We start from the raw sequence: 1,153,433 nt of genomic DNA on the forward strand, positions 1-1,153,433 counted from the left end.
CAAATTAATCGAGAGCGGGAACTTCCGCAAATAATAGCTGAGACATATTCAAGTATTGGTCGCGATAGCCTAGGGGCTAGACCGCAGAAACCCCAATTGCAGGGTAAGTATAATAAAGATACTGCTAAGCAACAGCAACCTGAGGGTACAAAAAAGCGCTGGGAAAAGAAACAGCAAACACCTAAAAAAAGATGGGGGACAGTCTCTGCAACCGGAGACCCCGCAGAATAGGTATAATCTCAGGAATAGGGATAATTTGAAGACGCCAGATAGATATCAATATACTGATACACGCCAATCTCGTTCCTTTCAGGACTACTCAGAGAAGAGAAGTGAGAGAGGTGGGCGGTCAGAGCGGAGGACGGAGTACGTGAAACCGAGACAGGATTCACAACGCTCGGCTGAGGTTTCTGTTAAACAAGAAGAGAAACCGCTGCAACAAAAACAGCAATTTAAAAAGAAAAAAGTGGCAGCATCCTCAGTTAGACATGCCGCTCAAGAAGAGAGTTCTCTTGACGAACAAGACATGGGCGTTAGCACTGTTAGACAGCGCGGCAGAGGTCACAATAGTTCGCCGGAGTCTTCTAGAGCATCTGGAGGTGAAAGCAACTGATGACTTCATACAAGTCGAAACGGCGGACATGCGAGTCTCTGATCCTGATGGAGTATATCAAGTAACTCTACGATTAGAAGGGGACATTGACCGCATTGTACACGCCATCTTTTGGGACCATGTGGTAAAATCATATGATGTTCTGTTGGCCGAACAGGATTGGCCACCTGACTTTGTTCGCGACTGTCCAGTTGGGGAGGATGTTGTTGTACCTTCCTTCTCACCACTTGTTCCGAGAGAGCTAGCGAAGTCCTATGGTAAAACATGGGCTCTAGCACAGGCTCCCGCCCTATAAAGAAATAATGTGGGGTGGGATAGACAATCACCTTATCATGTAATTCCAATAAAGGGCACACCTCAGCCACAGCCGCAGTATCCTATTAAATTTTAGGCAAGGGCATCGGTTCGGAAAATTCTTACACAATTGGAGTACCAGGGTGTAATTGAGCCCTGTGTCTCGCCGATGAATAATCCCTTATTTCCGGTTGCTAAACCGGACCATTCATATAGGATAGTGGTGGACTACAGACATTTGAATAGTCACACACGCACAAATGCAATACAGAATTCACATAGCGCAGCGCTTATGAACAATATAGTGTGTAAGAAATACAAAACAACGTTGGATATCTCGAATGGATTTTTCTGCCAAAATATAGTGCCCGAAAGTCAGGAGTATACGAGTTTCAGTTCGTTTGGCTCTCAGAACATTTTTTGTCGTTTGCCTCAGGGGTATAAGAATAGCCCAGGACTGTTTTCGGCTCGTGTGACTGAAATGCTGCACGAGTTGGACCCTGAAGCGTTATCATATGTTGATGATATATATCTGACAGACGATGAGATTCTGCAACATCTAAGGTGCGTATCGCGCATTGTTGTGGGGTTTGCTGATATTGGCTATAAGTTTAATTTCAAGAAATCAAAGATTGCCTTCCTCAGCGTCATTTTCCTGGGATATGAGTTGTCGAGTGAGGGCAAGAGCCTAGCGCCACATTTTTTGGAGGAATGTGCTTTATTGCAGCCTCCTAATACGGTTCGGGAGCTCCAGTCATTGTTGGGGTTTCTGAATTTTGGCAGAACTTACATTCCTGATTATGCTACGCGTATAAAATCCTTATACGAACTGATTCGCCCGAATTTTTCAAGTAAATTTTGGACGATTGAGCATACACACATACTGCGAGAGTTACAGACTGATCTCTTAGCAGTTATACATTTACATACACGGGACAATAAGACACATTTAGTCATCAGGGTGATACCTGGGGCTGTTGGGTTTACGTATGTCACCTTTAATGAGGGTGAGACAGTCCCGATTGCATACAAGTCCCACTTGTATTCTGCTGCAGAACAACGATTTGAACAGACTGAGAAAATACTCACTGCAGTACAGATGGCTGTGATTAAAGAAAGACCGCTTGCCCAGGGCCAACGCATCATTGTCGTTTCTCCGATTCCGGCCTTAGAGGCTGTTACAAAAGCGAGTGTTCCTAATTCGAAAGCTTTACACCCGCGATGGATACAACGGGCTACGTCTTTGACAGTCACTGATGTAGATTACATATTTGACCCTAAATTGCAGACTCAAGAATTTCTTCAATATGAAATAAAGTACCCTGTTCCTGCTGGCACATTGCCTATTGACCAAAATCAAGTGGTCATGTATACTGATGGCTCTGCGCAACCAGCGGTTGGGACTAAACAACAGTATTCTGCTGCATGTGCGGTGGTGAGCGGCACTATGGAGGGGGAAGTGTTCTGCCCCCGACATACTCATACTAAAACCTTGGGAGATTGCACGGCGCAGCTGGCTGAGCTCAAAGCTCTATTGTTAGCATTGGAGCACGCGGATCCGGCGATTTTGACCTTGCTGGTTTGTGACTCCTACTACTGTATTCAGTCTTTCAATGAATATCTGCACTATTGGAAGTTGAATGGGTTCAGAGATTCTAAAGGCAACACTATTAAACATGAATTGTTGTGGGGTAAGGTTGCGGATCTGAAAGAAACGCTTCCTAAGGTCCATGTTGTGCATACACTTGGACACCAGCGTGTTGGAATACACGTTGCTGGGAATACTTTGGCGGATGAAGCCGCAAAGTCGGCAGTGGCTGTCCCCACTGTGGCCGCAGTGACTCGTTCGAGTTCCAAACCAGACACAGATATTTCGGCTGCCATAAAAGCTACGGCTGATGGCACGCCGTTTCCTAAAGGATTTCCTTCTAAATATAGTTACTGCTTGAGTAGTGCGCTAAATGCTGTTGTTAATATTCCAGGCATTGGAGTACATGAACTTCCCAATAAACTTGAGAGACCTCGATTAATGTCTGCAGCACATGAGGGGGTGGCATCTGCACATGCTGGTGTGGCTGCCACAATTTCACTTTTACAGGCTCGTTACTGGTGGCCTGGTCTCTATAAAGAGACGAAGCAGTATGTCCTTTGTTGTGATGTCTGTCAACAGATTAAAGCATTGTCGGCTAGACGCCCGCAGCAGACGCCCCTTCTGATTTCAAACAAACCGTTACAGTGTGTGTACTTGGATCATTGTGGTCCGCTGACACCAGATAGTGCATACAAATAGATATTGGTTGCTGTAGATTCGTGCTCCAGATTTGTGTGGTTATGGCCTCAACGCTCGGCTGACGCTCGGACTGTTATTAAAGATTTGCGCATCTTTGTCGATACATTTGCGGTTGCGGCTTTTCATTCGGACCAGGGCCCTGCTTTCGCCTCTAAGGCATTCAGGGACACCATGGCTTCGTTGGGGGTCCAACTCCAATTCTCGTCTCCATTTCATCCCGAGGGAAATTCTGTCGTGGAGCGTTTAAATCGTGATTTAAAGCAATCCTTAACGGCCAGGGTTATAGGTACGGGTCGTAGTTGGCTAGCCCACCTATATGGAGTACAGAGAGCACTTAATAACTTGCCTAGACGGTCACTGGGGGGTCGTACTTCACATGAGTGCCTGTTTGGAACACAAATGTATGTTCCTGATCTAGATGGTCCTGGTGTGGAGGCGGCAGTTACGCCCTTTGACATAAATGATCGTGTCACTGTTTTGCAGGCTTTACAACAATTCAGTGAAGATAACTCTTCTGCAAGTGCTGCCTCCTCAGGAATTAAGGATGAGCCAGTAACACCTACTGGTTGGATACCCAGGATTGGGGATCTAGTGCGTGAAAAGGTTGCAGTAAAGAAAGAATTTGGTCCTTCTTATCGAGCACCTGTCCCTGTGTTAGGGGTGAGCGGCACGAGAACTGTGATTTTACCGCCGCTGCAAGGGGCCAAAGGAAATCGCTTTGTTTCTATTGATAATGTCAAGTTACAACATGTGGCCGATTCTGCACAGCAGACCAAGAGGGACACCCAGTAGTTCTGGCATCCCTCTCACTACTGGGGAAGAAGTCCCGCTGCAGGTGATTTACACCGACGCTCTTTCCTCTCCGAGCTTGGGGAGGATGGAAGATGATCTTGCGATTGTTCCACAGACAACGATTAATAGGGAATCTTTTGATCAAGTTGCTGTACGTTCTACTGATGTTTCTGAACATGTGGTTTATAGCGTGCCTAGGAGAGAGCCTCCATCTGCTTCTTTGTTCACAATTGCACCTTTTGCAAGTACTGCTTCTGGCTGCTTCAACGACGCTGATGAAGCAGTGTCCAGCTCCTCGTCCTCGATGTCTTCTGTCCGAGGTCCACGTAAGCTGCTGAGTTGGCTTAAACTTACATATTTTGTTTTTCCTTGGAACTATTTGTGGCTTTTTATGGCTGTGATGACTCTTTTTTTATGGTTGGGATTTGTGGTTACTTTTTTTCTAGTAATACATGGTCATTTTCTTCCTGATCGATCTGACATTGAGCACGTGGAGACTGTGTTGAGACCACATTTTTCGTCTCATATGGTTCGAAGAGACTTGTCCAATGTGAACATTTCTGCAATACCGATTCCGGATGGGATTGTATGGGATAAAGTAATGTTTGATATATATGGTCCCACTGAATTGATTCAAATACCGTATGTCCTCAAGTTATCAATGAATGATATTGTTATACCAGGCATTGTTTCTGATGATTGGGATGTGAAGACAATAGATTCTATGCTAACAGATTTGCAATATTATACTGTCTATGATGATGAAGATGCTTACCAATTTAGAGATAATCATGGTGATATGTTTTGCTACAACTATTATGGACACCACTTTATTCATAAAGCTAGTAGCCCTAAGTCCATATTTAATTATGTGCAATGGGAACATTGCTCAACTCCTCCACAAGGGAGTTCAAAAACGTATTATGATAAATTTGCATATTTTTCTGGGCATGATCAGCGGAATGCTAAGTCTTACTATTTTAAAGTTGCACCGTATTCTAATAAGCAGATTTTATTGACTGATACTAAATTACTATATTCAAATGTATTTGTATCTAAACTTTCGGTCGAGGGATATGAATACTGGTTAAAGACTGTTGACTTGAAAAGTGTTTGGGGTACGAAAAATTGGCAGATGCAAGGCAGGGATACATTATTTAGAGCATGTCTTATCCCTGTGCAGATGATTTTCCTCAATGACACGGTACAACAGACTAGCTGTTTGGGCTTGGCGACGATTAGAGAGTTGACTTTGCCTAGTATACCTGTCCCTTCCAAATTAGACAACCGGCAGCACTATGTGAATGCTACTTTTAGTGAATTTACGCATTGGGTCCAGAATGGTACGCTTAACACTTCATCGTTACATCCGGGCGGGTGGTTATTATGGCCTGTAGACACTAATCAGTGTCATCAACGTTTTGTCACCTCTTCAGGGGGGTTCAGGACTAGTAGGGCAGACCCTCGTTACATTTCACAGAACATGCTGATATTATAACTACGTACAGCGTGGGGAAGCTTTGTCAACAATGGTTGAAGTCATCCACGCTGGATGCAGTTAAGTCATATCTCAAGTTACTGTCTAATGGTACTGATTTACAAGATTTTTTGTCAGGTCCCAAGGTACCACGGAAGAAAAGGTTTTATATGAAGTTTATAATGAGATTTGGAAACTTTCACAACAGGATGCTGCAGCCCGGTTGAGGCAGATTGATCAGGAAAATCTGCTGCAGACTTTGGGGGTCATTCTGACCCTGGCGGTAATTACCGCCATGGCGGAGGTCGGCGGTAGCACCGCCAACAGGCTGGCGGTGCACCGCTGGGCATTCTGACCGCGGCGGTTCAGCCGCGGCCAGAAACGGAAAGTCGGCGGTGTACCGCCGACTTCCCGCTGCCCTTGAGAATCCTCCATGGCGGCGGAGGGGGATTCTGACACCCCCTACCGCCATCCGGTTCCTGGCGGTTCTCCCGCCAGGAACAGGATGGCGGTAGGGGGTGCCGCGGGGCCCCTGGGGGCCCGTGCAGTGCCCATGACAATGGCATGGGCACTGCAGGGGCCCCAGTAAGAGGGCCCCACGAAGAATTTCAGTGTCTGCTTTGCAGGCACTGAAATTCGCGACGGGTGCACCTTCCCACTCCGCCGGCTCCATTCTGAGCCGGCGTCCTCGTGGGAAGGGTGTTTCCCGCTGGGCTGGAGGGCGGACTTTCAGCGGTCGCCCGCCGGCCCAGTGGGAAAGCCAGAATGACCGCCGCGGTCTTTCGACGGGAACCGCTTGGCGGGCGGCGACCGCCGTCCGCCGCAGTCAGAATGACCCCCTTTGTCTGTTGTTGATAATGGCATGCATACCCTTTCTGACCGTGTTTACACGATTGACAGCATTGTTTCCTCTGCTATTGACATTATAAAATCAGACATGTCTTCTTTATATCATGGGCAGAGTCAGACATGGTCCATCATGCAGCTTGGTTGGACTCTTCAGACCTTGAAGGCGGGTCGCGTTCCATGGCAGCACATTCGTGCCAGAGAGATCTTTACCTCCTTTAATTTGACTCGTCAACAACAGTTGATGGCTAAAAAGGAAGCGACATATGTTATGTTGAATATTGAGAAATTGGAGAAACTGCCTTTCACGGTGGCTGAGATTCCGTCAGCTGAGTGGTTGATTCATGGGGTTATTAATTTGCCTATCTCCACTCTGCAATTTACTTCTTGTTTGAAGCACATTCTGGTGGGTAGATATGAACTATTGGGAGACAGTTACATACACGAGGTGTGGGAGCTTCCCTTTCAATACAGATGTGTTAATGGTTTGAGGGAGGTTTTTCTTAGCGGTAGCGAATGCGAAGCTTCTGTCAGCCATTCCATGGTTTGTAAACAGCTGTCCTTGCAAGGAGCGTGTAACGCTTTGATTGCTAACTTAGCTTGTTATTTAAAGGGTGTTCCAGTCCCGGTTATTAAAAACACTTTCCAGGTGCTTTCTAACGGCAGTTACATTGTTCTTAACAGCGAACGCTGCGGTGGCATGCGTGCCGGAATAGTTTACGTTGTCGTTGTCAACGAGGCCGTTACGTGCTGCGGGAATGTGTTGTTTCCCCCCACTCAAATTAAGGAGGTAGCAGACATCTGGCCTCATATTGCTACTTCCAAGGTTGATTTCGACAAGTTGAGTCGGCTGAAAGCTTTATTGTTTCAAAAGCATGTGGCCCTTACATCTGCTAGCGAGACCTACGCACTTCAGGTGGCAAGGTCATCGGCGGAGATACAGTCCCTTTTGAATACTAACTTTCCAAGTCACTTCGGTGAACTTGTGGGACGTATATTTAATGCATCCAGCACTGCTGGTATTGCTCATTTTTTCAAAGCCGTTGGTGTTGGTTTCGCTCACACCTTCTCTTCCATATTCGGTTTGATACCTTCGGCTATACACTCTATTTTCTGAAGCATTTTTGGGGGTTTCCCGATTACTTTGGCTTTGTTGGCTGGAGTCTTGCTATTGTTGCTATTTTTTCGCAATGGCTGTCCCGCCACGACGAGATCCTATATTGCTGCTCCCGTAAGCATAGCTGTGTCGTGAACGCATGATGCAGCATTTTGGAGCTACACTCCTGGGCCATTTGGAGTGTGACTGGTCTCTGTCATTCAGACCGGTTTTGGATTGTGTGCAGCCCGTGTTTCGGTGCCTTTGGTGCTCATTTGAAAATGCACTGGCTTTCTGTCTCTCACTGCAGCGCCCTCCAGTGGTCGATCCTGATCTGTTGATGTTCCCGATTAGGGCTCATTCCCAGACTTGTGCACTACGGTTGCGTTTGCTTCGTGAGGCGGTTTATGAGATTCCCTTCCTGGAGGAAGATGGTATTGTCTCTTTCATTGGCCCTGCATGGAGTGCCGTCCTGAATGGTTTTGGGGCTTTGGAACACACCTGCTCCATGGTACTTTGTGGCGTGGATCTTCCGATATTAACATATATCGAAGTGGAGGAGCTCCTACGTTCTATTGCTTCTGTCTGACAATTGGATTTTTTTCTTCGGCAAAATTGACACTATATTGAATTTGGCTTTATCGTCACATGTTTCCTAAATTTATGACTTTGTTGTCTTCTTAACTTGTCGAAATATATATTGTTTATATTTGGGGCATGCTTTTATATTATTGGAACCACTTGCTACCGACAACGGGAGGGTGTAGTGTGGTTAGTTTTACGTATACTTTGCGCATTAGCTTCAGGCTTTAGGCCTTTGTGCACTTTGCCCTGAATGTATTTTATTAATTTGCTGACAGCTTAGAGCCTCTGTGCACTTTGCTCTACATGCTTTTTATTAGGCTTCGTACTGTTATTTTTCAAATAGCCAGTTCTACGGTGTTGTTTTTTATTCATATCACACTGTTTTGCCTACTTCAGCACTGGAGTTCTCCATAACATATTCACTCTGTGCTTCAGTCAAGGATACAGTCTGGTACATTGCCGATAGACGTGGTAGGAGTTTAGATTTGGCATTCCTGCGTAGGGACATTTTGTGATCACGATGACATGTTAGTTATAAAATCACTTCTTTGTCCCAATACATGGAAGAGGGAGATTCCGACCAGAGACCCACAGCTAGACGCTGACTGCCTCTTTGCAGATGCTGAACCAGATCACAGGCCTTTGCTCAGGTATGAGGGCTTATGTCGCCCCGGTGATTCGGAAAGGCAAGCTAGAAGCTTAACATGCTGTGCTCTAAATAGATCAAGCAGAGGGAGAGTAGAAACTGTTAGGAAATATGATAGCTTTGTTCTTATGTTTTACTCTCCTGTTGACTATTTCAATCCTACTATGTTGTATTGTTCTGGTTATTGCGGCTCACGCCTTATTATCTAAAATGCAGTCGTTTTATTAAAACATTATATAAAACCTATACTGTCTTTGTCATTTGTATATGAGACCATATTGTAAATGAGAGAGTTGGTTTGGATCTGAGTGACCACGATTTCCCTGAGAAGTTCCAAAGATGTCATGCGCTCGGCTGCCTAATCATTTTTTCCCCGTGGGAGAAATGAGGCACTGCTAGTTAGCTGGAGCAAAAACCGGATTTAGGGTGACAGAGTTCCTTACACGTGGGTCAGACTCAGTCCCCCACACCGTTATCGATCCTGCTGCCTAGAAATCCAGTAGTCTCATTTAGGATAATGAGAGCCCACGCGACAGAAGGTGGAGTACATTAGTCACCCCCTCTAGCAGAGACAATGATATAATTGGCCTGAGAGAATAAACAGTGATATAGAAGCCTGAGAAAAACTAAGTCACAATATTTGCCAATACATGTTGAGTTATTTTGTTGTTGTTTGAGGTATAAACAGATGAGGTTTATTTTTATGTAGGAGTTGGAGACGGACTCATAAAGAAGGGGTTAGCAGAGTTTGTGTTTTTTTCTCTCATCTCTTTCCTTTGCCTTTACATTTACTATTGTGCGTATGGAAGGATAAAACAAAAGGGGAATCCCTAAAAGGACGACAAACAGTAGAACAATACCTCAGAGAGCAAACAGAAATAAACGAATCTTAGAAGATTGATAAGTCAAGTAATCTTGTAGAGGCATTAGACTTACCTGTGTTTTTCCATTTCTTGAGGGTGCCGGCGAGTGGGGTCCCGGTCCAACCTGGGAGAAGAAAAAAGAAGATCCATAAGAACTTGGAACTCTAAGGATTTGAAACTAAATTTAACACTGTATCCAGAAGCAATGAAATAAAAAGATTATTATCATGCATTCCAAGAGTGTACAATATATTTCATGCCAAGTGACAGTCAAACACCTTCTCTTCCTCTGAGGTGGCCTGACTTTTCTGCATTTCCTCGAAGGCCCTGAGGGCTACCTGTAGATCCAGTTTGGTAGCCATTTTGTCTGCTTTCAGTCCCTTCTGTTTGCAGAATTTCAGCTGCTCAGCCCTGCTGAGAGTGTCAAAATTGCAAGCACCCTTAGTGCAAAAAGGAAGTTAGGGCTCTTAAATTTAGAAAAGGGGAAAACTAGCCAATTGAATAAACAAAGGAAGAATTTACAACTCGTAATGGTCATTAGATGTGGAATAGTAGTGTACGCCGAATCAAAGTATGGCATTGCTCCACACTGCTGAACACCAATATTAGAAATTGGGTTGTTGGTTGACTGGGGTGTAAACTTTAGTCAAACAGCAACCACATTCTTAGTCAGGGTAAGTGTCAGCTAAACCCTAAATTAACCTGTACTCACCCTCTGGTAGCTTGGCATAGAGCAGTCAGGCTTAACTTAGAGGCAATTATTTGTGCAACACCTCAAACAGTAAAACAGTCATAACACCACACAAAAAGATTCCACACCAGGTTAGGAAAATAAAACGTAATATAAATAAAACAAGACTAAAACGACAAAAATCGTATAAGTAGAACTTGAGTTATGAATTTTTAAAGAATAAACTGTAGTACAGCGCTTAGAAGCAAGAAGCACAAATCTGAGATATTCTGTTGCACTGGGCTGGGATAAATGTTCAGGCTGACCGCGATGGAGCACAGGCCAGTTACAGGGACCTCTTTTGGCCTGCTGACCCAGAGTACTTTAAATCCTAGTGCTGGAGCATTGTGTTGGTTCCAAACCATGCTGTCGAGGAGATGGCTCGATTTTCCCTACGCAGTCAAGGAGATGAGCCGAAGTTCACCACGCAGTGGTGCCAATGTGTCGATGTCAAGAAGCAATAGAGTTCTGGTGCAGGTGCCGGCTTCGTGGATGTCAAGGCGATGTGTCACACCTAAGCTCCTTTTGTGTGTGGCTGTCTAGGGGGAATACACAAAGTCCAGATGTCCACAACTCCAGACATGTGATCAGAGACAGGCAGCAGGCTCCAAATGGCTAAGACAAGAAAATGCTAACTTTCTAAAAGTGGCATTTTCGGAAATTACACTTTAAAATCCGACTTCACCATAAGTTGTGATTTTAAATTATGATTCCAGAGACACCAAACTCAAAAAGTTTATATTTTCCAAATTGTGAGTTACGCTTATAAAATGTGATAAGTTAACTCCAATGTTAGTCTATGGGAGAGTTAGGCCTTGCAGAAGCGAAAAACGAATTTGAGAGTTTTTCAATATCAGGACATGTGAAACTTAAAAGCACAGTTCAGACTTTTTAAATATACTGTATCCTGCCCTTGGGGCAGCCTAGTGCCTACCCTACCATAGAGGTGACTTATATGTTATTGTTCATATAGTTTTATTATGATATTAATAGAATCATTATGGAAAATAGTACTGCCTTTATACGACCTGATTAAATTGTTGAGTCAAGAGCACAAGAAGCTAATAAGGCAATATTTGTGGAGAAATGCTTGGGCTGCGGACCTGCTAGCATTATAGAATTATAGCTATGTCCAAAACGGAGCAGAATCATATCTGAGTGCAAAACAATAATATATATATCGTTACTTAGATTCAAGGTGTAAATTAAGAAAATCTGAGATTTATGGCCCCATTACGAGTTTGGTGGTCCCAACATGGGACCACCAAACTCGCAGGGAGGACGGTGGTGCCCCACTCTCTATTGCAATGTGTGGGGGGACATTGTAATAGAGCATTCACGCCGGTCAGTCTGGTGGGAACAATGCTATCTTAAAGGAGCCGAGTGCCATCTCGTAGCACAGTGGGGGCCGATCAGCACCCACGGAATGCGCAAAGCAGACAGTGTGCATTCCATTGGTTTCTGTGATCACCTGCACTTGTTCCCCGTCAGCCTTTTCATGGTGTGGAAACCGTCATGAAAAGGGTGCCGTAAAATAAGGTTGTAATCAGCCAGTTCATCGCCGCCCTGACTGACTACAACCAAGACCGCCGTCAGTCTGTCGGGGACAATGTTCCCTGTAGGGACGGCGGTTCTGTGATGAGTTGTAATTGGGCAGTCGGGCTGCCTGGTGTGTGGTGGTCCGACTCTCAACGAGAGTGTTGTGGTCCTCGGACCGCCACACTCATAATGAGGCCCATAGGCTTATGTTGATTCCGATATGCCAATTTAAACAATAATTGGTATACTAATTGTTAACCTTCAAAGGCATGTCACCTACATGTGTATAAAGAGGAGTCAATTGAGCATTTAATTTGTTTTAGTCCGAGCCTATTAGACTTGAGGAAGAAATATCTGAAAAATGCATTTGCTTCTACCAGATCTATTAAGAAGGCTGTTGCGTATTGTTTTTCCACAAAACACTAAATTTATTGGGAAATTGACCACATATTTGGATCTTACTTACCAGCCTTAAGGAAATGTAAATGAGATGTGGATTTTATTGAATATTTTTATTGCTTGTGGTTTTAATTCATGTTTTTACTGTATCTTATTATTGTAAAGAATATTTTCATATTTTCATACAATAAAGGCGTATTCATTCATACTATTAAAAAAATCTGTTTCGTGTTTGGTTTGAGTCTGAATGTGATTTTTTCAAAAATTAGTAGTCTGTGAGTCACAGAGCACACTAACAAGGGAATCACCCTGCACAGGCAATAAAGACAAACTTGCAAGATGCAAACATACACCCTATCACAAATGCTTTCTAGGATCAATCATATGAGTAAAGTATTTTCAAGAACACAAAGGGAAGCAAAGTTGAGCTCATGCTGGAGCTGGTAGATGGTCTTCATAAGTGACAAAAATGCAAAGAGTTTTGGCAGAGGAAGCTGTTTTGCAAATTTTACATCTGAGGTGCAAAGACGCATCTCACCTTGCCCCGAAGATAGTCACATCTAGTGAGAAGATTTAGCGTGAGAGAACAGCAGTAGTTATGAATTACTAGAGTCAATCATTAGAATGTTTTTAGTTTACAATCCCTCCCTCTTGTGCTATTTTACTGTGCAACTACTTTCCTCATCAAACAACTCAATCCTTATCAAATTAAACATTTCCATCCTTTTTCCATCTTCTCTACTTTCTATGGTGCCATCACGATAAGCCACTAAGTAGTAAATTGGAGTATTTCCCTTACCCCCGTAAGACTGTTTTCTATAGAGATGAAAACATGCAATAGAATGTAAATCATCAAAAGAACTACGATCAAGTCAACACTCAATATTTTCATCCTCCAGTCTCCTAATACATTTAGGATTAAAGGTTTTACCATGGAACTTCTTCAACAACAATAGGTACATTTTTAACACATATGCATTTATCGCTACTCTGTGCGGATGTTTTTAATGAGGTATCCGGAATATGAGCACAACATTGACACCTACAATGGCACAGTAGCCATCCTTATCTGCTAGAATTAAACCAGTACTTCTATTTGTCAGTAATTGAAAAGCTAAGAGTTCAATGGCAGTTGAATTAGCTACTTCCTCCAGCAGCCTAGCAACTCTCTGGATATCTTTAATGGATAGGTCCATTCTACAGCGGGGGGTTAAGAGTAAAAGATTCCTGCATTTTCTGAGATGTGTCTTTTCTTACTTCCATACAGAGGAGAAGGAAGTATGGCAGAATGACTGATGTTATGCAATACGAAACTAGTATAGCATATATCGGACCAGTCTTTGGGTAGCCACACATACATTTGAATGCCACACTCAAAGTCAGAACAGAAAAAGTTCAGGGCTTTCAGTGGAACCAGCATGACAGTACTTCTGCTGAAGGCAGGGAGGCCTCCGCCTCTGTAGCTGAGATCAATAAATATGGTAGGTTGTACTCCACCACAGAAGCAGAGTACATACTTCCTCTGACCTTGTGGAATGAAAACCAGCCAGTCAAACCTAAAATGAGGGCATAGTGCGTATGGCAGTATAAGTCAGAGCAAGGTTTGTTCCCTACATAAGAGATTAGGATCATGGACATGCCCGCATTCGAACCAGTGGAAACATGGGAACACAACTAGCATGAAGAAATGTTCAGGTTCTGCTTGTACAAGTACAAGAAAATATTGTCTTTGTAGACTGATCATTTGTTTCTGGAGACATAGTGGGCTCCGGGCTCCAAACCCACCGCCCACCCCTCCTGATACAACCACACAATGAACCAACTAAACAGGTTTGCTGCGAAGAGGGTCAGCCAGACCCAATGAGGAATCAAGTTGTTTTGATGCTTCCCACTACCGGGGTCGCTAACCGCAGCCATGGGCAGGAGGGGTGGCTACATATTCTTGTGTCTTTATATTGCAAGTGTAGGAGCTCCTTTGTCAACAGATCTGGCATCACTCAGCTCTGTGGTCCAGTTATGATGGGCGCATCTAGACAGGCACTCGCCAATGCTAAATGGTGGTGTTGGCACATTTGTTATGTTATAAGCAGGACTTCACACGAACCTCACCATCATGGCTGAAGCAATGATTTTCACTGATTAACCTTCCCATAAATCCAGTCGCCAGGATACAGAAAGTGAAAGGTTTCGGTCAGGCGGCTGGAAAATTCTTTGTACCTCAGAATTGAAGCTGTTGAGACAGTGAATCAGTAGTTTTTATTAGTGTAATGTCACATTATCGGATAAGTGCAAATCAGATAAGGGAGGAGGCACTTGAGTAGTGGATGGGGTGGGTGAATCATAGGTCTGACTATGTGGCCTCCACTTAGGCTTTTGGTTGTGAATGGCCCTAATTTACATTATGGTAGGTTTAGGGCTTCAGGGTGTGTAAGTCTGGTCTCTTTGCATTGTGTGGCAGTGATAAGGAGATAGTCGTGCAGTTCTCTTGGAGTGAAGGGAACAATGAGGGGCATGTTAGCAAGGCGACATGGCAAGGGCAACAATATTTCATTTCCTAACAACCTTGACGTTCCTGTAGAGATGCTGCGCCCTACATTTCAATCTGGGGTCAAACAGGACCCTAGTTTTTCTCTAGATGCTTTGTGCTTCACTTGGCTAGTTTGGTCAGCAGCGAGAGGGAGTCACATTTGCAGTGGACGCAGTGACACACTACCAACAAGTCATCAACATACTAAACTGTGGCCGGACCTCATAGGAAGATCTAAATGTTTAATCGCTCTGAAATATTGAGGAAATTACCCATGTGAAATCAGAGTCCACGTCTGCCACGTGCTGCCAAAACAGAAAGCAAAAGAAAGTGGCTATCAGGCTGTCCATGACAGAGAAGAAAGCAGAACATAAATCAACAACAGTAATATACATAACTGTAGGCAAAATGCATGAAAGGATAGTTTGGAATAGAAGGCAAGCTAGGTAATATAACAGCTTTGAAGTCTCTCATAAATGATGAGTCTGCAAGGCTTTTTGATGGGAAGAATATGAGTATTGCAGATGCTAACAGTGGAAATCAAAGCCCTGTGCTTCACCAGGGCGGCAATAACTGGATAGATTCCTTCCTCTGCCCTGGGAAGACAGAGAGGGGGCTGTGGTATCAGAGAGAGCCTCTTAATTTGGTCCAATCAAATCTTAAAATACATTCGACATTGCTAGTATGCTGGGAGCATAAGAATAAAGGGATTGGAACAAAAACACAGGCCTTCATTGAGAATATGTATTTGCATTAGCACTCGTAGGAGGGGAACATTCATTTTCAGTTATCACAGCTAAAAGGCATTTTCGCTTCCAAGTGGAACATCCAGAGAGACAGCATCCTTACGGTAAGACATAGTACAGTTTAGTGTGCATGGGTTTTCTGGATGGACAAAGTTGAAAAGAAAACCATGTAGCTCTGTAATTGGACCCAAGAAAGTAGGCGCGGGACTGATAAGAGGGCAAGGAGAATGTGTGTGTGTAATGCCAAATGCATCAATTGTTCTGCCCGAGGGACAGAATCGGAACAATCAAAGGTTTACAAGGTGGATGTACTAGCAAGAGTATCAATAAAGTATATACGAGGACTTTCCATTGATGACATATTATACATACGTTCTTTTTAGGTGTACAAGGTCTGTCCTGAAATGGTGAGTACTTGTTCTGAGAACGAGGAAGGGGAATAAAGTTAGGCTGTTTGTGCAGATGATGGGTGTTTCAAGGATACTTTGTGATGTCAAGTTCACCCAAATATTACTAGGTCAAACACAATAGAGTCCTTTCACCCCAAAAAGAACTGCGCCCTTTTCAAAGAATCGAAGCATTGTCAGGTTTCTCATTCACTTCTCGGCAAGCTATGCTTTGCTGCACATGGAGTCCAAGGAGGCAGACAAACTTGTAAGAGAATCCCTTCTCTGCAGGTGATGATGAAACAGAGGTCCATACTCATTCCCCAAATCAGCACACATGCACAATGTTTGGGATTTTACTATCTTATGATTATTTTACAGTACTTGCCTACAAATCATTTACGTAAAAATTAGTATAATTATTATAAATAACTCTGCAGATAATATGAAGATCAGGTCAAATCTTAGTTAGGCCCCAATCATATCCCTAATTTGTCAAGCCACATGTCTAGATTTTGCTTCCATGGCTATATGAATTTAATAAGCTTAAACAGTGTCAAGGCAAGTATAGTCTCCCTGCATGCCTTATGCTGTCCCCAATTCAGAAGTTAGAATTCAGTTTTGCAGCATCTCCTCTCAGCAACTTGTCCATGTGTTTAACCACGCCCCTTTCACAAGTACCTTACATACCTTCATACCCAGTCATGTCTTATGGAGAGAGGAGGGGCGTCAGTATTTTGAATTTCACAAGCCCATTTCGAGGTTAAATGAAGTACTGAGATATGGGTTATAGATGGTGCCATAATCTCAATCCCTACTTGGCCTAAACATGTAAATCACACCTTGTCTTTCTCTTTTGCATTTTTATTTAATATATAACAAGCCATTACAATGCCAGTATTCCCATTATCTAGCCTGTGAAAGACTGCCCCATTACAGTTGACCTAGTGCCCAGGTGAATAGACTGCATTTGTCATGGGTGTGTACATATTGCCCCTCCCGTATGCAGAGCACCACTAAACCATGTTCACATTACATATGTAAAGCATGTACATTTTAACATTGCCTCAGAATGTAGAGTGGCGTTGCCATGCTAGTTCAAGTATTTCTCCATAAAGTAAAGAACCATTGGCAAGCGATACCTCTCTGCCACCAGCATTGTGATGTTAGGGCTCCTCAGAGGATACCCCTGAGCCGGCCTGGGCATTGAAGGTATAGCAGCTTTGGGGTCTGCCGCAGGTGGGGTAAAATGGGAAGACTGGGAAATTCATCTGAGGAACCGAAGACTCACGCTAATGCCAGCACTGTTTCACAGCAAATTTTAATAATGGGTGTTGCTGTATTGATCTCCTGGAGAGGTTTGCACAGTGCATGTGCACATACACTTTAGAGCATGGGTACTCGCAAACATTTCCCCAGGGGCCAAAAAGTTTGGTCTGTGACGTGCCTGGGTTCGCATTGATGCCAGGGTAGTGGCGGTCAGGTGGGGTGGCTAGGGGGATTGATGGCAAGGTAGGTGTAGGGGAAGCAAAGGGTATACATCTAGTGGCTGAAATAAACAATAGGAAACCAGAAAACCTGGAATTAATCCTGGCTTACCCACTTTCCAAATTGTGTGATCCTAGGCAATTGTTTAGTGTCACTTTCCCTCCTTTTTCTGCATTATCACATTTAAGATGACCTCGAAATACATGATTCATGTATGATAGAAACCCAGGCCACCCATAAAGTGCACATACCAAGTGACTTGCCTCTTTAATTTACTATTGGTGGTGTTCTCAGGGTAAGGGAAATAATTAATGTTTCCAAATTTGTTTCCAAATGTATGTTTGAAAACTATAACTTTTAAATGAATACATCTCAATGCACTGATAAAATAAATTGTACTAAGACGAAAAGGTTCTGCATGTTAACTAAATACACTTTTTTTATTTTGAAGCAACTGTTTTAGTGTTACACTTATGCTGCAAGATGCCTTTAAAAATGAAGGCGTTTCTAAAGTTAAGTGCAAGAGTCCCTAGTTACATCCTTTCTTTAACAGCAATTCAGTTTGAAATAAATGATAAATAAATGATTTATTGTGTGTTTTTCATATTTTTGTTAGTGCGGAGTCAAGCAAACAGCTGCCCAGTGCTCTTGTGCCCAAGGGGCCGCATGTAAAGGTCAGAGGGGCAGCATGAGGCCCACGGGCTGTACTTTGAGTATCCCTGCTTTAGAGGGTGCAGAGCAGTTTCACAAATAATCTTCCTGTCTGGTGTAATAAGTAAGTTCTGAAACTGTGCTGTGTTGGAACTCAATATGTTCTAAAGCCTCAAAGCCTGTGTGGTTGGGGGAGAGGCAGTGGATGGAGTGGGCCACTTTGAAAAGGTGGCAAGGGCTGTGGGCCAACAGAGAATGCCACTCACTTGGGGCTCCTTTCGGGCATGTACAGAATGCTCAACCAGCACTAAAAGTAGTTGATAGTTTCCCAAGGGATCTTCCAGGGATTCTACCAGGTCAAACTAGCAGTGAGTGCACTAACCTGTGGGTGCTTCCCACACTGCTGTCTACTTGCGTATCTCGGGGAGCAGAGAGGCGGGGGTTGGGGTGTAACAATCCCCAAATCAATCATTGGTTCGTTTGGTAGTTGCGTCTGGTGGCTATTTATGTTTTGTTTTGTCTCCTGGTCCTAATTTCACTCACAGGTTTATCTTATTCATTGGGTACATTAGAAACTTAAACTTGTATAGGGAACATTTTTCCCAAAAAAGTAGCGCATATGAACCTATAGAAGTACTCCTTGAATGGATGCAAATGTACTACTTTTTGGAATTAACAACTTTGGCAGCAGTAGGCATGGAAAGCTGTGCCAGGGACACTGCTAGTAATCAAACATCGAAATAGTGATGGAATGAATGCTTGCAAATAGTCTAACCACTGGCAATCACTAAAGCCGGCAATTTGATCCATAGTTTTTTGCCAACTGGGCCACATAAGAAATATGCCCTGATTTAGTGTTTGGTAGACGGAGTAAAGGCAGACACGGTGGCAGAGGACTTTACGTTTGCCACCCTGCCTTTACTCTGCCTGCCAATATTACAGATGTCCACTGGTGTGGCGGTTCCTGTCAATGTAGGAAAGTTTGTGCAAGGGAAAGATGTCAGATCAGTATGAAAGTGCAGGATGAAACAGCTAATTGGGTTAACACATAGTGGTTCAGGCGGAAAGTACGCAGTCGGTGGTAGTGAAGTAGGGAAGGGGGAATAGAATCACGATCCAGCCACAAGACTTGAGTGCAAACCCATTTTTTTGTTTTCAGACCCATCATAATGAGGGTCTAAGAAAAAGATGAGGGGTAGGAAGAAGTAGAGTTGCAGAGCTGCAGTGCAGGGACTGGGACGTGACCACTAAGCTGTGGAAAGCAGTGCTGAATCTTGGCCTCTGCTGAAGAGAGAAACGTTTATACAGAGGAGCCCAGTCAATTCCCTTGAGTGGATTTTCAGATTTTTTGAGGCGTTTGTGCATTAAGTGGGCATGGGTTTCCTGGAATATCTTTTTTCATAGCAAGTTGGTGTCCCTCATGTGTTTCCTTGTTGCAGAGGTCCTGGGTTCTACCCCTGAGCTTGCATAGCTTTTTTCTATTAGACAATGCATGATTTGTCAAGCCTAAGGATCTAAACTTTAGTTTTTTCCTCTCCTCTATGTTCTGACACCTAGTGGTCAAACTATAACAGTGAGTCAGTTCCTAACCTAAGGTACTCTAATTTGTCATGAAGCTCGAGTGAAAGAGAGCCACATGTTTTTCTCCAGGCCATTCTTTTTCCACAATAAGTTGATGAACTTGGTTGTATGGCAGAATATCGAAGACAAACATATTGGGTGGTCAAAATATTGTGACAAAAATATCGAGGACAAGAATATCGAGAAGGTAAGTGTTAATAGGATATTATTATGTATATATATATATATGTATGTATATATATTTATATATATATATATATATATATATATATATATATATATATATATATCTTACTGTTTCTTTTCGATTCTCGAAAGAAAAAACTGCACTCCAAAGTTGTTAATCCGTTTTCATGCTTTAATGCAGAGCTCAATTCAGTCCACAACGAGTATCACACCCAACGCGTTTCGTTCTTTCCGACCTTGCTCACAGGTACTTCCTGCCATGCCCTTCTTAGTGTTTATATGCGTGAGAGAAACCACCTTTTGGAAGCCTAAACAACCTACATATCCCACTGTTACCATACGAAAACTTTTTAATCTTTCATATCTACACAAAAAATCATTCTATTGAATCTATTTAAATTGCATTTCGTAACTTTGACTATTTCACATTTCAAATGGATTATGGGTACTGTAGTCTCATATATTGCCTGAGTCCAGGCACTTATAAAAATGCTTTTGTTTTTTGGCTCTTTCCAATATATTTGTTTGTTACAATCTCTTGAAATGAACTGAGCAGCTATTATGTCGCCCCTTATTATGTTAGACAGAGTATATTATTTAAACGGTTTCAGAAAACAGATTATACAAACACTATCCCTGATGTTAACATCGTGATCACATAGCGCACCATTTACCTTCAAAATCATAACTCCAAAATCCTTTAATGATAGTTGCATTTTGTGCCATATATGATCTTACTTCTATCAATTACACTCTCCATCTAATCTGTTTTTGGGTTATCTTATTCCCCTTCGTTTAGGCGACTGCTTAGACCTTCTATGCTGCTATTCACTGTACAAACAAAACTAAAATATGTGGTTTCTCCCCGCTACATCTACATTAAATTCACAGTTATGCACCTAAATGTGTCATAAATCATCAGATCATACCAACGCCGAAGGGCATTTATAGGATTTTGCAAATACACATTTTAAAAATAAAACAAAACAAAACCATAAGGGTCCGTAAAACTAAAGAATATTAAAATACTTTCATGTTCATAGCTACTTGTGTTACATTCACCCAAGTTTAAGCCTATTAATATTCGTTATAAATGTAGAAATAACTCTTCATCCTGGTTCACCCTAAAGGAGTCAATGAACAAATCTCTAAAATATGTCTGGATTCAAGCTGACGCAATTTATTCTCTCTATCACCTCCCTGTTCATGCCTAGGTACTTGATGAATTGCATAATAGGTCATTAATTCCCATTTGCTACTATGTGCCTGCTCCATATGTCTTGATGTTGCATAGCTTCTATCCAAATGTATAGTAGCTCGGATATGTTCTAAAATCCGTTTTTTTGTTTCACATGTGGTGCTCCCAGCATATTTCAAACCACAAGGGCATTCAATGACATACACTGTGAAACGACTTTTACAAGTTATGTGCTGTCGAATCAATTTCATACATCCATTACCAGCAGAATATTCTTTTGTATATTTCCCAATCTTACATGATTTACAATCTCCACATTTCCAAATTGATTCGACAGCACATAACTTGTAAAAGTTGTTTCACAGTGTATGTCATTGAATGCCCTTGTGGTTTGAAATATGGATTAAACCCAGTCACAGATCTGGGTTTAATCCATCAATTCTTTTGCTCACCATGCCACCCCAGTTTGGACTCAGCCATCTGCAAATCAGTCTTGAACCTGTTTCCCATGGGAACAGTCCAGTCCAAACTGCCAGGCCATGTCCTCCCTGGAGTGGAAACAAGCATCCTGGGATCAGTTTCAGGGTATCACCCTTCATCAGCCAGTCTAGTTTGAAGGTTTTCGCTCCCCCATGCCGGATTCTTTCATTACCTACAGCTTCGGTATATCCTCCCGAGTTTAAAGACATAAGATATAGACTGTGCCCCAAAAGGATGCAAGATCCACTTAAGAAGGGTATTAACTTGGTTTATAAAATGACTTTATCGGCTGAGGTGGGACAGTAGGCTGACCCCTTTCAACATGGGGTGGTTAAGTGGAGCAGGCATCATGGGGTGGTGGTAACTCCTGACGACATAAGTCATACAAATATACTGGTGCACAGTGTTTTAAACGTCTCAAGGGTTAAAGCTCATCAGTTTAAATTCATCAATGATTTTTGTTATACTCCCTACCACCTTTATGTCAGACCAAGCGGAAGCCGTGCACATTTTTACTACCTGCGCTTCAATTGTTCATTATTGGCAGATGATTTTGGGGAAACCTAATTGGCTCTGTTAGACCAATATGGTCTGAGACCCTAAATTAATTGCATTAGGCACTCCTCGTGCATTCCGCTGCACCTTGCTGGGATCTACTTTTTTGCAATCGCTCTTGCACGATTAATCTTGGCCCGGCATTGGCTACTCACTCAGGCTCCTAATCCCATGCTTTGGTGGCATGAATTCCTGACTACTGGCCTCCTTGAAATACTGTTAACAGATAATGATGAGCAGAGAGCTAGGCTAAAGAAAATTTGGGACCCTCTGAGAAGATTTCTGATTGGTTTTCAGGCTGGTCATGACTATAGATGATATTTTTTTCTTCTTTTGTGTCTGTCTTCAATAGTTCAATGCCCCAGACGCACCTTGCAACTTCTGTATTCTATCTCTGGGAATGTTGACTATAGCTCTATAACACTTGGGGAGAAAAAGAGGCTAAAGCAAACTCCGCGTATGCCTCAGGTAAACTATCACAAACACATCATGACGAGGTGATCACATCATATGGTACTATGGCCCTCATTACAACCATGGCGGTAAATGCCGCCTACTGCTGTGCTGACGGCCGCCAACATACCGTGACCGCAGCGGTTATCTGCCACAGGTATTATGACCCATACATAGACATCCCCCACTATACAGACACCCACACAAGTCTGCCAGACCAAAGGTCAGTGATAAACTGGCAATAGCAAAACCCACACCGTTACACCAACAGGAATACGCCCACAATATCATGACCCACGAATCACCGAGGCGGTCTTTCAATCGCGGTAAACCATTGGCGGTACATACTGCCGCTCTCAAAATACACACACACTTACAAAACAACACCACATTGGACAATTCAAACTACACATACCTGACACACATACACACACCACACCCACACACCCAACCCAATATAAAACACACACCCACATCACCCACAACCCCTTACAGTGCAAAAAAAAAAGATAGCAAGCTGAGAGAGACAGGCAAGGAGCACCCACTCAATCAGAGGCACAGAACACCATCACCCATACACCATTCACGCACATCACAGGATACACCACAACACATCACCCCACACATCCTCACAAATATCACTCGCACCACATCCATGGCACCCCAAAGACACCCCAGGTTTTCTGAGGAGGAGCTAAGGGCCATGGTGGAGGAAATCATCCGGGTAGAGCCACAGTTATTCGGATCACAGGTGCAGCAGACGTCCATTGCAAGGAAGATGGAGCTATGCCAGAGAATAGTGGACAGGGTCAACACCGTGGGACAGCACCCAAGAACCAGGGATGACATCAGGAAGAGGTGGAACGACCTACGGGGGAAGGTGCGTTCCGTGGTTGCAAGACATCAGATTGCTGTACAGAGGACTAGTGGCGGACCCCCACCTCCTCCCCCACAACTAACAACATGGGAGGAGCAAGTCTTGGCGATCATGCATCCTGAGGGCCTTGCATGAGTAGCAGGAGGACTGGACTCTGGTAAGTCAAATCTTTACTACTTCATCACCCCCACCCTACCTGCATACCATCACAAACTCCTACCCCTACCCTCAACCCCATCACTCCAGCACCTCACATATACCCCACTATCACAACCCACCCATCCCAATACCAAGCCCTGCATGCCACACCAATGCATGGACCCCCATCACAGACCTGCATGGACACCCATCACCACAGCATGCGCAGTAGAGAGACTCACCCAGCCCACAAAATCACCACTCACACAAGGGCAAGCCGCCAGGAAAATCACAATCATAGATGGAAACACACCCATGCACAATATGGCCCACGCAGATACTTTAACAATGCATTTGCATCCCAGCAGGACCCCTACTCAACGTTACCGGAGAGGAGGTGCCAGCTACATCCAGTCCCCCCCTGAAGAGGCCCACAGTGACGACAGCAGCTCTGTACATCTGGATCAGGATGACCAACCTGGCCCATCATGGGCCTCTGGACAGTCGGTTCCCCTGCCACAGTCTCAACCCACCACAGAGCCTCCCCCTTCAGGAAACACCAGGACAGCACCCACCCAGCGGGCCCATGCCACTGTCCCCAGGACACGTCAATCAGCAGTGTGTCCACCACTACAGAGACCCCAGGCAACCCCACAAACCCAGGACGATCAGGGACCTGAGATCCCAGGACAACAGGGAAGCTGGGAGGAATGCTGTGCGACAGGGGGAGGACAGGGCCAGGGAACACACTCTCCACAAGGCACTCTCAAACATCCTGGGAGCATACCACCATTCCCAGGAGACCATGGGCCAGATACTGGCAAAGTTGCAGGAGACCCAGCGGCTGCAGGAGGGACAGTACCTGGGGATCAGGCATGACCTAACAAAAATATACACCATCCTGGTCACCATTGCAGGGGTGCCGGCTGACATGGGCAAGACCATGAGGGAGGCAGTGCCACAACAAAGGGCGCCTGACACTAGCCAAACCGAGGAACAGCCTTCCACCTCTGCTGGTGCTAGTGGACAGGAGGCCCCGCCACAGGACCAACAGGCCACCAGCACCCCACCCCCACCAGAAGGAGAACCACCCCACAAACGGTCCCTGTGATCCAGGCAGAAGACAGAGAACATTGCCAAGACACCGCCAGGAAATAGGACTCTCCTGATAGTCACCCTTCTGTCCCACTCTGTTATCCTGTCCACCTTGAACTGCCATTGCTCCCCTTCCTATGCCCCCTTGGACAACGCACCTGTGATACCAAGAGACTGGACTCTACCCTGGACTTTCCTCCACCATCACCCCAGCCCCTTGCACATACACCTATACTTATTAGTACCTAAATAAACACCCTTGAAACAAATACCAATCTGGAGTCAGTCTAATGATTCACAAGTGTATTAGTACAACATTATCAAAGCATTGCAACGCATATGTACAGTGAAATATACTACAGGATGACCTTTGGTGGGCAGCAGTACATATAGCAGAAGCCAGAATGGGGCACAGAGATCTGAAAATGGAGAATCCAAAGGGAACAGTCAGTGGCCATAGACATAGGGTAAGAGGCTGCCTTGTACAATGTCCAACAGATTACTTAAATCTTAAGTGGAGTTACAGTGTCTTACCTGTGTGTCACTGGAAGTACTGCTGTATTATATTTGTTCTGTTGTCAACATCTTCTTCCTCTGCCTCATCTTCCTCACTGTCCACAGGCTCCACCGCTGCCAAAAGACCATCTCCAGGCACATCCTCCTGCAGAAAAGGCACCTGGGGTCTCAAGGCCAGGTTGTGCAACATGCAGCATGCAACAATGATCTGGCACACCTTCTTGGGTGAGTAGTACAGGGAGCCAGATGAGGCACCGGAACCTGGCCTTCAGGAGGCCAAAGGTTCTTTCTATAATCCTCCTTGTACGCCCATGTGCCTCATTGTAACGTTCCTCTGCCCTTGTCCTGGCATTCCTCACTGGGGTCAGTAGCCATGAGAGGTTGGGGTAACCAGAATCACCTGTAAATATAGGGAGACAACTGTTAGACACAAACTAACCCTTAGGGGCAATCCCATACCCAGACATTAACATATACTGGGTGGGGACCTTTGGCCCACCTATTAGCCACACCCGGTGCCTGCTGCTATTCCTCAAGATAAAGGTGTCATGAACAGAGCTAGGATATTTAGCATTCACATGGGAGATAGCTGACATCAGGTCTGGCTCCAATTGGGCACACAGTTCTTGGATTGTGGCACGATAAAGTCTGTATGTGATGATAATGTGTCTGTCCTCCATTGTCGCAAGATCCACCAGGGGTCTGTACACCTGAATGGTGAGCAGAGGGTCATATTTCCACATCTTTTGCACTAATGTTGAATAATTTACTTTACAGAAGCAGTATGTGAACTCAAGACTCAGTTGATGTGCCAATGTCTGCTGTGACACAGTTAGGTGCCATGACCTGTGCCCCCCTGAAATGGCGGCTGCCTGACCTGTGAGAAGGGACAAGTGGAAATGAGGTAATTGCGCTGGCGTTGTGCGCCGTCGGGGTAAGCGGTCGATGACCGCCATGCAACTTTGCATTGGTTATTATTGGGCCCTATGGGTTCCAGGAGCCAATGGCGATGTATGCCGGTACGCACTGCCACGGACGTGACCGCCATTTTGTAACTATTCACTCACTTGCTACCTGACCTTCAACAGGAGAGGACCTACACTGCAAGTGCTGCTGTGACCTGTGTCTGGAAGGGGCAATGGCTCATGTGTCTGGTGAAAGGGCCCCTGCCTTCTCTGCGGAGGAGTTGGAGAAACTGGTGGATGGGGTCCTATCCCAGTACACATTACTCTCCTCCAGACAAACAGGTGAGTACTCTGTGAGCATGATGCGTGGGCCATGAATGTATGGAGTGCTGTGTATGTAAGCCACATGTTGTGGGGTGCTGAGGCGTCCTAGCCAGAGTGCAGCATGTAAGGTGGTCAGTGTATGTGCGTCAGGGCATGGGTGGGAACTGGTGGGCAATGAAGATGGTGGAGGCCCAGCTGAGGCTGGCCTCCCAACGTGGAAGGGGTGCCCGTCGCACCATGACCCCACTAATGTTCAGCATCCTGCCGGTGGCCTATCCGGAGTTGGATGGGCACTTGAGGGCATCAGAGCTGCCACAAGGGGGTGAGTACAGAGTCAGAATCATGACTTGGCGCTTGTTAAGGTGTTACCTGGGTGGGAGATGTGGGCTGTGGGTGGCCCTAGGCCAGGGCGAACATGGCAGGGTAGGTCCCTTGTTGGGCAGGCTCTGGAGCACTCCTACCACAATAGTGTAATTGGCCATCTACTACTGGGCAGGGTCCTGTGGGTTTCTGGTGTGCAGATGCTGGCATTAGGCATTGTACCCCATGGGCTGGTGACTGTCTTAGTAAATGGTTGGGCATGGCCTAGTGCATAGGGCTGCTCCCTGTGTGTAGTGTATGCCAACGGTGGTGGTGTTGCTGGCATTGACCAAGTGTATCCTCTGTCTCCCCCCCTCTTTGTTTTGTCACCCTGTCCTTGTGTGCATTAGCATCATCTGGCGGAGGTGCAGAGGCACCGGTGACGGAGGACGCTGCATCCCACATGGGCATGAAGGCTGAATCCACCGAGGGTGAAGGGACCAATGGGACGGAGGGCGTGGGGAGCACCACAATTGGGACCGGAGGGGAGACCACAGACAGCGACTCCTCCTCCGATGGAAGCTCCCCTGGCGGTGGCGGACACCTCTGTGCCCACCCCAACAAGAGGTACAACCGCCACCCCCCTTACCAGCACCGCCCTCCCAGCAGCCCCTCAGCGTGTTTTCCGTGCCCGCTCACCAAGGAGGATGGGCATCTCCTTCGCCCCAGGCACCTCAGGCCCTGCCCCAGTCAGCCATGCTGCCCTCAGTGAGGAGGCTATTGACCTCCTGAGATCCCTCACTGTTGGGCAGTCAACCATTCTGAATGCCATCCAGAGTGTCGAGAGGCATTTGCAGCAAACAAATGCATACCTGGAGGGCATTCACTCTGGCGTGGCAGGCCAACAGAGAGCATTTCAGGCTCTGGCCTCAACACTGATGGCAGCCATTGTCCCTGTGTCTAGCCTCCCCCCTGCAACTTCCTCTACCCAATCCCAATCCCCTCAACCTCAGCCTATCCCAAGCACACCTTCAGACCAGCATTCACCCAAATTAACACACGAAAGTGGCTCAGGCAAACATAAGCACCACACTTCATCTCACAGGCACTCACACAAGCACCATGGCCATGCAAACACACCAACATCCACTGCCTCCACTGTGTCCCCCTCCTCCTCATAGTCCACCTCCCTCCCAGTATCGTCTCCACTCACACCCGCATGCACTACATCCGCATCCACTACCTCCATTACCAGCACGCCCATCACAACACACCCCTCACTGGCAGTCACCACCCCCACAACCATGCACACGTCCCATGTGTCCTCTCCCAGTGTGTCTGTGACCCCTCCTCCCAAAGTACACAAACGCAAGCACCCACCCACCCAACAGCCATCCACCTCACAACAGCATCCAGCCCATGCACCTTCACCGAAACTCAGCAGACAGACACCTCCTACAACCACTCCCTCTTCCTCCACTCCCAAACTCTCTCCATCTTCCCGTCCCAGTGTGTCTAAAAAACTTTTCCTGGCTAACGTTGACCTCTTCTCTACCCCTCACCCCCTGTCCTTCCCCTCAGACCAAGGAGTCCAGATCCCAGGCCAGCACCTCAGCAACCAAGTCGGCGTCCGCTGTGGTACCTGCAACTCCCAGAGGATCAAAGGGGGCACCCGTCAGGCAAGGCAGTGTGCCACCGACCCCTGCAAAAGACAAACCCATTCTACCACCTGCCAAGGTGAACAAGGGGCCAGCATGCAGCACGGCCAAGGAGCAGGACTCACCCAGCAAGGCCTCCTCCAAAACTGCATCTGCCAGTGCCAAGGTCCCAGCAGCATCTGCCAAGGTGAAGAAGGGGCAGAAAAGGCAAGGCACTTCAGGCCTCGGAGGCTCCAGGTGAGGGCCTGCTGCCCACCATCAGAACCGACAGCCCCGCCACCTGTACTGCGTCAAGCACCGCCACAAGCACCGCCGCAAGCACCGCCACCTGCACCACCACCTGCCCCGCTGCTGCCACAACAACTGTCAGCAGCAGCATCCCCAGTGGGCAGCTGTCCGAGGCTGCAGGAGATGGGCTGGTGCCTCCCCCCACCACTACCAGCACCCGCACCACAGACAGCACCGCCAGCATCCCCACCGCAGGCACCGTCACAAGCACCGCCACCTGCCCGCCACCTGCACCACCACTTGCCCCGCCGCTGCCACTACAACTGTCAGCAGCAGCATCCCCAGTGGGCAGCCATCCGAGGCTGCAGGAGACGGCCTGGAGCCTCCCACCACCACTGAAAGCACCCCCACCAGCATCAGCACTACCACCAGTTTGCAGCCTAAGTCACCACAGGATGGAGTTTGGCCCTCCTTCCATGGAGTATCATGCTACCTGTTCCATTCAGACACCCAGGTGAGGGAATGTGAACTGCCACACCCCAAGTGCAGCATCACTGGGCACCACGCCCCCTCCAGAAGCAGTGGAGGAAGGCATCCACTCACCCTATCCTTGGCAGGATGAAGCAGACTGGGCACAAAGCCCCCTCCAGAACCAGTGGAGAAAGGCATCCACTCACCCTATCCTTGGCAGGATGAAGCAGACTGGGCACAAAGCCCCCTCCAGAACCAGTGGAGAAAGGCATTCACTCACCTCCTCCTTGGCAGGATGAAGCACACTGGGCACAAAGCCCCCTCCAGAACCAGTGGAGATAGGCATCCACTCACCTCCTCCTTGGCAGGATGAAGCACACTGGGCACAAAGCCCCCTCCAGGACCAGTGGAAGAAGCCATCCACTTGAGAGACTGTGGCCTTGCACTCCCCAGGACCAAGCAGTGGGCAAACCATCCACTTGAGAGACTGTGGCCTTGCACTCCCCTGGACCTAGCAGTGGGCAAACCACGCACTTGAGAGACTGTGGCCTTGGAGTCCCCAGGACCAAGCAGTGGATAAACCACCCACTTGAGAGACTGTGGCCTTGGACTCCCCAGGACCACGCAGTGGGCAAACCACCCACTAGCGAGACTGTGGCTTTGCACTCCCCAGGATATCACTGTGGGCATGGAGCCCCCTCGAGGAGCAGTGGCACAGTACCATCTTCCGGCTGAGGTGCCCCACCCTTCCCCGTCCCCCTGAGGTTACTGTGTTTTTTCGACCTGATGCCCCTGCAGTGTTCTCTCCCTATTGAGGTAGGAGTCAAGTGTGGGCTTGGCCCATGATTTTTGGCCCAGTGGGCCACGGACATTTGCAAAGGACAGTGTACGGCCTTCTGTACATATTGTACATATTTGTATATACTGTTTTTCTATTCGTTAAGTATATCTGCCTATTTCTAAAATATCACTGATTTAACTCAATTCCTTTTGTCCTTGCGTTCTTGCAGGGGGTAACAGGGTGTAAATGTAATGTTGAGGCATGTGTTTGTGTGTATGGTGTTGTGGGTGGGGATGGGGGTGTTGCGTGTTGCGTGTGTGTGTCACTGTCTTTTTCCTCCACCCCTACCCTGTGTCCTAGGTGCAGTACTCACGTGGTCGTTGCCGCCGCCTCCTTTGATATTCCTCGTGTGTGAGGAGGTAGACCAGCAGCGGCAGAACCTGCAGCTCGGGCTCCATGGCGTCCTGGTTCTTCGTTGATTGTTTAAAGGTGAGTGGTTTCCCATCCAAAGACTGTTTCCGCTGTGCTTTGATAGCGTTGGTACCACCCCGAAAAAGCTGGCAGATTGTGGGTGGTACATTGTCTTCCACCTGCCTGTTGGCGGTGACTGCTGCGGTGTTTGTTGCCACCAGCATGGTGGTCAGAGTGTTAAAGTGGCTGTCTGTGTTGGTAGTTTCCGCTGTGGTCGTGACCCATTTTTTTTACCGCCGCTTTAACACCGACCGCCCGGTTGTAATGAGGGCCTATGTCTTTTATCTTTAGTACTCATTTCCAAGAAGTATTATCCACCCCTGGTACCTGCCTAATCAATCTCAGGGCAATTCCGATAATTGGATGAGGTGGGCTCACTCAAGTAATGTGACATGCTTTATCATTGCCCACCTCATCCTACCCTGGTAGGATAATACTACCAGGGCAGACTCAATCTCAAGGGGATCTAACTTGAGGGAATTCTTACATGTCCGGATATTTCTTTGAGGGGCTTCCCTTAAAGGAGTTGTTATATATTATTTGCCTGGATATTTCTCTGGGATCCAATTGACTAAAAATACCTTGGGATAAACCACAGGGGTTCCTTTATTTGGTGGTATCCCAGCATGGATAAAAATAATAATAAAAAGTATTAATTTGAGACAGTAAGGGGTATCATACCTTCATAATAGCCAACTGGGTGTGTCTGGGGGCAAAGTAGGAATCTGGATGGTGCTATCCTTGACAATTGTGTGACAATAGGAGACGCCCACCTCATACAGACCATAAGAGAAGGCGCTGACCTGGCTAAGGGTACCTACTTTGACCTATTAAGGGATGGAAGGCATTTTTTACTGATACTCACCAATGGCAGTAGTAGAGGGATCTTATTAGCCCTGATGATTGCCTGGAACCTAGTATGGGCTTTGTAGAAGGGCAGAAACGTGTCAGCACTACAGGGGGACACAGAGGCCATAATACCCATTACTATTCTATACAAATAGGTTTTTATTGTTATTTTTATCCATACCAGGAAACCACGACCAAAGAGTTGCATTATGATAATCCTTATTAGGCCTTCTTACGAAGATTTATTTTTTGTTTTGACAACTGTGATTTTGTACGTTTCTAATTTCAATACAATATATTTGACAGTTGTCCTCTGACAAAGCTTATGCTCATTACAGCAGGTTTGAGATGGTTATGGTGACAAGAAACTGAGAAAGCACATGTGCCTGATTGGTTTACTGGGAACAGTTATTACAGATGCCATTGGTCTGCCCTGTTTAATAAGAAAGGTTATGACAAAGGAGGAAAGCCTGGTTTAATTATTAAAGTGATTCTTTACAATAGCCTAGTGTTAAAGCAGATAAGCCTTTAATAGTGGGTTATTGCAGTTAAAGCCTGCAGACATATTTGTTGTGACATGAAATCCCACAGATTAAATTTGTAGGACACTGTATTGGGGTTGATTATACTGTACTCTAGGAAAAACCTTAGGGGTAGAAGATTTGCATTGTTGTAATTCGTGTTAGAATCCCTTTGGAAGGTCTCAGAGGCTTAGTTGTGGCAAATAATCCTTAAGCCAATTCTGTGTGGTGGATTTACCACGGTTACTTGCCTTGGTGATTGTGTGTAATTCATGACAGCATATACTGCTATTTCATATTTAATCCCTAAACTGATTAATACAGTTTTGGACTGAATTTGTGACAGCTAATTTAATTTATGAGACATGCATAACAAGTACAATCCCTGAGGAAGTCGTGGGGTAAGGTGCCAGATCTATGAAACACATGTTGGCAGTGGGCAGTGAAACAATAAAGACTGGACATGTGACATCACCGAATTTCGAAATTTGTGGAATCATTCTGGACGGATTTTATATGAAGTGCGTGTGCTTAAGGATAGCTGTTGTATTATAATGCCTTAGGGTGTATTGAGGGTGTGGGGTGGACACTTTCCCTGTGAGCACCGCACTATAGATTTACATTAACAACTAATATTGTGTGGGCCATATAAGTGAGCACCAGGAGTTCCTATTCACCCACTTCTTTTAGCCCCAAAGGCTTAGCTGTCTTCCAGGAATTTGTATTAAAAATGTTGTAAAAAATATATACAAACCTATGTTTCAAAATATATGCATACATAAGGGGCTTTGGGTCAGCCCTCTTCTGCTATTGGTCTGTATGAGTGTCATTTACACTCTGCTTCCAGCCATGACAGCATACAGCATGGTGAAAGAGTTCTACCCACTTCAGCCATTGGATCTCTTGCCGTGTGAGTGATGGCATTTGTCTGATCACATGTGCATGTTTCCTGAAAATGATCCAGCTTCAGTGAAAGGGCTGATGGGCCAGTTTTTTAATTGACTATTTTCTCCTTTAATAGGCCCAATCTCATGTATGTCCTTCTCTTTTTATTTTCATTTTAAAGCACACAGCCGCTCCCCAGATAGTGCTGACGGGCTGCTTTCTTGCTGCTCATTTAATCTGCAGTGTGCCACAGCCTGTGTGGTTAATGCCTCTAAACCAGCAAGCCATCATGGAATGGCATTAGTGCATCATTGTTTTACCATTCCAAGAAAGCAAACACTTTAGTTTTACATGTAGCAGCCATGCTGGAACTTTGAATCACTGATATAATATGTACAATAGCATTGCAAGACAGCCGATGGTTTCTTTGTTTACTTTTTTTTAATTATTGCAAGCACATGACTGCTATACCTGGGCAAAAGCGTGTTTTCTTTTTCCTACTTTTATTTTATTAATTTACCTTCCATAACTTTTGACTTTGTGTGCATGTTTCATTGTAGTTGTGTAAGTATGTGAATGGAACTAGGAGTCAGTGGCTAGATGAATGGATCTATGAGTATAAGGATAAGTGATAGAGTGCATGTGTGAGGACTTATCAAATGCCTACACCAATCAATGACTGAATAACCACTTTCATTTATAGGTCAAACCAACTGGCCTTTCCAATGCTTTTTTTCTAGGGTTTCAGGAGTCAAATGTGTTCTCTACTTATGAGGTTGCAGCGGGTTCTGAAGGCTCGGCACAACCCGAATGGCAGCATTGGAATACACCCTTACATCAACAGAGTTCATGAACTTCTTTACAGATTACAAAATAATACAAAGGACTGAAAGGGCTCACTTTGCCCAAACCTGCTCTCTAGGAATGGGGGAATATGTAATACCAACTTATCTAAGAGCTGGGCAACAGGGCGTCTCACTCAAGAATCAAATGGCCACTATTCAGTCAAAACAAATTGGACTCATAGATACTTGCCAAAGCCCCGGATTTAGCACAATACGTCATCGAGTCAGCTAAAAGAGAAAATATAATTTGCACTAAAACCTGGGAACTCACATCAAAGGCGAGTTTAAATACACTATAAAATGATCAAGTGGGGTTTCTCCAGCAACGACTGAAATCACACTGGCATTCACAAAAGGAATTAAACAAGAGCCTGAAAAAGCAAAACCGTGAACTAGACAATGCAATGCAGAACAAGAAAAAATATTTAAAAAAACAATATGGAATGCTAAAAGGGAGCAAGAGAAACAATGACATGGTGTCCACGAAGCAGCGACATTGAGATCATCAAGAAAATGTTGGATCCTAGCTGACCGTGAACTGCTGTAGGCTCCCATCAGCAAAAGGTAAGCAATTGCATTAATTTATAATCATGGACACAGCACATTCGCTCATTATATACATATCCAATCCATAATGAGACGGATTCATCTGAACCTAATAAGGGTCCTGCCTCTCTGGGGTGCCACAGTAAGGCCAAGACCTTCGAGCTATTTATGCATGTGCTGCCAAATGACCAATGCTCTAGCACTGATGTTGTTTGATTCTGGGCACCAAAACCAACGTTAAATTGTGTGACGTGGCTCACAGGCATAGCGTGTCTGGCATGGGCGAGAGTCTTCTGTGGTGACGCTGCTATTCACATTAGCATGTGTGACATACTGCTGCAGCATTTATTGTCTGGTGGTAGGCAGCATACCTTACTCTGCTTAGGCTGCACTCCACTTCTGACTCCGTGCTACTACTGACCGTCGTTGATAACTGGCCATGAAGCTCCTAGTGAAAGGCTTAGTGCCAATCTGTGCACTTTTTTCGGTGGTATACAGGGCCCTATTACGAGCTTGGCAGTCTTGAGACCGCCAAACTCACGGTGGCGGTCAGACTGCCACACTACTGGCTGTCCGACCACTAGATTATGATCCTGGTGATCAGACCACCAGGAGACCGCCGCAACCACCAGGATCAAAGATCCCGATGGGTTGCCGACGGTCAGAATCGTGGTCAGCCACGGCAGTGTCAAGTTCAGCACTGCCATGCTGATCACGATTCCACTTTCTGTGAAGGAAAGGCTGGTAGAAAGCCAATGCTGGGGGCCACAGAGGGGCCCCTGCACCGCCCAAGAACATGTCGTGGGCAGTGCAGGGGCCCCGCTGCCAGCAACCATGGAATGCGCACTTTCTATTATGCAGACAGTGCTCATTTCGTGGGAGCTGGTGTGTGACAGCATTGTTCTCAGCTAAGGGAGCCAAGGCCAATGCCACGCACTGTTTCCACTGGGCTGACTGGTGGAACTGTCATAAAACAAAGTTTCTGCCAGTCAGCCTGGTGGAAGTTTCGTAATACAATCGGGGTTGAGGCCGTTGGCTTGAAGGCGGCCTCATTCCTGGGGGGTTGGCGGTCGGACCGCTAACCTCATAATCGGCCCTACAGTCTGTCAGGTTACAATGATAATGACCCCAGGAGATGCAACTGTTGCATCCACAAACGTGAATGAGGATAGCTGTTGGTTCAACTCATTGACACTGCAATGAAGACACCCTTCTTAGAACTAGTTTGGAAATACCTTTAATGAGCACGGGTGATATGATCCGCACAGCACCCTCCACCAGCACTCTTCTGTGCTATTACAAATCTCCTACTAACATTCTACATTTGAACCATCTTGTAGTTTCCAGGACTTTATTGCTGTTTGACAGGGTGCAACACAGTATACTTTGCATTACTGGGCAGGGTGGCACAGCCTAACCAACCTACGCAGGAGACTATCATAAAAACAATACAAGGACCTTTGGGAGGGTTCACATGAATCTTTTGGCCTAATTTTTTGCTTGTGGCTATAGAGGTGTGGTATACCTGTTGCAAGCCATATCGTTTGAATGGAGAACCATTGCTTTTCTTGACCTGCTCAGGAAATTTCATGGATTTAAAGATATTTTCAAGATTTGCGGTCACCACTTCTTCAGATGTGATAGCTGACTGTGCTACTTTGGGATATTAGATGCACTTGCTCACAATAGATGTTTGGTGCTCAAACGTGTGTGGTAAAAGTCAAAGTTCAACTTCTACCAGGGTGTGTTGCGACCTTCTCCAAGAAGATAGGTTGTTTTATTAGAGTGGATTTATGTCTGAGGCAATTAATTCAATTCTGTTTCACCTGCTCAACCTAGATGCTGGTGCCAAACTCTTTCACATTAAAAAAAAAAAAAAAAATTTATTGAATTTTCAGTTTAGATCTTTCTCCAACAGTTAACATTTACAGTATCAGGATATGGTAGATCTGTTATACGATTATCATACAAATAAACAATAAAACTTAACTTAGGTCTTGTTATTATACTCAGAAGGTGTTCAGGTGCGGTGTCTGGATAATCAGACTAACAGTGCGGCTTTAGTGGTCTTGTGTTCCCCAGCTTGGTAATGCTCTTTCCCTATGCTATGCGATTATTTACGTTGGAGGGAGAGGCCCAGTCTAGTGTCAGTTTGTGGCGCGTGGCTCCCCGGGGCTTAATATTCCTGTTCTGGGTACTAGTCCAGCGCTTGTTAATCACTATGGGTTGCATCAGGTGGAAGAGGTGGGCGTGTGAGCGTTCTCTAATTTTATAGTTTGTCCCATCCAGCTTACTTGAGGTATTGAGATTGGTTAGGTACAAGTGTGACTGTCTCGGGGGCCACATATATTCCAATTCATGGCGGTCTTTCATCATTCTTGGCCTCTAGTCTGCTTATTAAAGTTGCCCAGACTTCGCTTCCTGTGCGTTGTTGGCCCTCCCTTGCTGATTTTCACAGTACCAGTGACTCTGCGCTAATCCACCGCAGTGTCATGCTGTGCCAGGTTTTCAGATCTAGAACTGTGGCCGCTTTCCAGTTCATAGCTATCAGTCTTTTGTACATCACGTATGCTAGGTCTGTGAACTTAGGGTTTTATATAAATTCGACACAACCTTTGTCTGATTGTCATATTCCAGCATGTGATGCAGTGCTGGGGAGATCATTGGTTCTTGATTTCCTGCCGACCATGTCTTCTTAATTGAATGGCATATGGCATAGTATGCCATAAATTGCCCAGGATTTACTGATGTGAGGGCCGTACCGATTCAAAAGACATCATTATTCCTTCCCCGAAGCAGTCTCCTACTGTCACTATGCCCGCCTCTGTCCAGGACGTTAACGAGCGCTTTCTATCCCCGCTGTCCCATCCAGGGACTAGTCCTAGCTGGATGAGCGGCGAGTAGGGGAGCGCGCTGCGGCAATTTTGAATATATCTCTTCCAGCATTCATGCGCCACTAGCATTAGCGGTTTATCAGATGCCCCCTTCAGAGATTTGGATGCCAGCCAAGTGACCAAAGGTTCACCGCGCAAACTCGTCAGTATCCAGGCAGACTCCACCTGTGTGGGTCTATGCATCCAACTCAGTATCCACTGTAATTGTGCAGCCGCGTAGTAGAGTTCAAAATTGGGGCCTCCCAGGTCGCCCGCATTTACTGGGCGCTGCAATGTAGTGAGTGCGACGCGCGCTCTACCCCCTTCCCATATGAGCTGCAGCAGGGTTCCGTTGAAATCCCGGAAGAAACTCCTGGGGATCAAGAGTGGCAGTGCTGCAAAGTAATATAGCAGCCTGGGTAGTATCAGCATGTTTGCTATCGCCACCCTGCCCATCAGTGACAATGGTAATTTACTCCAGAATCGTAGCGACCCCTTTATGGAAGCCAATGCTCTCCCCAAATTTCCATCTCTAAGATCATCTGTTCTGTGATATATTTGCACCCCCAGGTATTTGAACGAGTCAAAGCACCATTTCAGGTGCCCAGTCGGGGTCGTTTCTCTTCTTAACAGGGGCCATACGGTCAATGGGAACACGCACGATTTTTCCCAGTTCACCACCAGCCCTGATATCTCTCCGAATTCGGTCAGGAGTGAGATTGCTAAGGGAATCGTCTCGCTTCCCTTCCGCACGTATATTAGGGTGTTGTCTGCATATAATGATATTATGTGGTGTGCCCCATTTCTGAATTTACCCCAACTGTCCTCCATAATCCGCAGGCGGGTCGCCAATGGTTCCATTGTTATTGCGAACAGCAAGGGGGACGGGGGCATCCCTGTCTGGTGCCTCTAGCAATCGGGATGCTATCAGATACAACTCCTCCCATTTTCACACAAGCTTGTGGGTTGGTGTATAATGTCTGTACCCATTGTATATAATTAGGGCCAATTCCCATTTTCCGCATAGTGGCAAATAAGAAGTCCCACCCTAATGTGTTGAATGCTTTCTCGATATCTAGTGAGAGCACCATTTCCTCATAAGCCTCTGGCGGTGTGCCCCCCAGTACACCCAACAGTCTGCAGATATTTTAAAAGGTGTTGCGTTTGGGGATGCAGCCATTTTGGTCGTCGTGTATCAGAGTGTGTATGACGGGAGCTAACCTATTAGCCAATATTTTACCCAGGATTTTGCAGTCAATGTTTAGGAGTGAAAGTGGTCTATAGTATTTGACATCTGTAGGGTTCCACCACTGCTTGGGTAGGACCACTATCATAGCCTCTCTCTGCGTGGTGGGCAATGCCTTGTGGTTCCAAGCCTCCTCAAGTACTTTCAACAGGTGAGGCTTTAAGTGTTTTAAATACTTCGCATAGTATTCTATTGGGAGGCCGTCTATTCCTGGCTCTTTATTCCTGGGCATCTGTGCTAGTACTACGTCCAATTCCTCTGCGCACAGAGGGGCCTCTAGTTTCTCGCCATCTGCCTGTGATAGTTGCGCCAATTGGGATCCTGCAAGAAAGGATACAAGTTGTGTGGATGTACAGGCCGAACGTTTGGTGTAGAGGTTCGTATAGTATTCCCTGAACGCCCCATTTATCTCCTCTTGCATGGTGGCTGTCCTACCGTCGTCTAGTTTTATAGCTCCTATTGGAGACTGCTGTCGGTTCTCCTGTAGGAGCCACGCCAGCAGCCTGCCCGATCTGTCCCCCTCCGACTGTAGGCGCCTTAAATGATATTTGTGGTCATGTCGGCGAAGGCGAGAGTCTACTTCATTGTATTTTATGCGCGCCTCTTTTAGCGCGGTGTTAGGGTATCTCCTTCCGTGCCACTGCTGTTTCAAATGTTCTCAATTCCTTTTCTAAATTACTAATCTCTGCGTGTAGGGTACGTCTCACTCCCCAAGTGGTCGATATACAATGCCCTCTGACAACTGCCTTGTGCGCCTCCCACTCTGCCGCTCTTGAGCCTGCGGAGTCTGTATTGATTTCCCAGTACTGCCTCAGAGCCGTGTCCAATCCCTCTGCAAATGCCTGGTCCTGGAGCGCTTCCACCTGTAATCGGCACGTAGGGATCGCCGAGCGTCTCCTCCCCCAATTTAATGTCATTCTAAGCGGTGAGTGGTCCGATAGTGTCTTGGCCATGTATTCTGTCCCGTTAGTCAATGTGCATATGTCCGCAGTGCCCCAAATTATATCTATTCTAGTGTGCACTTTATGGGGTATTGAGTAGAATGAGTATTCCCTCTGTTGGGGGTGTTGCATACGCCATAAGTCGTGGAGTCTCATATCTTCCCCCAATGTCTGCAAAGGGCACTTAGCATTTCTGTTTGTTATTCCTTTCTTGGGGGGATTTGATCTGTCCAACACTGCATTTGGTAAGCTGTTGAAATCGCCTCCCCGTATGGCCAGGACTGCGGGGTTTACTAGTAGTGCCGGGGTGAGTGTACTCAAGAATCCCGCCAGTGCGTTGTTGGGGGGATTAAAACCCTATAATCGATAAGTGTCTCCCATCTAGCTGTCCCTCTACTATTACGTATCTGCCCCCTTGATCTATCTTATACGAAGTTCGGGCAAATGGGATGCCACCTGCTATCCATATCAGTACTCCTCTAGCAAAGGCTGAGTAGGTTGTGCCTGTTATCTGCCCACCCCATTTCCCACGGATCTCCTGTAGCTCAGGCTCCAGTAAGTGTCTTTCTTGCAGAATAGCTATGTGAACTCTCTGGCGTCTGAGACGTGCGTACACTCGCACTCTTTTGCCTGGCGTGCCCATGCCTCTCACATTCCACGTGACTATTTCATATTGGTGTGTATGTATATTTGCGTGTTGGGACATGTAATGTTGTGTGGTGTATCTCTGCGGGACCCGCTCCGGGTTGCGACGTCATTCCGAGCTCCCCCCATCTCGCCGGGTGTGTGCTTAAGACTGATAACCGCGGTAGTGTACTCAGTTCTCTGAGTTGACCTATTACATACAACTTAACTCCCCCCTCCCCCCGCTCTAACTATTTCCCTAAAACAACTGCTAACGCGTAGTGAACCACTCAACACACTACTTCTTAATTAAACCTGTATCCGTGCAAATACCTGTGGGGGAGCCTTTTTGATTGCCAGATGTGGCTCTTATACAGGGCTCACATCCTTCCTCAGTCCTAGCGTGTATGTATATGTGTGAGTGTGGTTGCTCCCGAAGTGTTAGCCCCCCCCAAACCGCGTGCACTCGAATATTAAACAACGTTCACAGCAGGGAGGAATTAATTGTTCAAAAGATACTCGTGGGTAGCCACCATGGCTAGCAGATCGGTTCCTACTGCAGCCACCCCTGTTCCCTGACCGCTTGTCACCCCATCTGGGCAGGGGAGGCAGTCTATTTATTACCGTTCACAGTTCATCTGCAGTTCTGGGGGTGACATTCGGACCCCTGAGCGCCTCTGTAATAGTGGAGTCCGAACTAGCCGAGTCCGAGCCCACGATGGGGCCCATCCGGAATGCCTCAAAAGAGTTCTGTGTGAGCAGCGGGGTTTCTTTTAACACTTTTGCCCTTTTCTCTGCTGCCTGTCTCTCCGTGGGTTGGCCCTTGGGGCGTCTCCTGGTGCGCTTCCGCGATGAGGAGTTCAGCCATTCCTCCTCTTCATTCGTTCCCTCGTTAGTTTGAGCTAAGCCTTTGGCGTGCAACCAGGTTCAGGCATCTTCGGGGGAGGTGAACATGTGAGTACGTTCTTCAGAAATTACTCTCAGTTTGGCAGGGAAGAGGAGAGCATATTTAATATTGTGCTCACAAAGACGTTGTTCAATTTTTACATAGGAGTTCCGTTGCTTCTGTACCTCCTGTGTGAAGTCTGGGTAAGCATGGACCACTGAACCTTCGTGTCGGAATGGGCCTTTGCTGCGGAATTACTGCAGTATCAGGTCTCAGTCCCTATAATTTAAGAATCTCGCTATCAATGGTCTGGGTGGCTGACCCGGCAATGGCGGCCTCCCTGGGACTCTGTGCGCCCTTTCCACAGAGAAGAACTTCGATGGGGACCCACTCAGCACTTCTTTAATTAGCCATTGCTCTATGAATATTTCCGAGCTCTGTTCTGGTAAATTCTCAGGAAACCCCACGAAGCGAACATTGTTGCGCCGGGATCTGCTTTCTGCTTCTTCGGCGCGACTCCATAGGATCTTCACCTCTGCATCCAGACGCTGAATTTGTTTCTGGTTGTCCGAGACTATAGGACTTGTCGTGCTTAGTACATCTTCCATCGTTTTAACTCTCTCTGCCAAGCTCTGATGGTCCACTCTAAGTAAATTCAGATCTTGCGATACAATGTCTGTAGCACTTTTTCGAATTGTGTAGAGTGGGATTGGAGTGTGCTCTCCAGTGACTATAAGGTTGGGATTAGCTGTTGGTCTCTGGACGCCGGGCCAGGAGCATTACGTTCTTGGTTTTTGGCGGACTTGGACTTCCCGGCCATTTTTATATCTCTTGGGTAACTCTCGCAACAAAGGGCAGCTTTATTATGTGTTTCTTGAGCGGCCGAGCACCCTGATAGCACTGGTACTCCTTTCAGCGTGTATTGCCCTGCTGAAGTCCCTTCAGCCTGCATGTGGTCCCAACCTGTCAAGCCGGTCTATAGCGCACTGAGCGGGATCAGTTGGGCGGGGGGCCCTGCTGCCAGTGGTTGAATGCTCCAGTCCAGGGGTATATATGGGTGCTCCCACGGCGCACCTACCCGGCATAGAGCAATTGGGGTTCCGGGCGGCCCAGGAACCCCCTGGGGTCCGCCTCAGACACCACTCCTGCGCGCGTCCGTGGCCACCTGCCAAAGTAAAGCAGGGAGGCCTGGAGAGGAGGTCGGCATTTAATTGAAGACGTCGGGGCAAAGGGGGGGGGAAGAGAGCCCAGGCCCTCCTGTCCAGTCCGCCCCTCCACCTATGTTTCACTGCGCTTATTACTGTCCCCTCGTTTGCTGGGGGGGATGACGTTGATTTCCATGCAAAGCGGTGGGGGGGCTGTCCCCCAAGCACTTGGACGCTACACCCCTTGATCGGTGAGCGCCCACGTGTCCAATGCGGCTCCTGGGCCGACGGATCAATACAGCCCCTGCTGTCTCCTTCGTGTCGCTTCGATCGGCAGATCAGCGTGGCTGGGTCGTCCCTGGCACCCCGCCGCGGCACCTCCGCGCTGCTGCTCCTCCTCTCATGCCACGGGAGCGACCCACCCGGCAGGGGAGAGCTGGTCCAGCCGGGCCAGCCACAGCGCTCTGCCACCGTCCGACGGGGGGCGCAGCGGGGAGAGGAGGGAAGAAGCCGCTCTGATATGCGGTCCCTACTCTGCATGGCCTCCCCTCCACCAAAGCCCTCCCGCCTCCTACCTCCGTTCCCCGGGGCTCTCCGATCGACGTCTCCACCAGTTCGGGCCTCCGAGGCATGGCCGCACCATGGCCTCACTCGCACCTCGGCGCCCGGCCGTCACCAGCTCCTCCGTCGCTCCTCATCGCCCGCTCGTCTCCCCGGCTTCACGACGGACCCCGGGGCCGGATATGGCGTTCAGGGCTCCGATCTCCCCGCCGGGAGCGCCCTACAGGATCATTGTTGTGGGCCCGAGTCGGAGCTCATGGCTTAGGCGTCCGACACGGCCGCCATCTTGGCTCCTCGCCAAACTCTTTCACATAGCCTCATCTTGGTTTTGATGATGACATGGTCTGATGTGCACCAGCTGGAGAAATCTCAAGGTGGTTGTTCTTAACATCAACATTCTCAGCATTCCCATCTCAATAAGACATCTCTGGATTTCCCAGCATCCATCTGCGAAGCAGCATCCTTTCATGTCATCAACAGACCACCCAGAAGCCACAAGGATTTCATAGAAAAAATGTTTGACCTGATTATCTCTGCCTTCTTCCAACACTCCCATTCCACTGTCCTCTGAGATCTCAAGCTGCCTAGTAATTGCATCTCCAAAGCCAAGAAGGACACCCTCCTCTCCCTACTAAACACCAAATCGTCGACCCAACTCACTCGAAGGGTAACTCAATAGCCTGTATCCTCACTGCAACCCCCCAACATCTATTGCCAGCTACCCATACTTCTGGACTAAACTGATCATCTTGCCGTCCCCATCACACATACTACTGCCCAACATAAAGGAGAGCAGAAAAATGAGAAAGTTTCATCTTGCTCCTTCAAGGACATCTATGTGGAAGACCTTTAAGAAGAACTAATCAATCTACCCAGAGACATCAAGCCTTCAACAGACATTAATGTCCTTTTCAATATATATGGCACCACCTTGAAGACTCTTGTGGAATGCTATGTTCCCCTGAAAACTCATGCCCCTAAGATGCCCTTTCAGCACTCCCAAGAATGTACCAAACAAAAGTGGGCTGGTGAAGCCAGGAGAAGAAATGGAGAAGATCAAAATGCAAAGAGAATTGTACCCAACTGAGAGCACTCCACTCCAAAATGCCCTCATCACCACAGCTACAGCCATCTACTACAAGGCCAAAACGAATGGAGCAATACACAGAAACAAAGCTCTTTTTAGGGCATTCAAACTGTGTGACAACCTCACCCCAGAACACACAATTCCATCATCTGCTGACAAATGCATTACAATCAACCTTTTCTTCATGGAAAAAATCAACAAAATTGGGTCTAACATGACCAATTCATCATTGTCATCCACATAATTACCTATACCCAGCTACCACAACACTAACTGATCATCCTCCAATACTATCTCCAACACAGTCCTCTCTAACACTCTGAACTCACATACAAACACTTCCTAGAAGGATGTTGTGCTTTCCTCCTCCACAATCAAGTCTCTTCAAGGAGAAGCCCTCACAACCTGTGTTCACATTGTCAACGCCACGCTATATAACTTGACCATAAGAGTTATGTTCTCCTGTGTGTATAACAACCCAGATCTAATTTGCACACATTCTCTACCACTTTCAGTCAAATGCACGGAGTGTGAGGTGCTGACTGCAACCAGTTCACACAGATCTCTCTCCTGACAAGCAAAATCATGACAAAGTTTTTTGGCCTTGAATCATGGTCAAATTAAGCTGGCCATCCGTTCCAGATGGGATAAATAAGTGGCTTACCTTTATTTGGCTGAATAGGATTCAAGACAATATACAACTTACGTTGTCCCAAAAATTGTACAAGATAGTGCAGGTGACAAACGAGTACACAACCGGCTCTCTCCTCCTCACAGTGGTTACAGCATGGCATTCCTCTATTGTGAATTTTGCCATCTGCTTCAGAGTCAATTTAATTCTGTAAAGTGTGCAAAGGTGATTTTTCCTAAAAGCAGCAGATTTAACTGTAGAGTAACAAAGATTTAAGGATACTTGCCATACATCATCTGCTGGCAAGTAACCTTCTCAAGGCTGAAGAGGAATCTTTGAGTTCTTATTATCCACATTAATTAACTCACAGTACCAGAGAGAGACTTCCTTTTTTAATGGAGTCGGATCATGAATCTTGTCTTCAAATTCCCAGCTCTCACAAGTGTTCCAATTCTGGGCTGACCACCAGGAGAGCAGTTTCTGATATTCATACCACAAGACAGAGGCTTTAGTTGCTTCTTATAGTGGTTCCCAAGGGTTCAGATCCTTGCCATCTTGCAACTGCCCCCAAAAATGTATGTCAGTGCTAATTAGGGGAAGGCTGAGCTTATCATCCAGAAAGGAAGGTGTGACTTGTGACCTTGGAATGGGGGGGTGGGTTGGACAAAATATTGGAAAAAACTATTGTGATACAAAAGTATTGTGCCAGGAATAACTGGATTACAGAAATATCATTGACAGGAATATTGAAGGTAAAAATATTGTTTTTAGTGTTGTTTTTTTTAAATATTGTAAAAAATATCAATGTAGAAAATGTTGTAATTAATATTGTTTATAAGTGTTAATTTGAATGTAATTTATTGTATTGTGTTCAATTGTATATATTATTTTTTTTAATTTGTGTTTATGGCAAGATATTCTATTAGTTGCCCAATTGTTGAAATTTGTTAGTTGTATTGCTGTCTATAAATTATGGTTTTATACTTTTTTTCCTACTGGATACAGAGTTTTTAGGGGATGAGGGTGGTGAGATTTTTAAAAAGCGTATATTTTAAAGTAAAATTTATGGTAACAATTTTAATGATATGCAAAGAGTAATTTTACAATTTAAAAGTGTATTCTGCTATTTTATTGTTTTTAATTAGATATTTTTGGTGAAACAGTTTTTATTAACTTTTATCGTTTGAGAAAACAGTGATATAAGCAATTCGAATTATAAATATACTCGGGCAATATACCAGGTGCTTCAGCCACCCCCTCGCCCCAGTGGTAGTCATGGCAATGTTCAACAGAAGGTGGAGCTCCAGCCCAAACATAGCTCAAACCTCTCCCCCTGGAGTAAGCACCAAAGCGCAGACATCTGTGATATCACATACAGAAAAAGGAAAGAAGAAAGAGAAAAACAAAAACCCACAATATAAACAACCAAACTGTGTGTCCCATCTCCTACAGCTCACTGTACAAAGTCTGAGGCTAGAACATTAAAAGGCAGGGGGGCTCAGCTGCCCCTGAGGCGCCACACCCCCAATCCCTCCCCAGTGTCTCTCCCCGTGAACTTAGTCTTACACGTGGAAAAGGTGCAAAGCCCTAAGACGCGGGCTACAGGCTGTGGGCGGTTCGTGTCCAGATGCCCCTGGACAGGAACCTCACCAGAGGGTCCCAAAAGTAGTCAAAGCTCCACCTAGAACTGTCCAGTATATCAGATAAGTGCTCCATAGCGAGCCCGCACCACTGTCAAGCGTACCACAGTGCTATTGGGGGTGGTTCTGTTTTCTTCCATTTGTCGCTAGTACCGTCTTCCCTACACCAAGTGCCAGCCAAAGAATAAAGCGGTCACCCTGTGTTTGGTGCTGCAATTCTCTAGCACGCAGGCCCAATAAAATATGTGCTGGTGAGGCTGGGACGGGGTAGCCCAAAATCTCTTTTAGATGTGACAGAATTTCATTCCAGTATGGGCGTATAATGGGACAGTCCCACCAGATATGCCTAAAGTCTCCCAACATCCCACATCCCCGCCAACACCTATCAGACACCTGCGGATAGAATTGTTTAAGTTTCTCCGGGTAGAGATACCAATTGTAGAGGAGTTTATAGTGTGCTTCTCTAGTGCCCATGGAGCGGTTGTATTTGACTATGTCCTGAAACAGGCGAGGCTAAAGACCCTCCTCCACCGGGAACTCCAGAATCTGCTCCCAAAAGGCCAAATGAAGGGGGTGTATGTGCGCTGCGCTGACATCAACAACCTATATAGTGTGGAAATACTACCCCCCTGATGAACAAATCTCTCGATGGGAAGAAGATCCCTGGTGGCTGCCACCCGCAAATGGGGCTGAGAAACCCAGTGGAGTAATTGATTATAATGAAAGCGCTCAGAAATGGGTAAATGGAAGTCTCTACAGCAATTTTTTCGAATGCATGTACATGTTCCTCATGGAAAAGATCAGCGATCGTCCAGCAACCCCCCTCCCTTCACTTATCAAAGGGACCAGGAATAGCTCCCGGGGGAAAGGCCGTGTTATAGTGGATTGGGGTATGGGGTAAGGGAAAGGTCGTGAGCTTGTAGGCGCTTGTCACCGAGTCCCATACCTTTAGGGTAGTAGCCGTGGGGGTTCTGAGAAAAGCGTTCCTCGGGCAGTCGCCTTTGGGTATCCACAGCACATCCCACAGTGTCCGTTCCGTCAATGCCCTATCCATATGCAGCCACAACTTGTCCGATTTGCGGAGGGACCACTCAGCGATGATGCGGAGCTCTGCCACTCTATAATATGTGAGAGGGTCTGGGAGGGCCAAGCCTCCCCTGTCTCTAGGACACGTCAGCAATTTATTGGAGAGCCGAGCTCTTGCGTTTTGCCAAATAAACCGAGTGAACAACCTACGAAGCTCGGTATAAAAATCCGGAGGAATGTCAATGGGCAGGCTTTGGAACAGATATAAAAACTGTGGGAGAACCGTCATCTTGATGGTGTTGATACGACCTAACCATGAGTGCCAGAGTGTTGACCATCTCTTAAAATCTGCTCGTAGTGTCCTAAGGGGGGAGGTGGAAAAATGGCCTTGAATAGGTGGGCCACCCTGGGGGTGAGCCGTACTCCCAGGTATAAAATCTCTTTCTTGGCCCATACAAATGGGGAAGTGACGGCTAACACACTCATCTCAGCGGAAGGAACTGTTAAGTTAAGGATATAGGATTTCCCCCTGTTCACTTTGAAGCCTGCTACCTGCTCAAAGAGACACATCTCCTCCTGAATTGCCCAAATGGTCGTAAGTGGTTGAGTAACAAAAAGCAAGATGTTGTCGGCAAACAGTGAGATCTTATGTTGATCAGAGCCAAATTGAATGACTTGAAAGTTCGGATCGGCCTTTATCCGGTCTGCCAGAGGTTCCACGCTAAGGGCAACCCTGTCTGGTTCCCCTGGAGAGGTCAAAGAAATCCGAAATCACCCATTGATGCATATTTGTGACCTGGGACCCAAATAGCTGCTCATTACCAGCGCTATGAACTTTTCCCCAAACCCAAAGCGCTGCATGGTCGCTACCAAAAAGGACCATTCTACCCGGTCGAAAGCTTTTTCAGCTTCCAATGCCAACAGCATAGCCGGGACCTGCTTCTTCGTCGCCTTTTCCATCACGTGGATGACCCTTCTAAGGTTATCATGCGTTTGCCGACCCTTGATGAAGCCCGATTGGTCGGGATGGACCAGATCCGGCAATACCCCTTCAAGTCTCTGGGCTAGTATTTTGGTGTAAAGTTTTGAATCTAGATTGAGCAGGGCGATGGGCCTATAGGAGGCACAAAGCTGGGGGTACTTCCCCTCCTTAGGAATAAGTGTGATCAGGGCTTCCCCCATAGTGGGGGAGAGTGTATGCCCGGTTCTTATGAAATTGAACAGATCAGCCAGGTGGGAAATTAGCTCAGCCCCAAAAGTTTTGTAAAATTGTGCAGTGAATCCATCGGGACCTGGCACTTTGTGTAGTGGAAGGGAGTCGATGGCTTCCTGCACTTCGTCTATGGTGAATGGGGCCACCAGAAACTCGTTAGTGTCACGAGAAACCTGCAGGAGCTGAGTGTGGTGCAAATAACTCTCCTGGGCAGAAGCACTCGTATTATCTGATTTATACAATCGAGTATAAATGTTCCTGAAAGCTTGCACTTTTTCCGCCTCCGAATAATGCTCCCCTGATTCGTCCCTCACTTGCGCTATATAGCCCTTAGATTGCTTAACACACAATTGCCTGGCCAGGAGAGTGCCTATTTTGTTTCCACTGACATAATAAGATCTCTGGAGCCTTAACAATGCCACTTCTGCTCTGTTTGTGTAAATAGATTGCAATTTGCCTTTAATGGAAGTTACTTTCCTCTGAGTCTGCCAGGTAGGGGAAAGTTTATGGACCTATTCAGCCTCCTTCAATGCATTCTCCAAACCTAGTCTTTCTTCAGCTTTCAACCGATAAAGTGAGGTCGCTAAAGAGATGCATGTGCCCCTGAGGACAGGTTTAAACGCATCCCAGGGAATGGGGAGAAGAGTGCCCCTTGGTTTATTACTCTGAAAAAAGCCCCTGATAGCTCTACGCAACTCTTCTCGAGTCGTTGGGTCGCGGGTTAAAACGTGTGGAAAATACCAACGCCTACTCCGTGACCTAGGGAGGGACCACTCCAAACCCACCTCAACTGGTGCGTGATCAGATATAATTATCGGGTGGATCGTTGCCGATCGGAGAGATTGTCGAAGTGGCTGTCTTAGAAATATATAATCAATCGTGGAGTAGGATCTATGAGAGTGGGAGAAAAATGTATAGTCTTTTACCGTGGGGTAAAACGCACGCCAAGAATCAAAAAGCCTCAATCTGTGGAGTGCCGTCTTAATGGATTTCGCAAAGGCACTTGTAAGCGGTCTCTGGGGATGTGTTGTGTCTTGAGCGGTGTCCCAAATCAAGATAAAGTCTCCCAGAAGCACTATCTCCCCCTCCACAAAACCCCCAGCACATCAAGGAAGTGCAATAGGAACTGTGTTTGGCCACTGTTAGGCGCATAGAGTGTGGCTATCGTACAGACCCGCCACCCCAGGGAACCCTTGACCAACAAGAATCTACCCTCCTTATCTAGTTTTGACCCCGATAGTTGGAAGTGCATACATCTATAGAACAGCAAGGCCACCCACAATGCTTTGTTGCCACGGAGGCAGTATATATCTGTGGATAGTGTTTGTGCTGTAGTCTGTGACCTTCGCCCTTCTTGAGATGTGTTTCCTGCAAAGCCACAATATCATATTGGTGGTCGTCAAAGAATTTCCGCCGCTGTGACCGCCTGTTAGGGGAATTAAGCCCCTTAACATTCCATGTTAGAAAATGTAGCGTCATGTCAGTGCGGCTAAGAAGGCCTCGCCCGTGAGTACATCTGACCAAAGCTGTCACTCCGGGTCCCCAGCGCTCTTCTTCCATCCCAGGACCCCCGGCTTCTCCTGCCCCCCCGGCTGTTCATCCACGTGTAGTAGGGACAACAAACAGTAAACAAACATCAAAAATAACAACAAAAAGTATCAACATAGATACTATAAGTCACTGAGACTGATACGGAAATCTCCGTGTGGCCCTCATGGTCGGCAAGGGGTATTCATCCGCCCCCACCCCCGACAGACCACTTTCAAAGGCACTCACAGTGTCCTGTGTAGGGACCTCCTTTGCCACTTATTGGAGGGTTGGTAGGGAAACACCCCGGAAACGCTCACACCGCTAGCGCCCTTATGGCCAGTCCAAAAACTCCAGGCTCTCCCCCGAGGGGGGATCTCCCCCCCCCCCGGGGCCCAAGGGCTCCCACACGCCCTCCATTCGGAATCCTTTCCTCCTCCCCTAGGCGAACCTTCAGCCAACGTGGGTCAGGTGCACCTCTCTACATCTTGGGGGCTTTCCTCCCCTTCCGCAGCTGCCTCCAGTGATCCCCAGCGGAGGACACAGAGGGGTCCTCCTGATGCCGTGACTCCCCCGACACAGCGAGTCTGATCTCTGCACTCCTCTCCTGCAGCCCCAGTGCGGCCGCCGCCTCCCCATACTCCATGAAGTGGTAGGGTTTGTTGTTCAGTTCAATAGCAATGCCAAAGGGGAATGTCCATCTGTACCTAACATTTTGCGCTTTCAACTCATCTGTGATCGGATGGAATCACTGCCGCCGGAGCAACGTGGGTGGAGCAATGTCCTGTTATAGTGTGCACTGAGCTCCTTGAAAGGACACAAAGTCCTGTTGCCTCGCCCTTTGAAGGATGCGCTCCTTGACCTTGAATGAGCTCAATTTCACCAGGATGTCGCGGGGCCTCTTGTTCTCAGTGGCAGTGCGACTCCCCACCCTATGCACCCTTTCAATCTGCACTTCTGGGTGGTCGTCGCCCAAGAGGGTGGAGAAGATATCCACCACAAACACCTCCATATCAGGTCCCTCACTTCCCTCCTTCAGCCCAGCACTCCAATGTTGTCTCTTCAGGAGCGATTTTTCAAGTCCTCACATTTGAGTATCGAAAGTTGGAGTTGCAACTTGAGCTGTGGGACCTTCTTCTCCAGGGGACATACTTGTTGTTCTATCTCTTGGACCTGTGTTTCGAGATCTAATGTACGGGTCCCCATGCAATCCACGTCTGCCTGAAGAGAGGTCACACAACTATTAACGTCGGTTTGGAGCACCTCCAGTGCGGTCTTAAAGTCAGCTGTGAGTTCCTCTCGCAATTCCGCCCTAAAGGTGCAGAGGGACGACAAAAGGTCCACTTTAGTGAGTGCCATGTCACCTATCCGCTGCGACGCAAGCACCCCGGATCCAGCAGGCACAAAATAACTAGATACCCTATTAGATTGTAGCTTCCGTCGAGGCATAGGCATCCCTCAGACCCATCTCTCACTGGTGCTCTTCTTGCCACGATAAGTACCATTTCTTCTGCTGGCCCCCACCTGCTCCTCACCGGAACATGACTCCCCACACTGAAAACACCAGAAAAAACCTATGCCAGGGAAGAGAAGTGTCTGTCTTGCTATTCCTCATTATGGGCCTCCCCGGGGAAGCTCCACGTGGGCTGACAATGGGCGCCATTTTAAGGTCAGGCACCAAAGTCAGGCATGCTCCCAAACTGGGTATCTAGGGGCACCGCTGCCACCCACCCCCCCCAGTTCTCTAGAGGGTGGTTGCCAACCAACGTCCTCCCCTCCGCGGTCCCCAGCTCACTCTCCTCGCCGGGGCCGCCCTGTCACTGGCGTCTTTCCAGGTGCTGCAACGCTCCACCCTTATTACGCAGCCGCAGGATGCCCCCAGAGGGCTCCTACTGCCCCCTGCGCCGGGCCGCCATGGGCACCACCTCGTCCCCCAGTCCAGGGGCGCCCCTCACCTTTCTCGGGTCGCCCCGAACTGCGGGCCTTAAGGTTCCCGACCCGCACTCCTGCTCTCCGCTATCGGGCGCCACCCGCGCCGGCTCAAACCATCGCCGAGCTCCTCCGCCTCACCTCACTGCACCCCCAGGACTCCCAGCATCGTCCCGGGGGCCGGATCAGTGAGAGGCCCCCCCAGACACCGGATTAATGTGTCTGCGGGGTGTGTGGTCGCGGAGCCTCCGGGCTTCATGACCGGTCAGCCATGTTGGTTGGCCCACCTGGTTTTTAATTAATTTTAAATGAATATCAATTAAAATATATAATAATTGTACTGTGGCAAATATTTTAATTTAAAACATTTTAAAATAATGTACTAGATAAAAATATGTACATATTTATTGCAATACAGTAAAATAATTAGGAATGATTTTAATATAGAAGCTTAAAAAATTTAATTTTGGGTGAAAATATTCGAAGTTAACATTTAATAAAATAATATAACTGTATATTAATTGTATTAATTATAAACAAAAACAATTATGAATAAGTGTACATTTATGCACAAATTACAAAAATAAGAATATGTACAAATATATTAAAAAGTAAAATTATAAAAAATATTTTCTATACATTTATACATTTTTCTTTTTTCTGGATAATTTCTTCATAATGCAAAAATAATATTTATTATTTTGTTTCAAAATATAATTGTATTTTTAAATTATGTATTTTAAGTTTTACATGTAAAAAATCTTTTACATTATTTTTTTAATCTATGATTGTTAATTTTGGATTACTATTTTATTTCTATTTTTATGGTGCAGTGATTAGGTAAGGTAGTATTTATTTACTTACATTTATTACTATTTTTAATAATTGTTTTTATATCTTAATGTTTAAATATGTATATATATGTCTGTAGTTTTGGATAGTGTGTTTTGATTTACTGTTATTGTGTTATATAGTTGATTGAGTATATAAAATATTCTTTTTGTAGTAGTGTTCTTTAAAATGTTTTCATTTAAATGTATATAGTAAAGGTTAGCTCTTTAGTGTTTAATATCTTCTTCAAGTAGACTTAGATTGGAGTTGGAAAAGTAAATATCACCCCTTTAGTGCTCAGCACCTTCCCCCACTATGGTTAAGCTGGCTTGGGAATAGTAAATGTCACCTCTTTAGTGTCCAACACCTTCCCCCCATATGCTTAGACTGGAATGAAAGTAGCAAATGTTACCCCTTTAGTGTCCGACACCTTTCCCCAATATGGTTAGACTGGAGTGGAAATAGTAAATGTCACTCCTTTAGTGTTCAAATCCTTCCCCCAATTTGGTTAGATATTAGATGGGAGTGGGAATAATAAATGTCACCCTTTTACTGTCCAACACCTTCCACCAATACAGTTAGATTGGAATGAAAATAGTAAATGGCACCCTTTCAGTGTTTAACACTTTTTTAAAAATGGGTTATGTTGCAGTGTGATTATTTAATTGTATGATTTTAGTCTGAAATTCCTTATTTTAATTGTATTTCTATGTAGTTGAACTAGTTTGTGTTATTTTAGAAATATTGTTGGTGTTTAGAAAAATAATTAAAATAATAGTTATTTGTATGTTTGTAGGTAATAATATTACTGAATACATTTTTATAGAATAAAGTCATGTAGCAAACTGTGCTCATTTTATTTATGTTTTCAAAGCTTATTTTTGTATAATTTTACATTTGTAAACATATGTATGTCTATATATATATAACATTTAATAAACATTTATATCATATTAAGTAAATTGTATTTTTCCAGTTTGTTGTACATTATATTTAATTACTATTGCATGTTGCATATGTTCCACTTTTAGTTTCCATTTTACGTTTTTAACATTTATTACACTGTTGTACATACCTGTTTTCAACATTATTTTAACATATGCTTCTTTAGTATATATTAAATAATTATATGTATTTAATACTATTATTTAATTTATACATTCACATTTTTGACCATTTTTAAACAACATTTATGACATACTTTACATCTTTAATACTTTTTTACATTTTTACATACATTTATTCAACATTTTTGTGTAAATAGATTGCAATTTGCCTTTAATGGAAGTTACTTTCCTCTGAGTCTGCCAGGTAGGGGAATGTTTATGGACCTGTTCAGCCTCCTTCAATGCATTCTCCAAACCTAGTCTTTTGCCACTGTCTTGTTCATGTACCTCACCAACTTTCAATACCTAGAGTATCTGAGTTTTAACACTGTCAATGCATAGCATTGGACCCAACATCACAGCTACCAAATGTTATCACATGCTATATGTCCAAATGGTGCCTGTAAATCTCACAATATCATAAACCATCCCAGGAGTCATGGTATGTCTCAAAATGTAAATGTATGCTCAAACCTAAATGCACCCTGCATACAGATATGTAATACACAACATATGTCAAGTGTTGGGGAGTAGAAGAGGTGACCTGACTGCAATACCCAGGAGGCCTTGTGTCTGTAACTTCAACCACCAGCCCAGTGTGCACTTGTCCGAATACCCTTGTTTGTTAACTCTCAATTGATGTGTACTCACCCGGGAGGATAACATTTTTACAGTATGTGTGTAGTAGAGAAAGTGACCTGACTGCAACTCCCTGGAGGCCTTGTGTCTGTAATTCCAAACACCAGCCCAGTGGCACTTGTCCAAATACGTTTGTTTGGTAACTCTCAATTGTAGTTCACTCACCTGGGAGTGACCAAGATACAGATCATGCTCAACTCAGAGATGTGCCTGTCTACCTAGCTCCTTCTTGACCCGTTCCCTGATAACCCAAGATGAAATGATTGAGTACAGGAATGACACCTTACCCTTCCCCCAGTATGTACAACAAGTATTCCTGAGTCCTTAAGCTGCATCATCAGATTAGTATCTGCAGCAGACACATCGACACAGCACTGTACACATGATGACTCCAGTCACATATACAAGAAAGTGCTGTGTTTGCCTGTATCTCACTCAACTATGCCTCCAAATGATCAAATGCACATGTTGCATTTCCACTGTGTTGGCTTCCCTGGTGGTAAGATGTCATTTTCAGTCCATCTTCCGAAAGTGCAGCTGATCCACACATCTCATCAGCTGCTTGAGTCAAATAGTTTAGGCATGCTTCACACATTTCATGTCAAATAACCCAATACCATGGTAACCTGGCAAGATAGGATTACCTACAACTTAACCATGTTACTGCTTACTGTAACACAAAACCTATGGAGGTAGATGTCACAATTCAACCAGTAACAATGTACGTTCCTCATCAACAGGTAGAGCTGCCACTGGGCACATGGAGGCCACAGAACAGACTACCACTACCCCCCTGGATGAAGCCCTCAGTGACAACAACACTCCTGGACTTGTGGATGTGGAGGAAGGTCCTGGCCCATCTGGGCAATCTGGGCAACTTGGTCAGATGGCAACAGTGAGTCTCACTGTGGCCACAACATCACCTCCCAGCCCTGTTGCTTCTACATCCCAGTCAATGATGCACCCCCCCCCCCCCCCAACATATGAACCTAGCATAGTTTTCACCCAGTCCTGGATCCTGAAATGCAACTCAAAACTTCCGACACTGAGGGTCCGGAACCCAGTTGGAGAGGGCACCCTGTGCCAAGGGCACTGGCTCATGGAGGTAGGGTGTCTGTGAGAGATGCTGTGGGCCAGTGGAGTGAGGCCGCTGGGGCTGCTGTTGGCCAGGACACCATCAGCCATGTCTTGGGGGTCTATCAGGAGTCCCAAGGTGTGATGGGCCAGGTGTTGATCGAATTCCGGGAAATCAAGCAGTTACAGAGGGGCACGCATAGTGACATGTGTGAACAAATGGAGGCCCATAATTCAAACATGGCCTCCCTAACATGGGTGCTGAGGGACATTCATACAACCCTGAGCAGGGCTTTTCATACCCAATCTTCCCCTTTCTTTGGGTCAATAACATCAGGCCCATGTACATAGGCGTCATCCACAGGAAGGGAGGCCCTGCCAGTGGCCCTAGCCACAGACACCCCTGCCTTTTTAGCAGCTGACCCCCCCCCCTCGCAAGCGGGGACATCCAGCAAATAATCCAGGAGGTGCAGATGGCAAGACACCCACCACTGCCAGCAATAAACCTCTTCCTCAAGGTTCTGCTTTGTGTGTCACACATTCACTATGTGGACTGATCCTGAACTACCTTCCATTTCCAATGGGAGGACTACTGTGGACTTTGGACTTCCAATGGTGTGGTAGTTCCAATGATTTCATTCACCATGACTGACCCCTTCACATTTTATTTTTGTTTGAGTCATGTCACATATATTTTCTCTTGGTTGTAGCTTCCCAATAAAATCACCAGTAACTAACTTATTGTCTGCTGTTTTTAATTTCACATTTAGCCATGTAGATATGTCACACCATGTGAACCATACAATGAGGATCCAAGGTACATGTTCAAGATGGGATATATTGCATGTATACAGTATCCAGTTCAGGATTACAACCATTCCACACAAACGCATACATAGAAGTATCTGGTCAAAGAATACGTTTTATCACATTGTTCAGCAAGGAAGTGAAATACTGCCATGAGTCTCACAATGGGTGGTATGCATGTTGGATTGGTGTTTTCAGGCATCAGATCTGACTTCAACTGACTGAATAAATCCACTATTGTTTGTCTATTCAGACAGTGTAGTTGAATTATGTGGCGTTCTTCCACTGTTTGAAGGTCTGGCAATGGACGGTACACTGGAGCTTGTTGCATCCTCTCTCTCCCTGGGTTACTATGTATAAAAATACATGAGTGGGAGCATTAGTCACTGTGTCTACACCAATATACATGATGTATCATAACAAAATCATGTGACAAAGCATCTCAGACTTGAAATACATTACAACGAGTACACATCACAGCTGTCAACTACACAAGGGTCAAATGTGACCCCAATGGTTGACAAGACATGTGTTCACAACATGGATTTGTGCAACACTCAACCATCTGCTACTCTATTGATTCTAAATCTAACAGTATTTTCTGACAGGCCCCCAAAGAAAAAAAAAACAGCAGGGGAAAGAACAGTGCACTGCCGTCATATGTAATCTCTGCCATCAACACACTACACTCGTGATTGTGAAGTAGGGTATCACATGGGGACAAAATAGTGTTAGATTGTCCTAAACCATCAGTGTGTCCCAGATTTCGAGACTTGTTTGAGTGCTGAGTGTGGTTGTGGAGCCATGAAAAAGGGCTAAGGGGAATTTCTCCTTACGGACTAGGTGGTCTTACACACTATATAATGTCATGCTGCATCATATAACTACCTACCCCCATCCAGGTAGGATAGTGCCACCGGGGCGGACTCAACCTCATCATTAAAAGAACTCAGAGAGAGTACTTGTGTTTGTAATCCTTTGATTTGTCACTTGCGTCCATACAGGCCAACGCCCATCAGAAGGGGATTTGGGGAGCCATCACCCATAAGCTGCGGATCCTGGGGGTCCATAGCTGGTGGAGCGCCCACTTTTGGAAGAGATGGGAGGATCTGAGATGCTGGGCCCAGAAGATCGCAGAGGTCCAGCTGGGGCTGTCCTCCCAATGTGGACGGGGAGCCTGAACCCGCCTAAGGGCCCGTATTCTGGTGGTGGCCTACCTGGGGCTTGATGGGCGCTTGAGGGGAGCACAGCAGCCATAAGAGGGGGAGGGCAGGGGGGTGGGCCATGTGTGACACACAAGATGAGTAACTGTTTTTGTAGGCATGGAGGTTGGTGCATACTGATGTGCCTTGCCTATTAGCCCAGGGACCTACGACACAACCAAGTACAGTCCACAAACAATTTACACTTCAGGGCCAACCCAATACATGGCTGTGTACAGTGATCAATCAAGTAATGTTTGTTGTTGTCTTTGGTGTAATTTGTACGTAACAGTCAACTACTCTTCAGTGTGATAGACCAAACGAAATGAAGTGATGGATCACTGTCCTCAGCCATGTGTCTGCTCAAGTAAGTAAATTGGCATCTGCCCCCCAGAGGCCACTTGTCTCCAGTGTATCGCGAGTGTTGGTACCTCACTACTGTCTGTCATGTGAAGGTAGCCATCATACATGTGACAGAGCATACATTATTCTTTGGGTGCAGCTACAGATCAATACTCTCCCTTGGTAAGTGGGGAAAGTGCATTGACATGAGTTGTGTGACATAGCGGTTGCCAATATTCTTTGTGCTTACATGTTAGCATGAGTTCCTTTCACTTTTGACAAATTATTTGAATTGGTGTTTCATGCATGGTCCACCTGTGTTCATGCGACGATTTCAGTATTCCCTCACATATGTGTGCATGCCAACATGTGTTTAGAATTGGACATATGTCATGGGGATACATTTCATGTGGTGCCACAGACAGGAATGTGTCACTATTGATTGGTGACTCACACGTGCCCTCACCCGTCATTGCATGCCATTTGGCATGTACAACTGCAGTATCAATGAAAGACATTACAGGTAGGGCTACAGTTTTTACCTAAAATGTACATTTCCATGCCATTGATGTGGCATCATGTAGCAAAGTGCCCTGCACATGTGTTAATGTGGAGGGATTGTTACCTGAATGTTGGCATGCATCATGGAGTGACTTGCAGTCATGTGGGAATCATGGGCCAGATGTATCAAGCAATTTTGCATTCGCAAACGGTGCGAATCGCAAAATTCGGCCGTTTGTGAATGCAAAAATGCCTTTCAGAATGTATGAAAGGCATTCGCAGTGCAATTTTAAGGAATCGCTAAAATAACGATTCCTTAAAATTGCGACCCCATTTCCTAAATAGGAAATCGCAAATAAGGAATCCTTATTTGCGATTTCGTAAGCACATGTATCAAGCATTTCCTAAATGCGAATTGGGCATTTAGGAAATGCAATTACCACCAACAAAGGTTTGGTGGTAACCATGTGCAAATTTTTTTAATGCATTTTAAATGCATTTTTTAAATTGACATGTAGCGCACACATGCCCCTAAGGCATGTGTGTGCTTCACATGTCCGTAAAAATATTTTTGGGGTGCAGCAGAGAGGGCCTTAGGCCCCCAGCACCCTGGGATTTGCATTTCCTAAATTGTGAATTCCTAACTGGAATTCGCAATTTAGGAAATGCAAAACCATTCGCACCAGGCTCATAGGTGCAAATGGAGTTGGATTCTCTATTTGCGATTCGGTAATAGCATTTGCGAATTTTAAGAAATCGCTATTACCGAATCGCAAAAATCATACATACCATTTTGCATTTCTTAAATAGCGATTTCTTAAAATTCGCTATTTAAGAAATGCAATTTGTTTTTTTGATACATCAGGCCCCATATGTGGTTGTGCACAACCATTCATCCACTGAAATCTGGGTTTGTAGGACCAAAATGGAGACATTTAGCTTCCCATGGGCAACATGTTGAGGGCCTTCTACAAGTACTTGAGAATCCCGTGGTCTCTCCAACACTCAATGGACTATTGGCTACTACTGATGCAATCGGAGTATGTCATTGTAAGGGGTGCCATACAAGAGAGGTGATTTCCCTGGGGCTAGCTGATTCATTGTTTTGGAGACATATCTCCCTGACATTTTGCACAATTTGTCTACAGTGCACATTTCCATGCTAGATGTATAGTCTATCTGGGCAACATTAGTACAACCTCCGTGACTTCAATAGGACAATTTACACATGGTGAAGTGAGCATTGTTGATTTGTTTCTAGTGTGGCATGGGTATTTCCATGTCCCCTTCTTCAGGCTACTGCACTTCTGTCAGCAACATGCCAGGATTTTGGACCATCATTTCTTATTACTGTGGTATTGTGTGTGTGTGACAAATAGATGTATGCATGACCTTGTGTGGGATCTGTGGGAAAGAACTTGGTATTGGCCTACTATTATATGACAACAGGTAACTGAGGTATGCTACATGAGGCAAACCATTGAAGAAGATGAGGTCTCCTACTTGTTCACTGGTTACTGTGTTGCAAAACTTCAGCCATGCAATTGGAGTGTCTGAGATTCTGATTTTCATGTTGGCAGCTGTTGACAGTTCATGTGAAATGCATGCACTTGGTGCGGTAATTATAAGAGCCACCTTGATAGACTTTGTTGCTGGGGCCTACTTTAAGTCATGAAAATATTTGCTAACCACGGCTGTTGTTCAAGTGTGATCGGGAACATGTAGTTACCCTATTTCTCTTTGTATTTGCAGCATCATCCTAGGCAAGTGAAGGAGAGAGAGCGGAACCAAGTGGGGAAGCATCTGGCCACAGTACCTCCAGCCATGACACCACCGACACAGGGGGACCCAGTGGCCCGGAGGGTGAGGGGATTGCCATGGAGGACACAGGATAAAGCTCATCATCTTTGGATTCTACCTCCAGTGGCCACTCCCTAGTGATGGCGGACCCATCAGGACCTGCTCCTGTACCATCCTTGTCCACCTCCCCCAGTTCTACCGCCACCCTCCCTGTTGCTCCCCACCCAGTAGGCCGTGCCTGCTCACCCAAGAGGGTGGGCAAATCCTTTGCCCCAGGCACCTCATCCCCAGCCCCTGTTACCCCTGCTGCCCTAAGTGAGAAGTAGCTCTGTGGGGCAGACTGCCACTGTGAATGCCATCCAGGGTTTGGCAAGCCAACTTCAGCAGAAAAATGCGTACCTGGAAGGCATTCATAGTGATATATCTGGCCTATAGAGATCTTTTCAGGCTCTGGCCTCCTCACTGACGGCAGCCATCCACCTCCCACAATCCTCCCCCCACCACCTCCCTCTTCCCAATACAAATTCCCCATTCTCCTACCTGTTCCAAGTACACAGACACATCCACATGCACCCACCTCAACTCAACTCACACAAGCACCAAAAGACACACCGGCACGCAAGCACTCAAAAGTCACCTACAGACACCACAACAGCCACCATTTCCAACAACACCCCCACCACCCCCACTGACCAACACACCACATCCACCATGCTCACTGACATCACCACAACACCCAGTAGACACATCTACTACACCCACAATACACCCAGACAACACCTCACAACCCACAGACCCACACACCTCAGATACCATATGCCCAGACACCACCACAACACCCACAGACACATCCACCACAACAACCATACCCCCAGACACCACCCCAACACACAGACACAACCATCACATCCACCATACTCACGGAGACCACCCAACACACACAGACACATCCACAATATCCATCATCCCCACACAACCCCAACAGACACACAAATCCACCACCCCCACATCACCAAGCACCTCCACCTCACAGTACTCCAAAACAAGCAAACGCCCACGCTAACACGCACAACAGACACTACCCAAACACAAGCATACCTCACACACAAACACGCACACCAGTAGCATCAATACCCACAGACAAGACCACTGCCTCAACCTCCAAATCCCCACTCCCTTCTGATGACTCTACCCGTTTTCCCAAAGAAAGTTTCCTTTTTGACCTTGCCCTTTTCCCTGTTACCTCCACCCCTCCCAAACCCAAGAGGCCCCCACACACATTTCATCCCATCCCCTCCACATCCAAATTCCCCTGTCACACTTGCCCCGTCCTGCAAGCACCCCTACCCCACCCCCCCCAAAGAAGAATCCCACCCCGCTAAAGAAACAGGTCCCCCTCCCAAACCCAACCATCCCAAATCTGACCCCACCCAAGCATGAACCCCAGAGTGCCTGTATGCCCACCTGATGCCCCTTCCTGTGGAGGTTCCCTGGCAGTGATTGGAGCCAAGCTTGAGCACAGTACAGTTAATTGAGTGATATGGACTGGCCAATGGCCTTGGATCTAAATCATTTTCTGTTAACAGACCCACGTTGTTGTTTTGTTGGGTACACATTTGTCCTGCATTACTTTTCTACCTTTTTGTTGTTCCTGAGTAATTTGTGTTGTATGCCTACAGTTGTGTGTTTGACCCTGATTGCTTATCCATTTGCTGTTGTTTGCTAAATCTGACTTTGTGGGCAGTGCTGGTGTCACCAATGGCAAGGTTAGATGTTCACTGTATGGGTATGTGTTTGTTAATCCAATTAGGGTGTCATTGCATGGTGTTATGTTTGATATGGTAAGTTTTTCCTCTTGGGTTGGCCAATGTCAGCATGTATGGTTTTAGAATTGTCCCCCTGAAATGGATTGTACATCTGTTGCATGTGTGGAAGCTAGAGTTTTGTTTGTCCACACATGGAGTGTTCAGTTGTGCTACCTTCCTTTACATTTGACTGACCATGTGTGCATTTTTATGTGTGTACCTTGCAGCGACTTCATCTACATGTATGGGTCATGCTGTTGTTGGTGTATTTGATTCCTTGACTTGCACTTACACATTTTGCAGATTGGCATGTCACTTGGCTCTACCACTGGTTGTCCCTGAGATACACGTAGGGCCAGTTCCTGTTCAAATGATGTGTTAGGGCATGTGCAAAATGAAATGTGTCCCAGGGCAGCATCTTTTCAGGAGTGCTCCTGATGCCTCCATCCCTATTGTGCAGGTATTGTTTGCACTGTGAGCTTTGGATGTTTGTCTCACACAATATTGTATTTCGCATTGACCTTCCATTGTATTGCAAGGTGGGTGATATGTGTTTCTCCATTACAGGGACGTTTAATGGGAGGGGTGTTTGTGTTAAATGACACATCCATTCATATGTGTCTTTTAATCTGACAACAGTGCATGGCATGTGAGCAATGTGAGGGTGTCAGCTGAATTATGTGTGATGTTGATGTGATGTGGCTGCTGTGTGACCACCATGTTCTGTACACTTCACTGTCCCTGTGACTAAGATGAGCAAATGTGTGTTATTGTGGAGTGTGGCGTTGCAGTGTCAGTGACCTGCCCAAAGGGGGCGTTTTATGTCTGTGGGTGTGTCATTTATTGTGAATGACTCTGTTCCGAACACAATGACAAGTGTACTTGGCCCATGTAGCGTGACCCAATATCATGTGCATGACGGCGCCACGATCTTTTGTTGAGCTTAATGACACAGGTAGGTGTGTGTTCTTACTGTCAGTTGCATCCATGGCGGCATGGAATTTGTAATCCATCTATGAGCAGCAGCAGTGGCAGGACATGTTTGATCTGCTCCATGGCGGCACAGAAGATGGGGCTTTGCCTGCAGGTGAGTTCCTTCTTTTAAACTCTCCTTTTCTGCCTGCTGAAACATGGTGGTTGTACCACCATGGTCACGCCGGCGGGAGGCACCATCATAATGTGTCAGGCAGAAGCGCTGGCTCTGACAGCCTGCCTGGCGGTGCTGGTGGGTCACGGCTGTCTTTCCTTTATGGCACCACATGCAACATAATGCAGTGGTCCGACAGCTGCCAAGCCAATGGCGGTCCGACCGCCGCCGTGGCAGTCCACGGACTACCAAACTCGTTATCAGACCCTTAGGGCCTCATTACGACATTGGCGTTTGGACCACCACATTATGACCCTGGTGGTCGGACCGCCATCCCCACCAGAAACATGGTTCCTGACGGGGCTGACTGCAGTCTGAGTCATGGTCAGTCACGGCAGCAGTGAGTTCTGCGCCTCCGCACTGAGGACAAGTCCAGTTTCCACCAGTCTTTTTATGGCGGGGACCCTGCCATGAAAAGGCTGGCGGAAACACAGTGCAGGGGGCCACAGGGTAGCACTTGCGACAGTGCAGGGACCCCCTGCCCAGCACCCTTGGAATGCACACTGTCTGCTTAGGGGAGCCGAGACCAATAATGTACCACTGTTCCCGCCAGGCTGACTGGTGAGACCATCATAATACGATGTTCCCGGCGGTTAGGCCGGTGGGAACATTGTAATACGACTGGGGTGAGGCAACTGGGTTGAGGGCTGCCTCATCCCCACGAGTTTGGGGGTCAGTTGGTCCTACTGCCAAACTCATAATGAACCCAAAAATCTTTTTCAGTTTTACTTATCAGCCATTTTTTTACTTTTAGCTTCTGTTTTGTAATCTATGTCTGTTGTTTTAGACTGTTTTACTGGATCCAGATCGTGGTTAGGTGCTGCTGATTGTCGGAGCAGGTAGGTCCTTTTTTAAGGATTTTTAAGGGTTTTGAGGGTAGGTGGAGTGGGTGAGTTTGAGAGGGTGTACATGTTAGTTATAATGTTGTGTGTGGTCTTCTGGAATATTTAGATGTATAAATAGTAGTGTTTTTCACTAGTTAGTAGTTTTCAGTTTTCGTACACTATTTTAGTAACATATCATTATGTTGTGTTTAATTGGGTTATGTTATTTATGTTGCGATAGTTAAGTGTGATGTATATGTATTTTGGGGAATGCGGTGGGTTGGAGTGCTTTACAGGTTTGTGTCCACGAACTTGTCCTATGGACATTGGCCACTTCTGTTTTTTTAAGGAAATCTATTTGGGTTATAGTAAACCAATGCTTTTTACTTTGATTTTATTTTGTCAAGTATTCTGAAGCGTTTATTATTTTTAAACACTTTATTGAGGTTTTTATAGGTCCCAGATACTTTTAATTGCTTCAAGTGATTTGTATTGGATTTGTTTAATTTTTGCATTTTTTGGGGCTTTTTGGACAATATTGTCCCATTTTTGGTGAATTACTATTTTGGTCTACATGGATACAGAGAAAGCTCTGCAGCTACAGATCATGAAGTATTATTTATTTCACATCTTTTGGGTGGGAAATGGGATATATTGCTTGCATAAATATTATGTGGTTGTTATTTGGAATTGTATGTTTTATGTGTTGTAATTAATTTATGTGATAGATTGAGTCTGCTTTTAGTTTCTTGGTTGGTGATGTTTACATATTCTTTTAAACTAATGTATAAAATATTTTACTATCTCAATCTACATTCTTTTTGCAATTATCTATTTTTTTGACTGATGTAATAAGTATTCTACCCTTTGTTATTTATGAAGATTTTGACTTTACATTTTAGCGCGCTGCATGTTCTTTTGGTTTGCTTGCTAATTTTATGGCAGTTTGGCTAACAGATTGTTCCATTTGCAGTTGCTGGTACCTTTGCTCTTTTTGTAATGATTCTATAAATTTATAGATTGTAGGTTGGGTTCTGCCTAGTGAGGATTGGAAGCCATTGCGCAGTTCTTCACTGCATTGTTTATTTTGGTTTTCTGTGCCAAGGTGGTGTCATAGACATTCCGCCATGGTATTTGAAATTTGGGTTGTAGTCTGTGTCTGGAGTGATGCAGACTGCCAACCCAAGTGTCTTCAAAATAATATATTAGGGTGTTTAGTTTGTTTTCATTTTGTTGGTAGAAATGGCTTTCTATTAGTAACTTGTCTCTGTGAAAGGGACATAGACTAGTGTTATCGCTTTTTTATTTGAAATGCAAATTGTCTGTTTGTAGAATATTCTGCAATTAGGGCCTGATTACGAGTTTGGCATTCCTGTGACCGCCATGTTGGCAGTGGCGGTCCGACTGCCAACAGTCTGGCGGAGCAGACCGCCGCGCCGTATTACAAGTTTGGCAGTCGTACAAACAGATGACCGCCAGCAGTCCACCAGCACCGCCAGGCACCCCAGACCGCCACAGTCACGAGGAAACATAAACAGGCCGGTGGAGACAGTATTTCCGCCGGACCCATAACGAGGTTGCACACCGCCAATGTGACTGCAGAGGTCCAACCACCACGTCCCAGAAGACGAAAACAGACAGTATAAAGGGAGACACTCACCTGCAGGAAGCCTCCCACATCTGGGGTTACTATGGAGCCCGCTGCTCCTGCTCATCGAGAGACCACGAAATCAACTTCGATGGGGACGCCAACACCCGTAAGTACACACACCTTCCTGTATCAGTAACCTTTAAAAACAGCTTATAGTGCTGGCAAACACATCATAGGGTTTTGTTTTTTACAACACAGGGACGGTCATCAGAAGGGCGATGGGATTTGGAGGTTGAGGGAGTGGTTGTAGGGTTGTGAGGGTGGATGTCGTGGGTGCGTGCTTATGCGAGGTATGCTTGTATGTGGTGGGTGTCTGTTGGGTGGGTGAGTGAGGAGATGTATGTGTCTTGGGTTTGGGCTGGAGGTGCTGGGGGATGCCATGGTGGATGGGTGGGTGCCTGTTGGGATGGTGACTGCAGGTATGGTGGATGTGGTAGATGTAGGTGTGTTGGTAGTTGTGGTGTCTGTGGTGTGGTGCTTTTGGTGGATGTCTGAGGGTCTGCTGGGGTGGTGTCTGCGGGTAGGACTGGGTGTGGAGGCTGTGTCAGTGACTGTTGCGGTGGTGTCTGTATGTAGGCTTGATCTGTGATGCTGAAGGTGGTGGTGGTGTCAGAGGCAGTTGTGAGTGTTGCTGTGTCTGTGGGTGGATGTTGATTGTGCCCGTGCTGGTGTGTCTTGTAGTGCTTCTGTTTGTGTGCCCTACCTTTGTCTGTTGATGTGGGTACATGAGGAGCTGTATGTGTGCTTTGGGTAGGTAAGGGGAGGGGGATTTGAAATGGGAAGAGGAAGGTGGAGGGGGAAGGAAGCTGGGGGGGTGACTGGCTGCCATCAGTGTGGAGGCCAGTGCCTGAAACGTTCTCTGTAGGCCAGACATGAATGCCTCCAGGAATGCGTTAGCCTGTTGGAGCTGACTTGCCAATCCCTGGATGGCATTCACAATGGCACACTGAGATCATTCTCAGTAGGTCAATAGCCTCCTCACAGAGAGTAGCAGGGGTGACAGGGGCTGAAGGGCCCCAACCTGTTGTCCAATGAGAAGCAACATTACTATCCACATCTTACACATGCCAACCATGGTGTCTGCCTGTGGATGAATGCCTGAACCCATACACATGTGATGCCAACATCACTGCAAGTCATTCCATGATGCATGACAAAAGTCAGGGAACAATCCTCAATCATTAAACATGTGCAGTGCTTTTCAACAAGATTTCCCATCAAGGACATAGTCAAACACAAAGTGATTCCACAATCTGGACCTAAATGTCATGTCCCTCATTGCTATTGCAGTCCTACATGACAAATGGCATACTATGATGCCTGAAGGTATCTGTCTGACAATAAACAATGCTGACACACTCCTGCCTGTGGCATGACCTGAAATGGATCACCATTGTAAAGGTACTATTCCACTAACAGTTTTCCATTGACATATATGTGAGGGAATACAGACATCATCCCATTAACACAGGTAGAACATGCATTACACTGCAGGTTTAGGTTGTTTCCAGAAGAGAGAAGGACACATACTGACATGTAGACACAAGGAATGTTGGCTACAGTCCTTGGACATAATTCTACTAAATGGACAATCCTCACTTACCAATGGAAAGTAGTTTGTTATAGCTGCAAACCATGTAAGAAATGTCACATCTATGCTGGGCACAAACACATCACAAACTGCAGTGAGGCACCAGCACACATCATACACTGAAAATAACTTGCTTCTGAGTGGCATATGTCTACATACACATATGCTCAGACACATGGCAGAGGACAGTGATCCATAACCCACTTATCTTTTGGCTGTGACTTTCAGGGGATGTGATCTGTGGATCACAAATTACACCCACCACAACAACAAAAAGTACATGAATAATCACTGTACACAGCCAGTTCTGGTCCCTGCAGAGAAAGGTGTCTGAGGATTCCCCCAGGCTTGTACATGAATCCTGGTACAGAAGGCAAGGTGGACCAGTTTGATACACATGACATGTCAACACAAACAATCTCCCATCTACTGTGTGACACATGGCTTATCCCCAATTGTCTGGTGGAGCGGTCAGTACCTCACTCAATCGCCTGACAAAGGGACAGGTAGGAAATTGCTATCTACTCACCCTTTTGGCTGCTGTGCTGCTCTCAAATGCTAATCCAGCTCGGGGTAGGCCACTGCCAGAATGCAGGGCATTCGGGGGGTCATTGTCCAATGGGCACCCCACCCACATTTGGAGGACAGCCCCATCTGGGCCTCTGTGATTTTCTGGTTCCAACGTCTCACGTCCTCCCACTTTTTCGGGCAGTGGGCACTCCGCCGGCTGTAGACCCCAACGGTCCACACCTTCTTGGCAATGGTTCTCCCAATCCCCTTTTTCTGATGACCGTTGACCTGCATGGGTGCAGAAGAGAAAACAAGAAATTATGTCCACAAGTCCCATCCAAGATGGCTGAGTCACACACATGTCAGTACACAAAGCTATGAACATTCTTTTTTTCCGAGGTTAGACTTCCCAAGTGTGCCACATATCAGTCACTGAGTACAGGCACATGACTACATACACTTCCCAATCTGCAGACCTGCAGACCTATCGACACCCCTGCTCAGACACTCCACTGACTGGGTAGGCCAACCAACATCTTGTGGTACATGCTCTAGCAATCTGACTGAGAGCTGAGGAACCATGAGCCACATCACACCTCTGTGGCTTCTGAAGGGTACACTCCTTAGGCATGAAGGCATTGAAACACAAACACTTACATTCTGTGAAAAGGTTTCCCTACATACAGTTCCTGCAGGCTTCTGCCAGCCTACAAACTCACACATTACACATGAGTGACAATGAAGGGGCTGGCCTGGTGGGTATAGAAGGTGTCCAATCTGTCCAATGTGTGGACATGGGGACTGACAAATGCATACTCATGCCAGCTAAGGGGGTGGGGCCCTGTATTATGTATATGTGCCACTGAACATGCTTCTGCACATATGTGTCCATCCTTCAGCTCATCGTCTCCCTCACGAGAAACTCATCTACCGCCAAGAACAACCTACATGCTGGACTCCTCGCCATCACTAGTTGGATGACAGCAAGCCACCTCAAACTAAACTCAGGAAAAACAGAAATCATCATTTGTAGACCCAACAAGACAGCAGGAACGACTCTTGGTGGCCTACCACCCTAGGACCAACCCTGACCCCCACCACCCATGCACGCAATCTCAGCATCATACTCGACTCGTCTCTCTCCATGACTCAGCAAATCAACTCCATATCATACTCGTGCTTCAACACCCTCTGCATGCTACGCAAGACCTTCAAATGGATTCCAGTAGAAACCAGAAGAACGGTCACCCATGCCCTCATCAGCAGCAGACTTGATTACGGCAACGCCCTCTACGCAGGGACCACTGCCAAGCTTCAGAGAAAACTCCAGCGCGTCCAGAACACAGCCGCACATCTCATCCTCAAACTCCCCCGCCACAAGCACATCTCCACCAACCTCAGATCCCTACACTGGCTGCCCATCAACAAAAGGATCACCTTCAAAATCCTAATCCACGCACACAAAGCTCTCCACGGCCTACCTCAACAAACATATCAACTTCTACATCCCAACACGCCAGCTCCGCTCCACTGACCTCGCCCTCGCAACAGTCCCCCGCATCCAACGCACCACCTCCGGGCGGAAGATCCTTCTCCCACCTCACCTCCAAAACCTGGAACTCCCTCCCCACCAACCTACGCAAGACCCAGGACCTCTGGACTTTCATAAAGCACCTCAAAACTTGGCTCTTCAAGCAATAACTCCCCCCCAACCCACAGCACCTTGAGACCCTACCGGGTGAGTAGCGCGCTTAATATATTTGATTGATTGAATGATTCAGAGATGGAATCCAACAAACAAAGGCATGCATTTTCCATCATCTGCTATGTGAGCAAACCAATGAGTCACATATCATTGGTTCCCAGGATTCATCACACTGTTTGCACCATGGGACTATCATATGTGCAATAAGCCTGCAAAGGACAAATATGACCAGTGTGATGCTGTCAACAGGGCTGTGGGTGTAAGGGACCAGGGGGTCAGAGACACACATTGACAGGGATGCCAAGTGCACATAAAACACAGATCATTGTCCGCCTACTCAAACAATTTACATACTCATCAGGGAAAGAAGCTCAAGAAGCTAAATTTCTTAAAAGAGACTAGATTGGTTCACATGACCGGACATACTTGGATACAGGGTTACAATTGCATAGTCAAAATGACTCTACACTAGCCTAGAGTTTAACCCATACTAGGAGCTATACTTTTACAGGGACTGGTCTCTGCAGGCTGAGCAGATCGAACCTAAATGGTGCTCCATTTCCTTTACTTCCACTCATGACAGTACATCATGTGACCAACAACATATTAGCATGTGGTGTGTATGTGGTAACCTGAAGGGCAGAGTGAGTCATGATATGCCTTCAGAATAACAGTCCAGTAAGGCCAGATGTGGTTTGAAATCTCACAGGCAATATATACATAGTTCAGTTGACACACACCTGACATATACAGCATGCATACCCAGCTCATGCTGTCATACAAATACATGTTGTCTCACATTGACAACATACATGTGTTAAGTGATGTATGGGGATGGCTCTGATGTCACCTCACCTAGTTTTGTGCATCTAACATAAGGTACAACCAGTACACTCAAAACAGACACACACACCAAAGGACCCAAGATCTGGCACTGAACCCAGTTACATGAACATTGACTCTCCCATTGATGCCACACCGACTCACCCTCCATGGCTTTGACCTTTCATCCTGGCACACAAGCACATTCTAGCCTGTGGGGAGGGAAACTATGGTGAATTACATTGATTAGAAGTGGAAATGAGGCACTTACCTAATCCTCTTGTGTACCATAGAACTGTTCATACAGGGGTAGGAGCTCCTCCACTAACTTCTAAAGCTCCTCTGGGGAGAAGGCTGAGGCCCTATCACCTGCTGGACTTGGCATGATTGCTCCCAGAGGCTATACACAGCAGTCCAGGATGTGGAGCTCTTGCTAGCACCAGTGTCAGGAGTCAAGTGAGGGATTTTACAGAACATGGCAGTCACATCTGCCACATACGCAGCCGCCACCACCGGCAAACACAACCATTGGCCGCGATGGCCATTAGCATCCATGTTAGCCTATGGCTGTGTCCGCAGCATTTGCATCCACCTACCGCCATGACGACTTCCGCCAGCGGTTGCGGGCGGTTCATAATGTCCAGTGGAGTAGGTCAGGCAGCTGCCATTTCAGAGGCATGAAATGTGTCATATGACTATTTAAAATGTGTCACAAGTCCGAACATGTTGTTGATAAATGATAAGTGCTTGTCCTGTCCTGTAATGTGGGTCCTAGAGTTCAATACCATTTGTTTACATTGCCTGACACATGTGGCAATTTGCATTGTGATACAGCCCCCTCCTCCCCGGTAAGTCAAGTTTTGGGACATCAAGTCACTGTCAGAGTAGCATGTATTATGCAAAAATCCTTGCTGTCCAGATAGATAATGTGTACACATTTGTGGCAAAGCAAGAGGGAAACGTGTATTTTGTGTAGTGTGTATCATGTCTGCAACTTATGACATGCCTTGTCACAGTTTTTCACTTGACATGGCTAATGTATGTTGCCAGGGACAAATAGAGTGATGGCTATGCTCATTACTTGTCCTACATAGGTTCCCAGGGACTCGAAGGATTAGACATCCCACTGTCTACCATCCACTGCCAGATCTTCAGGCCATGGAAAAAAGGCACATTCTCCAGACCTACCATCTGAATAGGCAAACAATCGTGGATCTCTGTCGTCAGTTGGAGCCAGATCTGATGCCTGCCATTAGTCATCCAAATAGCATGCAAACCATTACACAAGTCATGGCAGTCTTGCACTTCCTGGCAACAGGATCCTTCCAAAATACAATGGCAGCGATTTCCCAGCCTATGTTCAGTCTATTATTGAAGGATGTACTCTCAGCAATGTTAAAACACCTGGATAGCTACATCCGGTTTCCTCAACGTGAGGATTTTGTCCATATGAAGGCTGAGTTTTATGGTTTTGCACACATCCAACATGTTGTGGGTGCCATTGATTGTACACATGTTGCATTAGTTCTACCACATAGCAATGAACAAGTCCATCGGAACAAAAAGAACTTCCATTACATCAATGTCAAAGTTGTTTGTCTGGTGGACCTTTACACATCACAGGTCTGTGCCCGTTATCCGGGTTTATTCCATGATGCTTTCATTATGCAGAACAACAGCGCAATTCCACAGCTGATGTCACAGGTGTAACTAGAGAGGGCCTGGCTGGTTGGTAAGTCACATATGTAATGTCTGCAGCAAAAATGTGGATGAGAGGGACTTATAGTTGCACTTATGTCCCATTCCATTACAGGGGGCTCTGCATACCCAAACCATCCATGTTTTTTTACACCGGTGAGGAACCTAACTTTTGCCAGGAGAAGTCCACTTCAACAAGGCCCGTGGAAGAACTGGGGGTGTCATGGAGCAGGCTTTTGGGCTCCTGAAAGCCAGATTTCACTCTTTGTACAAGACAGGTGGAGCCCTCCTCTACTCACCTGGAAAAGAGTATGCAAGATCATTGTGGCCTGCTGCATGCTGCACAACAATACTCTGAGGAGAGATATCCCATATATTACAGGTGAGGGGGAGCTAGCAGTGCCACTGGTTGGGAATCCTGAAATGCCAAGTGAGGATGACAGTGATGAAGAGGAAGGTGAAGACTTGCACTTGAATGTAAGTATGCCATGTAATGTGATTACTTCTAACTGCATAGTGACCTGTAGGGGTCAGGCTGTGTTGACAGGGGATGTGAAGCTAGGCAGTATGCAGCCAAGGTTTGCTTGCTAAGTCTGAGTTGGAAATGTTGCAACCTTGATGATCTGTTTTGTTTGTCAGTCTCCTTGCAATGTGAGTGGATCTACTGCAGTTTGTTATGCGTGGGTCATAGGTGTGATTTTTCATGCCTAAACTTCTTGGTTTGTGTTTTATCCAGGTCTCTTCACCCTGCCATCCTCATGTGGGAATTTCAGAGTTGTGACTTTGGCAGGTAGCTGTTGCTGTTCTGACATATGAAGTGGACATGGATTGATCCAGGTAATGGTGGTCACAGATATGGGTGTATGAGTCCTGTGCCAAAGCAGCTTGGACAGTGTGTGGATGGAATTCTGAATTGCATGATACACTTTTTGGATGTGGTGAGTTGATCCAATTGTCTCTTGTGCCCATGTGCCCTTGAACATGTCATCCAGTGCAACCCATGCATTCTCCCTTCACATTGTGCTGACAATGATCCTGTATTAAGTTTGTATAGCTTTCGGTGTGTTTTCTCATTGCAGGCCACAGTGCCTGTGCCATAACAGTGCATGGGTTTGTATCATGCCACCAGATGCTTGGGCATTGTAATGGGATCGACCTATGATCAGAGACTGTTGTACTGCCCTCTGTCTGTGCCATGGCGTATGTTATGTTAGCAGACATGGTTTTGGTATGTGAAAAGGCTCAGGCTAGTGACAAAATACACTCATATGTTAGCCTGTTCTATGGAACAAGGTCTGACAAAACCCTTTCTTCTGTGGTCTGGGGGATGGTACCTTTGGGATATCTGGCCTGACTCAAGATGGTTAAGCCATTCTTGGCTAAGACTGTCCAGACATTTTAACAGCCTATGTGCTGTACTGTGCAATAAAATGTTTGGTGTGATCATACATTTGTGTCATTGTGTTGCTAATTCTCCTCAGCATGACACTATCCTGAGATATATCCCTCCTTCCACTACCATCTTCTGTCTTCCTCATGTGCATCACATGGGTTTACAATTCAACCTTTCAAAAGGTGGAAATAATACTAGTAGGCAGTGTTTTTGTGATAGGTGTGTTTATTAACATATGTACCGAAAATAATTGTGATAGTCAACAAATAAATGTAAGTGAAGGGATCAGTCATAGTGGATGAAATCAAGTTTATAGACGGCACATCATTTAAAGTCCAAAGTCCAGTGTTCTACTATCCTTGGAAAATGGAAAGTGGTTGCAAACAGTCAACAAAGTGATTATGTGACACACAAAGGTGTTCCTTCAGGAAGAGGACACTTGCTGGCAGCGGTAGATGTCTTGCCATCTGCACCTCCTGGAGTCTTGGGTGGCTGTCCTCGTTTGTGGGGGCAGGGGAGGGGTCTTCTACTACAGAGGTAGGGGTGTCTGAGGCATGTCCTTCCCTTGCCAGGGCCTCCCTTCCAGTGACTGCCACAGATGTGGAAGAGGCCTGTGTTGCCTGCCCAAAAGAAGCGGTGTGGTGTTGCTCACGGCACCTGATCAGGGTACTACAGATCTCCATGAAAGCCCCTGTTAGGGTGACTAGGATGGTGTTGGTGGCCTCTCACTTTTCCAGAGACTCACAATGGAAGCCCCTCTGCAGCTGCTTCATCTCTCTGAGTTCAGCAAGTACCTGGCCCATCAGACTTTGGGATTGTTGGTAGGCTCCCAAGACCTGGCTGATGGTGTCCTGGCCAGGACCATCCCCAGCAGGCCCACACCATCCCTCCCACGCACTCTACCCCCATGTGCCTGCACCCTTGGCACAGCTTGCCCCCTCACCATTGGCTCCAGGACCATTGTCCAAGGTGTGTTGCTGTGACCCAGGATCCTGGACTGGGGGGGGCTTAAGATGGTAGTCAAAGTCCTCGGGACACACATTTGGGGGCTACTCACTGCCTGAGATGTTGAAGCAATGGGGCTGGGAGGAGTCAATGTGGTCACGGTGAGGTTCACTGGTGTTGTCCTCAATGTCCAAACGTCTAGGAATGTATGACTGCCAACATGGCAGTCTTTTGGCGGCCGCCACTATGGCGGTCTGACCACCAAACCTGTAATGAGGCCCTTAGTGCAGATTTTTGGAGGTGTCTCTATATGCTTTGATCTGATTGAAATTATAGTGACAGTCTTGTATGGTTGGGTGGGGGTAATTTTTTAAAAGGGATTGAATCATAGTTTGCTCAAAGTCTAGGATTAACATAGCTAACATACCTAAACCAGGGTATACTACTCAACCCAGACAAACCCAATCCTTAATTGAGACCTGTTCGATTGGTCAGTAACTCAGGACTAGTCTCCAATAAAGTATGGGCTTAAGCCTCACCCCCTCAGAGATGGGCCTCAAACCCATGTCAAATCTGAGTGGAATTAGTGGTGAGCTAGCAGGGAGCCCTAAAAGCTGACAAAGGAAACACTTCTTTGTGACCTGTAGATTGGGCACTTTTTATGTGTCCCTAAAGCTCAGACCCATATATGGCAGCCCCAAAAACTAGCATTTTATAAATTTGAATTGCCGGAGAAATTGGATGAAAATACAAGCCTTTTTGTGCTCTTCATAGCGCCCCACTATGTTGCACGAGCTTGAGTCTCTGTTTCTCTATATGGAAGCTCCAATTCATATGTTCAGTAAGGGTCATCCTAAAATAATCGAAAAGCTTAACCCGCTCCAAGGGGATATCAGTACTCAAGAACCAGGACCAGGACTTCAAATCATAAATTTAGTTTTATCAGCATTTATCACAAGGCCTCTCTGTGCAAAAAAGCTCTCAAAGTGACAAAGTATTTTTTGCAGACCCAGAGGGGATTTAGATAATAGAAGTGTATCATCATCAAGCATCAGGGCTGAGGCCTTGGTGCCTGCTAGCCTAGGTGTATCTTCATCTCATTTATCCAAATAAGAGACCAGGTTGTTGACAAACAATGTAAAAAGAGTGGGTTCGAGGAGACACCCTTGCCTTACCTCCCGCTCTACAGGAAAATGGTCCATCAATTTCCGCGATATAGGTTGTTATGTAAAAAGAAAGGTTCTTCACTATGTGTCATTGTTAAATGTTCAAGTGCTTGTATGTCTTGATATTTTCAAGGGACAGGAGGAGTATCGCTGGTATTTTTTTTAGTTCATGCAGTTAAACATATTAAAATCAGGATAGGTGGTAATTGGCCTGTGATGTGTTCGAGTACTTTAGGCATGTCATAATGAGGGCCTATATCTTTAAGAATTTAAGATTGTGGGTACCTGGGAACTAGTGTTTGCCACTCATATCTTGTAGTATCTCCCTTACTAATTGGTTTGGTTGTTATAAAACAGAAATTGTTCCTCATTATGTGTAATTTTTAAGTGTTCAGGTATTTCTATATCTTGGTATCTTCTAGGGGCAGGAGTGGTACTGATGTGGGCTTTTTTACTATGTGTAATTAAATGTTTTTAAAGTGGGTAGAGATGGTAGTTGGCCTGTGATGTGTTCGGGGACTTTAGGAATTATACCTTTAAGGATTCCTAGGAACTAGTGTTACCCTATCTTATACTCTGCAATACCCCCATTACTTTTTTTGTCACATTTGGGGGGTGGTTGTGCTCTCTTACATGAATTACAACATCATCGTTTGTAGTTTCCCTTCAATAGCATGCATTAAAATAATATTTGGTACATTTCCAATTTATATTGTCTATTGATGCACTTTTTTGGCTGTAAATGTAGCCCATGTGATTTAGTAACTGCTTTCCTTTCTGTGAAGTCATGTACTTTGCTGTCTCTGTCATTGCATCTGAAAGTAGTGTAATAGTATAAATATGTACAATATTTTAAAGGTTGTAGGTTTGTTATTTACAGGTGAAAATATGCAACTACTTCCATTTTGTTTACTTACATGTATGTTCTGTTAATATGTTTCACATGGCTTTGTAGCTTTTCCGTTGGGGGTGTAATAACATGGAGCAAGTGCTTTTCTGTTGGATGGAAAAAAAAATATTTTCATTTTAAATGTTAGTGTGGTGATAGTTTGTAGAGGTTGAGGTCGTTAGGTTTATTTATGCACACCATTTGGGTGGGTTTACAATTTTTAAATAATTTTTGTATACTTACTTTCTTATATCATTTTGCTGGTTTGTGGTAGTCATTTTTTCTGGCAGTTTATCGATTTTTCAAGTTATAGTTTTGTGTTTTAGGAAGCCTATGTAAAGAGATTGAAGTTTGAGAGTATTTTATTAATTATTTGCTATTTTACATTATTAGGTTCATTACCAATTACATTTTCATCTAAATATACATTTAATTGCTTTGATAGGTAGTCAATGAAATGTATATTTATTTTTTTAAACAGTTTGGTGAGAGAGTGCAGCAGAGTTTCCTCATCTTGCAGCGTTTGTCATTTTTGAAGTATTTCGTTGTTTTAATTAATGTGCCTTTTATATTGTTGATTTAATTGTCTGATTTTATTGGTTAAAGTTGCTTATACTTTTATTTTATTGGTTGGTTTCGTTTTCGTTTGAATTTTTTTTATAAGTTATGTCCTTCTATGGTAAACACTAATGTGGATTTTGTTTTCAATGTATGATATATAGATTGATACGTCTGAATTTAAATGTGTCTTATATATAAATATGTATATTTATATATCTATATCTCTCTCTCTTTATATATATGTATTGTATTGGTATGATTTAAGGTATATAACTTATTGGAGTGAAGGGTAATGATTTTGTTGATATAACATATCTATATTTAACTTAACAATGTGTATAAAATATTTTAGGTTTATTTCTAATTTTTATTATATATACAAAAATCACTTTATACATAATAAAAATCGGAAGTAAACCTAACATATTTTATACACATTGTTACGTTAAATATAAATATATGACATCAACAAAATCATTACAATTCACCCAAATTAATGATTATTTACTTATTTTGGCACTAATATTTTAGTCAATATTATGTTAATCCATATTTTTGATATCTTAATTTAAAGGTAACGATATTTGTGCTCTCGATATTTGTGTTTTTACTAGTTAAGTAGAAGTCAATATTTTTGTTATAGATATTTAATTTCTGATACTTTTGGTGTTTCTATATTGTATGCATTGATATTATGTCAGTGATCCAAATGGCGGCAAACGCTGCATAATACTCAATGCCTAAAATTTTCCTAATGTTGTACCACACTTCCAAGAAAGCTTGCAATGCTTTCAGCCATACTCCTTAAAATAATATTGCATTACCAAATTTGTGGACAAACCTGTCCTGCCCAGTCAGATCCAGCATACCAACATGTAAGACTCCCCTATTGGAATCATCAGGCCTGGATAAAAACAATCTACACTTTCTAAAAAGGAATAACAGTATGGTAGGATTTCAGAAAATAACACCCCATCTTTTTCTAACTTACTTCTGCCTAAACAGTTAAAAGCCCATATAAAACTACCTAGAGTACCTTGAATCCTATCTATACATCCTTATGGTTAGGGAAAGGAAGTGGGATGTTGTCAAACAGGCATAGGCACGTCAACTTCGGAAGACTCGCCATCTCTACTAAGTGGCTCATTACGAGGCTGGCGGTCCACAGACCACCAGCCTCGTGGTGATGGTCAGACGACCGCAACTGTGGCAGTCCGACCGCCACATTACAACCCTGGTGGGCAGATGTGCCAGGAGGCCGCCGTTCCCAGGCACTCAGGGCCACCTTGCTGATTGAAACTCACCATATCGCCAGACTTTTCATGGCGGTCACCCTGCCATGGAAAGGCTGGTGGTAAGGGTGTGCTGGGGTCGCCGTGTAGGCCAGAAACGGCACGGTGAATGCCATCCAGGTAGGCATTGGTCTGCTGCACCTTTGATGCTAGCCCCTGGATAGCATTGACGATGGTTGCCTGCCCTTCAGAGATGGTCCTCAGGAGGTCAAAGCCTCCTCCGTGAGAGAAGCAGGGCTGACTGGGGCAGGGGATGAGGTGCCTGGGGTGAAGGAGACGCCCACCCTTCTGGGTGAGCGGGCACGGGCAACTCGGTGGGGAACAAATGGGAGGGCGGTGATGGTATGGGTATGGCGGAAGATGACACAGAATGGGTGGGCCCACTAGGGTCCGCCACCCCGCGGGAGCTCCCATCTGAGGAGGTATCAGAGTCACTACCTCCAGTGGTAGTTGCCTCCCCGTGGTGCTCCCCTCCACCCTTTTGCAGGTGATTCTGGCTACCCCAACATGCGTTGGCTCCTGACACCAGTGAGGAATCATAGGACAGATACAGAGAGGAATTACAATGAGGCCCATGGACGTACTCGGAGGGTGATAGAGCGCACAATAGGTCTCCTGAAGGCTAGATTCCATTGCCTCCATATCTCTGGGGGATCCCTGGCCTACAAGCCTGAAAAGGTATGTAGAATAGTGGTGGCATGCTGCACAACGTGGCTGTGAGGAAATCTATCCCACTACTGGAGGAGGAGGGTGCTGTATATCCAGAGAGCGGATGAGAGTGATGGTGATGAGAAGTAGGGGGAAGATGTACACTCCAGGAACCAACTGATCCAACTGTACTTCCACTAAGTGGTACTATTTGATGCTGTTGCTGTCTGTGCAGCATACTGTCGGTATGCCTTATCCTCAATGGGGCTGTTGGGTCTATAGACATTGTCACTGTGACCAGGTTTGCATGGGACATGTGACATTATGGACAACTTGTTTGACTTTTCTGTTGGCACAACCCCATGTTATGTGTGGGGTGCCATTTCTGCAATTAAGAAATGAATAAATGATTTCAATGACAATTGCATGCACACTTCCATTTGATTCAACAGAATGACAGGGGACATTTACATTGGTGAACATGTGTTTTATTTTGTGTCAGGGATGCTATGGTGCTCTTTACAGTGATGGGAGTGGGCTAGTGGTGGATGTCCATTTTGGCTACATGGTCTCAGCGATTGTTGGCAGTGGTAATATGCCTATCTGTTATTTACAGTTTTGGGGGTTGTTATTACATGGTGTGGAAGGTGGTTCAGTGGCACACTTGGAGGACTGTTCTTGTCAGAGTCACTTCTTAGAGGGGGCCTTGGTCTTGGCAGGTGTTCCAGTGCCATATCTGGGCCTGAGGGACCGTTTGGGTGCCTGGTGTTGGCCTGTATGGACTGAGGTGCAGGTCTCCTGTGTATCTTCAAATGGTGGCACAAGTCCAGTTGCTGCTGCTGCTGTTGTTGGCTGGTCTGTATTTTGGTCTGTAGCAGGGGCTTCCTGATCTGTGGGGGTCTCAGGCTGGGTTGGGACAAGGTGCAGCAGTGCACCTGCTATGGTGGCCATGGTGGTATTGTGTAGTTTCCACTGCTCCATGGTCTCTTGGTGTTGGGCTCTCTGCAGCCTTTGACTCTGCTCCAGAGTGGCCACAATCTGGGCCAATCTGTCCTGGGTGTGGTGGTATGCTCCCAGGACCTCAGAGATCACATCCTGGGCTGCAGCATCCATCCCGTGGCCTCCCCCCTGGGCCACTGATGCCCTAGCACTGGGCCTAGCCCCCTGTGCCTGTGTACCCTGCACAGGTTTGTCGGTACCACTTATACTGGGGCCATCGTCTTCCTGCCTGTTGGTAGGTGGTGACTGTGGCCTCTGTCCTTGTGTTCCACCAGACTGTGGCCTCGGTACACAGGTGTGGGTTGCCCTGGCCTGATGTTGGTGGGTGTGTGGTAGGGGTGTCAGTGGGTATCAGTGGTGTCCTGGGTGGGGGTGCTGGATGGTGACAGTCCACAACTGTGTGAGGGGCCAGGGTATTCCTCACCGTCCAGGGTTCCCTCTCCAGTGTCCTGGGTGTTCCTGTGTCTCCATGTGGGACACTGCCACTCCTTGTCCTGTCCATCAGGGTGGCATGGGTGGTGGGGCCTGTTGGGGTAATGGACATGTCTGTTACAATTGCATAATCGGATGGGGTGCACAGGGCTGGGCTGTTTTGTGCAGGTTTTCTACTTTTGGGCCACGTAGGGTGCCTTTGTGAGGTTGCCATTGCATTTTTCTTAGGATGTGGAGGTGAACTGTGGGTTGTGTAGTGCCTTTGTGATTACTTGCAGGGGTAGGTGGCTGTGCACAGGAGGAGGTATGTGTGTCTGTTGGTAGAATTGTGGGCATGCAGGGTGACTGGATGGCCAGTACCTTTTCCTCCCAGTCAGTGTAGTCGCGTAGTGTTGGTGGAGGTCCTCCCCCAGTCTTCTGGACTGCAATGTTGTGCCTGGATGCCATGGACCTCACCTTCCCGCGCAGGTCGTTCCATCTCTTGCGGATGTCGTCCCTCATGAGTGGATGGAGTCGCGCTGCATTGACCTTGTTGACAATGGTCTGCCATAACTCCATCTTCCTGGCGATGGGTGTGTGCTGGACCTGTGTCCCGAATAATTGTAGCTCGACCTTCAGTATCTCATCCACCAGGATCCTTAGCTCCCTTTCTGTGAAGCGTGGGTGCTTGGGGGGTGCCAAGGTGTGTATTGTGAGTGGTGTGTTGTGTGTTGTGTGGATCTAGGTGAAGGTGCTGTTGTGTGGTTGGGTGTGTGATGCGTCTGTTGCGGCGTTGAGTGTCTGCTTGTGGAGTTCTCAATCTCAGTTGTCCTATTGGCAATGCAAAGGATTGTGGGGTGTGTCTGTGAGTGTTTTATAGTGTTGTGGATGTGTGTCAGGTGTGTGGGTTTTAAACTTGCCAATGTGTGCAATTCTTACGGGTGGGTTCCATTGCTGGCCGTGGCGGTCTGTACCGCCAATGGTCATTCGACTTCCACTGACCGCCGCGGTGATTTGTGCATCATTATTTGGAGGGCAGGGAGTTTGTGTGCTCGGCGGTGGCGGGTGGGATGTCCTGCATTTTCGCCGACAAGGTCCTGGTGGTGACTGGTGGCTGGAAATTTTTGACGGATTCAGATCTTTGCATCTTTATATGGCGGGTTTCTGTTCACCGCCAATGGCGGGTTTCTGTTCATCGTCGCCATGGCAGGGAACGGTGTTTATCGGCATGTTCATAATGACCCCCATAATGTCCCTGCCCAGCTCTATTTTCTAAATGAGATTGTCGACCTGCCCCACTCCTGATATATTATGCATTTCATTGCTAGACGTGACTCTGAGCATGGCCGGACACCTAAACTGTAACTTAGCACCTAGCTTCTAAAGCAACCCCATCCTCTGATCGAGCTCCAGTGCCTGTGTTCTATGGCCCTACAGGTGTTTATTTGTTGGCATATGTAAAGTCTTTTCCGTCTAGATTTCTATTCTTCTGTGCCAGTACCATAATCTGTTCCTTCGTGCTATATTACAGCACATTTGTTAGTATCTTCCCGAGCTTTTTACGTCCCTCGGATTGCTTAAAGAGGTCCCTGAGGATTCTCTGTATTTCTTCATCAAGATCAGCATCCAATATCCCTTTTAGGATCCCCTGACTAAGAAGGCTAATGATGAAGCCTTTTAAGTCACTGCCATCTACACCCTCATGAACATTCAAGTTCCTTAGATTGTTCCTCTGTAAATGATTTCCTAACATTTTCAGCTCATCTTGAAGGTTAAGACTTCACAATTTGAGTGCTGTTAGATTGGAGGTGTTCCTTTCGACTTTGCAGTTCATCCTTTCCATATTTGCCTCTAATGCCTCTATGATATATCCTCCAACTCTGTCTCCTGACATACACTCTGGCAAAGATCCAGAAGAATATGCTCCATAGATGTTGATTTTGGGTCAAAAACACCTCTGATAGAGGGGATATAGCTCCTTCTCCCTAGTTTAACAGAGCTTTGGCCTCTCCTGAGACACCTCCTCCATCCAAGGCCTGTTCTGATAGACCTGCAAGGACTTCATATCTGTTCCCCAGTGGGACTTTTGTGGAGACCCCAGTACTACTGTCACCTTCCTGTAGAGTAGCTGCGGGAGCAGGAATTGCCTTGTGGTTTGCATCTGAAACCTAACTTGCCAGTTGAGGGGGAAGCCCCTTTTGTCCACCACATGCTTTCAACTCTAACTTTAACAGGCCCCTAAAGGAGCTATCACTGACTCCAAACAAACAGGAGGGCCCCACCTACCTGTTCCCAAGCCTCTACTCCATGCTCCACTCCATGTTCTTGACAGCCACTGGATTTGACTCTGCCAATGGAGCCCCGAAAGAACTCAGCAGGGCCCTCGCTGAGTGTGTACTCGGTCTTCTCCCACCTTGATCTGACTCTGCCGATTTCAGCCCCTGGCATGACCCATGCGAAGAGCTCTTTTCACCAACTCAAAAAAAACTGGTTGCTCCAGCACGACGGAAAGCCCCACACTCCAAGTAGGTGCCTACATACGGATGTCAGCGTCCCTTTTTTTGTGGATTCCATGTTTCCAAAGTTTCCTTGGACTACGCATGTTCATTAACAAATACTGGTGGTCACGGGCCGTGTTAAGTGATTCTCTGTTTACTTCCTTGATGCCGATCTGCAGATGCACATCAACCAGCTGCACTGTTCACCCCAAACCCTGCTCCACATTTATGATAGGATAGGCCATTGTCAGAATGCGCTGCATCAAGGGGGTCAGTGACCGATGCAACCCCTTTTTTTGCTGCAAGGACTTTCCCAGCTTTGTTAACATATCCTTTCCTGCAGTGGATGCTGCAGCACTTAAAGATCCCATGCTTGTGAACTTGCCTGGCAATGGCCACCAGATATTGTTCTTGCTGTAGAGGCTGACTTGCAGAGAATAAGGGAAGAAAACAAAACCACAAAAAAAATCAATTACCATGTTTACTTAAACTACACGTTATCTAACATACTTTTCTGCATAATATGCTTTATTAACATGCATTGGTGGGGACTGAAATTCTATTTGACATGCTACCGTCTCACAACTGCAACAGAAATATAGTCCAATGTATTCCAAGTGGGTGATATTTAGTGTAAAATTGTATATGCTGGACTGGATCTCTGTTACGTTATCAAGCAATAAAATAACAAATAACTTACAAATCATGCAAAGTTTTAATGTATCCTATTGTTGCCTTTGCATCTTATTGCTGACAAAGATTTACAGCCTTTTACTTTGGCCATGACTGAAAATTGTGTGATGGTATTAGGGTCCATATCCAAGGACATTTGTTGCTTTTCAGGTCTTGCCTCCTAGCCAGTGCATGCATTGGCTATTATGAGACACATTGTTTGGAGTCCACCTAGTTGCTTCCTTCTTATTCGTTAGCTTGTGTGAGCTTTCCTTCATCTTCTTGTATTTGGCCCTTCCTTGGAGCATGGCCTCATTACTGTATTCTTCCACTGCTCATTTTTCAGGTGCTACTTTTCCTTTTTGATTAAGCATTCCACAGCAGTCCATGTGATCTCCAGCTGTCTCCCTAGCGTGCTCCTTTCTTCCGTGTTGTGCTCTCTCTCTTGCCTTTGTGCTCCTTACTTTCCTGTTGCTCTCTCATAAATGTACTTTTCTTTCTCCCTCAACACTCCCACATTGCTCTATCTCCCTGTTAGTTTGCTTCCCTGCCAGGTCCTCCATGTTGCTTCATTCCACGTGTGCGCCCTGTGTTGCTTCCTCCCGCCCTCCTGTTGCTTCCAGCAACCCCACCTCCTGCCCTCTGATTTGCTTCCACCAGCCCTTTGCTCCATGTTGCTGTCCCTTGCCCATGTTTCTCCCATTGCTCTTGACTCCCAGAGAAGCTAAAGATATTTGGATGTGCTTCTCCAGGGAGCAGATGGCCTTCACAACAGTTGGATCAACTTTGTGAGGCAACAACTAATGCAGCTGCACTTTTAAAGAGGCCCAAGACCTACAATCACGGCCTGGGGTGGGTCAGACAGTGGAAGAGGTCATGTCCTCAGTTTTCTTTCACTGAAGTGCAAAACTCCCCCTTTGACCTGTACCACTAGCTGTGCTTCTGCCCTCCCAGAAGCGCTGCAGAGGGAGTGCCACAGAGGAGCAAAGCAGTTGCTCCTTCTTAAAGGTCCACAAGTTTTAGATTTGACTCCAAAGACTCAAAGGTTTAACATCACAATTGTTACATCTCACCTACAAGACAACTTTTAGCTGTGTGAAAAGAAAAGCCTATTGTGGACCATGTGCTGGTATCATCAATACAGAGGCAGAATTAGTTGAATGATAGATCCTTTTATTAAGTCCAAATTCATTAGCCACATCAAAGCCAGCAGATTCATATCCTTCCTCCACAAAAGTCAGCTATCAACTGACTCGTTATACATTCCAGTGATGATGTATTCCATTTTCCATGAATAGAGCACATGGTTACCAACCACATAGATACAGAACTCTGGACTTCTAATCTAGTTACCACAGACCAAAGTACTTTAAGTGAGATGAAAAAGGTGAGGATTGAGTCTCTAAAAGGGAAGTGCCATAAGTAATTAAGGCCATGGATTAAAACATGTGAACTATAATCCTCTACTTTTCAGAGCATGCTGCCTGATGACATTTAAGTGTCTCTTTGTGGGGTTTCTGCTATGGCATCCAATCACAGCGCAACAAAAATATGCCTAAGTCAAAGCTTTTGAGTGCTTGTCAGTAGTTTGCTATGAATGAATAACAACAAACCTTTGATTATAAATATTTAGAATTGGTAATTACAAAGGGTGCGTATGTGAACATGACTACCTATGCACTGAGGAGGTGCCGAGGATTGGATGAGCATGTAATCTAAGCACTGTTATGGTCCTCTGACTCGCACTGCCTTCAGACGAAGCCACAGTGCTCTCAATTATGCTCCATTATGAACACCCTCTCACAGCCAGAACTTGCTGAGACACTTAGAATTCGACTTATCTCACATGTACCATACAATCACTGTAAAGCCCATTAGCTCAGCCTTTCAGAGCTGAAACTACTTAGCTTTGACAATACTTAATACTTAATAAATTACAATATGATATTGCACTACAGCAAAGAGTGTTTACAAACATAAATAAATTCAAAGTCTTTACTTATGTAACGTCTGCAATATTTGTACTGTAAAATATTGCTAAATCCATTGACAAAGTAAAAATGCCAGAAAGGCTAGACCTTTTGGTGTTGCCTGTGCTTGTTTAGACCAAGTTACTCCATGACAAGGTGTTGGATGGGCCCTCCTCCATAGTACAAGTGCCTTTTATAGTATAGGACTTCTAATTATGGGTGTGGCCTATATGTCATAGTGTGAATGAGTAGCCATAATACCTAAAGGTAACTCAAGACCATTGTGTGGTTACTCCTTTCAAAATATTGTGGAGTAATCGGTAAACAAAAGAAGACTTTTGTGGTCACTGTAAAGTCAGGTGCACTGTGAATTGTTTAAAGACACGTTCACCATGGACTTAACAGTTAGAAAGCTAAATTCCACAGCTAAGACCCCCCTAGACTCTGATAATGTCACGTCTTCAAACTTCGATAACATTAAAACAACCTTCACCTTAAAATATGACAAGCTTAGTAACACCATGGTGGTTAATAATTGTGTCACTCTGATGTTGCCCCAGTAGACCAGACAGCTTCCCCGTGCCACATGGTGGTCCTGCATGCCTTCCACCAATGTCAGACCTCAGTTTTTAAAAAAACAACATACCTTGCTGATAAAGTATTTTGTTCTCAATATTTAAATAAGGAGTTTTCTTTCTTAGCTATCATTAATGTTAGTAGAGTACATTATATACAAATTATTGACATACTGGAGTTTACAAATTATTACCCAGAACCTAAATAGTATTCAAGCCATATAATCCTGAAATGATATATCTGTTTGCATTTTTGGTCAGGAGACATTGGCCCAAGGCATTCTGTTTCTCACATTTCATTGGCAAAAATAAGATTCATTTAGTTAGTATATTTATATTTTAGACTCACAAACTAAATTTAAAATGTGGTTTTGCAGTAGCTTGTGTGCAAGACACAATTTGCCACATTATAGAGTTATAAAACACTGATCTTATGGGGATCTTATGGGGATGCGAGTATTGGAACATTAGGTTGAGAGTGTGAAGTCACCCACAATGCTTTAATAACACACAGAATATACATTTAAGTGCATTTCATGCATGTAGTTAACCTAACTCACTCTTGGCCCATGTAGCTGACTGAAGTTGGTCAAGGTCCCCTCTGAAAGGGCATCCAACTCCTGGAATTGGGTGCACTGTCACCTGCTCCTTAGTGGGTCTCAGCAGAAGGAACCGAGAAGCAGCAGTGGAGGTGGTCTGCCAAACCTGCTAGTTAGGAGGCAAGTGACAAAAATGGCCTTAAAAAATGTGTATGCCTATGTCGGAAACTATGTCAGTGGGTGCTTACATGACAGATTCCTTCAACCATGCACATTGCTAACCAGTGCATGGACACTAGAAAAGTTGAGCACAGATTGCACTTAATAGGCCATCGTCCTTGATGTACACATCAGGCATCCACAATGTTTGGTGTTTCATCATAAACCAACTTTGTCACCATAGGGTCTGGTGGATAATATGGCAGATCAATAGTGCATTACTGATGGAAGCATCCGTCATTTGTGAGGTTGCTTCCATCAATAACAACCAGAAGGTCTACACTACAAACAATAGATATACACCATCTAAATTGCAATCTATGTCAACCTTGTCTGAAGCTTGAGCAAATAATAAGAAAATATAAAATAAATGCTGGAAAATATTACCATGCATACATTAATAGAAATAAATCTTAGGAGATATTTAAAAAAATTGAAATGTGAATCTTTTTAACTTTTTCTTATCACAAATTATTATAGTATAGGAGGCAAAAAGAAAATAAGCTGTGCAATCCAGATCCACTTATTATGGCTATGTGTTATTTCAAAAGTGCTTGTGTCTCCACCACAGACGTGTCTCAACCACTAAGGTCATGATCACAGATAAAGCTGTCCGTCATCAGTTTCCACTATATAATACATCCACTCCTAAGGCATGCTGGTTTTAGTAGTCCTTGTGTATCAGGAATATATTTTTAACATATAACTTAAGAGGTTCACAATCATATAATAATAGACATTTTAGCTTATGCCCGTATGCTAACCCCTTATCGACCAAAGGCACTACTTACAATTTTCTTAATTGTTCAACAACCGTTATAAACATTTTGAAGAGGTATTGTCCCTTTTTAAATGTAAAAATAGCCTTGTACTGCATCAGCTAATATATACCTTTTTCTAACACATCACATTTTTTTTTTATAAAACAAGCACCTCTTTTCTATACAAGATCACATTCTTGTATGAAATCGTTTTGTTTTTACCCAAAATTGTGTGCTTTAATCAAAATCAATTGATATTCTTGTCTTCTTTATGGTAACAATTCTAGCTTAGTGCTACACTTAATCAATCATTGACCCTTTTACATATTTCCAATATCTAATCTTATTAATATTGTCTGGGCGACTTATTTTATACCCATAGTTGAGGGACATACCCATATTATACAACCCATTGTGAATTTAAAATCAAAATCAAGTTCATACAAGACGGTAAGAAAATTCTCAAATCTTATGGTCAATAGTTTAAGTCGTTAACTGTATTGTTATTCATTATGCCCAAGAGATGTCTTAAAGATGAATGTGTAACTCCTCATCAGAGTTGAGACCAAACGGAATCTTGGTCTTTAACTTCACTATAAACTTTCACTCTAGTTGACGCAGTTTTAAAGTTCTGTCTCCGCCCCTTTCATTTACTGCTATATAGGCTACCCAAAAGTAGTTGGGATAGCAATGTTCTCCAATCGCTGTTGTGGTGTTGTGAGTAGTGCTTTGCCATTGCATAGCTTTGGTCCTCCTTGCTACAAACAGCTCTTATATGTGACAATATTCTTTTTTTTTTTAATTGCATACTGTGCTATCTGCATAATTTAACCCACATTTACATTTTAATACATAAACTACATGGGTCGTCTCACATGTGATTTTTGGGTACATTTTGTATGTTCGTCCTAGGGTGTCTTTCACTTTCTTAGTATTTTCTCCTATGTGGCTTGCTTTGCATTTCAAACATTTCACAAAGCCCTCACCCTTATTGTCCAACCAAGTTGTCTTGCTTTCACCAATGAAATGACTTTTCACAAGTTTATCTTTTATAGAAAGGGCTCTCCTGTAAGTGATACTAGGGTTCATACCTATCAACGGACCAACACCTGGGTCCCCTTTCAAAAGATTCCAATGTCTCGCCATAATTTTTCACATTTCTTAGTGTTCTTTACTGTATGTCTTATTGTTTGTGCTTTGTTTTACCCCATCCTTCTTTTCTTCTTGGTAATAATGTTTCAATTCTCAAAAGCTTTTGCGCTTCACTTGCCTCTTGTTTTATGTGCCATTTACTGTATCCCCACTTTTCAAACCTTAAATGTACATCCTTGAAATGTTCCATCATATTGTTGTCATTCGAGCACTTCTTTCTCACTGTTATGAATTCACCATAAGGTATGCTCTTAATCAGATTTTGTGGGTGAAAACTGCTTCCCTGTAAGACACTGTTCGTTTAGCTGGGTTTGCAAAATATAGCTTTTTCCAAGGCGTCACCTTGTACATATACTGCAATATACAAGAATTCTATTTCAGTTTTACCAGTTTTACATGTAAACCGAAGTCCAACTTCATTGTCATTCATAATGTTGAAGAAATCTTGAAATTCTAATTCCGTTCCATGCCAAATAATAAACAAATCATCTATATATCTGAGCCACTGTACCACTTTATCCATGTATTGGTCATTTTCTTCTCTCCAAGCTACTTCGTTCTCCCACCAACCCATGGTGAGGATGGCGTAGCTTGGAGAGAAGGAAACTCCCACTGCTGTCCCCTGTGTCTGTAAAAACAGTTCATGATTGAACAAGAAAATTTTATTAGGTAGACATATCTTTATCATAGACAATAACATCTTTGTTGTATATTGCGTTGTTTCAAGAAATATTCTTTTGCATGTAATGTCTAATTGAAGTATATAACGAAACCATTTATATTGCTGTCAATAGGTATACACGGTGCCATGTGGTATGTGTCAACATTCTTAGAAAAACACCTGTATCCTTCACTTATGAAGTTAATGTTGGAACCAGGGATGCCAAGTAGTAGTCAATATACAATGACAGATTTTCATATAGTGAGCCACAACTCGAAATGATGGGCCTGCCTGGTGGATTTTTCAAAGAGTTTGTTGATCGATATACAAGAGTTGCATTTCTTCTAAACAAAGTTGTTTTAGTAGTGTTTGTGGTCTCCACTCGTTCCTTCTCACTCCCTTCTACATCCAATTCACTCATGGTGTCACTGGAAATTGTTCTAGTTACGAGTTCGCCAGCAGCATATTGTTTTTTCAGACGTTTTGCGAATGTAAGAATGGTTCTATTCAAATAATCTTGTTCATCCCTAATAAATGTACCAGCGGCGGCTCCTCAGGATGATTGGGTAAAGTGAATATCCTCAGGCCCCTAGGGACTCTTCCTACTTCAATGTATTTTTCTAGTGTTATAACTTCCCAACTTTTTGTAATTTCTTTCTTTGAAAGCTTTTTCAAATGCCAAAACGGTTGTTTTAGTGTTTGCACATTTTCCTTATTATTGCTCATCATGTTTTCTCCTGTTTTTGCTGTTATGCTGGCTTTATTAGATAGGAGTTCTGCATTTTACCTTATTTTTGCTGCTGTAGCCTCCACTGTTAGCTGTTCCTTACTCCAATGCAGCTTTTGTTGTATGGAGGAATAGAAATGTCTATTTTCTAAAGTCACATGGGATGTTTTCTATGGTGTCAGCTTTGTCTCTAATATACATGTATTTTACTTAGTGGCAGTCGCCAATAGGTTATTATAGTTAGGACCATGTTTCCATAGAAAAACATTTTTTTTGATTTGCCTATGTCTTTGGCACCATTTGACGAATCTTCAAGAATTTTTCCCAAAAAAGTGCCTAAGTGATTCTTGTTGCGCACAGAAAGTTTCGGGGGTGGTCCTCCGAGCGGGGGCTGAGAAAAAGGGAGGGGCAAAAAAGTTGTGTTTCCCATGTTAATGCCCATAGGACCTTTAGAAATGACTACAGCCCGAACCACCGGACGGAACTACACCAAATTTGGCAGAAAGCTAGCTTTCGGTACGCAGATTGCGCTTTCGCTTATTTGGTGTAAATCCATATTAGTATATCTCTGGCCACAAACAAATCGTGAATATTCGTGAATACATGCGCGAATAGAAGTGCTGTAATTGGCTGGCCACAACCTGAACAGAAAGTTGCAGCCACCATTTTATGTTATGGGAGACGGTCCTTGGGGCACAAAACCAAAATGAAAAGTAGAATAGGGGATCAGAGTGGAGGTACCCTGCCCCCACAAGTGTGATTTAGGGGTGTTTGAGAGTCAAATTATGGGTTTAAAATGATTTTCTTCACCATATGCGAGTCATGATTAATCAAGATTAATCACGAATAAGCAAAAAAAAAGTTTTCAATTTATAGACTCATTCATACACTAATTCATTCACTCATACATGCACTCAGAGACTCATGCGCCCACTCACACACCCACTCACTTATGCACCCACTCAGACCCACTCAGAGACTCCCACACCCACTTTCAGACACACATGCACCCACTCACAAACCCACTCAGACCCTCATTCACCCACTCACAGACCCACTCAGACACTGATGCACCCACTAACAGACCCACTCAGAGCTTCATGCACCCGCTCACAGACCCACTCAGACATTCATGCACACACTTACAAACCCACTAAGACTCTCATGCACCCACTCACAGACCCATTCAGACCCTGACTCACCCACTCACAGACCCACTCACACCCTCATGCACCCACTCCAAGACCCACTCATGTACCCACTCACAAACTCACTCAGACCCTCATGCACCCACGCACAGACCCACTCAGACACTGATGCACCCACTCACAGACCCACTCAGACCCTCATGCACCCACTCACAGACCCACTCAGACACACATGCACTCACTCAAAAATCCACTCAGACCCTCATGCACCCACTCACAGACCCACTCTGACAATGACGCACCCACTCACAGACCCACTCAGACAATCACACACTCACTCACAGACCCACTCAGACTCTCACACATCCACTCAAAGACCCACTCAGACCCTCACTCACCCACTCACACACCCAGTCAGGCACTTGTGCACCCACTTACGGACCCACTTAGACCCTCATGCACCCACTCAGAAACCCACTCAGACGCTGATGCACCAGCTCAGAGACCCACTCAGACACTGATGCACCTATTCACAGACCCACTCAGACATCACACATCCACACACAGATCCACTCAGATACTCACGTACCCACTCAGACCCTCATGCACCCACTCACAGACCCACTTAGACCCGCTGGTTTGGGGGGTTATCAGGGGTTGGCTGCAGGGCCTGGCCCCAGGCCAGGTCCTGTGGCCAACCCCCAGTGCACATAGCCGAAGGCCGTGTTCGCCGGTGGTTGGATTAACGTATAGTAATAAAAATTACAATACGTTCCTACGCCCAGGACAAGGGCAACAAGTTTTTATGTTTACTTTGTCCTTAGGACAAGTAGGCCCAACCCCCTGCAGCACAAACTCTTTGGCTGCCTGTTTATAGAGAGTGGAACTCTCTGCAGTTGAGGTAATGTGTTTCCAAAAGATAATGCTGTTCGAACCTGTATTTATGGTTCATTATTTGAAAGCCCTCATTATTAGGGTGAGTGCTGTAAATAAATGTTTTAAGGTCACACTTCACTACTGACGTTGGTTCCAGTACAAAAAAAAAAATAACTGTATACACATGTTTGAAAAGTTTAGGCTATGAGGCTAAATATAATGCTCCCAGAATGCTCTCTGATTAGATGCAAATAAAGTGTCATTTAGTAAAATGTGTTGATGCATGCTAGTATTTCCCAAAAATATTTCTAATGGAAAATCAGTGTAATCATTTTCAACACGATTATGGGAAGCATGAAAATAAACAAACACTGACAAAGCCAACTAATCTGACATATTTTTATAAGTCTTTTAGTTTCATCAATGCGTGTCTTGTTTTGACATGGCTTTTGTAACACTTTATTGCTGTGGGAGCTACCAGGCCCTCAACATTGTAACAAACACTGGCAAAACACCCCCAAAAAGTTTTTGAACTCTAAAAGCACACGTTGCCACCAGCGGCATAACAAAGGCACTGCAGCCGCCCTCCAGGGGGCCCCTTCAGCACAGCACCTGCCCTGAGTGAGTCTGGAGAGGGGGCTCCTCCATGTTCTTTGCAAAGGGGCACCCTCCAGTTTCGTTACGTCACTGATTGCCACTGTAGTTCCTGACACTGAACAAAACTACTTTGTGTGGCAATATGCTCCTTGTGGAAGAGCAGAATGCGATCACTCACAGTAAAGCCAGCCGAAAGAGAGAGAAATAGAAGTTAAATAAAAACAAAATGTCTTTGTTAACACCAGACCTAATTAGGGACCAGGACCCACATGTAGGTAGCTTTTTGCATGTCGCAAACAGCGACTTTCGCTGTTTGCGACGTGCAAAAAGCACATTGCGATGCACAAACCCAGTTTTGCGATTCGGTAACCTGATTACCGAATCGCAAAACGGGTTTGCGACTCGCAATTAGTAAGGGGTGTTCCCTTCCTAACTGCGACTCGCATTGCAATGTAGGATTGTTTTCTGACCGTGAACGCGGGCGCAAACCAATCGCAGTTTGCACCCATTTCAAATGGGTGCTAACACTTTCGCAAAAGGGAAGGGATCCCCATGGGACCCATTCCCCATTGTGAATGTCACTGTAAACATTTTTTCAGAGCAGGCAGTGGTCCTGTGGACCACTGCCTGCTCTGAAAAATAGAAACGAAAACGTTTCATTTTTCGTTTTTGTTATGCATCTCGTTTTCCTTTAAGGAAAACGTGCTGCATTAAAAAAAAAAAAAAAAAAAAAAAACCTGCTTTATTGAAAAGCAGTCACAGACATGGTGGTCTGCTGTCTCCAGCAGGCCACCATCCCTGTGAGGGCCGCCATTCGCGAGGGGGTCGCAAATTGCGCCCCACCTCATGATTATTTATGAGGTGGGCATTTGCGAAGCCCTTGCGAATCACAGATGGTGTCAGGGACACCATCCTACATTCGGATTTGCGACTCGCAATTTGCAGGTTGCATATCTGAACCTACCTACATGTGGCCCCAAATTCTTAAAGAAAGTCACAAAAGTGCACCCATGGTATATGTCGTACCCCTATAAAATATTTGTGAACTGTATTTTAGCATGGGTAAATACGATGTGTAGATTTGCTCATGTAAAAATCTATTGAGCATTTGCAAGTTCATTTTCCCTCCAGCCACTTTCTTCCCAACCCTGGAAGAAGTTCTAATTCTGCCATTGTCAGGAGTAAATGTCCAACCTTTCTTATTATGGGAAAATATTAGAGAGAAGCTGGTAAAAATCTTTAAAACATGCAGGTTAGTAGGTTTGCAGACTCAAAGGCATTCCAGCCCTGGAACTATTGCTTACTGCTTCCTCCAGCCCCAGTATGCAGATCTGCAGAAAGGTGGCAAAATAAGGAAGTTGCTACAGTAGGGATTGAAACTGCAAGTATTCAAGCCATACTATGGTAGTAGCCCTGGCATAATCAGAGAGGCTATTATCAGAGCACTTACATAATGAGATTGCTGCCATAATTTGTCGCCACACTACATGGCACCAAAGGGACAAGTAGATCTTTTTACAGGACAAGTAGATTTGAGAAGCAACCTGTCCCCTGGACAAGTAGATATTTTAATAAATTCCACACCCCTGACGTTAAAAAAACGTAGACATTCACTAAAAAAAACAAAGATTACAGGGACATTATAGATAGGAAACAGAATTAAAAAACCATAGAACTTCACTGAAAAAACCAAAGTTTACAGGAACGTTATAGTGAGGCTCACATTTTAAACATACAAAACCATAGAAATTCTATTACTATGGTTAGAGTAATCTCAAGTAACTATAACTCGTGCCCTAAAGTAACTATAACTCACACCCCTGCCATGCACAGTTTTTTCATATTATTTTTTTACTGCAAATATTACATTGATATTATTAGTGATGTTATCAAAGATGTCATGAGTGCTGTATTTTTGTAAGGTAAGTAGCAGTGCAAGTGACGGCGTGAGTTATGGTTACTAGGCCTTCCCTAAAGAATTTTAATTGGGGCCAGGGGGATGAGGTTCCAAAGGGTTGAAAACGGCTTGGGGAGGGGAACCACATGCCACCTTCCCCTTTATAAATAAATTGGGCCTGAGGAATAGGGTGCCTGGACAAAAATGGCTCTGGGATGGTACTGCGCACCTTCAGCATTTAAATTGTGCCCCAAGGAATGGGGGAGCAAGATGGCCCAAGTTAAAAAAAAAGCTCCCTGGGCTAATCAGAAGGATCTCACAAGACTCTTGATATACAATTATTTTTAAACCTTAGTTTCTCAAAAACTACTGAACAGCTTTACACCAAATCACAAAAAGCACAATCTGCGCACCACAATCTAGCTTCCTGCCCAATTTGGTGTAATTCTGTTTAGGAGTCTTTGCTGTAGCCCTACCTAAAGAAGTCAATTGAAAATGCATGGGGATTTTTGTGTTTTGGGACCCCTCTTTTTGTCAGCCCCTGCTTGACAGATCACTCTGAAACTTTCCATGCACAAACTAGGCAAGTAAGAGTACTTTTTTGGAACGTTTTGTGAAGATTCATCCAACGGTACCAAAGTTATAAGCAACACAAAAAATGCATTTCCTATTGAAACGCTGACCTAACTATAAAATCACCCTTGTCAGTTAATATTAAAGTGCACAGCTGGCAAAATAAATAAAAGACCACCTACTGACAGTGGAGACAGACTTGTATCCTCATAATTTTCCATAATCTTCTGTTACAACATTATACAATTTAGCAAAATTCATATTATGTGACTCACACAATTATACACATATAAATTAATACATTTGATGTCCGATGCTTAATTCCAGGGCAGTAGTCACAGGGATCATTTCAAAGCCAGGCCAGCCCATAATATTCTTTGACCCCTCAACATAAACCCAGAAAGATGGCACAATATTTATCGAAAAAAAGGTCTTTCTAAACAAACTGCAAGCACATTTGAATGCATACAATCTAACCGCAGCGGAAGTAAAGGTGCAGGGTTTGGGGCTGTACCACTCCCAAAATATTCATGCTGGAGTTCAGGAGGCGAATGAGCGATAAAATGTGTTAGACTTTTTTTAGTCAGATTTGCTGTGCATTCAACAACCGATGTCAAATGTCAGGCTATGTCTTCAGGCAAATTTCTGCTTACTCTTTTAACAAAGAGATTCTGTTTACTTTTCTTTCTCTGGCTGCAAAGACAGATAGTTTTGTAAAGTGAACTATGTGACAATCGTGGGAGTGAGAACAGAAAAACTTTAGGATGTCAATTTTTTTAAGTACACATCAAAGTATAAATACCTGTTAAAAACTGTACAATTATTTAAAAATTATTCAGCAATTATGAAAGTGCAAAGGCAGCACATTTTGTTTTGTAATTCTGAAGTGCGATGGAAGCAAAGATTTTAATAAGGTCAAAAAAATCTTGGTGATGCACCAATGATAAATGTTGCAGTGTACTGCATTGCAGCATTTGTAAAGTGCTTACTAACCCTATGTGGGGCACTGATGCATATACCTACATGGGCAGCAAGCTGCGCCATATAAGGTGTGGTTGGAAGGGTATTAGGGTGTTGTCTTTGTTTTGCGATCCTATGCGGGAAGTGTTTCCATGGCATGCTGTTAAGCACCAAGGTGGGTTATCGTCTTCTGGGAAAGACTGCATAGCAGTGTGGTGGATGATGAGGTGTGGGGGACAAAGATGCACAGAATACTTTTTTCACTGGCAGCTGGCAGCTTTGAACTTTATGGTATTTCTTACGATTATGGTCTGCCTAGCTGGTTATTGCACTGGGCTCTTCAAACAGAACTTTTGTGTATCGTTGTGGGCCTGAGATGGGATGGTTGAAGGGGGAAAGAAGTGGAGACATCTGCTGGAGTGTGCATTGTTACTATCAACCATATCGGAGTGTCATTGTGAGATGTAAAGAAACAGCCATAGTGTAAAGATATTTGGGATCAACAGTGGTGGACTAGATTAAAGCCCTCCAATTGCCCAGCAGAGTGCAACAGATACCTGAACTGGAACACAAGCAACCCAAAGTGGGTTGTGCCCTACTTATGGCTCATTTCATAGGTATAACTTGGTTCCAGTGATGCAGTGTGCACGGGACCTACATCTTGGCATACCTGTCCCTGTTAGGGTGACACTAAAGTATACAAAAAGTGGTCAATGTAATGCTTGAAGTAATTTCAGCCACTGGTAATTACTCGGGCCATATCCCAACCCATTGTTATTTTGCAGACCATGCCACCTCATTTTGGATCCAGCTAAATACAAATCAATCTTGACCCTACTCCAATGGGAACAGTCCAGCTCGAACTTCCAAGCCAGGTCCTTCCTGAACTTGAACACAAGCAACCAAGAACTGGTTTCACCCTACTTAGGACTCATCAGCCAGAATTGCAAACCATAGCTGAGCCCTCCTTAATTTACCTGCCTATCAAAAGTAGCTGCTGGTTAGGTTGTTTCCAATCTTTGGTTGTAAGCTGAAGATTGAGTTTGAGGGTTCAACTTTCTTTATGGGGTCTGTTGTTGGGGTGTGAGGTAGTGTAGTTGTTGTGGAAATAGCCATATTTTCAATTGTCACCTGAAGTGTATATGCTCCAGGATGCTTTGAATGTAGCCTGATAATGAGTTCCTGAGCCTGAAGGCTTGTACTGAGAAAGCAGCGCCTCTTATGGGTTTCTTATGGTAAAATGGTATGATTATTAGTGGTGCAAGCCTGGAGTGCAGTGATCTATTTTGTTTGTACTGCTTGAATTTACCTTGTAGGTATGGTCCTCCTTTTGCTTATGAAGCTCTGTGAACTATGATCTTCTAGCAATAGGTATCCAGTGGAGTTATAGCAAGACTGGAGTCATGTCTTCTTTTGGGTGAAGGCAGAGAAGAAATCTTGTGGCAGCATGTTTTGTGAGTGGTATTTTGCGTATGATGAATGCAGGTGTGGCAAGGTATAGGCTGTTGAGATAGTCAAGCTTGGAGATTATGAATGTGAGGATGGCCTGCAGTTTCTGTTGATATCCAAGGTATGGGAAGATGCAACATAGTGTTTGCATTGTGTAGAAGGCACGCTGTGTGACGTTGTAAAGATGTGGTATAAAGTACAGGTCTGAACCCATGGTTAACTCTAGGTTTCTGACTTCTTTTTATATTTTTGGACAGGCCTAAACCATACAGTAGTAGGCTGGTATTGTTGACATTATCCGCAGGTCAAAATCTGTTTTTGTGGTATTTAGCTTGAGACGGTTATTCATCATCCATGTGTTTATGGCCCCTGGGCAATCACTAAAATTAAATTATAGAGATTTTCCAGGTCATCAATTTTTAAATTGATTTAGGAGTTCTATGAATAGTTGTAACAGGTGAGGCTAAATGATTTGATCAGGTTTGGTAAGGGTGTTATTTAGATGTTAAATCACCGAGGGGATATGATAAACTCACCCAGTGTGTGTGTAAAGATCTGAAGTGAAAAATGGCACCAATACTAGTTCGCAGTCACAGCTGTGAGCTCAAGAACTCATTAGGCTTTATCTGAACTCTCTTTTCACCTTGTACTTATGGTATGTCAAACAAGAGTTTGCTATGTGACAAGATGTGACAAGATTGCTCGACTGTACAGGACATTGAGTCATGTTGTTCTTAAGCCAGCAACTTTCATGACTTTTTCTAATCCAGATACATAGGTGGTTGTCACTACCTAAACCTACCAGACATTCAGAGGCAAAGTCCAGTCAGGAAATCTCCAGATACCAATATGACATCGGGGCTCATTACGAGACTGGCGGTCATGAGAGTGGGGCTCATACAATTGTTAGTCTTCGTATTAATGTATAAAATGTTGAAAAAGTTTGATACTGAGGTAAGTGTAGTTAATTGTGGCTTCATCGTTCGGGATTGTGACTGTGGGTGTGAGCTGTTAGACCAACAGTTGTTTGACTATCTTGTCTCAGGCTCTATCTTACTATGCCTTAGCAACAATGTGTGAAGTTGAGCCCCTATAAAAATGATAAGCCAATATTCTTAATGTTAAACAATGCTAGCTTTCTTATGGGGTTTAGTGAGGGCATGCAGCATAATATGATTTGAGCATTGAACTTATGGCCCATTTAAAAAAGATGAACATGCACAATGAGTCATTTTGAATTATAGGACAAATAGTGTGCTGTAATATTAATATTTGAAACATGAATACAAAAACATATGCTTTGAGATTTATATTTAAAACATGAATATGAAAAAACATACCTGTTAGCCAATGTACAGGTGTGATTCAAAGACGTCTGGGTTAGCTGATTCCCTGTCACTCTGGCACCTCCTTTTGTAGAGTGAGGTCTGCTTGCTAGACACACAGTGGAGGTGCAGCACTAGTCCTCTTATTACATACTATCTACAACCATTTTATAAGGTTGAGGCTTCTAGGAAAACCAGCACCCGCTGCCAGGACGTCATGGTGTGTCCTGGTAGCGAAGGAATGAACTCTCCCGGCTAGTCACTGCACTGTTTGCGGATGTACTCCTTTAAGCACTTGGAGTTGAAGACAGCATTCACCTTATTCATGATCCGGGCCCACATTTCCCTTCTCTAGCTCATGGTTATTATCTGGACCAGGGGTCCTAACAACTGTGGCTTAACAGTTAACTCATTTTCACAGAACCTGGGTTATCTTCTTCCAGATATGGTTCTGCGTCTGGAGCTTTGTTGTGGTTTGTGTGTTCAGAGGAGTGTCTTTTGTATTGGGAGCTGTGGGTCTTGTTCATGAGTAGATGTTGGTAAGATGTGTGTTGATGGACACACCCATCAACATTGACATATGTGTCCATCATTGGAAAACCCATCTACCACTGCTGTCCTTTGTCGTGAGGGTCCCTTCATCCTACTGTGGTTGCAGATAACTCTAAATTGTCCACCATACCAACACTGATGAAGTGGTGTCTGTCAATGGTGGATGCAGGACTGATGACGGAGGACTGAGGTTACTCCAGCAGACATTCCTCTATCATGACCGACGGCAATCAGTCAGACCATGCCCTAACTTTAGCTATTCACCAGCCTGATGGATGGACCAATCCCTCTGTGACAGAGGAACAATGGCCCGTCCACCACACTCTGCATCAGGCCGATGGTTGTAAATGGAGGCAACCAGACATGGTGAATATGGCTTCCTTCCACAATGGATAGTGTTGAGCAATCATGTTTGTACTTCAGTTGGCATAGGCTATGGGAAGTGGTCGCTAAGTTATGTTCTGCAATAGTATAAACCTAAAGCTGCAGCAGCTGGCATGAACCTCCCTGTCAGTGTCTGTAGCTGGGTCAGAGTGTGCCACGGTGGTCATCTTTACTGTTGTGAATCAGCTTTTGCCATTTTTCACCTGTATTAATTTGATTTTGAACAACTAACTTGAGGGCTTAATCTTGGTGGTGCACTTAGGTTTAGCCATGTGCAGTATGCAGGTGCTGTCGTAGCTGGACTCTCGCTCCCAGGCGAGACTGCTGGTTTAGGGATGACAGTACTTTTGCTTGTAAGAGGCTAGGTCACTCCTACAACAAGACGCAACTGTTGGCCCAACCCTCCCGGCTCACAAGCAGTACCTCACCAAAAACCCAAATAGTAAAAGGTGACCCCTGACACAGGTATGTTCCCAAACAATTGATAAGGAGGCAGACTTGTGGTAGCAATTATGAAAACAGTCCCCAACAAGTGTACATTATGTTCCTGTCACACATAAGTGAGAAAGGAACATGATGTGAATACCTATGTATATCACTTAATTATGATGCTGATAGTGACACCTTCACAGAGTGGCACTAATAGTGCAAATCAAAACATTTCTATAAATATAAACAATGGTATCCATCTTAAAATAAATAATAAAATAAATGGACTAAAACAGAGCAAGCTAAGTAGGTTGAAATGACGGGGTACAGGCCTGCAAGCTAAAGGTGTCACGGTTTCGGGCGGGTCTGATCAGGACTCTGTTTGGGACAACCCTTGAGGTCACAGAATATCCCAAAGAGGTAGTGTACTGGGGCAGAAGAGTAGCTAAAGGCATACATGGAAAGGACAGCTATGGACAGGTACAGGAAACAGGAAAGTAAAAGCAGAGCAACCTTAGTGTGAACAAACAGGAAACGGATTACTAATGGACAAACACACTGGGGTTACCACTAAGGTTGTACAGAGGGTGGGGCTCAGAACTTCCCACAGCAACAGGGAATGTCAATGCCTCTGTGCAGATTACTCTTACATATAGTCACCTGCATGCCCATAGAAAGGAGGCAGCAGAAGTGATTCTGTCACTGGACCCTTAGAGCAGAACCCAGGATTGTACTTACATTCACACGACAAACCCTTGTGGGTCCAGCTGAAAACATAGTGGCAATTCCCGGAAAACAGCAATAGCACACTGTCACTGTTAGGCACTAAAGACTACATATAACACTAGACAAAGGATGGGGGCTGGAATTGCCTCCTGGAAACCAGGAGCCAACCCCAGTACAAAGGAAAACACATAAATAGGTGAAGACTGATAGAACACTTACCAGACACAAATATCCAAGAAGAAACGGAAACAGAAGGAACAAACTAGGAGACAGAGGCAGGTACTGGGAATAGGCTCAGGCTGAAGCAAAAGCAGGAATAGGACTTGAAAACAGAGCACAAGCTCTGGCTGGAACAAGCAGAAACAGGAATGGGAATCAGAGAGCAGGATCAGGCTGGAACAAGCAAGAACAGGACAGGAATACAGGGAGTATGAACAAGCAGGAAACAGGAATGGGAAACTGAGAGCAGGTTCAGGCTGAAACAAGGCAGGAACAGGACTGAGAAACAGGGAGCAGGCTCTGGAAGAAACAAACAGGAACAAGGCTAAGAGATAGGGAGAAGACTCTGGCTGGAACAAGTAGGAACAGGGCAGAGAAACAGAAAGCAAGTTCAAGCTGAAACAGAACAGGAACAAGACTGGAACACCATCCGATAAAGGGTCTGGAACACAAAGGAATTGAACTCCAATGCACAACGAGGATCTTGAGGAAATGGCTGCTTATAAGCAGTCTGCAGCAAATCCCAGGTGGAATCACATGATTGGGCTGCACAGGAGAAGTCTCAGGTGAGTGTAGTTTCAGACACTCGCAAGTGCTGGAGGAGAGAATCCAGTAAAAAGGAGCAACTGGATTTCTCCCATAGAAAACAATGTATAGCAGAATCCAGGCTTTCCTGGCTACCAGGCTGTGCATTGTGGGATTTACAGTCCCAGGAAGCAAATGTAATTCTACAAAAGTATACCATAGCAAAAAGGGAAACAGACGGGAGTCAGAAAGGGACTCTAGATGAGTGTTCAAGGTGATTCCCAGGCTGCAGACAGTCCCTTTACAGCGCCCCCTAGAGATGGGACGACAGAGTCGCAACAAAAGGGCTAAACTAATCTCCTGCTTCCCAATAAAAACTAATATGGATTCACCACAGTACCTTATTGAAACTCCAAAGATCTCTTAAGCTCTGTGGTGCATGTGCATATGTTCCATCCTTGGCTATCTAGGGGTCTGCAGTTATGACACCTACTGAAAAGATGTTAGGATTTCAAAAGTCTTGTGATAAAGTACTTTCAGGTGCAGCCATGCATGTTATTCCTTCTCAGTTTGTGCAAAGAACAGAATGTCATTACATTGACAATATCATGTAGACCAACCAAAATCTACTAGATGGTGTCCTGAAAGGCTTGGGTTGCAGCCTTATCCTCCCTGTAGATTTGCTGGTCATACCTAGAAAGACCCACTTTATCAGAATAGGTGGTCATGTACCTAGACTTCTCATGCACCTCTAACAACAGGTAACTAGAGTTCAGATGTACCTCGGAAAATCATATTGCTCCGGTGTGGTCTGGCAGTGTGTTATCATCAGTGGGGCGCAGGTGCCTTGACGGATTTCTCATTCAGTTCTGAAGATACATATGCACATAATGCTCATGCAACTAAGTTATTTTTCATTCTAGTGACCCAATGTATAAGTCATTTTACACTTCTGATGATCAATAGCTCCTACAACGTTTACAGTTCCTTCTCCATTGGATAAAAGTACTGGCAGATGTTGTATGGCTGCAGGCTGCAAAGAGTAGCTGATGTTCAGCTTCATCTTTTTTGTCTCTTAAGGATCCTTATTCCTGGTAGAACACTGGTAATTTGGCCAGGATATCACCTATGGCATAAGCGTTGACGCTGAGCGTCAACTGTAGCGGACGAAGCTCTTTGTTCTGTGCTGCAGCTCAGGAGAGTGCTGGTGGCAGATTCGGGGACACATGCCCTCATCTCAGAACTCACAATGATGTTGGTGACTTTGCCTACGAACTGTCACTTAAGATAAAGCAGTCGCAGTTCTCCAAGAGCACAGCTGGAGATCGTCATAGTCTGCATGTTGGAGTGGGGCGGAAACACTTTGAACTGAGCTACTGCCATCATCAAAATAAGTGTGAGGTTCTGATACGAACTGGTGCAAAAACCTTTACAGTTTGTGACTGTGTGTTCTCCTCTTCTGGAGTTCCTCTTCCTCATCCTCAGGCCCTGTTGAGCTGGGCATTGTCTGCTCTCACTCACATTCATATTGCTTCTCAGAAAGCAGTGCTTCTTCCTAGTCGGTGTTTGGTGTCAGTGGGCTGGCCTACTTTTGTAAAATAATTATGCCTGCTACAGTCGAGGCAGCGAGGTACCTTGCCAGGGCATCTTCTTTGTAGAGGAGCTTCCCACTATAGCATCCGGAGATGGCTTGTTGATGGTGCCTCAGCCTTCGGTGGCATGCCTGGCGGAACAGACCCTCTTTTTGATATGGTTGACCCAATCTGGGACTTTCTCCTTCACCTTGGCTGCAGCCAATGCTGCTCCCATTAACATCACACTGGCTTTTGAGAGTGCCAGTGATCTACTGAGTAGTGGAAATGTATTCAGTGGCATGCACTGGGCCCTCAGTATGAGATGACATAGTCTGGAGGACTGGCAGACCTACAGTATTCGGGCACTTACCGCCCTGGGGGGAGGGAGTGGGAGGGAGACACTGAGGTATCTTTGTTTTCACAGCCATGAATGAAAAACATTCAAAGATGCTCCCTGTCCTTTCAGCCATGCAGCAACAAGGACAGTTTGTAATCACTTTTTATCTGAGGGTTCAATTGTATGATAATTGCATCCCCACCATCATTGTTGTCATCTGGCATGGTGTTCAATAGCGTTAGCAGTATCTGGTGCACCTCCATAAATGGAGAAGCATTGACCTCACAGTACAGCCCTGACTTTAATTACTTTGAAATAATTGTCCTCTCATGACATCCATAGCTTCTATTTTGTGATGATAGTTTCTGGTGCAGTATGGAGGTAAAATTGCAGGAGTGCATTGCTGCAGGAGTGTCGCGCACTCTTGGCCTTGTCAAATACATCTTTTTGTTGTATTCGTTATTTGTTCTATCTATGCTATCAAAAGACTCATGAGTTAGATTAGAAAAAAAACTATTGATTTCAGCTATCAATATGTTTTACACTAAGGGCCATATGTGCTAAAGCATTTTCCTGTAGACACAGAATGGGTAAAACCATCAGATACATCTGGCCCTAAGTTCCCTGCTGGCATCATAGTTATAGCAGCAGAAGTGGCCTCGTTCAGCCCTGTTGTTATAGCAACAGCACTTTCCAGTTCTGAGTTTGTCTTTACGGTTTTAAGTGTAAACCAAGTAAAGTGCTGCTGGCTTCAAATAAAGGAACTGATAAATGTACTCCTGATGACCTGGGACCACTTGGCAACTCTGTGTACCTGATTTTCTTTTTTTTTTTAACCGTAGGGAAATTACATCTCTTTCCTCTAGAGAGCTCTTGTAATGAAAAGAAGGCACAGCAATAACATGGAGCCACTGTACATAAATTATTTAAATCTAATAACGGCTTTTAATGTTTTAACAGCTACGTTTGCATATATTGTATATTTTGAAAGTAAGATCCATCATGCATTTATCCTTCTAATTTAATGTGCAGTGTGTTCATGCTTTTTGCACTAAGCTAAATTGCATTAATTAAGTTGTAAAAAAATAATACCAAGGATGCCTGTTCTTGATTCCGCCCCTTGCCACCTGACTACACACTTCCTTTTGTTTATCTCACTCTTGCAGGTTATTTTTCATCTCAGCGCTTTTTCTTTCTGTTCCATCCTTCCTTCTTTTTAACTTCCTGCCCTTTTCTCTATTGCTCAAAGAGAAAGCCCGAGGATGTTAATCAAGAGCACCTGCAACCACCTGCACAAATAAAGCACCGAGCGTCGGTGTCACGAGGATGGGAGAAGGCGCCTGCCGGCCAGGACCGGACTCCACTTCCCAAGTGCCCGCGGTGCCCCGTGGGCGGAGCTGGGACGTCACATTCCTGCAATTCTGCCTTCCAGTGTCAGAGAGCCGGGTCCTTTCCTGCCTCTGCCCCTAGCCCAGCCGAGCTGCCCACACCGCCGGGGCTCATGGAGGAGAAGGCAGGATTGTGAGCCGGGGAGACCCCTCGAGCACCGGCGGTGCAGCGCCCCAGGGCCCCGGCTGCCGGACCTGACACCACGCTCGCCTGTTTTGTCCTGCGGATCAGCAGTGGATGTAAACCTGGATGCAGCAGCCCTCGCACTACACACCAGCCCAGCGCAGGGGACGCGCAAGGCGGAGGTCTGCTGCTAATCTGGACCCGCATCGGAGGCGAGTAATTCTGGATTTACTGCCAGCGTGATTGCTTTCTTCCAAGGGCTGAACCGAGGGCAGGGTATTTTTCTCCTGAGGGGAAGTGGGGGTCATCATTGCAGATGAGCGTTTTTTCTTTTGTTTTGAAAGTGCTGGCAGCGCTGGATTTTGACAATTGCGCCAGACAAAAGGTGACAGCTGTTTACGTGTGGCGGTGTGACCACTGCAGACCCAGTTAACCCACTGTAAACTAAACAACTCAACGTGTTATTTCACCAGAGGCACGTCGGAGTTATGCTGCACCCTGTGTCATTTTAGCGGGTAGTTATTTCCATTTCCACTTGATTTGCTGTGACTACAGATTTATTTTACGGTTTTATGAGTCCAGGAGGCGGTGGTGATATATTGTGACGCATAGTCCCTGTCACATCCCAGTTTTTTGATTGATCGCATCACTCCTGTTAAAATGGCACATTCATAATACATATGCCACTTGAGTTGCCAATGGGCTAACACAGGTGCAGCTGCTTATGTGAATTAAAGGAGCGTTTGTAGTGGAAAAAAAACACAAAATGTGCGTATGTATTTCAGAACCGTTTCAAATAATGGCCCCTGGTGCATTGATTTGGCCTTTTTTGGGCTGCACTGATAGTGCTAGAGATGCGTTAGGCCTAGCAGTCGTTTGTGATTGATGGTGCATTGTATGGGGGACAAAATCCTGCTGCTCCTGTGTAATTGTGTTACTTTTTCTTCAATCTAATTACGGTTGCTCTCTTGGAGGCGCGTGTGTTTTCTCTAGTTTTCTGTTTGATTGCCCGTGAGTATCCCTGTCTAGAACTTCTGACAAACTAAGTATGACCATGCAGTTGCTTCCGCTGTCACTTGAATGTTTACCAAGTTGTCCCAGGCCATGTGACGCTATTCCTCAAGCCTGACTACATGGTCATTAGCACTTTGCTTTCTGGGACTTGCAGTTCTACTTTGACCATTTTACGCACGGGTTTAACAATGCCAGCACACAAACATGTTGGCATAAAAGTCACGCTTGGGTGAACGTTTTACAGCAAATAGGGTCACTTGGGCCAGTGCACGTGATATTTGGGGCATTGGAGTGTTTAACGTTCAAGGTGTGGGGTAGCAACTCATGGGATATGTAAAGCTCCCACGTTGTCTGTTGTCATGTTGCACATTGAAGCAGCCTGTGTGTCTTTTTTTGCTAACAGCAAAATGTATTCTTTCAATGGTAGATTGGTTTTTAACATTCTAAGTATGTACTCGGAGATCAAATCATGCGTTGCCATAAAGGCTAGCACTACCAAAGTGTTGCACAACTTTGGGGCAACTTTCTAACCCTGGTATCTCTGCTGCTGGGTGAAGTCCACTTATGGCACAAAACTGGGGGTTTCAGACAGGGATTTTGATGGGCTCAGTCATATTTTTGCTAAAAGGCTTGAGCCCTGGCATATCCGTCTCATCCTGCTTTTTATTTGTTAGCGTACCTCTTTAATTCAATGTCACTAAAAGTTACATGGCTGAACTATTAGCTTTCAATGTGTCCCTTGTTACACATGGCAGACCCCCTTAAGGCAGTCATAGTCTTTCCACGTTTTAATGTGTAGGTCAGTGCTCCCAACCCCCAGTGCTGATCTCGCGGTGCCTATAGTAAGATGTGTTTATTCGACTGAGTCAGACTTAAAGTCCATATCCATCTTACTGAGCTCTCACTCATGGTCCAAAATGAGTGGAGTGTCGTGTTTCCTGTCTATGGAAAGTGTTTTGGCGGCTTGTCAAGGCTTTGAAGTCGAAGTGGGCAAGCCACTGCCCGATCCAGAAACCTGGCTGGTTCAGCTCAAGTCAGTATTTAACCCTCAAGCAAAAAACGATTCTCGCTATCGTATAGCTTCTGCCTGACATCCACAATATAATCTCCCCCATCAAGAATTAAAGATAAACCAACGACGGTTGAAATAGATACACAATTTACGACTAAATTCCAGTGTGTAACCAAGAAACCTGGAATCAATCCCAGCGCCCCCGCTTAACAAATTGTGTGACCCTGGGCAATTTTTTATTTTTTTATTTCACCATGCCCCCTTTTCCTTCATTATCAACTATGAGAACATCTTCAAACACCAGAGTGCAGGATGTGTGTTGTACAAAACCTCATGTGCTTGATTTAATAGACTATATAATATTGTTGCATGTTTAACAATTTAGGCCGCATACTGAGTGCACGATAACCGATTTGACTCTTGGTTCACTGGTTGCATTTTCTTTAGGAAGGGGGTAAGCATGTTTATAAGTTTTTGTATCATCAAAACAATTACTTAAAACAAAACGCTAAATGCAGTGCTATGGGGTGAAATGTTGGCGCATGTTAAAGAAATCCGTTTTTGGATTTTTAAAGAGACTACTGTAATTTTACTTGATTTCTGCTGCATGATTCACGTGACAAAGGTTTCCATTACTCGGCTCGTTCACGGGCTCTTAAAGCCAAGCCAGCACCTTGGCTCGGCTCTCTGTTTATTTGTTGGTTCGCCATCTCCAGTATGAAGCGCTACATAAAACAATTCCGAATTAGTGTAATAATGGCAAAAGCTACTTTACCAGTCCCAGAATGTAGAGAGCCTAAACGACTGGCACGGCTGTAGGTGCGGAATTAAGCACGGTGCCATTTGGCACACATAAACGCGTGTCTGTTAACTACAGCAAAACTTGTTACAATTTGTGAATGCCAGCCAGAGAGAATTTGAGTGGAAAGCTACGAAACATCCCCATTCTCAAAACAGCATGCACTGGGGGCATGCCATTTTAAGAAAAGACGTTATTATGTTAAAAAATAAAATAATATTCCAGAAACGAGGGAGATGTTTCATCCAAGTGCAACAAGCAGGCAGTTCGTCCTGGCACGCGGGAGTCCACCCTGCAGTGCTCAGGAATAACTGGTTCACGTCTGGCAGCAAGGGTGTGGTGTCTTGCTCCTGACATACTCCCATCCCCATGGCACACTTTCATCGCACCGGGTCTGAAGCGGCAGCTTCACTCACCCGTCGTCGCAGATGTGGATTCTGAAAGCGGGGCGCTGTTTCTGACGCGGAGGGGGAGGTATTGCCCCTCGGTCCCTGCCACGTCAGAGCCGCCCGCGATGGTTAGAGCGGGTGGACACCACGTGCCGCCTGCAGTGCAGCGGGCCGAGCTAGGGGCCTTTGGAAAACTACGTGGTTCGGCGTCAGGCGTAGCAATCAGCAGCCGGTGCCAATGGGGATGCGTGATGCGCCAAGCCCGCTTCGCAGCGCCGTGTGAATCATGCAACACTCGAGTACTTGTTGTTTTGGAAGTGCCAGTTGGCACAGTTGCTGCAGTTAAATGCCACGTGACCTAGCGCGAACAGGTGCAGTGTGTAGACAAGGAATACTACTGATCCGGAATAATAACATTTGTTATATGTGTATGGTACTTCAAATCTCCCAAGTGCATAAAAAATATAAAATGTTGATTCTGCAGCGCCCGTTTTACATAAAATGCGGTATCGGAGGAAACCCATCATGAGGATGACTTTAATCCAGCCCTGAGTCTTTACAGCCAACAACACTAACGTTATTATATGGGACCAACGTTATCATGGGGCAAACACGGAAACTCCAAGTTGCAATTTATAATGGAGAAAGGTGAAACTACATTCCCCGGCATGCTTCGTCCAGGGCAGTGTGACAATCATATTAATGTCTTGGGAAACGACTGAAAGCTAGCCAGGCGTTATTAGTCCCTCTCATTTGGCAGTGTATAGAACTTGGATGGATAAAACGCTGTGTGAAAGACAGGAACTCTGATTCTAATCCGTGGCTAGCGGTCTTCTCACATATCTCACAAGGAAGCGGTGACCCCAGGCATTGGACCAGGAGGCTATTATCTGCTACACTAGCGGCCTCAAATGTGGTTATGGTTTGGCAGGATCCATCCTGTATGTTCAGGATATCCACTTTAACTAACCTTACAAACTGTGAATTTAAATGGACTTGGAATACAAAATCGGTACTCCTCCTTAAAATCTTTCATGGACCTGGTCCTTCTGCACCGAACGCTCCTGCTCTAAGTTGAAGCCCTGCCTGGGGGAGGAGAGTTCGGTGTCACACACATTTTCTTCACATTGCCCTGTGTGATATTTACATATTTTCAGGATACCACTAAACATTTAAAAGTAGTGTTATAAATACTGGACCATTACTCATGAAGCAGGGCTGGATGCAAATTGTGATGGGAATGGACCTGCTCCTCGAACTAAATAATGCAGTAATGCGCGACAGGAGATGGAAGGGCCTGTGCATTATTTAGAACATTTTATTCTCAAAATATGATTTTTAAAATGTTATTTTTATTCAGGAGGAAAAAAAATCATCGTCACGTTAAAAAGAGTTTTTTTATGGAAGGTCAGTAAATAGAAAAATGCTTATTTTGATGCATAATAAATAGAGTGATGCATATTTTTTGCCACCTTTTTGATTGGCCTTAATACCCTGTTTATATCAACATGTAAAATGGTTATAGGTGTCAAGCTGCACCTAAGTTTTAAGGATCCAATAATCTGTGGCAACTTTTTTGCCAAGCAGTAAGACGTATAATACTTATTTATGCAGCAGGATTACTTACTCATCATCCAGTGATCATTCTATGTTTTCATGAGATGTATGATTCCAGAATAAAGCTTTTTTTATTGCAACAGGACTATTTACTCATCGCCCAGTGATTATTCTTGTTTTCACAAGATGTATGATTCTAGAACGTAGCCCGACACGTTTCGCCCCTATAAACATGATGAACAAAGCTTTTTCAAGGCTCATCAATAATGTAAGTTTCACATCTGGGCAGATTAGTGTATATACGTACATCATGCTTGCTATAGGGCTCCTCTCCATGTGGGTTCTCTAGCAGATAATAAAAATATTCACAGTCCGTATATTCCACTTGATACAATCACACGAGACCACTGGATTGGATGCAGCATAATTTTATGACATTACCCCCAAGTCTCCACATTCATGGCATAAATCCATTGCACTCGTAATAGGTATATTGTGTCGTTAATGTCCAATGCATAATCTCCTCCTTCCTCCGTTCTTTTAAGGAGTGCATTGTGTTCTTTGTGTGTGATCGTTTTCCGAGCCACAAGGGAACTAAGGAATGTGACGTTACAGTCAATTAAGCTACCAGCTTCAAACTTAAAAATAAAACCTGCCTATGGCTTCTGTATAGTAGGTTCTTTTGCCTGGATGTGCGGCACAGGTCAGTGGGGGGCCAGATCTATATGAGATTGTCAGGGTATCCATGTAAGATAAATGTGCATGCCGTACATGTAAAAGGTAATTGACATAGCCAATACTTATCGCAAGCATTTGGTATAGGTCCAGCCCTCCTATGTTTGCCCCCATTGCCATTTTCAACATGTGCATTTTACTTGACAGTCCCTTTTCAGAATGGAGATAGCTGCAGAAACATTCAAACCGTGGGTTCTCATATAGCGTTTAGTTGACCACAACACACAAATACATCAATCGACTGTGATACAACTCTGTTCCATTTCTGGTGTGCAGTGTGATTTGTACACTTATTTTCTTCGTTTTATCCTAGTACCTGCAAGTGAGTTTCATTTTATGTTGAGCCAAACAAGCAGTCCACTCCTTAGATAAAGAGATTTGTCAAACAAGCATTGGCAAAATCAGTAGCTTTGGTTTTAGTGTGCTAATGCATGCAAACACAGCAAAAGACAATTGATGAATGCAGTTGAGTTGATTAATATTTGCATATGACCTGATGCTGCTGCTAAATGCCCCTTCTAACAACCGTCTATCCAGAGTACTGCTATTATTAGCCGTACTGTCTGCCGAGAATCAGTCGTGGCCTGGTATCAATATGCCTAAATTAAGCCTATTCACCCATACATAAACTTCCCAAATTATTAATGTATCTTTTTTTGCTATTTTTATTTAAAGCCCAACTACAAGTTAATATATCTAGTATTTTATATGAGACCATATACCCAACAGTAGAACAATATGTTCACTTCAAAATGAGGAAATGCTAATTCAGCCCTGCCAGGATATGAACCACGAGCTTTAAGCTCATCTTACCAGATTTATGTGAAAAATCCTTATCTACCCTTCTTGTTTCCTATGCCAGGGCGTTTCTGCAACACTCAGCCCTTTTCCCCAGGCCCTTTATACGCCTTTCTTCTTTGGTTCTTAGCTCTCCTCTATTTCTTTTTTTGATAACCAAATTTTATTTTTATACAAAGTCTCATTTATCACACAAGGATGATACAGTTGTATATATAACTGTGTTTTCAGCATGTCCAGCCACCCCATACAGTCCCTACAAGCGAGACCCATATGTAGTGCATTAGTACACATGTTAAACAGATCCACAGGTTGTCTACCACATCTGTTCCTTGGTTGCCAGTCCATCATTTAGACCAGATTCTACTGTGTTTCCGTGGGCACCCTGGCGCCTCATAAACAGGTTTCTTCATTTTGCCACACCAGTCCACCCCCCGCCTCCATTGCACAATCGTAGGGAGACTGGTCACCAGTTGCCTATCCGCTCGGGAGCCTCCCTTCCTCTCCATAACTCTCAATAGCCCCATCACCGGAGACAACTCCAGAGCTTGTCCCACCACTGTAGCGAGTTCTGACAACACCTGTTCCCAATAGTGTACATAATGGGACACTCATCTGTTTCTTAAATCGTTTTCGGGAAGTCCATCGTTTCCAGTGCTCGTACTTCTGCATCCTTCCTCCTCCGATAAAGACTTCTTCACCGTCACTCTTTACCTTTTGTGCTCTGTCTTTTTCCTTTGTTTGACTTCCGCCTCTCCTGTGCCTTCTTTTCGGTGGCGGTCACAGTGTGATATGCAACAGGCTGGCACAACTCTAAACTTTCCTTTTTGTATTCACTTATCTTAATCCTCTGTTTTTCATTTCATACAATTTCACTTTCTATTTTTTTCCCAGCAACTATGTAAAGTTTTTGACAATTTCTCTTTTATCACCCTACCTGGGATGCCTTACCCAGTCTGTGATCGTTTGGGGCATTTTTCTTCTCCAATTTGGGCTTTGTCAGATTTTTGCCGGAGCTAATGTTTGTCAATTCTGATTCACCAACTTGATCTTCGCCGAGCTGGCTTTTTGCAAAAACCATGTTGTATGACCGTAGCGGGCGAACGAATTGTTCTTTAAGCTTTTACAGTAGTTGTTTTTCGTTCGAGTTGCTTGTTCTCAGGGCACCAAGTTCAGATGAATGAAAGACTGAGTAGGAGTTACTGGATTTTGAATATATATGTTATGTTGTATTACAGAGGGCACTATAGTTTAGCATTCTTACACCCTTGCAATGATCTCATCGTGAGTAAGAGGACTCTTTGTGGCCTGACAAGTTTTCAGTGTCAGTTGTATCTGGGGCAAACTGCAAGATTATGCTTCGGTGCTAAGCAGTATCTTTCCAGAAAAGAAGTATTAATGTGCCCTGCAGGTTAGGGTGAGTTGCCTGTGCACAAACCACATCTAACTGTAGAATAAGACATAGAGAGGAGGTGGCTGAGTGGCAGGTGTTGTGTTCCCCCCTGATGATGACCTTAAACCGGTGTCCGTGGTACAAAACTCTGCTTTTTGGGCTGGTTCTTCACAGGTGCACATGTAAGATGTAATTGACTGTAATCCAAGGATTTATAGCACTGGACTTCTGCTGAAACAACCCTGGGGACAAGGTGTCATCCTCTTCTGTTTCCTATCACTCTCTTTAGTTCCCAAAAGATGATTAGCTTGATTCTACAAAGTTGCAGAGGTTTGATGCAGTGCGGCTGCTCCTAAGCTGAGGTTTGGCAGCAGTGTGGCATGTAATGCTTTCTGCTCTGTTTCCTGTTTGGTGTAAGGGTAGGACAGTGGTTCCCAACCTGTGGTCCGAGGACCCCTGGTGGTCCCCGAAGCCTCCTCAGGGGGTCTGTGACTAATTAGAACATCAAATAAGATTAACAGATTAGACCCACAGCTTTTAGTAATGACTCAGTGATTCCAATAATGATTTATTGGGGGTCCCTGGGTTCCAGTAGTGATAAAGTGGGGGTCCACAGATGCCACACGGCATCATAATCTGTCAATGCACATTGGGCATTGTTACCCATGATGGAGACTGCAGTCCAGTTTATCAGCTCTGCTATCTGTTACGATTATTTTTCTTTCTTTTCAGTACAATGTTATGTTTGTATGTATTTTATTTCTAAATCTATGTTCGATAATGACCACACTTTCCTGGAAATACAAGGCTTTGGATATTTAGTGAACCACTCCAAGAAATTACAATCTTGTTTGCAGATAAACCGTAGTGTACATTACACTTGTAATTGTTTTGTGTGTGATTACACAGAACAACTTGGCATATCCCCAGACAATGGTTGTAAATATTCAGCCATGCTGTACACAGCCTCTAATACTGTGTTGTCCTGGAGCCGACTGGGTACATGCATGGCCATACTGGGCACACGCTCGGCCACACTTGGCCGTACTGGGCCAACACTATGCCACACTACATATGGTTGGCCACATCCTGCATATGTTCCAGTCACATTCTGAACACGTTTGGCCAAACTCTGGACTCCCTTGGTGGAACCCTGTACACTCTTGGCTGAATGATGCATGACCTCGGCCATTCATTACACATGCCTCTTCAGGCTCACACTCTTATTTTTCAAACCTATCTTTGTGGCAGATGTAGCTTTGCAACTTTTTTAAACATTTTTTTTTTTCAAAACTTATCGTTTTGATTTTTTATTTTATTTCATACTGTGTGTACATTTTTTTTTTCAGATCATTTTTGCTTTATACATTTTCAGAGTTTCGAGCCAACACCTGTATCCCTGTACTTGAGGTGGTGGGGCATCTCCACCTATGAAGGCATGTGTAGAGAGGCGTATCTCTATTTTTGAGTCCGAGAAGGGAGATCCCCTTTTATTAGCAAACAATTGGAGAATGACAGAAGGCGGAATACTAGGAAAAAATGACACCCTGGAAAATGAAGACGTCCAGATTTAGGCAACATTATCCTTGGTGTTGCTTTTCTTGTCCTAGTCAACGTGTACTGGCTGTACCTACACAGTTCATTGGATTGCTCAATCTACATCCTCGGAGATACCCCCTGAGAAGGGACTTGGCAGGGCTCTGTTGAAGGTCATTTAACATAAGATAGGATAACATATCATTTGCCAAGGGTGTAGTTTCCCCCTCCCCCCACCCACAATACGTTTATTTTCTAGTAAGTAGTTGGTTACAGGTGCTTTTAGTCGGGTATGGTGAGGTATCTGTTTGATTTCACGTGGGATATATATATAGAGAGAGAGAGAGCGAGAGAGAGTGGATATATATATATATATATATATATATATCCACTCTCTCTCACCCCCCTCCGCCCCCTCCCAGTCTTACTGTCTAAGCTGCACCCATGAACATTACATGTTCACTGATGGAAGATCCAAAAGACGGATGTAAAGTGACCTTGGGAGACCGTGCAGGGAGGTCACAAAACTGCACATTGTCCTTTGTTTCTTTCCATCAGTAACTGTGAGCAGCTGGAGGTGCCGGGCTGGTGCGTCACCTCCCAGAGAACCCACGGATTATTGTGCTCTGAGAGCACTGCAAGGATTAGCCAACAGCGCGCAACCACTGAAGACCGATACCCAACCCTCCTTTGCCTTTAAATCCATCCTGCCCTTCCAGATGGGATACTGAAGAGGGTCTCCCGGCTACAGTGGCAAGTGACCTTTACACAAGGACACCTGGGCTCCTAGAGGAATGGGCCTTTTGAACTCTGTAGTTTCATCGTCAACTCCTCTCCTGTTCTGCCACCCACAAACTGCCTGATCACAATGCCAGTGCTGGCTTGGAGTAGATGATGTGGGGGGGGGGAAACGGGGGGCAGTGGACCCTCAGCTGGTTTCTCCTGTCTGTGCAAAATAAGCGAGATTAATAACAAAGGAGATAAGTGAACATCATCTAGTCTGTTAAGTGGATGATCATAGACTTACACCCAGTCCATTTCTTCTTTTTACATTTGAACTTACTATATCCCACGGAAACTGACGTAAAGACAACATGTAGACGCTGTCTGCATCCTGTACTTAATGAAACTTCACAACTGACAAGAAAAGCCTGTTCATTTGCCGTCTTTTGTTTGTGTCCCTGTCACCTTGCACCTTCCATCTGGGCTTGCTTAAGATGTTGCAGCACTTCTTGCCATTGGCTTCATGTCACAGTTTTCATGTAAGTATATAAAAGATTGCTGCTTTTGGTGCTGACTGTCATCGTTGGATGTGGTGAAAGTTACAACATTGTGACATAGCCCGGTCACACACAGTAACTGTTTACAAGCGCCTTCTTGGAAGTGCTGACTAAACATCACACTGTCTCCACACGCATCCCTTTGTAAATATCACTGTGAGGTCAGTGGACCTGGCAGTCCCACCGGTGTGTGACATTCTGCATCTATTCCCACCTGCTTCAGAATAGTTTGTATCCAAGATGTCCCTACTGCAGTACCTTCTCTGTTCTTAAAAATTACTGCATTTTCTCCCAATGGAAACCACTCTTGTTAAAACTGTGGTTATCTCATGAGCAGCAAAACGTTAGTGCATGTAAACCTAACAATATGGCACCAGGAACACCCACAGAATAAGAAACCTGCTTGCCTTGCCTCATAAAAGGTGGCCTCTGTGCATGCTTCTGGCCTGGGATGGGAGGGAGCTGCAGTCTGCATCTCAAAAAGTGGGGTCCAAACATAAGACCGGGTCAGGACATTCCCCCTGGCATATTTCCTGCTCGGCTCTCTTGGAGATATGCTGGAGCGACTGCAGATGTTTATGAAGTTAGGGCCTATGAGAGGTGCATTGTAGCTGCTGTATTTGACACCTCCACAGACTGACCCAATCCACTATTGCGTGATGTTTGCTCCCCTTACATCAGTGTAGTGTCCTGGATCTGGGCAGTTCGCCAAAAAACATGCAGAAGTGGTCGATAGGAAGTCTCCTGTATTAGTCTGCATAGTTGTCAAAAATTAAATGAGCAAATTATGAAAAGAGCTTTTTCCCTCGCTGAAAAGGGATTCAGTAGAACCTCATTGTAAAGGTAGTTGGCCTCTTGGAGAACTGTCCAGCTTAATCCTCCAGCCTTGCCACACTGAAAAAGTCTGAGAATCCAAGTAGCAACTAAGTCCCAAGACAGAAACCGACAGGACCCACTTTGTAGTTTCGATCTACGCTCCATCGCAAGCGGCCTGAATTCACACCTATTACCATGTCACAGGGTACCAAAAGTTTTCATTGGTACGCTACCTTTTCAAGGTGCTTTTGGACTTGAATATTAAAATTCATATGTCTTGTTCCCACTTAACTAGATGTAATCATTTTGGTTTATTTTTTCAGCATTAATTAGTCTCTCTTTTCCAAATTAGTTTGGGGAATTTTATCGTTTTTCCTTGACTTAAAAATTATTGAGACTGCTGGAAATGAGTGCCCATTTCTTTGGGGAATACCTGCTGCTTGTTTCATAGCTACCAATAGTTGAACAGAGGTTATCTAACCAGGTTGTATTTATGAGGTTAGTGGGGCGCCCCACTAAAATAATAACCAAACTTCTGACAGAATTGAAGTGGACAAAAGCCAATATACAGATACTTACTGAGACAGAATTTGTGCATGAACCTGGTCCAGGGTACTACTTTCTCAAGCTGACCTGCTGACATACAGATATTTAGAGTTACAAATGCACATTGAGTTAAAATTGGGCATTGCCAAAGACCCACAAACAAATGGCAGACATACAACAAATGCTAAACATTTACTAGGACATAGTCTAGAAAAATTAGAGTGACAGTATACAGCTCTGAACAAAATAAAGAAATCTAACAAGCGTGATTTAGAAAATAGTATCAAGAGAAGAAAACACTGGAGCAATGACCTGGAATAAATATGTCAGGGTAAAATTATCAAATGTGAAAATAATGTTAACAAGCAGTTAGCATATTTATTTCAAGATGCGGAAACCTGTTGTTCAGCAAAAGATAATGTTTTTTTTTTAAAACAAGCATTTGCAATGCAATGGGTCTCACGTTTGCTCAAGTTAGAGATATTAGCGTTGTAAATTCCTAGAAATTATGAAAGGGCAAAATGTAGTCCCTTACAGACAGCTAGGGAATGGTTTAAGTGGACTGGCCCATTGCCCCATACTGTATGCTTTGATGGGTGGAAGAAAACTATGAATGACACAGCAACAGGCCAATGGATGAAATGGGCAGACTGAAAGCCCTTACAAGTAAGGAACTTAAACAAATAATGTTAGTAAAATCAAAATGCAGACTTAAAGAAAAAACAAATGTAGCAGGTACCAAAAAGCATGATTTGGGAACATAATTCAAAATCTAAGATGAAGAACTTGGATGTTTGCAGGTGTCCCCTCATTGCATTCAAGAAACCAGCATTAGCAAACCCAGTAACTCTTGTCTATGAGACCTTTTTTAACGTATGATGAAAGCACTTTAAAAAAAAGGATGATCTGAATCAACACTGTGGGTTGCAAAGCCACACAGAAGGTGGAGGTAAAGCAACACGGCAGGCAGGGTGGAGAAGTTACATGAGGGAGAGCACATGTCAAAGGGAGAAACCCACGGATGAAAGAGAGCAACACTTGTGTCTGTAAGGGAAGAGGACCATATGGGTTAGAGAGAGGTGTGTGTCGGGGAGAGAAAAGTAAACAGCTGGAAAATGCATGCATTCCCATGGAGTGCTTAAACAAAAAGAAAAGTGAGTTCCCTAAAAGTGAGTAGTGGAGACATAGAAGCCAGCTAATCAAAGAGAAAGTAAATAGGGTAAGCTCCACGTGGGGGTGGGGTTGTTGAGGGGCAAACACAGGATGGGCCAGCATAAACAAAGAACACCATTAAATAGAAAGAAAACAAATAAGAGTGACAATAATACAAGGTAATGGTAAGCACTGGGAGGGCTTTAAGCACAGGTAGGCTTTTGGGAAACCCACAAAATGTCTTTGCAACCACACAGCTGTGCCGTCCGGTGGGCTTGGCCTAAAAACATAGCTGAAGGGGAAGAACAGCGAGGAAAAAAAAAGAAAAGTATCTACATTGATACTTCAAAAGAACTTTGTAGGGATGGCTGCCTAATGAACAGCAAGGAAAGGGGCCTGGATGTTCAGTATGGTGTTCCCAGTTCTGCTGTAGAGACCCATCATTTGATGGCTGGTGCAGGCCTTGCTGCTGTCGCACCCTACGTGTAGTTCTGGTGCAGTGAGCACCGCTGCTGTCGCTGTGTTTATCTGTGATGGTCGCCCTGCTGACTCGTTCTGCATGACGTAATAAACACTGATGCACGTTGTACTCGATGACCGGGGATAGGAAGAGTACACAAAACTACAGTAGTTCATCTATAACATTACGTCTTAAAAATGGATAACCTGGCTCTCTCAATAGCCGTACCTAGAAGTACGCAAGTCAGATTCCAGTGCAGTAGACCAGGCCTCTGCCGCGCGCATCATCTGTAACCCACGTAGCAAAACCTCTGAAGTATTTCAAGCTCTCGAGTCTGGTTCCATCTTGAGGCCGTTTCATTGCAGCCAGACTGTCTGCCTGGGTGTGTAGCACTTTCTATAAATAAGACCTCTATCCTGGTTAAATAACTAATTACTTCTGCAAATATATTAAAAGATGCCCTGCGTGCCGTCGCAGCCGCCGAGACTATTTGCAGTGTAGCTGTTCAGATGACGTGTGTTTGTTTGCATGAAAGGGAAAGCAAATTTAGCAATGTGTTTGTATGAAAGGCAGAGCAAATTTAGCAATGTTTTTGCATGAAAGGCAGAGCAAATTTAGCAATGTGCTTGCATTGCAAATTGGTCTGTTTTATCGCCAGGTGAAGTGTTTGATAACAGTTTGGTGACAATGTCTGTTTTTCACCCGTTGTCCTAGAGAAAAAAATCCCTAAAGGGGCAGATTCTTGGGCTGCAGGACCGTGGGCGCTGGGAGTAGAGCTCCTTTGCTGAACACAGGAGTTACTTTTGTTACAGCCAGTCTAAGCGACCCCCACCTGATATGTGATGATACACCTATTCTAAAGCCAAGGACAGGGAAGAACCTGAACACGGTGCACGGAATCACGAGGTTGCCAAGGTGTCCTGGAAAAGGACTTACTTGCACTTTATATGGTATATGTAAGCACAAATGCATAAGCAAATAATCGAGAAGCGAAGATGCAAGTTTTAAGGGCAGCATAAACTTATCTAGATGTGTGAGGATACCTCTGCCAAGGATATAGTGAAGACCCGCCCTCTCGGGTATTAACCATCTGCCATCAAGTGCCAGCCTCCCAGTACCTTGCTGAAACACAGCAGTCATACTCCATTAAGACTTATGTACTCTTGGGGTGCACCCCAGGTAAGCAGAATCTAGTTCCCCCTTGCAAGAACAATACGAGTAAAACCTCCTTCAGTTGTCTTAAATTGGAACTCCCCTGGGCAGGAAAGACCACAGGGCAAAATGGGCAAAATGTTGGCAGGACGTCTCAGATGACCACATTTGCTGCCCTCCTAGGCTGGTCCTACCAACTCAACTTGCTGTGGAGCATAGCATGTGAAGCTCCTTTGACCCCCTCCCCCAGCACTTAAATCATTTATATAGCTTCCCTATGTGAGCCCTTGGGTCGTTTTAGCTCTTTAGGGCTTCTTACATGGCCCTGAAACCAATTCTCAGTCTCCACTGCTTCCCCCTAAAAACTACCCCTTCTGCAGCTTCTTCACCCTAAAGACCCGTTATGTTTGAAATGATCTGATATCGCGAGACTTTGAGTCTCAGTCGTGTATCGCTTCTTGTTCACAAGACCTTTGGCCTAGTTCACACGGGTTGGCATACTTTATTACAGCATTTCTCAGCCATGTTTGCTTCAGTTTCTAGTCCCGATGTGAAAACATCGCAGAATTGTATAGCTTCCTTTTCCTTTTTTCGATGCCCTTTAAACGTCACCGGCATGAAGGTGTATCACATATGATTTTCCTACCTGGAATTCACAATGGTTGCAGCAGCGGGGAGGACTGGGGGAAAATAAGGCGGTGGCCCGTATTTGGGCAGCACGATCGCGTCCAGCCCACAAGGAACATCTAAAAGCTAAAATGCAACCAGTTTGAAATAGGGGTTCCCCTTAAAGAGGGCGCAGAAGGCCTTGTCCCTAGAATATGTAGACGTGAAATATGAGCACCCCTGAGAACGTGTTACTTACTCTCAGCTGAAGGCATTCAGCAACTGATGACGTGGGCCGGGCTGTTTACATTCCTCGTGCCGGCTGTGACGTCATCGACAGGAATGGCCACTCTGTTGGTGTAACATCCCCCGATGATACCATCGAAGGCAGCGAGAGAGATAACTGACATGCATTCTTTCACAGGTAGTGCGGTTTGCAGGTTTCGTGGTGCAAATGATGTCTCTGTCACGCGCATCTCCTGGGAAAGTTGGGGCCGAGCATGGGCAGGCTGATGTTGAGGGCACCAGGAGAATGTGACTCACTATTGAGCAGAATGTTCCCGTAGAGTGACGTGCTAGCTGGGGTCAAGTGAATTAGCAGTCACCTGAAATTAAGCACAACAGATCGCACTGTGCACTCGGTGGTGTAGTAAGTGTACCTAATGTAAGCAAGGATAATGCCCCCCCCCCCCCCCCCCATCCTCATTGGTTAGTAAAAGGTCCTCAGCTCACCGCTCCTGCTACATTAACCTCTTAGCTGCCGAGTTTCCCCCCCAACCAGTGCAGAGCCCTGTTTTTTTATGTTTGGGGAACTTACCGCCTAGGCCTTCATAACCTTTTATTTACATAGAAGGCATCTAGACCAAACATGCTTCCTTTTTTCCCATAGCTTGGGATTTTTAAAGGTACCCATGGGGTTTAACTTCCCTGGAGTGAGCTGCTAAAATAGGTAAAATATAATTTCCCTTTTTGGAAAAGGAAAACAATTTCTGTGCAAGAAAACAGTTGTGTTTTTTCCTTAGAAATGGCATCAACAAAAGGGTTGCTGTCCTGATATCACAATTTACTCACTGTTCTTGAGCAAGCAGAGTTTTAAAAGAAACCCTTTTTTTTTTTTTACCACAGTTTTTGCATTTTTCTAACTGGTAGTCCAGTTTGTTTTATACCCCAGTGGCCGAGTTGCAACAGTAACATACAGTTGGGTCTGCCGGACACTCCAGGACACAGGGATATATAGTGTTTGTTGGTTGTCCAAAAACACACAACACCCAGAGCCAACAACTGAGCTGCAGATTGTAATGATTTTTCGTTGTGCATTGACTATGCAGCAATTCAAATGGTAAAATGTAAAGAATGAATAGTTGGCATGAATGAAACCTATGCATTTTTTAAACGTGCACTAGATACTGAGTTTAGAAAGAGTGACTATTTGTATACCTCTGAATTTGGGGTGGTTTACTCATACCGTCATGTGATTAGAGTGCAGTTTGCATGCAAAATGTGATTATTATTTTTTTTTCTTTTTTTTTTCTTTTTTAGACATTCAGTTCATAATAACACGAGTTCTACTATTCTGGTATCCCACAATTCACCCTTGAAAAACACTAGCCCATTTGTTGTGTAGAGACATCAGCATTTCCTTTAAAAAAACAGACCTGTTCTGGTGATGAGCTTAGCTGCATTTTTTGAGACTCTGCTGGTGTGCCTTGCTTGGATACCATTATATTTTCTTTCCTGCAATGCAAACCACAAACTTTGCTTAAAATCATGCATTTACCTCTAATTTCTGTGACAGAGCCTTCCGAAATCTGCAGGGATCCACAAAATTCCTACCACTTAGCATTCCGACACTCTTCCCCGTAAAACCGCTACCCCACTTGTGTGGCTGGGCCTAGCACTCGCGGCATTAATGGATCAAACCAAGCACCTATGTGAGTCTTGCATGCCCATTGCAGTCCGTAAGCAGATATCCACTAGATAGAGACACTCTCTTCTTTTTAAGTCTGCATATCTTGTGTTCACTAGTGCTCAGGGGTGAGCTTTATACCCCTCCTCACCCCCAGTAATGATAAACAGTGAAAGCAGACTGCACAATTAGCACTGTCAGCTTTCACCTTTGCTTTAAGATGTTAGCCTGCCGTGTGAGCTGCACATCACAGTAAAAAAAAAAAAAATCAAACTCTGGACGCAAAGAATCTCTTCCCTCACATCCTGATTTTGATTTCAGAAAAGAAAATGTTTCTGGTATGTTCACTAGAAGCTTTTCATTTTCCTACGGGGAATGACCTGTTGACTTCTACAGCACTGTGCAGGTAGTGCGGCTGATGTCAACATATTGTCCACCATACCCAAGTGGCTAATCATAGATCTGAATGGAAGAAAAGAAGTAATGATGCCCCTCTACAGCACCATCTGTCTTGAAGAGTTGCACAGAAAAGTCCAAACTTCAATGTGACTACTAGTCTGGGCTCAGAATTAATGGTGCAAATTTTAGAAAACATTGCGTTTAAGTTGCAAACTGTACATCTCATGTTAGGTAATGCCACATGGATGCTGAGGTATTTATGCTTTTTGAAATAGGGCAAAGTGTAGGTAGATCACAGGGTGGGAGTAGAAATGATCAATTGGAGTCATTTTGGAAGATGGTGTAGCAATGCAAAATACCAGAACACAAGGCAGAAGGATTAGGTTTTAGTAAAACGTTAGTAACATCCATCAGAACTACAAGACAGAACAGCTTCTTGAAGAACTATGTGGAATCCAGCCTCCTGCTGCCAACCTTAGAAGGTTCCCAAGTATCCGGACCAGTGCCATCCTGAACATTACACAAACCATGTATGAAACGGCACCAGATCATGCTAAAATATGCGTTAAAAGGGATTTAAATGACTAATCAGTCTGTTGCTATGAAGAGGAGTTCTAAATGTGTTATGGATCTTACAATGCAAGGATCTCCGCCACTGCCAGGTCCGTGCTTTAAGTGTGTGTGAGCTGTTAGTGACTTACACTAATGGGGCTGTGGTTTTTTAGAAGTCGAGGCTGTAGGGATATGTAGAAGATGTGCTGGATTTCTGCATCTCTGTTGAATGAAGCGGTGCAAAGAAGAGTCTACTTTTACAGCTATACTTTTTAGCAGTGACCCAGACTAACTTGTTTTCTGTATTACGGAAGAGACTTAATTTACATGATTGCCAACGTTTGGGTACAGAAAAATATGTTGCAAGATAAACACAGTGTGAAATAATGTGTTACAAATGACTTGCTTGTCATTTCAGAATTGTCAGGTTAAGAGTTTTGATGTATTTAATACGGGTACATGTACTCTATGCAGGTTGGAGCACTTGTAGCTTATATGGGCATATATAGTGTCACCGTCATCCTTCTGAATATCTTGGTTCTATAGCTGGTAAACTTCATAAAAGAGTTTTTAAACCTGCCTAGTGATTGAAGCTGACCTTTCATATCCCCTCTACTATCTACTCCATGGGTTTGCCAAATTATGCCCTAGAGCAGTACATGAAATAGATAATTGAAGGAACAGGCCTATCCACTTGCTGGAGTCCTTGTCCGGTTACACTTGGAGAGCCAGCTGAACCGCAGCATTGTTCTGAGTGGTAAATGCTGCAGTGACACTGTGCTATTGTCGCGTAGAGGCGTTCAGAAGCATTGGACCACGCGCCCATGTCATATGGATAGATCCTTTACTCTGCCCTGGGGCAGCTCCTCCCCATTCAGGTACCTCTCACTGTCTCCTGTCTAGGAAACCTGCTAAAAAAGAACGAATTCATAACAAAGTAGTAATGACAAAGCATATGAGCTGAGAGACACTACACCCCCCATTGACAACTTTACTATTAATTTCCCTCTGCAGATAAACATTTATCAAAAACATAAATGCCATGCGTAAATAAAGTGTGGAGTTTACCTTGACGTAGATGGACAACACACCACGTAGACTTGAAATTTACTTATTGAATTACAGGACAGCCCACTTGGCTTCTCCAACCATTTTCTTTGTTGCCCACCTCTACCCATGTACTCCGAAAAGCATGAGCCACTGTCAACCCCATCCCCAAACCCCCAGACCGTTCGGTTTCACAATGCTGTCGTGCTTGTAGGGGGTAGTCTTTACCATTTCTCTCCACAAGACCCAAATATTCTGCAAATTCATTTCTTACTCCCCGGAATTTCCCCAGAATTCCATCGTCTTTTTTTTCTGACCAATCTTCCCTTAAAAAAAAAAAAAAAAACTCCCAGTTTGCTTAAAAGCAGCTTAGTCCTCATATGCCCACTTTCATTCTCCCTTTCAACTGTTTTCAGGTTCTTGCCACACATTTACGCATTTCGTTATTTTTTCATTCATCACTGGAACACTGTTTCCAAGGAAAATGGAACCTACTGAGCCAAGCTGCCGCCCTATTCTTTACCCCATGCACACAATCCTGCAGTCTCATGAATAGCCTCCCAGCCTGTGGCGCACCCTCTTAATAGTGCGTTTGTGTTTTAGATTTTAATAAGGAGTTTGTGGTTGGCTCTCACAACAAACTCCATCCTCCATTCACAAATGCAAAAGTCTGTCGTTCTGTGATTGGTTACTGCTCCTCCGTGGGAGTTAGGTAACAGAAAGAAGAAAAAGCAATCACTACTTTGAGAACATTGCTCTTCACTTCACTATGAACAGCCCCTAACCTCCTGCCACTTGCATCTGTTAGGATTGGGAGCGCGAAGAATACAACATTTCATCTACTATTTTAAAACTCAACATCTCTTGGGCCAAGTGAGTGTGAACCTTTATGATGAGTAAAGAAGTAAGAAACTGCAATTTATAAACACTTAGTCAAATTTAAATTCTAGAGTCATTTACTAAAATTGTATTTAGTTTCAAAATGTTATAAATCATTAGTTCTCAAATATTTTTAGTCTTCATTAAGTCAAGTACAGATTACAGAACATAGCATAAAGTGTGTCCCATGAATCTGATCCTAACCTAGTTCACTTCTAGGTCAGAAAAAAACATTGAATTGGTTAACTCAAAGAGTTTTTTCATAAGGCTACAAGATATACTCAGCAACTGAAGAGTATCAAGAAATACAATCTAGTTGAGATGGCAAGTTCTAACAAAGAGAATTCTAAACACAAAATACATTTTCTAGACTTTTAACATCCAGAGAAGTTCCCACAACCACACATCAGAGTCTCTGAAAGAAAGAACAGTCATGTACGTTTTAGGTATGAACTAATTTTGTCTTTACCTTTTGCACACATCTTCACACTGGACACTTATTCATAAAGAAACAAGTGTTAATACTTATTAAGCAAATTAGAAATTCCAATGCAGGTCACGCGGTTAAAAGAAAGAAAGTATAACTTTCTTTGTTAACATATGAAGTTTGCATCATGAGGAGTTATGCAAATAGTCACAAAAGAAACACTTCAGCTGAGCCATAGCAGTTTTAAATTTGCAAGCAATGGCAAATTAAACAAGTGCGGGTCATGCAGAGTTTATAAGGAAAGAAAAGTTGCATTTAATATGCAGTGTTTATTTAGGTCTATAATCCACTCATACGGGTTATTGTCTTAATGCATTTTTATTTTATTCTCATTAAAATCTCTAGCAGGATCAAGGCCCTGTCATTGTGTAGTTTCCCAAATGCCTTCCTTAATTAGGTTGAAAACGTATTGGCTTTCCGCAGACCACATATATTTGCACTTAGTCCTTAACAATAGTCTTGCTGTGTAAGTCTTTCAAAGAACTTCCAACAAATTTTTAATAAAGCTCTGCCAGACGCAACAATGATCTCAGTTCATCCTTGTTACTTGGAGCTGGTGCAACTCAGATAGCTTCCACTAAGTCTTTCTTGGGCTTGACTCCAACTGACCGTTCTCGTACTCCAGTTACCTTAAGGAGCGCACAGGACATTTATGCTCTCTATGCTCTGCTGATAGTCCATGGCCCTGCAAAATATCTTGAACCGCTCCAAGACACTTGTCATGCTGATCCTTCTTATGTAATTGTGCCTTTCTGTACTGATGAATAACTCACTCTTTGGGCTTAGATATCATATGAATGCAGCTCTCTTAAATCCCTAGAGGAAGTGTGCAATATTATGTTTATCTGAATAAGAGACACAGCATTGAGGACCTCATGGCGAAGTTATGTCCTAATATTAAAGACTTTGATGAATTATGCATGCCTCCATATTTTACAATAGTTGCTGTAATAAGAGGAGTAATACAAAGCAAATATGCTGGAAAAAATCCAGCAATCAAAGTTCTTTCTGCAATAATTTCTCTTGTCCTTTTCGTGAGAAGAGAACCTCAAGTTCATTTGAATCAAAAGTTTCAATCCATAATCGAATGTTCTAAGTTTTTGTTTTCCTTCTGTCACTACTTGATTTCTGAATACGCCTCTGAAATACAACTTCACACCAGTAGTCTCTTGTGACAATATCGCTCCCAACATGGAAATTCAATTTCAAGGTCCAAGCTGCAGGAACTTTGTAACATGACTGCCTACCAAGGACACGGTGGAACTTGAGAAAAGTTATACCTAATGATCAAAGATGGTCGGTGACATCCTCAAACAATGTAAGAGTTCAAGGATTCTTGGAAATTATAGCTTTCCTGTCAGAATCCGATAAGTGGTTCTTTGAGCCGCCTCAACACCCAACAACTATTGCCACCCTTTGCTTCTTGGAATTATTTCAGCATGAGTGGTTTTGGGGTATTACACCCCAACTCCTGCTGAGTCATCATGGGTAAGCCACACAATCTGACTGTCTCAAGCCTTTGAGAACCAGTTGTCCTTGACACAGTGCTGACTTATTCCATGTGCTGGTAATGAAGTGACTCAGCCCATAGATAGCCCGGACATAAAAGCCTTAAAGTTTGCAATTGGTTTATAATTATAGCAACCTATGACTTTAGTGATCCAGAATTGTCTTGCTAATAGTAGAGTTTCTATGTTTTTTAATGCACGGCTGCCTTCCATAACCTGTCTCTGAAAGGTGGGTAGAGCAGGGGAGCATAGGGCAGCGGAACAGGCAGTCACATATCTGCTAAGTGAATATCCCCAGCCAATCCTGTCTTTTTCACCAACAGCACTTCACATGTTTAGCCCTTGGACCTCACGCATGTTTAGCCTTCGGGCCTGACACGCTTGATAGAAAAAGCAAAAGTACAGAAGTGCTTCTGCCAAAGGCCCAGAGAGGCTGAAGGCTCTGAGTATTTTACCACACTTCCTTTAGCTGAGTCCTCTCCTCTCTGGTCATGTTGTGTGAGTCAGAAGTGCATTCCCTGTGCACTTTAAAGGAAGAGGGGAGGATAATGTGGTCAGAGGACAAACTATATCATATCTAAACTTTACTGAAATACTATGCAGAGTAGTTCAATATTAACCAGGCATGAAGCTTGACCTTCCCAGCACCAATCAAGTATTTGTATATCTTTTCCTCTATTTTCTCATCATGTCTTTGCCACGGACTGTCCAGAGTGAAGGATTGCTCATGAGAACATAGGATGTGACAGAAGATGAAAGCTGCTAGTGCCGCCTAGTGGTTTCACTTGCTGCCTCTTTCTGACACACCCGGCCCACATGGTCTAAAGCTCTTAGCACTGCTATTTCCACTTTTTTATACGGGCACGTTTGGAGTTAATTTAGTTGATTACTGTTCTCCCGCTTTTGCTGGTAGGCCGCAGCATGGACCCACCCGTGCCATGCAAACAAGCTGTAGTGTTACTCCTGAGTCTCAATCAGCATTTATAAGTGTTCTTGTCTGGTACTCATCACTGAGTGATCTTGAGGCCTTGATCTGAGTTGCTGCTCGTCACTTAGTAGCTCCCGGGATATGATTGACAACCATAATTCAATAATCCCTGTCCATCACTGAGAAATTCTCTGGTGAGCAAGAATCTATCACTACCTAAAAACTGGCACACTGATTTCAACATACCCCTGCTACGCCCCCAGTGGCATTTTTTGCAGATTAGTCTCCTTTCTGTCCTCCTCATTTAGACCACTCGATAGGCATGGATGCTGAAATATTCAGTCATCCTTTACAGGGCCCATGAGTGAAAGGTAGTTCACAATGCACTCTTTTCTTCACCTCGAATTGTGTTTCCTCTGTAGGAGTGCACATGGTTAAGTGTACAAGAAGCCTGTATCATCTATCAGCCCGTTTCTCTGCCCATCTGTAAACGTGCTAGAATGCCTGTGTGTGTGTTCGTTGTGTGAGCCCAGCTTCTGTGGGCTGGTCTGATGCCCGAACTTGAATGTCTCATGGGACCTTTTTTGGAGTTCCCCAGATTTAATTGTGTAGAAACTGGAAAGCTGATCCCGGTCAGTATTCCTGCACCTAAATCGTGGGATCACAAGTTATTTCCCATGAAATGGAGAATAACACATGGAAACAGGAACAACTGAACCAAATTCATAGACATTTACTTAGGGCAGGCGGTAGGTGTCGGCGTGTGTGTGGGGGGGCAGGGGTTTATGAAGACCATTTTGTGGCTGGCAGGAGAGTGCAGATTATATCAGAGGAGTGTTTTCTGCTCACTCCAAACTCTAGCCTGAGACCAGGCAGTCGAAGGTTGGTCCACGTCTGGTTCCCCGGGGCTGCTGGCCTCAGCGCACTAACCTCTTTGAGGTGTAACATTCCAGATCACTTGTAATGCAGCCTTAGTCTTTCTGTATCTGTCGCTCTTTGTGAAGGGCCACCTTTGTGTCTGATGACCTTTTCTGTTGGTGTATATAACTGTGTGTTTTGTGTGGGTCTGGGTGTTTTTCTGCATGGGATTCTGTATGTGGATGTGTGATCTACGTCAACGTGTGCCTGGGTGTTGTACCTGTGTTTGCGTGGACCATCCCAAAAAAAGTAATATTTTGCCTTTTTCAGTAGTTTGATTATGATATAATTGAAATACCAATATTTGTATAGCATTTTCCATACTCCTTGTGAGGCTTAAAGATATTTGCGGACGAGTTACGCTGTCACAACGGTAAAGTATGTGACGTTTGCCGGTATCTAAATCCCATGATATCCATAGGATTTCGTTTTCTCAGATGGGATATCTGTCACCTAAGCAGTGCTTAATTTGATCCGGGGGTCTCCGGTGCGGGGCACCAACACTTATTTTTGAGGGCCGGCACTTATTCTTCTGTCTCAAGCGAACAAAAGCCTCATATGGAAAAGACGGCGCAAAAGACAAACAAAAAAGCTTCACTGAGGGGAAAAAGCAGAAAGCTGCAAGAGTGAGCTGAAGGGGCAAAGGGTGGTTATAAATGGATGAAAGAGGCCGAGATGGCTTCAGTATTACGCTGCCTCAGTATTCTGTGCTCGCACATTTAAATGAAGCAGCCGCGTATTTAAGTCGAGAGCTTTGGGCACCGGCACGTTTTTATTTACAAATTAAGCACTGCACCTAAGTAACAATACCGCATTGTAGATTAGTTTGGTTGCCGTAGATCGTCCATTTTTAGTAGATGCATACGAGGCATCACTTTTTTTCCCCAACCCTGGCGACCATTGGTACTGTTGAGAGAATGCACATTCGTTGGCACAGTAATGATCTTTAATATTCGCCCATCATCTCGCGCGAGTGGTGTTAGAGCAGCGATGCTCGTGAACTTCTCCCATCCTTGCTGCACTGCGGCCCAGCACGGCTCAGTTTGGCGCTCGCACAGGCGGCAGAGAGCAGACGAGCCCCTCAGAGGGTGTGGTGCATTGGACGAGGCTCCATTGTCAGCGAGCAGGTGTTCCCTGAGCACGCGCCAGTGTTCTCCCGTCACTAATCCTTCACTGCACGCAGTGTCACGCGGGGACTCAGGAAGGCGCCCCTCGCGTGACCAGGCTACACACCTCATATGACACGGTTATCCTAGCATTCTTGTCACCAGATCATCTGCCCGAGGCCCCTTTCTTAAGTAACCTCTTTGACATTATATAATGCATTTGATTAGACCCAATCACGTGAGTATTTGATATGAGAAGTACTCGCCTGACAGTTTTTGTAGATGTTTACTTTGAGGTGTGGAACACGATGGTCACGTTTGGATGCTTTTTGTCAATAATAGCGTGTTGAACAAATAGAAACACACACTACATTTTGTTAATGGTTGAGTTAGATGCGAAGACGTGTTAAGATGTAGTTCACCAAAGGCAGTAAATCAACATGACGCTGAAATTACCTTCTCTCAACTTCTCTGCTCCACTCCTCCCATCCGTGTAGGCCGATTCTTGTGTTTGTACCTGATATTTACACTATAGCCTTGGCTCCTATTGAAATCTCTGCCTTTGCCTGTTCTGTGTCTCTATTGCACCTCCCTCCCCGGAGCAATTACAACCCCCCCCAACCTTCTTATGTCAGCTCCTATTTACCTCCCTCTGTTGGCGCAACCCCGCACTTTCCTCTGTTGGTGCACCCCCGCACTTTCCTCTGGTGCACCCCCGCACTTTCCTCTGCTGGTGCACCCCCGCACTTTCTGTGAGCCTTGTCTCTGATTGAAATCTCTGCCTTTGCCCCCCATTATGTAGGCCTCCCCCTTCCCGTGTCAGTGTCCCAATGTCCCATATAATGTGTCTCCTCGTGTTTTTTTTTTTTTCTCTGTTCCCCAATCTCGGTTTCTACCTGTTCTGTGTCTGTATTGCACCTCCCTCCCCGGAGCAACTGTCACTGTTTCCCGGTGTATGCTTCTCCAGCCGTCCATGTCTTCCTGCAGCAGTGTCAGTCTCCCTACACCAGAGTCCATGCATCCTGATCAGAGGGGCCTTGCTTCCCTGTCACGTATTCTCCCTGCCCTTGATTTCATGTTCTGCTGTCACTTTGGTCTTGTTTCCCTGTTCCAGAGTCCAAATGAGAAAAACAACAAACATATAACAAGCACACACAAGTGTACACACACTTTACTTGATCGTATGTCGAGTTAAAGCTAAAAGTGATTGTTCAGCAGTGTGTCTAACTTGTTAAACATTGCCTGCCTAAACTGCTTACGGCGATTGTTGAATTCAAATACTGGATCAAAGTTTACATACTGTCCACGGATACTGCTGATTAGTGACGTGAGTCTTTTGTACATGAGGGTTTTTATCAAATAGATAAGGACCTAAAAGGGCCACATTCACTGGTTTACAGTAAATTACTGATATGAGCTATGATTAGTGTGAGCGTGCCTGCCAACTTTTTTTTCTTTTGCAATGGCATGTTTTTTTATGCACACGAATCTCTGAATGACTTTGTTTACTATTATATTTCGCATCATGAAATTCGATACTACTCGTGAGATTGGCAGTACTTGTATTTTTGTACTTTCAGATTAAACATTATGTTATTTTTCTGGGGACCAATGGCAAGGACCAGTATTGACGTCAAACAGGTGCCCACTGAGCTCAAAATGTAGCTTCAGGATCTGTGCCTTCAGAACACTTCTCATGATTTTTCAGCCTCGAACTGCCCAAGTGTTTGTCTTCCATTCATCACAAAGGGATTTCGCTAACCTTGCATTGTCCAGAATTTGTTCCTGCCATACATTTACCATAATTCTGTACGTCTCATTGGCTAACGTGTGTTTTTCATACAATAAGTATGTATCCTTTCCGTGCATTACCAACAATGTTTTCTCACTGTGCGTTCCCAAAATTTGTGAATATAGCACATTCTCCAGAATTTGTCTCCCCTGAATCACTGAAGACTTTTGCTTTATGTGCATTTACAGGAATATTATATGCTAAGGCGCTGCAGTGAGAATTATTCAATATATGCATATTTAATCTCCGAAAAATAAAAAAGGTTTATGTATGTATGTATATACGTATATATAGTTGTGGAATTAAGATAAAAAAATGTTTAAAAGAAGCAAAACAGTGCATTAAAATTCCCCAGTTATACTAAGCCCAGCTAACTATACTTTGTGTCCCACTATGCATTGCTTATGACCCCACACATTAAATCACTCAAGGCACGCTAAAGAACATCACTGATGACATCAAATATGGCATTTCAAAGGACATCAATAAAACCACTAGTGACATTTTCCAATGGCCCTGACAGTCTGCAGTAGGCTTGTGGACTGGAAGTAATTCACCAAGCTACACCTGTGCCCATTTTACAATCACCATTAATTAGCCTAACCTTTGGGCACATGCCGGACACATAGCATATCTGCCAACTCGCCCACATTTAGTGGGTGTTACCCTCTTGATTTTAACGTATCCAGTTAGCCTTCAGTTGTTAGTTTTCAAGATCTTGGTTTTTCCTTTGTGAATGTTGAGGCCAAGTTGTGCTGGCCTGGCTTCCACCTTGTTGGTCTTCGCTTGCATTACTTCCGAACTTACTTTTTTGAAAAACAATGTAAGGGTTTACGGAGTAATGTGAATAGCAGTATTGTGGATGATGTTATCAGTGATTTCATCAGTATTATCATCAATGATGTCAATTAGGATGTCACCAGTGATGTCATTTTAGAATGTCATCATTGATGTCTATAATATTACTGTAACTTTGTTTTTTATGTTAATTATTTGAGTTTTTAACATATGTTAAGATCTTATGAAAATACCTACTATCGCTATAATATCACTTAACCTTTGGTTTTATCAGTGATTTTCTTAGTTTTTTTTGCCTTTTTCTAAGTTGAGCATTCACTGAATGTCCTCTCGCAGCCTGCGATCAACCCCCCCCCCCCCTAACCTCCATACAGTGCACACAGCCTTTGGGGGTTAGCCTGTCCTTTGGCGAGGCCCTGTGCCTATCTCTCCATGGGGTGGTCCATGCCCCCTGCCTTACGCAGTGGAGGTTGGTCACAGAGCAGGCTCTATGCCTAAGGCCCTCCTGTTTCATCCTTCTGGGCAGCCATCCTTCAACATGCACACAACCATTGGCCGGGAAAATTGGGTTTGAAGAAGTGCACAAGGTAAAAATGTTGTGATAGCTGCACTGTTGGCCCTCCAGGCGTCCCACAGTTCTGCAAATTAAAAATAAATAAAAAAGGGTTTCTGATTCACTGACAGAGCTTTTCCTCCTATTGGCCTTTTCAGTTCCGTGGGACCTGCTACCAGTCCTGCAGTACCGAGCAATTTGATTGACTGGCTATAACTTGAATAAAAATGTTGTGGCTGCCATTACAGTACACTGGGACTTTGTCCCCGCGTCCTGATTTTGTAAAAAAAAGAAAGCATATAAGGGGCAGAGCAGGGACACTGGGAGCACCTCCACCCCCTCCCACTGTGAGTGGTGGGTGCTAGACCTCTAAGGATCACCAGGGGCCAAAATACGATTTAATAAAAATACATTTTAAGCCCAGAGGGATCCAGTTTGGCCTCCCTTGAAGCACAGTGGTGCTACAGCAAGAGATTTACTTCTTTTACTGTGGGACTGTGCAAGCTTCATTGGCCGAAGGCCATGCACAGTGGGGGAAGGGGGCCGCAGAGTGTTGGGCACAGGCAGTGGCCCTGTGCCTAACACTATGCTGAACACGGCAGAGCACAGTGGGGTGTTGGGCACCCATGGTGGCGGGGAGCGTTTGGGGGGTGGGAGAGGGGGGAGATGAGGTTTTGAACACAGGACCTAAAGTAACTATAACCATTGCTTAATTTGTGCTTGTTGTTTCCGGTGCAGAACACCAGCACTTATTTTTGAGGGCCGGCACTTATTTTTCTGCCTCAAGCATTTACTGTGAGCAAAAGACGCATCTGGGAAAGGCGGTGGGAAAGAAAAATGAAAAAGAGTCACAGAGGGATAAAACAGAAAGCTGAAGAGTGAGCTGAAGGGGCAGGGAGTGGCTTTAAATGGATTGAAGAAGCTCAAGATGGCTTCAGGATTACGCTGCCTCAGTATTCCGTGTTTGCACATTTAATTGCAGCAGTCGCGTGTTTAAGAGCAGGGCTTTCCGCACCGGCATGTTTTTATTTACAAATTAAGCACTGATTATGACTCACACCCTTGCCATGCACTGCTTCTATTCTCGCATATTACATCATTAATGACATGTTCAGTGATTGCATTGCCAACATCCTAATGACATCTGAAATGACTTCATTTATAAAAGACTACATGGCAGAGACACAAGTTTTAGTTACTTGAGCTAACTATAACTTGTGAATTTCTGTGGTATTGTTCATTTAAATTTACAACAGAATGAAACAGTATGTTCTAAGTAACAATTTCACCTAACTATAACATCCCTTTAACCTTTGTTTTTTTCAGTAAATATATATATATATATATATATATATATATATATATATATATATATATACACACACATATATAGACACATGCATCAAATTGCAGACTGAGCTGCAGAAGTGCTCCTTTTGCAGTGAGCGTGTCGCCCTTCCAATGTGCTCATTCAGTGTTGGCAAACAGCGCGCTTTCTGGGTGTCCCGGGTAGCATATGGCACGGGGCTGGCACATGGGCAGTCGGGCAGCTGTTCATACCCAACAAGGGCGTGCGGCTGCCAAGGAGACTTTCATGGGGCATATGACTTTCATTGTGTCGGCAATCTGTTAATGAAACTGGTTAGAAAGGTCTGCATCAAACAGAGTGTGCAGCTCTCTTCAACAAATGGCTGTTTTGTGTCTTACCATCCCCCGTCTCTTTTGTAGCCAACAGTTTTGAATAAAATTCCAAAAGCTGCGAGAAAGCATTCTGAGCTGGTAGGAAACGTGGATCTTGTTTACTTGTTTATCGTTAAGGAATTAAACTGCAGCCCCCCCCCTTCAGATGATGCCAAGTTGTCATACATAATTGAAACCGCAAATTAGTAATAGGGCAGAACTACTGAACGGTCGATACATAGGAAAGAAGCTGTAGGGAGGGTTCATTTGAGCAGTGAGATGAAATCGCTTAGCCACATTGTCAAAAAATGTAAGTACACTTCCGTATATTTACGCATTATTTGGAATTCTGAAAGCAATCCAGGAGTACCCGTGGTGAGCCGAGATAGCTGCTGCTTTCCAGAAGTCATTTATTCGTGTGTCAATGCATAACAACGGTGCATTGCAAGGTGCTGACTTATTTTTTCCTACAAGATTATTCCTTGTAGAGAAAACCTTCCTCTAGGATTTCACATTTTTTGGGCTTGTTCCACACTCTTCCTACCCAGGATACAGCTTTACTTCTGCTCTTAATACGAGTAAATATCAGAATGTGCACAGATTTGAAATTTAGCTTTTAAGCATTTGTGAGTTCCCACAAACTCACGATTTTGTACTTGTCCCCCTATTTTGCAATGTATTCCTTCACTCGTCTTACTCACCGCTCCCACGAATATAGTTATTTCTGTATAAAACTGCTTGCAAGTCATGTCATTTGCCCATGTAATTTGAACTGGTGTGCAGATGACTTTGTAAACTGGGCATATAGAATATACGGAAGCGCACAGCTAATAAGCTAGCAAGGGTAAACATGGCTTTTGTCAGTAACTCCATTTACTTGGACCTATTGATAAAAAATGATGTTTCAAATGTATTTTCTCTGATTGAATCTTAAGCTTAAAGGATCGCACAAGGCACATTTTAAAACAGACGAAAATGTCTGACCTCACTTGGGGACCTTCCATTTTAACTGGTAATGAGTCACAGTTTTTCTTGAGTATCTCATTAAAGCTGGAGTAGGAAACATTTTTTTTTAATTGGGAAGCAGAATACGTGAAATCCCAGTACATATTTATGAACCAGGACACCAAAGTACGTATACCTAATTTTGAGATCAAAATGCCCTCTGCATGGTAGATGGATGTGCACCCCTGTCCTAAGTCACACAACTGCATTTGAATCTAGTATCCTTAGGTTCATCTTAGTCCATGACACACAAAATCCTACGTTTGCAGTGGGACCTAGACCCCCAAATTGACCATGAGACAGAGTTCTGGGCTCTGAGGGCAAGGAGGATGCCAAAAGCGTGCTCTCTGGTTGACACAAGGCTACCATCTGTATCTTGAAAATGCACAGTTAGTGGTGGTAGCAGAACGCTTTTTAATCTAGTTGTTTAAAAGGACTTTTTACCTGTTCCATGTAAGAGCGTGGTACCTACAGACCTGCTTGAGTATAGTTTTCCTTGTGTTTCATACACAGACTCTTGTGCTAACATTCTGGTGCATGTGTCAAGTGTGTGTTGTGTTTGCATAGCACCTGGAAGCAGGACTCTGTTGTTTGCTAGTATGTGAGTGCTATAGAGGGTAAGATCCATTTTGGATTGCCCCTGGTTTTGCCGTGGCAGGAGATGGAGGTTGTAATACAGAGAGTGAAAATATATTGCTTGCGTTCCTCATGTGGAGTGTATAGCTGTAGACATTGAAGTGTTGAGGGATGGAGTGATAGGGCTGCCTTCAGAAATTGTATATGATGGGGGCGTGGCCGGGCCACGAAAGAAGATGGCCGCCTAAGTCCCGAGCTCCGCGCCTCAGTGGCCCCGAGGACGTGGCGGGGGCCCTATGGAGGCCGAAAAATCGCCTTAACGCACGCCGAAACCCTCCCACAACCTTGAGCTTCCGTCCGAACCTCAACAACTGGCCGCCGAGACCCTATCGGCCGACAGCACGCCTCGGAGGGAAAGGGGGGAAAAATGGCCTACAGAGGGCGGAGCCGCGTCTCCTCGACCAGAAAACCGGCTCTCTTAAGGACGCAGGAACCCAGTCCGGAAGACCCTGAGGAGCCCCCCAAAGCCCAGGACCTCCGATCTTGAGTGGGGACACGCTCCGGAGCATCAGGGGACCTAGGGTGCACAATATCGACTTAGGCCCAACTGCGGGGGAGGAGCCGCGCTCTCGAGCCGAGAGAGGAGCCGGCCTCCCTACCATTACGGCGACTGGAGTCGCAGGCACAGTCTTTCACATCCTATTTCCAAAGGGAGGCGGTGAGCATTTATCCTGTATTTGGCCCGGGAGAAGAAGACAATGCCGCGAGGGGAACAAGGTGAGGAGGCGAGGAGGGGCGAACCAGGACAGTAAACAATAGAAAGGATTAAAGACACGGAAACAAGAGAAGAAGGGGAGTAAGGGAAAAATAAATGGAAGGAGGAAGAAAGAGCAAACAGAAAAGGGGAAGAAGAGAGCTAAGAACCAAGCTAAACAAAGAGGGAGAGGGGAGGCGACAGGGGGGGAAGGAGGGAAAGAAAACCAAAACAGGAGGAGAAGACAGAAAGAAAGACGAAACACACCAAAAAATCCCCCCCCCCAACACATTCGGGAACAGAAAAAGGACCAAATAAATTACCGCCTCAACCCTAAAATCCCCCCAAAACAAAACAAAAAAAGAAGAGGAGGGGAAAAAGAAAAGGGAAAAAAGAAAGAGAGAACATCAAAAGTCAGAACACGACAAGAGCCGGCTGACTGCGTAACACTGCTTTCGCCAGACTTCGAGGAAAACTCCGAAACCAGTTGGACAACACACACAGACGGACGAGGCGATGCCCGGCAGCAAAACAAACCAGAAACCCACTGGTAAGTCGGCACGACAATTATTATTCTCCGAAGCTCTCCATCACAAGCGTCCAATATCTACGATAACAGGACCTCACTCACCACCCTCCCCAACACAATCCACCACAATGTCTGACAAGGAACAATCAATAACCATGGAAAAAATACTACAGGAGATCACCGCTGTCAGCCGCCGAATAGAGGGAATGGACGCTTCTCTGTCTTCACTGACCCTGGAAACCAAATCTATGAGATTAGACATTGCAGGTTTTCAAACCAGGGTGACAGGCCTGGAACACCGCATGGGCTCATTAGAAACGCAGATGACCACTTATCGAGACAGAGACCAAGACCTCCTTCACCTTAGGAGTAAACTCACAGACCTAGAGGATAGGAGCCGAAGAGATAACATTCGCCTACTGGGAATCCCGGAGCATGAAGAAGGTACAGACATGCAGGCCTTCCTGGGCTCCGTTCTCCCCAAACTAACCTCCCTGGACTTCGACCCACCGCTGGAATTCCAAAGAGCACACAGAGTAGGCCCGAAACGTTCTGATACATCTTTAAGACCCAGACCGATAATCGCTTGTCTATTACGCCACAACCGTGCCCGACAGATATTACAAACGGCGCGTAAACAGGGCCCTTTCTGGATAGGCCAACATGACATCCGAATAACAGCTGATTACTCCAAGGACACCAACGAACGAAGAAAAGCCTTCCTAGCTCTAAGACCTCGACTTCGCCAAATGGGGATGAAATTCGGCCTCTTCGACCCCGCCAGAATGTGGGTCACTAATAACCGTATATCCAAAGACTTCTATAATCCAGACGAACTGAGCCTTTTCCTTGACTCTTTTCAACATCAGCCTATGGACTCTACCAATCCAGACTGTTCACAAGATACAGGGAGAGAAAACGAAGGGGGAGGACTCTTACCCCCGGGCCCAGAGAAAGAAGGCCCGCTCCATCATGACACCGACCTCAATCAAAGGGGCAGGGACACAGAGCGGCTAGCCAGACTACACGACGACAGGGGTCAGGTTCTCCACGCTGTGGCAACCTACACCCAACTGTCAGAAAGAGACAAATCCAGATCACCTCTAAAACCAATGACTGTACCCCCCTGAAACACCGATCCCTCGTTGGGTGCATGTGAGATGATTACAAGACATTGAAACCGGAACAACGAGACCTCACGGAAGGATGAGTACAAGCCCGGGTTTTGTTTGTAACCATTATTACTTAACAATCGTCAATAACCTTTTTTAACAACATTAGACGACCATTATGTTTACATGTTCTACAAGATAACACTGGGCTTATTTTATAACACTGTTGCATAGATATTCACTGTATAACACGAAACGCACAAGCCGGATCTTGCAGACCCCACAGGTGATGCAAACACATACATCGGGACCTTGCTCAGTAGGGACAAGTTCCAACACCTAAAGAGAAGCTACCATTCAATCCCTCACAGCACTACTACAATATAGAATATTTGACAACACAACACCACACAATAACAACAAGACTACATGAACAGGCCCGATCCTGCAGGCAAGTCGTAACGCTGTCCCCTCTCAGCTAAATCTACCACCCTCCACTTCTCCCTTAAACGGCCGTTCCGGGAAACGAAACGAATGTAATATAATCTACATGCAATAATACACATCCCGACGATCACTAGAGTACTGCCTCAGGGGCCGATAAGATATAATACAACACAACATTACATATTACGGAGATGCACCACTACTTCTTACGGGAACACTATATCTCCATGGAGACATGACAAACAGGTCGACATTCATACGTATTCCCCAGAATCCTCTCCATGAGGGGGATGCAACCCCCCCCATATACTCACGATGACACCTGACCACGTAGATGATGAGCAGTAGACCAACCACTTGTATACACAACCCATGTTCCACCCTTCAATAACAACACCCACGCCGGGGCTGGTCCCGCGACATATAAACTAATAGAATGTAATAAGATTACCTGTGTGGAAATAAGTTATATTGCGTTACATTAGGCTATATTATACTATGTTATGTTCTACAAATTAACAGATTGCAGTGACATTATGCTGTTTGGCATTATGTTGTTTGACATAGCGATATTATGCTATATAAGTATAGTAATATTTCAACTGTTATTATGTACAAATGTACTCCAATATCCTGATCTGAACCGGCATTATGTTACTTAGCTCCCTTCCCCCCCCCCCCCCGCCCTCTCCTCCGGCCCTTTAGACACCCACCCCTTGATCCCACAAATCACTTCTCCCCCCCCTTACACAAATACCAACACCTACGGTAACATCTACATTACAACCATCACCACATTTATATCTATCATTATAATCATGATTACAAATACACACCCTGATCCACACCCACCCCCTCTCCTCGACCAATATATACCCTTACAACATAGAACCCATTGCGATGACATACATCAAGTACAGTGATCGCTAGCCCCCTTCCACTCGAAAATAGGATAAACATCTACCCTATTAACTTAGACACTGGACACTGCGAGGTATCAACTGGATCCTTCTCCATCTCTTAATCCAGGCCAGTGCAAACTCCCCCTCTACCACCTTTCCCACCGTACCCACCCTCGCCATATTAAAATTATGTCACCAAATTCCCCCCCCCCCCCCCCCATTATCTACACATCATACCCTCCCTCATCAACATAGCTACTACCCTCTCCCGGCCCACTCCCCCCTTCCATAATATGCCCATGGCTTCCCCCCATATCCGTTCCCCTCCTCCGGAGCTCAGCTCAGAACTTGTGCATTCGACCACCTTGGATCAATACTGGCCTCCCCCTGCCCCAACGCCGCCTCCTCGGCAGAGAGGCTGCATCGACGGCATTAGGAGGTCGGATAGGACTTGGACTCGCCGTTTACAGACCGTCCCTAAGGGAGCATACTACTCCCGATCCTCCCTATATCCCTCTAACCTCTTCCCCTCCTAATCATCACATCCATTCCCCTTTACAGATAAACGCTAACTCTAGCCTTCTTTCCTCCCATATTATCCCTTTCCCCTCCCTCACCAACCCCTACACGTTCTTGTTTCTCCCCCCCCCTTTCTTGTCGGGGTACCCGACCCTCATCAGCTGCCTCTGTCTCACCCCTCGAACTCCCAAATACTCATATTACAGCGAACACAGTACCACACGATTACCACCCCCAGTATTGCTGAAATTCCTTCCTCTAACTCAGTATGCCAGCGACAACCCCCCACATAGTACACCCTCTACGAATCCTCTCCTGGAATGTTCATGGCATGACAAATTACATCAAAAGGAAAAAGATCTTGTCATATCTCCAATCTAAAAAAGCAGACATAGCCCTGATCCAAGAAACGCATCTTGACAATATAGAGTCTGACAAACTTAGACTTGACTGGGTAGGAAAGGTCCTCTTCAGCTGCTGTCCAGAAGATCAGGGAATCAAGGGAGGCACTCCTCGTAAATGTGGCGTAGCGATACTAATACGTAAATCCCTGCCGACCACGATCATTAAAACATGGAATGACACAGAAGGGAGATATACATTTGTCAAACTGAAAATAGGAAATACCTTCCTATGTGTGGGCTCTGTCTATGCACCAACCGGACCAAAGCGTTCCTTCTTCCTACAACTCAATCGCGTACTGACCGAAATAGGGACCACACGCTATATCATCGGAGGGGATTGGAATCTTACTAGAGATGCCATACTGGACAGGACAGGCCCCATCGATGTGGGCAATAATCCCGATAGGGCCTTACTGACAGACATCACAGCAGATGTAGGTCTAGTCGACTGCTAGAGACTAACACACCCAAAGGACAAGGAATTCACATTAATTTCATCCGTCCATGGCACCCAATCACGCCTGGACTATTTTCTTGTATCACACACCATAATCCCCCAAATACTAGACACTAGCGTCTTAGATAGCGGACTCTCAGACCATTCCCCGATTTCACTCTCTATTCAGGTGGGCTTGACCTCTCCTGGTTGTAAACCATGGCGCTTTGCCATACACAGATACCGTTCCCCCCAGGGGAAAGAGCAACTCAAGGCCCACATATCCACATACATGACCGAAAACATAGGCTCTGTGACATCCAAGCGGGTCTTATGGGCAGCGGCTAAGGCCACTCTGAGAGGGAACATGATGAGGGACGCAGCACTGGCCAATAGAGATAGGGAGGTCCGCTACCGCACCCTAGAAGACACGATCCAACGCCTCACCAAACAATACACTACTCAGCCGTCCCCAGCGCTGCGCCGCTCCCTTGAACAAGCCCGAATGGCACACAACGATCTTTACACAACGCAGGCAGAATATGCACTACAAAGATTACGTCACCGCCACTATGAACAAGGAGAAAAGGCCGGACGCCTCTTAGCGGCACAGCTCCGACAGAGAGATGCTGCCTCCGCTATCCCAGCTATAATGTCTCCCTCCGGAGCAGTACTGACCCGCCCGCAAGACATTGTGAATGAATTTGCTACATATTATCAAATACTTTACACCCCGAAACCCCGACTAACCAGGCACAGACAGAGGCATTTCTCACTGCGGCAAAATTGCCCTGCCTATCAGAAGCCGGCCGAGCTCTCCTTGAGGGCGATATAAGCAAGGAAGAAATTATACAGGTTATCACAAAATTCCCATACCATAAATCCCCGGGCGAAGATGGATTCCCAGCGGAATTTTACAGATGGTCAGGAGAGGAGACAACCACGGCAGTACACGAGGCACTCATGGAGGCGTGCCAGGTGGGTTCTCTGGGTGCCCTGTCCAACAGGGCCACGATTGTCGTCCTGCCTAAACCTGGAAGGGACCCCCTACTTTGCAGTAGCTATCGCCCCATCTCCCTTTTAAACGGAGACGTTAAATTACTAGCTAGTGTCCTTGCAGCACGTCTACGCAAAGTCATACCGTCCCTAATCCATCATACCCAGGTGGGATTCGTACCGGGCAGCACTTCCAGAAACCATATGCGCACACTATCCCACACCCTGCTTGAATCGTTAAACCTACCAGAAGAAGCCTTGGCACTATCCCTCGACGCGGAGAAGGCATTCAACCGCATCGAATGGCCCTATCTATTCACCATGAAACATTTTGGTCTCAGAGATCAATTTATTTCTAAAGTCCGATTATTATACGATCACCCTACGGCACAAGTTAACTGCGGGGGCTTTCTGTCGGACCCATTCCCCATCGGAAGGGGCACTCGACAGGGCTGCCCCTTGTCTCCGCTCTTATTCTTACTAGCAATGGAACCGCTGGCGGCAACTATAAGGAATTCTCAACAGATAACAGGTATCTCCTTACCAGGGGGTTCCTCCAAAATCTATCTATATGCAGACAATATTCTGTTTAGAGAGATCCATCCCATCCCTACTCTCTATCATAGAAAGCTTTGCACCCTTGTCCGGGTATCGAGTAAACTGGGACAAGAGTGAATCGTTGCCCCTATCTCGCGTAACAACGAGAGCTGCAATCCATGGCCGCCCATTCAAATGGACCCCAACCCACCTCAAATATCTGGGGACATATATCACGGACAACCTAGACCCTCTTATATCCCGGATGAAACAGGACTTTGCCAAGTGGACCTTTCTCTGCCTATCTATGTGGGGCAGAACACAGGCGGTTAGGATGGTCACCCTCCCCGCTTCACATATGTTTTAGGCATGCTCCCCCTACAGATTCCGCTCTCTCTTCTCCGAAGGATTGATACTTTGATAAGGTCCTTTGTCTGGGGTTCTATACGGCCAAGACTAAAACCGGGGACAATATTAGCGCGCAGACCCTATGGAGGACTAGGTCTACCCTCAGTAGAACAATACTCTCTAGCCCTACAACTATCACAACTAGCCTACACACTACCAGGCACTCCAGACCCCCCACAATGGACAATCACGGAGAAACACATACAGGGACAACACTCCGAACTAGGCGGGATATATACCGACTACTCTCACTCGTCCAATCCTATCCTCGCGGCCACAAATACAGCGTGGCGCAGAGCCCATCGGCTACTGGGAGTGCACCCTTCTCTACATGCTCAAGCCCCTTTAGCGGGCAACAAATGTATAAAAATAGGGGGAAGTACCCTAAGATGGCCCCAGTGGAACGACGCTGGTATCCACAACATAACTCAAATAATAGATGGCAATGATTTCCGGTCCTTTGAATCCCTACAGGAAGAGTTCGGAATCCACAAAAATCAGGAATGGAGGTACAGGCAACTCATGCACTGTATGCGCAAGGCCCTAGGACCCCCCCGTGGACGATTAAAACCTCACCCATTGTCAATTACCTACAGAAATGGGGCCGGCACAGAGGAGTTATGGCCGGTCTATACGCAGAGATTACGAACCATCTTTACTCGCAACCCCTCCTAGAACGACTGCGTCTCAGATGGCAAGATCGACTAGCGATAGCCTACACAGTAGAAGATTGGCAAGACATAATCGAAGCCCTAGACAGGGGGGTCCGCGAGGCCCGCCTGAAATTCTGTCTCTTCAAAATCCTCCAGGACTGGTACTGGACCCCCACAAAACTCTTCAGGGCAGGTCTGATACCACATGCGAGGTGTTGGCGATGCGCAGAGCTCCATTGTGATCTACTTCATATTCTGTGCCACTGTCCGACGATACAGCCCCTATGGGAAGCTGTGTTCCAGACACTTAGGGATTTCATATCAGTACCAAACCCGTCACCGATAACACTCATTATCTTACACGACATGCGCCCATACCCCTCCCTATCACGCCCCCATAAACGACTACTTCACACGGCAATTGCCACAGCGAAAATCTGTATTCTTCGACACTGGAGGTCTGCTGTTGCCCCAACACCAACGGAATGGATGACAGCCATGTTCCAAACAGCTACCCATGAGCGAGTCATTTATAACCTACAGGATCAAGCGGCCCTATTTACAGAAATTTGGAGCCCCTTCCCGACAAGACCATGAGGCAGCTGGCTGATGGTCAGTGGATGGCAGTTGACACCCCACCATCTTCCTTTCTCTCCTTCCCTCCCTGCTCTCGTACCCCTTTCCTCCATTCCAGAGACTATTCATCCCAGAGAACATCCTTTACACCATGCCATATCGACCTGCTTAAATACGTACTAGAAACTATCTTTCCTGGCTTTGCTCGATCAGAGGCTAACTGTCCAACATTAGTAGGCAAAACCGGATTCTTTATACATCTAATCCTGAATCCACACAGATACTCTCCCTTGTCTACCCTCACCTGGAATGGCCCTCTCCCCCCCCATAAATATATCCTCTTGGCCCATCCTACAATACACGTTGATAAATGTATCACATGGCACAATCCTATAAGATCGTCGGCAAATGACGAGGAACAACCGGAATATTCATCTAATAACCCAGAAGCACGGAGCCAAAATATTTGCCTTTCCCCCCTAATATTCTACCTAACCCTCCTACTTCCCCGTTCTCCTCTCTATCACTCTTCTCTCTCTCCTGCTCCCCTCTATTACAATTTGACCCCCCAATAACCTCTACCCCCTTCCCCGCACCCTTCCTAATTTTCAAACCATAGTCTATGTCTACGAATCAATGTACCTATTAGACAATGTACATTCAGATATCATTTGTAAAATTACCATCTGAACCACGGATTACTGAAAAATGTCAATGCATACTGTGTATCGTCTTATGTTTTTCTCTTATAAAAATTTTTACAAAAAAAAAAGAAATTGTATATGATCTGTTAAGCAGGGGATGCAGGATGCTGAATAGTCTTTCCTGAGCACATTCACTTGGTTGGTGGTGGGGAAATGTGAGTGGTCAGCAGATTCAGTTGATGGAGGGGTTGAACATTCTATGTAGAATCTAGACCTTTTTGTCTTCTCTTTGAGTGGCCACCCATGAAGGTTGATGACAGCTTGGTGCAGAGCTTCACATTTACTGTGCATGTGTTATAGGTACTCCTGCTTGGAGTCAGCATCATCACTATCTGCTTGGAGAACAGATTACAAAGCATTCTCTGCACTGCAGAAAGAAGATTGTTATGAAAAGGAACCACATCCCTGTTTGGAAATCATGTGTAAAAGTGGAATTCAGACCTTCCTTAGTTGTTCCAGTTCCAAGATCTTCATTGATCAAGTAGGGGGAAGGGGCACTCCACAGAGACTTGAGGAGCTGTTTTGATCTAGGGCTGATGTCACCAATAGCCAGGCTTCCAGAGGTGAAGGGCCACTATCTGAAGTCTGTGCAGGTTGCTGGAGTTGTTGTGGGTTTGCATTAGACCAGGGAACCTGCCTGTCTGCTAAGAGAAGAAAAGGGAATGCCTTGTCCCGCAAAAGCTGTCTGCCAAGGAGGAAAGCCTAGCCACTGGGTTGGGAAGAGGACACACCTAAAAGAAGCAGATTGGTAAGGGAGTGTGTCTCCGGTCATCCTTGCATGACCAAATACCAAATATGTATTCTAGACACCTCACCAAACCCCCTGCTAGAGAGGAAGACCAAGAATCTGAACTGACTCTGCCTTCGCTGGGGACCTTGCGCTAACACCACAGAACAGAGGAAAGGATTATGTTACCACAATTGCTGGCTCCCACTGTCCAGAGTGCCTTTATTGGTCCGAAATGGACACTAGAACTCTGGACTCCACAAACACACTGGTGACCACAGGCACGGCTGCTCTCCCAATGTGGACAAAAGCAACAAACCAGCACTTGGAAACCCAGAGTGCTCTCCTCATCAGGTAAACACCACTACCTAGACACAGTTACTTTTACATCGTCTATACAGGTATTGGAGGGCATTTTAAAGATAACTGAAAGGTACATACAAGAACTGCATAGTCTGAGATTACGGACTGACCTGCAGGTTACAGAGCTCAGTTTTAGGAATGTCGGTGTCTCTTTGAAGTGAATCTGTCAGACCCTGTAGTGTGCATCCAGGTAGTGAAACCTTTTTTCTATTTACCCCTTTTAGATTATGGTTAGATGAAAGTATTTTTCTTTTTCGTTATTTAAAGACTCCTCTGAGCGTGGCATACTCCTATCTTTTGTTTGCCTGAGTGTCTACATCACACACTCTCTCACTGGGATTCCTTGGAACCAGTGTTGTTTTGCCCTCTGGGATTTCTCCTTGAGGAAAGCCTGCTTCTTTATTTATAATTGCAATAGATTTGATTAACAGAGAATACTCTTCATTGAGTGATTGTAATATTTCAGACTGATCATGTTTGCCCTTACCAATGAAGTTTAGTCATTTCGGTCAGAGGAACTATTATAAACTGATAGTTCATTTCTAGAGTCATAGTTCTTTCTAGAGCATGTGCAAATACTGAAAAATAGTAGAGCTTCGATCTCAATATGAGCCAACCCGTCCCCTCCTCAAAGGTAAACCAAACTTTTTTTTTTCTTGAGATAGTTGAATGTTTCCTATCCATAACAATGAATTTATCTTGCCATCCAGTTGTTGATAAAAACTGTGCTTGAGATATCCTGGGAGAGATTGAAATAGAAAGCAGAAGATTATATCTTTTTAATCAGATTGATGTGGCCGACAGTGTCTAATGAGACCTGACGCAGTGGTACAAGATCCTTTTAATCTTTTTTTGAAGTAACCAGCACTGTTTCTGGTGAGACCTTTCCTTCGCCATATTAGTATTCCCCGCCTCTTGATAACTAATTATACTGACTATGCTCATACCTTGAAACTTTGATTGATATTCTACAGGTTATGATTAAGAATTAACTTCAAGTCCTTCTGTCTTTGATTTACTAATTGGATAATCCGAGATTTGAGGAAATATCCAGATCATCGAAAACACTTTCCTTAAATTCACCTATACAGATTTAAAAAAAGGAAAAAATCACATGTCTTAATTGTGCTGCTCCTGGTATTGCTGTGTGGATGGGCTTGATTTTTCCTTGGCACTATGTGCCTAGCTAGTGGTTGTTTAAAAACAGCAAACAACAAGACCTGCAGAGGTGTTGCCTCCCGTAAGTGAGGGAGAACAGGCAGGCTTTACTACACAAGGTGGAAAAGTGCAAGGAAGTTGGTACTGTGACACAAATTGTTACTCTCTGTAAAATCAATGACTAGTCAGAGCAACATCTTTGAAAACAAAGTAAGTCTTTTCTTTGCGTGGAGGAAAGAAGGGCAGGAAAATTGCTGACCATTACACAAAAAATGAATGTTTTAGCACCTTTTGAGTCAAACATAGGACCTAAGCATGGTGGAACATGCACCATACCTCACCGTGCTAGCAAACTACCGATGGAGCTCCCTTCTAGCCTATCCAGCCAAGGTCATGGAGGAAGTCCTCAACAAACAACTTGGCCACTTCCTCGAAGCACACCAACTCCTAGGTGCCATGCAGATTCCAGCCCAATCACATCAACAAGAGTGCCCTCATCGCAGCAACAGACCAATCAGGATGATCCTTTATTTAGGAGAAACAGTGGTCCTCATTCTGCTCTACCTCTCAGCAGCCTTCAACATGTCTTCCGGAAGACGACATGAAACAGGCATCCAAGGACCTGACCTTAATTGGATCTGCTCCTTCTTCACAAGAAGAACACAAAAAGTCAGCCTGCCACCCTGCACGTTGAAAGTCAAGAACCACATCTGTAGAGTCCTCCAAGGATCATCTCTCAGTCCGACCTTACTCCGCATTGAAATGACCCCACTGGCAGACCTCATCAGATCAGACTATCAACATACTTTCCTACACACACGATGCCCAACTGATAATCTCCCTGTCGGACAAGACCTCTGTAACAAAAAACATCTCTGCATGAACTGCATGACCACAGTAGGACCACCTGCTTCACGCTCAACTCAAATGAAACAGAAGTGGTGCTCTTTGGAGGAAAAACCTCTGTTTGGGATTCTGCCTGGAGGCTTACAACAGACCTTGACTCCACACTAGGTGACTGGTTTTCTAGCAATACAAATTTAGCTTCACCAAATAACACAAATCCCCCCCATTCAAAGTGGGAAGGAATCCCAACCTGGAGGAAAATGGATGTTATTGTCACATTTTCAACAGTACCACGTTCTGTGCGTTCCACTATTGACTCGGTTCAAAATCCAGTATCCATGCGAAGAATCTTGTTCGAACGTTGCCGTTTGTACCACAAGTGTAGGCTTAGGGGTGCGTTGTTAATGTATATTTAAATAGCATGTGGTGTCTCGATGTAAACCTCACAGGTGTGCACCAATAAGCAGGACCCAGTCTACATTTCCGGTAGGCTTATTTACTTAGTAAGTATAGGTGCCACACTAGTAATAAATAGTTGACAGCTAAGCTACTAGTTTCAGCTGCTGTCCAACACTCCAAGGGCGTAGAGCACGTGCGTTCTAGCACTCCACACAGCCTACACCCAGTGCGTCCTGGGAGCCTGGATCCATAGCAGATTTTAATGATGACAACATAAGATAAGCTATAAGCAATCCATGCAAGTAGAATTTATTTAGATAGCTAGTGGGTACCTCAGAAGACTGGCATGGATTCCCCACTCCCGGATCTGTGCACGATACCTCCACACTAAGGTTTCACAGGCGAGCCTGGTATGGCCTAGAACATTTGGTGAACCATGTCATACACGAGATAATGCAGAGAATTAGACCTTTTAGAGGAGGAAAGTGTTTCACGCTGTTAAAACTAAACTCATGTAATTGTAATTCAGATTATATTAATTAAACTCAGCCTTGCACAGCCCTTATTAATAATGAATGAATGTGTGGGACTCGTCTGCCGATGCTGCATAAGCAAATGGCGCCCACGTATTAAATTATCTTAGCATATGTGTGTCTGTTTACCTGCTGTTTAAGCTGACCGCGAACAAACGTGTATTGTAAACACTGCAGTAAGTCGACGGAGTTAATACTGATTTTTATAGCCTGCAGATAGAAATATCGCACACAAAATCCAGCAGAAGTTTTTATTGCTACGCCGCCAAATGAAGTATTGTGGAAAATGTTCAGTCCATTCAGCAGAGCCACGCATCGGTCACTATAATCACTTACAGCCATGCTTTTAATTACTCGAGCCTTTTAATGTAAAGATTGGGACAGTTGCAGTGTTCTTTCATATTCTCTTTAATATACCAAGAGGTCGCATGGAAGTGCCAACCATTCCATGGATCTTGGTGGAACTCGAAACTATGCACGGCATGTTTGATTCCGTGACTACCGCAGGTGTGGCTGAAAGTTAGCCGTGGATTGGCTCCCCAGAGACTTAATTTGTGATCCCGTACAAAGAATGAGTACCAAGAAACTACAATTCCTAGCATGCCTTTCGCGATGACGCAAAAACCTGTATTAGCTGAAGTTGACCTCTGGACAGAGGGCCAGTGGACAGTTATGCAGTTGGTCTTGACTGCATGTTCCTCCATATGGGAACATAGGCCGTGTGGTTTAATCTCTTATGGGGAAACATACGAAAGATGTGTCTCCTCTTGCATAGGTGAGTGACTTACGAGCAGTGGTCGAAGTGCATTAACTATGTATGGGATCTGTGATCCTGAGTGAGGTGGAACCGAAACAGTGAGCATGTGGGCGGGTTCAGAGGCGTGGCTAAAAAGAACAAATACTTGGTAATTATTTCATTGGTCTTTGACTTTCACGTAACCTCATATACAAAATGCACACACGGTTGAAATGAAAAATAATTGCAAACTAGCAGGAAATGCACTATTACATACGTTTTTAAATTAGTCTTCCTCAAAATGTAAAAACTTTTAGGTCTATTTTTTTTTCTAAAAAGTGCTCTCAAAATAAAGATTTTTGTAATACGCAATCAGGCTATAACTAGGGTAAACAATTTTTGTAAGTGTCCATTAAAACACAGATTCCTGCACGCAGCAAGTAACAATAGTTACAATACCTGTCAAAAAGAATAAACATTTATCACAAAGTTTCAGGTGACTATCAAACCCAACACTGGCTTCCAAGCAGCCTTTACATTTGCAGATCAACCAGTCACACACATTTACATGTATTTCAGGCAGCCAGCACCCTGGCAAGAAGGCTTGTTTAGCTACCTGTCCTGCCCTCTGCTCACAGCACAGGAGTTCAGGTTGTCGGTTAGCAAAAAAGGGTAACTGTTTTTGTTAAATTAAAGGATGAGCTTGTCATTCCCCACAGATCCCACCCACTTTTACCTGTGTTTAGGAGAGTGGTTTGTTGGGCGAGCCATAAGTATAGTGTTTTTTGCTTGGAAAGGTGGTAGGTAATCTCCTAATTAATGATACAATTTCAGCTCTTTGGGTCCCTCTTTGGCCAGGTCACTGACAGTCACTCTCGTCCAAATTCTAAGTGTGTTTGCATCTCATATTTAGGGATCGTGGAGTGTGTTTTCAGTACTGTAACACAGCAGCAGCTCGCTTATATTATTGCAAAAATTTCTCTGACACCCTCCCATTTCAGATATGTGGGGTCCTGTTTTGATTGAAAAGAACCCTTTTTTTTTTTTAATGGATGTTGCATGAACCAAACACATTTCTTTCCAAAATATCTGTAATAGACTCTCACACATCACTTACGTATAAAATAAATTGAAGGAACACGGTATTTAAAACAATTTGTTTTTTAGAATTATTGGAGGTCTTCTTGACAAAACTCTCTGCAGAACAGAGGTGGCTCTATTAATGAGCCCCCTGAAAGGCTGTGGCCCCGGGCCAGAGCCCACTTTGCCCATGGCTTAAAACGTCTCTGGCTCACGATGGCAGTAGCTGTTCTGCTTTATGATTGAAAGATGTTCCTGTGTGTGACTACTGGCACTGTCTGCTTGGAATTTGTTGTAGGATCCTTTGTTTTAGAATTGCCATGCTGTTTAGTCCTGTTTTTCATGTTGGTTTGAGAGTGATTTGATGTGAGCTAATCATGCTAATATGATGTAGCGTCAGTGTATTTCTTCTTATGTAGAGTTTAGTGCCACTTGTTGTTTTTTTATTTTTTTTACATCTCTTTGTGATGTTTCCTCACTCTTGTACTGTATCTAGCCCTTAGGGTGCTTTACTTCACGGGGGTAGGATGATGTCAAGGGCACAAATGTAATGTTTTTGCATTTGGTGACAATAATTCATGAACAGTTGCAATCGTTATTGTTCTGCTCATTTCATGGTCAAGGGACTTGGATAATTAGTGAAACAGGGTGGTTTAGAGCACAGATCCGAAAACTGACTTACAAGTCAAACACATGAATGGCAAGAGACATCCGGCCGTAGTACTCAAGTGACCATATGAAGCGAAAATCCAGCCCCCGCCAGCCTTGGGACCAAGGGGGCTGCTTTTATGGATGCATGGGCTGAGGGATCATCAAGCATAGCCTTAAAGTACTTGTGTCCCAGGTCTTCTTAGAAATAGTCAGGCTGACTCATACAGTATGCAGCTGGGCTGCGTTTGGTCCCAGTCCACCACTGTCTGGTATTATGGACGTCTGCCCCATGCATGCTGTCACCAGCATAGACACATTTTCTATGCAGTTCAACTAGTAGGTACTGTCTTCACAGATATTTTTGCTCTCACTAGGCATGGGTCTCCAACCTTTTCTGTAACAGGAGCTACTTATGCGCAGTGACAATTACTGTGAGGTACTAATATTGCTAGTGTTGCAATAGTGACCACATCATCCAAGATTACATCAGTGGTCACCCAAGCAAGATTACTGGCATTGATCAACTCAGTGCATCAGGCAAGGCTGCTAGCAGTAATATAAAAAGGCTTTATAAATGTGGCATGCTAATACATGGATAAACATGTCAGCCATAGCAGCAATTCCAGTGACGCCAACGTAATAATAAGTCTTCCCCCAGCGCCGTAAAATGTATCACTTAAAAATCAGCTTTAAGCATAGCATAATATGTCTTCTTTATGTGCACATTGACCCTAAAGGGTATGTTGACGTTGAAATGACATGCTTATAGTTACGCAGCTCAGTGGTTGGAATGGTTACATTGAAAATTCAGCCCGTGATTTAATTGCAAATTCAACAATTTTTCTTCAAGCATTAGCTTATGAATTCTTATATCATACACATCTTCTCAAATACACGACATTCTATTTTGATATAAACCTATAATAATTCAACAAAGCAAAAGCTTATTTTGTAGGCTGAGTTGCTCTCACCAGGCCTACTTATAGTTAGCTGGAGAGCTGCCAGGTCCTCACCAGGTTCTCATTGGAGAAGCCTGCGAAAGAGCCATAGCTTTATATTAGTCATCAAAATCCACCGCCGCGGGGTTTTGCAACTTGTAGGATAGCCCGTATCTGTGAGTCCTTGGGCAGGCATGAGTTGGGGACACGATAGAATGGATTGTTGTGGGATGTTTCCTAACCATACGTTGCAGGGGCCCCATAAGGTTTTCTTACACCAGTGTGTCCTAATCCTCATTCCTCTCTATCAGATTTCACATCATATGATTTACCTCTTTTTCTTCTGCACTGCATGTGTGAGTCTTTAAAGATGAGACCTAATCACAACTTCATGTAACTTAGAGCATTCATATCCTGAAATCCACACTGGAAAATTCACACAAGATCAAATTCAGAGTAGAAACCATGAGGGCTTATTTAAAATCTAAGAAGTATTTACAGAAGGCAAAAAATAATGGTTAGTCAATCAATACAAAATACTCCAGTGATATGTATTCTACAGGTCCCCCTGTATCTATCTAAGAGGTTGTTCATCTTCAGCCCTTTGGTCCTCTCGTGCCTTTTCGGTGGTGACACCTAAAGTTAAGTGGGTCAGGAAAGGAGGTTCTTCCTTTTACTTTCTGGCTGCACAAGCCTGGAATAAGTTGGTAGCCAATCTCCACAGAATGAATTGTTCTTTCAAAAGCTTTTGGAAACCTGGATAGTCACTAGCTTAACTGAGTGACATGCACAGATTGTCTGCAGTTCATTAGCGCCAGGACACTCTTGGGAGTAGCTGAACAAATTGTCTCATTCATTCATTTGCATCGCTCAAATATTAATTAAGTGATGAATTATTAATTATGAAATCTGCTTCTACATTGTCATCCAGCGTTTGGTACAAGAGTTATGCCTCAGGGCCACTAAACTCTTGTATCCCATGGTTACCATTGAGCTTAAACATTTAACTGAATTCTGTAACCGGCCATCTTGTGCATGGTGAAGTGACAGGTACTCATCTTGCTTCTGCTATATAATTGGAGACCATGGTTGCCTCAGTGGGATTTTTTTTTTTTTTTGTTGTTTTTTTTTGAAAGATGGATTCTGGGAAGGAGGTGTTGATCACTCTTAGCAATGAACTTACATTTGCCATGAATCTATGTTCATATTACATAGCAACCAGCAGTGGAGTTATGTAAAATGAAGGGTTCCTACAGTATTTAGACTAGTGACCATAAAGATTTATGAAGGCCTTTGGACTCATGATCGCCACTGAGGACTGGGGCCACCTGCACTGCAGTGAATGAAGATACTTCCATTGCGCTCCTTGATGAAATATTTGGTGTTCGTCAATTACTGCCCTTCTTACCCTTATTCACCATGCTTCTGACTGGTGGTGCAAAATGTTTGCAACAAATGTCTAAATTTGACATCAGTTGTCCTCCGTGAAACCAGTGGGTAGGCTTATGCCATACATATAGGTGTCTGGTAGCTGAATAACTTCAAAGCTCACTACTTTTCTTCCAGGATGCTTTTTGTACTCCATTCAGTGGTTGTCTTTACATGAGCCATACAGTGTAGACTTAAAAAAAAGTCTCTTTACTCAGTCCTGAATTGCTTACTATTGCCAACGATAAGCATTCCAGATTTGTTTTGATGATGCCTTTGTCGGTTTTGAGGCCTAGAATGACATAATTCCCCAGAGCTTGCTGCATTTCTCTGGGTGCAGCACAGATGGGAGGAGAGCAGCCCTTAACCTGCATGGACTTTTAGGTCTGGCTTACCTGTGCAGCTATCAAACGACCTTATGTGAACAGCTAAAAATAGTTTTCAGAGCTCTACTGAAAGAGGGGCTTAGGCCCCTCTCACATTTTAGCCCTCTTGAGTACAGGATTTGATTTGGCTAACTTTGTGTGCTTCCATCAGAAAGATTGCATGTATTGTCCTTTTGGCTGGTGGCAAAGTTTATACTCAGTGTAGCAGGCCTGAGCTGGTTATAGGTAGCAAGCCAATGATCAAGGCTATAGGCCTGACCTGTTTGTTAGCAAATGTTTAAAAAAGGCACTAGTCCTGACATATTTATTGTGAAAAGCTTATGGTAAAGTTGATAGACATTTAGGTGTGAATTGTTATTTACAATTGTATGCCTGATGATTGACTTGTGGGAAAGCTTATGTTCAGTCAGTAGGCCTGAATTGGTTATGATGATAAGCCAATGATAACAGCTATAGGCTTGATTGGTGTAAAGGGAAATGCTATGCCCGTTGCTACAGGTCTGGTCAATTTCTTATGAAAGGTATTTTAAAGGCAGAAGGTTTGGCTTATTTATTGTGAAAAGAAAATGGTAAAACCAGTAGGTCTCGAACGGTGAATTGTTGTCACATTATGTTTCAAGCTGCAGAAGGATATTGGTTTACATATAATCTCACTGACTACCTTAGGAGGCAAGGGTTTTGGTGTTGGTCACCCAGTCTGACAAAATCTGGGAGTAGAATTCTATTGGAATGATTTTTGTTAGGCCCTACTGAGAGGAGCTGTATATTGTTGTGCCAACTGTAGTTTTATACATATTTGTAATTTTATAAGTGTATGCCTAAAAGGTGCCAGATTCTGCCCACTCCTGTAGGCCTGGGTTGTGTATAATGTCAAGCCATAGGTAAAGGGTAGAGGCCTTATCAGTTTACCAGGAGTGTTATTTAATTTTCCTTACGTGTGAACTATTTATGATGAATAGTTGTGAAAAAGCAGGTAGGCCTTCCTTACTTATTATTAAAAAAAGTTTGTCTTAAAGGCAGACAGCTTTTCAGGGTGAATTATTATTGAACTGTGCTAACGCCATTTGGCAAGCATTTTGGTACATGGGATCTCTCAGATTATTGTTGTAGGCAAGGGTTTAGTGCTGGTGACCCACCTGAACAAACAAAGAGGATAGCTGATTTGCACTATGGTAATCTTTATTAGGTATTATTTGTATAGATTTCATATTTTTTGACAACTGTGTTGTGTACAAATTTGTAATTTTATTATGGTATGTTTGATGGTTGCCTTGTGGGAAGGCTTATGAACCAACATAGTAGGTCTTCATTGCTTATGTGACAAGCCAATGATTAAGATTATAGGTTTGATTGTTTATAATGAAAAAGGCAGCAGGCCTGACATATTGATTGTGCAAAGCATATGCTAAAGTCAATAGGCATTTACAATTAGATTGCATTATTCTGAATTAAAGCTTACCCATCGTTATTTTGTTACATGGAGTTTCACAGATTACCATAGTAGGCAAGCATCTTGGCGCTGAGTAAGCGGTATGACAAACTGTGTATTTAAAAGACGTCTACTGTCAGAATTGCTGTTAGCCCTCTTAGGATAGATAGTATTTTGCTTTGACAACTGTATGGTTTTGTACTATGAGATGTTATGGCTGTATATCTGGTGGTTTCCATGTGCGAAAGCTTATGATCAGTATAGGAGGCATCATTTGGTTATGTTGATAAGACATTGATAGCACCTACAGGCTTGATTGGTTCACTGGGAAAATAATTCTGTAGCCATAGGTCTGATCTTTTTATTATAAAACGTTATGGTCAACCTCTTAGGCTTGACATATTGATTTTCAAAAGTGTATATTATAATCAACAGGCATTTAAGGGTGAATTGTTGTTTTTCTCTGCTAAACCCTACATATTGGGTATTTTGTGTATGGTATTTTGTGCAGGAAATATTAGATCAACTTTGTAGGGACTGATTTTGGTGTAGGTGACTGCTTGTCACAAACCTTTAGGGAGGTGAAGATTTGCATTGTAAAAACTCTTGCTAGAGTCTCTACTTAGATGGCTGCCAGGATATTGTAATAAAAAATATACATAATACAGTCATTCATATATAACCATATAGATAGAGGGCCTTTAGATCCACTTTATTCTTCTATTGAACAGTCGGAGTGTCATTTCTACTCTGCTTCCATCCATGATAGTGAACTGCGTGGGTTAATGGTTCAGTCTGCAATATTGAGCTTTTGCCCTGTGAATGATGTCAGTTTGTGATCACCCGTGTACATCTACCTGAAAATGAGTGCTCTTCAGTATCGGAGCTGATTGGCCGGTTCTTTAGTTTTGAATCTTCTCCTTCGTAATTCCCTTCTCATTTTTTTTGCTCCTCCTCTTTTTATTTTAATGTTTCTTAAGAGGATAGCACAAATCTCTCGCCAGTGCTAACAGGTTGCTGCTTGCACCACGTTCCATGTAGCCAGTTCCTCTTACACAAGAAATCATTATGGAAGGCTGTTGTCCAAGGTGCATCATTGTTTTACCATTCTTATTTGGTCAAAAGGTTGGTTCTAAATGTGCCAACCATGCTTGATATTTAAAACAATGATAGACCAATTACAATACCTTTGTAAGGCAGACACCCGCCTCCTTGTTTAGTTTTGATATTACAAACATATGCCCGTCATGTTTAGAAAGCACGTTTTCTTTTTTCTTCGTGGATTGTTTTACTTTATCTTGCATGTGTTGTTGAGCTTTTGTGTATTTTAATGTGGTTGTGTTAGAGGTAGAAAGGAAGAATGAGTCAGTGAATAGATGAATGAATTATATGACTGCAAAAATGAGTGTGTATATGTTGACTTACTGAGTGTCAACACCCATCAGTGACAGAAAAGTCACTTTGATTAATAAGCCAGACCTGTTGGTATTGCCAAAGCTTGCTTTCTTTTTTCAGCAAGCCATGGCTTTCTTCCCTCCTTAGCTAGCATCACGTCTGATGCAAAGACAGAGGGTTGAACGCATTGAGAAAAGAGGGAGATGTTTTTCTCTTCTTAGTACGTTCAAGTATGTGGTTGCTGAAGTGTTAATCGGCAACCAAAATCCATATGTTTATTTGACGGGTGCAACATGCTATGTTTTTTAAAAAAAAAATTTATCCTAACCAAATGTAGCTGTGAAACAATCTGTTGTGCAGCATGGAGTAAATGTTTTGTTTGTTACAAATAAGCAGCCATTGTCTATTAGTGAAATGCAGCCAAAATTAATTAAGACGGTAATTAGTGCAGCCACTTAACAGTTGTGACTGGAAGTCACAGTGGGTGTTCACATAATGCTCTTCCAAGCCGGCGTTGAGATCAGTCTGGGCACAAACAGTCTCAAAAAGCCTTCTCCGTATTCCCACGAAAGCTGACCTTGACTTCAATCTTCTGATCCTTGCCTCTACTGTTTTCCTTCAAATGAGCCTTCTTACTTTCCATCCTCTGAATGCCTCCTCTCTACGTCACATACATGTTTTCCTTTATCCCTATTATACTTCCGCCAGTTGCCTAAACCGCGTTCCAAAGATCACAGCCCCTCCATTAAAGCCATACCCTTGCAGTTTATCAATGCGTAATCTCTGGTAGCTCATCTACTTGTATTCCCCAATCATTTACATGAATTCACATATTTCCTCCTGAAGATCGCGTTTATCTCCTCTTAATTTAATCTACCACATAGAAACTGGAGTAAATGCATGACAAGACTAATTCTAATAACCCACAATAATCCCTGAGAAAACCCCTTTGGCTCTCTACTGCCTTTTAGCTAGGTTTGTGCAATAGAAATACTTTATGCATACTAACCTTTGGTTTCTGAGCAGCATGCTGCCTTGTATAGAGCACTTCAATGCCTCATCGGGGTAGTAAGTACTAAATAAATGCAGTTAAAATACAACAGAATGTATAACCCTACTGGCCTTTACTAATACCATAACGCTCGGTGGTTGGTTCACAGAAACTGCATGATAATTTCCTTATACTGCTTGACACTCTCTTACCCCTCTAAGACAAAACTGCTACCGGTCATGTCTATAATCCATTACTGTACAGGTCCACAGCAATAAACCACCCATCACCAAATACAAAGGCATAGAATAACTGAAGAGATTTACCGCATCGTGCTGGCCAAAAGATAATTTTAATTTAGTCCACCACTGCAGATCACAACACTCGTCATACTGTGACCTATTTTTGACCTCTCTCGCCATATTACCATAGTCCATCCCAGCACATCTTTGCACCATGTCTTTCCTCCAACCTGTGCCTCCGAATGGACATTCCAGTGCAGTAAGAGGACTATGATTATAAGAAATGCCATAGGGGAACATGCAGAGCTGTTCAAAGTTGCCAGATTACTGAAAATCATAAACTGAGTTCCTCTCTTTATTACATATTTCTTCATCCATCACACTGCTTCTCATAGCACAATAACCACACCATCAGTGGTCATCACACACAACATGGAAACACTTCCCTCATTGGAGCAAACACACACACACATCCAACCACACACCTTGCATGGTGTAGCATGCTACTCATGTAGACAAGCACTTCATATAGGGGTAGTACGTGCTATATAAATATTTCACTATAACATAGTTCACTCTTCCAGACACTTATGCCAGTCTTGGCCACTGTGTGCATGTGTGAGTGAGGTGGGTGTGTGAGGTCAAGGATCCCCATGGCTTGTTGTGCCTTATTTCTGGGGTCCAATCCCAATGCCGTTACATTACATGATGTCCCTTATTGCAGACAATCATCGTAAGTATTTTTGGGACCCCGGGCAAGATATATTTTAGGGCCTTATGTTTGTAACAACTTTCATAGCCCATTTTAAGCATGATTCCAACCAAAACTGAATTCTACCTTAAGCTATCAGAAATGGGGTCAAACTGGATTATGTCACCCAGGTCACAAAATCCTCAAAATAGCACTCAGTGCAGAAACAGTGAGAGGTAAAGGTGGCAGAGAGAAGGAAAGAGGCTGAAGTAGAGAAATAGAAGTGAGATAGAGAGAAACGCTTTCCTAGGAGGCCCCTTGGCAGGTGGAGGCCCTGGGCAATTGCCCATTTTGCCCATGCCTTAAAACGCCTCTGATTACAGAGTGAACCGTGATGGCTGAATGGGGATGTTTTGTTTTTTGTTACTACTCCATCAATGTGCAGGAGAAGAACATGTTTAAACAAATATAGTAAAATGGACCTATTGTACTGAGCTTTTCGTAATGTGGCTGTTGTGGTTTGGGTCTCGTCACCCAGATTGATCTCAACAGAGTGCGCAACATGGTCACCTCTTCTCATTTGATTAATTTATTTGGGGTTTTGTAAAGCCCTGTGGTTGTGTTTTTTAATGGTGGATTCACTTGGGGTGAAATGTATTTTCCAGACATTGATTTCATGCTGATACATGCTATTACTGATGTGATATATGTATTTTGTGTTATTTGTAAAATGCAGATCTAGCTGACTAACAGTGAGTGTCTGCACGGGGGACAAGTCCCATTGGTGATACATAAGGGGAAGGGGACAGAGGGAGGAGGCAGAGTTAATGGAAGGTATGGGAATTCACCCTGAGGTAATGTTCTTTAAAGGGGTGAGTTTTCATTTTCTTCTTGAATTGTTGGAGGGTTGCTGTTGTTCTGATATTGGAGGGGATGCTGTCCCATATTCTGGGATGTGTAGGCTAAGAAGGCTTGTTTTTTCGTTTCTGCATTGTTTAGTATCTAATCTGATGATGCTAGAGCTTCTCATCTGGACTTGGCATGTGCTTTGTGAAGGATGCCTTTCAGAGGAGAGAGAGTGGTCTCTGGGATGCTGTTGTGCAGGGTGTTACTTCCACATAGGTGGTAGATGATTTGGGCTTAAGTTGCCATTCCAAAGTCTTCTGCAACAAAAGGTTTTTACTTTCTTTTTTAGGACAGGCAGTTGGAAACATGTTGTTTTAGTGTTCTTGGCAATGTGTCCTTTGGATAAAAGGTTTTAATCCATTAGTAGGAACCTGACAGATTTGGTGAGTTGTCATTTGGGGTGAGAGTCCTGTTGGGTTTCAGTCGGAGAGCCATGACTGAATCAGAAAATGTTTCAGAGAGTTTGCAAGCAGGAGGTGTTTGGTCTCTGCGTGGGTTAGCATCAGGTAGTTTATTAGCATCCAGGTTTAGATGAGTTTGAGGTAGGCTTTGGGTCTCTGTATGTCATTTGTTATGGAGATGATTTTGAGCTGGAGTTTGACATTGTCAGCATACTGGTGGATCTTGATGCTGCTGTCTGCAAGGCTGTCACATAAATGTTGATAATGATGGGATCAGTCTTAGGGGACTCCTCCGGTGAGCGGGAAAGCCTGGGATCTGTTCATTCCTATCTCAATCAGGTGCTGTCTGTTGATGCAGAAGGTTGTGAACCATTGTAAGGCTGTGCAGTGAAGCCCATGTGAGGTTTTAGGGTGTGGATTAATGCTTGATGGCCTATATTGTGGAAAGCAGTGGAGACATCAAGCAGTAGGCAAGGGATATTTTTGTTGTTGAGGAAGAGGGCATCATAAGCTACTTGGAGTGTTGCTGTTTCAGTACTGCAGCATGGTCTGAACCGTGATAGATGGTTTTAAAGTAGATTAGACTTGCCGATGTGATCCTGTAACTGGGAGGCTACTGCCTCCTTGATGATTTTTCCAGACAATGGCTAGTGGTTTATAGAGGCGAGTTGGCAATGTCCGCTTCAACTAGTGTAGATTTCTTTTTTAGTAGGGGAGGGATTGGTACAGGCTTCAGGCAGTCCGGGAAGGTGTCCTGGGTTAGTAAGGCATTAGCATTGTGGACAGAGGGTGAGAGGGCTTCTCCTTTTAAGGTCTTGATGATGGATGAAGGAGGCATGTCCTCTTTGTAAGAGGTGATTTTGAGTGAGTTTAGTATGTTTAGGTTCATGTCGGACATACTGTTGAAGGATGACGCGTTAGTGGTGTAGTGATGGGTACAGGTGATGGTGTGCTTGACGTTGATGAATCGGTGACGTTAGATCTGGTTTTATTGATTATTTTTTTTTTTTTTTTTTTTTTTTTAATTATTATTATTATTTGTTTTTCCCTCCCATGAATAAGGGATACTTACCAGTAGGCTCAGTTCAGGCGAAAGTCTTCCTATTTTAAAACACAAAAATGGCTTTCATTTAGCTTTCTCCTGCCCGAAATTGTCCCAGCTTTTAACACAGAGCTATGGGGAAAATAATTCCTACAGATTTTTTTTAACATTTTTTTTAATTCCTCTGTCTTCTTTCCAAATGTTGCCATGTATGAGTAGAGGTTGATAGCATCGCTTATGTCGGCTTATGGGACGGTAGGTACTGGGATGTTGTTTGCACACTGTTTGGCAGCCATAGAGGGATTTACATCTATTGATGGTGGTCTTGTAGTAAGTGACTTTAGGTGTCTTGATGATGGAATGATGGTTGAAGTGGAATGCGTTCAGAAAGGTAAGGTTCTTCTGGCATTTTGATCTTCACAATTTCCTCTCCTGTTTTCATATGCTATGCTTGTTTTTCTAAAGTTTTCTAAGTTATTGGGTGTAGCATGGTGCTGACAGCTTAGGCTTGGAGCTGCAAGTTTTCAGAGGAGCACATCATTCTACTTGATAAAGTTGTATTGCGGATGTTGAAAAGTGTGTTGACATCTGTTGTTCAATGGCTGGAAGTGTCTGGATAGGTTCATTAGTTCTTCTTGGAGTTTTTCTAAATGAGTGTACTTGAAGAAGAGGAAGGTAACATTTTCTTTTTTCTTATGCCCTATATGTAATATAGCCCTATAGTGTGACAATGGGCACTGCAAGATGCTCAGTCCAGTCGGTTTAGGCGGCTGTCAGTGAATTTTGGGGAATGTAGAGAGGATGAGGAACAGTGGGTTTCCTTTGGAGTGAGTTGGGTTTGTGATGTGATGTTTTATTTCCAAGGTCTCGAGTAGAGAGGCTAGGGCTTCCTTCATTGGTTTAGTACATCAGTCGCCTAGCAGATTAAAGTTTCAGTGGAAGGTGCTGCACGAAAGCAGAGGTGATGAGATATGATATTCTATGAAGTCTTTGTGCATTTGAGAGGTGTGTAGATGAGAAGAGGCTGTTTTATTGGCTGAAGGAGGAACTTTGGAAGGAGAGGAGCTCGAAGACTTGGTTGTGGCGATGTTGAAGGTGGTGCAGGGTCCACCTTGATTTGCATGACTGCAAGCCTCCTCCAGTTGTGCATGTGTGATGTTTCTGTGATGAAAAGAGCTTCTGGGTTGTGACGCTTGATGATGTTGGGGGAACATACTTGTTGGTGAGGGTGTTAATGAACATGAGTTGCGGACAGGGTTCTATTGGGTGGTGTAAATTCCAGTGAGTGGTATGTGCATGATGTTCTTGGTGTTAACTGTACATGGATGTATGTGAGGGCCTTGGTGTGAAATTGGGAATGGTGTGTGTAGTGGTGTTTCAGAGATGCATGATGATGGGTGTCTTACCTTGGCAACAGAGGTTCTTGTTGTCGAACCTTCAAGTCCGTACAGGTCCAAATGAGTGAACTTAGCATTTCAAGTTGCAGAGCCCATGGCAGTAGTGGAGTACCAGAAATTGGTACCCAGTACTATCCTCCACCGCTTCTGTTGATAGTATTAGGAGACTACCAGTAGCAATCATTACAGCTGGTAATTCCATATGCGATAGAGCCACATTAGTCTACTGCCAGTTTAGAAAGTGCAGTATTTAGTTCAGATAGTTATTCGGTTTTCCCTTTCGGCGCTCATAATTTTGGGGAATGAGAAATGTTTCCCGGGTTGGGACTCCAAGATGAGTGCTAAAACATCTGTGACAAATTTGGGAACAAAGCAAGTCCTCCATGTTATTGTGCCCTGCACTCAGTTGTGAGTATATAATAGAAGCTATTTCTTTTTTGTTTCTGCCTTGGGTTATGTTTTCAGTTGTAATCGGGGCGTAGGTATGTTGTGTGCCTTTCCTCTAGTCCGGGTCCATCTCACGCTTGGGCCCTATGCATGAATGAGACTTTCTATCTTAAATATTCTTTTTTAATTAAATATCTTTTCTCTGGCTAAAATTACATTGTTGACATGATGTACTGCGTCCCTTATTATAAAATGTTCTTATTTAGCCGGTGTCATGACAGTTTTTCAGATTTCCTGTATAGTAGTCTACTACTATCTTGTGAAAGAATCATGATAAGGGGTCAATCAAACAGGTCAAAGTACAAGCTTGAGCTAGTAACCGCAACGTGGCAATAGCAAACACACCTCAGTCGTTCTCGCATCAGCGGAAAATAGCTTGACTGAACGAAAAACGATGTATACTCACGTCTGAAGAGCGCTGCACATTGGCAGACGAAAAAAAGGGTGCCAAGCTGGTGTGGGAGCCACGCGATCTCTGGTCCTGTAGCACCAGGTGGAGGCTACTTAAGATAACAAGTATTCACAAAGCCAAAAGGTGGCACCGTAGCGACCTGTTGCTTTTGCCAGTGGATTTTAACCAGGCTGCACAGCATCTCCAATGCTATTCCTCATGACTACATTTTTAAAACAAACGAAATAAAAAGCCTTTGATGCAATTGCACCATGCGTCTGTCTACACAGCTACAAAATGACTTGGATGCCTTTTTTTCTTAGTTACACATCCACAATGGATGTGCAACCTAAAGAAAAATCTTTCAAGAGCGTGCTTTTCCTTTTTTGAAGAGTGATCGGGGGAATAAGAAGAAATGGGGAGCGGAAGCAACAAGGGAGGAAAAGATGCAGCATGGGACATGGAAGCATCACAGGGAAGGTGGGGGGCTCGGATGCAACACGGGACACAGAAGCAACAACGGGGTTTGGAAAATCAGCCAGGAGGGTGTGGGTGGGGAAGTAGCAATGGGGAGAGAAAAAGAGGGTGCAGGTGGGGGGAAGCAGCACAGAGGACACTGGGAAGAAATGGGATGAAGCAAACAGGCAAACGCAACATGGAAGCTGGCGGGGAGAAGCTCGCGGGCGACAGAGAGCAACCCATGTGAAGGTCTGTAGAAGAAGATGAGGGAGACACCATGAAAACGCATGCACTATCATGGAGTGCTTATCACAAAAGAAAAAAAAAGAAGTGCTGGAAAGCAAGCAGTTGAAGCAGAGATGTAACCTAATCAAAAGCGAGGTAAGCAGTCTATGCCCTATGGGAAGCAGAAATACAAGACTGACAAGCTGGGACGCAAATTAGAAGTAGGCAAATGAGTGACAAGAAAGGTAAGCAGTGAGCAGGGCCCAGGCCCTTCTAAGTTCTTGTTACGATTACAATATGTTGTGCAACAGCCAGCACTGTCTATTAGGCTCAACCTAGAAAAAAGGGCTACTTTGTGATCCTGGGCATCTTTAGCATAAGCCTAAGTTGATGGTAGTTTGACAAGGGTTCTCAGACCTTTTCCATCTGTGCACCCAGGATCTGGTACAACATTTTGTTTCCATCAGGACTGCTCCAAGGCTGCTTCAATTTGGGAAGGAGTTGAAGACTCTCCTCTTTGAAGAACACTACATCATAGTGCATTAACTGTCCACAACTCAGTTCCACTCCTATTATTCGTGAACTGTATGACTGTCTTTGACCATACACAGGCTCTGCTGCCTTTTGCAGGTTTGCGCTCAGGAAATACAACTTACATAATAAATTGATGTTACACCGGTTTTGCCGATTGTCTCTACTACAAGGCAAACCTCTTAATAGAAAACGGGAGAACAGCAGTAGGTACCCAGGTAAACTGTACAGTGGCCAGACACGAGAAAAAGACAAGACCACTTACTCTTCATTCACCCCACTCATAACATGGCAGCAGCCGTAGAGGTCAAAGGGCAGGTCTAGCAATTGGATACAAGCAGTACAAAGTGGAAAATCAAAGAGTCTATCAAAGCGGCACAAATGAGGAATCCAAGAAATTAAATTGGAGAGAAGCTTGGAAAGTGGTGTGAGATCCGCATTGCATAGATTTCAGAAAATGAGATGGATCCCTCAAGAGCTAGTCTCACTGGGTCATTCGATGAACAGGCAGATACAGACTTGTTATTTATCTGGGGATATGCTGAGCTTTTCTGTAATTAATGCTCTTAGATGATGATCAAAAGGTACAGAACGTAAGACATTTTGACTGAAAGACAGATTTAGGTAAGTTGCTAAATTATGTCATAACAAAAAACGTCCATAAACCAGGATTATGGTTGCTTTGGAGTGGAATTTGTTATTCCACTCCAAATGCCAAACTTTCAGACAAAATGAGCATTGTTTTTTGTATTGTGTTGTGGTGGTGGTGGTCACATCATCAGCTGACTCTCCTTAGCCTTCCCCTGGCATCATAGACCATTAACTCTAGGCGCAAGCTGTAGGCTTCAGATCCAACGTCACTGTAACTCCCCCCTGCTATCAGAACCCCTTAGGAAAAGAGTCCCTGACAAGCTTATCCAATATTGTGCATTATTTTGTGGAAAAATGAAAGAATGTTTTTGAAAAGTGAAAGATATAGGCATACTATTTGTTTTCGAGTATACATGGTATCAGCATATCATGATTGAATGTTGAAGAACAGATTAAAACTATAATGTGCACTGTAATCTTTATTGAGCCTCCTTGGTTCCAAGCGGTGCCTTATCTTCCCACTTTTCCTCTTGGATTTGATACTAGCTCTTCGCAGGCCTGCCCTTGCTGTTCTGTCTGAATACATCGAGTCAAAAAGAACAGGCGTCTAACTAGAGTCCCTCCATCACCCTAGAGGCCAGAGATTTATGTCAGTCAATTACTGCCCCTATTTTCCTGACCACCCTCATACCCCTGCTTCATCTAGTGGTATAAAAGGTTGGGCTTTATTGACTAAGTGGATTTTGTAATCTATTCTTTTGACCAGGCTGCCATGCTTCCTAGTTATAGACAGAATTGGGCAGACAATAAAAACAATTGGGGTGAAGGGGAGCTGAACAGATGGAAGGTACACGCTTTGAGTCAAGCTCTAATGGCACTAAGCGCTAAGGTTTTAGAACAACCTGACAATATTCATTGAAATATTTTTTTACAACCATTACAGGCAAGCTAATTTTAGATATAGGCTGTGAACAACATGCTGATGTTCACTGACAATTATTTTTGTAGGCTACGCAGGTTTTTTTTTTTTTTTTTTGGACTACATTTGTAATTTTTGTTTTTTCTTCTTCAAGGTGGCCTTTTTAAAAGTTCATGCATCCTAATAGTGCCCTTCTAGTTGGGAAGTGCATCTGTGGAAGCCTTAAAAATTTGAAATGATAGATTTCAGCGGGTGGATAGAAATGATGAATGAATAGAAGCTTGAATGGAAGAAACAAGGGAGCTCTTCTGGGGAGCCTGACCCTCCCCGGAAGACCTCCCTTAATCCTTCCATTCAAGCTTTTATCCATTAATCATTTTTAGCCACCCGCTGATGTCTATCATTTCACCTTTACATTCTGTCGTTCATCATTTTATCCATCGCGTCATTACATTATCCATCCACCCATGCGTCTTTTCCACATCCACACATCTTTTCATCCATTCACCCAGCCACGCATCCTTCCACCCTTTCACCAACCAGCTCATCATTTCACCCATCCATGCATCCCTTCAACCACCCACCATTTCACCCATGCTTTCACCCACACAAATCCTTTCATTCTTTTACCCACCCTCCCTTGCACCCACCCACGCATCCTTTCACCCACCCAAGCATCCTTTCACCCACCCAAGCATCCTTTCTTCCATCCACCAATGCACCTTTCACCAATCCAATCTTTCACTCATCCCTTTACCCATCCTTCCTTTTAACCTTTCATCTTTCTTTCCCTTTTCTGTCAACCCATTTTCTTTAGCATTAATTCGAGCATTTGCGGGGTGGGGTGTGGTTCAGGACTTCTGGGAGCTATCATATGTACATGGTTGCTGAAGACTTGCTTGGCAGCCTAAAACCTTCTCTTTTTTTTTTTTTTTTTTTTTTTTAAACCATCAGAGGGGTACAACATGCTGATTCTCTTAGAACATAACTGATGCATGAATACAGTGAGACCATCTGCTGTACGCTGCATCACTGAGTAAATGTTTTTGTTTCTTACACATGATCAGCCAATTACTAAATTGTGGCCAGAATTAATTGAGGCGTTAATTATAGCAACCGCTTAGCAGTGCAGTCTGTTGAAATCACAGCGGGTGTTGCAGGCGATGCCCTCCCAAAACTTTTGTCGAAGATTGTCCCAGCTCAGCTGGAGGCTGTACTCCCACCCAAACCAGGTTTTACACCCTTTTGCTGTAGAACGCTTGTCCACCCTGCAAAACCACAGCCATTTTTTTCTATTTTATGATTTTAAAAACTGTTATATTCAGAATTTCAAGCTGGTAAGTGACATAATTACGAGAAGGCTGCCATTGATCCAAACTTTGCAGCTACATTTTCCTCTGGTGTTGATCGCAGCTCGCGCGTTTCTCCCATCTTGGCTCAACTGCAGTTGCTACCAGGAAAGGACAGAATGTTGTTTAAATATCTCTGCTTGGTCTATAATGCAATCTATTCCCTAATAGATCCCCTCTTAGTACTTGTTTTCACAAAGAGCCTTCCTGCTTGTACCCAGGGGCGTAGCTTGGTCAGTAAGATTGAGGGGTGGGCAGTGACCGTCAGATTTTCCGACAAGCAGAGTGCAATGGGGGGTGGGGGGAGGCTAAGGGGCAGTGGAAAGCGAGAGGATTGTGGATTGGTAGGGATACTCAGTGAGGGAAAACACAATATGTTGAAAATTTACCAATATTTTTGATGACTTTAAAAACTGAGAGGGAGAGTGTGTGTGTGTGTGTGTGTTTTTTTTTTTTTCATTGTCTGGATGTATGTAAAAATTCTTGGTTAAATGCTGCAGACATCTCACCGAACCCGACTAAAAGCATCTGTACCCAACTATTTATTACAAAATTCATTTATTAGGGCGGTGTAGCACCCCACACATCCACCTCCCTCCCCCCCCCCCCTGCTTGTACCCTGAGATCAGCTCCCCACTGTAGTCTGCCCATTCCTAAGCTTGTTGTAAGACCGTTGGCGGTTGTGAGTTTTCTGTAGCGACCGCTCAAAGGTGGAACTTCGCAGTTTCTTGGGGATTAACCAGATCTTGTTAGATTGAGGAAATGTTTGAAGACATGGGTATTCCCTTGCACTTAATTGGTGGGCGATCTGTCCAAATAATTGTGGGTGTTTCCTATTTGACCTGTTTTTAGCACCAAGATACCCCAGTATTGGTGAATGTTTGTGCCCTTTAAATTCAGAATGCAAATAAGAAGGTAGTGTAGAATGTGTTTATGATTCAATAAATCCTAAACCAGCGGCTTGTTCACAACTTTTAATCCAAGAAATGTAATAACCAATATTCACTTTCCTTATCTTTGTACATTGAGTGGTAAAGAGACAAAGTAGGCCCAATCTATAGTGATACTACCATAGCGAAACCTTCACTAAACTACATTATACAAATCCAAAATGTCATCCCATTTTCCATGGAGTTTCATGTTGCTATTATTAATTTTGAAATACACACTTTCCATCGAGGCCAGTTAGCCATTAAAAGACAGCTAACCTTTTAGTTATTTTGCAATTGATTCCAATAACTTTCCCACCATTGAGTTTCGTGTCACCTAAGCTCATTTTTCCTTTTAACAGCGATTTCCATGGAGACCATTCTTTAAATGATACGGTATTTTCCCTGCTACAAGTTAAAACCACTGATAGTATTTATTCATTCCGCCCCATCCAGGACATTGCACCAATGATTTGACATTTTTGCAGCACACAATTATATTTATTGCGGCATTTGTTTCTGGAACAATTTGTGAAATGCAGTATATATATCAGTTTTTCGTAATTTACTTCTTTTTGTGATAGCTGAATGAGTTACTCCCGACACAGATCTTTCCCTGGTACCCCACTGGCCCATGCACTCTTCAAAGACCGCGTCTTCTCTTCCTCCCTCACCTTTCGAAGGGGTTGCATTGCTTGGCCAAGCTGTGCGGTGGGGGATGCAGGTGATGCTTACGAGTGCACAGTGGGTGATAGATCAGTAGAAGGGTCAGCTCCTGGGTGGGCGGGAGGCACCTTTTTAGTATCATGACACAGGAGAAAGCCTGAGTGCTTAGTACAACCATGCTGGGTTGTTTTTTGGAGGCTATGGAAGGCCGCTGGGCGTGAAACAAGTTCTAATGGACAGGAGTAACAGAGCCTTGTAGCTTACCTCTGCCACTCTGCTCTTCCCATATTCTGGCATTAAGAGGAGTTCATTAGCTCAGCCTCTCTCCTGCCATCGTGCGCCTCGGACAATTTTGCTGAAAAATCATGAGTCCCAAAATATCTAAAAAATCTTTTAAATGTTTCTTTTCTTAAGTGATCGACTACCGAGCAGCATTTGAGGAAGTGGGTGTAGTCACTGATTGCCATTCACTGTTGTTTATACACAGCTGCTGTGACCAGTTGTATCTCCAGAGCACTCATTAATGAATGAGCTAGAATTTGACCCCCTGGACCCTCACCATTTACCCCAGAGGTGTACTCTGCTCTGTCCTTGGAGATTATGGTTTCACCAGTTTTTGCCTGGTTTCGGCTGTGCTTGCCACATAAAGGTTGGTCTTCATTATAGAAGCTAGGTCTTGGGCAGCCAGTGGACACGTGTCCTTGCCGGAGGTGGAGAGCAGGGCTACAGGAAGAAACCCTTCACTTCCATCAGCTCCCCTGGACTTAGGGCTTCCTGGTGGCACAATCTCAGTTGAGCATGCTTCCCTTCTGTTGCCCCTAACTAGTAGGATTTCCTAATTTGAGCGAGCGCAGGGTTCCTCCAGCCCATATTTGGTGAATAAAGGTGGCTCCTAATGTGTTCCGTATTTTCATGCAGGGTTATTATGCAGTTCAAGATTGTTGCTATTAAAACTGGAAACTTGTCAATCAAAATAATTTCATTTTTCTTGCAAACTCACAAATTAAGAACTTTGAAGACTTGCAATTTAGAAAAACTTTTTTTCAGGTCAGTTGTGGGAAGGGCTAGAAACTTGTGCACAAGACCTTACAGGGGAAGGGGTAAAGGGGGGTGTATTTCCGGTTGAGGTCAGGGAGTTCAGAAGCTGGCTTCCTTATCAAAGGTGAATTGGGTGCATCTTGAAGAGGCAACTTTTCGAAGCTGAGGTCAGCTCACTCGGATAGGGCCAGCTGATAGTAGTGACGTATAGTGAGTGCTTGCCGCTACATGAGACAGCCCAGTTTCTTGGAATCGTAATAATAGAATAATTACTATTCACTATCGTAAATGTGGATACTTGCATCTGTTCTTGTGTGGACGTTTAAAGCAACTTTTTGGCGGAACCTATGTCTCGTCAATTGCCTTTTAAGACCCTCATTTCAGGTATAGCATAAGACCATTACTGTAAAGCTGCATCCAACATTGTTGCCATTGTGTGGTACATTCATTTTGAAATGTCGTATTATCATAGTATTCTGAGTTTTTATCTGTGATATTTGAAATATAGACGAGAATCGATGGTTGTGTATACCAAATGTTTTCCAGTCCTCTCATGCACTTCTGTCTACACATATTTTGCCAGGTTTTCCTGGTGAAAACTGTATGAGAAAGAATTATTCTTGTATAACACGTAATCCAGACAATCTGGATTTATAATTCACGTATAAAGAGGGCCATATTCAGTTAGAAATAATTTAACATGCTAAAAAGAAGTGGTATGTAGAGCTCTAGCTCCTCAGTGGCCAATGACTCTCATGATGTAGCTAACTCACTTTGGTTGCCCCTGTTGGTGGGTAGATTCACAAAGGTTTTTGGATAAATAAGGGTGAGACCTCCCCCTGTTCCTCCACTGTTGGAGCTGGAGGGTTTATGTCACACCTCTGTGTTCTTGACAAATTAAACTCCAATGAAACTAATGGATTCCATATTAATATTAGTATACAATAAGGAAACCTCACATAATCTTGGAAATGATCTGCTTCTTGGCTTCTTATGCTCAGTAGGTAAAACCTATGCTCAGGGTTTGCTTAAACCTACTGAAGAGTGGTCGCAGGGTGAAGTTAGATTACCCCAAAAAAGGCAGGTTTCTGTTAAGGCTATTTGTACAGTGTTGTGGCTTTGATGATCACTGCCATCAGAGCATCATGGACACTAATTTATCTGTGCAAGATTGGACATTTCTGGATTTGTTTACATCTTCGAAAAAATTAGACTGTACCTTGTAATGTAAGAAGTTAAGAGACGGGGGAGGAGATATTTTGGGCAGTTCACTGAAATTAGTTATTATCCTTTATAGATAACATGGGTTATTCTCCAAATGATGAATGAAAGCAATATCAGGAAAAATATAAAAAGACCATCATAAAGCAAGGATGCATTTTATCATCCACAATATTCAAATATATCTTTGACTTGGCTGACTACTTGGTCAAGGCTAGAATTCTGAATACCCCCTCCCGGGTTGACAGTTGTGCATTCATCAAGTCTGGATTTTGTGGACAGCCCGGTTTTACTAATTCTAAATCTGATTAATGATATGCTCACTCCAAGTCCTCAAGACTCTATTTTCTAATATCGTTTATCAGTGAAAGTAAAATAATGGAGATTGGAAAGTTGAAGAACCCACACATCTTGTTGATTTATTCAGCAACTTGTAGATTTAGCGCACCACAATGGATAATAAACTTGATTGGAAATCTACGTGAGAAAAAAATCACTAAGGAGTAAAACATTGACCGGGACTGTAAATCCATTTAATAAGCACTACGGTTGCCAGCTCATCAGCCCCTTGATTAAAACTGGTAGCACTAAAGTAAATCCAATATTGACTGTTTTGGCTTGCAGCTGTGCAGTATAGATGGCCAGTGAAAAAGGCCAGTTTGGCAAATTAAATGCCCAGTATTAGAAAATATAATCTGGTCTCCCTAAAGCAAAAGCGATTTCTTTGATTCAAGTTGAGTTGCCCTTGAACAGACCTGGAGAAAGGTCACTAAATACTGGAAAATAAGTGTACATTTGTATATGGAGCTAAACCCAACTGAGTGGCTTTTATGTGCTTGTTTTTAAGATGCATCAAATTAGAGCTTTTTTTCATTTTAGGAAATATGGTTTAAAAAGTAATGATGGGAAAGTAATAACTCAAATGATTTTTAGATGTTTTATGGTTTGTCTGTGTCACCGTATCTGGAGGGATAATGCTTTAATGAATTCAGGTTATCCTTAATTGTATGTTGCTCTTTTAAAGGTTTTAATTGTAACACAAAATAACCAAGTTTATGTATATTTTATGTTGTATACAGTGTTTGGAGATGAAAAATAAATGTTGTATGAAGTGCTAAATAAACAAGATATATGGGTGGCTTTCCTGTGCTAACTCATACAGTTACGCTCGAATGCTTTTTTCAATATGTTAGCACATGAAAGCCAGAAGTTAATGTTCTTTATTTGCTTAATTGTTTGTAGATTGATGTAGCGTGAGTTAGATCCACTGGGGCTGCAATGCGGTGTACAGAGGAACATGAGGTAGCAGTGTAGGACATATAGAAATTCAACCAAGAAGATACAGACCCGGGGCTAAAGAGGAAGATTCGTGAATCTCAGTTCCACAGATAACTTTGAATGAAAAAACATATGGAGTACAAAATGGCAAATAAGATAAAATTAACTTCAGCCAATGGGAAGAAGATAGGTGTGGGTTATAGCACTTGCCCATGAAACCCAATATTTACAGAGATGCAATTACCAACGTTATCAGACACTGCTGGAAACCTTCTGAAGACCAGTCAAAGCAACATTGAAACCTAAGCTTTTGAGCTCTTTTTAAAACCTATGTAGGACGAATTGGTTCTCTATAGGGATGAAATTCCTCCCCAGCTACTTCCCTCGGTTAGCATTAAGCCGCTGCCTGACGTACTCTGCAAACACCAGCAGTTCCTTCATCAATTTACTTTTGTGGACCCTACATGGATCCTACAGGAAGACTGCAGAGAGCATGGTTTTTAGATCTTTCTTTGGCTGATTGCTCCTATTGAGTCACGATTATGGGCATAGCACGAGTGAACATCTCCATCTATTATTGTTAATGCTGAGGTGCTGATTTCTTGAGTATGACACTGATGGAGGAGGGGACAGGGTCCCCTTGTCTTTTCCTTGTAGTATCCTACTGCCGCTACTAGCACGTGCAGTCGTTGAATGCTGTTGCATGTGCTTTCAGTGTCGCTCACTGGATTCTTTAACTCCCCTTTAGAAGTCTCCACTAATGATATTTTATAAGGTTTTAAGAAAGGGGCAAGTCAGTGCATTACACTGGCCCCTTGTTTGGTACACAGCTTTTCAGTGGTTATAAATGGAATCGTACCTCAAAATAACACCCAGGCCTGCCATCACCTTCCCTTCACTAAAGAAAAATAACTTTTCAACGTCTGAGGTTTTGCAAGTGCCAGTGCCTTAGATTAGGCTCGGTTGATGGGATTTCACGTAGAAAAATTAATGCAAAGTCTGAACGGAACTAGAATCATTTGCTTTATACCATTGACACCAGTATGTCCTCCAGCGAGGTTATAAATGGCTGCGTCCATCTTTAAAAAGCGCACCTTGTCTAAGTCGACAAGTTTTGCTCCACCATCCAAACCCTGTTCTCTCCCATATCAACGGTGGTGGGAATGTCCTGCTCACTGATATTCACCGTTCCTTCCTGACACTCAACCGCAAGCCTGATCACAGGGCAGAAGGCTTCTGTCACTCTAACTACTCTACTATACGGAGTAGACTGGAAATCCGAAAGGGATGTAAAGAGTGGACTAGCTTTCTCTCCTTACGCCCCTAACCTCTGGAAACAGGCCGCTGGGATCCAAGTCTTTCTCCATCACTCCAGATGTTCATGTTCCTCCTCACTACCATATTTTTCAGCCAGTATCCTTGCACTTGCCGACACACAAGAGGCAGCTTTGTGGAACCTAAATGTCAAGCCTCATCACGTCAGTGCGGTGAAGAGGCACAATCCTATGTAGAGGTGGAAACCCTTCCACAGAGGGTGCCCTGGTGTGAGCCTTCTACACAGTTAGGCTCCGAATAAAATCTCCTCCGCACATGGGAGGTGGCACCAGATGTGCTTGACCTTTCCCTGGGGGATGGGAGCTGTAACTGTTTCGGCAGAGCAGTGATCCTAAAACCCCACTCGCCGTGGCACTTCCCCTCCCTAAGGCCGCGCCCCCTTCTCACAGTACTCCCACTGCAAAAAATATTAGTAGGTTGGTAGGTCTGAACGTTTCCCAATATACAAACTATAATCTGAACGACAACCCTATCCCACTCTCCACCTCCTGCAACCCACCACCCCCTTGCAAGATCTGTGTAAAGTGCCTTTGTACAGTGCCCCTTCCAAGAGCTGTGCAGTGTGCCTTCTACGCTGCCCCTTCCACGAGCTGTGCAGTGTGCCTTCTACACTGCCCCTTCCAAGATCTGTGAGTATGCCTTCTACACTGCTCCTTCCAAGAGCTGTGCAATGTGCCTTTCTACACTGCCCGTTCCAAGAGCTGTGCAGTGTGCCTTCTACACTGCCCCCTCCAAGAGCTGTGCAATGTGCCTTCTACACTGCCCCTTCTAAGATCTGTGCAGTGTGCCTTCTACACTGCCCCTTCCAAGATCTGTGCAATATGCCTTCTACACTGAACCTTACACTGCCCCTTCCAAGAGCTGTGCAGTGTGCCTCTACACTGCCCGTTCCAAGAGCTGTGCAGTGTGCCTTCTACACTGCCCCCTCCAAGAGCTGTGCAATGTGCCTTCTACACTGCCCCTTCCAAGATCTGTGCAATGTGCCTTCTACACTGCCCCTTCCAAGATCTGTGTAGTGTCTTCTACACTGCCCCTTCCAAGATCTGTGAGTGTGCCTTCTACACTGCCCCTTCCAAGATCTGTGCAATGTGCCTTCTACACTGCCCCTTCCAAGATCTGCGCAGTGTGCCTCTACACTGCCCCTTCCAAGATCTGCGGAGTGTGCCTTCTACACTGCCCCTTCCAAGATCTGTGCAATGTGCCTTCTACACTGCACCTTCCAAGATCTGCGCAGTGTGCCTTCTACACTGCCCCTTCCAAGATCTGTGAGTGGGCCTTCTACGCTGCCCCTTCCAAGATCTGTGCAATATGCCTTCTACACTGCCCATTCCAAGATCTGTGCAATGTGCCTTTCTATAGTGCCCCTTCCAAGATCTGTGCTGTGTGCCTTCTACACTGCACCTTCCAAGATCTGCGCAGTGTGCCTTCTACACTGCCCCTTCCAAGATCTGTGCAATATGCCTTCTACACTCCCCCTTCCAAGATCTGTGAGTGTGCCTTCTACACTCCCCCTTCCAAGATCTGTGCAATAGGTCTTCTACACTGCCCCTTCCAAGATCTGTGCAATATGCCTTCTACACTGCCCCTTCCAAGATCTGTGAGTGTGCCTTCTACACTGCCCCCTCCAAGAGCTGTGCAATGTGCCTTTCCACACTGCCACACGCAGTTCCTTCATGTTGCACCCCGTGCCTAGTGTCAGGGAGCTATGTGAACTAGCTTGCGTGTCATGTGCGACTTCTCTACGTGGTATGTACAGTATGCTCCCGCTTCCTATATATAGTGCTCCCCTGGCCTCGGGGACACGTCCTATGCTACAAAAATACCTCCACTCGCACAGAGCGAACACTACCATTCTCTTCTATGTAAATAACACGGATTGTTTTCGCGCCAAGAAGTGGTTCGGTTTTTAGTTTACACCACGTAAACGGTCAATAATGCTGCTTTTCGTGGAAGCAGGCCCTGCAGTATCATTGATCGGATGCGGGTATTCTGCCCCAGTGAGTGATCTGTGTGACTCGGTTAGCATGTTTAATAACCTGCTTATCTCCCTGCGGTGACAACGCGGGAGCCAGGCTCATTCTTTCCTGTTCTCTCGCGTGCCTCATCCATCCAGGCAGTCCACGTTCAAACCGGTGTGGCCAGGCCTCCAGGCGTTCCAAGAGGCTGCCCACATACAATATCTGGATGATGCACCCGGTAGCTATTTGGAAATTATTGTCATGATCGTAGACTGTATGTGCAAGCCTGTTGTACGCGAGGTGAAAGCCACCTCTAATACTAGGGGTTACATCACTTAGGGCCAGATGTAGAAAAGGATTTGCGCCTCGCAAACGGCGAAAAACGCCGTTTGCGAGGCGCAAAAGCCTCTCCGCGATGCAGAAATGCATTTTGCGAGTCGGATCCGACTCGCAAAATGCATTTCCGACTCGCAAATAGGAAGGGGTGTTCCCTTCCTATTTGCGACTCGCAATGAAATCGCAGTTACCATCCAATTGAAGTGGATGGTAACCCAGTCGCAAACGGGAAGGGGTCCCCATGGGACCCCTTCCCCTTTGTGAATGGAAACAAAAATATTTTTTCAGAGCAGGCAGTGGTCCAATGGAAACTAAAGGTTTCGGTATTTTTTTTCCAAGTGCAGCTCGTTTTCCTTTAAGGAAAACGGGCTGCAGATGGAAAAAAAAAACAGCTTTATTAAAAAGCAGTCACGGACATGGTGGTCTGCTGTCTTCAGCAGGCCACCATCCCCGTGAGTGCCCATACTCGCAATGGGGTCGCAAACTGCGACCCACCTCATTAATATTAATGAGGTGGGTCTTTGCGATTCCATTGCGAGTTGCAGAAGGTGTCTGAGACACCTTTCTGCATTGCGACTTGCAACCTACCTACATCTGGCCCTTAGTTTTGTGCTGGCGGCATTTAAGCTTGTTAGGTGCATTGGTCACACGGCGTAAACTATGTAGGCGTTATTTGAATTATTAGCGGTAAAAGCTTTCGGTGCTGTTTTTTTTTTTTCCCAGCGGTGAATTGCAGAGTGATTGTCGTCCTAACCCATTACTGTATTTTTCCATTTTCATTTCTGACCGAGGCGTTTCAGTGAATTACATTTTGCAAAAGAAATTAAAATATTATCGACATCTTTGACTGATGACGGACTGAAATACCGGCGCCAGAGATAACGTAATAGGAAAAACCTAATATCGCCAACAAATCCAACTACATTTGACACTAAACGTCAGTCGCCGCCATACACTGTTTGGAAGTTTTCTGCGCGGTCGGCTGGCCACGAGAAACCTGAAAGAAGTTGGTGAACATGTGTTCGCGTGGTGCATGGACCACTGGCCGCAGGGAAGTTCATGCTGATACAAGTTGTAAAATATGTACAGCATGAGTTCTCGAGGTGCTGCCACTCAAAGCAATTGTATGAATACAGATATGAAAACAACAAAGGCCTTATTTGCTGTAGGCTGTCCAGCTTAAGTTTCTGTTGCCCAAACTTTGTTTACTGTATTATTCCTCAAACTCAATCTCTGTAAACAAGCCTTTAAATCTTGTTCTTAACTTGTCCCATTTGCTGTGCATTCAAAGACAGAGGTCAAATATGTTCTTTCTTCTGATGGAGCTTAGTGTTTACTTTTCTTTCTCTCACTTCAAAAGTGCAAGAATTGATGTGACAATTCTGCTGAGTGTCCATGTAGGATGTTTTTTTCTAGTACACAACAAAAGAAATGAACTGTGCTAATGTTTCAGAATATACCAGAATGAATACAAATGAAGCACTTTTTTTTAATTTAATTCTGTAGTGTTGGAACTGAATATTTGAATACGATTGAAACACATCAGTACACTAGGTGATGACACTTGCACACATTATTATCATTTGTGTGTAGTAAAACTGTATGTCAGTGCAAGTGTAATGTTAATTGAAAATGTGTTGTCTGTAATGGCAGTGTGCTTCCACACTATGCATACTCCACACTGCGCCACTCCACTCTAGGCCCTTCCACACTATGCCATGCCACTTCATTCTAAGATACTCCACTCTACGCCCCTTGGCTATAAGACACTCTACAACATGGGTACTCACAAACATTTTCCCAGGGGCTGCACTGTTTGGTCTGTGATTGACCGAGGGCCACATTGATGCCAGCAGGGTGGCGGTCGGAAGGCTGGGGATGGGGAGGAGTAGTGATAAAGTGGTTATAGGGGAAGTGAAGCGCATACATCTAATGTCTGAATTACACAGCGTCAAACAAGAAACTTGGGTATGAATCCTGGCTTCTCCACTTAACCAAATTGTGTGATCCTAGGTGTAAGGAAATGGCTCCCTGTTGCAGTTACCCCCCACTTTTTGCCTGATACTGATGCTGACTTGACTGAGAAGTGTGCTGGGACCCTGCTAACCAGGCCCCAGCACCAGTGTTCTTTCACCTAAAAAGTACCATTGTTTCCACAATTGGCACACCCCTGGCACACAGATAAGTCCCTTGTAAAAGGTACCAGTGGTACCAAGGGCCCTGTGACCAGGGAAGGTCCCTAAGGGCTGCAGCATATGTTGTGCCACCCTAAGGGACCCTTCACCTAACACATGTACACTGCCATTGCAGATTGTGTGTGTTGGTGGGGAGAAAAAGGCAAAATCGACATGGCATCCCCCTCAGGATACCATGCACACAAAATACTGCCTGTGGCCTAGGTAAGTCACCCCTCTAGCAGGCCTTACAGCCCTAAGGCAGGGTGCACTATACCACAGGTGAGGGCATAGCTGCATGAGCAATATGCCCCTACAGTGTCTAAGTCTATTCTTAGACATTGTAAGTACAGTGTGGCCATATTAAGTATATGGTCTGGGAGCTTGTCAAAAACGAACTCCACAGCTCCATAATGGCTACACTGAATACTGGAAAAATGGGTATCAAACTTTTCAGAATACGAAACCTACACTGATGCCAGTGTTGGATTTATTAAAAAATGCACACAGAGGGCATCTTAGAGATGCCCCCTGTATTTTACCCAATCCTTCAGTGCAGGACTGACTGGTCTGTGCCAGCCTGCTTTCTGACCCCATGTGGTGAGGGCCTTTCTGCTCTCTGAGGACAGAAACAAAAGCCTGCTCTGGGTGGAGGTGCTTCACACCTCCCCCCTGCAGGAACTGTAACACCTAGCAGTGAGCCTCAAAGGCTCAGGCTTCGTGTTACAATGCCCCAGGGCACTCCAGCTAGTGGAGATGCCCGCCCCCTGGACACAGCCCCCACTTTTGGTGACAAGTCCAGGGGAGATAATGAGAAAAACAAGGAAGAGTCACCCACCAGTCAGGACAGCCCCTAAGGTGTCCTGAGCTGAGGTGACCCCTGCCTTTAGAAATCCTCCATCTTGATTTTGGAGGATTCCCCCAATAGGAATAGGGATGTGCCCCCCTCCCCTCAGGGAGAAGGCACAAAGAGGGTGTAGCCACCCTCAAGGACAGTAGCCATTGGCTACTGCCCTCCCAGACCTAAACACCCCCCCTAAATTCAGTATTTAGTGGCTCCCCAGAACCTAGGAAACTAGATTCCTGCAACCTGAAGACGAAGAAGGACTGCTGACCTGAAAGCCCTGCAGAGAAGACGGAGACACCAACTGCTTTGGCCTCAGCCCTACCGGCCTGTCTCCCCACTTCAAGAAAAACTGCAACAGCGACGCGTTCCTCAGGGTCCAGCGACCTCTGAAGCCTCAGAGGACAACCTGCATCTAAAAGGACCAAAAACTCCAGAGGACAGTGGCTCTGCTCCAAAGAAGAAACAACTTTGCAACAAAGAAACAACTTTAAAAGGACTCCACATTTCCCGCCGGAAGCGTGAGACTTTGCACTCTGCACCCGACGCCCCCGGCTCGACCTGCGGAGAAATAACACTACAGGGAGGACTCCCCTGCGACTGCGACCCTGTGAGTAGCCAGGGTTGACCCCCCTGAACCCCCCCAGCGACGCCTGCAGAGGGAATCCAGACGCTCCCCCTGACCACGACTGCCTGCTTCTAAGAACCCGACGCCTGGTAAAGACACTGCACCCGCAGCCCCCAGGACCTGAAGGATCCGACTTCCAGTGCAGAAGCGACCCCCATGTGGCCCTCTCCCTTGCCCAGGTGGTGGCTACCCCGAGGAGCCCCCCCTTGCCTGCCTGCTTAGCTGAAGAGACCCCTGGGTCTCCCATTGAACTCCATTGCAAACCCGACGCCTGTTTGCACTCTGCACCCGGCCGCCCCCGTGCCGCTGAGGGTGTACTTTTTGTGCTGACTTGTGTCCCCCCCGGTGCCCTACAAAACCCCCCCGGTCTGCCCTCCGAACGCGCGGGTTCCTACCTGCTGGCAGACTGGAACCGGGGCACCCCCTTCTCCATTGAATCCTATGTGTTTTGGGCACCACTTTGACCTCTGCACCTGACCGGCCCTGAGCTGCTAGTGTGGTAACTTTGGGGTTGCCCTGAACCCCCAACGGTGGGCTACCTTGGACCCAACTTTGAACCCTGTAGGTGGTTTACTTACCTGCAAAACTAACAAACACTTACCTCCCCCAGGAACTGTTGAAAATTGCACTGTCTACAGGGAGTGCAGAATTATTAGGCAAGTTGTATTTTTGAGGATTAATTTTATTATTGAACAACAACCATGTTCTCAATGAACCCAAAAAACTCATTAATATCAAAGCTGAATATTTTTGGAAGTAGTTTTTAGTTTGTTTTTAGTTTTAGCTATGTTAGGGGGATATCTGTGTGTGCAGGTGACTATTACTGTGCATAATTATTAGGCAACTTAACAAAAAAAAATATATACCCATTTCAATTATTTATTATTACCAGTGAAACCAATATAACATCTCAACATTCACAAATATACATTTCTGACATTCAAAAACAAAACGAAAACAAATCAGTGACCAATATAGCCACCTTTCTTTGCAAGGACACTCAAAAGCCTGCCATCCATGGATTCTGTCAGTGTTTTGATCTGTTCACCATCAACATTGCGTGCAGCAGCAACCACAGCCTCCCAGACACTGTTCAGAGAGGTGTACTGTTTTCCCTCCTTGTAAATCTCACATTTGATGATGGACCACAGGTTCTCAATGGGGTTCAGATCAGGTGAACAAGGAGGCCATGTCATTAGATTTCCTTATTTTATACCCTTTCTTGCCAGCCACGCTGTGGAGTACTTGGACGCGTGTGATGGAGCATTGTCCTGCATGAAAATCATGTTTTTCTTGAAGGATGCAGACTTCTTCCTGTACCACTGCTTGAAGAAGGTGTCTTCCAGAAACTGGCAGTAGGACTGGGAGTTGAGCTTGACTCCATCCTCAACCCGAAAAGGCCCCACAAGCTCATCTTTGATGATACCAGCCCAAACCAGTACTCCACCTCCACCTTGCTGGCGTCTGAGTCGGACTGGAGCTCTCTGCCCTTTACCAATCCAGCCACGGGCCCATCCATCTGGCCCATCAAGACTCACTCTCATTTCATCAGTCCATAAAACCTTAGAAAAATCAGTCTTGAGATATTTCTTGGCCCAGTCTTGACGTTTCAGCTTGTGTGTCTTGTTCAGTGGTGGTCGTCTTTCAGCCTTTCTTACCTTGGCCATGTCTCTGAGTATTGCACACCTTGTGCTTTTGGGCACTCCAGTGATGTTGCAGCTCTGAAATATGGCCAAACTGGTGGCAAGTGGCATCGTGGCAGCTGCACGCTTGACTTTTCTCAGTTCATGGGCAGTTATTTTGCGCCTTGGTTTTTCCACACGCTTCTTGCGACCCTGTTGACTATTTTGAATGAAACGCTTGATTGTTCGATGATCACGCTTCAGAAGCTTTGCAATTTTAAGAGTGCTGCATCCCTCTGCAAGATATCTCACTATTTTTGACTTTTCTGAGCCTGTCAAGTCCTTCTTTTGACCCATTTTGCCAAAGGAAAGGAAGTTGCCTAATAATTATGCACACCTGATATAGGGTGTTGATGTCATTAGACCACACCCCTTCTCATTACAGAGATGCACATCACCTAATATGCTTAATTGGTAGTAGGCTTTCGAGCCTATACAGCTTGGAGTAAGACAACATGCATAAAGAGGATGATGTGGTCAAAATACTCATTTGCCTAATAATTCTGCACTCCCTGTAGTTTTAAAATAGCTTATTGCCATTTTTGTGAAAACTGTGCATGCTATTTTGCTGATTCAACGTTCCTAAGTGAAATACCTTTCATTTGAAGTGTTACTTGTTAATCTTGAACCTGTGGTTCTTAAAATAAACTAAGAAAAGATATTTTTCTATACAAAAACCTATTGGCCTGGAATTGTCTTTAAGTGTGTGTTCCTCATTTATTGCCTGTGTGTGTACAACAAATGCTTAACACTACCCTCTGGTAAGCCTACTGCTCGACCACACTACCACAAAATAGAGCATTAGAATTATCTCTTTTTGCCACTATCTTACCTCTAAGGGAAACCCTTGGACTCTGTGCATGCTATTTCCTACTTTGAAATAGTACATACAGAGCCAACTTCCTACACTAGGCAAATGTTTTATTTCACTTTACCTCCTTGATTCCTTTTTAAAGGCCTTGAAATACCTCTTCAGGATGTATGCTGTATAAAACGTCTGTGTGATTTAATAAACTATAATGTTGTTCATGTATAATTTGAAACCAAGGCCTCCCAAAGAGTTCATTCTTTGTTCACAGTTCACATTGTTGTCAGGGTCGTGGGGTGTGGGCGAATTGAAAGTTTCTAAATTCATGTTTGAAAACTATCACTTAAAAAAAAAAAACTCCTCAATGCAGTGATATAATCGTGTGTACTAAGGTGAAGCGGTTCTGCAAGTTAATAAAATGTACTTTTTGAATTTCAGACAGATCTTACTTTCATACTTTTGCTGCAAAATGTCTTTAATAACAAAGGTGTTTCTAAAGTTAAGAGATCCAGGACACCCTAGTTACTCCATTTCTTTAACTTCAATTAGCTTCCAAATACATACTTGCCCCTTTATTTAACATTTTTTAGTTCTAGTGCAGAGTCGAATAAATAGCAGCACAGTGCTGCCGTTGACCTGGGGGAGGCGCATGCGGCCCCCAGCCATACTTTGAGTATTTCTTCTCTACAAGATAACACTCAACTCACTGCCACTCCAGTCTATGCCACTCGCTCCACGACACAATACACACCGCCACTCCACACCACGTACCCCACTCCAGTCTATCCCACTCCAATCAACCCTACCCTTCTGCAGCTTGCTACAGTCTACCCCAGTCTACTCTCCTCCAATCTACGCTGCTCCACTCCAGCCAGTCTAGCCCACTCCAATTTATCCCACTTTAACCCAGTCTACCCAGTACACTCTATGATCCAATCTACCACGCTCCACTACAATCTACCAGACTCCAGTTACCCCACTACAATCTCCCCACTGCAGTTTACCCACCCAGTGTACCATACCCCGCTACAATCTACCCTAATTCAATCTACACCACTCTGCCCAAATCTACTCCACTCCAATCTACTCCACTCCAATCTATCCCACTCCACTCTAGCCCAATATACCCTACCCAACTCCACACAACTTTACTCCACCCCATCTACTGCACTCCACTCAGTCCTTCAGTCCTACCCCACTCTGTTTCAGTCTACCCCACTCCACACAAATCTACTTCCCTATATAACCCAGTCAGCCCCACTCCAATGTACCCCAATCCAACCCAACCCACTCCACTCCAACCTACCCCAGGCCATTTCACCGAACTCTAATCTATCCCAGTCCATTTAAGTTTATCCCACTTCAGACGCCACTGCAATCTATCCAACTCCACCACGATCTACCCCACTCCAATCTAACACATTTTGCTAAAATCTAACCCACCCCACCCTAATTCACCCCACTCCACCCTAATCTACCCTACTCCAATCTACCCCTCAACAATCTAATTGACTCCTATTTATGCCAGACTATTCCGCTCCACTCCAATCTACCAAAATCTACTGCACTCTACCCCAAGTCAATCTAATCTACCCCAATATAATCTACTTCACTTCGCCAATCTCCCATTCCACTCCAATTTACCCCACTTCAATCTTCCTCACTCCATTCCAATCTACCCTACTCTGATCCACCCAATCTACCCTACTCTGATCCACCCTAATCTACCCCACTCCACTTCTCTCCAATCTACCCCTCCACTCCTCCCCAGTCTATCTCACAGCATTCCAGTCTACCCCACTCCAAATCACCCCACTCCAATGTACCCAAATCCACCCTACTCCAATCTACCCGATTCTACTCCAATATATGCCACTCCACTCCACTTCTATCTACCCCAGTCCAATTTGGCCCACGCATTTCAATTTACCTTACTCCACTCCAAACTCCACAGCAATCTGTCAAACTCCACCATAATCTACTCCACTCCACTCCAATCTACCACACTCCAGTCCACCAAAATCCATACCACTCCACTCTACTCCACTCCAGTCTAACTCACTCCACCCCAATCTAACCCACTCCATCCCAATCCACCTGCTCCACCCCTATCTACCCCAATCCACCCCATTCTACCAGACCCCAATTTACCCCACTCCTCTCCAATCTACCCCACTCTAAGTTACCCCACTTCAACTTACTTCACTCTAAACTACCCCATTCCATTCGAATCTATCCTACTCTAATCGACCCAGTCTACCCCACTCCACCCTCAACTACCTCTCCACTCCAAGCTTCCCCGATCTATCACACTCCACCCCAACATCGACCCCACTCCAATTTATCCAACTCTACTCCACCCGAATCTGCCCCACTCCTCTCTACCTCAATCTATTTCTCTCTAGTCCACCCAGTCTAACCCACTCCACTATACCCCAATCTACCCCACTCCAATACACCCCAGCCTAATCCATTCTAATATAGCTCACCCACTCCCAGTTCGCCCCACACCACTCTATTAAATACCACCTCAATCTACCCCACTTTACTTCAGTCTACCCTACCATCATCCACTAAATCTATTCCACTACAATCTACCTCACTCCACCTTAATCTACTCCACTCTAATCTACCTCACTTCACTTAAATCTACTTATTTCCACTCCAGTCGACCCCACCGCAATCTAGCCCTCTCCAATCTATTGCATTCCACTCTTCCCCAGTCTACCTAACTCTACCGCAATCTACTCTACACTACTTCAATCTACCCCACCCCCAACTACCCCTACCTAACCGACTCCATTCCATTCTCCCCTAATATAATCCAGCCAATCTACCCTACTCCAATCTCCGCTACCCAAGTCCTGTCTACCCAACTCCACTCTCCCACAATCCACCCTACTCCACTCCAGTCTGCCTCAGTATATCCCACTCCAGTCTACCACAGTCTACCCCATTCTGCCCCAATTCAATCTACCCCACTCCAGTCTACCACACTAATCCACCTAACTCCCCCATTCCAATCTACCCCAATCCACTCCACCTACCCCACTCTACCCCATTCCTCTCACCCTAGACTACCACACTACACTCTACCCCACTCCAATCTACCCCACCCACCACACTCCATGACACTAACTTTTAGCAATGATGAACAGCAGCCACGCCTATGTACATAATGTTTAAACCACATTGGCGAGACCTATTGGCTTTGCCAGTGCTTGTTTCTGTGAGGTTACAGGATTAATAAGTACCTGTTAATATATTGCCTCAGTCGCCAATTGTAAAACATTTGTTGCCGCCACTCACGTGGGAGAGTAGAGTGTGGAACTCGCAATTTAAAGTATGCATTCCCTGTCAGTTACCCCCTCACCTCCTCGAGAAGGAATTCAGAGAATGCAGCTCCAGGTGCAGGTCTCAAGCCGCTTGGTCATGTGGATTCTTGTTGGGCACTTCAGAGCTACCATTCTTGTAAGCAGCGCCGACAACCCGGAAGCAGTCACTCAGTTATCTGTCTTGCGTTAATGAACTGTTTATACCCTACTGCTTCCGTTGTGTAAAATGATCGGACGAACATCGGGTTTTTAGTGGCTGCTTTAAAGCGTTTCATATGGTACTCCCTGAAACTTTGAAAACAAATGTCCTTTATTCTGGCCATGTCAGTTCTCGTAAAACTATGTAATTCAGCCGGCAGCTGCATGCCCTGTGTGTGGGTCGGTCCACTGCTTTATTCTTTCTTTTGTTCTTAGGTCTAGCTTTACAGCTCAGCAGTCTGGTGATTATATTGTTAGCAGTTGTTTAACTATACAAACCCACATCAGAGTGGGTTTTGGCTCCACCCAGAGGAGGATCTCTCTCTCTAAAGAGTATGTGGTTTGCTATATCCTATTGGCTGTTTGGTGTATCATTCTGCCTCCCCTCGAGTGCTTGTTTTGCTATGAATGGAGAACTATTTTACGTTTCAAAAGTACACAGAGTCCTCTCACTGTTAATTCCTATGCTCATATATTCATGTTAAACAGAATGCAGTACTGTTGCATTGCCTTTTCAGCCCACCAGGCTTCTTAAATATGTTAATAATTTAAAGATGCGTGCCAGACCTGATGACTTTGCCAGTGCTTGTTACTGTTGAATGGAATAATCGGACGAATGGCGCAACCACTGCTTTATTAACAGGAGTGCGAAGTGTGTTGACAAAATACTTTCACTTAGGATGTGTGTTTCTTGGAGGCATGCACGTCTAGTACGTAGGGATGTGTATTCATTAATAATGATTAGTTAGTCTTAACTCACCCTGAGTTCCATTGACAAAGAAGGCCGACCCTACCAAAAGTCTTATGTTAATATCACCTCCTTGGTCCAGAACAAATCTGAGAGAACATTTAAAATATTGTTAAAAGGACCAGGAGCTCTACATGCAGCAGGCAAGCAAGCAGTGTTTTGCAGAGCTGTATGTTTTGAGTTCAGGCATGTTAAAAAAAAAAAATAATTAAAAAAAAAGAGAGAAATCAGCAAAAGAGGGTATTTTTCCCCTCAGTGGCATTAGATACAAGAAGAAATCAAGTCAAAGCTCCTATAGAGCAGTTTAAACTGTTTTTAAATTATAATAAAAGCTAGACGAGGGAGAATTGCCAGCATAAAAAGAATACAGTATATTTTTACACACAATATTATTCAAGTTCTGGCTCGTGGCACTTTCTATAAACGTATAGCCCGCTGTACCAGCCATTCGGGTGGGCCTTTAACAAGGGAGCAGGACTTTAATGACGGTATAGCCCAGCTATAGAGGGCTGTAAGGCTATTAGAACATTCTGCCACTAGAGTCCAGAATGTTCTACTAAATAATACAAAGGCCTTGCAGAGCCCGAGGGGGTTGAAATCCCCTCAGGCACCACTAGGCCTTTGTTCAGAGAAACAGCTGTGAGAGACAATCATTGGACTGTTGGCGCTCCAGGCTTCTGCCGGCCATTAGAAGCCCGGAGCACTCTATTGTTTCCAGTGGAGCTCCCAACATTCCAATGTTCTAATTAATCTTAAAATGTTAACGTGGATAGCATTTTTCTCTGAAAATGGAGGCAAGAGGTGCTTAATTTGAGTTTGTTGCAGGTGGTGGGCACCGGCACTCGTGTCGGAGGATTGGGACATATTTATCATCATCAGACTTTAACCCAGAGCAAGAAAGAGAAATAAGAAAAGGGAGAAAGAATGAGGAAAAGAAAGGAAAGAAGTGACAAAGGATGGAAATAGGGATGAAAAGGAACCTTGCTTGAGATAAACAGGAAGTGTAGGGTGATGGATGAAAGAGGAATGGGGGTGAAATCAAGAAGAGGCACCTTTTGTATTTGGCAGCCCCGGCGTTCGGCAGTGCTGGCAGGAGCTACTAAGGTAAACTTTCTGCCCCTGCACTTTTCCTAATGAAACCCTATTGGCGATCCTAACTCTGATTACCATTAGAAGCTGGAGAATGTGAGGTAATGTGGTCATTGCCCTTGCTGTTTCCCCTACTGCATACCATTATCAGGCATTGGCCATTGAAGACAACCACACATTGAATGACAGCCAACCATCTCAAATTCAGAGACATGATTATGGAGAGAAACGAAATTGGAAAGATCAAGCATATCTTTATTTTAATGCGGATATGTCCGTCGCAAGCTGTAGCAGCAATGTACTAACTTCCGTAATATATTACTCTGCAGGGGCGCCTCAAAATCTTTCAGTAAGAATATACCCAATAATCAAGGGCAAAATTGTTTAGGTCTTACCATAGAAAGTGTAGATTCTTGTCCAACAACTAATTGTGCCTTCAAATTGAGCCAAACAGATCGACAAAATACAGTTTCTGTGTCCAAATTAAGTCTTATTTTGCAACCGGGTGGTGAGAACTTCATACTCTACCACTAGGTTCAGGAAAGGTAGTGGAATGGAGCATGGAGTATACATGGAAAGGGATGCAACATATTGTGCACATCTGTTTTCGAAGATCCACATTCCACTGCGAAAAGGTTGTGTAGGATTGTGTACAATTGCTTGATAATCATTCAAAGCGAAAACTAATTCCGATCTCAATCTGTGCCAAGCCAAGTGGACCTCTAAACGAGCTTGAAATTGAATTGTTCGGGGTCCGTGTCACATTTAGGATTCATTCCCTGCTAAGCACTGTAAGATATTTCCTTTAACCTAACACCATCATGGTTTTTCTCCATGCTCATGTTAGTCAATGTCTGTGATGCTGAAAGAGCGTTATAGCTACATTGAACGGTACAGAAAAGAGGCGCGTCTATCTTCCTTTCCTTGAAATATACCCCAAGTCACAACCACCAGTTTGAAGCATAAAGGTGTACAGGATTGTCTGAGCTCTGAGAACCCTGTGGGTATTTCTCCTAAAATTGTCATGGATGCCACATTATTAGGCTACAGATAAGACCCTCTTTAGTGTGATAGTGCTTACGAGACAACTGATGTACAAAGAAACGCGCTACTAACTGCACCTTCAGCCTAGGGTTAGACCACTGATCCACCGAAAGTTTAAGAATTGTAGTGCACTCCATAGCCCTATCTTATATTGGTATGAGCAGTGCCCTCCTGGCTGGCTCATTTTGATATATAACCAGTTGAGTAACTTTTATTTGCTTATTTAAGATGATTTAATTGGAGCTTATTCATCTTTGGAAATACTATCTGAAAAAGTAATGATGTAAAGATTAGTGACCTAAGTGATCTTTCAAGCCAACTTCATGCATGGGTAAGTGAAGGGATATAAATGTATTGTACCAGCGCTGACCTCCATCCAATCCATTCTCCATGTCGCTGCATGGCTGACGTCTTGGGCCTTTAGGCTCTATGCACCAGCCCTTTCTGCACCACTGTGACTCCAAAAGCTACTGTGTGGACTGGTCGTGGGCTACTGAGTGTGTAATTTTGCTACTCTCTGATGTAACGCCCTTGCTGTCTAATACTGTTTTCATCATTGTGGAAGTTTAGTTGATGAGGCTTTGCAAGCAGGAGATACTACTGCCAATGTTGAAGATCGGAGCCCAGTATTTATTAGCAAAAAAAAATGACCAGTTCCTGGTTTCAGACTTCGAGTAGCAATGTGAAGGATAACATTCTGATTACAATTGAGATATGAACATAGGGATCCTGAAAATGTTATTAAAATCCTGTATCCGGTAGAATAAAAAACGCTTTAGTTCTCACTATGAAAACAGCATCTTTCGAGATTCCCCAGTGACCGTTTCACACTCAGGGGACAGGTGTAGAGTTTGCAAATAAAATACTACACCATGGACTTAGATGGTCGCCAAGGGTCGCAGCTGCGAACCTGGCTTGCCCTTTGCTGCCCCTGCCTTTGCGACCCCTGGCCTCCGAGGTGGCAGATTCGGTGCCAGGATTGAAATAGAGGTAGCTCGTCAGTTGGGGCTCTACTCTCTGTTTTCTGTCAAGTGCAGTTAGCTGGAATATGCCCTTCTATGGCAGCGAAGGTGAGTAAAAATGCTTTTAAATGTATGTTGCGTACTTACTTGCAGGTGAGAGTGTGTTTATGTGAAAGAGAATGTATGTAAGCGTGAATTTGTGCGTAAGTATGTGTGTGTAAATGAAATTGGAGGTGAAAGGGCATGTGATGTCACTTCCTCTACTCCTGCCATTTCGGTGAATTGACGTTTATGTACTACACCCGTTGTTGTTCAAATCATTTTGCCAGATTTTCTATCAGGTGCTAGGGGCACTTGTACACACATTCCATGAAGCAGGTTTTTGCACATATCCTTGCCTCTAGGGCTGCTTTTAACTATATCTGTAGAACATTGGTTAATATCCTCAGTTATTGGTACATATGGAAAGTATAGGCAACCAAACCTAGCAATCCTAACTTTTATGCACAGCCTAGCCTTCTTAACCATATTGCTCATGGACGATTGTGGCAGAATCTTACCTTGTCTGTGCAAAACTAAGTGCCCACATATGTTAAGCAATGTGTTTGAAGGAAAACGGTGTGTCCATGTAGATTTTCCAAACAGTTGTGAACTTTCACCTCATACTTGCCCTGTTGGACAGTACCTTGGCTGCCTGGCCTTTGTTTTGTGAGATGGTTTTATCCCAGCAGCTTACATCCACATTTGATGGCGGGGACAGACCCCCTACTGCAAGAAATATCAAGGTGTTTTGAAATGTGTATTTTACTGGACAGGATTACCAACCCCTCTACTTGATGTACTGAACTCAAGTTTAAGCGCAGCATCCCTTGCTGTACTTTTGGCTGTTTTATACACTGGTGTGCATCAGATTATACAATACCCAATGTTTGCATGCAGTGGGATGTGCCATTTATACCGAGTTAGCTGTGTGATGGCTTTTGTTTCTTCTCTCATTTTATAAACCAAATTCTTAGTGTGAAATTAAGATTAAAAAATAGCACACCCTGTTGCTTTGTGCATCAGTGTTGGGGGCATTTATACTATGGGAACGGTATTCTTATAACCAAACAGGCTTGGAGATTCTGCACTCATTTAAAGGAACGGGAACAAAAACATAAGACCAGTGAGCATTCAAATTACTTGGGCGGATTTCCTTTCAAATTAAAGTGGAAGCAAGCATGTCATTGCTCTGACCATATCAGTATTTCTATTAAACATAAAGCAACCTTGATGGCATTCAGGCAAAACTTTTTGGTGTTAAGGGACTTTTACGAAAAACTATAAATGCAGCAGATAATGTTCATCCCACATTTTACGCACCTTTTTGATGTCTGGAGCTTTCCGAAAATAAACTCAGAGGAGGAGCTTCTTCCCAGTGGGAAACGATCTAATGAAAACATTTGAAATTTCCAGGATGGCATGAAGATCTCGGCCTGGGTCTAAGTTCCTTCATAGTGAAGGCATAAAAAGGAGAGGAGATGCAGACTAGCGGCCTGGGCTGCTGATTTAGTAACCAATTTCCAAACCCGTCTTTGAGTGATTAGCCCAGAATTACAGGATGTTGAGCCAATCGCATTGTGCTTAAAGAAAAGTATAACTATTCTGTTTCTATGGTAAAACACTTTATTGCCCTTCGGTCAGGTGTGCAGTATAAATAACTAAAAATAAACATTTTAACTAAGTGGTATAATAGGTAAAATGTTGAGTTTTACGCTTTAAAAAAACTTTAATATTGTATTTTACAGTAGGTAGATATTTTATTTTGAGTACAGACAATGAAAGATGACGGGCTGTGTTGTTGTTTTGCAGGCCCCATTGGTCCATCGATACCCCGGAGTAATGGAGAATTCTTCAGTGGCATCTGCATCATCTGAGGCTGGGAGTAGCCGCTCTCAGGAAATCGAAGAGCTGGAGCGGTTCATTGACAGCTACGTCCTGGAGTATCAAGTTCAAGGACTGTTGATTGACAAACTGGAAGGTGATGAGGAAAATGACAAAACCCAATCCAATGTCTCCCAGGTTGGTGAAAGGCTGCCATGACATTTGTAGAGTGAGTGAACCGGCTCATCTTGTAACTAAAGTGAAGTAGAATTGTGTGTTACAAACTCCTTCATCCAATATATGATTTAACCATGGTATAAAATACGGCTACATGGAAAGGATGTAGAGATGGCTGCTCTCTCTAGGGTTGTCTTTAATAGTTGAAATGAGATTGCATTTGTTTGTAATTCTTGTCTTTACATTCAGGTTTCATAAAGCTTCTTTGAATTGACCCTATTTCTTTTAGTAATCCAGGTTTGGGTTCGTTCTGACCTGCAACCTCTATTTTTAATGAAGAACATCTCATTGGTTCTTTCCTAGAAAAGGATACCGTAACAGCCTTCTAAAGCATCCACTGGGCCCTCACAGACCTATGGAAATTATGTATTGCGCTTCCTCTGCAAACACTGAATGGCTGCACTTTGGGGCATGCTTTTTTAGTGCACTTGTTATTTTTGTAAAGACTTGAATGCCTTATTTGCCAGGTTCATTGCCTCCAGCGTACAAAAGCCATAGTTTTGAGTTTGGTGTGCCAGGTCAATAATTTTGTGTCATCTACAGTAGAACTATTTAGAATTTCATGAACTTGTTGGTCTATGCAGTCTACTAGTGTAAGGGGTGCACTATGCAGATAGTACAGGCGACCCTTATTGGTTGATAGAGGCTTCAAGTAATAACCCTAAATGCTCTCTTTTGTTCTAGTGTGGGTGAGCAGTTTAGGCTTATCAGATGGTAGTGCTAAGTATTTGTTCAACACAAAGTCAATAAATGAGACACAACATCAAGAAGAAACTCAAAATAAATTTTAGAAAAATATAACACTTTTATATTTTGTTTCAACACCAGAAATCTTCAAAATATAAGGTAAGTACTGTTGTAGAGTTTTTGTTCACAGTGATGTAAGTAAAGTACACCAGTGCACAGTAATGACTTTCAGTGGGTACAGTACATATACTGCATATGGGTATTTGCAGAAGTATCTCAGGGGTCCCCTTTAGGTGGTAGGATACTAGGGCAATAAGGTCACAAGAAACACCAGCAGTTCAGTTTTACTTGCACTCAGGAAGTAGAGGTGCAGAGGTGTTGGACGGGTCGGGTGCCTTGCGCACTGCACAGTTGGCGAAGAGGGGGGCCACCTGGAAACGGGCTGCAGAGGGGGACTTGTGGACAAGTACAGGAGCTCCCAGTTTGGGGGAGTGGTGGGGGAATCGGTTTGTGACGGTCCTGAGAGCAAGGGGGGCACAGTCGATAGGCTTGGACCCAGGCCGGGGTGTTTGGGTGCAGAGGGTTTTGGTAGGCTGGTCCAATGCGTCAATGCTTTCACGGCGCTTGGTTAGAACTGCAGAGGGGGAAAGACAACACACCGTTGGGGCACTCTTGTGAGTAGTCTCCTCAATTCCGTCGTCCCTCAGCTACAGGTTGTCCTTTTTCTGCGGTGGTGTCTGGCTCAGACACAAACAAGTCATGGTGCTTCCAACTGCTCCGGTACCCCGGGTATTGGTTCAAGACGACCCCTGGTGGGCTTGGCATCTCCAAACTTTGTGGGGAAATGGGTCTGTCCTCCTGGAGCATGATGACTTAATCCTGGGTGTCTGCTGCATCGGGGCCCCAGTGGTCAGCAGATCAGTGAACTGGACTTTCCAGTTGGTGACTGCAGGTCGCAGGGTAGTGGCTTCTCCACTCTACTCCAATACAGATGCTGGCTGGTTTAGGAAGTGCTGGCAGCCCTCCGAAGCTATTGGGAGATGCACAGATGTTGCACGAGTCGAGTCTGGGCAATTGTCAGGACAGCAGCAGTTAGGCAGGGTTTGCCGCCAAAGGTCTAGGCTGGTCCTCAGTTCTCGCGTTGGTTTGCTCCTCTTTGTACCTCCTCCTCCTCCTTCAGGTAGACAAAGTTAAAGTCATGGTCTTAGGTGGCCACCTAAATACTCAATTTATGGGTGTGACGGGGAGTGTAGTGTAGTAGCCAGTGGGATATGTACCCCTGGGGTAACTTCACCCCCTGTATGACCTCTTCCTGTGAGGAATGGACATAACCCTGTCACAGAATTCCTAACTCCACCACAAACAGGATGGTGAAACCCTTACTTCGTAGAGCACATCAGGCAGCCCACCTTATGGGTGTGACTAGTCTGGTATTTTTTTTTTTTTTTTTGTGTGGAGTTTTATATATATCACAAACATGACGTGTTCGTGTATCTGAATACTGTACATATAGCAATCAACTCCTACATAACAAGAAATGACAATCAGATAAGGAATAAGCATGGAGCGACACATATACAGTCTATCATTAAGCATAGCAGTTAAAAGATCCACAGGAGTCTACCCAATGCTAGACAAGCTGAGAAGGGTCAAGGGTCCTAGAGTAGGAATCTGCATCAAGAGCTTTTTTGCTTCTCTTTTTGAAGGAGGCAGTGGAGGGGGGTTTGTGCTAGTTTCAGGTGGTAAAGTGTTCCAAGTTCTTTGGACAAGGCTGGAGAAGTGGTTGTAAGTTTTCTTTTTGTTGAACTTCTGTGGTTTAAACAGTAGGGAATTAGCACTTCTTAACGACTACCCTGAATTTTGGCCACGTAGACAGGAGTATTCTGGTGAAGGGTCTTGTGCGTGATGCATGCAATCTTCAATTGGATTCTAGCTTCAGACAGGAGTCATTTTAGATGTTTTAGGTCTAGAGTAATGTGGTCAATTCTCCTGGAAGTTGTTATGAGTCTGGCAGCAGAGTTCAATTTGGCCTTTAACAAGGCCAGATTTACTTTGGGTAGGCCAGCAAGAGTAGCACTCCTGTAATGCTTGAGGTGGGAGCCAGATGGAGAGATTCTCCATGATCTATCAGCAAGCCTTAGAATGCACCTTTCCTCATTTAAGAAGCCATTGAGCAAGGGTTTGGGCTGTCTGCTAGGTAGTCTTTTAAGCTGCTTTGGAGCAATCGTGTCCAGTATGTCCGACATAGATTTTGTGTAATGATCTGTAAGCTTATTTACATTCATGCTTGTGGGAGGAGGTAAAATGTTTTTGCTAATAGCAGTTAGCTCAGTAGCATTAATATTTTTTCGGTCTCTAAACCATTGTCTAGGTTTAAGACGTTGACCTTTCTCGACAACACCTTTTCCAGGATTAGGAAGGAGATTAAGTAGTGATCAGAGCAGAAACAGGGGGTTATGGGTTCAAGTTGCATCATATTATACTTGGCGCTGATTAGATAAAGGGTGGAGCCTCAGTTGAGGTCTGGAAGGAAGGCCTTGAAGGTGATAAGAATGGGGTCAGTTAAGTCATTCCAATGGATGTTGCAATCCCCAAGGAAGATCTGGTTGGTGTGTTGGTCTGAGGTATGAGATGGCCTCATCATTTGTTCAATAAAATGTAAACTATTACCCAGGGGTGGTAAAATGTGTGAAGTTTACACACAAGCTTGTTATTGCTCCATATTTCTATAGCTAGGTATTCACACTGTGGCATTGGAACCGTTTGTGAATGTTTTAGGGTGAGCATGGAGCGATAAATACATGCTATGCCAACTCCAGCTCTTCCAGATCTGTCCAGTCTGATGATGTCATAGTTGGGTGGTACTAGAATGTCCAGAGTGTGTGGGGATGAATCATTGAGCCAAGTTTCAGTTAAGATAAGGAGGTCAAGGTCTTGGGCAAGAATGAGATCAGCAATGTCAGCTGCGTGTCTTACTGCCGACCTGCAATTAAGGAGCAGAGACCTGAGATGAGATTTGGTAACTAATGTTTCATTTTGTGTCGTATAGACTTGAAGCAGATTATACTTGTTCATGGATCTATAGTTGAGACTGTGTAGGTTGGAGGGAATAGCCTGGATGGTGCTCTGCGAGAATGTCGAGTTCTTATGTGTATTGGTATATGATATCAGAAGGGAGTGTATGTCGGCATCAGATAGGTGTTCTGTAACCCTCTGGGATTTGGAGGTAGGACTGGAGTCGAGATCTCACGAGTGAGCAAGTTTGGTGACTTCTCGTTATTCAATGAAACAAGATGGGAGAGGTTAGGCCGTCCCGTTGAGAGTGGAGTCTGTTGATTTTTGTGAGGGGTACTATTAGCCCAAGAGATCAGGTTAAAACTCCAGTGCTTCTCGAGCTTCGAGGTGATGTATACAAGGTTCTGGATAACTGAAGGCCAATACGTTTGTCCTCAAGGGATGAGGGATCATCATTATGGATGAGAATGCAATATGACCTAGGGGTGGAGGAGGTGTGTGAGCTCTCTAGGGCGTAAGGGTAGATCCGCAGCCCTGAGGGATCAATGTTGGTGGGGGGAGAAAAGGCTGGCAGTGGAGGTCTAGGAGAAGGACTGCTGGATGTGGTGTTAGAATGAGGGATAGTAAGAGGACTAATAGGTGTAACAGCAATGGGGATCCTCTGCTGTTGGTAGGTTGTTTCGAGTGAGTCAGAGGTCATGTGGTCAATAAGGTCACTGTACTTATTATCTCCGTGTTTAGGCTGTTGACCATTCTTGGAGTGGGTAACATTTCAAAATTTCTTGTCCTTCTATGAGCTAAGGGCATTCCCCGATCTGATAAGTGGATAATGGAAAAGGACAGGAATCCTCATTTGGAGAAAGTGATCTGGGCCAGTCAGCGGCGGGTCCTGTGTTGCCATGACCCAAAGGGAGGTGAGGAGGTGGTATAGGAGATAAGATAGGGGTGGATCAGGATGATGCCTGTGTTTCAATCCCTGAGCGAGGGAGGGACGCTGACTTTGAGAGAAGATGGGGACATTGTTAAACTTCATGTTTTGATCTTTATGAAAATGTCATCAATTCTCTTTAGATTACGTTTAGAAGATTAGATGAGAACTTTCCCATTGTTGTAAAGGGTGAGGGTTGCCTCCGACTTGAAATCCACTGAAGGTGTTATAAAGCCCTTGTGGTGGTTTCCTGAATGTGTTTATCTGGAGTATTTTGGCAGGCTCTCCTCCATTGTGGTCTTCTGTTGGTGAAGAAGATTAAATCCTTAACCACCGTTCCTTTATTAGCATAATAATAGGCATCAAATATGAGCTTTTCAGAGTTCTGTTCAAAAAGATTGTTTGAAACGCTTGGCAACGCTCTTGGTTAGATTGGGGTGGTAGTTTGATGGCACTGGTAGGCCTTAATGCGTGGAAGAGTAACTATCCCTAGAGCTTAGGTTCTTACGTTCTATATTAGCAATGGTATCATTAGATTCAATAAGTAGAAACTTCTCCTGATAGTCTACAAACCAGTGTCAGAATACAAAAGGAGTTGTAGAACATGTGAGAGTAATGACAGTGGGGGTGAAGTGGTCGGACCTAAAGTGGCAGTGTAAAAGACTGCATGCATTGAAGTATCTAGACGTACAGAACGCTCAACCCAGTGCCATTGCAATAAGACCACTCACTAGAGGCTTAGAAGCAGGGAGTCCTTCTTCTTTTCACTCTGGTATAGTCAGGTCACCAAGAAACGTGCTTTTCTTTCATAGAATTGGGTGCCTGTGAAAAAACTCCTTTATAGGCTACTGGGTTAGGGTGAGCAAAAGTTCAGAGGAATCAGCCCAAGTACTCTTCGAAGCTACAGAGGTGATGAGTCCTTCTTCTCTCTCAGTCATACAGGCTAATCACACTTAGACCCTCATTAGGACCTTGGTGGTCGGTGTTATAGTTGCGGTAGTACTGCCAACATGCTGGCGGTACATACCGCCATATTATGACATTGGCGGTTTGGCAATAGCCAAACCGCCAATGTAGCACACCGACCGCCCCAGCGGTAACTACCGCCGGGCTGGAGACTACGGTCTCCAGCCCGGCGGCCGTCATTAGGCCGCCCACGGTAATATGACCCCGCCCACCGCCATGGTTTTCGTGACTTTTTTACCACCACGAAACCATGGCAGTAGGCACTATCTGTGCCAGGGAATTCCATCCCTGGCACTGATAGGGGGTCTCCCCCGCCCCCCCCTTCCCAAACCCCCTCACATACACACACCTAAATGCGCAGACATACACACTCATACACACACGCATACCCACATCCACCCACGCATGCTTACATTCATACACACACACCGCAACACACACTAACATATATAAAAGCACAAACGCATTCACACGACACAACATATACGTAGACTCACACCCATTCATGCATACACGCATTCCACACGCCTCATGCACGCATACAAAAACAATCACACACACCCACACACACACACAACAACCCACACCCCCCTCCCCTGTTGGACAACCCGACTTACCTGCTTGCAGGGGGTCCTCCGGCAGGCCGTATCATGTGTCATGATACGGTCGGCGGCGTTCTACTGGCCACCATGAATGTACCCTGAATTACGCCAGCCTTCTGGCAGAATTCCGGCTACAGTCCTATTATGGTGGACAGTAGGTAGCCACGGCGATGGTCTTTTGGAGGCCGTCGCCGTGGCGATAGGTGGGATTTACCGCCAATGTTATAATGAGGCCCTTAGTCCTTTACCGTCTGTGAAACAAGCTACACGTCCTATGTCAGTTTCAGCACTTGAGGAGTGACCACAGGAATGTGGCCCTTGTGTCAGTAATTAGGGAGAGGAAACCTCAAAAATGATGTGTTGGCAACAGATCAAGGGAGTGCAACACACCTACCTGTATATCTAATTTCCTGCCTGTCCTGGTGCCAAATGAACCTCAGGGGTGGCATCTCTCAGTCTGGGGGAAGCTGGGATCTCATATCAAAGGATCTTCCTCTGGAGCAGGCTTTGTTTCTGGCCTAAGGGCACGGGCCCCAGGGTGTCAAACTCACCTGTGGTAGCAGGCTGGTCTATACTAGTCGGCCAGCACACTAGAGGACTTGTAGGTTTTCAGGGCCACCTCTGAGGTGCCCTCTGGCATCAGTATGGATTTATTAAGACATGGTGTTTGATACCAAATACTATAGTTTTCAGTGAAGCCGTTATGTAGCTGGGTAACTCGTGATGACCAGTGCTCAGTACATACCTGTTCAATTGCAATATCAGCTAATCAGACTAGACATCACAGCGGCATACCCACTCTTGCGAGATATGTCCTCACATAAAATATAATGCACCCTGCCTATGGGCTCTCAGGCCTGCTGTAGGAGTGACTTACTTATATGTAGTGACTCTGGCATGGCACACAATGAGTGTGCGAAGTTGTGTTTTCACTCGTGGTTTGCACCATGTCACGCAGTCTGCAATGGCTGGCTGCGTGCAATTTGTCAGAGGGGGTTCTTTAGGGTAGAATACATACTTGAAGGTAAGGAGGTCTTTGGTCTGGCGCAGGTGGGTGGGTAGAGTGTTCCACGTTTTGGTGGCGAGGTGCAAGAATGATCTACTGCCGGTTGTAGTTCTGCGGACATGTGGGACGGTTGCGAGGGTGAGGTTGGCGGAGCGGAAATGCCGGGTCGGGTTGTAGAAGGAGAGTTGTCTGAGGTATTCTGGTCCGGTGTTGTGCAGTGCTTTGTGATGGGTGAGGAGTTTGAAGGTGATTCTCTTGTTGACTGGGAGCCAGTGCAGGTTTTTCAGGTGGTCTGTGATGTGGCAGTGGCGGGGGATGTCCAGGATGAGGCATGCAGAGGCGTTCTGGATGCGTTGCAGCCTCTTCTGGAGTTTGGCCGTTGTTCCTGTGTAGAGGGCATTGCCGTAGTCCAGTTTGCTGCTTACGAGGGCTTGGGTGGCTGTTCTTCTGGTTTCGGTGGGTATCCATTTGTTGATCTTTCGGAGCATGCAGAGGGTGTTGAAATAGGAGGAGATGGTGTTGACTTGCTGGCCCATGGATAGTGAGGGGTCCAGGATGAATCCTAGGTTGCGTGCGTGGTCGGTGGGAATCGGAGCGGATCCGAGAGTGGCAGGCCACCAGGAGTCATCCCATGTGGAGGGGGTGGAGCCGAAGATGAGGACTTCCGTCTTGTCGGAATTGAGTTTGAAGCAGCTGCTCTTCATCCATTCGGCGATGGCCTTCATTCCTTCGTGGAGGTAGGTCTTCACGGAGTCCTTGGTGAGGGAGAGGATCAGCTGGGTGTCGTCGGCGTATGAGATGATGTTGAGGTTGTGGGATCGGGCGATGTTAGTGAGCGGGGCCATGTAGACGTTGAAGAGGGTCGGGCTGAGGGACGAACCCTGGGGTATGCCGCAGATGATTTCGGTGGCCTCTGAGCGGAATGGGGGGAGGCGGACTCTCTGGGTTCTGCCAGTGAGAAAGGAGGTGACCCAGACCAGGGCTCTGTTGTGGATTTCAGCTTTGCTGAGGCATGAGCGTAGGGTGTGGTAGCAGACGGTGTCGAACGCGGCTGAGAGGTCCAGGAGGATGAGGGCTGCGGTTTCGCTGCTGTCCAGTATGGTTCTGATGGCTTTGGCTAAAGCTTCACGAATATAATTAAAATGTAAAATATTTAATTTGGCACTGGTAGCAAAAAATCTTGTTATGGCGTTCATCAGCATAAGGCAGAGTAACATAGGACGTTTTTGCAAAGTGCTTTTCGCAGTTCCCTTTCCCCAAACTAGCAGGCTGGTACCCTGTCAGATCCCATTCAGGTAGAGGGTGATAAACGGGGAGAAGCCCACACTCCCTCTGCTGAAGATACTACCTCTAATACCCCTTAACCACAAACCATCCCACCTGGAAGGTCGAGTACAGCCTGTTGGCACTACCAGTTATTCACTGGCATCTGAGTGCATCTTTGCTCTCTGTAACCGCTCTCCTACCTCCTCCTCTCCCATGTACCCCCTTTTCCACAGCTCCCTCTCTGCCAATTAGACATTGGTTCTGGTAAGGCGAGCCAGGTAGGTGCCCATGAGAGGAAGAGCACAGAGAAGACACATTTAAACTAAAAACCTCAGCGATCAACCTGTAATACTAGGCAATCGAAAGGCGGCAATTTAGCACCAGTGAAATAGTAGAAGGACAAGCTCTCAGTGAGGGAAGGAGCGAATTGCAGGTTACCTTATCACCCAATGGGCAAAGAAAACGAAGATCAATGTGAGCTTTAAGCACAAGGATAAGAGAGGGGACTAGAGGACGGGGTACAATCAAATAGGGTGCTACTGAAAACGAACACCACTCTGCGTGTAATAACTTGACATATAAAAAGAGCAATGCAGAAAATATCTTTCAAGTTTTTATTTGAACACAAACCTCCAGCGGATTGCACACTGTCAGTTTTATTTTGTATGATTTGAGCAAAAGGCTTCTTCGGGCATACAGTGTAAATACAATTCATTCATTCTTTCATTCATTCATTTATTAAACGTTTTGAGGAAAATTGATTGTGGGTCAAGGAATAAAATAATGACTTAATCCATCTTGCACTATTTAGGCCCTCATTTTGAATTCTGAGGATTTCGATATTCGTCTGTTAATAGGAGTTACTGATTGATTCAGGAATGTTGAGTTTCCTTGGCAGATACTCTTCTCTGCTATTGGCAGGAAACTGCTAGCACTGTTGAGAAACAAGACAGCAAGCACAAAGTAGGTGTTATTGTTTAAATATGCCAACAATCAAACTTCTATTTTTGAATCCAATAAGTTATATTCATTTGGAATCAGAAAATATTGACAGACGTGCAGTTGCTCACATAATGAACAAACATTGGCAATACCACTTGGTCTTGCTTACCTTTCCATATAAGCAAGACCAGTTGGCATTGTCAATGCTTGTTTATAGTAGTCTTCAATGCCTGTCAGGATCGATGTTGTATCTTCCACAATCATGCTTCAGTTTTTCTAGTGACCACTAGAAATGAAGCAAACTGGGGTTCTTTAAACATGGCTCTCTTTTTTATGATACATTTTGGACCAGGATAAATAACGAATCTGCCAAAGGTGAAACCTGTGGGAAAGCAACTGGGATTGAAACTACAGCCAAACAGCGCAACAATTGGCTCTGTGGAGTATTGCATTCAGTGCTCTCTAGGACAGGCAGCTGGAGAAGTATGTGACGAGACAGCAACAAGGAAGTGACAAACTAAGATGGGAGAAGAAAGGAGATCAAAAAAAGTTGATTGGGGAGATAGTTTCTTTCATCCAATTTTGAGAGTATGATGTTTCCCATAGGCATGCCATCCCACAGACAGGGCTTTTGGCTGATCTCTCTGATGGAACTTTTTAGAGCTTGGATTCTAAATCTACCAACATAAGATGACAGTGGTTTTACCAGTTTTTGTATTTAACTCGAGTGAATAACTAATGTGACTATTTCTTATACAGGAAGGAATTATCACATAATGTGATGGATGTAGTGTGTCCCATGAGCTCATCTTTGCTTTTTAAATTAATTTGGGAAAACGGCTTCTTCTGGATTAAACCTGTTTTCTGTGCTAATGTCCTGCATAAAAGCAACTGTGTAGTTACTTTGCTGAATTATGGGTAAAGCCCTACTCATGTAATAAAGGTAGCACCTTAAACATATATGCAGACAGGTATTGTGAAGTACGTTTGATCCCATGTATACTTAGATTATGGTTTCAGGACAATTTCATATCAAAACGAGAATAGAGCTGGAGATCGAGTAGCTAGTTGTACATGACATACATGTTCATGTAACGTTTCGGATACTTCATGCTAATGATCGAAGCTATATATAGGGAAGCATGTAACATTGATACGCTTTGTGTAAAAAGCATGATTTAATGATAATGACATGTAAAGATACGTAACAAAACGAGTGTCAGCATTGTTGCTTTCATTCTATGTTCTGGAGGAAAACACACTTGTGTATGGTACATACATAACTAATAGCTGTATTACTAGTCTGCTGGAATTCTGTATATGTAATCAATGCATATGTTTGTTTGTTATCTTGTCTGATTTTGATTGGAAGGAAAAAGTGTTGTCAATATGTCTGGAGAACCAAAACTTAATATTGAGTATTTCAGTTAGACACAACATTTATTTACTTGTATTAATCATTAGTTTCTGACAGGGAGAATATTGTGATGAGGAGAGATAACTAAGGTCAGGTTGCTGGTGTGTTTCATGTTTTATTGTGTGAATTATTATAGAGAACGGAAATAAAGTCAGCCTATACATGTTCAGTTGATTATCAAGGCATAATTTGTGAAATTCTAAATTGTGAATCATAACTCAGAAGGTTCACTCAGCCATTTACCATGCTTAACATGAAGTACTGCTTGCTCCCCAAAATTTATTGGTTTGTAAATGGTGTACCATATAATTTTCAACATGAACAACCATTCTTGCCTCCAAGGCTTGCACTGTTTCCATTCTATGCACCCAGACGTGTACCCACAGTGTATGCCTATAGGTCCTTTGCTAACAACTTTTGTGTTTAAAATGATGTAAGGGTTTGTGGAGTAATGTGAATAGCAGTGTCATTGAGGATATTATTTGAGATTGCATCAATGATGTCAGTAATGATATATCACAAAAGATGCAACAGGTAGTAGAGCACTGTTATTGGGCCCCCGGTATCAAAAGATAATAAATAAGGACACAACACCCACACTTTTGTGGCATGCTTCATCATTGGTGTCCTTCTCCCAATCTGGCATGTAAATAGCACAAAGAAGGAACTAACGTTTTGAGAGAGTTCAGTATAAGTGTGAACTGAATAATTGCAGGGATTCAGATAAGCTAAAAATACATCAGGCTACACCCAAAATACATCTCTTTTATTTGTGATTAGAGTGGGTAAGGTTAAAGGAGTGAATATGAGATGTCTTTACAATCAGTATTTTGCCTATCCAGTGTCTAATGCCAACATGTTTCAGCTGATCATAGCACCCAGTTGGGTCAGTGGCCTTCTTCAGGACTGAGTAGAACCCTTTCTAAAGAGCATCTAACATAGAGGCATAAGGCCCTCATACCTTCTTTACTTGTGCATATTGATTAACCCCAGCTTGGGTTGAAATCTACTTCATGTCCGCAAAGAGGGTGCTTCTACATTACATACATAATCTAACTGGAAAAAAAATATGCCTCGCCTGAACTAACTATAACAATATGTTTCCATAGGAAGATTATATTTGTTTCACTAATAACTTTGGTGCTATTTAACGAATCTTCACAAAACTTTTAAAAAAAAAAAGTTCATCCACTTCTGCTCCTTCCTGGAAAGTTTCAGGGTGATCTGTCAAGTGAGGGCAAGAAAAAGAGGGGTTGCCAAACCATTGATTTCCCATGTTAATTACCAAGGATATTTTGGGAAGCAATACAGAAAAAAATGGCTGAACACAATTACACCAAATTTGGCTGAAAGTTAGAACTTTACTCAGAAAATGTGCTGTTTTTTATTTGGTGGAAAATCCAGTTCAGCTGTTTTGAGAAAGTTGCATTTAAAGAGGTACTGAGGGCGTCCATGAACGGGTTAAAAGAATAGCTGTACACTGTTGGTGTGCAGATCTGGGATTTCTGCATCCTGAAAATGAATTAGACCAGCATTGGCAAAGCCAATAAGTGTTGCCTATGGGCAAACAAATGGCTTTGCAATAGGGTTGGGAGGGAAACAGGGCATAACTGTATGGTTAAAAAAGAGCTATGAGGTGGTCAGCGCTGGCCACTTCATAATGTATTTTTTCTTTTGTTTTGGGGGAATAGATAGCGACGGGCGGTTAGGAGAGGGAGGAGAAGCAGGAAGGAGAACAAATTAAAAGTGCAACATTTGTGCAGTCCTTCAACATCACAAACACTCACTCTCTTACTAGCATAGGGTTTTGGAGCACTTCAAATCACACACACATACAGAGACAATGAATCATACGTGTGTAAATCCATGTATAGAAAATGTTACATAAGACAAAGAGAATTAGAAGGTGTAGGATTCACATGTCATTTTGTAAGAGTACTTGGTCTGTTGAAGCATAAACTCAGGATTTAGAATGTAACACAGTGGCTAGGGTTGCCTTTACTAATAACAGTTTATTTCTACTCAAACAAACCCTTTTTTTAGCAAAATTAGGATAATCAAAGGCTCGGAAAAAACATAACTTTCTAACCTGTACCATGCAGTTTACATGCAGCTTTTAGATGGCAGCTCATATCTCACTGTGCTAGATTATGATTGCAACTTCTGAACTGCATAGTAACAAAAGGAGCCCTGTCACAAAAGCAGTATCCCACTGGGCGATGCACATAAAATACTGTTGTGTGATCTGCATAGTACACGTTCTTTGCAGCAGACTTATTAACCCTCAGGGCTACCTTAGATGAGTCAAAACTGCCACTAGACAATATCCCTATCTCTCTCCAGCAGAGAGAAACTGCGAAAAGCGGAAACTGTTGGATATACACGGAACTCTGGAGTTCTTTTAAAACTGCTCCACTGCCACAAAACCGGCTCCCAGTAACAAAAGTGGTCCCCACCCTTTCAGCCTTCTGGGGAAACGCCCGATGTCTGATACAGCCAGACTGACCTTGCCCAATAGGGCCATATGTTAAGAAACAATATTTAGGAAACAATGTTTACGAAAGATAGTGCTGTGTATCATATTTTGAAATTCGTGTGTGAAAAAGGAGTGAAGACATCATGGTAAGCTGAATAGAAGCATCACTGAAGGATTAAGTTACCAAAATAGTTGTAATATTAAGATCACAGTCTAGAATATTAGCTTTTGGTTATTTGAGGAGGAAGGTATGGTGTAGTCCTGCTTAGTGTCCCATGATAATGTTGGGTTCAGCATGTGTTCTGGGGTGAAACTGCTATAGCATAGAGGCAAAGGTTATTTTCTAGACCTTTGGAATCGGAACCTTGGCACTGGTGTCTGCCATACATGTTTGTGTCTAATAAAAGCTATTTTTACTAACAAATGCTTGTCACAGAAGAATCCAGGTATCTGGGAACCATCATTTCCCATCCATGGGCTTCTTTCTTTATAACAATTATTGTTCAGAGGTGCGCTGGATCAATGGAACCCAAACAAGACTATGTCTCCAACTATGCACATATTAGTTCATTTAAAGGCTAGAACTGAAAACGTGTTGGCCCAGTAACATCAAATCAGCAGTTAACCTTAGAAGAGCCTATCCCAGAAATGGATGCGCAGCAATTTGACATGGTAAACTACCTGCTTCCTAATGTTTTTAGCAAAGTTTCTTCCCAGAACACTTAATACAAATAACAGGTGCAAAACTCTACATCATCACAGAGACCACAGTCACAATTCCCATACTTCTCTTTATGCACTTCGACCACTGGTCTTATCATTAATGAGATTCTCGCACCTAGTTCAGGAGTGAGAGATATATATAGTGTGCCTCCTCTTAGATGTACATATAATCCCTAAGGCAAGGGGAAGGGGAGACAGGATGGGGGCGAGGGCGGGCATGCACCAAAGCCAGCTCGCATGAGGAAATGAAGGCTGAACTGGACACGTGGGAGAAGTGTTGCCCAGTGCTGCCAGGTGCTACTGAGGTATGCCTATGAGCACGAGCACTCAGTTAGGTAGGAAAGAAAAATAGAGGATCTCAGAGGGCTGGCAGTGCAAGATGAGCCTTGATGGAAGCCTGGCCATGTGGCTCTCGACTGCGGCTTGTTATGGTTCTTATAACGGTTTGGTTGAGGCAGATTACGCTACAAGTCCCCAAGCGAACACTAGTACTCACCTTTCCAGTGTCTCCTGCAGTCTTGGTAGGGTAGACAGATTACCTGGCCTCAGGCGGCAGACTATTCACCAAACAGCCTGACACTTAAAGAACCAACTGCCACCTTGAGTATGGAACCCAGTGCCCATGCACAGAAAGTAGGAGAGGAGGGATGAATGATGTGCAGCTCAGTGCCCGCCCATTCACAGGGGTGTTGGGAGGTTGGGGCCTAGGGCTACGGAAACTGCTTTCCACAGCTGTCACATAGGTAAAACTGGCGCAAGACAACTGTGGCTTTGCATGCATTAGTGCGTGTGCAGACAGGGCAGCAAGTGAAACATGCACTTGTGAAACACGCTGTGAAACAAAGAAAAAAGTAGTCCTGAAAACATTTCGTAAATGTAAGGCTACAAGTAATGGAGCGGTGCTACGTGGGAAGGGCAAACCCACGGAAAGGAGGGATGAATAGGAAAGGTTAGCCACTTGGAAGCAAGGCTTTTTAAAGAACACTTGAAGAAACAAATGAATAGCAATGGGTGGGCTTTAAGCCCACAAAGTATATACAACATGTCTTGAAGAAACAGTGCAAGCGCTGCTTAGGTTCGACCTAAAACATTTATAAAGGAGCAGGGTGAGCACACCAAGACCCAAAGGGACCCATCCTTGAATGGCTGGCAACAACATGGATAAAATGTTGTGGGAGGAATTAGAGGACGCAATGTCATGGTCCCCATTGGAATGCATTGTAGTAAATGACAGGTTTTAAGGGTCACAAAACAGAGCACATATAAAGGGTAACAGATTTTAGTCACAATATAAATCATTTATTGATGGTGCCATACTAATTTTAGGACTTGTATAAGAATTGTGGTGTGTTCTAAGGTGATTTTACCATGTGTAAAATGCTTGGATTTGATGAACCATGTTTGAAAACTGTTTTCTCTCATGATGTTCCATGAAACCAAAATGGGAGCACAGTTTGCATAAATTCATCTTCCTCAGACGTGAAAATAGAGTTTGATATTCTGAGTAATACATATACTTCCAACAGAAGCAGCAGGCTGTCAAATGATTCTGCAGTGTTTTACTGCAGCCTCCCACAGTGTTCTAATGAGCTACAACGCTAACAACTGTATGTGTGACAAATGTGTGGCACTCTTGAAGCCATTTTGATGGAATCAAAGCTTTAAAACTTAAAGCATTTCCTCCATAAATTAACAAAATTAGGGGGTTGTTTTGTCATAGAAATCATGGTTAGTGCTTCAGCAAGCTCAATTGAGGACACATTTTCCGAGTTCTCAAATGTATTTCCTACTTGTATCCGTAAACCATTCTGAAATACAGAGTGAAACATACTTTTAGTACCCATAGAGGACTGTCAGTTAACTCCCCAGTGTGCCTTTGCAGCTTCCCTCAGTCTCCAATAAACAACTAGAGTACTAACATTACTATGTATGACAATAGTATGGCACACCTGAAGGCACCTTGATGAAATAAGAGTTATAAAAGCTAAAACATTTTCTTCTAGAAATAAACAAAATAAGAGGAATTTATGATTAGAGCTCTAGAAAGCTAAAATGAGAACAAGCAGGTCGCAGGGGCAGTGGCAGTATAATAAATGGTGGCGTGCAAGAGGGAGGGAGCAGGGACACCCATGGACAACAGAGGGTAGGGGCAGTAAGCTAATCAGGGAGGGCATATGGCAGTGACAGCACAATGAACCATGGAGAGAAAAAAGGAGGGGCTAAAGGCATGCACATGGACAATAGAGGGCAGGGTCGAGGGAACAGGTAGCAAGCTGACCCGGCAGGGTAGATGGCAGGGGCAATGGTAGCAAAACAGATTGTGGAGGGCAGGAAGGATGAGGTCAGAGTCTAGCACACTGACAATGGAGGGAAGAAGGCACGGGTAGCAAGCTAATCTGGCAGGGAAGATATCAAGGGCAGTGGTTGCACAGTTGACCACAGAGGGAAGAAAAGAGGGGAAGCAGCATGCAACCGAAGGCAGGGGGAGCTGAAGCAGGGCAGCAAGCTCATCAGGCAAAGCAAGCGGCAGGGCAGTTGCAGCACAGTGGACTGCGGAGGGCAGGAAGGAGGGAGCAGAGGCATGTTCACAGACAACACAGGGCAGGGGGAGGCACACAGGGGCAGCAACCTAATTATGCAGCTTACGCAGTAGGGGCAGTGCCTGCTCAATGGACCACAGAGGTCAGGAAGGAGGGAGAAGGGACACACGGACAATGGAGGCAGGGCAGCAAGCTGACCAGGGAGGGACTGCGGCATGGGCAGTGCCAGCACAACAGACTGCATAGGGAAGGAATGAGCGAGGGGAGCAAGGGTACGCACATGAACAATGGAGAGCAGGGGCCTGAGGAGCAGGGCTAGCAGAGTGACCAAGATAGGGAAGGTGGGAGGGTCAGTGACATGATAGACCGTGGAGGGCAGGAGAGATGGGGCAGTGACAGACACACACACACACACACACAGACAGTGAAGGGCAGAGGGGAGGGGCAGCTAGCTGAACAGGCAGGGGCAGTGGCAACACAACACACAACAGTGGTCTGGAGTGAGGGGGCAGGGTCACGGACAACAGAGAGCACAGGGAAGGGGGCTAGGTGGCAGGGGTGGTTTTAGGACAGCAGAATGGGCAGGAGGGAGGGGACAGGGGCACACAGACAACAGAGGAGATGGGTCAGAGGGTGCCAGCTAGCTGGGTACAGCAAGTGGTAGGGGCAGAAGCAGTACAATAGATCACAGAGAGCAGAAGTGGGGGGGTAGGGGAATGCACACAGACAACGGACAATATTGGGAGGGTGTCAGCATGCTGACCAAGCAGGGCAATCATCAGGGGCAGTGACAGCACAATATAAATATATATATGTACGGTTACAGGGACATTATAGTTAGGTTGTGACTTTACTCATTCAAAACCCTAGAAATTCAGCAGCTATAGTTAGAATTCTTTCAAGTAACTACAACTCGCTCCCCGGCCATGCACAGGTTTTGCTTAAAAAATGTGACTGCTAATGTTTCATTTATACTTTTAAGGAAATTTATAGAAGTTCTCATGACTTCTGTAATATCTGGGGTAATTAGCAGTGCACAGCTACTTGAAAGAACTCTAACTGCTGAATTTCTATGGTTTTGTACGAGTAAATTCAGAACCTAACTATAAAGTCCATGTAACCTTTGTTTTTTTCAGTGAATTTCTTCCTTTTTTTAACGTAAAGTAATTTTCATTACTCTACATTGATCCAACCACCACCACGCACGGCCTTCGGCCAGGCCCTGCGGGCAACCCCTATAACAATTCAACCCTGCACTGCGCATGGCCAAAGGCCAAAGACCATGCCTATAACCACCCAACCCTGCGCTGCACACCGCCTTCGCACACCTCCTTAGCCGTGCACCGGGGGGGTTGGCTTCAGGACCTGGCCTGCGGCCAACCCCTATAACCACCCAGTCCCGCACAGCCCCCCTCCCCAGGCTGATCTCCTTATTGGGGACCCTAACCCCCCAGGGTCCAGCCTAAATATTAAATGTTTTGGGGAAGAGGGTGGGCCACGTGAGTGCGTAAGGCTGTAATGAGTCTGAGAGGGTGAATGAGTGTGTGAGTAGTTCTGTGACAGTGTGCATAAATGTCTGAGTGGGTCTGTGAATGGGTGCATAAATGTCAGAATAGGTCTGTAAAAGGGTCCAAGAGGGTCTGAGTGGATCTATGAGTGCGTGCAGCAGCGTCTGACTAGGTTTGAGTGGATCTGTGATAGGGTGCATAAGTGTCTGAGTGGGTCTGTGAGTGGGTCCAAGAGGGTCTGAGTGGATCTGTGAGTGCTTGCAGGAGTGTCTGATTGGGTCTCTGAATAGCTGCATAAGCAACTCAATGGGTCTGTGAGTGGGTCCAAGGGTCTCACTGCTACTATGGTCGAACAAATGACTAAGTGATTCTATTATTTTTGTTGTAGCCCATATTTGCATATACGCCGCGATGTTACATATTTGCGAGTATCACGCGGCTTAAAAAAAAGAAAATTCTAAATCTGTTATTTTAGCTAGAAACTGTTGTACAAAATTGCCCTGGGGTCAGAGTAACCCCACTTTAAACCCTTATGCCTTTTTCAATATGAATTATCCTCCCCGGGCACCGTGTCCTTTATAGAAAATGGCGACTGCAACTTTCTGCTCAGGTTTAGGCTAGCGAATCACAGAACTGCTTTTGTCACGTGTATTCGCGAATACCTTGTGAATGCCGCAAAATAGTCGCGATGAATCCACGGCTAGAGATATACAAGTTTGTTTTCACTTAAATTTCTCAAAAACTACTGGACGGATTTACTCCAAATAAGCAACAGATCAATCTGCGTACTGAAAGATAGCTTTCTGCCAAATGTAGTGTAATTCCATCCAGTGGTTCGGGCTGTAGATGTGTCAAAAGGTCCTTTGGGAATTAACATGGGAAATGCAACTCTTTTCACCCCCCTTTTTCTCAGCCCCCTCTTTATAGATCACCTCAAAACTTTCTGTGCATAACCAGAATCATCGCAACACTTTTTTCTGTCTGCGGCCAGACAACGCAGCCAAACCCCTATAGCCACCTAACCCTGCACCATGCACAGACATCGCCATGCGCGGCAGGGGTTGGCCAAATGGCCAGGCCATGCGGCCAACCCGCTATAACTACATCAACCCTGCACAATGTACAGCCTTTGGCCGTGTATGGCAGGGGTTGGACACAGGGCCTGCAGTCTCCATGCCCCAGGCCCCGCACAGCAGAAGGTCTTTGGAGCTTAAAGGAGGCACAGACCTAGTCAGACAGTCATGCACCCGCTCACAGACCCACTCAGACCCTTACACACCCACACGCAGACCCACTCAGCCTTTAACGTACCCACTCATAGATCCATTTGTACACTCATGTACCCACTTAGAGACCCACTAATATGCGCATGCAGCTGCTCAAATACCCACTGACACCCTCATGCACCCACTCATAGTCCCTCTGAGACACTGATGTACCCACTCAGACACAATCATATACTGATGCAGGGACTCGGGCACTGGTGCACCGACTTACAGACCCATTCAGCCATACACCCACTCACACACCCACTCAGACACTCACTCACCCACTCAGAAGCCCACCTAGACCCTCATGTACCCACTCACAATCCCCTTAGACACTGACGCACCCACTCACAGACTTAGTCAGACTGCCAGACATCACATGCCCAACGAGACCCTTACACACCTATTCACAGTCCCACTCAGACCCCCCCCCCCCCCATGCAGCAGCTCACAGACCCACTCAGACCCTTATGCACCCACTCACAGACCCACTCTTTATTTGGAGATCATGTGACATTTGCAAACGTCGACATCGCGAATAACGAAGACATCGCGAATAACGAAGACATCGCAAATACACGAAAAGAAATAAAAAACAACTTTACAATTAAATTAGTCACATAAATACTAGTTTCTACAGCAAAGAAATAATGATGTCAAACATTAGGCACAAAGTGTGTGTGTGTGTGTGTGTGTGTGTGTGTGTGTGTGTGTGTGTGTGTGTATATATATAAAAAAACATTTTTTAATGTATATATATTTATGTTTATTTCAAACTTTCTAAAAAACGCACCGAATTCGTGACTATTGGCGATGACCGCAACACGAAAATTGTTTGTTTAAAAAAAAAAAAAAAAGTTTGTAAAATAAGTACACACTCACAGGCTCGGTCATACACTCAGGCACCCACTTACAGACCCATTGATACCTTCATGGAGCCACTCGGGGACCCGCTCAGTCCCTCACATACCCACCCACAAACCCATTTGTACACTCATGCACCGACTTACAGATCCACTAATACCTTCATGAAGCCACTCACAGGCCCACTCAGACCCACATGCACCCACTTACTGACACACTGATGCACCCACTCACAGACCCACTGAGACGCTCATGTATCCACTTGAACAAAATTTATTGGACTTTCTGAAAGAGATTGTGAGACAGTTCTGTACTGGACGACAGACACACACAAAGTCCGTTACACGCAGTGACAGACACAGTCCGAGAGTTACACATGAATTTAGAGAGTGTTTTTTGAAGGCTATCTTCGCAGTCTGTTGCAGAAAATGCCATATATATATATATATATATATATATATATATATATATAGTTATACATTTTGAATGGGCAAGTGTGTATTGAAAGCCTGCTTTTGTTTTGCATTTTTGCGAGTATGTTGCGAAGATTGCGACAGTCGTTGCGAAGACTTAAAAAATCTAAAACAAACTTATGAAAAAATTAACAAGAGTTGTGGGCAGTAGGGTGGCCCTGAGAGGGGCCTTTGTGTTAATTGTAAGTATGTGACAGTTACATGTAAGACCGGATGCAGAGTTTCAGGTTGGAAAGAAACTCTATTGCTTTTGTCTGTGAAGTGCACACGGACCCTTCTAAATATACGGTCCATGTCAAAGCGCAGGTTGTTGTGGTAGATACAACCCATGTTATCATCTCTGAGGAATGCAGAAGCAGCTTTATTAACATGTTTCCTGGCTTTGTCAATATGTGGTCAGAACTGATCTGACTACTTTAATTTCTGCCTATGACATATGTTGGAGTACACAAAGACAGTGTGGTGGGAAACGTGATATCAGTTGTGCAAAGGTATTAGGATTTCCAGTCCTACCCCAAACAGTGTGCCAGGTCATTACCACCACAGTGCACAAGCATGAGGTCACTGGTGTTGGCAATCTCTAATGCTTTTTACCAAAGGCAGCAATTGATGTAACTTTAATCCTCTCTGGTCAATCCAGTTAACACCCACATTAGCCAAACCCATGTTTCTGGCAAAATGACTTTTAAGCAGCCTTTCCAGCCTAAAACCCATAGCTGTGCGCAACAATCCATACTCTAACCATTTTGAAGTGAAGCAGCAGTAGCAGACAGGAGAAGGCTGGAGCTGAATGAGGCACTTTTCAAAATGGGATGCACTTAAAATGGAGGTGTGATCCTAATTTAAAAAAAAGAAAAAAAAATGGAGACTGCGCTAAGAGTGTATCGGGGAAGGGTGTTAAAGATTGTACAAATTAAAGGTGTTTGCAGTCATTATGTTTTAATAAGAGTTTAGTTTCCTAGTTTGAGATTGCTAACAAAGTGTACTATACTCCTGAGTTCATAAAACTACCAAGCTAAATTTGTTTTTGGCCGCTGGTCTTTTTTCGCACATTCGTCACCACGATTGCGATAAAGTCACAAATGTGGACAAAAAGGCCACCAAATTGGGCTTCTTTAGAAAAGTGCATGAAAGGGTTAATACATATTAACCATTCACAGGTGAACTCACAAAATTAAAATTATTTGCTGCGTTCCACAGTATCAGACAGAGCAAAGTTGAAAAGGTTGCCATTTATGGTTGCTATGTGTGAGTGCTGAGCCATTCTTCTATTTAGCTTTCACAATTCCCTAGAGTATTGAATCTATCTAATGAGAGCAAAAAAAACTATTTCTCCAACTAACTCAATCTTCAGGTATCTGAATTATATGTAATGTTGAGAAAAACAATATAAAAGGTATATGTCTATGTGACATTCCTAAAAGAGAGTATCAAATATATAGTAAAGTATTTAAACTACCTGAGATGATGTACGAGTGATTTTGGTAGTGCTTTTATATATTGATTAATAGGTGACTAAGACATAGTTTGTCTAAAGTGCAGAGTAGCTGTGTGAGAAGTTGGTTTACAATGTGTTGCCATGGAACTGCATATTCTAAGTGTGCTGTTTTACTGCATGTTCCAATTAATAGAAAGAAATGCACACTAAGGATTAAACTTATAATTAAAAATGTATTACAAGCTGTGAAAGTTTTACCTGTGTATACATGATCAGCTGCTCATAAACAATGTTTTTCTAAGAATTCTGGGACCTGTAGTCCTATTTATTCCATTGTAAAAGAGAACTGCAACACTCAGAATTGAAAGAGAACAAAATTTACTATAGGTATATGTGAAGTATTAATCTTTGAAAGTTGATAGCTATGTATTAGATACCCTTAAGCATAGGTTTTGGTAAATTATAGTGCAGGTGTGTATGTGCTTAGATGGTAAGATACGTTCTTTAAGGTAATACTGAGTCAAATGTGTAGCACAAGAGTGCTAGGTGTAGTTAAACATGCAGTGTTTAAACATGGCTCAGGTCTCCTAGTGCAGACCCTATCTATGGTCTCACACTGCCAGTTTCTCCTGGCATATACAAGCTATTTGTGAAGTAGAAAACCCATGATTTAAAAGATATTGGTAATCTCTGAGATATGCAGTAGGTATGTCATAAAGTGGGGTGCTTTGTGGTTAAAATATGAGTCATATGCTTTTGAGATAAATGAGTTACTCATGCACTTACAGACCCCTATGTGAAGGGTATGCCATATTCAGGCACATACTCAGAGAGTGCTTATGTATGCAGTAGCATCAAAGACTATTTGAGGCATACATATATGCTTCTCTATTTTCTAACACAGGCACTAAGATATTTGTTCAGCCTCTTACATACACGTTTGGAGACCATAGAGATACCAAAACAGGCACTGGCATACCAGAAGATGTACTGAAACATCTCATGGCTTTACTGCAGGTGGACACCCACATTCACTCAGATATATAGGAAAGTACTAACACAATCCTTTCATGTATCCAGGCAGTTACTGCTTTAATCATGGGTGATGCCTACTAGTGCAGAGCATGTATATACTCTGTCACTGCCTAACTAATCTTGGCTTCTGAAATTCCTTTAAGAGAATCAGACATAAATATAAACTTCATAATTAATAGAACAATGTTATTGATATTATAATAAGACAACTGTTTACATTGGTACTTACATAATTAAAATGTTTAATGTGAAAGTATATAATTAAAACAAAAATCAACTTTTTTGTTTGTTTTCAAATATCAATTTGTTCTTAACTATTCTTAGTTGATGTCAAACTTTGTTTTTTTATGTACTACATTTTTCTGTTTCCCAAATTGACCACATACTATTTTTTTTAAAAATTATTTTTTTCTTACCCGCAGCTCGTCTTTTTTTCACTACTTTTTCTGCATTTTTCCGCTTTTGTTTCTCAGTTGTGAGGAGATAGTATTATTGTGTCAGTTTTTTTCTTCTCAGACTATAATTTGCTACAACATTTAATAAGTGATAAAAGCTACCTGGAGCAGCAGTATATTTAGCAGAGCATATACAGCTTCCTCTCCCACTTCTGGTTCTAACCAAAAGGGAAGGCTGGGTGTGGTCTTGCCCAAACTATGACTGACTTTTTCCTTTCCAATAAAATAGCTTTATTTGGAGATCATGTGACATTCGCAAACGTCGACATCGCAAATAACGAAGACATCGCAAATACACGAAAAGAAATAAAAAGCAACTTTACAATTAAATTAGTCACATAAATACTAGTTTCTACAGCAAAGAAATAATGATGTCAAACATTAGGCACAAAATGTATGTGTGTGTATATATATATATATATATATATATATATTTTTTTTTTTTATGTATATATATATATTTATGTATATTTCAAACTTTCTCAAAAACGCACCGAATTCGTGACTATTGGCGATGACAGCAACACGAAAAATGTTTGTTTAAAAAAAAAAAAATTGGTAAAATAAGTACACACTTAACACTCATATCTCAAGCGCAGCTACCATAATGACCAAATAATCCACAATTAACAACGCTGGAATAGGGAGAGCCGTGACAGCTAATGACTACCATGCCAACAATTATACCCTTGTCGCTGAAACGTTGACATGTTGTAATATGTTTCAAATGTAACGCCTCTGTAAAATGCAAAACCCAATAAAGCGATTTTAAAAATTAATAATAAATACACACACTACCAAATACAATCCTGCAAACTATAAAGTATTAGCTGTTAAAGAAATGTAAATTAGTAATTTGCTGTAGAATATGAAATCTGCACCCATTTCTCACACAGCTCACCTCTCCAAACTGAGATGTAGGGGTGGGTGGAATTAACATTTCTGCCGGCAGAATTGGAGGAATTTAGTAATTCTGGGTTACTCTCGTAACACAGAATTACTGATTAATTCCTCTGCTACACGGGTGGAACTAATCAGCACTGCAGTCCCAACTCCTGAATCTCAGTGCGACCTGAAGGGAAAACAAGAGAAAGGACTCCGCTAAAGTACAACAGGAAACACCAAAGGGGGACTCTTGTCTCCGGGAGATGCAAGCACCGACAGGGAGGAAGGACTAGAGAAGGGAGAGTGCCCTGAAAGAGAAAATGCCATGGAGGGAGTGACTTGTGGCGATGAACATTGACACCTGCCGAGGCATACATGGTAGCAAATGACAAGAGAAGACAGCGAACACATCTTTCTTCTTTGGGGATAAGGTTTGTTCCATAATGGAGAGCAAAAGCACTTCATATTTGCCTCCAAATGTTTTAACTTGTGGTTTAAGGGACTGGTATAGGTAAGTGGTAGTGGCTTGTTCAAGTCCGAAAGAGAGAAATGAAGACAGTGTGTCTTCGACACTGTGGAGAGTCAGGTGGGCGCATGCACGTCCCTAGAAAGAGGTACATAATGGCTGCTAGTGCGTTTGCTTTCTGAATGATAGCAGGCCAGAGTACAAGTGGCAGAAGGGTTTGTATGCTCAGACTTGCACCTTTGTGGGTGTGCTTCAGAGTGTTAAAACTACACCTGACCCACTTGTGGAAAATTTCATGTGACAGAATGTTATTTTGGAAACTTGGGCACAGAGAGGACATATGTGACTTGCATTGATTTGCATCAGTTGGCTATTTTTGACATGTCTCAGTATGTAAAATTGCACTTGCTGTCGTCTCCTGCTGATTTCTGTCCTTTTGCAATCTTTGCGCGTGACCTGCGCCGGTCGAATTGTATAGTTTAGTTATATTTTGGAGCTGTTGTCCATTTCCATTCAGCAGCAGTGAGGAAGCGCCCACAATCGTTGCTTTACACATGCACTGCTTCTACAAAGCACTTCCATTTTTACAGGGTGTCTCCACTGATTCCAAAACAGCATCAGAGGCCGCGTGACTGCAGGAGGCAGCCAGCGTGAACTCTAATTTTAATCTGCAGGCTGCTGCTGCTTGCCTTGCCCGGGTGTGCTTCCCGCGCCCCTGTTCTGCTGTAATTTATTGTTCCCCCGTCGCCGGACTGATCCCTCCTGACTCTTGGTGGCTGCACCCTGTATGGTCGACTGAGATGGTGCACCAGGAGAGCTGTCACTGACTCCTGTCAGCCACCTCTGTTTCCTATCCCTTGGAGTAAAGAGCAAATTTAATGATTTAAACTGTTCAGTAATACCTCTGCCGTTAATCACCTGAGCACCGAGCATAACTCTCGCACTTGGAACACTCCAGGCCCCTTAAGGTGCAACAGTATTATCTTAATACTAAAAACTCTTATGTCCTTTTGGGCCACAATTTTATTTAGGCATGCATGATCACCACCGCAAATGTTAATTATCAACTTTAGTGAGTTTCAAAGCAAAATCATGCAACTCATAAATCATTGCAAACAGGGTCATAAATCAATCACAAGTGACAGGCCATCAAAATTACACATTTGCTGTTAGGTCATAACTCCAAATGTGACATATCTCAGTCCAGTCCTAACCTCTGCTTGACCTGTTTTCTGTCTCTTTACTTGTTCGGCAATCATACATGCCGCTTGAGGGGATGTCCTTTGCATATTGTTGGTTTTGTCCTTGTTTGTGAGTGGGGGGTAGCCTCATGTTTTGTATGGGCCCAACTCACTACCATGTTTTGGGTCTGTGCCCTGCCGTCCATCCGTTGGGTCTGGGCTGCGAGTGCTGTGCTCTGCTTACTCACCCTGCCGGCCATGTTCACCCTGCCGTAAGGCATCCCCAGGTGAGTGACCCTTGTTTTGGCCCACCGCCTTACTAGGTAAGCCTTAATACCAACAATAATTCCCCTTTCTTTTTCCAGCATTGTGCCAACTGCTGACTCCCTTGGGTGGGTGGGTTTCCGTTGTTGTGTTGTGTGCTGTCCCCCGCTCTTCATACATGTATCCCCTTGTGGGGGGGGAGACAGTGCTCATATATTCCCCCCCCCACCCCACAAACCCTCCATGTTCACTTTTCCTGCCACCCTTATTGGAGGGTTTAAACCAAACCTATACCCCCCATTCGCCGCCGCACCTTGGCTCCGATTTTGGCACTCGGGGGCGCTTGGAGGAGGTGACATGTAGGTGCCACTTCTTTTGAAGTGGCTGCCGCCCGCCACAAGGCCGGTCAAACCAGTTCTTTCGGGTGCCAGGCGGCCTTTAAGGCGTCGCCCACGATGCCCCCTTGGGGAATGGCCTCTGCCAGATCGCTTGCCAACAAAGGTGCCTAAAAACCATAACACTGGCTGAGTAAACCTTGTCAGGGGGTCAGAAGAAACACTTAAATAACACAGGCGCAACCTGGGGGGACCCTGGGAGTGGATTTTTGGCAGTTTTATTTTCATCTCTGTTGTTTTAAAATAATAAGCTGACTTTGAAGCGTCACCTTCGTTTCTTTAGTCCAGCAGATGAAAATAAAGACTGCAAATGCCCAGAAATGCACTGTAAACTTACGACTCACAACGTTACGTTCTGGTGAGCAGAACTCCGCTGAATCTCACGTAGTTTTTCTGCAACTCAGTCAAATTCCACGGAATACAACTCCTTGAGTTCCGCCCACCCTTACTCAGATGGAGGTATCTCTGATTTACTAGCACTTCTGCTATTTTTGTTTACATTCACATGCCATGTCAACCATGTGTACATTCCTCCTGCTGCCTAGGTTTCTAAATATTAGTTTACACAATAGATAATTTACTGCTACGCGTATTCCTTTGTGAATATGCATTGACATACATCCATACACTCACTCACCCATTCACCACTCACACACTCAGTCATCCTTACACAACACTTACACACCCATGCACGCACTCATGCAGTCACTCATACACTCGCCCATCCACTCACAAACCTTCAGACACTCATACACCTATTAACACATGCACTCACTCATACACCCACTCACAGACTCACTCACACAGTCATGCACCTACTCAGAATTCCTGTTGGACAATTAAGCATCCACTCACAGACCCACTGATGCACCAACTCGGTCTCAGGCACACACTCATGGAGGTACTCATAGACCCACTCAAATAGTGATGCACCCACTCACAGACCCACTCAGACACTCCCATACTCACTCACCCACTCAGAGACTCACCCATCCATTCACACACCTTCTAAGTCACTCATGCGCCCACTCACATACCCAGTCAGAGACTCTCACACCGATTCACAGACCCACTCACACACTGATGCACCCACTCACATCTAGGGTGACCACCTGGCATTGAGGCAAATTTTGGACAGGACTGTAAATAATTCAGGACAAAGGGTCAAAATTCAGGACACAAATTCAGGACAAAGGGTCAAAATTCAGGACAAAAATTCAAGAACAAACGTCAGTTTTACAGACACATGCAAGAGAGGCCATGCCTCACTATGTTGTCAGTGCATTTATTCACTCTTTTTTAACATAGCACTATTTATTCACTGTGTTCTTTTTCTGTGATTGCCTCCTGGTATGCTACATTCAGGTGTCACATTACGTCCTTGTTCAGTAGTAACTTAATGCCCTTCAGTGCTGCGGCAAGGCCATCACCCCTACCCAAATCTACCCGATCTTTCCTGAAGGGAAAGTAACTGCAAGCTGACACTCTGCAACACTGCACTGGCCGCCACTATACTCTACACCACTCTGCTCTATACTACTGCACTCTGCACCAACATACTCTATTCCACTGTATTCTATGCCACTCTACTCTGCCCAATGCCACTATATGCAACTGCACTCTACACAAGTGCACTCTAAACAGCTGCACTGTATGCCACTGCCCTTTACTCTGCACCACTGTACTCTATGCCACTGTTCTCTGTACCACTCTACACCACTGCACTGACACTCTACTCTGCAACTCTGTACTCAACCTCACTCTAGTCTATGCCACTGCACTCTAGGCACTATACTCTACTCTACACCACTCTACAATACTCCACTCTGCACCACTCTACACCACTGCACTCTATGCCACATGAGTCTACTCTGCACTCCATGACACTGCACCACTCTGCATTACTGCACTCTCTGTCACTCTATTGTATGCCACACTACTCCACTGCACTCTATGTAACTCTACCCTGTCCCACGCCACTCTATGCCACTGCACTCTGCACCAATGCACTCTAAACAACTGCTCTATATGCCACTGCCCTCTACTATGTACCACTGTACTCTACACCACTGCTCTCTGTGCCACTCTACTCCACTGTACATCACTGCACTGACACTCTACTCTGCAGCGTTGCACTCTCCACCACTGTACTATACACCAATGTACTATGTACTACTGCACTGTATGCCACTCTACTCTGCATCACTCCACTCTGCAGCACTTTGCTCTAATCTGCACCACTCTACACTACGTCACTGCACTCCCTGCAACATAAGTCTACTCTGCAATCTATGCCACTGCACCACTCTACACTACTGCTCTCTCTGCTACTCCATTGTATGCCACTCTACTCCACCGCACTCTATGCCACTCTACTCTGTCCCACGCCACTCCATGCCACTGCACTCTAAACGACTGCACTCTACGCTAATGCACTCTAAACAACTGCACTGTACCCCACTGCACTGTACTTTGCACCACTGGGCTCTACGCCACTGCTCCTATGCTACTCTACTCCACTCCACACAATTATGCCACTAACTTTAAGCCATGCTGAACAGCAGCTACTCTGGTGTATAACATGGCTAATGGCTAAAACACATTATCAAAGCCAATAACTCTTTCGTAGATGAGACATATTGGCTTTGCCAATGTTTCTTAGTCCTATGAGGTACCAAGATACCTGAAAGAACTGTGAAAAATACAATTACATCATAATAAAAGCTGCTACAAAATGCGCAAATACATTTCGGTTAGATTAAAAAAAAGTGCTTCTCAAATACAGATTTGAATAATATACAGTTTATACCTAGTACTAAAAAAAATTAAAACACTCCATTATAACCACACACTCCACAGCTCACCTTGGAACACCATTACAATACCTCTCTAAAAGAAATATCTTTGCCACCAGAAAACTTCAAGTGACTCCTTTTAGTAAAGTCAATGAAGGTTTTCAAGCCCCTTTGTATTTGCAGATTTACCAGTTGCCCACATTTGCATGTCTTCAGGGAAGGAGACCCCCTGGCAAGAAGGTCTGTTTCTTATCTGTCTGCCCCTCCCTCAGAGCACAGGAGACCCCCTGCCTTCCAGCCCAGCTGGGGAAACTTACCTGCCCATAATTTCGCCCTGCCTCCGTTGCCCTTGAGGTGAAAGGCTAAAATTACGGACAAATGCCGTCCGTTAAAGCTTTCATCACGGACAACGGACAGCAGGGTGAAATTACGGACAGTCCGTGAAATTTACGGACGGGTGGTCACCCTACTCACATCCCCACTAACACCCCCACTCAGAAACTCATGCACCCAGTCACAGACCAATCAGTCATGCTCCCATTGACAGACCCACTTTGACAGTCACACACCAACTCAGAAATGTACTCTGACAATAACGCACCCACTGACAGACCCACTTAGACTCTGATGCACCCATTCACAGTCACAGTCTGACATTCATGCAACTACTTTCAAACCAACTCAGACACTTACACACCCACTCACAGACCCAGTGAGACACTCACATACCCACTTAAAGATCCTGATAGGCACTGCTACACCCACTTACACAGCTTTGTACACACCCTTACCATCAGTCACACACCTATTCACAGACCCATACAGCCACTCACACACCCTCAAATCCACTCTGAGAGACCCATACTGCCACTCATAAATCCACTTACCTATACAGCCACTCACACACCCACTTTCGAAAGTTTCAGGTTAGAGTTAGGAAATAACATTATTAAAAAATCTTAGAAATTCACGTAAAAAAACAAAGGTTATAGAGACCTTGTAGTTTTGAAATAGAATTTTAAAAAAATAAAGGCTACAAGGGTGTTATAGTTCGAGTCAGATTTAAATCGTACAAAACCATTGAAATTCAGCAGTTAGTTTCCTGAGCTAACTATAACTTATGTCCCCGCAATGCACTGATTATGACCTCATATATTACATCACTGATGACATGATCGGAGACATCACTGATGACATCTCAAATGACATCACTGACATCATCCACAGAACCATTCACACACCCACTCACATCCCTATACAACCTCTCATACACCCACTCACACACCCACGCACATATCCATTCACAGACCCACACAACTACTGACACACACACTCACTCATACAGCCATGCACAGAACTCACTCACCCATACAGCCAGTCACACCGCCATTCACAGACCCATACAGCTACTCACACCACCACAAATCCACTTGCGCATCACAGAACCACTCACAGACCCATACAGCCACTCACACACTCACTCACACACCCATGCAACTACTCACATACCTATTCACACACCCACACAGCTACTCACACAACCACTCACCCTTAAAGCTACTAACAGAGCTACTCACTCACCCATACAGCCACCCACACCTTCCTTCTCTCATCCACAAAACCACTTGCATACCTATTCACACATAAATACAATCACTCAAGTGCCCACTCACTCATCTATACAGCCACTCACGTAAATACTTACTATGCATACCAGCCACTCTTGCGCCCACTCACCCAAACAGCCACTCACTTACCCATACAACTACTAACACACCCATTCACTCACCAATAGAGCCATTCACACAGCCACTCATTTATACATCCACTCACGCAGCCACCAGTGTCACCGATACAACCACTCCCACACACATACAGCCTCTCAGACACTCACCCATACAGCTACTCACACATTCACTCCCATACTGATACAGTCACAGTGCCACTCAGATGACATATATTAGAAACAGTATCACTCAATACTAGTACAAAAAGAATAGTAATTTAACTTATGCAGTAGGTTAGTATATATCTTTAACTCTCAGAATCTTTTACAAAACACTTACTGGATGATGTCATCAGTCGTCATCATTGATGTCATTTGAGATGTCATCTGTTGGACCTGGCCCTTTTTGCAGGGTCATCCCCAAACTTGTTGCCTTCTTCCTCCTATTTTTCTGACCCTCTTTTTGTTGACTCTAGGACTCTGGACACTTTATCATTGCTAATCAGTGCTGAAGTGCATGTGCTCTACCTACAACTTGGTATATGGGTTTATACCTGTTTGACTTATTTAATTTACCTGGAACTCCCTTGTGAAGTGGCATACCATACATCCAGGGCCTTTAAATTAAATGCTACTAGTGGGCCTGCAGCGCAGATTGTTTCACGCACAGACGTAGCCTTTCAAACATGTCTCAGGCCTACCACTGCAGGGCATGCGTGCGCAGTTTACAGCCACACTGACTTGGCAAGTCAGGCATAAACTCCCTTTTTACTACACCTAAGGCACCCCTAAAGTAGGCCCTAGAAATCCCTATGGGCAGGGTGCTGTGTATGTAAAAGGTAGGACTTATGTCTTTATGTACTTCATGTTCTAGTAGTGACAAACAGCCTATTTAGTTTCTCACTATTGTCAGTGAGCGCTGCTCCTCTCAAAGGATTGCATTGGAAATGCCCTGTCATATGGCTGAGTGGTATTTCCTGATCTATGAGGGTCTGGCGCAGGCATGTTTGGTAGGGTTAGAATGGTAGTGAGAAATGCTGCTTACTGGTGCAGGTGGATTTTTTATTACCATGGTAGAAATGCCACTTTTAGAAAGTGGGCATTTCTCTGTGCTTATAACTCTGGTGCTTTTGCAGCTTGACTCCAATCCTTGCCTGGGGTAGAGTGAAAGCTAGGCTTTGTACATACTTTCCAGACAGCTATCACACAGGGAGGGTGGAGGTGTAATAGAAGTACATCTGCATACTCATTGGTCTTCCTGGGCTGGGAGAGGTAGAGGCGGGTCACACTTACATTTGTATAGTCTGTGAGCTGCCCTGACACAAAAGGCTCATTTACCCCCTACTGATGTTTGGAGACAGTGTGAGGAGAAGGGGCATTCCTGGAACTGATTAGAGCTGGTTGGAACCTTCTACCCACTTCTAGAAGTTGGGCAAAAGGATTATAAGTATATGGGTTGTTCCCCATGTTCAGAGACACTGATAGACTGGACAGTAGATGCTGGAAGGACTCGTCAGGAACTGCATTGGGACTGCCCTGCTGTTGTGCTGACCTGTGACCTGCTAGGTCACTAGGAGGACTGCCACTGCTCTACCCCTTGCTCTGGCCTGCTTGCTTGGGCCCTGCAGCCCTATGTCCCCTAGATGTCTCCAGGGCCTGGGTGGATTCCCCCTTTACCCTCTTGCATTCTCTTTCCCCAAGCAAGGAGGGAAGCGCTGTGCGTCTTATGTGCAAGAGCGTGGAGAACACCCCCTTCGTTTACTGTCCGCGTGTGACCAGCGTTCTGTTCCTTATTCCCAAAGCACAAGGGAAACGATGTGTTTGTTTGAGCAGAAACGCATGAGGAGAGCGCTCCTGCTAACCCTGTGGTCGGGGCCCTGGGTGTGCCTGCTTCCCAAACCCCCCCCCTTCTGTCTTTGGAAGAGAAGACTCAACAGAGCTGCTGCGCCGCGGATAAGACGCGCGCTCCGTAGTACTCCGGGGCACAAGCAGACCCAAACTTGAGATCAATGCCTCTCAAACTTGATATCAATATATATATATATATATATATATATATATATATATATATATAATGTAATATGCATACGTATAGTCTGTTATGGTTCAGCAAACACAAAACTGAAAAAGCCCTACAATTTGCAGGGGTGTGGAATTGTATGAAATAGCTACTTACCCAATGGATGCAATGCTTCAGAAAGCTACTTGTCCTGTAAAAACGTCCACTTGTTCCTTTACGTGCCCTGCAGTGAGGTGACAACATATGGCAGCCTCTCTGGTTATGCTCATTATTTCAGTATTTGTATTCTAGCAAGGCTTCAATTTCTTGTGCTTAAATAACTGTTGGTTGTTAACCATATCGATACTGCTAACTTTATCAACCTCAGAAGGAAGAATGGCAGAGTTAGTGATTCAGACCTCTGAACATGCATATTTGCTTATGCGAAAACAGAACTAACAAAACTTTGATGGGGTGGCAGTTTTCAGGCCTACTTTGGTAATCCTTTATGAATTCTCGAAAGTCATAAATCTGCACTGATACAAGAACAAAGATCTGTGGGTGCACTTATCTGTCTTTATTTAAGAATTGGGATCCTAACTTACTTTTCATGAGTCTCTTATTGGTTTTAAACGGATTCGCCCTCAAATTTTTTCATTCTTTTTTTATTATTCACATACATCAGACACATTTCACTAAAAGATGTTTCAGAGAAACGGTTACACAACAGTTTAGCAAAACAACTTTTCCAAGTTGATTTTTTTTTTTGTATGTTTATTTTATTTTGAGAGGGAAAAAATTGCCAGTGTTCCTTCACGTCTTATGCATATAATATGGGAGCATCATAAGAAGCCTCAAATTCTTAAAATTTCCCAAAATGTGTAAATGTTTTTGCACTAGAATCTGCTGCCAATAATGCAAGCACAGCTCACTGCATGTACTTGCAGAGCTAGCCCTAATAGTAAAAGCTTTGCAATAACAGATCATATATACAAGTTTGAACCACTTCCAGAAAGGGCAAATAAATAAAAATATTCTTTTAGTGGCAGAAAATCCTTTCACAGATCACTACTGTAAATTGACTGCCCAAAGTTTTGTGTTTCAAGGGGTTGGGCGTAGTTGTCCATCGGATATAGTGAACATGAAAACTTGTTGCCCTTAACCTCAAACAATATGTCCTTGGCATCAGTGAGGTCAAGCTAAGTCCAGAAGGTTGCACAGGAAACACAAAAAGTCCAAACATGGCTGCCTGACATCCCATCAGAGTTGCATGTGCACTGGGTACCTCAAGCTGCAGAGATGACCCACGTCACAAATTCTTGACGTGCTGTCACTCAGACTCCTTCACCAGCAGACAGCAACAACAGATGAAATGTGGCAGCTACGAGAGCCCTTGACCAAAACCTTTGGTTCCCCACTGGACACCTCTGGAGCATCTTCAGGCCCAAAGGATCCAAGGAGGCTGTTGGTCAGACCGGTGCCAGCGGCTCGGTCCCCAGTGTCACATGACTGCTGTCTGAGGTTGGCCTCTTCTACAAGCCTGACGCTGCCATCTCCAACTGCGGCACTCCAACAGACTCTACCTGTCCGAGTCTCTATGTTGTTACTGACTTCACTGACAGTGGATATGGATCCAACCGACCCGACCTGGTATACTAAAGATCTTAAGAATCTACAAAGAATATACCGCGAACAGGAACATAGGTGGAAATTAGATCCTAATCTTAAGGAAAAAGAGGAGTTTAACGCTGCTCTTAGGATCTATAAAGAAGCAATAAATGAAGCTAAAACTGAGTTCTACTCACATAAAATTAAGGAAGCCAAGAACGTGCCTAAAGAACTATATAGAGTGGTACGCGCCCTTGTGGTTCCAGCTGCCCCCGAGAACTAGAAAACTCGCAAGAGTTTTGCAATAAGGTTGCCAATTTTTTTTAAAACAAAGTCACTCAAATTCAAGCCAGATTTGATCAATGTCTGGGGATAGCTGACCCCTGTGAGCACCTAAATAGTGCAGTTAACAGTGACTCTCCTATTCTTGCCGATTTTCAGCCTCTCCGGGTGGAGAGGATAAAAAAGCTTTTGATGAGCATTAAGTCAGGCTCTCCCACTGACCCCTGCTCTTACCACGTATTCCAGCTTGCTCCAGAGGTGGTGTTATCGGCCCTTGTGCCGGTGTTTCAGGAGACCTTGAATTTAGGAGAATTTCCCCCTTCTTGGAAGGAAGCGATTGTTGTTCTTATGAAGAAGAAATCTGGCAGAGAGGTGAATGATCTCAAAAATCTTCGGCCTATTGCCCTGCTACCTTTCCAGGCAAAATTGTTTGAAAAACACCTCAACACTGAATTAGCCCAATTTTGTTAAGCCTCTGGCTGCCTGGATTCCTCCCAGCACAGTTTTAGGAAAGATTATAACACTGAATCTGCCCTTGTCACCACTTCTGATACTATTCGTAGACTGGTTGATAATGGGGATGGAGCTATTCTAGTGCTACTGGATCTATCAGCCGCTTTTGATACCATCTCACCAAATTTAATGGTACTACACCGCCACCAAGCAGGCGTCAGAGGAAAAGCTTTGAGTATCCTGAGTTCCTTCATTAGTGATAGATCTACTATAGTTAGCTGCGGCGATTTCAGAGCACTCGCATACCAGTTATCATGTGGAGTCCCTCAGGGCTCATCCCTTAGTCCTATTTTGTTCAATCTCTATATGGCCCCGTTGGCCAGACTTATCCGGTCATTTGGCTTTTCAGCCACCTCCTATGCAGATGACACTCAGTTGATTATTCCTGTCTATCCCCTTCGCTGCCAGGCCTTTTCCCCCTCATGTGCCAAGCCTTTTTTTGGCTAATTGGGGCAGTTCGCGCTTAGGCCCTCATAACCTTTTGTTCACATAAGCTACCCACGCCAAATTTGTGTCCTTTTTTTCCAACATTCTAGGGATTCTAGAGGTACCCAGGCTTTGTGGGTTCCCCAGAAGGAGGCCAAGAAATTAGCCAAAATACAGGGAACATTTCTTTTTTTTCAAAAAAATGGGGAAAAGGGGCTGCAGAAGAAGAAGGCTTGTGTTTTTTCCCCTGAAAATGGCATCAACAAAGGGTTTGCGGTGCTAAAATCACCAGCTTCCCAGCTTTCAGGAACAGGCAGAAAACCATTTACTGGGAAATACCCAATTTTTACGATTTGTTTGTGCTTTCAGCCTCCTTCCAGTCAGTGACAGAAATGGGCATGAAACCAATGCTGGATCCCAGGAACCGAAACATTTCTGAAAAGTAGACAGAATTCTGAATTCAGCAAGGGGTAATTTATGTAGATCCTACAAGGGTTTCCTACAGAAAATAACAACTGAAAAAAAATAATATTGAAATTGTTCTCTACGTTTTACTTTGTAACTTTTTCCTGCAATGTCAGATTTTTGAAAGCAATATACCGTTACGTCTGCTGGACTCTTCTGGGTGCGGGGATATATAGGGCTTGCAGGTTCATCAAGAACTCTAGGTACCCAGAGCCAATAAATGACCTGCACCCTGCAGTGGGTTTTCATTCTATACCGGGTATACAGCAATTCATTTGCTGAAATATAAAGAGTAAAAAATAGCTATCAAGAAAACCTTTGTATTTCCAAAATGGGCACAAGATAAGGTGTTAAGGAGCAGTGGTTATTTGCACATCTCTGAATTCCGGGGTGCCCATACTAGCATGTGAATTACAGGGCATTTCTCAAATAGACGTCTTTTTTACATACTCTCTTATATTTGGAAGGAAAAAATGTAGAGAAAGACAAGGGGCAATAACACTTGTTTTGCTATTCTATGTTCCCCCAAGTCTCCCGATAAAAATGGTACCTCACTTGTGTGGGTAGGCCTAGCGCCCACGAAAGGAAATGGCCCAAAACACAACGTGGACACATCACATTTTTTCACAGAAAACAGAGGTGTTTTTTGCAAAGTGCCTACCTGTGGATTTTGGCCTCTAGCTCAGCCGGCCCCGGGGGGGGGGGCAGAAATGGCCTAAAATAAATTTTCCCCCACCCCCCGGGGAGCGACCCATTGCCTACGGGGTCGCTCCCCTGGCGTGACGGCGCAAAAAAAAAGATCCCTGGTCCCTAGTGGTTTCTGCCCCCCTTGGGGGCAGATTGACCCAAAAGCGGGCAGAAATGGCCTAACTACAATTTGCCCCTCCAGGGGAGTGACCCTTGCCTAAGGGGTCGCTCCCCATCTGTAAAACAACAACAAAAATCCCTGGGCCTAATTAAAATAGGCTCATCTGCCCCCCTGGGCGGCAGAAATGGCCTAAATATAATTTGCCCCCTATGGGAGCGACCCTTGCCTAAGGGGTCGCTCCCCACCTGTAAAAGAAAAAAGAAAACAAAACATTTTTTTTTTTTTTTTTTATCCCTGGTGCCTAGAGGTTTCTGCCCCCTGGGGGGGCAGAAAAGGCCTTTAAAAAAATGCCCCCCCTGGGAGCGACCCTTGCCCAAGGGGTCGCTCCCTTATGCCAATTTCATTTTTAAAAATAAATCCCTGGTGTCTAGTGGGCGTTTCAAAAGCCGGATTGCTTTGCAATCCGGCTTTTGAAACGCAGAGAGAAACTTCAAAGGGAAGGAAATCACTTTCCTTCCCTTTGAAGCCTCACTCGGCCTCCCCCACGTGATCGGAAGAGAAATGCAAAGCATTTATCTTCCGATCGCGCTGGAAGCTGAGCTTCCAGTGCGATGGGAGGAGGCCCTGTGACAAATCAGCGCGCGATCGAGCGCTGACGTCACAGGAGGGGGGGGGGGGGTCGGGGGTGGAAGGGGAAGGGCTTCCCCTTCCATCCCTGCCTTGGGGTGGGGTGGGGGGGGAACCCCATAGAGGGAGCGCTAGCGCTCCCTCTGGGCTCTGTGCCCAGGACGTAATGGTTACGTCCTGGGCACAGCAGCACTGTGCCTCAAGACGTAACCATTACGTCCTGGGCACAGAAGGGGCTATAAGGACTGGGAGGAAGCAGCAGGGAGATGCTATCGATGTATGAGCGAGATTAATAATTGGTTGGGCCTTAATTGCCTCAAAATGAATGGTGATAAAATGGAGATCCTTCTCTTTGGTGCTTGCAGGGATCTGTGGAGTTCACGTTGGTGGCTGCCATCTTGCGGTGACCTGCCTATTCCCATCACCTCTACCAGAAATCTTGGGATTATGTTTGATAACTCTTTGTCCTTCAAGCCATAAGTAAATTCTACCACCAAGGCATGCTTTTGGATGGTTAAAACTCTGAAGAAAATCTTCCCTTATCTTCAGAAGGATCTTAGAATCACTGTGATCCTCGCCTTGGTGTTTTCCAAATTAGATTGCTGTAACGCCCTGATGCTAAACATCAACAAAGGCTCACTAGACAAATTGCAGCTGATTCAGAACTCTGCCGCTCTTCTGATACTAGATCTACCTCGCTCAGCCTCGGCTAGCGACAGCCTGAAGCAACTACATTGGTTATCTGTCAGGAAGCGCATCACCTTTAAGACACTTTGTCTAGCGCACAAGGCTCTCCACTCAATAGGTTCCGAATATCTCTGTTCCCACTTACGGTGGTACGCACCTGGGCGACCACTCAGGTCAGCAGGACTCCATCTGATGTCTGTGCCTCATAGCCGCTTGGCTAGATGGGGTGACAAAGTTTCACAGTGGCAGCAGCCAAATGTTGGCATACTCTTCCGTTGTTCATTAGAAAGAAACATAATTTCATGGCTTTTAGGAAGCAGCTGAAAACTTGGCTCTTCCCACTACAAGTCTAGCTTTTCTTTAGTTGCTGCCGGTCCCCTCTTATCAGGTTGTTGCTTAGCGCTTCGATGCTACGGCCGGAATGCGCTCTATAAATCCTAAAATACAAATACAAATTGTTTTGTGGGCCTTGTGAAGTTCAGTCCCCGCCCCCTGAAGTGGTGACTACTCAACCGCAATTAGACCAGTGGCAGACCCCTCTCCTTACCCCACTGAGATCTAACTGTCATGACTGATGCATCATTGCTGGGGTGGGGAGTCACTTGGGAGAGGTGAAGATAAAAGGGCTCTGTTCTCCAGTGGAAGCTCACCTCCACATCAACTTGCTGGAGTTATTGGCACTGAAGTTGTTCCTTCTGACCATCAAAGGGAAGCGAGTACAGGTTCTCACGGACAACATGACTTCCATGCGGTATTGCAACAAAGTGGAGCGGGGTCATGGGTCTTTTGCCAGGAGCCTCTGCACTACTGGAAGTGGATAAACTTTCAGGGCATCTCCCTGATTGCCCAGCACCTGGTGCCAGGGTGGATGAACTCAACTGTTGGGAACTGTTGTTGCATGGCGGATCACGAATGGCAGTTACACTTTGAGGTCGCGCAGGTGATCTTTCTGCAGTTGGATGAACCCTGGTTCAATCTATTCACTACTGCAGAGAAGACATAGGTGGTCATTATGACCTTGGCGGTCTTCTGACCGCCAGGGTTAATGTGGCGTATCACCGCCAACAGGCTGTGGGTGAAGACCACAGAGGACCGCCAGCGGCATTAGGAGCAGGCACAGCTGCAAAAACCATGGCAGTAGGGCTACCGGTGACAGGGAATTCTTTCCCTGTCACCGATAGATGGCTCTTCCCCCGCACCCCCCAGCAAGCACCTGACCTCCCCACCCCCTTACAGTCACAGCACCTCCCACCCCCCAACTCACATAGCACTCCCCTACTTACATGACGCCCCAACCCACCTCCCCACATACATGCACACAGACATCCACATGCACCACGCATACACCCATTCACCTACGCTTCCAGACGTGCATCCACTCACACTCATCTATACACGCATTCACTCACACATACTCACACGCATCCAGTCACGCATACACACAAACATCCAAACACACATACTCACATGCATACACACTGACATGCAGACACGCACTCACTTCAACATTCATACATGCATTCACTCACACGCATACACCACAACTCAGTCGCATTCACACATGCACACACACACATTCATACACACGCAGACACCACAGACTCACACACAACACACACACACTCCCACCCCCCTCCTCTGTTGAACGCCTGACTTATCTTGTCCGGCAAGGAGGTCGTCCGGCAGGAAATGGGCGCTGCCACCGCCAGCAGCGCCTCACCAGCAGGCTGTAATAATAGTCTTAATATGGCTGGCGGCGTCCTACTGTCGGGGCAGTGCAGGTGGCAGCAACGTCAGAGAGCCACCGCCATCATGGCTACTGCCGGATATCCACCCACAGTGTGGCAGAAATCCGTCAGTACCATTTATATGGCGGGTGGAAGACCGCCAGCACTGGCAGTGTGTTGGCGCCCGTGGCTTTGGCGGTCTCACTCAGAGACCGCCAGAGTCATAAATAGGGCCATAGTGTCACAACTTTTGTGTGTTGAAGTTTCCAAGAGAGCTCTCCTCGGAAACGCCTCGACTGAGGATCAGGACTCATGTACCCTTTCCTGCCCAAAGTACTGAAAAGGGTCAAGAAAGCCCAGGCTGAAGTCATGCTAATGGCCACAGACTAGGTGAGTATAGTGCTTTACCTTGAACGTCTGGCCATGAACACGTTCTGTAATTTGGCTGCCCCTTCGGGAGGACCTCCTGTCACAGCAGCAGGCTTGAGTCTTGCACCTGAGCCCACACAATCATGTGAGAACTAAATAGCAGCAGTTAGTGGCTTTTGATCTCCATCTTGAAGTGGTTGGTGTAATCTTAGCATCCAGACATTCATCAACCAACTCTGTTTTATTCATCATGCTTAGAGACAATTGTTGCCTGGTGCCTCTCCTGAAACATCCAACCCATATATGCACAACTGTCTGATGTTCTCCTGTTTTGTTTGCCTTAGCAAGGCCTTACTGTGGTTAACAGTAAAAGGTTACCTTTCGGCCTTTCCACATTTAACTAATCAGCCATCCTTCTTCAGGTCACCTCTTGTGATGCATTTTTTTGAACGGGCTAGTCCACATGTTCCCGCCAACACCCTTTGTGATGCTACATGTGGGATCTTAGCCTGGTTTTCACCTGCTTGATGTGTGCTCCCTTTGAACCCATGCACAATTATCTTTGTACATTTAGCATCAATACAATGTTTCTCATCTCTTTAACATCGGCCAGGCGAGTGAGTAAGCCCCAGGCATCGTCTGTGGTACCGCCATATGCCTCATCCTTCATGGACAAATAAGTCCTCTGCATGAAGGTGGCATCCAAGCCCAAGGTAGTGACGCCCTTCCAAATAGGGGGGGTTATCCTTCACTTTGCCAGTTTTCTACCCACCACCTCGCCCCCCTACAAGGAGGAAGAATGTCTTCATTGTCTGTATGTAAAAAGAGTGCTCAGCTTCTTTGTCGATCGGACTAAAGTGTAATGACAATACTAACTTTTCATTGTTTTCTGTGGAGTTAAAAAGAAACGTGGTGTAAAAGAGGACCATCTCCAGATGTGTTATGTATTAAGATTTGCTATGGGTTAGCCAGAAAGCAGCCCCCAGAAGGTTTGCACACTCACTCCACTAGAATGAAAGCTGCTACCACTGCACTGGTGCTTGGTGTACCAGTCATGGATATTTGCCAGGCTGTTACAGGGCATCCCTCCACATTTTCACTAAGCATAACGGCCTGGATAGCAATGTCTGGTGGGATGGACTTTTTACCCAGTCAAACCTGCAGGACTTACTGGTATGAGCCATTCCACAGGCCCACCACCGAAGGAGCAGTACTGCTTTGGTATCTATTTTGAAGGTGAGGAATCTGTAGTTAGAATTCTCCATTTCAGTCAGAGACTCTAACCACAGATATTTCATGACCCTCCCTCCTCCTTGTTCTGTGGAATAGTCTGAAACAGTCTGTTAATAAAATGCAAAATCAAAACATTTGCACATTGCATAATCTGATTTCCATTGCTCTACATCTGAAAGCGCACACAGAGCTCACAAAAAAACTAGCATCTGCACGTATAATGGGGGCCCAACGTCATATACGGGACGGGTCCAACCTGGAGCCACAGGATGCCACCTAGGGAGGCTCAGTGAGACTGATACAAAAGTTTCTGGCACCTGGGAAAATTCTCAAGGGGAGAGTCTCTACCAGAAGAAGGTGTTACCGAAGGTAAGTAACTTGTTCCTTTGCCCTCTGACTTTTTGACTGCCTCCTTTTTATTTGTATTTTTATAACTGCCCCCTCTTGATGGATCTGCACAAATTTTAAAACAGCAAGAGTAACCTGAACATGCTGTCTGCCAATTTCATACATACTTGTCAAACTGTTCTAAAGTTATAAGCAAATAAAAAAAAAAAAGGTTTTGCTGACAAGATATACAAAACTATTAACTCTTTAAAGTCCACTGTGCATCTTTTTCAAATGCTACTATCTCAAAAAACTACTGACTGGATCTACATCAAACCCACAAAAGTACACTTTTGGATACCATGCTACTTTCATGCCAAATTTGATGTGAATCAGTTCAGTGGATTTAGTTGTAGGTGTGAGCAAAGTTTCCCATGAGAGTTAAAAAGAGAAAATAAATATTTTTTTGACCCCGCTCTTAACTTTTTTCCTATTCATCGAACTGCACAGATTTTAGCATGGCTGACCTTAGTTGACTTTTATGATTTAACAGCCTTTTCAATCCAACTGCTACTAATTGCTGTTAAAGCTAACGTTATCCTAATGTTTCTCTCTTGGGACTGAGGTTATGTTGATAGATAGTAACTGCATTTTCTCTGACATACATCTTAGCACTAAGCGCCAATGATTGTCTATGGAAGAAGTAGACTGGTACCTAGGTGTGATTTGGGGCTGACCGTGGTGGAGCCAGGGTCAGATGCGCCAAGAGGACTGAAAGGCAAAAAAGTTTGAAAGGTCACCTTTTTAAAGAAAAATTTCTTCTAAGTCTCAAAGTAGAGTGGGATTTTGTCACTTTTTGGGAGGGAAAATCTCCCCAAGAGAGGCACCGTCGAAATTATTGTCACTGCCAGGGAACTGAAGTCTGCATAAATGGAACAGGTTGTGCCCCTGTAGCCACAATGGATATCAGCCAACTGACCCTTGCAGTCCACATCTTTGTCGTGGGTAGAAAAGGGAGCCGGTCCAGTCCCTCATGGCTCTTCTGATGTCTAGTCCATCAGGGCTCTTCTCAGGTCACACACAGCAGGTCCAGTCCTCTTCTGACCTTCTATAGATCCACAAAGTGTTTTAAGGAGGGTGCCTTAGGGTGCCATGTTTATGTCTAGTACCAGCGTGTGGGTGAAGGTAACCCCTGCTCTTCCCTAACCAATGGGGTGGAGGACCCAAGAGGCATTCCTTTCTAATTTTGCAATAGCTTATGTTCACTCTTCTTCAAACAATCCCATTGTGTAGCCAGGGTGTCCTCTTCTGATGTCACTCAAATCTGACTCTGGGAGTAGCTTCTCTCCCACCGAGTTTGATAACAACCTGCCTAGGGGAACTTAAGGTTGCTTCCTATGGATCTTCCCTTATGTGGAAAAGAGCAGATCCCCTTTCAAGTTAATGAAGTTCCTGGGTCTTTAATAACTGGTCTTCCTGCAAGGGGATAAAAAACATCTCCCACCTTCCAGGGCTTTGTTTCTGCTGTCGAAGCAGTTTTTGCACCCCTTCCACATCTCATTCAGGCCAAGTACAGGCTGGGTAGTTGCTGGAGAGCTAATGCAAATTATTCTCTAGCAGCTTCAGGCAAGGTAAAGATAACCTTCTAAAAGTTAAATTTCCAGTATATTTCATAAAAAGTCACCTTCACCATTAGATCGGATTTTATTAAATTTGAAAATAAGTCTTTGAATCAAGTCTGTACCTGAACAGGTCAAAGGTTCTAGATTAGTGTGTATATTAGAACATTAGAATGTTGGCAGCTCCATTGAAGACAATGGAGTGCTGCGGGCTTTTACTGGCCGGTAAAAGCCGCAGCGCCAACATTCCAATGTTCGCATTGTTCACAGCAACAGCTGTGAACAAAGCCTCACGGAGCCTGAGGGGATTTTAATCCCCTCGGGCTCCGTGAGCAATTTGTTTTTTTTAATAGAACATTCTGCCCTGAGTGGCAGAATGTTCTAATAGCCTTAGAACCTGCAGTAGCGGGCTCTACCGGCTATTAAAGGCCCTTTCCCTTGTTAAATGCCCTCGCCTTCGGCTCGGGCATTTAACGCGGGAGCGGGCCTTTAATAGCCGGTAGAGCTCGCTACTGCGGGTTCTAAGGCTATAATATATACTCTGACTTTTCCTATGCATCAGTTACAGCCTGACCTGTGGCCATGTCGTTTGGCGCCTAGTCACTCTGGAAACATGTCATTTCTGCTGCTGTCAGGCTACACAGTGTAGGCTTGAAGCCATGTTTTCATGGGAAAGGTATATGTGTCAATCAGGTTTAAGCCAGTTTATCCATGTTCAAAGGGGAAGCACAGGCACTATACTTCTGTTTAGCATGGATAACAATTCACCGTTCTATGCCCAGGAAACATTGGGTCCAGAAAAAGGTGAAAAATCTAGGCAGAATGGGTGTATTTCCAAAAATTTGCATAATTTTTCCTCTTGTGTTGACAGTATACAAAAATTGTCCACTCCATACAGGAAATCTCTTCTTAGTAAATGTACCTGGGGGGGGGGGGGATGAGGGGAGGGGTAGTAAACCTCAGGATATTTTTAATTTAGAAAATGTTGCAGGATTAAAAAGTTTTCCTTATTTTGATTTGTTTCTGGGTTCTTAAAAGAGAAATGTTATATTGAGGTGGCATGTGGGAATCAATTCTGGGTCCAAATTAAATGGTTTATGAAATTGGTCAAACATAATAATGACGTTTGTACTTCTGCACTAAATTGTACAATTTATATTGATGAATTACTTTTAGATTGTCACTAGTTAATAATTTTAATGGCTTGATTAACTCCGTCTTCTGTTTTTAACTTTGTGTTACCTCTCTTGCCCAGGCCATGATTTTTTTGGGCCATATGACATGCATGACTTGGATGTTTTTATTGCATTAGCTACATTTTTATGTAATTTAATGTCAGTAGTTGCTTTCAGAAGTACTTGAATATATTTTCATGTGTTCACTTAGTTGTACGTTTTTTGGGCTAACCCATGAAAGCGAATAAATAAACAAATAAATGTATTTTGATGATACTCTAAACCAGCCACTCAAAATATTCTGAATCACTCATGTTCACTTGGTTACCAGAGACCCAGGGCTCAGTCCTGTCTCAGTGAGTAAATGTGGCAGGTTTTCAGATAGTGTCTTTTCGTTGAATTGTTGGATTTAGTTACTATATGAATAGCTAATGTCCGTCTTTGGTCCCCATATGAACAGCTCTGGACTTCCACTTCACTTTTATTTTTGCCCAGGTTGGTTTTGGGCTTACCTTGTTAAATCACAATTCTGTTGACCACCTCTTTGTAGGATACATTTGTTATTATTCCAATCTAGCATCTTATTTTCATGTGCCTTCCTAATGCCTGTATCCATCAGACCTAGGTCCCCGCACCCTTTGATATCCAACAGCCTATAAAGATTATGGCATCTACTGATAAGTCTCATCACACTCAGAGTTGACCTACAGTATTCTATGAAAGCCCCTTGCTAGACCATCACACCATTAACATTGGCTCTTAGGAGTCAAGGAGCTGCCTGCTTAATATTTCCTGTTAGCCACTGTGCTGGCTTAAAACTCAGTCGGACTCTTATACGTATCCGGGGCGCACTGGAGATGTGTTGAATTTGTCACCATCAAGACTATACGGTGGATGTTTAGAGTATAACTGAAGTACAAATGTGGACAGTGTGGCTAAAAAAGTGGACTGTTGGTAGCCATTCCAGGAGGAATTGTACTCTCTTTTTAAAGGTATAGAAATTAAGCGTAACACGTTGACCTAAAGAACGCTGAAATAACGAATCCTTAAAATGTTGAGTTATAAATATCGATGGACAGATCTTTGCTGAAAAAGGAATTGAGCAGTCTCTTAAAATAAAACATATTTTAGTTTGTTCTTAATGTTTATACTAAATATCTGGCATGCAGGTAACCCCCACTGCCACACCCCTGCATCACCACGCCCCATCGCCCCTGTGTTTTTTGTTATGAATAGCTATGCTAGTGGTATGTAGGTCCTCATACATAGCATCAGGGAGCTCAGTGTGTACACACACAACACCACACCCCACCCCAACCAAACAGTGTAAGGTGGCGTATTAATTTACCAAAGTTTTAACCACAATTGAGCCCATGAAGCTGTTGCAGTGTTAACTGTTATGGCATATGTAACGTCACTGAAAGCAGCATTCATAGCTTAGGATGTTTTGCACAGCAGATATAACCGATGATAATCTGGCAACTGTTTTGTCTTATTATATAAGTTGTGTGTTGCACGTTTACACCTTTCCGAGTGAACCGTATCTTCAAACACCTCTTCTTTTTCTCTAGTGGACCGTGGACTGCACAGAGCAGCTGGATGGGAGTTGTTCATCCTCAAAAGGCAAAGGCTCATCACCAGATGTCAATCAGGTAGGGAGGGCGGGGGGTCCACACTGTCTGCCTGTGCACTCAGTTGCTGTTGGTACTCACTGTATCATTCATGTCTGCAGTCATTGCAGGTTTAGGTATAGCTGGTTCCTATGGCGCTCAGTTTTGTGTGATTTTATTCTCAATACATTACAATTATTGTGGATATACATTTTTGAGACTTGGACTGTTGTGGTCTCTTGCTATCTTATGCATTTTCCCCACAGTATTAAAGTTCCCTGCAGCTCAACCAGTGAGTGAGGTCATTGTATAGTTGGGATGTTGACTGTGTTTGTGCTTGGATGAGTGGACAGTTGGAGTGAGAAGGGCTGAGCAGCTGGATGCTGCTCCTGGTGGGGCTTTATCTGTAACCTTCAACTAAGTTAATAAACCTACTTCTTTTATAATCTACGAGCATCCATCTTTGATTACAACATGGACTTATCTCGTAATGCAAAATAGACATGTAAGAGGTTAGAATGCGTGTGTTTTAAGTATGTTTCCTTTCCATCCTTATTTATTAGTCTTGGTGTTTTTGAGATACTGCTCACTTTCATTTCACACTGTTATTCCATGTTCTGGGACTTTGGAAAGTCTTGTCTCTGGATGCCGAGTCACTAGAGCATCTTCACTGTACTGGAACAATTAGCACAGTCATCAACTGCCCTATGCCCTGTGGACTTTGTGCATCAAAGTTGTCTTCTCCGCCATTGGGAATTTCCTTTGCTCATCACTTCTACGAGGACCATGCAGCATATTCCTTTCCTCTCTTCTCTGTTGCTCTTCCTACAATACATTTGCTAACCGAGTGAGGTTGCCCAATAATTGCCACACAATATGAGAGGTAGTAAAGAAATAAACTTACTAATTATCGTTTACAGTCAGTATACCGTACCCCACATGGACTACTCCTATGGTCACCAACAGTCTTGGAATATTTACAATTCCAACACACCTTCCTTTGACGGGAAAAGAGAACAATGGATAACCTGGAGTAAGAAAACAAGGTACAGAGTTGTACATTACATAACTAAATTTGGCTAAGTGGAAGAAGAAGAGTTTACTTGTATGAGTACAGAAAGGATCTCTGCATAACATTAGTGTATTAACCGAGGAACACCGTATACAATAAATTATATCCAGAAAGTGTTAAGCGCAAGTAGAAGACAAATAAGCCTACAAATTATAAGTACTTAATAACATGCAGAAAACTGCGAATCATGGGCAGCAAGTTTAAGTGAAATCATAGTCTTTGTGGCACTTAGGGGTCATATGGGCTCTTTTCAGTCTGAGGATACCCTCCAGGTTATTTTCCACCCCTTGGACTGGAACTTGAGTATCCTTCCTTTGTGTACTTGAGAGAGCTGTGTTATGAGATGTGACTCTCTCCAAACCCGAAATCTGACCATTTTCTAATTTAATAACATTTATTCCTACCTGAATTACCATGAAGGGTTTAGAGATACTGGAACCATCAGTCTTCGTTTTGGGCAAATCAGTCCGGACCCAATCTCCCACCTTAAAAGTAATGGATTTCACATGTTTGGAGACCTTCATATCTATTTTTTTATTTGTTATGCTGTTCAGTACACATTTTCTGTTTGATACTTTTTTTCTATCCGATACCACAGCTTTCTATTTCCTTCACCATGACACAGTCAACTTCGTTTTGGGGGTTTGCCCTTATGTGATAGAAATGGAGAAACATTTGTAGCACAATTCGTGATAGTATGACATGCTCAGATAGTTTCTTGAAGGGTTATGTTGGCTGGTACCCCCATAAACTCCGCTTTCTGCAGCCACTCCTTCAACATCCTATTCATCCTCTCGTCGAGCCCATTGGCTGTCAGACAATACAAAGCTGTTCTGTGGTGTTTTATATGGAATTACTCTAAGAACTTCTTCATTCTGTCTGAGGTAGATTGTATCTCATTGTCCGTAATCAGTATTTCAGGCGTTCCTTCTTCATAGAACATCTCTTTGAGAAATCTTATTATGGCCGCTGTTTTATCCAACGTTTGTGATACTCTAATAGTACAAAAATGAATCTCTTTTAGTGTCTTGGAATTTGATAGGCCTATTATATCCAGAGCCTCGGTCTGTCTGGAACTTCTACAGGAGAAGGGGGGCTTCCTAACCTTGCTTGTTTTGTTGCATCTTGATGCATACCAGACGGACCTTTACCTTCCCTTCTACCTTTGTGGCGAGGCCCGGCCACCAATACTCAGAGCGTACTTATTTTTTAGTGAGGTTGCGACCTAAATTACTTTCATGCACTCTATCAACAATATGATCTCTCACCCTTGGGGAGGGGGATATAATTTTGTAACCTTGGTATAGTGTATTACCTTGTATGGTCATTTCTAACCTGACTTCCCAAAATTTGTACAACTCAAGAGGAATGCCATTGCAGTGTTCTTGCCTGAACAAGTTTGTAAAGCTGACCCAGCTCCTCATCTTTTTGAAAACAACTTTGCTATTCAGTTTAGTACAACTTCACTCTGTGTCCCTTCGCTTTTAGTTACAGAAACATCTAAGGGTGCCTGAAAGAGGAAATCTGCCACCACATTCTGTGTACCTGGCACATGGTGTACTTTGAAGTTGTAGCCTTCTAATCCTAATATCCATCAGGATATCCTAGAGGTGGTCCTTTCTGAACCCTTGATCGTGAATGCATATACTAAAGGTTTGTAGTTGGTTCTGTTCATGAAGGATATGCACCGCAAACAAAAACTCAAAATACCTTACAGCCCAATAACAGGCAAGGGCATCCTTCTCTGCCACAGAGTAATGTTTTTCTGAACCCTTCAAGGCCCTAAAAGCGAACAGCACAGTCTGCTCATTACCTTCTATTACTTGTGTGAGACTAGCCCTTAGACCTTTATTACTGCTGTCAGTGGTTAACAGAGTGGGTTTATTAGGGTCAAACTCCCTAGAGATGGAGCTTTGTTTATGGCTAGCTTAACTATCCAAAGGCAGATTGACAATGCTTTTTCCAGACATAATGAGAGTCTTTCTTCAGTAAGTTCCATAGGGGCTTGACCATGCTCACATAATTGTGACAGACTTTAAGTAGTATTCAGCTAACCCTAAGAATGACATTAAGACCTGTCACATTGGCAGGAGCTTCAGTTTCCTCAATGGCCTCTACAAGATTCAATTTAGGTCTAATGCCACCCAGGGATAATGTATGGCCAGGTATTCTACTGATCCTTCTCCAATCTGGCTTTTTTCCTTCATGATTGCGAGTCCTCACTCCCTTAGCCTGGGTAAAACCTCTCTCAAATTGCTATTGTGTTCCTTTTCATACCTACCACATACTAGAATGTCATATTGGCAGCACATAGTGTTTTGTAAGTCTGTCAAGACATACTGCATTAACCTCTGGAAGGCTGTCGCAGAGGCAACCCCAAAATGCATGTGTCCATATTGATAGGCACCTAAAGGTGTCACAAATAATGTGAGATGGCGTGAGGAATGATGCAGTTGTACCAGGTGATGTATGGATGAAAAATCAAATACTCTGAAATATCTTTGTAGGAAGTTGGCTCTGTATGTGCTATTTCAAAGTAAGGAATAGCATGCACAGAGTCCAAGGGTTCCCCTTAGAGGTAAAATAGTGGTAAAAAGAGATAATACTAATGCTCTATTTTGTGGTAGTGTGGTCGAGCAGTAGGCTTATCCAAGGAGTAGTGTTAAGCATTTGTTGTACATACACATAGACAATAAATGAGGTACACACACTCAGAGACAAATCCAGCCAATAGGTTTTGTTATAGAAAAATATATTTTCTTAGTTTATTTTAAGAACCACAGGTTCAAATTTAACATGTAATATCTTGTTTGAAAGGTATTGCAGGTAAGTACATTAGGAACTTTGAATCATTTCAATTGCATGTATACTTTTCAAGTTATTCACAAATAGCTATTTCAAAAGTGGACACAGTGCAATTTTCACAGTTCCTGGGGGAGGTAAGTTTTTGTTAGTTTTACCAGGTAAGTAAGACACTTACAGGGTTCAGTTCTTGGTCCAAGGTAGCCCACCGTTGGGGGTTCAGAGCAACCCCAAAGTTACCACACCAGCAGCTCAGGGCCGGTCAGGTGCAGAGTTCAAAGTGGTGCCCAAAACGCATAGGCTTCAATGGAGAGAAGGGGGTGCCCCGGTTCCGGTCTGCTTGCAGGTAAGTACCCGCGTCTTCGGAGGGCAGACCAGGGGGGTTTTGTAGGGCACCGGGGGGGACACAAGCCCACACAGAAATTTCACCCTCAGCGGCGCGGGGGCGGCCGGGTGCAGTGTTAGAACAAGCGTCGGGTTCGCAATGGAAGTCAATGAGAGATCAAGGGATCTCTTCAGCGCTGCAGGCAGGCAAGGGGGGGCTTCCTCGGGGAAACCTCCACTTGGGCAAGGGAGACGGACTCCTGGGGGTCTCTTCTGCAGTGAAAGTCCGGTCCTTCAGGTCCTGGGGGCTGCGGGTGCAGGGTCTTTCCCAGGCGTCGGGACTTAGGTTTCAGAGAGTCGCGGTCAGGGGAAGCCTCGGGATTCCCTCTGCAGGCGGCGCTGTGGGGGCTCAGGGGGGACAGGTTTTGGTACTCACAGTTGTAGAGTAGTCCGGGGGTCCTCCCTGAGGTGTTGGTTCTCCACCAGCCGAGTCGGGGTCGCCGGGTGCAGTGTTGCAAGTCTCACGCTTCTTGCGGGGAGATTGCAGGGTTCTTTAAAGCTGCTCCTTTGGATAAAGTTGCAGTCTTTTTGGAGCAGGTCCGCTGTCCTCAGGAGTTTCTTGTCGTCGTCGAAGCAGGGCAGTCCTCAGAGGATTCAGAGGTCGCTGGTCCCTTTGGAAGGCGTCGCTGGAGCAGAGTTCTTTGGAAGGCAGGAGACAGGCCGGTGAGTTTCTGGAGCCAAGGCAGTTGTTGTCTTCTGGTCTTCCTCTGCAGGGGTTTTCAGCTAGGCAGTCCTTCTTCTTGTTGTTGCAAGAATCTAATTTTCTAGGGTTCAGGGTAGCCCTTAAATACTAAATTTAAGGGCGTGTTTAGGTCTGGGGGGTTAGTAGCCAATGGCTACTAGCCCTGAGGGTGAGTACACCCTCTTTGTGCCTCCTCCCAAGGGGAGGGGGTCACATCCCTAATCCTATTGGGGGAATCCTCCATCTGCAAGATGGAGGATTTCTAAAAGTTAGAGTCACCTCAGCTCAGGACACCTTAGGGGCTGTCCGGACTGGCCAGTGACTCCTCCTTGTTATTCTCATTATTTTCTCCGGCCTTGCCGCCAAAAGTGGGGGCCGGGGCCGGAGGGGGCGGGCAACTCCACTAGCTGGAGTGTCCTGCGGTGCTGTGACAAAGGGGTGAGCCTTTGAGGCTCACCGCCAGGTGTTACAGCTCCTGCCTGGGGGAGGTGTTAGCATCTCCACCCAGTGCAGGCTTTGTTACTGGCCTCAGAGTGACAAAGGCACTCTCCCCATGAGGCCAGCAACATGTCTCTAGTGTGGCAGGCTGCTGGAACTAGTCAGCCTACACAGACAGTCGGTTAAGTTTCAGGGGGCACCTCTAAGGTGCCCTCTGGGGTGTATTTTGCAATAAAATGTACACTGGCATCAGTGTGCATTTATTGTGCTGAGAAGTTTGATACCAAACTTCCCAGTTTTCAGTGTAGCCATTATGGTGCTGTGGAGTTCGTGTTTGACAAACTCCCAGACCATATACTCTTATGGCTACCCTGCACTTACAATGTCTAAGGTTTTGTTTAGACACTGTAGGGGTACCATGCTCATGCACTGGTACCCTCACCTATGGTATAGTGCACCCTGCCTTAGGGCTGTAAGGCCTGCTAGAGGGGTGACTGACCTATACTTGCATAGGCAGTGAGAGGCTGGCATGGCACCCTGAGGGGAGTGCCATGTCGACTTACTCGTTTTGTTCTCACTAGCACACACAAGCTGGCAGGCAGTGTGTCTGTGCTGAGTGAGAGGTCTCCAGGGTGGCATAAGACATGCTGCAGCCCTTAGAGACCTTCCTTGGCATCAGGGCCCTTGGTACTAGAAGTACCAGTTACAAGGGACTTATCTGGATGCCAGGGTCTGCCAATTGTGGATACAAAAGTACAGGTTAGGGAAAGAACACTGGTGCTGGGGCCTGGTTAGCAGGCCTCAGCACACTTTCAATTCAAAACATAGCATCAGCAAAGGCAAAAAGTCAGGGGGTAACCATGCCAAGGAGGCATTTCCTTACACAACCCCCCCCCAAACGAAAGAGGATGAGACTAACCTTTCCCAAGAGAGTCTTCATTTTCTAAGTGGAAGAACCTGAAAAGGCCATCTGCATTGGCATGGGCAGTCCCAGGTCTGTGTTCCACTATAAAGTCCATTCCCTGTAGGGAGATGGACCACCTCAACAGTTTTGGATTTTCACCTTTCATTTGCATCAGCCATTTGAGAGGTCTGTGGTCAGTTTGAACTAGGAAGTGAGTCCCAAAGAGGTATGGTCTCAGCTTCTTCAGGGACCAAACCACAGCAAAGGCCTCCCTCTCAATGGCACTCCAACGCTGCTCCCTGGGGAGTAACCTCCTGCTAATGAAAGCAACAGGCTGGTCAAGGCCATCATCATTTGTTTGGGACAAAACTGCCCCTATCCCATGTTCAGAGGCATCTGTCTGCACAATGAACTGCTTAGAATAATCTGGAGCTTTTAGAACTGGTGCTGAGCACATTGCTTGTTTCAGGGTGTCAAAGGCCTGTTGGCATTCCACAGTCCAGTTCACTTTCTTGGGCATTTTCTTGGAGGTGAGTTCAGTGAGGGCTGTCACAATGGATCCATATCCCTTCACAAACCTCCTGTAATACCCAGTCAAGCCAAGGAATGCCCTGACTTGAGTCTGGGTTTTTGGAGCTACCCAGTCCAGAATAGTCTGGATCTTGGGTTGGAGTGGCTGAACTTGGCCTCCATCTACAAGGTGGCCCAAGTAAACCACAGTTCCCTGCCCTATCTGGCATTTGGATGCCTTGATAGAGAGGCCTGCAGATTGCAGAGCCTTCAAAACCTTCTTCAGGTGGACCAGGTGATCCTTCCAGGTGGAGCTAAAGACAGCAATATCATCAAGATAAGCTGTGCTAAAGGACTCCAAACCAGCAAGGACTTGATTCACCAACCTTTGGAAGGTGGCAGGGGCATTCTTTAAACCAAAGGGCATAACAGTAAACTGATAATGCCCATCAGGTGTGGAGAATGCTGTTTTCTCTTTTGCTCCAGGTGCCATTTTTATTTGCCAGTACCCTGCTGTCAAGTCAAAGGTACTTAAGAATTTGGCAGCACCTAATTTGTCTATGAGCTCATCAGCTCTAGGAATTGGATGGGCGTCTGTCTTGGTGACAGAGTTGAGCCCTCTGTAGTCCACACAAAACCTAATCTCTTTCTTTCCATCTTTGGTGTGAGGTTTGGGGACTAAGACCACTGGGCTAGCCCAGGGGCTGTCAGAGCGCTCAATTACTCCCAATTCCAGCATCTTGTGGACTTCCACCTTGATGCTTTCCTTAACATGGTCAGACTGTCTAAAAATTTTGTTTTTGACAGGCATGCTGTCTCCTGTGTCCACATCATGGGTACACAGGTGTGTCTGACCAGGGGTTAGGGAGAAGAGTTCAGGAAACTGTTGTAGGACTCTCCTACAATCAGCTTGCTGTTGGCCAGAGAGGGTGTCTGAGTAGATCACTCCATCTACTGAGCCATCTTTTGGGTCTGATGACAGAAGATCAGGGAGAGGTTCACTCTCTGCCTCCTGATCCTCATCTGTTACCATCAACAGATTTACATCAGCCCTGTCATGGAAGAGCTTAAGGCGGTTAACATGGATCACCCTCTTGGGGCTCCTGCTTGTGCCCAGGTCCACCAGGTAGGTGACCTGACTCTTCCTTTCTAGCACTGGGTAAGGGCCACTCCATTTGTCCTGAAGTGCCCTGGGAGCCACAGGCTCCAGAACCCAGACTTTCTGCCCTGGTTGGAACTCAACCATTGCAGCCTTTTGGTCATACCAAAACTTCTGGAGCTGTTGGCTGGCCTCAAGGTTTTTGCTTGCCTTTTCCATGTACTCTGCCATTCTAGAGCGAAGGCCAAGTACATAGTCCACTATGTCCTGTTTAGGCTCATGAAGAGGTCTCTCCCAGCCTTCTTTAACAAGAGCAAGTGATCCCCTTACAGGGTGACCAAACAGAAGTTCAAAGGGTGAGAATCCTACTCCCTTCTGTGGCACCTCTCTGTAAGCGAAAAGCAGACATGGCAAGAGGACATCCCATCTCCTTTTGAGCTTTTCTGGGAGCCCCATGATCATGCCTTTTAATGTCTTGTTGAATCTCTCAACTAAGCCATTAGTTTGTGGATGGTATGGTGTAGTGAATTTGTAAGTCACTCCACACTCATTCCACATGTGTTTTAGGTATGCTGACATGAAGTTGGTACCTCTGTCAGACACCACCTCCTTAGGGAAACCCACTCTAGTAAAGATACCAATGAGGGCCTTGGCTACTGCAGGGGCAGTAGTCGACCTAAGGGGAATAGCTTCAGGATACCTAGTAGCATGATCCACTACTACTAGGATGTACATATTTCCTGAGGCTGTGGGAGGTTCTAGTGGACCAACTATGTCCACACCCACTCTTTCAAAGGGGACCCCCACCACTGGAAGTGGAATGAGGGGGGCCTTTGGGTGCCCACCTGTCTTACCACTGGATTGACAGGTGGGGCAGGAGAGGCAAAACTCCTTAACCTTGTGGGACATATTGGGCCAGTAGAAGTGGTTGACTAACCTCTCCCACGTCTTGGTTTGTCCCAAATGCCCAGCAAGGGGAATATCATGGGCTAAGGTCAGAATAAACTCTCTGAACGACTGAGGCACTACCACTCTCCTAGTGGCACCAGGTTTGGGGTCTCTGGCCTCAGTGTACAGGAGTCCATCTTCCCAATAGACCCTATGTGTTCCATTTTTCTTGCCCTTGGACTCTTCAGCAGCTTGCTGCCTAAGGCCTTCAAGAGAGGGACAGGTTTCTTGTCCCTTACACAGCTCCTCCCTTGAGGGTCCCCCTGGGCCTAAGAGCTCAACCTGATAAGGTTCAAGCTCCAAAGGCTCAGTTCCCTCAGAGGGCAGAACTTCTTCCTGAGAAGAGAGGTTCTCTTTTTCTGACTGTGTTGCAGTTGGTTTCCCAACTGACTTTCCTTTTCTCTTGGTAGGCTGGGCCATTTTTCCAGACTCCAGCTCTACTTTTTCACCCTGTGCCTTGCATTGTGCTCTTGTTTTTACACACACCAGTTATGGGATACCCAGCATGGCTGCATGGGTTTTTAGTTCTACCTCAGCCCATGCTGAGGACTCCAGGTCATTTCCAAGCAGACAGTCTACTGGGATGTTTGAGGAGACCACCACCTGTTTCAGGCCATTGACCCCTCCCCATTCTAAACTTACCATTGCCATGGGATGTGCTTTAGTCTGATTGTCAGCGTTGGGGACTGTATAGGTTTTTCCAGTCAGGTATTGGCCAGGGGAAACCAGTTTCTCTGTCACCATGGTGACACTGGCACCTGTATCCCTCAGGCCCTCTACACTTGTCCCATTAATAAAGAGCTTCTGCCTGTATTTTTGCATTTAGGCGGCCAGGCAGCTAGTGTGGCTAAATCCACCCCACCCTCAGAGACTAGAGTAGCTTCAGTGTGGACCCTGATTTGCTCTGGGCACACTGTTGATCCCACTTGGAGACTTATCATTCCAGTGTTACCTGGATTGGAGTTTGGAGTGGTCCCTTTCTTGGGACAGGCCTTGTCTCCAGTTTGGTGTCCAGGCTGATTACAGCTACGACACCAGGCCTTTTTGGGATCAAAGATTTTACCCTTGTACCCAGGATTGTTTTGTGAAGAGGCTCTGGGCCCACCCTCCTGTGCAGGTTTTTGGGGGCCTGTAGAAGACTCTTTACTATTTTTATTTTTGGCTGTCTCACCACCTTTCCCCTGGGGAGGTTTTGTGACCCCTTTCTTTTGGTCACCCCCTGTGGAAGTTTTGGACACCCTTGTCTTGACCCAATGGTCCGCCTTCTTTCCCAATTCTTGGGGAGAAATTGGTCCTAGGTCTACCAGATGCTGATGCAGTTTATCATTGAAACAATTACTTAACAGGTGTTCTTTCACAAATAAATTGTACAGCCCATCATAATTACTTACACCACTGCCTTGAATCCAACCATCTAGTGTTTTTACTGAGTAGTCTACAAAGTCAACCCAGGTCTGGCTCGAGGATTTTTGAGCCCCCCTGAATCTAATCCTATACTCCTCAGTGGAGAATCCAAAGCCCTCAATCAGGGTACCCTTCATGAGGTCATAAGATTCTGCATCTTTTCCAGAGAGTGTGAGGAGTCTATCCCTACACTTTCCTGTGAACATTTCCCAAAGGAGAGCACCCCAGTGAGATCTGTTCACTTTTCTGGTTACACAAGCCCTCTCAAAAGCTGTGAACCATTTGGTGATGTCATCACCATCTTCATATTTAGTTACAATCCCTTTGGGGATTTTCAACATGTCAGGAGAATCTCTGACCCTAGTTATGTTGCTGCCACCGTTGATGGGTCCTAGGCCCATCTCTTGTCTTTCCCTTTCTATGGCTAGGATCTGTCTTTCCAAAGCCAATCTTTTGGCCATCCTGGCTAACTGGATGTCCTCTTCACTGGAGTTATCCTCAGTGATTTCAGAGTTGTTGGTCCCTCCTGTGAGGGGACCAGCATCTCTGACTATTATTTGTGGAGTCAGGGCTTGAGAGGCCCTGTTCTCCCTAAATAGGACTGGTAGGGGGGAATTTTCCTCCAAGTCACTATCTTCATCCTCTGTGTTGCCATCCTCAGAGGGGTTGGCTTTTTCAAACTCTGCCAAAAGCTCCTGGAGCTGTACTTTGGTAGGTTTGGAGCCCATTGCTATTTTCTTTAGTTTACAGAGTGACCTTAGCTCTCTCATCTGTAGATGGAGGTAAGGTGTGGTGTCGAGTTCCACCACATTCACATCTGTGCTAGACATTATGCTTCTAAAAGTTGGAATACTTTTTAAGAAACTAAAACTGGTTCTAGAATCTAATTCAAACTTTTACCAAACTTTTAAACTCTAAAAGAAATGCTAACAGGGACTAACACAAGGCCCTAGCAGGACTTTAAAGAATTTAGAAAACTTTTCAAATTGCAAAAATCAATTTCTAATGACAATTTTGGAATTTGTCGTGTGATCAGGTATTGGCTGAGTAGTCCAGCAAATGCAAAGTCTTGTACCCCACCGCTGATCCACCAATGTAGGAAGTTGGCTCTGTATGTGCTATTTCAAAGTAAGGAATAGCATGCACAGAGTCCAAGGGTTCCCCTTAGAGGTAAAATAGTGGTAAAAAGAGATAATACTAATGCTCTATTTTGTGGTAGTGTGGTCGAGCAGTAGGCTTATCCAAGGAGTAGTGTTAAGCATTTGTTGTACATACACATAGACAATAAATGAGGTACACACACTCAGAGACAAATCCAGCCAATAGGTTTTTGTATAGAAAAATATCTTTTCTTAGTTTATTTTAAGAACCACAGGTTCAAATTTAACATGTAATATCTTGTTTGAAAGGTATTGCAGGTAAGTACATTAGGAACTTTGAATCATTTCAATTGCATGTATACTTTTCAAGTTATTCACAAATAGCTATTTCAAAAGTGGACACAGTGCAATTTTCACAGTTCCTGGGGGAGGTAAGTTTTTGTTAGTTTTACCAGGTAAGTAAGACACTTACAGGGTTCAGTTCTTGGTCCAAGGTAGCCCACCGTTGGGGGTTCAGAGCAACCCCAAAGTTACCACACCAGCAGCTCAGGGCCGGTCAGGTGCAGAGTTCAAAGTGGTGCCCAAAACGCATAGGCTTCAATGGAGAGAAGGGGGTGCCCCGGTTCCGGTCTGCTTGCAGGTAAGTACCCGCGTCTTCGGAGGGCAGACCAGGGGGGTTTTGTAGGGCACCGGGGGGGACACAAGCCCACACAGAAATTTCACCCTCAGCGGCACGGGGGCGGCCGGGTGCAGTGTTAGAACAAGCGTTGGGTTCGCAATGGAAGTCAATGAGAGATCAAGGGATCTCTTCAGCGCTGCAGGCAGGCAAGGGGGGGCTTCCTCGGGGGTCACTTCTGCAGTGAAAGTCCGGTCCTTCAGGTCCTGGGGGCTGCGGGTGCAGGGTCTTTCCCAGGCGTCGGGACTTAGGTTTCAGAGAGTCGCGGTCAGGGGAAGCCTCGGGATTCCCTCTGCAGGCGGCGCTGTGGGGGCTCAGGGGGGACAGGTTTTGGTACTCACAGTCGTAGAGTAGTCCGGGGGTCCTCCCTGAGGTGTTGGTTCTCCACCAGCCGAGTCGGGGTCGCCGGGTGCAGTGTTGCAAGTCTCACGCTTCTTGCGGGGAGATTGCAGGGTTCTTTAAAGCTGCTCCTTTGGATAAAGTTGCAGTCTTTTTGGAGCAGGTCCGCTGTCCTCGGGAGTTTCTTGTCGTCGTCGAAGCAGGGCAGTCCTCAGAGGATTCAGAGGTCGCTGGTCCCTTTGGAAGGCGTCGCTGGAGCAGAGTTCTTTGGAAGGCAGGAAACAGGCCGGTGAGTTTCTGGAGCCAAGGCAGTTGTTGTCTTCTGGTCTTCCTCTGCAGGGGTTTTCAGCTAGGCAGTCCTTCTTCTTGTTGTTGCAGGAATCTAATTTTCTAGGGTTCAGGGTAGCCCTTAAATACTAAATTTAAGGGCGTGTTTAGGTCTGGGGGGTTAGTAGCCAATGGCTACTAGCCCTGAGGGTGAGTACACCCTCTTTGTGCCTCCTCCCAAGGGGAGGGGGTCACATCCCTAATCCTATTGGGGGAATCCTCCATCTGCAAGATGGAGGATTTCTAAAAGTTAGAGTCACTTCAGCTCAGGACACCTTAGGGGCTGTCCTGACTGGCCAGTGACTCCTCCTTGTTATTCTCATTATTTTCTCCGGCCTTGCCGCCAAAAGTGGGGGCCGGGGCCGGAGGGGGCGGGCAACTCCACTAGCTGGAGTGTCCTGCGGTGCTGTGACAAAGGGGTGAGCCTTTGAGGCTCACCGCCAGGTGTTACAGCTCCTGCCTGGGGGAGGTGTTAGCATCTCCACCCAGTGCAGGCTTTGTTACTGGCCTCAGAGTGACAAAGGCACTCTCCCCATGAGGCCAGCAACATGACTCTAGTGTGGCAGGCTGCTGGAACTAGTCAGCCTACACAGACAGTCGGTTAAGTTTCAGGGGGCACCTCTAAGGTGCCCTCTAGGGTGTATTTTGCAATAAAATGTACACTGGCATCAGTGTGCATTTATTGTGCTGAGAAGTTTGATACCAAACTTCCCAGTTTTCAGTGTAGCCATTATGGTGCTGTGGAGTTCGTGTTTGACAAACTCCCAGACCATATACTCTTATGGCTACCCTGCACTTACAATGTCTAAGGTTTTGTTTAGACACTGTAGGGGTACCATGCTCATGCACTGGTACCCTCACCTATGGTATAGTGCACCCTGCCTTAGGGCTGTAAGGCCTGCTAGAGGGGTGACTGACCTATACTTGCATAGGCAGTGAGAGGCTGGCATGGCACCCCGAGGGGAGTGCCATGTCGACTTACTCGTTTTGTTCTCACTAGCACACACAAGTTGGCAAGCAGTGTGTCTGTGCTGAGTGAGAGGTCTCCAGGGTGGCATAAGACATGCTGCAGCCCTTAGAGACCTTCCTTGGCATCAGGGCCCTTGGTACTAGAAGTACCAGTTACAAGGGACTTATCTGGATGCCAGGGTCTGCCAATTGTGGATACAAAAGTACAGGTTAGGGAAAGAACACTGGTGCTGGGGCCTGGTTAGCAGGCCTCAGCACACTTTCAATTCAAAACATAGCATCAGCAAAGGCAAAAAGTCAGGGGGTAACCATGCCAAGGAGGCATTTCCTTACAATCTTGCATCAATGATTATGGTTAAGACTTTGTGGATCCTAGGAGGGGGCTGTCTGACAATCTATGTACTAGCATTTAGGTCCCTCAAGTCCACACACAGTCTGATGTGTTTTCCTGAAGGCTTAGTAGCAATAACCATGGGGAGGACAACCATTGGGAACTCTCAATGAGATCTATAGCTCTTTAACTTAAGTAAGCAGTCTAACTCTTTTCTCAAAGGGTCTTGAATCAGGTGGGGAAGTGGTCTTACTTTTATGGGCAACCAGCTTAGCTTTGGATTTCAACATTTATGCTGTGCTGATAATCCTTTAACATACCTAGTTCCTCAGAAAAAAAACATGTGGAAGTCATTACAAACTTCATTGCCACATATGGAAGGATTGAGTAAAGGAACCAGATCAGAACTGTTGGGGTCTCATTTGATGCCCAATTCTTTTTGATGGACCCAAGTAGATTGGAACCTCTTTTGGTTATGTACACCTTACCAACTGAGGCTCTCGCTTTAAAACTTATTTTCATGATGGTCATGCCCTCTATGGGAATGGGATCCCCGTTGTACCCACCACTCACCATCTTAATGTCCAGTTCTTGAAGTTATCCTTCCTTTTCCGGAAACAATTTAGAAAACACTTTACTGTTACTAATGTTTTCCGGCGAGCATGAACCTACAAAAACTGAGACAAGTTGTCATCTAGGGTAATGTCACAGAAGGGAAATTTTACATTACCTGTTTCCTCTTATAAGTGGAATATGAGTTTCTGTTCTTCCTGGAGTTCTGGCTCAACCACAAGAACTGGTTTGTTATGTGGATCTCTGTATATCCTGCAAAATGGAATTTTTTGCCACACTTAAGACAACAGAGGTACTTTGGCCTGACAACTGGGATTATTCGCCATAAGTCGAACACTACCACACCTGTAGCACCTTGGTTTCTCATTGCTGAATGTATGGTTCTCGTATTTGATTTCTTTGCTTCTGTCCTTTTTATGGACTAAATTGACTTCAGGAGGTGACTCAACACACACATTGATCTCTTTGATGCAATCAGCTATATGTTCTGCTCCTAGGGCTATATTAATGGCTTGTTTCAAATCTGGGTCAAGTACTAGTAGTTATTCTTGTATTTTTGTTATGTTAGTGCATCTAACCAGTTGGACATTGGGTAGACCACGTAGCGCTGTACATGTTGGCCTTTTAATTTTTTCCTTTGACACTTGCAAAAATCTCTGTCCCTCCAGTACTACATTTAGTTTTTTTTTTCTTCAAAAATGCTGCTCTAGTCAGTCAAATGTTCTCTGGTACACATTCACAGACTCATCTCCTTCATCTTCATCCTCTTGAAATTGTTTCTGAAATGTTAACATAAGTTTTTCTTCCTTCCACACCCAAGTTGTGAAGTAGTATATGTTGCTTGCGTAATTATGAGATTGTCTCCCCCAAGTTGCAATAATGTAAGATTCAAACAGCCTTTTCCACTGCTTCCATGTAAGGTTTGGTTCCCCTGCTTTGCCTCATTTAGAACAGCTGTGATATATTTGCTGCAGCCATATTTTAATGAAAGTGACATATACCATCTTCAGATAAAGAAATCTAGATCAGTGAAGTAGGCTGACAACTGGAAATTTTTTAACCACAGTTATTCTGTCAAATGTAGAGAAACCAGCTAGTTACAATATGGTTTATAGGAAAATGTACTGTAGTACTTGACATTCCTCTTTTTGTCATGGAAAAGGCATGCCAAGTAGGGCGTGTCAAAAGGAAACCTTTCCTATGAAGACTCAAGATGCTCCGCTGTCACTGGATACAAGAGAGTACTCAGGAAATAGTAAAGGAGGTCAAATACAGGAGTGACGTTAATATATTCCTCAGCGCCAAGGATTCAAAAGAAAACGTGTCTGAACTCACCACAGCGTGATGGCTGAGGTATGACGGCAAAGATCGGTGATCGAAGTTCACTCAGCGTGGGAGCGATCAAAGCAACACTGTGGTATGGAAGCAGCCACCCAGCTCTGCGGTATAAAATCCTGGGAGCACAGAAGCGTTCAAACCTACACGCTGCTTCTTCTGAGGTAATTGGAGCATGCAAACGCTATTGCAGAGTCAACACAGCATACTTTGAGTCCTTCCAGGGCATCAAGAACATTCATAGTGCTGAGATGGAGCTACAAAACAACAAGGATACAAAAAGCTCTGAGCAGTTATTAAGCGTATTTATAGTTCTAATATTGTAGAACACAGTATTGGGAAGTCTGTACAAAAATTGGAGTTGGCAGTCCAGTACCATCCCCAGAGTGCGTGGTGGAGATATGGGGAGCAATCAGCCCCTCACAGACAGCGGTGTCACGGTCATTACCTCCTATTGAGTTCTCAAAGGTACAAGCAGGATACCTCAAGGTAATGGACTCCTTTATTATGCAGAGATTCCTGCGCTTCCTATGATAGTAGCTCACTTTCTTGCTGGAGTACTAGTTGGGGCTGATGATGCTGCTGTCCCCACAAAGCTCTTTTTTTTGTATTTCAATTCTTTATTAAACCTTTATAGAAACAAAATAAATACAAAATGCTCATTTACAATATAAATTATACAATGAATATTCTGAAAAGAATAAGAAAGAAAAAAAGGAAGAAAAAACAGTGTACTGAAAAACAGGTAAGTACTTTCCATAATCATTCCATATTGGATACGATCCATATGAAACTAATAAAAGGAGCAATGGACATAAAATGTATTATTACAGAGTATTTAAACAATCCGTCATTACATTATACAATCCTATAACACATTGAGAAAAAGAAAAAAGAGATGACAATTAGTTAAACCATTGAGAGTGTATATCGAGATTGGAGAGAATGTATTTAAGAAAGATGGTAATTCTTATTGATCATCATAAAGGATGAGAAGGGGGAAAAAGGAGTTAAATTATTTAATAATACATTCCATATGTGGTCAAATTGTTGTAGATTATCGTTTAGTTTATGTATCATGCTTTCGAATTGTGCAATTTCAAACATATCCTTTAACCAGGTTTGGACAGTTGGTAGAACATTTGATTTCCGGAAACGTAATATGTTAACTTTAGCTACGCTAATCGCTGTAGAATGCCATCCAAACAACTGCGAAGAAAACTTACCTAGACCATGAATATCATGTAATAAGAATAAACGAGGTGATTGAGGTGAAATATTGGGGACAATTTTTCTCAAATATTGTGATATTTGTGTCCAAAATTGTTGTATTTCAGTACATTCCCATAAGATATGTACAGTATCGCAGTTGGGTTGACGACATCTCCAGCAATCAGAGTTTGTACTGAGTTCGGCAGAGTAGAGTTTAGAAGGTGACCAATGCCATTGATGTAGAACTCTGAAGTAATTAAATTTCAACCTTACATCGCGAAGGCCCTGATTATAATTCTCCAGAACCTTAGTCCATTCCTTATCTGAGTAAGTAATATTAAGTCTTGTAGACCACCATAATTTTAAATTTCTAGATGCATCATCTAAAAAAGATTCATCAATTAATAAAGAATATAAGCCAGATACCATGCCTTTGAAGTTTTTCCACAAGTAGATATGACGAACAATGGATGAGTGTATCATAGAATCTATATTCAGATTTGTTACAGGATTTAGAATTGACCTTAATAGTACATAATTATTAAATTGTGATTTCGGGAGTTTATACGTTTCTTGTAGTTGTGAGAATAATTTCAAGGAGTTATTCCGTGTATACAGGGGTGTGGAATTTATTAAAATATCTACTTGTCCAGGGGACAGGTTGCTTCTCAAATCTACTTGTCCTGTAAAAAGATCTACTTGTCCCTTTGGTGCCATGTAGTGTGGCAACAAATTATGGCAGCAATCTCATTATGTAAGAGCTCTGATAATAGCCTCTCTGATTATGCCAGGGCTACTACCATAGTAGGGCTTGAATACTTGCAGTTTCAATCCCTACTGTAGCAATTTCCTTATTTTGCCACCTTTCTGCAGATCTGCATACTGGGGCTGGAGGAAGCAGTAAGCAATAGTTCCAGGGCTGGAATGCCTTTGAGTCTGCAAACCTACTAACCTGCATGTTTTAAAGATTTTCACCAGCTTCTCTCTAATATTTTCCCATAATAAGAAAGGTTGGACATTTACTCCTGACAATGGCAGAACTAGAACTTCTTCCAGGGTTGGGAAGAAAGTGGCCGGAGGGAAAATGAACTTGTAAATGCTCAATAGATTTTCACATGAGCAAATCTACACATGCGTATTTACCAATGCTAAAATAGAGTTCACAAATATTTTATTGGGGTACGACATATACCATGGGTGCACTTTTGTGACTTTCTTTAAGAATGTGGGGCCACATGTAGGTAGGTTCAGATTTGCGACCCGCAAGTTGCAAGTCAGAGTGACTCGCAATTTGTGAGTCGCAAATCCGAATGTAGGATGGTGTCCCTGACACCATCTGTGATTCGCAAGGGCTTCGCAAATGCCCACCTAGTGAATAATCATGAGGTGGGTCGCAATTTGTGACCCCCTTGCGAATAGCGGCCCTCACAGGGATGGTGGCCTGCTGGAGACAGCAGACCACCATGTCTGTGACTGCTTCCTTAAAGGAAAATGAGATGCATTACAAAAACAAAAAAATGAAACGTTTTTGTTTCATTTTTTCAGAGCAGGCAGTGGTCCGTAGGACCACTGCCTGCTCTGAAAAAATGTTTACTGTGACATTCACAATGGGGAAGGGGTCCCATGGGGACCCCTCCCCTTTTGCTAAAGTGTTAGCACCCATTTAAAATGGGTGCAAACTGTGATTGGTTTGCGCCCGCGTTCGCGGTCACAAAACAATCCTACATTGCACTGCGAGTCGCAATTACGAAGGGAACACCCCTTCCTAATTGCGAGTCTCAAACCCGTTTTGCGATTTGGTAACCAGGTTACTGAATCGCAAAACTGGGTTTGTGCATCGCAATGTGCTTTTTGCACGTCGCAAACAGTGAAAGTCGCTGTTTGCGACATGGAAAAAGCTACCTACAGAGGGGTCTTGGTCCCTAATTAGGTCTGGTGTTAACAAAGACATTTTGTTTTTATTAATCTTCTATTTCTCTCTCTTTCGGCTGGCTTTACTGTGAGTGATTGCATTCTGCTCTTCCACAAGGAGCATATTGGCACACAAAGTAGTTTTGTTCTGTGTCAGGGACTACAGTGGCAATCAGTGATGTAACGAAACTGGAGGGTGCCCCTTTGCAAAGAACATGGAGGAGCCCCCTCTCCAGACTCACTCAGGGCAGGTGATGTGCTGAAGGGGCCCCCTGGAGGGCAGCTGCGGGGCCTTTGTTATGCCTCTGGTGGCAACGTGTGCTTTTAGAGTTCAAAAACTTTTTGGTTCTTTTTTGCCAGTGTTTGTTACAATGTTGAGGGCCTGGTAGCTCCCCCAACAATAAAGTGTTACAAAAGCCATGTCAAAACAAGACACACATTGATGAAACTAAAAGACTTATAAAAATATGTCAGACCAGTTGGCTTTGTCAGTGTTTGTTTATTTTCATGCTTCCCATATTCGTGTTGAAAATGGTTACACTGATTTTCCATTAGAAATATTTTGGGGAAATACTAGCATGCATCAACACATTTTACTAAATGACACTTCGTTTGCATCTAATCAGAGAGCATTCTGGGAGCATTATACTTAGCCTCATAGCCTAAACTTTTCAAACATGTGTATACACGTTTTTTTTTTTTTTTTGTACTGGAACCAACGTCAGTAGTGGATTGTGACCTTAAAACATTTATTTACAGCACTGACCCTAATAATGAAGGCTTTCAAATAATGAACCATAAATACAAGTTCGGACAGCATTATCTTTTGGAAACACATTACCTCAACTGCAGAGAGTTCCACTCTCTGTAAACAGGCAGCCAAAGAGTTTGTACTGCAGAGGGTTGAGCCTACTTGTCCCAAGGACAAAGTAAACATAAAAACTTGTTGCCCTTGACCCCAAACAAGATGTCCCGGGCGTCGGGCGATAGGAATTCCACATCCCTGGTATATATATCTGATAAAATATTAATTTTGTGATTTTTCCAAACAAACCAGTGAAGTTCTTTACCTTTATATATAATTGCTGAGTTATTCCATATTGGAGCATTTAAGTGTGTATGAATAGTACAGTTTATAATTTTATGTGCTTTTTGCCAGGCTATTTGGGAGGAGTAAATGATTGGGTTGGAGAATTGTGAGAATTTTGGACATTTAGTATAATAAATGGCCATGGGGGTGGTAGTTTTCAATAGAAATTGTTCCAGTTTCACCCATATGGGCGTATTACCATTCATGGATATCATATAAGTTGAGTGCGATAGTTGTTGTGCTATCCAATAGTTTTCTAAGTGTGGAAGTCTAAGGCCTCCTTTTAAAGAAGATGAATGCAATTTTGAACCACTTATACAAGGGTTTTTTCCTCCCCAAATAAAACGAGTTATCAAAGATGTTGTATTTTTGAAAAAATTAGAAGTAATAGGAAGTGATAACATACTGAAGACGTAATTACATTTTGGAATTGTATTCATTTTAATAATCTGTATTCTTCCCCATAACGATAGATTCAGTTGAGACCATCTTGTAAAATCTCTTAAGTTTATCTATAATGGGATTCAAATTGTCCATCATAATATTCTTCAACCCTGTATTAAGTAGAATCCCAAGATATTTCAGATGTGGTGATTTCCATTTAAAAGAGAAATTACTTAATACGGTTGAAGTAGTATTGTTGTTCATTGGGGACGCCATCGCCGACTTCATCTCCCCGCACGCCCTCGCCTCGCCGGACTACATCCTCCTAAGCGACCTCAACTTCCATCTGGAACAAAACAACGACCCCAACACCACCACCCTGCTCGACAACCTCGCCAACCTCGGCCTCAAACAACTGGTGAACACCGCCACCCACATCGCCGGACACACGCTTGACCCCATCTTCTCCGCCAGCAAACACGTCTTCTTCAGCCACGCCTCCGCCCTACACTGGACCGACCACAGCTGCGTCCACTTCACATTCCGACGTGAGACCCGCCACCTCCGCACCCAACCCATCCCTCGTCGACAGTGGAACAAGATCCCCGAAGAGCAACTCTTCTCCGCACTCGCCGCCAACCAACCCACCCTCACCACCGACCCCAACGACGCAGCCCTCAACCTCACGAACTGGATCTCCAACTGCGCAGACATCCTTGCTCCCCTCAAACGCACGCATCGACAGACCAACACCAAAAAACCTCTCTGGTTCTCTGACACCCTCAAAGAATCAAAGAAAACTTGTCGCGCCCTTGAGAAAGCCTGGCGCAAGGACCGCACCGCTGACAACATGACCGCCCTCAAGAACGCTACCCTCGAACACCACCACCTGATCCGCGCTGCCAAAAGGAATTTTTTCACCGACAGACTGGACAAAAACAGACACAACAGCAGAGAACTCTTCAGCATCGTCAAGGAGTTCTCCAACCCCAGCGCCAACGCCGTCACGCCCTCACAGGATCTGTGCGAATCCCTCGCCACTTTCTTCCATCGCAAGATTAGCGACCTCCACGACAGCTTCGGACACCAGACCCAACCATACACCACCGAACCGGCATCCACGGCCATCACCCTCAACAACTGGTCCCACATCAACACGGAAGAAACCAAATCCATCATGAACTCTATCCACTCCGGCGCCCCTTCGGACCCCTGCCCGCACTTCATCTTTAACAAAGCCGACGACATCATCGCCCCGCACCTCCAGACCGTCAACTCTTCTTTTTCTTCTGCTACCTTCCCTGAATGCTGGAAACACGCCGAAGTCAACGCCCTACTAAAGAAACCTACGGCTGACCCGAGCGACCTAAAAAACTTCCGCCCCATCTCTCTTCTGCCTTTCCCAGCCAAAGTAATAGAGAAGACCGTCAACAAACAGATGACCACCTTCCTGGAAGACAACAACCTGCTCGACCCCTCACAAACCGGATTCCGAACCAACCACAGCACTGAAACCGCCCTCATCTCAGTCACTGACGACATCAGAACCCTGATGGACAACGGTGAAACAGTCGCCCTCATTCTGCTCGACCTCTCGGCTGCCTTTGACACCGTCTGTCACCGCACCCTAATCACCCGCCTCCGCTCCACCGGGATCCAAGGCCAGGCCCTGGATTGGATCGCCTCCTTCCTCTCAAACCGTTCCCAAAGAGTTTACCTCCCTCCGTTTCGCTCAGAACCCACCGAGATCATCTGCGGCGTACCCCAATGCTCATCACTCAGCCCGACACTCTTCAATGTCTACATGAGCCCCCTCGCCAACATCGTACGCAAGCACAACATCATCATCACCTCCTACGCCGACGACACCCAACTTATACTCTCCCTCACCAAGGACCCCGCCAGCGCCAAGACCAACCTACAAGAGGGTATGAAGGACGTCGCAGATTGGATGAGGCTCAGCCGCCTAAAGCTGAACTCTGAAAAAACGGAAGTCCTCATCCTCGGCAACACCCCGTCCGCCTGGGACGACTCCTGGTGGCCCACGGCCCTCGGCACCGTACCGACCCCAACAGACCACACCCGCAACCTCGGCTTCATCTTGGACCCTCTTCTCACCATGACCAAGCAAGTCAACGCCGTGTCCTCCGCCTGCTTCCTCACCCTCCGCATGCTCCGCAAGATCTTCCGCTGGATCCCCGCTGACACCAGAAAAACCGTGACCCACGCCCTCGTCACGAGCTGCCTGGACTACGGCAACACCCTCTACGCCGGGACCACAGCCAAACTCCAAAATCGCCTGCAACGCATTCAAAACGCCTCGGCCCGCCTCATCCTCGACATACCCTGCAGCAGCCACATCTCCGCACACCTGAGACACCTGCATTGGCTCCCTGTCAGCAAAAGGATCACCTTCCGACTTCTCACCCACGCACACAAATCCCTCTACGACAAGGGACCGGAATACCTCAACAGACGCCTCAGCTTCTACGTCCCCACCCGCCTCCTCCGCTCCTCTGGCCTCGCACTCGCTGCTGTCCCTCGCATCCGCCGCTCCACGGCGGGTGGGAGATCTTTCTCCTTCCTGGCGGCCAAGACCTGGAACTCCCTCCCCACCAGCCTCAGGACCACCCAGGACCACTCCGCTTTCCGGAGACTCCTAAAGACCTGGCTGTTCGAACAGCGATAACCCCCCCCTTTTTCCCCTAGCGCCTTGAGACCCGCACGGGTGAGTAGCGCGCTTTATAAATGTTAATGATTTTGATTTTGATTTTTGATTGGTAAGGCTTCACATTTAGACCAGTTAATCTTATATCCAGAAAATGTCGAGAATTTATTTAATAGATTAATCAGAGTTTTAACTGAGGAGTTCGGATTAGATAGTGTGAGTAAAATATTGTCTGCATAATAAAAAGCTTTAACCTCACCCGATGAGGTAGCAATACCTTGTATATTAGCATTTTGTCTAATTGCAATGGCTAAGGGTTCTAGTGCAATAAGAAATGACAAAGGGGAGAGTGGGCATCTTTGTCGAGTCCCGCGTAGAATTTTAAAATAAGGAGATGTAAAACCATTGCATGTAATCACGGCTGTGGGAGATTGATACATTTCCTTAGTTAGATTAATAAAATCAGTACCAATACCCATTCTATTCATAGTTCGGAATAAATATTCCCATTCTACTCTATCAAGTGCTTTTTCAGCATCCAGGGATAAAATGATATTTTCTTCTAGTGTATTACGTTGTTGCCATAATAAATGTAGAATTGTTCGAAGGTGGTTTGAGGAGGATCGAGATGGAACAAAACCTACTTGAGAAGGGTGGATGAGTGTCGTAATGACTGAATTCAATCGTATCACAAGTATTTTAGACAGAATTTTAATATCATAATTTATTAAAGCAAATAGGTCTATAGCTGGAATAGTCCAATGGGTCTTTATCAGGTTTGAGAATTACAGTAATACGTGCTCGTAAAAATTTTGGGGGAAATTGACCCTTTTTTAAAGCTTCATTAAAGAAGGATTGTAATAATGGAATAATTTTGGACTTTTGTGATTTTATAAAATTCAATGGGAAAACCGTCTTCTCCAGGGGCTTTGTAGCTAAACAATCAATAGCTTTTGCAATCTCTTCGTTGATATATTCCCTTCTAGTCTTAATTTCTGTTCTTGAGTTAATCTTGGGATCTTTAAATTAGTGAAGAAATCATCTTCCTCCTTTGTATCTTTACAATTCAGTGATGTATAAAGTGTTTCATAATAGGTTTGGAATTGTGTAATGATGTCTGTTGGTAAAGTAAATAAGTCATTTGAAGAGTTTCTAATAACAGGTATCGTTCTGGATGATTCCTATTAGAAATAAAAAAAAATTGGCCTGAGAGGTATACAGATTGTTGAGTCTGAATTTAAAATAATCAAAATGATCAAATATCAAATAAATTGTCCAACACAAGTGATAGGACACTTTTGTACACTCAACAGCTAAACTTTTATCTGGGGATATAAGCCAAAGAGTCATGAAGAGGAGAATAGAGAAGGGGGAAAATAAAAGCCAGTTCAAATATAGAATAAGAAGTATCCCTCACGAACGGAGAGGAACATGACGGTCAGCTAACGCGCTGCCCGTGAACTCCCGTCGGACGGACGAGAGACGCCAAGCATCGCGCGATTTTGGACGTGAGCAGATTTCCCCCGGTCTGTGCTCGGGAGAGCCGCAGTGGTTTTCGCTTGCTGGATTCTGAACTTTGGAGCCCCTGGCCCCCGGCGGCCGGACTGTCAGGAGGGATTTTGGCGGGGGAGAGGATTCCCCCGCGTCTTTGTACATTTTGGTTCGGGAGCCGGCGTTTGGAAACCGGAGCTCCCGTTTGGCTCTTTGGGGAAGTCCTGGAGCCGTGCCGGCGGAGCGAGCGAGGAGCGGCAAAGACGGTGACATCATTTGTTTGCCGGCTTGGGGGGAGTCCGGGGCATTTATTCTCCTGGCTTTAGCAGGCTGAGGCAGTTTGTACTAACGGTGCTGCCTTTCCAGGAGTAACGGGGCACCTAAGTCAAACTCGTATAAAACTTACATGTGTTGCTCATTTGCAAAATAAGTAGGTGCAAGAGTTTTCTATGGATTAGCGGAATACTGTGTTCTTGGTATTGCGTTCCAAAACTGCATTTTGTCAGGGAGTGTTAAGTTCTGGCTCCTGGACATCCCACGAACTTGTGTAAGCTCACCGCACTGCGCAGAAGGGATTTGAAGCGCAGATGGTCGCCGATTATTCAGCATTCTTGTATTCGTGGTGGTACACGGTTTGTTTTGGAAGTGCTGGAGATCGTGAATTGTTGCTTCAATGGGATTTCTTCAGGTTTAAAGGCCTTTGCGATAAGAGGTGGGCCATTGGCCAGCTCGGTTCCCTGTGGAGTGGGGGTATTTGAATCCTCACAATGTGTACTGTGTTTTCCAGCATTTCCAGTGGCCAGGGAAAGAGAGAGGGGGAAAGAAAACAAAAAGATAAATACTCCTTTTATCGGGCCTCGTTAATATCCTAATTACCCCCCTATAGTGTCTTTTTTTCCGACTTCGTCAGGAAAAAACTAGGAAGGAAAACGGCGAACAAGAAGGGGGGGTCACTGGCTACGGGGGGTGGTGGGGTGTCCTGGAAGCAGACACCAAATTCCAGTATTTGGACAGAAGCGGCGAGAGGTGTGCGACGTGGGAGATCTTATACTTCCCGTTGCTCTCTTTGTGGGAGTCTCGCGGAGACCCCGGGGGTCTTCACAAGAAGTAACTTAATTGGGAAGGGGGTAAGAAGGAAGTGTGAGAGTGTTGGAGCCTCACAGTGTATGTCATCAATCAAGCGCCGCCCCAGGGGTGCCCGGGCAGAAGTCAATGACTTGATTGTTGCCAGGAAAAGTAAGCCCGGTACCCATGGTGCAAGTGTTAATCTTCGGACTCAGTTGTCTGGGACTATAACAACAGGCACAGCGGACTTAGATCATAAAACCCACGGTGAGGGGTCAAACTACACAACATTACTCGTGGATCACCCTTTACCCCTCCGGGAGGAAAGTCAAATTGAGCTTCACGGGAGGAGCGATTAGTTGATTACAAGGTATTTTCAGACTACAATCCCTCCACCACAAGCCATGGCAGACGCTCAACCGGTCTTAGGCGAGCTAGGGGTTTTAAAGCTAGTTGAAGGTGGTTCAGCTGTTGGCCCAGCTCAAAAACTATTAGATAAGGAACCAGCTACGTTGAGAGAGGGCCCTCCTAAGACACCACCCTTACTGGAAGTTGACTGTAATTTCTCTAGTCGACCAAAATCACAGGATTTGGACTTACAGGCTCTGTTAATCTCTCTTACTAAAGAGATTAGGGGAAAATTCGAGATTTCAGAAACTAATCAAAATAGGATTTGGGAAGCCTGTGAAGTCTTGGAAAGTAAAATCAACCTGTTAACAGACCGGTTGGGGAAGTTAGAGGCGGTGGTGGAGGCCCATGAGGAGCGAGTTTTAGCTCAATCTAAGGACATTTTACAATTAAAACGGGGAGAAAAGTTGTTGCAGGACAAATTGGAAACATTGGAAAATAACATGAGGAGAAATAATATCAGGCTCCTGGGAGTCCCAGAGGGCTTGGAAGGGGAAGATATTAAGGGCTATGTGATTACGTTGATTAAGGAGGTCCTCCCTAGTATAGCAGGGATTAATTTGGAAGACGATATCCAGAGAGTCCATCGTGATCCTTTCAGGAAAAATTCAGGAAGGAAAAACCCCAGGAGGATCTTGATAAATTTCAACACATACTCTATAAAGGAAAGAATCTTGTCCGAAGCCCTCAAGGTTGGAGCTTTCCCCAAAGGGGATTGGTCTCTTAGGATAAGATCAGATGTGTCTAAGGCAACTTTAGACAGGCAGTGGGAGCTGGGAAACTTTATGCGGGAGCTCCGTGAACTTGGGGCTACAGTTCAACTAAGGTTCCCGGCCGCTCTCCGTATAATGTGGAAGAATAAAATGTATAATATGAGTGATCCCGGGGAGGTCAGCACATTTATAGATCAGATTAAGGCATCTCAATAAGATCTAGTGGAAAGTTCCGTCTGGCGAGGAGTTCGAAGTGGGGATAACAGGATGGTTATCCCAGTAGAAATAGGGAGGGTTCCTCTGGGGGCGGGGGTGGTTTTGGGGGTATGTTGGTGTTGGGTGTAGGGGTGGAAGGCACAGGGTGTTGGGGTTTGTTCTGGGTTTGGTGGGTTGAAAATGACAAAAATAAGAAAGTCCTCATATCTTGCCTACATAGGTCGGGGGGTTCGGGGTTCTCCTTTTTTCTTCCTTCTCTCTACGAATGTTCATGTATGGCAATGTAAGGTTGAGATTCATCGCTTGGAATGTGAATGGGTTAAGGGTGCCTGGTAGGAGGAGGAAGATCTTTGAGTATTTACGATTGGTTGAGGAGGAGATCATTATCCTGCAGGAAACTCACCTTCATCAAAGTGAGTGGGAGACCTGGCTTAAACGGCTGAATTGGGTTTCATTTAGCGTATGTTCTTCTCAAACCAGTACAATAAAAGGTGTGGCAGTTTTGATTAAGAAATCCATGAGGTTCAAGGCAGGAACACTACATGTTGACTCCAGAGGGAGGTGGGTAGTGGTACAGCTGTGTGTATGCGGTCACTGGATTACAGTGGCGGGTTATTACGGGCCAAATATTGACGACCCAACGCCATTTCAAGACCTATTTAATATTCTACTTTCAGCTAGGTACCCAGTGGTATTAGGTGGGGATTTTAATATATTGCTAGACCCTGCACAGGACAAGTCAACCCCCCGGGGTACAGTAAATTCACCTAAAACAAGGGCACTGGTGAAACAAGCGATGCAAGATTTAGGCTTGGTAGATGTTTGGCACTGGAGAAGGGGTGAAGGAGATAGATATACATTTCACAATAAAAAATATGGGCATAGATCCAGAATAGATTTTTTTCTAATTCATAAAAGTTTATGCCCAGAGGTAAGAAGGGTAGCCCACAATATAGCATACTTGTCAGATCATTCAGCAGTAATACTACACTTGGACAGTAGGGTCATTAATAGGACTACTAGGAGCACAATTAATCGTACTTTATTTCTAGACGACGCAATAGTAGAAGCGTTAAAAAAAGACACTAGAGAATTTTTCCATGTGAATCAAGGAACTGCAAGTTTGTGGTGTGTTTGGGATGCGTTTAAGGCTTATATAAGAGGGAGGTTAGTCAGCCTAGCATCATATAAGTATCGGGAAGAGAGAGAAAAGCTGGGAAACATGGAATTGTCATTAAAAACGCTTCAAGTCTCTTTATATAATGCGCGGTTAGAAGGGAAAAAGGACTTATTAAAGGAGCTGTCTTGTCAAGAGGAAAAGGTTCGGTCTAGTTTAGACGCCTTTTTTGAAAATCGCTGTAGGTTAAAGTGGGAAAGTAGTCAATATGCACACTTTGAATATGGAGAAGGTTGCAGTAAATTGTTAGCGTGGAAGGTTAAGTCGGACCTTTCCAAAAAGCACATTTTATCAGTCAAATCAGATCTTACGAATCAGACCCGCACGGAGCAAGAAGAGATTGAGGAGGCATTCGTATCCTTTTTTCAGGAGATATATTCAGAAAGTTTGGTCAACTCGGAAGAGTCGGTAAGAGAATTTTTAGATAAAGCACACCTCCCAGCTTTAGAGGAGTCTAAAATGCTCTTATTGAACGACAAGCTAAATGAGGCTGAGTTGGTTGAAGGTTTAAAGGTGTTGAAAAAAGGTAAGGCAGCGGGCCAGATAGTCTACCTAATGAATTATACAAGGCTTTGGGGGAGGAACTTACTCCATTCTTATTAGAGCTATTTAATTCTATGTTGATAGAGGGGGCCCATATTCCTAACTCCTGGAGAGAGGCGACAATCTGTTTATTGTTAAAGCCAGGTAAGGATTCATCGTCTTGTTCCTCCTATAGGCCCATCTCCTTGCTGAACACGGACTATAAACTTTATACAGGAATCTTAGCTAAGAGATTGGGGAGAGTCATCGGCAATCTGATCCATCTGGACCAAAAGGGTTTCATGAAGGGGAGGCAGCTTCACGAGATAACTCACGAGTTATTTGCTGCAGTAGATTTGGCGGAACACGAGAAGGCGCCATTGGCGATTTTGGCTTTTGATGCGGCTAAGGCCTTTGATCGCGTTAATTGGTTGTTTTTGAAGGTGGTGTTGGAAAAAGCGGGCTTGGGAACCCCCTTCGTCAGAGCGATAGGGGAATTGTATAGATGCCTCTCAGCGAGAATCCTGGTTAATGGCCAATTATCACAAGAATTTAGGATCTGGCGGGGTACGCGACAGGGTTGCCCCCTATCTCCCTTGCTTTTCAATTTATACATTGAACCCCTGGCTACTTTACTCCGGTCTTCTAAGGAGATTATTCCATTTCGAATTGGGGGTTGGGAAAAAAAACTAGCGTTATATGCAGACGATTTGATGATATACACGAGTGAGGTTAGGTCTACTCTACCTAGGGTCATCGCCTTGATGGAACTATTTGGTAGATATTCCGGGTACAGTATAAACGTAGAAAAGACGGAAATAATGTGTTGGAACTTGTCGTATGCTTCCCCCTTAGTTAAACAAGAGATCAGATACTTGGGTATTCGATTAGCAGCTGATCTTAATGAGGTAGCTAAATTAAACTTTGACATAACATATAGGGATACCAAAAAACTGTTAAAGGCGTGGGCCGCTCTTCCTCTTACGATAATTGGAAGATCCAACATTTTGAAGATGTGTATTCTTCCAAAATTAACTTTTTTATTTAACACTATCCCACTAGAGTTCAAGAAGAGCTGGTTTAAAAAACTACAGGGGGACTTATCCTCATTTGTATGGGCTTCCAAGGGAGTAAGGATTGCTTGGAAAAAGATGAGTAGAAAAAGAGAGTGGTGGGGGATCGCGTCTCCTGACTTTTTTAGGTACTATTTGGCTTTTCAATTAAAAAACATTAGAGTCTTATTGAATAAAAAGTCAGAGCACGATTTAGTCTGGAGAGCATTAACGGCACACCTTGAAGAAGGAGCAGACCATTTTTCATATAAATTTGGACACCCCAGGTACTTCAAGAAAGTTCGTTTAAAACTTCCCAGACATGCATGCAATGTTTGGATGTATTTTCGGAGGGTGTTAGAGATACCTTATTTTTGTAGTTCGGCTCCCATTTGGGATTCTCCTGGCACTCCGGAATGCCTTATAGACAAACTATCAACTCCTTTGAGAGCAAGTGGGATGGTAAGATGGGGCCAGTTAATAGAAGGAGTTGAATTGTTAAGTTGGTGTGCATTCCAGGAAGGTACTGGTGGGACAGTTTCTAGATTCAAGTACCTTCAGATATCTAGTTGGGTAAAGTCTCGTTGAGATGGAGAAATAGGGAGGAGCATATGGGAAGGGAAGCTAAACCAGAAAATCATTAATAAAGAGGTTGCAGTATGGTACCATGCTTTGTTGGAATCAACAGAGGATAGTGCATCTCTTCCCTTGTTGAAGTGGGGAGCGATTTTTCCAACTCCTAGATGTTATAGCATTGTGGCAAAAGTCTTGTTCAATATTGTGGCTTACCACCAGTCCAGCAGGGCTGAAGAAAAATTACTTGTTTACACTGCATAGGGTTTACTGGACTCCGGCCAAATTAACAGCTATTGGGAAAATTCAGAAGAAGTGTCCAAGGTGTGGGGAAGATAAGGCTGATGATATCCATATGTTTTGGCAATGCTCTAAGTTGTTGAATTACTGGGGGGATATAGGCAGTATCTTAAAGGTAATCTTCAATGTTAATTTAGTTTTAAACCTAGCAATAGTGGTGTTTGGGGTTCGGGAACAGGATACAAACTACCAGAAATTGTCAGTTCAGCAGGAGTATTTGCTGTTTATATTAATCCTTCTAGCTAGGCGAGAAATTTGTCGTAAATGGATTGATCCTCTTCCTCCTCGTGTGCTGGATTGGCAAACAGCTGCAAATCGAATTTGTACATTGGAACAACGGGGTCCCCTGTCTAGAAAAGATAACTTTTGGTTGTATTGGGAAAATGTGTATCAATAACATATTATTCTATGCTGTATAGGTTCCTTTGTTTTGTCTCTTCCCTTTAATTTTTTTTTTTGAATTTTTGAACTCTTAAAGTCCAATGATTAGATCCCCCCCCCCCCCCACCCTATTGGGGTGCCGCTTTGGTTATGATCGGGTTCTAGAAAGTAACAATTAGCAGAACATGAGGGATGGATCATCCGAGGTATGGATTATATACTTGGAGGCACGCTGTCGCCTGCCGTGCCAGTGCTTTTCCTACCCAACCAAAGCAGGGGTGATGAATATGAGGAAAAAAAAAAAAAAAAAAAAGAAGTATCCTTCATCATAAGTAAGTGTGATCTTGTAATGAGATATATATAAGATGGCTGCTCAGTGATTTGTCTTTTTGGTACAAGACACATTTTGACCGTAGAAGCCGATATTTATCTCTCTCTCGATATATATAGATATATATATATATATATATTAATGTGTACTGTACTTGCATATCTCTCTCTATCTCTCTCTCTCTATATATATATATATATAGAGTAGAGAGAGAGAGCGAGAGAGATATGCAAGTACAGTACACATTAATTTGAACTCTCCTCATGTTAAAATTGAAATCACTCATCTTCTTAGAGTAGTTCTGCGTGGAGGGCACATGCTCCTGGGAGAGGCTGGCATAGCCTCAAGTGACGGTTACTACTCTCTCAGATAAAATCATGTACTTTGCCTCAAAGAACTGAACTAGGCTTGATGATACAGGAGACCTCAGTGTGGAATTTAGATGCATAGGTGGGTGAGGTACAAAGAGAGATTTCTGGAAATGGCCCACTGGCAAGACACAATATTCTTGAGATCTACAGTTGAAATGCATGCACCATAATATTAGAGGCTCCCAGAGGCATCCCAGTTGGTACAGTTCATAGTGCCATATCCAAGGCTACTCCGCGGTCATATGCACACTTTATGACTTTCTACACAAAAATGTTTCCGAGAGGTACCACCACATGACAAATGGGAGTGGAGAGGTCCGGCATTAAGGCCCTCATTACAACCCCGGTGGACGGCGGTAAAATGGAGAAAAATACTGCCAACAGGCTTGCAGTACTTTTCCCCATAATATGACATTGGCGGTTTGGCTAAAGCCAAACCGCGAATGTACCACTCCGTCCGCCACGGCGGTAACAGCTGCCGGGCTGGAGACTTCATTCTCCAGCCAGGCAGCTGTCACTAGCTCGTCCGTGGGATTATGACCGGCCTACCACCATGGTTTTCGTGGCAACCTTACAGCCACGAAAACAGTAGCGGTAGGCACTATCAGTGACAGGGAATTCCTTCCCTGTCTCTGATAGGGGTCTTCACCGCCCCTCTCCCCCTCACCTGGTCTCCTCCCACTCCAGACCGACCCCCCTAACATACATGCATCTTCACACACTCATATACACACTCATTCCCACATTCATCCACGCATGCATACATCCATTCACACACACATACATACAAGCACACACGCATTCACACAGCACAACATACATGCACTCACACATTCATACATGCACACACATACAACACGCAACACCGACCTGCATTCATGCACACACACACACACACACATTCACCCCCACACACACACACACACAACATCCCCCGGCCCCTCCCCTGTCAGAGCACCCGACTTACCTGATTCCAGGGGGTCCTCCAGCAGGAGGCAGGATGGGGCGCTGCTGCCAGCAGCAGCATCCGCCAGCAGAACACGACCAGGCCGTATCATGTGTCATGATATTGTCTGCGGCGGTCTACTGGTTCGCGGTCACGAAACAATCCCACATGGCACTGCGAGTCGCAATTAGGAAGGGGATACCCCTTCCTAATTGCGAGTCGCAAACTCGTTTTGCGATTCGGTAACCAAGTTACTGAATCGCAAAACGGGGTTTGTGCATCGCGATGTGCTTTTTGCACGTCGCAAACAGACAAATTCGCTGTTTGTGACGTGCAAAAAGCTTAGTACATGTGGCCCCAAGTGATTACCGAGTGCACATGCATGAAAGGGAAAGCCTTAAAGTAAATACAAACAGACGTTCCAAAAAACTAAAGGTTGGAGATTAACGTTGAAACTCTAGGGGTATATGTAATTAAAGAAAGACTATGACTGCAGTGTTCCAATGGGTGTTTGTGACATATTTGTCGTTTTAAATTAACGCTATCAAATGTATTATTTGAAAAAAACTAATACATTTACCAGCATTTAAAAAAAATAATGCATTAAATAATGAATTTCAATTTCCATCTCCCCGACTTAAAAATGTAACTCAGTGCACTTTTGCGCTTACAGTTATGGAGTGAGTTTTCATCAGCAAGTGAGCCCCAAAATGTAAATTATTATTAATCCAATCATGGCAGAGAAATGTTTCAGATCATTTGATGTCTAGGCTGGTATGCATCATTTTCTTTCTTTCTTTCTTTCTTTCTTTCTTTCTTTCTTTCTTTCTTTCTTTCTTTCTTAACAATCCAGCCTGCACCGTCTTTTAGCTATCACCTCCTGAGATATAAATTGTTGTTTTATTTATTTTGTTGGAGCAGTCTTCAGGTGTCCAATGATGAACGCCAGACCTGTGTCAGAACAGGTGTAGTTTGCAGCAGATAAACTACCCATGAATCAAACAGCCATAGTTATCTCACCTCAGGGCCGTGATACTGAAGTGAAGAACTGTTTTTTAAATAGCTATTGTTTCGGCTTTCTTCATTTCATAAATATAAAGAGAGATTCTTTTAGATGGGACTGTTTAGGTTTGTACACTTAAGAGAAACGCCTGCAATGTAGGATCTCTTGGAGACTTCTTATTTGGACCTCAAGTTTCTGTGAAGCATATGTTACTCAGTCCAAAGTGGACTTGTGCGTTTGCGTTTTGGTACTTCCTGCTTCAAATGCCCTCTCAGTGGTTATTTACAGGAAGTGAGTCACCAGTCGATGTGCTTTGGGCTCTTCTGATGCATCTACTAAGCATGTCGGCTGTCTAGGGAGATATTTCTCAGTCCCTGTTGGAAATAAGGTGGTTTCTTTACAGAATAGATTTTATTAAAGTTCCCATTTTCTGTCATGCCTACTTGTCCTTGGCATAAATTCCTTTTCTAGTCATTTTCATAGATGTTTCACTTAATCTTTAACCCGGAAGACCGAGGCAAGAGTCCTTGGCAGAGATTCTTGTTTGACTCCTACGGTTTATTTTCAAGTTCTGTCTTTCACCTGCATCCAGCTCTCCACCTCCACGGGACTGTCCGAGATGACATGATGCTCGTTTGACCTTTTTGAGGAGGATGTCAAAATGCCCTACAGATGAGTAAACACATGTGCCACTGCATTGGAAGGAAGTCTGCCCACGCGTTGGTCAGCATCTCCGACTATCTATTGCACTATGGAATATTTGGGGATAAAATCAGCTGCCACACTCCACAAGTTATTTGTATTTCCTTCGATAACATGGTTAATTCAGGACCCTTTGCCTTCTCTCTGTAAGAACGCTAGCTTTGATAATGAGGTACACCAGGGTGGGAACTTTGAACGAACCCCCTAGGTGGCCCTGTTATTTCCACAGGGCTCAGCGCTGATACAGATTCCCTTGAAGTTGGTGTGATGGAGATGTTTGTGTGTGTCAGAGCAACCAGAGGCCTGCCAACCATCATTACAGTTGGGTACAATGTTAGGAAATGCTTCTACCAACTGCAAGGATCCAGTGCTATGTCCTCTGGGTGATGGTGTGTACTCCTAAACTTCTACAGCTCACTGGCGAGCCCAGAGTTGACTGGATCGGGGACAGTGTTCCTCTCTATCACGAGGCAATGTGTCCCAGAGACAAGGTTCAAAACAGCATTCCACTATACAGTTAATAAAGAGGTTACTGGCTCAACAAGTGAATTTAGGAAAACCACGAGGGTTTAATACAGCATTTAAACATTCATTGCAGAAATAGTAAATAGCAAATGCAGCAAATCCCATTTAAGTGCATAGAGTCATTGCCATGAAGGCTCTCAGTGAAAAGAACAATGCAGAATAACACGCAAAATAGATTTTAGGCTATGTCTCAAATGTTCAACAACACCCATCCTACTAGAGACCAAAAAGATTTGGCTCGCTCCGAAAATTCAAGATTTTATATAGCCATTTTTCCAATTAGAAGAACTGTAAACTCATTATGCTGTAAGGAAAGAGTTACATTTTCAACAATTCAAATTACAGATTTATAAATGATCGCATAGCCCTACCACCTTAGCACTAATCTTCTACACCAGAGTTTCTCAAAGTGTTGGTTGCTAGCAGATATTTGGGAAAGTCCGAGCAATAAATAAATGTGCCTTTAAATTATGTGTTTATCATGTCACAATTGTGGGGCTTCAAAGAAAGAGGGCACGTCAGGCTGCTTTATTATTTTAACATGGGGATTGCCCTTTACTTTTCTTTTTAGAGTGAATGATGTGACACTTACTGGAGTACAAGTGAAGGAAAGGCTGTAGGATATTGTTTTTTTGCAACACACAACGAAATGTAAACACCTGTAAATGAACTATATGCATTGAGATCAAAACAAAAAAAACTTTTCTTTGTGATGCACAAATGATAAATATTCACGGAAACCCAATTTCCACCATTATCATTTGTATGCTATATAGTTTTATCAGTATAACTGTATGTCTGTGCAAATTTAGTGGCCATTTTAATGTCCTCGTATGACCGCGCACTAACATATGATGCTTTAGGTACATTAAACATTTGTCCTGCCTCCTGTTCATTATAAGTAGGTGGGTTGCGAAAGATTGTCGCTCTAAACAGTGGGTTGTGGTTTTAAAAAGTTTGTCAACCGCTGCTCTACATGAATATTGAGTCAGCCCCTCTGACCTAATGTCATCCCAAGGTGTCATAACAAACTAGGTACATAAATAACAGTGGGCTATTGTAAATTAATGCAGCAATATATGCAAACGGAGGGACCGTGAAAAAGCCCGAGGATCTTCTTCGAGAACAGAAATAAATCCACATCTTTCTGCATGTAGTATCGGGTGGAAATACAAACAGATAATAAACATGATGCTGTGACATCCATTTTAGACAAGATGGCTTTGAGGCCTAGTTAGCATATACCAGGAAGGACACTTTAAAAAGACATAGCAAATTCATTTCAACTTCAGTAATTCCATGACAGTATACACATGTAAATTTGAGTGCAGATTAATCGCCCTGCACACGATTAATTATGTGCATTTTTAATAAAACGCTCAAAAGCTGTGAGTAGAAGTGTTGTTGTGGAACGCTGTTACCAACTGTGTGGGTCTGTTGCTCTGCCATGGTTGATGGTGTGAGTGGACTTAGATGTTTTTGTTGTGTCGATGGTTGCGTGGGAGGAATAGTGCTCTGCTGCTGCTGTTGTTACTTTTTTGACCTGCCTCGTTAGGCCATGTGCCTTGAAGTAACAAAAGACATGCATCTTCATGTTTTATGCTCTGTTATCCTCTGTTCTGTTTATTGTTCTTGTAAAGCTCATCAAATGTCCATAGGGAATTCAGTCACTGAGAACAACAACTGAAAAAAGCATCAAGAAATATTTTGGTGGAAAAGTGAATGTCTTCATATAAAAAATGAGAGCCCATTGTCCAGTAGCAAGAAGGCATGTTATCATAATATAGGAAGGAATAGATATTTAAGTTTACTATCTCGTCGTAATATTTTACACATAACGTTGTGTTTTAAAAGAAATTAGGAATCATTTCGTAGCTCGTGGTTTAAGGGTGCATACGAGTCAGACATACAGGAAAATGTTTTAAGTTTGGATTTCTTTGTTTCTAGAATGGAATTAAAGAGAACTCCCTCGACGTGCTGGGGACGGATATCTGGGCAGCAAATACCATTGAGTCATCGAGGTGAGAATGTTAAGTTCAGTTTAAAAAATGTAAACTAAAACGTTAACCATTTTTGTTAAATCAGTGATTACCGGTTGATGATCTGTTCAATGGGATGTGAATGGTGGTTACTGAGTTGCCCCATCGGTGCTACATGAAGGTCATTGTAAGCAGCTGCTTAACGCTGTCGCTAGAGGGCGCCAGATTACAATGAATGGCTTAAAAATTGCCTTCTTGCTAAAGTTTAGTAAACACTCAAACGGTCAAGTATTATTTTTACCGGTGCACAGAAAAAAATGCGAGAAGGATTATGGGTAAGAAAACTAAACGGAACACAGAACAGCATTCTATGACCTATTTAGAAGATCATTGAATGCTATTCGTATGTTTTACCGTTTGCAATTTAAATTCCACTGTGTCACTCTGTTTCTTTGAATATTAGTTCAAGCTACGATCTTTATTTATTGGCCGCCGTTGAAGTGTCCATGTGGCAAACCGGTGCAGTACGTTGTGATTCAAGTTTCTGTGAGTTCCTGACCGTTAGCTCTAACATTTCGGCGATTTACTTACAACTCCCACTGAGACCATTGCAACATGCTCTTTTTTGGGCGATCCATCGGCCTGTTAAGTATTGCCATCAAAATGTAGGCTTAGACCTCACAAATTAAGTATGAGGCTCAGGAAATACCAAAAAGATCCTGCCCTCTGAAACCGGATGTGACCCAGACGGCTGGTATGACAGCCAATGGCGTTGTATGCTGTAGCAGAGTTGAAGTGGTTTCTGGCATTCTCTGGCACATCCCTAAATCTTAGAGCTGGATTTAGTTGACAGTCTAGAGTTATTTCCTCTGGGGGGGAGGCTGACAGTTGTGTACCTGGCAGAGAACCCTATCTTTTGATGTAACTCGATCAGGACACAAGTCCTCAAAAACAGAAGCGGGGAGACTAACCAAGTTAGGCAGTATGCAAGTGACATGTGGCGTAACATCACACGTGGCATCACACGTGGCATCACAGGAAGGGACTTTACAGGAAGTGGCGTCACACCCTATGACTTTACAGGAAGTGACATCAGATCTTATGACCTCGCACATGTTTAGCATGTTTATCATGAGTACATTTGAGTGCATTACGAGTATACATGCAAACGCCACTGATTTAGGCAGAAGACTTGCGTTTTTGTAAGCTCCAAATAAAACAAATTGCCTTTTCTCAGCATAAAGCTTCCTTTACCTAAGGTTTGAACAAACTACTTCACCATCCTACTCCAACAAGCATAATATTCCATATGCAACACATTTCCATGTAGATGTGATTGCTTTAGCTCCCTGCGCTCTCTAGATGTGAGATGGTTCTCCTGTGTGAAGTATTCATACCTAGTTTTATCTATCTGCACTCATTTTTAGTAGATTGGAACTCATTTTTTACCAACAGACCATGATCCAAAGCAAGATCGAAAGATTTAAAGGGAAGGAAGGAGAAGAGAGATAAAAAAACAATGATGAAAGCAGAAAAGGGGATGAAAAAAGAACCTGCAAGAATAAGCGATTATAGATTAGTGTTAAAAAAAAAAGGTTATGGCAACCTTGGCATTTAGCAATAGGACCCTAAGAAAAAGTTTGGGTCTCTGCATTTGTTTTTGCAAATTACACGCTGTCATCCAAATTTTCACCTTCACATTTAGCAGCAGACATCTCTCATGATCTTAGAGATGGCATAACTCTATCTAAACCACCCTCATATTCACGAGTGCAACCTGACAGCTCAACCTGGAATCAGTACTATCAGAATAACCACACAAAGAATGGATCAGACACTTTAAAGTAAGAGGTATCAGCTCCACATCATAATACGTGTAAACCACACAGTATTTAAGGATAAGAAGGAAACTGTGTTAAAGGTAACACACAAGAAAAAAAGCACATGCGATTCCAGTCACAACTAGCACTTTCAAGAAAATATTGGCCATCAGAAGTAAATATGGCTAGGCTGCCTAGAAAAACTATCAAGTGGGTAGATGTAGTAACAGCAATCGACACCACAAACTATGGCGAGTAATCCGAATACACACTAGAGTAGGCTTGCTAATAAGAACTCTGCATATCCTAGACTTGTTACACTGCCCACATGGTGCATTGAAGGCGGCCTACTTGTTTACAATAACACTGTCTTGTGGACGACTGTTAACTGTAACCTCACCCTAAAGGAGCCAGCCCTAAGTAAAGATGCATGATCTTTAATTTCATATATAGGTTAACTCTGAATTACATCAGTCTCCCAGACCTAAGAGCATCTTAGCAACAAAGCTACCCTGTGGTATTGTGTTATAAAACAGTACATTGCAAACTTTAAAACATCCTGCGGTAGGAAGGTGGGAGAATGACAAAAGACAAGACCACCAAATACTCCGGCAGGGTAACAACTTGCCAAAATGTAACACAGCCATATACAGTGCTCTCGAATTTCCAGAGCTACAAAAAAGCAACTTGTCTTCCTTTCAAAGGAAACAGCTCTTCCACATTTAGTGAACTGGTAAATAAAGCACATGATTTCAAATGTTTGGAAATCATTTTGTGTTGTGGTGTGACTGATGTTGATACTTCTGCACAAAAATGAAAGATTTGGGTCATGGAGGACCAAGCAGGATTGTGCAGGGCAGTCCTTACTTGAAGATAAATATGCACAGGTGCGGCATTGAATCTGCCACCCACTTTCCAATCTCATGTACCAAGACAAACATTGACCTTTGATGTAAAACAGGAGAAATAAATAAGTACCCATCTAATCGCTGAAATGAACATCTTGAAAGCAGAAAACCTGGGATCAATCCCAGCTTTACCAAATTGTGTGATCCTAGGTGTTGGACCTGGCCCTTTTGACAGGTTCATCCCCTGACTTTTTGCCTCCTGCCTCCTATTTTTTCTGACCCCTCGCTTTTGGCTCTAGGACTCTGAGCACTTTATCACTGCTGATCAGTGCTAAAGTGCAGGTGTTCTCCCATCTAAAGTTGGTATGATTGGCTTATACCTAATTGGCATATTTAATTTACTTGTAAGCCCCTTGTACAATGGTGTCTCTATACCCAAGGCCTGTAACTTAAATGCTACTAGTGGGCCTGCAGCGCTGTTTGCGCAACCCACTGAAGTAGCCGTTCAAACCTGTCTCAGGCCTGCTAGTGCCGGACCTGTGTGTGCAGTTTTCTGCCACAGGGACCTGGCACTTAAATCTACTTGTCAGGGCCAAAACTCCCCTTTTACTACGTGTAAGTCACCCCTAAGGTAGGCCCTAGCTAGCCCCATGGGCATGGTGCTATGTATGTAGAAAGCAGGACATGTGCCTAGTACTGTGGCCTGTCCTGGTAGTGACAAACAGCCTATTTGGTTTCTCACTTCTGTGTGTGCTGCCTTCTCATAGGATTGCATTGGAAATGCCCTGCCTTATGTCTAGGAGGTATTGTCTGATTTATGAGGGGTAGCGTAGGCATGTTTGGTATGGGTATAATGGTAGTAAGAAATGCTGCTCACTGGTGCAAGTGGATTTTTTATTACTATTACAGAAATGCCACTTCTAGAAAGTGAGCATTTCTCTGTGCGTATGACTCTTTGTGTTCTGCAGCTTGCCTCCAATCCACATCTGGGCAGGGTGACAGTTGGGCTTTGTGCATACTTTTCAGACAGCCTGCACATAGGGAGGGTGGAGGGTGGAGGTGTCACAGAGGGGCATCGCATACTGAATATTTTTCCTGGGCTTAGAGAAGGGAGAGGCTGGGCACACGCATTTGTAAAGGCTGTGCCCTGCCCTCACACAAAAGGATTGTTTACCTCCAACTGATGTTTGGAGCCTGTGCTGGAGGAGAGAGGGGACACTCCCAAAACCAGTTGTAACTGGTTGGAACCTCCCTTCCCCTTTTTTAACACTCTGTAAAACTGAGTATATGCACAGGGGAATTTTCCCCACAATTTGGTGACATTTTGGAACTGGACACAATGCTGCTGGATGGACTCACCAAGAACAGCCATGTACTGCTGCTGCTGACCTGTGACCTCCTTGGTCATGTGGAGGAACTGCCAACTTCCGGCATTCACCTTGTGCTGGCCTTCTGCTTGGGCCTGCCGCCCTGTGCTTCTTGTGTACTTTGTCCCCCAGGGGCAGGGTGCTGTGGCCCCGACCCCTGCAACTAACAGAAGTACATGAGGAGCACTTCTCCTTCTCCGATTTAGCGCCTGGAGGGTGCTCTGCTTATTCTTAAGCCAGTGCTTTGAAAGCACCTTGTTTTATTGCCCCCAGTGCTTTTCTGCCATAATACTGCTGCGACCCAGGCTTATTGAAGTGCCCTAGCGTTTTAGGAAGCGCGGTGTTCGTGGCCTGGTTTCATTAGTGCGTCCGAGTCACACTACCCCTGAAACCCCCGGGGCACCACTGGAAGAAAGGAAGGAGCGAGCACGCTCCTATCGTGCCCCCGGGGCAAAGCGCACCCTGAGGAGCGCCCCAGGTCACAAGCAGGCACCCACTCTGGTGCCTACCATCTGTTACGGCCGGGCAGACCGCAGCCTGTTGCTGGAAGCTGGGCGGGGGGAAGGAAGCCTCATCGGAGGCTCTCCCGCCCAACCGAAGCCTCTCGCTGCTGTTGTGGACGGGCATGGGGTAAGGAAGCCTCATCAGAGGCTCCCCCGACCCAACGGAGGCCCCAATCCTCTTTTCAGACTGTGGCTAGAGCGGAAGCCTCGCTGGAGGCCCCCCCCCGCACCGCCAGGTCTCCCGCGAGAGTCGGGCGAGGGCTGGCCCAATTTGAGGCCCCACGCATTGTTGCCCGTTACAAAAACAGGAGGGGGTGCGTGCTGCCCCACCGCCCTGCGCAAATTATTGCAAGCCCTCCGTTTAGCGCAGAGGAGCGCCGGGGGCCCCCTTTCTGTTCCCCTGGGCACTGGAAGTGCCTTTTCATCATAAAAACAGGTACTTTCTAAAGGAAATACCTAGTTCTTATGTTCCTGGTATGGACATTAATGACGTATATGTTAACCTGCTTATGTTATGATGTGCTACATATAGTTGCAGATGTTCCTTTAATGGGCATGACACGCTGATGTGTTTTTATGACTTGCCAAATGTTTTATAATGCTCTTGGTATAGGCATTGATACTTAAACGACAAGTGCATTTTTTTCGTAATGTGATTCCTGACTACTGCTTATGTTGCAGAATAATAAGTAACCTGTGTTATGTGTGACTGCTGCTGGTCTTGCAGAGCAACTATTGTGCAACGTTCTGACAACTGCTTGACTAGTAGGGTATTACTGACATGTTGTGTTTGGTCTGATAATTGCATTGTGTACAGTACAGTTTATTTTCATATAACTTGGTGTTGTGTTTCCTTTGTAGTTGGGATAGTGTGTCACATGTGTTGTGTGTGTGTTGTGCACACGCTTTACACATTGCCCCTGGGATAGGCCTGACTGCTCGTGCCAAGCTACCAAGGGGGTGAGCAGGAGTTATCGTGGACGTGTAACTCCCTTGCCCTGATTAGCGTGGGTGGGTTCTACCTGGCTTAGGTGCATACCCTAGCCAACCAGAAACCCCTTTTCTAACACTCGGCAAATCTCTCTTTTGTGTTTGATTTAATAAGCTGCAATGCACCATGTATAATAAGAATCTAGGCCACAGATAAGATGTACTTGACACTTGACTTTCCTGTGGTGTCTGCCTGCCAGCCACACTCTAACCCCATGCACCAAGAATTAAAGAACAAACATTCATTTCTTATGTGAAATAGGAGAAATAATGATATGTCCATTTAGTGGCTGCATTGCAAAAAGTGAATCCAAGAAACCTGTTTGCTGCCCATGACCCATCCTATGAGCACTATCACAAACCTTGTATGCTAGAAGGAGGACTGTCACTCTGGAGCAGGGTGCAGCTGTGAAGGAGAAGCAAGCAATTACCCACGGAGGAAGAGCAACTACTTAACAATCTAGGAATACCCACACCTTCCGCCGGATTCAGGGAGGCTTACCGCATAGGTGGAGGAGCGTGTGGATGCCTACTATCTCTATCCTAGCATCCCGACTTCTGCTCACCACCTGGGCACTCAGAACCTCCACTCTAGAAAGAGCGGGTAAGACCGTATACTGGGCCATTAGGCCTCGGGAGCATTTTTCGCTGACTGACTTCTTAGACTTGAACTCACTAGTAAGGCCAAGCTGGAATGTCGCTTCACGTAAATGCGGAATAACCGCGATCCTTTGACATGGAAGTGGGACTCCCCAGCTGACCTAGGAAAGCTAGTGTGCCTACCTTATAAGCCTTAGGAGGAATGCATATATTATTTGTGCACAAAATACATGGGTGGATGTATGGGAGTGCCCATGCACTACCCACGTATACCTACCTGATGCACAGTAGTGCAAGGCAGTGCAGTGCACTGCATTGCTTTGTGTTTTTTTTGTCAAAGCCATGAAAACAGGATTTGTGTGGCACTGTTAATCCCAAAGCAGATTTTGCATAAGGGTTGTACCAGAGAAGTGACGCAAACGCAGCACAAAATCTAGGCCTGAACTTATAATTTTTTTTCATTTTTCCACAAATAAATTGGCAACAGGAGAAATGTGACAGTAAGTTTATTCTGCTTAGTTGGTTCAAAAGTCTGAATTTTAAAATATATTAAGTTAAGGCACCTGCTGCAGAGATTTTTGTGTTCTCAGTACATCTGAGGAAAGAATAATGGTAAGATAACTCTGGTGGTTAACACATTTGCTGGAAAGATCTGTGCTTTGCCTAGTCCCAGTTTTGAATTCAAGTAGCATGAAGGTTAATGTGTCTTCTGCATAGTACATCATGTAACAAGCAGATGACAGATTTTTATTTAATGTAGATAGGTCAGTATATTACTGCTTTTAACACAGATATCTTTTTGTTACAGTTGCATTGTAATCCTAATATATCAGCATAAGCTATGAAGGACATGTAACTCCCACACCTTTTAACCCTCACTGTCTTATGTAGCATATCCTGTATATTAATTTACAAACTTGTATGGCTGATTGTCAATATAATGTGTCCGTGTATAATAAAGTGCTCTGACACCCTGCATTGGGATGATTAATGCTATAAAAGAAATAGAAAATAGTGGTATTTAAGTGGTTATTTTGTGTAAATACTGTGACAGGCACCACATCTGACAAGTGCATGCATATCTCCTATATAGAGCATCTATGATAATAGACCAGATTCAGGCAGGAGCTTCTCGATTTTTAAAGAAAAAATGCTTTATTTTGGCAGGATCCCGCCCCAAATGGCCTCTGCTTCATTAGATGTCAATGGGGAAAATACTTTTTCCTGATTTTTTTTTTTAAATCTCCCACTTCCCTCTTCTAAAAATGTATGATACAGGAACTGAACAAAGTTAAAAGCCTACCTTTCTTAAGTACTGTGTGAAGGGTTAACACGCTGTGTGCTTTTGTTTCCCCTTCACTGTCTTTGCATCTAGGTGTGAGTCTATCGACAGATTCCAGCCAGGAGACTCAAACAAAAAGAGGCCCAGTGGCCCCTTAAGTTATGGGCCCAGCTGGAGTCTGAAAGACAAAAGACCCCACAGCGTCTGAACATTGTTGCTCGGATCCAAAGCAAACACTGTGCAGGTGGAGGAGTTCACAGTGAGGGCTAGCCTTTTGTCAGGGTGGACGGCGTCCACCCTGTGAAATTAGTGGGTGGACACCGTCCACCCTCGTGTACCCCTGACTTGTGCCCTGAACTCAGTCCCCGATTCAAATAAACAATAAATGTACCCACTTTGATGGAGCACGGTCAAAATGCATGGACAATTCAACAACTTAGTCACTGTGAAAGTCAAAGATATTCCTTCTTTTATAGGTCAGCATATTGAGGTTTCAGTACTGAGATCCACCAATATCGACTGCAGAATATCGACAATCATGATTACCGTCAAAATATTGAGATCTGCTTACGCTGACGAGGTAAAGCAGACTTGCATACAAACCCTTGGCTGTCACACTAGGCCCCTGGATCACATCTGGTTTCAGAGGGCAGGATCTTTTCTGTAATTCTTGAGCCTCATACTTAATTTCTGAGGTCTGAGCCTACGCTTTGATGGCAATACTTAACATGTTGAAGGATCGCTCAAAAATGGCATGTTGCAATGCTCTAAGTGAGAGTTACAAGTAAATCACCGAAGTGTTAGACCTAAAGGTTAGGGTGGGATTAAGAACATTAAATCTACAATTTCCTTTGTATTTTTACCATGATGATGTAGTGGCAGATGATGATGATCTTGTAGATCAATAATTAAACCTTAGCATTGTGGCACCACACTGTGCAGCCCTTGGGTGTTGATATTTAATTTATGTAATATTACCTGAGATTCTTGTTAGGCACAACGTGTGTTAATCTATAAAAATTGAGATTAGTGGAGCTTCGGTGACAGTTATCTGTGGGTGCATTGATTTGGCATCTGGAGGTTGGTTGTAGTATTGGTAAGACTGTTTTTGGGAGTCTGTGCCCTTTCTCTTTATAGCTCAGTACATCAGGGAGATTTAAATACCGGCTGTAGTGCACAATGATGCTTTAGCAGTTGTTAGGAGGTCAGATATATGTCAGTGTATGTACCTATCAAGTTATTCAAGTCTGAAATACACCCACAACATGAAGGCAGACTGTTTTCTTACTACTTACAAACTGTGCATACTCGGCCTTCCTGAGCTAGGTCAGTGTGGGCATCAGATTCTCCTCACCTGGGTACCATGTCTACTGCCCCTGTCTTTGTGAGGATATCTCAGTGGACTGCTCTCAGGGTTAAATCTGTTCTCCTAGCAGTTATAAAACCTGTTGCTTCTCTTCATTAGCTTGGTTTTCTACTGCATGTACGGTAAACTACAGTGTAACACGGAGGACTTCCCATTTACAAAAAGTAAGAAGCGGCAAATGTTGGGGAAGTCGTTGTGAAACTTCATACACATTGTATAAATATCCTTACTTATGTATATTCCACCCATGTTACTGCACGTAGCCTGTTAACACCTTTTAATTAAGAAAAGAGGTAGGTCCTAGATGGAACCTGCATTTTGCAAAACTCACTGTATGGTCTGAAGCACATTGCACCTTGGTCACTCAACAGTACCTCTGAGTCCATAGGATCACCTCAATGGCATGTTTATCACAAAACTCAAAGGATGCTATAGGTCAAGCAGCCTGTGGTTGTTACAGGAATATATTTTGTTTGTAAAGTCGATTAATGTATGTGTACAGGTGAGCAAGTGCTATTCAGTCTACCTTCACCCAGATTGAGACCCTGGACTCCTTGACTTTTATCTGAACCAAACTACTGGTTCTAAAACTGTGTGTTTGGGTACCTATGTATGTATGCATTGATATTCATGTAGTTTGAACCTAGCTTGCCAGTAACTGAGCACTGTACATTCCAGTGAGGATTCACATATTTAGAATTGCATTTTAATCAGAATCACACAATTTTCCATCAAGGCCCGTGACCTCGGGTTTCAAAGTCGTCAGCTTAGCCACAAGACCACTCTGCTTTTTTCCATGTAAACAGTATATGAACAGGTGTATATGCACAACCATTCTTTGAAAGTCCGGTGATGTGACAGAAGTGCAGTCCACACGGCTGATACAGGCGAATCAACTGATAGACCATAGCTCATAAAATGAGATTGAAAGATAATAAATTGAAAATTTGAGATGTGTACCAGCAATGAGCATGAGATGTGTGTACCAGCAATGAGCATGAGATGTGTGTACCAGCAATGAGCATGAGATGTGTGTACCAGCAATGAGCACAAATCACAAAAGCTCTCCTTGGTAATTATGAGCTTTACAACTAATCATGTCATTCAACACAATATCTCATATTATCACATCTCAAATTTGTACTGTAGGAAGTTGGCTCTGTATGCACTATTTCAAAGTAAGGAATAGTATGCACAGAGTCCAAGGGTTCCCCTTAGAGGTAAGATAGTGGCAAAAAGAGATACTACTAATGCTCTATTTTGTGGTAGTGTGGTCGAGCAGTAGGCTTATCAAAGGAGTAGTGTTAAGCATTTGTTGTACATACATACAGGCAATAAATGAGGAACACACACTCAGAAACAATTCCAGGCCAATAGGTTTTGTTATAGAAAAATATCTTTTCTTAGTTTATTTTAAGAACCACAGGTTCAAATTCTACATGTAATATCTCATTTGAAAGGTATTGCAGGTAAGTACTTTAGGAACTTTGAATAATTACAGTAGCATATATACTTTTCACATAAAACACAAATAGCTGTTTTAAAAGTGGACACAGTGCAATTTTCACAGTTCCTGGGGGAGGTAAAGTATTGTTAGGTTTTGCTGGTAAGTAAACCACCTACGGGGTTAAGATTGGGGTCCAAGGTAGCCCACCGTTGGGGGTTCAGAGCAACCCCAAAGTTACCACACCAGCAGCTCAGGGCCGGTCAGGTGCAGAGTTCAAAGCGGTGCCCAAAACGCATAGGCTTCAATGGAGAGAAGGGGGTGCCCCGGTTCCAGTCTGCCAGCAGGTAAGTACCCGCTTCTTCGGAGGGCAGACCAGGGGGGTTTTTGTAGGGCACCGGGGGGGACACAAGTTCACACAAAAAGTACACCCTCAGCGGCACTGGGGCGGCCGGGTGCAGTGTAGAAACAAGCGTCGGGTTTCCAATGTAAATCAATGGGAGACCAAGGGGTCTCTTCAGCGATGCAGGCAAGGCGGGGGCTCCTCGGGGTAGCCACCACCTGGGCAAGGGAGAGGGCCTCCTGGGGGTCACTCCTGCACTGAAGTTCCGATTCTTCAGGTGCTGGGGGCTGCGGGTGCAGGGTCTTTTCCAGCCGTCGGGATTTCAGAGTCAGGCAGTCGCGGTCAGGGGGAGCCTGGGGATTCCCTCTGCAGGCGTCGCTGTGGGGGCTCAAGGGGGAAAACTTTGGTTACTCACAGTCTCAGAGTCGCCGGAGGGTCCTCCCTGAGGTGTTGGTTCTCCACCAGTCGAGTCGGGGTCGCCGGGTGCAGTGTTGCAAGTCTCACGCTTCTTGCGGGGATAGGAGGGGTCTTTAAATCTGCTCCTCTGAAACAAAGTTGCAGTCTTTTTGGAACAGGGCCGCTGTCCTCTGGAGTTTCTTGTTCCTCTTGAAGCAGGGCAGTCCTCTGAGGATTCAGAGGTCGCTGGTCCTGGAGAAAGCGTCGCTGGAGCAGGTTTCTTTAGAAGGCAGGAGACAGGCCGGTAGGACTGGGGCCAAAGCAGTTGGTGTCTTCTTTCTTCTTCTGCAGGGGTTTTCAGCTCAGCAGTCTTCTTCTTCGGTAAGTTGCAGGAATCTAAATTCTTAGGTTCAGGGGAGCCCTTAAATACTAAATTTAAGGGCGTGTTTAGGTCTGGGGGGTTAGTAGCCAATGGCTACTAGCCCTGAGGGTGGGTACACCCTCTTTGTGCCTCATCCCAAGGGGAGGGGGTCACATTCCTATCCCTATTGGGGGAATCCTCCATTCTAAAAGTTAGAGTCAGTTCAGCTCAGGACACCTTAGGGGCTGTCCTGACTGGCCAGTGACTCCTCCTTGTTATTCTCATTATCTCCTCCGGCCTTGCCGCCAAAAGTGGGCCGTGGCCGGAGGGGGCGGGCAACTCCACTAGCTGGAGTGCCCTGCAGTGCTGGAACAGAACAAAGGGGGTAAGCCTTTGAGGCTCACCGCCAGGTGTTACAGCTCCTGCCTGGGGGAGGTGATAGCATCTCCACCCAGTGCAGGCTTTGTTACAGGCCACAGAGTGACAAAGGCACTCTCCCCATGTGGCCAGCAACATGTCTCGAGTGTGGCAGGCTGCTAGAACAAGTCAGCCTACACGGGTAGTTGGTTAAGGTTTCAGGGGGCACCTCTAAGGTGCCCTCTGGGGTGTATTTTACAATAAAATGTACACTGGCATCAGTGTGCATTTATTGTGCTGAGAAGTTTGATACCAAACTTCCCAGTTTTCAGTGTAGCCATTATGGTGCTGTGGAGTTCGTGTTTGACAGACTCCCAGACCATATACTCTTATGGCTACCCTGCACTTACAATGTCTAAGGTTTTGCTTAGACACTGTAGGGGCACAGTGCTCATGCACTGGTGCCCTCACCTATGGTATAGTGCACCCTGCCTTAGGGCTGTAAGGCCTGCTAGAGGGGTGACTTATCTATACTGCATAGGCAGTGTGAGGTTGGCATGGCACCCTGAGGGGAGTGCCATGTCGACTTACTCGTTTTGTTCTCACCAGCACACACAAGCTGGCAAGCAGTGTGTCTGTGCTGAGTGAGGGGTCCCCAGGGTGGCATAAGCTATGCTGCAGCCCTTAGAGACCTTCCCTGGCATCAGGGCCCTTGGTACCAGGGGTACCAGTTACAAGGGACTTACCTGGATGCCAGGGTGTGCCAATTGTGTAGAACAAAAGTACAGGTTAGGGAAAGAACACTGGTGCTGGGGCCTGGTTAGCAGGCCTCAGCACACTTTCAATTCAAAACATAGCATCAGCAAAGGCAAAAAGTCAGGGGGAACCATGCCAAGGAGGCATTTCCTTACATGTACTTAAACAAGAATGCAGTACCATAAACAACTTAGAATAAAATATGTATGGCTTGAATCAAATTTACTAAAAAAAAATTAATCATTAAAAACAAGGAAGGTATACTACGACACAAACATCTGTCATTAAAATCAACAGTGAGTACAGGAGAAATGTGCTTACAATCTATGTTACTACGTGGGGAAAAGCACTAAAAATAGTAAATTACGGAGGACGAAACTGAGCTGAACCTTGGTAGACATCTGTCATTGTTGGCAGACTATGGCCCAGTTAGAAACAACGGTTCTTCCTGGGCCATAGCAGGTAATAAGCAGGAAAGGAGACCTTGGGATCAAATACGAATGAGAAAACTCCACATTTTCAAACCAGCAGGAAATGCAAAGTGTACGTAGAAGGAGAGAGGAATGAAGGCCTCTACACTAGATGACAGACTACTAGAAGTAAAATCTCAACGTGCAACCCAACTACCTGAGGAAGCCGACTTGTGTTGCACTTCCTGGGCACTAATCGGGTCTGAAAGCACCACTGTTGTCAAACTAGACCCGGCCACTCAGACATTCCCTCTACAGAGAGGTCCTAAAACCACCCGCAGCAGGTGTTAGATGCCACCTACCACTCTCGCACAGAGGCATCTCACTTGAGAGTCTCTCCTTCCTGGCACTTCATAGACCATCTGTCACTCCATTGCCCAGCATGATGCAACTCTAATCGCTACACTGTCCTCTCCAGTTACTCATGCTGTCGCTTGAACAAGGATGTGCCTCAAAACTACATCAGACTTGACTTACATTGTTGAGTAATGTCACTGATGATGAGCTGGAATCCTTACTATAAGCCTGACCCACATCCAGTCTGATAGACCTTAATAGTGGCATAGCACTGACTTTGCCCTCCAAGAAAATTAATCCCTCAAGGCCACCAAGCTGCAGGGAGCACATTTGGGTGCAAATACGTTACAAGGTATTCTTCCTGTGCTCCTTGAATGAGACCATTGCACAGCCCACTAAACATGCAAAGGGCTTGTGGGAACATTCTTTACCTTCCCATTTCCAGTGCACACTGAGGCCATTCCTAATTCTGAAGTGGAAGAGGAGGCTGTCACTGGTCCATTATCTTTTCTGTCTGAGGTGAATGCAGCTCAAGGTGCCACCCCAGTTCAGGTGTCCTACTGATCCCAATAGTTTATCATTGTCACCATTATGGGCTGACCTCCCTGAACCAAATCCCATACGACCCATCATTATCTTGTAATAAGCTTATATGGTTTGTGACTGGTAGCTCATCACATATGGGACCAACCATCTCCAATAACAGTAAAACGTATAATCGCTTCGAGTGGGAAAGAGCAACCGAAAAGCTGAAAAGAACAACCATACCTACCATCCTATTTCTGTATCAAACCATGGATGCCACATTTTTCTCCCTAGCTGATTCTAAAGAGTCAGACTTTGCCCCCCACTGACACCATGAGCTCCATTTTACTGCGCACAGCCACCTTCATTCCACCATTATTCAACACACTCTCTTTGGTGGCTTGGTCAATAAAAAGTCTGTCCTTTGTCTTTGCATGTCCCTCCTCTAGGTGACAGTGACCAGACTGACGTCATGAACAAGAGCAACCTCTGGCTCCAGCACAGTCCTTTCCATTTATGACCATTCATTTAGGATAGTCTTTTATTGGATGTGCTGTTTTTGGGATTCCAGATTGTTAAGCTAAGGAATAGAGAGGTCACAGTCTTGATGTGGGTTGTGACTGAGCTGAGTCAAAGAAAAATAATGTATCCTCTGTTAGGCAGACTTGTTTATGTGGGGACTACCTGGCTCACCCTCGGAAACCATCTGTGTAACGTAGAGTGCAGTGGCATTGAATTCAGCTGCATACAGTGCAGCATAGTAGAATAAAGTGGCATAGATTAGAGTGGTGCATAGAAGAGTGCAGTACCGTAGAGTGCAGTGACACAGTGCAGTAGCATAGAGTGATGTGGAGGGGCGTATAGTTGGGTGATGCAGAGTAGAGTCTAGTGGCATAGAGTGCAATGACATAGAGTGGTGCAGAGTAAAGTAGCATTGAATAGTACAAAGTAAAGTATAGTGCCATAGAGTGCAGTAGCGTAGAGTAGTGTAGAAAAAGTGGCGTCAAGTTCAGTGGCTGAAAATGCAGAGTTGCAGAGCAGAGTGTCAGAGTGCAGTGGTGTAGATTGCCATTAAGTACAGTGATGTAGAGTGCAGTGACAGAGTGCAGTGTTTAAGAGTAGAGTGGCACAGAATGCAGTGGTGTGGAGTGATGAAGAGTGGAACAGAGTGGTGTAGAGCGCAGTTGGGTGGAGTGGTATAGATTGTAATGGAGTAGAGTGCAGTGACATAAAGTGCAGTGGTGCAGAGTAGATTAGAGTGGCATACAATGGATTGGCATAAAGTGGAGTGGCATAGAGTTGAGTGTTACAGAGTAAAATGCAGTGGCGTAGAGTACAGTGGCGTAGAGTGGAGTTGTGCAGAGTAGTTTGGTGTGGCCTAGACTGGGGTGGTGTAGAGGGCATTGGCTAAGAGTAAAGTGGTGAAGAGTGCACTGGCATAGCATAGAGTGGTGCAGGGTAGAGTAGAGTGGGATAGTGTGAGGTGGCATAGAGTGGAATCGTGCAGTGGTGTGGAGTAGTACAGAGTAGAGTGCAGAGGTGTGGAGTGGCGTAGAGTGGAGTATTCATGGTGTGGTAGCACACTGCCATTACAGAAAACAAATTTTCATTTGAAATTACCATTACATTTGCACAGACATACAGTTTTACTAACAAAACTATACAGTGCACAGATGGAAATGTGTGGAAATTGCAACACCTAGTATATTGATTTGTTTGATCACATTACAGTATTTGTTTCCCACACACTTCAGAAATAATACAAAATGGGCTTCATTTGTGTTCCTAATTCTGATGTATTCTGAAATACTGGCATAGTTTATTTAAAGTTGTTGTGTGCTAGCAAAAACTCTTTCCTACCCCCAGTATCCTGCAAGATTGTCACATAAACAAGCACTCTCGTAAGACAGCACCTGAAATTTGACCTCTGTCACAGCAAATGTGGCAGGATTTACAGGCCTGTTTACAGTAAGGGAGCACTCGGAAGGGTACTGTAAATAATCTTTTGGCAAGGAAAGGTACAAACCCAAGCTGGGCAGCCTAAAACAAATAAAAACAGCAAATAGAAAGCAAGAAAATGTGAGTTACAAACCACAAAGCCAATGGCAAGCAAATGGCAGAATGCGTTCCTAGGTCAGCTTTCTGAATGTCCCCAAAATACCTTTAGCAAACCAAACAGCTGCTTTGTCTGGTCAGCTGTAACCTAAAAATGGCTTCTAAACCTCAGAAATACATGCAACTTAACATGAATGTTCATACGAATACATTCTTTTGTTAAAAAATGACTTTGAAATTCAAGAGAAAACTGTATTAGTACACGTTAAGACCCATTAAGATATTGGCATAGTTATAATAATAATGAAGTAATACTATGAAGGCCCAGAAAGGACTTATTTCACTTTCTCAGTGGTCTACTGGGCTCAGCAAACCACGATATCTGTGACTGCATTTAAATAAAGTAACTTTTTCCATGAAGCTCTCGTTCCATAAAGGAAACAGGCTGCATTTAAAAGGAAACTATTCTTTTACATTCTTAAAGGCTAAGGGGTCTAATGGGAACCCCTTCCCTGTTGCAAATTGTTACCATCCCAATGTAGGAGTCAATAACTTTTCAATGTTTTGCAGAACATTAATGCATACCATGACAAATCACTGCTTAGAAGGGCTTCCCTAAACGTGCCCCTTACAAATAGTGATTAGTTATTCTTTCTAAACTCTTTGCGATTTGGTTCTGAACCTCAAAATGGGGTTTAGTACATTGAAAAATGTCATCTAACCCAGTGGCTTTGCAAGTCTCTGGCTTTGCTGCAGCAATATGGCTTTGTTCATCTGCCCCATTGTCCTTTATTTGAGGCAAGTAGAGAAAATGTTTCTTCCGCTCTTGCATCCCATACTGCAGCATTGTGCAACTGTGTGCAGTTTGCTTACAGTGGTATCAGTTATGCCATTTTTAAAACAAAACATTTTGTTTTACAGGACAGAACATGGGTAACTCTAGCTTAGTTAGCCAACCTCAGTGACACGATAAGACAATTTCCAGACATCCAGATCAAAACAAGTTTGGTTAATATTTCTAAAGGGGTGGGGGATGTTCCTAATACAAATCCTGATTTGCAGAATCCAGACTGTAATGCAAATCCACTAAGCTTGCACCAAAGCACTTACCTGATGAACTTTTGTGAATTATGACAGTACTCACAAATCATTATATGGCATTTCCCACACTGGAAGCATACAAAAATAACTTTGTGTGGTGTTATTCTTTGTTGGTGGGATATGGGAGGGAACACATAAATATTCACTGGAGGGGAGGGTGTAGAGGTAGGAGTTTTTTTCAAATATGTTTTTTCTGTAGAGGAAAAATTAATTTACAATACACATTTCACTCTTATTACTTATGTACTCTGACAACATATCCGTGGTACCGTATGACTTTTCTTGACTTCTCTGGTCCATGAGATGTTTGTGAAGCTCATAAAAGTTGTAAATTTCCAACACTTTGAAAAACATTTTGTGAATCAGGCTCTGTGACTGGGGAGATATGTATACAACAGTTTTTGTCTAAAGGGGTAAATTTGTTCTGTGTGAGGTGGTTGGGTGACATTGTTCACAGAAAACATTTTGTGTTTGGACTTAGAGCATCTTGTGATCTGACAGATTTGTACAGCCTGAAAAAAAGACCACAATTTACCTTAAGCCTTGGTAAAAAAATTTATAATTGTATTTTTCAGTTCAACGTGCAAAGTTTGTGCCTGAGAGTTCTCCTCTGATGTAATGTGCTACTCAACGTTTCTTTCCCTAGTGGTGCATCTTGGGATTTCCAGCCCGAAAAGTTGGGCTTTACACAGTTTCACCGGAAGCACCGCAACACCCCTAAACATCCGCTCCCTCAGATAGACAGAGAAGGGTAAGAACTATTGTGCGCAAGGTCTGTTCTATGAGCGTCGTATTTTGGTGGAGGGATATGTTGATGTAAAGTTGTCTTGTTGTAATGGCTGATCTGTAAGAAGGGGAGCTGTTTCTTTGGTTATATTTAGTTTGGGGTATAGAATATCATTCAGTTTTAAGAATCGATACATAAACTCTGGGTTCATTTAAAGCTTGGTAATTAAAAATATGCACTTTTAAATATTTTTTTAGGTGATACTAGTAGCCATTTTAACGGTTGAGTGGTCATTGGTTTTGGTGTTAGGATGGTGGGTTTGTGTACATCTCTCTGTCATTGTACCAACATTAGTTACTGCAGATTGTCCTTTGTCTTTAGTGAGCTGTTTTTTCTGTTTTTTATTCTCCAAGGTCTAGTCATGTCTTTAAGACTCACCTTTGACCTTTGGATTGTCTGCCCCTAACAACAGTGTCTTTTTGCTTGTGGTTAACTCTTCAATCTACTCCTTACTTGTGAGAGTGATTTAATTTGATCTCTTGTGTAACTGATTAAACAGTAACAATGGTATCTCCTTGATGCTCCTTTTTAAGTGGGCTGTTTGAACTACTGTTTCAGAGGTCTTTGGTTAATTGCATCTTGCTGGGAATATTTTAGTTTAGCTTCCCCCCGAGAAAATGTTAATAAGGTATCATGGTTCCTTCCCAATGCTTTGTTCAAATTAATTTAATGCACTAAACATTTCTGCATTGAACCTACCCCACATTCAGCTTATGTTATCATCTTATGGTGATCTCTATGGAAGACAGTCTCAAAAGTATGACCTAGGCCCATCTTTTTGTGTTCATGTGCCTTATACCCTTCAAAGACCATAGGAGCTCTGAAGTGAAAGGAATGCATCTAATCTGTATAAATCCATTTAGGTTTCTCTGTTGATCAGAGATTAGCAGTAGAGGCTAACCACATACTGTTATTGTCTTTTATCATGTTGGTTATTGCATGTGTTCCTTTGTGATTGGTGTAACTTCAGTTACTGAAGGACTTCCAAGTATTCCTAACTGGAGATAGCCTGCAGAGGTTTGTGTCAATATCTTACATTTGGTCAATGGGATGTACAGAGTAGAGTCAGGGAAGTACCTACAGAATGGAGTGTAGAAACTAATTGACAGATCTCGAAGATCTCAAAAGTAGAATTTTGAAGAATGTTTTATTATACAGTCTCACAATTTAGTTACACAATTTAGCTGCTTGTTCAGAAAAATACAATCAGAAACACTTCCAAATCAGATGCGTCAACAGAACTAAAAATCCGAATTCTGAAACAAAGTGTGCGTTTTTCATCTCTTTCAAACATTCACCCATAGAACCCATTCTTTTCATAAACATTGACCAGTGGGAAAGCATCCACTTTTGATCTTGGAAGTGTAAAGCGTTCATTTCCGTTTTAATCTATCTGGAGTATGTAACAGTTGGTTGATGACCTAAAAATGCAACATGATTTGGGTTCATGATTGTAGAGGTAGGCATGTTTTATTAGCCCTGCTGATTATGCAAATGCTCACTCTCTTCACTCTATCTGAGAGCAACAACTATGACAGTTTCAACTAGAAATACGCAGTTCTTTAATGCTGAAATCAGAAACTACAAATTAAACATCATGGAAAAATCTAAATATTAAGACCCAGAATACAAAAATTAATCAAGTTAGCTAGGCACAAGCTTCACCATTTAATTAATAATCAAAAGGGTTGAGACACAGCACTGTGGCCTTGTGAGTCTCATAAGAGGATACACCTTGTGCACATAAAAAACTTTCATTGGACAGAAGTCAAAATCAAAATGATTTATTCAAATTTCAGAATACTTACAGAAGGCAAAACGTAGTTAGTCAAGTTCAAATCATCATCAGCATTGCATCAGATAACAAAACTTTGACAGTATTAGCATAAGGTCTACTTCCAAAGTGAATATACAGCCAGATTTAAGTATGATTCAGCAAGAGGACTTGCATAATATCTGCACAGTTGAAAGTCAAGAAAAGTCCAAGTATAATTCAATATTTAGACTCGCCCAGAGTCTGCGCAGTTTGTAAAGCAAGAAAAGTCCAAATATAAATCAACAGACAGACCAATGTGGACTCTACCTTCAGGATAGTAAGCTAATAGGTTTAGTATAAACCAACAAGCAAAATGACAGAGACAGCTCAGTTTCAAATACTAGAAAAGTCTGGCACACATCTCAAAAAGGGCACATTTTATAGGTTTTAGGTAGAGAAAGCCACACATTGATCTTGGTGAGATTTGACATAACAGGGCTGTTCTAATAGTTACATGCACATAAACCAATAGCTTTTCAAAAAAATATATAACATTATAAATATTTGGGAACACCTACATTCATGCTTAATAATGAGGTGATAATAAGAAATTAAGGAAATAACATGACATTTGTTCAATAAATAGAAATAATAGACAGTACAGCTGGTGAACAAATTCTTAGAGCAAAAATGTGTAAAGAACCTTGAATTTACTTCAAATACAGAAACATTCTGTACATGGCTTCCTTCTTGATGAACACAAATTAATACATTTCAGCTCGACTAATAAACATCACCATGAAATGAACTGTATTTAGCTTTTTTCTGAAATAGAAAGAAAAAAGAAGAGAAGCATTCATATATAAAACCTGTTCATGTAATTTAAGAGAAAACTTCTTTCTGTCCCTGAAACGAATATCTGTGCAGGCTGACTTTCGTTTAGTCATGTTAATTGAAGCCTGGCCATGCTAACTAAAACAAATTTAAAGTAAGTATTAGTTTTTATTAAATAAAAATGCTTCCACACTTCCTGCCTCAGATTTCAGAATCAACACTAAATTACTGTACAGTACACTGCAACATTTCATCAGTCATTCTCAGCTTCTTTGATTTTGTGTTCTCCATCCATAAGGCCTTCATTTCACCGTAAACTGGCTTTGATGTTGTCAAGTGCAATTGCTATCTTTTCTTTTTCTGATCATTTTTTTTCACAATCACATTTCAAACCTCTTTTAAAACCAATAATTTCTAAGAGTTTTAATACTCAAATTTAATCTATTACATTCAATTGTATTACTGTTAATTGTGTTAGTATTTTCTTTTGTGAGTCACCACCTACATCACCAACCTTTCCAATTCCCTTTCCAATTTTACTGAACTGTGAACCATCTGTTTTCCATACACTAGTCTCTCCCAAGGTTTTAGTTTCACTTGCAATATTAGTCCAGCACCGTTGAACCTGTTATTTGGCACACTCTACCTTTGTCTGCCAACAAACTATCCAAAGCTAATCTGTTTTGTATTACCATTACATGAATAGCAACCATTTCTTTATTAATTTTGGTTAATGCACCTGCATTATTAGCATCTATGTGATCCACCAAAGTAGGCAATTTACTAATCTTTACCCCAATCAAAGCCACCCTAATAGGTAGAGGAATCAATGCAGCAAACACATCCATAAGCATTGGACCAAATCCACACTTCACTCTCTAAAAACTCATGACTCATTTTATCCAACTCATTAGTATGATATATTTTGGGGAACATTAATGCTAGATAACGAGATCTGGCTAGTTATTTAGAAGACTAAAATAAGCCATTTTACTGCAGATGTGATAAATGCCTCTAAATATGGAATCATCACCCAACATACAATCACTATCAACTGTATAATTATAACCTCACTTACTGACTCCAGTAGTAACTGAAGCATACATTCTGTAACGTTTCTCTAGCATCATACATACAACTCTTTTCTTCTCCTGTGAAATCCTAAGCCTAGAATGTACCTGTGAATTTCTAACATTAGCCTATACTTCCCCTTTGAGCTATATCTCCATCGCTTCAGCAGCATTTGTACAATTAGTCACTCTCTTCTGATTATATTCACTCATAATGTTATGTTCTACATCAGTTAGTTTACACACACATTCCCTTTCATCACTGCTATTAGTTTTAGAACTGTTAAACATAATGGGACTATCTTGTGTATTAGTAACATCCACATTTTCTGCTTCATGCAACTTATCTATAGGAAGATTATCATTTATTTTTAACTCACAGAGAAAGTCTTGTCCTAACAAAATAGCAACATAAACATTAAAAGAAAGACCATAGGGAAAGAGATGTATATATGTATCACCTTCTTAAACGTACAGGGCAAGTCAGCACAGACATAATAACTAGACATTTTTATAATTACCCTATATTAATTTAGCAGAGTTGCATACGTATTTTCTTCAAAGTTTCCATTAGAACTATTTACATCATCTAATCTTCTATGTCTGTTATTATGTTGCATAATATTGTGGTGAATGAAAGCATTTTCACCAGGACAATACATATTCACTGAAATACCAATGAATGGCAATAATACTAAAATCCCAATAACTATTGTTAAAGCCAAGCTAAATCTTTCTTCATTTGTAACCATCTTCGTTCAATAAATCTGAATTTAAATAGAACCTAAATCTCAAAACTAAGGTGTGAAATTCCAAACAAATCTCCAAAATGTTAGTTTAAACTAATGGTAGCCATCTAGTAAAACAATCCATCAGAAATGTTGATGTGAGCAGGAAAAGCAAAATAATATGGTCAAAATATTTTCATTAGTTCAAATGTGCTTCTTATTAGGCGTACGTGAGAAAAATCTATCTTGAACTAGATACCTAAATAAGTAGAAAATCAGTTTTCTTCAGATGCAGGCGTTTAGCGATGGGCAGAATTCTTAAATGTGAACACAGATAAAACAAACATTTTAATCCTACGAGTTGTGCAGGCACGGATAGGGAGTTTTCAAAAAACATTTCTTTCTTTTTAAAACTCAAAAATTCAGCTCCATCATTTCATCAGTACATTTTTCAATGTCAATTTCCTTTTACCTGAGTTCATGCCAATTCATTGAGATTCTTCAAACAGAAATTGACAGTCTCTCAGATCAACCTATCTTTTTTCTGATTCATTGTTTGTTAGATATAACCATTCATGAGCTGCATATTTCTTGTTTGGCACACTTGCTGTTGTTGCTCTTCTAATTTAAGGTTTTTCAAGATCTTTGTCATTCAGATGTGATATTGCTTCAAGTAATTTTCCTTCAATTCTCTTCAGACTCTCGGATCTTTTCAACACTCTCCTTTGTTCTCTATCGCCTTCGGACCAACAAGCTTGCATCAAACTTTCAGCTTCGGTCACTTTTGCTCCACTGTCCTCTTTTCCATTTTCCCTTGGTTCTTGGCTTGCAACTGGAACACCTTGAGTTGCTCCTGGGGTTTTCAGAGTTCAGGTTTTTGAAGTTTGATTTTCTTGTTTTAATTTAATTGTTATTGCTGTTTTTTGTTCTTCTTCATAAACTCCTTGTTCTCCCCTCTCTGGAGCCACAGAACAAACTTCTACATCTACAGTCTTCCTTCTCTTCATATGAGGTGTGTGGATCAAATGCAGCAAACCTCCACATTTTACAAATGTGTTTGTTTTCAAGATCACTTGCTATGCGCCTTTCGAACGAGACTCCAAACACGTCTTCCTAACTTGCTTCTTCACCATGGCTCAGTCTCCATACTCTAGGTCGTGGCAGGGCTCTTCACTTGTCGAAGGTGTATTAAGTTTCACCTGGCAAGATGATCAGTAGTATTCAGAAGACCAGCTGAAAATATATCAGGGTTCTTCATGCCCCTTTCCTTCAGCACTTTGTGAGGAGTTCATCCTGTGCTTTTAATGGATGTGCTTCTTATACTTGGTAGAATCAGAGGAAGGGCATCTGGCTATTTCAGTGATATTGAGGCACAAACTTTTGTCAGTTTTGCTTTTATCATACCGTTGACCCTCTTTACTACATCTGATGCTTCAGGATCATACTGCAATGGTATTTCTGCTCTACTTTTAGTGCCATGCAGAGTACATTTATCTCCTCATTTTTAAATTAGTTCCTCTAACTGATTCCAAAGCAGTTGTGATGCCAAATCTACTGATCGACTCCATCATTAATACTTGTGTGACAGTACGTGCATTGTGATGCCTAGTTCAGTATGCCTCAATTCACCTACTAAAAAGACAATCACTAAAATGTAACACCAACCATTATAGGGTGACATCACTTACAAAACCTATTTGTAATCTTGTGAAAGGACCTTCTATTCTCCCATGTGACTCATAGTCACTCTTGTTTTCCTGCCAGCATTTACCTGCTGCCAAATGACACATCTCTGACGTAGATTCTCAAAAGTAATCCTAAAATGAAGATTAATTCATGACTTTTTAAAGGTAGCTGCCAAGGAAGTTGCTGCACTATTTTTCATACAACCATTCAGGGCTGTGGTTTCTAAATCCAGTTTTGCAGAAAAATATGCAATGGGACATTTTGCCACTCCATGCTGCTAGTATAAAACAGAAAGTGTTCACCATTTCTTTTAATGGCTAAATAAATTAAAACCTTTCTTGTAATTGGATATTTCTAGTACAGTTGTGCCTCACACACACTGTTCGAGCTGTAGGAAGGCTTTGATGCATTCATCATCCAAAGGGCACCTGCTTCCCCACATCATTGTGAGTCAACCTCTGTTGAGGCTTAGCAGTCAAGGAAACGTTTTGAATCCACTGACGACTGTAGCAATAATTCCAAAAATCACCCCCACCTCTCTTCGGACATCTATCTCACTCCCTTTTTAATTTGGTGTCCCAAAAAAAGAATGAATTACTTTTCTAAAGAACTTGATATTTTTCAAAATAAAGTTATAGCATGAGACATGACATGAGATGCTGACACATTGCACCGTACACATATCTCTATTATCATCCCAAAATAAAAAACACATCACAGTTTTGATCAACCAGTTCCATTACATAACCAATTCAATCCTCACTAGTACATATTAGTTTCAGTTCATGGGTGCAAGTATGCCTTTTTTGCACAGTTTTGCAACTTGGCAACAACTTAGAAATACTTTGTCATTTCAGCCAAATGATTTAATAGAGCTATTCTGTCAAGTGTATAGCATTCTCTCTGCTATCATCAGGTCATCAATCCACATTACCAGCACTGAATCACAGGTAAAATTTAAATATTCGTAATTATTCTTGAGTATTTGTAAAAACTTCAGAGGACTCTGGGTGTACTATTGTGTACTTCTACACGAAACAAAAGCCCTATTTTGGAACCTGAACACAAAAAGGATACTGGATATCCTCATGAAGAGGAATAGAGAAAAGTGCTTGACAAAGGTCTAGGATAGTATACCACTCAGCTTCTGCAGGAATAAGAAATAAAGTTACTGCTGAATTCAATACCATTGGACAACATGGGATCACTATATCATTCATTTATCACAAGTCTTGTACTATACACTCTGTTTCTATATTCCCTTGATCGGAGAGTTACGTGGACTCTCTGGCACATCTTTTATACTTTCATTTTCAATCACTTTGTCAATAACTGGTGAAATGTCCTCCTTTGCTTCACGAGTAAACCTGTATTGATTACAGGGATACAGTGCATTTGGTTTTACAGTGGTCTTCACTATCTGTGCACTTTTAATCAACCCAGTTTTCTTTCCTGTAAAAACCTTAAACTCATTCACATTAGATCTTAAATCTAGGTGTAGGTCCTGTGCAATGAGCACCAGAATCATTTTAACCTTGTGTCTTGTGGTTTTATTGTAAAATTTTAATTTGTATCTTGTATTTGAATGCTGACACCATCCGGTATGCAGTAGGTCATACTGTTCTGTTTGCACAAGAGATTGCAACCCAATAAGTTGACTGTACTTGTTTCGCTAATTATAAAGTCATGAATTTTTATAGTTGAATCCATCTTCTCCGGGACATTAGCTTACAACTCATTAGTCACATGTTAATTTTTAAATACCTGCAACTGGATTTCTCTTCCAGAGAGGGGTAGATCAGGAACCTCCAGACACCGAACCATGGAGCGGGTAGCACCTGCATCGATTAAGAAGCATTTGCAATGCAATTGGTCTCGCATTTTCTTGAGTTAGAGCTATTGGCATTGTGAATTCATAACGGGACTTTTCTTGCCACATAAATTGGTCAACCCTGCCTCATAATTTCATCTTTTCTTGCCATATAATTCCAGTGGCCCAGCATTTAACTAAAGCACTTCCATTTACCTTCTTCCTCTATCTTAAAACATATACAATTATCATATAAACCTTTATCAGAAATAAACTTTTAGCATTAGAGTGTAATGCTCAAAACTCCACAACAAAACTATCATTTTGGACGGATTGGAGGGTGAAAGGAAAGAGGGAGTCGGGAGTAAAGAGGGAGAGGACAAGAGGCGTAGTAATGGTGTCATGGGCCTGGAGTAAGAAAGGAAAATGGTTGACTGCAATTTCGTTAGGAAAATACAGCAGTAATTAGAGTTGAGTGAGGACCACAGGTCTCCGGGTCCTGGTGCCACTGCACCTGTTGCTCCATTGATAACTAGGCCTCTGGAGAGAAAGCAGATGGAGCAGAAAAAAAGAAGTGAAAAGAATACAACAGACAAAAGGAAGAAAGAGAAGGGGTCACAAAGAAATAAAAGAAAGAAGGGAAAGAAAGAACAAGAAAATGAAAACACATCTAAGAGAAGAAATAGAGCAAACGTGTGAGACAAAAGAAAAAAGGGAAGTAAGATAGCGACCGAAAGATAAAGAGGAAAAAAGAATTAAAGAAGTGTGAAAAGAAAGAGAAAAATGAACATTAGAGAAAAAAAGAGAGCTGGTGAGCGAAACAAGCAGCAAAAGAACCAGGGCATGAATGTACTGACACATTTCCCACAGACACAGAATGGGAAAACCACTTTGACACTTCGGGACCCAACAAGTAACTTGTGGCTTCCACATACAGATGGGAAAAAGAGGGATTTATTGTAAAACGTGAATTGACAGATAGAGATAAGAAAAACACCAGAGAAAGGAAGGAAGAAAGATCTAAAAAAAAAAGTGAAAGGACGCATACCGAGTCAAAGGAAAGAGTGAATTAAAAAGGCAAAGAATGAAGAGAAGAGAAAATAATTGTGAAAGAATGAACGCCTGATGAAGAAAAAAGAGAGGAACGAAACAAGGAAAGAAATAACCAAGTTTTGTTGAGTTTGAAAGAGGAGGTAGCAAGAGAAAGGGAAATAAAAAAAAAAAGGAGAGGAGTAGAAATAAAAGTTGAAAGAAAGAGCGAAACTGTTAAAGTGTGGATTGTAAGAGCTGGAAAGAGAAAAGTGGGGGAGAAAGAAAACATTGAGAGTAAAGACCAGAATGGAGTGAGATAGGTGAAACATACCCTCCCAAGTAAAGATGGCAGCTAAGGATAGATTTAATTGGCTCCCCCGCGTCCTCAAACAGACAGAAGTCAGAGTGTGGAACAGGAGGGGGCATTGAAGAACAGTAGAAGGTGCATTAGTGTTGTATGTGAACCCCAGTACAGCAATATTGGGGAGCTTCAGATCAGGATTGGGTGTATAGACAGAACTGTGTCTCGACCCAGTGCTGGAATAATAGAAAGGCAGCGGGTGAGAAATGAGAAATGGGGCGCCGTGTAATTCCTGGTATTGGAATAATGGGGCGCTGCAGGTTAGGGTTAGGTTTCACTGACAGAGTTGTATGTGGGCTGCAGTACTGGAATAGTAACAGGCACACAAGGTCAGAAGTGAGGTATGTTAATGGAGTTATGCATGGAACCTAGTATTGGTGTGCCAGTGTTGCCAAGTGTTAGCCTGGAGGTGCCCTGGTGAAGCTGTTAGTGAGGCCCAGTATTTGAGTGGCATTGCCTCTGAACCACAGAAGCAAGGAGTTCTGAAGGGCCTGTGTGAGCCTTAGTACTGAGAAGAAATGTGCACTGAATGTTAGAATTTATGGATTCTGGAGGAGCTGTGGTGGTTCCCATCAACAGTGTCGTGATTTGAGGTGCACTGGCTGAGTTGTGTTTTGCTCTTTTGGGTCCAGTATTGGCTTGGCAGTGGGACTGAATATTAGAATTGGGCTGCTGTAATGGAACTGTATGAGAGCGGGGTCCCAATATAGGAAGGGAAGTGACCTCGCCGCGGTAAAACTAAGGTGCACTGATGGAGCTGCGCCCCAGGTCCTAGTACTGTAACAGCAGAGTGTACTGACTGTAAGAACTGAGGTGGTCTGGCAATCAGCGTTTGTGGGGTTCTGGCACGTGTATGGTTGAGGGGCGTGGAGTATGTGAACTGAGGTGCACTGATGGAGCTACGCCCGAGGTCCCAGTACTGGAACAGCAGTGTCTATTGACTGTAAGAACTGAGGTGCTCTGGCAGACAGTGTGTGGGGTTCTGGCACAGCTGAGGGCTTAGAGTGTGTGAACTGAGGTGCACTGATTGAGGTGCGAGTGGGATTCCAGTATGGAGCAGAAGTGGGCACTGTCTCGAAGGATTGCGGAGCCCTGGTAGAGCTGTAGGCACTGGAACAGCAGTAGGCACTGAGTGCTTGGAAGGAGGTGCTTTTGCTGAGCTGCATGTGGTTAGCAGAGCTGAAAGAGCAGGGACGACATACAAAGGTTTCCTAGGTGACATCAGGTTAGAAATGGGGTCGGGGCTCTAGATGGGCGAACATTCCTGTGTGGTTGTTGGGACAAAAGTGGATGTATCAGGTTAATTTACAACACCACTGAATTACTTCATTAGGAAAGGTCAGTCACATCTGACTAAGAAAGCAGGAAATGTCTGGCAGTCACAGTTTATTGCAAAGTTCATGAAAACAATGTTGTGGTGTGCAGATAACAATGCTGCTTTTTTTGCAAACCTTGATGTAAGAAGCCCTGGACGGTTAGGCTATACGCAATTACAAGCCATCTTCCCTTGCTCTCAGCACCAGGGACCACAGGCAGGCAGACCAAATGTGACCAAGATAACAGCCTGATTTATAGCCTTGTTTACAGCTAAGCTCAGAAATTGAGGTGCTCTGCCAGACAGCGTTTGTGGGGTTCTGGCACTGGACAGGTGAGAGCTTGGAGTGTGTGTACTGAGGTGCACTGATGGAGCTGCGCCCGTGGTCCCGGTACTAGAGCAGCAGAGTGTACTGACTGCGAGAACTGAGGTGCTCTGGTAGAGAGCGTTTGTGGGGTTCCTGGCATTGGCACAGCTGAGGGCATGGAGTGTGTGAACTGCAGTGCACTGATGGACGCAATTAAAAGCCATCCTCCCTTGCTTTCAGCACCAGGGACCACAGGCAAGCAGACAAAATGTGACCAAGAAAACAGCCTGATTATAACCTTGTTTACAGCTAAGCTCAGAAACTGAGATGATCTGGCAGACAGCATGTGTGGGGTTCTTGCACGGGTACAGCTGAGGGCTTGGAGTGTGTGAACTGAGGTGCACTGATGGAGCTGCACCCGAGGTCCCAGTACTGGAGCAGCAGAGTGTACTGAGTGCAAGAAGTGATTTGCTCTGGCAGACAGTGTGTGTGGTTTTCCTGGCACCGGCACGGCTGAGGACTCAGAGTTTGTGAACTGAGGTGCACTGATGGAGTTGCGAGTGAGATCCCAGTATGGAGCAAAAGTGGTCACTGTCTCTAAGCATTGCGGAGCCCTGGTACAGCTGGGTGCCTAGGCTATAAGCAATTACAAGCGATCATATGCCCTTGCTCTCAGCACATAGGCAGGCAAACTTGGTAAAGAAAATCCAAGCCAAGGAAGTGCAGGAGCCAGGCAGCTGAGAGAGGGTGCAGAGAGCCCACGAAGACCCAATGTGACCAAGATAACAGCCTGATTTATAGCCTTGTTTACAGCTAAGCTCAGAGGAAGAATGCTCTGCAAATGAAAAGGGAAGCTTCCCTGGACAATAAAAGGAAACAAAGTAAAAAAAAAAAAAAAGTCCCTAAAGACCAGGTAAACAGGACAAAACGTAATTATGCAGTAGTTGGTCCCTGCTCCCACGCAGAAGGAGGGACAAAGAGTCATGACTGACCACTATTAAGCAAGGATTTTTAAATGACACTGAAACTATGAAATGAAATAGCTGGAAGCCCACAGAAGAAGTATTCTTAAAAGTATACAAGAGGTTGTACGGTTACGTTCAAACTAAATATTGGATATCTATTTACTTCTCCTTCCAAAAAAGGGCCATTTTGGTCTTCCACATGGGCTACACTAAGTATGCAGTCATTTTCCCCTCTCAGGCACTGCCGTTGTGATTGACTCAGTCCTGTAGGAACTCATGTGGCTGAAAACTAAACTGTTGAAAATTGTCTCTGATCACTGTGTCTCTGAATGCTTTTGTTGAAGCTTGAAATGTGGTTGAAACCCTTGTGCGTTATTTTGTATGTGCTGCTGCTTAACAGCCTGAAGGGCTGAAGTCCTATTCCCATAGAATGTTCTTGGGGTCTGCTTGTTCTGCACAGAGGCCATTGTGGGTAGGTCTATGGACTGTGATTATGCAATCATCCCATTCAGTGCCATCAGATTCAAATTCCTCTTCATTTGGAGGATAATTTGTGAGTCATTTTTAAATCTATGTGGATTAAATCTACATTCCCATTTGTACTGCCCATTTTTACCACAGATGTGAAACTCATTATTTCATGTTTTTGCAGAAAAAGCACCCACTCTTTCTAGAACTTCTTAATGCCATGTTTTGTTCCGTAGATGCAGTCTCACGGTCAGTTGTTGACAGCGTTACTGTTATAATTAGCGGTTATATCTAACAATTGTTATGTGGTGTTAGACGACATCTTTAGGGCATTCGAGGTAACAAAGTGGTACAGCCCTTCCCCCATTCTCACATGTGGGAATGGTTGGCCCTGTACAGAGGGAGGCTGCTTTTGAATGTTGAGTGTGAGGGGAGACGAGCGAACGATATGGTGGTGGAAGCAGCAGTGAGAACCATTAAAGCCACTTGGTAATGACTTTGTTTTCCTGGTCCTGATTACAACATATTGGCGATGAGTTATCTGCGTAAGGGGGCAGCGTGGTCTTCACCCCTTCTGTGTGCCACCACTACCAGCCTTTTAAAGGTTGTTTCCCTTGTGGTATCCTTGAAGGGGTTTCTTACGTTCAACCGGGATAAGGTACTGTGACGTATTTTCCTCATTCTGGTTAACACTTCATAGGGGGTGTACAACGGAGCATTGTCCCCTGCAACGTCAATTTGGAGTTGAAGCTAAAAGTGAAGCCTCTCCTCACAGATGCTGAAGAGCTAGCCCCGGAGGTGCTCTGTAATAAGAGCTGCACTTCACGCTAACACCCTTCAGTGTTGCGCTTACATTTACCCGGCCAGCTAACATTGGCACACCTTCGGTGACACGTACTTGAGAGGACTTCATTTTAAAGTATTTCTGTGCGTGTCATCGCTCCACGCATTCCGCTATTCCCTTCAAGAATAGCATCCGGTGACGCGCACACTATATTACTTTCTCTATGAAGTTTTCATCTGCGTGTTGTGGGGGACTGCCGGTGACACCCACACTGTATCTTTCGGAATTAAACAACAGGTTAAAGTGCACACCATTTACTTTTATTGTGAAGTCATTATCTGGCTCCAGTAGAGGTTCACCGGTGACACACAAACCGTATCTTTCGTAATTAAACAACTAGCTTTTCATCTAAACTCTTCTTGACATACATTGACGTATTGGTCATAAGGATATTTTCTTCAAGGAATTAACATAAGACAATTGTAAACTGTGGCAAGCTATTTCAAAAATGTAATATACGGGGATGTTCACATAAAGATTTGTTTTGTAGTAAATGTATGCTTTGAATAGATTTTAATCCTAGGGTACCATCTCCTGGCTACTTTGGGGGAAAAAGGAAAGTATTTCAAATCCCTTACATTCCCGTATTACAAATATACTGTATGTGAATAACAAATGTGAGTTAATGATGTACTGTTAGGTTTGACACGGAGCATTAGCATTTGTCAACTTCAAATTATAAGGGGCCCAACCTGAGTATCGATAAATTCCTTAAAAGTCTCCCTTCCACCTACATGACCTCGAGTTTATCTCGAACACTTGCAAGGAATTTATGTACTACTGATTAAAGGACGCACACATCTCGTACATCCGTAGAGCCTAAGACCTCATTCCACCATGGCAGCTGCAAGTATGCTCCAACCTCCACCATTCTTAAATGAGTCAGGAGAACCCAACGAACCATGGAATGAATGGGTACAAGTCTTTGAATCCTACCTAATAGCTATAGGAGGGGACAAATTTCTTCCAGTAAGAAAACAACATATCTTGTTGCACAACCTGGGACCCCATGGCAACGATTACGGAACCAGAAGTAATGGATAATGACATAGATGAGTACAAAATCACTTTATTGAAACTTCAAAATCAGTATGGGGACAAAATCAATGTTGTCCTGGAATGTCACAAGTTCTTCAGCCGTGTGCAAGGCACACAATAAAACATTACTAGTTATGTTTCAGTCCTTCGAGGCTTAAGCAAGTTCTGTGACTTTGGAAGTCTCACAGATTCTTTAATAAGAGACCGGCTGGTTAGATGTACAAACAACATAAAGATCCAAGAAAAATTACTACAAAAACAACTGCACCTATTGGATGCCATAGAAATTGCTAAATCGATAGAAGACACAGCAATGTATTTGAAGGAACTAAAGACCAATACTGCAAATGAACAAGTATCTAAGATATCAGAGGAGGATCTGGAAAACAATTTATGCAAAATTCAAATAAAGAATGAGTTAAGCAAAGAACATCGCCAAAGAAACTAATCCATGCAAAGTAAAGCTAAGTGTTATTGATGCGGAGCAGTAATTATTTGGTCAACTATGTGAACTGCCAAGCCAAGAGTGCCATATGCAGGAGGTGCAATAAAAAAGGCCATTTTGCAGGAGTATGTAGAGATTTGTCAAGGAACCCTGGGGGCAAGGAGAATAGTGTGAGAAGAAGATTCCCAAAGTATAAAACATTTTTTTACAGATAGGAGATGATAACTCAACCAACCAAATAAGATATCCAGTGTGCGACATCAGTTTAAATGGCAAACCAGTAAGAATGTTCGCAGACTCTTGTTCACCATTCACACTTAGCAACATCTCCGACTTAAAATCGATAACCCATAATTACAATCCTGAGATTGAATCCCCAGATATTTCTCCAAGTGGATACACTAAGAACCCAATTCCCCTGAAAGGCATGATTCATACACGCATTACTTTCAAAGATCGATCTACCATAGGCAAAGTGTACATAGTGCAAGAAGGCTCAAATCTCCTGGGTTGGCAACATCAGAAAGAGTTAGGAATAAAGCTAGATCCCAACAACCCAGAGCAAGTACTACTGGTGAGTCAATCCTCTGCTAGCGAGCATATATGCAATGAATTCCCTGAAGTATTTTCAGAAAAATTAGGACTCCTAAAACACTACCAACACAAGATTAAACTGAAAACAAACTATAAACCGGTCGTACATAAGACAAGACCTATACCGCACTTAATGTGGGACCCGCTGGAAAAATAATTGTCCAGATTAAAAGATTTAGGAGTCATACAACCTATAGACTGTTCAGAATGGGTATCCCCAATTGTCTTAGCCAAGAAGGCCAATGGTGAAGGCATCAGATTATGTGTGGATCTACGCGATCTAAATTACAACATATGTGTAGAGAGACACCCACTGCCTCGCATCCACGAAATGCTAAGTACAATGGGAGAAGCTACATGTTTTTTGGTTCTTGACATATCAATGGCATATCACCAGGTTGAATTACACCCGGAATCAAGATGTTTAACTGCCTTCACCACACATATGGGCACCTTCATGTTCAGTAGAATGCCATTTGGGTTGGCATCAGCAGCCGCGGTATTCCAAAAAATAATGCAGAACATTCTGGAAGGGATACCCCAAAAATTGTTTTTTCAAGACGACGTCCTGATCTATGGCTCCACAGTGGAAGAACATGATAAAATCCTACGCACTGTCCTTAACAAACTCAAAGGAGCGAGGCTCACCCTATGAAAGGACAAATGCAGAACCGGGGTTAGCGCAGTAGACTATTTAGGCCATACTCTATCCAAGGAGGGCTTTAAACCAAAAATATACTTACTGGAGGAGGTAAAGGAAGCCCGTGCTCCAGAAACTAAGGAAGAACTCAAATCCTTTTTAGGATTGGTGGAATATATGGCGAAATACGTCAAGAACTTTGGTACCTTAACAGCAAGTTTAAGGGAACTGTTGAAAGGTCACACTCAATACAATTGGCTGGATGACCATCAAGAATCCTTTGAACAATTGAAGAAGGCCATCCTTACGGCGCAGCATCTGTGTAGCTTCGACCCCAACAGGAAAACCATACTGACTACGGATGCCAGCAACAAAGGCCTTGGGGCTACCCTCTCCTGATTACAACAGTTACCATGGTTTCACATTCTCCAAGTAGTTCCATTCGTTCAAGGCTTCAAAAAGGCGCTGGTCTATGCTGCGGCTTTATCTCAAACATGACACTCCTCAAATTCTTGATCTTTTTCACTTCAAAGGTGCCATTCACAGGAAATTTTTATTTTTTATCCGCAGTAATTCTGTTGCATTATTTAACCCACATGCATGTGTGAATACGTGAGTAGAGCAGCATATCATGGACTGGGATACCAACCTGGGTGGAGTCTCTCCCCCATGGGTAGGAATCGTGGATTCACAGTGCACTAATTGTAATCTCAAACTAGCTTCACAATACTTTTAATACTAAAAGAGCCGGTCACAATATGATACAGTACATAATGTTACATACAGCTCTCATATAGAGCCTATTTCGTTTATTTCAGTTTCTGAATGTCTTAACCCACTGCTGTGACATAGCAACAGTTGATTACAAAACTGGTTACCCACTGTTATGATGTCATAAAGGCCTTTGAGGCCAGGCTGACAGCCAGGCTGTCAGGGCAGTGCAGTGCTGGTTGTCTGCTTTGACTGAAAGCAGAGAGCACAGCTGCAGAACGGGGAAGGAAGGCAGGGAAGTGGTGGGGTGATCAAGGATAGCCATCAGATTCAAATTCCTCTTCATTTAGAGGAACATTTGTGAGTCATTTAAAAATTTATTTGGATTAAATCCACATTCCCATTTGTACCGTCCATTTTTACCACAGATGTGAAACTCATTATTTCATATTTGTGCTTTATTAATACCATTGCCCATTGCTCATATTAGCATTGATATCCTCCAATCCTACCATGAGGACCACTATTTCAACCTTGCACTCATTCCTCACCATTGTCTTGTGCATTGCCACCTGGCATACCAACGCCAAAAAGAGGTGTCTGAAAACCACTTTGACAACCCTTTTGATAAAACTCAATTTGAAATACCATCAGTTTCTCCTTCATTCTTTTCTTTTTAGCATTATAACAGTCACTACTGTACTTCATGTAGGCAAGGAAGTCATCTAGCGATTTTGCTTGCCAACACATCACACTTTGCTGAATATGACCATCAGTCTGCAGATGCAATTCCAGAACAAATGCAGAGACAATTCCCAAAACGCCTTCTTTTGCGGACTCTAGAATTCCACTATACTGTCTGTAAATCTCCATTAATCTAATAATAACAATGCACTGACTCATCTGGATTTTATACATCTCACATGATTTTTGACCAGTTCACTTGTTTACGGGGAGCCTTTGTTTTCAAATGCTGGATAACTAGATTATATTTCTGCTTCTCAAATGCATTATGTGTACGCTTTCCTGCTTCTGCATCCAAGAATGCCAATTAATATTTATTATATGTTGAAATGATGTCACTGTAAATTCCTATTTATCCCATAGTTTATAAATTCCCATTACATTCAAACGTATCACTCTCCAGCACTGTCATCACACTTTGTAAAGGTAAATTATCCTCAACTTCATCTCTCCACCTGTACAGCTCTCCTACTCTTATTTCTTCCATCCGCACATGAGCCTCGTTATACGGAGGTGGTCTTACTTCAGTCAACAGTCTGTCCATGAACTCATCTTCTACCGCAGAGTCACACTCCTCCTTTTCCGATTCTTTATGTTTCGTGGCTTTATTTTTATTTGCGACTTCTTTTGCTTACTTTTTGGCAGTAATTGCAGAAAAAGCACCCACTCTTTCTAGAACTTCTTAATGCCTGTTAAGTCGGAGACTTCAAGTTTTAAATCTTCTTTATTACAAGTTGTAAAAACAATAAGGCTTAACAAGCGATTGTGGTAAAAGCGTGTGTCTTTCGCAGCGTCTCTCTCTGCCTCCCAACTCCCGATCTCCAACCACCTCGAATTAGAATTCCTCCACGCAATTACCCACGAGCTAATACAATTCTAAATACCTAGCCACGCGCTAATAAAACTCTAGCGCTAAATAACTATATAACATATCAACATAACACATCTCCTTCCTTTAAACAAAAAAAACACACAGTAAAAAGAACATAATTATATTATTACACAATATAATCATTCAACCATTTTGGTTTGGAAACAATCCTTTTACCATTACTTGTTGTTTCTTCATTGTTACTATCATTGGAAGTACTGCCCATTTCCATAGATTTAGCACACTCCTCCACGTCACTAGTATTACAATCCAAATGACCTTCCGGAGCTCCTTCTTCCAAAACTTGCTCCGAATTCCTTCTATACATATCTTTCCCAACATTGTCACTCAAACACATCTCTTTTCCCAAATTTCCATTCATTTTATTATTTTTTTCTACCCCAATCTCATCTAGAGAATCACTTACATTCATTCTATTCGTTGGCTGACCCTTAAACACAGCAATCCTTTTAAGGTTCCATACCTTCCCATCACTCAGAAGGACTGCATTACGCAAAACTTTGCTTACTTGAATAGGTTCTGAATATTGACTCTCACCCTTCCTTACTCTCCACGGTTTCTTCACCTTAACCCAACTTCCTTCACAAATTTCCACCTCTCTTTTTGAACCTCTACTCTTGTCAAAAGTCTGTTTATAAGCCATATGTTTCCTCATAATTTGATCTCTCACACTTCCAAAAGGCACCCTACATTCATCAACCTCCAACAACCACTCTGGGTTGCACTTAGTCCTTGGTACCCTTCCTCTCATTAACTCAAAAGGAGATAAACCCAAGGCTTCATGATAACATGTCCTATAAGACCACAACGTTTTATAAATTTGTACCGACCAATCGTCCCCATTCCTACACGCAATCTGAATAGCATTCTTCATAACCCTATTAAACCTTTCGATCATTCCATTGCCACTAGGATTGTATAAAGATGTAGTTCTATGCTTGATTCATATCCTTTCAAAATACTCTTTTGTCAAAGTGGACGTAAATTGCACTCATTGTCACTAATAATCTGTACAGGTAAACCCTCCTCCACAAAGGTATTGTCCATAAATGTTAAAACCTCCAAAGAGTCCACCTTGTCCACAATTTTCACAACTGGCCACCTTGAAAAAATATCAATCATGGCAATAATATACCTTCCAGGATTCCCAATGGGACCCATGATGTCTATAGCAATAGTGTGCCACGGCTTACTCGGAATAATAGGTTCACACATATTTGGTTTTAAAGTATTTAAAGTCTTATCTGTATTGGCACAAATGACACATTCCCTTACCACCCTTTCAGCTTGAACATCAATTCCAGGCCACCAATACCATCTCTTCACCCTCTGTTTTGTTTTAACTATGCCACAGTGAGTTTCATGACATAATTTTAAAATTGTACTTCTAAGTGTCTTAGGTGGTATAGCTCTATCACCTCTAAAAATAGTTCCATGAACCAATGAAAGTTCACATCTCACCTCCCAAAACTGTTTAAGCATATTGGACATTTTAGACTTGTTGGGCCAACCTTTCATTACACATTCCAACACTGATTGTAAATCCTTATCCTTAGAATATTCCTCCTTCCACACTTCCTCCTTTATACTTATGCCATCGTCATCATGAATTAATGCCACTTGTAACTCTTCTCCTTCACCAATATCACATTCTACGATCTCAGTAGGCATTCTGGACAAGTAATCTGCCAACACATTACTTTTCCCAGGAACATATTCAATTACATAAATAAAATCTTGCAAACGCATAGACATTCTAGCAATCCTCACTGACGCTTTACACATTCCTTCAGTGGTCAGCAATTTCACTAATGGCTTATGATCTGTACGTAATATACATTCCTTTCCCCACACAAACTGTCTATAATGCTCCAGTGCCCAAATACATGCAAGTGTCTCCTTCTCTATCACCGAAAACTTTTCTTAATTCGGTGATAACGCACGAGATGCAAAAGCAATTATAACTTCCTTTCCAGAAGTATCGATTTGTGTTAACACACCACCTAAACCTTTATTGCTGGCATCTACAGTTACTACATTCGTACGTTCAGGATCAAAGCTACTCAAAATAGGGGCCTGTGCAATTGCTCTCTTTACATTATTAAACTCCATTTCACAATCTCTTGACCAACCAAACTTTACATGGTTTTTCAGCAATTGTCTGATATTGTATACCATGCTAGAAAATCCCTTCACAAATTTTGCATAGAACTCAACCATTCCTAAAAATGACTTAATATCCTCTTTGCACGTAGGATGCGGTGAATTCATAATGGCATCCACCAGCTTAGGTTTCATGGTTACACCGTCCCCACATAACACATGTCCTAGATAAGTTACAGATTGTACCCCAAACTTACACTTCGAATGTTCCACAGTTAAACCTTTTTTTTCCAAAATACTTAAAACCTCCCTCAAAACTGCGTCATGTTCCTTCCTATCCTTGCCAAATAGTAAAATATCGTCTTGAAAACATCTCACATTAGTATGTCTCCCAAATAACTGATGCATTAACCTCTGGAATATAGCAGCTGCTGAAGCTAAACCGAACGGTAATCTTTTATATTGAAAACATCCCACAGGAGTAATAAAAGCAGTATATTTCTTACTGGTTTCGCTTAATTTGATTTGGTGATATGCAGCAGATAAATCTATGGTGGAAAACCATCTTGCTCCTTTGAATAACGTTAACATCTCTGAAATTTTTGGGAGAGGAAATTTATCCACTACAATATTTTTGTTCAGATGGCGCAAATCTATGCATAACCGAATCTTTCCATTCGCACGTTTAGCAACTACTATAGGAGAAATCCATTCTGAAGACTCAGTTGGTTCGATGATCTCGGCTTCTACCAATTTATCCAATTCTCTCTCCACTTCACTCCTAACTAAAATGGGAATGTTCCTTAACTTATGTATCTTTGGACTAGCATTTGTTTTAAGAACAATACTATGTTCAAAATCTTCCAAAACACCAATTTTTCCACTAAAAACTTTAGGAAAATTCTTAAACATTTCATTTGCAATGCATTCTCCCTCGTCCACAACCATAACTGGTTCAGGACTATTCGGATCAAGAGTGATATGCAAATCACCCTGATCTTTCCAACCTAAAACTGAAGGTCCCTTCTTTGCTACATATAACTTTCCCACAGATTTTCTGTTTTTAAAAACAAATGTAAGTTCTCTGAAACCCAATAACTCTATTTTCTCTCCAGAAAATCCTTCTGGACTAACATCTGCTTTTTGTAAATTACTACCTATTTTTCCTATAAACTTCGATTTCCACACTCCCTCATTAATGATGGTAAAAGGCGAACCTGAGTCAACATAAACTTGAATCTCAACCCCTCCTATGTGCATTAAACATACTGGTTTCTTCTTGTTACCGACAGTCTCTTCCTGTACATTAAATACAAACATTTGATCTTTACTTATACTCTTGCTGTCCTGCTTAATTTTATTTACCCTACTCTCATCCTCACTTGAATTGTCACTCAGTCCATCTACGTACTTCACATTATTATTCTTCTTTTTCTTTTTACACACCCTAGCAAAATGCCCTATAACTCCACACGCCGCACACTTCTGCTTCAATGCAGGACAATATTTGTGTGAAGCTAAATGTGAAGTGCTATCACAACGGTAACACCTTTGACCATTATACTTATTTGCTTGTTGATTCTTCTCACTTTCATTCTTTATTCTGCCCATTCCTTTATACTTTACTTTGTTTACTGTATCTTCTTTAATATCACAATGCTCTGTTTTAACTGCTTTCGCACTTCGACTAGATAACTCAGCTTTTCTAACAATCGCTAAAATATCATCCAACTCAGTATCTCCATTTATCCACAATCTTTCTTGAATTGCAGGGTCACGGATATGCATTACTACTTGGTCTCTAATTAACTGGTTTTGCAAATGATCGAATTTACAATCATTAGCCAAAACTCTAAGCGCAGCTACATACTCATCCACAGTCTCACCATGCTCTTGTTTCCTTTGAAAAAATGTGTATCTTAAAATCCCTATGCACACTTTAGGTGCGAAATAATTATAAAATTCTTTCAATACATTTTCAAATACATTTGTGTCCTCGTTGCTGTTAGTTTTCGTCATAGACTCAAATACTTTTAGTCCTTCTGGTCCCACAGAATGCAAAAAAATCTTTTTTTTCCTCTCCGGACTCATTTTCCCTTCCTCATCGATAGTCTCCAAGAAATTTATAAAGTACGATTTCCATTCTGTCCATTTCATACATGGACTTCCCCCTGCTGGCCAAAATGCTTGTGGGGGTTGAAGCGAAAATTGTTGTGTGGCCATTAAAAATTTTATAATGCAAAATATATGTATGAATTAATTATTCAAAGAAAATTGCGCTGTACCATATGCAATTGTCCAGATAATGAACTTCCTTCCACTTAGTTTCCAAAAACTGTTTGCAAAAGAATTCAATCAGTGAAAATACACATTCCAAATGAATATGTCCTTTAATCCAGAATTCATCTATGAATTGCCTGTAAATTACTGTACTGTTCCTCTGTTTATATACCCAATGACACGCACGCTGTTTTTGTTACGCCTCAAATGTCATTCACGCTCTTCCTCTGTCCTATTATATGTGAATAACACACAAAATAAACATTCCGATTCCCAGCTGATATGCCTTTAAAAAAAAACAAATTTTGCCAAGGTCCACTCCTCTAATGTACGTGAATACGTCCGATCACTTCTCTAAATCAGACTCTCGAGGAATGGAACGGAAAGCACAGCCATCTCTGTAACGGCAAGTTCCTTCAATACTTTCCGTTTATTTTCTGCAATACGATCCTCAATAAATCACTCGTCTTGTCAAGCCTTACAGTTTTATATCTTTAAATTCCATCGTGGTGTAAGATTTCTGCTTGTTTTCCAAACCGAAGGTAATAACTCTTACCGGCACTTCGCACTCCGTTTCCACCGTAGGTTCCACAATTAAGCTCGTCGCCAGAATTGTTAAGTCGGAGACTTCAAGTTTTAAATCTTCTTTATTACAAGTTGTAAAAACAATAAGGCTTAACAAGCGATCGTGGTCAAAGCGTGTGTCTCTCGCAGCGTCTCTCTCTGCCTCCCAACTCCCGATCTCCAACCACCTCGAATTAGAATTCCTCCACGCAATTACCCACGAGCGAATACAATTCTAAATACCTAGCCACGCGCTAATAAAACTCTAGCGCTAAATAACTATATAACATATCAACATAACAATGCCATGCCTTGTTCCGTAGATGCAGTCTCACGGTCAGTTGTTGGCAGCGTTACCATGATTTCACATTCTCCATGTAGTTCCATTCTTCAAAGCCTCAAAAAGGCGCGGGTCTATGCTGCGACTTCATCTCAAACATGACACTTCTCAAGCTCTTGATCTTTTTCACTTCAAAGATGCCATTCACAGGAAATTTCATTTATCCCCAGTAATTCTGTTGCATTCTTTAACCCACAGGCATGTGTGAATACGTGAGTTGAGCAGCATTTCATGGACTGGGATACAAACCTTGGTGGAGTCTCTCCCCCATGGGTAGGAATCGTGGATTCACAGTGCACTAATTGTAATCTCAAACTAGCTTCACAATACTTCTAATACTAAAAGAGCCGGTCACAATATGATCCAGTTCATAATGTTACATGCGGCTCTCATATAGAGCCGCTATCGTTTATTTCAGTTTCTGAATGTCCTAACCCACCGCTGTGACATAGCAACAGTTGATTACAAAACTGGTTACCTGCTGTTGTGATGTCATAAAGGCCTTAGAGTCCAGGCTGTCAGGGCAGTGCAGCGCGGGTTGTATCCTTTGACTGAAAGCAGAGTGCGCAGCTGCAGAACGGGGAAGGAAGGCGGGGAAGTGGTGGGGGTGGTCAAGGATAGCGAGCAAGTTTATTTTTCTTACCTTTTGAATAGGGATACATAACAGATGACTTCCCCATTGCTCCTCTGCCACTGTGTAGCAGTTGAAAGCAGGGGCGGATGGTTTTGGGGGCCATACACAGCATAAAATTACAGATGAGGGGAAAAAGTGAATTACGGGATGTTTTTCACCTCTGGGCTTTGAGTGACATCAAAGGCAACTTGAGCTTCACTTTCATTGTCTATTTGTTGTCAATAAGAACCCCTCCATGAAAAATATCCCCGTAATTCACTGTTACCCATCTAATTATAACATTTGTTTTCCTCCTGGGATACAGCACAGAACATCAAACTACCTTGAATGCTTCCAGTCACACCAAGAAAGACTCTTGATATGCGGCAACCTACCCTCAATCTTTCCTCGTGCACAGAATATAAATGAAGGAACTAACATGACATTTTTTCAACAAATAAAAACAACAGACAGTACAACTGATGAACAAATTCATACATCAGACTCAGGTGAAGAACCTTCGATTTGTTACAAACACAGACACGTTCTGTACATAGCTTACTTCTCGAGGAGAAGAAATTAACACATTTCTTCTCAACAAGTAAACAGCACTGTGAGATTAAATCTGTTTTGCTAATTTTCTAAAATGGAAAGACACGGAATCGAGACATGCATGTACAAAACTCATTCATGTTAGATAACATTACATTTCTTTCTGTGACTGTAAAATGAATATCAGTGCAGGATGATCTAGTCATGTCAACTGAAGTCTAGATGTGCTAACTAAATCACATTTAAACTAAGCATTATATTGTTATGAATTTCAAATCGCTCTCACATGTTCTTCCTTGGGTGCTTTCGATTAACTGAGCTTCTCTAGGCCTGACTTGTAGCTGTGTTGCAAAGATATGTCTTACCACATTTTCAATAGAGTTTTAACATCTTATGAAATTTTATAGTGTGCAACAGCAGAAAATACATGTTCGATGGCATATGTTGCTGCAGATACCCATGTTTAGCACAGTCCGCTGCCTGGTGTTGGGCTCGGAGTATTACAAGTTGTTTTTCTTCGAAGAAGTCTTTTTTGGTCACGGGACCGAAGGACTCCTCCCTCTTCGGCTCCATTGCGCATGGGCGTCGACTCCATCTTAGATTGTTTTTTTCCGCTGTCGGGTTCGGACGTATTCCTTTTCGCTCCGTGTTTCGGTTCGGAAAGTTAGTCAGAATCTCGGAAGAAAGCGTCGGTATTGTTCCGTTCGGTATCGGGATAGTTAGGTACATCGACACCGATCATCGGAAGACTTTGGGGTAGCTTCGATCCCCCATCGGGGCCTGGTCGGCCCGACCGCGTGCGACATCGAAGCCGATGGAACGGACCCCGTTCCGTTTCTGCCCAAAATGTCACAGTAAGTATCCTTATACAGATCAGCACTTGGTCTGTAACTTGTGCTTGTCCCCCGAGCACAAGGAGGATACCTGTGAGGCCTGTCGAGCCTTCCGGTCCAGAAAAACACTCCGGGACCGAAGAGCCAGGCGTCTACAAATGGCGTCCACGCCGACAAAACAACGTTTCGACGACGAAGAGGAAACATTCTCGGTTCCGGACTCAGAATCCGGAGACTCCGACGTCGAACAACAACAAACAGTGAGTAAGACGTCGAAAATAAAGACCATCGAAAAAACAAAAGCCCAGGGGACGCCACTGCCAACAGGCCATGGCTCGACCCATAAAACCGGCGACCCGCCGAAGGCGCCGAAAAAGGGCACGCCCATAGCGAAGACACCCGACTCCGGTCGAGGGACCGCCATGGAGCAACCTCGGAGCCGAGATAGCGGCTCCGAGAAGCAAAAACAAGATGCCGGCACCGAAAAACATCGGCACCGAGACACACTGCCGAAAGCCACAAAAATTCAGTCGGTACCGAAGCCGAAAAAAGATTCTCTCTCTGCGCCGAAAAGTTCCACACCTCCTTCCTACACAGAGGAACAAGGGATAAGTGGCCAGATGCACAGATTTGGACAAGAGCTCCAAAGTGTAGAATCAGACTACACACAAAAGAGACTGTACATCCAACAAGACACAGGGAAGATATCAACTCTTCCCCCAATAATGAGAAAAAGAAGGATCGGATTTCTCAAGGATGATGAACAACCACAAGCCAAAGTGGTTAAAAAAGTCACGCCTCCGCCCTCTCCACCACAACAGGCATCGCCGGCACAAACTCCGCCACAAATGCACTCACCAGCGCAAACTACTGTAAGTCAAGATAATCAGGATCAAGACGCTTGGGACCTATACGACACCCCAGTGCCGGACAATGATCCCGATTCATACCCCACAAAGCCGTCACCGCCAGAGGACAGTACCTCATACTCGCAACTGGTGGCTAGGGCAGCAGAATTCCACAATGTCCAACTGCATTCCGATCCTATAGAGGATGATTTTTTATTTAACACCCTCTCGGCTACACATAGCCAATATCAATGTCTCCCAATGCTACCAGGGATGTTACGGCACGCAAAACAAATTTTTGAAGAGCCCGTAAAATCAAGAGCCATCACCCCAAGGGTGGATAAGAAATACAAACCACCACCCACAGACCCAGTGTTTATTACTTCGCAGTTACCACCTGACTCCGTAGTAGTAGGGGCAGCTCGCAAAAGAGCAAATTCCCATACATCTGGCGACGCCCCACCTCCGGACAAAGAAAGCCGAAAATTTGATGCGGCAGGAAAAAGAGTAGCATCACAGGCAGCCAACCAGTGGCGCATCGCAAATTCTCAAGCGCTGCTAGCCCGATATGACCGCGCACACTGGGATGAGATGCAACTTCTCATAGACCATCTTCCCCAGGAATACCAAAAAAGGGCGCAGCAAATAGTTGAAGAGGGACAAACGATCTCAAACAATCAAATCCGCTCTTCAATGGACGCAGCCGATACTGCAGCGAGAACAGTCAACACTGCTGTCACCATAAGGAGACACGCTTGGCTCCGCACTTCAGGGTTCAAACCTGAAATCCAGCAGGCTGTCCTTAATATGCCCTTCAACGAGAAACAACTTTTTGGCCCTGAAGTGGACACAGCCATTGAAAAACTTAAAAAGGACACAAACACGGCCAAAGCCATGGGCGCACTCTACTCCCCGCAGAGCAGAGGCTCTTTTAGAAAAACTCCATTTAGAGGGGGGTTTCGTGGCCAACCCACAGACACCACCAGCCAACAAACAAGAACCACACCATATCAGGGTTCATTCCAAAGGGGAGGTTTCAGGGGATATAGACGGGGTCAATTCCCAAGGAGTAGGGGAAGATTCCAGACTCCAAAAACACCTCCACCTAAACAGTGACTTTCAAGTCACACAACCCCTTCACTCAACACCAGTGGGGGGAAGACTAAGCCAATTCTACCAATCTTGGCAGCAGATTACAACAGACAATTGGGTATTAGCAATAATCCAACATGGCTGTTGCATAGAATTCCACAAATTCCCACCAAACATCCCTCCAAAAACACGCAAAATGTCACCACAACATTTAGAACTTTTAGGACTAGAAGTTCAAGCACTACTGCAAAAGGATGCAATAGAGTTAGTACCAGTACAACAAAAAAACACAGGAGTTTACTCCCTGTACTTTCTAATTCCAAAAAAAGACAAAACATTAAGACCAATATTAGATCTCAGGACACTAAATACCTACATCATATCGGACCACTTTCACATGGTCACACTACAAGACATCATTCCACTGCTCAAACAGCAAGATTACATGACCACATTAGACCTAAAAGATGCGTACTTTCATATACCGATACACCCTTCTCACAGAAAGTACCTAAGGTTCATATTCAAAGGAATACATTACCAATTCAAGGTGTTGCCATTCGGAATAACAACTGCACCAAGAGTATTCACAAAATGTCTAGCAGTAGTAGCAGCACATATCAGGAGACAACAAATACATGTGTTTCCTTACCTAGACGATTGGCTAATCAAGACCAACACAGTAAAAAAGTGCACAAACAACACCACATATGTCATACAAACCCTTCACAAACTGGGTTTCTCCATCAACTATACAAAGTCACACCTCGAACCGTGTCAGACACAACAATATCTAGGGGCAACCATCAACACATCAAAAGGAATTGCCACTCCAAGTCCACAAAGAGTTCAAGCATTCCACAAGGTAATAAGTGCTATGTTTCCAAACCAAAAGATACAAGCAAAATTTGTGCTAAAACTTCTAGGCATGATGTCATCATGCATAGCTATTGTCCCAAACGCAAGACTACACATGCGACCCTTACAACAGTGCCTAGCATCACAATGGTCACAAGCACAGGGTCAACTTCTAGATCTGGTGTTGGTAGACCGCCAAACATACCTCTCGCTTCTATGGTGGAACAGCAACAATTTAAACAAAGGGCGGACATTTCAGGACCCAGTGCCTCAATACGTTATAACAACAGATGCTTCCATGACAGGGTGGGGAGCACACCTCAATCACCACAGCATTCAAGGACAATGGGACGTACAACAAACAAAATTTCATATAAATTACCTAGAACTGTTAGCAGTATTTCTAGCGTTAAAAGCCTTTCAACCCATAATAACACACAAATACATTCTTGTCAAAACAGACAACATGACAACAATGTATTATTTAAACAAACCAGGAGGAACACACTCAACACAATTGTGTCTCCTAACACAAAAAATATGGCAGTGGGCGATTCACAACCACATTCGCCTAATAGCACAATTTATTCCAGGGATCCAAAACCAACTAGCAGACAACCTTTCGCGAGATCACCAACAAGTCCACGAATGGGAAATTCACCCCCAAGTTCTGAACAATTACTTTCAAATTTGGGGAACACCCCAGATAGATTTGTTCGCAACAAAAGAAAATGCAAAATGCCAAAACTTCGCATCCAGGTACCCACACCGCGAATCACAAGGCAATGCTCTATGGATGAGTTGGTCAGGGATATTTGCATACGCTTTTCCCCCTCTCCCTCTCCTTCCATATCTAGTAAACAAATTGAGTAAAAACCAACTCAAACTCATACTGATAGCACCCACATGGGCAAGACAACCTTGGTATACAACTCTACTAGACCTTTCACTAGTACCGCATGTCAAACTACCCAACAGACCAGATCTGTTAACACAACACAAACAACAGATCAGGCATCCAAACCCAGCATCATTGAATCTAGCAATTTGGCTCCTGAAATCCTACAATTCGGACACTTAGACCTCACACAAGAATGTATGGAGGTCATAAAACAAGCTAGAAAAGCTTCCACTAGACACTGCTATGCATCTAAGTGGAAAAGATTTGTTTGCTACTGCCATACCAATCAAATCCAACCATTGCATGCCTCTACAAAGGACATAGTGGGATACTTACTACATTTGCAAAAAGCAAACCTCGCTTTTTCATCTATAAAAATACACCTCGCAGCAATATCTGCTTACCTACAAACTACTCATTCATCGTCTCTATTTAGAATACCAGTTATTAAAGCATTCATGGAAGGGCTAAAAAGAATTATACCACCAAGAACACCACCAGTTCCTTCATGGAACCTTAACATCGTCTTAACAAGACTCATGGGTCCACCTTTTGAACCCATGCATTCCTGTGAAATGCTATATCTAACGTGGAAAGTCGCATTTCTCATTGCAATCACATCCCTCAGAAGAGTAAGTGAAATACAGGCATTTACCATACAAGAACCATTTATTCAAATACACAAAAATAAAATAGTTCTAAGAACAAATCCAAAATTTCTACCAAAAGTAATCTCACCATTCCATTTAAATCAAACAGTAGAATTACCAGTGTTCTTCCCACAGCCAGATTCCGTGGCTGAAAGGGCACTACATACATTAGACATCAAAAGAGCACTAATGTACTACATTGACAGAACAAAGCTAATCAGGAAAACAAAACAACTGTTCATAGCTTTTCAAAAACCACACATAGGAAATCCAATCTCTAAACAAGGCATTGCTAGATGGATAGTCAGATGTATTCAAACATGCTATCTTAAAGCCAAGAGAGAATTGCCTATTACACCAAAGGCACACTCAACCAGAAAGAAAGGTGCTACAATGGCCTTTCTAGGAAACATTCCTATGAGCGAAATATGTAAGGCTGCAACCTGGTCTACGCCTCATACATTTACTAAACACTACTGTGTAGATGTACTAAATGCACAACAAGCTACAGTAGGCCAAGCTGTACTAAGAACATTATTCCAAACTACTTCAACTCCTACAGGCTAAACCACCGCTTTTAGGGGAGGTAACTGCTTTATAGTCTATGCTAAACATGGGTATCTGCAGCAACATATGCCATCGAACTGAAAATGTCACTTACCCAGTGTACATCTGTTCGTGGCATTAGTCGCTGCAGATTCACATGTGCCCTCCCGCCTCCCCGGGAAGCCTGTAGCCGTTTAGAAGTAAATCTTAAATCTTAAACATTTGTAAATAATTATTATAAACTTTTTATGTACATACGTATTCACTCCATTGCATGGGCACTATTTATAGCAAACAACTCCAGCCTCACCCTCTGCGGGGAAAACAATCTAAGATGGAGTCGACGCCCATGCGCTATGGAGCCGAAGAGGGAGGAGTCCTTCGGTCCCGTGACCAAAAAAGACTTCTTTGAAGAAAAACAACTTGTAATACTCCGAGCCCAACACCAGGCAGCGGACTGTGCTAAACATGTGAATCTGCAGCGACTAATGCCACGAACAGATGTACACTGGGTAAGTGACATTTTCATTCTCAACCCTCAAAACAAGCATTGCTTGCTCTAAATAATTTTCATTAGATGCTTGCTGTAAGAAAGGTATAGACTCTTTTCAAGAAGAAAAAGTTTTAGGCCTATCACGAGGCATAGGATCGTATATATTAGTTTTACTAGTTGTTTTTTCATTTTGTGGTGTTAAATGCCCCTGCCATCACTTCAACAAAGGCAATGGACCTGCATTGTAATACAATTATAATGATTCTGTTTTGAGTATGAGTGTTTTTAGCCTCCTGGATTTCAGGTACCCTTGGTGTTATGTTTTTTAGCAAAAGAGCATAACAGCATGATAGTGCTCCAGTGAGCCCTTGGCTTACGTTTACACTTCATCTGACCCAGAACCCCTGCAAAGTCAGAAAGCTTTCTGTTAGAGCAGATGTTACTTCTCTTTTATTAGTGTAAAGGCAGCAGTTTTAGGGTAGTACATTTTTCTGTCCTTCGGAATGCAGAAGTGAGTTCCAATTACATTTTGTAACATTTTCTTCTACCTACCACAGTACTAAAAAATGAATTTACAGAAATGACTGGTCTGTACAGTTTGTGTTCTCCTCCCCTCATAAAACTAGGAACAGTGACACTCTCACCAGTCGCACAAACTCCCAAGCTTGTGGGCAGTTCGTGCACTTCGGGTGGTTATCCCAGGAACCACAAAATGCACGAACACTGAAATCCACCTGTTTCACCTCACCCGCTAACCGCGAGCTACGCCTACAAAGCATTCAGTGTTGTCACTAACTCTCATAAATATGTGCTTATCCCTTTGAATAGTTCAGGATCCTTGAATGCTCCTTTGTGATGATGTAGTGGAAGGAAATAACTATCTTAAACAGTATTCCATGCTGATGAAGTTTAAAAAAGTGTCACTTGTTGTTTTCTGCTGCATCATAATACTTGCTGATATTGAGTGTGGTAAAAAGCAGTTACTGTTGCAATGAACCGGAAGAATGAAATAGATGCATTTTTATATAATGCCAAAATGCTGCCAAATAAAAGCACTTCCCACTTTTAGGGAGATACAAAGGACAAATAAAAAAATGAATCCTGTCAAAGAGACCAGCAAATACACTAGACCATAGCAGCAGTCAGTTTGACTTGACTAACAATGTTTCCTGATACCAGCTGATATTATTATTTGAGAACATAAGCTTTCAAGACAGGGAATAAACCCCAGAGAATAGAATAGAATAATATAGATTATTTATACCTATATACCTAAATTGAGAACAAGAAACACAAATATGCAACCATGAACTCAAATGTATATAAGAACTACAACAGAGGGACTCAGTCTGCACCCACTAGTGCAGAGGCTGAAAAAAACACCCACAAATGCACAGTAGACATTCAAAGGTAGCTAATCGGGTTAGTAATCACTTCCATAGAAAACTTCATAAAAAGACTGAGTTTTCAGATGGTATGCAAACTATGTGCTTATTCCTGTGCTGGCCAATTACCAGCCTACTTCTACTCTCTCAGCAAAATGCTGGAAATGGAAGAAATGAGGCAAGTTCAAGAGCATGTGAGACAAAGCCTCCTCATCAGATGTGACCGGTCTTGATCTGGGCCACCAAAACTATCCCTGGCCAAATCAATGAAATAACGCCTCCTGCCCTTGAATAAGGAGAACAAGACTGCTGGTATTCTCCTCAGCCTTTGTGCCACCTTTGTCATTGCTCGCAATGCAGTTCTGTTTGAAAGGCTCAAACACACAGCTGACATATGTCGAACCGCACTGCACTGAGTTTTATCATTTCTCACTACCGGCAGCTAAAAAAGTCAGAATTTGATCCTTCAAATAATCTACAAGCCCCTTGTGGCATTCTCAGTGTTCATTCTTCTTGTGTCTTCTATTCAAAATGCTTGAATGAGTTTCCTTACTAGAACCAGGTGAACTTCCAAATAGATTGCCTGGAAATTGTTCATCACCAGCATTAACTCATGTCTGCTATGTGTGTGCTTGAACTCTAGCAAGACTGAGATTCTCTGACCAAAATTGAGGAGCGCTGGGATTCTCTTGGATGCTTACCTCCTATTTGAACCTCCGGCCCACAGAGCTTTACAGAAAGTGGACATGCAGCTCTTTATTGTAGGAACTCCACCCACTCCTTCGCACTGGCTGTAGAGTGAACTACCAAGAGCAGTTATCCTGGATCGCTTCAAAAATTGTAAATTCATCTATTCTTGCCTACTCATTAAACCCATTCCCAATCTTCAGAGACTTCAGAACCATGTAGCCAGTGTATGCTTTAACATCTTTATGTGGGATTATGTCAGGCTCGCCCTTATAGCACATTATTGGCTCCCAATTGATGCCAAGAATAAATTCTGTATCCTGACGACTCTCTATAAAACATACTGTGGCAGAGGCCCTTTGTATCTGTAGAACGTTGCACCTCATGTGCCCATCAGTCATTTACTGAACATCCACTCATCAGATCAACTAATGTTTGTTTAATAGGATGAAATATGGAGTCAGATCTGTGGTTCGGTAGGGACGTAAATTCTGGACTGCCCTCGGCCTACACCTGAGGTCTAAGTCCTTCCATTTGTGCTTCAGGAAACCTTTGAATATTGAACTTCAGTTGAAACCACCACAGAAGACATGTAATGAGCAAAGTCTCAGTCCTTACCTAACTGGAATCCAACCTCTCCTCCATTAACAAACTATTTTCCCTTCTAAGTACCCAGAGGTAATGAAAAGGCACACAGCATCTGTGAAACTGCTTTGTAAAATATAAGCCTTCATTTTTAAACTGATGCTGCCAGAAGACATGGGATGCAGTGGCTAGGTGTGGTGATGGAAGCACTCTGGTCAGTGAGCTTAAAAGTAGGGTTTGGAATGATATTGCTGGTTATTTCTAGTTCTTCTAAATGATCTAGCTTTGATCATTTATCAATGAGGTTACAAGCTGCCCAAAATGAAGCGAATTATGTTCTCATTCATGGCTATTAAACATGACCCACTCCACCGTGCTGTGGGAATAAATGGTCATTTACACTGGTGCAGGAGCACAGTAGATTAAATTAGAAACTGCTCTGAAAATTTAATGGAAGGGGCAAGATTGAGAGGGATGACTTTTGCATATTTGTACTTTCTTCTCTTTTGTTCTTCTTTACATCTCTTTTCCCTTATCTTTAATAAAAAGGTGTGAAATATAAGAACGGCAAAGTGCCATTTTGTACCATTTTAAAGTTTTAATATCTTTGGGCTCTTGTCAAACCACCACTGAAGGTTTGACGACAATAGTGGTGATGCGATCCTTAGATAGTTATCTTACTAAATTGTTTCATATTCTTTTCTGTCCTAAAATACTCTCCTGCATTTTATAGCTTCATTTACATATATGGCTCTTCACCCTGCATCACAGTATCCCAGGGCAAAGCGGGGAACACAAAGCCACTGGGAGACAGAAAATAATACATCTGACCGGGAAAGCTATGGCTGTTGTACTTTAGCTTAAATACACTTGTTTGCCTTATTCCCTGCATTTTCAACCCAAAATCAGTCAAAGTTCATTTACTGCCAATCTCACGTTAGTTTCATCTGCCCCTTCTCTTGTAGAAAATATCTTGAACACTAGGAGATTGAGGCCCTCTTTATGACCCTGGCGGTCTGAAGACCGCCAGGGTCATGGTGGAGGTCTCCCCGCCGACGGGCCGGCAGTAAAGACTGCCACATTATGAGAGCGCCAACCCACCACATCTCCACTCATACCGCCAGGGCGGTTGGACCCGCTGGGCCGGAGATGAGCATCTCCGACCTGGCGGTCCACAGAAGACCACCAGCGATATTAGGAGCTGGCTTCCTGCCATGGTTTCCGCTGCGGTAGCACCGCCATAAAAACCACGGCGGAAAGTCTACCGGTGATGGGGAAGTTCTTCCCTGTCACCGGTAGATGAGGCTCACCCCACCCCCAGCTAGCACTAGATCCACCTCCAGCCACAGCACTCCACACCCCCTTCTGACACAGCACCCCCTCCCCGCAGACATGCACACGCACACAGACACCCACACGCACCACGCATACACCCATTCACCTACACTTACATACACACATTCACTCACACGTATCCATACACGCGTTCACCTCAGCACTCCTACACGCATTCAAGCACGCACACTCACACCCATCCAAACACGCATACTCACATGCAGACAGACACGCACGCACCACAACACACACATACACACACGCAAACACACTTACATGCATACACGCACTCACTTCAACATACTTGCACGCATACAACCATGCATACACACATTCATAGACACACGCACACAACCCCCCTCTCTGCCCTCCCCCTCCCCTGTCGGGCGATCACCTTACCTGGTCCAGGGAGAAGGTCATCCGGCACCCGCAGCTTTGGCGGTCTTGCTTCAAGACTGCCAAAGTCATAATGAGGGACTGAGTCTGTTTCACAGAATTCCAGTTCATAAGCATGGAAATGTATTCATTGCATTTTGATTATATAATAATCCTATAATTATAAGGTGTTTTAAAAGCTGAAGTATCCAGAGACTGGCAATGAATACAAACAACGTTTTATTTCACTTCTAAAAAAGGTTTGATTTCAGCACCTTTCCAAAACTATCCAAGCTACTCACCTTCCTTAGAGTGGGAGGTCTGTCCACTATTTACTTCCCAGACCTTTTAGCATTTTACCTCACTTGAAGTTCCTTTTAAAACTTCAAGTCTACAGCCAGTCCTTTTTCCTTTGGCCACAGAGGACATCCTGATCAGTAGGGTTTCTGATCGATGGGCAGTGATACAACCAGCTCTCTTAAAAGCTTTTATATATTATAACCAAGGTTCCTAATTATTGGCTCAACATGTCCTTAGTGGATGTGACACCACCCTAGCTGCAAAATTAGGGATTTTTTTTTAGGGAAGCTGAGACCTCCTGATAAGTGCCAACACTTATGGAACATTAGTAATCTAGAAGTGGTCCTCAGTTAGCTTACACTGTAGTGTCCCTCTTCCCTCCAGACAAAAGGGGTGAGCTGTCCTGCTTTCCAGCCATAATCACAGCCCCATTCCATGTAATGCCTTGATGAGTTTTGGGAAAGTACTCCAGCAATGGGCCTATAACTAGATGTGTTTTCCTTGGTTCAGTGATGGCTACTTTAACATAGGTTCACTCTTGCCTGTTTTAAACTATCACCTTCCTGAGATGTGGCCAGGACCCTTCATAGTGATCTATCACTGAATCAAAGAACACTCCTTTTGAAGGGTAAAGGGGGGCCTCTTCCTCCAGTGTGTGTCCCACCCAATTCCCAGAAATTCAGCAATGCACAAGTCTATTTAAGTGGGGATTCCTCTACTCCTCATTTCTTCATCAAGCTCGACTGGACTTCCCAAAATGGAAACTAGGGTCCTCCATGTAATGTATCATTGCAGGTACCCATCACACTCGGTGTGCATTCACATTACACATACTGTCCAGCACTGTTACCTCCACGCATTGTGCCACTATAGACACACACACATTCAGCACACACATTGAATTTGCATGCATCATTCAGTACTGTAGCTTTTTAGTATTATATCAGGGTGTGTTGTTTGCAAACACTCACACTGCAAGCACACACACTCACCATGTACGTGCTGCACAACACTTCACACTTCATGTATTGTACTTGCAAGCACACACTAACCAAGTTCATGAGTTTCACTGCACAGGACTACATTGTTCATGTAATGTATTCCTTGCAGACAGACATACACTAAGTATGTGCACTAATCCCATGTGTACTACACAGTGCTGCTGTACCTCTGTACAGCACTGATACATCCAGCACAGAGTCACTACTTCTGCGCTGCACATCACTCCACATTCACCTGATGTAGGCCAAGGGTGAGTTGAACACACAACAGAACTTTAAAAAGGTGAGTGAGCCTGTAAGTCTCACTCCAGAGACACAGTGTAAAATAGACCTGTTCACGCCTATTGATCAATACATAGTACGCTCCCACCATCACGCTTGTGCTGCTTAACTCTTATTGAAGGCAATAGTCTTTTTCCACTATCAGGGTAGCGCTTGGGCGATTGGGCTCCACTCCTGGTCCAACAAGACTGCAATCCATGAGACAGGCCTTTGTCATGGCACACACGCATGATCTGTGTTTGGCAATGACAACAAAAATCTGCATTAGGGATCCAGAGAGAAATCTGCAAGAGGGATCCAGAGAGCAGTACAGTTGAGCACTCGGGGCAGGGGTACACATCCTTTACAATGCAGAGGACTTTTCCATTTGCAACTGCAATTCTGGTAGGAGACAAGCGAACGGTTATCGCACACGGCCTAGAGTGCTAACCAGTTCACAAAGAGGGACAGCTTCTACTACGTGAATGCTGCCAGGTGACCTCAAGGGAAGCACTGCCATCTCCTTCCACATGATTTCTAAAATGTTAACATTTTGTTGAAGCAGTCCCTGTTCCTTTTAAAAAGCCACCCAGCCCCTTTCACTTTAAGGGACAGGGGCTGGTCTGGTTTTTAGAATGGGATTTTCACATGTAAGTAATGCAAACAAAGGGTTAGAGATCTGCTGTGCATCACAACCCTCCATTCCTGCATTGACGGGCGTTTGTAGTGAGTTGTAATATCCCTGCTGCCTCATACATATTAATAAGGTTGGAGAAGGTTTTGTGACGGCTGAAGGCTACTTCAGTTGTATCACGGAAGAAGCTTATCTCAACAACCAGCCAGTGTGCAAACTGCACTTTGTCACCTTTGACACTTCAGGCCCAAAATCTCCATATAGGTATAGCTTCAGGCCCAAAATCTCCATATAGGTATAGCTTCAGGCCCAAAATCTCCATATAGGTATAGCTTCAGGCCCAAAATCTCCATATAGGTATAGTTGCTGCCTATCCATTAAAATGAGACTTGACTAACAAAAACACTTGACTTCTGAACTGACCCTTCATTCAACAATTACCGTTAGACTTCCCCAACTCTCTTATTTCTTAATTCTCTGACATGTACCAGCCACTTTATTGGCTCCACTCAAGACTGATGATCTCACAGACCACTGGGATCTTTAACGCACTGAGTGCTCTGTTCTTTAGAGATAAACACCTGATAAACATTGAATATTGTTCCGTGTAGTCTGAAGCTTGCAGTAATCACACTCCTCGTGGAGAAGGCAGAGCTCCATCCTTCTGATGGAAGCAACCTTTGTCCAGTTTCCAGCCTGCCATTCCTAGCTGGACATCTGGATTGTGCAGGCAGAAGACAAATACAGCCATTCGTGAAGAACACCCTTCTGCTTTGCCCTTTGCAGACCGATCCAAACTCTGCCAAGGTTCACAATAGGTTCTGGTCCTCATGATCAGTGACTTGAGGAGAACAGCAGATTAGTCAACTGTTAGTTAATTGTCTATAGATGATGTTCCTGCCTAGATTTGAAATAGAGTATAGTTCATGTTTCCTTCTTTGACCAATATCTCTTGTGTGTCTTGACCACTATGGGCCTCCCTATAATGTTTTCTTTTACTTTATGTATCTGCCTCTGACTTCCCTCATTATTTACATAAATTCCTATTTTATTCTGGCAGAAGGCCTTGTATTGGTGGGCGGTCTGGTGGTAAGAGAAGCAAGACAGCATCATTTGGATATTGCAATATCATTTGGCTCAAATGAAACTTCTCTAAAACCGAACAGCAAGTAAAGGGCCAGAACTTAAAATCCAGGAATTGTGACTTTCCTCAGTAAGACTCAGACTGTGTGAAGTTAATAGGTCCTCTCATCATCCGGCTGAACGGTGGTCTCTTCTGCTTTTTAATACTGTGAGGCCACAGCCATGATCTCTTTGGATTTTGGATATGTGAGCATCATTTATCAAGCCAGGCCTTGTAAGGGGCACTTTCTGTGTTAAACTGGTCGTGCACCACTGGCAGACAGTGTAATAGGAGATTAAATTCAAAGCCCTACGTAGAGTGCACTAAGCATGCTATTGAAAAAGATCTTAAATTTCTGTATTAAAAATTCACATACGAAAAAGGTTGTTGATCGTCTGGCTAATAAAAATGCGAGATATGATACAGCATATCCACAATGAATATGTGTGAAGTAACCTTGCATACATTCAATACTGATTATGATCATTTGCAAAGAGAAGAGCGGCGAACGAGCAATGCCCATTCTGCAGGAGAGTGGTAAGTGTGTGGTATGTAGCCGGTGGTGCATTTTGGAGGACACTCGCAAATATATTACTAAAGCATGGTGTAGTAGCGCACTGTCATTTACAGACTGCACATTTTCTATTGAAATAGTCACTACACTTACAATAACATGTAGTCTCACTGATAAAACTATATGAGGCAGAAACAGTAGTGTGTCTAAATGTTTTTTCCACAGATATTTATCAGTTGTGCATCACCGGTTAAAGTGTTTTGATATTTTTTTTTTGCTCCTATGAAAATCTTTGATTCTTTCATACATGCAGTATAACTAAAATGTGCTTAATTTGTGCTGCCCTAGCTGCTGATATATTTCAAAATATTTGTACGAGCTTATTCTGAAAAGCTTGCTGGTTTTACTCTTCAATGGGTCAAGGTCCCCTGCCCATAACCGCAGACTCCCTACATCCTCTCTGGTTTGCCTCGGACACACTGTTCCAAAGCTTGTCAGTCTTTTCAGTGTCAGTGGGATGTTGTTCTGATATGCAGCCACCCTACAGGTAATTGATGTTTCATTCAGGGATAAGTTAAGAAGGAGTGATTTTTTTGTAATCTGGTCGTTAAATATTCTGCTCTTGGTCTGTAAAACCAACAAATATTGACTATTTCTGAGTGATCACCTCAAGGCTGACTACTCCCTGAAATTTTGTGAGTCATGCCTTCATCTCAGGATCCTGGATCTGCACTGTAATGTTCACCGGTCTGCCGAAGGAGTTAGCAGCCACTAGGTTTTCATGAGAGTGTAAGAGCAGAGATTGAACGGGAGAAGTGAGTCGGTAATGCAGCCTCCAGTAGAAGCTGCAGAATAGGTGCTTCTGGCATTGCCTGCCTCCTGTTATCATCTGTTTATGAAATGTCGCATTCTGGATTGATGTGTCATCCCTGTGCCTGTGTGGTCATGTGTATTTTGTTTTTGCTTCAGGTTCTGCAAAGGGAAGTGTGAGGACGGAGAACGGCTTGATGTCAATAATGTGGAGAAGGCACTTCCTGTCCGGCAGGTAGGTCTGTGAACCACTGAATGTATGTTCGAATGTGATGCACAAGTGTCCATACCCCTCCCCCCCAACCCTCCAGATACTATACAAAGTAATGCTGCTGCACAAGTGAAACACCAACCCACAGGGCAGAGGGTGTCTTTCTTCCATAGTTTGGGTTTAACACCCTTCTTATACCGTTATATTATAAAAAAAACCACAGATGGGTGTAATTTAAGTTTGTTTCTAGTAAGTAGAAAATAAAACTCCTTAAAGCTGTGTTTATCTGACTGACCTATGTCATGAGGGTCACGTTTGGCCATCTCTCGGTTTCCCGTTGACTGAAAATCCAGGACTGGATGGAGGGCACCCTCATGACAGGGGACCTGTTGATAGGTTTGAATAATCATGGACATCTTACTGTTATCAAGATATTACCTCAATAAAGCATCACAGTAGAGGTATCCTGACCCCGTAGGACACATGGAGGGGTCTTTGAGGGACTCCTCATAGGTAAAAATGTGCCCAATTTTTCTTTATTGGCTGATCCGCGGATCTACCGCAACGCAATCTCCAGTGTAAATATGCGATGGATCTGAAGCCCAGTGCAAAAAAAAAAAAAAAAAAAAAAAGACTCACACAACATACACTTCCCACGCACTGGCAGAGGCTGTGCACAGCCTAGGGTTGGGTGCATGGAAGGGGGTAGGCTGCAGGGCCTGGCCTTGTGGTCATCACCCACTGCGCATGGCTGAAGGCCGTGTGCAGCGCTGGATGTATTAACGTACATTATTTATATATTACTTTATGTTTTAAAAAAAAAGCCATAGAAATTCACTGAAAAAAACAAAGGTTACAGGGACGTTATAGTTAGGTTGACATTTTACCCACACAAAACCATAGAAATTCAGCAGTTGTAGTTATACCTATAGTTAGACGTATTTGAAGAAACTATAACTTGTGCCATTAAGTAACTTTAGGCTATGAGTTATAGTTTCTTAACAGAATGCATAATCTGGTTTTGTGTGGGTAAAACGTCAGCCTAACTATAACGTCCATTTTTGTGTTTTTCAGTGAATTATAGTTAGAATTGTGTTTCCATATGAAAAGCATTTTTTGTTTACTTAGATGAATCTTCACGAAACTTTCCAAAAAAAAACATTCTTCCACCTCAGCTCCTTCCTGGAAGGTTTTGCGGTGAACTGCAAAGCTGTCAAGCAGTGGCTGAGGAAAAAAAGGAGGGTCCCAAAACATGTTTTCCCGACTCATTTTTCAATAGGAACTTTAGACACTGCTACAGCCCCAAACGACTGAACAGAATTACACTCAATTTGGCAAAAGGCTAAATATCGATCATGAAAAACAATATGTGATTTGTTGTAAATCCATTCAATACTTTTTGAGTCATTAAGACTTAAAACGTTGTATATTTCACACTGCTGAGGATCAGTGGATCAACAGACCTCATGGTGATATCTGATTGGTTGCCACCACATCAACAAGGATGTGGCGGCAGCCATCTTAGGACTCAGGGGCCGGTTACGAGTTCGGCAAACGGGACTTCCAACTGGGAGGTTTCTGCCTTACTGGCAACATCCCCGCTGGCCCCATTACGACTTTCCCGCTGGGCTTTCGGGCAGAAACCAAGGTTCTGCCCATCGGCCTAGCAGGAAAGTGGCAGCAGCATTGTTGTAGCGGGCAGCACCCTCACAATGCGTACTGACTGCACAGCAGACAGTGCGCATTACAAGGGTGCTGGGCCGGGGGGGCCTCTGCGCTGCCCATACCCATGGAAAGGCTGGTGGCGAACCAGGTTGTAATCAGTAGGGCGGCGCTGAGTTCAGTGCCGCCCTGGTTGATTCCAAACTGCCATCAGCCCATCGGGAACTTTGTTCCTGGCGGAGACTGTGGTCGTTTGGCGGTCCGACTGCCAAACTAGCGGCATTCATGACCACCACCGGGAGTCTGGTGGTCTGTTGACTGTCAGACTCGTAATGAGGCCCTCAGCCTTCTGTCCTGAGAAAAAAAGAAAAAGTAAAAAAAACACATAGAATGGCGGGCAGAAAAACCCCAACTGATGGTAGTGTCCCAGAGGGACAATTCCTGGGGCTAAAAACGTTTTGGGATGTTTAGGCGAATTCTTGGAGGATTACTCATGCTCCAAGTTAACTATAACTCACTGCAATGTTTGCAATAAAATTATTGATGAGATTCCGAAGTTATAGTTTGTTTAGGGCATGAGTTAAAAGTTAAAGTAACAAGTAACATTATAGTTAGGGGTAATACAAAGATCTGGTTTTGAGTTTTTTTAAAAATGTAGATATTCACAGAAAAAAAAAGAAAAGTTAAAATAACGTTATAGTTAGCAGAGCTAACTCGTGAGATGTTCTAGGTCATCATTTATGACATTTCAAATGATTGCTGCAGGGGCTGGCCGCAGCCAGCCAAATGCAACAAACACCTCAGAGACGGCCTATCCTGTCCCCTGATATCACTTTTTTTTTTTGGTTTAAAGTTCAGAACAGAGGGCTTAGTCCCCAGGTCCTGTAATGGCTGCCAGCAACATTTTTCTAATGTTGCTGGCAACCAATCAGAGCTGTTGCACATAGAGGGGTCTGAGTCCTGCTGGAGTGAATTGGCCCAAAGGGAATAAAGCTCCCTGTGCCCATCAGAACGCGCCATTTTTAAATTGGCGCTCCTGCGAGTCTCTAACGAGCCTCTCTTGGAACCAACTGTCCAGATGTACAAAAAAATATAACTCTGAATTTCTCAAAATCTAATGAACAGGTTTACAGTAAATCATAAAACTTACATTCTGCGTACCGAGCTAGCTTCTGTTTTTGCTGTAGTCCTGCTTAAACAAAGAAGTCTATGGAAAATGCATGGGGATTTTGCATCGTTCCGCGCCCCCCATTTTATTTCTTGGCCTAGCTTGACGGATAACCCTGATACTTTACATGCAGAAACTAGTAAAAAAAATCTCATTTTTTTGGAGGTTGCATGGAGATTCGTCAAACTGTGACAAAGTTATAGCTGCTCCTATGACTTGGGCCCATGAATGGTTTGGTAAGCCTGGCTTCCATGCATTGCAGTTTTCATATCAACATTGCATGTGTGTACAGTAATTCCAAAAGCTAAGATAAGGCAGAATGCGAAAAGAATGGCAAATGTGGACACGGCGATAAAATGACTGAAAAGTATTAAAGTGAAAGAACAGTAACAATGACTTGATAAGGGGAAACGAGGTTCAAAGCAAGTACAGGGCGTGGACACAACTACAAAAATGAGTGAGGGAAAGGGGGGATCTGAAGACTGTGCAGAAAACACAAACGCTGAGGTGAAAGGAAACAGAGACTGCAGAATGAAGACTGTAGAGCTATACAAGCAAAACAAAATATAACAGCAAAGCAATGAAAGTAGATTGGCAAATAAAAAAGGAGAATAGACAAGAGAGACAGGAAAAAAATGAAAATTGAAAGCCGATGGATCAATGCACCTTCTGCAGTGATTTGTGTGACACAGGTTCCTACCACAGTGAGATAGGACAGAGGATTAATGCGGCTACATGTGTTCTGTGTGAGTTGTATATCACGGTTTCTACTAGTAAAATAGTTCCCACATTCACTCACACGATTACCCAGCACGGTCACACAAGAGATGCACCATCACCCTTTTACTCCAGGGCACCACTGTGTCATAGCATATAAGCCACATCCCTGCTATCAAAGTCCAGCTTTCTCAAGGTCATTTAACAATTACAGACCTGTTTCTGCTCACCACTGTGATTAGCCTAATGTGCTTTGGCAGCTGGAATGCTCCAGTGGCTGCTTAAAATGTCAGTTACAATATTAGGCCATGTATTACAGAAAACAGAAAGCTACCACTGCAGTGTGTAGAGGAAAATCTGCATTAATGCCCACAACCCTCTGCGCATAACTCAAACCTATAGAAAAGGAATATTATCCTTGATGGATCACCCTGATCACCCAAGTAGACATTCAGAATATTAACTTTTATAAGAACAAACACTCGCTTTTCAGACTGATTCCAGGCGTTTTATGAAGGTATATTTGAATTACAGTATTACAGTACGTAATACGACGAGGGAGCCTGAAGGGGGGAGGTGGGGCTGGAAAGGAGGTACCCGAGCAGCGACATCATAAAATATTTATTACTGAACATTAAGCAGCAACATCTCTGCATTAAAAAGACGGCTATAAATGGGGGGAAGTGTGCTTTGCTGCCTGCATTGCTGCTGTCACTCGTAAGCCAGGGTTACAATACTAAACAGTGTGGGAGCCTGAGTCTGTAAATATGTGGAATGTAAAACAGGCATGCAAGTGTACACTGAACAATCCCAGTTATAAGTCACATGTCCAAGTCGTTTGCCCTTAATCTTGCACCTGGAAAACTAAGGCTTTCAAATCAAAACTTAGGGACAAAATTCACAAATAACATTTTGTAATAAGATTCTAGCACTAAAGTAGGGCTTCAAACGTACTACATAATGCTATCCACAAACTTGCATGCGGAGGTTACACCTCCGACTCTCGTATCTTTTTTTGTGCAGAGATCTCCACCCTTACTGCAGAGTTCCCACTCACGTAAGTATATATTTTAGTAGGAAATGTGGGAGCAACAGAGGGGAATGGCTGGAAAGTGGTGAATATTTACTACTACATGGGGGGAGGTTAGTGAGGAGTGAGAAGGGGCTTAAGGAGGGACATGCACCAACCCACAAAAGAGTAAGCCCACTGCTATTCACAAACTACCCTTCTAAAGTTACTACAGCCAAAAAGGGACCCAAGACATTAGTAAATTACTCAAGCTCAGGTCTGTGGTACTGCAACATCCACCAATGGAAAATAACAGAGGTAGAGATTCAAAATACAACCCCATAGGAATTAATGTTAAATTAAAACCGTTAAAAAAAAAAATACGAACAAATCTAATTTATTGTAAAAATACATATATAAAAATAAAACCTATTTATTTGATTATAACATGTTAAGTTTTTAAAACATTTTTTAAATATTTAAATTACTTTCAATTCATCTTTGATTATATGTCATTTTTTTTAATTTAGGTTGGAAATAATGTTTTAATTTAAACTTCAGGAAAAATATTTTTTATTTAATATTTTTATGAATTAAAGATTAATTTCAAAATGTAGCGAATAGTGCTGTAGCATTTTTATTTTTTCTCCTTTTTTAATAAATATATAAAATGAATTTAAAATAATATTTAACACAAAAATATTTGTACCGTTGTTTTGTGAGTTAAATAAACTTTTTTACTCTTCTGTATACTTTACCATGGAGAGACTCTATGGTCGGGTGGAGATCTCTGTATGGTAAAGTATAAGGAAAACCACAAAAGTTTATCAAACTTTGAAAAAGTTGTTGAAATATTCTTATGTTAAATATTATTGTACCTAATGTAACTTACCTTTGCAAATAGGCCTATTACACACTTGAGACTCTCCACTAAGGGCCCTATTACGAGCTCCCTGTTATCTCCACTGGTAGATACCTGGAAAGTCCACTTTTCGCCTTCCCAAGGGAATACAACAGGGCCAGATTCACAAATATTTACCATCTTCTTTGAACAAGCAGTATATGTTCCTGCCTCTTTCTCTCTTGCCTGTGGTGGGCGGAAGGGGGGCAGAGGCCAGGGGCGGAAGGAGTCTCTTCTGGAGTGTCCTCTGCCCAAGCGGAAACATGCGGCTGGGGGTGGGGCTGCGCTCAAGCCATCCTTACTCATGCTCAAAGTGCTTTGAGACTCTTAGTAAATGGTTTGCTGCACATCACAAAAACACAAACAAAATATATAATAGTTTACATTGTCAAATTCTCTCTTCAAATCGCTAAGTTTCTGTGATCCGGTTTTCAACTGGACTTATACCCTTGGGCGTCAATTCAGCAAAATGCCAGGGGTAGCGGAAGTGACATCACATGCCACTTGATCTTTACTGTGACTCACACACACATTCTCACACATACACACACATTCACGCATTCTCGCTCACATAGCCACACTCTCACCTGCAAGCATGCATACCACATACATTTGAAAGCATTTTTACTTACCTTAGCTGCCAGATAGTCTTATTCCAGCGAACTGTACTCCATTTTTATTACACAAATAGTAAATAATACTATTCACTACTTGTGTAGTAAAAAAAATGACAGAAAACCAGGAAAGTAGAGCCCCAAACAGCTGCCCCTGTGTTCCAGGCACTGATTTTCCCACCTCTGAGGCCATGGGTCGCAAAGGCAGTGCCAGGGGCAAGCCAGGGGTCGCAGCTGCGACCCCTTTGTGACGTCATTGCTTATACCCCTAAACTCCCAGGCAGAGCAGTGAACTCTGAGAGCAACTCCTACCTAACAGTGGCCATGTTCTAGAGGAGACGTTTCTATGACTATTACTACACACTACAAGAATGTTGTTATATAGCGCACACTTGGAACTGTGTCTTGAAGCAGCTGTTACGATGCATAGCATAAGGTTAGTTAAATCCAATTTAACATGCTTCTCAAGGCTCCCAATGTGTGCAGATATGGAAACCGATGGATGCTGATAGTTTGCCCAAGATCTTAAATTTAGGGAAGAGTGAAGCTTCTAGGATTGGAGCACACATCTTGTTCCAAAGTTTCGAATTTAAATACTGCTACACCACGCTTCTGTCACAACACATGCACCCACCACCCCTATCCATTCGCGGCTGGCGACTGGGAAAAGTGGCGGGCTGATAAAACTAAAATATATATATATTTTTAAACGTACCTTAACCTCGCCACCGCACTGCGGGCTCCCAGCCTGCGGCCAATCATGACGTTGCTCATAGCAGCGTTATGATTGACTGGAGCGCCCTGGCTGGGCGCTCCAACACAGACTGGGAGCCTAGGCTTGCTCTTTCCAACCCGGCAACACAGTCCCAGGTTTGAGAGCGCCCTTGTGGGCATGTGTGTTTGGCCGGCCTGAGATGGCCGGCCAAACACACATGAGCACTGAGGGTAGTGCTCTGTCCACTCCCTCAGTGCTCGTTACTCCCATGGCCCCGCCCCTTTAAAATAAAAACGATAACAAGCTTTGTTTATTATCGTTTTAGTTTTAAAGGTTTCAGCGCCTGCTTCTGGCGGGGACGCTCCTCCGCCATACCAGAGGAGCCTCCCCCGCCCCTGTCTCTCATAATATCAAAATTGTTAGGTGGCCTGCCATCTTTGGAACATGGGGACTCAGGTTCGAATCTAGCCTCGGTTCATTCACATCCTGAGCTTCTGGCTAAATTGCTTAATTTCTATGTGCCCATGAAAACACAAATTAAAATGAGTGTGCCCTGTTGTAAAGCGTTCTTGTGGCCTTGACTCGGGTTTGCGTAATGAAAAACTGCAAATCATTCTCATCTCCCAGCCTCCTGCCAGTCTATAATGCTGCTGGGTGACCTGTGGTTGAAAGAGTTTTAGTAATGCCCGTAACAAAATACGGAGAAAATGTTGAAATAAAACTTTATTATAAAAAACAGCCATTGCAAATGGGACACAAAAATGTTAGTACATGGTAAAAACATCACTACTGCGTCGTGCTCGTTGTGTCCCACAAAGGACTGCTTTACTGAGGGCACAGGGATGTGTTCTCGAGTTTGAGCAGAGGAGTCGACTAGCAAGTGAAAAAAGAACCTCCAAAAAAGCAGTGTGTTCCGGTTTCTAATACATTATAATTGCATTGCACGTGCATAGCGCTTCATCCCCGCGGTGAGGCGTTTAGAGCGCGTGCACCTGGAAAGAGGGCCAGTTTGGGAGGATGTATTTGCAGACGGTCTGTTGGGAAGGCTTTTTGTGCCACCTGCGAGTGCCCAGATTAACGCTCATTCCTGGGGTCACAGCGCTCAAAGTGTGGCCGTGAGAAAGGAGTGAGAGCGCGCGGGCAGTGTGTGGGTGCGATGCTGTGAGCCCCCCCCAGCCGTGCCTCACGTGACCTTGTAAACAAAGGAAACTTGTGAACCACAACACTTAGTGATTGACACAAGCTCGTGCATCACTGTGAGTTAAAGAATGTTCTTCGTGTGGGCCGTTTCCTGGGTCTGGCCGTCTGCCATTCCGGGTGCCAATGCCCACAGGGGAGCCTTAAGGCTCCGGCACGTGCCCTTCCCGGATGTAAGCCCAGCCTTATCTGCTCAAACCGCTCTTTCCGACGCAACAACTTTCTCTGAAACTACTTGTTGCATATTGAATTAAAATCGGATAGGAGATGTTGTAGCGCCACCGTGTGTTTCATTTTCACATCACACCCTTTTCCAAATATATGCGAATTAAATTGAATGTATCAAAATACAAAAAGCTGTAGAGCATCTATATAGGACCGGTGTTGTATACAGCGCCATATACCGGCGTCATCTGGTTTCAAAGCACTCTGAGAACTGAGACACTGATTGATAAAGCGATATAACCTTGAGCATAAGTTACGTTTGTTGTAATTGTTTAACTCATGTTCTGCTGTTGGTATGGCCTGGTGGAATTGTCTGCAGTATGTTAAGACGTGTCCATCATAGGCTGAATCTGGTGTTATGTTATATTGATTTGTATAGCACATTTATTACCCAAGATAGTATCCAGGCTCTTGGACAGGTGTGTAGATTTGTGGTCCCCCAAGGTGCTTCTACGAAGAGCCCAGTCCTCAGCTTCTTGCAGAACTCTAGAAGTGAGGAGGAGGCCCTGATGTGTTAAGGGAGGTTGTTCCATCTCTTGGGTGCGATGTAGGCAAATGAGCAACCTCCAGTTTTGCTTTTGCGGATGCTGGATGTGGGGAGTGTGTGCGAGTGAGAGTGACGCAGAGAGTAGGTGTCTTGTGTGTTGGTGAAAGAGTATGCAGCTGTTCAGGTATTTGGGTCCTCTGTTGTGTATGGCTTTCTGTGTGTGCATGAGAAGTTTGACTTGACTTTGCTTGTGGATGGGAGCCAGTGAAGCTTCATGATCGTGTGTGGGATGTGAGTGTGGCATGGGAGCTCAACTATGAGTCTTGAAGCAATGTGCTGGATGGTCTGAAGTCTGTGTAGGAGTTGTCTGGAGATTGTGGTGTAGAGAGTGTTGCCATACTCCAGCCTGCTGGTGATAAGTGCTTGCGAGACAGTCCATCTGGTGTTCTGAGGCAACCATTTGAAAACTTTTCAGCAAGCGTAGGATGTGAAAGCAGGAGGTGCACACTGCAATGGCTTGAGCTGTTGAGCTTGTCATCTAGGATGATTCCTAGATTTCTTGTGTGATCTGGGAGTGTGGGTGTTGTTCCCAGCTCTGACAACCACCAGGTCGAGTCCCATGGGGAGGTCTTGTTGCTGAAGACCAGTACCTCCATCTTGTCAGCGTTGAACTACAGGCAGTTGGTTCACTTTCATCCTGTCACCATGGTCATGCAGTTGGAGAAGTTGGTTCTGGCGGTGGTTATTTTTTCCATCAGAGAAAGGATGAGTTGAGTGTCATCGGTGTAGAAGATGACGGTGATGTCTTGTGATCGGATGATGTTGGCGAGCAGTGTCATATACATATACTTTGAAAATAGTGGGGCTGAGGGACGATCCCTGTGAGACTTTTCATATCGGTTTTCTGGTCTCTGATGTGAAGGGTGGCAGATTGACCCTTTGGGTTCTTTCTTCCGTGAGGAAGGAACAAATCCATTTGAGAGCAGATCCTTCTATGCCAATCTCGTGGAGTCTTCTGATGAGGGTGTTATAGGTGACAGTGTCGAAGGTCGCCGAGCGGTCAAGCAGGAGGATGGCCACTGTTTCTCCTCAGTCCTGAATGATTAAAATGTCCTTTGTGGCCGCAATGAGTGCTGTTTCGGTGCTATGGTTCTTTTTGAACCCAAATTGAGTGCATTCTATAAGATGATGAAGTTCAAAGTGGGTTATGAGTTGCTTGTTGATGGCCTTCTCAATCACTATGGCTTAATAGGGCAGCAGGGAGATGGGTTGGAAGTTGATTATTTGATTCAGGTCTGGTGTGGGCTTCTTGATGAGTATGTTCATTTCTGCAAGTTTCCATTCATCCAGGAAAGCGGCGGATGTGATTAGGTGTTGATAATGTGGGTCAGGATGGTGCTGATTGTTAATGTTCCCAGGTTGTAGATGTGGTGGAGACATGGGTCCTTTGGGGCCCCTGAGTGGATAGTCCACATGATTGCTGCTGTAGCGTTTCTGGTGAGGGTTGTCCATTTGGTCAGGTGGCAGTCTTGTTTGGTGGAGGGCAGGTTAGCAATGAGTTATCTGGGGTTAGGTTGGTGTGCAAAGTTGCTATAGATGTTTGTGATTTTTCTGCAGAAGACGTTGAATAGGTTGTCTTAGAGTTGCTGGGATTCTGTGATGTTGGCGACAGTGGCTGAGGGCGAGGTGAAATCCAGATCTCCTTGCAGCTGTTGAAACTTCCTTCAATGCGGTCCACTAGTGCTTTTTTCTTGGTGTCTTGATGTAATTTGTATTTCTGTGTTTTGCTAATTTGTAATTCTGTGTTTTGCTTCTGCATCGTCAAGGTCGGTAAAGTCATGCTCATTGATAGTGGATGGCGATGTGTGGGAGACACTTTTTGATGATGAGTGCTGTTGGGTGTCCTGATTACCAATTATATGTCTGCGATGTGTTGAATGTATGTTAGGAATTCTGTGTAATGTTTTCTGCATTATGTTAGTGTATGGTGGATCCAGTGCTTAAGTTTGTCAAAAAAAATAATAATAATAAGTGCAGGAACCCAATATATTTGGCTTTCCAACAGGGTTTCCAGAATCTAATACTGTCTATTCTTGATGCTACCTATTGCTTCTTCCTATCAACAGCCTCTACTGCCTCCCTCTTTATTTCGCTCTTGCAGGTTCTTTTTAATGAGTGTTTTCACTCTTTGTCACTGTTTTCCTTTCTTCTCTTTGCTTTTAGTCTCCCTTTTCTGTCTTTCTCTCTCTTGTTCTGGGTGAAAGTCTTAAGCTAAAAAATGTTTCGTCGTCCCCAAAAATCAGTGCCGGTGTCCACCACCTGCAGCCACTGGCACAAGTGACACACCGCGCCTCTCATGGTGGGATGGTTATCTGCGAACATTGCGGTGTCTGCTGTGCTGGATATCTCTGAACAGTTCAGTCTCATGTTTTCTGTTGATGCTTTCTGATTGGCTTCCACAAGTAAGATTTGCTGTTGGGCACCAGGTGATAGCAGGCTAAATGGCAGCAACAAAATGAAGGGCATGGATGCAATGCTATAAAATGCTAAAAAAAAAAAAAAAAAATCCTTAATCCAAACTTGAGAATTGTTTTAGATAAACTGGATATATTTTTTTAGCTATTTTCGAATTGAAGCTGAATTGAGGACCCATTTTAACAAGCGTGCAAAGCCTTTGTTGTCCATTGTTTAATTCATGTATATGAATATTGGAAGAGAGAAGGCATTTGCCGTTTTCTTTCCTTTCCACTGAGAATTGAATACACTGAAGCCAGTGGTGCAATAATTCAGTTTTCACGGCCATTGTATTCTTAGACAAAACGAACATTACGAATTATACCACCTCATTTACCAACCTCTGATTTCAGAGCTATACATTCTTTCACCAAAGATGAACTCTTTACAAAAGGATGGAACTTTAGCTTAAAGTCGAAAACTTCCAACTTTTTCACTTAAGTGAGTTTTCGAACACTGTCCCTATGCCATTAGATGACCTTATGCGCTAATCAACATCACTAAATACTAAATCCTCCAAACCCCGACTTTAAATAAAGGTGCTCAGTGTGTCTCCTCATCTCAAACCACCAACTGTAACGAATGGTAACCAGCTGGAATCCCCGTAGTACATTTAACTTTCTATACATACTGACAAGAGTTTAACATTTTGACATTTCTTAAACAGAATATCATGTCTCATTTAATCAGGGCCCACATTTCATCATCATCATTTAGCCCAATTTTTGCCGTTTGAAATTTCTCAATAAGTCTTGCTTCCATTTTTAATAGTCTTTTTGTAGTTGTTAAACCATCCGGTTTAGGTTGTACCACCACTAGCACTGTCCACCAGATGTCCTCTGCCGTATGCCTGCATTCTTGAAAATGCTCGACTAGTGGTGCTCCTTTGACTCCGCATTTAATTCTGGAGCGATGTTGTAAAATCCTGGTTTTGATTGGTTGTCCAGTCTGGCCAATGTACGCTTTTTCACAGGGGCACTTAATGCAATAAATCACATTCTTCGTATTACAATTGGTGAAAACATTTTGTACGTGTGATCTGCCATTTATTTTAACTTCTTTAGTATCTTGTGTGAATTGGCATGCCACACAATTTCCACATCTATAGTGCCCTTGGATTGTAGGTAGTTGTAACAAAGACCTCAAGTCTTTCTTTTTTTCAGTTGGTATCTGCACTGCTCTAACCCATTGATCTTTTAGACTGCGTGCCTTCTTGAACGAGAATAGTGGCTTATCTATATTCAACCCACTGATGATTTTCCAACTACGTTCAATAATGGACCGAATTTTATTTGCCCTAGGGCTAAACGTAATGACACACGTTAAAGGTACTGCTTTAGCTTTTTCTTTTGGAATCAGCAATGTTTCTCTGGGTGTAAACCAGGCTCTTTTAGCTGCATTTTTAATCAATTTACTAGGGTATCCTCTCTCAATCAGTTTCTTGGTCAATTCCTCTGCATTATCGAAATAATCAGTTTTTTCTGTACAATTCCTCCTGATTCTTAAGAATTGGCCATATGGTAAATTTTGTTTAAGAGTGCGTGGATGTCCACTTGAGAAATGTAACAACGTGTTACGGTCTGTAGGTTTTTTATACAGACTGACAGCTAAGTGTCCACTTTTGTTCCATATCCATAAATCTAAAAAATTGATTTTAGCTTTGTCTTTACTCATAGTAAATGTAAAGTCTAAAGTACGGTGATTCAGCCACTCATGAAATGCTTCCAGTGTCTCATCTGTCCCTTGCCAGATCATCAGGATGTCGTCGATGTACCGGAACCAGTGTTTAATATGTTTCTTAAACGGGTTAGTTTGTGAATAGACCCATTTGTGTTCAAAAAAATCCATTACCAAATTCGCAATCTCTGGGGCAAAACTGCAACCCATTGCCACGCCTTTAATTTGGCGATAAAGTTGATCGTTAAATTTGAAGAAATTACTCTTCAAACATAATGTCGCTAATTCTGTGAAATGTTATCATTTAGAGTCTTTCTAATGATTTCGATTGCCTCATCTTGCGGGATATTAGTGTAAAGTGACTCAATATCAAAAGTCACCAAAATTTGGTCATTTTCTACATATGTTAAATTTTCTAACTTATTAATGATATCCATAGAGTCTCTGACATATGCTGGTGTCTTGGCTACAGCTGGTTTAATGAATACATCGACCAATTGAGCAAGAGGTTCTAGAATAGACCCACATGCTGATACTATTGGTCTACCTGGTGGATGTTCTAAATTTTTATGAATCTTAGGTAGAATATAAAAACACGGAATTCTTTCGTCAGATTGATTTAGAAAGTCATATTCTTTTTTACTTATCCAGCCCTGTTCTTTAGCTCTTGCTGTAAGTGTTTCGATTTTATGCTTCACTTCTTTGGGTATGGCTCCATCTATTTCTCGATAATGAAGTGAATTGCTCAATTGTCTCATGGCTTCTAGATTATACTGTTCTTTGCTCCAAATGACGATCCCACCTCCTTTGTCTGCCGGTTTTATAATAATTTCTTGATTAACAGCCAACTGATGGATCGCTATTTTTTCAATTTGGGAGCAATTATCTTTAAAATGGATTTTTTTAGAGTTAAGTGTATCTAATTCTTTCAACACTAGATTTTCAAATATTTTAATCTCTTCAGGTAAAATATTTCTATCTGGTAGAAAAATCGATTTAGGTCTAAGTCCACTATCCTCATCATGATCTTGTGTTGGTGATCCATTAAAAAATGCTCTCAATCTAACTTTTCGAAGAAATTTTAATATTTCTACTTTGCTTTCCACAGGATCTGGATTCCTAATCGGTACAAATGATAGCCCTTTACTGAGCACTTGTTTTTCTATTTCTGTTAGGGGATGTGACGACAAATTATAAATTGGAATTAGATTTTCAGATTGCATTATTGTCGTCTGTAGGCCCTCCTTCTGGTGCGAAAAAAATTGTGGTCCTGAAATTGACCTCTGGAGTTGACCACCCCTCTTGATCCTCTGCGGCTGCCTCTGCCTAAAAAAGGTTGAGTCCCAGAGTATGTATTTTGTGTCTCTGGCTCAGATTCTGAAGACGTGTCAGAAAAAGTAATGAATTTTTTTCGTGATCTTGTTTGAAATTGTAGATTAAGATTATTAGGATTGTTGTTTTTATAGAAATCCTCTCGAAGATAAGGATAGGTCTGAAAGATGTCGAAGTTCTTAATATCTCGAGCTAATTTAGTTGTTTTAAAGCTAATCGTATTAGTTTTGAAATCTGCTATCATTTTGTTGACTGAATCAAGCAATTGTTGGGCATTCTGTATGGAATTATCTGCCGCTATCTCTTGTTCAAGAGTCGCTATTTCTTTCAGTTCACACTCGCTGATTCTTAGGGCTGTTTCGACTGATAGGGCTAGCCAATCACGTGAACACTTAGTGCCAACTCCACTAAATTGTGTCCGATATTTTGGATCACTAGTGAAAATTACAGGGATATTCTTCACTTGTAAACCCAGTGGAATTGTGTTATTTTTTAGGTGTTCAAGGAGTACCTGTGCATGTAATTGAGTTCTAGTGTTTTTCTTTTTCAATTGTTTTAGTCTCTCTATTTTATCTAATTTCGGAGTGTCACACAATGGGGATTCCCCACTAAGAAGTGAAGGTAATTCCAAAAGCTTTGATATTTGTTCATCTGTATAACAGACTGTTTGGTGGTCTGACATAGCTTAATTTAAGTTTTCCTAAAAACACTCTTTTAAACTTGGATTCACTGTGGCAACAAACCTCTGACCAATTGCATCCTTTTTAGCTAATTGTTCAATCAAAATTGTACCTCCCAAGAAAAAAATTTTGGGGAGTCAATCACTCACATATATTTCTTTAAATGAAAAATTTTTATAAAATCCCTCACACCTCACAAGGTGTACGAAGACAATACCGAAAAAAAGGGGAGAACCCAATCCCTCTACCCTGCCTTGGGTAAATATAATATCAGCACAAAAAGAAGTGGCAGGTAGAGATAAATTAAATCATGAATTACACGAACAGTCCTATATTCTGTTGCTCATGAGTTTATTATTTACTCCAATTTTATTTCTAATGAATTACTCAAAAAGCATAAAAGGATGAATGGTAACAAAAGGATTAGCCACCTTACAAAAATTATATTACACTAAATGACACTAGACATAACAAACGCAATAAATCCAACTGAGAATTTATCAAACGACCGTGGAAGGTTTGGCATAGCAAATGGTACTATCTAACTAAGTTAATATTGGAGCTAATTATAGGCTTTATGGAAGATCACATAATGTAGAGGCTTGGATCACATTCTTTGGTTTTTATTGTTATATTTATTTATATGTGGATTTGTAAGTGATATGTTTTTGTTTTTATTTTAGAATGACTATTGCCCTTTCCCAATCCTGATGAGGCCTTTAATCAGCAGGCCGAAACGCGTCGATCTTCTTGTTTTGCAAGTGTATTGGGCTTGATAAATAATGCACTTTATTGTAAATATTTGAGATGCATTTTATCATGTTTGTGTGAAAGAAATGCACAAAGTGGTGATAAATGAATGCAATGAATGCAGTGAAAAGCCTAGTCACTTAGCAGATAAAAGTGGATCACTTGTGAAGTACAAACAGCGTCTGCTTCCTGATGAGCAAGGCCTAAGTGGTGCCTGCAGCTGCCTTGTCCTGTGGTGTGGTAACACTAGTGCTCAGGCTGTATTTGTGAGAGGCACTGTGCTCTCACGCACCACACCACCACTAATAGTGCTGCTTTTGTGCTGTGCTTTGTGTGGGAAGGAGAAAAGCCTGCTATGTTCTCTGACCCTGTTTTATGTTGGACCCATTACGTCTGCATAGCACCAGGACACCCTCCAGAGGGTAAATGTGTGCTTTATAAATTGTATTCATTCATTAATAGTCATTGTTGCTATTCTAGTAGTAACCACTACCTCTATCAGAAGACCCCCAGTTGTGGGTGTTGTGGGGGTGCCTGGGGTAGAAAGGACACAATGTTGAGTTTTGGAAGCTCTGTGCCCCGCCACCCTCGCTGCTCCGGACCGTGTCTTCTCCCTTGCTGCTGCAGGCATCTTATTGGGTGGAGAGGTGTTTCTGCTCACCGGTTACCCAGATCCTGGCTGATTACCTTAGTGACCAGAAGAGGGGAGAAAGGCAGGAGTCAAACGAAGAGAATGGGAAAATTTATATAGAAAATGAAAAGGCGCTGGAGGTCCGACAATGCATTTTTTGATGCAATAAAATAGTAAATAGCACTGCAGCACGTACCGGCTTGTGGTGTCTCCTGTTTGTGCCCCAGTGAAACGGAGTGGAGGATGGGCAGTGGGTCGCAGGAAGGTGTGAATAAAGATTATATATAAAAAAATATGGCGTGAGTTATAGTTACTTGAAAGAACTATAACTATAACTGCTGAATTTCTATGGTTTTTATGAGTAAATTCAGAACATAACATATAACATCCTTGTAACCTTTGTTTTTTTCAGTGAATACATATATGTGTGTGTGTGTGTGTGTGTGTGTATATATATATATATATATATATATATATATATATATATATATATATATATATGTGTAGCAAGGTCAGCTCATTGTGTGCCTCTTTAAACCCAGGGGTCCTCCTTCTCAGCCCAGCTCACCATGCCCAAGGCCTGCCCTGACCCCTGGCTACCCTTGCTTTGGGGCATCATAACTAACCGGGGTCTCTGGAATTTTGTTGGCACCATACTTTCTGTAATTTTCCCTCCTTCTTATCCATCAACAGCTTATAAGAAGCCATTGTAGGGCTAAGTTTGCCACAAACAGTTGTTTCTGTGATGTCATTGAGAATCAAACTGTCGGTGACATCACATGAGGTCACAGCCTGGAAGGCTGGTCATTCGACAGCCTCATCCATGTAAGTTAGTTTGCAGAGTCAGTGGGGAGATGTATAAAGCACAGAGATCAGCGGAGTGACGTCTCTTAGTGCATCACTGACTCTGCCTGAGTGACACGGTCGGGGATAGCCACAGCCTAACTGTAGTCAGACAAAGAGACTCCGCTAGGGTTCAGTCTGTAAACTTGTTTTTGCATTTTCTAAGGCTGGGACCTGGCAGAACCCTTTTGAAACACTGGGTGGTGCTAGAACTTACTCTGAATTACAGCGACCACCAATGCAAATCTCAAGGGGGGAGTTGGGGGAGGGGCAGCAGGGGGGGGATAAATAAAAAATATATTATTATTTAAAAAGTACCTTTTTCCTGCCAACGCCTCCTGCCGCTTTGGTCTTCTTGTGGTATCCCAGCAAATACTGGGACTCCAGCACAGGCTCCCCAGCAATCCTGGTGCTGCTTACATGCTAAACATAGCACGTAAGCAGTGTCAGGATTGGTCTGAGCGTCTTGGACTGCCGCTTAGACACAAACCTGGGGTCTGTGCTTTTTTCTCCAGCCCGGCTGTGCATACAACTGGGCTAGAGAAACCTAAGTGCGCAGACGGCCGGCCAAACACACATGCGCACTTAGTGCACTCTCACTTTTTCCCACGTCCCACAGCTCAGCCCTGCACCGCACCACCTCCCTGAACACACTGCTGACTTTCATCTGTTGGCTTAGCCGGGGGGTGACGCTACTTCACCATTGTGAAGGAGCTGCTCCTGCTGAATTACTTCTAGGTTTTACCAGTTTTGGCAAATACACAAACTAAAACACTATAAAGGGATTTACCCAAGATCACACAGTTTGTTCAAGTGGTGAAAATGTTTCAGACCCAGTTCCCTCGTTTTTCAGTGTCTAGCCATTATGGAGTATACTCTCTAGACCAACGGTACTCAAAGTACGGCCCGCGGGCCGCCAGCGGCCCCACGGACCTAACTTGGCGGCCCGCGAGACGCACACCAAATGCAATAAACAATGGCCGCCGTATGTAAACATAGAGGAGGGCCGCGGGAGCATGCTCCCGCGGCCCTCCTCTATGTTTACATACGGCGGCCATTGTTTATTGCGTTGCCCTGACGATCGTGGAAGCCAAAGCCCCATAAAAGTCAGCGCTTGCAGCTAACTTTTACGGGGCTTTGGTCGTCTGCTTGCTTTCACCGGCTCCACGTCTGCTGCCCGCCTGCCTGCTGTTCCAGATTTGTGGCATCTTTACAGTGCTTTGAGTCAGGTAAGGCTCTTTGGTTATTTATTTATTTGTTTTTAATGTAGTGTGTGTTACTGGGGTAGGCGTGTGAGCAGATTGCGCTGTGTGTGTGTGTTACTGGGGTGGGGTGAGAGCAAATGGCGCTGTGTGTGCGCGCTGTGTGTGTTACTGGGGTAGGGGTGAGAGCAGATGGCGCTGTATGTGTGCGCGCTGTGTGTGTTACTGGGGTAGGGGTGAGAGCAGATGGCGCAGATGGCGCTGTATGTGTGCGCGCTGTGTGTGTTACTGGGGTAGGGGTGAGAGCAGATGGCGCTGTGTGTGTTACTGGGGTAGGCGTGAGAGCAGATGGCGCTGTGTGTGTGCGCTGTGTGTGTGTGTTACTGGGGTAGGGGTGAGAGCAGATGGCGCTGTGTGCAGATGGCGCTGTGTGTGTTACTGGGGTAGGGGTGAGAGCAGATGGCGCTGTGTGTGTGTGCGCTGTGTGTGTTACTGGGGTAGGGGTGAGAGCAGATGGCGCTGTGTGTGTGCGCGCTGTGTGTGTTACTGGGGTAGGCGTGAGAGCAGATGGCGCTGTGTGTGTGCGCTGTGTGTGTGTGTTACTGGGGTAGGGGTGAGAGCAGATGGCGCTGTGTGCAGATGGCGCTGTGTGTGTTACTGGGGTAGGGGTGAGAGCAGATGGCGCTGTGTGTGTGCGCGCTGTGTGTGTTACTAGGGTAGGGGTGAGAGCAGATGGCGCTGTGTGCAGATGGCGCTGTGTGTGTTACTGGGGTAGGGGTGGGAGCAGATGGCGCTGTGTGTGTTACTGGGGTAGGGGTGGGAGCAGATGGCGCTGTGTGCAGATGGCGCAGTGTGTGTTACTGGGGTAGGGGTGAGAGCAGATGGCGCTGTGTGTGTTACTGGGGTATGGGTGAGAGCAGATGGCGCTGTGTGTTTGCGCGCTGTGTGTGTTACTGGGGTAGGGGTGAGAGCAGATGGCGCTGTATGTGTGCGCGCTGTGTGTGTTACTGGGGTAGGGGTGAGAGCAGATGGCGCTGTATGTGTGCGCGCTGTGTGTGTTACTGGGGTAGGGGCATTGTTTTGAAAAAGGGGGTGGGGTTGTTGTTCCCCCTCTAAGCCCCGCCCCCTCTAAGCCCCGCCCCCCGCTGTCACTTCAGTGCGGCCCTCGGCCGCAAACCATACTGCAATTTTGGCCCCCGAGAAAAAGTTTGTGAGTACCCATGCTCTAGACAATTTTGTCACTCTGCAGACCTTCTTTCCTCTATGACTGATTCCCGTTCCCACGCAGACCTCTTCCTGAGATGAAATATTGTTTTAGGAGTCTCCTCGCTTACCATTGACTTGGTAGAACTCTTACCGAGCAAGTTGGAACGTGGTGCTTCTAGGCGCTACATCCCCTAGTAAGAAGCATTTGCTATTGTGGCCTCTCATACGCCTAAGTGAGTTGGACATTAAACACAGTTTAAGGTTTCTAAGATTAGCTCCTTGTATTTTGAGAGCGACTATTAATGCACTTTGACTGCAAGGCCGGTGACACGTTTATACTCTTCACGTAGTGATTTGGTGCGTCTGCCACATCTGCCCTCAGTATGAACGGCTATGTTATAAAACTCATTCCAAGTGATCAGTGCGGCCAAGCTCTGCTTGCAGAAGTTACTGCCCTCATGATACTCTGTGGTACTCTTGTTATCTACCTCCAGCGGATGAAATGCTGAGTCGATTTTTCTGAATCTAACCTTTGACTCGGAAACTTTAGTTGATCTTCTGCTGTGGGCACATTAACTTAGTAAACTAACTTTAGAAGACACTTAAGTCACGCTCCCACCAAAGCTTAACTGTACTATGTGATAGTAAAAAATGTGTGCAGGTCCTGTTCAGCACCGGCTGTTCTAAAAAGCAGATGACGATCGTTATTGTTACGTCACAATCTCATCATTTCAGAACATAAGCATTTTCAATATTTTATTCAACTAAGCCATTGTTGTGGCTTATTTAATTTATGCAGCCAACGACCATTGACAAAGCCAGTAGCCCCGGCTTGTTGTAGGTGTAATGTTACTAGCTGTATTATATATATATATATATATGGAAGCAATGCCATAAAGAAGTAGCAAAACACCAGCCAGGAGGCACAATGCTAAACGCAGATTTATATGTTACGTGATTTTATGCGAAGCCCTTAATTACATCAGCCACGCCCCCTTGAGAGCCCCCCACCCCTTTTTTTTCATCCCAGTTAAAAAGCTGGCCTAATTGCAGGCTTCGTACACCCCACAGATTGCATAGATGTGAATGCCTGTGCAATCAAATATGTTAGCTGCAGTGTGGCGCACAACACCCTCATATCTCGTCCCAGTCTCTTCTGACTGCCAGGTGTCATTGCCTCTCTGTTCACTCATGCATGACATCAGGGCCGTTAGGAGGGGAGTGGAGGGGAAGGGGGTTACACGGCAGATTAATTCCTAGGCCCCACACTTTCTCAGGGCCTCCTTCACCGCGCGTGCTGCAGATCCATTTCAAGATTTTGAAACGCGTCTTCCCTGTTTATTCATGGCAAATAACATGTCTACCACCACTAGAGGGCGGCAGACACCGACGTTTGGGCCTATTATGTTTTTTTTTTGTTCTATGCCCAACGAAAACATGTGACATACCTGCAGGAGAGCTTTCTGTTTCCTTTAAGTTTCTGAAGTACAACCGCCCATTTCGCATGACTTGAAAAAATGTAGTTTGCATTGTGTTTTAAACACTGCTATTTAAATTAGAGCAATACAAATGTATAAAATAAAACCAGCATTGGCAATGCCAATAGGTCTGGTTTTAAAGGAATGATGTATTGTAATGTAGCATTACAAGTAGATAGCATAGAAACCTATATGTATTTTTGTGGAAGCAAAAAACTGTAAAATAATATTGGAGTAGGTTAAAAGGTCAGGAAGGTAAGAGTTGCACTGTCAAGCCAGACCTAAAAATCCATGTAGGTTAAAGGTTGCCCTTCTCCCATTTGTGCTGCTGCCAGAGAAAAATAATATAAATTATCTAGTTATTTAAGACACTTTACCAGCTTACAGTGTCATGCAGTTTGCAAGTTGAAGCTCAGGCAGCTGGCTAAATAAATAAAATGATCACAGCAGTGTGGAGGGCAAGCATAATTTCTGCCTAATCAAAACATGTACTCCGGATCCCAACGTGTGGGAGGAGCCAAAGCACCTCTGTAGTGATTCTCACATCATTGTCTGGTGACAGCTGTGCTCTCAAGTCAGACCATAATGAGTAACCAAATGGTCTGCAACACCCCCATGTTGTTTTCTGTCCAGTAGCCGCACCTGCATGTCCAGTCTGGTGAAACACAGATGCAAAATGGAAAAGAAAGTCAGTTAAGCTGTTTTCTTCCTTACTCCAACGTTCGTAATTTCTCCACATAAATAAACACTCCACTATATTCCTCGCCTAACTGAGAAAAACAATTTTGAGTGCTTTGAAACAGTGCTTTGAAGTGCATAAGCACTTTAATCTTAAGCACTTTAATTATAACATTTAGTATAACGCTGGCATTGACACAGAGGTCCCTCATTGTTTTGTGTTACTTATGGTGTATTTTATAGACACCTTTTCTTACCCTGTGATCCGGGGATCCCTAGGGGTCTGTGACACCTAATCAGGGGGTCCGCGACTGCTTAAATAATATAAACAAGTTAGTAAAGTGTATATAAATAAAGAGGCAAAATGTTAAGCTGAAAATTTTAAAACATTTTGTAAATGTGAAGAAGTTTGAAATTGGAGGCTAAAAGTTAAGTTAATATCATCAGATTGATTCATGGGAGCAGGGCAGGTGCATCAGAGAGACTAATATAGGGGAGATGGTGGCCTCGATTGAATTTAGAAAAGCTGCAACCTTCCCATTGAAATTACTTTTTTGTTTATATTTGTGAATTTAATAAAATATTTAACCTGTATTTTTTTCTGTATTGTTTTTGCGGTTCAGATCTTCGAAATTGCTTAGCCTGGGGTCAGTGACTTCCAGTAATGTCTTAAAGGGATTCATCAGATTCCAATAATGATTCTGTTGGGTCACCTGATTCTACTAATGATTAAGTGGGTGGTCAACAGAAGTCTAAAGGTTAAGAGCCACTGTGCTACATAGTTGGTGACAGGCATTCCTGCGTACCAGAGAGCTGCACGGGGCCCATGAATCATACAGTAGACAGGCGTGACGTCACCCAGCAACACTCGGCAAGAATTTTCAGCACTTAAGTCCAAATAACATTTTGCCTTTGTCACAAACACGGGGAGGGGAGCAATTTTAAGGCCCTATGTAGTAATTGTCCACGATCATTAGGTGGCGCCTCGAGGCTTCTGCCTTACCTCGCTTTGTATAAGTGGAGTCTGACCCAAGACATCCATGTTTACAGTGGTTAGCCAAGACTCCACAGAATACTTACATTCGTGTTAACCTTGCCTAGTTTTCGCTTTGAACACTGCATTTTGGGGAGGGGTGGTCTTGGAGTCAGTGAGATGCAACTGCTGCTTGCAGGCAGTGAGTGGGTAGAACTCATGGAATGTGCCCACCCACTCGGCTAGGCCCTGTCAGTTGGCTGATCCAAACGCCCTTTTTCTGACTTCTAAAGGCTGCTTGGTAGGACAGACCTGCCCACTTATTGGAATACCCATTTTTGGGTACATGCATAAACCATGGGTGTACATGGCTTTTAGTGGTGAGATCATTGGTGGTACTGGCTTAGACTTGGTTGCACGAGTATTTAAAAGACGCGAATTCCAAGATGCCTTCTTTTTACCACTCTTGTAAGATTTGTAAACAGATGCACTTGCCTCTGGCCGACTATAGGCCGGTCTTTTGGAAGTCATTGACCAATGTTTCATGACAAGTGATGTAGCCATGGCCTCGTGCTCCCCTTTTTCACCCTCGAACCCAGAACCGAAGGCAAAAAAAGGCGGCTAGACTTGGAAGCGGATTGAAAAAAACTTCAGTTCCTTACATGAAAAAATCAGAGATTGAACAAAAACCCGTAAGAAGTCTATCAGATCAGTTCGGCAGAGAATGAACATTGAAGAGCTTTGTAGATAGTTGAAAACAGGAAAAAAATGGAAATCCTTATGTGTGGGCAACGAGCTGGAGATGGCCCATCCAGGTACCTGCCCATTTACCTGTTAGGTGTTGGAGAGTTTCCTGACCCGAAGCAGGAAATTATCGGAACAAGAAACAGTTGCATTCCATGAATAATTCGGAAGGCATTGTGTATCAAAGACACCTGGTATTTATTTCCCAAAGAAAAATGTGTCATGGATTATTTAGAAAAATAAGGTGAGGATCTGGATTCAGTTGCGATAACGCAATGCCAGTCCGTACTGCAGAAGGCCGGACATTCTCGAACAGTGGCTTTTAAACTGTGGTCAGGAGGCCCCTGGGTGTCCGCAAAACCTACTCAGATGGTCCGCCACTGCTTAGAAAATTTTAATAATATTACCAGATTTCTGAAGTGTATATAATATGGAAAATTGAAAATGTTAAATCTGTTTTGAATGAGAAGGTAATTGAAATTGGAGCCTAAAGATTAAGGGCCTGATTACAACTTTGGAGGAGGTGTTAATCCGTCCCAAAAGTGACGGTAAAGTGACGGATATACCACCAGCCGTACTACGAGTCCATTATATCCTATGGAACTCGTAATACGGCTGGTGGTATATCCGTCCCATTTGGGACGGATTAACACATCCTCCAGAGTTGTAATCAGGCCCTAAGTTAGTATCCCCAGATTTATTTGTGGGAGCAGTGCAAGTGCATCAAACAGAATATAGCTTGGAAGATGAGTATCCCGAACTGAATTTAGAAAAGTTCTAGTCTTCTAAATGAAATCAACATTTAGATTTTTGTTTTCTTTACATTTGCTTGTGAATGAAATAAAGTATTCATCATCTGTGTGATGATTGCTTGTTTCTCTGTTTTTTGTGTATTGTTCTGCAGCAGAAAATGGTTAGGCCATGGTTCCCAGCTCTCATTACTGACTTAGTGGGGGTCCCCGGAATCTAATAGTTATTCAGTCGGGGTCCGCAGAAGACAAAAGGTTGAGAACCACTGTTCTAGAATACAGACCCCTGCGGCTGCCTCCCTGCCTCGCTGCCTGTGAACAGCACAGCCGAGAAGCATTACCACCAGCCCTTTAATTCATGCATTCCATAGGCCTCCAACCAGATCCACAGAGACTTGCTCCAGCAGGCGCTTGCGGGAAACCCACCCGGGAAGTGGGGCAAGCCGCCAAACCTCTGGTAATGGCATCTAACGACACGAATGGTTGGAAAGGAGTCAGAACTTCATCCAACTTCAAATCTCTTGTAAAATTTGACATTCTTTTCACTTGCTCTGCATATTCCAGGATATGGGCAGTTTGTGTGGAAACACAGGGAAGTTTTAATGAGGGCCTTCATTCTCTGTGGGCTGTCAGGTACAGGTGTGGGGAAGAAGAGGTACCCATCTCACAGACTAGGATCTGTCCGCCTAACTGAGGGATACTAGAAGCCAATGGTTTGGAACAGATAATCACTCAGAGAAACTCACTTGGTATGTACGCAGCACCTTTTGAGCATAAAAGTTTTTTTTTTTTTTTTTTAATGGAAAAACTGTTGGAATTAACTAAATAAAATAACACCCGGGCTAAATTGACACTTTATTTCTGAACCTAAACCCCATCTTCAGATGGGTTTTTAATCTGTCTGCATAATAATTCCTTATGGTCAGCCTGTGCCCCTAAATGGGCCCTAGCATTCCAATCAGAATCCAAAGTTCAAGGTTAAGTTGGGAGTTGTTGCAGTTAGTGGAAGATGTGTCAGTCAAGCCTTGACATAGATATGGTGAACTTTGCCCTTTGACCCGGCACGTCTCTTCCTGCCAGTGCCAAGTCTGGGCCATACCATACGTTTAAGTGCCTCTCAGATACATTCATCACCACCTGTTAATGCATTAGAAGAAGAGGGCTGAGCAGTGGTGGCTGAGGAATGCTGACAACTGGAACCTCTTACTGACAGCTGCTCCAAGCCTGATACATTATTTTTAACTGGATTTCAACTTAATCATACTGCGGGTGGTGACTGCCGTAGCTTATCGCTCTTCAAAGGAGCTTCTGTAATGGGGGTTAGCGCGCAGGGTAAGCGCGCAGGCGAGGCACCCCACATCGCTCAAATGCACAATGCAATTACCCTAATTTGATTACTTGACTTTCAGTAAGAAGCCTTCTTAGATTAAGTTATGCATATGAGCAATAAATCCTTATACCATACCAGGTTGGTGTGTTTATTTACAGATTACCATAGTGGCAGAAGGGACTTAACAGGCTTCTTGCTAAGGTAAAAGAGTGTGGAACCAAATGGATGGTTTATCTAGGCCTGAGTCAGTTTCAGGGTCCTCGGATCATGTTGTGATATCCTGTACAGGGATGTTGGCGCTTAGCTTTAAAATCGAAAATTCTAGTTTTATCAGGGGCACCTAGGAATCGTGCTCCTGCTCTCTGCCTTTCAGTAGGGACTCTAATTACTTCCGGTTTAGTGAGTAAAAAAATATGCAGCAGTGCCCACCAGAAGGCTAATCTTCATACTTGGAACATTTTCATTTCTGGGTAGCATTCATTTTTATGCCTGGCCTCTAAACACAGCTTAAGTTGTGTCTTGATCCTCATGTAATAGTAAAAAAAAAAATTCATATATAAAAAAATAAATACAAAAATGCATGCATGTATAATTAGAAGGGCTTAGAATTAACCCCTTCATCCAGTTCATCTGTCATTCTCACTTTGCTTCCTCCCACCCCAGCATACAGCTCGGGGCAGAGGGCCCGCTTCAGCTCTTCATTGGCTCTCTTGCACTTTGGGTAATGTCTTTCTCATAGTCACATGTGCACATCCACCTAAAAGGAAGTGTGCTCCAGTCCCAGGGTGGTTGTACCATGACTTTACTTTGCAAGTGCTTTTTTCTCTTGCATTTTTAATTTTTAGTGATTCTTATGAGATTAAACTATGGATTCAGTAATTCAGTGATTTAAAGCTAATTGCACCTTTTATTTGCACGGATAGTCATAGTTTCCTGTGATAGGTATTAAAACGAACAATCGTTTATCTGCCTTTTCTAAGTACATTTGCATGCTAGGAAGCTCACATACTGTTACAGTGGTTATTTTTTAATACATGTTTTTGGAAGCATACGGTTAAGGTTCAGAGTCTTTTCTTCTTTTCTGTTCATTTTTGTGGATGCTTGCACGAATAAAAGTACCCATACAACCATCACACCAGGTTTCCAAGGCTAGACCTATTGGTTTTACCAATGCTTATTGATTTTGGTTTCTCAAAGTGCATTACATCTCCAAAATCAAATTTTTATCAAATTATAGTTTGAAATTCCTTTATGGGCTACTAAATGTGAAAGTTCAATAATTGTTCAGCTAAATTTGCTGACTACATTTGTATAATACGTGATTTTGATTTCTTTTAGTGGTTCTCCTTGCCAGGCATGTCAGATAACGACATCCCTCAAGGTGGCTTACGACCAAGCCCTTGTATTGCTTTACACAGATGATGCAGTCTTGCAGGCCAGAACCACAAATGAGTTACAGATACTTTTTTAACCGGTTTAATGTTTTTATGTGCCAGCTGGGCCTGTCAACTAATTTGAATCCATTGTTTACGATGAGATGTGGCCCGAAAATATCTACCTAACTCTAGGGGACATCAAATTGCTGGCATTCGGCTGGGTTCTGTCACTACTTTTAATTATTTTGGGATTTTGATGGACAAATCCCAACCCTGGGTTCATGCAGTAAAGATGAAAAAACAACAGTTTACTAGAGCAAAGGAAGCTGTGTTCAGATTCTCAATCAGGTTGGACCAGAAACCAATAACACAAATGATGTCAATTTATAATGCAAAATGTATCTCAGTGACGACATACGGGGCGGGTCTGTGGGACTATGTTTATTGAAGATTAATTTAGAAGACTAAAAACTACTTCCTGAGGAGACCTATTGCCTTCCCAGAGAGCTGCTCTGTTTTTGTGTCATGCGGAGTTCAGGACCCCTTACGTTGAGGACAAAATAAAGATCAGGCCCCTATTCCTATGAGATGTCATTTGGGTGAAACCTGAGGCAGGGCTAACCAGAGCCATACTGAGGGATTGCAGGTGGCTTGAAAACGGCAGAGCTATTCCATGGCCAGTGCTTAATTTGTAAATAAAAACGTGCCGGTACCCAAAGCTCTTCCGTGAAACACTAAGCTGCTGCAATTAAATGTGCGAGCACCGAATATTAAGGCAACTAATCCTAAAGTCATATCTGGCCTCTTTAATCCATTTACATCCACTCCCTGCCACTTCAGCTCACTCTTGCAGTTTTTTCCCTTTGTGACATTTTTCCGTCTGTCTTGTCTCCGTCTTTCCCATATGTGTCTTAAGCTCGCAGTAAATGCTTGAGGCAGAAAAATAAGTTCCGGTGCCGTGCAGCGGAAACCACCGGCTCAAATTAAGCACTGTCCATGGTTCAGGTTTTTTAAACACTCATTTCATAAAATAGGGGCCAGAGGGTTCTTTGACAGACCAGAATCATTAAATAAGTCCACAGAAAACTTCTATGAGGCATGTTTTTGAGGAATATGCTGTGAACTTTCAAATATGCTTGGAATCGTGTACATCAACAATGTTGTCACACATCATATCTCCTCCATCTGTAGTTTGGCCTTAACTTTTGTATGTGAGGAGTTCTCAGGCAAGGTTTTACTTGACTTGTTTTAGGCTGCACTTGGTATCCACCAGGAGGGGTTCAGACATACTGATCGTACAATATGTCCTCGTAACAATGTAGCGTACCAAAGCCCCTTGCACTTTATTCTGTTTTGCAAGTTTTACTTAAACCCATGGAAAATATATTTAGTTCCAGTTCTTCGTACTGCCAATCTGAGACAGTGCCTCTCCGCCTTGATCTTTTTGCAGACTCTCCCCTCCCCCTTACTGCACTGGCTGGTGTAAATTTTATTCACTGTTAATATTGGGAACACCTCCTAAATCCTGTGCATAGTCGTTAATGAATTAATTTTATATACCAGTTTTTTTCTGTTTCTTAACATTATATACTGTCATTTTATGGATTTTTTTTCTGCATGCCTCGCTCTGTTGTTTTATTCATTTTGTATGGTTGAGATCAACCACACGAAGAATGATTGAGATCACTCCCATTCGTGTCAGTGCCATAGTCCACACAAAGACAATTATGCCTACTCATAGACATAGACAAAACACGTCACCATGTCTGTTATGTTATCACTCTGTGCATGTGTGGGATTATATAACTTCCCATCAACCATAAAAAAGGCCACTCTAAATTTGCAGAGCACATGTTGGCTGGATTGATGACCTATTTGCTGCAGCTGTAATATCCAACACCCCCCAAATTGAAAAAGTGGAGAGAGAATTGTTCAGAACTATATCTGATACAAATTTGGCTGGTTGGAGAACGTGCTGTGACTCCGCGCACAGATAACACCGCCATCAGTGGTGGTATGTGTCTTCTACTGTGAGTGTTCTAGTCACACTCCTCATCCAAACAAGTTCTCACTGTACTTTTGTAGTAATGCATTGTCCTGACATGGACATTCCTTGCTCGCTGTATATATAGACATAAGGAAGTGAATGTACCTGCCACTTACGTGGACTGCAGCTAGTCCAGCATGCACTGTGGACGTTCTGGCGTATCCTGGACTTACCACGTCATCTCTTGAACCATTGACACCACAAAAGACCAACATGGAAAAGTTATCATCTTATTTTTTCCTATTGGTAAGAAATGTATAACACCGGAACGTGTCACCAAACAACATTTGATTTCTCTACAGGAAGACATACAACACACTAGAGGTGGCGATGCGGCAAATTAACAAGGAGAGCCAAGCCAAGGGTCCGGCTCAGATCCAAGAGCTTGTGCACGAGACGAGCCCTGAAAATGTTTGCTGTGTAAATCATAGAGCAGACATCGCGTAAAATATGATAAAGCCTCGTCAGAATTAAAATATATATATATTTAGCATGTGAAAGCTTTGACTTCATACATCACATTATAGCACTGCACTGAGAAGTACTTTATTAAAAGTGATAGTTCACTAAAGGGATCACATTAAAAAAATTAGGAGGCAAGACAGTTGTCATGTAAGCCCTGTACTGGCCTGGTTTATTGTGGAGTAACATTCCTTATGTTAAGGCTTTAGGTTCACCTCTTTGTACACCTTTTGGAAGTTTTTATATGGTGCAAACTTGACCTAAAGGTATTGGAGTGCTTTCCATCAGCACCTGTTGCATTACACAAGATCACACCATTCATTGTTTATAGCGATGGGGAAATTAAGTGATTTGCTCAGAATTACGGGATGTTGAGCAGACTCTAAAACTTCTACTAGGCTGCCCAGGTTCAGAGTAGACAGCTCTGGCCATAACACCACATCCAGGGTACGGAGATGGAGGCAGGCTGAAGCCTTATGAAAGTTTTGCTTGTTATGGGCTTGAGGTTCCAACAGGACCTCAAGCTGAGCCAGGGTCAGGCTTCAGGCTCCAGGCCTGAGCCTGGCTCGAGCTTTCAGTGTCTTGCCCTCTTCTATGACACACTATGCATGTCCAGATATTTTCAATCAAGTTTCCCACTCTTGGTGGGAGCTGACAGCCACCACCAAGGAAAAGCAAACAAAGCCTGCTTCCTGCATGTGAGAGGTGTGAAACAGCTGTCCCTTGCAGAAAGCAGAGTTTTCATCTGTCTTCACAGATGAAAACATTGCTATTCAAAGCAGCTCCCTGCTTAGGGGACCAATGCTGGATCCCACAGGACACAGGGAGCTAGCTTCCCCTGGGGTCCTGGAGAGAGAGGAGAGAGGAGAGAGGAGAGAGGAGAGAGAGAGAGAGAATTTGTTTCCATTCACCTTTGTTTTCAATTTGTCAATAAATATCTCATTCTCAGTATATCATTCACCAAAGCCTAAACAACTCTCTATCTCTCTCCCTCACACTTTCTTTCTAAATTTCTCCTTTTTAATCTTTTGCCCACTCAGACCCTTGTGCACCCACTTACACCCCTTCTCAGACCCTCACACATCCACTCACAGACACATTCAGACTCACACACCCACTCACAGACCCACTGAAACCCTCATGCACCCACTCACAGACCCACACAGAAACTGACACTCCCACTAAGACACTGATACACCCACTCTCACACCCAGACATTCTCACAGCCACTCTCACCTTAAGAGACACCCTCTTACACCTATTCTCACACCCAGAGAGACAGGCTGTGGCCAACTCTAGCCACGCACGGCCAAAGGGCCGTGCACACCGTGGGGTTGGGTGGTTAGGGGGTTGGCCGCATGAAATAGAAATTCACTGAAAAAACGAAGGTTACCAGGACATTATAGTTGGGAAATAGATTCAAAATTAAACATAGAAATTCACTTAAAAAAACAAAGGTTACAGGGACGTTATAGTTAGGCTTACATTTTATATGTACCAAACCATAGAATATCACCAGTTATAGTTACTTATCTCAAGTAACTATAACTAGTGCCCTAAGGTAACTATAACTCATGCCCTTGCCATGCACGGCTAATTACTCCACAAATTACAGCACTCATGACATCTTTGATAACATCTTTGATAATGCCACTGTAACATCTGCAGTAAAAATATTGATCAGATAACTGCATGGCGGGGTGCGAGTTATAGTTACCTTAGGGCATGAGTTATAGTTACATGAGATAATTCTAACTATAACTGGTGAATTTCTGTGGTTTGGTACGTTTAAAATGTATACACATATATAAAATATTGTATCTCATAATATCAAACAAGCATAAATGCCTCCAAATTGTCATTTGATATTTAACAAGAAACAAGGCATCTTCTAAGTAGTAAAATTGGCACGAAATTAACATTGCAAAGTGTTTTCTTTATGGCCTCTCATTCAACTTTTTCAGCACACCTTGAGTTTCATTTCTGGACACATAATGATCAGTTCAGGAACCAGGACTATTTGTACAATTTCATGAATGAAATGCCAGGATTTTAATTGAATTATCTCCATTGGTTTTGGTACAGCTTTGTGGCCCGTTCCTGCCAGTCCACAGAGTTATTTGATATAAATTTGCCGTTTAATCGTCCACTCATTTATCAAGTGTCTCTCTTAACTGAATCCTTGACCGAACCTCCTTGTATTTCTGCCATGTGCATACGTGATCACCAGTTTCCAGCAATGCGCGTCTTTCTTGTTGTTTTGTAGTACCCATCATATGTCTGGGGTTCATATCATAGCAAGGTCTGGGTCCACAAGCATTGGCTCTTCCATGCATAATGCAGCTTTTATGTTTGAAGGCAATTCTAGGGATATATGAAATGTCTTATCCTTTTTCCTTAGACTGAAAATTCTGGAGGCGCCCCTATTCCAGAGAAAGTAAGGAAACCATTTGTCTTTTTGCATGTAATGTCTCCTCCTAAGAGGATATTTTTTGAGTAGTGGTTTAGTGATTTTCATGATCAAATGGTTTTGCTGTTGAATAATCTGCTTTCTTCTATGTTAGTTGTGTTACTGCTGTGTCCTAGTATCACATTACTACAGGGGCCATGATGCACACTGGGGCAGCTGATACTGAAAGCCTGACATAGGGGTGGGGCACATGAAGAGCCACCCAGAAACCAGCATTGACATACACTACATCAGAAGCATATGCAAGCTGTATGAAATAATGCCACCAGGTCAACACCATTATGCCAATAGGTGTCACAAAATTAAATAAAAAACATACATAAACAATACTGAATCAACTATCAGTTATGTATGTCACATCTCACTAGACATAAATGAATTAAAACTGTCACCCAGCATTGAAAATATGCTATTTTATTTGAGAAATGTCATTGAAGACACCTGATGCTCCTGATTGAAAAACAGAGCACAATTCGAGGGTAGACTGCATCTACACACTTTATAGGTCAAAGCCTACCAGACAGAGCAGATATCTGGTTTGCTAACAACATATTGGGGACATTTGGAAAGCTCCCCTTTGAACACGTTCCGCCTATTGCTTACCACTGACTTTGTAATTTGTAACTCATGTTTCCTTGTTTTCTATTTGCTGGCTTTATTTGTTTTAGGCTGTCCAGCTTGAGTTCCTCTTTTCCCTTACCCAAACCCTATTTAATGTATTCTTTTACCAGTAGTCAATTGCTGTAAACAGGCCTTTACATTTTGTTCTTCTCTCCTCACATTTGCTGTGCATTCAAAGACAGAGGTCAAATGTCTTCCAGGGAGATTTGAGTTAACTTTTGCTTCTCTTACTTCAAAGTGAGAGGATTTATGTGACAATCCTACTCGGTAGGCATGTGAGTCAGAAAGGCTGTAGGATGTTATTTTTTTCTAGCTGGCAACTCTGGGTGTGTTGTAGGTTGCATTTTGTTTTGTGCTAGAAAGCAAAGTAACAAGTGTCTGTAAATGAACTGGGCAGATATTTCAGAATATGGAAAGCACAAATGAAGCACATATTTTATCAATTATGAAGTGTGGTGGAAACAAATACTTTAATACGCCCAAAACAAAGCAATACACTAAGTGATTACATTTCCACACATTATCGTTTGTGCACTGCAAACTTTTATTAGTAAAACTGTGTGTCTGTGCAAATGTAAATGTCATTTCAATTGAAAATGTGTTGTCTATTCCGGCAGTGTGCTACCACACCACGAATACTACACTCCACTCTATGCCACTCCAATCTACTGTGCACCACTCCACAACACGACACTGTACACTGCACTACTCCTCTCTCTTTGCCACTTCACTAGATGCCTCTCTACTTAACACCACTCCCCTCTATGTCAATACACTCTACCCCACACTACTCTACTATGCACCACTGCACTTTGCACCACTTCACTCTACAACACTCTACTCTGTCACTGCAGTCTACGGCACTTCACTCTACTCAAACAGTCTTCTCTACGCGACTCTGTTCCGCTCTGCGTCATTCCACTCTATGCCACTCCACACCACTATAATCTACCCTGCGCCACTCCACTCGACTCTACCACACTCTACTCTGTACCATTCTACTCTATGTTGCTGCACTCTGTGCCACTGCACTCTACACCACTTTACTCAAAACCAGTCCACTCTACACCAATTTACTCTGCACCACTGCACTGTATGCCACTCTACTCTTTTCTGCAATACTCAATGCCACTATACTCTATGCCACTCTACTCTACACCATTGCACTCTACTTCACTTTACTCTGCACCATTCTACACCAGTGCACTCTGTCACTGCACTCTACATCCCTCTACTCTCCATCACTGAACTCTGCCACTTGACTCTACTCCTCTCTACTCTGCGGCATTCTGCTGTGCACCAATGCACTCTACTCAACTCTGCAACAATTCACTCTGTCAGTATACTCTACGCCAATTCATGCTACACCACTCTAATATACTGTGCACCACTGCACTCTACACCTCTCTACTCTCCACCACTACTCTCTGCCAGTGCACTCTACCCCACTCTAGTGTCCACCACTGTGCTCTTTGCCACTCCACCACTGTACTCTGCTCCACTGTACTCTGTCACTGCACTCTACACCACTGCACTTTGCAAGACTGAACTCTATGCCACTGCACTAATCAACCCTACACCACTCCACTGCACTCTGCACCACAGCACTCTGCGCCACTACACTCTATTCTGCACCACTGCACTATACGCCACTCTGCACCCCTGCGTTCTACCCTGCACCACTCCACTCTACCCTGCACCACTCCACTTTGTCCCACTTCACTCTACTCTGAAACAATCTACTCTACGTTACTGCACTCTAGGCCACTTTGTGCCACTCCACACTGCCATTGCACTCTATGCCACTGAAATCTACTTTGCACCATTCACCTCTACATCATCACACTCTGTGTCAATGGACTCTGCACCGCTTTACTCAAAGCCCAGGCACTATACACCAATATACTCTGCGCCACTTTACACAAACCCAGTGCCGTGTACACCAGTCTACTCTGCACCACTGTACTGTACACCAGTTCACTATAGGCCACTCTACGATACTCCACTCAACAACACAACACAATACTCCACTCAGTGACACTCTATTCCATTAAACTCTGCTCCACTCACTCTGTCACTCAACTCTACAACACTCTACTCCCTCTATGCCACTCTGAGACACTGCTCCACTCTACGACTCTCTACGTAACTTCCTCTGCGCCACTCCATGCCACTATCTTCCAGTCTGTTCTATGACCTACTACTCCTCTCCACTGCTCCACTCTGCACCACTCCACTTTGACACTCTATGCCACTCCCTCTGCTGTACGACACTCAACTCTACAACACTCTACTCCACTCTCATTCCACTCTTCTACACTCCTATGTCACACTACTCTACAACACTACACTCTGCACAACACCATCTATGCCACTCACTTTATGCTACACAATAACACTTTATGCCACTCCACTGACACTGGACGCTACTCATCTGTACTCCACTCCACGCCCTTCCACTCTATAGCACTATATTCCCTCCACGGCCCTCCACAACACTCTACACATCTCCACTCTATGCCGCTCCATGACACTCCACGCCTCTCTATAACACTCCACTCTTCTTTACTCTCCTTTACCCCTTTAACTTTTAGCCATGCTGAACAGCATCCACACTGGTGTGCAACATGGCTAAAACGTATTGGGAAAGCCAGTAGCTCTTGCATAGGTGAGACCTATTGGCTTTGCCAATATTTTTTCACCGGGTGGATGCCATCTACCCTGCCAAGAGGCTAAGCCCCACAGAAATATGCTAAACTTGTGCTGGTGACATTTTTAGACAACTGGTACATTCAGCAGCTTTGTCTGCTTTTGTTGGGTGCAGCAATGATCAGGTGGGCAGGAGGCTTAATACATTTCAGCTAGGCCCATAACAAAGGCCTAAGTTAAGGGTCCACCAGGCCTCTTTTTGTAGTAGTATCCCAGCTGTGAGCTATCTTGAGCATCACATCTAACTGCAATGGAGGGGAAACAGAGTCGCACAGCTTCTCACTTCATAGGTACGCAAGAGAGGCATGCTTTTGACTTTGTTCAGTCCTTGTATATAAGACATATGCATGAACTGTAAGAATGTCAGATGTTTTGGACTGTCCCAATATTTACACAAATAATTTAACCTCTTGGGTGCCTGGGGTGTAACAGTTACGTCCTCGGCAGCACCACTCGGATGCTGAGTGCGTAATCGTTACATCCTGCACCAGGCCCCCCCGATCCACCCAGGGCAGGTATGAAAGGAGAATCGCTTCAGCTAGGGCTGCTCCCCAAGGGGGGCATTTTTTATTAGGCCTTTTCTGCCCCTGGATGGGGAGAACCCAGTAGACACCAAGGATAAAAAAAATTAACGTTTTTTTACATGTGGGGAATGACCCCTTAGGGAAGGGTCGCTCCCCTGGTGGGGGCAAATTTATTTAAGGCCATTTCTGACCCCCCTTGTGGGCAGATCGGCCTATTTTAACAAGGCCGATCTGCCCCCAAGGGGAGCGGAAACGAGTAGGCACCAGGGATTTTTATTTTTATCTTTTACAGATGGGGAGCGATCCCTTAGGCAGGGGTCGCTCCCCTGGGGAGTAAATTTATTTTAGGCCGTTTCTGCCAACTTTTGGGGGCAGATTGGCCTATTTCTATTAGGCCGATCTGCCCCCCCCCCCCCACCCCCTCCCCAGGGGGGGGGGGGGAGCAGAAACCACTAAGGCACCAGGGATTTGGATGTTTTGTGTGTGTGTGTGTGTGTGTGTTTTATTTGGGGGGGCAGCCCCTTGGGCATGAGTCATTCCCCATGGAGGCATATTACTGTTGGCCATTTCTGCAACCCTTGGGGGCAGAGCGACCTATTTTTGTAAGGCCCATCTGCCCCCAAGGTGGGCAGAAAGCCCACCAGACACTAGAGAAGATGTGTTTTTTTTAAAAAAGAGGGTGTGGGGAAATGGCCATAACCCCACCCCAAATAAATGGGGACAAAGTTGTTCTGCCCACCTGTGGGCAGATGGGGCAATTACCCCTGATCCACTCCCCAGGGGGAGGGGGGAAGCAGAAAGCCTACTAGATGCCAAGGTTTTTTTTTTTTTAAAGAAAATAGTGGGGTGGTGGCTACCAACCAGTATGGGCATGGTTATGCCCCCACCCCAACTGAAGGGGTAACAGCCTTTCAACTCTCCCCCGCACACTAAAAGATCTTAAAATGTTTGGCAAGTCTGAGCGTTCTAGTAAAGGAAACATTGCACCGGACACCAAGAAGAAGCTAAATATGGAATCTGTGATAATATTAAAAAGCAATATTGGTATCGGTATTCTGATAGCCACTCTTCCCACAGTTCTGGGGAGAGTAAAAGGACACAAAGGAGCAGATGGACTTGGTACCATGGAAAGGATAAATGCATACGACAGAAAAGTGAAAGATTCAGGACTCGAACCTGAGGTTAGCATGGAGAAGGAAGAGAAAGGTTTGCATTCTAGAGCTCATCTTAAGAAAAAGAAAGTAGCTGGACTGGCAAAGGAGAAACATGGCTCAGAAACTGTGCATACTTCTGCCGAACGGGACTTTGACAGTGGCCTTTCTAGACCGTGCAACTGAGGGACTATGGTTTGCCAGACTGCCGAACAGCATCTGGTTGTGGCCCCAGCTGAAGAATACATATAGGTTCAAGTTCTGTATGGACAGGTGAACTCTCCCGATACAGTTTATAATGTAGATATACTGAGAGGAATATATTGCAAAAAATGAAAGTGGTTTTGCTCACTTTTGTTGGACGCCTACGACATGGTCACGGATGAAGATTGGCCTCCATCATCTATAAGGGATGGACCTCAAGGTGAGGAGATAATAGTGGAAGCTTTTTCCTTCTTAGTGTCTGAAGAACGTAGGGAAAACTATGCATGCATTTGAGCTTTAAAACAAGCTCTAGTACTGTATAAAAACCAAGCAGGGTGGGACAAATTATCCATTTCACATGTGTATTAAGTGAGACTCAAGTTCACGCTCAAGATCCATTTACACCAGAAGCTGAGAGCAATATGAAAACTATTTCAGACCAATTATAGTATCAAGATGTAATGGTGTCTTGTCTTTCAACCGTGAACACTCCACTTTTTTGGTGGTGGAACTAGATAACTAATTTAGAATAGTTATAGATTCGATAAATGTAAATGCACACTCATACATTGCTGCCCTCATGACAAGCTTAGGAAAAGATACAAACCACAATTAGATATCTCAAAAGAGTACTTTAATCAAAATATTGTCATGAATCGTGGTATCTCACTGCTTTCTCATTTAGCGGATTTCAGGACGCATATACAAGATTGCCCTAGGGGTGTAAGAATAGCCCTGGACTCTTTGTCACAAGAATAATGGAGATCTTGGAAGGTGATCCAGATGTAGATGTGTTATCATATATTGATGACACATACATCACCGATGGTGATTTAATTTAATATTTAAACCAGGTGAACAGAATAGTGACACTCCTATGGATTTAGAATCCTAAGGATACTAAATAAACTTTACAAAACCTAGAATTGTGTTTCCTAATGTTTTTTTTTTTGTTGGATATGTATTTTCCAGTAAGGGGTAAAGGTTTGCATCTGACTTTTTGCAAAAGTGTGCGCTTAACAGCCTCCAAACGTACTAAGAAAGTTACACGTTATTATGAGTTTTTTTTTTTTTTTACTTTGCTCTGTACTTGCCACATTATTCTGAACCAGATTAATTAATATTCACCCCATTTTCTGAAAAGAATTGGATGAAAACATATACATCTGTCTTACATGGACTGCAAGCTAAAGTTACATACAAAATACTTACAGACGTGGGGGGGTAGGACAAACCTCATAATTAGGGTTGTTGCTAGCACTTCAGGCTGATGTTTACAATGAGGCATGGATGACTTCAATAGTATATAGCTCACTTGTATACTCTACTGCAGAGGGAAAATGCACTGACACAGAGAAGATTCTCATGGCAGTACAGATGGCCATTTGGAAGTCACCTGGCTCAGGGAAAGCAAATTGTCATAGTTTCTCTAAACCTATTCTTGAAGATGCACTGGGGCTAGTATTCCTAAGGCCCGAGCGCCGAGTGTAGTAAGCCATGATGCAAAGTGCAGTTGAAATGCATGTTGAGTGCATGCAAAACTTTCTACAGTGCACACCGAAAATTCCACAAACCACCACCATCTTACCCATACATGATTACAAGAGTGTGTTCTATACTGTTGGCATTTAACAAAAATATTCAGCAGCTTGCTCTGCAGTGCAGAGAATTTCTGAGAACTGAGACTTCAAGACGCTATGTACACAAACCAGTGTTAGTTGACTCCACTGCGCACATAGCAGAGATACATGCTCTATTTCTCACACTTACTGTAACGGTGTAGGCCCGCCACAGGGGATTCAGAGATCCAAAAGGTAAATTGATACAAGCACAGCATCGTTGGAGAAAGGTAACTGCTCTGCAGGATAAGTTTCCTTTGGCCCATGTGCAACGCACAGTGGCCCGCAACGCATCATCTGCATGTGATGTTTGAGTGGTCCGTGGGATGCAGTCCACCAGATTTCCTAGCTCTAGTTGGTAAACTGGCTTCACTGCCCTTTCAGCAGTTTTTTTTTTTTTCCCCCCGAAAATCGAAATTCCAGGCCATATTTTGGATGAGGCTAAAATGGCATGGCCTCTGCCTTCACTGCCGTGCAGTACCTCACACTTGTGTCACGCGACAGTGCATCCTGGGTTATTACTAATTAATAATTCAGTGCCTCACAAAGACTCATCCAAAGCGTATTAACAAATATTCATTGTCACGCAGTATTTGAGCCTTCACTGCCGCACAATACTTGAGTCCTCAGTCTCACACAGTACCTCAGAATTCTTTGCCACACTATACTCCCCCCCCCCCGCCATAAATATTGTAACGTATTATCTCACCTTCCCTTTCACACAATTCAGTTCGCACAACATCTCTGCGTTAAGTGTCAGACAATACCACAACCTCCGGGGCTGCTCAGTACTTCATCAAGCAGGACCGCAAAACGAATCGCCAGGCAGTGTCAGCTTTCTATCTGACTTCACTTCAGCCTTCAGTGTCACCCAGTAACTCAGCATTCAGTGGAATAGAGCACCTCAGCTCTCAGGGTCCGCCCTCGGCCAAAGGTGTCACACAACACCCCACCTTTGAGCCACACACTGCGAAAGACTGCTATCAGGCACCATAGTGTCTTCAAAGTGTTTAAATGCACTTACGGTGTGTGTTACTGCCACTGTGTGCTGAAAGATAAATGTTTTCTCAAACTTTTACACGTGTTTTTGTAGGAGACAGTCCAAGGCCCCTCTGGCAAGTTACCTTTTAGCCAAAGCTGTGATGACCGCCAGTGCTACTGGTTCTGAAAAGCAGTATCATTTCTGATGCTTGTTACTGGCCTCATGAGCATGAGATTGCACCACCTCCCAGTGTGTGGTCAGATAAATCCTCAGGGAGGTCCCCATCTCCGGCTTGGCGCTAATGAACCTCCGTGACCTGCAGCCACTGTTTGCAACACGTGGCACCCACATTGTGTCTGACCTGGCGACTCACAAGGTCACCGAGTGGCACATGGTTTTATCACTCATCACACGACCACTTGCACAATCACACCGTTAGCTGCGGGGTGAGCTGGAAACCCTTCCACACAATCGGCCTCCAGCTCGCGCGTGACTGCGCCCTCTGCACGGGCGGGCTCCCTTCTATCTGTGGGAAGGGTGGAGGCGGCTGTTTGGGCGGGGCAGTGGGTCCAACACACACTGTATAGCCCCACCCCCTCCTCCCAGTGTGATTCCACAATGAAAATTAATGTAAGGTTGGCGGGTCTGTTTGGCTATGAAAAGTTGAAAAGTACTATATCAGTTCTGATGAATAATATTACTGCTACAACAAGTTTAGGAGTAAACTAACTCCCACAATTCACCAAAAAATCCTTGGGGCGCCCCCCCCCCCCATCAGCTCCCATGACCCTCCGCTGCTCTTTGCAGTAATAATCACCCTGATTTTGGGCTTGAAAAGTTGACAGGTATGACGACAGCTCTCTCGGTCCAGCAGCCTTTACCGTCCCCCGGGCGCCAGCCCTCTCCGCCTTACAGAAACTCAGCCAACTGTTGCACAACAACACATCATTTAGCTTTGCACAGCATCCCCGTCCTCGGGGCCACGCTGTAATGCAGCAGTCGGTGCCACGTGTTACCTCAGAGTTGAAGGCCGCTCGGGTCCCTGTGCTCGCGGCCGGAGGGACGGATGCTCCAGCAATGGCCTCATCTTAATATCACAACATGTATCCAGCGAGCGGCCCGACACCGCATTCATGGCGCTGCTCCGAAATCGCTCATTTGAAGTCGTCCCAGTGGCATATGCAGGAAATCCTGCTTGGGGTTTTGACTTTACCACCGTTTCCTGAAGGTGTGATGAATTGAGCAATACATTACTGGCACTCTTTTCAGCGAAACCCGAGTTTCCTGCCATTGATTATCCGGTGTGGGCATAAAACTGCCTCCTGTTCGAGCCTGGCCCTACTTGTCGCCTGTGGCGGGATTTAGTGAATATTTTCCAGTGTGCTCTCAGAGTTGAATGAAGGAACATTTTTGGTGTCAGTGGCCGTGTGTGCAGTGTTATTCGAGGGGGTTGTGGCCCTTCAGATTGGGCCAGATGAATTTTCTTTTAGGAGCTAATTCGGGTAAAATTTGTACTTTAAGTAGGATGGAATATGTATGTTCAGGGGAGGGCAAGGTGTCTCTGCCAGGCCTGCAGCCAAAGAGGCGTGTCTAGGAATCCTTTCCAAGACGCGTGGCCGATGCAGTTAAAGGCGTGAGCTATAACGTTTGAACTAGAATTCTCCCCTTCGCACAGGGTGTCACCTGCCCAGTATTTGGGCGCCTCTCTGAGTTTTTTTTGTTTTTTTCCAGACATATCACATAAGAACGAACTCGTGTCTAATACTATTGGGTGACCAGATTTTGAGGAGCAAAACCAGGGACAGGTCAGACATAAAAGACGGACTAAAGACTTTACTCCCACTTTTATATCTGGCCAGTCCCGGTTTTTTTTTCGTAGCGTTATGAATGTGTGCCTATACGTGTGTGTGTGTGTGTATGTAACACACACACACACATACCTATACTAATCCACCACTAATTCCTCTTGGGTTCCAGCGTGCTTCTTGCCAAAAAATCGCTTTGACGCCTCGTCAGGGGTAGTAAGAGCTATATAAATACTATTACAATACAGTACAATACAATATATACACACACACACATATACACACACACATTTACAAGACAAGATATATAAAATTAGCTATGGCTTGAGATCCTGCCCTACACCCCCAACCCGCCCCCACCCACCTCTCTGCTCACCACTCCGTCTCTCTGCTGGGAGCAGACAGGGGACTGTGTTGCCTGACAGTAACTGATAAATTACTTTAATTATTTCATACTTTGTAGGCGCCTGTTAAATGAGAGCATACCTTTAACTTCTGCTTCCCTATATGATCTGACCTTTGTCCTAAAATACGGGACATTTATTTAAAATTAAGAGAAGCATCGGGACACCGGGACAGACCTCTAAAAACCGGGACTGTCCAGGGAAATCAGGGACATCTGGTCACGCTAAATTTTAGCCAGACATATTAGCTTTGCCAATGCATGTTTATGATATCAAAAAAATCAGTAACAACAATGATTTTGTTGTGATGAATTGGAATGGAAGATGTTTCTCCCCTGAAAATATGATGCTAAATTGAACTGTACTAAGGTCTGTGGAAGGGGTCATGGTCTTCAGAGTGTCTCAATCACTCCCGTATTCCCCTTAAAATAATTTTTCTCTGCAATCTCTCACTCACTTATCCTCTTTTTCTCACTATGGGCCTGATTACAACTTTGGAGGAGGTGTTAATCCGTCCCAAACGTGACGGTAAAGTGACGGATATACCACCAGCCCTATTACGAGTCCCTTATATCCTATGGAACTCGTAATACGTCTGGATCCGTCACATTTGGGATGGATTAACACCTCCTCCAAAGTTGTAATCAGGCCCTATATCTTTCTCGCACACAGACCACCCTTCTTGCTGCTGTCAGTAGTTCAACAAATTTCACATAAAATGATAATTCCAATTGGCACGCATACGACCATCGTTCTGTGCACTCTTTAGAGATGCCAAGCATTGGAAGCAAGTGCATGCAGTCTGAACACTTGTATGACCCACTGACAGGCACTATGAAAACCCTTCACTGTAATTAGCCTCAACTCCAGACCTCGAAATGAACACCCTCCATCAACCTGTAGTCACTCCAGCACATAGAGGTGACTCAGTTTTCATATTTGTTTGCATTTTTTTTTACATAGCATCTCGTTGGTCCAGAGGCAGTAGAGAACTTTACTCGAGCAGCTGATTACATTAATGAAGGTTATTATTATCTCTATTTTTTTATTCATGAGTAGATTGTGTGAGCTGCCTGCAATCACAGGATGGTGAGCCAGTGCTGAAACTTGAACCTGGTTCCCCTGTTCCAAAGTGGGCAGCTCTGGCTGTTAGCCCACATCACCCCCATTTTACCAGGGACGGAGCTTGTCATGGGACGTCCTTCGTGGTCGAAGTACCTAAAAAAAAAAAAAGTATGGGAACTGTGATAGTGTGCACAAAGTGGGTAGGGTGAGTAAGTGAGGGGGCGAGGTCAAAGGTGTGGCTAAAAAAACAAAATATTCTCTAACTTTTTCAGTCTTTCACCTTCAAGTAACTACATATAAAGTAAGGCGCAGTTTAAATGAAAAATAAATGCAAGTTAAGATAATCAAGTGGAAATACTCTATTGTACACTATGAAACTATTATTAGTCTGTGTCTGTAACCAGAGAGCCACAAAATTGAATCCTGTTTGGTGCAGTAGAGAATAGTGACTTGTCTATGTATAGTGCTATGAGGTCAGTCTGTGCCAGAAATCACTACGAATATGTAAGTCATTTTAAACTTGCATTACACACTGTATAAGGTAGGCTGCTACAAAATGCACAAAAAGGTTTAAGTGCTTACAAATTATACATTTTAGTAGTACACAGACTGTAATTTTTTTTATAGCTGTCCTTTGAAAGCTCACATTCACAGCTCAGCTGGTAACTCCCTTGCAATAACTCTCAAAAAGAATAAAACTGTGTCATCAGGAAGCTTCAAGTGATTCCATCAATTAACTCCACTAACGGCTTCCAGACAGCCCTTTACATTTGCAGATAACCAGTTGTGCACATTCACATTTCTTTCAGGTAAGCAGGCACCCTGGCAAGAAGTCTTGTTTAGCTGTGTGCCCACCCCCCTCCCGGTTTCTCATCACGGGAGACTCTCAGCCTTACATTTCAGCTGAACAATTTAAACTGTCTCAATTAACTCTCTCAGGCGGTTGTTTTTCCACAAAAAGTAGGGGAACTGTTTTTCTCAATTTAGAAAAGGATGGACATGTCGTACACCTCAGATCCCGCCCACTTCGACCACTGGACATAATGCCAACTTTATAGTGAGGGTAATGAGTCAGAAGTTGCTACTTGTGAATAGATGTGATCCAGAGTTTTCCCATTTAAGTATTTACCTTGTGTAATGTTCCTGTGCCCCAACCATTTTAATTTATTGTACTTACCCCATGAGAAAGTGTGATCTCACAGCCATCACACAAGCAGTGTATCTTGGAATGCAGCCTTTTACTTTAGATTGAGCTTCTCCAACGAGTAGCTCGTGAGCTACTGGTAACTCTCCAGCTAGCTGTAAATAGCTCTCATGAGGGCAGCCCAGCCTAGTAAATTAGAAGCCTTTGCTTGGTTGAATTAATATAATATTTCAGAATTGAAATGTGTATATACAAGATACAAGTGTGTGTGTTTTCAGAACTCAAGTGCTGATGCATGGAGAAGGATGACTGAATTTTCAAAACATACTTAAAGCTGATATTTGGAGTGATATATCATGCAATGCTAGGGAGATGTATTACTAATATTATTACTTTGGTGCCAGGCTCATAGCAACTATGGCTGTTATATAATAGCCAAGTAGAGCCATTCCACAATGACAAATCATGTCTTGCTTTACTGCTGGCAGCTGTGCCTGATGCACTGAGGTGATCAGTGCTGGTAATTGTGTAAATGGTGGCCGCTAGTGTAAAGTTGTCTGATATAGTCAATATTACAATTCTAACAAAATTAGTAGCTCGATGATTTTCAGTGAATATGAGTAGCTCTTATTACTGCAAAGGTTGGAGGTTTCTGCTTTAAATCATTTACAAGACTCCTTCACCAATACAGATGTGGTCCCTAACTCACTTTTACGACTGAATTTATATTTTTAAGCATGCCAAAAATTAAGAAAGGAATTCTTGGCAGGTGTCGGGGTCTGCGCCGTGATCGTAGAGTTTCTACACCCATAAATTCCACTCATCGAGTGGTAAAGCGGGCGTTTCAAGGCGTGGTTAGCCTTGGAAGTTTGTGAACGTTTCTCAGCAGTCAAAAAGACTTCTCATTCCCCTTCCATCCTGGAATAAATTGGATTCCTGCTCCAGGCAAGAGCTGAATCCAGGCATGTCAATAGTTCTTTCTGGGCCTAGGTCATCTTTTAAAGAGCCCACTCCAAAGTGTAAAGGTGTGTTGTGTTGTGTTCCGAATTAGAAAAATGGCAAGTCAGCATCTGGTGGAATTAGTCTTGTTTACTGCCTTAATTTATAGACAGCAGTTTTTAGGGTCGAGCCTGCGTTGCTTGCGCATGCATTTCGTTAAGCGAGACGCTTTAGGTATTAAAAAAGGGCTCGGAGCCCCGTCGACGTCACGTCAGTGTCTTACATTGGCAAGTTGGCTTGCCTGTTAGAATCCGCTTCCTTTGATTAGTGGAAGGCATGCATACGTCATACCTTTTCCAGTGGTTAGCCCTCCTCGAGTGCAGCGACCAAGTACAGAAAACATGCGAGGCTCGCTGTTTCCTTCAGGCTTGTGGACTACTTTTTCCCTGTTTTCGAAGACCGATCTCGCTGGGCAAAAGTCGAGCGCTTCGCATACTATCGACCTTGTAACACAGTTAATTGCACTTTTGCCAGTTACGTTTATAATTACACTTTTGCTGATAGGTATTATTACGTGTGAACTGTAGCAGCGCGATCGTGCTGTTTTTTTTTCTTTTAGTGCAAGAAAAATCTGGTTGGGAGTTTACAACTGTGAATAGCTGTAACTCCGACAAATGCGAGACCCTAGTGCATTGCAAATGCTTGTTATTTTTTTGTGCATCATGAGTGTGGAGTCCTTAAAAACCGCTGAGCTGTGGATCAGAGGTCCCTTTGCACCTGACACACACCCCTTCTGATGCACCAGGGGGGTGGTAATCCCCCTCCAGTGTGAAAGTAGAATGGATTACCCTCAGTCTTGATGATGGTATAAGGGAACTGGTTTCTTTCCTGGAAATAATTTCTCCAGTCTGCTCGGACGATCCAGATAGTGGAAAGATAGTGTTTGAAGTTTCTGTCTGAATTCCACAAAGCAGCGTGTTTCCTGCTTAAAACGTTACACAAACCTTTTTTGCAAACAGAATATTTTTATACCTATTTTAAAAGTACCATTTGCTCACGCTAATAAAGCGCTTGGAGGCAGTTCAGTCTGTGGTGTACATTCTATAAATAGATATTATTCTTCACTTCTTAACAACCCTCCCACATCACGGCCACGGTTACCAGTGTCACTATGGTCAATTTATGGGATTTAATTTTCCGATCTCAGAAGAAGTGAAGACTGGGTTGACCTTGCCACTCTTCATACTCATGATATCACATAGCGAGCATTTAATCCACTTTGCCATACTGCTTGCTATTTAATTGTTTGTATCAATTATATTAATTTCTCACTGTATATTTTATCTTTGATATAAGAAAGAAAGCCAGTTTACTAGTCACTGCTCTCTCTCATTTGCAAATACCATCTGAGGGTGTAATTTTCAATGCATCTGCCAGTTTAGTAATGTTTCGCGTGTGCTGTTTGCAGGTGAGACGCAGACCACACCTGTGTCGGCAACTCCTTTGTAAATGATGTAAGTGATGTGCAGTTTTACCTCATAGTGCAGGACGCTGCTATCTGAATAGCTGATTGTGGGTCGTGCAGAGCAGTATCCCCGGGCGGTGTAGCACGCCACCGAATTACGCCTGGCCATGTGTTCCTGCACCCGGATTATCCAGGTGCACGAACCTCTGGTCTAATTTTACAAGCTGGAAAATTTGACCAGTAAAGAATTGGCCTGCAGGAGTAACCCAGCCTTGGTCCCTAGCCCCCAACCAACTCTCTTCTGCCATCTCGCTTGCTCGCCTGTCCCTCTTCATCTTAATCCACCGCGCTCTCTGCCTGCCCCAATGCGCCAGACTCACTTACCACCCGCTCTTAGCAGGTGCTAAATAGGAGAGGTACTCTACTAGGACCATGGAATATTGTTCATGATATCACCTGAAGACACAGTCAACGTGGTGGGATTAACTTGTAATTCCATCGTAATGGTGGGGTGTTAGCACACAGTACTGATGCTTACGAGTGCAGAGTTTCCATCCCACCAGTACCGTGGTGCTCTTACTCAGGCCCAGATGGACAGATGCAGAACACCACAAAGTTTGAAATTGAAGACCATTTTTCAGTCATAATGTTACCCTACGTTTGTTTTTTAAGTTATTTCCAATTTGTTTTACCGTGTGGCATATAAAGATCTAGGTAATTGCGAGGGTAGACCAAATGTCAATCCCTTCCCTCTGTTTGCGCTCTGGTGTGGGACTAGAATAATTTACTACATACATGGGCTGTAGTAGACGTTACCCCGTGCTTTGACTGTGGTGAGTATTCAGAACCGCAAAGACTGCCCAGGTTTTATACATACTGATAAAACATGCCATAGTCTGTGTTATGTTATCTTGTATATATAAGGACATAGCATCATGTAATGTCTTGTTATATCCATGCATATATGTTTCCCCTTTATAGGGTTCTGTGTCTGTAAACCTCTCTATCGCCCCTTGAAACCCATCAAATCTTCCCTCACCTTTCTGTCCTTCTATGTCTCTCCACCAATCAAAACAATTTACCCCCTACACTTAAGAAATGCCATCCATGACATAGTTTCATGCAACAGCCCAACATTTGCGCGACATAGTTGGGTCTACATTTGCCATCTTGTTTTTCTTGGTGATGGTGTACAACGGAGCCTCCCCTCCCCTGCAGGACTGGATCCACCTTTGATACAAGATCTTCCAGGGCTGGTCCCGGGTGGATTATAGAGGGATGTTGAGGTAACCGCAGATGGTGGCAGGGTGGAGATCTTCGCACTTCACAAGTCCATTAATTCCATAACTGGATGATGTCCTGAAGCGCTGATCAGCTTCAGCCACCATCTGCCCCAATCCTCTTTATCTACGGGTTTCTGCAGGGATCAATTTTATCATACTTGTTTATTAACAAGATTTGCAATCTGTGCCTAATGGGGCAGGTGTTGCAGTGTTTTGGCCTTGTGTAGAGGAATCCAAAATCATTGTCTTCTGTGCTCCTGGCCTTGAAGTTCTCGCCAGAGGCCTGCTTAAGTGGGACAGCCCTTCACAGACGAGATGCTACCGCAGTGTTGTGTATGCAGTCAACTCCATCCGTCATCTGGACATAATATACAGCTTTGTGTGAGGATGTAGCTCTTCCGTTTTTTGGAGATGCAAAAACGCCCCCTCTTAAAGCGTAATAATGCATCGAGTAACGGTGCAGAAAAATAGCGGACCCTATAGATTGTATTGTGACTGATTCAGGGTGAATGCTCCATTTTACATTTATATTTGAGAGGAAAGTGTATCTCACTTTTGTAACATGTAGCCTTGGGATTCTCTCTTCAGTGCTAAATTAATGTTTGCCTAATTAACAATATAACCCCCTTTTCCAGATTATGTACAGCCTGGGATGTTCGTTCCCCGAAATGGCAGAGTTACCGTAAGCACATCCCGCAGGCTTTGGAGGTGGCATTGTCGCGGTTAGTGGTGTCTCGTGGCCTGTGTCCCTGCTGACGTAATAGGTAGTGATATCGCTTTTCTTTCACCTTCAGTGACAAAACAGGAAAGTGTAATAAATAATAACAACTTTATTTTTCCAACCATATGTTGTCAGGGGTCTGGAATTTCATAAGTGTTTAACTTATGGAACTGATTCTTAACTGATGTGCCAAAGTGCAGTGAAACAGATTTCAGTAAATGTTCCTGTGCCTCGCATCAGTGCAGAACTCGCCCATAGAGCCCCTTACGAAAGGATGATGGGTAACGGACAGTGCAGTGTAACAATTCTCAGTATATGTTTCTGTGCCTCATTGGGTAAAGGACAGTGCAGTGTAACAAGTCTCAGTATATATTTCTGTGCCTCGGTGGGTAAAGGACAGTGCAGTTTTACAAGCCTCAGTATATGTTTCTGTGCCACATTGGGTAAAGGACAGTGCAGTGTAACAAGTCTCAGTATATGTTTCTGTGCCTCCATGGTAAAGGACAGTGCAGTGTAACAAGTCTCAGTGTGTGTTTCTGTGCCTCTGTGCCTCGATTGGTAAAGAATAGTGCAGTGTAACAACGTTCAGTATATGTTTTTGTGCCTCTGTGGGTAAAGGACAGTGCAGTGTAACAATTCTCAGTGTATGTTTCTGTGCCTCGGTGCCTCGATTGTTAAAGGATAGTGCAGTGTAACAACGTTCAGTATATGTTTCTGTGCCTCAGTGGGTAAAGGACAGTTCAGTGTAACAAGTCTCAGTATATGTTTCTGTGCCTCGATTGGTAAAGGATAGTGCAGTGTAACCACGTTCAGTATATGTTTCTGTGCCTCCGTGGGTAAAGGACAGTGCAGTGTAACAAGTCTCAGTATATGTTTCTGTGCCTCCGTGGGTAAAGGACAGTGCAGTGTAACAACGTTCAGTACATGTTTCTGTGCCTCCGTGGGTAGAGGACAGTGCAGTGTAACAAGTCTCAGTATATGTTTCTGTACCTCGGTGGGTAAAGGACATTGCAGTGTAACAAGCCTCAGTATGTTTCTGTGCCTCGATGGGTAAAGGACAGTGCAGTGCAACAAGTCTCAGTATGTTTCTGTGCCTCAGTGGGTAAAGGACAGTGCAGTGTAACAAGTCTCAGTATATGTTTCTGTGCCTCAGTGGGTAAAGGACAGTGCAGTGCAACAAGTCTCAGTATGTTTCTGTGCCTCAGTGGGTAAAGGACAGTGCAGTGTAACAAGTCTCAGTATATGTTTCTGTGCCTCAGTGGGTAAAGGACAGTGCAGTGTAACAAGTCTCGGTATATGTGTTTCTGTGCCTCGATGAAGTACTCATCCATAGAGCCTCATGTGAAAGGGTGATGGGTAAAGGTCAGTGCAGTGTAATACGTCTCAGTATATGTTTCTGTGCCTCCGTTTGTAAAGGACAGTGCAGTGTAACAAATCTCAGTATATGTTTATGTGCCTTCGTGGGTAAAGGACAGTGCAGTGTAGTGTAACAAGTCTCAGTATATGTTTCTGTGCCTCCGTGGGTAAAGGACAGTGCAGTGTAACAAGTCTCAGTATATGTTTCTGTGCCTCCGTGGGTAAAGGACAGTGCAGTGTAACAAGTCTCAGTATATGTTTCTGTGCCTCGATGGGTAAAGGACACTGCAAGACTCAGTATATGTTTCTATGCCTCGGTGTCTCCATAGGTAACGGACAGTGCAGTGTAACAATTCTCAGTATATGTTTCTGTGCCTCCGTGGGTAACGGACAGTGCAGTGTAATAGGTCTCAGTATATGTTCCTGTGCCTCCGTGGGTAAAGGACAGTGCAGTGTAACAAGTCTCAGTGTATGTTTCTGTGCCTCGATTGGTAAAGGATAGTGCAGTGTAACAACGTTCAGTATATGTTTCTGTGCCTCCGTGGGTAAAGGACAGTGCAGTGTTACAAGTCTCAGTATATGTTTCTGTGCCTCCGTGGGTAAAGGACAGTGCAGTGTAACAAGTCTCAGTATATGTTTCTGTGCCTCCGTGGGTAAAGGACAGTGCAGTGTAACAACGTTCAGTACATGTTTCTGTGCCTCCGTGGGTAGAGGACAGTGCAGTGTAACAAGTCTCAGTATATGTTTCTGTACCTCGGTGGGTAAAGGACATTGCAGTGTAACAAGCCTCAGTATGTTTCTGTGCCTCGATGGGTAAAGGACAGTGCAGTGCAACAAGTCTCAGTATGTTTCTGTGCCTCAGTGGGTAAAGGACAGTGCAGTGTAACAAGTCTCAGTATATGTTTCTGTGCCTCAGTGGGTAAAGGACAGTGCAGTGTAACAAGTCTCGGTATATGTGTTTCTGTGCCTCGATGAAGTACTCATCCATAGAGCCTCATGTGAAAGGGTGATGGGTAAAGGTCAGTGCAGTGTAATACGTCTCAGTATATGTTTCTGTGCCTCCGTTTGTAAAGGACAGTGCAGTGTAACAAGTCTCAGTATATGTTTATGTGCCTTCGTGGGTAAAGGACAGTGCAGTGTAGTGTAACAAGTCTCAGTATATGTTTCTGTGCCTCCGTGGGTAAAGGACAGTGCAGTGTAACAAGTCTCAGTATATGTTTCTGTGCCTCCGTGGGTAAAGGACAGTGCAGTGTAACAAGTCTCAGTATATGTTTCTGTGCCTCGATGGGTAAAGGACACTGCAAGACTCAGTATATGTTTCTATGCCTCGGTGTCTCCATAGGTAACGGACAGTGCAGTGTAACAATTCTCAGTATATGTTTCTGTGCCTCCGTGGGTAACGGACAGTGCAGTGTAATAGGTCTCAGTATATGTTCCTGTGCCTCCGTGGGTAAAGGACAGTGCAGTGTAACAAGTCTCAGTATATGTTTCTGTACTTCGGTGGGTAAAGGACAGTGCAGTGTAACAAGTCTCAGTATGTGTTTCTGTGCCTCTATTGTATGGGTAACGGACAGTGCAGTGCAACAAGTCTCAGTATATGTTTCTGTGCCTCCATGGTAAGGGACAGTGCAGCGTAACAAGTCTCAGTTTGTGTTTCTGTGCCTCCGTTTGTAAAGGACAGTGCAGTGTAACAAATCTCAGTATATGTTTATGTGCCTCAATGGGTAAAGGACACTGCAAGTTTCAGTATATGTTTCTGTGCCTCTATGGGTAACGGACAGTGCAGTGTAACAAGTCTCAGTATATGTTTCTGTGCCTCCGTGGGTAAAGGACAGTGCCGTGTAACAAGTCTCAGTATATGTTTCTGTGCCTCTGTGGGTAACGGACAGTGCAGTGTAATAGGTCTCAGTATATGTTCCTGTGCCTCCGTGGGTAAAGGACAGTGCAGTGTAACAAGTCTCAGTATATGTTTCTGTACTTCGGTGGGTAAAGGACAGTGCAGTGTAACAAGTCTCGGTATGTGTTTCTGTGCCTCTGTGCCTTTATGGGTAAAGGACAGTGCAGTGCAACAAGTCTCAGTATATGTTTCTGTGCCTTCGTGGGTAAAGGACAGTGCAGTGTAACACGTCTCAGTATATGTTTCTGTGCCTCCGTTTGTAAAGGACAGTGCAGTGTAACAAATCTCAGTATATGTTTCTGTGCCTCTATGGGTAACGGACAGTGCAGTGTAACAAGTCTCAGTATATGTTTCTGTGCCTCCGTGAGTAAAGGACAGTGCAGTGTAACAAGTCTCAGTATATGTTTCTGTGCCTCGATGGGTAAAGGACACTGCAAGACTCAGTATATGTTTCTGTGCCTCGGTGTCTCCATGGGTAACGGACAGTGCAGTGTAACAATTCTCAGTATATGTTTCTGTGCCTCCGTGGGTAACGGACAGTGCAGTGTAATAGGTCTCAGTATATGTTCCTGTGCCTCCGTGGGTAAAGGACAGTGCAGTGTAACAAGTCTCAGTATATGTTTCTGTACTTCGGTGGGTAAAGGACAGTGCAGTGTAACAAGTCTTGGTATGTGTTTCTGTGCCTCGGTGGGTAAAGGATAATGCAGTGTAACAATCCTCAGTATATGTTTCTGGCCTCTGTGGGTAAAGGACAATGTAGTGTAACAAGTCTCAGTATATGTTTCTGGGCCTCAGTGGGTAAAGGACAGTGCAGTGTAACATGTCTCAGTATATGTTTCTGTGCCTCGATGAAGTACTCATCCATAGAGCCTCTTATGAAAGGGTGATGGTTAAAGGACAGTGCAGTGTAACAAGTCTTAGTATATGTTTCTGTACCTCGGTGGGTAAAGCATAGTGCAGTGTAACAAGTCTCAGTATATGTTTCTGTGCATCGATGGGTAATGGACAGTGCAGTGTAACAAGTCTCAGTATATGTTTCTGTGCCTCATTGTGTAAAGGACAGTGCAGTGTAACAAGTCTCGGTATGTGTTTCTGTGCCTTGGTGTCTTTATGGTAAAGGACAGTGCAGTGCAACAAATCTCAGTATATGTTTCTGTCCCTCTGTGATTCGATGGGTAAAGGATAGTGCAGTGTAACAAGTCTCAGTATATGTTTCTGTCCCTCTGTGGGTAAAGGACATTGCAGTGTAACAAGTCTCAATATATGTTTCAGTGCCTCAGTGGGTAAAGGACAGTGCAGTGTAACAAGTCTCAGTATATGTTTCTGTGCCTCCATGAGTAAAGGACAGTGCAGTGTAACAAGTCTCTGTATATGTTTCTGTGCCTCCGTGGGTAAAGGACAGTGCAGTGTAACAAGTCTCGTATGTGTTTCTGTGCCTCAGTGCCTTTATGGGTAAAGGACAGTGCAGTGCAACAAGTCTCAGTATATGTTTCTGTGCCTCGGTGGGTAAAGGACAGTGTAGTGTAACAAGTCTCAGTATATGTTTCTGTGCCTCCGTGGGTAAAGGACAGTGCAGTGTAACAAGTCTCAGTATATGTTTCTGTGCCTCCGTGGGTAAAGGACAGTGCAGTGTAACAAGTCTCAGTATATGTTTCTGTGCCTCGGTGGGTAAAGGACAGTGCAGTGTAACAAGTCTCAGTATATGTTTCTGTGCCTTATTGTGTAAAGGACAGTGCAGTGTAACAAGTCTTGGTATGTGTTTCTGTGTCTCCATGGGTAAAGGACAGTGCAGTGTAGCAAGTCTCGGTATGTGTTTCTGTGCCTTGGTGCCTTTATGGGTAAAGAACAGTGCAGTGCAACAAATCTCAGTATATGTTTCTGTGCCTCGGTGGGTAAAGGATAATGCAGTGCAACAAACCTAAGTATATGTTTCTGTGCCTCGGTGGGTAAAGGACAGTGCAGTGTAGCAAGTCTCAGTATATGTTTCTGTATCTCGGTGCCTCTATGGGTAAAAGACAGTGCAGTTTAACAAGTCTCGGTATATGTTTCTGTGCCTCTGTGGGTAAAGGACAGTGCAGTGTAACAAGTCTCAGTATATGTTTCTGTGCCTCCGTGGGTAAAGGACAGTGCAGTGTAACAAGTCTCAGAATATGTTTCTGTGCCTCGATGAAGTACTCATCCAAGGAGCCTCTTATGAATAGGTGATGTTTAAAGGACAGTGCAGTGTAGCAAATCTTAGTATATGTTTCTGTACCTCGGTGGGTAAAGCATAGTGCAGTGTAACAAGTCTCAGTATATGTTTCTGTGCATCGATGGGTAATGGACAGTGCAGTGTAACAAGTCTCAGTATATGTTTCTGTGCCTTATTGTGTAAAGGACAGTGCAGTGTAACAAGTCTTGGTATGTGTTTCTGTGTCTCCATGGGTAAAGGACAGTGCAGTGTAGCAAGTCTTGGTATGTGTTTCTGTGCCTTGGTGCCTTTATGGGTAAAGAACAGTGCAGTGCAACAAAACTCGGTATATGTTTCTGTGCCTCGGTGGGTAAAGGATAATGCAGTGCAACAAGCCTCAGTATATGTTTCTGTGCCTCGGTGGGTAAAGGACAGTGCAGTGTAGCAAGTTTCAGTATATGTTTCTGTACCTCTGTGCCTCTATGGGTAAAAGACAGTGCAGTTTAACAAGTCTCGGTATATGTTTCTGTGCCTCTGTGGGTAAAGGACAGTGCAGTGTAACAAGTCTCAGTGTATGTTTCTGTGCCTCGGTGGGTAAAGGACAGTGCAGTGCAACAAGTCTCGGTATATGTTTCTGTGCCTCTGTGCCTCTGTGCTTCAATGGGCAAAGGACAGTGCAGTGTAACAAGTCTCAGTATATGTTTCTGTAACTCAGTGCCTCGATGGGTAAAGGACAGTGCAGTTTAACAAGTCTCAGTATATATTTCTGTGCCTCGGTGGGTAAAGGACAGTGCAGTGTAACACGTCTCAGTATATGTTTCTGTGCCTCGATGGGTTAAGGACAGTGCAGTGCAACAAGTCTGGGTATATATTTCTGTGCCTCGGTGGGTAAAGGACAGTGCAGTGTAACACGTCTCAGTATATGTTTCTGTGCCTCGATGGGTAAAGGACAGTGCAGTTTAACAAGTCTCGGTATATGTTTCCGTGCCTCTGTGGGTAAAGGACAGTGCAGTGCAACAAGTCTCAGTATATGGTTCTGTGCCTCGATGGGTTAAGGACAGTGCAGTGCAACAAGTCTCAGTATATGTTTCTGTGCCTCAATGGGTAAAGGACAGTGCAGTGCAACAAGCCTCAGTATATGTTTCTGTGCCTCTGTGGGTAAAGGACAGTGCAGTGCAACAAGTCTCAGTATATGGTTCTGTGCTTCGATGGGTAAAGGACAGTGCAGTGTAACAAGTCTCAGTATATGTTTCTGTGCCTCGGTGGGTAAAGGACAGTGCAGTGTAACAAGTCTCAGTATATGTTTCTGTGCCTCTGTGCTTCGATGGGCAAAGGACAGTGCAGTGTAACAAGTCTCAGTATATGTTTCTGTGCCTCGGTGGGTAAAGGACAGTGCAGTGCAACAAGTCTCGGTATATGTTTCTGTGCCTCTGTGCTTCGATGGGCAAAGGACAGTGCAGTGTAACAAGTCTCAGTATATGTTTCTGTACCTCAGTGCCTCGATGGGTAAAGGACAGTGCAGTGCAACAAGTCTCAGTATATGTTTCTGTGCCTCTGTGATTCGATGGGTAAAGGACAGTGCAGTGTAACATGTCTCAGTATATGTTTCTGTACCTCGGTGGGTAAAGGACAGTACAGTTTAACAAGTCTCGGTATATATTTCTGTGCCTCTGTGGGTAAAGGACAGTGCAGTGTAACAAGTCTCAGTATATGTTTGTACCTTGGTGCCTCGATGGGTAAAGGACAGTGCAGTGTAACAAGTCTCAGTATATGTTTCTGTGCCTTGGTGGGTAAAGGATAGTGCAGTGCAACAAGTCTCAGTATTTGTTTCTGTGCTTCGATGGGTAAAGGACAGTGCAGTGTAACAAGTCTCAGTATATGTTTCTGTGCATCGATGGGTAATGGACAGTGCAGTGTAACAAGTCTCAGTATATGTTTCTGTGCCTTATTGTGTAAAGGACAGTGCAGTGTAACAAGTCTTGGTATGTGTTTCTGTGTCTCCATGGGTAAAGGACAGTGCAGTGTAGCAAGTCTTGGTATGTGTTTCTGTGCCTTGGTGCCTTTATGGGTAAAGAACAGTGCAGTGCAACAAAACTCGGTATATGTTTCTGTGCCTCGGTGGGTAAAGGATAATGCAGTGCAACAAGCCTCAGTATATGTTTCTGTGCCTCGGTGGGTAAAGGACAGTGCAGTGTAGCAAGTTTCAGTATATGTTTCTGTACCTCTGTGCCTCTATGGGTAAAAGACAGTGCAGTTTAACAAGTCTCGGTATATGTTTCTGTGCCTCTGTGGGTAAAGGACAGTGCAGTGTAACAAGTCTCAGTGTATGTTTCTGTGCCTCGGTGGGTAAAGGACAGTGCAGTGCAACAAGTCTCGGTATATGTTTCTGTGCCTCTGTGCCTCTGTGCTTCAATGGGCAAAGGACAGTGCAGTGTAACAAGTCTCAGTATATGTTTCTGTAACTCAGTGCCTCGATGGGTAAAGGACAGTGCAGTTTAACAAGTCTCAGTATATATTTCTGTGCCTCGGTGGGTAAAGGACAGTGCAGTGTAACACGTCTCAGTATATGTTTCTGTGCCTCGATGGGTTAAGGACAGTGCAGTGCAACAAGTCTGGGTATATATTTCTGTGCCTCGGTGGGTAAAGGACAGTGCAGTGTAACACGTCTCAGTATATGTTTCTGTGCCTCGATGGGTAAAGGACAGTGCAGTTTAACAAGTCTCGGTATATGTTTCCGTGCCTCTGTGGGTAAAGGACAGTGCAGTGCAACAAGTCTCAGTATATGGTTCTGTGCCTCGATGGGTTAAGGACAGTGCAGTGCAACAAGTCTCAGTATATGTTTCTGTGCCTCAATGGGTAAAGGACAGTGCAGTGCAACAAGCCTCAGTATATGTTTCTGTGCCTCTGTGGGTAAAGGACAGTGCAGTGCAACAAGTCTCAGTATATGGTTCTGTGCTTCGATGGGTAAAGGACAGTGCAGTGTAACAAGTCTCAGTATATGTTTCTGTGCCTCGGTGGGTAAAGGACAGTGCAGTGTAACAAGTCTCAGTATATGTTTCTGTGCCTCTGTGCTTCGATGGGCAAAGGACAGTGCAGTGTAACAAGTCTCAGTATATGTTTCTGTGCCTCAGTGGGTAAAGGACAGTGCAGTGCAACAAGTCTCGGTATATGTTTCTGTGCCTCTGTGCTTCGATGGGCAAAGGACAGTGCAGTGTAACAAGTCTCAGTATATGTTTCTGTACCTCAGTGCCTCGATGGGTAAAGGACAGTGCAGTGCAACAAGTCTCAGTATATGTTTCTGTGCCTCTGTGATTCGATGGGTAAAGGACAGTGCAGTGTAACATGTCTCAGTATATGTTTCTGTACCTCGGTGGGTAAAGGACAGTACAGTTTAACAAGTCTCTGTATATATTTCTGTGGGTAAAGGACAGTGCAGTGTAACAAGTCTCAGTATATGTTTGTACCTTGGTGCCTCGATGGGTAAAGGACAGTGCAGTGTAACAAGTCTCAGTATATGTTTCTGTGCCTTGGTGGGTAAAGGATAGTGCAGTGCAACAAGTCTCAGTATTTGTTTCTGTGCTTCGATGGGTAAAGGACAGTGCAGTGTAACAAGTCTCAGTATATGGTTCTGTGCTTCGATGGGTAAAGGACAGTGCAGTGCAGCAAGTCTCAGTATTTGTTTCTGTGCTTCGATGGGTAAAGGACAGTGCAGTGCAGCAAGTCTCAGTATATGTTTCTGTGCTTCGATGGGTAAAGGACAGTGCAGTGCAACAAGTCTCGGTATGTGTTTCTGTGCCTCCGTGGGTAAAGGACAGTGCAGTGTAACAAGTCTCAGTATATGTTTCTGTACCTTGGTGCCTCGAGGGGTAAAGGACAGTGCAGTTTAACAGGTCTCGGTATATGTTTCTGTGCCTCGGTGGGTAAAGGACAGTGCAGTGTAACAAGTCTCAGTATATGTTTCTGTGCCTCGATGGGTAAAGTATAGTGCAGTGTAACAAGTCTCAGTATGTGTTTCTGTACCTCGATGAAGTACTCATCCATAGAGCCTCTTATGAAAGGGTGATGAGTAAAGGACAGTGCAGTGTAACAAGTCTCAGTATATTTCTGTCTCTAAATAAAGTTCTCCTCCATAGAGCTCCTTATGATAGGATGGTGGTAAATCAAAGCGCAGTGTGATAAGTTTCAGTATAAGTTTCTCTGCCTACTGGAAGTGTCCTTATTAAAGGATGATGGCTAAACTTGCCACATAGGACCTCTGTTTGGGATTAACAACCCTGAAAGTGAGTAGGGTATAGTTCCTTGGCAGATTGATGGGTGTTGTGATGTCTTACAGGTGTTTAGAGATGTAATACCGCCTGTCAAGTGCATGTGGCAAGCAGCCACCGCTGAGGATGAGTTATGAATACATCTTAAAGCCTATCTGTCTAAGGCTGGCGTCTAGCGAGCAAGATTAGTGGAACAGTCAGGACTTTTATTAGAATCTGTTCTGGACGGTAGGGGGTCCGCCAGATCCCACTTCCGGCAGCTAGATCCGGGCAACTTAGGGAAATATGCTGAATGCATCCTGGAGTCATTTTCTGACACCGGGACATAATTCAGCAGCACTCTCACTTTGTCTGCATTCAGTTCGGAGCAGCAACGTGCGGGCAGTGATGGGTTTTCTTATTTTCACTTCTGGCATGATCTGAAACAAAGGCCTGATTTAAAGGGCCATCACTCCTCCTTTTGCTCAAGTATCATCTTGGCTGGAAGACATCTGGAGCCTAACACCTAGATGCCAGTGCAACGGAAGGAAACAAAGGCATACAGCTCATCATTTCACAAATACTTTAGGAAAACTATTGGCATGGAGGAAGTTTTTGTCTTTGTTCAGTCCCCCTATGTAAGAGATGTGCATGTCCTGTATCAATGCAATACTTATCTGCCTTTAATTACAGAGGGATTTAAATGGCTCCTACTATTTTTAGTTAAATCTTTTATAGTGCTGCTCATTCCAGTTTAAGTTTTCTGAGCACTTTACAACACACCCAGAGGCACAATCAATCATAAGTGTGTAAATTAATGTACAGGAAATGTTACATAAGAAAAGGAGAGTTTTAAGGTGTAGGAATCCCATATCATCCATAGTTGTAGGCATTGTACTTTAAGAGTGAACGGTCAGTAGAAATACAAAGTTAGCATATAAAAAGTTCTGATTGTGTGGTTGTCTGTACTAAACAGACTTAATTACTTGCCAAAGGAACCCTAGTTTGCAATCTTAGTACAACACCAGCTTGAGAAAAAAAAAACCCAATGAGGATCTAACCCTCTAACCTATGGCTTACAGTATGCATGCAGCTCGTAGATGCCGGTAAATAGATCACTGCGCTACATTAGGATTGCCATTCATGAACTACAAGTCAAAAGCAGTAGCACACTTAGCTATCTACATAAAATACAAATCTGTGCTCTGCATGTCAAACTATGTGGTTTGCAGCAGGCACTTTAACCTTCTATGCTACTTTATGAGTAATACCTGTGATTGGACAAAACACAGACCTCGCATAGAACTGTGTTAACCGCTAAAGTAATCTTCTGCTATTATAATCCTCGCAAAGTTGTTGGGCAGGCAATGATCTCTGCAGCAGGGGCTCTAACCCTGTGAGATAATTTTAAATGCAGGTTCTGTGATGAATGAAATAAGCCAGAGCAGATTTACCGTCACATGTCTCCTTGTTGCGATTGTATAGGCCATCAGGCTCCGCCCCTTGTGATTCCACCCCATTTCCCCTGCCACAGCTTGACCCCTAAATATGTATTTTCGGATTACTTTTTTTTTTACCAGTTCCAGCAGTGGTTATGTTGAAACAGAGCAGCAGGCCGCAGGGCGAGGGACATGGCCGCGTGCACCAATCGTCTGCCGCCTTGTTGTAAAATATCCCGCTTCACGGATCCCCCCCGGTTCTTTTTGTCAGAGTTGCACGCTGGCGGAGAGCTAATGTTGGAGGGCAAACGGATCACAGTGGGGTGCTCACACCGTGCTTCCGGCCTGGGCATCCCACTGGGGGCGACACAGAACTTAACCATGGTACTTCACAAACTAACTGCAGTCAGATACGATTTTAACTTTGTGAAGCTTTAGATCTGCAGGAATTTTGGGTGTGTCTGCGCAGTAACACTATACATAGCCATTTACGTGTCATATATAACGAAACGGAGTAATTATGGCCTTTATAGATAAATCGTTATCACTGCACAAAGGAACCCGCGTTAACCCACCAGAGCAACAAAACAATGCATTAAAAACTGCAAGGATACACCCTGCTGGTTTTCATGCAGCTGTTTGTCACTGAACGGCGCTGCGTGTAGCGTAAGAATTGTGGGTTACACAGAGATTGATGCAACACACTCCTTTAACTCACTGAGTTCTCTTACATAGAACACAGAGATGTGACTTTGGGCCTGATTACGAGTCTGGCGGGCACTCGATCGCCAGACTCGTGGTGGTGGTCAGGACCACCGCTGCTGTGGTGGTCTGACCGCCGCCACATTAAGACACTGGCGGTCAGACTGCCAGGGTACTGCTGTCTCCGCCTGGATCAGTGATGCCGACAGATTGGTGGCGGGTGCAGGTCGCAATCAAGCAGGGCAGCCCTGAATGCAGCGCGGCCCTGCTGATTACAACCTATGGTTTTACGGCCATGAAAAGGCTGGCAGAGAACAGGTGCAGGGGGGCACACAGGGCATAGGCAGTGCAGGGTTCCCCCTGCCCAGCACCCTCGCAGTGCTCACTGACTGCGCGATACAAGGGTGCATGTGCCCCCCTGCAGGTGGCAGCATTACTGGTGGCTGTATTACGATCCGGCGACAATGCTGCTGCCACTTTCCTGCTGGGCTGACAGGTGGAAACATTGGTTTCTGCCCATCAGCCCAGCTGGAAAGTCATAAGTTCGACAGGGAAGTCGCCACTACAGTGGCGGCCACCCTGTCAGAAGTTTGGTGGACGGGTGTTCCTGTCCACCAAACTCATAATTAGCCCCTTACTTTGCACACGTGTTCTGCAAGAGGCACGTTAACCATCAAAGCCATTTTCTGAATCATGCTTTTGGTTTTAAATTGCAGGCGGATCTCTTCCGCAGATGCTTAAACCTCTTGAGCTTTCTAACCAGTATGATATCCAGGACGAACATATATCTCTTCAGCAAATGCTTAACCTACCAACTTAAAGTGACGAATTAAATAAGCCACTACATTTCATATTTTTTGTCAGTTTCGTTGAGGGTTGAGTTTGTAAAGAAAAGAATGACGAATAATGCCCACTTCCTGGCACAAAAAGTTTCCTCTTAACTCCTTTCCTACAGAAGTGATCTCTGTACATCAAGGCTTTTACCCCCTCATAACTCCACCCGCTGTTCTGCAGCGTTTTCATTTGTAGCTTACACTAGTATTTTTTCCAATTTCCATCACATTTACTACATCTGTGATTTTACTTTTTGGCGTCGCCCTTCGATAGTTGTCATTCATTCGCTTCCTGCATCCCAACTTTGCTGCTGCCCGCCATCACGCACCTACAAACCCGAACCAAATGAAACTCTTCGCCTTTAACAAACACTTTCCGACCAAACCACCAACTCATGGGTAGACCCGTCCACGGACCTCGGTACTCACTTTCACACACGCTTTCAGTTAGTAGATAACATAATATTGCGGCTGACCTCTCATTCATTTTTAATATAGTGCTTGTGTTTCGTCCTCCGCCCACTAGAGGGCACTAAATTATTTCTTTTGAGGGATTTATTCGCGTGGAATTTCTTTTTATGGCCGCTGTGTGGGAAGAGGAAGCGCACCCGGGAGCCTGCAAATGTCATTTCTTTTTCCAAGCGGCAAGATATATTGTCTGCGGTGACTTTTTTGTTAATATACATCCTGGACAGGATTTATGCGTATTGTTCCTCGTTTACAGCGTCTCGTTGACCTCAAAATACTTACATAGGAAAACATCGTGCTTCCCTCTGAGATTTTCCTGAGACACAGAGCCAGCATAATTTACAAATAAAAAATAGACCTTTGAATAAACGATGTGCTACGGGCGGAATGTTTACGGTTGAAACTTTCAGACCGCATCCTTTGATCCCAGACCTGGCCAATTTTTTTGTTCCTTTTTAGGTCTTGCCTACAAGACAGTGCAAGCTGTAGGATTGCTAAAACCTATTGTAAATGTACCGTGGGTTCATAGCGCATCACGTAACCATTGGTCAGCTTTATTGTCAGTCTCTTTTGCTTGCTCCTTGTTCATTGACTAGCCTTTCTTTCCGTGAGTTAGTCACTCCCCTGGAGCATAGCCTCTTTATGATCCTTTTGGTGTGTCTCTTTGTCCACTGATCACATTTAGGGGACTACTTTTTTCTTTCTTTCAGCACTCCACAAGAGTGCATGTATTTTAATTCCTGGCTCGCTCCCTTCTTCCACCTAAGGAGCAGATTTTACAGATTTTAAAGGTTGTTTTTCCTCAATCGCCTGCACTCTACACATTTCATGAAAGTCAGAGCTTTGGCACATAAAGGCTTTTATGGCAAAGGGGGAAGGCTCATCTGTTGCACTCATTTAGCTGATTGAGGTAGACGGTGTACTTAGCATGACACATTCTGGAGGCCCATAAATCTGCACTCTCTACGACTACAGAAAATCAAATTGGTAAATCCTGTGGAAACTAAATAGCACGTAGGCAAGCGTTTTTCCCTTTACATTGTAACATTTTCGTATTCTTTTTAAATTCTGTTCAGTTTCTCAAGTGAATAGTAATTGAAAAATAAACCATGCCATTTATAAAGATAGACAACTTTGAATTCAGTGTATAATTTGCCAGTTTACCATAAGATATGTTTGTTTTTGTCTTTTAATTTCTTTTTTAAATATTACTTTACAGACAAACATTGATAAAGCCAACAACTCGGTACTGGCATTATAAAGGTGCAATCTGTTTACTTTGTCAATGCTTGCTGATTTTGTGTGTCACTCACAAAGATAGAAGTACAGCCCTTTAAAGCAGGACAGCTTAAATTTATACTTAGTTTTGTTTGTTCAACTTGGTACTCATTGGTAAATTACTCATGGGGTAATGTGCATGTTTATGCGTACAGTGTTCAAGCTCATTGAAGGCCACAAACGTGTAGGTTTAAGACCACTTTGAAATTGTCTTTATATTTTTACAGTACTTTTTCCTGTGGTGCTTAATATGGTTTCTCTACATGGTGCCCCTTCCTACAGTGACCCTGTAAAATACTGGACCAGTTTGTGCACTGTCACACGCGTTCTGCATCATCCCTGATAAATTTTAAAGTTATTTTGTGCTTTTTTTTTTTATAGTTGCCTACACGGATTTGCCAGTACCAGTTTGCAGTGCTAAATCAACACTGTGAATTAGATCCAATATACCCATGCATATATAGCTACGGGTACAAGGTGTATGTGTAGAAGTAGCAAAATCAATGATGCTTTAGTAAATCCGAGTTGTTCAACCATTTCTGTCCATCTCTTCTTGATTTTTAGGGTCGAGCCTGCGAGTGCATGCGATTGTGTCTCATATGTGAGACACTGTTGTGTTCAGTAAGGGGCTTGGAGCCTGCCTGTCGCTCACCATTTGTTGGTTTGCGTGGCACGCTTCTTTACAGCCTCATAATTCGTCAAGGCACATCTGGCATCATTTCCGTTCCTCTGTGTGGAGCAGGGACCAAGCACTGATTGATTCAATTTAGGGCCCGTCCGCTGCTCCTGACGTATCGAGGGACTATTTGTTGTTTTTAAATTTAAGTGCCCCGCAAACAGAAGGCTTGTGATGGGCAAAAACGTGCCCAGCAGGACAAACAAAATTGTTTGAATTACTTGTGACCCATTGCATTGCAAATGCTTGTTTTTTTGCTCGTCAGTAACACTGCTGTTCCAGTATCAACAACACCCCACCGAGTATGTAAATTACATTTGCCATACCAATGTCCACATCCCCCTGAATGTGCATATTTGGTCTAAACATCCCACATTATGAAAAACATCATTGGCCAGCTATGGTCACAGTGTCCCCTCAATGTAAATGACCATATCCGCTCAATATTTGTCATATCTCCTCAGTATGCAGATTATCATTGCAGTGAAATGCCCACATTGCCCTTCATACATCCACCTAGTCTACATCTCTGGCAGTATCCAAAACACCATTGGCCTTTTATAGTCATAGTGTCCCCGACTATGTAAATCACCATATCCGCTCAGCATCTGCCATCTCTGCTCAGTGTGTAAAGTACCATTGCCAGGCCAATGTCCATCTTCCCATGAGTATATAAAACTCTGCTGCCATGCTGTGTCTACATCTCCTCCAGGGTGCAGAATACCATTTACCTGCTATGTCCACACCCCCTATGCGCCAAAACCATTTCAGAATTCATGAACTCCCCGGAGTATGTAAACCACCGTGAGCGTGCACGGGCTGATATTACAAACTGTAAAGCTTCCTTGCCATGATTTCCTCACAGCTCCTCTAATGTGTAAAACACCACTGCCAACCGTCCGGACAATATTGTCTGAGGCTTTAAATGTGATATCAGTGTATGTGTAAATCTACAGTCTCTCTAACCGATTAGGCCCACAGTTAATCTGCTGAATTGAATTGGTGAAGCAATTTCTTAAGTTTCCTGGCAAGCTGGTGAGATAGCTTAGTTGGCTGAGTGCCTGCCAGCAGCCCATGTAATGCAGAATCAACTTCTCAGTTTTCTGGAGTAAATAAAACGTCTACCTTTGTGTTGGTTGATAATAATATCTGTAAGTAAAGCGTCTAGCAACAATCTAGAAGTGTATTCTGCATCTAGTCAGCATTTAAAAATGCTTCCCCTTGTATGCTTATGGATTCATTCAGAAACACACTTTTTTTCTATAGATAATCCCTGCAGTTACTATTCTGTACGGTTCAAATGTGTCTGTACTAAAGTAGAGGCAATGTTAGCAATGTTTGGCAGGCCAAGTAGCTAACAGTAGTTTGTTTGTTATGAATGTTAATAGTACTCCATCCTCCGTTCGCACTCATAGAGTAACAAGCCAAAGTAGAAAAGCCAATAGGTCTCTCCTTTGGGTCCTGTTGGCTCTGCCAGTAGATTTTAAACTAAGGACATTGTAAAAAAATAAAACTTTCATCGAGTTGGCCATGTCATTTTTTAGGTCGAGCATGCAAGCGCTCTGACCTGTTGTAATCAATCTGTGGGTATTAACCACTCCCACTGCACGCCCATCACGATCACTCGTTCATGGGTTTGTCTTTCAAAAATCCGTTGTTATCATTGGTAAATGCTTTACATTTGTCCCTCCTTGGGGCGGTTTTGTTACCGCCTTGGACATCGACCCTGTTCCATTGGATAATTGCACGTTTGCCAATTCATTTGACTGCGAGCAAACTTCTTTTTCCTTTTGTGTCTCTCCTTCGCACTCATGCTCATGGCGGCCGTGGCGATTTGAATTGGCTCGCTTATGTCAACTGTTTTACTTTTCATTTTCAGTTTGTGTATCAAGAAAAGTCCAGTTAGGATTGCACAACGCTAATAGTTCTAACTCGAGCAAATGCGAGACCCATTGCATTGCGAATACTTGTTTTTTTGTAGGTATCAATCCGATTTGGATTGTTAACTAAAAAGAAAAAAATGCTCAAGTGTTTTTGTTTTTTAAAGCGTAGGGAACCAGCACGAGGCCAAGGTAACATGAAGCACCAAAGAAACTTGTGGAATAGCTGGGTGGACAGAATCAACATGGGGACACAGAGAGAGAGGGAGAGGAAAGTGAAACGCTAGGGGATGCAGATGAGCAAAAGTGAGCAGTGTGGAGCGGGTATGGGAGTACACGAGGACGAGTGCAACATGAAGGGTGGGCTGAGAGAAGCACACGTGTGACTGAAAGCAATACGGAGTGCAATTGCAAAGAAGGATATGGGGGAGGTGGCTGAAAAATGCATGAAAGTCCGTGGAATGCTTAACCCAGAAGCAAAAGTAGTGCTTGAAAAGCAAGCAATTGAAGCATAGACGTCAGCCAATCAAAAAGAGATGGTAAAGGGGCTGTGCTGCATGGGAGGGGCAAACACAAGATTGACAAGAGAGGGCATGAATAAGAAGCAGGGAAATGAGAGTGCAGAAAAGGGAAAAATTAGTAAGCAACGGCGGGTGGGATCCATGCCCCTGTATGTTCTTGGTAAGCCCACAATATGTCTTTCCCAACCAGACCACTGTGTTGAATGACACTTAAAAATGTATGAAAAATGACACAATTCTCAAACAATGGCCAAACTAAAGTTATGCATTGTTACATTAGAGTAATGAACAGAGTAGAATATCGCATTACCAGTAAGTAGTCATGCGTGGACTAGCATGTTATCAGCATACCAAGAAACCTATGCTTCACATCGCCAAAGTGAGACGTTTTGAGCAAATTAAACGTAACAAGCAGAAATATGGAATTGCGATTTCGTTTTTTTCTTGTTACTTATTATTTGCTCAAACTATCTTGCTTGGATAACTTGAAGCGTAGGTTTATTTTTGGTGAGCTGATAATGTGCTGTCCTAAAGATTACTAGTTACGCTCGTATAGCAATCCGAACAATAGTGGTACCTTGCAATAATGCGATTCAGTGGAGACAGCGTTAATGCTTTTAGTGCTTGTTGCATTTAGTGACCCTTAATGGCCCAAACCAGTAAGGAGCATGGTTAGCCCCATTGAATAATGTACATCATTGGTACCAAGTAGTAATCCAGTCAGGTTGACTGGAGCATTAATGAGCGTCATTGGCCCCAGGCACTAATGAATACCTTACCTTAGGCAGTAAGGATTTTTAATGGAGCCAGAATCACACACAGTGTTACCGAACCCACCCTCACAAGCAGACGCCTGTCCTGATCAACTCCTCAATCAACAACATCACAGTCGGCAAACTAGCAATTATGACCTGGGCAGACAACATCCATGTCCGTTTCTGCATACCCATCTTGCATCATCATAGACCTGCCACCACCGGAACCGCCCATTGCAGCTGGAACAGCATCTCAGAAGAAGAGTTGGCTTCCTCCCTCTCCAAGCACAGACCCAAGTACACCATTGACTTGCTAAAAGCCATCAAAAGCGTCAATAGCTGGCTCACCCCTTGTGCTGACACCCTGGCTCTCCTCAAGCGCAACCCAACAGCAAGAGCCTGACCACAGGCCAGCTGGTACACAGAGGAGCGCAGGCTGACCAAACACTACTGCAAGCAACTTGAGTGCAAATGGGGAATCCCAGAAGATGCTGAAGACCTGGCTCTTCAGTTAACCGACCTATCATAGGCAGGGCTAGGCATACACACCTTCTCAGTGCATGAATTACCCTTGCAGTTATTAGTGCGCTTTAAAAAAACTCATAGCACTTGCCCCAGGCTGAAGCCACAAGGCCTTGCTGCAGGGCTATTGGCCAAAGGTAGGGGAGATGTTAATGCTAGATTTTTCCTCTCCCCTGCTCTGTCTTGTAAGGGACCTGAAGGTGGTGTTGTTACCCTTCGTGTTGGCCAAATGTAGGCAGATACTTTTATTTTATAGTGCCAGTCATGCCCAGGAGTTGGGATGGAATTGTCCTTCCAGACATTCCTGAGGAGGGAGGTGGGAGAGTTTGATGATTCATCAGCCTTCCCCAAGGGTGGGGGAGATTTCTGACTTTGAAAAAACTGCTGGGGCAACAGTTCCGCAGAGAACATGAGGGACTCCTCAATCACCCTCAAAAGAATGAGGCTAGAGGAGGCCCAGGAAAGATGACAGCTGCCGTGGGCCCTATTCACAGCTGCCACTGGGTATTCAGCAACTATTAGCTGTTCAAATCCCCCTCGCCTGCCTTCAGGCAAAGCGGGTTGGAGGGGAAGAGACGAAACCACCCACCCCTCTCATTAGGCAATGTTGGGAGAGATGCTGGCTGCTTGTGTATCGGGGTGCAAAATCTCTTGTTGACTATAAATAAAGATAAACACAATTATATGCCCTGTGTGGTTTCCTCCTCCCCACAGAGCAAATGAAGGATACATCAATGCAATAAAAAGCATCAGTTGTCAGCCACCCGGTCCTCTTTGGCCAGCTTCATTTTGCAGTTGACAGTACCCTTGGTGACTTTGAAACCTGAGCATCTACGAGATGAGCAGAAACCTCCCCCCCCCTCGCTTAGACAAGGCTTTGCGAGGTCGGAGGGACAGACAGACCTCAAGCTCTGTTGGCGGCCAGATGGGTCTATATGATAAAGTAGAGATTCCCCAACCTGGGAAAGAGGTTTGAGGGACAATCACACTTTAAGACATTGTGCAAGGTTGGGTGGGTCTAGATAGTTAAGATGTGATTCCCCCCACTCTTCGGTAATGCAGGGAAAGAGGAGGTTACCAGATATCCACCGCACCTTTGGACGAGGTAAAGAAGCAATAACAAAAAATACATGGATTCCCTCCTGGGCAATAGTGTGCTTTACAAAATACACATAGTGCTGTTCCTTCTGTAACGCAGAAATAGAGGCACGCCCATCCCCCGTCACTGAGCAGGTGATGTTAGGCCATACAAATGCGTTCCTATATATTAACAGATGTATTCAGAATCAATGCATGTTCATGGCTAATTTGTTTTGCTTAACACTGACCACTGTTCAACAAAAATGCTTCAAAATATTGTGCGGCTAAAGCCAAGTTGCATCCACCAAGCTGCGTCCTACTGATGAGGCTCAAATGAACTGAAGCCAGTCTGGGATTGCTGGTCTTCATGTACAGGGGGGACCTGTCTTTGCAGTTCAGACTGAACTGTTTCTTTTGGAGCAGGACCAAAGCTGCGTTGCATATGCTTGGTTTCTGTCTAAGGTGCTGTGGTGGGAAAATCTATATATTGAGAGGGAGAGAGAGTGTGTGTTTAGTACAGGATACCTGATTCACTTGCATTCTGCCAGCTCATTTAAGGATTGAAAAGTCAACAGTTTAATGGTGTCCATCTCTGTCGGTTTAGCATAGACTCGATGTTGATGGTTTCCGCTAGTCGGGGGGTTTTCATAAAGTTCAATCCAGCTAAGTCTGACATTTTCCTTACACCCTCAGGATCCTTCCTTTGGCCAGCAAACAATTGCCCCCATCTACGGGAGGGCATCTTTGATTTGACCTTCCCAGCCTGGGCATCTTCGTTGACTCATCTCTCTCCCTTGGCCTTTAAACTCCAGCATTGACTCCACAGAAGGTGGTTGATTGGCTAAGCAGGTTTCACTAAAGAAACAGTGGCTCCTCATTGGCAGCTTGGCTCCAGAAGCACAGCACTACCCAGAGAAATGTGCAAGATGTTGTACAGTAACTAACTAACTAGCAACAGTCCTCCCTAAAGAATCAGAAAAAGTAATTCTCTTTTCCTAAAGACTTCTTTTTTTCCATAAAAGTGAAGTAAAGAGGAGGTCTTAATATTATAATATGTCATTGGTAGGGACCTCTGTTCGCATCCTAACCCCTTCGCTGCCGGGCCTTTTCCCCCTCAGGTGCCAGGCCTTTTTTTGGCTACTTGGGGCAAGGCGCGCTTAGGCCCTCATAACGTTTTGTCCACATAAGCTACCCACGCCCAATTTGCGTCCTTTTTTTTTCAACATCCTAGGGATTCTAGAGGTACCCAGACTTTGTGGGTTCCCCTGAAAGAGACCAAGAAATTAGCCAAAATACAGTGAAAATGTCGTTTTTTTAAACAAAATGGGAAAAAGGGGCTGCAGAAGAAGGCTTGTGTTTTTTTCCCTGAAATTGGCATCAACAAAGGGTTGGCAGTGCTAAAATCACCAGCTGCCCAGCTTTCAGGAACAGGCAGACTTGCATCAGAAAACCCAATTTTTCAACACAATTTTGGCATTTTACTGGGACATACCCCATTTTTATGATTTTTTTGTGCTTTCAGCCTCCTTCCAGTCAGTGACAGAAATGGGTGTGAAACTAATGCTGGATCCCAGAAACCTAAACATTTCTGAAAAGTAGACAAAATTCTGAATTCAGCAATGGGTAATTTGTGTAGATCCTACAAGGGTTTCCTACAGAAAATAACAACTGAAATAAAAAAATATTGAAATTGAGGTGAAAAAAACTGCAATTTTTCTCTACATTTTACTCTGTAACTTTTTCCTGCAATGTCAGATTTTTGAAAGCAATATACTGTTACGTCTGCTGGACTCTTCTGGTTGCGGGGATATATAGGGCTTGTAGGTTCATCAAGAACCCTAGGTACCCAGAGCAAATAAATGAGCTGCACCTTGCAGTGGGTTTTCATCCTATACCGGGTATACAGCAATTCATTTGCTGAAATATAAAGAGAGAAAAATAGGTATCAAGAAAACCTTTGTATTTCCAAAATGGGCACAAGATAAGGTGTTGAGGAGCAGTGGTTATTTGCACATCTCTGAATTCCGGGGTGCCCATACTAGCATGTGAATTACAGGGCATTTCTCAAATAGATGTCTTTTTTACACACTGTCTTATATTTGGAAGGAAAAAATGTAGAGAAAGACAAGGGGCAATAACACTTGTTTTGTTATTCTATGTTCCCCCAAGTCTCCAGATAAAAATGGTACCTCACTTGTGTGGGTATGCCTAGCGCCCGCGACAGGAAATGCCCCAAAACACAACGTGGACAAATCAGATTTTCCCAAAGAAAACAGAGGTGTTTTTTGCAAAGTTCCTACCTGTGGATTTTGGCCTCTAGCTCAACCGGCACCTAGGGAAACCTACCAAACCTGTGAATTTTTGAAAACTAGATACCTAGGGGAATCCAAGACTGGGTGACTTGTGGGGCTCTCACCCAGTTCTGTTACCCAGAATCCTTTGCAAACCTCAAAATTTGGCTAAAAAAACCACTTTTTCCTCACATTTCGGTGACAGAAAGTTCTGGAATCTGAGAGCAGCCACAAATTTCCTTCTACCCAGTGTTCCCCCAAGTCTCCCGATAAAAATGGTACCTCACTTGTGTGGGTAGGCCTAGTGCCCGCGACAGGAAATGCCCCAAAACACAAAGTGGACACATCACATTTTCTCAAAGAAAACAGAGGTGTTTTTTGCAAAGTGCCTACCTGTGGATTTTGGTGTCTAGCTCTGCCGGCACCTAGGGAAACCTACCAAACCTGTGTATTTTTGAAAACTAGAGACCTAGGGGAATTCAAGACGGGGTGACTTGTGGGGCTCTCACCAGGTTCTGTTACCCAGAATCCTTTGCAAACCTCAAAATTTGGCTAAAAAAACACTTTTTCCTCACATTTCGGTGACAGAAAGTTCTGGAATCTGAGAGGAGCCACAAACTTCCTTCCACCCAGTGTTCCTCCAAGTCTCCCAATAACAATGGTACCTCACTTGTGTGGGTAGGCCTTGTGCTCGCAACAGGAAATGCCCCAAAACACTATCTGGACTATCAAATAGAAAACTACCTGTTTTTGCGGGGGGCACCTGCGTTTTTGGTCCTGGGCTCAGCAGCCATCTAGGGAAACCTACCAAACCCAGACATTTCTGAAAACTGGACACCCGAGGGAGTCAAGGGAGGTGTGACTTGCGTGGATCCCCCAATATTTTCTTACCCAGAATCCTCAGCAAACCTCAAATTTAGCTAAAAAATCAAATTTTCCCACATTTCTGGGTAGGATCACTGCACCGGTACAAATTTCCTACTACCCAACGTTCCCCTCAGTCTCCTGGTAAAAATGATACCTCACTTGTGTAGGTGGGCCAAGTGTTTGTGACAGGGAAGAGCCAAAAAAAAGTCGAAATTGAGGGGGAACCAAAGTGGGTCCAAAAGGGCAGTTTGAAAAAAATCATTTTTAGGCTGACAAGTGCAGCAGAGATTTTATCGGTATAGATGAGACAATGCTGGGTGGTAGGAATTTTGTGGATTCCTGCAGATTCCGGAAGGTTCCATCACAAAAATGTGGCAAAAATGTGTGCTTTCCAGCAAAGTTGCAGGTTTGCAGGGCATTGTGGGTAAGGAAATGGTGCGGGTGCATGTGAAGCACACCACCCTGGAATCAACTAGATGTTTAGTTTTCAGATGTGTCTAGGTCTTGGGGATTTTTCTACATGGCAGCGTCCCAAAGTAAAAAAGAAAAAAGTGCAGCCCTCACCATTCCAAGTGGGACGATTTTAAGAGTTACCAAGCTCTCATGGCCCAAATGTAAAACAAAAACCAAAAATAATCAAATGTCCTCTTGCTTGCCATGGGATAAGATGTTTTAGTGTGCGGGGGAGAGCTTAAAGACTGTTAGCCCCTTCAGTTCGGGTGGGGGCATAACCAGGCCCATACTGGTTGGTAGCCACCACCCCACTATTTTCTTTTATTTTTTTTATTCCCTGGCATCTAGTAGGCTTTCTGTCCCCCTGGGGTGTGGATCGGGGGTAATTGCCCAATCTGCCCACTTGTGGGCAGAACAACTTTGGCCCCATTTATTTGGGGTGGGGTTATGGCTATACCCCCAACCTCTAATTTTGAAAAAAAATTCTTCCCTGGTCTCTGGTGGGCTTTCTACCCTCCTTGGGGGCAGATGGGCCTTCCAAAATAGGCCAATCTGCCCCCAAGGGTGGCAGTTATTGCCAACAGTAATGTGCCCCCGAGACCCTTGCCCAAGGGGCTGCCCCCTCCAAACAAAACACACACATACACACACACCAATCCATTGGCCTAACAAAAATAGGCTGATCTGCCCCTAAGGGGGCAGAAATGGCCTAAATACAATTCCCCCCCCCCCCCAGGGGAGCAACACTTGTTTAAGGGGTTGCTCCCCATACACAAAAACATAAAGTAAATAAAAAATATATATATCCCTGGTGTCTAGAGGTTTCTGCCCTAATTATATTAGGCCGATCTGCCTCCAGGGGGGGCAGAAAAGGCCTAAAAATATTTTGCCCCTCTCCGGGGAGTGGCCTAATGCGTTAGTATAAAAAAAAAAAATCCCTGGTGTCTTGTGGTTTCTGCCCCCCCCCCCCGAGGGCAGATCGGCCTAATTATATTAGGCCGATCTGCCAAATGGCCTAACAATCATTTGGCCCCCCAGGAGCGACCCAAACACCAAAAAATAAAAGTAAACAAAAAAAAAAGTTCCATGGTGTCTAGTGGTTTTCTGCCCCCCCCCCCCCCCCCGGGGGGCAGAAATGGCCTAGAAATAATTTGCCCCCCCCCCCCGAGGAGCGGCCCTTGCCCAAGGGGCCGCTCCCCTTACTTGAAATAGCCCACAAAAAAAATATTCCCTGGTGTCTAGTGGTTTCTGCCCATCCCGGGGGCAGATCGCAAGGCCGATCTGAGGGGGGGGGCAGAAATGGCCTAATAATAATTTGCACCCCCTCCCGGAGCGACCCTTGCCCAAGGGGTCGCTCCCCAAACATTAAAAAAAAAACAATAAATAAAATTTTCCCCGGTTTCTAGTGGATTTCTGCCCCCCTGGGGGCAGATCAGCCTAATAATAATAGGTTGATCTTCCCCGGGGGGGGGGCAGCAGAAATAGCCAAGAAATAAACTGTCCCCGAGGAGCGGCCCTTGCCCAAGGGGCCGCTCCCTTTATTGGAAATAACAACAACAACAAAAATTCCCTGGTGTCTAGTGGCATTTCTGCTGCCCGATCGCATTGCGATCGGGCAGCAGAAATGCTCAGAGAGACATGAAAGGAGAGGAAAGTCCTTTCCTCTCCTTTCATGCCTCTCTGCCCCCTCCACGTGATCGGAGGAGAAATGCTTTTGCATTTCTCCTTCGATTGGGCGCTGGAAGCTGAGCTTCCAGCGCCAGAGGGAAGGCCTCTGATGAGGTCAGCGCGCGAAAACATGCTGATGTCATCAGACGCCACAGGAGGGCCAGGGGGAGGGCGGGGGTGGAAGGGGAAGCGATTCCCCTTCCATCTCTGCCCAGGGGAGGGGGTGCTCGGCCATCGGGGGGGAGTGCTAGCGCTCCCCCCAGTGGCCCATAGCAGGACAAGCTTGTCTCGTGCCCGGTGCCGAGGGCGAGACCAGCTCGTCCTGGGCACCCAAGGGGTTAAACTAGTTCCCCATTCCACACACCTTTCACAACAGTGCAATGTAAATGTAGCTGCGTGAGACTTTGGACCTTATTTGGATTTCGGCAGACAAGTTATTCCATCACAACGGTGACAGGTATTCCGTCCACTAAATTATAAATCCCATAGGAAATATTGGGGTTTATATTTCGGTGGACGGGATATCTGTCACCATTGCGATAGAGTAATCCGTCTGCCAAAATCTAAATCAGGCCCATAGTTTTAGCACCTAAAGTCTCATAGAGGGCTTCTGTGCAAATTAAAATAGGACAGAACATGCACATAACAAAAGAGCCTACTTTAGGCTTCAGGCCCTCGAATCATTGGGCGATTCAAAAGAACAAAGGCATTTGTCCCTGTGCTGTGGAAGCTGAAGGTGGGAACCCACCGGAGATCTAGAGCTGAAGGCACGGGGCCCAGCAGCTCCAAGAAAGTCATGAACAACACCATTAAGGGTTTTCTGTCAGAGGTAGGATAATCATTCACAGCTCTGCCCTTCAGCTCCTTACTTTGTCCAGGGACTCAGTCGTCATTCACAGCTCCTAGTTGTATCACTTTCCTGTATCCACCAACCAATTTCAAGTCAGCAGATGTTTCAGCAGGAAAATTAGCATAAGCTAATACGATTTAACGCTGGTCCAGAATATGTAATTATCCTTATTAATTAATGCTACCCTAAATTGATATTTTTTAAGTTTAGTTATTTAAAAAAAAAATATATATATATATATATAATCATTAAAATCATTCTTCCTGCATGCATTTTAGGCAGAACTACATAAAAACGTGTATTTTTTTAATCGACCGCTGCCACCAAAGGCTGGTAATTAACGTAGATTTAAATGCTTGCTTACAATACTTGGGCTTTTGCTTTGCTGTCAGTTTACATGATGAAACCCTAGTCCATGTGACCTATTTCCTAACTGTGGGGAGAAATATCCTACTGCTCAGTTTCATATTTGGACATAAATTTAACTAGAGGGGACTTCCTGATCTTCTACACCATGCTATTTATTATTCTTGTATACCTACCATTTTAGCACTTGTGTCCTTGACTACTCTTGAGGTCAGCCCCATGTTAGTATGGCTTGTCCTTGTCAATGGAAATGCCATTAATATAGAATATACAGTAGGCAAGGATTGGTTAGAAGACCTCAGTCAATAGCAAAGGTACAGAAAATGCAAAAACCTGGGAACAAAAAAAGAAGTGTTTTCAAGCTTGGTGTCTCCTGATGAAAGATGGGTAAACTCTGATATAATCTAATTTGTGATTTTCCCATGTAGGTGTTAAAACCTCCAAAATCATTCTGCATCAGCATAGGGTCGTCCAATTGGGAACTTAACCAGGAACTACGAAGGATCTCTGCTCATTCCCACACACATTGCTAATCCTAACCATGTGGAGTCCCAGTCATGACCCATGAAACCCAAGTTAGAGGAGAATAAATCCAGCCTTCCAGCATATGCATCATTAATGACTACCTGCTATGACTGCAGTGAGAGATTTGTAGAAATGTTTTGTTGTATCTTATTTAGGGATGGTGCAGTAGACAGAGTAAACAGCTGCTAAAGATCTGAGTTGAATTGAACACATGATGGGAGACAGTAGACACGCATTTAACCTTAATAAAATGAAGCTTAAATGAGGAACGAGCCTTACCCTGTTGCAGATTAGATACTAATCTGAGAGAAGTGCATGCTTGAATCTTGACTTGACCACTTGAATGTTGCTAGACGCCTATGGTGAAAAGTTATTTTTTGAGTAGATTTAAGTGTCCTGGTTTGCACCCAGTTCCTGATGGTGGTGACAGACAGGTCTGGTTCTTATGTCACATTGCCTCCTTACTAAGATGTAAATCCATGTGTCATTCATCAATATTGAGTGTTAATCTGCACAAGACAAGGTTGCCATATGTCTTCAGTTTTCCATCCATCTTCAGCGGAAACCTGTTTGGTACCATCATTATCTTTTCCCTTTTGCTTTCCTCCTCTCTGTTTATGTTCAGTTGTGGTGAATCACTTTCTATCTCTGTGCCTTATTTTGGCGATATATCTAAAAAGTAAATATGCTGTAACCTGCAGTACGGTGTGCTGACCAGTACTGCCTCGCATACCTTCCCCCATGCACCTTCATATTCATTAGATCGTGGTTGTTATCCAGAATTATCCAGACCCTACACACTATACACTTCTTCGTACAACCCCAGACCTTCGCAGAGCTTCTACTACAGTCACAGTATGCTCCGCGTCTTCTTGGAGGTCGGTCATTGCTGCATCAAATCACTTGAAATCTGGTTTCTTCCACCAGTTAGTTCAGCGGGTGGGAATTTTGAGACTTGTGGGTGTGGTGATCAGGTGCTAGATGGGCACTCTAGGTGCATTCACTTGTACCTGAAATGTTTACTTCCCAGTCTGAAGGTGATGTTAGTCTGGATTTTCTATATTGCTTTGGCTGAAAGCCTCATTCATGCTAAAACGTGACCTCGCTAATTAGAATCAAAGGCGGCGAAAAATCATTTACTTGTTAAGAATCTGACAAAGATGCTAATTATTGGTGTTCAGCTATGCAACGCTTGGAAAGTGTTACTTGTTCAAAACTAAAGTTTGTGTAGTGGACCAGAGATGTGAGATTTTGTTTCTTTCTTTGTTGTTCTTAGTAGGAATCTAAATATTCACCTCAGGAAAGGCTCATTAGCTCTCCAACCCACTCAGCCATCGTGCCTGTAAGTTACAATCATTGTGGCTTTTTTGTGATGTACATTTACTCTAGTATGTGCCAGCGTTGACCGGATGCTCTCCTGCTCATCGTGCGTTGGGACAGCTTTTAAGGCCACTAGTGCTTGCCGAAGTGTTCCTCGTCAGTGTCCATATGCTATCATGGACCGTACTCTTACTTACAAAGTAAGGACAGTGACATAGTTGAGAGGATGTGGGTTGGTCATCCCAGCAGTTGGCATGGGATGGTGTCCCAGGATGACTTTTGGCATAGTTTCTGATTGATGTTCAGGCTTTAGAGATGTGTGTGACCTGCCCGCGTGTAGTGGTGGGTATGGAATAGGTTTGCTTTCCCATTTCTTGTGAGATTTTGTGGGTTGAAGTTTCATTATCAAAATTAACTATTTTCAGGTTTGGTATGATGACTGCCTCTCTGATTTATAGTATGTATGCTTGGTTAAAATAACAGAATATTAGATGAATATCCAATTGCTTGTATATGGGATTGAAAAAAATTGAATGGATGATGTGAAAGGCTTTAAATACACAGTAGGGGAAGAGTTCATTGTCCACAGGTCAGAGGCTAAATCTAGGGATTGGTATGTTTGGTGATTGATATTCTTTGGCAGTGCTCCTCAAACTTTGTACTCACCCCCGCCTCCCCCCCCCCCTCCCACGGGCAAACAAAATCATCGGGATCCCGTCCGAATTTTACATAACTCTATTAAATTGGCAATGTTTAAATAGATCTAGACTTATTGAAACATTGCAGTTGTAATGTTACTATTTTAAACATGCAATCAAATACATGATTGCCAAACACACGGTTCTGGTCAGGCAGGCCTCACTAACAGAGAAATGTATCCACAGTGGGATTCTTTAGAGTGAGGGTGGGGGGTTTGAAGAGTATTTGGAGTCCCTTCCCTTCTGACACATACACCCAGCCAGGTATAAATGCCAAAACATGCTAGTGGTGGCCCAGTACAGAGCCTAAAACAAAGCACTGTTATCAGCATAATGCTTCTCTTGGCCAGAGCTTGGCACCCCCCTGGGCTCACTTGGGCCCCCCCCCCCCTGGTTTGTAGACCACTGTTCATTGGGAAAAGTTAGCTGGTAGGTAGGGAAAGCGCAGAGTACAAACTTTGTGTACTCGGTGGTGGTGGGTTTTGGTGCCAAGGATGGTGCAAGACTCCATGGCTCATGTTCCATTCTTTACATTTGCTCTCTAACAAAGCATGGCGTGAGCGGAGGCAGGATGTAAATCTGCTTTTTCTTTGAAAACAGTTGTTTGATGCAGTGTGAGTGGAGAGATGAGGCTGTGCTGCTGTTGAAGCTTGGGGTGGGTAAGGCGGTGCAATGTTAGGGCGGGTTTCTGATTTTAGCACCAGGGGAGACAGGTTAATAGTAAAACAACTGAGCATTTTCTTGTTTGGTTCCACCCTTAGGCATACACATTGTTCCTCTTGGGACTCATTTCATCAACAAATAACATTCTGTTTCTTAATGTTTTTGCTAATTTTGCATCAATGGTCTGCCGAAATGCGATGGAAATGGCATTTCCTGCTCCGTCAAATTAATCCTTTAAGCAGCCGAGACTCATTTTTGTTGTTAAGTGTTTCCTTTTGTGCTCTGAAAATAACCACCCAAACAATAAATCTGCCTAGAGGTTCCCAAAACAGAAACTTCCCGTCTGACGCCGTCAGGTAAATATTCCATTCTGAATGTTTGAGGTGCGTGGCCAAGGAAAGCTGAATGGTGGCGCGCAGTCTGCTCAGGCCTGCAGAGCGCAGCATATTGAGGTTTTCTGCAGCAATTGTATTGTATCACAGCATTTATAGTAGGGGTGGGTAAAAAATGTTGCTCCCCTGGCAGAGTTCGCAGAGTTTGGCCACTCCGCGTTGCGCTCGAGTGTAACATGGAGTTGCAGCCAAAATCCACACTCCACACCGTGGCAGGTTTTTTTTCTCTTGCGCGGCTCACCAATGGTAAGTTGGCAAGCGAGAATTGGCGTCCCCTTTGCATGATTTTCTGGCACTAGGAGGGTACCTAGCGAGATTTTTCCAAAGCGGGCGGTCGTGACTGTTTGTGTTGGAAAAGCTGGCGCTCAAGTAGAAAATCTACTTGAGTGGCAGCAAAACCAAATCAAGCATCGGCACCCTCTGGCGCACTGCGTGGTGCAGTTCATGCTGATTTCTTAATGCAGAGCAAACTCCTGATGCTGAAAATCAGCGCGGGCAGCGTCTCGTACCGATTTCCGCCCGCTCACGGACCTCCACGGAATTTCGCTGAGTATTTATGTAACTCCCCTGAATTTCATGGGGTGAAACTCTGCGAGTTCTGCCCACCCCTAATTTATAGCCCTTGCTAGCCCTTTGTGGAGCACTGAAGCGCTTTCCTATATGAGCAGCAGGCTATGCCACGCAGTGTGTGGTTGGAAGGGTGCTGCCTTTTTTTTTTTTTTATCCTTTGTGGGAAGTCTTTCCATGTTGTGCGTGATGACCACCGAGGTGCGGTTATTGTGTTATGGGATGCATCACTTATCAATATATCGGGGTGAAGAAGTGTGAGAGAGGTGCTCAGTTTAAGATTTTGAATGAAAGAATGGTGGAATTTTGTATAGCGCACAGTACCCCAAGAGTGTCCTGAAGCTTTTGCATCAGATGGTGAGCAGAGGCAAGAAGCTACCCTATCTACTAAAAAGGTGTGTTTTCAATAATTTCTTTCTTCAGCTGTTTTGGCAGCTTGTTCCACAGGTCTGCAGCCAGTACCGTAAAGGAAAAGCCTCCCCTACTTTGTTTTTGGTAACAATGGATTACTAGTAGCCCGGCCTGACTCGAGCTCAATGATCTTCCTGGTCTGTAGGCCTTAATCCTTTGATTCAAGTAGGATGGTCCCCTACAATAGAATGCTTGGTGGGTCAGGGATAATGCCTTGAATATTATGCACTTTCGCACTGGTAGCCAATGCAACTTCTCACGGAAGAGTGAGACAGAAGAGTGGTTAGGTAGTTTGAACAGTAAGCGCACTGCCATGTCTTGCACTACCTGTAGTCAATGAATTAGAAAGTCTGTGATGCCCAGATAAAGGACATTGGCATAATCCAGCCTGGATAATAATAGTGCTCTCACCACTGTCACCTGGGCTTCCCATGTGATCAGATATAAACATTTCCGAACCACGTGAAGGACCCACACACAGGATTTCACCACTAAGGAGACTTGGGACTTAAAAGATAGGTTAGTATCAAACAGAATGCCCAGGTTCCTAGCCACCTCTGTAGGGGGAGGTGGAGGCGAGACATTGTTAGACCAGGCCCCTGGTCAACCGGGTGAAGGGTTAGGCCCAAACAACAAGACCTCGGTCTTATCTAGGTTTTTTTATGAGCCAATTAAGAAGAGCTTTTAGGCAGCAAGCAAATATTTCTTTGGTGATGGCAGAGTCCCCTGTGTGGATTAACAATACTTGTGTGTCGCCTTCTTATGAAATAATCCTAATACCGAACTACTGCACCAGATATGCCAGGGGGCAAGGTAAATGTTAAAGAGGGTGGGACTCAGGGCAGAACCCTGAGGTACCCCCATTTCAGCTGTTTACCTTTTGAAGAGTCAGCTTAATCGTTTCCGTGATTTCCAATAACGCTGCCTCCATACCATGATGGGAGCGGAAGCCAGAATGGGAATGGGTGTAGTAAGTTGTTATTATTAAGGAAAGTGTTACATTGGCTACACACTTCTCAGAAATTTGTGCTGCCACAGGCACTATTGAAACAGGGTGGAAATTGGCCAAAACCTCTGGGTCTGCATTGGCTTTTTTCAGGGTAGGGACAACATTGGCTCTTTTCCATGCCTTGCGGATAGCCTCCATTTGGAGTGAGGCTGAAAACAACTCCTGATATGAAGGTGCAGTATTGTCAGCTACGTTCTCCAAAATGTGTGGGAGGGGGGAATGGATCCTCAGGTGATCACGATTTGCACCTTGATAACTGTATCTTCAGGTCCTCAACTGAAGGAGGTATGTCAGCTTAATATCTGCTCACGGCCCTTCAAAGTCGTAGTGCTCTGTGGCAATAGACGTGGGGGTGGAACTCACCTGGATTTTAAGAATTTTCTCCTCAAAGAAGTCACTAAATCTAGTGCACATACTTTGGTCTGCCACTGTAAAGGGGAAAGGGTTCTTTGCTTTGGGATCGACAAAGCTAGTGACGATCTTACTGTCATTGTCTGCTTCTGAAAGGAGTATGGAAAGAGTGGCGTTAATGTTCTTGTGATACGCATTGAGGGTTGAGAGCTCTGAAGGCCCTTTTATGGTATTTGTTATTATCGTAGTCTACTTAGCTGGGTAGCGCAGCCATTTCTGCCATGTACAGCGCTCCGCTGCTTTTTGGATAGAGTCAAGCTATAGAAATACTGTATGCATATGTACATACATACTGCACTCGGTTGAAAACCTGATATTTTGTTTAAAGGTTCTACTCCGTAGCAGGCATGGATGGTGAGATAAATGGTGGGGAGAGCTGCTGGCATGGGTTTTAATATTATCATCCCATGTCTGAATGTCTTTGAGATGTAATGAAGCGGTCAAAGTGTGTAATTATTTGAGATGCTCACTAGTGGACTAGATTAGAGTCCTCTGAGTGGCCAGCACTATGTAGCAGATCTCTTAAGTTATTCATGCCTGTTCAGTTGGTGATGACTAGTTTATTAGCTGGTACAGTACAGGGAGATGGATAAAACCGGTAGCATATATGCCAAATGTGAGTGTAAGAGGATTAAGTCATAGTTGACCACTGAGTGTTTTGGTATTAATATTATAAATTGACATGAATTTATAATACTCAGACTAACCATACGTCAGCCCTTCTTAGTTTACCAGAATATAGAAACTAGTGTTTTGGTTAGTTTGTTCAATCTCTGTTGCTTGTAAAGTGTGTGATCTTTCCAGGTTCTTTCTAAGGGTCTTGGGATGATGTAGTTATTTTGGAATAACCACATTTTCAACTCTATTCCCAGGTCTGTGTGTTCCTGAACGCTTCAAATTTTGGCTATTAGAGAATTACACAGCTAGGCAGCTTGTACTCAGAAAGCAGTGTCTCCAACAGATTTCTTATGGTAAGGTGGTATGTTGATTTGTGATGCTACTTTGAGCGTAGTTTCTTATTGCTTGAATTTAACTTGTAGATATAGTGGTCCTTTTCCTTGGGAGGCTCTGTGAACAATACAGAGTATCTTGAACATTTTCCTTCTAGCTATAGGTGGCCTGTGGAGCGATTGCAGGATTAGAGCCATGCATTCTCTTGGGTGAAGGAAAAGAAGGAATTTTGCAGCAGCATTTTAGATCAGTTGTATTTAGTGTATGATAAATCTGGGTGCCCTGAGGTTGGGGCTGTTGGCATAGTCCTGGTTGGAGACTGCGAGAGTAAGGATGGCTTGTAGTTTTTGTTGTAATCCAGGGTGTGGGAAGACATGACACAGTGTTGTCATTGTGCAGAAGGTACTCTAAGTGACATTGTTGACGTGATATCAAGGATAGTCTGAATCTATGGTTACCTCAAGGTTTCTGACTTCTCTTTATATTTGTGCAGGGCCTTGAGTTTCTTGGGCCATATGATGGTAGGATGCCTTTTGTGCTTTGGAACACAGATCATGAACTCTGTCTTTGCAGTGGTGAGTTTTAGGTGGTTACTCATGTCTTTATGGTACAAAGGCAGTCACCCATTTTTGAGTTGTACAGGTCTTCTGGGCCATCGTAGAATGATTTGAATGTCATCTCCATTATTGTAGCAGGTGAGATTTGCAGATTTAGCCAGGTTTGGCACGGAAGGGAAGATGCTGAATAATAGAGGGGATATGAGGGACCTCTGAATGACACCACAGGGCCAGTTGTGAGTAGCTGATATTAAAGAGGGTAGGTAAATGACACTTTGCCTGTCTCTCCAGTACGAATCAGTCAATTTTAAAACATTTTCACTTATCTGGAGAAGACAACGTTTTTGTAGTGGACAGTGTCAAATGCAGCTGATTAAATCTAGAAGCACGAGGGCGGCAACTCCATTCCTGTCCACTGTGAGGTTGACGTTATCCCAAATGCTTATGATGGCTGACTCTGCTCCTGTGTGTAGTATAAAGCTGGAGTGGTGGTCTGACATTGTTTTTTCTGTACGTTTAGAAAGCTGAGCGATGCGTCTCTTTTATTTACGTTTGGCCTATTTGATACAGGCTTGTAGTATATAGAGTGATGATTTAAGGTTATCCTTTTTGGGGAGTGGCCTAATGAAGGAGGTTTTCAACTCTTGTGCAAATGAGCGTACCTCCAGGGACTTTTCGAGTAAGCATATAGCCGTTTCCCCTGCACAGGTTGTACAAAGGATATCTTTAACGTTTTTCAGAGGTTATGGGTCTGAAGGTGAGCCTGATGGTCTGCTTTTAATGGTGATCTAGAGTAAGTCTGTTTTCAGAGAGGATGTTGACAGTATGTAGTGGTGGAAGATTTATTTTGTATCTTTCTGTGTTGGCTGGGTCATGTGTTAGGGTGGTGTCTGTTTTTAAGGTACTTACCGCGCTAACTAATTCTGTAGATCAATTCTTTGTAGATTTTGTCACAGAAGTCTTGCAATTGTAGTGTTTCTGAGTGATGTTACTCTAAATTGTAAAATTCTGCTAGAATCTTGTGGAGTTCCTTATAAGGGCAGTCGGTTTTCATTGTGTGTGTGGAATAGTGTTGTGTTTATGTGGTTGTGATGGCTCTTCTATAAGCTCTATTATAGTGATGTTGAGTGATTTTTGTCTTTTTTTAGCACTCATTTTTATCCACCTGTACTGTAGTATGTTGAGTTTTCATTTTTTATGTAGTCATTAATCCTTGAGGTGTTGGTTTTCTGGTTCACCCTGGAAGTGGTCTCTGTCGGTATCTGTTTGTCTAGCGCAGATCCAGTTGTAGAAAGCTTGTATGAGTTGAGTTTGCATATTTATTGGGGTTCTTTCTAGATGGGAGTTGTTAGTGGAGGTCTGTTGTTTTTCCATTGTCTCTACTTGAAGGCAATAATGTTGTAGGAACTTCAGCTTACGGGGGAGTTTTCTTTCACTGTGGCCTATCCCAAAGGGGCAGATATGGCATCCAGAGTGTGTAAAGTGGAGTGATGTGGGCCAGCAACAATATGTTTCAGATTGAAGGCCTCAATGTTGGTTGTGATAGCTGTGTTTTGATTAGATTCTCCTTGTCAAACTATATGTCAAGGTCTCTTAGAAGTTATAGGTTTGCTTGGTTGATTTGGGTTTTGGCAGACCCTGGAGCCTGCACCTTGTATTGATGTTCATCATTTCTGCAAGCAACTTTGAGGGTCTGCCAAGGAGTGTATCCTGCATCATCGTTTCTTTAAACAACGTTGATGACCCTGTGCTGCTTGAGTGTCATGTCCTGCATCTTCGCCGCAGCTTTCCTATCAGTGTGTGCCTGCCAATTCTGCCTCATGACTGCCCCCTGAGACTGCCAATCCTCCCTTTCAGCAGTTTGCATTCCCATAAAGTGCAACTGCTTTCGACCTGGATGAACCGAGAAATGCAGGTTTAGTTTCCAACTGAACCACGACAATCTACAGAGACTGAAACTAAGTACCAAACTGTGCCATAAGGTCACTCTCAGAGCAGAGACTTGTGCTTGGCTATTAGATGGGATTAGCCACAGCTACATGTAAATCCATGTGATTGTGCTTATGCATAGTCATAGCACCGTTGCTGAATGTTAACTAATTTAGCAAATGAGGACGGTACTGTTCCTATTAAGCAGATAGAAGCAAATGGAAAATGAGACAGGGACTGGGAACCCTAAAGTTTTTTTTTCTTGGTGCCCTCACACATCCCTTAGGAATGTCACGCTTCATCATAGGCCTTGCTCCTCGTAGGACTGGCATTGCAGTGTCATACCGGCCCTTGAAGGGTCACTTTAGCAGATATCTTTTTTCTGTTTTGCCATATGATGAGTGTGAGGGTATCCTGGGTGTGTGGGGTGAAGTAGTAGTGTATGTACAAGTGAGGAAAATAAAACCGTCTAAGAGCTACCAAATAGATCCTTTAATTTAGTGGCTATCTTGACAGGGTTAAAAACCTAAAATGGTGGTCAGGGCTACTGTGGAACTGTAATGTACCCAAGCAGCTTAAAATCAGTGAATACAATCAGGTCAACATGTTTCGCACCTTGACGCCCAAAAAAGGATCCGCAGTGCTTCTTCAGGACCTAACGACTGTGGGGGTTGCGAGTCTACCCCACACCTAAATTCTCATTTGTGATCAAAGTGTTGCCCTTAAAAATGATACCTGATGTAGTGAGTAAATGATCCTCCTACCAAGAAAATGAGTTAGAAAGAGAGATAAAAATCATAACATGTTAAACCAGAAAATGTTATGTTTCTTGGTAAAAGCATTGGCAAGATTGCTCCTCCAATAGATGGCGTCATTGTGTCTCCAATGGTAGACCTGCACATGCTGTGGAAAGGGCGATGTATCAGTCGCCACGAGTATAAAGAAAGAGTAACAGTACACACATAAACATAGCAGACAAAACGAACATGCATGGTGTGTATATAACACAAAATCAAATCTGTGTCAGTGTCACACAGTGGGACCCAGGTGCTTCATTCAGATTTATGTGTTAGCGCGGGGGTCTTACCCCTGTGGATCAATCAGGTAAGCCCTATAGTCAGAGTCAAAGTTTCGCGCACAGCTGTTGTCAAGCAATAACAAAAATGTATTAATACCTTAAGAATCTTCATTAAAGTTGCTAAGTTTCCTCAATGATTACTCATGTTTAGAAAAAATATCTGACACAGCTTAGACATTATATTCATTCTGCCTCAGCTAGGCATTTACTCCATACCACCCTCGTAGAGTTTTCCTCAGTGGTTCCTCTTCTCGGCCCCCATAGGTTAAGACCAGTGACTCTCTGTGAGCTCCCAGTAGTATCTTGTGTTTGTTTTCAGGGCAGCGGAAGTACTTGTTCTATGGGTTGCCTATCTGCCCTTGACCTGCACCGGCCCTTGAGATTTCTGTGACACTATCTAGCCCTCCTGGTTATTTCATGGTTTCCAGTCCCTATGAGAGAATAACATATTTGGGTAACAGATGTATTCTGATGACCATGCAAACATTACATGATTTATATGTATAATTGCTGTTTTATTTATTTTTTAACTTTTTTCTGGCTGTGATTTTTTTTTTTTTTTTTTAGAATGTTGTCCTAAAAGCCTTTATAAAGATACTGCATGAAAATAAATCACTAGTAGTTTTGTGCCCAAGTCCTCTCGCAGTGATGTGCTCTAGGCTTGGTTTCTGACTGGACTCATCACAGACCAAGGGATGATGGGGGTAGATAGGCACCTCCAGGGTGTTGGTGACGACGATGCAGCTTTTGTAAGTTTTAGACTTGAACTCAAGAAGGACTTTGCCGTGAAGCTGAGATGTGAAAGAATAACTTTTTAGTATAATACATGTTGGCGGTGGGCACAAGTGGTTGGGCCCGTCTGAGATGTGACCCATTGGATCCCTGGTGCACCGAAGGACACAAAGTATGCAAGAGTACAGAAGATTTGAAATAATTGTAGAGTACTCTTGCAGCTGGATCCCTGGGTGCGAAGGAGGTAAGTACTTCGCCTTTTATAAATGGACTATGCTAGACTTTAAAAGAATGCCCCAGTCTGTATATATTCATTTTTGGGCCACTGCCTTCCACTCCTAGCAACCAGTAAGAGGCTTCGTCGAAAATTGGTGCCCAGTGGGCTCTGTGCGAACAAGTCCCTGCCTCATTAATTATAAGAGGATATTTTATCAACTATGAAACAGCATCGCCTTTGTTCCACTTCTTGGATCCTCATCGCTGCGCTCCTGGCAGAAACCATAACTTGGCAAGCTCGAGCAATGGCTTAAACACCAGTGTGATCGTAGTCCCCTCAACGGTCCGCCCAGATACCGTTTGCAACAGAGCTGTTCTGTCGTGTTATTTGTTTGGCGCGGTCTGTCCCCTCCTAAACATCAGATCCTCTCTGATGCCAGAAGGAGACCTCATTTGTAGTTCATGAACCCGGGGCGGTGTGTTAGTAAAGTCTCTGGGCTCTCATCGTGACTAATTTGCATGATGTTAGAAATAGTTCTCATATTAATCATTTATAACAAATATATTACAGAATAGGTTGAAATGTAAAAAAAAAAAATGTCTCCCATGACCTTTCAAGCTATTTAAACTTGGTTATCAAATGTATCTAGTCAAGTATGTTACACTGTGGTACACTGACTCGGCTCTATTGTTTATGTCATAACAAGCGTTTCAAAGCCAGTAGGCCAGAGTTTAATGTGTTTTAATAAAATGACACAAGGATGGGAGCCAGTTGGAGTGGGCACTGATGGCTACAGTTGCAATCAGTGCTTAATTTGTAATGAGTGCCCTCACAACTCGAGTTTAATAACCACACAAAGAAATTAAATGTACTCAAACTTAACTCAATCTGTTCTTTCTTTGCACTTAAGTCATGGCCGCAACTTTCCCTTGATATGATCCCATATAGATCACATTAGAAACCCACACTCTACCAAACAAGCACTACAAATAAACAGCCTTCCCGGCCCACCAAAAAGGCGCTCCGTGGCTTTAACAGTTTGAGGTTCATCCGAAAGTACCATCCGGTGGGTTGGTAGCGTTCCATCAGAGCACACAAGTTTACCAAAGAAATAACGGAATGTCAGTACTCTCAAGCCAAGGAAACGGCCATGGCAGAGAAAGTTTACTTGCGAGAGATAAGTATTGCACCATCACTACCAATTTTGTGTGTAAAAGGCCGCTTTATTGGAAACAGGTGCACTCACAATATCCAATCCCTTGGCCTTGAGCCTTACAAAACTAAAACCTCACTATACATAAATTCTCCTATCAAGTATCCCCCCTCCCCTATCCACCTTCCCCCTTCCCTCCCCTTTTGCACTTGCCGCTCCATAGTCCAGTCCTCCTTACTTCGTGGTCCTATCTACTCTGCCAGTTACCTTAATAGACGTTTGCTAGCGTCTTGAGCGTGCAAGTCTCCAGCCCTTCACCTTCGATGTTAACTATGTCTCCCTGCTACTGTCCACCCTTATCCAATCAGCATTTGTCTTGTCTTGTCTTGTTTTCTTCCCGTCCGTTCACGTCTGTCATGTGCCCGTTCTCTGTCTCCGCCTGCACCTGCTCCAAGCGACAATACATAGATATCCCCCCTTGCACACCTGCTTCCAATGGACCCTCCACCATCAAAGCCAAATTATAGGAAAATCAAAACCCTTAAACCCATCCTCTACTGGGCGGGAGGGAGGGGAAAAAGTTCGACCACTGTCGAGCCCTGTCACTACAAAATGGTGGCGACCTAAAATGTCGCCCCCTTTTTATGTTGTAGCCCTGGGCTGTCCCTCCAAAACTAAGTGTAGCCCAAAAGCGCCCAAAAATTGGCGCGCGTGGGCTATCCCACTCTCGCAAACTTCCCCGGGGGGGAGATAGCCGATTCCGGCTCTCCCCCCCAAAACCCCCTTGCGAGAGATAAGTATTGCACCATCACTACCAATTTTGTGTGTAAAAGGCCGCTTTATTGGAAACAGGTGCACTCACAATATCCAATCCCTTGGCCTTGAGCCTTACAAAACTAAAACCTCACTATACATAAATTCTCCTATCAAGTATCCCCCCTCCCCTATCCACCTTCCCCCTTCCCTCCCCTTTTGCACTTGCCGCTCCATAGTCCAGTCCTCCTTACTTCGTGGTCCTATCTACTCTGCCAGTTACCTTAATAGACGTTTGCTAGCGTCTTGAGCGTGCAAGTCTCCAGCCCTTCACCTTCGATGTTAACTATGTCTCCCTGCTACTGTCCACCCTTATCCAATCAGCATTTGTCTTGTCTTGTCTTGTTTTCTTCCCGTCCGTTCACGTCTGTCATGTGCCCGTTCTCTGTCTCCGCCACCAGAAAAGGACGAGGGACGGCCCTCTAGCCTTCCTCTCCTTTTCTGCCCCCCCATCCCCAGCATTTCCTTGCAGAATTTTTTGCTTATCCTTCTTTAAAAACCCGCGACAGCACTTCTTTCAATTGGAGCAAGTACAGCTCCATGCCCAAAAATGATAGGTGTACCCCGTCTCCCCTAAAGAATTCTTTATCTTCAAAACGGATATCTCCGTGTTCCACGTACGTGAAACCCTGCTCGTCACAATAATTCCTCATTTCTTTATTAATTTTCCTCCTTGCCTTTTCAATGGCACCCGGTCTATGAGCACCCCTCCAAAAGAGGCGAGGCACAAAAGCTGTCCACATCAGATGACAACCATACCACTGCTGTCTAACTAAAGCCAAATCCTTCTTCATGTCTTTCATTATGTCCAAACCCGTCCTTTTTACCATGTCATTCTCCCCTAGGTGTATCAGCAATACGTCCGGACAATGTCCCCTCCCTTTGAGCCTCTGCAATGTCCCCACTAATTCCTGCCAACACATGCCCCCCTTTCCCTCCCAGCGAACACAATAACGGTTTGCATCCAAACCCAGATTAGACCCCAATCTTGTTGACTGAGCTTGTCTCGCCGCCCACTTAATGAATGAATGTCCCACGACCCAGATGTACAGCTTCTGCATCGATGGTCCTGGCACCGAACCTGCAGCAAAGAAATAAGCGTTAGCCACCTAATTCATATCCATGTTACCTCACATATGTCCTATAAGCGTCTGACTTCCACCTACCCAAATCCTGCAACTCTTCCTTCTGCCATCCCCGCCGCCCCGCCTCAGTCGCCATGCCAATCCGAAATGAATGCGTCCCAAACCGCGACGCCTCAACACCTACATCCGTCAAACAAGCTCTCATCACCGCCAACAGCTGATATGCTGATACTGCTTCACCGTTCGCATGACAAAAAACCAAACCTGCCAAAACGCCTCTTTCCCCCCGTAAACGTCGGGCCAAATGCCTGGGGCATATTTCCCGTACCGGGTAAATCCGCATAAAAACTTGCCTCCCGCTCCCTGTCTGATCCGTCTTGGAACGTCTCAAAAATATACCTACTCCCTTCTTAGAGATAGAAACATCGCCCCACTGAACTCCTTTCCAAAACTTAGATCCCAATAATTCAGAGACTCGAAACGCCCCAAAAAACATCCATGACATCAACGTCCTAAACAACAACGCTTCCTCCCGACTACGACAAACGTTTTCCGCCGCTATCAACATCGCCCTCAACATATCCAACGAAATCGGCGGTCGCCGACCCGTTTCCCTGCCCCGCTCCCTCGCCCAACCTTCCAACAGCCTTTGCCCGAATTCCCCCGCCGACGGAGCATAACCCCACAACAACTTACCCATAAACGCTACCCCTGCTAGTTTCCCTGCAATGGACACTTTAGATAAACCTTTGTCAATCATATTCATCACAAAAGTAATCACATCCTCCGCCCGATCCTGTGTTCGCCGCCGTCTACGCGCTCCCGACTGCAGAAATTCCTGCCACGCTTTAACATACTTGCACTGGGTCGAGGGGGCCAATGAATTCACGACCAACCGGAGAATCCTTTCTCTCCTACTCTCCACAAGGCTGCTGGCATCTGCATCCTGTGCACCTGTGTGTCCGCGACCAACCCACGGAACCTCTGCCACTGCGAACGAGATAAAGCATCCGCAATGTCATTATCCACTCCCGCCACGTGTCTCGCCCGGAAATAAATGTCGCGCCGCAAGCATTCCAATACAAAGACCCGCAGTAACTGCCATACCTGTGCCTCCCTCGCTGACTGCCTGTTTATCACCTGTACTACCGCCAAATTGTCCACTCGAAATAGCACCCGCTTGTGCTCCAAACAATGCCCCCATAAATGTACTGCCACCACCAGTGGAAACAATTCCAAAAACGCAATACTCCGACCCCCCGCCCGCCAACTGTCCGGCCACGGTTCCGCACAGAACTTCCCCTGCCAATACACGCCGAACCCGGCCGCCCCCGCCGCGTCCGAAAAAATTTGCACATCCCACTCACAGAGTGGCCATGTCTGGATCGGAATGCCATTAAACGATTCCAAAAATGTGCACCACATTCTCAAGTCCTCCTTCACTCCAACGCTGAGACGCACGTGATGATGTGGCGCCGTGCCCCCCGCCAGCGCCATCCCGAGTCGTCTACAGAAAGTCCTACCCGCGCGCACCACCCTGCACGCGAAGTTCAAGTGCCCCAACAGCACCTGTATATCCTTTACAGTCACCTTCTTCCGCCATAACACCAGGCGCACCGTTTCCAGCATGTGAACCCGCTTCTCGTTAGGCAAACGCGCCACCATGACCTGGGTATCCAGTTATATACCCAAAAATGATAAGGCCGTACTGGGCCCCACCGTCTTTTCAGGGGCCAGGGGCACACCCAGGTCCCCCATGACTGCTTGAAACCTCTGCAGCGCCACTCCGCAGGATTCCGAATTTTTTGGCCCCGCGATGAAAAAATCGTCTAAGTAATGCATGACCGCCTTGTGACCCGTCTCTGTCACGAAAATCCATTGCAAAAAGGTGCTGAAACATTCAAATAAAAAACAGGAGCTTGAACAACCCATGGGCAGAGCTTTGTCCACATACCAGCTGCCCTGGAATTGAATGCCAAGCAATTCATAGTCTTTTGGATGCACCGGCAGCAAACGAAAAGCCGATTTTATGTCTGTTTTTGCCATCAGTGTGCCCTGACCCAATTCTTCAACCAGTGCCATTGCCACGTCAACTGAGGCATATGACACCTTTGTGGCTTCCTCCGGAATAAAATCGTTAACCGACGCCCCTTCCGGCCACGACAAATGGTGAATTAAGCGATATTGCCCAGGCTCTTTCTTGGGCACCACACCAATAGGGGACACCATCAACCTATCCAAAGGCCAATCTGTAAAAGGGCCTTCCATCCGTCCCTCCGCAACCTCTTTGTCCAATTTGAGCCGCACAAGCTCCTCCCTCCCCCGAACTGATCGTAAGTTCTCCGCCCACCGACGTTCCCGCGGCCCCGTGTAGCCCAGTTCAAAACCTTCCGAGAAACCCTGTATGATCAATCGCGCGTGCTCCCTGACCGGATACCGCTTCGCCCAGAACCGTAAGCGCACCAGATTAACCGGTGTAGAAGCTTTTTCCCATATACCCCTGCCCCTTGGGCTTGGGCTGATTTGCATTTCCCCCGACGTTCCCTCCTGACGCCGCAAACTGATGCCCGCCGCCGACTCCTCCGAAACAATTGGTGAGAGGGTGTTTTCCCCCGCATTTGGAGCACTCGTGTTTAAATCTGCAGTACTCTCTCGTGCATAAGCCCTTGTTAAAGTCCCAGCACGCGCCTGATTTCCGTACCCCGTAGCTTGCGGAACCCGTTGTCCCTTTGTCACCTGAATTGGTAGCGTTTGCCCCACTCTGGGTGGGGCGATCCCGAAAGGGCCTATAAGTAATTGGCAGCCCACTAGCCGTAAATAGTGTTTTCCCAAATTTTGCCGGGCCCATTGTGTGCTGCCACAAGTCTGAGTCAATTTCGCCCCACTGCGCGTCCTCCTCCGCCGCCATACGCGCCCTGAATTCCTCGTCGTACTGCGCCCACGCATACCCCCCAAAATTCAGATATGCCTTCCTAATTATATCCATGTATTTGAAGAGCGCTACCGACCTATCTGGGTGCCGCTCGCAGTATACGGAGGCATAGATCAAGAATGCCGCCGTCCAATTCTCTATCGTCACCGGAACTCTGGGCCGCTTTGCCAGCTCGTATTCCTCCTCCTTAGACCCCTCTTTGGCCCGTACCTCCCTGTGCAACAATTTTAGCATGTCCACATACTCCCCTTTGCAGATCTTCTCCTTCGTCGCCGGCATAAGATGCGCACCCAGAGGTTTAGCAGTTCCCATATATGGCAGACGCTTGTGCTTGCCTCCAATTTTTCCCACGCCAAATTCCTCGCCGCTTTTCTCTAACCCTTTATCCGTACCTTTCCCTTTTTCTTCCTGAGTCCCCTCCCCTTTCACCTCCTCGGGACCCACACCTGCATCGACTACATACACCCCTTTGCAGAGCCTCCTCCGGTCATACCCTTCCAAATCCTCCGTCCCTACCGCCACCCCAACCTGTGTCACCGATTTTCGTTTCTCACCTTTTTCCAGCAACGGGGGCCGCTCCATAACCGTCCGCTTTGCTGCCCTCTTCCCTCTTTCCGCATCCTCCGTCACCTGCAACGACTTATGCACAACATTAGAACCCCCCCCCCTTTGCCCACCAATCCTCCTCCTCCCTGATCTCCCCTTCCTCAAAACTGTCCACGTCAAAGTCCAAAACATCCCCGCCGTCCTCTTCATCCGTATCCGTACCCCCTGTTTGCTGTCCAAAACGCGCCTCCTTTAATAAATCCACCAGCTGCGCCGCTGGAACACGCGGTCGCCGCAGGGGCGTTATCTGCCCCTTCCCGTAGGATGCGTAGCCAGGCTGCTTTCCCTCACTCACCCTACCACTGGGGGGCGCAGAACCCAGTCCCGTGGCGCGCTGCTGAAATGAATCCTTGGCTCGCACCGCCTTACCGCCACGATGGTATCCTGTCCAGCTAGCCGTACTGGGCCCCGCCAGCACTTCTTCCTCTTCCCAGGGTTCCAAGCCCGTCAAAAGCTCTCCTGGATCCCTATCCACTCTCTTATTCCTTGATCCCTGCAAAAACCCCACATCGCGGTCATTTATGCTGCTTGTTCCTGCCCCTAATTTTGCCTGCCCACCCTCCCCTTCCTCATGCCTGCCAAAGCCCTCTAGCCCTGCCTCACTTCTACCTGCAACCCCATATGTCCGAATGGGGGGGCGCACCTTAAGCTCTGTAGCCTCTTCGTCCATGGAACCCCCCCCTTCCTGCTCAGAAACGTCACTCCACTCCAAGATGTGACTTACTTCTACCCCTGTCTCCCCCGTGGCCCCATACCATCTACCCAATGGGCACCCCGCTCCTTCCTCACTGCTACTGGACCCTGTCTCCTGTGCTAACACCTTATTCTCCTCTCCTCCTGCCGGCCCCATTCCCCAGGCACCCTTCGTCCCCGTGAGCTGGGTCGTCCGCCCAGTCGATATCTTCTTTCCCTCCCTCTTGCCCTCCCGGTGCTCCTCTGGCCCACCACTCGTTTCTCCGGCCTCCGATCGGGGCCTTTCTTCTCTCGCCCCCTCCCCCCGCCCCACCGACAAACCAGAAGGGGCTCCCCGCTGCCCTCGGCGCTGCGCCGCTGGGGAATTCCCTGCCGTTCCTCCGGCCGCTCCTCCGTTTCTCCCCAGAGGCCGCCGCGCCCCTAAAGGGCGAGGCCGCCCCTTCGGGGCCGCCTTAACCCGCCCTCTAGCCGCAAGGGCCAGCCTCCCACTCCGCCCCCTAACCGCCCTACTCACCTGCGTGCGCTCGCGCGGCGGCGAGCACGCCACCACAGCGGCCGCCACACCGCTGGCAGCTTTCCGGACCGGCCTCTCCTTCGGCGCAACGGGGGCCGCCAGGAGATCGAGGCGCCCTGCCTCCTTAAGCAGTGCCAGAGCCTGTCTCACCCGTCGATCCATTCCGCCTGCCGCACACCTCTCTATCGTGAGTAACCTTCCTTCCTGCCTAAACTGTCTCCTTGGTCACGCAGCACTCTACAGCACTGTTAATTTTGTAATCCTTTACAGCCTGTTAAATACTGTAAGCCTCCGACCCCTCCCGCTTCCAGCTACTCTGCCAAATTCTCAATGCCACACCGAAACACCGCAGCGAAAAAGTTCGACCACTGTCGAGCCCTGTCACTACAAAATGGTGGCGACCTAAAATGTCGCCCCCTTTTTATGTTGTAGCCCTGGGCTGTCCCTCCAAAACTAAGTGTAGCCCAAAAGCGCCCAAAAATTGGCGCGCGTGGGCTATCCCACTCTCGCAAACTTCCCCGGGGGGGAGATAGCCGATTCCGGCTCTCCCCCCCAAAACCCCCTTCCGGAGCCTTTGGTTTCAGAAACAGAAAAGAGGCAATATTGGTGCTCACGTGACAGCCACACAGTGACCATGAAGTCTGCCATGCCCACCAAAAACTTTTTTTTTTTTTAAAGCTAACCCGGTTATCTTACTTTTTCAGAAGCAGTTAAAACTGTAAAAAAAAAAAAATGCGCAAAGCAGACAAAACTGCTGCCGCAGTCAGTCCTTCGTGTTAGATTTTGTTTGGCTTTTTTTTTTTTCCTTTTGTAATGGACTAGCATTTTACATCTCCGAATGATTCATACTTTATTGTTGTTCTGTACATTTTGCGAAACCAGTTCTTTTTTCATAGAACAAAAACAAGACCTTGGGTTTGGGAGCAGTCGCCGCTCCCAGCCACCCTGTCATTTGGCCTCTCGGTGTTAGTTTTCCAGTGGTTATGGGAAGCCTGCGCAGTGGGCATTTAAGTACATTCCTCTGTCTTCTGTGGTCTCTCTGCTGAACCCTGGCTATGACTTGGCAGTGTCTCGCGTAGCTGTTCCCTCCAGTTCCCCCGTTCAGTGGTCGTTTGTCTCGAGGCGCCTCGCATAGCGCCGTTCGCACGGATTTCAACTTTTGCTCCGTGGCCACTGAAGGCTGTGGCTACGTGAGAGGCCGCAGGTATCCGCCGAGGCCTCCTTCTGAAAACAACGTGACTCTGTGTGACTTCTTGCGGCTGGAAAACTCTGCAGTCCCCCTGCTCGGCGCTCGGAGGAAGCCTCGTCCTGGCTCGAGAACAATAACGGGGTCAGCGGTCCGACGGCCCCCCCACACCCTCTTCCTTCCATTGTGAGGGGTAGTGCAGGCCCCCCGAAGGCCGACGGCGCGCGGGCCCAGAAAGAGACTCGCTTTTTAATGTGAGAGGGAAAAAGCTGGTTTTCCCCGGAGAGGGTTGGCGCTAAATGTAGGCTAAGTCCACCATTCACACGCACTGATGTAGTGTGAACCAATCCAGCCTGTTGGGGCAACAGTTCCCCTGCACAAACCCCGTGTCGACAATTCACAAATGTATTTTGGAGCATGACTGTAAATTAGTTATCCTTGAAGTGCTCTTTTTTTACACATTCGTAGGTACCTTTGTGAATTGGCCCCAAAACATCTATAATGGGTTTAAAACGGGAATATTCATGTAAAGGACTGTGCTCTCTCTGGATTTTTACTTCTGGACATTTTGGGGTCAATTAACATAGGCATGTAAGAGTATTTAAAAGAGTCATGTGTATTACTTCTCGTACTCTAGAATACTTTATTGAATTGTCCCACAGAAAAGTTTGCACTGCAAAAAATCAAGCAAATTAATTTTTCATAATGTTTTTCTTTTTGCATAAGGGAGAAAGGGGCCAAGGTCCAGTATGCTGCGTGTTGATGCTTCCTGCATTACTGGGGCTGGGCTCCACGCTGGTGCAGTATGAGGCACATATTTCCACTGAGTGATCAGACGTTTTTGCACCATTTGGTCAGTCCAGATGTCACTGTAGAAGACAGAGCAAAGATGACGAGAGAACACGGTTTTATGTTGGTTTGAAAATACAGCAAATGCTATTTGCACTCAAATTAGTGGTTAAGTAGTTTTGCTTCTAGCGAGTGGGCCCTGAATAACAACTTTGAGTGATCAGAGACTTTTCCCAGTGGTGGGAATATATTTATTCCACCCAGCGCCTAGTCACTTAGGGCCAGATGTACCAAAGGGTTTTATCCATTCTGTGTCTATGGGGAAAATGTGTTCGTACATATGGGCCCAAGATTCACTATTAAACACGGACTTCACCTTCAAGGAACGCATCACAGAAAAAACAAGATGGCCTGGTTGCCACCGTCTCCACTAAAGAAAGTGAAACCTTTTCCACAAGCATGCTGTTCAAGCCTTTGTGCGCTCACATCTGAATAGTGGCAATTCCCTGCTGCTGTATTCTTCCCCTCCTACATACATTCTAAAGGGCCTGAAGAAGTGTGATCACATCACACCCATCCACTGGCTCTAATTGTTGGGCTACAGCATCTCCAGAAACAGAGGCTTCATCTTCTAAACCAATCCCTGGTTATTTGACTGACAAGTTTACTATTTGCTGTGGCTTGTGGCTCACCAGCAGCCAGGTCACCAACAGATGAAGTCTAGGAAGGAAAATACAGAGCCACAGGCGTACTGCATCTCTGCACTCAAGATCTGAAACAACCTTCCCATATCTATCTAAACCACCCACACCCTGCTTCAATGTAAGAAAGAGCTGAAGGCCAACCCCTTCAGAGAATACTTCATAGCGACATGGTAACAGTCCACTTCAACTATCAGATCCCAGTTACCTGCATGTCTGGTCGTAGTAGTTCATCTGTACAGTAGTATCATATCCCTATCCCCCATTGATGCAAGGTTTAGTAGCTGTTTCTTTCTTAACATAATTCAGCCCAACTTTGTAATTCAATTTTAATTTTTGTTAGTGCACTCCATTTCCAAGGTTCTCCTTACAACCAGCTTCTGACACGTTTTGATTTTTTTTAGTATTGCTAAACAAGTTTAGCATCGGTTGGGTACCCACCTAGTCTGTAGTTCAGCATTGAGAGGTCATTGTCACTATCACATGATAGCTTACTCCTTTGAGGAATCATTTTACCTCTCGTACATAGCCATAGTTCATGGGGAAACTAGTCCAAATCAAAACTATCTACCTGAGCGTATTGTGTGCAGCCAGTCTGGATATATATATACATTCAAATCTACATAAATGCAGCAATTCTATTACATTCCTGTTAAGCTTATAGGGCAGTTGAGCTTCCTCAATGCTCAGACTTCCTAGTCAGATCCTCCAACTTTATCTACCTGATCTTTTTGTTGTTGGTGGCTTAGTTCTGAAGTGAGCTCCAAAGTGTGGTACAAAAAAATGATTGACAACTGGTCTGTACATGTCCACACCTCATCATACCCCAAGAGACATCCACCCGTGCAGGAACTATAGACACCTGAGATCAGCCTCCACAAATGTGCCATTGTTTCCCCCATTTATAAACTCAAAAGAGTTGATGATAGACCTTCTATCTTCAAGGCTCAATTCTCTAGAATCCCTTGACTTTTTCAAGACTTGGTGATGAGACATTCCTAAGACTCATAAAAAATGAAAATCTCTTTTCCACCAAACGTGGAGCCAACCCGTTCTGCCTAGACGCTAGACTTTCTATCATTGAACTTCTTCAGTCGCTACAGATTAATCTTTTCCATCTACTTACTATTGCAACAAAGTACGGCAAAGTAAGGCATCTTGTAGAAAGTATTATTATTGAGCAGACCTTGAAATATACGCTCAATCATCATCGAACATATTGTGTGTGGACCTGCTTACTTGGTGTAATATTCTTAGTATACCCTTGGTGGTTCTGTGAGACCGCATTATGCAGCATAAGCACCCCACAGAATCCTGTAAATCAATTAACAGATCATCAAAACTCAACAGACTCAACCACTCAATGGTTAGTGAAATGAAAACAACCATCACATGCGCAACCAGACAATATCAACTGCAAAAGTAAAACAATGTACTCATTTAATAACCCCTAACCATCCAGTGGAATTTTTAAACATTTCCATCTCTGATCCTTATGGAGCCCAAATGAAGGTGGCAACCTACTTGTATTATGATAGACCAAAGTTCTGTATGCACAACCCTTCTATCTTGGCATACCTTTTGGGTATTGCCTACATTACACACCAGTCTTTGTCATCATGCACCTGACTCTTCACAATCGTCAGATTGCTTCCCCAGACACAATTGACTTTACCAAACCTTGCCTTCCTTACCCCTCACGTGTTTTTGTGTGGAGTTCCATTTGAGCTACCACTAACCAAAAAGTGACCCATATTTTTTGTGTCTATGCAGATCTCCTTAGCCAGATATGCCAAAGCTACGGCTTCTTGGTTGCTAATTAGGGTAGACCATGCCAGACCGTGTCATGGATAGCACCCAACACCGTGGGATCAGCACAACATGCTGCTAGCTCTGCTGCTGCCCCCAAGAGGCAGTCTGTGTGAGGAGCACCTGGTTCAGAGGCGTCTAAGCCGATGAGTCACCTGTGGAGCACGTGGGGCTAATATTTGGTTAAGTTTATAGCCGTGAGCATTCACAGTATGCAATAAGTGTAGAAGAATGAGTATATGCATGCAAGGCCTTCCCTGAGCTACAGTGTTTCTACTCCAAGCCTTGTTTACTTTATCTTTTTCACCAGTTCAGACGTAAAATGTTGGTTCATAAATAGTACTCCTGAACTGAAAAAGGTCATGTACCAAAAGCCACCTCCCTTAAATTAAAAGACTTCTGGCCCTTTAAGGCACAAATATGTATATATATATATTTTTATTTATGAATACACAAATCAGTTTGTCGTCAACATTCATCACAGTGTGTTTTATTTTCTTGTCTTCCACGCATTTCATGGCCATTATTTCTCTCCCCTCGCCCACATCACCATTCTGAATCAGACTTGATGTACAACATAGAAGCACGCGCCACTCTCAAAGTTAACTCTCAGAAAGCCCATTGGATTCTTACAATCTTTAGTACAAAGCTGTCCCTCTCTAAGAAGTGTTCTTAGTCATTTGATAATTAACCTTTAAAAAAAATACATATATATGTTTTTATATACTGCTTTCCCAGGTCTATGAAGGAAGAGCTTAACTCATCGATCCATCTTGCAGACTGCGACTCACTCATATCCTCTCATTGTGGCTCTCCGACTATCTTGCACTTTCTGTGAGTCTGCTCCTATAACTGAAGAAGTTACTAACGTGGTCTTAAGAAGATGTACCAGGTTAACATTGTGCACTCTGCAGTTACTGCACTTGCTCCTGTTATCATCCCTCTCGCCAGGTATCTCGGTTTTCTTATGACTTTCCCAGCATACTGAAACATGGTATTGATACGCCAGTGTTAAAAGAACTCGTCACCCGCCGAGGCATTAGCCTATTACTGAGCCGTATCTGAAGATCCAGATGTCGTCCATCAGGTTTTCATTATTATTTGGCCATTGACCTGTCCCTGTTGAGTCAAGGATGAGCCACAGCATGACCTTGTTTACCTGTGCATGAGGCCACCTTGATGTGCTCTTTCTGTGGGTCATCTCTGAAATCGTTGCCCTCAGGTTCCTTCTCGATTCCCTTACCAGTCTAGTAAGTGTAGAAAGCAGATCCCTGGGTTCAACTCACTATCTCAGTTTTGTATCAACATAGCATCCTGGCCAGCTATCTATACAGCAGCCAACAAAACATGCTCAAATCAATACTAAATACGCAACACCAAGCACAGCTGTGTTGTTCATGTAGTAGAGCACCACCAGCCTCACAAGGGTACCAACCATATTAACGACAATTACAATCTCCAACAGAACACTTTAGGAAGAACAACTTATGCACAACCAAAATGCAACTCCGTGGCACCATATAGCTGGATCTCACCAAGCTCAAACAGCACTCCACTTCTGACAAAAAGATACCTTTCCATTACAGCACATAAAACATTTAGTTAAGACCTACCCATCACGGGTTGGGTTTAAAGGGGTGTTGCAGACCCTAACCATATTCTGTACTCTCAGTTATTTTAGACATGTATTTCAGGGTAATACACATAACAGTCCGCCCAGATGGCACATGCCTGAATTGATAAAGACTTCTTGGTACACACATCAGGCACCAATAGTCATTACAGTCCACATAAACAACATTTATATATGAAAGGACCATACTAAGTGCCCCTATAATACTGATGATCCAGCTGAAGTGCAGAAAACCCACTCCAGTCTTTCACAGGATCCATGGTGGTTGAACTTCTACAGCCAGGCAGGCCACATGACTGTCAACACAGCGCTATACAAGTTTCAGAAACATATAACTTGTAAAAAATGAAAGTTTAACAGGCAGAGTTGTAAAAAGTTTACACATGTTTGTCTTACTTAAATTGCAAAATAACCCCCACACTCTCCTAGCAGGCCAAAATCCTGAACCCTACATTAAAAGGGGCAGTGGTCTGCATCCTATGTCCCAAACCCACACCCTGGGTGGGCCCAGAAAATGGGGTTTCACTACAGTAGCCAGCTGGGCAACAGGGTGTTACCCCCTCCCACCCTTTTAGCCTACGCAGATCACCTTAAACTTTGTGCGTGCCAATACAGGGTCTTCCAGCATCCAAGGTGCATCTTTCTTAGAATCCGGGCACCTCTACAACTCCCAGAAGTCAAAGAACTCATTGAATGCAAGATGAGTGTTTTCATTTATGTAACTGTCTTTCAAATCTGCCTCTCCAGTCTCAGGGATCCCCAGGTAAATGTATCAATCAGATTGTAGCATCCGGTTTGGGTCTGACTGCAGACACTGGCCCAGAGGGAAAGGAGGCACCGTTGTTACCCCACTGGATTTCTCCTGGACCCGGTATCTCTTTGATAGACTACATGTAATTTTAGTTCTCCGTCAGGCCCAGTACCAGGTGCACAAAAAGCGTGCCCAGATCAAGGGATCAGTGGCCACTAATTGCGGCAAGCATTGCAATTGTGTTTCCATCTGCAAAGGGCATAATTTCCCTGATGAGGTGCAGATGCAGATTAGCGGGCGAATAGCTTACTTTACCGGGTGGGGGGGGGGGTGCATGATTGGAAGGGTTTTGAATTGGTGTGTGCCCCAAATAAAAGACTTTTGGCCTAAGTTGGTGTGCGTGAGCGGCCATCGCGGGTCAGTTATTGTGACACCTCATTTGCCCCAGACTGCTCATTAGGCTCTTTCTTGCTCCCAAGCTTCTTTTGTCAAACCACTCAACCGCATGACCTGTGTGATGCTTTTAGAGATCACCTAACAACTCTTTAACCCAACATAGAAACAGCACTGGCCACATTTTCACAGACGTCCTGCATTATGACACCCCAGGAATTTGCTGGGGGGGGGGGGTAACCCACCCTGTAATGCTTTGTTATACCAATCCGCCCTATGATTCCTTGTTGTTCTACGCCATTGAATACACACTGTCTTCCCAAACCACTCATTAACCCTGATTGTGCCATTTAAGTGCCCCATTAAGGCCCTGTTGTGCCAGACCACATATTTAACCCCCGTCTGACCCCTTTTGCCATGTGCTATGCCAGACCACCTATTAAACCACCTGTTGTGCTGGATTCCTAGTTAATTTTGTGGCACACCCCCTTGGCCCCGTCGTGTGCTAGACCATCCAGTCCAAAGGCGCACCCCACCTCCTTTGCCTTGGTGTGCCAGACCACCCATTAACGCACTTTTATGGCAGACCACTGTCTAACCCGATTACCAGGAACGACCACCCAATAGTTTCCTGTTGTGGCATTACACTTAGTAACCCCCATTGCACCTCATCGCACATAATGCCCATTGTGTTTCCTTGCTCTACAGACTACTGTTGTGATTTATTAGGCAGCAGGCCATTATTCTGTACCACCCACCAACACCTGGCTGTGGCTAACGCTCACTCTAAGCCCTGTTGTGGCAGACGACCCCCGCTAATGCCCTGTTGTGCCAGACCATCCACTAACGCCCTGGTGTGGCAGACCACCCACTAACGCCTTGTTGTGGCAGACCATCCACTGACCCTGTCGTGCTAGACCACCCGCTAATGCCCTGTTGTGGCAGACCACCCATTAACGCCCTGTTGTGGCAGACCACCTAATAATGCACTGTTGTGACAGACCACCCACTAACATTTTGCTTAGACAGACCACCCACTTCTGTTATACCAGACCACCCACTATCCCCTGTAATGCCTCACCGCCATCTAACCTCTGTCATTCCAGACCACTCACTAACGCCCTGTTGTGGCAGACAACCCACTAATGCCCAGTCCCTTGTCATGCCAGACCATGCGCTAATCCCTGTTGTTCCTGACCACCTACTAACCCCTGTTTTGCTAGACCACCCAAAAAACGCCCTGTTGTGGCAAACCACTTACTAACGCCTTGTTGTGCCTGACCACCCAATAAACCCTGTTGTGCCAGATCATCCACTTACCTCGGTCGTCCCAGACAGCCCACTAAGCCCTGTTTTGGCAGACCACTCACTAAGCCCTGTTTTGGCAGACCACTCACTAAGCCCTGTTTTGGCAGACCACCCACTAACCCATGTTTTGGCAGACCACCCACTAACCCATGTTTTAGCAGACCACCCACTAACCCATGTTTTAGCAGACCACCCACTAACCCATGTTGCGCCTGACCACAACCACAAATCCCTGTTTTGGCAGACCACCCACTAACGCGTTATTGTGCCAGACCATCTTCTAAGCTCTCTTGTACCAGAACACCCACTAACCCCTGTTGTGCCAGACCACCCACCAACTCCTCGTTGTGTCAGACCACCCACTACTTGCTGCAGTAGTCCTGGCTGTTGGCTTGCTTTGAAAAGGTGCTGACCACACTTATCTGGTTGGCCTCGGATAGAAGGTGGTGCGTGCTTGATGCCCTTTGAAAAGGGGTCTTTCTGTTGGGGGGAGGGAAGGTTGGTTCCTTCTTTGTTTTAAGCCAGGTCTGAAGGGCTGGCTTCCTCTGAGCTGCAAATAAAACATGCAATATGAGAAAAGCTCTTCCTGACAGTAAATCCGTGCTCTGATGGCTGTAGACGGGATTATAACAATGCAAACTAGACAAATAAAAAATACCAGCGGTCTGCCTCACCTTAAATGCACTTTGCTTTTTAAATAGAGTTGGTTTCCCTCTTGGAGATTTGAGGCGTGTGGTCTGACTTCAGGATGGATGTACCACTTCCAGAACTCCTTAGAGGGCCTGTCTAGTGAAATGTTCCATCAAAGCAAAAGTTTTTACACATCCTGAGACTCAGACCAACTTTATCAGCCTGGAATCTCATATTGTTTTGTGCACGCAAACATAAAAGGAAAGCAATGTTTGAAATGTGAGAGTTCGGAGAAGGTACAACTATTCTGAGTATGATAAATAACCTGGGGCCATATGTACGAACACTTTTTCCCATAGACACAGAATGGGTAGAAACCTTTGCTACATCTGGCCCCAGGTTAGGTGATATTTTGCGCGTGCTTGGTTTCTGATTTGGTAAATAGTCGCCATATACATTCAGGTTGATTGTGATTTTGGGACCCCCAAACTCGAATAGTAAGCCACAAATCATTATTCAGCCACTCTTTTTTTTTATTTTCTATTTCTATTTGAGTTGAACCTGTTTGGGACATGGTGGCTTCACGGAAGGCTTAGTTTCTGTCAAAACCAAATTTGTTGTTGTCATTTTGCAAAACAATTATATATTAATTGTTCAACATTTGTTGCTGCATTTGTTGCAGTCATTAGTCTCCTGTATCTTAGTACAGGAAAGATATTCACATAAATATGAACATTCCACTGAGCTAGTTCTACCCGCCATGGCCGGCTTTAGCGCTGGTGGCGCCCTGTGCGTCAATCTTTTTTGGCACCCCCTCTCCCATTAGCCCCTTCTCCACGGGTCCCACACTATCACCCTCCAGCAGTGCCCCCCAGCTCCCTACAGCCACTCACACGCATTTCTTGTGTTTTATAGCGCTACTCATACCAGTGCAGGGCGTCATGACACTTTACACACACATTATACAGACACGAGGGCTCATTTACGTGTAAATTAGTCTTTAGGATGTGTTACATAAGGCAATAAGGATTACTAGGTGTTGGAATCGCGCGCCATCCATACTAGTAGCTGGTCTGTTTAAGAGTGCTTGGTCTGGAGAAGCATAAACTCAGGATTTAAAACTTATCCCAGTGGTTGGGTTGAATTTACAAATGAACCTTTTTTGCAACATTAGGATAATTGAAGGCTTGGGGCGGGGGCGAGTGGGACGTGACAAATGCAGTAACTCACTAAGCTATCCACATAAAATACAGTTCTGTGATGTGCATGGTACATGGTCTTTGCAACAGGCACATTATCGCTGTGTGCTTCTTTATGAAGAGTTAAAACTGCTGCTAGACGAGACTCCAGTAGTCTAAGCCAGGGACACTAATCATTACCTTGACATTTTTTTATTGTTGCCTGAAAACTGCTGGTCACACACAGCACTAGTTTGCAGCGGATACTTTTAAACCTATAAGTAATGTATATCATTTCGGAACACAGCCTCTCCCACCCCATCAGTAGGTGCCGCTGCACTGGTCGCACTGCGTTAAGCCGATCCAGCTACCCCTCATCCCTTCTGTCACCCACGTCATGCATTTCTGTGACAGAAACCATAGCTAATTATGGATACTTTTCAGTATTTTTGCTACTTCACTCTGGCTGTTTTTCACTGTTCAGGAGTGGCTCTCTGGTGGCACCTGCCCGCGTATTTGTACCCAGAAGGAAAACTCTGTGAACTGAGTGCCTTTTCCTGACACATCAGCTTGTATACATGTATGTATGTTATGTTGGTAGTGGGAAAACCTAGCTAAAGTACAGTGGAGCACTTTACATTCTTAACTGCAAGCGTACAGTCAATGGGTAGTAGGAGAGAAAGTTGGGTTCTGGGAGCAGAAGTGTATTGTTACTGAGCAACACCTGTGTCTCCAGCGGGCTGAACTCGAGGATTTCTCCCAAGTTTGACAAATATGGATGGAGCGCATCTCTAGTTTGTAAGTAACGGTAAAATTGTGGTTTTGTGGAGGTCATAATCTGTTTGGAGCTCGATAGATGATTTAATAGCGACCCCCTCCCCCCCATCACCACGTCTTCTAGAACAGAGATACCAATGAGGTTGCAGCCCCCGAAACCTCTCAGTCTGGTGTCCTGTGGAAGCCAACGCCTGTTCCACAGCGGGGGTCTCTCGTCAAATGTTTGTTCCAACCCAAGGCCTTGCATGAGTCTCTCCAAACTACCCGGGTCACCAGGGGAAATAAAGGGAGGGGTTGAGCCTCTGTAAAGAATAGGTGTGATCACAAGTCCCTGCATGACCCATTTCTCTGAGGTATATGGTGGAGCGTCAGAGCTACCAAACCGCCACTCATTGACAATGACCAAAAGGGCAGCCCTGTAGTAGGACAGCATATCAGGTGAGGCCATTCTACCTTCAAAGATGGATTTGAAGCATTTAGCCAGCACATGCCTGGGTGGCTGGTGGTTCCAGAGAAATTATTTCATCGCCTCATTAGGAAAAGTAAAGACGGTCCCTCAAGTTAATTTTAGTGAGAAGAGAAAATAGGTACACTCACCCCACCTATTTGAATGCTTTATGGAAATCAAAAAGAAATGCTTTCTCACCCAGGGTTCTGGCACCATTCTGGACTCACCTGATAATAGTCTTCTGTCCCGGTTAGGCATGAATCTCGATGGGTCGGGTTGCACCAGAGATACCACAGTTGGTTTGCCAAGACATTTGCCCAGACTTTCACTTCCACATATGGAGATGGGACGATAAAAGGAGCAGCGTGTCGTGGTTCTGCCGGGTTTCGGGGTGACCACAATGTCAGCCATCCGCAGGTCCAGTGGGAGTTGACTATCTTTAAGAACTTCATTAAAAACTTCATCTGATCTGGACCCAATATGGACCAGTTGGAGAATATCGGTGGGAAACCATTGGGGCTTGGAGTTTTGCCATTCTACAGGTGGGGTAGGGCCCCCAGTTCCTCCAGGTTGATGGGGTAGCGGGCCAGATTTAGAGCAGCAAAAACCATGACATGTCAGACACAAAATAACCTAGTGGTGGTCGCCGCTAGGCAGTTATAGTTATGACCGAGTTTCTATAGAAAGTGTCGGTTTATGAATCTTCACAACATTCCCCCCCACCAAAAAAACAGTCGTCACATCAGCTGCTGTCTGGAAAGTTTCAGGGTGATCTGTCAAGCGGGGGCCAAGAAAAAAGGGGGCACGGAATGTCCCAAAACGTGTTTTCCCATTTATTTTTTAAAAGGGATTTGATAGCACCAATACCACTGGACGGAATCACACCAAATTTGGTAGAAAGGTAGCTCTTGGTCCAGAAAGCGATCTTTTTAGGGTCAAGCGCGCAATCGCTCTAGCCTGCTGTAATCTCTCTGTGGGCCTTTAACCACACCCACCACACACCCATCAGTTTTGATGGTTCGTGGGCTTGCCTTTTAAAAATCACTTGATTTTATTTATGAAAGGCTTGCGTACGTCATGCTTTTTCCGGTGTTTAGCCCTCCTCGAGCGCACTGGCCAACTACTGAAAACATAAGAGGCTCCGTGTTTTCTGCATGGTTTCTGGACTACTTTTTATTTTTATTTCCCATGCAGTGCAATCTTGCAGCACATTTGCCAATACGTTTGACTGCAAGCGAACTTCTGTTTCATTTTGTGTGCTCCTTCACACTCATAGCGTGGCACTTCAAATCCGCTCGCTTATGTAAAACTGTATTACTTTTCATTTTATGTGGCGATAAAAGTCCGGTACAACGCTAATAGTTCGAGTCGAGCACATGCAAAACCCATTGCTTTGCAAATGCTTGTGGTTATTTGGTGTAACTCTGTTCAGTAGTTTTAGAGAAATTAAATAAAATCCAAATTTGTATATGTAGGGGTGCAAAGGATTCCAGCTCTTGTGTTGAGATCTGATTGGCTGCCATACACTTCTACAAGGAAGCATTGGCAGCCATTTTGGGACACTGCTTCAGCCGAGTCCCAGAAAAAAAAAAATCAAAAAAGAAAAAGGGCCAGGGTACAGACACCCTGACCCCTTGCTCTGGTGCCGGGGTCCCAGAGGGTTCCCCCAGTGCACAAAAGCATTTTGTTTTTTAATTTTCAATGTGAGTCGCATTGGATCTGTGGCTCTGGCTAACATAAAAAAAAAAAACACGAAATGCGGGCTCATGCGCTTCATCATTCAGAAACCCCCGGGTGGGCCAAGTTCTGGGGGCATTGTTTATTGTAGTTGGGGGGCACCCCCACAGCCCAGGGGACCACCCCCTCCCCAGGGCTTTATTGTAATGATATGCCAAGGAGGTGGGCGGCCCCCTCGGGCAGCCCTGGGGACCACCACCTCCCCGAGGCAAAATGTGAAAAATAGAAAAGAACTAGGGGCACCACCACTTCCCCGGGGGCTCTTTTCTTGGGAGGGGGGGCCACGCGGCCGCCTTCGAGGAGCCACTGATTGCCCTGGGGAACTCCAAGCCACAGCAAACACTCTGCTCCGATGAAGGGAGAGTTCTCAAACAGCTCTCCCTTCATAGGTTCGGAGGTTTCCTCTGTCTGCCTGCATGCGGTGATGCAGGCAGGCACACAGAGGAAATTGTTCTCACAAAGAGGAAGTTGCTTTATCAGCTCCCTCTCTGTGACAGCAGTGATGGCTCCCGCAGGAGGGGGCTCAGGGAAATGGAGTCCACAGAGTGAGATCGGCCTGGGGAGGGGGACCTCATAGACCCCCTTCCCCTCAAAAATGAAATGTTTAGGACAGGCCCCAGGAGGTGGGATACCTGGGGCTAAGACTGGCCTGAGGGAGCGGGTGGGGGCACGCAGCGCCCTCTCCCCAACAAAAAAATAAATATTTATACTGGGCCCCGAAGGGATGGAACCCCGGGCCGACATCGGCCTGAGGATGGGGGGGCCATGTCGTGTAGGGTTGTTATAGGGTTTGGTCTCAGGGACTGGGCACAGGCCAGGCCCTGTGGACAACTCCTGCTTTGCACGGCCAAAGGCTGTGCACAGTGCGGGGTTGGGTGGCTATAGGGGCCGAAGGCTGTACGTAGCTAGCACTGGTTGAATTAATGTATAGTAATGAAAATTACTATATGTTCAAAAAACACAGAAATTCACTGAAAAAATCAAAGGTTACAGGGACATTATAGCTGGGAAACAGAATTTTAAAAAACAGAGAAATTCACTTAAAAAAACAAAGGTTACTGGAACGTTATACGTAGGCTCCCATTTTAAACGTACAAACCATAGAAACTCACCTGTTAGTTATCTCAAGTAACTATAACTCGTGCCCTAAGGTAACTATAACTCGTGCCCGCATCATGCACAGTTTTCTGCCAATTAATTTTACTGCAAATATTACATCGATATTATCAATGATGTATCACAAATGTCATGAGTGATGTATTATGTGGGGTAGTTAGCAGTGCACGGTGAGGACGAGAGTTATAGTTACCTTAGGGCACAAGTTATAGTTTTTTTATTCTATTTCCGAACTATAACGTCCCTGTAACCTTTATAAAGCTATAATATATAACATTATATAAAATTCGCTGTGGCAGAACCTCCACCCTGTGCCCTCCTTCTCACTCTCTTCCCTTTGCTGCAAGCACCCAGCCAACCTCCTCCTATGCTGCCTGAATGAAGCAAATAGTACATTATATCACTTTAGGGGTGTCTATTGAAAGGAGAGCATAGTTTCATTTCTGCTTTGCAGAATAACCTGCTCTTTGTCCCAAAAACCAAGACATGTATTAAAAATTTGGAAAAGGGTCTGGACACCGGGACAGTTCTCTGAAAACTGGGACCGTCTGGGGGAAATCCAGGACATCTGTTCACCTTATGATGGGGATCCCCAGGAAATGTCTCTCCTCAGTGTTCAGTCATCGGGTGGGGACATCAGCTATGAGTGAGGCCATACCGGACTCTGTAGACTTATCTGTTGAGATATAAAGATATATCTATATGTTCGATGGCATGTGTAGCTGCAGATACACATGCTGTGCACATCCCGCCATCTGGTGTTGGGCTCGGAGTGTTACAAGTTGTTTTTCTTCGAAGAAGTCTTTTCGAGTCACGAGACCGAGGGACTCCTCCCATTTCGACTCTATTGCACATGGGCGTCGACTCCATCTTAGATTGTTTTTTTTCCGCCATCGGGTTCGGACGTGTTCCTTTTCGCTCCGTGTTTCGGGTCAGAAAGTTAGTTAGAATCTCGGAAAAATCGCCAGTATTGTTTGCATTTGGTATCGGGTTAGTTACAGCAGATCGACACCGAATTAAGAAGAGCTCCGGTGGTCCTTCAGGGTTTTCTTCCATCCCCGTCGGGGCCTGGTCGGCCCGGCCACGTGTCTCTTCAAGGCTGATGGAACGGACCCCATTCCGCTTCTGTCCAGAATGCCATAACAAGTATCCATATACAGATCAACATCTGGTCTGTAACTTGTGTTTGTCACCAGAACACAAGGAGGATACTTGTGAGGCCTGTCGAGCGTTTCGGTCCAGGAAGACACTCAGGGACCGAAGAGCAAAAAGACTGCAAATGGCGTCGGCGCCGACAGGAGACGAGTGTTTTGAGGAGGAGGAAGAAACATTCTCCACCCAGGAGTCGGACTCTGAGGAGATCGATCCCGAGGAAACGCCGAAAACCATGAGTAAGATGTCGAAAACAAAAACTCACGAGAAAAGCGCTAAAGCCCAGGGGACGCCACCGCCAACAGGCCATGGCTTAACCCAAAAAAGCGGTGACCGAGCCAAGGCACCGAAAAAGGGCACACTGGTGTCAAAGTCATCCTACTCCGGTCGAGATACCGCCACACAGCAATCTCGGACCCGAGACATCGGCTCTGAGAAATCTCGGCACCGGGACAGCGGCACCGAACAAATTCGGCACCGAGACACCACCACGCCGAAAATTACAAAGGTTTCTTCAGAGCCTAAAAAGACCTCCGAAAAAGTTTCGGTTCCGAAACATCCAGCCTCGGAGCCGAGAACAGGTTCCTATACAGAGGAACAAGGATTAGCCTCACAAATGAAAAAACATAGATTTGGAGAGGAACTTCAAGCTGTAGAGCCAGACTATACTCAAAGAAGGCTCCACATTCATCAAGACACAGGGAAGATAACCACTCTTCCTCCAATTAAAACAAAAAGAAAACTTGCCTTTCACGAAAAGGACAAGGAGCCACAGGCAAAGGTGGCAAAGAAAACAACTCCACCACCTTCTCCACCACCATCAGTGCACACATCACCAGTAGCAACTCCTCCACTGATGCACTCACCGACTCATACTGCCATGAGTCAAGATGATCCCGATGCATGGGACCTTTACGATGCTCCAGTATCGGACAACAGCCCAGACTCGTACCCTACCAGGCCGTCCCCTCCTGAGGACAGTACATCTTACACACAGGTGATCGCAAGGGCAGCTGCTTTCCATAACGTCACCTTACATTCAGAACCATTGAGGATGACTTCTTGTTTAACACGCTAACCTCCACTCATAGCCAGTACCAAAGACTACCTATGCTCCCAGGAATGCTAAAACATTCAAAACAAATCTTTCAGGATCCTGTTAAAGGCCGAGCCATAACTCCAAGGGTGGAGAAAAAGTACAAGCCACCGCCAACAGATCCTGTTTATATTACAACGCAGTTAACTCCAGACTCAGTAGTTGTCGGGGCAGCTCGTAATAGAGCAAACTCTCATACCTCGGGAGACGCACCACCTCCAGACAAAGAGAGTCGCAAATTTGATGCTGCGGGGAAAAGGGTTGCAGCACAAGCAACAAACCAATGGCGCATTGCCAATTCACAAGCGCTTTTGGCAAGATATGACAGAGCTCACTGGGATGAGATGCAACATTTGATAGAACACTTACCCAAGGAGTTCCAAAAAAGAGCACAACAAGTGGTGGAAGAAGGACAAAGTATCTCGAATAATCATATACGGTCTTCAATGGATGCAGCAGATACGGCTGCAAGGACAGTAAATACTGCAATAACAATAAGAAGGCACGCATGGCTCCGCACGTCAGGTTTCAAGCCAGAAATTCAACAAGCCGTGTTACATATGCCATTTAATGAACAGCAGTTGTTTGGGCCGGAAGTCGACACTGCTATTGAGAAACTCAAAAAAGACACTGATACAGCAAAAGCCATGGGCGCACTCTACTCCCCGCAGAGCAGAGGCACCTTTCGCAAAACACCTTTTAGGGGAGGGTTTCGAGGACAACCTACAGAAACCACAACATCACAAACAAGGCCCACTTACCAAAGCCAATATCAGCGGGGAAGTTTTCGGGGGCAATATAGAGGGGGACAATTCCAAAGAAGTAGAGGAAAATTCCAAAGCCCCAAAAGTCCTCAAAATAAGCAGTGACTCACAAGTCACACATCCCCATCACATAACACCTGTGGGGGGAAGATTAAGCCAATTTTACAAACATTGGGAGGAGATAACAACAGATACTTGGGTACTAGCAATTATCCAGCATGGTTATTGCATAGAATTTCGCGAATTCCCTCCAACAGTCCCACCGAAAACACACAGTATGTCGAAACAACATATAAATCTTCTAGGATTAGAAGTTCAAGCATTGCTCCAAAAAGAAGCAATAGAATTAGTACCAAAACAAGAACTAAACACAGGAGTTTACTCACTGTACTTTCTGATACCCAAAAAAGACAAAACACTAAGACCTATACTAGATCTCAGAATATTAAATACATACATCAAATCAGACCATTTTCACATGGTTACATTACAAGAAGTAATCCCACTGCTCAAACAACAAGACTACATGACAACACTGGATCTAAAGGATGCATATTTCCATATACCAATACATCCTTCACACAGGAATTACCTAAGGTTTGTATTCCAAGGGATACATTACCAATTCAAAGTGTTGCCATTCGGAATAACAACTGCGCCAAGAGTTTTTACGAAATGTCTAGCAGTAGTAGCTGCACATATCAGAAGGCAGCAAATACATGTGTTCCCGTACCTAGACGATTGGTTAATCAAAACCAACACGCAAAAACAGTGTTCACAACACACAAATTACGTCATAGAAACCCTACACAAACTAGGTTTCTCAATCAATTACTCAAAGTCACACCTTCTGCCGTGTCAAACACAGCAATACCTAGGAGCAACAATCAACACAGTCAAAGGAATTGCCACTCCAAGTCCACAAAGAGTCCAAACATTCCAAAATGTCATACAAGCCATGTATCCAAACCAAAAGATACAGGTCAAATTATTAATGAAACTCTTAGGCATGATGTCCTCATGCATAGCCATTGTCCCAAACGCAAGATTGCACATGCAACCCTTACAACAGTGCCTAGCATCACAGTGGTCACAGGCACAGGGTCAACTTCTAGATCTGGTGTTGATAGACCGCCAAACATACATCTCGCTTCAATGGTGGAACAGTATAAATTTAAACCAAGGGCGGCCTTTTCAAGACCCAGTGCCACAATACGTAATAACGACAGATGCATCCATGACAAGGTGGGGAGCACACCTCAATCAGCACAGCATCCAAGGACAATGGGACATTCAGCAAAAACAGTTTCATATAAACCACTTAGAACTGTTAGCGGTATTTCTAGCTCTGAAAGCATTTCAACCCATAATAACCCACAAATACACTCTTGTCAAAACAGACAACATGACAACAATGTATTACCTAAACAAACAGGGAGGAACACACTCGACACAGTTGTGTCTCCTAACACAAAAAATATGGCATTGGGCGATTCACAACCACATTCGCCTAATAGCACAATTTATTCCAGGGGTTCAGAATCAGTTAGCAGACAATCTCTCTCGGGATCACCAACAGATCCACGAATGGGAAATTCACCCCCAAATACTGAACACTTACTTCAGAATGTGGGGAACGCCACAAATAGATCTATTTGCAACAAAAGAAAACTCAAAATGCCAAAACTTCGCATCCAGGTACCCACAACATCAGTCTCAGGGCAATGCACTATGGATGAACTGGTCAGGGATATTTGCGTACGCTTTTCCCCCTCTCCCACTTCTTCCATATCTAGTAAACAAGTTGAGTCAAAACAAACTCAAACTCATACTAATAGCACCAACATGGGCAAGGCAACCTTGGTACACAACACTACTAGACCTTTCAGTAGTACCTCATATCAAACTGCCAAACAGACCAGATCTGTTAACACAACACAAACAACAGATCAGACATCCAAAGCCAGCATTGCTGAATCTAGCAATTTGGCTCCTGAAATCCTAGAATTCGGGCACTTAGACCTCACACAGGAATGTATGGAGGTCATAAAACAGGCTAGAAAACCTACCACTAGACACTGTTATGCAAATAAGTGGAAAAGATTTGTTTATTACTGCCATAATAATCAAATTCAACCTTTACACGCATCTGCAAAAGAGATAGTAGGATACTTACTACATTTGCAGAAATCTAAACTAGCTTTCTCTTCCATTAAAATACATCTAACGGCAATTTCAGCTTACCTGCAAATTACACACTCAACTTCATTATTTAGGATACCAGTCATAAAAGCGTTTATGGAAGGCCTAAAGAGAATTATACCACCAAGAACACCACCGGTTCCTTCATGGAACCTCAACATTGTCTTAACACGACTCATGGGTCCACCTTTTGAGCCCATGCACTCTTGTGAAATGCAATACTTAACGTGGAAAGTTGCATTTTTAATTGCCATCACATCTCTAAGAAGAGTGAGTGAAATTCAAGCATTTACCATTCAAGAACCATTTATTCAAATACACAAAAATAAAGTTGTTCTACGGACCAATCCTAAATTTCTACCAAAAGTAATCTCACCGTTCCACTTGAATCAAACGGTAGAATTACCAGTGTTCTTCCCACAGTCAGATTCTGTAGCTGAAAGAGCACTACATACATTAGACATCAAAAGAGCACTAATGTACTACATTGACAGAACAAAACTAATTCGAAAGACAAAACAACTATTTATCGCCTTTCAAAAACCTCATACAGGAAATCCAATTTCAAAACAAGGCATTGCTAGATGGATAGTTAAGTGCATTCAAACATGCTATCTTAAAGCTAAAAGAGAACTGCCTATTACACCAAAGGCACACTCAACCAGAAAGAAGGGTGCTACCATGGCCTTTCTAGGAAATATTCCAATGAACGAAATATGTAAGGCAGCAACATGGTCTACGCCTCATACATTTACCAAGCACTACTGTGTAGATGTGTTAACTGCACAACAAGCAACAGTAGGTCAAGCGGTACTACGAACATTGTTTCAAACAACTTCAACTCCTACAGGCTAAACCACCGCTTTTGGTGAGATAACTGCTTACTAGTCTATGCACAGCATGTGTATCTGCAGCTACATATGCCATCGAACGGAAAATGTCACTTACCCAGTGTACATCTGTTCGTGGCATTAGTCGCTGCAGATTCACATGCGCCCACCCGCCTCCCCGGGAGCCTGTAGCCGTTCAGAAGTAGATCTTAAACATTTGTACATTTGTAAATATATTACTTTAAACTTCATTATGTACATACGCATTCACTCCATTGCATGGGCACTATTACTAGCATACACAACTCCTACCTCCCCCTCTGCGGGGAAAACAATCTAAGATGGAATCGACGCCCATGCGCAATGGAGTCGAAATGGGAGGAGTCCCTTGGTCTCGTGACTCGAAAAGACTTCTTCGAAGAAAAACAACTTGTAACACTCCGAGCCCAACACCAGATGGCGGGATGTGCACAGCATGTGAATCTGCAGCGACTAATGCCACGAACAGATGTACACTGGGTAAGTGACATTTTCCATATCCCTTGTATATAGCTCATGCTCACTTTATTTCACTTATTCACCGTCACTGCGTTGTTGTTTGATCACCTTTTGATACACTTTGTCTATATATAACTCTATATATCCTGATTAAAAACAAATCTCCAAGTCGTCTACAATATACAGCAGACTGATAAATTTCTCTATGCCAGGCAATCAGTTGATAGTCTCGTAACAATTGCTGAGGAAGTAGAGGCCTAATTCCCACTCCCAATGGACTATTGTCCTGTTTTACTATTGTCTTACTCCGGTTCCCAGGGTTATAGGGTTTCCCCTTTAATTTTGCACAGGAATAAAGATCGGCATAATAGATTGCAAACTGCTTCTCTATCAGGAACTCTTTGTTGCCGTGACTACCATTATCTCCGATCAAGCAGCAGATAAGGGGTGAGGGTGGCAGTGGTGGATCAGTCTGTGTAGAAGTTTAAGTGTCTTATCCCTCCAATGGTAAATGTTGCTTTGCATTTCCAGCTAATCCCAGCGCGCCATGTCTAACTGTTTTCTATTTCACAAAAGTGTTTTTATGTGAAAGCCATAAGCATACCAGAAAACTGGCATCACAACCCCACAGAAAGCAATACACAGCAAATAAAGCAGTAACACATTACATATGTCAAAATTAAACACCACCCAGATGTCTGCCCCACGAATAGTCTAACCACAGCCCCTAATTTCTTGTGTTTTTGGGGACAGCTCCTGGATTGACCAGCACCTCCTTTTTGAGGACCAAGACTTATTTTTCATCATCAGAGTTTGATCTGGAGCTAGAGAGAGAAAGGCAGAAAAGGAAGAAAGGAGGAAGATAAAAATAGATAAATAGTAACAAAAGGAGAAATCAGGATTAAAATGGAAATTGAAGAAGTGTATTGAAGAGCAAGGAAGTGTAGAGTGGAAGAAAGAGGGCGTGGAGGTGGGACCAAGATTAAGCTGCATTGGTTTTAGGCACATTCAGCAGTGTCGGCGGCTAACTCATATGAAAAGCTTATGCCCCGTGCATCTAAACAGGGGCGTCCCCTCCACTATGGCCAAGGAGTGTCTCCCCACTGCTAAAAGGCTGAAAAAAAAAAAAAGTATTTTATCATCATTTTATTTTTCCGTTTACGGAGGGCGGAGGAAGAGTAGTAGTGGTGCTCTCTAAGTGCACGTCAGTTTGGCCGGCCAAACGGACATGCACATTTAAAACTCTCCACCAGAGCTGTGTTTTACAACCAGGTTGAGTCCAAGCACAGGCTCCCACTCTCTCCCTGAGTGGCATTTCAGTCCGCTCAAGCCAATCTTTCTGCTTTTCTCATGCTGTGTAACAGGATGAGAGAAGGTCTGGATTGGGTAGGGAAGGGAGCAGAGAAGCACCGGGGCGGCGGGAGTGTAGGAGGCTGGCCTGGCTTGTAGTGGGTACCAGAGGTACTTGCTTGGACACAGAGGATAAATTGGAAACAACAGAGGGAGATCTGTCCCTAACTGACTGGACTCTAACAACCTGGCCTCCAGGAATAAAAACACCCCTACTATGATGGGAGTCTCTATTACTACCAGCATTACTAGGTGGTCTGCTAGGGGGCAGATTTGGAACAGAACCCTCCCCACCTCCCTCAAGATGATCCCCTGAGTCAGAATGGGAGCCATCTATTAACTTCTCATTTTAAGTGCCTGCTTGGGACTCATCATTCACAATAAGCATGTTATATAGAACCTCTTTTGTGGGGTTCTTTCCTATCACTAAACCTCTATCTAAGCAGAGACTCCTTAGGCTCTTGTAATTTAAATTGCCATAGGTAGTATTGACCATTTTAAGAGCAGACTCCATATCAGACATGATAAAGGAAGGTTTAGAGACAGTGAGAAGAAAGAAAAAGTTTCAGAACTTTTTAAAGAACAGAGAAAAAAACTTTTCTAACTTTTTGGAAACTTTAAGAAATTTTAGAGTACTTTTCAGCACTTAGTAGAAAGTGTAAGAGGATAAAAGCAAAACTTTTTGGTTAGGTCTACATGCACTGAACTTGTTTTGTATATTATTCTCTTATGAAAAGTACACAATGACAAAGTGGTAAGTAGTTACAAATACTTATCCCACCGCTGCACAACCAATGTAGGAGGCTGGCCTGGCTTGTAGTGGGTACCAGAGGTACTTACACCTTGTGCCAGGTCCAGTTATCCCTTATTAGTGTAGAAGAGGTGTTTCTAGCAGCTTAGGCTGATAGAAGATAGCTATGGCAAAGTAGCTTGGGCTGAACTAGGAGACATGTAAAGCTCCTACTATACCACTGGTGTCATATGCACAATATCATAAGAAAACACAATACACAGAAGTACTAAAAATAAAGGTACTTTATTTTTATGACAATATGCCAAAAGTATCTCAGTGAGTACCCTCAGTATGAGGATAAGTTATATACACAACATATATGTACACAAACCAAAATTATGCAGGTAATAGCAAAAGGAAGTAATGCAAGCAGTGTAAAGTTACAGTAGATTGCAATAGGAGCACATAGGTATAGGGGCAACACAAACCATATACTCCAAAAGTGGAATGCGAACCACGAATGGACCCCAAACCTATGTGAGCTTGTAAGGGGTTGCTGGGACTGTAAGAAAACAGTGAGGGTTAGAAAAAATAGCCCACCCCAAGACCCTGAAAGGTAGGTGTAAAGTGCACCTACTACCCCCAGAGTCGGGATTCTGCAGGAAGAACAAACACCATCAATGCAACAACAGTGGATTTCCAGACCTGAGTACCTGTAAGACAAGGGGACCAAGTCCAATAGTCGCAACAGTGTTGAGAGTTGGCAGGACCCCAGGAAACGCCAGCTGAGCTTCCTTGCTGAGTGCAAGGAAGCTGCCACCGGTTAGAAGAAGCTTGGAGTTCTGCAAGAAAGAAGAGGACTAGGAACTTCCCCTTTGGAGGATGGATGCCCCACGTCGTGAAGAAGCTTGCAGAGGTGTTCTCACGCAGAAAGACCGCAAACAAGCCTTGCTAGCTGCAAGGGTTGCGGTTAGGGTTTTTGGGTGCTGCTGTGGCCCAGGAGGGACCAGGATGTTGCCACTTGGATGAGGAGACAGAGGTGGTACCCAGCAACGTAGTGAGCCCTCACAGAAGCAGGCAGCACTGGCAGAAGTACCTTAACAGGCACTTAGAAGAAAAGTGAACCGGAGTCCACCCGAAGTCACAAAAGAGAGTCCCACGACGCCGGAGGACAACTCAGAAGGTTGTGCACTGCAGGTTAGAGTGTCCGGGACCCAGGCTTGGCTGTGCACGAAGGAAATCCTGGAAGAGTGCACAGGAGCCGGAGCAGCTGCAAATCACACGGTACCCAGCAATGCAGTCTAGCCTGGGAAGGCAAGGACTTACCTCCACCAAACTTGGACTGAAGAGTCAGTGGACTGTGGGAGTCACTTAGACAGAGTTGCTGAGTTCCAGGGACCACGCTCGTCGTGCTGAGTGGGGACCCAGAGGACCGGTGATGCAGTCTTTTGTTGCCTGCGGTTGCAGGGGGAAGATTCCGTCGACCCACAGGAGATTTCTTCAGAGCTCCTGGTGCAGATAGGAGGCAGGCTACCCCCAGAGCATGCACCACCTGGAAACAGTCGAGAAAGCCGGCAGGATGAAGCGATACAAGGTTGCTAGTAGTCGTCTTGCTACTTTGTTGCGGTTTTGCAGGCGTCCTGAGCGGTCAGCGGTCGATCCTTTGGTAAAAGGTGAAGAGGGAGATGCAGAGTAACTCTGATGAGCTCTTGCATTCATTATCTGGGGAGATCCCCAAAGCAGAGACCCTAAATAGCCAGAAAAGGAGGTTTGGCTACCTAGGAAGGAGGATTGGCTACCAAGAGAGGTAAGAGCCTATCAGAAGGAGCCTCTTACGTCACCTGCTGGCACTGGCCACTCAGAGCAGTCCAGTGTGCCACAAACACCTCTGTTTCCAAGATGGCAGAGGTCTTGGACACACTGGAGGAGCTCTGGGCACCTCCCCTGGGAGGTGCAGGTCAGGGGAGTGGTCACTCCCCTTTCCTTTGTCCAGTTTCGCGCCTGAGCAGGGCTGGGATATCCCTGAACCGGTGTAGACTGGCTTATGCAGAGATGGGCACCACCTGTGCCCATCAAAGCATTTCCAGAGGCTGGGCGAGGCTACTTCTCCCCAGCCTTCACACCTATTTCCAAAGGGAGAGGGTGTTACACCCTCTCTCAGAGGAAGTCCTTTATTCTGCCTTCCTGGGCCAGGGCTGCCTGGACCCCAGGAGGGCAGAAACCTGTCTGAGGGGTTGGCAGCAGCTGCAGTGTAGACCCTGGAAAGGCAGTTTGGCAGTACCCGGGTTCTGTGCCAGAGACCCGGGGGATCATGGAATTGTCTCCCCAATGCCAGAATGGCATTGGGGTGACAATTCCATGATCTTAGACATGTTACATGGCCATGTTTGGAGTTACCATTGTGACGCTGTACATAGGTAGTGACCTATGTACAATGCACGCGTGTAATGGTGTCCCCGCACTCACAAAGTCCGGGGAATTTGCCCTGAACGATGTGGTGGCACCTTGGCTAGTGCCAGGGTGCCCTCACACTAAGTAACTTTGCACCCAACCTTCACCAGGTGAAGGTTAGACATATAGGTGACTTATAAGTTACTTAAGCGCAGTGGTAAATGGCTGTGAAATAACGTGGATGTTATTTCACTCAGGCTGCACTGGCAGGCCTGTGTAAGAATTGTCAGAGCTCCCTATGGGTGGCAAAAGAAATGCTGCAGCCCATAGGGATCTCCTGGAACCCCAATACCCTGGGTACCTCAGTACCATATACTAGGGAATTATATGGGTTTACCAGTATGCCAATGTGAATTGGTAAATTTAGTCACTAGCCTGTTAGTGACAAATTTGGAAAGCAGAGAGAGCATAACCACTGAGGTTCTGGTTAGCAGGGCCTCAGTGACACAGTTAGGCATCACACAGGGAACACATACAGGGCACATACTTATGAGCACTGGGGCCCTGCCTGGCAGGGTCCCAGTGACACATAGACTAAAACAACATATATACAGTGAAATATGGGGGTAACATGCCAGGCAAGATGGTACTTTGCTACAGGGAGCACCAAGGCGACGTCGGACAGCTCAGGTAAGTGTTTTTTCTTTTACATATATCATCTCCCTCCACTCCCCCTCCCTGCCACCCACTGCTCTGCCTGCGGCCCCTCCACCGTCCCTAGCAGCTGCTGCCACTGCATCTAAATATTAGCAAATGCTTTTTTTGCCATGAATATATACGGTGACTAGAGGCCACTAGAACAAAATGACTCCTGTTGTGGGCTTTCAGCAAGCTCGGTGCACGCTGGTAGTTGTAGTTTCAGTTTGCTTAGAGTGACCCAACCCACGTAATTCAGTTCATAATGACTTATATTTTCAAAGTAGTTTTACAATGCTGTGCTGTGATGTGCTGTGTTCAGGGGCCTCGTGTGCATCGTCAACATTCATGCCCTCTCATGACACTTCCCCTGTGTAATTCTCTTATCTGGCCACGTTCTTCACCGAGATGGTGCACAGACATTCTTTCCAGGCCGACGCATGGCTCTCGCCGACTGCCAGTCAGAGTAAGCCGCCATTTTGCTTGTCTGGCAGATCTGCTGACCAAGGGGGTAAGGTAAACACTGTGAAGTTTCCTGCAAACCAGCTGCTTCTCGTCAGGACAGTGTTATTCTTAGGGGAGTGTCGTGTTCTCAGTAGCAAATAAGTAGGTTTCTTCTAGTGCAGTGAGGAGAGTTGTCCAAAATGCTGGCCCCCTGGCTGACTTTTGACTTTTAGCATTCCTCACTTGTACAATCAGAACATGAACACGCTTTGACAAAGGCCGTAGTCCTGGATTTATATACCCATCAACCCCTTCACTGAAAATTGCATATGCAGTCAAACGTTTAGGTGGGTGAACCCGTTAAGGGGATAAGAGAATGAACACCTTTTTGGTGAGTAATGCAAGTTCGAATGACACCCCCTCAAATGTGAGTGAGTTGACAGGTATGTTATATTAAAATGTTTTTATTGACAAGTGTAAAGCTACATTTTACGTTTACTCATTACGAGTAGCCACTTAATTCTGATGATGCTAGTATGAGAAATTACTGGGATAATCGTACCCAAAATTAATAATTCCATGAGTAATTCCTCGTTTTTAGATTTTGCCTGAGACAGCACGTGCATTGTCAGTGCGAAATCTCTTCTAAACAGAAAAAAGCTTAAAGGAGGCTTAGAGCCCCCCGCCCCCTTTTTTTTTTTACCTTTCATTACTTGACGCTGGTTGGCTTAAATGTCGCACCTGTTTCCTTGCTGGTCATTGGTCAGGGCCTCCTGCTTCCACTTTCTGTTCATGTCCTCCTCACCACCATGGAACATGGACCAGGTACAGCTTCCTGCCTGTGACCAGTGTCCTTCGACTGGCCATGCTCTTGCAGAGGTACTTTTTTATTTTTAATCTAGCACTGTATGAGAGTGCATGTGTTTTCAGGCCAGTGATTCAGTACCTGAAGGATGCAGTGCGTGCAGGCTAAGTGCATGTGCTGGGTGTATGTGAGTGGTACAGCACATGAAAGATGCAGTGTGCACATGTTAAATGCAAGTTCTGGACCTATGTGTGCATCTGAGAGGTACAGTACATGGAGGATACAGCACTGTGCAGTGTGGGTATGCTCTGTGCATGCGCTGGATATGTGCTTGTGAATGGTACAATATATGGAGGGCCCGTGGTTCCAATTTTAGAGGCCCGGACCTGCATGGTGAGCAGCTAGAGAGAGATTACCCTTCCACCCCCAACAGATTTGTGTATTGCTGCATTCTCTCAAGCTCAGTGGGACACATACTGAGGCGTGGAGGACCAGGCTTCCCCTGTACATGTCAAAGGGTGCTCCTTGATTCAGTGAGAGGTGATGAGAAAGGAGATGGGGATGATAAGAGAATCATAAAGGGTAGGGCTGGGGGCCCTGGGCTAACCATGTGATGCACACATCAATATGGCTGACATCCAAGTGTGAACGTCAGTCACTTCCATGGCATGTGTTGTGGAACTCTTAGCTTTGGAGACACTCGTGCTGTGACGGACTGTTCTTCAAGCTGAAGGGGGAGTAGAGGAGTGGACTCTTCAAATGAAGAAGAACCCCAACGTAAAACGTTAAAGACTCAGACCCTAAATCATGTGTCATGTCCGGTAATGGACTATAAGTATGGGATTTTGAGACCCCCAAAAACTGTCATCTGCCACACAGCCAGACGGACTGTGTGAGGAGGGGCAGCTGTGCAAGACTTCTGTCTATGACCAGGACTGGGGGCCAGGGCCTTCAAGTCTCCTTGATGGGAGAGGGGAAATCACACAGGAAATCTGAGACCACCTGCCCTGGAGATCACCAGTGCCTGCTTGCTTGCCAAGACCAGTGTGCCCTATGAGAAAGAGGGGGGCAATGGAGGGAACGAGGTCCAGTGGGGAGCCCTGTCAAGTGGATTCCCTGTGCGAGGTGTGAGGAAATGGCAGCTGCATCGATCGGGTTGTTGCCCGTGTGCAGGGCAGAGTGCCCGACCCATTTATGCCAGGAGATGGCTGCTGTGAAATTAGCCATGTGTTGTGTTGCACCGATCGGGCCAGAGCCTATGCTTAGCAAGGCAGTGACCCCTTACACCAGGGGGAAAGAATGCTGTGTGTGTTAAGTACTGAAGCCTTATGCAGTAGTGTGGCGGTGACCTTGTGTGCCAGGAGGGGCGGCCGTGGAAAAGAATGCTGTGTGGAAAGGGCCTAAGCCTTGTGCCCGTATGCCGGGTGGGGCTGCAGTGGGAAAAATTGCTGTGTGGTCTGTGGTCCCCATATGCCAGGAGGGGACACTGTGGAGAAGCTACCTGTGCTGATTGGGCCAGAGCCCATGGACAGTGAGTTGGGGTGACCCTATATGTTGGAGGGGCCCACAGGGAGCACCAAGGACTGTACTTGTTTTTCTTTCACAAACCCCCATCCCACTAATGCGAGCAATGAGTGGGACAAGGAACTGCCAAAGAAACACTAGTCCCAACCTCACAGGAGGGCTGTCTAATTGTTTGTGGATATTGTATTTTTCCTTTTTGTAGTTAGCGGTAGAAATAAAATACTTCTCACCCCAAAACCCACCCACCCCCCTCCTTGAGTGAGCCTTGGACTGCTCTGACCACGCTATCCTGAGAGTTAAATGCAGAAGGTGTACTTGGCCCAGTTACTCAGATTCCATAGTAAGAAGGGCCCGGCCCCGGGACATCAGGAGTAAAAGGCCTCAACACCCACGGATGTGCCTAATAGCCCCTGCGCGCCCTCTGGACCTCTGAAAGGGGTTCTGACAGTGGATAATGATATCGGTGATCTCATTTGAGATGTCATCCGTGATGTTATTGAACATTTCCTGAGTGATGCAATATATCAGTTCAAAAGCAGTGCATGGTGGGGCGCGAGCTTAGATATCTATAATTGGTGAATTTCAGTGTTTTTATTTTTTAGTTTACAACAGTATTTTTTTAAATGACATGTTCTCATATCTATAACATCACTTTAACCTTTGTTTTTTTTCCAGTGAATTTGTAAGTTTTTCTTTTAACTTAAAGCAAAATCCTATTATCCTTTTTAAGGCCAACATCACTTTAACCTCTGGTTTTTTTTCAGTAAATTTCTGAGTTTTTTTTTTTTTTTTTTTAACATGAAGTAAAATCTTAGTACCCAACCTAACTATAACAACATTTTAACATATGGGTTTTTTCCGTGGATTTATAGAGTTTTGTTAATGGAAGGTATGATCTTACTACCATATATAACTATAACTTAATTGTCCTGTGGCAAACAGGCCCTGCACCCAACCCCAACCGTGGGTGGCTAGCCCCCACTCCTCCTCGTGCACAACTAACCTATAAGAACACTCATCACAATATAAAGGGGTGTCATTGTAAATAATGAGTCTACTTGTTTTTCTAAGGGATCACCACATCAATATGTAAATAGCAGGTCTATTGGCTTTGTCATAAGGTGACTGCATCAGTTTACATGGTAAGCCTATTTGCTGTGTCAAGGGTCACCACATCATTATACAAAAAAACCCTGGTTACTTCATTGAAGGGTGACCACATCAGCATACAAGGCAAGCCTAATAGGTTTGTCAATATATGCTGTCAGTGTGTCTCTTTTGCATTTCTCATGACGCATAATCTGCCGTAACACCTACCCCAGGGGGGGGTCTCTGTAATTCTCAGATGAAAAGCAAAAGTTCCAACTCTGGGAATGCTTAGAAACACCATAAGCTTTTCCTGAAGTCACGTTGTATACAGCCCAGGGAGCATAGGGTTACTTTTAATAAATGATTTATGCCCGCCATTTACTTACCAATACTTACCATTGGTTGGCTTCAACATCACTCTTAATTCCTTGCTTTGTATTGGTCAGCACCTCCTGCTTCCACTTTCTCTTCTGGTTTTCTTGTCTACAAGCTGGACAAAGTACAGCTTCCTGCTTTCGGCCAGTGTCCTTCCAATGGGAGTGCGCTTGCAGAGGTACTTACTTTTAATCTTGCACTCCATAACCGTGCATGTTTTTGCAGGCCCTCAATAGCCCTACCCATCCCTCCCACCCTTTCTTGCCTGCCTAATTTTGTGTAAATCTGTATAGCCATTTTAGCTGTAGCGCTGTTCAAAAATGCCTGTTGAAATTTTGTTTTGGGACCCACCTCTTCTGCACAGTTTCTGTTTGACAGATCACCCCAAAACATTCAAGGAAGGGGCTGAAGTGGATGAACTATTGTTTTTAGAAAGTTATGTGAAGATTCGTCAAACTGCGCCAACTTTATTGGCAGAACAAAAATCCATTTGCTATAGTTACTCGGTTCTAACTAAAATTACACAGTGACGTATGCCACTGTGTAATACAGTTAGGTCTATATACTGTATTATGAATAAATATATATCTGTGACCTGTGAGTAACACGTTATGCTTTGCACTCAATGCAATAGTATGACGCACTGACTAAACTGTGACTATGACCTGTGACTAAACTGCATACACATTTCAAACCAACTAAAAAAGCCAAAGCAAGATGGCTGTGTACACTTGTCCCCTTTGAGGCAGAGCTTTAAAAAACATAAATGTGTAAACTGACATGGAGACTGATAAGCTGCATGTCTCCACCCCTTGTGAGTCTCTCTCTCTCTTTCTCTCTCGCGCTCTCTCTCTCTATATATATATATATATATATATATATATATATATATATATATATATATATATATATATATATATATATATATGTATCAAAAACAAAGCTGTCCTCATGTGAAAGCGCACTCCCAACAGGTTATATAAACGGGAAGAAAAAGCAAAGCCAGCAACTCACAGTGAATTCTTTAAGCAGTTTCATTATTCCAGGCCTTAAGTTATAAAATCATCTCTGGACACGTGTTTCAAGGTCAATCCTTTCTTCAGCAGAGAAAAATATAAAAGTGTTTCACCCTCGTAGGTGCAGCCAGTGCTGGAGGTGTTCCAGGCATCTCTTTCTTACTGCAAAGACCGGCATGGCTTCAGCTTGTCTAATTACAGGCACCTGATTAGTCTCTTTAAATACTAGTCCGCCCCAGTGGGCCTCTCAAGTGAGCAGTGCATGCTGGTTGTGGTGGTCCTGCAATTTTTTCATTTTGCCCCAAGTGGGTTGCTGGAGCCAAACGAAATAATGAACCAAAGTGCAAAACCTTTGTAGGCGAATCCAAAGTAAAATTGTCAGATTTGCTGTGAATAACCCAACCTGATTGCTCTTATGTGACAATCCATTTTTAGTCACACAGACCTGCTACGATGTGCAGTGGTGCTGCTTTCCCGACTGGACAGGCCGGTTAAACATCAAAAACGAAGTTGTCCTCATGTGAAAGCGCACTCCCAATGAATTCTTTAAGCAGTTTCATTATTCCAGGCCTTAAGTTATAAAATCATCTCTTAAACTGCTTAAAGAATTCACTGTGAGTTGCTGGCTTTGCTTTCTCTTCCCGTTTATATAACCTGTTGGGAGTGCGCTTTCACATGAGGACAACTTCGTTTTTGATAATTAACCGACCTTTAGACAGTAGTTTTTGAGATAATAAAGGGAAAATACATTTGTATATCTATAGCAGTGAATATTTCGTGATTATATCGCATATAATTTGCGAAAATTGTCAAATTTTCACGAATATGCGTGCAAAAAGAAGCTCTGTAATTGGCTGACCGCAGCATGACTAGAAAGTTGCAACGCAATTTTATTTCACGGGACACGCTCCCCGGGGGTGAAATTCCAAAATGAAAGTGGCATAAGGGGTCAGGGTGAAGGTACCCTGACCCCGAGGGTGTGGTATATTTGTGTTTCAGGAGTAAATTATGGGTTTGAAATAATTTTTCGTCGTCATGTGCGGTATTTCAGAATTTTCATTATTTATTTGCAAATATGAAAAAAATGGAAAGAAAAACCACAGACTTGTTCATGCACTAATTCATTCACTCATACATTAGAGTACTCAGAGACTCAGTCACCCACTCACACACCAACTCAGACACGCATGCATCCACTCACAGATCCACTGGCAGAGACAGGCCCTGTGGCCAACCTGCTCTGCGCATGGCCCAAGGATGTGCATGGCACGGGTTTGGGTGGTTATAAGGGCTTTGCTGCTAGGCCGTGCTGCAGGTCTGGCCTTGCGACCAACTGTAGGAGGCTGGCCTGGTTTGTAGTGGGTACCTTGGGTACTTACACCTTATACCAGGTCCAGTTATCCCTTATTAGTGAAATGTAGTAGTGTTCTAGCATCTTAGGCTGATGGAGGTAGCTATAGCAGAGCAGGTTAGGCTGAACTAGGAGACATGCAAAGCTCATGCAATACCACTTATAGTTACACTGTACTTATACACAAGTAAACACAATACTCAGTGTTACCAAAAATAAAGGTATTTATTTGGGTGACACAATACCAAAAATATCTTAAAGACCATACTCCTTCTGGAGGAAAGTATTATACACAATATATACACTAGACACCAAAATTAGACAAGTAAATAGTCATAGAACAATGCAAACAATAGGAAATGCTATACATTGCAATGGGAGAAAATAGGTCTAGGAGCAACACAAACCATATACTAAGAAAGTGGAATGCGAATCGCAAATTCCCCCCTAGATAAGTGTAGTGCAGAATCGCTGGGAGAGTAAGAATACAGTGAAGGTAAGTAAATTACCCCACCTCAGAGCCCAGAAAAGCATGAATAAACTACTACAACTTTCCTTAGGACACACTACACCTTGTGATTGGGATTTTTCAGTAACCAACCAAGTCTGAAAACAACAACTGCTGGATTCCTGGACCTGAAGACCTGCAAAAGAAGGGGACCAAGTCCAGAAGTCGAAAGAAGTTCCAGGAAGGACAGGAGCCCCTGCCAACCCAGAAGAGGGTGCAAAAGAAGAGTCCCCGGTTAGTCGAAGACTGCAGGAATGTACTCTAGGAAGACACCAGCGGGTTCTTGTGTGATGCAAAGGATGTCCCATGACGTGAAGATGGATGCAGACATGATTTTGTTTTGTAAGTTGCCAACAAGCCTTGGTTACAACAAAAGTGCGTTTTGCGTCAAAATGGTGCTGGCTGGACCCAGGAGGGACCTGGGGGCCTCAACTCTGCATGAGGAGGAAGAGGGGGCTCTCAACACTTTAGAGAGCCCTCAGGATGCCAGTCAGCACCCACGGGGGTCCCAGGACACGGGGACAAAGGAGGTGCAAAACGTGGTGCAGCACAACAAAGAAAGGTCCCACACCGCCGGAGAACAACTCAGCGAGTTGAGCATCGCAGGATGGAGTGCTGGGGACCTGGGCCTGGCTGTGCATGAAGGAATTTTGCAAATAGTGCACAGAGGCCTCAGGAGGTGAAGAAGATGCAGTACACTGGGGTACCGTCGCTCTCAGGGAAGGCAAGTTCTTACCTCCTCCAAATTGCGTCAGCAGGACCTCAGGACAGTCTATGTCGATGGGGTCCAACCTCTGTGTCCTTAGGAGCACGCTCCTCCCTGTGAGAGGAGTCCAAGAGTACCGGTCGTCGTCTTAGAAGGTGCCTGCTGAAGCAGGGGAGTGACTCCGTCACCCCACGGGAGATTTCTTCAGTCCTTCTGGTGCAGGGTGAAGACAGGGAGTCCTCAGAGCATGCACACCGTGGAAACTGTTGCAGTTGCTGGCTGGAGCTGAAGTTGCAGAGGAAAAGTATCCCTTGTAGATACTTTGTTGCTGTTACAGCGGTTCCTGGAGCAGGCTGTAGTTGATCCGTGGTTATAGGATGATGAAGTAGTTGCAAAGGATTTCTGAAGGAAACTTGCAAGCAGAATCTGAAGAGAACCCACAGGAGAGACCCTAAATAGCCCTGATAGGGGGATTGGCTACCTTATCAGGTATGGACCTATCAGGAGGGGTCTCTGACGTCACCTGCTGGCATTGGCCACTCAGAGCCCTCCAGAGTGCCCCCACACCTTGCAAAGCAAGATGGCTGAAGTCTGGGACACACTGGAGGAGCTCTGGGCACCACCCCTAGGGTGGTGATGGACAATGGAGTGGTCACTCCCCTTTCCTTTGTCCAGTTTCATGCCAGAGCAGGGGACAAGGGGTCTCTGAACCGGTGTAGACTGGCTTATGCAAGGAGGGCACCATTTGTGCCCTTCAAAGCATTTCCAGAGGCTGGGGGAGGCTACCCCTCCCCAGCCTGTAACACCTATTTCCAAAGGGGGAGGATGTAACACCCTGCTCTCTGAGGAAATGCTTTGTTCTGCCTTCCTGGGACTTCCTTGTCTGTGAGGTGGCAGCAGCTGTAGCTGCAGTGCAAGCCTCAGAGAGCTGGTTTGCAGTACTGTGGATCCATGGTGGAGCCCCCAGGATGCATGGAATTGGCTCCCACATACCAGATTTGGAATGGGGGGACAATTCCATGATCTTAGACATGTTACATGGCCATATTCTGAGTTACCATTGTGAAGCTACATATAGGTATTGACCTATATGTAGTGCACGGGTCCCTGGAAATGGCCCTGAACTATGTAGGGGCACCTTTGCTAGTACACAGGTACCTTCACACTTAGTAACTTTGCACCTAACCTTCAGCAAGTGAGGGTTAGACATAGAGATGACTTATAAGTTACTTTAGTGCAGTGAAAATGGCTGTGAAATAATGTGTGCGTTATTTCACGCAGGCTGCAATGGCAGGCCTGTGCAAGGTTTTGTCTGAGCTCCCTATGGGTGACAAAAGAAATGCTGCAACCCATATGGATCTCGTGGAACCCCAATGCCCTAGGTACCATATACTAGGGACTTATAAGGGGGGGGGGATCCAGTGTGCCAATTGAAATTAGTAAATGAAGTCACTAGCCTATAGTGACAAATTTAAAAGCAAAGAGAGCATAAGCACTGAGGTTCTGATTAGCAGAGCCTCAGTAACACAGTCAAGCACTATACAGACACACACATTAGGCCATAAACTATGAGCACTGGGGTCCTGACCAGCAGGATCCCAGTGAGACAGGCAAAAACATACTGCCATACAGGTAAAAATGGGGGTAACATGCCAAGGAAAATTGTACTTTCCTACACCAACCCCCGCCGCGCACGGCCAAAGGCTGTGCATTGCGGACGTTGAACTAACGTATAGTAATTAAAATTACATTACGTTAATCGTAGATATTCACTGAAAAAATCAAAGGTTACAGGGAGGTTAGTTAGGTTCTGAATTTACTAGTACAAAACCATAGAAATTCAGCAATTATAGTTAGAGTTATTTCAAGTAACTATAACTCACCCCCTATGGTAACTATAACTTGTGCCTTCGCGGTGCACAGATAATTACTCCACATATTATGTCATTGATGAGATCTTGTATGGCATCTTTGATATTATCACTGCAACATTTGCAATCAAATTATTCATAAGAAAACGGTGCATGGCAAGGGTGCGAGTTATAGTTACCTTAGGGGGTGAGTTATATTTACTTGAAAGAACTCTAGCTGTATCTGCTGAATGTCTGTGGTTTTCTGCGAATAAATTCAGAACCTAACCATAACTTCCCTGTAACTTTTGTTTTTTTTCAGTGAATTTCTGTTTTTTTTTAACACAGAGAAATTGTAATTACTACATGTTATTCCAACCCCCACCCCTCACGGTCTTTGGCCGTGCGCGGCGGGGTTGGCCACAAGGCCCTTATAACCACCCAACCCTGCATAAAGTGTTAACGCATCTGCTGCAAAGCATAGCATGCTACATACTGGTCACAGATTTGTATTGTCTTTGGACAGCTCAGTGGGTTACTGCTTTTACTGCAGAGGTCCTTGTGTTACTGCAGAGAACAAACTGTAATCCTTGTAATAAAACTCAGTGAATTGTGATTTGGCTTTAAGGAGCTGTCTATAAACTGCAAGACATAAGCGTATGACTTGTTTCTTTCTCAGTCTTTCATTATTCTACGGTTGCCATCGATTGTCTACAAATTTAACCAGTTGGATCTTCAGTGTGATGTTTGTAATATTCAGTTCTCTATGACAGCTGTCAGCATTTCTGGATGCCTTGGGTGTTGAATTGCTTACGCAGTTAAGATCGTCTTCTGTCCTTCAGTCAGGAGGGGCAAGTGTAATCAATATTGATGTTACCCTTTGGGTTCTGCAGAGTCTACATGTGTTGCTTTTACTCGTACTCAACCATGTAGACATTTATTCAAAGGTGGGGAGCTCCCCTAGCCTTTGTGCCATTAGCTTGCTTGTCTTGTATCTGAAAAAAGTAATTGATAGGTAAGCTGGGGTTTTTTGCTCTCCATATGTGTTAGTGACCACCCAGCCATGGGACCGCCTGGCCAGTTTGTTTTTGTCCTCTGACCCAGAAAGGAACTTTACACTTCTATTACTGATCTTTTTAAATAAAGGCTGAGAAAAAAGAAGGCTCCAAAGCTTTCTTGCTGACCCTGCGTTTAGGGCCTCCTCTAGGTAGTGCAGGTGAGCCGGTTTTTAGGTTGAGCCTAGGCAGCACGCAAGCACTGTCTCTCGGCATGTTGTAATCTACCTCTGTGGGCTTTAAACACGTCCATCTCACGCCCATCTCACACCCATCACTTTCATTTGTTCCTTTGCCTGCCTTTCAAAATTACCTCGATTTTGTAAGAAAATACTTCACATTTGTCCCGCCTTGAGGCTGCTTTGTTACCTCCTTGCAGACTGACCTTGTTACGTGGACGATTGCATGATCGGCCATATAGCTTAGTGTGGCACACTATTTTTTCTTTTGCCTCACTGATTTGCGCTGTGTGGCCTTACGTTTTTTCTTCCTTTTTCTTGTTTTGGGCATGCTGCTGTTTCTTTGTGGTCTCTGACTGCTTTACATGAGGAAGTGAAGTTTCATATAGCGCGAACTCGATCAGAAGAGTGCTTTACATAACTATGCGTATAGCGGAAAGTCTATCGGAAGAGCGCTTTACATCACTACATGAAGTTAAATATAGCTTGACCTCGTACTTATTTTTATTTTCAAACAACATATTACTCTTGTCTCCCCTCCCTCCTACTGAATGCACAATGTAAAACTTTTATCCAAACGTGTGCTGCTCTTCATTTTTTTGCACGGTGCCCGAAACTCATTGGGGATGTGTTGAATTGAACACTGCAAGGTGCAGTTTCTTATGCGGCCAAGAGAGGTCCCTTTCCTTGCTTTGTACACATTACAATAGTAAATGTTGTAGGCTTTTTGCTGCCACTATATTACAAGTATAAAAACGTTAACGTAACCATGGTGTTTCTGCTTACATTTCACATGCTTTACTTAATCTTGCATTCTCTATCAGTGTTTGCTTTTTCCAGGATGTTGTTACTTTCTTCTTTTTTTTTCACAGCCGACATATTACTCTTGTCTCCCCTCCCTCATAACCTATTTCCTATTATCTGGTTCTCCAGTGCCACAAGGTCATATGAATGGCAATAGCACTATGCAAATATCAGCATTCCACTGCATACAAAAAAAATATTTTAAAAAATTAATAAAAATGTAATAAAATGCCATTTTCTACTCCAATACCTCTAACTTTCGCAAATGCGAGACCTAATGCATTGCAAATGTTTGTTTTATTCACTAGCAGTCTTGGTTTCACGCCAGGATAGCCCATCTATGTTGTCTTTCTTTGCGACTCGCAGCCTGAGTTTAAGAAAGGAACCCTGTCTTGCCAATGATTGTTTTATAAGACTGAATTCAAGTCGCATCTGGACCGATTAGATCTTTTGCTTCGATAGTCCCAACTCAATAGTCTGTGATGTCACTCTGAGCGCTTCATTGGAAAACATATATGTGATCGTTTTTAGCCATGTAAAATTCTGTATGCTTTTGGCAAGGAGCACTGATTCCTCTCTAAAACTGTGTGCAATGACTGGGTCCTCTGGTATTTGCCGAGGAGCACTGATTTCTGTACTATGTGCAATAGCTGGGTCCTTTGGTATTTTTCGAGGGGAACGGATTTATAACTGTGTGCAATGGCTGGGTTCCAGAGTATTTACTAAGGACCACTGTTTTCTATGACTGTATGCAATGGCTGGATCCTCTGAAATGTGCCAAGGAGCACTGATCTCTATAACTGTATGCAATGGCCGGGTCCTCGGTATTTGCCAAGGATCACAAATTTCTGTAACTGTGTGTAATGGCTGGGTCCTCGAGTATTTTTCAAGGAGCACTGATTTCTATAACTGTGTACGATGACTTAGTTCCAGGGTTTTTTCTAAGGACCACTGATTTCCATGACTGTATGCAATGGCTGAATCCTCGGGTATGTGCCAAGGCGCACTGGGCTCTGTAACTGTATGCAATGGCTGGGTCCTCGGGTATTTGCCAAGAAGCACTGATTTCTGTAACTGTGTGCAATGGCCAGGTCCTTGGGTATTTGCCAAGGACCACTGATTTCTCTAACTTGTGCAGTGGCTGTGTCCTCGAGTATTTTTTCAAGGAGCACTGATTTCTATAACTTTCTACAATGGCTGGGTTCCAGAGTTTTTGCTAAGGACCACTGATTTCCAAGACTGTATGCAATGGCTGGATCCTCGGGTATGTGCCGAGGAGCACTGATTTCTGTAACTGTGTACAATGGCCGGGGTCCCCGGGTATCTGTGCCGAACATCTCCCTCGTCCAGCAGAGAAGTTTGAGGAGTGGTTTAATTCGCCCTGAGAGAGGAAATTACTTTCGGAAACAGGATGCATTTCTTGAGCTAAGATTGCCGAAAAAAGGGAGAAAACAAGCGAACATTAAAGGCTGAAGACCACCCAGAGACAAGGTCCTGACTTGTGCGTGTCTGAAACTTTGTGTCTCGGAGGGATGTCTTCATGTTCGAAGAATGAAAGAAATGTCCCGGAGAGGAAGCGTGGAATGACTCCAAGACGCAGCGTCCTGGGGAGGGTGCGCCCCCGCCGGCCGCACCACACCCTGCAGATAAATGTGTCTGGCTAAGGGGTGCCTTTGGTGCGCTAGGCCCTCTGTCCTTCACCAGCTCATGGCAGAAGTGTTTCGGTGACAAAGGGTTCCTGATCTGGGCGAGGGAGAAGGGGGGGGGGGGTAGAAGTGCTCTTGGGTGGGGCAGTGGGACAGAGAGGGTGGGATGGGGACGGCTAACTACTCCTGTTCACGTGGGTAGGCTGTGTTGCTGTGTGAATGCTTGTGACCTTTCACACTGATTCTCTGTTGCAGTTTCTAGAGCAGCCGCATTAACCAGCTGAGCTATCTCACTAGAGGATGTGGGGTAAAGGCCAGAGTCGCGGACTTTGGAACTGGGGTGCCAGGTTCGAGTCTCGGCTTCGGCTCAAGCATCCTGTGACTCTGGCGAAACCACTTAACCTCCCAGGATCTAAATAAAGAATGAACGTGACCTTGTGCAATGTCACTAGTGCTCGTGTAAAGCACTTCAGTGATACCTTCCAATCGAGTTCACGTCATGTAAAACTACAAAAAATCGGAAATTATATAAATAAAATTCCACATAGCTTTGAAATATTGAATCACTACTAGTACTTGTGACACCAAGCTGGTAAGTTTAACGTTAATAGTGTGTATATTTCGTGGCGTTTAAATATTGCGTCCCTAGTACACGACACTTCGAGCTGCTCGATTTCACCTAATTGAGTGTACATTTCGTGGCGTAAAGTTTGATCTTCCTGCGCGTGGGGCGTGGCCTGAACGTGGTTGAGATGTCTGCATTATAACAGCCACAGCTGCCTTCAATGCTGAACCATTTCCTACAAAAATAACTGCTGGGCAGATACTGTCCTGTCACCGATAGGGCATCAGAGCCGCCCTGGCGGTGGTGAGAGCTCTGCTGTTAACGCGTGCCCTGGTGGCACGCAAGGCTTGCTCCGTTTCCAAAACAGCCTTTGAAGTAGCGAGGTCCGTGTCCCATGTCGGGGACCAGAAACGTCCTGTTACCATCGCCGCCTGTCACTTCATCGTTCCGGAGGTGAGGGAAGTGCCCTCGGTCCTACATACCACTCAAAACACTTCCGGTCTCGGACGGCAGAAAACGGATTCCCTGGCACGCAATGGAAGAAGTTGTCCCCCTGGCAGCCCCTGCGGTCCTCCCTGGCATCCTTCGCTGTTCCCCTTGAATCACTCGATGCCCCTTCTTCATTCTGTGCCCACTCATTCTATCCCCTCATCTTTCGCTGTCACCCTTGCGTCCTTTGCAGATCCCCTTGGCTGTCTTCCCTTGGCACCCTTAGGGGTCTCTTCTGGTACCCTTTAGCGGTGTCCACTTGGCACCCTTAGCGGTCTTCCTTTGGCACCCTTAGGGGTCTCCCCTTGGCACCCTTAGCGGTCTCCCCTTGGCACCACTAGCGGTCTCCCCTTGGCACCCTTAGCGGTCTCCCCTTGGCACCCTTAGCGGTCTCCCCTTGGCACCCTTAGCGGTCTCCCCTTGGCACCCTTAGCGGTCTCCCCTTGGCACCCTTGGCGGTCTCCCCTTGGCACCCTTGGCGGTCTCCCCTTGGCACCCTTGGCGGTCTCCCCTTGGCACCCTTGGCGGTCTCCCCTTGGCACCCTTGGCGGTCTCCCCTTGGTACCCTTGGCGGTCTCCCCTTGGCACCCTTGGCGGTCTCCCCTTGGTACCCTTGGCGGTCTCCCCTTGGTACCCTTGGCGGTCTCCCCTTGGTACCCTTGGCGGTCTCCCCTTGGTACCCTTGGCGGTCTCCCCTTGGTACCCTTGGCGGTCTCCCCTTGGTACCCTTGGCGGTCTCCCCTTGGTACCCTTGGCGGTCTCCCCTTGGTACCCTTGGCGGTCTCCCCTTGGTACCCTTGGCGGTCTCCCCTTGGTACCCTTGGCGGTCTCCCCTTGGTACCCTTGGCGGTCTCCCCTTGGTACCCTTGGCGGTCTCCCCTTGGTACCCTTAGGGGTCTCTTCTGGTACCCTTAGTGGTCTCCCCTTGGCACCCTCCCCTTGCTATCCTTAGCAGGCTCCCCTTGTTATCTTTAGCAGGCTCCCCTTGTTATCTTTAGCAGGCTCCCCTTGGCACCCTTAGCGGTCTCTCCTTGCCAACGTTAGTGGTCTCTCCTTGGCACCCTTAGGGGTCTCTTCTGGAACCCTTAGGGACCTATTCTGGCATCCTTAGCGGCCTCCCCTCTGCACCCTTAGCAGTCTCCCCTTGGCACCCTTAAGGGTCTCTTCTGGCACCCTTAGCGGTCTTCCCTTGGCATCCTTATGGCACCCTTAGCAGGCTCCCCTTGGTACCATTACCGGTCTGTCCTTGCCAACCTTAGAGGTCTCTCCTTGGCACCCTAAGCGGTCTCTTCTGGCACTCTTCACTGCCCCCTGGCTTCCTACGCCACCCACTCTGATCGCCCCTGGCATCCTTCGCTGTCCTCTCCTGCAGTCTTTCCTACATCCCTCATCCTTCTCTGTCCTCTTCTAGGCACCCATAGCAGTCTCCCCTGGCATGTTTAGCAGTCTCCCCTGGTATGTTTAGTAGTCTCCCCTGGCATCTTCAGCAGTCTCCCCTGGCATGTTTAGCAGTCTCCCCTGCCACCTGTAATAATGTTCCCTGTCACCGTAAGTAGTCCCGCCCTAGCATCCTTCCCCACCTCTCCTGTCTCCTTCACTGCCCCGCTCCATCCTGTTCTGTCCCCCCGCTTCGTTTACCGCCGCTTCATCCTTTACTGCCCTCCTTGGTACCCTCGGCGGTCTCTCCTTGGCACTCTTAGTGGCCTTCATTGGCACCATCAGCCGCCTCCGTTGGCACAAGGGGCGTCGTGACCCCCTACTTTCGCAGCTCAAGCGAGGAAGGGGGATGGGGTGGTTGACACTTATAGTTATTTATAATCCTATTCTATCTGCAGATTTGCAGACAAATGCTTTTAAAAAGCAAAGTAAGGGAAACTACAACAGAGGTCAGGGACGCAAAGGCAATCAGTGAAGGAGGCCCAGAAGGTGAAATGATGCAAAAGAGAGAGATATATATCCGGAAGGAAAAGTGAAAGAATGAATGGCTGGAATGATGAATGATGATGGGTGAGTTCATGATAAAAGGGTGAAAGGAAGGATGACAATGGATGTGTGGATGCAAAAAGGATGTATGAATGGCAGGAACACGGAGTGCAAGAATAAGAATGGATGGAAAAGTATAATGATGAAAGGGAGAATAGACAGAATGGTAAAGGCTAGATGACACGGTGAAAGGATGGATGGAAGCATAAAAAGATGGATGGAGGCATGAAGGGCTTAAAAGGTGGCGGGATCGGTGGCTGGAAAGCGGGATGAAGGGACCTCGTGGGGTGGGTTTGGCTTACTCTCTTCTATATATAGAAGATATATGTAGAGTTTTTGCTGTCATTAGTATTCAAATAAACGCTGTGTGAATACGAGCCGTGGTTCGTGGTCTGCATCGGGAGATACGCTTCAGGAGCAGGCAACACGCTTGTTGGAATATATGTATATATAATATAGGTATTTTTAATTTTCTGGCAACTCCCATGGTTGGCACCCATAGTGGTCTTCCTTGGAACCCTTAGTAGTCTCACTTGGCACTCTTAGCAGTCTCCCCTGACTTCCTTTGCTACCCCCACCTCAAACCTTTTTTTGTAAACATATTTTATTGGCTATTACTTAGCAACTACATACAGCCATAGCAAGAACCGGAAAATTGTATGGTATATGATATCACGATCACATCTCAGATCAGCAAGGAATTTCCTGTTCTTGCTCCCATTACCAACCCTCCCCCAACCCCGAGTCGGAAAACGAGAACAACATAGACCTAAAGTCAGTTTTTGTATGTAGTCCGTAATTGGTGAGAAATCTTCAGGAATCACTGTGGTTGGCCAAGAGGCAAAAGTGGAATCTGCGCTCTAAGAGAGTGGAAGAGTGTAGTTGGCAAGGAGCTGCTAAAGATGGTTCTATAGTGAAGGCCCCATGGAGGAAGAGGGCACAAGTAAGGCCACCTGTGAGGAAAGAACAGGGTTTTTCAGTGTATCAACCAATGTCCCCCATACTTGAGCAATCTCAAGGTTCCCAAAGCTTGTCGTGCTCTCAGTTGTACAAGTGTCCCTTCACAGTTTGCCAATTTCTTCAGCTCCTTGCACCAAGTCAAGAGGTGGGGGCCCCTCTGGTCTTTCCAGTTCCCAGGAGATCTCTTGTATGGCTAATATCAACCGTAGATCTTGAAATTTGCTGGTCACCTTGGATTTGGAGATGTGGGGTAACCAATGAAGTAGACAGTGGCCCGGGGACCTCCCTGTCTGTTAACTCTGCAAGCGTTCAGGTGACCCACTCCCAATAGGCTGTCAAGTCGGGGCTGGCCATGTCATATGGAAAAAAATTGCACCTATCTCCCCGTGTCTGGGGCAGGAAGCATCATTCACCCCAAAATAGATATTCTGTCTGGGGTAAGGTGTGCCCTGTGCAGTAAGTAAAAGCTAATCAATTTGAACTGTGAGCTTCTGGACACCTTAGGAATTCGTTCCAATATGGTCTCCCACGTCTTTTCTGGGATAGGAGTTCCCAGGTTGTCTTCCCAGTGGGTTTGTAGGGCCTCGAGTGGGTGCAGTATATGTGATTGCAAAGATCTATATAGGCATGTGGTGGCTTTATAAGTGCCGGCCGACAATGCTGCATACTGACAACAAAGGTGAAACTTAGGTTCAGCACCTCCTGATTTCCAATATTGGCAGATGGCTGCTACCACCAATCCATGAAGCAAAGAGTGGCCTTGGGGTAGGTCGAGGTCTACCAGGAAATCTTCAAAAGGAAAAGGGTTGATTCCCGAAACAAGTCTCTGACCTTGTCAATCAATTCCTGCAGCCCCCCCAGTTCCCCTTTATGCAGTAGTAAATTCACCATTATAAGGGGCAAGTCTGGAGAATAAGTAACCCGGGTGCGCACTTTCCGCCAGCAGTAGGCCTAACATTTATAGATAACCGTATATTATATCCAGTCTTAAGAAGCATTTTTACTAAGTCCACTAAGGACGGTACAAGTGGGGCCATGGTCTTGTCGGGGTCTTTAGCAACACAAAAGGATGATGGACGGAGTGCTGAAACTTTTCAAACACTCACCCTCCGTCACAGATCTGTGTTAAATCCATCGTTCTTTTGCTCACCATGCCACCCTAGTTTGGACCCAGCCATATGCGAATCAGTCTTGACCCTGTTTCCCATGGGAACAGTTCAGCCTGAACTGCCAGGGCAGGTCCTCCCTGGACCGGAAACAAGCATCTTGAGCCCCTCCTCAGCCAGGCTAGCTTGAATCGGGTGGCACAGTGCACAAGGGATCCACGTCTTGGTGTACCCTGGCACTTAGGGCGACTTTAGCAACACAAAAGGATGACTAGTTGCCTGGTTTTTAGCCACTCACCCGCCACTGCTTAGCACAAAGGTACCACTCCCGGCCCTCCAGCTGAACTGTTTTCTTGATCCTGCTTTGTTTCCTTCTTTTGTGCATCTCCATTTCGTCATTTCTTTAATTCTTTTATCCTTGTCTTTTCCCACTTTCTCACTTTTTCCGCATGTTCCCCTGCTTGCTTCGTTTTCTTCTTTTGTGCATATTTATTTTCTTATTTCTTAATTCATTATCATTGTCTTTTCCCACTTTACTACTTTGCCACGTTTTCCCCTGCAATCCAGCACACCACCCTTCCTCCCCACCCTTGCCACGCTCCGAACACCGACGTTCTCTCCGGCTGCCGACTCCCTGCCCAGCCCCTGCCCTCCCACCTCCCAGACTGCACCTCCCAGAACTACATAATGGAGGCTGCTGCACGTCTCCAGTGAGCAGTCCTGGACCAGTTGCCTGGTCTTCAGCCATTCTCCTGCACTTCTTAGCACAGAGGTACCACTCCCGGCCCTCCAGCTGAGCAGCGCGGTTCGAGACCGGTCCTTGTCGAGTCCTCCTGCTTCCTTCTGCTTCTTTTTCAACCTCTTTTTATCTTTGTGCTCTTTTCTTGGCCTTGCTTCACTTCTTTGTTTTGTGCATCTCCGTTTCCTCATTTCTTTAATTCTTTTATTCTTGTCTTTCACACTTTCTATCTTTTTCTGCCTTTTCCCCCGCTTGCTTTATTTCTTTCTTTTGTGCATCTTTATTTCCTTATTTCTTAATTTATATTGTCTTTTCCCACTTTCCTACTTTGCTGCGTTTTCCCCGCTTTTGTGCTCCCATCCCCTGCGTTCATATCCCCGCTGGTTCTCTCTGAGCCCTGCCTCCCACAACCAGCACCTGCCCCGCCCGCCCACCTCCCATACTGCCCCTCCCACCTCCCAGGGCGACATAATGGAGGCCGTGCAGCGGACGCGCCAAAGGCAAGCCCATCTGTGCCCCTGCGCCTGGACCGCTTCCAGCGCCAGGACCCCTGGATCTGCAGCCCGACACCGGTATGTCTCCAACAAGATCTGAAACCTCATACCTAAGACCCAGGACACCAACTGCAGCTTTGCCTCACCTCATTCCACAGAGTGCCCATTCTCCTACCACAACTGCCACCTCTCCTGCGACGTAATAATCACCACAATCAGCACCCAGCAGTCTCCTGGCCACAGACCACATATCTGCTGTGCAGTACTCAACATCCGATCCCGCTGCAAGCACCCCATGGAAATCTGGGACACCATAACCACCCTCCCCCCTGACGTGATGTTCATCACTGAAACCTGGCTCGCCCTGCATCTGCAACTGACATGACCACCGGGACACCCCCTGAATACAAGATAATCCATTGTGACTGCCCTGACAAACATGGCGGAGGCATCGCCATCATCCACAAGGACTCCCTCAGGTGCACCGTCTCAGACGACAACACAACAGCCATCATGGAACACCTCAACTTCCAGATCAAACTGGACACCAAAACCACCATCAGAGGAACCCTCACCTACCGACCCCCTTACCCCCGCCACAGCATCCCTGACTTCATTGCCCCCCTGTCAATCAACTCCAACCACTTCATCTTCCTGGGGGACCTGAACTTCCACCTAGAAGACCCGGATGACGCCAACTACACTGCGCTCCTTGAAAACATGAGCCTCATCGGCCTCTCTCAATTGGTTACTGCCCCCACCATAGTGGACACACACTGAACCCTAGTTTCTCCACCGAGGATTTAGCTAAATTCTCCCATCTCTGATGGACTTCAAAAATCAGCTCAAGACCTAGCTCTTCGACTGCCATCACCATCCGGCTGAGGCTGGAACAAACCCACCAGCACCTGGAGACCCCTCGGGATGACAAGTGGTGCTATACAAGACCCCTTGTGTTAAGGATGATGGACGGAGGGCTGAAACCTTTCAAACACTCACTCCCCGGTCATAGTTCTGGGTTAAATCCATTATTCTTTTGCTTACGATGCCACCCCAGTTTGGACCCAGTCATATACAAATCAGTCTTGACCCTGTTCCCCTTGGGGACAGTCCTGCCCGAACCACCAGGCCAGGTCCTCTGTGGACCGGAAACAAGCATCCTGAGACCGGTTTTGGGGTATCACCCCTCCTCAGCCAGGCTAACTTGAATCCAGTGGAATAGTGAGCAAGGGTCCCAGTTCTGCGCATACCCTGGTCACTTAGGGTGACCTTAGCAACACAAAAGGATGATGGACGGAGTGCTGGAACTTTTCAAACACTCACCCGAGTCACAGATCTGGGTTAAATCCATTGTTGCTTTGCTCACAAAAATCTATTAGCACCTTCAGGTTTCGAGTCCGGATGCCCCCCACCCATCCCCACCACCCGCCACCCCTTACCTCCCCCCACACCCCACTGACTCTCTTTTCTGCTCCCCCCTGACTTCCTTCACTGTCTCCTCAGACATTTCTTGGGGGTCCCCCAGGCATTCTTCGCGCTTTCCCACTGCATTATTAACCGTCTCCCCAGCACCCTTAGTCGTCCCCAATGCCATCCTTCACGACCTCCCGTAGGCGCCTTGGTGCTTTCACCTGCAGCCTTCACGGACCGCCTTAACACATCTGCAACCATCTCACCCCCAGCATCCTCCCCTGCTCCCCAGCATCCTCTGCTCCCCCACCCCACCATCCCTTGCTGTCGATGGGCCACATGTCCGTGATGGCATTGCCTGTCAGCGGCGCCACATCCCCAGAGATGCTCATCTCGTGCACAATGACAGAGCTGATTTTATAAATAAAATGTGCTATGGACTAGAAGACGGAGTGATGAGCCATTTGGCAAGCCGCAGAAATCACTTTCATCTACAGAGAGCGAAATCTGCAGAGCTCATCGTTTTCGGTATTCCAGATATGTGCTCTATTTACTGGTACGTCATAAGCGCAGTTCTGAAATTGTCTTATCACTTCATTTTGAGGTTTTTCTTAATCTTCCTATTTCAATTTTCTAATGGAGTGGAGTGACAGAGGAAGTACCGCAGGCCTGCTGCGTTGTGATAATTCTTGTTTTAAAGAGGAAATTGTCTATTTCTTGACTTGTTAGCAGATTATTGCAATTTGTTTATTTATATTTTTTGGCATGGGTACCATGGATACTTCCTTCTGGATGTTTGACATTTATTTAAAGTTAACCTTTAACACCTATAATGTTCAAAGGCCAGTATCTGCAAAAGGAATATTTTCCACCAGTGGTTGTGACATTTTGCATATCTTTGAGGTTCATCTTGGTCTTGCACAAGGACTTTTGACCTCGAAAGCATCACCTAGTTCAAGGATGTCCAGTGTGGGTCCAGGGGAGCAGGATCCAGTCAATATTTTTGGGACAGTCCTGGACTACATAAATTAGTTTCATTTAGATCTGTGGTATGTAATTTAACATTACGTGGATTTCCTGAATACCTGGTGCGGATCATGCACTCTTGGTCCTTCTTTGGACATCCCTGGCAGAGATGATACTTTCTCAAGGAAAATGATATCTAGCTGTTGTCATGTATAAGGAAATTAAAAAGTGGGGAGAGGAGTGATGAGGTAGGAATACATTTCCTAGCAATTTACACAGTGTCTTGCCCCCTTGTTCATCCTGTAATACCTCTGTCACCCTCCCCCACATCACTCAGGGCTGTGCAGGGCCACAGGAAACTGTGGGGGGCAGCCGCAAGTCTTGCAATATCTCACCAGGACTCAGATTTGTTGTGCATGGGTAGGACTCAATGACAGTAGGCAACATCGGCGAGAATATTGTGTGTTAAATAAGAAATAGCTATCTGAGCCATGTGCAGATGAGTGTGTCGATTTATACAACTGACACTGTGCACCCCAAGTATCTCGTGGCCTGGAAGTTATCTACAGGAAAGACCTTCTAACAGCCATAAAAGGAATTTCTTACTGTTTCTTACAGCTACAGTAGGCTGTATGATAGTTTCCCATATCAGTGTGTCCAAGAACAAATCGTACTAGGATGTTACTGCTGAAAATACTGCTGCTCGGAAATTCTATTCATATTTGTTTATGCATCTCTAACCCTTATATATATATATATATATACAGTTAATTCAGCTTCTGTATGCTATCCCGCTCTACGTTCAAATCCCTGTCTAGTTTGTGCTTATTTAAAAATCCATGTAAATCTACTTAAATGGTGAATATTTCAGGCAACCGTGGCCCGCTCCATATTTTGAAGGAAAACACATTTTTTCTTGCTCCATGATGGGATTTCTGAATAGTGGTAACTTACCTCTTTATGTGCATTGTCACAGGTCTCCTTCTTTACCTTCAAAACCTTTTTCTCCTTGACACCGGGACCTGTAAGGCTGATACACATTAAATGTGTCAGTCATGTTTCTAGGAGTGATCCATACTGGTGCAGCCAGTAAACCTGTATTAGGTGCCATTAGAGCTAATATACCTCTTCTTTTTTTTTTTTTTTTTTTTAGGTCTGGGTTTCCCTACCCTTTAGCTTTCTTCGATCAGCCTCTTTCACCCAGTGGAGTAAACATTTATCACCTGTTGAATCTTTGGTGGATCCTTCCACCTGCACTAAAGCGCTTACATTGAGAGCCCACTTTACTGCAATATTTCTCTCTTGTTCTTCACTTGCGGAGTTTGGTGTGCTTAGACTGCATGTGGTAGCACATTAAACGCGTATTGGTCTTGACAGTGCTTGTTTCATTTTTTTTCAGCTCTGCCAAAACCTTTTCATGCCATTTGATGTACAACAACCACACGTTTGCACTAGCCCACCCCTCGCTGCCACCTTTTCATTCGCAGGGCCTGCAAGTAATTACCCTCAAAACATTCTGTATTCTAAACTCACATTGTCCCAGTTACCTAAACCTGGGAGGAGAGAGTTAAGTTACGTATTGTTTTTTTTCTGAAAGGTTTTATGAAAATAAAACACACCAACATTTTCTGGGAGTGACATTTCAGCCTTGCTTAGTCATCAGTCTTAAATAGTTCCCTGTGAAGTACCAAGGGGGCATTCTATTGTTGTGGGTTTATTAAACCCTCTGTCGGATGCCTGGGAAACTTCTCCGGGCGGGCCTTCAGCTTTATTGTTCGCAGCGGGTCATTGTCTTTCCTCTAGGCTCCCAGACACCAGCACCCGGCCCTACACACACACTTTCCTGTGGCTACACCCTACACTTGGCCTCCAGTCACCGGCGCCCCCTCCCCGTCATTCCCAGGGCCGGCGGGCCCTGCTGCACCCACGTCTGTCTCGTCTGACCTCTGACCCTCCATCAGTTCAGTCATTTTAGATCAGTAAAGTGGAATTTTACGATAACAATTCTTTTATATAGTTAAATTGTTTGTTGCCAATGTCTACATGCAGTAATTCAAAAGGAATGTCACTTCTTAGAAAAAAATATATTTCAAACTGCATTTTTAAGTATAAAGTATTCCTTTAGCACGAATAAGATTCTGTTTCACAGACTGTCAACCCGGCGGCCTGTTTACTTCTTAGAGGTGGGTACTGTTATAGGGCATACCATTCCATGACAAAACTAACATGGCGCCCCTGTGCTATCAAGTTTCTCGAGGCGATTCAGTAATGCTTGGCACTTTCAGCTAGCGGTAACACCTAGCGCGGAATTCGAGTAAGGTGGCGCTAGTTGAGCTCGTCTTATAAAAGGCACTGGAGTGAAAACTGGTGCCCGGGTGGAAATGAGGATTTTAGCACCGGTACCACAGCAGCCGGCCTACTCTCGCTAGGGATGCGCGAAGTTTTTATTACGCAAGCGAAGACTTGCGTAGTTCCAAAGTGTACGTCATCTTTAGTTTGCGGTGTGTAAACGAGGATTTTAGCACCTGTACCACAGCAGCCGGCCCACTCTTGCTAGGGATGTGCGAAGTTCTTATTACGCAAGCGAACACTTGCGTACTTCCACATTTTACGCCATCATGTAGTTTGCGGTGTTTCCGCTTTTCCTTTGCCTACACCATGGGGTATGTTTTCTGTTTATTGTGTTAGTTGGTACTGAAACCGGATGTGCCCGTTTACCAGGGATACTGAATCTACGCCACAACGCTTTCTTGGGAGTATTTTGTACACCAGTGGTTACTTTATACAGCTTTCCTCAAGGATCACCCACAATTGACGATGACAAGGTGCATACAAATATACATACTTCTATTCAAAATGCTGACTATGCGCAGCACAGCAAAAGTCTTGTTTTTCCTGCCAAAGTCGAACATGCGTAGACCGTTGTGGCCTTTTAATTTATGGTTTTGGTGAGAAATATGCCATGGGCTCGAAAACATAACTTTTGACGCACCCAAAACATCTACCCTTCTTGAATACCCTTTATGAATATTGAATTTTATGGGGATAAAAATGCCAAATTACAATAACAAAATCGAGTTTCAGAAAGATGAGGTTGGTATCACTTCTTGAGAGAATCTACTACCGAGGAGTGAAATGCAGCCCGGCCTTAGTAAAGAATGATTGTTTTTATCTTGGGGTTCAGTGGGTTTCCAACTGCAGGAGGTTGTACATCGGTGAGCCCCACAGTTATAGGGCAACAATCGTGGAAGGTTCTCCCTGGAAAATTATCTCCCTGTACTACCACATAGATAAGGTCACAGAAATTGTGGGAGGTGTCGCGTTTTCTACATAATTATGGATTTACTCCACTTGCCACATATTTAACCTTGTGCTGCACAGTTTGCGGATGTCAACAGAAAATGTTTCTAGTTCAAGGGACAAAAATGCAGCCCCTGTGGCACACGCTTTGCAAAGGCTAACTGGTCTCTTTTCAGTGCGTTCAGCTACCGAGCAGCTTCTAATAAAGTGAAACTGCTGGTCAGATGCCCTCAATGTGTCCGGTGATGGGCTGAGGAGGCTTCGGTCTGCAGCGAGATCAACATTGCACTGTATTTAGCTGTAAGTAAATTAGCGTTCGCCTATTTTTAATTCAATCGCTTTCCCTCATTATTCCTGCAAATTCGAGTTAGGCCATAGTCGCTGTAGTCAAAACAGCAGTTTTTCCACGAAGGCACCCAGAGTACAGTAACTCCAATGTTGCCTCTTTTATGAGGTCAGAGGTTGTGACTGTCACAGCGACTCAGGTGAGACACTCACATTATATTTAGCAGTACTGTTTCTTAATGGAAAGAGGTACTTCTAAAAGGCCACGTGTTCAGTATAGCCCAATTTGAAGAGCAGTTCTGAAAAATAATTGAGACATACAGAATAAAAGGAGGGTTTACATAAACGGTTTCTGTCTTGGAGTCAGAAGGGTCAGAGTTCATACAAATGGTGTTCCTGTGCATCCATGCGTAACAAAATCATTTCTTGTTGGTGAACAACTTTTTTCAGTAGAAACAAGTGAACGCTTCTAACCTTTTCCCCAGTAAATCTGTATGTTTTGCACAGCATTGGCATTCTTTTTACCAGGATGTGTGAAAATGACAAGATGTCGAGATAACATAGCCCCAGATTACAATATATTAAGACAATCGCTTAAAATTTGCCTTTTCCAGCAAAATATAATTAGAGTTTTCTCCTTCTCAGCAGTGTGTTTCGGTCCGTCTTCATATGCTTTAGTGTCACAAAACCCATCGGTGTACATGCACTTAGTAAATGTATGTAACATAACATAACATTGCCACATAATGCTGCACGGTTTGCCTTTTCTCGCCTCATTATTAAATTATCAGTGCCTCATAATTGGGTCCTCCACGCTTGCTTGATTCCTTTAGCTCGTATGGATCCCTCCCCGAAGAAAGCCGACAGTGTGAAGGAACACACTTATCTGCAGAGTTAGGAAGGGGAAGGAAATATTTTACAGGCTCCCTTCCTTGCATTGTTCGGCCTTCATTTTCCTCCTCCCCTTCCTCGGTATTTGAAGAAGGTCAAGGATTTAAGCTTCTCTGCTGCCTTCTTAAAAAATAGGAGCTGATGCATTCTTGGCAAGCAGTCCAGTTCCCCTGCTCGCACAGGCCTTCTTAGAAGAGGAGCGGAACCCCTTTGTACCCAAGGATTCTGTTGACAAGTGTGTGGCAAGAAGGGATCATTACACGACCTTGCTAGGCCAAACATTGAAAACAAGCGGACAGCTTTCCCTTTCAGGGTTGCCCAAGCTTGAAAAAGATACAACTTTCTGACTGAGCCATTGTTCTACCAGAATGCATTGCGTTTGTGTGTGTATGCCCTCCATTGGAAGCCATTAACATGACCGCTGGGTTCTAAGTGTGGTTATTTAGTGGTGTTGCGTCACACTTGTTGTCCACTGCGGTGACGTCACAGAGAAACCCTTCCTTATCCTGTCCTTTCCGTGCCTTGCCCAGCTCTCCTGCCTTCCTCTGTCTTTCTTACCACTGCAGACCCAAGAGAGAAATGTACGCATCTGGTATTGTGTAGCGCGAACCTAACCAATAGGCGGTGGAGCGCAGGCATGCATGTGGCACTTGGTCACCATCATCCACTTTCTCTGTCAGCCATAGGTCATCTCTACATACCCCCTGCAAATATGCAGGTTGCATACTGCAGGGATGTGGCTCCCGGAAGGCTAGAGAGAGGAGAGAAGATGAAAAGGTGGTGTGGTAGAGTGCTTGGACTCCAATCTTTTATATTTGTGCATGGAGAGGAGGTGGGTTAATACCTGGGTGCAGGAGGGGAGGGCATTGCTGAGGATGGTTGGATTTTTAGGTCGCAGCCTACCAGACAGTGCAAGTGTCTGGTTTGGTAAAGACATCTTGGGGCCTTTAAGAAAGTTGACCTAGGAATGCATTATACCTGTTGCTTGCTATTGGCTTTGTGTTTTGTAACTCACGTTTTCGTGCTTTTCATTTGCTGACTTTATTTGCTTTGGTCTCTACAGGTTCAGTTCATCGCTCCCTTTGCCTAAACCATGTTTGCTGAATCCTTCCACAAACACGTTTTCTGTAAACAGGCCTTTACATCTTGTTCCTATCTTGTCACGTTTTCTGGGCATTCAAAGACAGAGGTCAAATCTCAAGCTGTGTCTTCCAGGGAGTTTGGTGTTTACCTTGCTTTCGCTGACTTTAAAGTGAGAGCGTTTACAGGAAAGAGGAATGCAGAGTACTTTTTCTCATGGAGCCTGCTCGGACACCATACCTCATGCAGACATGGCATGTTTAATTAAACATGTCTGCTGTACAGCATTAGAAACGTCTGCTTGCTACTCACACACGTGACGTATTTGTTCAAAGCATTTGAAATGCTGTGGAAACAGTAATGTGTTTTTTCCATGTTCTATTTCATATTTTCCTTCACTGAGAGGGTACGTCTCGTTCCTCAAAGCCAGCCTTTAAAACGGTGCTCAACCATCAAAGTGGGAGTCATGGAGATGTGTGCCCTGAAACTCTGAACTGCGCCTGCTTCCTGTTTCAGTGATAGGCGATGGCTATGAGCAATCAGAGGCTTGGGGCACCTTGTATGGCATCTTAAGCAGTACTTATCGATTGATTAAATTTTTTTGTGTGCTAGTGTTGTGCGTATGGTTATGGGCCCCCAATCACAACTTTAACCAAGGCTTCTGTTGTGGCAAATATGAAAAACTGGCACAAGGAGAAAAACTGAAATTAACATTAAGCTGTGCTAAACAGGACTAAACGTTTAATTCGGCTAATGCTGGCCTGTCGGTCTTATTTGTTGTATACTTTACGTAAATTTCAAATAAAAGTTCCTGTTCCATGCATTCATAGACTTGAGAGCTACGCAGGTGCTGGTAGTCTTACCCTCATGCTCCATCCACTACTCAAAAGCATCTTGGTTTGAAAGTGTAGGGGTGTTGCGAGAGTCACATTGAGGCACTCTCAGGAGCTCAAATCAGCGACCCGTGAGTTTTAGAATAACTGCTACAAGCTCGCCGTTTACCTTCTTGTCTATTCTGTTTTTACCTCATTAGAGGTAAAAGGCATTTACAATCGATTGCAGATGTAGTATGCCCTGAAGCTAATCACCCCTTCTTGTAGCATTGTCTGACGCAAAACATACCCATAACACTACTTATGGACCCAATCAGATTTACATTGTACCTGTAGGTGAGGATTTGAGGTATGGCACTTCCATGGTCTGTCTCTCATTCCCAGTGCCCATGAAGTCCAACTAGCTGAGTCGACACACACCACACGAACTGTTACATCTTCCTGTTCCAATGAGTTGCTGGTCTCACAAAAGGGTGGTTACAAGTTCTGGTAGCTTTTTTAAAGGAGGCCAATATAGTTCGGCACTCACAGTAGGCTGGCTGTCAGTTCTTCAATTTTCCTATATAAATCCCATTCTGGTCATTAAATCTTTTGCAGCAGTAACAGTGCCTTAGCCAAGTGGCTACAAGAGAGCATCAGTAGATCATAAATATAATGTTTTAAACCCAAATTGTCATTAACGAAAACCGCTAATGTGTTCTTCTTTTCTGTACTGTTTGTACATTCTGTGTACACCTTACTATCAATCAATCAATCATGAATTTGTAAAGCACACTACTCACCCGTGAGGGTCTCAAGGCGCTGAGGGGGGGTGAGGATGAATGGCATTGTTGAGGTTTTTCACCTTGTCACTCCTACTTGTCCTTCCCAGTTAGTTTTTTAACTTCCCTTTGGGCGCATTTGAGTGTATTTTGGGACTTGTTTCAGAATCCACCTTCACCAAAGGAGCACGGGTTCACCTCCCACCTGGGGCGCCATGACCCGCCCGCTGTGCTGCCACTGATGCGAAGACTGTGCAGCCTACTGGGCTTGTACAACTGATGGCAGCCCAGGATGCCACTGTGGCCCACATGGAAGTCACCGATGTGCAGCTGCACCAGACAGGCTCTTGTTTACCTTTCTGTTCTTCAGAATAAAGGGCACAGATTCAGTATACACTTCATGCTGTATCAGAGTCATGAGTAAACACCATGGACCTCATACAAGCCCTGCTCAGGTCACGTAGTCCATTGCTAACACTTCCTTGACTTGTATGAAGAGTTCCACCAGTAGATACAGAGCACAGATTGCAGAATGGCCATGTGGCATTTAGCACCATCTGAACCTAGGACTATATGTATGAGCACATTGTCCCATAGGCACAGAATGCGCAAAACCCTTTGATACATCGTGGCATTTAGCACCATCTGAACCTAGGGCTATATGTATGAGCACATTGTCCCATAGGCACAGAATGGACAAAACCCTTTAATACATCGGCCCCCAAATGTTTCTTGTGCTTTCTCAGCTAACCCATCTCTCTTACTAACCTTCCCATCTTACCTTAATGCTGAAATGACCAGCCAGGCGAAATATTTGAACATGAACTAGGACCACGGTCTTCCAGCTTTGTTTTAAGTTCCGTTATAGTACACTACTATTTGTATTGAATTAAAGCCCAATGATGCTGTTCATTAGTGAGAGGGCGTCATTTCACAGCAAGCAGGAGTAGTCTGACATAAGGTGGCTGTTAGGTCTGTAATTCACTTTCAGTTACCTAAGAGCCACTGAATGGTTATCACATGTGAAATCAAACTTTTTATACAGAAAAGAAGTGCCTCGCCCACAGTTCTTTCTCAGTGTTGAGCTGTCCACGTCCAAGCCCCACTTGTTATGTTCTTTCAAACACTGCAGACAAGTTTTCTATTAAGACATGTATTTCTTAAGACGATTTATGTAAATACATTTTGTGAGCTTCTGTATAAATAAAAAAAAGGTTAATAAAATTCCTTTGTTAATGTTTTTTCCTTTTTTGTTGTTTTCTTTTTTCGATGTTTTCCTTTAAATAAGCAGGTTGCATAAGATTTTGTATAGTTCTTTCCCTTTCCATCACATGGAAATTGTGACACCTTGTAGATAAGGTCGGTAAATATGCAAAACCTATATCTAGCAAGACCAGCAACGCGTGTGCACACCTCTAATGCAAGTTGAACTAATGTCCTGAACCTTAGTAAGGGCAATCCTTGTGCTGATATACGGTTTCCGCAACAGGATCCTTTACTCAGGTGTCTCCGAGCTTTAAGTGCAAAGCGTTTTGCATACTTTGTTTTTCTGCAGATTTATCTGCACATTACGTCTAGTTTAGTTTAGTTTAGTTTATAGATTTGTAGAGCGCATGGCTACCTGGGGGCATCCCAGCGCTAAAGTACACCATGAATGTCGGAAGAGCCAGGGGAAGCAGATTAACTGAGAAAGAGAATGGTTTTCAACTTCCTCCTAAAGAGAAGTTCAGAGGATTCCTGACGGCATTCAAAGGGCAGGGCATTCCAGAGCCGAGCAGCCCTGATGGAGAACGAATTACCTCCCCATGATCTCTTGACGGAAGGGATGTAAACCTGTCGAGAAGAACGAGATCTAAGAGATCTAAGGGGCGAGTAAAGAAAGATACGTTTTCTAAGGGAAAGGGGACCCTTATTGTGTAAGGCTCTGTGAACAAAACACAGAGCTTTAAACTGAATGCGCTGCTTAATCGGGAGCCAATGAAGAGCTGCAAGTGCTGGTTTAGCGGAAAGATGCCTTGGGGTATTCATGAGAAGTCTAGCTGCCGCGTTCTGCGTAACCTGCAGCCTCTTTATTACATAATCTGGAGAACTAAGATATAGGGAGTTCCCGTAGTCCAGGCGGGAGAGAACTAGGGCTTGTACAAGAATTCTTCTGGCAGCGAATGGCAGAAGTCCAAGAATCTTCCTGACACTTCTAATTAAGCCGAAGCAGATCGAGGAGATTCTTTTAGCTTGTGGCTCCATAGTTAAGCGTGGGTCAAGCAGAAAGCCGAGGCTTTTTACTTGTGTTATTGGAGGAGGCAGGCTGTTAAAAGCCTCAGAGTACATAGCCAGAGGGGCGGTAGGGGCGCCATTACCTATAATCATTACCTCTGATTTGCTGTCATTAAATTTCAGTTTCGACAGGGTCATCCAGTCCCCAATATCTTTCATGCAGTCGGCCAGGTTGGCAGAGGGGGAGTCCCTACTACTAGAGAGGGAAACCACCAATTGCGTGTCATCAGCATAAGTGACCATAGAGAGGTTATAAGGAGCGACTACTGTGGCCAAGGATGACAGATAGATGTTAAACAAGGTGGGGCTTAAAGATGAACCCTGCGGGACTCCACAAGATAGAGACCTGACGTCAGACAAAAAAGAGCGATCCAAAACTTGAAAGGATCTTCCCGTGAGGAAGGAGGAGAGCCAGGCAAGGGCTGGACCTCCTAACCCTATCTTGGAAAGTCTATCAAGGAGAAGAGTATGATCGACAGTGTCAAATGCTGCACTAAGATCAAGGAGGATAATAGCAGCATGACCACCTTGATCTAGAAGTTGCCGAGCAGATTCAGTTACAGGAAGGAGTGCCGATTCTGTACTGTGATGGGTTCTGAAACCCATTTGAGAAGGATGTAAATGATCGTGGCTCTCAAGATGCCTGGTCAATTGCAGGTTCATGTGCTTCTCCAGAATTTTTGCCAATATAGGAAGAAGGGCAATGGGTCGATAATTATCCAAGACAGAGGGATCCATCCTAGGTTTTTTTAAGAGAGGCTTTATGATTGCATGTTTGAGGGAACTGGGAAGAATACCAGCAGACATGGAATTATTAAGTATTTCTGTCAAAGGACCAACAACAATATCTGCTGCCTTCAAAAGAATAGGGACATGAGCCAAAGTGTCATTTTAATGGTACAGGCCTTGCAATTGCATCGTGTTTCTGTGTCCCCGTGATGAAAGCTTTGTTCCAAAGTTCATATGACCGCCCCCTTATTAAGGAAGATATAATATTTTTTTTTTTAACCTTTCTTGCTTGTTTAAAGCACTGAGTTCAACTTCTGTGCTTGAAGTCGGGTCATTTTTCGTCATCTCAGATGTTTGACCCCCTTCTAATATTTCTATATCTAATGTGAGTTTAGGTGCCCCTCCTTTAGGCAATAAGTACCCACAGCATAGCAGACCTAGTACATTTTAGTAGCTCTTGATGCCCTCCCTGTATTAAACACATGAAAGCATTCTGATGGTGCTCATGGGTTGCATGCTCCTGCTCCTTTGGGTTAGAAAGATATAAAGTCTCCGGCCTTTCTACCTCTTGAGCAGCCTCAACACTCCCATGTCTCATTCAGCACTTCTTGGCTGCTTTGTGCCTGTTGAGCCATTATACTCATTGAATGTCCATGAAGGCTTCAGATCTCAGCATCCAGCAGAGAACTGTTGAATAGGCGAACCATACTGCTGTCACCTTGTTGCAGACTAGATTTCATTATATTTTGGAGGAAACATGTGGTGCAAAATAGAATACTTAACAGGTTGCAAAATTGGCCAATTTTAAAGCGCTGCTTCAGACAGTTCTTATGTCAAAGCCTATCAGGAAACACAGCTGTCTGGTTTGCCATCTTAATCTTGGGGACATCCAGAGAGGTTCCATGGGAATGCATTCCGCCCTTTGCTTACCATTGGCCTTGTGGTTTCTAACTCACATTTGCTTGCTTTTTATTTGCTGGCTCTGTTTGTTTTAGGCTGTCCAGCTTCAATTTGTCCCTTCTGTTGCCCAAACCCTATTTATTCTATTATTCTACCAGTACTGGATTTTTGTGAACAGGCCTTTAAATCTTGGTCTTATCTTGTCACATTTGCTGTGCATTCAAAGGCAGAGGTCAAATGTCAGGCTCTGTCTTCCAAGGAGCTTGGTGTTTACTTTTCTCTCTGTTACTCCAAAGTGATAGGATTTATGTCATGCTGTCTACTGCGGTTGTGCTTGAGGAAGGCTTCACAATGTTTTTTATTCTAGCACACAACAAATCAAATGTCTGTAAATGAACTGTGCAGACATTTGAGAATATATCAGATTTAGAAGGGCACAAATGAAGCATATTTTTTGGTAATCCTGAAGTGTGGCGAGGCAAATATTTTAATACAATCAAAGCAAATCAGTACACTAAGTGATGACATTTCCACCCATTAGTGTTTGTGAGCTCTGGGCTAAGCAACCCGTGCCGATTGCCTGAACCACGACTCTCCAAATCTTGCCTTAACCACACCTATGCCTAAACCACACATATGCGTGGTTAAGACAGATAGCGGTCTAGTTGTGAAGATGGGCGTAGAGAGAAACAGGAAGGATCGGAGAGGTAAGTGGAACTGGGGCTGGTTTTTGGGGGGTAGTTTTTAGGGGTGGTTTTAGGGCTTAGGGCAGGTGGGGGTTGGGGTAGTTTTTTTGACAGGGGGCAATGTTTTAGGGGTCAGGCCGATGAGTGGTCGAAGTACTTTTAAGCGGGAAGGGGCAGTTTTCAGGGGTGGAGGTCACTTCTAGAGCTGGGGTCAGGGTAGTTTTTAGAAAGGGGCCAGAGAGTGGAACAGTAAGGATCGGGAGAGGTAAGTGGGGCTGGGTTCGGGTTGAGAGGGGGGTTGTTATTAGGGGTGGGGCGATTTTTAGGGCTCATGGAAGGTGGGGCAGTAGGGGGCGTTTTTTTGATAGGGGGCAGGGCTCAGGGCAGGTGGAGCAGTTGGGGTAGTTTTTTTTTTTTTATAGGGAGCACAGTTTTAGGGCTCAGGGCTGGGAGGGGGGGTCAGAGTAGTTTTAAAGGCTGGGGCTGGGTTTTAGGGATCAGGGCGGCGGGGGAAGGGGCAGTTTTCACAGTTGGGGGCAGTTTTAGGGCTGAGGGCTGGGGTCAGGGTAGTTTTTAGCAAGGGGCAGAGTTGTAGGCCTTGAGGCCTGAGGAGGGGAAGAGGTAGTTTTAAGGGCAGGACGGGTCAGTTGTAGCGCTCAGGGTGGGGGTGGGGGTGGGGGTCAGGGTAGTTTTAAGGCAGGGTGGGGTCAGTTTTAGGGCTCGGGAGGGAAAGGGGCAGTTTTAAGGGCGGAATGGATTGCAAGACTGAGGTATCAGGCATTGGTGGCAGGAAGGAAGGGGATGGCGGGGTGCAATTTACCACGCATATTCCTTTACCAATCATGCTTTTACAACAAAATTCATTGTAAAGGCATGTGTGATGAAGGCATGCATGGTAAAGACACGGTCGTGGTTCCAACCGCGTTGTTCAGGCATGCGCGGTTGTGTCATACAACCATCTGTAATAGCAATGCACTACCACACCATGCCTACTTCACTTTATCCCACTCCACTCTGCTATGCACCCCCTCACACTACACCACTCCACTCTTCTGTTAGCAACTACACCACTCTACTCTACGCCAATGCACTCTATCCCCACACTACTCTACTGTGCACTACTGCACTCTGCATCATTTCACTCTGCACCATTACACTCTGTGCCACTCTGCGTCACTGCACTCTACGCCACTGCACTCTACTCTCGCCCTCCACTCTATCATTACACACAACAGGGACAAGAAAATGTAGTCAGTCCCCCCTGCCCCATGGGCGGGCGACTGACTGTCAGAAAAAGCTGCCCCCACCCACTAATCGTGGCATGCTTCATCATTGGGCTTCTGCTAACATTCCTATGTAAACCTACGTTCAGAATGGAGCAGTAGGGACGGGGAACATAAAAATCTATGCAACAAATACAAAACAGAGACGGAGAGCTGAACAAACAACAGTATATAAAACTATCTCATGGGTGTCCACTCATCAATTTTATACAGGGACCCCCTGGACAGGATTAAAACTAAACTCTCAGTGGTGATATACAGGACACCATTACCTGTTCACCCCATTACCTGTTCATCGGTACACTCTATGCCAGTGCTGTCTATGCCAATCCACTCTCGCCACTCAAATCTACTTTGTACTATACGCCATGGTACTCAACCGTGCACTACTCCACTCTATTCTGAAACAATCTACTCAGTGCCACTTTAGTCAGCGCCACTCCACTGAGCTCCACTCTTCTCCGCACCACTGCAGTCTACACGGCACTGTATGCCAGTGCACTCTACACCACTTTCCTCAAAACCAATGCACTCTATGCCATTTTACTCTGCACCACTGCACTCTACAGCACTGTACTCTACTCTGCAACACTTTGCGCCACTGCACGCTACGCCATTCTACTCTACACCACTGCACTCTACAGCACTATACTCTACTCTGCAACACGCTATGCCACTGCATTCTGCACCATTTCACTCAACGTCACTTTACTCTGCACCACTCTGTCACTGTGCTCTACATAACTGCACTCTACACCATGCTCTTCTGCAACACTGCACTCTCCTCCACTGAATTCTGCGCACTGTATAAGACAAGAGTACATTATATTTTAACTGAATATTACATTTTTAAAAATCCTTAAAGGTCAATTTTTGCTCAGTCCCCGAACCCTTTTAAAATAGTAGGTGCATCAGATTGTACAGTTTTTATCACCATGGGCACATACGCTCTCATAGACGCACAGCAGCTCTTCCAGGTATTGATTTTAAGACCCGACCTAACACAGGACGGTTCTGGCTCCTCTGTTCTTTTACTGCTAAATGACAGTGTATAAAATAAAGAAATGCTTACCTCCCTTTCTCCATTTCTTTTTCTCAACCAGATCCTAATCAGCCTCCTGGCAGAGTTGACTCTCAGACCCTCATCTTTTCAAAGCACAGTGAGTGCAGTTGAGAAAGGCCCGGCCTTACAGACATATCTATATACTTTAAATATGTCTGCAATACCAGGCCTTGATATCTAAATATATAGATAGATAGATAGATAGATAGATAGATAGATAGATAGATAGATAGATAGATAGATAGATAGATAGATAGATAAATAGATAGATAGATTAACAAAGCGGTCACAAAAACAGCATTGCCTACCTGCAGGTGCAAATGTGAGGAATTGACTGATCTCCCGTACTGATTGATCAAACAAAGTTTATTGCAATCCCAAGAGGTTTCAGTATATTTATTTAATAACCAAAAGCCACCAACGTGTTTCAACTATTGTCTTGTTCAAGGTGGTTTGCCAAATAATTAGCCATATGTGAATCGCCTCCTCATTGGTTTATTTAAATCTTGGTATACACAAGGGCATTATGGGAGTTAAAGTCCTGTGTTCATATTGTATCTTGACAACCGCTCAAAGATTGTAACTGAATTTTATCAAATCATATTTCCGCATGCTGCCGATGTTGGTACACTGCTTTCTGAGCGTTGCACATTAGTCAATTATTACACCCCAGTGTCTCTTTGATTAAATTAATATGGGTGATCGCGCACATCATTTACCTCCTGGGCCCTTATCGCTGTCAGTTCCTTAAGTGTACATGCAGCATCAACACTAGAAATGTCTCTCGTAGGCCTCCATCGTCCACAAAGAGGTTGGCCTCAGAATAACAGTTACGGTGTTGGCTCACGGCGCATCTGGAGTCTGCCTCCAAATGTTTAGTACTCACACAAGGGATTAATATCCCGTTTACCATCACATTTGTTGTAGAGCTGGTAAATGGGATACCAATCCCAATTTATAAATTTTATTTCTGTTAATTAAAGAAAATGCTGATTTCCCTTGTTAATTCCCATTCTGTTGCAGCCGCACAAGAAAACTGTTTAATTGAATTAGGTCAAATTTGGCAAAACATTAGAACTTTACTATGAAAGTGGGCGTTCAGTGACTTGTAAAACTATTAAGGCATTTTCAATAAATTTTAATTGAAAGAGATACTCGGCTTGGGCATGAAAGGGTTAAAAATAGCAATTTTTGGACTGTTGGTCCCGCTGGAACGTAATTTTTAAAACCAGGTCCTTCTGATTAGCAGGGAGCTTTTTCTCCCCTGGGCTTTTTCGGGACAGCGAGACCAGTACTCCTCTTCTGTTAAAAACTTTAAAAAAATTAAAATGCTGTGCATGTACCGTGGTACCAAACAATACCTGTGCTCTTTAAAAAAAAATGTGTATATATATATATATATATATATATATATATATATATATATATACACATGGCCTGGCAGGAACATGACAAGAGGGCAGTCCGAAGGGGTCTGGGGGGCACACAAACAACAGAGGGCAGGTAGGCGTGGCAGGTACCGCAAGCTGATCCAGGAGGACAGGCCAGAGGACCAGAAGCAACAGAAGAACCACAGAGGCATGCAGGAGGGGTAAGGACAGCAAACTGACCATGGAGGGCAGGACAGAGGGGCTGCAAGCTGATCATAGAAGGCAGGCCGGTAGGAGCAGGGGTGGCGCACAGACGATGAAAGATGGCTCAGAAGGGAAGGAGCAGCTCAGACTACAGCGGGAAAGGCATGAGCAGCACATAATGAACGAAGAGCAGATGTGAGCGGCAGGGACAATAGTCTGACAGAGGAGATCACATGGGAGGCGGACCCCTGGGGCAGCCATTTCTGTGCAGGGCATAGGCTGTGCATAATTGTGGTTGGCTGGTTGCAGTGAGTTGGGCACAGGGCCAATGCACGGCTGTTCCCTGCTGAAGGCAATGCGCAGCAGGGAGTTTGGTCACCCACAGTGGGTAAGGGCCTAAGGCAGATACCCCACAGCGCACAGCCAAAGGGCAAGCTCCGAAGGGTGTTGGGTGTCAGTAGCAGGTGGGGCACCTGTGGTGTTCGTTGAATATATTTAACCCAGACATTCACTGAAGAAGCAAAGGTTAAAGAGACATTAAAGTTTGGTATGGCAATATGATCTCCCCTTACATTAAAGATTCCCCAGAATATTTATGAAAAAAACAGATAGTGTAAATTACATTATATAGTTAGGCATGGTAAGACAATGCCCAAGAGGTTCATCCCTGGAAGCACACTTTAGTCATATGACATGGAGTTGCCCTGTAATATTAAGATTCTGGGAAACAGTTATTGCTGTGTTAAATGAGGTACTCAGTCATACCCTCCCTGGTGTACCAGAGATCTGCTTGGTGGGATTGTATCCTAGGCCCAGTCGGAAAAAGTGGGCAGTAGGCTTGTGGGTCTGGCCATGGTGGTGGCCAAACGTTGCATAGGAAAGCAATGGACATCAAAGCGGGGTCCTAGAGTGCCATGCTGGATGCGGGACGTAACAACATGGGCTAGGGTGGAGGGAAGAGCACTGCTTAAGGAGAGGGATACGGAGGAGGCCACTGGCGGGGCTCCGGGCTGGAGTATTAATGCCTGGGAACGCCGAGGGGCAGACTTTGGAGCAGACACAAGTACAGACTCACATGACTCACGGGAAAATGAGGGTGTCACTTGAACGGCATTCACAGCTATAACTTACAGGCCCCAAGTCCCACTTAGGATTTCGCAATATTATAAAGTAATTCCAAAATGCAGGTGATACCAGGTGTAAGAGGCAGCAACAGCCTCCCAACGTACACGGAATCCCACACTCCCTGCAATACGTTGGTGCAAATAGGTGATGCATAGAACAATGCCACTGATTGTGTGTTGTCTGTCTAATCACTAAGTGATTGATGAAGACCCTTAGGAAGGACCAAAGTTTGATTTGTTCAGTTATCAGTTTGTTGTTCAGTTAGATGTATGTTGGCTGCCAATACCTGTAACTGCTGAAAAGTACTAAACCAAAGGACACATGTATTCTACAATATCTGATGATGAAGCACAGTTTCCTATGATGGGAAGTAAGATCTCAATCTTTATACTCCTTATATTTACCATGGCACAAATAGGCCAAAATGTAGACCATAAGGATATGTATGTCTGAATAGATACAGTACTGTACTGAGTTTTTGTTTCTTGATAAAGCCAATAAAAATAAGTTGGAAAACATAGTTAGGCATGGCAATAAGGTATTTATTAGTTTATGTAAAAAATAAAAAAAAAGTTCATTGACAAAAATCAAAGTTTAAAGGGATATTATAATTCGGTGTGAAATGAGGAAAAAACTAGCATTTAAAAACAAAAAACACCTACATTTCCCAGATATAGTTCAGTGAGCTAACTATAACCGGTGCTACTGCCTTGCACTGAGTCAAAGGTTTTTTTTTTTCCTCTTGTTTTTAAAACTTTAGCCATGGTGCACAGCATCGGCGATGCTGTGCAGCGTGTCTAAAAACCATTAGCAAACACAGTAGTTCTCAAAGTAAGACCTATTGGCTTTAACAATGCTTGGTTAAAAACTTGCCTTGTACTTACTGAAGTAATGTTCTACATTATCCTTGCTATCATGAAATGTACTTCCCTCATGAACGCATCGGACATCAGGATTAATAACACACTAGAGCACATTTATTTGCAGCATGTGTGTTGCAGATTCATAGTGTTAAACACTTACGGAATTTAGTGGCTGGTGTGGAGTTGCCCCTTACTTTTCTGAGATTTTAAAGTTTGTGGATGTATAGTTGGTAGGATGCTCCCATTTAATTAGGCCTACACCCGAGCATAGGCGGATGATTGGTTTACCCATTATCGGAGGCTGTCTGATAGGGTAATATATTGTCCTTGTCACACTTGCGCATGTGTTCCCGAAGAGAGGAGAGTGGACGCCTGAGACGAAAGGTCCCAATAGACCCGTAGGCTACCAGGTAGATGTTGCTATGGCAACCCTTGTTCTTTCAGTCCCCATCGGCTTCATTCCACCTGCAGCGATTTTCTCGAGTGCTAACATGTTGTTTTACTTAAGAAAAACATTTAAATATTGCCTGTTGGATAACTCAGTGGACTATTGCTTTTATTACGAAGATCTTTGTGTTATCTGAAGGTCACAGGTTTGAATATGGCCGCTCCACCGAGCCATTCATTATTCCAAGGCCCACCCCAGAGTTAGTTAATGTAGCACCTTGACACAACTCTGTATGGCAAAGTGTGCTAAATAGCTGCATTAATTGTTAGGTCTGCTCAAGGCCGCCTTTCTCACAGTATGACTTGGGTGTTCATTGCATCTGCTCTTTTGAGTAGCTGGCCCCTTTTCACAGTGAGTGTAGGGAGAAAACTGCCGAGGACAACATTTTGTATGTTACTTCTTCCCATCTTTCTAAGTTTGCAACACCGAGCTTCTTCCAAAGTTTGAGCTCGAGGACGCGCATTATTGTAGGCAAGTCTTCAGTGGGCGATAAGCAGCGCCATTTTTGATCTCATAAGCTACAGCAATTATTACATTACATTACACTTCAGTCGCAGATTATGCCACTTTTGCTCAGGTCACCTCCTCTAAGGCTTTGTGTTTCCCTCATACTTCCACAGAGGTATGTTTTTTTTTTTTTTGTTTTTTTTTAAAGTTTTAGCACTCTGGATACTCTTTTATAAATTAACAACGTATTAAGATAGCAATTTGTTTTCTTGTCTTTGTTCGACATCGTCACATTTCCTATGCTGATACTATAGCTGGACTTCTATGGTTAACCCAGAAATACATCCCTCATGACTACTGATTACAGGGGCCTCCATTTCCCTTTAAAGGTTTCGTTTTCTTTTTAACTTCAGTGGATTGCGTTTTTTCTGGTTTCTACATGTTGGAGGAGGAGCTTTCTCCTAGGCCCGCTGCTTTCGCCCAAATGAAGCTTATCTGAGATGGGGTTTAAGCCCTGGTTGAAGAGGATTTTGAGGGCCTTGCAGAGGAAGAACATGCAGGCACATAGGCTCAGTGAATTAAAGGAGCCGTACTGTGAAAATAAAAAAATATATTTTCTCTTATCCAATCTTACATCTTCAACAGTCGCCGACAATATTGGTTCGGGAACGTCCCTTTGATGATGACGTCTGGTACTTTTGTAAAACTTATTGTGACTTCATTCGTGGGAGGGCCCCTTCAAATGTCCACAGAAGATTTATGTGGTCATCTGCAGGTTTTGTTTCTTCAAACTTTATAACTTTATTTTTCCCACTTTTATTGATGCTTAAATAAGTCGACATAACATAGTCATGTATGAAGTATGAACTGTTACATCATATACAAGCACATTAACATTATTCAATCAGACGTGATATCCACGACCCCTGTCCTCCCTCCCTTCATTCCCCACCATTATCTCTCTAATCATTACAAACCAGTCCATCTTCAGGTTACAAGTTTTAATTCTGGTAAGAGCAACGTAGCCTTTAAACCTTCCAAGGATGTGGAATTTACAATTATATTGGGTAACAATTATGGTGAACATTTCCATCCGGGTCATTACGGATTCTGTTTCCATTCTCAGACTTTCATATGACACCCTACTGCATTCTGGGGGTAGTAGTCTTGTGTTGCTTTCATTTACCTAGTCTAACACACCTGAAAACAGTGTTTACAGATGAAGAGTTCAGGAACAGGACCAGTGTCCCTAATGACCTGGAGTGTGGTGGTCACCTTAGTACTACCATGTTTTTTGGCACGTAGAAGCAGCAGTGGGAGCCAGGTTTCGGATTAGCCTGTAGGACAATCAAGCAGTGGTATCACAGGTCAGTATGTGGGCTATTTGTTTTGGCTGTCTGTGGGCCTGTTTTATGGTCTGCTGGGTCAATCAAGCAGTGGTATCACAGGTCAGTATGTGGGCTATTTGTTTTGGCTGTCTGTGGGCCTGTTTTATGGTCTGCTGGGTCGGATTCTACTATTGATTTCCATGATGTTAAATCAAAGATTGCCCACAGCAAGCTCAGATCCATTATGCTTTTTAGGTTGAAACCTACCAGAGGACGCAGCTGTCTGGTTGCAAAGATATATTGAGGACATGCTGGAAGTGTCCCTAAGAATGCATTGCTCCCAACGCTTAACATTGGCTGTGTGTTTTGTAACTTGTACTTGCTTGCTTTCTGTTTGCTGGCTTTATTTATTTTAGGCTGTCCAGCACGTCGTTGTCCCTCCAGTGAAGCATAGTGTGTTATCGCCTCGCTGACTGTCTCCTTGTAATCTTCCACGAGTGGCGCTTTCTGGGAACTCTTTTTTCTTTTTATGTGGACTAAATGTTTTTTCAGTGGTCTCCATTGTATGCTGCTTCACAGCAGTAAATGTGGTGTATTTCTTTGAAAACGTTTTTCTGCCTCCTGTCCTTCTACTTGACTGATTCCATTTATCTCTGGCCCCACCAGTTCATCAATTTCAAATGTATATGAGGAAGAGTGTTCTGTCCACAAGCTTGTTTTTTTTGGTCAATGCTCTTTACTAATAGCATAACATAAACAATCCTCTTCCTCAATTTCATCCCCAGGCCATAGGCACTGGGAGTAGGGGGTTGGGAGGTGCTGAAGCACCCTCAAAATAACCATGCTGGAGTTCAGAATTGAATTAGAAAATAACAGGCCTTTAAATGTTGTTTTTATCCTACCACATTAACTGTGCATTCAAAGACTGTGGTCAAATGTTAGGCTTTGACTTCTGATGGAGGCTGGTTTTTAGTTTTCTTTCTCTGACCGCAAAGTGTGAGGATTTATGTGACAATCTTCCTGAGTACTGCGGGTGTGAAAGGAAAGGCAGTAGGATGTTATTTTTTCTAGTACACAACAACATTTAAATGCCAGTAAATGAACTGTACAAATATTTCAAGATATATCATAATTAGGAAAGCACAAATGAAGCACATTTTTGTACTTCTGAAGTGTGGTGGAAACAAATATTTTAATACAGGCAAACAAATCTACACACTAGGTGATGCCGATTTCCACACATTATCGTTTGTGCACTGTATAGTTTTATCTGTAAAACTGTATGTCTGTGCATATTATGGTAAATTCAACTGAAAATGTGTTGTCTGTAATGGCAGCGCACTACCACACCATGCATGTTCCATTCTACTCTATTTCAAGATATCTTTATTGTTCATTCATCTTCCGAACTCCAGCCTGGTTATTTCTAGGGGTGCTACAGCACCTACATACCCATACGTCTAGTGGGTGTACATGTGCGTCATTTGTGTTTGCCTTGTTTTATCATGTGTTTACGCTTCTCATTAATATGAGAAGGTCATACCCTGTGTTAGAAATTGGGTCTCTCATTGACAGAGTTATTTATACACCCTGTCCAAGTAGGGACCACAATTCTAGTCAGGGCAAGACAAGTACACAACCTAAATTAACCTGTGCTCACCCTGTGGTAGCTTGGCATACAACAGGCAGGCTTAATTTAGAAGGCAGTGTGTAAAGTAATTGTGCAACACACACACAATTTACACAGTGAAAACACCACAAGGAGACTCCACACATGTTTAGGAAAATAGAAAGCATTTATCTGATTAAAATAAGACCAAAACAACAAAAATCCAATCCGTAAAAGTCGAGATATAAAATTTTAGAAATATTATAGTCACCACAGTGCTGTCAAGTTGCTAATGACTGGTTGCCACCACAGTGTCTTATAAAGTCACTCCGGGTGTTGTCCCAAGTATGGTTGCTAATCACAGTGCTCCTAAGCATGTTATTGAGGATGTCCACGTGCAAGCCTGGTCGTTTAGACCGATTTCGATTGGCAATATGGCTCCGTGTGAGGATGTGTGGGCCTTTAGCAGTCACCCCATAGGCCCCACAACCCTCAGTAGCTTGTTAGTTGGAGCTTCTAGTCAGGTCAGGTACTGGGACTGTGCGGTTCGGCGACAAGCTCCGACTGCACAGTTTGATGCGTCCTTTCCAACGAGGGGAGGGCTGCAGCTGGGGCGTGGGTGCTCTTCTCATGGGCCACTGCTCTTTCTTGCGTTCAGGGCCCTGTTGCTGACTTCACTGTGTCGTGCTGGCAACAACATTGATGAAGGGGCCGCATTGGAGGGATTGTCCCTGGACATAGCAACGGTCTCCAAACGGGTCAGGAGTGCCTCCGATCAGCTCTCAAGCAGGCAGTGGGGAGTGTGGCTTCTCGGTTATGTGGGGACTCAGTCAGCGCACGGGCAAGAAGTGGAGGGTTGAGACCGGTCACGAAGTGCAGAGGCTAACGGCCCTGTGTCGTAGAAACAGTCTTTCAGGTCTGTGGGAAACCTTCAAAAGGTTTCTGTGAAGTGCACAGATCCTTTGAATTGTAAGTGTGAGCCGTTTCCAGCCCCCTCCCCAGGAAGACCCATCAGTATGCAGAAGAATGCAGATGTAGTTGAGTATCCTGTGCTGTGGGTTTCTGGAGGGAATGCTAAAGTTTAGCTTTCACCCAGCCCAGGTCAGATGTGTATTGGTGACAGGCTGTAGGCACTCAGGTCAGTGAGAGCAGAGAAATAACCACTTTCTAAAAGTGGCTTTTTCAAAACAGTAATTATAAATCCGAGTTTACCAATAAAGAGGATTTATCATTACCATTCCAATGATACTAAACGTGATGCAGCTACTCCTCTCAGATCAGGAAGTACAGCGTAAAAGTATTTTAAGGAATTCCCAATGCTAGCTTATGAGAGGGGAAGGCCTCACAGTAATGAAAAACAGCTTTGAGAGTTTTTCATTAACAGGATATAAAAACGTACAAGTAAATGCCCTGCCTTTTATTTACATAGCACTCTGCTCTATGGGCTACCTAGGGCCTACTTTAGGGGTGACCTATATATAAGAAACTGGGAGTTTAAGGCTTGGCAAGAGGTTTTACATGCCACATTGGGGTGGCAGTGAGACTGCACACACAGGCTCTGCAGTGGCAGGCCTGAGACATGCTTACAGGGCTACTTATATGGGTGAGCCAATAAGTGCTGCAGGTCCACTAGTGCATTCAATTTACAGGCCCTGGGTATATGGTATACCACTTTACAAGGGACTTACATGTAAATTAAATATGCCAATTGTGGATACACCAGTCTTACCATGTTTAGGGAAGAAGCACATGCACTTTAGCACTGGTTATCATGGTAAAGTGCTCAGAGTCCTAAGGCCAACAAAAAGATACAACAAAAACAATAGGTTAAAGGCAAAAAGTCTGGGGTAAGACCACCCTAAGAATGTCAGATCTAACACCCTATGAGATGTAATCGTTGATTTAGAGATTCCTGGGGATCCGATATGAAATAATGAGCATTGCTCCGTAAGTGATACTGGTGAAAGTACAAAACTGGAACTCTCTTGTATTTGGCAGATTCATAACAAAATTAAGGTACGGGCAAGTCCTTCACTTTTTGTCAAGTGAGAAAAATGCTAAAAGAAAATGCACTCTTTCAATTAACTTGCTAATTTAGAGTGCCACACTTAACATTTTAATGTGAAAAATGTGGTGCTAGTCCCTCTGAGGGTGATATGATTTCGCTGCATCAGTTATTTGGCTAAATGGGCCTCAAGCTATGAATATTGTTTTTATAGCCCCACCAGCAAAAAGATGGCAGTAACTGGAGAAAGAGAAAAGCCCGGTAACTACCTGTTACTGTCAAAGCTTCTAATTTGGAAGCAGAGGGACTCTTAATTGTGGCTACTAACAACAGACATTTGTAATACACAACATTTTGTAGTATCCCTCAAATGATTTGCTCTCGGTAATATGAAGCTAGTGTTTAGTAATGGCTGTCTGCTGCTGAAATGAAATAGCAGTTGTTTTCATTTGTTACTTTACTGCTGGCAACGCGTCCTAATGTACTGATGTGATCACTGCTGACAGCCTTGAATAGGGTGGTCACTTTTACATCACTAATTTTAGTAGCTCGGGACGATTTTCATTGACCATAAGTAGCTCATATTACAGAAAAGGTAGCAGACCTCTTGGTGTATAGTAATGACCATCTACCACTCTAATGAAATTAAAGTCGTTTTCATTTTCCGCCACCTCAGCTTACTTGATTCGCTGAATTGGTTTATAATAGCGAGTCCCGCACCTCAGCAGTTCTGTGCTTACCCTTTTTGAGTGGACTGTAATGGATCTGGCTACAAGTCACTTCTATGCAAACCCAATTTTTCTGTTAGTAGTCCTGCAAAGACATTGTTGATTTGAGGTTACTGTGCTGCTGATTTTAAACTAACTGACTAACCGAGAAAGATGGCGGCAGGTAGCCCACAACGCACTACACTGGTTCAGATCTGATATCTATCACAATGATACTCTTATTGAGAAAGCTTAGCTGGTTAATAACTAAAACTCTATGTAGGTTTGGGTTCCAATGTCAGTTTCGTTGTAAAATCTGTTCTCTATAAAACTCTTTTTCCAAGACATTTATAATTAAAAAATTATATATATTATTATTATTGTTAATGAAAATGAAGAGTATTGTGAATTTCCTCCAGATGTTAATTCTTGGCAACATTCAGGTATTTCAGGTTGGAACCGAGGACCGACTTTGTTTGGATCTTAAATCTCCTGATGTTTGGTGGGTTAAAATGCTGTTATTTGTATGGACGTCCACATGTAAACTTGCTTATAGAAAATTGTTCGTCCCTTGAAAATGAAATAAACAAACCTTAATCGTATAACATTAGAAGCAAACTTTGCCTGCTTCATTAGCCTACATTTGGTTAACCAGAAACAACTGTCATAGCGCAGAGGCAAATGCCCACCAGCTGAAAGTTTGTACCAACAAGAAACATAAATGCTCTCTGGCTCAACATTCACGGAAATAACTATACAGAGTCTGATTCGCAAAAAAATATTTGTGAATTGGAACCCACAGGATTACAAGCTTTGCATGAGAATTCAGAGTTTTCAAAAAGTATTCTGGAAACCGGATTCGTTTGTTGGTTTTCACAGGCACTCCTGAAAAACATTTGAAAATTCACTTGTGAATTAGCTGAATCGTGCCTGTATGCACATTTGTTAATAGAGCACAATTGCTTGTGGATAAATTCTGTCACCTTTGTGCATTAGAAGTTTCCCCTTGAGGACAACTCTTCCCCTACACCCACACCAAGTTTAGGGTAATCTGACACAACTCCCACTCTCACACCTGTAGTAAATCTCTGACCACTTCCAGGGTGCGAACAGGTTCAGAAAAAGCCTGTGAACACCCACAAACTCTTTATATTGTTGGTATACCAGGGTGCCGCTGGGGCGAACAGTCCCCAAATGAATGTATGAAAAAATATGGTTCACTTTGCTACTTTCTTCTCTGCTTTTTGATTATGACCGATTCCGATGTTTTCAAGAGATTCCTATTTCCTAAAAGTTAAATTCATTAGTGTATAAAAGCAGTGTTCAATCTTGGAAATAAGTGTTATCAGACCCAAATAACAATTTTTTATGTGCCACAAAAAAGAAGATTGAAAATAATGTGTTGCAGAGGGCTGAAACCGATTTCATTTATTAGATCTGTCCTAAAGAGGGCTTTCGCTGTCCTGCTAGCCTCCTGGTTTCCAAATAATCAATCGTAAGAATACACGCTTATGTGATTGGCCGCTTTGTGCTTGTGCACAGCTTAGAAAAAAATATATAGTCCATTTCAGTGGCAAGGCTAGTGGCTAATCTCGGCTCTTATTTCTGTTTTTAGTTATTTTTGTGGCAGGTCTTTTTTTTACTTTTTATTTTACACTTCTATATGCTGACTTTAGGCTGTGTTTTTTTTTGTTTTTTTGTTTTTACTTTTTATTACTTTGAAAGTTTTAATGCCTACTACATATATTGCAATACATCATAAGTAAATAACACAGAGGGCTTGACAAAGCCAGACCTATTGGCTTTGCCAATACTTGTCTATTTTAGAGGCATAGGCACATTAAGATCAAGCCCCGGGTCCATAGTGAAATGGATGGCTTTTTTGCTAGAACAGTCCACAGTGTTCTACTTGAATTTGGGAGCGGGCAATTCAAAAAGTTGGGCGCATTAGCAAAAGACCATTTACCCTGCCTTTGCCGTAATGTCTAATTTTGTTATGGTATGGAATGGCGCAGAAATAAAAGGAGTGTCATAAACAACCTATGAAAATTGGTATTGCAGGATATATTATCAAAATAATAAGATCTACAAAGATTAGTTTTTTGCTGTCCTTAGATGGTGCTCTGTTATAAACTGATAAAACACACAGAAATCAGTGACAGTATAGCAAAATTAACAAACTGACTTGTACTGTTCAGCACAGTACTTAAAAATATGAAATGTGTAATGTAGGTAAGATGTGTTCATAAATGTTTCGTACCCTGCATGGCCATAATTTGTAACCCGAGCCTTCTTCAGGACAATGGTTATAAGTATCAAAAAATAGGAGGACAGTGAAAACACACAAGAATGAATACAACTAACATCTGATTTCAAATCACAAGTTTTCTGATGAGTGATATGGCCTGTACCACTGAGGCTTTCCACCAATCTCTGCCAAAAGACCAAAAGCACCCTCCCACATGACACCATATCACAGGGGACAATACAATTCACAGTTTTTTGGGTTAGGGATTGTAAACCTCCAGCTGTATTGTATTTACAACAACGTATAAATTAACCATCAATCAACAAAATGTACGTAGGAAACCCCATCATATTTACTTAATAGTTTTGTAGATGCCTAGCCTTAACAGAGTACGCTAATAGATCAGAATTCCTAGCATTAAAGTCAGTTCCTGAGTAAATATAATCAGTGACTGCAGATGAGAGCATGACTGATTCCTAAGGTGACACTACAGTCCCTGTGCCTCCCCAGGGCTAGAAGCCACAGAGTAGGCCCTCCATATGGGGGCATCCTACTCCCTCCTCCCCCCTCAAAATCCTCTTGGGTGTACTTCTGTGCAGGGGACCCGCCTGCCTACCAGGAGACCTACCTCGGGCACCCCCTCCACCCTTAGACTCTACCAGACTGTACTCCCCCCAAGGGCCAATGCTAGCTGCCAGACCTTTGTGCATGCACAGGTGGTTGGCCCTAGGGACCAGATACCAGCGACTGCTTGCAGCCCCTTGCACCTGTAGATGCAATCTTTGATTCTCAGCCAGCACCTCTTGGAGAGTCCCATTACCTTGCCTTTCTGCTCAGGTAAGAAAAACGGTACCAAATTGTCCCACAAATCAAGATCTCACCCTGCCACAGTAAATCAACTATCTGGCCTCTCCATGCCCCAAGTTAGGCAGTTTTCCAACAACATATCATTCCCAGCATGTGAAAGATGGACTCCACCTTGAAGGAAGAAACACTCCCCTTGAATATAGCCATGTGGAATGACAGCCAACCTAGATGGTCTGAACAACTTGGGCCCCCTTGTTGTTTATTCTCTTCACCAAATCATTAAGGGCTGTAATGCACATGACGCAAAGGCACTCCTTTACATAAAGATCACCTGCTCATTGCACATAGGAGTGGTTGATGACCCACTCATCCGTGACCACTGACACTCCTGCGTGCACCGAAACCTTTGGGACCTCCAAAGGATCACATTGGCCACCAAAGGGAGAGAACAGAAAAGAATGAAGGGTGAGAGATGGTGCACGGTCACAGCATATGCAGCCTCACATACCTCTTGTAGCAATCCGAGGGCTACCTGCCAACATCCTAACCACTGAACTTGGAAGCCCCATTGCAACCACTGCTGTGGTAGCCCCAATTCTAAACGAGTGAGTAGTGAATTCAGAGGCATCAAGACCCGCCGCAGACAGGGCATGTTTGAGTATTTGCGAAAATTGGTACTTGGTCAGTGGCATACTGTCTTCATGTACCAACACTGAACATCCTCCCTACCCCCTTGCTGCACCAAGAAGATCATCAAATTATGAACCGGACAGCACAAGTTACTAAGAGCCATTCACAACAATATATGGTCACCCTTTTCTTCTTGATCCATCTTAGAACGGGGAATGTTGATCGCCAGAGCCCTCGCCCCATCTAACTAAGGAATGTCTGCCAGCTGTAATAACCCTGTCACATCACTTCTGTTTTTGGCCACCAACTCACCAAGTCTGAATGCCCCATAGAAGGCCAAGGTAAAGGCTGCCCTAAATAGGACGGTCTCCTTGTGAGAGGTACCTATCCCTCCCAGAGATCCCTGGATAGACCTCAGTTTTACCGCAAAGATGGGCTGCCTAGAATCTGGTCTGGTCCTCTGAAGCTGCTGCTAACCCTTCAGAGCCCTCCTTACCAAGAGGGATTTCAACCCATCAGGCACCTCCCGCAGTTGTACAAACAAAGAAATGGCAGCAGTGTGGTGTCTGGCACATGCATCTGACATCCCCTCAAAGTCTTCAAAAATGCCTTAAGTGACCAACTAGACATCCTTGCATGCACAAGGAATTCAGAATAGGCTGTGAAAGCCCCTTCATAAGCCCTCCTGGTTTTTGGTGCTAGACTACCTGCGAGGAGGTTTGGTAATCTTGAGCAACAATCTGCCACAGATGCTCTGGGAAGGGTCTTGGGAACTCCTCCGCTTCCGGGTGTGGGGAAGCTGAGAACCTGCATCTTAAAACGGGATAGGGCATTAGCGGCATTATTCAAAACCCCAGGCACATGCTTTTCACAAAACATCACATTTAAACGCAGACATGCTAGTATAATTTCCTTTAATAGTCTCAGAATCATTTTGCACCTGGCAGTTTGTTAATATATACATTCCACCACCACCATATTGTCTGACCAGAAAACCACAGATCGGTTGTGGAATCGCTGAGGCCAGACCAGCAATGCCATGAGAATCTTAAATAGTTCTAGAAGACCAATGTTAGCTACCAGACCAGACTGGACCCATTCAATAGGCCATCTCTGCGCACCCCAAGCTGCACCGAATATGGCACCAAAACCTTCACTGCCTGTTGCGTCTGTAAAGAGACCCAACTCCACATTGGACCTAGGCATTCCGGCCCACACCACCGCCCCTTTAAAGTCATGCAGGAATGACTCCCAAATCCTCATCCTTTCTGACCTCACTGGAAAACCTGGTTTTGTGATTCTTTACCTTCAACCCTAAGATGGCTTGAACAATGGACCAAGAGAAAGAGCACTTCATGGGGATAATCCACAGCACGAGATTTAGTTCTCCAACCAAGCATTGCCATTGATAAAGCGTGATTTTCTTTTCCCTCAGGCATGCCTGTAAGGCCTGCGAGAAAGCGATGACCTTGCTCACCGGAAGCCTGGACACCCCCGCCACAGAATCTATTTCGATACCTAGGATGTCAATCGTCGTAGAGGGGCCTACAGTCTTGCCCCTGCGCTAGTGGGACCCCGAACTCGCCCATAAGCCTCTGGAAGACTCCCAAAGCGTCTGCATACTATCCTGATCTGGAAGGGCCGAGATTTAGATAATAATCTAGGTAGTGAAGCACCCACTGGTGGTGTGATTTGCAGCTAAAGACCAACTCCAGAAATGTGCTACATTTCTCAAAATGGGAACAAGAAACTGAGTAGCCCATTGGCATACACTTATCAAAGTAGTAAGCCCCATCAAACTGGAAACCCAGAAAATGGAAATTGTCTGGGTGGACCGGTAGCAGCCTTAAGGCAGATTCAATATCCGATTTTGCCATCAGACCCCCAGGTCCCAGCTCCCACAGCATCTGAATTGCTTGATCCAGGGATGTATACCTGATTGAGCATATTGCCCCATCAATAGCTTCATTCCAGACTGGCCCCTCGGCACCAACAAGTTATGGCTTAATCTGAGTTCCCCTGGAGCTTTTTTAGGGACAACCCCTAGATGGGAACAGACAAAAGCCTGCATGGGGACTACATCGAAGGGCCCCGCTACTGGTCCCACCTTCAGTGTCTTAAGGATCTTATCCTTGGCCACATCAAGTTGGATCTCAAAGACAGCTGGTTCCTACAATGGGGTGAGCCTACATAGCCTTGAGCCGCGATCCTAAAACCGTCCCTAAAGCCCTCATTCAATGTATGTTCTGCAGCGTGGTTGGTGTAAGTATTAAACCAAGAGACCATAGCCAGCAAGTTCACCGGGGAGGAGGCCTTGCCAAAAACGGTATCAATACTGCTTCTTGCTATTTTTGTCTCAAGATTTTTTTAAGCATTTGAATTCGGGATGGGAATTCTGACCACAGAAAGAACTGCATTGTTTGAAACGACAGGAACTTGGGGACCGGGAACACGTGCACCTGTTAATGTCCCAGCAGGCTCCTTTTTTTGCCGCACTCCCTCCTGCCACGCTTGACGAAGCTCCTGCCCCCGCCCAAAAGGGCCGACTCCTAGCCACTTGTGGTCAGTTCATGTATTGCAGCCATGTGATTACATCAGTCTGGTCCCACCCAAAGGTGGGCCTATTGGCCTTGATCCTTCTAAACTCTCTGTCATGCTCCTTCCACGCCGTGCCACCATACTCATCATGTGTGACCAAAATTCTATTCTGGTAATAAGTCAGCTGAGCTCCCATGTCAGTGAAACGCTCCTCCAGAATGGCTTGATACATCGAGAATTCTTTCACCCAGTTTACCAATGACTCCTCCACCTTCCTCTTCCGAAGCCAATGGCCACATTCTTTAGAACGTGCACACTCCTTACAATGTTTAACCTCCTCTTTGTCTGATTTGTCCAAAAGTAGATCAAAAATACCCACATAAACCGGCCCTCTTCCAAATCTTCTCTTTCAGTTCAGTTGGCACATGCAGTCCTAGATGCTCATGCTCAGATTGAAAATCGCCTAGGCCCATGGGGGTAAAGAGTGTCCAGTACCTGAACTCGCTATTCCCTGAGCAGTAGATGTCAGCAATGCAGCCCCTCCCTCTTTGCCGGCAACGCTCAGTGCAGTGCTTGCCGCCACTGGTGCTTGGACCGATGGCTTGGTAGCTGCCATGGGCACGGGAACGACCTGACTCTCTGCTGGGCCCAACAAGGTGGGGCCGTACCACACTCCCCAGGGCCCCTTGTGCCCCCTTCGCAGTGCTCAAGTGAGAAGCCAGATGCCAAGCCCACTCCATGATATCCTTCTTGCCTCTGTCTGCTAGGGGGCCCTTAAGTGGGGGGGCAGACAGCATACCCACCTCAGAGAGCCATGGTAGACGCCAAGTGACCAACCACATCTTGGTGCGCCAAATCCACCACGGACGTACCACCTGCATCCATACCAGAAACCACCTCTAAAGTTCCTCTACCAGTCTCCACCACCCGAATACCCTCGCAGCAGAGCACTGAATGCCCCTCTGGTCAGTACCACCCGACACTGGTGCTACACCAGTGGACGGGGACAGTGCCACCGCACGCAGGGATTGGACTGCACTGCGCAAAGGAGGGGCCTGGGCTGGGGCTAGCCCCTCAGGTGCCCCCCCCACCTCCATAGGAACCTGAGACGTAGTGACTTGACCAGACTCTGCCTGTCCCACTGCAGCCTCCCTGCCCACGCACCCTCTTCAGAACAAGGGGGAATGCTTCCTTGGGAGGCACCCCTGCTTGTCTGGGCCCATCCCCCTCCTCCGGGATGGGAAGCTGCAACCTCAATGACCCTATGGCCTGATCTATAGGGTCCATCTTGAGTGTCAGCGGTTCCCGCAGCGCCTCCGTACGTGGGAACTTAGCACCTCTATGCCCACTTGCTGCCATGATGAAGGGACAATATTACCCCTGCCTGCAAGGAACAAGAACTGCCTAACAAAAAGGACCATGTGAAAAACACCCTAGCCAACTAGACTGCTAGCGACCAACAGGCCTTGCTCGCAGACACTACTAAACCGAACACACACAATTGCCCACTGTAAGTGTAAACCACAACATGTCAAAAACAGGCCTTTAACAAGTAGGAAGCCCCACAGCTAGGCCCAAACAACCAGGAACTAACATAAAATACTAACACCCCTATTTGCCGCTGTCGAAACAGAAACATTACTATACCATACCAGGATTTGAACCTTTAACCTACAGTCAAACTTCATGCACTTTACCGGTGACCTTGTTATGCCATCACATTGAATGCCCCCCTGCACTGGAAAAAAACCCAATCAGGCACAATTTCCTCCAGAGGCCAGACCCCCTTACCTCCAGCACCAAGACCGCCACTGAGCAAAACTTCGGTCAGGTGAGCTGAGCTGAGCTCAAACCCGTGCGGCTCAAAGTAAGGCACACTCCGCTGCTATGGCGTGTCTGATCCTTCCCATTGCAGAGCGCGAGTGGAGCGACTCTTCTCTGTGAACCTGCAAAATACACAATAGAAAGAGAATTTTAAAGAAAGTTCCCTGCGGAGCAGAGGAGCAGTGCAGGTCCTGGCGTGGATGGTGAGAGGGAGCGAAAGACCGCTCGCCGACCGCGATCCCCTTTTAAGGGTGGCGTCACCCGTTATCTGTGCGTACGTACCGGAAGCGCTAAAATGCAGAACATCTCTCCAATGCCTGAAGCCCTTCACTCTTGGTGAAGTCACCATATGCGGGGGCCCCTCCAGAGGGGGTGGGGGCCCCGTACAGACGTCAGAGGGGCACAGCCTTCCATATTGGCTTTATGAGTAAGTTGCATTCCAATAAGTAAACCAGTATTCTTGGGATAAGTTTTGAACTTTCTAAATTAGTACTAAAGGTCTGAGCAAACCAGTATGTGAATGTATTTTCCTAAGCGCCCAAAGTCACAGAAATATTTGTGATGGTTCCATCTCACAAGTGAACCAGGCGTGGAAGGTGAGGAGACGAAACAGCAAGTTGAGACTTGTCCTTACACCATCCGCGATTTGAAGATCATGACCCATAGCATGGCAGACTCAGCCTTCCATCATTCCGAGGTCGCCAAGTTAAGTGCACTGCATTTCAAAATAGTCCTCCTGTTATTTTCAGCCCTTAGAAATGGCAGTATTGCAGCACGAAGCTATACAAAATAAGCTATTATTAGTTTGATACCAAGGAACCTGCCTATGTCAATAAATCTTGTTCAACGTCGGGGTCTAGTTTTTACTTAATAAAAGGCACTCGAGTGTTTTTATGGAAAGGATACATTAGCAACCTGCTCCTTCATGTCAGAAGAGTTGTGCCCGGTCCAAAAGAACATCTTGCAAGTGCACTTTTTGAGCTGTACTCATTCTTCTAAAAACCCACTTGCTTTTTTACTTGAAGACAAAAAAAAAACTTAAAAGCCCGGATTTTCAAATGCAATAATAGAGCTGCAAACTGACATCCCATGGCTGTATTTGTTTATTAAAAAGCATCACGAAATAGAACTCCCTCACAGGATGTGAAAGTGACCAGGTGCTGTGAGATACCTGACCCCGTGTCCTCAAACAGCCGGTGAACTCCGTCTTTTCTATCAGTCTGTTGCTGTGGTGACAGAATTACTTTTGCCCTTAAAATCTGTTTCTCCGTAAAAACATCCTTCGCAGAAATGTTTTGTTCCTGTTTTGTTATTTTATAAATGTACACGAAACTGTTTTTCTGTGTAACCCACCTAAATTTGTTGAGAAAAAGGTGCAAATCATGATAATTGGCTATCCCACCGTCTGCAGGTTACAACTGCTAAATATCATCATTCTTTAACTTTTATTTCTTGTTTTCTCTTTTAATTAGGGGAGCCATCTGACGCCCCATGAAGCTGAAATTGCACAAACCAAAAAATTATTCCGAAGAAAGAGAAACGAAAGGCGGTAAGGCTTTATACTTTTCAACTGTGTTTGAGTTTAAACAGTTGAACATGTGTTGGTCAGTTGCTTGAATAGACATCGGGCAAAAGTGGACATCAGCTAAAACGTTTTCACATCTCAGATTATTGTTAGTGAGGGAATTTTATGTTTCATGTAACTTCGGCAGTATAGCAAACTTTGTAATACCGTCACTAGACTGCTAACTTTGTGCAATCAAATTTCAAATGATTCATCAGGAGAAAATCAAACGAGCAATAAGATAATCTCTTAAAAATATATGAAGCATCTCAAATTAACTAATTAAAAATCCTCAATTCACAATTATTAATTCTTACCTGCAGAACAACAAATGCATGTCTTATAAATCTAACCAGCAAGAACCCCACTTTGGACCCGAACGTATATATTGCTCCTTCTGTATGAAGAGGTCTACCCTTCCATGGTTATAGCTATATAAATTTTTAAACACTTAAAATTAGCACAGTCCTTGCAAATCCATAATGACCTGTAGGCCTCCCAGGACACTGTTTCGATGGTTCCAGGCCCTCGTCCTTCTTAAAATAAGATTTTGTGCCAGTTGTCAGTAGTTGTCTAGTATGCCAACTCCCAGGGATCCAACCGCCATTAAGTCCTAACCTTGGGTGACTGCCGTTCCAGGCGTGTATAAAGTGGAGACTCGTCTGAGACTCCTCTCAGCAAAAAGCAGGCGTCTCAATACCTCCGGGCTTATGTGTGGGAGACGAGAATATACTCAGGTCTGGACATAGACCCAGCCGACCCCACCTCGTGGGAGTATTGTCCTTTAGTGAGATGTGTGTCCCTCCAAATGTCTTGTATTCGCCATTGTCTCAGTAAATGTGGACAGTCATGTATCTCCCTCCCCATGCCTTTTACTCCCTGAACGAGCCTAGCTAGCTCCAAGCTGAGATTAAAGTGTCCCCTGTGATGGTAGCGGCATGTGGAGTCTCGACTAACCATGCCCCATCTTCTGTAGTTGTTGCAGCTGGATCCCTGGGGGATCTACCAGGAGGCGAGCAGCATGTGTTCTGCATTCCACTCACCCTAAAGTGCTGCATAGCACCCTCCCAGGTTCGCCCAGGTCTTTGAAATTCTAAATGGAAGTGACTTCTTATCCAAAAAGCCCATACCCCGTGAGCCAGTCGAGAACCTCGCGTGCAAGAGGACTTTGTATCCTCCACATCCCAAGAAGGCATAGTTATTGCCCTCAAGATGAGTCTCCTGCAGCTGTAGGATAGTAGGATATCGGAGCTGTGCTGAATTAGAAAGCAGTACACCACCCCTTCTTCAATCAGGTATGGGCCTTTCCTTTTGTAAACACGTCACTACTTTTTTTATTAGACGTAACATCACCCATTAGACAATTGGAAACATATGACTGATATATTCCATCTATATAATATTATGTTCACAGCCCTGATAAAGTCACTATTGACGAAACACGTGTCGGCTGTTGATGTATGTGAACACGAGAACTGTCTTGGCCTAACAACATCTCTCTCAGCTCTCCATTTGCTGGGGACATATTTGGTTGAACGTCTATCAGACTTATCACGGAAGAATAAATAGACACCACTTCGAACCTGTGATGTGCTGTGGTTTTTCTTCTATCATTGTGTCTGCTGAGGTGTCAACCCATCCCTCCCCCTTTTCTAATCCCCACGCCCTAGTCTTTAAAGTTCAGAAGTCTAGCTAATTTTCCATTGTTCTTGCACCCAGCCTGGGAGGTGCCCCTTGCACCCCGTGTGCTCTTACTGCAAATGTGGGGACAGAATGCCGATATTCACTTTTGTGGTTATGAAGTCTTCAATTAATTTTTTCATGTTCGTTCCCTTTGCCTTCTCAGGTAAATCCACAAACCTTGTGGCAGTGGGATCTGTCCTCTGCCATGTCTTGTAGCTGACGGGTAATCTCTTTAAGATGGCAAGCACCCGTGATCAGGATCTTAATGGAAGTACTGTGTTCCTTCCTAGAAGCCTCGGCATTGGTTACTCGGTCCAAGATCTTTCCCATTTCCACTTGGATTCTCCACGTCTGTATCCTCCACCTCTGGAGTGTTTCGTACTGTGCATTTCTCCAGACAGCTTGCCTGGGCTACCATGTGGCTCTTACGGTCCACCATGGTCTCTCCTTGTACTTGCTTCACCCACTTCCCCAGCTGCAGGCCACGGTCTCCCCCCCTCCGGCGGGTCTGGCAGTTTTACTGTAGTTGTGCTGGGGGGACCTCACCGGGCATCCACCACTCCTCGCACTCCACAGGTGCCTGCCGATATCCTGCTGTATTCATCCCCTGATGAAGGAGGCAAGACGGGGGCGGAATGAGAACCTGTTCTCGGGCGGCGGGTACTACACATCAATACCCCACCCTCAGGCTGGATCCTAAGCCTGCATCCCCTTGCTCTGGGTGGTGAATGTGGTCCCCAGGGCAGGAGCGTAGCTGAAGGGATCCCCCTCTAAGACGCTGTCGCATGGAGAACTCTCCTGCCCGGCGTGACTGCCTGTCACCTATCTGTTCCACCAGAGGGAATCCGCTGCAGTTTTGAGTCCAAAGCCTGCCAATTTCTCCAACAACTTTCAAGATGTATGTGTTGGCCCAGGGTCCTCTGCCCCACCTGTTGTTTTCCCCTCATTCCTCGATCAGGGAGTATGGGATGCAGTCCCGGAGACGCCGGATGTGTGCCTCCATGAAAGATGCTTGGCAAGAGCTTAAATGCTGGGCACCATGTTGCTTCGGCGTGCAAGCCATGCCCTTTGCAAATCCATAATTGAACCATGCATGAACAAACTCCAAATTCATTAAGTGTCAGTTTCAGTTACTTGGTCCTTAAAATTTCATATGAAGTGAAACGGAAAATTAGCTTCATTTGAGTCTTCAATAAGGTTAGCATTCTTTCACTCAAATATTTCTTATGTTTTGGAAAAACAAACTTAGAGTAAAGAGATGGTGTCATTTTACCAGGACTTCACTTACCCATGCTTATGTTCAGTGATAACTTTGTAATAACATTAACAACAAGGAAAACAAGGTGGGGGCTTCAACGATTTGGTCATGTTATCTTCTTCGTTTCCACCAACTCTGTGATACAAGCAACACCCTGCTAGTCCTGGATGGGGAGGACGACGCCTCAGAGATGAGGTCTTGCCTGAGAAAGGCATCACTTCAGTTACATTTCTCACAATTGAAGGTCCAGGCTGAGTCCCTGGTGCTCCTCAGAAGCCTACCTCCAGACAGCATAGAGAGAGCTCACTCATACCCACTGCCGCCATGCTCTCCATATGGGTGCTCCTGTGGAAGATTGTCAGTTGTACCCAGGAGACATGGGGTAGGTTGGCATGGGTGGTCCCCTATTGCCCGTAGTCCAGCATGCAGGCAAAATACTAGTTTGTGGCACCACTCAAAGATGGCCGTCTCATTCAAACCTATGGTAAGGACTTGCACTTGATGTGAGGTGGACTTCCAGCCTTTATTCTACAGAGGACAACCCAGTCTTCAGCTGTTAAAGGCAAAGGACCCAATTTGCAGAACAATAGTGCATTCACTCATATCGCTGTGCAATTATGTTGGTAGTCAGTGCTTTAAATGGAAAAATAGAAGTGCAGGTACTCTGTAATAGAGTACCTGCTTGTTTCTGAAAAGTGCCGGTACTCTCCAATTAAAAGTATTACGTTTTTCTTGAGATATGCCGGTACTCTCCCTCTCAAAATAAAAAAGTGCCGGTACTGAGTACCGGAGAGTACCGGCCCATTTAAAGCACTGTTTGTAGTATATTTAAAGTTTATTTTCAATTTTCAACCAAATCCCGGAGTACACTTCAGGAGCAAGTTGCAGCTTTCCAGGTGTACTCTCACAAATTGTGTACATTTCATGCATGTATCAGTATTTAACGAAGAATACTTTCTGTGTGCTGACTTTTTTCACCACCAAATATTTTTGCCCATGGAGTAATCTCTCTCCTTACACCTCTATCAAGTTTAATGGTTATTACCTCCCAATTTAGGTCCTAAATGGAGAAGTACTCCTGCTCTTGGCCAGAGTAAATCTCCAACCGTACCCAAGGTTAGAATGGTCTGTGAAAGGGGTTGGCGGGGACCCAATAACTTGAGGATTTGTGGGCGTTCACCAACTTTTCACAGCATTTCCACCCTGGAACACCCACTCAGCACCCATGGGCAAGTTTGCTCCCATGTAATTTAACACCTTCCAATAAGTAAATGTATTTCTGACTGTAAAGTTAAATTTTGTGTTTACAAAATGGGAAATTGCTCTGGTGAATAATGCCATTTGCAAATCCAGTTCAGACTAAAATATACTAATAGCTTTGAGAAGAAGACCAATTGTATTTCAAACAGAAAGTCGCCTAGTAGCATTTAAATTTAAATCGAGTAATCGTACATTTATAGGAAGCTAAAATTCAGGCATCATGTACAGTTAAGAACTACGTGTTAAAAGATTTAGGCTAAGCTTCATTTTTGTCAGCAATAATTTGACTCTACACTCCTGCAGTTTTTAGTGGAGACTTACCAGTGCAGCTGTTGCCAGATCAATAGTAAAAAAAAGAGTTAAGAAGTTTTACTCAGGGGTTGCTCCGCCCACATATTTAAGTACAGCTTTTAATCGGGCACAAGTTGTACGCTGCTTCTAAGAAAGAGTACCTGTTGAAATCCTATTGAATCCTGAAGAGTGTTCCCTTGCTTAACATGGCGTCTCATTAAAATGCAGTGATGTGCAAGGGAAAGGCCCCCTCAGCCATGCTGTAATAGTTTTGTGGAAAAGCAGTGCTCGGTGAGCCCTCAGCAGTAGGGCCAGTATAAGTGTTTTATCATTGTCACCATGCGAAGGAACTGGCATGAGCATAAACTAGAGAGCAGATCATGTTCTGATTGTTAAGCTAATCCAGTAGGCAAATAGAGCTAAAGGTGACTCTCTCATCCAAATGTCCGCTGTGTCCATTCTGATGACACAGCAGCATCTGAACCTATTCATTTTTTATTCCCCCACTTACGTTTGTGTCATGCAGAAAATTAATTTTGGTCTGCCCACCTATCATGGCACTCAGACAAATGCACTGGTTGCTTCACCCTTAATCTGTTCCCTCTCCTCGCGCTCTCTCTGTTTCTCCCTCTCTCCTTCCCTGCCTTTCTAGCCTTCGGCTGCTACTTTCCCTTCCTTCTTTACCACATCACATCACCACTTCCTGCAGCCACACCCCTCATGTCGAACCCCCTTCTGCCCCCAACCCACAACCTCAATTTGTCTTCCCCAACTTCACCGGCCCCACAGGACCAACTCCTTTCTCTTACAACTGCCTCCCTTGCTTCAACCTGCCCTACCCTCTGGTACCTGCCCAGCAGAGCTATTGCCATGCAGGCTAACAGGGCCCAGATGCTAGGACCTGTTTTGGCTGCGGCAGGTATAAAAACAACAGGTCTGGCCACCGGTGAGCCCTCCATCCCTCACAATAGCCACTATGCGAGTCAACAAGACTCTGGTTCAGGTTAAAAAAGTAGCCCTGAAGTATGTGCCCACCTCCCCCACCCGCACTGATTGTCTGCAGTTCCCACTCAATTCCTTCACCAGCCCACAAACTCTGTGATATTGCTTCACCCTTAGTTTGTTGTGCCCACTCGCCCCTCCTGCTCTGTTAGCCTGCGTTTCCGTCCTGTACCACATGACATCTCCCACCCACCATGCTCCCACAGCCTCAGACCAATCTCTCTTCCCACTCCAGCACCCACAGCCTCAGCCCGACCGCCGATATCACACCGCCATACTTTTCTGCACCAGTCCCCTTGTGGTTAGAACAGATTAGGCATCTAGTACAATAGGGACAGAAGGTATTCTTCTGGCACTCTTATGGACATATTTGTATGTTTGCAAGTGTTGAGTGGTTTAGTGTGTGCATTATCGGGTGTACTTGTGTAAGTGGTGGGTGAGGGTTAGCTGTGTCAGTGCTATTCCCGGGTCCCCGGCACTCCCACCTCTCACTGTTCCCAGGTGAGAGGTGGGAGTGCCAGGTGAGTGGTATGCCCATGTACGTATGTATATGGTATTTCTATAGTGTGAAACTAGCCAAAAGGCAGTGGAGTGGTGCACATGGTCAAAGAGCAGCACAAAGTAAGCAAGTAATAGGAGAGGAAGCTGGTTTGTGGGCGTTTAATGCATTGTGATATAGTGTCCTTTAGATAGGTGAGTTTTGAACTCTTTCCTGAATTGGAGCAACATTGGGGCAGTCCTGGTGGATACCGGGATGTTGGTATAGATCTTGGATGCATAGATTGAAGAGGCCTACTGTTTTCTTTTTTACACTTATTAGTCTGCAGTCTGATTGTGCCCTGGCTCCAGCTGTGCCAAGAACCATCAGAGATGGCAAGCTTGCCTGCAAGATAAGCAGGGTGCTGGTTGTAATGGCATTGTAAAGGAAGCAGCTGGTTTTGAGGAATTCATAGGCTGGCACAATGGAGTTCCATCATGTTGGGGGTGATGTGATCATATTTCTTCAAGCCGTGGGTGAGGGTAGGATGCCCCTAACTGGTTCCAGTTTGGAGTCTGGGAGGCCCTGGAATAGGGCATTAACACCATCCAAGTGCAAGAGTACAGGAACTTAAACAGCAGTTCTGAAGTTTCTTCCTGCAAGAAAAAGTTTGACTTTCTTTACAAGAGCGAGCTGGTACCATGTCGTCTTTGCTTTTGTGGCAGCGTGCTCCTTGGGGGTGAGGTTTGTATTCAGCGTGAATCCAAGTGCCTTGGCTTTTGGTAAAGTATGGGTTTAAAGCTGCCAAGGTTCATGTCGTTGAACCACATTTGTGCTTTATCTTGTTTGTTTTTCTTGCAATACCAGGAATTCTGTCTTAATTGGGTTGAGCTTCAGGTTGGCACATGACATCCAGATCTGGAAGGGGTGCAAGCAGTGTATGAGACGTTGGATATCTGAAGCACAGGAGACTTTCAAGAATAGCTGTTGATTATGGTATATTGGTGAATCCTGATGCTGTATTCTGTGGGTAGAATAGGGTAAGAATGCGTATGAGGGACATATTTAGACCAAGAAATGTGAGTTATATCATAAATAATTTCAAGATGTTCTGATGATAGTAACATCTGCATAGAGTTAAACAAAAACCTTTCAATGTGATCCAATTGCGTAAGAACAAAACTGCAGGTGTAAAGCCACAAAACAATATTTTATATATTATATGCAATCAAAATTAGATACATCAATCATTCAACAAAGATTTTCCAAGGGTACAAGAATAATGGATGCTGTTAGAGGCATGTTAAGTCTGATTTTGTCAACATTGCTGATAGTCCGTACACCTGTGTAACGAGAGCCCACTTGTACCAAAAGTCCACAGAAATTATTCATGTAATGGTAATCCAGGGTTCCTCATTGGAAGAATTTGAAACGAGTTGGATGACACGTCGACGTTTCGGTCTCGGTAGCGAAAGTCAGTGAGACCATCATCAGGACTTCCAATAGATGGATAAATAGGAGATGTCCCCCTAAGAAAAACAAGATGTCCAAGATATAACAGTTAAAAGTAAAAAATATATGTATACACCTGCATGTATTAAGTGAAAAGAAAGGAGGAAAATATCACACCAAATGAAGACAAGTGTTTGATAATATTCAAAGCACATCAGAATGCACCCCAAGTGAAAAAATATGACGTGGAGTGACACAGTGGTGCATAGACAACATGTGCAAGAAGAAAAATATTAACTTACTTATTAAGTGTTCAATTTACGCTCTCTTCAACGAAGAAAGGAGTCTAATCCTCAAATCACTGTGTAGAATGAGACCTGGGACATATATAAGCCACACCAGATGCAAGATGTGGATGGTAAATTGTAATTGCCATGTGAACAACCTGCTTGGAAAGGTAGGATGGGAACCAGTGAATTCCATTTCATGCCAACCCCATTGCAGACTCCAGGGTGCGTCCAATGGGGTGGTCGGCTGTGCGGAAGGCAGCTGAAAGGTCCAGCACTCTTAGGATGCATGTGAGTGTAGGGTGAGGGTTGTGCCTGAACGGTGAGTGCAAGAGGAGCAGAGTGCCCCTGTGAAGTGTGATTGCAAGGTGAGTGGCCTGGGCAGTGTGAGTGCAGGTTGCCGCGTAGGTGTGAGGCGAGTGGTGTGGGTGCATCAGCAGCATCATTCCTGGCCCCTTCTATGTGTTTTGCCCTAAACTCTAAATTTCTGTACAAACACCCCTTCACCAGCTCCCTCATCAAACCCAGTACCATGGGGCAGGTGGCAGAGTGCAAATGAATGGCCTGCACCACTTCCATGTTGTCGGACCAGAAGAGGACCCTCCTGTCTGCTACATCATTAGGCCATATGCGGAGAGTGGCCACTATGGGGAACAATTCCAATACCATAATATTTGCAGTCGCCTTCCTTTTACACCAGACTTTGGTCCATTTCAAGTGAACAGTGAGTGGTTTGAGTATGGGGCAGGTGCAGATTTGAGTGCTGCGGCTACGTTATTGTAGAGTGGTAAGTCAGCCCATGTGAGTACAGGGTGAGTGGTGTGCCTGCAGGAGTGTAGGGTGCAGCACATTAAGGACAAGCCTTATGGCATTACCAATGCTCGTTTAGTTATGTATCACACTCACATGGTAGGCTTAAAAAATACAGCCCTCTGGTTCCAAGAACGCACACGTCATACTGCAGCATTTATCCCACTGGTCCCAAGGATTGTTTATCTCCCACAATGCTCAAATTGCGATTAATTTGTCGAACGAGGTTACCTTTTTTATGATTTACATGCGTTTCACAAAAAAACAATAATTTTCAGATCTTTCGGTGAAGATTTGTCCGGATTGTCTCGGCACTCTCAGTGAAACAAGTGTGCATATTTTGAAGTTTCTTTATTAGTTAAAATAGTTACCTATGTAATAGTTAATAGTGCCTGGTGTATCCATAACAACAGAATATGTGCCTGCCACCTGCTCTGAAGGGTTTCACACAGAGGTCTGCAGCAGGCACTTTAACCCTGCCAGCTGTGGAGGCCGAATCACCACTCACCACTGCCTCCTATGACTAATGACCACTGAGGGAGCATCGGTGAGCAGTGCACTCTGAAAGCAGAAATAGATAATGGACTCAAGTGAATGCTTGAAGTTGACCACTGTTTGTAAAAAATTAGTGGTCGATCCAAATCAAGAAGGTTCTGCAATTAACAACATGGTCGGATGTATGGTATTTTAAAATATGTATATTTGTTTTGCTTTCCAAAGCTGTAGACTTTGCAATTGTACTTTGATTTCGATTCTGAGCATTGTAAGACGATGCATCATTGGCAAATCTTCTGAAAACATCCTTGGGGTGCAGAACTGTGATTTTATTGAAACTCTACTCTCTGCAATTTCACAAACATCATGACAATGACTGGAGCGGAATATGTAAATATTAAACATAAGGCACCCATCCATCACACCTACCGGGTACCTGCCTACATCCGGGACTCATCTTCCCGCCGGCTGCCGTGATTCATGTCCAGGGGGCAGAGAAAGAGGAAATATTCCTACTAAAAAGCTGACATGGGTTTGCTGTCAGGCATTTGGAAGTTACACAGTGTACTGTAGTTAAGTCTTTGTAGTGCTGCCAGCATCCATGGATGGTTTGAAAGTGTGCGTCTTGGTGCGTCAGATCCTGTGCCACAGAAGTATGTATACTTAAGTTCTTCCAAGCTATATTTGATCCATAGATAGTTTTGTCTCACTATAGGGATGTCAAGAAATTTGGGGAGGATGTGTCTGAAAACACATTTGGTCGAAAACTAGACCTTGAAATATTTTTGGGGAGTCCAAACTGTCATATTACTTTTACATCGAGAATAGAATGTTGGCATGAAAATTAAAAAATAAAACACATTTGGCAAAGATTAGCATATTTTAGCTTTATGTATACTGAACATGGCAGTCGATTTCAGTAAAGAAGTCGCCCACTACCCCCGAGCAACTTCAGAATTCCCTCGATACCAATCCAAGTCTCCCTAAATGAGGAGAACATACTCTTCTCCCATTCATGTTTACACTCACTCCCCAGCACCATTTAAATAAATATTAAACAGTGGAGCTAGCCCTGTTAGCCTATTGGCTGTTGTCTCCATCAGTCACCCAAGGGTCAGCACTTCAGTCTTTTTTTTATTTTTATTTTTTTAACTTTTTTGCAGTTTCATACAGCACGAACTCAACCCGAAGACATTGGAGGGCTTTACATGAGCACCAGTTATATTACACAAACATGCATTCATTTCTGCAGGCGCAGTGATTCGCCCAGAGTCACAGGATGCTGAGCCGGCACAGAGACTCGAACCTGGTCCCCCCATTCCAAAGTGTGCGCTTTAGTCCTTACATCACATCCTCTCACCTCCTTTCTTGCACCTTCCTCCGTAGCTAGCTTACCACCTTCCCACAGGCAATGTGGAGCACAGCTACAGGAAAATGGCACAAGCCAATGTAAGCGACATTTAAGATTCACTTTAAAAATATTTTTAAAATACTTTTGGGCAATTCGTTTTAGGATTAGCTTTTTTGTTTCACCTGTGAGACTATTTTTATACACCTTGCAAAAAAAATATGATTAATGGACTATATAAAAATGAAAAAAAAAAAAAACATTGAACAGTTATGTTTATGGTCACCCCGTTCAAAATAATACACCCAAAGTGTGTGTTAAAGCTTGCCAGTGGGCGTGTTAAGGTTATAGTAGCACCCGTGAGCACAACTGGATAGTTTCTGAGCTTTTTCTTTTTAATATCTTAAGATAAAGATAACATGTTGGGGTAGGGGCTGTTAAAGTATACTTTTTGAAAACTCTATAATTTACCCTTTGTCCTTTACCCACCTTTAATTTAAATATATATATATATATATATATATATCACTGAGAAGAAGTCCTGCTGTTCTTCCTGCGCTCGCCTATCGAGGTTGGTGCTCAAAAATGGGCGCAGGACCCATTTGATATGAACCATCACATATTATTCAAACACTGGCACTCCATGCAGTTACTGTTCTTTATTCACATCCAGGAATCCATTTCATATCAAAGAATTCATCATGACAGAAACAAAAATGGGGCGACGCGTTTCAACCATCACAGTCTTCTTCCTTGGCCCTCAAAAAACAAAAGTGCACAAATCTTGTGGCCCCTCCTATTTCCTATATAACAGAAGTACAGAATAAGATAAGAAAACAGACACCAATTAAGGTAGGGGATAAGAATTAGTTTAGAGACATAATATAAGTAAAATACAATATTAAAAAAAAAAAAGGATTTCTTCTATGTCCATGAAGTGGGTTAGCTGTTATATCGGAAATAGGAGGGGCCACAAAATTTGTGCACTTTTGTTTTGGAGTGCCAGCGTTTGAATAATACGTGATGGTTCATATATATATATATATATATATATATATATATATATATCTCCACAAATGTTCCTTCCTGTCGTCATTCGGAAAGAAAACGCCAGCACTCCAGACTTTTTATACATCCATCACTTTATTCATAACAAAGGTTGTATAAGTCTGGATTCGTCTGGGGCTAACGCGTTTCAGTCGTATCGGTCTTAATCATAGCCCATAATGCTTTGTGTGAAAAAAACAGGCCCTATCACCCTAGAACCTATATCCTATCTACCAATAAACAAATTACTAACACTTTCCTGATATGCTTACAATATTGATCTTAATTTTTCAATTTTCTATTATTTTTTTTAACCATAATCCATGTGCCCTATTAATTTAGTTATCACCACCTTAATTATTAATCATTAACCCAAAACATCCTCAATCTTTATCATAAAATAGTCATATTCATTTAGTTCCTTAATATCTTTCCATCTCCTAAAGGTGTGATATCCTATTTCATCAATTTTTTCTAAATATGTGCCATCTCATCATCATCCCATTCAATTTCTGCACTTCATTATCATCTTCATATTTTTATACAACACCTGAGCAGTATAGGCCCAATATTCTAGTGCCCAATCCAATCCAATTTAATATTGTCCATAATCCATATCATGAAAGCAAGGAGAGACACAAAAGGAAAAATAAATTTGTGTGCAGTCAAATGTATCGGCAAACATGCAATTATACACGTAACGGGGTCAGTGGCCAAGGCGGTAGCAAAACTGCCCCAAGGAGGGACAAACGTAAAGCACTTACCACTGATAACAAAGGATTTTTGAAAGGTGATCCCATGAACGAGTGATAGTGATTGGCGTGCAGTGGGTGTGGTTAAAAGCGCACAGATTACAACAGGTCAGAGAGCTTGCGTGCTCGACCTAAAAAGTGCATAATCAACTCCCAGCTCAGTCTTCCTGGCACGATTAATATACATTTGCCTAGCAGTTTATGCTAATTGAAGATTCCCATTCTTAGAGTGGGACATGCAACTTTTGGACCCCTCTATAACTTTGCTTTCCTTAACAGTCCAGCTGCCAGCCTGAGCAAAATTTTGAAACAAATCACAGGTTTACAAATTGTACTTTGGAAAATGTTTTGCTGATTCCATAAACAGTACCAAAGTAAAAGACATACGTTCCTGTGTAAGTTCAACTTAAGTATAACTCAAGAGCTGGAATGGATAACTTCCGATAGCAGTAAGTAAATATGTATACGTTTATTTTTATTCTCTCATTTGGGGAGTACATGCGTTGCACCAGTCCCCCGTAGTTGTTAATGAGTTTTGGTCGGTACAGCTCGGGCACTTTCACACCACAGAGAATGTTTTGTGTCTGTGCAGACTGTCTATCAGGGAAATGTAAAAGTGTGATGTCACGGTCACATGTTGCTGTGGCTGAAGATAGCATTTGGATTGGCACGAGGCGTGATTCTTCGTGTGATTGGTTGGCTTGCATATTTTCCTCTTATTTGGTTGGTTGGCTAGAGGTCTGAATGCATAGGGAGTTCTTGATTTGTAAATCTTGATTTATGCAATATTTCTATTATCACTGTTTACAATCAAGATTTAATTGAATGTAATATACAGAATACACAGTATCTTAGTTTTAGCATCTGTTATAATTCATGTGCGATTTTACATGTGATTTTTTTGATAAAAAGAAAGGTGATTATTGCATATTTAGTATATCATTTAAGAGTAAACACAGACTAGTTTAGGGTGCTTACTTGGTTGGTACATTAGAACATTATTAATGAATAACATTAAACATCAGTATTTAGTATTGTGAATGGAAGTTAAATTAAATAACTTTTAAGTCACCTTATAGCTGCTTTCTTCAGCATTACAATTCGTCATAATGCAAGTTGGTAGAAGTGGGTAGCTCCTTGGCAATGGCAGACAATGGCAGTTTGTTTTTGAGTCCCAGTGACTCTGTATCCACCCCTTGCATAGGATGGGCCATCCTTAACACACGATACCCATTCCTTTGTAAACATTGGCCTTCCATGGGATATGGTGCCCCTCCTGGACACATGGGTGCCTCCCTATCATATGATAGGCCTTCCAAGCACTTGCTGGATCTCTCCGGCACATGCTGGGCATCCCTGGCACGTGTGAGGCTTTTCAAGCAGTTGGTGGCTCTTCCCAGGACATGGTGGACATCTCTGGCACATGCTGGGTCTCCCTGGCATGTGATAGATCTCCCTTACACGTAGTGGGCCTCCCTGGCATATGTTAGGCCTTCCAAGGACATGCTGGATCTCTCCGGCTCATGCTGGGTCTCCCTGGCACATGAGAGGTTTTTCAAATACATGGTGGACATCTCTGGCACATGCTGGGTCTTCCTGGCATGTGATAGACCTCCAGTGCACATAGTGGGTCTCCCTGGTGTGACATTCCATGGAATGTGTTGCCCATCCGTGACATCTGTGTTGATGTCTGGCATTTCCTGTCTGTACCTGGTGTTGGGTGGATATCCCCACCATCTGAGGTCATCCATCGTATTACAGTGATAACCATAACAATTGGTGGCCATCTATTTGTGGTTGGAATTCTTGGGTTCTGGTAAGCGTCACTCACTTATGATGCGCATTTCCTGCAACTGATAGCCATCCATGCTTCCTGCTAGGCATCCCTGCCATCTATTAGTGATACATGAACATATAACCTAGCACGTGGGCCTGAGCAGGCCAACCTGGCAAGTGAAGCTCTTCCCAGAATACTTGTTTATTGGGGAAGTGGCAAGTTTCAGTATGTGCAAAAATTGTTTTATCACAAATGAAAAGCTGATATTTGTTGGTCAAATTAGCATATATTCAGAAAGTGGCAAAGAGATATCTGAAAGCAAAATTACTGTGTTTCCAAAACCCCTTTAAAGTTGAAATTATTGTTCTAGTTGAAAATTGGGAAGTGGAGGGATCACTTATCAGTGACATTATGGTATCACTTGTTTGCTGTTGGAGACTCCCTATTTCATAGTAAGATAGTTCTTTCACGACTAATGTGGAGGCCTTTCATGAGCTATAATGAAAGATTTTTCTGGCATTAGCATTATCACCTCTGTTATCTGATAACTTAGCCTCTTAGATCCTTGTAGCCTATTATCTGCTGCCCTGACCTTTGGTTTTGTTACTTAAATGGCGGCTCTGCTGTTTGAGCCAGTGTGATATTTTCTTGTGCCCTGGGGCAATCGAAGGACGCTCACTGTGCTGCTGGGTATCACCGGCCATGCACGCTTGTGCCATCTAATGTTGGGTTCCGAATATTACAAGTTGTTTTCTTCAAATAAAAAGTTTCAGTTTCGAAGTGACTCATGATACCGCCCCTGAAGCCCACAATGCACCAGGACACCGACTGTTTTCTGCTATTGGGTTCAGATTTTTTCCAGTGCTCCGTTCGAGAGCTGTGCATTGAGTAAAGTTTTTTTTAACACCACAGGACTGAAAAAAGCATATCTTCCACAGGATTATTGAGTTCGCCCTTCCACCACAAACCGCTTAAGTACTGGATTGAAGATCTTGGGGCCAGGACACATCAGAAGTAATTGTGTGGGAAGGATAATGACAGTACTCTGCTTACGTTTCGCTCCAGTTACAATGCTAAGTTTCTGTGATCAGGCCAGCATAGGATCTGAAACCTCTGCATTCCTGGGGACCTCAGACAAATACACTTGCTCTGCGTGCAGTGCTTTTCCTGTCTAGAAAACGATCTGGTCCCGAGAAAATGGGTGCACTTTATAGTGGAGCAGTACCAGGACGCAACCAGGTACCATTCTGCCACATTTGGCAATCGATTGGAGTCCAATGACAATCTGATAGGAACATTCATTCGAGTGTAGTCCAGTCCCTGTGTTCCTGGACACACTCTAGCGCCCACAATGAAGCCTAGTACCAGGACTAGGATTGCTTCTAGAAATTCACCATCTGAAGTCGAAGACTGGTCTTAAAACCACTGACCTTGAAAGGACAGTCTACAACAAACACAGAAACTTCCACATTCCATCAGAAGTTTGTGAGGTTTGCTCTCTTGTATGAGTGAAGACAGTTCCAAAGAGTGTCCATCAGTGGCTTAGATCAGCTAGTGCACACCCACTCCTGCATGCCGTAGTATCCTCTTCAACTTGTTTAGGATAGCTAGTAGGTCAGAGTTGGGTTTTTGAGCAGTACCTTTTGGACATGGTTTCCATCTTCTCATAGAGAAACTAGTGAGTCTGAAGAAATCCGCCCTCACCATCTTCGAGCATTTGACCTTTCTGAGAGTTTGATGCGATGCAACACGGAGCAGTGGAAAAGACTTCTCTTCCTGCAAGTGTTTACCCCATTTCCAATATTTTCACTTTCACCCATGGCCCTTGGAGCAGGAAGATATTGTGTCATGATGTGACTACTGCCGTATGTTAGAGTGCATCTCAAGCCCCTAGTGTTCCATGCTCTAGCTTACTGTTTACTTGGCCCGGGTCTTTGATTGATTGTTGGTGTTGCCTATTCTGCTAAGAGGTCTGGGTCTGGATCCTGTCGCTTCTCGCCTCTGCACCATGGATGCAAACCAGGTGAGTTGTCGGTGTCCCACAGGATCTGGCGCTCAGCGCAGGTGGACCCATATGGAGGCCAATAAGACTTCCCAGTGGATGGAACGTCCAGCTGCTCTGAGAGCACCACTGACCTCTGCAGCCCAGTGTTAAGGTCATCGAGCCCTTGTCAAGGTCATCAAACCCTTGTCAACATAAATAACAAAGTGGCTATGACTTTTGCTGATTGCTAGGGGGGGCACAAGATGCATGTCCCAGATGGAGATTGCAGGGCTGAAGGCTTCCCTTATAGTATCCAGAGATTCATCTCCACTGATTATTCCATGGGGATCCTCGTTCTTTTCTTGGATATGAAGGGTTGACCCCTCCTCCTCTTTCATTTCTTCACTGCCCCCCCCCCCCCCCCCCCCCCGTTCCCCAACACTCTAACTCAGCGGGGGCGATAGTATTGGCGATGAGGAGGGGGACTCTATAAATTAGTCCTAGGAGAATAATCGTGTTATCCTCCCATATTTATGGTCCATTCACATGCCCAGTGCCTCTAAGTGTGAGCCATGGCAGAGGTCTGAGTGCGGGTGGAATGAGTTCTCTGCGGTCCCCCCTCAGTAAGCAGTGCGACAATGTGTAATAATAATCATACTTCGAAGGGGCGCGGCTGAATTCCCGGAATTCCGACGCTTTAGGTTCGGGGACAGTTTCCTTGGCAACCAACCACACTGCACGTGAAAGAGCGCATGTATTGTGTTTTTATGGCTTGTAAAAGCCAGAAGAACCTCCGATGTGAGTTCGGGCTGTTTCTTCATGCCCTTGTGAGTATGAGCGCTTGAGACCTGCCAGGGGTATAATGTCTTCCACCAGCGCGTGCCATATTGTTCAACACACAGTGCCGCGCGCAGGGCTCTTTGTGGCTTCAGCACTCCAGAATTCGACAAGTAGCATTGCTTCGTGGAACCAAGAAAACCCTTGAGCTTGTGAACCCGTCAATTTAAAAGCATGCATACATGTTCCTACTGTAAAGGTGCATTATACTGAACGAGTAAAAGAAAATCCTCGGAGTTCTGAATGTTTTAACCCATTGCATGTCCCGGAAATGGTGTGTGGCCAGACCCAGCTTGGGAGAAAGCATTGAGTCTCTTTAGCTCTTACGTCATGGAAGTGGGGGTGCCAGCCTGGTCAGTGTCAGTGCGTTGTCGAATCCTGGTTACAATTTTGAAATAAAAAAACTGAGAAAGCCAAAATTTTCAAAATATACATGGGAAACCAAAACACCAAATTCTAATTCCGTTTCCCTGTATATGACTCCTTACCGTAAAGAGAAACCTATCCTCTCCATTAGTCATTTTAATTTTTTCACCTCATTTTTTTCCAGCTCCATGCTTTTTTTTTCTAACTTTTAGTTTTATTTTATTTTTTTAACTTTTATGTTAGAAATCTTGTTATTCTTACTCTTTATTTCGAAATTGAGGCCTACTTGTATAGGTGGACTTCAGATGAGTGTGGCCTACAGGATCATTAAATACTGTGCTAGCTGCATTAAATTATTTCCCTTGCTTTTGTGCTTAGGGCTAAGTTTTGCACACTAGGTAGTGCATGCACTGTCTGTCGCGAGATATACTGTTAGTGTTACAGTGGGCTTCAGCCTCCACCCACCTCCACCCGCCTCCTTTGTTGCTCCAGCCCCCACCTTGTGCTTTCCCTCACAGACTTTCCATTTAAAAAAAAAATAAAAATCACATGTTCTTTTCTTTTTATTTACCCACCTGAGTTTGATTGGCAAAGAAAGAAAGAAAAAAAGCAGTTGTGTAATTTTGTAGGGGCCAGCATACATGGGTGAAAGTGCCTAAAAATATGACCTGAGAGGCTTTATTTTAAATTGTCATAGAACGTAGATAGAAAATCATTAACAAAGCCAATAGGTTCCAAAGTCAAACCTGTTGAGTTTGCCAAGTGCTTGTTTATTGCTTTATCTGGAATGCTAAATGTAAAGTTTTCGGTGTTTCTTTGGGTATTTTTTTCCCCGAAACTGCTTCTGCCTCCTTGGCCAGGATTGTTTCTGTTTTTTTTAATATAAATAAGAACCTCTGGCGGCTGGACTGGTGGAACAGTTCGTCATGTTAGCAAGTTTCAGTAATACACCTGCAAAGTGAGTGTCCATTTCAATGACCCACACACAATGTCCCAGATATTCTGGAAGTTTTTTTCCCAGCGCATGTGGGAGTTTTATTGGGATTTTTGTCCTGGACGATCATAGTTTCAGGTGGTGGGCCTGCACAAAAGAAAATGCCTTAGAAAATGGCGTCTGACAGCAACCGTTAGTTTGGCATCCTACCATACACCGGTCCATCAAATTGGTGTTCTTGTCAGTGCTGACACTAGCTCTGCCATGAAAAAATGTGCCAACATGGAAGACAGGGGTAACTTCTGCCTGCATCATTATATGTCCCTATGCCAACTTCACCTCAACGAGGCTGTTCATTTTGAGTATTGCAATATGCACCCTTAATGACATCAATATATCATTTTTAGGTCAAGCATAGCAGCGCACAAGTGCTGCTTTTCCTACGTGTTGGTATGTATCTGGGCTTTAAACCAAGCCCACCGCACGCTCATCACTATCACTTGTTCATTGGCTTGCCTTTCAAAAATCCTTTGTTTTTGTTGGCAACTGCTTTATGTTTGTCCCTCCCTGGGGCAGTTTTGTTACCACCTTGATAATTGCACTATTGCTGATAACTTTGACTGCAAGCGAACTTCTTTTTCCTTTTGTCTCTCCTTCGCGCTCACGGTGACGCTTTGAATCGGCTCACTTATGTCAACTGTTTTACTTTTTATTTTCAGGTTTTGTGGCAAGAAAAGTCCAGTTAGGAATTTACAACGCTAATAGCTCTAACGTGCGCAAACGCGAGTCCCCCTGCATTGCAAATGCTTGTTTAAATAAGATATTATTTCTGAAATGGAAGAGGGCTTAAAGTGAGCCAGGACTGATCACAACTGTGTTCTGATATGTATGTATGTTTGTGTGTATATTTATATATATAAACATATCATTCTTTCATACAAATCTTCGTGATTCCACTTCTTTTTGCTGTCAAAGTATGCGGCTGAGTTGGGAGACGTTAAAAAAAAAAAACTGTACTTCCAAACATCCTCTCTCCAACCCCCTCCCCAAAACACACGTCGTTGTGCTATAAATACAAATTGTTAAAAAAAATCTGGTAAAGGGACATTTTATAGCACCCAATGGGGCGAACCCCGCCAAGTGTTTGTCTTCGTTCAGGCCGTTTTGTTGGGCCTTATTTGCTCATCTGCAGCAGACCAGTTGATATCGTTTTCCTTTTCTTTCCCGTCCCAGTGTGACATTCTCCTCACGTCACGCTTCCACTGCGTGCATGGTGTTTTAGCGGGGAAATAACACGGATTTCTGTTTGGTTTGCCTGTTGACCGAAGGAGGCTGTAAATTATGCGGTGCAAGCCAGAGAAGGATGTTGAATTGGCTCCCATTTGTCAGCTTGGCAGGAGTCCGTGTCCTTCAGTGGCTGCCGGTAGGAGCCGGGTGGCTCTGCGTGCGCAGCGCGCACACTCAGTGGACACATGCAACACCCGAGAGGCGGTCCTCCCATCTCTGCCCCCGCTCACTACTGTTCACGCGAAGGAAGCTCAGTCAGATGTCAAGAGAAAAGCAGGTTTATAGCGGGATACAAAACCTCCTTCTTGGATGCACGTGCGATAACTACATCATCAGCGGTGCAAAGTTTGGCGCAAATAACACCCAACTTAACCTAAGCGCTTGGCTTTTGAAAAAAAAATTTGTAAATGTGAATCGTATTTATATAGCGCTTATGACCCTCGACCAGGCGTTGAAGTGCTTTGCGGGGAGTAGCATGCTACCCCGGAACTCAAGATTGGAGATTAGTAATAAAAAAAAAGTATTTTCTTTTGTTTTTGAGTTGTATTAGGTTGCTGCTTTTGAGTTCTTGAGTGTTTAGTAGAGTTTAGTGTGGGGATAGAAAAACGGGAGTGAATTGGAAAGCGGAAATAGTAAGTTGTTTTTGTAAGTAACTGTTATGCGTTCCTGTTTGGTGGCATGGCTAACAAGCATTTGCAATGCAATGGGCCGTGCGTTCGCTCGAGTTAGAGCTATTAGCTTTGCAAATTCCAAACTGGACTTTTCTTGCCACTTAAATTGAAAATGAAAAGTAAGGCAGTTGACATAAGCAAGCCGATTCAAAGTGGCATGGCCGCCATGATCGCGGAGGAGAGACACAAAAAGGAAAGAAGTTTTCTTGCAGCCAAGCATATCGGCAAATGTGCAATCATCCATTTAACAGTCAGTCTGCAAGGCGGTAACAAAACCGCCCCAAGAAGGGACAAACGTAAAGCATTTACCAATGATTACAAAGGATTTTGAAAGCCGAGCCCAGGAATGAGTGAAAGTGGTGGGTGTGGTTAAAAGCCCACATAGATACCAATACTTTGGAAAAGCAAGGCTTGCGCGCTCGCTCTAAAAAAGGAGGGGAACGTTTGAAAAGGATGTTTGGGGGTTCATTGCAAACAGAAAGGTTTGGGATGAGTTAGAGAGAGGAGGCATGGAAAAAGGTTGAGTGGAGAAAAAGCATTTCTCATGTTTCACTTTTACACATAGGGAGGGCAAGCTTCAACATAGTCATTGGTAGTGCAATGTTTCCTCACAAACAGCAAAGTTACAGCATAGAGAGCAGAAACTGTGCAAGCCGTCCGTGCGCTCAACTACGTACAACAAAGGCAGCAGCCAGCATCATGCTTCCATAGGCATGCAGAACAGATGTAGCCTGTGCACCTGGCGTGCAAACACTCTTGCACTCGTACACACTTAACTTATTTCCTCTTCCCCAGGCCTGTGGGTTTTTTGAAAACCCTATGATGCAAGGTTTCCATTGGTAGATTTTGAGGTGTGGTTTTGTTCTCCAAGTGCCACACTGCCCCCCGCCCCCGTACCAGTTAGAGGTAGTTTTCATGTGTTTTCAAATGTTCATTATTTTTTTTCAGACGATGAACAAAAGCTGTTCAGAATGATGTGGGGTTCAACACAGGATGTTATTGGGCGTGGCGCAGAGATATCTTTAACTTTGTCGCATTTCTCATGAAGTAAAAACAAAAATAGTAAATTGAAAATACATGTATATATACACACACACATAAGTTTTGGGTCAGCCATGTTATTGTTCATTCATTGGTCTGTTCAAATGTCATTCACATTTTATCTTCTGTTCACCACCGAATACAGCACGTGGCATGGTGTTAGCTCATATAGGCCAATGGTTCGCTTACTATGAGTGATAGCATTTACAACCCTACTGATGTGCACATTTTCCTAAAAAGAAGTGCACTTTAGTGCCAAAGCATGGGGGCCAATGCTTTACTCAGCCATCAGTTTCTTTTTCTCCATATACAGTTTTTTTTTTTTTTTGTTAGATGTTGTGTAGTAAAATTATGTAAACACAAAGTTCAGGGAAATATAATGGTAGTCCTCTACTGAGCTGCCACCTACTAGACTGGTGCCCAGCCCGGTCAATAATTGAAACTTTGTACAGTACCTTCCGTAGGGAGCTATTACAATAACATAAGTATTTCGAATAACATGATTATTTGCAGCTAAGGCAACCCCGCTAATGTGCAGTAGTTTTGTAACTTGTCTGGGTCCAAAGATGCTGTCTAGATCAGCGGTATCAATAAGGACTTCTTTAAGCTGCCAGTGATCACACCAGTGCATAATGAGCGATTTACGATCTTTGTGGTGCATGGTGCAGTAATAGATACCAATCGTTAGCTACTTGCCCAGGTAAGACACCACCTTCGTAGCAAGTAAGATTTCCATGTTTGAGCAGCTTTTTATTTTCAGTAACTTAATTTTTCTTACCAAAAGGAGTGACTCGGAGTACCTTCCCTGAATTAAATGCAACTTTCCCTTATTTCTGCTGTGTGTTAGCTTGTAAAAAGCACAGAAGATGGATAAAATGCTGAGCAAATCAAACATTCTCTCCCAGTCACAGATCTGGATTAAGTCCAACGTTTTTCTGCTCACCACGCCATCCCAGTTTAGACCTAGCCATTTGCAAATCAGTCTTGACCCTGCTCCCCATGGGAACAGTTCAGCCGGAACTACCACGCCAGGTCCTCCCTGGTCTGGAAACAAGCATCCTGGTACTGGTTTCAGGGTATCACCCCTCATCTGCCGGGCTAGCTTGAATTCAGTGGCACGGTGAGCAAGGAACCCACGGCTTGGCATACCTTTTCGACTTAGGGTGACAAAAGCAAAAAGAACAGCTGATAGAATACTATATAAATCAAACATTCACCACAGTCACAGATCTGGGTTTAATCCATAGTCTTTCTGTTCTCCACGCCAGTTTGGGGCCAGCCATATGCAAATCAGTTTTGTCCCTGCTCACCATAGGAACAGTCCAGCCTGATCTGCTAGGCCAGGTCCTCTCTGGACCAGAAGCAAGCATCCTGGGACCGGTTTCGGGGTATTACACCTCATCAGCCAGGCTAGCTTGAATCCAGTGGCACAGTGAGCAAACAAACCACATTTGAACATACCCTTCCCACTTAGGATGACAAAAGCAAATAGAACAGGTGGTGGACAGAATGTCAAACAAATCAAACATTCACCCCAGTCACAGATCTGGGTTTAATCCTTAATTGTTTTGCTCACCTTGCCACCCCAGTTTGGACCCAGCAATATGCAAATCAGTCTTGACCGTGCTCCTCATGGCAACAGCCCAGCCCGAACTTCCAGGCCAGGTCCTCCATGGACCTGAAAGAACCATCCTGGCACCAGTTTCGGGCTATCATGCCTCATCAGCTAGTCTAGCTTGAATCCATTGGCACAGTGAAGCAAGGTACCCACATCTAGGCATACCCTTCCCACCTAGGGCAGCAAAAGCAAAAAGAAGAGCTGATGGACGGAATGCTGAATAAATCAAACATTCACCCCCAGTCACAGTTCTGGGTTTAATCAATCATGTTCCATTATAACCGGTAATGATGTATCTCCAGGATATTTTTGCTAATCAAATGCTGGATGTCTACAATCCTTGGATAAAAATATTTAAAAATCTGCCTTTACACAGAATTAGATGGGCAGGAAGGCAAAATTGTAAAAGTTCTTTCAATTTATAACATACAGTTCCACCTTTATTACAGATGTTGTGCCTTTTATATCTCACCTGAGACAGTGCATGGGCTGTCACTTGTGACCATTTTTTGTTGTGAGAATTTGGGCTGTTAGTTGACTGAGGTATCAACCCTGGTCTAGCGACAGCCACAATCCCTGTCAGGGTGAACCACAAAATTCACTGAATCAGCCTGTGCTTAACCATCTGGTAGCATGGCACAAAAGCAGGCAGGCTTAACTTGGAGGCAATGTATAAAGTATTTATGCAGTTCATAAACAGTAATAAAGTGAAAACAGAACACAAGAAAAATCCCACACCGATTTAATAAAAATAATGTAAATTTTAATAAATGTTATGACACCAAAACAGCAAAAATCCATTCAGTAGAACTGAATTATGAATTTTTAAAGCTTAGGGTAAAAACTAGCACTTAACAGATCAAAGAATCAACTGCAGACTTGTCACACGAGAGCGGGTCAAAGTAAAAAGAAATATGGCCAACCTCGATGGAGCAGGGGTCGGAACAAAGAGTCGATTGGGTCCAGTCAGCACGTACTTTCAGACTTATAGGGAATTTCAAAGAAAAATGCCTTGTGAAGGTAAAGTTCGCTGTGACACAACTTCAGGTGGCCTCCAAGGAGGAAGTGTCATCACTAGAGAGCCACTGGATGAAGTTGTGGTGAAGATTTCTACATTCACACTCAGTCGTCTTTTTGGGAGTCAAAAATCTCCAGTGGGATGAGGCAGGAGGCCGGAGCCAACGAGAGTTCCACAAGGCCAGATACCCCTTTGCTGAAGGACCCGTGAACAAGATTTGCTGCTGCTGAGAAGGACGTAGCAGGAGCTGTCGCAAAGTCAGGCCAACTAGTGATGCCCCTTGTGAGGATAGATGAGCAAGATGGTCCAGGTCTTCCCTCGGTTCTCAGAGCATTTTATAGCCAAAATGTTTTAAGTCCAACATTTTAGATTGTAGCTATCTGGGCACCTTTAGCACCACCACCAAGGGTGGGTTTAGGGCTCATTCAGACTGGGTCCGGGTGTGGGTTCAAGATGAGTGAGCCTTTTCTCTCCCTGAGGCTCTGAACAGGAGGCTAACAAAAGAACCCTGGTAATACTGGGTGCAGGCAATGAAACAGGGTTCAAGCAGTACGGCAGTCCTCTAAGGGTTTAAGGCAGACTCTAGGCAACAAGGCACTCCTTCCAGGTGCAGCCAGGCAGTCTTTTGGAGTACACAGCATGCTGCAGCATCAGACAGTTCTCAGAGAGTCCTTCCACAGGACAAGAAAGAGAAATGAAGAGTAGGTCTGAGGGTCCTATTTTTTATACCTGGTGCATCCTTTGAAGTAGGAGACGTTTCTAGATAACTCCTTTGAAGTGCCTGAAGTTTCCCTACTCCCCTGCCTCCAAACTGGCTGCACAAACAATGCAGGGGGTTACAAGTCCTTTACATGAAGGCAGACCACAGCCTATTCAGTTGCAAGTGGGGCTGTGCCAAGCTCCGCATCCCCTTCCTGCTAGTTGATGGCCCATCCAGGCACAGCTAATCCCTCTGCTGTGTGGCTGTCTGGGTGGAATAAACAAAGTTCAGCTGTCAGTAATACCCAATCATGTGACCCAGGAGCAGGCTGCAGGCACCAAGTAGGGATTGAAAATGCCTGCTTTCTGAAAGTGGCATTTTCAAAAATGCAACTTAAAATCCGACTTTACCATTAAAGTGGATTTTTTACTACGATTTCTCAGACACCAAAAGTCTACCTGTTCCCAATCAAAAGTTAGCACTTATTAAATGTGATAAGGCAACCCAGTGATATCCTGTGGAAAAAGTAGGCCTCTCAGTAGTGAAAAACAAATTTAGGAGTTTTTCACCAGAAGGACGTGTAATCTTAAAAGTACATGTCCAGCATATTAATTACAAGGCACCCTGGCCTGTGGGCTACCCAGGGCTTACCTTAGGGTTGACTACTATGCAATAAAAGGGGAGTTTAGGGCTTGGCAAGGGTATTATATTGCCAAGTTGTAGAGGGAGTTTAAAACTGCAGTCAGACTGCAGTGGCAGGCCTAGGACCTGTTTTAAGGAGCTACTTAAGTGGGTGACAATATAAGTGCGGCATATCTACTAGGAGCATTTAATTTAAAGCCCCTAGGTATATGGTATGCTACTCTACAAGGAACTTATAAGTAAATTAAATATACCAATCAGGTGTACATCAGTTTTACCATGTTCAAAGGAGAGAGCAAAAGCACTTTACCACTGATAACCAGTGCTAAAGTGAACAGAGTCCTAAGGCCAACAAAAACGAATTCAGCAACAATAGAAGGCAAAAGGTTTGGGAAAAGATGTAGCATGGACCCAGTTCTGATTGATGTCTTTATAGATGTCCTTCCACTGGCTGTACTTGGATTGAGGTTTCTTTCCTACTTTACACCCTATTGCCTGCTGCCCGTCACCTCTGTCCCTCTTTTTGTTTTGCATTTCTTCTTTTGTTTTTGATAAAGCACTCCATGACATTGCCTGTACTTTCATCTCCCTTGTGCTTCCTAACCCCCACGCACACTCCAAGTTGATCACTCTTGCCCATGTCCTTCACCCACCCCTCTCTGTCTTTTGTCTCCCCAGCTGACCATCTCTGTGTGGTCTTCTTCCTCCTTCTCCTTGTTTCTCAGTGTCCTCCCCTCCCTGTAAGCCCTCTCGCCATGTCCTTTCTCACCAGAGACCGCCAGTTCTCCATGCCTAACTGCTCCCTGGCTGCTCCCCACCAAGTAGTAGAAATATAGAATCTGACTTAGCACATATTTAGGTACATTTCATTGGCAAAGGGTGGTCATTGCACAGTAGTAGAGCCTAGTAACACTGACTAGGTAAGCACCTTAGGGCAATCTAGTCTATGCTGTCTGCTAGATAAACAGGCATTGCTGATTTTACATCAAGCCACCTGTTTTTGTATTACAGCTAAGAGCACTGACCTCTTCTTGGCTCTGGTGCGTTGCTGTCAAGGTGTTTTTTATTTCTACTGATTTCCTTCTGCAGGCCTTTTCCATGATTCACCGTAAATTATTACAGTTATGCGCTGCCTGTTTCACAGCTTAAAAGCTGCTTTTCAGATTTGTCTACAAAGAAATCAGTGTAGCTGCATTGACTCCTGACAACAATGGGGCATCGTTTATTTCTATGACATATTTTTAAGTAAACATGCATGGGGAGGCCTGAGTCATTCTTGACCTCTTTGTACCCTCCCGTCTTCTCTCACCATGAGTAGATGCCATGCCTCCTCCTCGAGCCACTCAAAATATGGATGACTGATCTCCTGTATGACTGCACATAAAGTAAGCTACCTACAAGCCAACAGTGGCACCTGATTGAGCGTGTTCATACTTACCTTGCTAACCACCAATCACATGTTGGTCACAAGGAGCTCTCGTAACATGTATAACTGCTGCCATGACAGCCACAGGGCATCTTTAGTGGTGCTAGAAAAAAGGTTACATGTTATTTTTGTTTTTAAATTGATTTAATTTTATTTCTAGGAACATAGTGCATTCAACAAGCATTGGGAAATCCAATAGGGCCCACCAGGTCAAGATCTGTTGGCCTTGTCAGTGTTTTTTTAGCCATGTTGCATAGACATAAGGCCACTGAGCAACATGGCTGAGAGTAAAAAAATTAAAAGCGCTATGATGCGGTCAACACTGGCCAAAATGCTGTACTTAGCTTTATAGTCTGCAGATAAGAGACTTTGATACTTGTACTCTAGAATAAATATTTATTATACTGGACCATGGTATTTCGTGCTGGAGTGTGGCCTGAAAAGTTACTTGCTGGTCACACTTAGGGGCACATTACCTGTTCTTCATGTTTTTCGTGATCTTTCATTGTGCCATTTTTTATGTAGCTCAGGGAGTCTTGGGGTGTACCATAAGGTAGTTATTATTTCCAGGATACTTGTATGTTGAATGTGAAAGTGGGCAGGATTGGATTAAAACCAAAAACTGTCATGGTCACTGAAAAAAAGGGGCCCACATTTGCAGATTGAGTTTTTCTTGGAGCAATACTTCAGTGCTTCGAGTGGTATGAAGGAGGTGAGCAGGTTTCCAAAAGAGGCCTGGCCAGAAAGCCAACTGTGAATTATTTCCCGGACACATTGCCTTTACAGTTAAAGCTGTGGTTAGAAACATGTGAACCAAATGCCTGACCAGGATTTGGGTAGCTCTTTCTGAGTTTTCTGTTATTGCATCGAGTGTTCCCAAGTTCACCATTAGAAGATGATCAGAAAACCATGAAAAAGTATCAGTTGCGTCGGTCATAATCAAAGAGGGAGCGGTAATCGATGCTCCTTTAAACCATTTTGATGCAGTATAAGAGCCCCATCAAAACAAATGTTCCCAAAAAGCATAAAAATATCCATCACTTGCACAGAGGACTTGTCGCTTGTAACTGCAGTTGGCTTCATTACCTAAATACTTGCTATCTACTTACCACCAACATAGCAGGCAAGGTTGAACCACCCATTTGACTTGAAGGATATGCACAAAACAAATCTCTGCTGCAAGTGCATTAACCAACTGAGCCGTCATGCTGCTTTGAGAACCTTTGAAGCACATGTGAACTCACCGCTTTCTTTGGAAATGTTTAACTAAATGTTATCAGTATGGAGGACTGAACCGAATCTGCGACCTGCTGATGATGGCATATCCATACAGCAAGTACAATACCTGCTGGACTGTCAGGCTAGAGGTAAAGACCCATCAAGCACATGTCATTTTTCAAGTGTCTTCAGACTTTTTTCCTAACTGAATAGGTAGCCTACAGGAGACGATTTGCTTTGGATGTGTTTTCAAAGAAGGAGAGGTTGTGATCTATGAATTAAGGTCTGAGCAATTAGCAGAAATACAATAATAGAGATTAGGGCAGCCAGACACTTAGAGCAGTTTGTGCTCAGACAGACGAGGCATGCAGAGTACAGAAGGGAAGGAGACGGTCATTTGAAAGAAATACAAGAGTGGGAACAATTGAAAATTTAAATCAAGTTACATTTTTAATGCACGGTTTTAGGAATATAATAGGAGGAAACGTTTTGAGACTGCATGCTATCAGAGTGTGTAAACCTGTACTGGGAAATAGTAGCTATTATATTTGCTGAAACGAGCCTAGACATTTTTTGGGGATGGAGGAAAATCAGCGGGGGAGAGAGTGCATGAGGATATACAGTGGGTAAGTGTATGTGTGTGTGATTGTCAGTGTGTATATTACGTTCCGAGGCAATTCATGTTTGACACAGCGATTACTACCACTCGTACTTGCTACCTGTAGGTGCGTGAGTATCATATAATGCCATGTACAGTATGTGGCTGGAGCAGTGTTGTTTTAGTATTGAGCCTATGTGTGAAGTGTTTTCATGTCAAGCGTGATGACCACCGAAGGTCGGCTATGGGTGATGGGGTGCAGTGCATAACAGTGTGGGGAGTGAAAGGCATGTTTTGAGGTACGGTGAAAGCATTACTTAACTCTGTGGGTCTCCTTTTGGGTTTTGTGGTTATAAAAGACAATTGGACATGTGTCTGTTTTAGTAGCTTTGGAGGTGTGAACCCTGTCTCCACAGGGGCTTGCGAGATAGCATTATGTACCGTAAGATCTTCTCCTGAGCTATGCAGCCAGGGCCTCTGACTAAAGAATGGGACTTTAATGACCCATAAAGCCCAAACTGAAGGCTGGAACTCTATTGGAACATTCCACTAATTGAGGGTAGAAACAGTGAGAAATAGAGAGGCATACACTGGAAGTTTGTAGCATAAGGCCCATCCCAGGCCTTCATGGTTCCCTGGTTCTCCATTGCCCTCCATGCAGTTGTCAACCTTCCTAGCCTTTGCATGAGGTCTGCTTCCACCTTCATACAGGGACGTTGTCCAGACTTTGCAGGATGGGATCTCCTCGTCCCTAGCTAATGAATCCTGTAAAATCTTCTAGAATTCTATGCATAGAAAAACTATCCTCGAACTACCGCTGATGGGCTGTTCCACATCACACAGTTGATAAAATAAATTCATACTCAGAGAACCGTATGTCTGCCCTATATGATACAGGAAAGTATCAGAGTGAATAGTTCTTGAAGAAATACATGTTGAGTTCCAAAACCAATGCGAAATTAAACAAGGATCTGGAAAAAGTACCACCTTAGAACAAGATATCTGGTTTGAATTGTGTTCCGGTTTAGAGAGGACCTGGCTTGGCTGTTGCACTGGACTGTTCCTGTTGGAGCAGGGTGCAGACTGATTTGCATATGGTTGGGTCCAAACTGAGGTGGCCTGGTGGGCAAAAGAACAGTGGGTTGAAGTGCTATCTAATTGCCACTGGTTGGACTTATTACAAGTATTCCTCCCGTCACCTTTTGCATGTTAGCAGTGCATTAATAGTTAATCCAATCTAGGTTCACTGTTTGCACTCTGAGAATTATAGTACTGATTACACAATGGGATCAACAGGACTACAAATTCCAGAATGCAGAGAAAAAATTGCAATGGATGACTTTATTACACATGGAAAGGGAGAACTTGGAGCCACTCGGCCACCTTCTACCCACCACTACCACCAATTGGGGTGGGTGTTGGTGGAAGGGGACAATGAGTCCCAATGGTGGTGGAAGCTCAGGAGGGTGTGTTGGTAATACCTAAATTGTAGTTATCCCAGTTACACTCCGGACTCATCTCCAAGCTCAAGTAGTACACAGTAGTATGCTCGTACCAGCCTAAGTAGGCCCACTCATACCAGCCTGGCATGATATAGAGTAGGACACTGGCGGCTGGGCAAGATGGGTGACTGAGACCTATCTGTCCCCTCTACAGGCCTCCGCCAAGAACACTCAGACTGCTGGCCACAGTCGATCGACAGACAGATCTCAAATTAACCTACAATGCTGCCACAAAATGGTCCACAGCTGGCACTCCTGCACTAGCCTGTGGCCCAGTGCCCAACTACTGGCCTCACCAACCTGACCCTGAAGATGATATGCCCATGGCTGCGGATGCTAACAGTCTGGTACATTCGTGGATTGGCGAGGGCCTTTCCGGAAGCTTGTCTCCTGCAGTTCAAAGCAGCATGTTGGCCGTACAACAGAAGGGCACATGAAAGAAATGTGGAAAACAAATATTGAAATGCTCAGTGAGTGTTTGCTTGCTTTCGTCCTCTATTAGGCACATTTTTCATTTAAACCTTCCAGCAATTCTCCTGCTTTTCAATATTGCTTGATGTTGAAACCATATATTCACCATGGCAACTTACACACAGCATCCCCCGGAAAGTGGGGCTTCTTGAAGGAGGATGCCTACTCTTAGGTCCACCACCCCAGACTTCCTCTCTCTTTATGTCAACCGTGCAGGCTGGTCTATCTTTGCTTTCTCTCTTAGTCGATGTTTTTCTCTCCTTCTATCTCCTTTTTCTGCCATCCTCTCACCTGCCTTGGATCAATGTCCGGTGATGAAACCGAGTCCTAGTCCCCACAAAACTCCCCAATCAGCGAGTGGCGGTGCCCACCACCTACAACCACCCGCACACAAATTAAGCACTGAATGTTTGTGTGTGCCGTGTCTCGGTGCGGAGTGATGTTGTGACCACGGTGGTACCAAACATGGCAACAATCAGTTCGATGTGTTTGTATAATGATACTAAGTGCACACATTGTACCACAATCACAGCATCCAAACAATACCCTATATACGACTATGAGGTGTGCACTGGAGCCATGAGTGAATCCCTTCTTATCGAGAGTAAAATTATCTATCACAATATTTTGGGCTCTGCCATCAAGTGTAAGACCATGTCTGTCACAGCCGGGTACAAAACCGCGGTATGAGTTTCATGCCTTGAATTCTGTCTCTGTGACATCAGAGATTTTAGCAATTTCGGGCTGCGTATCGCTTATTGTGCATCTTCTTACGGAAAGGATGGAGTAAATGGAGCAGCAGCAATAATTGAGTAACCGCGTATTAAAACAACCATTTTGTTGCAATTATTAAAAAAAAGAGTAACTCTGTACAAAGTGAACTCGTGCAGTTGAAGCAGGTGTCACGGTGCAAAGATTTACAGCACAACTGTCCTTGAACTTACATCGGTGCATTTCACTGAAGTCCAAGTTGAAGGCCACTTCATAGTGGGTGGTCAGATTTAATGTATTGCCTTATAAGGTGCTTGATCCCTTCATGGACTACAGTGTCACTTCTCTGCCTGGAGATGGTGATTTCGGATGTTTGACCATGACAATTACTTGTTGGTCCAATGTAGGATTTCTCACACCGGTGTGCAACCTTCAGTGTCTCTGACATAATGAACTTCTCATGTCTTTTCATGTCATACCAAGGATCTTTGTTGCCCAGTATGGATGTGGTCGGATGACTCAAGGAAGTGTTGGCGTGTCCCTTGCATCAGGCATTGGTCTTGGCACTGGAGCCTTACCACAGCTGTGTTTAATATGTGGTTGTGACAGTGTCGAGACTGAGAGCGAGATGAGGTGTCTTACAAAGTTACTTCCATCTCTGCAGATTCCACCAGTCTGTTATCTCTTGGAACGGGTTCATTGTCCCAGGAAGTTTGGCTCATAATTTACGCGGCAGCCCGCCGGCTGTCCGACAGCAGGCACATGAAAGAAATGGGGAATCCAAATATTGACATTCCCAAAGAGTGTTAATTTCTTTTCTCCGCTATATAAGACCACCCCATTTTCTTTAAACATCTTAAGGGACGCCATTTCATTATTTCTTGAAGTAGAAAATGTACACGAATTTGCAATGATGTGCTGCATGCCTGTGTCCCATAGTTTAAGCTGTTAAACATCTATAAAGGGATGACATCCCACAGCCCTCTATCTAGCAAGCCGGCATCCTCAATGGACATATGTGACAACATTCTATCAGTTAGATACCTCCATGATGAACACAGTTTTTGGACTTTCCTTGCTTCCACCATTCCAGCTTCTGAGGAGCCCTGTCCATACCCTCGCACTCCTGTTCACTCCAGTTTGTAAGTGCAAGTTAAATTGGGGACATTCCTCAGAGACATTACCAACAACAAATACAGCAAAATACAGTCCTCAGAACTGTCACCAGTTACATTAAATGCTTTTATGGCCCCTTTGGCTGTTATCCCCAACTCTTGGACTGGATATCACACGTATGCAGACGACACTCAGTTCCACCTCAAATGTAAAGACAAGAGACAGAACCTCATAGCTTCATTCCATTGCCACTTACAGGTCTATCGTTGGGTGTTAAACATCTCACTCTGCCTGGATAGTGACAAAACCAAAATTCTACTGCTGTGTACGGTCAACCTTACACACTTCAGTGGCGAGAGGAATTGGGGATTTCTCCCACCCCTGTGGAAAGTGTACTCAGTTTGGGGTACTGTTTGGCTATGACCTGTCAATCACCTCCCAAATCTGGGCTATCTCCTAAACTGATGTCCCCCACTTACATTTGCTGAAAGCTGTAATGCCAATGCTCTATAGCTATTAGATGGTCTCCTTAATGCTTGCACATGATGTTTGCATGGACTATTGCAGTAATATATACACTGGCCTCCCTGGCTTATCTCATGTCAAAACTCCACAGAGTACATAACTACACTGCTCGTCTGATGTTTGGGTTGCACTGATATGACACTCATCCCTTTGTCCTAAAATTCCTCCAAAGGGCAGCCTATAAAACTCTCTGCACTTCATAGCTGTGCTCCCAAATGCTGCCTGTAACAGAGAATGGCAAATCTCTATCTCAATTTCATAAAATCCGGGGAGACCCACATTTTCACTCAGGCGTTTGGTTACTCATCTGCGCAAATGTCCTCTCCAGCTAGCTCCCTATTCCTGCCTAGTCATATGGATATAAGAGGCCATGTCGCCTCATCCAGGCATTGTGACTCTCTCTCTCTCGCTCTCCTTGTAAAGATTGCCTTCTGATGATCCTCTTTCTGTTGGGACGATTGTCTGGTTCCCCAAAAGTGTATTCTGCTTCTTCTATCAATTATATATGTAACTCCTCTCCGATAGCAATTCGATACTCCTTTACGAAAACCACAAATAAAACCAATCCACTGGTGATCTGCCCTTTTTAGGAAAATTAAAGGAAAATCTTTTGGAAAATGTTTTTGATTATATTTTTCTGTAACTTAGTCATGAGCAAATGTCAGAAGTTTTCTTTCTGGTAAATTGTTAAGGTTTCTATGTTGCAAAATTCAGTTGTTTGGGGTCAGATGTATCAAAGGGGTTTACCCATTGTGTGTCTATGGGAAAATGTGTTCATACATATGGCCCCACCGGATTTGCATTAATCCGTTTTTTTGAATTACCTTCTGGTGATCCTGTACATGTAAGTCATGAGGCCTTCTTTCTGGGCATGCCCTAAACCCCTAACTCCCGTGCCTTGCAAGCACTGTGTCTGCGTTTCCTGTCTCTCTGCTAGTAACCAGGTGTCTGCAACCTGTGTTGTTAAGGTCAGTCTTCTCTTGTCATCTGACTGCAAATTCCGGAGCATGAGTTCTATTGGTTTTTGTTGTCCCGGGCCAAGCGCTTTCCCCACAGATGTCTTTTGCTTAACACCACCATGAATCACATTCCTCTAGGAGGTGTTCTGCCTCTTGTAATATTACTTAAGTCCACTTTTTCTTCCTACTTTAATAATATATTTTGTGTCAAGCTTTCAACATTCACCATTATCTACTTTTGCATTATCTTGTGATCTTTGCATTGTGCTCAAAGGCATGTCGGAGTTCAGAATTTAATGTACTTACCGCTCGCTACACATTGTCCACAAATATGCCTTCTTTCTATTACCCTCTACTACTCCAGTATATGTCCACTGTGCTTGGTGATCCAGCAAGTTATATGGTCTCTGACTCTAAATAATACAATAATGACATTCAGAAAAGTGGCTAGAATGAATTTATCCCTAGTGGGTCTGCTCTTATTTAGCCCGAAGTGTACCACGCAGACTGGGTGAAGACGCCTACAGCTTTACAGCCAGTTGCACAGTGGCAAGCAGTATTTTCACGGGGGACACATCAAAATGGAAAATAAACTCATTTTCATGTGGGAGTACTCCGTGAAGAGTATTTTTGCTTGGTGACCGAGCACCTACCCACAAGATCAGATGGGAAGTAGGTTAAATAACACATTTATCGTCCCTTAGTTATTCATGGGGCTTCCCTGGTGCAAAGCCCTGCCATACCAAAAGATCCCACTGTAGCCTTGTGCTAGATAGTCATGCACTGTCCCCTTGAGTGGTGACTTGGGAGCTTGATACAGGTAGGGTGGGAGTTGTTGAGGCACCTGAGCACCTTCACGTGGCTATGGGAAGCGCCATTAGTCATTGATGGTGAGCTCAGCTCTGTGCTGTGTAGCTGATTATCTGTCAGTGTGGTATTTAGTAATACACAACTGTGAAGCTAACTGTGGCTAGTGTAAGTTTTGATAATTTGCCCCATTGAGTAACTGACATCAATGATATTTGAAACAAATGTTTCATAATTTGTTTAAAAGATGCATCATCATGGTTGATTATGCACCATACAGCCATTTACCTAGGGTTTTCATATCAAGCAGACCCCGCTAGAAGAATGTGACACTTCTTCCTGAAGAACACCCACATTTTAGCTTCAGTCATTACAAGCAAGAGGATGAAATCGTGTTACAGCTCGTTTAATTTAACCCTGAATAGCCAGGTCAACCCAAGCATTCAGCAATCTTTTTATGTGTATTGACACTGGCGGATGGAGCCCTTCAACCTTTCGATGGACTGTCCTTTCAGCCATTTCTCTGTAGACTCGGGTTATTCTGGTGATGGACACCTCCTTGGCTGGCCTGTGGTGCCCATCTGGGTGATGTGGCACTGTGGGACCTTTGGTTGGCACTGGAGCTTTGCCGGCACATTAATATCCATCTTGTAATGAAGGTGTTTCTACCTTCCACCTCCGTAAGCAGCTTTAACATTTAACATTTTGTAAAGCAAAACCACCGCAACAACAGAGTGTGGGATGGTGGACTGTATGTTGGGAGGCGATTTGCCTGCCAAAGTGGGCGCAGTGACGAATGTTCCCAGTAGCCACTCACCTAGCAGGCTCCCTCAGCATCTAGACGCATGCTGTCACCTACCTTTCACTAGAGCATCAGTATTGGAAGCTGCACCCTTAAAGACAGAGGTGATTATCTTTAGATTGAGATTCCATTTATGCATCTTTTTAAAATGACCAAGATCAGGAAGTTTCGTGCCATCCACTTCCATCATAATGTTTCTTCAAGTTAAGCTGAACTGAGGGCATGATTTATGTGTTTCTACAAGTCCAGTATCTGTCAAAGGTAGTGCAGATGGTGTGGGAGGATTGAACACAGCTGATTCACATCACCTCAGACTGGAAGTGGAGTGCCCCCTCCCTCTCTTGCAGAATGGATCTGCTCTTGAAACTGGATGGTCAGGTTCCACCCCAGTTTCCATCCTAATCATCAAATGTTATGGCCCCATGGCTGTAAATTGAATTATGTCATTTAGATCCCCCTTGCCTTCCTGAAGAGGTTACAGGCAGCATCTTGGCTGTCACGAAGCCTACTACCAAATCCATCTACGCTGGGCACTGGACTAAGGTTTTTGATGGTGTAAACCACTTTAAATTGTAGACATCTGGTGATTCGTGTTGCCCATTACACTGCTTAGCCCAGCAAGGCAACAGTTAAAAGCTACCTGCCAGCCATGTTTGCCTTCTCGTGGTTTCAGGACCAACTTTTCTGTCACTAGTGGAGCATTTTCTAGCAGGTCTGCTTTGTTTGTTTCCTTCCACTCTGTTTATTGTTCCTCTTTGGAATTTGAAACTCATTTTAACTATCTTATTGCACAGTTGCCTACTTCAGTCAGGGCCGGTTCTAGGATTTGTGGGGCCCCAGTGAGAATGGAGGCCCCTATAATTTGCATACGATGTACCCCTACAGGAACTAACATCACAGGTGGTGACATCAATTGGCTATTAATTATCTGGTGTCCATGAAGCTGCTCTGGAAGAAGGTATTTACCTAGGCTGAGAGGTCCAGATCGATGCTTTGTAGTAGCCCAAAGAGCATGCGTAGATTATGAGAGGTGGCTCTCCCAGGGATGGACCCTGATTGGTCCTGCCTCACCAAAAAGGTAATTAAGAGGCTAAGGCTGTTATCCACGGGGCTTTTCTCTTAAAACAACTTCATTATGACTTCCCGAATCTGGTCGCCCTCAATGTCTGCTGCTAAGAATTCACAATACGCATCACTTAGCCAGGCTAATGCAACATCTTCCAAATAGGCATCAACATCTACTGCCTGCTGTCTGGTCGAGGTGTAGAGCTGTGTATAATATATCACAAACACCTGAAGTATATCAGAAGTGTCCCGTAGGAGGGGGCCGTTGGCATCCTGTATTGCATGAATAGGGTTTGCAGAGTGTGGCACGCGTACCGTTGTGGCCAAGGCGTGTCCCAGTGGCTCTCCCTCCCCATAGGACCTAGCTCGCGTGTACTTGCCGTGATAGAGAACTTCTCATTCAGCAGTCTTCTGATATTCAGTCAAGGCTGTCCGGAGTTGATGGGTGACCCCTGAGTTATGGGACGTTGCTAGAGCATTTTCTAAAGAGTGGATATTAGCCTCCACATCTCCACACTTGGCCAAGCCAAGCAGAGGCCTCGTATTGTGACTTTGAAAGCCTCCCATATTGTACACACCTTGGGCACTGTATCTCGATTATTAGCGAATAATTCTGTGATGTCCTGTCCCAAACTGCATCTCTTGCAATAGTGCCAGATGGATATAATGTCTACCTAGGTATGCACGGATATGTCTTCTCTTAAGCGGGCCCCCAAGACCCCTTACATTCCATGTGAGACAATGAAGCCTGAAGCTGGGACAGGCAGATTTTTGTTCAGCCATGCCTGTCAGGGTCCACAGAAGGGTATGATGTCTTGTGGAAGGGGTACATCTCAGGGGTGCGGGACCGGCTCCCTTTGCCCGTGCAAAGTTGGTAGTACAAGAAAGCATGTGCAGGAAATCAGCCAAAACAGTCCCATTCCACCCACCACCCATGCTGACAGCCCAGTCCCGTCACGAATTACCCAACCCACAGAGTCCCAGACCAAACAAAAGGTAAGGAAATGGAGAGAATGAAGTAACTGTGATCCCAGCCGTAGTGACTGGTGAGCATTAAACTTAACCCTGCATAGGTCAGCAGAACTAGTACATATAGGGGTATCCTCTTTGGATATCCCTCATTCAGGCAAGTGTGCCTGGGGTGGTCTGCAGTCTCCCCCGGGAAGAGTAGTAGGCAATAGTCTTCATTCTTGACAAACATGGTAAATGCTGATTACACAGTGGAGTAAAACAGTGTAACCCACAATTATATGTCTACTGTTATATTTTGGTCAGTGGGACTGGACAGGCCTAATGGTCTGTGGTCAGGGCAATTGTGGCAAGAATGGTAGCCACCGATGGATACTGGGAACTTCTGGTGTCATCTGCCCATCCCTGTCCAGATATGGGCGAAGAGGGCAGAGAATGTGTGGAATCATGATCTGCCAGTAACGTCCTCGAGGCACTATGCTTCAGAAACTCTCCAGCTTGCTATGGGGAGATGAAGATGTGATCTTTGCCCCCGTGGGAAATCCGCAAGCGGGCTGGGTACAGCATCGCATATGGGATGTTGGCCTGTTGCAGTTTCTGTCTGATGCCAGTAATTTTCTTGTGGGCCTCCTGTGCCACAATTGTGAAATCTGGGTATATAGAGACCACGTTGTCCTCAAATTGAACAGTATGCTGTTCGCGAGCTAACTGCAAGGTGACATCCCTGTCCCGATAGTTCAGGAGGCGGGTGATAATCGGGGGGAGGGGGGTGTCGCCGGGTAGTGGTCTAGTGGTCAGCAATCTGTGAGCCCTTTCAGCGAACCTCAGTTTGTAAAATGGATCCGTGCCAAAAAACGTGGTTAGGAGGCGTTCCACGAACAGCTCCATGCTGCCACTATCAGTGGATTCAAGAATTCCCAAGATGTGTAAATTGTTTCATCGGGACCTGGCCTCGAAGTCTTCATTTGTGGCCGCTAAGAGCCACCGAACTTTCTCCATACTCAAGAGTTGCTTACTGCTAGTATTCACTGTGTCCTCTACTGTTGAAGGCCTGTGTTTGGCTTCCATTAGACGCCCAGCCTGTTTTTCCAGCTTGTTTGTGAGAGTGTCCTTCCTGGCGCACACATGTTGTCCATTTTGTTATCTATGGAGGTCAGGCTATGCTGCATGGCCGCAAGGAGGGACTTCATATCTCCATTGTCAGAGACCTCCTTTGTTGTCATTTGCTTCAGTGGCCCTTGATCCAAGGCCGCTACCTTGTGCCTGGGCAGTCCGCCTGGCGTGAAAGTGGAGTTTTGTTTGTTGGCCATCCACTTTTCCCATGGTGCCATGCAGCAGTCACTGACATCTGAAGGGCTTCGGGCAGATCACGTGGGCGGCTGGCCTACTGAAGGCAACGTCTCAAGCCAACGGTTCTGCAGTGTTAACGACCAGTGACAAAGTAAAAAAAGCACCCTCCGCCTGTCCCGGGTCCCGCCATGCCTCGACCAGAGGGGCACGAGCATACTCAAAAAATGCTGAATAGCGGCCGACGAGTGTAGCCCCAGATTCAGGCCACAGTGTGCCGCGTGCTAGGATGAAACAAGCATGTGTGAGTTACCACTCCTGCAGCAGGCGTAGCATGGTGTATCTCAGTGTAGGCATAGCATCAAGTATCAGGCCTGATCAGCGCAATGATTCCACATGGTACATGCAGGGTGTTAGAAATTGGTTTTTGGTTGGCTAGGGTGTGCACCTAAGCCAGGCAGAACCCATCCACTCTAGTCACGGCAAGGGAGTTACACGTCCAAGATAACCCCTGCCCACCTCCTGGGTAGCTTGGCACGAGCAGTCAGGCCTATCCCAGAGGCAATGTGTAAAGTGTTTGCACAATACACACAACACACGTGACGCACTATCCCCACCACAAAGGAAACACAACACCAAGTTATATGAAAATATACTTTATTGTACACAATAAAATTAGTAGACCACACACAATGTGTCAGTAATATCCTGCTATCCAAGCAGTTGTCAGAACGTTACACAATAGTTACTCTGCAGAACCAGCAGAAGTCACACATAACACACAGGTTACTTATTATTCTGCAACATAAGCAATAGTCAGGAATCACATTACAAGATAAATGCACTTTCCATAGAAATACCATAAATGTCCATATCAGGAACATTATAAAAACATATGGCAAGTCAAGAAAACATATCAGCATGTCATGCCCATAAAAGGAACATCAACACATATATGTAGCATTTCATAAAAGAACCAAGTTAGCATAGTATTCCTAGCATGCCCAGAGAAGGAACATTAGAAATATATGTGGTCAACCTTCAGGAGTGTATCCACTTCAAAAAAAGACCACAAAGTACCTGTCCTTCTATGGTGGAGGCACCTCCAGTGCCACGATGTGCAAAAAGGGGCCCCCGGCGCTCTGTGCGCTCACTTTGGGGGGACAATCCGATGATTGGGGGAGAAGGGTGGCGGCATGCACCCCCTCTGTTTTCATAAAGGGCCTGGGGCCCACAATCTCAGACCAATATCCCCCTGTGCCGCAACTGGCCCTCCAGAGGGGAAGGGGAGGGCAAACCAACAGGGGCCAAAAAAATGCTGTGGGAGCGTTAATGCTCCAAATGCAGCGACCGGGGGAGAGGGACTCACCCTCAACCCCCGTGCCATGCCTCTCAGGGGGCCAAAGCACTGTGGGACATTCTCCCTCCCGGGCGGGACCTCCGATGAGGTTTTCTGGCCACCTGATGGGAGAAGAGAGGCTCTGGCCGCCTCTCTCGCACTGGGGGCCACACTTCCCTCCCCCCGCCTGGTGCGCAAGTGGTTCTTGTAATCCCCGGGCCGCAGCGGTGTATTGGCTCAGATGAGGGCTGTTTGGTGCTCCGGGGGCTCTCCTCGGAGCATGCTTCGCCCGGGGAGCATGGTAGGAGCATGCTTGCTCCAATTTCCCTTTTCTTCGTGCCCTGGGGGATCTAGGCAGTGCGCTACCCTCTTGCTTCACGTCAGCAGCCCGCCTGGGCTGGTGTGGTGATCCCTGGCAGTGGCAAAGTGCTTTCAAGCGCCAAAATGCACCACAAAGGAAGCGCTTTCAAAGCGCTTCAGGAAAAGATGGCAAAGCGCTCTACAGACTCTATGGACTTGTTGCAGTGGTCCAGGGCCACACCACCTAGCCCCTGGGGACAAAGGATCATGGAGCACAGGGTGGTAGGGCCCAGTAGCAAGCCAGCTCAAGGGGGATGCAGGCAGATGACAGTCTCTTCTAGTGACCCAGCAGGTCACAGGTCAGCACAGCAGCAGCAGTCCGTGGCAATTCCTGGTGAGTCCCTCCAGCATTCTTTGTCCAGTTTCAAGTAAGTTCCAAAGTGTCTCCAAATTGTGGGGAAAATTCCCCTGTACTTATACTCAGTTTTACAGTGTGTATACAAAGAAAGGGGAGAGGGGGTCTCAACCAGTTACAACGGGTTCAGGAGTGCCCCCTCTCTCCTCCAGCACAGGCTCCAAACATCAGTTGGGGGGAAACGACCCTTTTGGGTGAGGCCAGGGCAGAGCCTTTACAAATGGAGGTGTGCCCCGCCTCTCCCTTCTCTCAGCCCAGGAAGACTATTCATTATGCAGACGCACCTCTGTGACACCTCCACCCTCCCTGTGTACAGGCTGTCTGAAAAGTATGCACAAAGCCCAACTGTCACTCTGCCCAGACGTGGATTGGAGTCACGCTGCAAAACACCAGAGTCATAAGTGGAGAGAAATGCTCACTTTCTAGAAGTGGCATTTCTGTAATAATAATAAAAAATCCACTTACACCAGTAAGCAGCAATTCTCACTGCCATTACAACTATACCAACATGCCTACGCTGCCCCTCATAAATTATACAATACCCCGTAATCATAAAGCAGGGCATTTCCAATGCAATCCTATGAGAAGGCACCACTCACAGCAGTGAGAAACCAAATAGGCTGTTTGTCACTACCAGGACAGGCCACGCAACCAGACCAGTGTCCTGCCTTCTACATACATAGCACCCTGCCCATAGGGCTAGCTAGGGCCTACCTTAGGGGTGACTTACATGTAGTAAAAGGGGAGTTCTGGGCTTGGCAAGTAAATTTAGATGCCAGGTCCCTGTGCTAGCAGGTCTGAGACAGGTTTGAAAGGCTACTTCAGTGGGTGGCGCAAGCAGCGCTCCAGGCCCACTATTAGCATTTAATTTACAGGCCTTGGGTATAGGGATACCACTTTACAAGGGACTTACAGGTAAATTAAATGTGCCAATTAGGTATAAGACAATCATACCAACTTTAGATGGGAGAGCACCTGCACTTTAGCACTGATCAGCAGTAAAAGTGCTCAGAGATCTAAAGCCAACAGCAAGAGGTCAGAAAAAATAGGAGGAAGGAGGCAAAAAGTCAGGGGACGAACCTGCCCAAAGGGCCAGGTTCAACACAGGGCATATGTTAATCCCTCAGTTAGAAAGGTTCCATGGCCGTTAAATCAGTGTTTATAGCTTTGGTAAAGTTCAGGTTAGGCTGCGAGGACTTTGGGAGGTATGAGGCACGAGATCGTAGGCCCGGAGGATTCTGACACCTGAACCACACCTCTCAGAAGTTAATTGGCATGGTCTTCATCGGCTGCATCTCCCAACTCTCTCCTTGCATGGAGCAGTCCTCAGCCTGACTCAGCAGAGTACAGGTGGCTGTCCGGGCCCTCGCAGCAGTTCCACCCGCACTCGAGAGATCCAGGAGCAGCGCTCTCCCGTACGGCTTTAGGAAGTGCACCTTGGCAGGGAGCACAGAGACCAAGCCAGGCCCTCGACTGCTATGCGCTTACAGGCCAAAGGCGCAGGCGGGGCACACACGCCGACCTCCTCAGTCCAGCCCCCAGGCACACTGCCGCTGAGCCCGCCACAGGGCTCCGGTGTGGCTGCAAAGCAGCAGGCCTTGCACCAGTCCCTGGTCGCAGTCACCCACTCACCTCCTCTCCCCATGCTCATATCTCATGGCCTCGCTCCACCTCCCAGGCCGGCACAGGCGAGCAGCACTTTACCGGATTACAGGTAGGTTCAGCGTAGGATGCAGAGCAGGGAAGTCAGGTGGTTGGCCCTTTGCCCTGTTCAGCTGCCATTTTGGGCCCGGCGCTCCATGTACAGCATCATAGCTCAGCTCTGTGTGGCAACCTGCGAAGGCAATCTGACTTCTGCAGCATCAAAGTGTTGTGGAGACTTAATCAGGGATCTGTGTCGGGCCCCCAGGGGAGGATATTACCAGATTTATGTCCCGGGCCACAGGAGCCTCACAGCAGTGTGGCCATCTTGCTCGCCGGCTCTCTGGCCTTTTATCTTATCTGCTAGGGCTGCACTCCTAATTCAACCTATCCCTTTTCTTTTTCCTTTTTTTTCTTTTATCTTCTCTTGCTGGTTCCAACCCTGTTGCTTCACCCTCTATCTCTCTGATCTACGTTTTACCTCTCACCACACCTTCAACTTTCTCTTGCTCGTTCTGCCCACCTAACTTCCATCTCTCACCAGCTGTCTCCCTTCATCCAGCCGCTTACCATCTTCCGGTGTTTCTGCTTTCTTCCATCCACCTCTCACCATTGATTCTCTCTCCACTCTACTTCTGTACCATTGCTAGTTCTGTCTCTCTTATATCCACACATCTTATCCATACGCTCCCCATTCTTTCCCTGTTCTACTTCAGTTACATTCACTTCACCCCTTCCATCCTCTCAAAGCGTCTTATCTTTTCTTATTAATTATGACTAAGGCTCCCTGTTTTCCATTTTTACGGATTTTTACAGATAAATACAGACAGAAAACAAAGTGTTTCATGTCTGTATTTATTTTTAAGAACTGAAAAATACAGATAAATCTGTTTCTTTTGAGTGACTTTCCATACTGTTTTCATCTGTTCCAAGCCAAGCGCTGGGCAGATAGATGGCATGGAAAGTTAAAAACAAGATAATGTTTACTAGATATGTTTAATGTAATATGCTAATATTTACCTGCGAGTGGATTGGTATGTTAAATTTGGCTGCTTAATTTGCTAAAACACAACAGGCGTCAAAGTATAAACGCACGTTTATTAGTTAAATAAATGTGGAACTATATCATTTTACACCTTCCTTTATTCACAGAACACAAAATAAATATGGATAAATACTAATAAGATGGCCAAAAAATAAATATGGATAAATACAGACGGAAATGTTAAAAAAAAACAAATACAATAAAACCTGGGGCCCTAACTATGAATCTCTTAAGTCCATTTCCTACTTCATGTTCTGCTCTTTTTCTCATCTTTCCCTCAGACTCTTACTTTACCTTGTGTATTCTGTCCCTCTCACATCCATCTCTCCCACACCCCCAGGGTCATCCTGTTTCTTACTGGTTCTGTCTCTCCTGTATCCATCCCTCTCCTCTATGCTTTACACTTCACTTCATCTCTCTGTCTGACTCTTAGAGTACGCATTGATTCTGCCCCTCTTACATCCACCTCTCAATAGTCCCTCTCTCCTCCCCGTCTACTTAAGTTCTCTGCTAGTTCTGCCTCTCGTACCATCTCTTACCATCTCCCATTCGTGTGCTACCCTTCATCTCTCTCACCGGCCTTGTACCTTTTTCTGCTGGTCCGCCCTCTTTAAATCCATCTCTGCTTTTTCACCTCCAGCCTCTTATGTTTATCTTGCTGTTTCTAAATCTCTTACATCCACCTTCCTCTTCCATGCTGTACACTTCACCTCATCCCCCCGCCTCTACTTTTCTCACTGTTTATGCTCCTCTTTCATTCCCCTCTTTCCTCCCTGCTGCACACGTCATCTCTCATCTCTCCCCAGACTTTAATCTTCTCTTACTGGTTCTGCCCCTCTAACAGCTACTTCTCCCCCACCTCCCCATCCAACCTCTTACCTCCACCTCTCACCCTTCCCACTTTCTGGCACTTAAGTTCTCCTGATGATTCAGCATCTCTTCTGTCTGCTTCTTCCATTCATGCACTACCTCGCACCTTTTATCTTTTCATCCTGCCTGACGTGTATTTCGCTGGGTTCTGCACCCTTTTGATCCACCTCTTCCCTCCATGTTCTACTCTTCATGTTTCATCTCTTCCCCGCCTCTACCCACCTCTTGCTGGTTCTGACCCTATAACATCCACCTCTTATCTCCATGTGCTGATTTATACCACTCCTCTCTCCAGTCTCTTGTCTTGTTTTTTCTGTTCTCCTCCTTTACGTCCATCTCTACCCTTCCGTCCTCCCGCTCTCCCCAGTCCTTTTACCAGTGGTGACTGCTGCCTGAGGGCGCTAGAGCACAGTTGCCTAGTATCAGCAAGCTCAAAAAGAAGCTGCTTTGAACAGTTTTGAATGGCAAAAAGTATAAACATCCAAACTAAGGAAACATCCTGAACAAGGAGGTCTAAACCACTACTTGCCTGAACCACTACTGCTTAACAACTAAAAAGTCTCTACAATGAAGTACTGAACAACTACTGTCTAAACAACGATTTTGCCTGAATAACAATTGCCTGAACAACACATTTTTTTAAAGTAAGTTTTTCTTTTTTTTGATGGTTTATAAGTTGTTTAGAATTTATATATGTTTTTGACAAGTCTGGAGATTGAGTTGAAGCAGGCACCACCTGCCAGCAATTGAGAGTTTTTAGTTCAGAAAAACTATTCTGTAGCATGGAAGTATAATTCTTATAGGGAAGAATATGCATAAGAGTATGTATCCACCAGAAATATTGTTACAGAGGTAAGTAGCATTTTCTTCTGTACAACAGCAGTCACACAAACATCTGTCATACAGAAAAGTAAATAAATAAAATGGTAACCTGATACATGCAACTCCTAATCGGTATACACCCAAAGGCTGCACTAAGGGCTGCAAGACTAAATAACACAGAGGCATTAACAAGTTTACAAGCATTACCCTTGCTGTTATGTTGCAAGAATTGTCCTCTGCATAGACACTGCACTGCCATTGGGGAAACTGAAATGTAGAAATTGTGTTTCTCCACTTACTACCAGCTCAGGGGTGTTGTAAACTCCCAGATTTAGCAGCTACAGCAGAGGTGGGGTTCTTTATGATCCTCTTCTGTCTGCCCCGAGGCAGACAAATGTCACAATTAACGCAGTCGGTAGATGGATGAGTGGGTGAAAGGATGAATGAATGAATAGGTGGAAGGACAGGTAAAAGGATGGCAGAGTAAATGACTGGATGGATAGGTAGATGCACAGGTGTAAAAGTAAATGGATAGATGACGAGTGGTTGAAATTAGTGAATGGAGAGCAGTGATGGATTGGATAGAAGAGTAGATGGATTGATAGAAGAGTGGATGGATGGATAAGAGAGTAGATAGAGGGCAAAGTGGATTTATGGATAGAATGGGGAAGTGTGGTTGGAATGTTGATGGTGGAATCGGAATGGGGTGGAACTCTATGGTGGGAGTTGATCGTAGGTGGTTGGGAGTTGGCACCGCTCCTGTTTCTGTTGTGTATCTCTAAGTAAATACAAGTGTAGAAGACTAACCTGTTACTGGTTCATCATCCTACCTACGTAACTTTGATGAGGATGGGATAGAGCGTCGTCTAACAGTCTTACTGTGGTTGAGGAAGTTCCAGTCTTCCCTTGGTGGTTTGCGTTGTTTGCTGTTGCAGTGCTTGTTGGTGATGATTAGTATTTTCCAGCTCCTCTTCAAATTGTGGTGGTGTGACATCTCTGGGTGCTGGTCTTCATGTCCGCACACTACCAAGGTTATTGGCCGTTGGCCGATTGATTTATTGGCAGGATTTTAGTGTGTCATGCGGCGAGGTCACCACAATACAGCGGCCATCTCTCTTCAGGATTACTGGTATGTTCAGTGCAGTGCCCTCATGCGCATCACATGATGCCTTACGTTGTGGGCACCTTCATCTGGTGCTGGAAGCAGTCATTTCCGATACGACAGTTCCCCAGTGCCAGTCATCACACGAGGCAGAATTTCTAGGAATTCACGGCGGCATAATACAGTGATTGGCACACCTTATGTATTGTTGTGCGGATCATTAGTTTTCCAGTGATGTGCACACCTTAATGAACATTCCTGCGTGCTTGGCTGGTGCTAATCAAGGGATTGTCACTATCCAGCCATTCGCACACCACTACCTTCAATTTATTGTTAATTTGGTGATTTTTATGCTTTGGTAATTAGTCCTGTGTTATTAAATTGTTGGGATTTATTTTGTTGTTGTTTTATTCTTTGTTTTTATTCTTGTTAGTGGACATTGAGGTATTGTAGTGGTGTGTTATGGCCATCATTCAACCACCACTGTGTTTTTTGTCTGAACCTGGTAATCCTCCTGTACGATGGTAGTTATGGCTTGATATGTTTGAAGCTTTTGTGGAGGTTTTAGAGGAGGGTGAAAGTTCTTCTGAAAGCCAGTTATTCTTCCTTAAGCACATATTTGGAGCTATAGGGTTAAGAAACTTTCCCCCATCAGAAAATCCTGGTAATGTAGGACCTGTATCAGAGTGCTATTAAACAAATACACAACAGGTATAGATGGAAAATGAATGTGGTTATGAAGAGGTTAAAATGTTATTCCAGAGCACCGAAAAGGAAGAAATAAATTGACCATTCTGTGGTGACTTTAAAAGGATTGTCTGTGATGTGCCTTTAAGCATATGTGGTGTGATCAAGTCCTGAGGGATCAGATAGTATTGAAAACTAAATCCAAAAAAGTACAGGTGAAGTTATGGTCATGCGGTGAAATGACACTGAAGTGTCAGTGGGTGTTGGAAGACGTATAGAGGTCTCCTGTAAGGAAGGAAAAAGAGGTATCAGGAACCAGCAATGTAGTGGTAGCCAATACAAAGGATGGAAAGGACAAGGGGAAGAAGAGTTTTGAGGTAAGGAAAATGATCATATTTAGGGGTTGTCATATGTATAAATGTGGATGTAATGACCATTTAGCCAATTTCAAACAGTGTCCAGCAGATCAACCAGTTGATTTTCTGTTATGAGTGAACGTAAGAGTGTGGAGGCATTAAGGTGTGGTGGTCTGTCCTAGTGCGCCAGGGAAGTCCTTTCGGGCTTAATTAGAGTAGGGTGCGATGTGACACTCTCCAAACCAGCCAGACCTCGCCCGCGATTTGGTGGCAGCCATGAGGTGCAGCTTCGGCCGCAGACAAATGTCCAACCTTTGATGCTGCAAGTATGCTGCCACCAGACGGACCTTCCGTGCGTTGTTGAGGCCTCTAATATTCCAAGTCATGCAAATGAGGCTAGCCATGACCGAGGGGAGCAAGGCGATAACGTTTGGATTGCGATAGATGCAAGCTGCTAGTGTAACACAAAATTAGCAAGTCTGGGTGTTGAGAAGGTGGGGGGTGGGAGAGCCTCAGGTGTCGCAAGTGCAGGGGAGGTTCTCTGACACATATACAGTATACAGCAGACCTATAATGGAATGGCGGTGTGTGTAGTCATAGCTTGGCGATGAGCAGGGAGAGAGAGGAAAGGAAGTACAAGACCTAACAAAAGTAAACAATAATGTTACCCCAACAATACTCCCAGCACCCACATTGACATCTCAATTAGGCCAAACCAACCCAACCCACCTATTAATCATTACCAAAGTAAAGGTCATAGAGAGACAACAGGGACTCATTTCATGAGGTCAAACAAAAGGCCCAACAACTCCCGGCCAAAGAGCAGCTGGGTGGCCAGAGATCTAGCATCTTCATGGCTGAGGCCCACCCGGGCGGACCTATGCTGCAGTCGCAGGGTCCAAGAACCCCATGCCATGCACAAGGATAACACTGTCCAGCCAAGATTCCACAGCTGTTGGTAGGGTCGCAGTCTGTGATTAGTCATCATCACTGAAATGTCCAGTTCCAGAATTTCCGGCCTCTGGGTTGCCGCGGAACGAATTTAGCGACTGCTTTCTGATCTGTAAAGGTTTTGCCTGAAAGAAAGATTTGAAGGTTGGCTGGGTAAAGAGTATTTGGTGTCAGTCTCCATGGGGGAGTGTTTGACTGGGAGAAAATCCCTCCAAGCAGCCTGAACCACAACCATGATGTCTGTGTAAATTGAGATTATGTTGCCCTGGTAATGCAGAGTTTGACGCTCCCTGGCTAGGTGGAGAACCGTGTCGCAATCCTGGTAATTTAACCAGCACGCGATGATGGGTCACGCAGGTGCCCCAGTAGGAGATCACGTTCCACGATGAGTACGTTGAAGAAGGCATCTGCAAACCCCTCCAGAAGCATGGATTCAATATAGTTTTCCATACGGCCCATTGCCGTAGATTCGGGAACTACAGAAACCCTAATGTTGTGCCTTCGTGATCGCGCTTCCAGGTCTTCACTCTAGTTGTGGATCACTTCGAGGACTTTTTCCATTCGTAGTGACTTTTCACTAGACGCCTGTTGGGTATCTTAAATATCCGAGGCACGGCGCTCAAGTTGGTCGATGCGTTCATCGTGTTTGTCTACCTTATCTTTCATGTCGATCATGGTGAGACTGTGCTTCAGCTCCAGGAACATTGAACGGATGTCTGGGTCCTGCGTGGGGTTGGCTGACGACCCCAGCTCGGATTGGGCGTCCTCCGCCTCAGGGTCTGCAGCGCAAGATGGGTGGCGCTGCTCAAAAGATATTTTGGATTGGATTGTTTGGCATCAGATTTCCCCATCACGGTAGAATGGTACCGTGGGACAACCAGGAAAAGAATCCACCACTCCCGGCGTCCTTCGGTGAGGAAAGATGAGGCAGTTAGAGCCCGTGCTGGCAAGGAAGTGGCCAATGAAGTACGGCGGTCCTAGTTCCATCACACCCCGCAGAACTGCCACGGGGCACGAGCAGGCCAACCAGCTCCGGAGAGTCCACTTGGTGGCGTTGCAGTGCCACAGAGGACAGATGTGAAGGTCAGGTGATCATCCTGGGTCCTCAATGCGGCCAGGCCCAGCACCCCCTGGGCAGGGCCACCAGGCAACAGCATGGGTTGCCCCCGGAGGTAGTTCCCCAAGCCATAGATTCCTATTACCCCTACCAGGGGCCAGCTGCTCCCAGCCCCCCAAAATGCTTGCAGGGGAATCAATTTGGGCCCTGTGCAGAGAGGATTCCTCCAAGGGGTCCCCTAACTGAACAGTAAGTAGTCACATGAGGAGGGGGTCCAGGCATTCCCAGCACACGGAGACTAGGCCCCCCCACATCCCAGTACAAACTGCAAGGGGCACATGCAGGCCAGTCAACCTGGGCCTTCAAGGGGGCCACAGGACGCACGGCTTAACCCGCTGCCCCCGGCCTCTCACCTGCCTGCTCTTAGTATGGCAGAAGTGCCCACAGTCTAGTGGTAGTTGCGGCCCGCCACCCTCCGTTCATGAGGGCGGTCTGCCCGGCACCCGGTTCTCCTCGCTCCTTCACTCGCAGGCCTGCCACACCTCAGAAGTCCTCCAGGGAGGATCCCTTCAAACTCCGGAGGCCACCTCTGCCAGCAAGGTGCCTGCAGCTGGGTCACCAGCCATGCTCCTCCCAGCACAAGCATGTATGCCCTCTCACGCGGCTTTGCCCGCTCTGCAGGACTCCCAGGGCACTTCAAGTGCAGGTGGGGTGCGGAGGTGTCCTGATGCCACCTCTGAGACCGGACAAACAGCAGATTAATGACTCTGGCCGGCAGAGCCTCACTCAAAGGTGGCCATTTTGCATTTGAGCTCTCTAGCTCCCCCCGTGGTACGTGGTTGGATTGTTAAGGGTGGAATCGGAATGGGGTGGAATTCTGTGGTGGCAGTTAGTCATGGGCAGCTTGTGAGGTGGCTGGGAGTTGGCACCACTCCTTTTTCTGTCATTTACTTATTCTCTAAATAAGTGTAGAAGACTTACCTGTTACCGGTTCATCAGCCTTCCCGCGGAACAGTCTGAATGATAAATGAAATAATTAATGGATGATAGAATGTAAAGGTGAAATAGTGGATATTAGCTGATAGGTGGAAGGGTGAATGGATAAATGGATAAGATGTTTGGATGTAAAAGACAAGGGAGCTCTTCTAGGACTTGTTGGGCTCACGTGCTTGGCTTTCTTGGTGCCATCAGAGCTGTAGTTCAAAGTGGGCTACTGCCTTGCATCAGCTGATAGCTGGTGATAGTTGAGAGCAAAGTTGGGAGAAAAAATATAGATAATTGGAGCAAAATGGTGAAAATAGCATCTGTTGTTATCGCCATCCTTTCATGCAGATGTTTTATTCAGAAGCAAAACTGTGTGGAAGCCAGGAACTATTTGCACCTAGTTTAACTCGAGCATCTAAATGACTCCACCCAACCAACTTTATTTCATTTTGTACACCCTGACTCCAGGTGGAAACTGTTTACCTGTTTAGTGTAACATATACATAAGTTGTAAACAGGCTACTGCGGTCTCCTGGGACTTACTTCAAGTTGGCATCTTAGACTGACTGCAAGCCATTCAGAGAAGGCAGCCTGCCTGTGTAGGCACGCACGTCATGACTTTAGCATGCTGTGTCATCTGTTCCAAAAAGAGCTTTCTTATACACAGAAACGCATTATTAGCCGGAATGCTGTTTATACCAAACGGGAAACTTTTCTTTTTAACAAAGTGCTACATTATTAAAGAACAAATGAATTTGTAATTTCGTTTGGGTGTTTGGCTGTTCTGGGAAATTAACACACGTTCCCTCCATTACTACGAGATTTTAAATCGCCTAATGGAAATTATTGCTGGAGGAAACCTTTTTTTTCTGTTTGTTTGCAAATGTTAACGGCGGGAAGCGTTTTATTTCTTCCACAAAATTGACCCTCTGTGCTCAGCAGTTAGAGTGAGTGTTGTTTCTTTTCCAGGGCTTCTCATTAAAATATTTTGCGACAGTTCAACTAAATGCTGGTTTGCAGCACTCTGTGGAAAGGGTTTGTTATGTGTTGGTGTAAATTACACCAGGCTTGGGCTTGCTTACGCTACAAAAAGAGAGTCTATCTCCCATGAATGTCAATTCACCAAAAGGCCATGGGTAGCAGAAGTGACTGTTCTGTTCGCCATTTGCCGGGCGAGCCCACTAAGACGAACCTGGACGGGAGCTTAATATCAGACCCCTCCCCAGAGCAGACGAATGGTAGGGGCGGTGTGACGTGGGAATAGGGAATAAAGAGAGGTGAAACAGCGGGAGCGGGTTCAAAGGATATATGCACGGAGACAGTGTATGGCAGCTAATAAATATATCAAACGTCACCTCTGTCCCTGTGTCGTTATTTGAGCTGGCCGACAATGCTACACTGACGACGAGGGGGGCCCTCTCAGCTCCATCACCCCGAGCAAGCCTACACCTGTATCGAGCTACGAGCATGGCCCCAGGAATGCCGGAGGCCACCGTAGCACCCAGAGCCGCTCCCCCACCCGTGGCCGCGGGGAAAAACAAACCAACCTGTCGAGAACTGGCCCCCACGCCTGTTAGCACTCCAAGCGCTCGGACCCCTGCAGAACATGCATGCAGCTCTGTCGCACGCTGGGCCATCAACGCTTGCAGCCACGTGACCCATAGCTGCTACCTGAATGCTGCAACAAGCCATGACCTGCCCACCGCCTTGCCAGCTGTCCAAGACCGCATCTCCCAAGGTACAGGGCCCCTTCTGTTCTCCCGTGGATCTGCTTCCCACCCCCCTGGGGAGCACCCATCTCTCAGCCCTCCTGCACCTCAAGACCACTCCTGCATACAGCACTCAGGAAGTGCATCACTGTCCAGGACTTTTGTTACAAACAAAAAAGTAAACAGTGACATGTCACCACTCAGTCTGCCAGCACCCAGTCTTGGAATCTCCAGCCACACCACGTGGCACGTCACCTCCGAGTGACCAACAGCCCGCAAGCCTCTGTTCCAGTATGGCCGACATCCCAGCACTGGAACTGTTCATGGTTACTGGAAAAAAACCCACATAGGCCACATGCTGGAAGACATGGGTGGAGCACCTCAAGACTACTTCGAGGCCTTAGAGGTGAAAGATGAGAGGAAACAACCACTTCCGCAACATCTGGGAAGGGCGGACATCCACAAGATCTCCAAGTCGGTGCAGAAGCACCCCACACACATACGACATGCTGAAAAGTGCAATCACCATGCACTTCGAGCACTACGCAAACCCAGACTACGAGCGTTGCCTGCTGCGACAAGCGCACCAGAGGGCCAACAAATCGGTGGATGTATTTTACGCACGCCTGAGAGACTTGGCCTGCAACCTACCCTGCCGGATGAAGAGGACGAGATCAGTTCATCCAAGGGTGCGTCGTTGAAGCTCCGCAGACGCATCTTACAAGAACCTAACATGCGCATGAGGGACATCCTCACCCTAGGCCGCTCTAAGGAACTCTCTAAGGCATGGGCTGCGCATATGGAACAGACACCACCCACCCAGATAAAGTCGGAACCTGTCAACGCAGTACTTGCAGAAACTACCAAAACCAGGACGGAACGCATGTGGTCGAAACTGAGGGACAAAACCTGCAGATGGTGTGGGGACATCCTGCCACACCCCAGCGGCTGCCCGGCCAAAGGGAAGACCTGTAGAGCATACAGCAAGTTGAACCATTTCTCTAAAGTGTGCCGCTCCTCAACCAGAGTTGCCCCAACCAGGCCCAAGAAAGCAGTCAAAGCGGTAACAGCACTACCCACCATCTTGTCGGGTAGCGATATGGACGACGACCCAGAGACAGTCAATGTGGTGAGGGCCGTGGACCAGGGATCAGACAACAGTCGACGACTGCCCACATGCCAAGTAGTAGTCATGGGACGTCCCATTCCAGCGTTGAGAGACACCGGAACCTTGATCAACCTCATGGCCACCGAACCATACCACGACCTACCAAACCCTCTGCCACTCACACCATCGAAAGTAGGGGTGCACGCCTTCGCGAACACCCAACCTCTATGAATAGTGGTGTTTTCGCGGCAGACATTGCCCTCGAAGGTGCTAAGCTCAAGGCCAAAGTCTACATGTCAAAGGAGGGGTCAGCATTCTTGCTCAGTTGCCAAGCAGCACAAGACCTAGGACTGGTGCATTTTGCATTCAGGATCCACGCTAGTGGCCTGGGAGACCTCACCAGAGAGTTTGAAGTGCTTTTCAGCAGCATAGGATACCTCAAAGGCCCACTCTCAAGCTGCACATTGACTAATCCGTGAGCCCAGTCACCCTCAGGCACAGACGAGTGGTGTTCTACCTTCGGCCGAAGGTGAAACAGGATCTACGGCTCCTAGAACAGGCAGGGATCATCAAAAGAGTATCGGGGCCCACCCCCTGGGTATCCCCGATAGTTGTCGCGAAGAAGCCCTAGCAGCCAGACGCCGTTCACATTAGTGTGGACATTCGGTTATCCAATCAGGTCATCAAGCGGGAGAGACATCTAACCCAGACAATAGACAACATCATTGGGGAGCTCTCAGGGTTGAAGTGGTTTTCAAAGATGGACCTCCAATCAGGCTACCACCAGATAGTTCTACACCCGACTCCCATTACTACCTTCTCCACCCACACAGGCCTCTGGAGGTACACGTGCCTGAACTTCGGCACCTCCAGGAATGCCGAGGTGTTGTAGCACACCATCAAAAGGGTATTGTAGGAACTCCCTGGGGTCTTGAACGTGAGCAACAACAGCTTGGTGCACGACCCCACGTTAGAAAGCCACATGGCACCCCTACAAGCCGTGTTCGTGAGGCTGCACTGTGACTTTGCACTGCAAAAAGTGTGAGTTCCTGAAAAAGGACATTTGTTTCTTCCTGGATGGCCATATATACATGAATGATATGTGCCCTGAAGAAGGTGAGTGACCCTTTGTGGCCACTTATCACAAACGCGCATCAGTACTATTGACCTGGACAAAGACGGCTCATTGGATTTTTTTCTCCCCTTCATTTCTTCTTTTGGAAACTATGATCAATCAAGAATATTTTTCCATCAACTAACAAGAAAATTTTTCTTAAATATAAACACTATATCAGAAATAAACAATAATACAAAATATCTTTTTTGGACATTTAAATGGTGAAAATTGATGATTTGCAATTTAGTTAGATAAACCTATTGGGACATGCTAGTCCCAATGGGAGAGTATCATAAGCTTATTTTGTACATGTTCTGGAAATTTGTTGTTCTGTCCAGGTTGTATTTTACATTGTATGATTGAGACTGTGTGATTGTGAGTAATTTTATTTGTTCTTTCTGTCCCAGGGGATATAGGACTTTTTTGTATTATACATTTCTATTAAATAATCTACATTAATGAACTTATCAATTGTTTAATTAAAATATGTTTTCTCAGAATCATGACTTTGGTTAATAGAGAAATGCATTTGTTTTTTACACTTTTGGCTTGATGTTATTATTTGCTTATAGTTTGGGATTCTGTAACTTAGGAACCCAGGTCTGAAGGTGGGTTTGTTCTGGTTTGATGATCGCTTTTCCCTGTCCCACTTCAGTTTGTAGTAGTTGGGGAGCCCTTGTTTGTTTTGCATTTATTTCTTCGGATACAGAATCTCAGAGCGAGGCATCTGCCCAGACCCAGCCAAAGTAAGAGACATCCAAGAAGCTCCTGCACAACTTCCGTCTCATGGGTTAGAAGCTTCCTAGGTATGGTCACCTACTGCAGGCGCTTCATGATTAACTTATCAGACGTAACTGGCCCACTGAGAAACGTGACCAAGACCGACCATCCCTGCGTGCGGGGCATTGAGCAAGAATCTGCTTTCAAAGACACCAAGAATGCACTCACAGCTGACACCACCCTGGGTTACTTCGACCCCCTGTGTGAATCCCAGCTAGCTGTCGACGCAAGCCCCACTGGCTTAGGTACAGTCCTAATCCAGAAACAAGACTGCGGTGAGCGGGCTCCCATTGCGTTCGCCAGCAGGGCGCTAACGCTCACAGAGCAACGCTACTCCCAGATTGAGTGGGAGGCTATTGCCATCCACTGGGGGTGTCGGCATTTCCACCTGTACCTGTATGGCAAGGTGTTCATAGTAGTCACAGACCACAAACGACTCCTCCCCCTCTTCAAAGGATCATCATCCAAGCCCTCACTACGGATCGAAAAGTGGATACCACACCTCCAAAAATTTGATTTCAACATGGAGTACCTGCCAGGCACCCATAATCCTGCGGACTTCCTATCTCACTATGCACGGCCCGCCACCCTCCAGGAGGCCGAAGAGGCCATTGAGACAGAATAATAACTCAGGCTGGTAGTGGACCGGGCTCAGCCAATATCCCTACTGCTTGCTGAAGTAGTGGAAGCCACTATCAGGATGACTGCCTACAGATGGCCGTAGAAGCTGCCCGATCCGGCAACTGGCACCCACTGCAATACCGGGCAACATTTTGAACCACAGAGGCCATAGCCACCCTGCAGGCCCTGTTCCACATCCGGCAGGAGCTTTCAGAGAGTGAGGAGGGGTGCCTGCTGCGAGGCTCCCGTCCGGTAATTCTTGCCTGCCTGAGGTCACAGGCCATCCTGCTAGCGCACAGCACCAACCGGGGCATTGTGACGTCCAAGAATAGACTCTGAAGTAAAGTCTGGTTCCCCGGACTGGACCAACTAGTTGAAGATGTGGTGAAGGGGTATATTTCCTGTCAGACTAGCAGTGCACTGGATCCCCCTGCGCCAGTCATTACCGAAGATGGTCCCACTGCCCACTTGGCAGAGGGTCAGTGTGGATTTTGAGAGCCTGCCCGATGGGTCATATATGCTGCTAGTGAGGGATGACTACTCCCGGTACCCTGAGGTGGAGCTTGTGCTGACTACATCAGCATCCGTAGCCATCGCAAAGGTCGAAAAGTTGACTGCAACTTAGTAGCTGCAGGTGGTCTGACTTCTTTATATCCAGGAACACCAAACACTGCTGGATCACTCCCAGATGGCCTCAAGCGAATGGAGAGGGAGAGAGATTTGTAAAGACACTGACAAAGACAATCCGCATTGCCACCGCTGAGTCACAGAAAATTGAGAGCGCCCTGTATACGTTTCTTCGTGAGTACAGAGCGAAGACCCATGCATCCACTGGAGTCGCCCCAAGCCAGCTGTGTTTCGGGAAAACAGTAACCAATGCTAATTCCACACCACCCTCAGTGGGCCTCCCAGTCGATTCCCCTAAACCGGTCTATGGAACGGAGGTCCCGAAACAACAACTACGCATTGCTGAGGCGGAATGCCCGGAGTAGCTCGATCAAGGTGGGGGAAACGGTGCTTGTTAGAGACCGCCACCCATGAGGGAAGTTTCGACTACAGTTCGAAGCTGAACGGACAGTGACCGCTGTCTAAGGGACCATGGTCATGGCAAGGAGAGCAAGTTACAAGGAACGTGTCCCAGTATAAGAGGCTCCCCCCCTCTTATCCGGTCTTCTGTGGAGGAGATAGCCTTCTGAGCAAGGGTATCCTAAGCGACCCAGAGGATGTGGCTCTCTCACGGGAGTCCTCGATCCAGGGCAGGCACCCGCCGAGGGACAGCATGATGCCGGGGCAGCCAATGGCATCAGAGCATGGGTCCTCAGCAGCTGGGGAGAGCGCATGTCCCGCAAGGGGCAGGTTGGTCGAGAGTGGTGGTCCCCCGCCCCTGTCCGGGAGGTCGGGAGCCAGGCAATATCATTTAAGGTCCAACCCAGACCCATCAAGGAGGTACGCTGACTTTATGACAGACTGAGCCAAATCTCTTTTGTGCTGCAGTTTCCCATGCATCCCAAGTTTCCACTGTATTCCTTTTCCATCTTATGTGTTTTTTATTTAGCCCACTAAGACACTCCTGGACAGGGGAACATAGTATCACACCCCTCCCCATGGTAGACGAATGGTGGGGGCGGTTGTGACTTGGGTATAAAGAGGGGTGAAACAGCGGGGTCAAAGGATATATGCACGGAGATAGAGTGTGACAGCGAATAAATATATAAAATGTCACTTCGGTCTCTGTGTCGCCATTGAGCCAGCCAACGGCGCTACAATGACCCACAAGCTATTTAACCTTTTCTTTCACTCACACGTGAATGCTTACGCTTACACAGACATTTACACATGCACACACTCCTTCTCACATAAGCACACTCTCATGCGCAGGCGCGCACACAACACACATTTAAAATCATTTTTTACTTACCTCAGCTGCCGGGGATGGTCATATTACAGCAAATTGTAATTTATTTTTTATAACACTAATTATGAATATTCACATATTATTCTGTATTAGTGTAATAAAGAGTTGACAAAAAACAAGCAAAGTGTGGCTGCCCTTGTGTGCCTAGTGTTACCACCTCTGAGGCCAGGGGTTACAAAGACAGTGCCAGGAGTCGCAAGGAGCAAGTCAGAGATCGCAGCTGTGAGCCCTGATTGACGTCCATGCTATCTCCTCACGCCACAAGACCCGCGGTTTGTCCAAATATGACCCAGGTGGTAGAGTTTATGCTGCCACCAATGCAACATAAGTAGGGATCTCCTAGCAATTACCTATAACTCGGCAAAATTCCTTACAATGCCTTAGGCTTGGCTATCCCAAACTAAGCCTAGATCCGTGGTTTTTAACCTTTTGACTTCTGTAGACCCCCACTGAAACGTTACTGGAATCTGGGGATCCCCACTGAGTCATTATTGGAAGCCGGGGACCCCCAGATCAAGCAAATTCCATGATTTGTATGCCAAAACAATAAACAAATATACAAAAACAAGTATACACCAAACAAATGCTGAAATATCTATGTATTTTGTATAATTCACAATCGAGTATATAAAAAGTTTTAAAATATTCAATTTTGCTTCTTTATTTGCATATACTTTACTTAATCTTAATGTATTAATTGTATTACTATTTAATTTTGAGTAACAGCCAGGGACCCTCTGAGTGGTCCTCACGGACCCCCAGGAATTCCTCGGACAACAGGTTAAGAACCACTGGCCTAGATTATGTTCTATGGTCGTTCTACTGGTATTGGTGAACTAGCAAGTGCTGTAGCATATAACATAGATTTGTTTTCATGGTTCATATAAGCACACAATCCAAAGGTAATTTGTGGTCATTTGGGGTTAATTGTTGTCTTTATAGATTGGTAAACTGGCCTTGGTCTGGTTTGCATCCTTCTTGTCTAAGAGGACATAGGCAGAGACTTGCAACACAGAATTCTAAATGAAATTCTCAAGACTGTGATGTCCCCCAGAGGCCCATATAGCCGCCACTTCTTTTCACATCTCCCTCAACCTCTTAATGTTGCTTTTCAAAGATGTGAGACATTCTTTGTTGAAATTATGCTGATGATTTTCGGCTTATCATTAAAATCAAGACTTGCGCTCTAGAGAAAAGGCCGTTTTGAGGCCCATGTCCTATATGTAGATAACCAGAAGTGTAAAAACAAGTTTAAACCCTGAATATAGCTAAACAGAGATCATGCTGGTTGGACATCTTCCCACAACCTAACCAATAGAAATTTGACCTGCAGCGTTAACTGCCAGGCCAACTCTTCTTATGACTAAGATCCTTGGAAATTTGATAGATCCATATGTGAAAAAACAAGAATCAGTGGTAATTCATACTTTTACCATCTTCATCCACGGGTGTAACGCAGTCTCCTGCAGCCCTTGCAGCGCGGAATGCCCCAACCCTTCAAGGGTCCCCCACACAGTCCCAGGCTAATGGATGTCTGTGAGAAATGGGAGATTTAGGGCCCCACTTCACATTCTGCGGGGACGGGAGCCATCATTTTGTTTTTACGCCACTGCCGTCACCTGTTGAACAAACGCGTTAGTGCCTCAATTATTCTCTTAAAGCTTCAAGCCATTGCGGCTGTTTTAAGATCACAGTTAGATTTTGGTAGTATCACCTACTGGTAGTTAATGAGATGTATGGGTCTTATTCAGCCTGTCTTGGCAGGACCATTGCACCTGTATTCGTAAAATCTTGCACTGGCTTTCTACCCAAGAGAGAATTCAGTTCAAATCACTCTACTTGCATCATGACACCCTTGGACCGAGAAGCTCTGCATTTCTTTCATAATCACGTCAAAAAATATAAACCTTCATAGATCATTCAGATCTGCCAACCAAGCCATGTTGCACATGTCAAGCTTTAGATACGCCCGGTCAGGCGACCAAGCATTTTCAGTTTGTGCACCCAAGTTCTGGCATACACTTCCTTCCACTATTTTCTAAAGAAACCGATGACCAGACTTTTGTTTAGATAAAGCCTGAAAAGCTTTCTGTTCATTGACATCTGGTCGACTTTGTATTACTATCTTTGGTTTACACTGCATACCATTTGCAGATGATCTCAGTGTGCCAAGACACCACGCGGATGGTGAAAGTTCCCTTTAAATATTCTGTTCACAGATATAGCAATAATAGGATGTTCAGTGCAGCTGAGGAATGGTATGGTTTCACTAGTCAGCATAAGGCTGGACAGGATAATACAATGTGGAAATCGGGTGAATTGTAGCTGCAAAGGTGCATTAATGTAGAGGACCAAATGCACAGTGAAAGATTTTTCCATGAACAGTCTGTTGTTTTAGAACTTCCATAGTAGCTCTCCCCTTGGCTGCCTGACAGTAATATCAGAGAGATGTAGGAAGTGAGGGTATGTATGAGTAGCCTCTGGTTAAGTTACTGCACCACTGATCTTCTCTTCCTGTGTCCTTGCCACATGTGGAGCACCACAGCTGCCCAAAAGACAACTATTTAAGATCTTGGGGCTGTGTGATGCGAAGATAACTTGCTGTACCAAAGTGGCCCTATTGTCACTGTAGCCTTCTTCCTGTGTGACATATCACTTAGGGTTACCAGATCATGCCATATGTGGTGGGCTCTCTATATTCTGCCCTGATCTTTCACACAACAACTCGGCGCATTCTGGAAAGTGAACTCTTGGTTGACCTTAGTTGACCCCTTTTGACTAGCACCCATTGCTACAACAATATTTGAAGGGGAGGCCAGATTTCATTGCATTGATACAGGCACCTCTGGTGGCTGGCAAGCTGTTACATTACGAGGTGTGACAATTGTATGTTGTTGTGTTCCAGTGCCCCACCTGGAACACCTCCTTGAAGACCCCCTTAATGTGGGATGGGGATTATGAGTCTCTGTGCTGCCTTAAAACAGTGGGTAGAAGGCGTAGTGAGGTGTCAAAACGAAGAAGCTATCTAGATCTTCCAGGCAAACCTCCACTGACTCTTAGTCAGAGCTGATACCTTAGTACTGCACGAGAATGTGGGATTTCACAGCAATGCTCCGAAGCATGTGTAAGCGATACGTCCAGCCACATTCCGTGAAACTGATGCTGGCCTCCAAGAGCCAACGATCCCTCATAGATCATGGATACCCCCTTGGGCCCCTGCTAGTCAGCAGGTAATTCCGACTGCTGCGTGCCTGGCTGGTGGATGAGCAGGTTAATGTATTGAGTAAATACGAATTTCCATAACCAGCAACGCTGGCTTGAATGAGCGTACTGGAACAGGACTGAAATATCTGCAGCATTCTTCAACGTGACAATTGAAGGCATCAGTTCAATGGGTTCAACCATTGCCGGCGCGGCAGATGTAGAAACAAAGGCATTGTGCATCAAGGTTTGTAAGCTTGGGATGTCCTTATAATTCTTTTATACACTGTACGTCTGCGGCGGTACACTCAGAGTACCATCAAGAAATGCCATTCAATAAAAGTTGTAAAAGGACGATACAGGAGCTCTGTTAAGGAGCACAAAGGGAGCTAGCTGATAGATTGTCGAAGTTTGTTCCAGTGACTTCTACCTGAAGCATGAGTTCACTGATCCCTTAATGCATAGACATTACAAACGTAAAAACACTTTACAACACTGCTGTCCAATTTTTGGGGGTTTGTAAATCGTACTTAATTGCTGTTTTCTGTTTTTAAAATAATTTTGTTTACGAACTCTAATAAAAAAAAAATGCAATCGTTCCCTACGCTTTAAAAAACTAAAACACTTGAACATTTTTTTTCTACAAAATAACAAGCATTTGCAATGGGTCTCGCGTTTGCTTGAGTTAGAGCTATTAGCTTTGTAAATTCCTAACTGGACGTTTCTTGCCACATAAATTGAAAATGAAAAATAAAACGGTTGAAATAGGTGAGCCGATTCAAAGCGCCACGGCCGCCATGAACGCGAAAGAGAGACACAAAAGGAAAAAAGTTTGCAAACGTACCAGCAGTCGTTCAATTATCCATGTAAAAGGAACCATGGACAGGTGGTAACAAAACCGCTCCAAAGAGGGACAAACATAAAGCATTTACCAATGATAAAGGATTTTTGAAAGTCAAGCCCATGAACGAGGGATAGTGATTTGCGTGCGGTGGGCGTGGTTAAAAGCCCACATATAGATTATAACAGGACAGAGCGCTTGTGTGCTCGACCTCTAAAACCTCCATGTACTTTGCACTTCTAGCGTCGTTTGCAAACTCCTGATCTTTGGCCCATCTGTGGGATGAGCTCTCCAGACCCATGCACAATACTCCTTATCTTCTTTCAGTGTGGAAACGCAATGTGTTACCTCTTTTGTGAACTTGGTCCTGTCAAACGGGTTTCAGCCCATTGTGCTCTGTTAATAAAAGTTAAGATGCCCCTGCCTCCTCAGCAGAGCTGCACTACTGTGTGCCTGGCCTGTCAAGGGCACTAGGCTGTGTCTCAGACCTGTCGAGTTAGCAGAATCAGCAGTATTTCTGCCCTGGGGAAAGATGTTAAACTAGAGATGCAGGTCAATTAATTTACACGCTTTATCTTTCAGCCAGCTTCTGTCTAGCACTGAGACTTTGGCAGATTAGGTGTTAGATCTCGTCTCTTTTACATAAAAATATGATTTAACTATTTTAAGTCTCAACTGGTAAAAAGCAATCCGCTCTAGAAGTGTATTCTACGTGCGGTTTGTCCTATTACTGTATCCTGCTTACACACATGCATTTCTATTTTTTTTTTACATTGATTGCATGGGTTTTTGAGTGCGTATTGAAACCACAAAGAACTAATCAAACATTATTGTGTGCTTAATTTAGCTAAGAGCATGTGCTCATGCCCCACACTTGTACTTGAAGAGACCTTTTCACCCTACTCTCCTATTGACATTATTCCCGAAACGCATTTGTGTCCCAAGCTTCTAAGGGCAGCCACAAAGTGACAAGAAGAGGGGAGGGCAGTTGAGACTCGAGTGGACTGCCTAGGTGTGTCAGCGAATAGAGTAGACAGTACTTTCTATAGGTGGCCTAGAGTCTCTGCTGCCCGGCATGGGATCAGAGGATATTCTTGACCCAAAGGCTGGAATCCATTTTAATTAGGCAGTGTTAGCTGCGTAATAGTTAGTGGAGTTGGGAAGTGATGGAGAATGGTTACAGTTCAAGAGTTTGTATGGCACTAGGCACAGTAATTCCATCATTTTGTAGTAAAAGCGGTCTGTTAGTTTACTCTTTAAAAACTCTTGCTTCACCTGCTGTCACTTCAGAACTTACTTGATGAAGCTCCAAATAAGAAGCTTGTCATTATGTTGCAAGAAGACCTTCTGCTAGCAGAAATAGGAAGATTGGAAGATGGTGTCTCCGAAAAAATCTCTCCCTTCTCCAAACCTACACTAAGTTGAGCTGACGAGAATCTTAGAGCTGCTTTGCATTATTGCAACATCTACACAAGGCTCCCTAATAAACTCTTTGATAGGCTGCAGGTGACGCAAGGCAAGGCCGGTAGGATCTGCTTCAACCTGTAGAAGAGAAGACACATAAAACTTGTCCTGAAATCTCCCAGCTGCATCAAGGTTCTTTGCACTGTGCACAATAACTACTGTGACAATGGAGAAGGTCAGCTGCAGCAGTTAGCATCACGCTACGAGCTAAATGGGAAACTTTGACTCAACAACAGGCGACCTTATCACCCACAGATTCTTATAACGAATAAAGCATTGGCATTGAACTTTTGCAGTCCAGGGTCTCAGGCTGTGTAATGTCCAACACAATGTCTGGTTCCAGATACCAGTAGCCTGAGAACTGAGTTGGTATAGCTTGAATAATACCGATCTCCAACCAAATGGTGGTTACAATTGAAGAATAGCCGATGGGGCCTTCCCTTCACTGACTGGGAGGAAATTCACCGCAGTCCATAAACCACCTTAGTAAATAATTAAGGGGAATCATTTTCCTAACTTGGTCGAAAGGGTTGTCTGGACTAGCTTCTTTTCAAGAAGATTGACTACTTGTGTAACCTATTTCTAGACCGTGGTTGACTGACCTTAATTAGTTTGATATAATCAATTCTGAGTATCTACGAAATGATTGACCTTATATAAGACTCTCAAAACCGCATCAAAATCCACAGTCATCCAGGCTATTATTAGAATCACTTGCTGTTAAGCCAGCACCAAGTTCCAGCCTCAGGAGGACCACCTCCTCAGTCTTAGTTTCGACATCGAACAGCATCTTCGATCTAGACTTCTGGCCTGGACCACTGGGGGCCCTCAACACCTGCTCAATTGTAAAGATTGTATAGGTAAATAAAGTTTACACAAATCGCGCAAAATATAAAATAAAACATTTGAAAACTTCCTGTAAGTGTGAAGGAATTTGCAATGTGAGGCTAAAAATAAAGGTGGTATCCTCAGATTGAGTTGTGTGAGCAGTACAAGTGCATCAAACAGAATATCGTGAGGACGATGGGTGGACTCAGTTGGATTTCATGCAAAGTAAAAGGTGACTTTATTCTTGTTCTGATGAGTATGTATATACCTACAGTGTGTAAGGAATTATGAGAATGCAGCTACTGCACAAAATATTGTGGGTATGAGAATAAGCAGGCTCCCTTGTCTAATGTAGATTCGTTACAAGCACATTTCATGAATTCCACCCTAAGCAAATATATCGGAAACTGCATAGACCGTGATTTTGCTGTTTTATTCAGTATTGATTTTCAGCAGCAACTTTCAAAGACAGCCACCCATTTTAGCGGACGATGCCATTGCAGACCTTGTCTCTGCAGCCACTTATGAAACTAAGGAAAGGGCTTTTCAGTACGAGTTGGAGTGGCGAGAGGACTTTCATTGTATCTTTTCAGCATATCTTTCAAGAACAAGCATGGTCTGAAAGCCGGCAGTCAGCATTAAATATGTGTTTATTCATCATTCAAAATGTGTTGCTTTTAGGGTGGGAAGTTGTTTTTAGGTTTTGCCTCCACAGCGCTTGCACTGTGCTAGCAAAATTTCTTGTAAACAATAAAAAAAAGCTTAAAATAGTCTTGGAGCCCACCCATTACTTACCATTGGTTGGCTTCAAAGTTACTCTAATTTCCTTGTTTCTCATTGGGCAAGGCTTCCTGCTTCCACTTTCATTTCGATTCTTCCGATCTTCCATGGAGCTTGGACCAAGTACAGTTTTCTATCTGTGGCCAGTGTCCTTCTGGTGGTTGTCCCCTTGCAGAGGTTTTTTTTGTTACTTTTGAACTAGGACCTCATAAGACCGCATCTGTTTTCAGGCCCTCTAGCTCTTTCCATTTATCCCATCCTTGGTGCTTGCCCTATCCCTAACACACCCTCCCGCTTCATCATTGTTTGCCCTGTCCCTCCCTATCTCACCCCACTTGGTAGGTGCTTGCTCCCATCACTCCCACCCCTTCCTGTGATTGTGTTGCTTGCCCCGTCCCTCCCTTCATCCTTCCTTGCCCTTGTCTAGTCCCACTCCCCTGCATCCTCCTTCTTTGCCCCTAGTTCAGAAAAAAAGCAGTATGACTTGGCCAGCGCTGCCCATGTCACAGCTCTTTTTTATTGCTTGCCCTCATTCTTCCCACCCACTCCCTCATTCTTCTTCTACCCCCAGCAATTAATCTTTTTAAACACTCTGCGACCTGTAGGATAGGCAGATATTATAAACAAGCTTGGCTTAAAGTAAAGAAAAAAGTGCTGTGATCTGGCCAGCTCTGGGCGCCTCGTAGTGCTCCTTAAGAGACAATTGAATACACATAATAGCCACTCACATGTCGATCAGATAAAAACACTTCTCACAGTGGACCCAAGATGGAGTTGACACTGCCTAGAAGCAATGGCTAAAGGAGTGTGCCTCGAGGTCCATTTTATGTTTTTGTTGTTGGTTTTTTTTTATATTTAAAGAAAAAGGTTTTAGCTTTGGGAACCTAAAAACAGGACACAGAGCCGCTCAGACCAGTCACCAGCAAACTAGAGAGCTCTGTTATAGTGTTGAAATATCACCATATATACCACCAATCAACGTATATATAAATACATATATGTTTATAGCATGTGTGGCTGTAGAAAGAAATGCTTAGCATGCCCCTGCCATCTAGAGCAGGACTGGGGTGTTTGTAACTTGTTTTTCTCCGATTCGCTCTCTCGATTGAAGGGATGTGGTATGTCTCCTCTTCTCAGTGTATATTGCACATGGGCACGGACTCCATGTTAATTTTTTTTCTGCCTTTGGGTTTGTTGTTTTCTCCACATGCCTATCGGCTCCCATTGGTGTCCTGAGCGATCTCTTGCGTCGGGCTCTTTGGAGCTCCCTTATCACCCAGGTATTCATTGGTAGCCCATCAAACCTCAAGAACTGCAACCATTTTGGAATTCCATTCAGGGCTTAGCTCCCTTTGAGGACCCAGCACATTTCCAGATTCTTTGTCGACTGAGAATGTTTCGTCAACAAGTGATGGAATGCACACTGTTCCACTACTGACCTTGATGTCACACAAAATATCAGTGGACAGAACAACATAGGTGTGCATAGGGAAGAAGATATCCTCATGAAGACAGTCACCAAATCTGAGCAATCAATCAACTTCCTCCTGTGCTAATGGAAATGCTAAAGTCCTGAGAACTTGAGAGACCTATGAAGGCTAGAATAGTCACTTCCAGATATATGTTATGGGGCAGGTCCCTGTAGACTCTTAGTGGTCCACACTGCCCACAAACATGTGTCTGCTCAAGCCACTGGTGATGCTTCTCCTGCAGATAAGGAAAGCAAAACTGAAGATGATGCGAGCAAGAGGGTGGTGGTGGTGGAAGCAGCCGTCCATTGACGGATAACCAGTTCTGTCGCTCTCCTTTGAAGATATAATAGGGCACAATGGAAGGCAATTGGACCTTCTTGAACACCTTCTGGAGCAGTTCCAAAAGAGAGGGGAAGACACTGTGTTAGAAAGCAAAATTATCTCCAACACCAACATTTGGTGTGAATTGGATGCTGCTGGCACAGCGTCCAGGACAGTCAACACCAGTGTCATGCTTCGATGCCATGAGTGGCTCCTTATCTCCGGATTTAGACCTAAGGCGCAGCAACATCTCATCAACCTTCCATTTGACAAAGAACACCTTTTTGGGTCACAAGTTGATGAAATGCTCAAAAAGATAAAAAAAGATATGGAGACAACCAAATCCATGGGGTCTGTCTAGGCTGCAACATTTGGGGGCTCCTTTCAGAGGCACCCACCCAAAGGCAGCCCAAACCTCCTCTCCTGAGAAGCCACACACATTTAGTAGGCAGAAAGAGGCTTACCACCGTCAAGCTATGTATAGTAGAGGATCCTACAGAGGGAGAATAGGGCTAGAGAGCAAGGAGGGTCCAACAAGGGACCTTCTCCAAGCAAACAGTGATGTGTCCTGCATCCGCCACCAGTCACATATCACCTGTCGGCAAAAGATTATATGATTTCCTCCACCAATGGCAGGAAATTACATGAGACAAATAAATACTAGCCATCATCCGAGATGGATACTGCCTTGAACTGCATTATACCCCTTCCAGAATCCCACCTCTATCACACAGGCCCAGCAATGATCATCTCTCTCTTCTCAAGCAAGGTGTGTATACCTCTGCAAAAGTGGGGCATAAAAGCTGTATCACTGCAAACATCATGGTCCAGGGATATACTAGTTGTACTTCCTCATTTCCAAGAAGGAAGGCTCCATTAGGCCTATTTTCGATCTCAGGCCTCTCAACCGCTACACTTTGGTAGAAAGTTTTCTGATGACAACTGTGCTGGAGGTCATTACCCTCCTTGAGAAAGAGGATTTTGTGACTGGACTTTGCCTTAAGGACTCCTATCATATTCCAATCCACTGTGCCCACCAGAAGTGCCTTAGCTGTGTTGTAAGTGGACATCACTACCCCATAGTGTTGATCAAGTGTCTGACAGAGGTGGCGGTGCATCTCTGCCAGGAGGAGGGCCCAAGTCTTGCAGAGTTCTCCAAGGATCCTCTCAGAGTCCAACTCTTCTCAACATATACATAACCCCTCTCGCAGCCATCATCAGAAGCCAAGGAATGAGCATCATGTCATACGCAGATGACACACAACTCATCATTTCCCTCACCGAAGACCCAGACACAGCCAAAAGGAACTTCCACTCGGGAATGGAAGTCGTCGCCACCTGGATGAGAGAAAGCTGGCTCAAGCTCAACTCTGACAAGACAGAGCTCATCATCTTTGGAAATGCCACCTCAGCATGGGACAACTCCTGGTGGCCCACATCTCTCAGAACTGCATCTTTCACCGACTGAGCATGCCTGCAACCTAGGCATCATCCTCAACTCCTCCCTATCTATGACCCGATAGGTAAACTCAGTCACTTCCTCCTGCTGGCACACCCTCCGCCAACTCCGGAAAATGTTTAAATGTATCCCAGCAGACTGCCGCAGAACAGTCACCCAGGCCTTAGTCACAAGCAAGCTTGACTACAGCAACACTCTCTATGCCGGCACCACGACGAGGAACATCAAAAAGCTGCAACTCATCCAGAATGCCACCGCCAGACTTGTCCTTAACCTCTCATGCCAAAAACATATCTACCAGCACTTGAGGACCCTCCACTGGCTCCAGATAGAAAAATGAATCACCTTCAAGCTACTCACCCACACGTACAAACCCATACACAACATCGGACCGCCATATCTGAACAACCACATGTCCTTCTAATACCCCTGCCAGATCCCTCCGCTTTGCTCAACTGACTTTGGCCAATATCCTGCGCATTTGAAAAACCACCGCTGGAGGACGATCCTTCACTTACAACGCAGCAAAGAGCTGGAACAACCTGCTGCTAGACCTCAGACAAAGCCCATCGCTCACCATCTTCAGGAATAACCTCAAAACGTGGCTCTTCAGATGAGGTTCCACCTTTACCCCCCCCCCACCCCCACCCCCCCATCACCTAGCACCCTGACACCCTCACAGGTGAGTAGTCGTGCTCTACAAAAACTGATTGATTGATTGAGTCTTCCCCTACATCAATGATTGACTCATCAAGAGCCACAGCAGGCCACCTTTAACCTCTTCAAATACAGCCCTTCCTTGGATCCATCCTAAATACGGTCACAAAGCATACCTCAACGAACAAAGAAACTTCGCTTTTCAGACCTGCTGCCTCTTTTTCAACTCAGCCTTAAGATTGCAATATGCACAATTATGTGAGTTTTGGGAATTATGGCATCTTGCCTTGCAATAGCTCTCCATGGAAGATTGCACATGCAGTCCCTGCAAGAGTGTCTTGCAGTCCAGTGGTCACAAGTCCAGGGTCATTGGTAAGATCTAGTGATAGTTCAAGCCAAGGCTCACCCCTCTCTGCAATGGTGGTCACCCACCAAACTGTTGCAAATCGAGCCTTTCCCAGACAGAGTTCTGCATGTGACCACAGACGCCTCGTGCACGGACTGGGTGCACATCTATCACAGTACACAGTTTAGGGGCAGTAGCTGACTCAATATTAGGACCGCTGCATTCATTTCTCAGAACTACTAGCAACCCAGCCGGCTATCAAAGCCCTTCTCAACTAATTTGTGGAAAGGTGGTCCTGACCAGAATGGACAACATAATAGTCATTAATTACGTCCTCCGGGAACAGGGTGGCACACAATCTCATTAGTTCTCTCACCTAGCACAGAGTATCTGGCCCTTTGTGCTCCTCTACAACAGCCACTTACTGGTGCAGCATCTGTTTGGAGTAGCCAACAACTTTACTGACCTGCTCAACAGTACACATCAAGTCCACATGTTGAATCTCCACCCCCACATCCGCCACATATACTTTCATACCTTGCGAATGGACCTCTTTGCTACTCCAGAATATGCAAGATGCCCAAGCTTTGCCGCATTTGAGAGATCATCAGTTATATCATCAATGATTCCATTGAACAGTTTTCCTCCTTCACCCACTGAGAGCGGACTTACAACTATGTCGCGAGGGAGCCGGCCCTGGTGGGTGGTGGAACAAAGGGCCATTAATGGCTCCAGGAGTGGAGCCTCATTGCCCCCTCCTTTTGTTTCTTTTTGTTTTTTAGGGCCAGCCCCGGGGAGGTGGTGATCCCTGGGGCTAAAAACGGCCCAGGAGGGGGGCCACTTAATTTTTCCATGGCTCATGGAAGGTGGTGGTCACCAGGGCATAAAATATGTGCATGAGGGGGGTCTGCGTGGCCCCCCTCTTTATTTAAAGGCCCAGCCCCGGGAAGGTGTTGGTCCCCGTGGCCGTAAACGGCCTTTGGAGGGGGGGCACGCAGCCCTCCACCACATTTTGGCCTGCCCCGAGGAGGTGTTGGTCCCTGGGGCCACAATTGGCCATTAGGAACGGGGCCGCATGGACCCCCTCCCCAAATGATCAATTAGAAAATGCCCCCGGGACCTTGCCCACCCAGATGCCAACTTTAAACTAGCGCAGTTTCAAGATCATAGCTGAACGAATTAGCACACGTATTTAAAAACATTTTGTGAAGCTTCATCAAATGGCACCAAAGTTATTGGTGAAACATAAAATGCTTCATCTTTGGGAAATAGTGCCAGTATGTATATATATGTATGTATGTACACACATGGGTTGATTCAGATGTTGTTGGCCGGGGCCAGAACAATGTGCATATTATTGCCTCTGCTCTTTGTATCACTGGGAGAGCAGACCCCCATGTTTCAGTACAAATGGTTAAATCATGCATTAAGTTACCACTTACCATCGGAACCACTACTGTTGTCATGTTCGGTGAAATACGTAAAAACCTTCCCGTTCATCTACCCAACAAGCCAGTTCGTGGGACCCAACAAAAGCCAATATCCCTCACGAGCTGAGATTGGGTGCGTGGTGTGTGTGTATGTGTGTGTATGATCAGAGGCATTAGTAAGTATGAGGTATGCAGTCGGTCTGTGCCTGTAACCTTTGTGTTCTCATAGGTTCTAGGTGATCAGTTCTTAATTTGAGCTGGTGGTTTCCAGTGCATTGTACCAACACTTATTTTTGAGGGCCGGCACTTATTTTTCTGTCTGAAGCATTTACTACAGTTAAAAACAAGCTTTTGCAATGCAATAGGTCTCTTGTTTGCTCGAGTTAGCGATATTAGCGTTGTAAATTTCTAACTGCTACTTTCTTGCCACACAAACTGAATAAAAAGTAAAAAAGTTGACATAACTAGCCAGTGCAAAGGGCCGCCATGAGCAAACAGGATAGAGACAAAAGGAAAAAGGAGTTTGCTCGCAGTCAGTTATCAGCAGTAGTGCAATTATCCATATAACAGGGTCGATGGCCAAGGTAGTAACAAAACTGCCCCAAGGAGGGACAAACTTAAAGCAGTTACCAACGAAAATACAGGTTTTTTGAAAGACAAGCCCATGAACGAGTGAGGGTAATGGGTGTGCAGTGGGCGTGGTTAAAAGCCCAGATACATACGAACAGGTCGGAAAAGCAGCGCTCGTGCGCTGGTATGCTCAACCTAAAAACACATATGGGAAAGACAGAGGAAGAGAAAAGTGAAAAAGCGTCACAAAGGGAGAAAGCAGAAAGCTGCAAGAGGGAGCTGAAGGGGCAGGGATGGCTGTAATGGATTGAAGAGGCCCGCGATGGCTTCAGGATTACGCTGCCTCAGTATTCCATGTTTGGACATTTAATTGCAGCAGCCCCCTGTTTCAGAGGAGAGCTTTGGGCACCGGCACGCATTTATTTACAAATTAAGCAGTGTAGGTGATAATTGTGAGTTCCGTGTTCACTGTACTGTACTTTTAGGGCCAACACCTACTGAGCTAGGCTGGCTCACGTTAACAGCGGCTCTCTAGAAAGAGGCGCTATTTCAAGCGCCGCCATTCCTTTCTGTTCACGACCTCAGCTTGCCCTGGCTTTCACGGTATAAATAGTCCGCGGAATGCCACTTGTAATAGGTTTTAAGATAGCTTGTTATTCTTAGTTAATGCAAAAGTGTTTTACGACTGATGGTAATGTGTAATTTTAATGCTGTTAAATTCCGGAAAAGGCTTGGAAACCAAATGCAAATGTCAATAGCTGGCTTCTGGTAAAATACTTCAGGCTTTTTAATTGTGCAATAAGAGACCAACCCAGTATTTACTTTTCCTGTTTTGCACTATTTAATCCGTTTTTCTTTCCAAGTGGCATAGTAGGGAAAATACAGCGAGGTATAAAATAATCAGGAAAGGTTGTATATCTATGTCCTGTCATCTTTCCTTTTGCCTTACTCCGAGTTGCAAATGTTATTCCGTTTGAAAGTACAAAGTGCCTATCTAGGGTATCAAAAAAGGTTCATTTCCCTTTTTTCTGCACCTCCGTGTTCAAACTAATTTAGAATTATGATACAGAAGTGCTAAACTGGAAACGTTTTCTCATTGGAAATTGCCTTTTAATGATCGAGAGCAAGTCAATAAATATTCATCTTGTGCATTTAAAAAGTGTGGAAAAGCTGCATTTAATGCATACCCAAAATCGAAAAGTGGACTTGTTTTGTGTAAATTGTGTATTCGCAAGTTACACTGGGCACATGCGTGCAGAGCATTCTCAAAATGTACAAATTTGAAGGGGGGGATGTTCTCTCACCTTTGTCTGCAGCCTTGGTTTGCAGCAGTCATGCCTCATGGTTCCCAGTGCAGGAGAAGGAGCTGTACACACAGTTGCGGCTGCTGCCACAAAGGGGAGGGGGGCGCGGCGCAGGGAGCACGGGGATGGGGGGAGCAGTAAAAAATAAATAAACTTACCTGCCCCTCTGTGATCCACCGCTTCCGCTGCCTCTCATCTTCTTTCTTCCCCAACCAATCCTGACTCTTCTCTCACGCTGTTACACAGCATGAAAGAAGTGCAGCGATTGGCCTGAGTGGGAAGAAATGCCGCTCGGGGAGGGAGTGGGGCACTGCACTTGGTCTCTATCCGGGTGTAAAACACAGCTGGGTGGAGAGTTTCTAAGTGCACGAGTCAGTTTGGCCGCCTGGGGCAGCCGGATAAACTGACATGCACACTTTGAAGTGCACCACTACTACTCCACTTGTTGATGTGGAGAAGGCTGGCCCAACCCCGTCCTACGAAAGCGGAAAAATGAAGGGCTAATAAAATTCTTTTATTATCCCTTTATTTTTCTGCTTTCAGCAGCAGTGCGATACTACTCCACCATAGCAGAGGGGGCACCCCTGAGTACACACAGAGTCCATATCAACGTTCATGTCCTGCACTGGTGTACATGTTTCACTGGTGTACATGCTTCACTGGAGTACATGCTTCACTGGTGTACATGCTTCAATCTTTACTCATTTACCAAGGGTGAAAGTTGAATAGTTGGTGATACCCACAAGAGATTGAAGAGCTTTACGCCAGGTGAGACTTACTCTAATTGAATGAACCAAAGCGTAGCAGTGTGTTTCCATTCATTTCAAAATCTGCACCTAAACACGTGGTATTGGTTCTAATATTGTCCAGGATTGGTTACTATAATGTGATTTATCTTAGCTTTAATAAGTCTGCATTTACCAAGCTTCAAAATGCAACAGCAAGACTGGTACTTAGGAATGTCTAGTAAAAGTCATTCTTAGCCAAACTAATCAAACTGCATTGGTTACCATTGAAAAAGCACATCATGCTCAAAGCCTAGTGCATTGCTCACAAGGCTCTACATAGATCCAATGGCATAACAAAGGCTCCAGTAGTTGGGGAGGTGGGGGGAAGGAGCAAACTCCAGGGGGCCCCCACTCATGTTTCAGCACCTGGCGTGAAAGCTCCTTAGTGAGTCAGGAGGTGACCCCCTTCATGTTTTCTTTTGGGGGATGGGGGCTCAAGTTTCGTAATGCTCTACATAGATCAGCCTGAGGAGCAATGAGAAATATGTTCCGCTGGTGCATCCCTACCAGATAACTTATTTTAGCATGTCAAAATCTGTTACTAGTCACCACATTTCGAAAGGCAAGATGGGGATGGAGAGCCTTCTCACTGGCTACAGCTTAATTATGGAACTCCCTTCCTTGACATGTTTCTAGATTGGATATCCACACATCTTTCAGAAAAGCACAGAAAACTTGGCTCTTCATGTTGTAAACCCACAGACATGGAACAGAGAGAACTCTATTTTCTTTTCTCATTGGAAGTAACAAATCTTTAGAGCCTCAACGCAGTCGGGTATTTGTGTGCTTCTATAAATCTAATTCCTTTCAGCAGGGGTGGCTGCCGCCAACCAAGGGTGGCGGGGCAGAGGGAATGGGGGGGAATTAAAAATATTAATAAAAAGAAACGGACCTTTCCGATGCTCCCACTGCCGGGCTCCTCCGTGACGCTCCTCTCTTCCTGTCCCTGGGGCGCAAAACACAGGCTCCCAATCCAGATGCTGCTCTCATGCTAAAGCAAGCATGAGAGCAGCATCTGGATTGGCCTGAGAGGGCTGATTTGATGCTCGCTCAGGCACAGAGAGAGCCTGTGCCATTTCTCCAACCTGGCTGTGTAACACAGCTGGGTTGGAGAAATGTAAGTGCGCATGTCAGTTTGGCCGGTCTAAGATGCATGGCCAAACTGATGTGCGCACTTACAAGTTCCCACCACTCCTCCTTCCTGCCATTGCCCTTCCCCAGCCTAAACTCCCATGACTCAGTCAGACAGTGACAAATTTGTCACTGCCTGACTGAGCAGGGGGGTGACAATCCTCAGCTATTACGGAGGAGCCGCCCCTGCATTTCAGTCACATACAAGGAGGGTAATGCTGCACATCAATCGTACTGTTCACCATCTGTTGTACTGCTCACCATCTTTTGTACTGCTCACCCTGTCCTATTGTGGCACGCGAGTCCATCTGTGAATACAGACATGCGTGTTGTGAGACGTAGTTGCGCTTCTGTCATGCGCATTGCTGGATCTTGGAGTTCTCTTGTTTGGTTTCCTTTGGACCAATTGGACTAACATACTTGTTAGAATTGGGTTGCAGCACAAAGGTTGAGTATTACAATCTAGTATCTTCCATGTAGAGCAAGGTAGTAACCCTCGTTTTGAGGATTGAATTTGTGGTCCTATGCCCTGGAATAGTGTGTTGTGTAATTTGTTTGTTGTGTTTTTTTCCTGCAGTCCAGTTATACTGAGGCATTCCGTTTTTTGTTCTTCAGCTCTTACATGATGTGCTTCAACTCTACTAGAAAGGGGCATGGTTGCTGGCACTTATTTGAACTTTGTTTTTATGTCCTTGCTCGAGTCTGTACCGTCAGCCGCAACCTAGTGATGATGGGACTGAGAAAAAACTAAGAAGTTTGCCTCCTTCTTCCTCTCAGTTTGACATTTCAAAATTGAGTCCTGAAGCCCAGCCTCTACAGTGTCACAGAGCCATGCAATGTAACAGGTGCCCTTAAAATATTTTTATAGTTGTTTTGAGACAGGATGCACTTCGGAACTTGGGAACACTCTGCGCTCATAAAATACTTCCTAAATTGTTTTTGTTTTTTTGAGAACGAGGTGACCAGAGCAAACAATTTTCAGCCTGTGTCATGTAGAGAAAATGTAGCTGGCATCTTACCAAACATACAATAATTAGATTGTGTTTGGTATTATTTTTAGATTTCAACTACGAGGCGAATATTTGTTGTCATTTTGTTTTCAGAAAATATTGATATAAGTGTGTGCCCAAATTCACCAAAAATGTAGCTGTATGCTGGAATTTTACAATAAAACCCAATCCTAGATTTGCAAATACAAATTATTAAAGTTACATCCACGCGTGGCAAAAATAAAGCTGTTTTATTCCTATAGCAATAATACATTTTTAGCAATAGGTCTTTTTTCACCTTGTGAAGCTGATGCACAGGAACATTTTGCATGAGTTTATCCTACGACTTTCATTTTATTTGGATAATTTAATAGAATGATTTATTTAACATTTGTTTTAATTATATGTTACTTTCCTTCTGCTCTAGCAAGCAGAGGTACATTTTTATAGTGATCCCTAATTGTTTAGTAATAGTTTTTGATCTCCTCAGAGTTCTTGTGTGAAAGTAATTTTTTTCCATTTATTTAACAGTAATATCGCCTCTATAATGTCACTCAACAAGATGCTATTGTCCAGGAGTTGTGTTGACCTCCATTAGCACCTTTACTGGTTGAGGTGGAATAGAGGAAGTAATCGGGCTTGCTCATGTGCTGCTTGGTGCATCCTTCTCCACTGCGCTATGTTGGCACTGACTTGATGCTCTCCATGAATGTGGTCAAGTGTAGCGCAGTAGCCACTTTCCTGGAACTAATGGAGCTTATCCTGGGAACCTACCCATAATTCCTAACTTATAGTGTTGAAATACACCTGTGTACACCCACATTCTCATTTATAAAACTGACACACAATACTATATTGACATATAGTGTCTGACGGCTTTGCCCTTCAGCACACGCACATGGTGACCACTTAACTCATCAGGAGAATCATACTGTAGAGTACTGTTCATGGAGACCTCACCGGTGAAGGAACATAATACCATTGACGCTCTTGGTCTAGTAGTGTTACATATTAATTTGCCATTGCAACCTTGGGGATTATCGCAACCCCAATCAATGTCGATTTTTGCAAGTCGTGCTACTGGTTTCATTCAGTCTATAAAAACCAATGAATGCCAATCCATATTATATCCCCACTCTCAGTTCATCTATCAATACCCACCAGTATGATGTCCACAAATCTTTCCTAATTCATCATTACCCTTTATTTTCTTAATCTCAATTGATATTTATCCTTTAGTGTCCTGCAACTGGTTTGAAACATTTTGATCCACTAATTACCTCTAGTATTTTACCCCGGATCTCGGTTGATCATCAGTGCCCATCAGTTTCTTGTCCCCTGTATCTGTTGGTCCATCAATGCCCTCTGGTACCTTAACCAAAAATCTCTGATTCATTAGCGCCCATCACTTACTTAATTCCCAGAAACTGTTGATCCATGAATGCCCTTGAGCGCCTTAACCTCAAATCTCGTTTGATCTTTCTGTGCCAATCACTTTCCTAATCCCCAGTCTCTGTTGATCCATCACTGACCTCCCTGCTTGCATTGATATGAGACTAGTTAGTTGTAGGTTCCCATGTGATACCCCACTTACTTAGTTTACTGACAAAGTATTGGATCCATTGCCGGTATCACCATGACAGAGTAAACGTAGTTGTATGCTGTTCAAGCTGCAATGATGAATGCCCACCATTCCAGCTCTGCAGATCTAGTCCTAACAGAAGACTGGATCGACGCTAGCCAAATCTAAATTAATGGAAATGTGTTTTTTTCACAAAACATTGTACTTGAATTGCTAGGTGTTCAAATAATTTCTGCCAGAACTACAATCTAGTTGGTAACTAGTGTAAAATGCTGTAAATATTCTATTTATTTATTTTATTCCTTGGGGGAGTTTTTTACAGTGCTAACACATACTGATTATTAGCCACTTCAGAGTTCCCAGTGGTGGGTTCGATCTGAGTCCCCGTTCATTTCAAGAACTCGAGGCAAATAAGATATTTTAGTCTTCCTGGAAGCAATATGAGAGATATCCGTTCTTGGAACTGACTTGTTGGTTATGTGGCGGTGGTGGCGGGTGGGGGGGTGTCTCCCTAGAAAGTGAGGATTGTCTTACTCATTCACAAAGGTGAAAAAAGGTTTAGTCAGTCGCAGAAGTGCAAAGGGTGTTTTTAAATAGACAGGTGTTTTGAGTATTTCTGAAATCAGGGTACTTTAGCTGATCGCTTGAGGATAGATTTAGTTTCTTCCAGAGGATGAGGCCCAGGACTTGGAACAATTTATCTCCATGTTTGAGTCGCTTCGGTTTGCTTTTTGCAGAGATAAGCCCCAATCTCAGATTCCTCATAGGCCCATAATGAGCCATAGTTTTTCATAGGCCCATAATGAGCCACAGGTTTTCACATGGAGAGGATCTCTAGCAGAGATGGCATTTTCCATGATTTATAATACGTTTACAGGATCCTTTCCTCTACTAGAAGCCAGAAGATAAAATTCAGAGTTTTGGTCAAATGCTTGTTTTTATATTTTATAGTTGTGATTATTGAAGACACGCATAAACAATACTGCAGTAATCCATTCACGATAAAATTAAGGTTCTTATATGTTTATTAAACTCAAATAAAATTGGTGATTCTTAGAAGTGAGTGAACTTTCCTTTGCAGGAATTGACAGTGGCTTCTGTTTCTGACTAGAGATGTGTATCTTGGGTATGAGAGTTATCTCAGTGTGAAACCAGGTTCTTAGATTTATTTTCTCTTAGAGCAACATTTGCAGTTACAACAATTTTTTAAAAACGTATTTATATTTGATAGGTTGTTGCCTCAACGAAAATGGACCAACAAGGTCCTTAATGTAAGGTTATACAATTTAGAAAATGAAGCAGCCTGTTCACAAGAGGCACCATTGCCTCATGTTGTAACATTTGCAGACTTTACTGTAGGTACATCGGATACAGTCAGTGTAGGAGGGCAAATTTGGCTAAAAAAACAGTGTAACTGGCAGGATGCTGCAGTGCTGCCCCTTGGTATGGTTGGCCATGGGTTGGGAGAAGTATAATAGTGCTGGAATTGATATTTATGGCTGAAGAGTAAGAGGCATGGAAGGTTGTGGATGTCTGTAGCCCGCTTAATCCAGAGGCAGAATATATTCACTGCAATTTGGTGCTCATGCTGAGGGGCATATGATTTTCTGTAGTCTACATGTGAGTTGGCAAGTTCTCATACCATCACTGTTTGGTTTTCTGGGGTGGTATATGGAAGTGTTTTGTTTTAGTAGTTTCATCAGAAGGAAGGTGCTTTTAGTACTTTTTCTATGTGGGAGTTGAGAATGGGGTCTGAATCTCACTCCTCCTAGGTTTCATATTTTGCATTTGAGTGGGATAGTCTGGTTGAAAAGGGATGATGAAGGCATAGTGTGCCCCCTTTGCTTGAGTAAGTGATGAGGAACTATGACAAGAATTTCATTTTTGGAGCAGTTGTAGGCTGTTATGGACCATTTCAATATTTGATGGCCTAGAACACGCTTGAAAAAGCGATGAACTGGTCTGACTCACCTGAAACTCCTGGGTAGATTTGGGTATCATTTTCATATTGGTAGGTAGTTATGGGCACGGAGAAGTCAATGAGGGGTTTGATATTAATATTATCATTTAATGGGGTAGGGTTGAGCCCTCTGCAGACAGTGAAAAGCAGTGTGGGGCTGTGCCTGGGGGCCCCTGCACTGCCCATGCCATGTCAGGCTGGCGGGAGGGGGACTCGTAATCCCCTGGGCAGCGCTGCAAGCAGCGCTGCCCTGGAGGATAAAACCGCCGGAACAACCATGGCAGTAAACCGCTGGCCCCGGCGGTGCGACCCAGGCGCTTCTGCCGCAGTCGTAATCCGCAAGATTGTACCGCCAGCCTGTTGGCAGTACAATCTCCAAAACAGCCCTGGCGGTCTTTGACCGCCAGGGTTGTAATTAAGCCCTATTTCTGTTTGTTTTTTCTATGACATATGTGACTTAGAACTCAATGGGAGTGCTTGTCTTGTTTCTTCATCCTCTGTATCTTTCTCTCTGCCTCCCTCACTTTGACTTTTTCACCTGCTTGCCCTCTCCCATGCCTCTGACTCCCCTCCAGTGTTATTGTGTTTCCTTCCCCCAATGCACTCCTATTATTCTCTACCTCTCACTCTGCCCCCAGTACTGCGCAGTTCGAAGGCTGTGTTTCAATCCCCTCCCCACATTTCCCTCTCTTCTCCCATTCCGATGCTCTTTACTGTTGGCCTTGCAAATGCTTATAAAATTGTGCAGGCAAAGCAAGTAGCAGTCACCAGCTATCTTGGAATGTCTACTTCCAAGACCACTTTTGCTCTGTCTGTAGATGCAAAGTGGCATCCATCTTGGAACAGTAATTAATGTTCTACCATCTTGCAACGTTATTTTCCCAGCTTCAAGATGCAATTTGGTGGCCATCTTGGAACTATAGAGACTAATATTTCAAGATATGTGAACGTTTTCTGTGCTTGCAAGATGACTGCAACGTCGCATCCACATGCAGTGTGACGGCCGTCTTTGAGGTAAAGAAAATGCCATTCTTAGATGTTTAGATGCCACTGTTTGCTTTGCCAGTGCACTTTTCCAAGCTTTCACAAAGCCAGTAGAGGCAACCAACTGGCTTTGGCAAAGGGAGAGCAATCGGCTCTGTCAATGCTTGTTTTTATTTTGCTTTCATATGATTATTTTACTGTTCACCTTCCTTTTGTAACAGAGCTGTGGAAAACATTGCTATGGAAATGGAAACAAGTGAAGGGGTGAAAAAATGCAAGCTGTTAATCTCAAGATCTAAAGGCAGCCCTCCTTAAAAACAGACAGGTGTGAGATGTTTTCCCTGGTGGCTGAGATGCTCTGATTGGCAGCCGGATAGAGGAGAACAAAATTCACCCAGATAATGGATAGCATAGTGGGAGAGGCTGCTTCTAGAAGAACACGGAAGACGTGACATTTAATAATAACAGCAGTTATCAGTCATATAGTATTTTTTCTATAGCTCTTCACCCTATGGGTAATCATTGTAAATAACTGACAATGTAATTCAATTGAATGCAGATTAATAAATTGATTTCTCAAAGATGGAACGCTTAGTCAGCCTAGCCTGCATCCAAACTTGTGACCAGCAGATCACCAAATTCACATAGGTGAGGTGTCAACTCACTGAGGAAGTGAATGCTTATTCAAGGAATCTCCTGAAACAAACCTTTTCAAACAGGCTTTCAAATAAACCCAACGTCCTTAGGGGAGTGACAAATGAATGTCAGACCTAGGTTCGTAGTACAGAACCATCTAGACTCAACCTGTCATGTTTTCAAATCTACTCATTGACTTGTTTTTTTTTCTTCTATTTAGCATTCTGAAATGGCCTAGATGACATATAGTGGTTTATAATTCCTATAAATATATATTTAATTTTTGTTGTAATTTCAGAAATACCCCATCAAATGATTCTTTACCTCTTCTCCACGGCCTTGCTCCCTGTGAGATGGCATCTTGTAGTTTGAGCGGTTTATATAAAATATTAGTAAATGAATAAATGGAAGCTAAAACATTTGATGTTTGCAAAGAAAAAATAGTTTATAGATGTGAGGTGAAGGCAGATATGGGTTTTGAGGAGGAGTTTGTGAAGGGACAGGAAGGGTTGGACGGTTGTTCCATGGCTACATGAGGATGGATGTTTGAGAAACCGCAATGAGGTTCTAACTCTTAGGAGATTATTTGAAACACTTAAGAATGGATTTTGAGCAATTTCAAATGAGGATGAGTAATCCCGAATGGAGTTGGGTTATCCTCGCTTCAGGATTACCAGAGCATTCAGAAACTGGAGACTAGTGCTGCTGAATTCGAGGGCTTAATCATGGGCAACCATTACTCCCGAAGATGCTCATTAGAAATTACTCACTTGGACGTTCTTATCCAATTTTGTAACGATTCTCCTACGTCATGTAAAGTAGTGGGTATGAACGTCCATTACTATATTGATCACTTCATTATTCAGATATGGCAAAAACTGAAATTAGTAACCCAAATTTTACATAATGATTTATTGTCTTACCTTTGTGACTCTCAGCGGCTGCGCCTCCATTAGGGTGGAGGAGCGTCACCTCCCTCATCCCCCCAGCAGCAGCTGCAAAACCTTTTCAAGAAAACGATAATAAACCTGGTTTATTATCATTTTCTTGAAAAGGGCCAGGGCAGTGGGGGTGATGAGCACTTGAAGGGAGTGCACAGAGCAGTCCCCTTAGTGTGCATGTATGTTTGGCCAGCCAAACACACATGCACATTGTGCTCTCTCCAGCCCAGCACTGTGTTGCTGGGCTGGAGAGAGCCTGCACAGGCTCCCAGTCTGCCTGGGAGTTCCCTGGCTGTGCGTCAGGATTGGCTGAAGGGCAGGCTGGGAACCTGTGCCTGCAGCCTGGAGTGACGACGAGGGAAAGAGGAGAGGCGCAGCAGCAGGGGATATGTTTTTATTTTTTTAATCATTATTATTAAATGCCCACTCCTTTAGAGGTCAGCGAGCTGCGATTGGTGACTCTGGGGAGTCATATTTAAGGTGGATGTGCTATATCTTTCTCTTTCAGAGCTGAACGAGAGAGTTAATTATGATGGTGGCTAAATTGCTTGGGACATTTTTCTGAATTTGAATTGAGAGTTGCTCAAGTTTGACCTATGAACATAAGGAGTTTTGTACTGCTTGTTATGTTACATGGCAATTTACACTTTAATAATAGGTGTTATCAATTAGGTTGAATTAGCATAGGATCTGTAGTATCATAGCGTGGTTGTGAAAATGACCAGGTGTCAGTGTATTCTACCCTGATTTGTTATTCTTATTGATTTGCCTCATAATTGTTAAAGTTAATACTTTGACAACAAATTGCCTTCCCACTCTGCCCCCTTGGTTCTTGTCCCATAATGCTCAGGACCTCGATTAATCCAGGTTTGGAGTTGAACCTCAGCATGGTTGTATCATCTGGTTCTGTCTTTTCTTAAATTTTGTGTATTTGGCTGGATATGTACTAATTGTTACGATTGTGGCTGGTTTGATCTTTCTATCTTATCGTTGCTACACAAGAATTCTTTTTGTGCTTTTCTGTTTTTATGCAGGCCTTAATAGTATTGCTCTTCAGGAAACATTCACTCTTTCCTTTGGGGGGATTTTTACCTTTAGTTAATTCTCTCTGTGGGACTTCATGCACTCCTTAACGATTGTGGTGCATTGGGTTGGTGTTTAAGAATCTTGATTAGATGATGCGCTGTTTTTGGTCTTGGTTACTCTCCTGTATTTTGGGTCTGTTCTCCACTTTTTCTTACCACTCGTAACCAGAAGCATTCTTAAAACTAGCATTTGAAAAGCAAATAGGTCGGAGTTTAATGTATGCAGCATTAAATGTCTGCAAAGGTATAAAAATAGAGGGAGACACTGAAGGGAGCAATTAGGAGTGGACAGAGAAAAACTTTGGTTGACATGCAATCCCTCATGCAGTGCAATGCAAGCACTTGAGTGGAAGTGGAAGGATATACTCAAGTAGCCAACAGAATTCAGTGAGACATAAAGTATCAAGCCAATGGCTGGAAATGGCTGGTCGAAGAAACCCAATAGTTGGAAATGGTGGAGCCTACTCTGTATTGAGACAATTAGGTCGGTGAGACAGCTGCATTGTCAAAACCCAGACTTTAAAAAAACAGTCATGCTGGTTTTAAACTAAACAGCAAATTCCAGCTGAGGGTGTTTAATCACACTCCAGTTCAAGGGAAGGGATTGAAACAAATTTTGAATGAGTGAGTATGGACTCGCAAAGCAGAGGTTATCACCTTAGGTGTAATTATTTTCAGGAAACCGACACAATTATTGATGTTTGGGCCCTATCATTTCCTTTCGCAACATTCATTGTTGGGCCAATTGATGCAAAGTGGCACCCTCCTGTGGTGATTTGTGACGGTGCAGTGGGGCATCTGGTGCAGTGACTTAGATACAGCAGTAACCCTGTTGACAGGTACCTCTTGCATCTTGGTCAGGTGGCAGTGTTCTAATTATTCATTGTTCCAGTGCATTTTGGGATACGTTTATTATCTTTTATGACTGGAAGCGAGTCTTACATGGTCATTCATTTCTCAGTCATTTCCCCAGTCTTGATTAATCCTTATTTGCACTAATACTTGAGTTGAATTGTCTCCTTTGACTAGAAATGATAGTGATTGAGTCTGTTTCTCTTGGTTACAAGAACCATATTTATATGATGAACTTCTAATTTAGAACTGTTACAACAGGAAACAAATACACCTTCATACATGATGTGTTATTGCAAACCATACCTTTCTGCAGTCACTGAAGTACTAATGACAGAAAAAGAGAGCTTGGTATGAGTCAGGTGAGTTTTGTAAATAAAAGCTGCAGCACTGCAAATAAAATGTACAGCTGTTCATTTTTCCTTGGTTTCCAAGTGTCACTTGTGAGTTTGTACAATTGATTTTTCAGACCTATTGACCTATTTGGGGTCACCTTTTCAAGAGGACAAGTGAATGAGCATCCAAAATAGTGCTGTAATATTTAATTTCTCTGTTGTCTGTCCTCCAGTACATAGGGAATTGAAGCACTGGGAACCCTCCATACAAGATTAGGTTTGTAGTACTAAAAATCCAGAATATTATATTGGGAACCTTTCAGGCACCCACTGATATTCCGGTTACTTGTGACAAAAGGGGTCCAATGTAGATCCAGCCTGGATCCAAGCTGATTTTCAGTCTAACCGATTAAAATGTAAATGGGGTTTATTCTGCTTAATTTTAGTTAAATGCATCATCTGTGAATATCCTGAAAATTCTTACAAATTGTACACTTGTGTTTGAGAAAAACACCGGCTAAGTGTGTATGTCATCATTAATGCTGGAAAGCATGAGACATTTTTAACTCAAATGACATAGAAAGAACAACAGTAAACATGTATTGAAAAGCAAATAGTGTGGCATTTTCTGCCAGAGTTTTGGCTTTGCCAATGCCAGTTTTGTTTTGCCATGTTTTTTAAACTAATTGTCAAAAGTTCTGTGGGACCCACACCAACATAAACAAAATAAACATTGGCCAAAGGCAAAGAGATTTTTTGACTCAAAAAGTGCACATCGTCATGGTGCCCAGCGGTGAAAGGAAGTAGTTCATGTACTTCTTGTGAAAGAGCAGAATGCCATCACTCACAGTGAAGTTGCCAGTGGCTGAAGTGGGCTGACCCAGTGCTGCATACTGAAGTGAGTAGAAGAAATATGTGAATGACACTATAACTGACTAGTGGGTAGAGAGGGCTGGCTACAAGCAAAAAAAATTAAGATCTTGGCTAACACCAGTCCTGAAAATTTAAACGCATGTTAAATTAAAGAAATAAAGCTGCATCTGAACAATTCAAGCGCTAAACAACTATTGCTGTGGTCTAGTGTAACAGGTGAAAGGATTGTCGGAACCCTAGTCAAAAGTACATTTTTCTGTTTGGGTGTCCATTCGTGCCCTGCCATGAAGGCCATTTGTTGCAATCAGTCGCCCTCTTGTTGCCAGTCGGAGTGGTGCAGTAAGGCAGCCTGTAGTGGTAATCGACTTTGTTACCGACCCTGGGTGAAGCATTTATCAGTTGTGTTCGGTATGTATATAACAGGTCAAGTCAACTGATGAAGTTCAATGTTCAAGAGGACTACTGTACAAGCATGACAATATGCTTGGTAAAGATACGTAAAATTAGAGTTGACATACTAGCTAAACATGTAAGTAATATAAATTGGTCTATTATGAGAGTGTTTCTATGTAAAAGCTAAAATGAAAAATCATATATAAAAAATGAGAAACAAAGAAACATGGTAGAACAGGAATAGAATCACCTCAAACAAGAAACTTTGAAATGAAGAGAGCCAGAAGCATACTAGGTCAGGAAAGTCTCTTTTAGAGGCAGTCTTTTCTCACAAACACAGACCTGCCCTCTGAATGAGGAAAAGGAGTAGTTTGTTTATTACTAAACGCCCCAGACACCCATCACCTCTCCCTCTCTCTGCTTATTCCCCTGACATGATGCCCATTCTTGAGCCCTCCTTGTCATCAGGTCACACACATTCTTAGGTTCACGTGATGGGGACGAATGAGTAAAGTTGGAGGGGTCGAGCACCTTACTCCTCACAGAGGGTCTAACCATGTGTCTGAGAGCATGCAGTCCGGTTCATGTTGCAATGGCTTGCCAGCTATGTGCGCATGCTGGCACGGACACTTGATACCCAGTGAAAAATTAGAGCTGGCTCTCCATGAAGTAAGATGTTGGCACAAATCTTAATAGTTCACAGTGGGGGGAAATTGACATGAGTAACTTTCACACATTGGTGCCTAGAATCCTATGGGTGATTCCTGCTCCACTTCCAATGCAGCTCAATGATTGCCTTGCTGTAGAGTAAGGATTAGATCAAAGACCCTTGTTCAGTGTTTATTCAGGGGACTTCTTTACTTATTATGCAGTCTAGGATAAGAGTTCTCCTACAAAGGTGGGCAGGATTATAGGCGTTAAATATCGATAGTCAGCGATATGACAAGTAGCCCCATGACTTGTGGTTCTTCACGAAACCCTTGTATCAAATAATGCAACCCCTTTGAAACAAGCTAGTGTCTGACTTCCAAAATGGTTATTTGAGCTTGTTTAATGGAACATTATCATAGTTCACATTTTCACACGGATTATGAATGCGATGAAACTCATCAGGGGGTCTCGCTGGCATACACACTCTCCCAAGACTGTTTGGCATCCAGCATCTTATTTTTGCTTCATGTCCTTCGTGTCACAAAATACCCTGCTAGACTAATGATGAGATATTAAATGTCATCTCTCTCATTTCTAGTTTGAAATGTGCTGTTTTTTAGGTGTTTTATTTGTATTTACTCTTTTCAGTTTCTAGTTTGCCAACCATTCAGCAGAAAAGGCTGGTGATCATTGAGAGCAACAAAAATATAAAGTCATGGAAAGATAATTACATTTAAAAAGAGACTGAAAGGGATACGTACTGATCCTTCAGTAAGATATCCAAGGGTCCTGCCAACATACTCAAAGGCAATAATAGAACTCAATGCATTGCTTGTGGAACATGGGAATTACAGCATCAGGCATTGCTGATTCAAGTTGTAATCCAGCACCATGTGACAAATCTCAGTCAGTCTACAAACATACACGCTTCGCAGCACCTAAATATTGGCAGATCCTATATGATGTAAATGTTACCCAGAAACATACCACATGGACTGGTGACCGACTGAGGAAAGGCACACTGAGTACCCTGAAACAGAGCCCGGCTCTGATGTTTGAGGGTTAGAATTTTGTTCCCCGAAGGGCAGTTCCTTTTTTTTTTTTTTTGGCTTGCCGTTTGCCAGGATGACAGTGGCAAATAGCAGCTAATGAAGCTGTGATAGTGGCCAGTGATACCAAGAACCAAATGGACAAAAACTTTGTAGAACACTGTCCTTCTAAAGGTTGATGACACTGGGTATGTATGGCTCTGTAACGGGGTTATTAAACACCTTGAAGTCCCTGCGCGAAAGGGGCCGATGGAGAGGTGCCCTGGGGGCACTATAGAGAGCGTTGCGCTGCTGCAGCAAAACTTAGAGAGGAAACAGGAAGAGGGCGAGCGCCGCGTCGGAAGGGAGGGCGACGGTAAAGAGGACGGGCAGAGTGAGGGAAACGACTACCGAATTCCAGAAATGGGGACCGACGACTGTACAGAGGCGGCAGAGAGACCAAAGACGGCAAGAAAAGACGGAGAGGAGACCTCGGAGAGCCACGAACCTACAGAATAGGAGAAGGATGGCAGCGGTCGAGTTCAACTTTAGAACCCGACAACCGTGGCTGGAGCAGGTACGTGCCCGTATACGGGCCTCAAGCACTTTTTGGCTATATAGGACATACCGAGGCGGGACGGGAAAAGAGAAAAACGGAAAGGGGGAGGCGGGGAGAAAATACAATATAAACTTTAGTGAAAAGTAAGGAGAATATCTTTAACCAATTGCCTGTGAATCAAAAAACGCACGTTAAAATACTAATTCTTGTTTGTTTATAAGCACTTACATCAATTCACTGGGAAGAACCACCAATAAACATAAAAGACATATCACAGGGAGTGCACAGTATTTCATTTCCCTCCTCATTACCCTAACCCTACTACATACAAATAAAGAATAAAACCCCACACTTACCTCCTGTTTCTATGTCCTGTGTTTCCTTCTCACGCTCCAGAGTGATGTCCAAGGGTCCCCGAGGAGTATCTAAAAGAAAACAAATCAGAGACCATTACAAAGAGAAAGAAAGGGGAAAAGAGACAGTACATTACAGAAGAAGGAATAAGAGAACTAAGAAAGAAGAAAAACGAAAAGGAAAAGACTGGAAGAGCAGAGATACAAAGAGGACTTTTGAGCACTCTTAACCGAGTACCGGAAGGAGGGTGACCTAAAAAAAAACAAAATGAATAAAGAAAAGTGCCATAGAATATACTGTACCCAACATTCTTTATCTTGTGAGAACTTCTGAAGGGACTGAAATAGAGAAGGGGGGAGGTTTCTGTAAACTGGCCCTCTACATTTTGGTGTCAGAAATGGGATAAGTTCCTAAGTGGAAAGGGAACAATGGAGGAGAAACCTTCCCTTGAGGACATGATTAATCAACTGGCTGAGGGACAAAGACACTTACAAATAGTGTGGGAGGAACAAATAGAGAGACGTTGTAAAATGCCTTTAAGAGCCAAGCCACTATCATAGCAAACAATCAGTTGGTTCATGAGACAGCCATTCAAAAGTTGACAGTCACCATAGCCTCTACGAGGGTTCATCCGAATGTACCCAGTTCGGTATTGCAGAAATTTCAAGAAGAAGACCCAGATGCCTTCTTTACGAATTTTGAGAGGGTGGCTGCATCAGCCAATTGGACACAAGATAGGTGGGGCAATACATAGCTCCTCTGTTGATGGGGACTCTGCAAGGTGCCTACCAAGCCGTAAATCCCAGGGGAACCAACCCATATGGAGATATTAAGAAGGCTATCTTGGAGCGAGTAGGGTATGATACCGAATATTATCGCATCAAGTTCAGAAAAACCAAATGGATGCCCATGGAGAACCCCAAAGCACTGTATTATAGAATACAAGATTTAGGATTAAAGTGGTTGAGCCCTATTAGCACAAATAGGGAAGAGGTGATACAGGTTATCTTTTTAGAACAGTTCTTAGAGGCATTACCCATTCAGATGCGTAATTGGATCAAACAGCATCCAAACATCACAACAACGACTGTCATTGAATTGGCCTTTGCATTCCACCGGGACCCTGATTTTAGGGTAACTCCTTTTAAAGGACAAGCAATAACAGGAAAAACAGTTAGTGCTAATCCAAGACCCAGATTGCCAAAAAGTCCTAAGGAGAGTAGCACCTGACGTTTCACAGATAAAGAACTGAATGAAAGTCCCCAATGTTATCATTGCGTGGAGTGGGGCCATGTTGCATGTAACTGTCCACTCCGACTTTCAAACCTGAACCAATGGAAATTGGAATAACCAGGGGAAGGGTGCTCTGTACGAGCTGAGCAACAACTCGATATTCCACAGAAATGTTAGTAAACAGTAAACGTACCAAGGTATTGGCTGACTCCGGGTGTAGTCAATCGGTGATGAAGGCTGAAATACTAGAAAAAGACTTATGGCAGCAGAATGAAACAGTATCTATTTGCTGTATTCACTGGGACATGAAACGTTATCCCATAGCAGAGATTACCATAAATTGGAGAGGATGGGAAGAACCCATATTAGTTTGAGTAATACCCCACCTAGTCGAGGATATGATCATAGGTACTGATTATTGCGCTTTCCCTAAAATCTTGGGTAGCATTAATGGAGATCATACAACTGACTCTTGGCTCAACAATGCTCCTTTTTCCCACAGCGCACTTACACCGGGTAAAATAAAAGTGAAACTGAGTAGACAAGAGAAAAGAGAACAGAGGTAAATATATCAAAGAGCTAGTCAAACCGATTCTATTCCTGTATTTCCTGCAGAAACATCTCTGTTAACGAGTCCACCACCCTTCCGAGTCAGTCAAAGGGACGACCCCGCACTGAAACACGCCTGGGCTACTGCGGTTACAGAAACAACAGGGCAGGTGGGTCCTTACTTCCTTGTCCAAAACGGTTTGCAATATAGGCTTATCCAAAGGTATTGAGCAGAAGACCCAGTTGGTAGTACCCACCCCTTACCACATTCGGATACTCCATTCAGCCCATAATCTGGTTGGGGGTGGACATTATGGGTGGGGAAAAACCGAGGACTACCTTCTCTGACATTTCTATTGGCCAGAGTTTTTTTCTGACATACGTAGATTCTGTGTACAATGTCCTAGGTGTGAGCTTATTAACTCCGGAAAGCACCACTCTACCCTTTACCCATTATTGATGTTCCTTTTTCTAGGGAAGGAATGGATTTAGTGGAACCTCTGACACCCTCATCCCGAGGTTACATGTACCTTTTAGACCTCGTGGATTACGCTTCCCGGTACCCAGAAGCTATCTCGTTAACAAGCATGACTACAAAAAGTGTGGCCCATGCTACAGTTGGGTTTTTTGCTTGAGTCGGGTTCCCAAAAGAGACATTAACAGATCAAAGTACGCCTTTTGTCTCGCCGTATGTCACAGATATGTCAAATCCTTGGAGTAAAACACATTCGCACCTCCGTTTATCATCCTCAAACAGATGGAATAGTGGAGAGATATAACCATACTATAGAAACCCTTCTAAAACAAACTATATCCGACTCAGGAAGGGATTGGGATAAAAAGCTACCCTTGGTTTTATTTGAGATCCAAACACATGAACAGGCGTCAACCAGGCATAGTCCGTTTGAGTTAGTCTTTGGTAGACCACCTAGAACCCTTTTGGATATGGCTGCAGAGAAATGGGAAGAAAAGGAAACAGAAAGTAGTCACATACTAGAGTATACCCAACAATTTAAGGATAATATACAAACCACACGGGAAGATGTCAGGTTCCATTTAGAAGAGGCACAAGAAAAACAAAGAAAATATTATAATGCAGGCACAAGTTTAAAAGAACTAACAAATGGTGAAAAAGTCTTGGTCCTCTTGCCTAGTTCTGAAAAGAAATTGCTAGCAAGATGGCAAGGCCCCTATGAAATAATAGAGAGAGTAAGCCCTGTTACTTATCATTTGCAATTATCAAAATCACCACAGAAAACCCAAATATATCACATCAGTCGTCTAAAGAAGTGGGAAGAAGGGGACATACCAAACCTAACTGTAGACTCTTGTTGGTGAACAACCTAAAACGTCTCGAGATAACTCTATGTCCTCAACAGGAAGATCTACATGAGTCGGTACCCGACATTAACCCAGATCTACCTAATGAGAAGAAGACCCAACTCTTAAAAGTTGTACAACAATACAGTAAAATCTTTTCCACCACTCCTGGAAAGACCCCTTTAATGCAACAGCATCATTACCAAAGAAGGGAGAAAAGTCTGTTTAAGACCATATCGAATACCGGAGGTCCGTAGAAGGCTTGTGGAACAAGAAGTGAAAAATATGTTAAATACCTGTATAATAGAACCTTCTACTAGTCCTTGACGTTCTCCGGTTGTACTAGTGCTGAAACCCAACGGAACAATCCACTTTTGTATCTACTTTTGACAACTGAATGCCATCTCAGATTTTGATACTTATCCGATACCTAGAGTAGATGAGCTAATCGAACAACTACGGAAAGCACGATATCTGTCTACATTAGACCTCACAAAAGGGTATTGGCAAATACCTCTAAACCCACAGGCTAAAGAAAAACAGCCTTTTCCACCCCGTCAGGACTTTATCATTTTACGATACCACCCTTTGGTTTGTACGGAGCTCCAGCTACATTTCAGCGTTTAATGGACAGAATATTAGGACCCCACACGGTTTATGCCGCTGCATACCTAGATGACATAGTTATGTATAGTGAAACATGGGATCAGCTTGTGCTCCATTTATCCAAAATATTTCATACTCTACTCGAAGCAGGATTAACAGTTAATCCAGAGAAATGTAAATTAGAAAGGGATTCTATTTCCTGCCTCAGGTACAAAATAGAAAAAGGACATATACAACCCCACGACTCCTGGTGGCCTCCCGCCCTAGGCAGCACTCCCCAACCCACTGACCACGCACGCAACCTCGGTTTCATCCTGGACTCTTCCCTCTCCATGACCAGACAGGTCAACTCGGTGACCTCAGCATGCTTCAACACCCTCCGCATGCTCCGCAAGATCTTCCGCTGGATCCCCACTGACACCAGGAAGACCGTCACCCACGCCCTCGTCACCAGTCGCTTGGACTATGGGAACGCTCTGTACGCCGGCATCACCATCAAGCTGCAGAGGAAACTTCAGCCTCTGCTAAGTTGGCAACTGCAAGCGAGGAATATCTTACACCAGAACACCTCCGGGTGACATTACTCAACGTGGGCGGTCACCAATGGTCGTTACAGCTTGCGTTAAGAAACCTTCCGTGCTCGTTGAGGAAGCTGCCGCCTGAATAGAAAATCTACTCAAGCGGCAGAAAAGTCTCAGCGCCCTTTTGAGCTGCTGTGGTTCAGTTAGTGCTGATTTTACAGCACGGGACAACCTCCCAGCGCTAAAAATCAGTGCCAATGGTGTGACCTAACACACACTGCTGCTTGTGGAACTCCGCGCAACGTGGCAGAGTTTTTTGGTCACTTCTATGCAGAGCACCGCAAACTCCGCCCAGGCTAGTGCTCACTAATGCAGAAAACCAGCCAGTGCAGTTGAACTGGACCATTCCCAAGTTTAAGATTGGAAGGTAGACTTGTTAGTATTCTGGTTTGGGTGGCAAACCCAATCGCATGAAACATACAGTGACAATTTTCAGTTTGCAGATAATTTATTCCTGCTCTACAATATGGGGGAGTTTCCTCCCCATTTCTTGCCTGGAATCGTACTTTCTCATGCCTGTGGCGAAGAAATTCTAGTGCGTTTCCATGTGGAAAACACCTGCAAAATGTTCACCAGTGTTAACAGTGAGACCCCTCCACCAATACCCCCATCATCTCTGTATGGAACTAAAAGTGTGCATTCAGGAATCCCACACCACGCTGGTGTAATTTCTGCATTTACAACTATACTTTGCACATGAAAAGTCTGCCCGTCCTGATGGCCATTCAGAATCGTGATGCACAGAGGTATAGAAGATTGTCCGCACTTGCACTTAATTTGAGGAGAATGCTAGGCCGGGAGCGCCTCGCGTGGCCTAACGAGGATAGGAGGTGTAGCTGAAAACACACATGGCTAAAGAAATTTATTGTTCATAAATTGTACACCGTACACGACGACTGCAGGCTTGTCCTTGTGCAAGCACGCGAAAAACAAAGCTCAAAGGGGCACATCCTGTTTACCAAGAGTCGGGATGGCATTGAATAACGACGCAAGCCTCTAGATAATCGCCTCAGTGAAAAGTCAGGATAATTGTCTCAGTCAGTAGTCAAGATTTGTACCAGCCCTGTCGTAGTACTGCGTGTCCTGCTCACAGCCTCAAAGTACATTCAAGGCGAGAGAAAAAAAGAGGCCGTTAGAGACGGAAGAATGCTGTGGACTAAATTATTTGCGTGTCCTCCCGTCTCCGCCCACTGTCCGTGAACTGCAGTTTTCACACGACTAAACAAGGAGCGCGCGGTGCGAATGACGCATCTCTATTCATCACCACGCGCCGGGTCGCAGCCTCCGTCTCGCGCACTGAATGAGAAACAGGCCTTGGCATTCTCATGCGTCCTTTTCTTCGGTTCCCTTTTCAATTCATTGCCCGTTTCAAGGACTTGATTTGCCTGGCTCGAAGTGTGTTTTTAATCTTTATAAACCAGGAGAATACACACCTCGTCCGCCCGGTTGAGAAGCCTTAAAAGGTCTTTTGTGTTACAATTAGTTTATCGTGTAAGCACTGCCACGTTGTTACCAAGTTTCACCCTAGCCCCTTTGCAGGGCTACACTTTTGAAACTTATTTTGCTGGGTCTCCTCTTGTTTCCAGTGATTATTTCATAGATTAACCTAGTGAACACATATGTATGGTGCACCGAACAAACTTAAATGTGTGTTGATGCACAAGCGAGGCCCAGATTTTACAAGTCGTTAACAGCTTTTAAAACTAGGAGTTATTAACTTCGGATTTTGGGTCTTCTTGTTGTGATTTACGTGAAGGTGGCCCATTGACTTAAAACCCGAAGTCTTATTTTGTTTTTTAAAAGGTCCTTCCCTAGGCTGCCCTGACAGTACTAGAAGAGTGACTTTATTACGTCACAGCCTACCAGACAGTGCAGCTGTTTGGTTTGCTAAAGACATCTTGGTGACTTTTAGAAAATTGACATAGCAATTCATTATGCTGGTTGATTACCATTGTATTTGTAGTTTGCAACTCACACTTTCTGGTTTTTCAAATGCTGGCTTTATTTTGCTTTAGGCTTTCCAGCTCCAGTCCATCCCTCCAGTTGCAGAAACTGTTTTCTGTATCATTCCACAAACTCACTTTCTGTTAAAAGGCCTTAAAATCTTGTTCTCACTTTGTCACATTTGCTGAGCACTCTAAGACCAAGGTCAAATATGAGACGCTGCCCACGAGGGTGCTTCTTTACTTTTCTTTCTCTGACGTAAAAAATGACAGGATTTATGTGACAATCTTCCTGGATACTGGGGGTAGGAGAGAGTTTTTTTCTAGCGCACGACAATGTTTATATTAACTATGTATTTCAGAATATATCAGAATTATGAAATGACAAATAAAGCACATATTTTTATTTCTGAAGTGTGTTGGAAACAAATACTTTAATATGGACAAAATAAATCATTAAACTAGGTGATGCAATTTCCACACATTTTCTCCTGTTCATTGTATAGTTTTGTTAGTGAAACTGTATGTCTGTGTAAATGTAATGGTGATTTCAATTGAAAATGGGTTGTCTAATGGCAGTGTACTGCCACACCATGAATACTCCACTCTCCACACTACTGCACTCTACTCTGCACCACTCCACTTTAAACCACTCCACACCACTGCACTCAGCATCACTCCACTTTATGCCACTGCACTCTACACCACTTCATGCTATGCCTCTCTACTCTACCCTGTACCACTCTATTCTATGCCAGTGCATTCTTTGCCACTTTACTCTACACCACTGCGCTCTATACCACTCCAGTCTAGGCTACACCAGTCTACTCTAAACAACTCCACACTACAGCACTATACTCTGCACCACTGCACTCTATGCCACTGCACTCCATGGCAATAAAGTCTACACTGATGCACTTTTCTCTGTAACATTCAATTCTATGCCTCTGCACTCTACACCAATCCACTGTATGCCACTCTAATCCATTCTGCACCACTCCACTCTATGCCATTACACTCTATGAAACTGCACTTTACACAGCACCACTCCACTCTACTTCACTCTACTCTGAAACAATGTACTGTACACCACTGCACTGTATGCCACTCTACTCCATTCTATGCCACTCCACTCTTTGCCGCTGCACTCTACGCCACTCTACTCTTAACCACTGCACTCTGCGCCAATGCACTTAACACAACTGCACTCTAGGCCACTGTATTACTGTACTGTATGCCACTGCTCTCTACTGCACTCTACACCACTCCACTCTGACATTCTACTCTGCAACACTGATCTCCCTGCCACTGAACTCTGTGCCACTCTACTTTGCACTACTCCACTCTACGCCACTGCTCTCTATGCCACTTGACTCTACTCTGCACTCTATGCCACTCGACTCTACGACGCTGCCCTCTACATCGCTCAGCGCTACCCCACTGTGCACCACTCAATGCCACTCTGCTCTGAGACACTGCACTCTACTCTGCACCACTTTACTCTGCGCCACTCTGCACCACTGCACTCTACTATACACCATTGTAACCCACGCCACTGCATTTTACGACGCTGCATTGTATGCCGCTGAATTCAATGCCACTGCACTGTACACCACTATACTCTCCAACAGTCTACGCTAATACTCTCTACACCAGCCCACTCTACTCTTTGCTACTACAGTGTATTCCACTCTACGCAACTCCATGCCATGTCACTTCAATACACAACACTCTCTGCCACTCCACTCTAGGACACTCCTTGCCACTCTGTATGCCACTAACTTTTAGCCATGCTGAACAACAGCCACACTCTTGAACAACCTGGCTGAAACATATTGGCAAAGCCAATAGCTCTTGCATAGGCGAAACCTATTGGCTTTGCCAATGCTTGTTCATTTTGCAACTTTCACAAAGGGTTTCAACAAAAGACAAAAAAAGGTGTGAGGGGAAGAGAGCGAGAGGGAGGGGAAAAATGAGAGTGGACAGAGCATACTGGGCAATGTGCAGCAAATGTTATGTGTAGCAATGTTTTGGGCCCCTGTAGCAATTGAACACAAGGCCCGGCCACAGGCCTTACGGTCAGAGGCCATGTGCAGTGGGACGTGAGTACCTGCGGTAAGTTGGGAGCAGTAAGCAGACAATCAATCTGAGCAAATAGCGGAACTGTATTCTACCACTCTGGTCTTTGCCATCCTGTACTATGGCCAATTGCCGCCTCCTTTCAAAAAACATCTCTGAATCTTTACATCCTGACAAGCCTTTCATAGGTAGGATGCTATATGGCTGTATTTTCACCCAACACATGGAAGGCTAAACCCCATGACCATCATGCAGATCTCATGTTACATTACAAATAGAACACGGTTTGGTCGAAAATGTAGACCTTTTCCAGGAAGGTCTCTCTGCAGATCCCTACCAAGGAATCAACTAAATCAGCAGGAAGCCTAGAACCCGTTGTAAGCAAAAGTCATTAGCGTATGTGAACAGTGTCTTTATTGTTGATAGGATCAGTGCCTTGGACTACTCCTTCATGTTTTCTTCTTTTGTAAAGGGTGCATGGTCCTCGGAGTCCATCAGTTCATTGTTTGTTAAGCAAGGATAGGCAGAGACTTAAATGCCATTATAAACATTTTCACAGCAGTAGCTACCGGTGTCATCAGTCTCCTTACATTGCACTAATATAGAGCCCCAAGTATGTTTTCTAAGAGGTAGGTACACTGAAGCATTGTCTTCATAGTAAGACAAGTAAGATGAAGTTCATGGTCAAAAGAAATGTAGTTTATTCCAATACAGAGAGACCCCATCCAACACGTCCAACTGCCAGTTCCTCTCCAGTCCTCTGACCTCATCACCTACTCCCATAACATTCCAATCCAGCTCTAGTATTCTACTCCTATCATTCTAAGTTCTTTCTTCTTGCAATATACATATACATACTACACACCTCCCCCCTGTATACAATAAAGAGTAAGAGGATAAACAAAAAATAAAAAAAAACTCAACATGGTACAAAATACTAAACAGTTTGCTAAATTGAAGAAATTTTCACTAACAATAAATTACCTTAGGAGAACATTTTTACAGTACCATTACTTCCACGCGTTTTTACATTTGAGTACCACCACACGATTTAGATTCCACATCTTGGAATCTTCCGTTCTTACTGCATTGTTGAACAGTTTCACCACTTTTACAGATTTGACCTTTTCTGTACTCCTCCCTTTGCTCACAGGTTTACGGATTAGTACCCAATCTCCTACTTCCACTTTGGTTGCCCTTGAAGACCTCCTGCAATCAAAATATCTCTTGCGAGCTTCTATTTTCTCTTGTTCACTTTGTCTCCAACAATCATCTGCTACTAACACGCCTGTCCTTGATTCCATATCATTCACCCACCTTGGTGACATCAAAGTATTGGGGTGCCTAGCTTTCAGTAATACAAAAGGTGTTTTCCCAGTAGTAGAGTGAGGTGAAGCTCTGTATGCTTCAACTCTTTTAATTACTTCTTTCTTCCAGTTCAGACCACTAACTTTGGACAAAGCTATGGTTTCCTTCAACACTCTATTAAACCTTTCCACCATACCGTTGGTTTCAGGATGATATAAAGCACATTTCTTACGTCGTATGGAACAGTCTGTCAGAAACTTCTCCATTTCCTTAGAAACTAATTGTATACCATTATCAGTGAGAATACTCTTGGGAATACCCTCTCTCCCAAAAACTTCCTTCAGAAACCCAATTATATGTCTAGTCTCAATGTTCCTGGTAAACTTAATTTCCGGCCACCTAGAAAACAGATCAACCAGCACCAACAGATACATATCACAGCCTTCTCCACGGACAGGACCTAAAATATCCAACGCTACGTCCTCCCAAGGCTGAGTGGGGCGATCTCTTATCTCCATAGGTTGAGTTCTGGGTTTCACAGTTTTCTCACTCATGACACACTGCATACACTCTCTGACCAACCTTTCCACCTGACAATCCATGCCCGGCCACCAATACGTCAAACGCAATCTTCCTTTTGTTTTAGACATACCTTGATGACCCGTGTGGGCAAGAGAAACAAGTTCCTGCCTCAACGTGGAAGGGGGAACCAGTCTTGTACCTCTGAATAAGAACCCATCTTTACTAGACAACTCATCTCTGACATGCCAATATTTTTGAGATTCTAAGCTCCCCTCATTCTTATTTTTCCAACCTTTCTTTATTAAAGATAGTACCTCCCTCATCGTGCCATCACACTTACATTCTCTTCGCCATCTTTCCTTAGTCACAACACTTCCATCAGATCCATTTTCCTCAATCTCACAAACCACTTCAGCATCCAAACCTACTTCACTTCCTTCTTCCGACTCGCCTGCATGTACTAGTCTAGATAGCGTGTCAACCACCTTGTTTTGTGCTCCTGGAATGTACTTAATTTCGAAATCATAATCTTGGAGTGACACCACCCATTTCGTGATTCTGCTAGATATCACATCCACCCCTTTTTTTAAAATAAATTTCACAAAGTGGCTTATGATAGGTCCTTACCTCAAATTTAATTCCCCACAACAAATTCTTGAGCTTCGCCACGGCCCAGTGCACAGCAAGTGCCTCTCTCTCAATAACTGAATAGTTCAATTCAACACCCTTTAATGCTCGTGACAAAAACAAGATCACTTGTTCGTCAATATGACCCCCCTGTAGTAACACAGCCCCTAAACCATTTGCACTAGCATCTGTAATTAGGATCGAAGGTACATTGTGGTTAAAATTTCTTAACCTGGGGCATTAACTAATCTCTCCTTTATCGCTCCAAATTCTCCTTACTCCAAACAAACTCCACTCCTTTCCGTAATAATCTTCTCATATTCACGCACAATTCTGCAAAACCTTTCACAAATTTACCATAATACTCAGCCATACCAAAAAATGTAATCATTTCTTCCGTACTAGATGGTGACTAACTTTTCAATGGCATCTACTAGTTCCTTTTTTGGGAATATACCATCACCAGTGATTGTGTGTCCTAAATACTCTATGGAGTTTCTGCAAAACTTGCACTTCTCCATCTTGATAGTCAACCCATGTTCTTGTAGACTCTCCAACACTCTAATGACCCTTTCCTCATGCTCAACATCATCTTTCCTAAAAACTAACACATCGTCTTGATAAATCCTCACTCCCTCAAAATCCTTTAAAACCTTCTCCAGAACTCTTTGAAACACCGAGGCTGCGGATATCAATCCAAACGGCAGTCTGGTGTACCTAAATGTCCCAAATGGTGTGATGAATGTAGTGAGGTCTTTAGATTCTTCAGGTAACCTAATTTGGTGGTATGCTGATGTTAAATCTGTGGTGGAAAATACTTTTGCACCTTGTAGTTATAACAACATGTCTGAAATATTGGGTATGGGATACCTATCCACAATCACATTCTTATTCAGTTCTCATAAGTCCACACATAGGCGTAGACTCCCATTCGGCTTTCTGGCTGCGACAACTGATGCCAACCATTCGGTTCCTTCAACTCTTCAATAATCCCTTCCTTTTGCAGCCTTTCTAGTTCCAATTTCATTTCTTTACGCAATGCCACAGGCACACCCCGAAATTTGCTGCAAATGGGCTTTGCCCCTTCTTTCAGACGAATATGATGAACACAATATCGGAGACACCCCAATTTTTCTTGAAAAACCAAAGGAGCTCTCGATTTCAACCTCATAACGAACTCATCTGTGTTCATGGATTGTTGAATGACCGAAACCCCTTGGTCCACAATCGTATTAACCATAGCTTGCTCTTTTATTTTCACAGGGGGATCTCTATTAGGATCAAGAAATCCTTCTGATGGGACCAACTGAGCACACTCCCCTTTCTTGGAGACATAAATATTTGCATTTGTAAATTTATGTTTAAACTCAAGCAAGCCCCAAAAATACCCATGTAGCTTGATGGGTTCACCCCATATGCATAAGGTGTGATGTCCGGTTTAAACAATTTTACTTTGCTCTTTAGATTTCCCATATAGAATTCCTTTGAGACAACCATAATTTTAGCTCCAGAATCAAATAGTACTCTGGTTTCTTCCCCATCCAACATGACTTTATCAATGGGACCTTTCCTCCCTTCTCCTCCAACTTGGAAAACTATTTGGCCACATTCAAAGTCATCTGCATCATTGGTATCTAGAGTATTTCTAACTTCAAAAACATTTCCTTTTCCATTTTTTGTCCTACACATACTGGAGTAGTGGCCTTTCTTTTTACACAAATTGCACGTCACTTTAATAGCTGGACAGTTTTTGTCATTGGCCAAATGGCCCTGTGTGCCACAACAAAAACACTTCCCTTGAAATGTACTTTTTTTTTCTCTTTTGTATGTATCTGGATTTTCTTTTTTCCCGTAAAATTCCTAATCATTTGTACAGTGTCATCTTTTCTTTCCTCTTTTTTGATCGTTTCCACAAACATGAGACTGTTAAATTTTTTTTAGCCAGCACTAACACTTCATCTAGTGAGGGATCATTATTCTGCCAAATTTCTTCTCTTATTTTTTCTATGTTACATCCTAACATAAATTGGCCTCTGATCCGTTCCTCTGACAAAGGTCCAAACTTGCATGACAAAGCTAATTTCCTTAGCGCTGTAACATAGCTCTCCACAGTTTCATTTTCTTCCTGGTTTCTCCTCCCAAAGTGATATCTTTCAAGTATGGTACTTACTTTAGGAATATAGGGGGTTATTACAACTTTGCAGGAGGTGTTAATCCGTCCCAAAAGTGATGGTAAAGTGACAGATATACCACCAGCCGTATTACGAGTCCATTATATCCTATGCAACTCGTAATACGGCTGGTGGTATATCCGTCACTTTTCGGACGGATTAACACCACCTCCAAAGTTGTAATAACCCCCTTAATGTCTATCTAATTTCTCTATACAGGTTTCATATTCATTCAGATTTTCATTAATTATATCCGGAAGACTGTTGAATACTTCCTGTCCTTCTGAACCTAGACAATGTAAAAGTAGAGCAGTTTTTCTTTCAACACTTAGTGATGCACCACAGACCTTGGCATATCTTTCAAAACCCCTTTTCCACTTCTGCCATTTAATAGGTGGATTTCCTGGCAGAGATAAGGACACAATTAACTGTGAGGCTGTTTTCCTTCTTTATATCTCCAGAACTATTCTGTTTATTTTCAGCCTTTTATTCAAAAACAATTAAAAAAAATTGACAGAGAGTGAGACCGACAACAACGTTGTGGTGCGGTAATTGACTGGTGAAAAAACAGTTCAATATATGTCAGAACGTGATTGTTTTTACAACATAAACATTTCCTGGCACCAGTGATCTTCAGCTCCAGTAACACTGGGCTTAATCGCTATGTAAATACACGCGCAGCTCAGTGCACGTGTGCGCAGCTCAGCGCACGCGGTGAAGTCAGAAAGTAGACAGTCAGCTGAGCGGCTCCAGTGGCGCTGAAGTACGTTGTCTTGGAAATGGGTCAGCGCGTGGTGCGCGTCGTCCTGGGAACGCTGGGGAGCGTCGTCCTGGGAGCGGCTCAGCACACGTGGTGGTCGTTGAAATGTAAACAGTTCACAGCAGCTCCAGTGATGCTGAGTATGTTGCCATGGGAGCGCTCACGGAGAAACTGACACGCGGCCCAATCTACATGTTTCGATGGAGACGCTCGTAGGAAACGGGCAAATTCAGAAAGAAGAAAATAAACTTCTCACGCACAAGTAAATTAAAAAAAAAAAAATCCTACCATGACAAAAATATCGGGAAAAAGGCTCACCTCTCTTTAACCTTAGAGCAATCCTGAAAAACTGTGTTGAGGTCTCTGTACTTGCACTGGTTATTTAGGAAAACAACCAGGCATCCCATCCTCGTCGCCAGTGAAGCATTGTCTTCATAATAAGACCAGGAAGATGAAGTTCATGGTCCAAATAAATGTAGTTTATTCCAATACAGAGAGACCCCATCCAACACGTCCAACTGCCAGCTCCTCTCCAGTCCTCTGACCTCACCACCTACTCCCATAACATTCCAATCCAGCTCTAGTATTCTACTCCTATCATTCTAAGTTCTTTCTTCTTGCAATATACATACATACTACATACACCTATCCACCTGAAGTATAAATAGATACACTACTGGAATGCGTCCAATGCCATATTTGTATTATTTGCTAAGCAACCATTAGATGGTGGGAAAATGAAGACCACGGGCCTTATTACAGATAGGGCGCACGTTTCCTGTTTGCACTACGACACACCTTTAAACAGGTGCACCAGGTGCACTACGACACACCTTTAAGCAGGTGCACCAGGTGCAAACAGGGAAAGTGAGCCCTATTATATTAAATGGGCTCTCCTCAGGGCAGCACAAGAGAAATACAGAGCAACTGTTTAAAAGTGTTTCCCATTTTTAAGAGGTATTAGAGATCTACTTGCATGCGGGTGCAGTGAGTGACTACACTCTTGCAAGGGAATGTCAGGGAGGATCCATGGAACCCCCTTTCATACCTCCAGAGTGCTTCCTTTAGGACGTGCACTGAAAGTGCGCCACCTTTTTGTGGCGTATTGTCACTGTGCCTCCTAAAGGCATGTTTGCCTCTGCGCCTACGTCAGTAATATGGTGCAGAGGCAAAGAGATTCCCTCCTTTTTATGGGGCCACGCTACAAGCGTTTGATACCCCTTCTGCAATACCGAAGTACCCCTAGGGCGCACAAAGTGGGCGCAAATGCACCTGGAGTAAGGAGGCAGCGATTCAGTATTGACTAGAGCACAGAAATTCTCTGAGTTGGACTAGAACAAGTGCTAGTGTTGATGCTCAAACAAGGTGAAGCAATACATGTAGGCAGCTTAGTTTAACAAAAGTGAAGACTGTGGAGTTAGGACTTCTACAGGAAACAAAGGGCGGTAGCTAAGGCCTTTCTATTTCACCATTGGACAGCGTGGGTGATTTGAACTATGGTCAAGAAGAGAGGCTTAGATATCTACCCCAAGCGAGTAGGAGGATGGTTGACTGTCTCTTGAAGATTTCTCTTCCCAGCTTTGAACTTTTTTTAGATCTCTTTCAAACAAAGAATTAGAACAATGGAATATAAAAACAGTGAGCACAGAAAGTCATCGATCTAATGCCAACTTTCTCCTTTCTGAAGGACATTGTGAACCCCACAGGCTCATGAAACATTGAGACTTTAAAGAATGACTCCTTTTCTTCCTTTTTAAATCAGAGAAGCAGTCATCGGTGATACCAGGGAGCCTTCTGATCTTGGCAAGTGGACTGTTGAGAAATACCGATTCCTTCTTAAGTGTTAATCTAAAGTACAGAACTAACAGGTACTTCATTTGGAGTATTTTGCCATATATGTGCAATAATGCACATGCCATCCAGACGTACATATAAGCGAATGTGGTGACAAGGGAATGGCCTTTTCCCCTCCGAAATAAAGTGAAAATTGAATATACACAATTCAGGGAAATAGCCAGAAAACGTATAAAACTTTGAAGAAAAGTACAATATTTACACCAAACGCACATGAGTTAATAAAGACGCTCAGTCCTTTGCACAGTGTGGAATGTCATTGTATTGTCATTGTATGGGATTAAGCGTTGCCAGTTGAGAGCATTTTATAAGTTCAGAACATTTCAAGTTTATCCTTATTTTAACAAATTCACTGGAAAAACATCTAGTGCGGAGTTGTGTGTAAATTAAAATTGAAAATCGAGTGAAATTCTCAAGTTATGGCTGTTATTGTTTTTAATTTATTTTTTGATAGTATTTTACTTTTTTCAAACATATGTATGACACTTTTAGATAACATTTTTACTTTTTATTACCTTTTTTGCACCTTTAACATCTATTATTCATGTTTGCAAAAAAGGGACAACAAAATAAATAACAGACTTGCCAAGTTAAGATCTATTGGCTTTGCTATTACATGTTTATTCATTTAAGTGATTCATTTTAAAGACATTTTTGCAGAAATACAAAACTATCTTTAAACCCCATTCGTGATGGATATACAGACTTAACAATTCATAGTGTACATTAGCAGTAACCATAAGATAAAATAAGTCCTCTAAACAGTATTATAAAAAGACACCCTAATTAATGGCTACAATAACCTTTTTCGTTTTGTTATCACTTTACAAAGCTTCCTCTGTATTAACCCAAGTAATTAGGCAATGTGCACAAACATGTATAAAGAATTTCAATAAATATAAAATACTTATCATAAAAATGAACTCCTGAAAGCAGATTACAAATAGCATTCATCATTGCATTATTGCACCTCAAAACGTTTACTCTGTATAAGTTCGCTGACTCTGGCAATAGCCACAGCAATCTGAAGATTGTCATTGTAAATAAAATGGCTAAGGCTTTCCTCCACCCGGTAATACCATATCTCTTAAAGATAGAATAGAATTGCTTTTTCCTCTTCTCCAGAAATAAAAAAGCAATCAAGGAAAAGATGGGCTATGCTGTAATCAACCCATAGGTCACAAATACACCAATCTTTATTTAAATGGTCCTTGATTTATACCAGGTAGCCTCCATACTGAGTCAGTCCTTATTCAGATACATACATTTTTTCACAAATCCTCTTGTCCAGGATTTTTACCAGATAGTGAAATAGCATTTTATTACCCAGATATTCAGAGTAATGTATCACACTTTTTTCAAGGTTAGATCGCTTCTATTTCTACCCGGTCTTAGGGTGTGGACCCTTTTGTATAATATCCCCTTTAAATTGGTCACGGTGACACTGCTGTCCAATATCTTTATATCAGTGCTGAGAGAGGAATACAACATAGTTATGGATACAAGCTAAAAGGAGACCAGGTCAGCACTGAATTTCTGTAACAATTGAGTAGAAAGTTTGTCACTACAGAGAGTCTTTTTAAGAGAGAATAAGAAACGTAAGGAGTGCACTGTCAAGTCCCCAGAGTTCAGTCCCATTTCAGTTCTTAAAGCCTGAATCATTGAATTTGACAGGACATTAAACAATCTACTTAGGACTAGACTTTCCAATGTCACCTAGCTCAGCCTGTTATCTGGAGACAGCAGTTCTGCTCTGTAAAGTGCCTATGGTGTTAGTTTATCCAGAATTGCTTTATTTAAAGGTTCTATAGACAAACCTTCAGACCGTGAATCAAACTTTTAAGGGTATTAGTTGTAACAATAGGAGAGGTTAATAAAACCCCTAAATGTCTGTCTCATTTCAAATGATCAGCAAATTGTAACCCTAAATACTTATAGACCCTTACTTGCTCTAATTGGGCATTGTTTAAAAAATAAACAAACTTCTTGGTTCTCTCGGAACAAATCACGGTCTTTGTTTTGCCATTGTTTATTATTAAAGTAGTGGACTAGCAATAGTCTCCTTAAGTGTTAAGTTTCAGGTGTAGACCTGTTGGCATATGGTTAATTAAAGCTAAATAATCTGCATACATTAAACACCGGAGATGTGATTTGCCAATTTTGAAGGAGAGCACATTTGTATAAGACATTGAAAATAAATAGGCTAAATAACAAAGGAGAAAACACATATCCTTGATGTAAGGCTTTATGTGCTGCAATTTTTCCAGACATATTTCCAGAACTAAATAAATCTATTTGTTAAAATGAAATGGTTAGAAATGCAGATGGGATGTTTAAAAACTGCACTTTTTTCCAAAGGGACTCCCTCTCGACCAAATCAAAAGCAGACATGAAATCCACTGAGGAGCGGCACAATTCACCCATTGACTTTACTTATTTAATTCCCCCCCTCATAGGACCATACAGTGATCGATTGTCGAATAGTTGGGCTGAAACCACCTTATTCTCTAGGAACAATTTCTAAGGAGAAAGCTCATTTTTCAATTTTTAAAAGGATGTTTTTTTTACATAAATCTTAAATGGCAAATCTATTAATGGTGTTAACCTAAACCTTCCTGGAATAAATTGGTCCCCTAGTTTATGGGTTGCTTTGAAGATTACCCCACCCACCTCCACCCTCACCCCTCCCCCTGCCATGAGCTGGGCACAATACCTGTTAGGGACACCGATTTGTAAAAAGGACTGAGTAAACTGGCCCACCAAAAAGGATTGTCCTTAAATGCCACTGTTCATGTCCATTCGGGATAACTGCTTGAGAAGCTTTCAGATTTCCAATCACTTCTGAAATCAAGTTCACTGAAAACCTCTTTTTCCACCATTAACATTTTTTCTTAATTTAGCCCAAGCCACTAAAAAACAGCACTGTTGCATAATGATAACTGGCATCCAAATAGATAACCTTAAAACCATCAGTACGTTTGCAGTGATCTAAAGAAACAAAGGTATAATCTATTGGAGCTTGTGACAAACCAAATTGGAAAGTAGCTTGTGCTGGACTATCGCCTGATAAGTAACCCTTAAGGATAATTTTGTTATGCTGTTTTACAAGGGATAATACGTGGGTGGCTCTCCCAAAATCTCCACCACCAACTGCGACAGCAGCAAGTATTTCATTTGAATTTAATAATTCAGAGTAGTCATCATCAAACCAATGAAGCGCATCTCTAGATTAAAGTCTTCTCTCACAATAAATAACGAATCAGATAAAAGATTACATATCATGCACAGCTGGCATTGACATGCAAATTCTGTAATTTGCATGATGAATGTGTTAGAGACCAGGTCATTATGCATTGTAATAATGCAGTCATCCAAGATCGTTTATGGGTGATGAGAGATTCCACCCTCAAAGAAGTTTTTTCCATTGTATCTGAGGTGGAATTTTCTACTAGGTGCACTAAGAAAATTATAGCTTCTAACAATGTGGAAAGCTCTCGAAATGTAGTGAAATTAGTTACTACGAAAACAGATGGAAAATCTGACCAAGCTAGATTTTTTTTAAATGGCGCTTTAAGGACAACTAGTGAACGTAGACTGGGAGATTTGAAGGTTAAATGCTATTGCTGTGGTAGTCCCAACCACTTTAACCACTTAGCACATGATATAAAGTGTCCTGGATTGCACTAAAAGTGTTCTAAATGGTAAAAGGGCATTTTGCCAGAGTATGCCACAAACCTATATTTGTAAAATATGTTGTTAAGGAATCTGACATAGACGAAAATGAGTTTGTGTCACGAAAAGAGGAGATGCAAGTGTTAAGTGTGCATGAGGAAGTTTTTTGTAAGTCCGTGGTCAACACAGGAAAAAAACTGTGTGTGAGGTTACAGTGGGAGGATAACTTGTCAATCTAGTAGCAGACTCTGGATTCCTTTACACAATCATCAACAAGTATGGGATGACCTATTTACCAGTGTTTTGGGAATGTAGTTATTACAACCTGGTATCAAACTATTAAGCTTTACAGGTAAACCGATTAAATTATTGGGTTTCGATAATTGAATTTTGTGTTTAAGGGGCGATCTGCAAATTGTAAAATGTATGTTTCCGAACATGATCCTTTAGTTCTAGGATGGTGAGACCAAGGTGAATTGGAAATAATACTAGATCCCAACAGCCCGGAACCGGTTTTGGTTGTGGAGGTTGAACTCGAATTATTGGATAAGTTTACAAAATAATTTTCCATAGTATTTTCAGGTAAAACTGGTGCATTAAAGGGTTTTGTGCACAAGATCATACTAAGATACTAAGAGAAAATGCTCAACCCAAGGTCCAAGACTTACTTTTCCTACTTCCCTTCCATTCTACTGGCATGCCATACTTTACCATCACTCAGTAAAGCTGCATTACATTAAAAAAAAAAAAAACTTGTAGACGTTCTGTGAATTTGCTTTCCCCTTGTCTCACCAATCTCCCTTTTTTAACTCTCACCCAGTCTCCAAAACGAAGTTCCCATTTTTTTAGTTCTGTGTAACTAGTTGTACCTATTTTTATATTTTATTCAATCTGTTCCTAATCTGTTATACAGGTAGCACAATCTCCTTAATCTTATTCATCCATCCAATGCTATCTTTAGATCGTGGGTCTTTTCCCCTCATTGAGTGAAAAGGAATATGGCCAGTGGAATTGCATTCAGTGATTCTATTTGCCCCACAGTGTTTTTCATCACATTGTCCCACCAAAGGTTATTATTATTGGGTAAGTCAATGATGCATTTAATCACACGACTGAAACGTTCCACACAACAATTTTCTTCAAAGTGATACAGGGATGTGGGTCTGTGCATTATACCCAAAATCTCAACAAACTCCTTAAACACCTCTGATACAAACTGGCCACCATTATCGCTGATAGTTTTTGGTAAAGCTTCTCTGTTAAAAATGTTCTGTAAAAATTCTACTACACTCTTGGCATCTGCAACATCCACCACTTTTACGTCTGGCCATTTGGAAAAATTGTCAACAACCACAACAGGATGTTTTATCTTGCCTTCTTCCCTTTCCCAATCCTCCTGGCACCACCAAGGCTTCCCATCCACAGAGCTGCAGCAGGTAAGTTTTGTTTTTTTAATGACTGTTTTGAGCGTGCATCTGTGTATGAATGCACGTGTGTTTGCGTCTTCCCACTCCTGCCCTCCTTGAGGTTGTGCCTACCAGCCCCCACTGGTTGTAAGCCTTCTGCGATGGCACACCATGTGTAACTAATTGGGCATTTGTGTTCTAGATATTCAGCAATGGGTTGAAGAGGTCTTTGTCACTGCTAAGAAGTTAGGACGATACAATGGATACGTGTCTGTGCGAACTCTCTCGCATTCTCTCTCGCTCTCATTACCTCCTTACTAATAATCCATTTTTTAAGTTACGTGCGCAAGCGCTCTGGCCTGTTGTAATCCATCTGTGGGCTTTTAACCACACCCACCGCAGGCCCATCACTATCACCTGTTCATGGGCTTGTCTTTCAAAAGTCCTTTGTTATCATTGGTAAATGCTTTACGTTTGTCCCTCCTTGGGCAGTTTTGTTACTGCCTTGGCCATCGACCCTGTTACATGCATAATTGGACGCTTGCCAATACGTTTGACTGCGAGCGAACTTCTTTTGCCTTTTGTGTCTCTCCTCCACACTCATGCTCATGGCGGCCGTGGCGCTTTGAATTGGCTGACTTATGTCAACTGTTTTACTTTTCATTTTTAATGTATGCATCAAGAAAAGTCCAGGTAGGAATTAACAAGGCTAATATTTCTAACTCGCGCAAGCTCAAGACCCTCTGCGTTGCAAATGGTTGTTTTTTGCTTGCGGTTATTGTACACCATGGAGGTTTCCAGAGAAGCATTGGAGCCCTTTAAATAGTAACAGGGAAAAGCAACAAACTTAGAAAGTCAGGGGGCACTTGCAAATCAAGATACATTGACGTAAAGTGGCATGAGGGAAGACTTAAAATAATCAATCCTTTTATGGGAGGTAATTATAAAAAGTGCAATACAACTCCGTCCTTAATTGTTGATGAGATAGGCCAAGCCTAAGGTGTAGGTGGCCTTCATTTCAGAGCTTTTGAGAATAATATGAAAGAAAGTCCGATAACTATCGCAATCTTTTGAAGACTTTTGAAGACCTTAATTTTGAGGGGTGTAACAGTCAGAATTGTTTCATGTGAACAGTCTTTTAAATCGGACTGCAGACGCCGAAGTGTATGTGCGCTTTTAAGGCGGAGCTAATGCAGTAGTTTTAAGGTTGGGGAAATATACTTAAGGTTTACATGACTGATGATCTGTTGAGTGTGTAAAATACAACCTGTAGTGGGGACTGTATGAGTTCTTGTGGGTGAGGTGATGCCGTCTCAGCTCAAGGTATTGACTCAATACTGCATGAGGTTGCAGTGTGCTGTTGATGAGTTCAGTCTCGGTTGAGTTCACTTTTATATAAATGGCATTTATCCAGGTGTGAAGAATGATCCATGTTTATTGATGTCACTGACTGACCACAGATTGCGGTATAATTGGCTATCGCTGCTGTAAAGCAATTTCTTGTTAGCAGTAAAAGTTCAGGTAAAGATTAATTATAGAAAATTGTATTTCATGTCAGTGGATTTTTGTGCACAGTGTGGGATAAAATGTCGCAGACGGATGGAACAATGGTTCGCAGTTAGGAATTGTGCCTTACTTTCATTGCTGGCTTCGAGGACGGCTGAATTTAAGCACCGACAACAACATATAAAAACAGAAAAATAATTTGTTTGATACAAACTCGGGATGCATAGAACAGACCTAAATAGAGTCTGCTAAAATAGAATGCATCTAAGGCTAAACATTAGGTGTTTAAAAGATATACTGATTGTACAAAACTTGCCTAATTATTAGATTAAATGAAAGTTTATCATGCCTCCGATAGTACGCTGATGTAAGCAGAGTGAAGAATCGCGGACCGGGGCATCAGTTCTTCAGGCTCATGAGTTAAGTGCTTTAGGAGCAGCTTTTTTTAAGGTCTCAGGTAAAACTGTACATTCACTGTCTCTTTTGAGACCTTTTGTTACCTTACTAGGGACTAAGAGGCCACCCATTGCATAACATTGTTTGCCTTCATTGTCACTAATTTGCTTTCTCCAGTTTGTTAGCTTCTGTAGGCTTTCTTCCTCTTTGTGTACCTTTCCACTGCTCATTTTCCAGGTGGTACGTTTTTCCTTTTGTTTAAGCACTCTACAAGAGTGTGTGTGTTTTTCAGCTGTCCCTCCTGGGTGCCTCTCATCCACCCTCTTTCCAGTGTCTGTGTGCTTGTTCCAGCTTCTTCCCAAGTCTCAAGTCTGTGCTTGCCCCCTTCCCTTCCTGCCTACTCCCCTTTGTTTGTCGGCTTGCCCCAGCCCCTCCCATTGTCCGTCTGCTTGCCCCAATACCCCGACCCACCCTCTGTTTTCTGTTTGCTCGCCCCAGCTCCTCCCACCCACTCTCTGTTGTCCATGTGGTTGCCCCAGCCCCTCCTGCTCACTGTCTGTTGTACAAATTCCTGCCACAGCCACTACTTCCGACCGTCTGTTGTCCGAATGCTTGCCTCCAGACTTACCTGCCCACTCATTGTTGTCCTTCTGTCTGCACCAGACCCATCTGACCCACCCTGCATTGCCCAGCTGCTTGCCCCAGCCCTTCCCGAGACCCTCCATTGTCTGTCTCGTACCCATCCTCCATTGTCTGTCGGCTAGTTCCAGCCCCTCCACCCCAACCTCCATTGCCCTGGTGCTCTCACAGCACCTCTCACATGTCCTCTTGTCCCACCTGCATCATTCTGTCCTGCACTCCCTCCCTCCATGTTGCCTCAGTGGAGCACCCAGCTAGAAATACAAAAAAAGCACTATGACATTGGCAGCAGTAATTTGCCTTAAAACAAAGAAAAAAGCATTAGTGCTAGGGGTGGAGTAGTGCTATTTAGGTTTTGCCTGAACAGTGCATGCAGCACGTTTTCTCCTTGCAAAACCTCTTGTGAACAAAAAAGAAACCTTAAAAGGTGCTTAGTCTGTTCTTTACTTACCATTAGTTACCAGTGGTTGCTGTTCATGCGACTCATTTCCTTGCTTTTTATTGGTCAGTGGCTTTCAGCTCCTTCCTACTTCCTCCTGGGGCTTCCAGCTTCCTAACACAGTGCATAGACCTAGGACAGCTTCATGTCTGTGGCTAGTGTCCTTCCACTGTTTGCAGGTTCCTTTTACTTTTGAACACGCACTTTCGAAGAGTGTAGGTCTCTGCAGTCCATGTTCTTTCCTCCACCCGCTTCTTCGTGTTGCTTTCTGCATCCCCTGCCTCCTTCTACTGTCCATTGTTGGTACTCCCCATCTCCCCGCCCCCGCTGTCCCTAGTTGCTCCCTGCACCTCCTTCTTGTACTTTTCCCACCTTTTCCCCACTGTCTCTTCTTTTTATCTCACCCACCTGCCCTTTTCCTACTTTCCATTCTTTTAAATTCACCCTGCTGTCTGTTCTTCTTAAATCCACCCTCCTCCTCCCTGCTGTCTGTACTTTTTTAACTCACTGTTGTGTTGCTTGTCTCCCCAAACTCTACACGTTGCACATATACTCTATACTTTGTACATATTGCACAGCAGTGCGGGATACTGTGCATCATGGCTTAAAGGGGGAAAAAAAGCGATATGACACAGTCAACGCTAGACCTGTCTTAGCAGTGTTTTTTTTTTTTTTTTTTTTTTTTTAACTTTATGCAGTGTTGCACTGCAGATTGTAAAGAAAAAGATTGATAAAACCAATAGAACTTGCATAGGTGAAACCTGTTGGCTTTGCCAATGCTTGTTTTCATGAGTTTTAGCTGTGCTGCACAGCAGTCGCGCTGCCGTACAACATGGCTACAAAACATTGTCAAAGCTTTAACTCCCGCACTTGTCCCACTCCCGTCCCTTTCAAATATACCCATACATTTGCATTTGCTCCCAATAGATTTTCTTACAACAATTAAAATTAAAACAACCCACACTTCTTCTAGTGGATTGATTTTGGCCGCTTTTATTTTCATAACATGCATGATTAGATTGCAAATAAACATATTTCTTAAGCATATCCACGTCGCAATTATAAGACACAGATCATAAATCAATTACTTTTGTCATAAATCAATCACATGTCAACATACATCAATTATGCTAGACCAGCATTTGGCCATCATACACCGCTGTTATAACTTTTTTCTGTCCTGGCCTCTGCTTGTCATGTCTTTCTGACATTTTCTTTTGTAGACAACCAACATGCCGCTTTGGAGGGGGTTCACCAAGTCCTGTTTGGTTTACCATGTCTTTCTGAGGGGGTAGTCTCTTATATTCTTTTTAGGCCCAACTCGCTACCAGGCGTGTTTCTGTGCCCTGCCATCCGGCGGTTCCGGGCTGCGAGTGCCATGTTCCGCTTACTCCCCTTTGCCGGCCCCTTTACACCCTTCTGTGAGGCATCCCCAGGTGAGTGGCCCATTCTTTAGCACACCGCCTTACTAGGTGTGTTTTGCCTTCAAAATTTGGTAAAACCTTGTTCACAGTCCGCTCGTGCCCCTCTTCCTCTTTGTGTTGTGACTAACGCAGAGCTCTTGGTGTGGGTGGGTGGGTGGGATTTTGCTGCTGCGGCTGCTTCCCATGCGCTGCCCCCGTTCGTATAGTTTTCATCAAGGGGACAGCGCGTTCCTTAAATCCCCCTTTCTTCGTCCCCCACTCGCCAGGTGCCCCCGAGCCTACTGGGGGGTTTAAATAATTCTCGGTACCCCATTGGTCCTTGCGGTGTGCACCTCTCACCTTCGACTCGACCCACCCCCCCACAGACCCTGGGGGGTGGGTGGGGGATGTTTTTTCGACCTTTTGCTGGGGCCGTGTCACGGCCCCCTTTCTTTCTTTAAAAAAAAAAAAAAAAAAAAAACGGTCTAACCGGTCCTAGCGGGTCAAGGCAGCCGTTATGGCGCTGGCCCTCTAAGCCCCCTACTGGGGCGGCCTTTGCTAATACCTCTAGTAGGCGAGACCTACTAGCTTTCCAGCACTTATTTTAATTAGTTTGAGCCATGCTGCGCAGCAGCCGCGCTGCTGTACATCATGGCTGCAAAGCATCTAACTCTTGTAGGAGCCAATTATTGACTTTGCCAATGCTTGTTTGCAGTTGTTTTCATACAGGGAAAGAGAAGGTGCGGCTGCTACACATGGGGAGAGTAGGCCGGAGCCTCGGCCTTCAAGTGCCCATCTGTGGCACAGATGTCCCAGAGACTGACGGGGAGGGTGAAAGGTTATTGCAATGCCTGGAGCATGAGCAGCGCCTCGCACTGCGCTCGCATCTTGTCTAGAGCCCCGTCAGACTGCACGACAGGACTGACAGATGCCTTTTCCCATAAAACCCATCCATGTAAATTCACGTCAGCCTGGTGCTTTTCACGCCGTGGCGGGTAAATTGAGACATGACAGTTTACTCAGAAGGTTTATGGGTTTTCAAACTCCAGAAGCGCTATTTATTCAGCGTCCTTCGGAGCGCCAGCCGCAGCAGCTTTTCATGTCTAGTCTTCGGAAGTCCATGTTGGATGCAGCGGAGGGGACACGCCGCTGTGTCACTTTTCCACTCTTGTCAGAACTGCGTGGTAGTGGAAGGCCCCCTCAAACTGCGGTGTTGTCATAGCTCGACTTCCTCTGTTGATGGATGAGACCTGTGAAAAGCACTATTCTCGCAAGCGAATTCACATCCAGGGCTCGATGGCATCGGTTGCTGCGCTCTCACGTCCCGTGCCTGCATTTAACGACGTACTGCATTCTGGGAGTTGTAGTTCACCTCAGTTTACCCACCTTTGGAGCTAGATTTCCCGACTACAAGGATTTGCAAAAGGAAAAAAGATGGACTGGAATAAGGTGTCCATGAAGACGTAGAGCCATTTGGCAACCTTTACTTGCATGTGTGAAAAATAAATTGGGTTTGCGATTACAGCTGTCGGGCTCTGATTCACAGTAAGAAGATAAGCACATTTTTCGGACGCAGACAAAAAGCCTGATTAACACTCTGCCCGGTGGATGTATTTTATAACGTTGTAACTGTGGGTTGGGGCAGGTAAACAGGTGCTCTCATGCAATGGGACTTCTAGGGGAGTTAGCACATAAATTGTGCTGAACATCAAGAAAGTGCAAATGTGGTACTGTCTGTATATTCACAAGCATTGACTTTCTTTTTTAACACTTAATTCAAGAAAACGTAAGTATTGTAGTGATAATAGGAAAGTGCCCCAATCATTTTTTGTCAAGGGATCTTAGGGAAGGCTTCGTATGGAGATATTAAAAAGAAAGCAATTGCTCTTTCCAGAACCGCATTATTCCATTGAGTTAACAATCTGCATGCAGTTTTAGGTTTTTAAAACTGACTGACATATGCCAAGGAAGCTTTGAACGTTTTAGTTTCCCAGTTCGTACATTTGTCATTGAGAGAATCCCAAAACATGAGTCAACCCACACAAAGGATAAGAACATGCCAGCAAGATTGACTCATTTTTGAAGCCTCGGACTCTTTCCCAGTAAGCACTGTATGGAGGAGATGCTGCTTATTATACTGTGAAATGCAGATGTCATTCTTAAAGATAGTAATAACAATCAGGGCCTTTGGAATTATGCAACATGAGAGGACCAAATGATCTCCGTCTCAGTATGGTTGCCTACTTTATGTGGCACGAAAAGCAAATTATGCAGCAGATGATGGACTATGTCACAAATGTGGAAAATCCTTCATTATGTAGAAACCGTCCCAGAATCACATAATTCCAGTGGCCCTGATAATACCAGATAAAATGAAGGATAGAAGAGTGAGTTTACGATGCTATGTTTTTTTTTTCCTAAACAATTTTTATTAATTTTTAAAACGAAAAAGGTAAGGCACAGAAATCTAAAGAGCCAACAAATTATTATCGGTTGACAGGCACCACCATTAGTTTGCTTCCCGACACAGATCATATATGCATAGAAGAACATCAGCAATGGGACATTACCCCAACAAACTGTTAAGCCATTTGCCTAACCACTTGCCCCATATTTTAGTATGTTTGCGGGGGCAATCCCACGCCTCGTTACCGGTTTCTCCTGCCGTGCACACCAGTCCACCTCTCGCCTCCATTTCGATAGGGTTGGCGGTGCGGATGTGTTCCAACCTGCTGCAGTGTCTCTCTTGGCCACTAACATTGCAGTTTCTACAAAACAGGGGTCAGCTCTTGTACCTCCCATGTACTCAATCACCCCTAACACCACCATTTTGGGGGATACCGGGACCCCTCAGCCTGATGATACTATGATTAAGGCTTGTTGAGGTTGTGTGAGTAACTATATGCATCTAATTCTCTCTGTCTCTCCCCCCCCCTCTTTCTCTCCCCTTTCCCCTCTTTTCTCTCCTCTCTCTCTCTCTCTCCTTTCTCCCCTCCCCCCCCCCAACCCCCCCAACCACCATATTGATCTACTTGCTATCAGGCGTTTCAGACCACGTTGATGGAGGTTTCAGGATGGAATGGATGCCCTGACAGAGGGTCTCAGATATGGCCCACTTTCACTGCCCTCTAGTTTCCAAAGACTTACTCACCATCTTCCTTACCCTTCCTCTCTGCTAGCATTTACTGTACTCAACGTGATCTGGCCGACCATACAAGACTTCTGGAAGCCCCCACCAGTGGCTGTATAGCAATATTAAAAAGAACAGCCTTGGGCAGACGCTTGCAGAAGTCCGTAGAGCAATGCCTGCGATATTGAATGGAAGCCTTGTGTTTCACCTGCATGCCAAATACAGTGAAGAGTTAACCCAACATAAAGAAAGGCCTCTTAACCACTCCTATCCTGACATATATATCACCGCCTTGCTTCATTAATGCTCAGTGTGCATGTGTGTGCTAAGCTAGCCGGAAGGCAGTGGAGCACTGCACACTGTGAAAGACAAAGCCAGTCAAGGAGTGATTGGAGGGCTAGCTGGGTTCTGATTGTGGAATTACTGCATCACGGGAAGTGTTCCTTAAAGAGATGTCTTCACCTCTTTCCTAAATTGGTCCACAATTCAGTCTTTCCTGCTGGATTTAGGGATGCCATTATAGATCCAGCGTAATTAAATGGAGACGGCTTGTCGCCAAGTATTTTTCTTTTTTGGACTTTTTCATCTTCAGTCTGATGGTATCCTGGTTGCGGGTGTGCCAAAAGTTAACAGCGACTGAGAACATGTCTGCCACATGGGCAGTGGTGGCAATTTGGATGGGTGTGGAAGCAAGAAAGTAGCCAGAAAATTAAAATACCACCATTTTGAACCAAAGCTGTCATGGCACCAAGCAAACGAAGCAATTCATCACAACCCTCCCAGAAGAGCTGTCTTGTTACTTCCATCAAAGCATCTATCCATTCATTCTTTCATGCTTCTATCTACCTACTCATATCCACAATTTCTTCTTTACATTCTGTCATCCATTCATTCTTTAATCTATTATTCATTCAGTCTTTAACCATTCCTTCAGTCCGCCAATTCATATCCAAACCTGTCCATCCATTCATCTCCAAACCTATATATCAAATCTATCTATCTATCTATCTATCCTTTCATTCATACTTTCAGTCATCCATTCATTCTTTCACTCCATCCATATATCATCCACCCTTTCACTCTAGCCACCCTCCCTTTCACTCTATCCGTTCACCGTTTCAGTCATCCTTCCACTGTTCCACCCATCCACTCTTCCATCAATCCATTTACCCTTTCACTTATCCATCCACTCACTCATTCATCCATCCACTTACTAATTTATCCATCCATTTACTTATCGTCCACGCTTTGTCATCAATCAGTCCATCCACCCTCCTTTTCACTCATCCACCTGTTCTTTCACTCATCCATCCTTTAATTCATTCACCCTACCTTTCACTCGCCCACCCTTTCACTCATCCATCTACCCATAAAACCAGGGCTGCCGACTTTGGAGCTGGGGAATCCGGTTCGAGTCTCGGTGTTGACTCAACATCCTGTGATTGTGGGCAAATCACTTATGCTCCCTGTGCCTACCAAAAAAAAAGAATGTGCCTTGTGTAATGTAACTGGTGCTCATGTATAGCGCTCCAATACGTTTTGGTCAAGTTTGCGCTATATAAAACTGCAAAAAAATTGATTGGTGTTGGGTGGACCGGATTGTCGTGGGGTAGATTGAGGTGGTTGGAGTGGAGTGGGGTGAATTGGACTGGAGTAGGGTGGATTAATGTGGACTGGGATGGATTAAAGTGGATTGTATTGTGTACTGGATTGGAGTGCGGTGGGTTAGGTAGCAGTGAACTTCATTAGAGTGGGTTCCATTCGGTTGGACTGGGTTGGACCTGAGTAGGATGGTTTGGAATGGAGTGGAGTGGAGTGGAGTGGGGTGAATTAGGTGAGTGGATTGGATTGGGGTGAGGTATTGGATTGTAGTGGGGTAGATTGGAGTTGGCTGGATTGGGGTGGATTGGATTTGTGTGGAATCAACTGGATTGTAGTGGGGTGGGTTGTGGTTGATTGGAGTGGGGTGAATTGGGATGGAGTGGATTGGAGTAGGTTGTTTGGGATTGGAGTGGGGCAAGGTGGTGTAGGAAAGGTTGGAGTGGGGCAAATTGTTTATGACTAAAGTGGGCAGGTTGGAGTGAGGCTCATTGAAATGGTTTGGAGTGGGGCGGTTTGGAGTGGGGCGGTTTGGAGTGGGGCGGTTTGGAGTGGGGCGGTTTGGAGTGGGGCGGTTTGGAGTGGGGCGGTTTGGAGTGGGGCGGTTTGGAGTGGGGCGGTTTGGAGTGGGGCGGTTTGGAGTGGGGCGGTTTGGAGTGGGGCAGATTGGAGTAGGGCAGATTGGAGTGGGGCAGATTGGAGTAGGGCAGATTGGAGTAGGGCAGATTGGAGTAGGGCAGATTGGAGTGGGGCAGATTGGATTACAGTAGATTGCAGGGGCGGCTCCCCAGTTAGAGTGCAGTGGCAGCTGGAAAACCTTTAAAAGAAAACAATAATAAACTTTGTTTATTATCATTATTTTTTTAAAGGGGCAGGCCACGGGGGTAACGAATAGTGAGGGGAGTGCACAGCACTTCCCTCACTGAGCCTGTATGTTTAGCCGGCCGTCTCGGGCCAGCCAAACACACATGCTCAGTAGGCTCTCTCCAACAGAATGTACAGGCTCCTAGTCTGCCTGGGAGCACACTAGCTGGGCGCTCCCAGCCAATCCTGAAGCTGCTCTGAGCAGCGTCACGATTGGCCGCAGGGCAGGCTGAGTGCTTTTGCCTGCAGCCTGCAGAGGAGACAGAGGAGTGGCGGCGGAGCACACATGCAGGTAAGTTTCTTTTTTTAAATTTTATTAATATTTCCAAACCCCCCTGTTCTCCCCCTACCCCTGTGCGCACCGCCCCGCCCCCGTAACACCTGCGAGCTGCGACTGATAGATTGGAGTGGAGTGGCTTGGGTTGGTGTGGGGTGGATTGTATGAGAGTGGGGTGGATTGGAGGGTGGAGTTTGATCGAGTGGGTGGATTGGATTGGTGTAAGTTAGACTGGATTGGAATGGGGTGTATTGTTTTGGATTGGAGTGGGGCAGATTGGAGTGGTGTGGATTGGAATGGGACGGATTGTTTTGGGCTAGAGTGGGGCAGAATAGAGTGGGGTACATTGTTTTGGAATAAAGTGTGACATATTTAAGTGATGCAATTTGAATGGGCAGATGGTTTTGGATTAGGTTGGGGCAGATTGTTTTGGATTGGAGTGGGGCCAACTGGAGTGGGGCAGATTAGATTGGAGTGGGCTAGATTGGATTGGGTGAGTGGTTTGGATTGGTGTAAAGTGGGGTGGATTGTAATGGAGCGTTAAAGCATCATTCTAGACATTACACATAATAAAGAAACAATGGCACTTTGCCATATTTAGAACAAGATAATTGTCATCTTTTGAGAACAGTGCCCACAAGCAAAAATAAAAGAAAGCATGAGTGCAAAGTGAGAAAAGAAGACTTGGCAAAATAAAAGAAAGTTAGCTATAAAAAAAAAACTTTGCAATTTGTTTCTCCTGCTGGGCATGTTTTTGCCAGTCAAAAGCCTTCTATTTGCAGGGCACTAGAAGTTAAAAAGAACAAAATAGTGCCCCAATCATGTCGGGAGCAGCAGATGGGCACCGATTAAGCTGAAGGAATCAATACTTGGTCCCTGCTCCACACAGGAAAACGGAAATGACCCTTAGCCTGCAGTGACGAATTACGAGGCTGCAAAAAAGGGACTGGCACGCTAGCCAACAAATGGTAAGAGACAGGAGGACTTCAAGCCCTTTACTGTCCACAACAAGTGAGATGTGTGCACAGGCTCGACCTTAAAAATCAGGAGTAATGGCGATTCCCAAAGGATAACTCACAGGAGACACTATCTCATTTCGTGAAGAGGGGCTTTGTGTTAAATGCTGAGCTGGAGCCTTACTGGCAAAATTATACCTGTAACTTGTAAATAACAAGCATGTCCATTTTGCTCATGTGAGAGCAAGATCCATGCCACATTTTCAGAACAACAGTTGACTGTTGAAATAAGTCCTGTTTATATTCACTGTCTTTAAATTTGCCTGAGGCTGTCTTTTCAGAATCCTCTCGCTGCTCAATGCAAAACATTACACGGGATGTTGTCCCAAAGCATGCAGTTTAGCGGGTTAGTTACTTCCTGCGTGTTTTTTTTTTTTTTACTTCAGGGAAGTTTGCCTCCTATGTAGCAGTGTTATTTTATAACAGCATCGCTGGTGGAAATACTGGTATATCCGCAAGATCGGGACTAGAGTGCGTCAGAATAATTATTGGCGATAAGAAGGTACCGCCCTCCCTCCACAGACACCATTGACGTGCATGTTAAGTGTTTGATGTTTCGTGCACGTTGATCACTGCTTTAATAGATCTGGGTTAGATTAGCGTCATCCAGCTTCCTCTCCTAGGCGAGCAAATGCATTTATGAAATTAATAAACTCATCACATAATCCCATTAATGCAGAAAGACTACCCTCACAATCCTGGCTCTCAAGAGGAGGGAGTGGAAGGGGCCGCCCCATCTTTCTCGGATAATCCACTTATCTAATAGATGAGGAATAAATCAGCTTTTCCTACAGGTATAACAGGGCAAAACCTAACCGCCGGTTGCTCCCTTTTCGTGGAAAAAAGGTCACATTTTGAGAAGCTTATTTGGAACATTCTTTGTAGGATCGCATGAGTTACATTATCTGTTGTGTCCTATTGAAATGATTAAAATATCCTGGCACATCCTAAACACAGCACAGCATTGCTTAGCAGGGCTTGTATTCTGGAAGCATGCAAGTGACGCTTGCAGAACATATGTTGAGCCGTCAACTGGAATCATTGAGCTAATTGCACGATTTCCTCCGTTTCAAGATGGCTGACTTATTACCGCCTGACTGGAGTAGTTCCTTGAACGAAACAGAATTGTATGATACAGATTAACTTCTTAAGTGTTATGATTCATACCCATTCTGCTAAGTCCTTTTTAGTGGTTTCACATGTTCGCATTAGATATTCAATATATTTTTGTAATATACGTAAGCAAACATCAGCAAGTAGTTTTCCCTCCACAAGTTCTTCATCAACATATAATTTCTCATTTTTAGCCTTTTTTAAAATCATCTGGTAAAAAAGACAGGCACATAAAAGGCTTATTAGCATGTATTGTTTTTACAGGCCGCAATTGCCTGCTAATAATTTTATGGAAATATTAGGTAACAAAATTCACAGAAACCTATATGTGTGTGTAAAATCAATAACCAGTATGAATTAAGGATGTGTTTTTCACAATTTCCAAAAATGGAAAAAACCATGCTTTTCACAGTATATAAATAATTATAGAATAAAAAACTGACGAAGCCCTCGCATTTAAATGTATCTGATTGTTCAAGCACATCTTTCGTTTCTGAAATTGATGTAAATTAAGTTTGATACTGTACAGTGCATGCAGTAGATTTAATAACAAGCACTGTCAGGGTCAGTAATTCGCTGCTGTAAAAAGCTGAATTGTTGGGTTTTCCAAAGCTATATGAGCTGCATTCAGTTGTCCAAGTGAGTCCTGGTTGCATTCAGTTGTCCAAGTGAGACCTAGATGCGGGAACATGTTCATAATGGGGCACAATTGAGAGCTCTGGAACTGAAGCTGAAGACTGTGCGAGTCAATGGGCCATAACAATGTTCAGATTACAGGCTCATCCAATCCTTGGCCTCCTTCCAGCACACGCACAGTCAGACACATGTTTACCCTTTGTAAATTAAATTCTAATTATTTACACTAGAATCATTTTTGTATTTCTTGTATATATTAAACTGCTAACAAGTAGTCGTAAAGCCAATAGGTCTGGCATACCATAGGCTTATATTTGTTGTTGTGTGATATGTCAGGATGCAATAGCAGAAAACTCACAGGGAGGCACCTTAATTCTTGTCAGGCAGCATGCTGGGTAAACCACAGGATTGTAGTTCACATGTTTTAAGCTACAATATTAATTACCTAGCCCACACCCCTTTTAGAAACTCAATTAAAGCACTGTGTGGCCCACATAGGCTTTTGCCTAGACACAGCTGAAAGCTGCCTCATAGAAGAGACCATAACATTGTGGTGATGTAGAACTTCAGAGTCCTTGAAGTCAAATATAAACTTTGAAGTCAAGTATAAAAGTCGTGCAGTTCATTTGCTCTCGGTCAAAGCATATTTCAATACCCTCAGCTTCTCTAGATGTTAACCACAAGAGGAGAGGGTGAGAAACTGCAGTGTGGGGATGTCGGCTGAAGCAATATAGACTGCATAATGGAATCATGGAAGACGGGCGTGGTGCAAGCAACACTGAGGGCAGGGCGAAAGCAGCACAGGGCCTGGGTGGGGAAAACAGAGGATGTGGGGAGGGATGCAAACTAATGGGGGAAGAGAGCAACATGGAGCGGCAGGCGAGAGAGCAATGGCAGCGGGCAGGAGAGAAGCACATGGGAGGGACATACACAAGAAGATGAAAGAAAGCTTTCACAAGCTAACAAATAAGAAGCAAGCAAATGAGATGAGTGACGATTAAGCTAACCAATGGAAAAAATGGATGGACTGTAACCTAACCAAATGTATTGCAGCAGGTAGTGCTTGATTGTTGAGCAGGCCAGACCTAAAAATGTAAAGATTTTATGTTCACAATAGGATAATTACCTACCACTCAAAAACTGCAAGTAACTATTATGCCCTGCTTGTACAGAAGCGTGTAGTGGGATATTTAATAAGCACACATATATAATGAGGTTTCTCTGTAATATAGATGTATGGGAGGAAGTGTTGATGCCACTACCTGGAGGCGGGGCCAGTTATACCTGCATATGAGGGCTCTAAAGGACATCAAGTGGTTCTTTTCCTATAAGCTATACATCTTAGATGCCTGAAACCCGGCCTCTAACTCGTTGCTGCTTACATTTTGGAGGGTTGTAAATAGGAACTTCCGGGAAAGGAATTGTGGTTCATTACTAAATACACAGTATTTTGTTTGTACCGGTTTCTGCATCCAAATAGGTGTTGAAAAACACATTTTAATGTGTTGCTTGATGCACTAGGATGACCATATATGTAGGATTCCTGTATTACTATTTAACGAAGGTCAGGGTGTTTCCCTGAGTGAAAGTAAAAAAGTGCATAATGTGCAACGAGCATCAGGGGAGGCAAGGGCACCTCCTAGAGCTTGCACCAGTCTCTGGCATTTCTACTGTGAAAATACGTATTACTGGGCGTTTTTGGCTAAGCTTGTTTTGCCAGCAATAAATTTGTTAAGAACGGTGCCACCTATGTTTAGATATGATATTGGACAGAGGAAAAGGAATGCTGCATTCATATAAAGTGTGGATCTTTACAAACATTTTGCATTCAAGTTTTACAAATGACGTTTTAATTTCTGATTCAGGTGCCTTCTAGACCTAGGGAAAACTGCTTTTTTCTAATTTTACTTTTAGCCATGCTGCACAGCCACTCTGCTTTACAACATTGGCTAAAAGATATTGGAATGTTGGGGGCTCCATTGGAGACAATAGAGTGCTCTAGGCTTTTACTGGCTGGCAGAAGCCCAGAGCGTCAAAATTCCAGTGTTCTTGGTTCACAGCTGTTAATAAAGGCCTCATGGAGCCCAAGGGGATTTTAATCCCCTCGGGCTCCATGAGGACTTTGTTTTATTTATTAGAACATTCTGCCCTCTAGTGGCAGAATGTTCTAATAGCCTTATAGCCCTTCAAAGCTAGGCTATACCTGCAATTAAAGTCCCGCTCCCTTGTTGAAGGCCCTCACCTTCTGCTCAGGCCTTTAACGCTGGAGCAGGCCTTTAATGGCCGTCATAGCCCACTACGGCGGGCTCTAAGGCTATGTTGGCAAAGCCAATAGCTTTCGACCTATTGGCTTTGCTAATCCTTTCCTTTCTGGAAGTTCTGTGTAGGTCAGAGATCCCTGAAACAGGATCCCATGTAGATCTTATGATAACACAGAATGTGTGGATGGATATCAGGTGACCTTATGTTAATAAATGTGACATCACGCACATTTCGACCCAAAGACACATCCCAGGAATGAGTCTTTGTTCCAACCTCAGTCTTTCCTCATTGCCCTGTTTTCTCCCGTTTGACAACAGAATGTGCACAGGGCCCCAGTAGCCTGGTTTACTCCCTGTTCATGTCCCTGTTGCAATTACCAATGTGGCCAGGTTTTACAATGGCAATGCTAGGGGCATACCGAAGGACAAGCCAGGGATAGCAACAACTACTACCCCTGTTTGACGTCCGTGGAGACTAAAAGAGGGATGTAGAGCAATTAAAAGAGCAGTATGTGTGGCTCACCACTCACTCATCTGCTTTTAGGAAGCATGGCCCCTCTCCATAACAGAAAGCAGTCTATATATGGGCCTGTATCTTTCCATCTCTTCATCAGTGCGTTTGAAACACAGACCTAGGGGAAGGAGTCCAGGGGTCCTGGGGTCTGTGTGCCATTCTCTGTAGGAAAGGCTGAGAATGGGGATATGGCCTTGCGAGCCAAGCCCTACAGCCTGCCTGGCCTTGAAAAAATAGAAGCATCTGAACTGACAATGTATTTGTACATTCCTATGAGCAGATGTATACACTTGAAAGAATGAATGCGTGCTAAGGAACACATCACTGTAGTGTACAGCTTATATTGGAATAAAATAGGAAAGTAGAAATCTTGATCCTACTATATACATCCAAAGAGTAAATAACTTCTATGCTCGCAGAGAGGTAATTACACATTAAACAACAAGAACGTCTCTCAACCTGCATTGCTTCTCTTCAGGGTCTCACGTGAAAGATCTAGGACAAATGACTCGTGCAACTGGAAAATACTCAATTTATTTTTGTACACAAAACTATAACACCTTATTTACACAGCTCAATATACATTTAAATATATGAATATACTTAATTGTTCATGCAGTTATTCGTTATTTCTATGAATCACTTTGTTCCCAAATCTATTGTGCCCTGCACACGTGCCTCTTTCAAATGCTCATTCATAACCCCATCACCTTCCATATAAAAACCAAGGTCCCTGATCTTCACACATTGTCCCAGCACAGAAACTGCCGTGCTGTGCTGGAACAATTTTCAGAGAGGTGATGCGGCCATCAGTCTTACATCACTGAAGTCATAGGGACTGTGAAAAGTCAAAGCATCACTCAAAGAAGAAGTGTAGTGAATGAACCACACCTGTTCAGCAGGGGAGTGGTAAGGGTGTAGTATGTAGCCGTGAAAGCATTGTGGAGCACGCTCTCACGTACGCATTGCTAAAGCATGGTGGTAGCACGCTCTCATTTAAAGACAGCACGTTTTCTATTGAAATGGCCACTGAATTTTCACAAATATGCAGTTATCGTTGTATTGATAGAACTATATAGCTCATAAAAGATGTGTGGAAATTGGGGTTCAGCAAATATTTGTCATTTGTGCATCACCAAGTAAAGTGCCTTGATTTGATCTATTAAAATCTGCTTCCATCGCGCTTCAGAATTATAAAAAAATGCACTTAATTTGTTCTTTCCTAACTCCTAATATATTTTGAAATATGCATCCTGTTCCTTTATAGATATTTTAATTTTGTTATATGTTAAAAAAATTTACAGCCTGCAGTCGATTCTTTCACACTCCTTGTACCCCAGCACAATTGTCATCTTACTACTTCCAGCGCCTGTGGTACTGTGTATCACATGTAGTTGTGTCTCAGCTCAGTGAACCACAAAGAAAAGCCTTTGTGGTGTCCACTGTCCTGCAGGAATGATGGGGCTGGCGCACAGTTTTTAATGTGTTGTGTTTTTGATTTTCAGGAAACAGCAAAGGTTACAAGGGGGTAACAAACAACAACAACAACAACAGCAGCAACAGCAGCAACAACAGCAACACACCGATCATCCACAAGCCCCCACCAAACAACCCAGGGAGAACCAGAAACTATACCAGGCCGGCCAGGGCTCACAATCCTTAGCGAGGCAAGGACCCCATGGCTACAGCCAAAACAGACGATGGCATCACAACCAGAAGCATTCACCCAACGACAAGGACATGCACAGGAGTGCCAAAGAGGCTGAGACTCTGAAAAATGAGGACTCGCCGGTGTGCACTGCGCACATCCCCTTGGAAAGGCCTGGAAGCCAGGAGGCGGCAGACAGAGTGTCTCAGCCGGCAGCCACCCAGCCGTGCCAGTCAAAGCGAAGAGACAGTATTCATGACAGGACTGGGGAGAGGCCAAGAATAAACCTGCTGCAGTCTTCCAAAGACAGGCTGCGTAGGCGGCTGAAGGAGAAGGTGCGGTATTTTCACTTACAGCTCTTTGCACATGGCTAGTTGCAGGAGAAAGGGATTCCCATCCTGAAATCTGGCCAACTTTGTATTGGTAATGACGTAACACTGCAGGCAGTGAGGGCCTGTGCAAGGCTGCCATCTTTTATAATTAATGTGTGTGTCCTCTCCATCCTGTGATTGTGTCAGATACTGAGAAACTTATGAAAATGTTGGGGGATTCTAGCTCTGTGTCCCGCCTCCCCATTCTCCTCCTCTTAGCTATTAGTCGCTTCCTGTAGTGTGGACCCTGCATGGCAGGTCTTATGACGTTAGTAATTGCAGTTCCCAGTTCATGTGCACTTGCTGATACATACTGTGCCTTCTACCACCAGACAGAGTATTTATAACCATTGGCACAGTATGTTAATGGAGAACATAGAGGCCTTTCACAACTGCACGTATGACGTGGTTATATGTCCCATCACAGGCAGTTGTTCTAAAGATTCACCCAAATTGAACAAACAATCTACATCCCGAAATATTGAATGCAAAACAGTAAACAATCTTGAGTTGTTGATAGGTGCCTGTGGTTTAATGGCCAGTTGTGCCAGGAATATTTGATGAATTACACAATGTTAGAGCCTTTGGCACTAGCTGTAGTCTGATTTATCTGTGGAGTTATTATATCTGTGAAGAGCTTTATTAAATCTTTTTGTTATGTTATATCAATTTGTTAAGTGCACTAATCAGCTGCTTGAGCAGGTGTGTAGGTGTGTGATCCCCTTAGAGTTATTGAAAGAGCCAGGCCTTCAGCTTCATGTGGAACTCCAGAAGTGGGAAGGAGGAGGAGGCTCTGATGTGTTGTGGAAGGTTGTTCCATATTTCGGGTGCGATATAGGAGAACAAGTGACCTCCTGCTCTGCTTTTGTGAATGTGGGGGGAAAGCGGGGTGAGTGAGGCTGAGCATAGTTGTCGGACAGGCTGGTGAAAGTGTGTGCAACAGTTTAGGTGTACTCAGTGTTGCGCAAGGCTTTCATGTGTGTGTGAGGAGATTGAATTGGCTGCAGTTGTGAATGGGGAGCCAGTGGAGCTCTCTGGGGAGGTGTGAGGTGTGGATGTGACATGGGAGGTTGTCTTGCAGCGGTGTTCTGGGTGATCTGAGCTCTGTAGGAGCTGCTTGGAGATCCTGCTGTAGAGTGCGTTGCCACAGTTGAGTCTGCTTGTCTGATGGTGTCCCTTAGCAGTCACCTGAACATATTTCATAGCATATGTAGGATATGGATCCAGGCAGCGCTCACTGCGTTGACTTGTGCCGTCATGTTGAGCTTGTTGTCCAGGATAATCCCCAGATCTCTGGCGTGGGTGGTGGGTGTTGGTCCCAGCTCTGTTGGCACCAGGTGGCATCCCTCGGGGAGCTCCTGTTTCAGAAGTCAAGTACTTTTGTCTTGTCGGAGTTGAGCTTCAACAAGTTGGTTCTCACCCATTCTACTATCATGGTCAAGCAATTAGTGGAGCTGGCTCTGGTGGTGGTTCTCTTGTCTATCAGGAAGAGGATGAGTTTGGTCTTTTGAGCATAAGAGTTGAAGTTGATTCCCTGGTACTGGATGATGCTGGCGAGTGAAGTAATGTAGACGTTTAACAGGGTAGGGCCGAAAGACGATCCATGGGGTACTTGGCAGATCAGGCTTTTAGTTTCCGATGTGAAGACTAACAGTCTGACTTTCAGGGTTCCCCTCCTGAGTGAGTAGCAGATCCAGTTGAGTGCAGGCCCTTGGTGCCAAGCTCATGGATTCTTCTATGAGTATGTCTAGGGGGACCATGTCGAATGCAGTGGAGAGTTCGAACAAGATGGGGGCCACTGTGTCTCCTTAGTCCAGTGTGGTCCGAATGTCATCGGTGGCTGCGAGATGAGTGCTGTTTTGGTGCTGTGTGTTTTTTTCTGAATCATGATTGAGTTTTGTCCAGTAGGTGGTGGTGCCGTTCAAGGTGGGTTATGAGCTGCTTGTTGATGGCCTTCTCTATCACTTTGGATCAGTAAGGGTGCAGGTAAATAGGAATTGGTAAGTTGACTCAGGTCGGACAAGAGCTTCTTGAGGAGGTCATTGACTGCTGCATACTTTTTTTTATTTTTCAAAAAAATTGGGACTTCCACACAAACTAAATGAATGTCAAAACTTGGGCAGTGTGCCAGAGGGCATGCCCCTAATTGAATTATTTTCAGTTCTAAGATGCGCGCAGAATGTCAGACATTCGATAGGGTTAGAGAGAATCACGATATGCCGACATGGGGTGCATTTTGGGGACTAATTGAAATGGAAAAAATATAAATGTGCCAGTTTAAGAATGTTTTGGTGGCTCTAAAACTGAAAGTCCTCATTTAGGCACAGTTCAATATGTGTAATTCTCTGACAACTTAGTTCAGATTTCTGCAGGTTTTTTGGCTTTTCCTCTACCTAAAGAGTCCATATGAGGGTGCAGGTGAGGTGGTGTATGCACCGTCTTGGGACATCACAGCCCCAAGAAAATAGAACAAAGTTGGTGAGAGTCTTGACTATTACACATTTTTTTTTACCTCAGGTGTGCAAAGTAACAAAAAGGTAGGTGGCACTGAGTTCAGAAGGATGCAGCTAGTGTGGTTGCTCGATTATGCTGAGCTGCTCAGATTTATCCGATGTTGAGAACATTACACTTACTTCTGGGTCTCAAGGCCCTTGTGCGTCAAGCGCCAATCCATTTATTCTCTAGTACAGTATAAATTCACAGACAATTGTCGATAATGCTCTTGATCTATTGTGGGCAGGAGATGAAACTGCAGTGAGCACAGTGTCATTTGCAGGATCCCTTCTGCCGTTCCACACAATTGACAGGCAAGTGCTCTTCTACTGTCCAGGCAGCAAACTCTAATTTCATCACAAGTCAGTTGTATAAATACATTATAATTATATGCATTTATTCCCTAGCATTTTTATGCAGTGCGGACAAGATTCAGTGGGAGGTAGAGCCATTAACATAGGAACTATTTTACAAGTGCGAATAAAAAGTACGACACAGGTGCAACATCCTAGGGCAAACACAGATTATAAAGAAATGCAGAGACTAGACAAATAAGTACTGCAAATGCCAATAGGTTGAGTCAGACCTAAAAATCTATGTATGTTAATGACTGCCCTCCTCCCGAGTGTGCACTGCAAGACAAAAACGCCAAGAATTATATAGTTATCTAAGACACTTTAGCATTACAGTGGCATGTGTGTGCCCCTGAACTTTCAAGCTCAGACAGATGTATAAATGAACAAAATGATCACAGCTGTGTAGGGGGCAAGCAATATTTTTGTGGAAGCACACAACGTCTTCAATCAAACCATGTTTTCCTAGTTCCCAACATGTAGGTGGAGCCAAAGCCCCCCTCATAGTGATTCTCACGTAATTGTAGGGCAACAGCTGCGCTGTCAAGCGAGAGCACGAAAACGAGTAAATATATCTACAAAAGTTCAAATACATTTGTAGTGGTGATGTTGGGGAAGAATATCTTTCGACCTTTACCTGACCCCCATTGTTAACCAATCCTAGGTGAAAGCAACACCGAAACAACTGGTTCTTTAACTCTCTTTTGAACGTTTCCTAGAATGGATCGACCTAACGCTTGATGAAGCGGAGTTTCACACCGTGGGTGCACTTTTCAAGAACGGTTGTGTTAGGCCAGTGGTTCCCAACCTGTGGTCTGGGGACCCCTGGGGACCCGCGCAGCCTCCTCAGGGGGTCTGCGACTGCTTAGAAAATGAAATAATGTTAACAGGTTAGGTCCCCAGCTTTCAGTAATGACTCAGTGGGGGGGGGGGCAGATTCCAATAATGATTCAGTGAGGGTCCCCGGGTTCCAATAATGATAAAGTGGTGGGTCCACAGAAGTCAAAAAGTTGGGAACCACTGCTTTTGGCTGTTTGTTTTCCTAGAGGCTCTAAAGGCTCGCACTTGGATTATAAGTGTGTCACAGCACCAAAGGTTCTCTTGGCAGCATGCGATTGTGAGATGAGCAGTTTCTGGCAAAAATATTTTTAGATTCCATGGTGGGGTGCATTATGCATGCTACTTTCTTAATGTACTCTTAGAAATAACCTATTTCTTTTCGAAGGTAATTATTTAAACATCGTCTAGAGTTATTCCAGTAAAGACAACTGAATGTCTGACAGATCATGTTAGGACCTGCAACATAATATGGTGCACTATAGACACATGTTTGTTGAAATTGGTGGGTCTTAAAAACAAAGCCTTTCAAGCCCTATAGATTGGTTTATTTTACAAGATGCAGGAATATCACTGAAGTCAGCAACTGTGATGAGGTCCTATGCAGCTAGAACTAGCAGCTGAATAATTCGGTTCAAGGTCCGGAAGAGCCTGCCCTGTGCACAATGCAGATTTAACTTTGTGCCAAGACATGGGGCACACTTGGTGAGACCACATATTTGGGGAGGTAGCCCGAAAAAGTGGAGAAAATGGTAGGTTTGAATGCACAGAATCTTGGTTGTAGACACAAAGATGGTCCTCAGAAGGCAACATACAAGTGTTTTTAAGTATTTCCAACTTTGAGCTCCGAAACAAACGTTGATTTATGTGTTGAGCTCGACACTGATATCTGCAAAGTTCATGTTTGTCTGGGGAGCTGCGTGTTTGCCTGTGGTTTCTGGTGGGTTGCTAGGATGAGCTCCTTTCTGCCATCTGTTTGCTTGTGGTGGCTTTGCAGCCTGGTGCCACTCTCAAACATACACAAATACTCTCCTCCCTCATTGCTACTATTCTTAATGTGCAGTGTTATGAAAAGGCCATCGTGATGGGATGCGGTTTGATCCTCTGAAGCATTTTTAGCATCACACAGGTCATCCGAGAAGTAGCTCTGCAGTGGTGGCCGTGGGCGGCTATCCACCCACGCTCAGCCTTTCTGCCACAGCCCTGTTCTGTACTTGTCAACTTTCCTTTTTTGCTGTGGAAGCTAGCACCCTTTTAAGTCTCTTTCAGGACTGTCCTGTCCATGGAGATTATAAGAAATCCCCCTTTCTCCAGGAGTCTGGGGAAGTGGGTTGTTTTCAGGGGGTAGGTATCTTGTCTTCAGCCCTTCCATTTCTGAAAGTTCTGAGGGAGTAGCAGGCATTGGCACTATGGGGACATGGCTGATTTGCTGCTATAGAGAAATGATGCTCTGAGGACTGTGTGAGACCCTAAGATATTGATATATTTCGATAATTCCTCTTCAAATGCAATTGTAAAAACAAGCATTTGCAATGCAACGGGTCTCGCGTTTGCTCATGTTAGAGCTGATAGGGTTGTAAACTCCTAACCCGACTTATTACCTATTGGCAAAAGTGCATTTATGTACGTGACCCGAAAAAGTGCAATTAACTGTGTAAAGCGCTCGACTTCTGCCAACCGAAATCACGCTAGGAAAATAGAGAAAAAGTAGTCCACGAGCCGGTCAGAAAGCTGCGAGCCTTGCATGTTTTCTGTACTTGGTCGATGCGCTCGAGGAGGGCTAGCCACCGGAAAAGGCATGACATATGCATGCCTTCGACTAATGAAAGCAAGCAGATTTGAATAGGCAAGCCCACGAACCAATGAAAAACACTGACGTGACGTCGACAGGGCTCCGAGCCCTTTTCTAATACCTAAAGCGTCTCGCTGCGATACGCATGCGGGAGCGCATGCGACGCAGGCTCGACCCTAACTATTGCATTTGAACCACAACACCTGGAAAATACTCAGGGGAAAAAGCATTAGATGACCCGGTTTGTTGGCGGCTTGCTTTTGGCTGGTATTAGACAATTACCCTATGCTGCAATTATATTCAGGCCCTTCCCTGCCCTAATTCCTCTGCCCTCCTTTTGCTGACTCCAGTTCTCATTTCATCTGCCACTGCTCTACCATCTGTCGTTCTCTCATGTATAATTCATACTTTATTTCCGTCTCTTTTTGCACTCCCTTGATTGTTTCACTGTTTCGACATCGGATATTGCCTCTTGTGTAAAAGTGCCCCCTTCCTCAAATCAGTGGAAAACGTTTGGCAGAAACTCTTGCTTTTCTGGGCACCATGTTCACCATTCGTATTTTTTCTTATAATTTTTATCCATAGGCAAAATAATTTTAACATTTTCTGCCATTTTTGCCTCGTCTGTCACATCTTCTATCCTTTCCCCGTTTTTTCTTCTTTCTTTGTTTTCCATCTGTCCCGTCTTCTGTTTTTTTTAAGATGTCTTGGTGTTTTATGTACTTTGTACTTTTATTTTGCCACTTAATTTCTGTTTGTTTTGACCCTCTGCTTGATAGTTGTCCCTTCATATCGCCTGATTCTTTTTGCCTCCTGCTTTTAGTGTGCTTTATGCCCTGATCTTAGTTTTGTTCTATTTAAAATTGTGCCCCTTTGTGTTTATCCTTTTTAGGTCTGGTTAAAGACAGAAGTATTTATCAGTCAGAACTCATGTCATTCCAAAATGATTATACAGAGAGGGGCTACAACCATACCAGATAGTTGACTAACCTCTTTATTGCAGGACAGCATTTCATTCACCAAGAGTTGTTAGTCTGCCTTATGAGTTCTTGATCTTTAGGCCATAGACCGTGAAACATCCTTGCGCTGCAGTACAGGTACATAGTTACCATATACGTTTCACGCCGGTGCTTGGCTGAAAAAGCAGCCAACAGCGGTGCATCACGCAGTATGTGCCACTGGTAGCATGGTTTTTGACTCTGCATAATGCTCTGCAGATTACCTTCTTTAAAAATGACCACCGCGTCTAAACATAATTATGCGGAGAAGTGTGGAAGCTTGTGAGAAGAAACTTAAACCTACCCTTTACTGTATCCCCTGTAAGCAGGAGCTCGACCACTCTACTGCTCGCCCTGCTCTCTCCATGAATCCTACCTAGCCACCCCCAGGTCTGCAAAGGGGTGAGCAGCATCCTTGAAGCTTCTGTATAGAGTACAACTGTACAACCTCCACCCTTTAGAAGAAGTGAGGCACAAACTACTTTATGACTGTTTGGAAACTCTATTCAGCTGAAACCATACTGTCCGTCTGGTTGCATTAAATGCATGATGCAAGATCAGTCCTGCAGAGGAGTGGCAGAGCGAGATTTGGCGTGGCAGGGCACACATTGTCACAGTCCTATCAGTGCCTTTGAAACGAACAACCTCGTCCATCTTCACAATTTCAAAAGCATTTGTCTGCACCCCATAGCTCGCCCCCTATTTTGAAATTGTTTTAATGGATGAAAGACATGTGATGGCACTGCAGGCGTTGGGTGTTTTCTGCCATCTTTTGCTGCCCATGCTGACTTTTGCGTTTTGCACGTCTCCTGGGGCATTGTGGAGGAGAAACGCATAGGCTTGGAGTAAAAACTGAGTCGTCCACCAAAGATCGTGAGGATCGTCTAACAGTTGGATGCATTTGAGAACAAGCCAACCCAAGGGCTAGAGTCAAACTGCGGCTTGCTGACACCGGGGGAAAGCCCGTCACTTCGTGGACCTGACTGACGACATCTTCCCATGCATTATGGATGGGTAACCTGTGTGCCGTTTTATGTGTCTCTTCCGTTTTAAGATTATTTTTTGAAGATAGTAGTTTGCGCCGTTTGGTGGGGATGCACGTGGGGAATGTTTTTTAAGAAATTGTGAATTATTTGGGCATAAGATTTGTATTGATCTATCTACAAAATGAGTTGTGTGTTTAAAACCAAAGCTTTTTAAGGATCTATTACTCTGTTATCCTGATATTGTTGTGAACTTATCTGAGAACTACTGGGTTGTTGAGTGCTAGTGAGAACTGGTGTAAGGAATAACTGGATATTAGATGAACACCCAAGGGGAGTTTTGGTTTATCACAGCAGCTTAACAGTGCAGGCTTTTTAAAATTGTCACCGCTCATCTACCTATGGTTCGTAAAGGGCTACATGCACTTTCGGTGGTCCTATGCAGTGCTACTCACCCAGTTCTTCTGCAGTGCCCACTCAGTGCTGCTTTCACCCTGGCAAGCTCAGCAGCAGCAGCGTCTTCTCAGAGACCCGAGACCCAGGCTATTCCACTCAGTGAAAGGACAATCAGTGCATTGAAAGTTTGCTTTATGTCGGCCAACCCCAGCCAATCCCAACATGGCTCTTTAAAATTGAGAGTGTTAGGCTCTTATTAAAATATATGAGAGCAGCGTTAGGATTGGCTTGAGCAGGGCAGCTCAACGCTCAATTGGAGACAAGGGTGCTGCCGTCTTGGTCCCAAAGGCTCTGTGCTACGACGTGGGTCAGGGGCCTATAAAGTGCGCTTTTCAGATTGGGCTTGCAATAACTCCTGTCCAGCCCAACATGCGCCCCAACATGCGCATTTTAATTCACGGCAGCCCTGTTCTCTAGAGGCGATACAAGAGGAGTTCCACACCTCCTCCACTACACAGCTGGAACTGTGAAATTGTGGTGCAGCCCATGTAAGATTTTGTGCATCTTCTCAGTTGACAGGAAAAATAATAATTGAAGAAACAAATAGTGCATCCATCCAACATTGGGTGGCAGCTCCTGGGTAGAGGGATGAGCTGCTGGTGGGAAGAACAGAACTAAATATTAGGTTAAGGATTATGGTTAGAGTGTAAGGTTGGGAAAGGGATAGTGTTAGACAAATTGCGAGGGTAAGGGTGACATATAGGGTGATGATGGGTGAGAGGCTTAACATAAGAGATAGGATTAGTGCCCCCATCTGATCCACAGGTTCAAGCGAGTATCAGTTAGAATATAGCGGAGAAGCTTGTCCTGCTCTGAATATGCAGAGCTGTAATCCTACCAGTCAATGCTTCCTCTTCATGTCCAAATTTGGCTCAGCTTATTGAGGGCAGGTGCGCAGGCTTCCACAGGTTTTGTGGTGTGGCAGCAAAAGCCCTCTCTAATGATGCAAGGGTTCGTTTGGTAGGCTGATCAGCTGTGCTTCTCACAAATCACTAAAACCTATTGAGGAATTGTGAAAACGTGTGAAATATTGAAAGGGAAGTGTACTAACACATTCCACAATGGAAATGTCCACCGTTTGGTTTGAACATGCCTCCTTTGTGGCCGTGGATCCGGGTTTGTAGAACAGGGTCAGGTTGGAAACAGAGGGAAACGGTGTGGTTGCAAGGAAAGTTTTTTCTTCTTTAGAATTCGACCCGTTCTAATGGTACTCACTCGAGCACTGGTAGGCAGTGCTTAATGTTGGCTACTGGTTTCGTTTTTGTATTAAGCAATACTAGTAAGTCAAGTATTGGGTCCATGTGCAAAGATGACCAACTTGGTTCCTGTCAGAATACCAAGATTTGTTAATAATCTGTAAATCTTGCAGTAGGCCACTTCAGATTTTGGATTGCTATAGCAAAGAGTAATTTGCAGCGAAATAATTACTCTTTAGCCAGGCCAGTTTATCCAGAGTTTTAAAATGGATTACAGAGCTTCGGGGGGGCAGGGATATATTTAAATTTGTGGGACCCAGTCACCCCAGTGGTAAATGACAGTTTCCACTATGGCTTTGGCCCCATGTCATAAAGAGAACTTTTAGTGTCCACGTGTTGCAGCCTACTTGTTTGACAGGCAGGTAGGTAGGAACATGTTTTTTTTTTTTTTTTTTTTTTTTCAGGTCGTCACATGGTTTGAGCCAAAAGGTATTAACGGCGGCCATCTTGTTCTTGATAGTTATTTGACAGCGACTTCTCGCGTCGTGCCACCCGACCTATCTGTTAGCCTTTCAGAGTGAGCTCATGGAGCTGTTGAATGCCTGTGTGTATCAGCGATTCATAAACATCACAGGTCCTCAAAAGTGTGTTCCTGTTTTGTGTCTGTGGCAAACAACTAGTTTTAATGTAACTGGGATCTTGAGAGTTACTGTACATTATTTTTTGGTTTGTTGCTCGTTTAGGGTAAATGTTCACTTTCCTGTTGCCGATAAATGTCAACTACGCAGCAGTCAAAACATCCTGTTATGCGAGCACTTAGGCAGTTGATAGCTGAAAAAAACACAACAGCTACATTCTGGTACCCTGGCGTTTGGCACACCTCTCCGCTTATGAAAGTAAGTGTGATTACTAAAGGCGCCTTTTAGAACAGACTACTTGGCAGTTCTGTACGGTGAAGTCTAGTTTATTTTTTGGGTCTGGCCAAGAGACAACTTCGGTGTTTTCCAAAAACAAAAAATATATATATCTGGAAAAAACAAAGGTTAAAGTAACGTAATGTTCAATAACAGCGTAACGTTTTGACCTCTAAAAAACACTGAAATTCACCAGTTATAGTTAACTCGAGTAACTATAACTCGTGCCCTAAGGTAACTTTAACACGCACCCCGCCATGCACAGCCTTCTCATCATTAATTTCACTGCATATGTCATGATCTCATGAGTGACGTAAGATGTAAGGTAATTAGCAGTGCATAGGGAGGGCGCGAGTTATAGCTACTTGAGGTACCTATAACTGTGACTAGTGAATTTCTTTGGTGTTTATTGTTTAAAACATTACGTTGTTACTGAACATTTCACTATCTATCATGTTATTTTAAGCTTTGTTTTTTTCAGTGAATTTCCAGGTTTAAAAAAAAACATAAAGTAATATTTTATATGTATATCCAAACATCTGCTGCACTCTGCCTCCGGCCGTGCATGGTGCGCAGTTGGCTTCAGGGACTGCAGCCGACCCCTGGGCCAATTTCAGCCCAGGAGACCCGATCCCCTGGGACCTGGAGAGATTTTCAGGGGGGGAGAGGCTCACAGCCCCCCTTCCTGTGCCGATTTTGAGACTGTGGCCCAGCATTATTGTTAAGAAGAGGGGGCATGCAGACCCGTCCCCAAACCAATTTTGGTCCCGGGGACCCTATCCTCTCTGGGGCCCAGCATTATTGTTAGGGGGAGGGGGCATGCGCCCTTCTCCCTAGGCTGATTACACCCCAGTGACCCAATCCCCTAGCACTCAGTGTTAAAGTTAGGGGGAGGGACACATGCCCCTTCTCCAGGCTGATTTCGGCCCCAGTTACTCCATCCCCGGTGGCCCAGAAGAATAAAAGGTGGGTGCCCATCCAGGGCACCTACCTTACTCCTGTTGGAGGTCATGGGGGGAGCCCTAAAATCCCAGCGGGCCCAACCAGTTTCCCACATCTAGTGGGAGCCGGCGTTGCTCCGACCTGGAGGTAGCAGCTAATAACGCTGCTCTCACCAGGCGGGAGCAATATTTAGATCTGTTTCCCTGTCCTTATCATTGCGGGCAGGGAAGCAGATCTAAAGTCTGCTCTGAGAAGGTGGGAGCTTTTTTTAAGCTCCTGACTGCCGGGACCAGACTTTGTGTTTGCTCCTGCTTGGCCGAAGATTTGAAAATGCCCTTGCTAGGCAAGAGCAAACACAAATTCCCTGCTGGTGTGGGTAGGGAAACTGCTGTGTCCCAGGGGTGGAGTTCCCAGGACATAACATTTGAGCTGGCTCCAAGGGATGGATTCCACATGGTCACTAATGACTCAAGGAGGGGGGCCGTGACTTCCCCCTTCCTTCTTGATTTTGTGGTTGTGGGGATAGAGGACTTCACGCTGCTATGTGTGGTGGGGAGTTGGCAGGGTCTGGCCTGCGACCAGGCCCTGTGACCAACGCCCCCTCCCCATGCAGCCAACTTCATGCTGGGCATGGCCTCAAGCTGTGTACAGTGAGGGTTTTCCACATGGCCTGGCCTGTGGCCAGGTCCTGTGGTCAACCAACCAAAAGGCAGCCAACCCTATGCTGCACAAGTCATTCGGCCGTGCACTCTGGGTGGTTGGCCACGGGGGGACCACATGCACCACGGCCCGGCATTATTAAGAGGAGGTGATATGTGCCCCCAGCCCAATTTCAACCCCTGTGACCCCACCCCCGGCGTTACTGTTTGAGGGCAAGGGGCACGTGGCCTCCCTCCCTAGGCTTACTTCACCGCAGGGACACCCTCCCCCAGGATCCGGCATTAATATTAGGGGGAGGGGAACACACGGCCCCCTCCCCAGGGTGATTTTAGTCCCAGGGACTCCATCCCCTCAGGCCTTGCTGAATAAAAGGTGGGTGCACACCCAGGGTACCCACCATTTTCCCACTGGGTGCGGCTGAGGGAGCAATAAGGCCCCCACGGCCCCAGCTAGCTCCCTACATGTAGTAGGAGCGGGAATTGCTCCTGCCCAGATGGAGCAGCTAATAATGTTGCTTCCACCAGGTGGGAGCAATATTTAGCTCTAAAGTTCTCTCCCAGAGGGGGGGGAGCAGATTTGAAGCTCCCACCAGCTGGGACCAGACTTGGTGTTTACTCCCGCTTGGCTGGAGGTTTGCAAACCATGTCCTGTCATTGGGGTGGGCTCCCCGGGGCCTCTAGAGGCTCAGGGAGGGGCTCACCCTCCCCATTATACATGAGGTGGGCCCTGGGGCCTTAAATATGTTGCCAGGGGATGGGGTCCCTGGGCCAAAAGCGGCCCAGGTGCCCTGTGCCCTCCTCCACCTAAAAAATGCACCAAACTTCAGGGGATGGGATCACCAGAGCCAAAAGCTGCCCAGGGAGTGGGGGGGGAGGGAGTGTGGGGGAAGGGAAGGCATGACCCTTCCTCCTAAAAAAAAAAAAAAAAAAAAAAAGTGCTGGGCCTCAGGGATGGGGTCTCCCGGGCCAAAAAATTTGCAGGGACTCGAGCCGTGTGTGGTGTGGCTGCTTTTGGGGGGTTGGCCACAGGGCATGGCCTTGCAGCCAACGCACCACTGCGCCAAAGACAAAGACTGTGCACAGTGTGGGGTTGGCTGCATGCGGGAGATTGTTGCAGGTTCTGGCCACAGTCCAGACCTGTTGCCAACCCTATCATGCGCGATCAAACATCCTGTGCAGCATAGGCATGGCTGCATGCGGGGAGTGGGCCACAGCCATCACCACCAACCCCCTTCCCCCCTCCATATGCCTAGAGGCCTTATGCAGCAAGGATTGAATTACATAATGCTAATTAAATATTACTTTAAAAAAAAAAATTTTTAAACCTAGAAATTCACTGAAAGAAACAAAGGTTAAACTAACGTTCTAGTTAGGTGAAATGTTCAGTAAAAATGTAGCGTTTGAAACTCTAAAAATCACTGAAATTCACCAGTTATAGTTATCTCAAGTAACTATAACTCGTGCCCTAAGGTAACTGATGCAACTATAACCCGTGCTGTAAGGTCATGATGAACTGCTAAATACCCTACATATATCACTTATGACATCTTCTTTAAAGTCTTTGATACAATCACTAGTCATGGTGGGGGTATGAGTTATAGTTACTTGAGATATCTATAACTGGAGAATCTCATTGATTCTTAAAGTTGTTAACGTGTGTTTAACTTTTGTTTCTCAGTGACTATATATATATTCACAGAGTGGGGCTTTTTCCAGCCATCCATTTTTCTGTTCAAGTGTCATTCACATTTTGCTTCTGCCTGCTACGGTCTACCTCATGGAGCAATGGGTCCACCCACTTCAGCTTTCATGTTGCATTACTGTGCATTCTCCCTAGACTCCTTGTACCTGTTACCCTTTCCCTTATGCCTCCTACATATCCCCAGACAGCACAAATAAGGCAGAGCATTCAACACTCCACCAACACTATATAGTTTGCAAGGTGCAGACAAACTAATAGCGCTGTCATGCACCATACCAACATAAGCCATATAATCACGCACATAATACTAGTTAAAATATACCACACGCTCGCATGCACAACATTGTGTCACAATCTCTCGCTTGGATTGTGATGCATTTAACTAAAGCACTTTACTCAGTCCAAGCACTGGACAGTAGACCACCCAACCCAAAGAAACAAATGGAAAGGACCTTCAGCGCTTAGTAATACACATAAAATGCTACAAGGATCCCACATTGTACTTTCTGACTAACCACTTATAAGCTGAACATTAAATAAACTCTACTAACATTACTGATGGCATTTTCATTATAATTGAGTAAACTGAGAACAATGGTGCTCGTCTGGCAATATGTTCACTATATAGCAGTGTGATAAAATGTCAGTGATCAAGCTACATGAAGATTAAGCATCTGATGGCAGGCTGCGAACAGGCCACCTGACACACCACCTTGTATGGCAACTGAGCAAACTGTTTTAATGCTGAACATTCACAGGAATGTAAGAAAGCAAAGCAAGGGAGTTTTGATGAGCTCTGGTCTGTAACTCTGACACACGTCACTCAAGGTAATGTCTGTATGGCTTCTACTGAAAACGTTATCACCCTCACAGAATAATTGCTGTGCAGCAGTACTGGAAATTCAATAAATGAATGGGCTTCCATCTTTGATCGCTGCATCAGAGTCCATTCCAGATCCTATGGATAGGAGGTTAAACAATAGGAATCACTGACCTGGTCAGTGGATACCTTGAAAATGTGGCCTCGGTACATGTCTCCTCCATCAACATTAGACAACCCCTTGATCCTTGCTCCGCACTGAGTTCATCAGCCCCTGCCGTGTTGCCGCTGCCTCATTCCTTAAAGAGGTTTTGTTCACTGATGTGCAGGGTTTCCTAGTTGGTGATGATGAGGTTGAAATGTATCTGTAAAGCGCATCAGCTACCCTAGAAAAGGTCCAGGACACAGGGAATTGCTACAGTAAATTGCTCTGCCAGGCACCTGTTCACCGCCAGAGCCAAGCATAGCAGTAATTATAAGCTTAAAAAAATCATTTGTACATAAACCTCTTGTAAGAAGCGTGAGTTTGGGCTGATGGCACCGAAGCCACAGGCCAAAAATGTTTTGTAGGGGCAGCATTTTTTTAAATTTCTAAGTTGTCTTATCCCATGTTTGCATTATTTATAAAGTGTATTTATAAATTGTTCTTTAACTTTTGGGCATCAGGGTGGTATGGAAAGGATAGAATGGAAATCAATCAGATTGTCAAATAGTGAATAAATCTGATAGAGTGAAGTTTTAGCACCAAAAGGTCTTGAGATTTTCTGAAGCCGAGAATGTGGTCTTCATCTGTTGGTTTCCATGGATGTCTAGATCTTGTAGCCCTGACGATTGAATGGTGTTAATTGAACCACAGCTGCCAGAATGCAAAGATAAAACCTAAACTGGATTACATATTCATGCATGAACATGGGACACGTGAGAGCTTTGGAATGACTTTCTTGGAGAGCTAGATAATTTGTTAATCAAAGACAGTGCACCACTCTTCTTCAATTGAGATGGTGCCGTCCATGTGGCACTTTATTAATTTTGCACTACGTGATCTTTAGATGTTGACTCTGAATTTAGTCCTTCAATATGGCAGATGATACAGAAAGGGAGAAGAGCTAGGCGATAACTATATCAGGAAATTGGGAGCAGGGTAATAAAATAGAGAGAACATGGTGAAATGTGCCTTATTTCTGAGTATTCTGAAATCAAGGGGTGATTATTGTCAAAGATAATGCTGCTTTCCAGACCAAGGGTCCAATCAGTTTCTAAAACGGATGTCCTTGGTGTTTCTCTTCTGTTCATGGCATCAAGAACTGACCTCAAGTCCAGTGACAAAGGTCCAGAGCTGCTCCACAATATGGCTAAGGGTGTGATGCCCCTGTTCGGTTTTCAGGACTTTTGCCACTATCACAAAGGGCAGGTTTTTTTAATTGCACATGCTAGCTTATTCTTGACTGGGAGCGTTCTAGCACAGTATTATGCTTGGAGTGAGAAGCCAGTTGAGGTCTTTCATGACAAGGGAAAATAAGTCACAGATAGGAAAAAGGTGAGCCATTGCCAGAGGTGAGGGATGGCCGCAAGCGCATAAGGGAGGAGACGGTGCTTGATGTCAGCAATAGAAGCGCTGTAAGCATTAAACAGTGTAGTAAGGGTTGCAGAGGTATAGTAGTTGTGATGGACTACAGGGTTCAGTTTGGTCAGAGTGGATTTCAGCCAGGTGAACAGTGCAGCACATTGCTGCTGCATAGAGGAATTTATTTCTACCCTCTGGCTGTAGGTGACGTCTTGAGTATACAGGCTGTGGATGATATAGAGCTCTGAATGTGCCTGCCTGCATTACTCTCTCTGTCACGCTTGTACTTAGTGTTAACTTGAGGATTTTCAGGACTCTGGGCAAGGCATGTTTTGGTGGCTTCTGTTAGGAACAACCTTAAATTTTAATACTCATTTTCTGCTAATCCATCTCTGAATGGTGATAAACAATGCTGAATTACAGTTTAACTTTTAGAAACAGGGTCACTTAAAAATAGGGGTCAAAAATCCTTAAGATGGCACTAAGTAGAGAAGAACAGAGTCTGATGTAGTGGTAGGCAGAGAAGAGGAAGAGAGTCTGAGATAGAGAACTAGACAGGGGTAAAATAGAGAGAAAGTCGACTTTGCCATGTGGCACCTTGGAAGGTAGGGGCCCTGGGCAATTGCCTACTTTGCCCGTGCCTTAAAATGTCTCTGCTTATTCATCTCTACTGTTTCTCTAACAACCCTGTGCCCCCTCTACTCCGAAGCTGCTTGGAAGCAGCAATTGGTGCCTTAGGAAGTCCCAATTAGACAAATACATGAAAATATGCATCTGTTAGAAATAGCAAAAAGTTTGCAAGTAAGCATAGTCTTGCCCCTTATCTATTGCAACTACTATAGTGATACCACAATGTCTGTATGGATTCATGCCCACCCTCCCAGCTTCTGTAAGGTGACTGTAATGTCCCCCATCTAAAAAAATGCAACACGTTAGTCTCACTACTAAAGTGGCATCATACCCTGCATGTAATAATGTGGTCACAAGAAGGCCTGACAAAGGTATGGAACTTTCATCTGACTTAGCTTTTCGTGCTTGCCCTACTCCTGCCTCCTTCTCCTACTCAGCTATGGCCATAGTTGTTTCCAGCAGTCCAGTTTTATTCTAAAAAGAAGGGTAGGGCTTGTAGATGTAAATTGGCAGGGAAGACGCACTTTTGCCCATATTCTTAATCAGCTTCTGAGCTTGCTTCCAGGTGCCAGAGGTGTTCCACAGAGGTCGTGGCAGATGAGGTCCCCAGGTCCACAAGTGTTGTGGTCCCTCTAGCAGAGCACTGGAACAGATTGATGAACGGGGAACTCCTTAGGTTTCCTTCATCTCTGTGAAATGTTCAGAGGCTGATTATTCAGTATACTCACTTAGATGCCCAAATCAAGAACTATCTTTGGAAGGATCTAAGGGCCAGATGTAGCAAGCAGTTTTGCCCATTCTGTGTCTGTGGGAAAATGTGTTCGTACATATGGCCCTAAGTGTTCTACCACTCTTTGATCATACTTAGAAGAAGGTGACCTTGAAAATACCTATTTTTATACAATCTATATATTTTTATTGGATGTAGAGCCACCGGATGGGGCATGTCTCCAACTTACTGTTAACACCCATGTCGATTCCCACTCCTAAGGCCCTTTTAATAATGGGGCCGGAAAGGGTCGAGGTAAATACCATTACCCCAGGGACGGCTATATACCATTCATGGTAAATACCTCATTTTTACATGGAAATGAGGTATAATATGTGAAATCTGTATTAAAGGCATCGAATACCACGTTTTCTCTGATTTCTGAGTCTTTTCCCCTGTTATATTACCACTGAAATCAGTTGGGCGGGGTGGAGGGGTTTGATGGGATGTTATAATTATCGAATAGCTCATAATTTCAATTTATGTGCTAACTGCTGTTTGCACAAGCATCAACATATAAACTCCAGTTAGTAATTACAGACTAGTGTGCACTTGAGAAGAAAGCTGATACTCACTTTTGATCCACTTGTTCACTGCAGTAAACAAGTTATATTCCTTAACTCAGAATAGAACAGTGAGCTGTTCCCTCCCCTCCTTTTGTCATCCTGTCCTGACCTCCACTCTTCTTCTTACCTACAACTTTTATGTCTGAGTCTCCCTCAAAAAAATCTCTTTGCCCTATAGTGCCCAGCCGTCTAGTTCTTGGTACAGTTACCACCTTGGTGGTATTAAGAATACTTTAGCTTGGAGTATCATCACAAAATGCAAGGCAAAAGATCACCTCTCCCAGAGCTGAAGTAATGCTCTACTCTACAACTAATCACAACTTTATATCTCCTGGTTAAGCCCAGCCTTTCGCACTGTAATCACATCATTCAGTTGGGACTGGGGGCCTGATTTAGATACCGGCTGACGGGTTACTCTGTCACAATGGCGACGGATATCCCGTCTGCCGAAATCTAAATCTTATAGGACATAATGGGATTTGGATGTCGGCGGACGGGATACCCATCACCGATTTGATGGAGTAACCCGACTGCCAATATCTAAATCTTCTCACTCTGTTCTACTTTTCTGATTCGTAGGAAGCGGCACTGCACATGGGAGTACTTACTCGTCGTTCTTGTTTTTGTCCCCAAATCCAGGATGAGGTTACAGTGGAAACCACTAACCCGCAAAAGAACAAAATGGACAAACTGATAGAGATCCTGAACAGTATGAGAAACAACAGCAGCGACGTGGATGCCAACCTCACAACTTTCATGGAGGAAGCCCAGAACTCCACCAACTCTGAGGAGATGCTCAGCGAAATTGTAAAGACTATTTATCAAAAAGCTGTGACGGACAGGAGCTTCGCCTCCACTGCTGCCAAACTTTGTGACAAAATGGCCCTCTTCATGGTGGAAGGGACAAAGTTTAGAAGTCTTCTTCTCAACATGCTACAGGTCAGTAACAACTTGAAGTTGTTCTTTGAGGTTTACCAAAGATGCATTGCACAGTGTTTTCCAAGGTCGAGATTTAAGACAGTGACATAATATTAACTTGTGTGTGCAATCTTCAATTTCATAAGTATGTGTAATTTAATACGTTTCGATACATTTTTTTATTTTGTTAGTAAATGTAACCTATTTAAATTGCTCTAAACTTTATATTAAGCACCCTTAAATGAATGTAGATGTCAAATGGCGACTTTGTATGTGTGATTATTCGCTTCGGTGCTGGCTTTTTCTTTACCAACAGCTCTTACATTAGGAGATTTACAACAAGAAATGGAAAGCTACTGGTGCAAGAATACTACTGCTTCTGGGCACTAACCCAGGCTTGCTAATGGTTTTACACAGGAATGTTACACGAACATAGGTGCACAAGAATTTCAATGTAGATTTCAAATTGATAGGGTGAGAAAGGAAAAAACACGGATAGGCCGCTTTGAGGTCTCAGCTTCGATATGCCATTGATTTCTCCTCTAGCAGTGGGTGATCCTCAAAGCAAAGTGTCCATCTATACCTGTGAAGTAGTTTACAGGGAAAGGTCTTTGTCCTTAGCCCCTCTCCTCAGTGGAATGCCAATCCTTTTTTAGGATTCCTCGCCTTCTTGAACTTCCCTCACAGCCCCCTAACGAGGAGTGACAAAAGGGCTTGGAAGTCTTGCAGTTGCTGCAGCAAGATTTGCAGCAGATGGTTTGATGCACAGAAAGATCTGAAGACACTCTGTACTCGGTCTTGGTGGAGAAGTAGACCATTCGTTGGCCTGTAGCTGGCTAGGCGGAGCAGTGGAAAATGTCACACTAGAGGCTGAGTAGGAGCCAGTTCCTCCCAACGTTCCCTGCTGTACTGTCACCGGCTGAGGGCCCGTAGGACTTCTTTGCAGAGCCCTGTCTGCAGGCTCGTTCTTTGCCCTCCAACCTTAAGGGGACTGAATGGCCAACAGAGGACTTGATTGCACCACAAGGCTTACCTGAGGCACACTCTTGGCTCAAGCAAGCCTTCAGTGAGGATTAAATTAGTGAGTCAGCCAACCTCTCTGGCTGTGGGGTTCTCCTCACCTGAGGGCAACTACTGCTATTACTTCTCCCAGAATGGCCTGATCTCAGGAGGCACCAGTGCATGGGGCCTACCCTGTATGGCCACTGACCTCTCCAAGATGGCAGAGCAATCCGTGGGCCACCAAGGCCTGGCACCAAAAAGCAAGCAAATCAATGGCGACAAGAGCCGAAGTCCCACCACCCCTGCCCCCGTCCCCCTCCCCCCCTCCCTTTTCGGCTCCGAGCATGTGGTGCCTGGTGCTGCACGTAGGAGTTGTGCAGCGTCCGCTGACCACGGGCCAGCAGGGTAAAGTGATGCTCTCCCAAGGCCCTTGTAATGAGTAAGGGTCCGCGCCTTACTTGTGAGCATATTTTGGCACTCTTGTGCCTTTTTGAAGCACCATTAAAAAAAAAAAAATTGTAGCAGGCTGTAGAGTTACTTGTTCTTTAAAAGTGTCAGTTCACAAAGCAAGTGCTTTGAATAAAAAAACAAAGTGTGTGCAGTGTAACCACAGTCGTAAATGTTAGTAGTGCATGGTAAAGCAACATTAGCTTGTAAATTCACCTGACGTTTTGGGGTCAGTAAAGGCCTGAAAAGAAAAAGTGCACGATTTAGCACCACTGCAAGAAGTGTGGGACAGTTTGTTTTTCTGGTTGTTTACCTCCCAGGTTCATTGCATTTTCCTACAGTGCATGTCTAATGGTGGGGGTGGTGTGTGCCTCCCCACCCCCTTCCATGATAGGATATGCAGATTTGTTTTAGATATTATATGGGCCTTGATCGCTGTATGTGCTAGCAGGATACCTTGTTTACAAGACAGAGGAAACCTGAGCAGCGGACAGACTTCATACATGCTGGATCACGCCTGAGCTTGATGGATGCAAGTGACACAGCTCTCACTGGAGGGAAAACCCAGGAGAGGCTGCTAAGCCGGGACACAAATGTCCAGACGACCGGTGCCGGAGACTGCTGGATCAGCCTGTAATCCGGTTACTGTTACTGAGTGGCTTGTCCGGGTAAATGCAACCCAAGGACACCAGGTGACCGGTCTTAAACATTAGCTCTCGCAAAGCCAGTCTGGAACAGGAAGAGGGTGATCTCAGTTTTAGCACTTACGTGCTGGCATCCGTACAATACTACCACGCTGTTCTCCAGCACTGCCCACTAGCAGCAGGGCCCGGAAAGGAAAAAGGTATGCCAGGGTAGTTCTGTGACTGCAGCCTTCCCTCGCCTGGCAGCGCCACGTTGGCTGGCTGTGTGGAAAAGTAAAGTTACACTAGGAACAGTTTTCCTGCATTCCTAAAAAAAAAAAAAAAATAGGATGCTTGTTAGCTGAATGAATTAAAAGACAATGAAATGTTGTTTAAAGGGACATTTCCACCCACCATCTTTTGGAGATTGACCTGCTACAATACAAAACTTCAAAATCATCTGTCCAGTCGTTGTATTTTTTCTTGTGTAACTTCTGTCGCTTTTTTGTACAATTAAGAATTGGCAGCCACCATCTTTCTCCCTCGGTTCTCTTCTCTGATGCTTTTCGAGTGGAAGGGGAGGCATGCTTTATTTTGTTAATTGATTAATTTGTGTGGATGTGTTGACACGATCATGCCAGTGAGCAGTGAGAACAGTAAAATAACCACGCAAGATGTTGTATTCTAGGCTATTTGATGCCCAAATATGTGTTGAGATTAACTTTCCGTTTGACGTGTGTGCCTGAGCAATTTTCCATTCAAGGAAATTAGGCTGTAAAACCCTGCTGAAAGGGATTTTCATATTAATGGATTAATAGAAGGTGGCAGTGGTCTAAGAGAAAATAAACTACCATATTTTTTTTAATGATGTGTGATATTCACCTCTAAACTCTAACAATGGTTAATTTAAGGAAGAATTAAACACCTCATTTAGGGGTTGTCGGAACATGTTAAATGCTGTAAAGCAGTGGTCCTCCATCCCTGCCAAGCCTACGGCAGTCATCCAAATTTAGAGGCGGGGATCCACTGACTTACTATCAGTGGACCCACTGCTTGCTCACCCTGACTCATCGGTCCATCCGCCACAGGATTTCAGGGTCACAGTGGCTGTTGTCCCCATCCTATTGTGTGCAGGTTGATGCTGATTTTCCCTGATCATATGCACCCCGTGAGGCATGGTGGACTTGTCCTGGAAAGATGTTGAATTGCCTTGATGTGCAGGGTTAACTTTCCTTTATGTGGGTTCATTTGTTTTTTGCTTTGAATAAATAAACTCTCACTTTGAGAGATTGTTTTTTCTAAACAAATATATTTGCCAAGCGGGTGCTATAAACATGATGCCCGACCTGCAAACGTGGTGTTCCAAGGAAAGCCACCACCACAGCAGCAGTTCCCTTCATAGCAACGAGATCCTTGCAAATGAGGTGTGCATGTCCAAATAGGGTGACAACCACACAGAACACCAAAGCCATCATGAACTCTGTCCACTCAGGACCCTTGTCCCAACTGCATTTTCAGTCTTGGGAGCAAGATGATTTCCAGCAAGCTCACCGCCATCTTCAACTCATCCATAACCACAGCCTCCTTCCCCAAAGTCAAACCCCTACTCAAGAAACTTTCCGCCGACCCCAGCGATCTCAAGAACTACCGCCCCATTGCACTGCTTGCCTTTCCTGCCAAAGCCCCCGAAACGGCAATCAACCGCCAGCTCACGCAACATCTGGAGGTCAACCTCCTGGACCCCTCCCAATCCAGATTTCATACTTAATATAGCCCTGGTCACTGCCACTGACGGCGACACCAGAACTCTCCTCGACTGGGGAGAAATGGCAGCCCTGATCCTCCTCGACCTATCAGCAGCATTCAGCACCATATCCCACTACACCCTTATCAAGAGGCTACATCACATCAGAATCCAAGAGAACACCCACAAGTGGATCGCCTCCTTCCTCACTGGAAGAACGTAGAGAATCCTCCTACCAACTTTTACCTCGGGACCCAAGGACATCATCTGCAGCGTCACTCAATGCTCGTCCCTCAGCCTACACTGGTTACCACCTACATGACCCCCTTGGCCAACATTGTCAGATCTCACAAAAAAAAATAATATCCTTTGCAGATGACACTCAGCTGATCCTCTTGCTATCACTACTCCACCACGAAGGTCAACTTCCACAGGTGCATGATGGCCATCGCCGACTGGATAAAAAACAACTGGCTAAAAGTCAATACAGCTAACAAAAAAAAGCAAGTACTCTGCCACCAAATAATGGTAAGTAAGTTACCCTTCTACTCTGTCCCCAATGTTGTGAGTAACTTTTACTTGATAAGATCCCTCACCTACCAACCTAGGTGTTGGCATGCTTCATCCTAGGGATCCCACCCTTGATGCCTAGTGCCTCAGCGGTGTGCTTCAAAGCCTGATTACAGCAGAGCAGGTATTAGTATTGTGAAAAATCACCACCAAAGAAAAAGAGTGAATTAAAATTGCTTAAAAAGAACCCACCAATATGGTGTACTGTAACATTGGCACTCTTTTGACAAGATTAAAAATACTAGTGGATGTGCTTAAAGGCTTCATGTCCTAACACATCCTCAGTTATTGTAGGATGACACGTGTTAGCCAATTCTACATAGCTGCCCCCAAGACTCATTTTGGCTTTCTTCAGGCCCTGGGTCGCATGCACTCTAAGGGATACGAAAAAAACGCAATCCATCACTCGTTGCTTATTAATGCGTCGTGCATCCATTCGAGTATACTTTCTGTTCAGTACTTCACCACCTCATGGAGTCTCCAGGGGGCGGTGCCCTGGAGTCACACATTCATCAAGGGTGGATGGAGCTCCCAACATTGGGGTTGGAGAAGGAGTGGTAACTCACTTACCAAACAAAAGAGAGTACTCTACCACCAAATAATGGTAACTGTTACTGTCTGGGGAAAGTGAGCAGATTAATTTCTCCCTCTCTGTTTTGTTGGTATATAACGCTCAATAGAGACAAAACTGAAGTGCTGATCTTTGGGAACAACACCTCCACATGGAACGATTCCTGGTGGCCTTCAGAACTTGGACCAGCTTCAACCCGACAGACCACGCACACAACCTTGCCATCATCTTGGACAGCAAGCTCACCATGAAAAACCAAATCAATGCGGTTTCTTCTGCCTGCTTTATAGCTCTTTGCATGCTACATAAGATCTTGAAATGGTTCCCTGTCAACACCAGGTGACTGGGTCACAGCTCCCTGTCAACACCAGACGAACCATCACCCAAGCCCTAGTCACCAGCCAGCTGCACTTCGTGCGTACTCTACGTAGGAATCACCACGCACCTCCTGAAGAGACTCCAGACCATACAGAACTCAGCGGTCAGACTCAACCTCGACCTCCCCAAATGGATCTTCATCGCCTCCCCACCTAAAGAAGCTCCACTGGCTTCCCCTTCAGAAGAGATGTCAATTCAAGATGTTGATCCACACCTACAAAGCCCTTCACAGGCATGGACTGGCATACATCAACCACTGCCTGAACATCCACCAACCCTTCAGACCCCTGCACTCCACCTCACACGCCCCCCCCCGCCCAAAATCTAACAGAGCAATAGTGGAGGACTCGCCTTCTCCTAACTCATGGCAAAATTCTGGAACGACCTCCTCCTTTACCTGCGGACCTCATCCGCTCTTCTGGAATTTAGGAAAGGACTCAAGATGTGCCTGTTCGACTGGACTGAGCAGCTTGCTCTAAGTGCCTGGATACCCTCGTAGGTGATTAGCCATGCTCCGGAATTTGTATTTGATTGATTGACTGATTGACAACTCACCACCAGGAGAGCGAGTCCATACTTGGAGGTTTGGCCGGCCATCCTCCAGGGTCTAAATGACTCCCTAAATCTTAAGCTTAAAAAAGGATAAGAAAATCGCAAATTTTTGTAATTGATGAATACAGCTATCCTGGGGTACTTACTAAAAATCCCTTAAACTGCCATGATCGATAGACTGCTAAACAGTTAGGGCCGGAGAGATTTAATGCCAGCAATGGTGGTTATACTCAGAAGCAGCTATTCAAGGCTTGTACATCGGTGTTGAGACGGAAGTTAATATGGACAAGCTCAAGTAATTCAAGAAGTGCTAAACTAATCCAGTAATTAGTAATAGGCGTTCTGCACGCAGGCACCGGGTGGCTCACGTCGGAGTGCAGCTCCGTCGGAGCACGGAGTACGAACGCTGCTGCTGCCGCTACTGCCGCCACCGCTACTGCTGCTTTTGGGGGCCGAGGAGAACTCTTGGGTGGCTCACGCTCGGAGCACGGAGCTTGGAGCTCAGAGCTCGGAACTCACCGCGGAGTGCAACGTTGCCACGGCTTTTGGAGTAGGAGGATTCTGTGCACCCCGGCGGTAGTTTGGCATTCCGGTAGGGAGTGTGGGCGACCCCCTCCCTGCAACTTTCCACCGCTGTGTTGTTGTTGTTGTTTTCTGTGCGGCACGGTACGGCGTAACCCAGGCGCTAGAGGAGTCAGAAGCCAGAGCCGGAAGGTGTCAGAGGGAGTCAGAAAGAGTCCTGCCATCCCTCCTGTGGACCTCCTGTGGCCTTCTGTGGCCCCTCCTGAAAAGACGCTGAGCGGGAGAGCGGACCGGGGTGAGACCAGGATAGACCGGGAGAGACCGGGTAAGCAGCTTTCCTGGGGGGGGGGGTCCCTGTTCGTACACTGTTACACTGTTATACGGGACCCTTCCTGGCCATTGAACCCCTCTCCTGTTCCTACCCTTGGCCCGGCCCCGGTTCCAGCTCCGGAATCGGTGCTTAACCGCGCCACGTCGTCTCACCCAGCCCCACCCAGCCTCACCCAGCCACAGCAACAACTCTAGCCACAGCCAGCCCTAGTTTGGCCTTCTGGCCTTGGACTTGGACCAGTCGTCGTTGTTGGTGGTCTCTCCTAAAGTCCGAGCAAGGAAGGAACCCAGTAAGGAACCAAGGAGCCAAGGGGAGGGGAGCGGTGAATGGTAACGGTAACCAGAGGATGGTTGGGACAAGAGGAAAAACAAGGAAGGCTAGGGAGGCCAATAAGGCGCTCATTCACCTAGCGGAATTCCAAAGATCAGAGCAGGAGCTCAAAAGTTCACAAGGTCTAGGGTTAGACCAGAACCAGGATCAGGATCAGGATCAGGACCAGGACCCCAGAACCATCCAGCAATCCCAGGGGGGACTCGCAAATCTAGGTGAGGACACAACAGAGGGTGTCCAATTCGGGTCTCCCGCCGACAAAAGCGAGTCCGAGCCAGGAGAAGCGTCAGGCGGGTCATTAGAAGTGGTGACGCTGCCTTGTTTGCCAGCCCATACTGACTCCGATGACATAGGGGGTGCCCTACTGAATGCAGAAGAAACTGTAGGCGAAACTGTAGGGGGCCTTGTAAGTCCTCTGTGCAGGAGACATAAGTATACACCGACGCACCCGGGCCCGGGTGGACCCACGGAAGTAAGGAAAACTAGACCAAAAATAAACACTATTACTAACTATTACAACCAAGTGAACTTGAACTCTGAACAGCCGCAAATGCAAAGTCCTAAAGCCAGTGGCCTCCGATTACAGCCACCGGGGGAAGTGGGTGGTTACAACGTGGGGGGGGGGCGAACTGGAGCCATCAGTGACCGGGCTCCAGGACACTCGCCTACTTCAGCAGCAACAGCAACCGGTTGGTTTATCGCAATTATTCTGCCCAATGAGTAATCCCCTTGGGGATGGTGAAGTGGAGTTAAATAACTCCCCAAAGTGGAGCAACTTTTCGGGAGAGCAAAGAAAAAGCAACGAATTACCTTATCCTGACCCCCAAAGGGGACTATTAAACTCCGGGAATTTCTCACTAACACTCTCTCCACAATGTGCCCAAGCAGAATTCACAGCACTCCAAAATATAATGGGTCCGGAAACAGATTACTCTCATCTAAACAGACCCATAACATCTCAGCGCCACAGCTTCACTGCGGAAGACAAATTGTTAAAACTAATTTAATGCTGGGCAGACTCAACAGTAGTTCCTTCAGTCTGGAGCTGTCCTCGTTCGACAACTCCGTTATTGGCAACATAGACCCTCAACTAAACAGCATAACATCAGAAGATCTAAACTTCCTGGAAGGTAGTATAATAAAAGGCCACAGAGGAAAGGAAGGTAAGAATCCAGAAGGTCAGATAACCAACGAGCAAAGTGGAAATAGAGATGACCTCTCATTAGACCAACCAATTCTTAGCATCATGAAAGTTATATGTACAACACTGGGCTCAATTGCAACAACGATTATGGCCCAGTCTCAAAAATTTGACGATCAACTTGAACTGACCAAACAACTTACATCCTCAATACAGTCTATAGATTACAGGATGGCCCTAGTAGAGGGCGTAATCAGGGAAAACCTGTTGCATCAAGCAGTGGCCGATAAAATTGACAAGTTGGACGGACAAGTCTGTGGACCACTGCTGGAAAAATTATTGGAAGTTCCAAAAGTAATCAAAGACATAATCGAAGACTGCAAATATAGCCTTAAAAGCACACAGGGGTGCAACTACGAGCTAGGAAAAACAGAATCTAGTTTAATTGAAAGGCCAACAGACAGAGAAAATAGAGAAAGGCACTCTGGCCCAGGACGAGAGAATTATCCAGATGCAAAAAATCAGACACCTAAGATGGAGAGAACCAACGGAAGTCCTGAATCTGGAATCAAAGTCCCAAACACAGTAGAAAAAAGGCCACCGGGTAAAAGGCCTCAACTAACAGGCAGATGGAAAAACACATGGAAGAAAGCTAGAGGAAAAAAAAAAGCACCAGCAGGAAAGGCTTTAAATATGTTACAACAGATAGGCATAATAGGAGAAATCAGGAACACAGGTGATGAGATCTTCCAACATCAGTATAGAGATAAAAGCATTAAGTCGGAGAGTTTTGAGAAACCTACTGATAAAGTATTTAACTTTATAAATAAAAATCCTGGATTATTGTGCGACAAAAGTTGCACTCACCATTCCCATATAAACCGTATACCCACTGGCCCCAGGGGACACCAACCATCTGGGCTTGACTTAGACAAAGAAAGGTGGTTTGGAAAAGATCCTGGAACAAATCATGGGATAAATGAGGCAAACGAGGTAAATGATCCTCCAGCCAACGAACAACCCAACTGGAGCCCAGAAACATCCAAATCTAGCATTGGTATCGATAAGCACTTCCCAGCTACAAAAACGGAACATTTAGTTCAGGTACATCACTTAAATACAGTAGAAGACCACTACGGAAAATGCCAGCAGCCTCCGAACTCCATTAGTGAGGGGGCAGAACAAGATAACAGCAAAGGCGAAAGTAGAAGGGCAGAGACCCCAGAGTATATACGAAGCGAACAAAGTATAAGAACAACCATGTGCGTGGACAACACAACAGCCCCAGTTCCCGCACCCCGGACAAAGGCAAAAAAATATTGTTCTCAGGGCAGCCCTGGAAATTATAATCTCAGTAACCAGCCTGGGTGGATCATTGATTCGCCTGCACCATCGCGCCCAGCACTGGACCTGGAAACCAATGAAATCAAAGGAAAAAGGGACAATTGGCCTCCAAAAAGGCAACCCTACAAAGAACAAAGGAACAAAGAATTGCAACTGGGGAGGGAAAAAGGCCAGGTAAATCGAACATCTACTAGTCGGGCAGCTACCACTCAAGACAGACAAAACGAGAACACCCAACTCCAAGGAAGACTGTCGCAGGAAGGTGGCGGGCACACTGAGAACCGGTCTGAAACAACTAAAAAGCCTGAAGCCACGATCTTGTTCATGCCTGAGTACTCCTCAAGAGGAAGTCACGACATCCTGAACAGGTCTAACATCTTATTTCTTGTTAACTCCCTGCCAGCCTTACAGAATGTAACAACTAAAGATCTCCTTTCAGTAAGATTCATACCAAAAAAAGAATTAGAGAACGGGGAATTAACAGAAACAGTCTGGGCCTCACCTTGGATAGCAGAACAGATCTTAAAAAGCTCAAACACAATGAAGACCTGGGGAATATCCATTGCTACTCCGCAAAAAGAACCATATCCAACAATACTTCTTGAAAAAGCTTCAAACCGAAACATGATGGGTAGGCAAGAGGCAAAAGGCAATTTTGGTTCGATACTTCAGGGAGCAATCAGCTCCAAACAACAACTCCCTGAACGAATAAACTTGAGTAATATGAGGTTCTGCCTGTTGGCTAATTCCCCTAGGAACAGTAGGGGTAATCCCCCACAGTTACAGAATTGCAAAGAGCAATTATTTAGAAGCTCGTAGCAAAAAATGGATAGCTTGAACATAAAAAATAAAATCAGTCCCATATTAAAAATTCTAAGCTGGAACATAGCAGGTTTAAAAAACAAAATGGAAGACAAAGACTGGGTTGAATTTATTAAAAAACAAGACATCAGCTGCTTCCAAGAAACTTGGTCTACTCACGCTATTGACCTAGATGGGTTCTCCACCTTCCACTTACCTGCTATTAAGCAAAAAAAAGGAAGACCCTCGGGAGGTCTGAGTATTTGGATCAGAACTTCATTACTGAGGAACTCTGTAGTAACTCACACTGTACAAAGCAAGGGAATCCAGACGCTCGCAGTCAAATATGAGGAATGGTCACTCGAAATAGTAAATGTGTACTTCCCACCTATCAGCCGGGCTCAAGTTATGCCAGGGGTGCGGCTCCTTAAAGAACATATCCTAAATAAAAGAACCAAGGATCGGAGGAACCCAGTACCAGGTCACACGAACAATCGCTCTCCCCAACCTTGTAAAACCTTTTTATTGATATGTGGTGACTTTAACACTAAACCTCATTCTATTCTCTGGGATGAACAAGTAGCAGAGGAAGATTATGCCTGGAATATCCCAACGCCTCTTGTCCAACGTTGTAATGACTGCAAGAAAGGAGAATTAATCTTTGAAGCATTAATAGAAGGAGGAATCCGCACATTAAATGGGAGAACAAAGTCAGATAAAACCTTTAAATCTACCTTTCGAACTGGAAAAAGGCAAAGCATAATTGACTATATGGCAATAAACATCGAAGCCTGGCATTATGTCATCGATATGGAAATAAGGGACAGAATCGAGAGTGATCACGACCCACTGCTAATGGAGATAGTCCATCCGGACACGAGCCCAGGGAAGGCGGAGTCTCCATTCAACGGAAATAGCCTAACAATAACTATGAGACCAAACAGGAAAAACATATTAAGGTCAAATGAGGATGAACCTTATATGAGTGTACCCAGCCAAACCTGGTTGTCATCACTTAGCACGTTCTTAAATCCATCAGTTAATGACGCTATACCCCTCCTGCATAACTTTAATAATTTGCTATTGCAAACAAAAAAGGAAAAGATCAAGCATCCTCAAATCAATCCTAAAATGATGGAGGGCTGGTTCGATGAAGAGTGTTTAAAGCTAAAAAAGACCTTATCACAAGCACTGAAGAACCGGCACTTGAATGATTCCAATGAGCAACATTTTCATGGATGTAGGCAACAGTACAAAAAATTGTTAAGATACAAAAGGAAGATATTTCCACATAAACTTTGGAAAACTTTACTGCAAGCAATAACGGCAGGGAACTCCAAAAAGTTTTGGGAGATAGTCAGGTGGGGATGCGAAGGTCCCCCGAAAAACCTAGAACTGAATATCAACCCTCAACTTTGGGTAAAGCATTTTACTGCCTTGTATCAGGAAGTGGCCAAGACAGCACCAGGGACGACCAATAACCCAAACATCCTCACTCAAGGGCTGGCAGGCAGAAATCAAAGATTAAGTAAAGCATTTCCTCTTCAAAAGACCCACGCAGTATCTTCAAATCGGCTTGTTAGATTGGTAAACGGAACCCAGAATGTACTAGTCTCCAACGAATTTTCCAGTACAAATTCCACGCAAGTAGCCCAAGTCATTCCACGTGCAATGAAGTTAATATCGGAATTCAGTGAAAAAGAGATTAAACAAGTTATCCTCCTCCAAAAGCCGCATAAGGCTGCAGGCCCAGACGGTATCCCTTCAGATGCTTACCGCAACCAGCTAACGTTATGGTTACCTGCTCTAGCCCGTCTATTCAACAGTGTTTGGCATTACGAGGTAATCCCTCCTTCTTGGAAGGAATCAATAATTGTTCCAATTCACAAAAAAGGGCCTCGGGACATGGTGAGCAATTATAGACCTATCTCACTGCTTGATAGTGTTGGAAAGATTTTTGCCAAATTGATTCAGTCGCGTCTAGACCAATGGCTAGAGGACGGAGATTTAATATCAACACACCAAGCTGGTTTTAGGAGAGGCCAAAGTACAACAGATCAACTTTTTAAGCTAAACATGATCTGTGCTAAATACGCCACCCTTAAAAACTGTCCATTATACCTGGTCTTTGTGGATCTCCAAACAGCCTTCGACAGCGTAAATCGCCAAACATTATGGCAGTTATTGTCGGACATGGGCATACAGGGAAAAATCTTAAGGCTGCTAATTCTATTGCATACAGGAAACACTGCCATGGTTAGATATACTACAAGAAATGATTATACGGCCGAAATTCCAATTGAGCGAGGTGTAAAACAAGGCTGCGTTTTGGCCCCAACCTTATTTAATTGTTATATAAATAAAGTAAGTCAAGTTTTGAAGGAATTAAATCTGGATGTGCCAAAACTAGCCAATGAAAGTATACCTATCTTGCTCTTTGCTGATGACGCCGTATTACTGGCAAGAACAGAGATAGCAATGCATGGACTACTTAGGGGCTTCGAATCTTTTTGTACCTCAAGGAGCATGGTAATCAATGAGGGGAAAACAAAGTTTATGATTCTTAACCAAAAACAGACGTTGCAATCGACTTTTAGGGCAAATAATAAGCCTTTGGCCCGAGTGGCCACCTATGATTACCTGGGCTGCAGATTAGATGAAAAACAGACATGGAAACCACAAATCTACAAAAGCAGAATTTCCTTGGCCCAACAAGCCGGAGCAGTACTCAGATTTGCAAAAGCTACAGGCAATCACTCCGTGAGCTCTGCACTGCTTGCATACAAAACAAAAGCAAGAGCCGCAGCACTTTACAGCGCAGAGATCTGGGGATTCAGAAAGATTCCATCAATACAAGTAACCGAGAACAAATTCTTACGCCGATTACTTTGTCTAGGTAATGCTACACCAATGAATGCAATAAGAATTGATTTACAGATGAGAAAGGTTGAGGACTACATTGCTCTGGCTCCAGTAAGATACTGGATCCGTATTTGGACAAAAGAGGCTCTCAAACCATTCAGAGACGTACTTAAGGACATCATGAAGTTGCAAAACCATCGGAAACTGCCCTGGTTCAAACATATCTCAACTATCCTGGCTGCGATCGGCCAGGATGACTTTTGGTTCCATCCAGAAAAAATCGGAAGGACTAGTCTAGCTGTTATAAAAAAGGCATATTGGGAGAGAAAGACTGAGATTATGTGCGAGTCATTTAGCCCTTTATTCAAGCGGTATATTTTGTTTAACCAAGAGCTTAAACCAGCAATATTCATAGACAGTATTTATCCGGAGGAAAAAAGGGCTCTCTACTTTAAATTCCGTATGGGCACACTACCAGTGACAGCGGTGGTCAACAGATGGCAATCCGCTCCTCCGGGTAGATTAGAATGCTGTCCACGCCTTCATGGTGGTCCGGAAACACTTTCCCACTTCCTTTTATTATGCCACTTTACGCTCAAACTCCGTAAACTGTACCTTCGTCCACTTTTCAGATCTTACGGAGTTAGGAAGTGCAAGGAGGCGGAAGCGCTATGTATGCGTTCAGATGAGAAATACATTGTGACAAAGGTCTCAACTTATATCTTGGAAGCATGGAAATTACGTCTATCAATGCACCCACAGTTGGCATAGGCACAATAGCCTATGTTATCCCGTAGCTATTTAGCTTGGGAAATCGGTGCAGGGTAGTGTAAAACTGGGTTAGGCCTCGGGCTTTTATTAAATGGTTGGAAGGCACTGCAAGGTCCCAAATGATTTGTTCCAGAATAAGACATTTTAAATATTAGATTTATAACGTTTTTCTAGAATAAGTTAAGTTTTTATGTAAATTATGGTCAAATCAGGTTTTACGATATGTATGGTAAATTGGACACATTTTGGTACATGTTAAATCAAAAATTCAAGCATAGTTTCCTTTTTACTGAGATGTTTTATTCAATGTGATTTTTATTGAGTTTGATGGATTGATATCTATTGTGTTATTATTGTTAAGGCCGGATAGGCTAATAACAATTAAATAAATGGTTAAATAAATGGTAATATGGACATCGAGATTATTTGTTTACCTATGCATGCAAAGAAATGGATAAAGACAATAGAAGGCGCAGTGCACTGAAAACTATTTTTTATTGGCCACTGAGCTCCAATTGAGGACACACCTAAGTAGCTGCACTAGTTCTCTCCCTGGGGAATTTCAACTTCAAGATGGGTGCAGATTTAGAAACTCTTGCGGGCCCCAGAAAAAAAATTCTTAATTGCTTATGCAGAAATTACGCAAGTCACAAAAGCAAAACACCTGATCACTCGCCTCCTTTGAGACAATGGCTAGTGGTTCTCAATTGCAAGACCCAAGTGGCTTTCTTTACTTTTAAGAAACAAATTAACTTGTCAAAATGTATGATCAAGTAGCTATAGCCTCTAAGAGTGCTCATGTGTTCTGCAACAATCTAAAGTAACAACCACCCCTTTTATTTGGAGAGGGGTACTAGCTCGGGCAGAGACAATACATTAAAGATTCAGGAATATGAATGGGCTCATTGTGGCGTGCACCCCACATGCAACAGGTGAGTAGTATTTGTGGGACTTGATCACTTTGGCCTTTTATTTAGTCTTTTATCTTCTTTGTTGGCCCAAGGAATATATATTCATTGATCACTGTTTAAAAGAACACAATAAAGCAATGAAAGTGAGCGCCTTCAAATTTATTGTTAGACTCGGATAATCACAGATTTATAATGTCAGTGTGTTTTTCAATGCAAAGTTACTAGGCATCTTAAAGTTTCTTCCATTTAAGTTGAATGTAATGCTGGTGAAAAGCTTTGCCTGTACTATATTATATGATTACGCTTTAAAAACTAAAGTTTTAAAGTAGTTTTTTTTAAAGACACACACATTTTGTTTTTATGAGAATTACGTTTTGATGATATTTTATGTAAAGATATTTGACTTGAAAATTGATTGATGTGGTGCTTTCCGTCAGTGGCTCCCTTTTTACCTTTGTCATGTGCCGCTGCTGCCTTGCTGTGGTTCTGTAGAGGATGTCCCAAGATGGGTAACCACCATCCTGCGTAGGGTCCAGGGAGAAAATAGACATCTGGAACCCGCAAGGAGCAACAACCGGATTGCTGAGCTAGGTTTCATCGCTCACACTGTTGTTGGGAAGTATGTAAAGGCAGTCCATGTTTGGAGGGCAGGGTATCCACAGGGGAAAGGCAGAAAAATTAAAAGATCAGAGGCGAACCTGGTAAGAAAAAGGAACAGAAACTATGTAAAAGGGCCATGAAGGTGGTAGACCCAGGACTTAAAAAGCAAGAAACGATTGAAGAAATGGTAACTGAAAATGTTAACCTCCAAGAAACACCCCATGAAAAGGCACTGAGGGGCCATCTTGGGAAGGACTGGTTTGCGGAGCTGCCAGATCGAGAGACCTTTGAAACCCCCATGGTTTAGTCTCTTTAAAAAGAGTACGCGAATATGTGTACTTAACTTCAAAGCAAGATGGACACCTATTTCATGGCCTGGTGCTGAAAGTGTAATGATGCACTGAGACCTTCCTACTGCTCTGATAAGATCATTGAGTAGCCCTGAATGTAGGATTTCACTCGATGTGCTTTATGAGCTCCAGCAAAAGGCTACAGAAACGAGCACTGGCTCATCCAATACGACTTTGAGTCATGATTAAAACATTAAAAAGGCCTGCTGCTGTGAAAGAAAATGAAAATAAGAAGCAGTTTCTTTCTGTATGCAATGCATGTATGAGACAAAACATGTAAAGTGCGATGATGATGAGATAAAACCGTCAAATAAAATAGTATGTAAAATAGTAATCCATAGGAAGTGGAATGATATACCAAACGGGCTGGAACATGAGATGAGAGAAACATTATCTTATGGGTAGAGCCAAAGCCCACTCCATGCATTTTTAAATAAATTGTAACAATAGGTCTGCTTACAGTTGCCCTGTTAAGCCAGACCTAAAAACTTGCTGTCACTCTGCATTTTCATTTGCCCCCACTACTAACTAGTCGGGCTTGTATGTAGAAAAATAATTTGTTGTTTAATCTTTATCGAAGCACAAAGGTATAATGCCAGAGTGTGCTTGTGTGTACTAAAGACTACACTTGCGTTTAGTACATATACCTACCCCTAAACTATAAGCATGTAAATTGTGACTTGGATTTCGAGGGAGTCTTATCCCCAAGTCAGTGTCAAATTGAGTGACTAAGAGTGACTAGGAGAAATTGACATCAAATTGAGTGAAGACACATGCAATTCGTGTACCTACTTAATATGCAAACAAAGCCCCCAAAAGTGGTGCAAGAAATATGTAGACTGCAGCAATTAATTTTCTTAGTGTTTGAGAATAGCAATCAGGATAGTTGTCTGGTAAGCTAATTCACGCCTCTGATAGGCAATAGTCCGGAGTGCCTTAGCGACAAGAATATCATATAAACCATCATATAAACCACAGACAATGAGGATGCTCACCATTGCCCCCTGTTAGCCAGTGGTGTTCACTGCATTACGAGCAGAGGCTGTACCTTACCTATCGGGAGTGTGTGGAATTTGGGCTATTCGTACTTAAAAAAAAAAAAAAAAAAGATAAGCTTGCAGCGAAAAAATACCTACCCCCAACATGCTTATGTAACAGACGTGATTATGTGAATACCCCATACAGCTATAAACTACCCACATGAATGCATGTAGAGTAAGTATTGTGTAGCCTGCACATCTAAGTTGCTACCTTTTGTGTAGCAGGAGTTTCGCTATGACATACACCAGGCTGCCTACTACTAGAACATTCTGAACTTCCACAAAGAAAAAAAGCCTTATGATGGGTGTGGGCATCGCATCACCTGCTGCTATTTGGGTGTGCAAGTCAGTTATGTGATAGACAGCTTATATAGAAAAGGCCTGAACTTACTCAACTGTAATACATTTAGTCTTACCAGCTTCTGTTTGATAGGAGGGAACTAAGTTAATTTGCGATGTCTAATTAAAAATAAGACCGTCTCTTACATATTAGGGAGAATTTATGGCGAGTGTTTGAGCCTTGAAATTCATAATCAGACCCTAAGACGGTTGTTCCTTCCAGCACAATCCCGGCTCCTCTTCTGAGATAAATTTCTATACAAGCATGTCTTCTCCATCTGCATCAAATTCTATGCCCCCTAATCTGAAGTGGAATATGATTTCATCCACCACTCAGCATCTTTTAATTCCCCACTTGTCCCCTTAAACCTCCCAGTCGTCTTTTCCATCCGTGATTGACTATTAAAGCATTGCTCATGGGTTTGGTGACTTTTACCCAACATCCCACCTGCAGGCATCATCCGTACAAGCCTGTTTGTTCTATTTCAGTGGTAAATATTCATGACAGAATTCCTAAACTGGGAACCTTTAGCCAGGTCATGACACGTTGACATTTCTATAGAATAAAGAACTAGACAATAATTTCCCATCACGTGGCATCAGGAAATGCCATATTTTAATGACTAATGTTACTATTAATACATTTGTGAATTTTGATCCTGGTCTTGCGCCTGTGTGTAGACTCTCTTGTCTACACATGGGAATCTTTTGCTAATCACTACAGTGTGGTAACTGGCTACAACTATTTAGGAGACACGTTTTTCACAGTCCCCATGATTATGTGTTTCAAAATATTGCATAAAATTACAGTTTCAGGTTCGGCGCTTCAAAACATAGGGTGCACTGCTTCCATGCGCATTATAATATGTTTACCGGGACAGATGATTTCGAAAGAAGCTACTTCATTGTGGGTGTGTCACTACAAGAAAATGTAATTTTCATTTAGATGGTGTGTGCTTTCAAGTTTTCCAAAGATCTTATAAGACCAACTTGCTATCCGTGGACGACCCACCATTTACGTTTTCCCATGCCTCTGCCCATAGACATAAAGAAAGGCCTGAATTCAAGAGTTGTATTTTCACCAACTCCCTCCATGCACCTTCGACAAAGCTAAGCTCGGCTCCTGCTGTCTGTCCTCCAAATCAACGTCGCTGCCAAGTTGATCCATTAGTGATCATGGAATTTTAGGCATGACAGCGCAGCACTCTGCAGACTTATCGTTACCAATTCTTTAACATATATGTAGAGAGGGATTTGATTCCACACAGAAGACAGTTATTCTCTTACTTAAGGCTATTGGTCTATCATTCCACCATCTAGGAAGCCGTCTACTCTAATACACAGGGGACTATTTTACACCTTAAAAATACACTTATCATGAATTTTTATCTAATAGAAGCGTCATAAACACAAAACAATCATTTTTTTTTATTTCTGAAAGCTATTTACTGTTTTATTTGTGGCTCAAAATGCAAGCGAGAACTGTTTGCCTTGTCAATGCTTGTTCTTATTCTTGCTAGCTGTTCCCGTTGGGTGTCAAGACCTCGTTTCTACCACTGAAATATCGTATCTTTATTTAAACAATTCACGTTTGAAAGTCGGCTTGCAGAACCACATGTAGTAGTACACAGCAGATTGTGGGACCAGAGATAGGAAACATATATCCTAGTAATGCAACTCTTGCCCATCACACATCCTTACTCTGCAACGTACATCTGTACTAATTTTGCACAAATGAAACACTTCTCTGGCCATGAAAAGTGGATTGAAAAGTTATTTTTCTATTGGATGATCAATAAACCATGTACTTCTGGACTATCGAAGAGAATATGACATTGTAAAATAGGATATTTATATAATGTGCATTACACCAGTCAGTTTACATCTGATAATGGCCTGTTCTGGGAGCCTGAACAGATTGGAGAGGAGACTTAAAACAGGTGATTTTGAATTATATGTTCAAAAAAGGCAGGCCAGTGTTGCATCCAAGAAGCATGTGCATCTTTTACCATTTCACATAAAAATACATTGGGTTTGAGCAGATAGGATTTTGCCAACTCATAAAAGGGATCAGATACATTTCTAGATCCTGATTATTTTCTTCTGTAGATATTTTGGGAACAACCTTTTACAGCATCAGAAGGTAGTGCACAGGACTTAGTACTGTACAATGACTTGTACTAGATCCAAGTGTAAAGTGTGTCTAACCAGTTTGAGATTTTTTCTTTTCTAGGGGCTAGAATTGATCTAAAAGACTGTACTGGGGGGGCTTAAGTTGGGCGGCTTTTTGTTGGTCAGTGGCTTCCTGTGATCCCAAGACCACCCTACAGAAACAGTAAATCAGTAAATATATTAAGTACCCAAACAGAGAACGTACTTATGGTTAATCCAAGAATGATCAATATCTATTAGAATAGCTCAGGTTCAGACTATAGAGGTTCATGTTAATAATTACCCTCAGACGTGAGAGATGAAGCTAGATAGGTTAGCCTTTTCTGTAGTGTATCCCAGTTCCTTAATGCAGAGGATGTCATGGAGAGAAAGTATCAGCTTAGTATTTTAGATTTAGGGATAGATTCTTAATTAAATATGCAAAGTGGGGTAGTCCCTAAATCACATCTCGTCACCCTATTCCTGGTTCCATCGAAAATAGCACCATGAGTACAGAGGCTGCGTAGAGAGAGAAAGAGAGAACAAACGAACAGGAACACACACAGTGGAGTACACAAAAATTTTGGGCAGTGTTTACTTCATCATGGCAGTAGTTTTGCTTTTATTTCGTTTTAGCCGTGTGGTTCATTCCAAGATGTCCACTGTGAGCATAATGGTGATTTCAAGTACTTATTTCTCCGTTTCTTTTCCAGTTGTATCACTTTTTGGTTTTGTTGCTTTGGCTCGGGAGAGCTGGTCATGTGGGTTTAGGCTCAAGAGATTTATTTATTCCTTTCTGTGTTGGTCCTACTGCGTTAGAAACTAAGCTTTCTAGTGCACGGTGCCAAGGAGTGGAGAGGTTTGGTCATAAGCAAGCGAAACAGATAAGCCGGAGACTAATGTATTTAAAATATTACATAATTTCTAAAAAAAAAAAAGAAAAATTACAGCATCTCTGTTTCAGTGCTGGGTGCTGTTTGGGCAGACTTTAACTTTAACGATAAAACCACGTGATGTACGCTGTTTTACAGCATCACTAATGTGACAAAATACAACAGAACCACCTTTACCCCCTTCAACAGGCTGACGGTGATTGAGCTGCAGGTAAAAATGGGTCAAACTGCAGTGTTTCCGCAAGTTATGCTTCGTTTTTACCTGCAGATGGCGCAGTGGGGTCTGCGGACGGGGGTTCTGTATAGAGTTGCAGAATGCAGACAGCATAGGCCTAGCTGTCAATCAATCCCCGTGTAAGCGCATTGCACGGTACAGAGCACGTGCGCCCAGGTTCAGGGGAAAGGCTTGAGGAAGCCGCTTCCCGGCACTGCTGCAAGCGCGTATTCTTCTGTCGAAATGCGTGCGCTCCTTTTAGCAGAGAGGTGTCTCTATCCGAACTATGCATAGCGAAGTATTATTAGCGCGGCAATCGCCGTGGCTGTAATTGCACACTGCTGTCCCTAGCAACCGTTCCTAACAACAGCCCAGGCCTAAGGATGCGATAGCTTTTTTTTTTTTTTTTTAAACGCATGCGGGTTTGTACGCAGATAAACACATACACGCTGTGGTGAGAAATCCGTGCGTAGGCCCAGTGAGATTCATGGCGGGGCGTGCCAGCGCCAGGTGGTAAGAGTGGTTCGTCGCTGTGTGTGAGCGACGGCTGCAGGGGGCAGCTCATTTCTGCGGAAGATTAGTGCGGGGTTTTCAGGAAGCGAGCCCCCGCCAGGCCTCATCTCTGAAGCAACAATAAACAACCCTTGTAAATAGTGGAACAGTTGCGTGTATGCCCTCGCAGTGTGTGACCGCGCCTGATAGTCGCCCATAGTGGTGGCGCCTCCCCTCACACCACCACGTCCGACCTAGCGCTTCCGGATCTCTGCAGGTGCACGAGGGTGCATTTTTTTTGTCATACGTGCCTTTTCAAAGACCCTGTGCAAACTGCTGATGTGCCAGACCTTTTAGATACAAAGGTTATTATCTAGTTTACGTATTAAAAGATCCTTAGCATGACATGATGCTGACTGACTCAGTCCCCAGCCCTGTCGGACTTTTTTTTAATGCCTACGCCTCCCCTGATTACTTTAGAGCTCCACGAAGGACCCGCTGCTCCACATGTGACTGACTCTACCCCAGCCCTGCCGAACCTCACAGGTGCATGCCTCCAGAGCTTTCTGTCGATTCCTTGGAGCTCCTTTAGAGACCCTTACTTAGCTTGGCAAGTGATGGAATCCGGCCCGGCTCTGCAGGACGTGCCACATGTAAAGGCCATAAGAGCATTCTCTGGTTTTATCAGGAGCCCTTACGTTCATGGCAGTCATCATATGAACTGTCCTAAACAGAAAAATACAGGTGTCCCTGATGTGTTGCAGGGGTGTTGTTCTGTCACTCCCAGAAGTAAGTGATAGCGGTTTTCTTTATTGAAAACAATGAGTTATTACAAGTAGAACCACCCCCAAGCAACTGCCTGGTTTCAAGTTGAATGCTTTACCCTGTGGTGTTCAGTGGATCAATTCATAAAGATTATGGAAAGTGTGCCAATAATAACATGACAAAAACCACAAGCATCAGTTAATCAGACTACCAGATGTGCCAAAATAGCACCTTAAATAAGTACTTCTCAGTTCCGCGCCATAATGTGCCTATTAGTGTCAAAGCTTCCACGTTAAAGAACAGTAGATGTTGTAGCCCCCAGGATAATGTGCTGCGTGGTTAAATACTTATAAGGGCCCAAAGGCAAGAACTATTGGCTATGCCAATGCTTGTTTGAGACTGCTGCCAGACTTCCATGTTTGTGTGAGTTCCCAAACTTTCAAGGCAAGCCATGCCTTGAACTGCTCTGTTCCCCGCCTCTAATCTGGATTTAGGCAGCAGAGGTCTCCGGCCCGTAAATGAACTGCCAGAAATCCTGTGAATTCCTGGGAGGCGTAGAAAAGGAACATTTGGTAGAAACTTTGACGACCAAATTTACTTTCGTAAATGGTGACACAGGATTGGTGACTGTTTTTTTTTTAATAGAAGCGGATGCGATTTCTGATTCTACATAGTGTTCCCAGAACCTGAAGATAGTCACATTCGCCGCGTGTAGCAGTTCTCTACTATCCTCTGTTGGAGGCATATAGGCATATACTTCCTTCGTTTCCCCTTGGCCCTGGCGGCCCGTCCCCTTCCACTGACACCAGTGACTTTTCCGCAGTGCTCCGTGCCCTGGCGCACATGACGGGGCCACTTGCAGAATGTGACAAAGCCCCCCGGAGTCTCCCACATCTCACAAACACGCCCTTTGAATAGGGCCCCTGAAGGGTGACGGTCCCCTTGAGGGCAGGGTGGGGCCCGTGCATCCCGGGGCTGATGTACGCCTTTGGCTGCAAGGGTCTGCTTCATGCCTCGGGTCTTCCAGCGGCACGGGTCTCTCTCGTGGGTTCGGGTTTCCCCACAGCCCTGCGCCTCTGGTGAAGGGAGGCCGCCTCCCTCAGCCCCTCGGGTGGCAGTGCGCCAGACCGGGGCCCAGAGGGCAGCTCCTATCCGCTTGCTACCGCCGGCCGGGGACTACGGTCCCCAGAACAATCCTTATTTCTCCACTCAAGGCCTTTCTTCCCCGGCCGTCCAGGAGGGGACGTGGACCGGAGCGCGTACGCCGGCGCTTCTACCCATTGCCTTGTCTGCGCTGCACTGCGGGGCTTTCTGAGAACTTCCTGTTAAGACCCTTGTCCGGGAACAAGGGCCTGTCAGGACATACCGCTTGTTCCGGTGACTGTGAAGTTTATGAAGCTCGTGGTAATAATAGTGATTGTAACATAGCACTTTAATCCTCTGAGTTAGATAGAGGTCAACCAAGACTACAACTCCCAGAATGCATTCTGTTAAATGAACGTCCAAGGCGGAGAAGTTATGTCCTTGGTCACCTGGCCCCTCGAGAGGCATTTAGAGCAACATGTGCACTCCTAGAAGTTCAACACTGTCTATAACCCAAACCAGTGTTATAGTAGTCCTTGTGTGTGTTTGTGACACATAGACCCGGGTGGAATTCAAACCTGCGACATGCAAATTAGTCCTCGAACTTGATCTCATCGAGTAGTGTGGTTGACTTACAACCAGGATCCGGGTTTTTTCCCTCGTGGAGTCCTTTTTTTGCACCAGAGTAGGGGTTAAGTACGCTCCTGCCTTTCCACATGCACTCACTTCGAGAACTCTGAAACGCCAGTCAGTCAAACGTCACGTTCCCTCGTCTGTCAGCACAGGTCTGGTGGCTCAGTGGACTACGTCATCCACCGCAGGAATCTATTGCACCTCATGGTCACAGGTTCAAATACGATAGAGTCCATTCAGCATTCAATGCTTTCAAGGTTGATAAAATAAAGTTCGATAAAAAGAGTAACATTGGCTTTGGAGCCAATAAACATCTGGTCTTCAGCTCAAGGTTACCTTTTACCGTGAACGCCTGGTTTATTAGTATACATGTTACGTTAGAGGCCCTCTCCGTCATCTGGTTGTTACTGACCCCCACACTGGTGCACATTTCAGCAGTTAAAAGGACCCCTTGACTGTCATGTAGGTTATTATAGAATTACTCCTCTGCCATAGGGAGTTATCCAGTGTAAGCAAATTGCATCTTAGAACTGAGTATTGGTGTCTTGAAGGTGTGTATGGTTTCAGCTGGTATTTTTATTTCAAGTGGCACAGAATACTGGATGTAGACTCTGCTAGTGTTCATCTAGATCAGCGGTCTTCAAACTTTTTAATGACTCCCTGTGGAAAAAAAAAAAAATCAGCCCCCCCGTATTTTTTCACAATTGTTCTGTTAAATTGGCAATGTTTAAATAGGTCTAGACATTTGTACATTGCAGTCAGTTAAGTTATGTTACTGTTTTAAAAATGCAATCAAATACATGATGCCAAACATGCCGTTCTGGTCATGCAGGCCTTACTAACGTGTAACAGTATCCACAGTGTGATTATTAGAAGTGGGGATAGAAGGTGGATTTTGAAGAGTAGTTGGAGTCCTTTCCATTTTGGCACATACTCCCACCTTGGATATGGACGACAAAAAATACTAATGATGGCCCGTTACAGAGGGGTTAACTGCTGCTCATTTTTTTCAGCTTAAAACAAAGTCTTGTTTTCAGCATAATGCGCTGGTCTAGGTGGACAGCACGATGACCCCTGCATCTGCAGGAGCTAGTAGTCTGAGACCCAGTACAACTGTTTCCCGAAGTAGTGTTACATATTTTTTGGTACCACCCAGAGGAGTATTTTTCTCACGTCATGCTCTTGGCCATTCGATGTACCTTTCTGCCTTCTACAATTCATTCCATTTATACATTTAAGGTGTAAATGCCACTAATCGTGAAAAGGCTTTTTTTTTAAATAGGGATTGCATAGTTCCTATTTCTCTTACTTTCCTACCCATGTCCTCTCCCCAAGTGACACTTCACTTTTATTTTTAAAGTGCTGTTACTCATTATCCCCTTTTTCTCCCCACTGGTTTCTTTACCACTTTCGGGGGATCATTCACCATACCTTCCTCCTCCCGCTATGTGTGTTTTTTTGTGGGGGGGTGGGGAGGGGAGCAGCCCTCTTCTCTCGTCCTTGTTCCTTCTCGTAACCACCTCCCAAAGGTGCCTACATCTCCCTTTGTCTCTTTACCTCTTCCTCTGCAGTTCAAGAACATGTTTGTTGCCAGCCAAATATTTCACTGAGTAAGCGTAGTTGATGTGTCGGGCCCTGTTCCGAGGGATGGTATTGGGAGGGGGGAAATCTTCGACCAAAAATATTTTAAAAAAATATTTTCAGCAGTTAATTTTAAAAATACAATTTCCTTAATATTTTGGCTTTAAAAAATTGTACGCATTACAGGCAGTTGTGAAAAGAAACATAAGTATTCCAATACTTCAGTGTCTGGCACAGCACAGAGGAGCATTATCTCTATACAGCAGTAAATTGTGCATCCCTTATTCTTGGATGCTGTCAGGGCTGGGTGACCTGAACATCAATCAATCAATCAGTTTTTGTAAAGCGCGGCTACTCACCCATGAGGGTCTCAAAGCGCTTGGTCCACCACACCTTGAAAGCAGTTTATAAAAGTGTGGGGGTTCCCCTGTTCCACGTGGCCACTGGTTTGGCACAAATAATAATGCTTGAAACGTGTAATATAGCACTTACTGCCAGAGATTTACTATGTGCACATCTTGTAACTCTCAGATTTTACTATTTTACTTATTGGTACTCAGTTTACTGACAAATTAAGTTTGAACCGCTGAGTTTGAGCCATTGGAATTCCAGCTTGTGGTCTGCACATCTGACGTCAGCAGCGAGGGTTTCTCTGGCAGAATGACTTTGCCGAAAGCGTTCTAAATACCCCCGAGTTCACAACTCACTAAAAGTTTATTTGATAAAAGTGCCTCGTGCTAGGGGAGATAATTTCTGATTATGCCCATTAGAGAAACTTCAAACAGTCGTGTAAGGCCACCCTCGTCATGCGCTGGGGGGAGGGGGCTGCACCCAACTGCAGCTCCAGGGACTCGCCTTCAAAGGGACTGATGATCACGTAAACAATTCTCTAAAAGTTTTAACAAGTATTTCATTCTGCCTCGTTCTCATCCCTTCTCTGCCTGTCTTCTCACTCCTCTCAAATTAGCCTCTCGATTCGGTGTGCCCACCTACCCCTTTCCTTTCCCATCCTGCCGATACCATGGTGCACATCTGCCTGGACACCCACAATCCAGTGCGCACCGAAGGGACTCCGGTGCCACGACTGCATGTCACGCCTCGTGAACCAATCATTAGCTCGGACAGGCCTGACTCTTATTGATCCACCTTGCCTGCCGTACCTTCAGGGCTTCCTTAACGCTGTGAGGTGGCCACGAAGCCATGTACAGGCTACATAAAAACCATCTAGAACGAATTCTTCTGGGAGCCACGAGGAGCAGGTACAGACCCACCTATTTGCTTAAGGGCACTCCAGGAATATGTAATGTGACGTAGCAGGCTTTATCCTATGTTAATTACTAAAATGTAGCCTTTTGTCCACCTTGGTACAGAATGCGAGTTACAAGGTTCAACAAAAACATATACATTTCTTAACACCAATAATTAATATTTCTATTTTACGAGTTTGGTTCCAATTTCGACACAAACAACACTGGGGTGAGAAGTTACTCATAATAATACACGAACCCCCCGAATAACAAACGGGAAGTTACTCAACATAGCCGTAAAAGTAACGATGAAATAGACTAGCTCACACACTGACGGCTGATAAGGCGCTGGAATTTGGGAGCTGTGCCTGTGCAAGCTGTTGCGTTGGCGTTTGGCGTGTGAGTGTATTTCTGGACCTTATCTCTGGGGTGTCTGAGAGGCGGCCCATCCAGTATGCTGTCGGCAGACCGGGACACGCCTCTTGTCTCCTGACGCCATGTTCTCGACCCTTGACCTCTGCCTGTCCTCTATTAATCGCGAAAGGGTGTGGCCTGCGCGCCACTGCCGTTCGCTGTTGGACGTGAAGTTAGTGAGGTGTATGTGTGGTTTTTTTCCTCTCGTAACCTGGACAGCTTGTGGCACTACGCCCCCAAATGTTCAAGTCTTACTGCAGAGCAATGAGGCTTGCCCGTAGAAATATGTATTATATATATATATATATATATAAATATAATGTATATATTTATTTCTTGGGGCTTTCCTGCAGCCTTCTCCATCCACGGGTTTGTCGTTGTGTCACTCACATTTTTTTTTCTTCCCACTATGGCATGCAGCCTGGGGCACTGGGTCTGTCCACTTCAGTCATCGGCTAGCTTCACTGTGAGTGGCAGCATTATGCTCTTTCACAAGGGACACATCTGCATTCAAAGTAGTTCCCTTCAGTACAGTGGACTACTACAGAAATGCGTCATTTTTGAGACCATAAGATATTTTTGCTGTTAGTTTTTTAACATTGCCGAGGGTTCTGTGTCCCCCCAAATACAAAATTTTACAAAAAAACATTAAAAAAACAAGCGTTGACAAAGCCAGAGGACTGACTACGAATGACAGACCTATTGGCTTTGCCAGTGCTTGTTTTTAGGTTGCAGTGGAGCGTCATATAATGGGATAAACAGCAACAGCCTTAAACCTGCATTGCTCTAGACTCCAGATCCATGATTATGGTCCTCGGTTATTTGGTGTTTGCTGGGTATAATTCTTTTCTGTCTACCTTCCCCATTCACTGCTTCCATTAGGCCAAATTCATTCAGTGAAAAGTTTGCATTGCATGTTGGTTCAGCATGTGAAACTTTGCCACATGAAATCTTTTGTGTATATTAAATAGTTTCAGCAGGTTGCAATTCAGACCACCCTGAGGCTGTTGGATATGCAGTGTAACGGGGAATACTTGAGAGTGAGGACGTCACGATAGTGCGGTTCCAGGGAATGAAAAGGCTATCTCGTTGGGGAGAGTGAAAGAGGTTCACCCCGGTGAGTGGTTTAAGTTTAGGTGAGGCGAATTACAGAAAAAAGCATAGAGGATGAAACAGAAGTGAAGTTTACACCCTTAAATCAACTATGATAGTAGAAGTGGCTTGTTATCCTTGGCGGGATCATTATTCAAAGGTTAATATAAATTGGGATCACTTTTGCATGGAAGGTGAACATTTAGATAAGTGCCCCATTGATAAGCTATGAGGACCACTAGAATGACTTTTTAGTAAAACTTACCGTATTAGTATTTAGTACTTATGAAAGTGTTGGCAATAGTAAAAGCCCTGTAATAGAAGTATTTAAACTGTGTTGTTGCTTGTCAATTTGCCCTCTATATTAGCATTTTCACAGTCTATTAACCATCTCTTTTTGTCTAAAATGGTTTATTTGAAATAGATATGAGTACATTTGATTTCATTGATTTTTCAAGTGCCAATCAATCCATCTTGTAGACTGATGCAGGTCACTAAAGTGGACGCGGTTGTCCACTTACTATGATGCTATGTTGGTTGGAGTTTACTCACCCTTAAGGCTGCTGAAAGTGCCTTAGGAAGTAGAAGAGGGACAGAATTTGGACAAGATTATGAAAACTAGTCTTTGAATTATCAACATTTTGTCTTCCTTGAGGCATCTGCTTTTCTTCACATTTAACATTAATTAACGAATTCTGTTTTAACAGTAATGGCAGGCGAGAGACATACCCTTGGCATGTGGGATCTCAAAAAGACTTCTCTTGACAGAAAAAGCTGGTCTCTCTCACAGACCTGCAAGGCATGTGAGAATAGAAGAGAAATGGTTATATCTGCCAAGGGTGTGTATGCACCCATCTGCCATGCATGGCATTCACAGCATTTCAGCACTTTCTGCGATGCACATGACCCATTCTCGTGTCCTCTCACAAGTCAGAACCACAGGCCTAAGATAGCCATTTGACTTATAGCTCAGATCTGGTGTCGCGTACCTGCATTTTTGTCATTAACTGCTTAACTCATTAATACATGATGTTTCAAAGCAGCCCACTAATCACAGACATCTGCTTAGGGCCTTACATGATTACTTTTATCCTAGTACCTAACTCCAGAGCTAGTCAGCTGCTGTCATCCTATTTCCTGATCTCAACAGATGCCGAATTCTAGAGCTCAGCACCTTGTACATTCATAGTCTTCTTACTGGGTGGATTCCAGGTCTCCCTGCTGGGTGAATTTCTGGTCTCCCACTGGGGTGAATTCGTAGTCTCCCCATTAAGTAAATTCTTGATCTCCCTACAGAGTGAATTCCTGAGCTCTGCACTGGACGAATTCCTGAACTCAGTGCATGGCAGGTTCCAGACCTCAGTTCTTGGCAGGTTCCCAAGCTCAACCTATGGAAAGCTCTTGGCCACATCACGTTTTTGAGTTCCTGCTCATATTTTATGCTGCCTTCCTGTGTTCTCAACACTGTGTGCATTCCTGAGCTCAACAGTGTGTGTACTTAAGCTTAACTCTTGGGACCTGCTTACGCTCAGCACTGTTGATATCCAGACTTGAGGCTTTCCTGACTGCAACACTCTGAACGTTCATTATCTCACAGACCCATTATGTACAAGGCTTTATAAGACATTCGTACTTTTATTAGGCTCAGAATATTACAGGTGGGCACTGTAGGTCACGAAGGCCAAGCATTATATTCTCACACTGCCTACCATGGTGACATACCAGGGACCATGTTCCAAAGAGAAACGTATTTACTAACAAAAGCAGGAGCTCTTTATAGAGGGTGTATTTGTGATTCAGTCGCATTCACAAAAGCTTGAACATGGGATTCTGGTCCAGAGTTTAAGAAAGGAAGATAATTCTATGGAAATGAAATGTAGTCCTGTGTTTACCTCTACCCTGCACCATCCGGCTAGAATTGCAGATGACATATGGAGTGGACACAGCCCATCTCTTTTCCTTGTTCGAGAACTTACTGTTGATGCAAATGTCATCTCCAAAACAGAAACTTAGACCAAAAAAATAAAAAAAACTTTCTGAGATGTTGCCCTACCCAAATAATCCTAGAAATCCCTTGGTGTTTACCATTTTAATTATGAGACAAGCGCTTTGACTCGAGGTCTCTGTGTTTAGACTCTCTTTACATCTTCTCATGGTCTGTCCTCCTGAGCTGATAGTCGATAGAGGTGGCTCACAGGAACAGTAGAGTAGTGTGGGGAACAGCTGTCATGATCACAGCTGACTACAAGTGTTGGTATGGAGTACAGATATCCTGCAGTAGCAGATGGGACTAAGAGGAGAGAGGATGGATCAGGGTAATTCTCCCAGACACAGGTGGGGGACCGCATCGATACCTACAAACAAATAGCCCAAATAGTTCACACTAGTTTCCCCTCTATGATCCACTGCTTGGAGGAGCATACTTAATGTTCACAGTAAACAAAGCAGACTGAAACCTTCCTGCTATCGAGAATATAACAATTCTCAGGCCGTATTTATTCACAACCATATAAACACAACATAAAAAACATCATCATATGTACAGTATTTTCTTTTTCATCCTTAAATTTCCATAATTATTTACAATATGCATCTCAAATAGTTTATGTTCTTTAAAAGGAGTCGTGGCTGTCTACCCACCAGGCACCTGTGGCAAGAATTCCTCCAGTCCTCTGGAGGAGTGTGTCGATCGTCAGGTGCAGCCCAGGGTCAAGAAAACAACCTGACCCTAGAGGGACGTGAGTCCCCCTTTTAAACTAACTCGGGCTGCCCCTGCTGGTCGCCTGGGAGCCCCCACCACACCCCCTTCAGCCAATCGGCTCACCCCTCGGGGTGAGCGCGATTTTTTAATATTTTCGCGGCAGCCACAGTTGGGCTGCCGGCCGAAACCGGTCCGATCCGGCCCGCACCTGTATTGGGGGCACGCTATGCCGTGGTGCGCGCCCCCCTGCCCATAACACTACTATGTTAAGAATTCATGTCTGTAACTTGTCAGGTATCTTGAAGGTTCTGTTTAGTTACCTCATAGTAGCAGCGGTATAAAACATAACAAAGACTGCACCATGGCAGAACTGGTGTGCCATCATGTCGCTTGAGGATGTTGGATCTCCGTCCTACACAGGGTTGCAATTGAAGTTTGACACATGCCTGCTGTTAATGCTGCTGGTTTCAAAGTTCAGCGTTGTCAATGCTGGCTCCATGATCCCACATGGATGGATGTTGTGCATATTTTCCTTCTGGGATTTGCCATGCTGGTGTTGCTCTGTTCTTGAGTGTTATGCTTCACTCAAACGGACGTCAGAACAATAGTACGATTCACCAGTTAGGTGAGCAAACCGAGAGCGTCATTACGCCCAAACTCTACGCGATCTAAGAAACTGTGTTTCACCCAAAAACGCATTACAGACTACTTGTTTCACGTGGCTAATCGGACAATGTTAAGATAATCTGGAATGTATACACATGGGTTTGCATGCAAGAACCGCAAATTTGATGGATTTACATTGCATTTTATTTCCTAGCAGCCCTGTGACCAAGATTAATCTGCACAAATAGTATTTGCCAACCTGAAACTAATTATAATACTAACATTATACCCATATTACAATGATTTTAACATCCAAGCAAACAATCAACTATTTTCACCTCATATGGGTCTGTCTACAAAAAAATAATAATTTATGGATTTGAATTGTACTTTAGAACAGGTAGCTATATGTAGACAACTTAACTAGTGTTAATTATACTATCAACTTGAAATCAATTTTAATATTGCTTTAAATTCTCTGTTTTATTGTAACGGTTTTAAGTAATCACGCAAACTATTAATAAACTGAAACTGTTCTAAAGCACTAGCTCCAAGGGCAGTGTGGAGGGCCTGCACCACAAGTGGGTGTACAAAAGGAGGCATGCTTAGAGATAGAACCTCCTGTTCCTGATTCTCCTCGCCATCACTTAGTGTGCACCCTTGCACTCACTGCCCTCTGAAAGTTCTGCTTGCTCTCTGCTCTGCGCTGCCACTTGCATTGTGTGTGGCCCACCCCACAGCCTTGATGAAGTGAATCCCACAGTAGTAAACATCCTAGGGGAACTGTGACGCTGACTTGTTTTGGGTTCAACTGAGTACAAAAACACAACTCCACGCAGATTTTCTGGGTTGCCTCACCAAGTTCTTCTCAATTGGCGCATGATCTATTATTTCCAGGTAGGCAGGTGTTTGTCGCTGCACCCCTGTGTATATTGTGATCCTGGTATTAGGAGTTGTCACGTTGTGTAGCGCTGCTCTGAAGATATTATTTGCTTGCCTGCTAAGCAGCGTGCCCACCCACCATTGAAAGAAATGCGGGTTTGATCGAAGTAATTATGCCGCCATTTTGTCAAGTGCGTCACTGCAGCTTTTCGGACTGGGGGCTGGCGGGCTCTGGAATTTCATCTGTTTTGTGAAATGGATGCAGTTTATTTCAATAATTCACAACCCTTATACATCGCTCATGCATTTAAAATTGGTGAATTATAGTCCCGCATGTTTACTGTAAGATGATCCGAGCAAAGTTTGGTAATAAGTTCATTTATATTAATGTATTCACTCGTTTGTAAGTGGCAGATACCTCGAGGGGGTTCTTCGTTGACTGAATTTCCCGATGTTTAGAAATGGCCTGCTCCTCGTGATTACAGTCACGTTGTTTCCTCCACAGCCGCTCATTCTTTGAGAAGCCACGCTCCCAGCTCTATTTTAAGATCAGAATACTAAGTAATCTGCGCTTAGATGGCGTTGCTGTAACATGTTACCACTACAAATGCGTTCGATGTCTGAGCACTGGTTGGCAGTGAACATCCTGAACCACTTAGGTTCCAAACCTATGCTGTTGTTGTGCAATGTTAAGCTCCCTTCCCACCTCCATAACAGTCATCTATAGTACTCCTAGGGGAGTATAGTCTCTGTGGTATTATTGGTATTTGTCACCTAAATAAAGTACCTTTATTTTGTAATACTGTGTAGTTTCTTTCATGTGTGTAAGTGCTGTGTGACTACAGTAGTATTGCATGAGCTTTGCAGGTTTCCTAGATAAGCCTTGGCTGCTCATCCACAGCTTCCTCTAGAGAGCCCGGCTTCTAGACACTGCCTACATTTCACTAATAAGGGATACCTGGACCTGGTATAAGGTGTAAGTACCATGGATACCCACTACAAACCAGGCCAGCCTCCTACAGTGACACCTAGGAGGTATTGCACATTGGGCGTAGGCTAACTGTGCGACACCCAGGATGTATCGTACTTTGGGCCTAAGCTTGCTGCACGACACCCAGGGATTATCATAGGCCGGGCTCATGCTAATTGTGCAATACCCAGTAAGTATTATACACTGGGCCCAAACTTGCTGTACCTCAGGACTAGAGCTGCATCCTCTGAGGCCGGCCAAAGCTTAAACAGGTCTAGGGGTTACTTGGAGCCCCATTAAGTGGAAACCTGCTCTGGCAATTCCGTCTGGACTGTCCCTTGGGGGATTTGGCCAGGACTGATTTACATATAGTCGGGACCTGACTGTGATGGCTGCAGTGACAAATAATCTACCACCTGCTGCACAATTTGGAGATTTCAATAAAATCGTGTGGATTCTAGCTGAAACAAATCAAACCTTACTTTAAAAAAAGTGACATGTGGTACCCTGCAGTGCAATGCCAGACTCCTTGTAAGCTCTCAGGGGGTCACCTTTGAGTTTCCAATTGCTTATAAACTAGTTCATTCTTTACAAACTTTGGCCAGACAGAATGTTCGTGAAAATGACAAACGAGAGAAATAATAGCGCCGCAGGATATATGGCATTATGTCACTGAATTTGCAAGCTTATGCCGCATAGTTTGGGCAGCCTGCCACATTATTTGCCCTCCCGCCGCCCCATAACTGTCGAGGCCCTACCTATGACTCCTCCGACGTGCGCCCCTGTTTTCGGGTGTACGGGTGTACCCTTTCCACGCCTCCTCACCAGCACAGCCGTGCCCAACACCTGGCACCCCGCCCGGCTGCGCAGGTGATGATGAGTCAATTAGAGTAGTCTCGGTGGGCGACGGCCCTCCAAATGTTCCCCACAAGCCTGGCCGTGGCCCAGGGCCGAGTTTTTCCGCCTCTGCTGATAGCAGGAACACTTGATAGGCCACGCTATGCGGGCTAATTCCAGAGGAGACGCCGCTAAGCCCCGGCTCTGGCCGGTCCCACGCAGATAAGCAGGCCTCGGAGAGCCGCGGGCTCCGTTTCAGCTGCGTGCTTGGAACTCCGGCGGTGGAGGGCCCGCCGCCCCGTCCAGGCAGACTGGGCACGTGGGATGTTGGCAGGGGTGTAACGCATGCGCCCCGCGGCGCAGAGGGTGCCCCCCTCCCTCCAAGGAGCCTTCTGCCCTCAGGGGTTGACTAATGGCAATGCATGTCTTTGAGAAATGGGAGACTGGGGGGCTCTTCGTCACATTCTGCTGGGAGGGCATCATTTTTCGTTGTGCCACTGGCTGTTTCCCATGCCAGGGCCACGGTGCCAGGGACTCTCACATCATGTTTGCTCCGCTGCCGATGATTGACAGCATGGGTAGGCAGAGGGCCTGCCCAGGCATTAATGGGATGTTTACTCCAGCAGTTGTCTGGTTACAAACTCTTTAGTTTATCACCGGTGTAGTATTTGTCTGTATTCGGCAGTATCAGGACCAGAGCTTTCGCAAAGGGCCTGTGTACCGAAGGCTGGTAAATAGTTCCGTATACTAATGCACCCACTGCAAAGATAAGCGTGTAACCTAGAGATCGCAGGTTCCAATCTAGAGGGGGCACCCCGAATCTAATCCGTCCTAGGTCGATAAAATGAAGGATAAAAAGAACACTTTTAAGAACATCGGCGCATTAAGACATTCTAGCGTGTCTAGTGTTCACATTAGATGTAATTTAAGATTCGTTTTATTAGATTCACCTTATTATTATTATTATCATTAACAGCTATCATGGGTGTAGGCCGCACAGATGGGTTGATGACGTTATACAGTTCAAAGTGAGGAGTTTCAAGAATCCATTACATTTGTAACCTAGATTTCGAGTGATTCAGGCACTGGCCAAGCTGTTCTGAATAACTATACAAAAACACTGACAAATTGTTGTCCAAAGTGTGAGCTCGGACCGAAGTGGTTTGCGACCTAGCGATGACAACCTGGTTTCCAGTCAGTCCACCTAATGGTTAAAGGGGCGTGCCATAACTTGCTGGACTCTGTTATGTCAATGTGTTCTTTAGCTGCGAGCACACCGATTTTTGCATAGAGTGCTTTTCATTTGATTGATGGGACTGAGATGAAATGCGTTTAACTACGAGAGAGAGATCTAGTTTAACATCAGGAGTTACAACAGCGAGGCAGAGACGCAGAGGTTAGGGGGCATTGTTACTGCCGCAGAAGAATCTGTGTCTGGCAGGCTGTTTTGACAAAAATCCAAGTTTTTACTGCTGTCATGTTTTCAGAGCTGCGAGTTGGCCATTTTCTCTGCAGTGCGATCTAGTAACTTAGGTTAGGACAGCAGCTCACCTGACCCTCCAAAACCCTTGCTTACCATGTCCTCTCCGACACAGCCCTCCCTTTTCACCATTCTGCCTCGCCTCTAGAACAGAACAGGGCATCTTCTCTGTCCCTGTGGAGTCTATGATCCGTGTTTTCACGCCCCTCCCTGTGGAGGAGCATCGCTCCCTGGTTTGGTGTCTCGTGCGTGCTGCGTGGGTGCTCTGGTGGGATGTGAATGCTGGGCATGCTTGAGTATCCTTCTTGAGTGGTAGGACAGGCTCAACTAGGAAGAACATTGGCTTCTGGTGAAGACTGGGACAAAAAGACCTGCACCAGTACATTTTTGAAGCGTGCCTGCCTCTTGCGCACACTAAAGTGCAGACTCTGTGACGAGGAGTGGATACTTGTACAGTAATTTCTTGATCATAACACATGCTTCATAGCCTGAACTTTGTGTCCTGCATACACTTCTCAAAGAGGATGGAAGCAAGGCCTACCCCAGGGAAAGAGATGCTGTCAGAGACTGGCAGCAGGGCCAACCTCACAAAAAGAGGCATGAGGTCAGAGAGACTGGCCATAGGGCCTACCTCAGGGAAAGAAGCATGGGGTCAGAGAGACTGGCCATAGGGCCTACCTCAGGGAAAGAAGCATGGGATCAGAGAGACTGGCCATAAGGCCTACCTCAGGGAAAGAAGCATGGGATCAGAGAGACTGCCAATAGGGCCTACCTCAGGGAAAGAAGCATGGGATCAGAGAGACTGCCAATAGGGCCTACCTCAGGGAAAGAAGCATGGGATCAGAGAGACTGCCAATAGGGCCTACCTCAGGGAAAGAAGCATGGGGTCAGAGAGACTGGCCAATAGGGCCTACCTCAGGGAAAGAGGCCTGGGGTCAAAGAGGCTAGCAGCAGGGTCTACCTCATGGAAAGAGGCATGGGGTCAAGCAGACTGGTGGCAGGGCTTACGTTACAGAAAGGTATGGGGTCATGTGGCTCAGTTTAGCAGCAAAGAGGGCATTCGCAGAAATGAAGACGAAAACAGGTTCCTGGCTGGCCAGCTGGCACGTCTGGAGGTGGGCTATGAGCCAGGCTGGGATTAGCCCAGCTCTTGATTAGCGCTCAGTCCTTAAGTGGAGGGTTGCAAGAAACACTCGAGGTCCAGGCTTCAAAGCACTATGCAAAGGTAGCTTGGGGTCCTGTCTGAAATGAGCTTGCGGACCATACTCTCCTACAACCCTCCCCCAGGGCTGTCTTTTCCTTTCCTGCTTTTGTGTTGCAGAAGGAGGCATCTGTCGGTGTGTGTTCGAACCACAGTTGTTTGTCTACATCCATTTTACTTTATGTATTTTGATTTGAAATTAACCGTTCACTTCACAAAAAATGGCTTTTTCAAGTCGGTTCAATACAACAGACTGGTCAGAGAGAAGGGGGGGACTCAGTACATAAAAATGTATTTTTTTATAACCTTTTGGGAATAAACTGGCTTTGGTTTATTAAGATTATGGGATACAAAATCCCTAGACACTGAAGCTAGAAGCAGTCACCTCAACCCTTTTCATGCATTTTTTTGTTTATTGAAGAGGGTTCATATATCTGCTGCACATCTGTGAGATGCAGGAAGGAATCTTGGCCGGTGGATTCAGCCTTTCCACTTTCTGAGGCGAAGTACTTAGGTATAATAGCTAACACTTATTAGTGTTCGGAAGCATAAAGCAGGTTTATGTTCTTATTTCTATTCTAAGGCTTTTTTTCCACAACATAGGCACACTAAGTGTCACTTAGGCAACCCAAAATTGAAATTTGCTAGAAGGAACTTTCAGACCCTGATCGTAGTATCAAACGTTCCACTTGGTACTCTTGAAAGTGTGCAAGTATAACATGTTTACCACAATCAAAATGTAGGGCTAGGGATGGCAGTGGCAGGGGTGTGGCGAATTTAAAGGTGGTGAACGCCAACAAAGTCGTGAGTTTTCAGATATTCAGAAACATTCTTAATGCTTTTTATTGTCATTTGTTTACCCATACTTTACGGCACACTGTCATGGAATTTTGCAAATTGAGACTGAAAAATTCCCGACCGCACTACATTTTCTGGGGATGGAAGAGAAGAGATATCTCCAGATGAGTACTGGTGTAGAGAGTTTTTTTTTTTAAGTTCTCTGTTTTCATGCCCTAACCCTGACCACAAATTGGCAGAAGTTAGGTCGACAGTCTGTTGGTTGAAAACTACGGGGTCATTCCGCCAGACTCAGGTTGGCCATCGGACAGCTGCGGTAGTGGCGGTCCGATCCGCCGCATTCCGACTGCAGCCGAAACACTGCGGTAATACCACCGACACCGCCAGGCTGGAGACAGCCGCCAGCCTGGTGGTCCCGTCGGTTGTAATCCGCCAGGGCAACGCTGCAAGCAGCGCTGCCTGCCGGATTACGAGTTCCATTCCGCCAGCCTTTCCATGGCAGTTCACACCACCATGGAAAAGCTGGTGGAATGGGGGTGCCGAGAGACCCCTGGGGGCCCCTGCACTGCCCATGCACTTGGCATGGGCAGTGCAGGGGCCCTTATGCACAGCCCTGGCACGCATTTCACTGCCCGAAATACGGGCAGTGAGATGCGTGACAGGTGCTACTGCACCCGCTGCACCACCACATTGTTAAGGCCCTTTTCACTGCAGGGCCGGCGGACAGAAATACTGTTTCCCCCCACCGACCCTGCGATGAAGTCGGAATTGGGCCTGCAGTGTCCTGACGGCACCAGCAGCCGCCCACCAAACTCGGAATGACCCCCTAGGTCTGTATGTAATAATCTACAATTTTCACAGGTGTCTATGGTATATGTTGGTTCTAGACAAGCCTTACATTTGTGAACATTGTAATTTAAAGGGGAAGGTTGCATGCAGCCTTTCTAAATGAGTTTTTTAATCCTAAAAGACAAAGCGATTTGCTAAACTCTAGCATATTACTTTGTCTTTTGTGCTCTTAATGCATGGTCGTTTTTTGTCAATTTATCGGGCCAGTTTAATTCCTTCAGATTTACAAAGCGTTTTAAAATATTCAAGTTTGCTTAGTTACGTACACTTTATTCTTCTGCTAATATTATTTACATTTCTGTACAGTCCCGGACCCCCAGGGGTCGTGGATCCCCGGTTTACAACCACGCGGTTTGATTTGTGTGGTAGACACAGGTGGTGTGAAGTCGCTGCGCGTTGAATGTCTGTCCGTGCTGCACCGTTCGCTTTTCCGAATGAAAGTCAATCAGAACTGCGCTGGGATTATGAACACGTTTCGGCTTTTATCTAGGGCGGGGCTTGGGCTGCGCGAGGTGCAAGGCTATAAGTGTACCCTGTGTAATGAGTTGATAAGCCACAGCGGCTGCTTGCTTGCACCTAATATCCCGACGGAGTATTTCTGTTTCCGACCACTCCAGACCAGACTGCCCGAGTCAAACGGACACCAGGTCCGTCTTCTCCCCTATAAATAAAATTACTCTATAAATGGGTAACGAAGTGCTTACTGTGCTAAAGGTCAAACGCGGGTCGCAATTTTTTTTTCATTTAAACGGGCGATGGAAAATATACAAAAATAGATCACTTATTTAGTTTAAACTGAAGAAATATATAAAAATTGTAATTTTTAAATCCACCATCTTGATTTTTTTTTATATTTGATTTAGACTTCAATTTCTCTTTAAATGCAGGTTCTCTAGTTGGTATTTGATGGCACTGGGAAACAAATTGTGTATTTTTTAATTGGTTCGACAATTAGTCATGGTGGATCTCTATGCAGTGCATTGGATTAATGTAAATGTTTCAATGTCTACTGTAAACGATGTGTAGTAAGGTTATATTGGGTTTTCCATTTCTAATCAATATCCACTGCTCTATATAAGCATGCCACCACCTACAGACGTGTTAGGTCTCGCCTACCAGAGAGCTGTAGGCAAAAGCCACGTGTGCACCATACAAAGATCATAACTTTCACTCTCATTTGCTTGGTTCTTATTCATTGGCTTGCTTCCCTCTTCTTGCTTTTGTCCTTTAGTTAGAGCATACCCTCTTCACTGTTCATTTGTTTTGTGTTCTTCCACTGTTCACAAACAGGGAACTACATTTTTCTTGTTGTTTCTGCACTCCATGAGAGTGCACATGTTTTCTGTATGTCTTGCTTATGTGCAGATTCTCACCCCACCCATCAAACCTGCATTCTATTTTGCTCCTTCATCCCTCCCTCCAAGGTCCTTCATTGCTTTCCCGGCCATGGATTTTCTTACATTTTTTTTCTCAACCTCCCCAGGCCCAGCCTCAAATGCCTCAGTTGGTCCCTCACCCTCTGTCCACTCCTTTGCCCCCCTCTCTCTCTCTCTCTCTCTCTCTCTCTCTCTCTCTCTCTCTCTCTCTCTCTCTCTATATATATATATATATATATATATATATATATATATATATATATATTTATTTATATATATATATAGTTAGGGCAATTTTTTTCCATAAACTAAGCGTTTTTTGTTTTGCCAATAACTTTGGGGCAACTTGACAAGCTTCACAAAATGTTCTAAACCTATACGTTGGTCGATTCAGCTGCTGTGTTGAAAGTTTTCTGGGCGATACATCAAGCGGGGGCAGAGAACTTTACGTCAATGGGATTTTTCACATTGTTGAACTTAACTACAGCCCAAACGGCTAAACGGAATTACACCAAATTTGTTAGAAAGCTTGGTTCAGAAAGCAAGTGTAGGAAGTTGGCTCTGTATGCACTATTTCAAAGTAAGGAATAGTATGCACAGAGTCCAAGGGTTCCCCTTAGAGGTAAGATAGTGGCAAAAAGAGATAATACTAATGCTCTATTTTGTGGTAGTGTGGTCGAGCAGTAGGCTTATCAAAGGAGTAGTGTTAAGCATTTGTTGTACATACACACAGGCAATAAATGAGGAACACACACTCAGAGACAAATCCAGCCAATAGGTTTTGTTATAGAAAAATATCTTTTCTTAGTTTATTTTAAGAACCACAGGTTCAAATTCTACATGTAATATCTCATTTGAAAGGTATTGCAGGTAAGTACTTTAGGAACTTTGAATCATTACATTAGCATGTATACTTTTTACATAAAACACAATAAGCTGTTTTAAAAGTGGACACAATGCAATTTTCACAGTTCCTGGGGGAGGTAAAGTATTGTTAGGTTTCACAGGTAAGTAAGTCACTTACAGGTTTCAGTTTTTGGTCCAAAGTAGCCCACCGTTGGGGGTTCAGAGCAACCCCAAAGTTACCACACCAGCAGCTCAGGGCCGGTCAGGTGCAGAGGTCAAAGAGGTGCCCAAAACACATAAGCTTCAATGGAGAGAAGGGGGTGCCCCGGTTCCGGTCTGCCAGCAGGTAAGTACCCGCGTCTTCGGAGGGCAGACCAGGGGGGTTTTGAAGGGCACCAGGGGGGGGGACACAAGTCAGCACAAAAAGTACACCCTCAGCAGCGCGGGGGCGGCCGGGTGTAGTGTGCAAACACGCGTCGGGTTTACAATGGTTTTTAATGAGAGACCAAAGCATCTCTTCAGCGTTGCAGGCAGGCAAGGGGGGGGCTCCTCGGGGTAGCCACCACCTGGGCAAGGGAAAGGGCCTCCTGGGGGTCACTCCTGCACAGGAGTTCCGTTCCTTTAGGTGCTGGGGGCTGCGGGTGCAGGGTCTTTTCCAGCCGTCGGGAAATGGAGTTCAGGCAGTCGCGGTCAGGGGGAGCCTCGGGATTCCCTCTGCAGGCGTCGCTGTGGGGGCTCAGGGGGGACAACTTTGGTTACTCACGGTCTCGGAGTCGCCGGAGGGTCCTCCCTGAGGTGTTGGTTCTCCACCAGTCGAGTCGGGGTCGCCGGGTGCAGTGTTGCAAGTCTCACGCTTCTTGCGGGGAGTTGCAGGGGTCTTTAAATCTGCTCCTTGAAACAAAGTTGCAGTTCTTTTGGAACAGTGCCGCTGTCCTCGGGAGTTTCTTGTCTTTCTTGAAGTAGGGCAGTCCTCAGAGGATTCAGAGGTCGCTGGTCCCTTGGAAAGCGTCGCTGGAGCAGGTTTCTCTGGAAGGCAGGAGACAGGCCGGTAGGACTGGGGCCAAAGCAGTTGGTGTCTTCTGTTCTTCCTCTGCAGGAGTTTTTCAGCTCAGCAGTCGTCTTCTTCTTGTAGTTTCAGGAATCTAAATTCTTAGGTTCAGGGGAGCCCTTAAATACTAAATTTAAGGGTGTGTTTAGGTCTGGGGGGTTAGTAGCCAATGGCTACTAACCCTGAGGGTGGGTACACCCTCTTTGTGCCTCCTCCCAAGGGGAGGGGGTCACATCCCTAATCCTATTGGGGAATCCTCCATCTGCAAGATGGAGGATTTCTAAAAGTTAGAGTCACTTCAGCTCAGGACACCTTAGGGGCTGTCCTGACTGGCCAGTGACTCCTCCTTGTTTTTCTCATTATTTTCTCCGGCCTTGCCGCCAAAAGTGGGGGCCGTAGCCGGAGGGGGCGGGCAACTCCACTAGCTGGAGTGTCCTGCGGTGCTGGAACAAAGGGGTGAGCCTTTGAGGCTCACCGCCAGGTGTTACAGCTCCTGCCTGGGGGAGGTGTTAGCATCTCCACCCAGTGCAGGCTTTGTTACTGGCCTCAGAGTGACAAAGGCACTCTCCCCATGGGGCCAGCAACATGTCTCGGTTGTGGCAGGCTGCTGGAACCAGTCCGCCTACACAGATAGTCAGTTAAGGTTTCAGGGAGCACCTCTAAGGTGCCCTCTGGGGTGTATTTTACAATAAAATGTACACTGGCATCAGTGTGCATTTATTGTGCTGAGAAGTTTGATACCAAACTTCCCAGTTTTCAGTGTAGCCATTATGGTGCTGTGGAGTTCGTGTTTGACAGACTCCCAGACCATATACTCTTATGGCTACCCTGCACTTACAATGTCTAAGGTTTGGCTTAGACACTGTAGGGGCACAGTGCTCATGCACTGGTGCCCTCACCTATGGTATAGTGCACCCTGCCTTAGGGCTGTAAGGCCTACTAGAGGGGTGACTTATCTATACTGCATAGGCAGTGTGAGGTTGGCATGGCACCCTGAGGGGAGTGCCATGTCGACTTGTTTTGTTCTCACCAGCACACACAAGCTGGTAAGCAGTGTGTCTGTGCTGAGTGAGCGGTCCCCAGGGTGGCATAAGATATGCTGCAGCCCTTAGAGACCTTCCCTGGCATCAGGGCCCTTGGTACCAGGGGTACCAGTTACAAGGGACTTACCTGGTTGCCAGGGTGTGCCAATTGTGGAATCAAAAGTACAGGTTAGGGAAAGAACACTGGTGCTGGGGCCTGGTTAGCAGGCCTCAGCACACTTTCAATTCAAAACATAGCATCAGCAAAGGCAAAAAGTCAGGGGGTAACCATGCCAAGGAGGCATTTCCTTACACAACCTCCCCCCCCAAACGAAAGAGGATGAGACTAACCTTTCCCAAGAGAGTCTTCATTTTCTAAGTGGAAGAACCTGGAAAGGCCATCTGCATTGGCATGGGCAGTCCCAGGTCTGTGTTCCACTATAAAGTCCATTCCCTGTAGGGAGATGGACCACCTCAACAGTTTTGGATTTTCACCTTTCATTTGCATCAGCCATCTGAGAGGTCTGTGGTCAGTCTGAACTAGGAAGTGAGTACCAAAGAGGTATGGTCTCAGCTTCTTCAGGGACCAAACCACAGCAAAGGCCTCCCTCTCAATGGCACTCCAACGCTGCTCCCTGGGGAGTAACCTCCTGCTAATGAAAGCAACAGGCTGGTCAAGGCCATCATCATTTGTTTGGGACAAAACTGCCCCTATCCCATGTTCAGAGGCATCTGTCTGCACAATGAACTGCTTGGAGTAATCTGGAGCTTTTAGAACTGCTGCTGTGCACATAGCTTGTTTCAGGGTGTCAAAGGCCTGTTGGCATTCTACAGTCCAGTTTACTTTCTTGGGCATTTTCTTGGAGGTGAATTCTGTGAGGGCTGTCACAATGGATCCATATCCCTTCACAAACCTCCTATAGTACCCAGTCAAGCCAAGGAATGCCCTGACTTGAGTCTGGGTTTTTGGAGCTGCCCAGTCCAGAATAGTCTGGATCTTAGGCTGGAGTGGCTGAACTTGGCCTCCACCTACAAGGTGTCCCAAGTAAACCACAGTTCCCTGCCCTATCTGGCATTTGGATGCCTTGATAGAGAGGCCTGCAGATTGCAGAGCCTTCAAAACCTTCTTCAGGTGGACCAGGTGATCCTGCCAGTTGGAGCTAAAGACAGCAATATCGTCAAGATAAGCTGCACTGAAGGACTCCAACCCAGCAAGGACTTGATTCACCAACCTTTGGAAGGTGGCAGGGGCATTCTTTAAACCAAAGGGCATAACAGTAAACTGATAATGCCCATCAGGTGTGGAGAATGCTGTTTTCTCTTTTGCTCCAGGTGCCATTTTGATTTGCCAGTACCCTGCTGTTAAGTCAAAGGTACTTAAGAATTTGGCAGCACCTAATTTGTCAATCAGCTCGTCAGCTCTAGGAATGGGATGGGCATCTGTCTTGGTGACAGAATTAAGACCTCTGTAGTCCACACAAAACCTCATCTCTCTCTTTCCTTCTTTGGTGTGAGGTTTGGGGACTAAGACCACTGGGCTAGCCCAGGGGCTGTCAGAGTACTCAATTACTCCCAATTCCAACATCTTGTGGACTTCCACCTTGATGCTTTCCTTAACTTGATCAGACTGTCTGAAGATTTTGTTTTTGACAGGCATGCTGTCTCCTGTGTCCACATCATGGGTACACAGGTGTGTCTGACCAGGGGTTAGGGAAAAGAGCTCAGCAAACTGTTGTAGGACCTTCCTACAGTCAGCTTGCTGTTGGCCAGAGAGGGTGTCTGAATAGATCACTCCATCCACTGAGCCATCTTTAGGGTCTGATGAGAGGAGATCAGGGAGAGGCTCACTCTCAGCTTCTTGGTCCTCATCTGTTACCATCAACAGATTTACATCAGCCCTGTCATGGAAGAGTTTTAGGCGGTTTACATGGATCACCCTCTTGGGGCTCCTGCTTGTGCCTAGGTCCACCAGGTAGGTGACCGGTCACTTCTTTTCCAGGATTGGGTAAGGGCCACTCCATCTGTCCTGAAGTGCCCTGGGAGCCACAGGCTCCAAAACCCAGACTTTCTGCCCTGGTTGAAATTCAACCATTGCAGCCTTTTGGTCATACCAAAACTTCTGGAGCTGTTGGCTGGCCTCAAGGTTTTTACTTGCCTTTTCCATGTACTCTGCCATTCTTGAGCGAAGGCCAAGTACATAGTCCACTATGTCTTGTTTAGGCTCATGAAGAGGTCTCTCCCAGCCTTCTTTAACAAGAGCAAGTGGTCCCCTTACAGGGTGGCCAAACAGAAGTTCAAAGGGTGAGAACCCTACTCCCTTCTGAGGCACCTCTCTGTAAGCGAAAAGCAGACATGGCAAGAGGACATCCCATCTCCTTTTGAGTTTTTCTGGGAGCCCCATGATCATGCCCTTTAATGTCTTGTTGAATCTCTCAACAAGGCCATTAGTTTGTGGATGATAGGGTGTAGTGAATTGATAAGTCACTCCACACTCATTCCACATGTGTTTCAGGTAGGCTGACATGAAGTTGGTACCTCTGTCAGACACCACCTCCTTAGGGAAGCCCACTGTGACAGATCGAACAGTATAAAGGCAACGGAGAGGCGTTGGTGTTGCTCAGGTAAGTGGTTTATTCAAATTAAAATGAAAAATAATGTTTATGATTTAGGTAGGGTTGGTTTTCCCGAAGTTATGGTTCTGTTCGTCTTCTTCCCTGACTGGTGGTTTCCTCTGTGTCTCTTGCGTTCTTTTCCTGGTGGTTGCTTGGCTGTTTTCTCGGATGGTTCCAGGGGCGATACCGGAAACAGAAGGACAGAAAACGCTACGGTAAGTGGGGGGGGTTTATTCCGTCTTTCTCTCTCTCTCTACTATTACTGACTGGGGAAGGGTAAGAAAAAGGATGGGGTTTGTGCCAGTGAGGAGTTGGGGAATGACCTGACCACTGTCTAGGGTTGGTGGGGAAAACAAAGTGTCTCACACGTGGTTGTCTCTGTGCCCCTTTATAATTCCTCCCGTTCCACCCCTCCTTTCCTCTACTTCTCCTCCCCAGTCCCCTTTAGATTCGTGCCCCCTCTGTTAGTCCAAAAGGACCGTACCTTGTTTAGCCACGACCCTCCAGGGTCGTGGCTGGCGTTATGGCGGTCCTTCTGTCGATCTCTCCCGGTAGGGGTATCCGGTTCCGGTCCCTCGTGGCGCACCCGACCTCCTCGGCCTTCCGTCCCCGTCTGGCCTTCTCTGTTGGGTTCCTCCTCCTTGGGTGTTTCTTCTCCTTTCTCCGTGCTCCTGTCCTCTCCTCTCTCCACCGGTTTGACCTCTTTTTGCGGCGCGCCGCTGCTCTTTACCCTGCCATTCTGGAAAACCTCATTGGTTTCCCCGGCAACGGCATCACGCCAGCCTCGCTCTGGCCGTGTGTCCCTGACAACGGGGAGACGCGGAAGTGACGTATCGGAGGGTTCCGATACGTCACCTATAGCTCTCTGTGCCGGAGTGAACGGGGACACCCGGTCACACCCACTCTGGTAAAGATACCAATGAGGGCCTTGGCTACTGCAGGGGCAGTAGTCGACCTAAGGGGAATAGCTTCAGGATACCTAGTAGCATGATCCACTACTACTAGGATGTACATATTTCCTGAGGCTGTGGGAGGTTCAAGTGGACCCACTATGTCCACACCCACTCTTTCAAAGGGGACCCCCACCACTGGAAGTGGAATGAGGGGGGCCTTTGGATGTCCATCTGTCTTACCACTGGCTTGACAGGTGGGACAGGAGATGCAAAACTCCTTAACCTTCTGGGACATGTTGGGCCAGTAGAAGTGGTTGACTAACCTCTCCCACGTCTTGGTTTGTCCCAAATGCCCAGCAAGGGGAATATCATGGGCTAAGGTCAGAATAAACTCTCTGAACCCCTGAGGCACTACCACTCTCCTAGTGGCACCAGGTTTGGGATCTCTTGCCTCAGTGTACAGGAGTCCATCTTCCCAATAGACCCTATGTGTTCCATTTTTCTTGCCTTTGGACTCTTCAGCAGCTTGCTGCCTAAGGCCTTCAAGAGAGGGACAGGTTTCTTGTCCCTTACACAACTCTTCCCTTGAGGGTCCCCCTGGGCCCAAGAGCTCAACCTGATAAGGTTCCAGCTCCATAGGCTCAGTTCCCTCAGAGGGCAGAACTTCTTCCTGAGAAGAGAGGCTCTCTTTTTCTTGTTGTGTTGCAGCTGACTTTCCTTTTCTCTTGGTAGGCTGGGCCTTTCTTCCAGACTCCAGCTCTACTTTTTCACCCTGTGCCTTGCACTGTGCCCTTGTTTTGACACACACCAGTCCAGGGATACCCAGCATGGCTGCATGGGTTTTCAGTTCTACCTCAGCCCATGCTGAGGACTCCAGGTCATTTCCAAGCAAACAGTCTACTGGGATATTTGAGGAGACCACCACCTGTTTCAGGCCAATGACCCCTCCCCACTCTAAAGTTACCATTGCCATGGGATGTACTTTAGTTTGATTGTCAGCATTGGTGACTGGATAGGTTTGTCCAGTCAGGTATTGGCCAGGGGAAACCAGTTTCTCTGTCACCATAGTGACACTGGCACCTGTATCCCTCAGGCCCTCTACACTTGTCCCATTAATTAAGAGCTGCTGCCTGTATTTTTGCATGTTAGGGGGCCAGGCAGCCAGTGTGGCTAAATCCACCCCACCCTCAGAGACTAATGTAGCTTCAGTGTGACTCCTGATTTGCTCTGGGCACACTGTTGATCCCACTTGGAGACTGGCCATTCCAGTTTTAGCTGGAGTGGAGTTAGAAGTGGTATTTTTCTGGGGACAGGCCTTGTCTCCAGTTTGGTGTCCAGACTGACTACAGCTACGACACCAGGCCTTTTTGGGATCAAAGTTTTTACTCTTGTACCCAGAATTGTTTTGTGAAGAGGCTCTGGGCCCACCCTCCTGTGCAGGTTTTTGGGGGCCTGTAGAAGACTCTTTACTATTTTTGTTTTTGGCTGTCTCACCACCCTTCCCCTGGGGAGGTTTTGTGACCCCTTTCTTTTGGTCACCCCCTGTGGAAGTTTTGGACACCCTAGTCTTGACCCTTCTTTCCCAATTCTTGGGGAGAAATTGGTCCTAGGTCTACCAGATGCTGATGCAGTTTATCATTGAAACAATTACTTAATAAGTGTTCTTTCACAAATAAATTGTACAGCCCATCATAATTACTTACACCACTGCCTTGAATCCAACCATCTAGTGTTTTTACTGAGTAGTCTACAAAGTCAACCCAGGTCTGGCTCGAGGATTTTTGAGCCCCCCTGAATCTAATCCTATACTCCTCAGTGGAGAATCCAAAGCCCTCAATCAGGGTACCCTTCATGAGGTCATAAGATTCTGCATCTTTTCCAGAGAGTGTGAGGAGTCTATCCCTACACTTTCCTGTGAACATTTCCCAAAGGAGAGCACCCCAGTGAGATTTGTTCACTTTTCTGGTTACACAAACCCTCTCAAAAGCTGTGAACCATTTGGTGATGTCATCACCATCTTCATATTTAGTTACAATCCCTTTAGGGATTTTCAACATGTCAGGAGAATCTCTGACCCTATTTATGTTGCTGCCACCATTGATGGGTCCTAGGCCCATCTCTTGTCTTTCCCTTTCTATGGCTAGGATCTGTCTTTCCAAAGCCAATCTTTTGGCCATCCTGGCTAACTGGATGTCCTCTTCACTGGAGTTATCCTCAGTGATTTCAGAGAGGTTGGTCCCTCCTGTGAGGGAGCCAGCATCTCTGACTATTATGCTTGGAGTCAGGGCTTGAGAGGCCCTGTCTTCCCTAGATAGGACTGGTAGGGGGGAATCACCCTCCAAGTCACTATCATCATCCTCTGAGTTGCCATCCTCAGAGGGGTTGGCCTTTTCAAACTCTACCAACAGCTCCTGGAGCTGTAGTTTGGAAGGTCTGGGGCCCATTACTATTTTCTTTAGTTTACAGAGTGACCTTAGCTCCCTCATCTTAAGATGGAGGTAAGGTGTGGTATCGAGTTCCACCACATTCATATCTGTACTAGACATTATGCTTCTAAAAGTTGGAATACTTTTTAAGAATCTAAAACTAGTTCTAGAATCTAGTTCAAACTTTTACCAAACTTTTAAACTCTAAAAGCTAACAGGGACTAACACAAGGCCCTAGCAGGACTTTAAAGAATTTAGAAAAATTTCAAATTACAAAAATCAATTTCTAATGACAATTTTTGGAATTTGTCGTGTGCTCAGGTATTGGCTGAGTAGTCCAGCAAATGCAAAGTGTTGTACCCCACCGCTGATCCACCAATGTAGGAAGTTGGCTCTGTATGCACTATTTCAAAGTAAGGAATAGTATGCACAGAGTCCAAGGGTTCCCCTTAGAGGTAAGATAGTGGCAAAAAGAGATAATACTAATGCTCTATTTTGTGGTAGTGTGGTCGAGCAGTAGGCTTATCAAAGGAGTAGTGTTAAGCATTTGTTGTACATACACACAGGCAATAAATGAGGAACACACACTCAGAGATAAATCCAGCCAATAGGTTTTGTTATAGAAAAATATATTTTCTTAGTTTATTTTAAGAACCACAGGTTCAAATTCTACATGTAATATCTCATTTGAAAGGTATTGCAGGTAAGTACTTTAGGAACTTTGAATCATTACATTAGCATGTATACTTTTTACATAAAACACAATAAGCTGTTTTAAAAGTGGACACAATGCAATTTTCACAGTTCCTGGGGGAGGTAAAGTATTGTTAGGTTTCACAGGTAAGTAAGTCACTTACAGGTTTCAGTTTTTGGTCCAAGGTAGCCCACCGTTGGGGGGTTCAGAGCAACCCCAAAGTTACCACACCAGCAGCTCAGGGCCGGTCAGGTGCAGAGGTCAAAGAGGTGCCCAAAACACATAGGCTTCAATGGAGAGAAGGGGGTGCCCCGGTTCCGGTCTGCCAGCAGGTAAGTACCCGCGTCTTCGGAGGGCAGACCAGGGGGGTTTTGTAGGGCACCGGGGGGGGGACACAAGTCAGCACAAAAAGTACACCCTCAGCCGCGCGGGGGCGGCCGGGTGCAGTGTGCAAACATGCGTCGGGTTTACAATGGTTTTTAATGAGAGATCAAGGGATCTCTTCAGCGTTGCAGGCAGGCAAGGGGGGGGCTCCTCGGGGGTAGCCACCACCTGGGCAAGGGAGAGGGCCTCCTGGGGGTCACTCCTGCACAGGAGTTCCGTTCCTTTAGGTGCTGGGGGCTGCGGGTGCAGGGTCTTTTCCAGCCGTCGGGAAATGGAGTTCAGGCAGTCGCGGTCAGGGGGAGCCTCGGGATTCCCTCTGCAGGTGTCGCTGTGGGGGCTCAGGGGGGACAACTTTGGTTACTCACGGTCTCGGAGTCGCCGGAGGGTCCTCCCTGAGGTGTTGGTTCTCCACCAGTCGAGTCGGGGTCGCCGGGTGCAGTGTTGCAAGTCTCACGCTTCTTGCGGGGAGTTGCAGGGGTCTTTAAATCTGCTCCTTGAAACAAAGTTGCAGTTCTTTTGGAGCAGTGCCGCTGTCCTCAGGAGTTTCTTGTCTTTCTTGAAGTAGGGCAGTCCTCAGAGGATTCAGAGGTCGCTGGTCCCTTGGAAAGCGTCGCTGGAGCAGGTTTCTCTGGAAGGCAGGAGACAGGCCGGTAGGACTCGGGCCAAAGCAGTTGGTGTCTTCTGTTCTTCCTCTGCAGGGGTTTTTCAGCTCAGCAGTCGTCTTCTTCTTGTAGTTTCAGGAATCTAAATTCTTAGGTTCAGGGGAGCCCGTAAATACTAAATTTAAGGGCGTGTTTAGGTCTGGGGGGTTAGTAGCCAATGGCTACTAGCCCTGAGGGTGGGTACACCCTCTTTGTGCCTCCTCCCAAGGGGAGGGGGTCACATCCCTAATCCTATTGGGGAATCCTCCATCTGCAAGATGGAGGATTTCTAAAAGTTAGAGTCACTTCAGCTCAGGACACCTTAGGGGCTGTCCTGACTGGCCAGTGACTCCTCCTTGTTTTTCTCATTATTTTCTCCGGCCTTGCCGCCAAAAGTGGGGGCCGTGGCCGGAGGGGGCGGGCAACTCCACTAGCTGGAGTGTCCTGCGGCGCTGGAACAAAGGGGTGAGCCTTTGAGGCTCACCGCCAGGTGTTACAGCTCCTGCCTGGGGGAGGTGTTAGCATCTCCACCCAGTGCAGGCTTTGTTACTGGCCTCAGAGTGACAAAGGCACTCTCCCCATGGGGCCAGCAACATGTCTCGGTTGTGGCAGGCTGCTGGAACCAGTCAGCCTACACAGATAGTCGGTTAAGGTTTCAGGGGGCACCTCTAAGGTGCCCTCTGGGGTGTATTTTACAATAAAATGTACACTGGCATCAGTGTGCATTTATTGTGCTGAGAAGTTTGATACCAAACTTCCCAGTTTTCCGTGTAGCCATGATGGTGCTGTGGAGTTCGTGTTTGACAGACTCCCAGACCATATACTCTTATGGCTACCCTGCACTTACAATGTCTAAGGTTTGGCTTAGACACTGTAGGGGCACAGTGCTCATGCACTGGTGCCCTCACCTATGGTATAGTGCACCCTGCCTTAGGGCTGTAAGGCCTACTAGAGGGGTGACTTATCTATACTGCATAGGCAGTGTGAGGTTGGCATGGCACCCTGAGGGGAGTGCCATGTCGACTTACTTGTTTTGTTCTCACCAGCACACACAAGCTGGTAAGCAGTGTGTCTGTGCTGAGTGAGGGGTCCCCAGGGTGGCATAAGATATGCTGCAGCCCTTAGAGACCTTCCCTTGCATCAGGGCCCTTGGTACCAGGGGTACCAGTTACAAGGGACTTACCTGGGTGCCAGGGTGTGCCAATTGTGGAATCAAAAGTACAGGTTAGGGAAAGAACACTGGTGCTGGGGCCTGGTTAGGAGGCCTCAGCAGACTTTCAATTCAAAACATAGCATCAGCAAAGGCAAAAAGTCAGGGGGTAACCATGCCAAGGAGGCATTTCCTTACAGCAAGCTTTTTGTGATTTGGGGTAAAATCCTTCAGTAGTTTTGGAGAAATTACAGTTTAAAAAATATAGATATATAGGGACGCGGATCCAACTGTCCCCGTGGTAATATCTGATTGGCTGCCAACACTTCAAGCAGGAAGTGTTGGCAACCATCTTTGGACGAAAAGGGACAACTGACCCCTTAGCTCTGGTGCTGGGGCCGCAAAGGAACCCCGCCAGGGATAAAACTTTTTTTTTTTTTTTTTTTTAAACGTCAGAAAAATCTGCAGGTCCGGATCCTCAGATTTTTCCGTTTTTTTTTTTTTTAAACAAAGGGCAGTTTCCTGCTCTTTTCTGTTAATTAGCCCTCGGGTAGCCCAGGTCCCAGGGGGGTATTTGGGGCTTTAATAAAGAAGGGGGCACATAGGCCCTCCCTCCTAGGGCTTCTCTTAGCCTCTGGGCTGCCACCTTCCCGGGGCAATCAGAATGAAAAACGTGGGTGGGGGTACAGCCCCCCCCCCCATCCCAGGGACCACCACCTGCCTAGGGCAAAATAATGTTTTAAAATGAGGGAGGCCCTATGGCCTCCCCCGGACTGTCACCTCCCCGGGGCTAAATAAAAAGTTTGTCCAGGGGGACCACCAGCCTCCCTCCCCCTCCCCCCCGCAGCCAAGTGGACTGTCACCCGCCTGGAGCAATTTACTTAAATCAAGGGGAGGTCCGCAGCTCCGGGGTTTGCCACCTTCCTGGAGCTGCAATAAAAGAATGAAGGGGGTCTGTTGCAGACCCTCGGCCACCGGACCACAACTTCCCTGGACAAATTGAACATTTGAGGGGGGCCATGCAGCCCCCCTCATGGAGTCACAAATGGCTCTGGGGACTGCCACCGCCCAGGACCTGCTCCTGCTGTGTCGCGGGGTGCCCACGCCAGGACACAGTTGTTCGCTCTGACTTGCTGGGAGCTTTGACAGCTCCCATCAAGTCAGAGCAAACACTTCACTTTCTGCAAGTGAGAGCTGTCAAACAGGGAACATGGGAAAGGTGGTGTCAGTAGCGCCTCCCCGCCCAAGCCCCTTTAGGGCCCCGGAGACCCCATTGCCTGGGGTGAGCATATTTAATGAAGGAGAGGAATCGTGCGGCTCCCTTCCCCAAGCCAGTGGTGGCCCGGGTCCAAATTTGTTTTTAAAAAAACTCAGAAAAAATGGAGGGGGGCGCACATACACACACTCTGATTATGCTAGGGCCAATACTATACTAGGGCTTGAATACGAGCAATTTTTGCATTTTGAAACCTTTCCACAGATCTACGTACTGGGGCTGGAGGAAGCAGTAAGCAATAGTTCCAGGGTTGGAATATCCTTTTGAGTCTTTGTAGACCTACAAACTTGCATGTTTTAAGCATTTTCACCAGCTCTTCTCTAATCTTTCCCATACTGAGAAAAGTTGGAAATTTTCTCCTGACAAAGGCAGAAGTAACATTTTTTTCAGGATTGGGCAAAAAAGTGGTTGGAGGGAAAGTGAATTTATAAACGCTCAACAGATTATCACATGAGCAAATCTACACATGCATATTTGCTCGTGCTAAAATACACTCCACAAATATTTTCTAGGAGTAGTTTTCCTAGTCTTCTTCTGTAAATTCTGCATTCATGAAATACGTAAATCTGCACGAATGCACACCATGGGTGCACCTATGTGACTTTCTTTAAGAATTGGGCCTGTAATTGGACATGGCTTTAACCAAGACCTTTTGTTTTTATTACAATTCTATCTCCCTCTCCGTTCATTTATCAACTGCCTACACAATGACTGACAGCTTTCATTCATTTCACAAGGAGCATATCACCATAGAAAGTAATTTTGTTCAGTGCCAGGAACTACTGTGGCAATGTTGTTTTTTATCAACCCAAACATATTTTTGCTTTTTTGTTTTTTTGCCAATGTGTGTTACAATGGTGAGGGCCTGACAGCACCCACAACAATAACGTTTTACAAAAGCCATGTCAAAAGAAGACACGTATTGCCAAAACCAAAAGGCTGATCACCATAGTTGCACCTATAGACCTTGCCAGTGCTTGTTCATTTTCATGTTTCCCATAATCTTGTTGAAACTCGTTACACTGATTTTCAATTTTGAATATATGCATTAATACATTTTACTAAATGATGCTTCAAAGAATGTGTACCTACAATTTCTCAGTAATTTAGCAAAGCATTTTTTCTAGTTGCATTTTTTGTGAATTTATTTATTTTGAAAGCAAAGAATCATCAGTCTTGCTTTCAAGCTTCTCCACATATTTGCATCTAATCTTGGAGCATTCCAGGAGCATTATATAATGAACCGTAAATACAAGTTCTAGCAGCATTAACATTTGGACACAAATATTACCTTATCTGCAGACAATTCCCTTCCCTGCTCCATATTGTGGTACTGGGAACTGGCAGCCAAAGGGTTTGTGCTGCAGGGGCTGGGCCTACTTGGCTCAAGGATAAAATAAACATGAAAACTTAATGTCCTTGACCAAAAACAATATGTCCTGGATGTCAGGCAATAGGAATTTCAAACCCCTGCACTGGGGGATGGCGTGGCATGCTCCAACATCCCTTAGATTTGGCCCCAGGACTTGTAGAGTGGCCCGCAGGTCTCCCCTCCTTTTTTTTTTTTTTTTTGTAATTGGCTTTGGCCACAGGGTTGGGGTCCTCGAGGCCTAATAGGCTTTGGGAGGGGGCTGCACATCCCCGACCCTTTTTTATCATAGTTGGCCCCGGGTGGTGCGTTCCCTATGGCCCAAGAAGGCTCGGGAACAAGCTTTGCAGCCCCCTCTCCCATTTAATACTGTACTTGGCTGCAAGTGATGGGGTCCCTGGGGCCTATAAAGGTTTGGTGAGGGGGGCTGCATACCCCCTTCCCTAAGATTTCGGCCCTGGGGATGGTGGTCCCTGAGGCCTTTTAAGGCTTGGAGAGGGAGGCCATAAAGCCCCCCTCCATTTTTATTGGAATTGGTCCCAGGGAATGGGGTCCCCAGGGCCAATGAATGCTCTGTGGGGTGGGGGGGGGCTGCACATACCCTTCCTCATAATATATGTTTTTGTCCCTGGGGATAGAGTCTCACAGGGCCTGAAAGCCAACCCTACATTGTGCACGTCAAAGGCAGGGTTGTCAGCCTACTGGGGGTTTGGCCGCAGGGCCTGGCAGGAGGCCAAGCCCTGTGGCCAAAGTTAGCTGCACAGCAAAAGGCTGTGCGCAGCGTGGGGTGCCTGCATGCTGGGGACTTGGCAGCAGGCAAACTTGGATGATGCCATTAGTGATGTCATCAATTATGTAATTTGAGAAGTCATCATTGATATCATAGAACATGTCCTGAATGATGTAATAGGTGAGGTCATAAGCAGTGCATGGCAGGGTGAAAGTTATAGTTAGCCTTGTTAACTATAACTGGTAAATTATTATTATTTTTTATTTTTATTTTTTTAGTTCAAAACATTAATATTGTAGGGCGGCGGTCCGTGGGTGGATGCCCGCTAATGGGGATTTTACTGCACGCACTGGAGTGTTGGGCACAGGCCCTGCAGCCAAACCACGTCACGCATGTCCAGCGTGGCAGGGGATAGCCGCAGAAGTATTGTAAGAAGATATTACTTTGCAGTAAAAAAGAAGCAGAAATTCACTTAAAAACACAAAGGTTAAAGTGATGTTATACGTATGTTAGGTAGTAAAATTTTAACTTATGTTAAAAAATAACTTCGAAATTTCCGGTAAAAAAACAAAAGTTTAAAGTGGAGGAGACAGATGTCTTCTAAGAATGAAAAACCTGCCATTTTACGAGGAAAAAACACGAAATGCAGCAATTATATGTCACTGTTTATGTGTAACTAGCACCACTGTGATGCATCGTTTTTACTTGAATTACTACCTCAAATATCTGTGGCACTGCAAGTTATACTTAGGTCAACTATGTATGATGAACTTGAACATTTGAATGTTTTTTTTTGTTTTACAATGGTAGCTTTTTTATTATTAAACTAGATGACCTACTTTAAATCCCACTTGTGCAGTGAATATATATATGTATATATCTACATACTCGTGTGTGTTTATTGGGTGCAGCGCTCCCTCCCTCCCCTTGAACCTGCACGGGTCATTAGACGCCCCCGCGTTGCCCTTGACTGGAGACCTTGCTTTGTGTGCCCTGGACGGCCTGCTGAGTGTCGCCATTGGCTGTCCCTGTCTGCTCCCAGACTCGCCCTAATGCTCCCGTCCCAGACGGGCCATCTGCCGGCCGGCCTGTAATCCCGGCCCGTCTGCGCACGAGGTGAGCGCGCGCCCTCGCAGGGCGGGATTTCATGCAGATTACTGCGCCGTGGCGGGCCGTCCCGCGGGATCGTGCCCTGGCCGAGGCGGGCCGCAGACGCAGAATCGCAGCAGTAAATGGCAATGCGTCGTTACCAGACAGCGGCGACACTTAGCAGGCAGCACGTGCCACCAGAAGACGTTGAATAGTTGTGAATTATTCACATGCGTACTTCTTTGCACAGCCAGCACAGGTTTCGTCTGCATCTTTTCCTAAAAGCCCTCTTCTCTGACATGATCTTTCCTAATACTTATCAAACACTGCTGAAAAAATTGTGCCCCACCCCTTCGGTAATATCCGTGGAACAAGTTAAAGCTGGTAAAACCGTGTGTGTGTGTATACGTGTGTGTGTGTGTATATATATATATATAGATATATAGATATATATATAGATAGAGAATGTGTATATATATATGTGTGTGTGCATATAGATATATATTTGTGTGTACACCTAAAAGTCAAATGTAAACATCCAATGCAACCATCTGCACAATTAAGAGCATGCTTGCTGTTCATTCTACAAAACGTGACAACCGTGTCACAAACTGCTTGACAACTGTGATCTTGTGCGTGGCCAAACCACATACAGGGCAAAGCATCTCACATAGCTCCAACAATTTAAAGAAGTGCAGCTTGTTTATATTAACGTTCCCACAAATTGTATGAGAACACTGCCACAGAATGCATGACAACTGCATACAAGTTGCATGACACGCCTGATGTTACTAGAACATTTGTATGATAAATTCGTAGCCCACGCGGAATAGCGTGCTACTTGTGCACTAGGCGAATCAACGCTTCGTCAAGACTAGTAAACGCTATATGAATTATGAATGCTCACACCATATTGCGCTGTTCACCCTCGCCCTTGAGCTTTTACTGCTCAGTTATGGAAGGCCTCCCCCCCCCCCCCCCCCCCGGTCGCGCATGGAATGCTGGGATGTTCAAAACTTGAATCTCCATTAATAATCCGCCACCAGCGCCCCGGTGAAATGTGGCCGAGGTGGCAGCAGACGTGGTTATCTGAAAGCGCCAGGCCGGCCTGGGAACCTTCACTAACAGCTATCTTTGCGTGGCAGCCGTGGTGTGTTATACAGCAGAGATGGCCGATTGCAGGCCTCGGAGTCTGCAGAGCACAGGACTGGCCAGCATTGCTCAAAGCTAACCAGCGTTTTTGGAGGTCTGGCCCAGCGACAGCTTTAGTTCAAACCTGACAACTACAAAAATATTTTACTGTGTGAAGAAGGGAGGTGGGGTGGACCTCGGGGCCGAGAACTGTCTACGAGCCACTAATACCCTCTTTCCCCCACAAACGCCCTCCTCAATTAAAAAAAAACAAAAGTGCCAGAAGTCCTGTGGCGTTTTCACATCTCTTAATGGACATCAGCTGAGCTTCAACAGACAAGCTGGGAACCCTCACTGTGCAGTAGTTTCCAGTTCGTCTTCATGTCACTGTGTGAAATCACCTCCTTACCTGTGTGAACGGACGTAATGCCCTGTGGCACACGGTTGCACAGTGTGAATTGGTACGTTTGTTCGTTTTTTCACCATCTTTTGTAAGCAACTACATACCTAGTCCCAAACGAAAAATATGCCAGTGGAATTTGCTTAATTTCAGGAATTTTGCTTTATGCTTGTTACGCAAATTTCATGAAATTACTCCACATCATGTAATTAATTACTCCACGATTCATACACAATTATGGGAAAACCTTGTGAACAACTAGAACATGAATGGGCTTTTGTTGCAGTATTTGTGTTTTTCACTTTTTTTGGCATAAAATGCGCAAGTTTACACATTTCATGCTAAAATATAGTCGGTAAAGCAGTGCACGTATGAGGCGGGGCATGTTTGCCTATGCAGCTGTGGCCCTGCTTTATTTTCTTAATTCTTATTTTAATTGCCATCTGTCCTGTTTACCTAGATTTGTGTGTGCAATTCCACGTAATAATGCCCACGCATGTGTCAGATTGAATCAAGTGGTAAATATGTTTGTTTTTCTTTTATTTTTTCAGCACGCTATGCACAACTGAATTGCCCCTGGAGTTCAGCCATGCAGTAAACATAATTGTAAGAGTTGCCTCAGAGCGTTGGGTCATAAATAACAGTTGACATGAGATCCATAATGGGGTTGGGTTCATTAGAGAGTAAAGTGGTAACTATTGTACACATAACTTTGAATTATACCATAAATAATACTGATTAAATAACCATAACTACAGTATTAAATGCATTTCAGTTCAAAACAATAGAATTCAAGTGAGCCCCAACCACAACTGAAATGTCTGTGTGTTAGTTCAGTAGATGTTCAGACACCCTTATGCCAGCACCTGGGTCCTGCAGAAATAAGTGCAACTGGCCAGCTGGAATGTCCAGCATTCCAGGTCACTGATAATGGTGCTCTCAGTAATAAACAATAGTGCTAGACAGGGATCTAAAGCAGTGGTCTTCAAACTAGGGGGCGGGCCACCCTGTGGGAGGCGGGGGAGAGTGCCAGGGGGGATCAAGTGATCCCAGGGGGGTGCCAGGCTGTGGCCAAAAGAGACATTATGCAGATGACACTGCTTTTTTAAGCAGAAAAACATATATTGCATTTTTAAAACAGGTAACAGACGTTAAATGCAATGTTTACATAAGTCTAGACATATTTAAACATTGCCAATTTAATAGAATATTTGTGGAAAATTCTGAGGGGGGGCAATGATTTTTCTCCCCATCCCCCAACTGGGGTGGGGGGCAGCATTAAACAGTATGAAAACCACTGATCTAAAGTGTGGGGCACAAATGGGTTGATAGAATGGGGGAAGTTGTGGTGGTAGGTTATTTAACCTTAACACAACAATTTAAGGGGCACGCTCTCACTTTTATAAACAAAAATAAAAGATTATGCAATCATTTTATCTAGTGGTTTCTGCATTCTTATGTGTAAGTAGCAAATTATATTTAATAATGCTATGCAGTGGCTGCTGCATTCTTGCTTGTGAGGCAGGAGTGGTATGCAGTAATATTTTGCAGTGGTTGCTGCATTCTCTTGTATTAGTAAGGATGTTTGATGTGGCTAATTTTGAGAAAATGATTTATAAACTGAACGATAATTTGGTTCATTTCGATGATGTATGGGGCCCTGTCCAAATTCACGCTGAATTTGATTAGGTTTTACACTTGTAATGTACATGGGTTTACATTAGGGATTTTAGTTTTGAATGTATATATTTCTTTATTTGTTTTGAATATACATTTCTTATTTTTGGTGTGCTGCATTTTTACCTGTGGGTCAGAAGTGATATGCAATAATGCCATACAGTGGTTACTGCATTCCAATGTGTGGATGGTAAGAAGTGATATGCAGTAATCCTGTGCAGTGGTTGATTCATTATTATGTGTAAGAACTGATGTGCAGTAATCCTGTGCAGTGGTTGCTGCATTATTAAGTGTGGGTCAGAAGTAGTATGCATTAATCCTGTGCAGATGTTGCTGCATTCTTAAGTGTGGCTCAGAAGTAGTGTGCAGTAATCTTATGCAGTGGCTGCTGCATTCTTCCGCATGGGTCAGAAGTAATATGCAGTAGTGCCACGCAGTGGTTGCTAAATTCCTATGTGTGGTATGCAGTAATCTTATGCAGAGGTTGTGCCATTCTTATGACAGGGTAAGAAGCGGTATGCGGTGATCCTGTGCAGTGGCTGCTGCATTCTTACATGTGGGTAAGAAGTGGTATGTGGTAATGTAATGCACTGATTGCTGCATTCCCATGTGTGGTATGCAGTAATCTTATGCAGTGGTTGCTTAATTCTTACGTGTGGGTAAGGAGTGGTATGCAGTAATGCTGTGCAGTGGTTGCTGCATTCTTACGTCTGGGTAAGAAGTGGTAAGCAGTAATCGGGTGCAGTGGTTGCCACATTCCTACGTTTGCAATAATGCTATGTAATGGTTGCTACATTCCTATGTGTGGTATGCAGTAATCTTATACAGTGGCTGCTCCATTCTTATGTGTGGGTTAGAAGTGGTATGCAGTAATGCTGTGCAATGGTTGCTGCATTCTTACATGTAGGTAGGAAGTGGCATGCAGTAACCCTGTACAGTGGTTGCTATACTCCTATGTGTGGTATGCAATAATCCTATGCAGTGGTTGCTCCATTCTTATGTGTGGGTAAGAAGTGGTATGCAGTAATGCTATGCAGTGGTTGCTATACTCCTATGTGTGGTATGCAATAATCCTATGCAGTGGTTGCTCCTTTCTTATGTGTGGGTTAGAAGTGGTATGCAGTAATGCTGTGCAATGGTTGCTGCATTCTTACATGTAGGTAAGAAGTGGTATGCAGTAATGCTGTGCAGTGGTTGCTATACTCCTATGTGTGGTATGCAATAATCTTATGCAGTTGTTGCGCCATTCTTATGACTGGGTAAGAAGCGGTATGCGGTGATCCTATGCAGTGGCTGCTACATAGTTACATGTGGGTTAGAAGTGGTATGCAGTAATTTTATTCAGTGGTTGCTTCATTCTTACGTGTGGGTAAGGAGTGTTATGCAGTAATGCTGTGCAGTGGTTGCTGCATTGTTACATATGGGTAAGAAGTGGTATGCAGTAAGCCTGTGCATTGGTCGCTACATTCCTACGTTTGGTATGCAATAATCCTGTTCAGTGGCTGCTACATTCTTATATGTGCGTAAGAAGTGGTATGTAGTAATGCTATGCAGTGGTTGCTACATTCCATTGTGTGGTATGCAGTAATCTTATCCAGTGGCTGCTACATTCTTACGTGTTGATAAGACGTGGTTTGCAGTAATCCTGTGCAGTGGTTGCTGCATTCTTACGTGTGGGCAAGAAGTGGAATGCAGTAACCCTGTGCAGTGGTTGCTACGTTCCTATGTGTGGTATGCAGTAATCTTATGCAGTGGTTGCTACATTCTTATTTGTGGGTCTGAAGCGATATGCAGTAATTTTGTGTGGTGGGTGGTGTATTCTTGCGTTGGATAAAAAGTGAACTAATCCTGTGCAGCGGTTGCTGCATTTTTATGTGTGGGTGAGTAGTGAATTAAGAACACACTTTCAAGCCAGGGATCTTAGGGGCCACTTACCATGTTGTCGCAGCTGGAACTAACACCTTGCCCTAGAGACATATCAGACCAAAAGACGCTCAGTGGGTCACTCACTGGTCACCCAAGAGCTAAATTGAGATTTGGAAGTAGTTTCCCACTTTCACAGACTCTGCATGTAAATGCTGTGGCTATACGCATGCCTTGTAAAGATATTGGGTATTTGTTTACATGTGTAATTACGTTGTTAATAATAATGTACATAGTACTTACTAATAAGATGGTATTAATAGAAAAATACACTCTTGAAAGCTTTACTCTGTCTCACCATCACCCTATACCTCAATCCTCGATCTCCTCTCTCGGACTCATCCCCAACTTCATTCTACTATTATGATCTCCAAAATAACTCTTCCCTCCTCTAACCCTTCTGGCTCACGTCCAAACCTCAGTTTACTTCTTTGATATCCCAAACAACCCTACTACATTCTCCCTCATTTTTCTCTCCTTTACTCATCCCAAACCTCATCTTGCTACTATGATCTCCCAATTAGAACTAAGGAATTCTTCCCTCCTCTATACCTCCATTATTCTATTCAGTCCAACTAACAGACTTGCGTCCTCTGCTCAAATTAAATCATACCTCCCTTTACTAATACTGTACTCCTATTCCCCTATACTAATCCGTTAAGGTTCTGGAGTAGCCCGCTACTCAAAAAGCGCTTGGACGCCTCGTCAGATGTAGTAAGTGCTATATAAATACAATTACAATACCCTGAGGAACCCAAATTAACTTTGTCTAATTTCCGACCTGCCAGTAGATCAAGGATCTATAAAACAAAAGCATTAACTCACTGAGCTGTTCTACATTAAATAAAAAATCTGGGGCTTGCATGATGCACAGTCAGCACATTAACTCTATATGCAATTTTATAATGAGTCAGACATGTGACTAGATTGTACACATATCTCTCCATCAGCTGAATTAACCACCAGACTTATCTTACCACTGCTATATCCGTAACATTGTTGGCTATACAAACATCTTTGTAGCCAGAGCTTTAATCAAGTAAAATATCTTTAGAATGCAGTATGTTTGTAACTAATAAGCCTGTACAGTTTTACTATCACATTTGTACTTGTTAGCAACTTCTTTTGGGTGCAGTTTTGTTTTTAAATAACGCATATGCTGACTTGCAGAGACTGTGCTCCTCATGAAGCTGTCCTTCATGATTCCACTCTTTGTGTCGCCACCCTTCATCCACCATTGCGTGGCTTTCCAAACATTTTTTCCATTTCTAGCACTGGTACCTCCTTCTTTAACAATATGTGTGGTTTATGTAGGCATAACCGAGTTAGGAGGATACACAATATTCATGCTGTTGTTTCAACAACATATTTTCATGTTTTGCATGTTTTCATAGGATCCGCAGGAGAGGAGGCACTCTGAATCTGGTCCCGGAGTCATTTTGCTAAACAACGAATGATTGTTAGCTTGCGCATCCTATGAAAACTTTCCCCCAAATTAAGGATGGTATGTTTCAGTTCCTCTAGTCCACTGTGAACTATTGTGAGTAGAATCTCACTGTTAATATGCTTTTTTTAAGTTTTTGACCACAGAACATTGTTTCCTTACTATTTTTGGGAGAAATTTTCACTCAGTCCTGATGAAGCGCCATTTGATCTGTTAGGACGTTGGAAGGTGCGAAACATGTTGACTTTTTTGAGTGGTATAAGCAATACTTTTTGACCACTCGTTTTTAAGAGTAAAGGACCATTATTTCCATTAACTCCATGTTTGTTTTTAATCTTGGCCAGCGCTTCCTTACACTAATAAAAGGAGTTTTTAAAGGGAGTGTCAGAGCCAATTTTAAGACATTTTTTCTATCTCTCCAACTTTTCTTCATCCTTCATCCTTCTCACAAAATTCTGGGTAAGCGGCCCCCACAAGGGTCCCGTCAGACACTGCAGTGCCAGTCTGACGTGAAGCAAGCCCTAAGATGATACATGAGGGCTCTTGCTTCTGAACTAAGGCATACCTGAAGACAGCCAGAGTTTTTCTGTGTTGGCTTGTTTGTTTTGGAACAGTGTACCTTTTTGATTGATAATCTTTCCGTGTCCAGATCAGACGGTGCATTGAGGAGCAACATGTAAAGCTTTAGTTCCTGCTCTATAATAAACAAGTTCTATATTTATGATTTCACTTTTGTGTATAGCGGGACTCTACAGAGATTGGTGTCGCGCTTTACTGTAAAACAACAATGGAAATCAAGAAATCCGCTTACAGAGCACATGAAAACCCTAGGAACAAAACAAGCATTTTTAATGCAATGCGTCTTGCGTTTGCTTGAGTTAGAGTTATTAGCGTTGTAAACTACTAATCGGACTTTTCTTGCCACATAAACTGAAAATTAAAAGTAAAACACTTTCACATAAGCAAGCTGACGGCCATCATGAGCACAAAGAAGAAGCACAAAAGGAAACAGAAGTTTGCTTGCAGTAAAAGGTATCGGCAAAAGTGCAATTATCCATGTAACCAGAAAAAGTGCAATTATCCATGTAACAGGGTCGATGTCATGCAAAGCGCTCGATTAGTACCCAGTGAGATCGCGCTGCCTACGAAATAAAGAGAAAAAGTAGTCCTGAAACCATGCCGAAAACACAGAGCCTCGTATGTTTTCAGTACTTGGCCGGTGCACTTCAGGCGGGCTGAACACCGGAAAAGGCATGACGTATGCATGCCTTTCACTAAATAAATGAAGCCAATTTTAAAAGGCAAGCACATGAACCATCCAAACTGATAGCCGTGTTTAAAAGCCCACAGAGAGATTACACCAGGGACAGAACACTTTGCGCTCGACCCTAAAAAAGTAAATCAGTTATCCGTAGGAAAAGACGATTGCATAATGAGGGGTAGGGAAAGGAAGAGGCCGATATAAGCTTCCATGATCTTTCACCAAATTGTTTCTGATTGGTCCTCTGTAACACTCTCATGAAGTTGGAAACAGTGGCATCAACGTGTGCAGGTGGATGATTTGGGGGGGGAGCAGTGGGGGGGCGGTCCAGAGGACAGTAATATTCTGCAATGGCAGAAGAATTTCATTTACAACACATCCCTAGAAACTTCAAGTTGATTTTGTGATGCTTTCGTGTAACGTAGAGTTTCCTCAGTAGTGAACTGTGCAAGGACACCTAAGGTATGTCACCTGCTTCAGTCGAATCCCATTGATACAACATTTTGCACGGTATCGCAACGAAGTAGCATGCTCAGTACTATTAGTTTTCAGTTTTGTCACAAAAGGATAGACATCAGTATACTTGGTGGACATGCTTGAGTTTACATTTCACATCTGGATCTGCGAGAAGATGTTATTTATCTGCGTTGTCTTGTTATTGTCTGTTTTCTCCTAGCATCATTAATACGGAGTTTTTATTCACTTTTTTTGGGAAGTGCTTTCAGTTCTTGACAGTTTCAGCACGTGTTTTTCCTCTTACATCTTTGCAACAGAGACCGAGCAGCAGAAAGTACATCTTGCCTTCTGTGTCTTCATAGTCACGCTGCAGACTTGCCCTCCCATGTCTGATCTTCTGCTTGTCTCTTCCTGGTTGAGAGTCCAGCTTGGGGTGAATACGCCTTTACTTGGTTAGCCCCAGTCTGGCCCTGTGTAACTGTGCAGCTCGGTCAACCTTCGGATAATCTCAACTAAAAACGTTCATTAAATGCCACATCGACTTTTCTTTTTTGTAGGTTTCCTTTGTCATATTTTACACCAACATCCTCCACTTGTAATCGAACTGCCTCAAAGACACAGTTCTTGCTTCTTTGTAACTGTCAAGTTGTGTCTGCCGAGTTGTCCGTAGCAAACAATGTGGCTTTTGTACTTTAATTGTTCTTATGTAAAGCGTTCTGACATCCATCGGGTGTAGTCCGCACTGTATACATCAGCAAAATAAATACACTGTGGATGGTGGGCTGGCAAATGTGAAGTGATGTGAACCCATGTTCTGTGTAGTGCTACATAAAAGCAAATACCGCCGTTACTCTGTCCAGACTGTGGCCACCACACATTGCAGGATGTTTCCTGACAGTCACACTTGCAACTCCTTCAAAAGCAGCAAAATGTTTTGAAGAAAGCCTCTCTTCTAGTTCATGTTAGGTTTGTGTTTCAATGTGAATTCATTGTTGTATCCATCTGTGCGTTGGGTAGCACACTTAACCTCTTAAACATGAAATACATCTAGAATTAATAGAAAGGTTTAGGGTGGTCTGAAAGGTATGTGTAGACAATAGTGCCGTGTATAGAAGGGTTTCAGTGCGTTTATTCGCATTTTATAAGAATAAATTAAGGAGAGTGACTATTTAAAACAGAAAGAAACTTGTTGAAATCTCTACCATATTTAGTCCTTGGAAGCATGAACGAACCGCGAGTCTGGAAACTAAATCTTCCTTTCCATATTATGCATTTTTTGTATTTGTTTACATTCCTACAAACCATAATGCATCATTCCAGGTTGTAGGGGTCGATTGTTTCAGATATAATTATAACGAAACAAGTTATTGGCCGTGAAGAGCAGTACATTAAGGCCCCGGAAGGTGGCGCCTGTGCTGCAGAGATCTGCTTATGCACACGTTGCCTTCTGCAGCCATAGTGTGAGTGAGCATCGTTAGTTGTCTGCTGTGCAGAGTTTAGAGATCTGCTACCTGACAGCTGTGACCTCTGCCCCCACCTCTTTGAGTTAGTGTTGTGTTTTTTGAGCGTGTTTAGTTTTGGCAGCAGTCGCTGGTGCGATGGGATTTGCATATCTGCCAACATTCGGTCATCAATAAACTGTATTACAATAACTGAGCAGCACAGATGAGGACTTAAGAAGTGAAGCTTTGTGGGTATATGGATGGATAGATAGGTAGATAGATAGATGGATAGATAGATTTATTTTGTGTGTGGCCAGATTCATTTCACACACATTTCATGTAGATTTTTGTACAGCCTATATGCGACGCCCACAGTAGCTGGGTTTATTTATTTTTTATTTATGAGTGGTGTTTATCTAGCACAGACCTCCCCACAAGGGCAAAGGAGAGCTTCACCTGCAAGTGGAAAAGGGAACATGTAACATAGGTGAGAAGGCTGCAGCTGATGATAAATTGCATTGAATTATTTAGGTAGAAACGTTTTGAATAGATTAGTTTTTAGATTTTTGCAGAAAAGCAGGAGAATCTGCGTAATATGTTAGATAAAGTATTTACTAATGTGTTTTGATAAATGTTATTGATAAGGCATATGGTCATGTGTTTCTTGTTAAAGCTCACCCAAGTGTTATCTGTCACATTCGGTCAGGGCTTGATGAAGCCTGCACAGAGTGTAATGCACAGTTCTCGATAAAGCTTTGAATAATGGGGTCGCACCCTAACAAGAATGGGATAGCGCACCAACCAGCCAGGCACGTAGAACATGTTCTGCATTATGTTCAGCTTATCCCCTCCAACATGCCTAAATCAAACATTGCATTCATGTTGGTAGTGTCAGGTTTGCCACAATATGACCAGACTACATGTCAAAACCCAAGTCTTCCTACACTGGTCATACCTTTGCAACCAAACATACAGGTCCACCTGTAACCACTCTGGTTACAGTGCCACATTTCCAGATTAGTGGCACCTGTGTGCTATAAAAGTGCCAGAGAACACAATATGCTGACAGTCACCCAACTCTTTAAAGCACAATCTAATGCTCACATACACATGAATCACAATTTTTTAACCCCAATTCAGTCCAGTGCTCAAAGTCTCTCAACTCTTAATAAGTAAATCGTACCTATCATACTCACATCCTATCAGATCGAACAGAGCCCAGACGCGATGTAATGTCAGTAGTCACTAAATCCACAAAAACCTAAACTCAGTGTAATGCTCAAGGTCACTCAGATGTAACGAGAGCCCAGATTTTCTGTGGAAAGTTCACATTCATTAAAATGCATAATGTTGAAGGTTGACCACATAGCGGTGGCCAAGGAGCTTGAGAACTGCTGGTAGATTTTACGTCCTGGAGGATCTGACTGTAGGTGCCAAGCACTGGAAGCCATGTCCGCCTATAAGGACTGTGAAAGATCGTGTCCACAAATAACGGAGAGCCATATTAAGTTTACGAAGGTAGCTTTATTTCTTTTCGGAGGCCCCATCCAGCTCCCCCAACTGCCAGCCTCTCAACGTTGTTCTCCCTCTGTCCATCCCTGCTGGATTCCACTCTTACACTCCTCAATTCTAAATTCTACAAGCTATGACATACCACAAGTTCTACAAGCTATGACATACCACAGACTGTCATTAACAATACGTTAAAGTTAGACAAAAGACGTCTTAGCCCTCTAGTGTGAGAATCAGGTCCCACCTCAGGTTTTTAGGCTCCTCATCGACAATTATTGAGAATGTGCTGGTGACTCAGATGGACAAAGTCTTGGTGGACTTGGTGGAGCTCAAGGAGGAACCTGAAAATTGCTTAGTGATGAACGTGTTCTGGCTTAGCTTGAGGAATCTAGGAAAGGGGATGGCCTCGGGTACACAGAATTGGCTTACTGGACTCTATGAAACTGCAAGACAGACCTTTCTGGATGGCCATGCATAAGAAGATTATGCAGTTGGATGGTACCCACCTCTTTATTTCCACAGACTTGAACCCTGGTGTGAAAGAGATTGCTGCTGGAGGAAAAAAAAAACAGTTGTCCCAAAGAGACTGCAATATTTAACTTATTTTTGTAGTTTTTCATAGCACAGTCATTCAGTTTCTTATCGCTGTATTAGAAGATGTTGTGAGTTCCACTTCATGGAATGTGGCCTCCAATTGGTTTTCCTACAAAATTAAAAATGACATTACTGTGCGGCTGCCATATCTACCTAGCTGGTCTGAGGCCAAATGTGGGATAGATTTGGGCTGTTAGTAACCTTAAACAAGACTAGGGTGTGCCTCTTCGGGCAGGGTTTCCTAGGCTAGGTAGAACTGGGTACTCTCCTCTTAGGGAAGCAGACAAACGTGCTTGGGGAGCAGCTCCCATTTGAACTGCAATATTGTTTTTCTGATTTCCACTGTCTCCCCATGTGTTATAGAGTGAATGTTAGGCAGGCTATATTTGGCCAGTTGGTGATGTTCGTTAAATTGGTTGTGGACTCATTAAAGGCTCGCTGCTTGCATATTCTGCTGTATGGTTTCAGTCATCTGCCTAATAAACAGATCTGAAGGAGGAAAGTTAGATTTTGGGGCCTTTGTTGTATTTGGTGGTGATGCCCTAAGGCTTCTTTTTTACATCACCTCATGGAAGCTCCAGCCCTGTCTCGCTGATGTCACTCCACTGACTGCCAGTCAAGCACACACAAGTTCCTATTCAAGACCCTATTCCTTGTTCTTAAGACCCCACACAACACTGCAACTGTGCCCAAACTGCTGCTTCAGCACCAGCTGGCCCAACACACTTTGTCCACCTCCGGTAACCTTCTCTCACTGCTCTGCTGACATTCAGTTTGGGGGAAGGTAATTCATTCTCAAGCCTCTGCCCCCCCAAGGACCTTAATTCTTATGTTGCTTCTTCTCAACCAAGACATTAGGAAGTTACAGAAACACTTAAAGGTCCAACTCATTGTCGAGCACATGGATTGGCTCTCATTTGTCTGTACTGCTGAGCCCCTTCCCTCTCGCTTTGATGACTGTACAGATGCTGTGCAGAAGGTAGTGTCCATGCGCACACAGATCCTTGTAGCACCAAGGCTTCATCCAACTCTTGTGCTCACTGAGCTGCTGATGAACCTCAAGCTCTGTATAGTGCACACCTTTACTCAGCTCTTTATAGTACCCAAGCTCGGTGTAATGATGACATTGACTCAACTCAGATTAAAGCCCATGCTCCACATGCACTCATTCACGCGGCTCTCGATAGGGCTCGGACTTTATATAAGGCTCAGGTTTACCCAACTCTTGATAAAACCCAAATTCAGCATAATACATACCTTTACATGTGGGGTTTGCTGTTCAGCCATGTTTGATTTCTTGGAGTGTTGTACAAATGCTTATAAACACACTCACGAGCACACAGAGTGCACTGCAATCCCAGTTATACCTGAACATTATAGTTGCGCCTCTATCACCCAAACAGATCACCACTCAGGACGTCACTTATCCCTGAGGAAGTATTGAAGCAATAGCCGGCAAGGTGAGTTCATTCCCAGGTAGTTATTGACTGGAGTGGAGTCAGAGGTTCCCCGGTGCTCACTGAGACCCTTGATATTTTCACTGACAGTGAAATATTAGTGCATCATTAACTTTTTATTGAAACGCGTTAGACAACTTTGTTTGAGGGCCACAATAGATAAGTAATTTGATGACCTAATATAGATGTGAAATGAGGGACAAAGGTTTCTCAGTGTTCATTAGTCATTGGCAAGATGCACTGGTGTGTGGGCTGGTTGGCCTTCGGTTGTATTTCCCTGAAGGAGACTGGCTGACTAGAAATCAATAAAATGCAGATGAGAGAAAAAGGATTCCTCAGTTCTACATGCATAAAACAGGCTCCTGAGACTTTCAGAATAATCGATGCAGACATCACCTTAATCTGAAAGGATAAACAGAAGGTAGATTCATTCCATGTTGAAAAGGTACACAAACTTTAATTGTTGACTTGTAAGACTGTTGAGTATGCGCATAATGAAAACTGACTTTCTGTTCTTAACATCACACAACGACATGGCAGGCGATCTTCGAGTCTCATCTTTACATAAGCAATAAAGACAGGGCTTAGACTCAACATAGCAGGATACGCTCCCAGCCACAACAAGCAGCTGACAGGGACTGCCATAAAAATGATAGGTAAACCTGCAGACATTTAGAACACATCAATGAGCATGCCATACATATTCAATGAAGGGAAAAAACACAACCAAGCAAAGATTTGCTACAAGAGCAGCAGACAAGCCAAAGGGAAGTGAAAATGTGACGCAGAAGCATCAGGCTCCCAACTCGAAGACTGACTCATCTCTCACCAGAAATCACAAATTCCTCTCAGAAGTGCAGTAACAAACACATTACTGACGACCTGCCCTGGGTTACCCAGTAAACAGTGCAAAATATCCGACAGAGTAAAGAAAGGTTTTGGGGGAAATTCAAGCCATGGAATCCTGCATGTTAAAAGCATTAAGATATCAGCGTAGAGGTATCATAACCCCACTGCAAAATACAGTGACGGCAAGTCGCCAAATGGCTGGAGACAGGGCTGCCTTCAGTGCTAGTGGTGCCTGGTGCAATAGCCTTTTTTGGTGCCCCACAATTACTTCCTTCTCCACGGATTCCCTCACGACCACCCTCCAACAAGGCTCTTCATCTCTCCATAACTCCCTGTGACATGCATTTCATTTTTGATAGTGCCACAAAGTTCATTCACACTCAGTTCTGTGATCTGCATGGTACACTTTTTTTGTTTTTGCAGCAGGCACATTAACCCTCTGCACCACAGTAGAACGAGTCAAAACTGCTACTAGACAAAGTTCTCTCTCCAGCAGAACATTAATCACCAGAGTTATCTTGACATTTTTACTGTTGCCTCAAAACTGCTGGATGCACATGGATCACTGCAGCACCTGCTTTCAAGCCGTATGTTATTTTTAAACAGTGCCCCCACCAGGTCAGTGGCAGGTACTGCTGCACCGGTTGCACTGCCCTAAAGCCGGCCCTGGCAGGAAATATTTCTTGAACCCTACACCATGTGTTGCAAAATTGTCCCATTATGTTCCCTATCCATTGCACAAGAATTGTTAAGGTTTATTGTTATAGGCAAAGGATCATAAGAAGCTATAAGTCAACAGTTTTCCCCTAAATGCACAGGTAAAATATACAAATAAAGTGTAGGCTTCTATGTAGCCTGTGTGCGCACCATAGAGCAGTAGCCATCCCCTGCTGGATTACGTTTTATGAATAATAAAAAATGAGCGTTGGTGGGAATTTATGTTTTCCCCTTCAACCTCTGCCTGTACCTCCACTCTGAGTCATCACAAATTTTTGTGACTCCTAAGATCTCCCAAGCATCTTCTTCAAACTCTAAACTCCTTTATCCAGTTCATCCACCTAACAGGCGCACATGTCCACTACTCCCAATACCACCTCACCTCTTTCCTTTACTAATCCACTTCAATCGCTCTGTCCCTTGGAAAATAATAGAGTAAATGCATGAGATCTCAGGTGCCCAAACTTAACACATTTACCACAACTAATCCACAAGGAAATAAAAAATATACTAATCTACATCATCTTTACCTCTCACCTTGGGTTCTGGATTTGCTGCAAGTTGCCAAAGAACTGTAACTCCTCACCAGGGGTAGAAAGCATGGACTTCATTTAGGGATTGCGGATGTGACCCCTGCCTTGCCCTTTGCAACCCCTGGCACTGTCTTTGCGACCCCAGGCCTCAGAGGTGGCAAATTCAGTGTCAGGAACAAAGTGGCAGCTCCTCCTTATGGACCTTAGTTGGAGCTTCACTTTCATTTTTTTCTGTCAATTTTTTATTACACTAATAGTGAATAAAATATATATCATTCACTATTAGTGTAATAAAAATGGATTACAATTAGCTGGAATATGCCCTTCCATAGAAGCTAAGTAAAAAATGCTTTTCAATGTATGTTGTGTGCGCGATTGCGGGGGCGAGTGCATCTATGTGAGAGAGAGTGTATGTAAGTGTGAATTTGTGGGGATGTCCCAGTGTGCGTGTATGAGTGAAAGCGGTCAAAGGGCGTGTGATGCCACTTCTGCTAACCCTGGCATTTCGGTTAATTTACTTCCATGGTAGCGCTATCTAAATACAATTTACAGTTTTTTACGTTCACCTGGAAGAACTTGTGTGGCTGGACACTTCCAGACGTAAAAAGCCATTCAGAAAAAGAATTAATGGAGTGGGCTGGAGGTGGACGGTCATCCAGTGAGAGGGGGTTGGTTGGCAGCAGGCAGTGGTTGTTCGCTGAGTAAGAAAGGTGGTGTGCTTGTGGGCTGTAGAGTAGAAGCTGCACGCGGATCGCCTGTAAGTGAAATCACAAGCTACCCTCAGCCTTCCCTCTCCCGGAGTAAACAAGTGAACTCACCGATTAGGATTCGCTCGCCTGACCACTTTGGGCGCCAACTCTGATTTTGGTGCCTTGAGTCTGCTGACCTGCTCAAAAGTTGTTTTCCTACATTACAAGGCTTAAATGACTGAGTACAAGAGTTAAGTTATTGAAAGGGCTTGGGTATTACTCCCTTATAAAATTACGAATTCGTAGGGGATTACTACAGTCCAGACGTCATCACTTTATTTTGTGACTGACTGCTTTAGTGTATTTGCGAAAGCATCAGTGTTAAGGAATTGGGCAACTCCCCAGCACTTTCCCTCAGCCTGACGAACATGCCTGTGAACCGAGAGTGAACTGTCAGGGCGTTTAGGGACGGCGGGCCCGATAAGAGATGGGCTTGGCGAAAACGGCCTTTCACTAATGTGTGCCTTCGGAGGGTGGGGGTCACCGCTCCAGTAAATAGATCCATTGTCTGGCGGCCGCTCTTGCCCCTTGACGGAGGGAATGTAATGGGGGCCCTTTGCTCAAGTTCAGCTTGTGCCAGCGGGGCGTCCTCGCTCTCTGCTCACCCCGAGTCATGGGCTTGTATGCACGCGCCTGCTAGTGCGCGCGTGCGTCATGACGCATACTCCATGCATCTAACATCAAAACATAATAATAATAATAAAAAAACATTTTAGGAAAGCATTGGCAAACTTTGTGGAAAGCCAGCAATGATTATTTTTTTTATTTCATTGCAAGCGTGTAATAGAAATGAACACTTTAAAAGTAATAAGACCTTAGCGTGCTGCTGTCTGAAGTGGCATGCATGCTTGCAAAAACCCGTTGCACAAGTAGATAAACAAGAAAGTGGACATGAAATCAGAGTTTGAGCCACCAGTGTGGATGCTAAAAAAGGGCCACTCTTTTAGGCAGATGTCCACATGCGCACAAGCAAAATACTGTAAATTACAATAAACAGGCACATGGGCTGACCCACTACGCCATGCTGTAGTGTGCAGAAAGAAAACAGAAATAGCTCTTGAGCAGATCAATGGGTCAAAAATTTCTGTATATTGTGTGTAAACCCAGCGCAAGGGCCTTATGGTGTAGTTTTAAAAGTAGTAATGAAACCTGGTATGCTGTCAAAGATCTATTTGTAGCTAAGCTGTATTCACCACAACCTAATATTGTTTACATCAAGGCGCTGCATTCGATAGATAGCGTGAGACATCTGTGTACAAATTGTTTTAACTACAATCACATAGCAGGTCATTTTAAGTATGGCGGACAAGCCAACAAACTGCTGATGCACAAACCAAATTTAGTTCTACCACAGTAGTAAGAAGACTTGAGCGAGACAACAGGGCTATTGTGTGCCCCCATATTATGCCAGCCCGCTCAGCATTGTATTTATTGTTCAGAAACAAACCTCCAAAGCTTGTCTTGATTCTGGAGCTAGAAAAACAATGTCTCTGATGCACAGGACGTTTTCTCCTTGAACGTAGGAGGTATTCCAACTTTTCTTTCCTGTTTGCAACTTCTATGCCATGCAAACATGAAATATCAGTGTGGGAAGGCCCACCTTAAACAGCGTGATAAGAGGCAGTGAAGAAAGTGACTGTTGAAAAGACTAAGAGAGGTCGGGTCCAGGGATAGCTACACAATCCTCAAAGCTAGGTGATTCATGATGAAAACATCAGTTTGGTGTAACTGTGCTAGCAAAGGTATGTTCTGTCTAAAAGCTGTTTTGGTGACTAGCAGTATTCTGGCAAAAATGTTTAAAAAAGCTTTGATCCATTAACATATTGTGGGTCTGATAACTGCAGCAGGACAGAGAGGAATATGGGTCGGTGGCAGAAGGGTGACCTCAGAAACAGAGATGGGCGACGGAGGTTGAGAGCAAGAAGAAAGTGGTTGGAGGATCTTCCCCCATAAAAGAGCACTTACCAGGATGCAAAAAAAAGCTGGAGAGGCCTGGGAACAGATCACCAAAGGGAAAGGGGGCGGAGGGTATTGCCGTATTATTAAAAGGAACATGGAACTAGGTGATTCCGAAGAAAAACCTAATTGATGAGTATGTTTTTAGGATGAAATGCCTTTGTCTGGTTGGATTTGTCAACCTGGTGAACCTTATTTGTATTAACAATGTTGCGGGTAATGAGTATAGATCATATCTCCTCAAAGCGTTATTTTTAAAGGTCACAAACCACTGTGAAGTCCTAGATTTTTAATGCTGGGCTATGACCAATTTCTCACTGTGCACCATGGATGCATGCCTGTTCACTGATCGCCGTCCTCCGTCACCCGTCAATCCTATAACACAATGTGGTGTCCTCGGTTAGTGGTCTAGTCTTAGTTGTAGTTTCTAGTGTCTGAATTCTACTGTGGAATGTTGTTGTATATACGTACTCTGGTTCTGATCTGTTAGACTGGGCGTTGAGAGCTGATGGCGGAACCCCTTCTATCGAGCCTGTATGCCTGGAATAAATGTTTTCCTTCGTTATATTGTTGTGCCCTGCGTGTTTCCTTGGACACTGATACCGTTCTGTCGACGAGGATTGGATCTGAACGTGCGCACACACAGCACAATGAATTAGCACCTACATTTATTTTGGCAAGAGAGTGAGATGAGGGTGCAGTGGCTGGTGACCCCCAAGGTGTGGAGGGCCTTCTGATTGGCCCGTGCTCGAACTGGAAGATAAGTTGTGCAGGCTACCATAGGACCATAGGGGCCAATCAGATGATGTCCAAAGGTTTAGGTGGTTGAAAATCAAGTAGCGCATAAACAGACGCTATAACCAGTCATTAGGCAACAAAGTAAGAACCCTTAGGTTTTGTCATAGAGATCATGCAATGGAACCCACAGAGCCGTTCATTATTACCTTTCGGGTCACTAGTGACCTGCAACCATGTGGACACTGCCCTGTTGTACATCCACAGTGGCACCCTGGTGAGCATGTTTCACTGTCAAAGTTCAATTTAACCACACACCCCATATGGGGAAGTGGAAGCTGCTTCTTAGACTTACCCTTTGGCGAGCACCATACTGGTGGTACCAATAATTCTGCTTCTCCCACCCTGGCATACATGTCGATAGAGAACTAAAAGGCATGTCAGTTTTTTAAGAGCACCTTTTGTGTGGCCTGGGTTGCCATTATAACATGAGCAACATTAAAGTTTATTAAATCAAACACAAGAGAAAGTTTTGTACAACACACATTCTGAAGTCATCTCTTATGTGATAATGAAGAAAAGTGCAATAAAACCATTGCCTATGATCACACAATTGGACAACTGGGGAAGCTGGGATTGATCCCATGGTTCTGGTTTCACACTGTGTAATTCAGCTACTAGATGTACATGCTTTGTTTCCCCCTAAACCCACCTTACCACATCAGCCTGTCCAACCACTACCCTGCTGGCATCACTGCGGTCCTCGATGACACCACAGACCAAACTTTTTGTCCCCTAGGAAAAGTTTTGCGAGTACCCATGGTGAAGACCTAAGAAGTAATCCCACTAGTAGCATACACCCCATAAGTAGAGAAAGTTAGTAAGTATGAATCGAGGTGGTCTGCTACCCTTTCAGTGTTCGTCTCACAGTATGTCTACTCTTCTTGGGATGCAAACGGCTGGAAGAAGCATTTTCTTTGCATGAATCGAGCCAACATAGGAGCTCTGACTTCCGTTGACTCAGTAACAATGGAGCAGGTAAATCTGAATAGTTTTCAATTGCGAATAAACATTTCTTCTCATAAAATAAATGTGTTTGCATATGACTTTCATTGATTGATTACATTACATAGTACTTACAGAACCCGATTTTTGGCCTTATGGCATTGTTCAGCCTGTTAACTGTCCCAAGTTCTGCAGTGTATGAGGACACTTTTTAGGTTGAGCATAGCAGCGCGCAAGCACTGCTTCTCGACCTGTAGTAATCTATTCTGTAGGATTTAACCATGCCCATCTCACGCCCATCACTTTCATTCGTTCCAGGGCCTGCCTTTCAAAAATCCCTTGATGTTGTTGGTAAATGCTTTATGTTTGTCCCACCTTAAGGCTGTTTTGTTACCACTTGTGGAGACTAACCCTGTTACATGGATTATTGCACAATCGACTAGATAGCTTTATGTGGCTGCACTGTTTTTTCTTTTGCCTTGCCGCTTCGCTCATGGCGGTATGTTGTTTCTTCGTCTTCCTTGGTTTCTAACATCTTGCTGTTTCTTTGCAATGTCTGCGGGGTCTTTTTTTGGGGGGGCAGTTTTATGTAGCGTGAACAAGACACAAAGGTATTGGAGCGCTATATATAGTTTTGCCGTTTTATATAGCGTGAACTGGATACAAAGGTATTACAGCACTTTACATGAGCACCAGTTACATTACAAGAGAACACATTCATTTTTGCTAGCAAGGGGAGATTAGAAGATTTGCCCAGAATCACAGGATTTTGAGCTGGCGCCAAGAGTCTAACCGTGTTCCCCAGCTCCAAAGTCGGCAGCTCTGGCTCTTACGCCATATCCTTCCCCTAGGGTTCTTTGTCTGGTGCGTGTTGGGGCAGTCTAGAATAACACTTTTTTTTTTATACAGCTCTTGGTAATACAGCTTCTGCCATTTCATAGCGCGGCAAAGCATGTGCCATTCTAAACAAAATCGCTATAATTAATTTGCAGTTGAGCGGCCTCTTCTGTTATTCTCTTTGTATACAGTCAATATTTTTTTAAAGTTAGGCTGGTAGTGTCAATGTAGAGTAATAATTCATTTAAAAGTTGAACACACAGCAATATATGGCTGCCCCCTTTTCTGTGCTCCTAACTCTTTCGACCCCCTCATTCTCCGGGTTAAATGGCAAGAAGGTCCCTCTTTGTGGCTTGTTTGGTGCTATAAAAGTTTAGGTAAACACACTAGAAAGGTTTGTATCTCTAGGGTATCACAGCCAGTCTGTAAGAATGAGGTAAAACCAAACCCAAGATGGAGGCCTTGCTGTGTCCTCTCTTCTGCAGCAACAGCCCTGGCAGGGTTGCTGTGGCACCTGGTATACATCCACTGCACTCCATTTACATAGCTCTAATTCTCACAAATGCGAGATCTATTGCATCGGAATGCTTTTCAGCACTGTAAAGCTGCACTTAAAAACGCTATGTAAATACTTATTATTATTCGTAAGAATAATAACAACAATGAAAATGATAATTTTTTTTTTTTTTTTAAACTCTGGGTTATTCATTGGACAACATCGCTGACACCATGGCAGGAGCAGAGATGCCCTGGTGGGCGTCCAGAATTATTCTGCACGTCTTGAGCCCTGTAAGAAGAAACTGCTCCTGGGAATGAACGCGGGATGGACTGGACATGAAAGCACAGTCAGGGCCGGCAGGGAACCGGTCGGCGTAGGTGGGCCTGTCAGTTATCTGCCGTCATATTCTGTCGTTCAAGCCCTCTCTTCCACGGGGGCTTTTCCTAAAAGTCTGATGTGCAGCGTTCTGTATTTGATCTGTCAGTCGCCTGGCGCTCAAGGCAAGGTGGAGGCGTGGGGGGGATTTTTTTCTCTTTTTCCCAGACAGCCTCTACAGCCAGATCATGCTAAAGGCGGCTTGTGCAGGTTGTCCGGCCCTTGACAGCGCCTCTGAACCGTCAGTTCCATCGCAGAAATTGCAAATAGCAGTTGCTTTTTCTTTGCATGGCCCCCACATATTAGCCCTGTGACCCTGTGTGCGTTTTGTGCATGTATGTGGGACCTTTCTGATTTTGGGTCGCTTCCAGAATTATTAACGTGTCCTTCACGCATTCACAAAACATATAAACACATAAATGGTGCATCCTTTAAAACCACCTCCCGGGTATCGTGCGGCATAAATGTAGCTCTCTGCAATAAGCAGGGAGTGGATTGTGCTCTACGAGAGCGCGCCCCACCTCCCATAAATACCAGGCCTGTGTGTGGGAAGCCGCGCAGCACGTGCCAGTCGTGCCCCCTAACAGATACATTAGTTGCTTATTGCTAGGCCGGGAGACCTCCGAGAGACGTCCTCACTAGATCCAAGAACGCATCGAAACATTATAAAACGAGATGCGCCTTTCTGCTGCCGGCTATTTTGTCCGCCCAGGCTGCACGGAGCCAGTCTCTTTTAATCTATATGTCAGACCACTCTGCAATCTCCCGGGGTCCCTCGGCGTCTCGTGCTGCGTGTGCACCGACTGCACGCAGCCGTGCGCCCAGCTTTCGCAAGATGGCGTCTGCCTACTTTTGAAGCAGGTTGCGTAGTGTAAGTGAGCCAACTGGAAAGCCATCCGAAGAGGCCAGGCTTTACCCGGGGAATGCCACGCTAGGCAGATCTAAATAAGTTTTATTTTAATTTTATTCAAGGACACTCCCAGGAGCAATCATGCTGCACCAAAACCTTAACTGTAACAAGTTAACCAAAAAAAACATGCCAGGGCCCTCTTCAGGAGGCCGCTGCAGCTTGCAGTACTCATTGCCCCTCTGCCCAGCCAAGGACCATACTAACACAGCTACTAACCATCACCGTCCTAGAGCGACAATTCAGACTATTCCAAGCCCCCAAACTATGCCACTGGCCTGAGTATCATGTATTAGTTCTTTTAAATGTGTATTTAATTAATAAACAACTGTGGCAGGCTGTCATACGTACTGATGTTGGCAACGAAGTGCCGGTGCCGAGCACCGGAAACCACCTGCTCAAATTAAGCACTGGCTGTGAGGTTTGACTTTTTTTTAATTCGAAGAATTAATATGGTGGGTCTTGCATCCTTAACGGCATTGGACTATATTAGCAGACAGTGATTTTTGGCTGTCTTCAGGTGTCTCCTGTTTTCAGGACACAAACCGGTTCCTTTACGGCAGAAGAGTATTCTTTTTTCTTGTCTACCCATAATCTTCTCTTTTGCATATTCCTTTGCATCACAGGCATGTTTTCCTTTGCTAAGACCAACAAAGAGTAGGCCTTTTAAAGTGAAAAGGTTTCCTCTAGATTCACTACCTGCTCATCATAGGGACAAAAATGACTAGCAGCAATGCAAAGCTTTCCTTACACACACAATAGGTAAGGCACAAACTATCAAGCTATATCACTTACACATAGAACAGTGTAAAATGACAAAATAATGAAGTAATACTATCATAAAATGTGCAGCATTATGTCACATAATTTCCCTCCTCTTTCTGCATCATTTAGTCAACCTTGCCATATAATTTGGTGTGGAAAAGTCACACCTGGCTCCTTCACAGAGGTTGCCCATTCAGTGGAGCTACCCTGGAGACAGTGCAATTCAGGGCCTTCCCTCCACCACAATGAGTCCAGGACATTTGAGCTGTGACCCCCAAGGTTTCAGCCTTGGTCCTGGATCTCGGTGAGTGCAGCTCTGAGGCTTCTTGGACTCTTCGACACCTGCATTTTCCTGGACGACTATGCCGGTTGGCAAATGCAGGCTCTGCAATAGATTTTGAAGTCACGGTGGGCCCAGCTCCTCGGACATCTGACACATTCCGTCTAGAACTCGGAAGAGACTGCCTGCGAACTTCAGTGGTAGGTGCTCTATTGCAAATCTCTCAATACCACTACAAGACTCCGTACTGTGGGTCTTGGGCAGAAACTGAGAGGGAACCATTAAAAACACTCGAGAATCCTTCCGGTGGCTGACTTTATGTTTGGTCTTTTCATAAAGGATGCTCTTGCTGGGCTTTCAGTACGACGTGTGTCATAATCGATGATAGTGGCTTGTATATAAGTATTCGGATAGCCAGTCACATAGGTTGTAAGACAGAGGTTTATTATTTAAGATAAGTCTTAGAGATTTCAAGTAAGATGGTACATTGCCCCACCAGGAGCAGCATCCTTGCCGCTCAGCCCACTCTCTCAAACTGACATTCATTCACCTCAGCATTCCATGACATCACAGTCACTCTGGCTGAGCAGCAGGGAAATGGTAACTAAGGAGGGGAATGTATAGCAACAATTCACGTAACAACACACTTCCTCTCTTTAGAGAACAATAGAAAATATCAAATCAAGTGCAATGGAAGAACATCATCCTTAAACATAAGGACCACAGATGGAAGTACTCAAGATATAATAAATGATCAAACAGTCCTATAACATTAGATACATTAATAATCACATCATGTAATCTTCTGCGGGACTTGGAGTACTAATAATAACAAATTTAAATAGGGCTCAAGATGGAAATAAATGATTAAACAATGCTACAACATCACATGCATTTATAATCACATCATGCAATTCTCAGCAGGTTTGAGGGAGCTAATAATAACAAGCCCCACCCAGCCCTGCAACGCAACACTAAGGTACAAGACCCTGCAACGCAACACTAAGGTACACAGCCCTGCAGTGCAACACTATGGTACACAGCCGTACAACGCAACACTAAGGGACATGGCCTTGCAACACACCAGTAGGGCACAGGGCCCTGCAAAGCAAAATTAGGGTACACATCCCTGCAACATAACACTAGGGTACACGGCCCTGCAATCCAACATTAGGGTACAGGATCCTGCAACGCAATGCTAGGGTACACCGTCCTGCAATTTAACACTAAGGTGCACGGCCCTGCAACACAACGCTAGGGCACTCAGGGGACACGGTCCTGCAACACAACACTAAGGTACATGGCCCTACAGCACAACACTAGGGTACACAGCACTGCAATGCAAGGCTAGGTTACACAGTCCTACAACGCAACAGTAAGGCACATGGCCATGCAACGCAACACTGGGGTACGCGGCCCTGCAACGCAACAGTAAGGCACATGGCCCTGCAATGCAAGGCTAAGGTACACAGCCCTGAAATGCAACACTAAGGTACACAGTCCTCTAACATAATGCTAGGGTACATGGTCCTGCAATGCAACACTAAGGTACACAGCCCTGCAATGCAATACTAGGGTACACGGCCCTGCAAAACAACATTAAGGTACACAGCCCTGTAACACTAAGGTACACGGTCCTACAACTCAACGCTAGGGTACATTGTCCTGCAGCGCAACACTAAAATACATGGCCTTGCAGCACAACACTAGGGTACACGGCCCTGCAACACAACGCTAGGGCACTCAGTCCTGCAACGCAATGCTAGGGTACACAGCACTGCAACACCACACTAAGGCACACAGCCCTGAAATGCAACACTAAGCTGCAACATACAACATACATTTTATTCTGAATAGCACACGCAGGCTCACTGCAAATTAGAGTGCATCACATAAGCCCCCAACAACATCCATACACTCAGGCAGCAAATTAAGGGGAGCGCAACCTGGCATCAGCCCCAGCCAAGCCAGAGGGAAAAAGAGGCGAGGGGCTGGGCAGCCCGTTTTTAGGTTGGCGGCGGCGACCCGAGGAGTGGGGCCTGAGAAGACCTGGGCCAGAGCCGGCTGACAAATTAGAGGAGCCCCAAGACCTAGGGAGTGAGAGAAGGTCTTGGGGAGATTGGAGCCCGCAGAGTGTTGCGAGTCCCGAAGTGCATCGTGGGTGGAAGAAGGGACCTGCTGAGGAAAAGCCTTGAGAAGAAAGATCGGCTTGGGGTGAGCACGACCACAACAACACCCCGGCTGTGGCCTGAACAGGTACAGATATAAAGGTGGTGGCTGAGGCAGCCCCAAAGCAAGAGCCACATCAGGAACACACCCTATTAACAGCGGAGGGGGTGGCAACAAAAGATTGGCTTCAGGGTGACGGGCCGCCATGGGATGGGCGCAGGGTAAGAGGCTGAAGAAAGGACGAGGTCCAGCCCTGGAGAGACCTAGACGTCGAGGGATACAGGTAGAAGTACCCCAAGAGGGGGGCCCCCATTACAGGACAACTCAGGAGACTGACCCTGAAGCACGGGGCTTAGTGGCAACGGTGCACCGGCCCGAGATGCCTGGTAGTAAAGGGCCAGAAGAGGATTGGAGAGAGAGTGGAGGAAGTGGTCTGATGCCTGCAACATAGTGAAACCCTGCACACCTGGGTCAGGGAAGTGGTCCGGGGGAATGGGGGCCTGGAGTGCGCCATAGGAGGGGAGATTGGAAAGATGGAATGCTACCGAGGCCTGCAGACTACTCAGACGAAGAACCTAGACAAATACACCTTGCAGGTGAAGACAGCTGGAAAGGGGAGAAAAGTCAGCCCCGGCAATGGAAGCCTCAGAGAGTTGTGACCCTTCGCTGTGAGAGATAATGGTTGCCATACAATTGCTTAGGGGCACCATTGAGATGAAAATAGACGCAGTGACAATCAATGTTAACTTATTGAGAGCTGACCTCTGCAAGGTTACGAAGAAGGTCACCACAGCGGAGAGCCAAATCAACGGGCTTCAAGCGGTGACTAAAAGGCTGGAAAACCAAGTAAAGGAACTGACGAAGCAACATCCGGTGGTTGCTGCGAAGCTGGAGGATCAGGTGGGTAGGGCCTGCCGCAACAGCATACGAATTACAGGCATCCTGGAAGGGGCAGCAGGGCAAAGTGCAGAACTTTTTTTATAGAGGATCTTATCCTGAATAAACTGTTCCCTAGGAGACTGTCTAATTACGTTACCATTGAAAGAGCCCACATTGTGCCGGCCCAGCCGCCCCCAGTGGGAGCACCTCCCTGAACAATAATCGCTAGAGTCTTTAATTTTAGGGACCGAGACGCATTTTTACAGATGGCCCTCACAAGCGGCAACCTGAAATGGAACAATGTAATTGTTCGCTTCTTTCCTGATTTTACCCTGCAAGTCCAATGGCAACACCTCCACTTTCAGGAGCTCTGAGAAGGTGAAAAAGGGCCTACGGGTCAAAGACATCAAGTGCATGATGCACTTTCCAGCCAGATTGAGGGTGGTGGCGGACAGTAGGTCCTGGCTCTTCCACTCATTCGAAGAGGCCTGGGACTGGCTGGAGGGCTGGCACATGGTGGGCTGAGGAGGGCCCGTGAGCGACAGAGGATGCTGCAGGAACAGGCGGCCTACCAGCTGTTCCCCACAAGGGACGTTCGGGCTGGAGAAAACGTAGAGGCGCAATTGGTGGCATGCGAGAGACAAGAAAGACAGTCTCCACCCCGCTCAGAGATGGAGTCGAGCCAACCGGTGCCAGAACAAGCTGAGGGAGAGAAGACGTTTTGAGAACAGGGCAGAGAATGGGAGGACTGGCCCAGAAGGTTGCTCTGGAGACGGAGCTAGTGCCCACCAACAGACTGGTTGAACATTTTTAAACGGGAAGGGGAGGAGAACATCGGTGTACATAGATAGGATCATTTGCTTTGGCATCTTTAGCTCACCTGCAAATGTGTTTGAAAGTCATGGGGCGAAAGGCACTCTGCTAGGTTGAGAAGGGTGAAGTTGGGGGCCCACGGGCAGTATAGTAGGGTGGGGGGAGGAGATGGGTTGAGGGGTTGTGTTCAGTTGTGCAGTGTGCAGAGTTTAACTGAAGGAAGCATGCATGCAGAGTGTGGAGCAGGTATAAACAGGACACTTAGGCTAAAACTACGCTTACCCTTGGGGGTTGTGAAACTGAGGGGGGGGTGACAGAGAGTTCAACCCAAGCCTTCAAGATGAACACCAGGTCTCATACGGCAATAAGCATTGTGTCGTGGAATGTGAATGGACTGGGGAGCAAGATCAAGAGGACAATTGTCATGCAATACCTCTGCCGGATGGCACCGGACGTTGTCCTTTTGCAGGAAACCCACCTTCATGGGAAGTATTAGAAAGCCCTAGATAGATTTGGGTACACTTTAGTGGCTCATGCGGGCTACTTGTCTGATGCAAGGGGAACAAGTATTCTTCTTAGGAGGGCATTGCCATACACGATCACCCACACAAGGGTAGACCACTTGGGCCGATATATATCAATCATGGGACAATGGGAAGGCCTCACTCTTAACATGTGCTCCTTATATATAACCCACGCCTGCACGGAACGACTTTGCCGGAAATCAGTGCCTTACAGCTGGAGTTGCCGCCTGATGTTATTGTCATGGGAGTCGACATGAATGCAGTGTGTGACCCTGACGCTGACACACTGAGTGTACATCCATCCCCAGGGGAGGGAGTCTGGCTGAGATCGTTTGTAGATGTTGTGGGACTGGTGGGCATATGGCGGGCACAAAACCCACAAGGTCGCGTTTATGCATACTACTCCGCCCCACCCATGGCAGTTTTTCCCATCTGGCTCAAATATATACGCACCACATTCATACCAACCTCTTTGGTGAGGCCAGCCGTGGGACACGTGTATCTCAGACCACTCGCCAGTGAGGGTAACTCTGAAGGGGCTGACACAAAGTCAGGTACTCACACCTAGAATTGATATATGGTATCTGAAAGACCTGGACATTAGGAGGAGGTTATGGGAAGGGGTTGACCTTTATTTCCAGAAGAACACAGGATCAGTAGCCTCTATCTGTGTATTGTGGGAGGCCTTTAAGGCAGTCCTCCGCAGACATGTCCAAGCGTTGATCTGGGGAAAGAGAAAGGAGAGAAAGCTACAAATTGAGGCGCGGGAGAGGAAGGTGGCGGCCCTTCCAGCCCGCCTGCTGGGGAAAAACTCAGAGGAGGTACACGGAAAGTTGCAAGCCAAACAAGCGGAATTCCACGACCTGGCTGAAGATAGCACTCGTAAGTATGCCTTGGACACACAGAGAAAGCTGTATGATATAGGAGAAAAGGTGGACAAGCTGTTTCATGGTTGGACAGGAGATACCAAGAACAGAGGGGAGTACGGGATATAGTAGACAACAAAATGGGAGAGATAAGATGGACCAGCACAGATATAGCTGAGGCCTTTGCCTCCTACTATGAGCGCCTGTACGCTTCTAGGTCTCCTACAACAGAAGAATAGTGTGATGCCTTCCTGAAAGACGTTGCCTTCGTGTCTCATGCAGAGGACGAACAGGACGCTCTGGAAGGCTATCTGACGGCTGAGGAGGTTGGATGGGCACGCAGGAGTTTACAATTGGGCAAGGCTGCGGGGCCAAATGGGCTCCCAGTGGAGCTCTATAAAGGGCTTGCAAGTAAGGTGACCTCCCACCTCACCGCAATGTTTCAGGAGGCACTGATAGACCATTAACTCCCTGTTGACCAGAGAATAGCAACAATTGTAGTCATACGCAAGGCAGGGAAGCTGGACACGACATGTGAATCTTACAGACCCATATCCTTGCTAAATGTGGAGGCAAAGGGGCTAGCTAAGGTACTGGCAAATCGATTGCAGACAGTTATATCCTCTATAGTCCACCCTGATCTATCGGGCTTCATGCCCTGTAGAAGCACCCAACTTAACATTCATCACTTATATGGAGTGCTCCACATGGCACAACCTCCAGGGGATGCCCCGGCAGCCTTGTTGGCCCTAGATGCCAAGATAGCATTTTATAGTTTGCAGTGGGGATATATGTTTCCAACACTACGGAAGATGGCTTTCGGCCAGTGGTTTTGCAAATGGGTCAGATTGCTCTACCCGGCCAAGGGTGAGAGTAAATGGGACGGGTTCCCGGACCTTTGGGTTGCAGTGGGAAGCGAGACAGGGATGTCTGCTTTCCCCAATGCTTTTCGCACTGGCCCTAGTGCCACTGGCGGCTTGGATCCACCAAGACCCCTTAGTCCTGGGCATTCCGGGAATGGAGGGCTGGGAAGAGCACATCTCCTTATATGCAGACAACATGCTACTATATGCCATGGACTCAGCCTTCTCCATAGATAGGCTCCTGCAAATCTTCCGCATCTTTGGAGAACATTACGGGTATAGCATAAACTGTGACAAGTCCCTACTCTACCCCCTATCGGGGGAGCTCCCAAGCTGTCTTCCCCGTATTACTATCCCGGTTGTATCTGCCAGATTTAAATACCTCTATATATATATTATGTGAGACCTCCAAGAATTCTTCTGCCGGAACTTGTCTCCACAACTGGATAGGCTTAATAAGGACGTAGAGCACTGAAGGCAGCTGCCTCTCACGCTCATGGGCACAGCGGCTTTGTATAAGATGATGACCCTGCCCCAGCTATTGTACGTGTTCTAGAACACACCGGTGACAGTCCCAGCTGAGGTCTTCCGGAAGATCGACCAGACCTGTAGATCACTGTTATGGGCAGGAGGACTTCCGCATATTGCGCTGAGCAAACTCCAGAGGGGGGTCTACAAGAGAGGGCTAGCAATCCTGGATGTGAGGTTGTACTACTGGGTGACAGGGTACCACGTCGGATATATACATGCGGGGTTGCAGGATGATGGAGACATTCTATCAAATTCTTTGGGACTGCCCTCGGATTCAGCTGTTCTGGGTTGAGGTGGTGAGTGAAATGTCTCTGTTCATAGGAGAATCGGTCCAGCAGGACCCCAGTTGGCTCCTCCTGTCAATAACTGGGGATTCTTCATGGACAAAATATCAACAAATATGGCTATACTTGGCAGCGGGGTGGCCAAAAGAAACGTGGCCAGGGCATGAGGCCCCCCCCCCCCCCAGCAGCTGGTAGTGGAGAAATGGGTTTCAGACATGGACTGGTGTTGTAGGCAGAGAGGGTGGTCTACCAAAGCCGGGGCTTTCCTAAAAATGGGAGAAGGTATGGTGCCAGTGGAATGTCACCTGAGGAATGTGATGAGTAGGGGGTGAAGAAAGGAGATGGAGGTGCCATCATGGGGGGGTGGCAAGACCAGATCAGACAGTTTAGGCAAGTTGGACGGGAAAGAGAATGCGTAAATGTTGATCCTCCTTGTATCAATCCACAGAGGGCTATGCACCCTATTGCACATGTCTACAAGATGTTTCATATCTCCGAATTGCTCACTGTATTGCGTTTCATAACAAGAATAAAAAAAGAAAAAAAAAAAAAAAAAATGAAGCAGGTCCAAAACTCCCTTCACACTAGAGTTGACTGCGGGCTGTCAGATGTAACACACTGGTGGGGCGTTTCCAGGGTGTTGCTCTTCACTTAGGCTTCCACTTCTTATAATTTCTTCGCAGGTTATTTCTGCAGTCGTCGCCAGTGTCGTAATCGATGATAGGGGCTTGTATGTAAGTATCCAGATATTCAGTCACATAGGTTGTAAGAAACCGGTTTACTGTTTAGGATTAGTCTTAGTTCAGATCTCAGGTAAGATAGTATATTGTGTCACCAGGAGCAGCATCCTTGCTGCTCAGCCCACTCTCTCCACCTGACATTCATCCACCTTGGGCCCTCCTCAGCATTCCATGATGTCACAGTCTCTCTGGCTGAGCAGCAGGGAAATGGTAACTAAGGAGAGGAATGTATAGCAACAATTCATGTCTCAACAATGTGCTTTAGCCTTTTGGACCCCATTTCCTTTATTTGGCTAAACTGAGTCTGATTTATTGGTCACCTCCTTCTCCACTGGAGTTGTTACCATTATCAGGGGGAGGATTTCAATTATCCATGACCTGTGTTCATAGTGGCATTAGGAGCCAACATTTTATAGGGCTTGCACATGTGTAAAAGGGGAAGGACATCTCCGAGCAAACCATCTCCCACTGGATAGGCTTGTGCATGAATACATTTTGTGGGCTCCCTTGATTTATAATTCAGTCCACACCAGTGTAAGCAGCAACTTTAACATCAAAGAAAGGTGTTCCTTTTATGAACTTTTGTGGGCCAGCAACTTTGTCCTCCATCCACATTTCTATGGGTCAAGCCATTCCGCAGAATGTTCTTATGTGAAGTAACAGTACCCCGGTCTCCCTTTTCGCACCACTTTGATGCCATATTCTACTTTTTGAGGTTTCTGTAACATGAGGAATCTGCAGAGGGGAGGCGGTATCTATTAGATGAATAACTTACTCTATTACACTTGCTTTGGTTTGAAGTTGGTTTGAAATTGGTCCAGATGAATGGTTTTGCTTTGGTCCCCTCTCATCAATCCTGATGTCCAGTGAGCCTATTCAGATTGCATAGTCCGTGATCAATCTTTCGTAGACACAGGATTTCCCAACGACACCTGCCCATGCACAGGCAAATGGAAAGATTTGCCTGTATATGGGCCGTGGACTATGCAAATTGGGTGTGAGCTGCATGTTCAGCAGGCAGTACTCATAACAGTACGTACACAATGCAAATAAGGGCTGCTGAGATGTAAGCATTCCCAAGGCCAAGAGATGTATGGGTGCCATCCAGCAGTTGCCCCTGTAGAACTGTGTGTGATGGACTTGGTTACTTTGCATATAGTTCACAAGTAATGTATCCCAAGAGGTGCGACTCCTAGTGCGGATCAGGGTTGATTGCAACCATTGATACTTTAAGTTTCCTTCTCCAACAATAAGCCACTGTGAGAACTCACATTATGAACTTTATGTGCCATAAGTGTTACCGCCTAGAGGGGCACAAACACGTGTGCAGTCTCGATGTGTCTAGGTGATATAGGGAGTTTGGGCATTTATGTGCATTGAAATTTCAGGCCTGTTGTGAAGGCGAGTTGTTTTTCTTTTTTAAGAAGAGCGGTGTACAGTTTAGCGGTATCCGAATGAGGTAGAAGGCGGCTCACTTAAAAATAGACTTCCGCTTTCAGTAGTGTCTTGAGTATAAGTTATGCCTGTTACTCAGTATATAAGAGCTTACAACTTCTCGGTGATAAATTTAACACTGGCTTCTGCTTGAACCCTCAGAGTTGGTACTGTATGACTTATTGTAGGAATACCTCTATTTTTTTTAATTACATTTAGAGCAAATTACTGTTTTAACACCTTACCTTTAATCTCTTTTCTTTACATATTGTCTGTTTCTCAGCACTTAAGGTAAGGTACCCCTGTGGGAGTAGTTTACGTCCCACTTTCAATAGTGGTGAGTAAGTATGTACCCTCAAGGATTTTTTTCTGTTTTTGTTGTAGCTAAAATGTAGATAAATGCAATATGTGCATTTGCCTCAGAGGCTTTAATTAAACAAAGAGGCAACAAGAGTAGAGCCCCTCCTTCTGGTGAGTTCTGCTTACCACTTCTGGTTTAAATAGATGCTTCATGTCCATCATTCATAATGTTTGTTTTGGCTTAATTGTAAGCAGTTAAGTGTGGTGACACCTGTTTTATTTGGGACCTTGGCGTGCCGTCACTGCATTCCATTCTTTTTAGCTTTCTTTCCCTGGCTATGTCTCTCCGTCTTTGTATTTTCTTTTATTTTTGTCTTGATCTTTTTAATCTTTAGCATTTTATCACTCATTCTGTTTCTCTTTTCTTCATCTTTTTCTTGAACTTTATTTCTTCTGCTGTTTCTCATTCTTCTGCTCTCTTACCCCTTACTTTTTCCGTCTGCCCTCTTTGTTGTCTCTCCCTGCCTTTCTTACACATGCTATATTTGTAAAATCTCAGCTGCCTTTAACCTTTTATCTACACTTTCTTTTCATCCTCCTTTTCTCTGTCCGTTATCTGCTTCTTAGAGAAAATGGTACTCACTACAAAAACTTTGCAATTAAAGAATACCTCCTGTACATACCTATATGAAACAACAACAGCGAGGCTTAAGAGAATCAGATGCCTGGTGTGAGTGACTCCATGCTCTCGAAGTCTCTTCTGCCCACAGGAGTAAGCACTTAACTGGACTGCTAAGTGAATGACTGAGTGGCATTCTGTCGCTGATTGACTTCTTATGTTAGGTGTATGTATATAGCGTACAACTCACCCAGGAAGGTATCGTGACACTGAAACAGGAGCTGGGGCCGGAGTTAGGTGAAGAACCAGGTCTTCGGTTTCTTGCGGTCTCTAGGACACTTGTACAGCAGACCCTACCCCAAAAGCCTCTCAGCTCTTGTGAGATCACCCCTTTGTTAGCAAGTCCCGGTGTGTGTAGTAAGGATCTAGAACTCGTTAGCCACTGAGCTTCGATCCATTTCCAACCATGTAACATTCAGACATGGTATTAAAACCTGGTTGTTTGACTCATCCTTCTGAATGGTGGAGCTGGACTTGCTTTTGTTACATTTTTTTTTGTTTTCTAATTTCCTTTAGTGCCAAGAGGTCTTCGCAGTGTATGCTATGCTTTATAAGCGGGGCCACTGGAAGTATGTGATTCTGTGGCTGCTGTGTTTCCATATAACTACGGATTTGTGGCATTTGATACATAATGCATCATCTGTTGCACAATTTATAGATTTTAACAATACATTTTTGTTTCTAGTTCAAATGGATCCAAAGTTACTAAAATCCTGTCAACGTGTTATGCAGAAGAATGTCAGTTAACACGCACGTGTTTACCACGTATGTAATGTAATGTGTTTACCTTTACAAAGCAGTGTATTACATCGTGGCGCTTTACTATGCGTTTTTCATGGTTCTTTAAAAAAAAAAAAAAAAAATGTACTTTTTTTATTTTGCCTATATCCCGATCTCAATCTCGCTATCCTTAAAATTCCTTTATTTCCATATACCTTTACCTGAACCCTAAAAACTCTTCCTACCTATTACTTACACCTAACCATCCCTAAACCCTAAACAAAAAAACCTTACTACCCACTACCTTTACCCATCGCTGGATCATAAAAAACCCGTATTACTCCTTACTTACCCCTACACTTACCCAAGCCTGAACCTTTATACCCCAGCATGCTTACCCATCCCTGAACCGTAGAAACCTCTTACTACCCCTACCCATCCGTGAAGCATAAATATTTACTACGCCTTACTTACCCCTAGCCTTACTAAACCTGAACCCTAAACACCTTTACATCCCTGCACCCTTGCCCATCCCTTAACCTAAAAAAACACTTACTACCCTTTACTTAGCTCTTCCCAATCCTAAACCCCTTAAAGCCCCTTACACCCCTTAATTCCTTTATTAAAATATATTGAAAAACTCTTACCTACATTGTAAAATTCCACATTGTAAAATAACAGAAAATGGCATGTGTGCATTGACCAGCGTGGTAAGTGTTGCATGTTAAGTGTAACACATAGTAATGCTTGCGTTGTAAAGACTGCATGCCATTGCAGCACAGTGGAATGTCCTTCACAAAGGTTTACTGATCACCTTTTAGTTACTTATTGTGGTATTTTGGGTGTTGAACTGAGTGTTGATACCCTTGCCCAGGCAGTGTAAAAATGTGCAAAGCTGACAAAATAAGGGCTGCTGGCTCCAAGGCAGCTCTTAAGCTGAATTATGTCTTTCTTTTTCTGTCTTTCTCCTCCAGTTTCTTGAAATTAGCTTGTTTGTGTGTTTTCTGCAAAAAAATCCCTAGTATCTTGCACAATGTTTTAACCTCTTTTTTTTAAATCTCACAGTGGGCCAATTCTCTATCATTATTTTTTTGCAGCATCTATATACAGTTTTTTTCCCATTGCCTTTTCCTCGTGTTACTTTTCTTAATTTTCTCTTATGTCTCTGTTTTTAGGGTCGAGCGCAAAGCGCTCTGCCCCTGGTGTAATCTCTCTGTGGGCTTTTAACCACGCCCATGTCACGCCCATCAGTTTGGTTGGTTTGTGGGCTTGCCTTTTAAAATTCGCCTGACTTAATTAGTGAAAGGCATTCATACGTCATGCATTTTCTGGTGTTTAGCCCGCCTCGAGCGCACCTGCCAACTACTGAAAACATACGAGGCTTCATGTTTTTGTTGTGGTTTCTGGACTACTTTTTCTCTTTAATTCGTAGGCAGCGCAATCTCACTGGGCAGTACTCGAGCGCTTTGCACATCAACCCTGTTACATGGATAATTGCACTTTTGCCGGTTACGTGGATAATTGCACTTTTGCCAATACGTTTCACTGCGAGCGAACTTCTGTTTCCTTTTGTGTGCCTGCTTTGTGCTTATGGCGGCTGTCTGCTCGCTTATGTGAAACTGTTTTACTTTTCATTTTCAGTTAGTGACAAGAAGAGTCCGGTTAGTTTAGTGAAACTGTTTCACTTTTCATTTTCAGTTTATGTGGCAAGAAAAGTCCAGTTAGGAGTTTACAATGCTAATAGCTATAACCCGAGAAAATGCGAGACCCATTGCATTGCAAATGCTTGTTTGTTATTGTCTTCTGACCATGCATGTTTTTCCCGCATCAAAACCATCCCTTCGACTGTTCCAGTTTCTGGGATTTTATTGTTTAAGTATTTGTATAATGCTTTCTTACCCCTTGGGGCGCCCATGGCTCTTTGTGGGATGCCATGTATGACCTATCCTAGTGGTTCCCAACCTTGTGACTTCTGTGGACCCCCACTTTATCATTAATGGAACCCAGGGACCCCCCACTGAGTCATTACTGGAAGCTTGGAACCATATTTGTCAATATTTGTTAATATTTTTGAATTTTCTTAGCAGTCACAGACCCCATGAGAAGGCTTCGCGGACCCACAGGGGTCCCGGGACCACTGGTTAGGAACCACGGACCTATTCTATTTGTATCATTTATGTAGCACTTCAATTCCCTTGTGATGCATTGTATTGCTCGAGAGTGCTTCCGGTTCCCAGGTGCCCGTCGGAGTGCATGGTTTAAAGGGTCCTCCAGAGTGCTTGCGGTTCCTGGGTGCCCTTTGGAGTCATGGTTTGTAGGCTATGTTTGCACATAAGAGACCTGTTTGTTAAAGTGAGTGAGGTTTGAAGAGACGAAATTCCATTTTTTTTTATATATTAGAAATCTGCTGCTCAAGTTACCAGATGACTGTGTCCTTAGGGTCGGTATGCTTTCTGGGACTTGTAGTTTTGTTTAGTTTCAATTGAAGCAACAGAACTAACACACCTGAAAACAATATGAAAAAGGAAATCAAAGAACTTGAGAATAGTGTCGCTTGCAGTCATCTGATTACCTTATCTGCTGGGAGACGATGATGAAAAATATAATGCTGAACGCACTAAAAGAAAAGTATACTTCGAAAGTGAGGCATGTCATAAATGTACATGAAGTTGATACATTTGTGTTTAGAATAATGAAATGGACACGAGCCTGGCTTACAAATACGTAATTGAGGAAAACGGTACTTACACACACATGCACTGATGCAATACACATTATATAAATTACCACCTTTCCCCTTGTGGCTTGCTAATCGGCCCCTTCATATTAGAGGCAACATTGGGTGAAGTGTGTGTGTTTTTGCTACCCAGGGTTGCATGAGATCCCCTGACCCCATGGGTCCTTGTGGCTTCAGAGGTCTGCTTGAGTCTGTACACACTGAGTTTACCAAGTCATGCTGCACCAAGGGTGATCTCCTTGGATGTGACCCTTGGAGAGAGGTGGGAATGAAGAGCTGCAGCCGTGTCTCTGTAAAATGGCTAATCTGTCCCAAAGCCCTTGCCCCGTCTTCTCAGGCTCAGAGGTGTTTGTGCGCAAGGGCAATCTTCAGAGTGTGCAGGTGACACTTCAGTGTGCGGGAAGAAGTGTGACGTGAGAAGCAGATGCTGGCAGGTCAAGAGGTGCTGACTGGCCCCAGTGCAGAGTTAATAAACACGTAGGAGGTCCTTTGCGGTGTACTATACTTTTCTACTAATTATTTGGGGGCAGAGGGGCATATAGACAGTGCTTGCTCTGTTGTAAAACAAATAGTGCAACTATGACCTTTGGTGGCGAGCTAGAGGAGCAAAAGTACTCTCCTAGAGGCAAACCGTCCCTCTCAACCACTCTGTTGAGTGAGTTTGTGAGTATAAAATAAGTATGATTTTGATTCAAAAATTCCACAGTGGACTCCTCTGCCATGCCACTGGGAACACCCTTGTTCACACTCACAAACCTTTATTGCGACTGTAGAAGATCTGCCATACTGGCAGATTTTCTGCTTTCATAGATTTAATTTAGAGTTTGAAAATTCTTAAAATCCTGATTAAGGTAATAAGAAATTGTGAGTCAGACCTAAGTTTTAGGTCGCGGCCTACTAGACAGTACAGCTGTCTGGTTTGCTAAAGACTTCTTGCAGACATTTGGAAAGCTTCCCCGCATTTCACCCATTTCTTACCATGACTTTGTGGTTTGTAACGCACATTTGCTTAGTTTCTATTTGCTGGCTTTATTTGTTTCAGGCTGTCCAGTTTGAGTTTGTCCCTCCGAAAGGCATCCCTTGTTTACTGTATCTTACTGTATCCTTCTGAGTACTTGATTTCTGTAAACAGACCTTTAAATCTTGTTCTTATCTTGTCACATATGCTGTGCATTAAAAACAGAGGCCAAATGTGAGGCTCTTTCTTCCAAGAGAGCTTATTATTTACCTTTCTTTCTCTGACTTCAGAGGGAGAGAATGTATATGACAATCATGCTTGCTGCGGAGGTGTGCTGGAGGAAGGCTTTGGGATGTTATTTTTTCTAACACACAATACAATGTAAATATAAATGTCTACAAATGAATTGTGCAGATATTTCAGAATATTTCTGAACTAGGAAAGCACAAATGAAACACATTTTTGGTAATTCTGTAGTGCGGTGGAAACAAATCAATACACTAGATGCCATTTCCACACTTTATTGTTTGTGCGCTGTATACTTTTATCAGTAAAGCCGTATGTTTTCCCCCTTGGGAAAGAAACTCACACTCTCAAAATCCACTCACTTTAACAATCAATCCACCCTACATACATAAGTTTTTTGACAACACTGTATTCTATGTCAATGCACTCTTCTCTATACCACTCCACCCTACACCAGTGCACTCTATGCCAGTCCACTCTACACAATTCTAATCTGCTCTGCACCACTGCACTCCACTCCATACCACTCTGCTCTACTCCACTGCACTCTACCATGCACCACTCCATTCTCCCCTGCACCACTCCTCTACTGTGCACCACTCCACTCTTAAACAATCTACTCTACACCACTGCACTCTACGCAATCTACTCTGCACCACTGCACTCTATACAACTCTATTCTACTCTGCACCACTGCTTTCTATGCAACACTACTGTGCACCACTCTATGCCAATGCGCTCTACGCCACTGTACTATACGCAACTGCACTCTATTCTGCACAACTCCGCTCTGTGCACTCTACTGCACTCTGTGCCAATGCACTGTACACAACTACACTCTATGCCACTTTACTCTGCATCACTCCACTCTACGCCACTAAACTCTATGCCAATCCACTCTATGCCACTCTAATCTACTCTGCACCACTGCACTCTACGCAGCTCTACACTACTGCACTGCATTCTACCCTGCACCACTCCACGTCACTCTGCAGCATCACTTCACTGTACGTCACTGCACTGTGCCCTGCACCACTCCACAACACACTATTCTGCAACACTGCACTCTCCGCCACTCAACTCTAAGCTACTCTGTTCCACTGCACTCTGTTCCACTGCACTCTGTTCCACTGCACTCTGTTCCACTGCACTCTGTTCCACTGCACTCTGTTCCACTGCACTCTGTTCCACTGCACTCTGTTCCACTGCACTCTGTTCCACTGCACTCTATTCCACTGCACTCTATTCCACTGCACTCTATTCCACTGTACTCCATGCCAATGTGCTCTACTCTATACCACTCTACTCTGTCACTCTAGGCCAATGCACTGCACACCACTACACTCTACATCACTTCACTCTGCATCACTTCATTCTATGCCACTGCACTCTACCCCAATCACTCTAAGCCACTACACCACTGCACTCTGTGCCACTCTACTCCACTTTACACCACTCTACCCCACTCCATGCCACTCTACTCTACTGCGCTCTAGGCCATTTTACTCAAAACCAATCTGCTCTATGCCTTTTCACTCTGTGTCACTCTACCCTACTCTGCTGTGCAGCACTGCACTCCTCGCCACTGCATTCTATGCCACTGGACTCTACACCACTCTATTCTACTCTGCAGCACTGTATGCCATTGCTCTGAACACTAATCTACACCACTCTATGCAACTGCACTCTACACCACTGCACTCTACTCTTCAACACTCTACTCTGCATCACTCTATTCTCCACCAATGCACTTTAAGCAACTACACTCTGCAATAGTCCACGCCACTGCACTCTACACCAATCCACTCTACCCCAGTCTAATCTACTTTGCACCATTTCACTCTGACACTGCAGTTTCCGCCATGCCACTGTACTCTGTCACTGCAATCTGCGCTGCACCACTGCACTCTGTGCCATTCTACTCTATACCATTCTACTTTACACAACTGCACTCTATTCTTAACCACTGCACTCTACACCAATGCATTCTACCCCACTTTACTCTGTGCCACTGCACTCTACGGCAATCTACTCTGCTCCACTTAACTCTATGCCACTATACTCTACAACACTACTGCACTCTACAGCAGTGTACTCTACACCACTACATTATATGCCGCTCTCTTCTGCACCACTCCATCCTACGCCACTGCATTCTACACCACTCTACTCTACTGCAATCTATTCTACACTGTACCCGGCACCACTCCACTCTTCGCCACTTCACTCTACTCTGAAACAATCTACTCTAACACTCTGCACTCTGTGCCACTCTACTCTGTGCCACTCTGCTCTATGCCACTTTACACCAGTGCACTCAAAACCGTTTTACTCAGAACCAGTGCACTCAACGCCAGTCTACTCAGCACCACTGTACTCAATGCCACTTCATTCTAGGTCACTCTACTACCCTCTGCGACACTCTACTCTATGGCATTACACTCTACGTTAATCCACTCTACAACACTCTGTTCCACTCTATTCCTCTCCACTCTCAAGACTCTACTCCCCTCTGTAATGCTCTATGCAACTCTGTCTAAGCCACTCCATGTCACTCTACTCCACTCTGTTATACAACCTACTACTCCACTCTATGCCACTCTACTCTAGCCTACTCTACTCTGACACTCTGAGCCACTCTACTGTTCAACACTGTACTCCACTCTGTCATTCCACTCTACTCCACTACTCCACTCTGTGCCTCTCCATTCTATGACAACCTATTCCACTCTCACACTGTACGATACTCTACTCCACTCTACACAACTCTCTCCTCACCTCTCCATGTTACTTTACTCTAATCTGTGAAGCTCCACTCTGTTCTACACCACCTCATTCTACAACACTCTATGGCCTTCCACTCTACGACACTCTACTTCCTCCACAACACTCTACCCCACTGTAGACCACTCTACGACACAACACTCCATGCCACCACACTGTACGACACTCCACGCAGTGCCATTCTCCTCTACACCACTAACTTTTAGCCAGGCGGAACAGCAGCCACACTGGTGCACAACAGCCAAAACATTGGCAAAGCCAATAGCTCTTGTATAGGCGAGACCTATTGGCTGTGCCAATGTTTGTTTGCAGTAGTGAGTGTAACTTTCAGGGGCAAATAACATTTTGTGATTTAAGCTCAGAGTTATCATCTTATAGCAAATTGCCAGCCTTTTTGGCTCACACCATGATACAGTCTACTCCAGTAGCTATGTTACAAGTAGTTTATTCCATGTAATACATATCTGATAGAGACTTCTAGTTGTAGATTCCTTACCTTAGAAATTCCCCAAGTCGTCAGACTGGATCCAGAGATTTTTCTTCGGGCAATACCCTCGCTCTTCAGTAGGTGGCATCGGTTGACTCCCTGGGCGTAGTTGGCGTCGTAGTCGCCGTGATGACGTCGGGAGTACATAGACGCTGCCTCAGCACAGTGACATCAGTTCTTTTCTTTCCACGCCACGTGCCGATCCGGAAAGAGCTAGCCTGGTCTCTTTATGACCGCATTTGACCGTTTGTCGAGTTTTCTCATGAGCTTTTGGTGCTTCGAGGATGTCCCTGAAGACCAGGTTCAAGCCGTGCGAGGACTGTCACCGCATGATGTCCGTGACGGATCGGCATCAGGTTTGTTTGTGGAGTCTCAAGCGCAACCACAACTCGAAATCGTGCTCTGACTGCCGGGCCATGCACCCGAAGGCCTTGAGGGAGCGGGTCCCTCAAGTTCTCGGAGGCCCGGCACTCGACTCCGCGTAGGGCCCTGTCTCGATCGAGAGGAAGGTCTTGAGACCATTCGTGGAGCCATCACCACTCGTCGTCCTCAAAATCTTTGCGTGCAGGTAAGAAGAAGAAGTCGAAGAGGTCTCATCGCTCTTCGACTTCAACCGTCCTCGGAGCCTGCGTCTGGGTCCGCTACACGCTTCTCTGAGTTTCCAGGTGCCGGAGTGACCCCCGCCCAATTTAAGGAATTCTAGGAGGCCATGCGCCTCATCTTTGGGCGGACCGACCCCGATACGGTGCCTTTGGGCCCAAGGGGTTCTGTTGAGGGGCATTCGGGTTCCGCGCTGGTGGCTTCGGCTCTGTTCACCGAGGCCTCCTCAAGATCCGCTCGCAGATCCGCACCTGCGCCGGTCGAACCATTGAGAACTTCCCCGGCGCTGGGTCCATTGTCGACACTCCTGACGTCGGTAGTGCCCACTATCGATGTCAACCTGATCCTTATCCCCGACGACTCAGAGTCGGAGAGGCATCAGCCGACGACGCCTTTGTCTTCGATGGGGCCTATTCACCCCAGGTCTGATTCAGACCTTTTTTCCTATGGGTACGAATTAGGGGAAGGATTGGAAGGGTCCCTGGACTCTTATGAATACCAGGATGACCCATCTTTGGAGTGGGCACAGGAATTGGGTGACGCCAGTGGACTGGACACTTCTCCAGATGCTGGCAGGCTGTCTCCTCCTACCGTGGCTACGGTGGAGGGAGCGACTTTTGGCATCGTGGTCAGTAGGGCGGCCGAGGTCCTTGGCCTTGAGCTTCCTGCTGTAGAGGTCAGGTCCAACCTCCTGACGGAGGTGCTTCAGCCAGGGGCTTCCACATCTGAGCCGCTTTTACCGTTCAATGAAGCCCTCACCGATGTCCTTTTGGGTAGTTGGGCTCCTGTGAATAGGACTATTGCACGCCGCCAACGGCCCGCTCCAAACGACCCTAAATTCCTGTCCCAACACCACACGCCTGAGAGTCTTGTCATCCAGGCTTCCTCTTCTTCAGGCGCATTCCCTTCTGACCCCCACCCCCGCATAGGGAATCAAAAAGGCTGGAACAATTTGGAAAGAAGTTTTTTTCTTCCTCCAGTCTCGTGCTGCGGTTTGTGAACACCGCATGCCTTTTGGGCCGGTATACCCACTCTCTATGGGATACGGTTGCGGAAGTCCTGCCGCAGATACCGGAGGAGGCCTGTGCTATCGTCTCCCAGGCTGTCAACGATGGGAGAGATGAAGCGAAGTTCACAATCCAATGTGGGCTGTACCCGACCGACTCTCTGGGCAGATCAGTTGCTACGACAGTGGCCTTCAGATGCCAAGCCTGTCTGCGTACTTCTGGTTTTTCTGGGGATGTCGAATAGTCCCTCATGGACATGCCCTTTGATGGCTTCCCGTCTCTTTGGAGACAAAGCGGACTCGGCCTTGGAGAGATTCAAGGATTTCTGGGCTACAGCTCGGTCCCTTGGTCTTTCCTCTGCCCCTTGCCCCCCGCAGTCCGCTTTTCGCCCCTTTCGTGGTCACGGAAGGGGCTCCCTGTCGCATCCCCTGCACAGCCACTGTGCCACCCATGCTGTTCAGCCGCTGCAAGGCCGGGGACGCAGAATCCAACGTGGGCGTGGGACAGGGAACCAGAGCTTTGCCCAGTCCACCTCTGCCCCCGCTGCAGCCTCCAAACCCTCCTAGTCCATCCCCTCACTTCCTTCCAGTTAGCGGCAGGATTTGCCATTACCTGCCCCACTGGGAATCCATCACTACGGACAGGTGGGTTTTGCAGATCATTCGAAAGGGCTACTCCCTCCCTTTCGAATCTGCCCCACCAGCCATGCCTCCATCACTCAGCCAACTTCCGGAGGATCATTTGGCACTTCTCCGCCAGGAAGTCACAGCTCTCTTGGCCAAGGGAGCTATAGAGAAGGTCCCTGTGCCCAAATTAGGTTGTGGTTGTTATTCCTGCTACTTTCTGGTGCCGAAAAAGGACAAGGGCTTAGTTTCTATCCTAGACCTTTGGGACATAAACTACTTCCTCAAGAAGGAGAAATTCAAAATGCTCACCCTGGCTCAGGTTCTGTCTCTCTTAGACTCAGGAGACTGGATGGTAGTGTTGGACTTGCAGGACGCTTATTTCTACATCCCCATACTACCTGCCCACAGACGTTACCTACCATTCGTGGTAGGTCACGAGCACTATCAGTTTACCGTGCTCCCCTTCGGCCTTACCAGCGCCCCCCGGGTGTTCACGAAAGTGATGGTGGTGGTTGCAGCTCATCTGCGCAGGTTAGGGGTATCAGTCTTCCCCTACCTCGATGACTGGCTTTTGAAGGCAGACTCGCCCCAGAAAGTCATCTCACACCTTCAGACTACAGCGAACGTCCTGCACACGCTGGGGTTCACTATAAACGTGCCGAAATCACACCTGACTCCCTCTCGGACGCTGCCTTTCATCGGAGCTGTTCTGGACACAGTGCAGTTTTGGGCTTATCCTCCCAAAAAGCGAGTCCAAGATATTCAGGCTATGATTCCGATCTTTCAGCCTCTGTCTTGGGTTTCGGTGAGACTGACTCTGAGGTTGCTGGGCCTCATGGCAGCCTGCATCCTGCTAGTGACACATGCCAGATGGCATATGCGGGCTCTGCAGTGGGACTTGATGTTCCAGTGTGCGCAGCATCAGGAGAATCTCTCCGACATGGTCCAGATCTCGGAGGGGACTGCGAAAGACCTGCAGTGGTGGCTTTCCAATCTGCATTGGGTCCACGGCAGATCCATCTCCCTTCCCCAACCAGATCTATCTATAGTGACAATTGCGTCACTTCTGGGTTGGGATGGCCACATGGGAAAGGCGGCGATCAGAGACCTCTGGTCTCCAGCGGAGTCAGGGCTCTTTATCAATCTTCTGGAGCTCTGGGTGATCAGGCTTGCGTTGAAAGCATTTCTTCCCTCTGTCAAAGGGAATGTAGGGCTGGTGTTTCACGGACAATACTACTGCCATGTGGTACTGTAACAAACAAGGCGAAGTAGGGTCCTGGACCCTTTGTCAAGAGGCCCTACATCTCTGGACATGGCTAGAACATCAGGGCATTACCCTGGTGGTTCAACCTCTGGCGGTTTCTCGCAACCGCAGGGCGGACAAACTCAGCCATCAATGACTAATGGTGACTCCATCCGGAGGTGGCGCAAGGTCTCTTTCAGCAGTAGGGAGAGCCTTGGTTAGATCAGTTTACTTCCGCAGAGAACGCACAATGTCAGCTGTTTTGCGCGTTGGAGTTTCCAAGGCGGTACTCCCTTGGAGACACTTTTTGTCTCGAGTGGAACTCTGGCCTCCTTTCCGCCTATCCGCCTATACCACTTCTGCCCAGAGTTCTCAAGAAGATCAGGAACGACCGGGCCCAAGCCATCTTGGTGGCTCCGGACTGGGCACGGAGAGTATGGTATCCAGAGCTATTGAGCATGGCCATTAATCCTCCACTCAGACTGCCTCTTCGGGCGGATCTTCTGTTGCAGCAACAGAGGACGGTTCTCCACCCGAACCTGTCCAATCTCTGCCTTCATGCATGGAGATTGAGCGGCGACAGTTGACGACTTTTGATCTTCCACCCGAAGTCTATGAGGTGATCTTGGCAGCCAGGCGTCCCTCCACCAAAACTGTATACGCCCGTCGTTGGCATAAATTTATGGCATGGTGCACCAGCAAATCTGTTGATCTCCTCTCTGCCCTTCTATCCAAGGTTCTTTTGTTCATTCTTTCTTTAACCCAACAGGGCTCTGCTTTGGGCACCCTTAAAGGGTATTTTTCTGCCATTTTGGCCTTTCTTAGGTTACCTGATTTGCCCTCACTCTCTAAATCTCCTATTGTGAGTAGATTCCTAAAAGGTCTCACCCATTTACTTCCTCCCACTCCATTTATCATGCCTCAGTGGGTCCTCAATCTTGTCCTTACTTATTTAATGTGTACTCCCTTTGAGCCGATGCACAGTTGTCCCTTACAGCTCCTCACCTTCAAAACTGTTTTTCTTGTTACCATCACCTCTGCTCGCAGGGTGAGTGAGCTTCAGGCCCTTTCGTCCAAAACTCCATACTGGTCAGTGCACCCTGACAAAGAGATGTTGCGCACTAAGGCTTCCTTCCTTCCAAAGGTGGTTACGCCTTTTCATGTAGGCCAGTCCATCACCCTGCCTACTCTCTACGCACCCCCACATCCTTCCCATGAGGAGGAGAGACTCCACCGGCTGGACCCAAAAAGAGCGTGGGCATTCTATCTTAATTGTACTAAAGATTTCTGGGTGGACGATCAACTCTTTGTAGGGTATGTGGATGCGAAAAAAGGGAAGGCAGTGCAAAAACGTACCATCTCTCAATGGGTACTTCTTTGCATCAAGATGTGCTACGCTTTGGCCAAGAAGCAGCCCCCTGAGGGCTTGCGTGCTTATTCCACCAGAGCAACTGCTGCTTGCACTGCATTGGCACGCAGAGTTCCTGTCCTGGATATCTGCCAGGAAGCTGCGTGGGCATCCCTGCACACGTTTGCTAAACACTACTGCCTGGACAGTCAGGTCCGTTGGGAGGCTACTTTGGTCGTTCGGTCCTGCAGGACTTCCTAGTATGACCTTAGTTCGCAGCCCACCACCAAGGATGGCACTGGAAAATAGTTTGCCCCGCATCCCAGAAAATATTGTATATGGAGCACTTTTCCCTTGTACTTGCTCCAGATTTGCTTCTATGTTCGGGAGATTAATTCTCAGTAGTTGTAGTCTGCAGTAAAGTTCTCAGTTTGTGGATGTCCTCAACATTCTCTGTGAGCAGACACCTCTCCTCTCCACCACCCATTCAATACCACCTGTGTTCCCACCGCTTCTCCCTACTTACAACTGCAGAAGATCCTGTCAGCTGGTCAACAGTCTGCATCAGTTATTTATATCTGTTCCTATAAATCTTGGTGGATCCTAGTACCAGGAGTAGACCACGTGCATTCCCAGATGCCACTTTTCTGTCTGACCTTTTTCTCGAGCAGACTAGGCTACATCGACTTGCTGGCAGCTAGCTGGCTTGCGCCCACTGGTGACTGCAATCAAATCAATTCTCTTGGATATGCTACGTTTTGACATCGTTTTAAAGAAAAGCTTGCTTGTTACAAGCTGCTAACGTTGGAGGGGCACAGATCTTTGACTGTTTTTGGTCTGTATTCTAGAGGATACAGATCTCTGAGCATTTTTAAGTGGCTGTGATTAAGTCAACCATAATTATGTTTCAGAGGGCGCACATCTTTTACTGGTCGAAGGTGGCGGTGCTCACATGCTAGAGGTCACCGATCTTTGACTAGGTGCGGGTGGCAATGTTCACATGTGAGAAAGCGCAGTTCTTCGGTTTTGAGTGGCAGGTTTACATTTGGGGGGGCACTGATATCTGATTGGTTTTGGGTGGCACTGTTCACATGCGAGTGGGCGCAGATCTTTGGTTTGGCTGGCAGTGTTCACATCTTTCAGGGGCAGATCTTTGTTTTTGGGTGGCAGGGTTCAAATATAAGGGATCTTGGACAGGATTTGTTGCCATGTTTATACTTGAAAGGGCACGGATTTTTGACTGTTTTTCCTTTTAGGTGGTGGTGTTTTAGATTTCAGAGGGCACTAATAGTTGATGGGTTTTGAGTGACGGGGCTCGCTTGCCTGAGGGCACAGACCTCCCACTGGGTTTGGGTGCAGTGTTTATATGTAAGAAGGCAAATCTTGGGTTTTGGTTGGCGTTTTTCACGTGTAAGAGGGCACAGGCCTTTGACTAGGTTTACGTGGCTGTCTGTATACGAAGAAGTCAGATCTTTGGTTTTGGGTGGCATTGTTTAAATGAGAGAGGGCACAGATATTTGGCTTGATTTGGCTGTCAGTGTTTTTTGAAGGAGGCAGAGATTTTTTTTTTACAGGTTTTCACTGGCAGTGTTTATATTAGAGAGGGCACATCTTTTTTGACAGGTTTTGGTGGTGATGTTTACACTTGAAAGGGTGCTTATTTTTGACTGGGTTGGGGTGGCAGCGTGGACATGTGGGAAGGCACAGATCTGTGACAGATTTTGGGCGGTGCTCACCGACCTTCTTTTGGCAAGGCACTAGCATAGACATCTCTTCGTGTGCCTCATTATGGAGAGCCCGTCTCCACCGCTCACAGTTCCTTCTCCAAAGTAAGTAAGAATTTCCCAGAATGCTTTGATGACGCTGAGGCCCTGGCCGTAGCTCAAGTGTTTTTGATGTGGTTCTCTGCAGGAAATAGCAGCATGTCAATAAAATGTTTCAGTCAGGAAACCAGGGTTTTAAAGTAGAAGTTATAAAGTTCGTGAGGGAGACGGCCGAGGCTGGGTTACAAGAGAAACACGAGAGCGTGCAGCAGGGCAAACACTGTGACTGAGCACGCAATGGCGGGCAGAAGAAACCTCACCGATGACAGCCAGCGAAGACCCGTGCCAGGGGGCGAAGAAAGGCACCTTTTAAAACTCTTATTTTCAGGCGTGTCTGTACACTTAGTTCTTTTGAAGCAAACGAACACTACAAACCCCGTGATGCACTTGCTGAATGAAAACCCAGGACTGGGAACAGTATTCTGTCAACGTGAAGCCACCTGTTTTCGCGTGTGTTCGTACGCCTGGCAATATTTATAATTTAGGCGGGAGACTCACAATTGTTTGGTCTAAACTCTTTTAAGTTTAGGGTTGGCCACTTATAACTTCTTCCAGTCCAGTGCAAGTTAGAGGGAATAAAACCCTCGGTTATTTTCGCTAAATCTTCCTTTAGCGGTTTCCTAGTATTGGCGTTTGAGACATTTGTATGGTACAGCGTTCAATTACTTCACATATTGGTGATTTGTCTGCAGTTTTGACTCATCCAGCAGTTCTACTCCACTGGGGTGTTTGTTGCCGAGCTATATTGATGCAGGAGTGTGGTGTATACTCAGGGCGGTGTACCACTAGGGGGTACTGACGAGCTCTTTTGCCTTTCAAGGAACCCAAGTAAACGTCGAGAGTGGTGGATTGTCTTTCGTGGGGATGCCGGTCCTGAGTCCCTCAGCTTAACCTGTTACCACACTGTTGTCCCATAGGCTTGTATAACACATCACTATGAACTCAATACACCTACCTGCCTTCCTCAACGAGCGTCTCAACTTCCATGTCCCCACTCGCCAGCTCCGCTCCGCCAACCTCGACCTTGCCACCGTCCCCCGCATCCACTGTACCACTACTGGCAGGAGATCCTTCTCCCACCTCGCTGCCAAAACCTGGAACTCCCTCCCCGTCAACCTACGTCTGACCCAGGATTTCCGGACCTTCAGGAAACGTCTCAAGACCTGGCTGTTCAAGCAGTAGCACCCCACCCCCTTCCGCCCCTCCACCCCTTCTGCGCCTTGAGACCGTATCGGGTGAGTAGCGCCCTTAACAAATGATTGATTGATTGACTGAATACACCCTTTTCCCCCCCCAGGGTGCTTGTTTAATCAAGAAAATGGTCCAGGTTTTAAAGGTCTGGCCTAGAGACAGCCTAAGTTGTTTCACCAGCCGCATATAATAAAAAAAAAAATCTATAAATAAAAAATACATATGTATATACTTACACAGAGTTGCTCTTTAGGTCAGCCCTCTGTAGTGTTACTCTGTTTAATTGTAGCTATGACACACGTCATAACATGATGTTAGATTCTATACTGGAATGATAAGGATGACGGTTGAGCGAGTGAGAGGCAGTTTTCATGAGGGTGGATGTATTTCCTGCTCATTCCCGCTTCGGAATAAATATCTATAAATTGTATCTCGTTCGCCTCGTCACTACAATTTGGCAACGGGTTAGGCAACTGTGCAGGCATTGACTTACTTCCTGAAAGCGACTTCGGCATCAGATAATTTTGCACGCTGTGTGGCGGGGAAGAGTTGACGGGTTACATAAAGACTCGATCCCAAGGAAGTGATGTTGCTGCTTGTTTATCGTCTTTTACCAAGGTACTGTCAAATTTACTATTCTTAAATTAACTTTGGGTGGATACTGGTCACAAGCATGTGAAGATTGGCCTACGTGCGCACGGCAACGCCAGTACGCAGCACTGAGTGACCAACGTCACGTTTGGTGGCCATTTTAGATGTCATAAATACATCACAAGATCGGCACGTGTGCAACGTCATAGTTGGCGGCCATCTTGGATGTAATTTAAGTGTCGTAACTAGATTGACGCATGGTGATACGCACATCATATCGTGTTGAGCGTCAAGGATTTTTCTTTGGATATTATGAGGATACTTTGTGACATGCAACCGTGCAGTATGTCAGGTAGATATCTGCACTTCTAGATTTTACGCTAATAGCATTTATTCAGCAGTTCTGTGTTATTAATACATACTGCATCTACAAAGCAGTGATACGCACAATATATATACATAGACTATTCAATTAGCGTATCACAACAACATGTGCTTGAACAGTGATAAGCACACTACGCTTTTTGGGCAAGATATTCACACAGCTAATAATCATTAATGTTCCAGAAGTGTTACTGTCATATGTGAACAGGAGTATTAACTAGTTGGTTATACAGCGGAATTTGTTTCCATATGTGTGCACAAACATTCTCACTCACTCCTTCTTTGCCTTTTCTTCCATGCCCCGGAGAACCTCAAATGAAATGGCCGGAATGGAAAGAGTACTTTTTAAATTATGTTTCAGCCATCGAATAAGAAGAAGGGTCAGAAGAATTATTTTCTGCTACTAGGAAAAAGAAAATTCTTTTACATAGCTTACGTCCAGAAGGTTTAAGGGTTTTTAATCAAATAGAAAAAAGTTAGATCTGTTGAGAAGCAGAATGTTTCAAAATGCGTTAGAAGATCTTGATGGGGATTATCAACCCACAGTATGTGTAGCTATTGACAGATACAATTTCTTCCAGAGGAAACAAGGAAAGTCCGAACCAGTAGAGGATTATGTTTCATCATTTAAAAAACTGGCACTATTTTGTAAGTTTGGAACGGTGCATGATGAGTTGATACGTGATCAAGTTATCATGCCCACCAATGATCCTAATTTGCAAGATAGATTGTGGGTTACTAGTGGCTAGTCACTTAAAGATATAGTAGCATTAGTAAAAACAAAGTGAATTGTCTAAGAGATGTGCCAAGGCAGCTATGACCAATACATCAATTTCATCTGATAGTAAAGCAAATGAAACATTTTGTATAGTTTATAATGCACATAAAAATACAATGAGAGAGAGTGAAGGTTTTAAAAAGAAACAAAAAATTTCTTCACAAATAACAATCTAAGTTGTTTTAGGTGTGGTAGAAGAGACCATTTAGCAAAAGATAAAAATTGTTCTACGCTTTAAGTAAAATGTTTATCATGTGGAACTATGGGACACTACGCAAAAGTGTGTAGGAAAAAGAATAAGAAAAGTCATAGTGTGAAATTTGTTTCTGAAAGATCAGGCTCGGATCTGTCAGAGAATGATTATGGGGAGGATGCTGTAGAGGTGGTGTGTGTGGAGTGTCCAGTACTTAATGTGGAAATGATTCAGAAATATAAACCAGTATGTGAGATGACCATAGGTGGGGTAGGTATAAATATAATTGCAGATTCAAGCTCACCATAAACTATCATCAATAGGAAAATGTGGGAAGAATGTTTCACACAAGTACTAGTTGAACAATTAAAGAATACCAACATTAATCCTGTCACATTTACTGCAGGGAAGATTCCCATGTTAGGTTATTGTGAATTACCATTTGAATTTAAGGGCAGACGAACATTAGGCAAATTATATGTAGCTGAAGTTGGACCTTCTGTTTTAGGATGGAAAGATAAAAAGCCTTGAGTGTAGTATTGAATCCTAATAGAGAGGATCAAGTTCTTTAGTTAGGAGATTCAGAACAAGCCTTAATTACTAAACTCAAATGTGATTTCCCTGAAGAGTTTTCAGGGAGAATAGGTAAATTGCAAAAAATATACATAAGATAATACTGAAGGAAAAAGCAGAACCTGTAAAACACAAAGTAAGGAACATCCTGTTTAGTAGCATGGATGAAGTGGAGATAGAACTTATCAGGCTTGTTAAAGAAGGTACTATTAAGCATATAGAATGTGCAGAGTGGCTGGCATCTATAGTGGTAGCCAGGAAAACAAATGGAAATTTAAGGTTGTGCATTGACCTTAGAGATCTTAATAAAAATATTATAGTAGACAAGTTTCCCGTACCTAAAAGTTCTTCACACGGATGGGCTGTTTCCAATTTGTCTGCATGCCATTTGGATTGGCATCCACTGCAGCGGTCTTTCAAAGGTTAATGCACAGACTTTTAAAGATGTTTCAGGTGTAATTTTTTTTCAAGATGATATCTTGATTATGGGGAAAGATAAAATTGAGCATGATGATAGCTTGTACAGAGTATTAAAGAAACTAAAGGATTTCGGTCTAACAACTGAACTAGACAAATGCAAATTTTGTAGGAAATCAGTGACATATCTAGGTCACGAGATTGGTGAAGAAGGAATCTCACCAAAATTATAATCATAGAATCTATCAGAGATGCTCCTCCTCCCACATGTTAGGATGAAGTACGATCGTTTATGGGTCTTGAAGAATTCTACGCACAATTTGTAAAATAATTTTGCAGAACAAAACATACAATATTCAACAGTTATTGAAGAATAAGCAGAGCTTTGAATGGAATTGTACTAGACAAAGGGAATTTGTGAAGAGAAAAGAAGACATATGTAATGCTATTCCCTTACAAGGTTCTGACCCTAAGGCTCGCACTGTTCGAACTACAGATGCTAGTGCGAAGGGACTGGGAGCTGTTTTGACCCACATTCCTAACAAAGGAACTGTAAGCACATATCCTTTGCTTCCCGATCTTTGACGTCACCAGAAGAGAAGTATTCCGTTATAGAAAGGGAAATGTTAGCCTGTGTATGGGCTATTAGGAAGTTCAGACAGTTTGTATGGGGTACAAAATTTACCCTACGGACTGATCACTAGCCATTGTTAAACGTTTTAACTACTGAAGGTTCTGTCAATGCACTCCTCATATAGCTAGAATGTCATTACAATTACTTGATTATAATTATGATGTAGAATATGTGCCAGGAAGGAAGAACAAAGTTGCAGACTATCTAAGTAGATCTCCATTAAAGAATGAAACACTGTGTACTAATGTATGGTATGATTATAGTGTAGCTATTTCAAATAGTGAGACAGAAGCTATTTTGGAGAATGAATGGATTACAGGATATAAAAAAGATGTAGTTTTAAACATTATATCAGAATATGTATTACAAGGATGGCCAGATAAAAAAAATCTCTCTGAAGAGTGTAAAAAGTTTTGGGAGTTGAGAGAAGAATTGTCACTCTCTGATTCAGGATTCGCTTTTAGAGGAAATAAAGTAATTCCTCCATTCAGTTTACGTTAAATTATTTTGGAATTGATACATGTAGGACATCTCGGAATAGTTAAGTTTAAATAAAGGGTTCTTACTGGTGGCCAGGAATTGACATGAGAATGGAAAATTTTGTAAGGAATTGCCTACAATGCGAGAAGGCTGACAAAACTCGCATAGTTTTAAGACCACCTCTGGGTCTCAAAGAAATACCGACATGACCTTGGGAAACGCTAGCGATCGACATTTTAGGTCCAGTTGCAGATAAGAATGGTAACCCTAAGAGCATTATTGTGTTACTTGACACATATTCTAAATGGCCTGAAGTGGATCTATGTGAGAAGATAGATGCAACCCGTGTAAGTGTATACCTAGAAAAACATCTTCCTGAGGGAAGGAATACCAAAATCTTTATTAAGTGATAATGGCCCACAAATTGTAGCAGAGAAGTTCATTAAATTCCTCTCAATGAATGGTATTATGGAAAAAACACCAGTGTATCATCCTGCTAATAATGGAGCGGTAAAGAGATTCAACAAAGTGATCATGGGGTGTATCCAGACTGCCAACAATGGAGGGACGAATTGGGAGACAGAATTAGATAAACTGAAGTGGGCATACCGTATAACTCCTACCGTGACTGGGTACAGTCCCTTTAAAATTTTGAAGGGACGAGTTCCGTTCACTAAAGATAACTCCGTGTGGATTTCACAAGATATTCAGAGTAAAGGGTCACCAGAAATAGTCAAAGGTAATTTGGAAAAGGTACGCCACAAATACAAAAATGAATATGATAAGTTGCGTAATGTGAAATAAGTTATTTTGAAAGAAGGAGATTGGGTACACATTAAATTAGATAAAAGGGTGAAAGTAAATTTTCTAGACCTGTGCAAGTTATCACGGCGTATTTGTGTTCTGTTGAGCTAAGTAACGGAAATGCTTTGCATTTTGGTAAATTATCTAAATGTGATAAGCCACTATACGTGGAAGAATATAAACCGAGAGTTTTTGGATCAGTGCTATGGGATGAAGAAGACAACACTGGATCCAGTTCCAACACTACTTTGGGTATGCAAGATCTGGCTTTTACTAACCCTGAGAGATCATCTCAAGAAAAAAGATGCAGAATTGAATCAAAAGATATCAGCAAAAAGAAGTTTGAACAACAGAATTTTGACATCAAAAGAATGAGGGGTTCCACCAGAGTTACATCATTACCGATCAAATGTAAAGATTTTGTAATTGGGTGATGTATCATGTATTCATGGAACTTATTTAGATTCAAACCTTTTATATCTAGTAGTGCATGTAGTTGAATTTTAGTTTTGTAGTTTAGTATCTTGTGTTCAGTATAGAAGGAAGATTTTCGATTTTTTAAAGGAGGAGGATGTGTAGTGTTATTCTATTTAGTTGTAGCTTTGACACACGTCATAGCATGATTTTAGATTCTATATTGGAATGATAAGGATGACAGTTGAGTGTGTGAGAGGTGGTTTTTATGAGAGTGGATGTACTTTCCTGCACATCCCCGCTTCGGAATAAATATCTATAAACCTTATCTTGTTCACCTAGTCACTACAATCTCTTCACCCATGGGTCTGTTCAACTGTCAGTCACTTTTTACTTCTGCCCACGTGCTCCATATAATCCTTGAAACTGCCTTTGCGACCCTTGACCTTAAAGGTCACATAATCAGTACCAAGAACACAGGGATGGCCCTCTCTTTTGGGCATTAGGGCTCTGCCCTCCTTGTTCTCTGGCCATTTATTCAAATTACACTAATAGTGAATATTAGTTTAAAATGTAATAAAAATGTAGTACTAAGAGCTGCAACGGGATCGTTGCTAGCAGATCGGTTAAATAAAATAAAATTATTTTAAATATATGTTGTGTGTATGTGTGGGCACTTGCCTACATATGTGAGCATCTATGTGTGAGTGGGAATGAGCGAGATTGTCAGTATGCAAACTATGATTGAGTCAGACCGATTGAGAATGAATATGAGGAGGTGTTGTACAGTTCTAAAGAATGTGAAGGAGTGAGCGGTAGTGAGTGAGTGTAACTGAGCGAGAATGCGTGTAGCTGAGTGAGAATGAGTGAGCCAATGCGTGAGTATGTGAGAAAGGATGAGTGCGAGTAAGAGTGGATGTGCATGAATGAGTGAGATAGTGAGTCAGAGTGAGACTAAGTAAGAATGACTACGAGTAGAGCAATTGAGAGTGAATGAGAAAGTGTGAGTGTGAATTAATGACAATGAGTGGATGAAAGCAATTGAGAGCGAGAAAGTGAGAATAAATGAGTGCATGTTAGTAAGAAAAAATGTGACTGTGAGAATGTAAGTGAGCGTGAGAGAGAATGTGTTGTTAACGTTTGTGAATCTGCTGTTGGTCCTGGCATACTAAAGGTAATCCTTACCTTATAAAGGGACCCATAGCAAAATCTTGAAGCTGGCATGCTGGAGGCAGTTCTTAGCATGAAAGGCACCTGGGTCAAAATACAGTCACTAGCCTATTAGAGGCAGTAATTATCATATAGAACATCCCTGGCAAAATGCAGGGGCTGGCACATTCAGCGTAATTATTGGCTTGAGGGAAGGTACCTGTGACATATGGAAGGGAGTACCCACGAGAAAATGCTGGTCCTGACATACTAGAGCGGATTTATGAGATAAGGGTCACCCACAGTATGTAGAGGGCGCTAATGACAAAATGTTGGCACAGGCATAAGGTATGTGATTTTTATTTGTTTTACCTAAAGGGGCATCGCGGGCAAAAATATGGCCCTGGAACTAAGGATTTAACTTTCGACTTATGAGGGAAACCTATTGTATATTTTGAAATAAAAATTGGCCCAGCTCCTGTGCAGTGTTGGGTTTCATTGACTTGGCCCACTATGAAATGATTTGAATACATAATGAGTTTTCTTTTGTTTTGTTTTTAATTTGTGTCTCAGTCGTGAGAGGGAGGGAAAAGAAGGCGTGCAGTTGGGTGACCAGGTGCCCTGGAATTGCTGGGACAGTCCCAGTTTTCACCATCTGTCCTGACAGATTTCAGTGAATTTAGCACCTATCCTGTTTTTCAGAGAGGGACGACTGAGTACACAGGGAGGCAAGTTTTTTTTTGTGTTCCAGTACAGGAATCATTAGAGAAGGCAGTTCACTGAACACTGATGATACTGTGTTTAAAAGTGGAATTTGCATGCTAATTTTTTTTGTTTTCTGTGTTGATGAATGCTATCAATGAAGGCATTCTGTGCACCTGTGTTGGTGCAGCATTGCAGTCTTACTTCTATGTTGGCAGAACCTCCCAGTTTTTGGTTTCCAAAATCTTGTCACCCTAGTGTGCAGTGCTTAATTTGTAAATAAAAACACGCCGGTGCCCAAAGCTCTCCTCTGAAACATGCGGCTGCTACAATTATATGTGCGAGCACAAAATATTAAGGCAGTTGAATCCTAAAGCCTTCTCAAGGCTCTTTAATCCATTTACCGCCATCCCCTGCCCCTTCAGCTCACTCTTGCAGCTTTCTCTCTTTGTGACACTTTTCTGTTTTTTAGATCGAGCGCGCAAGCGATTTGACCTGTTTGTAAGTCTTTTGGGCTTTTAACCACGCCCACTGCACGGCCATCACTTTTACTCGTTTATGGGCTTGTCTTTCAAAAATCATTTGTTTTCATTGGTAAATACTTTACGTTTATCCCTCCTTGGGGTGGTCTTGGCCATCGACCCTGTTACATGGATAATTGCACATTTGCTGATACGTCTGACTGTGAGCGAACTTCTTTTTCCTTTTCTGTCTCTCCTTTGCGCTCATGCTCATGGCGGCCGTGGCGCTTTCAATTGGCTTGCTTATGTCAACTGTTTTACTTTTCATTTTCAATTTATGTGGCAAGAAACGTCCAGTTAGAAATTTACAACGCCAATAGCTCTAACTCGAGCAATCGCGAGGCCCATTGTATTTCAAATGCTTGTCTCTTCCCTCGTCTTTCCCATATGTGCCTTTTGCTCACTGTAAATGCTTGAGGCAGAAAAATAAGTGTCGGCCCTCAAACCTAAGTGCTGGTGCCCACCACTAGAAACCACCAACTCAAATTAAGCACTTGTGCAATGACAACACCTTTATTAGGTCTGAAGCTGGCTCACTTGAATAAAAAGCAACACACATGCCGGGGGAAAAAATCAAAAGCTTTGTCACTACCCCTTCACCTCAGGACCTTTTAAAATGTTTAGGCGGGCACTGGCTAACACTGAGTCCCCTCCATGTAGGCTCACTGATGTCATACTGAAGGGAAGACACATTCCGCAGATCCCACACATTCATACTAGACAGGAATCACAAAGACTGACATATTTCTCTGTTCCACTTTAAAGTGCTCCAGCCAAGAGAATAAGTATCAAGGAATGATGTTGGATGCGGCCAGTTAACAAGTAACTGTATTTGAAACACTTTTAGTAAATGATAAGTAAATGCCACCAAATGCTTACTCCGTCTTCAAACTTCAGTTTTCTTGGATTACTCCCTAGTAGCCGGCCTAAGATGTGGGCTAGCGTCCTGAGCTATCGTCTTTGAAGCAGTGATCCGGGTTCGAGTCCCAGCGTCGGCTCCACATCCTGCGATTCTGGGCAAATCACTTAATCTCCTGTGCCAAAAAATGAAAGAAAAACAGAAAAAAAAATCTACCCTGGGGCTTTTTTGCTCACGTAAAGAGCTCTGATACGTGCGGGCGAAGTACGCAATATATAAAACTGCAAAATAAAATGTAACCGATAGTGACCAATGATTTTATGGTTGGACCAGTTGCTCACACTCCATCCCAAGGGATGACGTCAGTGCAGCAGCGACTCCAGGACCCATGTCCTGCTTCTCCTTGCAACATTTACAAAGAGAATGCCACTTCATGTCACAGAGGCGCAGTGACAGCCCTTTGACCTAAAAACACACCCCGGCAAGGATGAACCCTTCCTTTTAAAGATTGCTTAACTTAGGTGGTGTCTTGATCGTATTTCTCTGGCCATGTGGTCCAGAGCTATCAACGTCACAGACGTTTGGCTCAAGAATGTTAAACATGAGCAACGCTGAAACCGAATTCAGCAAGAAACAAGCATTGGCAAAGCCAGTAGGTGGGTGAAGGCCCGAAAGTCCACCACCTCACTCCCCTAAAGGTGCCTTCAGAGAGGTGGCTGTCTACTGGCTAATCCTTTTATGTCAGTCTTCCGTATCTCAAGTTCTAGTGCGTGCTAATCAGTCCTGGTGCTTGCATGCGTATAAAATAGTGTTTGCTTACCTATTTGAGAATTCGCAACTGCATTTTCTTAAAAGCAGGGCCTTCCGTTTAGAGATTTTCGATTTCCATACCACTGCACGCTAAAGGCTTTTGGGCTGGTGGTGGACTTGTTTGATGCTCTTGAAATGACGCCTTTCGGATTTCGGTCAAAATATTTACAAAATCCTTAAATTCTGGATGCCTGGCAGAGATTGTGTCCATTTTACACTATGTGCAAGCACCTGTGTTTTTGTTTTAAGACGTTTTGTACCACTGGGACTCTGTTTTTATGATATTCTTCGCCTCATGCCCCATTTTTCACATAGACATTGCTTTCCATCTGAGTCTGTTTGTGCAAGAGGCTTCCCAGAGCAATCAGTCCTGTTGTTGTTTGGTGGTAGTTTTATAGGTCAAGTGGTACAAAGCTGCTTACATCATCCCTGTAAGTAAACCCGCTTTTTACTGCGGATTAACAATATTGAGAGTTTATCCCGCAAAATAGGTTCAGACGCGGCATGCAACGGCAGGCATGGCAGTTTAATAAAAACAAGCATTGGCAAAGCTAAACGACCTAGCCCTGGCAAGCTGGTGCAGTGATTGTTTTTTTATTTATTTTTAGTGTAAGAAAAACATGTGGCCTCTTAAGCGTGGCCACTACATCCTTTCTATAAACATGTTTAATTTAAACAAAATCATGGGTGCATCCTTTTTTACCAGTGATATTTTTATATAAAAGCCCTCCAGTTATGCCATACCTGGTATTATGTGTAAACACACAAGAATAAATTAGGTTTATTAGTGAAGTGAAATGAGCTATACTTGAGTGGATGAGAACCATGTCCACAGGCTTTGTGCGGTTACCCAAAGTGGAGAGGTCCAGTGGGTTACGTGGGCTGTCCAAATTACCCAATGCTGTGTGCTGTGGTGGGCGGGAATGTGAGTGGGAATTTAACAGACCAATGAGTGAAGCCTGCTAAATAAAAGCCCCTCTATGTATGTATATTATGCATATTTTTTTTAAGAAATAGCACTTTGGCAAGACATCAAAAGCGGCCTCAAAGGCAATATCTAATAAGCAAAAAAAATGCAACAGAGCAGCAGGCAGTCATTTGGGAATGGCATTGTGGATAGAGTAAAAATAATCCACTCATAAAGATCTATTGTCTGTAATATATGCTTTTCATAATAAGTAAGTAGGGCTTGCTGTTGTGCTGTAGCTTTTCATAATAATGAGGTCAGGCATGGGGTATCGGAGATAACTTTTCCTAATAAGCCAATGAGTCCTATAGCTTTCATTGTTAGTTTGTCACTATATCTAACTCTGGGCTACTCTTATGATCGTATGCTTTCTCACAAGGTAGCCATCAGGCATACAGACAATTACCAGCAAGTTCACCATTGTAATTAGCTCAATCAATCAGAATTTATAAAGCACGGCTAATCACCCGATAGGGTATCCGTGGGCGCCCGATAGGCGCTCAACATTAATGATTATCACAGTGAATTCTTTTTTTACCCCAATGGTTTGTCCCATTGAGTAACCAACATCAGCCTTTCTTGTAACATTTCATAATATACAGATCAGCTTTGATAACTGGCTTGTCACAATAACCCACTCAGGGGTACTGTATTCAGCATAAGGATTCCATCCCTGCAAAATGTGCACTGAAAACTTTTTAAGTGAAAGCGCACACCCTCTCCACAATCAAAAACTTTTAGAGATCAACATTTGGGAGTACAGATTTGTGTAGAGGATGAATGTGGAGAGCATATGACACACCTGGCTATGGCCATAGTGGGTTCCACTTTGCATGGGGTAAACTTTAGATGAAGGAGAGGTCCGGACAGCAGATATAGATTGCAAGGCTATCCCCCAGGACACTCCATTGATCGCTAGTAGTGTGTCAGTAGTATCCCGGTGAAGCTATGGTGTTTCCTTCTGCTTGTTTCCCTGTCCGATTATGCTCTGGGAGAGGCAAACACCCACAGGTTACCAGGAAGTTGAGTGGACAAACTCCCCTGGCTTTTCTGTTGTTGGTTTTGGTTGCTCTTGAGAGGAGACTTAGCTCTTCTCTGCCTTTCTGCTCACGTTTGTCAGAGAGACCATGTTGCAGCAGTCTGCAGGTATATAGTGAGAGAGTAGACCTGTCCAGCACTGGTCGGAAGATCTGCAACTTGGGTCTAAACATGAGAAAGGCATTTCGATTCAGTGTACCAAGATTTCGTTCCCAGAAGCATGGGTTTCAACATGGTGATGACAGGAGAATCTTTTGATTTCTAGGGTTGGGTAATGACTGCTAACTGCCCTTCCTAGGTTTGTGTTTAATAACCTGGGTAAACTGGACTCGCCTATCAGGAGGGGTTGTCTGTACCTTGCTTCGAGAGAAAGAGCTGACTGACCCTTCATTGAAGAAGACACTGCTCTGAAAAAGACAGTGCTGTGAAGAAGCCCAGGCGAGATGAATCAACAGAGCCACTGCAACGTGGAGCAAGTCCTGTCCCACTGTGTCACAGGTGAGGTCTGCGGTCCCCGTGGTGTCCACCAGAATAATAAACAGATCAGGCACCGCAGACTGTGGGTGCTATGGAACCCAAGTGGGAATGAGTTCTGCTGCAACCTGTACTGGCAAAAAGCATCCAAAACCCTAGAGAACCACAGCTGCAGTCGAACTTTAAAGAATCCACATGTACAGAGAGAAAACAGACACGACCGAAGGACACTGCACCCGCATGGAATATTCACCACTGTTACCTGGGATGGAATCTAGCTTATTTGGATAGGGGGGCTATTTATGATGGGGCCACATGAAGACCTAAGCAGCAAGATCTCCAGGACTGCGAGCACCATGAACCCAAATGCAACTTTTGTCTGACCAATGCAGGCTTTGCCATAACTTACTTGAAGTTGAAGACATTGGCACTTCCTCCGGGTGCTTTGACAAGAGGTCAAGTGATGCTTATCTGCTTACAGCATCATTGTGGATAAACCCACTTTCTCCAACGGATTAACAATATTGAGAGGTGATGTCACAGAATTGATTTGAATTAGACTTGTAGTAAAATGAAAGTAAAAAAAGTAATACACCAGCAGCGGCCGTCTTGGAATGGTTTTTGCATAATGTGTACAGTCGTCCTTTAAGACCTGTTGTCAGTAATTTGGTTTTCACCATAGATATATCAGGTCTGCTGCCTTCTCTCATTTTTTCATAATAAACAGATGAGCTTTATGTAATTTGGTGTAACTTTCCCAATAAATCAATCAGGCCTACAGCCTTTACTATTGTTTTGTCACCATATCCAACTCAGGCCTACTGTAATGAGCATAAATTCTCACACATGACAACCATCAAGCATACTGCCAGACAATTAAAAGTATGTAATCAATTAGAAGATAGAAAGCATAACATACCATGTCATATAACATCTAGACTGTATTTAAGTCATTACTTAAATTTGTGTCCTAAAATGTAGGGGTTCAATAAAGTTGTTAAAGTAAAGTAATCATTGTTAAAACACATAAAAATAGACTAGTATAAAATTCTCTGCCAGTTGACATTTGTTATGCACAGAATAGAGACTCATGAGCCATCAGTAGCTGTATTGCACAATCAAAAACAGTCATCAGCAGCTGTGCATTTGCATCTCAGTTCTATTTGCCGTGGCCACCTCATTGCTCCCTGCCACACACAATTTGTCCAAATAACTTTCACTGTGAAGTAATGCGGTTTGCTTAAGGTCTGACATTGTCTGTGTGTGGGGGGGGGGGTAAGAGGGTGAGGCGGTGTATGTGTGCGTGGTCACTGAAAAAAACAAAAGTTAAATGGATATTATAGTTAGGTTGCCGTTTTACCCACACAAAACCATAGAAATTCAGCAGTTATAGTTCTACTTATGTTAAGAAAGTATAACTTGTTAACCAAAGTTACTTTCTGGCACGAGTTATAGTTTTTTCAGATAAGTATAACTAGAAGTATAGCTATAACTGCTAAATTTCTATGGTTTTGTATTGGTAAAACGTCAACCTACTATAACAGCACTGTAACCTTTGTTTTTTTTCAGTGGATTTCTATGTTTTTTTTTTTAAAGCACAGGGAAATATTTGTGTCAGGTTGCGACAAGCCAATCGGAGATCTGCTTTTCCCCAGGATCTTAGGAGGATCCTCGAATACGCGGATCGTCCGAAAAAAAGGGCAATTTTTTGCCCATGGTGGGGTCCCTAAGGGTCCCCTCAATGTGTCATATGGAGGTCAGGATACATATATCCTTACCCCTTTATATGTTTTTACACTGTTTTTTTCCCGACCCCCTAGGCAATACGAGAAACAAAATGGCAGCCAGCCAATCAGGGCTTTGCTTTTCCTCCGAATGCGCGGAGGATCCGAGGAGGAACTGCGTCTCTATATGTACAAATTTGGTTTTCGTTTATTAACTAGAAAACTACCAAATAACAAAAAGGTCGCTTTCTAGACCAAGAGCTAGCATTATGACAAATTTGGCGTAAATCCGTCCTGTAGTTCGGCCGCTATTCCTGTTCAAAATCTCTATGGAAATTAACATGGAGAAAACACTTTTTGGGGCCTCCCCTTTTTTTCAGCCCTTGCTTGCTTGACAGCAGATTATGTGAGTTGTTTGTGTGTGAGTGTGTGTGTGTGTGTGTGTATATATATATATATATATATATATATATATATATATATATATATATATACATAAATCTAGTGGCATTTTTTGGTTTGCTAATAACTTTGGTGCCATATGACTAATCTTCCAAAGAGAAAAAAAAGCTATTTCACTTCAGCTCCTTCCTGGAAAGTTTTGAGTGCATCCATCAGATGGAGGCTGAGGGGAAAAAAAAGATGGGGTCCCCAAATCAAAGTACCCCATGCATTTTCTATATGATTCTTTAGGCAGTTCTTTTGCAAAAACTGCTGAACAGAATTACACCACATTTGGCAGGAAGCTAGCTCTTGGTCTGCAGATTGTGGTTAGCGGGAGCGACAATTAAAAGAAAATGTAAAGTTTTGATTGGCCCAGAGAGTTTTTTTCCCCTTGGGCCAATTTGCTCATGCAGGAGCAAAACTCTAATTGAGAAAAATATTACTGGCAGCCATTACAAGACTCAGGGACTTAACCACCTGTCCTGAAGTTAAGGAAATAAATAAATATAAATATATATGTAGCCAGAGTAGAGATTTCCCCCCCGCCCCAGGCCCTGTGGGAGGGATCTAGAGAGACCCTCCCAGGGCCAAAAGTGACGAAAATAAATAAATGGCAGTTATCCCAGAGGAGTCCTGCAGGATCATGGGAAGCATTGGGTCCCCGGGGCCTGAAGGCCAACAGTATGTGGCGCACGCAAAAGTCTGTGCGCAGGTGGATTTGGCAGCCCTTCTGGGGGAGAATTGGCTTCCTCCGGGTGCTTTGGTAACAGGGCCTGGCCACAAACCAGACCCTGTTGCCAACCTCCAGCTGTGCGCAGCCAAAGGGTGTGCGCAGCATGGGGTTTGCTTTACACATGGTAATAAAATATTTTTTTTTGTAAAAAAAAAAAAACTAGAAATCCACTGAAAGAAACAAGGTTAAAGTAATCTTATAGTTAAGTGTGATAAAAAAAGATCTTGTTTTTAATAATAATAAAAAAGCTCTAGAAATTAAATGGAAAAAAGAAAGGTTAAAGTGACATTCTAGTTAGGTAAATATCTCAGTTACAATATTGATGTTTTGAACTCATAAAAACACAGAACCTCACTAGTTATAGTTAGCAGAGCTGACTATAACTTGGGGCCCACATTATAGTTAGCTATGCTAACTATAACTGGTGAATTTCTGTGGTTTTTGAGTCCAAAACATTAGTGTTGTCACTGAGATATTCCCCTAACTATAACATAACTTTAACCATTTTTTCAGTGAATGTGTGTATACACACACATACAGAGTCAGAGTTGAATATTATAAACACACACTTAAACTTCACTCCTAGTGATGACTCTGTAGCTGTGGAATTGTTAAATTGAGAGTGCGGATGTTTAAAGCCAGAAAATGAGGTTTTATGAAAGTCTTTCTTTAAAGAGATTAGGATATATGCTTTGAAATTCTCCCGCAAAGATCCACAAACCCAACAGTTAACTAAAAAACATTTGGAAAAACAATATACATTGTTAACTATGATTATCACAGCAGAAATCTTGTATCCCCAGGGTCTGTTAGAGTGAGTACCCAACACCAAAACTATTGTGTAATGCAAAAATCTTGAGGATACATGTAACAAAATTCCTGTCTAGGTGATTTTGCCGCAGTGCAATAGCAGCACTACTTTACTCCCTTAAAGGTCTGTTGCCTTTGGCATTTGCTTTTCACAACAAATAAGTCAGACCTACAGCCTTTCTTGTAACACTTCATAGTAAACCATGTGATGTATAGCCCCAGGTTGCTTCCTATCAGGTTGATCTATACAAACACCAATGCATACCCACACATACATAAACCAAGTAGCCTTGATTATTGGCCTGTCACTATAACAGGCCTACAGTATTTAGCATAAGCGTTCCCATAAGAGGAGTTATGTGCAGTACAAGCACCCTTTTTCAGTGGAAATGCACTCCTTGGCCAGGTAAAAGCTTGTAGAGAAGAGGGTCACATTTGGGCTGAGCCAAATTCCCTCTCCCTGGAATGCTTTTTAAAGTTTAGTGACGATCACATAAGGTCTGGTGACAACTACACTGGTAAGCAGGACCTAAAAAAGAGAAGGCCAGGCCTCTGTTCCTGGAAGTTACTTTTCTAATGTACTCTTAGTACATTAACAGCCACAAGAATGTGAAACGTCTCCTAATCTATATTTGTCCAGTGCTGAATTATGATTTCCACATACACAATAATAATGTGGCTGGAGGTCCATTACAATTCGTATGGAAAGGGTAATGTGGTGCTGAGTGGCGTGGCCAGCTACTGGGCTTGGTATGTAGAGGCCTGTATTAAATGAGAACATTAACTTTTATTTTTTTCTGACAGCCTGTCACCGTTGATCTGCTGGCCTCGTGGTGCTTAATGTATGCCCTAAACCTACATTAAGTTCACGTGGATGTTTGTCAATTATAGTTTCTTTGTGAGAGTTAGAACTTTGATATTGATAGGCAGTCCAAATTCAAGCAAACGTGGTACATCTGTAGCTAATGTTTCCCGCCTTAAGGTCGCTTTTACAGGCCAAAGTTCATACTGAACAAAATTGTATGGTGCCCATATTGTGCTGTGGGTGTCAAGCATCTGCCCTTTCTAATGGATTTGAAAAGATAATCAAATGCGTTAAAAATAGATGCATTTGTGTTCATAAATTAGTGACTTTTCAACCTGATTTTGGATTTACATGGCAGAGGAGTGCCACATCCTTGTCAGGATAACAGCCCTTTCTGAAGTTGAGTTCCAGCGTAATACATTGTACAGATATATATTTTGATGGAATTTGCTGAAAATCTAATATAGATCTCGGCCATTCTTGGTCTACATTGGACACCCCTGATATAGTTAAACCTCAAGACTTTTGAATTGTAGCTTTCAACCTTCAGCGTAAGTAAATGCATTTTTTTTTTCATTTTATTTTAATCCTTGCATTGATTTATATCTGTTCAGTTGTGGTTTTTAAAATGTTATGAAGTTGCGCGTCTGCCTCAGTCTCCTGGTTGCCACAGTCACTGCAGCTGAGCAAAGACATCTTTGTGCTTTATTACCCTTTAGTGTCAAAGTTATGGTCTGCCAAAGTGTGGTTGCATAATTTTCTCTTATTCCTATCCAAGTGAAGATGCTGCTTCACTGACCTTTCCAATATTTATTTTTTGTTACCAGTGTTTGATTTCATTTTTCTCTTTAGTCCCCAGTCAATGTTTGTCTCTTACCCGGAAACACAGTGGTGCTGAATCTCTTTGATGTTTTTTTTAGAGTGATTTCACTCTACGAGAGGAGCTGCAGCAGAGTGACGTGGAGCGATGGTTGGGGTTTATCACCTTCCTCTGCGAGGTGTTCGGGACAATGCGGAGCAATATGGGCGATCCCTTCCGAGTACTCGTTGGACCCATCTACACTTGCTTGAAGGAGGTAACAAATACACTTTTCAGTAGAAACATGTACAACTGGTACGATGAAGTTCTCTTAGAAGAATCTAACATTTGGTTATGTCTTGTGCTATGCTGTGCTATCACGCACCAGTTGTGCTTTCTGTATGTCCTGGCCTGAAGGCTCCAGACTAGGTCATACACTAAGGGCAATGGATGACTACATCCATCTTATAGTGCCTAACAGAGAACAATTGCCTTGAGAAAGCTTATCGGCAGAATCACCAGGGTGAAAGACATGTTGGCTGCTGTTGTATGTATGTATACATTATCAACGGATAAGGTTCATTCATAGAATAAAGATGATGCCTTCAATGTTGTACTTATGAGAAATTCCTGAAAGAAAAAAAAACAAAAGTGGAAGAGTGCCAAGATACCATAGTCTAAGAAGTTGTTTAGAAAAAATATTTAGGTGGTCATTATGAATATGGCGGTCTGGACCGCCACGCTGGCGGTGGCGGTCATTACCGCCAACAGCATGGCAGCCCAGACCGCCATATTCTGAACATAGTAGAGAACTGGCTGCAAAGCAGCCAGTTCACTACCACCCACTGCCAGGCCACATTCCACCGCCGAGCCAACTGTGTGCACATTCGGCCCGGCGGTGAAGGCAGGACAGGCAGTGGGATTACGATCCCTATTCCACCAGGGATTCCCTAGCGAATTACCCTGCCAGGGAATCCCTGGCAGAATGCATATGGGTGACAGGAATAATCATTCCTGTCACCTGTATGTGATATGCCTGGCCCCTCCCCCTCTCCCACTACACCTACCCACCCCCCCAAGCCCCTGGAACAGTCCCCACCCCGAACCCTGAAAACTGACCCTCCACCCCCCAAGCCCCATTTGGAGGCCCCCCCACCCTGACCCTCACCATCCCCCACCCCTACATACAGGTCGCCCCAAACCCCAACCCCCCACATCCACCCATTCACGGACCTGCATACATGCATACATGCACCCAGACACACACCCCCACAGACACCCACGCACACCCTCATGCACCCACACACTCACACTCACACACAAACACACCCACACACACCCTCCCCCCTTCCCTCTCGGACAGCACTTACCTTATCCGTCGCGTTCTCCGGGAGGGAACGGGTTACCTGGATGCTGCTCCGCCGCCATCGCCACCTCTCCATACACCGCCACGCCTAAAACTGCTTCATAATAGGTGTGGCGGTGTAGGGAGTGACGTGGAGGTGAGGGTGGAGCAGCATCCACCCCCGCCAACGTCCGCCAGCATGGCGCATGGCAGGCCTCACCGCCTGAGCCACCATGCGTCATCATTTGGCAGGATGCCGGCCACCAACACTGGCGGTCTTTTGTTGACCGCCTGCACGTTGGTGGCGTGGCATCCCACCATCTTCATAATAAGGGCCTTAATCTTGTCAAAATTCTGCTGGGCTGAAAAAAAGTTTTTGGGGGGGTATGGATTCTGCTTAACCTATTGAAACTCAAATTTGTAATCTTGTGTCGAGCATTAATTTATCCTGTTAATTAGCTTTTCATGGTAAACCTAAGGTGTAAATGCACTTTTAACATGCAAAATTTTGACATCTGTGAACAGTCTCACATGTAACCCCACATCTCTCTGGCTCAAACCCATACATTGTTCTACAAGAACTAAACACATTCTAATTTCTGTGGTAGATAAAAAACCTAATTTTTGTGATTATCTAAAAGGAGGCAGGTGATCTCACCACAGTATCCTCGTTTGAACCAACTAAAGTCTTAGAAACTTCCAAGTTGCTCACACCGCCATGGGTTCAAGAAGCAAAAGGATACTTCAGGTTCCAAAAAGATTCTGAATTATATTGCAAAATTGTTAAGAAGGCAAAGAAGCATCTTGAGACTCCAAACTGTACTGCAAAATTCTGAAAAATCCAAAGTAGAATTTTGCAAGCAAGAGCTACTTTTATTTTTTAACAGTTTTGCAATACAAATTGGAATGTTTTTTGGAACGTGGAGTATCTTTTTGCTTCTTGAACCCAGTGTGGTGTGAGCAATTTGGAAAAACTGTTTGCTTGGTGGAGTTAAAATAAGCTTGACGGCCCTCCCACTTGACTTGTATAGGAGACCTATGTTTCATTTGTCGCTCTGTGCAGCAGTCCTATACTATGCTGACAATTCTAAACAAGCATTTGCAGTGCAATGGGTCTCGAGTTAGAACTACTAGCATTGTAAATTCCTAACTGGACTTTTCTTACCACATAAATTGAAAATGAAAAGTAAAACAGTTGACATAAGCAAGTCACTTCAAAGTGCCACTGCCGCCATAAGCGTGAGAGTTATGGGCTCCCTGCGTGAATGTCTAGAAAGGATCCCAGCTTGGATGAAAGGCAAACCGAAACCAGAGGAGGGGCCATCACACAATGTTAACAGGAGGAAGCATGACGTAGTGTGATGGCCAACAAAAATGTTCACTTAGTGAAATTGCCTTGGAGGGAACTCAGCACAGAAATGAGTGACATTTCACAAAATGCACCAATAAAAATAAAGCATTTAAAACAAGCACAACAAACAACGAATAGCAAGAGTGGGCATGACTAAAAGCCCACAGAGAGATTACAACAGGCCAGAACGCTTGCACGCTAGACCCTAAAAACACTTGCATTTGTGTGCTTGAAGTTGGATGCAGTTTCTGGGTCCTTTTGGCGTGGACTCAGGAGCGTTTACTCTGTGTATGTTTGGCATCATAACGTTAACAAGGAGAGTAATGATAATAATGCTTCTATTATTGATAAATACATGTGAGTGATGTGGTGAAATGATAACATTAACGCATTATTGCGTTCTGCTTGATGGTGTTAACTACTGTTAAATGACCTGCGTGCAATATAAGGGGAAGGTTAATTAATACTATTAACGCCTGTTAGTATGCGGTCAATGTATCCATTGGCACCTGTTCCTCCAAACCCAACCAAACACAGGCAGATAAACACCTCCACAGTCCATGTCAAGTCCCTGCTTTGCCCTCTCACTGAAGTTAAAATATAGACCATTTTTAATGGTGGCATTTTAAGTGATATAATTGGGAAAGACAACCTCAGTATTACATATCAGTAGCTAATAACAGTATGGCGACTAAAAATGACCTATATGAGTCTGTTGCTAACATATTTAAGGTTGATGAACTAACTATACCCTTGCAGTCTCAGTAAACGTTTGGTTATTTGCAAAGCAGTTAATGCATGAATTTATCTTGTTTCTGACCACTCCTGATTTTGAGTAGGTAGGAGAGCTTAGATACAAAAAGATTAAATGATTTTTATCCAGAATAAAACACTGTGCTCGAATTCTGGACCCAAATTTAGAACACTGTGCCCCTGGAGCCAAAGTTGCCAACTTAGCCCCTGAACCATGTAGAGAAGTGGTTACCAACCTTTTGACTTCTGTAGGCCCCCACTTTATCATTACTGGAACCCGGGGACCCCCACTAAATCATTATTGAAGTCTGGGGACCCACTACTGAGTCATTACTGAAAGCTGGGGACCGAATCTGTTAATATTATTTAACTTTCTAAGCAGTTGTGGACCCTCTGAGGAGGCTTGTGGACCACCAGGGGTCCCCGGACCACAGGTTGGGAACCAGTGATGTAGGGGTGACAGACAGGGAGTCCTGCTTAGGCCTGGGCTTAATTTTAATAAACTGGAGTAATCAGAATAATTTCACACGACTCTTGTGGCATAAAACTATCGAAAATTCTGCCGTTTGTGTAATTTGGAGTAATATGAGAAACGAATACCCACTCAAGGGCACTCGAGCACAGGAACATAGCATGAGCGGCTGTTGTTCTGTTGCATTTATCGTTATTTTTCTTAGCGCAAAATGCATTCTCTGCTTCGTTTTGGACGCGACGATGCATTGTGTGCTACGAACACTTTGCTAAATTAAAGTTATGTTCCTCCATAACACATCATCCCGCTTAATTTTGCTGCAAACTTGCGTAATTACGCAATTATGCAATTTATGCAAGTTACCCCCACCCTAGACCTGCTGTTGGGAATCTGTGTTTTCTATCTCAGTTACATAAACCTTTGTTGCATTACATAAAACAATACTACCCAGAGTTCATTCTCAGGTGGCGTAAACCACTGCAAAAGCAATATGGCAATTTGGTATATATAGAACGGAATCCGACCAAAAATTTCCTCGGACGACAGAAGCACAATTGTTTAATGGAAAAGTAAATGTGGGTGTGTCAAGCCAAAGCAGGCCCTGATTCCATCCAGTTTCTTCCTCACAAAAAATACAGTTTTGGCCCGTTCGTCTTGGGCTATTACTATCTTTCTGAGGAAGGCTGCTATCTCATTAGGGCCCAGCAGAGACTGTGAACTGCAGGCCCGACAGTCTAAGTGCCTCGTGTCTGGGTGCCGGCTGTCTGAAAGGAAGATGCGCTTTCTGGCCCGCTTGTTGCGCCTCCCTTCTCCCGGCCTCCCCTTGCCGCCCCCACCAGCCCCGGCGCCCTCTCTGCTCTCTCATAAGTCCCTGTTATCTCCCGAGGCGGTGCAGTGTAATTTACAGAAAAAATGCTCTCAACTCACTAATTAAGGCCTGAACTTCAAGGAGAGACTCAGAGGCGCTGTACTTTTTGGCAGAGCTCAGCTTGGAAGGCATTTGATGTACTCTCAGGTGGACGAGGAGGGCGACGTTGTAGGGAGGGGAAAATGTGACTTTTTTTTTTACTGCTGTTTAGCCGCGTTCACGTAAAACTTTTAAATGCTGGAAGTTACAGATGCCTAATGACTTCCATGTTTCGTTTGGCACGTATAGGTTTTTTTCTTGTCTGTGAGGTGTCGCTACCATCTTGGAATCGTGGAACGCGTTAAGTTTTTTTGTTTCGTGCCCAGGCCAGAGCTGCCTGTCAGACGCCATTTTAAGGTGCAGCTCCTGCCCCCATCATTACGTTATAGCATCAGGACGCCTTGAAACACTGAGGGATTAAAAGACAACCCCGTCATGTTACTAACTGTTCTTTTGAAAATTAAGGTGGGGGGACGTTGGAGGCAAGTTGCATTTTTGGCCTTGATGGCCCCAGGACTTCAACTTGACTTTCCCATCTTGTATCCTCATGGTATTTTTTACGGTCATGAGTTAAACTTGCTTTATAACACCTTAAAATTTTGGAAGAAAACATATTTAGTTCCTGAACTTACCAGCTGTGTAGGTGTGAGATTTCGCTGGTGTCACGGGAAAAAGAGGGTTAAGTGCTGCCGAAACCCTATTGAATACCTTTTGGCGAGAGTGCCTCTGGATGGGATGTCTGCATTGACTTCGAGTGCTAGAAGATACTGCAGCAGCTATTGTTTTAGTTGGGGGTAGCCAGTCCTGTAATGGCCACTGAAGAAATACGACATGGTTCACAGCAGATGGTCCCTTTATTGTCTCCCCTTTGGCACCTAGCCATCGTCCATCCATACACTTGGTTTAGTTTTAGCCCTTATCATTTATTTCCTATTTCCCATCCCTATTGTAGCTTGTATATTTTGTTGTCTCATACAGTACATCACACAGTACATGATGTACCTTACATTCATATAACGCTTACTTCAATTAGCTGTCAGGTTCCAGATGCATTAAACATAATTAACAAATGTTGGTGTTATCACAAACCAAATTCTACTCATTTTTTCCACTGCTGAAGGATACAATACTATCTGGTCCTGGCAGCCTGGATGCAAAACTCATTAGCAACTCTATTACTCCACAGAGCTATTTTACTAGATTATGAAGAGTGATGTGGAGTTGTGATTAATAGTTCACATTTGGACCGTTGAGTTTATTTTTGTGCCAAAGCAAACCTCTCTTCCCTGTCTCCACTTTTTGATGCAATTATAATTACAAGATTTGTTAAAGTTTTGTAGGTTGTAGGGTTTTGGCAAGGATCTTTCAAGTTCAACTGCTTGTTTCTGTTAATGCACGCTTCCGGCCTTGTCCGTAATATTTACATCTAAAAAGTAAATCAATTACAATTCATATTAGCAGTGTATGTTATTAAAAGCATTCATTAACAAGATTTAACTTTTTTTTTAAATAAATAAGACCTAACAGTATTTCTCAAAATGAACATAAACCAGTTTAAGAAACAGGTTTCACAATATATTTTGAAATGTAAATATATTAGTAAAAATACGCATACTGACTAAAGAGCACAAGACTTTGGGGTTTGATCTGAAACTATAAGCCCTAATAGTCTTCCCATTTTCCCCCAATCTTTACAAATAGATCCCACAAAGTATTTGACTTATTCAGAGGTGTTGTGACCTTTTTGTTTACAGAATATGTTTATCCACCTATTTTATTTATACATTTAAAACAATCACTCCCCGCGAGTAAGTGACATGATAAATGAAATGATATGTAAGGTAAAAACATCGATCAGGAAAAGTACAGTAATCAAGCAGAGAAAAGAGAAACGGGCTAAAATGAGAAATTCTGTGAACTCATTTTGACACTACTTAAGTAATGGCCGACAAGAAAGCCTGAGTTTGTTTTTATAGCTTCTATGTAGAAGCCAATTCACCTCCCACCCCCTTCACTGGTAGTCTTAAACCTTGAGTTTCCAGTTAAATAAGCCTCTTGATAGACCACTTTAGGTTCCAGTCTATCAGATTTTTAAAGGAGGCCACTTTCGGACATTGTCCCCCGTGCTAAGGTGGATGCACACACTAGGTTGTCAACAATTGAGATAAGTGTGGTAACTTCATCTCCCAGAATGTAATGCATAACCTCTACAAAGAGCCTGTCGGTAGTCCAGGCGAGTGCCCTTGTTTCTCTGGCTCACATATGTTGAGGCAGACCATGCAGGAAGCAGCTTTTGGACTCCATCCACCTGTAGCCAGGTCAAGCAGGATTTCCTGTTAGATGACCTCAACTCTGTGGCTGTGGCCTAGGGGAGCAGACAATCCAGGAAGCTTTTCTTGGACTTCATCCACCAGAAGATGGGGCAAAAAGGATGCCCTGTCAAATGCCTTAAACTTATGTCATTGTCGTGCAAGGGGGAAGATAATCAAAGTCTAGCTTCGTTACTGAAAAACCTATAACAAATATGTGGTACTAGGCAGGATGTGGGTCAGGTGAGCTCGCCTTTATATGTGGGAGGAATTCTCCTTACTTTAAACATTATTCTTTGCTTTTCCATTGAATGTGGCTCTGAGAAGATTCCTAGATCAGTGCCACCCGTTGAAAGTCCTTGCCCCTGCTTTTACTCATGTCCACCCTTTATGAGACCCACCAATTCTCAAATCCTATTGCATATTTGACTCTTGCAGCCAAGGTGAATGTCCCTCCATCAGTAACATACCTCGCCAAGAGCAACACAACCTCCTTTTCGAATTTTGTTACTCTGAGCCTAAATCATCTCCACCTCTTCTTTCCTCCCTCTCTCCACTTGGAGCATCGGACCACATCACTCCGACCAAAGATACTGCTGAACACTTATAAATAACATCAGGTGAAATGACAACTATATTGGCATCCTCTTTTGGTAGACCTCTGCCTGGCTCTGTATCTTTTTTTGAATCCTACCACGTGTTTTTAAGGTATCACCTTGACAACTCTACAGATCATATGCTTGTTTTACACCTAATCCAATCTCAATGCCCTGTGCTGAATTATTATTTACTTTTACATCATTTATAGGGTTTAGGGAGAACCTTCACATCATTCAGTTGGATAATAAAACAATTTTATTTGATCTTATTTGCGATCCTACCTATCAAGCCCTTACCCAAGTCAGGAGTCATTGTATGTTTTCAAAACAGGCACTTAGAGCTGATTGCATCCTTCTGAATCCTCAGAGCTGGAAGATTATTTCAAGTCCCAAGACAGAATCTTCTTCTCATTTGCATACTATGAGTATATCAGTCCTTAATATTTGTCTAAACTAGCCACACCAGGGAAATGCCATTAGTCAAAAAATTGCCCTGCATGTGTCAAATCCACTCTGACAATGAAGAAAGCCAAAAGTATATGTAGACAAACCCCGAAGTAGGAAGACACTCACCTTCAGGCCTTGTGTAAATAGCACAAAGCAGTCTTTTTGACTGGAAAAAAACAGGTATCAGGATAACTCGTTGATGAGGCAGGCACAAACCAGAAGCCTGCACTAGACCATGAAACGTGTGAGGACCTGATCTCGCTACGTTCGAGTTGCTGTGCCCTAGTCATCCCTTGTTGTAATCTCATCATGTCCATCCTTTTGACATTGTATGTGTCATTTCAGCCTTTAACTTACAAATGAACGCATTATCAAAGCCAAGGCTGATGAACAAATGTTTACAAAACTTACAAGAAACGAAGTGGTATGTCTCTTGCAGCAAAGCGTACTACTGACAGTGAAAAACTAAAAACACCAGCCTCAGAAAGGGACTTCAGGCCATTTGGTTAGGCAATGATACTATCACAAACCCCTGGAGAGAGCATGCATTCCTTAGAAGGCCTGCCAAATATCTAACTTGGCCCTTTAAATACATTTCTTCAGTTTGCTGTCACCCTAGTTAAATGTGGAAATACATTTCCACACTGAATTCAATCCAGTGCCTACATCTTGAAGCTCAAGTGACTTTCATGATCTACTGTGTAACATAGAGAAGTTATTACTTGGATGCCCATCTTCCCTTAAAGAAATGTTCATCTTTACGGAAGGAGCGAGAAACACCATAAGTAAGATAAATCTCATGCTGTAAATCCCTCATCACAAAAAGACCAGGACCATCGAAACGGTCTTTTCATGCCTTATTCCTAGAACTTGGAACCTCCCTAAAAATGTTCACCTAGCAACACAATCATTAGCTTTCCTCGAGGCCCTTGAACTTATGTTTTTTCTTAAGCCACCTCCTGATTACTTAACTGTCTCTCTACTTGTCCTTACCCTTTCATCCTTCTTTATGGAGCCTACAAAGTACCTTACTTACTTATCTAGTTGTCCCCCAGGGTATGGACCCCACTAAATAATGGCCCGTAATAAAATGTGAATAGTTGTTTTATGGGACATTAGCAGTTCACCTTGGCTCAAGTCAGAATCGTGCTTCTTCCAGTCAAGGTTCTACCTAAAATTGGAGCTGAAAGTGCACATCTCACACTATTAGATTTTTGATTACGGGTATTCCAGATGCTGATCCTCCTTAATGAATCTGCAAAGTGGGAAGCATTTATTGCTACTGGCAGTTCAGTAGAAATCTTTTGATCTTAGTTTTTGCCTGAGTATCAGTAAGGGTTTCTTAATTGGTCTTGCATACTTGTTGGGTAACTCAGGGTTCTCCTTTATCTTCAGTATTGTAACATCTGCATTGACCTAGTTTCCTCTCTAATCGAACAGTGTGCAGCTGTGTGCTCCTCCAACAATCACTCCATTCATTTAATCTGCTTGTGTCCAACTTCTCACCTTCTTTTAACCCTCTAAGGGGCAATTCAGAAAGGAGTCCAAAACTGATTGACCTGCAGATGGCTCTAATTGATCTCCACCAAAATGGAGATTTAGTCAGTTAACCAAATAGGCAGACCCGTCCCTCTTGGATTTGCCCATCTGCAATTCTGTTTGTGAAATTCTTACCACAATTCGAAGCCAAAATCCTAAGTGTAGTCCTAGATGCAGAACCTTCCTTGAAACTCTAGTCAGTGAAGTTATTAGTGGTTGTTCTATAGGTACTACTACTCTCTCTTCCACCCAAGACCGTTGGAATCCACTATGGTAAACTCCAAATGGCAGGACCCTTTGTCTACCAAATCTACAGCTGAATGAGATTGCCCACTTTGACAGCCAATATTATGGGCACTTTCAAGCTCCGAATAGATCTAATTACCTTGTCATTTTAAAGAGGCCACTTTGCTCTTAAGATGCCATCTCACACTAGCATTCAATGGCACAGCATACAACTCAACCACCTTGCTCAAAAGTCTCCCTTCTGATGTTGGTTCAGTTTCAAGACTCCACCCTTTTCATGCTTCATAGCACAGGATAATTCAGTCCTCACAGTCTTTCTCTCCTGTCCGTTGCGAGACGTATTGTTAGTTCACAGCGGGCCTAGAGCCCGCCTGTTGCTTACAATTGGTTGGCTTCATTGTCACTCTAATCTGCTTGCTACTTATTCATTAGTGTGTATGGGCTTCCCTTCTTCTTGTGTTAGTTTCTTCCCTGGAGAAAGGATGCAATACTGTGTCCTTACTTTGCTCTCTTTTTCAGGCACTAATTTTTAGAGTTGAGCATGTGAGTGCATGCTCTAGCGCAAGCATCTCGCTTGCAAGACTCGGTTGTGTACAGTAAAGGGCTTGGAGCCCGCCTGTCACTCACCATTTGTTGGCTTGCATGACACTTTTCGTTACAGCCCAGTAATGCGTCTGTCACTGCTGGCCTGGCATCATTTCCGTTTCTCTCTGTGGACCTGGGACCAAGCACTGATTAATTCAACTTAATCAGTGCCCGTCCGGTGTTCTCGACATGATTGAGGTACTATTTTGTTCTTTTTAACTTCTAGTGCCCTGCAAACAGAAGGCTTGTGACTGGCAAAAATATGTCCTGCAGGACAAACAAAATTGTAAAATTTTATTTTTTATTGCTAGCTTTCTGTTTTTTTCCCCAAGTCGTCTTTTATCACTTTCCACTCATGTTTTCTTTTGTTTTTGCTTGTGGGCGCACTGAAAATTATCTTGTTTGAAATATTGCAAAGCAACATTATCTCTTTATTACATGTAGTCTGAAATGATGATTGAACACTCAATTATGCAGTGCACCCCCAATTCGCCCCACTTCAATCTTATCAGCCCCACTCCAATTTGCCCCACTCTAATACAAAACAATGTGTCCCACTCCAATCTGCCTCACTCCAAGTCAAAACAATGTCCCACTTCAGTCTGCCCCAGTACAAAACAATCAGCCCCACTGCAATCTGCTGCACTCTAATCCAAAACACTCTGTTCCACCCAAATCCAAAACAATCTGCTCCACTCTAGTCCACCTCACTCCAACCTGCCCCATTTTAATCCAAAAAAATCTGTTCCACTGCAATCCTCCCCACTCCAATCTGCACCACTCCAATCCCAAAAAACTGCACCACTCAAATCCAAACCAATACCCCCACTCCATCCCAATTCACCACGCTCCAATCCAACCCCACACCAACCCAATCAACCCCACTACAATCCACTGCACCCCAATACACCCCCTCCAATACACCCTAATACAATCAGCCCCTCCACAATCCAACAAATCTGCCCAACTCCAGTCTGCCCCCACCCCAGTTCAAAACAATCTGTCCCACTCCAATCCAAAACAATATGCCACACTCCAGTCTCCCTCACTTCAATCTAAAACAACCTGCCATGCTCCAATCTATTTCAATCTGCCCCACTCCAATCTAACCCATTTTAATCCAAAACAACCTGCCCCAGGCCAACCTGTCCCCAATCCCAAACAATCCACTCCAATCCATATCAATCTGACCCATGCCAATCCAATCCACCTCATCTCACCCCTAGCCAATCCATCCCAATTCACCTCATTCCACTTCACCACAATCCACCACACTCCAATTCTGTCCACCCCACACCAATCCACCCTAATCCACCCAAATCCAATCTACCTCATTCCAGTCCAATACACGTCACCCAAATCAAATCCACTCCACTCCTCCCCAATCCACTCTAGTCCGATCCACCCCACTCAACCCCATTCCAATCTGTCAAACCCCACTCCAATCCAACTCATTCTACTCCAATCCGAACGGACCCACTCCAATCCAAGCCAATCCACCTCACTCCAGTCAAGTCCACTGCTACCCAAACCACCTCGCTCCAGTCCACCCACACCACCCGTTTATCCCACTCCAATTCAGTCATCTTTAATCCACTCCAGTCCACATTAATCCACCCTACTCCAGTCCAATCCACCCCACTCCAAACCACCTTAATGTAACCCACTTCAATCCAGTCCCCCCATCTCCAATCAATCCACCCCACTCCAATCCAGTCCACCCCACTCCAGGCCAATATACTACAATCTACTTCACTCCAATCCACCCCACCCCACCCCAATCCACACCGCCCAAATACAATCCACCCCAACCCTATCCAGTCCACCACACTCAGTTCATTCCACTCCACCCTAATCCACCCCACTCAATCCAATCCAACTCACTCCAGTCCATCCAACTCCAGCCCAGCCCACTGCAGTCCAGTTCACTCCAATCCAATCTACCTGATCCAACCCACCCCAATCCACCCCCTCCAGCCCGCCCCACGCCACTCCACCCCACTCCAGTCCACCCCATTCCACTGCAGTCCACCGCGCTCCAGTCCAATCCATCCAGCCTTCCCCACTCCAGTCCACCCACCCATTCCAGTTCAGTCCACTCCACTCAAATCCATCCACCCTACCACCCTCCACTCCACCTCAACGCAATCCACCCCACTCAAATCCAACACACCCTACCCCAATCCACCCCAAATTTTTATTTTTTATTGCTAGCTTTGTTTTTTTCCCCAAGTCGTCTTTTATCACTTTCCACTCATGTTTTCTTTTGTTTTTGCTTGTGGGCGCACTGAAAATTATCTTGTTTGAAATATTGCAAAGCAACATTATCTCTTTATTACATGTAATCTGAAATGATGATTGAACACGCAATTATGCAGTGCACCCCCAATTCGCCCCACTCCAATCTTATCAGCCCCACTCCAATTTGCCCCAATCTAATCCAAAACAATGTGTCCCACTCCAATCTGCCTCACTCCAAGTCAAAACAATGTCCCACTTCAGTCTGCCCCAGTACAAAACAATCAGCCCCACTGCAATCTGCTGCACTCTAATCCAAAACACTCTGTTCCACCCAAATCCAAAACAATCTGCTCCACTCCAGTCCACCTCACTCCAACCTGCCCCACTTTAATCCAAAACAATCTGTTCCACTCCAATCCTCCCCACTCCAATCTGCACCACTCCAATCCCAAAAAACTGCACCACTCAAATCCAAACCAATACCCCCACTCCATCTCAATTCACCACGCTCCAATCCAACCCCACACCAACCCAATCAACCCCACTACAATCCACTGCACCCCAATACACCCCCTCCAATACACCCTAATACATTCAGCCCCACCACAATCCAACAAATCTGCCCAACTCCAGTCTGCTCCCACTCCAGTTCAAAACAATCTGTCCCACTCCAATCCAAAACAATATGCCACACTCCAATCTCCCTCACTTCAATCTAAAACAACCTGCCATGCTCCAATCTATTTCAATCTGCCCCACTCCAATCTAACCCATTTTAATCCAAAACAACCTGCCCCAGGCCAACCTGTCCCCAATCCCAAACAATCCACTCCAATCCATATCAATCTGCCCCATGCCAATCCAATCCACCTCATCTCACCCCTAGCCAATCCATCCCAATTCACCTCATTCCACTTCACCACAATCCACCACACTCCAATTCTGTCCAACCCCACTCCAATCCAACTCATCCTACTCCAATCCGAACGGACCCACTCCAATCCAAGCCAATCCACCTCACTCCAGTCAAGTCCACTGCTACCCAAACCACTTCGCTCCAGTCCACCCACACCACCCGTTTATCCCACTCCAATTCAGTCATCTTTAATCCACTCCAGTTCACATTAATCCACCCTACTCCAGTCCAATCCACCCCACTCCAAACCACCTTAATGTAACCCACTTCAATCCAGTCCCCCCATCTCCAATCAATCCACCCCACTCCAATCCAGTCCACCCCACTCCAGGCCAATATACTACAATCTACTTCACTCCAATCCACCCCACCCCACCCCACCCCGCCCAAATACAATCCACCCCAACCCTATCCAGTCCACCACACTCAGTTCATTCCACTCCACCCTAATCCACCTCACTCAATCCAATCCAACTCACTCCAGTCCATCCAACTCCAGCCCAGCCCAGCCCACTGCAGTCCAGTTCACTCCAATCCAATCTACCTGATCCAACCCACCCCAATCCACCCCCTCCAGCCCGCCCCACGCCACTCCACCCCACTCCAGTCCAATCCATCCAGCCTTCCCCACTCCAGTCCCCCCCACCCATTCCAGTTCAGTCCACTCCACTCAAATCCATCCACCCTACCACCCTCCACTCCACCTCAACGCAATCCACCCCACTCCAATCCAACACACCCTTCCCCAATCCACCCCATCCCACTCCAATGCAGTCCATTCCACCCCACTCCAGTTCAGTCTAATCCACCCCAATCCAATCCACCCCACCCACCCCAGCCCGGTCACTCCAATCCAGACCACACACCCCAATCCAATCTAATCCACCCCACAAGAATTCACCCAAATCCCATCCATCTCATCCTATTATAATCTATCCAACTTCAATCAAACCCACAACAATCCACCCCACTCCACTTAACCCACCCCACTCTACCCCAATGCAATCCACCCCGCTACCTTAATCCACTCCAAACCACTCCACCCTATTCCACTGCACTCCACCACTCTCTGCTACTGAACTCTAATCCCCTCAACTCTGCGACACTCTACTCCTCCTATTCGACTCTACGACACTACTCCCCTATTCCACCCCACTAACTTTTAGCCATGCTGAACAGCAGCCCCACTGGTGTACAACGTGACAAAACACATTGCCAAAGCCAATAGCTCCTCTATAGAGAAGACCTGTTGGCTCTGCCAATGTGTGATTCTTTTTGCTTAAGCACTTAACAAAAGTCCATGTCTCCCTTGTGTGATTCTCTTCCTCTCTGCCCTCCTGCCCTGCTTTCTCACCCATGTGCTTCTACCAGCTCCAAATGCTCTTTTGCTCCGTCTCTCGCATCTATATGCTTTTCTCCCCCACCTGCCTTGTTGCTCTCCCTCTCGCCCATTTGCTACCCCGCCCCTTCCATGTGGCTGCCCCTACCCGCGCAATCCATGATGCTTCCGGCTCCCAATATTGATTCTGCGCTCCCTACCCCATGCTGCTCCCCCGAGAGCTGCTACACCACCCTACACTCCTCACGTCTTTTCCCTTCATGATTCATGCTGTCTCTCCGTCTCTTCACCTCTGTCCAGGGCTCCGTCTCGCCTCCTGCTAGCCCTCTCTCCGGGCTTGGTCCCATCGGTTCATGCTGCTGCAGCTCCCACGTGGAGTAGTTCATCTCCTCTCTTCCCTCTCTCGTGAGTTATCCTCCTGTGGGTCTTATGCACATTCTCCTGTTTTCTTCCACCACAATGTACATCTGTCCTTCCCACTATCTCACGTTCTCTGAACCACTCTCGCGTTCTCTGAACCACTCTCGCCTCGTCGTACCTCGACAACCCTATGGCAGTCCCTATAGATTTTGCCTTTCCCCTATAGTCCTTTTCTCCTCAGTCTCCTCCCCTTTACTTCTCGCTGTGTCTCTTCTGTTCTTTTCCACAAGCCCCCTCACAACCTGTGTGTGTTTCTTGTTTCATGTTTTCCCTGCAGCCCTCCTGCCCTGGGCCAGTCGCATTCCCTGTAGTTCTCGCAGCCACTGCTTTGCTTCCTTCCCATCCTATGCGCTGTTCGGGTTGTCTCGATTTCCCCTACACTTATCTGACCTGCTACATGAAGGAAGGAGGCTCTGTAACCATTGCGCTTTAATGTCGGCCAGTGTAATGGTAATCAGAATGATGAAAGGCTGAGATCTCGATACCAAGAGTTCAAATACTAACCGGTATGTCGCACCTGCAGAACCCACTGAGCTACCTTTTTAGTTATTGTGTTGCCATTCCTCTAGTTTCTTCAGTGCAGTGAGATAAACGCTCGATGCTGACACATGCGATGATCTCAAACGTTCGAATCCTGGCAGTGCCGCCTCTGCCCTCTATCCTTCCGAAGTCAAAGAAATGGGACAGTTAAGAGCAGCTGTAACGCCTGTTGTGTACAGAGCTTAGAAACGACAGGCGTGGTTTGAAACACTATATATCATGCTTCGGAGCCCGTATTTGGCAACCAATGTGCTTCTCTGCAGAGCCACATATACCCTCCATCTCCTGTTACTTTCCACGTAGCAGATCCTGTCTGTGACTCTGGCTCAAATCTCCTTATCCTCCTTTCTGATTTCCTATCTTACATCTCTCCTGCATGTCTGCTCCGTTTCCTCCATCAAATTGATGCTTTTTCCCACATTTCTAGCCATCCCGCACAGTTCCGGCATGGCTACAACCATTGGCAAAGTCAGTATGTCCTAAAGGTGAGACACGTTGGCATTGCCAGTGCTTGTTATTGGTTTTGTGTCCATCTAATGGGGCCAAAGAGCATCCTTTGTAGTCCGATTCCAGACCCTTGGCAGTAGCCACCTCATTTGAATTGGGGATGATAATCCTGTTTTAAATCTGTCTTTGATTGTCTGTGGCGATTGGAAAAAGTGGTTGACCACGGCAACCATTGCAGATAGCCACCACAGACTCTGCGGAAAAATGAACTCCTCAAAATGAAGTAGAATTTTCATCAAAAGCAGTTTGAGGTCTTTGAACTAAATCAGGAAGCTGGTAGATGTGTTTGAAATGGAATGCATTAACATAGAATTGTTTTGGGGGTTTGTTTGCCTGGGAAGCAATAAACAGGCATTGGTAAAGCCAACAGGTCTCACCTATACAAGAGCTGTTAGCTTTGGCAATGTGTTTTTCCATGTTGTACATTAGTGTGGCTGCTGTTCAGCATGGCTAAGTGTTAAAGGTGTGGAATGTCAGAGTGGAGTAGGGGAGTAGATTGTCGTAGAGTGGATTTGTTGGAGTGTCATAGAGTGGAGTAGGGGGAGTAGAGTTCAGTGACAGAAAGTGTTGTTGAGTGGGGTGGAATAGGGTGGAGTGGGTTGGAGTGTATTAAGGTAGTGAGGTAGATTGGAGTGGGGTAGATTGGATTCACTAGATTGGAGTGGGGTGGATTGGACTGGAGTGAGGTGGATTAGATTGAGTGGGATGGATTTGAGTAGGGTTGGCTGGATGGATTAGGATGGACTGAAGTGGGGTGGATTAGATTAGAATATAGTGTATTGGGTTGGAGTGGGTGGGGTGGATTAGAGGGGGTGAGGCGGAGTGTGGTGGATGGAAGTGGGGTGGGTTGGGGTGTGGTGTGGTGGGCTGCAGTGGGATGGACTGGATGGAGGGGGGTGGATTGGAGAAGGGTGAATTGCATTGGGATGGATTGGATTAGAGTGGGGTGGACTGAACTGGGATGGGTGGGGCGTATTGGGGTTGAGATTGGGTGGATAGTAGTAGAGTGGATTGGGGAGGAGTGGATTGGATTGGCAGGTGGATTGGAGTACAGTGGGATGGACTGGAGTGGGGTGAAGTGGATTGAAATGGGTGGGTGGATTGGGGTGGTGTGGACTGGAATGGTTAGATTGGATTGGACTGGGGTAGAGTGGGTTGCAATGAGGTGTGAGGTAGATTGGGTTGGCATGGGGTGGGGTGAATTGGATTGGAATGGATTAGATTTGATGGGCGTGGGGTGGACTGGAGTGGGATGGACTGGAATGGGGTGAATCTGATTGCATGGTGTGGGGTGGAGTGAGGTGGATTGAATTGGAGTGGGGTGGATTGGATTGGTGTGGGGTAGATTAAAGTGATTTACAGTGGAATGGATTGGACTGGAGTAGGGTGAATTAATGTGTACTGGAGTGGGGTGGATTAATGTGGGTTGCATGGGAGTGAGATGGATTGGGGTGGTGTGGGTGTATTGGCGTGAGGTGGATTGGGTAGCAGTGGACTTGATTGGGGTGGGGTGAATTGGAGTGGATAGATTGGGTTGGATTGGATTGGAGGGTGGTGGATTGGACTGGAGTAAAGTGTGATGTTTGGAGTGGGGTGGATTAGACGAGTGGAGTGGAGTGGGTTGGACTGGAGTGGGATGGATTGGATTAGATTGGGGTGAGGTGTATTGGATTGGGGTAGATTGGACTGGGCTGGATTGGGGTAGATTAAATTGGTGTTTTAGTTTTAGAACACAACTTTTCATGCCCTTGGTTTGTGTTTAACAAACGAATTCTCGGAATTGCACTTGTAGTTTATTTTACATAGAACTAATCTGAGTAATACGCCCGGAGGCAGCCACTGGGAAAAGGAAAGCCCAGGACTGGAACCATCGTGTCCTGAAGACATGCAGTGATCTTCTGGTGTCAATCATGCCAGTTTCAAGAAGCAGGAGTTGCAGTAGGTGGAAAAGATGGCTGAGGCATTTCAGAAACCTTTGACAACAACTGGATTAATCTTATATTAGTAAATACAAGATGGATGTATAGTTATCACCAGCTTTCAATGCTTGCACTTTTTTGTCCCATTACTTAAGCTGGTGAAATATGCAGCTTCCCGCCACAGAGTTGGTATCTCATGCGTAGGAGTAACAAGCTACTTCCCTGGAAGTGTAGACCTCCAAGTCTCCTGCTGGATATAAGCTTGTCACCTAGTGTCAGTTGGCAGCATGGGTTTGCAATCCACACTTGGAGGATTAGGTGTAATGGCGGCAAAAGGCTGGCAGAAACTATTCTAGCTTTGCATGGTGTACGTGAATAATACTGCTGCCAAGCGCAGTGGTTGAAATAGCATCTTAAATATTTGGTAAGGTCAAAACTTTACTCATAAGACTCCCAGTTTTCCTTTTTTACTTATTTTTATCGATAAACATACTGAAAACATGGGTTATTTGTCTATATTTACATTTCTATGCAGAAAAATATAGATAATAGACTTATTTTGAGTGAATCTCCATGTTGGCATTAATAATTATCAGACCAATAGCTGTGTAGGTTCACAGCGTAGGGAATTTAAAAACAGGATGCGATATTCTTATGTAACTTTACTTCTAAGCATTTGTTTGTGGTACGATGCTAATATTTTCATGTGGGTGTATTTCATTTGATATTTAGGTTTGTAGTGTGCTAAAACTATCCAGGGGTCAAAGTATGAGTGTGGATTTATCAGCTAAATGAACGTGGAAACATGCAAGTTACACATTCATTTGTTCGCAAAACTGAATATAAATATGGATAAACACTGACAAGATGGGCAAAAAAATATGGACGAATACAGACTGGAAAAACTTACCATAAAGCCTGGATCTCTACTGTGCTCTGGACAACCCCATCTATGGAAGTTGGTGGGTGGTTGCATTTGTATGGGAATTTGTAAACTGTCAAGTCAAATGACTGCAGAGCTAGGCAGAAGCCTGCAGTGCTAGTTGCACCCTCAGGGAAAGTATGCAATAGTAGTAATTAATAATTGCTAATATTAGTTCATATGTGCTTCTAAATAGAAACGGGGTTTAGTATGTTCATAAATAGAATAAGTTGACTGCAGTTTTATTATTGCCTACAAAAGTCCCATAGAACCAACTTCTACACATCCATCAGAATTTCTTTTCAGAATTTATTTTTGTACATTTCTGTAGCAGAATTTGCATAGCGTGGTAAAGTGCTCGGATTTACACTGGATTCCTAGACGCTGTAATCCATCTTTAGCCGTCACCTCTGTATGAATGTGGCACTATTAAGAGGTAAGTGGAGGTGCAGTAAGGGAAGAGGTCAGTCGTGTGCCCTGTAACAGCTTTCCCCCTTTTGAGTCACAGGCTGCTGTAGGTGCAGACAGAGCCTGAGAACAAGCAGCGTCTGGCGAGCCTGGTCCTACTGGGACTAGGGAAAATTATATGTAAGAGGAAAGAATTCATGCACAAACTGCCAGCAGCCGAGCCAGAGCTGGGTTTGTCAGCATCAGCACAAAATGCGCTTTTTATTCTGCTCTAATTTTCTACTCAAGGTAAAGGTCTCTCCCCCGAAGACCTGGGCCTGCAGAAGGCTCTCCTGGCACAGGCTCTTGGAAATGAGAAAGTCAATAAGGCAGTCAGATTGCTAGCGTCAGGCACCCAGGTGGCCTGTTTGCCCCTACGGCCGCCGAGCCGGCCTGCTCCGCCAGACTGAATGGCAACTTGAAATGAGTCATGGTTGGACTTGTCTACCTCAGCAAAAACTGCCCCCCTGAATGTGCTTTATTTTTCAAATCATATATTTAAGTGGTTTTTTTTTTCTTACCACCCTGGTCTCAAACTAGTGAGCTTAGGGTCGAGAAAACATCACCTCTCCCTCACCATACCATAACACTCCCTACAGTATCACCGCAGCCAACACCCCGCTATCAGTCCGAAAAAGGGACATTGTTGACCCTCAACGGGACAACATAATTTCTATGGGTGAGCGTACCTTGCGTAATTTGCTGTATTGTAATTAAGGAAAATTACATCAGAATTATGCAAGATTATGCTGTATTACGTGAAGAGCATAGCCTAGAATTCAGCACTATTTTTAGTGAAAAATGCACCCTTGTGTCCAAGATAGACCTTGAGGATGCATTTCGCACTAAGAAAATAGTGCTAAATGCGACAGAACTTGAACAGCAGCAGCTTCTCGCGCTCACTAGGTTTGTTGTTTCTGTTCTCCTGCAGTAGGTATTTTGTGCCAAATTACTCATAACTACTCAAACTGGCATAATCACGTAAGCTTTTGTAATTTTGTGTTCAGAGTTACGTAAAATGGACAAAATGACTCCGATTATTCTGTTGTAATTACCTTTTCACATTGGCCTAATAATTTGAACTACCTTAGGGTCATACTAGTAACCGGGCAAGGCGCATACTAAGCTACGCAGACACACAGAGTTTCATGCACACACAGAGCACATATAACCCATGTCTATGCTACTGACCACCGGGTGAAGGTACTGGAACTACACCAGCACTGCATGGTCATGATAAATGCAGACTGTTTAAGTCTCTCTAACATGACATCAACAATAGTCCAAGTGCCAATGCATCAATAAGATAATGATATTTGATTATGCCTTTCAAAGATACTGGGCCCTGTCCGCCTATTGCATTTGGGAAATGATGCTCTGGGCAATAATGCACACCACACTGGAGCGGCTTTGAGCTATAGGTATTGGCGCAGAACTTTCATCTAGTGAGTAGATTTGTTAAACAATCACATCTTGAATTGCAACCCGCTAACTATGTCACTGCTCGTGCGCAATAGTATTTGTTTAGGATACCTCTTTTTGTATGTTGTGAGGTTATCTTATTCTGGTTAATTGTGAAGCACTTTATGCAGCCCTGGGGCCACCTCTGTCCATATGAGAGGTGGAAAAGAAGGAACAGAGTGAGGCACAAGAAAGGAGTTTTGGGATGATTGATCATCCGCAGATGAAAATACTCCTACTTCATTAAATGATGGATCTTTACATAAATATTGGTAGCAAATTGGAGGCCCTTGTTCTTGTGACAAATAAGGGTTTGCCTTGGGTTAGACATCACGAAAGAGTGACAGACTCCAGCAGAGTCAAAGATCGAGAGAGAGAGAGATCGAGAGAGAGAGAGAGAGATCGAGAGAGAGAGAGAGAGAGAGAGAGAGAGAGACTCTCTGTCTGTCTCTAGACATAAGTCCCCCTGTATAATTCTAGATTCTGCACATTGATGGAGCACTGAAATCATTAAGTGCTGCTCTTCAGAACCTGAAATCACGTCAGGTGATTAAATCCCAGCAAGAGGGACCATCAGATGTAGCCTTGTTCTAGGGGCGTCACCCCTCTCCAGTACTGTAGCTAGAAATTTGGGAACGCGGTTTGATTTGGAACTTTTAATTCTGAACTCTCAATAACAATCAAACGAAATCTGCTTCCATAATGTGAGTTTTTTTTAGACTGGTACAACAAAAATGTGACTTTTCACCATAGAGGCACGGTCTCCTTTATTCAGTCGGCATTAGATTTTGGGAACGCCGCATATTTAAGGTTTCTTGATAACAGGTATCTGGTCAGGTTCCCTTTAAGCTGGACAGATTCGATCATGTATCATCTAAATTGTGAGGGCTGCATTCATTGCCTCGTCAGAAAATAATGAATCTCGAAGCACTTTGCTTCAGGCATATATAACCAGGGGACCGGGGTTTAAGAAGCTAGTTTACATAGTACTTCCCTCAGTTGAATTTATGTTCATCTTCCAAGGTGCTTTTTTAGGTGTTAAAGTGTAGGTGCTTCAGCTGGGCGTGGGGAGGCGGTGGCAAAACTTTCTGTGTTCAAGGAACTAAAGTGTGGAACACCCAGACTCTCTGATAATAAAAAAAAAAAAAGAAAATCTCACCCAACCGCCTGAAATTAAACAAGTTAAACTTTTGCTCACCAGTTGAGAATCATCTGTAAGATGCTTTAAATCCTGTTGTGAAGCTATGATGTCCTGGAGTATGATTGCTTTTTAAAACAAGCATTTTCAATGCAACGGGTCTCACATTTGTTCGAGTTAGAGCTATTAGGGAGTAAAGCAAAAAAAAAAAACACAGTGCAATTGCGCTATGTAAAATGCAGCGCGATCGCGCTGCGTGGAAAATAAACAGTAAAGTAGTCCCGGGCGCCAGGCTGAAAACATCAAGCCTTGTATGTTTTTGGTACTTTACCGGTGCTATGTAGGTGGGCTAAACACCGGAAAAGGCATGACGTATGCATGCCTTTCACGAATGAAAGCAAGCGGATTTTAAAAGGCAAGCCCACAAACCAATGTAAGTGACTGACGTGGCATGGGCGTGGTTTGAAGCCCAAAGAGAGATTACAGAATGGACGGAGCACTTTGTGCTCGCCCACTAAAAGTGTATCACATATGTACCTTCATCCTTAGAGATTTCACTTCCTATGCCTGCGTGGTCTCAGTACTCAGTGTGAGAAAACCAGTTCAGCTAACAAATCCTCCCATTTGTGGTGAGGCGGGGGAGGTTTTCATGCTCAAAGAGTGAATAGTGTGATTACAATTACTTGTTTGATGTAGTGCTTTTTCTTTTAACAATACTCAGTATACAGACATCAAAAGGATGGAAAGCCGAGTTTGCTTTGGTGCAAGGTCAGGAGAACGTGTGTTTCTAAGGTGGGAACGGGGATGAAATGCCTCCATAGCTAATGGAGTGCAGGTGATGGTTTTTCATAGTGAAACACAAAAACGTTTACTGTGCAAATTTACATTAGGGTTAGATTTCTGTATGCAGAGCCATAGTTTTCCAGGCTCACTATAGGGATTCTTTGTGAATCCTTGAAAAGTCACGGATTTGCTCCAAACATAGGAGTGATCCAGTGGAAACACGTTTTCATGTAAGAACCGACCCATTGATGTGCAAGGAAGGCATACAGGACCATCTATAGTGAGTACCTTTGTACGACTAATAAGGATGCTTAGAGATATATTGACTTATTGTATACATCTGTTGCCCCAAGTGGGATACAGTCCTCCATAAGATCCGAGCATTGTTTTGGCCATGCAGGGAAGATTTCATTTCAAGGCAACCACTTTCTATTAATTTACATTTTTGATTTGGAAAATTATTTTTGTGAAGTTCATTGCCATGGCATTTTCGGTGAGCAAAGATAATGCCGGATTTGAACATGCTTGTTTACATAGAGTACTGTTGTGCTCTGTACTCGTGCCTGGTTTTCTTTGTCATTTTGGATTTCCATCTAGGTTTGAAGAAATTGTGCTGAATCTGCTTGTGACACATACTGAGAATTTACATTATACCAACCGAACTCCACTCCAAGGCTATTTATGACCTATGGTGGAAATGTGCCGGACAGGAAAGCATTTCTTACTCACATTTCCTCCTATTTCCTATGGAAGCAGAGAAAGTTGTATTCCTTAGTAAAAATATGTGCATCTCTGCACGTCCAACCTATGCTTTAAGGCTAGATGAAAAACCTGTGAAAGAGGTGGTACAAGGTAGTTGGGTATAATAGGGAATATGTTTTTATCTGATTGATCAATTCACTGGCTATTGGTATGAGTAACCTGATGGCTAGATTTGTCTTGTTCGGTTCATGCTCACTGCATCTTAGGTTAAGTTAGCATTGACCACCCAAAGGAGTCAAGAGAGATAGTTTTCAGTGAAAAAAAAACAAAGTTTTAAGTGAAGTAATGGTTAGCTTTCATTATAAGACCTTGTTGTACATTTAAAAAGACCTCAGAAATTCACTGAAAAAAACACAGTTAAAGTACAGTCATGGTTACAATCATGCATTGCTTATTACCTTACATGTGCCATTACTCATAACATGTTAAATAATGTCATTGATGACATCACTCATAACAGCATCCAGCGGTATCAATAATCTGCTTTTCCCGTGTGCAGTGGGAGTTCACCGTAGCACCAGGTCCTGTGCCCAGTCCTCTGTGAGCAACCAGTCCTTGCCACACACTGCCTTTAGCCAAGCGCAGTAAGGATTGGCCACAGAGCCTGTGTTTCGATAGGCCTAATGCCCAACTCTCCGTGGGCAACTGGCCAGTACTGTGCACACCCAAAGGCCATATACAGCAGAGGGTTGCCTGCAGGGTGTGATCTACGGTCAGGCCATGCACCCAACCCTCCACAAGTGACCATTCCCTACTGGATTCAACAATTGGCTGTGTTCAGCGCAGGTTGGCTTTAGGGACGAGCCCTAACTAGGACCTGCATCTAAATATTTGTGATTGACCAACCGCTGATGCACACACCTTCAGCCCTGCAAAGCAGTGCTTAACAGTGGGGCATGTACTAAGGCCTGGCCCTGCATGCAGCTGTTTGTGTGTACCCAAAACACTACTGCCTATAACCTTCTTCTATATGCAGCAGGGATTGGCCACAGGATCTGGCCATAGGCCAGGCCCTGGGCCCATAAATGTCACTGCATATGACCTCTGGCCTCTTTTGTTCCTATTTGTTTTTTAAAATTTACAGTTCATCATCTAATGTCAACAGCACTGATGATGTCATCAGTGATGTCATTTAACATGTCACGAGTAATGTCATACGTAGGATCATAAGCAGTGCATGATGGAGGCACGTGTTACGGTTACTTCACAATGCAGGGCTTTTTAGGTTTTGTGTTGTAACCGTAACTACACTTTAACTGTACTTTAACTGTCACTTTTTCAGTAAATTTCTGAAGGTTTTTTTCATAATGTATGTTAACGTCTTACAACGAAAGCTAACCATAACTTCACTTAAATGTTTGTTTGTTTTCAGTATAAATATGGGACAGTAATTTCCCTTCTTTGATGTAAAGTTGTATCTTGAACCAAGCCAGGTGGACCTTAATCAACCCTGGTCTCCATGTGCCATATGTGTTTGGCCTCTATTTTTGCAGTCCGATGTTAACGGAGATTATCTGTACCAGATGGAGGCCAGAAACGTGCCATCCCAGTGCACTGGGGAGCCATGGTAGGAACTATAGGTTCGGTCCACTGACCAGCAGGTGGGCTTGCATCGAGAATGGGAGAACAGAGAGGTGCCACTAATTATCTCTCCCACGCTTGTGTGCTGCTCCTTCATGGTTGAATGCTCACTGTGCATGATGGAGAGGGCACTTCCAAAATGAATGCGTATTTAATCTAAAATTGGTCAGTAGACCATCTCAACATCCTGTCCAGCATGAAAAAATATGAGCTATAAGTGTCTGAAAAAATAAAATATAATGGGTGGGGGAAGGGTTTTGAAGGGTGCGCTGCTCGTTATATTTACAAATGGAGTGGAAAGGGGTACTTTGGGGTATCTGGTGAGAGTACCTGTTCCCCAACAAAGCTTGCTCATTTTGGGCTCTCATTGCATTGTACCACTCATCGTTGCTTGTAACGAATAAATAATATACGTGCAATGTCACACATTTAAAAACAATAATAATCCACTATCTCATGTGTGCTTATTGGTACAGTGTTGATCTCGGTCACACCTGAAGAGGTAAGCAGATGTCGAAACAGGATCCAATAATACTTGCATTCAGTCACTCAATCAAACACAGCGCAAAGCGAGTGTCTACCTCTAAATGCGTTTTTATTGTGATGCAAAGGAAGTCCATGTGTGCTGCCTTTATATCCAGAATTGTAGGAATATTTGTATAGTTCTACTGAGGCGCAGTTGTGTCTGTTGTTAGTGCGCATGCTCACTCCAAGGAAAATCTAATTTTTCTCCCCTACTAACTTTGGCCCTTCCTGACCAGTTTTATCCATTCTTTTGAGAGACAGCCACAGCTTCATGCTTTCAGTGCACCAAACTCAGTGCAGATTGGGCAGAGAGTTGAAAAGCTATAATGGGGATCACACAATCCGGTGAGTTTTCCAATTAAAATAGGCAACTTTCTGCACAAATATAAAAACGCTGAAAAAGAACACCAAATTATGTAGCCACATAGTGGTTTGGTGAATTTTGATCTGGCCGTTGTTGAGTTAAGGGAAAGAAGTAAGTGTCCAGTGCACACGCGCCGCTGCTGAATAAGTTTGCAGTATCTGGGTAACCACAATCAAAGCCATGAAGATACGCAGAAAGAGGTTTAAAAAAACACACAAACACCCACACTCCCTCTTCTCTCTCTTTCTCTCTTCCCTTCTCCTTTCGTATGCTGGGTGCTAAAATCAGACCTAGTCCAACAAAGCCATCAGACACAGTCCAACAAAGCCTTTGCCTATTGGGCCTCGTGTTAAATACCCTACAAATGCAAACCGACCACAACTTATGTTGGGTGCTAAAAATCATGTACCATCTAACGTCGTGGACATGTGACTCAACACATATAGCAATTGCACGGACAAAGCTCTCTCCCTGAAGGTCCAGTTGCCACGCCTATCCCTCTGCTGCCATGCTCACAACTTACTTTCATTTTAAGAGCTACACAAGCTATTGTACACATACAGCAAACACAATACACCAATAAAGTTAGTGTGGGCCAGTGCTTAATTTGTGCTTGTTGTTTCCGGTGCTGAGCACCGGCACTTATTTGTGAGGGCCGGGGCTTATTCTTCTGCCTCAAGCATTAGCTGCGAGCAAAAGACACACATATGGGAAAGACGGAAGAAGGAAAAACTAAATAGCCTCATAAAGGGAGAAAGTAGAAAGTTGCAAGATGAGCTGAAGGGGCAAAGTTGGCCGTAAATGGATAGAAGAGGCCCGAGATGGCTTCAGGATTACGCTGCCTCTGTGTTCAGTGCTGGCAGATTTAATTACAGCAGCCGTGTGTTTAGGAGAAGGGCTTTGAGCACCGGCACCTCTTTATTTACAAATTAAGCACTGGTGTGGGCACAGAACTTTCCCTGACAACCCCAACTGCCACACCAACCACATACACACAACAGAGGTTATGTTGAATTTAATAGGAAAACCTTTTCTGTTGTTCGTGAATACTGGAAGAAAAACATCAGTGAAACAAGGAAGAAAACACATTACATTAGTGTGTATTAGCTAGTTAAAATAAATGCCCTTCTATAGTCTGCGAACAATACATGTATTTTTAGAAAAAGGTAAGCCACAAAATGATGTGTGATATTTTGAATCATTTGCATGACCAAAAAAGATTAAATAATGATGGTTGTTTTTTTAGCCACAGTAAGAGCTATAAATCTACATAAAAAATGAAATTCATAAAAAACAGTTACAATTAAGATTGATGTGGTGTCAGAAATGCTTCCATCACAAAACCCCTAAAGATATCAAATTCACAAGTTAAGGTATTATCTTTTTCTGGTTTCCTAAGAGAGGCATCCCAAAACGGTTCATGACCTGGTGACTAGAAAATGTACTGGTTTGAACATCATACATTAAACTCTGACAAAGAAATCCAGGACACAAGTTTGTAGTGGTTATGGGGAGAGACATGATAGATTGCCACAATTCTTTCTAACTTTTGCTACTCTGTCATATGTGTTTATTAAAGAAATATTCAATTTCTGTAATTAAACTGAGGCATTCCTTATTATTGTGATTGTACTAAATGCATCATACTATATTAGGAATTAGCATTCACATCACTTCCCATGAGCGAGGCCGTGCTGCCAGGGAATGCTTTCAAGTCCCAGACCAAGAACTCAGCACCCCTGTCAGTCTCACCTTCCATGCTGGTAGGTGGCCCCTACAATTTCTGGCAATTCTGAAAAGGACATACACTTGCAGTGTTTGAAATGGTAGGTATGTTTTTGTTAAGAGATCAGAGTCCAACAGTTAACATCACTTTTTACCAATTTTATTTGGAAATGTTTCCTGCCAAAGCAGAGCCCGTCAGCCATAGTGACTCGCTTGCTAACAAAGATTTTGTAACTTGAAACTCCCAAGGGTTATTGTCAGGGGAAAGGCAAGTCTTCAGATGTTTGCTTCCCAAGCAGTATAATACACTTCAGTGTTAGTTTGGGTGCAATATTTAGCACTTCATCTGTCACTTTTGTGAAAATAGTTGCTGGTATGGTGGGGTCTGGGAAGTCCTAGATAAATGTATTTATTTAAAGGTTAAGTGTGTGAATCTGCATTAAAAAATTACATAACCCCTTGCATTGGAGGTGCCTTTGTTGCCAAATGGTGACATTTGTCCAAATCTGACAAATGAGAAACTCTGAAGGGTGATGTTTCTTTTATTTCATTGCTTAGTTCTGGGTATGGACAGCACACCTGGAATGGACAGCACACCTGGAATGGACAGCACACCTGGAATGGACAGCACTCCTGGAATGGACAGCACACCTGGAATGGACAGCACTCCTGGAAGGCTGGTTGCCTCTACGATATTGGCTTTTTTAGCCTGCCATTCCCAGTCAGTAGCTTAAGACTTTGACAAGTATGTTTTGGCTCAATCTGGAGGAATATTTCTCCTACCTGGTACTATAGGGAGTGGTTGCATTGACCTGCATGAGGGACTGTTTTACAACAGGCCTGCCTGCCAGTTACTTGGTGCTCGTTCCTTCTCCTTACGCATTCTGTTCCTGCTGGCTTCTTCTCCACGCCTCGTCTTCTGTGATGCACTCATTGTTTCATCTGCCCTCTGCCCCGCGTTCCTCCCTACTGCTCTTCTCTCTTCCCATCTGTGTTTGTCACTCCCCATCCTGCAACAGTCTGTAATTCCTCCTTCCCTTGCTCTTTTTCTCATGCGCCGTACTCTTTCTCCAGCCCCTCGCAGCCCTTATTTCTTCCCTCCACCACTCCCAATTCACCCTTGTGTCCTCCTGATTCTACCTCCCTTCTCTCCCAGGACCCTCTCATAAGTGCATCTGGACCCCGGTATGTGCTTTTCGACTTGGAAATAAAAGGCTGTGTTTACTGAAGGCTTCCTTGCTTCATGCAGACCTCTTTTTTCCTATGTCTTATGAAGGACATGAACAAACGAGCCTTGATTGTAGTATTTCCTTGCTTTCTTTGCCATAGAAACCAAAGCGATACTGATATAAAGGTTACCTTGCTGTTACTCTTTATTTGGCATAGAAAAAAGCAGGGCTGTTTTGAACTAAGAATGCTTTCAATGTAGGCCGTCTTTTGTTGTTTCTTAAATTAGTCTAGCTTTAATGTGCTTACACTTCGAGCAAAAACACATTAAATTAAGATCTACTAGATTAGTGAATTCTTGTTCCCATAGAACAGTTAAACTTGGCATATCAGTGCAACTTTGAAAAAGGAGAGCGAGCAATACATTATGAGACTTTAATTTCGGGTCAGACATTGTGGTTATCGGCCTTCCTCAGACTAGCAGTCTCCATTTTTCGTACATTTTTTAGTAGTAAAGCATTGCCAGAGCTCCACGAGTGCTGTTGGGATACTAAAAGGTGCCATCAGCGATGCTACAGCATAATGTATATTTTCAGCATTTAAAACAGTCAATTTTTCCCAATGTTTTTGCTTTGTACGGCATACTAAAACGTATCCCTTACTTAAAATCGTTTTGTGCTTTAAAGATGCTCTGTTACCGAGAACTAGAAAAGTGGCCACTTGTCCACAGGATTTATTTTTTATTGGTACCCAATTAAAAGGTGTTTGAAGGTAAAATGGTTAGGCGTCCAGCTGGCCTCTTCTGAGACATGCGAATGTAATAAACCTGCTCACAGCCAAGGCTCAGTTCGGCGTTGTTTGTATTTCCCTCCTATTAATGGGGTACCACTGGAGCCAGGCGCCCAGGACGGACAGGCCCACAGATGCCCTCGACAACGCTCTGCAGGCTTATCCTAGTCGGAGACAGATTTTGTTTGGAGATTGTGGTTCTCTTTCATCCCAAAGTTCATCCTAGAAAAATGTACCCTGGTGTTTCTTGGATCAGCCCACCACGCCGTTAGTCACTGTCCACCTCTGAAACTTCTCGCAAAAAAAAAAAAAAAAAATGAAAACCCGCTTGCAACAAAGGTTGGGGATTATATAACGAGCGAGCCACATCCTGGTATGCAGAGACTCCTGTTAGGAAACCGAGTAGACGGTTTGTCTCCTTTCCAGCTACTTCAGAGTTTTTTCTTTCCACCCAGTGAGTGAGGAACTGAGTCAGCCGGAGCAAAGGGAAGTTTTCCATTTTTTAACCCCCAGCAACCTACGAAGCCCCAGGGCACAGGCAGTCGCGAGGGTGCGCTGTTTCGGCACGGTTGGTCACCTGCCTTATTGATTCCCTCACCTGCGGCCTGTTTATTTGTTGATAACTCGTGTTCAGCGTGAGACCTGGTGCTTTATAGGAGCCGCATCCGTCATCACGTAAGCGTATGAACAGCACAGTCTACTGCGGGCTTCATGGTACCCGCAACTGTCAGGTGCGCAGCCAAGACTACTAATTTAGAAGATTTCACTGGGTTACGTTATGGATAAAAATGTGAAAGTGTGTATTCTAGAGTAAAATTTGTGTATTTTCAGAACTCCCAAGCAGGTATTTGGAAAAAAGTGTCTTTAGTTCCAAAATACATTTACACCCAATATTCGATATATCATGCTGTGTTGGGGGGACGTGTTACTAATCAGTGGTTAATTTGTAAATAATAACCTGCTGGTGCCCAAAGCTCTCCTCTTAAACACGTTGCTGCTGCAATTAAATGTACAAACAGAGAATACTAAGGCAGTGTAATCCTGAAGCCCTCTCTCGGCCTCTTTAATCCATTTACAGCCACTCCCTGCCCCTTAAACTCACTCTTGCAGCTTTTGTGCTTTCTCCCTTTTTGACGCTTTTCCATGTTTCTCTTCCTCTGTTTTTCCCATACTTGCTCACAGTAAATGCTTGACGCAGAAAAATAAGTGCTGGTGCTCCGCACCAGAAACAACAAGCACAAATTAAGCACTGTTACTAACATTACTCTGGTGCCTAGGCATTGCAGCTACCACCTTTATGCATTACCGGTGTAGAGGCATTACAAATTAACACTTTTCTTGACATCACTAACGGCAGCCCTGCCTCATGCAGTGAGGTGATTACTGCTGGTAATATGGTGGCCATTTGTGTATTGTCGTATGATATGATGACTGTTAACACACAGGTATTATTTGTTAGTAGCTCATGGTGATTTTGAAGGAAATTAAGTAGCTCTTTTTACAGAAAAGGTTGGAGAGACCTGGTCTAGTGTGCCATGTTCCCATGCTATGAATCCAAAGGTTAGCGCTCGGTGTCTTTTGAGAACTGACTTGCAATCATCCAGTTATGTGACCCTGGTTTTTACCTGTGACTGTATTTGTTCTATGATAAATCACATTTCTGTGTAGTGTGTTTTGTGTGTGACGAACAATCAAGTGAGAACACTATCGGGAGGAAGGTTCAAAGTAGAGGATTCAGTTGGAGGAAAGTTGGAGCCCTGGGTGGGCATGTAGGTATGAGTGGGCAGTGCCTACCATGTGGCGTGCATCTGTGTTGATAGGGTTAAGTTGTTTTTCGATGGCGTTCAAGCTGCAGCCGTGTTCTAAGGCAGAGTTAGTGCAGCGTAGGGTGGCTGCAGATGAATTTATTTGGCATGTCTGCAACTCATGTGTATGGATACTGCAATCAGTTGGCACCAAAGTGTGCTATTTGATGTTAAATAAATGTGTGCTGCCACATCTGTAGTCTAAAGGCTCATAAAAAGCTTCAGATGGAAATATTATATGGCATAGATAGGATAGTGAGTACCGTATGGTCATGTTTACCGGTTGGCAAAAAAGTAACTGCTTAATAACAACTTTGATCCAACATCTCAGTAATAAAACCATAAAGGCTATAAACAATGTCTGTGCAAATTAGAAGTAAAACAATTTGAGGGAAAACTTTGGGCTTATAAATTGGTACACCCACTTTAAATTACTAGTAATTGTATATTAAACAAATTAATACACTTGAGGGGTCGAGACCATACCACAGGCCCTGCGGTGCAGAGGGTGCCCAATCTTTGGGATGGAGGGGCTCCTTCAGTCCAAGGTCAATAAATATAATGAGATATGGGAGGCTCAGGGACCCCTCACCACATTTTGTAGGGGTGCCCCATCATTCTGAGTTACGCCACTGTGAGAGGTTTAAACCATTTCCTGGCGGGCTGGTGGAGTACGCCAACCCCCTGAGAGGACACCCGTTTCACTCATCAACTTTGTATATCAATGAGGCAGGCAACCAGCATGAATTTTTAGGGCCTCCCTATGGCATTTTATGAGTGGTTAGAGGGTCCCTTATCTTGTGTTAGTCCGCCAGTACCTCCCTGGGCCCACGCGCTCTGTCAATGATTTTGTACTGTGCTGTGTTTTCTTGCAGAAAGGCAACTGTTAAATCAACATGTTCTCAAACCTTTGACTGCGCTTCCTTCAGATGTTCTGGTCCCTTTGTGTTTTGTTTTCTTACGTTTCAGGGTTTGCAGCACTTTCGTTTCAGTCAAGCAATGGGCGTCAGCCAGGCGGGATTAGATGGGGCCTCGGGGTGACATTCCATTGCGGTTTGGGGGTTTAATCGCGTCATTGTTGTCTCCGCCGCGGCCATCAGAAGCACAGATATTTCTGCCTGCCATTGGAGCCGGCTCCGAGATGGAGATCACAGCCAGGTGGGGGGAGGGCGGCGCTGGCCGGAAGCAGAGGTGCCCGGGAGCCAGCCCCCCCCCCCCGCCCGCCCCAGTGCAGCGTTGTCCACGGGTATCCCAGTGCAAACCGAACGCATGGGTGCAACATTACATGCCACTAAATCGCGTCGAGAGTGTAAATTCGCTTTTGCAATTAGAAATTGGGTAAACGCCCAGCCGTTTGCATATCTCAGAACAATTTATGTAAACGAATCTCCTTCCCAGACCCTCCCCTTTTTCTGTCTGTGCCATTCCTTGTTCCTTGACCTACTTCCTTGACCCATTTCCTTCTATTCACACTTCTTAAATATCTTACCTCTTCTAACCATTTGTTTTTGGTTTGGATATCTAATGGTATGATTCGAAATAGTTGTTTTTTTGAACTAAAAATATAAAAATTGAAGTTGTGTCGTCAAGTGGCGTAATGGGAATGGTTACTGCACATGATGTAAGGCAACGGTGTTTCCTGTGTCACAAAATAGTGAAACTATCACATGTGAAGTCGTTCCCTTACTTTTTTTCTGCTGCAGAACAATGGATTAGCTTGGAAAGATGTTACTGTATCAGACAATATTTATATTAAAACAGATTTTGCAAAGAAATGGCCTGCTGCAGGCATTCATCTTCCCTTGTCACTTGTGCTTCTTTGGCTCTCCTCTACAGATATTCTCCAAGATTGTGAAGTGGTTTCCATCAAGCATTGCCTTTTGAACGTTGTGTGAATCTTTGTGCTGTGAATTCTAACTCTTGGTTGTTTCAACGCTTTGATGAAAGCCGCACAGAGTTCACAAAACTTCTTGTTGGTCTTTTATCGTCCAGAAAGCTTCACGAATCTGGTAGTTGGAAGCAACCTATGGTTTAGAAAAGGTTATTTGTCTTTTTTTATTCATCCACTCATTCTTTCATTCGACCTTCAGGTACTTTCCAGTGGATATTGCTTACTTTCTAAACTCTAAGTAATTCTGCCACTCCAGGCATTGACATTGGTACCCAAATCTTCTAGTTCTCATTCTGGAAGGTCAAAAAAGCATCACATCTCCTTGCATCCTCCTGCCACTCAACAAACTACTGTAAAGATGTGTCATTTGTCAACAGCATCTCCCTGCATCACCTTGTCACTGCTTTCACTTCCCAATAACCAAACCAGTACTCCGCTCTCCACCAAAACCCAGACCTTTGTAACCAGCTGCTACAGGTACATATGGTAAGAAAATAACAGCCATGTGTTACCACGTTCAGTAGTTTCACCTCCCCTGCTTGGAGCATATCGCTTGAAACAAGCATTCACATTACAATGGGTCTCGCGTTTGCTCGAGTTGGAGCTATTAGCGTTGTAAATTCCTAGCTGGACTTTTCTTGCCACTTAAATTCTGAATGAAAATTAAAACAGTTGACATAAGCGAGCTGATTCAAAGCACCATGGCCGCCATGACCATGAGTGCGAAGGAGAGACACAAAAAGAAAAAGATGTTTGCTTGCAGTCAGACGTATCTGCAATCGTGCATGTAACAGGGGCAGTCTGCAAGGCGGTAACAAAACCACCCCAAAGAGGGACAAAAAGAAACTTTTACCAATGTAAACAAAGGATTTTTGAAAGGCAAGCCCAGGAACAAGTGAAAGTGATGGGTGTGCGCTGGGCATAGTTAAAAGCCCACAATACTTACAACAGGTCAAAGCACTTGCGCGCACGACCTAAAAAAATGACCAAAATTAGGTTCCTAGTTTGTCTTTCCTAGCAAAATGAAGCATGCACATGTTTGACTTTGTCTTTGTGCAGTTTACAGAGTTGATCATTTCGCCCTGCTTACCATTTAAGGCACATTTTTCGACAAAAATGTTTTTTTTAAAAGATACATTTTCTTGTTAAGTATACTTTATTTACATTATACCTCCTGCAAACCTATGGTTAGCCTATGATACTTTATTATCAATTTTGCAAACTGTGGATTGTTAAGTTAATTGCAAAATATTGAGCTTCAAGAAGTTGCAGAGAAAAAAATATTTGCAGCTTTGCACACCTCTATCTTAGATGTCAAATTTAAACAACTGAATAGTATATTAAAAAAAAAAAAAAAAAAACATACAGCTGACCTTGAAACGAAATATGTGATTATACTACTGACACTACCAAACAAAAGTCAAAGGGATGTTCAGAACTCCGAAAGTCAGAAACGTATGCTAGTGCAGTGTAAAATAATAGACCTGTATACATACACCTATTTCTCACACATCTTTCTTGAAGTTCTCAAAGAATGGCCCGGGAAGCTACTACTGTTCAGTGTCCTGGGCGTATTAATCTAGATAGACATTTTCCAATATGTAGATATACATATGTACATTTCCTTGTTTGGGAATATAACACATGAGTATATCTGTCTTTCAAAACTTGTTTTTTCCTCCACAACATTTTTCCTCTGTGGGGAAACTCATTCTGATGTACAGCCCACCAATTATAGGGATTTTGCCCTTGACATAAGTTGGCTGTGCCTATGGTGGGTGTTAGAAATGGGATCTTTGGATGACAGTCAGGTTACCCCCTGTACAAGCAAGGACCCCCACTCTAGTCAGGGTAAAATAGAATCACCCTCAGCTAACCCCTGCTTACCCCCTTGGTAGCTTGGCAGAGCAGTAGGCTTAACTTCAGAGCGCTAGGTGTAAAGTATTTGTACCAACACACACAGTAACTTCATGAAAACACTACAAAATGACACAACACCAGTTTAGAAAAATAGGAAATATTTATCTAAAAAAAACAAGACCAAAACGACAAAAATCCGACATACACAAGTCAAGTTATGAATTTTTAAAGATTAAACTCAAAAATAGCGCTTAGAAACAAAAATGCTTCGATGAGATGTTAACACGGCGTCGTCACGGAGTCTTTCCCAACAAGCCGACACCAGCGGCGCCGGACACGGAGTCGTGTAGACCCCCAAGTACAGTACCTTTGGTGAAGAGTGAAAACAAGCCGATGCGCGAAGTCGGGAATCGCGGCGTCTGTGCGAAACGTTGAATCCGTGCACTTCGAGCGGCGTCGGTCACGACGTGGTGCGGCGACTTCCACGGAGTCGCGGACTTCAGCGGGGCTGCAGCGGCGTCGGGCCTGCGAAGAGCGTCGCGTTCCAGCGAAGGTTACGGCGTCGGGTGCAGGCGGCGTCACCGGATTCAGCAGCGGCGTTGGTCCGGAGTCGTCGGAAGTCGATTTCCTTGGATTTCCACCAGCTTTCCTTTCAAGGGCCCAGGGACTGGATAGGGCACCACTTGTCGGGCAGGAGTCTCTCCAGAGACTCCAGGTGCTGGCAGAGAGAAGTCTTTGCTGTCCCTGAGACTTCAAACAACAGGAGGCAAGCTCTAACTCAAGCCCTTGGAGATTTCTTCACAAGATGGAAGGCACACAAAGTCCAGTCTTTGCCCTCTTACTCTGGCAGAAGCAGCACTGCAGGAAAGCTCCACAAAGCACAGTCACAGGCAGGGCAGCACTTCTTCCTCAGCTATCAGCTCTTCTCCAGGCAGAGGTTCCTCTTGGTTCCAGAAGTGTTTCTAAAGTCTGTAGATTTGGGTGCCCTTCTTATACCCATTTTAGTCTTTGAAGTCACCTTTCTTCAAAGGGGACTCACACCTACTTGTGAAATCCTGCCTTGCCAAGGCAAGGCATCAGACACACAGCAGGGGGTTGGAGCCGGCATTGTCAGAGGCAGGCACAGTCCTTTCAGATGAGAGTGACCACTCCACCCCTCCCTCCTAGCAGAGATGGCTAATCAGGAAATGCAGGTTACACCCCAGCCCCCTTTGTGTCACTGTCTAGTGCGAGGTGAAAAACAACCCAACTGTCAAACTGACCCAGACAGGGAATCCACAAACAAGGCAGAGTCACAGAATGGTTTAAGCAAGGAAATGCTCACTTCTTAAAATCAACTTTACTAAAATATCTATTTTTTAATTATGAGTTCAGGGACCCCAAACTCCACATGTCCATCTACTCTCTAGGGGAATCTACACTTTAGTCATATTTAAAGGTAGCCCCCATATTATCCTATGAGAGAGACAGGCCTTGCAACAGTGAAAAACGTAATTGGCAGTATTTCACTGTCAGGACATATAAACCACATTACTATATGTCCTACCTTATCCATACACTGCACCCTGCCTTTGGGGCTACCTAGGGCCTACCTTAGGGGTGCCTTACATGTAAGAAAAGGGAAGGTTTAGGCCTGGCAAGTGGGTACACTTGCCAAGTCGAATTTACAGTGTAAAAATACACTTACAGACACTGCAGTGGCAGGTCTGAGACATGATTACAGAGCTACTTATGTGGGTGGCACAACCAGTGCTGCAGGCCCACTAGTAGCATTTGATTTACAGACCCTGGCACCTCTAGTGCACCTTACTAGGGACTTACTAGTAAATCAAATATGCCAATCATGGATAAACCAATTATATACAATTTACACGGAGAGCATATGCACTTTAGCACTGGTTAGCAGTGGTAAAGTGCTCAGAGTTGAAAAGCCAACAGCAACAGGTCAGAAAAGAGGAGGCAAAAAGACTGGGGATGACCCTGCATAAGCAAAAGTCCAACATGTACTTGTAGACATTTAGTGACTCCCCCACAAACATGTGAGTTTATGGCTAGGCTCCCACTTTGGCAGATAAACCCAATTCCTCCCCAAAGCACTGTAACCACCATATGATATGTGGACATCATTGTTTCACACGATCAATTCAACTTTTGTTGTTGTATTCTTATCCCATATGGAAAGTGATTCAGAAAAGGCTAGATTGCAATTCCTTTCTATTCAGTTATTCTCACATACTTTATCATGTATGCAGGAGACAGCGTTTTGTAAATTGGAGGCCAGGTTGAATATATTGGTGTGGAGTAAACATAATCCTGTGTCACCTACAACGTCACGTTGACCAGGTAAAAAGAGTTGTGTTGTGCGCTGATTTTTTTACACTAATATATACTTCGTTATTGCCTCGCTGCAGTGTCAATGGCAGATCTCACCTGCTGTGCAACTCTATAGTATGGATCTCTGCCCAAAGGATGCGGTTTTAAAAGTATGCTTGAAGACCATTGAAACTTGTGCCATGTTTAGTCAGACATTAAAGATGCTATCCAGTGAAGATTTGTGGAAGTTTCAGTGGAACGACATGTGTTCATGCTCCCTGTTTCTAGGTCTGCTGTCTGTGTCGCCTCCCATATGCACTTTATAGGTACAAGTATATTTACATTGTTCTGGCTTCCATACAGCATCTTATCTTTCTTGAAGACCATTTGTTTTCCCATGAACCTTTGTTCTCTCTGACCTATCTTTATTATTACACAGTATGTGATTTTTTTTTTCATGTGTCTCTAACATTGTTGAACGTTTCTTAAACACTTCTAAGAATTAGAGCTACAATTGTGAATGATAGTAGTAGGACTAAACAATTGTAACCCTATAGAATGATTAAGCAAATTCACAGCTATTTTTATATACAATATATTAAAGGTAATGTTGTGGTTTGCACTAGATCACTTGACTGGAATGCAGTGACAATCACTTTGCAGTCACAGCATTCCTGTCAGCGTCAAGCTTCTGTGGGAGATTTGAATGTGGTCAGTTACGATCAGTTCGCTGCTTGAGGAGGTTGGATATGCATACTACGCACTAAATAAAGGTTTATGAAGAACGTTTGAAGTGTAAAGCGTATTCTTAACACTGGCGACAAGGGAGAAGCTCTCACCAACCTCCTAGATGAATCGGAACCCCCCCAACCCATATTAAGCATCTTTTGAAGTGATACTGTGGACACCGAGGTGAGATGGGAGGCGCCAAGAGAGAGTGGAACCACTGTGTATGTTTTTGCTGGCCCGAGGTGTGGGTGGGACTTTGGTGCGTTTTGGGACCGGTTGAAGGCCGTGAACTGAGCCGAGGTGTGAGCAGAACCATTGCGTGTGTGCGACCCATTGAAGGCACTGAGTCGGGAGAGAGGTGTGCTCTTGTTGCTGTCTGTGAGCAAAATGATGACGTCGTGAGCACGTGCTGTTCCGTCCAGCATGATTGACGTCGCGAGCACATGACATTCCGCCCAGCGTGATTGGATAAAACTGGGGAACATGAGTACTGGAGAGCAAGCAGTTTTGTTGCAACAACATTTCTTCTTACTTGCAGGGGAAGACTTAGTTGTAAATGCCTACACCCATTTTTGATGAATCCTTCTCATGCGGGTCACTCGGCAACAAGCGGTGATCTGTACGCCATTAATATTTAATTATTTATTGACATGTGGATCACTCGGCAACAAGCGATAATCCGTACACTATTGATATTAATCAGTGATGAGCACACAATTGATATTTAATAATTTATTGATACGTGGATCACTCTGCAACTAGCGGTGATCGCACACCATTGATATTAACTATTTTCTGACAATAAATGAGGCAGAATTTTATTATATATATATATATATCTATCTCAAAACAAATCCCTTTCAGGGTTAGAGTGATGCATAAATTATTCAAAAAAGAAAAGAGAACTCGGGGTAGTTCCCAACTTTAGGTGGAGAGCAGCTCCATTAAGAAGCACCCTGCAACACCAGCGACACTGTAGATTTGCTCACCTCAAATATCTGTTTATCTAGCAAAGTTTTTTAGCATAGAATCAGCACAGTGCTATCCACGCCGATCTAGATAGGGACAAAGTCTTTTGCCATTTGTACAGCAAAATCTTTAAGCATAGAATTGACAGTGTCATCCTCGCCGAGCTGTAAAATGACAAAAGCCATTCACCACTCCAGGCACAGTATTACAACTTTGGACTGGTAAAATACCATCCAAGCCAACCTGGAATGAGTAAAAGCACCCTGCAATACCAGCGACACTCTAGATTTGCTCACCTCTCTGAAGAGCTCTAATGAGAGCGAAACATGTGTCAGGGGTTGCTTTTACTCCTTCCAGGTTGGCTTGGATGGTATTTTACCAGTCCAAAGCTGTAATACTGTGCCTTTCAGATAAGGGTGACCCTATTTTGCCATGGAAAAGATGGAAGCAAATATTTGCTTCATGCTTACTTGCGATTGGGGGCAAAAAAATGTAGGCAGTTTGCAAACAAGCTGTATTATTACATAATTAAGGAATAGAAGGGAAAAATGTGTATGAGAGTTTGGAGGAAATCATCATTGGTCTTGGGGAGGGTGAACTAGACTTTGACATGTCTGTAATGATGTTGGAGAACCATTTTGGTGCACAGATTAATGTGGTACTGGAAAGGCACAATTTTTTCACAAGCGTGCAAGGGAAACAGGAGAAAAGTGGCACGTATATTGCAGCCTTTAAAATGTTAGCTCGTACATGCAAATTTAAACAACTGACTGATTCTCTTGTCAGAGACCAGATTGTCAGGTGCTTGAACAATGTAAAAGTACATGAAAAATTATTAGCAAAAAATCCCACTTTCAGAGAGACAATAGCTACAGTTGAAGGTAGGGAGAATTTTAGTATGTGGGTGTGTGAAATGCATGATGAAAAAGAAAATGGCAACATGCTTGTGGATGAGTCTGTGAATGAAGTAAGAGGAGTTGGTAGAAATGTAGAGAAGACAGTAGACAAACATTAGAGAACGAAGAGCAAGGAGGGAGATAAAAAGTTTGAGAAGAAGAATTTTTCTCAAAATGATACTCTAATATCAACAAAAAGTGGAGGTGTGAGATGTTTTAGATGTGGAAGCGAAGGACATCTTTCCAATAGTCCTGGATGTATCTCAAGGTAAGCAGTCTGCAAGAGATGTGGTAAGAAAGGGCACTATGCCAGGGTGTGTAGATGGAGTAACAGGCGGTGAGTTATATTGAAGGAGAAGAAAAATTTGAAGAAAAAATTATTTTCACTATAAAGGATGATAGATGTGTGGATGCAGATCCAATAGAAATGCTAGAATGTGAAACTGTGGCGGGAGGAAAATAAGTTATTGTACTTGCTGATTCGGGGTCAGCGTACACGATTATTGGCAACAAGAATTGGAAATCAATATTTGGGAATGGAGAAATTGAATTACTACCACCAGATATAAATCCTGTTGGGTACGGAAGCAAGATAATAGATCTTTTGGGTTATTCTGTGAGGAGAATTCAATTTGATGAGCGTGAAACAACTGGGAAAGTGTATTCAGCGAAAAGGGGTGATAACCTTTTAGGTTGGAGACATCAAAGGGACATGGGGATAATGTTAAATCCAAATTGCAAACAAAAAGTGTTAATAATGTCGAATGGCGGATTCTCAGATGAGATAGTTTCTAGAATTCCTAAAGTATTTGGAGATGATTTAGGGTTACTAAAGGAGTTTGAGCATAGACTTGTTCTCAAGCATGGTGCAATACCATGTGTGTCTAAAGTAAGGAGTAATTGAAGAAATTGAGTGCTCAGAGTGATTGCCACCCAAAGTGCTAGCACCAAAGGATGGGGTTAAAGAGGTTTGTATGTGTGTTGACTTGAGAGGATTAAATAAACACATCTGGGTTGATCGTCAACCATTACCAAATATTTTAGAAATTCTGGCTTTAATCAAAGTTGCTAAGTTATTCAGTGTGATGGCTTTGTCCTCTGCTTACCACCAGGTTATGCCGCATCCTGATTCTAGGCCATTAACATCATTTGTAACCCCTTTGGGAGTATTTAGATTCCTCTGGATGCCTTTTGGACTGGCTTCCGCAGCGGCATGCTTTCAGAGGGTCATGAAAAGTGTTAGAAGGGTTGGACAAAGTGTTGTTTTCCAGGATGATATTTTGGTCTATGGACGAAACCAATGCGAACATGATGAAATATTGTGGAAGGTGTTGGAACACTTATAGAATGCAGGTTTGGTGATAAAAAGGGAAAAGTGTAAGTATCCACTTAACTTATCTGGGGCACACCATCTCAAATGAAGGTATAAGTCCAAAAATTGATTTGGCAAACAGTATTGTGGAAGCTCCCACACCAGAAAACAAAGATCAGGTACGGGCATTTCTTGGTTTGGCAGAATTTTGTTAAAATGTATCCACAGTTTTGCTAATGTTCCTCAACCATTGAGGTGGCTACTTAAGAAGGGTGCCCAGTTCAACTGGACTGAAGAGTGTGATCAGTCTTTCAACAGTATTAAATGTAGCATTGGAAAATTACCAACTTTGGGACATTTTGATGCTCACAGGAAAACAATTTTATTGACCGATGCCAGTCTGAAGGGTTTGGGTGCAGTTTTAGCTGAAATGGTGATAGCTTTTGCTTCTCGCTCGTTAAAAGGTGCTGAAGATCGTTATTCAGTTGACCGAGAGGCCTTAGCTGTATATTGGGCAATTATCCACTTTAATATTTTTTATGGGAAATACCATTTGTGGTTATATCAGGTCATCGACCACTTACTCGTATGTTCTTATTTAAGGAGGTGGAGAATGTATCCCCTAGGATCAGGAGATGGTCAAATGGATTAACCAGTTATAATTTTACAATTGAGTATATACCTGGAGCAGGGGATGCAATGGCAGATTGTCTCTCTAGACTGCCGATCAACCAGAGTGTAGATGTGTGTGAAGAAGTAGCTGTAGGTTGAGTATGTGAATCAGCCCTGGGGGAAAGTGAGTGGGATAATGTTATTTCATATGACTTAGAATTATCTACATTAAAGAACTCATTGTAAATTGTTGTCCAAACAAGAAAGATATGCCCATTAATGTGGAAGGATTTCTTTGTGTAAAAGACAAACTTAACATTAGTGATGGGAAAGTATTAAGGGGGGAATGGGTTATCCCTCCTGATGTTTTGACACAGAAGTTAATTAACTTGGCTCATGAAGGACATTTAGGGAGAAATTTGACCAAGTTGTTTGGGTGAATGGTACTGGTGGCCAAGAATGGATCAAGGTGTTGAAGTGGTGGTAAAGGATTGTTGGCATTGTGCTATAAATGACAAAACAAAGAAAACTCACACAGTTCCTCTGTCACCTGTTGAGGTCCCAGTGGAGCCATTGACTAAGCTAGGTCTATATATAGCAGGGCCATTTGATCTTCTAGCCAATGAGGAGCGATATGTTATGCTGCTGGTAGACTATGGCCCTCATTCCGACCCTGGCGGTTTCAAACCGCCAGGGTGGAGGACCGCGGGAGCACCGCCGACAGGCCGGCGGTGCTCCAATGGACATTCCGACCGCGGCGGTAAAGCCGCGGTCGGACCGGCAACACTGGCGGTCTCCCGCCAGTGTACCGCCGCCCATAGGAATCCTCCAAGGCGGCGCAGCTAGCTGCGCCGCCGAGGGGATTCCGACCCCCCCTACCGCCATCCAGTTCCCGGCGGTTCTCCCGCCGGGAACCGGATGGCGGTAGGGGGGGGGTCGTGGGGCCCCTGGGGGCCCCTGCAGTGCCCATGCCACTGGCATGGGCACTGCAGGGGCCCCCGTAAGAGGGCCCCTAAATGTATTTCACTGTCTGCTTTGCAGACAGTGAAATACGCGACGGGTGCAACTGCACCCGTCGCACAGCTTCCACTCCGCCGGCTCGATTCCGAGCCGGCTTCATCGTGGAAGCCTCTTTCCCGCTGGGCTGGCGGGCGGCCTGAAGGCGGCCGCCCGCCAGCCCAGCGGGAAAGTCAGAATCACCGCCGCGGTCTTTCGACCGCGGAACGGTATTCTGGCGGGCCCCGACAGGCCGGCGGCGAACGCCGCCGGCCAATGTCGGAATGAGGGCCTATATGTCTAAGAGGTAGTCACGAAGTGTGTGGCTACGGTAAACACTAACATAGAAATCAAATTTGTAAAAGATGAATTTTCAAGGGAGGGTGTTCCGAAGACCCTAATAACTAACAATGGGGTACAGTTTGTATCCCAGGAAATGAAAAATGCTCTTAAAGAATTGTCAATAACTCATTTCAAGACAGCCCTTAATTCACCTCAAGCCAATAGTTTAGCAGAGAGTATGAATAAGGTATTAAATAATTGTGCACAGCGTGCGCTCTTGAATAAGACATCCCTGAAAGAAATGTTGAGAGAAACCTGGTGGGCACACCGTGTCACTCCTAATAGTGTAACATCTATATCTCCATTCGTTTCACTGAAAGGCTGGAAACCACATTGTGAACTCAGCCCTGTGTGGTTAAAAATAAGTGGGAAACAAAAGGTGAGCATTCCAAATGATGATCTTGTTCTGTGTAGTAGGGAACGTCAAAATGAATATAAAACTCACTATGATGCTAAGAATTGTGCACATGAATCAAAGTTTCAGGTCGGCGACAGAGGTTTAGTGAAAAGACCTAATATAATAACAAAGGGGAGTTCACAATTCATGGGTCCTTTTGTGATAACTTCTCTTAAAAGGAATGTCACAATTTTAGACTCGGGATGTGTGGAGTATATCTAGATTAACAAAACTAAATGAGGTTGGTTCAGAAACTATACTAAAAGAGAGCCGTGGGGTGGAGGATTTGAATGATGATAAAGAGTTTTTGTTATGAAGAGAGAGATATAAACCTACTTGGCACTAGGACTACGTAATGGGGAAAGTTACAAACTACAGACTTAAGTCATGAAATGGAAGAATTGTATTAAATAATGGACCCTTCTGCTGCTATACATAAAGTGAGGGTATGTATATAATAATAGTATGTTTAATTTTGTTTTGCATACATATGATTTCCATGATGTAATTTGTTTAATTAGAAGCTTATTATTTTAATACTGACTTTTAACTGTTTTATTCTGATATGAGATTAAGTTTAAGGAAGGGAGATGTTGCGATTGACACTAGAGCACTTGGCTGGAATGTGGTGACAATCACTTTGAGGTCATAGCATTCCAGGCAGTGTCAAGCTTCTGGGTGAGATTTGAATGTGGTCAGTTACAATCAGTTTGCTGCCTGAGGAGGTTGGATATACATGCTACAAACTTAATAAAGATCCCTCAGGTCTGACCTCAGGAACAACAGTATTTTTTATTTAATCTGCTTGTGCTTCTCAAAAACAGAGGCACAGAGACAGAAAAGTGGTGCCAGTCACTCCTCTTCCATTGTCTGCTGGCATCTACATCACATCCTCCAACTGTTGGCCTTTGTAGAGGTCATCCAAGGTCATAGCAGCTGTGTGCTTGGAGATAGTCCCAGAGCTAGAATCACTAGTGGGAGTGAAAAATATAGATCCGACACCATGGGAAATCTACATACAGTCTGCATTCTTCAGGCAGGTTTGCTGTCCCCAGTGGATACATTGGAGCAGTAGATGTGCTCATGGAATTAGTGACTCACCTAACTGAATGGAGGACACTCCTCAGGAGATGAAAGAACAAGTCGCGGCTCGCGCGACAGTGAAGGGGTGGGGCGGCGCATGTGGGGGGAGGGTGGGGGAATTCACTTAAAAAAAAAAAAACCTGGGCCGCCGCTACCATCGCAAGAACCGCACTGCTCCTCACCTCTTCCTGCAGGCACAGGCTCCCAACCTGCCCTGCACCAATCATGACGCTGCTCAGAGCAGCGTCAGGATTGGCAGGTAGCGCGCAGCCAGGGTGCTCCCAGGCAGACTGGGAGCCTGTGCAGGCACTCTCCAGCTCAGCAACCGTGTTGCTGGGCTGGAGAAAGCCCTGTGCGCATGTGTGTTTGGACGGCCCTAGACAGCTGACCAAACATACATGTGGTCTGAGGGGGAGTGCTTCACCCACGTGGCCCCTCCCCTTTCCCCAAATACAATAATTAACAAAGTTTATTATCGTTTTTGTGGAAAGGTTTTGCAGCTGTCGCTGCTGGCGGGGTTTGGGGGGGGGTTGACGCTCCTCCGCCCTTATGGAGGAGCCGCCCCTGGAAAGAACCGCCTGTCCGGAATGGATTAAGAGAGGAACTTTGCTGCAGCGTTTTTTCTTCAGGAAGAACTGCACAGTCATTTTAAAATGCCACTGATTTGTACTGGTGTAGTGGAGGAGCACTCTTCTCGCAGGACACTCACACATTCACTACATTGCAAAGATCTATCCAACTTACTGAGGAAAATTTGCATACAGCATCCCTATCCAGTATCTCGAAAATGCTCCTCAGAAAGTCCCAGCACACAATAAAACCTGAATTGACTGATTAAGCTTCTCGATTAAGACTGCAAAATCCTATACCACCCCCATGCTCAAATAATACATCTGTACGACCACGTATGCTTTCAGAAAGTGCTGAAAAGATGCCTGTTTTCATTCATCTGAACCACACAGTCTAGTAAGGTCTTGTGCATTATACGGACTACTGGAAACGGGTGACCTGCCGTGGTGTCTCTGGGCCGGCGAAGAACTTGCTGATGAAGAACATGGGCTAATGGTGTTCAATAAATCCTTACTGAGTTAGCATTGTCTGCTGCTTGCTGTGCCACTTTAGGAACTTAGCTTTGGTCCCACGTGTGCCACTTGCAAGCACATACAGCTCAATGTAGTCATCAGTGTACACACATACCAGTCTCGTCAATACTAATGTAACACTGAGCTCAGAAACCTGAGTTTCCTTTCCTCATTATTAGGCTCAGCATGCAGATGCTGCACTGGAAAACACTCCAGTACATCCAGCAACCTACACCGTGTCATCCACGCACACACACTCACACACGTGCACTTACACAACTGCAGACTTTCCAATGCCCAGCAAACGCTGTAATAAACCAGTACCATTGGCGTTTGTGCAGATCTGCGTTCCTAACTAATACTTTCTGCAGACAAAAGTATTTTATAGTTTGGATGTCTTGTTGAGGAAATGTTTCGGTTGTTAGTTTGCTGCCTTTTTGGCTTAGTTTTAAAACACGAACTGATGCCGTGCTGTTATGAGTTATGTACTTTACATTGTATTATACAGAGCTTTCTCTTTCAAAACACTTTACTAGTCATAATGACACAGCGAGGCCGGTTAAATGAACCCTCCGGCTTTACAGAGGGTATATTTCTTTCACATGTCCATTCTCAATGGTTAAACATTTAGCATGCTATTATTCCGGTTTATTTATTTTGGTCTGAACTGCAGGATGTTGATCATTGTTGTAGTTTAAATAACTATTGTATATTGATTTTTTGCTATTCAAAGAAAATGCATTATTTTTCAGAGGCTATTCATTTTATCCCCATCTATTGATGCCAGGCCAGTTATGTTCAATTGTACTGGCATGTTTTGCAATGCATGCATTCAGCTTTATACTTACAATGGACCATGTTCTCATTTATTGCAGAACAGATAAAACCAGCAGGGTTCATTTGGTGCTTTTTTTGTTCAATAAAGTAATAGCAAATTCACAGTTTTTCACTGCACTATTAAAATGTATTTATCTGCTTGGTTCTGTCAACGACCATGCGCTTAAATATGAATGTTTTTTTTTTTTGATGAGCCATGGCCATCAAAGTTTGTTACTGAACATGCATTATAAAAATGCGCACTGACGGCAGACATAACGCTTTCATTCTTATTAGTATGTAACACGTTTGTGTTGGTGAAAGGGGCCCTCTCCCTAATTAATCAGTTCGGTTCATTGTCAAAGAGATGCTCTGCTTGTTTTTTTGTAATTTGGTTTCGCTGCCCTACAGAAAAATGTAAATAAAATGAATTATATATGCTGATGGTTGAGATGTTGGAAAAAGCTAGTTGACCCTCACAAAGATGGTGCCCATGATCAGGCATAAAGTAGGAAAGGTTGTTTGTTTATCCTCAGTGCCCAACATGGAACCCAGAGCACAGTAAAGCTAAAAGACATTAGCCTCCATTTTAAAGTGCACCATACAAACAATATGTTGTTACATATTAATAATAGAAGAATTAACTCCGAGCAGACATACTGAAGAATATTTCTATTCAAAGTGGACAGAACTTGCAAATGATTTGGAAAAAATGTCAAGCTTTATTGTATTTTAATTGCATTTGTATAGCGCTTACTATCCCTGACGAGGCAATGAAGCGCTTCCTGCTGGGCAGTACACTGCTCCGGTACCTAAGAGTAGGTGTTAGTCCAGTGTTATTAATATGTCTTGTGCGCCCAAGTAGACCATTTCATGCATTTACCCCAGTTTCTTTGTAATAGATAAAATTAATATGAGTTAGGTGTGATTATTGGGGGGGGGTGGGGGGGTAGTTGTGAGCTCATGCTGATGGTTGGTGGGGGTTAATAACTGATCTAGAGGAGATTAGGTATTGTTAGGGGAAGAAAAGGATGAGATCTTGGAGGTTATTTGTAGGCTTTTTGCAGAACTACATTAATAGAGATTAAGGCTCGGAGTAGATTCTGCTAAGAGAGAGGAGACATGCGCAGAGGATGGAAGGAAAAGAGGTCCACTTGAAGAGAAAAAACGAGAGACAACAATCAGAAGCTTTTACTAAAGGTCGGTGTGTCATGCAGGATTTTAGGAATATAAAGAGGGTGCTTTTTGAGATAGCATACACTATTAGGATGCACAATTGTAGAAACAAATTCTTATTTGCATGTGAGATGGTACTCTTGATAGGCTAAAGCTAACCCAGCAAAATCAGCTGATCAGGTTGGGGGTTGCAGGCATGTAGTAATTGCAGTGTGCATTTATAGGGAAATATCAAGAACTTTAGACTGCTCTCAAAAGAAGCAGTCACTTCAAAATCATCACAATGTGAGCCAATATATGGGTAAATAATGTGAGATTCTGCAGATGCTGGAGTGGATGTCTTGTAATGTTAATCCTCAAGTTCAGCTCTCAGTAATAATTACAAAAACAAAGGGGGATTTTTTCAGGTGCCTCTGGTTTCATGCGACACAAGATGGAGACCAGGCTGGAGGATGGAGATCTAGGCATCATGGTGAGGAGGATGCTGACTAGGTTTACTTTATACATTTAATAAATACTTTGTCAATAAGGGGCAGCTGATCAGACATCCTGGAGCATTGTTCTTTGATAGATGGTAGGGAAGAAGTGTAGGGTGGCAGATTCTGTTGTGCAAGGTGAATGGGACCCATTAGAAGAGGGACAGCCTTTTGTTTTCCTTGATCAAAATTAGGATGCTGATAGCTAGATGCAGAAACATTACACCTTATAGTGAAGGAAAATCCAACCAACTTTCTAAAAGGCTTATAAAATATTTCAAATCTGTCAAGAATCTGGTCTGTGCATTGAGCAACAGTGATTTACTATGTGTACTAGGACTAAATAAGCCGACAAAGTATCATGGAATACAGAGGGTATTTTAGATCTACAAAGCTTTATTAGAAGACTGTCGAGAAAATCAGAGAAAACAGATGGACAATGACCCTTAAGTAGACAAAACTGGCTTTTTATTTTTTTTACCATTGACATATTTAAAAAACTAAGTAAAACTATACCCCTTACAAAGCAGGAGTCAGATACTGCTCTATAACTGTTCTGCTATTCACCTGTCCTTTCATCTCAAACATCAGTACATTTTTCTCTTGCGCTCTGCCAATACTTAACCACATTTTATAACTTAAAAATTCTTCTAATATGGAAGTGAATCTAAGTAAATCTAAGTTTCACATCCTCCTCAAATACTTCCCTCTTGCTAAGCCCCCTTATGCCCATTTCCTAAATCCTTGTCTTTTTGTCCTTTTCGGTAATTATAGACTGCCTTTTACCACAAGAAAAATATGATGTACCTCAGTGGTTGTGCCTTTAGTTTGGACAATATTAATGCAGTCGGCAGGGAAACACTTAGGGGTTCATTACGAGTTTGGAAGATTTCTGCTTGCAGCGCTGCCCAGGCGGTTTAGGATCTCCGCTACCTCCAGACTGCTCGGATCCAAGATGATGGAGGAGCTGGAGGTTCTCTGGCGGTCCAACCGCCGGGGTTGTAATGTGGCGGTCGGCCCGCCGCATTAGCAGTGTTCCAGACCGCCACCACGAGTGTGGCGGTCTATAAACCGCCACACTCCTTATGACCCCCAAAATTCAGTCCCCGAAAAGGGGTCCCACTTAAAAACCTATGTTTAGACTGTAGAAGTTTCACCACTTTTATGCCTCTTCATTGCTCTGTTTACCCTGGCTAAAATTACTATTATTTAGCAGTTAACCATTGAAAGAATTTTTTAGCAACAAAAAAAAATCGCGTAGTTGATATTTCGAGTCGGGCACGGGATGCAGTTGGTATCCCCTGCCGCCACCGCTGCTGCTGACGCCTGCTCGTCCGTTCATCTGCCCGCTTGTTGCCCGCCTGTTGCTTGGCCACCCATCGCTGTAAACACTGCTGTATCTGTGTTTTTCTCTGCAGGGCTGAGGACGAAGACCAGGCGTCCGAGTGCAGACACCCCCCAGAGACCCAACAGCAGTGAATCAGACAAAGCATTAGCTTGAGTAAAAAATGACCAGACAAATGGCGACTTTCTAACTCAAAATCCAGCCCTACTGTGCAGTAACACTTGCACCCTTCATTCCCATATAAAACGAGGACCAACAGGACATAGGTCAAGCTTTACATTAAAACCAGACACTGCGAATGGGGGTGAGGTGATAATGAATCAGGCAAGAGAATAGCCGCCTCATATTGGGGGATGGGGGGCTAAATCCACAGACACCTAATTTAATGCGATGGCCAGGTGGAAACACGCATATTCAAGGTGAAAAAACCAAGAATGCAGAACATTCTGCCATTCACGTTTTGCCATAATCTGCAGTAAAATCCGGCAGCTAGAGCCTCAGACTAACACCTATCGCCCAGCTTCAGATATCACGAAGGTACGACCTAGCATTCCAACAAACTACACATTAAAAGATATAGAACGAAGTATAAGAAAGGCCATTCATGAATGCACTGATGAAGTGCTGTCATCTTCTCCACTATTGCCATCTGAACAAGGATGGTCAGGCGACCCACGGCTCCGGGAAGATTCTACCTACTGGTCCCATGATAGCGACCACATTCCACTGCAGCCACCCATACTAGCTGTAAGGGATGAACCCTTAGAGGAACCTAGGAGATCACAAAGGCAGGGAAATGACCAACATGAGGATGCCGAGGATTTCTGAAGGCAAAACAAAGAGCAGGCAGCTACAATTATATTTACTCAGGAGTACATCTCGAGAGGGAGTCAAGACATCCTTGATGGAAGGAACATCCTGCGCCACATAAATTCCTTGCAGGACTTGCAGCACGTTAGAACAAACGATTTATTGTCAGTTAGATTCATCCAATTGAACATGTAGAGTGACAGAGAATTCACAGAAACAGTCTGGGCCTCCTAATGGATAACAAACGAAATTCAAAACTACATAAACTTAATGAAGACCTGAAGGTATCATCATAGATAGATCTCCCAGAAAAGGAATTGTATTCTCTTATATTCTTACAACAAGCAAGTATGAATAAACCCGAAAACAAGCACAAGCGCAATTACAATTTAGGCTCAGTACTATAAGAAGTAACAAGCTCCCACCAGCAGCTCCCCAAAGGGTCCAACGTGGCAAATTTGAAGTTCTGCGTAGCTAATATCACATTACAGAAGAAATCATGCTTAGTTTCCCAGCAATTACTGAGTCCGTCATTGTTTGACCAAGAAGGAAGACGCCTGTAGCATAAACTGAAAATCGATTGGAAACTAAGCTAAGATTTTACTTAAAAATTCTGAGTTGGAATATAGTAGGTCTAAAGTCCAAAATGGGGAATAGGGATTGGTTTAACCTTACATCTAGAAGACATTTGCTGTTTCCAGGAAACATGGACCACTGACATAATTGACCTAGGTTGTTACTCCACGTTATATACGTTCAATTAAATAGCAAAACGGTCATCACGCTAAGAAACATGGCATGGGTATTAGAGATCATGAATGTTTACTTTCCACCAGGTGGTTGGGCTCAAGCCAAATCAGATATCCTGCTGTTCAAAGAGTATCGTCTGAGGAAAAGAGTGAAAGAACAGCTGAAGCCACCAATTGAAATTGTGCTGGGACAATCTCTTCTGCTTTGTAAGAACAGTAGGTTGATTTGTGGTGACTTTAATACCAAGCCGCATCCCATAATGGGGAACGATTCAATAATTGAAGATAGCACCTGGAATATGCCATCACCCCCCCATAGAGCACTGCCGCAGCACAAAGAAAGGCAAACTGATTTTGAAAGCCCTAATAGAAGGCGGCGTGCGCGTATTGAATGGTAGAACCGAATTAGATAAATCCCTAAATCAACATTTCGAATTGATGGTAGGCAAAGTATAGTAGATTACATCGCAATAAATATTGAAACATGGCATGTGATTATCAACATGAAAGTACTCGATAGGATAGAGAGCAATCACAATCCACTCCTCCTGGTGCTGGTTCACCCAAACTCAGGCTCCTTGGTACCAACTACCTCCAAAAAATTAAGTCATCCTATAATCACTTTAAAATCAGGAATAATATTGTAATAGCTGATATGTGCCATTCACGCTCTTACGCCTCCAGTCACAAATGGATGGCATTATATTCCACGATTCTAGCACCACCTGAAAATGAGGAGACACAGCAGTTGCAAAAGTTCAAAGAGCTGCTAGTGCAAACAACTGGAAAGGAAGAACAGATCGAGTACTGACCCTAAAAATATATCACTCGAAGATCAAGGCTGGTTTGATGAGGAATGTCTAAAGTTGAGAAAGCTTTGTTATTGGCTTTACAGAATCGACATCACAGACAAAAATAATTAACGAATTCCTCGATAGCAGGAAGCATTCCAAAAGATTGTTTTGGTATAAAAAGAAGTTCCATCCGTTTAAGCTCTGGATACACCATTTGCTGAAAGGGTTTGAGTCCTTCTGTACCACCAGAAAACTGACTCTCAAAGTTGGAAAAACAAAATACATGATACTCAACCAAAAACAGAAGCTGAGAGCTCCTTTTAAGGTCAATGACAAACCCTTGGATCAGGTTTCCACTGATGACTATCTGGGCAGTCATGTGGATGGAAAACTTTCACAGTTATCTAAAACAGTAAGCTGGTGTGGTGCTAAGATATGGACAATCCGGTGGCAGTCACTCCATGAGGTCGGCATTGCTGGCTTACGAAACGAAAGCAAGGGCGGTAACTATATATGGAGCTGAGATCTGGGGATTCAAGAAGACACCTGTAAAACAGACCACCGAAAATAACTTCATAAGACAACTGTTACATCTGAGCCGCGGAACACTAATGGATGTAGTGAGAATAGAACTGCATATTGGAAAAATTGAAGATTGCATTGCACTGGCACCAATAAAATATTGGTTTTGTATTTGGTCCTAGGCGGAACTTGCTCCATATAGAGCAACACTAATAGACTTCATGAAGCTACAAAACTATCACAAGCTTCCATGGTTCATCCATCTGTCAAACTTCCTAGTCAGTATTGACCTAAAAGAATTCTGGCTCTATTGCAAAAACATTGCGAAAGCCAGCCCAGCCGTGGCTATAAAGGCATACTGGGATTATAAAAATCTGATGATCCATAGACAACCACGCCCCCTGCTCCTACGCTGTTTGTCATTTAATCAAGAGCATGATCCTGTCACTAGTATTGACAACATTTATCCAGTGGGAAAAAAAGATCTCTTTATTCAAAATTCCGTCTGGAGTATTGCCGGTGTCAATACACAACGAGAGAGTATGTGGGAGAGAGGGGGAAGGAAAAAGGAGAACACAACCGTACTCTGCTCCCAAAATAACTACAACAACACAAAAAGGAGTACGGGGATCTTTTACTATAACGAGGGATGGATCAGTGGTGCATCAATTGTGACACCAGATACCTCGTGGTCCTCAATTGGAGGTGGGGTATCAGTAAGCTGTGGTACTGCAGAGGGTCTGGAAAACAGTGAGCACCCTCCTTTGATGCATGTCTGACTATAAGGGGCACTCCCTCTCCTGGACACCAGAGGCTAGTAGCCTCTAGGGACAGGGCCCCCTCCCAGGTAGTTTCCTGGCAAGGTAGGCCCCTTCTCTTGTTTACTTACCGTACTGTGTCTTTTTCATATTCTTAGCGTGAGTAGCAGGGATCCTTCGCCCTGATGAATGCCCCGAGACTTTCCAGAGCTCATTACTGAGGGCAGAAACATGTTGGCTCCTTCCTCCTAGATAGGTGACCCTGTGAGTCCTTATTCTCACAGAGGTGTCCCAATCTCCATTTTTAACCACACCAAACAGAACCTTTTATTAAATACTCACACAGGTATCTGTTTAGGCGTTTTTATTCCTTAGTTTAGCTGGATCCCTCTATTTCCAGAACCAGAATTAATTTACGCCCCCCCTTCCTGTTCCTTTAACAGTGAGATTGAGTCCGCCCAGGTGGCACTGTCCTACCTGGGTGGGGCTAGGTGGTCATATGACGAAGCATGACACTATATAGTGTGTGAGACCACCTAGTCCGTAAAGGAAATTCCTCCCCACCCCCAACCCCCCCCCCCTGTTTTCCAGACCCTCTGCAGTACCACAGCTTACTGATACCCCGCCTCCAATTGAGGACCACGAGGGATCTGGTGTCACAATTGATGCACCACTGATCTATCCCTCGTTATAATAAAAGAACCCCGTACTCCTTTTTGTGTTGTTGTAGTATTGCCGGTGTCCACAGTAACCAAGAGGTGGTCCTTAAATTCTGTGGAGCGGATTGATCGTTGCCCTTGTGCTCTGGGTGGCCGAAAAACATGATGCCACTTTCTTTTGCTATGTCACTTTGTGCTCCATCTGTGCAAGCAGCATTTTAGCCCACATTTCCAAAAATACAAGATCAGAAAGTGTAAGGAGGCTGAAGCCTTGTGTATGCGATCTGATGATAGAGACATTGTGATGGTTGTTTCTTCCTATATTCTTGTTGCATGGAAACAAAGAATGGAAGTACATCAAACACTGTACTCGGACATATAATGGTCACCAAGTCGCATTGGGAAAGCTGCAACTCTCATGATGTTTAATGCATTTTCCTGAGCTTGGTGTGGTACCCGGCAAAGGTCCATGTGAAACAGTGATCCCTTTGCTGCTTGAACACTTCATTTTGACATATTTTACAACAACAATAGCAGGACCTTAATCTTATGCAAGTGGTATTAAAAGTTGTGTAATTTCCTTTATAGAAACAGCACAATAGATTAATGTTGGATATGGCTAAGCATCTCTCAAAGGCAGCCTCAAGGATAAGCTTCACAGCTTTTTCAATGTACCGGCAACGTTTGTGGGGTGACTTGCAATTTTGGTGACGAAATGACTCTCTACTCGCGGTGCCTCTAATTTGATGTCAGGGTTATCAACCTGAACTTCGGTGACTGCTGCTGGGCATATGGCTATTGGATGGGCGAATCCTTAGTAATTTTGTGATTAATACACTGTGACAATTGCTGTTCACCTAGCACTGGTTGGGGGAGGTGCACTAGCACTTTAGGTTGGCAACACCTTGGAATACCTTCTAGTTGCACTTTCCCTTTACCGGTTTTAGCGTCAATACTTGTTGCACTTTACGCCTAGCGCACTGCAGATCGCAGGTTATCTATACTTTTTCTGTACTTGTGCTTCTAATGTTAAGGCAGGGCTTCCAACTTGAACTTCTGTGGTTGCCGCTGGGCATATGGCTATTAAATGGGCAATTCTGTAGAATTTTTACGATTATTACACTGTGACGGTTGGCGTTGGCCTAGCACCCTAAATTGGCAGCACCTTGGAATAGCTCCTAGTTGAACTTTTCTTTACCGGTTTTTAGCGCCAATATATTATGCACTTTATGTCTAGCACACTGCAGACCACAGGTCATTTATACTTTTGATTATGATTTAGGCATAATATCCTTGCATTATTATTCACCTTTGTACCACCAAAGCTGTTTGGGCTCGAATTGAGCCTTTTTATGCTGGGAAGCAATTTTGGTAACTGATTTAAAAAGTAATTAACGATTTATTGGTTGTTGACCTATTATCAACTCGGTCATTTTATGAAACTGTGTTTTTGATATGGCGTTTTAAATGTAAATTGTATAATTAATTGTTATGGCTGGTTTGGCTGAAACAATAAAGATTTGATTTGATTTGGTATCTTAAACTAGCTTTGCAAAGGAAGTAATTGTATGCTGGCACTGTCTGACGTGTTTGAGAAGTAGTTATTATCCCCCCAATGCTTGCCAGTGGGGGAAAAGACTTCAGCCACTTTTAGGCAATAGGGACCTGTTGATAAGTCCCACTTAATAATTGTGGTGAAACGTATCTCACGGAGGAAAAAGAAAAAAAGTGATGGGCGGAATGCCTGAATTAGTTTCTCTAATCGAGCAGCACTGAATTCCATTCTATATCTTTTTTGCACAGCCAGCAACCAGCCATATAAAACACTGTCTTGGCCCCACTCGAATAGGAACAGTCCAGCAAGAACTGCTAGGCATGCCCCCCCTGTACAGGAACACACGCAAACCAAGGCATGTTTTAGCCTCACTGTACCTCATCAGTAGGGGGCGACCTGAGTACTGTGGCACAGAAGGAGATACGGCAACAGTTAATTTGCATATGCTTGGTGTTCCCCTGTAGAGGCACACTGAGCAAATACATTATTCAGCATTTATTTAAGCCTTTAGAGGATTTAGGTGTAGCACTTTATAAAGCTGGATATGCAGAGGAAACTCAGTCACTGCTCCTCACAGCTGCATTGTTTGTACCAAACATTGGATTCAGGTTAGAGCAAAAACATGGGGCCCTCGTAGAGCCTTGGGGATTGATAATATGGTAAATGACATGCCTTGGTCACAGCAGGTCGGTTAATGTAAGTTTGATCTTTAAGGGACAACCGTACTGTGTAAGTTAAGCTGTACCCAACCGGTCTGTTCACCACATACAGTACCAGGGCCATCTAGGCGGTGAGTAAACCGTGATCACACAGGGACTCCTGAATGTTAATAACACAGGTAGGGTACTGGACTGAGCAGAAATAAGTTGAGCACAGCACCATGAGGGGTTCATAACGTGAACTCTACAGGGCTACTTTTTGACCATGTGAAAGAGAAAGTATGTTTCAGAATGAAAGCGCAAAACCACAGCGCGTAGATATTTAATAAATGCATCAGTGCTTGGATGTATGTTAGGGAATTGAAATAATGATTACTGTGATTTACAAACAACACTTTGCCAGGAGGTAGCAGTAGGAGCTGAATTCACTAGTTGAAAGATGGATGTATTGTTCGACGTACCAGACTTCTCCAGGTTGCTCAGCACCAGCAGAAATAATTGGAAAAAAAATAGCCGCGCATAACTCTCAGTGACCATGTTAACTACTCCATGATAATTATATTGGTTAGAAATTTTGTATCTCCTGTTTTCTTCAGTCAGTTCCTGCTACACATCTCAAAGGAGAATGTGATCGCTGTATGTCCACCTCACCTGTAAACAAATGTCCACACTGACACATCTACTGGCCTTCAATAACTTTTTGGTGCAACAGTGACGACTGCTACTGCTGACCTGAAAATGTGTGGGATGAATGCTGAGTTTTACACTGGAAGTATGTTTTCACACATAGCTACATTTTATGGAAAAGTCTATGTGAAATGAGTTGTGTGAAGGGTTACCTCAAGCTTTCAGTAGCCACTCTTGTGAAGAGGACCACATCTGTGCAGGGTTGTACAGCTCGCTCCAGATGTGAACTGTTTTCTCAGAAAAGTAGGTGCAATTCCTCTTGGTTGTGTTTCCTCTTCTCTGTATGTTGCTTCTCACTTTGCCTGGCTATACCTCCTCCAAACCCACTCCTGACTTTTAAGAAACCTGTCATGGTATCCATCATTCTGAATAAATGTATCTTTGCTTGTGGGACTCTTGGATGTGGTATTTGTTAAACACATCACCACTGTATACCAGGATGGGCACGTTGACAATATTTAACTACATATCGCTGCCAGCTTTCTGTTCTCAAACTCAGACATTGACCCTACGAGCTGGATGGCCTCTCAACCTTGAACTTAAACCTGGCAAGATAGAATTCCTGGTTTTGAAAAAAAAATCGCTTCTCCCTCAGACTTAGAGATCTGTGCTCCAGTTCCTCCGAAATCTCCTTGGTGAGCACACTAGCACACAACACCCTATGCATGGACACAAACAGAGGAAGTAAACACATGCTGCTCTTTCAGTCTTTTGTTTCTACGGAGGCAAAGAAATTAATGTTTAAAGGTACATTTCCACCTCACTCCCTTTTAGACTATAGAAAGAAGTTCCCCAAAATAAGCCATTGCTCCTTTGATAGGCTCCTTCAGCACAGTGGATGGAATAGTCACCGGTATCCACTCATCCCAGCCCATCACCCTCCTGCTTCACACGTTACATGGACTTTCTCAGGAGGTTAGAGGCCATTTTAGGCCGACATGGACAGGACGTGAATGAATACACATTCAAGCAATCTTCCCAAAATCATCGCTCAAAATACCACTCCCCCAAAAAAGGAGAGGTGCAATTTGAATTCTGCTTACCGAGGACAGCTCAGAAGAAGGACCCCACCTCCTACCAGACATCATCCAAGAACTATTTATTTAAAATTCTGAAATACTTCCTATTCTGTCTGTTCTTTCCAGAGCACCATCACAAACGAGTGATGAAATCCCTGGATTGTAATGTCTGCCTTGCTGTCTAAAACCTAAGAACATTATTGTACCAGTGCTCTGGCGTGGCGTTTGTCGTTTTAATATAATGTAACAAGTAACAGTAAATGCCACTGCTCATGAACTAGAGTTTTGGCTTTTGCTAATCTTCGCTTTTGTTTTTACTGATTCACAGTTGTTGCAGTCGCAGGATGTCAAAGAGGATGCGGTCCTTTGCTGTTCGATGGAGGTAGGGAATCTTGGTTCTCACATATTCTTAATATCTGGTACTGTACAGTGCAAATGAACAGTGCAACAAAATGCATGTTTCCTCCTAAGGGATCTATTTCTAAGATGCCCAACATGCACAAGGGAGTGGTAGGTGAGCAGTGTGCTATTCGTAGACAGGCGTAGGTTTGGCCTATGTCCTTACCAGGATATTTCTTGTGGGGAAGGTTTGCAGCCGCCTGACTTCATTACATATAAACAGATGTACGGCCAACCCAAGCAGCTGCAAAGTGAAAGCTGATGGGGCTGGGCCCACCACTGCAGCCACGCCCTCGCTAGGAGCCATGTCTGCATCCTGTATGGTAGCCTGCCCAGCGTCCTGCCCACAAACCCAAGAAAAAACTCTCCGACTGGACGGCAGCCTGGATCTGAGTGGTGCTGGATGGCCTGCACCAAACCCCAGTAACTGGAGTGCATTAATGGTCAATCCGGCAAGGGGCGACAGCTGGAAACCCCATGCTGAAGCTTTTACGCCTTCTCCTGGCCCCCAGGTTCAGCATGACTTTAGCCGCTTTAGGTTAGAGCTACTGGATAAGTAAACTATGGGGAAATGTCAACAGCAGCACCAACTACATGTGTAACCGAGCCTAACCATAACAGGGAGATGTGTGATCAGCTGCATGCAGTGGTTTGAACTACACCACAGGGGTGCATTTGATAAGCAAAAGATGCATATTACTGCAGAGCCATATGCAGAGTCGGAGGTGCATCAGGCTCATTTCTGAGCTGGACCACTGACATTCAGCTGAGCCACAGGAGATTATTGACTAGGTGCCTACACGAACAGAGCTATAAGACCTATTTGAACAGTTCTAGGGACATATGTAAAGAGAGGCAAACAACATTATAAAACAGCACCAGGGGTATATTTTGATACAGTCAAAATTAGCGATTTTGTATATCCATATGGCTTAATTAAGCTCCATCAGGGGTGTATACAGAACAGATGGTTGGCATAATTGAGCTCAACCTTGGCCACATCAGCATAGCTTTAAGCAGAAACAGTGTGGTACAGAGCATAACTGAGCTGCACCTGGGTCAACTTGAGCAGAGCCAGCAATGGTAATTGAACTACATCAGGAGTGTATTTGGCCAGCTCTATTGAGTATATATGCATATCTATAACTAGAGTGCAAAGGTCAAATTTCAATTTATTATCACATTACAGCAAAACTGACATGAGGAAAACAGTGCTTACTTTCTCAGCTTGCATGCAACAATTACTTTACTCAGGGAGACAACTCGCCTAATAGTCACAAGACATTTTTAGTGTGATGTTACTTTAATGCACAATTTTTTTATATAAGCAACTTTATTGGATTTTCATAAAAGAAACAATATAGAGCTATGAGTGATGCAACATGCATCCACAACGGGCATCAGAATATCATGTGCTTTGGTTATTCTACTCATTGTAGTAGGTCCCACAGATCCATAAGATGGTAGTTCACCATTTGCCCCAGATCTTCGCATGTTTCCTTAGACAGAGCCGGGCAGCGTCATATAGGCTCTTCCAGTTGTGCACACCAGTCTTTTTCAGAGCGCCATTCACGCAAAGTAGGCGGGGTGGCTGATCTCCATTTTCGGGCAATGTTACATTTGGCCCCAATGGTGGCCTTCCCAATTAGGGGGCGGTCTCCTCGATTGTCTCCCACTTTGTTGAGGATTCCGAGTCGCACTTCTTTCAGTAAATGGGCAATGGGGGACCCCAGCACCCGGGTGGGGGTGCTCATAACTTGCTGCCAGTATGAAGTGATTGGCAGACATTGCCAGACCACATGGTAAAAGTTTGGGTCGGGACAAGGGCAGCGGAGGCAGGGCGAATTGTGTTTGTAGGTCATGAAACAAACGGAGTGTGTCATCTAGCCAGTAATTCTTGGGTATCTGAACCAATTCCTTCATTTCTGTGTCACTGCCCATTTCTGCAGCAAAGGAAACAGTACCGTTTTTTTTGTTGCTGTATTTTTATTTCTTGGTATGTCAGCAATTTTCCAATGGCTTTTGAACAAGAACAGGAAAGGAGAATTCCAGAAGGAGAAAGAGAAGCATATGAAGAACTGGAAGATGTTATTATCACAAGCTTTCACAATAGCTTCCTTCCTGATGAGTTTTTCCATACCAAATGTAGAGTCACGGATCTAGGAGAAAGCATAATTTGCTGTATGGCTTAGCTACACTCCCAGGACTTTTCAAGGTTTGTGGTACTGGCTTCTGGTTCACAAGCAATGTAAGATTTGTTTGTGTGTGACAGTTATGTATATCTCTGCCTCTAAATATGTTGCCTCATGCCTGTGTACAATAGGGGTTGGCTGTAGTCCCTGTGGCCATCCCTGCTGCCGGCATGCTGTGCATGGTTGGCTGCAGGGCCTGGCATACAGCCAATCCGCCTCAGATGCTCCGCATCCGCTGTGGCTAGCCCCTGGAGGCTCTGTGTTTTTCCGGATTTGAGAACCTTCACTGGCTTTTGGACCTGTGTTGGACTACAAGTTCCGCAAACCTGGTTTCATATCTACGGAACCACTTAGGCCCGTGAATCTGGCCTAAGGTTCGTAGTGCCCAGCCATAAACCCGCACTGGATTTGCAGCTCCCACTTAGGATTTGCAGATATTGGGTTTTGCTGGTGGCCACAATCCTAATGCTGAGGTCCGCAAACCCCGTGGCAAAATCAGCCTTGTTTTTGTTCTTATTTGTTCACAGGTGTCCAATTCGGACCACGCACGGCCCTGTGGGTGAGAGTGTACTCACCTTCCCCTAAAGTGGGCTTTCACGTCACCAAGCCACATAATGGCGGCTACAACATTACTTTGGTTCTGCGGATCCTTTCTTAGTGTTTGCAGAACCGAAATGGACAGTGAAAGAAAAGGCTCCCTAGACCAATCAGATTCAAGTTTTTTTTTTAAATGGTCTGTGAAATCAGTGACGTGGAACTCTGCACTGTTCGAGCCCTTTTTCTGTAGTCAAGGAGCAAAAAAAGTGTAAGAGTTAAAATGTTAAATGTCCAGTTTTGGTGAGTTTGTTTTGCTTCGGAGACTCTTTGTGAGCGGAACAGTTTTCAGACTTGGTGTGCTGCCATCAACCTTACACCATTGAACAAAAAAAAAAAATCTAATAATCACATATAGAACAAGGCTTGCAAATGAGGCTCACCCATTCAGCAGGAGAGTGGTGCCTTTAGGAGAACACTGTCACAATTATATTACTAAAGCATGGTGTGGTAGCACTGTATCGTTTACAGGCAGTCCATTTTTTCATTGAAATGAAACGTAAATTTGCACAGACAAATTATAGAAATATATAGCGCACCGACAATAATGTGTGGGAATTGGATTTCAGCGAATATTTGTCATTTGTGCATCACCAAATAAAGAGTCTTGGTATGTTTTGATCCTGTTCAAATCTTTGTGTCCATCACACTTCAGAATTAGAAAGAAAGTGTCATGTGTGCTTTCCTGTTAATTTATTTTGGACTATCTGTACAGTTCACTTGTAGGTATTTACATTTTGTTGTGTGTTAAAAGAAAATTACATCCTACAGCCCTTTCTTTTTCATCAGAAAGGTTGTCACATAGATCATCTTACAAAATCCTCACACTTTGCATTAAGAAAAAGACAAGTAAACAGCGATCTCTATGTTAAAATAATAAGCAGCAATTTATCAGAAGATTAGACTGACATTTGACCAATGTCTTTGAGTCTTTGAGGGCACAGCAAATGTGACAAGATAAAAACAAAATTTACAGTATTCTTTGATCCTCATTCACCTTCAGAACACCAGCATGGTTACTTTGGGCGTGTTGTACGACCCCCTAAACCCCTCTCTGCTTTCCATACTGCAAGAGGCATTCACATTATGGCGGTGACAGTAGTTTAACCATTGGACAGCAGTGGAAAGCTATACGAAACTTATGTGACCCTGGGCCACTTATTGTGGGCCACTGGATCGCTGGATGGACCCTGCCGGATTCTTTCGTGCTTGTGCTTATGTGCCTTGCGCTCCACCCACCATCCTCAGCCTGAAGCTTGACGCTGACGATGCGGGACACAGCGGCCGGAACTTCTGCTGATGTAATTGGCGGGCATTATAAGCGCTGAAAATGGACACAGTCCTGTCACTATCCAGATTTTCTCAATACTTGCTCCGGTGACAGGAGTGTTGTGAGTCTCGGGGCTAGGAGCCTCAGTGATTACCTACCCGTAGGAATCAAACATCAAAGGGAAAGGTGTGAATCGCCGTTGCATCGCAAATTTGGAGTGAAACTCCCTCCTCACAGGTGTCCCAGACTGATGGTCCACAATCTCTCCTGTGTGCGCCTAATACGATTTCAGATCCCCCGTTCCTAGCCGCCCATTCCAGGAGGAGTTCTGTAAGGCATGCTAAACACCAAATATTTCTATATTTTACTACCAAACAGGCAGCCACAAGTGCAGTTACCTTGCAGGCATTAGGACAATGGTTTTAATGGTGCAGCAGGTGCTGTCGCATCGGGGCCACAGGTTGTCAGAGAGCCTCTAAACACAGATTATTGCTACATTTTACTACTAAACAGGCATTCACAAGTGCACTTGCATGCACTAGGTTCATGAGTTTAGTGGTGCAGGAGGTGCAGTGCCAACAGGGCCATCAGCTCTAGGAACCTGTCTAAACACCAAATAGTGCTGTATTTTAGTACTAAACAGTCAGTCCCAAGTGCAGTTACCTTGCAGGCAATTGGGTCATGATTTGAATGGTGCAGCAGGTGCAGTGGCACCGGAGCCAAAAGTTGTCATAACGCCTCTGAGCACCAAATATTGCTATATTTTACTACTAAACAGGCAGTCACAAGTGCAGTTATCTTGCAGGCACATGGGTCATGATTTTAGTGGTGCAGCAGGTGCAGTGACACCAAGGCCAAAAGCTCTAGGAACTCCTCTAAACACCAAATATTGCTATATTTTACTACTAAACAGGCAGTCACGAGTGCAGCTACCTTGCAGGCATTAGGGGCATAATTTGAATGGTGCAGCAGGTACAGTGGTACTTTACTAACTACACATTACTATACTCTAATACAATGCTATATTAAATATGGTACAAATTACAAGTTGAAACCTTGAGATATTAATTCAACATATATCAAAACATAAACAACTATTAACGGTTTTTCAAACTTAAAACAAACAAAATAACCCTTTTCTAATATTTATAATCCAGTTACTAAAATAGAATGCAAAAGAAAAAACAAAGGCTAAACCGATTGGCTTTGCTAATGCTTGTTCTGCCAAGTATTTAGAATAGTTGAAACCACTGGTGTTAGTCCTAAAAGTTGAAGGGGTCAAATATAAAACCTATATTTAAAAGGGGTGACCCCAGACACCCTACTAGTTATAGGCTTATCAGTCTCTCACATGTGAGTTTAAAAGTGTTCTCCAAACTTTTACTCGTCCATCTAGAAGAGCACTTAAATATTCTGGATTACTGGTTTAGCAAGGTGACTTTAAGAAAGGTCACTCGACCACTGTTTTAGTTTCTGGTCAATAGGCAAGAAATCAATAGGGACAGTGAGCAACCTATATGTTGTTGCTTTGTTGATTTTAAGCCAGCTTTTGACTTGGTAAATTGGGATATATTGTGGGAGCAATTGTGGAACATAAAAATCAACGAAAGGATAGTAAATATTCTGAAGGAATTGCACTGGGGCAATCAGGCAAGGGTTGAACTAAATCAAGATGGCCTGTTGTCCAATAAAATATTGATTGAAAACAGCCTACGATAAGGCTCCTTATTGGCCCCCACTTTGTTTGCCCTTTAGTTATTGGAGCTATCCCTCATAAAGTGCAAGCATTTTCTCCTAAAATGGAAAGACAACATATTCCCTGTTAGCTATTTGCCAACAATTTGGTAAGCATGGATGCAACACAGATAGGATTGAAAAGTAAATTAGATGAATTCACTGAATATTGCCATTAGAAAAAAATGGTAATTAACATGGATAAAACTAAGACTTTGATCATTGGTCCTCAAAAAATATCAGTGGTTAATCAATAAATTAGGGTGGAAGAAGTTACATCCTATAGATACCTTGGTTTGAATTTTGGGTCAAATTTAGACTGGAAACCACATCTGAATTCTGTTAAAGCACAAGCACTTCCCTGTGTCCTGGGGTTACGTAAGTTCAGTAGGGTTTATGGAAGTTATGCCATGATCCCAGTTGCACAAGCTTTTAAGGCCATGATACAAACAAAATTTCTTTATGGTACAGAACTTTTTAACATGAGTGGATTTCATGACTGGAATAAGCTAGAAAGCCGGTTTCTAAAAAGACTTTTAAGCATTCCTCGATCGTCTAAGGTTCAAGAGAGAAGGACAGAACTCAAACTTGTCCCCTGATGTTTTATCTCCATAAACCTGCAGGTAAGATCTTGGAATAGGTTACTACAGGACAGAGAGTACAAACGTGCATATTTTCATAAGAAAGAGGTTTTAAATAGTGAATTGCAGGGGCTGCGAGTGTAAGAGAGCTCTTAGGGAAATCTTTCACTTTGCTTTCTTTACATTTACATGCTTTGAAGTATTTATGCACAAAAAGTTTGGATACTCACATAATCGATTCATGGTGTAGTGAAGATGTTCACCCCTACAATTCAGAATTGCCTGACCCAGGTCTGACACACTATTTTGAAATAGAGATAGGGTATTACCCAATGTTGTATGCTACAAAGTTATCCAACATGACTTTTAAAGCTGGTGGAACTGCAGCAGCCGTATGAATCTGAAATGTTCAAGCATGCACATTTTATTGGATTTTTGGTTTTACATTGGGAAAAGGCATAGATTTTTAAAGTTCATTTTAATGAACTACAATATCATAATATGCCAGGTAGCCTTAAGCTTTTAATGTGTTATGCTCTCATTGGAGGTAATGATTGCAGTTGAAATGTTTTTACATACAACTGACAAAAAAAATAAGGGGAATTCATTTATTTGGTGATATTATGTGTTTGTATTTTAATGTATTGATAGTATTTCTTTTAATCCGAGCACCTAAAACATTTTGTTATTAGTTTTTTTTTAGTGATATTAGATATGGTGTTTTATGAATGGAAGTTTAATGGACTATTGTCCCTGTAAACTTACTTTTGAATGACTGACTTATTTCCTTAGGTTGTATGCGTGCTGATACTATTGTAATGGTGGCAATTTGTCATTATTTGCACCTGTATGGTCTCTCTGAAAAATATCCTTCCAATTTCATTTAGGAATAGCCTTCCTTTAAACTTTTGTCAAAGTCCTCTGACCACCCTACCAATGCAGGAAACACATATGTCTGTAGTAAGGCTGGTGTCTGAGTTTTGAATTGACTGGTTAGTAGTTTTGCACCAATTGCATATATATTTGCACTACTCAGAAAGCCCTGTCAGAACTAGGTTGGATCATGCAAGAAAGAAAGAATGAACTCAGCCCCAAGAACTGGCTCTCGAGTTTGTAATAAGACAACTTTCTGCTTGACCCTTAGGCAAATCTGCTGGACGTTGTGACCTCCTCAACCTATTTACAGCCTGCAACACGTCTGCATGGCTTCTAGGGGAGGCAGACACCAAGGATCTATTGCTTCTAGCCTAAAGTGTTGGTTTCAGCCTCTCTTATGTAGTGGGAAGACCCTTGCAACACTGTGATACTGACATTAAGATTTGTGACAGTGTAAAAACGTTTGAAATTATTTGATAATCTTGAACCATCTTTAGCACCTCGAAGACACAATGAGGGTCAAACTCCCTGACTGCATCCACCTTTGACACTGTAGAACTACAGTTGTGGGTTTGACGCACCCTCCGCGATTTAACATCTTGGGTATTTCTACATGTCAAACCAGTTTGACACATATCAGCAGTTTCAGATATTGATTCATCTAGTTATCTCACATCTGCTAGCCCTTGTTCTTCCTCACTGTAAATTTGACTCTTCAGCACCCGCCTTAGGAATGACTAGGTACAATTACCATATCAAACACAGTTTTGACATTCGAGTTATGTTTTATTTTATTCAATTTGCTCTTCCACTGTTCTGAATAGTTAACTAACTGAACTTTTTAAATTTCCTTTGGGGCACCTTTTGCCATTTAATACCTCTGATCGAACAGTGATATTTTTTACTTCTTAATAATCATTAAATATTTTTCCTTTCATCTAAACTTTTGTTGGATAATGAGGTTCTTTATGTCTTTTGACTATACTGTTGTGTAAACTTTGACCATTTGCCACACACTGTTTCCCTTAGAGCAGTGGTTCCCAACCTGTGGTCCGGGGACCCCTAGGGGTCCGCGAAGCCTTCTCAGGGGGTCCGCGAGAGCCTAGAAAATTAAAAACATATTAACAAATATTGACAAATTAGGTCCCCAGCTTCCAGTAATGACTCAGGCGGGGGTCCCCGGATTCCCATGATGATTCAGTGGGGGTCCCTGGGTTCCATTAATGTTAAATAGGGGTCCACGGAAATCAAAAGGTTGGGAACCACTGCCTTAGAGCATAGGTGATCCAAGGAAAATTTATGTGAAAACTGTTTTCCTTTCAAGAACAGACTCTGGAATTTCGCCAACCTAGCTGATCCATGATCCTTGTGAGCGGGACAGTCTATCAGTTAACCTCGTCACTTAACTTAGACAAATATGGACCCTAACTTAGATATATATGTGCCCAGCCTCAGATGTGCATGGTTGCCTGCATATGGCCAGGCCATGCAGCCAGTCTGCTGCAGGCACCCAGACCCCACAGCCTCTGTTTTTTCTTTCCAGATTCATAAGCCCTGACCAGCTTCTGGACCTGTGTTGAACTATGGATTCCTTCGGGAGACATGGAGATCCTTTCAATAAGATACTAGTGGGTCAGATGGGGCTGGAGAGAGCTGTCAGGAGAACCTGTTAACGATGACCATGAGCCCATTTAACTTCACTTCACATGTTGTCTTACCCATTTTCCTGCCGTGCCTACAATGGTAAAGTTAGGGATAGCTTGGTGCTTGTGCTGTATGTGGTGGAAAATAGTATGCATTGCTGAGAGAACAAATAAGCACATGAATGGACCTGCAAAAGCTGAAGAGAGAAGCACTAACCACAAATGACAGACAGTTGAGAGACAGTTGTAGCATCTTGAAGGTATGCGCACTAGAACATTTGTGGTTCTGGGCAGACTTGGAACGGGAAGTACATAATAGATGGGAGGTGTTAAAATGTGGTTAACATAAAGTATGATTTAATGCACAGTACGTTAGTGTATGCTGAGGAATAAAGTAACGTTTGAACGCAACTCCTGTGAGGTGTATTTCATATGTCTGCTCCAGGGCTGAGGAAGGCGCGACAACTGGTGACGAGGATGGGATGCGTGTCCGAGAAGAGAAGACTGCTCTCCCAAAGAGTTTGGAACCATGCAGCAAACTGCTTGTGTGTGCCACGTGTGCCCAGAATCAATATAGAGTGGCCTGCGACTGGCAAATGTGGAGTCAAAGCTCTGCTCCAGCCCGTACAGAGCCACGGAAGAGACAGAAGACCCCACAAAGGAGCACATTCAATACACCCGCAAAAAAACGCTGAGAAAGTGGTTGATAGAAGCTGCACTGTGCATCAAAAACAGAATGAGTATTCAGATGGAGCAAGAAATATTAATCACATCAGCAAGGGACGAAAGACAGAAAAATGTACTCACTGTCATGGGCAGTTGAAGCATCCAACGACGCACACTCCACCTGCCACATCTGCTTACAGAAGTTGTCTGTACCACTATACGCGGTGAACGCTGTCTGAACAGCACATGCTCTTAGTGCCGTCAGAACAGTGCGCGAAATACAATGCGGCTATGTTCCTGAAGCCACCGCTGCCTCTCGACGCTTCTCAGAAGCAAAATATCGGTGCCAGGTGGGCTGCATGGATTGAAACATTCAACAACTTCATAGATGCACTAAAGGACAAAGATGGCAAGTAGATAATCAGATATTTAAAAAACCTTGCAGGTGACGGAGTGAAAGAAGTGCTAAAGAAAATCTCACAGACTGATACGAAATCATACCAAAAGGTAAAAAAAAAAGCATTAGAGGCCAATTTAATCCAATGCCGAATGTCAACTATGTAAAGTATATCTTCAACCAAGCACGGCAACAATTTGGTGAAACAATGGATGAGTTTTTTGAAAAACTTGATGCATTCATTAAACACTGCAAGTTCTGCGTCCTCATTGACGAATAAGCCAGGCACCCCAGAATCATTGATGGCTGCCTTTCAAACTTGTTTAGAAGGTGCCTGCTAAGAGAAACACACAATCTAGAGGAAATGCAGATGGCTGCAAGAGCAGAAAAATGAACAGATCGACAAACTGCAGACATGGAAGTAGGAAAGGCACACCATGAATTGGCAGTGACTGTGAAAAGCAAGCACAAACATAAACAAGACAAATGCAGGTTGTGGTCTTCAAAGAAAAAAAAACTATGCTTCAGATGTGGAGTTCCATTTCCCCATAAAGGTCAATGTCCCGCCATGGGAGAGGTTTGCAAAGGTTGTGGAGGAGAGAACCACTTCTGTGTGCTGGGCCAAAGTAAACTCGAATGCATCACGACAGCAAGAGAAAATGGCCACAAGAACATTCCAGAAGCATTTGCGCCTCGCCATAAAACCAAAACGCAACATCAGCTACAACAAGTAGAAACCAGCCAAAGTCAATTGTAATCGAGCTCATCGTACAAAGATTCTTCAACATCACGATCAAGCATCACCGAAGAAGATAAATGTGCCCTGATGATATTCACCAAAACACAGTGTGCACCTGTGGGGTTGGCTACCTTTAAAAAGGATCATTATTTAAAAAAATCTCACCAAACAAAGCGGCATGTGTCATTTGGACACTGTACCAAAATCAAGTTGAAGGCAAATGATTATCCAATAACCATCATCGACTGTGGTGCATCAATTAACATCATGCCAACAGAAAAGTTTAACAGCCTATCCCCTGTGCCTCGCCTCACTCAATCAGGCATCAAGGTATATACTTGGGCTGCTTCTGAGCCATTGCAAAGCCAAAGGCCATTCTTAGCGACAATGCAATACAAAAATACATTGATGCAAGCCATCATCCACGTTTTACTAGGGACTTTGTCAAGTGCTTGTCTACTCAGTTTTGCCACTGCTGCTGACATAGGGCTAATATCCCTTAACTACAACCTCTGTGTTTAGTCAGAAATTACAAGCCAATTCTGTTGTTCTATGGCCTGGGAAAATTCAAGGAAATAAAAGTACAGCTTCATACCAATGAAGGCATTCACCATGTTGCTCAGTGACACCACAAAGTTGCTTTCCATCTACTAGAAGCTGTAGAGAAAGTGTTGAAAGCCCTCTTAAAACATGACAAAATTGAACACTTCACAGGCCCCACACCACGGGCTTCACCCATATTAGTAGTACTCAAAAAAGACAGGAGCGGTGTGCATTTGTGTTGATATGCGCTTGGCAAACAAAGCCATTGAGAGAGAGACAGACATCCTGGTCCACACATAGCAGACATGATCATGCAATTGAACAGAGCCAAAATATTCTCCTGCCACAACCTGAATAAAGGGTACCATCAACTTGAGTTAGAGGGGAACTGCAAGTATATTACTACGTTTTCAACTCATTTTGGTTTGTTCAGATGTAAGAGAGCTTTGGAGTGTCTTCGGCTGCTAAAATATTTCAGGCTGTCATACGCCGAATGATTCAACCTGTTACGCATGCTTTCAATTACAGTGATGACATACTGATTTTTTGGTTAACACAAAATGAACATGATAAAACCCTGACCCAAGTTTGCCAGCTACTCACGGATGGCTCACTCTGAATGCCGCAAAGTGTGAGTTGGGCAAGACAAACTAATCTAATTTTTTTGACACATATTCTCTGATGGTGAATTATTTCAGATCCAGACAAGGCGCAAGCACTATCATCAAATTGACCACCCTCCCTCCCCCCAAGATATCACCATGCTGAGATCCTTTTTAGGCATGGCCATTTATTGTGCAAGATACATCCACCACTTTGGTACAGTAAGAGCCCGATTGAGAGACTTGACAAAGCGAAATGTACCATTCCAGTGGTCCCCAGAATGCGACCAGAGTTTCAAACACATTAAACATGTGATTGAGAATGCAACGGAAATGGCCTACTTTGACCCTAAGTTACACCCCAGTAGGGATGGAGGCAATCCTTGCTTAACACAATGGCCATCCAGATGCTCCGGGACACATTGTGGCCTATGCCAGTCGAAGCCTTCTAATACAGAACGTGCCTACCATTACCCAGAAAAAGAGAACCTGGCTGTGGTGTGGGCCTGCAAACACTTCCATGTATTCCTCTGCAAAAAACGATTCAACATCATCATGGACCACCAGGCGTTGCTTACAACGTTTGGTAACCTGAAGGCTAAGATGCCCCCATTAAGAGGTGGTGCACAAGCCAGGGAATAATGATAACTCAGCAGGTTATTTTTCATGAGTACCGCAGCATCGTCACAGTTTAAAATCCAAGACAGCTGAAGCATATCTCAACTTTAATGTAAACCCCAGTGGCTCTGTCTGTGGAACAAATCGTTCCTGCAACCAGTGCAGACAAAGACATGAACGTAATCAAAGCACTAATTACCACTCAGTCATGGTGGAGAAAGACCCGGCCCCTTGCCAACATGTTGAATTCCAAAAGTTTAAGAATCTACAGGATGAGTTAAGTCACCCAAGAAGGCTTGACACCACAAGACTCGAAAATTGTCATACCTGGAAGGCTCAGGCAGCAAGTCTTCGAGCTGGCCCATGTAGCTATCAAAACAGCACTAAACGATTGAGTGTAGTTTCCTCGGCTAGATGAGAGAGTTTAGAAACGGCTGAAGGCATGTCACCTTTGCAATTGTCTTATCACCCAAAGTGATACAGCACCCAGTATCCCACAGTACATAATGCGCCAGACTCCACGCAGCAGGCATACGAGGCAAGGCCCTCCAATGGATTCACTCCTTCCTGGCAGGCAGAACACAGAAAGTCAGGCTCCCGTCCCCACCAGTCAGAACCCACTGACATCAGCTGCGGAGTACCCCAAGGTTTGTCGCTGAGCCACACGCTGTTCAATATCTACATGATCCCACTCGCCCCCATTGTCAGAAAATTTGGGATGAATATCGTCTCCTACGCTGATGACACCCAACTGAACCTTTCCCTGACGAGAACCCATCAACAGCCAGAAAGAATTTCAGAGATGGAATGGAAGTAGTAGCCACCTGGATGAGGGAAAGGTGCCTCAAGCTGAACTCGGCCAAAACAGAGATCCTTGTCTTGGGACCCTCACCGTCAGCCTGGGACGCCTCCTAGTGGCCCTCAAAACTCAAAAAACCTACCACCCCTACGAACCACGAACGCAACCTCAGGGTCATCCTCGACTCAAGGCTCACCATGCCCAGGCAGGTCAACTCCATTGCCTCAACCTGCTTCCACACCCTCCGACGAAAGATCGTCAGATGGATACAAATAGACTGCCGGTAAACCATGACACACCCCCTTATCACAAGCTGACTTGACTACAGCAATGCCCTCTCTGCTGGAACCTCCAAGAAAAACCTGAACAAGTTACAACAGATCCCGAATGCCACCACCAGACTCGCCCTGGACCTCCCCCGCTGAGAACACATCACAGAATACCTGACGAACCTCCACTGGCTCACCGTCGAGAAGAGGATCAACTTTAAACTCCTCATACATGCCTACAAAGCCCTCCACAACAACAGACCCAACTAAGTCAATAACCGCAACAACTCGTACTCTCCTCCCAAACCTCTCTGCTCGTCCCAACAGTCACTCGCCAACGTATCCCAAATAAAGAAGTCCTCGGCTGGAGGAAGATCGTTTTCATACCTGACAGCAAAAAGTTGGAACACCTTAACACCGCACCTCAGACAGTTGCCATCGCTGCCTCATTCAGGAAGGACCTCAAGACATAGCTCTTTGACTGATCTGAGGAGTCACTCCTCAGAGCCTTGAAACCCTATAGGTGAGTAGTGCGCTATACAAGACCGTGATTGATTGATTTGATTGATTGAACGTCTGCTATTCCTGCCCAGGCCTGGGAGAGAGTTGCAGTTTACTTTTTTGGGCGTTCAGGAAATGGACAACATCTCATGGTGGTTGAGATGAATACTCCCTTTAGTGGAAGACTTGTCCTCGACAACTAATTACAAAGTCATAGAACTTCTTGATGACATCTTTGCAACGTGGGCATCCCTCAAATTCTCAAATTAGACAAATGGCCCACCCTTCAATAGGAAAGAGTTCCTCGCCTGACTCAACGTCAAACACCAAAGGGGTACGACTCTCTGGCCCCAAGTCAATGGCGTAGTAGAACGATTCATGGGCACGCTCAAGAGAGTCATTCAGTGAACGTCCATGGAAGGAATCAACTTGAATCAAACCATGTGTCAGGCCCTCCTATCGATAAACTCTTTACTCCACAACTGGTGAGAGTTCAGCCACCATGCTATTTTGGAGATCCATCATAACAAAACTGTCTCACTGGATTCCGGATCAATCAATGAATGCTGACTGGGTTGGAGATAGCAACGCAGCTCAGAAAACAAAAAAGTAAAACATATGCAGATCAGAGTCACCATGCCAAAGAGACAGTTTTTGACAAAGGATACTGGGTATTGGTTAAGCAGAAATGCAGATGGAGACAGACACTCCTTTTGCTGCTGAACAGGTTGTGGTGCGCAAAGGACATATGGTGATTGCACCATCACTCTGGACACATCACATTTCAAACACCTACAGAGATGCTCGTTGAGTCCTGAAAGTGTAAGAGTAACGACCCCATTGTCTAGTTCGGTTCAAGAGCATGAGCCTATGGCGCATTTGTCCGATCTGGGTGAACCTCAGTCATCTTGAATCACCCGAACTGGCAAACAAGTAAGAGTGCCTCGCTGACCAATCAAGCAAATGTGATTCTGGTGATGCCCGCCATTTTTTGTTTAACAAAGAGGTAGATGTAGCATCTTGAAGATATGCGCAACAGAATCCTCGTGGTTCTGGGCGGACTGGGAAAGGAAAGTACGTAATGGATGGGAGGTGTTAAGATGTGGTTAACAGAAAGTATGATGTCATCCACAGTACGTTAGTATATGCTGAGGAATAAAGTAACATTTAAATGTAGCTCCCATGTGGTGTATTTCATATGTATGCTTCAGGGTGGGGGAAGACGCTACAACAGCCACTTGACATTTCAAAGGTCATAAGATGTAAGTGAACGGGATTCTGCTGATGAGATAATGTAAAAGTATTTTGATTAGATGCTCTAAACTCATTCAGAAAGGCACAACAATATATAAACCTTCATGTACTTCCAAGCGTACCTCTCAGCTACCTTTGACACCATCGACCATCAACTGCTTCTTGAATGGTTGTCCTCTTCAGCCTACAGCAGTGGAGCTGCGCTGACATAGTCAAACAGAACAACATCAAACCTGGTGTTCCTCAGGGCTCTGCCTTCTTACTGATGCTATTCATCATTTACATGACCCCTCAATGCCATCGTAGAGGCCTACAAGATAGGTTACCACATGTATGCAGACACAGATGGCTTCCCCTCAAGTTTGATATTCACAACCTGTCTCACTGCCTCTCAGTTTCACTTTTCGATGCATAATAACTGTCTCTGCCTCAATGGGTGATCAAATTAAAGTTCTGCTCCTGAGCACGGTAAACCTCTTAAACTCCTACACCTTCCCTTTATCCTGGCCTGAGGAATTTGGCAATCCTAGTTGCTTTGTACAAAGTAAGCAGTTTTGCAATCCTACATGATAGTGACCTATAAGTTAACCTCCTAATAAAGGTGGTCTCCAAAACTGCCCTCCACAATGTGTGCCCACTAAGTGAGGTTCTCCTGTTGCTCCATTGCCTGCAGAAAATCGCTCTAATACTCACCAGGGGCATGTTACACCTGATTATTGAGACATCCTCCGCCCCAAAGCTTCTCTTTCGAAGCTCTAGAAGGTTGAAAACCATGTAGCTGGACTTTTGTTTTGTCTAAGTCATGACAACTGCATCACCGCAGCTGTGAAAACCCTCAATCGACTCAGTGAAAGAAAGAGCAACTTTCAAGTGTTCCCACCTGGTAGAAAAAGCACTCTATGGCTGATCACTATACCCCACCAAACTGTTTGTCCCTTACCTATAGACCAGGAGTCTCAGGTTTGCCAACAGATGTCTCTTGACTTCTTTCTCAACTAGATACAAGAGATTTGGTGGTCGATCTTTCAGGTGTAGGTCTTCTTGCGAATTTCCCTACTGTCAAAGACAAATTTAGAAAATCATGATAAACCCACCTACTCTCCCTGACATTTGGATGCTACTACCATTCTCATGGTATTCCTTTTCAGTTGTCCTCCGGGTCTTGGGTGGTCTGACTACTAAGACGGCATCACTTCTCTGATGCTTCAGAAGGTTTTAAATCACTGAGTCTCCTGAATCTCCTGCTTACCTGTACATTTACCCTCAATCTTTGAAGGGCCAGATGAGGAAAAGAAATTACAAGGATAGATCAGCTGCTGAGGACACAAAGGCCATTTATGCATGAGGTGGCACCACATGGAGCATCTCAACAAAGTCTCCAAAAATATAAGACGACAGAGGAAATCCAGGCCTTTTTGCCAAATAATAAAAACAGGGCTGTTGCTAAGTCGAACGATGGCCAGGGGACGCATGTACCAGATGCTACGTATTCAATTAAATAGACAAACTTTATTATGTCTTCCAGGCATCAAATTTCATAAAGGATGTTTGTTGCAGAAAAGTGAAAAACGTCCTTGATTGATAGCGATCATGAACTTGAAATTATTTCTGCATTATCACGGTCCTCCATTTTTACTGGTTTGCACAGTACTAAGAGGACAGGAATGGAAGGCCCTTATGGAACTGGCCTATTTACCAGATCTGTGTATTATAAAAGAAAACTTTCAAAGAAAAATGTTTCACAAAGGAAAAATATGTTCCTTATGGAAAAAACCCTCCCCCCGGCACCTCCATAACATTTAGGGGTTTTCTCTTCAAATTCTCACCCTGGAAGCACACGTTACTGCTATATTTTGCAGGAGTAGGTTTATGTGTATTTCTAAGGTGTGAACTAATGCTGAATGGTTGTTAACAACCACAAACTGACGTCCGAAGTTGTTACATGTAGTGATCACGCCCCCTCCTTTGGGCACACCTCCTGCTTTGTTGCTCACCCTAAACTTATGTAAAATTCGCCATCGTAGCTGCCTTATTACTATACTATATTCAAATCGGGGATATTTATATCTACCGATCTTGCTTTGGAGATTTAGGGTTTGTCAATCTAGAGCCACAGGTGTAATTTTGCGCTAATAATTCAGCCTGTGTATAAAAAAGTTTAAAATGAGATACTGTGTTTACTGGACCAGATATCTAGAGATTTTGTCCAGTTTCCACCGCCACGACTTGCTATTTTTGCTCCTTCGACAGATAAACCCTTCTCTCTGATTCATGTTTTCATTCACATTATCCTGGACTGAAATTGATCATAGCCAGTACTTTCTTCTGAAATCCCAACTTTACACCCTCAAATCCCCAGGGACTTAATTAAAATAATAGCCATTCATCCTCTAATACTCAGCACTAATGATTTCATGAGCAGTGCAACTCTGTGCACCTTTTCAGGCTTCCATTCTCCATGGTCATGTTGCAGCAATTTTGCAATTTTTGGTCCAGTCTCTCCCGTGGCCTTACTGTCACGAGGTTTGTGGTTTCTGTGATTAATAATGTTTGTAATTGAGCCCTTATGGTTAATTGTAATGGGTGCAAGGTGTAGGCACACATACAGCCATACATGCATGTAGTTAAAAAAAGAGAAAATGTCATTTATGTGCAAGGGCCAACAAACATACAAACGCCATCCACACCGACCAAAAGATAGATGGGTATCCAAGCACATGCACCAGTACACATGCAGGCGAACATTATACAGTGAGAGCACAGAGAAGCACACAAACATACTGTCACAATCAACAAGATTATAGCCACAAACTTACGGAAGGGTGTACAAAGGGGCAGACAGTTATAACACTTCACAGGCAGCAGTGCACATGCAGACCAACACACCTATGGGCCCTAAACACACAGGCCGACAGACTTGCGTCTACTCATGTTCACAAGTCATCAGACATATAGGCACTCTAGCAGACAGTCAATAAATCAAATAATGCACACATGGTTCCAAAAAAGAGGGTTTCTTTCAAACCTAAAGGTTCTGCATACCCTGGAAGGCAAAAATGTTCGAAGCACGAGCCCTCACTCACCTTCCGGTGACATGCTTCATCATAGGGCTATGCTCCTCGTCAGGCCGGCGCTGCAATGCCTGACGGGCCCCACACGGGGGCTCTTTGCCGGAGATCTTTTCGAGGAAAATGCACAACCGGTCAAAAGAAGGGATTGAGGATTGGTATAGGAGTAGTTAAAAATGTATAGAGGTAAAAAAAAAATTATATTTAATCTGATGCTGATACCTCTGACATGGTTAAAAACAATAAATAGGGATATAGTAAAATAATGTCTACACTCCCCATATAGAAGAAGAATTTCTAAATACAGCTACTAAATCTCGCACTGGACAGTAGTAAAAGAGAAAAGTGAACACAGGATCCCCTGTGTTACTCTCCATCATAGGTCAACATGTTTCTCGCTGATTTTTAGTCAATAAATGATCTTACGCGATTCGTCAGGACCTTAAAGACGTACCTAATCCTTTAAACACTTAGGCATCCCATACAATTATTATCGGGAGTCTTTCCTCCAAATTTCCCACGTATGCCCCGCCTTCTGTTGTTTTTTGATACTCTAGCAGACAGACCAGCAGAAATACAGGCCCTCATGCATATGCAGGCACCAGTGCACACAAATATATGTACAGGCATCCGTGTTAACAGACACACACTCACACCTGTGCATACTCAACCCATATAGCTACTCGTGCTGCTTGGCCAAAACATTGGCAGATGTGAGCTTTGGAAGAAAGAGTTAACATATTATAATATAACATGGATGAATGGACAAATGGATGCTAACTGGGTACATGTATAGTTGAAGTTTGGTTAATGAACTCTTGATATCCACTTATACTTTCGCCATGCTATTTTTAAAATCACATTTGGGATGGAAAAAGTTCTAGAGTGCCAATAGACCTTGAGTACTTGGCTTAAACTTGAAGAAACCATTTTTGGATGGAACACTTCTGTTCTCATGCCCATACAACCCTTATCCTCTTTGGAATGGCAACCAGGTGGCAATACAGTGCAGTGTGTGTGTGCTTTCAGTCCTTGTTACTTGTGGTGTAGCCCTTCATTGTAAATCAATACCTGCATCACATCTCATGTGTACTATTATATGACATACAGAGAATTGCCACATCACTCCATGTATGCTGAACTCCGCATATTGACGCCTGGGTTTTCCTTTTAATCGTAATCGTGTTACCTATGTTCATTTGAAACCAATAGAGACAACTGTTTCCAGAATGCACTGATTTGATAAAAGAATGCCCAGCACTGAAAACATGTTTGTCATATAAAAACATTCTAGAAGCCTTAGCGATGCTGTACAGAGCCACTGGAATTATGCGGCAGAGAAGGTCCAAATTATGCAGCAGGGTTAAATGAATTTTGCCGCAAGAAAGGGCAAATTATGTGGCGTAATGTGACACAGTATCTGATTGTAATACTTTATTATATTGTCATTTTTACACTTGTTACCACTGCCTGATCATTGGTTGCACTTCATAAGTACCAGTTTGACACCCAAATACAGCAATAAGCAACAGAAAGGTGACGGGTCAAGCTTTGCAAAAGGCCTTCGACTGCTCAGCAACATGTGTGCTTGCACTTCTACTAACTTTTGAACCATTTGAGCTAGAAGCAAAATGTTTTGTTAAAATGTGCAGACTATGCAGCAAATGATGGATTATCTGGCAAATGCGGCAAATCTGTAATTATGCAGAAAAATGCTGCATCCGCACAATCCCAGTGGCCCTGATGTTGTCTACATTAATTAACTTCATCAGGCTTATTTTTCATAATTGTGACAGTTTCATGTGTTCTCATTTGTCTGTTTACAAATCAAGCGAATAATTTGTTTCTGTTGACATTTTGCAATAAAGTAGATGAACAAAAAATGCTATACAAAGTATTTGTCTGCTCAGCTCTCAAACGTTTTCAATAACCTGCAATTGTATTTCCTTCTAGACATGCGTGGTCCCATGTAATAAAGCTTTGTGGAGGGTCTTGGCAGAAATTAGATCCACTTAGCAGTTTACAGCATGATGCCTTATTCGTTCTATTAATGATGTTGTGCTCGGTGCATGGGCTTTTATGCAGAATGCCTTGCTTCTAAGGCCTCTGTTAAAACATGGCTTCTTTTGGGTCTGGATTTTAACAGCACAGTTGTCAAACAGACCAGATGCTGACAATATAGAGAGTGAGATTTATGTTTGCCCCTTGGAACCATATAGGCCTTCTTCGACCAGCCTCCTTCGGACATTGGTCATCACTTCTAAGCTCAGCCCAGAGGAATAGTCATCTCAAACCGAATGTCATTGGCTGTTCATGTGCATCCTTCCACTTCCCGCCAATGCTTGCTCTGATCTGCATGAGGCACTACCTTACAGCAGGCCTCTCAATCCACTCCTGCTAGCTCCCTCCCATGTGTCACAATCTCATGTGCTAACATTGCTGTTTTAGCACATCCAACCCCAATATTTTGATTTTGTGAATGCTTGTATTCAACAGTATCCCCACTGAAAACTGCAGATGCTGTCTTAGCATTGTGCAACAAATGAACTCACAAAACCCAAAATGTCACAGCGCACACCAGAGTTTCTGATTCATATATTCCTCAAAAGATTTTGCAAGCATGCAATAGCTGACACTCCTTTAAAAAAAAAAAACAGTCAGCAACATCAATGAGAACAACATATACCATACCTTGACACAACTGCTTAACTTCCTGCATCATGCATGACACCTGCAAATCTCTGTTTCTACACCTATCACAGACTAATAATTCTACACAGAACACCCTAGGCCTTTCGCCTTATATGTGCAAAATCTTTAGCATTCGTTAGTCCAAGCTTAAAAACAGTACAATATTTTTAAGCTCCTCTCTACAGGCTGTGTTTGTAATCCTTTCATTGTTCTCTTAGTTTCCCTGGTGCCTATTTTGCTCATCCTTCCTAAATGAACTTTATAACCGCTGTACCTATGAATGACCTATTACTGAAATCAAATAAAGAGGAGTCTTTGCACTTGAAACACCCGCCACCCCACCACAATATTTGTTAGGTGAGTGGTCTCATGCCACCCAGAGCCTGTGGGATTACTTTAGAGATACATTAAAGCAGAAGTGCTTTGCATGTGGCTGACTGCTGTAGCAGGAATATCTGCAGTGAAAGAATTTGTCTTGTACGGCGAGATTTGTGAAAATGTACTGCCTCGAATATCCAATGATGACGCCCTTTGAGCAATTGTGTCTTATGAAAGAATAGGGTATACTACCACCTGTCAACATTTGTGACAGACATGTTTGCGCATCTGAAAGGTTCTAGTGGAAGCTGGTCTGAAGAAAACCTTTATTCATGCTGTGGCTCCTCTCTGTTGATGGTTTAGGACGATCCCATTAAATCAGCTTGGTCCCTCTCTAGCATTGTAGCCTTGGGTCGCTAGAGTTAAATGCAAAGGATGATTACTGCACTGAAATATTCTGTAACAACCATAACACACACTGGCAATGTTAACCAGTCTGGCATATAACAGATAGTGTCTTATTAGTGACTGACTAGTTTAGGCACTCAGTAGGTCAACACTCGTGCTTTCTGTCACTGATCGTTGCACTTACACGTCTGTTCATCCACATTCTGACTCATTCTTGCAGAAACCCATTTACCAATCTACAATGAGAAAAAGACACACTAACTCAACAAGCATATGGAAGATAAGTTAAAATAAACTTAAATTGGTGGGCACACTTTTGCAATACATAAAAATAAACACAGTAGTGGATCTCCATTGTGTAACGCCATTGTACATAGTATGTCATTGTTTTAAATGTAAATTGTGACTGCAACATTTAGAAGCAGTGTGTTGGCCATTGTAGAGAGAAAAAACAATGATCCACTCTTCACAATACCATTCAAAATCACTGCTCAGTGAACATTGCACTGGGAGGCCATCTTCAAATGCTGAAGTGAATACTGTGTTACTGATGAGCTTGTCCCAGGGGGCCAACATTATGCTTCAAAACATGGTGACCACCTCGAACTGCAAAACAGAGACACGCTATGGACAGCACCATTTCAAGATGGCGAACCAGTTTCCCACATGGCAACCATCAGATATAAAGCCATAAAAGTACAAATAAGTGCAAAATGACAGCTGGCAAAACAATTTACAACTCTTCTTAGAACTTCATAACAAGGATTGTCAAATTGCAAATCTTCTAACCTGAGGTTTGTCATATGGGGATAATCAACACCAAAGCCCTTGCCTACTATGAAATTCTGTGAGATTCCATGTAATAAATGCCTTTCAAAACTTTGACACAGAGAAATGGCAATCCACTTTTGAAGGCCTTTTGGCTTTAACATAAGCTTTTCACCATAAATATGTCAGTCATGGTGCCTTTGTCATAACTTTTCATTATAAACCGATCAGGCCAGTAGCCATGATCAGCGACTTGTTAACATAACCAACTGAGTCATGCCGTGATGACAACAAGCTTTCCCACTTGGTAGAAAATGCACTATAGGTGCTCTTTCGCAGTGAAGGTACACAATTGATGCCCAGTAAGAATCTCTGTTCAAGCAATCAACATTTAGGAGAAGCCAAAACCCCTCTCAGCAGTGCTCCTTGAAGCTCTTTTTCTGTTGATCCTATAACTTTGGCACCAGCTGTGCTGCTAAGCCAGGCCCCAAAACCAACAGGGACCGACATCATAAGACTTATAAGGCTTAATTCACAAAGAATGCTCTTGAGTAAATAGTGAGGTGTCTCGAGCATAATGGATTTACCCCAGATGACTTTGTTATTCGCAAATATTTGCAGTAGAGCAAATCTAGCTAGAGGCACCCACATTCTTTTGCAACTAAGAGTCCCACTAGTGAGGTGCATATTGAAGATGAAGTCGGCATCTCCGAGATGCTCAAGGCATCTCCAGGCCTGCTTTAGCACATGTCTATAACATTAAGCCACAGATATTCAACGTAGGTCCAAGAGGGGTAGATCCATGACTAATTTCCAGATAACCAACGGCTATGTAAATGATTTATTTTTAAATTAATTGTAAGCAAATGTACCTTATGCGGAGATCTTGAAACTGGCATAGTCTCCGTCTACTGGACCTACATTGCTCCGCTTTGCATTAAGGTAAAACACAGCTTAAATCTGAGATGTCCTGAAGGAAATATTTTTGAGTCTGACCCAAAGTATATTTAAAAAACGAAGGTATATATTCAGTTTTCCAAATAAAATAGTAATAGAAACAAGAGTTAAAGGGCAAATGTATGCATGGAGCTTAGCAGTACCCGTTTTTTGGGGGAAATTCATTAAAAAAAATCTTACACCTTGTTATCCACATACTTACTTCAAGTCTCTTCCAAAGATCCTGTAGTTCATTAATGAATCTCTGTTCAGAAGTTACTAACTCATTAGAAAATTCTGTTGGGTCCCCTGTGACTGGTCGAAGCATTCATTTAACCACCCAATCTGTTATTCCACCTGACGTAGAAGACAAGTTTTTTTTTTATAGATATGCAAAATGTCTGCCTGCTGATGTGAACTTTAACATACAACTTCTGACCTTCCTTTCTTGACAGCTGCAGAGCACAGGCCGTCTGTTGGAGGAGCAGCTGCCGGATATGATGACAGAGTTGTTGGCGGTAGCACGCGACAAGATGCTGTGTCCATCGGAGTCCATGCTGACACGGTCCCTCCTCCTGGAGGTCATCGAGCTGCACGCCAACCATTGGAACCCCCTGACGCCACACATCACACAATACTACAACAAGACAATCCAGAAACTGACAGCTTGAGGGTCGCGCGGCCAAGGGCCATTGTGGAAGGCGAGGCGATGGCCTGACCTCTGCTGCGGGTTGGGGCAAGGAACTGCACAGTGAACATATACTGGGAAATGTTGAGATGCTTGAGTATATGTTCAAAAGTAGTACGCAGTGATCCCCCACACACACAAGCGCCACCACTGATCTAATTTAAACCATTGCTTGTGCAGCAACACACATTTCCAGCAGTGCCATTGTTGGGCTCAGAAAAGCAGGAACAAAGAGGCCTGGAAAGCGAGTGAAAAGCCAAGGCTGGCATTGTTTTCCCTCCATTGTGCCAGCTCTTAGTGCCCAACCGGCAGGAGAAAACATAGAGCAGATGTCTTTAGGGGGGACAAAAGAGGACACGTTCCACACCAGACACTCATAATTGACGGGTCGCCCATGTCAAAATGGGTCTGGGGTGAGAGAGACATGACAAGACTTTAGATTAGATCCTTGCACGGGTTTCGAGGTTTTTTTTTATTTGCACTGTTCTTTTGTGTAAACAGGAAGAAAGGACAATTGCACTGAGCAAAATTCACATAGGATAATGAATGGGTGGGATCGGGCACTAATTTAGCCGAGGAAGGCCACTTTAGAAGCGGCACAACCCACAGTGGAAATGATGCTAATTGAAAACTTCTGTCCCGGGATGGTGTTTCTCGGGAATTGGGATTCCGGGAAGAGTCAGTATTGCAGTATGAGCGCTGTGGGTCGTCCCTCCCAGTTGTAATCAGTACGTTTCTTACGTATTTTCTTGGCTGTAATTGGCTTCATGATTATAGTCGTCTCTTTAAAGGAGACGGTGGGTTGAATATTATCGAGGAGAAAGGAAGGAAACAGACGACCGATCTCTGATGAGATGCGACGTTGCGGGTCGTAGGACAATTAATTGAAGCTCACGCGTAGGGTGTCCAGAGACGTAACCCTAGTTGGTTGGTTGTCTAGTTTTATCGCCTGACAGACCTCCTATCGTTCTTTAATTCTCACGATACCATCAAAAATAAACTTGTCGACACGTCATTAATTGATCGTTTGTGACAGCCAGTTGAGAGAAAGTTAAAGAATGCCTAAAGTTGATGACATAAATGGCAAAGACTTAATTATGCGTCAGGGTCTGCTGCAGAACAGCGTATTGAGTCCGCACAGTGGCTTGTACCATGAAATGCAGCTAGAGAAAGGTGTAGTTCTCTTGCTAAATAAGAGTCCGCCATGCAGCAGGTCTGTAATGCAGGGATCGATCAGAATACCATTGATAACTTTTTTTTTTGCCAAAGACTAGCAACCGATAGAGCCTGATGCAAAAAAAAAAAAAAAAGTAAAGATAGGCCTACAGGGATGACGTCGCCTTTCTTGCAACAGCGAGCAACAGACCGGAAATGACGGCTTCTCGTGCGCAGGACGTCACCGCGAAATTGGTAGCCACCCGCCTTGACTGCATGCTATTCCTGTTATATTCAGCGGAAAGGTTCGCCGTTTTGTAACTGCTAGCGGATATATTTATTATTTTTTTAGGTTAAAGAAACTGCATGAGACAGGTGGAATTTTGAGGCCTCTCATTCACGGTATGGTAATTTTGAGCAGCTCACCACCCTAAAACGCGGTTTAATTTCATTAGTGTATGAAAACTGTCTGTGTTGGTTATATCTGAGGTGTCACATTTTAACTTTCAGCTGTGTAGAAGGCGCGTGACACTTGACAGACTCCTGAACAGAAGTCTCTCAGCATTTACCGTTCACAAGTGGCCCGGCCACGGTGAAGTAACATTAAAAAAAACCCTCTCTCTCTTTGGTCTTTAACAAGCACACACACTCACATATTCACAGCGCCAAATGGGAAAAGAAGGCACGAGCCTCCTCGTTTTTGTGTCACGAGGAAGCAGGCCTTCTAGGCCGATATTTAGAGGTTGTGTTCTTAACCTTATCGTGTTTGGATTACTCGAGGATACCTTTGTTCCGCCGCCGAGGCAAAAGTTTGCACAGAGGGCTGCTCGCTCGACGGACACACCCCAGAGGAAACCTAGAGCGAGAAAATGAATCCCTCCACACACAGAAAGGTAAAGAGAGGGGGACGTGGGTTTGGTTTACAAAAGGCCGACAACAGGCTCTTTTGGTGCCCTTTTTGGCTTCATACATAATACTTAAGCGTGGACGTTGGCTGTGCGGACTAAGAAAAGTGAAGTTATGTGTAACAGTTCCTTTTGGCGCCGAGAGCCTTGCCAATCGGAACCTAATTACCGACATCTCTCTGCATAAAAAAAGGTGCATTTTACACCAGCATGCCCTGTCATGCCCTGTAAGCCTTTGTACTGTGAAAAGTTCACTGGAAGTACCACAGACAGGCGTGTGAAACTAGGAAGCTTTCTGCATACTGTCAAAGTGCCTTCTCCGAATGGCTATTTGTACCTAGAGAGGGGTCAGCTTTCCCCGCTGAGATTCAAGGTCATGGGGGATGGTGGGGGGCGTCTCTCTCTCTCTCTCTCTCTCCTTTCACGTTTGACTTTCTGTTTCGAGTCATTAAACTAAAGATTTGTATGAATGAATTGTGTGCTGGTTGAGGCCATTTCAAATCTTCAGTGTTATATATTTTGGAAGTATGGGTGATATCCGCATCTTTGCTTATTATAATTAATGCCCCGTGCATACTAACATTGGTTTATCCCTCTGAAGACAGATAATACTTTGCAATCTTATTTTAGCATGCTTTGAAGTGGTTTGTTTCTGAGATGTTCCTTGCGGAAGAATGCCAACGCGGGACAGCACTTCACAGACGTCTCCTAGAAATGAGTCATGACCCGGATGCTTTTCTTGTTACCTGGTGCGTTACTTAAGTCGCCAGGCCCTCGAGTAGTGTCTGAAGCGCGAGGCAGCATTCCTAAAGGCAGAGTTGCCGAGGGTGGAAATGCCATCGCAGGTCTACCTCTTGATTGTGTTTGGGATGCTCCTTAAATCTAACTTGTTCATACTTCCATTCTAGCTCATCCAGGTAGTGAATAACATGAGTGTGTATTTCAGGAGTATCTGTTTGAGGCCTATCAGGAAAGCTGCATGGGTTCTAGATCTTAACCATATGTAGCGCAATACTTTCTTCATCGTACCCCCCCTCCCCCCCCCAAAAAAAAATACTCAGCCCCCCAAATACCCCCCCGCCCCCCCCACGGGTAATGGCCTGGAGATTTGGCATCTGTTGCCTTATTTTACTCGTGTACTCATTGACCCAGTCATCCCTTTCCTAATCACCTTTATGGTTTATATAGGGACGGAAATTGTTAATGTTATATTAATCTTTCATTTGGCTCTGCTCTCCAACTTACAGTGGGGTGTGTCTTCTCTGAGTGGATACAGAGAGAGGGGAATGGACTTGTCACTAAGCTACAGAGAGACCTACCCTCAAGATCACGCAGACATTGGTGACTGGCTGAGTGAAGGTTGGTCTGCTGGAGTGGTACCAAAGTGGTCGCTTCGAATGTTCTAACTTATGTGTAGGAAATAGTTTTGGGATACTCAGGGGAGGACCCAAAGTCCAAAATTAGTGCTGCAAATAAGCGAGTAGATAATTCTTTTATATTCTGTCTGATAATAGGGTCAGTGTGCAGATGTTTTCACACTTTTGAATACCTCTAAGGGTTGGTGTAGTAGGTGGTCCCAAGGGAGTGGACAGTTGAAAACAGAGTCGTAACTTTGTGAGCAATTGACAACATTTGAAATATTTTCCAGTGTTTATCCAATATTCTACTTGAGTCAGTCATAGCTGCTGCGGGAAATGCACATCCATTAAGATTTTTACCTAGAGTGTCAGGGAAGGTTTCATATGAAGAAATGTTTTCCAGGGCCAGGAACATTGTTTTTAATGAAATATCAGCGATTTCTAAAAAAAAAAAAAAAAAAAAAAAAAATGTCATGCATAATTTCTCCAGTGTGGTAATTTTGCACATGTTTTGTTAGGAAAAACTGGCATATGCTCAAAATCTAGGTGTCTGCCGTATATCAACACATAGAAATTCCAGATTTACAGACAACACATCCGTCTGTCTGGAACATTCATGAATCATGCAGTGAGTTGGTTCTAAATCTAGGCGTTGAGGCACATAACTCTGCATCCATTGATGTTTGCATTGTATATGCATCATGGCAGAATAGTATTAGTAATTGTTCATGTTGCCCAAGCATGACTAACTGAATTGTCCCAAGGTGGTTTTATCATAGTTGTTGACATCAGTCTCACGGACGTCTGTCAGACATCACAATGTTTCTTTGTCTTGCCTCAAAGTCATAACCAGGGTGCTTTTCCTGTTGAACCAGCCTGTGCGTCTCATCCACCACAGTTGGGGGTACGGGATGAGTTCTGGAGTCCATCCTGTACTTTCAACGAAAATCAGACCAACATCTCCATCTAACCTGCACAGTTATAGTAATTTGGTTGATGATTGACATTTCTCTTCATATTTTTAATGCACAATTTCCCCCAGACACATGTTCACCGGTGCACGAGTAAGACCGATAGGCTGATAAGCTCTGCAGATATTTGGTCCACATAGTGTTTATGCTTCCAAAATAGAGGAAATCACTGGTCAGTCTGCCATTCCACCCACACTTTCAAAGAACTGGTCACAGAAGGTCTTTAGCAAAGATGATGGTCTGGATAGAGAATACACAATAATTCAACATAATTAATACCACCTCTCTCATGGATGGACGCTACCAACTTTGACCCTCCTACACGGTCTACTTCGTGTGCTCTTACACTGCTAGATATGTAGGTGAACAGAAGTAAGAATGATCATGTATTTTCTAAGAAATGCTGAAGCCAGTTGTTGTAAATGCTATGCCCCAAACATTTATTTATGTACAGCCAGGAGCATTAAACCCTTTTTATAATTCCCATCTATTTAATGATTTACTTCGTGTGTTTTTATTTTATACTTTTGGAGTCTGCGTTTTAACGTTCCCTACCAGCATGGCAAACCCTTTGCAGTGACATCATGGTTTTATATATATTCCTTTTTTTAAATAAATGCCTTAATTCTAGATGTCACGTTGTGTTCATGCTCCATCATTTTGTTGGCACATTACAGTGCCTCGAGATCCACATTTGTTTTTGCACTCATGCTTGTGACCAACTGTAATAGTGAGGCTTCAGATAGTAAGACCCATTCCCCTCTCATTTACAGCCCTTATAAACTACAAAGCAAAATCTTGTCAGAATATAATGTCACGATTGGTCCCAGATCCTATCTAGTGAAGGGATTTTTGATGAGTTTCTTTCGTTTCCTGATGAAGGCTGCCATTTTCTCATCATCCCATTTTGTTCCATCACTTAGGCGTTTGGAAACAATCGTGGACAAGCTTTTAACTGTGATTCTTTCAATTAATGAATAGCTTAGTTACATGTTAGATGCATCCACATTTGAGGACCGCCCTTCTGTGCATAACACTTAGCGATTTCTCCTGCTGGAACTCTTGAATGCTGTTTGCATCTTGGGGCATATTTTGCAAACCTGTTTTGAAGCCTTCATACATTCGCTTGAGTCGAGGAGATAGGAATTCCACCACCACATTAGCAGAACCACAGTACATTTCTTCTCACAGATTTTCAAGTTCCTGACTTTTTAAATGTCATCCCCATGTTAGGATTTGTGTTGGATTACGTATTATATTTGGTTTGAAGAAAGAGCAAGATCAGAATAAGCCAGTGGGTAAATCCTTAGGGACACTAGTGTTATGCGTAATAATGCAAAACCTTGTGTAGTTATTTTCAAGATCTTTTTAGTGAAAGTTTATCACTGTTTGATTCACTGAATTTTGTGGATATAGGACTGCTATTCAGCCTTGTGCCTCCCCGTTTTCACTTAGCGTTCTGGCTTTTCCCAGCTGGCATTACACCGTGAAACATCCTTATTGTTCCTTATGGAGTCATTCTCCTTTGACAGGGTTGCTGTGTACTGAGAACCTTAAAAGTACACAAAGTCTGAGAATTATGGCGTCCGTTGACCATTTGGAGGTGATTGCTTTTGATAGTAGAGGAGGCCTCAGCAATTAACTGGCTGTACACCTTGTTAGGCTGCTCGTGCTAGAAGACCCATTGTTTCACCTTTTTAAAGGATAGCGTCCTTTGAGCACATTTTCATTTGAAGGGTACCCTTTTTGAATTCACATTCCAGGATTAAAGATGTTTAAATACTGCAGGCCAGAATACACGTGTGCGGTGTGCAGTGACTCTGATCATAGCTAAAGACGTATATTTGATTGTTATTGAGATCACTTAGATAGATAGATAGATAGATAGATAGATAGATAGATAGATAGATAGATAGATCAGACGGACGGGCAGAAAGATAGATAGATAGATAGATAGATAGATAGATAGATAGATAGATAGATAGATAGATAGATAGATAGATAGATAGATAGAAGAACGTAGGGACGGATAGATAGATAGATAGATAGATAGATAGATAGATAGATAGATAGATAGATAGATAGATCAGACGGACGGGCAGAAAGATAGATAGATAGATAGATAGATAGATAGATAGAAGAACGTAGGGACGGATAGATAGATAGATAGATAGATAGATAGATAGATAGATAGAAGAACGTAGGGACGGATAGATAGATAGATAGATAGATAGATAGATAGATAGATAGATAGATCGATCAGACGGACGGGCAGAAAGATAGATAGATAGATAGATAGATAGATAGATAGATAGATAGATAGATAGAAGAACGTAGGGACGGATAGATAGATAGATAGATAGATAGATAGATAGATAGATAGATAGAGGCAGCAGACCTACTTTTTATGTTGGTTATTTATTGCCCTCCATTTGGCATGTTCCCCTGCCTGCTGTAAGCCCCAGTCCTTGTCTACACCATTATGCAAATTTAGTCTTAAAGGGTTATAATTTTGGTTATTTGTGTTGAAATGAATTTTTATCAGGGTGTGAGAAAATAATTATCAGGGTGGGAGGCTTCCATGAGTTGGAGTATATATATTTTTTCATCATAATTGAAACTGATTACTGTCTCCAGATTCTCTTAAATAGATTGCCGAAGGTGCGCCAAAGGCAAGCCCGTCTGCGCCAGTTCACTGCCAGACTGCGCCACGCGCCAGGACCCCTGGCCCTTATTACAACTATTCAATGGAGTTTTTAATATCTTTTAAGAAGGAAGGCAAGGGTTTAGCATGCCATAATTTTGACTTGAGCCTTTTATTGGATTGCTAGAGCTGTTCTGTCTGCCATCTTAAGTGTCGGCCAGAACTTGCTCAAGGGTCCAACAGAGTAGGGACTACCGCTAACCAGCCGCACGAGCTTAACTGTGTTCACTCAGTGATCAAGCATAAATATGAGCTGTTTGTTTTTTCTGGACTCTCACAGCCTGATATTTCTTTTTTTAACAGAAACTTGGGCAGACAATTCCTCTACTCCTGACATAGTCGAAGCACTACATGCTGGTGATGTAATTAGCAGAGTAGAGAGAGAGAGGGCAAGCGCGGGGGCGGGTTGGCAATCATTTTGAAAGATCACCTAAGTATTGCCTTCAACCCCGAAATCATTGCCAACTGATAATCACTCTCCTTCCGCTGTAAGATGGACAGTAACAACATCCTTCACGAACTTTTGATTTACAGGTCTCCTGGACCCAGATTTAAGTTTTTAGAATCTTTTAGTGATTTCTTGGACGGAAACGTGCATTTCGGCAATTTCACAGTTTTGGGTGTTGTCAACTTTCGTCTAGATGACCTTGCTAATAAAGATACACTTGCTCTAAGTGATAATCTCAGGGTCTTTGGCCTAAATGAAACATCTGCTGATCGAGATTGGCATTCAGGGCCCCATCCTTTACTTATTATGTTCTTTTCTTGAGGGACGAGAGCAATCAGTGTCCATGGGAGAGCTTACTTCCAAGCCTTTCTCTTTACCTAGTGGTGTTCCGCAGGGATCACCACTGAGCCCCACTTTATTCAATATTTATGTGACCCCTCTGCTGAAACGGAGAAGGTCTTTGGGATTTGCAACTATCTCCTATGCAGATTATACACAAATTGTGGTACCTGTTACCAACACCATTGAAGAGGTAGCATCACGCTTTAAGAATTGTATGTCTGCAACAGACAAGTGGATGAGTTCTCACTGTCTAAAGCTTAACAGTGAAAAGACCAAGGTGCTTCTTTTTGGAAGGGATATGTCCTTCTGGAGTGCCTCCAGCCCTCAGCACACCACACACCCAGTTGCAAAAGTGAGGAATTTGGGTGTAATTTTCAATTCCTTCCTCTCTTTGACTGATCAGGTAAATCAACTAATGTCACCTTGCTTCTTCACTCTAAGGACAGTGAAGAAAATCCTCCTTTTTCTACCAAAAACAGTCATCTCTCTAGTTCTCTTGAAGTTGGACTATTACAATGCATTGTATCCCGGGGCACAATTAGGCATCTTAAAAAAAAAACTCCAGAGACTCCAAAACTCCACTGTCTGGCTCCTTATGAATATAAGGAAATTCGAACCAGTCTCAAAGGCTAGGGAAGCCTTACAATGGCTTCCAGTAAGCAAATGACTAAAGCTCTTTGCTTCGCATACAAAGCACTTTTTCACCCAGGTCAGGCTCCCCTAAAAAATAAAATCGCATGGTAGACCCCACACAGAGATCTTCACTCAGCCACGGCCAAGAAGCTGACTATTGCTAAAATTTCTAAAGCTTCCTGGGGTGACAAAAGCTTTTCCTTCACCACACCCAACCTACAGATCTTTAGAACATTTCTAAAAAGCTGTTTTTTAATCTGCCCATCACAACTTTCAACAGACTCCTCTTTTTCTTTCCTTCGCTTAGGTGGAAGACGCCCTTGGGCATTTGTCACGCTTTATAAACAAATCTAATCTAATCTTAAATAACTTCTGATGATCATGGAAAAATAATAGTTTTGGCAGATATGTTCTACAAGGGAGATCCCATGTGAGACACTGTCCCCAGTTCATTCAGCTGCTCCTAACTATGTAAACTTCCCCAGAGCCACACAGACCTAGCCACAAAGCTGAGTAAAGGCCTACCCATTCAGAAGAGCCCCACGAAGTGACATCCATCTGATTCACAACCCCGTCCAGAATTCTATTCGTATTCATGGCACCCCTCAATAGAAAAACTTCTCATTTGCCCCTAACAGCCCCTCCTACTCCATTCATCATATTTCCAAAACTTCTTTTGTTGAGAGCAGTTTTAATGATTAAATATTGGTGCCGTTTTACTCTCAAACTTCGGGCAACTAAGAATTCACATTTTCTGACAAAATGTAGGCCAAATCAGACCAGTGACGTCCAATTAGGCTTACACAGTTGGATACATTTATTCTGCAGCTGTCTTACAGCAGCAGTTTATATTGTGTCATTTTTGTCCATAAAAAGCTCCACTTGCAGAGCACTTCAGCTGATAACTCTTTAATTTGCAGGTAGTTTGTAGAGATTAAATGATACATATACATAATAATCTGCAGCATATTGTTAACAAACCTATTGACGAGTGGTTCTGAAGTTAGGATGTAACATTAGGCATAAGCGTAAGGAGTCAGAGGGGGCCCAGGACAAATCGTCTCATGGGCTTTCCTTGCTGCCATTCTCCCTTGATGCAGAACCTGTTCTGGGTTATGTCTGTTTCATCGGTTCACCCTCCCTCACCCTGTCTTCTCAGAGCCAAGCCACTCAGCTTTTGCCAGACACCAAAATAGACAGGGTCATGTTTCATTGGCCCTGGCCAGAACAATGTAAGTAGTGGAAGATTTCAGGGGCCAACATTGATTCCAGTTAATGAAGCAATTTATAGGATCTCTGTCACTTGGGAACGGAATCCTAACAGAGGTGAATTCAGTGAGAGACGGAAATAGACACACATCTCTTGCCATACAGTATATCGCTTAATGAAAATAATTCATAAAATGGTGCCTACTATTCAAGCCCTAGAGTAAAAGTAGGATTCAAAAGATGGAAAGAAAGCAAATAGATGGGGGACAAAAAATGCATCAGGAAAAAGAAGACCATTGAGTGATTTTTGCCCCAATCTTTAAAGAACAGAATTTTGCTTAGTATAATGTGTATGTATAAAGAACAGGAACCTGTGACTATTTTTTATTGATCCTTGACTGATCTAATGATTAGTGAAGGCACCAACCTTTCTCTCTCTAAGGTATCTGCCTCTTAGAATTTTAAATTATCACCACGTTTTTGGAAGCTTGAATAGAATTGAAATAAAATGATCTGAAATCTTTATTTGCAGATTAGACTGCTAAACATAGTGCATCATTTGTAAAGTGCATAAAAAAATTATGAATGAAGTATAATTAAAAATAGTCATGAAATATTCAGTTGACATAATTAGCTGTGTTCTGGTTCAGTGGTCTGCAAGTTAATGTTCTGCTGCACATGGTGAGAGAACAGACATTGAGTGCGGTCACTCTTCCCATTTAGCTGTGCTGACGATGACTGGGAATCATGTCCAGTGGTAGATCTGCTGTTACTGTGCATGGAGCAGGCCATTCATTTGTGTTTTGCAAAGGCAATTGAAAACTACTGCTTCCTCTGAAAGTAAGTTCTGCCGTGGCCCAAGGATAAGCAGCTAGCCTTAGTCTTGCCTCAGGTGCCTCGGTGTGCAGGTCCCATGATGAGGATTATTCAAGCTATTTTATGTTATTGTTTTTTGTTTAGTGCAGCGACACACTCCCTCAGGAGCTTCCCGGGACTGATGGTACAGTCTTGTGGGTAGCTATTTTTTAGAGCTTTAAAATAATCAGGTTTTCAGCATTTTCTTAAACATCCTAAATTCTGGCAAGAACGGATTTGAAATGACAGCCTGTTCCAATAGTGTGGGGCCACATGGTAAAAAAAAGAAAGGCCTCCATTTTGAGCGGTACAAATTTGCAGTGGGGTTATCAATGCCTTATCTAAAGACTTCATAAGTTTGCACGTGTGCTAAAACAAGAGCTTCAATCGGAGGTGGGCCGGACCATTTCCATACAGGGCTCTGAGTAGGACAAGAGGCGTTTAAACGAGCTACAGCTCCTGAAGGGAAGCCAATATGAAGCTATTCGCGCAGGTTCAGAAGGGGAGCCGGTGGGAAGATTACACACCAGACGGGCTGCCGCATTCTGCACCACCTAAAGCTTTGACAGGAGAGCCTCATTTACAGATATCAGGGCAGTGAGTTTTCATAGTGCAAACGACTATTTATGAGGCCTGGACTACATTTTTCATTGAACTGTGAGGAAGATTCAGGCACACTCTCCTGAGCAGTCGAAGGATGCCAAGCAGGAACAATAGATTAAGTTCACTTGCTCCACCAAAAAGAGCCTGTGATCCACCAGAGTGTACAGACTTTTTTTTTTTTTACCAGTTTCTTTGGCGAGTGGCAATACCAAGCTCACCCGGCCACCAGTCCTCTGACCAAAGCTCCTGTTCCTAGCCAAACAGAATTTCCATCTTCTTTCCGTTTAGGTGTAAACAGCTCTGTTTCATCCAAGAAGTCATTTCAAAATGACAGATTGAGTATAGTCTGCATTGGTCAGGATTTCAAACTCGTAGGAGTCCACAATCTTGGATAACAAGGCCACATAGATATCGAAGAGAGTAGGGCTCAGTGATGACTCTTGAGCCCCAGTTATTGGCTAAAATCCCATATTCAAACGGATATAGACAACCTGAGTTCCTATCTTCCAGAAGCTCCTAGACCAGGCTAGTTCCTCCACTTGTACTTCCATGTCATACAGTCTCTGTATGAGGAATATACGGGATACCACGTGGAAGGCAGCCAACAAATCTAAAAAAAAAACTGGATTGCTGGTCTGCTTTTTGTCCAGCATGGTCCTAACCAAATCAGACAGCCATAAGAGCAGTTTGCATGCTAAAATGGTACCTGTGCATCACAAAAGATGCACATTTTCGTAAGATTTCGTCTACATAACAATGATGATAATGGACCCTTTGTCTCACCATTAGGCCCCCAACATCATCCTACTTCTCGAAGTAGGGGTATGAAGTTACACAACGTATCCAGGGTTAGGAGTTACATTTACTTCCTGGTACTTCTTGATTTCATGTCAGGTACTGTCAGGGGTACCAAAGGGAAAGCCAGAGGTAAGCTGCTGCTGCAGCTGCTTATTGCTAGAAGGTGTCCAAGGAAGAGACACCTTTTTTCCCCAGGGGCTTAGTTTGGTTTATTAATCATGGCCAGTGCGGAGATCTGATAAGCCCACATGATGGTAAATTGGATAAAAAGAGCAGAGCCTGGCTACTTTTAAAGAACACCCAGGCAGTGCTCTGTCTGAAATGTGAATTGGTGTTTTCCTACTCAACCTCACCTTTTGCACTTGTAAACGAATCATACTTTCACTTGTCACACTTCAAGATCTTGTAGTTCCCGACCACAATAATTTGTTGTTGTACAAAGTTTCCATTTTGGTGCACCGGCTTGTTTAAATTCTAACAAAAAACCTTCTGTAGATGATGAGTCTGACAGCAATTCTTGATTTCTGAATCCCTTGGTTGTATTTAGTTACTTTGATATTGAACTGGTTTCAGTGTGATGCAAAGTAATACTGCCCTTGAGGGCGTCAAAACACGAACACCCATCTGCAGTTGAAAATACTTTTCATCTTGTTAGCACTTGTGGCAAGAGCTCTTCACCTGAGCATCCATAATTGAAACAATTTTGAGACAGTCCATCAACATTTTAGTCTATTTGATGTCTCACATGCCTCTCAATGTGATTTGGATAAGGATAAGACTGGTCATATCTCTGATCACTAGTTGAAGATTGTGCAGTGGAGACGCATTTATTTTTCACATGATAGGTTAGTTTCTGAAAGCCATACTTCTTGGCGAGCAGTCCTTAGCAGTGGTGCGAGTGGCAGGGATGAAGACTGGACTTTGGTTCTTTCACTTTGCAAGTCTGAGAAGTCCACATCTTTCTTCTGGAATTACTGAACAGCTTGAAGATCATCTGCCATACAACAGCCTCTTTTGGGCCTAATTAAGGTACTTTTGTGTAAAATTATTCTCTTGGTTGTACAGGAAAAATAGAAGGGCCTCCAAGCAGTCTACACATATATTGTGTGGAGTTCTAGGTCAGTCTCTTAAATGATCGGAAATGCATTTGACATTTTTTATGTTTTACCATGCATCTCTACCTGGCGCATGTTGTGATATGAATTACTTAGCCTTCTCTGATTACCTTCACTCTTTTGTGTAGTCACACATAGCATCACACTGCCTCTATGGCTTGGCTGCTGCTGTGTAGCTGCCTGTATGTTTTGGACCGTATTGCAATTATAATTTGCCTGTCTCTCACATACCTTCATCACACCAATGGGCACTGCATCCCATAACACTATAACCACACTTCGGTGGTCTTCGGGTACAACAACAAAAAAACAATTCCGACAGAGGCTAAAAACAAAAACACCCTTCAAACTGCACACTATACACGCAGCCCACAGAGGGGTATTAAGATGTATTCAAGTCCTACAACACAATACGTTTGAGGTGCTTCAGTAGCACAGGAGGTTTTGAAAGCTATTTTGGATTCTGCAAATATCCAGTTTCTTACCAGTTATCTTCATAAGGCTTAGCCGTTACGTCCTCATCACAGTCATTAAATATGATTTGATCTCCCACCTCAGACATGAGAAAGAAGAGGACATTTAAAAGAGTGATCCACGCAGCCCTAGCCATGTAGGGGTGAAATTCCCAGTTGATTTTCCTGCAAATACCAAGTCTTTTAAGGCCAATAAAAACCTGGAAGATGGATGGGTTGTAATGACTGTGACAAAGACGTAACGGACTAGGAATAAAGAAAATTACTGATAAGTAACTAGACATTATCCCTACGTCCTTGACCCAGTCATTAAACACGAGGCATACCAAAGTTGTCTTCAGATAGAATACTATGAATAAATAAATCCTCCATCTAGGTAATTTTGCAAAAACAAAGCACTCAGATTTATTGAAGAATTATGTTTCCAAAGCTTAAAGTCAAGACCTTCCAGCCAAACAGTTTTTCATTCAATCGAACCACTTGAATCCTATAAAGCATAACAGAAGTATTTGTAGAGGCCTAAGCAACTGCCCTTCTAATTTCACTCAGAGTAACTCTCTGGACCTCTCTGCCCACGATGCAGAGACAGTGTTGGTGGAACTTCCCTGTACTACCTCTGGAATCGGTACATCTGACAAAGTGTAGGCCAAAGCTATGCTATTATAAATCCATCTGCTGTTGGAAACATTAGCAGCCTGGTGACCCTGGTCTTTGGGACCAAAAGTTACAAATAAATTATGTGAATTTATGAAACTGCTGAATCTATCCAAATAAACAGACATTGCCCTCTTAACATCTGACAAATGCTTCAATTCTTCCACCTTCAAAGAAGGATTAGGGACAAGAGTGGGCAACAGCACCTCTTGATGGATATGAAATTTAGATGGAAGTGTGGGAAAAAAGACAGAATTTGGGCTTAAAATAATCTCATCTTGCATAATTCTCAGAAAGGGAGGTTTACACACTCACGTCGCTAACTCACCAGTCCTTCTGGTTTATTGCTAGTAGAAAAAACACCTTCATTCATCGTTAGATACTTCAAATCTATTGAGATTAAGGGTTCAAATGAGACATGTTGTAAGACTTAAAACAAGTGGAAGATTCCAAGCAGGTAGCACCGATTTCATCATAGGTTTATAAATCGAAAAACTCCTCAAAATTCTAACCACCTGGCCTTCATTCTGGAGAACTACCCCATCAACTGTTCCGAAGACCCTAATTGCTCTCCATATGGCACTGAATGTAAAACTAGCAAAGTTCTTGTCAGAACCATCTTAAAGGAAGTGCAAGATATCAGGAATGTCACATCCCACAGCCGAAACGGAGTTCAAAACACACCAGAGTTCAAAATTCTTGCGGTGTTTTGTGTATTATTTTAGTGTAAAGGGATGGCAAAAACTTCTGGAAGAAGTATTTAGGAATCTCTTTACTTTCAAGGCCTATCTTCTCAATTTCCAAACTGAGAGCAACAGCAGCGACAGAGGAAGGGGAGTCAAAGGAATCCTCCAACTTGTTCTGTTGCCATTTCCCTCAACCAAGTAAACCCAGCCCCATGTGACCAAATTAGTACTACCACAAGCACCTCTGCAAACTCTCTTGATTTTCAGGAGTAGAATGCGTGGAATTATAGTAATTGATGGAAAGGCTTACAAAAGATGGTGATGAGGTCGCGTTATGGAAAGGGTTTTCACTTCCAACAATCCTGAAGCACAAATGTGGAAAAATAATTTGGGAACTTGTTTGTTAGCAGGGGAGACAAAAAATCCATCAGAGAAGTCTAGAAATCTTGGCAAACGTTACTGATGTCAGAGCCAGATCTTGCAAAGACAATACATCCTGCTCAAGTGATCTGTTTCTGAATTGTCCTTCTCTCTTATGTAGATCGCCTATAAGGATAGACAATGGTTCTCTGCCCAGAACCCCATATTCATTGCCACTAGTTTGATGGATGCCAATTTTGAACCTCCCTGCCTATTTACTGCATAGCAGTCCTGTTGTCCGTCCTTATTAACACATTCTGTTGAGAAATTCGATCTTGAAACCCCAATAGAGCTTTGAAGATTGCAGACAGTTCTCTCCTTGTCGAGGATTTTTTCTGCTGACTGATGGACCATATCCTCTGAATTGTATGAACACTGCAAGTCAGCCCCAGCCCTTGTAGATGGCATCTGTAGTTGTAATCACCATAGTATCCTGATGTAGGGGGGGCCCCTGTGCCAATAAAGCTGAAAGTAGTCACCAAAGCAGAGCTGATTTGATCTAAGATGTGACAGATATTTTCTTCTCCAGATGTACATAAGCAGGTTTCCAATATTTGAGTTGGTGGATTGCCACCAGTCTCAGAGGCAGACGAGCCCATGGGACTAGAAGAAGCACATGGCGCCATATATGTGGCCAGAATACGGAGCCAGAATCTGGCTGAAGTAGGACGATGCGTTACTACTAATTTAATTTTTTTGACTCTTTTCCCTTAAGTAGAAAAAACACGCCCAGGTGGGTCCTGAGCTGAGCTCCTATGAAGGTTCTGTATTGCGCCTGCACCACCTGACACTTCTGAAGATTTGTGAGCCAGCCATGTTCCTGTAAACAATGATTAATTTTTGTCCCAACCCCAGAGAGCTTCCTCGCTTGACACAGCCTGGAGCAGCCAATCGTGGACATGTGGATAAATCTTCCAACTTTCCAAATGAAGAGAAGTCACCAAGGGAGCTGTCATCTTTATGAATACCCTTGTAGCAGATCTTACCTCAGAGGTAAGGACCTGGAATTGCAAGTGATGGCCCCATAGACAGAATCTAAAGAACCTCTGATAGTGAGAAAACATAGGTAAGTGAGGTATGCATCCTCTAAATGCACCGTGATGAGGAAATCTTCCTTAATGCTGAGTAGAATAACATGCTGGAGAGTTCCCATCTTGAACACAATTTTCCTGTTGGGCTTGTTGACGTCCCTGAGGTCGATAAAAATTCTGTATTTTCTGGATAACTTTGGAACCAAGAAAAGTATATAATAGTATCATTATTCTGCCTCATCTTTGGGAACTGGTGCTTTTGTCGTCTTCAAACAGAAGAGTTTAAAATGCATCTCACTTAGCTTCCTTCTTGACTTTGTTTGCAGGACAAGGAGCAATTATGTTCCCAGTTTCTGGAGAAGGAGAGTAAAACAGTGTCATGTAGCCTCTCCTTACTACGTACAAGCCCCATTCCCCAGTCATCTGAAGTGGATGAAACCAGGCTGGAATGAAATACCTTAATCCATCAAACCAAACCTTCCCCCCCCCCCCCCCGCCCCAAACAAAAAAAAAAAAGTCCTTTCCTCTGCATAGGAAGGACCACTGCTGATTTGGAGACACGGTCTTGGGTTTAGAGTCTGATTAATTCCTATAGCTTCTGTTACATTGTCTCCTGGTGAACCTAGAATATTGCTGTTGTGATTTCTTGGCTGTTTACGAAATTGTCAATTTCCATGAAACGGAGTATTCTTAAAAGGTGTTGAGGGTTGTCTAAATGATGAAGAATGCATTTTCTTTTTAAAGAGACAGTAAGGTTTATCCTCAAGTTGTGCCCTAAATAAGTGTGCTGCCCCCCCAAAAAAGCATATGCATGGCAACTGACTTTTTAGAAGCATTCATGTTCATCCTAGCAGCCACATTAGCACCCTCTGCCAAAGTGGAGACACGAGTCACATCAAATGTAGTATTCTTTTAAAACCCCGGTCTCTTTTTGATTTCTTCCTAACTCCAAACACTCAGACTAGCCCTGAACCACCCTGAAAAGTTCCTTAAGGTAAGAGATAAGGAACTGATGCCTTCTCTCATACACAGATGTGCCCCAGCATAAATCTTTTTCAATGCAGAATACTTTTTCTTGTCTGGAGGCACATCATCTGCAGGACAGCCCACGTTGCATTGGATTCTGGCAAAGATATTGGTTAAAATATCATTGATATATTTATTCTTCATGTCCTGAAGAGTTTTTTTTTTTTTTTTTTACTCTTCCTTTGAATCTGAGTCGGAAGAAGCAAGGGGGCATAGAATCCTTCAGTTTTGCAGGAGGCTGACTGCCAGACAATTCACCTAATTTTATTCTCCAAAGTTTCCTCCTTGCTACTGAGGTGTTTCCTGGGAGGAGGGTAGAAGGAGTAAGAAGAAAACTCATCCTCAGTGATGTTTCTTTGCTGGATACTCCCGTTTGGTATAGTCAAGAAAACAAAAACAGCAGAACCAGTGACAATACAAAAATGCTGTAATTACAGTATAACAAATACATTTCAAACATTCATGCACACGCGCGAACCATAGCTAATGTGCGTGAGAGGAGTACCAAGAAATTAATGTGTGGAGTATTTTTCGATGTGCGTACAAAAAGTGGAGGCAGTGCCCTCCCAAAACAGGTAGTCCTTATTAAGCGAAAAACTCCACAATATCGGAGCGGGCCGCACACCCCAGCTTCAAGCAGCTCCACCTTTACCGTGTGAGAAAAAGAAGGGGAGGGAGCCACGCACTGGCTTCCCACCACAGTGGCCCAAATCACAGTGGATCATGCAGAGCGGTTCGATATTTAATGCTTAACTGTACTGCTACTAAATACCTGCAAGTGCATATACTTGGTCTGTGTTCCGACAGCCATGCTCCAGACACAGGCGCTATATACAGCAATAATAGGCTGTTCATAGTTCTGATTTGTGCCAGAGGTGCTCCGCTCTGTAGCCCTCCATGCCCAGCACAGTAGGCTTCCAGAGACACAGAAAGGGAGGTCCTGGCACAGCAAGAACCCCAACTTCTACTCCCATCCCAGTCAGGACATGAGAGACAACAGGAAGTGCAGTTGGGCATCCTAGCCTAATATGGTTAGTGGTGGGTAGAGCGGTCTTGAACTTGCTGCTCTTTGTCATGTCAGAGGTTGGGATCACCTCGTGTACTGATAGGGCGAGGAAATAGGGCTTGGTTTAATGACCGAGAGCTGTGTGCTTGTTCAAGTGGGAGCAGCCTTGTGCAATCTGCATTGTCATTGGTTCTCTCAGAGCATCTGGTTTTGTCTGTTTGCAGTAACCAGTTCATGTGGACCAGAGATACCCTCAACGACGTGTAGAAGAATTTTGATTGTTTTAAAGATGCAATTGTGTAAAGTACACATTTGTGTACAGAGCTAGGTCTGGTTGTTCAGTGGACTAATGGGTCCTCTGCAGCAATTTGTGTTGGACCGCGTGGTTAGAGGTTTAAATCCCAATGGTCCAACTTACCTTATCACTCCTGGGAGGAAGAAAAGCTAAGTAACATTGAGTTGGGTAAAAGTAAACAGATGTTATATAGCTCCAAAACACCCCTTGGAGTGAACGTGCGATTGACACATACACATGACATGTTGACGTTCAGACGAAAGTTACGCATATTTGAATTTGCTTTGGTGCTGATGGAAATGCGTTTGAAGAAACCACTGGTAAGATTGTCAGTGAAACAATATAGGTTAATTTAATCATTTTTGTGGATGTGAAGGGTTTGTTTGTAATTTTATAAATACTTACAAAAACACTTTGCTCCTCCCTCAGTAAACGTAGAGCTAAGTAGCAAGTGAATGGCTGATTCTGCTCTGATTTCTGAACCAGTGATCTTTGCATCTTGGTTCTTCAGTATACCACATCACAACTGACGAGTTTTGTTTAGCTATTTTAGCATTTTGTGCCTGAAAACTGAATGTGAATGGAGTTCCTTTGGAGAACAGTATGTTGTTGCTGTGCTCTTGCACTCCAACCCGTCATGTTTTAAGAGATTAATGGGGTCTGGTGACTGTTTTGTTGGCCTTGGTGAAAGTGCCTTCAGAGGGACCAACCCTGGTTTGGTGTTGTTCAGTTTGCCCCATTAGTGGGATATTCACACTCATTTGTATTGAGTTTTGTTATAGGTGTGGCCCTTCTCTGATTCATTGGCCTGGCGAATTGCTTAATGGTAGCAACTGATGACAGCCGTCTCGTCTACCTTCCATTAGAGATCATGGGCCAGATGTAGCAAAGGTTTTTACTCATTCTGTGTCTATGGGAAAAAGTGTTCGTACATATGGCCCTTAGTGTCTCTCGGGCAAGTGGAAAGTTGAGGGGTGGCCTTCATCAATAATGCAGAAGTTGTTACAATTAAATCTTTTGACTTTTTGAAAAATAATATACATTGATTAAAAGTTGTACTATATTGGCACTAAACATGGTGATAAACGCAATGTGCCTACGTAGATGCCAGAGGGAAGTAAATAATTTATCCCTTCAAAGATTTAAAAAGATATTAAGTAGGGTGAGTTGGCACAATATCGGAATTGTCTTCACCAGCGTGGTATTTGGAATTTATCTGCAACAGTTTTTGCCTTTGCTTATTCAGTGGTTTCTCCGCACTACCCTTGATCTCTGATGACCATACAAGAAGTGATTATCACACGACCTTTGACCCGGAAAAACTGGTTATTGCATTTATTTTTTCAAATCTTCTTTATTGAAAGTTGGAGGCTGTTAACAAGCAGTCCTAGTTGTGGTACACAGTCATCTACTGAAACTAGCGAAAGCAAGATCAGCAAACAGACTGTCTAACCCACGAGCTGGGTTGCAGCTCACATTTGTATAGCATGCACCAGTGCAAGGGTATGAAATCCTACACCTATCCTTAAATTACACCCCGGTACGTATTCCCTTTATTTTTCTTGTAGTCATTCATCTTGTACTGGCATTGTGACTGACATACATAATGACAATATACTGGGCCGTACCTCCTATTTACTTACAAAGCAAATGTATATAAAATGACAAAAATCCCTAAACGAGATCTGCTACAAGCAAAAATGATTTTGTGACTGTTATGAGAAGTTTGTCAGGGGATGGTTATGATGCAAACAAAAGAAAATAGTCTAACTTTCCAGCAGCTTTCTGTGTTATATGTTCCACTTGTTTCTCGGTTGACCTGTATGAACTTGGTTTCTATACCGACCCTGTCTTTGCTCCTGCTCTCCCTGAGGCACTTAAATCTTCATTTGCACCTCACACATTCATGTACCTCTATTTTTCAGTCCATGTGTAGCTCTTTATGGAAGTTTTCCCCTACATCTGATATGTTTTTCCTCATTGAAGATGGATTTGAAAAAGTGGGGGCAAATTGGTTGACATTTCGATACAGTAGGACCACATTTTGCAATAATGACAGCATGAAGTTAACCTATTTATTGCATTGAAGAAAAAAACCTTGAAATTCTAATGTTTTGTACTAAGTTTGTTGAACAGAATATTTTTATAAAGGTCATAAAAAGGTGGAGGTAGAGATTGCTAGGAGTAAGGTAGATACTAGAAGTAAGACGTGGCTGCTGTTGCGAAGGAGGAAAGAGCTTGTAACTATTTACGCTAAATTAATTATGTTTGTGGGTATTGGGAACCAGTGTACAATGCTAAACATTAACTAAGACATTAAATGCCCAATACACTTCTGAATGCTGCCAGATTTTGCCCACACAGGATTCTCTTGCCTCAAAGTTCACTGTGTGCTCAAATCATCTGAAGGGAAGTGGAATTTAAATGTCTGCTAAAAAGGAGGTGGAAGATCCTTTGTTTCATATAACAATCTGATTTGGTTTCCTACATCTGGTGGTCCTTTCCAGCCACCATAGGATACTGGTTGTTACTAGTCCCCCTCCTGCTTCCAAATGCCCACTCCCATCGCCCCTCACTGCAGACACCGAGGGGAATACCCAAAGCTAAAATCGTGTTTCTTTCTCTTCGCTTTTGTTGAAATAACAGCATGACTAAATACCTCATTATAAAATGTTTTTTTGCACATTTTGTTGCTATTGTTGAAGTATGCATTTTAATATATGCAAACATTTACATGCTAAATACTATAATTTTTATTATGTTTAAGATTTATTTGAAAACAGATGTTACATAATGCATCTATTATGGTGAATTGTGATATTAATCACAGAATAAATATTGCAATCAGTATTTAGAAACTTTGCTTGTGTCTGTTGTATTTGATTTCCATCGCCATTAAGCACACGCATTTTGCATAGAAAATTCAATTTTATTAAAGAGTTTATGAATACAATCTGGATTTCACAAATGCGTTCATGTAGAGATGAGATAACTTTTCTTTCTCTGAGTTCAAGGACAAAATGTTATTGGCCAATACTATATATATAAAAAATAACCTTGAGGTCATGTTTATCCAATGACTGCCTTAGATGGCAACTAACTATTTAGCTTTTTAGCATGTAAAAAGTCTTAAGTTGAATTTAGATTTCAAGTAACTAAGCACATTTATTTCATGATAATATGTGTAGGACAGTTTGACCGACTTGGAGCCTCTGCGTTAAGTAAATGCCTTACAGACTGACTTTTTCCGTGAAAGCGCTGTGGACCAAATGGCTTCAAGACAGTTTCTGTACTGAAAAAGCTGGTTTGTCCAAGGAGTGTATTAGAGGTAAACTTTTTTTAAAAAGTTTTTTTATTTACATTGATTCACTTTTGCAGTCTCTTTTTGAGCCCTGCCAATGTGGAGTAAGTTTTGGTCCGAAAAATAAGGGATTGTCTGGACTGATGCATTGTGTTGCAGACCTGTTTTGAGAGTATTTCGGTGGATACGGTGAAGCAGAATGTTCTGAAGGACACTTAGGCCCTCATTACAACCCTGGTGGTCAGTGTTAAAGTGGCGGTTACACCGCCAACAGGCCGGCGGTAAAAAAAAAATGGGATAACAACCACGGTGGAAACCGCAAACATAGACAGCCACCTTAACACTTCGACCGCCACGGCGGTAGCAACAAACACTGCGGCGGTCACCGCCAACAGACAGGCGGAAGACAATGTACTCCCCACCCTATCATGAGAGGCCAATCCGCCAGCTTTTGCCAAATCGGTACCAACGACATCAAAAGCATGGCGAAAACAGTACATTGAAGGGGAACCACTCACCTTCCGACACTCCACTAAGAACCAAGACGCCATGGTACCCGAATTGCAGATCCTCCCCATGTTGGTGTATCTTCTCATACACCAGGAAGTAGAAAGAAGGCGGCAGCGGCGATGACGGTGAGTACTGCACCTAGCACACAGGGGAGGGGGGAAGGAAAAGAGAGTGACACACACATACAACACCCCCACCCTCACCCATAACACCATACACACTAACACAACCAACAACGTTACTGATACACCCCGTCACCCCCTGGAAGAACGCAAGGACAAAAGGAAATGAGTTTAACCAGTGATATATTGCAACATTCAGATATAGCAATAGAATTTCAAATACTCCGTAAATACAACATTTTACATTATGTACGTTATGTATACAAGGCTGTACACTGTCCTTTGTAAATGTCCGTGGAGCAGTGGTCCCAAAAAGCATGGGCGAAGCCCACACATGACACCTGCCTCAAAACGGAGAGAACACTGCAGGGGTATCAGGTCGAAAAAATACAGGCACCTCAGGGGGAAGTGGAGGGAGGCACCTCAGCCAGAAGATGGTACGACGCCACTGCTCCTCGAGGGGGCTTCATTCCCACTACCTGGTCCTGGGGAGTGCAAAGCCGCAGTCTCTCAAGTGGGTGGTCTGCCCACTGCTTGGTCCTGGGGAGTGTAAAGCCACAGTCTCTCAAGTCTCTCAAGTGGGTGGTCTGCCCACTGCTTGGTCCTGGGCAGGGCAAAGCCACAGTCTCTCAAGTGGGTGGTTTGCCCACTGCTTGGTCCTGGGGAATGCAAAGCCACAGTCTCTCAAGTGGGTGGTTTGCCCACATCAATGACCGGGGGAGTGCAAAACCACAGTCTCGCAAGTCTCTCAAGTGGGTGGTTTGCCCACTGCTTGGTCCTGGGGAGTGCAAAGCCACAGTCTCTCTAGTGGGAGGTTTGCCCACTGCTTGTTCCTGGGGAGTGCAAAGCTTCAGTCTCTCAAGTCTCTCAAGTGGGTGGTTTGCCCACTGCTTGGTCCTGGGGAGTGCAAAGCCACAGTCTCTCAAATGGATAGCTTCTCCACTGGTTCTGGAGGGAGCATTGTGCCCAGAGTGCTTCACCCTGCCAAGGATTGGGGGAGTGGATGCATTTCTCCACTGGTTCTGGAGGGGGCATTGTGCCTAGAGAGCTTCATTTTCACCACTGTTTCTGGAGGGGGCATTGTGCCTAGAGTGCTTCATCCTGACAAGAATTGTGGGAGTGGATGCATTTCTCCACTGGTTCTGGAGGGGGCATTGTGCCCAGTGATGCTGCACCTGGGGTGTGGCAGTTAACATTCTCTCACCTGGGTGTCTGAGCCACGAGATGTATATGGAACAGGTAGCATGATACTCCGTGGAGGCAGAGCCACACTCCATCCTGCTGCGACTTAGGCTGCAAACTGCTGGTAGTGCTGGTGTTGGTGCCTCATGTGGTGTGTCCAGGGTCCAGGACGTAACCTGCAGCCTCGGACGGCTGCCCACTGGGGATGCTGCTGATGTCCAATGTAGTGGCACCAGCTGGGCACGTGGCAGTGCAGAGTTGGTGCAGGTGGTGGTGGCTGCGGCGGAGATGCTGCCGGTGCTTCCCGTGGTGCAAGTGTCTGTAGTGGTGGAGGGAGACACCAGACCGTCTCTGGCAGTCTTGGATGGCTGATCCTTGGGGAGGATGCTGCAGACTGACGTGGCAGCGGCGGTGCAGGTGGCAGTCGTTGCGGCGGTGGTGACCGTGGCCCAGGTCGCTGGCATCTCTGGGGAAATGGTGGTCACCAGCCCCTCACCAGGAGGCTTCGTGCCCTGAGGTGACTTGGCCTTTGTCTTGTGTCCCTTCCCCACCTTGGTAGTCGCTGCTTGGACCTTGGCACTATTCTCTTTGTGTTTGGATGACGCCTTGCTGGGTGGAAGGTGTGACTTTCCCCTGCTGCATGCCAGCTCCTTCTTGACCTTGGCAGGTGGCGGAATCGGGTGGTCATTCCCATCTGTAGGTGGCACACTGGCAGTTCTGATGGGTGCCTCCTTCGATTCCCCTGGACTTGGAGGGACCACAGCGGATGCAGATTTGGTGGCTGAGGTGCTGGGCTGGGATCAAGACATAGTGGCCCTAGGGGAAGGCCGGGGGGGAGGTGTATGGAATAGGTTAATGTTGGCTAGGAAAAGTTTTTTTGACACACTGGGACGGGAAGATGGAGAGGTTGTGGGAGTGGAGGAAGAGGTAGTGGTTGTAGGAGGTGTACATCTGCTGAGTTTGGTTGAAGGTGCATGGGCTGGAGGCTGTTGTGAGGTGAATGGCTGTTGAGTGGGTGTGTGCCTGCGTTTGTGTACTTTGGGAGGAGGGCTCACATACACTGGGAGACGACACGGGACGTGTGAATGGTTGTGGGGGTGGTGATCGTAAGCGGTGTGTTGTGATGGGCGTGCTGGTGATGGAGGCAGTGTCTGATGATGTAGTGCATGCAGGTGTGAGTGGAGACGAGACTGGGAGGGAGGTGGAGGACATGGAGGAGGGGGACACAGTGGAGGAAAAAGGATGTTGGGATGTGTGCCTGGGTATGGTGCTTGTGTGAGTGCCTATGTGATGATCTGTGGTGCTTATGTTTTCCTTAGCCACTTTTGTGTGTTGATGTGTGTGCCTGCTGATCTGAAGGTGTGCTTGGGATAGGCTGAGGTATAGAGGATTGGGTCTGGGTAGTGGAAGTTGGAGGGGGGAGGCTGGACACAGGGACAATGGCTGCCATCAGTGCTGAGGCCAGAGCCTGAAATGCTCTCTGTTGGGCCGCCACGCCAGAATGAATGCCCTCCAGGTATGCATTTGTTTGTTGCAAATGCCTCTCGACACCCTGGATGGCATTCAGAATGGTTGACTGCCCAACAGTCAGGGATCACAGGAGGTCAATAGCCTCCTCACTGAGGGCAGCAGGGCTGACTAGGGCAGGGCTTGAGGTGCCTGGGGCCAAGGAGATGCCCACCCCCCTGGTGAGCGGGCACGGGAAACGGGCTGATGGGGCTGCTGGGAGGACGGTGCTGGGAGAGGGGGTTGCGGCTGTACCTGTTGTTGGGGTGGGCACAGACATGTCCGCCACTACCAGGGAGCTTCCATCAGAGGAGGAGTCGCTGTCACTGGTATCGCCTCCTGTCCCTGTCGTAGAGCTCCCCTCGCCCTCCGTCCCACTGGTGCCTTCACCCTCCGTGGATTCACCCTCATGGGCCATGTGGGATGCAGCTCCCTCCGTCGCCGGTGCCTCTGCTCCTCCACCAGATGATGCTAATGCTCACAAGGACAGGGTGACAAAACAAAAAGGGGGGGGGGAGACAGGATACACAGCAACACCACTACCATTGCCGGACACAGCACACATTGAGCTGCCCTATGCACTAGGCCTTGCCCAACCACTCACTATGGTAGTCACCAGCCCATGAGGTACAATGCCTAACACCAGCACCTGCACACCTGACACCCACAGGACCATGCACACTAGTAGTTGCCCAATTGTACCATTGGGGTAGGGGTGCTTCTGAGCCTGCAAACAAGGGACCTACCCTGGCATGATCGCCCTGGCCTAGGGGCACCCACAGCCCATATCCCCCACCCAGCTAGATCCTAGAGCACGCAAAGTCAGCTTAATGAAACTGTACTCACCCCCTTATGGCTGCTGTGATGCCCTCAAGCACCCATCCAACTCCGGATAGGCCACCACCAGGATGCGGAACATTCAGGGAGGTCATGGTGCGATGGGCACCCCTTCCGTGTTGGGAGGCCAGCACCAGCTGGGCCTCCGCTGTCTTCTTGCTCCAGCGGCGCAGGTCCTCCCATCTCTTGCGGCAGTGGGTGCTCCGCCTGTGATAGACCCCCATGGTCCGCACCTCCTTGGCGATGGCACGCCAAATACCCTTTTTCTGGTGAACGCTGACCTAGAGGGTTGACAGAGTGAAAACATTTAATTACTCACCCGTCTGGACTGTCAAACTCATTGCCTACCAGTTCCCACCCATGCCCTGACGCACATACACTGACCACCTCACATGCAGCACTCATGCCACCCCCCCACCATGTGGCTTACATCCACACCACTCCAAACAGGCATTGCCCACGCATCATGCTCACAGTGTACTCACCTGTTTGTCTGGAGGACCATAGAGTAGCATGTCCTGGGGAGGACCCCATCCACCAGTTTGTCCAACTCCTCGGCAGTGAAGGCAGGGGCCCTTTCCCCAGACACATGAGCCATTGTCGCTTCCAAACACAGGTCACAGCAGCACTTGCAGTGTAGGTCCTCTCCTGTTGATGGTCAGATATCAAGTGAGTGAATGGGTAGAAAATGGCGGTGACGTCCGTGGTGGTGCGTACCGTCACCGCCAGGGTACATCGGCATTGGCTCCTAGGACCCATAGGGCCCAATGATAACCAATGCGGAGTTGCGCAGCGGTCTTTGACCGCCTACCGCGACGCTGCACAACGCAGGCGCAGTTACCTCATTTCCCCTTGTCTCTCCTCACAAGTCAGTTAGCCGCCATTTCAGGGGAGCACATGGCATGGCACCTAACTGCGTCACAGCACATATTGGCACATATACTGACTCACGATTTAACACACGGCTTCTGTAACATTAGTTCAGACACAGTTGTGCTATCTATGTGGTAAATGACCTTCTGCTCACCGTTCACCTCCATAGGCTACAACCGCTGAGGCAGCATATGAGATGGCAGCATCCTCCGGTGTACAGACCCCTAGTGGACCTGTCAACAATGGAAAACAGACACATCATAATCACATACAGACTTGATCGTGCCACAATCCAAGAACTGTGTGCCCAATTGGAGCCAGACCTAATGTCAGCTATCCGCCAGCCCATAGGTATCCCCCCTCTAGTGCAGGTCCTGTCAGTGCTCCATATCCTGGCAAGTGGCTCCTTCCAAACTACAGTGGCCATGGCATCAGGGATGTCTCAGCCAATGTTCTCAAACGTGTTGAGCAGGGTGTTGTCTGTCCTGCTGAAACATATGCGCAGCTACATCGTGTTCCCCCAAGTGGAGGATTTGGTCACAGTGAAAGCTGACTTCTATGCCCTGGGACATATCCCCAACATCATTGGTGCCATTGATGGTACCCATGTAGCATTTGTCCCCCCCTACCCCTGGAGAAATTAACAAGTGTACAGAAATAGAAAAAGCTACCATTCGATGAATGTGCAAATGGTGTGTTTGGTGGACCAGTACATCTCCCATGTGAATGCAAAAGAATCCTAGCTCTGTGCATGACGCCTATACCTTGCGCAATAGCAGTATCCCTTATGTAATGGACCAACTCCAGAGGCACCGGGTGTGGCTAATAGGTGAGCCCAAGGTCCCCACACAGTATGAGTATGTGCCTGGGTATGGGGTTGTCCCTAAGGGTGAGTGTGTGGCTAACAGGAATCCCTCGAATATTTGCAGGTTACTCTGGTTACCCCGACCTCTCATTGCTACTGACCCCAGTGAGGAATCCCAGGACAAGGGCAAAGGAACGCTACAATGAGGCACATGGGCGAACTAGGCGGATTATTGAGAGGGCATTCGGCCTCCTGAAAGCTAGATTACGGTGCCTCCATCTGACTGGTGGTCCCTGTACTACTCACCCAAGGAGGTGTGCCAGATCATCGTGGCATGCTGTATGTTGCACAACCTGGCATTGAGACACCAGGTGCCTTTTCTGCAGGAGGATGAGGCTGGTGATGGTCTTGTGGCAGCGGTGGAGCCTGTGGACAGTGAGGAAGAGGCGCAAGAGGAAGAAGATGTTGACAACAGGACAAACATCATCCTGCAGTACTCACAGTGACACATAGGTAAGAGACTGTAACTCCTCTTCACATATCAGTTTACTTTAGGACATTGTACATGGCAGCCTCTTAACCTCTGTCTATGGACACTGACTGTTCCCTTTGGATTTCCTTTTTTCAGCTCTGCGTCCCCCATTCTGCCTTCTGCTATGTGTACTGCTGCCCACCAACTGTCATACATTGGTATAATTCAATGAACATAGACGTTGCAATGCTTTGAGAATGTTGTAAGAATACATCTTTTCAATCATTACACTGACTCCAGTATGGTTTATATTTAAATGGTGTTTAATTTTTGTGCTAAATAGGATGGGGGTACGGGCAAGGGGCTGGGGTGATGGTGAAGGAAGGTCCATGGTAGAGTCCAATCTCTTGGTATCACAGGCGCATTGTCCAAGGGGGCATGGGAAGTGGAGCAATTTCAGTTCAAGGTGGACAGGGAAGCAGAGTGGGACGGAAGGGTGACAATCAGGAGGGTCCTATTTCCTGGCGGGGGTCTTGGCAACGTTCTCTGTCTTCTGCCTGGATCGCAGGGACTGTTTGCGTGGTGGTTCTCCATGTGCAGGGGGTGGGGTGCTGGTGGCTTGTTGGTCCTGTGGTGAGGCCTCCTGTCCACTAGCGCCGGCTTAGGTGGAAGGCTGATCCTCGGTTTAGCTAGTGTCAGGGGCCCTTTGTTTCCCCACTGCCTCCCTCATGGTCTTACCCATGTCAGCCAGCACCCCTGCTATGGTGACCAGGATGGTGTAGATTTTGGTGAGGTCATCCCTGAGCCCCATGTACTGTCCCTCCTGCAGCCGCTGGGTCTCCTGAAACTTGGCCAGTACTGTGCCCATGTTCTCCTGGGAATGGTTGTATGCTCCCATGATGTTGGAGAGTGCCTCGTGGAGGGTCAGCTCCCTGGGCCTGTCCTCCCCCTGGCGCACAGCAGTCCTCCCAACTTCCCTGTTGTCCTGTGCCTCTGTCCCCTGAACCGTGTGCCCACTGCCACTGACCCCAGGTCCCTGATTGTCTTGGGTTTGTGGGGTTGCCTGGGGTCCCTTTAGTGATGGACACACTGCTGATTGACGTGTCCTGGGCCCGCTGGGTGGGTGCTGTGGTTTTGTTTCCTGAGGGGGGAGGGTCTGTGGTGGGATGGGACTGTGGCAGGGGAACAGACTGTCCAGAGGTCCCAGTTGGGCCAAGCTGGTCATCGTGATCCAGGCTTGCAGAGCTGCTGTCATCACTGTGGGCCTCTTCTGTGGGGGGACTGGATGTAGCTGGCACCTCCTGTCCGGTGACGTTGGGTAGAGGTCCTGTTCAGATGCAAATGCATTGTTATTGTATCTGTGTATGCCATCTTGTGCAATGGGTGTCTTTCCCTTATAGAATTGTGCTTTCCTGATTGCTGGTTGTGTGAGTCTCTCTAGTGTGCATGCTGTGATGATAGGTGTCCATGAAGGTCTGTTATGAGGGTCCATGCATTGTTGTTGCATGCAGGGCTTGGTATTGGGATGTGTGGGTTGTGATAGTGGGGTGTATATATGAGGTGGTGGAGTGATGTGGTTGTGAGTAGAGATAGGAGTTAGTGACGGCATGCAGGCAGGGTGGGGGGGATACAGTAGCAAAAATTTGACTTACCAGAGTCCAGTCCTCCTGCTACTTTTGCGAGGCCCTCAAGATGCATGATCGCCAAGACTTGCTCCTCCCATGTTGTTATTTGTGGGGGAGGAGGTGGAGGTCCACCGCCAGTCCTCTGCACAGCAATCTGGTGTCTTGACACTACAGAACGCACCTTCCCCCATCGGTCGCTCCAAATCTTCCTGATGTCATCCTTGGTTCTTGGATCCTGTCCCATGGCCTTGACCCTGTCGACGATTTTCCACCATAGCTCCATCTTCCTTGCAATGGATGTCTGCTGCACCTGTGATCTGAATAGCTGTGGCTCTACCCGGATGATTTCCTCCACCATGACCCTTAGCTCCTCCTCAGAAAACCTTGGGTGTCTTTTAGGTGCCATGATGTGGTGTGAGTGTTATGTGTGAGGTGATGTGTTGTGATGTATTATGTGATGTGCGTGGATGGTGTATGAGTGATGGTGTTTTGTGCCTCTGAGTGAAGGTGTACTCTTTGTTTTTCTCTCTCTGCTTGTTCTAATTTGTTCGTTGAAAGGGTTGTGGGTAATGTGGGTGTGTTTTATAGTGGCATGAGTGTGAGGGTGTGGTGTGTGTTTGTGTGTCAGGTGTGTTTTGTTCGATTTGTCCAATGTGGTGTGGTTTTGGAAGTGTGTGTGCATTTTGAGCGCGGCAGTGTTTACTGCGGTTGATTTTTAGGTCTTGATACTGTAGGCGTGTTCCTGTTGGCATGACAGTGTGGGTTTTGCTATAGCCAGTTTATCACTGACCTTTGGTGTGGCGGACTTGTGTGGGTGTCTGTATTGTGGCGGTAATCTCTGTGTGAGTCATAATACCCGTGGCGGTTTACTGCCGCGGTCACGGTATGTTGGCACTCATCAGCACGGCAGTAGGCGGCATTTACCGCCAAGGTTGTAATGAGGGCCTTAATGTCCAAGATAATATTTTTCTTTTCCCAGTATAACTTTGGCTAGATAGACTACTTAGAGACAAGGGCTCTGATATTTGTTCAGAGGTTTGTGATGCAGTTATATTGGTGTTGCTTAGTTGAAGAAACTTGAAACAAAGTATGATTTGATGGCGAGTATGCAGATTTCTAGTGCTTTTGTGTTGACTGCCCGGGAGCCATACAGGACCTAATAGGTGCTAAAGATAATGAGGAGAGAAAGTGATATTTGTCTCGTGATAAGAGGTGCTGATACTGGCAGTAGATGAGTTATAGTTTTGGTGAGAATGTTTCAGCACCATTGCGCCCCAGGGATACGGAGAGGCCTCTAGTCGGGTTACTGACAGCAGTTCCGCGCTAAGCGCTGTTTGAGCCCCTCAAACCCACCTTGGGGTCTGCACTTGATTCTGATGCTGATTTCGATTCTTACCCCTAGACCTGTGCCAATCCCTTCTTCATTGATGCCTGTCTTGAAGTCTCCAGAGCCGGAGGTCAAACCTTTGCCAACTCCAGTGTCTGACCTCAAGCCAAATCCGCCTCAGCCTATTTGCTTTTTTAAAGTCTAATAGATTTTTCCAAGGATATCCCAAATAGTTTTTGGACTTTGCATCATAAGCACCCCTCACTGAGAGTAGCAGTCCTTCATCATTACATACACATCTAGTGTTAGTGCCCTAACCTTGTACCTCTTTTGTCCTCAGGTTTAATGGGGGAAAGATTTGGTTATGTGCTTGCTTTTCTAAGCGTTTTCTGATTTAATTTTTTTCAAGAAACATCATTGCAACTGACTGGTGACTGCGTTGGGATCACTAGACGAGTGGAAGGAGTCTTCTCTTGGTGCAGGCAAGTTATCTCTGAGGTCTTTACTGAAGATCCAATTGATGGTGATGGGGAGTGATGAACCAGAATCCTCACTCAACCGCAGCGAAGCCAAGCAAGGGCTTTGCAGTTGGGGCGTGTTATTTAAATCTGCCACAAGTCAAAATGGCTGCCAAATCACTTAGTACTTGAGAAGTCTCTCGAGAATGCATACAACTTAGTTTGTATGGGCTGCTAAACAAAAATATGATGAGACTTGGTTTGGGGAGGGAAAGCACAGGAAACCCCTTCCACATATTTAGCAGTCAAGGGAGGCCTTTATTGAAGGTAGCACCTGTTGAAGGTGACATAATTTAGGAGTGCTGCATATGGGTTGACATGATTAAGGCATCTTAGCACATTGGGATTAACATGATTAAAGAGTGCCACATAGTGCATTTTACAGATTGTGCATGTAACACTTCTGTGATTTCCGCCACTGCCACCCGATGATCCTGAATTTCCTACCTAGCATCCTTTGCCTGAGAGTTTGGTGGTCCAAGCTTCCACTAGCAAAGTGAATCCTAATGCGTTCCCCACAATTCCCCCAGACAGGAAGTCGAAAAGGATAGAGCTGCTTAGGAATTTTGTTTTTCTTTTTGGCCAACCTAGCTCTGATGTTGGTCACTGCTAGCTTCCCAGGGGACCATTATACAAATGCCCTCAGGGACAGTGCCTGCAAGCTCTTGCCAGAGGTCAAAATCTCTGGCTGAAAACACTCAGGATGGTCAGGATGCAGCCAAGTAAATTCACCCTGGCTAGGGTACTAAAGATTGTTTGTGGAGAGCAGTTGGCACTAGTGTGGTGCTACATCGCCACACAGATGAGATCCAGAGGCGTTTCTGAGGATGTGCATGCATGCCCTTATTGATATGCTCTTTGATGGCTCCTGTCTTTTTGGCAAAAAGCGGATTCCTCCCTAGAGCACTTGAGTAAGAGCCAGGCTGTGATGCTCTTTTTAGGCCTTTTAACCCCTGCTAGACATTGTTGGGGTTTTCGATCACCGAAACAGTCATACCCAACTCCTTCGCATGGCTTCCTTTTACAGTAGCTGTTCTGAAAAGAGTGCAGTTCAGGGTCTTTCCTTATTTGCAGCAAGTTCAGGACATTCAGGCTATGATCCGGCCATTTCAGTGCTGAATCTCTGTAAGAGCAGCTCTCAGACTTCTAGACCTGTTGGCCTCATGCATCCTGCTAGTCCAATCCGGCAAGTGGCAAATGCGGGCTCAGCAGTGGGATCTGAAGTCTCAGTGGGCCCAGCACTGAGGAAATCCATTGTACGTCATCTAGGTTTCAGAGGAGACCTGTAGTGGTGGTTGTCTCAATCTCAACCTGGCCAGTGGCTAAATCCCCCCCAACCCCCCATTTTTCCACTCAAGGCTGATGGTGACAAATGTATCACTACTGAACTGGGGAGTCCATCTGGGAGAGGTGGAGGTGAGAGGACTCTAGCAGAGGTCCGGCTTCCCATAAATCTGTTGGAGCTGCGGGCCATCCACCTGGAATTGAAGGGCTTCCTGCTGTCCATCAAGGGGAAACTGGTGCAGGTTCCCACATGCAACACTCTCACTGTGTGGTACTGCAGCAAGCAGGTGAAGGTAGGGTCCTTGATCTTGGTCCAAGGAGCTCTGTGCAACTGGAGCTAGCTGGAGCCTGTCCCTGATGGTGACCCACCTGGTGGGATCTATAAACACCAGGATAGACAAGTTCAGCCATCAATGCCTGGAGGATCATGAATGGTGGTTGCACCCTGGGGTGGTGCAGGGTGATTTTCCAACTAAAGGGAGAACCCTGGCTTGATCACTTCATTTTTGCCACCATCGAACACAAGGTGTTTCAAAGAAAGCTCTCTCGCAAACTTATTGAGCCTAGGCTGGCGTACAGGACTCCTGTACTCATCTGCCTTTCCTGCCCTGAGTTATGAAGGTCAGGAACGACTAAGCCTAAGCCTTCCTAGAGGCTCTGGATTGGGCCAGTAGTTCTAGGCATGAGTATCTGTCTATCAATCATCATACCACTTAGGGGGGTTATTCTGATGCAGCAGAAGGGCAGGGTCCTGCCCCTGAACCTGTGCAGTATACATGTCTGTGCATAGAGACTGAGCCGCAGCTCTTGGCTCCATTTGATTTACTACCTGAGGTTGTGGGTGTCATTCTCGGTCCCAGTCGTCCCTCTGCAAAACCCATCTATAACATGCGCTGGGACAAGCTACTACACAAACCCCTTACAAGCTAAGCTGTAGAATGTTGTATTGTTTGGTATGTCTTCGGCCTTGTGATGACTTGCAGAGGGCATTAAAGGTTATTTGTCAATCCTTTGGACCTTTTTGCATTTGCCGAACACAACTGTTCTTGTTTAAATCACATGTTAAGATACAGTTTATGAAAGGTTTGCAATATGTTTCCTCCCAAACTGTGTGCGAGGCCACAGTGGGATCTAACTTGGCTATGCTGTTTACTATGTGCACCCCTTCGAGCTGAGGCAGAGCTGGCCGTCACGTCTTTGGACTCTCAAGACTGTCTTCCACATTGTGATCAGTTCAGCTTGTCACATGAGTCAACTCAAAGTTTGTACAGTACAACCACCGTACTCCACTTTTTTCCTCCAGACATACTGGTGCTGAGGACTGTGTCGGCCTTTTTTGCTGAAAGTCGTGACTGCTTGTCAGGTTGAACAATCTGTCACTCTTCTAACATTATTTGACCTACCTCTCCCTCAAAAGAGGATGAGAGACTCCATTGAGTAAACCCCAAAGGAGATTTAAGCTTTTACATCAATCGCACCAAAGACAATTTGGTGGATTATCAGCTTTTTGTGGGGTTTTGTATTGCAGATAAAGGCACGTTGGTGCAGGAAAGGACTTTGTCAAGGTGGAGAATCATCTGCATTAAGATCTGCTATGCACTAACCAAAAAACAACCCTAGGAGGGCCTGAAAGCTCATTACACCAGGGCTAAGGCTTCCACCACTGCATCAGCAAATGGAGTATCAGTCCTTGACAACTATGGCAAAAAGGGACTTTTGCTCGTTTGGTTTTGCAGGACTCTTTGGTCTCAGCCCACAACATAAATCCTACTCCTTAGAAAGTACTGATTTGGATTCTGTTATAAAGGTGAGGAATTGTTTGGAAAAAATATTTTTGGTGGATATTCTAGCCATAAAGATCTGCAACCTCCAGTTGTTAGGGTAACATATCCGAAGCTACAGGGAGAGTCAAGCACGAATCTGACATCAGTGGGCAGGGTTGCACTTAAATGTGGCTCCGCTCTGACACTTTTTGGGTGGAATGAAGTCAGCGTGGAGCGCACTGCACCACCTAGCGGCACACAGCAGTACACATTTCAGGATCATATTCTAAAGGTGAGGAATTTTAGAGTATCCACCAGAAAAAAGCTCTACTAAAGGTAAGTAACTTAGGGGGTCATTACAACATTGGCTCTAAAAGCCACTTACCGCTGTGCAGAAGACCCCCAACACACCGCCGCGGCCGCGGAAATCCGCCACAGCTATTATGACCCACAGCTCGGAATCCACCAAAATTCAAACACCCCCACAGGTCTGCCACACCAAAGGTCAGTGATAAACTGGCGAAAATAAAACCTCCACCGTCACGCCAACCGAAATACGCCCACACTATCACGACCCACGAATCCACGCGGCGGTCTTTCAACTGCGGTATTCCATTGGCGGTACACACCGCCGCACTCAAAATACACACACATATACAAAACACAGCCACATTGGACAATTCGAAATACACACACCTGATACACATACACACACCACTCCCACACACACAATACAATATAAAACACACACCCACATCACCCACAAACCCTTACGACCAGAGTTGCGATAGAAGGCCAGAGAGAGACACCACAATCTATAACCAGGCATCCACAGGCACACAACACCATCACCCACATAACATCCAAGCACCCCACACAACACACCACTAAATATCACCCCACATATCATAACACACACCACCCTATGGCACGGAAAAGGCACCCCAGGTTCTCTGAGGAGGAGCTCAGGGTCATGGAGGAAATCATCCTGGTAGAGCCACAGCTATTCGGATCACAGGTGCAGCACACCTCCATAGCTAGGAAGATGGAGCTATGGCGCAGAATAGTGGACAGGGTCAATGCAGCGGGACAGCACCCAAGAAATAGGGATGACATCAGGAAGAGGTGGAACGACCTACGGGGGAAGATGCGTTCCATGGTATCCAGACACCACTGTGCGTTACAGAGGACTGGCGGCGGACCCCCACCTCCTCCCCCACAACTAACATCATGGGAGGAGCAAGTATTGGTGATTCTGCATCCTGAGGGCCTCGAAGGTGTAGCGGGAGAAATGGACTCTGGTAAGTCAAATCTTAACTATTACAACCCCCAACCTACCTGCATGCCATCACATACCCCCACCCTCACCCCCATCACTCCAACTCCTCACACATGTCCCACTATCACAAACCACACATCCCAAACCTAAGCCCTGCATGCAACACCAAAGCATGGACACCCATCTCTAATGCATGGCCACTGCACATACCCATACACTCCCCTAAACTATCATCACACAAGGTCCCACACAGGAATGCAAGCATTGGGGTACACGGTCACCCACCCATTGCACACCATGGTACACACAGATGCAATAATCATACTTTTACACCCCTGCAGGACCCCTACCCAACGTCACCGCACAGGAGGGTCCAGACATGTCCACACCACCAACAGAAGAGGCCCACAGTGATGACAGCAGCTCTGTCCAACTGGATGTAGACGACCAGCCCGGCCCATCTGGGACCTCGGGACAGTCAGTTCCCCTCACACAGTCACAGGCCACCACCGAGCTTCCCCCCTCTGGAAACACCAGCACAGCACCCATCCAGCGGGCCCATACCTCTGTCCCCAGGGCACGTCAATCAGCAGTGTGTCCACCACTACAGGAAACCCAGACTAACCCACCACCCCAACAACAACAGGGACCTTGGGGCAGTGGCAGTGGGCACCATGTTCAGGGGAGAGAGGCCCAGGGAAACAGGGGAACTGGGAGGGCTGCTGTGCGACAGGGGGAAGGACAGGCCCAGGGAACCCACTCTCCATGAGGCCCTCTCCAACATCATGGGAGTGTAGCATCATTCCCAGCAACGGTACTGGCCAAGTTTCAGGAGACCCAGCGGCTGCAGGAGGAACAGTATTTGGGCTTCAGGGAGGAACTCAGATCCATCAACTCCACCCTGGGCACCATCGTAGGGGTGCTGAAGGAAGTCCTCAACACCAGGAGGGACACTGTGGCACAACAAGGGGCCCCTGACACTAGCCTGGACGATAAACTGCCCAACACCTCTGCCGGCGCTAGTGGACAGGTGGCACTGCCACAGGACCACCACACCAACACCCCACCACCCCGCAAACGGTCCCTGAGATCCAGGACCAAGACAGAGAACAATGCCAAGACCCCCACCAAGAAATTAGACCACCCTGAATGTCATCCTTTTATCCCACCTTGTCACCCTGTCCATACTCAAACTGCCCCAGCTCCACTCCCTATGCCCCTTTGGACAATGCACCTGTGAGACTGATAGACTGGACTCTGCCATGGACATTCCTCCACCATCACCCCTCACCATTTTACAGCACCCTCCAATATTGAGCACTTAAATAAACACCCTTAAGGCACAAAACAATCTGGAGTCTGTCTGTGATTTCGAAATCGTGTATTAGCAATTACAGTGACAAAATGCTCTTACAATTGTAATGTCAACATACCTATGTCACACAGGTCTAGTCCATGAGGAAACAAAGCAGATGTCACACAGTGGGACCCACATCTGTGAAATCGTAAGGGAAAGTGAAAACTCAGTGACCATACACTGGGTGAAAAGGACAGACAGTAGAGAGGTAGTAGTGTTACATTACATGTAGTAGGCAGGTTTGTCTTCTTACCTGTGTCTCACTGTAAGTATTGCAGGATAACCGAGTTCCTATTGTCGATGTCCTCTTCTTCTGCTTCCTCGCCTTCACTGTCCACAGGCTCCACAGCTGCCAGAACACCTCAATCTGGACCATCCTCCTGCAGAAAAGGCACCTGTCGTCACAAAGCTAAGTTGCGAAGCATACAGCAGGCCACGATGATCTGGCACACCTTCTTTGGTGAGTAGAACAGGGAACCACCTGTCATATGGAGGTACCTGAACCTGGCCTTCAGGAGGCCGAAGGTCCGCTCTATAATCCTCTTAGCTCGCCCATGGGCCTCAACGTAGCATTCCTCTGCCCTTGTCCTGGTATTCCTCACTGGGGTCAGTAGCCATGACAGGTTGGGGTAACCAGAGTCACCTGAAAAAGGCGAGGGACAACTGTTAGACACACACTAACCTGTAGGGATATCCCCAGACCCAGACAGCTATTCCCACTGATTAGGTTCCATGTGCTTACCTAATAGCCACACCCGGTGCCTCTGGAGTTGCCCCATCACATAAGGGGTGCTGCTATTCCGCAGGATGTAAGTGTCATGCACTGAGCCAGGGAATTTGGCATTCACATGGGAGATGTACTGGTTGGCCAAACACACCATCTGCACATTCATTGAATGATAACTCTTCTGGTTTCTGTACACCTGTTCACTCCTGCGGGGGGGGGGTGCAAGGCCACATGTTTCCCATCAATGGCACCTATGATGTTGGGGATATGTCCCAGGGTATAGAAGTCACCTTTCACTGTAGGCAAATCCTCCACTTGAGGGAAAGCGATGTAGCTCCGCATGTGTTTTAGCAGGGCAGACACACTCGGGACAACACGTTGGAAAACATAGGCTGGGACATCCCTGATGCTATGGCCACTGTTGTTTGAAATGACCCACTTGCAAGGAAATGGAGTACTAACAGCACCTGCACTTGAGGGGGGATTCCTGTGGGATGGCGGATAGCTGACATCAGGTCTGGCTCCAACTGGGCACACAGTACCAGGATTGTGGCACGATCTAGCCTGTATGTGAAGATTACATGTCTTTCCTCCATTGTCGACAGGTCCACCAGCGGTCTGTACACCGGAGGATGCCGCCATCTCCTCACATGTCCCAGCGGACGGTGCCTATGAAGGCCAACAGCGAGCACAGAGTCAACCAACTCAGAGGTACGTACACACAGCTTACACAGAACACGATTCATAATCCGAAATAAGCATGTATGAGTGTTGAGGCAAGGCCTAGTTATGTGTGACGCAGTTGAAAATCGAGCCATGTGGGCCCCTGAAATGGCGGCTGCCTGACCTGTAAAGTGGGATAATGGGATATGAGGTAACTGCGCTGGTGTTGTTCACCATCGCGGTAGGCGGTCGAAGACCGTGGCGCAATTCTGCATTGGTTAACATTGGACCCTATGGGTCCCAGAAGCCAATGACGATGTACGCCGGTGGTGACGGTACGCACCGCCGCGGACGTGACTGCCATTTTCTATCTGTTCAATCACTCGATACCTGATCTTCTACAGGAGAGGACCTGTACTGCAAGTGCTGCTTTGACCTCAATCTGGAAGAGATAATGGCTTGTGAGTCTGGGGAAAGGGCCCCTGCCTTCACATCGGAGGAGTTGGAGAAACTCATGGATGGGGTCCTCCCACCAGTACACGCTACTCTACGGTCCTCAAGACAAACAGGTAAGTACACTGGGAGCATGCTGTATGGGCTATGCCTGTGTGGAGTGGGGTGGATGAAAGATTGGGGGGGAATGAGGCGTGCATGAAACGACGGTGAGTGCATGTGCCACATGGCAAGGGTACGGATTAGGGCCAATGACTGTGACGGTGCAGTTGGAAATAACTTCTCTTTTTCCCCTGTACAATTCCTGTAGGTGAGCGCCCACCAGAAAAAGGATACTTGGCGTGCCATCGCCAAGGACGTCCGGACCTTGGGGGTCTATCACAGACGGAGCACCCACTGCCGTAAGAGATGGGAGGACATTCGCCGCTGGAGCAAGAAGATGGCAGAGGCCCACCTGGGGATGGCCTCCCAACGTGGGAGGGGTGCCCGTCGCACCATGACCCCCCTGAGGTTCAGGATCCTGGCGGTGGCGTACCCGGAGTTGGATGGGCGCTTGAGGGCATCACAGCAGCAAGAAGGGGGTGAGTACACTCTCATTCTGCTGATTCAGCACGCAGTGGAGGTGTCTAGGTGGGCTGTGGGTCCCCCTAGGCCAGGGTGAGTGTGCTAGTTAGGTCTCCTTTTTCAGGCAGGCCCGTTGGCACCCCACCCCACCTGGGTACAGTGCCAACTACACCTACTCAGGCTCCTGTGACATCCATGTGTGCAGATGTCGGCCATAGCCTAGTAGGCCATGTCCCAGGGATTGAATAGTGGAACTCAAGTGCGCAGCGTAGTGCAGGGGGCTTCTGTGTCTGTCGTGTCCGCCAACAGTAGAGGTAATGCATGCACTCAACATGTCTTTCTTCTGTCGTCGTCCCCTTTTTGTGTTTTCCCTGTTCTTGTGTGCATTAGCATTATCAGGCGGAGGAGCAGTGGCACTGGAGCAGGAGGGAGCTGCATCCCACATGGCCCTGGAGGGCGACACTACGGAGTCGGATTTCACCAGTGGGACGGAGGGCGAGTGGAGCTCCACGGCGGGGACAGGAGCTGAGACCAGTGATGCGGACTCGTCCTCTGATGGGAGCTCCCTTGTGGTGGCGGGCCCATCTGTGCCCTCCCCCATCTACAGGTACAGCCGCCGCCACCCCCCCTTCCAGGCACCGCCCTCCCAGCAGCCCCTCAGCCTTTGCCCGTGCCCACTCACCCAGGAGGGTGGGCATCACCTTCGCCCCAGGCACCTCAGCCCCTGCCCCAGTCACCCCTGCTGCCCTCAGTGAGGAGGCCATTGACCTCCTCAGGTCCCTCAGTGTTGGGCAGTCTACCATTTTGAATGCCATCCAGGGTGTAGAGAGGCAGTTGCAACAGACAAATGCATTCCTGGAGGGCATTCATTCTGGTCAGGCAGCCTTTCAGCGAGCTTTTCAGACTCTGGCCTCAGCACTGATGGCAGCCATTGTCCCTGTCTGTAGCCTCCCCCCTCCAACTTCCTCTACCCAGACCCACACCCCTGTACCTCAGCCTACCTCAAGCACACCATCAGACCAGCATGCACACACCCCAACACACAAAGGAAGCTCAGGCAAACATAAGCACCACACATCCCACAGGCACTCACAGAAACATCACACATGTGCAGACATAGCAACATCCACTGCCTCCACTGTGTCCCCCTCCTCCTCGTCTTCCTCCCCCTCCCTGTCTCGTCTCCATTCACACCTGCATGCACTACATCTACAGCCACTACTTCCATCACCAGCACACCCACCACCACACCCCGCTCACGTGCAGTCACCACCCCCACTACCATTCACACATCCCCTGTGTCCTCTCCCAGTGTGTCTGTGACGCCACCTCCCAAGGTACACAAACGCAGGCACACACCCACCCAACAGCCATTCACCTCACGACAGCCTCCAGCACATGCACCTTCACCCAAAGTCACCAAACGTACACCTCCTATAACCACAACCTCTTCCTCCACTCCCAAACCCCTTCCAGCTACCCGTCCCAGTGTTCCTAAGAAACTTTTCCTGTCCACCCTTGACCTCTTTCCCTCACCTCCCCCACCCCGTCAGTCCCCTAGGGCCCGACTCTCCAGGTCCCAACCTAGCACCTCAGCCACATCTGGATTCTGGAGTGCAGCAGGGCAGCCAGTGTGGCAAGGAGCCACAGCACGGACAGTCCCCCACCTGTCAAGCATCAAAAGTTGGGCAGTGCCCGGCGGGAGAGGGAGAAGACACCAGCCACCAAAGCCGCTCCCAGGGGTAAAGGTGGGAGTGTGGAGTCAGCTGCGACACCTTCCAAGGTGGGGAAGGGGCACAAGAAACCCGGCAAGTCTGGGAAGATTGGCAGGGCGGAGACCGCCATCAGCCCTGTTGCCCTGGAGGCGACCGCCATCAGCCCTGTTGCCCTGGAGGCGACCGCCATCAGCCCTGTTGCCCTGGAGGCGACCGCCATCAGCCCCGCTGCCCAAGAGGCGACCGCCATCAGCCCTGCTGCCCAGGAGGCGACCGCCATCGCCATCAGCCCCGCTGCCCAGGAGGCGACTGCCAGCACCAGCCCCTCTGCCCAGGAGGCGACTGCCAGCACCAGCCCCTCTGCCCAGGAGGCGACTGCCAGCACCAGCCCCTCTGCCCAGGAGGCGACTGCCAGCACCAGCCCCTCTGCCCAGGAGGCGACCGCCAGCACCAGCCCCTCTGCCCAGGAGTCGACCGCCAGCACCAGCCACTCTGCCCAGGAGGCGACCACCAGCACCAGCTCCGCTGCCCAGGAGGCGACCGCCAGCACCAGCCCCGCTGCCCAGGAGGCGAGCACCAGCCCCGCAGGCCCAGACAGGACCGCCAGCACCAGCCCCGCTGGCCCAGACAGGACCGCCAGCATCAGCCCCGCAGGCCCAGACAGGACCGCCAGCACCAGCCCCGCAGGCCCAGACAGGACCGCCAGCACCAGCCCCGCAGGCCCAGACAGGACCGCCAGCACCAGCCCCGCAGGCCCAGACAGGAACGCCAGCACCTGCCCCGCAGCCCAGACAGGACCGCCAGCAGCTGAGTCGCTGCCAAGGACACTGCCGCCACAAGCACCGCTGCAATGGACACCGCCGCCACAAGCACCGCTGCAATGGACACCGCCGCCACAAGCACCGCTGCAATGGACACCGCCGCCACAAGCCCCGCTGCCAAGGACACCGCCGCCACAAGCCCCGCTGCCAAGGACACCGCCGCCACAAGCCCCGCTGCCAAGGACACCGCCGCCACAAGCCCCGCTGCCAAGGACACCGCCGCCACAAGCCCCGCTGCCAAGGACACCGCCGCCACAAGCACCGCAGCAATGGACACCGCCGCAACAAGCACAGCTGCAATGGACACCGCGGCCACAAGCACCACTGCCAAGGACACCACCGCCACAAGCACCGCTGCAATGGACACCGCCGCCACAAGCACCCCTGGCCCATGAGCGCCAAGAGCACTGACGCTATTGAGTCCGCCACGAGCAGGATGAAGCACTCTGGGCACAAAGCCCCCTCCAGAACCAGTGGAGAATGACATCCACTACCTCTGTCCTTGGCAGGATGAAGCACTTTGGACACAAAGCCCCCTCCAGAACCAGTGGAGACTGTTATCCACTTGAGAGACTGTGGCTTTGCACTCCCCAGGATTGAACAGTGGGCAAACCACCCACTGTAGAGACTTGAGAGACTGGCTTTGCACTCCCCAGGATTGAACAGTGGGCATGTGGCCCCCTCGTGGATTTGGCGTCGTGCACTCATCCAGCTGAGATGCCCCCCCTTTCCCTTCCCCCTGAGGTGCCTGTTTTATTTCTCTCTGATGCCCCTGCAGTGTTCTCTCCGTCATCTTCGGGTACCTTGTGTGGGCCTCGCCCATGCAGTGTGGGCCCAGTGTTCCACGGACTTAAATGGAGCAATACCTGGACTTCTATTCTTGGTGTATATACTTGTTAATAAAGTATATATATTTTTGCATACTGGATTTTAATAGATTACAATGGTTACACTCATTTCCTTTTGTCTTTGCATTCTTCCGGAGGGGGTTGGGGGGGTGTCACTGTGATGTATCAATATGTATTAGTGTGTGTGTTGTCGTGGGTGAGGGTGGGGGTGTTGCGTGTTGTGTGTCCCTGTTTTTTCCCTCCCCTGTGTCGTAGGTGCAGTACTCACCGTGGTCTTCGGCGCCGGCGTTTGTGCTCCTGGTAGAGGAGCAAGAAGATGAAAGCTGGGAAAATGTGAAGCTCAGGTTCCATGGCGTCCTGGTTCCTCGTGGAGTGTGTAGAGGTGAGCGTTTTCCCTTCGAAGGCCTGTTTCCGCCGTGTTTTTGTTCGCAGTGAATCCGCCCCGGAAAAGGTGGTGGATTGGTAGGTTGTGATACTGTGGGCGGTACACTGTCTTCCGCCTGTCTGTTGGCGGTGACCACTGCGCTGTTTGTTTGTACCGCCGTGGCGGTCGGAGTGTTAAAGTGGCTGTCTATGTTGGCGGTTTCCGCCACGGTCATAATTCCATTTTTGTTACCGCCGGCCTGTTGGCGTTCTTACCGCCGGTTTAACACCGACCGCCAGGGTTGTAATGACCACCTTAGTCTTTAGATTGACATGTTAAACACTCCTTCACCCAAAGGTCTGATGCGACTTTAGAGAGTAAAGTTGAAATTACAGAAAATTCACATCAAGGAATTATAGTGGCAAGATATACACTTCAATTATTATGAAGTGTTATTTACTATGCTTCTAAGGTATACAACCAATTAATTTCAACATTCAATCAATCAATAAGGGATTTGCAAAGTGCGGCTACTCACCATGAGGGTCTTAAGGCGCTGGGAGAGGTGGGGTGCTGAGGATCATTCTAACAGCCAGTTCTTGAGGTCCTTCCTGAACTGTGACTGGATGGGCGATTGCCTCAGGTGGATGTGGAGGGTGTTCCAGATCTTGGCGGCGATGTATGAGAAGGATCTTCCTCCAACTGTGGTTTTCCGGATGCAGGGGACGTTGGCGAGGGCCTGGTCGGCGGAGCGGAGTTGTCTGGTGCGAGTGTAGAAGGAGAGTCTGTGGTTGAGGTAAGCTGGTCTGGTGTCATGTAGGACCTTGTAGGTGTGGGTCAGGAGCTTGAAGGTGATTCTCTTTGTCGATAGGCAGCCTTTGTAGGTTTTTTAGAAGGGCCAAGGTGTGGCTGTGTCGTGGGGCGTGCTTGATGAGATGGGCAGAGGCATTCTGGATGCGTTGTAGTCTTTTCCGGCAAAGAGGGCATTGCCGTAGTCGAGGTGGCTGCCAACAAGGATTTGGGTGAATGTCCTTCTGGCTTCGGTGGGGATCCACTTGTAGATTTTTCGGAGCATGCACAGGGTGTGGAACCAACCCGATGAGACAGCACTCACCTGTCGGTCCATTGAGAGCGATGAGTCTAAGATGATGCCGAGGTTGCGGGCGTGGTCGGTGTGGGTGGGGTGGGGGCGTTTCCGAGGGCAGTGGGCCACCAGGACTCATTCCAGGTGGAGGGTGTGGAGCCGAGGATGAGGACTTCTGTTTTGTCCGAGTTCAGTTTGATCAGTTTCATTGAAAATCTAAGGCTAGAAGAGACACCCTCTTCACCTGCACCTTGGGGCTACAGTACTTTTAGCAGCAGTACTTCTTCTAAAGAAAAGATTCTAGCACGTGCACAACAAACCGTCTTCTTCTGTAAAGACATCACCCCGCGCACTTCCTACTATGTTGGGCAGAAGATTTTAAATTGAACACATTGGGCATTTGGCACACAAATGTGGCATCTAACTAGCAAAAAATGCTTGTAGGCTGTATGGTGCCAGTTGTACTGTTGCATTTGTTGCAGCCCATGGTGAATCACATATGGGCATTCACATACAAAAGAGTGCCATACTCTGTGCAATTCTGGAGTGTTATGGTAGGCACACAACATAGCGTAAACAGTGGGAATCGGAGCTACAATGAAGAGAAGTAGACTCAAGTATGTGACAATGAACATTGCAGGGCTGCAACTCATGTTTGCTCTAAAGTTCACGGAAGGAACTAGTGGCTTTTTCGTAGGTTTGCTCTATAGAAATAACACATACGTACATTCTCCACAAAGATCCCAGTGGGAGTAGCTGAGTGGACCCGCTGCTCATAATGCTTGCCTGACTGCCTCATTATTGAGGCAACTTTGTGGACTTTTAGACATCAGAGAGGTGTGACATCTGATCTTACCAGAACAAACACTCACACACACACACACACATACACATACACACACTCACACTGTCTCTAAGCACACATTGCTGTGTCTTTATCATGAAAGCATCAACAGCTGTTTCATTCTGTGTACTTCATATTGTGCCTTTTGCCCTGATGCTATAGAAGGAGACAAGGCACTGGATAACCATGAGTACCTATTTGATGGGTCGACAGACAGATGATTTAATTCAGGAGAAATGCCATGGCCATGATAAGCCTATTCCTTTGGATGAGTAAGCGATTGTTGGGCAACATTTGTAAAGCAGTTGATTTCTGTTCTGAATATCCTAACCAATCAAGATCTGACTCAACAAAACTGTCATATCAGATTCCTGAACAAGAGCGAACAGACTAGTCTCCCCCTACCCAGAGCCTATATTGGGCCCACAGTATTAACTTTGCAGCGAGAAAGGCACTGAGTGGGCACAGGAATGTATTTCTTTCAAGAAAACTAATAGGGAAGTCATGAAAGGATCAAGATCTACGTCAGCAGAAATGAATCATGCAGTGCAGTTTCCATATTTAGCTGGGTTCTAGACCCAAATAAGTTGCCCGTCAGAATCCCCTATCCACAATCCAATTCAATGAAGAAATCCAAGGAAAAAAGAAGTGAAGTAAAAAAATGGTCCAGATGCTAGAAAGCAGACAGTGCTCTCCAGTAAGCAAGCTGAAAGTGAGAAAAGGCCAGCACAAACTTATTAGGCAGCTGCTAAAGAGCCAATTTTACTGAACCCTGTAAATTAGATTTATTACACTAGTGCTACCAAATTGCCTGATATGGCTTATGCACTAGGAATGGATCTGCCTTTAATTGGAAATCCGTTTGCATCAAATCAACATCCTGAAGTATCATAAAAGATAATAGGCAAATACTTAGATCCTGATACAGAAATCATCTCGATCACGAATATTGATCAAAATAGAATGTACTTAATTACCACACAAAATAAAAAGTAAATACTGATTTATTAGACCTGTACTTTATTAGAACATTTAGCCATGGAATGGGTATGAGTGAGAGTCTTTAATTTCATCCATGACCTTAAATTAGGGATATCTACTAAAAAGTTTAAAAATCATAAACCAAAGGTACAAACCCTTTTTAAGACATTAAAAACTGAATTGGATTTGATAGGTACTTGGAGGAATAATAATTCTAAATTTAGAGATTATGCATGCACATCAAAAAGGTTTAATTCGGCTACTTGTATATATTTGTTTCTTCACTAAAGGTAATTACACCCAGAGTGATTGAAAGTGGGATTTTGACCATATTACAATAGTGATTAAGATACCAGCTGTTACTAGCAAAAGCATACAGCTGACTTGCAGCTAAACAAACTTGGGAAATAAAAGCCTTTAGAAAAGAGTTTTTAAAATCAGCCTAGGAACTGTGCAATTAAGAATAGTGTAGAATGCTTTGAAAGGTACACTGAAAAGGAAGATCATTTCTAAAACAATCTAAACCAATAGTGAAAAGGAAGAAAAGCATCCAAGAAGAATTGCAAAATCGCAAAATGATTACATACATAAAATAGTGGCAGAGCATAGAAAGCAAGAATGGGGCAAAAAAGTGTTTGTGAGAATATTACTATCAGATGGTGAATTTGGATTCAGTTAAAGCATCACAGCAGTGTTATGTGGAAGGCGAGCAAACTGGTAAATTCTTACTTTAATAGATAGACCCAGAACCAGAAAGAAGACATCAACCCCTTAAGAAATTTAACAAATATCTTTAGAAAACTACAGCAGAATCTCTACAGAGGATCACAACCAAAAAATGGTGAGTACTTTTGGTGGTGGTGGGGGGGTCAGCAATTTTTTTTAAGACCTACGATTTAGAACAATGCAACATTGAATCAAAGTAGATAGAAGTCAGTTTTCTCATTGATAGGAATAATACAAAAATGATGAAAAATCAGGGGAACAGACTAATTTTCAGATGTGCAGCAAATCAAAAGAAAATCAGGCAGCATCCCTAGAAAACCCCAAAGAGTTCAGGTTCACCCCCAAATTGAAGGGTTTATGTAACCATTTACAACATGAAAAAGCATGGAAATTGCAAAGGCACTATGGTGTGAGCGTTATTACAGCAAATCATGTTTCATATTTCTAAAATGTAACATAAATCTACCATCTTACCACTAACCCGCTCCATGAATATTGATTCACCCCCCTCTGACCTAATGTCATCCAGAGATGTCAGAACAAACTGGCTACTCAAACAACAGAAATCAATCTTAAATGAATGCAAAATGGTGTGGCAGCAGGAAGAGCCTTTGAATGTAGAAAAACACTTCTTCCAGCGAGTTCTTCGACAGCAATATGTCATACAGATAAACAATGCACATCTTGCTTCTTGTGGTGTCGGGAGAGAAATATAACTATGGAATGACTTCACGATACAGCTGTGACGTTAACAAAGATGGGTGATGAGGCCTGAGACCTACTTGGTCTAAGTCAGAAAAACACATCATAATGATTTTGTTTCAATAGCAATACCTCCATATGTGATAGAGACTATTAGTTGCAGGTTACTTACTTTTGAATTTCCTCCAGGCGTCAGAATGGATCGGAGATTTTTCTTGAGCACTACCCCTGTGCACCATGGGGTCGCGGTGATCGGCACTACCCCTGTGCACTATGGGGTGGCGTTGATCGGCTCTGCATTTTGCGCCATTCACGCTGGATATTATGTCATGGTTTCTATGTAGGCACCACCCCGGCACACTGGCATCAGTTCTTTTCTTTCTTTGCCAGCCAGTGCTGTTCCAAAGAGAGCTACTCCTCAGTCATTGTTTGACTGGCTTTTTATTTTACTTTTTGTCAATGACGTTTTCGAGTTTTCAACTCCTGGTGCATTGAGGATGTCATTGAGGAACACCAGGCTCAAGCCCTGCAGTTCTGGTCACCTGGCGATGTCTATGACAGATCAGCATCTTGTGTGTCATTGGTGCCTGGAGTGTGAACACTCCCCAAAGTGGTGGTCCGAAAGTCAGGCCATGCATTTGAAGGCTTTGAGGCTTCCCAGAAGCTAATGGCGACTCGACGCTCGACTCCGCGCAAGTTGAGATCTCGGTCGAGAGGAAGGTTCCAGGACTGGTCACAGAGGCCTCCTTCGTTGTCATCCCACTCCATGTTGTAGGGACGATCAGGTAAGATGAGGCACAAGAAGTCAAAGCATTCTTTGACTTCTCCTTGTCTGTTGGCTGATGAGACGAGGGAGCCTCAACATTCTAGGCTTGTGCATGGGCAGACTCCGCACCTCCCCGAGTATCTGAGAGCCAGAGCGACCCTTGCCCAATTGAAACAGTTTTGAGGCCATGAGCCTCATGTTTGGGCAGTCTGACACCGCTGAGCACCTTTGGGCCCAGCGGAGTCGAAAAGGACCCCTTCAGGTTCCGCATCAGCAGCTTCGGCGCAGGGGTGACCCAAGTTTTCTGATGCAACACCCCACCCCTGAGAACTTGGTTATCCAAGCTTCCATTTCCCAGGCGTGTTCCCTTCCACACCTCCACAGCAAATCCAGGATATTCAACATATGATACTGATATTGCAGCCTCTGTCCTAAATTTCTGTGAGAATGACCCTGAGGCTGCTGGGCCTCATGGCCTTCTGCATCCTGCTGGTGATACATGCTAAATGGCATATGTGGGCTCTGCAGTGAGACCTGCAGTTCCAGTGGTTGCAGCATCAGAGGAATTTTTCCGACACGGTCCAGATCTCAGAGGGAACTGGACAAGATCTGCAGTGGTAGTTAAAGAATTGTGATTCAGTCAGAGGCAGATCCCTCTCCCTCACCCAACTAGATCTCACAGTAGTGACAAATGTGTCACTCTTAGGATGGGACTGCCATTTGGGAGAGGTGGAGATCAGAGGTATCTGCTCTCCGGCAGAATCCAGACTCCACATCAACCTGTTGGAGCTCCGTGCAATCCGGCCAGCATTGAAGGCATTTCTTCCCCCTGTCAAAAGTTCAGTGCATGTGTTCAGTCAGCACCGCCGCCATGTGGTACTGCAACAAGCAGGTTGGGGTCGTAGACCCTTTGTCAAGAGGCTGTATGCCTCTGGATGTGGCTGGAACAGCAGGGCATATCCCTGGTGGTTCAACATCTGATGGGCTTGCCAGAGCAAACAAACTCAGCCGAACATGCCTAGCAGGTCACAAATGGCATCTTCATCCGGAGGTGGCACATGGTCTCTTTCAGCAGTGTGTAAAGCCTTGGTTAGATGTGTTCAGCTCCGCAGAGAATGCGCAATGTCACCAGTTTTGCCATTGAAGTTTCCAAGGTAGCAATCGCTCAGAGACGCTTTTCGTCTTGAGTGGAACTCAGGCCTTCTGTATGCCTTTTGTGCCATTCTTTTTCTGCCCAGAGTTCTCAAGAAGGTCAAGAACAACCGGGCCCAAGTAATCCTTGTGGCTGCGGACTGGGCACAGAGAGTCTGAGCTGCTGAGCATGTCCATTGATCCTCCGATCAGACTGCCCCTTTGAGAGGATCTTCCGTTGTAGCAGCATGGGAGGTTTCTGCACCCAAACCTGTCCATTCTCAGCCTTCTTGCGTGGAGATTGAGCAGCGATAGTTGACAGCTTTTGACCTTCCTCCTGAAGTCTGTAACATAATCTTGACAGCCAGGTGCACCACCACCAAAACAGTATACGCCTGTCTTTGGAAGAAATTTGTGGCATGGTGCACAGACCAGTCTGTAGTCCCCCTTTCTGCTCCTCTCTCTGAGGTCTTGTTTATCCTTTCTCTGGCCCAGCAGGGCTCACAAAGGTTATTTGTCTGCTATTTCTGCATGTTTGAGGTAGCCTGATTAACATTCCTTGTTTGTCTCGTATTTTTAATAGCTTCCTCAAAGGCCTTACTCATCTCTTTCCTCAATCCCCTTTCATTATGCCCAAATTGGATTTGAATTTGGTTTTGACCTTTCTGATGTGTGTTCCTTTCAAGCCTCTCCACAGTTGTCTCAGGCATCTCACTTTGAAAACCGCCTTACATGTAGCTATTACATCCGACCGCAGGGTGAGTGAGCTTCAGGCATAGTCATCTAAGCCGCCCTACCATTTCATCTATCCTGACAAAGTGGTGCTTTGCACTAGGGCCTCCTTTTTTGCAAAAAATGATTACGCCCTTTCATGTAGGCCAATCCATCACCTTGCCTACTTTTTTACGCACCCCCACCCTCTACTAAGAAAGCAAAGAGGCTTCACCACCTGGTCCCAAATAGAGCATTAGCATTCTACCTTGATCGTACAAAACAGTTCCGGGTGGATTATCAAGTCTTTGTTGGTTATATGGCTGTGAAGAAAGGTCAGGCAGTCAGAAGCAGACTATCTCCAGATGGGTAGTTCTCTGCATTAGGATCTGCTACGCACTGGCCAAAAAGCAACCCCCTCAAGATTTGTGAGCTCATCTGTCAGGGGGCAATGTGGGCACTTCTGCACACGTTTACCAATCATTACTGCCTGGACAGCCAGGTCTGTAGGGATGGGTACATTGCCCGTTCGGTCCTGCAGAACTTTCTTCTATGTTCTTGGTTTGCAGACCCACCTCCGGGGATGGTATTGCTGAGGTATCTATTCAGAGGTAAGGAATCTGCAACTAAAAGTCTCTATCAGATGAACAAGTTACTTACCTTTGGTAATGCCTTATCCGGTAGAGACAATACTTAAAGTTACAGGTTCCTTACCTACCCCCCATTCCTCCCAGCTCTTCAAACTGATTTCTAGGGACAGGGACTCCCCTTTCAGGGCCTTAGTTTTCATGTACTGGTAGTCCGTGTTCTTCATGGCTCTCTGCTTCTGGTGTAGAAAGTTGTGAAAAGAAACTGACATAATTGCGACGGGGTGGCTCCTATATAGGAACACATTACACAAGGAAAGAGATGAGAAGTGAATCCTCCACATGTCCTCCGAACATAAAAAATAATACACACAAAAGATGTGGAGGGACAAGTTTACTCCATATGGCCACAATCTCTTTGATTGTGATCCTGTCACCACTTGTAGTCTTTTTTGACACTGTTGTGTCGAGTAGTCAGTGGGGAATTCCTCCTTATGGAAGAGGTGGTCTCAAACACTTTGCCGTGGTAAGCTTCATCATTGACCACCTTTACCCGCCCTGGTAGGACAGTGCCAGCAGGGCGGACTCATCTTCTTGGTGAACTGCACCAGAGGGAGTAATTCGATAAGGCTTGCTGGATAATAATGGGCTCCAGATCAATTAAAAATACCTAGCGGACTACCTTTCATAATGGTGTCCGATGGTATGGTTAAAAACATATGTTGACGGTAACCCTGAGTATAATGACAAAGCCCTCATGTTTCTGTCCTCACACTGAGTCTATCCTGGTTTGGGGCATTCTTCAGGACTATGGATCCCTAATCTAGCGTAAGTAAGCAAATACTTGTTTTGTCTCACGGTGACATTTTTGCACACACTCAAGTCCTACCTGAGTGGGAAGTAGACTGTCGAACACCTATTTGAGAAAGATAACGTGAACATTCGTAGGGATGCTTCTTACCTAACATACACAACAAACTCAATGGTGAAAATGCGAAGTGGAGAACACTGCAAACACAAGTGCTCTAACTAGTTCTAATCAAACACAACATGCCTCCTATAATTATGCTATTTTTAGCTGATTGCTATTAATCTGCATCAGTTTGTCCTCAAAGTGGTTATTCCCAAACTGTGGTGAGACACTCTACAACTATCATCGTCAAATGTCATTACCCAAGATTATAGGGGTATGGGCCTCTGGTATGGGACTGGGATGATGCCCCCTGTAGTCACCAACTGCGAAAGGAAGAAGCAAATACATACACACACACACACACACACACACTGTGGGGAGCAGTTAGTTCAACATATGGATAGGAAACTGTCTTTAAATAAATAAGGAGATATGCTCATAATCGTTTAAAATGCCACGTTCATAAAGCAGAATCAATGAGAACCTAGGTTTGTCTTTCACATCCGGGGCACCAACACCTATCCGATAGTGACTTAAAGGGTTATCCCTGCCTATGATCACTATCCTTCACATCATACATCTTGCAGGCTGGTGCCACATAGACATAATCATGCACTCATAGATGAATCGTATTTATCAGTTATAGGCTGTGAACAGGGGAAGGAAAAAGGAAACAAAGAAAACAAAGAACCGGTCATACTCAACAGTCTCCACATATGTCAGTGACCTCAAAATGTAAACCATTTTTCCGGTGGGGTGTCAGGCCAGGCTGAACCATACTGGTCCATAACCCACCTTTCAAAGTACCAGGAAGAATCTCTGCAAGCAGGGGAGAGTCTAGTCCAATCTCACGAGGCACCCTGCACTTACTTCATCAAAGGTAGCATCGTTCTGGTGCACCTAATCCTCGCTTGCTCCCAGCCTCTCATTCAGTGGCTAGGAGGGGAGTGCACCTATTTCAAGGCCCAGCAGTAGTCAGTGCACGTAGGAGGAGCGTACTTAGTGGGCGCTTGAAACCGCGTCATCACCTCGCGGCCGCTCCCAGTGGTTTATGGGAGTTGTAGCCCCGGGGGCCAGAGTGCCTCCGTTAATATTGGGTGTTCAGGACACACCTCTAAAAAGATGTTGTACTAAACAAAAAAAGGATAATGGTGGTTCCCATGCTGTGTTAATGGACCACTGCATGTATTTACAAATGTGTGTCAGCGACCTCCTAGATGGTGTAGGAGACTTAAAAGAGAGAAAGGAAGAGGCAATGGAAACTGGTCTACTTGACCAAAAGAGGGTACAGAAGTACGGGGAACCTCAACATCATATCCGGTACGTATGACAATGAAGGCAGAGCCGATCGACGCCACCTAGCGTCACACAGGGGTACTGCTCAAGGAAAATCTCCAGGTGCAGTCTGACGCCCAGGGAAAATTCAAAGGTAAGGAATCTGCAACTAGATATTGTCTCCACCAGATAAGGTGTTACCAGAGGAAAGTAACTTGTTTGTTATTTCATCTGTGATTTCAAATGTGAAATGACTGATATTAATGTACATTTTAGTTGAAATGTGGAAAGCCTGCACAGTTTTAATGAATTCGGTATACATGGGCACGATTAAATTAATAAGAGGAATAAAGATAAGGTTACCTCATATCTCCCATACCGTTTGCTTTGTGTATTGCTGCAGTAGCTGCATAAGAGCAAGGATGCCTGTAGTAATTGAAGGTAGATCCAAGTGGCATCTACCTTAGGGTAGAAACCGGGTACTGCATGAGTGAGGTCCACTGAAGAGCAGCATGGAATATAAATGATTGAAAAACCAGGATTGTTACACCTGAGTTGCATTAAGGCATGTGATTTTTAGGGGCCGGATCACATAATTTGTTGCCAGGATATAAACATATTTTCGTTAGTTTTTTCTGTTTACACTTGATCCCTGAATTTCATACTGACGATAGTCAATGCTAAAAGAATTTTGAGGATCTTGCAATTTGTGAAGAAGAAAAATAATGATAATGAATTAAGAAAAATATTTTGTCTGTGCATTAAATCTGAAATTCATATGTATAGATTATAAAGATTATAAAATGAAGTGTTGTATGTAATTTTTATGAAAATGGTGTGTGAATGAAAGAAAGAATAGATAGTATATGTATGGGGTGATTGGGTTGTTTATGTGTTGGATTTTTTAATTGAGGTATTTATGTAACCTTGCACACATGTTAATGTAAAGATTTAATGAATTTAATTAAGATGTTTTGTAATATGTGATTATGGGATTAAAATGCAATAAAAAGATTAAAGTAAATCAAACTCTCCTTGTTTGCCATACATCTTAAAACGTAAAGACATACATGTGGTAGTTTGACACACCAGAGGTGGCCTGGGGTTCTTGTTCTTGTATTTGTATTTTAACTTCTTGTATTTTGGCTGCAATAATTCAGGCAAGATACAACATCTTCTAATACACTTTCTGAAAATAAAACTATATAGATACATTTGCTCTATTTGTGTATTTGTATTTGTGAATCTTTAGTTTTCATTATACTTAATTGCATGTTTTTTGCAGTACCGGAATATTATATCAATCATTTCAATTGAAAGTCTTTTATTTAACGGTGCCAATAACGTTCTAACAGATCAACTTAGTTGATTGTCATGCCAATCAACCCCGAATATATGTAAGAATATATCTTAGTGAGAACCTTAAAGTCTTGTACCTCCAGTTGTATGCCACTTTTAGAAAAGATCAGGTAATTGTTTAGTAGGAGAAATGTATTTCTGCTATTGATTAGGGGGCACCTAGCATTAATAAAGCATGTCTATATTACCACTTTTTGATTTTCTCTTCTCTAGCCTTTCCATCATTTTGCACGCTTGCATTTTACCAGTGTGAATATGGCTTTTAGCAAATTAATTTGAGATAATAAAAGACCTAGATTAATTTGGAGCAGTATAAGTGTTCCCAAACAACCGGGAAGTTTGGCTTTGTCAAACCTTTGTTATATTATCAGGCAGCTTTTGCCAATTTCTGCAGTAGATTAAATGGAGTTCGGGATTCACTGTTAATGTCCTTCAAGGAAAAAAGCACTGTTTTAAAATTAACGTTTCATGTATTAATTCACAGAACACGCTAATCAGAATTTTACCCTTCTAAACTTTCGCAGAAGCGAAGCGACGGCAAAATAATGGCTGTCTCGAAGCCTCAGCAGTGGTTTTCCGGGCACAGGGTAGTTTGACAGAGCTGTTTCCGGATGGCACTTGCTCAAATTATTATCGGATAGATAGGACCGCGATTTACCCTTTATGACCCAGATGTACAAAACGATTTTGTATTTTTTAATGGACCGAATCGCTATTTCGGGTGTTAGGAAATGCAAAATCCGCATTCGGTGTGTACGAATGCCCAAAACACAGTCGCAAAATGCGATTCTTACCCTGTAGGAATCATATTTTGGTAATCGCTAAACTATCGAAACACTATTAGCAATTTCCTATTTGTGAATCGCAACCGCATGCACTAAGGATTTCCTATTTGCGATTAGAAAAAATTGGACTTTAAAGCAATGCAATTACCACTCACTTGATAACACTTGGTAACCATGTGCAAACTAAAACAAGAGCCCCAAAATGCATGTGGCTCTTTCACAATGGCGGCATTATACATCTTGGCAAGGAGGATGAAAATTCAGGCTGTGAGGGGCAGGAGGAGGAGATAGGAGAGGATATTTATGGTGAGGGTCACCCTCTTCAACCTGACAGAGGAGGAGATTATAGACAGGTACAGACTGACTAGGCAGGTCATACTTGCCCTGATAGCTGATATCCAACCCCAGCTACAGGCCCTTATACTGAGAAGCAAAGTCATACCTCCCCATGTGCAGGTATCGTGTTACGTACAGCTCTTTGCATCAGGGAGTTACCAGTCAGTCATAGCAGGGGCCAATGTTTTTTGGGGGGAGTCACAGAGCACATTATCAAGGTTCTTTCACAAGTTCCTCGATGTAATGGTTCGAAAGCTGAATCAATGCATCTATTTTCCAAATACACCCCAAACATTGCAGCAGACAAAACCTAATTTCTATAGGGTGGCACAGTTCCCCAATGTTTTTGGCTGTGTGGAATGCACACATGTTGCTATATGTCACCCATCAACATCAGAACACATTTACAGGAACAGAAAGTGCACACAATCCCTGAATGTGCAGGTATTGTGTGATGCCTCCTGTGTCATCACTGACCTTGTGGCCAGGTAACCAGACAGAACACATGACTCATTCATGTTCTTGCACAGGGGAATACACAACCGACTGGCACATGGGGAATTTGGAGATGGGTTCCTGCCAGGTAAGAGTATCTCAAACTTACTGAACGCACTGGCCAGGATTGTGACCTTTTGTTCTTCCCTCTCATGCTCCGAAGGTGCTAGTGCATATGCCTTATGCTCCTGGATCCCCACACCTTACCTGATCCCCTGTGCCACTAAGTGAGAGATGTTACAACAGGGCACAGAAGTCAACATGCTCAATCATTGAGCGACCATTTGGCATTCTCAAGTCCCGCTTCATGATCAGTCACAAGACTGGGGTGGGATGTCTCTGCAGCCCACACACATGCTGCAAAATAATAGTAACCTGTGCCATCCTGCACAACAATGCGATGGGGGGGGGGGCACTACACAATGTCATCATTGATCCAGTTTCTGATGACGCCCAACGCCCACTACCGGGACAACAGGACAGAACCCATGCGGCTGAGGGACCGGCAAAACACAAATATCGCAAACAACTGTTTCTGAGGTAAGACATGACATAGTAGTAATGAAACATCACGCAGTGGATAGTACTTGGTGCACAACTCTGTGACCACCTACTATTCAGGAGGATCAGACAAATAAAAAACGAAACGTGAATATGTGTGTGTGGTACATATATGCCAAACTGAAAGAAATCAAAAAAGAGTTCAGATGGAGTCACTGTTTCTGTCCCCTTGTTGTGCCTCACTTCTAAGCTGCACTGTGTTCTGGTCCTGATCCTGTCTTAAACCCAGAGTAACATTGGCAGGTACGCCCAGTGGGGCAGGCCTCACGAGCAGACACACCACTCATACTTGATACCTCCTTACGCTCAGGTGGTGGTGGTGGGAAGGGGGGCAGACACAGGTTGTGTGTCTGAATGTTCTTGAGTGCAATTGTGACTTGCACCTGTCCAACCGCAACATCCTGGCAACAATGGGACATGTCTGTTTGGATGTTAATGGTACGCTTTGCCAGGCTTGATGTTGCATTTGTCAGGTGGTTAATGGCCCTGGTGAAGGTGTCAACGTGCCCAATATACTACCAATAGCACATACGCTGCATTCTGTGCTCTCGCTCCATTGCTGTATGCCAGCGCTCCTGCCCTTTCCCCACTGTCTTGGTCAGGTGCTGCAGCTTCCTAATAACACCACCAATTTTGGGGTTTTGTAGGCGCTGTGTCCTGAGTGTGCCTCTCTCAAGTACACCATATATGGTTAGTGATGCAGCCTCTCCTGGCATGGGCTCAGTGCGCAAGCTGACAGGCCAGGACTTGTACTGTGGTGGGCTCCCTGGTGGTGGATTGGTCACCATCGCTGTCGGGAAATGTGGGCAGTGGTGAGGTTGAGATTCTCCTGCCTGTTGGGGTAAATGAGCATGATGGAGGTGATGGTGGTGCTGGTGGCTCCAGAAGAACATCACTCCAAGTAGAAGGTGCAGAAACATCTGGACTGTGATCTATGGGACATATATGTACAAAATAGATGTAAATAAATATCATTGCTTCGGGCAGAACAGTCTTGTGATGTTGCTATACATGTGTGTATGACTTATTGGAGATGTGCCTAATTGTTAGATATGGCCATAAGCAGTCAGTACAGCATGCTGATGGAGTGCACTGCAACTCCCATGATGCATTTCTGGGTGAGCCAAACACCATCAATAGAGTATTTCATGCTGTGATGCAGTTTGCCTAACAGCATGGCCTGGATGGAACATAAAGGTAGATGACTTACCCTGGCTGGTGCCTGCTGGGAGGGAGGTGTTGATGGCCCCAACACCGGTGATACTCATTGGTTCGAAGGTCCCCTCAATCAAGCTCTTCATGACATGATGTGTAGATGGTTCTCCTCCAGTTCCACGTCCCTCGGCCATCCTGCTGGCCAGCTCATCTTTGGTCTTTGGGCACAAGTCATACCATTGCTTCCTCAGTTCAGGGATGGTCGGCTGTGTCGCCCCCAAGGAGTATACTTTCACCATTATCTCGTGCCAAATTAGTTTTTTATGGGCCTCTGGAACTGAAAAAGAGGCCTTGCCAAACAGCTGGTCCATTTTCGCTACACATTCCTCTGTGAGCATCTCCACCTCCCTCTCAGAAAACTTTTGTTTTCTTTTCCTGTTGCTTCCAGCTTCCCTCCCCTCATCTGCAGCCATGGTGTGGTGTGCTTTGGCTTCCCTGTGCCTGCAGCAGTGTATCTGGACCACTCCCTGCTTCCAGTAGGTGTGTTAGGCCTATGGGTGGTGGCCACGCCCTGTAATTGACTTCCACCTGGGCTGTGACATCACCAAACAGGTTTCAGGACCATTTTAGGCTAAATTTCTTAAATTGTGATTTCTTATTAAGAAATCACAATTTAGCAATTTCTTACATACCAATTTCTACTGTGTAAAAATCACTATTAGAAAATTGCTAATTTCGTGCATACCAATTTGCGACTCGCAAATAGCGATTACTACAGAGTCGCTATTTGCGAGTCGCAGAACTGAAATTTCGTACATCTGGGCCTATGTGATCTAGAATCAACTATAGAAATGTTATTTTAAAAAGCAGTTAAGGGAAGTGGCATTTCATATACATTTTCACAAAGTACTTTGGTGTCACCATTAAAGTAGTCCACCGTGACACGATAAATAGTGGCACAAACATGGTCACATGCAAATGTTCTGAATTTTTCTACGCTTAGAAGCTCAAATGTTCACCACATTCATTTCCAGCAAATAGATGTTAGATTCAGCACCAGAGTTTCTTCAAATAGAAGTGTTACCCCCTGGTGTCAGATGTACCAGGAGATTGGTGGGAAACTGGCTACATATGTTCTGGAGCTGCGCCAGTTTGAGAAAATATTGGAATAAAATCTTTGATTTCATTACTAAACCGCAAAATCATTGGTTCCCAATCTGTGCGCCGCGGCTCCCTGGTGTGCCGTACAAACTACCAAGGGCGCCGCACACAGTTTGAGAACTAATGTACTAATATCATTCAAGTTGAGCAGTTAGTTTGTTGTTTATTTCCAAAGGGTGCTATGTGACTGCTCATAACTGCCTTTTGAGTGTCACATTTTTGTCATGCATATGCAGCCTACATGTATCCCTTTATGTGGCATGACCGCTAAGTGTTTTGCACATCGATCGTCAAAAAGAAAATCAGTTTTTAAAAAGGCCTTTCGTTACAAAGCATGATAATCAAATGGCATTTCTCTTAGATTCCTCATTGTGGGTGAATGGGTTTAAAATAGTTGAGCCGTCCACATGGCCTCTTCCAAGATGCCCTTAGAAAGCTTTCTTTCTTTCCGACTCACACGTCTTGGAGGTCTTTTAATTGCACCTGTTATATGCTGACTAGTGAAAAGTGATTCTTGCATGGGGCTCGCCGGATGGCTCACACTCACTGTCTTTGCAGCATGGAGTCACGCGTGCTTCCAGGCATGTGGGTGGGTAGGAGTGTTGTGCAAGATGACAGCTCCATGGGGGGCTGCGCCAAGAACTAGCTTTCGGTGACACTTTTAATGGAAGTTAAAGAGAGCATGAGAACAGCTTCTTAGACTCTTGGCCTGTGTGTAAGCCTAACATGAATGTAGTGATAAGTTACATAGATGGTGCCCTGTTCCATTTTGCTTTAGTATTTTTATTCTGATTAACCCCTGCTAAAAAAGCGAAATCACTTCAAGTTGCTCTGCATTTCCCTTGTAAATGAGCAAGCTCGTACATAAGAACTTTAGTTTACCAGAGATTGTGAACTTGAACAATATAATTGCCAGCTATTTCTTCGGGAAGCCTGAGACTTTATTTGCAGTCCTCCTTCTTTGTCCCAAAGCAGAAACCACATTCCTGTGAAATGAACGGATGATAAAACTGTACATCTTAGTTATCTCACCCCGCAGGTGCACATACCTGTAACACTCAAGCACAAACCGAGCACAATTAGGAACTTCTGGCAGTGGATGATTATAGACCTTGCCCAATTAGAGCAAAGCCTAATACGGGAATATGTGCTTCTCTACATATCCTGAGGGCACCAACAAACACCTGAAGGCTGCATCTTGAATATGAAAACAGAGCAATGGAAATGTTGTGTTCGAACCAGATTTGAAGTGCCTTTTATTGTCGCCAACTATCCACTTAGGCTGTCATACATTTTATCAATATTATTCCAACCTCCCTGTGTGTTTGTTGTTAAAGTGAGATTGCTGTGCTGCAGGGGGTCATAAGTCTTGCCTTGTTCAGGGAGACTATGGCCATATCACCTAGCCTTCTTTATTGTTATTGTCTTCTTGTGACCCACTGAAGCTCGTCTCTTGTGGGAAGTCCAACTGTGGTCTCACATAAGCCCAGGATAGAGCATCTGTACAGGTAATGCCACGTCATGCAGAAAAGCGAAGATATTGCTCATGCTCTTCATCAGGATATTTTGAGATTATATGGCAGCATGATTGTTGGAAAATCTAAAGCTCACCCCCCCATTCTTACTGACCAAGCTACACCTGTACTGTTACCTGTATTGCAGGTCTGTAGTATTGTACTGTGGGAAAGCTGCATGTGAGGTCAGAGATTAACATTAATTTGCAGGCAAGCTCCTGGATTAGGTGTGATCCTGGGCAGGTGGATGAGCAATGACTGCGCAAGTTCGGGAGAGGTCTGTGCACCTTCAACTCTTACCAGAAAAAGCATGTTACACCCACTGTGGAGAAGTGTGGCTCAATGGTTAGAGCGGCAGACCCTGAAGCAGAGATCTGGCTCAAGACCAGGGTTCAAGTCCCGCTTCGGCAGGTCTTGGGCTAAATTCCCCTTGACCAGATAATTCTCGCCTCGGTGCCTAATCTAATTCATGGGTCCCACTCTGCAACTCTGGGCAATAGCTTGCTTAATCTCCACAACGGCCCCAACAGCGCTTGGATGCCTGGCTTCACCCTGGGGGTGCTCAGGAGTGGGCGCCTCACAGGGAAAAGCCAGGAGGGGTTCCATAGCGGTATGAGTACAGCGCCTTGAGACCCTAACGGGTGAGTAGTGCGCTATACAAGTGCTAATTTACATTTACTGTGTGCTGGAGCATGGGCCAGGATTTCAAGTGGAGTAACTTTACTCAGCAATATATGCTTTCATCGTCATTATTCTTGGTGGTAATTTTATTCAGCTACCAAACCCTGCCTCTTTTTGTCACAGAATGCTGGCAGGTATGTAGGCATATATTGTCTTGGCTTTTCAAGCCTTCTGCTCACTCACCAGTCTCTAGACATCCTTTTTCAACCTGCCTGCCCTGGGCACAATCATTTTCAGGGAGAAAAATGGAAGCACTCCCTAGGACGGGCTTACATCCCCCCACTAGCCCAAAAAAGTAACATAATGGGGAGCCGCAGCCAACAGCCGATAGGTCAAGGGAGCCGTGGGTCAAACATTTTTGGGAACCACTGAGCTAAGTGGAGCCATTAAACAAGATCCTATCATTTCTTTACGGGGATAACTATCCGCAAACTGAGCCTTAACTAACATCCATGTAAAGCAAACATACATTGCTATGATTCCAGCTAGATCAATTAGAAATCATCTAGGCCACCATTTTTCAAAGAATGGCTGAAGAAAATGGCAAAAGTCAAGAGAGAACATATATGCTGAGAGCATGGGGGTGCGCATGTATCAACGCATTTGTGGTTCTTTTCTGGACAAAGTACAGCAGGATCATGAAGAGACAACTTATTGTTCTTTCCGCTAATATATATAAAGTTGGATCAATAACCATTTACAGAGCGTGCATTGAGAGTAAGATTTTAATTAAAAGATCTTAATCTGATACATCACGTTTTCATGTGGGATAAGTAGAGAAAATGACTTCTAATTCTGCTGTTGGCATAGATTATAAGCATCACGTAGAAGCCATGCACGTTTTTCCTGCACACTCTTTGAAGTCCTCCTAAGATATCCTTAGTTTGACTCTCAGCCTGTCTGCTGTTATGTCCATAATTGTTTTTTTTAAATGTATGTCATAGCCTTTTTTTTCTAAGCACATAGTATATTCAGGGACTAACGAGATTCTTATAAATATACATACCAAAGGCTTTCCACGCCTACATTTACAGATCATACATCTGCTCCCAAAAGCACCTTTGAAGAATAAGGTGGGGTATTACTGATTCCTAAATCAGTTGGCAAAAAAATTTACTTTAGTGGAGCTGACCCCAGCGGACTCGGAGGGCTACAGAATCAAAGACCTCCGTTAGATCTCTATCCTTCAAGTAACCCTCCAGGATAGTAGGCTGGCTCTAAAATTGGTGGTGGATGGCTGGAGCTTTTTGGAGCTAAGAGGAGTTATTGACAAAGGTGTATTTTTGTTTTACAGTGAGCTGCTTCCGCGTCTCTGCCCTGTGAAGTTTGCATTCAGCTCATAACCATGGAGCAATGCTATGTATGCCTTCAGGTATTAAACCTTTTCTTTTTATAGATACAGGAGTTTGAACTCAAATTTATTTATGATAACTTTTATATTTCAGTATTGACAGAGGGGGCATATGTCATAACCAATCTCCCATTTGAAAATGATTTTTAAACAATTGGAAAAGATGCAAAGCAAACAACTGTATTCGGTACAAATTGAACACAATTTTGATTGTTTTGTTTATTTGGTGATTAGCACTGAATATATGTGAAAAGAACATTTTGGGTGAATGTGATTAAGAATATCCTATCTGATTGAGACTTCTAGTTGCAGATTCCTTACCGTAGAATTTTCCCAGTTGTCAGACTGGATCCAGAGATTTTTTCTTTAAGCAGTACCCTTGCGTGCCGTCACGTGGCGTCGGTCGACTCTGCGTCCGTTGTTGGCATCGTGGTGACGTCAGTTCTTTTCTTTCTGTGCTGATCCGGAGAAAGAGCTACCCTGGTCACTTTTTGACCATCCTCAACACTTAGTCGAATTTTCTGGTGCCTTTTGGTGGGTCTAGGATGCCCCCGAAGATCGGGTTCAAGCCTTGCAAGGAGTGTCAACGAATGATGTCGGTGACAGATCCTCATTGGGTCTGTTTGTGGCATCTGGAGCAAGACCCGAAGTCATGCTCAGAGTGCCGGGCCATGCATCCGAAGGCTTTGAGGCAGTGGTCCCCAAAACTCGTGGCGGTCCGGCGCTCGACTCCCCATCGTTCTTGGTCTCACTCCAGGGAAAGGTCTCAAGACCAGCCGCGGATTCATCACCACTCATCGCCCTCCAAATCATCTGGACATTCAGGTAAGAAGAAGAAGTCGAAGAAGGCTAGGCATTCTTTGACTTCACCCTGTCGCTCAGATGAGGCAACGCAGGAAGAGCGTCAATGCTGTAGGCCCCGTCCGTGGAGCCTGTTTCTGGGTCCGCTCCACGCCTCCCTCCAGTCTGGGGTTGCAGTAGGTGAACAACGCATGCCTTTATGAGCCATTATACCTACTCCTTGTGGGACACGGTTGCGCAAGTTTTGCCACAGATCCCAGATGAGGCCCATGCAATTGTCTCCCAGGCCGTTGCAGATGGGAGAGATGCGGCCAAGTTCACCATAAAATGTGGGCTGGACACGACCGACTCTCTAAGCAGATCGGTTGCATCGACAGTGGCATTACGACGCCACACCTGGTAAGAACTTCTGGTTTTTCAGGGGATGTCCAACAGACCCTCATGGACATGCCCTTTGATGGCACTCATCTCTTCAGTGATAAGGCAGACTTGGAACTGGAGAGATTCAAGGACTCCTGGGCTACGGCTCTATCCCTTGGACTTTCCCCTGCCCCTAACCCCCACCAGTCCGCCTGCCGCCCCTTTCATGTACACGGCACGGGCTCCTTGTCGCGTCTCCTCCTTAGTCACTGTGCCACGCATGCTCTACAGACCCTGCATGGCCGGGAACGCGGCATCCCATGGGCTCGTGGGACAGGGAACCAGAGGTCTTGCCAGTCCACCCCCACCCCAGCTGCAGTCTCCAAACCTCCCTAGTCAGCCCCCCACCTCAGACTAGTTGGTGGCAGGATAAGCCATCACCTGCCCCACTGGGAATCCATCACGACGGACAGGTGGGTTTTACAGATCGTCCAAAGGGGCTACTCCCTCCCCCTCAAGACTTCCCCTCCGGCCATGCCTCCATCCTTTGGCCCTCTAACAGAGGATCAACTGGCACTTCTCTGCGAGGAAGTTATGGCTCTTTGGCCAAAGGGGCCATAGAGAGGGTTCCTGCACCAGAAGTAGGCTGTGGTTGCTATTTCCGCTACTTTCTGGTGTCCAAGAAGGACAAGGGCCTGCTTCCTATCCTCGACCTCAGAACCCTCAATCTCTTCCTCAGGAAGGAGAAGTTTAAAATGCTCTCCTTGGCTCAGGTTCTTTCTGCCTTGGACCCAGGAGACGGGACGGTGGGGTTTGACTTGCAAGACGCTTATTTTCATATCCCCGTCTTGCCTGCCCACAGACATTACCTAAGATTCGTGGTAGGTCATGAGCACTTTCAGTTTACCGTGCTCCCCTTTGGCTTTACCAGCGCCTCTCGGGTGTTCACAAAAGTGATGGTGGTGGTTGCAGCTCATCTGCGCAAGTCGGGAATTTCAGTCTTTCCCTACCTCGACAACTGGCTGCTGAAGGCAGACCCGCTCCAGAACTGCATCTCCCACCTTCAGACTATGGTGAACCTCCTGCATCCGCTGGGGTTCACTATAAACATGCCCGAAGTCACACCTGACTCCCTCTCAGACGCTCCCTTTCATCGGAGCCGTTCTGGACACACCCCAGTTTTGGGCCTATCCCTCCCGATCAGCGAGTCCGGGATATTCAGGCTATGATTCTGATGTTTCAGCCTCTGTCCCGGTTTTCGGTGCGAATGAGGCTGCTGGGCCTCAAGGCCTCTTGCATCCTATTAGTACCAAATGCCAGATGGCATATGCAGGCTCTGCAGTGAGGCCTGAAGTTCCAGTGGATGCGGCACCAGTGGAATCTCACTGACATGGTCCAGATCTCGAAGGGGACTGCGAGAGATCTACAGTGGTGGCTTTTGAATCAGGATTGGGTCAGCGGCAGATCCCTTTCCCTTCCCCAACCAGACCTCAGTCATGACAGATGCATCATTTCTGGGATGGGGCAGCCACATGGGAAAGGTGGAGATCAGAGGCCCCTGGTCTCCGGCTGAGTCAGAGTTCCACATCAGTCTTTGGAGCTCCGTGTAATTTGACTTGCATTGAAAGCATTCCTTCCCTCTCTCAAAGGGAAAGTGGTGCAAGTGTTCACCGACAACACTACTGCCACGTGGTACTGCAACAAACAAGGCAGAGTGGGGTTATGGACCCTTTGTCAAGAGGCTCTTCGTCTTTGGACATGGCTGGAACATCAGGGCATTTTCCTGGTGGTTCAACATCTGGCGGGCTCTCTGAACACCAGAGCAGACGAACTCAGCTATCAATGCATAGTCGATCACGAAGGGCGTCTCCATCCAGAGGTGGCGCAAGGTCTCTTTCAACAGTGGGGAGAGCCTTGGTTAGATCTGTTCGCCTTTGCAGAGGATGCGCAATGTCTGCAGTTTTGCGCTTTGGAGTTTCCAATGCGGGTCTCACTTGGCAAGGCCTTTTGTCTTGAGTGGATCTCAGGCCTCCTGTACGCGTTTCTGCCAATACCACTTCTGCCCAGAGTTCTCGAGAAGATCAAGAATGACTGGGCCCAAGTCATTCTTGTGGCTCCAGACTGGACGTGAAGAGATTGGTACCCAGAGCTACTGAGCATGGTCATGGATCCTCCAAGCAGGGACTGCCTCTTCGGGAGGATCTTCTGTCGCAGTAGCAGGGGACGGTTCTTCACCCGAACCTGTCCAGTATCTGCCTTGTTACGTGGAGATTGAGCAGCAGCCGTTGACAGCTTTTGACCTTCCGACCGAAGTCTGCAATGTTACCTTGGCAGCCAGGCGTCACTCCACCAAAACGGCATACGCCTGTCATTGGCACAAATTTGTGGCATGGTGCAAGGAGAAGTCCGTTGATCCTCACTCTGCCACGCTTTCTGAGGTTCTCTTATTCATTCTTTCACTAGTCCGTCAAGGTTCTGCTTTGGGCACTCTTAAATGCTACTTATTAGCTATCTCAGCTTTTCTTAGATTGCCAGAGCAACCTTCTCTTTTCAAATCTCCTATTGTAGGTACATTTCTTAAAGGTCTAACCCTCTTGTATCCTCCCACTCCATTTATCATGCCTCAGTGAGATCTCAATCTTGTCCTCACTTATTTGATGTGTGCTCCTTCTGAGCCATTACACAATTATTCCTTGCAGCTCCTTAGCTTCAAGACTGTCACCTGGTGGCTATTACTTCTGCTTGCATAGTGAGTGAACTTCAGGCTCTTTCTTCCAAGCCTCCATTCTTGTCTGTACATCCCAACAAGGTAGTGCTACGCACAAGGGCATCCTTTCTTCCCAAGGTTGTCACACCTTTTCCTGTAGACCAATCCATCACTTTACACACCCCCACATCCATTTCATGAGGAGGAGAGACTCCACCGTCTGGATCCAAAAAGAGTGTTGGCGTTCTATCCTAATCGCACTAAATATTTCCGGGTGAACGATCAACTCTTTGTTGGGTACATGGATGCGAAGAAAAGGAACGCAGTGCAGAAGCGTACCATCTCACGATGGGTGCTTCTCTGCATCAAAATGTGCTACGCTTTGGCAAAGAAGCAACCTCCAGAGGGTTTGCGTCCTCATTCAACCAGAGCAACTGCTGCTACCACAGCTTTAGCACACAGAGTTCCTGTCCTGGACATCTGCCAGGCAGCAATGTGGGCATCATTGCACACGTTTACTAAACATGACTGCCTGGACAGTCAGGTCCGCAGAGACGGCTATTTTGGTCGTTTGGTCCTGCAGGACGTTTTAGTATGATTTTGGTTCGCAGCCCACCTCCGAGGATGGCATTGCTTGGCTACCTATTCTAAAGTAAGGAATCCCCAACTAGAAGTCTCTGTCAGATGAACAAGTTACTTACCTTTGGTAACGATTTATCTGTTAGAGGAATGTTCTAGTTGCAGATTCCTTACCGACCCACCCATCCTCCCTGCTGGCGAACTGATTTCTAGGGACAGGGATTCCCCTTTAAGGGCATTAGGTTTGGCGCACCATTACAGTGTTCTTCATGGCTCCACTCTTTGGTGTGGAAAGTCGTGAAAAGAAACTGACATCACCGCGCCGAGGCAGCACCTATATTTGACGTCAGCACGGCAACCACAACCACTGACACGGAGTCGACCAACGCCACCTGACGGCGTGCAAGGGTACTGCTTGAAGAAACAAATCTCTGGATCCAGTCTGACGCCTGGGGAAATTCTAAGGTAAGGAATCTGCAACTACAACATGTCTCTACCAGATAAATCGTTACCCAAGGTAAGTAACTTGTTCTTTAGGGAGTAGGTTGTGAGAGCGTTCTTTGATTGTAATCTGTTTCTCAGAGTGTAGGAAACCATGTGTTATCAAAATAGATAGTTGCATATATGTGAACACATAGTATAATGCTCACACAGTCCCATGAAAAAATATCTGTCCTAATGAATCCGTGATTTGTATACTGAGAAACATGCCAATATTTTTTTGAGGTTTTGAAAATAATTTTTGCAAAAGTGATTGAAGTTCAGACACACCAAGAATAAAGTTTATGTGTGATTCCAGTCCTAGAATATTTGGGTGTAAGTGCAATCTTCCCCCAGATATTCCAAAAGGCTTCTTTATTATTCCAACACCAGTCCTCCAATATTTTGGGGAAGCTTATACATTGGCGTTAATGATTTTAAGAATGGATGAAAAGTAGTAATTTTGAATGGCAGAAAGTGCTACCCTGAGGGCGCAGTTCAGGGCAAATAGCTAGGGACACCAATATACGTTTCATTTATTAATGTATATCTGAATACTTTCTTCACAGATGATCACAGAAGGGCATTATTTTTAAGGCGACAACACCTCCTGACATTGGCTAGTTAGGAACAGAGATAGTAGATAGATTCTATGGCAGGAGTAGCAAAACTGTGGGTGAGTGAGGACTGTATGTTGTATGTTCTCTTTCGGTTGCTGTTCTTAAATGAGAAATACGGGTGGTCAGATACATTTATTGACAGGTACCTAATGGTTTCAGCTCCTGTGAGGTGTCTTCCAATGTTATTTTTCTTTTCCACCTCCTTTGTTCATGTCTTGCCCTCTCTTTCTAAATCTACTGTTATATGTTCATAAACTATTGAGACTTACCAATAGGTATACTTTAAACATTGGACGCTGGTGGGTGCCATGAAGTTCTGGGATCTCATAACCGTATTGGGTAGCGATTTAAGTATGGCGCAGCAATGTCCTTTGAAGGGCTTCTGACAGCTGGAAACTGTCATACAACACTTCGCTTTTGTCAGGGAATCAGGATGCACAAATTTCCAACAAGGCAGTGCATCTGTTGGAATGCTTTTGCAGTGGAGCGAGGGTGTTTTTTTCCTGCACAATAGCCACGTACCTGGTGATCAGGTGAGATTCCTACAGCTGAAAAGATGAATAAGAGATTGCATGTGAAAGAGGCAAAGATAATCTAGCTGGGCAATTGAGTTGAGGTGGCTCCTAAGTAACAGGCTAGCAGAGACCCAGACTAATTTCTTCTCCCCACGCAATCCTGCATCTAGAGTTAAGCATTTTATCCATGGAAAAGGCTACAAATGGACTGCCTCCAATAATACCTTGAAAATAATGTGACATCATCCAGTCTAGGGGGGTCATTCCAACCTCGGCGGTAAAAGGCGCTTACCGCCGTTCAGACGTCCGCCATAACACAGCTGCGGCCGCGGTAAACCGCCACGGTCATTCTGACCCACAACAGGCAAACCGCCAAAATACAGACATCCACAAAAGTCCGCCACACCAAAGGCCAGCGAGAAACTGGCAATGACCAAACCTCCACCGTCACGCCAACAGAAATACGCCATCACTATCACGACACACGAATCCACGCGGCGGTCTTTCAACCGCGGTATTCCATTGGCGGTACACACCGCCGCGCTCAAAATACACACACATCTCCAAAACACCGCCACATTGGACAATTCAAAATACACACACCTGATACACATACACACACCACTCCCACACACCCAATACAATATAAAATACACATCCACATCACCCACAAACCTCCACTCCTAGAGATTTGTGAACACGCACCGAGAAAAGACATCCGAGCACCCAGACGCCCAATTCACTGTCACCCAGCAATATTTGCACGCACTTAACACAACACAACAATACACATCACCACACTTAGCACCACACAATCCACCCTACACATCACCCACACCACCCCATGGCACCGCAAAGACACCCCAGGTTCTCTGATGATGAACTCAGGGTCATGGTGGAGGAAATTGTACGAGTAGAGCCACAGCTGTTCGGGACACAGGTGCAGCACACCACCATTGCCAGGAAGATGGAGCTATGGAGCAGAATAGTGGACAGGGTCAACACTGTGGGACAGCACCCAAGAAATAGGGACGACATCAGGAAGAGGTGGAACGACCTACGGGGGAAGGTGCGTTCCATGGTATCCAGGCACAACATCGCGGTGCAGCGGACTTGCGGCGGACCCCCACCTCCTCCCCCAGAATTTACAACATGGGAGGAGCAGGTCTTGAACATCCTGCATCCTGAGGGCCTCGCAGGAGTAGGCGGAGGAATGGACTCTGGTAAGTCTCATCTTCACTACTTCATCCCCCCCACCCCACCTGCATGCCAACTCATACCCCCACCCCCATCACACCTACTCCTTGCAAATGTCTCACCATCACAACCCACCCATCCCAACACCTAGCCCTGCATGCGTCCACAAAGCATGGACACCCAACACCAAAGCATGCCCACTGCACATACACATACAACCACCCCCCCAAACCACCGTCACAACAGCCCCCACAAAGGAATGCCAGCACTGGGGTACACGGGCACCCACCCATTGCACGCTATGGCACACACAGAAGCAATAACCATACTTTTATACCCCTGCAGGACCCGAACGCCAGGTCACCGCGCAGGAGGGTCCACAAATGTCCACTCCACCCCCAGAAGAGGCCCACAGTGAGGACAGCAGCTCTGTCTCCCTGGATCTAGATGACCAGCCCGGTCCATCGGGGACCTCGGGACAGTCGGTTCCCCTCAGACAGCCACAGGCCACAGCAGACCTACCCCCCTCTGGGCACACCAGCACAGCACCCACCCAGTGGGCTCATACCTCTGTCCCCAGGACACGTCAATCAGCGGTGTGTCCACCACTACAGGGAACCCAGGCTAACCCACCACCCCAACAACAACAGGGACCTGGGGGCAGTGGTAGTGGGCACACGGTCCAGGGGACAGAGGCCCAGGGAAACAGGGGAACTGGGAGGGCTGCTGTGCGACAGGGGGGGGACAGGCCCAGGGAACCCACTCTCCACGAGGCCCTCTCCTCCATCATGGGAGCATACCACCACTCCCAGGAGACGATGGCCACGGTCCTGGCCAGGTTTCAGGAGATCCAGCTTCTGCAGGAGCAACAGTATATGGGGTTCAGGGAGGAGCTAAGAAACATCAGTTCCACCATGGGTACCATCATAGTGGCCCTGAATCAGGTAGTCACCACATTGCGGGACACTGTGGCACCTCAAAGGGCCCCTGACACTAGCATGGACCAAGAACTGCCTACCACCTCCGCCGGCGCTAGTGGACAGGAGGCCCCGACACAAGACCAACAGGCCACCAGAACCCCACCCCCTGCAGAAGGAGAACCACCCCGCAAGCGGGCCCTGAGATCCAGGAAGAAGACAGAGTAAGATGTCAAGACCCCCGCCAGCAAAGGATACCGCCCTGATTGTCATCCCACTGTCCCACATTGTCACCCTGTCCAACCTTAAACTGCCCCTGCTCCACTTTCCACAGGCATTTGGACAATGCACCTGTGATACTGATAGTCTGGACTCTGCCATGGACAATCCTCCACCTTCACCCCTCACCGATTTGCAACCACCCATCCAATTTAGAGCACTTGAATAAACATACTTATTGCAGAAAACAATCTGGAGTCTGGCTGTGATTTTGAACAAATGTTTTATACATGACCGTGCCAAAATGTTCATTCACATTGTGATGCCAACAAACCGCTGTCACACAGCTGTAGTCCATGGGGAAACAAAGCAGATGTCACGCAGTGGGGCCCACATCTCTGAAAACGGAAGGGAAAGTCACAACACAGTTACCATACACTGGGGGAAAAAGTCAGACAGTAGGGAGGTAGGAGTCTTTAAGTAAATGTAATATGCTGGTGTGTACTCTTACCTGTGTGTCATTGAAAATACTGCTGTATTACTGTGTTCCTGTTCTCTGTCGTCCTCTGCGCCTTCCTCCTCTTCACTCTCCACAGGCTCCACAGCTGCTACAACACCACCATCTGGACCATCCTCCTGCAGAAAAGGCACCTGGCGTCGCAAAGCCAGGTTGTGAAGCATACAGCAGGCCACGATGATCTGGCACACCTTCTTTGGTGAGTACATTAGGGATCCACCTGTCATATGGAGGCACCTGAACCTGGCCTTCAGGAGCCCAAAGGTTCGCTCGATCACCCTCCTAGTTCTCCCATGGGCCTCATTGTAGCGTTCCTCTGCCCTTGTCCTGGGATTTCTCACTTGGGTCAGTAGCCATGACAGGTTGGGATAACCAGAGTCCCCTAATAGCCACACCCGGTGCCTCTGGAGTTGACCCATCACATACGGGATGCTGCTATTCCGCAGGATGTAGGCGTCATGCACTGACCCAGGGAACTTGGCATTAACATGGGAGATGTACTGGTCAGCCAAACAGACCATCTGTACATTCATGGAATGATAACTCTTCCGGTTCCTGTACACCTGTTCACTCCTGCTGGGGGGGACCAAAGCAACATGTGTCCCATCAATGGCACCAATGATGTTGGGAATATGTCCAAGGGCATAGAAATCACCCTTCACTGTAACCAAATCCCCCACCTCAGGGAAAATGATGTAGCTCTGCATGTGTTTGAGCAGGGCAGACAACACTCTGGACAACACCTTGGAAAACATGGGCTGGGACATCCCTGATGATATGGCCACTGCTGTTTGAAAAGACCCACTTGCTAAGAATGGAGTACTGACAGCACCTGCACTAGAGGGGGGATCCCTGTGGGTTGGCGGATGGGTGACATCAGGTCTGGCTCCAGCTGGGCACACAGTTCATGAATAGTGGCTCGGTCAAACCTGTATGTCAGTATGACATGTCGTTCCTCCATTGTCGACAGGTCCACCAGCGGTCTGTACACGGGAAGATTCCTCCATCTCCTCGCATGTCCCAGCGGACGGTGCCTATGAAGGACAACAGCGAGCACAGAGTCAATCAACCCACAGGTACGTAACCACAGCTTGCACATAGCACGATCCCCAATGAATTGAATGGCTTGTATGAGTGTTGATGCCAGGCCTAGGTATGTGTGACGCAGTAGAAATTAAGCCATGTGGGCCCTTGAAATGGCGGCTGCCTGACCTGTGAAGTGCGACAGTGGGATGTGAGGTCAATGCGCTGGCGTGGCACACCGTGGCGGTAGGCGGTCGCAGACCGCGACGCAAAGCCGCATTGGTTAACATTGAACCCTTTGGGTTTCAGGAGCCAATGACGATGTGCGCCGGCGGACGCGGTACGCACCGCCGCGGGCGTGACCGCCATTTTCTATCTGCTTAATCACTCGATACCTGATCTTCCACAGGAGAGGACCTACACTGCAAGTGCTGCTGTGACCTCGGTCTGGAAGAGACAATGGCTCATGCGACTGGGGAAAGGGCCCCTGCCTTCACTGCGGAGGAGTTGGAGAAACTTGTGGATGGGGTCCTCCCCAGTATGCGCTACTCTACGGTCCTCCAGACCAACAGGTAAGTACACAGGGACCATGCTTAGTGGGCAATGCCTGGGTTGAGTCGGGTGGATGAAAGATGGTGGGGAGGGGAGCGATTGAGGCATGCATCAAACGACAGATGAGAGCATGTGCCACATGGCAAGGGTGGGGATGGGGGGCCACTCACATGGAGCATGCAGAAGGTGATGACTATTTTTCTCTCCCTGTACATGTCACATAGGTCAGCGCCCACCAGAAAGTCGCTATTTGGCGTGCCATCGCCAAGGACGTCCGGACCCTGGGGGTCCACAACAGACGGGGCACCCACTGCCGGAAGAGGTGGGAGGACATCCGACGCTGGAGCAGGAAGACGGCGGAGGCTCAGCTGGGGATGGCCTCCCAACGTAGGAGGGGTGCCAGTCGTACTTTGACCCCCCTGATGTCCCGGATCCTGGCGGTGGCCTACCCCGATTTGGATGGGCGCGTGAGGACATCACAGCAGACACAAGGGGGTGAGTACAAACACATTCTGCTGACTGCGCGCAGTGGAGGTGTCTGGGTGGGGGAGGAGGGCTGCGGGTATCCCTAGGCCAGGGCGATTTCTGTAGGCTAGGCCCCTCCGTAAGGCATGGCCCTGTGCCCCCGCACCCCACCTCTGTAGGGTGCCAAGTACAGGTATCCATGGCCCTGTGTCATCTATGTGTGCAGTTGTCGTCCATAGGCTTGTAGGCCATGTCCCACGGATTGCGTAGTGGACCCCAAGTGCGCGGCGTAGTGCAGGGGGCTTCTGTGTCTGTCCTCTCCGCCAACGGTGTCGCCAATGCATGCACTCAACATGTCTTTCTTTCTCCCCTCCACCCTTTTTTGTGGTCTTCATGTGTGCATTAGCATCATCAGGCGGAGGAGAAGTGGCATCGGAGCACGAGGGAGCTGCATCCCACATGGCCCTGGAGGGCCATGCAACGGAGTCCGAATACACCAGTGGGACGGAGGGCGAGGGGAGCTCCACAGGGGGGACTTGTGCTGATGTCAGTGATAGCGACTCGTCCTCTGAAGGGAGCTCCCTTGTGGTGGTGGCAACATCTGTGCCCCCCGCAACAACAGGTACAGCCACCACCCAGCGCACCAGCACCGCCCTCCCAGCAGCCCCTCAGCGTTTGCCCCGTGCCCGCTCACCCAGGAAGGTGGGCATCTCCTTCGCCCCAGGCACCTCAGGCCCTGCCCCTGTCACTCCTGCTGCCCTCAGTGAGGAGGTCATTGACCTCCTGAGGACCATCATTGTTGGGCAGTCTACCCTTTTGAATGCCATCCAGGGTGTAGAAAGGGAGGTCCACCAGAGTAATGCATACCTGGAGGGCATTCATTCGGGTCAGGCTGCCCATCAGCAATCGTTCAACGCTCTGGCCTCAGCACTGACGGCAGCAATTGTCCCTGTCTCTAGCCTCCCCCCTCCAACTTCCTCCACCCAGACACAATCCCCTGTACCTCTGCCTATCCCAGACACACCATCAGACCAGCCTGCACACACCTCAACACCCAAGGGAAGCTCATCCAGACATAAGCACCACACATCACACAAGCATTCACACAAGCAACATCCACATGCAGACATACCAACACCCACTGCCTCCACTGTGTCCCCCTCCTCCTCGTCTCCCTCCTCCCTCCCTGTGACGTCTCCACTCACACTTGCATGCACAACATCTTCAGCCACTACGTCCATCACCAGCACACCCACCAGAACACTCCGCACACGTGCAGTCACCACCCCCACTACCATTTACACGTCCCCTGTGTCCTCTCCCAGTGTGTCTGTCACCCCCTCTTCCAAACTACACAAACGCAGACAGCCACCCACCCAACAGCCATCCACCTCACGACAGCCTCCAGCCCAAGCACCTGCACCCAAAGACACCAGACTTCACACTCCTACAACCACATCCTCTTCCTCCACTCCCATACCCACTACACCTACCCGTCCCTCTCTTTCGAAATTGCTTTTCTTTTCCAAACTTGACCTCTTTCCAACAACTCCCCCACCCGTCCATCTCATAAGACTCCAATCAGCACCTCAGCCACCACAAAACCGGGACCTGTAAAGACTGTTTGCCATGGACTGTGGAGTCCCCCACCCTCAAGGGTAGCCAGTTCAGCTAGGAGCCAAGGCACGGCCAGCCCACCCCCGGAAAAGCATCCGAAGATTGCCAGTGCCCGGCGCGAGAGGCCAAAGACACCAGGGACCAAAATCCCTACCATGGCTCCGGCAGGAAGTCGGGTGCCACCTGGCACACCGCCATAGGTGGGAAAGGGCCACAGGCGAACAGGGAAGGGTGGGAAGGGCAGCACGCCCGACAAGTCCGGCAGCAGGCCAGCTGGCCAGGAGGGCCCCACCAGCCCCATCCCAGGTGTGCAGGAGGACACCCACAGGCCCGGTACTGCAGCCCAGGAGGGCCCCGCAAGCCACGTCCCAGGTGGGCAGGAGGACACCCACAGGCCCGGTACTGCAGCCCAGGAGGGCCCCACAAGCCACGTCCCAGGTGGGCAGGAAGACACCCACAGGCCCGGTACTGCAGCCCAGGAGGGCCCCGCAAGCCACCAGACAGATGGGCAGGAAGGCCCCACCAGCCACATGTCAGGTGGCGAGTGACATCCATGCCATGGCCGGATCCGCTGACCTGGACACTCATCTCCAGCACCGCTGAACAGGGCACCGCCGTCTCCAGCACCGCTGAACAGGGCACCGCCGTCTCCAGCACCGCTGAACAGGGCACCGCCGTCTCAAGCACCGCTAAACTGGGCCCTTCATCTCAAGCACCGCTGAACTGGGCACCGCCGTCTCAAGCACCGCTGGACAGGGCACCGCCGTCTCAAGCACCGCTGAACAGGGCACCGCCGTCTCAAGCACCGCTGGCCCATTGGCAGATGGGGCAGGCCCTCATCTGTGTCGGGCAGGGCTGCACGAAGCACTCTGGGCACCAAGCCCCCTCCAGAACCAGTGGAGACTGTCATCCACTTGTGAGACTGTGGCTTTGCACTCCCCAGGATGTAACAGTGGGCAAACCACCCACTGTAGAGACTTGAGAGACTGTGGCTTTGCACTCCCCAGGATGGTAAAGTGGGCAAACCACCCACTGTAGAGACTTGAGAGACTGTGGCTTTGCACTCCCCAGGATGGTAAAGTGGGCAAGCCACCCACTGTAGAGACTTGAGAGACTGTGGCTTTGCACTCCCCAGGATGGAACAGTGGCCATGGAGGCCCCTTGTGGATCTGGCGTCGTGGACTCATCTGGCTGAGGTGCCCCCCCTTCCCTTCCCCCTGAGGTGCCTGTAGTTTTGCTATCTGATGCCCCTGCAGTGTTCTCTCCGTTGGTGTCAGGTATCCTGTGTGGGCTTTGCCCATGTAATTTGGCCTTGTGGTCCACGGACAATCCCTGCAAAAATTATCGGACTTTTAATATTTATGTATATAATAGTTTTAGATGTGTGATATATTTATAAGCCTGTGATACAATATATTCAACTGTTTATGATCATTTCCTTTTGTCTTTGCATTCTTCCGGGGGGTTTGGGGGGTGTAACTGTGATGTATTGCTATGCATTGATGTGTGTGTTGTAGTGGGTGTGGGTGGGGGTGGGTGTGTCGCGTATGTGTGTGCCCGTAATATTTTCTCCTCCCCCCTCCCCTGTGTCGTAGGTGCAGTACTCACCATTGTCTTCTGCGCCGGCGTTCGTGCTCCTGGTAGAGGAGCAGGAAGACAATAGCTGGGAGGATATGGAGTTCGGGTTCCATGCTGTCCAGATTCCTCGTGGGGTGTATGGAGGTGAGCGTTTCCCGTTTGAAATGTCTGTTTCCGCCGTGTTTTTATCGGCGGGGCTAGCGCCCCGGAAAACGTGGCGGATTGGTGGGTTGTGATAGGGTGGGCGGTACATTGTCTCCCGCCTGTCTGTTGGCGGTGACCGCTGCGCTGTTTGTTTGTCCCGCCGTGGCGGTCGGAGTGTTGAAGTGGCGGTCTCTGTTGGCGGTTTCCGCCAGGGTCGGAATTCAATTTTTTAATCCGCCAGCCTGTTGGCGGGTTAGCTGCCGCTTTAACACCGACCGCCAGGGTTGGAATGACCCCCTATATATTTTGTGTGAGTCTATCTCCTCTGTTTCCAGCGATCACAGAGATAAGGTGAGCCACTTTTTAAAATTCAGAAACGCTTGGAGAAACAGATTGTTTAGAGATCAAAATGTTGGGAGAGGTTTGCCTGCATGCTATAAGTCAGGAGGACACGAAGCAGGGCACCTTGTTTGTGCATCAGACATGAGATATTGTAATAAGGTGGCAAGAGCAGTTATCCAAGCATGGGACTGGTTGTAGAGAGAATAATGCTCTGTTTCCCCACAAGTGAGTCACACAACTCTGGTGAAGCCTCAGGACCTGCAGGTGGCAAAAAAGGAGACATTCTTCCTGATCCTCACACCCATCTCTCCTTTATGTATACCGAAATGAATATTTGCCTACAAAGAGTGACTGGTACTGCCTGTTAAAGGAGGGAAAATAACAGACACTGCCTATAGGACAGAGTTTCCTGAAGAGGGTGTATGAGACATAATTAGACCAGGTCAGGTCTCGTTTGGATTTGATACGCCATCAGGGGACTGTTCAAAGCACCTCGCTGTGAAAATATACGTTGCTCACTGCATTTTGTTGTACCAGTAAGCTAGCTGATGTAGGTAAAGTTGATATTCCCCTGATTAACTCCCTCATTATTCTCCAACCAAGCATGGACTTGATTGAACATCTGATTTGAATTGTCTTTAAATGTGGCAGATAAGTTTATATATGTAGGAATAAAGGCTTGAGACTTTACAATAAGGATTTTATCTTCTTGATCTGTCGTAGTTTGTAATATTGCATGCTTCTATATTTCTTTAGTGTCGGTAAAAGTTATTTAAACCTAAAAATATGCTTCCAGTGCACGAGGACTCGGTGATGATGGAATTAGCAGACAGTACCCTTGAAATTAAAACCCTGGGTCAGCTTTGCACAAAGTGTCTAGCAGGCCACTGGAGCAGGAGCACCATTAATCCTGCAATCCCATCTACACTTTTCACCCTGAGTTTGATAGTTGCAATCACTTGTTAATACTCTGCTAAGTTGTGGACATGTATTGGTTTGTCCATTACACAGTGATCTGCTATGTTCCTTCTACTGCCCACATGGGGCATTATTTCCTTTGGTATTTAGACCTTATGCTGTAAGTTGTTAACCCATGCCCAGTGTATGAGAATCTTCTTCCCAGCAGGTGACAGACAACTCTACCGACTGCTCGTTTCTGGCAAGCCTGAACCCCTTTTTAAAAAAAAAAAAAATTATGGCCATGTTATTGTGCTTCCAACCTAGCAGATCCGTTTACCGCAAAAGTCAAAGACCTGGGAAAACGTCATGAGGCCAGAAACAAAGACGACAGAGAAAATTAGCCAAACCACACCTTTAATGTCTCACCCCAGGCAACAATCAAAGTTATTTCTTTTTCAACCCATACCAGCAAATCATCTCTCCAACCTTACAGAAGCCTATGGCCCATCAGGATTACCAGCAGATTAATGCCAGGCACACACATTTAAGTACCTCCTTTTCAACCTCTCAGCAGCTATGGAGCCAAAGCTTTTCATCTACCACCCCTTGGAATTGGGTTTTTCCTAAATACCGAGACCACGTACGTCAAACATATCTTTAACCGATTCTTAAATATAACAAAACCATAAACATAAAAGAATGGTGATGGGTCCCCCTTGACTGGATGCATTCGTTGTGTGTTTTGATGTGTGATTAACATGTATTAGTGGTTGTTAAACATTGCCTTCTGACCCCTTTTGTGTTTTGACATGTTCACCTTTCACATCTGTCTCGTGAATGCAGTTTGTCTGCAGTCACCTCACTGTAGCAAGCAATGCGTTTTCTAAAACCTTTTGAGCATTCTTGCAGAAATGCACCAGAAGTGCCGCATCAACCCACCGTAATGCAATATACAATAAAAAGTGGAGGAAATTGATGCTAACCCTCAGCCCCCTCCGCTCTCCTCCTTTGCCTCTGAAACTCCAACTGGAAATCTCTGAACTTCCAACAGCTACATCAGTGGTAGGAATCAGAAAACATTCAATAGCAAACGAGAGGTCAGAGCGTGCTCGGTGCCTCTGCATTCGCTCAGTCTGCTAGGCCACAACCAGCCCACAAAATGCCCCATTTGTTGTGAACATGCAATAAAGAGCACAGTCACCTGCCAAACACGGTGTTCAGATTAACTATGTGCTAATCCAAAAGCAACCTGCGCCCAGCTCCTGGCTCCATCCACAAATTTCCAAACACATCACAGGTGGCTGATTTTTAGGTACTCGACTGCCACCCACTCCCCTCAGAAAATTACATAACCCAAGCAGCCTTGAGAAGGCGCCTCAAGGGAAACCTACCTGTTCCCACTACTGAGTGAAAAACAAGATGTGCCTGTCCTCCCTCCAACAAAGAGCATCTGGCTATTCTGTCTTCTTTTTAGTGCTACATTGATACAGGGCCAGCGTTTGGCATGGGTGTGCTGGGCCCAGGGCGCCAATCTTCAGAGGGGCTTAAAGTGTGACTGTGTTAAGGTCATGCAGAAAGTAGAGTCCCTGTCACATGGCTCCAGTGACTCTCAATAAAGTACTTTCACTCATTTTTTTCGCCGGCTGCAGCCGTTGGTTTTTAGCATCACAACAGCCTACTTTCTCTTACCCCTGCTGCCACACATAGTTAACCCTCTCCCACAAAACAAATTGGCGCCAGCATGAGGATGTAATCCATGAGTGATTAAGGTGAGTTGGGAGAAGTGCACAGATGTGTTCAGATGTCGGTCACAACGCTGATGTAATCAACCGGGGACTGACCACAGAACACAAAAGGGGCTCCCTGCTGCCTCATTGTATTCACCAGCAAAAGGGAGGGCACCAAGGGTTCTGTCCTGGCAAAGGTCGACTCTGCATACATATAAAAAGCATAGTATAATGTAGATTTTCCTAGTAATTTATGAAGTAAAGTCTTAATTTTATTAAAGACACGGAGGCGAGTATTATGCATTTCTTTTCTTATTTAATTAAACAGCAGCTGCAGTCAAGAACAACAACTCCCATGAGGCAACAGGAAAGGTGGCCAATGGGAAAGAAACTGTAGTCCAAATTACACACCAATCACCGATAGTATAACCCTATAATACACATCTTGACTGAGAACAGCCCTCTTTCTTATGCGAGCTTAAGAGGTAAACAGCGGAATAATCGAACAACCAATACATAGTGCCATGAACACCGACAACAGTTCTTGAACAACAATCAAAAGTCCAGAAATGGAACGAGGCAGATGTTGGATCCTTGGATCTTGAAACTTGGAAATGAACGTCGTCGGAGAAGCGGAACCAGGAACCTGGTAAACCTTGAAGTCCTTAAGAGGAAGACTGAAGGTTCACTGAAGTTGTTGCTGGGAGGGAACAAAAATAATAATAAGCTTTAGAATTTGTAGAGGCGGGATAATACTCGCCTCTGTGTCTTTAATAAAATTAAGACTTTCCTTCATAAATTACTAGGAAAATCTACATTTTATGACAAGACCGGAGGCTCCTATTATGCTATTTTAAAGCAAATCAATAACATCTAGAGAAGCATGGTGAACAGGCTTGCAGTAAAACATCCTAAACACATTATCAGTAGACCAGTCAGCCGATCTGAGAATGTCCTCTAGTCGAGATCCCGCCCAAAAGGCTTTGGAAGCCATAGCTCCCCTAGCGGAATGGGCTCCGAAAGCAGACGTATCAATACCTGCCAGGTTCATAATCCATCTAACCCAACGAGCTAGAGTAGGAGAGGAAACAGGTTTATAAGGTTTCCTGAAAGAAATCAGGAGTTGTGACGAAGAAGAAATCCTCAAATCGGCTGTCTTTTGCTCATAAATCTTTAAACACTGGTCAACACATAATTTGGGATGTTCAGGAAAATAAGGCTAAAACACTGAGGAAAGACCAGTTTTTGTCCGTCTGTGAACATTGAAAAGAACACCTGTTGGAGTAAAAGATCGTGCTGTGATGTCTAAAGCTCTAACATCGGAAAGACGTTTAAAGGAAACGAGATACAATAACATGGCTAACTTGGCCGATAACTTTTTCAGAGGTAGGGACTCATTGTCCGGCCAAGACAAAAACAACTTAAAAACAACATTTACATCCCATAAAGAACTGTATTTAGGTTTAGGAGGATTAGCAAATTTTACTCCCTTTAACAGACGACACACCAAAGGATGCTCTCCAATTGGTTTTCCATTGCTGAAGACGTGTGAGGCAGATATAGCAGACCTAAATGAGTTAATAGTACGATAAGTCTTACCTTTGTTAGCCTCTGCTGCAAGAAAATTGACTACAAAAGTTACATCTGCTGTAACGGGATCAGTGTGTCTTCCCAGACACCAGCTATGCCACAGCGACCAAGCTGATTTATACACCTTTCTTGTTCCCGGAGCCCTGGAAAGACTGTTGAGGTTTGAAGCCTATGTCAAAATAGAAGGGAAAGAGTGGGATTCCCTGAGATTTTCCATACTGAAAGAGTTAGTAGATTGTCTAGGATAAAGGGATGAGGAAGACCGAGGGGACTGGAGAGAAGAGCTGGAAAGGAAGGAATAAGAAACGGGGATTCGATTGCCAGCTCCAGAAGAGTGGGAAACCATACTTGAGAGTGCCAAAAGTGAGCGATTAGGACTAACGTGGCTTGTTGGCGACGCACGTGTGCTAGTAGACGCGCGATCAACATGAAAGGAGTAAAAGCATAATTGAGAGAAGTTGACAAATCCTGAGAAAAAGCATCGGAGGTTATTGCCTCTGGATCCGGATGTCAGCTGAAGAACTGCGGAAGTTGCGTGCTGAGGCGGGATGCAAAAAGATCTATGTGAAAAGGTCCCCATTTGCGGAAGATGGATCGGAAAACGCAGTGGTGAAGTTTCCAGTCGCTTGAGTCTTGGAAATGACGAGAATGCCAGTATGCCACCAAATTGAGATTGCCTGGTAAATGTTCTGCTTGGACTGATATTTTGTTTTGAAGACAAAAATCCCCAAACCCTTTCGCTAATTCCGCTAAAAGTTTGGACTTTGTTCCTCCTAAATGATTTATGTAACAAACTGCTGATATATTGTCCATCCTGAGCAGAATAGAACAACATACCCTGTCTTTTGCAAGGCTTTTTATCGCAAAGGACCCGGCAAGCATCACTAAACAATTTATGTGCAACTTGGACTCCTCTAAAGACCATGTGCCTCCAGTCGAGATTGGACCACACCGGGCACCCCAACCCAGCAGACTTGCATCTGATTCTAATACAAGATCTGGGGCTGACACAAAGATAGTCCTGCCGTTCCAAGCATCTAAATGGTCTATCTACCATTGCAGTTCTGTTCGTGAGTCTAGATCTAGGATAACTGGATCCGAATAAGCCAACCCTCTTTGAAGATGACGAATCTTTAATCTTTGGAGAGCTCGATAATGTAATGGGCCTGGGAAAATGGCCTGAATTGAGGAAGACAAAAGGCCTACAATTCTTGCCAGAGACCTGATGGTGAGACAAGAACTGCGTAAAGTTTTAAGAATTTCTGATTTGATAGACTTTATCTTTGCCGAAGGAAGAAGAAGACTGGTGGACAGGGAATCTACTAGGAAACCTAAGAACTCAATTTTTTGGACTGGGGGTCAGGGAAGATTTCTCGTTGTTTATAATAAAACCCAGATCAGAAAGAAGCGAAGAGGTTAAATGGACGTGATGAAGCAAAAGAGAGCGATTTTGGTTCATAAGAAGTATGTTGTCTAGGTAGATTATTAATCTGACTCCCTGGGCTCTAAGAGAGGCTACAACGGGTTTCATAAGTCTTGTGAAACACCAGGGAGCGGAAGACAGTCCGAACGGAAGGGACGAAAAATGATACATCTGACCGTGCCATTGGAACTGCAAGAACTTTCTTGAAGTTGAATGCATGGGCACTGTGAGATAGGCGTCCTGGAGATCCAAACAAACCATCCAGTCACCTTGAAGAAGTGAGTCCCTGAGATGAAGGATGGTCTCCATCTTGAAGTGTCTGTAAACTACAAATTGGTTGAATGATTTGAGATTGATCACCGGCCGCATCTTCTTGTTTTTCTTCTGCACTAGGAAGACTGTACTGACGAATCCCGAAGGATCGAGGGAACAAGGGACGATCGCCCATTTTTGGAGAAGAGATTGAACTTCCGTAGAAATCATGTTTTCCATTTCCGACGAAAAATGGGGCGGATGAGGAAAGACTGCTTGAAAAGGCTCTGAATAAAGCTCAATAGTATAACCCTGAACTGTGTTCAAAACCCAAGGATCTGCCGTGAGAGACTGCCATTTTAGAAGGAAAAAAGCAAGGCAACCTCCCACCGGAATAGTAAAAAGATGATTTACCGGGTTGGGCAGAGAAACGGGAGCCTCGGTTGCCCCTGCTCCTGAATACTCTGTTCTTCTGGGGATAGAGCTGAGGATTGAATACCTGATAAGAGGTGGTGTAGGGGCCTCGGGAACCTTGGTTGCTGTATGATCGGCTGGCAAAGCGGTTCCTGCCTTTGCCGGCCCTGGAGAAAACCCGATTGGAAAACACCTCGGTAGATAGTGGATGCTGAATGTCATTTGGGTCAAACATAAGCTCACCCTCCGAGTCAAAGACCTTGCTGGATTCGGAACTCGAAAGGGTTTGAATTTGCTTTTTTGCGAGGAGGAGAAGAAGAGACGGAGTCTCCATTGTCTTTGTCGGAAACATCCGAATCCTGATCAATATCATGCGTATTCTCATCATCAGAATCCAAAATCTTGGAAATTACAATGGGTGTAATGTGTTTAGTTTTTGCTGTGCATTTTTTAGACGATTTCTTTGGAAGTGTCCCCTCCCTGAAGGGAGGCCTTTGAGGAGCTGCGTCCTCCGCCTTGTGTGAGGAATCCTCACTGTTCAAAAGCGTCGTTTTATTTTTTTAAATTCCTTGATGCTCTCTGCTTTCCCCCGCAGAGTGGGCCATCATCGTCTTTGACATTAACTGTACCACTGAATTTTCTAGAGTCTTCGATAATTTATCCATAGAAGCAGAAACTGCTTGCTGTACTGAAGACTGGATGAAATCATTAAGATTTTCCTTAACCATTTCCTCCTCCTCTGTGGCAGTATGGGAAAATGGAGAACTATCCATTGTACCAAGATTTCTAAAATTAAATAGGAGAACAAATCACTGGCTGAAGAAAAACTATCGGTGATTGGTGTGTTATTTGGACTACAGTTTCTTTCCCATTGGCCACCTTTCCTGTTGCCTCAGGGGAGTTGTTGTTCTTGACTGCAGCTGCTGTTTAACTAAATAAGAAAAGAAATGCATAATAGAAGCCTCCGGTCTTGTCATAAAATGTGGACCAATCGCTGCAATGCCATGTCGGTGGCAGATTATGCCGTATACAAATGACAATATGTGGTATCTGTAAGTTTAGGCAGATCACCTAGAATTAAGAATGTAAAACCTTAGAATGTATAGTTTTATCATGAACAGAGTTGAAAGGTGACTCTTTTGGTGGCTGGGATGTTTTGTATTTACTCTGATCTTCAATAACAGAATTTATCATCGCACTTTGGTTCTGTTACACTGGTGATGAGCAGAGTCTGGACCTTTGCTTAAGCGCACATAAGATTTGTCATCATCTAAAAGAAATGAGGAAACAAAGAAATGTCCCAACACGCAAAGGATATAAAGATTAAGGTGCTCTTGCACAAACGTGCTATACCATTTTGACAGAACAGGAGTTCTGGCTAAAGGAAAACATGGAGCTCATTACAATTTATCTTTTAGAGTGGTTAACATTTAAGTGGGTGCAACCAACTACATCAGCCTGCGCTACCACTTTGCAGTGTTGTTCTGGTTGCTTGGCACCTGCCAATCCTAGAATTGTTTGCAGGGCCCTGTGTCAAGATAATCCTTGCACTGTACAGATGTGTTTTTTTCTTTTCGTTTTCTCTCCTTCTTGGAACGTATTCTTCTTACAGGTGTCTGTGTCACTTCGGCCACCGATGTTCTTATGGGGTTTCAAGTGTCAAGTTTGGTGCTGGAGTCTTCTTTTAGTAGTCTCACTACCTATTTTTAAATAATTTTTGTTGTCACACTCAAGTTGGACATACTACAAACTGTTATTGGTTGGTACGCTCTCACTCTGCATTGGAGTTTAGTGTGCAATAGTAATGTATAATGTACTTCCCTGGATAGTATCACTCCACAATATTACTGTTGTCTCTTTAGTTAAAGCCCTTATAGAATTTCTCATATAGTCAAAAGTGAAGCGTAGTGATGCAGAATATCACTCCATTACCATTTTCTTAATCCTCTCCAGGGGAACCTAACATTTAATGGGCGAAATGGAAAAAAGTTTTTTCTCATTATGCATGGGTTTGTGGGTCATCCTTGAGTGTGGAGAGGAAAGCCTCCCACTTCTACATTGTGTAGGTCTAGAAGGCCAGGAAGTCTTTGAACATCTACTTAACACTGAAGGTATTGAGATAGATGGATTAAATTAATTTGATGTGTGTATAAAAAAACTAGATAAACCTTAGCTTCCCAAAGTAAGTACATCTTAGAACGGTATCACCTTGGAAGAAGCCTACAAAGATCACAGGAATCGATGGGGAATTATGTCACCAACTTACATAACTGGGGGCCTCATGTAAATTTGAAGGTAATCTATAGGAACACATACGCGACCAGTTCACTTTAGGCTGCAATTTAGAAAAAGCTAGGGATGAACTGTGGCAGAAAGATGACCCAAAGTTGGGTGACATATATTTGATTGCCAGAAAGATAGAACATTCCCTAGCCTATGTGGATGTGAATGAAAAACAAAAACATATAGATATACAAAAAAAACACATCATGGTAATTGCTTTACATGTGGTGCTGCAGGCCATTTAGCTAACAACAAGCAATGTCCAGCTTTGTCAGCCAAGTGTAGGTACTTTATCAAAATTGGACATTTAGCCAAGTGCTGCAAGGCTAGGAGGAGACGAAGAGAGTGAAGGAAGTTATGTTGAATGAGTTTGACAAACTACACTGTGAGGTAATTGTATTTCAGGTTGGGCAACAAAGGAAAAAAGGACCCATTGATGGGGTTTATGTAATTGGTTTTAAGTTACAATTGCTGTTTGATTCTGGTGGTAAGATCTTGTTAGTTCTCAGATAATTGTATACACAATTTGTTGAACAAAGTTGAGGTATTCAAGCCTGATATCAGATAACTAGCTTATGGGAGGGGCGGTCGACCTATCAAGTTATTGAGATATTTCATAGATGAAATTGAACACATGGGGCTGTTCACAGTAAGTTTGTTTCATGCAAAGGTGATAGTATTATTAGCTAGTTCCATCAAAAAGACTTAAATGTGATGTTGGATCCAAACAGTGAACCTTGTATTGTGTTCAAATAATTGACATCAACTGCAAGTTGGTAAATACCAAACATGCAAGGAAAACTGATAAGGGTGTCAATATATGCAAGATGTTGGTGGAAGACAATAAAGAAAATGATGCTCTGGTAAAAGGGCTGCGCTAAGAATTCACTGATGTGTTCAGTGAGAATTTAGTTGCCTATCCAATTGTTTCCACAAAATTGTATTGAAAGAGGATGTATCTCCTGTGGTGTGCAAAGTATGTGGGGTTCCATTGGTGTTGAGGCAAGTCATGTCTACGGAACCTGAAAAACTAAATAGTGGAGGCATTATTGTGGAAGCTGATACAACTGAATGGTTTTTTTTTACCCGCAAACCCACTGGTGTGCTAAGCCTATGCATGGACTTACGGGGATTGAAGAGGGCGGTTGTTGTAGACCGGTATCCTCTCCCCAATATTTCAGAGATGTTTGATCAACTAGGTGGCGTGGTAGTGTTTTCCACCTTGGAACTTAAGGCTGCATACCACTAAATTAAATAAGTTATTGCCTCCATGGACCTGATGTCCTTCCTCACACCATTTGGGATGTTCAAGTTCACTAGGATGCTCTTCAGGCTGATTTCTGCTGCCTCAGTGTTCCAAAGGGCTATGGAGGATGTTTTGGGGAATATTGCAGGAGTACAATTCTACCAAGACGAAGTGCTGATTTATGATTCCATGGAAAAAGAACATAAGAGGTGTAGGTCGGTCTTGGAAAGATTCAGGATGAGAGGACTCACTTTAAGAGAATCGAAGTGCTAACTAAGTTGGAAAGAGGTAGTATATTTGGGGCACAAACTGACAACTGAAGTGTCAAACGTAATGAGCATCTGGTAAGGACTATTGAGAAGTTACCTATACCAGTGAACAAGGGTGATTTAATTATGTTTTTGGGGATAGTCAAATACTATGATATATTTGTCCCGTGTTTTTCAATGTACATATAACCTCGGGACATTTTTTATAAAAAAAAGAATGAAGTTTGTTTGGTCTCCGCAACGTGAGCCAGAATTCCAAGATGTAGAAAAATGCCTTATAAGGCTGCTCCCCTACAGTTTTGACACCACGCAAAAGTCAGTCTTTGTTAAGGATGCAAGGTCCAAAGGGCTTTGGGCAGTACTTAAATAAGGCTCGGATAGAGAGGAGAGAACTACTATATCTAGATCTTTGAGTGATCAAGAAATTGAAGACGTTTCTATGGAGAAAAAGCATTGTAGTAAAAATTGGTCATAAGCCCCTCAAATATGTATTTTGTTTTTTTTTAAAAGCTTGGATGCTATATCAAGCAGAATTTGCAAGTGGGTTTTGGCTCTCCAAGATTATGGTTTTAATGTTGAGTACGTCCCTGGTGTGGAAAATAAGGTGAAGGGATGAGTGAAATAGATGTGGAGTATGACTCATTGGACTTGGAGGATTTCAAAGTTTGTGAAGTCACTGAAGGTATCCTTGATGAAAATTAATGGAAGAGATTGATATCTTTTGACATGGTGCTACAAGAGGTGATTAGATTGATGCGCAAATGCTGGAGTTCAAAAGCAGGGGTAGGTGTGCATGGGTTAAAGTACTGGAACGTCAGATGAATTGTCAGTGAGTGGGAATATGGTGTGAAGGGGTACAAAACTAATTCCTCCCAGTTGTGTCAGAGATAAGTTGATTCAGCTAAGTCATCTGGGACTTCTCAGAATCTCAAAAACAAAAGATAGACTGCACTTCTGGTGTCCCTGAATTGATGCTGAAGTTGAAAGAGTAATCAGAGACTGTCTGGAGTGCAGACTGAGTGACAAGATGTGTAAGTCAAGAATACAGTACATGGTAGTGAGGGATACCTCAGTGAAAGCGTGGCAGGACATTTTGTGACTGGTTACTAGTAAAACCGGTCAATTCTATGTGATTGTGTTAGTTGACATGTTCTCACAATGGCTTGAGGTACTCATTGCACAAACTATTGAGACAGGCAATGTAATAATGATCCTCAATGAAATTTTTACCAGGCAGGGACTTCCTGACAGACAATGGAGTACAGTTTGTTTCCAGAGAAATGGAGGAGCTTTTGTCCCTGAGAGAGATTAAACACAAGAAATGTTCCCTTTATCACCCCGAATCTAATGGCATGGTGGAGATTCAACAGGGCTTTGAACGAGTCTATACAAATTGCTAAAATACTAAATAGATTGTAAAAAAAGAAATTCTGGTGAGGGTAAAGTTGCATCACGTGACACCTCATTCAATTTTGGGCAAGGAGCTGTTGAACAGAGTAATTTCAAGTATCACTCTGTGTCTGTGTATATAGTTTGTACTTCATGTTTCCCATCAGATGGTTTTTATATGTTTATCTCTATTAAAAAAAGGAAAAATATATTTTTCTCTTTTCAAAGGGGAAAGATACGTGGTATCTATATACTTAGGCAGATCACCTAGATTTAAGAGTGTAGAGCTTTAAAATGTAGTGTGTTTGTATGAACAGAGGTGGACTGTTGGAAGCTGATTCTTGTCGTGCCTGGGACGTTTTGTATTTACTCTAATCTTGAATGAAAAATACACAAGTATCAACATCACACTTTGGTGCAGTTACACTTCGTTATACAGTACAATAACTACATAAGAGCTGAGCAGGCAGGTACCGGCTTGCCATACAAGATGTTGGATGGAGGCACAGAGTTTTCATTGTAGGTTGCATGTGTATTGTTTTGAGATGTCTTCGATGTGTTGGCTGTACAACAGCTCAGATTGTATTTTGTTGTTTTCGAGATTATATAGTTTGTTCGCAGTGTAATGCTCTCAAAAGCCGCCCTATGCTCCGGTGCTGCACTTATCAAGCACAACAGGTGCTTGTGTTACGAAATGAAGCCCCTGGCAAAGCATTAGCGTTCTTTGTACATCACCCGATTTCATTCATTCATACATGTAGCTAATAAACCCAGATTTAAAAAAATACGTAAAAAATACACAAATGTATGACTTAAAAAAACTAAAAAAGATGAAGACATACAAATAAACACCTACTAATTGGGTAGCACAACGTATTGTGGGAGGAGGAAGCCAGGTTTTCACCTGCTCCATTTATGAGAAGCCCACCTTCTGACTTTGCTCTCATCCTCACAGTGTTGGCTTACGGGTGGCCAGCTGGCCATGGCGCAGCAGTGTGGGCCCACGCAGCCTGCCCGTGCCCAGGGAGAAGAGTTTAGGGACTGCATGTGGGTAACTACTGGTTGCCCAAGAGAGGAACCCGGCCTGCAGGAAAGGTGGAGCACACAATGTTGACAATTATCAGTCTAGGTTCCCTGAAGTGAAACTGATGTTGCTAGGTAAGGTAACTACAAGGAGAGTCCGGTCAAAACTAAAGGATTTCAAAGTTGCCAGTAGATATAATTGTTGGTGTGCGGAGACTAAGAACATTTTAAGGGGAGGTTGTTGTTTTCAATTGTATTTGAACAAGATTATTATTAGCCAAGAGAGAAATCGCCCTTCACTGGGGCAGCAAACGGTTACTCACCACCAAACAGTCTTAAGTATTGTGACACCAGTGGTGAGCTCTGTGCCTACCTGCAGACCGAGAGACATATGGCGCCCCTACGAGACTGTCTTCAGCAACTGGGGACCGCAGACTTAGATCCCAGCGGGTGAATCCTTCTACATCACACTCAAGGATGAGCTTTAGAATGCCGGATGCCTTCCCATCACTGCTGTGCACTGTGGTCTGCCGGATGCCTTCCCATCACTGCTGTGCACTGTGGTCTACCGGTGTAATCCATGCGCGCTACCTACGTATGTGTCCTCTTTGAGAATTTGTTTCCATGGTGTGCACTATGGTACTCCACTACCGGAGTGGCTGATTATTGTGATTATGTGTTCGTGTCATAACTGTATTTGAACAAGAAACATGTTTTGAGAGCTGAACTGGGAAGCATTGTGAAGCAGGAGGGAGAAGCATTCAACATATTTTTAAGAATACAAAGAAGTCATATGTCACAACCCGAGGGGACACAATCTACAGCAACTTCACATCAGCAGGCAGAGAGCCCGCGGTACCTAGGCGAGCAGAGAGGGCAGGCAGGTTCTCTGCACTTGCAGGGTCAAGACTAGCAAAAGCGTGGACACTTTCTGGCTTTGGTTAAAGGTTTCACCTGCTGTTCTCTCTTTCCTATCCAGAGTCTTGCTGTTGCCATCTCCACATAACAGAACCATCCAGGGCAACGCATCCTCGCCTACATGACCAGACCCCCTGTGCCTGGACAGAGGCTTAGCGGCCAGCGCAGGACCGGAAGCCCCCAAGCCGCTGCTTGCTGGAGTCCCCCTATTATCTAGAATCAATCTGAGATTCTTTGTTACCTCTAGAAGCGCTTATTCAATCCTATGACACTGACAGAAGCCTGATTGAGCTGGGCGAAAATGATTATAGGATTTTAACTGTTCAAAAAGGTGACGATTGATGTGTATTTCAAGAATCTTCACAATTATGTTTGCACCAGCTTCTAGAATATGTGGAGGACCTAGAAATAGACTCTCTCGCCTTGGAAACAAATAGCAAAACAGGAATTGCAAAGTGCTCCGCCTACATCAGAGGAGAAGGAAAGTCTACAGCAAGAAAAGGCACATTTGTAAGATAGGATTAAGGGCCAGATGTAGCAAAACGCCAATTTGCACTTGCAAATTGCGAGTCCCTGCGACTCGCAATTTGCAACTCGCAAATTGGTATGCAGTACGGTGTCTCAGACACAGACTGCGACTCGCTATGGGGTCGCAATGACCCACCTCATTAATATTCATGAGGTGGGTCGCTAATTGCGGCCCCATAGCGAGTCTAGGCACTCGCAAACATGGAGGCCTGCTGTCGTCAGCAGACCTCCATGTTCGTGACTGCTTTAAATAAAGCAGTTTTTTTTTTTTTTTTTTTTAAGTGTAGCCCGTTTTCCTTAAAGGAAAACAAGCTGCACTTAAAAAAAAAAACGAAACCTTTAGTTTCGGTATTTTTTCAGGGCAGGGAGTGGTCCTTTGGACCACTCCCTGCCCTGAAAAAATATTTGTGGGTCCATTCACAAAGTGGATGGCCAATTTGCGAGTGGGTTACCATCCACTTCAAGTGGATGGTAACTGCGACTCGTCGCAAATGATATTGCATACCACTCAGACTCGCAAATAGGAAGGGAACACCCCTTCCTATTTGCGATTCTGAAATGCATATTGCGAGTCGGTCCCGACTCGCAATATACATTTCTGAATAGCAAAGAGAATATTGCGCCTCGCAAACGGCGATTTTCGACGTTTGCGAGGCGCAAACCCTTTGCTACATCTGGCCCTAAGTGTATGTCCAACCATATGAGTAAGGACATGAAGTAAATGTTGCAAATCAGGACCATTAAAATCACCAATAAGGGAGGAGAGCCAACCATAATTGGGACCATCAAAGTGAATATTAAAAGCTTCCAGTATATTAAAATTGGCACATTTGAATACGAAAGGGGATAAGGCCTCATCTATCAGAGAACACCATCTACCTGCCCATCCTGGAGGGCAATAATTCAAGGAGCCAGACAAAGTAAGATTATTAGATACATGTAGTGAGAAGATTGTGCCTTTACAAGCAAAGTAGACCAGCAAACAAGTGAACTCATATTTAAAAATAATTGCAATCGCGCCAACCTTTTTTAGTGAAACAATCACGTTTGACCATGCAATAGTCATCAGGGAGGGTCATTACAATGTCAGGAACAGAGTACTCACTCAACCAAGTTTTCATAAGGAAAAGTGCGTCAGGCTTATGATCTACTAAAAAGTTAAAACACTCCAGGTCTTGCTTCACAAGAGAACTACAATTCAAACGGAACAAACAATATTTCACTTGCGTGAGTTAAGTGGGAACCTCGGCAGTGAGGTGATTAATCTCTGTGTCCATCGCGGGCTGAATGTCACAGTGGTGAAATTGATACAGATTATGAGAGAAATCCATACTATGTGGGCAAGTTAAAGGCAAAGCAGGACAGAGGGTACTGTATGCAACAAAGTAAACAAGCCTCCATGAAGAACATGGGTCGAGATCTATGGACCCATCAGGCGCAGATGGGGTTGGCTCTGACTCGCCATCTGCATGTCAGCAGCACATCCGAGCATCACCTTTTTTTGATGTGTGTTATTTACAAGATAATATGCTAGCACAGAGGGTGAACATGATGATCAGTTACGCAGCTTGATCACTGACTTACTGCGCATTGTTGTCACCGCATGAGTGCTTGGACCTCCGAGACCACATGTTACTAGGACACAGTTACTTAGTTTTGTAGTCTAACCATATGGATAACACTTCAATATATATTGAGATGTGACATGATTACATTTTGAAAAGCCAGCAACTCCGCCGACTAAGGTCGTAGAAATTCAGCATCCTTGAGTTATCCTGAGGACCCCGAACCATATGCTAAGAACACGGCAGCCACAATGTGCCCCGTGGGGTACCTGCACATTCGATTAAAGTGATGTATGCTGGCACTGTAATTTATCAACCACTTCGGTACCCCGGTTGTAACGGTTACGTCCTGGGCTACCCAGGTGCCCAAGACTTAACCGTTACATCCTGCACCAGGCCCTCAGGGGAAGCGCTAGCGCTCCCCGAGGGGCTAGGGCAGGGCTGGTATCGCTTCCACTTCCACCCCGACCCCTCCGTCCAGCCCCCCCGTGACATCTGATGACGTCAGTGCACAATTGCACGCTGACCTCATCAGAGATTGCCTCCCATCCGAGGAGAAACAGATTAGTTTCTCCTTGGTACGGGGGCAGAGGAGGTGAGAGAGGCATGAAAAGGAAAGGCTTTTCCTTTCTTTTTCATGTCTCTCTGAATATTACTGCAGCACGATCACATAGTGCAGGAATGCCACTAGACACCAGAGAGTTTTTCTTTTGTTGAAATTGTCATAAGGGGAGCAACCACAAGGGGGGGCATTTTTTCTAAGGCCATTTCTGCCCTCCCTCAGAATGGTCTATATTAATTAGGCCGAGCCATTAGACGCCAGATATATATATATTTTTTTGTGTTTGTTTATAAGGGGAGCGACCCCTTAGGCAAGGGTCACTCCCCAGGGGGCAATTTATTATTAGGCCTTTTGGGGAAGATCGGCCTATATTAATTAGGCCATACCCCCACCCCAAACAAATAGGGACAAAGTTGTTCTGCCCACCGGTGGGCAGATGGGGCAATTAACCCTGATCGACTCCCCAGGGGCAGAAAGCCTACTAGATGCCAGAGAATAACAAAAAAAAAGAAATAGTGGGGTGGTGGCTACCAACCCCAACTGAAGGGGGTAACAGTCTTTCAGCTCTTCCCCCGCACACTAAAACATCTTATCCCACTGCGAGCAAGAGGACATTTGATTATTTTGGGCTCCGGTTTTATATTTGGGCCATGTCTAACTCTCAAAATCATCCCACTTGGAATGGTGAGGGTTAAATTTTTCGGACTTTGGGGCGCTAGCATGTAGAAAAATCTATGAGACCTAGACATATCTGAAAACTAAAAATCTGGGTGAGTCCAGGGTGGTGTGCTTCACATGCACCCGCACCATTTTCCTACCCACAATGCCCTGCAAACCGCCACAAAATTCCTACTACCGAGCATTGTCGCATCCATACCGATAAAAAATTCTGCCCCACTTGTCAGCCTAAAAACGTGTTTTTCCAAAATGCCCTTTTGGACCCACTTTGGTTCCCCCTCATTTTCAACATGTTTTTGGCTCTTCCCTGTCACAGGCACTTGGCCCAACTACACAAGTGAGGTATCATTTTTACCGGGAGACTGAGGGAAACATTGGGTGGTAGAAAATTTGTGCCGGTGCGGTGGGAAAAATGTGATTTTATTTTTGCTAAATTTGAGGTTTGCTGAGGATTCTGGGTAAGAAAACTCTGGGGGATCCACGCAAGTCACTCCTCCCTGGACTCCCTCGGGTGTCAAGTTTCCAGAAATGTTTGGGTTTGGTAGGTTTCCCTAGATGGCTGCTGAGCCCAGGACCAAAAACGCAGGTGCCCTCTCCACACCTCGCAAAAACAGGTAGTTTTGTATTTGATAATTTTGATGTGTCCAGACAGTGTTTTGGGGGTATTTCCTGTTGCGGGCACTAGGCCTACCCACACAAGAGAGGTACCATTTTTATTGGGAGACCTGGGGGAACGCTGGGTAGAAGGAAGTTTGTGGCTCCCCTCATATTCCAGAACTTTGCAGCACCAAAATGTTTTTTTTTTTTGCCAAGGATTCCGGGTAACAGTACCTGGTGAGAGCACCACTAGTTACCCCATCGTGGGTTCCCCTAGGTGTCTAGTTTTCAGAAATGTCCAGGTTTGCTAGGTTTTCCTAGGTGCCGGATGAGCTAGAGGTCAAAATCCACAGCTAGGCACTTTGCAAAAAACAGGTACGTTTTCTTTGGGAAAATGTGATGTGTCCATGTTGTGTTTTAGGACATTTCCTGCCACAAGCACTAGGCCTATCCACACAAGTGAGGTACCATTTTTATCGGGAGATTTGGGGGAATGCTGGGTGGAAGGAAATTTGTCGCTCCTCTTAGATTCCAGAACTTTCTATCACCGAAATGTGAGGAAAAAGTGTTTTTTTTAACCAAATTTTAAGGTTTGCAAAGGATTCTGGGTAACAGAACCTGGTGAGAGTGCCACAAGTTACCCCATCCTGGGTTCCCCTAGGTGTCTAGTTTTAAAAAAGGCACAGGTTTGGTAGGTGTTCGCTAGGTGCCGGCTGAACTAGAGGCCAAAATCCACAGCTAGGCACTTTCCAAAAAACACGTCAGATTTCAATGGAAAAATGTGATGTGTCCATGTTGCGTTTCCTGTTTCGGGCATTAGGCATACTCACGCAAGTGAGGTACCATTTTCATCAGGAGACTTAGGGGTAACACAGAATAGAAGAACAAGTGTTATTGCCCCTTATCTTTCTCTACATGTTTTCCTTCCAAATGTAAGACAGTGTGTAAAAAAAGATGTCTATTTGAGAAATGCCCTGTAATTCACATGCTAGTATGGGAACCCCGGAATTCAGATATGTGTAAATAACCACAGCTTCTCAACACCTTATCTTGTGCCCATTTTGGAAATTCAAAGGTTTCCTTGATCCCTATTTTTCACTCTTTATATTTGACCAAATGAATTGCTTTATACCCGATATAGAATGAAAACCCATTGCAAGGTGCAGCTCCTTTATTGGCTGACATAACTGTATATTGCTTTTGAAAATCTGACATCGCAGGAAAAAGTTACAGAGTAAAACGAGAAAGAAATGGCTGTTTTTTACCTCAAGTTCAATATTTTTTTAATTTCAGCTGTTACTTTCTGTAGGAAAACCTTGTAGGATCTACACAAATGACCCCTTGCTGAATTCAGAATTTAGCCTACATTTCAGAAATGTTTAGCTGTCTAGGATCCAGCTTTGGTTTCACACCCATTTCTGTCACTAACTGGAAGTAAACTGAAAGCACAAAAAATAGTAAAAATGTGGTATGTCCCTGTAAAATGCCAAAATTGTGTTGAAAAATGTGGTTTCCTGATTCAAGTCTATCTGTTCCTGAAAGCTGGGAAGATGGTGATTTTAGCACTGCAAACACTTTGTTGATGCCATTTTCAGGGAAAAAAAACACAAGCCGCCTTCTGCAGCCCTTTTTCCCATTTGTTTTGAAAAAATGACATTTTCGTTGTATTTTGGCTAATTTCTTGGTCTCCTCCAGGGAAACCCACAAACTGTAGGTACCTCTAGAATCCCTAGGATGTTGGAAAAAAAGGACGCAAATTTGGCGTGGGTAGCTTATGTAGACAAAACGTTATGAGGGACTAAGCGCAGACTGTCCCAAATAGCCAAAAAATGGCCTGGCACCTGATTGGGGAAAGGCCTGGTAGCGAAGGGGTTAAGGATGCTCCCCAATATATATGCACACAAGTTGTATATTGATTAATGATTTCCGTATTAAAAATGCCATCAAATATATCTTTAAAAAAATGATCAGTTAAGCAAAGTATTAGATGTTCTGCAAGAGATGCTTAACTATAAAAGCTGAAAAATTGTGACTGAAGATTGATAATGTTACTTATTGAGGATATATCCTAGATGGGAGTGATATAAGACCAAGAGGCTGTTTAATCAATACCATACACAATGCAGCAGGGGTGTGGAGTTCCTATAGCCCGACGCCCAGGACATATTGTTTGGAGTAACAGGCACACTTTTTCATGTCTATTTTGTAAATGGGACAAGCAGGCCCAATCCCCAGTAGTACAAATCCTTTGGCCGCCAAATTACAGTACCACATTATGGATCAGGGAAGGGCATTGTCTGATCTTAAGGTAACATTTGTGTCCATATGTTAATGTTGTTCAAACTTGTATTCATGGTTCATTAATGCAGTCTTTATTATTAAGGTGAGCACTCAAAGAAATGTAAGTTTGGACTACACTGCTGCCAGTGGTACCAGTATAAAAATGTGCACACACATTTGCAAAGTTTAGTAATATGAGGCTACGTATGATGTTCACATTTTGCTCTCTGGTTTGATGCAAATATTTGAAGCTTGAAAGAAAGATTTGTGATTCTTTGCTTTCAGAATAAAATGTTCCCAAAAAATGCAAGTAGGGAGAAAAACGTTGTGCTAAACTCATGTGAAATTTAGGTATCAGTTCTTTAAAGCATCATTCAATAAAATGGGTTGATGCATGCTCGTATTTCCAAACAAATCACAATGGAAAAATCAGATTATGGGAAACATGAAGATAAACAAGCATTGGCAAAGCCAATAGGTCTGACATGGATGGTCAATGTTTTGGTTTTTGTCAATGCGTGTCTTGTTTCAACATGGTTTTTATAAAACGCTATTGTTGTGTGAACACCATCACAACAAACATTGGCAAACAGCAAAAATATTTTTGGTCTCAAAGAGCACACCTTGCACTGTAGTGTAGGGCACAGAACAAAACTACTTTATGTGCCTATATGCGCCTTGTGAAACAGTAGAATGCTGTCACTCACAGTGAAGCCAACCGATAAACAGAGAGAGAGAGAGGGATAGAATTTGAATACAAACAAAAGGTCATGGATAACCAATTAGGGGCCCAATTCTCAAAGAAAACCACAATAATGCACATACGGTATATGTACTTACATTAGTGTAGGTTTACGGCTTTCATGAATTCAAAATAATTTACAGAATTAGGCCAGGAAATTGTACTCCTAAAAATATTTGTGAACTGCATTTTAACACAAGCAAATATTCACTTTTTCCCAATTCTGGAGAAAGGTTTACTTCTGCCCTTGTCAGGAGTAAATTTCCAACCTTCCCTGTCTGGGAAACGATTAGAGAAGAGCTGGAAAAAAAACCTAAAACATCCAGGTTGGTAGGTTTGCACAGACTCAAAAGGGCATTCCAGCCCTAGAACTATTGCTTACTCCTATCTCCACCCTCAGGTCGTAGATCTGTGGAAAGGTGCCAAAATAAAAAAATTATACTATTCAAGCCCTACTATAGTATGATCCCTGGCATAATCAGAGTCTATTATCAGAGCTCTTATCTATTGAGATTGCTGCTGTAATTTGTCTCTGCACTTCATGGCACCAAAGGGACAAGTGGATTTTTTTTACTGGACAAGTAGATTTATAAAGCAACCTGTCGCACAGACAAGTGGATATTTTCGAAAATCACACACCCCTGAATGCAAAAGTTTCTTGTAACAAGGATGAATTGAGATAATTTTTGGGTGTGGTTGAATTCTATTCAAAGTTTGTGAAAAATGTATTTCTCCAATAAAACGGGACATGTGAACTGCTAAAAAATGGTATGTTTGAATGATAGAACATTATTGTGGAGTGTAGAATGTCAGGAGAAATTTCAAAAAGTGAAAGAAGGAATTAAAAATGTCCCATCATTGATGATTTTTTATGTAAAATGTAGAATTCTGGTGACTTTTGACAAAAGTGCCTGTGGTCTTGGTGTGGTGCTGAGCTAGATTCAGAATAATGAGTTCATTTTTGTATATTCATCTTGTTCCCCGAATGAGACTGAAAAAACATACTCTGTAATTGAAATGAAAACATTAGTCATATTTTAGGCAGTTAAACATTTAGGTCATGTGTTTGGGGAGGACCCTTCAAGAATTGCACTGATCATAAGCCATTAGTGCATTTATTAACAACTCTTGGCTGTTTTTTTTTTAACTTTATTTTCATTTTGTCTAACAACCAGACAGCGTATAATGTCCAGACAGTGACTGGCAAGATCCAAAAGGCACAAATGTAAATAGTACAGGCTCACACTTAGCATGGTATGAGTCAAGATAGATCAGACAGTACAAGTGACATCCCATAGTGGGGGGATCAGAAATATTCCAGCACATGCACAATATCTTCTATAGCTACTAACTCAGAGGAGCCCCAGAAAACAACCTCCCGCCAACATCACTGCGTGGAGGCGCAATCAACGACTAGCTCACCAACCTGGAGCAGCACTTCACACCAAAACATCCGCAGTGTCACATGCCATAAGGGCATTCTCCTGTCTACTCATCACAATAGTTATAATGTTGCCTCGTCATCTCCGACATCCGTAACTTCTTCATCCCCAGAGCGTGCAGTCCCAATATATCCTTCAGGCAGCTGAGGATCAGCATGAAGTCATGATAAGCATCAGATTGGGTATTGCAGTATGTCATATCAGTATGCCACTCCTGTAATGTTGGGCGGAGACCCTTCATCCAATGCATCGCTATGGTGTGCCACACCAGCAATAGCCCTAAAGCAAGGAGTCACCTACAGGCCTTTAGGACTTTTCTATCATAACCTAGAAGCACCAACAAGGGTATAGAAGCAATAGCTTCACCTGTAATCTCATGCAGCGCCCCTATAATCGATAGCCGAAAGCGGTTTATGCCTGGGCAGAGCAAAGCCACATGTACAAATCCAGCGCCGTCTTCGCTGCGGCATGGACAGCAGGAATTGTTGTGCAGGCCCATAGTGAAATAGCCCAACAGGGGTGTACTTGAAGTGTATCAGCCAATGTCAGCCATTCAGAGAGACAAACCGGATTAGAGAACAGCAGCAAGTTTATTGTTTGCCACTTATTACTAATTCTAAGTCTATCTACCGGCCCAGTGTAGCCCTTGTGGCACCAGACTCTCAAAACTCTTGTGAGCAAGCATATAGCATGGCGATCATGTGTTGAAGTGTTGTTGATTGCATCGAGTAAGTTATGTGGGTATCCCACAGGGTTCCACCAGAGTCTCCCCCAGGGTTCCACCAGAGTCTCCCCCAGGAAGCCCCACATTTTGTGGCACACCCGATACTATTGAAACTGCGCTCTGAGAATGCACCAGGTCCCAGCTATGAAGGACTCCACCAGTGAAAAAATCACCCAGGCAACGTATTCTGAGGCCCACTGCAGCTTTCTCCTGCCCCAGGGGAAATCACGTATTCCTGCTCTATTGGTATCTTAGGTGAATAAAGGAGGAGCCCAGCTTGTAGGTCTGTTATTTTTTCCCCACAAGTATTGAGTGGTACAGATAAAGTATACAATACCATAGCAAAGCAGTAACTTGTGAAATAAGATCTTTGGCAAAGACAGCGGAAGAGTGGCATCACACTCCAGCCAGAGGTGAGGTAGATCCTCTGGTTCCTGCAGCCAATAGTGAGCGAATATGCATTGTGCAGCCCTATAATAAGCCTCTAGGTCAGAGACGTTCAAACCACCCATTGCATAGCGGAGAGTAAGCATGTCCCAGCATACCTGCGGCTGTTTTCCAACTCATGCCAGATGCACCATCAGGGCTCGTATGGTCCCAAACACCACACTAAGCAATAGAATAGTTATGTTGGTGAATAGGAACAAATCGAGTCAGCACCACCATCTTCATGTTGGCAATACGGCCACCAAGGGAGAGGGATAAACTGATCCAACGCTCGACTGCATCCATGAGGTGCTGTACCGCCTTTCCGTGGTTTTTCCAGCATCACTACCTTCCGGTCCGTATGCCCCAATACCTCACTGAGTCTATCGTTCACCGTAGTGAATAGTCCAGCTGCACTTGCCTCATGGCTGCTGTAAGGGGGAAGATGAGATATGTTTCGCAATTCACAACCCAGAATTACCACCAAATGGAACAACCTCCGTGAGAACTGGAGAGAGGTTATGTTTCAAGTTCCAGATATACAGAAGCATGTAGTCCACATAAGCTGACACAGTTAGATTATAGTGCGGGAAGCACACACCTTGGTGAGCATGATATTTGCTTAGTGCACAGGCCAAGGACTCCACAATGAGAGCATACAACAATGGAGACAGGGGACAACCCTGCCACGTACCCCTCATGATGGATTATGAGTCTGATACTCTTCCGTTGACAAGAACGCAAGCCGTTGGCAAAGTGTACAGCACCTGATCCAGGCATAGAAAGATATCATCCACCCCCACACAACGCAGAACAGAAAACCTAAACCTTCACTCAACCAAGCCAAAAAGAAATTCAGCCTCCAAAAAAACTGCTGTAGTGTACATCTGGGTCAATGCAAAAGATCACTCAGAAGAGGGCCTTGTATAGAAAGGACCTACCAGGTATGAAGCCAGGTTGCTCAGGGCCCATGATACCAGGGAGCAGAGGTGATATGCGATTCACTGAGATTTTCGCAAAGATTTTTGTGTCTGACAATTAGCAATCAACCGACTTACCCTGCTTTAGTAAGGTGATCAATAGTGCTTCTTGCATCATAGGGGGCCTGTTTCTATCTTTACCATTTCCTCGAAAAGGTTAACCAAATGTGGGACAAGCCTTCCTAATAGGCCTTATAAAAGGCCACCATCAGCCCATCTGTACCCAGTGCCTTCCCATGCAACATGTCCTGCAGTGCCGCCACGATCTCCAAGGGGTGAAGCGGTGCCAGGAGGTGTTCCCTCTGTGCCACCGTCATCCACTTCATAGTCATAGTCCATTATGGCTTGCTCATCATGAACAATCCGTGAGGCATAGAGGTCAGTGTAATAATTACAGAAATGGTCTGCCACCTGATCTGTTGCATAAAGAGGTGCACCTTTTTGTCATTAATAGTTATCACTGCGCTGTCTTCCCAACAAGACCAAACATCAACTGCCGCTCACTCTCAGCATAAACCTGCACCATTGCATATTTACCCAGGTGTTTGACTTTGCTTTGAACTACTGCGTTATATCCGTCTAGTTTGGCCCTGATATTCCCCTGCCGATTTTGCTCTGCAGTCTCTGTATGGGATTGTTCCAGGTCAGTCAGCTTTGCCTCCAACTGCGCCTGGCGACCCCATATTGAGCAGAGTGCACCAGCATTCTTGGAGATGGTGTCCCCCCCATATATAGGCCTTGAAAGCCTCCCAGATAGTGGCAAATTTATCAACAGACCCTACATTGACGTGTAAGTATACTTCAACCGCTGTGTAAGTTCCTCCAAAACCCGGCATCCAGCAAGGAGTACTGTGGAAACCACCAGTCGAACTTGGGGGGTGCAAACTGTCCAACTCAAGAACCAACACCGGGGAATGGTTGGAATACATTCATGGCAGGTGATCATATTGCCAGACTCGAGATGCCCAGGAACCTAGACAAGATGCACGTGTGAATGTAGTGCACCGTGGAATAATAAGTATACCCCCTTCTCATGGGAGACCTATGACGCTAGACACCCAACAGTCCACAGTGTTGGCCATATCAATAATAGCATGGGCCACAGCTAAGGGCCGCCGAGGTGGGCCCAGGAAACTGCCCCAGTCAGAGCATAAAATGCAATTAAAGTTACCACCCCAAATCTGGGGCAGGTCTCCACACTGAGCAAGCCTGGCACGCAAAGAATACTAGATCTACGGGTCATGGTAATTATGGCCATATACCCCCACCAATAATGCAGCAAAGGGATCTTTGTAACAATGCACCACTATAAAACGGTCCCTGGGTCCACACAAAATTCCTGAATTTTAACACCAAAGTTGCGCCAGACCCAAACCAGCACCCCGTGTGCATGTGCTGTGAAGCTTGCTGCATAAAAGGTGCCCCCCTTGCATCTCTGTGTAAGCACCCCACTCATCGGGGGCTAGGTACATTTCCTGTAAAATAACAACATCAGTACTGTATTGTAAGTACATCACCATCTTGCAAACGTTTCTGCAGTCATTCAACCCCCTGACGTTCCTTGTGAGGAAATTCAGCAGCAAGGGGTGCCCAGCACCAGCACTGACATCAGCCACACTATCAGCCATATCTTCATTACACAAACTGTACATACCAAGCGCACTGTGAACCATGCAATGCTGTCAGTCGCTAGTGCAAGATAAACGGTTGTGTATATCCCAATCCACTCCCCACCCATACTGTGCTCCATAACAAACAGCACAGCGATGCATTACCCATCCCAAACCCACCCTTTACCCAAAAAATATAACCCCCAAGACAAGTGCTCCTGCTACACAAAGTCACAGGGGGCAACATCACAAGTATAGTGTGTGTCATTCCTATAGTAACCAAACACAGGCATGCTACACCACCTCACAACCACCTGTGAGATGCGTGTGAGGAATGCAATGCCAAGATTGCTAAATCAGGAACTCAGGGTCTGCAGCAGATCAGCAGAAAGACCAGTTGTGCCAAACTTGAGTACCAGTCCTCATCAGCCTCCTGGAAGTCTCCGATCACCATCTCAGTGTTTTCCCCTTGGGGCTTTTCCTCTTGGGGGCTCCTTCTGGGGCTTAGATCTTCCATTGTCTGCAGCATCGTGGCTACCAGAAGGGGTCACCCATAACTTTGGAAGACAAGGACAGTCAAAACCTGGCAGCTTTTCCCGTCGCTCCAAAGCTGCAAATAGAAGTCCGTCTACTGTGGAACCTGACACTAGGTTGACATCGGCAGGCCTTGCCCTCCGTCCACGTGGTGGAAGAAAATATTTGCGAAGTTCGACAAAAAGGCCCAGCCATGGAAATTAAAATTATTTTCATTTCTATCTGTTAGACCTGTCAGCCTTAGGTTGATCTTCCCCCAAACTTTTTGCCTTTACCCCTACTGGTTTGTTAAATTTGTATTTGTTGGCTTTAGAACTCTGCACACTTTACCACTGCTGACCAATGCTAAAGTGCTTGTTCTCCTGGTAAAATTGGCTCACACCCAATTGGCACATTTGATTTACTTGTAAGCCCCTACTAAAGTGGTACTGCATACACTTAGGACCTGTAAATCAAATGCTAATAGTGGGCCTGCAGCACTGATTGTGCCACCCACTTAGTTAGTCCCTTAAACATATGTGGTGTCTGCCATTGCAACCTGTGTTTGCATTTTTAAACTGCCATTTTGATGTGGCAAAATAAATATTTTGCCTGGGCTAAACCTTCCTTTTTATTAATACATGCAAGTCACTCCTAGGGTTGGCCCTAAACAGCTCTTAGGACTGAGTGTGGTATATTTAGAAATTGGACTTTTAAGTCCTGGTAGTGAAAAACTCCTACGTTGTTTTTCACCTCTCCCACAGGAAAACATTGGGTTACCTTATTACATTTAATGAGTGATAACTTTTGATTGGGAGCCAGTAGGAAAGTCATCTTTGGTGCCTTAGTAAGTGTAATTTAAAACCCTGTTTCATGGTAAAGTCAGATTTTAAATCACAATTCTGAGAATGACACTTTTCAAAAGTTGGCATTTTATTGTTCAGCACTCTGTCCACCATCTTTTTGTGTTGCTAAAGTTGCCCTAAGTGGGAAGGGTATGCCCAATCGTGGGTCCCATGCTCACTGTGCCACTGGATTCAAGCTAGCCTGGCTGATGAAGAGTGATACCCTGAAACCAGTCCTAGGATGCTTGTTTCCAGTCCAGGGAGGACCTGACCTGGTAGTTTAGGGTGGATTGTTCCCATGAGGATAGGGTCAAGACTGATTTGCATATGGCTGGGTCCAAACTGGGGTGGCATGGTAAGCAAAAGAACGATGGATTAAACCCAGATCTGTGACTAGGGGTGACTGTTTGCATTGTTCAGCACTCCGTCCATCATCTTTTTGTGTTGCTAAAGTTTCCCTAAGTGGGAAAGTTATGCTCAGACGTGGGTCCCGTGCTCACTGTGCCACTGGATTCAAGCTAGCCTGGCTGATGAAGGGTGATACCCTGAAACCGGCCTCAGGATGCTTGTTTCCGGTCCAGGGAGGACCTGGCCTGGCAGTTCGGGCTGGACTGTTCCCATGAGGAACAGGGTCAAGACTGATTTGCATATGGCTGGGTCCAAACTGGGGTGGCATGGTGAGCAAAAGAACAATGGATCAGCACTCCGTCCATCATCTTTTTGTGTTGCTAAAGTTGCCCTAAGTGGGAAGGGTATGCCCAGACATGGGTCCCGTGCTCACTATGCCACTGGATTCAAGCGAGCCTGCCTGATGAAGGGTGAAACCCTGAAACTGGTCCCAGGATGCTTGTTTCCGGTCCAGCGAGGACCTGGCCTGGCAGCGTGGACCGGTCCCTGGATAGTTGTTTCCGGTCCAGGGACGACCTGGCCTGGCAGAGTGGGCTGGGCTGTTCCCATGAGGAACAGGGTCAAGACTTATTTGCATATGGCTGTGTCCAAACTGGGGTGGGATGGTGAGCAAAAGAACAATGGATTAAACCCAGATCTGTGACTTGGGGTGAGTGTTTGCATTGTTCAGCACTCCATTCATCATCTTTTTGTGTTGCTAACATTTTATTGTCCTAACCATTTGGTACCTGCAGCCTGCTCCTGGGTCACATGAGTAGGTGTAGTTTGCAACTGGACTTTGTAGATTCCTCAAAGAGAGTATCACAATAGAAGGTCTGGGTGTTGGCAGGATGGGCCATCTTTGCTTGACTGAGGGTGGGAGCGCTCTCATCTGCCACACTTGTATTTCAAAGGCACTGGCCAGGCACACTCACAAAGTACTTTACACAAGGCTATTGGGCCCCCAGACAGACTGGGATCATGGCAGTGATGCCACATTCTACACACCTCTGTGGTGGTGGTGGTGGGAGGGAACTCCAGAAACTTCTCCAACTTCAAAGGGGACACAAGGGTATGAAAATGGGACCATTAGACCCACTCTTCTGTACACTACTGGACCTGTGTATACTACAGAAGGAGGACTGCCCTGCTTCCTTTGGACTACCCTGCTGCCTGAGGCATGCCGTGTTGTCTGAGAAGGATAAGTGGACCTGTACCCTATATCCCAGGCTGAAGTGACTCTAAGAGTCAGCTGACTGATCTGTCCGGAGCTACAGGGACGGAACCAGCTCCAGAGCCCCTCTGCATCTGCCCTGATGACCAGTAGCTAGACCTACTGGAGTGAGTTCTTGATCTCAGAGAGGGGCCTCACAGGTCCTGGACCCTTGGTGTGGCATCAGTTGAGCGATTCCTTGAAGAAAAGTAGAAATCTTGAAGTTTTAGGCTCTTTGCAACTATGAACAGGCCCATTCACATCAAGATTTTGCCGCCTATGCGGACTACCAACATGAAACCTCCGGTGAACCTGACTCTTCGTGATACAGTGACCAGCACCGATGACTACCAACATGAGTTCTGCACATCTCCTTACAGTATTGACAGCCAGCGGTGACCACCAATGCGAATCACAAGTGAAGACCATATGCAACACCTGACAGGACCTTTGCACTGCAGTGATGACCATCCATGACGCCTGTCCTGTTCTTTGCGCTACAGCGACGGCTATCCACAACACTCTCCATGCTCCTTGCAGCCCCCTTCATATGAACAGAACTCATTGTGCTGGACTTTAGAAGGTAACTTTGTCAGCGGGACTAACTTATTTCCTATGTCCGGTCCACACTCTATTGTGGTCGGCCTGAAATTGTGACTTTCACCCAGTCTCACACAACCAGATAACCCACAAGCGCCGCTTTGTGCTTTTAGTGGCTGTAAGTACCTGAAATCTTTGAAATTGCATAACTCTAGTTCAACTGATTGGAGTTTTGTTGTTTTGGTGTCAAACAATTTATTACGTTTTACTCTGTTTCTAAAGCTGTGTGGGATTTTTCTTGTGTTTTTCACTTTATTACTGTTCAAGTGCTACATAAATACACATTGCCTCTAAGTTAAGCCTAACTGCTTTTGTGCCAAGCTACTGGAAAGTTAAGCACCGGTTAATTTAGTGACATTTTGTGGTTCACCCTGACGAGGACTGTGGGTGGTGTTTCAGTAGAGTTTCACCCCCTCAACCAAAAACCCAATTTCTCACATTGGTGCTCAGTGGTGGATCCAGTACTTGTGTTTGTGCAGTGCCATACATTTATTTTGTGTAACACTAAAATCCCATTTAAATAATTTGATACCCTATTCAACCTCTTTTTAAATTCTACTTGATTAGCTCTTTTGCCTTTTTGAAATCCACTCCCATTCTACCTGACTGTTTGTGGATGTGCCCCTACCTCCATGGATGGTGTTTGAGCTTAGCCAGTTAGAGAACTAAACTACAGCTGAGCTCAGAAAGTTCTTCCAGTAGAGAAAGTTTCCATCTAAGAGAAGTGCCAGGAAGCTTGAGTGTCAGAAGACTCTTAGGGCCTGGGCTGAGGCCTGCCAGTTGCTGGCTACAGCAGAGGGACAGGATGAGGAGGAGGTTATAGAGGGGCAAGAGGAGGACCGGTACACAGGTCTGGAGATGCAGCACTCAGATGAGGAGGACAACTTGCCTACAGGAGAGGTGCTCTTTCCCATGCCATGGCAGAGTGTCTTCCTGTGGCCTGTCCCTTAAAGAATTGGTGAGGAGGAGGGCTGAGAGGGAATTAAGGCTGCTGGTGGCCAAACTAATAATGGAGGCAGAAGAGAGGCTGAAGAGGGCTTTGAATGAAAATAAACTATTACTGGCCCATGAAGTGAGCATAAATAAGCTGGACATCAAAGCAAAAGAAGCCTCAGAGTCCGGCATACCCTCAGTGTCCACCAAAGAGGTGAGGATCCGCTTACCACAAGACCTGGTGCCCAGCTATATGTAGGGGATGATATAGGTAAATGGTTTTCAGCATACAAGGTAGCCCTCAGAATGCACACCATTCTAACACCAGAGGTGGGGGAACAGATGTTCTCCCTTGAAGGTCATTTTACTTGCTAAGTTTGGGTTGACCCCTGAAAGGTATCGCCCTATGTTCAGGGACAGCCTCAAAATCCCAAACTAGTCTTGTATGGACTTCTTAGAATACTATAGCAAGGCCCTCGAGGGTAGGAAAATTATAATATTGGCCTCTACAATTTGATCCTGCGAGAGCACATGCTAAATACGTGTTTTAAAGAGCTGTGCCAAGACCTAGTGAATAGTAAGTGCACTGACCCTAGGGAGCTTGGTAAGGAGGTGGACCTCCACCAGTGTATAAAAAGGTGTTTTGGGGGATTCCCAAAATGGTGGTCAGGTCCCCACCAGAAGAAAGAGGGGGGAGAAAACTTAAAAATTAGTTTTCTACAGCCCCAAAATAATTCACAAGGGAATAGTAACCAGTCCTGACCTGATCAGAAAAGAAGGGATTATTTGATAACCAGATGTGGAGGTTCGTCCCCCAGTGTGCTGAGAGCTACAAGCACAGGGAGCCCAAGAGAAACTCCAAATTTCTCAAGAGGACACAGCCCCTCACCTGGTGGGCAGACACTGAGGTTGGCCAGTGTAGTGGTTAGGGATGAGGTGGCCCCAGAACAAAGGGTACCCTAATGTTCCTGGGAGACAATGAGATGGTGCCTAACGCTCATATGCCTTCAAATTCTTCCAAGTACAGGCAGTGAGCCACCATCAATGGGCAGTGGGTGGAGGCTCTGAGAGACACAGGAGGCAGTATGACCACTGTGTAGAGTCATCTGGTGTCCTCAGAGAAGGTTATATCCAGTACATTCCACCAGGTCATAGTTGCAGACAACCATGAGAGTCACTATCCAGTGGCTATGGTTCCAATTAAGTGTGTAGGTGCTCAGGTTTCCTAAAAGTAGCTCAGAGCCTTTTGATGCCTGTAGATTGTCTGTTAGACAACAATCTAGAGCAATTTGTCCAGAAGGAATTTGTTATGTTATATTGCTTTGTATAGTGCACTAACCACCCAAGAGTGTATCCAGGAGCTTGGACTGGAGCTCAGATCACGCCTGGAGGTGTTAGAGTTGCCGGAGTGGGTTTGCATGACCGCACAGTCCATGGCTGCCATAGAGGCTTGAACAATGGGCCACTCTGCTGCCAAGAGGAAGAAGCGCAAGGGGCGTGGAAAACCAGCCCCTGACTTCACACGGAAGAGGTTGATGAGTTGCCTGAAGAGGCGGGCCTGGGTCCTACCGGGGAGGACATTACTGCCATGGGAGACCTACCTGAGCTTGCTGGTTGGCATTTTGAGAGAGTGGGCCAGCCAGGGAAGAATTCTGCAAGGTACAGAAAGATTGCCCCACTCTAGAGGGCTTGAGGCGGCAAGCTGAGGCCCAGGCACCTGGTCACAACTCTGAAGATCACCTCATCTGTTGGGAGAATGAACACCTATATAATGAGCATAATGCTGCTGCCCCTGGGTCAACCCATGTTTTGGGGGTCACCCAGTGCTACATGGCTTTCCTATGTGGTCTGCCTCACAGTGTACCCTTGGCAGGATATCTGGGCCAGGACAAGACCTTTGCCAGCCTTGTCACTCACTTTTATTTGCCCCAGATGTGTACAGCCTCAGATATATTCTGCAGGTCATCTACCACCTGCCAGGGCAGTGAGAAAGCAGGGAAGGAGCTACAGGCTTCCCTGGTTCCCTTTCCTATCATTGGCACCCTTTTTGAAACGGTGGGCATCAACGTTACTGGGCCCCTGGATCCCAAAAATGCCTTGAGCAACAGGTTTTTCCTAGGTTTGGTAGACCATTCCACCAGTTACCCAGAGGCCATCCCTTCGAAGTCTATAACTGCACTTGCAGTGGCTAGGGCCCCAGTAAGATTTTTTGCCCGAGTGGGGTTCTCCAAAGAAGTGGTGTCTCATAGGGGCACTAATGTTATGTCGGCATACATGACGTCTACGTGTGATGAGTGGTGTAACCTGCAAGTTCTCCACATTCCAACCACCCTCAAACAAATGGGCTTATAGAGAGATTCAACAAGACCCCCAAAGGCATGATTATGTACCTGCCTGACCCTATGAGGCGGAAATTAGACATCCTCTTGCCATGTCTGCTAATTGCCTACAGGGAGGTACCACAGAAGGGGCTTGGGGTGAGCCCATTTGTGTACCTCTGTGGTCACCCTGCTAGGGGACCTCTCAGTCTAGTGAAGGAGGGGTAGGAACAAGATCTCAAGAAGCCCACCCCCACCCTCCAAGGATGTAGTCTGCTACATGCTTGCTCTCCAAAAACAGATGCAGCACTTCTGCAGGAAGGCTAACTAGTATTTTGAGGCCAGCCAAAAGGTTATTAAACACGGGTATGACCAGAAAGCCACTCTGGTCAAGTTTTGACCTGGCCAAAAAGGTTGCGTTTTGGAGCCTGAGGAACCCAGGGCCTTCTAAAACCGCTGGGTTGGACCCTGTGAGAGTAAGGAGCAAACAGGGGTGGTCACTTACCTGGTGGACATTAAGACCTCTAGGAACTCATTACAGGTACTCCATGTCAACCGCCATAAACCCCAATATGAGAGGTCTGAGGTCACTATGCTCCTGGTGACATGATGGGGTAGGAGAGGAGAGTGAACCTCTCCCTGACTCCTATCCTCCAAGGAGCAAGACGGGTCAGTGGAAGGTCTCAACCTCCCCCCTACTCTGACTCCAGAACAGCAGAGCAACTCCTGCCCATGTTGTTAGGTTAGTTTGCCTCTCTGTTCTACCTTACCCCTTAGCTTACACACCTTTGTATCCATGACATTGATACTGGAGACAGTATGCCTGTGAAAAACAAAATTTACAGGCGGTCAAAAAATTGAGGGCCTGCATTAAGGAGGAAGTCTCCAAAATGCTTTATTGGGGGTAACTGAGCCCTCCAATAGTCCCTGATCCAGCCTTGTGGTGCTGGTTCCCAAGGCTGCCCAAGGGGCAGCACCCCACAACTCTGGTTCTGCATGGATTACTGGGGCTCAACTCAGTCACCAAGACTGATGCTTATCCTGTCCCCTGAGCTGTTGAGCTCACTGACAGGCTGGGTGCTGCCAAGTTTTTCAGTACCTTTCACTTGATGTCCGGTTACTGGCAGATTGCCCTAACCGATGGGGTCAAAGAGAAGTTTACATTTTCTACCCCAGGGGGCCACTTCTGATTTCAGGTGATGTCTTTTGGATTAAAAATTGTCCCTGCCATGTTTCAGAGGTTTGTTAATAGGGCCTAGGTGAAAAAGGAAGCAATCTGATAAAAACCTCTAGTTTCAGATTCCTTACTTATGAATTTCCCCCAGGCTGTATATGATGGCACAGGCCCTATATGGGTGCCACCCCAGCTCTTTAACGTCAGTTATTTTCTTTCCACGCCAGCTAGTGCTGATCAGAAGAGAGCTACCCCTCAGTCACTTTTTGAATGTCCTTTTTCAGACTTTTTGTTGTGTGGTGTTTCTGGTGCATCAAGGATGTCATTGAGGAAGACTGGACTTAAGCCCTGTGGTTCCTATCATATGGAGATGTCCATGACGGATCCGCACCTAGTGTGTCTTTGGTTCCTGGAGTGCGACTATGACCCAAAGTGGTATTCAGAGTGTCAGGTCATGCGTCGGAAGGCTTAGATGGAGCTGTCCCTGAAGATCTATGTCATCCCACTCCAAGTCCTTGAGGCAATTAGGTAAGTCAAGGCACAAGAAGAAAAGCAAGAAGTCAAAGAGTTCTTTGACTTCTCCTCGTCCATTGGGCAATGAAACAAGTGAGCGTTGGCGGTCCAGCCCTGGCTCCGAGGAGCCTGGGCCTTCTCTGCGTCTCCTGAGTTTTGCAGAGATGGAGTAAGCCCTGCCCAACTCCAAGAGTTTTAGGAAGCCATGTGCCTGTGGAGTTGGAAGGGGCCCCTTTGCATTCTGCGCTGGCGGCTTTGGCCTAGGCGCCAAGGGGCACCCATGGATCCAGTCCTGGATCCGGACTGGCATCTGTCATACCATCCCAACCTTACCCAACGCCAATCTCAATGCTGACGCTCCCAGCGCTGCCCGCACCCATGGGCGATGCCACACCCATTCTCATAGCTAACTGTAACATGGAGCCGGATGGTACGACTGCGAATCAGCCGGCAGGAGCCTTGCCTCTTATGTCGGATCCTGAGCTCCTTTCTTATGGGCTAGGTTACCATGAGGATTTGGAGGGGCCGGTGGAACCTTTCGATTAGCAGCTCCAAGACCCTATGGACTGGCATGCAGCCTTGAGTGAGCCAACGGACTGGATACTTCTACAGATACTGGCATGCTTTCTCCTCCTACCATGGCTACAGAGGAAGGAGCTTCTTATTCAGTGGTGGTGAGAAGAGCAGTGAGGTCTTGGACCTTGAGTTGTCTTCTCTGGCAGTCAGTGCTAACCTCCTGACAGAGGTGCTTCAGCCTGGACTTTTTCTCCTCAATACAATAAAATACAATACACTTTTAAAGTGTGTGGCTGCCTCCATGAAAGCGTTCCGGTGCTAGTGGCCCTAACTTGTATACAGGCTACGGCACCCAAATTTGTAGTTATCAAACAAATAGGTCTTCAAGAGTCTACAGAAGGCCTGTTTGCAAGGAGTGAATTGGGGGTAGGAAGGTAAGGAATTCCAAAATATGGCATTCAGATAGGAGAAGGACCTCTTCTAGCCCTACAGAGCCTGGGCACTAAGAGACGTCTTTGACGGTTGAACTGGAGTGATCTATCCTGACAGGGCACTAACTGCTTACTTAGATAAAAAGGGCCTCTGCTCAAAGGTTCTGAAAGCAAACATGAGGACTTTAATGCAGCTGCTGATAGGTAACCAATGAACCCTCCGTAGGGAGGGCGCCACCGAGACACAAGAGGGGATCTTCGGGTTCAACCGGGCTGCTGCATTTTGAGTGATCAGTCAACGACGGAGGAGGTACTGCGGTAAACCCAAATAGAGGCTTTTAACATAATCTAATTTTGATGTCCCCAATGCTGAATTACAGATTTTCGGCAGTCCACTGGAATCAGGTGCAAAACTTTTCTAACCATTTTCAAAATGAGGAAGCAGCTGGTGGACACTGTGTTATTTTACGGTTCAAATGAAAGGGATGAATCAAACTTAATCCTTACTACTGAAGCTGGGGAAGCAGGAGACTTCAATTCGGGTGGCTACCAGTTGCTGGCATCTGGCTCATAAATGGACCCCCAAAAAATCATCTTGTGTTTTTATCTGAATTCAATCTGAAGCAGTTTGCACACATCCAATCACCAACTGTCCTCAGGGGGACTTTAAATGCAGCCAATGTGCTCAGTTCCTTTTCCTTAAATACTTTAAATACAAGCATCAGCTGCGTGTCATCAGCATAGGAGATTACACTTATGCTCCATGTCTCCACTAATTTGGCCAACGGAGCAAGGTATGTTTTAAAAAGGGTAGGGCTCAAAGCGTAACCTTACAAATGAGGGGTTTGGCTGAGGATGTAAATGGTGGGAGAAAAACCCTTTGAGAGCAAAGTGGCAGATAGGACTCAACCATGCCCAAGCAGAGCTCTGAATACCCACTTCCCAGAGTCGATACAAGAGGATGGAGTGGGAGACTGTATTGAAGGCCGCTGACAAATCAAGAAGGACATCAATGGCCACGGACCCTTGTTCAAGGTTGACCCTAATAAAGACAGTGACCTCCAAAAGGGCAGATTCCATGCAGCCCGACTAGGTATCATAGAGTAAATTATTAACCCATTTTTCCAGCATTTTAATGGATGGCCACTGGGAGTAAGGAGATCATGCGGAAATTGCTAAGCACCTGAGGGTGAGTATTGGATTTTTTTACAGGAGTGGGAGCAACATTCCCTCTTTTCAATTTGGAGGCACAGGGGCTGCCTCTAACGAAGCATTCAACAGTTTAAGCAAAACAGGAGCAGTAAGAGGTGTCGCCCACTTCAGGACGTCAGGAGGACAGGGATCAATTGGAGACCCCGATTTGCATCTAGCCAAAGAAGGGGGAGACATTAGAGAGCATAACAGGAGCAAATCTCTCGAGTATGGGGCCAAAAGGAGGGCCCTTGTCAATCATCTGACCAGGCACCACATGGGCAGGAAATTTCTCATAAATTAATTGAATTTTGTTGAAGAAGAACTCAGAGTTCTTCACACAGTGTTGCAGAGGGGGTGATAACATTTTGTAGAGCGCAGGGTGCCACAAAGGAACTCATCACCGTGAAAAGTATACAAGGTTTGTTGGTTGCTGTGGTGATAGAAGCTGCAATAAACTCTTTCCGTGCTTTGCACACTGCATTGCACAGATTATTAAGCACTGTTTTGTACATGGCTTTTGCATCCGCATCATAGAATTTCTTCCATCTGCGTTGGCTCTTTCCTTTTTCAATGCATTGGAGAACCAAGGGGTAGAAGGCGTGGCTCTCTGCTGGGACATTACTCTCATAGGAGCGATGTATTCCAGTGCAGCAGATAGCCAACTGTCAACCCTAGGCAACTCAGTGCAAACTGCTCCCGTCAGATCCAAAGGTGTGCTTTGCAGTGCCTCTAATAACTGAGAAGCCGACAAATGCTTCCAAGGTCTGGCACTTTTCTGGATTGAGGGTTGCACGTTCTTACAACATGCCCCGAAAACCTGAATGGGACTAAAAATGGTCTGACCACGTAACTGTGAGGGTAGACATCAGCTGGATAGTCAATGAGTGAGATAAGATCAAACCCAAAGTGTGGGCAGCAGAATGAGTTGGACCCACTACATGTTGGACAAGATTAAAGCCCTCAAGGATCTCCAGGAATTGTTCGGCCATACAGCAGCTAGGATCATAAATATGAAGATTAAAGTGTCCCAATAGCAGAAAGTTTGAGTGCAGAATTGATAGCTGACCAGTACGATCTGTTAAATGATGAAATGCCCCAGACATACTATTAGGGGTCTGCATACTAGGAGCCTTGATACTGAAAAAGGATTGGGGGTTACTGTGAAAGAGAGGCCCTCAATGGCCTCCGAACTAGGAGGCTGAGAAATGGAACAATGATAGGAAACTGTGCACTATCGCCAGACCCCCCACCCTGCTCATCTGATCTACCAATATGCTGTATTCTAAAGCCCACCAGTATAGAAAGAGCTATATCAGGGGCAGAACAAGCTGAGAGTCATGTTTCTGTCAGAAAAAGTAAGTGAGTAGCTCATTAATTTCAAACGAGTGTTTGGGAAGGGAGCGGCTGTTTTTAGAGCCACTGAGAACCCAGGGCCTCCCAGACTTGTCCATGATGGAGGGAACTTCAACTGAGCAGGGTTATCAGCAACCTCCTTACGCCCCAGTGGTGAATTCAAAACAAAGCCACACTTATGACAAGATGTATGTACTGCCCCATAAGACATACTCTCTAAGTTACATTTATCGCATCAACTACTCAAGGTGGACAAACTATTATATCCTCAGAACCCATGCTCCCCTTTAATGAAGCCCTTATGGATGTCCTACTGCTTACCTGGTCTAAAGCCAGCACAGGGGCTCATGTGAACAGGACAACTGCCCGCCACCATCACCTCAATCTGGGGGACCCAAGCTTTCTGACACAACACCACACCCCTTAGAGCTTGGTCATCCAAGCCTCCACTTCCCAAGGCCCGTTCTCTTTATTGGCTATGGAAGGGGTCTCCAACCGCGTCCATTCCTGGCCAGCCACTGTGCCGAGTATGCTCTCTAGCCTCTGCATGGCCAAGTGTGTAGGATCCAGTGGCCTCGTGGATCGGGGAGGCAGCAATCTGGTCAGTCCGCTACCTCCCCTCTGCAGCGGCCTCTAAGCCTTTCTAGTCTGACTCCCCATCAAGGGCCAGTCTTTGGTAAGATCCGCTATCACCTGTTCCGCTGGCAATCCATCACATCAGATGTGGGTTTTGCAGATAGTCCTAAGGGGCTATTCCCTCCCTTTTGAGACTGCCCCTCCATCCATGCCACCATCATATGATCGTAGGACGGTGGATCACTTGTCCCTTTTCCATGAGGAAAGAAGTAGGTCGTGGTTGCTATTCCCGCTACTTTCTGGTGCCCAGAAAGGACAAGGGCCTACACCCTGTCCTAGACCTTCAATTCCTCAATCTCTTCCTCAAGAAGGAGAAGTTCAAAATGCTCCCTGTGGCTCACGTTTTATCTGCCCTAGACCCTGCAAACTGACTAGTAGCATTGATCTTGCAGGACGCCTTTTTTCATATTTCAGTCCTGCCTGCCCACAGACGATGCTTGCGGTTCACAGTAGGCCACAAGCACTTTTAATTCACCGTGCTCACCTTTGGCCTTACCGGCGCCCCTCTGTGTTTACTAAGGTTATGGCGGTGGTCCCAGCTCATCTGCGCAGATCAAGGCTTTCAGTCTTCCCCTATCTCACTACTGGCTATTGAAGGGCTCCCACCTCCAGACTACGGCGGACCTCTTGCATTCGCTGGAGTTTTCTATAAACATGCCAAAGTCACACCTGACTCCCTCTCAGAAGCTCCCTTTCATCAGAGCTGTTTTGAACGCAGTGCAGTTTCGGGTTTATCCTCCAGAGTGGCGCATCCAGGATATTCAGGGTATGATACTGATGTTTCAACCTCTATCCTGGATTTCTGTGAGAAGGACTCTGAGGCTGCTGGGCCTCATGGCAATGTGAATCCTGCTGGTGACGCATGCCAGATGTCATATGCCACATGTAGGCTCTGCAATGGAACCTGAAGTTCCAGTGGGTGCAGCGTCAGGGGAATCTCTCCGACAAGGTTCAGATCTAGGAGGGAACTGCACAAGATCTGCAGTGGTGGTTAACGAACACCTCTGGGTCAGAGAGAGATCCCTCTCCCTCCATCAACCAGATCTGACAGTAGTGACAGATGAGTCACTCCCGCAGTGGGACGGCCATCTAGGAGAGGTGGAGACCAGAGGCATCTGGTCTCCGGCGAAGTCCTGACTCCGCATCAACTTGTTGGAGCTCCGTGCCATCCAGCTAGCACTGAAGTCATTTCTTCCCTCTGTCAAAGGGATGATTGTGCAGGTGTTCACGAACAACACCACTGCCATGTGCTACTGCAACAAGCAAGGCAGGATGGGGTTTTGGACCCCTTGTCCAGAGGCCTCTGGACGTGGCTGGAACAGCAGGGCATATCCCTGGTGGTTCAACATATGGTGAGCTTTCTGAACACCCAAGCAGACAACCTCAGCCGAAAATGTCTACCAGATCACGAATGGCATCTCCATCCGGAGGTGACAAAAGGACTCTATCAGTGGAGGGGAGAGCCTTGGTTGGATATGTTCGCCACCACAGAGAACACGCAATGTCAGCAGTTTTGCGCATTGGAGTTTCCAAGGCGGCAATCGCTCTGAGATGCTTTTTGTCTGAATGAAGCTCAGGCCTCCTACACTTTGCCGCCCATACCACGTCTGCTGAGAGTTCTTAAGAAAATCTGTAACAGCCAGGCCCAAGTAACCCTTGAGGCTCCGGACTGGATGCAGAGAGTCTGGTATCCTGAGCTGTTAGGCATGTCTATCAATCCTCTGATCAGACTGCCCCTTCAGGCGGATCTTCTGTCACAGGGGATGGTTCTGCACCTGAACCTGTCAAATCTCCAACCTCTTGCATGGAGATTAAGTGGTGGCAGTTGAAAACTTTTGACCTTCTGCCTGAAGTATGTAAAGTAATCTTGGCAGCCAGGAGTCCCTCCACCAAAACGGTATACGCCTGCCATTGAAGAAACTTGTGACATGTTGTACAGACAAGTCTGTTTATCCCCTTTCTATCCCCCTATCTGAGTTCCTATTGTTTATCCTTTCTCTGGCCTGCAGAGTTCTGCCATAGGCACTCTCAAAGGCTAGTTGTCTGCTATTTCAGCTTTTTTGAGGATGTCTGATGAACCTTCTTTGTTAGGTTCCTTAAAGGTCTTACAAATATGTTTCCTTCATCCCCATTCAGTTGGCCCCAGTAGGATCTGAATTTGGTTTTGACATTTCTGATGTGCGCTCCATTCATGCCTCTTCACAATTGCCCTCTCAGGCTTCTCATTTTAAAAACAGCCTTCCTGATGGCCAATATATTTGCCCACAGGTGTGAGTGAGCTGCAGGCATCGTCATCTAAGCTGCTGTACCTTTACAACTATCCTGACAAAGTGGTGTTTCACACAAGGGCTTCTTTTCTACCAAAAGTGGCTACCCCCTTTCTTGTAGGCCAGTCCATCACCTTGCCTACTTTTTACGCACCCTCACATTCCTCTAAGTAAGAGCAGAGACTCCACTACCTGGGCCTAAAAAGAGCATTCGTATTCTACCTTGATCGTACAAAAGGGTTCTGGTTGGATGATCAACCCTTTGTTGGTAATGTGGGTGCGAGGAAAGGTCGGTCAGTGCAGAAGCGGACCATCTCCAGGTGGGTGAGGTGAAGGCCTTCCTGGACCTCACTAGTTACTTTAGGAGTTTAAGGACTATAGCACCATTGTTGCCCCCTTAACTGAACCGGTTTCTAAGAAGCAGCCCAAGAAGGTGATCCGGACGAAGGCTTGCCAGAAAGCTTTGACACCCTCCAGGAGGCCATTTGCACATCACTTGTGCTCAAGGCCCCTGCCTTCTCCTAGGAATTTATTGTGTAGACAGATGCTTCAGAGCATGACACAGGGGCTGTATTATAATATGAGGAGGGCCTAGACCAATCAATAAGCTTCAACAGCAGGAAGTTACTTCTGTGGAAACAGAGGTGGAGTACTATCGAAAGAGAAGCCTTTGCCGTGGTCTCGGCACTGAAGAAGCTAAGACCATACTTGTCTGGGACTCACTTCTGAGTTCAGATAGACCCACAGGCCCCTCAGACGGCTAATGCAGATGAGGGGTGAGAATCCTAAATTGTTGAGGTGGTCCATCACCCTACTGGGAATGGACTTTAAGGTGGAAAAAGCCCTGGGTCCGACCATGCCAATGCTGATGGCCTATCCTGGTTCTTCTGCCTTAGTGATGAGCCCTCCTAGGAAGTTGGGTAGTTCTCCCAACTTTCAGCTGGGGGGAGGGACACATGTTAGACCTGTCAGCCTTGGGATCTCTTCCCTCAAACCTCCTTCCTTAAGCCCTCTTGTTTTCTTAAATTCATTTTTGTTGGCCTTAAGACTATGCACACTTTACCACTGCTAACCAGTGTTAAAGTGCTTGTGCACTCTCTTTTAAACCTGGTAAAATTGTTTTACACCTAATTGGCACATGTAATTTACTTGTATACCCCTAGCAAAGTGGTACCCACATACTGCATGTACCCAGGGTCTGTAAATTAAAAGCTACTAGTAGGCCTGCAGCACTCATTGTGCTATCCATTTAAGTAGCCCTTTAAACATGTCACCGGTCGGCCACTGCAAACTGTGTGCACAGTTTTAAATTGCCATTTCAACCTGGCAAAATATTTTTTTTGCCAGGTGCAAACTTTCCTTTTTAATACATATCGGTCACCCCTAGGGCAGGCCATATATAGTTGTTAGGGCAGGGTGGGGTATATTTAAAACGCTATGCATGTACTTTTTAAGTTAACTTTTACATGTCCTGTTAGTGAAAAACCTTTAAATTCATTTTTCACTACTGCAAGGCCTCCATCTCCCGGAGTATAACATTGAGTTACCGTATTACATTTATTAAGTGCTAACTTTCAATTGGGGACAAATAGGAATAATGTTTTTGGTGTCTAAAGTATTGTAATTTAAAAACCTCTTGAATAGTAAAGTTGGAGTTTAAGTCCCAATTCTGAAAATGCCACTTTTAGAAAGTTGGTATTTTCTTGTCCTAACCATTTGGTGCCTGCAGCTTATTGTGCACCCAGACAGACTGGGATCAGGGAAGCAGGAAATTCCAGACACTTCTGTAGAAGGAGAGACATTCCAGAAGCTTTTCCCTCTTGAAAGGAGGCACCAGCTATAAGATCTGGACCCTCAGACCCACTTTACAGTACACTCATGGACCTGTCGATACTACAGAAGAAGGACTGTTCTGATGCCAGTGGACTACCCTGCTGCCTTAGGCCTGCCCTGCTCTCTGAGGAGGAAGACTGGACCTGCATCCTTCATCCTAAGCTGAAGGTTGTCCAAGGGGCAGCTGAATGACCTACTGTACTGAGGTTCCAAGACACAAGCTCCAGAGGCCTCTCTGCAGCTGCTCAGTTGACCTGCTGCATACAGGCCTGTCTGAGTCTTGCTGGCCTCTGCTTCAATGACTTACTGATTCCCGAGAGGTGCCTCCCAGGTCCCCTTGGTGTGGAATCCATTGAGCTCATCCTTGGTGAAAAGGAGAAATCCTAAAGTTTTGGGACCTTTGCCCGTTCATGCCAAGATCTTGCCGCCTGTGCCGACCACCAATGCAAAGTGTCATGAGGTTAGTTGTTAGGCACATACTCACACTTATTGTTGCCTATTTTAGCTTAGGTCTGAGGCCTGTGACCCTTCACTGAGTCACTTGGCATTTTATTCCTTTTATTTTTTTAGCAAGGCATCATTTTAGTGGTGATGTTTTATTATTCTTATCAATTGTCCTTCTCCGCAGAACTTTGTTATTCATTGCTTTGCACAACATTTCACTCTGTGCTTGCATCAAGGCTACATATGATAGGTTCCCGGGTATTGCTGGTTCAGAGAGTACAGTGTCTTCCTTACACAGAAAGGGACGTGTTGTTGTGTCAGGGCAGTTCCTAGAATAACACACTGTTTTTTATAAAACATTAGGCTGCCTTAGTATTCTTATAGGGGACGTTCCAGTCAGTCAGATCTCCATCCTATGCTGCCCGTGGCCTTTTCAGTTTCAGCAGAAACTTGGTGCTTCCTCGTCTGTTGTGGAGGAGGATTTCCAGCCAACTAACCGACCTCTCCTTTACCTTTGTAGCTCGTGGCATGTAGCTTGTGCTACACTACTGGAACTAGATGGGCAGATTAGGGCTATCACTGCTACTCATGTAGGAATCGTAGTGTGTGTAGGAATATTGGTAATCTTATTGTGACAAATATGGTGGGACTGTTTCTATGTTTCACTTTCTTGGTCACCGTTGTAATAATGTCTGGTTTCATCATCCTTATAATCCTTATAATCACACTTCATGCCTTTTTACATAGATTGCATTTGCTTCAATAAATCCTATTGAACCAAGATATGCTTCTGCTTGTCATGTGATGACATGTATGATATTTGTGTAACTGAGAGAATGGGGCACGATCTTTTTCACCAGGATTTCCCCGAAGAGTCTAAGAGTGCCATGCGATAGTCTGCCACAAATCACTTTTACCTATGGTATCTGTGAAGTGCTGCTAGCTGGCAGGAAGGGTTAGGCTGACAGCTGCCACATGGGTTGGGATTGGACTCAATCCCCCTTGCTTGTTGGTGCTGCCACCCAAAACTTAGCAGCCTTGTTATTTTGGTGAGAGTTTCACAACAGAAGCTCTAGTGAATGTGAATGTGACTCTTCGCGTTACAACGACCGTCTACGATGACTCGTAATGTGGGATGTACACTTCATTCTATAGCATAGATGGCCTGCAGTGACCAATGCAAATCTCCAGCATTGACTATTCGTGATGCCCAATAGGATATTTGTGCTACAGCGATGACCATCTGTGATGCCCGGCCTGTTCTTCATGGTCCCCTTCACAGTGAACAGAACTCTTGCTGCTGGACTTTAGAAGGTAACTTCTTTTCAGATTAACTAAATTGGTCTTTCTGTCTGGCCCGTGCTCCTTCGCAATTGGGCTGAGCTTGTGACTTTCACCTGGACTCACATGACCAGATAACTGAAAGTGAGACTTGGTGCCTTGAGGTGACATACTTTTCTGAAATATTTGAAGTTCCATATCTCCAGTTTTACTGATTGGATTTTTGTCTTTTTTTTATGTCAAATAATTTATTAAATTGTACTCTATGTTTCTAAATGGTGTAGGATTTTTCTTGTGTTGTGCTTTCACATTATTGTTTAAGTGCTGCATAAACAGTTTACACATTGCCTCTGTGTTAAGCCTCACTGCTTTTGAGCAAAGCTGAAAAGAGAGTTAAACAGAGGTTAATTTAGTTACTTTTGTGTTTCACCCTAATGTGGCTGTTGTTTGAGTAGGATTTCAAAGCCCCCCACCCCCTGGACCAACAACCCAATTTCTCAGAGTATCCAACCCTTATGCTTTGCATAGACGTCTGTGCAGAGCAATGCAGAGGGACATATTTATCCCGGACATGCCCTATGCCACGTAGGGTTTGTGCCTTGGTGTGCCCCTGCCTTGGCATTGACCACACTTTTGGCCGCCTATTGTGCACATTATCTGCAAAAACGGCCATCGTGTGTCTTTTATAATCTACGCAACTACAAAATGAATTTGGTGAATTGAACCAATTTTAACTTCTTGGATTACATGTTGCCCTTTTATGTTAAGAAACTGTTCTGCGCATCTCGACCAAGATTTGCTCCTGCTTCCGCTCATTGTGAACTAATGATGTTTAATTGTGATGTAGCTAGGAGTTTCCCTTGTGAAAGTGTAAAAAAATAAATAAATAAATAAGCACCATACACCTCTCCCCATTGACTAACTTTTCTAAGTGTAGTAAAATTATAACTATTTTCTTTTTTTGCGTTTTAATATGTCAAGGTCCATCAGGAGTTGGCCCTCTGTCGCCAAAATGTTCTGTACTTGTGCATTACTTGCATTTGTGTGGGCACAGTTAGGCGCAGTTGTCATATGTGACTGAAGAAAACGTGTGTGAATCGGTAACGATTAGTAGACTACACATAAGATTGAAATGGAAATAACAGATTGAGTTTCCTGCTCATTTTTACTCTTAATAGTTGTCATTCAGCAAGTATTGGTTTAAGCAGGTGAGAAGGAAAGTTAAGAGCAATGGTCATCAAATCTGTGCTCTCTCTGAGGAGACTGACCTCTCAGCCCCATACTAAACCCCGGCTTCTTTCCATCCTGTCGAGTCATTCTAGGTCACCTACACGGACCCAAAGTACGCATGGCTTCCATTTGCTTTTGTTTTCTTTCATCTGAATGTATTAAATAATAATTACAGAAAGACCAATGACAGAGCGCATCAGAGTAGAAAACTATCCCTCCATGGCCGGGCCCGCACAGCCCCGTGTGATGGATGGCGCCTATCATAGAGACTAAGCCATGGCTGGATTGCAGACATCCAAGAAGATAGAGCGTCGCATTAAGAAGAAAGCAATACAGCGGTTTTGACATTGGTGATATGTATCAATGGCAGAAGAGGGTCGACTGCTTCATTCTATACGCATCTCTAAAGCGCTTCAGATGGGGAAAGTATCTATATCATAACTGGAATGCCCGTTGGAGGCCTCCGCCGCCGCATTAGTCCTAATCCTGTTTTGCGCGCTCCGAATACGGGGATATTGTGTGGCCAAGATTAGGAACGCAGATCAGGGCCAGGACTCTGAACTCAATGCAGCCCCTGCAAATGTCATACCAGCCCATAGGGTGCATAGCCAGCGAACCTAATCACTACAGTGGGACCAAGAAAAATTGGCAAAAACTGGACTTTTCATTTTATATTCAAGTGTATTATTTTTTAAAGCATTTTAAATGATTGCCTTGCAGAGCACCAGAATACAGCAATCTTTATTGGAGTTATTTAATGACTCCTTCACCATCACACTTTAACAGCGCCTCTCATCTCTCCATAGCCCTTCTCTCCCATGTATTTCATTTGTTTTATAGCGCCTCTCTAACCAGCGTAGGGCAGTGGTTCCCAACCTGTGGTCTGGGGACCCCTGGGGGGCCGTGAAGCCTCCTCGGGGGTCCGCGATTGCTTAAAAAATTAAATAATATTAACAGATTAGGTCCCCAGCTTTCAGTAATGACTCAGTGGGGGGGTCCCCGGATCCCAATAATGATTCAGTGGGGGTCCCCGGGTTCCAGTAATGATAAAGTGGGGGCCCACAGAAGTCAAAAGGTTGGAAACCACTGGCGTAGGGTGTTGGGGCACTTTACATCACATACACACATACAGAGACATTGAATCATACATGTGTAAATCAGTGTATAGAAAATGTTACATACGACAAAGAGGGCTACAATGTGTAGGATTCACATGTCATCCATACTGGTAGGCATTTTTTAAGAGTGCTTGGTCTGGGGAAGCGTAAACTCAGGATTCAGAATTTAACACAGTAGTTAGGGTTGACTTTACTAATAACAATTTATTTCTACCCGAACAAACCCATTTTAGCAAAATTAAGATAATCAAAGACTGTGAGAAAAACATGACTTTATAAGATGTACCATGCAGATTGCATGCAGCTCTTTGATGGCCGTTCATACATCACTGTGCTAGATTATGATTGTAACTTATTTGTTAACTAAATATAGTTACAAATTGAGCTCTGTAACAAAAGCATTGCACATAAAATACAGCTCTGTGATCTGCATAGTACACATTTTTTGCAGCAGGCATATTAGCCCGATCCACTACCTTAGATGAGTCAAAACGAGCACTGGACAAAAATCAGATCTCTCTCCAGCAGGTACATTAACCACCAGAGTTATCTTGGCACTTTTATTGTTGCCTGAAAAATGTTGGATATACAAGGAACTCTGCAGTGCTTTTAAAACTGCTGCACCGCTACAAATCTGCCCCCTCTCCACCAATAACTAAAGCAGTCCCCCACCCTTCCAGCCTCCTGGGGAAATGCCATATGCCCGGTAACGCCACAGATGTCTCACCTATAGCCTCGGGCATACACAAAAAGAAGAAATGGGCTGCAGTTGACCGGCTACAAAGTGTTTCTACTGTCTCCACTTGCACAGGTTCATGGTTGAGGGAAATAGTCATCAGTGTCTCTGTCTGTTGGTTTTGGAACACTGAAAATAAAGCTGTTAATTCAACCCTATTACCAAGAAACCCTGATGTATTGTTATGTTACCAATTCTTCAACTGAGTCCACCCAGAGGAGTGTTATCCTCTCACTTCTTGCTGTTGACTGCTTTTTGTGTCATTCCGCCTTCCGAAAAGTGATAACATTGGAATGCATGGAGGACTATTTTACATCTGAAAAGTACACCCAATCACACTGCTTGCAACGTTCAGTCCTTTATCCTCTATATATGTGTATACTTTAGCTATGCTAATTTTTCCTCAGCCTGGCAAAGCTAATAGTGAAGAATTTCATGTGATAAACAGCATGTGCATCAACTCATGGAGGAAACACTTGTGAATGCCTTTAGATACACATGTTGGCACATTAAAGCTAGACCTATTGGCTTTACGAAAGCTTGTTAATGTCTTGTTCCATTTGCCACTTTAGTTTGAGGATGGGCCACCTCGCTGAACATCGTTTTCAGTCCTGCCCACATACCTGCATAGGTCACTTCCATTTCTGCACTCCTCCAAAGTTTGTATTGTGGTTTTCTTAATGGTAATTTTGGGATAAGGTGTTTCTTGGTAACAGGGTAAGAGCTTTTCACATAATTGATTCAGGTATTATGTTTTTTATCAGAATAATTTCCCTTCCTTTTTACACTGGATACATATGTTCCAGAGTCCGAACACACCCAAATGCAGCAATTGGTTTCAGTAGAAAACTCTTGCACCTGGGCAAGTGCTTAATTTGAAAATAAAAACATGCCGGTGCCCAAAGCCCTCCTCTCAAACATGCGGCTTCTGCAATTTAATGTGCAAACATGGAACACTGAGGCGGTGTAATCCTGAAGCCATCTCGGGCCCCTTAAATCCCTTTAAAGCCACTCCCTGCCCCTTCAGATCACTCTTGCAGCTTTCTGCTTCCTCCCATTGTGACGCTTTTTCGTTTTTCTCTTCCTCCGTCTTTCCCATATGTGTCTTTTGCTCGCAGTAAATGCTTGAGGCAGAAAAATAAGTGCCGGTGCTCTGACCAGAAACAAGCACAAATTAAGCACTGAACTGAGGTGAATACCAGCCTTGTAGAAGCTGAATTAAATTGTCAAATGTCATAGGCAGCTTTATACAGGAATTCATGAGGCCATGCATTTACAAATAAAATGTCTGATAAGATGAACTTTTGTCAGAACTTTTATGCATGAAAACCACAAAGGAGTGGAAACAGAGTATCCAACCATGATAGAGAAAAAGGTGATTTTTTCATCACTATGGGCAAATACATGGCGTGATGTTGATCAGAAGATGGATGGAGTTACACAAACACCAAGCATCTAACCAATCACAGTAAAAAACATTTCTTGATGGCAGAATGATACAAGATGACCACAAGCATGACCTTCATATTACTCACAAGGTTGGGACTTTCCAAGACATCAACAAAAACATTTCTTCACAACCCCTGTCCAATCAAATGCAGGCTGTTGGCCTCAGATCTGTATTGACATCTAGATATTTAAGCAAGCCTTGCATTACAATTTTATATATATATAATATATATGTTCACTGAACAAAACAAAAGGTTAAAGGGACTTAATAGGTGATAATGTCAGTACAATTTTAAACCAACAAAACCACTGAAATTTACCAGTTATAATTATCTCAATTAACTGTAACTCCTGCCCTAAAGTAACTATAACTAGTGCCCCGTCAAGCACAGTGTTGTTATCAATGATGTAGTTTCAGATGTTAGCAGTGATGTTATCAATGATGTACTACAACTTGTCATTAGTGATGGAATATAAGAGGTAATTAGCAGTGCATGGTAAAGGTAGAATGACCAGATTTTATGAAGCAAAAACCCGGACAGGCCAGACATAAAAGTTTTAATAAAGCATAAAGCCTTTAGTCTTACTGCTATATCTGATATGTCCAGTTTTTTTTCATACCCTTGTAAATATGTGTGTGTATCTATGTGGGTATATATATTTATATAAGCTTGCCAGTAGGTAGTTATAGTTAGGGCCAACTTTTCCCATAGACAAACATTTTTTGGTTTGCTAATAACTTTGGAATCATTTGATGAATCTTCACAAAATTTTCAAAACTAGTATGCTAACTAGTTCAGCTGCAATCTGGAAAGTTTCAGGGTGATTCGTCAAGCGGGCCAAGAAGAAGGGGGGGGGAATCACAAAACGCTTTTTCCCACAGGCAATGTCTATGGGGATTTTGCAGTTTTTAGACAGAACTACAGCCCGAACTGCCATACAGAATTACACCAAATGTGGCAGAAAGCTAGATCTTGTTCCAGAAAGAGCCCTTTTTGTAATTTGGTGTGAATCTGTTCGGTAATATTGGACTTAATAAAGGGAAAAATATAGAAGCCTAGGGACACAAATCCTCTGCGGATCCACCCGTGGGGGATCTGCGGAACCACCCGCAGGGTATCCGTGGATCCTAAGCCAAAAGCAAGGCCCTGATTGGCTGGATGCAACCTGAAAGGCTGGGCTCTCATACAGAAAATATAAATAAAACATACATAAGGGGTCACAATAGAGGTATCCTGACTCCATAGGAAACCAGGAGGGGTCTCTGAAGGACCCTTCATGGGCATAAAATTGCCCAAAAGTTTTTGGGGCTAATCCACAGATCCACTGCGGCGCTCAGTGCAACCCCCCAGTGTAACTTAGCGAAGGATCCGCAGATCCAAAGCCAAATGGAAAAAAAATACACCCACTCGCACACCTCAACCCCGCTACACACAGCCAAAGACTGTGCGCAGCGTGGAGTTGGATACATGCAGGAGGGGTTGGCCGCAGGGCCTGGGCATAGGCCATGCCCTGTGGCCAACGCCCCGCTGTGCAGTGCTGGCCGTGCACGGTGGTGGTTGCATTAAGGTATAGCAATTATATATTAATTTATGTTAATAAAACCATAGAAATTCACTGAAAAAAACAAAAGTTACAAGGACGTTATAGTTAGGTTAACATTTTACCCACACAAAACCAAAGAAATTCAGCAGTTATACTTATCCGAAGAAACCATAACTAGTGTTGTTAAGTAACTATAGGCCACAACGTATAGTTTCTGAACATAATTGTAACTATAATTGCTGTGTGTAAAATGTGAACCTAACTATAACGTCCCTGTAACCTTTAGTTTTCTCAGTGAAACAAAAAAAACAAATAAATATATATATATATATATATATATATATGCACACATATACACACACGCAAGGCTCATAATTTTTAGTTTTTTTCATTGAAAATATATATGTATATATATACACACACACACACACACACACACAAACACTAGGCTCGTAAATGTGTACCTTTACAAGGCTACATTTATTTAACATTATCTATGGCAAGATCTCCACCCTGAGCACTCTCCTCCTCCCCACCCTGTTTACCTTCTGCTGGGAGCATGCAGCCAACCTCTTTGTATACTGCCTGACAGCAACAGATAAATTACTTAAATTTTTTCAGTCTTCAGAGCCACCTGTGAAAGGAGAGGGTACCTTTAAGTTCTGCTTTGCAGAATGACCTGACCTTTGTCCCAAGAACCGGGACATGTATTTTAAATTAAGAAAAGTGTGAAGACACAGGGACAGCCCACTGAAAAAATCCGGGACGTCTGGTCACCTTAGGTGAAGGCCATACGCCCCCATCAGCTGGTGGGATAGGGTCCTTTGGGTCTAAATGAGGCTCAGGTAGGGGATCGGCTGGAGGGATGGGGTCCCCAGGGACTCATTGAGGGTCTGGTAGGGGTGCCTTATGTACCACCTTCCCCCATTAAACAAGTATCATCCAGGGGCTCTCACAGAGACATGGGAAGGGCCCCTATCCTTGATAATGGAGATTGTGTCGCAACCCTGAGTGCTGGCCCACCCCTGGGGGTTTAAGCCAGAAGCCAATGCTTTTTTTTATTTTTATTTGACCACAGTTTTTCAGATTCAGCACAAATTTGCAGTATAATTTTTTTAAACATTTGTTTGTGTTCCCAGAGATGGTCCCTCCAGGAAACGGACCCACCCAGGCCTAGGGGAGAATGGTTATCTCTATCCTGCCCCTTTATATCTTCTTTTACCATTATTTTCTCAGGACAAGGGACTCGGTCAGGCTTGATTAGGGGTCTGATACACTTCGAGAGAGAATACTGTGCGAGAGGTATTGGGGCACCACCTTTAGCTTTTCAGTGATAAAAAGTTTGTTTACTTACTACTTATGACAGCAGTGACATCTGATCATTTGTACATGATTAGTTATTTTCATTATAACATTTGTGTTTGTGGATCTGCATTATATTTTATTCCCTGAAATGCATGATATATAATGATGCTAAAAGTTTAATTCATTTGTCATTATTTACATTCATTTTTTATTGATGAGGAGCAATTGATTATATTTGTCCACTGGGGCGTTATTTGTGCAGTAATAATTGAATATTGAAGCAAAAGTTCTTACATTGCACTTTAATTTGTTGGGAGTGTGCTTTTAAAGTTTGTTCACAATTTATGAGCTTATTTTGTACTTTACTTTTTTCTGGTATATGTGTGCTCCTCTTTGGGACTAGACAGACTATTGAAGGTTAACCAGAGTATGTTGATTATATTTATGCACAACTTTTGAGCATGTGATTACTTAAGTCTATGCAAAATGATGATTTGCACTGTGACAAAGGCTGGTTTAGAAGCCAAACCGTGTAATGCAATTAATTCTGCCAGAATAAATCACTTGAGACACATGCTGAGTGCTGGTTCTCCATTTATTCGAAGGAGTTGTGAGGTGATATGTATTCACTGCAAAAGAACCAAAGGGTAAAATGACATTATAGTCCAGTGAAATGTCCATAAGACATAGCATTTTAAACTAAAAAAGACCACCAGTTATAATTAGCTCAAGTAATTATAACTCCCCCCCCCCCACCATGCACAGTGTTGTCATCAATGATTTCATTTCAGATGCCATATTGAAATTATCAATGATGCCATACAATATGTCATGAGTGATGTAATATGCGAGATGATAAGCAGTGCATGGCGAAAGCGCGAGTAATAGATACTTCAGTTGGGCAAAAGACCCCTTGGTCTTGCAGCGCCCCATACTCCCCTTGTTTTCTAGTACTACTACGACATTACATGGGACTGCGCTGAGCCTCGCAATAGTACCGCAGTAGTGCGCCACCGCAAAATAAATCTTATTAATTTGACCCTGGGTCCTTCTAGGACCCTCCAAAGGACCAAGGGGTGAGGTACCCCTACCAATATGTCCTTATCCTTTTTTGCATTTGTTTTGTATAACATGGGGACAGAGTCTCTGAGTCATAAAATTGTAGCCGCTTCATATTGTGGTCAGCCAGTTGGACTGCATGTTTTGAGCTCGCTGTACTACCACTTCCTCGCCATGCACAGCTAATTACCCCACATATTACATCATTCGAGATATCTTCTATGTCATCATTGATATTATCACTGAAACATTTGTAATCAAATTATTGATGAGAAAACTGTGCATGGTGGGGGCGTGATTTATAGTTACTTGAAATAACTCTAACATTAACAGCTGAATTTCTATGGTTTTGTGCATGTAAATTCAGTACCTGACTATCACATCCCTGTAACCTTGTTCCTCTCAATGGTTATGGAACTCCTCAACGAATTGCAATATCCTTATCATGTACGGCGGGGTTACTTTAGCTTTTGTATCATACCTTACCGGTAGAACCCACATGATCAGTCTCCCACCATTCACCTCAAGAGCCCAAGAAGATCATCTGTGGAGTCCTCCAAGGATCTTCCTCAGCCAAACTCTCTTCAACACCTACATGACCCCCCTGGCTGTCACTGTGAGATCACACAGACTCAACATCATCTCCTAGTTTCCATATAAAAGCATTTTTTGACATGGCTATATCTTTGGCATCGTTTGACGAATCTTCATTAAATTTTCACAATTAGTGTGCCAGTGATTCTTGTTGTGCATGGAAAGATTTGGGGTAATCTGTCAAGCAGGGGGCAGAGAAATAGGGGGTTTCAAAAAAGTGTGTTTCCCGTGTTAAATCCCATAGGCGGTTTAAACACGACTACAGCCCAAATGGCTGGACGAATTACACAAATTTGGCAGAAAGCTAGATTTTGATCCACAGATTGTTCTTTTTGTTATCTGGAGTAAATTCATCCAGTTGTTTTTGGGATATTAAAGGGAAAATAAATGTGTTTTTTTCTGGGCAGAGCCTAAGCACAGATCTCATGGTATGATCTGATTGGCTGTCAGCACTTCAACTAGAAAGTGATGGCAGACATCTTGGGACCAATATACATGATAGCACCCCAATGAAATGCCCTGGAGTGAATGGCAGGGTTTGAGGATCACAAAAAGGAGAACATATAAAGGGTGATAAATGTTATTTACAATATAAATCATTTGTTGATGGCACCATTATAACTTTAGCAATTCTGGTGAGTTCTAATGTGATTTTACCATGCTGGGATTTCATTAATCATGTTTGAGAGAGAACAGTTTTTGCATGATTTTCCCACAGAGGTTATGGAAGGTACTCCAGTAGCTAAAATGAGAGCATATTTTCTGTAAATTCACACTATCTTTCTCAGCCATATGAGAATGAAGTCTGACATTCTCAGTAAAACATATACTTCAACAGGAACACCCTGTTAGTGGATTCCCCTGTGTTCTACTACAGCCCCCCAGAGTGCTCTAATCAACAACTAGAACAACTAAGGCACTAGGGGCCAGATTTAAAGAAAAGTGGCGTTGCGCCAAAATTGCCAGCGCTGCGCTGCATCACTTTAGAAACGCAGGGAATAAGACACACCCCTGCGTTTCCCCCGCGCTGGTGCTAAATTTAGCTGCCGACGTAGGCATCCTTGCACCATCGTGCAAGGATGTCTATGTTGAGGGGTGAGATTGTTTATGTGCGGGAAGGGGTGCCTTCCTGCACATAAACAATCAATAATGGCACGTTGGCACTTCTGTGTGTGCTGCACAATGCAGCACACACAGAAGTGCCAAAGAATAATTTTCAAATGATTGTTTATGTGCAGGAAGGGACACCTTCCTGCACATAAATAATAATTTCTGGCATTTTGCTTTATTCTATGTGTGCGGCAGAATGCAGTACGCATAGAAAAAGTAAAACATGAGGAGGACTAAAAGTATTCCTCCATGTTGCGCCTTGCTAACGCCACCTGTGGGGGTGGGGTTAGATTTTAAAGCTGCCTCAGGTTTACGAGATTTCATAAATCTGAGGCAGCGTCAAAAATCAATGGGTGTTGCTGTACCACGCCCACAGCAACACCCATTGCACGCCCCTTCCACGCACAGTGCTGCGTGGGAAGGGGCAGTATTTACAAGGTGGCGTTAAGCCACAAAAAGTAATAATATGTGAGGTCATTAGCAGTGCATTGTGAGGTTGTAAGTTATAGTTAAGGGAGTTGTTTCTGTGATGGCATTAATGATGCTTCATATTCTTCTGAGCTATTTTGTACTTACTTTCAGAACTCTAACGCTGCACCCTTTTATTGAGCAATGTGTAGAAAAGAAGCTTGGATGATATCGTCAGTGATGTCATCAAAGATGTAATTTGAGATGTCATCAGTCATGTCATAAATGATGTCATAGTACATCTTATGAGTGATGTAATATATGAGGTCGTAAGCAGTGCATGGTGGGGGCACAAGTTATAGTTAGCTATGCTAACTATAACCAGTGAATTTCTGTGTTTTGTTTTTAGTTCAAAACATTAATATTGTCAAGACAAATTCACCTAACTATAACATTACTTTAAACTTTGTTTTCATCGGTGTACATATATTATGATAGTTATGCAGGCTTTCAGCCATCCTTCTTCACCGTTATCCATTGGTCTAGTTACTGTGTCATTCACATTTTTGTTCCTCCCACTATGGCATTGGGCAGTGAGTCAGTCCACTTCAGCTATTAGCTAACTCATCCTTACACAAAGTAGTTCCCTTCAGTGCTGTGCACTACTATGGCAATGTGACCTTTTCAAGACCAAAAAAGTATTTTTGCTTTCAGCCAATTTTTATTTTACTTTGATTTGTGCCCACCAGCTCCCAGCAATAAAATTTCATCAATCAACAAAACATAACACAACCAAAGCTAAAAGGCTGGCAGCTAACACCAGATGTATTGGCTTTGACAATGCCTATTTTATATAGTGTTTGCTCCTACAGATGTCCCGCTTCATAGAGCTGTAAATAAAAGATGGCAATATCACATGTCTAAATGATTTGCATTTTAGTGACACCGTGGAAGATGAAAGGCTGCTGGGCTTTGAACCATGACCACTGTAAAATAAAATTCCAGCTCAACATGTACAAGTGGTTTATACTGAATCTGTGTCTGCTGTATGCGTCTAAGGACATCTAATGAATAGTTATGTAAAAGATTCTTATTGATTCCTGGTGCATTTTGGAACTAGTGTTCAGTATTACAAATTAACAGTATTATTTCATTTGTTTAGCTCCTGGATGCATATAATCCTATATCTAAAAACGTGTATGGTAGACCAGGTTCCAGTAGAAACTATTGCTAACTGGTTGTAAACAATTGGGTTGTTGATTGACTGGGGTGTGTGCCCTGGTCAACCAACCCTAAATTAGCCTGTGCCCAACCCTCTGGTAGCTTGGCACAGAGCAATCAGACTTAACGTAGAGGCAATATGTAATGTATTTCTGCAACACTTTAAACCAGTGGTTCCCAACCTTTTACCTTCTGTGGACCCCCACTTCTTCATTACTGGAACCCGGGGACCCACTAATGAATCATTATTGGAATCTGGGGAGCCCCCCCCACCACTGAGTCATTACTAAAAGCTGTGGGCCTAATCTGTTAATATTATTTAATTTTCTAAGCAGTCGCGGACCCCCTAAGGAGGCTTTGCGGACCCCCAGGGGTCCCCAGACCACAGGTTGGGAACCACTGCTTTAAACAGTAACACCAAGATAGAAAAATTGAGTATTTTTTTAATAAATAAGGCCAAAACAACAAAGGAATTAGTCATTATAACCAGATATGTGCTCTTTTTAAATATTTAGTAAAAATAGCACCAAAAAGCACAAAGTGCCAACTCTGGAAATCTGGTCGCACTGGACTGGGACATAGTCATAAACTCAGGCCGACCGCGATGGAGTGCAGGCCAGCTACAGGGACACAGCTAGGCCAGCTGAATAGAGCACCTTAAATTCTGGTTTGCAGAGCATTGCGAGGATCTGCATCGAAGATGCATCATGCAGCTGAAGCAATGCATCAGTTCTGAGATTCAACAAGGCTGCGATGTGAGATCCTACATCATCATTGAAGATCCTGTCATTGAAGGCATTTGATGCGAAGGATGTTGAGGATGCGTTGCCCAGTTGAGGCGATGCATTGGTTCTTAGGAGCAGCATGGCTGCAATGTTGAGTCCAGTCTCATCATCAAGGCTGCAGTCAAGGGATACAAGGGCCTGCACCAAGGATGTGTCACGCAGAGGAGGTCCCGAAGAGGCTGCAAAGGCGATACGGTTTGTTGCAATAGGTCCAGTTCACGCAGTGAGGATGATGCATCGCTTGTGCTTGGGGTTGCGCGGCACAGCAGAAGAGATGCATCAGTCCTGCTGAATCCACAGAGTCTGGCAGAGCATCTTAAGCCCACTTGCAAGGGTACAGGACTATGGTGGCACAACTTGGCTGGGTTGACTCACAGATGGCAGAGTACAGGCTTAGGTGCAAGGTTGTTGGAAGCCTGTTGTGTCCCTTAGTCTTCAGATCAGGAGGCTAGCCAACTAGCCTTTGGAGTCACTCTGGGGTTCTGGGTTCAAGAGCTGCAGGTTCAGTCCTTCTCACTCAGGTAAGAGGGCAGCAGTCCTTCAGAGCAGCAGTTCAAGAGAGTGGCAGGCCTTTCAGCAGCACAGCAGTCCTTATTCCTGGCAGAGTATCCACAGGTCCAGAAGTGTACTGAAGTGTTTGTGTCTGAGGTCCAGCATTTATACCCACTTCTGCCTTTAAAGTGGGGAGGAGCTTGTAGAGGCAGGCCTTTGAAGTGCACATGTGCCCTGCCTTCCTGGCCCTGGCTCTGGACTAACTACATGGGGTATGCAGCCCTCTGAGTAGAGGCAAGACACTGCCTATACAAGTGTAAGTGGGGCTGTGTCCAGCTTCTCCCTCCCATCCAGCCAGTGATGGTTCACCCAGGCACACCTAAGCTCCCTATTGTATGTGGCTGTCTAGGAAGAATACACAAAGCCCAGCCGTCAAATACACCCAGTCATGTGACCCAGACACAGGCTGCAGGCACCAAATGGCTAAGGCAGGAAATTGACAACTTTCTAAAAGTGGCATTTTCAAAGTTGTAATTTAAAATATGACTTCACCATAATTTAGGGTTTTTCATTACAATTACAATTCCAAAGACATAAACATGAACTGGTTACCTGCTTCCAATGAGAAGTTGCAGCTTATTAAAGGTGATAAGGTATCCGAATGTTACCCTATAGGAGAGGTAGGCCTTGCAATAGTGAAAAAACAATTTGAGTTTTTAAATATCAGACATGTAAAGCTAAAAGGTACATGTCCAACATTTTGAATATGCTGCACCCTGTCCTCTGGGTTTTCGGGGGCCTACCCTGGGGTGACTTATATGGATTAAAATGGAAGGTTTGGGCCTGGCAATTTTTTTTATAATAGATGTCAAGAAAAATATATAGAAAAGTGGCAAGGGATAACATGAGAAAGGTTTTGTTTTCCTCATGCAGAAGAAACTATGAGATAAAGCATAAAGACATGGAAGAAATGGAATACAAATGCTTACAAGATAACAATCTACTGTACATAATAAAATAATAAAATTTATTGGGAACCCGTCTTCTTCTCTGAGCAACCTCACAACCCCTTGCACCTCGTGCAGCTTTGCCAACCACACCTCATTAATTTCCTGTACAACACGACCCCCTCTTCTGTCACTGATGGAATCTCTACATTCCATACATGTGCCACTGAACTTTTTTGTTTATTCCACCACTTACCGCCCTCACTCTTCCTCACCCCCATCACCTTCTTAGGCACTGAAACCCCAGACTCAACATTGGGCAAAATCCTTTGAATTGTAATCCTAACAAAAGCACCTACAGATACTTTCACATCCCTTCCACTCTTGCCAACATACTTGTTTAGTGCCAGCAATCTCCTCTTCCCAACTTCCTCTACTTTGGGCCTAACAATAGAAAATTCCCTGATCCACTGCCTTAACATTTTAGATGAAGGAATTCTGCCTCTCAGCAGCATACAAAGAGATACTCCAGTGTCACCACTAGGAGTTGTCCTGACAGCCCACAACAATTTCCTCAGTTCTACGATACAAGTCAACCAATTTGCTTTGGCTAATTGTACATTGTCCTTAATGACCTTGTTAAATCTCTCAAAAAAGATCATTACTTCTGGGATGGTATAATGAGGCCTTGGTGTGCTTAACCCCCCAAAAATGTTTTAAAGTTCAACAAACTGGACCAATGTGAACTGACTTCCATTGTCTGTTAAAACTTTACAAGGTATCAACTCTAAAAATAACTTTGGAGCTATTGGCTGTTTTAGCAAAGTTGGCTTCAGGCCACCGGCTGTAAAAATCTATGCCCACAATACCACACTTGTGCATGAACCCAGAAACAGCCATGGGACCAATGTCATCAATGGCTAACTTATTCCAAGCCTTCTTCGGTACTCCTCAAATACATGTTTATACGCATCACTTGAACCCTCACTGAATTTTCACTTAGACTATCTTTGAAGAATGCTGTCTCTTCATTAATTTCATTGTTGAGATTATGCACAGTTATCCACTCCTCCTGTGAGACAGCTCCTTCTGAGTGAACCTCCACCATACACAGATTCCACATCATTACCACACAATTCATCCTCACTTTGGTCACATCCTTGAAGACGAGAAAGACAATCAGCCAATACATTTTTTGCACAAGGAACATACTCCACCCTATAATTGTACTCAGAAACTCTAGATTGGCATTTAGCAATTCTTGGTGTTGCTCTCTCCCTCTTTGATGGTAAGCAACTGCACAAGGGGGATGTGATCAATATGAACAGTGAACCATGTGCCCCACAGATATGGTTTGAAGTCGTTGGCCCCCCAGCATGCTAAGGCCTCTTTCTCCACAAAAGAATATGAAGATTCAGCCCCTCTGAGTCTCCTAGAAGCTAATGGAATCAGTTCATCTCTCCCTTTTCTCTGTTGCAACAAAACTGCACCTAAACCTTTCTGACTGGCATTCGTCACTATCACACTCTCATCCCGGGTAGCGAAAGAGTTCAGGGGAATGGCTTGGTCTAGCTCCTTTTTCATCAGATTAAACTCTTGATCACACACATTGTTACACTCATTTTATATATATATATATATATATATATATATATATATATATATATATATATATATATATATATATATATATATATATTTATTTAACAGGTTCCTCATGTTGAATGTTTTCTCAGCACACCTGGGAACAAACCTGGTGTAAAATTCAACTAATCTCATGAAGGATCGGAACCGAGCCTTGTTTTCAGGAGAAGTAAAATCTTCAAAAACTGTCACCAAACTTGCTTTTCGTTCTAAACCATTGGCTGATTATTTATAACCCAGGTAATCGATACTTAGAGCACCACTTTACACTTTCTTGCACTGAGTGATTTTCCCTTCCTTTCAAAATGGACAACACTTAATGCAGTCACCCATCATGGTGCTTCTGATCACCCCAATAGACCAAAACCGCATCTTGGAAAGCTATAACTCCTTCCGTTCCTTTTAACAAACTCTCTACAACCCTCTGGAAAATTGCAGAATCCAGCCCGAATGCCATTGCGTTTGAATTGGTACAACCCCTCAGAAGTTATGAAGGCTGTAAAATGTCTAGACTCCTGATGAAGCTTAATCTGATGGTAATCAGCAGTTATGTCTAACAAACTTGACAGTGACCCCCCCTTGAGTGTAAAAAGCATTTCCGTGACATTGGGAAGGGGGTGTTGATCCACTCAAATATGGGTGTTTGAATCACATAAGTCCATACACGTGCATAATGGACCATTAACCTTGTGGGCTAAAAAAAAATAGGGGCTACCCAATCAGACCTTTCAATGGGTTCAATCACATTTTTCGTAGATAGTTTATCCAGTTCTTTCCTTAGCTCGGATCTCAAAACAAAAGATCCTCTGCAAATGTTATGCACAGCAGGATAAGCATTTTCAACAGTCCTTATTTTGTGCGGAAATCCTTTGAACAAGCCAAGTTATTTTTGTAATACTTCCGGATAAGCTCTCTCCCACTCCTTTTTTTTAACAGACAGAATCTTGACATATTCCTTCCTTAATATAACATGATCAGGGTTATTAGGATCCAATCATATTTCTAAATTATTTTAGTCATACCAAACCCAAAAGACAGGCATCCTGATTTACCACGGATACCACCCCCTCAGTTACACTGTCCTTGCAGTTGAACCCTGCTGGAAATTCATTAACAACTTTGATGGATTTGCCCCCATACCGAACAGGACGTATCAATGAATGTTTTAAGGTACATTGCTAAATCACACTTCCCAGACCTTTTCGCTTATCAAGGTAAAAAAAAGTGACCCGAATCTGCCATGACCTTTATTTTCACATCATTTGTTCTGAATGAACAAAAAGGCCTTTTAATCCTTTTCAGTAAAATATCCTACACTGTTTCCCCCTCAGTCTCCATTGATGATGTTCCAATGGTTAATACCTCACTCTCATCACTTGTGGCATCATTATCACTTAATTTGTTTGCCTCAACTTTATGAATTTTGTTGAGACCGAATTTCCTTGACCATTTACAAACCCTGGGGAAATGTCACTTTTTCATACACTTAGCACACGTATGATCAATGGCAGGACACACAGTAGCATATCCGGAATGAGATGTGATTCCGCACCTATAACACTCTAAGGGTTTTAGAGGTTTTGCTTATTGAACTTCCCTGAGTCTTCCTCCCCTTCTCCTTCTTGTGCTTGGTATTAACTGCCAAAACACTATGAGGGTGTGACTTAGTCTCCGTTAAAGTAATTTGTTCCATAAACTGTGTATTACTTAACTCTGGCTGCTACTTCTATGGCTTACTCTAAAGTTAAATTTGTAGTTGACATTAAGGCTTTCTGGACCTTTTTATTATTGGCCTTTTTTATTAGTTGGTTTCTGATCATTTCTTCTTCAAAGGACTTCTATTCACAAGACACTGCAAGAATCCTCAATACCCCCACAAAGTTTGCAACCTGTTCTCCTGCAAATTGAACTCTCTTGTAAAATGTGTTTCTCTCCATGGTAACATGTTTGCTTGCCTAGAAACCTCATATCTAAATATTTGATGGCAGAGGCATAATCATCAACATCACTTAATTCACCCTTTCTGTTGCCGTCACCTAGAAAAACAACTACTCTTGGAATGTGTTAAAAAAAATTGCACCCCTCAGGCTCCAAACAATGCCTTAAAATGGCAGTTTATTTCTCATGGGTAAAATACTCTCCTTTTTAGACATCCAGGTATACCTCAAAACCCACTTTGCACTGTTCCCAATCTTATTCTGATTTTACAGGATAGGGAGAATATGCAGATGGAGGAACAATGGATTTCTGCATAATGGGCTGTGCAGGAACAGTAACAAGGCTCAGGAGAGCGGAGGATGCAGTAATGACAAATGTTTTACCGTCAAAAGATGACAAGGCACAGTAAATGTCAAGGTGGGTACATACAGAGCAAAGTGATGCAATCTGGACTGATAAAATCAAAAAAAGCAAGCCAGCATGAATAGGACTGATGCAACCTCGTTCCCAAAATGGCACTTTCCTCACTGCGTCGATCCGTTCCAAGCTCGTTTTAAGATAGTCCTCCGATGAATGAAGTGGAGGTCCACGCATGTCCTGGACCCCAAGGGGAAGACACTGGATGCCCCTGTGCGGCAAGAAAATGTATGCCGCTGCATGGCACGATCTAGAGCAGGGGTCTTCAAACTGGGGGGTGGGCCACCCTAGCGGGCCCTCAGGTGATCCTAGAGGGGGCGCTAGGCTCTGTCCAAAAGAAGTAATATACAGATAACAGGGCTTTGTTTTAAGCAGACACATGTTATTGCATTTTTAAAGAGGTAACAGTAGTTAACTGCAATGTTTAAATAAGTCAAGACTTATTTAAACATTGTCAGCTTTATACAATAATTGTGAAAAACTTCTGAGGGGGGCAATGATTTTTATTTTTCAACTGGGGGGCGTGGCATTAAAACTTTGGAGACCACTGATCTAGAGTAACACAAGTTGGGGCCTCCACTTTGGTGTCTCGCGGTTTCCTTTACTGCATCGCCTCACTGCTTCCTGAAGGTGGTAAGGAATGAGGCCTAAGACAGGAACGCATCCCGCTGCACTCCTCCTCCTCGCCAAAAATAAGGGCAACACAAGAAGATGCCCTTAACCTCCAGCCCTTCTCTGGTGCACCCAGGATGGATGCCCTTGAGAAGGGCTGAAATAGAAGGCCTAGCAAGGAAAGTGGTGCGAGTGGAAAAGACTGAGCAAGGAGCAGGGGTGCTGAGGCGATATGCATGGCTTCAGGGGGATGAGAGTCTAGGGAGGGTAGCAGGCCCTGCGGGAGGTTGCAAAGATATGGCCACCTAGGACCACAAAACACGCTGTGCTGCACCTCAGGCTTATGCAGCAACATTAAACGCTCCGAGCTCCCACCACATTCTGCACTCCTCCACCAGCGTGTCCTTCACAGGCCAGATATAAAGAACTCCATTTTAAGCATCTTCTCCAAAGTGAACTCTTGCCTTAACTCCTTGTGCAATAGTAAGGGGGGCTTTCCGTCCTGAAAATATGGCGCAGTGCACGTTTTAAATAAGGTAATGCTAAAATATGGGCTATGCACATGGCACAGGCTAATCGTACTGAATTGCATTTTAGCGCCAAAATAGCACATATCGTCGGGAAAGGCATGTAGCATAAAGCAAAACGAACACAAATTTTGTATTTTAATAATGCAAACTCCTGAAAACTACGCAAGGGTTTGCAGCCTAATGCAGCCTCGATATTTAACAGCAGACCTTGAGTACCTTGCAAAACATAACTCAATTTCTTAATCAATTTATTCCACTTTTAATGAGTCGTGTTCCATTTTTTTTTTTACTTTTGCACAAGCAAAATGGATCCGGCCCGTGCTCGCATAGTAGCTTAGTGCACGGCCTATCGATTTTCCTCGTTGCCTGGGATATCATTTCAGCATGTCCCGTGGATTAGCGCTCCTTAACCTTTCACCCCGGTCTAGACAGGGCGCGGGATCCACTGTCCCTTTGTGATGAGAAAGAGGAGCCCCCGTGGTCTCTCCGGCTGGACGCTGGAGCCGGACACATTTCCAGGAACCGATGGGGAATTGTTCTGACGGCACCAACACCACCAACCTGGCTCCTCCAAATTGTCCGAGTAAATTATTAAAGATGCAATTTCCTTTCATCTTTCCAGTAAAGTCTATCTGTGCTCTGTAATCACATGCATTACTGCCATTGCCGAGCACAGTGGCACACAGCGGCCTGCTAGCTCTGCTCGGTGGGTGCGGGGTGTGGGAGAAGGAGGCTTCAGCGCGGATTTTGGAAAAAATCGATAATAAATCACTGTCAAAAGCAATGTTTTGAGATATCAGATGAGAAGGTACAAGCCACGAATAGCACATTCCAGCAGCTAATGGCAGCGTTGCCCAGGGCGTCGAATCACATAGTGACCAGTGCCAGGCAAGCTTGCAACTGGTGCTGGGCAATTCTGCACTACTGTTGTGTAATTTTGGTCCATTTAGGAGTCTGTGTGTTTACTTACTGGCTGCTTAAATATGTTGATTTTGCACGAGTCCTTTGGTGAAAATGTCACTTTGCACGCATCGTGGACGTAAATGGCACTGCAAAATTGCCCTGCACTGGGGCAGTTTCTTGTAGGACAAAATGTCTTTGATACAGAGCTGAAGTGCGGAAGCTCTAACTTCTGTAATTCGGACGTATATGTTGTATTTTAAACAGCATACAATAGAAGAGTTGTTACTGAATTATTTGTATTACTAGTAATACTGTTTATTTGCCCCATGTAAGGCCTTTAACACAGAAATAAAGTAATAAATGTGGACAAATATAAAATACGAGAGAGTGGTCGCAGCTCCATGTAAGGAGCACAAGGATGCTAAAGATGGGATAGAGGGCAGGCCGGATAAGCTCCAAATGGGTGTGTGCATGTCACTAATATTACAACACTGAAATGCTGAGAGCTCCATTAAAGGCAAGGGAGTGACTCGGCCAATAAGGACAGTGTTCCAACAGTCCAATGGCTGACTTTTTGTTTCACCCTTTTTAATGTAGATTATTCTACCCCTGGTCCGTGGAACATTCTAATAGCATTATAGGCCTTCTGATTTGGGCTAGGCCTTTTGTTTAGGGCTCCACCCTCCTTACACACCCTTCTTATACACCCCTACCCGTGACCAGGGCCTATAACTCAGTTTCAGTGCCTTTAGCATCCTGTGTAGCCCTTAGAAGCGGGATGTAGTGTAGGAATGTATGGAACAGAATGATAACTATTGACAGCAATAACTTGACTGTCCAGACAGTAAGCACCCCTTTAGTGCATGTACCTCTTCACGCCACAATCCCAATGGACTCTAAGGGCCAGAGTTACAAGGCCCTAGCGCCTCCATGCGCCAAACTAGTGTCATGTTTTTCTAAACGCTAATGTGGCTCAGGGAGGCATTTTTCGCCACACCATATTTACAAAGTGACGCAATGAATTGTGCCACTTTGCAACCGCTTATGTCACATTATACCTGAGACAGACATAATGTATGAATGGGGTGTTTCGGCATTAGGAGGCCTGCAAAAATGGTGCAGTGAATTCTAAAAGATTTCACAGTGCCATTTTTAGGGTCATTTTTAACACCAGTTCAAAGCAGACGTTAAAGTGACGCACCCGTTGTAATCAATGGGCCTCCTTGCACTTTGCTGCACTAGCATCCCAATTTTTTACGCGAGTGCACCAAAGTGCCAAACGAGCGTTAAAATTGTTGATGCTTTTGGCCTAATCTGCATCATGGTGTGCTGTATTTACAATACGGCGCACCCATGGTGTCAATTGGGGCAGGAGCAACGCACGAAAACTGGTGCATCAGCACTGTTGTGCCATTTTCTTGTAAATATGCCCCTAACTTAGAAGAATGAAAGGGTGTCCGTTTTGCCAGAATTTCAGCCTTAGAACCGTTGGCAGCTAGATGTTTGTTCCACTTTCTGGGCTTTAGACAGAAATAGGATGTTAATTATGATAAGAATCCTGGAGTAAAACGTTTTAATTTTGTTGTTTGCAGCAATGTTATGCTTGGCTCTCACTGAGAGCCTCTAGTGTGAATGCCAGATTCAGTGTTGTTGTATTGTCCCACCATCCTATGGTTAGAGTTCTAGTCATTGTGCAGGCTTGTTTACATATTAAGAATTCAAATGGACAAGGGTTCTGTAATATTATATTTAGGAAGGGCAGTTACTGGCTGATCCTTCGTAGAATAACACATAGTACTTGAAGAAATAAAGGCCCATATTTATACTTTTTTAGTGCCGCATTTCCGTCATTTTTTGACGCAAAAGCGGCGCAAACTTACAAAATACAACTGTATTTTGTAAGTTTGCACCACTTTTGCGTCAAAAAGCGGCGCAAATGCGGCTCTAAAAAAGTATAAATATGGGCCAAAGTCTTCATACCTGCTTGAAGGTATGCTGCATTATTTCTACAGAAGGCAAACTTCGCAAGAGTTTAACAAAACCTGTTACCCATATTTTCTATATCTGAATGGAATTTCAGGCTGCTCCCACGGGGCTGTCTGAGGACCTGTCAGTACACCAGCTGGCTCTAGCACAGATTTGGGAGGATAGGGATCGGGATGGCACAGTGGGTGGTGAGGGTGGGTGGCAGGGAGTCGGGAATTTTCTTAATTAAATTTGGGACATGGAGGAGAAGCCATGTAATGGATGGCTCCCCCAATACTCCTTTGCCCTGCATAGTACTTAACAGCAGGAGCGGATGATTTGGATGGGCCATACAAAATGTAAGATTATAGATGTGTAAAGTTGAATAATGGGCATGTTCTGAGTAACTTTACAGACACCTCGAGCTTTACTCTCATTGTCTATTTGATGTCATTCAGAACCCCTCAGTGAAAAACATTCTTGCTAATCACTGTTGGCCACCTATATTTCTGAATATTAATTAGGAATATAGACAAGCTCTTTAGCACACTTATTACCCTCCTGAGGCTCAAAAACAGGTTTTGTTCTACCCCACCAAAAGGTTAATTACAAGCTGGCCAGATGGGATGCAACTGCCCCAACCCCGGAACCCCAGATCTGAGATTTACAGTTGTGGGCTTGCACTCAGTGTCTCCCCACTACTGTTGCACCACTGACCTTTCTCCTGCAGAGACTAGGATCATTTTTTGTGCGGAAATTGGTCCAGAATGGGGACTACACATGAAGTAAAGGTCCAGCATGTTAGTCCCAATCCTAAACCAACAATGGATGGGTGGAATTTCCAGTCGGAACTGATGATTCCAGCCCCAGTAATTTTAGGATCTCTGCACTGTGGAACTTGTAATCAGGGATAAAGTAACGGCCATTATGTGGACATCCAAATGCAAAAAGGGCAAGTTACCCAAGAAGGGATTCTAAATTCTTAAGTGCTGGTAAGGCGAATGTCTATTCCTTTTATTAGGTTAGAATTTTGTCCACTTCAAAATAAAGCATGTATAATTCCAATACTGTTGCCCCAAAGTATTTAATTCAGTCGAGGTCAGTGGCTTGTAAATAGCCATGCACAGTGCTTAATTTGTAAATAAAAATGTGCCAGTGCCCAAAGTCCTCCTCTCAAACACGCGGCTGCTGCAATTAAATGTGCAAACACGGAATACTGAGGCAGCATAATCCTGAAGCCATATCGGGCCTCTTCAATCCATTTACAGCCTCTCCCTGCCCCTTCAGCTCACTCGTGCAGCTTTCTGTTTCCTCCCTCTGTGACGCTTTTTCATTTTTCGCTTCCCCCCTCTTTCCCATAAGTGTCTTTTGCTCGCAGGACATGCTTGAGGCAGAAGAATAAGTGCTGGCCCTCAAAAATAAGTGCCGGTGCTCAGCACCGGAAACAACAAGCACAAATGAAGCACTGGCCATGCAGAGTCGAAACTCTGAACATCAACAAAAGCTGCAGAAAAAAGGAAGAGGGGGGACAATTAGGTGACACCTAAGTAAGACAAAGAGGCGATGCCGTAGCTTCAGTCTGCACTCAGTTCACAAATTCTCTGATAAAGAATTTGGAAATCTACCTTCGGGGAGCTACTCCTTCTTATGGAAATGGATTTATGACGTGTTTTGGGGTTAACAAGAAAGCCAAAGAACTGTTTTCGTATAAGCAAAACGTATACATGAAAATTTTCTATCAGGAGACGAGTGTCCTATGAATAAATCAAGCACAAATATTCATTAGCAGTAGCAGTAGCACAATTGGCTTTTTTGTGTTCTCTCAAAATTGAAAACATTTCTGTTGTTTAAAAATCCCTTTCCTTGCACCGACGTCATGTATGTGGTTATTACCTCCCCATCTTGGACATTTGGAAGCTGCATAGAAATGTATGAAAACACTTAGAAAGTTAAGTTTGTGAGTGTTTTGCTAATTCTGCAGAGTAACCATCCTATAAGCTCCCACAATCTCACCCTTAAACTTCCAAATATGCCAGTTAGCCAAAATTGTGGGTATTCCACATGCGTGAGTGCACTTCTTGAACTTAACATTCAACAACCCTTGAAGTGCAAAGCACTTTTGTGAACTGGGTTTACAGCTAATGTGTAGTTTCGCTAGTAAAGCGCCTTTGCAGAATCACTTATTTATGGCTTGTACACCATCAGTGGTCTTCAACCTTCCAATAGGATGAGAGGGAAAGAGGCAGTGGTCTTGCCACTCTCGGGAACATAAATTGCATTCCAAGCAGGGAAAGATGCTAAATGGCTGCCGACCACAGCAACATTCGAGCATGTGACCTGAAAGATAGAGCTACCCAACACACTGACCCTTCCGTGGACATTCAGGGAGCCTGCTTGGCACCAACGCAATCTTATGACTGTTCTGCTAGACAGACATAACAATAGATTCCTTAAGTGTGCTGTACGCTTGATAAATCTATGTGTAGATTTATGTATCGGGCTTGAGGGTTTGTTTGCATCTCGCATACTACTTGTGACGTCATGGAGCGAGAATGATTCCATGTAATATCCATAACAATGTGATATGACGTCTTTATGACGTTAGATGTGCGAAGAGGAAAGTAATCGGACTCACACACGTCTTTAGTGATATTTGAGGGGCTCCATATTTGTTTTTTTGACTCTTGCTTGGTTTAGTGCGAACAATAAAAATGTAGACCATTAATATAGTGCATGTCACAATGCGGAGTAGTAGCCGCTGTTTCTCACCAAACCGAACTGCTCTTCCTGTATCAAACTCACAAGAATAAGTCAGTCCAAAGCTGTCCGACCTGTAACCAGTATTAATAAAGTTTTATTTACCCTTTCTAAGGACTGTAAACACTGCTTGTTAAAATGCCCGCATTTAGTATTTATAGTATCCAAAAAGAATGGAGAGTGGATCATTCCAAACTAAGGAATACTAGGGCAAGATGAATCCCCAGCTATGACATAGTGGCAGAAGTGACCTCGCGCGCCATTTGACCACTTGATGTTATAGCTGGAAGTGACCTCACTGATTATGACCTCACTTCGAACTGATGAAGGGGCATTAGGTTTTAAAAGCACTTTATTAGAACACGGGGATGTTGTGTGTTAACAAACACTGGGTGATAACAAATGGAAGCAACCAGTTATTAAAGCAAGCAAAATCCAAACCCATACTTGCATATAAACTATATTTTAATTTATTGATTCAGAGATGTCAAACCAACCCACAAGTGGTGCAAGCAGAGAAATTGTTACCACTAGTTACTTGAAACGTTACCCCTTTGGTAGCAGGAAAAGAAGAGAAACAAACATTGTCAAAACCAATAAGGTTCGCCTATGCAAGAGCTATTGGTTTTGGCAATGTGTTTTAGCCATTATGTACACCAGTGTGGCGGCTGTTCAGCATAGCTAAAAGATAGTGACATGGAGTGGGACGGGGTGGATTGGAGTGGGGTAGATTGGGTTAGGGTGGAGTGGGGTAGATTGATATAAAGTGGAGTGAGGGTACAGTGGAGTAGAATGGAGTGGGGTGGATTGGGGTAGATTGAAGTGGGGGAGTTGGGTAGATTAGCCTGGTAGATTGGAGTGGGGTAGATTGAATTGAGGTGGCGTAGACTGAGGTAGAGTGGGATAGATTGGAGTGGAGTAGAGACGGGTAGATTAGAGTGGGGTAGATTGGAATAGGATAGAAAGGAATAGAGTAGATCGGGTAGGCTTCGGGTATAGTGAAGTGGGATACATTGGGGTGAAATGGAGTAGAGTACATTGGGAAAGAGTGGAGTCGGATGGATTGGGTTAGATCAGAGTGGAGTGGGGTGGCATTGAGTGGAGTGAGGTAGATTAGAGTGGAGTGGGATAGATTGGAGTGAGGGTAGATTGGGGTAGTTTGGAAGTGGGGTAGATCGGGGTACAATTGGGGTAAAATTGGGGTAAAGTGGACTGGGGTAGATCAGGGTAGGGTGGAGTATGGTAGCTCGCAATAGAGTGGAGTGGGATATATTGGAGTAGATTAGAGTGGAGTAGATTGGGGAAGAGTGGAGCACAATGGATTAGGGTAGATTGCAGTTGAGTAGATTAGGGTAGATTGGAGTGGAGTGGGGTACATTGGAGTGGGATAGATAGGAGTGAAGAAGAGTAGATAGGATTGGAAAAAGGTAGATTGGCCTGGAGTGGGGTAGATAGGACTGGAGAGGAGTTGAGTGTAGAGGGGTAGAGTGAAGTGGGGTAGACTGGATTGGAGTGGCGTTTATTGGAGTGGAGTTGGCTAGAGTGGTGTGGAGTGGAATGGGACTGGTGGGGTAGATTGGATTAGGCTGGTGTAGATTGGGGTGGAGTAGACAGGGGTAGACTGGAGTAGGGCAGATTGGATGGGGTAGATTGGAGTAGGGTAGTTTGGGGTGGAGTGGGGTAGGGTAGATTGGAGTGTGATGGAGTGGAGTAGATTGGGGTGGAGTGGGTTAGATTGAACCCATGTGAGCTAGATGTGGGTGGCATGTGGAAGATCGGAGTGAAGTGGATTTGGGTACCTTGTGTAGCAAGGAATGGAGTGTGGTAGATTTGGGTAGAACTGAGTGGGGTAGATTAGGGCGGAGGGAAGTTGGGTCGATTGGAGTGAATTCGAGATTGGAATGAAGTGAGATAGACTTGGTAAGAGTGGAGTGGAGTGTAGTAGGGTACATTAGGATGAGGTGGGGTAGAGTGGGTGGATTAGAGTAGGGTAGATTTGATTGGAGTTGGGTAGGATGGGGAGGAGTAGATAGGAGTGGAAACAGATAGAGTGGCATGGAGTGTGGTAGATTGGAGGGGTTGAGGTGTATTGGGGTAGAGTGTGGTAGATTGGAGTGGAGTAGATAGAAGTAGGTTTGAGTGTGGTAGACTAGAGTGAGGTAGATTGGGTAGGGATAGATTGGAGTAGGGTAGACTGGGATAGGGTAGATTGAAGTGGAGTATGTTACATTGGGGTATAAAGGAGGTAGATTTGAATGGAGTGTGGTGGATTGGAGTGGGGTAGATTGGGTGGATTGGAGTGTGGTAGATTGGAGTGGGGTAGGGTATATTGTGGTAGATTGGACTGTTGGTAGTTTGTGGTATATTGAAGTGGGGTAGATTAGTGTGGAGATGAGCTGGGTAGATTGCAGTGGAGTTTGGACTGTAGTGGGGTAAACCAGAATAGAGTGGGATAAATTGGAGTGGATTGGAGTGGTGTCAGGTAGGCTGGAATAGAGTGAGTTGGATTGGGGTAGATTGGAGTGGGTAGACCGGGTTAGATTGGAGCAGAGTGGGGTAGATCTGGGTATTTTGGAGAAGAGTGGGGTAGATTTGAGTTGAGTGCAGTGGAGGGATTTGAGGGAGGAGGTGTAGTTGAATAGGTTAGATTGAGTGGAGTGGGGTGGGGTGGTTTGGAGTGGAATGGAGTAGATTGGGATAGAGTGTTGTGGAGTAGATTGGAGTGGGGTAAGTAGTGTAGAGTGGTGTGTTGTGGAGTGAGTGGGGCTGAGTCGAGTGGCATGGCATGTCGTAGAGTGTCTTAGAGTGGAGGGAGTGGAGTGACATAGAGTGGAGTGGCGTAGTGTGGAATATGCATGATATGGTTCCGTACTGCCTTTACAGTCAATACATTTTCAATTGAAATGACCATTACATTTGCACTGAAATCCGGTTTTACTGCACACAAACCATAATGTGTGCAAATGTCGTCACCTAGTACATTGATGTGTTTTGATTATATTCAAGTATTTGTTTCCACCACACTCCAGAATTACAAAAAATTTGCTTCATTTGTACTACTTCTGATATATTCTGAAATATCAGCACAGTTCTTTTTTTTTTATGTGTGCTAGAAAAAAAATCTTACACCCTCTACATGGATACTCATCAGGATTGCCACATACATTCTCTCACTTTGAAGTCAGAGATAGAAAAGTAAACACCAAGCTCCCTCGGAAGAGAGACCTTGACATTTGAATGCACAGCAAATGTGACAAGATAAGAACAAGAGTTAAAGACCTGTTTACAGAAAGCAAGTTTGTGGAAGAATACAGTAAGCAAGGTTTGGGCAATGGGAGGGACAAACTCTAGCTGGACAGCGTAAAGTAAATAAAACCAGCAAATAGTAAGCTAGAAAATGTGAGTTACAAATCACAAAGCCAATGGTAAGCAACGGGCGGAATGCATCCCTAGGTCAGCTTTTTTTAATGTCCCCAAGATGTAACAGCGCTCTCTGGTCAACCTTAACTGAAAAAAGTACTGCAGCTGCACTAACCTGTCTTGATTAGACTACGCAGGGCTCAATTAACCCTCCTAACTAGTAGTAAAGTGGCTGTACTACCCCTTTTAACCTGACAAAATTGGTATACTGCTAATTTGCATTTTTAAATTACCTATAAGTCGTTAGTATATGGTACAAAATGGCCCAGTCGTAAATTAAGTGTCACTAGTGGACTGCAGCACCTATCATGCCATCCCCTAACAGTGGCAGTGCAAATGTGGCTCCAGGCCTACCATTGTAGCCTGACTGTATTAGCATAAAAACTGCAATTCAATTAGTCAAAAGAAACCTTTTTCATAGGTCAACATCTCCCTTTTAAGGCAGGGTGTATTGTATTCAAAAGTAGGACAGGTAGAAATTGAAAGTTAACATGTCTTTAAATGGTAGCTATTGTTTGTAAAAAAAACACAGGGGTCCCAATTAAAATCCTAACACTGTATCACAGGAATGGGACTTGCTAGAAAATAATTAAACAACTACTTTTAATTTACTAATCCAATTCAGTGGTGAAGTTGGATTTTAATATTAAGGAAATGTAACAATTTAAAGAATTTTAAGAAAATTACCTTTTCCCTGCCTGAAGTTCCTGGAGTCTAATTTGCATTGGTTCTGTACCTTCTCCCAGCTAGTGATTAGCATTTGAATAGGTGTGAAAAAGATGTGAAATACCTCCAGAGAACAAACAATAGGCTAAACTGAATGGGCAGAGAGGACACCTCTGAACCTCACATAATATGCAGGGTGGGACTGTGGGCTTTCTTTTTTATACCACAGTGTCAGATTCTGCTTGAGTGTCAAATCCTGCTTGACAAGTCTGCACTTTGGGCACACTTGAGAGGAAGGGGACAGGATGCCAAAACAGTTCTTGTGCATCCACTGGTTTGTTCCTGAAGGACCCTGCTTTATCTTATCAGATGTCTGTCTTTGGGGTTTACATATAACACTTGGGATGCGATTGAAGGGAAGGGAACAGGATGCCCAGACACGTCTTGTATAGCCACTGTCAGGTTGTTGAAGAACCCTGTCTTTGTCCTACCTGATTTCTGTCTCTGGGTTTTTTGTGGGTGTAGTGACTGTTTCAAACTGGATTTTAGTGTTAGATGTAGGAGAACATTAGGAGCACCATATTACATTCCCCACACCCAAACCTGTGATTCTAAGTTCCAAGTTTAGTGTAGCTGAAGACTTTCACCATCTTGAATAGGCCAATACCCCCTGATTAGTTCTGGCAATTCATCCCCCCCTCTCTGCAACTTGAACCTCTACAGTCCAAGTAGCTCAAGATAACTGGGCAAGTTTTGTATGACCCAGGGGGTTGCATTACATACAGATCGGGCATGTCCTGCTCAGAGGTACAATAGTGGTGCTCATTTCTGGGTTACTTTAAGCTGGGGTATTACTGACTAGATTCAAAGGCACTCACATACCAAACAGTGAGGCCCCCCTCAGAAGAGAATCGCCATGAGGGAAGTGGTGCTGACCGTCTCACAGCGACTTTTGTGGTATTGAATATATAATTTGCCTCAAGGAAAGGCAAAGTGACAAAAGCAGCCAATATAAAAAACATAAAAGACATGCTGGGTGCCTAGAAGCTGGATTTCGCCCATTCCTCAGTAAAAAATGACTCTGCAGTGCACCTAACTAAACAATTTGAAACCACACACCTTCAAGCCCCAAGAGCTAAGGAAGACATTCAACTCTGCTCATAGAGTTTCACAAATACATTACCTTTGTCCAGCACGATTTCAATAAATCACTTTTAGACCTGGACCACTCTCTGCAGAAAATGGAGCTTCGCCTGGGCCACATAGAAAACAACATGGACTATGCTCATGAAATAGACGAACAGGACCTAGACCTGAAAATTGATCCTGGTTGAATAACTTTTGCATCAGAGGCATAAATAAGGATTTCCTGAAGCCTTCGTACAGGCATTGTTTGTCCATTTGCCTCACTCATCTGAAGATGACGCTGTACATCTTGACTGGATGCAGAAATTGTGCCCAACCTACCACTGGAACACAGCCTTGTTCTAGATGTCCTTATCCGCATCCATTTCTATCAGGAAAAAGAAATGCTCCTTGTGCAGGTCTGAAAGCAAGACCCGGGCTCTTTAGCGGTGACACTACTACCCTCTTCCAAAATGTCTCCACACAAAAAACTGGTGCATTGTAGGGGGTTTAAAGACATCACAGCACACCTGCCGAAAGAGAGGAGCCTTTATTACTGGGGTTATCCCTTTTGCTTTAATTTTACAACAAAAAACAGAAGGCATGTTGTCAGAGAGGCCCATGAGGTGCATTTAGCACCAGGACTAACTCTAGACTCACAAGGTGGGGGGTGCTCCTCTTTCCTAAAGGAGCACCTCTGGTGGATACACTCTAACATACACAGTGGGTCATTTTATTCATATGGGAGGTGAATGTTGGGGTGTGGTGCCCTTAAGAGGAAGTTCCTCTCCATGTTGGAAAGCCCGAAAATACTATACTGCTAACTGTTAAGAAATGTCCCTCACCTCTCTCACTCTCCACACAGAAGGTTTGAATTCATCTGTAGAGCAGTACTACATTGGCTTAAACATAAGTGGATGTTGTCATCCTTCAGGAAACACATCTGGTGGCTGAAGACACACCAAGATCTCAATCCTATTGGGTCCCTTGCCAATTTCATGCTACGAGCCAAACAAAAACGAAAGCGGTAGCAATTGTATTTTGTAATGATCTACCATTCCTCTAAAAGGCAAAGATATTGGACAAAGAAGGGTGGATGGTAGGAGTTAGAAGTAAAATTTCTGGTCTTGAGCTTTCACTTATATCAATATGTGCCCCCAGTGACAGTTAAAAATCTTTTTATGCAGATATACCCCACCTCCACGACTTCCCAGTTCACACAGGGTAGTTAATAATAGGGGTTGACTTCAATGCTGTACTTCCTCAGTGATAGACAGCTCACCAGCTCAATAGTCTCACAACAACACTGCACCCTCCCTCACTCAGGGAATTGAAGACTCAACTTCTCAGACATTTGGTGCCACCAACATGAGGGAGATAAATATTTCACATTCTTCTCTAAAGTACATAAGTCCTATTCTAGTATAGAGTTTTTCTTAATTGCAAAAGAGCTAGCTCCTACATTGTTCCACCATGCCCCTGCTCCTGTTAGACCCCTCAGCTCCCATTCAGCCCTAAAGACGCCCTGGGTGGTGAATGAGGTAGCCTTGTTAGATCCCACATGGCGAGCTAGCATCGAAGAAGTTACAGAACATTACTTTATTGAAAATTAGATGAGCAAGGTGAGGTGAACCCAGCCACAGTTTGGGATGATGTGAAAGCAGTTATTAGAAGAGAACTAATTTCCCACACAGCTAATTTATAAAGGTTGGCCAGGCAAAAAGCATAATCTTGAGTCAATTCAAAATGGCTAAACAACGGCATAAACAAAATGGTTCCCTACGCACACTTGGGGAGATGCGCAGGGTAAGGGACAAAGTCAAACAGCTGCTTGCAGAACTGGCATCCAAGAAACTCTTCTACATGAAGCAACCCTACTTTGAACAATGGTATAAGGCCGACAGGCGTTTGCTGTAAACTGTGACAATTAAACTTCCGAAACTATGTAAAAGAGATCTCAGATGACAATGGCAAGGCAGTAACCACCACTTAAGGCAGATGTCCCAAATGTTTTCACTGCCTTCTGTGCTTCCCTTTTCAAGGCCCAACCTCTAGATGCCATTACACAAGACAGTTATCTTCAAACCTATTCCCCACCACACCAAGGAAAACAAATATCAGACCTCAAAGAATAGATGACCATCGAAGAAGTGAGTAATGCCATTCAGAGCTTGCCAAGCCGAAAGGCCCAGAGGCAAGGGGTATTCACTCCATCAACCTACAAAGTCTATGCTTTCCTCCTACATGCCCTCTCATAAACATGATAAACTTCTTCCTTACATCTAAAATAGTTTCAGAGATTGTGCTCACATTCCATCTGACACTACTTGTCATACCTACCAAAGATCCTCTGGCCTGTGGCTCTTTTCACCCGATTGCCGTACTCAATTGTAACGTAAAACAATTTACCTCAGTGTTATTGGCAAGACTCCATAGTGTCTGTTCAAAACTCATTTCTGCCTAACAGGCGGCCAGTTTAATTCAGAATAGACAAACTAGGGATAACATGAGGTTGGCAATGGCCATGATTAACATGGCAGAGCAACAGTCCCAACCGATGGTCTTTCTCTCACTCAAAGAAGAGAAAGCCTTTGAAAGTGTTGATTGGGCTTTCTTACGAAAAGTGCTTGACAAGACCCAACTTGTCCCAACAATGAACACGCTTATTAGAGCTATCATCTTTCCTTAATCAAGTTAAAAAAAAATGGTAACTACTCATCGGACACCTCAATCATGAGAGGGACTAGGAACGGTTGTCTCCTCTTCCCCTAATGTTTGTACTCATGATGGAATGCCTCATCCATCGCATTGTCAACAGCCCTGCTATTAAGGGCATTTGGGTGGGAAATGTAGAGCGTAAATTGGCATTATTTGCAAGGGTGGGCAGAACTCTCAAAGTTTCACTCTCCAGAATTCCGCAGAGTTACATAAAAACTCAGAGATTTTGCGGAGTTCTGCCAAGAGGCAGAAAATATGCATGTGGCGCTACAATTTAACGATGTTAGCGTGAGCAGTGCTAAAAAATCAGCTCAAATGGCACCATGTTGTGTGCAAGAGCTTACAGCCATTCAACTGATTTTGTTGTCGTTCGAGTAGAACATCTACTTGAGCGGCAGCAAATGTACTCAAGAATCAGCCCTCTGACTGTGACCACGTACTGTAGAAAATCACGCCAGGGATGCCAAATCTCGCTCACAATTCCATGTGGTGATCGGTAGAATTTGGCCAGAACTCCGTATTACAAGAGTAATGTAGAGTGTCCAAGTTACTCTACTTCTGTGGCCAGAATGAAACACTCCACCCGCCTCTAATTATTTGCTGATGATGTCTTATGCTTTATAACTTCCTGTGAAACATCATTGCCAGCTCTTCTAGAAGAATTGGGCCAGTTTGAAGAGGTCTGGGGGGTGCAAGGATAATTATTCTAAATTGCAAGGGCTTGGAATCACAGATCCCCCAAGGTATGGCCTACAGGCTGATCTTACTAGCAGATTTTGCCTGAGCTACCAACCCTTTTCTATCCTTGTGAGCCACATTTTCTGCCTTCAGTTACAACACTATCTGATGGCAACTCCCCTACTTTAAACACTGTACTAAGATCTATATAGATGGGAGAACTTTGAGGTTTCGAGGCTGGGTAGAATAACTAGCCTGAAAATGAATTTTCTACTCAATTTGGCACCAGACACTCCCACTATTGTTTTTGAAATCTACTAATACAAAACCAAAAGCAGATATTAAACTTTGTATGGCGTGATAGAGCTCCAGGAGTATTAATGGCAACATTATACCGGGTTTCGTCAGCAGGAGGCCTTAGTCTCCCCATCATTAAATCTTACATACAAACCTGCCCAGATTTGCCTGACTCTAGATTGGAATTTTAACCCCAACAACAAAACTTGGCTCAAGGAGGAACAATCCTACTCTAAAATCACATTTCATCATCTACTCTGACTCCCCCAAAGAGTAAGGCCAAAGGCCCCCTATGCTCCATCCTACAGCTACCTTACTGGATTATTGGCAACAGATAACTAGGAAAAAGGGTTCCAAGTCATACCCATCTCCACTGACACCTTTCCTCTGCAGCTCAGACTTCCCCTATGAAACCTGGAACCAACCTCTGTCTCCACTTTTTATGGATTTGTTGAGCATGAACTCCTCTTTTCTAGAGAAGAGATCAAAGCGCATTTAGGTTTGGAGTCAAAAGACGAGTTCTGACACACTCAGCAGCGGGATGGACAGCAAGAGCATACGAGCCTCAACTGGGATCCAGTGCACACATATTAAAACCCCCTTCACGGGCAATATGCAGCATAAGGGCATCACCTAGCTGTATAGATATATCGAAGAACTGAGACCACAAACAAACATACATACGAACCTTGACAAGGAAATTGTGGTTCATTGACAAAAGATTGAAACCCTAAATATCGTGATACAAAAATATTGAGAATATGGAGACGAAAAATATTCTGCACAAAAATGTCATTATCCTATATTTATAATTGAAAATACAAAAATATTGAAAAAATATCAGTTTACACTAATATCAATAAATATATACAAAAACATTGTTTTTTCAAATATGTAGAGTTAAAAATAGTAAACATTAAATATATCAGCATGTAACAGTAATATTATGTAAATTAAATACATTTAAATAATATACAAAATATTTATAAATATATACTTATTTAAACAAATGCACACATACATATGTGTTTATTTAAACATATATAATGTAAAGCTATTATTAAAATGATAATTTTAATTTATATTATAATGTACTATATTTTTACACGTAATAATATAACAAGGGGTATATAGTCATATATATGTATACACACACAATAAATGTATATATATATGAATACACACACAATAAATTAAAACAGTAACAAACTGAAAATAATTTATAAAATATAGCAATTTAATTACCCATAAAAAAGTAAACAATATAATGAATACATTTTACTAAAGGTATATAATATTTTACAAACATTACTAATTAAAAAACATAATTTTAAATGCACACAAACTAATAATCTAATAATAATATAATTTAACGAATTTAAACAAAACTATACATTTCTAGAAATTGTTGGTGCAACAGTAGGGAAAGAGGTGGACTCTAGAGGGCTAACATTTGCAATTCCTACTCCAGCCTGTGCAACAGTAGGGAAAGAGTTGGACTCAGGAGGGGTAAAATTAGCTTTTCCCACTACAGTTGGTGCAACACTAAGAAATGTGTTGGACTTTGGAGGGATACAGTTTACTATTCCCACTCCAGTCTGTGCACACGCAGGGAAAGCATTCGACTCGGGAGGGGCAAAATTTACTATTCCCACTCTAGTCAGTGCAACAGAAAGGAAAGCATTGGACTCAGGAGGGGCAATATTTACTATTCCCACGCCAGTCTGTGCAACAATAAGGAAAGTATTGGACTGTGGAAGGGCAAAATGTACTATTCCCACTCCAGTCAGTGCAGCAGTAGGGAAAGCATTGGATTCAGGAGTGGCAATATGTACTATTCCCACGCCAGTCTGTGCAACAGTAAGGAGAGTGTTGGACTGTGAAGGGGTAACATTCACTATTCCCACTCCAGTCGGTGCAACAGTAGGGAAAACGTTGGACTCAGGAGGGGTAACATTTACTATCCCCAGTCTAGTTGATGCAGCAGTAGAGAAAGTGTGGGTTATCCTTCACGTTTGTGACAGAGTAATCCTGCCGCCAGGATCTAAATCAGGCCCTAAGTCAGAAGGTAAAATCATTGAGCAGGACGAACACGGTTAATGTATCCGACCTGCGCTCAATCGCAGTCAGCCCTAAATTTCACGTCGGTCATGGCCAACTGCGAACAGTGATTATTAAGGGCACTATGTTCTTTTCCGGGTTACTTCTACTTAAAATGTTAAAAAATCACAATTCTGATTTTCCTTACTGAATTATTGTCATTTTGGTGTAATTTTGTTTATTAAATTTTACTTTATTTTTATAATTCAGTTTGGGATTTTTATTGGTTTGCATTTTCACTTTACTAGTCTTTTGGTACTGCATAAATAGCTTAAGCATTACGTTAATTCTTTCTGCTTTGTGCCATGGCTACCAGAAGGTTGAGCTCAGGTTAAGGGTTTACCCTGACAATCATTGTGATTATTTCTTGAGGTGGGTAGTCATCAACCCCAAATAATAATAATACAGTTTCTTACAAGTGTTCTTTTTATATAAATTCTTTATTGATGTTCAAAATACTAATATTCATCCACATCTGTACAAACATGCACAAGAACCATATCACATCTTATAACTCACAATGAGTTCGATGTTTACAAAGCTTCTAAGTACTTTCAAGTGGTCTCACAGATCTGAGGCCACTGTGGGGACACAAATAATAAGACAAAAAACTCCCAGAGCGAACGCTTGTCTTTGTCATCTTATTATACGTATTTATGTTAAACGTATTTACAATTTGAGACACAGGGACTTAATAAAGCGATTGCCAGGAATCACAAGATATTTTTTTTTCAAGTGTCAAACCCAAGATTACAGCCCATATCTCCAAGGTCCTCAGCTTACCCAGGAGAGTAGTTCTTCTGCAGCTTCCATAAAAACATCTGGTTTGTCGTAGTAATTGACTGGAAATAAAAGGATATGGTTATTGGTGGGGATGCGATCTCATCCGCAGTACATTTCATATCACTCAGGATCGTGAGTGACATTTGCAGTATTTTCATCGAAAACAATAACCTGGGCGTCGGGTTAAAGTTGTCAAACTCATGGGCCTTGAAGCATCATTGAGGAGCATTTTAACTAGTATTTTTATGAAACTCTCCAGATTCAGTGCCCAGTGACCTTTCTTCATCTTTCGTGAATGTCAGTTCTTGGTTGGGATCTATGGGAGCTTTCGGAAATAACCTAACACCAACTCCACATTGCAGTGGGAGGTTTATTGCTCCCTGGGTATACATTTAGGGAGAGCGTGGGACCGTTAAATCCATTTTTAAATATGGTCCAGTGATCCATTTTACCACACAAGTTTCCACATATATTTGCTTAAGTAGCATTGTTTTCATAGGCAGTCCTGAACAGAAATTCAGAATCTGTTCCAATACTTAAGGACCACTGCGCCAAGGGGCATTATTTCTCTGCAGCAGCAAATTATGAATGCACTTGTCCCTGCCACTCCCTCCCTACCAAGGTCCACCTGCGGTCCATCCCTGGGGTCACCCTCCTGCTCCACAGACCACTAGGATGTGACTGTACAGTCCAGCTTTGGAAACAGGGCAGATGCTAGTAGGGTATAAAGGTGACCACTTCAGATATATGATCATTTTGATGGTTGTGGTTTCAGAACCAACTAGAAGTGCGGATGGGGTTAGTTATTTCAGTGTTGTCTGTGGTGGGTTTTCCTGGAAGAGGTCGGATGTCTACCGGTACGGCAGCGATATTTTCTGGGAATGCTGGAAGTTTATTGCGGAGGCTCTTTGAGCAGTTAATGGAGCTCGTTATGAATACTAGATTGTGAAGCTCTCTGGACACTTTGAACGGTTCCATGGAGCGGTTTTCTGCAAATAGTGTTGTTTGCAAAGTGTGGTTTTTGAATTGTTTATGGATGTGTGGTAGCTCCTAAAGTGAGTTTTATGAGGTCATTTCTCAATATGTTGGCCGCTTTCAACCATAGTGTGTACAGGTTGCAATACTTCCTTGTGATTGTAGGGAGGTCGTCGTTGAATCGTGCTGTGTCAAGGTTTTCAATTTGGCTTCTACTTTAATTTAAGAAGTTATAACAGAAAGTCTGATCGAGTTACAGCTGTTAAAGAACTCCTATATTTCCATAATATTGTGACAGTGTCATATTGGGTATTGTGATGCAGCTGAAAACATCTGGTGGAATCTTGTGATAGTGTTGGTGAATTTGAGTTGTCAAGTATGCACAGCACATTATGTTATAGTACACAAAATCCCCGCCAGGACTGCCATGTTAGATAAGTAATGAGAAGTCCTACCTGGCACAGGATTGCATGGCATCTAGCTGTGTGTCAAGTATTACACTGTGTAATAACGATTTTAGGCCACTATGAAAGGGACTACCTCAATTGCTTGCTACAAAGTTATACATTCTGCCTTGAAGGGAACGCATGCTTGCCATCACAGGTGCGAACTTGTTATTTTCACAGTGGGATTTGTCTGCTGGTGTGTTCGGTTTGCTCTCCTCCCTTACACCAAACGCTTACCTTTAGGTTACAGTAATATTAATATTTTTATACACCTCTCCTTATAACAGTTTATCCAAGTGCTGTAAGGAATAGTTCATGGTAATAGCCAATTTTATGGTACTCAATTTGAAAGGGAGCAGACGTATTCAGTGCACTGTGGCTGTTCTTTGGGTTTGCCCGCATGCAATGGGTTTGGGGCAAGGCCTGGATGCAGTCCTGTCACTGCTTCCAATACCTAACGCTCATGGCCAAAGGCCGTGTAGAGTGGGGCTTGACTGTTCACAGCAGGATGGTGCTCTCTGGCCAACTCCTGCCACACACAGTCCAAGGCCTTGAATAGCAGGGTCTGGCCGCATGCGGCAGGTTGGGTTCAGGACCTAGTTGCATGCAGCCACCCCCAACTGTGCCAAATCAAAGTTTGCATGCACATGGGCTAGGCCTCTCCTGGAAGAGTTGTGTGCCAAGTTTGGCCAAAGGCCAAGCGTTGCAATCTTCTCATGCGCCGGGCACAGCAGGGTTTGCCTGCCTGCCAAGGGTTGGGCACAGGGACTGGTCACAGTATAATCTCTGTGGCTAATCCCCATTGCACACAGCTGAAGGATGTGTGCAGCAGAGGATGGCTGTCCATACTTAATTGGACATAGGGAAATGTTGCATGTAGCATATGATGAAGAAAAAATCAGTGGAAAAACCAATTATTAAAATGAAGGTATGATTAGCTTTGGCTATAACACATCAAGATACGATTGAAACACATTAAAAAATGACCTGAAAAAAGACAGTTAAAGTGGCATTATAGTTATGTCTTGAGACTGAAAAAACACTAAAATTCACAGGTTATGTTTATCTTGCACAACTGACATGTAAACCATAATTCACATGTCAAAAGCAATGCATATGACCTCATACTATTTATCCAAATAAGTAACAAAACCTAAAAACACTGCAAAATTAAATACAATACATACTCAGCCCAATACAAAAATTCTACATTCTCACTTTAACCTATGTTTATTTTAGTAAATACAAATATATTACACAGTGGACTCTGTGTAGTTATGGTTAGTACCAGGATTCTATAGGAAATTGATTTTTTGATTTACTTATAACTTTGGTGAAGTTTAACAAACCTTCACAAAACGTTCTAAAAAAAATAGGTTCATATACCTCAGCTCCCCCCTGGAAAGTTTCAGGGTGATCTGTTAAGTGGAAGCCAGGGAAAATATGTTTTCCCCATGCAGTTTCCTTTAGGAAAATTGAACAGCGCTACGGCCAAACAGCTGAATGGAATTACACCAAACTTGTCAGAAAGCTAGATATTTACCCAGTGAGCATGCTTTTTGTTTAGTGGTGTTTGAGAAATGAAAGTTCAAAATGTATGTATATATGAGGCTGCAGGTACATCAAAGATTGGAATTGACTGTATGCCAGTAGGTAGTTATCATTAGGTCTTAGTTTCCTTAGGAAAATCGTTTTTTGTTTTGGCAATAACCTTGGTCGTCATTTGAAGAATCCTCATGAAATTTTCAAAACTAGTTTACCACTCACTTCAGCTGCTGGCTTGTTAGTTTCAGGGTGATTCGTTAAATGAGGGCTGAGACTAAGGGGAGTCTCTAAAGGCTTTTTCCCCATGTAATTTCCATGGGGATTTTTAGACATGACTACAGCCCAAACTGCTGGACGGAATTACACCATATTTGGCAGAAAGGTAGCTCTTGGTCCAGAAAGTGCCCTTCCTCTTATTTGGTGTATATCCATTCAGTATTTTTGGAGTAAATTAAAGTAAAAAAACTCACCTGAGCCCCAAAACAAAACCCATAAACATAAAGAAAAGGGGTCAGGGTAGAAATATCCTGACTCCCTGCCCTGGGGTCTCTCCGGAGCCCAGCTGGGGGGCAAAAACGCCTTTCTTTAACTTTTGCAGTGAAATCACGGTTGGTCTGCGAAACAGCGGCAAAATGAAAAAAAAAAATAACAAGCACTTGTTTACTGTTTAGCCCCAGGGTGGTCAAGGTCCCGGGGGAATGTGCTATATATACATTTGGTAGGGGGTGCATTCAGCCCCCTCCTCACACTTTAGAGTGTTCCGGGGACCACCACCTACCCAGGGCTTTAATTAAAAATAGGAGTGGGGCTGATCGGACCCCCCTCGGAAAAGCTGGGGAGAGCCCCGGGGACCACCACCACCACCCTGGGGCATTAGTATTATTGAGGTTGGAGGCATTGCATACACCCCTCCACAAGCTCAACAGATCCCCAGGGACCACCCCTTCCACAGGGCTTTTGAAGTAAATTGCCCCCCTTCTTGGCCGTTGAGGGTCCCAGGGACCACCCTGGGGCACAATTCCAAAAGGAATGGAGAGAGGGCCGCGCCAACTATAATGCCCCTTTAACCTTTGTTCTTTTCAGTGAATTTCTATGGGTTATTTTTACGCAGTGAGGGTGTTGGCGGCCGGGCCTGACCTGCTGCTACAGCCAATGGCCAACCCCTGCATGCATTTAGCCTCACACCATGCATGCGGCTAAGCCCTGCAGCCAACCCCCCATAGATATCTAACCCCATAGATATCTAACCCTGAGCTACTCACAGCCTCCAGCCGTGCGTGGTACGGGGTTAGATGCCTATGGGGTTTAGCCACAGGGCCTGCTTGTGGCCAGGCCCTGCAGTCAAGCCTCACCATGCACGGTCAAAGGCCATGCATAGCAGAGGACTAAATGCCTATGGAGTGTTGGCCGCAGGGCCTGTAACCAACACCCCGAAGCGCACGGTATTAAGCGCTCAATGAATGCGGGGGTTGGCTTCAGGTACGGCCAACCCCACTGCATTAAAAAAACATGGAAATTCAAAGGAAAAAATAAACGTTACAGGAACATTATAATTAGGAATTAGCACTGGAAATGTTTACAGGGACGTTATAATTAGGTTCTGAATTTACACACACAAAACCATAGACATTCAGCTGTTAGAGTTTGAGTTATTTCAAGTAATTATAACTCGTGCCCTAAGGTAATTATAACTTGCGCCCTCGCCATGCACAGCTAATCGCTCCACATATTACATCATTGATGACATCATTGATATTATCAATGCAACATTTGCAAAAAAATTACTGATGAGAACACTGTGCATGGTGGGGGCGCGAGTTTTAGTTAGCTTAGGGCATGAGTTATAGTTACTTGAAATAATTCTAACTTTCACATATGAATTTTTATGGTTTTATGTGTGTAAATTCAGAATCTAACTATGATGAACTATGATGTCCCTGGAACCTTTGCGTTTTTGTAGTATATATGTATATATATATATATATATATATATATATATATATAGATATAAATATATATAAATATATATATACATACATATATATATATATTAACTTGTGGCGATTGCCACTAGGTAGTTATAGTTAGGACCTAGGGCCATATGTACGAACACTTTTTCCCATAGACACAGAATGGGTAAAAACCTTTGCTACATCTGGCCCCTAGTTTCTATATAAAAAAGCGTTTTTTTACTTGCCTATATCTTTGGCGCCCCTTGACGAATCTTCAGGAAACTTTCCCAAAACATTTGCTAGTCCCATCAGCTGCTGCCTTTCAGAGTGATCTATCCATGGGGGGGTGGAAGGGGAGCGTGAATTAGGGGGGGCCTAAAACACGTTTTCCCCATTTATTTTTCAATAGGGATTTTGAACAGCGATAGCGCAAAAACTACTGGCCAGAATTACACCAAGTTTGGCAGAAAGGTAGTTCCTGGTAAAGAAAGCAACCTTATTTAGTTTGGTGTAATTATAGTCAGTTTTAGAGAAATTAAAGAAAATCCAAATTTGTGTATCTAGAGACTTGAAGGATTCGCAACTCCACCCTGTAGAGACCTGATTGGCTGAGAACACTTCAACAACAGAAGCCGTGGAAGTGTTGTCAGCCATCTTGGGACTCAGCTGACGCTAAAGAAAAGCGGCCAGGATACGAAAACCCAGATCCCCTTAGCTCTGGTGGTAGGATACCAAAGGGACTCCCCCGGGGTAAAAAGCTTTTAACTTTATGGACGGAGTTGCGGTGGATCCACGGATCTGCCGTAAAATGAAAAAAGAAAAAAAGAAGCGCAGACTTCCGGACTTGTTACTTTAATGCCCCTGGGTGAGCCAAGTCCCGGGGGCTTTAATGTTAAAAAGTGGGGAGCCTCCTGCCCCCCTCCTGCTGCCCCGGGCACTGCCACCTCCCCGGGGCTTATGATTCATATGTGTGGGGTCGCGTGCCCCTCACTGCCCTGGGAACCACCAACTCCCCAGGGCGATTCTTAAAAATGCAAGGGGTGCGTGCCTTTTCCTTCGGGCGATAAATGTATGTAATGCGGTGGGAGCCTGTGGACCCCCGTCACCTTGGGACCACCACCCCCGGGGCTACACTGAGTTTTGCACGGAGGCGATGCGTGGCCCCCCACACCTGGGGGACCACCACCCCCCAGGACAAATATTTAAAAAAAGAAAAGGGGAACCCCCAAGCTCTGGGGACCACCACCTCCCCAGGGCTGTGTGCACAGTTGCCACTGATGGCCCAGGTGGCCGCCACCCCTCCAGGATCAGCTCCTGCTATGACCCGGGGTGCCCATCCCCTGGACATAGCTGTTTGCTGTGGCTTGGCTGCAGTGTGAAGGCTGCAGACTTTCACACTGAGCTTTGGGGGTTTGAGTCCAGCTGGACTAATTTCCCCTTTTTTTTCAATAAAAAAACTATATCGTTTAAAAAAAATAACAAATGGATTTTTTATTTTAAATCGAACCCAAATATCTCATTCTAAGTATATGAGATATTAAAGCCTAAAAAACTATATTTCCCTCTCACTTTCTCTCTTTCTGTCTCACTTTCAATCGATTTCTCCCACTCATACATCGACTCGGACACTTACGCACCAACTCACAGACCCACTGAAACACTCACGCACCCACTCACAGACCCACTGACACCCTCCTGCACCCACTCACAGACCCGCGCACACAGATGCACTCACTAAACACTAATGTACACACTTTCACACCCAGACAATCTGACAGCCACTTCCACCTGCAGATACACCCTTTCACACACAGAGAAGCCGTGTCCACCTCCTGCCACTTTGGCTGTGCACAGCATGGGTTTGGGTGGTTAGGAGGTGTTGGCCGCAGGTTCTGGCTGCAGGCCAGGTCTTGCGGGCAACTTCCCTTGCACACAGGGTGAAGGCTGTTCACGAAGGTGGTTGGATTAACATATAGTAATTGAAATTACTATGCGTTAATAAAACCATAGAAATTCACTAAAAAACAAAGTTCCCAGGGACGTTATAGTTAGGTTTACACTTTAAATGTACCAAAACATAGAAATTTACCAGTTATAGTTAGAATTATCTCAAGTAACTATAACTCGTGCCCTAAGGTAACTATAACTTGCAGGTTTGGTCTGAGACCCTACGCTGGCACCAGCAATTGAGCACATCGTTTTATAGGCCAATCGTTTTCAAATTCATTAAAGAGTAATTGCGCCCGCCATTGAGTGAGGATTGCTACCACATATTGTACTGCATTGAAGTGAAGCGAGGAGATACTAATTCCCAGCGTGTTGTGTTTTACAATCGAAGACGGACTCCGATAACGCCGTGTGCACTTCATAACTGTTCACGTGAGTGCCAAAAAATGCCCAAAATGCTGATGCAGCCTTGTGCTGATGAAGTAGTCAGTGGGAAGGGCTCAGGGATGAACAGCAAACGTCGTTTTAATGTATGTGTGCTGACTGGTACATATGAACTGTTAATTCGCATTCTGAGGGATTTATGATAACGTTTTTTTGAACTATTCTAATGGTGGCACTGTGCTATGGGAAGAACGTTATGATTGGCACTCCCCAGAATGAATTGAACTACAAGTCCCAGAATGCTATGTTGATGTATAAACGTCATGTATTAACAGGTGTGAGGACAGATGGAACCACTCGATAAAGATGGAAGTTGAAAAGCATTGTGGAGTCTGTTGCTATACTCTTAAATGGAGATTGCCTGAATATAATCCTGGAGAGTGCAGCGTTGTTTTTTGGTGGTCGTTATATATACATATATATCCCTTTCAGAGGTCACTAAGTACAGGCTATGGCCACGCATTTCGGCAACAGCCTTTGACAGGACCACAGGGTCCACAATTACAGAGGGTCTTTTTAAAGGGATAGTCAACCAATCTACTCTCACTGAGTTTTCATGATTTAAAAAGACTACACTGCACATACCATGTTTTACATATTGTATTGCTTCTGTCAATTTGAAGTTGGTTTCAACTTGTTGTTATTTGCTTATAAATATATCACTCAGCTCCTTCTGTGTTACAAGGCATAAATTATCATAGAAGTAGGAGAAATAAAAAGCAAACAGATGTTTCTAAAGCATGGCAAACAGAAAGTCACTGATCTCCTAATTCAATCAATTGATATACTTGGTGCAAACGGATTCAGAATAAAGTTTCAGATTTTAAGAAACATTGTTGAAAGTTTTAATCACAAAATATTCAAGTAAGGGAAGCTCTGAGCAACCTCTTTTTTTAACCTCTCAAACATATCCAAGGCTTGATGTTCAAAATTATTTTCTTCAGAGCAGTTCCGTCTGGCTCTCAGGAATTTGCCATAGGGTATGCTCCACTTCAGAGCTTTTGGGTGTCTACTAATTGCATGCAGTATGCAGTATGAGGTTACAGCATGTAGATTTTCTGTGGATCTTTGAGCATATCTTGTAATCTCTAATTTGTATTTCAATATAGGAAGTTGATCTTATATGGACTAATTTCATATGTAAATTTTTAATTTAAAGTATTGTCATTCAGTGATTTAATGAAATTCCCCATTTATTTTCTACTTGCTCCCTTAAATTATAAAAAGGTCATCAATACAAATGACCCAGAGTTCCACCTGTTCTAACAGCTCCAAGTTCCATTCTGTCCAGACTGTTTCAGCCTCCCACCAACCCATCATTAAGTTTGCATACGTTGGAGCATTTGATGTACTGTGAGGCTGTGCCTCAGGGTCTGCAGATAAAAGTTGCCATCAAATAGGAATACATAATGGGGGTCATTATGAGTTCGGCGGTGTCATGACCGCCATGTTGGCAGCTATACTGCCAAAAGGCTGGTGGAGAAGACTGCCCAATTATGACCATGGTGGTCTTCCCAACAAAAGACAGCCAATCTACCGTCGGCACCGCCAGTGCGGTCAGGCCGCCATGAACGACAGTAGCCACCTTCAGGACGCCGGCGACCATGTTCCTGACAGACAGATTACAAGGCTGCACCCCACCATGGTTTCCGCCACAGGTGCGCCACCATGGAAACCCTGGTGGAAACCAACTCCATAAAAGGAGACACTTGCCTTCAGGAACACGTACCCGTCTTGAGTCCCATAGAACCTGCGCTACACATCTTCCCGCTGCTCCTGCTCACCCGACAGCAACCGTGAGTCACTTACATATCACCGTAGCACAATGCCAATGTATCTACGCGCACACACAACATACACATCCTGAATGGATGGCGACACACACGTACCCTCACACTGACATTCACACCCACACACAGCCATTGACACAAATGCACATACATAGTACACACACTATGGCCAACACACACATAGACACACTTCCAAAACACACAGCAACACCCAGATACACAGCACCGGCTTGGGTTTAGGAGGGGGAGGCTTAGGTCAAGGTTTAGAGGAGGGCTGGGAACTCTTGGCAGGGGTCGACTTCTTGGCAGGGGAGAGGAATGGCTACTTGCAGGGGGGCCAGGGGAGGACTTGGAGGTGGAAGGGCTGGACTTGGGGAGGGACACAGATCTTTTGGGGGTCACATGGTGTGGGAGAGGAGTAGGGAAAAGGGACAACTCAGAGAGAAAAAATTCTTAGACACATGGGGACAGTCATGGCAAAAGAGTGAAAGTGGAAGGAGAGGGAGGGGTTGTAAGAGGTGGTTTGGTGGATGTCTTGGGTGCATGAGTGTGAGAGGTATGCTTGTGTGTGCTGGGTGTCTGTTGGGTGGGTTAATGTAGGCGTTTGTGCCTTGGGAGGGGGGAGGTGTTGGGAGATGCTGTGGTGGATGGGTGATTGTCTGTTGGGGTGGTGACTGCAGGTATGGTGGATGTGCTGAATGTAGGTGTATCTGTGGTTGTAGTGTCAGCGCATTTGGTGACTGGGGTGGATGTCTGCGGGCCTGCTATTGTGGTGACTGTGGGTAGGATAGGAGTTGTGGTTGTATTGGTGAATGTGGGTATGGTGTCTGCAGGTGTGTTCAGTGTAGTGTCTGTGAAGGTGGGGGTGGTGGGGGAATCTGTGAAGGTAGTAAGTGTTGGTGTATCTGCAGTTGGGTGTTGTTTGTTTGCATGCCAGTGGTGGGTCTTGTGGTGGTTGTGTCTGTCAGCGGTACCCTTGGATGTTGAGGTGGATGCATGCTTGCCTGTGTGTGTGCTTTGGCTGGGACGGGGAAGCGGAGTATGGGATTGTGAAGAGGAAGGTGGAGGGGGGAACGGACGACAAAGGGTGACTGGCTGTCGTCAGTGTGGAGACCATAGCCTGACAGGATCTCTGTAGGCCAGCCAGTGCACCGTGAATGTCCTCCAGGAATGCATTGCTCTTCTGGACTCGAGGCGCCAGTCCCTGGATGGCAATCACGATGGTCGACTGACCCACAGAGATTGACCTCAGGAGGTCAATAGGCTCCTCACTCAGGGCAGCCGGGCTGACAGGGGCTGGGGCAGGGATGCCTGTAGCGAAGGAAACGCCCAGCCTCCTGGGTGAGTGGGCACAGACAACTGGGTGGAGCGATACAGGGAGGGCGGTGGCAGAAAGGGGGTGGTGGACAAAGATGGTGCTGGGGCGGTCCCAGAAGGGTCCGCCACCACCAGGGAGTGTCCACTGCAGGAGGATTCCAAAGATGATGTGGATTCTGTCTCCCCGTGGCACTCCCCTCGCCCTCCAGGTCACTGGGTCCTTCGCTGTTGGTGGTGTCAGCACTCCAGATCCTGTGGCCAGCTGCATCCCTACTCGCATGTGCCCCATCTCCTTTGCTTGCTGATGTACACAAATAGAGAGAGGAAGGGAGAAATAGAGAGGGAGGGAGAGGGTCATTACATTTTTCACTTAAACACATTACAACCTAGACTACTGTAGGTACACATCTCCTGGCTAGGCTATGTCATTTAGTAACCCAAATAACCTACATCATGTCACAACATGTTACTCCTATCTACCCACATCATAATCCAAATAAGGTAGCACGACTGGAGTATTCCAAGAAATCACCTGTAAAGCTATGTCAGCATGCACATTGTGCCCTGGCTGAAGCAGAACATCTGTCCAAATCTGGATCATAATTCTCCATCCTCCTATAACCTTTAGGAAAAGCAGTTGACTTATCATAACATGACATGCATGTTCTGAAGCTACACCTGACCATTCCATGTCCATAAGTAATGTTCCATGATAGTGAAGAAAACTCAATACACAAAACACTCAGCACCTGGCATTTTAATCACATGCCTGGCTGAACCCTCTGTACAAATATGCCCTAATGGATACAATCACTGATGTAGCCACCACATGAGGCACTTCCATACAGGTGACATCGGATGTGTATTAGTCATGTCTGGAGAACAGTCATGTAACTACATGTACCCAATCCCAGAGGAACATCTGCAGACACTGAACACAGATATACCACATCACATCATACATGCATGGGCAGCTACAGTGGGCTACATAGCACAGTTAAGAGATCCACTGACAATCACTGAGTGCAGTGTAAGAACACCCAAACATTACCCAATTGCATACACTAAACACAGATACACCACATCACTTCATCCATGCATTTACAGCTCCAATGGCCCACACAGAATACATGATACATCCATAGTCAGTCACTGAATGCAGTGTCACAACAAATAAACTTCAGGCAGGCATCTCACATTCCACCTGGCTTGCTGTTACTGTTCCATCACATGACTACATGAGTACAGCAGCACCACTCATACCTTTCCTGACGTGATTATCTGTATCTAAGTCCAGACAACACACATATCCCACTGAGGAAATATGTACACATGATGCACACATGGAACTACAGGACTGCCAGTGCACTGACAACATCTCCCACACCAACACCTGTCTTAGAAATATAAGTACAGCTAAACGATTAAATCTTGAAATTGAAGTCCTTCAATAACAATTCCAGTCCACACTGTCCACATCAGCTATGCTAAGGGCAGGAATGAATGACCCACTAAATTATAAGTGCTCCAGAGTAACCATTGATTCATGATGTAAGCAGATAATGACGTGTCACTGTTATTGGTAGGACATTGGCACACATAGCATGGACATTGCATATTGTCAAATGGCAGCTCTGCCAAGCCACTTACCACCTTGAGAACAAAGCTATTGGGATAAGTGTGATTTGCCCATGTGTCAATGGCATGGAAATCCATGAAAAAGACAAATAGACAAAATCTGCCACCCAAATTAGTATAGCTTTTCCTTACTACCTTCACATACCGCATAGTATGAAGATGATGGGACAATGGGGCTACATCTACAGACCCATATGTACTGTCTTATATTGGCCTTATCGCTGGAGTGATTGAGATGCCTGCCTCACATGGAGTCAATATCTGTACCAGGACAAATGTTTCATAGCCCCTGTACAAAATAGGTCAGGCACCCATTTGCAAATACAGGTGATCAAGACAGATGGGAATGCACAGACACCTTACAGCTGAAGGATAAACCAGGACATACTCTCTGGGTAGGATGAAACAGCAGCTTACAACCATAACAATGGCTGGCTGAGCATCTCCACATGCAGTCAGAGATATGTCTTGACGCATGTGAACTAAACATACACATTGCAAACCATGTATCCCTGATCTACATCTGACAGTCAGGCAATGTGGGTAGTATGGATTCCCACTAATCTAAATACATGTAGCACCTACAACATTTTCACAGCTGCTACAGTGTGAATGCAAACACCAGTCAGTACTTACCCCCTTGTGGCTGCTGTGCTGCCCTCAAGCGCCCATCCACCTCAGGGTAGGCCACTGACAAAATGCGGGCCATTGGGGGGTCAGGGTCTGATTGCCACCCCTCCCTCTTTGGAAGGACATCCCCAGCTGGGCCTCCGCTGTCTTCCGGGCCCAGCGTCTTAGGTCCTCCCACTGCTTGCGGCAATGGGTGCTCCACTGGATGTGGACCCCCAGGGTCTGCACTTGCTTGGTGATGGCACACTAGAACCCCATCTTCTGATAGGCATTCACCTGCATGGATGACACAGACAAAAAAAGAAAGTCATGTATACATGCACCATACAATAAGAGAGGTCACCACACATCTGTCAGTGCAAGTTGGCACACATACCCATCCCCTCTGCTCACACGCCTTCACAATATGGCATGTGCATGCATCTACACCCTCACCAGTTCACATGCCCGAATAAACGTCACACTCAACACCTATCACACACTGCTGGGCAATTGAACTCACCTGCTCCTCTGGTGCCCCATATAGCTGTCCATAAAGAAATAGGCCTGAACTATCAGGAGCAAGAGCCCTCATGCATCACAATGGATGACAAGCATCATCATCGGAAAGTGCTCCTCACCAAGCCGGCACTGCAATGCTTGGTGGGCTCCCCGAAGGGGGCTCTTATGCCGTGTTGCTCAACTAGAGTAAGCGTGATAGTTTACGCTAGGAGTTGAAAAATGGAGAGCGCATATAACAGTTAAAATTGGTTATTCATCATACCAAAACATCAAAAACTTTAATCAGTACAGGATGGATGAAGACCAAGGTTAAAAATAAAAGGTGAGGGTCAAATAAGAGTGCAATGCTCGAATAACTCTCCAAAACAAACAAATATATGTATATAGAGAGGAGCTAAAAAATTACATAGTGCCTCTACATATCAAGGCCAACATGTTTCGCGTCCTTACGGTCCCACCGGATCCATTGACGCTTCATCAGGGCCAAATACAAGTTATCTTCTCCAAAACACGATATAGTAATCAAAAATATCTAAGTCTCCTGAACTCAAAGGTGAAACAGTCACTTACATTGTAATCACCTAGTCAGGTTGCCCTAAAAGACAGAAAACATGAACAACACTGTACATCAATAAAAATAATAATAATGGGTGTGCTAAAATTGTGAATGGTCACTCATCACATGTGGAAGGTGCAAAAAGTGCAAAACCAACGGGCAGTGAAAAAGCTTACCATCCCTTATTTTAAGAATAGGCTCCTTGGGACACACGCACTGTGGACTTAAATTAATCTCTGTTCAAAATGACAAAACATAGTGAGATATATCCACCAAGTACGTGTGATATTTATTCATGCTGAGAATAGACCACAGTAATTATCTGAACCTCAATTGGTCATTTAATCGGAAAATAATACAATACAGTGGTATGGTAATTGAGGGTAAACATCTATCTCCCATAGTGAATGGTCAAGATAACTACAATTGTTAAAATTGCCTTCAAATGGTTAACAAATGCACCTTGTTAAAGGTACACGACCAATAACGCGGTCAGACAAGAGACGGGGATCCCTCATCTCAAATTGAAAATGCCGGATTGTAAAGTGCAATCCAAAAGAAACGGAGGACAAAGGAGAAAACTTACTTTGCGATTAATGGTCCTGCATTCTGGACCTACCCTCGGTACAGCGTCCAGCATACTCGATATGCAAGCGTTGTCTGAGTTCTTAAGAAGGTAGCGCGGCGGGAGACAAGGGAATTCCTTCCAGCCCGCGCATCTCACCGAAGTATGGAAACAGAGGAAGGACGTGCAACAGGCAAGGAAGTAATCAAAATAAGTGAAGGACTTTGTTTATATTCACATAGACCCAGGGGTTCCTTCCGATCGGTGATTGAAAATAAAAGAAAAAACGGGTCAAAAGGGTGTCCGAGCCAATTCATGGTCTGGAGCCCAAAATTGTATATAAACCAGAAATATTGTGTAAAAGTTGATTCACTAGTTGGAAAAACGGTTTATTTATGTGTCAGACAATTTTTTTTTTGTGGATTGGCAAAAACAGGTAACATGGGTTAATTTTCACAATATACAAAATAGATCATTGTTTATGAGGACGGAGTAGATGAATTGGAATAAAACAACTGTCAAAGTGATATTTTGCTGAATTGTGCAAATGATCAAATGAGCTAAACACAAATGTTGTTCAATAATATTAGGACAGAGAAGTCCACGGAATATCATCATTCAGCCCATTAGTGTTCGTCCCTAGTTTAAAAATCCATCTCTGTTCAATTTTGAAGAGGCTTCCTGGGTCATCAAGGCGGGTGTACGGAACATCTAGTATTACCCACCACATCTCATCAGGTGTGTGGGGTGCCTCAAGGAAATGAGCACATAATTTGGTAGTAATTCTTTTACATCTAATATTGCTTCTGTGTTCATTGATACGCAACTTAACAGGTCTGGTAGTCATCCCAATATAGCGCAAATTGCACGGGCATGTAATCATATAGATACAGTTATTTGTATTGCAGTTCGTGTGCTTCTTGAGATACCGGGTACCTATAGGATTAAGATGTATTGTTTTAAGGTGTTTAGTGAGGGGGCAAACATTACATATGCCACAAGGATGATGTCCTTGTACTGGGGGGAGATCCCATAATGTTCTTTGACTGGGTGCCGTGTGCAATGGTCGTGGTCTGGTGTGTACTACAATGTCCTTAATGTTCGCTGTACGTTTAAATGCGAAGAGTGGTCTTGGTAACTCAGTGCCTCCACATGTGAGTATTGACCAACGTTTGTTTATCAGTCTTTTGATGGAATTAGACAATGGTGTGAAAGTGGAACCACATGTTAATCTGGTCTGTGACGTCTTTTCTATAGTTGTCAATAAGACGTCCCTGTTATTATTCCTAGCTCTCTTCCGTGCCTGATGAACCAATTTAGGAGGATAGTGGCGTCTAAAGAGTTTGTCTTCCAGCATATCTGCTTGCTCATCAAATTCTTGGGGTGAACTACAATTCCGTCTTAATCGTAGGAACTGGCCTACTGGTAAATTATCCCGTAGGGATTTTGGATGCTGGCTGTCATATAATAAAAGGGAGTTGCGGTCTGTAGGTTTATGGTAAATACTGGTAGACAATTTTCCTTTGTGAATGGTGATCATCAAATCTAGAAAAGGTAAATGGGTAGCCGACACTGTGGCAGTAAATTTCAAAAAGGGGTCAAGAGAATTGACCCAGGTTATAAAATGGTCTGTGATTCCGAGTGGACCCTGCCATATAATCAGAATGTCGTCGATATAGCGTCGCCACAATTTTATAGAGTTTTGAAAAGGATTATTTGATAGTAATATATACTTTTTCTCAAAGTCGCACATGTATAAACATGCCAGGCTTGGTGCAAACGTACTTCCCATCGATGTACCTCGGATCTGATGGTAGAATTGATCTTCGAAGAGAAAAAAGTTCTCTGTGAGTGCGAGTTTGGCACACTGGACGATGAAGTGAACGGGAGTGGACAATGATGATGACACTTCCTGAAGGGCTGACTCGATGACTTGTAGAGTCGCTGTTTGAGGAATTGTAGTGTAAAGTGCCTCAACGTCCAAAGTCATGATCCCTTGTACAGTCCCAGAGTCATTAATGGTTTCAATTAGATTCAGGACATCCTTGTTGTCTTTCAGGTAGGTAGAAGAACAACGAACTAAGGGTTGTAGAAAATGATCACAGAAGATCGAGAGGGGTTCTAAAATAGAACCCAGCCCAGATACTATAGGGCGTCCAGGAGGGGGTGTGATGTCCTTATGGATTTTCGGTAAGCAGTAGAAATATGGTATTTTAGGATGACTGGTTGCCAAAAATTCGGCCTCCTTAGGTGAAATCCACTGATTGTTTTTAGCTTCTTCAATCAGGCTACTAATTTGAGTCTGTAATCTTCCTGTGGGGTCGCTCATTATTTTGGCATAATAAGTGGTATCGCTTAAAAGACGTAGGCATTCCTGTCTGTATTTGATGGAGTCCATGATCACAATAGCAACTCCTTTATCTGCCTGTTTGATGGTGATGGCAGGGTCTGAAGCTAAAGATCGTAGAGCCTCCTTTTCTTTTGAGAGTAGATTGATGTAAGAGTGTTTCGGAGTTAATATTCCGATATCAGTTAAGACTGCTTTTTCAAAGGTCAAAATCTCACTAGGCATAGTTGCCAGTGGAGGGACAAAAGTAGAAGGTTTTCTTAGGCCAGAGTCAGTCGTTGGCGATGTCGTAGATTTATCTTTAAAGAAAAAGTGTAACCGGATCTTACGAAAAAATTGGGAAATTTCGATGTGCAGTCGGAAAGAATTTTCAACCGGGGTGGGGACAAAACCAAAGCCTTTGTTTAGTACATTAGTTTTATCCTCTGTAAGGTGACGATCAGATAAATTAACAACTAAGTTCTCACAGGAAGGTTTTTCACTTGGCTCCTGGTCACCATCTGGGGTTGTTCTCCGGACCATTGAATGTGTCTGCCTCTTCCTCTCCTTCTGCCTCTGCTTCTGCCCCGGCCTCGGCCTAAAAAAGGTACATAGGGCACAAAGGGGCGGGGTTGGAAAAAGGGGTAGGGGGGATGCCACGGTATAGGTTGTTGTACCGGGTACGGAGGGTAATTGTAAAAAGACTCCGGCATTTTCAATTTGAGATGAGGGATCCCCGTCTCTTGTCTGACCACGTTATTGGTCGTGTACCTTTAACAAGGTGCATTTTTTAACAATTTGAAGGCAATTTTAACAATTGTAGTTATCTTGACCATTCACTATGGGAGATAGATGTTTACCCTCAATTACCATACCACTGTATTGTATTATATTCCGATTAAATGACCAATTGAGGTTCAGATAATTACTGTGGTCTATTCTCAGCATGAATAAATATCACACGTACTTGGTGGATATATCTCACTATGTTTTGTCATTTTGAACAGAGATTAATTTAAGTCCACAGTACGTGTGTCCCAAGGAGCCTATTCTTAAAATAAGGGATGGTAAGCCTTTTCACTGCCCGTTGGTTTTGCACTTTTTGCACCTTCCACGTGTGATGTGTGACCATTCACAATTTTAGCACACCCATTATTATTATTTTTATTGATGTACAGCGTTGTTCATGTTTTCTGTCTTTTAGGGCAACCTGACTAGGTGATTACAATGTAAGTGACTGTTTCACCTTTGAGTTCAAGAGACTTAGATATTTTTGATAACTATATTGTGTTTTGAAGAAGATAACTTGTATTTGGTCCTGATGCAGCGTCAATGGATCCGGTGGGACCGTAAGGACGCGAAACATGTTGGCCTTGATATGTAGAGGCACTATGGGGGTCATTCTGACCCTGGCGGTCGGTGACCGCCAGGGTCACCGACCACGGGAGCACCCCCAACAGGCTGGCGGTGCTCCCTCGAGCATTCTGACCGCGGCGGTTCAGCCGCGGTCAGAAACGGAAAGTCGGCGGTCTCCCGCCGACTTTCCGCTGCTCGGGAGAATCCTCCATGGCGGCGTAGCGCGCTCCGCCGCCATGGGGATTCTGACACCCCCTACCGCCATCCTGTTCCTGGCGGGTCTCCCGCCAGGAACAGGATGGCGGTAGGGGGTGCCGCGGGGCCCCTGGGGGCCCCTGCAGTGCCCATGCCAATGGCATGGGCACTGCAGGGGCCCCCGTAAGAGGGCCCCACGTAGTATTTCAGTGTCTGCAAAGCAGACACTGAAATACGCGACGGGTGCAACAGCACCCGTCGCACCTTCCCACTACGCCGGCTCAATTCTGAGCCGGCGTCCTCGTGGGAAGGTAGATTTGCCCTGGGCTGGCGGGCGGCCTTTTGGCGGCCGCCCGCCAGCCCAGGGCAAATCTCAAAATACCCTCAGCGGTCTTGCGACCGCGGAGCGGTATTTTGTCGGGGGAAGACTGGCGGGCGGCCTCCGCCGCCCGCCAGTCTCAGAATCACCCCCTATGTAATTTATAGCTCCTCTCTACATACATATATTTGTTTGTTTTGGAGAGTCATTCGAGCATTGCACTCTTATTTGACCCTCACCTTTTCTTTTTAACCTTGGTCTTCATCCATCCTGTACTGATTAAAGTTTTTGATGTTTTGGTATGATGAATAACCAATTTTAACTGTTATATGCTCTCTACATTTTTCCACCCCTAGCGTAAACTATCACGCTTACTCTAGTTGAGCAACACGGCATAAGAGCCCCCTTCAGGGAGCCCACCAAGCATTGCAGTGCCGGCTTGGTGAGGAGCACTTCCCGATGATGATGCTTGTCATCCATTGTGATGCATGAGGGCTCTTGCTCCTGATAGTTCAGGTCCCCTATTAAGCCGGTGAAGTCTTGGAACAGTGTACCTTTATTTATTGTATTATAGTTGGGAGATTGTACACTGGACCACGTAACCTCCCGGTCCCTCCTTTTTCTCTTTTCTATTCCATAAAGAGATAGGACCTCCTCCACCAGCCTCTCAAGTTCTTTTGGGGTGAAGACAGGGGCCTTAGCACCTGTAGGACGCTGCATGATGGCTCTCAGAGCCAGTACACAACAGCTCATGTCATGGAGGTCTTGCTGTCAACAGTGCCAGGAGTCAATTGAGCAAAACAGCAGAAAATGGCAGTTATGGCCGCCACGTACAGGACCGTTACCTCCGGCGGTCATGGCCATTGGCCACAGTCCGCCAAAGGCAGCTATGTTAACCAATGACAAGTTGCACGGCGGTTGCGACTGCCTACCGCCATGATGACTTCCGCCGGCGAACTTAGGTCACTTCCAACTGTCCCCTGCAGTAGGTCAGACGCCTGCCATTTTGGGAACATGTAATCGATGGTTGTGCCGATAGTTAGTCACTTACTCCCCCTAATTTCAGTGTAACCGTATGTTGGCCCATCATGGTTGTGCAACATACTATTAAAATTCTGTCCAGTTTATTTTCAGTTGGTATTGCAAGCATTTGGCTGTTACGTAAGTATTAATGACGTTCTGCCTCTATTTCGTGTTTACCTGATTGGCACTTACAAAGGGTACTTTACTCTGTAAAGTATCTGTAGGCGTGGCTGTTGCGTCAATAGGATCATCTCACAGTTTTTGCTGGTTACCAAGCACTCTAAGCAAGTGTTAGTCACCCGAATTAATGGTCCACTGTTTATTAACCTTAGAAGGATGAAAGTCTAGGTTTGCCTTGTCAGGGTGTATGTAGCACAGCTCGCACCAGATGTCTAAATCACTGCTCGTGGTGACCAGCCACATCTTGTTGACCTAGCTAGGGACTTTTATTGGTGTTAAACAACGGAGGTGGGCCATGGGTCTGTGCACAGCTCACTGAACCCACACTGACTTTTTGTTATATACAGATTTTCAATTTAGTTTCAAGAGAGACTCTTGGGCCCACAGCCTAGTTTGGTTGAGCGAGAAAGAGAAAGTGGATGTACAGAAGGGTAGACATTGTCCTTGAAATATTCCAGAAATCGTTTACTTCATGGTAGGCGCTGCACTGCTTAAGCCATTGGTAGGTGCGTTGGTGTCCAGCGTGAGGCTGGCCGTGGTGGGTGCAACTGCCCGTCACAGCACCGGCTCCTGGATTGGGGTGCTTTCACTGTTGTAGAATTCTCGAACCGTGATAAGCTGCTTTGTATCACCCACAAAGCTATACATGGAACAGGACCGCTTTTTATCAGAAACAAAATAACCAAATACATTCTACAGAGAAACCTCAGCTCAAGATTAGCAACCCGCCTTAGAACACCACCATACAAGAAAAACACTATAGGTGGTACATCCTTCTCCGTTCAAGCAGCTAAACTAAGGAATTCACTACCCCAACTATAAGAGCCACAGATAACTATCTTGTCTTCAGAAAACTACTCAAGAGTTGGCTCTTTCCTTCATATCCACCATATTCAAACAACTATGTGCTGCATATGCCTATGTTGATAAATATTTTTTGTTGATTATGTGTATATTCTAGTTATATATAGTTCTTTAGAAAATATGTATCTCTACTATGTCATAACAATAAACTACACACACATTCTTTAAACCTGTTTAACTAAATATATTTACTCATGGTTTAAATATGTATATGTATGTACATAAACGTGTGCATATGTGTGTGTATTCATGTGTGTGTGTGTGTATATATATATATATATATATATTTGTGTATGTTATTCTATGCTTTAGCAACACAAAAGGATGATGGACTGGGGGTGAGTGTTTGTATTGTCAGCACTCTGTCCATCATCCTTTTGTGTTGCTAATGTTGCCCTAAGTGGGAAGGGTATGCCAAGACATGGGTCCCTTGCTCACTGTGCCACTGGAATCAAGCTAGCCTGGCTGAAGAAGGGTGATCCCCTGAAACCGGTCCCAGGATACTTGTTTCCGGTCCAGGGAGGACCTGGCCAGACAGTTTGGGCTGGACTGTTCCCATGAGGAACAGGGTCAAGACTGATGTGCATATGGCTGGGTCCAAACTGGAGTGGCATGGTGAGCAAAAGAACGATGTATTAAACCCAGATCTGTGACTGGGGGTGAGGGTTTGCATTGTCAGCACTCCGTCCATCATCCTTTTGTGTTGTTATTGTATGCTTAACATGCTCATAGGTCATTGCATAACTCCTAGATAAGTTGTTATACTAGATACTTATGAATCCCTGCTCTCATCTTATATCACACTTATCTACCCATCACCATATGTCATGTCTCTTTCAATCTATCCTCCATTCCCACTCTGACTCATCCCAAATCCATTCTACTACTTTCATCTCCTAAATAACTCTGCCTAAGCTCTTCCTTCCGCTTCCACATCTAACTCACCCAAACCTCACTTTACAACCATGATCTCCCAAACAACCCTACTATATTCTCCCTCATTTATCTCACCTTGCTACTATGATCTCCCTAACCCTTTCCACAGACTGTTCCCTCCTCCATCCTCCCTTAACTCACCCCAAGCCTAAATCCTATTACCATAAACTCCCAATTAACACTTCTGGATTCTTCCCTCCTCCACCCCTCCATTACTCCAGTCAATCTAACAAAGTTTCATATCCGCGGCTCAAATTAACTCATAATAATACTAAAACTGTACTCATACAATACAATACAATACTGTGACAATCTTTACACAATGATGTGTTCAGGCTGTCTATATGTTGAGAACCATGTAAAGCGACTCTGAGGTACATAAGCCAAGGCTAGGTATGGGTAGATACCTAAACATATGTTATGTGTCCATGACAGCAAAGTCACCTACACATGTACGATGACATCTGTTTCATATGTACATTCCAATCTACATGTAAGCCAATGTGCAGCAATGTGGGGGAATTAGGTGCACATCTATGGTCTGTAAATCATATGTCAGCAGTCCTACAGATGTTAAGTGTCAGGTAATATACAATGTGTTGGTGATGTGTGCATACTGCATTACTTATTGTACATTCACTCCTTTTAGCATAGTTATCCTGCCATGAGGAGAGGGAAACAATCACCAGTGTACTGTCCGCTTGTTGACCTGGCAACCGTGGAGGACAGGCATGTCATCCAGCCATATCGCCTGAATCGTCAAACCATCATGGAACTATGTACACAGTTGGAGCCAGATCTAATGCCAGTCATTCACAATCCCTATTGCATACCTCCCATTGTTCAAGTATTTTTTTCTGCTACACTTCCTTGCGCCAGGGTTCTTTCAGAATACTGTCACCTTCACATCAGGGATGTCTCAGCCTATGCTCAGGTTTTGTTGAAGGATGTACTGTGTGCCTTGCTGAAGCACCTGGACAGCTACATCAGGTTCCCCTAAAGGGTGGATTTGAAGGCAGACGTTTATGAGATGGGACACATTATTCATGTGGTAGGAGCCATCAATGACACCCATGTAGCCCTGGTCCCTCCCAGTGCCAATGAATAGGTGTATAGGAATAGGAAGAACTACCACTGAATCAACGTACAGGTGGTGTGTCTGGCAGGCCAGTACATCTCACAAGTCACAGCCAAGTTTACTGGATCAATGCATGATTCCTACATAGTGCGGAACAGCAATGTCCCACATCTGATGGCACAACTACAAACTGAGAGGGTCTGGCTGCTAGGTAAGTATGCATTGTATTGTGTGTTTAAGTGTTATGTCACCTGTCATGACAGACAGTCGCTGTAACCATTTATGTTTTGTTCTACTGTTGTGTTAACGGGTGACTCTGTCTATCCAAACCTTCCTTGGCTGTTGACACCAGTGAGGTACCCAGTCACACTAGGGACCCCAGTGGAGGACAAGGCGTGTAATCAACCAAGCATTTGGGCTCCTGAAGGCAAGATTCAGGTGCCTGGGCCTATCTGGAGGTGCCTTCCCCTACTTGGCTCACAAGGCATGCCAAATGATCTTTGCCTGCTGCATGCTCCACAATCTAGCCCTGAGATGTCAGATACCATTGATAGCAGATGAGGGGGAGGCAGCAGGACCAGTGGCTGGTAATGCAGATATGGCAAGTGATGAAGAGCCTGAGGAACAAGGAGCAGCTAACTCTAGAACAGAGCTCATAATCAGTACTTCCACTGACATCCAGGTATATGAAGTGGACCTTTACAAGTGTTGCATGTGCACATTTTGATGTGGATGGTTGCCATAACGCCTCCTGACTGGACTCATCAGTGGAGGTGAAATGAGCTCTATTGCCTATATGGGAGTTGTGGAAGCTGACTGATAGATTGTAAGGCGTACAGTAATAGAGGGTCAGCTCAAACATGTATTGTTACATCTGATCCTCACATTCACTTCTGGATTAAACTATTCAGTATTTAGCTATGTTTCTTGCATTATCCTATCCTCTTTTTTTCCACTCACTGAAATTACAGTTTCCTGTATTTCTCTGCAACCTTTGGCTTCAGGTAATTATTGTCAGTTGCCAATGTTAATAGATGACAGACATGAGAGTTGTTAATGACAGATAGCAGGTAATTACAAAGAAAGGGAGCACACTGCCTACACTCCAGCAACAAAGTCCAACCCCAATGCATCATGGTAAATGCAGTTGAATTCGTAGTCCATTCCGAAAGTAATAAAGTCTTTCACCTCTGTAGGCGCAGCAAGTGCTGTTTATCCCTGTACACGTGTTTCTGGGTTTAGCCCATCATCAGCAGGAAGCAGCATGGTATAGGGGCTTGCTTGAAATGCCGCCAAATGTTTTCTCAGGTTTATGTACCTCTCATGGCGCACAGGTGCCTCCCAAGGCTCGTTAGGCGTGGCTCAAGGGAGCCGTCCAAAGACAAAATTACAAAGAAAGGGAGCACACTGCCTACACTCCAGCAACAAAGTCCAACCCCAATGCATCATGGTAAATGCAGTTGAATTCGTAGTCCATTCCGAAAGTAATAAAGTCTTTCACCTCTGTAGGCGCAGCAAGTGCTGTTTATCCCTGTACACGTGTTTCTGGGTTTAGCCCATCATCAGCAGGGAGCAGCATGGTATAGGGGCTTGCTTGAAATGCCGCCAAATGTTTTCTCAGGTTTATGTACCTCTCATGGCGCACAGGTGCCTCCCAAGGCTCGTTAGGCGTGGCTCAAGGGAGCCGTCCAAAGACAAAATTACAAAGAAAGGGAGCACACTGCCTACACTCCAGCAACAAAGTCCAACCCCAATGCATCATGGTAAATGCAGTTGAATTCGTAGTCCATTCCGAAAGTAATAAAGTCTTTCACCTCTGTAGGCGCAGCAAGTGCTGTTTATCCCTGTACACGTGTTTCTGGGTTTAGCCCATCATCAGCAGGGAGCAGCATGGTATAGGGGCTTGCTTGAAATGCCGCCAAATGTTTTCTCAGGTTTATGTACCTCTCATGGCGCACAGGTGCCTCCCAAGGCTCGTCAGCCGTGGCTCAAGGGAGCCGTCCAAAGACAAAATTACAAAGAAAGGGAGCACACTGCCTACACTCCAGCAACAAAGTCCAACCCCAATGCATCATGGTAAATGCAGTTGAATTCGTAGTCCATTCCGAAAGTAATAAAGTCTTTCACCTCTGTAGGCGCAGCAAGTGCTGTTTATCCCTGTACACGTGTTTCTGGGTTTAGCCCATCATCAGCAGGGAGCAGCATGGTATAGGGGCTTGCTTGAAATGCCGCCAAATGTTTTCTCAGGTTTATGTACCTCTCATGGCGCACAGGTGCCTCCCAAGGCTCGTCTGCCGTGGCTCAAGGGAGCCGTCCAAAGACAAAATTACAAAGAAAGGGAGCACACTGCCTACACTCCAGCAACAAAGTCCAACCCCAATGCATCATGGTAAATGCAGTTGAATTCGTAGTCCATTCCGAAAGTAATAAAGTCTTTCACCTCTGTAGGCGCAGCAAGTGCTGTTTATCCCTGTACACGTGTTTCTGGGTTTAGCCCATCATCAGCAGGGAGCAGCATGGTATAGGGGCTTGCTTGAAATGCCGCCAAATGTTTTCTCAGGTTTATGTACCTCTCATGGCGCACAGGTGCCTCCCAAGGCTCGTCAGCCGTGGCTCAAGGGAGCCGTCCAAAGACAAAATTACAAAGAAAGGGAGCACACTGCCTACACTCCAGCAACAAAGTCCAACCCCAATGCATCATGGTAAATGCAGTTGAATTCGTAGTCCATTCCGAAAGTAATAAAGTCTTTCACCTCTGTAGGCGCAGCAAGTGATGTTTATCCCTGTACACGTGTTTCTGGGTTTAGCCCATCATCAGCAGGGAGCAGCATGGTATAGGGGCTTGCTTGAAATGCCGCCAAATGTTTTCTCAGGTTTATGTACCTCTCATGGCGCACAGGTGCCTCCCAAGGCTCGTCAGCCGTGGCTCAAGGGAGCCGTCCAAAGACAAAATTACAAAGAAAGGGAGCACACTGCCTACACTCCAGCAACAAAGTCCAACCCCAATGCATCATGGTAAATGCAGTTGAATTCGTAGTCCATTCCGAAAGTAATAAAGTCTTTCACCTCTGTAGGCGCAGCAAGTGCTGTTTATCCCTGTACACGTGTTTCTGGGTTTAGCCCATCATCAGCAGGGAGCAGCATGGTATAGGGGCTTGCTTGAAATGCCGCCAAATGTTTTCTCAGGTTTATGTACCTCTCATGGCGCACAGGTGCCTCCCAAGGCTCGTCAGCCGTGGCTCAAGGGAGCCGTCCAAAGACAAAATTACAAAGAAAGGGAGCACACTGCCTACACTCCAGCAACAAAGTCCAACCCCAATGCATCATGGTAAATGCAGTTGAATTCGTAGTCCATTCCGAAAGTAATAAAGTCTTTCACCTCTGTAGGCGCAGCAAGTGCTGTTTATCCCTGTACACGTGTTTCTGGGTTTAGCCCATCATCAGCAGGGAGCAGCATGGTATAGGGGCTTGCTTGAAATGCCGCCAAATGTTTTCTCAGGTTTATGTACCTCTCATGGCGCACAGGTGCCTCCCAAGGCTCGTCAGCCGTGGTTCAAGGGAGCCGTCCAAAGACAAAATTACAAAGAAAGGGAGCACACTGCCTACACTCCAGCAACAAAGTCCAACCCCAATGCATCATGGTAAATGCAGTTGAATTCGTAGTCCATTCCGAAAGTAATAAAGTCTTTCACCTCTGTAGGCGCAGCAAGTGCTGTTTATCCCTGTACACGTGTTTCTGGGTTTAGCCCATCATCAGCAGGGAGCAGCATGGTATAGGGGCTTGCTTGAAATGCCGCCAAATGTTTTCTCAGGTTTATGTACCTCTCATGGCGCACAGGTGCCTCCCAAGGCTCGTCAGCCGTGGCTCAAGGGAGCCGTCCAAAGACAAAATTACAAAGAAAGGGAGCACACTGCCTACACTCCAGCAACAAAGTCCAACCCCAATGCATCATGGTAAATGCAGTTGAATTCGTAGTCCATTCCGAAAGTAATAAAGTCTTTCACCTCTGTAGGCGCAGCAAGTGCTGTTTATCCCTGTACACGTGTTTCTGGGTTTAGCCCATCATCAGCAGGGAGCAGCATGGTATAGGGGCTTGCTTGAAATGCCGCCAAATGTTTTCTCAGGTTTATGTACCTCTCATGGCGCACAGGTGCCTCCCAAGGCTCGTCAGCCGTGGCTCAAGGGAGCCGTCCAAAGACAAAATTACAAAGAAAGGGAGCACACTGCCTACACTCCAGCAACAAAGTCCAACCCCAATGCATCATGGTAAATGCAGTTGAATTCGTAGTCCATTCCGAAAGTAATAAAGTCTTTCACCTCTGTAGGCGCAGCAAGTGCTGTTTATCCCTGTACACGTGTTTCTGGGTTTAGCCCATCATCAGCAGGGAGCAGCATGGTATAGGGGCTTGCTTGAAATGCCGCCAAATGTTTTCTCAGGTTTATGTACCTCTCATGGCGCACAGGTGCCTCCCAAGGCTCGTCAGCCGTGGCTCAAGGGAGCCGTCCAAAGACAAAATTACAAAGAAAGGGAGCACACTGCCTACACTCCAGCAACAAAGTCCAACCCCAATGCATCATGGTAAATGCAGTTGAATTCGTAGTCCATTCCGAAAGTAATAAAGTCTTTCACCTCTGTAGGCGCAGCAAGTGCTGTTTATCCCTGTACACGTGTTTCTGGGTTTAGCCCATCATCAGCAGGGAGCAGCATGGTATAGGGGCTTGCTTGAAATGCCGCCAAATGTTTTCTCAGGTTTATGTACCTCTCATGGCGCACAGGTGCCTCCCAAGGCTCGTCAGCCGTGGCTCAAGGGAGCCGTCCAAAGACAAAATTACAAAGAAAGGGAGCACACTGCCTACACTCCAGCAACAAAGTCCAACCCCAATGCATCATGGTAAATGCAGTTGAATTCGTAGTCCATTCCGAAAGTAATAAAGTCTTTCACCTCTGTAGGCGCAGCAAGTGCTGTTTATCCCTGTACACGTGTTTCTGGGTTTAGCCCATCATCAGCAGGGAGCAGCATGGTATAGGGGCTTGCTTGAAATGCCGCCAAATGTTTTCTCAGGTTTATGTACCTCTCATGGCGCACAGGTGCCTCCCAAGGCTCGTCAGCCGTGGCTCAAGGGAGCCGTCTAAAGACAAAATTACAAAGAAAGGGAGCACACTGCCTACACTCCAGCAACAAAGTCCAACCCCAATGCATCATGGTAAATGCAGTTGAATTCGTAGTCCATTCCGAAAGTAATAAAGTCTTTCACCTCTGTAGGCGCAGCAAGTGCTGTTTATCCCTGTACACGTGTTTCTGGGTTTAGCCCATCATCAGCAGGGAGCAGCATGGTATAGGGGCTTGCTTGAAATGCCGCCAAATGTTTTCTCAGGTTTATGTACCTCTCATGGCGCACAGGTGCCTCCCAAGGCTCGTCAGCCGTGGCTCAAGGGAGCCGTCCAAAGACAAAATTACAAAGAAAGGGAGCACACTGCCTACACTCCAGCAACAAAGTCCAACCCCAATGCATCATGGTAAATGCAGTTGAATTCGTAGTCCATTCCGAAAGTAATAAAGTCTTTCACCTCTGTAGGCGCAGCAAGTGCTGTTTATCCCTGTACACGTGTTTCTGGGTTTAGCCCATCATCAGCAGGGAGCAGCATGGTATAGGGGCTTGCTTGAAATGCCGCCAAATGTTTTCTCAGGTTTATGTACCTCTCATGGCGCACAGGTGCCTCCCAAGGCTCGTCAGCCGTGGCTCAAGGGAGCCGTCCAAAGACAAAATTACAAAGAAAGGGAGCACACTGCCTACACTCCAGCAACAAAGTCCAACCCCAATGCATCATGGTAAATGCAGTTGAATTCGTAGTCCATTCCGAAAGTAATAAAGTCTTTCACCTCTGTAGGCGCAGCAAGTGCTGTTTATCCCTGTACACGTGTTTCTGGGTTTAGCCCATCATCAGCAGGGAGCAGCATGGTATAGGGGCTTGCTTGAAATGCCGTCAAATGTTTTCTCAGGTTTATGTACCTCTCATGGCGCACAGGTGCCTCCCAAGGCTCGTCAGCCGTGGCTCAAGGGAGCCGTCCAAAGACAAAATTACAAAGAAAGGGAGCACACTGCCTACACTCCAGCAACAAAGTCCAACCCCAATGCATCATGGTAAATGCAGTTGAATTCGTAGTCCATTCCGAAAGTAATAAAGTCTTTCACCTCTGTAGGCGCAGCAAGTGCTGTTTATCCCTGTACACGTGTTTCTGGGTTTAGCCCATCATCAGCAGGGAGCAGCATGGTATAGGGGCTTGCTTGAAATGCCGCCAAATGTTTTCTCAGGTTTATGTACCTCTCATGGCGCACAGGTGCCTCCCAAGGCTCGTCAGCCGTGGCTCAAGGGAGCCGTCCAAAGACAAAATTACAAAGAAAGGGAGCACACTGCCTACACTCCAGCAACAAAGTCCAACCCCAATGCATCATGGTAAATGCAGTTGAATTCGTAGTCCATTCCGAAAGTAATAAAGTCTTTCACCTCTGTAGGCGCAGCAAGTGCTGTTTATCCCTGTACACGTGTTTCTGGGTTTAGCCCATCATCAGCAGGGAGCAGCATGGTATAGGGGCTTGCTTGAAATGCCGCCAAATGTTTTCTCAGGTTTATGTACCTCTCATGGCGCACAGGTGCCTCCCAAGGCTCGTCAGCCGTGGCTCAAGGGAGCCGTCCAAAGACAAAATTACAAAGAAAGGGAGCACACTGCCTACACTCCAGCAACAAAGTCCAACCCCAATGCATCATGGTAAATGCAGTTGAATTGGTAGTCCATTCCGAAAGTAATAAAGTCTTTCACCTCTGTAGGCGCAGCAAGTGCTGTTTATCCCTGTACACGTGTTTCTGGGTTTAGCCCATCATCAGCAGGGAGCAGCATGGTATAGGGGCTTGCTTGAAATGCCGCCAAATGTTTTCTCAGGTTTATGTACCTCTCATGGCGCACAGGTGCCTCCCAAGGCTCGTCAGCCGTGGCTCAAGGGAGCCGTCCAAAGACAAAATTACAAAGAAAGGGAGCACACTGCCTACACTCCAGCAACAAAGTCCAACCCCAATGCATCATGGTAAATGCAGTTGAATTCGTAGTCCATTCCGAAAGTAATAAAGTCTTTCACCTCTGTAGGCGCAGCAAGTGCTGTTTATCCCTGTACACGTGTTTCTGGGTTTAGCCCATCATCAGCAGGGAGCAGCATGGTATAGGGGCTTGCTTGAAATGCCGCCAAATGTTTTCTCAGGTTTATGTACCTCTCATGGCGCACAGGTGCCTCCCAAGGCTCGTCAGCCGTGGCTCAAGGGAGCCGTCCAAAGACAAAATTACAAAGAAAGGGAGCACACTGCCTACACTCCAGCAACAAAGTCCAACCCCAATGCATCATGGTAAATGCAGTTGAATTCGTAGTCCATTCCGAAAGTAATAAAGTCTTTCACCTCTGTAGGCGCAGCAAGTGCTGTTTATCCCTGTACACGTGTTTCTGGGTTTAGCCCATCATCAGCAGGGAGCAGCATGGTATAGGGGCTTGCTTGAAATGCCGCCAAATGTTTTCTCAGGTTTATGTACCTCTCATGGCGCACAGGTGCCTCCCAAGGCTCGTCAGCCGTGGCTCAAGGGAGCCTTCCAAAGACAAAATTACAAAGAAAGGGAGCACACTGCCTACACTCCAGCAACAAAGTCCAACCCCAATGCATCATGGTAAATGCAGTTGAATTCGTAGTCCATTCCGAAAGTAATAAAGTCTTTCACCTCTGTAGGCGCAGCAAGTGCTGTTTATCCCTGTACACGTGTTTCTGGGTTTAGCCCATCATCAGCAGGGAGCAGCATGGTATAGGGGCTTGCTTGAAATGCCGCCAAATGTTTTCTCAGGTTTATGTACCTCTCATGGCGCACAGGTGCCTCCTAAGGCTCGTCAGCCGTGGCTCAAGGGAGCCGTCCAAAGACAAAATTACAAAGAAAGGGAGCACACTGCCTACACTCCAGCAACAAAGTCCAACCCCAATGCATCATGGTAAATGCAGTTGAATTCGTAGTCCATTCCGAAAGTAATAAAGTCTTTCACCTCTGTAGGCGCAGCAAGTGCTGTTTATCCCTGTACACGTGTTTCTGGGTTTAGCCCATCATCAGCAGGGAGCAGCATGGTATAGGGGCTTGCTTGAAATGCCGCCAAATGTTTTCTCAGGTTTATGTACCTCTCATGGCGCACAGGTGCCTCCCAAGGCTCGTCAGCCTTGGCTCAAGGGAGCCGTCCAAAGACAAAATTACAAAGAAAGGGAGCACACTGCCTACACTCCAGCAACAAAGTCCAACCCCAATGCATCATGGTAAATGCAGTTGAATTCGTAGTCCATTCCGAAAGTAATAAAGTCTTTCACCTCTGTAGGCGCAGCAAGTGCTGTTTATCCCTGTACACGTGTTTCTGGGTTTAGCCCATCATCAGCAGGGAGCAGCATGGTATAGGGGCTTGCTTGAAATGCCGCCAAATGTTTTCTCAGGTTTATGTACCTCTCATGGCGCACAGGTGCCTCCCAAGGCTCGTCAGCCGTGGCTCAAGGGAGCCGTCCAAAGACAAAATTACAAAGAAAGGGAGCACACTGCCTACACTCCAGCAACAAAGTCCAACCCCAATGCATCATGGTAAATGCAGTTGAATTCGTAGTCCATTCCGAAAGTAATAAAGTCTTTCACCTCTGTAGGCGCAGCAAGTGCTGTTTATCCCTGTACACGTGTTTCTGGGTTTAGCCCATCATCAGCAGGGAGCAGCATGGTATAGGGGCTTGCTTGAAATGCCGCCAAATGTTTTCTCAGGTTTATGTACCTCTCATGGCGCACAGGTGCCTCCCAAGGCTCGTCAGCCGTGGCTCAAGGGAGCCGTCCAAAGACAAAATTACAAAGAAAGGGAGCACACTGCCTACACTCCAGCAACAAAGTCCAACCCCAATGCATCATGGTAAATGCAGTTGAATTCGTAGTCCATTCCGAAAGTAATAAAGTCTTTCACCTCTGTAGGCGCAGCAAGTGCTGTTTATCCCTGTACACGTGTTTCTGGGTTTAGCCCATCATCAGCAGGGAGCAGCATGGTATAGGGGCTTGCTTGAAATGCCGCCAAATGTTTTCTCAGGTTTATGTACCTCTCATGGCGCACAGGTGCCTCCCAAGGCTCGTCAGCCGTGGCTCAAGGGAGCCGTCCAAAGACAAAATTACAAAGAAAGGGAGCACACTGCCTACACTCCAGCAACAAAGTCCAACCCCAATGCATCATGGTAAATGCAGTTGAATTCGTAGTCCATTCCGAAAGTAATAAAGTCTTTCACCTCTGTAGGCGCAGCAAGTGCTGTTTATCCCTGTACACGTGTTTCTGGGTTTAGCCCATCATCAGCAGGGAGCAGCATGGTATAGGGGCTTGCTTGAAATGCCGCCAAATGTTTTCTCAGGTTTATGTACCTCTCATGGCGCACAGGTGCCTCCCAAGGCTCGTCAGCCGTGGCTCAAGGGAGCCTTCCAAAGACAAAATTACAAAGAAAGGGAGCACACTGCCTACACTCCAGCAACAAAGTCCAACCCCAATGCATCATGGTAAATGCAGTTGAATTCGTAGTCCATTCCGAAAGTAATAAAGTCTTTCACCTCTGTAGGCGCAGCAAGTGCTGTTTATCCCTGTACACGTGTTTCTGGGTTTAGCCCATCATCAGCAGGGAGCAGCATGGTATAGGGGCTTGCTTGAAATGCCGCCAAATGTTTTCTCAGGTTTATGTACCTCTCATGGCGCACAGGTGCCTCCTAAGGCTCGTCAGCCGTGGCTCAAGGGAGCCGTCCAAAGACAAAATTACAAAGAAAGGGAGCACACTGCCTACACTCCAGCAACAAAGTCCAACCCCAATGCATCATGGTAAATGCAGTTGAATTCGTAGTCCATTCCGAAAGTAATAAAGTCTTTCACCTCTGTAGGCGCAGCAAGTGCTGTTTATCCCTGTACACGTGTTTCTGGGTTTAGCCCATCATCAGCAGGGAGCAGCATGGTATAGGGGCTTGCTTGAAATGCCGCCAAATGTTTTCTCAGGTTTATGTACCTCTCATGGCGCACAGGTGCCTCCCAAGGCTCGTCAGCCTTGGCTCAAGGGAGCCGTCCAAAGACAAAATTACAAAGAAAGGGAGCACACTGCCTACACTCCAGCAACAAAGTCCAACCCCAATGCATCATGGTAAATGCAGTTGAATTCGTAGTCCATTCCGAAAGTAATAAAGTCTTTCACCTCTGTAGGCGCAGCAAGTGCTGTTTATCCCTGTACACGTGTTTCTGGGTTTAGCCCATCATCAGCAGGGAGCAGCATGGTATAGGGGCTTGCTTGAAATGCCGCCAAATGTTTTCTCAGGTTTATGTACCTCTCATGGCGCACAGGTGCCTCCCAAGGCTCGTCAGCCGTGGCTCAAGGGAGCCGTCCAAAGACAAAATTACAAAGAAAGGGAGCACACTGCCTACACTCCAGCAACAAAGTCCAACCCCAATGCATCATGGTAAATGCAGTTGAATTCGTAGTCCATTCCGAAAGTAATAAAGTCTTTCACCTCTGTAGGCGCAGCAAGTGCTGTTTATCCCTGTACACGTGTTTCTGGGTTTAGCCCATCATCAGCAGGGAGCAGCATGGTATAGGGGCTTGCTTGAAATGCCGCCAAATGTTTTCTCAGGTTTATGTACCTCTCATGGCGCACAGGTGCCTCCCAAGGCTCGTCAGCCGTGGCTCAAGGGAGCCGTCCAAAGACAAAATTACAAAGAAAGGGAGCACACTGCCTACACTCCAGCAACAAAGTCCAACCCCAATGCATCATGGTAAATGCAGTTGAATTCGTAGTCCATTCCGAAAGTAATAAAGTCTTTCACCTCTGTAGGCGCAGCAAGTGCTGTTTATCCCTGTACACGTGTTTCTGGGTTTAGCCCATCATCAGCAGGGAGCAGCATGGTATAGGGGCTTGCTTGAAATGCCGCCAAATGTTTTCTCAGGTTTATGTACCTCTCATGGCGCACAGGTGCCTCCCAAGGCTCGTCAGCCGTGGCTCAAGGGAGCCGTCCAAAGACAAAATTACAAAGAAAGGGAGCACACTGCCTACACTCCAGCAACAAAGTCCAACCCCAATGCATCATGGTAAATGCAGTTGAATTCGTAGTCCATTCCGAAAGTAATAAAGTCTTTCACCTCTGTAGGCGCAGCAAGTGCTGTTTATCCCTGTACACGTGTTTCTGGGTTTAGCCCATCATCAGCAGGGAGCAGCATGGTATAGGGGCTTGCTTGAAATGCCGCCAAATGTTTTCTCAGGTTTATGTACCTCTCATGGCGCACAGGTGCCTCCCAAGGCTCGTCAGCCGTGGCTCAAGGGAGCCGTCCAAAGACAAAATTACAAAGAAAGGGAGCACACTGCCTACACTCCAGCAACAAAGTCCAACCCCAATGCATCATGGTAAATGCAGTTGAATTCGTAGTCCATTCCGAAAGTAATAAAGTCTTTCACCTCTGTAGGCGCAGCAAGTGCTGTTTATCCCTGTACACGTGTTTCTGGGTTTAGCCCATCATCAGCAGGGAGCAGCATGGTATAGGGGCTTGCTTGAAATGCCGCCAAATGTTTTCTCAGGTTTATGTACCTCTCATGGCGCACAGGTGCCTCCCAAGGCTCGTCAGCCGTGGCTCAAGGGAGCCGTCCAAAGACAAAATTACAAAGAAAGGGAGCACACTGCCTACACTCCAGCAACAAAGTCCAACCCCAATGCATCATGGTAAATGCAGTTGAATTCGTAGTCCATTCCGAAAGTAATAAAGTCTTTCACCTCTGTAGGCGCAGCAAGTGCTGTTTATCCCTGTACACGTGTTTCTGGGTTTAGCCCATCATCAGCAGGGAGCAGCATGGTATAGGGGCTTGCTTGAAATGCCGCCAAATGTTTTCTCAGGTTTATGTACCTCTCATGGCGCACAGGTGCCTCCCAAGGCTCGTCAGCCGTGGCTCAAGGGAGCCGTCCAAAGACAAAATTACAAAGAAAGGGAGCACACTGCCTACACTCCAGCAACAAAGTCCAACCCCAATGCATCATGGTAAATGCAGTTGAATTCGTAGTCCATTCCGAAAGTAATAAAGTCTTTCACCTCTGTAGGCGCAGCAAGTGCTGTTTATCCCTGTACACGTGTTTCTGGGTTTAGCCCATCATCAGCAGGGAGCAGCATGGTATAGGGGCTTGCTTGAAATGCCGCCAAATGTTTTCTCAGGTTTATGTACCTCTCATGGCGCACAGGTGCCTCCCAAGGCTCGTCAGCCGTGGCTCAAGGGAGCCGTCCAAAGACAAAATTACAAAGAAAGGGAGCACACTGCCTACACTCCAGCAACAAAGTCCAACCCCAATGCATCATGGTAAATGCAGTTGAATTCGTAGTCCATTCCGAAAGTAATAAAGTCTTTCACCTCTGTAGGCGCAGCAAGTGCTGTTTATCCCTGTACACGTGTTTCTGGGTTTAGCCCATCATCAGCAGGGAGCAGCATGGTATAGGGGCTTGCTTGAAATGCCGCCAAATGTTTTCTCAGGTTTATGTACCTCTCATGGCGCACAGGTGCCTCCCAAGGCTCGTCAGCCGTGGCTCAAGGGAGCCGTCCAAAGACAAAATTACAAAGAAAGGGAGCACACTGCCTACACTCCAGCAACAAAGTCCAACCCCAATGCATCATGGTAAATGCAGTTGAATTCGTAGTCCATTCCGAAAGTAATAAAGTCTTTCACCTCTGTAGGCGCAGCAAGTGCTGTTTATCCCTGTACACGTGTTTCTGGGTTTAGCCCATCATCAGCAGGGAGCAGCATGGTATAGGGGCTTGCTTGAAATGCCGTCAAATGTTTATTCAGGTTTATGTACCTCTCATGGCGCACAGGTGCCTCCCAAGGCTCGTCAGCCGTGGCTCAAGGGAGCCGTCCAAAGACAAAATTACAAAGAAAGGGAGCACACTGCCTACACTCCAGCAACAAAGTCCAACCCCAATGCATCATGGTAAATGCAGTTGAATTCGTAGTCCATTCCGAAAGTAATAAAGTCTTTCACCTCTGTAGGCGCAGCAAGTGCTGTTTATCCCTGTACACGTGTTTCTGGGTTTAGCCCATCATCAGCAGGGAGCAGCATGGTATAGGGGCTTGCTTGAAATGCCGCCAAATGTTTTCTCAGGTTTATGTACCTCTCATGGCGCACAGGTGCCTCCCAAGGCTCGTCAGCCGTGGCTCAAGGGAGCCGTCCAAAGACAAAATTACAAAGAAAGGGAGCACACTGCCTACACTCCAGCAACAAAGTCCAACCCCAATGCATCATGGTAAATGCAGTTGAATTCGTAGTCCATTCCGAAAGTAATAAAGTCTTTCACCTCTGTAGGCGCAGCAAGTGCTGTTTATCCCTGTACACGTGTTTCTGGGTTTAGCCCATCATCAGCAGGGAGCAGCATGGTATAGGGGCTTGCTTGAAATGCCGCCAAATGTTTTCTCAGGTTTATGTACCTCTCATGGCGCACAGGTGCCTCCCAAGGCTCGTCAGCCGTGGCTCAAGGGAGCCGTCCAAAGACAAAATTACAAAGAAAGGGAGCACACTGCCTACACTCCAGCAACAAAGTCCAACCCCAATGCATCATGGTAAATGCAGTTGAATTCGTAGTCCATTCCGAAAGTAATAAAGTCTTTCACCTCTGTAGGCGCAGCAAGTGCTGTTTATCCCTGTACACGTGTTTCTGGGTTTAGCCCATCATCAGCAGGGAGCAGCATGGTATAGGGGCTTGCTTGAAATGCCGCCAAATGTTTTCTCAGGTTTATGTACCTCTCATGGCGCACAGGTGCCTCCCAAGGCTCGTCAGCCTTGGCTCAAGGGAGCCGTCCAAAGACAAAATTACAAAGAAAGGGAGCACACTGCCTACACTCCAGCAACAAAGTCCAACCCCAATGCATCATGGTAAATGCAGTTGAATTCGTAGTCCATTCCGAAAGTAATAAAGTCTTTCACCTCTGTAGGCGCAGCAAGTGCTGTTTATCCCTGTACACGTGTTTCTGGGTTTAGCCCATCATCAGCAGGGAGCAGCATGGTATAGGGGCTTGCTTGAAATGCCGCCAAATGTTTTCTCAGGTTTATGTACCTCTCATGGCGCACAGGTGCCTCCCAAGGCTCGTCAGCCGTGGCTCAAGGGAGCCGTCCAAAGACAAAATTACAAAGAAAGGGAGCACACTGCCTACACTCCAGCAACAAAGTCCAACCCCAATGCATCATGGTAAATGCAGTTGAATTCGTAGTCCATTCCGAAAGTAATAAAGTCTTTCACCTCTGTAGGCGCAGCAAGTGCTGTTTATCCCTGTACACGTGTTTCTGGGTTTAGCCCATCATCAGCAGGGAGCAGCATGGTATAGGGGCTTGCTTGAAATGCCGCCAAATGTTTTCTCAGGTTTATGTACCTCTCATGGCGCACAGGTGCCTCCCAAGGCTCGTCAGCCGTGGCTCAAGGGAGCCGTCCAAAGACAAAATTACAAAGAAAGGGAGCACACTGCCTACACTCCAGCAACAAAGTCCAACCCCAATGCATCATGGTAAATGCAGTTGAATTCGTAGTCCATTCCGAAAGTAATAAAGTCTTTCACCTCTGTAGGCGCAGCAAGTGCTGTTTATCCCTGTACACGTGTTTCTGGGTTTAGCCCATCATCAGCAGGGAGCAGCATGGTATAGGGGCTTGCTTGAAATGCCGCCAAATGTTTTCTCAGGTTTATGTACCTCTCATGGCGCACAGGTGCCTCCCAAGGCTCGTCAGCCGTGGCTCAAGGGAGCCTTCCAAAGACAAAATTACAAAGAAAGGGAGCACACTGCCTACACTCCAGCAACAAAGTCCAACCCCAATGCATCATGGTAAATGCAGTTGAATTCGTAGTCCATTCTGAAAGTAATAAAGTCTTTCACCTCTGTAGGCGCAGCAAGTGCTGTTTATCCCTGTACACGTGTTTCTGGGTTTAGCCCATCATCAGCAGGGAGCAGCATGGTATAGGGGCTTGCTTGAAATGCCGCCAAATGTTTTCTCAGGTTTATGTACCTCTCATGGCGCACAGGTGCCTCCCAAGGCTCGTCAGCCGTGGCTCAAGGGAGCCGTCCAAAGACAAAATTACAAAGAAAGGGAGCACACTGCCTACACTCCAGCAACAAAGTCCAACCCCAATGCATCATGGTAAATGCAGTTGAATTCGTAGTCCATTCCGAAAGTAATAAAGTCTTTCACCTCTGTAGGCGCAGCAAGTGCTGTTTATCCCTGTACACGTGTTTCTGGGTTTAGCCCATCATCAGCAGGGAGCAGCATGGTATAGGGGCTTGCTTGAAATGCCGCCAAATGTTTTCTCAGGTTTATGTACCTCTCATGGCGCACAGGTGCCTCCCAAGGCTCGTCAGCCTTGGCTCAAGGGAGCCGTCCAAAGACAAAATTACAAAGAAAGGGAGCACACTGCCTACACTCCAGCAACAAAGTCCAACCCCAATGCATCATGGTAAATGCAGTTGAATTCGTAGTCCATTCCGAAAGTAATAAAGTCTTTCACCTCTGTAGGCGCAGCAAGTGCTGTTTATCCCTGTACACGTGTTTCTGGGTTTAGCCCATCATCAGCAGGGAGCAGCATGGTATAGGGGCTTGCTTGAAATGCCGCCAAATGTTTTCTCAGGTTTATGTACCTCTCATGGCGCACAGGTGCCTCCCAAGGCTCGTCAGCCGTGGCTCAAGGGAGCCGTCCAAAGACAAAATTACAAAGAAAGGGAGCACACTGCCTACACTCCAGCAACAAAGTCCAACCCCAATGCATCATGGTAAATGCAGTTGAATTCGTAGTCCATTCCGAAAGTAATAAAGTCTTTCACCTCTGTAGGCGCAGCAAGTGCTGTTTATCCCTGTACACGTGTTTCTGGGTTTAGCCCATCATCAGCAGGGAGCAGCATGGTATAGGGGCTTGCTTGAAATGCCGCCAAATGTTTTCTCAGGTTTATGTACCTCTCATGGCGCACAGGTGCCTCCCAAGGCTCGTCAGCCGTGGCTCAAGGGAGCCGTCCAAAGACAAAATTACAAAGAAAGGGAGCACACTGCCTACACTCCAGCAACAAAGTCCAACCCCAATGCATCATGGTAAATGCAGTTGAATTCGTAGTCCATTCCGAAAGTAATAAAGTCTTTCACCTCTGTAGGCGCAGCAAGTGCTGTTTATCCCTGTACACGTGTTTCTGGGTTTAGCCCATCATCAGCAGGGAGCAGCATGGTATAGGGGCTTGCTTGAAATGCCGCCAAATGTTTTCTCAGGTTTATGTACCTCTCATGGCGCACAGGTGCCTCCCAAGGCTCGTCAGCCGTGGCTCAAGGGAGCCGTCCAAAGACAAAATTACAAAGAAAGGGAGCACACTGCCTACACTCCAGCAACAAAGTCCAACCCCAATGCATCATGGTAAATGCAGTTGAATTGGTAGTCCATTCCGAAAGTAATAAAGTCTTTCACCTCTGTAGGCGCAGCAAGTGCTGTTTATCCCTGTACACGTGTTTCTGGGTTTAGCCCATCATCAGCAGGGAGCAGCATGGTATAGGGGCTTGCTTGAAATGCCGCCAAATGTTTTCTCAGGTTTATGTACCTCTCATGGCGCACAGGTGCCTCCCAAGGCTCGTCAGCCGTGGCTCAAGGGAGCCGTCCAAAGACAAAATTACAAAGAAAGGGAGCACACTGCCTACACTCCAGCAACAAAGTCCAACCCCAATGCATCATGGTAAATGCAGTTGAATTCGTAGTCCATTCCGAAAGTAATAAAGTCTTTCACCTCTGTAGGCGCAGCAAGTGCTGTTTATCCCTGTACACGTGTTTCTGGGTTTAGCCCATCATCAGCAGGGAGCAGCATGGTATAGGGGCTTGCTTGAAATGCCGCCAAATGTTTTCTCAGGTTTATGTACCTCTCATGGCGCACAGGTGCCTCCCAAGGCTCGTCAGCCGTGGCTCAAGGGAGCCGTCCAAAGACAAAATTACAAAGAAAGGGAGCACACTGCCTACACTCCAGCAACAAAGTCCAACCCCAATGCATCATGGTAAATGCAGTTGAATTCGTAGTCCATTCCGAAAGTAATAAAGTCTTTCACCTCTGTAGGCGCAGCAAGTGCTGTTTATCCCTGTACACGTGTTTCTGGGTTTAGCCCATCATCAGCAGGGAGCAGCATGGTATAGGGGCTTGCTTGAAATGCCGCCAAATGTTTTCTCAGGTTTATGTACCTCTCATGGCGCACAGGTGCCTCCCAAGGCTCGTCAGCCGTGGCTCAAGGGAGCCGTCCAAAGACAAAATTACAAAGAAAGGGAGCACACTGCCTACACTCCAGCAACAAAGTCCAACCCCAATGCATCATGGTAAATGCAGTTGAATTCGTAGTCCATTCCGAAAGTAATAAAGTCTTTCACCTCTGTAGGCGCAGCAAGTGCTGTTTATCCCTGTACACGTGTTTCTGGGTTTAGCCCATCATCAGCAGGGAGCAGCATGGTATAGGGGCTTGCTTGAAATGCCGCCAAATGTTTTCTCAGGTTTATGTACCTCTCATGGCGCACAGGTGCCTCCCAAGGCTCGTCAGCCGTGGCTCAAGGGAGCCGTCCAAAGACAAAATTACAAAGAAAGGGAGCACACTGCCTACACTCCAGCAACAAAGTCCAACCCCAATGCATCATGGTAAATGCAGTTGAATTCGTAGTCCATTCCGAAAGTTATAAAGTCTTTCACCTCTGTAGGCGCAGCAAGTGCTGTTTATCCCTGTACACGTGTTTCTGGGTTTAGCCCATCATCAGCAGGGAGCAGCATGGTATAGGGGCTTGCTTGAAATGCCGCCAAATGTTTTCTCAGGTTTATGTACCTCTCATGGCGCACAGGTGCCTCCCAAGGCTCGTCAGCCGTGGCTCAAGGGAGCCGTCCAAAGACAAAATTACAAAGAAAGGGAGCACACTGCCTACACTCCAGCAACAAAGTCCAACCCCAATGCATCATGGTAAATGCAGTTGAATTCGTAGTCCATTCCGAAAGTAATAAAGTCTTTCACCTCTGTAGGCGCAGCAAGTGCTGTTTATCCCTGTACACGTGTTTCTGGGTTTAGCCCATCATCAGCAGGGAGCAGCATGGTATAGGGGCTTGCTTGAAATGCCGCCAAATGTTTTCTCAGGTTTATGTACCTCTCATGGCGCACAGGTGCCTCCCAAGGCTCGTCAGCCGTGGCTCAAGGGAGCCGTCCAAAGACAAAATTACAAAGAAAGGGAGCACACTGCCTACACTCCAGCAACAAAGTCCAACCCCAATGCATCATGGTAAATGCAGTTGAATTCGTAGTCCATTCCGAAAGTAATAAAGTCTTTCACCTCTGTAGGCGCAGCAAGTGCTGTTTATCCCTGTACACGTGTTTCTGGGTTTAGCCCATCATCAGCAGGGAGCAGCATGGTATAGGGGCTTGCTTGAAATGCCGCCAAATGTTTTCTCAGGTTTATGTACCTCTCATGGCGCACAGGTGCCTCCCAAGGCTCGTCAGCCGTGGCTCAAGGGAGCCGTCCAAAGACAAAATTACAAAGAAAGGGAGCACACTGCCTACACTCCAGCAACAAAGTCCAACCCCAATGCATCATGGTAAATGCAGTTGAATTCGTAGTCCATTCCGAAAGTAATAAAGTCTTTCACCTCTGTAGGCGCAGCAAGTGCTGTTTATCCCTGTACACGTGTTTCTGGGTTTAGCCCATCATCAGCAGGGAGCAGCATGGTATAGGGGCTTGCTTGAAATGCCGCCAAATGTTTTCTCAGGTTTATGTACCTCTCATGGCGCACAGGTGCCTCCCAAGGCTCGTCAGCCGTGGCTCAAGGGAGCCGTCCAAAGACAAAATTACAAAGAAAGGGAGCACACTGCCTACACTCCAGCAACAAAGTCCAACCCCAATGCATCATGGTAAATGCAGTTGAATTCGTAGTCCATTCCGAAAGTAATAAAGTCTTTCACCTCTGTAGGCGCAGCAAGTGCTGTTTATCCCTGTACACGTGTTTCTGGGTTTAGCCCATCATCAGCAGGGAGCAGCATGGTATAGGGGCTTGCTTGAAATGCCGCCAAATGTTTTCTCAGGTTTATGTACCTCTCATGGCGCACAGGTGCCTCCCAAGGCTCGTCAGCCTTGGCTCAAGGGAGCCGTCCAAAGACAAAATTACAAAGAAAGGGAGCACACTGCCTACACTCCAGCAACAAAGTCCAACCCCAATGCATCATGGTAAATGCAGTTGAATTCGTAGTCCATTCCGAAAGTAATAAAGTCTTTCACCTCTGTAGGCGCAGCAAGTGCTGTTTATCCCTGTACACGTGTTTCTGGGTTTAGCCCATCATCAGCAGGGAGCAGCATGGTATAGGGGCTTGCTTGAAATGCCGCCAAATGTTTTCTCAGGTTTATGTACCTCTCATGGCGCACAGGTGCCTCCCAAGGCTCGTCAGCCTTGGCTCAAGGGAGCCGTCCAAAGACAAAATTACAAAGAAAGGGAGCACACTGCCTACACTCCAGCAACAAAGTCCAACCCCAATGCATCATGGTAAATGCAGTTGAATTCGTAGTCCATTCCGAAAGTAATAAAGTCTTTCACCTCTGTAGGCGCAGCAAGTGCTGTTTATCCCTGTACACGTGTTTCTGGGTTTAGCCCATCATCAGCAGGGAGCAGCATGGTATAGGGGCTTGCTTGAAATGCCGCCAAAATGTTTTCTCAGGTTTATGTACCTCTCATGGCGCACAGGTGCCTCCCAAGGCTCGTCAGCCGTGGCTCAAGGGAGCCGTCCAAAGACAAAATTACAAAGAAAGGGAGCACACTGCCTACACTCCAGCAACAAAGTCCAACCCCAATGCATCATGGTAAATGCAGTTGAATTCGTAGTCCATTCCGAAAGTAATAAAGTCTTTCACCTCTGTAGGCGCAGCAAGTGCTGTTTATCCCTGTACACGTGTTTCTGGGTTTAGCCCATCATCAGCAGGGAGCAGCATGGTATAGGGGCTTGCTTGAAATGCCGCCAAATGTTTTCTCAGGTTTATGTACCTCTCATGGCGCACAGGTGCCTCCCAAGGCTCGTCAGCCGTGGCTCAAGGGAGCCGTCCAAAGACAAAATTACAAAGAAAGGGAGCACACTGCCTACACTCCAGCAACAAAGTCCAACCCCAATGCATCATGGTAAATGCAGTTGAATTCGTAGTCCATTCCGAAAGTAATAAAGTCTTTCACCTCTGTAGGCGCAGCAAGTGCTGTTTATCCCTGTACACGTGTTTCTGGGTTTAGCCCATCATCAGCAGGGAGCAGCATGGTATAGGGGCTTGCTTGAAATGCCGCCAAATGTTTTCTCAGGTTTATGTACCTCTCATGGCGCACAGGTGCCTCCCAAGGCTCGTCAGCCGTGGCTCAAGGGAGCCGTCCAAAGACAAAATTACAAAGAAAGGGAGCACACTGCCTACACTCCAGCAACAAAGTCCAACCCCAATGCATCATGGTAAATGCAGTTGAATTCGTAGTCCATTCCGAAAGTAATAAAGTCTTTCACCTCTGTAGGCGCAGCAAGTGCTGTTTATCCCTGTACACGTGTTTCTGGGTTTAGCCCATCATCAGCAGGGAGCAGCATGGTATAGGGGCTTGCTTGAAATGCCGCCAAATGTTTTCTCAGGTTTATGTACCTCTCATGGCGCACAGGTGCCTCCCAAGGCTCGTCAGCCGTGGCTCAAGGGAGCCGTCCAAAGACAAAATTACAAAGAAAGGGAGCACACTGCCTACACTCCAGCAACAAAGTCCAACCCCAATGCATCATGGTAAATGCAGTTGAATTCGTAGTCCATTCCGAAAGTAATAAAGTCTTTCACCTCTGTAGGCGCAGCAAGTGCTGTTTATCCCTGTACACGTGTTTCTGGGTTTAGCCCATCATCAGCAGGGAGCAGCATGGTATAGGGGCTTGCTTGAAATGCCGCCAAATGTTTTCTCAGGTTTATGTACCTCTCATGGCGCACAGGTGCCTCCCAAGGCTCGTCAGCCGTGGCTCAAGGGAGCCGTCCAAAGACAAAATTACAAAGAAAGGGAGCACACTGCCTACACTCCAGCAACAAAGTCCAACCCCAATGCATCATGGTAAATGCAGTTGAATTCGTAGTCCATTCCGAAAGTAATAAAGTCTTTCACCTCTGTAGGCGCAGCAAGTGCTGTTTATCCCTGTACACGTGTTTCTGGGTTTAGCCCATCATCAGCAGGGAGCAGCATGGTATAGGGGCTTGCTTGAAATGCCGCCAAATGTTTTCTCAGGTTTATGTACCTCTCATGGCGCACAGGTGCCTCCCAAGGCTCATAAACCCGAGAAGACTTTTGGCGGCATTTCAAGCAACCCCACAGACTTGGCTGCTCTCTGCTGATGACGGGCTAAACCTAGAAACACGTGTCCAGAGATACACAGCACTTGCTGCACCTACTTAGGTGAAAGACTTTTGATTACTTTTTCAGCACAAAACGAAGTGACTGCATTTACCATGATGCATTGGGGCTAAGTTTTTGCTTGAGTGTGAGGCAGTGTGCTCCCTTTTTTCTTTTTGTCCAATGACTGCTCCCTTGAGCTAACGAGCTGACGAGCTCTGGAGAGGCACCTGTGCGCCAGTGAGTGGTACATAAACCCGAGAAGACTTTTGGCGGCATTTCAAGCAACCCCACAGACTTGGCTGCTCTCTGCTGATGACGGGCTAAACCTAGAAACACGTGTCCAGAGATACACAGCACTTGCTGCACCTACTTAGGTGAAAGACTTTTGATTACTTTTTCAGCACAAAACGAAGTGACTGCATTTACCATGATGCATTGGGGCTAACTTTTTGCTTGAGTGTGAGGCAGTGTGCTCCCTTTTTTCTTTTTGTCCAATGACTGCTCCCTTGAGCTAACGAGCTGACGAGCTCTGGAGAGGCACCTGTGCGCCAGTGAGTGGTACATAAACCCGAGAAGACTTTTGGCGGCATTTCAAGCAACCCCACAGACTTGGCTGCTCTCTGCTGATGACGGGCTAAACCTAGAAACACGTGTCCAGAGATACACAGCACTTGCTGCACCTACTTAGGTGAAAGACTTTTGATTACTTTTTCAGCACAAAACGAAGTGACTGCATTTACCATGATGCATTGGGGCTAACTTTTTGCTTGAGTGTGAGGCAGTGTGCTCCCTTTTTTCTTTTTGTCCAATGACTGCTCCCTTGAGCTAACGAGCTGACGAGCTCTGGAGAGGCACCTGTGCGCCAGTGAGTGGTACATAAACCCGAGAAGACTTTTGGCGGCATTTCAAGCAACCCCACAGACTTGGCTGCTCTCTGCTGATGACGGGCTAAACCTAGAAACACGTGTCCAGAGATACACAGCACTTGCTGCACCTACTTAGGTGAAAGACTTTTGATTACTTTTTCAGCACAAAACGAAGTGACTGCATTTACCATGATGCATTGGGGCTAACTTTTTGCTTGAGTGTGAGGCAGTGTGCTCCCTTTTTTCTTTTTGTCCAATGACTGCTCCCTTGAGCTAACGAGCTGACGAGCTCTGGAGAGGCACCTGTGCGCCAGTGAGTGGTACATAAACCCGAGAAGACTTTTGGCGGCATTTCAAGCAACCCCACAGACTTGGCTGCTCTCTGCTGATGACGGGCTAAACCTAGAAACACGTGTCCAGAGATACACAGCACTTGCTGCACCTACTTAGGTGAAAGACTTTTGATTACTTTTTCAGCACAAAACGAAGTGACTGCATTTACCATGATGCATTGGGGCTAACTTTTTGCTTGAGTGTGAGGCAGTGTGCTCCCTTTTTTCTTTTTGTCCAATGACTGCTCCCTTGAGCTAACGAGCTGACGAGCTCTGGAGAGGCACCTGTGCGCCAGTGAGTGGTACATAAACCCGAGAAGACTTTTGGCGGCATTTCAAGCAACCCCACAGACTTGGCTGCTCTCTGCTGATGACGGGCTAAACCTAGAAACACGTGTCCAGAGATACACAGCACTTGCTGCACCTACTTAGGTGAAAGACTTTTGATTACTTTTTCAGCACAAAACGAAGTGACTGCATTTACCATGATGCATTGGGGCTAACTTTTTGCTTGAGTGTGAGGCAGTGTGCTCCCTTTTTTCTTTTTGTCCAATGACTGCTCCCTTGAGCTAACGAGCTCTGGAGAGGCACCTGTGCGCCAGTGAGTGGTACATAAACCCGAGAAGACTTTTGGCGGCATTTCAAGCAACCCCACAGACTTGGCTGCTCTCTGCTGATGACGGGCTAAACCTAGAAACACGTGTCCAGAGATACACAGCACTTGCTGCACCTACTTAGGTGAAAGACTTTTGATTACTTTTTCAGCACAAAACGAAGTGACTGCATTTACCATGATGCATTGGGGCTAACTTTTTGCTTGAGTGTGAGGCAGTGTGCTCCCTTTTTTCTTTTTGTCCAATGACTGCTCCCTTGAGCTAACGAGCTGACGAGCTCTGGAGAGGCACCTGTGCGCCAGTGAGTGGTACATAAACCCGAGAAGACTTTTGGCGGCATTTCAAGCAACCCCACAGACTTGGCTGCTCTCTGCTGATGACGGGCTAAACCTAGAAACACGTGTCCAGAGATACACAGCACTTGCTGCACCTACTTAGGTGAAAGACTTTTGATTACTTTTTCAGCACAAAACGAAGTGACTGCATTTACCATGATGCATTGGGGCTAACTTTTTGCTTGAGTGTGAGGCAGTGTGCTCCCTTTTTTCTTTTTGTCCAATGACTGCTCCCTTGAGCTAACGAGCTGACGAGCTCTGGAGAGGCACCTGTGCGCCAGTGAGTGGTACATAAACCCGAGAAGACTTTTGGCGGCATTTCAAGCAACCCCACAGACTTGGCTGCTCTCTGCTGATGACGGGCTAAACCTAGAAACACGTGTCCAGAGATACACAGCACTTGCTGCACCTACTTAGGTGAAAGACTTTTGATTACTTTTTCAGCACAAAACGAAGTGACTGCATTTACCATGATGCATTGGGGCTAACTTTTTGCTTGAGTGTGAGGCAGTGTGCTCCCTTTTTTCTTTTTGTCCAATGACTGCTCCCTTGAGCTAACGAGCTGACGAGCTCTGGAGAGGCACCTGTGCGCCAGTGAGTGGTACATAAACCCGAGAAGACTTTTGGCGGCATTTCAAGCAACCCCACAGACTTGGCTGCTCTCTGCTGATGACGGGCTAAACCTAGAAACACGTGTCCAGAGATACACAGCACTTGCTGCACCTACTTAGGTGAAAGACTTTTGATTACTTTTTCAGCACAAAACGAAGTGACTGCATTTACCATGATGCATTGGGGCTAACTTTTTGCTTGAGTGTGAGGCAGTGTGCTCCCTTTTTTCTTTTTGTCCAATGACTGCTCCCTTGAGCTAACGAGCTGACGAGCTCTGGAGAGGCACCTGTGCGCCAGTGAGTGGTACATAAACCCGAGAAGACTTTTGGCGGCATTTCAAGTAACCCCACAGACTTGGCTGCTCTCTGCTGATGACGGGCTAAACCTAGAAACACGTGTCCAGAGATACACAGCACTTGCTGCACCTACTTAGGTGAAAGACTTTTGATTACTTTTTCAGCACAAAACGAAGTGACTGCATTTACCATGATGCATTGGGGCTAACTTTTTGCTTGAGTGTGAGGCAGTGTGCTCCCTTTTTTCTTTTTGTCCAATGACTGCTCCCTTGAGCTAACGAGCTGACGAGCTCTGGAGAGGCACCTGTGCGCCAGTGAGTGGTACATAAACCCGAGAAGACTTTTGGCGGCATTTCAAGCAACCCCACAGACTTGGCTGCTCTCTGCTGATGACGGGCTAAACCTAGAAACACGTGTCCAGAGATACACAGCACTTGCTGCACCTACTTAGGTGAAAGACTTTTGATTACTTTTTCAGCACAAAACGAAGTGACTGCATTTACCATGATGCATTGGGGCTAACTTTTTGCTTGAGTGTGAGGCAGTGTGCTCCCTTTTTTCTTTTTGTCCAATGACTGCTCCCTTGAGCTAACGAGCTGACGAGCTCTGGAGAGGCACCTGTGCGCCAGTGAGTGGTACATAAACCCGAGAAGACTTTTGGCGGCATTTCAAGCAACCCCACAGACTTGGCTGCTCTCTGCTGATGACGGGCTAAACCTAGAAACACGTGTCCAGAGATACACAGCACTTGCTGCACCTACTTAGGTGAAAGACTATTGATTACTTTTTCAGCACAAAACGAAGTGACTGCATTTACCATGATGCATTGGGGCTAACTTTTTGCTTGAGTGTGAGGCAGTGTGCTCCCTTTTTTCTTTTTGTCCAATGACTGCTCCCTTGAGCTAACGAGCTGACGAGCTCTGGAGAGGCACCTGTGCGCCAGTGAGTGGTACATAAACCCGAGAAGACTTTTGGCGGCATTTCAAGCAACCCCACAGACTTGGCTGCTCTCTGCTGATGACGGGCTAAACCTAGAAACACGTGTCCAGAGATACACAGCACTTGCTGCACCTACTTAGGTGAAAGACTTTTGATTACTTTTTCAGCACAAAACGAAGTGACTGCATTTACCATGATGCATTGGGGCTAACTTTTTGCTTGAGTGTGAGGCAGTGTGCTCCCTTTTTTCTTTTTGTCCAATGACTGCTCCCTTGAGCTAACGAGCTGACGAGCTCTGGAGAGGCACCTGTGCGCCAGTGAGTGGTACATAAACCCGAGAAGACTTTTGGCGGCATTTCAAGCAACCCCACAGACTTGGCTGCTCTCTGCTGATGACGGGCTAAACCTAGAAACACGTGTCCAGAGATACACAGCACTTGCTGCACCTACTTAGGTGAAAGACTTTTGATTACTTTTTCAGCACAAAACGAAGTGACTGCATTTACCATGATGCATTGGGGCTAACTTTTTGCTTGAGTGTGAGGCAGTGTGCTCCCTTTTTTCTTTTTGTCCAATGACTGCTCCCTTGAGCTGACGAGCTCTGGAGAGGCACCTGTGCGCCAGTGAGTGGTACATAAACCCGAGAAGACTTTTGGCGGCATTTCAAGCAACCCCACAGACTTGGCTGCTCTCTGCTGATGACGGGCTAAACCTAGAAACACGTGTCCAGAGATACACAGCACTTGCTGCACCTACTTAGGTGAAAGACTTTTGATTACTTTTTCAGCACAAAACGAAGTGACTGCATTTACCATGATGCATTGGGGCTAACTTTTTGCTTGAGTGTGAGGCAGTGTGCTCCCTTTTTTCTTTTTGTCCAATGACTGCTCCCTTGAGCTAACGAGCTGACGAGCTCTGGAGAGGCACCTGTGCGCCAGTGAGTGGTACATAAACCCGAGAAGACTTTTGGCGGCATTTCAAGCAACCCCACAGACTTGGCTGCTCTCTGCTGATGACGGGCTAAACCTAGAAACACGTGTCCAGAGATACACAGCACTTGCTGCACCTACTTAGGTGAAAGACTTTTGATTACTTTTTCAGCACAAAACGAAGTGACTGCATTTACCATGATGCATTGGGGCTAACTTTTTGCTTGAGTGTGAGGCAGTGTGCTCCCTTTTTTCTTTTTGTCCAATGACTGCTCCCTTGAGCTAACGAGCTGACGAGCTCTGGAGAGGCACCTGTGCGCCAGTGAGTGGTACATAAACCCGAGAAGACTTTTGGCGGCATTTCAAGCAACCCCACAGACTTGGCTGCTCTCTGCTGATGACGGGCTAAACCTAGAAACACGTGTCCAGAGATACACAGCACTTGCTGCACCTACTTAGGTGAAAGACTTTTGATTACTTTTTCAGCACAAAACGAAGTGACTGCATTTACCATGATGCATTGGGGCTAACTTTTTGCTTGAGTGTGAGGCAGTGTGCTCCCTTTTTTCTTTTTGTCCAATGACTGCTCCCTTGAGCTAACGAGCTGACGAGCTCTGGAGAGGCACCTGTGCGCCAGTGAGTGGTACATAAACCCGAGAAGACTTTTGGCGGCATTTCAAGCAACCCCACAGACTTGGCTGCTCTCTGCTGATGACGGGCTAAACCTAGAAACACGTGTCCAGAGATACACAGCACTTGCTGCACCTACTTAGGTGAAAGACTTTTCATTACTTTTTCAGCACAAAACGAAGTGACTGCATTTACCATGATGCATTGGGGCTAACTTTTTGCTTGAGTGTGAGGCAGTGTGCTCCCTTTTTTCTTTTTGTCCAATGACTGCTCCCTTGAGCTAACGAGCTGACGAGCTCTGGAGAGGCACCTGTGCGCCAGTGAGTGGTACATAAACCCGAGAAGACTTTTGGCGGCATTTCAAGCAACCCCACAGACTTGGCTGCTCTCTGCTGATGACGGGCTAAACCTAGAAACACGTGTCCAGAGATACACAGCACTTGCTGCACCTACTTAGGTGAAAGACTTTTGATTACTTTTTCAGCACAAAACGAAGTGACTGCATTTACCATGATGCATTGGGGCTAACTTTTTGCTTGAGTGTGAGGCAGTGTGCTCCCTTTTTTCTTTTTGTCCAATGACTGCTCCCTTGAGCTAACGAGCTGACGAGCTCTGGAGAGGCACCTGTGCGCCAGTGAGTGGTACATAAACCCGAGAAGACTTTTGGCGGCATTTCAAGCAACCCCACAGACTTGGCTGCTCTCTGCTGATGACGGGCTAAACCTAGAAACACGTGTCCAGAGATACACAGCACTTGCTGCACCTACTTAGGTGAAAGACTTTTGATTACTTTTTCAGCACAAAACGAAGTGACTGCATTTACCATGATGCATTGGGGCTAACTTTTTGCTTGAGTGTGAGGCAGTGTGCTCCCTTTTTTCTTTTTGTCCAATGACTGCTCCCTTGAGCTAACGAGCTGACGAGCTCTGGAGAGGCACCTGTGCGCCAGTGAGTGGTACATAAACCCGAGAAGACTTTTGGCGGCATTTCAAGCAACCCCACAGACTTGGCTGCTCTCTGCTGATGACGGGCTAAACCTAGAAACACGTGTCCAGAGATACACAGCACTTGCTGCACCTACTTAGGTGAAAGACTTTTGATTACTTTTTCAGCACAAAACGAAGTGACTGCATTTACCACGATGCATTGGGGCTAACTTTTTGCTTGAGTGTGAGGCAGTGTGCTCCCTTTTTTCTTTTTGTCCAATGACTGCTCCCTTGAGCTAACGAGCTGACGAGCTCTGGAGAGGCACCTGTGCGCCAGTGAGTGGTACATAAACCCGAGAAGACTTTTGGCGGCATTTCAAGCAACCCCACAGACTTGGCTGCTCTCTGCTGATGACGGGCTAAACCTAGAAACACGTGTCCAGAGATACACAGCACTTGCTGCACCTACTTAGGTGAAAGACTTTTGATTACTTTGTCAGCACAAAACGAAGTGACTGCATTTACCATGATGCATTGGGGCTAACTTTTTGCTTGAGTGTGAGGCAGTGTGCTCCCTTTTTTCTTTTTGTCCAATGACTGCTCCCTTGAGCTAACGAGCTGACGAGCTCTGGAGAGGCACCTGTGCGCCAGTGAGTGGTACATAAACCCGAGAAGACTTTTGGCGGCATTTCAAGCAACCCCACAGACTTGGCTGCTCTCTGCTGATGACGGGCTAAACCTAGAAACACGTGTCCAGAGATACACAGCACTTGCTGCACCTACTTAGGTGAAAGACTTTTGATTACTTTTTCAGCACAAAACGAAGTGACTGCATTTACCATGATGCATTGGGGCTAACTTTTTGCTTGAGTGTGAGGCAGTGTGCTCCCTTTTTTCTTTTTGTCCAATGACTGCTCCCTTGAGCTAACGAGCTGACGAGCTCTGGAGAGGCACCTGTGCGCCAGTGAGTGGTACATAAACCCGAGAAGACTTTTGGCGGCATTTCAAGCAACCCCACAGACTTGGCTGCTCTCTGCTGATGACGGGCTAAACCTAGAAACACGTGTCCAGAGATACACAGCACTTGCTGCACCTACTTAGGTGAAAGACTTTTGATTACTTTTTCAGCACAAAACGAAGTGACTGCATTTACCATGATGCATTGGGGCTAACTTTTTGCTTGAGTGTGAGGCAGTGTGCTCCCTTTTTTCTTTTTGTCCAATGACTGCTCCCTTGAGCTAACGAGCTGACGAGCTCTGGAGAGGCACCTGTGCGCCAGTGAGTGGTACATAAACCCGAGAAGACTTTTGGCGGCATTTCAAGCAACCCCACAGACTTGGCTGCTCTCTGCTGATGACGGGCTAAACCTAGAAACACGTGTCCAGAGATACACAGCACTTGCTGCACCTACTTAGGTGAAAGACTTTTGATTACTTTTTCAGCACAAAACGAAGTGACTGCATTTACCATGATGCATTGGGGCTAACTTTTTGCTTGAGTGTGAGGCAGTGTGCTCCCTTTTTTCTTTTTGTCCAATGACTGCTCCCTTGAGCTAACGAGCTCTGGAGAGGCACCTGTGCGCCAGTGAGTGGTACATAAACCCGAGAAGACTTTTGGCGGCATTTCAAGCAACCCCACAGACTTGGCTGCTCTCTGCTGATGACGGGCTAAACCTAGAAACACGTGTCCAGAGATACACAGCACTTGCTGCACCTACTTAGGTGAAAGACTTTTGATTACTTTTTCAGCACAAAACGAAGTGACTGCATTTACCATGATGCATTGGGGCTAACTTTTTGCTTGAGTGTGAGGCAGTGTGCTCCCTTTTTTCTTTTTGTCCAATGACTGCTCCCTTGAGCTAACGAGCTGACGAGCTCTGGAGAGGCACCTGTGCGCCAGTGAGTGGTACATAAACCCGAGAAGACTTTTGGCGGCATTTCAAGCAACCCCACAGACTTGGCTGCTCTCTGCTGATGACGGGCTAAACCTAGAAACACGTGTCCAGAGATACACAGCACTTGCTGCACCTACTTAGGTGAAAGACTTTTGATTACTTTTTCAGCACAAAACGAAGTGACTGCATTTACCATGATGCATTGGGGCTAACTTTTTGCTTGAGTGTGAGGCAGTGTGCTCCCTTTTTTCTTTTTGTCCAATGACTGCTCCCTTGAGCTAACGAGCTGACGAGCTCTGGAGAGGCACCTGTGCGCCAGTGAGTGGTACATAAACCCGAGAAGACTTTTGGCGGCATTTCAAGCAACCCCACAGACTTGGCTGCTCTCTGCTGATGACGGGCTAAACCTAGAAACACGTGTCCAGAGATACACAGCACTTGCTGCACCTACTTAGGTGAAAGACTTTTGATTACTTTTTCAGCACAAAACGAAGTGACTGCATTTACCATGATGCATTGGGGCTAACTTTTTGCTTGAGTGTGAGGCAGTGTGCTCCCTTTTTTCTTTTTGTCCAATGACTGCTCCCTTGAGCTAACGAGCTGACGAGCTCTGGAGAGGCACCTGTGCGCCAGTGAGTGGTACATAAACCCGAGAAGACTTTTGGCGGCATTTCAAGCAACCCCACAGACTTGGCTGCTCTCTGCTGATGACGGGCTAAACCTAGAAACACGTGTCCAGAGATACACAGCACTTGCTGCACCTACTTAGGTGAAAGACTTTTGATTACTTTTTCAGCACAAAACGAAGTGACTGCATTTACCATGATGCATTGGGGCTAACTTTTTGCTTGAGTGTGAGGCAGTGTGCTCCCTTTTTTCTTTTTGTCCAATGACTGCTCCCTTGAGCTAACGAGCTGACGAGCTCTGGAGAGGCACCTGTGCGCCAGTGAGTGGTACATAAACCCGAGAAGACTTTTGGCGGCATTTCAAGCAACCCCACAGACTTGGCTGCTCTCTGCTGATGACGGGCTAAACCTAGAAACACGTGTCCAGAGATACACAGCACTTGCTGCACCTACTTAGGTGAAAGACTTTTGATTACTTTTTCAGCACAAAACGAAGTGACTGCATTTACCATGATGCATTGGGGCTAACTTTTTGCTTGAGTGTGAGGCAGTGTGCTCCCTTTTTTCTTTTTGTCCAATGACTGCTCCCTTGAGCTAACGAGCTGACGAGCTCTGGAGAGGCACCTGTGCGCCAGTGAGTGGTACATAAACCCGAGAAGACTTTTGGCGGCATTTCAAGCAACCCCACAGACTTGGCTGCTCTCTGCTGATGACGGGCTAAACCTAGAAACACGTGTCCAGAGATACACAGCACTTGCTGCACCTACTTAGGTGAAAGACTTTTGATTACTTTTTCAGCACAAAACGAAGTGACTGCATTTACCATGATGCATTGGGGCTAACTTTTTGCTTGAGTGTGAGGCAGTGTGCTCCCTTTTTTCTTTTTGTCCAATGACTGCTCCCTTGAGCTAACGAGCTGACGAGCTCTGGAGAGGCACCTGTGCGCCAGTGAGTGGTACATAAACCCGAGAAGACTTTTGGCGGCATTTCAAGCAACCCCACAGACTTGGCTGCTCTCTGCTGATGACGGGCTAAACCTAGAAACACGTGTCCAGAGATACACAGCACTTGCTGCACCTACTTAGGTGAAAGACTTTTGATTACTTTTTCAGCACAAAACGAAGTGACTGCATTTACCATGATGCATTGGGGCTAACTTTTTGCTTGAGTGTGAGGCAGTGTGCTCCCTTTTTTCTTTTTGTCCAATGACTGCTCCCTTGAGCTAACGAGCTGACGAGCTCTGGAGAGGCACCTGTGCGCCAGTGAGTGGTACATAAACCCGAGAAGACTTTTGGCGGCATTTCAAGCAACCCCACAGACTTGGCTGCTCTCTGCTGATGACGGGCTAAACCTAGAAACACGTGTCCAGAGATACACAGCACTTGCTGCACCTACTTAGGTGAAAGACTTTTCATTACTTTTTCAGCACAAAACGAAGTGACTGCATTTACCATGATGCATTGGGGCTAACTTTTTGCTTGAGTGTGAGGCAGTGTGCTCCCTTTTTTCTTTTTGTCCAATGACTGCTCCCTTGAGCTAACGAGCTGACGAGCTCTGGAGAGGCACCTGTGCGCCAGTGAGTGGTACATAAACCCGAGAAGACTTTTGGCGGCATTTCAAGCAACCCCACAGACTTGGCTGCTCTCTGCTGATGACGGGCTAAACCTAGAAACACGTGTCCAGAGATACACAGCACTTGCTGCACCTACTTAGGTGAAAGACTTTTGATTACTTTTTCAGCACAAAACGAACTGACTGCATTTACCATGATGCATTGGGGCTAACTTTTTGCTTGAGTGTGAGGCAGTGTGCTCCCTTTTTTCTTTTTGTCCAATGACTGCTCCCTTGAGCTAACGAGCTGACGAGCTCTGGAGAGGCACCTGTGCGCCAGTGAGTGGTACATAAACCCGAGAAGACTTTTGGCGGCATTTCAAGCAACCCCACAGACTTGGCTGCTCTCTGCTGATGACGGGCTAAACCTAGAAACACGTGTCCAGAGATACACAGCACTTGCTGCACCTACTTAGGTGAAAGACTTTTGATTACTTTTTCAGCACAAAACGAAGTGACTGCATTTACCATGATGCATTGGGGCTAACTTTTTGCTTGAGTGTGAGGCAGTGTGCTCCCTTTTTTCTTTTTGTCCAATGACTGCTCCCTTGAGCTAACGAGCTGACGAGCTCTGGAGAGGCACCTGTGCGCCAGTGAGTGGTACATAAACCCGAGAAGACTTTTGGCGGCATTTCAAGCAACCCCACAGACTTGGCTGCTCTCTGCTGATGACGGGCTAAACCTAGAAACACGTGTCCAGAGATACACAGCACTTGCTGCACCTACTTAGGTGAAAGACTTTTGATTACTTTTTCAGCACAAAACGAAGTGACTGCATTTACCATGATGCATTGGGGCTAACTTTTTGCTTGAGTGTGAGGCAGTGTGCTCCCTTTTTTCTTTTTGTCCAATGACTGCTCCCTTGAGCTAACGAGCTGACGAGCTCTGGAGAGGCACCTGTGCGCCAGTGAGTGGTACATAAACCCGAGAAGACTTTTGGCGGCATTTCAAGCAACCCCACAGACTTGGCTGCTCTCTGCTGATGACGGGCTAAACCTAGAAACACGTGTCCAGAGATACACAGCACTTGCTGCACCTACTTAGGTGAAAGACTTTTGATTACTTTTTCAGCACAAAACGAAGTGACTGCATTTACCATGATGCATTGGGGCTAACTTTTTGCTTGAGTGTGAGGCAGTGTGCTCCCTTTTTTCTTTTTGTCCAATGACTGCTCCCTTGAGCTAACGAGCTGACGAGCTCTGGAGAGGCACCTGTGCGCCAGTGAGTGGTACATAAACCCGAGAAGACTTTTGGCGGCATTTCAAGCAACCCCACAGACTTGGCTGCTCTCTGCTGATGACGGGCTAAACCTAGAAACACGTGTCCAGAGATACACAGCACTTGCTGCACCTACTTAGGTGAAAGACTTTTGATTACTTTTTCAGCACAAAACGAAGTGACTGCATTTACCATGATGCATTGGGGCTAACTTTTTGCTTGAGTGTGAGGCAGTGTGCTCCCTTTTTTCTTTTTGTCCAATGACTGCTCCCTTGAGCTAACGAGCTGACGAGCTCTGGAGAGGCACCTGTGCGCCAGTGAGTGGTACATAAACCCAAGAAGACTTTTGGCGGCATTTCAAGCAACCCCACAGACTTGGCTGCTCTCTGCTGATGACGGGCTAAACCTAGAAACACGTGTCCAGAGATACACAGCACTTGCTGCACCTACTTAGGTGAAAGACTTTTGATTACTTTTTCAGCACAAAACGAAGTGACTGCATTTACCATGATGCATTGGGGCTAACTTTTTGCTTGAGTGTGAGGCAGTGTGCTCCCTTTTTTCTTTTTGTCCAATGACTGCTCCCTTGAGCTAACGAGCTGACGAGCTCTGGAGAGGCACCTGTGCGCCAGTGAGTGGTACATAAACCCGAGAAGACTTTTGGCGGCATTTCAAGCAACCCCACAGACTTGGCTGCTCTCTGCTGATGACGGGCTAAACCTAGAAACACGTGTCCAGAGATACACAGCACTTGCTGCACCTACTTAGGTGAAAGACTTTTGATTACTTTTTCAGCACAAAACGAAGTGACTGCATTTACCATGATGCATTGGGGCTAACTTTTTGCTTGAGTGTGAGGCAGTGTGCTCCCTTTTTTCTTTTTGTCCAATGACTGCTCCCTTGAGCTAACGAGCTGACGAGCTCTGGAGAGGCACCTGTGCGCCAGTGAGTGGTACATAAACCCGAGAAGACTTTTGGCGGCATTTCAAGCAACCCCACAGACTTGGCTGCTCTCTGCTGATGACGGGCTAAACCTAGAAACACGTGTCCAGAGATACACAGCACTTGCTGCACCTACTTAGGTGAAAGACTTTTGATTACTTTTTCAGCACAAAACGAAGTGACTGCATTTACCATGATGCATTGGGGCTAACTTTTTGCTTGAGTGTGAGGCAGTGTGCTCCCTTTTTTCTTTTTGTCCAATGACTGCTCCCTTGAGCTAACGAGCTGACGAGCTCTGGAGAGGCACCTGTGCGCCAGTGAGTGGTACATAAACCCGAGAAGACTTTTGGCGGCATTTCAAGCAACCCCACAGACTTGGCTGCTCTCTGCTGATGACTGGCTAAACCTAGAAACACGTGTCCAGAGATGCACAGCACTTGCTGCACCTACTTAGGTGAAAGACTTTTGATTACTTTTTCAGCACAAAACGAAGTGACTGCATTTACCATGATGCATTGGGGCTAACTTTTTGCTTGAGTGTGAGGCAGTGTGCTCCCTTTTTTCTTTTTGTCCAATGACTGCTCCCTTGAGCTAACGAGCTGACGAGCTCTGGAGAGGCACCTGTGCGCCAGTGAGTGGTACATAAACCCGAGAAGACTTTTGGCGGCATTTCAAGCAACCCCACAGACTTGGCTGCTCTCTGCTGATAACGGGCTAAACCTAGAAACACGTGTCCAGAGATACACAGCACTTGCTGCACCTACTTAGGTGAAAGACTTTTGATTACTTTTTCAGCACAAAACGAAGTGACTGCATTTACCATGATGCATTGGGGCTAACTTTTTGCTTGAGTGTGAGGCAGTGTGCTCCCTTTTTTCTTTTTGTCCAATGACTGCTCCCTTGAGCTAACGAGCTGACGAGCTCTGGAGAGGCACCTGTGCGCCAGTGAGTGGTACATAAACCCGAGAAGACTTTTGGCGGCATTTCAAGCAACCCCACAGACTTGGCTGCTCTCTGCTGATGACGGGCTAAACCTAGAAACACGTGTCCAGAGATACACAGCACTTGCTGCACCTACTTAGGTGAAAGACTTTTGATTACTTTTTCAGCACAAAACGAAGTGACTGCATTTACCATGATGCATTGGGGCTAACTTTTTGCTTGAGTGTGAGGCAGTGTGCTCCCTTTTTTCTTTTTGTCCAATGACTGCTCCCTTGAGCTAACGAGCTGACGAGCTCTGGAGAGGCACCTGTGCGCCAGTGAGTGGTACATAAACCCGAGAAGACTTTTGGCGGCATTTCAAGCAACCCCACAGACTTGGCTGCTCTCTGCTGATGACGGGCTAAACCTAGAAACACGTGTCCAGAGATACACAGCACTTGCTGCACCTACTTAGGTGAAAGACTTTTGATTACTTTTTCAGCACAAAACGAAGTGACTGCATTTACCATGATGCATTGGGGCTAACTTTTTGCTTGAGTGTGAGGCAGTGTGCTCCCTTTTTTCTTTTTGTCCAATGACTGCTCCCTTGAGCTAACGAGCTGACGAGCTCTGGAGAGGCACCTGTGCGCCAGTGAGTGGTACATAAACCCGAGAAGACTTTTGGCGGCATTTCAAGCAACCCCACAGACTTGGCTGCTCTCTGCTGGTGACGGGCTAAACCTAGAAACACGTGTCCAGAGATACACAGCACTTGCTGCACCTACTTAGGTGAAAGACTTTTGATTACTTTTTCAGCACAAAACGAAGTGACTGCATTTACCATGATGCATTGGGGCTAACTTTTTGCTTGAGTGTGAGGCAGTGTGCTCCCTTTTTTCTTTTTGTCCAATGACTGCTCCCTTGAGCTAACGAGCTGACGAGCTCTGGAGAGGCACCTGTGCGCCAGTGAGTGGTACATAAACCCGAGAAGACTTTTGGCGGCATTTCAAGCAACCCCACAGACTTGGCTGCTCTCTGCTGATGACGGGCTAAACCTAGAAACACGTGTCCAGAGATACACAGCACTTGCTGCACCTACTTAGGTGAAAGACTTTTGATTACTTTTTCAGCACAAAACGAAGTGACTGCATTTACCATGATGCATTGGGGCTAACTTTTTGCTTGAGTGTGAGGCAGTGTGCTCCCTTTTTTCTTTTTGTCCAATGACTGCTCCCTTGAGCTAACGAGCTGACGAGCTCTGGAGAGGCACCTGTGCGCCAGTGAGTGGTACATAAACCCGAGAAGACTTTTGGCGGCATTTCAAGCAACCCCACAGACTTGGCTGCTCTCTGCTGATGACGGGCTAAACCTAGAAACACGTGTCCAGAGATACACAGCACTTGCTGCACCTACTTAGGTGAAAGACTTTTGATTACTTTTTCAGCACAAAACGAAGTGACTGCATTTACCATGATGCATTGGGGCTAACTTTTTGCTTGAGTGTGAGGCAGTGTGCTCCCTTTTTTCTTTTTGTCCAATGACTGCTCCCTTGAGCTAACGAGCTGACGAGCTCTGGAGAGGCACCTGTGCGCCAGTGAGTGGTACATAAACCCGAGAAGACTTTTGGCGGCATTTCAAGCAACCCCACAGACTTGGCTGCTCTCTGCTGATGACGGGCTAAACCTAGAAACACGTGTCCAGAGATACACAGCACTTGCTGCACCTACTTAGGTGAAAGACTTTTGATTACTTTTTCAGCACAAAACGAAGTGACTGCATTTACCATGATGCATTGGGGCTAACTTTTTGCTTGAGTGTGAGGCAGTGTGCTCCCTTTTTTCTTTTTGTCCAATGACTGCTCCCTTGAGCTAACGAGCTGACGAGCTCTGGAGAGGCACCTGTGCGCCAGTGAGTGGTACATAAACCCGAGAAGACTTTTGGCGGCATTTCAAGCAACCCCACAGACTTGGCTGCTCTCTGCTGATGACGGGCTAAACCTAGAAACACGTGTCCAGAGATACACAGCACTTGCTGCACCTACTTAGGTGAAAGACTTTTGATTACTTTTTCAGCACAAAACGAAGTGACTGCATTTACCATGATGCATTGGGGCTAACTTTTTGCTTGAGTGTGAGGCAGTGTGCTCCCTTTTTTCTTTTTGTCCAATGACTGCTCCCTTGAGCTAACGAGCTGACGAGCTCTGGAGAGGCACCTGTGCGCCAGTGAGTGGTACATAAACCCGAGAAGACTTTTGGCGGCATTTCAAGCAACCCCACAGACTTGGCTGCTCTCTGCTGATGACGGGCTAAACCTAGAAACACGTGTCCAGAGATACACAGCACTTGCTGCACCTACTTAGGTGAAAGACTTTTGATTACTTTTTCAGCACAAAACGAAGTGACTGCATTTACCATGATGCATTGGGGCTAACTTTTTGCTTGAGTGTGAGGCAGTGTGCTCCCTTTTTTCTTTTTGTCCACAGATAGCAGGTAAATTGGATATAATTACAGTGGGGTGTAAAATCATCTGTTCTCCTTTCATACATGTGGAAATGTGACAGCTTCGTCCTTTCCTATTACCAGTGGGGTTGAGGGGATGTGAAATGGTATTGTTCATGTCAGTTGAAGTATGTGGCATTTGTGTGAAGAATGGATCATGGCCTCTGGCTACACAGTGGGAGGAGTATTTTGTGATGACCATGGGGCCTAGCTGTATTTGTATTCTGACTTTGCTGTACAAGGTGCAGATTACTTTACAGTGACAAGGCAGTAAGAACATTACTCCAGGTATAGGCGCTATGTATGTCTACGGTGGTCCTCAGTGATGTCATGTGTGTTCCATGGGATATATGATCATGTAGCTAAGTTATGTATATGTAAAGAATCTGTACCTGGTTATATATAGATCCATTCTGGGTGCCCCTGCTTTGTAGGTGGGTTACCATGGCCATGACTTCTGTTACTTGTATTTGTGCTTTGTGTGCCACCATGGCTTCCATCCTGATAGTACTCTCAATCATGTTCTATTTCCAGATTGGAATACCGACTATACTATGGTGTTGCCCTGGATTGTAACCTCTCTGACACTTGTCCTGTGACATCTCTGTTGTAATATGTCTCATGGTGTGGGAGGCTCCTTCTGATGACCATTTCACTGCCTGTGGGTGCTGCGTTGTGAGGGTGAGACTGATTTGTGGCACGTAATCTGGTGGGTGGATTTTTGTCAGGCTGGCGGTGCTGGTGGTGGAACTGCTTCTTTCCCGCCCTCCAATGCCCTGGCGGTCTCGGATTTTTGGCTGTTTTTTGGTGGTCTTCACTGAGTGACTCTTTTACGGCGGTCAGATGACTGCCAACATGGCGGTCTTCTAGCGGCCCCCACCACGGCGGTCTTGACAAAGGACCGCCAAACTCGTAATGAGGCCATATCTGTCAGGCAGAATTCCAATCTCTATTAACATTTTGGATTGTTCCATTAAACTAATTGATCTTGGTCATAAATAATATTCACATGCTTAGATACCATGGGCCGTATTTATACTCTGGTTGCGCCGAATTTGCATGGTTTTTTTCGACGCAAATTCGACGCTAAACTAACGCCAACTAACGCCATATTTATACTATGGCGTTAGAGGCGTCTAGCGCCAAAGTTCCCGGAATGTGCGTCATTTTTTAGCGTGAACCCCTTCCTTGCGTTAATGATATGCAAGGGAGGCGTTCCCGTCTTAAAAAATGACTCCCAGGCCTTTACGTGGTATTTATACTCCCGGGCAAAAATGACGCCCGGGAGTGGGCGTGGCCAAAAACGGCGCATTTGCGCCGCTTTTTAACGCCTGGGTCAGGCATGGCGTTAAGGGACAAGTGGGCTCAAAATGAGCCCAGAGTGCCCTCCCCTGCCCCCAGGGACCCCCCCTGCCACCCTTGCCCACCCCAGGAGGACACCCAAGGACGGAGGGACCCATCCCATGGACATTAAGGTAAGTTCAGGTAAGTATTTTTTTTTTTAATTTTTGTGGCATAGGGGGGCCTGATTTGTGCCCCCCTACATGCCACTATGCCCAATGACCATGCCCAGGGGACATAAGTCCCCTGGGCATGGCCATTGGGCAAGGGGGCATGACTCCTATCTTTACAATGATAGGAGTCATGTTGATGGGGGATGGGCGTCGAAATAAAATGGCGCAAGTCGGGTTAAGACGATTTTTTAGCGTCAACCGGACTTGCGCCATTTTAAGACGCCCTAACGTCATTTTTTCCCAACGCCGGCGCTGCCTGGTCTACGTGGTTTTTTTCCACGCACACCAGGCAGCGCCGGTCTGATTGCGCCGTCTAACGCCATTCCATAAATACGGCGCCCGCATGGCGCTTCCGAATGGCGTTAGACGGCGCAAAATATTTTGACGCTAAACTGCGTTAGCGCAGTTTAGCGTCAAAAAGTATAAATATGGGCCCATGAGTATGTTGAATGGATATACTGAGGGCCGTATTTATACTCTGGTTGCGCCGAATTTGCGTCGTTTTTTTCGACGCAAATTCGACGCTAAACTAACGCCAACTAACGCCATATTTATACTATGGCGTTAGACGCTTCGGGCGCCAAAGTGCCCGGAGTGTGCGTCATTTTTTAGCGTGAACCCCTTCCTTGCGTTAATGATATGCAAGGGAGGCGTTCCCGTCTTAAAAAATGACTCCCAGGCCTTTACGTGGTATTTATACTCCCGGGCAAAAATGACGCCCGGGAGTGGGCGTGGCCAAAAACAGCGCATTTGCGCCGCTTTTTAACGCCTGGGTCAGGCATGGCGTTAAGGGACAAGTGGGCTCAAAATGAGCCCAGAGTGCCCTCCCCTGCCCCCAGGGACCCCCCCTGCCACGCTTGCCCACCCCAGGAGGACACCCAAGGACGGAGGGACCCATCCCATGGACATTAAGGTAAGTTCAGGTAAGTATATATATTTTTTTTTTGTGGCATAGGGGGGCCTGATTTGTGCCCCCCTACATGCCACTATGCCCAATGACCATGCCCAGGGGACAGAAGTCCCCTGGGCATGGCCATTGGGCAAGGGGGCATGACTCCTATCTTTACAATGATAGGAGTCATGTTGATGGGAGATGGGCGTCGAAAAATAATGGCGCAAGTCGGGTTACGACGATTTTTTCGACGTAACCTGACTTGCCCCATTTTAAGACGCCCATACGCCATTTTCCCCCTACGCCGGCGCTGTCTGGTGTACGTGGTTTTTTTCCACGCAAACCAGGCAGCGCCGGTCTGCTTGCGCCAGCTAACGCCATTCCATAAATACGGCGCCCGCATGGCGCTTCAGAATGGCGTTAGACGGCGCTAAATTTTTTGACGCTAAACTGCGTTAGCGCAGTTTAGCGTCAAAAAGTATAAATATGGGCCTGAATGACAACACATCAGTGGTTGTCATCAAGTAACTAGACTGCCAAGGAATGCCATTGATCATGTTCAAAAAGTCTGTAGAGTCCCTTAAATACGATTGTATTGACAAATAAAGAAATAGAAACATTTCAATGAATCTGGAGGTTTTGCTAAAAGAGCCCCCATGGAACTGCCAATAGGACAACCAGGTGGATTCTCATTATCCTTATGGATTTTAGACAGGAAATAGATAGTTGGTGTTATAGGATAGTCTACCTTCAAGTATCTGTATTATTCTCCATCCAGTAAACCTATTACTTTCCAATTGCTTAATTTGTGATGAAATTCCACAGCATGTATACCCGTTGGGTCTAATTTTTTGTAATGTTGTTGCATATTTACTTGTCCCTTGACCTCAAATGTATACTTCTGATGGTCCAAAATTACAATATTCCTGCCTTTGTCTGAGGCTTTTATAATTATGTTGTGGTCCTATTGAAGATCTTTAAATGCTGACCAGTCATTCTTAATTACAGTGGATTTGTTAAATTTTGCTTCTTACTTTTTGCCGTTCCATTCAACCCTTCCGCCCTAATCTCTTGAAAAAGGTCGATCTTATTACCCGCTGGCATATATTGGGCAATAGGCTGATTTAGGTTTAGATCTACTGCTCATTGATTCATTAGTGGAAATTCCCATAATCTCACCGCAGTCTATATCTGACAATGCTTCAATGGTATATAGTTTGCTCTCATTACTAGATTCTTTCCCCAAAGTTAGTACAGTCTTAAAACGATGAATATCATTCATGTTCCGAGTGGAAATATTACAGTATTCCTGATCATTGTAGTTATTTCTCTTTTGTGCAAAATATTTTTTTAGTTTTAATATTCTTGAAAACTATACAACTCAATTCTTGCAATAGCTAGATTTATTTCTGTGAATGGGCAATATGTCACACCCGTATTTAATAACATCAGATATTTTACTTGTAATTAATCTCTTAGATGATAAATTGATTACCAGGTTATTTTCTTCAATGATGTTGTTTATTGCTTTTCCCCTCTTCCAATGTTGCAATAATCTTAGAGATATCATAGAACATGTCATGAGTGATTTCATATGTGAGGCAACTAGCAGTGCATGGTGAGGCTGCGAGTCATGGTTACTTTAGCACATCAGTTATAGTTACTTGCAATAACTGGAGAATTTCAGTGATTTTATATATATATATATTGCAGTACCCATGAACAGCAGACCCTCCTGACATAGGGGTTTTCCTCAGTAGCAGCTGACAAGATGTCGGTCTTTACTGTGCAGCTACGTATCCCGTGGTGGCCCCTACTGGCATACAGGGTCACTACTAAGACCCACACAGGTCTTGGCCCTTTGTCAGTAACATTTACTTCCACACGGGGTCCCTGCATTGAGGTGGTATGGGCTGCACAACCTCGCATGGCACTTAATTCACATCTTGTTGTAGTTTGACTCTTGCTCTAGGCAAGACTGCTGTTTTAAGGATGACAGTACTTATGTTTGTAGGTGATTATGCATGTCCTATAACAAGTCACAACTTTTGTCCCAATCCTCCCAGCTCACAAGCAGCACCTCATCAAAACCAAAATAGTAAAAAGTGGTTTCTGGCAGACTTTACACATGAACTGAAGAGTGTGACATCTCAGGGAGTGTTGTGGTTAAACGGAGAGTGCCCCTTTCTCACATTAACACCAGTTCTCAATCAAACACAGGCAATAAAGAAGATGCAGTAAGGTTGCAGTAGGTTTTATTTAAAAAACTGCAATCTACGATAAGTTGCATCTGCTGCAAAGATTAGGATAATGAATAGCGCAAGAAACAGAATGGTAAAGGCAAGAGTCATTAATACAAAGTACCCCACCAACTTGCAATGACATGTAATGACATGAGAGATGAAATATGTCCTAGTACCCTAATAATGCAAACCTAATCTCTTACATAAAAGAGAGCCAGGTGTGTTAAACTTAATCTGCCAATGCCATGTCCATGAGAAGAACCCTCGTTACCTTGGAACGCGGTCCCTGGGTCAGCGTCAATGCAATGTGCATCATCACATCAAGGCGATGTGTAGCATCAATAGCAGTGATGGCATCTGATCGAAATCCCTCTGACTATCTGTCTAAGTGAGGTGCATTTATACACATCTGCTCGGACCCCTGACGTAAGTCTGTTCCCAAACAATAGATAACAAGACATGCTTGTTATGGCAATTTATGTAAACAATTCCCCCGAAGGCGTGAAGAGGGAAAGTACTTAATGTGAACACCTACAGTTTGTTTATCTTTGTTGCTTGATATTGACGCCTTAGCGTGGTGCCACTGATAACGTGAAACTAAAACATTGGCCTAACTAGAAACAAGGCAGCCATTTAAAAGATATAATTAAATAAATGTGCTAAAAAAGAGAAAACTAAGTAGGGTGAAAGTCAGTAGGTGACAGGGACACGAGTCTGCAAGCCAAAGGCTAAGCTAACTCCTGTTTCTCATTAAAACAAACTAGGATTCACTACAATCTAAGGGCCTGATTTAGATCTTGAAGGTAATACTGCCCTCCTGCTGTGGCAGCAGTGCCAAGTACTCCATCGAGCTTACGGAGTTCCGACCTTCGTATTTAGATCTATGGCAGTTCAACCACCGCCTGCGTCGACAGAGTGTACTCCATTGCTCTAGCTGTATCCCGCAGCTGACATTGCAGACTCCAATGTTGGCGATTATTAGTCCGTTGGGACGGCAGGATTCACTGACCATATTTGGATAACACAGTTATGCTGACAGTGTACCATCAGCGGTCCCATGACAGCGGGAGTCCATTGCAGGAGCCATTCAGCATTGTACTATGGCTGTAGGTATTGGATGGATGCTAACAGGCCACACCTGATGTGTGTTGGACAATTGTTAACACCTGCAAAGCACACTATAAAACACATTCCATTTCAGACCATGATTCTTTCCATTCCACTGCAGCAGATCATTTTGATGCAGGTTTGAAAGACAGAAGCCAGGTTTTTGCAGAGTCTTAATCTCCCTCTGTATTTTATTTCATTTTATTTTTTTGTTTATTCACAAAAATTTGTTTTGTGAACAGTCTCTATGACAGGGAAGAGGAGTCCATGTTTTACACTGGCAGAATTGTCTGTAATCGTTGATGAAATTATTTAGAGTAGAGCCACAATTGTTTGGAGCACAAGTACAAAGTGCAAGCATATCTCAGAAAAAGGAAATGTGGACCAGAATAGTGAACAGAGTGAATGCTGTAGCTAACAATCTGCTCACACAGGAGGAAATTAGGAAGAGGTAGAATGACCTGCAGGGGAGAGTGTGCTCATTGTCAAAAGAGATAGCAACTTAGCCATGTGTTTCCCATTAAAAAACAAAAAATAGAAAATGAAACCCTGAAACCTCAATGTATTGATGTCATACATTTGTAGGTAACAGGTTTTTAACAAAATCATAGATAATTTTCACAAACCATGCATAGCACATATAGGGCCGGATTACAACTTTGGAGGAGGTGTTAATCCGTCCCAAAAGTGATGGTAAAGTGACGGATATACCACCAGCCGTATTACGAGTCCATTATATCCTATGGAACTCGTAATACGGCTGGTGGTATATCCGTCACATTTGGGACGGATTAACACCTCCTCCAAAGTTGTAATCAGGCCCATAGTCTGTGCCATTTAGAAGTTGACACTTCACAACTTTGACACCATGGAAGAAACCCTAAATAGGCAAACTATAACTGATTCATGACCTCAGCTGGAGCCAGGCATCCCGCCTCACAAAAGGAATCCTACTTCAATAACACTAATAGTCTACATCATGGCAGTAACACAAAATTTAGGTCACATGATAATTTCAGTACACTGTGGCAGTATCTGGTGGAATGTCACAGCCACCTTTCAGTGGCGTGCTACAAAAAGTCATTTAAAATATGATGAGACACATCAACAGTTTCATACACTGAACACAAATTGAAGATTTAGCTAATGCGAAGGAAGATCAGTATGCTATGGCTTGACATATACATATGGTTAGAGCAAATTAAGCCGCACATATTCCCTTGGTGGCCCAAAAGAAAACAGGTCTAATTCAATCTCAGAAAGTTCCATTCAATCACTGTTCAAGTTGTCTCTGTACAAGATATGTACATCCAAAGTGTGTGTTTGTCCCAGAATCAACCAAAGTTCCCTTTGTTCTTTCCAACAGCAACATTTCACTGCAAATGTCACAACTTTGAAATGTCCAATTGATGATGACATGTGAAGGATCCTAAAGCAGAATAACAAGGGGAAATTAATGATTTTGCATAAAAAATTGACTTAAATGATAAATTAGGAGGGCACATATACTTAGTACAAGAAAAGATAATCTATGTCACTAAACAGAGTAGTCATTGTAGGGAAACTTTGGTCAACAAGCATCTTTACCTTGGACTTTCCTACTAAATTGCCACCACAGACTGAAATGTTCAGTATGTCATAAGTTGTTCTGAAATTTGAAGTTGCAATGTATAAAGGTAAACTTACACTCAGGTGAAGAAACTATCAATAACATCTTGACGTCGGTCAGTTCCTTCCTCTTCACCATTGTGATCTTCGTTAGGCATTTCAATATCCTCACCCGGTGGCTCTTCACGGTCTCCATCCTCTGCGATGATAGGGATGTTCCATTGCAGTGCGATGTTGTGCAACATCCATCAGGCAACCTTAATTTTGCACGCCCTATGGGGTGCATAGAAGAGGGCTCCACTCAATTTGTCCAGACAAGCCCGGTCCACTGGCCTCTATCTTCTTCCATGTGCCTAATTGAAGTAGACTTCCCCTGGCGTAGTTGGATTCTTCAGTGATGCTCACAGCCATGGTCGGTTAGAATAAGCTAAGTCTCCTACATAAAACCAATATATAATTGATTACATATTGATTACGAAATCCAATGGCTGTGTCCGTCTCCATCGCGGATTAGGAACGCATCTACTTTGTACGCGGAGTCTCGAAAAAAGTTAACGTGACTCCTAACACTGCAGCCAACAACACCTCCTTGACTTCTGCTGCTGTTACTTACCTCTTGGAGTCAGGTTGCCGAGAAAAGCAGGTGACAGTTAAGTGTTGTGATAGGTGTGTGGTGAACTTAATTATTTGTCTGGGAAGAGAATGTTGTTTGACAATGTTAGAAATGTCTGCACATTGAAATGAAAAGTCACCTGAAAGATTGAGCTGAATTTTCAGTTCATGTTACTCACAATTCCACATTTCATTAGACAAACTGCAGGTACCTTACTTCCAAAGACCAATAGACACTGTACCACTAGTATAAGTGAAAATATGCAGTCCATGTTGAAATGAGAGAAATGTAAAGTGCAAGAAGAAACTTTTAAGTTTTGGAACTGTGTAATTCTTTTCTTTCAAGTTAAACTATAGCCCATATTTTGGAAGTAGAGTATCTGTATGTTTTCAACATGTCATGGCGCCACATATGGGGAAAGGTATTTCCTGTGCTGCACGTCTAAATGACACAGGCTCTCAATCACCCATACAAGTGTGTCCCATTACTACACACACTTGTTCATACATCACCAACAACCATGCTTTCACTTACACATGGCGACCCTTCCATACTGCCCTTAGTCTCTGTATGTGTTTCAAACCATAGTAACTGAGTCTCATAAGATTAGGCATAAAGCTAATGTAGCTGTGTGTGGGGGTATGCGCAAATAATGTACAGGTTGTTTAGCCTTTAGTAGCTCACAATGATTTGGACTAATCAGGAGTGGGTCTCAACACAGGAAAGGTTTCATAGCCCTGCTCTAGATGATGTTTGCCTGTGTAGTGTAGCCATTTTTAGTGCCATTTTAGTGTAGCGTTATGCACGTTAGGTTTTCATATTAGGCCTCTGTGCACTTTACCCTAGACACGTTTTTATTTCGCCTTGCACTGTTATTTTATAATAACCAGTTTTACGGTCTTGTTTTATTCTTTCTATCACACTATTTAGCCTAGTTCAGCTCTGTGTTCGCTAACACCGCATTCTTTCTCACTATGTGCTTCAGTCAAGGCTACAGTCTGGTACATTGCCGGTACACGTGGTAGAAGTTTAGTCTCTGGTGTTCGTAGACGATACACATCCTTCCGTAGGGACCTCTTCTTAGAACATCTGTGTGTTAGTTATAAAATCACTTTCTGGTCCTAGTACAGGGAGAGGGAGATTCCGACCAGGAACCTACAACTAGATGCTGACTGCCCCGTTGCAGATGCTGATGCAGCTTACAGGCCTTTGCTCAGGTATGAGGGTTGATGTCCTCCCGGGGAAACCTGAAAGGCAGGCTTAGAGCTTCCCAGGCTGTGCTCATAATATAGCTTAGAGAGAACTTAATATTGTTCCACTATGATAGCCTTATTCTTGTGCTTCACTCTCACCGTTACTATTTTAATCCTACTGTGTTGTTTTGTTCTGGTTATTGCAGCTCATGCCTTACTATATAAAATGCAGTCGTTTTATTAAACCAATCTTTAAAACTTAAACTGCCTTTGTAATTTTTATATGAGACCGTACTATGTATGAGAGCACCGGTTGTGACCTGAGTGTCCACGACTTCTCTGGGAAGTAATAAGATGTCACAGCTCGGCTGCCCAATTGTCCCTTCCCTACGGGAGAGATAAGGCACTGCTAGTTAGCCAGAGCATAACCCGGATTTGGGGTGACAAGGGTCCTTCACCGTGGGTCAGACTTAGTCCCTCACACTGTGAAACGATCTTGCCGCCCAAAAATCCAGTAGTCTCATTAGAATAATGAGAGCCTACGCAACACCTGGATTGGTAACATGAGGCGATAGAAGGTATTGTGGGTATTCAACAGATCACAGCAATTAGTATTTCCTAGGAACTTTTAAATGTTGGTAAATATTCTGTACTGTATTGGGAATGCATGTGAGACATGCAACAAAATTGTGTCACGTCACTACAGACAAACAAATTCACTCAAAACATCTTTTGTTTTTATTTTTTCTCATCCATACATCAAAAGCTCAAAATCTGGAAGGCCATTGCCAAGAAGGTGCGGACCCTGGGGTTCTGTAAGCGGCACAGCCTGCATTGCAGGAAGAGGTGGGAGGACCTACGACACAGAAGCAGAAAGTCAGCTGAAGTTCAGCTCGGCCAGTCCTCCCAAAGAGGCAAGCAAGTGTGCCGCACCCTGATCCTCCCCCCCCACTAATGGCCTGCTTCCTTGTGGGAGCCTACCCACAGCTTGGTGAGTAGCTGAGGGCCCAACATCAGCATCAAAGGGGTGAATTATTGTTTGTAGCTATTCTTGTGATTTAACCTTTTTTATTTACAGTGATGTTTTATGGCATCAACATGCCAGATGACACACATCTAAAGTACACAAGGATTTCTGGAGGTGTACATTTTTTAGACAGTGTCTGATAATGTGTTTGGTGATTGATCTGTGCTAAAGGTTGCCATAGATTACTAGTCACAAGCCAAGTACTGTTTTGAGCAGACACATGGCTGCATAAGAAAAAAGAGGTACCTGTGATTTTTCTATATTATGAGGGACAGTTGTACCAAACATGCCCCTTTTGAGTATTGGGTTAGGTGTGATGCTCCATCACAAATGTGAGTAGGTAATGTAGGCCCTATTACAGGAGACATGGCATACTGAGCATTCATGATACAGTTGATGTTTCAGACTTTTCATTGGTAAGTTGGTACGATGACCAAATTAAAATGAACATCTGGTCCAAAAGGAATGGAGACATGAGTACAATGGCACCATCCCTTATCTAAAACATGTTAGAAGTATGTTTTAACAGCAAGATTCCAGTCAGTTCATGTTGAAAGTAGCAGATTGGCATGACACCTTAGTCTTCAGAAATGTGTATGTAAGCCAATCTGTTTCCACCAACGTGATTTTTTTAGCCAAACTATATTGATTGAAGCAGACATGAATGTGTTCACTTTGAGGACTGAGTTACACATACCCCAAACAACATTTTAGTGTTCTTAGTTATGTCCAGATGAGAAATCAATGATTGTGAGAAATGTGATACTTAAAGGGAAATGTGCAGATGGAAGGTTACCTCACATATATGTTGGAGTATCCCATCTTGAAAAATCAATATAAGACCCAAAAGATTACTTCTGGCAATGTGAAAATGTTTTTCCTCTGTACAGAAGTGGGTTAGAAATGTATCAAGGCTTATGTATTTTCTCATGTTGTCAAAGCCATTTGTCAATCCACCACAAAACCTTTTTTGAAAAATATCTTCAACAGCATAGGTATTGTTAGAAATGAGGATTCTGGTTGGCTAGGGTATGCATCTAAGCCAGGCAGAACCCACCACTCTAGTCAGGGCAAGTAAGATACACGCTAAATATACCGTGTGCTCACCCTCTGGTAGCTTGGCACAGAGCAGACAGGCAGGCGTATCCTCAGAGGCATTGTGTAAAGCATTTGGGAGATATGCTCACAGCAGCACAGTGTTACAACACAAAAAAGACTCCACAGAAGATTAGAAAAATAATGGACTCTTTATATAGTAAACTTCACATATAAGATGAATTCAGTAAGTATATTGCACAATATAACATATACCAATATCCATGAGTAAGAAGTGGGGATTGGAGTGCGCGCCTATTAGATGCGGTAAGGTACAAGAAATGTGCTTTGAAATGAAATGGCTCAAAGCCTTGCCCCCGCCAGACAGTTATCTCTGATGTCACAGAGGTGGGAAGGGGTGGCGTGCAAGCCAGAGGGGTCCGCTTCAGTCTAGCTGGGGTCAGGGAACGATGCACAATCCCCAGGGTTGGATTACAGTCCATGCAGACAGGGAAAAGCACTCACCATGGTGGCCATCGGTGACTCCCTGCAGGCAATCTGGTTTTATGTGTTGTGCGCTGTCAGCGGGGCTGTCTGGGCCCAAGGCAGGTCACAACAGGTGTCCGTGGTACTGACTGCAGGCTGGGACAAGAGCACACACTCAGATAGTCTGATCAGGCAGGCCGGGCACCACGCACACTGAGAGCATCTGCCACATAGGTAGTCTCTGAGGCAGCACGGCATTCACTCTGGGGTGGGGCCCCCGATGATAGTCGGCTGGCTGGTGCTGACTCAGTTGCTTGTTGTAGTACATCTTCAGAGCAATGTACTAATGGATACATGGGGTGTCAGAAGCCCATGGAGTCACTCTGGATATGGGTTACAGTTTCTTCTTGGCAGGGCATGGGTCACTAGGTAGGAGGGCTGCTCAGCAAGGCAGGCAGCAGTCCCTGGGGACAGTCAGACTCAGCAAAGTGGCAATCCTTCTGGCACAGCAGCCTTGCTCCAACAGTTTCTTCTGGGTCCAGTACTGCACTTTCTTTGTGGGTCAAGAAGTATACAGAAAAGTGCCTCTGATGTGGGGATGACTACAAAAGAATTCTTGTGAAGTGCACAGGTCTCCCTTCCAGGTCAGGCTCGGCTCCAGTCAGTCAGAGGAAGGTAATCAGCCCCACTGTGTGGACCTCAGCCCTTACCGTTTGAGAAGTAAGTGTGAGTCCCTTCCAACCTCCTCCCCAGATAAATGCAGATGTGGCTGAGTATCTTGTGTTTTGTGTGCCTGAAGGGAATACACAAGTGAAACCGTCACCGAGGACAAGCCAGATGTGTATTTGAGGTAGGCTGTAGGCACAGAGGGCAGAGAGTGCAGGGAAATATCCACTTTCTAAAAGTGGCATTTCTAAAACAGTAATATTACATCTGACTTTACTAGTAAGGAAGATTTATTATTATCATTACAATGGTAATAAACATGATGCAGCCACTCCTCTCAGATCAAGAATTACAGCTTAAAGATATTGGCGGTCATTATGAACATGGCGTGAAAGACCGCTGACCGCCGTGTTGGTGGTGAACAGAATCCCGCCGTTGGGGGTGAATGGAAACCCGCCATATAACGAACGAAAAACCCAACCCTGCCAAAAATCCCCAGACCACCACTCCCCGCCAGGACTCCGTCTGCAGGAATCCTGGATCACCCCACCCCGCCACCGCCAAGCACACCCACATCCGGCCCTCCAAATAATGATGCACAAATCACCTCGGCGGACAGTGGAGGCCGGATGACCATTGACGGCTGCGAAACGCCGCGGGTGGCAAGTGGACTCAACAGCAAGAAGTGCAAACATTGGATGGGCGTCTGACCTACACACCTGACACACACCCAGAACCCAATAAAACACCCCCAGACACACCCCACAATCCCTTGCAACGAAAGCAGGACAAGAAGACGGAGAGCACCAGAGCCAGACATCGAACGCCAGCATACAGGAGACGCACACCGATCCACAGAAGAGCACCCTTAGCTCGTTGCCAGTCCTGACACCATTCACTACACTCACCATGTCCCCCCCCAGAAATCCACGCTTCACCGAAAGGGAGTTAAGGACCATGGTGGACGAGATATTGAAGGTGGAGCCACAAATCTTCGGGTCCGAGGTGCAGCACACCCCCATCGCCCGGAAATTGGAGCTGTGGCAGACCATTGTGAACAGGGTGACTGCAGTGGGACACCATCCATGCACCAGGAACGACATGCGGAAGAGATGGAACAACCAGCGGGGGAAGGTCCAGGGCATGGCATCCAGGCACCACATTGCATTGCAGAAGACTGGGGAAGGACCGCCACCAACACCACCCAACTACACCGACTGGGAAGAAAAAGTACTGGCAAAAACACTACAATTACCCCATATTCACTACAGCTGCAATACATGCACCACCCCACCCCGCCCACACCCACCTGGACCTACACCCCACCCAGCCATTACCCACTACATACACCCCCCTGCATGACCTCAAACCCACTAACAGGCACACATCACTCCTGCTGTGCACAGCCACCCACCCCTGCACGTACCCACAATGGAACAATACCACCGACCAAAGGTACTCTGGAAGGCCACTGAAAGTAACACTAGCACAAAATAGCCCAGTCCTGTCCACCTCAAACCTTCATGCATATGTAACAGACATGTCTATGTCCCCCAACAGGCACCACCACCCATGCAACCCTAACGGACGGGTCAAGGAGTGCCACTGCCCTCCAGGGAGACAGAGGCATTTCACAGGACACTGGCGAAGGATCCCTGGACACTGATGAGCAGGCAGGCCCCTCACACAGTCCTGGACTCTCACCATGCAGCAGCCCCACCCAGGAAACCACTGTCACCCCTACCAACCAGTCAAGACCAACAGCCCAGGGCAGGCGTACCCACACCAGTGTACCCAGGGCACAGACTGGTGGAACACAGGTACAGAGGCCACAGTCTCCCACTCCCAACATGCAGGAAGGCGAGGGCCCCAGTACAAGTGGTACTGCCAGACCTGTGCAGAGGACAGAGGCACAGGGGGCTAGGGCAAGGGTCGCAGTGGGCCAGGGGGGAGGCCACAGGATGGATACAGCAGCCCAGGACTTTATTTCAGAGGTATCGGGGGCCTACCAACATACCCAAGACAGGTTGGCACCGATTGTGTCCACTCTGGAGCAAAGTCAGAGGATGCAGCAGGAACAACACCAACAGGCCATGAAGCAGTGGAAAGAGCACAATGCCACAATGGGCACCATAGCAGGAGCACTGCTGCAGTTGGTCAAAAACCAGTCTGATACCCACACCGGATAAGAGGCTCCCACAACAGCCCCTGACAACCTGCATCAGATGACCCAAGCAGCAGAAACATTCCAGGAACTACCCTCCCAAGAAACCCAAGGGCCAACCATGTCGTCCCAAGAAGCTCCACAGCAGGCTCTCAAACGTACTCTCAGGCCAAGATATGGCACTGGAAACCCAGCTAAGAACAAGGCCCCCTCCAACAATTGACTCTGCAACAAGTGCAAAGCAAGCATCCCACCCATTCCCAAACAACACTTAGCTGAGGGCAATTTGAAGTACTGTTCGACAAAATGGACCCACCAATACTACCAACAAGGCTGCCACCATGTTGGTTTGAGGACCCCCGACCCTTACGACGCCCATCACTGTAAATAGCACAATTCACTCACTTCTACCAATAAAACACATTTCACACCTGTAACAGTGTCCCCTGTCTTAAATTGTGAACAAAGTGGAGTATGAATGCAACTGGCAGGGAACAACTTTATTGTCAATTCTGTGCATGATGGTAGTCCTGTGTTCCCAAATGGTGGCAAGGAGGGAATGCATATATTTTCAGTCAGTACCATGCAGAAGTGGGCCATGTATCACATATCATGACCACCCCCCCCCCATATGACAGAGCACACTGACAGTATTAGTCAATAACCCCAATGACAGGCTTCAGTCCCACACAGTTATTGGAAGTAGAGTTGTATCAGTTGGTTTCTGGAATTGACATCTTCCCCTTCCTCACCATCACCATCACCCTCCTCACCTCTCTGAGGTAGCTGATCAGGATCTATAGCACCCTCCACCTCCAAGAGGGGGATAGAATGTCTCACTGCCACGTTGTGCAGCATGCAGCAGGCCACCACTATTCTACACACCTTATCAGGCCCATAGGCTAGGGAACCCCCAGAGATATGTAGACACCGGAATCTAGCCTTCAGGAGACCTATAGTTTGCTCTATTACCCTCCTAGTACGTCCATGGGCCTCATTGTAATTCCTCTCTGCATCCGTCCTGGGATTCCTCACTGGTGTCAGGAGCCAACCCAGGTTTGGATAGCCAGAATCACCTACAAAATGGTGCAATACAGACTCGTCATTGTTATGTCCCTTATTCAGACAGGCTGGTTTTCGGCAATGTGTCAGTTAGTGACAGGCAAACTTACCTATGATCCACCCTCTGTCCTCTTGTAGTTGTTCCATCTATCTCTTGTAGTTGTTCCATCAACTGTAGTGGCACACTACTGTTACTCAAAACAAATGAATCATGGACTGAACCAGGAAACATGGCATTCACATGGGAAATGTACTGGTCTGCAGTACATACCAATAGGATGTTCATGGAGTACATGTACATCACAATGAGGGAACAGAGTATTTCATGTGTGCTATAATACTGAATGGACAGAGGCCTAGGTGCTTCATGTGGCTAGTAGGGCCTGCATTGTGAGTATTAATTAATTGTAAATGCGTAGGTGAAGGCAAAATGTCTGCCCACTGTTATTCTGCTCTTTCGTTGTGGAAGTGACCTCATACTGCTAGCGGTTGACATCACAGCGTAAGGCGGTGTTTACCGGTGTTCGCACCCTCATTGGTTAACATGGATGCATGGGGAATCCTGGCGTATCATGATCGCCGCCGGCGGTGACGGTGCACATGGAACGTATGCGCATTCATCATTATTTGATCACTTGACTCCCTGATCTTGTGCGGGCAGGTACTCCACTCTGTGTACTGCTGTGGCCTGCCTCTGGCTATGGATGTGTCACGTGTTGCAGGGGAAAGGGCCCCAGCCTTCACCCAGGAAGAACTGGAGAAGCTAGTGGATGGGGTTCTGCCCCTGTTCGCAAAACTGTACAGACGGCCAGAGGTACAGGTGAGTCTGGGTTTCGGGGTCACTGTGTGTGTGTGATGGATGGTGTTGATTGCACATATGTTTGCACCTCTGAGCCAGCATGGGCCATTGTGCATGGCATGCTGCGTGCGACTGTCGTGTATGTCTGAGAGTACTGTCTGTCCCATAGTGGACGATTAGCCAGCTGTTCCTATCGTGCAAGGGCCTGACCTCTGTGTTCCATTTCTGTGTCGCCCTTTTAGATCAGCGCCCACCAGAAGAGGGCACATTGGCATGCCATAGCCAAGGAGGTACGGACATTGGGGGTCTACAACCGGCTGAGCACCCACTGTGGAAAGAGGTGGGAGGACCTGCGGCGCTGGGCGCGAAAGGTCAGTGAAGCCCAGCTGGGGAAGTCCTCCCAACGTGGAAGGGGTGACCGTCAGGCACTGACCGCCCTCATGTGACGTATCCTGGTGTTGGCGTACCCAGACCTGGATGGGTGCTTGAAGGCTGCACAGCAGTCACAAGGGGGTGAGTACTCATTGACCATACTTCAGTCTGGAAGGACGTCTGGGTGTGCAATAGGGCTCATGCTGCTTAGAGGCAGGGAATTTGACTGGTGTCCATCTACTGTATGTTCCCCAAAGGGTTTAGGGGTGTCTCTGTCAGGTTTCACCTACTTCTGCGCATTAGGTATTTCAGGCGATGCGTGTAGAGCAGTTTTCTGGTGAGTAGTTAGGGGCATGGCCATGGGCATAGTGAATAGTGCTGCCTGTTGGGTGTATTTTCTGGGTGGGTGTATGTCTGACCATTATGTACCTGCATTCAGCTATTTACAAGTGTCTCTCCTGTTTTGTCTCCCCATCCCTGTTCTCTTGTGTTGGTTTGGCACAGCATCAACATCACGCGAGGGAGCTGAGGCACCGGCACGTGGGGAGGCAGCGGCCCACGGATCCTCCGAGGCAGAGACAACCGACGCCCAGGAAACCAGTGGGTGGGAGAGCGAGGGGACTTCCACGGGGGAGGCTACTACCACAGGAGGTAGTGACTCTGAGACCTCCTCCGATGGGGGCCCCCCGGAGGTGGCGGACCCTAGTGCACACACCACTACCGTTACATCTTCCGCCACCCCCATTCCATCACCGCCCTCCCTTCTGCTCCCCACCGAGTTGCCCGTGCCCACCCACCCAGAAAGGTGGGCATCTCCTTCGTCCCAGTCAGCCCTGCTGCCCTCACAGAGGAGGCTATTGACCTCCTGAGAACCATCTCTGTAGGGCAGACAACAATCGTCAATGCCATCCAGGGGCTAGCATCAGAGGTGCAGCAGACAAATGCCTATCTGGATGGCATTCATGGTGCCGTGTCTGCCCTACAGAGATCTTTTCAGACTCTGGCCTCCTCTTGGACGGCAGCCAGTTTCCCTGGCCATTCCGTCCCCCCTCCAACCTCCTCTACCCCTTCCAGCACCCCACTCCCTTCACCCGTCCAAAGCACACATTCAGACACGCTGTCAAGCACATCAACACACAAGAAGCACACTTCAAAACACAAGCACCACACATCCCACCACAAGCATTCACACAGCCAACAGACACCTGCACACAAAACAACGTCCACTTCCCCCAGTGTGCCCACCTCTTCCGCCTCCCTGTCTGTCCCCTCTACATCCACACCCTCATGCACTGCACCTTCACTCACTGTTACTGCTCCTCTTCCTGCACTCACCACAATAGCAGCCACACATACACCCCATACACCACACCTGCACTTACCACCTCTACTGTAGTTGACACATGCAGCACACTAACCAGACTTGCAGACACCCACACAACATACATCCACACTAGCTGTCTGTCTTCTCCCACTTTGTCCACCCCCCACCTCCCAAGACACATAAACGCACCAAGACACCCACCCATCAGACATCCACCACACCACAGCATACTGAGCAGTCACCTGCACCCACTACACGCACCCCTTACACCAAATACATCCACATCCACACCCTCTGCCTCCACACCCACGCCCTCATCCACGCCCACCCCAATTGCTCCAAAGAAACTTTTCCTCTCCCGTGCTGACCTTTTCCAACCCACTGGCCCACCCCGTCTTGTCCCCAAACGTGCTCACCTCCTTGCCCTTTCCGCTCCTTCCACATCACAGCCCACCCCTGTCCAACCTTCACATTCCCATGCCCCTTCCCCAGGTAAGAAAAAGGCCCGGACACAGCCTAGGCCATCCAGCTCCACCCGAGCCAAACAGCCCCCACCCCCTTTAAAGCAGAAGCCCACCCCGTCGCAAATCCCCACCACCCCCTGCCCCCCTTCTGTGAGGTGCCTGTATGCCCATATGGTGCCCCATTATGCAGAGTACCAAGCACTTGTGGGAGTCAGGTTGGGCCCGTTGTGGCCCATGACAATTGTCACAATACGGACTGGCCATTGGCCCTATTTGGACTGTTTGGCTCTGTGTGCTTGTGATTAAAGTTTCTGTGTGGCCTATGTTTGGGCTGCACGCCGTTGAACCCTGGTCATTTGTTTCATTTTTTATGGGAGTGGGGCTTTTGTATGTACTATGGTCAAGTTGGATTAGGCTTGTGTCAGGTAAGTACCTCTTGCTGTGGGGTGTATGACTTGTGCTGCGGTGAAGGGTTGGGGGGTGTTGCAGGGTGGGTGGAGTGGGTGGGTATGTAGCTGTGCCCTTTCCTCCTTTGTTTCGTAGGTTGCAGTACTTACCGTCGTCGTCTTCGTCGGCGGTCTCGGTCATGTAGGTATATGGCAAGGAGCAGGGCTGGCATGATCTGCAGCTCTCTATCCATGGCTGCCACAGCGTATTCTGTAGGACTCCGGTGCATGGTTCCTTATACTTGGTTCATTTCTGCCTGGCTTTGTGTGGCGGTGGTTCCCGCCCCTTAACTGGCAGCGGGAACCCTGTGGGCGGACTCTGCCGTCGTCATCGGCACTCCTCTCCTGGCGGTGGATGGTTTGCGGGATGCCTGTGTTTAGTTTGTATCATTATTTGGCGGTCCGGACCGCTCCTCTGTTGGCGGTTTCTACCACCACCGCCGGTGGAGCGGAATGGACCGACATGTTCATAATGAGGGCCATTATAAGGAATTCCCAAAGCAGGCATATGAGATTGGCAGGCCTCACAGAAATGAAAAATTACTTTTTTTTTCATTACTAGAACATGAAAACCTTAAAGGTACATGCCCTACCATTTGCGTACATGGCACCCTGCCCTGTGGGCTACCTAGGGCCTCCCTTAGGGTTGACATATGTACGAAAAGGGGAGTTCTGTGCTTGGAAACAGGTTTTGGATGCTAATTTGGGGTGGCAGTGAGACTGCACATGCAGGCTCTGCAGTGGCAGGCCTGAGACATGTTTACAGGGCTACTTAAGTGGGTGGCACAATCAGTGCTGCAGGCCCACTAGTAGCATTTAATTTACAGGCCCAGTGTAAGTGGCATGCCACTCTACAAGGGACTTACATGTACAATAAATATGATAATTGGGGATACACCAAGGTTACCATGTTCTAGGGGAGAGGCACATGCACTTTAGCGCTGATTGTCAGGGAGACCAGATCCTCGGGGCCTGCGCATGTTCCCAAAATGTCCACCACTAGACAGCTCCAAAGCTCTGATAGAAACATCGCAGAGCCTGAGAGAGTCCAAGTGGGGGAAAAGGGATTAGGTAGGGAACAGCTGGGAAGGAGACCTGTCGGAAACAAAAGGTTAAACAACACAATATCAAAATATTACCACATTGACTTTCACTAGACTATGGTTCTAAGTGTTCTCATACTGTAACCATGGATAACCTAAGAAGTGACTATAAATAGACCTCAAGAACTCTGGGTCCCTGGAAAAAATCAAGAATGGTTAATACAATGTTTCATATGAGCTTTGCATGAAATGTCACATACTGTCTAGGAATACAAGAACCTTCTAGAATAATGTTTCAGAACAAACATTGCATTTTTACATGAGGGCAAAAGGCAATCTGAAACTTTCCCTGGAAAACAATAGGAATTGTACTAGGGACTGAATATGCACAAAGAATGTCACATTTTGAATTTAGCATCTTCACAGAAAATCCAAAAGCCCAGGATAAATGTGTGCACGTCAACAAACACAACACATCAAAGTTTTAATTGCCATGAAATGTTCGCGCACACTATTGCCGATCTGAACATCAAGTTTTACATGCTGAAAATTAATCGCGCACACTGTCGATTCTAACAAGAATATGCAAATGCCATGAAATGATCGCACATGCTGTTGCCAATCTGAACATCAAGTTTTACATGCGGGAAATGAATCGCGCACACTGTTAATTCGAACAAGAATATGGAAATGCCATGAAATGATCGCGCACGCTGTTGCCGATCTGAACATCAAGTTTTACATGCGGGAAATGAATCGCGCACACTGTCGATTCTGACAAGAATATGCAAATGCCATGAAATGATCGCGCAAGCTGTTGCCGATCTGAACACCAGGGCCCGTATTTATACTTTTTTTAGCGCCGCATTTGCGCCGCTTTTTGGCGCAAAACGGCGCAAACCTACAAAATACAATGGCATTTTGCAAGTTTGCGCCGTTTTTGCGTCAAAAAACGACGCAAATGCGGCACAAAAAAAGTATAAATACGGGCCCAAGTTTTAAATGCAGGAAATGAATGGTGCACACTGCCGATTCGAACAAGAATATGCAAATGCCATGAAATGATCGCGTAAGCTGTTGCCGATCTGAACAACAAGTTTTACATGAGAGCAATAATTTGCGTACTCTGAAATTTCACGAGTAGGCCCAAAACTCAAGAGTCTTTGAGAACGGGGTTGGGGGCCCAGCCCGACCTCCTCCTTACCACCCTGCTCAAGGATCACCAATATAATGTGGGGCAGGCCTGGAACATCAAAATAGGCCTCTGGAACAAGAGTTCAGGAAGTTGCTGCTGCTCTGCACCGGGACCTCTAAATAGTGAGCACGTGGAGATGGGCTGGCTCCCTTATATAGAGTCTGGCCCAGGCAACAAACCACACCCAGTCATGCTGCAGAGAAACTTCTAGAAGGTCTTAGAAAGGGGCCACACCCTAGCACACTCAGTAAGCCTGCAGCAATACCTTGCAAAGGAACAATTATTGCAAACATCATTAATAGTGTTTTTCAAGGTTAAAGTCTGCAATGCAAAAGGTTAATATACTGCATATAAACACAATGCATGAATTATGCTCTTGCATAAAGGCTGGGCTTTTGCATTTTTGTCCCCCGTAGAGCACGCACTGTCCTGATGTTGACACTGATTAGCCGTGATAAAGTGCTCAGAGTTCTAAGGCCAACAAAAAAATACAACAAAACAGCAGAAAAAGCAAACAGTCTGGTGTGAGACCACCCTAAGGATGCCAGATGTAACAAGTATGTACAAAGTGTGTAACACATTGCTAACTAATTCAGTACAGACTCCACAAGATAAATAGTACATTTGAAATATACTTTAGTTACTTGAAGTAAGTGTTACCATTTTGAAATGGTTAGACAAAGGAAACAGACTTTCAGTTTATAGACATTGGTACAACATTGCAATATTTGTCGTCACACATTAATCCATATTTTACTTTCGGTGAATGTAAATGATGCAGATTATTTGACCTTGTAAACACACTGTACAATGTATTCTAGTTAATGTAATTTTAATGCCCTAGCAATCAGAGGCGTGAACATATCCTGCAGCAAAATAAAAGTGGATAAGAGACAAGGGCATACATGATATAGGAGCTAGTATGGGGAATTACAAAACTGTGAGAAATGGCTTCAGAAAATGGTCCCTACATGCATGCGATACTGATGATAAAGAAGCCAAGTTTGAGAGCCTTGAAGCCGGTTAACTATGTAGACTGGGCAAATGTTTTGTGACCAAAGTTCATGTTCAATTATATTTACACAGATGCACTCAAACTGTTGCATCTGTCTTTTCAGCATCATCAGGGACATGAGGAGGAGACACTGGCCACGCTGGCCACTGTCGTTCTGGTGCTGACACCACGGACACCAGTAGACCCAATGCCATGGAGAGTGGGTGGACTGACACAGAGGCCACAAGTTAACTACATCATCTTCGAAGGCTTCCACAGAAGACCAGTCCCTAGTGGTGGCAGACCCTACTGCGACGTTACCAAGTGCATCCTTGTTTACCACCCACGTTCCCATCCCCACCCTCACTCTTGCCCTCCTCAAGTTGGCCAAACCAGTCCCTCTAAAAGGGGTGGCATCTCCTTTGCTGCAGGCACCTCCCCTCCACACTGTCCCCCCAGCTGTGCTAAGTGAGCAGGCTATCTCTGTAGGCCAGACTACACTCCTGAATGCCATCCAGGGGATTAGTTTGCACGATGCAACAAATGTTTGCTTACCTTGACGGCATTCATAGTGCAACATCCGCCCTACAGAGGTCATTCCAAAGTTTGGCCTCCTCACTGACCACAGCCTCTTAACCTTCCCACCCTCGTGCCCCAACTCCTGCCCCTTCCTCATCCCAATTTTAATTTCCCATCCCTGTCCAAAGCAAACTTATTCCTTTGCATGCACCCACTCCAACACACATGAACAGCACATCCACACATACCGACACAGCAAAAAACACAGGCACACAAACAAACATACGAACACCACATACACCACCACCCCAACCACCAGCACACCTGCAGACACCACACTCACCACCACACCCACTTGCACCTCCGGCACCAGCATACCTGCAGACACCACACCTACATGCACCACCAGCACACCTGCAGACACCACACCCACCACAACATCCACATGCACCACCAGCACACCTGCATATACCACACCCAACACCACATCCACAAGCACCACACCCATAGGACACAAACTCCCACACTCATTCCAACAACAGACACCCAGCAAAAAACACACACTCAAACATACACCACATACACCAGACACACAGGCAACTGCACCCTCAACAGACACACACACATCATCCACTGCCACTCCCTCTACCTCCTAACCCGAACTCCCTGCCAACCATCCTACCCGTTTTCCTAAAGAAGACCTTTTATTTGCCCTGGCCCTGACTCCTTCCACATCTCAAACCACTGCTCCAAAATGTAAACCCACCCAAAACACCCCTCCCAAACATAACCCCACCCTCCCACACCCAACACCACCCCTCCCAAACTCAAAACCACCACCCCAAACTCAACCTCCCAAGTAAGATCATTGAGGTGCCTGTTCTGTGCCCAACAGTTGCCCCTTCCTGAGGAGTCTGTACTCAGCAGTGCAATTAGGAGGCATGTTCAGGGCATGAAGCCCACTTATCCAATTGTGGACAATTTGAACATTGGTTCATAATAATAAAAATAGCATTAAGTGAGAGAAGTATCTCATTATGATATTACAATTTAATTTTTAATACCTTTGTCCTCACATTCATTTTAAATTATTAGTAATAGTTTGATGATAATGTTATCTATGCAAATGTGTGTGACATGCACTTATTCTCTTTTCTGACAGTGACATGCACAGGTTATTGTTTTGACATCTTTATATAGTGCATACATTAGTGTTGTACATTTGGTGCAAGCATTCATCATGTTACTGGACAGTTACAACAAAAGTGTGTATGTTTCTGTTTTTGTGACTTGAGAATGTATGTGTGTTTATTTCAACATGATGTGTTCAATCAATCAATTTCTCTTTTTTAGAGCACGCTAATCAACTGTAGGGTCTCAAGGCGCTGTTGGTTATGTCCTCAGGGTTCAGTCGAAGAGCCAGGTCTTGAGGTCCTTCCTCAATTGAGGTAGTAATGGAGACTGTCTGAGGTGGAGAGGTAAGGTGTTCCAACATTTTCCTGCAAGGTAGGTGAGGACTTCTTTATGCGGGGTATGGTGGTGAGTGACTGCTGGGATGACCAGAGAGGTCTGGCAGGGGACTAAAAGGTGATGCAGTGGTTGAGGTAGCTGGGTCCAAGGCTGTGGAGAGCCCTGTAGGTGTGTACAAGGTGCTTGAAGTTGATCCTTTTCTTGACGGGGAGCCAGTGGAGGTCTCTCAGGTATCCTGTGATGTGTTCTCGGCGGGGGATGTTCAGGATGAGTCTGGCGGAGGCGTTTTGGATTTGTTGTAGCTTGCTTAGGTTCTTCTTGGTGGTTCCGGCATAGGGGGCGCTGCCGTAGTCAAGTCTGCTTGTGATCAGGGCATGTGTCACAATTTTGTGGCAGTCACTTGGGATCCATCTAAAGATCTTCCATAGGAGTCGGTGGGTGTGGAAACAGGTGGAGGTGACCAAGTTGACCTGTCATATCATGGTGAGCGCTGAGTCGAGAACGACACCAAGGTTGCATGCGTGGTCTGTAGGGGTGGGGGGCTACCGAGTGTTGAGGGCCACCAGGTGTCAGCCCAGGTTGAGGAGGAGGGTCCCAGGATAAGGATCTCAGTCTTGTCGGAGTTTAGCTTAAGGCAGCTCTCCTTCATCCAGGCGGTGACTGCTTCCATCCCATCTTGGAAGTTCTTCTTGGCTTTTGTGGGGCTTTCAGTCAGGGAGATGATCAGCTGGGTATCATCAGTGTAGGAGACGATGTTCAGTCTGTAGTTCCTGACGACTTGGGCGAGCGGGGCCATGCAGATGTTGAACAGCATGGGATTTAACGAGGATCCTTGGGGTACTCCACAGCTGATCTCTCTAGGTTCTGACAGGTGTGTTGGGAGTCTGACTCTCTGCGTTCTGCCTGTCAGGAAGGAGTGTATCCACCAAAGGGCCTTGCCGCGTATGCCTGCTGTGTGGAGTCTGGCGCATAGGGTGCAGTGGGACACTGTATCGAAAACGGCCGATAGGTCTAGTAGGATGAGGGCTGCTGTTTGGCCGTGGTTGAGGAGAGAGCGGATGTCATCTGTAGCGGTGAGCAGGGCAGACTTGGTGCTGTGATTAGTTCTGAATTCTGACTGGGAGATGTCCAGGATGTTGTTGTCCTCGATGTGTTGGCGGAGCTGAGTGTTGATTGCTTTTTCAGCGACCTTGGCTGGGAAAGACAGCAGCGAGCAGTTGATGGTCTTGTGGAGCTCAGGTGTGATCGAGGCACTGGCTTTGTTGAACATGTAGTGGGGGCAAGGGTCGGTGGGGGCCCCAGAGTGGATGCTGCTCATGATGGAGAGAGTCTCATCCATTGTGAGGGTGGTCCAGGCGTGCAGGAACACTGTGGGCTCGGTGGATCCAGGTTGGGGCATTGTTGGTGAGTTCGGAGAGTCTTGGGGTCCAAAGCTGTTGTAGATATCCTTGATTTTTTGATGGCTGCTAGTCTGTCGCAGAGGTCCTGGGATGGAGGGATGTTAGTGGCCTCAGCTTGTGGTTTGACGAATTCCTTGATGACAGTGAAAAGTTCTTTTGTGTTGTGAGTGGTGGCATTGATGCAATCCTTCAGGGTGGTTTCTCTGGTGGATCTGATGAGGCCATGGTGGGATCTTGTGGTGGATTTGAAGGCTGCAAGGTTCTCTGGGGATTTGCTGTTCCTCCATTTCTTCTCCAGTTTTCTGCAAGTGCACTTTGATTCCTGAAGTGCAGGGGTGAACCAGCTGGCTTTCTTAGTAGTGTGTTTCCCTGTGGTCGTTAGGAGTGGAGCTAGGGTGTTGGTGCAATCCATTGGCGGAGGTTACGTGCTGGGCTGTTGCCATCTGTTGTGTTGGTGGTGGCGAGTTGCTGAGAGTATTGACGAGTTGCTCCTCTATGGTCTGATTCCATTTTTCTGTGGAGAGGCGGGCGGTGTAGGTGTGAACTGTAGGTGTGGTGGTGGAAAACTCTATGCAGTAGTGGTCAGTCCACTGTAGCGTTGTTGAGTCGTTGATGGTGATGTTGCTGCTGGAGGAAAAGATGGGGTTGCGTGTGTGTCTGTCGATGTGCGTTGGTGAGGTGACCAGTTGCTTGAGACCAATTGTGTCAATGTTCTTGACTAGCAATGAGGTGTTGTGGTCATTGTGGTCGTCGATGTGGAAGTTGAAGTCTCCGAGGAGTATGTAGTCGGTGGAGGTGAATGCATGGGGGGCTATGAGGTCGACGATGGGGTTGCTGAAGGCTGGGTGTGGGCCAGGTGGTCTGTAGATGAGGGTGTCGCGGATGGAGGTCTTCGGGGTGATGTGTACTTGGAAATGGAGGTGCTCCATAAGGGAGTGTTGATGATATAGACATGTGCATTACAAAGGAAATATGACACTCTAGAGTTAAATGACATCTAATGTGTAATGGAAATTGCACAAACCAAGGGGCCATATGACCTAATAACATCTATGACATGTTTGAAGTTTAGAGGTTAGATTATTTGTATATTTTGTGTAAACACACTTGTTTCATTGTGTAGTGCAAATACATTATATTAGCTTTATGTATTTAAAATGATGTGTGCTGTTTATGTATATGAAATGGTAGTTCTTGTTAAATGATTACACACACCTGTATGGACACTGTAGACGGGTCCCGGAGGACCCGACACACTCACCTCGAGTCCGCCATCTTTTGGCCGAATCCACGGAAACGACGCAGCGTTCCCCTGGCAACGGGGAAACGCCACGTCGTCACAGCATCGAGGACTTCCGGTTTCGCGGATTCGGCCGAAAGATGGCGGACTCGAGGTGAGTGTGTCGGGTCCTCCGGGACCCGTCTACAGACACATTCCCATTTGGGGATTCTTATGCCATTTTGTGCGGGTGCCTATTGGCATGAAGGCAGCTGGCGCCAGATTGGTGAGTGTTTTATTAAGTTTTTGTAACTACCACATTACACACATATGCAGTTCATATCATTGTACTGTTGCTTGCACATATTTTTGTAAACATTCACAAGTCCAGTGCTAATGTACACAGGCAATTCCCAGGATGACAGGTAAAACAGTGACTTCCCTTCGGTTCCAGAGATTATGGGGTTGGTTTTCTTCTTGGTCCAGTAGCAGCAGCAAAGGTAGGACTTGAAAAATAGGATTCATCGTGACCGGAAATTAGAAAAGTAGTGAAAAGGTAAGTTTTGTGCTTTCATCTAGTGGGGTGAAAACGTCAACACCTTTCAAAATTGGCTGTTAACTGGAAGTAAGATACAACAGTATGCTATTTGCAATAAGCTTCCACTGTTCCTGTTTTATGATAACATGTACACAACTATTGGGACTACACACTGTTTCTGTGAAACAATCATTGTCTGTTGAACTATTTGTTGTACACCGCATCGTCTGCTCTATTTATTCACAAGAGCACATGCCTTTTGTATATCTGTATTATCCAGCCTCATACTGTTCTGTTTGTACAGAAATGGTTTGTTTGTACATTCAGCCAGCTTCTGAACAATCTTAATATATGTGTTTAATTAATGTTTGAATGTTCCACCATCTACTTGGGTTATTATCAAATAACAGTGGATGGTTTTGAGAATCCTGTAGACGTTGGCAGAGGGTTCTAGACTAAGTGAGTCCCATATCACTTTGTACATATTAGATATAACACCTGGTGAAGGCAATAGCCTTTCAATACTATCAGAGGGTAGCTCTTTGCCCCCCCCCCAGTCCAACAAAACCGCAATCCGTGAGACAAGCCTATGTCATTGCATACATGCAAGATCTTGGTTCGCCTATGACAGCAAAAATCAACATTAGGGATCAACACAACTGTACGGTTGGAATCTCAGAGCAGGGGCATACATCCTTTACCATGCAGAGGACTTTTCGATCCCAACAGGGATGTTATTTCATATCCTGGATGCATAGATGGAAAAAGCATTCGGTCTTGGTTTTTTTCACATTTTTCACTTCTTAGTTTGCAGTGTGACTATGGGAGTGCTGTGAACCACCGGAGATGGTGAGTCTGTCTGCAAGATAAACAGGTGTGCTGGTCATGATGGTTTTGTAAATAATGCAGGTGATTCTGAAGATGGTGCAGGCCAGCAAAGGGAGCCAATGGAGTGCTATTGGGAAGAGGGTAATGTTATATTTCCTGGATGAGGCGTGCTTCAGTGTTTAGGTTGTCCCTGAGGGATGCCAGTGTCGATTCGGGGAGGCCATAGGGTAGGATGTTACCACCATCCATATACAACAGTATGAGGGCTTCAAAAGTAGTTCTGAAGTTGCTTTCTGGAAGAAACAATTTCATTTCCTTTGTCTTGTTGACAGTGTGTTCCTTCGGGGTGAGGTTGTGTCCACGGTTAATCCAAGTGACTTCAGTAAAAGTTGGGGTTCAAATCTGCCAAGGTTCATGTCAATGAGACAGCTTTGTACTGCATCTTGTTTATTGTTTTTGGCAAATAACAGAAATTCTTGCTTTATTGTGTAGAGCTTCAGGTAGGTGCTGGACATCCATATCTGGATTACATACAAGCAGTGTTTGAGGCACTGGATGTATAAGGCAGCAGATATTTTCAAGTATAGTTGTGTATCTTATGCATATTAATGAATCTTGATGTATCTCTCAGTAAGGCACCAAGCTGCCCCATGTAAAGGTTGAAGATGATAGGAGACAGTGGGGAACCTTGGTATGTATAATGTTAGCCAAGTGGCTAGTAGTTTTTTAATAGTTGGATGTGTTAGGCACCTGTGGCTGAGGAGTCTCTTCTCTTCACTCTCTGAAAGTATTAAATGTGAGTACTTAGGATAAATACCCTTTGGGGACAGTAATAGATATTGCCTCTGTTGATGAGTAGTTCGTTGCTTACATGGAGTGGGTTTTGAAAGTAGAGATGCAGAGTTGATGCCCCTAGGCCCTTTTCATGCCACAACATACTGAAACAGAAATTATCCTTAACCTGATACCCTATACCTGGATTCCCTAAAGGTTTTGTTAAAATAGAAAGGGGGACCCTAGCCATCAGGTGACCTGGACCAATATGAGACGTAAACCCTATAATACCAATAGAAACCCTAGACCCAGGAACAAATAGGAGTGCTATGCCGCATCAACACTAGAAACCCAAGCACTAACACTGAAGCCCTAGAGCCACTAGAAACGCTGGGCCCAGGAACCAATACCCTAGAACCAACAGAAAATCAAACAGCTGGACCAGTGAGGAGGACTAGCCACCCTGATGAACAGAAGCCAATGTAGACCATGGCCCTAGAAGCTAGGTGCACATAACGTATTACTTTCTTCAGCAGAAGGGGAAGAGAAAGCCCTGTTCAGATGGCTTTGAGACTAATTAAGTCACTGCGCATGCAGCAGATGCGAAAAAAGCTATAGGAGCAGCTCTCCTTTGTTAGCTACAGACAGCCCCAGTACAATTTCAGCAAACAGGCTTGACTTCAGGTAGATCAACTAAAACTTTCAATACTAACCTGCGCTTTAGAAATCCTCATAAACACCCAAGGCAACTCCTATGCAAAGGCAAACAGATTCAGCACATGGAAACAGATTATATATGTGGAACACGGTTAAACAAAGCTCCATAAACAATTTTTGTAATTCTGTTTAATTTTTCTAAACACTAACCCCAACAGAGATACATATAAACAACAAATCCAAATAAAAAAGCACAGCAAAAGGGCTCTGCGCTTACCACTTTCCGCTGTGCTTAATTTCTGGGCTTGCCATTTCTCACAATGGCTGGAGGCCACCAAATAAACATGGCTACCTTTCTAAGCCTAAGGGTGCTGCAGTGGAATGGGGGAAAAACCCTGTTCAGGTTACTCTTGGCCTTGCCCAGTCACTAAGCCTGTAGCTGTTGTGAAAACAGGTCAAAAGCTACTTGGGGCTGCTCTTTTTTCTTAGCTACAAACATCTCAGTATGCTCTCAACTCCTAGGCTGGATTTCATGTAGGCCAAACTACAAACTTTCAGTGTTATCCTTCTTGCTACAAATCCTTCTGCTGAACACCAAAGCCAGTGGTATGGAATGCCAGACAGATTCAACACATGCAAACAAACTATAAAGGCTGTGCTCGGTTAAATAAAAACACATTCAACTCTATTTGTAAATGTTGTTTCTAACACTGCCCACAACAGAGACAACAACAAATTGACATCATCTTAAGGGCTGTTTCAGTGGGAGAGACAGACAAAGCCCTGTTATGATGGATATGTCCACCTCTAGATTCATCACCTTTTGAATATCCCCCAGATCCAGACTGAATTTGGAAACTTTTGCCATTTCTCTCCTCTGCTGATATATGCCACTTATTCCATCTGAGCACCAGAAGTTGAGCAGGTGTGATGCCACTAGAGCCAAATAGCACCATCCCAGTGCACTAACATCTGTGCCTCTCCACACAGATCTGGATTTTTCATGGTTTCCAAATATTTTTCTTCGAATTTCTGAAAAACATCTTACACATACAACAGAGACAAGTCGACGGAGCAGGAATACAGGATGTGACGAAGTTCATCCCCACCCTGACACTGGGACACAGTCTATAAGGAATGGCACAAACGTTATTCCGTGCGGGTACATCGCATTTAAATCCCATAATGTTATCAGTGTTCACCCAACCTCCGCAAATTGTACATTTCAAGCACATAGTCCAGGCGCGGTGCCTTCTGCCAAACAACCAGAGGGCTAGAAACCAACTGCAGAAAAACATATGGAAAGAGAGGAAACAGAAGGCAGGCAGAGAAAGTGCACAGAGGCGCCCAACCACTATCATCTTCACACAATGCACAGCGTGGGAGAAGGGCTGTGGGAGATAAGAGTCACCTAGCACGTGAGCATTCATGCAACACTTACACAGCCCCACTTGAGGCCTCCAAGGGAGATCGCAGCGAAGCCCAGATATCCTTTGGTCGGGAGCCCTCCAGAGTCAATTCCCAAAAGATCATTAGCTGTTCCTGACAAAAGGAGGCGTCACGTAGCCAGTCTGACCCACAGGGGGCCACCCCCAGCACATAGCAACCCTGCACTTAGCCAACAATAGAAGCAGGCCCACCAGCCTCCTATGTGTCTGGCGAACCTCGTCCACACACCCAAGCAGCGCTATTTTGGGAGATATAGGCAGCTCCAATCCAGTCATCTCAGCAATCATGCGCATTACCTCCACCCAGAAAGCATAATCCTCAGCACATTCCCACTCAAGATGCAAGAATACAGCGTCAGGGGCGCGGCACCGCTCGCAGCACGCATCCACGCGCTGACCCATAGAACAGAGTCCACTAGGTGTGTTATACAGGCGGTGCAAAAACTTGAAATGTATCAGTCGCAGCCTATAATTATGGGACAATACTCTCATATGCGCACAGCATCTCCGCAACGTCTCCTCCGTAATAGGCTCGCCCACATACGCCTCCCATCAAACCCTGGCAGACTCTCCAAGGTCACCCCATTGCTCCTGGATGCAAATATATAATTTAGTAATTAATTTACGCGGCGATTGAGCACAGCACAGCACCTCCAGAGCCCAACACTCTGGTGGAGTCCCGGGAAGTCCAGGGACCCGAGCACGCAGCATAGCACGTACACGCAGCACATACATCCGCTGCAGCACAGTGGCGCATCCATCCCCAAGCGCATCCCCAGGAGAAATCAAATGACCATCCACAAACCAGTCGCCCAATTCAGTGAAGTTAGAATCCCGAAGAAAGTCACGCAACCCTGCATCACGAAACATCCGAATATCAGCAGCAGCAAGAACCCGCAACGAAGGGGCAAAGGGTATACTAACTCCGGAGCAGCACAACAGCGCCGTCCAGGCTTTAACAGTGCACGTCACAGTGTCAACACCCCGCGATCGAGGCCGGGATGGACTGCCAAGGACACGAGCCAAGCCATCCGGCCACACCGCATGACTCTCAGGCGCCAGATGTGGCAAATACTGAATCGGACGCAGCCAATATTATGCAAAGTGCGCCTGAACGCAATGATAATAAAGCTCCAGATCAGGGGCAGCAAGGCCACCCAACTCGAAAGGTAGCGTCAGCTTCTCCCAAGCAATGCGAGGCTGTCCGCTCACCCAAACTAAGCGGATCAGAGCGGAACGAAGACACCTCAGGAAGCTCTTCGGAAGTATGAGCGGGAGGTTCACAAACAGATACAAAAATTTAGGTGGCACCACCATCTTCACAATAGAAATACGCCCAATCAGCGAGAGCGGTAGTGAGAGCCATGCCTCAACCTTCTCCTCCAACCACGATATCGCCGTACCATAATTGGCCAGCCAGAAAGCCTCCACATCACAACTCACTGGGGTACCGGGAAGGAAACTCCACCACACCCGAAGACAGAGGAAACACCACTGACTTAGACCAATTAATCACAATCCTGGAAAAAGTGCCAAAATGCATTATCTCCTACAGCAAAACGTCTAAATTCCTACGCGGATCACGTACATACAGTGCAATATCATCAGCATACATAGATATCAGAATAGGCCGCTGCCGAAACAGCAGACCCCTATCGTTATGACGCTGTCTCAGCCACGCTGCAAGGGGCTCCATCGCTACATCGAAAAGTAACGGGGACAAAGGGCACCCCTGACGAGTCCCACGGGGGACCGGAAAAAGGGCCGAAACATTCCTGTTCAAACGCAGTCTAGCAGTGGGTGACGGATACAGCAATCTGATCAGTTTCATAAATCGAGCACTCAGTCCCATTTGAGCGAATAACACAAACATGTACTCCCATGCCAGAGAATCTAGAGCCTTGGTAGCATCTAAAAACACCGCCGCCGCATTCTCATCAGCCTCCATCGAGCCCGGGACCGCAAAGAACGTTCGCAAATTGTGAGCTGTGGATCTTCCCAACACAAATCCAGACTGATCCGGTAGTACCAGCTTAGGAAGCAATGGCTGCAACCGCGCCACAATCATTTTAGCCAAAATGTTATTGTCAATGTTAATCATAGAAAGCGGGCGATACGAATCACAACAACACGGATCCTTACCCGGCTTGAGGATCGTGGCAATCGGGCCTCACGAAGTGAGGCAGGAAAAACCCCAGCTTCCAAGGACTCCGCATATACCTCCAGAAGATGAGGCGCAAGAATATCCAAGTACTCCTTATAAAACGCAGGAGTCAAGCCATCTATTCCAGGAGACTTATCGCTAGGCAGGCTGCGAATTGCTGTAGCGACCTCCTCCACAGAGAATGGGGCATCATCAAACCACAACAACTCAATCTTAGAGAAGTAAGCCTGTGCCGCAGTGGCGTCCAGTCCGGTCGGTTCCACATATAAATTCCCCAAAAATTGGGTAAAAACCTGCATAACTCCACGCGTCCCAGCCACATGTTCATCCCCAGCGCCATCAATCTCAGTGACATAATTGCTAGCCCATGGCTTACGCAGCATGCCTGATAGCGTGCGTCCGGCCTTCTCCTGCTCACCATAGCGACGCGCCCGAGCTGTCCTCCCCAAAAAACAAACCTCTCTAAGAGAGGCCTCCTCATACAAGGACACAGCACTCCGCAACTCTGCCGGCACCTCGCCTGACGAGTCCACCACCAAACGCTGCTCCAGCTCCGCAATCCTCCCCTCCAGACCTGCCAGCTCCTGGCAAAGTGCCTTCAACACCCCATGCTGCTTCGAGAGGCACACACCACGTATAATCACCGTAAATGCCTCCCACAAAGTGCCGGCCGAACTCACAGAGTCGCAATTTTCAGCAAAGAACACTACTATGGCCTCGCGGACTTCCTCACGGAATGCTGCGTCCCGGAGCACCCCATGCGGGAGCCGCCACAAGAACATGCGCTCCAGCCCACAGGGCACCTCCAAGTCTAACTGAACCTGCGAATGATCCGACAAAGTGCGAGGCAGATGGTCCATGGACCGCATCCATAGCTCCACATCTCTTGTACCCAACCAGCGATCGATGCAGGACCAGCTAATATGGGCATAGTTAACACACGTACCCTCTCTAGCGGCGCCATGCTTCACCCTCCACAGATCCACCAGAGTGCCCTCCTTCATCACCAACGCCAGAGCTCTTGCTGCTGCAACGTGCTGCACCCTGGCCACACTTTCGCTATCCATCCTCATGTCCAGAATCAAATTAGAGTCACCACCACAGATCACCACACCAGTTCCTTACAACTCCACCAGGTGCCACAGCTCCCGAAAAAACTCAGGGTCATCAGTGTTAGGACCATAGACGGAAACAAGCCGACAAGCTCTGTCCAACAGCGTACCACTCAGTATAACATATCTGCCATTCGGATCAGCAACAATCTTCTGAGTGCGCCACTGCAACACTTTACGCAGCAAAATCGCCACACCGCGGGCATAACGCGAAAAACACTGAGCAGTGATATTCACCAACCCAGCCAGCCAGACAGATATCAATTTCATGGCGTTTAACATACGCAGACATAAGACGTGCCTTCCGCCTATGATTCAGCCCACGCACATTCCAAGTCAGACAACACACAGTTGTCATGCTTCTCGTTCCCATCTCAGCCTCCTCACAAGCACCAGGCACCTCCACAGTGCCCGAACCTGCCAGCCAGAAGCAAACAAACAAACAGAGAGAAAGGTATAGAAAAATATAAAAAAGACAAAGCAGAACTGAGATAATCCCAACCCCCTCCCACACAGACCCCCCTATTGGGCCATAGCAGAAGCCCACCCCCCCAAAACAACAAACTACCCATTCATAACAAGTGAACTATAATCAGGACTCATCCAGAGGGCAAAAGCCAGGCCATTCACCCCACCATCCAATCAGAACTGGGGGAGAAGGGCAAAAGGGCCAAACAACAAATTTATACAGCAGAGCGACCCCAGGCTTAGAAGTAGAACATTTAGACCTCCAGCAACCCCGGTAATCTGCTCCGGTCCCAGTATCTCGCCAATTAGTCATTATCACTGAAGGCGGGCTGCTCAGATCCGGAACCATCCGGGCCCGCAACCTCCAACCGCTTAGGCCCCTTTTGGCAAATTCGGCAGCTAGCTTTGGGTCAGTAAAAAAAAAAAACTTCCCCTCATGTCGCACCCTCAGCTTAGCGGGATACAGCAAAGCAAATCTTACGCCCGCCTGGCTTAAAATGCGCTTGATGGGCAAAAAGGCACACTGTGCCGCCTGCACACCAGGAGTATAGTCTGGGAAAAAGTTAAGTTCAGAGTTCTTGTACATCACCGGTCTCTGCTCCCGGGCCAGCCGAAGGATAGTATCCCTGTCACGATAGTTCAGCAGGTGGGTAATTATGGGACGCGGAGGAGTGCCAGGCGGGGGCCGAGGTCCCAAGGATCTATGGGCCCTCTCAACCACCAGCAGTCGGGGGAGCTCACCAGCAAACAGATCAGACGGCATGCCCTCCACAAATTCCTCCATACGACCCATGTCCGTAGTCTCCGGCAACCCAATTATGCGAATATTGTTTCGGCGTGATCGGGCTTCCAAGTCCTCATTCTTTTTCTAGATCACCTCCAGGGTTCGCTCCATTTGTAGAAGTTGTTCTCTATTGCCGCGGCGGTGATCCTCCAGCTCCGATGCCCGCGACTCCAATAACTCAAATCCGGAGTCATGGTCATCCACCCGGGCCTTGATTCGATCCAACTGCTCGGCCACATGATCCAGCTTTGCATCAATACCGGCCAGGCTGCTCTTGAGTTCCAGAAACATGGCCCTCACCGAAGCATCCATGCTCCCCTCCTCGACCCTGTCACAGCCAGATAGAGAGGCAGTGGATCCACATCTCTTCTTTCCATCATCAAAGGTAAGCTTGGCCTGTCTCTGCTCTGCCTTGACCATGATCCACAACCACTGTCGCCAACCAGCGCGATCACCAGCAGGAAAAAGTATGAGGCAGCCAGCCCGGGGATCTTCACCCCAAAGAGCCTCCCCCCAAACTCCTGGGGTCCTCACAGCACAGTTCCGGCAGGGCAGATGCAGGCCCCCAGCCAGTCACTCAGTCACACCCTGCAGGTCAATCCAGAAATCTCCAGTCACCACTAGCAGTCACCGCAGGGACTAACTCCAACGTCCAGCTCCAGGTGTAGCCCGAAACTCGGGTGCCCCAGCTCAGGGCTAAGCCCGGTAGCGCCAGTCCACTCCCACAGGCGCACTGGCATTCACTGAGGTGAGGCCAGACTGGACCCCACCAGCAAGCAAGCTACCTCCTCCGGCCCGATCTAGCCGGTGACATCCCTTATGCAGCTAAGGCCAGGTGCCAGCTCAACAGAGCACACCACGCGGCAATCAGCCTGCGCAGGCCACCCCAGGCCGGCCCCCAGCACTCAGCCCTCCAACAAGCAGCTGACAGATGGGCCCCTGCACCTCCCCCGCATCTGGGGGCAATCAGAGGGTCCAGGCCTGGATCCAAACTGTAGGTGCCCGGTGCACCAGGAGGCAGGCCTCAGCCCTCCCGGTCAGCCAGCCCCCGGCAGGCACGCCTGCCCTCACACGCGGCACCGCGCACACCCGCACCGGGAGGCACCGTCCAGGCCGCGGTCCGACCCGACTGCCGAAAGCCTCGGCAGCAGGGCCTAAAATTACCCCCACCAAACACTCCTGCCTCCCGGTAGCAGCAACGCTTCCCGGAGAGGCCCAACAGCAGGGCGCGCCCCAGGAGAGGAAGCGCTCACGCCTCCACAGGCCGCTCCGCGCTGCCAGGCCCCTCTCTCTCCGGGCCAGGGAAAACACCGCGGCCAGCCACCACCGGGGGCCCCCCGCCAAAACAGAAGTGGCATCTGGGGCTCCAAATAAACGATGAAAGGCCCTAAGCCCGGCAGAGCCTCACACAGTGACAGCAATCTTGCTGGCAGGCCAGTCCACGCCCCCAAGAAGTCAGGCTTTAAGCTTTGCCACTTTGCAATGGACAAATGTCCATTAGGTATCCATACAAGGCCTGCCTGTGATGCCTGGGGCCAAAGGATGACTGAAAGTGTTTTGACAAATGGAGCCTCATGCACAGCAAGGCCATTAAGGAGTCAGGGTCAATCTTTTTATGCCCCATCCACATGACGACCTCGGAATTGACATTGGTTGAGGTTGGCCTCGAAGTAACGTTGCTCTCCATCCTCCATGGAAAAGAAGAGGAATTACAACAAGAGGAGTTAAGGGACAACAACACCCAATCATGTCATTCGTGGTCCTGATATAGATTGCATCAATGCACTCTGCCTTAAGTAGAGCCAGAACTTGTAGACATCACTCCATCCAACGGGTTCCTCTGGCAGCACCACTGTCGCTGGTGCCTGCCATGGTGCCTATTCCAGGCCCACTCCAGTTCCCCCTCATACCTAGGGTCATTCTTAGGACCAGCGCCCATACCCGCATACTTTGAGGTGTCTACATCTGGATCCAATCTGACAGGGGTTCTCCATGCCATGATGGTATCCAGGCATGTGGTGCTCCCCTTTAGTGTCCCTCGGGGTCCCATGGGACAGCTTGGGGCTTTATCTGGGTTTCTGCCAGTGGTCTGTGCTTGTCCACAGTCCATCTCAAAGGAGCCATTCCAACACCGAGACCCTCGACAGTGACCGTTTCAACAATGTTGACCGACACCAATGCTACTCCTGATGCTGCCACAGATAAATTTTTCAAAAACCCAGGCAATCCTGATTAGGTTAGGAGTGTGGCCCAAAGATAGTCGAGGAGGCCAGTTGTGGAGAAGAGTCTAAGCCTGAACTCACTCCGCGAAGGCATTACTGGCAGACCACAGATGACATTTTTGGTTTTGACTCATATTCGACATTTAGATATTGGCAGGGGTGTGCCTCATGGTCATGATGATACTCTGAGATATTACCGATTACCTCTCAAGACGGAATGATAATGGGCAAGACACATCCCTTGACACAGAGATGGAGTGTCCATCAGGACCGGTGCCTTCAAAAGTGGCTTCCTTCCATGTCTTCGTAAGGAAGGTTGTAGAAGTGCTGGAGTTGCCCTGTCTGACAGTAGAAACAAGGTCATATTGATGGAGGTCCTACTATCCACTTCAGCATAATCAGTACCCTTACAACTCTTTAATGAGCCACTACTCAATCCCTTTAAGGCAGCTAGGGACAACCCCACCTTCACCCCAGCTCTGAACTGCCTGACTGCAAAAAGATATGAGCCAGCCCTTTGACACAGGTAAGGCAAAACAAAAGGACTCGCACACCCACTGAAGTCTGCACAGGTTCAGTCATCAAAACAAAGAAAAACTGCAATATTACTATGCAAAACGACAGCATTTCTGTCTCTAAACAGTAAGCATCTAATGCCAACCCCTTCTTTATTTCCATAACTTTTATAGGTTTTCTTGCTACATTTCTACAAATTTGTGCACATGACAGAAACTGAAACTCAGATGACCATGTCCATAGCCTTTTCATGAGAAGAATGAAAAAGGACCTTAAAAAAGATACAAGAAATGTGAACTAATAATTTCTGAACACCTGCAGTGGCAAACACGTCAGACGTGAGAGAACAGAACATTTTACGTATAACACAGGCACAATATGGAAAGCACAATGACAGCTGATATGGCATTAGCGATTTTGGTAGCGTTTAAGCGATTTTTAGACAATTTTGCACCCTGGAGATTTAGCCTTCCACTCTGTCCACCCTTCAACAGAAGTTTTAAGAGTGCTAGCCTTGTTGTGTGCAAAACTAAATCGGAGTGCTTTCTCTATGGCTGCACTGGATGGTTAATCTAAGAAGTAGAGAGAAGTAGGCAAGAAGGTATTTTTTTTCTGGAAATTTAGTCCTCATATTGATGAATGCCACATGGCTGCTTCCCAGGTATACTCACACTCAGTGATACATTGCAGCAACGGTGGGACCGAATATATCAGACCACCTCAAGGACCACTTTGTGGAGGTTTTGATTAACGGGCTGAACCCTTCCAGGCAGATCATATGGGCAGGTCTGGGTATCATGGATTCTGCAGCCAGAACCATGAATTCCTCATTAGCCTTCAGGAAACCTGCAGGTGACATTAATGGATATGCCCCTTGAATGGGCATGCCTTTTCAGAGACAAAGTCAATTCAGCCTTGGAGAGCTTTAAGGCGGGAAGAGCATCCACTCAAGCTTCAATCTCCAACATGACACTACTGGCAGTATTGGAAAATTTGTGGCTTTTTCAAAGGATTTTCCTTTCATCAGCTTCCAACCCTCCCTCCCCCTCACACACACACATACACATACAAACACTCATCAGATGAAACAACTTCTGTGGCAGTACCGGGGTAGAGGCAAAATAAAAGGCCACCCAGTCCAACAGTCTTCCTCACCCGCATCACCTGGAAAGCCACTTATAACTTTACCTTAGAGCAGTTGTTCCCAACCTTTTGATTTCTGTGGACCCCCACGTTATCATTACTGGAACCCAGGGACCCCCCACTGAACCCTTATTGGAATCCATGGACCCCCCAAATGAGTCATTGCTGAAAGCTGGGGACCTAGGCCCATATTTATACTTTTTGACGCACAACTGCGCCAACGCAGTTGTGCGTCAAAAATTTTAACGCCGGCTAACGCCATTCCAAAGCGCCATGCGGGCGCCTTATTTATTGGATGACGTTAGCCGGCGCTGCGGACTGGTGTGCGTAAAAAAAAATGACTCACACCAGGCAGCGCCGGCGTAGGGGAAAATGGAGCTTGGGCATCAAAAAATGGGGCACGTCAGGTCTGAGGCAAAATTTTGGCCTCAACCCGATTTGCGCCATTTTTTTTTACGCCCAACCCCCATTTAAATGACTGCCCCTTGCCCAATGGCCATGCCCAGGGGACTTATGTCCCCTGGGCATGGTCATTGGGCATAGTGGCATGTAGGGGGGCACAAATCAGGCCCCCCTATGCCAAAATAAAATCTAAAAAATATACTTACCTGAACTTACCTTAACTTCCCTGGGATGGGTCCCTCCATCCTTTGGTTTCCTCCTGGGGTGGGCAAGGGTGGCAGGGGGTGTCCCTGGGGGCATGGGAGGGCACCTCTGGGCTCCTTCTGAGCCCACAGGTCCCTTAACGCCTGCCCTGACCCAGGCGTTAAAAAACGGCGCCCATCAGGCTGGGTGCCGTTTTTTAAGGCCTGCCCCCTCCTGTGCGTCAAAATGACGTCACAGTATAAATATGGGGCACAGCCCTTAAAGTCATTTTTTGGAAGGGAACGCCTACCTTGCATATAATTAACGCAAGGCTGGTTCCCCCTTCTAAAAAATGACGCACATGGTGGAACTTTGACGCCTGCGGGGTCGGACGTCAAAGTATAAATATGGGGCAGTGTTTGCGCCGAATCTGCGTCAAAAATTTTGACGCACATTCGGCGCAAACAGAGTATAAATATGCCTCCTAATGTGTTAATATTATTTAATTTTCAAAGCAGTCACTGACCCTCTGAGGAGGCTTTGCGGACCCCCAGGGGTCCCCGGACCACAGGTTGGGAACCACTGCCTTAGAGGACCACGTGTGGCCATTTAGAGGGAGAGGGTGTCTTTCGTTCCGCAGATCTGGTGGGTCATAACATCATACCAGATCATAGAAATGGGGTACTCCATTCCATTATAACAGGAAGCTCCCCAGGCCCCACACCCTTTTATCACAGTATCGCCTTAATTTCCTTCAGCAGGAAGTGGCTGGCTTGTTTCAGAAGAAGTAGTGGAGTTGGTCCAAAAGCAGGAAATTGTGTTATTCTAAATACTTCCTGGTTACCAAGAAGGATGGCAGTCTATGTTTGGGTCTTGAATGTTTACCTTCAGATGAAAAGTTTAAAGATGCTGTCCTTGGATCAGGTAGTGTTGGCATTGGCAGTAGAAGATTGGATGATGTCACTCAGCCTACAGGACCTGTATTTTCACATACTAATCCTGTAGTCACATAGGACGTATCTGTGATTTGTAGTAGGTTCTCCCAAATGCCATTTAGTGGCCCTCCCATTCTGGTTGACATCTGCAGCTCGAGTCTTCACGAAGATGATGGCAGTGGTTAGACATATCTGCGCAGGTAGGTGATCATAGTATTCGTGTATCACAATTATTTGCTGCTCAAGGTGGGTTTGCCACAACTGGTTCTGAACCACCTGCAGGCGACAGTATCCCTTCTGTTAGATTTCAGCTTTGCCATCATTATGCCCAAGTCTCACCTACATCCCTTTCGGCACCTCCTGTTTATAGGAGTAGTACTGGGCACAACATCTTTGAGAGCCATCCCTCCTCCCCAGAGGATCCTGGACATTTAGGATATGATTCTGATGTTTCAGGAGGGACCTTAATTTCCATTCCTGATGATTTTTTGTCTCCTGGATCCCTGCATTCTAATGCTAATATATGCATGCTGGCACTGAGAGCTCTTAAGTGGTGCCTTTGTCAGCAGTGATTCCAGCACGGAGGAGGTCTGTCAGACATCATCAGGATCTCCCTGGACACTGCAACAAATTTATGTTGGTTGAGGGTAAAGGAGCAACTTCCCCACGGAGTGTCATTCTGCCACAGTGGCCAGAGAAGTCACAGACACATCCACACTAGGATCAGGTGATCATCTGAAAGAACTAGAGATCAGGGGCCTTTGGTCTCCAGTGGAGCTGATCCTACACATCAACCTGATCAAACTGTGGGCAAGTCCCATGATCCTGAAGACCTGCCAGTCTACCCTTCATTTCTGGTCTGTCCAGATCTTAATGGACAATACGGCTGCAATATGGTATGGCAACAGGCAGAAAGGAGTGGGTCTCATAATCTTTTGCCAGGAAGCTCCGAGACACTGGACCTGTGCACACCTGCAAGGGATCTGGCTGGGTGCCAACCGTATGGCAGGCTCTTTGAACACCAGGACTGACAGCTTCTTTCTCCATCATCTTGCTGACCTTGAGTGGTGACTTCTGCAGGAGATGCTTCAGAACATCTTTGCCCAGTGAGGCTGCCTTCAGGTGCACTTTTTCCCCAGTTGCAAGATTGTGCACTGCCCACTGTTTTGTGCCCTCTAATGTTCTTTGCAGGGAACTTTGAGGGACATGTTTGGGTTGGTGCGGCGTTTTACACTTCACTATGCATTTCCTGCCATGCCCTTGATTTTATGGGTCTTGAGAAAGTTATGCCAAGACCAGGCCTATGCCATTCTGACAGCCCCGGACTGGTTGAAGAGGGTGCGGCATGCAGATGTCCTGTGACTCTGTGTCCCCTGGTCTGATTACCTAGCTTAGTGGATCTCATCTTCCAGTCAGAGGGGCAAGTACTTCACCTCAACTTCTAGAGCCTCCACCTTTAACAATGGAGATTTAGCAAGCACATCTGAGCTCTTTTTTGCTGCCACAAGAGGTGGTTGACATCTTATTGTCAGCTTGTCAACCTCCACAAAATCTGACTGTTTTGTGAGGTGGAATCAGTTTGACACATGGTGCGAGGAGCACAATGTGTACTTGTTAAATGCATATCTGTCAAAGGCTCTGTGCTTTGCCCTCTCGCTAGCTCAACAGGGGTGAGCTGTGGGCACTCTCATGTGCTACATTGCTGCTCTATCGGCATTCATCTGTTGGCATGTATCTGTCTTATCAGTCTTCCCTGTTCAAATGCTTGATTGGCATCCAGTTTTTGATGGGGGCTCAGATATTTGTTTCCTCCCAGTGCTTTAAATGGGCCGGTACTGTCCGGTACTGAGTAACGGCACTTTTTTATTTTGAGAGGGGGAGTACCGCCACATCTCAAGAAAACCGTAATACTTTTAATTGGAGAGTACCGGCACTTCTCAGAAACAAGCAGGTACTCTAGGACAGAGTACCAGCACCTTATTTTTTCCATTTAAAGCACTGTTTCCTCCTACACCCTTTGTGATGCCACAATCGGACCTGAATCTCGTTATGACTTTTTTGATGTGGTCTCTGTTTGAACCCTTCTACAATTGCCAGTTAAGATTGCGTGTCAGCAAATTGCAGGTGCTGTGAGTTGGTTCTTCTTTCATATGCTTTTATTCAGACAAGCTGGTCTTGAGGGCTAAAGGAAGGAGGTGGTACTGCTATAGCATCTATTCAAAAGGTGAAGGATCTACAGGTAGAAGTATACATCAAAAGACAAACTAACTTCCGTTCGGTAACAATCTTTGTGGTGGATAATCTCTCTACTTGCAGAGTTCTCACTGATCCCACCAACCTCCCTGATCTGAGCTGTGGCCAGGGCTACTGGTATTAATAACGTTCAAAGTTAGTTGTTGCACATCCATGCTTGACCTGATGCTACCTTCATCTTTGCCTCTAAAGGCTTTGAAGAATGGATGAATAACTGGCATTGGTGTACTGGGCCAGAGCCATCCACCGGTGGAAGAGAATTATAGCAAACGTTTCCTGACCCAGACTGGGATATACCTGCAGGTAGATGAGTATCCACCAAAAAGATTGTTATTGAAGGTAACTCTGGGCCTTAAATGTTTTCCTGTGTTTGTTTAAAGAGCTTGGCTCTGTTCCTCCACCTGTGCATAGCTTATCACTATAAGATGCACAAAGCTCAGCTTCAAATACAAAAATATATATTTTTCAATAAGGAATAATTGAAAATAATTGTTAGTGCGAAACCAAAGAGTAAGGAAATATAAATTGTTTTGTATGGTGTCTGATTTTGAGCATATTCTGCTTTAGTGTAGAGAAGGCACAGGACATACAAAAACATTTGGGCACACCCGTCCACCAGAGTATTTTTTTTTTCAGTACTATGTTCACAGGAACACTAAATGTTGTGCGCGGAAATAAAACGTACGTTACAGAGCTGTCAGAAAAGAAAATCTTTCTTTTTAAGAATGTTTCTCAAGTCAGCCCCAGTCGAATTGCATTATACCCCTCCCTCCTCCCTACGGCGCGGGTTCATGTAATGTCTGTACAGTCAATTTAAAAGCAAATTCCTGCAGTAACCAGTAGACCCGACACGAGGCAGAGCCCGCTGTCACCGCCAGCGTTAAATCTTAATCATATTTCTCCAACGTGAAGAACATTCCAGACCGGAGCATCAGGCGGGATACCGCTCGCTGTGTCGAAAATCAAAGCAGACACCGTGCTGGTTTGGGGAGGTCGGGGAGCCGGAGTCTGAGTTCTAAGCAGCCAGTGTGCGCGTGGAGGTGTGGGTGGGCAGCGGTACCGCCTGGAGCTGTTGCGCATGGGCAGATTGAGTTCCCTTATTTTTTTCTTGGAAATGTGGAGGCACAGAGCGCGGGAAAGTGTCGTCTTGTCTTAAACCTGTATAGAATTTCAAAAGGGCCTTCCTCCATGCAGAGCTGAAGAAGAGATTTTGGGCCAGCAGTACAAATCCCTTTTGCATTCCTTAACGGTCCGAATCGGTATTTCGTGCCTTTAAGAAATGCAAAACGGCCTTTTCTGATGGACGAAGGCCTTTAGGATATCGCAAACTGCCATTTCTACTCTGTAGAAATAGCATTTTGCGATCCCCAGAATAGGAATTTGCAAATAGGGATTACCTATATGTGATTCCTATTCTGATGTACAAAGCATTTCCTAAATACGGTTTGGGCTTTCAGGAAATGCAATTACCATCGACTTGAAATCGATGGTAACCATGTGCAATTTTTAAAAAGCACCCCAAAATGCTTTTTTTAAATTGCAATCGAGCACACACATGCCCCTTGTGCATATGTGTGCTCTATGTGTGCACCACTGTATTTGGGGTGCACCAAGTGGGGTCTTTTGCCCATTGACATCCTTGGTTTTGCATTTCTCAAATCGCTATTAGGAAATCGTTATCTCTGTACATAGCATTTTGCATTTCCTAAATAGCGATTTCTATGAAGTTGCTATTTAGGAAATGCAAAATTGCATTTTAGTACATCTGGTCCTTTGTCTCCTGTGGGAAGTGACGCTTTAGCCCCCTTCCTCTCCCAGTGAGACAGAAAGAATTCCCTGGCACTGATAGTGCCTACCGCTTTGGTTTTCGTGGCAGTATGATTGCCACGAAAAGCATGGCGCTAGGCAGGGTAATAATCCTGAGGGTGGGATTATGATGGCCGCCTGGCTGGAGACTAAAGTCTCCAGCTCGGCGGCTGTTACCACCCTGGTGGACGCCATAATTTGGGGATAGGTGCCGCCAGCCTGTTGACAGTACCTTTCGCCAAGTTACCGCCGTCCGCCAGGGTTGTAATGACCCCTTATCTGTCTTGACATGTCTCTAGTAAAAACGCTTTACTTTGGGTGAACTTAATTTCCTCATTAACTAAAATTGGAAAATAGGCAATTTTAGGTGAGAAACAGCTAAAATAAAGCCTTTTTTGGCCTTAAAAAATCATGGGTCTTAGCAGTAGTCTTCAGTTCACCTCATGCCTCTTCAGCCCATGAATACACATCACTGCTTAATTTGAGACAGTGGAGGCCGTTGTGTGCGGTCTCAGACACACTCGGTCTCCTTTGCGTCACAGGCCTCGACCTGCAATGTTAAAATGCTGCGAGCGCTGCAGCAGGGCAATACACAGGACGCCAGTGGATCTTTGGGTGCCACTGATAGATACAGCATACATGCCAACATTTAGAAAGAGGGAGAAATTGAAGGAAAAATTGGTGCAATTTAGTTTCCCCACTGACTAACATTGGAACATATGCAATTTTAGTGAGAAACAGCTAAAATAAAGCCATTATTGGCTTTATAAAATCATGGGTCTTCTGACTGAATCCGATCTGTTGGCATGTACAATAGAGTGTCACTCCCTTGTTTCACTGCCATCCCTTGTTCCAGTACTGCCAGGTCTGCAATACAAATTGTAAAAGAATAAGTGCCATTGCACATAGTTTTGCTCAGAAGCTGCGGCACATGCTGTCAAATGCCGGGAACCTGTATACCAAGATGCTAAGTAGTCTTCATTTCACCTCATGCCTCTTCTGTCCACGAATACACATCACTGCTTAATTTGAGCCAGAGGAGGCCACCAGCATTCATCTTTGGGGACCGAAACTTGTTTTTCTGCATCAGACATTAAGCAAGACAGGAAGGAAAAACAAAGCAGAAGGCAGAGGAAGAGAAGGAAAAACCATCGCAAAGGGAGAAAGCAGAAACCTGTAAGAGTGAGATAAAGGGGCATTTGGTGTAGTGTATTAAAGAGGCATCAGGTGTTTTAAGAATACGCAGCCTTGATATTCCGTGAACCAACATTTAAGTGCACTAACCATGGACTTCTGGGGAGCACTTTGGACACCGGAACTCATTATTTCACAAATTAGGCAGCGCCACGCATTCCCTGCCCCTTCATGTAGTTTTTTCATCCATGGTTTCTTCCCTTCTAGCAGTTTTTTCCTTCTTTCTCTTCCTTTTCTCCCTCATGTGTGTTTTTCTCCCTCTTCAAAATCTGATGAGGAAAAATAAGTGGCCCTCCCCAAATATGAGTGATGGCTGTCATCACATTCATCCACCGGCTCAGAGTAAACACTGAATACGAGTCCACCAGAGATGTATGTTTTACAGTTGCACCAAGAAAAACAATAAACATATGTGTTTGTTCTCACTAGTCCCATGTATTACATCACCATTCATAGTTCAATATATTCACACCTGCATAATTACACATGCTATGTGTGAACTTGTACTCCCACCTATAGAAAGACCCAACTTGTTAAAATGTTCATTGCAACCTTTTTCCAAACAGGTGATGAAATTGGACTTGTTTTTATTTTTAGCAGTAGACAGCCGTTGTTGCTTCTTCCATAGCTCCTAGGAAGTACCAGGTGCTACAGTCTCTGTGATACACCTGTATATCATCTGACTGATGTCCAACATGGATCTGCACTAGACGGATCCATGCCATATTTTCAGGATAACCACTGAACATTTCAATAAGTTCCATTTAGATTGATTGTTAATAAGTGTATTTTATGCGGACACCTACCATGGTTTTAACTCTGCTGGTTTCAGCTGGACGTTCCTCATTTACAGGTACTGCTGTGGCAGACAGTGTCTCTCTTTTTGTATTCACCACTAGATTTTCCTTCTCTCACTGTTGAGCTATTGAAACCATGGCATTTCAGAATTTACAATACACATGTGAAAGAAAGGGGCATGCATTAGTTGAGGGAGGGCCTAAAGAGAGACTACGGTGGTCATTATGACGTTAGCAGTGACTGTTAAAGTGGTCGTAATACCGCCAACAGGCTGGCGGTAATTACGACCACATGAAGACCATGGCGGTGGTAATTCCCATTGACAGCCAATGTACTACACCACCTGTCCGGGTGTTAACACCACTCACTACGGCGGTAGCCATCAACAGCCAGGCGGAAGACAAGGTACCGGCCACCATATCATGAAACAGGAAACCGCCACGATTTCCAGGGCGGTACCAACGACATCAAAAGCCTGGCGGAAACTCAACACAGAAGACCAAAGACTCACCATCAGAGACACAGAAAAGATCAATACCGCCATGGAACAGGAACTGCAAGTCTTCCCAGTGCTTTTCTACGCCATGCTCCACCTGGAACACCAACGCCGGCTACACTGGAGGATAGGCACATAATACTCACCTATAGACTGGCCAGGGCCACAATCACAGAGCTTTGTGCCTAATTGGAGCCTGACCTGATATCTGATATCCGTCATCCCACTGGGATCCCCACTCTTCTGCAAGTTCTATCAGTGGTACATTTCCTGGCAACTGGTTCTTTCCAAGTGACAGTGGGCTTGGCAGCAGGAATGTCACACCCAATGATCTCAATTGTGCTGGCAAGGGTTCTGTCTGCCTTGGTTAAACACATGTGCAGCTACATTGCTTTTTCCCAGGTGGATGATTTGGCCACTGTGAAGGTAGGATTCTATGAAATGGGACATATACCCAATATTATTGGGGCAACTGACGGAACACATATTGCGTGTGTCCCCCCCGCCGCCAGATTGAACAGGTGTTCAGGAATCAAAAGAGTTTCCACTCACTCAATGTGCAAATGGTGTGCCTGGCGGAACAGTACATCTCCCACGTCACTGCCAAGTATCCTGGGTCGGTGCATGACGCCTTTGTTCTGAGGAATAGCAGCATCCCAAGTGTGATGGCACAACTACAGAGGCACAGAGTGTGGCTAATAGGTGAGCTTGAGTCCCTACCCAATGTATCAGTGTATGCCTTCTGGTGTTAACCCCATACCATTCTGTAAGGCTAATGTTTGTCCCTTAATACTTGCAGGTGACTCGGGCAACCCAAACCTAGCGTGGCTTCTGACCCCTGTGAGGAATGCCACGACAGCGGCTGAGAATCGTTACAATGATGCACATGGGCGAACCAGGAGAATTATCGAAAGTACCTTCGGCCTCCTGAAAGCCATATTCAGATGCCTGCATCTGACAGCTGGATCGCTGTGCTACTCACTCAAGAAGGTTTGCCAGATAGTAGTGGCATGCTGCATGTTGCACAACCTGGCCCTCACACAACATGTGCCTTATCTGCAGGAGGAGGACACTGGAAATGCCCCTGAGGCAGCAGTGGACCCTGAGGACAGTGAGGATGAGGAGGCAGAGGATGAGGATGTGGACAACAGAACATCAGTCATGCGTCAATACTTCCATTGACACACAGGTGAGACAGTGTGACTGACCATTCCTCTGACTATTGTTTTATCTGTGTGGCTGTAGCAGGGTGGTATTCACTTCCTTTGCATCTCAACTTACTGTCACCTATGCCTTCTCATTTTGCAGATGTTGGTGATATTACGACAGTGTACTGTTGTGATGACTACAGACAGCTACAGGTCATTAATTGTATGCTATCACAGTTTTCAGATCATTTGCGCATGATGTGACTTTTTTCATAAATTTACATTTTCATCACATTAAACACTATCAGTCAAGTTGTGTTCAAGGGTGTTTATTGTAGTGCAAATAATTGATGGAAAAGTGCAATGGAATGGGGTGATGGTAGAGGAAAGTCCACAGTATTGTTCCATTTCGTTTGTAGCAAAGATCCATTGTCCAATGGGCCACAGGAAGGGGAGCAAAGGCAGTTCAAACTGGACAAGGTGACAGGGTGGGACACAAGGGGGACAGTCAGGAGGGTCTTATTTCCTGGTGGTGGTCTTAGTCTTGGCAAGTGGGTCGCAGGGAACGTTTGCGGGTGGTTCACCTTCTGCAGGGGGAGGGGTGCTGGTGGCCTGTGGGTTCTGTGGCAGGGCCTCCTGCCCACTAGCTGCAGCAGAAGTGGAGGGCTGGTCAGTAGGCTGGCTAGTGGTAGGGGCCCGCTGGTGTGCTGTCCTTTCCCTCATGATGTTGGCCATGTCTGCCAGCACCCCTGCTATGGAGATCATGGTGGTGTTGAGGGCCTGAAAATCCTCCCTGATCTCCTGATGGTGTTCCTCCTGCAGTCACTTGTTCTCCTGCAAGTTAGTAAGGATCTGGTCCATCATGTCCTGGGATTGTTCGTAAGCCCCTAGGACATTGGTGAGTGCCTCCTGGAGAGTCGGTTCACTGGCCCTGTCCTCCCCCTGGCGCACAGCGGTCCTCCAAGTATCCCTGTTCCCCTGTGCCTCTGTCCCCTGAACGGTATGCCCACTGCCACTGACCCCAGGTCCCTAATTGTCTTGGGGGTGAGGTGTGGACTGGGCCCCTGTACAGGTGGGCACACTGCTGATTCACGTGTCCTGGGGACAGAGGTGTGTGGACGTTGGGTGGGTGTTGTGGTGTTGGATACTGATTGGGAGGCTCTGTGGTGGACTGTGAGTGGGCTGGGGTGGCTGACTGATCAGTGGTCCCTGATGGGCCAGGTAGTTCATCCAGATCCAGACGTCCAGAGTTACTGTCAGCACTGTGGGCATCTTCTGTTGGGGGACTGGTTAGATGTGGCACCTCCTCTCCGCTGAGATTGGCTGCGGCACCTGTGGGGATGTAAATGATGTATTATGCTACATGTCTGTGACAAATTGTACATCCCTAGCTTCCCCTCTATCGTTGCTGTTGCCCGGCCACCTTTGTTTGTGTATGCTTATGTATTGTGGGATTGTTAGTTCTCCATGCTGTGCATGCTTTTGTGATGGGTGTATATGCAGGGCTGGGAGGACTGTCCATGGATTAGTATAGCATACAGGGGGAGGCATTCAGGTTAGTCATATGTGTAGGTGCAGTGTGTGGGATGGAGTGGAGTAGTGGGAGTGAGGGTGATGGGGTGTGATGGCATGCAGATATGGGGGGTGATAAGTCCCTCAGGATGCAGTATTGCCAAGACTTGCTCCTCACATGCTGTGAGCTGTTGGGGAGGAGGTGGGGGTCCACTGCCATTCCTCTGGATGGCTAGCAGGTGCCTTGCTGCCAAGGAATGTACCTTCCCCCGTAGGTTGTTCCACCTCTTCCTGATGTCGTCCCTTGTTCTTAGATGCTGTCCCACAGCGTTCACCCTTTCCACAATTCTCTGCTATAGCTCCATCTTCTTGGCAATGGGTATTTGCTGGACCTGTGTTCTAGACAGCTGTGGCTCTACCCTAACTTTTCCTCCACCATGACCCGCAACTCCTCATCAGTAAAACGGAGGTGCCTTAGTAGGGGCATGGGTGTTGTGTGGTGTGTGTTGGTGAGAGGGTGTTGAGTAATGTGGTGGGGTGTGGCATGTGGGGTGCGTGACGGATGTATGGGTGTTTGTGGTGTGTGTGTAGTTGTCTCAGTGGTCTTGGTTTCAGTCTGGTGGCAATAATTGGTGTTTGTAAAGGGTTGTGGGTTATGTGAGTGTGTGTTTTATAGTGGGGTGGGTAGGTGGGTGTGGTGTGGGTATGAGTGTCAGGCGTGTGGTTACGGTTTTGGCCAATGTAGTGTTGTTTTGTATTTGGGTGTCCATTCTGTGTGCACCGGTGTGTACCGCCATTGACTGTCCGCCGTTGTGATTCGCAGGTCATAATGTAGTGGGCATTGTATTGTTGGCGTAACGGTATGGGTGTTGGTACCAACACTTTACTACTGACCTTTGGGCTGGCAGATTTGTGTAAGTGGCAGTATTCTGTCGGACTGGTGTGTGTGTCATAATATGGTGAACGGCTATCCGCCACTGCGGCGGTATGTTGGCAGCCATCACCTCGGCGGTAAGCGGCATTTACCTCCAATGTCATGATGAGGGCCTAGATCTTCTATTTCTCAATCAATGGATGTTTATGAAGCAAAAGGAAGGGAGGTAAAGGACAAAATATACAAAGAATTTGCACTTATGCTGAGGCAGGTATATGAAGGAGTCAGGATGTTCTTAAGGGAGGAAGAGAGGCGGCTACACAAAGGATTAGGAGGTTTTCAAGGGAGGAGAGGTAGATAAATATAGGAGTCATGAGTTTATTAAGGGAAGAAGAGAGGTGGATACATGAAGGAGACTGGAAGTTCTCAAGGGAGGAGGAGACAGATACACAATGGAGTAGGGAAGTTCTCAAATGAGGAGGCAAGGCAATTTTTGAAGGAAGGACATGGGGTATGTGAGGGAGTAAGGAATTCCTCAAGGCTGGAGGAGACACTGATACGTGAATGTTAGACCTGGCATGCTTACCATGGTTTCCCCTGTCTTTTTGCCTCTGGTTCCTGTGTTTTTGACTGTATGCTGGACTTTGTTTTTGCTGGTTTTTGGTACTCTGGGCACTTTACCACTGCTAACCAGCGCTAAAGTGCTCGCTGTTTAAACTGTATGTGTAATTGACTTTTCCATGATTGGCATATTTGATTTACTAAAAAGTCTCTAGTAATGTGCACTAGAGGTGCATAGGCCTGTAAATCAAATGCTACTAAATGCTACTAGTGGACCTGCAGCACTGATTATGCCACTCACATGACTAGCCCTGTAAATATGTCTCAGACCTGCCACAGCAGTATCTGTGTGTGCAGTTGTAAACTGGCAATTTGACCTGGCAAGTGTACCCACTTGCCAGGCCCAAACCTTACCTTTTGGTACATGTAAGGCATCCCTAAGATATGTCCTAGGCAGCCCCATGGACAAGGTGCAGTGTATGTTAAAGGTGGGACATGTACTGATGTGTTGTACATGTCCTGACAGTGAAATACTGCCAAATTCGTTTTTCACTGCTGCAAGGCCTATCTCTCTCATAGGTTAACATATGGACTATCTTTAAACATCTTTTAAGTGCAGTTTCCCATTAGGAGCAGATAGAGAAGCGGAGTTTGCTGTCTCTGAACTCACAATTTAAAAATACACCTTTTGGTAAAGTTGGTTTTTAGAAAATGGGCATGTTCTTGCTTACCCATTCTATGCCTCTGCCTGCTTGTGGAATCCACGTCGGGGTCAGACTGACAGTTGGACTGTTTGTGAGTTCCCCTCAGACAGTGATACAAAGGGAGTTGGGGTGTAGCCTGCATATCCTGATGAGTTTCCTGGGCTAGAGTGGGGAGGGAGGAGTTGACACTTACACCTGAAAGGGCTGTGCCTGTCCTCACACAATGCAGCCTCTAACCCACTGGTGTGTGTCTGGGGTCAGGCCTGGGCAAGGTAGGATCTTGTGAACAACAGAGACTTTCCTTTGAAGTACGCCTACTTCAAAGGCAGAAATGGGTATAAGTATTGGTCCCAAAACCCCAGACTTTTAGATTACATCTGGGTCAAGAGGAACCTCTGCCAAGGAGAAGAGCTGGAGAAGGAGTACTGCCCCTCTGCCTGTTAGTGTGCTTTGCTGGGTTGGCCTGCAATTGCTGCTTCTGCCTTTGAGAGGACAAAGACTGAACTTTGCTGTGTTTGCCTGCTTGTGAGGTGCCTCCAAGGGCTTGGACTGAGCTTTCCCCCTGTTCTGAAGTATCAGGGCTATCAAAGACTTCCTTTGCCTGCACTTGGACTCTCTTGCTGAGTCTCCTACCCTGTCAAGTGGTGACTAATCCAGGTCCTGTGCCCTTGAAAGGAGAAGCTGGTGGAACCAAGACTGAATTCCATGCAAAGGAGCTGTGCAGGTGAAACATTGATGCATCACCTGCATTGTGGCTGCAAAAACAATGCATCACCCCACATAGTGCGGCTCTTCACTACTGTGTTGCGGAATTTTGCACGCATCGCTGCTGGGCATCAAAACCACAGTGAACCTGTGCGGACCCGAGGTTGCCCATCTGGAAATCAACTCATCGCTCTTCTGTGGGAGAGAAAAACAACGCATCGCCTACCTGACCAGAGAAAAAATGATGCACGGCCTCACTTGCGAGTAGGGAATCGTCGCACTGCTGACTTTTCTGACGCACGCTCATCCTTGCAGCTTTATTTTTTACACAAACCAGGTACCTTCTGTAAAAACAACACATCCATTAATTTGTATGGATTAAGACCCCTTTTAATTTAAAAAGTCATAACTTTGCTTGTGTATGTTGGATTTTTGTCTTTTTGGTCTTGTTGTGTCCCTTTTGCAGTGTTTTCACTGTGTTACTGTGTGTGTTGGTAAACATACTTTACACATTGCCTTTGAGATAAGCCTGACTGTTTGTGCCGAGCTACCAACGGGGTGAGCAGGGGTATTCTTAGGGGTGTAGCTCCCTTACCCTTATTAGAATGAGGGTCCCTGCTTGGACAGAGTGCAAACTGACTGCCAACCAGAGACCCCATTTCTAGCATTGGTGATGAACGGTGAGGATAGGACTTGTAGTTTTACATACAGTGATTGGTGTACACTACTCTTTTCAGTGCAGACCACTACGTGACCACATAATACTTGCTTTTCTTTCTTTGTATTTTTTCTTCTTCCTTTTTGGTTCTTTTTTTCCTTGGGATCCCTCTGCCTTTTTGAAACTCTTGCATTGTTATTGAACCTCACCCACAAGTATGTCTCAATCTGGGGAATCACCAGGTGTTGCTACAAAAGTTGTGTTTGAGTGGTAGAAACTGGAGAAGTATGCAGTGGCTCAGCTTAAACAATTTTGCCAACAACTTTCTGTCCCAATCAAAAACTCCGCTAGGAAGGAGGAACTGCAAAAGGCACTGAGGGCCTGGTTGGCAGCTAAGGAGGCTAGGGGGCACACAGAAGAGGAGAATGTGGGTGAGGAGGTGCAGAGCATACATGATGTTGTGTAACCCTGACCTGCCTCTGGGGAGGGCCTCTAGGCAGGCAGTAGTGTTTCATCCAAAGGTCTAACCCCTGAGGAGTTGCAGGACAGAAAAGCAGAGAGAATGTATCAATTTGAGTTAGTACAACTTAAAATGGAAATGGAAGAGAAAAGATTAGCCACGGAAGAGAAAAATATGCTTTTGGTTCATGAGTTAAGTTTGAGTGAGCTGGACCAAAGGAGCCTGTCCAGCAGGGATGGTGGCAGCAATACCACAGTGCAGTCTGAAAGGAGGGTACACATCCCAAAGGATTTAGTGAAGGGTTACAAAAGGGAGGATGACATATACCTGTGGTTTAAGGAGTATGAGTCAGCTCTCCACATGAACATGGTCCCTGAGGAACACTGGGGAGCGGGTCTGTGGAAGCACTTTGAGTTAGAGGGGACAGACACTCTGACATCCCTTGGGGATCCTCAGGGACTCACTTAATCTATCATGAATGAAGGACGCCCTACTAACTAGGTATGGTCTCACCCCTGAGCGGTACAAAGAAAAGTTTAGATCCTATAAGGAAAAGGAACCCCAAACTTAATAGGAATGTGTAGATTTTTCTGCAGGTCAGTGGATGGTAGGGTAGTAAGGTAACAACTTATGAGCACATGTATGGTCTTTGTCTTACTGAGCTGCGCCAGCACCTAATTGACAGCAAGCTGACTGACCCCAGGAAGCTTGCCCAGAAAGCGGACCAGTGGGAGAGCACCAGGGTCCAAAAGAGGTATGGGGGAGACTCCGCCAAGGGTGGGCAGGATCCCATCAGAAGAAGTGGGAGGAGGGGCAAGGGTGAACAGGGGGAGTTCTCTAAAGGGCCCCAACCTTGTTCCCAGGGTAAGGATTCCCTGCCTTCTGTTGAGAAGAAGCCATGGATCTCTAAAGGGAAACCCGCAGAGAAGGGTCCCCGCAAATGTTATGCATGTGATCAGGTGGGTCCCATGATGGGATACACCAAATGTCCTAAGTGGACACAGGCACCTACTGGTACTAAGTCACAGGTTTGGCCAGTGTAGCTCTATGGGTGGAGTTGATTCCAGGATAAGTTTGGGAGTCAGCTGAGATGATCCTTGTCTCTCTAGGGGACAGTGAGATGGTCCAGAGGACCCTCGTGCCTGAGAACATTAAGAAATATAGACACTGGGTGACCATCAATGGACTGAGGGTGGAGAGACACAGGAGCCAGTGTGACTACTGTGAGTTGTCACCTGGTGTTTGAAGAGCAGGTAGTTCCCCATGTAATTCACCAAGTAGTTGCAGTAGACAACTCACAGCATCTGTGTAAAGTGGTGCAGGTTCCCTTTGAGTGCGGATTTCTTGGTTTCCTTGAGGGTAGCTGTGAGTCCAACCATGCCTGTCGATAGTCTGCTAGGCAATGACCTGGAGGATTCACCTTGGAGTGAGGTGGAACACGGGTCACACTTGGAGATGTTGGGTCTGCCTATGTGGGCATGTGTGGCCACCTGTTCTATCGCAGCCCGACAGGGTGATCAGGGGGCGCTGGAGCTTGAAAGAGTGGCCCAGGTGCCTGCCACTAAGAGTAAGGGCAAGGGTCATGGGAAACCTGGCCCACAAGTTTCCATGGTCCAGGATGAATGCTGAACCTGAGGAGGATACCCCGGACCCTACAGAGGAGCAAGTGACTGGGTGAGGTGCCCGAGCTAACCCACTGGCAGCAGGAAGGGGTCCCACCAGAGAGGAATTCTGTGAGGCACAGAAGTCATGCCCTACTCTTGAGGGTCTGCAGCGGCAGGCTGCAGACCAGGCATCTGGCAAGGAGGCTGGATCTATTGGGAGAATGGCCTCCTGTACAGTGAGCCTAAGGTTGTTGAGCCTGGGAAGCACGTGTGCTGGTGGTATCCCAGCGCTTCAGAGCCTTCTTACTAGGTCTGGCTCATGATGTGCCTTTAGCAGGTCATTTGGGGCAGGACAAAACCTTTGAGAGGCTTGTCACCCACTTTTACTGGCCCCAAGTGCACATGGACTCTGACGCACATTGCAGGTCATGCCAAACTTGTCAGGCAAGTGGCAAAAGAGAGTGGAAGTGCAAGGCCCCTCTCCAAACTTTTCCTGTCATCAGCACCTTTTTTGAGCGGGTGGGCATTGACATTGTGGGGCCTCTGGATCTCAAGACAGCCATGGGCAACAGGTTTATCCTGGTCTTGGTGGACTATACCACCTGGTACTCAGAAGCCATCACTCTGAGGTCAGTTACAGTCCCTTTGGTGGGCCAAGCATTGATGGGGATTTTTACACGCATGGGGTTCCCCAAGAAGGTAGTATCTGACAGGAGTACCAGCTTCATTTGTACCTATATGAAGTCCCTGTGGAAGGAGTGTGGGGTAACCTACAAGTTTACCACTCCTTACCACCCACAAGGAAATGGGTTGGTTGAAAGGTTCAACCGCACCCTGAAGGGTAGGATTATGGGTCTGTCAAAACCCCTGAGGCATAAGTGGGGCATCCTCTTTTGCCATGCCTTCTCTTTGCTTACAGGGAGGAACTGCAGAAGGGACTTGTTTTAGCCCCTTTGAGGTGCTGTATGGCCATCCTGTTAGGGGACCTCTGAGTCTGGTAACGGAGTGCTTGGAGAACATTTCCAATAATCCCCTCAGGACATGTTTAGTTATGTATTGGCCTTCAGAAACCAAACTGCCCGCTCAGTGGTCTTGGTCCCAAAGGGCGCTGCCCCCGGTGCGACCCCAGAAATGAGTTTCTGTGGGGACTACTGTGGAATCAACGCCATCACTAAGACTGACACACTCCATTTCAAGAGCTGATGAGTTCCTAAATCAGTTGGAAGCTGCCAGGTTTCTCAGTATGTTTGACTTAACGTCTCGGTACTGGCAGATTGCCTTAACTGATGGGGCAAAGGAGAGTTCAGCACTTTCCACCCAGAAGAGTATTACCAGTTCCGGGTTATGCCCTCTGGGATGAAAAATGCCCTTGCCACCTTTCAGAGGTTGGTGATTGAGGTGTTGGCTGGGCTGGAGGATTTCAGCAGAGCCTACCTGGATAACATTGCAGTGTTCAGCTCCAGCTCGGAGGAACCCCTGCAACACCTCTGTGAAGTGGTGAAGGGCCTGCGGAAGGCAGGCCTCACTATTAAGGCCAGTCAGTGCCACATAGGACAGGGATCTGTGGTATAACTGGGACACCAGGTGGGGAGTGGCCAGGTGGCACCCCACCAACCAAATATTGACACTCTTCTGGTTTGGGAGCCCCCCAAGACCCAGACAAAAGTAAGAGCCTTTCTTGGTGTCACTGAGTACTACAGGAGGTTTTTCAAGGGGTATGGCACCATTGTTGCCCCCTTGACAGAGCTGACCTCCAAAAAGCAGCCAAAGAAAGTGATCTGGATTGGGGCTTGTCAGGCCGCTTTTGATGCCCTAAAGGCAGCCATGTGCATGGCACCCATGCTGAAGGCACCTGACTTCTCCAAGGAATTCGTTGTGCAGACTGATGCTTCAGAGCATGGTGTGGGGGAAGTTCTAGCTCAGCTAAATGAGAAGGGCCTAGACTGGCATATAGCCTTCATTACTAGGAGGTTATTTCCCCGGGAACGGAAGTGGAGCGCAATTGAGCGAGAAGCTTTTGCTGTGGTCTGAAGAAGCTGAGGCCCTACTTGTCTGGGACTCATGTCCGGGTTCAGATAGACCACAGGCCCCTCAGATGGCTAATTCAGATGAGAGGTGAGAACCTAAACTGTTGAGGTGGTCCATCTCCCTATTGGGCATGGACTTTACGGTGGAACACCGCCCTGGTACAGAACACGCCAATATTGATGGTCTGTCCAGATGCTTCCTCCTTAGTGATCAGAACTCCCATGAGGTTGGGTAGTTCTCCCCACTTTCAACTGGTGGGGCTGCGTGTTAGACCTGGCATCCTTGGCATGGTTTCACCTGTCTTTTGCCTCTGCGTCCTATGTTTTAGACTGTGTGCTTGACTTGGTTTTGCAGGTTTTTAGTACTCTGGGCACTTTATCACTGCTGCCCAGTGCTAAAGTGCAAGTGCTCTCTGTGTAAACTGTATGTGTAAATGGCTTTTCCATGATTGCCATATTTGATTTACGAGTAAGTCCCTAGTAAAGTGCAATAGGGGTGCCCAGGGTCCGTAAATCAAATGCTACTAGTGGGCCTGCAATACTGATTGTGCTACCCACATGAATAGCCGTGTATAACATACCTCAGACCTGCCATTGCAGAGTTTATGTGTGCAGTTTTAAACTGCCATTTCGACCTGGCAAGTGCACCCACTTGCCAGCCCCAAACCTTCCTTTTTTGTACATGTAAGGCACCCCTAAGGTAGGCCCTAGGTAGCCCCACGGGCAGAGTGCAGTATATGTTAAAGGTGGGACATGTACTGATGTGTTTTACATGTCCTGACAGTGAAATACTGCCAAATTCGTTTTTCACTGTTGCAAGGTCCATCTCTCTCATAGGTTAACATGTAGACTGCCTTTAAATATCTTTTAAGTGCAGTTTCCCATTGTGAGCACACAGAGATATGGAGGTGGGGGGTCTCTGAACTCACAATTTAAAAATACACATTTTGGTAAAGTTGGTTTTTAGAAAGTGTGCATTTTCTTGCTTACCCAGTCTGTGCCTCTGCCTGCTTGTGGAATCCACGTCTGGGTCAGAGTGAGAGTTGGGCTGTTTGTGAATTCCTCCTAGACAGTGACTCAAAGGGAGCTGGGGTGTAGCCTACATCTCCTGATGCGTCGCCTGGGCTAGTGTGGGGAGGGAGGAGCTGAAACTTATTCCTGAAAGGGCTGTGCCTTTCCTCACATAATGCTGTCTCCAAACCCATGGTGTGTGTCTGGGGCCAGGCCTGGGCAAGGCACGATCTTGTTCACAACAAAGACTTTCATTTGAAGTTTGCCTACTTCAAAGGCAGAAATGGGTATAAGTAGTGGACTCAGAACCCCAGACTTTAAGATTACTTCTGGATCAAGATGAACCTCTGCCAAGAAGAAGAGCTGGAGGAGGAGTAGTGCCCCTTTGCCTGTGAGTGTGCTTTGCTGGGTTGGTTTGCAGTTGCTGCTTCTGCCTTTCAGAGTAGAAAGGCTGTACTTTGCTGTGTTTTCCTGATTGTGAAGTGTCTGCCAGAGATTGGACTGAGCTCCTCCCATGTTGTTAGTTGTGGGGGAGGAGGTGGGGTCCACCGCCAGTCCTCTGTACTGCTATCTGGTGTCTTCCTACCATGGAACGCACCTTCCCCCCTAAGCCATTCCACCTCTTCCTGATGTCATCCCTTGTTCTTGGGTGCTGTCCTACGGCGTTGACCCTGTCCATGATTCTCCGCCATAGCTCCATCTTCCTAGAGATGGATGTTTGCTGCACCTGTGATCCAAATAGCTGTGGCTCTACCGGAATGATTTCCCCCACCATGACCCTTAGCTCCTCCTCTGAGAACCTGGGGTGTCTTTGAGGTGCCATGGGTGTAGTGTTGGGGTGTGTGCTGTGAGGTGCGTGGATAGTGTATGGGTGATGGTGTTGTGTGGCTCTGGTTCTGTGGGTGCTCTTGCTGTATTTTTCTCTGGTGGCAATTTTTGTTTTAAAGGATTGTGGGTAATGTGTGTGTGTGTGTGTGTGTGTGTTTTATAGTGGTGTGGGTGTGGTGTGTATATGGGTGTCAGGTGTATGTTGTTTGAATTGTCCAATGTGGTGTAGGTTTGTATGTTTGTGTGTATTTGGAGCACAGCGGTATGTACCGCCAATGGTTTACCACAGTTGAATGTCCCCCACGGTGATTCGTGGGTCATAGTTCTGTTGGCGTAATGGTGTGGGTTTTGGTACCGCCATTTTATCACTGATCTTTGGGCTGGCGGAATTGTGTTTGTGTCTGTATAGTGACGGATTGCTATGTGTGTGTCATAATATGGGTAGCGGTATACTGTTGCGGTATGTTGGCGGCAGTCGGCATGGCGTTAAGCGGGACTTACCGCCAATGTCATAATGAGGGCCCTTTATGATGTATAAATAGGTATTGTTGCAGACAATGTTGAATCCTATGATTTACACATAGGAGTCTGGAGATATGGCCATAAATAGCTATACTAGCCAGCCTACAAATTCAAAAAGGCAGTGTAAATAGCAGACTCGAGGTAGTCATGTATCCCATCTAGGGTATAAGGGGGTGGACCCCATTCAGATTTGGTAGCCAAATAACATCCAAACACATATCTTCAGAAAATGTTAGCCATAGAGCCAGAAACGGATCGAATCTGCAGGCTTCATTCAGCAACAATATCAGCAGAGGTCAGTACCACTTCAGACATTTAATACAGGACGTGAAGTTGTCATTTGAGATGTTATCAGTAATGTCATGAATGATGTCATTTAACATGTCATGAATGATTTAATATGTTAGGTCATGAGTAGTACACGTTGTGGGCACAAGTTATACATAGCTCAATAAACAATAACTGGTGAATTTCAGTGGTTGTTTTGTCTACTAAATGTTTGTTTTTTATATTATTACAACATCTAATTATAATGGCACTTTAACATTTCATTTTTTCTGCTGCCTTGTTCTCACTACCTTCATCTCCTCCCACTTGTTTTTCTGAGTGCTTTGTCTGGTATTCTGCTTCGTCTTCACTGCTTTCTCTCCATTTTTCTGAGCGTTTTCTCCTGCTTTCTGCCTTGTTTTCACTACTTTCTCCCCTTTTTCCCTCCATTTATCTGAGTTCTTTCTCCTGCCCTCTGTCTCGTTTTCACTGCTTTCTACCTCTTTTCACTCCTGGGACATGATCTTGTCCCTCGATCCAGACGTCATCTCCACACAGAAACCTGGCTCAACCCTGCATCTACACCAGACATTGCCACCGCCATCCCTGAAGGTTACAAGATAACACACTGGGATCAAACCAACAAGCACGGAGGTGGAATCACCATCATCTATCTACAGGGACACCATCCACTGCATGACGTTCCTTGATGACCCGACAGCGGTAATAAAACACTTCAACTTCCAACTCCACACAGACGGAAAAAGCAACATCAGAGGCGCCCTACCATGCAGAGCACAAGGGCCACACCCCAGCTTCTACAACAATATCCTGGAACTCGTTGCCATGCAAGCAATCGACTTTGAGTACTACATATTCCTAAGGGACCTCAACTTCCACCTTGATGACCCCAGCAACTCCAAATCCACCGCTTCCCGGAAAGTTTGAGCAACATCGGCCTCAAGCAGCTCATCACCGACTCTACCCACGTCGCAGGGCACATGCTCTACCCCATCTTCACCTCCAGCGACAGAGTCAGGTAAATCCACACCACACTACTCACCTGGTCTGACCACCATAGCATACACTTCACGATTTCCGGACCCACATCCCCTGGCACCATGCTCCCCAGATCCACAAGAAGAAACTGGAAAAAGGTATCAGATGACCAGTGGAATGACACTCTCCGCTCCCGCATCCCAGACTCTACACATGACCCTGAACAAGCAACAAAGAGCTTCACCCGGTGGATCACAAAATGCGCCGATGTCATTGCCCCCACCAAGACTGCCAAGGTCAAAGAACAAAGCAAAAGAGCAAGCTGATTCACTGAGGAACTGCACTCCTCCAAATGTAACTACCGACAACTTGAAAGGAAGTGGCACATCGGCAAAAAAACAGAAGACCGCACCATCTTCAGGACCTCCCAGGAACTGTGTGACAACCTTGCAGACTCCTTCCACCACAAGATCTCTGCTAGCTACAAAACCATTAAATGCCAACCCTCTGCCGCAGACAGCAGCAACCAGTTCACATGCACAAACACAAACCCCAGATACCTTCTCACCCACTGGGAACTCCTCACCATGCAAGACACAATCTCCATCATGAGCTCCGTACACTCCGGAGCACCCACGGACCCTTGCTCCCACCACGTCTTCAACCTCGGAAGCAAGACAATTGGCGACGAGCTCAGGAAGGTCCTAAATACCTCCATCACCATGGCCTGCATCCTGGAGGTCTGGAAGCATGCTGAAGTGAGGCCCCACCTGAAAAAACCATCAGCTGACCCAGCCGAATTGAAGGACTACCAATCCTTCTCTCTGCTCCCCTATCCAGCAAAAGTCCTTGAGAAAGTGATCAACAAGCAACTCACCCAACATCTACAAGATTACAATCTCCTGCACCCCTGCCAATCCGGATTTTGAGTTAACCACGTAGCGAGACAGTCCTAATTGCAGCCATAGATGACATTAGCTCCCTCCTGGACCATATATAAACGTTAGCCTGCATCCCCCTGGACCTGTCTGTTCTGTTTGACACCGTCTCCCACCACATCCTGATCAACAGACTCCACCGCATTGGGATTCAAAGAAACACCCTCAAATGGATCACCTGTACCTCACCGGCAGAACCCAAATGATCAGTTTCCCACCGTTCACCTAAGAGCCCAAGAAGATTATCTGTGGACTCCTCAGCCCGATCCTCTTCAACATGAACACCCCCCTGGCTGTCACCATCATGGACTCAACATAATCCCCTACACCCACCACACACAGCGCATACTCTCACTGACCGAAGATCCCTCCATCACAAAAGCTAACTTCCACAGATGCATGATGAATGTAGCAGATTGGATGAAGGACAACTGTTTCAAACTTTACACTGATAAAACAAAAAACCCTCATCTTTGGGAACAACATCTCGCCATGGACTGACACATGGTGTCCCGCAGAGCTTGGCATACCCCTCACCCCAACAGACCACACCTGCAACCTCAGTATCATCCTGGATAGAAAGCTATGACGAAACAAGTTGACGCAGTCTCATCCACCAGCTTCCACACCCTTCGCATGCTCCGCAAGATCCTCAGGTGGCTCCCAGCAGACACCAGAAGGACTGCCACGCAGGCCCTTATCACCAGCAGACTGGACTATGGAAACATGCTCTACGTAGCAATCACAACACACCTCCTGAAGAGACTCCAGACAATACTCGACCTCCCCAGAAGGACCCTCATCACAACCCATCTAAAAAAACAACACTGGCTCCCGATTCAGGATAGATGCCAGTTCAAGATGCTGACCCATGTCTTCAAGGCCCTGCACAAAGAAGGACCAACATACATCAACAAATGCCTGACCTTCCACCAACCGACCAAACACCTATGATTATCTTCCCTCTCCCTCGCAGACACCTCTCGGATCCGTCCAAGCAGCATATAGCCGCAGAACCTCAAGACTCTTACAGGTGATTTGCCGCACTCTATAAATGTTTGATTGTTGGATTTCTAAAAAATAAGTTTTGGCAGAGCCAGTGGGTCTGGTGTGGGCTGCCAATGTATTGCCTTTGTCAATTCTTGTTTTTTTAAAATGGTTTTTGTAAAACTTTATTTTAGGGGGAGCTGCTGATCTCTCATCAATACAAAACAGTTGTTTAAAAGCAAATTTGATTTGATCTCAGAAAGCTCAAATTACCATAGTTGCCCTTGTCACTGAATGGAACTACTTTGTGTGTAGATGTGCCTCTTGTGAAAGAGCAGAATACAGTCTGTTTTGGTGAAGTTAGGCAATGGCTAAAGTGGGCTGACTGAATGCCTTTATAAGTGTTTGCGTGTCTAACTCCTGACCTAAAAATAAAAGGCAGAAATATGGAAGAAGGAAGAGGTAGAACAGTATGCTGCTGGAAGACTGATAAAAGGAGGCTCTTGTTGGCATCAGAAGGTAAAAGACTACCCCCAAGCCCACCCTTCAATAAGAGTTAATACCATTACCCAGCTTATTGATGCTAAATTCATGTACTGCAAAAGGATAAAATGTTGAGTTGTCCCTGGTGGGAGATTAACTTTAACCAACAGGTCACACACAGATGGCAGTGGCATCTGTTGTATTATGGGTGTGTTATTCCCATTCTGAGGGGCTAATAGGGGGTCATAATCCTATTATCTCGTGAGGAGATATCCCTTCTGTATATTTATATCCGACCTGGTATGTTCACGAGGGGATAACAGTGAACATATAAAAAGGGCCTTAGTTTCCTTTCCGGCTACTTGGCTATGTTTACTTCATGTGCACCGGTTTATTGACCAACTCTATATATAGACTTCGTGAGTTCAAAATAGAATAGAGAGGGCTGTGTTGAGTCGGGATAGAACCCCTGTAGTGGTTATTGGTGGCCAAGCCTTTCCACTCCTACCTAACAATCAGTCTGAGTGAAAGGACCACTTAAGTAGGTACCACTCAGATATACTCCTTGGATCTATTTTCATATTTTCATTTGGCCTCTAACTCTAAATGCAAGAGGACCGAACCAGGAGGACACAAACTGACTGCTTAGGGCCCAGGTCACTGGAATTACTAAATTGCCATACCTATTAAGCTGGAAGAGAATCACTTTATTCTTGGGAGGTTCTTAAAATTCATGGGGGTGCTTACAGTCTTTGTCAGGGGTAAAATGGTAGTATGCTGCAGGAGAGAGAGTAACAGCTTTAACACACAACATGACAGATCATCAGTTTGAGGGAAACCCAAGATGACCTCAGGGATTGATGTAAAAAAAAGTCTGCACCCACCTAATAAGATAAGATGCCCAATCTATGATTAAACTCACACTGGTCTGTATGCGTCCAACTCACAAAGCATTGCCGTCTTAGGTTGGAATCACTACTAGATGTCTGGGGCTAAATCACAAATCTTTTTTTCTGTGACTAGTCCTACTCCAGGCTTAGGTGTGTGATTTACTCATGAATTTACATGAGTCAGGCATACTTACACACGTGAAACACTGTGCGATTAAGAGCCCAAAATTGATTAGAAACCCACACCTATGCTCCTCCAGAAAAAGGTTGTCAGTTGGACCATTTGACAATAAATGCTGTTTAGTATACGTTTTGTTTTTCTGAAATTGTGCATACGAGCAATCTCAATTGTTATCCTCTCCGATTTTATAATAACAGTGTTTCCGATCTTTATGTAGTTCCATACTTGGTCATATCATTTTATGACACTGGTATGTATATCCTGTAGGGATCGCCGGTTCCTATTGCAGCCACTATTGTTGCTCCGTGGTCTTTTTTCCAGATGTACCACATCTTCAGTTCCTAAAACCCACATCATCGATACTTTTTGACCGCCCTCACGCCCCAGGAACCAGCATGATGCTGATGAGAAGCGTCCCGAGGCACAGTTACTCATATCACCGGCGTCATTTAAAAGTCATCGGGTAGTGCAGTTGCTTTTTGGTTCGTGCACGTTTGAAGGTAAGGCACTGGCACACATATATATACAGGGAGTGCAGAATTATTAGGCAAGTTGTATTTTTGAGGATTAATTTTATTATTGAACAACAACCATGTTCTCAATGAACCCAAAAATCTCATTAATATCAAAGCTGAATATTTTTGGAAGTAGTTTTTAGTTTGTTTTTAGTTTTAGCTATGTTAGGGGGATATCTGTGTGTGCAGGTGACTATTACTGTGCATAATTATTAGGCAACTTAACAAAAAAATATATATACCCATTTCAATTATTTATTATTACCAGTGAAACCAATATAACATCTCAACATTCACAAATATACATTTCTGACATTCAAAAACAAAACAAAAACAAATCAGTGACCAATATAGCCACCTTTCTTTGCAAGGACACTCAAAAGCCTGCCATCCATGGATTCTGTCAGTGTTTTGATCTGTTCACCATCAACATTGCGTGCAGCAGCAACCACAGCCTCCCAGACACTGTTCAGAGAGGTGTACTGTTTTCCCTCCTTGTAAATCTCACATTTGATGATGGACCACAGGTTCTCAATGGGGTTCAGATCAGGTGAACAAGGAGGCCATGTCATTAGATTTCCTTCTTTTATACCCTTTCTTGCCAGCCACTCTGTGGAGTACTTGGACGCGTGTGATGGAGCATTGTCCTGCATGAAAATCATGTTTTTCTTGAAGGATGCAGACTTCTTCCTCTACCACTGCTTGAAGAAGGTGTCTTCCAGGAACTGGCAGTAGGACTGGGATTTGAGCTTGACTCCATCCTCAACCCGAAAAAGGCCCCACAAGCTCATCTTTGATGATACCAGCCCAAACCAGTACTCCACCTCCACCTTGCTGGCGTCTGAGTCGGACTGGAGCTCTCTGCCCTTTACCAATCCAGCCACGGGCCCATCCATCTGGCCCATCAAGACTCACTCTCATTTCATCAGTCCATAAAACCTTAGAAAAATCAGTCTTGAGATATTTCTTGGCCCAGTCTTGACATTTCAGCTTGTGTGTCTTGTTCAGTGGTGGTCGTCTTTCAGCCTTTCTTACCTTGGCCATGTCTCTGAGTATTGCACACCTTGTGCTTTTGGGCACTCCAGTGATGTTGCAGCTCTGAAATATGGCCAAACTGGTGGCAAGTGGCATCGTGGCAGCTGCACGCTTGACTTTTCTCAGTTCATGGGCAGTTATTTTGCGCCTTGGTTTTTCCACACGCTTCTTGCGACCCTGTTGACTATTTTGAATGAAACGCTTGATTGTTCGATGATCACGCTTCAGAAGCTTTGCAATTTTAAGAGTGCTGCATCCCTCTGCAAGATATCTCACTATTTTTGACTTTTCTGAGCCTGTCAAGTCCTTCTTTTGACCCATTTTGCCAAAGGAAAGGAAGTTGCCTAATAATTATGCACACCTGATATAGGGTGTTGATGTCATTAGACCACACCCCTTCTCATTACAGAGATGCACATCACCTAATATGCTTAATTGGTAGTAGGCTTTCGAGCCTATACAGCTTGGAGTAAGACAACATGCATAAAGAGGATGATGTGGTCAAAATACTCATTTGCCTAATAATTCTGCACTCCCTGTAGTTTATATTCTCATCTCGTGATTTCATCAGGGTTGCAAGCTGTGGAAACAATGTTACTGATCTGTTTTCAGAGTCAAGCTCAATCGGAAGTTACCTTTTGTGATGTCACGGGGCGAATGGTTTGTGAAGTCTCTTCTGATTTTGGAGCACTCCGTGATCCTTTAAATCTAGCAGCGGATTATATACATTTTAAAACAAGTATTCTTGGTGAAGTTAAACCTTCAGTGCCTTTCTAGAACCAACAATTATTGGATTTATTTACAGTACTCAGTTTTCTCTGTGCTTCTTTCTTTGAGCTCTCTGGATTCTTATTGTTGTCTCCTTTCTGTGTTTTTTTAGTGTCGCTGCCACTGCTTCTCGAATGGCCCCCTCTTTTGCTCCAGTACTTTAATCTCCATGTTTTTTTCTGAACTTCTGTGCTACTTGTCTTGTATTCTAGCATTTATTTTTCATCAATCTCAGGAAGATTTTTGCTAGATGTTGTAGTTGATCTGCTACATGTTGTTTTTGGCATCGAACCTTTGCCAGTTTTTTTTTTTTTTTTTTTTTACTTTTAAAGCTCCCTTCTCCTCGTCCTTTGACTTTAACATGACTGCTGACATTCATCGGGAATGAGGACATCCAGGAGTCTTATCATGGGGTAATCCCTGATTTTTCTTCACTTGCCATCGACAGGCCTACTACTAGCACATTTTTTAAAGACTTTATTTATCAGTGTTTATACTGTTTATAGTCCCATAGCTATCTTCTCGCCCACAGGCCGATGTTCTCCCAGTGCCCCACTCCAGTTGGGTTCCTCCATGCATATCCCATGATAGTAGGAGCGCTAGAGTAGTGTAGCGTTCAACTGATTTGGAAATGTCCGCAACATGGCCCAGCAAGGCGGGAAGTGGATCAGGGTCAATTGTCATCCTGACCATCAAGGAGAGTCTGTTGAATACTTCCCTCCTCTAGTGTGTAATGGTAGGGCATGTCCATGTCATATAAGCAAAGTTAGCCTGAGGGGCCTGACAGGGCATAAATGTGGTCGCACACTGTCTATTTTGGAGAGCGTGGCAGGGATAACATATGTACAGTGGGGAAATATGTAATGACTCAGTTGATGGCGACTGTTTATCGAGATACGGAGTGTTTGCGCACAACAGGCTCTCTATACCTTGTCTGAGATGGGACGTCTGAGGTCAGCCTCCCATTGGCTGCGAAGTTTAGTATCATGTGTGGGTAGGAGATCCAAGCATGCATTGTAAAACCTGGAAATATGTCTAGAGCCATCTGTGTCCATGATGATTAGGGTGATGGAAGGAGTCGACTGGTGCAAGGGGATATGTGAGGAGCAGGGCACGTAAAGTACTCTGCAATCTGCTAAAGACAAAATGGTCCATGTATGTAGATGAAGCAAAACGCTCATCTTTCGGGTTAGAGAAGATGTCTCCTTCTGGAATCAAGTCACCTACTTAGTGACATGGCAGTAAACGTTTGCTTCAACAACTTTTTACAGGTAAACGGGATCCATGGATTATCAGCTAAAGGCAATGCAGGTGAGTAAAGATTCCCCCATTGAGCTTCCGGACCAATCCATGCCCAGCAGGTGGGGGAGACTGTCTGTATACCAGTTGGATCTATCGGGTATCCGTGTGGGAGCAGCATGTGCAGCGGTGCGGGATGTACAGGATTTATCTCTGGTATTTTGTACTGAAGGCATGCATCCGGATGGTACCAGTGAAATAAAAAGCAGCATTGTGCTTCTAGGTAGTATAAATGGAAATGCGGTCATCCGAAGCTGCTGTTTTCATAGGGACGTACCAGTACCTCCCATCGTATCCTCGCACGTGTATCTGCCCATTTCAGTCGAGTCAGTACTCAACGGAGATCGGCAAAAAAGGAATTGGTCAAAGGGATGGGAATGTTCATTAAAAAAATATAAAAGTCCATTTTGATTATGGCGATGCGTAGTGAAAGAGGTAATTAGATCCAGCGCTGAACTTGAGTGGCAAATTTCTCCATTGCTGGTCCGTAATTAAGATGGAGTACTTGTTCTTTGTCCCAGTGGACATATATGCCCAGATATTTAACGGCATCCTGGCACAATTTCAGTGGATACTGCAAATGAAACTGGACCACCGCTGCTGTAAGTGGGAACAGTTCAGATTTTGTCCAGTTAACCTGTAGCCCTGATAGGGCACCAAAGCGGATAGTTTTGTAAAAGATGGGATCCATATTTATTTCAGGTTGGCGGATAAACAACAGAATATCATCTGTGTATAATGAAACACGAAGTGGGCCGCTCTTGAACTGCAGCCCCCTCGAAATATGAATTTTTGTTTGCAGTTGCCAGACTAGGGGGTCCATTGCTATTATGAAGAACAACGGTGATAGTAGGCACCCTGCCGGGTTCCTCTGGATATGTGGAACAAAGGGGAGATGGTGCCGTTGACTCTGATACTAGCTTTAGGGCCGGTGTATAATAATTTCATCCGGGCACTGAAGCCTTGAGGGATACCCAATTTACGCAAGGTAGCAAATAGATGGGGCCATTCGAGTGAGTCAAACGCCTTTTTGGTGTCCAGTAAGGCAACCGCTGCCGGGGTAGTGGCGGATATGTTTTGCAGTTCTGAAAACAACGTGCGGAGATTGGTATCCATAGAGCGATTTGAGACAAAACCCGACTGCACCAGGGATATTATACTGTCCACTTACTGTTGAAGTTTAACAGTGATTGTGGACACTCAGTCATGGCTGGCAACTTGAAAAAGGGGCGGGGTGGGGAATAAAACAAAAATAAAATAAAAATAAAAAACTGACCTGAATGACGCCGCCGCTCGCCGCTGCACTGCAGGCAGAGGCTCCCAGCCTGCCCTGCGCCAATCATGACGCTGCTCAGAGCAGTGTTATGATGGGCTAGAGTGCCCCGGCTGGGCACTCCAGTGCAGACTGCGAGCCTGTGCAGGCTTTCTTCAACTCGACAACACAGTGCCAGATTAGAGAGAGCCCTTGTGCGCATGTGTGTTTGGCCGGCCCGAGACTGCCGGCCAAACATACTTGCGCACTGAGGGGAGTGCTCTGTGCACTCCCCTCGGTGCTCGTCACCCGAAGGCCCGCCCCCTTTAGAAATAAAAGGATAATAAACATAATTTATTATCCTTTTTATTTTTAAAGGTTTGCAGCTCCTGGTGCTGCTGGCGGGGAAGTGATGCTCCTCCGCCCAAGCGGAGGAGCCGCCCCTGTGGACACTATAAGCCATAGTAGCGAAGATCTTCATCAGGTTTAGGCAAAAGGGGGATTACAGCTTCCCGCAAGGTAGGGGGTAATATACCCTGCGTGAGGGCTTCATTGTATACTTCTAGTAAATGAGGGGCAAGGATCTGTTTATAGGCTTTAAAAAATTAATCAGTAGATCCATCAAGCCCAGGGGCTTTGGAAGCACCCAGGATGTCAATCACCAGTATTATTTCTTCACATGTGAATGGTTCGCTGAGGAACTGCTGTTATGCAGAAGTAAGCCAGACCATGGCCACCTCTTCCAGATATTGTGCCAACGATAGTTTGTCCCCCTGTTGCCGGCTGTCATACAGAGCAGTGTAATAAGAGAGCAGCCCGGATTGCATCTCCTCGGTACCCACCCTACACGCCCCCTCTGCAGAGAGCAGTTCAGGTGTATATGTTGCTGGGCAGGGTGGGTCTGAGGAGCCCCACCAACGTACACCTCAGGCACCCACCCTCGCTGTAAAGACAGGCGGTGGTATGTTTCCCTAAATACAGTATTTTGTGGTCTGCTAGCTCACGGAACTCCTCCATTAGGGCAGAGCGCCTATCTAAGTTCAAGCTGGTGCTACCTTGTGTATTTGGCCAGGGCAGGTCACACAGCGCAGTCTCAACTCATGGCAAGCTATTACGCATATCTCTCAGCACGCCGGCATGTTTGGCTGTACATATACCCCCTGCATACCTCCCAGAGTGTGACATGTGTGGAAACCGACCTTGCATTTAATGCAAAGTACTCTATGATTGCCGTCTGTAAGTCTTAGTGAAACAGGCAAGTGGAGCACAAGTGTGAGAAAACACCAATATTGCTCTCGCACACCTAGGTGGGGAATGGAGAATGTCATAATCACCAGCGAGTCGTCCGATAGGATGCGCGGTAAGTGTGTGATGGCGGTCAGCCATATGGCTACAAGCATGGAGATCAGCCAGTAGTTCATGCCTATCCATGTGTCATGTGGCGCAGAGTAAAGTGAGTATGCAAGTGCCGTTTGAGCCAGATATGCCATGGATCGTGCAGCTGATGAGCATCGCAGGCATTCTATAGAACATTTAATGATTTGTTTTTCATAGTCGGCTCTGCAGTCTTAGGTCCTCATTACAACCCTGGCGGTCGGTGTTAAAGCAGCGGTAACACTGCCAACAGGCTGGTGGTAAAAAAAATGGGAAAACGACCACCGCGGAAACTGCCAACATAGACAGCCACCTTAACACTCAAACCGACAGGGCCATAGCAACAAACACCGCAGCGATCACTACAAACAGACAGGCGGAAGGCAATGTACCGCCCACCCTATCATGAGAGGCCAATCCGCCAGCTTTTCCGGGGAGGTACCAACGACATCAAAAGCATGACGGAAAAAGTACATTGAAGGGGAACCACTCACCTTCTGACACTCCACGACATGGAGCAAGAATTGCAGATCCTCCCCATGTTGGTGTATCTTCTCATACACCAGGAAGTAGAAAGAAGACGGCGACAACGGTGATTACTGCACCTAGCACACAGGGGAGGGGGGAGGGAAAAGAGAGTGACACACACACACACGCGGCATGCAACACCCCCACCCTCACCCACAACCCCATACACACTAACACATCCAACAACATTACTGATACACCCCGTCACCCCCTGGAAGAACGCAAGGACAAAAGAAAATGAGTTTAACCAGTGTCATATTGGAACATTCAGATATAGCAATACAATTTTAAATAATCAGTACATACAAAATTTTACATTATGAACACAAGGCTGTACACTGTCCCTTGTAAATGTCCGTGGACCAGTGGTCCCAAAAAGCATGGGCGAAGCACACACATGACACCTGCCTCAAAAGGGAGAGAACACTGCAGGGGCATCAGGTAAAAAACACACAGGCACATCAGGGGGAAGGCGAGGGGAGGCACCTCAGCCGGAAGATGGTACAAAGCCACTGCTCCTCGAGGGGGCTCCATGCCTACTGCTTGGTCCTGGGGAGTGCAAAGCCACAGTCTCTCAAGTCTCTCAAGTGGGTGGTTTGCCCACTGCTTGGTCCTGGGGAGTGCAAGGTCACAGTCTCTCAATTGGATGGCTTCTTCCATTGGTTCTGGAGGGGGCATTGTGCCCAGAGTGCTTCATCCTGCCAAGGATAGTGATAGTGGATGCATTTGTCCACTGGTTCTGGAGGGGGCATTGTGCCCAGAGTGCTTTATCCTGCCAAGGATAGTGACAGTGGATGCTTCTGAGCCTGCAAACAAGGGACCTACCCTGGCATGATCTCCCTGGCCTAGGGGCACCCACAGTCCACATCCCCCACCCAGCTAGTTCCTAAAGCACGCAAAGTCAGCTTTCTGAAACAGTACCCACCCCCTTGTGGCTGCTGTGATGCCCTCAAGCGCCCATCCAACTCTGGATAGGCCACCGCCAGGATGCGGAACATCAGGGGGGTCATGGTGTGACGGGCACCCCTTCCACGTTGGGAGGCCAGCCCCAGCTGGGCCTCCGCCGTCTTCTTGCTCCCGCGGCGCAGGTCCTCCCATCTCTTGCAGCAGTGGGTGCTCCGCCTGTGATAGTCCCCCAGGGTCCGCACCTCCTTGGTGAATGCACGCCAAATACCCTTCTTCTGGTGGGCGCTGACCTACAGGGTAAACAGAGTTAAAAAATGTAATTACTCACCTGTCCAGACCGTCATACTCATTGCCCTCCAGTTCCCACCCATGCCCTGACGCACATACACTGACCACCTCACATGCAGCACTCAGGCCACCCCCCAACATGTGGCTTACATCCACACCACTCCAAACAGGCATTGCCCACTCATCATGCTCACAGTGTACTCACCTGTTTGTCTGGAGGACCGTAGAGTAGCGTGTACTGGGGGAGGACCCCATCCTCCAGTTTGTCCAACTCCTCCGCAGTGAAGGCAGGGGCCCTTTCCCCAGACACTGTAGCCATTGTCGCTTCCAGAGTCAGGTCACAGCCGCACTTGCAGTGAAGGTCCTCTTCTGTTGATGGTCAGGTATCAAATGAGTGAATGGGGAGAAAATGGCGGTGACTTTCGTGGCGGGGCATGCCATCACCACCGGCGTACATATCCATTGGCTCCTAGGACCCATAGGGCCCAATGATAACCAATGCGGAGTTGCGCAGCGGTCTTTGACCGCCTACCGCGACGCTGCACAACGCCAGCACAGTTACCTCATTTCCCCTTGTCCCTCCTCACAAGTCAGGCAGCCGCCATTTCAGGGGAGCACATGGCATGGCACCTAACTGCATCATAGCACATATTGGCACATATACTGACTCACGATTTAACACACGGCTTCTGTAACATTAGTATCTATGTGGTAAATGACCTTCTGTTCACCATTTTCCTCCATAGCCTACAACTGCTGAGGCAGCATATGAGATGGCGGCATCCTCCGGTGTACAGACCCCTGGTGGATCTGTCGACAATGGTAGACAGACACATCATAATCACATAGAGACTTGATTGTGCCACAATCCAACAACTGTGTGCCCAATTGGAGCCAGACCTGATGTCAGCTATCCACCAGCCCACAGGTATCCCCCCTCTTGTGCAGGTCCTGTCAGTGCTCCATTTCCTGGCAAGTGGCTCCTTCCAAACTACAGTGGCCATGGCATCAGGGATGTCTCAGCCAATGTTCTCAAACGTGTTGAGCAGGGTGTTGTCTGCCCTGCTGAAACATATGCACAGCTACATGGTGTTCCACCAGGTGGAGGACTTGGCCACAGCGAAAGCTCATTTCTATGCCCTGGGACATATCCCCAACATCATTGGTGCCATTGATGGTACTCAAGTAGCATTTGTTCCCCCCCCCCCGGAGAAATGAACAAGTGTACAGAAATAGAAAAAGCTACCATTCAATGAATGTGCAAATGGTGTGTTTGGCGGACCAGTACATCTCCCATGTGAATGCCAAGTATCCTGGCTCTGTGCATGACGCCTATATCTTGCATAATAGCAGTATCCCCTATGTGATGAGCCAACTCCAGAGGCACAGTGTGTGGCTAATAGGTGAGCCCAAGGTCCCCACACAGTATGAGTAGGTGTCTGGGTATGTGGTTGTCCCTAGGGGTTAGTGTGTGTCTCACAATTGTCCCTCGATATTTGCAGGCGACTCTGGTTACCCCAACTTCTCATGGCTACTGAACCCAGTGAGGAATCCCAGGACAAGGGCAGAGGAACGCTACAATGAGGCACATGGGTGAACTAGGCGGATTATTGAGAGGACATTCGGCCTCCTGAAAGCCAGATTCTGGTGCCTCCATCTAACAGGTGGCTCCCTATACTACTCACCCAAGAAGGTGTGCCAGATCATCGTGGCATGCTGTATGTTGCACAACCTGGCATTGAGACGCCACATGCCTTTTCTGCTGGAGGATGAGCCCGGTGATGGTCTTGTGGCAGCGGTGGAGCCTGTGGACAGTGAGGAAGAGGAGGCAGAGGAAGAAGATGTTGACAACAGGAGATACATCATCCTGCAGTACTTCCAGTGACACACATGTAAGAGACTGTAAGTCCTCTTCACATATCAGTTTACTTTAGGACATTGTACTTGGCAGCCTCTTAACCTCTGTCTATGGACACTGACTGTTCCCTTTGGATTTCCTTTTTTCAGATCTGTGTCCCCGATTCTGCCTTCTGCTATGTGTACTGCTGCCCACCAACTGTCATACATTGGTATGAGCAAATGAACATATACCTTGCAATGCTTTGCTAAGGTTGTAGTAATACATTTGTGAATCATCAGACTGACTCCAGATTGGTATTTTATTAAAGGGTGTTTATTTAGGTGCTTATGAGTATAGGGGTATGTGCAAGGGGCTGGGGTGATGGTGGAGGAAGGTCCATGGTAGAGTCCAGTCTCTTGGTATCACGGGTGCATTGTCCAAGGGGGCATATGAAGTGGAGCAATGTCAGTTCAAGGTGGACAGGGAAACAGAGTGGCACAGAAGGGTGACAATCAGGAGGGTCTTATTTCCTGGGGGGGTCTTAGCAATGTTCTCTGTCTTCTGCCTGGATCGCAGGGACCGTTTGTGGGGTGGTTCTCCTGCAGGGGGTGGGGTGCTGGTGGCCTGTTGGTCCTGTGGCGGTGCCTCCTGTCCACTAGCGCCGGCGAAGGTAGAAGGCTGTTCCTCGGTTTGGCTAATGTCAGGGCCCCTTTGTTGAGCCGCTGCCTCCCTCATGGTCTTGTCCATATCAGTCAGCACCCCTGCTATGGTGACCAGGATGGTGTAGATTTTGGTGAGGTCATCCCAGATCCCCATGTACTATCCCTCCTGCAGCCGCTGGGTCTCCTGAAACTTGGCCAGTACCGTGCCCATGGTCTCCTGGGAATGGTGGTATGCTTCCATGATGTTGGAGAGTGCCTCCTAGAGGGTCGGTTCCCTGAGCCTGTCCTCCCCCTGTCGCACAGCAGTCCTCCCAGCTTCCATGTTGTCCTGTGCCTCTGTCCCCTGAACCGTGTGCCCACTGCCACTGACCCTAGGTCCCTGATCGTCCTGGGTTAGTGGGGTTGCCTGGGGTCCGTGTAGTGCTGGACCAGAGTCCAGTCCTCCTGCTACTCCTGCGAGGCCCTCAGGATGCATGATTGCCAAGACCTGCTCCTCCCATGTTGTTAGTTGTGGGGGAGGAGGTGGGGGTCCACCGCCTGTCCTCTGTACAGTAATCTGGTGTCTTGATACCACGGAACACACCTTCCCCGTAGGTCGTTCAACCTCTCACTGATGTCATCCCTGGTTCTTGGATGCTGTCGCACGGCGTTGACCCTGTCGACGATTCTCCGCCATAGCTCCATCTTCCTCGCAATGGAGGCCTGCTGCACCTGTGATCCGAATAGCTGTGGCTCTACCCGGATGATTTCCTCCACCATAACCCTTAGCTCCTCCTCAGAAAGCCTGGGGTGTCTTTGAGGTGCCATGATGTGGTGTGAGTGATATGTGTGAGGTGATGTGTTGTGATGTATTATGTGATGTGCGTGGATGGTGTATGAGTGATGGTGTTCTGTATCTCTGAATGAAGGTGTGCTCTTTGCTTTTCTCTCTCTGATTGTTCTAATGTTTTCATTGAAAGGGTTGTGGGTAATGTGGGTGTGTGTTTTTATAGTGGTATGAGTGTGAGGGTGTGGTGTGTGTATGTATGTCAGGTGTGTGTATTTCGATTTGTCCAATGTGGTGTGGTTTTGTAAGTGTGTGTGCATTTTGAACGCGGCGGTGTGTACCGCCAATGGTTTACTGCGGTTGAATGACTGCTGCGTTGATTCGTGGGTCGTGATACTGTGGGCGTGTTCCTGTTGGCGTGACGGTGTGGGTTTTGCTATCACCAGTTTATCACTGACCTTTGGTGTGGCAGACTTGTGTGGGTGTCTGTATTTTGGAGGTATTCTCTGTGTG

General features: G+C 44.9%; 1 protein-coding gene across 5 annotated transcripts; it reads left to right on the forward strand.

Moving 5' to 3' along the window:
- The first annotated feature begins 104,263 nt into the window (after positions 1-104,263).
- On the forward strand, positions 104,264-862,467 carry CTIF (cap binding complex dependent translation initiation factor). 5 transcript variants are annotated; one of them, XM_069219121.1, is made up of 13 exons: positions 104,272-104,588; positions 191,508-191,717; positions 238,514-238,594; positions 275,434-275,507; positions 292,993-293,097; positions 333,216-333,291; positions 365,036-365,071; positions 509,255-509,331; positions 634,403-634,880; positions 653,230-653,529; positions 775,763-775,918; positions 834,381-834,434; positions 858,374-862,460. In XM_069219121.1, the coding sequence occupies exons 2-13, from the start codon at positions 191,538-191,540 to the stop codon at positions 858,587-858,589; spliced, it is 1,833 nt and encodes a 610-aa protein (XP_069075222.1). In that variant the 5' UTR covers positions 104,272-104,588; positions 191,508-191,537; the 3' UTR covers positions 858,590-862,460. The 5 variants fall into 5 exon arrangements, with proteins under 5 accessions (XP_069075235.1, XP_069075222.1, XP_069075233.1 ...); XM_069219123.1 differs by lacking the exon at positions 104,272-104,588 and adding an exon at positions 105,102-105,144; XM_069219134.1 differs by lacking the exon at positions 292,993-293,097 and having other exon boundaries at positions 104,264-104,588; positions 858,374-862,467.
- Positions 862,468-1,153,433: the final 290,966 nt, after the last annotated feature.

The sequence above is a fragment of the Pleurodeles waltl genome, chromosome 1_1, assembly GCF_031143425.1.
Source record: "Pleurodeles waltl isolate 20211129_DDA chromosome 1_1, aPleWal1.hap1.20221129, whole genome shotgun sequence".
NCBI lineage: Eukaryota > Metazoa > Chordata > Amphibia > Caudata > Salamandridae > Pleurodeles > Pleurodeles waltl.

What these genes read in the sequence shown, in the direction of transcription:
- CTIF (XM_069219121.1), top strand. Translation starts at nt 191,538, where the DNA reads ATGGAGAATTCTTCAGTGGCATCTGCATCATCTGAGGCTGGGAGTAGC. An exon ending in CCCAATCCAATGTCTCCCAG is followed by an intron (nt 191,718 to 238,513) that starts GTTGGTGAAAGG and finishes CTTTTTCTCTAG; the next exon opens with TGGACCGTGGACTGCACAGA. An exon ending in CATCACCAGATGTCAATCAG is followed by an intron (nt 238,595 to 275,433) that starts GTAGGGAGGGCG and finishes CTTTGTTTCTAG; the next exon opens with AATGGAATTAAAGAGAACTC.